The 1,153,433-nt window shown below is 40.3% G+C and overlaps 18 protein-coding genes and 5 long non-coding RNA genes across 38 annotated transcripts; 8 read left to right on the top strand and 15 right to left on the bottom strand.

Moving 5' to 3' along the window:
- Positions 1 to 32,981: 32,981 nt before the first annotated feature.
- LOC134215680 (uncharacterized) lies at positions 32,982 to 33,649 on the bottom strand. The gene is made up of 4 exons (XR_009980267.1): positions 33,434 to 33,649; positions 33,278 to 33,367; positions 33,103 to 33,216; positions 32,982 to 33,042 (listed from the first exon to the last, which is right to left on the bottom strand). It is a non-coding gene; the product is annotated as an uncharacterized LOC134215680 (long non-coding RNA).
- Positions 33,650 to 34,074: 425 nt separating this feature from the next.
- On the bottom strand, positions 34,075 to 36,084 carry LOC134209460 (uncharacterized). The gene has a single exon (XM_062685446.1). The coding sequence runs from the start codon at positions 36,082 to 36,084 to the stop codon at positions 34,075 to 34,077; it is 2,010 nt and encodes a 669-aa protein (XP_062541430.1).
- A 3,598-nt stretch (positions 36,085 to 39,682) lies between these two features.
- LOC134215678 (uncharacterized) lies at positions 39,683 to 40,258 on the bottom strand. The gene is made up of 3 exons (XR_009980266.1): positions 40,027 to 40,258; positions 39,863 to 39,952; positions 39,683 to 39,801 (listed from the first exon to the last, which is right to left on the bottom strand). It is a non-coding gene; the product is annotated as an uncharacterized LOC134215678 (long non-coding RNA).
- Positions 40,259 to 73,467: 33,209 nt separating this feature from the next.
- LOC134209459 (uncharacterized) lies at positions 73,468 to 83,358 on the top strand. The gene is made up of 3 exons (XM_062685445.1): positions 73,468 to 73,527; positions 79,646 to 81,995; positions 83,048 to 83,358. The coding sequence occupies exons 1-3, from the start codon at positions 73,468 to 73,470 to the stop codon at positions 83,356 to 83,358; spliced, it is 2,721 nt and encodes a 906-aa protein (XP_062541429.1).
- A 45,387-nt stretch (positions 83,359 to 128,745) lies between these two features.
- On the bottom strand, positions 128,746 to 188,425 carry LOC134215677 (protein spaetzle 5). 2 transcript variants are annotated; one of them, XM_062694811.1, is made up of 6 exons: positions 188,155 to 188,425; positions 148,637 to 148,884; positions 148,379 to 148,569; positions 147,012 to 147,724; positions 146,865 to 146,928; positions 128,746 to 129,772 (listed from the first exon to the last, which is right to left on the bottom strand). In XM_062694811.1, exons 2-6 carry the CDS (start codon positions 148,670 to 148,672, stop codon positions 129,601 to 129,603), a joined length of 1,176 nt encoding a protein of 391 aa, XP_062550795.1. In that variant the 5' UTR covers positions 148,673 to 148,884; positions 188,155 to 188,425; the 3' UTR covers positions 128,746 to 129,600. The 2 variants fall into 2 exon arrangements, with proteins under 2 accessions (XP_062550795.1, XP_062550796.1); XM_062694812.1 differs by lacking the exon at positions 188,155 to 188,425 and adding an exon at positions 149,233 to 149,321.
- A 12,836-nt stretch (positions 188,426 to 201,261) lies between these two features.
- Positions 201,262 to 204,248, top strand: LOC134209458 (uncharacterized protein K02A2.6-like). The gene is made up of 2 exons (XM_062685443.1): positions 201,262 to 202,946; positions 203,036 to 204,248. Exons 1-2 carry the CDS (start codon positions 201,262 to 201,264, stop codon positions 204,246 to 204,248), a joined length of 2,898 nt encoding a protein of 965 aa, XP_062541427.1.
- Positions 204,249 to 211,782: 7,534 nt separating this feature from the next.
- LOC134211437 (phosphatidate cytidylyltransferase, photoreceptor-specific-like) lies at positions 211,783 to 295,250 on the bottom strand. Its single transcript, XM_062688288.1, has 8 exons — positions 294,458 to 295,250; positions 269,104 to 269,228; positions 261,442 to 261,538; positions 243,430 to 243,606; positions 242,875 to 243,363; positions 242,686 to 242,817; positions 213,492 to 213,626; positions 211,783 to 213,431 (listed from the first exon to the last, which is right to left on the bottom strand). The coding sequence occupies exons 1-8, from the start codon at positions 294,587 to 294,589 to the stop codon at positions 213,339 to 213,341; spliced, it is 1,380 nt and encodes a 459-aa protein (XP_062544272.1). The 5' UTR covers positions 294,590 to 295,250; the 3' UTR covers positions 211,783 to 213,338.
- Positions 220,053 to 230,279, top strand: LOC134211435 (cytochrome P450 4C1-like). Its single transcript, XM_062688287.1, has 4 exons — positions 220,053 to 220,630; positions 220,695 to 220,764; positions 220,824 to 221,344; positions 229,209 to 230,279. Exons 1-4 carry the CDS (start codon positions 220,087 to 220,089, stop codon positions 229,550 to 229,552), a joined length of 1,479 nt encoding a protein of 492 aa, XP_062544271.1. The 5' UTR covers positions 220,053 to 220,086; the 3' UTR covers positions 229,553 to 230,279.
- On the top strand, positions 250,725 to 260,269 carry LOC134211434 (uncharacterized). The gene is made up of 4 exons (XM_062688286.1): positions 250,725 to 252,077; positions 259,314 to 259,622; positions 259,696 to 259,832; positions 259,899 to 260,269. Exons 1-4 carry the CDS (start codon positions 251,358 to 251,360, stop codon positions 259,969 to 259,971), a joined length of 1,239 nt encoding a protein of 412 aa, XP_062544270.1. The 5' UTR covers positions 250,725 to 251,357; the 3' UTR covers positions 259,972 to 260,269.
- Positions 295,251 to 295,720: 470 nt separating the features above from the next.
- Positions 295,721 to 296,475, bottom strand: LOC134215676 (uncharacterized). 2 transcript variants are annotated; one of them, XR_009980265.1, is made up of 2 exons: positions 296,196 to 296,475; positions 295,721 to 296,086 (listed from the first exon to the last, which is right to left on the bottom strand). XR_009980265.1 is itself a non-coding variant. In XM_062694810.1 (2 exons), exons 1-2 carry the CDS (start codon positions 296,393 to 296,395, stop codon positions 295,884 to 295,886), a joined length of 396 nt encoding a protein of 131 aa, XP_062550794.1. In that variant the 5' UTR covers positions 296,396 to 296,475; the 3' UTR covers positions 295,721 to 295,883. The 2 variants fall into 2 exon arrangements, 1 of the variants encoding a protein (XP_062550794.1); XM_062694810.1 differs by having other exon boundaries at positions 295,721 to 296,079.
- A 20,986-nt stretch (positions 296,476 to 317,461) lies between these two features.
- Positions 317,462 to 318,307, top strand: LOC134215675 (uncharacterized). The gene is made up of 2 exons (XM_062694809.1): positions 317,462 to 317,710; positions 317,772 to 318,307. Exons 1-2 carry the CDS (start codon positions 317,668 to 317,670, stop codon positions 318,188 to 318,190), a joined length of 462 nt encoding a protein of 153 aa, XP_062550793.1. The 5' UTR covers positions 317,462 to 317,667; the 3' UTR covers positions 318,191 to 318,307.
- A 22,153-nt stretch (positions 318,308 to 340,460) lies between these two features.
- On the bottom strand, positions 340,461 to 463,077 carry LOC134211433 (uncharacterized). Its single transcript, XM_062688285.1, is given in 7 exon segments — positions 340,461 to 343,790; positions 344,306 to 344,494; positions 344,496 to 344,569; positions 358,652 to 358,883; positions 437,173 to 437,456; positions 438,362 to 438,541; positions 462,516 to 463,077. Coding segments are annotated over 5 exon segments (2,151 nt in total). The 5' UTR covers positions 437,253 to 437,456; positions 438,362 to 438,541; positions 462,516 to 463,077; the 3' UTR covers positions 340,461 to 342,214.
- A 5,830-nt stretch (positions 463,078 to 468,907) lies between these two features.
- On the bottom strand, positions 468,908 to 476,583 carry LOC134215674 (uncharacterized). The gene is made up of 2 exons (XR_009980264.1): positions 475,739 to 476,583; positions 468,908 to 469,270 (listed from the first exon to the last, which is right to left on the bottom strand). It is a non-coding gene; the product is annotated as an uncharacterized LOC134215674 (long non-coding RNA).
- Positions 476,584 to 487,097: 10,514 nt separating this feature from the next.
- LOC134215673 (fas-associated death domain protein-like) lies at positions 487,098 to 488,119 on the top strand. The gene is made up of 2 exons (XM_062694808.1): positions 487,098 to 487,601; positions 487,661 to 488,119. The coding sequence occupies exons 1-2, from the start codon at positions 487,250 to 487,252 to the stop codon at positions 488,107 to 488,109; spliced, it is 801 nt and encodes a 266-aa protein (XP_062550792.1). The 5' UTR covers positions 487,098 to 487,249; the 3' UTR covers positions 488,110 to 488,119.
- A 1,216-nt stretch (positions 488,120 to 489,335) lies between these two features.
- LOC134211432 (eukaryotic translation initiation factor 4E1-like) lies at positions 489,336 to 505,097 on the bottom strand. Its single transcript, XM_062688284.1, has 4 exons — positions 504,778 to 505,097; positions 503,107 to 503,463; positions 502,951 to 503,038; positions 489,336 to 490,388 (listed from the first exon to the last, which is right to left on the bottom strand). Exons 1-4 carry the CDS (start codon positions 504,805 to 504,807, stop codon positions 490,231 to 490,233), a joined length of 633 nt encoding a protein of 210 aa, XP_062544268.1. The 5' UTR covers positions 504,808 to 505,097; the 3' UTR covers positions 489,336 to 490,230.
- A 9,816-nt stretch (positions 505,098 to 514,913) lies between these two features.
- On the bottom strand, positions 514,914 to 515,418 carry LOC134215672 (uncharacterized). Its single transcript, XR_009980263.1, has 3 exons — positions 515,333 to 515,418; positions 515,167 to 515,258; positions 514,914 to 515,090 (listed from the first exon to the last, which is right to left on the bottom strand). It is a non-coding gene; the product is annotated as an uncharacterized LOC134215672 (long non-coding RNA).
- Positions 515,419 to 523,518: 8,100 nt separating this feature from the next.
- Positions 523,519 to 1,112,676, bottom strand: LOC134211429 (four and a half LIM domains protein 2-like). 12 transcript variants are annotated; one of them, XM_062688275.1, is made up of 10 exons: positions 1,112,217 to 1,112,676; positions 976,946 to 977,031; positions 794,378 to 794,549; positions 793,813 to 794,014; positions 793,499 to 793,743; positions 606,604 to 606,804; positions 606,370 to 606,544; positions 537,353 to 537,522; positions 537,099 to 537,285; positions 523,519 to 525,264 (listed from the first exon to the last, which is right to left on the bottom strand). In XM_062688275.1, the coding sequence occupies exons 1-10, from the start codon at positions 1,112,310 to 1,112,312 to the stop codon at positions 525,107 to 525,109; spliced, it is 1,692 nt and encodes a 563-aa protein (XP_062544259.1). In that variant the 5' UTR covers positions 1,112,313 to 1,112,676; the 3' UTR covers positions 523,519 to 525,106. The 12 variants fall into 12 exon arrangements, with proteins under 12 accessions (XP_062544259.1, XP_062544258.1, XP_062544257.1 ...); XM_062688274.1 differs by lacking the exons at positions 976,946 to 977,031; positions 1,112,217 to 1,112,676 and adding exons at positions 888,353 to 888,830; positions 890,312 to 890,469; XM_062688273.1 differs by lacking the exons at positions 976,946 to 977,031; positions 1,112,217 to 1,112,676 and adding exons at positions 888,353 to 888,705; positions 890,261 to 890,314.
- Positions 898,223 to 899,399, top strand: LOC134215670 (uncharacterized). Its single transcript, XM_062694805.1, has one exon. The coding sequence runs from the start codon at positions 898,325 to 898,327 to the stop codon at positions 899,162 to 899,164; it is 840 nt and encodes a 279-aa protein (XP_062550789.1). The 5' UTR covers positions 898,223 to 898,324; the 3' UTR covers positions 899,165 to 899,399.
- On the bottom strand, positions 910,023 to 911,003 carry LOC134215669 (uncharacterized). The gene has a single exon (XM_062694804.1). The coding sequence runs from the start codon at positions 910,986 to 910,988 to the stop codon at positions 910,101 to 910,103; it is 888 nt and encodes a 295-aa protein (XP_062550788.1). The 5' UTR covers positions 910,989 to 911,003; the 3' UTR covers positions 910,023 to 910,100.
- Positions 921,308 to 923,735, bottom strand: LOC134211427 (uncharacterized). Its single transcript, XM_062688269.1, has one exon. The coding sequence runs from the start codon at positions 923,686 to 923,688 to the stop codon at positions 922,702 to 922,704; it is 987 nt and encodes a 328-aa protein (XP_062544253.1). The 5' UTR covers positions 923,689 to 923,735; the 3' UTR covers positions 921,308 to 922,701.
- Positions 923,982 to 925,347, top strand: LOC134211428 (uncharacterized). Its single transcript, XM_062688270.1, has one exon. The coding sequence runs from the start codon at positions 924,258 to 924,260 to the stop codon at positions 924,834 to 924,836; it is 579 nt and encodes a 192-aa protein (XP_062544254.1). The 5' UTR covers positions 923,982 to 924,257; the 3' UTR covers positions 924,837 to 925,347.
- On the bottom strand, positions 958,811 to 961,963 carry LOC134211431 (uncharacterized). The gene is made up of 2 exons (XR_009979020.1): positions 960,966 to 961,963; positions 958,811 to 959,241 (listed from the first exon to the last, which is right to left on the bottom strand). It is a non-coding gene; the product is annotated as an uncharacterized LOC134211431 (long non-coding RNA).
- On the bottom strand, positions 1,005,469 to 1,021,113 carry LOC134215667 (uncharacterized). Of its 3 annotated transcripts, none has more exons than XM_062694802.1 (3): positions 1,020,480 to 1,021,113; positions 1,006,742 to 1,007,212; positions 1,005,469 to 1,006,679 (listed from the first exon to the last, which is right to left on the bottom strand). In XM_062694802.1, exons 2-3 carry the CDS (start codon positions 1,007,202 to 1,007,204, stop codon positions 1,005,607 to 1,005,609), a joined length of 1,536 nt encoding a protein of 511 aa, XP_062550786.1. In that variant the 5' UTR covers positions 1,007,205 to 1,007,212; positions 1,020,480 to 1,021,113; the 3' UTR covers positions 1,005,469 to 1,005,606. The 3 variants fall into 3 exon arrangements, with proteins under 3 accessions (XP_062550786.1, XP_062550785.1, XP_062550787.1); XM_062694801.1 differs by having other exon boundaries at positions 1,020,465 to 1,021,110; XM_062694803.1 differs by lacking the exon at positions 1,020,480 to 1,021,113 and adding an exon at positions 1,020,201 to 1,020,372.
- Positions 1,112,677 to 1,153,433: the final 40,757 nt, after the last annotated feature.

Below are 1,153,433 nucleotides of genomic sequence, written 5' to 3'. Positions count from 1 at the left end.
TTACTCGATGTCGAGAAGGCATTTGACAATGTATGGCATGATGGCCTGGTGTACAAACTACAACGCTACAATCTTCCCAGCTACCTGGTGAAAATCATCAACAATTACCTGTCGGCAAGGACATTCCGGGTCTCAATCAGCGGAGCGAGTTCCAATGCGCACAACATCGTCGCAGGCGTTCCCCAGGGCAGTATCCTCGGGCCCCTGCTTTTCAATCTGTTCACCTCCGACATGCCAGAACCTCCAGAAGGCGGCATTCTGTCTCTGTTCGCAGATGACACATCCATCGTCTACAACGGTAGAGTGATCAGAGCGCTAGTGGCAAAACTCCAACGAGGCCTGGATGCCCTGACGGAGTACCTCACCAGCTGGAAGATCTGTATCAACGCGGCGAAGACCCAGGTCATCATTTTCCCCCACTCCAAATCCCCTAAACTTGTTCCGCCTGGGGACTGTAAAATCATCCTCAATGGCATGACTGTGGAATGGGCCAATGAGGCCGGCTACCTTGGCTTGACCCTCGACAGCAAGCTTATTTTCAGGCAACAGGTTGACAAAACGGTGACAAAGTGTAACGTCTTGTTGAAACTACTGTACCCTTTGATCAACCGCCGGTCGTCATTGTCCCTGAAAAATAAGCTTGCTGTCTACAAGCAAATCATCCTCCCTGTGATCGAATATGGCATGCCGGTCTGGGAGAGCTGCGCTAAAACCCACCACCTCAAACTTCAACGGGTCCAAAACAAATTCCTGAGGATGATCCTCAACACCCCTCCCAGGACAAGAACATCCGAGGTCCACCGTCTGGCCGGAATAAAAACCTTACATGAACGCTTTGGTGAGTGTAAAGAAAAGTTTAGGGTCCGTTGCTTGCATTCGGATCAGGCTCCAATTAGGGCGCTAGTTCCAATCTAGGTTATCAAATTTCTTTTTGTAAATATTAGTGTACATAGTAGTTAGGTTATCAAATTTCTGAAATAATCAATTCCTCCTAAAGGATGATATGGTAAATCAAGCTAGATAATCTTTTGAAATTTCATTGAAAATAACCTAAAAAAGAGACTAAAGTTGAAGGGCCTTGTGGCCAACCACTTGAATTGTTTTTAAAATACTGTACTATACAAAAATTGAAAAATAAACGAATTTAAAAAAAAAAAAAAAAAAAAAAATTTTTCCTTTCATTCTGACCGGGACAAGCGAAGCAACCGCATCATCGATTGAACAGCACTCACACCTTTTAGCAGGGAATGAAGTCATCGAAGCCACCATCATCAGTCGAAACCTAGCCAGTACAGCAGCAGTCCACCCTACAGACCCGACAAAGCAGCAATGGTGAGCAGATACCGGCAGCAGCAGCAGAGTCGAGCCGAGACCGGCCGGCATCGGTGATGAGCCGAGACAGGCTGAAGAAAAGCAACATGGTGCAGCATGTATGTCCAAAAAACAAACGGTTCTTCAGAGAGCCAATGATAGAGATCAATATCAAAGCTTTCAATTCCCTTCGGGATAGAAATTGCAGGGATCCTGAAATATTTTCCGCGCCAAATCCGCGCCGACTAAAATCAAATCCACGCCATTTCCGCGCGACATGAAAATCCATTCTGCGCCAAGTCCGCGCGACCCAAAACTAAATTCTAAGCAAATACACGTTAAATATCAATGCATTGATCAATGCAATATTGGCAATGATAAAAAAATATGTAGAAAAACATTGTTTGATACTGACCGCACACAAAGCGAACGTGACTTATCTTATCACCCGTAAATCTTATCACCCGAAACCCTACTTCCCACCTGAACTGCAATTCTAAGCTCGCTTGCCCGGCTTATTGGCCTGTATCAAGCGAAAAGTCCCGTTAAGAAGTAGACGCCAGCAGCGAGCAACAAGCGTAAAAAAGAAGAAGCCCTTCTCGAACGCGTTGATGATGATGACGCTTTGGCTGACAAAGAAGCGGGATACAAGACACTAGCTGATTGGCCCACCAATTGGGAAGCACAGAAGATTCAAAATTAAGTAGTATAAAAGAAAAGTGCATTCGCTCGCAGAGCATTCAGACTTTTTTTATACCATCACTAGAAATTCGCGATTATTTGAAAAGATCGTTTTCTTACTTTTTGCACTTAGCCGAAGCAAACAGCCTTTTTCAAGGCTCTAAGAGTTAAAAAATAATGTTCTCCTTCAGTCGCTATCGTACGGATTAGAAGGCCCTTCAGTGGAAGGGCTGAGATACAGTCTACATCCCGTGCTGAGCCAACTTGTGGTTTATTTCAGGCAGTCCTTCAGTGGGAAGGTTGCCACTGTCGAGGCAAATATTTCGTGACCGAACAGATACTTCCTGAATTTTTTTTGATGATTTTTGTTCGAGGTAGATTTGATTTCTGTGTCGGTTTGATGAGAAGATTTTGCCAAGGAATGGTATGCAACGCCGATTATTTATCCAAAATAGTTGATGTGAGAAATTTGGACATATTATGTATCTTAAAGGCATGGTCAAGGCAAGTCCTACGTCCACTTAGCGGTTATGTAACAGACATTACCCACTGTTCGTTTTTTGGAAACATTTTTAGAAAAATTAAGCGAATTATCTCAGCATAATTTTATTGCAGAGCAACAAGGAAACTACTTAAAACAATAAATTAATGATTTCGTGTGTGTTACTTCTACGTTAAGTTAAACGATTTACAATGATATGGAAATGCTAATATCATCTCCCCCTCCCCCTTCATACGGGAGCTTGGCAGAAGGAAGGTCGTGTGATATGTGCCATCACAAATATTGCCCTCCTCTCGCTTTCAAATCGACTTCTATAAAAACATTCTTCATGCCTGCTGTATCCTAACGGAACTATCAATTCTATACTTTCGCCTCTAATTCTATCATGAACATGTACGTCCAAGTTTGGAAGATGATATTAGCATTTCCATATAATTACTTAAAACAACTTAAAATTAATTTGGAAGCAACTGATTGCATTATAATTGCTGACTTCTCTGAAAATTACTCTTTTGTTATTCAGAACGCTATACAAGGTTTTCATTGGGCAAACGCTCAATGCACAATCCATCCTTTTACCATATATGATAAGGATGAAGCACGAAATTTAAAGTTTCCAAGCTTCATTGCAATCGCAGAATTTACTAAACATAACCATGTTGCCGTTCGACTGTTTATAACAAATTGTGTGAATTTCATTAAAAAAAAGCTACCTAACCTGAAAAATATCCATTTTTTTCTGATGGATCAGGCAGTCAATACAAACATAAGATGACTGCTTTCAATTTGTGCCACATTTACAAGGACTTCGGTCTTATCTTAATGGGAACTTTTTTGCCGCTTGCCATGGAAAAGGACCTTGTGACGCTTTAAGAGGTGTTCTAAAGCGAAACGCTTCAAAAGCAAGTTTACAAGGCCATCATATTACAACTGCATATGAACTTTACTCTTGGCCTGTTTCTAAAGTAGATTCCAAAATATATTACGAGTTTTTCTCGGAAAAAGATTACAATGCAATGGAAAAGAAAATAAAGAACCGTTACACTCGTGTAAAACAAATCTCTGGGACACAATCGTTTCATTACTTTAAGCTACAACATGAAAATTACATTATCGTGAAACGGTTTTTGTTTCCAGATGAAGAAAAGTGTGTTAAATTGTATGAATTTTGCTATGTAATATTTTTTTTGATGAATTATGAAAAATAAAAATAATCAACTTAAATGCTGAGTAATTATTGAAGGTAATCAGAGAAAACCCTTGCTTGTAGTCTAAAGCTTTGAGATTTGCGCTACAATTCCTCAATATTACAGATCCAAGATTCTCTCAGACAGCGCTGATTGCCAAATTTTTAATAATACCAATAAGCATTCATTACACAAAGAATTTCAACGTAGATTTCATTGGTCGTAGAAATTTTGTTTTTTTTACTTCGAAATTGATTTAACTTCATTAAATATTTAAAAAAATTCTACACGCTAAAAAAATATATATTGTAGTTTCAGTTCGGTTTACTCAAAATGACCCTTTTGTGGAATAATTCAAATTAGTTAAGTTTACTCAGTCATAGTTAACGCTACCACTCAAATTCGGCATGAGTGCCTTTGCAATCCTTATGACCACTCATGCTGAATTAGGACGCTAACGGACCATTGTGGTTCCAGTTATAGCGTAAAACATGGCTGAGTAAACCCTAGCAATGTTGGTGTCTGCTTTTAAACAATTTGAGGCTGATTTATAGTTCTCACATTTAATGGGGTCACAATCCCCTACTTTTGATGGGTACATTACTTCACAAATAAAACTAGATTTGTAAACATGGTTATCATGAATTTATTAATATATATAGTCCCACAACGACTTCAAAAATCATAAAAAACGAATATTTTGACCATTTTAGCAAATTTGAGTACACCAATACACAAAACCAAAAGTTTTAGTAAGAACTAGAAGTAATAAGCTTTCTGTCCCTAAAAAAAACATTGCAAATCGATCCAGTAATTCAAAAGTTATGATTTTTTCAAAATAAAAAAAATCGAAAACAGCCATTTTTCTGGTAACCCTATATCGAGCATGGTCACCCTAATAAAAAAATACGGGTCTCATTATTTTCGGTGAAGAACATACCAAGCGATTTTGAGCAAAATTTTACAAACTTTTTTTCCCATTCACCATTCTTTTCCCGTGGAATCGCTATATATATGAAAAGGACTCATGAAACTAATTTCATTGTCCTTAGAGATGTGCAGAGACGGAACCCATGTCGCGATTGCCAAAAGGCTCGAAAGTATTCACCATCACCTTCGCCGAAACGCAGGAAGCGACAAAAATCAAAACCATATCAATGGCCAGATATGTCGCAGTCCAATCAGGCGGAGTCGACACAGGAACCAGGACCGTCCAGAGAATCAACGTGGACTTCTAATCTCAGTCGTCTCGCCTCCCTGGTGGCATGCAGCCCCCGGCCAACACATCAACCGACATGAGCTCGAAAGTTGAAATGTTGGAGGCTCAAATCGAAGGGCTGCAGGCCGAGGTCGGGAGGCTTAATGGCGAGACCTGGCAATATGCAACTTGAAGTTGGAAAAGCTTGAAAAGAAGACAGAGGCCTTCAATACTCGAGTGGTTGTAGGTATCGCTTACATATACTAACCTAATCTATCCTAACTTAAACTATCCTAACTTAATCTATCCTAACTTAATCTATCCTAACTTAAACTATCCTAACTATTTCAGGCACTAGCGGATCCTGTGCCCGGTACGGAGAGCCGAGAGTACCCCTCCCCCACTTGGGATGATCATTTCAAATGGGTGGTGGCAAAAGGTGGAGCGGCTGGACGAACTAGATATAAATAGTTATTTAAACTTCTTGAAAACACCTAACTCCAAGAAGTTGGCGGAGTTCCTCCACCAACTGCTCATAATATTCATCCAGGATAAACCATTCCGCATGTCGAGATTGAGTCCAGCACAAAGATATTGCCTCATCAATGCGTTTGTCCATTTCTGGGCCACGGTCGGAATCGACGTGGACCCGGAAACGTATTCTAGAATTGAGGCATAAGTTCACAGGCTCAACTTCTTCAAAACTGTGAAGAATTTCCGGAGAAACTAATTATGAGGAATGCTGAGTTTATCGAGGACGACGGGACGGGATCGGAGGAAGAAGGGAGGGAGGGTACATCGGCGACACCAACATCAGCCAGGCAGACGGCATCGACCGACAGGCATGCGACGCCGAGATCTGCCAAGCAAGCGGCACCGACATCGGCCAGGTCGACCGGGCAGGTGGCGGGATCTGAGGAAGAAAGGAGGGAGGATACATTCCACTTAAGTGGTGGAATTTAATGGGATTGTACAAACTCGTCTTATGACAAGTGTTTTTTATTATTTATTTTGGTCGTACTGGTCCGAAACTCACTTCAGCAGGTAGGAATCATTCTCCTCTTCCTTCGCCATGCTTGATTCGATGGTGCAGGGTTGCAAAGTCACGTTCCGGTGCAATGGTGGTAGCGGCGGCTAATGTCAGAGATCCACTTGCACCTCGGGTAACTTCCTGGCCATGGGAGAGGTCCGGAACTCACTTTAGCCGATAGGTATAGCTCTCTGGTCATGCTCAGTGTGCTTGGTTCGATGGTGCAAGGTTGCAAAGATATCATATTGGTCACTGGACAGTATAAGTACCGTCAACTGGGGGGAAGATGATCATTGAGGTGAAGATGATCATTTGATGTGTCAGTCAAAAGTGCCAAATTTTTTAATGAAACGGTAGTCAACAATATTCTCACTTCAAGTAATGTTACTGCTAGGTAGAAATCCGAGTTTTTCGATTATAATCATGAAAATGTATTTTGTGGAAGAAAGAGAGAGATAGTCATGAATGACGCTATTTTCGTTTTAAATATTGACTTCGTAGACTTCTTTACGTAGGAAATTCAACATTCATACAAATAATCTAGTGTATTTTGACTACTAGGTCATAATGATTTTAGTAGAGGTGTCTTGATCAACTTCACCCCAAACCAGATTACTCAAAAAATGTGTGATAATTTAATTTATTTTAATAAATGCGAACGCATTTCATAAAACTAAAGTTGTTAATTATAGCAACGTCTGGCAGTACATGTTTTGAAAGTATTTGTTTCGATTTAAAATGTAAACACACATTGCTATTGCATGTTTTGTCTTAAAAATGATCATCTTCCCCCCAGTTGACGGTACTTCAATACATATGAATTATATCATATATATGAGGAGAAAATCAGAACAAAAAAAGCTCAACGCCGAGCGCTCCTTTTCGGCAGATTGGATGTAAACACGGTGACCTCTTCCCGTTTTACAGTAGCCGGGCTATCAGTAGTGGGTTATGTTGAAAGTTTTCAATATCTTGGTAGCCACATGTCATCAGACGGCAGTAACAAGACGACATATGCGCACAGATCAAGATAGCAAAGGCTCCTCTTGCGAGTTTACAACATATCTGGAAACAGGCAGATAAGTTAACGCATCAAAATCTGATTTTTTATTTAAACGTATAATCTTGAGGTGCAGTTGGAACGCGATACGTGGAGAAAGCAAATGAACCATGAATTTCAACAGCTGTTGGGGAATGAATAATAAACGGGACTTAGTTAACTCCTTGATAAAGGTACAATATATGTAACCGAAACGTCGGATAAAAACGTAAAACCCGTTTTTGAGCATAAGAAGACTGAAAGCCATAACCTCAAATAAATAAATAATAAGATAATAGAAATAGTGTGTGTCAACGTTAAATTGGATTATGGAACCAATTTTCCAATCAAGTGAAGCTAGAATATCTCTATTGGAAAATATTTCCTTGAAGCTTTTCTGATTGATCAGTTTATTCAAAATAATCTGAATTTCAACTTTTCATTAACTGAACCCCTCCTTACACTGCCAATGCCTCGTTACACAAAGGATCAGGCACATTAAATAATACGTTAGAACGTACGTTGCAACAATGTTTTCTGCTGTTATCCAGAGCCACAATCTGCGCGCGTCCAACTGTATGCTTGGACTGTAAAAATGTACAAAAATATCTCTCGTAGCCAACCTTTGCTCCAATTGTAGACACACACACCGGGTATGATACTACGGAACGGTTTCTTTTGTATCCTGACGGGAATCGTGCTAGCTTGGCACACAAAAAAAGAACGTAAATGCTTCGCTGGAAGCGCAATGGACGACTGACCATGATACCGAATGCTTCCACCGCAGTCCACCCGGTCAGCAACGTTCAGAAATAATGCAAAAATTTAGCAAAAATCAACCACCGTGCTAAAAGTTATTATGCCATCCACTCCACCGTCTGCTATCTGCCGCAGCGATGTGTGGTGAACTGATGGTAATTTTGGAATATTTTCAAAGCGTTCGATCGATGGTTTCTAGTTCAGTAATAAAAATAACATTCCAAACATTTTTTACTTAGTTCATAGCGAATATTGTTTTCCAATCAGTAATCGCATAGCTAAACAGCCTCAGCAAATTTTTCACAGTGTCCACCTCGGAGGTCATTGTGCAACATACTGCCCAAACCAATCCTTTTTGCAGCGACTGTTGGGGTGTTGCAGATGGCATTTCCCGCTTGCTGACCACATCAACGGGCCTGGGAGCAGGACGTACGGGACCGAACAGTAGAAAAAAGGATGCCGACAAGGATCTCCTACTTTGCTGACTGTGGTAGATATACGTCGTAATGCGCTCTCCACGCTATTACGAGCTGATAGGCGAGCTTGTTTGCATAGGGATTTCGTGTACACTTATTATTGGTAGAGTAGAGTGGGGCAAGAGTACGCACTTAGTTTTCAATCGATCATGTGGCCCTCATGAAACAAGCTTCTGGATATCAAATCAGTGTCGATGATTTATATACTCTTCCTTTATGTTACCCAGTGGAAAAAATATTGAAATTATTGAAATTCGTTTTAGTAGAACCCTTATTGCAAGACAAGTGAAAAACGCACTCTTACCCCACCGGTGGGGTAAAAGTGCGCATCGGGTGGGGTAAGAGTACGCATTTATCCAATCATGTGCTTTAAGTACATATTAACACAAATAAGAGTTACTAACATTTAATTGATGTTTTATGAGCATATATTAGGGAATGTTCAAAGATTACGTAACTCTTAAAGGGGGAGGGGGTCCTAAAAATGTGCACTTTCATACGAAAAACCATTGTTTTTTTATATATACAAAAAACTACAGAGGTAAAAATATAGATCAGGTTTCGCGTGGCATATACAAAGGCATTTTCCTTAAAGAAAGTCCACCAATCACGTAACGTAAAATTTGGCTCTTTCATCACCCCTCCCCCCTATCTTACACTATTTGTATGAATCCTCTAAAAATTATATGGATCGTCACACATCTCGCAACCCCTCCCAGCTTAACGTTGCGTAATTTATGAATGTTTCTTTTGATTAAATGAAATTATCATTTAGATCAATCTGTGTTTTTGTACTATGTTTAGGTGTACAACAAGTCCTAATACAATTTCATTATTTCGCTTCAGTGCTTTGTTCGCTAAGTCCTTTCTAACACCGAATTGCTTCAACTTATCCTAAAAACTTGTGATAATTTCGAATTATGTCCCTTTTTTTCTTAGTTGTGGGTTTGTACGCTTTGGAAGAAGTCTTATTTCGGCCGGAGATACGGGTTTGACATCATAACTTGAAGATTCATATGCGTACTCTTGCCCCACCGGTTCCTGCGTACTTTTACCCCACAGTCCCAAAAATTATTCAAGTAATGGTTTTGACTTCTTGGAAAACCAACCGGATTGGTGTTCTTTACCATAAAGTACTCTATACAATAGGTTATCGAAATGGTATAATGTTCACCTGATTGAACGTATATATGGTAATGAAATACTAGTTGCGGAAACCCAATTATTTTTAGCAAAATGACCAAAAAGCTATCTAACTCCATATCTCCCTTGTTGTTTATTCAAATCGTTTACAATTACACATGATAATAGTTGGCCAGAATATCTGTCAAACTGATGCAGTGTTGCTAGTTTATCTTTTTTTATTACTTCAAAAAATCGAAAACGTACTCTTACCCCACGCGCACTCTTGCCCCACTCTACTCTATCATAAATATTGGGTAGCACAGGCAGCCAGTGCTTTCGAAACGGTAGTAGGGTGTGTGAAGAGTTTTCGAAGCGGGTGTGAATTTAAAATAAGAAGTATTGATACAGTAAACTTACTAACTGATGACACTTGATTGTAGCAATCATAATTTTAAAAGATTCTACATTAAATGAAATAGTAATTAGTAACCATAGGTGTTTCTTTTCAAAAGAATTGGAAAACCTTACAACACGAAAAGGAACTATTAGATTTTGCTATTTGCTACCTATTTGCTACCAGTTAAGTGGCATATGTCACGAAGTTTAATGGGTTCACTCGAGATCTTCAATTCCACCAGAAAGCTGCTTTGTTTTTTGGAATCAAATGTGAATTAATACCTAATGTTTTTTTTTCAATTTAATTATTCTGGTTAAAGAAACATTTTTTTATAACATCCAACTAGACTGAACGATTTGCTTGAACAAATAGAACTCGGATATTTATAATAGGCTCTGAGACACCAATATTGTAATTGTACCGAAAGACGTCAAATTACCAAACTTGTACGGACTTCGGCTGGTTGCTAAGTTTTAGGTCATTATGAAAAATAGGCTTCGGCGAACAAAATGGCTTAGCTTTGACTAACTGAATCAACTGAACGAGTGACCTCGATAAGCTAATCATTCTCATTGCGCATGTTTCAGTAACTCAATATTTACATAGATCATTACCGGCGCCAGCCAAGTCCTTACAGTCAGTTAGAAATAAAGAAAGACCATTTTTGTTATTTCATTTTACATTTAATTTATTTAGCTTACCTAAACAGATAACACTGAATCAACAATTTGACGCCACAGTACACGGTTCGTGGCCGCATCTCTCCATCCTCGAGCGCTCCACGCTGGCCACGCTGACGTTCTGTAAATGATCAGCCCACCTTGCTTGCTGCAGTCCACACCTTCTGTTCCTGCTGGATCGGATGCGAACACCAACATGCCCTGACCATCGCAGCCGTAGAGCTGGAAGAAACCGTTGGTCAATCTTCGCCGCCACATATCGTCTTCTTGCACACGGCGAAAGATGATCCTAAGCACCCGTCTTTCGAATGCTCCGAGTCTTGCAAGTTCTCCTCAAGCATGTTCAAGTTTCATGTCCGTGGAGGACTACCTGTCTTATGAGTGTCACATTTGACACATTTGGTGCGGGTTTTTTGACCGCAGTTTCTTCTGAAGCTCGTAGTAGCCCCGACTTTCACAGATGATGCGCTTTCGTATTTCATGACTAACATTATTATCAGCCGTGAGCAAGGATCCAAGGTAGACGAATTTCTCTAATACCTCGAAGGTATCCCCGTCTATTGTAACACTGCTTTCCAGGCGGGCCCTGTCGCACTCGGTTCCGCCCACAAGCATATACTTTGGCTTTTGCCAGTCCAGGGGTGGCATTGCGCATCTCGATTCGAACGTAATTCTATCGAGTCGAACATGTTTGGCATTATGGCTTTCGATTCGATCTCGAAAACGACTCATCGTTCGAATATGCTCGAGGAGGAGTACAAGAATAACGAGATGTTTGGCATTATGGATACTCGATAGCACACTGGAAAACGACGTCGAATGAAAAACACTCGTCATCTTTATAGCTTTCGAATGTTGTTCGAGTAATTTCTTGCTGAAAGTTTTTAATTATATTTGTTATTATTTCTCTACGGGAAGAGAATAAATGTTTCATTATTGTATCTTGAAGGAAAGAATGTCATTAGTATACCTACTTTTATAGTTTCCAGACAATATGCTATCTATAATTATCCCGAAATCCGCGTAAAAACAACTTCAACTAAAATCTTTTTTTGCGGTTTCACGCATTTCATGCCGATTTCGATAAACCGCGTGAAAAATCGATGGGGAAAATCTGCGTTGAAACGTGTATATTCGTGTGTACATAAAAATAGTTGAGTTAAATAATAAAAAAAACACGGCAGAGATAATCCAAGTGCATTTAACTAAAACACATGGAAACATCAAAGTAATTTATTATCGAATCCTTCTTTAGCTTTAAATTATTTAGCTCAAAATTGGATCGGTGGCATAAACTCGAATTAACATAAAACTTATAATTTGTGTCGTAACAATATCTCAATTTACAAAACATATCGTATCGGCATAATGTTTCAATCGGTTGCAACTGCTCAATAAATAATATTTCTTTTTATAGTCATTGAGCACAATTTGCTTGTTTATAAATTAACTGCCAATTCATGCCCTGAAGGATGCCTTTCTAACAGGCAACATGCTACACGCAGATGGAATTACTCTTATTCTCTCTGTTTACATTTCATTTGACAGAACATACTCGATTGAGCTAGTACAGCACCATTCGAAATCTTGTACTGCGACTGAATGAAGTCGAACGAAATACATAATGCCGCACTTTTTTCGAAACGAATGCAAAAACGTACGAATCGAGTGATTCGATTCGAGATGCACAATACCACCCCAGCTTTTGTTGCCTCACGCTTTGTTCGACCGACAATGTCCATGTCATCCACCAAACAAATATATTGACTAGATCTGTTGAAAATCGTACCCCGGCTGTTACACCCGGCTCTTCGCATGACACCTTCTATGCTGAACAACAGGCACGAAAGTCCATCACCTTGTCGTAGTCCCCGGCGCAATTTGAACGAACTGGAGTGTTCGCCCGAAATTTTCACACAGCTCTACGCACCACCTACCGTTGCAATGAAGAGTATTTCAGCCAAAATCATTGCAAAAAATCAAAATCAATTTTTTTTTAAATTTCCTGCCAAAATGCCAAAACTTCATCCTTATATCAATGTTAGTTTTATTGCAAATATGCATGAACAATTTTTTACGTGTTTTTGATTTTTTATTGGTTTTTAATGATTTTTAATAATATCAATAATGAGAACATGTAGAACGTATTCAAGCATGATTTAGATCTGAAACCGTTTTCAGATGATCCATAATAATGATATTATTTGATAGCTTTTTTCTACTTTTTTACAATAATATGTATTAGGCATGGCACGGCAAATGCTGGGTAAAGCGTACCATTGGTACTTCGCGTACCTGAAGGAATAAAATAGACCCCATCATGCGGTCCTTAGCCTCTTACCCAGAAACTCCTATCCCTACCTCCCCGTGGTGCTGGCTGGGATACGAGCAACCTTAGGGAAGATTGGGTAACCAACCCCGGTTGGAACTATGGTCGTATGCTGACAGGGAAGGGGGGGGGGTTTGCTCCTCTCTGGAGGTGCAAATCTTACTGAGCGTCTGTCTCCATGTCAGGATCGGCTCACAACAGAGTCTGTTCTCCATGTTAGGGGCGGCTGATCATCGTCCGAGTGCCAGCGCGGGACTCTAAGTGAAACTGTGCACCATGGTCCACCGGGAATAAGGAGGAATGGTCCTCCGGAGATTTAGAGGGTTTGATGTCAGGCCCTGCAAGCCAGCCTTTAAAAAACATAAGCAACGAACAATCAACAAGAGAGTACTGACCGGAACCATCAGCGAAGACCACCGCGACGAAAAGGGACTAGCGATTGGAAACTCGGTTCGTGGAACTGCAAATCTCTCAACTTCATCGGGAGCACACGCATACTCGCCGATGTGCTCAAGGGCCGTGGATTCGGCATCGTAGCGCTGCAGGAGGTTTGTTGGAAGGGATCAATGGTGCGAACGTTTAGAGGTAATCATACCATCTATCAGAGCTGCGGCAACACACGCGAGCTGGGAACAGCTTTCATAGTGATGGGCGATATGCAAAGGCGCTTATCAACGTCCATAGCCCACACTCCGGAAGCACTGATGATGATAAGGACGCATTCTACGCGCAGCTGGAACGTGAGTACGACAGCTGCCCAAGCCACGACGTCAAAATCATCATAGGAGATTTGAACGCTCAGGTTGGCCAAGAGGAGTAGTTTAGACCGACTATTGGAAAGTTCAGCGCTCACCGGCTGACGAACGAAAACGGCCTACGACTAATTGATTTCGCCGCCTCCAAGAATATGGCCATTCGCAGCACCTACTTCCAACACAGCCTCCCGTATCGGTACACCTGGAGATCACCACTACAGACAGAATCACAAATCGACCACGTTCTGATTGATGGACGGCACTTCTCTGACATTATCGACGTCAGGACATATCGTGGCGCTAACATCGACTCTGACCACTATCTGGTGATGGCTAAACTGCGCCCAAAACTATCCGTCATCAACAATGTTCGGTACCGACGACCGCCGCGGTACGACCTAGAGCGACTGAAGCAAACTGATGTCGCCACTGCATACGTGCAGCATTTCGAGGCAGCGTTGCCGGAGGAGGTTAAGCTCGATGGGGCCCCTTATAAGGACTGCAGAAATACAGTCAAAACAGCCATTAACGACGCAGCGGAGAACAAAGTCGGGTATGTGGGACGTAGTCGACGGAACGATTGGTTCGACGAAGAGGGCAGACAGATTCTGGAGAAAAAGGTCGCGGTCGCGCTGCAGCAAGGTACTCGGCAGAACGTGGAACGTTATAGACGGAAGCGGAGACAGCAGACCCGCCTTTTTCAGAAGAAGAAACGCCGCCTTGAAGAAGCCAAGTACGAGGAGATGGAACAGCTGTGCCGTTGTCAAGAAACACGCAAGTTCTATCAGAAGCTCAACGCATCCCGCAAAGGCTTCGTGCCGCGAGCCGAAATGTGCCGGGATAAGGATGGGAGCATCTTGACGGACGTATGTGTGGTGATCGAAAGGTGGAAGCAGCACTACGAGGAACATTTGAATGGCGCTAGAGTACAGGCAGTGAAAGTCAAGGCAGCGGAGGAGATGGCTACGTAAGTTCAGCGGACGATGGAAGCCAACCAACCAACAGCTAAATACCAGTAAAGCAGCTGGTAAGGATGGTATCGGAACTGAGCTCATTAAGATGGGCCCGGAAAAGCTAGCCACTTGCCTGTACAAACAGATAGTCAGAATCTGGGAAAATGAACAGCTACCGGAGGAGTGGAAGGAAGTGGTTATATACCCCATCTACAAGAAAGGCGACAAGCTGGAGTAAGAACTTTCGAGCGATCACCATCCTTAATGGCGCCTACAAAGTGATATCCCAGATCATCCTCCGACGTCTGTCACCATAAGTGAATGAGTTCGTGGGAAGTTATCAAGCCGGCTTCGTTGACGGCCGCTCGACAACGGACCAGATCTTTACTGTACGGCAAATCCTTCAAAAATGCCGTGAATGCCAGGTCGCAACGCACCATCTGTTCGTTGATTTCAAGGCGGCATACGACAGTACAGATCGCGTAGAGCTATGGAAAATTATGGACGAGAACTGACTGATCAAAGCAACGGTGGATGGTGTGCAAAACTGTGTGAAGTTTTCCGGGCGAATACTCCAGTTCGTTTGAATCGCGCCGGGGACTAAGACAAGGTGATGGACTTTCGTGCCTGTTGTTCAACATTGCGCTAGATGGTGTTATGCGGAGATCCGGGTGTAACAGCCGAGGTACGATTTTCAACAGATCCAGTCAATTTATTTGTTTCGCGGAAACGTGAAGCAACAAAATTTGGACTGGTGGTGAATGCGTCAAAGACAAAGTACATGCTTGTGGGCGGAACCGAACGCGACAGGGCCCGCCTGGCCAAGACGCTAATAAGACCGGTTGTCCTCTACGGGCATGAAACATGAACACTTTGAGTATTCGAGAACCTGGTGCTTAGGATCATCTTTTGCGGTATGCAAGAAGGTGATGTGTGGAAGCGTAGAATAAATCAGGAACTCGCCCAGCTCTACGGCGAACCCAGCATCCAGAAGGTAGCTAAAGCCGGAAGGCTACGATGGGCAGGGCATGTTGTAAGAATGCCGGATAGCAACCCTGTAATGATGGTGTTCGCTTACGATCCAGCAGGTACGAAACGGCGTGGAGAGCAGCGAGCGAGGTGGGCAGACCAGGTGCAAAAAGACCTGGCGAGCGTGGGGTGCATACGAAGATGGAGAGATGCGGTCTCGAACCGTGTATTGTGGCGTCAAATTGTTGATTCAGTGTTATCTGTTTAGACTTAAACTAATTAAATGAATGAAACCAATCACAAGTTGGACATGCTTGTCTACTGCTGCTCATCGCGCCAGATTCTTTGCAAGCTGCAAGCAATCTGAGTAATTGCAGTCGAGACTGCGTTCCACTTCTCCTCCGCTTGGCACATCCTCCGGGTTAGGGTATCCAGTGTTGTGTCCGCAAACGTCTAGCATAGCTCTTCTTTCGACGTCGAGACGAGAGCATACGAACAGTATGGGTTCTGCAGTTTCATCAACACCTGAGCAGTCAGGGCAGACGGGGCTCTCCGTATGCCCAAAACTGTGGAGGTACTGCCGGAAGCAGCCATGGCCCGACAGAAACTGTGTCAGATGGAAGTAAACTTCCCACTCCTCGTCTTCCCGGCTGACCAGCCCGACTGGCATCATGCTCCCAATCATGCAGGCTGCATCGTGCGATATCGTGCGGTAGGCAGATATCACTCTGAGACACATTAAGCGGTACGTGCTCTCCAGATTCCGCAGGTAGCTGGTTATCCCCAGAGCTCTCGCCCAGGACGGGCCGCCGTACCTAAGAATAGATACGGCAACGCCTGCCTTTAGCCTACGTCTACTGGCACATACCTTGGAATTGTTGCAAAATCATCCTCAATAATGCCGTAGCAGCAGTCGAAGCCCCCTTGACATGGCTGGCGAAGGTCAGCTTGTCGTCTATTACGACCCCAAGGAGCTTCAAACTCCGCTTTGATGCGATCACGACTTCACCCACATGAATCACTGCATGTTGAACCGACTTGCGGTTGCTGACGATAACCACTCCCGTCTTGTGTTGAGCGAGCTCCAGGCCTCTAGCGCTTATCCAATCTGCCACCGAGCTGATCGCGTGTGCTGCGGTCAGTTCTACCTCGGGAATTTACTCCCCGTAGACCTTCAAGGTTACGTCATCGTTACGTTACGATCTTAGCACTTTAGCTTCAGAACCCCGTCATACATAAGGTTCCATAATACCGGGTCCAGTATTGAACCTTGCGGAACTCCTGCGGTAATAGGAACGCTTCTCTGACCGGCATCGGTCTCGTATAATAGTACATGTATAATAGTACAATAGCTTTCCAAAATCGGGTACTGGCACACCGGCAGGCTAAGCCGGTGTAACGAGAGCGCGATGGCATCTCAGCATCAAGTGTCACTAACGCACAGTATCGAATACCTCGTCTTTTCTGTTGGATCGCTATCTCGGCGGTCTTTTCCACCGAGTTAATAGCGTTCAACGTGGATTTACCCTTGCGAAACCCGAACTGATTGATTGACAGGCCCTTCGTACTCTCTGAGTACGGGGTCAGCCTGTTGAGGATGATCCTCTCTATCAACTTGCTTGTAGTGTCTATAAGACAGATTGGTCTATAAGCCAATGGGTCGCCCGGCGGCTTCCCGGCCTTCGGCAACAACACTAATGTCTGCCTTTTCCCTCTTTCGGGGAATCTACACTCATTAAGGCATCTCTGCATAGCTAGTCTGAACATGTTCGAGTTCGCTATGATTGCTGCCTTGAGAGCGCTGTTCGGAACTCCATCAGGCCCTGGAGCTTTGTTCGTTACCAGGGATTTTGGTACCACTGGTAACTCTTCGTTCGTCACCGGAGCCACCATTTCGGCCGCACTTCACTTTACTCCACTCATTGTAATTGGGTCCCCCTTGTGGCTGCCGTCGAATCCTACTGGATTAGTCGCCTTTAATGATCCCATGGTTATCTTTGCATGCCCTACGGCATGCAGATAGGTCATGCAAGGGTTGACACTTGCGTGTTTAGAGCCAGATCAGCGCAAGTCAGAAAAGGGCATCTGAACCTACTCCTAGCCAGCAGGCAAAGCTGGATGGCAGGATTGGACAGCGTGCTACAAGGCCCGCCACAGTTTTATGGGACGGAAGACAGCCTAGCCATTAGCCTACTCGCCGTTTCGAGTCAGTGTCACCCGGGTCTACTAAGAGAGTATAATGTCAGACTGGCAGCCCTCGCTTTCACAATAATACGATATTCAAGACAAGGTCCGTTGAAACGCGGCCTGTGAGATCCTGATGTGCCAATTAGCACTTTCTGAGCTCCTGTGCGCTTTGAGCAGCACACGGTCGCTTTGATAGGGCCTGCTTGCGGACACATGTAACTTTTTGTAGAGGTTTAACAGAGACCGCTGTCTAGCCCCACCACGTCCTAGACAGGCCCCCTAACTCATAGAAGCCGTGGGGAGGGGTCATAAAGCCCTTGGACATAGTCCCTGCCGCCCCCTGGCTTAGAAACCTCGCAGTTAATAACTGTGGAAGTGCTTAATGAACAGCTGCGAGACGGCAATGTCCTAGTGGAGGATGTAATGCCAACGAAGAAGAATGAATTAAAAACTTTTGCATGTTTATTTATTTTTAGGTACTAAGACACAAAATGTCCAGCATCTTAACCAATTCCTCTGATAGCTGATTCAATAAATATAAATGTGCATCTACCTATCGAAATCAAAATGAATCGAATTGAGTTCAGCCACACGACCTGCTATCTCGATTCTTTTCAAACACGCATACAACCGACGGCATGGTGATGACAACAACCAGCCAGCCAGTAAACACCGACGAACAGCATCACGCTGCCTGCTAGCAGCAGCGCCTGATGCCTTGCACAAAAATTCTATTCCTCATCCTCGCCCATATCTCCCGCTCCGCACAAATCCCGCAATCATTTTCCGCCTCCTTCCTTGGATCCAAACGAGAACCAGGATTGCGCTGTCTACCTATATTTGGCCAACATTGAACCATAGCCACCGTCGTCATCGCTTCGTCCTCAGGACAGGACACGGACCGTCGGATATGGGCGCGTGTGCGTGAGTGTGCTGCACGGTTCCACAAGGATTCAGATCATTTGAGACGATTCGCACCGGGTAAGTCGTGCTGCGGTGGCGAATTCCCTTTTGATGAACATCGATGCACAGACTCGCTGTTACTGCAGGTCCCCGTGCGAGGAGGGTTGCCAATGGTTGTGTGTAGGTACTTGCCCGTTACTACAGCGTATGGGGCCTGATGTGGGTGTTGTTGCCTTTACACATCGTCGTACAGGAGTAACAGGACCTTTACGAATAGGAAAGCCCGACGCGCTCGACACCGTCATCTTCTCTGGATAGCATGTGACGGGAGGATGACTCACCAAAGAGCATGCTGTTCGATGGGTTTATTCGATTTCTGATTGCTTCGTGGGTCATTTTACACATTGTAAGTAACCCATAGCAAAAGAGATGCACCGTTGGAGTTGGTTCGTATTTTACGTAGAGCTGATAAAAGGAACTCGTATGATGTAATTCACAAGGGATAGTATGATGTTTCTAATTATTTTTTTTGCATACCAAATGATTAGAATATGTTTTTTTTAGATAAACTCTGCATAACTGAAACAAACTGATGTTTTGAATTTCGTTTATTTTGATGTAAAATGCTTAATAGAATGAGGAGACAGTATGGTAATTTCTCATTTTCTGCTCCTCCTAATCTATATGGAAAAGCAAAGAATTAAAGGAATTCTACAAAAATTTAAACTAGTTTTATACCGTGACAGGGCATGAATGTGTTAAATATTTGCTTTGTTTTTGTGTTCATAACTACTTTTAACTCGGTGGAAGGAATATGATTGATTTATAGACTAGTCTAATTAATGAGATGATAAATAATGATTAGTATTGTCTGAAATACAGAACGAGACACATTTCTGATGTATGGATCTTGCATTCGGTTAATTCCTAACAAACAATTTTAGCTGAATAAGCTAGATTTTTAGTTGAAGAATCCTATTTCGAACGAAGCAAGCCCTTTATCAGCTTTCGATGTTTGTTGGGTTGTCTAAACAGTTGACCAAATTGAATAAATACATTCATAAATTGCTTTGAGACACGTTCAACCAATTTACCCAAAGCTAAGTTCAGTTCACCATAAATTGTCTTTGTTCAGCTCAAAACTGAGAATATATTAATTTACTCAAATTTGGGTAATGGTACTAAACAATCCTGGTTAGGTCCAAGCATCTTGCTCTATTTTTGACAACAATTGGGTCCTAAAATAAAGAATCGATGTGCGATTTTATTTCAGGGAACGAAGAAGTTAATCATCCTGAACGCGTCAGTTTTACTTTTGACTCGAAAATTAAAAGGAACATTGTTTAATTTGAAATTTGGTTCCTCGACATTTTCAGCCATATTTGACGCACGGAATAATATGATTCAATCGCACACAATCGCTAAACACCGCAGGGCACTTGACTCGACCTTTTAATATATGGGCCTGACGTTTTTGGATGATTGGTTCTTGGTTTGGCACAGGCCAAAAGTTGCCTCAAAATGTATTAAACACAAAAATATTATTTTACTGATTTAGACTTTTACCAGAATTTTGATAACATCAGTTCAAGTTCTTGACCGATGTACTATCGTTTGCAACCATAAACGAGGTAGGGCTTTAGGACCCAATTATGCCAAAGAAAGGAAAAACTACCCAATTTTTGAGTACAATTTTATGCGATATTCTCATCAGTAAGTATTTTGAACCCAGCTTTTGCAAATAATAATATGAGACTTATCACCATTTGTTAAATAAAATTAAAGGAAGACCAACCGAGATATTTTACCCAGCAACACTTTTGTGGATTCTGATGATAAAAAGGAGTGTTTAGCTACTCAAGACAGATGCAGAATAGCTGTGTCAGGCCTGGTAGTGAACCCTGCTTATGAAACAAAATCAACACCCTTAGACCACGAAGCCCGTCTTCGTATGTTATCGACACTTAATCTCCGTAACACATTTTCAATAACTTTCATCAGACAAAAAAAATCCTAGATGCATAAACTTCATAAAACATCAATAATACACTTTTCCAATGTCTCGTCATTGTCATCATCATCTTTTTTTATTTCATACCTCCAGTACCTCCATACCTCGTTACCAGTCAGTGCCAGCACCGTCATTCTCATAATCATCGACGAGAACAGCAGTTGCCGTTTCTCGCCGTCTACATCGCATCGTGTCGGTTGAAATAAAGTGTGAATCAACCGAAAATGTTGATTGGCGTTTTTACGTGCCAGCTGCTCGATTTTATCCTCGTTCTCCTTTCGGGCCTCATTCGGTTTTACTTCACATCCTTTGTGTTACAGTACATTGCTTCTGATTCTGCTCATGGTAGTCGAGAATGCGGAGTGAGTGTACTACATACGGAGGTGAACGTGGTCTAAACGTAAAATGGCTAGCTGCATTAGATCCAACATTTTCATTGTTTGTAAAATCTATATACATAAAAATGAATTTTTGTCTGTCTGAACCTTATAGACTCCGAAACTATTGAACCAATCGGCGTGAAAATTTGTATGCAGAGGTTTTTGGGGACGGGGAAGGTTCTTGAGATGGTTCGAGACCCTTCCCTCTTTGGAAAGGGGGGCTCCCATACAAATGGAACTGAAATTCCTACATAACTCGAGAACTAATCAGAGAATAAATCTATTTTAGGCGAAACGAAGTTCATCGGGTCTGCTAGTTCCAAATAAAGAAAAAAATCAAAAATGTCTCCAATGCTCTCAAGAATTGCGTTTTATTTTTAGATAAATGCATTTTTCACCCACGACCGAACTAAATATAATTATCATGTGAAATTAGAAATTAAAGTTAAGCATAATTTCCAGTTTTTATGGCTTGGAACAAGAATAACATTTAACATCCATCATGTGTTGCATATTAGACCTTCTTCCCCTACCTACGTTCATAGGATATGCTGTCGTGCAGAGCATTTACAACATTAGGCATCGAGTTTCGCTGTATGCTGATGCATTCAAGTCCATTCGTAGGTATAATTGGTTAGCAGTGCAGCAGTTAGGTGCTCAATTTTCTCCTGCATCCTATGTTCGTCCTTATCGTTGATATCCTTCCTCCGTAGTCCGTGCAATATGTGCGTTTATGTTGGAAACTCGGCGAGCCTGTAACTGCACAAAATCGAACATGTGAGCATCATATTTATTTTTATTCGTTTGATGGATTATGCTGTTCCCGTTGGTGAAATTAGGAATCGGAATAAGTATAAACAGTTATATGTGGGTCGTACTGATGTGGGTTGGTCTGATACATTAATCATTTCTATGCAGCTGTGTACATCAAAACTAGATTGTAATATTGCATATTGGACACGCATAAGAATTCTATTACAAAACGGAATATAATTGCAACTCGTCCGCAATAACCATTCAATTTTCTTATTAGCAGTCCAAAACGACGTGGCCTGTGAAGAACGAGCCTTTCTATCCGCTCGGTTCATAGCCATACCTCGCTAGTTCCGCAGTCCAATCCAGCTTTGGAAATCTTCTTCGTCTGATCGATTCATCTTTCTTACTACATGGACCTTAACTTCTTGTATGAGTCATATTATTATCACTACCTATTTTACTCGATTGTTGTCTGACATTCAAACTAAATGACCTGCTGACTACAGTGGTCCAGTTTTTGTGGTATGAAGGCAAGTTTATGAATAAATTGCAAATTGGCAAGACTCTAAGCAAGGGAATCAGAAAGCCTTAATTTGTATCGCGCCCGGGCGTGTTTTCTTCAGTAAGCAGAACGATCAGCCGGTCCTCAAAATTTTGTTCTGCTTAGTGCGGTCGATTATTAAAACAATTAGTGTCCGTTCGAATATGTTTGTTTATAATCAATCAAACTACACGCTATACATGGCATACCGTTAACCAAAACGAACCCTGCCACACTTCCTACCCCATATATCCAACATCCCAGTGATTTCCAAAATCATGTACGCTTAAGTCGCAAAATACCGTAATCCGGGGTAACATTGATCAGTTTCATCATTTTCAAGAAATGAATAAAATATTATTTCCCGTTATCACAATTACTTATTGTGAGTTATGTATCTTAATCTTCACTAAATTTGATACTGAATGACATAACCTTTGGATGAATTTGTATTTATTTTTGGCCAAAATTTTAAAAATAAAATCAACATTAATTTTTGAACTCACAGTAAGCTGCCAAAAAAGCACTCAAATCAAGTATAATAACAAACAAAAAATAGCTCGTACCTATAGTTATGTGATAAGTAATCTTATTTTTTTGGTTGATCCATAGCTTTTGTTTCGAAATTTTGATTTGTATTGTTGGAAAACCAGATAATTCCACTAGCGGTGATGATGCCTTTCTCGAAACAATCGATACACATCGCCTCAGTGTAAAAGATTCCAACTATAATTGCCTACCTTAACGCGTGTGCAGACGCTTGCTCTATAGATAAATGATTGATCAAAGTTATCCCAAATTGAAAAATCAAAACACTCCACTCCAATCCAAAAAAGACACATTCCAAGAACAACACAGCCTTATACGTTCTACATGTAGCAGTACTCGTTTAAAAAATATGAAAAAAGCCATGATTTCACTTACGGAAGAAATATTTACAAAACAATAAAAAAATAATCAATGTTCCCCAGGATTACGGTACTTAATAGTTTTATTTATAATCAAGTACAAGCATTTCTAGAACGGCAGTACACGAGCAACTTGCAAGTGATCGAGAAAAATTTACCAACTTCTTTGAAATGTGCAAACTCAAACATTGCTGACGAGCTAGTAGACATCGAGCTAAACTTATTCGCGCCTAACCCTCTCTACTAATACGCTGGTTCCCCCAGGAACTGCCTCCCAGCATTACCTCTGGGGGATAGGCAGTAGGGTGGGTGTGCCAATTGTCGCCTGTGAAAACCAAAATAAAATTTGTAATTATCCTCAAAATTAATTAATCCATAATAGGAACGCATGCACCAGTTGTGGCACTATTCTTAATTTTAATTCCTTATTTGGCAAATCCCATTGTTTTCTTATGGGATTGGCCAAATAGGGACCACTAGTGCGACAACTGGCGCAAAGGACGTCAAAAATTAAGCAAAATCAATTTTTACAATTATGTTTTGCTTGTTTTGGAGGAGATCAAAGGTGTATCGTATCATGTGACTATGCTTTATCGATATGAACTTGGTTTGCGGTGATTAGATTGTCCATTTGGCATAAAAAGCACTAGTGCGACAACTGGTGCTATAGCCACAACTGATACATCTAGCCTTATCCCACTTATCCCGTATGAGACTTACTTGGGTGCTCTCTCTAACATACCCTCTGACACACCCTAATTCCCGTCGTAGTAGGTAGTGCTTGGTTTTCAAATCTAATGTAAATATACGCTAGCCCAACTACTGACTCTAACTAAGTTGTATGTAACATGTATTTTAGAGTTTCTAGATTTCATTGCGTACTATTAGCACAATGAACAAATTATGCCTGTCATAAGACGAGTTTATACAATCCCATTGAATTCCACCACTTAATTGTATCTTGACAGATACGTATTTCGACCTCAAAAGTAAGGCCGTCTTCAGTGTCTCGTACTTGACTCGACTAAGTCGACTAATTCAATGGGATTGTATAAACTCGTCTTATGACAGGTGAAAACATTCCACTAAAAAGCTCAAAATAATTTTCTCAACAAATTATGATTTATTGAGAATCGGCAAAAAAACCCTTCATTTTTTTTAAATACGTCTAACGAAAATCTGTTAACGTCCATGAGAATTGCTGTCAAATATATCTGTTGGTATTGGTTTACGATTTCAACAAGTACACCAAATTAGTTTTTATGCGGTATGTTACCGTGTTAAATCAAAATTACATAAATTCATTTAATATTGGCCTGTTATGAATATGTTGTGTTTACATTGAACGTGTAAACACCTTCATTCAATTCACTTGAACGAAAAGAAAGTCGAACAAGTTCAACTTTTGGCATTGAATCAAGGTATTTACACGTTCTATTCGCCTTCGATTCAAGCGACTTGCTCAATTCACTTGCCTTGTCTAAACGTTGCATTAGTTTTTCCAAAGGGCCAAACTTTTTTTTATCGAATAATCGAAAAAAGACGCATAATACAAAAAAGTGTTGTGTGGGTGACTATCGCAAAATCAGTCTTACTTTCTAATAAAAATGTTCGAAAAATTCTAAATTAAGTAAGTCTAAATTAAGTACAACTTGTTCACAGACGGTCCGACTTGACTCCGACCGAACCAAATTTCCTGGGGGCGGAGTCAAAGTTGTACAACATGTCGGAACGTGTATGGGGCCCCTTACACTGAAAATTCAAAAACTAAAAAATAAAAGTCGATTTGCGAAGAAACGCTCCTTTTTATTTGACCGAAATTTTGTCTCAAGATAGATGATTATGTTCCCTACCAACCGTCCATATATCGCAAGCTGAACTCTTGTAAGGGAAAAAAGTTTTTCTAACAATATTTTTTTCTTGTAGGAATTTCAGTGTCTTTAAGGTGTGTCAGTGGATTTAACATACGCAATTTAGGGTGGTTCAAAAAATCGATTTTGCTCCACAGTGCTTATCTGATTCTTTAGCATGATCTGAGTGTCCTCTGAAAATTTGAGCTCATTTGGATTAAAACTGATTTAGCACAAGCCGTTTCAAGTTTGCATGCAAATTAGTATGGGGAAATTTATTTTTTCATTATACTGTTAATGACGCTTCCCCATCAAGCGCATGTTAAAAGAAAACCTACATAGCTAAAAGGCATACTCAACAGCTTTTTCCCAACGAAAACCGCAAGTTGATTAATCGTCCCAATAATTAGTAATCGATTTTAAGATAGGTTGCGAAACTTTAGTCATGATCGTTGAACTTCTTTGAGGGCATCACTGAAATGTGCAGTGAAACATAGTAGCCTGAATTTGTGTGTGCTATCTTTCGCGCCACGAGCAGCAATGTTGCCTGTTGATGAGTTATGCAATTAGCTCCAGAAAACCACGGTATAGATTAAATTCGATTACTAATTATTGGAACGATTAATTGAGATGCGGTTTTCACTGAGTGAAAGCTGTTGAGTATTCCTTTTAGCTATGTAGGTTTTCTTTTAACATGCGCTTGATGGGGAAGCGTCATTGACAGTATAATGAAAAAATAAATTTCCCCATACTAATTTGCATGCAAACTTGAAAAGGCTTGTGCTAAATCAGTTTTAATCCAAATGAGCTCAAATTTTCAGAGGACACTCAGAACATGGTAAAGAATCAGATGAGCACTGTGGAGCAAAAACGATTTTTTGAACCACCCTACCCTCCAGGCTCATGTTATGCGTTGAATGCATACAGCCAAGAGCAATACGCAAACAACGATATTGAATTCGTTCCAATTTGATCAGGTGGCACTCAGCTGCTGAGAGGAAGCAGAAAGAGCCGTACTCTAAAACAGAGAGAATAGTCGTTCTATATAGTTTGATGAGATCTTCCGGGTGAGCGCCCCACCAAGTTCCGGAGATAGAACGTAGAAAATGAATCCTTTTTCGGCATTTCTCTATCAAATAATCAATATGGGTTTTCCAGGTACACTTAGAATCAAACCAGACCCCAAGGTATTTTGAAGATAAAGATTGGTTTATGTTATCATTCAACAGCTTTAGTTTCAGTTGAGCAGGGTACCGCTTCTTAGTAAACACAACCAACTGAGTTTTTTGCGGTGAAAACTCGATCCCTAAATGTCTGGCCCAAACAGTCAGATTATTTAGGGAACTTTGCAATTGTCTTTGCAGGACTTCTGCACATGAACCTCTTAGCGAGATCACGGCATCATCTGCAAGTTGGCTAAGTGTGCATTGTTCTTTCAAACAATCGTCAATATCTTTAACATAGGAATTGTAAAGCAAGGGACTTAAACATGATCCTTGGGAAGGCCCATGTAGCTATTTCTGGAAGTTGTCAGAGTGCCGAGTAAAGTTCATATGTTTCACTGACAACAAGTTGTCCAAGAAATTATTTAAAATAACGGGTAATCCACTACTGTGCAGATTTGCCGACAGTATTTCTATGGAAACTGAATCAAAAGCGCCCTTAATATCCAAGAAAACTGAAGCCAATTGCTCCTTATGCGCAAAGGCCAGCTGTATATCTGAAGAGAGCAACGCTAGACAATCATTTGTTCCTTTACCTTTTCGAAAACCGAACTGAGTATTTGATAGTAATGCATTTTGTTCGACCCAATGATCTATTCTTGAAAGGATCATTTTCTCCAATAATTTCCTCATGCACGATAGCATGGCAATCGGTCGGTATGAATTGTGCTTAGACGCTGGTTTCCCAGGCTTTTGAATAGCTATTACTTTGACCTGTCGCCATTCAGGTGGCACAATGTTGTACTCCATGAAACAGTTGTACAGGTCAAGTAATCGTCTTTTCCGATATCTGGGAGGTTTTTCAGAAGATTGAATTTGATGTGATCGCATCCCGGAGCAGAGTTATTCGATGAAAGAAGAGACATAGAAAGTTCCAGCATTGAGAATGGTCCACCCAAAGAACCGGGATCAGTGACTGATTCTCGAAATAGCGGTTCTGCTGGTACGGAATCTGGGCAGACCTTTTTTGCGAAGTTGAATATCCATCGATTGGAGTATTCTTCACTCTCGTTGGTGGAAGTGCGGTTCCGCATGTTGCGGGCCGTTTTCTAAAGTGTTGTCATTGAGGTTTCTCGTGATAGTCCCTCGACAAAACGTCGCCAGTAGCTACGTTTTTTAGCCTTGAGAAGATTTTTGAGCTTTCTTTCAAGCCTCAAATACTCTTCGAAAAGCTCGGACCTTCCGTGTTTACGGAAGGCCTTGAAGGCATCAGATTTCTCAGAATACAACTTAGTACATTCATCATCCCATCCAGGAGTGGCTGGTCTTCTTATGACAGATGTACTTGGAACGCGTCGTTTCTGAGCTTCTAGTGCGCTTTTTTGAATCAACTCAGTAAGGAATCGATACTCATCCAGTGGCGGAAGAATATCAGTTGACTCAATACCAGTCAATGTTCTTCGTGAGGTCGAAAGGAACCTGAACTGGCTCTGATCGTTGATAGCCAATTTTGATTGTGGTGACTATCGGCATGTGGTCACTACCATGGGGATCTTGGATTACCTTCCACGTACAATCTAATGATAGTGAGTTTGAGCATAAAGACAGATCTAATCGACTTTCTTGACCTTGAGGTCCTATTCGAGTTACTTCACCTGTGTTCAAGATATTCAAGTTGAAATCGTCGCACAAATCATAGAAAATTGGCGCTCTATTATCGTCTCTGGTTTCGCCCCATGCAGTACCATGTGCATTCATATCGCCCAGTATTAAAACTGGGGATGATAGAAGCGAAACTGCGCTCCAAAGATGTCGACGACTAAGCGAGGCATTTGGTGGAATATAAACTGAAGCTATGCAAAGGTCTTTATTCTTTACATTTACTTGGCAAGCGACGATTTCCAAGCCATTTACAATTGGGATGGAATTTTGTAGAAAGGGTAACATTTTTGATCCCCACAAGAACGCCACCATAGTTATCATCCCGATCTAGGCGAATAATGTTAAAATCGTGGAAGTTGATTTCATCTTCAGAAGAAAGCCATGTTTCACAGAGTGCAAATATATCGCAATCGTGTTTGCGAATCAAAAACTTGAACACGTCTAATTTATTTTTTAGACTATGACAGTTCCACTGTAGCACAGTGATTGTATCTTCTATATTGGCCGAATTATCCATCGAAAGATACAATTTCTGCAAGAAGGGCCATGAAACAGTCAATTGCTTCAGATATGTTTCTACTGTTGGTAAAAGATGTCAATACTTGCCCTCATTGAATTGGGTACATTAAATAATTTCAAATTACGGTCCAGAAGGGCCTTAAAGGATATCAGTCCTCGCTTGGACGAGATTCTTTTCTTGGAAGTGCGAGTAGCAGTTTTCTGCTCAGAGATATTTCTTGTCTGATGTATCTTTGAAACATCAGTTTTAAACAATGGCGGGAATGTCTTACTGCAACATGGGTCACAAGGTGCAGTGTAGACAGGCTGCTTCGGGATTTTAAATAATCCCCCATTACCATCCAATTTTTGCAAGCTTTTAGGGACGATTTTTGTTTTCTTACGGCGCAATCCCGGGGAAGACAGTTTCTTCCTCTTTTCGGGTACGTGTACCTCCGCAGAATCATCCATATCGGCTACGTCAGAGTCCGATTCGTCTGTGGAAATGACATCATAAAAATCACTTACTTGAACGGCAGCTGAAATAGCAGTCGTTGCGTTGGCAGTTGCGGATGTATCTTGCGACTTCACCATTTCTGCATACGACTGCTTAGAGCGCTGTACTAACGAACGCTTAACTTTTTGGGTGCGCTTCTTGTACACCGGGCATTCTTGCAAACCATGGGGAGGGTCTAGACCACAATAAGCACATTTTGTAGCTTGTTGTTGGCATGACTCCTCCTATGCTTCTCAAAACATTTGCCACAACGGGGCTTGTTGTCGCAAAACTCGGCAGTGTGCCCCAACTGTTTGCAGTTGGTACAATTAAACACCCTCGGCACAAAAAGACGCACCGGAAATAACATATTTTCAATATCTACATATTTTGGGAGAATCGAACCGGCGAACGTCACCCGAAGTGAACCTGACTTGGAATACACTTTTTACCATCTACCATGACAGCTGAATGCAACTCCTTGCAATCCAGAATATCCACAGTAGATTGCAGGGCATTCTTTAAGCGACCTTTTCCTGCAAGTACATCCGTACAAGTCAGGCTCGCTGCGTTTATCACGCCTTCAATTTCGACCTCTCGCGAGGGCACATAAACCAAATATTCTACATTATACAGTTGGTCTTTTGCAATAGCATTTGCATCCTGATATGTAGGTGCGGTTACACGTAGTTTGTTCCGATTAATCTGATGAAAATCAGTTTTCGGAAAACGACGCGTCAAGTCGCGTTTGATTCCTAAAAAATCAATACTTTTCACTTTCTGCCGAAAGTAAACAACCCAAGGCCCAGGCGAAGAAGCCTGGTAGAATCGCGTGCGAACGACATTGTCTTTGGGAGGCGTTTCGCCTCCGTTTTCTTCGTCCATGTAATATAACCCAAAATCCCCAAAATAATAATAAAAAAAAATAATATGAGAAAATACTAATAAGATTTAACTATAATAATAACCAAACAACAACAAAAACACAGAAAAAGCGAAATGAATTAATAATATTTCAGGCGAACTTTTTCGCTTTTTGGCCCACTGTAATCCACCGGTACCTAACTATAGGCAGGATAGGGATACAATATTGTACTTAGCCTGTTCGCTGCCTACTCCACCGAGTAGGTAGCTTTTTACGTGACGGCGACTTTGCTGCTGTTGGTCGTCACAGTAATGCTTTCAGAAAAAAAAAGAAACTTCACCTTCTCACGAGACTGCAATAGCATTGCTAAGACAGCTCGCTTCCTTAATTAGTCGGCTGGATAGATCACCTTGTGACTAACTAACTTTTAACTCGCGTAGGCAACTAACGATATAAAAACAACCCCGACCGTGGGGGAAAAAAAACTCCACCGATTAAAAGAGCGTCACGTGATGAGACACGGATGTAAATACGTCCGGCTCGTCCAGAAACACGACAAGGAATGAAATTTACAATGTTATGATTTACAATGTTATGAAAACTAATATGTGGATATGTACATTATGTGGAAGATATTGATTTGGAAAATGTATTGAAGGTAACCACTTTCCCTTCGATGGGACTCGAACCCATGACCCTACAGTATGCTAGACTGGTGCTTTAACCAACTAAGCTACGAAGGACCTCCGAAGTTCAACTTTTGGCAAGTCAATTGAATTCAACTTGAATTGAATGAATTGAATCAAGGTGTTTACATGTTCTATTCGCCTACGATTCAAGCGACTTGCTCAACTCACTTGCCTTGTGTAAACGTAGCATTAGTTTTTCCAATTTTGATCTAGAATATTTTTTGAAAAGGGCCAAACTTTTTTTTAATGATTTTTTCAAATGGATATAATCGAAAAACGACGCATAATACAAAAAAGTGTTGTGTGGGTGACTATCGCAAAATCAGTCTTACTTTCTAATAAAAATATTCGAAAAATTCTAAATTAAGTCCTACACTGAAAATAAAAAAAAAAAATGTCGATTTGCGAAAAAGAACGCCTTTTTCTATTTGATCGAAATTTTGTATCAAGATAGATGATTATGTTCTCTACCAATCGTCTACCAATACATCGCAAGCTGGACACTTCTAAGGAAAAAAAGTTTTTCTAACAATATTGTTTTCTTGTAGGAAATATAGTGTCTTTAAGGGGTATCAGTGGATTTAACATACACATACATACATATATTAGGTATTCCAGTACAGTCAGGCAGAGTATAATGTTTTGGTCGTAACTGGTCGCAACTAAACAAGCGAATAAAAGAATATTATATTTTTTAAAGATATAAACCCTTTTTTAATGTTACTCGTAATTTAAAAAAATCTATTTAGTTGCTAAATTAGGCAAAATATTAAAAATCGAGTTGTTTGGGGTTCTGAGATAATTATGGCTTTCATTGGTTTAGTTTCGGATGAAAATGCACTGAAAATAATTCCGACAAGAAACGATGTATGGACGGTTGGTAGGGAACATAATCACCTATCCTGAAACAAAATTTCGTTCAAATCAAGGGGTGTTTTTTTCGCAAATTAACATTTATTTTTTAAAACTGATTTTTTTCAGTGTATGGCTCAATTAGAATTATTTTCATTCCAATCAAACGACACAAAATCAATCAATAACGGTGCTAACTTGGCACTTTTGACAGCTGACCGACCTGATGCATCTCGGTTGATTACGTCAGCTTAAAGGATTGCGTCCCTTATAAAATTGAGAATTTTTGTGGTGTGCATGCTTAAAACAGTACTGCAAATCTTTGTTCCTGAGTGTAGAGTTTAAGCTATTTCTTGGATGAATGAACGACCTATCTGTGACATTATGTAGACAAACTATCATGTCGGTCAATTTTGAAAGTCAAATTTGAAAGTTTATTTTCGGTTCCAGTTAACAAAAATTTCCTAAAATCGCATTTCGACCGCATAAAAATGGTTTTGGTTGTACTGCCATTCAGTTAAGTGCTTCAGTCTGTCAAACAACTAACACACAAGCTTGACATGTACGTGGGTAGTGCTGCCAACAAATTTCTATTCTAAATTGTTTCTCCTGTTTCAAACCTTTGGAATAGTAGGAAATTTTAGTATGAATGAGGAGTGTGTATGAAAATATATATTTGGAAGACTTTACTTTTATTAAGCTAGCGGAAAATAATTGGAAAAAAAAAACTATTCTATTGACTGCATGACGTGTTACATAAGATTATGTCAGTTCAAATCGCCAGTTTGGCAACGCGTTTTTCAACAGTAAACAAGGCAGCGAAGAAAAAAAATCAAACGCCCCAAAGTTTAAAAAAAAAAATTTAACGCCCTTCGGTAGTTTCTTTTGAATTATTATTCACTCGAGCAATAAATATTGCTTTTATTTAGTGCGTAGTGGAAAATTTAAGTGAAAAAGTGCAGTGAAAATTAGTGAGTTACGATGATTTTGGTGACGATGTCGCGTGCCTTCTCCAGCTGGATTTTGCGTGACGATGTCGCGTGCCTTCTCCAACTGGATTTTGCTTCGTCGTACGGGAAAGATAGGAAATTGTGCAAATAGACTCAGTTGCAAAGTTTAATTGAACTATATTTCAAGTGAGAAACACCGGAATGTAATTCAAATGTCTTCAGATCGTAGTGTACACTTTTTTCTATTTCGCCAGATGATTAGTTCATTGATTTAGTTTACGATTCGCGAGTATTTAGGGATTTAGAATTTGATATGACGGATATTAGCGCCATGGACGAATCAGCGCATAACCCTACTTAGGTTTTCACTTCTAACATGCCACGCGAGGCTGTCTTGGATGCTCACTCTACTTACCTCTGCCATGCCTCAAGGCGTCGATAGCGATAAGGACTGTTCAGTTTATAAAGAGGACACTTTGTATTGTCATTGTTTTTTAACTATCAATCTCTTTAGAAATCTGTTTTTTCTTTATTATCTGATCTTCTAGAAATGAAATTCGATTATCTACAAAACAATTCTAATTCAGATATTTGCGATATTCATAACAATCTCAATTTATTGGATTTTCAACAGCTCCAACCGTTTATATTCCGATTTACGGTTGCAATAGGCTTTACTGTTTCTGGATATCGACAAATCATCGACAGTTTGTTTCTTTGCGATCTTCTTGATGATTTTGTTATTTTGCCACTTTACATTTTTTTACAAACCTTGAGTTTTGCTTATACAAAATTCTGTTGGGAAAGTTATGTTTACTCGAAATTCAAGAAGCTTTGACAATAGTCGCTTTTTTGTTGGATTTAAACTGTTTTATCTATTGTTCCCGATAGGGAAACCAAGTTTTCCCGAAGCAGCTGATTAGTTTTCAGCAATGCTGAACTGTAATTTATTATTCATCTTTAAATAAACAACAATAGTTCACTTATCTAGTTTACTTACAAATAAACTGGTTTCCTTCCTGAATACCTATGCTCCTCGATTCCTTTTGGTTTTGGGTGTTGAAGTACGGTTCAACTACCCTACCTTTTGGCCAGCGGGTTCGTCGTCAAACTGCTACTCAAACATAGTTTTCATTTATTCATCCTTATCCTAGCACTTTTCGAGAACTACTTACAATCTACAATACTGGTTCAGCGGATCAACCTAATTTGTCGCCAGAATCCGAATTTATTAATCCGAATAATAAATTGTAGCTTCACCGTGTCTGCAGGTAAGAATTTTCAATATTGTTTACATGTATTATTAATTTTTCTTTTCAGGTTTTACTCACTGGAAGTGGTATCGCAACTGACCGAACTTTTCCCTGCTGATTTTAATTACTTATTTCAAGCTTTTATGTCACAAGAAACAGTATATTTTAATTGCTTTCAATAATCACGAACTAATTTTGCATTCGAAAACGATGGCGAACTTTTGTTTTTATTTTGTCTTCTCTATACCTCCTACCGTTTCTTCTACTACCAATATATTTTTCTCTCTCCTATTTTTACCACCACTGCTACGCGCGAGCTGTCATGCTGGTTGTTATGCTGCAACCAGGCCTGTTAATGCGGCGTCGTAACACCCCAGCCCGTAACATCCGGTCTTCCCGGATTCATCGAATCTCCAACGCCGCTAGATTTACCACACCACGTCTTTGAACCTTGCCGTCCGCAGTTCTCACGTCCGCCATTCGGATCCGTCCGTCCGATCCCTTCATCACTGCTACCACAATGCCTCGCCTCCAGGACTTCCGGTTCTTCCCGTCCACCACGAATACCAGGTCACCTTCATCGATCGGCTTCTGTTCGTCGAACCATTTCGACCGTTGGTTGATCGTCGGAAGATACTCCCGACACCATCTCTCCCACATTCTGTCTGCCAGCAACTGGGACCGCTTGTACACGTTCCGCAAAGCTTCGGCAGAACCCGTCAAAACTGTTCCGCCTCCAAGTCAGCACCCGACACCGTTCCCCGTAGGAAATGGTTCGGCGTCAGTGCTTCTGCTTCCCCAGAGTCTTGCGGCAAGTAGGTCAACGGACGCGTGTTGATCATGTCCGCCGCTTCCGCCAGAGTTGTCGCCAAGATCTCGTCCGAGAGCTTTCTCCCGTCGTCAAGCGCCCGCATCGCCTCTTTCACCGACCGCACCATTCGCTCCCAGACGCCTCCCATGTGTGGGGTACCCGGCGGAATGAAATGCCACGCGGTAGATGAGCTGCCCACGATCTCTGCACACTCGCGATTGATGACGTCCATCTTCACCATCTCGTTGTTCGCTCCGCGAAAGCAAGTGGCATTGTCGGAAAATATTTGGCTTGGCTTGCCAAACTTGCTGCGGAAACGAGTGATGGCCATCCGACACGACTCGGTTGTGAGACTGTGCACAACCTCTAGGTGCACCGCACGTACAGCCAAACAGGTGAAGACTGCCACCCAACGCTTCTCTTTTCGCCGGCCAACCGTGACTTCCACCGGACCCAGGTAATCTAACCCTACGGAGCTGAATGGCCGAAGACTAGACGTTACCCGTTCAACCGGCAGTGGAGCCATTCTCGGTGTTCGTGGACGACACTTGTTGACCTTGCACCAGATGCATTTGCTTACTACCTGATGAATCGCTGGACGCATTTTCGGGATCTGGAACCGCTGCCTCATCTCGTTGAATACGGTCTCCGAATTACCGTGTCCGAACTGCTCGTGGTAGTGCTGTATCAGCTTCTGCGTTATCGCGTGTGAACGCGACAAAATTATCGGGTGCCGTTGGTCGAAGGAACTCTCCACGCTGTTTGCCAGTCTTCCATCCATGCGTAGTACCCCTTCGTTGTCTAATGCCGGTGAACTTTTGTAGATTTGGCTACTCTTTTTTATACTTTCCAACCGTGCTCCCGGCGGTCGTGCTACGTTGTTGGTTAGCGTGCTCATCTCATCCGGAAAGCTATCCCACTGAGCCTGCCGCCACAGGATTGTCTCCGCCTGCTGGAGCTCTTCTCGCCGAAGTGGCGCTTTGATGGCTTCGTAGTTCACTGCCGTCGTCTTCTTCAGCTGCTGCTGCTTTGCTGTAGCCTGTGCAGCAACTACCGGCTCTCCTCGTATCTTTCGCCGACAGTTGGCGATGAAGCGTACCACGGTCGCTGTCACTCGCAGTAGCTTCGCCCAACTGGATATCGGTTCGACGTTGATCGCCCCGTGGAATAGGACAACACCTCGCGCTTCTTCGTTGGTCTCTTCGTACCCTACTTCAAGCGTTGGCCACAGTTCTTGCGGCCGATATAGGAACGAGGGTCCGCTAAACCATTCTCCCTCACTTTGTAACGGCGGACCTTGACCCCACTTCGTCAGCACGTCTGCGATGTTCAGCTTGGTCGGAATCCATCGCCAGTCCGCCACCTTCGTCAGCTCCTGAATCTCTCCGACTCGAAATGCAACGAATTGCTTGTAGCGGTGTTGATCCGAGTTGAGCCAACTACACACGGTGCGGGAATCCGTCCAGAAAACTGTGCGGGCAATCTGGTACGAGTTCATGCTCAGAATTGTCTGGCTCATTCGCGCACCCAGAACGGCACCCATCAGCTCCAAACGGGGAATCGACTGCCGCTTTATCGGGGCTACTTTGGCCCGGGACATCATCAGGCTGCAGCGGACCTCACCCTTAATTACCGCTCGCAAATAGGCTACGCAGCCGTATGCGTGTTCGCTGGCATCGGTGAAGATGTGGACTTCCAGGGAATCGACTTCAGCGGACTTGGCGCCTCCGATGTGACAGCGAGGAATCCGGATAGTTTCGACCTCAGGCAACAAATTAATCCACCGCTGCCACAACGTCCAGGAATTTTCGTCGATTTCTTCGTCCCATCCACAGTTGGAACGCCAGAGATGCTGGATGATGATCTTGCCGTGGATGGTAAACGGCGACAGCAACCCAAGGGGATCGAAAAACCCCATCACGCAACTTGCGACGAGCCGTTTTGTCGGCCGCTTTCCTCCAGCAGGAACGGCTGCAACTCTTCGCGGTGCATTGTCGAGAACGAAAACTCATCCGCATTCGGGTCCCAAATCACCCCTAATACTCTCTCCTTCGACGTTTGTTTGTCCCGGCAGAAGTGTACCGGCGCTGCCGACTTTTCCTCCCCCAGATTCCGCAGAAACACTGATGAGTTGGACACCCAGTTCCGGATTTCGAATCCTGCTTTCAGGTGGACCAATCTAACCTCCTGCGCCAGCTTAACGGCCGCTTCCACAGTGTCGACGCTGTCAAAATAGTCGTCGACGTAATGGCGATGGATGATCGCCGCCGATGCCTCCGGGTATTGTGCAGCAAACTCCTCCGCGTTCCGGTTTTTCACAAACTGCGCCGAGCAAGGGGAGCTTGTCGACCCGAATGTCGCTACGTCCATGACGTAGACGCTGGGTTGTTTTTCCGGAGATTTCCGGAAGATAAACCGCTGTTTCTGCTTGTCCTCGGGGCGAATCTTTAGTTGGTGGAACATCTCCTTCAAGTCGCCACCGAAAGCAATCCGCCATTCGCGGAAACCGGAGAGGACTCTGACCAGTGGAACGAGCATGTCTGGTCCTGACAGCAACTCAGAGTTAAGGCTGACACCTCTCACCGTCGCTGCAGCGTCCCAAACGAGACGGATCTTTCCGGGCTTCTTCGGGTTATGGACTACGTTGAGAGGTAGATACCAGGCCTGATCGAAAGGGGTATCTGCCAGTTCTTCGGCGGTAGCGACATGTGCGTACCCTTTCTGCTGGTACTCCTCTATTTGTCGGCAAACGTTCTCATGCAGCACTGGATTTTTTCCGAGTTTGTTCTCCAGCTGCTTCATCCTTCGCAGGGCCATTGGGAAGCTGTCCGGGAACCGTGGATCATCTGCCTTCCACAGCAGCCCAGTTTCGAAACGATCGCCGACTCGTCTCGTTGTACGCTCTCATATTCCCCGAGCATGTTTCTCCTCTACTGTTTCTTGCGGTATCGCCACCACCGATTCTTCCAACGCGCAGGGGCTTTTGAGCAACTCGTGTCGGTCGTTGTTAGTGATATGATTGTTGCCAAGATAGTTGTCTACGACAATCGTGGTGGATTGTCTTGGCCCATACACTGTCCAACCGAGTTTGGTTCGAACCGCGATCGATTCCATTGGGGTGCCCACCTTCGCCTACAAGGGAGCAAACGAGTGGATATTGTTCGCTCCAATAAGCAACTGCGGCTGTCCGTCGTACGACTCGATCGGCAACCCCCGCATGTGCTCGTACTGTGCAACGAGTTCTTCGCTGTCCAACATCTGATGTGGCAGCATCAGCTTTCTGACTGTGTGGACGGTATGCAGTAACATCTTGCCGCCCGCACTGGCACTCGTGCCCGATGCCCACAGATTCATCCTCCGCGTATCTTCCACTCTGGAGACATTGCCGGTCCATCTAATGGTCAGCCGCTCTTGTACTCCGACCGCGCCCAGGCGATCGGCGAGCTTTTTCTCCACCAGCGTGACGGAAGCGCCTTCGTCCAGGAACGCCAATACTGTAGCAGACTTCCCACCGCAGTACAGTTGTACCGGAACAATGCGGAACATGACCGTGAAGTTTGTCCGGATATGCGCACTCATCCCGACCACGTTTCCGACTGGGTGCATCAGCGGATTGTGGAACTCCCTGCAGTCGCCGATGTTGCAGCGGATTTTAAACTTACACTGGCCTCCGTGTTCGTTGAGACACACGTGACACAGTTTTCGCGGTTGACCAGCTTCAGGCGCTCGGTGTACCGCAGCTTTTTGAACTCCGCACAGTGTCGCAGCCGGTGGCTCGTTCCGCGACAGTAGTTGCACGGCCTCAGCAGTCTCTCGTTTGCGGTGACATTGGAACTGCTGGCTTCGCTGTGGAGATACAGACCTCCTCTTTCCTTGGACCTTCTTTTCCCCGCTTGGGGAACTCCTTTTAGAGGATGCGACGGCTTGAACTCCACGTCTACGTTGGCTTCGCAGGCATCCGCTACGATGTCCATCAGGAAGTCCGTCAGCGTTCCCGATCCGGCAGCTTAGCAACCAGCGATTTGATCAGCAGCGGATTCACGAGGTGCTGCCGCAGATCGGCTGCCTCAAGATGGCCGCACAGCTGCTCCACCGTATTCCCAAAAGGAACAAAGCTCCGGAGGTTGTCCGGCTTAGGGGGGTCCAACCTGTTCACCTTGTCCAGCAAACTCTCGAGCAGTTGCTCCGGGCGACCATAATGCCGACGCAGCTTTTCCAGGACCCTCGGTATCGACTCCGGCAGTAGTAGCTGGCCTGACACCAGCTCGAGTGCGTCACCTTCGAGCGCTTCCTGCAGCCTCATCAGGTTTTCGTGGTTCATATAGCCACAGGCATCGTTGGACGCTTTGTAGGCCGCGTAGAACAATGGCCACTGCGCTAGTTTTCCCGAGAACTTTGGGAGCTTGTATGTTAACCCCTTTCTCGCGGCCAGCTGCGCCTTTGTCGGTCCGGTCTGCTGTTGTCCTAGCCCAAATTGGCTTCCTTTCACCACCCGCTTCTTCCGCGAATCGCGCCGTTTGGCTCCCTTCTCCAGAGATGACTCGGAGCTACGGCTCGATGATTCCGCTTCTTCTTCCTCATCGGTATCCTCGTCTTCCTCTTCGGTGTCCTCGTCGTCTTCTGCCAGCATCTTGACGTTCTTCTGGGTCAGCTTCAACACATTTTGTTGAGTTTTGCTGGAAGTTCCCGCTCGTAGATCGTCACCAACATATTTCGACGACGTCTTGGGCACCTTGGAAGCCGAAAGATCTGCCATCTCCTTGTCCATGGCCGCCATTTGCCTCTCCAATGACTTCTGACTTGCTTTCATCCGATCCATCTGCTCCTTCTTCTTCTGAAGCATCTCGGCTTGCCAGGCCCTCTGCTTTTCTTCTTCTTCGGCATGCATTTGCAGCTCCATCTCCGCCTTCTTCCGCTCCAGAGCACGCTGCATCTCCTTCTTCTTCTTCCGCAGCTGCATTTCCACCTCCAGCTCCTCCATCTGCTGCTTCTGTCGCTCCTCTAGTGCACGCACCTTTGCTTCCACACTAGAGACAGCTAAATAGGCATTCTTGCTGGATTTGTCGGATTCATCGGCTTCTCTCTGGCTACGGGTCTGATGCTTCTTGACGGTCTTCTTCTTCTGAGACTCCTTGGCCATCTCCTGACAGGCGTCGCTTGGGCAAAACCACTTTTTCGGTAAATTGCCCTCGGCGATGCCTACGCAACGGGAATGGAACCATCCCAAACAACCGTCACACCCTACCATTTCCTCATCATGCGTTGACGGGCCACATATTTCGCATGACGTTTCCGTGAGATTTAGAACCGTTTTGCCCTTCACGGATTCGGAACCAGATTGCATGTTGCAGGCACTACAAACTCACTGAACACTATTTATTTCAATATATTTTTTAGTTTGTTCCCGATAGGGAAACCAAGTTTTAGCGAAGCAGCTGATTTGTTTTCAGCAATGCTTAACTGTAACTTATTTTTCAAGTTTAAAATAAACAACAATAGTTCACTTATCTAGTTTACTTACAAATAAACTGGTTTCCTTCCTGAATACCTATGCTCCTCGATTCCTTTTGGTTTTGGGTGTTGAAGTACGGTTCAACTACCCTACCTTTTGGCCAGCGGGTTCGTCGTCAAACTGCTACTCAAACATAGTTTTCATTTATTCATCCTTATCCTAGCACTTTTCGAGAACTACTTACAATCTACAATACTGGTTCAGCGGATCAACCTAATTTGTCGCCAGAATCCGAATTTATTAATCCGAATAATAAATTGTAGCTTCACCGTGTCTGCAGGTAAGAATTTTCAATATTGTTTACATGTATTATTAATCATTTTCTTTTTCTTTTCAGGTTTTACTCACTGGAAGTGGTATCGCAACTGACCGAACTTTTCCCTGCTGATTTTAATTACTTATTTCAAGCTTTTATGTCACAAGAAACAGTATATTTTAATTGCTTTCAATAATCACGAACTAATTTTGCATTCGAAAACGATGGCGAACTTTTGTTTTTATTTTGTCTTCTCTATACCTCCTACCGTTTCTTCTACTACCAATATATTTTTCTCTCTCCTATTTTTACCACCACTGCTACGCGCGAGCTGTCATGCTGGTTGTTATGCTGCAACCAGGGCTGTTAATGCGGCGTCGTAACATCTATTAAAAAAATACAATTGATTGACAGTGTATTGTAATAAACGATAAAGCAAACTTCTTTAAAATTGACCAATCTGTCTGTTTTATATCGTCATGTAAAAGTGTCCTCTCAATAAACTGAACAGTCCTTAGATACCAACAGTTCTACGCTACGACCCTCCCAGCTCGGCATGTGCAGTCCATACTAACACCTATGCGCTCACTCTTCTGCCATGCCTCGTGGTGGCGACTGCGGTTGCCACCCGCTGCGGCACTCTTACCTCGACATGTGCAAAACACTCATTCACATCCCCGCGTTCAGCCTGTTTTCGCTCTAACTAACCAATCACAAGTTAGTCATGCTTGTCGACTGCTGCACGGCGCGCCAGATTCTCTGCAAGCTGCAGGCAATCTGAGTTGGTGCAGTCGAAACTGCGTCTCATTTATCCACCGCTTGGCACATCCTCTGGATAAGGGTATCCGGGGTTGTGTCCCGACCGCAAACGTCTAGCATAGCTCTTCTTTCGACGTCGAAACGAGGACATACGAACAGTATGTGCTCTGCAGTTTCATCAACACCTGGGCAGTCATGGCAGACGGGGCTCTCCGCGTGCCCAAACCTGTGGAGATACTGCCAAAATTCCTAGCCCAACAGGAATTGTGTCAGATGGAAGTGAACTTCCCCATGGGGTCTCCCCGCCCAGCTCGATATGTTAGGTATCAACCGGTGGGTCCACCTACCTTTAGAAGAGTTATCCCACTCACATTGCCATCTGGCAACCGAAGTCACGCTGATGCGTTCGTGGGCTCCTCTGGTGCCACGTAGCTCGAAACACTCCTCGTCTTCGAAACACTCCTCGTCTTACGTCTACTGGCACACATCTTGGAACTGTTGGACATCATCCTCGATAATTCCGCAACAGCAGTCGAAGCCCACTTGCACGCATAGTCGACATGGATGGCGAAGGTCAGCTTGTAGTCTATTACGGCCCCAAGGATCTTAAACTCCGCTTTGATGCGATCGCGACTTCACCCACGTGAATCACTTCATGTTGAACCGACTTGCGGTTGATGACGATAAGGCCTCTAGGGAAGATCTATTAATAACGTAACGCAAAAAATGGACTTTTTCTAACCCCCCCCCCCCCCCTTTGTCACACTTTTTGTATGAAGCATCTGATTTTGTATGGATCGTCACACTTCACTCAACCCCCCTCCCCCTCTAAGCGTTACGTAATTTGTGGACGTTCCGCTAGCGCTCATCCAATCCACCACCGTGCTGATCGCGTGTGCTGCGGTCAGTTCTACCTCAGGAATTGACTCCCCGTAAACCTCCGAAGTTACGTCATCTGCGAAGCCGACGATCTCAACACCAGGCTCCAGAACCCCGTCATACATAAGGTTCCATAATACCGGACCCAGTATTGAACCTTGCGGAACTCCTGCGGTGATAGGTACGCTTCTCTGACCGGCATCGGTCTCGTACAATACTACACGGTTCTGGAAATAGCTTTCCAAAATTCGGTACAGGCCCACCGGCAGGCTAAGTCGGTGTAACGAGAGCGCGATGGCATCCCAGCTTGTGCTGTTGAATGCGTTCTTCACATCAAGTGTCACTAACGCACAGTATCGGATACCTTGCCTTTTCTGTTGGATCGTTATCTGGGCGGTCTTTACCACCGAGCTAATAGCGTCCAACGTGGACTTACCCTTGCGAAAACCGAACTGTGTGCTTGACAGGCCGTTCGTACCCTCTGAGTACGGGGTCAGCCTGTTGAGGCCTGTTGTTTCTGTTTTTCCATCTTTCGGGGAATCTACACTCATCTAGGCATCTTTGCATAGCTAGCCTGAACATGTTCGGGTTCGCTATGATTGCTGTCTTGAGAGCGCTGTTCGGAACTCCATCAGACCCTGGAGCTTTGTTCGTTACCAGGGATTTAGCCACCACGAGTAATTCTTCGTTCGTCACCGGAGCCACAGTTTTTACCGCACCCGTATTGCCTTGCGGTGCAGGAGGCCAACCTATCCGGGGACCGTTCGGGGGATGAAGAGCTCCCTTTGGTCTTGGCCATCACTATCCTGTAGGCGTCATCCCACGGATTCGCGTTGGCTCCTTCACATAGGTTGTCGAAACACGCTCTCTTTCTGCTCTTGATGGCCTTGTTAAAGGACAGTTTCGCAGCTCGAAACACTTCACGGTGGTCCGCTCTTTCATTCTCGGTACTGGCACGTTGCATCCCTCGACTAGCCTTAAGGCAGGTTAATCGAAGGGCCGCAATCTCGGGAGTCCATCAGTATACCGAGCGTCTGCCATGTCTCGGCAGGGCTTTCCTCGGCATGGTGGCGTCACACGCGCGTTATAGAACAGCTACCAACGCATCCCCGCTTAGACCTTCAGTGTTGGCTTCCAGTCCCAGGGCCGCGGTGAAAACTTCGCTGTCGAAGTGATTGGTTCTCCACCCACGGACCTGAAAGGGATCCCTGGACCTTGGATGACGACCGGCCCTCGACCCACTAGGTCAGACGATAGCCTATCGATCATCTGGTTGAACTGTTCTAATGGCCACCTTGGTGGGGCGTAGCAGCTTCAATAGAACACACCATTGTCTTAGCCATGATGAATACAGTGCTAGGTGCTCCAATCTACTTAGTTTGTGGTAGAGAAGAAGGCGGGGGTGAAAAATTCTCAGTGCAAAACGAAAACAAACCGGCTGGCTCTTCCATACTAAAATCCAAGATGGATGAATCGCGAATTCGACACAGTGGAACACCTAGTGGTGTATTCATCTTGGTCTTGGCTATCGCGACACCCTCAGCAGAGGAGTGAACTACCTCTTGAATCGGGTACGTCCCGTCGTGCAAATAGCCGCCATCCTAGACCCGCCGCCACCCAATTTCCGTTATCGACAGGAACGTTGTACGGGTCAGACAGAAGGGCGACATCGGTCCTCGACTCCGAGGCCGACTGCCACAGCAGCTGCTGGGCAGTTGCACAGGGGATAAGATTCAGCTGTGTTACTTGGACGGCTTATTCTTATTTTTCTCTCCGATGGGACACGAAGACCAACCCATAAAGTGGTTACAGGCTTGCTTTTTGCTGGCGCAGATGAGGCACTTTGAAGCCTTATCACATTCATGCGCCTTGTGCCCTTTTTCACCACAACGACGACACAGGTTGCTACGGTCTGGGCCCTTACAGTTGTAGGACTTGTGTCTCAACTCTAAGCACCGATAGGACCTGTCCACTGGAGGCGGCTGGAGTTTGCTCACTGGGCATACTGACCAGCCGATCTTCAACTTCCTTCGCTCCATTACACTTTTGGCTTCCGCAACCGGTAACCTAAGATAGGTTTCCTGCGTGCCAAAGGGACCGCCTCTTAGGCGTACAGAGGTCTTGTCGACCTCTGTACCGCACTGGTCTCGGACGGCAGAGACGACGTCGTCCGCGTTCGTGACCTCGTCCAGGGCGAGAGAGGGCTGGTGAGTACAGTATGTACTGCCTTTCCTTATCCTATTGGCGGTATCAAGATCGACACGGGCTAATGGATTAAAAAAGCATGGTCTGCCTTTGGGAGTTTAAGAAATAGCAGAAGTAGACCTAGTGGCTCATGGCGGTGTAGCCTATATAAAGAAATTAGAGAAGTTAACCTAAATCTAACTTGGCAACAAGTTAAGGGGATAGCTGGACATCGCCTAGGATGCAGACCTTTCAAGTCGGTCGTTTGCACCACTAGGGTTGTACAGGACCCATGAGTAAAGAAAGAAGTTGATGTTGTATTATTGAATGTCTACAACTTCTGCCGAGGTTGGAATCGTTACGGCATTATACACAGACTTGAAAAAGTTGATCGAAAGTTCAGCTGTTTTGGAGGGGTCGCGTCGTCAAATATTATCTCTTATAGTCTCCAGTTCTAGTTCTCTAGTTCTATACACGAGGCGCCGGTGTTAGGTTTTTTAGTATATTTGGCGATTGTTTGACCGGTGAGGACGAGGTATTGTTTTAATTAGGTTGAGCCGTGTTTTACAGTTCTGCTTTCGGTAAGTACGACTTCTTCACCTACCCTGACGAATTTGCGATTTGAAATTGGTTGTACCGGCCGGAGAATTGGTGCCCATCTTGCAAACGTGACATTCAGCGCTCTTCATTCCTGGCATTGTGAAGCCCAGCAGAGTAGCCCACTGATAGACCTATAGTGCTATAGTGCTTTGATTCTAGTGTGGTCCTTCAATGAGCCGCTTAAGCATCGTTAACGAGTATGGCATCCATTTAGATGCAACCGCAAGTTCTCCACGCATATGATATGTTTGCGTTGCGTTTGACAGATTTCTCATGGGAAAACTATCAAACGCAACGCAAACGTATTCTATGTGCGGATACAGCCCGTTCATAGCAAACAGGAATCATTACTTGTAAACCCCCAAAAATCAGTCGAAAGTGACTTATGTACTCGACTTTGTTACAATCCTTATATCGCATACGGTATTTTTTATCCGTAGAACCCAAAAATACAATCATAATTTACTGTGGTTGTGGTAAGTAAGAATAAAATGCAAAACGGAAGTCCAGCTTGGTAAAAACCCTTCAGTGATAAAGGCAAGAAAAAGAACAGCAACTCGAGACATGTATTAAAAACCCCAAAACAGTCATCGTTATCCTTTTTTCCATAAAGAGGACCATCACACAAAAAATAAGTAACGGTAATTGCAATCCTTGTTGGTGCAAGTGTTCTTCGACACAGAGGAATTTTAACCCTCTTGAGTGAGTGGCTATTCAAATATTACGTAAATATCAAATTATTTTAATTGTAATTTTAACGTAATTTCACTTACATATATTCACCGTGAAGCATTGTTCAAACGAATGTTTTCCAACCGTGTTTGCTTCATCTTTCATAATTTTTGAGTCGAGCAGTAATCATAATCACCTTCACTTCACCCTCAAATTCGACGTAACACAAACCACACCACCCCTTCCCTAAATGCATTGCGCAACATTTGAATGAGTCCCACAAGCACCATCCTAACGCAGTCGTTGACCACTGATTTTCACCTGCACTCAAGCGGCTAAACTGAAACATGAGCAAGGGTACGTGAAGAAAATTGCCCCATCATTATCCTCGTGCCTCTTCAATTGATTTTCCCTTGCGCGTGCTGTTGGGTGTTGTTATTCACCGTTATCCCAAGCTCTGTTCGCAGCTCATGTCCTTATACTTGCGACGTTTCGTCTCCCAGTTTGAGCTCAAGAATTTTGGGAATTACAAATGCGTCTCGTTGTCTACAACTATTTACCACCCTCCCCCAAATTGTGTAGAGCAGACACCCCTCCAGCAGAGTAGACTTAGGTGAAACGGAAAAGGGGTGCGAAATGTTTGCGCCAGAAGCCCCTTCGAACTTGCATTTCTTTTTTACGAATTACCAGAAGTCGCGTGGTTTTCGGCACTTGTTTCCGGGAAAAGTGCGTTTACCCTCGAAAACGTGAAAACTGGCGTGAATGAGGAAGGTCTTGCGTCTGAGATGTTTGTCAGTGCTTTCCGGCAATAAGGGAAATAGTCGCCCCTTCTTACTTCGGATCGATCACAGACGCGTTCCGCAGAGGGGGTCTAATTTTGTGTTGATTTGGAAGGGACCTGTTGATGACGTGGACGCATCGCCACGAGGCCCTATTTGTATCGGATTTTCTCCCTGGTTTGGTAAATACAAGGTGCCATCCGGTTAACCTTGGCCGTGAAAATCCACCGTTTTGAGGGGAATCACCCTAAGTGTAATAAATGTATTATAATTGTTTGTTTTCCAGAGGATGACCTAGATAACTGAGAATGTTTTAATGCGCTTCAATCAGTATTATTGCACCCTGATATTAGTTATATGCTAACTAAGAACAAATTAAGAACTGTCCTTTTTATTTATTTATTCAGCCTAAGGGTGGAGTGGCCTCTGCAGTACAAAACAATCGTCTTCATCCAGCACGGTCCATGACTGTTGCCAGCCCGCAGTCTATGGAATGTAAATCATTTTCCACTTGATCAATCCACCTTGTTCTCCTTCTTGTGCCCATCGAATTGCTGTCGAGAACCATTTTCACCGGGCTATTGTCCAACATTCTGGCTAATTACCCGGCCCAACGCAGTCTTCCGATTTTTGCGGTATGAATGATGAATATTTCTCCCAACAACTGATGCAACTCGTGGTTCATACGTACGTACCGTATGCCATAAATGGTATACAGCACTTTCCTTTGGAAAACTCCAAGTGCGCGTTGGTCCTCCACGAGCATCGTCCAGGTCTCATGCATGTAGAGGACTACCGGTGTAATGAGCGTTTTGTAGATTGTCAGGTTTGGTACTGCGACGAATTCTTTTGGAGCGTTTTGCGGAGTCTTATGTACGTACGATTTCCTACCACGATGCGTCTCTAAATTTCTGTGCTGGTATCGTTATCGGAGGTCATCAGTGAGCTCAAGTACACGAATTCTTCAATCACCTGGATTTCATCACCAACGATATAAGATGGTTCTATGCCACTGCCCCGAATGTCACTACTCCAAACACCCCGAAAGGCCATTACCCCGAAAATTCCACTACCCCTTAAATCATATAATTATATTACACTTTGATTTTAATTAATATCTGCATATGCTAACAATTATTCTAATATTTGAGGTGGTAGCGCTCGGATTAATGCGAAAGAGCGAATGTCAGAGACGATGTTTATATAGAGCCCAGTGGAGAGAATGAAAGCAAATCTGGCTTCACGACCTTTATGAGATAGTAGAATGGGTGATTTTGGGCCATCGATGTACAGTAGATGACCCATATATTAGTTGAAAGATCTCGAAAAACAAGCAATGATGTCACACTCGTTATAACTCTGTGCATCATATGTCTATACTTTTTCAACCAAGCCAATACTTTTTCAACCAATTCTATTTGGAACGAACTGCGCACTAAAAATGTGTCCAGCCCATCATATGTTTCCAACTTGTGTCATATATTGTGTACATAATCGAGTATTTTTAAAAATCTTTCTTCAAATGATTTTTTTTTTCTAGTAAAATAAGTTCATCACTTACATAATCGAGTAGCCACAATAAGGTTGTAACTCATCCTTCGCCTTTGCATGCCGTTTGTTAGCAAATGCAGAAAGACCCGAAAAACCTTTTTGGTAGGTAGATTGATTAGGTGTAAAAGTGGCTTAATTTTTGGTAGGCGAGTATCATGAAGTAGGGTCATAGTAGCAAGAATTCGTAAAAGTTAAAAAACAACATACATATTGCGTTCAGTGGAGAATGGTTAAGATCTTTCGTGATTTTTTTAGTTTAATTTTTGTTATAAAAGGTAGTAAAAAAAATGAATTGGAAACAGATTCTCTAAACTATGAATTTTAGATCTCACCGAGGCACGCATCGAGTTGAACTGGGAAGTGAAGTTAAGAACTATATTATGTAAGTTTTGTTAATTAAGTTAAGATTAATGTCTAATATAAACTATTTAGTTTCAAGCTGTTACAATAAAAACACTGCTCGGAAATTAAGTTTGGTTCCAGTTTCAACACCGTTCTAATACTGTCGTTCCCACCATCTTATCGTTGTGGGTAAGTATTACTATGCTACTATTTCTGGGAAAGCTCTGCTCTACTAAAATATTATCTTACGCCACATCCCAATTCAAGAAGGGAGGGGGTGGTTGGACAGTTTATACTACTAGAGCACCTAGAAGTACATATGTTTCAAATCGATTACTGCAACTCATATGTGACTCAATTTAGTCACAATCAAGTTACTGAAACAATATATCGTCTAACTACGTCACGGAGAGGGATCAAACGGAAGCCTTTGACAAGGATATGTTTGCGAAAGCAGTTTGATTTGAACGCAATCTGCTGAATCTAAGTCTGTGTGAGTGGTTTGCAGTTAACTCGAGCCTGTGATGTAACTATGACAAAGATGGTAAACCCATGGCATGCTTGCCGTTCAATCTACTGGTAGAATATGACGATCGCTGACCTCCGTCGCAACTGTATTCGAACAGGAAGTAGGATACCGATAGCCTAGAACAAGGCCTACAATGATATTTAAAGAGAAGATTGCAGACCTATATTTCGTGGATGACATGGGCTGCTCTTACGAATCAGGCTCAACAAGGCTATTTGAATGCAAGAGCAAACTCATGGGGAGACACTATGACTATTATTAGTAGCCTTACGAAACCGCCAGAAAAGTGCCAAAAAGAGCCAAGAAAAATAATCGAAGGACTGTTTCCGCGCCATGAATCAACTGCCTGGCCACTTACAGCGAATGGCGAAGTCTACCAAAGAAGACCGTGTTACTGAAATCAGGAACTCATCATGAGCTTTGGCGCGTGATTGATCGCCCATAGTTGCTACTTCGTTTTGACCATATCAGCTGTTCTTGCTCAAGGAATCAACAGATGTTTGCTTGGGACTAGCACTCTTCACACGGCATTTTTGAAGAATTTGGCGTACAGTAAAGAGCTGGCCCGTTGTCAAGCGACCTTCAACGAAGCCGAAGTAGTAGTAGTAGTAGTAGTAGTAGTAGTAGTAGTAGTAGTAGTAGTAGTAGTAGTAGTAGTAGTAGTAGTAGTAGTAGTAGTAGTAGTAGTAGTAGTAGTAGTAGTAGTAGTAGTAGTAGTAGTAGTAGTAGTAGTAGTAGTAGTAGTAGTAGTAGTAGTAGTAGTAGTAGTAGTAGTAGTAGTAGTAGTGAAGTGGGTTTCGAGCAAATTTCGTTTGTTTTACCTTAAAAATTTTGTTACCCATACAACAGTCCAGTAAAATGCAAAATTTTTTGCCTAATAAACTCTAATCTTCTCGCGGTTTACAGCATAACATTCTGTCACTTGTCATAAGACGAGTTAGTACAATCCCATTGAATTCCACCACTTAATTGTATCTTGACAGATACGTATTTCGACCTCAAATGTAAGGCCGTCTTCAGTGTCTCGTACTTGACTCGACTTGAAGAAAATGATCGCAGCTTACACTATTTATACTATGCGTAGGTATAATAATTTATCTAGGTACTTATCTAGTTACATTTACTACGGTGTTTACTTCTACTCGCTTGTTTCGCTTAATGCTTAGGTATAAACTTGAAGAGCCAGGAGCTACCATTTCCTTGATCTTTATTCAACAACCGCGTTTGTACCTGTCGGTTAATTCTACAAGAACTGAATGAGTAGTAGTCATAGTTCTTCATCACAAATTGTGGGCGGCACAAAACACTGTTTTTCGATGTTTCTGCATACATTTTTCCATATAAACTTCTCACGAGTTTAGCACAGCAAATGTTGACCGAATTGGTTGAAATTTTGTCCATAGGATAAAGAACCGAATAAAAAGGCGTCCCATAAAAAAAAATGAAAAAGTGGTTCAATCAAAGTTAATTGCCTACATTCCGGGGAGATAACCACTCGACTTGGACATTAATTTACAATGTTCTGAAAACTCATATGTGAATATGTACATTATGTGGAAGATCTTGATTTGCAAAATGTATTGGAGGTAACCACTTCCCCTTCGATGGGACTCGAACCCACGACCCTTAGTACGCTAGACTGGTGCTTTAACCAACTTGCCTACGAAGGACCTCCATCGGCCTTCGCAACCTAGCGGCTACTGAATGAGCTCGAGATTCCCAAATTGGACGCAATCCTCAAGAGAGGACAACGTCAGCCACCCACCACGAGTTTGTATTGGTGGTGACGAAATCGAGGAGGTTGAAGAATCTCCGATAACGATACCAGCAGAGAAATTCGGAGACGCATCATGGCAGGAAATCGTACGTACTTTGGACTCCGTAAAACGATCCGATCGATAAGAGTTCGCCGTCGTACCAAACTGACTATCTACAAAACGCTTATTAGACCGGTAGTTCTCTACGGACACAAGACCTGAACGATGCTCGTGGAGGACCAACGCGCACTGGGAGTTTTCCAAAGAAAAGTGCTGCGTACCAAAGTCTAAGCTGGGGTGCAGATGGCGGACGGTACGTAGAGGAGGCAAATGAACCACGAGTTGCATCAGCTGTTGGGAGAACCATCCATCGTTTACACCGCGAAAATTGGACGACTGCGGTGGGCCAGGCACGTAGCCAGAATGTCGGACAGTAATCCGGTGAAAATGGTTCTCGGCAACGATCCGACGGGCACAAGAAGGCGAAGCACACAGCGGGCAAGGTGGATCGATCAGGTGGAGGACGATTTGCGGACCCTCCGCAAACTGCGTGGTTTGCGACGTGCAGCCATGAACCGAGCTGAATGGAGAAGACTTTTCTGGTAATAAGTAAATAAAACAATTGACCTGTCAGATTTTTTTACTTTCACTTTCACTCTGCTTACAGATGCAAGCAATAGCAACTATTACTGTGGAACTAAGTAAAATTGCTTTTCACGCTGGACAGGAAGGAAACCTGCCACATCAAGTCGAGTCAAGTACGAGACCCTGAAGACGACCACACAGTTGTGGTCGAAATACGTATCTGCAAAGTCTTAGACGGTTGACTGTCGACATAGAGTTTAAAACTTGGGGCCTGATTTTAGATTTTCTGCCTATTTCAAAATAGGTACATAGGAATACAACCCTTGAACAAGATTATCGAAATGTAAGACTGTTCAACCTGCTCAACGCGTAGTTCGAGCTATGATTAGCGCGAGGAGAGACAAATTATTCAACACCATTCGGTTTACAAAGTCTATTTAACACTTTCATTCGGTTTACAACAATTTCACGTCTACTCGAATAATTTAATAAGTTCAAAAGCATTGTCGTTGAAGTGGCCAGGATCTTCTGAAAAGAAATAAAAATTGGAGGACTGATACATTAAAACTATTACATTATTTCATTCTTATCGTTCCCCGATTATGTTGGCTGGTAATATAATAGAATAAGAATGTCCCTAACCTTTTCATCAAAATATTTCAAACTGATACACCCTCATCATGATAATTTTGTGACACATCGGTATCTAGACTACCAATGATCTTGTCGCAGATTGAGCAAGAAATCTAAATATATTCTCAGAAGAATATCGATCAGAAAAAATATTTTAAGCTTTTTTTAGTGGAATGTATTCAACCGTCCAAGACGAGTTTAGTACTCTCCATTTAATTCCACCAATTATTGCACAGCAAATAAGATGTTGCAAGATGAAATCATGCAACAAAGCTGAAGAGCTTTGCCAGCTGCACTTGGATTTCAGCGTATTCATCCGCATCAATTTTCTCGTGAACAAATAAAAATGCAAAAAGAACATTCATCGACGGAGCACTGGCATAAAATTATTCGGACCAACCCGTCAAATGAAAAATCCCCATGAAGCGCATTCGAAAAGGCAAACCCACGTCTTGAAAAATCCCTTCGCAAATACCGGCAAATGTGCATATTCTACGCACTAACCACTACAACATTATTGCCTCCGGTTTCCTTGCTGCCTTTTGGAAGCATCCAGGATAATAGAAATTGGAATGGGATGGGATTATATGGGACGCTGTGATGACGCATAGCCGCCTCACCCCTTTTTTACTGAGTGCAGTACGCAATAAATGCTTGCAAAATTATAGGGCAAATCGGGCTGATCGAAGTCTTTATCCCGTTATTCACAATGGGTTTTATATTCAGTAACGGTGTAGAGCAATAACTGATGACATGCGAATCCTGGTGAAACAATTAGATTTAACAGAACTTACAACATATTTTCCGGAGTAACCCAATCTACTCTATAAGGATACATTTACAAATGGAACGCCACGGCATCTCCGCACACATTGATCCTCTTGCGAATTGTGCGTTGAGAATGTGGGGTTTTGGCGTGCGACGCGTATCCTTTACTCATCCTTCGCATGGCGATCGGGACACGCAATACCATTTTAACGTGGTAAGCAAGTTTGGCTCGATTGGTGTGCTTGCAGCTACTGGGAAAGAAGCAGGATCCACTCAATAGAAAGTAAGAAGTAGGAAAAGGAAGGTCTACTCGTGTATTAGAAGTACTTTACAGAATGCTGCTACTAATTGATAAGACCTATTATACTGCCCATAAATTCATAACAGTTCCATGTTTGCTTGATTTCCTGTCTATGTACATGTGACTGTTATGCATTTATTGGCAGTATAAGAAAGGTAGACACATTGCGAGTTGAAAAACACTGGATTTTTTTTTTATTATTATTGAGGTTTTCAGCCCTGGGTTAGTTCACCTCAGAATACTGGATTATAAACAATTGCAGGCGTAGAGGGCGGAAAAGTCAAACAGACTCACAAAAGCAGAATGTGACAAAAAATCGATTTTCTTTTCATTAACAGAATACTTTCTACGCACCTTGCTGACTTGTGATTGCGTGTAGCCTTTGTTTCACTAAAGATACTAACAATTGTATGCTGAGGGTTGAGGGATGCATTTTCAGATGAATAAAGTCGATAGGTAGTAGGGGTATGCGATAACACACTTTTTCCTAACGAAACGAAACGAAATTTCAAATGTCTATATCAATTCGGATCGAAACGAAACGAAATATAGATTTACTTTCGAGACTTCGAAACGATACGAAATCATTGTTCATTTATTTCGAAACTTTTCGAAACGAAACGAAATTTGAAATTTTTTCCGCGGAATTTTTATTAAAATAGTTTTACGCAATTCTGATTGCACTTTTCCGAAATCAAATATCTGTTTTTAGAGTTATAATAACAGAATAGGCAGTCTGTGATAAATCGCCGCATTCTCGCCGCATATAACATTGGCGATAAGGCAATACCCCAACATTTGTGCCGCTTCCAAAGGAATTCATCGTGGAGCGTGTGCTCCTGAATCTGTTCAATTTTATATCAGTTTCATATCAGTAAGTACATTAAAATATAGAAATTGTGGGATTTTTCATATACGGATTCAAATTTCGTTCAAAACCTTAGTTCACTTAAGAATTATGTAATTATGCTGAAGCATACTTCACATTGTCTTGTAAGCCTGGTTATATATTATCGTGCTAAGTCAAAATTAGGAAATTATTGCTTAGATTTGTTTTTCATTTAGTGGGGTAGTCAGTTATGTATCTACATCTGCCAAGCGTATACGCAGATGAAGAATTGATATTACTAGCCCAACATTTGAAAAGGGCGTAACAGCCAAAACTTATTCCTTCTTGTTCTTCGTCTACATATATATAGTACACTTTTTTTTCCAATCTGTTTATTTATGAGGCTCAGAGCCGAAAACATTAGAAATAATAGCATCAATTATTCCGAAGAATTTTCAGAAACATTTCTGCGTGAGGTCTTCTTTAGTGGGGATCGGTCACTTGATCCTTCAGTAACCAAACGATCCCGTCGCTGACTCATAGACTGCGCTAGTTGATTTTTATCCTCTTCCTCTCTCATTTTCCTGTAGGAGTCCGTGTAGCCTATGATTTCTTCTTCACGAACCAGATCCGATCTGTATTATTCTTGAATGTCATAGTTTCTTCTAGTTTTTCACGTTCCACTATGAAATCGGGAATTCCAAATTGTTCCATCCGTTCAGTTGAATCGGTATCCAATCCAACCACTTCTTCCTTAGCCACTTCAATTACGCCGTTCTACGCTGCATCCGATGATCTCTGACGGGTTGCTGCATCAAATCCGATAACGACACCTGAATACGATTTCCGTTGCCCACCTTGCGTTGCCATATCCGCCTCTTTCTTTCCGATTGATCGTTCCTTTTAGTCGTTCATTTTTTTCCTTTATGGACCTCACGCAACAGTTAAACGTTTTGGTGACTCTTCCCCTACATTTGCTCACCAGAAGAATCCTGTGCACCTTTCTACAATGCATAAAGATATGTATTTCAGATTGAATTTCACAGATCCATAGTCTTATATACAATCAGCTCGACGAACTGAGCTATTGTCTGTGTGTTCTTTGCATATGAGAACAGCTGTTATTTTCAGTATGAGCTTAAAGCAATCATAAGTAAAGAGCTTTCAGCAATTTTAATGATCTTTCAACTCGTTCTAGATCTTTTTGCAAATTCCATGCGACGATCTTGAAATTCCAAAAAATCTGTAATGTTCCTTACATATTAGATAACGATGGTGGTCATGTCCTTACAGTCAATTTAGGATTAGGAGCGGAAAATTAGTTAATCACTCATTGTTATAAGAGACCGAGGAATGCTCTGGGAGAAGGTTGAGAAGGTAACTCATGTGAAGCCCTTTGGTAAGCGATTAATGATTTGTTGTAAACGAAGTTATTTTCAAAAAAAAGGAGACGAAAATTGTGTTTCAAATCAATCTAACGCAAGATCAATGTGCTTCGTTTAATAAGCTTCTACAACACGATCGATTCCGCACTAAATAATTTTGTGTTCTTCGGTGCAGACATTAGTTTTATCATTTCATGTTCTCCCATATTAGCTGGCTGGGTTAAACAAATTTCTGCTACGCGAGGTAGATTTTTTTCACTCACTGCCGTCCCACAATCGATTCCGCATTCATATTGTGCAAATAGTGAAAAAATATCACAAAATTTAAATTTGAATTATGGAAACACTGAAGTCGTTTTATAGAAGAAAACTACATACGTATTTGTCGACTAAGAATGGGGTTATGTAGTAAGCGTTAATAGACACAAATGTCTAACCTAAAATTTTGAAAATAACTTTACGATATAGTTCAGCGGCGCAGCCAAAATTGTTGATCATATAAAGTATGGTTTAAGTTTAAATTTGTTTCGAAATTCCGCGGAATTCCGTTAAATTTCGTTAGAAGCTAGTTTTTTCTAGCGAAATTTTTGTAATTTTGCGAAACGAAACGAAATCAAGAAATCAGATTTCGCCATGCTTAAATTCCGCGAAATTCCGCGGAATTTCGTTTCGAACCACCTGAAACGAAATTTTTCGAAATATCGCATATGCTTAAAGGTAGAAGGTTTGTATTTCTATATAAGTCAATTTATTGATCACGTCAGTTGTTCAACTTTCAAATTTTCAACTTGAATGTTAAGAAATCTATTATTAATTATTGTTGAACAAATAGGGTGGACAATATGTACAACCTGATCGCTACGACTCTTTTTTGTTTCTAGCGACTTATTTACATGGATGTACTCTGTAGTGCTTCAAATTTCTCATTCTGTGGTGCCAGATGTGCTGCACTATTTTTTTTGGAAAATTCACTCCTATTACTTCAGTTTTTAACAAGTAATATTTTTCTTGAGTCTCATTTTTATTTTCAATTTCATTTTTATTAATATAGATATTGGTAATTCGATATTATCATCTCATATAAACAGCGAGTGTTTAGAGTTTTCATCGATGATGGTAATATTTAATATACATACAAACCATAATATAATGCTTTCAAGAAAATCAAAGGCATATGTAAATATTATAAAACCATTTGTTAAATATGTACAGTAAAATGTTAAGGTGTCACATAAGAGGTGGACCTCCGCATCATAGCTTTCGTGCATTTCACACTATCTGTGAAATAGTTTTACATATCAAATAAAATTCCTCCTAAAAAGGGTTCTCATTTTATATGATGAATATGGGAGTTTGATACAAATAGAGGTGTGCGCCGCCGTGCCACGCCGCTGCCGCCGACATTTTGGCATCGGCGCGCTGCCGTTTAAAATTTGTCACGCCGCTGATCTATAATTTTCCACGCCGATTCAAAACTCCAAAGATTCAGTGCAATTTCCGTATAGCTTCCTGATAGATCTCTACAACATCATGTTGACACTCAAGAGAATTTTTCGTGAGGATACCAATTATTAAACTAACTAATTAAACTAAGCGAGGAAATTGCGAAGTTCCCGTTAAAGTCCAAAAAAATCTAATTGAAATTGAATTTTTGATCAGAAAAGAGTCGTTCGGCTGAGAGGTGTTAGGCCGAATATGTCGTTTAACCGAAGTGCTATTTGGAAGAAGCCTGCCCGAGCAAAGCTTAAGAGCAATTTGATAACTTGTTTTAATGTTGTGAAATCATCGATTATGTATACTTAATTCGATATATTTTTGATCGTTTTAACGGTTGAAATAACAAAACGTATTTATAGCAGAAATATCTTACTGTGACATCAAAACAAAAACTATTCTTGCTGTCGATGAGAACAAAACGATATGATATTGGTTGACCGATTTGCAAGATTTTTTCCCTAATCTATTCGTTTGTATTTACAAAAAGTTGGTGAATTCAACGGGGAAATGTAAAAAAAAAATCATTAGAATACTATTTTGGGTCAGCTGTTGAGGAAAACAAAACAAACGCACGGAAATTGATCTAGAGTACGGTGTTGCAAATAATTCGTTGTGACATTTCCAACACCCAGGCAAAGCTGGGTTTGTTTCGCTTGTTTTGGATATTTTCAAGACAATAACGGAAGAATCTTTTGAATTTCGCCTCAAAAGTTGGATGAACTTCCCCAGAAAATTCTTCAAGTTTTTCCAGAATGTTCATTTGAAAATTACTTTCGAATTTTCCACGGGAACTACTTTCAAGTTTCGAGAACTCTTTGGAATTACGAAGAAAAGCTCTTTGGATTTACCAAGGAAAATTGTTTGGGATTTACATGAGAATCTCTTCAGAGTTTTCACGAGAAGTTGTTACAAATTTCTACAGAAAAATATTCGGAATATCCACGGAAAGTTCCTATTGAGTTTCTGTTGAGTATTCTTTGAAATTCACACAGAAAATTATGACTGGTAAAAGAGATGCTTTAACGTTAACTTCCCCAATCTAGATTAATTAAGACTGTTAGTTTTTTTATTCTTTATTAGAGTGATTTTTTCGCAGGGAGAAGTTCATCACTAAACGGCTAGTTTGGCATAGCCAACTTTAAAACATCGGAAAAATGCTCGGAATTTTTGAGGACTTTTTTGGATTTCTTTAGAAAATGCTTTCTATTTTCGATATAAAATTCTTAGCAAGTTCCATTGGCCGAAAGCGACAGACGGCCGAACTGGTAATTTGACCGAAAAGCCGTATGGTCTAACACAGCGGTTCTCAACCTGGGGTACATGTACCCTGGGGTACCTTCGCTGGCCCTAGGGGGTACCTCGGACAAAAATGCGTAATTGCGGACGTATTACAATTCCAATCAAAACTCATTGATATTTTGATAATTGTGTATTTTTTATAATTTATTTTGTACATAATATGCAATGCGATCAATAAATCCCAATTGAATTCTGCCTTCCACAACCAACACAATGTATAGAGGGCTGCGGAACAAAAGATCGAGCGAGCAAAACGTCGAATGTACAAAATGATTTTTTCACTAATGCTCGGTTGCTTCGTTGCAAGAGGATTAGAAGCATCCTTCTACGCATCTTGGAAGCCTTCTTCCAAGCAGCTTGAAGGCCTTCTTACAAGAGGCTCGGAAGCCTCCTGGGCACTTCAGAAGCCTCCTTTCAAGTAATTAGGTTGCCTCCTTTCAAGAGGCTTGTAAGCCTTCTTTTAAGAGGCTCGGAAGCCTCCTTTAAGGAAGCTCGGAAGCCTTTTTCAAAAGGCTCCGAAGCCTCCTTTCAAGTGGCTGAAAAGCATCTTTCCAAGAAGTTCGGAAGCCTATTTTCAAGAGGATCGGAAGCTTCCTTTCAAGAGGCTCAAAAATCTCTTTTAAGAGACCCAAAAGCCTCCTTTCAAGAGGCTCGGAATCCTCCTTTTCAAGAAGCTCAAGAGACTTCTTTTCTAGAGGCTTAAAAGCCTCCTTTTCTAGAGGATCAAAAGCCTCCTTTTCTAGAGGCTCAAAAGCCTCCTTTCAAGAGGCTCGGAAGCCTCCTTTCAATATCTTTTCAAGAGGCTTGGAAGCCTCCTTTCAATATCTTTTCAAGAGGCTCGGAAGTCTCTTTTGAAGAGGCTCAGAAGCCTACTTTCAAGAGGCTCAGAAGTCTTCTTTCAAGAGGCTCAAAAACCTCCTTCCAGGCTCAGAAGCCTCCTTCCAAGAGGCTCGGAAGGCTCCTTTCAAGAGGCTCGGAAGCCTCAATTCAAGAGGCTCAAAAGCATCCTTTCAAGAGGCTCAAAAGCCTCCTTCTAAGAGGCTCGGAAGCGTCATTTCAAGAGGCTCGGAAGACTCCTTTCAAGAGGTTTGGAAGCCTTCTTTCAAGAGACTCGGAAGCCTTACAAGAGGCTCGGAAATCTCCTTTCAAGAGGCTCAAAATCCTCTTTTTCTAGAGGCTCGGAAGCCTCCTTTCAAGAGGCTCAAAAATCCCTTTCGAGAGACTCAAAAGCATCCTTTCAAGAGGCTCAAAAGCCTCCCTCTAAAAGGCTCTGAAGTGTTCTTTCAAGAGGGTCAAAATCCTCTTTTCAAAAGGCTCTTATCAAGAGGCTCGGTAAACTCCTTTAAATATCCTTTTAAGAGGCTGTGAAGCCTTCTTCCAAAAGGCTCGGAAGCCTTCCTCCAAAAGCCTCGGAAGCGTTACTCCAAAAGGCTTGAAGCCTTTTTCTAAAAGGCTCGGAAGCCTTCTTTCAAAAAGCTCGGAAGCCTTCTTTCAAAAGGCTCGGAAGCCTTCTTTCAAAAGGCTCGGAAGCCTTCTTTCAAAAGGCTCGGAAGCCTTCTTTCAAAAGGCTCTGAAGCCTTCTTTCAAAAGGCTCGGAAGCCTTCTTTCAAGAGGCTCGGAAGTCTCTTTTCAAGAGGTTTGGAAGTCTCCTTTCAAGATCCTTTCAAGAGGCTCAAAAACTTCCTTCCAGGCTCAGAAGCCTCATTTCAATAGGCTCAAAAGCCTCCTTACAAAAGGCTCGGAAGGCTTTTTTCAAGAGGGTAGGAAGCCACATTTCAAGAGACTTAAAAGCATCCTTTCAAGAGGCTCAAAAGCCTCCTTCTAAGAGGCTCAGAAGCCTCCTCCTTTCAAGAGACTGGGAAGGCTCCTTTCGAGAGGCTCGGAAGCATTTTTTCAAGAGGCACGGAAGCCCCCATTCAAGAGGCTCAGAATCCTTCTTTCAAAAGGCTCGGAAGCCTTCTTTCAAAAGGCTCGGAAGCCTTCTTTCAAGAGGCTCGGAAGCCTCTTTTCAAGAGGTTTAGAAGTCTCCTTTCAAGATCCTTTCAAAAGGCTCAAAAACCTCCTTCCAGGCTCAGAAGCCTCATTTCAATAGCCTAAAAAGTCTCCTTACAAAAGGCTCGGAAGGCTTTTTTCAAGAGGGTAGGAAGCCACATTTCAAGAGACTTAAAAGCATCCTTTCACGAGGCTCAAAAGCCTCCTTCTAAGAGGCTCAGAAGCCTCCTCCTTTCAAGAGGCTGGGAAGGCACCTTTCGAGAGGTTCGAAAACCTTCTTTCAGGAGGCTTGGAAGCGTCGTTTTAAGCTGCAAAGGAAGCCTCCTTTTCAGTGGCTCAAAAACCGCCTTCAAGAGGCTCGGCCTCTCTACAAGAGGCTCAGAAGCCTCTAATGAAGAGGCGAGAAAGTCTACTTCAAAGGGATTCAAAAGCTTAAAGGAGCTTCCCTTCAAAGGGCTCGGTATTATTTTTTCAAAGGGATTGGAAGCCTAATTTCGAGAGGGGGTACCTCAATTAATGCAAAAGTTCCAAGGGGTACCTCTCAATAAAAAGGTTGAGAACCGCTGGTCTAACAGATTGTCTGGTCGAAATGATCGTTGGCCAAAAATGCCATTTAGCATAAATAACATTTTAAGTTTTATAACACTCTGGAAGACCATAATTTACTCTACAAAAGTGTGATAAAACTAGTATAAAGCCAAAATGTTACTAGGGATGTTTTTGGTCCAACACTTTGGTTATGGTCTTGCTTTGTAGCCGCGCGCCCTACCGCACGGCTAGGGAGGGTCCCAACTTGATGTTTCACAGCTTTTAAAATACTACTTGAATTTTCTTTGATTTTTTGTGATTTTTTTCATGGGATTAACTCATAGTTTCATTAACGCTGAACGTCTTACTCGACTAAATACTACCCGTGTAAAAAAGAACTGGGTGTACTGCCTTTCTCGCATATAGTCTAGACACCAACCTTATATGGTGCTAATATGGTTCGATGTACCCTTTTCAATTTATTTTTTTTTAACGCAACGGTTGATTATTACCAATAGTGATTGATTCAATACGTTTGGTAAAAAAAATCATTTTGCAGAAAAAGTCATTTGGGCAAAAAAATGTACTTTCTGCAACCTTCTTTGAAAAGTGTCTTTAGGCTGAATTGATCATTTTGTCAAAAAGACGTTTAGCCGAATAGGTCATTTGACAGAAAATCTCATTCAGCCAGAAGGGTTGTTTTGTAGAAAAGACATTTTCGGTCAAATGATCTTTTCGGTTAAACGATTATTTTCGGCCAAATTACCAGTTCGGCTAAATGTCCATTTCGGTTGTATGTCGTTTTTTGGTCAAACTACTTTTTTGGTCAAACCATTTTGACCTGATAACAGTTTCGGCACAGGTAACAGATATTTGGGCTAGAACAAATTTTATTGAAAATCTTGTGTAAACTTTTGAATTGATATACGTTCGCCCACTACTGCCATCTGCTCAACTGATTGCTGCAGTACACACGGACGCGGCTGATTACCAACCGTCGAATGCAGCCAATGCATTTGACAGAGGCATTTGGACTGCGTTTTCAATAACAATGGTCCTCGCACCATCTTCAATCGATTGCCAAACGCGGTCTCAATTTAAAATACATTTGAATTAACGGTTGCGGATGTTAACACACGTATCGGATGGCAGCCTCAATATCTGTTATCTGTGCCTTCGAATAAACGTTCAATTCTGCCTTATGGGATTTGGTTAGATGGCTTTTAGCTTAAAGGCCGGTATCGACTTAAAAATTAGGGAGGTTACGAAATTTCGTTCAACGGTCGTTTGACAAAAGGCCTTTTCAATATGCTACTGACATTCTATTGTTTAATCCATTGGCAACACGTAGCCAGGATGTCCCGGGCACATTTTTTTTTCATATTGCTTTTCAATCATGACTGCGGGCTATGTCTATTGATGATGATGACACCGCGCTTGTCACAGGCTTGATTTTCAAAGTAAATGTCATTAAGCCAAACGGATGGATATTTTGAACTAAATTATCCGTTCAGTTATTTATATTTGGCCATATGACCTGTTGGCCTAAACGATATTTTTGGACAAATGGCCCATTCTATCAAACGACCATTTCGGCCATACGGCATTTTTGGGCTGATCAAAACGACTTTTTCTGCTAAATGACCAGCTCACTTTCGCCAATGGAATTTCCCAAGAACTTCTTATGGACATTACACTAGTCGTTCGATAACTGCAACATGTTTTCGTTTCAGTTATCAAATGGCGTTCGATAACTGCGACGCATTGTAGACGTCTAACAATTGTCAGACGACGTCAGAATAGAAGAGCACCTGATTGCTCGACTATCATCGAGTTTGACAACGTTTTGAAGCACAACTGTCCGATAACTGCAAAACTGATGTAGCTATCGAAATGCAGTTAAAAGCAGTTGAATGACTTTCAGTTATCCAACGTCTACTGTACAAACAATTTCCCGTAGAAATCCAATAATTTTGAACAATTTTTCGCTGAAACATTTTGAACAATCTTCCGCGGAAATTCTGACGAAGTTTCCGTTAAACTTACGGAGATTTTCTCCTAAACATTCCAGAGATTTTTTTTGAAAACACCTTAGACTCTCCCGCGGAAATTCTTAAGAATTTACTGTTTTATAGCCGTCTTTATTATTCTGGACTGAGAAAGCCAACAGGAAAACACCCATTCTACAAGCCGCACTCTCCTACAATTATCAAGAATTTTCAGTGCAAATTTTGAAGAATACTCAACAGAAACTTAACAGGAACTTTTCGTAAAAGGCTAAGAATATTGTTTTTGTAAAAATTCTGATGTTTCTAATGTAAACTGCGACGAATTTTCTGCTGAAATTCCAAACAATTTTATTTGGGAATTCCAAAGAGCTTCTCTCGGTAATCCCAAAGATTTCTCGAAACTTCAAAGTAGTTCCTAAATTTTAGAAAAACTAATTGATTTTTCTGGAGAAGTTCATTAGATTTTTCATGCGAAATTCAAAAGATTCTTCTTTCAATGGCTTGAAAATATCCCGAAAAAAATGCAGAAAAAAATCTTAGAAAAACGTAAAGAAAAAATCGCCACGCCAATTCACGCCACCGCCGCCGCCGGCGAATATCGGACCGGCGCACACCTCTAGATACAAATAACTGGAACAATTACCCTGTATTTTTGCAACTGATCATTCTGTCAAATTATAAAACCCTCATCACCAAAACTATTGCAAAACTAAACTAAACATTGTGAAAGATGTATGTCGCGGATGGAAGAATAAGATAGGCTCGTATTACTAACGTTCAGAGATGACGAAAGCCTGCACGGGCAACAAAGGGCCGCCAATCAGGGAGAAAACGTTCAGTTTTGTCGCCCCGTTTGTTACACCGCCCCGTTTGTCACACCGCCCCGTTTGTGTTTGTTACGGTATGTGTCACAAAAAAAAGGAAAATAGTTGGATTGCTGTTTTGAATCTAGAAGAATCATCTCCGCTTTTGGATGACTTTGTTGACGTCCAGGGCGATGGGAAATAGCTAATTCGAAGACACAAATTAGAAATTCCTGCTCAACAAAAGGGGTACTTGAGTGCTTGAATTCCAGGTTCAAGATGTTGCCAAAGCCAAACATGAAATGAATGATTTTAAATTAGTCTACGATATATCAGCAAATACCTTGGAGAAATTTGGCGGAGGTGAACTAGCCTTGGGCTAAAAACCTCTTTAATAAAGATTTTAATAATAATAATAACCTTGGAGAAATCGTTGAGAATTATGTTGCTTCATTACACTGACTGTTCTGTTTAAATTACGTGAACTGATAGTAATGACGACCTATTTCCTGTCCTTTTTTCCACAGATGATTCCTTCTTTAGAAGCGATAATAGTTCATGAACAATTTAATCAATTTTATTTGCTTTTTCTCTGAACAACAATTTTCTTTATTTTGTAGGCTCATTCGTTGACACTTTGCGGAGCCGCAATTCGCAAGTATGATAATTTTACAATGAATCGATTTTAAAACCCCATCCCGTCGTTCATAGAAGCCAATTAGGGACACGGCAGGTATTTTCGTCTGTTCGTCATAGTCTCGAAAACCAATAAAAAAGACGCTTTTTTGTAAAACTCATACGTACCAAATCGTAAGCTCAGGAGAAAGGTTCTGCTATAGTGAAGTTCTAGCAAATGTACGTTGCTTTCGTTGGTTTTAGCCCCTACGACGAAGGACGGAAATACCTGCCGTGTCCCTACTACTCTTCTGGACATACAGGGGTTAAACAAAAAGGTTGACATAGGTAAAATTATTAGCTTGAAATGGTCTTGTAGACAGAGGATGTGGTAAAAACAGTATTACTGTTTAGTATTATGCACTTAAACACTAAGGATACGGGTAACGCTACAATAGATCTCATAACTGGTCGCAGTGGCACAGCCGAGCAGGAAAAAACCCTTTCCTTCCCATGGTATCTGTAGAACTCCTTCAAATTCTGGACCTTTCAACTTTCATCGATTTTTTTCATCAACAAAAATCAATATTTGGCACAGCTTTATGTTTCCATCAGACTACTTATGTGAAAATTGTGAAAGTATTAAAAGCAATCATGTGACTATAGATTCACCTTCAAACTTTTATATTCGTTTTCCACTATTGTTAGTTATGTATGCCAAATAACTTTTGTTCTAGCACTTTTCCCTTACCATTAATTTTCTTTTGAAAAAATCGTGGGAAGGAAAAGGCTTAATGAATGCGTTTGCCCTGTATTAGGCGATCAGAGTAGATAATGCCTTCTATAAATGAACGCGTCTGCCCGGTATAAGGCAAAAAGAAGAAATAATGTTTTTATAAATGAACGCGTTTGTCCGGTATTAGGCAAACAGAGTAGATATAGTGTTCTCTAAATGAACATGGTTACCCGTATAAGTCGAACAAAGTAAAATTCTTTGAATCAACGCATCTGCCCAGTATTAGGCAGACAATAATGGCTTCTTTGAATGAACGCGATTGCATGGCATAAACCGGAGTCCGGACATGGGAGATAATGTCTTCTTTAAATCATCACGCCTTCCCAGACACAAATCAAAAAATTCACATTGTCCTTCTAGCTGCTTGTCGTCTTGTTCTTCTTGCCGCAACAAGGTATACCGACTGCGATCCACACACTATTGAACTACATTCCCACAAAGGATCTTTTATTTATTCTGCCCAACTTTATGTTCGCAAGCAGTCTAAAGCCCAGTCAATGCGCCTTAAGATTCCTCCAACTCTCTGCATTTTGCATCAAAATATGCTGCAAAATCTACAAAATCCAACCCTAATAATCGAAGTGGAATTGAAACAATTCCAGTTTGAAGAACGGAACGCACGGGAACCGTTGAGCACTTGCTAGTCTTACACGGTGAACCTTGTCAAAAAAGATCCATGAAAGAGGTGACGAAGGATTGCTATTGATTAATTCGCAAAACAATGTTAATCATTAATTCGGATTCTGAATAAACTTTTATTGGGTAATAATTGTTTTCATTGAAATGAAGAATAAACTTAAAATAATAATGACTAATTCGGATTACTGGATCATTCCGGGAAGTGTCCTATTCGGGGTAGTGTCTCATTCGGGGTAATGGCGTTAAGGGTAGTGACGTTCATGTTAATATTCAATTACTGATTGTTTTTTGTATGAAGGTTTACTGAAAAGGCACCTTTTAGCTGGAAATAATTACAAAGCTATTTTTCCGGATCTCCGATAGGGGGCGATTCAAGTATGACGTTTACTACTTTTTAAGAATTCTAGAACCCCTGGCCTGCAAAATGGTTGGTTGACATCAAGGAAGGAGCGCCTAACATAGCTCTGGTCCCCACAAGTTCCTATCTCACGCTTCCACGGGTCGTCCGATGACAAAAGACCGCCAGCTAAGGGTTGTGTACTTAGCTGCCCAGCCAACACAAAGTCGCATATTCTAGCGAATAAGTGTACAAGGTGGAGGCGATATAGGCGCATTCTTCCATTTGACTGCATGCAAAGTGCACGTATATGGCCTCCACTTTGTACACTTATTCGCTATGATATACGATCTTGTGTTTGCTGGGTGGTAGTGCAGCCTGGGCACTGTTGTCCTTCTGACATCAGCTAGAGTGAGAAGGTACGCCTCGAGCCTCTTGTCACCAGGAGGTGCGGCTCAAACAGCGTCTGCCTGGTACCTAGCGGCTGAATAATGAAATGCTGTATCGCGTCAGCTATACCTAAGGTGGCAGTTCCATCAGCGCGATGCAGGTAACGCGACCCCGGTAAGGTAGCCTACTGAAGACTCTCAAATGCCACGAAAAATGGAGTTAAAGGAAAAAGAGAACGGTATACCGTTCTTATATTTTTGGCAACCGACCCGGCAACGAAATAAGGACTATGATTAGGAACTCGGTACCTGGAATGTCATGACCCTAAATGAACTTGGACGAGTGAGCCTTCTGGCTCGTGAACTGCAGAAGGTTGGAGTGAACGTGGCCGCTATTCAAGAAGTCCGATGACCTAGATCCGGAGCCGTGGACCCCACGACGAACACTGCATTCAAGTATAACATCTATCACAGCGGCGGCGGAAAAGCAGAGCATGGAGTTGGTTTCGTAGTGATGGGCAAGTAGATGAAGCGAGTGGTGTGTGGTGTGTGGTGTGATGAAGCGAACGAATCTGTGTGTTGAGGATACGGGGCAAATTCTTCAATTACAGCCTAATCAACGTTTACGCACCGACAAACGATAAATCCGACGACGTGAAGGACACGTTTTATGAATGTCTTGATAAAGCCTATGGAGAGTGCCCAAAGCATGAAGTGAAAATTGTTATCGGAGACGCTAACGCTCAGGTCGGTAGAGAGGACTGTTTCCGTCCCATAATCGGTAGGGAGAGCCTTCACTCTGCTACCAATGACAACGGCCTAAAGCTAGTGAATTTCGCTGCTGCCAGAGGGATGGCCATCAGTAGCACCTATTTTGCACGACAGAATATCCGAAAGCACACCTGGAGACACCCAAATGGTGAAACTCGCAACCAGATAGACCATGTTCTGGTGGATGGGCGCCATTTCTTGAATGTTATCGATGTGCGGATATTCAGAGGTCCGAACATTGACTCTGATCACTACCTCGTTGTCAGTAAAATTCGATCACGGTTGTCAACTGTATTGTAACCGTTAGGTTCCATTAAAAGCTTGTAGCTCCACCACAAGTATAAACCCTACCCAGAATCCCTAAAAAAAATCCTAAAACATCCCTATTACAAATTAAATGAAATCAGTGAGAAATGTATTTTTTTTTCTTCTTTTTTAAAGAGGCTTGCAGCTCTTGACTGGTTCACTTCTGGAATGTATTTTTCCCATTCCTTAGCAATTGCGTTCCTATCTCATACTCAAACGTCAATGTCAGTGGTGAGCACCTTGCGTGTATAACAGTTTGAACGAAAGGGTCAACACTTCACTGGGCCTTTTTTACCCTCAAACCGATGGAGCGCAGGTGACGGGAAGAATAGGGTGCATTAACGCATAGTATCCATACATAACGTATGTTTGACCTGATGCCGTTTGATATAAAAGGGGTTACAAAAAGGAAAAACTCTCTCTTTCGCTTGTGATCCCTGGCCGATTCGTAGTGCGCGCGTGTGTAGAATATTTCCGAAGTTTGAGGTTAACTTTTACTACCTCATTAAATTGTGGAGATTTTATAACTCAGTGTTTCTTTTCTAGAATAGGCTCAATCATCATTGCTAGTGACTGAATCAAAACTAGTAGTAATCGACCCTAAAAGTTAAAATAATGGTTAGTGTTAGTGGGGTTAGTAAATGGTAAAACTTTTCCTATTGTAAAATATTTCCTAAAGTTATAGTCAGTGCGACAAACCTGACCTAGAAGTGGCCAGAGCGTTCGTAATACTAGCTTCAAGAAAAAGAAGAAAAAAGTCAAACTACAAGAAAAAGAAGACAAAAGTTAGATAGTGTCAAAGGCTAAAATCGTGACGTCACAATGGGCTGATAGTGTGTTAGGCCCGAGAAGTTGGCCTTTTTCTTTTATTCGACAGTGAAGCTCTACGGGTGGTCCACAAAGGGCCAAATCTCCAACCCTTCGTCGGCGCACCACGGTCAGAAGGAAGCGAAAGCGATGCCGTTTCCGGTGTCATCTGCCGGTCAAAGCAAAATGTTCCCGTCATCAGAGCTATCGCTTCAGTACCGTCCGCTGGTCGAAGCCCCTGCTTCCCGAAGAGTCGAGAAGCACCTCAAGCACAATCAGAACAATATGCGCAAGTACCTCTATTAACTGTGACGTCGTAAATAAATTTTGTACATATTAGTTAAGCCAAACAAGTCTCTGTGATAGTTTATTTAAAGTGTGTAGCTCTGAACCTTATTATTTCCACAGTTTCATAATCCTTGTTCGTTTTCCGCGCTTGAAAAGAGCATTCAAATGCATCCTAGTCGTTCTGGTGGTCCATTAATTATTTAGAAGTTTTACTCACTGACCCCCCCCCCCCCCCTTCCTGTACATTATGTGAGTTCTTGCACTTTGTCTCCTATTAACCGGTTACTCATCAGTTTGTGTAATTTAACCATCGGTTCCTGTTCACGTTTGTGACACCAGTTGACAGAAAGACGGATAGTGAGTTCAGAAGTAACGATAAACGACCCTGTAGATCATTAACCGTAAGGTACCCGAGCTAGGGGGTTTCAGTATCAAACGAAAGATCACAGCGAACGATGCATTACAATATCCAGCGATTGTCGGCGGAAGGACTATCGGCTGAGTGCCGCCAGAAGCTCGACGAACGGATAAGTGCAATCAACGTTAGCGACAACATCAATGATCTATGGGAGTCGATCCATGGAGTGGTGAGCATAACAGCTCGAGAAGTGGTAGGCACTGCACAGAGGCGACCCAGGACGGGATGGTTCGATGTGGAGTGTCAGAGTGTGACAGACGAGAAGAACGTTGCCAGAAGTCGGTTGTTGGTGTCAGGTACCCGATCGAATAGAGATCGTTATAAGGAAGCAAGAGCAGCCGAAAAACGAACCCACCGCAGGAATAAAAAAGAGTACGAAGAACAAGTTATTAGTGAGGCGCAGGAAAGATTGGAGCAGAATGATATGCGGAGGTTTTATGAGACTGTCAATGGCGTGCGGAGAAAGACAGCGCCATCTCCCGTCATGTGCAACGACCAACAAGGGAATTTGCTGACAGATAAAACTGAAGTGGCTGCCAGGTGGAAGCAACACTTCGAGACCTTGTTGAATAGAGGAAGTGACGGTGCATCGGTGAACAGAATAAATATTAGCGACGATGGACAAGCTGTGGAGTCACCTACACTAGATGAGGGTAAAAATACTGTTAAAGAGCTGAAAAACAATAAGGCTGCGGGGAAGGATCAGCTCCCGGCTGAACTTCTCAAACATGGCAGTGAGCAGCTTTATGAAGTTCTGCACCGTATTATGTCGAAAATATGGGAAGACGAGGAATTGCCTGCTAGCTGGTTGGACGGTCTCATCTGCCCTCTCTTTAAGAAAGGGCACAGACTGGAGTGCGCCAATTGCCGAGGAATAACTCTCCTTAATTCGGCGTACAAAATTATGTCCCGTATTCTGTTCAACAGATTGAGACCGCTTGAAGAGTCCTTCGTCGGCGAACACCAGGCAGGTTTTCGTGAAGGCCGATCAACAACGGATCAAATGTTTACCCTGAGACAAATCCTTGATAAATTCCGGGAGTACAACTTGCAGACACATCATCTGCTTATTGATTTCAAGGCGGCGTACGATTCAGTGAAACGGAATGAATTATGGCAAATTATGCTAGAACATGGTTTTCCGGCGAAACTGATACGCCTGATTCGTATATCGTTGAACGGCTCGAAATCAAGTCGAAATCAAGCGGATGAGATATCGACATTATTTGTTACCTTAGATGGATTAAAACAGGATGATGTTCTACTGTTCAATATAGCGCTCGAGGGAGCGATTAGGAGAGCTGGCGTGCAAAGAAGCGGTACCATTATCACAAGATCACATTTGCTCCTGGTATTTGCGGACGATATCGATATTATCGGGATTGATCGCCGTGCCGTGGGAGAGGCTTTTGCGCCTTTTAAGAGGGAGACAGCGAGGATTTGACTCACGATCAATACCAGCAAAACGAAGTAAATGGTCGCTGGCAATCAACGTGGATTCAGTAGTGGTGGTGGTAGTGAAATGGTGCTGGATGGTGAAAAATTTGAAGTGGTGGAAGAATTTGTGTATCTTGGAACATTAGTAACGTGCGATAATTATGTTACCCGCGAGGTGAAAAGGCGTATTGCAGCTGCAAATAGGGCTTATTACGGACTTCGTAACCAGCTTAAGTCCCGTAGTCTGAAAACTAAAACAAAATTCACGCTGTATACTACTCTGATTCTTCCGGTGGCTTAATACCGCCATGAAACATGGACGTTATAGGAGGCTGGTCGGAGAGCTTTCGAAGTGTTTGAACGTAAAGTGCTGCGGACAAAACTCGGCGGTAAACAGGAGAACGGTGTCTGGCGGCGATGGATATTGTTAAGCTTATACAACACGGTGGGCTGGACACGTTGTTCGTATGCCGGAAGAACGTCAAGCCAAGATAATATTTAGTAGAGAACCCGGAAGAGGCCGCATGCTTCGTGGAAGGCCGCGTACACGATGGCTTTTTGCAGTTGAAGAGGACCTGAGGGCGCTCAATGTTCAGGGCTACTGGAAGCGATTAGCCCAGGATCGAGTCCAGTGTGGAGAAGGATACTTCATTTGGCGTAGGTTCATCGAAGAGCTTTAGCCCATCAAGTAAGTAAGAACCCCTCTCCCCCCTCTGTCACGGTGTTTTGTATACCTAGTATATGTACCGTTAAAAAAATTTAGACCCCCCTACCCCTAAAACATGTGACGTCATTTTTGAATGACCCCTAGGTGTTCTGCGGTGTTGTAGCAAGTACGCCATATTTATTTATTTATTTATTTCAATGTTTAGTTTATCTCTGTAAATATATTTATTTTGTTATTTATTTAAATTATAAAACTTTGCATGTATAGTTGCGTCTTTTGAAATAAATCTTTGTCTTGGATCACCGCAAGAATAGTCTAGAAGAAGTACGCCATTGAGTTACCTACGCTAAGAATTGAGTCTTATGAGTTCCCTACAGTCAGCTACCAAAGAAACACATGGGGTTTAGCCAGCATATAGCGCATCATGACGCCAAAAGTAGCGCGTGGCTTGCGGCCAACGACCCGCACGCCGGTCTTTTGAAGTTGCGTTGACCTTTGGCTTGTCCGGCATTCCACGCTTGGCACGATTCTTAGCGAGCAAGCTTACTGGCTAATTTGAATCGTCTGTGGGAATGAGATGCACGATTTTGGGGGATTTCGTGGATAAATTCTTTTGATGCTCGGGTTCGCAAATTTCAACTTCGTTGAATTTCGCGAACTCTGGAGACAATGTCTAAAATTTCGCGGTATCTGAGGATTTTTCCAGCCCGGAATCGTTCACTTTGTTCCGTTCCGTGGAAGAGGCAAAAGCGGTCAATTTTGTTCCGTGCCGTAGTGTGTTTTGTAAGGTAAAAGTGACATAGTTTTTTAGTAGGTTGTTAGCTAATATACGTTCTTTGTTTCCCTCTAGTCGAGCATAAGTTTGTTAAAGCTCAGTGTCGTTAATCCTGTGAGATTCAGTGTGCGTAGATTTCTGTTCAGAAAGGTAAATTTGTGTACTTTTGAATATATAAGATGTGCCTCAAACCTCGTGCGTATGTGCTAATGTAAACGTTAATTAGGTCCGTGGCAGCATTGGCGAAGCCGACACACTACACCCATCCGTTTCGACCGTTTTTGACCCCACGCATCGGTTACAAAGATTCCCGGGGTACACTTGGCCGGAGAAGGTTGCGTACCATCAAAAGCGCACCTTTGGCAGGCGAAGCCAAACCACCGAAACCACTCCAATCAATTTCAACGTTTTCCAACCGCATAGCAGCAGATCGCCGTTGTCGTCGTCGTCATCGTCTAGCAAGTGCCGACGGCGCCTCAACACTTTGCTTTGCGCGCCAGGACGGACGCTTGTACCGCGCCCATGCGTAAGCCCGCGCACCGGAGGGAGTGAGTGACCACCACATCGACGCAATACGCCGTCCGTCGGCGTGAGTTTCTGGCCCGGAGTAGTGCTTAAAGCAGCTCCGGCCCCATCCGTAGGTCCGCTCCTGACTAGCTAGTCGAGAAACCGTGAGTAATTAAATGCATGCATAATTGTTGGTGTCGTCCATGGCCATGTGACCCAGTAGAGGCACAACAATTTGTTTTTGTGAGCACGTCAGTAGCCCATTAAGGACGGCTCCCGTGTGAAGCTCACCGTATGTGAGAAGCGAGAGTTCGAGTTCGCAGGAGAAGTTGTCGGAGTCAGCAAGATGAGAAGAATCGCATAGCCGTGTTCGAATTTAGGTTTTTGTTGTTGTATTTACTGGGTAGTCAGCCCGATTTGACTGTTGGACCGCTTTCTAGTCTTGGACGGGGTGAAACGGGTAACTTTTTGGGGTTGGTCCGATGAGGAAAACCCCCGCCTGTATGATTTTGTATCCAGGCCGGATATCGGAAGGATTTATTTAAAGACATCTTTTGGAATTAGTTGTGTCCGCTCGGAAACGAGAAGTACGACGGACGTATGCAGGTTAGCCAGTCAGCTTTCTCTTTAAGGAAAGTGACCCTTCCCCTAAGAAGGTCTCAAGCCGGGCAACTAAAACTCGTTGGGCGGTCTCCTACCAGGAGTGGCGCATAAGCCGCCCAATTCTAAACCGGAAACGCTACTGGCCGACCCGTTATAGTGTTTCAACGGCAAGATATTACTTTCGCATTCATATATCATGAAGCTAAAACGATAAAACTCGAAAATCAAAATCTAAATTGTGTTGCAGTGCAAAATTCCTTGATATTTTATCGGATACGCCAGAATAGTTATGAAAAAAATAATCGAATTCATAGAAGCGAAAAGAAGTGAAATGTGATTATCTAATTTTACATGTAGGCTTTCAATGAGGGGCCCTCCTTAGCCGTGCGGTAAGACGCGCGGCTACAAAGCAAGACCATGCTGAGGCTTCGATTCCCGGTGCCGGTCTAGGCAATTTTTGGATTGGAAATTGTCTCGACTTCCCTGGGCATAAAAGTATCATCGTGTTAGCCTCATGAAATACGAATGCAAAAATGGTAACTTGGCTTAGAAAACTCGCAGTTAATAACTGTGGAAGTGCTTAATGAACACTAAGCTGCGAGGCGGCTCTGTCCCACTGTGGGGATGTAATGCCAATAAGAAGAAGAAGAAGCTTTCAGGACAAATTAAAAAAAACTGGGGGGTACCTCAAGCCAGGGCAAGGGACACTTGGTAGGGAGGCGGGTTTTTTTTCCTGTTCGGGTATGCCACTGCGACCTGTTATTAGATCTATTGTAGTGTTACCCGTATCCTTAGTGTTTAAGTGCATGTCGAATTACTTCATTACTATTGATTAGCAATGCAGTATCGGTTTCGATACAGTTGTTGTTTTGTTTTCTCAAGAGCACCATGACAAGGTCCCGCTATTTAGACCCTTCTCAGAGAGCAATCCTATTGAAGGCGCGCCCTTTATCAATAGGAAATCAATCCTTTCTTGAGAAAACAGAACAGTGATACTGTTTTTGGCCATGCATCGGAGCCCTAGCCACATCCTTGTCTTGCTTCTAGAATATCACCAGTAAAACAATGAAACCCGGGATTTAGCTCTATCTACAAGACCATTTCAAGCAAGAGAATTTGTTCAGTAATAAGAACTTCCGTGTGTTCCTCTCACTACCATTGTTCACCAGTTCAAGAAGAGTTAGTACGTATTTAAACCCCTAACTTGATTTTTCCAGCAGTCAGTTCAGCCTAGGACCGAGTACCGAGGTTTTTTAACTAGCTGCTTGAAAAGTTGTTTCCGCTGGATTAAGCTAGGGCTCTGTTTGGTAGATCTTACACCGCAACACACTACGTCAAAGTGATCTACCGTGTTACGGGAACGGGAGACGGGGTTTAAAATGCAAAATTATGCCAAACGTCCATTATGCCTTACGTCGCTGACCCACTCTGATGGCTTCGATGATATTCATTTTGGAACTCAGCAGCAGGTGGCAATTAATATTCTTCTAAAGAGCGATGGCCACTACTTCTACTCTGCTCCACCAGTTCGAGCACGGCCAGATCGAACAGCAAATGGTTGGCTTCTATCCGTGAATTAAAAAAAAAATGTTGGAGAAATGACCACGTGATGCCTCAGCCTCAAACCAATAAAAGATATGTTGAAGGATCTCAAAACACAATCACCATGGTGGGGAAATGCTATATAATTTGTATTTTATTGTCGCATCCTGTATGCGAATGCCAAAAGATTGGACCAGAATTTGACATTGGATCGACCTCGTAATGCCATTTCGCGCATCACTTCATCTAAGTTTTTATTCGCTTGTTTCAGTTTCATCTTGGAGCATGAATATCCTACCAGAAAAAAATGTACTCAACATCTTACTTGTGATTTGCTGCGTTGTCTACACACTACTACTGATACTGTGCAGACCTAGACGGTGAGTTCAATTTAATTTATTTTTTCGTATACAGCCTCACAGCTTCCTGTCCGCGCTCAGTATCTTTCAACCGAGAAGTGGAGAAAGCAGAGTAGTCACAGACGAACATCTTGAAATAGGAAGGCAACACGTTCCGGCCTCCCCATGCTGCACCCACGCTCAAATGTGCGTGATTTACCAAACTTGCCAAATAATGGCTTCGTTGTCGTTATCGTGGTTCGTCGGAACAGCGGATACGTGTCCAAGAAGCAAGGATTCACAGTACTTTAAACAAATTTCTCCTTTTCAAATTTTGGTAGAAATTTGAAAAATGATTATTTACGAAATGTCATCTCTATTTGAAGACATTGATGAACTTTTGAAAAACTTCAAGCAATTAAAACTACTGTTAGGTTTACGACACAGAAGACGTTTGAATAATTCACGATTAAGAATCGTTTTATAAATTATTATTTTAATTACGGCAAAAAAATACAAATCATCTCTCAAAAATTGCTTTTTGGAATGAAATTAAAGCCTATTTATACAACTGTGATGTACGAGAATGGTATAACAAATAAAAATAAGCAGAAAAATAAGATCTACATCTAAATATGAAAAAAAAAATCGAAGCAATTAAACTGGTTTCTTAATATTATACCACCTTCATGTCAATGGGTATACCTTTCTAATCAAATGCCTCAATATTAAGATTTGAAAGGATAGGACTTTTTCAGGAAAAACCTCATTAGTATCACAAATTTGCATTTTTTGGCAATTTATTTGTCTATATTATTGCTGTAGCTGTAAAACCACCTTTAAAAAAATATGTAAACAATCTTGATTTTTGTCACCGCACTATTACTTATCTCGAAACGCGTTGAAGGTGCTCAATCAATGATGTGTCCATAATCCAAACATAGGAACATCACAAGGATTCAAAAACTGTTTATTTTACAAATGTGTTGGTTAACCAGACACAACATTTGGATCCTTCTTCTATTACAGCAGCAACAGCAGACGTTTTGTCGAGGAAGCCCGGTGCAACATTCTTCTTGTTTCGATTCTTATCCTGCCTGCATACGATGTCTTCGTATATGGTGCTTCGAACTCGCCGGGTCATCAAACTCTTCTGCTGGTTGCACTCCACATGATTTAGGTTTCCTCATTTCCCGTCCGTCCTCGTCCGAGCTATTCAAACGTTGGTTCGAGAGGGCTCGTCTGCCACATGTTGTGATTTGAAAGGGTTCCGGCAGGACTAAAAGAAGAAGGTGATCGAGGGATGAGAACTTTAATTAAAACAAATTGCATTTCGATTGGATGGGACAGCAAAGTTGCAATTTTTCACCGGTCACGTGCCCCAATTTTAGGGCGAACGTTTCAGCGACGAACTTCTCCTCGCATGCATGACTGCCCGCTTGAGGGGAAAGCTGATTAGGCTACGGTTGAGGTCTCGGACCAGAGTCGTTCGTTTTTAAATGGTGCGACGAACTTTCTTCGAATTCCTGATGGCTGATGATCTTCAGGTCGAAAAAGACGTGTGATCGAAAGATATAATTATGTACACTTTTATTGCGTTGTAGCCTCAGGCACGTGTTGGCAAATTATGCTTTTGTTGGATACTATCGATAAATTAATTCCATTGGATAATTTTGGAAGATTTTAAACATGATTATTCACATATATGGCCATTTCCGTGAAAACGGTACGGGATTGACCATACACCTTGAACAAATGTCACTTTCGCAGAACACCTGGAACCTGTTACGAATTGGCCAGTGAGTCTTAGGGGCCATCCATAAAGTACGTCACGCTCCTAGGGGGGAGGGGGTTCCGAGCAGCGTGACGACTCATACAAGATTTTTAAAGGTTTAATACAAAAAGTGTGACGAAGGGGGGAGGGGAGGTCGAAAATCACCAAATTTTGCGTGACGTACTTTATGGATCTTCCCTTACGGTCCTAAAAATGTATCACTAATATAGATTTTATTAAAAAAACAGGAACACCGTCTTCAACCAGAGGTCTAACAGACTGAACACTTAAACACCTAGCATGAGGCAACGAACTCATAACACCCAGCGGAGAAGTTTTCGATCACGAAAAGTTTCCTCCTTACCGGGCGGGAATTGAACCCACACTCCATAGCACATGCGTCTAGACAATTGACGTCGCTAACCACACAGTGACTGGTGATATAGCTACTTGATATAGAGAATCTTGGTATGAGATGTTATATGCATTATTTGCAGTGAAAATAAGATATGTGAACTTTGATGTCAAGCTACTCTATATCAAGTGATATAGCTTGTAGTCTGGAAGGCACATTAGTGCCGTAATTGATATAGTAATAAGAAAAACAAACTTTCCTCCCACTGTCCCAATATTTTAGCAATGATTGCAGATTTTTTGCTAGTATTTTCCTGGATGATAAATTGAAAAATGTTGTAATTCTTCCCAATGATAACTTGAATTATGATATAGTTGAAAGGAAACTGATGGGGCCTTTTAGGACCTCTAGGATTCTGCAGAATTTCCTGGGCCACTGTTCCAGTGGAAGTAATTCCTCCCACGGAATCCTAGAGGTCCTAAAAGGCCCCATCATTTGGTCCTTTGAGCCGGATGGGAGGTCCCCCCAACCAGGAGGTGCGGTGAGTAAGCCATTACCATTTGATTGCGTGCTGGATGCTGTGATGCAGGTTTTTGGCTCCAACCTAGCCATTTTGTTGGATGCCTGACCCCCTTTGTGTGCATCCAAGCCCACCATTCGAAGGCCTGATTGTTTTCGCGGCAACGGTGTGCTTGAAGCGAGAGTTTTGGAAATTCCTGGGAACTTGAAAAATTGAAATTCCAATTGAAGCAAATATTTTCCTATTTAATTGCATGTATGTTGAGGTGGTGGTGAGTGGCAAGTCAATCGCGTAAGGAGGTACGATCGCGACGGAAACGATTATTCGTGTGATTTATCGTATCAGCCTCGGTCGTTCCGCGAAAAGTTGATACCCGCGACGGGAAGGAGCTAATTCGTGCGATTGGTGTCATCTTTCGTCCGCGTCGTGTAGAAACGGTACGTCCGCGCCGGGAAGGAGTCCGTTTACGATATACGTGCCGTTTCCGACTTCCGATACCGTGTTCGTTTTGTGGTGGTAGTGTAGTGCAGTGGTGAGTCAGTCCAGTGGCTCCCAAACAAGATGGCAACGAAATTGGAGAAAATGCTGGCTGAGTGTATGGTGAAACGCAAAGCAATTTTCATCACGCGTGCACAGGTGGAGAAATTCGTGGCAAAGTTTGATGCAGCGAAGGATACATGCCAAATTCCCGTACGTCTGGAGACCTTGGATCGGATATACAAGGAATTCTTCGAAGTTCAATCCGACATCGAATGCTACGACAAGCCGGAAACACTGGACATCCATCTCGGTGAACGAGCAGATTTTTAGACCCGATACTGCGAAGCAAAGGGATTTCTACTGTCGAAGCGGTCAACTGAGCAAAACCAAACGCTGATGAACAGCACAATGCACTCTGACCATCAATTCCATGCAGCTTTCCACCTCCGATTACCCAAGATCGATCTCGTTAAATTCAACGGTGACTTTTCTCGTTGGTTATCTTTTCGAGATACGTTCACTTCAATGGTGCATTCTAATGCGGACATCCCACAGTGGTGCGTTTGGCTAAAATCGTGAACTTTTTATTTTACTACTTCAGGGTGTTATTTTTTGGCATCGGTGTCTTTGGGAATAAATTTTAGAAAAATATGGCGCATCAAATGACGAAAAGTTGTAGTTCCAATTTTTGCCACAGGTGGCGCTGCAAAATGTAACTTCTTTAATAAACGATTTTTAAATATGGTGTCTTTGGCAAAGTTGTAGTGTAATTTATTATGAATTTTATTGCTGAAGACACCGAGTGTCCATCTATCATCGTTTTTTAAATACGGGTGTTTTTTATGGACAGACCCTAAAAAAACAGTATTTAAAGATATTTTCGAAACTAACAGTTTCAGGTCAATACAATGTTCTACAAAAATGTATATATAATCAAAATAGACCACTTTCTGGAAGAAACCAGGGATGTTTTTTGCAAACATGATTTGTTATCGGCGATTTAGGGTCGAAAATAGTGGTATTTGAAGACTTCATATGCAACAGAGGGGCAAATTGGGGCAAGAAATCCCACAGGATTTAAAATATCTGGTCTGTAGTTTCATATGCATATAATTATGTCTGTTTCCACGTGTATCCAAACAAGTATTTCTAAATTTCATAAATCGACATTTTCAACTGATATTTATATAATAATTGAGATTTCACCACACTGCATACCACGCTGTTGAATGTTAATGTCAAAAGAAGTGCAGCGTGAAGCTATTTTTTTGTTCTCTTCATCCAATCATTTCACACAATGCAATTCTGACGTCATACGCTAGTAGGGTTGTCGTAAAATCTCGAATAATCGATTAGTAACTAATCGGTTACTTATTCTTATTGAATCGATTCATCGCTGGGTAATAATCGATTTAAAATTAATCGATTATCACAACGATGAATCGATTAATCGAAGTAATCGAATAATCTGCGACATCTCTATAACGCTAAGCGAGAGAATGAATGAGTTGACACCTTAACATTATACACTTAACAATGAATCCCAAGCCGTAGCTGGTTTTCTACCCACCAACTGCCAGCATTCAGGTGCTATCATATACATACATTTCAATTAATCGATTAATCGTTGAGATAATCGAATTATTTTGAATCGATTACTTACCAACGGTTAATCGATTCAATAATCAACAAGAATCGAGAATAATTGATGAGTTACTAATAGATTAATCGGGAATTACCGACATCTCTAAGAAGTCGCAAATTAATCGATTAATCGATTCATCGTTGTGATAATCGATTAATTTTAAATCGATTACTACCCAACGATGGATCGATTCAATAATCGACAAGAATAAAGAGTAATCGATTAGTTACTAATCGATTATTCGGGATTTTACGACATCTCTAGGAGCGTATGACGTCAGATTTGCATTTTGTGAAATGATTGGATGAAGAGAACAGAAAACCAGCTTCACGCTGCATTTCTTTTTTACATTAACATTCAACAGCGTGGTATGCAGTGTGGTGAAATGTCAATTATTATATAAATATCAGTTGAAAATTTCGATTTATGAAATTTAGAAATACTTGTTTGGATACACGTGGAGACGGACATAATTATATGCATATGAAACTACAGACCAGATATTTTAAATCCTGTGGGGATTTCCTTGCCCCAATTTGCCCCTCTGTTGCATATGAAGTCTTCAAATATCACTATTTTCGACCCTAAATCGCCAATAACAAGTCATGTTTGCAAAAAACATCCCTGGTTTCTTCCAGAAAGTGGTCTATTTTGAATATATATACATTTTTGTAGAACATTGTATTGACCTGAAACTGTTAGTTTCGAAAATATCTTTAAATACTGTTTTTTTAGGGTCTGTCCATAAAAAACGCCCGTATTTCAAAAACGATGATAGATGGACACTCGGTGTCTTCAGCAATAAAATTCATAATAAATTACACTACAACTTTGTCAAAGACACCATATTTAAAAATCGTTTATTAAAGAAGTTACATTTTGCAGCGCCACCTGTGGCAAAAATTGGAACTACAACTTTTCGTCATTCGATGCGCCATATTTTTCTAAAATTTATTCCCAAAGACACCAATGTCGAAAAATAACACCCTGAAGTGGTAAAATAAAAAGTTCACGATTTTAGCCAAACGCACCACTGTGCATCCCAACGGTTGCTAAGCTGCAATATTTGTTGCAATCGCTCGAGGGAGAAGCTCGAAAGCCATTCGAGTCGGTAGATGTGGAAGCAGATAACTACGGGACGACTTGGGACGCGTTGCTGAAGCGATATGATAATAAGCGATTCCTGAAGCGTCAACTCTTCCGCGCTCTTTATGATCTACCTGTCCTCAAGCGTGAATCTCCCCAGGAATTACACAACCTTGTGGACGACTACCAGCGTCATGTCAAGGCCCTAGGAAAGCTGAATGAGCCAATTCAGTATTGGGACACACCTCTAATCAACCTCCTATCCTACAAGCTAGATCCTACAACGCTACGAGCTTGGGAAGAGTCAACCAGCAGCGAAGACAATGTTTCCTATGAGAGGATGGTAGACTTTCTCTATCAACGAGCTCGAATGCTGAAATCCGTCGTCACAGATCTGCAGCAACGTTCACAACAACCGATATCGGCCAAGGTGGCCGGTTCAATACCTTTCCCGAAGAAGCCATTCAAGATGGCAGCTAACACTGTTGTGTCCAAGCCGTACAGTAGTGGACCACAGTGTATCGCATGTTCAGAGAAGCATTTCCTTTTCCTATGTCCAGTATTCGCAAAGATGTCGGTCGCTCAGAGACGCGAACTGGTTTCCCAGAAGCACCTATGCTGGAATTGCTTCAAATCTGGACACATAGCAAGGAGCTGCACATCGAAGTTTACGTGTCGGACCTGCCATGACAAGCACCATTCTCTGTTGCACCAAGAAGCACTTCTCAAGATATCGTCCACCCCAGCAATTACGCCACAGCAGCCAATCCAACAACCATCCACGTCCACGGCAGTGGAACCGGCAAGACATCCCAACCAAAACCCCCAAGTGAGTCTGTCGGTCCAGTCGAGCCGCAGCACAGTGCTGCTAGAAACGGTTGACCTTTTGGTCCTCGACCAGAATGGTAAAAAGCATTCCGCCCGAGCACTACTAGACTCGGCATCCATGTGCAATTTCATGACGAAAAAGCTTGCCAACTCTCTCAATCTTCGTCGCAAGACAGTCGACATCGCTGTAACTGGTATCGGAGAATCCACGAAGCAGATCAAGTTCAAACTGACTGCTACCATCCAGTCCAAGTTCACTCCGTTCAGTACAGCACTCGAGTTTCTAACCCTGAAGAAACCCACGATTAATCTGCCAACCATCCCAGTCGACATATCCCAGTGGAAGCTCCCCGAAGTGTCGTTGGCAGATCCCAAATTCCACATCCCTGCAGGCATCGACATGATTGTCGGTGGCGAAGCATACCATGAGCTACACACAGGTGGTAAAGTTCCTCTTGGTGAAGGTCTTCCAACGTTGATCGAGACAGTATTCGGGTGGACCGTTTCTGGGAAAGTTTCTATCAAATCCGCAAACGTTCCGCATGTTTGTCACCTCACCACTGTCGATCGAAACCTAGAACAAGCGCTACAACGGTTCTGGGAGCTGGAGGCCATCGATTCCAATCCAGTGTTATCCACAGAAGAAACCTATTGTGAAGAATTTTATTCCGCTACCACCACTCGCGATTCGTCCGGTCGTTATCTCGTTCACTTGCCACTTACCCGTGATCCGCTCGTCACCCTCGGTACATCCCGCCTAATTGCCGAGCGCCGTTTCTTAAACCTGGAGAAGGGACTTGAGCGTGATCCACCCACCAAGGATGCATACTGCAGCTTCATGGACGAGTACGAGCGCCTTGCACATATGCGGAGAATCGACGATCCAGCAGACACTATTCCGCACTGTTATCTTCCGCATTACCCAGTGTTTAAAGCTTCGAGTACATCCACCAAGATCCGTGTTGTATTTGACGCTTCGTGTAAGACCACGTCTGGTTTTTCGGTAAACGACATGCAGCTAGTTGGACCAGTCGCTCAAAAGGATCTGCTGTCGATAGTCATGCGTTTCCGCACCCACCAAATCGCCATCGTAGCAGACTGTGAGAAGATGTATCGGCAAGTTTTGCTACACCAAGAAGACCGTCCATTCCAGAGAATTCTCTGGCGCACCAGTCCAGATCAGCCACTCGCAACATACGAGCTTCAAACCGTTACGTACGGTTTCGCATCTGCGCCGTTTCTGGCAACTCGCACCCTACACGAAGTTGCTAAAGATGAGAAAGAGAAGTACCCGGCCGCCGTCCAGGCTGTAAAACAGGATTTCTACGTGGATGATTTCCTGTCCGGCGCAGATGACCTCCCATCCGCAATCCGCTTACGCAAGCAAGTTTCCGCTATGCTCTCAGCGGCAGGGTTCCCGCTAAAGAAATTGGCATCCAATGCACAATGGTCCCAGAGTCGAATCTAGCAAGACAAAAATGTTTGCGCCAAAACTATTAGTTTTAGTTAGATAGTGTCTTTGGGGAAAAAAATCATATTTTTTGACGATTTTTTTCTATGTAGTGAAATTAGGGTGGTACCTATATTTCAGAAGTTCATAATATCAACTTTTAAATTTTTTGGTAAAGACTTGTGCAATGTTCCACAAAGTTGTAGAACAATTAATTTTGAGCAACTTTGCCGAAGAAACCATTTTTCTATCACTTATGGTTCACAAGTTATGAGCTTTTTAATAAATACGTTAGGGCGGTCCCTAAAAATCGGTATTCTTCACATAACTTTTTATACATTCATTTCTCGCATAAACTTTGTTCCGAGCACTTTTAGGACTTTTGAAGACGCACATTTTTGTTTAAAAGCCATGGATCTATCTCTTTTAACAACAAAGTTATTCGAGTTTTTTTTTGAAAAAGCTAGTTTTTTTAGATGCTAATATTTCAAAATGGAACGAACCGATTTCCAATCTATTGGTTTTATTCGAAAGCTCGCACTTTTCTGCGTTTATGGTGGGAAAACTGAGAGAGCGTTTTTTGTTTAAAGCGTTTTATTTCATTTTGAAAAAAATATGTTTTTAATCGAAAAACGGCTATAACTTGATAAATAAACGAGATAGGTCCATGGGTCTTCAACAAAAAGATGTGCCTTTAGAAGTTCTAAATGTGGTCCGTACAAAGTATCCCTCAAAAATCAATACATAAAAATATATTTATAAAAAACGGGTTTCGTAAGGAAATAAACGTTAGTTGATATTATGAACTTCTGAAATATAGGTACCACCCTAATTTCACTACATGGAAAAAAATCGTCAAAAAATATTATTTTTTTTCCCAAAGACACTATATATCTAAAACTAATAGTTTAGGCGCAAATATTTTTGTCTTGCTAGATTCGACTCTGGGACCATTGTGCAATGTCCCTGAAGTTTTTGCTGATGTTCCTGAAGAAGACCAAGCCATTGCAAAGTTTCACGACCTACAAGACGAGCAATCCGTTTCCGTTCTCGGACTAGTCTGGGAGCCGGAGTCCGACATGCTACGCTTCAAGGTGCAGCTTCAGTTACCAGCAGCTGTTCTTACCAAGAGGAAGATTATGTCCTACATTGCTGTGATATTCGATCCAGCAGGGTTCAGTGGACCAGTCATCGTCGTATCCAAGCTTTTTATGCAGCGTCTATGGGCCTTGCACACAGACGAAGGACATTCCTACGAGTGGGATCGTCCACTACCCCCACATCTCCAAGCTGAGTGGAAATCCTACCATAGATCGCTCGAAGTGCTGTCAAATATCCGGCTCGAAGGACCAAATGATGGGGCCTTTTAGGACCTCTAGGATTCCGTGGGAGGAATTACTTCCACTGGAACAGTGGCCCAGGAAATTCTGCAGTCCACTTACTTGCTCAGACCACCTCCAGTATGAAATAAACCTCGGACGGAAAACTATACTTGGTCGATCGTTTTGTTTGTTCCGTTTGTCAGTTTGTAGTGGCAATAAAATCTCGATAGTTTAACACCGATAACGATCTTTGTGAACACCTCCGAATCCGATCCCGCGCGTTATCGAAAGGCAGACAACCGAAAAAGTGGAGTGAGTGCATTTGTGCAATTATCGAGCAGACAGTGACTGAATGTGCATTGAGTGCACTCGATTGCGCAAGTGACTAAGCGGTTGTTGCTAACTTCCATCCAGTATCCAGCCATCAGGGCGGCACAAGAAAGTTTGCTACTCTTTTAAGGATCGGAGGTGGTCTGAGCAAGTAAGTGGATTGCAGAATTTCCTGGGCCACTGTTCCAGTGGAAGTAATTCCTCCCACGGAATCCTAGAGGTCCTAAAAGGCCCCATCAGAAACCAAATATCTATTGTGAAATAAGATAAACAAATTGTAAACCGATAAAGCACAAATAAATAAAATTGAAAATTGAATTATTATTGTCAGCTCTATTTGTAAGATAAAGTCTTTATCCCTTGGTCCTGGGTATCCAATATTCGATATCTGAATTTATCGCAAAAAAAATCTTTGCAAACATAATTACAAACTTTAATATCCAAACGGTCTTATATAGCGCATTTTAGAGTGAAATCTTCAACAGCTTTCAATTTATGGCAGATGTTTAAAATTAACTCATTATAATGCAGAACGATGTGACCGTGAAAAGCCTAGTTTCCTAGTAAATGGGTGCGTCTAGCATCTCCGCCATAAGCCGTAATCAGCTAAACAGAATTTTCTCTTTTTCATCCATCGAAGCGGCGAAGGAATATAAAACTTGTTTTATTATTCAACTTTCAACCGCCACCGTTGGCATTGGTAAAGTACACACGCTCCATGTCGGTCATTATTATTATAGAAACATGAAGATTTTTTTTCGCTGTCTCGCTACAATTGCACACCATTCGGTTTTCCACAAACATCCCGCAGTTTTCAGTCATCCCGATGGTATGTTGTATACCGGTATGCAAATGAGAGGATCCGTAAGCGGCTCACCTTGAGTTTCACACGTGAGTACGCCTCATACCTCATGTACCCGACGGGATGAGGAGGGAGCTCGCGGTGAAAAATTTACTAAATGTGATGTGCGATGATAGCATTGTTCATTTGATGCCCTTAATGTCGCCACTGTTTCTGCACAGCATCGAATCCATTCCGTACACAGGACATGTCATTGTAATGTATGAGAAAAGACGAATCTAGCAAAAAGGATTGTTTGGTTTACGATGTTCCTCACGTTCAAGGAATGGCTTGTTTCGAGAACCTAACTATTTGAGATGAACCAATATATGCGTTTTATACGTTGAAGTCACGTAAGAGATTCACATATTTGAAAAAACTTTTCAAATGATTGTAAAGGGTTAAAACTCAAAGAATTAAAAAAAAAATATATTCTAGCCGTATAAGACGAGTTTGTTATAGGTACTTAGACTTTTGTTTTTGTTTCATATGACATTTTTTTTTTTTGAAGTTTTCCCGCTTTGCATATGTATGAGGATTTCTCCAAAAACGAACTTTTTTTAGAAGGCTTAAAATCCTACAGTGTTATATACCAATCGACTAAGCTCAAAGAACTAAGGTGAGGTCTGTGTATGCGTATGTAGGAGTGAGCACAAGAAACTCATTCATTTTCCAGCACATACCCTTAACCCGTTTCGGCCCGGGCTACGATTTCAAATTAAAAAAATCCACCGCTCTCTTGTTATTAAACCGATTTGCATGAAATTTGAAGGAAAGATGCATTAAACTGTATATTGTTGTGTAGATGTATTAATTTGCTGATTGGGTCCTTGGGGGAGGGTTTTATCGAGGGGGTCCCCTGCCTGGGTCAAATGGGGTCAAATGGGGTCAAAAGTAGGCCAACTTCCTTTTAATCGTAGATAACTAGTAGTAAATAAGGTTAAAAGACTATTATTCTTCCATTTACTTCCACTATTAACTATTAGTGGAAGTAAATGGAAGAATAATAGTCTTTTAACCTTGTAGCATTTCCCCTAAGACGCTCTAAAATAATTAATCATAGTAGTAAATGCTCTCAATAATGATGCAATCGTTTTTATTCATCATTTTGAAATATTGGGAATACACGTTTGGACCTCAAAAATGGTCCGGAAACCCCAGGGAAGAGATTATTTTTTGGGTGCTTTTGAAACCCAGCTTGCGACACAGCAAACTTCATGATTTTGCAACGCAAATACACATTTGCAGAACATCGGAACGCATTGGCCACTTCCGGAGGTTCCATGGGAGCCTGGTGCCATCAGGGAAGTGGTCACTTTGTAAGTGGTTCTGAAACCCACCTTGCGACACATTAAACTTCATGATTATGCAACACAAATATAACAAAAGGCATTTGCTCAGCATCTGGGCACATCGGCCTCTTCCAGAGGTTCCCTGGGAACCTGATGTCCCCAGGGAAGTGGCCTTTTTTAAAATGGTTCTGAAAAACAGCTTGCGACACATCAAACTGAAAGATTTAGTTTTGCTTTGATTTTGCTTTGTTCAACACGGTCTTGCTTTGTAGCCACGCATCTTATCGCACGGCTAAGAAAGGCCCCAAAATATCATATAGCATATTTACCGGTAAAAATTAGTGGCCAATGTATCTAGATGCTGCGTAAGTATCTTTCATTGAATCTGCGTTACAAAACCATGACATTTGATGTATTGCTATATAGCTTCCAAAACCACCTAACAATGTCCACTTACCTGAAGACACTAGGTTTCAGGAGGAACTTGATATGTTGCAAGTTGGAGTACCATAAAAAAGTGATCACTTTTCTGGCTGCACAGAGATCTCGCGAAGCTCAAGAAGTATTCAATTGGTCTTGCTGTTCTGCTTATGTTGTCTATTGTTTCCAGCGAATGAGCCCAATGTCCCCAGATGCTCTGCAAATGTGCAAATACCTTCTACTGATTTATGTTACATAACCAAAAAGGTTGTGAAATGCAGTAGGTTTTCAGGGAACCTCCACAATTGGCCAATGTGCCCAGATACTCTGCAAATGTCTTCTATTGTATTTGTAAGCAAAATTAGAAAATTTGATGTGTTGCAAGCTGTGTTTCGGATCCAAAAGTGACCACTTCCCTGAGGGCTCCAGGGAAAAGCTTCCCTGAGGGCTCCAGGGAAAAGCTTCCCTGAGGGCTCCGAAAGTAGCCAATGTGCCCAGGTGCTCTGCAAATGCCTTCTAAGGGATTTGTGTTGCAAAATCATGAGGTTTGATGTTTTGCAAGCTGGGTTTCAGAATCACTAAAAAAAGTTATCACTTCTCATAGAGCTCCAGGTTCCTCCCAAGGAGCCTCAGGATATGGCCAACGTGCTCAGATACTCTGCAAATGTCTTCTATATCATTTGTGTCATGATCATGAAGTTTGATGTGCCGCAAGCTGAATTTCAGAACCATACAAAAAGTGGACACTTCCTTTAGGGCATCATGTTCCCAGGGAACCTCCGGAAGTGGACAAAGTGCTCATATGGTCTGAAAATGTGTTCTATTGAATTTGCATTAAAAATCATGAAGTTCGATGTGTCGCAAGCTGATATCATGATATGACACACTGTCCAACGTGCCTCCATTTATTTATTTATTTATTTGAATATTTATTTATTTATTTTTTTTGTTCATTTTTGGTTTTTTTTAGATTTATTTATTTATTTATTATTATATATTTTATTTTATTCATTTAATTATTTATTTATTTATTTATTAATTTATTTATTTATTTGTTTATTTATTTATTTATTCATTTATTTATTTATTTGTTTATTTATTTATTCACCGATGTCTTATTCCGGGCAAACGCCTTTTTTTAAAGAAGGCATCACGTTCCCCATCCTGAAGAAAACACATTAATCATTGCTTTTTCACTGGTAAACCATGATTTCTGAAATCGACTAAGTGGAGATCATAAGGAACAATGAGGTGATTGAGAGCTGAACAATGCTAGTCCTTCCACAACCTTCCTGTTTTCTAAATGTCGTCCCTAACCCGTCCCTATCTTCGTCTTCTTAAGAAAAAGAATGTGTGTTTCAAATTTGGTTGATATCGGCCAAGAGGTTCAGAAGTTATGCTGGAACATACACACAAACATACAAACATTGAGTTATATATATCAGAGCATTAGTGATTAATCATAGATTTAAACATGATAATAGTTTATTTAATCATTATTCATTAATCATAATCATAGAATTTTACATTTAATCATTAATCACTAATCTTCTTCTTATTGGCATTACATCCCCACACTGGGACAGAGCCACCTCGCAGCTTAGTGTTCATTAAGCACTTCCACAGTTATTAACTGCGAGGTTTCTAAGCCAGGTTACCATTTTTGCATTCGTATATCATGAGGCTAGCACGATGATACTTTTTTGCCCAGGGAAGTCGAGACAATTTCCAATCCGAAAATTGCCTATAACGGCATCGGGAATCGAACCCAGGCACCCTCAGCATGGTCTTGCTTTGTAGCCGCACGTCTTACCGCATGGCTAAGGAAGGCCCACTAATCATCACTAATCATATTCATAATTGTTTTGAGTTTATTCATTAATCATAATTAGGGGTGGTGGAAATTCGCGGCAAAATTTTCAAAATTTCGCGGACAGCCAATTCAGAAAATTTGAAAATTCGCTGCAATTTCGCGGTAAATTATATTTCGGTCCAAAAAATAAAAAAAGGCAATGTAGATTCCATATTTATTTAAATTGTTACGTTTATTAATTTCAAATTATTTTTTTTATTATTTCTTTGCATTACTGGTCAAAAGCACTTGGTTGGCCAAATTATTTTCCGTCAACTTTTGGCGCTGAGAAGTTGATTAAATTGTAATGGCTGACACTACGTTCAGCATCTACCGAGCTTCCAGGAATAGACAGATATTTCACCGCTATAAGAGCTGGGGAAAGCGGTCTCGGTTTGCAAACCAAAACTTGAGTGGATCGGCATTTTCCTGTATTTCCGTAACGGCATGTTCGTAGGCCGATAGTTCATCCTGTATCATAGACTTGTTGATTGCACATTGTGAAATTTCATTGAACAGGTCATCAACAGACAAAAACTTCGCTAGCTGCGAAACCAGTAATTGGACCGATCGTAAAAACTTTAAACCCGGTTGGCAGAATCGCGTGGTAGGTATCGAGTACACCCAGGTTTTTTTTACACGGTTGGAATTCATTAATTTCTCGGTTAACCTGAATTTTCAAAGCTTTTTAAATACCCCCTGAATTTTCTTTGATTTTTTGTGAATTTTTTCGTGGGGTTAACTCATTGTTTCATTGACGCTGAAGGTCTTAAACGACTAAAACCAAACCGTGTAAAAAAAACCTGGGTGTAGTATTGCTTCATCTTATTCGACGCTTCGGCCAAATTGATTTTTTCCCGTCAAACAATTTTATTGGTGCAATCGATTAATTCTCTTATTTAGGATAAACTTTCCTAAAGAATCCATATTTTTTACGTTTCTAATTATTTTTAAAATTTGAAATAAAAACAAAATCGTTTTTCAATTTAATTTTAGCTCAACATTCGACCAATTTCGGACTTTGCACTTAAAAAAAATCGGGACTTCAAAAAAATGCGTTGTTTGTCGAGTTGGTATTGACTAGGTCAAGAAATCGACTGAGGCAATAGAATGGAATAAAATTATTGACAGGAAAGGTTGATTTCGCGGTTTTTCGCGAAAATGTTTAAATTTCGCGGATTTCGCGGCTTCCGCGAAATCGCGAATTTCTACCACCCCTAATCCTAATCTTTAATCATACAGTTGAATCATTCAATCATAACAAATTTGATCATTAATGAATTAATCATTAATCTTTAACGCCCTGATATATAGATTTATATGGCTCTTCTACCTTTTCAATAAACATCTTTAAAAATAGAGAATATGTGTACCAAATCTGGTTGGAATCGGTCCTGGGGGTTGGGAGTTACACTGAATTGCTCATTTTCTAAAGACAACCCTTTCCCCCTTACCCTCCCTCCTTTCCCAATGACCATTCCACACCACCCCTCCCCCTTTTCCAAATGACCATCCCACCCCCTATGTTAACTTCCCCTGAGGATAGAGAATGTGTGTACCAAATTTGGTTGAAATCGGTACAGGGGTTCAGAAGTTACACTGGATTGCCCGTTTTCTAAACAAAACCCCTCCCTCCAGACACACCTCCCTTTTCAAACTTACCCTCCCATATGATCGGCTCCTCATAGTGAATATGTGTACAACATTTAGTTGAAATCGGTCCTGGGGGTTGGGAGTTACACTGAATTGCTCGTTTTCCAAAGGCAACCCCTCCCCCTTTACCCTACCCTTTTTCTCAATGACCATCCCACTTCCATTCCTTCTCCTTATGAGAGAGAATGTGTGTACCAAATTTGGTTCAAATCGGTTCAGGGGTTGCGATCATTTTCTTCAAGTCGAGTCAAGTACGAGACACTGAAGACGGCCTTACTGTTGAGGTCGAAATACGTATCTGTCAAGATACAATTAAGTGGTGGAATTCAATGGGATTGTACAAACTCGTCTTATGACAAGCGAATTGATTGTTTTATTCTTGAAAACTTCTGAACTGTGATTTAAAACATATTTTTTATTGTCTTTATTAATGAGGTTTTCGGCCCGATTTAAAACATCTTAACAATATAAAAATTCATCATAAATACAGTCGACTCTCCACATTTCGATGTTCTATATCTCGATATCTCTCCCTATGTCGATGGTTTCCTCAGTTCCTTCATTCTACATATATTTGGGCTTTCTACATCTCGATAACCTCCCTATCTCGATATCTCTCTATCTCGATGGGTTCTGATCATATTTTGTTCAGGATTCACTCTCCTTATGTCGATATGGTCAGATTTTTGGGCTACTAGACCATCTTTGGACAATAACAAACACATCAACAACAGGAAATGACATTTGTTTTGTTGTCGTTTTTCATAGCAACGAGCTTTTTTGGATCTAGTACCCATTTAAATTTTCCTTCCATTCCTCGATCTCTCCCTATCTCGATGGTCCCTTCAATATCGAGATGTGGAGAGGCGACTGTAATTACATTGATTTCACATGGAGCATAAACGCGGTATGAATTAAGAAATAATTTAGAACTCAATACATTTTTGGCATCTTGACGAGCATTAAAAACAACCCTCATCTTATTGAGGGAAACTTTTTTAATTTCTTAAACGGATTTGTATAATTCACAGACTTCATCTGTGATCAATAAACATCTAAAAAATGATCAAATTAGAGATGGATAATGTATTTCCATCCCCAGAAACAGTTTCTCCCCCATCAGTCTCTATCACGGAGAATTGAGGGGGAGTATAAAAAACAAAATAAATTAACTACAATAACGTAGAATAAAAATTAACTTGAGCTTGAGCTTGATTGCTCGTAGTTGCTACTCCATTAAGACCAGATCAGCTGTTCTTGCACAGGGAACCAACAGATGCTTGCTTGGGACTAGCACACATCTTCAATGTACAAGTACTGGTGATCTCATTTGTTAGGTCATACCGGCGCCTGCCACGTCATTACAAAAGGGGAAAAAAGTCATAGTATAAATTTGACGGCAACACTACCCACATACATGTGCAGCTCTTGTGTTAGTCGTTTGACAGACTGAGGGATTTTACTGAATGGTAGTGCAGTCAAAACTTTTTTTAGTTTTCCAGCTTGCGTGTATGGACGCTTGGTAGAAAACAAAATTACTTATCTTGAGACAAAATTTCGTTCAAATCAAAAGGGGCGTTTTTTTTTTGCAAATCAACTTTTCATTTTTTTAACTGATTTTTTTCAGTGTAGGGCTCAATTTGCATCGCTTCCATCCCGGGATCATGTGGATTATGAAACCAATCACTTTTCGTGGATGAGCAGACCAAATCTCTCTAAGTTTATTTTTCTTCATCCACAACCGCTGCCCTCGCTGCCTCAGCCATCATCGGCCTGTAGCCGTGAACTCCGAGCGATACGATGGGCGATTGCATCCATCGCAACCGACACCACTGCATCCGACCATCACCAAGCACAGAATGACAAAAAAATGCGCCCACTTCTTTCATGCATATACGCAGACCCACCGGCAGTTCTACCGCTGGCGACTGCATGCTGTGTAGGCGAACGAACGAAACGCAAAATGCGCGAGCAAAAAGCACGTTAGTGTTAGTACGCACTGCTGTCACAAATTGTAATGACTCGCACACGGCAGGCACTGCTTCTTTTATACACAAAAAAAATCTTGCGGTGGACCCGAAGGCCCGTGACATACCGCATTCTGATGTCTGTGTTAGGAATGCACGGAATTGGTTACATATGAAATTTTTGCTGGCTTTGACAAGAGTTGAAATTTTCAACAGCTTATCGTTAATAATCTAAAGCTTCAATGAAATAGGAAAAATGCTGGAGAGTATCCGAGTCGATTGATATAAAAATCTTAAAAATCCATCGAAAGGTAAAGGCGCTAGTAACGTTCAAAATCTTCCCTTCCAGCGTAACGCTCTCGATTTCCAAAAATCTAAATGACACTCAGTATAGTAAAGAAAGACGTAAGTCCTACGTCAAAAAAAAATAAATGACGTGAGTAAAACAGGCCTGTTAAATTCTATACACATAGTCTATTGAACATATGAGTACATAACAGGTTTGTTGATAATTGGTTTAGCATGTAGATCTGAGGGCCTTTCCTTCACAGGAATTTCTTGGATAACCACTAATATCTTCCATAAGCATATTATCTTATATGTACCATGGGCAAATATCATATTCAAAATAGGCCTGTAGATTATTGATTACGATTGGAACATCTGCCATTCGCAATACGCATATATATTGAACTAGTCGACCCGGCAGACGTTGTCCTGCATAGTAGGCGAAAATGCCCATACGAAATTTCCATACGAATCTTAATTGTAGTATTTCACGAATTACTCAACCTTACTCGTTACTTTTCGCATGAGGAAATATCATATAAACCCGTCGGAAACGATAACGAACATATCTGCTGAAGTAATGAAGAAAATCCATCTAGCCGTTTTCGAGTTATGCGAATACGAACACAGACCATTTCATTTTTATTATATATATGTATCACAATAGGTACATTACATATTCAAAACAGGCCTGTTGATCATTAGTTACGCGTGTAAATCTGAAGGCCTTCACTTCAGAGATTTCTTGAATAACCGCGAACATCTTCCATACACATATTCTATTGTATGAACCACAATGGACACATAACATATCTAAAAATAGGCCAAATGTCTTTGATTACGCGTGTAGATCTGAAGACCTTTATTTCTGGAATTTCTTGGCTAACCAAGAACATCGTCCATACACATTTTCCAATCTATGTTCTACAATGAACACAAAACATATTCAGAACAGGCAAATATTCTTGTCATTTATGTCATTTTGATTTAACACGGTGCATTTATACCGCATAAAAAATTAATTTGGTGTACTTGTTGAAATTGCATACTAATACTAACACGTTTATTTCACATCAAACCAGCGAATATAAGAGTGGACGAATGAAAGCTTTCATGGACGAAAACAGATTTTCGTAGGACAAATATGCAAAACTGGAGGGGTATTTTTGATTACCGATTCCTAATAAACCATGATTTGTTCATTGCGTTAATAATGTGCAATGGAAAGCAGGAACTCTAAAATATATGTTAATACAACTTAGTTAAAGTCAGTGGTTGGGCTAGCGTTTAAATTAGATTTGAAAACCAAGTAGTACAAACTACGACGGGAATTAGCTCATTACCCTAGCTCCTACCGCATCCACACAGTGATCTGAAAAAAAAATTCGAGTTCAAAATCTGCGAAGAGAAGAAGAGAAAAATGACAACGCAGAAAAAAACCGCCTTACATGGTCAAGTATGAGTGCAATAATAAACGCTTTTTACAATTCGTCTGCAATCCGAAACTTGACCCTCAAGCTTTGTAGCCTAATCAGTTTCGCCGGAATACCCTGTTTAGACAGTATGTGCCATATTTTATTTCTTATCACTGAAATCTCTGTGTAATTACAGCTGGCCTGGCAATAACGGAGTAGCAACATTGGGTGGCCAATCATGCTTATGCTCATTGCTCATGCTCATTTTATTTCTTATCACTGATTTTTTTTAAAGTTTTATTGATTTTTCAACTAAGCAGTACATAAAAGTCGTCTCTATTCGGCTCGGTCCTTGGCTGCGCGCAATCCACGACGCAGGGTTGTAAATATTCGGCAGCACAGGATGAAGGTTATATGTTTTAGTTTTGTATTTTATTTTCTTCATTCTTTAAAATTAAGACTTTGTGCACAAATTACGTAATGTAATGAAATATTGAGCCCACTCCCCCATGTAACATGTAACGCGTTACACCCCCTCCTCCGCTCTCTGAGACAACCCCCTTTTTCCCTATTGCCAAGTTTTATAAAAACATTACAAGAAAAACCATGATTATTGTTTATTTATTTTTATCCTCATTTTAAGCAGGATGCATGCCAGTGCTTCACCATCCCATCATTTCTGAATAAAATAGTAGATCAGTTAATGCGGTTACTCGATTCAGGTTTTGTAGAAGCTTGACCGAAGTTTCATCCTTTCATGAATTACATACTGAAAATAAAATAGACCACATCTGCATCAACCAATGCTGGAGACGAAGCTTTCTTGAAGTCCGAAATAAAGCCAACGCTGACATTGCGTCAGACCATCACCTTTTAATATACACCAACTTAAAGATCTTGTCGTGAAGAGATCTTTCGAAGCGTAAACCGTAGAAAATCAATGGCAAGGTATTCGGCTCTTCAAAAAGTATTTTAATCAATATGAATTATCAATGATATACAATGTTACAGTATAGCGAGGAGCCACCATAAGCACTTGGCACATAACTCCACAAGCGTAGATCTATACCTTTTTTTTGCAACATACTTCATTATTATATTCAGGAAACGATTCACTGCCATCCCATTCCCTCCAACTTATAGTGATGACAAAAAAATGGATACCCTGTCGGCATAAAAATATGCGTTGAAATGGGCAATAAATATTAATTTTAATCAGTCTCATGCAGAGGCACCTTCGGCATTGCATTTATTTTAATTCTTTTGTTCCATATTCTGGCCCGGCGAGACTGATTATCCTTGCATGCAAATATAATGCTGACCCGTCAAACAATCGGATGAATGATCACTACACGGTAGAGCGCATGAAAAGGACCTCAACCTAGAACCAACCGTGAGCGAAGAGCGTGCTGGAATAGTTGTAGTGAGGCACGTATAGAGTACATATACCGCAAAAATATCGTTTTTGAAGTTTACTACAGCGTTATTGCACACTTCGGATGGTCGATGAAATTTTTTAAATTATTTTCCAATAGGTACACACGATGCCAACAAAACTTCACTCACTTCTCACCCGGACAGTTATAGCTCTCATAATTAAACAGTTGTTTTTGTCTAGTAGTGTTTCGTATGACAGAATTTCGTTAGGCATGTTTCTTAATTTTTCTCATTCCCAAGCGTAACAATGAGTAAGTCACTCTATACATGAAATTCAGGACGAACGAACTCCTGTTGGTGAAAAAATGGTTTCAGCCTCGTAGTCGGTCTCACACTACTGCTTGTCGATCCTTTTATGTGTGCTCAACATATCAAATAGAACGACAACGACTAGAAGAAGAAGAAAAAGAATTGGAAAACTGGTGGAAAGGAAAGAGCTAAACTGAAATCAACATCTGCTCCCTTTTACAAACATCAAACACATTGAACCATACCCGTCCCGTACCTATGCTGCTCGTGGCTCGTAATATAAGCACTATAAACTATGTGTGCGCCGCGCCTGAGTCTTACATCGTGAACGAGTGGAAACCAAACAGACCGATGTTCGAATTGGACATTTTTCTGGTTGGCACTGAGGGATGCTCACGTGGATGGTAGATTTCGCTACGCAGATTTTCAGACATGTGTGGGCATTCCTACAACTTCTTGCTGCATAGCAAAGCATAGTTACTGTGTACTTTGTAGAGCTTCTTACTGCCAAAAACAAAAATTCTTTCTAAGAAATTGCAAACAGCTCTAAAATAATAAGAGCAAAGGCCTCATTGCGTATCTCGAATCAACAGCACTTTTGTATAGCGCCTGCTCGATTTGAGTCGAATTGCATTTTTTTGCACTTTCCTTCTTTTGTGCCCATCAAATGTTTCCAGGTGAATCTACGATTTGGATGAACAAATATATATAATATAACAAATATAAGGTTTGTTAAAATTTTATACGCGTTGCAAATTTACACAAGACTTCTTGGCTACAGTGGCATGCTAACTGCTGCAGTGCAGTAATTGTATTTTGGAACATTGGAAAACTTTTGAATAATAACACCTTTGGCACGGCAAATGCTGGGTAAAGCGTACCATTGGTACTTCGCGTACCTGAAGGAATAAAATAGACCCCATCTCGCGGTCCTTAGCCTCTTACCCAGCAACTCCTATCCCTACCTCCCCGCGGTGCTGGCCGGGATACGAGCAACCTTAGGGAAGATCGGGTAACCAACCCCGGTGGGAACTATGGTCGTATGCTGACAGGGAAGGGGGGGTTTGCTCCTCTCCGGAGGTGCAAATCTTATTGAGCGTCTGTTCTCCATGTCAGGATCGGCTCACAACAGCGTCTGTTCTCCATGTTAGGGCGGCTGATCATCGTCCGAGTGCCAGCGAGGGACTCTAAGTGAAACTGTGCACCATGGTCCACCGGAAATAAGGAGGAATGGTCCTCCGGAAATTTAGGGGGTTTGGTGTCAGGCCCTGCAAGCCAGCCTTTAAAAAATCATAAGCAACGAACAATCAACAAGAGAGTACGGACCGGAACCATCGGCGAAGACCACTGCGACGAAAAGGGACTAGCGATTGGAAACTCGGTTCGTGGAACTGCAAATCTCTCAACTTTATCGGGAGCACACGCATACCAGCCGATGTGCTCAAGGACCGTGGATTCGGCATCGTAGCGCTGCAGGAGGTTTGTTGGAAGGGATCAATGGTGCGAACGTTTAGAGGTAATCATACCATCTACCAGAGCTGCGGCAGTACACACGAGCTGGGAACAGCTTTCATAGTGATGGGCGATATGCAAAGGCGCGTGATCGGGTGGTGGCCGATCAATGAAAGAATGTGCAGGTTGAGGATCAAAGGCCGGTTCTTCAACTTCAGCATAATCAACGTCCATAGCCCACACTCCGGAAGCACTGATGATGATAAGGACGCATTCTACGCGCAGCTGGAACGTGAGTACGACAGCTGCCCAAGCCACGACGTCAAAATCATCATAGGAGACTTGAACGCTCAGGTTGGCCAAGAGGAGGAGTTTAGACCGACTATTGGAAAGTTCAGCGCTCACCGGCTGACGAACGAAAACGGCCTACGACTAATTGATTTCGCCGCCTCCAAGAATATGGCCATTCGCAGCACCTACTTCCAACACAGCCTCCCGTATCGGTACACCTGGAGATCACCACTGCAGACAGAATCACAAATCGACCACGTTCTGATTGATGGACGGCACTTCTCCGACATTATCGACGTCAGGACATATCGTGGCGCTAACATCGACTCTGACCACTATCTGGTGATGGTTAAACTGCGCCCAAAACTATCCGTCATCAACAATGTTCGGTACCGACGACCGCCGCGGTACGACCTAGAGCGACTGAAGCAACCTGATGTCGCCACTGCATACGCGCAGCATCTCGAGGCAGCGTTGCCGGAAGAGGGTGAGCTCGATGGGGCCCCTCTTGAGGACTGCTGGAATACAGTCAAAGCAGCCATTAACGACGCAGCGGAGAACAACGTCGGGTATATGGGTCGAAGTCGACGGAACGATTGGTTCGACGAAGAGTGCAGACAGATTCTGGAGGAGAAGGACGCAGCGCGGGCGGTCGCGCTGCAGCAAGGTACCCGGCAGAACGTGGAACGTTATAGACGGAAGCGGAGACAGCAGACCCGCCTTTTTCAGGAGAAGAAACGCCGCCTGGAAGAAGCGGAGTGCGAGGAGATGGAACAGCTGTGCCGTTCTCAAGATACACGCAAGTTCTATCAGAAGCTCAACGCATCCCGCAAAGGCTTCGTGCCGCGAGCCGAAATGTGCCGGGATAAGGATGGGAGCATCTTGACGGACGAACGTGTGGTGATCGAAAGGTGGAAGCAGCACTACGAGGAACATCTGAATGGCGCTGAGAGTACAGGCAGTGAAAGTCAAGGCAGCGGAGGAGATGACAACGTCAGTTCAGCGGACGATGGAAGCCAACCAGCCCCCACCTTGAGGGAAGTTAAGGATGCCATTCAACAGCTAAAGACCAATAAAGCAGCTGGTAAGGATGGTATCGGAGCTGAGCTCATCAAGATGGGCCCGGAAAAGCTGGCCACTTGCCTGCACAAACTGATAGTCAGAATCTGGGAAACCGAACAGCTACCGGAGGAGTGGAAGGAAGGGGTTATATGCCCCATCTACAAGAAAGGCGACAAACTGGAGTGTGAGAACTTTCGAGCGATCACCATCCTTAATGCCGCCTACAAAGTGATATCCCAGATCATCTTCCGTCGTCTGTCACCATTAGTGAACGAGTTCGTGGGAAGTTATCAAGCCGGCTTCGTTGACGGCCGCTCGACAACGGACCAGATCTTTACTGTACGGCAAATCCTTCAAAATGCCGTGAATACCAGGTCCCAACGCACCATCTGTTCGTTGATTTCAAGGCGGCATACGACAGTATAGACCGCGTAGAGCTATGGAAAATTATGGACGAGAACAGCTTCCCTGCGAAGCTTACCAGACTGATCAAAGCAACGGTGGATGGTGTGCAAAACTGTGTGAAGATTTCGGGCGAACACTCCAGTTCGTTCGAATCGCGCCGGGGACTAAGACAAGGTGATGGACTTTCGTGCCTGTTGTTCAACATTGCGCTAGAAGGTGTCATGCGGAGAGCCGGGTGTAACAGCCGGGGTACGATTTTCAATAGATCCAGTCAATTTATTTGCTTCGCGGATGACATGGACATTGTCGGCCGAACATTTGCAAAGGTGGCAGAACTGTACACCCGCCTGAAACGTGAAGCAACAAAAGTTGGACTGGTGGTGAATGCATCAAAGACAAAGTACATGCTTGTGGGCGGAACCGAGCGCGACAGGGCCCGCCTGGGAAGCAGTGTTACGATAGACGGGGATACCTTCGAGGTGGTCGAGGAATTCGTCTACCTCGGATCCTTGCTAACGGCTGACAACAACGTTAGCCGTGAAATACGAAGGCGCATCATCAGTGGAAGTCGGGCCTACTACGGGCTCCAGAAGAAACTGCGGTCGAAAAAGATTCGCCACCGCACCAAATGTGTAATGTACAAGACGCTTATAAGACCGGTTGTCCTCTACGGACATGAAACATGGACAATGCTCGAGGAGGACTTGCAAGCACTCGGAGTATTCGAGAGACGGGTGCTTAGGACCATCTTTGGCGGTGTGCAAGAAGACGGTGTGTGGCGGCGAAGAATGAACCATGAGCTCGCCCAACTCTACGGCGAACCCAGTATCCAGAAGGTAGCTAGAGCCGGAAGGGTACGATGGGCAGGACATGTTGCAAGAATGCCGGACAGCAACCCTGCAAAGATGGTGTTCGCTTCCGATCCGGCAGGTACGAGACGGCGTGGAGCGCAGCGAGCGAGATGGGCAGACCAGGTGCAGAACGACTTGGCGAGCGTGGGGCGTATCCGAGGATGGAGAGATGCAGCCTCGAACCGTGTATTGTGGCGTCAAATTGTTGATTCAGTGTTATCTGTTTAGATATTAACTAAATAAATGGAATGAATAACAGCTTTGAGTGGTTGAATGACTATTTGCTCTATGCATTGATAACACAACCTAGTTGAGAGCGGGATAGATGTGAGCCCTGCAACTGGGATGCTACTAAACTTTTTGCTACTAAACATAGCATAACATGCACCCTTACACAAATCGTAGATGGAGTTGCAGTGATAAACATATCCACGGTAAATGTATATTCCAACGCAATCTATAATTTTCACTGAACTGTTAGCTCATTAATTTGTTCAAATTAGCTGTTAGCGAGCATCGCATGCATGTGACAATGTTCACGAACTGAAAGTTCGCATACAACCACTTCTCTTTATGTTTCGCAATTCACCAACAAATTCTACCTGATGCCAACGACCGGACTTTAAAAAGAAGAAAAATACCGAAACAATAGCCGTAAGACGAGCGCAAACGCAGCTGCTGCATTTGCCAATTTAAAAGGACACCTTTCTCATCATTTTTCTTTACAGCTCGGTGCCGGTGGTGTGGTGTTTCAAATTTCCTTGATTTTTTTTCTTCAGGTCCTCGGCAGGTATTGCACCAGACAGATAAATTCTTTGTTATGTTATTACCTTGTTAAGTGTATGTTTATGTGTAGATTCTGAGAAACAGGATGTAAAGAAAATAGTTCATTTGGATCAAGCTTACATTAAATGTGCACTACCATGAACCGCATATAAGACCCATTTACAAAAATCTTGAAGTGAGAAAACAGCATTTGAAAGTACAAATTATAAAGTAAATTATGATCCTTTAAGGCGATTGTTTTTGAATTTCTTGTGAGCAGCATCACAAATGGTAAAAGCTATTTTTTTAAATAGAAGATTACAACAATTTTTGTCTAAAATTGGAAATTATTTTATTGGACATTTGTTGCAAAGTCTCAATATTAGAAATTCTATGAAGTTCATTGGTACTATACCACGGAGGCAACTTCAGAATCATTTTCAAAATTTTATTTTGTGTCCTCTGAAGTGCCTTCTTTCTAGTATTGCAGAAACTAGTCCATATTGGCACAGCGCACAACATGGCTGGTCTGAAGATCGCAGCAAGCCATGCACGCGGATGGTTTCTTTTGAATTTGCTGTCACGTTGTTTGTCCCCGCAAGAATTAGATTCGGCTGATGCCGAATTGTTTGAAATTACCCGTTTGTTGACCATTAATAAAGTGTATTTCTTAATTTAGTGCGCGAAATCGTCTGTGTAGTTTGTATACGGGGGTGTCTTTGGTGACATATTTGTGGCTTGTGATAAAATCAGAAATACATGGATCAATAACGAATTGCCAGACTAGTTCTGAAAGAAGTGAAGTAAATTATTTGTGGACACTAGAATTCTAGACCAACATTCGCAAAGGGCGTAACAGCCAACATTTATTCCTTCTGATTCTTCCTCCACATATATAGCTTTATATGTAGTGGAAGAATCAGAAGGAATAAATTTTGGCTGTTACGCCCCTTTCAAATGTTGGTCTAGAAGTGATCTTCACATCCTCAGTTCATTTATCAGGAAAAGGATCAATTTGGTGAGAATGTTTCAATATGCTTTTAATATGATTCCAAAACTAAATGCGCCCTGGATTTAAAAATCCGGAAGTTTTTTTATGGATTCATTTTCAAATTGATGCTGGTAGCTTATTGCAAGTGAAAGTGACCTCGGATTGGACGTAACGGGTCACTGGAGCTGCAGTAGAGCTTCTAACTCCCGGGCTAAAGCTGACTTTATTACAAATAGCTTTCTTCCATAATAAGATTTTTTTTTTTCAACAAAATTTCAAGTTGTACAAGCCAAGACTACAAAAATGCAAGAATCAGTCAAGAAGCTATTCAAGTTTTTCATCAAGCAAGCAATGTTTAACTATCGGCCGGCCGCCCTGTATGGTATGGCACTGACGTTAATTGTGGAAGACGATCCTGATTTTTTGCTGACATCTTAACAACTGAGGAAATATTCAATTACAAGTGCTGGATCAAGTGACAATGGACGAGATGCCGAAGCATCAGAAACGGGTAGTTTTGGCATTGAATTTAGGAGCACGAACCGGTCAGACATTCTCATGGACAGGATATGTTAAGCTGTTATGGTAAGTTTGAACTGGTAGGACGGCGATTAGTGCTACGGAATTGCAGGTGAGTATTTCCTATATTAATTTGTTTAATTTTATATGCCTATATATTTTTTTCAATTTCGAATACTCTTAAGAAATCTGAAAAACTAGTATGATTTATTTTGGAAAATTCGCTTAACGTTTTGGTATGAATTTAACAAGTTTACAGTATCACTGTGAAGATGTTCACTTGCTTTATACTTATTTATTCAAAGCAACTTGACAGTCATTTTATTAAGTATAAATTTAGAAATTCCGGATAGTTTCAGCATCAAGGTTTGCTAATACGACCCTTCAAACATTGATTTATGCTTCAAATTCACAAATAATGTGTCAAATACTACCAAGTAACTATGATGGTACTAAATCTAAAAGTAAACATTGTATGCTCAGATTGAACGAATGGCTACTTATTGTTTTTTACAACAGTTTAAGGTCGAAGTCCAACTTAAAAATTCTGATCAACCAGTGTTTAATTTACCTTTTTACTGATTTTAATCTATTATTTATTTGGATGGCTTATTTGTCGTGAAGAGTAACGAACCGGGATCATGTTTTTCAATAAAGTTTTACATGATTATTATGCACAATACTTTCTATTATTAATTGTGTAATTATGTACAGTTTTTAAAAAAGTTAAATAAAATAGTATGTAGGAAACAGGAACCAGAATATATTATTCAGTAGCACCCTTAATTAGTGCAAATACATTTTAAAAAATGCATATTTTTGTATATATATAGTTTACATCTCTTATAAATCGTTCTGCACACTTTTTAATCTTGCTAATTAATTCAGTGAACAATTTTGTTTTCTTGTTTACATTGTCCATGTTGTTCGAATCGTTTCACGGTCATTTTACTCCTAATATACATTTAATTCGTAATATTCTTTGAAGTCAAATAAATCATCATCTTCGCAATATAGTGTTGACCCGATTGTGTCTACCCTGATTTTATCACTTTTTCGACCCGATTTTACAACCCCATTTTTTTTTAATTTCAGTCGTTCTTTTTATTTTTGTAAATAATACAATACCGTAAATAATACAAACAACAATGATTTTCATGAAATAACTTTCACCGCTTGTGGTTAATTGTGAATCATCTCTAAGTGCCTGTCCAGGATTTTGTAAGCTTTTCGGGAAGAAAATACTGGAACCGTACACGCATTTTGCCTTTACAATACATAAACTGGTACATATTTGTAAAATGAATTAAAAATTGATTTTTTACGATTTTGTCACATTTTCTATTTTATCACCCAAAAAATCGGTACATTACTGTATTATTTACGTTCTCATTTTATTTCTCATACAAATGTAATTCTCATTCATTTTGTAAATATACTAGCTGTTCTTCATCATATTTATTGTCTGATTTGCATGTTAATTAAAATCACTGATAAGCCCTATTTTTAATTTACTTGTAGAGAATGTTTAATTTTTATCAAAGTTTTAAAGCTGGAGCTGACCTAAGCTGAACCGATTTGACTGCGGAAGCCACAACAGCCACAACGGCTACAGAAACTTCCATAGCTACGAACTCCAATCGAACCTTTGAAGCTGCCAAATCGGCCACAGTTGGTTATATGGAGCCACTTCCGATAGAAGAAAAGAGGTCCTAAACGCATTGTTATCATGTCATCGTCTCGGATATTCCTGATGCGTCCTGTTCAATCTGGAGCTATTTTGATGATGGATAAATTGGTGAGCACGTTCCAATTCTTTCCTTTCTTTCATTTCCTTGTAAATTTAAAAATTGAAAATTGAACCCTAAATACGTACAAGGCATCGTTTGTTACTATCGCCGCGGATATTGTGGGAGTCCCAGGTATCCGGTTCACGCTTTAGTTAGCAACGGTGGCTCTTCTCGACCTTCTATTCCCTGAGTAGTTAGTACGAATAAGGGCGTCCTTGTGAAGTTTTGCTGTACCTGTTATGAATTACTAGTACATCCCGTTCCCTACACTTCCTGAAGTAACTTCTTGCTTCAGGGGTGAATCCTTTTTGTAGTACTAGTCTTCGTAACATAAAGGGCACCATTACGGAGCATGAGATATGATCAAATTATTCGTAGTACTACTTGACCAACGCCCCCAGTTGGGTGAGGGATAGAGGATGACAAACACACACACAAAATAGCTTTCTTCCATAATACCACTGCCGGACAGTGGGGGTTGGATTGAAAATACATACATACATACATACATTGGTCAAATGGCTTCCGCCAAATGATTATCCGCCAAACGACTCTTCCTCTTTATTTTTATGACTAGCTGTCCCGTAGGACTTCGGCTCGCCAATTTTTTTTTCAATTGCGGAGAGGGATCTCAAACCATCATAGATACATTCCTTACCTTCAAAAACATCCACATGCCAAATTTAGTTCCGTTCGCTTGATTCATTCTTGAGTTATTCTGAAATTTGTGTTTCATTTATATGGGAACCCCCCTTACCCCCCCCCCCCCCACTTCCAGAACGGAGAGGGGTCTCGAACCATCTCAAGAACCTTCCCCGGCCCCAAAAACCTTTGCATACAAATTTTCACGCCAATCGGTTCAGTAATTTCCGAGTCCATAAGGGTCAGACAGAAAGAAATTCATTTTTATGTAGGACTAGCAGACCCGACGAACTTCGTTTCGCCTAAAATTGATTTATTCTCTGCTAAGTTCTCGAGTTATGCAGAAATTTCTGTTTCATTTGTATGGGAGCCCCCCTTTCTAAAAGAGGGAGGGGTCTCGAATCATCTTAAGAACCTTCCCCGGCCAAAAAAACGCCTGCATACAAATTTTCACGACGATCGGTTCAGTAGTTTCGGAGTCTATAAGGTTCAGACAGACAGAAATTCATTTTTATGTATATAGATATAAATATAAATATAAATATATAAATATAAGAAAAGACAGAATCACCGTCGCACAGACTAAACAATTAACATCTAGCATGAGACAACGGACAGGACATTTACACAACACCCAATGGACCAGTGGAGGAGTTTTTGATTTCTTTGATTCCTTTCTCTAATTTTCGGCGCGAATTTTGTCGTATCTTGCGTGTCGTAATTAAGTTCACGTTTTATGTGTGCATTGATAGTTAAATATTAATAATTTTCGTGTATGTGATGTGTAAACTTTGCCTGCCTATTGCAAAAGCAAAGTTTAGTTAATAATTTGCCGCAAACTGCTGATTTGAAGTGATAATTGCTGAACAGTTTAAAACCTCTTTCAACGATTTCTCAGCTCCGCTATCTGTTGTCATCGAGGCTTCTCGTGACACTCCTTGAGATGTTCTGGACTTAGGCATCTTTCCCATCAGTGATGAAGATGTGTGCCGAGCGATCCGGAAACTGAAATTTTCGTTCTGCGCTGGACCGGACGGGATACCGGCTGCTTTGCTGCGCCGGTGTTCGAGCGCTCTTATTAAACCGTTAGCAAAAATCTTCAATCTTTCCCTTCGAACCAGAACGTTTCCCATGCGCTGGAAGTCGTCATACCTTTTTCCAGTTCATAAGAAAGGAAACAAATGCGACGTGAGCAACTATCGTGGAATAACCACTCTCTCCGCTTGTTCGAAAGTTTTTGAAATAATAATGAACGACACGCTCTTCGCCTGTTGCAGGCAGTACATCTCTACGGACCAGCATGGATTTTTTCCTAATAGATCGGTCGCGACCAACTTGATAGAATTCACAACAACTTGTATTGAGGCTCTTGACAATGGGCGGCAAGTGGATGCGGTATACTTAGATCTTAAAGCTGCTTTTGACCGAGTGGATCATCGTATTCTACTTGGCAAACTTGAGAAGTTGGGAGTTTCCACTGCGTGTGTTGATTGGTTTCGATCTTACCTGACGGATCGAAAATTGCGTGTGAAAGTCGGATCATCTCTTTCGGATCCCTTCGTCACGCCATCTGGTGTACCACAAGGGAGTAATCTAGGACCATTATTGTTTTCGATATTCGTCAACGATCTGACACTGGTGCTACCACCTGGTGTGAGACTGCTCTATGCTGACGATGCAAAGCTTTATATTGTTGTCAACAGTCTTGAAGACTGCATTCAACTACAAATGCTTTTAACCCGTTTAGAGGGGTGGTGCGTGCGTAACTGCTTGTCACTCAGTATCCATAAATGTCAGACAATAACGTTCAGCAGAAAACGAAAACCTATCATCTATAATTACACGCTGTCTGGGACAGTTCTTGAGCGAGTGAACCACATCAGGGATTTAGGAGTTACACTTGACGATGCACTAACCTTCCGTTTCCACTACGATAACGTAATTTCTAAGGCAAACCGACAACTTGGCTTTATAATGAAAATCGCCAAAGGATTCCGTGACCCTTATTGCCTGCGATCACTATATTGTGCGCTTGTACGATCAATTTTGGAATTTGCTGTCACTGTCTGGTGCCCTTACCAAACCACTTGGATTTCGAGGATCGAATCTGTGCAAAAAAAGTTCGTGCGCTTTGCATTGCGCAATCTCCCTTGGCGTGGTGGCCAACATTTCACTCCGTATGAAAACCGCTGTCGGTTGCTTGGACTGGATACCTTAGATGTTCGACGCCGTGTGGCACAGGTCATGTTCGTAGCGAAAATCCTGAATGGGAACGTCCACAAATTACGTAACGCTTAGAGGGGGGAGGGGGGGTTGAGTAAAGTGTGACGATCCATACAAAATTTTCAGAAGCTTCATACAAAAAGTGTGACATAGGGGGGAGGGGGGGTTGAAAAAGTCCAATTTTTGCGTTACGTAATTAATGGATCTTCCCAATGGTGCTTTTGACTCTCCAGCAATACTTAACAGGATGAATTTTTACGCTCCTATGCGTCCGCTGAGGAGATTCAGCTTGGTACTCGAAACAGTCGTTACGGTCAGCATGATCCAGTTCGATATATGTCGTCCAGTTTCAACGAAGTATTCCATCTCTTTGATTTTAATCTATCGCCGGCTACTCTACAGCGAGTTTTTACAGCATACTTTCGTGACACAAATTGACACTACAACCATAGATTACTTAGTTCAGTTTTATTATAGTGATGTATTTCGTGTGTATTATGATTGATGTGGTATGTGTATGTTTATATAATGATTAGATAACAATAGTTTTTACCCTTTTACCCTTATAGTCATTGAGACAACAAATGTCAGATGACAATTGTTATGAAATAAATAAATAAATAAATTTGTTTCTCCTTATCGGGGCGGAAATCGAACCCACACTCCACAGCACATGCGTCTAGACCAGCGGTTCTCAACCTGGGGTACATGTATTCCTGCCCTGGAGGTACCTTCGCTGGCCCTAGGGGGTACCTCGGAAAAAAAGCGTAATGGCAGACTTATGACACTTAAACCGTTTGTTTGAGAAACTGCATATGTAACATTTTTGGCCAAAATGAGAATTTTATATATTCTGAATTCTCGTCCAAAAATATACATATTCAGAAAAAAAATACGAGAAAAAAAATTTGTTCTGGAATGTATAATTTTTTCTGTCGTTTGTTCGAGAAATTACATATGCGCAAATTAAAAAAAAACTTCAATACAATCTTCCTGATCGGAACAAAGTGATGAATAATATGCTAAGTATATGCTTCTGAACTAAAATTAAGGATCTAAAGGTTTGGAAGCCTCCGTTTATGATTCATGAGGGTTTTTTTTTTTCAAACAAAGCTCGGTTGCTTCGTTGCAAGAGGATTAGAAGCATCCTTCTACGCTTCTCGGAAGTCTTCTTCCAAACAGCTCCTTTTAAGGGGCTCGGAAGACTCCTTTCAAAAGGCCTGCAAGCCTGCTTTCAAACGACTCGCAAACCTCCTTTCAAGAGGCCTGGAAGCCTCGTTTTAAAAGGCTTGGACGGGTCCTTTTATTAGTGTCGGAAGTCTTCTTTCAAATAGCTCGGAAGGCCCCTTTCAAGAGGCTCGAAAAATTTCTTTTCAAAAGGGTCGGAAAGCTCATTTCAATAGGATTGGAAGCCTTCTTTTAAGAGGCTCGGCAGCCTCCTGTTAAAAGAGTCGGAATCCTTCTTTCAAAAAGCTCGGAAGGCTCATTTCAAAAGGCTCGGAAAGCTCCTTTCAAGAGACTTGCAAGCTTCTTTTCAAGAGGCTCGGAAGTCTGCTTTCAAAAGACTTGGAAGCCTCGTTTCAACAGGCTCGAAAGCCTTCTTTCGAAAGGCTCGGAAGCCTGCTATCAAGAGACCCAGAAGACTGCTTTCAAGAGACCCGGAAGCTTCGTTTTAAGAGGCCCGTAGGGCTACGGAGGCCTTCTTTCAAAAAGCTCGGAAGGCTCCTTTCAAGATGCTCGGAAGACGCCTTTCAAGAGGCTCGGAAGGCTTCTTCCAAGAGGCTGGTGAGCTTGTAAGAGGCTCGTAAGTCGTAAGTCTCCTTTTAAGAGATTAAGATCACCATTTTTCTGTGGGGGCTGCCTATCAAATTCTGTTTTTTCGCACTTGCATACAAGTTTGATAAATTTGTTATCATGGCTTGTTATGATTCGGAACAGTGCTCACCTCTTTTTTATCGTTGTTCGTTATCTATTGAGAGCCATTTCTGCAAACCCTGCCAAATCATTCTCCTTGGAAATTCCAATGTGCTTCCTCCGAAATTCCAAATAATTCTCAAAACTTTAAAGTAGTTGCCATGGAAAATCCAAAAATTATTTTCAAATTAATATTTTGGAGAAGTTCATCAGATTTTTCCGACGATATTCAAAAGTTTCTTCCGTTGAAATTTTGAAACATCCTAAAAATGCAGAAAAAAAATCTTTAAGAAACGAACGAAAAAAAAAATTCCAGGTGGATTCACGCCGCCGCCGATTTCCGGACCGGCGCACACCTTATACTATATATTGTAAAGCGACTAAAGTGAAAATTATCTAGGATTGTTCTACACAATAACCGGCCTAAACATGCTGAGAACAGCATATGCCAATAAATATTCAGATTCTTGGGATTCGATCCCGTTTTTAGTGGAATCGACAGTCAGAGTTGGATTGATAGATAGTGGAATATATAGATGAGCGAAGATAAATCCTCTGTCTCCAAACGAACTGTCAAACATGTCTCCAAACGAGTATGACGTCACGATTTCAATGGAAACATTAAGGGCTGTGACGTCATATGCGCGTATGCACGGGCAAAAAATGTTGAATTACCCCTTGCTATAGTATTTTTTATTATTATGAAAGAACGTATTCTTGATTTTGACTAAGAATACGATCTTTCATAATAATAAAAGGTATTGTAGCAAGGCGTTATTGCTTGCTATTACTAGTGAACCCAACAAGTGAAAATGTTCTGTCTCATTCAGTTTACTGGTAGACATAGTTTCTGTTTCATTGAATATATCTATTATAGGGTATCTGTTCCCATATTAATAACAGCCCGTATATTAATCCCAATCGTCGATAAGCCAAATAAAAAATCAATTTAATTACAATTTCTCACATCGTATGTACACAATAATGGATGGAACACATTCTTGAATGTTTGGAATATTATTCAAGATTTTCGTTAAGTAATGTTCTAATTCACAAGAATTAAATTATTAAAAGATAAAATTATAAAGCACTTTTATTTTCATTTTCCTACCTCCGAACTGATGGTTTGATGCACTGCTCAATTGCCACTAGCAGATTCATCTGTTTTCACGCCGTTGTTTTCCACTCAATTTCAATCTAACACAAATGTATCCTTTTAAAATTCACTTCACAACATATAAAGCACATCACATTTTCACTTTAAGTATAATCATATTTGAAAAACCAACGCGATTTCCTATAGTTCGATATAGGTTTATTTCGAACAACGTCTAAATTATCCTTGTCCGTATTCCAAACTGTTTACATGGCTTGCAGTACTCTCAAAGGTTGTCAACCTAGATTTTTATTTCAAAAATGCTTGAATGAACTATCACTGTGAAATTCAACTCTTATGTTTGAAAAATAAGGTATATCGAAAAGATAATCTATGACAAACATAATATTAAACTGATAAATTGAAAAACTTCAACAAAAACTGCAATTTTGTAATTGTATTTCAACTCAAATACAAAACATTGAAGAATTCGGCATCACTGCAATCATATCGTAACGTGTGTGTATAAGTAATAGTGTGCGTATTTGATGTTGGAAACAGTATTATTGATATAGGTACAAGCATAGGATTAACTGTTTTTGAATGTTATTGAAATAGGTACATTGCGGTGATGATGTTTTTTAGCTAAATACTCCTATAATGTGATAATAATTTCATTTTTGAAGTTACCAAATTGTTTTCAATTAAAAATTACGTGAGCCGTGCATAATTATTCTCATGTTTCTTGATTATTGGGTGTGAAAGCAATGCATTTCATATGCGCATTGCCTTATTGTTATTGATATAGGAACAGATACCCTACTTGCAAAAAACGAATATGTGTCTCTTTCACTCTGTTAGCTGGTGAATTCATGTTCTGGTATGTGTCAACCATCAGCGCTTCAAAACTTAGGCCAGGGGATACAAACATTTGAAGGACGCGTCAGTTTTAAAATTGGTTTAAGAAGTGGTTAGCGCAAAGCACTGGTTAAAAATGGCGTTGAATAAAAACACTTTGATTAATATTTTCTTAAACCCAATAACGCGAGACAGTATCGCTGATTGTGTCCGATTTATAGAAGAGAGATTTGGAGTTGTTCTAAATAACAAAAATAATTTAATGTTGCGGAAATCATTGTGTAGATTGAAAAGTAAATTCCATAAGTTTTATGCCGCATGCTGTCACCGTAACTTCAAAAAGTTTCAGTTGCATCACAAAGGCTGGTTATCCGTTGATTTTAAAATTCCGTTGGAAATCCCGGTGGTGAGTAAGGTCACTGAAGAAAACCCTGATGACAAAAAACCATGGGGAAGCAAGGTAGGTCGTCGAAAACTATGCTATGAAGATCAATCATTTAGATCAAAACGGAGAACGATAAGTAAAGCAGCAGAATGTTTCGAGAATAACACGAAATTGGCTTTGGATATCGCAAAGTATGTTGCTGCTAGAAATGGTGATAAGAAGGTGGTTGAAGTATTGAAATCCAGGGACCTTAATTCTCATTCTAATATAGTGGGTCCAAAAATGATGAGTTCAGAAGCGGCCTTGACACTTCTTTTGGACTGTGAGTTGACGAAAGAACAGTACACGAGAATCAGGAATGCAGCTCTGTTGCATGGTCATTCTTTTCTACCACCTTACCATCAAGTGAGAGATTGTGAAAAACAATGCAGACCAGAGTCTATTATATATAGAGTTACGCAAAGAGTGAAGCCAAATCTACCTATTGAACTGTCAAACCGTCTACCTATCGAGCAAAGTAAACAAATGATTGTTGGTAAGGCGGAAGTATTGTTATCGCCTGATGATTATTATGGCGAATTAAAACTCATGAATTGAAATGTATTAGATTTGTTTTAGAAACAGCTTCAGAAAAACTTCAATACACCCCCCAATAAAGTTGCAACAAGAAACTCACGTGTTTGCACTCTGTAGGTGACTTTGGTTATTGAATTAAAAAGCTTTAGAAGTGATCACTCCCGTGAAGTCACTTGAAGGGTTGAACAAAAATGAAAGTTTTCAACATAATAACAAAAGCATCATTCAGAATAAGAGTAAGAAGATCCTCTTTGCGCAACTCTATATAATAGACTCGGATAACATTCAGGTAAATGAGGTTGAAGCTAGTGTGCCCTTGCAGGATTTGATGAATCACACTGTCACTAGAGTTGTTCGAAGTCAACAGGAGTATATTGGCAATCATGTAAAAATGTTTGAGTCTCCAGAGGTGAACGCCAAGATGATTGTCATTTGGGGATTCGATGGCAGCTCTGATCAAGCTCGATTTCAGCAAGGCTACACTTCAACTGATGATCATCATGAATCATCACTGTTCATAACTTCGACGGGTCCTCTGCGATTAACTGCGGAGAATGATACCGTTCTCTGGGTTAACCTAACGCCGCAATCAGTAAGATTTTGCAGGCCAAAATCTATAAAATTTGAAAAAGAGTCGAAAGAACTGAGTCGAAAAACCAAAAGCGAAATGGAACATGAAATAACAACCATGCAACCAATTCATTACAAATTTGGAGAAAAAACTCTAATCGTTGACTGTGAGTTTTACTTGACGATGTTGGATGGAAAATAGGGTGTCCCAAAATTGGACAAAGTCTGGCATTTTTGGGGGCTCAACCTTCAAATGAAAGCTTAGGGTATAACAAAAGAAAAATTGTTCTACGACAACTCTGGGAAATGACGTTTAGGGGTGGCCCCGACGCGTTTTATGAAAAAAGTGCATTTTTGCCTTTCTCGTATACAAAGTATACGTAAAGGCTATATGTTCGCTCCAAAAACAAACTTTTTATAGAAGGCTCGGAGACCCATAGTGTTATATACCGATCGACTCAGCTCGACGAATCGAGGTGATGTCTGTGTGTGTGTATGTGTGTGCGTGTGTATGTGTGTGTATGTGCGCAAAAAGTCTAGCCCACTTTTCAGGTACTTACCCTTAACCGATTTGCTCGCAACAAGTTGCATTCGACGCAGAATCCTGTCCCATTGTTTCCTATTGAAAATTGGCCGGGTCGGATTATGGGCTCAGAAGTTATGGTCAAAATACTTTTTTTTTAGACAACAACGAGTGGAAAAGTCTAGCCCATTTTTCAGGCACTTACCCTTGACCGATTTGCTCGCAACGAAATGCATTCGACGCAGAATCCTGTCCCATTGTTTCCTATTGAAAATTGGCCGGATCGGACTATGGGCTCAGAATTTATGGTCAAAATACTTTTTTTTAGACAACAACGAGTGGAAAAGTCTAGCCCATTTTTCAGGCACTTACCCTTAACCGATTTACTCGCAACAAGTTGCATTCGACGCAGAATCCTGTCCCATTGTTTCCTATTGAAAATTGGCCGGATCAGACTATGGGCTCAGAAGTTATGGTCAAAATACTTTTTTTTAGACAACAACGAGTGGAAAAGTCTAGCCCATTTTTCAGGCACTTACCCTTAACCGATTTACTCGCAACAAGTTGCATTCGACGCAGAATCCTGTCCCATTGTTTCCTATTGAAAATTGGCCGGATCGGACTATGGGCTCAGAAGTTATGGTCAAAATACTTTTTTTAGACAACAACGAGTGAAAAAGTCTAGCCCATTTTTCAGGCACTTACCCTTAACCGATTTACTCGCAACAAGTTGCATTCGACGCAGAATCCTGTCCCATTGTTTCCTATTGAAACTTGGCAGGACCGGACTATGGGCTCAGAAGTAATGGTCAAAATACTTTTTTTTCAGACAACAACGAGTGGAAAAGTCTAGTCCATTTTTCAGACACTTACTCTTAGCCTATTTACTCGCAACAAGTTGCATTCGACGCAGAATCCTGTCCTATTGTTTCCTATTGAAAATTGACCGGATCCGGCTATGGGCTCAGAAGTTAAGGTCAAAATACTTTATCTTTCGACGAAGACGAGTGAAAAAATCTAGCTCACTTTTTTGTCACTTATCCTTTACCGATTGTTTCGCAAAAGTAGCGTTCGACAGGGGATCCCGTCCCATTGCTTTCTATTGAGAACTGGGCAGACGGGATCTGAAACTATGGTCAAAATCAGGGTTCATAATGCTCACTCAATCTCAGGAGCACATGATTTTCCCTCACGAAAGTATTCGGGGAGAAATCGCTTTTCGGGAAAGAAAAACAGCCTGGAGAGTGATAACAATTTTTCGCTCACTTCGATTGCCGCTAAACGTTGGTTTGCTCTTTTTCTTTCATATTCGAGTCTTTTCGTGGCATCATCAATGCAAATGGTAGTAGCTTATATGGAACAAATAACTTAACGCTTTCATACAGATAGCGTGGTGGTGTGGCTAAAGTAAGCGCATCCCCACAGCTATTATTGTTACTATTCTGGGTTCGAATCCCGGCGCGGCCATACAATTTTGTAATTGTTCTGAGATAATTCTCGCGAAAAGTGAGTGAGAGGTGAAAGTAATGAAACGAAAAAGGATTTTCATCTAATAGGCAAGATTTTCGTTCATCTTCCAATGCTAATTCTAGAGAAAAGATTGATGGGTGAAACATGATCCTCAACATAAACAACGAAAAAAGATTTTCCCTTGGCCCGAAAAACGCTTGCTTTGGTCTCATTGAAACGAAAAGTCGAAACCCTGGTCAAAATACATTTTTAAGCAAAAAAGGCTTGGAAAGTCAGGCCAACTTTTCAATCAGTTTTCATCAACCGATTTGGGCGCAACAAATTGTGTTCCTGGGAATCCTGTCCGATTGTTTTCCAATGAAAATTGAGACTCTGGGCTCGAAAGTTTTAGCCAATATTTTTTTTGACTTTCTCGTATACAAAGTAAAAAAAAATATTTAGCCAATATATTTTTTTTACTAAAAAAAAAACTTTTTTAAAAGAAGCCCAAGAACTATTTGTTTACTCACAAGTTGTATAGGACGGTGAATCCTGTTTCATGTCATAAAAAATTTAGCCAGAATATTAGGTATTAAGAACTAACGTACTTTTCGAGCACGTTCAAAGAGAGATCTGAGTAGAAAAAGCCGCGTAGTCGATAGCAGTTCCATTCTGCTGTCAGGTTTGTTTTATATGAACACTAAAAAATGTATGTGACTTCGTAGCTATTGAATTGGCATCAACAAATACAGATTAAAAATTGTCTCAAGTCACGCTTTTTTGGAACAGAAATATTCCGTAAAGAGAGGGGGAGTAACTTCAATGTTCATAGAAATGAGCGTTTTTCAATTGCGTTTATCTTAAATCATTCGATTAATACTCATAACTCATGTTCTATTTGATTTCCGTGGATATAATTAAGAACTTGAAATCCAAAAATCGCTAGCTCGGTTGATGGAATTTTGAAACCCTTTGTAGGACTAATTACACATATATCGGAGTAAGCTGCTCAATTGGTTTGTGAGTTTGGAGATGGCGAATTTTGCTTCAATCAGGGAAATTCAAAGTATCAAGTCTTCCAGTTAGTTTCCGGCGTAACCCACTTCTATCTACCACAAGCATTTCATGCGCAACCGAGAATAGGATTTGAGCTAATTTTGTCCGTAGTTTGAATTATCGTTAAACAAATAAATTTCATTATTAATGAGCGTTTGTGGTTTTGAGGGAAAGTTATCAGGTAATCAATTTTTTACTCTTTTACTATTATCCGATAATGATAAGGTACGTCCTAATAATAATGTAAATAAGATGTAGTTTGTCAAAAATGCTTGCTACATACGTTTGAACATTCTTGGTTTTCTAAAAGGTGACGCTTATAGTTTGTATAGATTACGAGATGTTACACGACAACTTTGACATCAAGAGCCTCCTCATTATAGCTTTATTCTGATAAAGCTTGTAGTCGGAATAGGCTCTCAAAATAGTTTTAGCTACATTCTCAATATTTCGAAGATACGATTTTTTTTCAGATCTTGGAACATGTGTAATTTGAATAGTTCTCTATTTTTGGTTTTAATGCTTTCAAAAATGGACGCATTCAGGCTTTTGATTGATTATTTGTTTACAATTTAACTTCATAAAAAAATATTTTGCAATTTCTGATCATAATACCTGGTTTACAGCATTTGAGTGATGAAACGGCCTACTTTTCCATACCAATGACATGTATGGGTGCTTTAATGAACATTATGCAACTCAAATGGGTTGCATAAAATTCATTATTTTCCATTATAGCAAATGCTGGTTTTCCAAGTAGCACTCATTTGGGTGCTATAATGGAAAACCAGCATTAGAACAATAGTTACATGGCCACATTTGGCTCAATTGGCTTGGGCGGGTGTTCAAACAGTTCTCTGTGTCACGTAATAAATAAAATAATTTGGTGAGCATGACATCAAATTCTCCAAAGGCAGGTTTATTTATCGCTCTATGGTCTGTCGAGCACCTAATGTGGCACGATAACATGGAATCTGTTTTCTGCAGCAACACGATTTTTTGGCAAGATTGATCATGTGAAGTAAATAAAATTGTACCATTTTGGTACAGATTTATCATACTCGTGCTGAAAAAATCATCTTTTTGCAACTAGTTGCACAAACTACTATTTTCAATTCTTTGCAATGAAACTGCCATAGCATCATCCCATGAATGAATATGTACAAGATACAGCGATGACTAGATTTTTAGCATGATAAAATTTTCCTGCCCCTGATTTTGACTACAACCGATTTTATGACGGTTTTGATATGGTTTCTCCACGAGTCAAACCATTAATTGCTTTATATTTGTTCTATTTGACCTCTCTAAAGAATTTTTCTCGACACATTTTTTAAAGAGCGAGAAAGGCATCATCACCGCTGGTGGATTAATATGGGTTTTTATAGGTAACATCGAAAATACCGGTATATCGGAAAGAAATTCGATGAAACCCATCCATTTTATATTTTTTACATTTAACTTAGGGTCTATACTTTATGGTAAAACTTTGATACCGCATGTTTTAGGTCTATATATTTTTCACTGATGCTTCAAATGCCCAAAAATGATGAATTTTTCTTAATATTTTTTTATTTATGCATCCAAAACGGGTATCCATTATAATGCTTTCGAAACTATACATATACATACCGGTAAAAAAACGCCTACTTTTCCATACCAACCAAATGAGCGCTTTAATAACCAATATAGTATTCATATGAGTTGCATAAAATTGATTTTAATACTTATTTGAGTGTTATAATGGAAACCCAACGATGAAACCATGAAACGATAGCTGAACCTACCTATGGGTAGTTTTGAAACCATATTCATCAATCTATTTGAGTACTCACCCAGACTAACTGAACAATTTGTATTCAGTCATGTTACTGCTGGCCCATCGTTGGGTTTCCATTATAACACTCAAATAAGTATTAAAATCAATTTTATGCAACTCATATGAATGCTATATTGGTTATTAAAGCACTCATTTGGTTGGTATGGAAAAGTAGGCGTTTCTTTACTTAAACATGATCCAGGTATTATGATCCGAAATTTCAAAAAGTCTTTTTCCAAGCTGCAGTAAATCGTGAATAACTTTTAAACGGATAGAGATAGGAGGTTGCTATTTTTAGCAAAATATTCGTTATAAAATTCCCCACCTTTCTATGTATATCTAGTTTCGAAAGCATTATGATGGATACCCGTTTTGGATGCATTAATAAAAAAATATTAGGAAAAATTCATCATTTTTGGGCATTTGAAGCATCAGTGAAAAATATATAGACCTAAAACATGCGGTATCAAAGTTTTACCATAAAGTATAGACCCTAAGTTAAATGTAAAAAATATAAAATGGATGGGTTTCATCGAATTTCTTTCCGATATACCGGTATTTTCGATGTTACCTATAAAAAATGAACTTTTTTCATAAAACGCGTCGGGGCCACCCCTAAACGTCATTTCCCAGAGTTGTCGTAGAACAATTTTTCTTTTGTTATACCCTAAGCTTTCATTTTAAGGTTGAGCCCCCAAAATCCCAGACTTGGTCCAATTTTGGGACACCCTAATGGAAAAGCATCGCTTCACATTTCGAATGAAAAATCCAGTATTGTATGCTACATATGTGGATGCCCGCCTTCAAAAATGAACGACTTGAATGCAGTCCGAAATTACCATGCGAATCCAGAAATGCTGAATCAAGGATGTAGTGTACTTCACTTGTGGATACGTTTCCTTGAAGTCCTCACTCACATTTCTTACAAACTGCCCATCAAATCTAATCAAGCTAGAGGAGACAAGAACAAAACTATTGTAGCAAATCGTAAGAAAGAAATACAACAACGTTTTTGGAAGGAGCTGCATTTGCGGCTGGACTATCCTCGTCCATCTGGAGGCACCAGCACAACAGGTATTTATCGTGATTGAAGGAGTTGGATTTTAATTTCTTATTTTACGTTTTGCCTTTCTCGTATACAAAGTATACGTAAAGGCTATATGTTCGCTCCAAAAATGAACTTTTTATAGGTGGCCCGGAGACCCATAGTGTTATATACCAATCGACTCAGTTCGACGAATTGAGGTGATGTCTGTGTGTGCGTGTGTATGTGTGTGTGTGTATGTGTGTTTTTTTTTATTGAGTTATGACACTTTCGTCTGCACTTCCTCGCAAAACTGCTTTGAAACATTCACTGTCATTTAAGGGTGCAAGGTTTGAAATTCAGGATTTCATACATTTTGGGGCAGTCTAGTGTACATAAAAGCCTAGGTTCAAGCACCATTACTCGCCCTCTGGAACGATAAAAAGAAAACAAACAAAAACGACAGAATTAACATCAACAGACTAAAAGACATAGTCGACACACTGCGGATAATTTTCACGATCGCAGTCACAGGAATGAAAACGATGCCAACGCACTGGACAAGAGGCTTCTGTTTCCTGTCGTAAGTTGTTTCAAACAAAAGGATGTTACATTTTTACTAGATTCTGTATAAAAACTGAGCATGTACGAATTTGATAGATTAATAATACAGTAGACGTTCGATAACTGCAAGTCATTTAACTGCAATGCTTTTTAACTGCAATTCGATAGTTGCAACAGTTTTGCAGTTATCGGACCGCTAAACTTCAAACTGACGTCAAACTCAATGACAGCTGCATTGCGCTGCACATTTATATGCACTTTTATTGCATCTGACGTCGATTGACAACCATTTGACGTCTAAAATGCGTTGCAGTTATCGAACGGCATTCGTTAACTGAAAAGTAAACATTTTGCAGTTATCGAACGGCTACTGTAAAACAAAATCTTTATCAACTTTATCTATTTTCAGACGATGTTACCGTTAGCAGATAAACAATCTCAAGGGCCCGTGCAGAATATCGCGAAGAGATTGCTCAAAATATCCAAAGCAATTTTGATCTAAATGGACCACTTGTTGTAGAACAATTTCAATGCTATAAAAAATACTCAAATATATTACCTGTGAGATCTTGAAGCAACTTTTAATATATTTGATAATATATTTGAGTATTTTTGTATTTTTTATAGCATTGAAATGTGTTATTCAGTGTTATGATTTTTAGATATCTTCCAACTAAGCATGATTTGAAGTAATCGATTTGCAAATCATCTATGGTACTTGAGTGAAGAACTAGTCGCTCTGGCTTTTTTCGACCCAGAAATATCTACTGATGAGAGAAAAGAAATGGCACACAATTTAAAATCTTGTAAGGGTGGTGAAGTAAAAAAAATAAAATTGAAAGTATCTACGATCGATAAGTTGACTTCTTTTACGCTTTCGGATTTTGTTTCTCAAAATACGATGAATTTTTTTGAAATTTCTGGAATATCTGCAAATTTTCTCAAAGAAGATCCTAGTATATGGGATGAATTGGAAGAATTTGTTGAAAGTAGAAATAAAATTAATTCATTTTTGGTAGTGAATAACTGTGCTGAAAGAGGAGTTAAACTAGTTCAAGATTTTTGTGGAAAACTGACAAAAAATGAAGAACAACTTTAATATCTTCTCAAAGTTGTTCAACAGCATAGGCAAAATTTTTCAGGTTGCACTCACTCTGTTATGAAGGAAGGCCCATCAGTTGAAATAAATAATTAATATAGGTATAAGTGTTGTTTGTTGATAACCTTGTAGTTTTATACAGTTAATAAATTATGCTATAAACATTAAAACTGTTGTTTGAAAAATATGTAACTTATATAATATCCCAGGTCTCTCTGTCTTTCTGTCCTTCTGTCTCTCTGTCTGTAACGATTATATCATATCGTTCTAAAATTGATGCAACGGGCATCACGATGTCCGAAAACAACTCGTTACAAATATTTAATGAATTTTGTCTCCCCTTAAAAACTTCAGCTCGTTGGCTTCCGTGGTAAGTCACCCCCTCCCTCTCTAGCTACACTACTGTACAGAGCACGGAAAGTATTTACCAATCGGATAAAAATTCGCGAGATTGCGTGATAATCATGCATTTAATTTCGCACGGCACCGAATACGCCTGCATCGCCGCCGCAATGGTCGGTGGTACGTTGCTCTCATTTTAAACACCCCTGGGGGACACGCTCGACACCCTCGACTTTGAATGCTTATAACTTGGCCAATTTCAAAGGGATTTACATCCGGTCTTCACCAGTCGCTTCCTTATATAAAAAAGGTTCTACATTTTGTCCACAACAGGAATCCGTCGACTACAGCGCCACCTAGAAGCAAAAAACTGAAACGGTTGCGTTTCCCCATACATTTGAATCACTTTTCCCATACAAACTTTGAGCCATTTGCGCACGCCAACCACTGGACCGAATGAGCTGAAATTTTCAGGGGAGCTTCTGGGACCCCCAAACTGTCATTTAAGGGTGCAAGGTTTGAAATTCCAGACTTCCCACTTTTTCCATATAAGCTTGGGCCACTCTAAATTGTACACTAATGGACATAAGTATTCGCCATGTTTTCAAAAGAAATCTGTATAAATCCATGCGAATACTTTTGTCTATCAGGTCACTAGATTGAAAACTGTGTCCCATCCCAAGAAGTCAATTAACTAACTGCCGTTATCTGGCAAAGTGACGTATACGCCATTTTCCAAAAATGGTGTTAACGAGTAGTACTAATCGTACTCTTTAACAGAAAAATGGAAAAAATGTATATTGTAAAATGGCGCATACGTCACTTTTTCAGATTACGGCAGCTAAGGAGTGTACATTAATCCTCTTATCTAAGTCACTCCCAACGACTGATCATTCATTTAATAGTATAAATGGAGCGGTTGGTACGAGATGTCCCCGTTCTATAGTTTAAATGTGGAATCTAAAGTACTGATTTTCACATAAATCTCGCTTAACTTTTCAAAAGGTCCTAAATAACATTTTTTTCATGAATTAATTTGAGTACTGCAATCAAAATTTTTCATGTTGTTCTGTTGATTACGCTATTCAAATTGATTCATGAAAAAAATGTTACTTAGGTCCTTTTGAAAAGTTAAGCGAGAAATATTCAACAATCAACGCTGCACAGTAGGCCTGGCCGCATTTATTCTTGAACTACATCTAGTGTGTGCTTCAAATATAAAATTTGACAAGAAAAATGATAGAAATAGTCGATTCTATCATTTTCCAGGATTCTTCCAAGTGATGGCTGCCCGGATAAAAGTGTTCCATAGGCTCAACAGTGTAAACAGTTGAATTACCATATGCTCTACGGTATACAATAGGATATATTGTTTCTCGATAGTTGTCCATATTGTATCAACACCGTGGATATAATATATTAACATTGTTCTCTAATGTAACAATACTTCCAATTGTTTTAGAACATGTTAGTGCATAAATTTTAATCATTGATAACTTCTGAAAATTTTGTTCAAATTGCATATTAGCAATATAACAATATTTATCCTATTGCCGCATTATTTTTCTTAAAACTTCATTTTGACCGGTAAAGCTGTCATAATTAAGAAATCCAATATCGTATTGTTTTACTATAAAAATACAATTCAACCTAATGTAATTTGAACAGGTTTCTTCCGATATTTCAACAATATATTTACGATACACTCTATTGTTTGACAAAAAATATGTATGAAAAATATCAAATTTTGTATAGTTACGATGCTTAACAACTCGTACGTTCTAATGCGAAAACTTCATTTACAATTTAATGAATGGTTCATAATAATACATTCTAATGTATTTCTATTATTTCACCTACATTCAAATTTATTGTAAATTTATTGTGTTTTATAGTGATGTTACAACACATTGTATTGTTTTTCTATAATATTTTTTATTCGGGTGTGTATTAAGCTGGCCCAGGAAACAAAAAGCTGTCGAATTTCACGGGGCACACCCTAGGATTGTGTCTTTTGATGAGAAAATCAATCTCTCAAAATTTCAGCTCAATCGCTTGTAGCATAAGCTGGCGCATTTTATTTGAAGTTTATATGGGGATTTCAGTCAAAATATATAGGAAAATGCACTTCCGGCACTCATGCGATCTCGAAATTGGTTGTGATTGCTCGATTGAACTCAGAATTGCAAAAAGGGCAGAATCAAGTCAGCTGAAAACTACATAAAAGTTCATTTAATCATCGTGCAATGTTCTGTGAAATTGTTCTGTAACATACCAACCAGGGATGCCAGATTTGAAGACATGTCTTCAATTTGAAGACATTCGAATCTCTGTGAAGACGTTTATTTCATGAAAACATTTTGAAGACTTTTTAAAATATTTGAAGACTTACCTTCTTATTTAAAGATACTTGAAGACAATCAATAAGCCAGCGAATAGAAAATATAATTTGATTACTAACTTATAAATTTTGCGACTTCTAAATGCAGATTATATAAATATTACAAAAGTTAGTTATACATAATAGAGTTTAAAATTTCAAACGTAAAAACACATTTATACTAGCCGGTTGTTAATGTTGCTAACTGCCACACATTTTAGACGTCAAACGTACTTTTTTAGTACTGGTTAAAAAAATTCCGATGGTAGCATTCGTTTAAATTTTCCTTGGTAGCAGTGGTGTATTCGAAGTATCTGGTTAACAGGTACCTCGATCATTGTATCAGAACGCAATGACTGATCTAATTTATTTCAAACGGCAAAAAAGACAGAATTCTATTATGACTTTATTATGACTTTTTGGGCTAGAACCATTTTTTAATTTTTTTTTATAATTAATCTGATCTTTTCGGTATTTCCAGAATACCCGTCGAGAATGAGAATAAATTTTGAAAAACTCGATGAATTTTCCGTGGATTTAAGAAATAATTTTCAGTGAAAATTCATTTTAAAAAATTAATTCGAATTAACCGTGAAAATTATGAGGAATTTCTCATGAAAATTCAAGAGAATTGAAATTGAAAATTCTTCTCAAACAATTTAAGAAATTAATAATTAATTCATTATGGGAAAATAAAGGAATATACCCCAGAATTGAAAAGAGAGATTTACCTTTATATCCACAAAAAAATTCTTGCGAGGAAATCATTTGAACTCCCACAAAGAATTCATTTTCATTTCCACAAGAAATTTGTCTAAATTTTCGTGGGATGTACTCTGAATTTGTATTTAAAATTTCAGGGATGTCTCTTCAGATTTTACATGTACCACATTTTAACGGAAAGTTCTAAATTTCCACAGGAAATTATTTTCAATTTACTCAGAAAATTTTCTTTAGTTTCCATAGAAAATTCTTACGAATGTCGACAAGAAATTGAAATTGTTCTGGTTTTAAATGGATATTTCTCAGAATAGCCACGGTAAATTATTTTTAATTTGTGCAGGAGAATTTTTTGAAATTTTTTTTTGGGAATTCCATTAGCAAATCCGCCAGAGTTTTTATTAAAGACTCTCTAGAAACTCGTTACACTTTCTTGTTGAATTCTTCCTTGAGTTCCTTTGGTATTTTTTCAAGAAATATCTTTAGGCACTCTTCCAGTATTTTAACTGGGAATCCCTCTAAGGCTTTGGTCCGATTCGCGAATTAAAATGAAATTAAACTTAAAAGTGACAGTTCGGAAATTATGAAATTCCCCGCTCATAAGATTGGCTGGTGCTACCCAGCAAGAACAACAAAATATCTATCAAAAATGATTCAATATCTGTCAAAAGTAATCTTGCTCTGCGGGCAGGGTTATTTGAAAATAATTAAACTGTCATTTTGAGGTTTAATTTGATTTTAATTCGTGAATCGGATCAAAGCCTAAGAATTTCTCCAGTAAATCGATCTCTGGAATTCTTGTTGAAATTCCCCATGAATGATTAATTATTTTAGAGCGTCTTCGGGGAAATGCTACAAGGTTAAAAGACTATTATTCTTCCATTTACTTCCACTATTAACTTTTTTATGTATCAACAAGCAGATACGCATTTCGTTTCCTACTTGGAAACTTCTTCAGTGTTTGTTATCGACTGAAGAAAAACATTGCTCATTAACTTTAAATATGGTGTGTAGGTAGGAAAAAATTAGGGCATGTCGCTTGAAACGATTCGTCGTCGTCCCGTGGGTAGTAATCTAAACAGCCAGGTATATCCGTTTCCTTGATCTTTGTTAAGTAAGTTTATTTGTTTTTGTTTGTAAATTTCTAAGCTTTCCGCTACGTCAAGTTTCCAAGGATTTTGTATTTGTCTGAGAAGTGATATGTTGTCTTTGGTTAATTGATGTTTTTCATTAAATATATGTTCAGCTACTTTAGATTTGAAATGATAATGTATACCTTTTTCAGTGTCTTTGTTTGCTTTAGTTACTTCTGCCAAATGTTCTTTTAACCTCGTGTCTAGTGTTCGTTTTGTCTGTCCTATGTAGATTTTGTCACAGTGTGGGCATGATATTTTATAAACTCCAGATTTTCCTAATGCGTCAACGGGGTCTTTTGTGCTTCCAAGTAGTGTCTTCAGTTGGTTGTTCCTGCTACTGAAAACTAATTCGATACCAATTTTTCTAAATTTAGAGCGTAATGGTCTGGTTATATTATGGTCAAAATTAACGGATACTCGTCGCAATTCATTTGTTATTGGTGATAATGTAGTCAATGATTTTCTATACTGGGTTTTTCTATGTTTGTCTATAATAGCTTGAATAGTTCTAGTTGAGTATCCGTTTAGTCTAGCTGTTTCAAAAATGTAATTTAATTCTTTCTGTTTCCCTGTGACGCTAAGTGGAAAAGTCTCGAGTCTATGTATCATGTGTTGGAATGCGGCTGCTTTGTGTTGGTGTGAATGGTTTGGATTTTGCCCATCTTATTCAGAAAATAGAACGAGAGCACGTAAAAGAAAGCATCAAAACATTGTACAGTAAATTGAATATCAAAAATTTAGAATGTTATAATTTGCACCTTAAATTAGCTAAACAATATCCAGCAGAATTCCCATCTTTTTTGACTAAAGTAAAAGTAGCAGAAAAATGTGAGTCTGAGCGCAAAAGATTGTTACATGTTAAAAAAAAAAAAAAAAAAAAAAAACTAAATTTATTAAAATTCCGAAGTGCTAAAGTGAAAAGTGATATAGTGAAAAGTGATAAAGTGAAAGTGCAACCCTTGGAAGGATTCGTCGTCAACAGATCATCGCAGGAGTTTTCATCAGAACAAGTACAGGTATTACAAAATGGTTTAAATTACGCTTTGACCTCAAAGCCTGCCCCTGTCATAAGACGAGTTTAAACAATCCCATTGAATTCCACCACTTAATTGTATCCTGACAGATACGTATTTCGACCTCAACAGTAAGGCCGTCTTCAGTGTCTTGTACTTGACTCGACTCAAGTACAAGACACTGAAGACGGCCTTACTGTTGAGGTCGAAATACGTATCTGTCAGGATACAATTAAGTGGTGGAATTCAATGGGATTGTTTAAACTCGTCTTATGACAGGTGAAAACATTCCACTAAAAAGCTCAAAATAATTTTCTTACTCAAAGCCTGATTTAAACCAAATAATTATAGACTTAGAGACGGCCATAGATTCATGCCAAATTTCCCTTGACCAGAAAAACACAGCTAGGACATTTACAGAAGACACATTAAAGACACTAGAACACACACCCAACATACACGAGACTAACATTATTAAGGAATTAAAAGACAAACCAGTTTTCTATACGAAAGCAGACAAAGGTAATGCAATTGTCATTCTAGATAAAATTAATTACGATAACCTTATGATAGAAAAACTTAACAATGGTCCATACAGAAAACAAAGAAAAGATCCCTTGACAGATATTGTGAAAAAAGTAGATAAAACCATCAAAGAATGTAAACCCATATTTGAAAATTTGCCTCGACTTAAAATTTCCAACCCAACTTTGCCTAGAATTAGAGGACAACCAAAAATTCACAAACCCGGAAACGAAATCAGAGAAATAATATCTGCGGAAGGTCTCCAACTCACAAAATAGCAAAATGGTTAGTCAAAGAATTCCAAACACTCTACACACATACACAAACAGACACTAGACAAGTACAAAACACAAAACAGTTTATTGAAAAATTGCAAAACTCAGGAAATATCGAAGAAGACGAGATAATGGTTTCATTTGATGTGGCTGCACTGTTCCCAAGTGTACCCGTAAAAGAAGCTATTGTCTTGTTGGAAGATTGGTTACTTAGACAAAAATCAGACGCAACTTGGAAGACAAAAGTACGCACATATTTAAAATTAACAAGACTTTGCATAGAAGAGAACTATTTTACATTTAGAGGAGAATACTACAAGCAGACAAAAGGAGCACCAATGGGTAATCCTCTGTCCCCTTTCTTATGTGAACTGTTCATGGCTAATCTTGAAAAGGATTTCAAAAAGAACCCTGCCTGAGCGATGGTGGAGATACGTAGATGATATCTTCAGCATCATTAGGAAAGACGCACTTCCATCAATCCTAGAAGCCATTAACAGTGCACATAGGGATATCAAGTTCACTTGTGAACAAGAGAAAGACGGAAAATTGCCCTTTTTGGATGTTTTAATAGTTAGAGAATCAAACCAAATAAATTTTGAAATTTACAGAAAACCCACACACACACAAAGAGTTATACCCAACACTTCAAACCATTCACACCAACACAAAGCAGCCGCATTCCAACACATGATACATAGACTCGAGACTTTTCCACTTAGCGTCACAGGGAAACAGAAAGAATTAAATTACATTTTGAAACAGCTAGACTAAACGGATACTCAACTAGAACTATTCAAGCTATTATAGACAAACATAGAAAAACCCAGTATAGAAAATCATTGACTACATTATCACCAATAACAAATGAATTGCGACGAGTATCCGTTAATTTTGACCATAATATAACCAGACCATTACGCTCTAAATTTAGAAAAATTGGTATCGAATTAGTTTTCAGTAGCAGGAACAACCAACTGAAGACACTACTTGGAAGCACAAAAGACCCCGTTGACGCATTAGGAAAATCTGGAGTTTATAAAATATCATGCCCACACTGTGACAAAATCTACATAGGACAAACAAAACGAACACTAGACACGAGGTTAAAAGAACATTTGGCAGAAGTAACTAAAGCAAACAAAGACACTGAAAAAGGTATACATTATCATTTCAAATCTAAAGTAGCCGAACATATATTTAACGAAGATCATCAATTAACCAAAGACAACATATCACTTCTCAGACAAATACAAAATCCTTGGAAACTTGACGTAGCGGAAAGCTTAGAAATTTACAAACAAAAACAAATAAACTTACTTAACAAAGATCAAGGAAACGGATATACCTGGCTGTTTAGATTACTACCCACGGGACGACGACGAATCGGTTCAAGCGACATGCCCTAATTTTTTACCTACAGTTCTACCTACACACCATATTTAAAGTTAATGAGCAATGTTTTTCTTCAGTCGATAACAAACACTGAAGAAGTTTCCAAGTAGGAAACGAAATGCGTATCTGCTTGTTGATACATAAAAAAGTTAATAGTGGAAGTAAATGGAAGAATAATAGTCTTTTAACCTTCCCCATGAAGTTTCTCCAGGAACTCGTCCAGCAATTCCTTCAGAGATTTTTCAGAAAATTTCTCCAGAATTTTCTTTGGAAGTACCTCTAGGAGCTCCTCCATGAGTTCGTCCAGAAATTTCTCCGTAGGATCCTTCAATAATTCCGTCGGAAAGTCCTCCAGAAATTCCTAAGTTTGTTTCTTTCACGACTTTCTCCAGCAGTTCTTCCAGGATTTCCTCTCGAAGCTCCTGCAGGCATTCATTTGGAAATTCCTCCAAGAATCCCTTCGGAAGTTTCTCCAGGAATTCCTCTTGATGATGCTCCAAGAATGTTGCCGAAAGATTCTCCAATAATACCTCTGGAATTATACTCTGAAATTTCTGTTATTTCCTCCAGGAATTGTTTCGGAAAATTATGCAGCAATACCTCAGGAAGTTCCTCCTAAAAGTTATCTAGAAGTTCTATCGGAAGTTTCTTCAGAAATTTCTTCAGGAACTCCACTGCAAACCCTTTCAGTAATTGCTCAGGAAAATCCTCCAGGAATTCTTCAGGAAAATCCTTCAGTAATTCCTCCAGAAAATCCCTCAGGAATTCCTCCTGAAGTTCCTCCTGTAATTCCTCCGGAAGTTCCATTAGCATTTCACCCGGAAGTTCCTTCAGAAATTTATCTGGAAGTTCCTTCCGAAAATCTTTTGGATGTTCCACCAGCAATTCCTCCGGAAATTCCTTCAGGAGTTCCATTAGGAAGTCTCCGAAAAATCCACTAGGAATTCATCCTGAAGTTTCTCCAGAAATTCTTCCGGAAATTTAATCAGAAAATCATCTGGTACTTCACGGTGAATTTTTATGAATCCATACAGGCAATTATATTTATTTAAAGACTCATTAGAAAATCCAAGGGAAACTCTTTGCCCTTACTCATGAAGATTTAAAACTATTCTTTTGAATTCTAACAATTTGAGTGTTAAAAAATAAACGATACATGAAACAAGGATTGAAATTATAAACCTATTGGATTTTGAAATTTTTTCACTGATAATCTTAATTCTAGAGCGCTTTGAAAATAGGTCGGATGTGCAAAAGAGAGTCTCTCTTTGGATCTATTCTCTTTCGATTGTTACGAAACTATACAAAGCTTTGTATATTATGCTGAAGTAGGAATGTAGCCAAAAAATGCAAAACTAGCCGATATATAAGCGAAAGACAGCGTGATCAAAGAGAATCTCTCGTTTGTTTCTCAAAGCAATCTAGAATTTTGATATTGAAGACATTTGAAGACATTTTTACTCGACTGTGAAGACATTTGAAAATATCCCCTGGCATCCCTGATACCAACTGCCCTTTTTGGCAGTTGGTATGTTACAGAATTCTGGGCGCAATTGAGCAATCAAAACCAATTTCGAGATCGAATGAGTGTCGGAAATGTATTTTCCTATATACTTTGACTGAAATCCCCATACAAACTTCAAATAAAATGCGCCAGCTTTTGCTACAAGCGTTTGAGCTAAAATTTTGAGAGATTGTTTTTCTCACCAAAAAGCACAATCCCGGGGAGGGGGGGGCGGTGATTAAGCTGGGCCAGTCTACTGTGTATGTGTAGACTAGACTAGACTAGAATCTTATAAAAATGTAACATCCGCTGGTTGAGTGTATCATGTTGATGCCTACTACAGAAAGCATTTCAAATATATTTGTACTTACATTGCATTATATCCCAGCAATAGAACAATTAATACTAATATTTGTCGGACATCGAATGTTTTCAAATAGTATAGAGTGTGATAATGAAAAAATTTACTGCATATGGTTAGATATTATTTAAGTATTTATTAACCAATATCTTCGAAAATGGTAACTCATGTTTTAATGTCAATATATTAATTACGCAGTGATAAATTACAGCCTTAGAATTATAATTGTCATAAATTAATTGCATTACATCCATTCAATCACTTTTTTATTTAAAGGTTAATAACAGATAAATCCGGCAGGGGTTTTAGCGGTATTAACTTGATAATTCTACATCGTTGTCCTGTGTCCTATCTATGCGAGAAATAAAGATACAAGAGGTTGAAGCTAAGTTAAACGGAAATGACTTTCCAAGATGGTTTGGAGCGCAATAATCTGCCGGAAGTATCTGCCAGTTTCCCTTTTTTCGGTTTATTCATGAAACTCACTTTAATGTACTTTTACGTGTTTTTGTGTTGATTTTCTCATTTGATCTTGAAAGTAGATAAGTAATCCCGGTCAAGGATGAAGAGCGAATTAGATTCAAACGCGAAAAACTGCAACCGACCTAGTTTCAATTTGAAACCCCTAAAAACGGAAACTGTAAATGAAATATACGATTTTAGGGCAGCTAATGCCAAGCAAATTGTGATGCTACTAGAATACTATAAAATCCCTAATCATAAAAATCACATTTGCCGCTGTTCAGCTCTAAACCTAATTCTAAATTGAATCTACAAAGCTTTTTGTTATCATTTTTTTTACCATTTTCAAATAGTAATCTCGTTCTATTAATGCTCATTGATAAAGCATCATAAAAAAATCATTCGATAATAGGATTTCGTAGTCCAATAACTACAGAATAACTCAGTCACAACGCCAGGCTTGCTCTACGGACTGTGTTCGTACCATGGGTCCCTCGATCCTACAGTAATCAATTTTCCATCGCCAAGGTGCACACGCAGCAAGTCGGGAACCAGTAGGTGTCGACGTATAAACTCTGGCCATCGGAATCCAACGTTAGCAGTCGCTTCTGGGAGAACTTCTGCTCGCACCGGGAGTTGTATCCATTGGGAAGGCTGCACAGATTGGAGCACTCGCTTGACCTAGTTGAGGGAAGAAAACGTCAGCGATGCATTATTATTTTATACACTTTTAATGCAGTTTTATATGTTCATAACAATTATGAATAAAACAGAAGGGGAGACTGAATACCCGCATAAATACACAACGAATTACGCAACTCAGGCGGAAAAATTCGGTCTTTAGAACTTCAATGGACTGCAATGTGAAAAATGCACATATCTGAAAGGGGTTCGCTTAAACGGACAGGAGTGTGTCACTAGGATCTATGTACTTCAGTCCGGAAACCCCTCTGTCATACATATATGTAGCAGAGCTTCGACCACGCACAGGTAAGGTGACAAACTAGAGCTTGTTATGCCTATATGCACCTGACTTTCTTTGAGTGCACCCTTGTTATTGCGTAATCACAGTCCCCTAACAGCAAACTTCTAAGGCGATGATTCGCAATACCAGTGAACTTGAAAAAATGCGCTGGTATGTTTTTTTGTACATTGGAAAACGCATGGCTAGATGTCAGGGTGTAGGATTCTCCATTTTTTGCATAATTTATGGTTTGTATGCAATTAATTACCTTGTGCCGAGGGGAGGATGTAGCTATGTATGAATTTATGCTTCTCGTCCCAGTGAGCCTTAGTTGAATCCTAGTCGACGCCGTTGGCACTTTCCAACCCAAGTCCCGCCTTTCATCGACTCAGTAAAAATCCGTAGATCTCGGTCCATTTATTTGATGAGCTTGATATATAGAATCCACGAGTAGGCGTCGTCAAAAATAGGCCTACGAGATCTTTCGAGTACTTATCCAGGTCCCCAACATTTCCCTCTTATCTGTTATGTGTATGAGCATGCCAGAGAGTCGTTGATAGTATATTATGTTTTCATTTTGCAACATAGCCAATTACATATTACATACACTTTATTGAATATATGCTCTCCATATTTTTGAAGTTTTTGTCTTCCTTGCGAGACAATATTTTTTCAATACGTGTGTGACTTAGCAAAACTCATTGGAATTCAATAGTATATTATAAAATAATCTAGAAATTTTAAATATATAACTTATAGAACTTTTTTCTTGGAGCAGAAGAGCTATCTATGGCTTTATCTAATTTAAAAAAGAGAAATAAATATTGATATTTTTTTAGCATATAGTAGTCATTATCTTTCTATCTGATCAGCAGATATTTAAGAAAAGTAATAACGAAAATATTTACAAATGCTTTGATGTGTTTTGAGGGAGCCTAAAAATGAGCAGCAAAGAAGAAATTACATCAGATAAGGAAGTTCAAATTTGAACAGCAAGATAAGATGTTCATTCATTTGAGCAGAATGACTCGAAAAAATGGAAATATTTTTGTAGAGGAAAAGCTAATAAAATAAAAATAAAATGAAAGCATATAAACGATTGTATAATTTTCTGATGCTTTTTATTATAACTTATAACTAGAATTCTCGTGTTCGACATGAGGTTCCTCAGACTAAACACTTCATAGCATTAGAGAATAGATAGGACATTCACACAGTGAATCCCTCTCTAGTATGGTAGGAATTGAACCCATGCTCGCAAATGCGCCAAGACGACTTGAAATAAAATTGATAGCGTGATATGCTTTAACAAGTTAACATGGTCAGCTTTCATACTAACTAGCAGAACCGGCAAACGTTACACTACATAGTGATGGAGAGAGCGCGTTCTGTGAGTTGCCTATGCAAAACTTCCATACAAATCTTAATTTAGGTTTGTCGCGAATTTCGCAATTTTATTCGTGATTTTCGTTTGAAAAATAAATCTATAAACTCGGCGGAAATTGAACGAATAAATTGCTGAACAAATTAAACATCCATCTAGCCATTATCAATTAATGTATGCTGATAACAAGAACACAAACCAATTTATTTTTTATCTTATAGGTTTATGTATGCACTTGTTGTGCAATAACCTGGTAAGGTCACAAAGTTAATGAGGGTAGATCGTCCATCAATATCAAAAGTGATTGTCCAAAATTAAATGTAAATCGTTCAAAAAATTCAACACTTCGATTTGTAGGTAAAGCAAACGATTCCTCGACACGCTGCTAGCCAATCTCGAGCTGCTCGCTTTGAAACAACGAAGGATTTCATCGCTGCATATGTACGCGAAGGGACTCGCAAACCGTTCAACAAAAAGCTCGGAGCGAACATGTGTGCGAGCGCAATGATCGATTTGCGCTATCCACCACCAGACGTCACGACGGGTTGAGGAACCATGAGTGGGTTAGTTTCATTAGGACTGGTTACAATCCTGCAGTGCATTATGCATTAGAAAAGAAACTGTGCGGAAAACAACACCATGACAAATGCTTTAAGGTGAAGGTGGGTTGAGTACCAAAACAAAGCTTTGAAAGTATTGGTCAGAGTGTAAAATAATCGAAATTTTTTAGTGAAGTCCATTTTTCTTCATTTGTCAGTTCACTTCCGACACATTCATAGTCGGCTCTGGACAGTCAATATTCAGTTGAATATTAGTCATTGATTATTTATGCACATTTTACAAATTGATAAATTATCTGAAATCTGTACACGTTTTAAATGAGTAAAGTGATTTATCACACAGGACTGAATCCGATTTTCATCCGCGAGGCACTTTCAGCGGTAAACATCAACATAAACAATGCTAATTATGTTTTTTTCTGCACATAGTAAACACATTCAGTGTTTCTATGTTTTGAATATTCATGCGATGTTTGTCAAAATTCGGACCGAAGTTGCTTCATGAAGATGAATATTTTAAGCTCTGGTATTGGTACAATAAAAACTATCATATACTGTAGTAGTATTGGTGTCGTATTTATAAAATAACAAAGAATATTAGTAGGCTGGTTCAAAAAACCGACCCAGCTCCACCACGCTCACTCGATTCCGTCCCATGCTCCGAGTGTTCTAAAAAAACGATTTGAACAAAAACTGGTTGAGCGTAAGCCGGTTCAAGTTTGTATGAAAACTAGTATGGGAAACTAAACCTTTTATTACACTGGCTACGGCGCCTCCCCTCCAAATGCTGGCGAAAAGAGAACCCACATAGCAGAAGGCAACATTCCAGAGCCTTCACTGAACGAAAACCGCACCGCAGGAAAGATCCATTGATTATGTAACGCAAAAAATGGCATTTCATACCCCGCTCACCCCATTATCACACTTTTTGTATGAAGCATTTGCCCCTGGTGCGACAGTGTAGACTAGATTAGACAAGAAGTATCTCTCCCTGGTGCGATAGATATCACAGACAAATTCTGGGTATTTTGTTGAATTGCACGTTTTACTGATGCCATCTGAGAAGCCTAATTTTCATGCCAAAGATTCGCAACCTCGATTAAAATCGACTCTAAACTATTGGAATGACCATTCAATATGGATTGTCTATGGAGTTGAAACTCTTGAATACTTCATCCAGTCATATGGTCTGTCCCCTCGCTAGCGCCCAATGACGGAGTGCCAGAATCAGAATAATGTTAAATTCAACCTCGCCATATCAACTGTCATACAAACCTGAAACGACTTGTGCACGGTAAGCCTCTATTCAAAACCACCCAAACCATTCGATGACACCCAAATTATAAATCATAATCGACTGAGCGTGGCGGAGCAAAATTATTTTTTGAGCCACCCTACTTATTAGTTTGCTGCTGCCGGTGCCGGTGCACCGCGGTGTTTACATTCGCTCCGCGATCAGTTTTTAATCGTTTTTTTCGGGCAAAAATATCAGTTTATATTAAGTTTTCGGTTTAAACAAGTGACTGATTTCGAAAAGTGATGTTTAATTTGCATTCCATCAACATTTCGTGCTGCTCATGTGCGGAGAAGCGAGTAAAAAATTGATTTTTTCCGTGCCCTTTGAGAAGAAGTGAAGTGCAGTGATAAACCCACCAAATCGCGAACGGCTATCAAATTGGCACGAAACTGCTGATAAATGATAATATTTGAGCCGAAATACATAGGACTCTTTGGATAAACATGTTCATTATAACGGGAAGTGAATAAATATGCTGTGAACAGGTTAGTAATTTCAATATTAGACTTTTGTTCGGTGCTGTTCGTTGCATTTCAATGTTGGTGGGAGAGGAGTGCGGGAGGTGTGGGGTTGACCCGTGGAAGGTCCGGTGCCATATTGACTGCCATCGTGGTACTCTTCCAACTATGTCCTTAAATGTTTATGACTTCCATTCCATGTTTGCCTCTGGCAAGTGGTAACTGAAATTTGCGAATTTTCCTCTGGTTGAATTGAGCTATGTAAGAATTGCAAAGATTTTAACTTAGGGGAAAAGTGGGTAAAACTGACACCTTAAGCAACTTTACAGTTCCCCAATCTATGAAGCAATTTTCCGGTCTAGAAATTTCATACAAGCATACTTTGGCTCTTCATGCATCAGTCCATGAGGTCTCAAGACAATATTTCCTGATAGAATTTGATTTATGATGAAAACGCGAACAGTCCATCTTCCAGCCCAACCAGCTGGGGTGCGGGTAAGATCGACACCACATGAGGGTAAAACCGACACATCAAGTCGTTATGGAATCGAACATCAGAACAATTCTGAATTATGTTACAAGATAATTGAAAATGTTTAACAACATTCATTTTGAAATTTGTGTATGAGATTCATGTTTAGGGATCACTCATAAACGATGGTTGAACAAAATTTTATATTTTATATTCATCACCACATATCATATTTTATTTAGTTTCCTTAGTGAGTCGGGTGAAAAATATATAGAGTATAAGAATGTTAGTAACAAATTTATTAACTACTGTAAATATTGACCTACATTTAAATTTCACTTATTTTAAAAAGTTGTTTGTAACGGCGATTTGAAATAAATGCGTATGGTGCATTTATGACAAGAAATGAAAATGACTAGTTCCGTAGGTGACAAGCAACATGATTACAGAGGTGAACATGAATCACGAAAGAACATCACTAGAGAACTTCTTCTTCTTCTTCTTATTGGCATTACATCCCCACACTGGGACAGAGCCGCCTCGCAGCTTAGTGTTCATTAAGCACTTCCACAGTTATTAACTGCGAGGTTTTCTAAGCCATGTTACCATTTTTGCATTCGTATATCATGAGGCTAGCATGATGATACTTTTATGCCCAGGGAAGTCGAGACAATTTCCAATCCGAAAATTGCCTAGACCGGCACCGGAAATCGAACCCAGCCACCCTCAGCATGGTCTTGCTTTGTAGTCGCGCGTCTTTCCGCACGGCTAAGGAGGGCCCCTGAAACACTAGAGAACGGATTGAACATATCTAAGAGCAAAACAAGCCTAAAAATATACAGTTCTTCTTTGAGGGCTATTGTTATTCGACCTGCAGGTTTTCCTTCATGACTCAATATTACCCCCTAGACCAATTGTCACGCCCAATGATGATATGGCATGTAACCAGTCTATGATTAAGTTATATTCCCCGCCTCGTATTCCAATACTTGAATTATATTATGCGAATAATGAGTCTAATAAAACAGAGGTATTTCGTGATTCGATGGCAGATGTCGAATTTACCCCAACTGATAACATAATAATGATGAGATACATGTGGATGTTTATAATTGGAAAATTTAACTATTTTTTCACAATATACACAAAATGATGTTCAATTATAGATCAGAGATGAAATAAAAATAAATACTGAAAATCAACAAATTATTGTCGAAAAAGCTTATACACCGATGCCAAAATTTTACATAACTAATCTTCTCAATGGTGATCAACGCTAATTGCCGGTTTATTATGACTCTTACACGTCTCCGCCTGTTACAAAATGACTAGAAATACAAGAAATCAAACGTGTATTCAAAGTGTGTTGAAATTCTGTCCGATAATCACTTGAAATCAGAGATTTGGTGTCGGTTTTACCCGCAGTGTCGGTTTTACCTACAATTCCTAAACAAAAGCAAACTGAATTAATAGAGTTATTAATAACGCTACACTACCGTCACATTTGTCCCATGTTTGATAGGACTCCTATGTAAATGGGACAGTTATGCATATAACGGCAGTATAGATTGATATCATTTCACTGCTTGCCTAGATCTTCAAGGTTCTTCCAAAACGTTGTTGTATTCAAATCATTATAGAGTAAGTTTCATGTACCTCTGATTTTTTTTCAGAGAAAGTTAGGCAAGGTCATTTTAAATAAGGCACGGGGTGTTTTAAAACATTTCATCGTTGATTTTTTGGAAAAAGTGATTTTTATTGTTTTCTTTTCCAATATTCGGTATAAAAAGGCAATAGATAACTCAGCAATGGATGAATCCTAGTAATTTACCCTCAAAATTAGAAATATACAGATTTGTAATATTCCTCTATTGAAAACAAATTTTTATTCGGATCAAAAATGTTGAAAAATCATTTTTTTTTGTATTTTAAGCGTTTTAAACGTATTTCTCGCGTATTTTTTTATTTATGCATGAATTACAATCTTTTTCCAGCAATTATCATCTATTCCAGCTTTCATGCAGTTCTCAGCTCAATGTTGCATTTGCATTTTTTCTTCTTCCAACATTCATACTAGATAGCCAGCCCATTGTCAGTCTGCCATATTTTAAAGGGATCATAATATTTCCCCCTTGATACACTGTCCTATAGTTTCTGTGGTACACATCACATTTTGCTTGAAAACCACAAAAGCTTCTCATGCTTCATTTCCGAAAATGGCTGCCGAATGAACTAAAGTTTTATATAGAGCGAATTTCATTTCTGTATGTATTTTACGGAAGCTAATCTGCTGCTACACGCCCGACTGTCTCATATTCGATTCGGTCCATATCTGCGGGGGCTATTCATGCTTTTATGGGTAGTATACTAGGTACTTTGGGGGCCCTCCTGATTGCGTGTAGAGGCAGAGATAAGTTTTGTGTTGATAGTGCTGTGGTAGTGCTCGATGGGGTTGTGTAAGAAGAAAAGATATTTTAGTTACTAGATAAAGATTGTCGCTGTCGTCGCTGTCCGGAACATCTTTTGCTGGCGAGGATAGGAGAGCTAAATGTCAAAGAAGGAAAATCCATACGATTTGACAGGTATGTACCACACATGTTTCGGACAGCAGAACAAAGGGAACAGTAGCGACAATCTTTATCTAGTAACTAAAATATCTTTTGTATGAAGGTGTTGAAAAAAATGTTTGCATTCCAAATGCTTGGAGTGGCCGATTATGACGTTTCCTGTGAAGCATTTCTACTACGAATAAGGTTAACCTGCGGGTTACGTAATTAGTTCCAGGACAAAGTTTGGCTTTGGATTTTACGACTGGACGGTGTTTCATACAATACTCAGTGAGAGGCCAGAAAAAAACGTGTTACGCACTGTATCATAAGCTCAAAAAAGAAAATGTTATAGATCTTGTAAAATACGCCGCACTTCAGTGGTTTAGCACAAATGTTGAAAGATAAAATTGCAGATATTTGATTAAACAGAGAACAGGATAGATGCCGGAGATGGATGATAAATGCTGAAAAAAAATTGTAACTTCCGCAAAAAAACACTTATAAAACGGTTGAATTACATGCAAAAACGATTTTTTACCATTTTAGATCCGTTTAAATATTGGTTCTCTATAAAGAAAAACTACAAATGTGTATGTTTCTAATTTTGTGGGTTATAACTATGATTCATCCATTGTTGAGTTATCAATGGACATTTAATATCAAATATTAGAGAAGAAAGCAACAAATATCACTTTTTTCAAAAAATCGCCGGTGAAATTTTTTAAAACACCCCGTGCCTTATTTCAATTGATCTTGCCCAACTTTCTGTGAAAAAAAAATCAGAGGTACATGAAACTTCGATAATAATCCATTTTTTTACGCCGTGCGGACATGTCCTCCTATGAACTAATAACTTTTTCTGTACAAATTCAATGAACAATACTGCAACAATACTCTCAAATTTATCGGGTTGCACACATTTGCGTTTTTTGCTTTCCAATATAAAATATTTTCGTTTGAGTTTTCGAATAAAAACAATTTTAATATCGAAAATTAAATGATTACAGTAACACAGGTGTCGAAGATAGCAAAAAAAAATCGGAATTGAAATGCTTTTCAAAATTTTATTCAAGTAAACACCCATCGAATTGCCTTTGGAGCACATTGCACGGTACGTTTCTTGAATATGTGAGGTAAAGAGCAGCCTCTATACCATGCCTAGAATGGAAGAGAAATCTGAACTAATCTGAACAGTTGTGTTTCATTAGTCTAAATCTGAATAGTTTTGAAGTTCTTCATTCGAGAACTTGGTGATATAGTTAACGATATCTTTCTCATTTACATGCCTTAAGTTGCGATTCTCAATGGCATTCAAGAGAGACCGCATCATGCTTTCTTGCTGTGCGGTTCTTTCTCCCTTTGCTAAAGGAAGTTTTTAATACTACCCGAAGCTATTTCAATTTCAACAGTGCTTCTCAGCGCTATTTGTACCCACTGATCCCGTTACGATCTTTGCTTGGACCCGTGCCTTCGTTTTACGTTGGACCCCTTTACGGAAGTAAAATTCCGACAAGTGGTGGTAATCTTGCTGGGACACCGTACTGAAAAAAAACCTCTTAGAAGATCACGTCTCCACGCTCAGCAATGAGCATTAATTAAAACAAGAGGAAGGATGAGTCTCTGAATTCTCCACTTCCTTCTAAGAAACAAGGTTTCAAGACCGTCCTGCCAAAGCGCAGAAAAAATAGAAGGAAGCTGGAGACTTCAGATGTTCCTTCTAACTCTAACATTGGAAATAATTCTTCTCCTATCGAACTGAGCAGTCAGTTCGATTTGCTTCATGATGAAATTGAGCAAATCTAATCTACTTCTATCCCAGGGGATTCGATCCATACGAAAAAGCAAAGGATTCCACCAATTGTGGTATCTGTTGCCGAGTTTTCTGGCCTTTGGAATAAGATTTTGAGTAACCTTCAAGGGATCAAGGTTTCATTTCAGATTACCAGGAAAGGTGACTGCCACGTTTTGCCGGGATCCTTTGACGATCGCAAACGTCTTCTTCAGTATTTAACTGAAAAGCGGCATAATTTCTTCACATACGACGACAAAACTGAGCGATTGTTCAAAGTCGTCTTGAAAGGTCTCCCCAGTGATGATAAATTGAAATTTTGAATATACATCCTTTATGGTCAAAACATTATCTGCATCATTGGTTTGCCATTTTAACTCTGGTGTAACTTTTGACAAGCAAAAACACCTTGAACACTTTCAAAAAAAATATAACTTGAAAACGGCTTGTCCGATCATTCTGGTGTCTTTGGCAATGTTTTAGGTAATCAATGGGGCTATGTGAAAAAAATATACACCGTGAAAAAAAAATCCAAATATTGAAAATAAAACTTAAAAATCGATTTTCTCAATACCGAATTATTCAATATTTTTTATTTTTTGATATGTTGTAGCAGATAATATCAAGCTCTATCTGGAATAAGTACGAATGTCGCAAGAGAGGATTCTCTTCGTCGACTTCCCCTCTTTTTAATAAAAGTGACAAGCAGCGGATTTCTTTGTGGTTTATCACCTCTGCACGATAGGAAACAATGCGAACTTGCATTCTGAGGTGATAAACTGCAAAGAAATCCTCTGCTTGTCACTTTTATTTAAAAGAGGGGAAGTCGACGAAGAGAATTCTCTCTTGCGACATTCGCCCTTTTACCAGATAGAGCTTGATATATGTATTATTTTGCACTATGGGTCATGATGGAGAAATGATGAACTGAAAAGTTATTTTTTTTAAAGGTTTGTTTTTTCAAAAATGGTTGAAATATTATTTTACGGTTTTTATCAATTTGATTTTATGAAAGTACGTAAAATTTCCAATGGAAAAGGTGCACATAATTGTAGCCGTTTGCACATAAGGTGCACATAAGTGCAGCAGTTTTTGAGATACAACGGTTTTAGGATAAAACACAACGATTTTCATTTTTTTTTCAAATCTATTTAACATAGAATCAAATGTTACTGAAATCATCGATATTTATTGTCCAAGATGCTTGTAATGGGGCAGTGGTTGGTCTTTTTCATGACAAAGGGGCCCTCCTTAGCGGTGCGGTAAGATGCGCGGCTACAAAGCAAGACCATGCTGAGGGTGGCTGGGTTCGATTCCCAGTGCCGGTCTAGGCAATTTTCGGATTGGAAATTGTCTCGATTTCCCTGAGCATGAAAGTTTCATCGTACTAGCCTCATGATATACGAATGCAAAAATGGTAACCTGGCTTAGGAACCTCGCAGTTTTTTGAAACAGTTCAATTTATAATTGATGCTGATTTAAATTTCATTGTCTTCAGACTATGATTAATCATTCTCTTCCTTTTCTATGCTACAAGCTAACTATAACACGCGATCGTTGCACGAGTATTAATTTTTGGTTAGAATATTAAATATCAATATCTGAAATCAATTTATTTACGTTCCGGAAATTACCTGCCTTTTCGCATTTTTTATTTTTTTTTTATTTTGCTCATCTTGACTCACAGTTCAGAGATTAATATAAATCTTCGCTATAACATATATTGAAGTATGGTTGACTCATTCTTTCATATAAAATATGACTCTAAGTGTGTGTTTCAAAAAACAAAATATTTAGTTTTTACAAAGTAATTTTTAACACATATAATACCACCATAAAAATGACCAACCACTGCTACAATACTTACATTTTAATCAATAAATTTCGACGATAGCAGTAAATTTTGATTCTATGTTAAATATATTCGAAAAACATTCGAAAAAGACTGGAAATAAAAAAATGTGTTTTTTATCTTCAAACCGTTGTATCTGCATTTAGAAAAACATGTCCACTTTTTCCACTGGAAATTTTACGAACTTTCATAAAATCGAATTGATAAAAACGTAAAAATAATATTCCAACCATTTTTGAAAAACCAACTTATTTTAAAAATTTTTTAACTTTTTAGTCCATCATTTCTCCATCATGACCAATAGTGAAAAAAAAACATATATTATCTGCTACGACATATCAAAAAATAAAAAATATTGAAAAATTATTTTTAGAGAAAATCGATTTTTAAGTTTTATTTTCAATGTTTGATTTTTTTTCACAGTGTATTTTTTTGGACATAGCCCTATTGATTACCTAAAACTTTGCCAAAGACACCAGAATGATCGGACAATCCGTTTTCAAGTTATATTTTTTTGAAAGTGTTCAAGGTGTTTTTGCTTAGGCCTTTGTCAAAAGTTACCTCAGAATTAAAATGGCAAACCAATGATGCAGATAATATTTTTTGGCCATGGATGTATATTCAAAATTTCAGGGAAATAAAAAAAAACAAATATAAATCGACCTCCGATTTCACAGAGAATTGCTCTCTGGTACTTCCCAGAGGGGTATTTCTCAAGATTTTTATTTAGTTCACTTTAGCAAAAGTGAACTAAATAATATGAAAAGTTTGGAAAAGGCCTGTATTATGTCCCTTGTTCGTGTTACATGGAAACATTTCCGCAGGTCTGGAGGAAATTTCCAAAACTCCACTCAGTGCCGTAAATACCAAAAGTGGGATCACGGAACTAAACATTGCACTCTGGTCCAGGATACAGATTTACGCGGAAAGATGAATTTTACGCCAAAACTATATTTTTTAGAAAAAAAACTGTTGTTCTGCAAAATTGTTCGAAATAGTAAGGCCATCATTAAGGTTCTTCCAGAAAATAGGGTGGTCCATCATATTAAAAAAAAATAGAAAATATTTTTTTTATTTCTCGGAATATTTACATGTTATGTTCTACAAAGTTGTAGCGTAACTTATTCCAATCAATTTTGCTAAAAAAAAACTTTTTCTGTAGCTTTTAAGTTAGCTGACTTAGAGCAATTTTACCTAATTGGATTAGGGTGTACCTCAAAAAAACAGTATTTTTTATCTACTTTTTTTGTTTCAGATTTCTCGAAAAAGTCGTCTTCAGTTGACTTTTAGAACTCAAAACAATGCAACTTTTGATGGGTAAATATGCTCAATATCTTTTTCCGATCAAAATTTATAATCGTTTCTCTGTCAAGATTACATTTTTTTTCATAAGTTGATATCGCCGGTTAGGGCAGACCAAAAAAATATATTTACACGGCATTTGAAAGAGAAATTAATATTCTTTATTATGTCAAAAATTGGGGATATGTTATTTATTATCTCAAGTTTTATCAATTTTACTAAAATCATGTTTTTAAAAAAAAAATGTTTTTTGAGCCACCTGAAGACGACTTTTTCGAGAAATCTGAAACAAAAAAAGTAGATAAAAAATACTGTATTTTTTTAGGTACACCCTTATCCAATTAGGTAAAATTGCTCTAAATCAGCTAATTTAAGAGCTACAGAGAAAGTTTTTTTAGCACAAATGATTGGAATAAGATACGCTACAACTTTTTAGAACATAACATGTAAATATTCCGAGAAATAAAAAAAATATTTTCTATTTTTTTATATGATGGACCACCCTATTTTTTGGTAGAACCATAATGATGGCCTTACTATTTTGAACAATTTTGTAGAACAACAGTTTTTTTCTGAAAAATATAGTTTTGGCGTAAAATGTATCTTTCCGCGTAAATCTGTATCCTGGACCATAGTGCATTGGCACATGGATGCTAAATGCATGATTTGTAGTGAAACCTCTCAGGACGCCTGTCCTGTGAGAGAATATTCCAATAAATTTGAATGTGCCAATTGTGGGGGCAATTATAAATCCAATTTCTGGGAATGCCCTTCAAAGAAAAAAGTTTTTAATTTACCGACGATAAATGATTTTCATACTATTCTTCAACGGAAAATAACGTTCGTTCTGACGACTCAGGTAGCATGTCTGCTTCCGACTTTGATTTTCTAAATAAACAATTGCATCACATGATTGATGCAGTAATCAAAGCAAATACCAAAACTGAAGCTGTTCAGGTTGGTAGCAAATTTACTCAAATAATTGCTATTGAACTTAGTTTTAATGGATCCAAATAATTCTTTGAAAATTTTACATTGGAATGCCTGCTCTTTAAAGGGTAAGGAAGATGAATTATTCAACTTCCTATCAGTACATAATGTGCACATTGCCATTATAACTGAAATATATTTAAAATCTGGTCTTTTCATCAAAAGAGATCCAAATTATTTTATTTTCCAAAATGATCGTCTTGACAGCGCCTGTGGTGGGGTCGCCATTGTCATTAATAGACGTATCAAACATAAATTATATTCTTCGTTTAAAACCAAAGTTTTCGAAACCTTGGGAGCTTCTGTTGAAACAAATTTTGGACAATTCTATTTTATTGCTGCCTACTTGCCTATCCAATACAATGGCCAGCAAAGGAATTTGTTGAGAGCTGATCTTCAAATTCTAACTCGCAACAAATCCAAATTTTTCATTATTGGTGACTTCAATGCCAAACACCGTTCATGGAATAATGCTCAAAGCAATTCCAATGGTAAAATTTTATTTGAAGATTGTTCTGCAGGATATTATACTATTCAATATCCCAATGGACCAACTTGTTTTTCTTCCAGTCAAAATCCTTCTACAATTGATTTAGTTTTAACGGATTCAAGTGAGCTGTGTGGCCAATTGGTAACTCTTGCCGACTTTGACTCTGATCATCTTCCTGTGACGTTTGATATCTCACAAGAAGCCATTAATAATCCAATCAGCTCTACTTTTAATTATCATAGAGCTGATTGGGATTTATATAAAACGTACATCGAAAAGAATTTTAATGTTGATATTCCTCTTGATACCAAATGTGATATTGTTAATGCTCTCGCATCTTTGACAAATTTAATTGTCGAAGCCAGAGGCATTGCAATTCCTAAACGTGAAATCAAATTCAACTCCATTATTATTGACGACGATCTTCAGCTACTGATACTGATCCGTCTTAAAAATGTGAGGCGAAGGCAATGCCAAAAACTCGCGATCACGCGTTGAAAGTTATTTGGCGAGATTTGCAAAATGAAATTAAAAAACCTAACTTAATTCACCGAGTGGTGATACTGCCTTTCTCGCATTTAGCCAAGACACCAACCTTATATGGCGCTTATATAGTTCGATTCCATTTTCTCAATAACTTTTAAATGCAATGGTCGATCGTTATCAAATTCAATAGTGATCAACAAGGCTTTGCCCCCTGTCGAATGGAACTTGTTGCGAGAAAATCAGTTAAGAATTACTATATGGAAAAGTGGCTAATGTTTTTCGGTTTTCGTGTGCACACACACACACATACACACGGACAGACAGACATTTGTTCAGTTCGATGATCTGAGTCGATTGGTATATAACATCATGGGTCTCCGAGACTTCTATAAAAAGTTCGATTTTGGAGTGAAATGATAGCCTTTCGGTACAACTTTGTTGTACGAGAAAGGCAAAACGTTTCGCTATTCTGTCTCAAAGTTGGATCCCAGTTCGAAACCCTTTTGGAAATTAATTCCAGCCAATCCCAGCGCTTAAAGAGGGAAATAGAATTTTATTAACAAATGGCGAAAAGGCTCAAAAACTTGCTCAGCAGTTCAAGAGTGCCCATAATTTTAGTCTAGGTCTTACTCCAATTGAGGATCAGGTTACACGGAGCTTCGAAGACACTCTCAATCAAGAGAATGTTTTTGACCCTTCGTTGGGAACTTATTTGGATGAAGTGAGATCTATTACTAGAAAATTTAAAAATATGAAAGCTCCGGGTGATGATGGTATTTTCTACATACTTATCAAAAAACGAAATCGAAATCTGTAAAAAAGCATTAGACTGGAACCCAGCGGGACATCGTAGCAGAAGCAGACCCAGAGGCTCATGGCGGCGAAGCCTCAATAAAGAAATAAAAGAAGTCGACCGAAATCTAACCTGGCAACAGGTTAAAGCGATAGCTGGGCAACGCTCAGGATGGAGATCTTTCAAGTCGGCCCTTCGCACCACCGGAGGTGTACAGGATCCATAAGTAAGTAAGTATCAAAAAACTTCCTGGGAGCTCTTTATCTTTTTTGGTTAATTTATTTAACAAATGTTTTCAATTTTTAGGCCGGACAAAAATCCAGCAGAGGCTTCTAGTTATCGCCCAATCAGTTTGCTTTATTCAATAAGCAAACTGTTTGAAAAGATTATTTTAAATAGAATGATGATTCATAATAATGACACTTCAATTTTTGCTGATGAGCAATTTGGTTTTCGCCATGGGCATTCAATCACCCATCAGTTATTAAGAGTTACGAATTTAGTTCGGCTCAACAAATCTGAAGGATATTCGAATGGAGTTGCGCTTCTTGATATAGAGAAAGCATTTGACCGTGTTTGGCATGAAGTTTTGATTGTAAAATTGATGAATTTTAATTTTCCTCTGTACATTATTAAACTGATCCAGAATTATTTATCAGATCGCTCGCTACAGGTAAACTATCAGAATTCTAAATCTGATAGATTACTATCAGAATTCTAAATCTGATAGATTACCTGTAATAGCTGGTGTTCCCCAAGGCAGCATACTGGAGCCCATATTGTATAACATTTTTACTTCTGACTTACCTGATTTACTACCAGGGTGTCACAAATCCTTGTTTGCAGATGACACAGGCCTTTCAGCCAAAGGGCAAAGCCTTCGTGTCATTTGTAGTAGATTGCAAAAAAGTTTGGATATTTTCTCCACTTACTTGCGAAAATGGAAAATTTCCCCGAATGCTCCAAAAACTCAGCTTATAATTTTCCCACATAAATCGAGAGCTTCTTATTTGAAACCTTCTAGCAGACATATTGTCACTATGAATGGGGTTCCAATTAATTGGTCTAGTGAAGCTAAATATTTAGGACTTCTGCTGGATCAAAAATTAACTTTTAAGTCACATTAAAGGCATTCAAGCCAAATGTAACAAATATATTAAGTGTCAATAACTCTTATAAACAGAAAATCAAAACTTTGTCTTAAAAACAAACTTTTGATTTACAAACAAATTTTTAGACCAGCCATGTTGTATGCTGTTCCAATATGGACTAGTTGCTGCAATACCAGAAAAAAGGCACTCCAGAGGATTCGAAATAAAATTTTGAAAATGATTCTGAAGTTGCCTCCGTGGTATAGTTCAAATGAACTTCATAGAATTTCTAATATCGAAATATTTCAACAAATGTCCAACAAAATAATTTCCAATTTTAGACAAAAATCGTAGCAATCTTCTATTGCAACGATTAACTCCTTGTACCCTTAGTATAAATTAGGTTAAGTTTAGTTTATATTGAAAACATTGTAATTCCTACATGGTTCAATTCAACCAGAGGAAAAATCCTAACTGCCAGAGGCAATCGAAATGTATTGATCATAACCAAAAATGTAACATAGCAAATAAGGATGATAGTGTTAAGAAAACACGGAACACCTAGTCTAAGAGATGAATGCATGTGTTAGAGAATTAGCAAATAAAATAATTTAAAAAAAACGATTTTTTTTATATTTTCCTGAACAAAAAAATCGTTTTTTTTTTAGAATACGTATTTTTGAACAAGGATTCAGAATATGTAAAAATCTCATTTTGACCAAAAATGTTACATATGCAGTTTCTCAAACAATTTGTTCTAGCCTGTCTGTATGTCTGTTATTTTGTAGTAGCAATTAGGCCAAATTTACTGAATTTCGAGGCTTTTCGCGGAAATAATTAAATTTCGCGGCAATCGAAATCGCGATTATCGCGAAATACAGAAAGAACTAAGACTGAGATACAAAATAGGAAAAAGACGAGTCTGGGATTGACCCACAACCTCCGGCTTATAAGGCAGAAGCGGTAGCCACTATACCACCGAACTTATATCAGATTAATTGTTCAAACCAAATGTTTCTTCCAGTACTACCTGTGGTGGTTGTTGGAGGGTATAACCCTCCTTGCTTGCTGTGCGTTTTTTTATTTTTTGAGAAATTATTCAGAATAATCGAATAACATCAAATTAGTTAATTCTCGAAACACATACTGTACATACATACAAGTTGATCAATCAACCAGATTGTTCGTTCAGCCAAATCACTGAATATTCTTCCATAAATATATGAAGATAAAAAACAAACGTACATAAATGCAATGATCAAGTGTCCAGTGCTTGCGTTTTATAATTCTACTTACGTGCATATCTCCGCTTTTACTAGCTGACGCGACTTCTCATGATTTACAACGTACATCCAATTGCCTGGTAGCACAACAAACGATATAAAACTATTTCAGTCGCATGAATCAAACAATAAAAAAAGTAGATAAGGCAACTTGATTTACCTTTGGTATTAAGAGCTGCCTGCGGTGTCACAAACATCTCACGCGTCTGGCAGAGCGCCGTGCGTCCTTCGGTGACCTGGCGCTTCTGTCGCGATCGCCCGACTGCCTCATGATACTCGGTCTCGTTCAGCAACCTGAAGGGCGACGGTTGCACTTCCAGCTCTGGCGGCAGCTTGAAAGGGGACGGCGCAGGAACTGGGCCAGCCACCCGATGGTAACTGAACCCACGGGCCGGATTCTGCTTTTCACTGAGATCACGTGCGAATCGTCGCAACCATTCGGCAGGGCTGAATTGCGTCACTGGCTGGGGATAGTAATAGCCACCGCTGCTGGGCAAGCTGGGCGTGTGGCTGTTTTGATTCAACGGGGGCCTCACGTACGTGAGATAATTAAACGAGTACTGCGGTTTTGGGATGTAGATGGGTTGCGGTTCAGGCAGGGGCGGTGGTTTTTGGTCATAGGTCACGGTGTTGTCATTCTGTTGGAAGAACTGCTGCTGCTGTTTGGGTAGGTCATAACCATAACCTTGGTATGAGGGCTTGGAAGGTGGCCCGTAACTGTCGCTGGTAGACATTGAGGGGCCATAAAAATGGTGATAATGATGGTGATGGTGCTCCTCTTCCCATTCACGATTCATGTTAAAGTCAACGCGGTCTTCATTGACGAGGATCCGTTGAAAGCCCATTCGCTCAACTAGTTGTTGAATCAATTGGCTACAATGTTAAAAAATAATGATATTCGGCTTGAGATTAGTGGACAGTTATAGAGGAGTGTGAGGTTAAATAGAGAAACTACTATATATTGACTTTAAGTAGAATTATTACAGGTTGACCTGGTATGTCTAAAATTTATTGATAAGTGAAGCTATTCGAGAACACATTGAAATCATGTAATTGTGTATATTTAAAACTAATGCTGGAGCAAAACTATTCCTTTGAAGATAATAAATGACTGGTCATTACATACATGGTAGATTAAAGTACATACCTAAGTAAGCTAATCAGATTGGTTATATTCTATTTTGCCTTACAATCTCCTACTATATAGGTTGCGGAATGAATCCAAATAAACATAACTTCACCACAGACAATCAGACATAACTGTGAGAGATTTTTCATAGTTAATCCATCTAACGGTACATTTGAATATTCTTTAGATGGTAAGGTCATTTTTGAACGATATTTTTCAACAATTTTTTTACAGAGTTATGTCTATTTGTCTGTTACTACACAATATGATACTGACTTTTTACGACAAATCCGAATCGACTAGTAGTGACATTCGTTTCATGTGTATGATTCATCGAAATTTCGTCAACATCTGAATGAGAACCATGACGCAGCAGAAACTCTAAAAAATATACTCACATAGGATATTCGGAGTTCTTCTCACAAAATGTCTTCCCCGGGGAGGCACACATGGGAGTGATTCCGGGTGGAGCCGGAACAAAGGTGCACGGCACCTGTCCGTACAGACCGCAGGCTTTCTGCGGTTGAGCTTTGGGCTGTTGCTGCTGCTGCTGTTGGGAGGATGCCGATATCATCTGAAGCACGCATAGCTGTGTTTGGAATATATAAACTACAATTAACCCATTTATCTGTCAATCAGAAGTTGTATCAGCTTACGATAGCAACCGTTTTTCTGCTATTGTCGGCAATCATTTTGCTTTGCTCGCGTGCCTGTCTCGCGTGCCAGTTCGACCAGATTTTTTTGGAGATAAGCTATCCCAGTCGGTGTTGTTTGGATTGATGAGATTATAAATTCATGGATTTGCAATCAATGATCGATAATCACCACAAATGAATAGCCTAACGAGTCGCATCAACTACAGATGATAATAACTATTCAATGTGGCTCGATAAAACCTCGAACACTGTAATAGAGAAGATAATTATCAAATTGTTAATTAAACACAAAAACATCATATGCAAAGCTAAACATCATATGTAGCTGAGGTTATTATTTTCTAAGTATGTCGTATTGAGTTCTTATTGTGAAGTTAGTTTCCATTATTATGCTTAAAATGCTTAAAACTTTCAATTCATAGCAGTTTCTGAGATATTAAGAGGGGAAACATTTCTCGTTTTTGGTGTTCTCGTCCCATCCTTGGCTCATTGTGACTTCCAACGACTATCGCAACAATTTCTTTTTACATTTCATTGAATTTTAAAATCATCTCGCTGCGTAGGATAGCACTAATTTATTCATAACACATATGTACCTTTATTGTAAATTTCCCAAGCAAAACAGCCATGACAGTTCTTTCCGTTGAACGGAGAATGAGCTATAAAAATAATACATCATCGTTTATTTTGTCTGTATCATGATACCGGCTCCTGAGATTCCAGAAGCTGTCGGTTTTACCCACTCAATCCATATTCTAAATCCGTCGACGTTGGTAGGTCACTTCTCATAAAGTAGCACCTGATAGATTCGTGCTCATTATGGCAAAAGATATTGACACGATCGCTAAGCACCAAACAGTTCGACTCTCTTACGAGAGCTCATTCATGAACTCAGTTCGAAGTTTCAACATTCAAGTGGTAATTATCCAGTTTGTTTGTAATCGTCCAATAGATGTCCCGCAACTACAACACTAGAATCGTTAATGAAGCGCTCGTTTCTATTCGGTGATCCAGTCTACATATTTAGTGCGCAGTGGTACGCTCACACAACATGCTACCGCTTTATTGAAGTTTTTTTAGTTGAATAACCGAACCCTACTGGAGCAGAAAAGTATGCATTTGCAACGCTCTTACGCTCAACACTGGGACAGATACCTATTTTTGTCGGACAAAACCTTCAATACCCCTGAGTCCGGATACAATTTCTAGTGGTTTGCAGTCTCAGATACTACAGCTTTAACTTTCCTTATTGATTATTGTTCTCATCAAGATAAGTTTCAAATAATCAGCGTAGGCCAATAGGTCAGCAAAGCTACTTTAATTCTTATAATTGTAATTAAAAACGAAAAATTTTCCATAAAGAAACCAAAGATTTTTGAGATATTATTTAAAATTTTGTTTGGGTAATGTTTTAGTTCACTTAACTCAAACTATTAAAAACAAAATTATTGAACACATATATTTTCATTTTCCTACCTCTGAACTGTTGGTTTGATGCACTGCTCGGTAGGGTGGCTCAAATTAGTATGGGAAAAACTTTGTTCATTTTTTTTGATGGGCCGCCCTCTTATTCGGTTCTATTTGATGCCCTGATGCTCTGGACAAAATTTCAGCTAAATCGGTCAACGTTTGGGCAGTGCTAAACTCGTTGGAAGTTATATGCAAAAATGTATGCAGAAACATCCAAAAACAGTAAATTGCAGCTGGACTACACAACTTACGATGAAGAACTATGATACTCATTCAGATCTTGGAGAATTTAATACAGAATGTTATGCAGAAAACCGCGAGAAGATTCGAGTTTGCCCGGCTAAGTTATTAGCATTTCTCTGCAGTGGGGTTTGAGCGAATTTCGTTTCTTTTACCTTTGAAAAGAAATAAATTCACCCCTACAACACTCCGGTAAAATGCTAATATCTTTGCGTAATAAACTCTAATCTTCTCGCGGTTTTCAGCATAACATTCTGTATTTTATTTAACTGAATGAGTATCATGGTTCTTGATCGTAAATTGTGCCGTCCAACTGCAAATCACTGTTTTGGGATGTTTCTGCATACATTTTTCCATATAAACTTCCAACGAGTTTAGCACTGCCCAAACGTTGACCGATTTGGCTGAAATTTTGTCCAGAGCATCAGGGCATCAAATAGAACCGAATAAGAGGGCGGCCCATCAAAAAATTTGAAAAAATGTTTTTTGAGCCACCCTACTGCTCGGTTGTTACTAGCAGATTCATCTGTTTTCACAACATTGTTTTCCACTCAATTTGTAGCAAAAACAAATGAATCCTTTTGAAATTCACAACACAAAAAGCATATCACATTTTTACTATAAACATATTTATATATTATGCAACGCGTTTAGTTTGATATAGATTTAATTCTAACAACGTCTTAAATATCCTTGTCCGTATTCCAAACTGTTTACATGGCTTGCAGTATCATCAAGGGTTGCCGACCTAGATTTTTATATATGCACGAGCGAAAAGTGCTGCGTACAATACTCGGAGGGAAGCTAGAAAATGGTGTGTGGCGCAAACGCATGAATCATGAGCTGTGTCAAGTATACAAAGAAGAAAATATTGTGAATCGTATAAAATACGGCAGACTTCAGTGGGCTGGTTACTTAGTGCGAATGTCGGAAGAAATAATAGCGAAAACAATATTCAATTGAGAACCAGAGGGAGACCGGTGACTTCGTGGAAGGCCACGAACAGGGCTCTACATTACGGGTGGGAAGATGTGTAGTTGTGTTGGTAATCCGAGCTCGGTGAATTTTGTACTCACCCAGTGAACACGCTGGCTGCACGCGGTTTCTTATGGTATATATCGGGTGGCTCAAACGGCCGAGTTTTGAGAGTGTTGAAAAACTTTCCGTCAACGAAATTGAAGTATTGCATCAAGATTTTTCTCATAAAGTACTAAGAATCAGCTGTTGTTTATTTGAAGTAACACAATTTGAAAATTTTCAACATTTTGCTCAAGGGATTGGTTACTTCAAAAATAAACGGAACAGTACTGATTCAGTTTCTTTATGGCAATACTTCAATTTCGATGAATTTTTTCTTTGTTTTGCAACAGCCACCAACACTCTCAAAACTCGTGAACATTTTGAGCCACCCGATATATACCGAACAAGTTCACTGGGTGCATTATATATCAGGTGAGCTCGGATTACCAACACAACTACACATCTTCCCACCCGTAATGTAGAGCCCTGCACGCGGTGGAATCGGACTGGGGGACAGTGAACGCTCGGGGAAACTGGAGGAACATTGCCCAAGACCGACGATTATGGAGCTCTACAATACGCCAGGCATGTGTGTATCGACGCTGTAGCCAACCAGGTATCCAGGTAGGTACACGAGAGTAATAGCGTGCGTATTTTATGTAAGAAAAAGTATTATTGAAATAGGTACAAGCATAGGATTAACCGTTTTTGAATGTTATTGAAATAGGTGCGTGTCGGTGATAATGTTTCTAAAATGCTGTAACAATTTCATTTTTGAAGTCGGTAAATTGTTTTCGATTAAAAATTATGTGAGCTCAATTAATGTAATTCATGTGCACATTGCCTTATTGTTATTGATATAGGAACAGCTACCCTAGTTCGCGCGGGTCGATTTTATTGTACTGTGCGGTCGAAATGGCAACCAATTAGTGCCTGTTTTGTCGTGTTTATGCTCAGTGGGCAGATAGTTCGCGCGGTCGAGTGAGTAAATAATTGGTGCGCGATCGGACGTGTTTTATGTAGGACGCAGAACATTCTTGAAATCCGAGTTTATGGTTTTGTTTTTAACGTTCGGTGAATAAGTGTGCAATTGAACGTGTTTTGTATATGAAAGGAGACATTTGCAAGATTCGGGCTACTTTGTTCTGCTGTGGACGGAACGTAAGTAAATTAATGAATATAATTTAATACTTTTTCACCATATACTATTATTGACAAACACTCTATATTGAGCTCCCTATTATTCATCTTACCCACTAACACAAATTTTCATTCCCGAGACATGTATGAAGGTAGTATGGGCTCCCTGCATCTTCACTAGTAGATGTTGAACTAACACTTCTTTCCTTCCTTCCGTGATTGTAAGGATTTGGCCAGGTATACAACTGCTACTTTATAAGAAAAGGTACTAATCCCAAGTACTAATTTGCGACAATATACAATGGTTTTGTCTCTGCTCAATTGAGCATTGTTTAGCAACCAACAATTTATAAAATCACATATGCTATGCTAAAAAATGTATTCTTTGGAAAATTTTGTACATAATTGTTTATTGCTAATATTGATTTATTAATATACTTTTTTTTTATTTTCAATGGAAAAGTTTGATTACTTTATGGGATTTTTTCTTTTTTTAACTGCAATTTTTAATGTTCAATAGACCTGTGCACCGCCGACGATTCTCTCACGCCGCCGCCGTCAAAAATGTATTGGCGCGCCGCCGTATGAAAATTGCCCACTCCGCCGAATATTTTTTACCACATTGATGGCATTTTCAATGTTAAGTCTAGATTTATTTGTTGCTCCTGTCGGAAATACATATTTTAAACCAAAATAACATAACAATTATCTTCTTTTGAATTTTGCATCTACATTTACTACATTTAGAATTTCTACAGAATATCTTTTAAGAATTTTTTCGCAAATTTCTCCTGCAATCCCATCGGCAAATTCACACGAAATTTATTCAAGAATTCGAACAAAAAAAAATTCTGAATTTCAAGCTAGGATTACCTTTGTGAATTCGGTTTTGCTTATCAAAATTTTTCATGAACTCCTTTGGACATTTCCTCAATGTCGTGAATTCTTCACGAAAGAGATATTTCCTGGCCCAGAGGTGAGCCAGCCTAGGGCTTCAAGCATCTTGAATCTATCTTCTATATATATAAAAACCAATCTATGTATGTATGTATGTTCGCTAACTACTTCTTGGCCGATTACAACCAAATTTGGTACACACTTTCTCTATCCTCAGGAGAAGTTAACAAAGGGGGTGGGATGGTCATTTGGAAAAGGGAGAGGGGTGGTGGGAGGGGTTTTGTTTAGAAAACGAACAATTCTGTGTAACTTTCAACACAAATAATTTTGTACACATATTCACCAAGAGGAGCCGATCATATGGAAGGGTAATTTGGGAAAGAGGGGAGGGGTCTGGAGGGAGGGGTATTGTTCACAAAACGGGCAATTCAGTGTAACTTCTGAACCCCAGGACCGATTTCAACCAAAATTGGTACACATTCCTTATCTTAATGAGAAAATAACAAAGGGGTGGGATGATCATTGAGAAAAGGGGGAGGGGAAAGGAAGAGGGATTGTCTCTAGAAAACGAGCAATTCAGTCTAACTCCTAACCCCCAGAACCGATTTCAACCAAATTTAGTGCACACATTCTCTATCCGAAGCAGAAGATAACAAAGGAGGAAGGAAGGTCATTGGAGAAAGGGGGGAGTTATGGAGGGAAGGGTTGTAGTTAGAAAATGAGCAATTCAGTGTAACTCTCAACCCCCAGGATCAATTCCAACGGTTTAGGGTCATTTGGCCGAATGCCGTTTGGCCGAATGTCGTTTGGCCGAATGCCATTTGGCAGAATGGGTCATTTGGCCGAAAGGGTCATTTGGCCGAAAGGGTCATTTGGCCGAAAGGGTCATTTGGCCGAACGCGATTTGGCCGAATGGTTAAAATTTGTTTCCTTATTAAGTGAAGTGAAAAGAAAGATGTTGGATGAAGGATGAAGGATGAAGGAAGAAGGAAGCAGGAAGAAGGAAGAAGGAAGAAGGAAAAAAGAAGAAGGAAGAAGGAGGAACAAAGGAGGAAGGTGGAAGAAAGAAGAAGGGAGGAGGAAGAAGGAATAAAGAAGAAGGAAAAAAGAAGAAGGAAGAAGGAGGAAGAAAGGTGGAAGAAGGAGAAGGGAGGAGGAAGAGGGAAAAAAGAAGAAGGAAAACAGAAGAAGGAAGAAGAAAGAAAGAAGAAGGAAGAAGGAGGAAGGAAGAAGGAAGAAGGAAGAAAAGAATAAATAAGAAGGAAGAAGAAAGAAGGAAGAACGAAGAAGGATGAAAGAAGAAGGAAAAAGGAAGGAAGAAGAATGAAGAAGGAGGAAGAAAGAAAGAAGAAATAATGAAGAAGGAAGAAGGAAAAAGGAAGAACGAAGAAGGAAGTAGGAAGAAGGAAGAAGACGTAAGAAGAGAGAAGGAAGAGGGATCAACGGAGAAAGAAGAAAGAAGGAAGATGGAAGAAGGAACAAAGAAGACGGAAGAAGAGAGAAGGAAGAAAGAAGTAGGAAGAATGAAGAATAAAGAAGGAAGAAGGGAAAGGAAGAAAGAAGAAGACGGAAGGAAGAAGGAAGAAGGGAGAAAGGAAGAAGGAAGAAGGAAGAAGGAAAAAGGAAGAAGGAAGAAGAAAGAAGAAAAAAGGAAGAAGGAAGCAGGAAGAAGGAAGAAAGAAGAAGGAGGAAGAAAGAAGGAAGAAAGAAGAATGAAGAAGGAGGAAGAAAGAAGGAAGAAGGAATAAGGAAGAAGGAAAAAGAAAGAAGAACGAAGAAAGTAGGAAGAAAGAAGAAGGAAGAAGGAAGAAGGAAGAAAGAAGAAAGAAGAAGTAAGAAGTAGGGAGAAAGAAGGAAGAAGGAAGGGAAAAGAAGTAGAAAGAAGGAATAATTCCACAATTTTCACTTCTCACTTCTCGCTCCTCAATTCTCACTTCTTATTACTCACTTTTCTTTACTCACAATCTAAGGATTTTTTTCAACAATTCGGCCAAACGGCATTCGGCCAAATGACCCGTTCGTCCAAACGGCATTCGGCCAAATGGCCCGACACCATTCCAACCAGATTTGATACACATATTCTATTTTTGAAAGATGTTTATTGAAAAGATAGAAGGGCCAAAGCAATATATAAAAATACATTGATACAGGGGTACTATTCGATGCGTTGTAGATTTACCTAAGGAGACGCCGATAGAGGGGTTAGGGATGCTCTTTGGAAAAGAGGAAGGGTGTGGAGGGAAGAGTATTGTTTAGTTATCGACCAACTCAATCCTTCTTCAATATCATGGTTTGCCCAGTGAAAAGCAATGATTAATGTGTTTCCTTCTGGATGGTAAATGTGACCCCTTCTTTAAAAATAGACGTTTGCCCGGAATAAGGCATCGGTGGATATTTTTCCTATTTTTATAAATAGACGTTTGTGGTTATGGGTTTGATCCCAAAATCAGTCAATGTTTACAAATGAAATCGGCCTTTTAATCAAAAGATGAAGCATTAATAAGAAAACACAATTATCATGTTGACCAATTGGTTTATTTATTTTCCAAATGTGAAAAATCTGCGAATCAAACTGGCAATTCCGAGCAAGGCCGGGTACATACAGTAAGTAAAAAGAATATCCCGGAACAGTTCCTTGAGGACTTTTCTAGAAATATCCAGGGATATGACGAGATATTGCTGGAAGAGTTCATTAATGAATGTTTTTCTGAATGAGGATATTCTTGCAGGTATGCAGCTATGAGAATTCTTGGAGAATTTCCAAAGAGTTCTCTGAAGAAAAAGCGGAAGAATTTCAGGAGCAACTTCCTTATTATGTCGGAGAAGTTTTCTAGGTTTAGTCCTGTAGGTTTTTCTGGATGAATTCTTGAAGAAATTCTATAGAAGTTTCCGTGAGAATTGCCCGGAATCACGTCAATGATTTCCAGAGTTGTGTGAGTGACGATTTTGAATTGGGAATGAATTTTCATGAATTCCGGGGGAGCTCATGACAGAACTTCCGGAAGAGTTCTTGGAGGATTTTCCCAAAGAATTCTTGGAGGAACTTCCGGGGGAATTCTTGGAGGAACCTCCCAAGGCGTTCTTAAAGGAACTTCCGGAAGAATTACTGGAACAACTTCCGGAGGAATTTATGGAGTAACGTTTAAGATTTTGGCTTTCAGACTTTTGGATCAAAAACTAGGTTTAATGAATATTGATCCAAAAAGACTGAAAGCCTAAATCTCAAACGTCGCTGTTTCAATCGAAGCAATTCAGAAAGTTCACGGAGGAACTTCCGGAGGAATTTTCGGCGGCTTTAAAACAAGACCATGCTGAGGGTCGCTGAGTTCGATTCCCGTTGCCGTTCTAGGTAATTTTCGATTTGGAAACTGTCTTAACTTCCCTGGGCGTATAAGTATCATCATGTTAGCCTCATGATATACGAATGCAAAAATGGTAACTTGTGGAAGTACTCAATGAATACTAAGCAGCGAGACGGCAATGCCCCAGTGGGGGGGGGGGGATATAATGCCAATTAGAAGAAGAAGAAGAAGAAGAAGAAGACAAGCTCAATCCATATCCAATCCACATAAAATCCAAAATCTAAAACCAATCGTAATCCAATCCGAATCCAAACCAAATCCTATCCACTAAAAAGCTCAAAATAATTTTCTTAACAAATCCTATTCAAACCCGATCCAAATTCCATCCAAATCCAATTGAAACTCTAATTCAAACTTTATACAAATCTTTTCCAAATCCAATTCAAACCATTCAATCCATATTTATCCCAAATACAATCCTATTCCAAATTCAATCCAAACCAAATCCACATTCGAGTCCAAAACCAACCAAAATCTAATCCAAATTCAATTCAAAATCAACCAAAATCTAATACAAACCCAATCGGAAACCATTCGAACTCTAATCCAGAATCAATCCAAAACCGATCCAAAATCACAATCCAATCGAAAATCCTAATCCATTTTAAGCCCAATCCACATTCAATCGAAATTAATATCTGACCAAAATTTAATCCAAATCCAATCCAAAACCAATCCAAACCAAACTAAATCAATTCCAAATTCAATTGAAATCCAACTCAAACCCAATCTAAATCGAAGCCAAATCGGATCCAAAAGCAAATACAATCTTGTCCCAAATATATTCAAATTCAATACAAATTCAAATCAAATCCAACCCAAATCTAACTCAAATCCAATTCAAATCTTATCCAAATCTAATCAAAAGCCAATAACCCAAATATAATTCAAATCCCATTCGAATCTTATCCAAAACCAACCCAAATCTTATCTAAATCTAATCCACTTTCAACCAAAATCCAATTCAAACTCAACCAAAATCCAATTCAAAACCAATCCTAAACTAACCCAGATCTAATCCTAATTCAATCTAAAATCAACCAAAAGTTAATCAAAACCCAATCAGAAACCAATCACAATCTAATCCGAATACAATCGATCCCAATCCACATGCAATTGAAATTGATATCTGACCAAAATTTAATCCGAGTCCAATCCAAAACCAATCCAAACCAAATCCAAATCTAATCCGAATCTAATCTAAATCAAATCAAAATTCAATCAGAATCCAGCCCAAATCCAATCTAAATCAAAGCCAAATCGGATCCAAAAGCAATCCTAATACAATCCAAATACAATCCCATTCCATATAAATTCAAATCCAATCCAAATTCAAATCAAATCCAACCCAAATCTAACTCAAATCCAATCCAAACCTTATCCAAATCTAATAAAACCAACCCAAATATAATCCAAATCCCATTCGAAATGTATTCAAATTCAAACCAAAACCAATCTATAAATAATCCGAATTCCATTTAAAACAACTCCATATCAAATCTAAATTGAATTCTAAACCTAATCCGAATCCAATCGAAATCCAAATATTATTAAGTTCAATGCAAATCTAATCCAAATTTAATCTAAAATCAACCCACATTCAATCCAAACTCACCCCAAATCCAATCCGAAACCAATCCCAAACCATCCCAAATTTGTTCCAAATCCAAATCCTGTCTAAAATTGATTCAGAATCAATCCCAATCCAATCCAAAATCAGCCAATATGAAATCCAAATGCAATTCATATTCAATCTAAATCAAATCCAAATTCAACTTAACTCTAATCCAAATCCAATTCCAGTTCAAATCCAATCCAAATTCAATTAAAATCCAATCCTATCTAAATCCAAATACAATCCAAAACTAATCTAAATCCAAATACAATTCAACTTCAATCCATTTCATTTCCATTTCAAATTCGAATCCAATTTATATTCAATCGATATCCAATCCAAATCAAATCCAAATGCAACTCAATCCAATTCAAATCCAAACTAAATCCAAATCAAAATCCAATCCAAAACCAAATACAAATCCAATCCAAGTCCTAACCTAATCCGAATCCATTTCAAATTCAAATCCAAATTCAACCAAATCTAATCCAAATCCAATTCAGTCTAGTCCAAATCCAAGCCAAATCGAATACAAATATTATACAAATCCAATCCAAATTCAATCCAAAATCATTCCAAATCCATTCCACGTCCGATCTAAAACGAATAAAAATACAATCCAATCCAAATAAAACACAAATCAAATTAAAATTCCATCTAAATTCCAGTCTAAATCCAATTAATCCAATCAAAAATCAACCCAAATCTAACCCCAATTCATTCCAAATCCAACACAAACCTATTCAAAATGCAATCCAAATCAAATCCAAATTCAATCCAAATCTAATCCAAATCCCGTTCAATTCCAATCCAAATCCAATACAAATTTAATCCAAAATCAATCAAAATGCAATCCAAATCCAATCAAAATCATATCTAACTAGAATTTAAATTCAATCCACATTCAAATTTAAACTAAATCAAATCCAAAACCAACCCAAATCCAATTCAATCCATTCATCCAATTCAAATTCAATCGAAATCCAATCCCATCCAAATGCAAATGCAATCCAAATCAATCTAAATTCTAATGCAATTCAAATCCAATCTAATCACCTAATTCAAATTCAAATCCAACATCAAAATCCAATCCAAAACCAAATACAAATCCAATCCAAGTCCAATTCTAATCAAAATCCAATTCAAATCCAAATAATATTCAAATCCGAATCAAATCCAAATCCAGTAAAAAATCCTAATCCAAGACCAAATGGCCGGGGCTCTGCCAAATCGCACCAAGCGCCAACGAAAAATTTCCTATTTTTCAGCCCAAACTTTTGATTCTTCTTCTTCTCATTGGCATTACATCCCCACACTGGGACAGAGCCGCCTCGCAGCTTAGTGTTCATTAAGCACTTCCACAGTTATTAACTGCATTCGTATATCATGAGGCTAACACGATGATACTTTTATGCCCAGGGAAGTCGAGACAATTTCCAATCCGAAAATTGCCTAGACCGGCACCGGGAATCGAACCCAGCCCCCCTCAGCATGGTCTTGCTTTATAGCCACGCGTCTTACCGGACGACTAAGGAGAGCCCCGAAACTTTTGATTAACGGATTTAATTGATCACCAATCCTATCGGATATCCCTCAATCTCACCACTGAGGCTATCCTACAATAAATTTGCGTATGAATTGATATAAAATGATTTTTGTTTCGAAGAAACTTCATGCAGAAACATGCGAAGGAATTCCCGCAGGAACTTGCGGAGGAATTCCTGGAGGAACTTTCGGAGGAATTCCTGGAAGAATTTCTGGAGAGACTTCCGGAGGAATATCTATCTAGAGGAACTTCCGGAGGAATGGTGGATTTTACAGAGGAATTCAGGAGAATTTCTAATGGAAGAAATAAGCTCACGCAGACCCACACACGCCGCCGCTAGTTGAAAATGATCTATCACGCTAATTTAAAAACTTTTAATGTATTTTTGTTTCGAGGAAATTTTTATAGTGTTTATGGAATATTTTGCATTATTTAACGAAATTTTATCTTTATTTTTGCTGTTTCTTTAAAGACAATTTTCTAATTTTTGATGGAATATTTCTAATTCTTTATAGAATTTGTTTGCTGCTTTTATAAAATTGTTGCGGCACTTCTACTCATGACGTTGCAAATATGAAAGATAAAGTAAATGCAAAACTTTTCGGCTAAAACACATCAAACCTGTTAAACTCTTATCAATAGTAATAAATATTTTGACCAATGAAACCGTGAAAAGGCCACAGTGTAAATTGAAGCTCTTCGCAATACATCTTCAAGGTCAGCCGATTTAGCTTTGATACCCAAACGAAAGCACAGACTGTAATCGATTATAATCGGTTAATGAGGTTGTATCCAATTTTAATTGGCAATCGGGAATGAGCGTTGTTACAAGGTGCGAGCTGTTATATGATATGCAAAAAAAAACTTACAATGTGCTGTTAATAACTTGGCTATGAGTTGTTTAGCTACCGTCTAAATTTGAATGAAGAAGGTAATCTGGTCATAATGTTGGCGCATCGGCAGCTCGGATAGCCGCAGAGAACACAGCGCGGGTGGCGTGAGGCGTAAACATGTGAACAAAAAGTGAAACCGTCCGATTGAAGACCGATTATTGCGCGGCACCCGCCACAAGAGATAAAAATCCGGAAACCGCTTTGTATGTGTCCAATAAATCGTGAGAGGTTAACTTTTATTTCACTTGATATGGTCGTCGTCGTCGTTCGGGAATTTTGAAGAAGCGAAGAATTATATGAACATGCTCGGCATGGTTTTCGCGATCGTTGCACTCTCTCGCATGAATAGATAGTTCGTTTTATTATATTTCTCATCTCTTCATGGCAAAAGCATCCAACGTAAACAATCATCGTTTTAACTACTTCTGATTGAATTTATACAAACGTACTTGTTACCTAATATGTAGAAACATTAAATGCCATCCTTGCAATAGAATTGTAATGTTTTGCTGAAATGGGTTAATGTTTGAGTTTATATTCAGATTAGTTGTCATACCCAATTATAAGATTCGTGAGTTATGCTAAGTAAATGGAAGTCAATGTTTAGCTCCTTCGCGAAGTGTACGACAATCTACCCAATATAAAGTGTCCGCCCAGTTGTCAGTACACCCAAATCAGACTAATTCATATAGCCTGAATTGTAGCAGAGAGCGGTAGCTTCATCGAGAAGCAGTCTTTCAAACATACCATTGACAAACACTTTTGCATTCAAGTGGCTTTGGTTGCTAACCAGGAGTGGTTGAGAATGTAGAACTCATCCGGGAATACAATGTACTTGAAAATACCGCCATGCAAGTGGAAACAGCCCAAAACTTTCCTGATATTGAGAAAACAACTCAGTAGGATAGAAGTTCCGATAGTCGTGGGTGTTCCTATAGTTGCGATAGTACGGTTTTTAGAGAACTTAGAAATTAAACACAAAAGCCCACATCACCGATCAATTAGTTGACCTGTCAATACGATAGAGAAACAGAAATAGCATCGGAATTGCTTTGAAACTGCTTTTCAAATAGCTTTTATTGTCATCACCTTATTTTCTTGATTGGTGATTTTCATACTAGTTCTGGAGCTCCACCGCTCAATCCGAAATATAGTGGATCATTGTTATAAGACGGGTGTTTATCTGCTATTATTATCGATAAGATCGAATAACAACAAAACTAGAAGCAAAATATCCGCCTGAATCCGGATCTCAGAAATAATCGAATTGCAAAAAAGCTAGTTTAATCCACCTTACATTCATGGTACCGTTCTCATGAATTATAAAAAAGTAATGAAAAAAGTTCATTATAATAGCCAGAAATAGCCTTAGAAGATAGTCCCTTTATTCCCATTGATTAACCTGTTTTCCATTAATGGTCATGCATGACAGAAAAACCATGGATTTCACTGAACGAATAGATTTTAGTGCGATTATGTGCACTTGGTGTATGAGAAAGGCAAGAACAATAATCCGAATTTGCGTCAGTATAGCGAAAATCGTACGTGCATGAGAACATTTTTCCCGACATGAAGAATTTAATTGTCAAAAATTGCTATGGTTAGATAAATAGATGATAAACCTGGAGATCAGTGAACGGGAGCGCTACAGGGAGGAAGTATCTTATTTGCAACTTTGTAGCAAGCACGTGTAGACACCTGCTTACCGCGTATGAAGGAGATGGTATAAATACCGAATAATTGAACTCGTTTGTTCGTAGTTTAAAATAGACCCATATAAAAGAATTAATGCTCAAAGGTCGTCTTAGCCAGACGGCGCAAACATGTGACGTAGAGTTGGGATTCTTTTTACTTTAATATTCGCTGAGACCAGACTTTCTGTGGGTCATTTTGATGTTGGATGGATTTATGCTTCCGATTGTAGACCAATACGTCATCGACTGTAGTGTCTTATAATGGATGTTGAGCAAATGAAAAATAACCGCACGTCCCGTAGAAAGCTACAACGCAGATGTTAATTTCGTTTATCATAGCTTGAACAGCAAGGAACTCAGTACGCGATCCAATAGGGATTTCAGGATCGAGGGATACGAATGGGGCCAATAGGGGATGACGATTTTAGTTTTGTCTCAAATATATTGAATTTTCTCAAAATTGAACCTACAAAATTTCGAAATGAAAAGTGAAATGGAATCCAATTCTAATAATCTTTAAGGCTCTATAAACCGTAATAAATCCGTAATAATTTTGAACTAAATTCAATATTCCGGGGATATTTACGGATTTACCCTCCATCATAATATATTCATGGCATTTCCATATTAATATTTCACTCATCCGAACTACACGCTTAAAGTCATTCACACAATTTTGTGTTTCGATCACACAAAACGGGCCTAATCTGGAACAACACATTCTATGAGTAACTGCCATGTTACTCATTTTAGTGTAATTGACGGTTAACGATTTCCGATGAGTTCATTTCACACAGTGAGAGAGCGGACGAAAAACGGACCTAACCTCAATTATATGTTTTCATTTAAATTGAAAATTATCACAACATTTTTATACTATTTCAGAGGAGTCCCCATTTGTTTCGATATGACCAAACTAAAGTGTGATGCTTATAGTCGCACATTTTAGTTGTATCGTATCGAAACATGACGAAAATCCTCAGAAAAAGTAATTTTCGTTGCGATGCATGCCGGACGCAACCGCCATCATGGCGATCAAAATGGACTTGACAGTTCGAAGCAAAGTTTCTTACACATATTAAAAGAATAAAAGACATTACACAGCGACTGTGCATGTCTTACACATAATTTCACACAGATTGCTATTCTCCCGTGTCATCATCGTCATGTGTGAAAATTATTCATGCGATGTGTAATTTACTTTAAACGTGTAGCAATTACTGAGGAATTGCTGGAAAAACGATGAAAAGTGCGTTTTTCCAAGGCCGATATTAGTATGTTCATCGAACGCATACTAACGTTCAAACGTTCGGATCAAACACATACACACTCACTTGATTTTTTCCCATTGTTTCCTTGATTTTATCACTTCTAAAACATATTCACTAACTGAGTTTCACATTTTTCTTCAATCTTGACTACCAATTAATTCACTTCACGTCCAAAAACTGTCGAAAACTGCTTTCCAAAAATCGAAGTGAGAGACAAATTTGACGACCGTATTGTGAGTGCAATAAAATGCGGAAGACTCAAATTCACTAGCGCGATAAATGAAATAGTAAGTACAAAATCTACGCGATGCAACTTCATTCAATCCTTACAATTCAAAAGTATACCTACGCCAGTCAACATGCAAACAAAGATGTGCATTAGGGTGGCTCAAATTAGTATGGGAAAAACTTTGTTCAATTTTTTGATGGGCCGCCCTCTTATTCGGTTCTATTTGATGCCCTGATGCTCTGGACAAAATTTCAGCCAAATCTGTCAACGTTTGGGCGGTGCTAAACTCGTTGGAAGTTTATATGGAAAAATGTATGCAGAAACATCCAATAACAGTAAATTGCAGCTGGACTACACAACTTACAATGAAAAACTATGATATTCATTCAGATCTTGGAGAATTTAATACAGAATGTTATGCAGAAAACCGCGAGAAGATTCGAGTTTGCCCGGCTAAGTTATTAGCATTTCTCTGCAGTGGGGTTTGAGCAAATTTCGTTTCTTTTACCTTTGAAAAGAAATAAATTCACCCCTACAACACTCCAGTAAAATGCTAATATCTTTGCGTAATAAACTCTAATCTTCTCGCGGTTTTCAGCATAACATTCTGTATTTTATTCTACAAGAACTGAATGAGTATCATGATTCTTGATCTTAAATTGTGCCGTCCAACTGCAAATCACTGTTTTTGGATGTTTCTGCATACATTTTTCCATATAAACTTCCAACGAGTTTAGCACTGCCCAAACGTTGACCGATTTGGCTGAAATTTTGTCCAGAGCATCAGGGCATCAAATAGAACCGAATAAGAGGGCGGCCCAGCAAAAAATTTAAAAAAGTGTATTTTGAGCCACCCTAATGTGCATACACAAGAAAATAATCATCTCTTCACCGTTGCCAGATTTATTTATTGGAAAAAAACATTGCTGTTTGTCGGATTGAACAAAAAAACAAAAAATAAATATTTAAACATGTTATGTAAGCTTGGGGGCCCTCCTTAGCCGTGCGGTAAGACGCGCGGCTACAAAGCAAGACCATGCTGAGGGTGGCTGGGTTCGATTCCCGGTGCCGGTCTAGGCAATTTTCGGTTTGGAAATGGTCTCGACTTCCCTGGGCATAAAAGTATCATCGTATTAGCTTCATGATATACGAATGCAAAAATGGTAACTTGGCTTAGAAACCTCGTACTTAATAACTGTGGAAGTGCTTAATAAACACTAAGCTGCGAGGCTCTGTCCCAGTATGGGGATGTAATGCCAAGAAGAAGAATAAGAATGTAAGCTTTTATTACATTCTAAGTGGTGTATAAAAAAATTTAAACCGATAAATACCCATATATTTGATACACCGTGAACATGTGTTATGGTATAAAATAAACAATTCGTCAAGTCTGGCAACATTATGCATCAGCTGGCATATTTTTAACACCCCATTTCCACCCACCCCTGTTGTAAACAAAATACATTTATCACTGCTGCACTTTTCCGTTCCAATTGCATAACTATTACAAACAAGTGATACAGTCATTAATTTTCATTGTGATGGAGTCTTGAGCCTTAAGGTCACTCCTGACGGAATTCAAGTTTCAAAGTGCTCGCGTTTTCGGGGGCACACCACTCGATACGGAAGCAACGCACATCTGTCATTTTTGTTGATTTAGTTTTGCTGCGTCGCGTGAAAAAATAAAAATGACAGTTGTGTGTTGCTTCCGTATCCAGTGGTGTGCCCCCGAAAACGCGAGCACTTTAAAAGTTGGGTTCCGTCAGGAGTGACCTTAAGGGGCATTGATGAATTTTCGGCGGAAAATTTTTGTTTTATTTTTAAAAATTAAAATGTTTAGTCAAGTGCATAGTATGCATCGGCCAAAAGTTTGGGTTCACCCTTTTTTCAGTATAAATATACATTGAAGAAAGTAAGATTCCAAACAAAACATCAAGAACTGTACTTCAGACAATATTCGGCTAAAATTGAATTAAATCGTATATCAGGAGAGTGAGCCCAAACTTTTGGCCAATGGGCTTAAGTAAACATTTTGATTTTTTTAAATAAAACCAAAATTTTCCGCCGAAGAATCATCAATGCCCCTCAAAGATGATTAAAGTTGGGTTCCATTTCACTTTTCATTTCAAAATTTTGTGGGCAAAATTTTAAGAAAAATCAAAACATAAATATAAGAAAAAATATTATCTTAATGTTATATTTTAGCACATAAAAAATTGGAAATTGAAATTGGAATGACCGAAATCGGATGGGAGACGGCGAAAACACGACCAAAAACTTTTGCTTATTGACGTAGAACTTACGTCTCTCTTCACTATACCGGGTGTCATTTCAATATTTCTAAATCGACCGCGTTACGCTATGTTGAAAGATTTTGAATGATAATAGCGTTTGTCCCAGTGAACGGATCTCTTCGGAAAACCCCTTAATCGAAAGATCTTAAGTATGCCTTTCATATTCATACTTGATATGACCCGAAAAACTTGTTTCAATAGGCCTAAAACTGTTTTCGAAGCAAAACATTGACTGCACAGAAACCTATAAATATGCGGGTGCCGCTTGTTCCTCGCGTCATTTGTTCGCTTGATTCTGATGGGTGCAGACGCTAGCGGATAAGCTGCAACTGCGCACCAAAATAAGCCATAAAAGAGGGTGACGCAATTTTTCCTTCTCATTCTGTTCAGAACTTCCAAAGGGATATTTTTCTTTCAACTGGGACAAGCAAAGCCACAGCAGGATGGATTCGACAGCACAGCAACTTTTCGCAAAACAGCATCGTCCGCATCATCCGCTTTTCGGCCCGGCAGCGCCGAGGCCACCATCATCCAAAGCATGCCAGTACAGCCGCAGAAAATGTTCCAGAAGCAGCCCATTCTACAGACCCGACACCGCAGCAATGCCGAGGAGATACCGGCAGCAGCAGCAGAGTCGAGTCGAAACTAGCCGGCATCAATGAATAGCTAAGGCCGACCGGCATCAGTGTTGAGCCGAGACCGGCCGGCATTGGTATCGAGCCGAAACAAGTTGAAGAAAATCAAGAGGAAGAACTGCAATGTTCTTAAAGAAATCGCGATATTGTGTGTGTTTTGGTTTCGAGTAAAGAAACCCCCTCGGTCAACCAGTTCCCCGAAAGGAGTTAATTTTCGGACCTTATCAGGGCCAAGAAAGATAATGATAATGCTCGCAATTGGTCACCGGTTCATCGGTCGGCAGTTCGTATCCCGCTGGTTCCATCTAGAGAAACAACACACGTCGGCACATATCTACACTGCATGAAGACAGCTTTGGTTTCGCGCTCCACCCGGAGCACCCAACATTAGTTTTACAATCCACTGCAACATGACGCAACAGATGGACATAGAAAATGTTTATTTTCAAAGCATACGGTTCTTCTGAGAGCCATTGATAGACTTACTAAAGAGTTCTTAAAAATTCTAAAATACTCTAGAGATAAAATGTTATACGCGAATAGCAGATTTTCAAGATTTTTTCATAACCGTTTCATAACAAGAACTCTGACTTATGTATTATGAAATAAATCACAAAAAATTCCACTATTAGATGAAAAATCGATTGAGAGCTTTTCTTTTTGAGATATTTTTTCCTATATTGCTCATGAAAATTGTTATAATAATGTTTGGGCTGTTATCGCCGATTTGTTATACAAATTAGGTGACGTGAGAGATTTGGATATATTATACATCTTCAAAGGCATGGTCAAGTCAAGTTCTACGTCCACTTCGCGGTTATGTCACAGACATTACCCACTGTTCGTTTTTGAACATTACAAATCAGCACAGCTTCACACTGATCGTAGTATGCTGTGGTAGCTGTTGGACGTGGAAAAAATCCTCCCGTCAAATCTATATTCAAATCTCCCAAAAATATGGAATAAAAAAGCTAGAAAATATTCGATATTAGTTCGATATTTCTTGGCCAGAGTCATCTCACCGTCAGCAATGGATACTATAGCAGTTTCGTCATCTTTAACTAAGAACTCGGTAGCAGCAGTTGGCAGCAAATCCGGAAGCAGTTCCCAGTCCTCCCATCGGATGGGAACAGAATAAAAGCCTTAGTACAGCAACCAACAAGACATCGCGGGACCATTATTGGCAGCTTCCGGTGCTACCCCGGCAACTGACCTGAGACACAGAAGAATCGGTGGAGTCGACAGAATCACACTTCAACATACAGTGAGAAGATTTCGATAGTGCATTACTATGGGATGTATCTGGAGTTTTCTTGCCCCGTGTATATGGATATACCTGGTGGAGCTCGTTAACAAGCGTTATTCAGGATGGTCCATTTTCACCCAAGAGTGACTTGATGTGAACGCATTTTACTGAGCCACCACAGTAGCAGCCATGATACTAATAGCTACCGGATGTTCCACAGCTGCGAACCCCACGAATACTTTCGCGGCTGCCAAATCTGTCGCAATTAGGAATTGTAATTACTCCATATAGAAGCAAAGGAGGATGAGAACTGCAAAACTCCAGAAAATCATGCGGTCTTTTATGGATATCACTGGTCCTTCCAGTTCGAAATTGAAGAGCTTGGACGAACGTGGACGAACTTAATTGGTGAGCACGTTCCATTACTTTTCCTTTATTTCTATCATTGATTCATCGATTTGAGTTTCATAAAATCTAACACTAAATACGTACAGGGCATCGTTTGCTGCTATAGCCGCGGATATTGTGGAAATCCCAGGTATCCGGTTCATGCTTTAGTTAGTAACGGTGGCTCTTCTTGACCTTCTACTCCCTGAGTAGTTAGTACGAATAAGGGCGTCCTTGTGAAGTTTTGCTGTACCTGTTATGAACCACTAGTACATCCCATCCCCTGCTGCACTACCTGGAGAAACCTTTCTTGCTTCAGATGTGCATCCTTTTTGTAGTACTAGTCTTCGTACAAAAAGGGCACCATTACGGAGCATGAGATCTGATCAAATTATTCGTATTACTACTTGACCAACGCCCCCAGATGGGTGAGGGATAAAGGATGACCCACACACACACACACACAAATCAGCACAGCTTCACACTATAAATCAATGACCCCGAGCTTCACCAGAAAGGTGCCTGCCTCAATGACTATCGTTTACCGATTATGCACCTTTTTCATGCAATAAGGCGATGTGCTAATTCGTGAGTAAATAACTAACGGTGGTTAGTCGCAGACTTAGTTCAAATGCATATAGTTGCTTAATGGATTGGCTTTCAAGTAGGGAATAGAGATGCAATAATGCGCTTCTAAGCTGAGGCGCTTCCACGTTCAGGGTGGAACAAAATTAAGTTCGTGCATAACGACCATATTATCAAATATTCGAACAGAAAACATTATACAGAAAAAAATTCTAAGGACGGTCACTCCCCGTGCCACTGCGAGTTGTGAGGCTTGCCCTAGGATGTGGTGTGGTTTGACAGTGGGCTCTGTTAAACTTCTATAAAAAGCTGCATGCATCCGCAAGCAGACTTCGCCAAAGCGACCGTGTGTCGCTAAAAGCGCACTAACCCAAGGCCTGGTGTTTGGTGAGACACTGAATAGACCTGAAACGACGGCATTCCGTCGAGTCAGGAGGTTTGCGCAGGCCCAAAGAGTTGCCTATAAATCCAAAAATTATAAACGACATAAGAGATACTTAATACGATTCGATATTATCAAAGACCTACACAGATAAACATATAATCTCATGTACATGTTTCGAGCATGCAAATAAACGTAATCGATCTTACTGCTCTTTTAAATTGAAATAATTGTAAACCGTACTTGCTTGTAAAATTGTAAAATTAATTGAATATCCAGTGTTTATTCTTTTGTAGGGATTAGCTGCAATTTTACACGTCGTTGAATTTTCAAAATTATTTACTGTGTATGCTACGAATAAAGTGTAGTATACTGTGGTTCACATGTTCACATGGAACTGCAAGTCGCTAGGTTTCGCGAGATGCGACAGGATAATCTACGATGAATCATAACCCCGCAACTTCGACGTCGTGACACTGCAGGAATTGTGATGGACAGGAAAGAAAGGGTAGAAAAGCGGACCGCGAGTGGCAACCTTCTACCACAGAGAAACAGATGTCTCACTTAGAACAAATTGCAATCAAAATCATCGTCACGAAAACATTGACGCCCAATTCTAAAATTACTGTGTGTGGTCAAGCGCCAACAAGATGGTGGTAGTGCATAAACGTCAAACACAAGTAAAATCGATGGAAGCGCCATCGGTGAGCGATTGACCACCTACAAAATATTAAATCAACCGTTAAAAAGCTGGACGATGTAACATGTGTTGAGTGATACGTCTGTTTCTCTGTGCTTCTACCAAAGCTGTGCCCCCACCAAAGAGCTAAGAACCGGCTTAATGCTACTTGGGAAGATGCGCCAACGCGTGATTGGATGGTAGCCAATTGGGCAAGCTGAGGATAAAAGCCCGTTTCTTCAACTATAGAATCGTCAAGGTGCACTGCTCACACGACTACATCTAAACGACAACGATGCTGGTATGGTCACGGGCCTGAGAGCACGCGCGCAAGAAATACGTTTCCAAGTTAATGATCACCAGGAAATCCAGGAGGAGATTGGCAAGCTGAAAAAATAACAAAGCCTCCGGGGTTGACCAACTACCAGGAGAGCTATGTAAACATGGTTGTAAGGTACTGGCAATAGCGTTGCACTAGCTAGATAATTACCAAAGTTTGGGAGGTTACGGTTCTGCCGCAGCAGTCAGTGGGAGGAAGGTTTTCTGTGACCCATTCATAAAAAGGAAGATAAGTTTGATTGTAGCAACTACAACGCAATCACATTGCTGATCGCCACCTACAAGGTACCCTCATAAATGCCGTTGACTAGCATCAATTGTAAGAGATTTCATGGGGCAGTACCAGGCGGGAATCATGGACCAGATGTTCGCCATATGCTAGGTATTGTAAATAAAGGTGTGCGACGCCGCGCCACGCCGCCGCCGCCGACAGTTTTTGCACGCCGGTGAACTATGATTCTCCACGCCGATTCAAATTTGAAAAACCCAGATTAATCCACCTAGCGGTGATGGTGCCTTTCTCGTTCGTTCAAAAGGTTTGGAAAAATCTAAATTTATTTATTTATTTATTTCGTCAACCGATGTAGACTAGTACAAATACATATACATGTTTTTTTTTCGGTATTGTATATATTTCTTTTTATTTTGTAGTTTTAAAATTAGTATATTTCGCCATAACTTTTGACCCAATTGAGACCCAAGTTTCTATAGGAAACAATGGGCCAAGACTCTGCGTCGAATGCAATCTGTTGCGAGCGACCTGAGAAGCACACATATTGCACATCAATCACAGTAACTTATATATGACCGGATTCAGTCACAATATGGTTACTGCAACCAGATTTGTTGAACTTGTGTTGCTTGGGGAATACATGAGGTCTTAGTGCCAAAAAAGTGAGCTAGGCTTTTTTGAACTCTTTTTCATAATAAATAGTAATTTGACCATAACTTCTAAGCCCATAGTCCAATCTGGCCAATTTTCAATAAGAAGATATGAGATATTCTGCCTCGAATGCAATTTAATGCGAGCAAATCGATTGAGGAAAAGTGCCTGGAAAATGAGTGACATTTTTTTTAGCGATTTTTCCATAAAAACCCAGATTAATGAGTGACATTTTTTACGTGATTTTTTCGTATGAATTTGTATTTTGGCCATAACTTTCGATCCCATAGTCCGATCTGGCCAATTTCAAATAGGAAACAATGGGACAGGATTCTGCGGCAAAACATGCTTTTGCATATAAACGATAAAGACGGATCCTTAAAAAACTGGAAAACGATCCATAAATAACATCTGAATGTTCCTTAAAATGCTACCCTAAATCCATAAAGTTAATGAGATTCCATAAAGAATAATTTTTCAATCCATAACTAATCTAAAATTTAGCAATTAATTGGGAAATATGTTCCATTAACATGGTCAAAACAAACAATACAATTCTTGCTATTTTCCCATGAACATGTGACAAATGATCCATAAATCTTTGGAAAATGATCCATAAAAAACTATATTTTGATCCATAAAACTTCAAATTTGCGCATTTTTTTATCGTGATGATGATCCATAATTTTAGTCATATGATCCATAATTCTGGCCATTTGATCCATAACTTTGTTCAAATGATCCATAGTTTTGGTGATATGATCCATAAATTTTATAAAATGTGTGGATCAATTAATATAGTTTCATTGGCCTTCTTTCCAAGCATTATGGATCACATTATCAAAATTATGGATCATATGGCTGAAATTATGGATCATCATCAGGATATAAATTGCGCAAATTTGAAATTTCATGGATCAATATATAGTTTTTATGGATCATTTTTCAAAGTTTTATAGATCATAAAAATATTCTTTATGGAATCTCTCGAACTATTTTATGGATCTATGGTAGCGTTTTATGGAACATTCAGATGTTATTTATGGATCGATTTTCATTTTTTTATGGATCGCTTTCCCACATTAAACGGTGAAAAGTAAGGGCTGCCGGATTCTGCGTCGAATGCAACTTTTTGCGAGCAAATCGGTTGAAGATAAATGCCCGAAAAATGAGTGACATTTTTTACGCGATTTTTTTGTATGAATTTGTATTTTGACCATAACTTTTGATCCCATAGTTCGATTCGGCCAATTTCAAATAGGAAATAATGGGACAGGATTCTGCGTCGAATGCAACTTGTTGCGAGTAAATCGGTTGAAGATAAGTGCCCGAAAAATGAGTGACATTTTTTACGCGATTTTTTCGTATGAATTTGTATTTTGGCCATAACTTTCGATCCCATAGTCCGATCTGGCCAATTTCAAATAGGAAACAATGGGACAGGATTCTGCGTCGAATGCAACTTGTTGCGAGCAAATCGGTTGAAGATAAATGCCCGAAAAATGAGTGAGATTTTTAACGCGATTTTTTCGTTTGAATTTGTATTTTGTCCATTACTTTTGATCCCATAGTCCGATCTGGCCAATTTCAAATAGGAAACAATGGGACAGGATTCTGCGTCCAATGCAACTTGTTGCGAGGAAATCGGTTGAAGTTAAGTGCCCGAAAAATGAGTGACATTTTTTACGCGATTTTTTCGTATGAATTTGTATTTTGGCCATAACTTTCGATTCCATAGTCCGATCTGGCCAATTTCAAATAGGAAACAATGAGACAGGATTCTGCGTCGAATGCAACTTGTTGCGAGTAAATCGGTTTAAGATAAGTGCCTGAAAAATGAGTGACATTTTTTACGCGTTTTTTTTGTGTGAATTTGTATTTTGACCATAACTTCCGATTCCGTAGTCCGATCTGGCCAATTTTAAATAGGAAACAATGGGACAGGATTCTGCGTCGAATGCAACTTGTTGCGAGCAAATCGGTTGAGGATAAGTGCCCGAAAAATGAGTGACATTTTTTGAGTAGTTTTGCGCACACACACACACACACACACACACACACACATACACACACACACACACACACACACACACACACACACACACACACACACACACACACACACACACACACACACACACACACACACACACACACACACACACACACACACACACACACACAGACATCACCTCAATCCGTCGAACTGAGTCGATTGGTATATAACACTATGGGTCTCCGGGCCTTCTATAAAAAGTTTGTTTTTGGAGCGATCATATAGCCTTTACCGTATACTTAGTATACGAGAAAGGCAAAAACATAATTACAAAAGAAACAGTCGTCACACAAGCAGTTGTTTTTAAACTTCATTACCGTGTTTTAGGATTTCCGTTGAAATTCAAAGAATTTCTCGTTGGAATAGAATTTATGAACGAAGAAGGGTCGTTTGACAGAAAGACCGAATATGGCATTTAATCGAACAAACCTTTTAACCGAGGCCCATCTAGCCTAAAGTTATTTCGCCGAAAATGTCGAAAGGTACATACTGTTGAAAATGTCGTTCGGCCGAACAGTTCCTTTGGCTGAAAAAATCCGTTGGCTAAATAGCTCATTTGGCCAAAATGGTCGTTTGACAGAAAGGGCCGTTTGACCGAAATGGACATCTTCCCAAAAGTGTCGGAGATGATGTGATGTGATGTTCTACAGAAAGGTCATTTTTGGCTAAATGATCTATTCGACAAAACGACAATTTCGGCCAAACTATTATTTCGACCAAACGGCTGTTCCAGTTTACAGGGTTGCTAGGGCAAATAAGTTTGTTGGCCAAATTACATTTTTAGTCTAATTATTTTCAACCCAACAACGTTTCGGACAAACGTTTGCATAATTCCGCCAAACGGAATTCGGCTTACCGAATGACGAATGGCCATTTACCCGAAAGGTGTTTGGCCAAATAAATCATAAGCCTCATCTGGCCGAAAATTTCATTCAACGAAATGGATATACGAGCGAAAATATCGTTTGGACATTTGGCCGAAAAAGTTGTTTACCCAAATAGGTCATTTCACCGAAATTACCGTTTGCCGAAAAGGTCATTTGGCCGAAATGGCCGTCTGGCTGAAAGGCCTTTTAGTGGTATGATTTATTCGGCCAAATAACCCTTTCTGTCCAACGACCATTACGATCAAACGGCATTTTCGGCCTGTTGACTCATTTGGCCTAACGACCATTTCGGCCAACAACCTATTAGAGACAACGGTTTTTCCGGCCGATTGTTGCTTTGGCTAAATTAAAATTTTGGTCAAACCGTTCTTCATTTATAACCGTTTCGCACGAAATGTCTTTCTGTCGAATGATTTTCAGCCAAACAACCCTTTCCCATGTTCAGTAATGTTCTGAAGAATTTTCGAACAATTTGCTATGAGTAAAACAAAGAATGTCCCTTAGAACTCCAAAAAAATTCATTCAAAATTCCGAATAACAAAACAGTTTTCCGTAAAAAGTTAAAAATTTAATGTTTAGGTTTAGTGGAAATTCAGAAAAATACCTAGACGAAATTTTGAAAAAATTTCTATACACGCAGAAGAATCTTGTACGATTGAAACAACTGTTTCGTTTGTTGCATCAAACAACAAGGACATTGTTGTTTTAATCTGCAAATGTGTTGTTTCAACACTAATTCACTGCTTTATTCAAACGAACTTCATTGCGTTTTCAAATCTGTATCGTATGATTTAACCTTCTTCGGATATTAGGAAAAACTTACTAATAAGATGACCCAGAAATGTAAATGCCTATAAAACAGTCAAATTATTACCGAATTACAAAGTTTAAATACCGTTCGAAAGTTAAACTCATCAATTTTGAGGCTATGTGGTGATATGCTGGTTCTGGAGACAATGGCCACCGGGAAATGATTTCCACGGGGACCTTGTCGGTCATATAAGGGGATCATAAAAATCACTCCATATATGCCTTTCGATCACTAATTCTTCATAGATTCTCTTAAAACGGTAATGTATGGTCCATGCGAGGGGTTCCAACAAAAGTGGCCACTCCTGGTACATGCCAGGTGCCCCCGGGGAACCCGCAGGAGGGGACATTTCCGTTTTAGCACCAAAATATCCCGTGCGGCGGCTCTTTCGTCATGATTTTCCACAAAATAGATGATTATGCGCTCGAAATCGATAAGTGACCACATTGGCCACTCTTGGAACCTATCAGGGGCCCCCAGGGAACCCGTAGAAAGGGACATTTCCGTTTTAGCACTAAAATATGCCGTGCGGCGGCTCTTTCGTCATGATTTTCCACAGAATAGATGATAATGCGCTTAAAATCGATAAGTGACCACATTGGCCACTCTTGGAACCTATGAGGTGCCCTCGGGGAACCCGTAGAAAGGGACATTTCCGTTTTAACACCAAAATATACCGTGTGGCGGCTTTTTCGTCATGATGTTCCACAAAATAGATGATTATGCGCTCGAAATCGATTAGAGACCGCATTGGCCACTTTTGGAACCTATGAGGTGCCCTCGGGAAATCCGTAAAAGGGGACATTTCCGCTTTAACATCAAAATATGTCGCGCGGCAGCTCTTACGTCATGATTTTCCACAAAATAGATGATTATGCGCTCGAAATCGATTAGAGACCACATTGGCCACTTTTGAAACCTATGAGGTGCTTCCGGGGAACCTGTACAAGGAGATATTTTTGTTTTTATACCAAGACATGCCGTGTAGCGGCTTTTTCACTATCATTTTCCATCAAATAGTTGGTCATGCTCTTGAAATCTAATATCAACCCGGGGGAACCCCAGGCCCAGTTTCGGAAATTGTGGAGTGCCGCGAGAAATCCATTAAAAGTGTCTGTGCACAAAAAAGTCACTCACTTTTCCGACACTTTTCCTCAACCGATTTGATCGATTTTGCACGCAAAATCCTGTCCCATTGTTTCCTATTGAAAATTTGCCAGATCGGACTATGGGACTATCTACCCAGACCGCATCGTGCTTTCGTGCTGTGCGGTTCTTTTCTCTCGTTGCGGAAGGAAGTTTTTAATACTACCCGAAGCTATTTTAATTTCAACGGTGCTTCTTAGCGCTATTTGTACCCACTGATCCCGTTACGATCTTTGCAAGGACCCGTGCCTTTGTTTTACGTTGGACCCGTTTGCGGAAGTAAAATTCCGACAAGCGGTGGTAATCCTGCAGGGACACCGTTCTGGGAAAAAACCTCTTAGAAGGTCACGTCTCCACGCTCAGCAATGATTATTAATAAAAACAAGAGGAAGGGGGAGTCTCTGAATTCTCCACCTCCTTCAAAGAAACAAGGTTTCAAGACCGTCCTGCCCAAGCGCGGAAAAAATAGAAGGAAGCTGGAGACTTCAGATATTCCTTCTAACTCTAATATCGGAAATAATTCTTCTCCAATCGAACTGAGCAATCAGTTCGATTTGATTAATGATGGAATTGAGCAAATCGAATCTACCTCTAGTCCAGGTGATTCGATGCATGCGAAAAAGCAAAGGATTCCGCCAATTGTGGTATCTGTTGCCGAGTTTTCTGGCTTTAGGAATGAGATTTTGAGTAACCTTCAGGGGATCAAGGTTTCATTTCAGATTGCTAGGAAGGGTGACTGCCGCGTTTTGCCGGGATCCTTTGACGATCGCAAACGTCTTCTTCAGTATTTAACTGAGAAGCGCCATAAATTCTTCACATACGACGACAAAACTGAGCGATTGTTCAAAGTCGTTTTGAAAGGTCTCCCCAGTGACGACAAATCACTGGATGAGATTAAAATTGAAATTTCTGAATTACTTGGATTTTCACCAGTCCAAGTAATTAAGATGAAAAAGAAATCTCGCTCTGGTACTTCCCAGAGGGGTATTTCTCAAGAATTTTATTTAGTTCACTTTAACAAAAATGAACTAAATAATATGAAAAGTTTGGAAAAGGCCTGTATTATGTCCCATGTCCGTGTTACATGGGAACATTTCCGCAGGCCTGGGGGAAATTTCCAAAACCCCACTCAGTGCCGTAAGCAGCGATGGGAAATGTCAAAAAAATGTCATGGCATTGCTATTACTAATTTCGTAATAACTTTTTCCGAAAGTCATTTACATTTCGGATTTTTGTATTAACATGTAGTACTTAAAGGGTCCTAAAACTTTGTCGAACAGATCATTGTTCTAAATACAAAGTGTGAGCCATGAGAGCGAGATTAAAAGAATGTCACGGAATGTCATGACATTAATGTCATCTGACACTAATTCGGCTCTCACGCCGCCAATATCACATTTAGAGAAATTACCTATTAGAAAAGTTTTCGGATCATTTGAGGGCTACATGTTTATATGGAAAACATAATTGTAAATGACTTGTGAGAAAAGTTATTAGCAAGTTAGTCCCATGACATCGATATGACATTTCCCGTCACTGGCCGTAAGTGCCAAAAGTGGAACTAAACATTGCCAAATGGATGCTAAATGCATGATTTGTGGTGGAACCTCTCACGCCAAGGACGCCTGTCCTGTGAAATAAGATTCCAATAAATTTAAATGTGCCAATTGTGGGGACAATCATAAATCCAATTTCTGGGAATGACCTTCACGCAAAATGTTTTGACTTACCGTGCAAAATTGAAGAGGGAAAATTCCAATAGGATCCCAGATTTGCCGGGTAAACATATTTCAAATGCTCAAAATCCGCAATCATTTGCCGGTCGAGCAATTCATACCCACCACAATCAACGAACAAATTTTGCTCCTACCTCTCACCGAGTAACGAGCAGTTCGTCGAATTTTAATTTTTCAAACACGCCCTCCTATGCTAGCATCGCTGCAGGCAGGCAAAATTTTATTTCCCAAAATTTACCGACGATGAATGACTTTCATACCCATTCTTCAACGGGAAATAACGTTCGTTTTGACGACTCAGGTAGCATGTCTACTTCCGACTTTGATTTTCTTAATGAACAATTGCATCACATGATTGATGCAATGTTCAAAGCAAATACCAAAACTGAAGCAGTTCAGGTTGGTATCAAATTTACTCAAAGAATTGTTATTGGACTTCGTTTGAATGGATCCAAATAATTCTTTGAAAATTTTAAATTGGAATGCCCGCTCTTTAAAGGGTAAGGAAGATGAATTATTCAACTTCCTACCAGTTCATAATGTGCACATTGCCATTATAACTGAAATATATTTAAACCCTGGTCTTTTTATCAAAAGAGATCCAAATTATTTTATTTACCGAAATGATCGGCTTGACAGCGCCTGTGGTGGGGTCGCCATTGTCATTAATAGACGTATCAAACATAAATTATATTCTTCGTTTGAAACCAAAGTTTTCGAAACCTTGGGAGTTTCTGTTGAAACAAATTTTGGACAATTCTCTTTTATTGCAGCCTAATTGCCTTTTCAATGCAATGGGCAGCAAAAGAATTTGTTGAAAACTGATCTTCAAATTCTGACTCGCAACAAATCAAAAATTTTCGTAATTGGTGACTTCAATGCCAAACACCGTTCATGGAATAATGCTCAAAGCAATTCCAACGGCAAAATTTTATTTGAAGATTGTTCTGCGGGATATTATACTATTCAATATCCCAATGGACCAACTTATTTTTCATCCACTCGAAATCCTTCGACAATTGATTTGGTTTTAACGGATACAAGTCAGCTGTGTGGCCAACTGGTAACTCATGCTGACTTTGACTCTGATCACCTTCCTGTGACATTTGAAATCTCACAAGAAGCCATTTATAATCCAATCAGCTCTACTTTTAATTATCATAGAGCTTATTGGGATTTATATAAAACGTATACCGATAGGAATTTTGATGTTGATATTCCTCTCGATACCAAAAGTGATATTGATAATGCTCTCGTATCTTTGACAAATTTAATTGTCGAAGCTAGAGGCATTGCAATTCTTAAATGTGAAATTAAATTCAACTCCATTATTATTGACGTCGATCTTCAGCTACTGATCCGTCTTAAAATGTGAGACGAAGGCAATACCAAAGAACTCGCGATCCCGCGTTGAAAGTTATTTGGCGAGATCAAATGAAACTAAAAAACGTTTCGCTATTCTGAGAAATACCAACTTTGAGAATAATGTCTCGAAGTTGGATCCCAGTTCGAAACCCTTTTGGGAATTAACGAAAATTCTTTTAAAAAAACTCAAAAGCCAATTCCAGCGCTTAAAGAGGTAAATAAAATGTTATTAACAAATGGCGAAAAGGCTCAAAAACTTGCTCAGCAGTTCGAGAGTGCCCATAATTTTAGTCTAGGTCTCACTAGTTCAATTGAGTATCATGTTACACGGTGCTTCGAAGACATTCTTAATCAAGAGAGTGTTTTTGACCATTCGTTGGGAACTAATTTGGATGAAGTGAGATCTATTACTAGAAAATTTAAAAATATGAAAGCCCCGGGTGATGATGGTATTTTCTACATACTTATCAAAAAACTTCCTGAGAGCTCTTTATCTTTTTTGGTTAATTTATTTAACAAATGTTTTCAGAGTTCAGTGCGTGATCTCTCTTGTTTCGGACAGCAGAACGATCGCGCGGTCGGCCGAATTATTGTGTTCTGCATTGCGCGGCCGGTAATAAAATTAATCAGTTCAGTGCGTGATCTCTCATGTTTCGGACAGCAGAACGATCGCGCGGTCGGCCGAATTATTGTGTTCTGCATTGCGCGGTCGGTAATAAAATTAATCAGTTCAGTGCGTGATCTCTCATGTTTCGGACAGCAGAACGATCGCGTGGTCGGCCGAATTATTGTGTTCTACATTGCGCGGCCGGTAATAAAATTAATCAGTTCAGTGCGTGATCTCTCTTGTTTCGGACAGCAGAACGATCGCGCGGTTGGCCGAATTATTGTGTTCTGCATTGCCCGGCCGGTAATAAAATTAATCAGTTCAGTGCGTGATCTCTCATGTTTCGGACAGTAGAACGATCGCGCGGTTGGCCGAATTATTGTGTTCTGCATTGCCCGGCCGGTAATAAAATTAATCAGTTCAGTGCGTGATCTCTCATGTTTCGGACAGTAGAACGATCGCGCGGTTGGCCGAATTATTGTGTTCTGCATTGCCCGGCCGGTAATAAAATTAATCAGTTCAGTGCGTGATCTCTCATGTTTCGGACAGCAGAACGATCGCGTGGTCGGCCGAATTATTGTGTTCTGCATTGCGCGGCCTGTAATAAAATTAATCAGTTCAGTGCGTGATCTCTCTTGTTTCGGACAGCAGAACGATCGCGCGGTCGGCCGAATTATTGTGTTCTGCATTGCGCGGCCGGTAATAAAATTAATCAGTTCAGTGCGTGATCTCTCTTGTTTCGGACAGCAGAACGATCGCGCGGTTGGCCGAATTATTGTGTTCTGCATTGCGCGGCCGGTAATAAAATTAATCAGTTCAGTGCGTGATCTCTCATGTTTCGGTCAGCAGAACGATCGCGCGGTCGGCCGAATTATTGTGTTGTGCATTGCGCGGTCGGTAATAAAATTAATCAGTTCAGTGCGTGATCTCTCATGTTTCGGACAGTAGAACGATCGCGCGGTTGGCCGAATTATTGTGTTCTGCATTGCCCGGCCGGTAATAAAATTAATCAGTTCAGTGCGTGATCTCTCATGTTTCGGACAGTAGAACGATCGCGCGGTTGGCCGAATTATTGTGTTCTGCATTGCCCGGCCGGTAATAAAATTAATCAGTTCAGTGCGTGATCTCTCATGTTTCGGACAGTAGAACGATCGCGCGGTTGGCCGAATTATTGTGTTCTGCATTGCCCGGCCGGTAATAAAATTAATCAGTTCAGTGCGTGATCTCTCATGTTTCGGACAGCAGAACGATCGCGTGGTCGGCCGAATTATTGTGTTCTGCATTGCGCGGCCTGTAATAAAATTAATCAGTTCAGTGCGTGATCTCTCTTGTTTCGGACAGCAGAACGATCGCGCGGTCGGCCGAATTATTGTGTTCTGCATTGCGCGGCCGGTAATAAAATTAATCAGTTCAGTGCGTGATCTCTCTTGTTTCGGACAGCAGAACGATCGCGCGGTTGGCCGAATTATTGTGTTCTGCATTGCCCGGCCGGTAATAAAATTAATCAGTTCAGTGCGTGATCTCTCATGTTTCGGTCAGCAGAACGATCGCGCGGTCGGCCGAATTATTGTGTTGTGCATTGCGCGGTCGGTAATAAAATTAATCAGTTCAGTGCGTGATCTCTCATGTTTCGGACAGCAGAACGATCGCGTGGTCGGCCGAATTATTGTGTTCTACATTGCGCGGCCGGTAATAAAATTAATCAGTTCAGTGCGTGATCTCTCTTGTTTCGGACAGCAGAACGATCGCGCGGTCGGCCGAATTATTGTGTTCTGCATTGCGCGGCCGGTAATAAAATTAATCAGTTCAGTGCGTGATCTCTCATGTTTCGGACAGCAGAACGATCGCGCGGTTGGCCGAATTATTGTGTTCTGCATTGCCCGGCCGGTAATAAAATTAATCAGTTCAGTGCGTGATCTCTCATGTTTCGGACAGTAGAACGATCGCGCGGTTGGCCGAATTATTGTGTTCTGCATTGCCCGGCCGGTAATAAAATTAATCAGTTCAGTGCGTGATCTCTCATGTTTCGGACAGCAGAACGATCGCGTGGTCGGCCGAATTATTGTGTTCTGCATTGCGCGGCCGGTAATAAAATTAATCAGTTCAGTGCGTGATCTCTCTTGTTTCGGACAGCAGAACGATCGCGCGGTTGGCCGAATTATTGTGTTCTGCATTGCCCGGCCGGTAATAAAATTAATCAGTTCAGTGCGTGATCTCTCATGTTTCGGACAGCAGAACGATCGCGCGGTCGGCCGAATTATTGTGTTCTGCATTGCGCGGTCGGTAATAAAATTAATCAGTTCAGTGCGTGATCTCTCATGTTTCGGACAGCAGAACGATCGCGTGGTCGGCCGAATTATTGTGTTCTGCATTGCGCGGCCGGTAATAAAATTAATCAGTTCAGTGCGTGATCTCTCTTGTTTCGGACAGCAGAACGATCGCGCGGTTGGCCGAATTATTGTGTTCTGCATTGCCCGCCGGTAATAAAATTAATCAGTTCAGTGCGTGATCTCTCATGTTTCGGACAGCAGAACGATCGCGCGGTCGGCCGAATTATTGTGTTCTGCATTGCGCGGCCGGTAATAAAATTAATCAGTTCAGTGCGTGATCTCTCTTGTTTCGGACAGCAGAACGATCGCGCGGTTGGCCGAATTATTGTGTTCTGCATTGCGCGGCCGGTAATAAAATTAATCAGTTCAGTGCGTGATCTCTCATGTTTCGGACAGTAGAACGATCGCGCGGTTGGCCGAATTATTGTGTTCTGCATTGCCCGGCCGGTAATAAAATTAATCAGTTCAGTGCGTGATCTCTCATGTTTCGGACAGCAGAACGATCGCGCGGTCGGCCGAATTATTGTGTTCTGCATTGCGCGGCCGGTAATAAAATTAATCAGTTCAGTGCGTGATCTCTCTTGTTTCGGACAGCAGAACGATCGCGCGGTTGGCCGAATTATTGTGTTCTGCATTGCCCGGCCGGTAATAAAATTAATCAGTTCAGTGCGTGATCTCTCTTGTTTCGGACAGCAGAACGATCGCGCGGTCGGCCGAATTATTGTGTTCTGCATTGCCCGGCCGGTAATAAAATTAATCAGTTCAGTGCGTGATCTCTCATGTTTCGGACAGCAGAACGATCGCGTGGTCGGCCGAATTATTGTGTTCTGCATTGCGCGGCCGGTAATAAAATTAATCAGTTCAGTGCGTGATCTCTCTTGTTTCGGACAGCAGAACGATCGCGCGGTCGGCCGAATTATTGTGTTCTGCATTGCGCGGCCGGTAATAAAATTAATCAGTTCAGTGCGTGATCTCTCATGTTTCGGACAGTAGAACGATCGCGCGGTTGGCCGAATTATTGTGTTCTGCATTGCCCGGCCGGTAATAAAATTAATCAGTTCAGTGCGTGATCTCTCATGTTTCGGACAGTAGAACGATCGCGCGGTTGGCTGAATTATTGTGTTCTGCATTGCCCGGCCGGTAATAAAATTAATCAGTTCAGTGCGTGATCTCTCATGTTTCGGACAGCAGAACGATCGCGCGGTCGGCCGAATTATTGTGTTCTGCATTGCGCGGCCGGTAATAAAATTAATCAGTTCAGTGCGTGATCTCTCTTGTTTCGAGGCGGGCTTGGTAGTCATATGGCTACTGCTTCTGCCTCATACGCAAGAGGTCGTGGGTTCAATCCCAGGTCCGTTCCATTCTCCTACTTTTTATCTTTCTCTTTATTTCTCATGTTCTAGCAATCGCTAGAACTGGAAATGGACTTCCATACCGTTTCCATTACTATTCCTATACCTTCAACTTGAGTATTCTAACAGTAATCTGCTAGAATTGGAAATGAACTATAGAGCTCGTTTCCTACATCCAATTAGAAATTCCATCAGTTACCTTCTCCTATCTATCACATTGGCAGCTCGTTAACCAAGACGGACCTCTGCCTCTCCAACCTAACCCAGGAATTCCAACAAATTCCGCATGAACTCGTGGCAAGTGCAGAGGTATATTCGGCTTGCAGTGGGCGAGTGATTGCATCATCATTTCCTCCCCCTTCCCTATATTGACTTGCATTCTGACGTGGCAGGCGCCAGTATGACCTAACAAATGAGATCACCAGTACTTGTACATTGAAGATGTGTGCTAGTCCCAAGCAAACATCTGTTGGTTCCCTGTGCAAGAACAGCTGATCTGGTCATAATGGAGTAGCAACTACGAGCAGTCAATCAAGCTCAAGCTCAAGCTCAATTTATTTAACAAATGTTTTCAATTGGCATACTTCCCAGATAAATGGAAAAACGCCAAAGTTGTTCCAATTTTGAAGCCGGACAAAAATCCAGCTGAGGCTTCTAGTTATCGCCCAATCAGTTTGCTTTCTTCAATAAGCAAACTGTTTGAAAAGATTATTTTGAATAGAATGATGGTTCATATTAATGACAATTCTGTTTTTGCTGATGAGCAATTTGGTTTTCGCCATGGGCATTCAACCACCCATCAGTTATTAAGAGTAACGAATTTAATTCGGCTCAACAAATCTGAAGGATATTCGACTGGAGTTGCTTCTCTTGATATAGAGAAAGCATTTGACAGTGTTTGGCATGAAGGTTTGATTGTAAAATTGATGAATTTTAATTTTCCTCTGTACATTATTAAACTGATCCAAAATTATTTATCAGATCGCTCACTGCAGGTAAACTATCAGAATTCTAAATCTGATAGATTACCTGTAAGAGCTGGTGTTCCCCAAGGCAGCATACTGGGGTCCATATTGTATAACATTTTTACTTCTGACTTACCTGATTTACCACCAGGGTGTCAAAAATCTTTGTTTGCAGATGACACGGGCCTCTCAGCCAAAGGGCGAAGCCTTCGTGTCATTTGTAGTAGATTGCAAAAAAGTTTGGATATTTTCTCCACTTACTTGCAAAAATGGAAAATTTCCCCGAATGCTTCCAAAACTCAGCTTATAATTTTCCCACATAAGCCAAGAGCTTTTTATTTGAAACCTTCTAGCAGACATATTGTCACTATGAATGGGGTTCCAATTAATTGGTCTAGCGAAGCCAAATAATTAGGACTTCTGCTAGACTAAAAATTAACTTTTAAAAATCACATTGAACGCCTTCAAGCCAAATGTAACAAATATATTAAGTATCTATATCCACTTATAAACAGAAAATCAAAACTTTGTCTTAAGAACAAACTTTGGTTTACAAACAAATTTTCAGCCATGTTGTATGCTGTGCCAATATGATCTAGTTGCTGCAATACCAGAAAAAAAGCACTTCAGAGGATTCAGAATAAAATTTTGAAAATGATTCTGAAGTTGCCTCCGTGGCATAGTACCAATGAACTTCATAGAATTTCTAATATTGAGACATTGCAACAAATGTCCAACAAAATAATTTCCAATTTTAGACAAAAATCATTGCAATCTTCTATTGCAATGATTAGCTCCTTATACCCTTAGTATAAACTAGGTTAAGATTAGTTTAAGTTGAAAACATTGTAATTCCTACATGGTTCAATTAAACCAGAGGAAAAATCCTAACTGCCAGAGACAATTGAAATGTATTAATAATAACTAAAAAGTAACATAGCAAATAAGGATGATAGTGTTAAGAAAACACGGAACACCTAGTCTAAGAGATGAATGCATGTATTAGATAATTAGCAAATAAAATTAGTAAAAAAAAAAGAGCTATCTACCTATATTAGACTTTTCTTATATATTTCTCAACTCTTTTGAACGAACGATAAAGGCACCATCACCGCAAGGTAGATTAATCTTGCTTTTTTTATCAAATGGGTCATTCATTCTAAACTCAGATGGGATCGAAGTAAGCTGTGCTGCCAAGAGGACGCAAATAAGCAGCTCCCGTCAATTAAAATTTTATTTTACATATACCTATATAGGGACACGGCAGGTATTTTCGTCTGTTCGTCATAGTCTCGAAAACCAATAAAAGAGACGCTTTTTTGTAAAACTCATACATACCAAATCGTAAGCTCAGGAGAAACGTTCTGCTATAGTGGAGTTCTAGCAAACATACGTTGCTTTCGATGGTTTTAGCCCCTATGACGATGGACGGAAATACCCAGAAAGCTATCTAAAGGTATTCTGAACATTCTCTAATTTTGGATCAATTTGTCGTAGAAATTCTGAAGATTTTTTCACTAATAATTTTCCTTGCGAGTTCTATAGAGCTTCCCTTGAAAATTCCAAAGAATTCTTGAAACTTCAAAGTAGTTCCCGTGAAAAATTTGAAAATAATTTCCAAATGAATATTTTGGGAAAATTTAGTGAATTTGGCGGGGAAGTTCCTCAGGGAAGATTCTTCCCTTAATGTCTTGAAAATATTAAAAAAAAATTGTAAAAAATATGTATGTAATGAAAAATTGCCATGCCGATTTACGCCACCTCCTCCTGCTGAAATGGCTTTCGGCGTGACGCCGAAAACGCCGCCGGCCAAAATTCTGACAAACACCGCCGCCGACAATTTTCGGACCGGCGCACACCTCTAATTGTAGAAACCCCGCGAAAACAACGTGCAACGTTCATGGACCACTCCACAGAACGATCTTTCACAGTTTTCAGTTTTCACAGAACGGTCAGTTTTTACAATAATATCCATATAAACTTTAAATGACGTGTGTACAGTCAAATTACATCCAAAATTGCTAAAAATTCAGGAGGATTATTAAAATGGCAAATGCAATCGTTTAAGCATCGGGGGCAAAAAAATCAAAATTTGAATCACTCTAGTGCCCACGTAGTGGGATGCAGATGGCGGACATGGAAGAGGTGAATAAACCACGAGTTGCCTCAACTGTTGGGAGAAGCATCTATCATGTGAAAAACGATACTGAGGACCAAGGACTGTGTTTTGAGAAGGAGAAGGATTCAAGGGACTTGTAAGGACATGCTGGGTTGATTCCGATTGAATACCAGGCGTAGTAGACCAATTGATCTCAATTCTAGGATAATATGGAAAACCTGCAAGGGCTTAAGAGGCTCGCTGGGACAAGCTTTGATGATTTCCGCTATGAAGATCTTCTGAATCGGTAAATTTTACTCATATTAAATTTGGTTAATCGAAATTTTCTACATTTTGAATCTAGCAAAAAAAGATCCTCAGAAACATAACTAGTTGGCAAACTACGTGAAATTAGATGAGGTGGATAAGACAACCGTGAAAGATTTGGAAAATCGCTTAGAAGACGCCCGGGAATCCGCTGTTGGAAATCATGATATAATTGATTTCTTGATCGCAGTATTCGACATGTTAACCAAGAACATGTACTTCCCAACATGCAATTAGGTTCAGGTTTCCCATAATACAAGTTTCATACGAATGCTTGAACACTTGTCCATTTATTGAGTAAAACGAATGTGATGAAATTCGCATAAAAAGTTTAGTCACAAGAAGAATCATCGCACAAATGTACCATGCGTCTCCATGTGCATTTATGCTTACATTGTTTTCCCTGGGAGGATCATTTTTGCCAGAGAAACACTCATGGGGACATTCAGATATCGTAATTACTTAAATTATCGTTATAACTTAGTATTTTAACTTATCTGTACATGCAATCATGCAAACGTGTAAGTGACTTCAACGCCGTTAATGATCCCTTTCCTATTTTTTTACCAAATAATTTCAGAATTTTCCCAATCAAACAACAAACGCCAGTAAACAGTCGATTTTGGATGTCGAGAACTACAAATGCAACACATGAGTATCGTGAATACAAACAGTGGTATATTTACGTGCAATTGCATATCAAGCATATCAAGAATATTGCATATCCCTTAGAAAGGAAATTTACAACTTAAAGTTTTATAAAGTATTTCTAGTGTATCTGTAGAATAATAATAAAAATAGGAAATTCTGAGATAAAACAACATTTTACTAAGTTTTTTCGATTTGAACATTTCATGAGCTCATGAGCTTCATGTGCAAATGGCTTTGTTTCTCATTTTGTGAATGTAACTAATATAGTAGCATAATATTAATAATGGAATAAATATCTTTTTTGCAACATGTGAATTTGTGACACCTTACATTGATTCAAATTTGGAAAAAAAAATCACCGTGTTCCTTATTTAACTTACCTTTCATTCATTACTTATATCGATGTCACGATTACAATTATTTAAGCCATAATTCAAAATATTTGATTCATCTATTTTCTCTTCACATCAATATCATTGCGCCTTAATACACTGATCACATTCGCCACTTTTATTTGCACGACACAACCGACATAAAAATCAAAGCATTCCTTTGATAGAGCTGAACAGATTCACACATAATCCATCACATCCATCCATCACAGGACACCAAACACTAACTGCGCTGATCGTCTGCACATGAATCCCGCCAATCGCCAACTGCACGCAATCGGCGCAAGTTTAACGGTTTTACATGTGCGCCGCACGGTCAGCTTTTCTCCGCGGCGCGGCGTTCACTTTTCTCAGAGATTTACTGCCGAGCTTAATTTGAGTTGCAGTCCCTCATTGCCATACTAAATGTTATTCGGTCTTGATACCAACTCTCGCTCTCGCACGAGTCTTTTCCGCCCGACAAGACAGGACGATCAGCGGTCTCTTTCCACAAAGAGGCGCGCACCAAGCCCCATTCACCGAGCCTTCGCGCTACAACCCACCAGAATCGACCAATCAACGATCAAAAACAAATGAGCCAGACACACATCGTACGCCGGCCGGTCGTTGCTACAGTTTTGGTGTCGAGAACACCACTCGAAGATCACCAACACGAGACATCTAGGAGCTGCGAAGTTGAGCAAACATCCGGCCAGACTCTCTAAGCTCGAGACATTGTTTTCTAATAGTGCTATTATTAGTTCAGCTAGCGCCTTCGCCATGACTCATCCCCATTCGAGGCGTTTATCAATGGAAGCTTGCGACCAATGCCGACGAGGCGTTTGTCTGATGTGGTCACAACTCAAATTAGTTTGTGCAAGATCATGTTCGCTCCCAAACTTTTGACTGTTTTTTAAGAATGGGCTTTACCCCGTATGCCGCATAGGTAAGGATCCATCCAAGCCAGACACATAAGAATTCGGCAAATTTTCCTCCGAATCCATTTCGATCGGTGCTTGAACACTTCCTTGATCGGTGCAAATCCGGTTCGGTGCGGTTCAAAACATTATTGTTGTACCAATTTTGCAACTGATGTCACCCCAACTGGCGAGAAAATACTCCATCACACAAGAAGAGCCATTGAACTTTGTTTGGGGCTTGGGTGGAGAAACAATTTTCAAATTACTCCACATTTTCAATACGAATAAAAAGAAGTATTTTTATTCAGGTTTATTATTGTTTTCTACTGTGTTTAATTTAATGGTGTCGACTAATCTTAAAAATACCCATTTTCTATAAATTTCACTTAAAACTGTTTCATAACTCTTTGCATTTTAAATAATTGCAGACGAGTTCAATATTTAAGGTCGGACAACGCATTTCTGGTATTACATAGGGGGAATGACGTCTTTGGCTGGTTTTGTTCTATATGCTCAAATTTCGCCTAAACATCCTTTACATATCAAAGAAAATATTGTGGCCAAATTTCATAAAATGTGGTCAACAAAAACCCCCCTGACAATAATAGAACAAAACCTGCCAACGCCGTCATTTCCCCTATTAAAAATGTAATGATTCTTCTCGATACGTACTCCACCCGATAAATTCATTTTTCTCGTTGCCGAGATGCACGATGCACCTCTAGCTTCCTTCATACGCCAGGAGAACCGAATGAGCTCTGCCGTCAGTCGAGAAGTAGAATCATAAAAATAACACGTGAAGGTATCGCCAATGGAATTAAACATGTTTTTTTTAATTACGAATTTAGATTTTGCAAAAAACTTTATTAACTTATTACCTTAATATTATTATAGAGTTTTAGCACTTCATCAGCAAGCGTGCTGGGAATTTTCACCTACCCCGGGCAATCTGAATGCCAAAGGGGATTAGGCTCTGTGGATCTCATTCGCCGGTTGACTTAAAATCCTATAATAAACGTTTGCACCAGATGTATTAGTTATGGTGGTTCAGGAATCTTATTACGATGTTACAAGTTCCAAGAACCACTGGTTTTTGGATGCTATGGAGGTTATGAGATAGTTCCAGTTCTCCTAAGGATCTCAGAAGAGATTTCGAGACGATTCCGGTTGCTGAGATAACAACCGAAATTATACGCACGTCGTCCAGGTGCCATATCTGCTTCAACTCCTCCGCCAAGTCGTGGTACTTCGTTATCTTGTTGGAGAATGTTGTTTGGACATTATGGTCTAGCGGTACAGCAATGTCGATGAGAGTTACCCGCTTCATCCTTTTGTCGTAGACCACAATATCGGGCCGATTGGCACGAATGAGGACATCCGTTATGATCTCGCGATCCCAGTACAGCTTCACGAAACTATTTTCCAGAACCGGGACAGGCACATATTTGTAGTAGGCGACAAACTGATTAACCAAGTTGTGCTTTAAAGCGAGCTGTTGGTGCACAATCTTGGCCACTTCGTTATGACGACCGAGATAGGCTGAACACCCGGACACGATATGTTCGATCGTCTCTCCTACTGAATTGCACTTCCTGCAGCGGTCCTCCACGTTTTCGTGCAATATATAGTGCCGTTAGTTCTTCGTCGCAATTACCCGGTCCTGGATGGCTACCATGAATCCTTCTGTTTCTGAGAACAATTCACCCCGCACCAGCCACGTATTCGACGCTGCTTTGTCGATAAATGTATTCAGTTCCAGTTGATGGGGGTGCGTCCCATGCAACTCTTTCTGCTTCTACGATGCAATCATCTCGTCGACAGATTTGATGTTGCAATTCAGCTGATAGTTCTCCTGCGCCAGATGCAGGGCACTGAATCCGTGGTCAGCTTCACACACAGCGCGATAGATTTCGTGGTGGTTCTGGCTTTCCAAGAAATATCTTCGCAACTTCTGGATCTGGGAAACATTTTTTTTTCTTTTTTTTAACTAATTTTATTTGCTAATTATCTAATACATGCATTCATCTCTTAGGTGTTCCGTGTTTTCTTAACACTATCATCCTTATTTGCTATGTTACTCTATGGTTATAATTAATACATTTCAATTGCCTCTGGCAGTTAGGATTTTTCCTCTGGTTGAATTGAAATATGTAGGAATTACAATATTTTTAACTTAAACTAAACCTAACCTAATTATTTATACTAAGGGTATAGATAGATTGCAACGATTTTTGTCGAAAATTGGAAATTATTTTGTTGGACATTTGTTGCAATGTCTCAATATTAGAAATTCTATGAAGTTCATTGGTACTATACCACGGAGGCAACTTCAGAATCATTTTCAAAATTTTATTTTGAATTCTCTGAAATGCCTTCTTTCTGGTATTCCAGCAACTAGTCCATATTGGCACAGCATACAACATGGCTGGTCTAAAAAATTGTTTGTAAATCAAAAGTTTGTTCTTGAGAAAAAATTTTGATTTTCTGTTTATAAGTGGATATAGAAACCTAATATATTTGTTACATGGAAACAATATGATTTGAAAAAAATAATTTATGGTCTAACAGAAGTCCTAAATATTTGGCTTCGCTAGACCAATTAATTGGAACCCCATTCATAGTGACAATATATCTGCTAGAAGGTTTCAAATAAGAAGCTCTCGGCTTATGTGGGAAAACTATAAGCTAAGTTTTGGAAGCATTCGGGAAAACTTTCCATTTTCGCAAATAAGTGGAGAAAATATCCAAACTACAATCTACTATAAATGACACAAAGGCTTCGCCCTTTGGCTGAGAGGCCCGTGTCATCTGCAAACAAAATTTTTTGACACCCTGGTGGTAAATCAGGTAAGTCATAAGTAAAAATGTTATACAATATGGGCCCCAGTATGCTGCCTTGGGGAACACCAGCCCTTACAGGTAATCTATCAGATTAAGAATTCTGATAGTTTACCTGCAGTGAGCGATCTGCTAAATAATTTTGGATCAGTTTAATAAGGTACAGAGGAAAATTAAAATTCATCAATTTTACAATCAAACCTTCATGCCAAACACTGTCAAATGCTTTCTCTATATCAAGAAGAGTAACTCCAGTTGAATATCCTTCAGATTTGTTGAGCCGAATTAAATTTGTTACTGATGGGTTGTTGAATGCCCATGGCGAAAACCAAATTGCTCATCAGCAAAAATAGAATTGTCGTTAATATGAACCTTCATTCTATTTAAAATAATCTTTTCAAACAGTTTGCTTATTGAAGAAAGCAAACTGATAGGGCGATAACTAGAAGCCTCAGCTGGTTTTGTGTCCGGCTTCAAAATCGGAACAACTTTGGCGTTTTTCCATTTATCTGGAAAGTATGCCAATTGAAAACATTTGTTAAATAAATTAACCAAAAAGGATAAAGAGCTCTCAGGAAGTTTTTCGATAAGTATGTAGAAATAACCATCATCACCCGGGGCTTTCATATTTTCAAATTTTCTAGTAATAGATCTCACTTCATCCAAATTAGTTCCCAACGAAGGGTCAAAGACATTATCTTGGTTGAGAATGTCTTCGAAGCTCCGTGTAACCTGATCCTCAATTGGACTAGTGAGACCTAGACTAAAATTATGGGCACTCTCGAACTGCTGAGCATGTTTTTGAGCCTTTTCGCCATTTGTTAATAAAATTTTATTTCCCTCTTTAAGCGCTGGAATTGGCTCTTGAGGTTTTTTAAGAATTTTCGTTATTTTCCAAAAGGGTTTGGATTTTGGAACTAGGATCCAACTGCGAGACATTATTCTCAAAGTTGGTATTTCTCAGAATAGCGAGACGCTTTTTAATTTCATTTTGCAAATCTCGCCAAATAACTTTCAACGCGGGATCGCGAGTTCTTTGGTATTGTCTTCGCCTCACATTTTCAAGACGGATCAGTAGCTGAAGATCGTCGTCAATAATAATGGAGTTGAATTTAATTTCACATTTAGGAATTGCAATGCCTCTGGCTTCTATAATTAAAATTTTCAAAGATACGAGAGCATTATCAATATCACTTTTGGTATCGAGAGGAATATCAACATCAAAATTCCTACCAATATACGTTTTATATCTTGTTTTATATGGTCGCTGCTGGTCGAAGTAAGCGGTGTCTCACAATGTGTGTTTTCGGATCCCGTTGAAGCTGTTTGCTACGACTTCAAGAATGGCAATTATATGGATATGAATGCATTCCTCTCCAGCATTAATTGGAATGAGCGATCAAGATCTCAATTCATCAGTGACCCGTTTCTCCAACATCGTATTATATGCAATAGATCAATTCATTCCAAAACGTTCCAGTAAATCGCCGCCTAATTCACCATGGGGAAACAACTATCTTAAGCGCCTGAAAAGACGTAAACGGTCTGCTTTACGTAAATACTCGGAATATAAAAGCCACTAGTGCAAACTCAACTATAACTCAATCAACGCTCGCTACAAGCGCTTGAACAAAAAACTGTACATCGCTCATCAACGAAAAGTGCAAGTAAAACTGCGCCATAATCCCAAAGGATTCTGGAACTACGTCAACCAACAACGAAAGGAATCTGGTCTTCCCACTGTCATGACCAATGGGAATATCGAATGTTCATCGACAGAAGACATCTGTAATTTATTTCAACAGCAATTCTCGAATGTGTTCACCGACGATTCCCTGGAATTACACCAAATCAATGAAGCCGCTAACAACGTCCATGTTCGTCCCCCAGTTGGAAACGACCCAATCGTCGATACAGACACAGTAACTGATATTTGCTGTACCGTAAAAGCTTCGACTAGTTGTGGACCAGATGGAATTCCTGCGTACGTCTTGAAGAATTGTTCTAATAGTCTATCCGTACCTCTAGCCAGTCTCTTCAACGTATCGCTTCAAGTCGGAACGTTTCCGGAGCAATGGAAGAAATCTTACCTATTCCCGGTCTTGAAAAAAGGAAATAAGCGTGATGTCAGCAATTACCGTGGTATAGCCGCACTTTGCGCCACCTCAAAGCTGTTTGAGAAAATAGTCTATAAGTTCTTATTTCACAATTGTCAAGATTTCATCTCCGAGCATCAACACGGTTTTATGCCGTGTTCAACGAATACGAATCTTACTCTCTACACGTCATTTATCGCCCAATCTTTGCAGAAAAGATATCAAGTTGACTCTATCTACACTGATTTTTCGGCTGCCTTCGATAAGATCAATCACAGGATTACAATTGCCAAGTTTGAATGCCTAGGTTTTTCCGGACCCTTTCTGTTATGGCTTGAATCCTATCTAACTGGTCGGGAAATGGCCATCATCATTGGAGACTCAACCTTGCAATACTTTGGTGTTACGTCAGGTGTGCCACAAGGTAGTCACTTAGGACCTCTGATATTTCTAGTATATCTAGACCAACATTTGAAAAGGGCGTAACAGCCAAAATTTATTCTTTATGATTATTCGTCTACATATACAGCTATATATGTGGACGAAGAATCAGAAGGAATAAATTTTGGCTATTACGCCCTTTTCAAATGTTGGTCTAGATATCTGAATGATGTGAATTGTGTGCTGGAATCCTTCAAGCTTTCTTTTGCCGATGATTTCAAATTATACTGGACTATTAATGATGATCAGGATGCTCTGTTTCTACAACGTCAACTCGATATTTTCGTCAAATGGTGCGAGATCAATTGCATGGTCCTCAACGCCAATAAATACTCTGTAATTTCATTTTCTCGCAAGCGCTCTACTATTGACTTTTGTTGCAAAATCGGATCTATAGCTATTAGACGAGAATCTGTTGTTAAGGATCTAGGCGTTTTATTAGACTCTAAGCTGACTTTCAAAGACCACATCTCCTTTATCACATCGAAAGCGTCGAAAACACTTGGATTTATTTTCCGCATTGCGAAGCACTTCGATAACATTCAATGTCTAAAATCGCTCTACTGCGCGTTAGTGAGGTCATTACTAGAATGTTCATTAGTTGTATGGGCTCCTTTCTACCAAAACAGCACAATACGAATCGAAGCAATTCAGCGAACATTCGTTCGTTTTGCTCTACACCGTCTTCCTTGGAATGATCCAAATAACTTACCAAGTTATGAAGCACGCTGCCATTAGTTTAGATCTGTTAAGTGAGCGTCGTGACGTTTCCAAGGCGCTTTTCATTGCAGATCTCCTGCAACCTAGAATTGATTGCCCGGCCTTGCTCTCTCAATTGAACTTTAACATCCCCTTTCGTCCACTTCGGTCAACGCCTTTTATTTTCTTGAGAGGTGCTCGCCTCGCACAAACTATGCACAAAATGAGCCATTCACTAGTAGGGACACGGCAGGTATTTCCGTCCATCGTCGTAGGGGCTAAAACCAACGAAAGCAACGTACATTTGCTTGAACTCCACTATAGCAGAACGTTTCTCCTGAGCGTACGATTTGGTACGTATGAGTTTTACAAAAAAGAGTCTCTTTTATCGGTTTTCGAGACTACGACGAACAGACGAAAATACCTGCCGTGTCCCTATGTGTTGCATCTTCAATCGCTGCTCCACCGCATTTGATTTTCACCTTTCACGGGATGTTCTTCGGAAACGGTTTTCTACACTCCTCTCAGCTTCCAACAGTATCACACATTAGCATAGGCCATTAGGATATATTATATAATATTAAGTAATTTAAGTCAAACAATGTATCATTTGGAATTATTGTATTTCTGTTGATATGAAAAGATGAGGAGGTTTTGCGCCCATTTGAGACAGATTCCATGGTTCTACTCAAATGGGCTTTTCCCTGCTCCAAATAAACAAATAAACAAATATGAATCAAAATCAGCTCTTTGATAATTGAAAGTAGAGCTGATTGGGTTATAAATGGCTTCTGACTTGAATCCGTTAAAACTAAATCAATTGTAGAATGATTTCGACTTGAAGAAAAACAAGTTGGTCCATTGGGATATTGAATAGTATAATATCCCGCAGAACAATCTTCGAATAAAATTTTACCATTGGAATTGCTTTGAGCATTATTCCATGAACGGTGTGTGGCATTGAAGTCACCAATTATGAAAAATTGGGTTTTGTTGCGAGTTAGAATTTGAAGATCAGCTCTCAACAAATTCCTTTGCTGCCCATTGCACTGGAAAGGCAGCAATAAAAGAGAATTGTCCAAAATTTGTTTCAACAGAAACTCCCAAGGTTTCGAAAACTTTGGTTCCAAACGAAGAATATAATTTATGTTTGATACGTCTTTTAATGACAATGGCGACCCCACCACAGGCGCTGTCAAGACGATCATTTCGGCAAATAAAATAATTTGGATCTCTTTTGATGAAAAGACCAGGTTTTAAATATGTTTCAGTTATAATGGCAATGTATTGAATAATTCTTCTTCCTTACCCTTCAGAACGGGCACTCAAATTTAAAATTTTCAAAGAATTACTTGGATCCATTAAAACGAAGTTCAATAACATTTTTTTAGTATATTTGATACCAACCTGAACAGCTCCAGTTTTGGTATTTGCTCTGTACATTGCATCAATCATGTGGTGATGCAAATGTTCATTTAGAACATCAAAGTGGATCCTATTGAAATTTCCCGTCATCAATTTTGCACGGGAATTCAAAAATTTTTTGCTTGAAGGGCATTCCCAGAAATTGGATTTATGATTGCCCCCACAATTAGCACATTTAAATTTATTGGAATCTTCTCTCACAGGACAGGCGCCCTTGGCGTGAGAGGTTCCACCACAAATCATGCATTTAGCATCCATGTGACAATTTTTGGTTCCATGACCCCACTTTTGGCACTTACGGCACTGGGTGAGGTTTTGGATATTTTCCCCAGGCCTGCGGAAATGTTCCCATGTAACACGGACATGAGACATAATACAGGCCTTTTCCAAACTTTTCATATTATTTAGTTCATTTTTGTTAAAGTTAAGGTGGTTATTAGGGTGGTTCAGAAAATCGATTTTGCTCCACAGTGCTCATCTGATTCTTTATCATGTTCTGAGTGTCCTCTGAAAATTTGAGCCCATTTGGATTAAAATTGATTTAGCACAAGCGATTTCAAGTTTGCATGCAAATTAGTATGGGGAAATTATTTTTTTCTTTATACTGTTGATGACGATTCCCCATTAAGCGCAGGTTAAAAGAAAACCTACATAGCTAAAAGGAATACTCAACATCTTTCACTCAGTGAAAACCGCATCTTAATTGATCGTTCCTATAATTAGTAATTGAATTTAATCTATACTATGGTTTTCTGGAGCTAATTGCATAACTCCTCAACAGGCAACATTGCTGCTTGTGGTGCGAAAGATAGCACACACAAATTCAGGCTACTATGTGTAGTGTCGGCTTCACATAAAGCTAGTGAGATACCAATGAGCATAGATTAGAAGGTGAGGTTGAAGATTCATTTTTCTGGTGTTAGTAGATGCTTCAAAAAAGTAAACATTGGTGACGTCACCATTTGAACTGCTGAAGAAATATATATGGAGGCTACACAAAACTTGATAGTTTAAGTGTTTATACTAAACACAATTGACGGTGACATAATGTAATTACTCTGTCAGTTATTCGTGAAGCTATTGAAGAAGAAAAAAAACATAAATGGCTCGTGTTTATCGTCAAATTAGCATAAATAGATTACCGTATTACTAAATTTGGATTGTGTTGATTAATTGAGAATGTCTCATAACATGAACACGAATTGAATTCTGTGGTGGGGATTGGATGGTCAATTTGCATTTGCACTCGTCTTCAGTGTTTTGGGGAGCATCTACAAATTACGTAACGCTCGGAGGGGGGGGGGATTGACCGAAGTTTGACAATCTATACAAAAAATTTCAATTTCAATTCATACAAAAAGTGTGACATAGGGGGGAGGGGGGGTTGAAAATGGCCAATTTTTGAGTCACGTAATTAATGGATCTTCCCTTGGTGTATCATAAACCTGGAAATAAATGTAATATGTAAATGTAAACTCTGTTCTGTTCTGTAGTACACATTTAAATGAATGTTTATTACTTAGTTTCTTCAGATTCGTAGACAACCATATTAGAATCAATGCGAACATGTAATCATAAGCAATATTTATATAATAAAATGTTTCATTTTACGCGAATTTTTCCTGATGATAGCACATCTTTCATCACCATTAGAATTATCAATAGCTGTATTTTTCGTTACTCGTTTCTTGATTGAACGTTCTTTGATTTTTTGATTTTTTTTCTCCTGCATTTGCTTCTTCAGATGTCGTACACGTATTGAGACACGTCTCTTAGTAAAAGTTTTCAGAATATGATCCGAAAGCTGCGGAAATATTTTCTTCAGTTTTAGGAATGTTCTTTTGCTGACGTTCTTTTTATTCCGGAATCCGATCTGATTGGCATCGGGGCCGGTGTTATGTGTCCAATTGAAACATGAATCCAGTTGGTCTCCAATTTCCATCCATTCGTCGCTAGGCTGCACTAAACCGCCATGCGATAGATCTTGTATATAATCTTCTTTGTTCATTCCGGGCTCGCAATCCTGCTCCAACTGATAGGTATAGTTTCTCAGATTCGGATGAGTTTTAATCTGAGATTTGGCTATGTAACCCATGACGTATTCGTAACCATCAGCTTCCTCCTGCTCCCGGGTTTTCGGTTCATACACCTATGGCAGTTCCTCTTCATCACTTGATTGTTCGTCCTTATCGGTAGTTTGTCCTAGGTACAGTTGAGCTTTGCGAAAAACTTTGGATACTAGATAATCTTCGTCGATCAAAATAGACTGAGTGTTCTGATTTACTTTCAGCTGCTTAGACAATCCCTTGCCAAGAATCATTAGTCTTAGTCGTTCTAGAGCCTGAAGCGGAGTAGGGTGATCATGTGTTCCGCCATTTAGTCTAACCAAAGCAAACTCGTTTTCTGCACAATCTTGGTTAACCTTATGAGTCATTAGGAAAGCTTTTTCAAGGCCGGGAATTTTTCGAATCTCCATCAATAATATACCGAGTCGCTCGTGCACTCCTGTCGCTGTCCGGAACAGGAGGCTTGCGGATAGACGGACAAGCTAAAATCGACCAATTTGTAAACACCCAAAACGTTATAATTTCGATTGACTACTTACCATTCTTAATTAATAAATTCCGTGAACTTCGATGGTTCATTACCATGTTTTGGATGGTTGCATCATTGGCGAATGAATCTGCGGTGAAATGTTGGGAGCATACGTATAATGTTTTCTTTGGATCAACCGGAATTCCGCAAAATTTCAACCACCGGGATCGCATCGATTTTTCTTTCGGAAAACAGTGGAAGCTTATTGCGTTCGCTCTTTTCACTGCTGAAATATTACACAAATTCACTGCACAAACTGGCATTCTAGAAAATACTTCACTTGAAAAACTGTAAAAAAATATAACTCTCGCTCAGATAGTACGTTTGCTAGGCGAAGTCAGTAGTAAACAAAAATGGTGACGTAGGCATAACATTCCATGCAGCGATCAGCTGAGCTATTTGATTGGCGTAGTGAGAGAATGACAGCTGCACAAATACAAATATAGTCAATTTCCTCACCTTTACATTTAAGCTCATTGGTGAGATACACAAAAAGATTCGTATACGTAGATATCACCAATACATACTCGAGACTTGTATTCAGTGGATAAAGAGAATAAAGGAAAAGTGAGTTCAGTTTTGTACCGACTATTAATCGAGCAAGACGCGTTATTATTTCTTTCGGTCAGGTCAGATATCACATTTTTGGCGACGAGGTGAATAATTGGAGTGTGTATAAAAAGAAAGGGTAAATTGTTTTCGGAAAGGTGAGTGGTTTTGTGTTATTAAAACCATAAAAAATGGTAGGATAACAAATGCGAAACGCTGATGGATGGATAAGAAAATAGAAAATAATGGATACGGTGAAGTTGAAAAAATGGCGTCACGTGCAATAAAATGGATGGAAAAAGTTATTGCTCATTATTATGGGTGGATGGAGGATATAAAATTATTGAAAATAGTAACGATGGTGGAAGCATGAAAATGGATAAATTAATCGAGAAATTTCTGTCCGAAAAAACTACGACACAAAATGGTGGTGCATCACAGGAATTGTAAAAGAGTGTTAGTGACGAAAAGAATGCATATAATAAAAAAGGGTTAAATGAAAATTATTTGGCTGGTCGTTCCCAGTACTGTACCTACAGGATGGTGGTACAATTTGAGGATGTGAGTGATGGTGTTATTAGAGAGAAATAATGATGAGTTTGTGAAACAGCAAAACAAAGCTCAAAATGAAAATCATCGGTGTGCATGATTAACAGTTGTGTGAGTGAAAAAAAAAGCCGATTGCCAGAGAATTGTACTGTGCACATACACTGCTCTCACGGGGGCACGGAATGATTGCGTTGATAGAATGCAATCATGCGAGATCGTGGTGAGGGGCAGGTAGGTAACAATCAAAATACATTTGATCAGTATCTGAGCACAAATACATATCTGGTAGACTGTGATTTATATGTAGATATGAATTGGCGGCAACTGTGTGCCTGTGTGCCTTTATGAATCTTGCAAATGTGCGAGAAAGGAAAGCAACCGTGTGCTAGGTGATAAAGATTCGCTTGGCAATTGTGTGCCTGCATTAGAATTTGTTGCGGAAACAAAAGGGTGCGTAGTTGAAGCAAACATGTATATGTTTGCGTATCCGATCGGCAACGGTGTGCCTTTAGGTTTGCAACTGTGTGCAAGTGAATGGGAAAAGCAACTGTGTGCTAAAAGGAGAGAAAAAATTGGCAAATTCGTGCCATGGATATTTGCAATTAGTGTGCAAAAGAAGGCGAATGCAAGGTCGTGGTGTCCATTACAGTTGCATTTTTCTATATGTTCATGATTGAGACATTATGTACATGAGTAGGAACACAGTATTTTTCGTCTGGAACATTTCGTGTGAGACACGGTGAGACAAAAAAAATCGACAACGATGACAAGGTACGTTACCTATTAAATGATTAATGATACGACTGAAATCATCAAAATAAACATCTCGTACAAAAAAATAAAGTATATTTATTGCTATTTGTTTAAATGTATATATACAATCTTATTATTTATAATGGGATACATGGTATATAATGGGAAAAAATGTATCCATCCATCATCGCAATTATTATATATATTATAGGGAAGTGGTTACTTTATTTTGAAATATCAAATTATTTAGGATGGAATCATCGAAACGCGAGCGGCCCTTCGAGATCTTGGCCGATAGGTCACGGCTGCCAGTAGAATGGCAGAAATGGAAGCGGGAGTTGGACCGTTATTTTGATGCGTGCGGCATAACATCCCAATGGGAGAAACGCTCCCAATTGCTACATCTGGCTGGCCCAGACCTTCAGGAAATTTTTGACCATCTTCCGGGCGTCGAAGATATCCCTCATGTAGTACTTGATCCTCCATATTACGATGAAGCAATTAAGAAGCTCGATGAGCATTTCGAGCCTATGCGTCGCCGTAATTATGAGCGGCTCTTATTCCGGCAAATTGAGCAAAAGGTGGAGGAAAGATTTGCTGATTTTGTCCTGAGACTTCGAATCCAGGCAAAGCGTTGCGAGTTCGATCGTTTTGATCAACGGGAGGTAGAGGATAGACTGATTGAGCAGATAGTGGAGCGTTGTAAATCAAATGAACTGCGCCGGCATATCTTGGCAAAGGATATGTCACTCGATGAGATTGTAACGCTAGGCACCACCTTGGCCGACGTACAACAGCAAATGAAGGAGTTGGATAGGTCTAGTGGAGAAATGAAACAGCAGGGTTCTATAAACCGAGTGTATCGTCATCCACAGGTTATAAAGTCCAGGCCACATTCTGATTTCCGTCCCACTGGCTCGAATACATGGGTTAACAGATCATGTTTTGCATGTGGAAGGAAAGGCCACTTGAAAGGCGACAATAGTTGCAGAGCCAGGAACGCCAAATGCATTAAATGCGGTGGGCTAGGGCATTTCATGAACCGTTGTTTAAAGCGCGCAGTAGGAGGCGATCAGACACACTTGAAGGCAAAACGGATTAGACTGATTGATGAAATTGACCCAGAAAGCCAAAAAGAAGAAGCAATTTTCTACGCCATGGGGAAAAATACCTTTGATTTTACGGTGGGAGGGGTCAGAATCCCGATGGTTATTGATTCAGGAGCCGACGCCAATATAATTGGAGAAGTAACTTGGAAACGATCTAAAGCGGCAGGAATGCAAATGACACTTCTTACATCAGTTGCGGACCGAAAGCTTCTAGCCTATGCCACAAAACATATGGACATAGTGTGTATGTTCTGGGCCGAAATAAATGCCGGCGGGAACAAGGCAACGGCAAAATTCTATGTGGTGAAGGATGGTCAGCAGAACCTATTGGGCGAAGCTACAGCAAATGAATTGAAAGTCCTAAAAGTAGGGTTCGATGTAGCAGCTGTAACCGAGATACGTGAGCTGGCCTTCCCGAAAATCAAAGGAATTGTCGTAGAAATCCCGATTGACAGGTCAATTCAACCAGTTCAACAAAGTTATCGACGGGCTCCGATTGCATTAGAAGAGAAGATTTACGATAAACTCAGATACCTGCTGGATAATGACATCATCGAAAAAGTTAATGGACCATCAGCTTGGGTTTCGCCAGTGGTACCGATTCTCAAAGAATCCGGCGAGGTCAGACTTTGTGTTGATATGCGGAGAGCTAACCAGGCTGTACTCCGGGAATCACATCCACTTCCGCTAATCGAGGAACTTCTAGCTGGTGTAGACGGTGCAGTCAAGTTCTCTAAGCTTGATGTGAAGGATGCGTACCATCAACTAGAAATCTCCGAGGATTCTCGAGTGATTACTACGTTCATAACAAAATATGGACTATTCAGGTAAAATGCATTTCGTTTGTTTCAACTTTTCTTCATTAAATAAATAAATGAATTCGGACTATCTAACGGTATTTTAATTTCAAACTCAGATACAAACGGTTGATGTTTGGCATCAGTTCGGCACCAGAAGCTTTCCAAAAAGTCATGGATACATTGATAGCGGGATTGGAAGGGGTTATAGTTTATCTCGATGACGTAATGGTCTGGGGAAGAACACAAGAAGAACACGACATCCGTTTAGCCAAACTCTTGGATCGATTGAAAGAGTACAATGTGCTCTTGAACAAAGACAAATGCCAGTATAATGTGAATGAGTTACATTTCCTGGGGCATAATCTTTCAGCGGAAGGGGTAAAACCAACAGAAAGTCGAGTTAGTGCCGTGAGACAGTTCCGAAGACCAGAAAGCGTGACAGAGCTTAGAAGTTTTCTGGGTTTGATTACCTATGTCGGTAGATTCATTCCGCACCTAGCATCAAAAACGGATTCTTTGCGTGACTTGTTGAAAAAAGACACGAAATTTCAGTGGACAGAAGTTCATCAGCTGGCATTCGATGAGATCAAACAAGCAGTAACGGAAATTGGATGTCTTGGTTTCTTTAATCCTAAAGATAAAACAACCCTGGTGGCGGATGCCAGCCCATGTGGATTGGGAGCTGTTTTGCTGCAAGAGGACATAAATAAGCAGGGAAGAGTCATTGCTTATGCTAGCAAATCTTTGACTGCGCTGGAACGTAAATATTTTCAAACGGAGAGGGAAGCCCTAGCGTTAGTTTGGGCAGTCGACCGTTTTAAACTATACCTGCAGGGAATTAAATTTGATTTGATTACGGACTGTAAACCGCTACAATTCCTTTTTAGTCCTAGATCGAAACCATGTGCGCGATTGGAACGGTGGGTGCTGCGGCTGCAATCCTACACCTATAAAATAGTTTACCAACCCGGCCCAACGAATGTAGCTGATGCGTTGTCAAGGTTGTCGGTTTCAAATGATGTAGAAGAAAGTTTCGATCCTGAGAATGAAGGCCACGTTCACAGGTTAACTATTATGTCCGCTCCGATAGCAATCACAGTACAGGAAATTCGAGAAGAGACTAGTAAAGATGATGAAATCCAGGAAGTCATTGAAGCGTTGCGTGAGGGTAATTGGATAGGTAAAGCTAAGCGCTATAAGCCATACGAAACAGAGCTCTGTGTGTCAACAGAGGTGCTACTAAGAGGAGAAAGAATAATCATTCCGGAGAAGCTAAGACGTCGTACATTGGAGCTAGCGCATGAAGGACATCCAGGATGGTTGTTATGAAAAGACGTCTCAGACAAAAAGTCTGGTGGCCTGGTTTGGATGGCGAGGTGGAACTTTTCGTTAAAACTTGTAGAGAGTGCACTTTGGTATCCAACGCCGCTGCTCCAGAACCTTTAATCCGAACGGAAATGCCCGATAGACCTTGGCGACACATCGCGGTTGATTTTATGGGACCATTACCATCGGGCCACAATCTGCTGGTAATTGTAGATTATTACAGCCGTTTTGTAGAAGTTATTGTGATGAAAGAAATCACTGCAAAGAGCACTGTACAAGCACTTCACGAAACGTTTTGTCGCTACGGAATTCCTGAGACAATGAAATCGGACAATGGCCCTCAATTTGTGAGTGAATCCTTAAACGACTTCTGTAAGGAATATGGCATAGAACTTCGGAAAACTACTCCCTACTGGCCTCAAGCCAACGGTGAAGTAGAGAGGGCAAACAGATCACTTAAGGCTCTATAAACCGTAATCAATTTGATGATGAAGATGATTTGGTTCTCATTCGCACTAATACTAATGCAATTTTAGCCAAAATTCAATATTTCACTGCTATTCACCAACTTACCTCTGTCAACGTATATTCATGGTATTTTCATATGAATTTTTCACTCACCTAGCTAATTAATTATTAATTAATTGACTGAAAAGCGCTTAAAACTGCTTTTTTCCTAGACAAATTTTCGTATACTAATTGTACACACACCAACTCCGAACGATCGAAACACACCCAAACACTTATTTTGAACATACTCAGTTTTTCACTTGTTCTTTTCTCGCCGTTTTCTTGATTTTATCACAACTAAACATAATTCACTACCTAACTTTCACTTTTGTCTTTGATGTTGAACACCAATTCCTTCACTTCATGTCAAAAAACCAACGAAAACTGCTTTAAAAAAATTGAAGTGAGAGACAAATTTGACGGCCGTATTGTGAATGTTGCAAAATTCGGAACACCCAAATTCACTACCGCATTAGGTGAAATAGTGCGCTCAAAATCTCGGCAAAGCAACTTAGAAATATCAAAACAATACATCGAATATGCTAGTCGACACGCAAACAACTTTATGCATATACACGAAAAGAATCATCATTTCATCGTTGCCAGATTTATTTAATCAAATAATTATTGCGATTTGTCGAATTGATCAAAACAACCAGAAAAAAAAAGAAAATATTATGCAAGCTTCTGTTGGCAGGGTGGAGAATGGTTGACATTTAATTTTACCGTACCATTCATCCTACCATGCAGTCAAAAAAAAAAACAAAACCACGGCAGCCGCAGCAGCAGTCACGACCAAGCAGACGACAGCACATACTTTTACTATGTTCTCCCCCCAAAATCAATGTGTTACGTAAAATAATTTCTCAACGTATGATCGGTTTTGGTGGCAAATATACATTTAATAATTCCTTACTCGTTTTACAGATTAGAACTAATAAATCAGTATCTGTGGCTAGCACTCTTTCAAGGCTGTGCCACAGCCTAATTCACAAGAAAGTGTGGATGGATGGCACGAGACTCACGCAGCAGCAAACAAACAGTCTGCGGATGAAAAATAAAAAAGACATAATTTCGTCTTACATTTATTTGGGAAACTGTCTCAGTGTGCTCTATGCACGAAATTTTACCGGATTAAATGTAAATATTCGGAGAATCAAAGTGTTTTACTGTACTTTCCCCAACACTGTATGTTGAAAGCCCAGTGGTGTATGAAGAATTTTAAAATAAGTTTCCATATAATAAAATTTCATAAATGCTCAAAAATAAACATTTTGTTACATCTGGCAACATTATGTAGCTGCTGACAAGCTTTTACCACCCCATTTCCACCCACCTCAAATTTTCGTCACTTTTTCGTACCAGTTGCCTCACCAATACTAACAAGCAATAACGTCATTAATTTTCAAAACAGAGTTATGGAGTCTTGAGCCTTAAAAAGCGGTTACAAATCAGCCAGACATCCAAATCGGATTGGAAGTGGGACATGCGTATGTATTTGCTGATGTATAACTCTACCCCACATTCTACGACCGGAGTTGCCCCATCGGCACTTATGTTCGGAAGAGTGCTTCGAGATAAGCTGCCAGGATTCCCATCGGTAGGAATGAAATCAAAGGAAGAAGCTCAAGATAGAGACCGCGAGAGAAAGATGAAAGAGGCAGAGTACGCAAACAGAAAGCGCAAAGCAGTTCCAAACCCTTTAAAGGAAGGAGATGTGGTGGTTGCGAAACGAATGTCAAAGGAAAACAAGTTGGCGTCTAATTTCAGTCCAGAAGAGCTGGTTGTTCAAGAAAGAGTTGGATCTGACGTCACAGTGAAATCATCGGAATCGGGAAAAACCTTCCACAGGAATGTATCTCACCTAAAACCTATTTCTTCCAGCAAAGCAATCATAAACGATAACAGGGTAATTGACGAAACCGAAAGTGGCTCATCACCATTATCAAACGTGAGGGAGACACAAAACACAAACAACCAATCAGTATCAACGAACATGGAACGGCCTCATCGAGATACAAGAAGACCAGAACATCTGCAGGACTACATTCTAGGAACAGTAAAAGACTACTGAGAAAAGGGGGAGTTGTAGTGTCGGCTTCACATAAAGCTAGTGAGATACACAAAAAGATTCGTATACGTAGATATCACCAATACATACTCGAGACTTGTATTCAGTGGATAAAGAGAATAAAGGAAAAGTGAGTTCAGTTTTGTACCGACTATTAATCGAGCAAGACGCGTTATTATTTCTTTCGGTCAGATATCACACTATGTTGCACTGCACATTTCAGTGATGCCCTCAAAGAAGTTTAACGATCATGACTAAAGATTCGCAACCTGTATTAAAATCGATTATTAATTAATGGGGCGATCAATCAACATGCGGTTTTCGTTGGGTGAAAGCTGTTGAGTATTCCTTTTAGCTATGTAGGTTTTCTTTTAACCTGCGCTTAATGCGGAAGCGTTATTTACAGTATTCTGAAAAAATAAATTTCCCCATACTAATTTGCATGCAAATTTGAAATCGCTTGTGCTAAATCAGTTTTAATCCAAATGAGCTCAAATTTTCAGAGGACACTCAGAACATGATGAAGAATCAGATGAGCACTGTGGAGCAAAATCGATTTTTTGAACCACCCTAGTGGTTATACAACAAAGCCACAAATCGGCCATCTTGGAAACCACGTGCTTTTTCTAGTGATTTTTCAAGAGCACGGATTGAGAGAACCACAACGCCTACGGGGATGAAACATCCGTAGATGGTTTGCTTACTCATGCTAAACAATCGACTTTAATTTCAGCATTGTACGAAAATTATTAAGCTCGATTTGAACTTTTGATATTAGAAGTAGAAAACCGTGTGGTGAATTTGAAATTCATCACATGGCTTGATTGTATAATCACCTTAAATAAAACTCTTGAGAAATACCCCTCTGGGAAGTACCAGAGCGAGATTTCTTTTTCATTTTAATTACTTGGACTGGTGAAAATCCAAGTAATTGAGAAATTTTAATTTTAATCTCATCCAGTGATTTGTCATCACTGGGGAGACCTTTCAAGACGACTTTGAACAATCGCTCAGTTTTGTCGTCGTATGGGAAGAATTTATGCCGCTTCTCAGTTAAATACTGAAGAAGACGTTTGCGATCGTCAAAGGATCCCGGCAGAACGCGGCAGTCACCCTTCCTGGCAATCTGAAATGAAACCTTGATCCCATGAAGGTTACTCAAAATTTAATTCCTAAAGCCAGAAAACTCAGCAACAGATACCACAATTGGCGGAATCCTTTGTTTCTTCGCATGAATCGAATTACCTGGGCTATGGGTAGATTCGATTTGCTCAATTTTATTCTGAATCAAATCGAACTGATTGCTCAGTTCGATAGGAGAAGAATTATTTCCGATAATAGAGTTAGAAGGAATATCTGAAGTCTCCAGCTTCCTTCTATTTTTTCCGCGTTTTGGCAGGACGGTCTTGAAATCTTGTTTCTTAGAAGGAAATGGAGAATTCAGAGACTCCCCTTACTCTTGTTTTAATTAATACTCTTTGCTGAGCGTGGAGACGTGACCTTCTGAGAGTTTTTTTCCAGAACGGTGTCCCTGCAGGATTACCACCGCTTGCCGGAATTTTACTTCCGCAACGTAAAACGAAGGAACGGGTCCTTCAAATATCGTAACGGGATCAGTGGGTACAAATAGCGCTGAGAAGCACTGTTGAAATTAAAATAGCTTCGGGAAGTATTAAAAACTTCCTTCAGCAAAGAGAGAAAATAGAACCACACAGCACGAAAGCACAATGCGGTCTGCTGGGCCGTCTTTAATGTTTTTTATTGTTTGACCACCATTAGATTTAAGAATTTCATGTAGACAAATACAAATACAAAGCCGGCTCATCGGCCGCCCTTCGGAGAGATATCGTCAAGCTAACACAGAGGCAAGCTCAGTACATCATTGTCGCAGACCAGAATGCCAAACATCAAGCGGCACTCGAAACGGCACAATCTGGAACAACGAAATGAAGGAAGGCCACATTCGAACACAGCAGCCGATAGTCTACCAGGAGCTCAGCTCGGACTACTATCCGGTGGTGGCGGAAGTGAGCTCCTCGGTAAATCGGCATCTGCAGTCCCGGCGAGATTACTACCGAGCAAACTGGGAACGGTTCCATGAGGTTGTCGATTCCGAGTCCAACATCAACTACGATGCGGAGGGCAAAGACTTGCAGCTGCGCTCAATCGGATAACGATTTTGGTGGAACGGGAGCAACATGTACCAACAGCTCCTCAGGTAAGCTCCACTCCAACCATTGATACACTTACCAAAGATTCTATTCGTCTGCGAAATGTCACTCCAGCAGTACCAGCGTACTGAGCTGCCTGCGATTAAGACATGTTGCAATCGTTTGATAAAAATCATCCAGACCGGAATGGAATGGTGATTTCTCCAATAAGATCAGCGCTCTTCCTGATTGTGTTAAGCCGTTCTGGAAAATGACCAAAATTCTAAAATGCAAGCCTCGGCCCATTCCACCTTTGATCCCGCTAGACAACAATGGCTCTAAGAATCGCTTGGTAACTCCTGCAGAGAAGTTCGCCGAAATAAGTCGACACTTTGTCTGCTCACATAATCTTGGACAGAACATCGTCAGTACACGCGAAGCAGCCGTTAACAAGCATGCTAACAATATCCATCTAACTCCCAGTGACTTTCCGAAGAATTTGGAGGTCTCAGCTATGTACACCCTAGGCTTAGACAGCATCCTGAATCTCGAACTTAAACACATGAGTGCTCTGTTCTTCGAGTAGGGGAAAGTGGGGCAAGATGGCCATCCTAAGCGGTAACCCTTGTAAAATAGTGACACTCTTTCAAATTCTGCTGATTTCCCAACAAACATTGGAAGCTAATAGAGCGCTTATTCAACCAAAAATTGTCTTCTTCAGCTAGAAAACTAGCTTGTTCAGCAAAAATTGTTTGTTGGGTTGTCCATGAAACACCTTTATGATGATCCGTCTTTGACATAAGTATCAATAAACACTGATTAATAAAGTTCCAGTATCTTATAAACTGGTTTTAAAAAAGCTGTTTTTATGTTGCCTATATTTACCATATGGGGCAATATGACCACCCCCTCGGGGCAAGACGAGCATGGACTATATTAAAAGTGTTCTAGACTTATTTAGAATAGGGCACACATTTCTTTTTTTTTCTTCTTTATTAAAGAACCTTTCCGCTCTAGACACATTTCTTGCACTTCTATAGATTATGTTCAAATGAAGCTTCGTTTAAAAATGTCGTATTTCATGTTGATTTCTTGACAACTAGCACTACGACAATATCACAATTTGCCTAAAACTAATTTCTAATGATAAAACCATATCCTTTGTTTTGAACCATCTCTGATTCATGCAGAAACTATTTTGATCATTTTTTAAATGCATTTAAGGGTTAGGCGACTCTTAATCCTGGAGATGACCTTGTTCCTATACAGTTGGCAATACCGCCCCAAGCCGACGTATATCCAAAGATTTATATCCTATCGAACCTAATTACTGTGAATCTCCATAAATTGTTATTGTATATACGCTATACTGCCGTGAATCGCATATTTGTCCCATATGAATAGGAAACCCAGCAAAGATGGGACAGATATGCGATTCACGGCAGTATAGTTATATAAAAGCTTCGGTAAATTTGTCCTGAAAAATGAGTAATTTAGGCTTCAATTGTTAAATTATGTAACTAGAAAATTATAAGAAAATTAGAATTTCAACCTACCTCTCGCGGATCTTTTTACAGTGTCTCTGTCTCAGCTACTTCCCATCGTCCTGGAAGTCAGCGAATGTCATCTCCATCCGGAAGCCTGGGAAAGATCCTTCCTTTCCTATCAGTCCCATTCCTTACAGCCTTCTCTCAGAATTATACAATTTGTTTAATTGTTTAAAAACGCGTTTCACTGCCGGATATCTACTTTCTTCTGCCGAACACCACAACACCTTGCTCGAGGAACAGTCGATCAATCGTACACCAATTGACGCGAGCTATCAACGTCCTCATGCGGTTTCCTCAGTCCTCAGTCCTCAGTTTGGCTTACTCGATGTCGAGAAGGCATTCGACAATGTATGGCATGAAAGCCATTCCGGGTCTCAATCAGCGGTGCGAGTTCCAAAGCACACGACATCATCGCAAGCGTTCCCCAGGGCACTACACTCTATCCCGCATTAATAGGTATACTCCATTTTTTTAATATAACTTTTTTCTGTTGCACCGATCTTAACCAAATTTTTTATGTAGATTCAGGAGCTTTTTTTTTAAATTTATGTTAACAATATTTCAAGCTCTATCTGGTAAAAGGGCGAATATCGCAAGAGAGAATTCTCTTCGTCGACTTCCCCTCATTTGAATAAAAGTGACAAGCAGGGAATTTCTTTGCAGTTTATCACTTCAGAATGAAAGTTCGCATTGTTTTCTTTCGTTCTGAGGTGATAAACTACAAATAAATCCGCTGCTTGTCACTTTTATTTAAAAGAGGGGAAGTCGACGAAGAGAATCCTCTCTTGCGACATTCGCCCTTATTCCAGATAGAGCTTGATTTAGCAATTTTTGGCCAGCCTGAATTGACTGCTAGAAAAAAGTTCGACTTTAGGATTTATATATTATGTAGTTACAAACAATTCATGAAATGGTAAACAATAGTAGTTTAAGGAACACCCGCCAATTCTTGTTTCTGAAATAGTCTTGTAGATAGCGCTTAATCATGAGGATATCATAGATGGAAGATAATGATGTGACACTGGAGTAATTCGGCATACACTTAATCACTAAGCTGCCCATAAATTCATAACAGTCCCATGTTTGCTTAATTTTCTATCTTCATGGGACTGTTATGAATTTATGGCCAGTAAGGATACGAGTAATGTTACGATAGATCTAAATAGATACATAGACATAAAAACACCATAACCACTGGTGTTGTCACAAATCGGAATTCGAAGCCGTGTTGCAGACAATAAAACAAGATTGAGATATACAGTTACAAATGGGGAGTTCTGTTTATTAAATCTAAATGTATCATTTCTTTGTCGATTTCTATCGTACTGTTATTGCAATCTGCCAGTTGGTATTTAGTATAGCCATCAACACACTAGACATGAGTCTATGCACCTATTTCCATTACAAAAGATCGTTCTTATGTCAAGTTCTAGACAATATTTTCCTGTACTACATTTCTCAACACCTTTCCCATGTTTAGCGTGATACCTTCGCTTCTGAAAGCAAAGTTATTATAGTAATAACTACACATTTGTCAATGTATCATAGCGCAAAATTTTCAGCTGTTTTTTTGTTTTTAATCTGATGGTCTGACGATTCTTTTCTTGAAATATATGTTTGGTTAACAGTCACGTTCAGAATTCACATTTAAATATATATTTTTAAATATAGATGCTTACGTTTGGGAATTTTCTCTACAATAATTCCTCTTCAATTTTACTATTTGTTTTTTGGTAATTATGTCCAGGGAAGATCACATAACATATCGTAAATTCTATTTCTTGGTTTATATGAACAGCGTTAATTGTAATCTAGAGGTGATAATAATAGAAAAGTAAGCCAGAAAAAAGCCATTGAATGAATTTAAATTAATTGGTTGGGAGCATGTTTGGTTGGTGATTTTTGCGAAATAATTATGTGGTTTCGAGACTAAGCATAGAAGTTTTTTTTCGTAATATCATAAAATGCGTGTTAAAATCAGAAACAGCGCTGAAAAACATGCAACTCATTACGTCAAATACTTAATAATAGCCTAGAACCGTCTATTTATACATATTGAAGAATTATAAAGCTCTAATACCCAGCCGAAATAGTGAACGGTTGGAAAATACTCTCTTAAAGTTACTTAAATAAAAACAATCAATTAAAGGTAACAGAATAAGGCTAGTGACATAAAATTGCACTCTTAGCATTACCACATCCGTATCGTTGTTCGCAACCCATTGGGTGCTGATGATTTACGACGGATATGGTTGAACACGCCTCGCAATAGAGCATGAACTAAAAGAAGTCATCTATTTTTGTTTCCCTACGGTACCATCGGAATGTAGAAGACAACTAGGCTGAATTTGGCGTTTGTTATTCATCCGACTGCGATCTTATTATGAAACCACACCTTTTTATTTGAAAGTAATCTTTTCAACCGCCGAAACAAATAACGCATTATATCAACTCAAAAGATAATAGGTATTAAAAATGCGATGCCAATAAATAAACCAGGATATTAGCGTATAAAATCTCACCGTAGATAGCAACGTCATGCTAAACATATCTCTTAAATATCCAGTAGTTACTACTCCAAAACACATTGATCTATTCAACAAGTACTTATTTAGTTCTCCTGGTGATGGTTATGTGAGATGGAGTGCCATCCGGTAATCCTAATAAAGAATCTTGTTTCTGGTTTGGGGTTGCTGGGTGACTCGAGTCGATCGTCGACATTTAGTTGGGTGAATATAATCAGTACGGTCACATTCCGGCTGCGCCCTGCCTTTGTTTACTCTATCTCTACTGAATGATGTCAATTGAAGAATTAATTCAATTGATTGATAATGTTTCGCTCTTCAAGACTCTCCTTCAGTTGGTTGAACAACTGTAGCTGCTGTTCCGGTTTGAGACTGTAAACCTGCAAAAGTTCAAAACAAAGGTAAGTGAAGGTTACTCAACATGAGTTAATTAGATCTACCATGTTCAGCAGCTTTTGTGGTGAAGCCGAGCGGATGAAACTGGAGATGTACACATTGACAAAGGTAGCCATCAGGAACTGGCAATCGAAACGATCCATGATGCCACCATGTCCAGGAATCATGTCACCGAAGTCCTGCGAATTAAACATAATTTTAATGTTATTTGTTGTTATTTAGTAATACATATTTAAGAAATGAACTACAGTGAAGTACCATAATTTTGCAAACTTAAGATCTGACCAAGTTGAAACGTTCATAGAAAAACATGTAGTGCCCATTTGGGAACATTTGCTGCTGCATCACGTAGTTGAATGATTCTGGGTCTTCAAAAATTGCGAATTTTGCTACTATATAAAAAAAATGCGGTCTGAATCTGAGACCATTGTATGTTCCTTATTTCGCGCATGAAAATAGGATGGTTCCTAATTTCACGCAAAAGTGGTCCTAATTTTGCTCGTGTTTGGAATTAAAATATCGTTATTGGTTTGATGAAATATAATTAATTGACCAATAGAAGCATGTATCCATTGTTAAAAATATGCAGATAACGGCATCAGACACCCGTCGGAACCCATTATTTAGTTGGAATGGAATGCCCCTATATTTCGACCCTGGAACTTTGCTTAGATTTTGCTTTATGATTTTTAGTTTACACAAGTCATAATTCCTAATACAGTTACTCTCAGAATTGAGCGTACAGCATGGATTAGATGAATATATTCGAAAATTCTACAGGAAATTCTATCACGGCATATGCTGGGTAAAGCGTACCATTGGTACTTCGCGTACCTGAAGGAATAAAATAGACCCCATCTCGCGGTCCTTAGCCTCTTACCCAGCAACTCCTATCCCTACCTCCCCGCGGTGCTGGCCGGGATACGAGCAACCTTAGGGAAGATCGGGTAACCAACCCCGGTGGGAACTATGGTCGTATGCTGACAGGGAAGGGGGGGGGGGGTTTGCTCCTCTCCGGAGGTGCAAATCTTATTGAGCGTCTGTTCTCCATGTTAGGGGCGGCTGATCATCGTCCGAGTGCCAGCGAGGGACTCTAAGTGAAACTGTGCACCATGGTCCACCGGAAATAAGGAGGAATGGTTCTCCGGAAATTTAGGGGGTTTGGTGTCAGGCCCTGCAAGCCAGCCAAAAAAAAACTCACGCAACGAACAATCAACAAGAGAGTACGGACCGGAACCATCGGCGAAGACCACTGTGACGAAAAGGGACTAACGATTGGAACTTGGTTCGTGGAACTGCAAATCTCTCAACTTCATCGGGAGCACACGCATACTCGCCGATGTGCTCAAGGACCGTGGATTCAGCATCGTAGCGCTGCAGCAGGTGCGAACGTTTAGAGGTAATCATACCATCTACCAGAGCTGCGGCAACACACACGAGCTGGGATGTGCAGGTTGAGGATCAAAGGCCGGTTCTTCAACTTCAGCATAATCAACGTCCATAGCCCACACTCCGGAAGCACTGATGATGATAAGGACGCATTCTACGCGCAGCTGGAACGTGAGTACGACAGCTGCCCAAGCCACGACGTCAAAATCATCATAGGAGATTTGAACGCTCAGGTTGGCCAAGAGGAGGAGTTTAGACCGACTATTGGAGAGTTCAGCGCTCACCGGCTGACGAACGAAAACGGCCTACGACTAATTGATTTCGCTGCCTCCAAGAATATGGCCATTCGCAGCACCTACTTCCAACACAGCCTCCCGTATCGGTACACCTGGAGATCACCACTGCAGACAGAATCACAAATCGACCACGTTCTGATTGATGGACGGCACTTCTCCGACATTATCGACGTCAGGACATATCGTGGCGCTAACATCGACTCTGACCACTATCTGGTGATGGTTAAACTGCGCCCAAAACTATCCGTCATCAACAATGTTCGGTACCGACGACCGCCGCGGTACGACCTAGAGCGACTGAAGCAACCTGATGTCGCCATTGCATACGCGCAGCATCTCGAGGCAGCGTTGCCGGAAGAGGGTGAGCTCGATGGGGCCCCTCTTGAGGACTGCTGGAATACAGTCAAAGCAGCCATTAACGACGCAGCGCAGAGCAACGTCGGGTATATGGGTCGAAGTCGACGGAACGATTGGTTCGACGAAGAATGCAGACAGATTCTGGAGGAGAAGGACGCAGCGCGGGCGGTCGCGCTGCAGCAAGGTACCCGGCAGAACATGGAACGTTATAGACGGAAGCGGAGACAGCAGACCCGCCTTTTTCAGGAGAAGAAACGCCGCCTAGAAGAAGCGGAGTGCGAGGAGATGGAACAGCTGTGCCGTTCTCAAGATACACGCAAGTTCTATCAGAAGCTCAACGCATCCCGCAAAGGCTTCGTGCCGCGAGCCGAAATGTGCCGGGATAAGGATGGGAGCATCTTGACGGACGAACGTGTGGTGATCGAAAGGTGGAAGCAGCACTACGAGGAACATCTGAATGGCGCTGAGAGTACAGGCAGTGAAAGTCAAGGCAGCGGAGGAGATGACTACGTCAGTTCAGCGGACGATGGAAGCCAACCAGCCCCCACCTTGAGGGAAGTTAAGGATGCCATCCAACAGCTAAAGACCAATAAAGCAGCTGGTAAGGATGGTATCGGAGCTGAGCTCATCAAGATGGGCCCGGAAAAAATTGATAGTCAGAATCTGGGAAACTGAACAACTACCGGAGGAGTGGAAGGAAGAGATTATATGCCCCATCTACAAGAAAGGCGACAAGCTGGAGTGTGAGAACTTTCGAGCGATCACCATCCTTAATGCCGCCTACAAAGTGATATCCCAGATCATCTTCCGTCGTCTGTCACCATTAATGAATGAGTTCATGGGAAGTTATCAAGCCGGCTTCGTTGACGGCCGCTCGACAACGGACCAGATCTTTACTGAAAGGCAAATCCTTCAAAAATGCCGTGAATACCAGGTCCCAACGCACCATCTGTTCGTTGATTTCAAGGCGGTATACGACAGTATAGACCGCGTAGAGCTATGGAAAATTATGGACGAGTACGATTTTCAACAGATCCAGTCAATTTATTTGCTTCGCGGATGACATGGACATTGTCGGCCGAACATTTACAAAGGTGGCAGAACTGTACACCCGCCTGAAACGTGAAGCAACAAAAGTTGGACTGGTGGTGAATGCGTCAAAGACAAAGTACATGCTGGTGGGCGGAACCGAGCGCGACAAGGCCTGCCTGGGAAGCAGTGTTACGATAGACGGGGATACCTTCGAGGTGGTCGAGGAATTCGTCTACCTCGGATCCTTGCTAACGGCTGACAACAACGTTAGTCGTGAAATACGAAGGCGCATCATCTGTGGAAGTCGGGCCTACTACGGGCTCCAAAAGAAACTGCGGTCGAAAAAGATTCGCCACCGCACCAAATGTGTCATGTACAAGACGCTTATAAGACCGGTTGTCCTCTATGGACATGAAACATGGACAATGCTCGAGGAGGACTTGCAAGCACTCGGAGTATTCGAGAGACGAGTGCTTAGGACCATCTTTGGCGGTGTGCAAGAAGACGGTGTGTGGCGGCGAAAAATGAACCATGAGCTCGCCCAACTCTACGGCGAACCCAGTATCCAGAAGGTAGCTAAAGCCGTAAGGGTACGATGGACAGGACATGTTGCAAGAATGCCGGACAGCAACCCTGCAAAGATGGTGTTCGCTTCCGATCCGGCAGATACGAGACGACGTGGAGCGCAGCGAGCGAGATGGGCAGACCAGGTGCAGAACGACTTGGCGAGCGTGGGGCGTATTCGAGGATGGAGAGATGCGGCCTCGAACCGTGTATTGTGGCGTCAAATTGTTGATTCAGTGTTATCTGTTTAGATGTAAACTAAATAAATGAATGAATCATATGATCCATACTGTACGCTCAATTTTGAGAGTGGCTGTATATTAGGGTGGTTCAAAAAATCGATTTTGCTCCACAGCGCTCAAGTTTACATGCAAATTAGTATGGGGGAATTTATTTTTTCATTATACTGATAATGACGCTTCCTCATTAAGCACAGGTTGAAAGAAAACCTATATAGCTAGAAGGAATACTCAACAGTTTTCACCCAACGAAAACCGCATGTTGATTAATCGCCCCAATAATTAGTTTCAATTTATGAAATCACTCAAATTAAAAGTGACCGTTCCAGATCTGTTATATTAATGTTTTTTTTTAGTTTAGTTTGAGTTTAATTTGATAAATGGGATGTGGGATGGTTAATGGCAAACACGCTCGAAGATAAATCATTTTTAAGGGATGTGTCATTTCAGGTTTATTTATATGCATTTCTTTCGAAATATATAACTTTAATAAAACGGTGCACATGTTGAAAGATTGATCACGCGACGCCTCTGAAAACTCCGCATGCAAAATTTCAGCTCAATCGGACTTCGTTAAGGGTTTGACCAAAGCGGTCAAAGTTTGAATTTTTTGAAACACGAAAATTTCCCAATCGAAATCAAATTTTCATTTTTGATGCCAAATGTCTTAGAAATGCATGATAGCGATTTGGATAGGAAGAGTGGGATCGCCAACTTCCTATTGTAAACATCTCGTGGATAAAGGGCGGGCTCTTCTCCCCATCTATTGGGTCAATCTGGGAAACGAGGGATAGATTATAATATTGCATGTACGAACTTTCTCCTGAAAGAAGATTCTCTTTTCATCATAAGCATAAGTGTTTCTGCTTATGGAACCACCCCACCCATTTTTGGCCCTTCATACAGGAGTTTGATGAAATACAAACAATAGTATAATTTAACCGTTTGTTTGAGAAACTGCATATGTAACATTTTTGGCCAAAATGAGATTTGTATATATTCTGAATCCTCTTCCAAAAATACGTATTCTGGCAAAAAATACGAAAAACAATTTTGTTCAGGAATGTATGAAATTTTGTTTGTTTGTTTGAGAAACTACATATGTTCACGCACTTTGAAGAGCATTTATGGAGTACTGCTTTCAGTTTTTGCACTGGAAGTGCCCCAGGGTGTTCAGTTTTGCCAAAAACTATTGATCTGTATCGAAGAAATCGAAAGGTTCGGTGCCAATTTGTTCAAAAACAGTTTTTTGATGTTTTCTCGAAATTGTGTAAAATGGACTTATGCAGTTTCTCAAACAAATGATTCAATTATGATCAAAGCGTTTGTCCGATATGACCAATGCATTTCTTAGACATTTGGCATAAAAAATTCCAAAAAGACAATTTGTTTTTTGAAAAAAAAAAATTCCGAGGTAACACTAGATCTTGATTTCAATTTCGAAAAAAATTATCATGTCCCAAAAAGTCATTTTTTTGTTTCGAAGTAACATTAGATCTCGACGTTTTCTAAGAAATTTGGCATCGAAAATAAAAATTCGATTTCGTGATTTTCCTGTTCCGCACCAAACACTACCAGATCTCGACGTTTCATGCATTTCTAAGACATTTGGCATAAAAAAACAGGGATTTCAAAATTTGCCCGTAGATTGAGTCGATTGGTAAATGTATAACACTATGATGGGCCTGAATCATTTGTTTGAAGCAAATCTTACATGGTGGAAAAGGTGGTCGAAAAACCAAAGGCAAAGTGTACGACCCCAAATAATACACTTTAATGGATGCTACACTCGATTATCATTTACCAAAAGCCCTTTGACCCAAATATCTTACGACTCGCTTTATTGTAATTCAGGTTCGATCAAATGTCTATTTGACTAAACGTCTTTTCGACCAAATCGCAGTCAATCAAATGACGAACTATAACAAATTATTTGACTGTAAATTTAAAAAGTTAAAATTACGCATTTACACTGATGCTTATCAAAAGATGTGTTCAAACTAACACAGATACTGCATAATTAATAAAAACGTTAACGATTAGCTCGATTGTACATTCCATTATAAACTTGCTGGATCCCGATACTAATTTACGTACCCTTAACCCCTTAGCAAAGATATAATCTTGTTCATTAATATTCAGTAGCCAGGAAATAGGGCGGCAAGACAAATGGCTAATCGTGCGAAGCGTTTATCGCACCGCAGTTTAAAATACATTTTCATGTCATAAGACCTATCTCCTCTATTGAACAATCTCATCTTTAAAATAACAAAAAAGTGGTTGAGTTAAACAATTGCATTTGGTTGAATTTCGACCGAATGATTTGATGTTTTTACAGCTCAAGTATTCCATGTACTGAAAATCAAGTGACTCGGCGGTAATCGTCTCATAGACAGACCAAAAGCAGACGATTATTCCTTCAATAACTAAGCCGAGTGACTGCATGGATTTGGCCTATGCCAAAATCGATTGCTGCTAATCTTATTGATTTCAGTCATGGACAACGTTACACAAGTTTCAATTAATTACAGCAATAGTTTATACATGACATAGTCACCCTACGGTATACAAAGCAGATTTCGTTTCAATCCAATTCATTCCCATATGCATGGGAATAACGAGACAGGATTAAAGGTAACATCTAACATACAGCCACCTTCTATTACAAGCAAGAACAGATCATCAATGTTCCGGCACAGTTTATATAAAAAAAATCCTAAACCAGACACTTGCCCCATATTTGAAATAGTCTTCGAACAGAAATGGTGCTATCATCGACCGTATTAGCACTTCTCCCAGTGATAGCGCTTCTGGCGCTGTGGTGGAAATTTCGTCGTTTCTATCAAATATCTTCCGAACTGCCGGGGCCCATCAATTATCCGCTGGTCGGTTGCGGTCATCTGTTTTTCGGAAAATCTAACGAGAAACGGTTTGCCATCGTAAATGATTTGACCAGAACGTATCCATCGCCGTGCAGATTTTGGCTCGGCCCCAAACTGTTTGTGTTCATCGATAATGCTGAGGATATTCAAATTGTTTTGAACTCGCCAAATTGCTTGGAAAAGGCTGAACCTTATAGATTCATTAGGAGTGTGAGAGGGCTGTTCACCTCGCCAGTGGATTTATGGAAAGTTCATCGAAAACTGTTATCACCATGTTTCAATAATGCAGGTCTTTTGACAAGTTTTGTGTCAATTTTAAACGAAAAAAGTAAAATACTGGTGCAACGTCTCGAGAAAAGTATTGGAGAAGAATCATACGATGTGTACAACGACATATCCAGATGCACTCTGGATATGATTTGTGGTGAGTGATCAGTATGCACAATGGTTGTTCGTTATGTTTATTCATAAATAATTCTACTCGCCAGCAACTTTTCTGGGAAGCGATTTGAACTTGCAAAGCAACAAAGGCACCAAATTGATTAAAGCTGTTGAACAGTAAATATGATTGCAGATTGAAAGATTGAGTACATTCAAATAAGTTTTATAATTTTCAGTGGTAGTGAATTGATCAACAATCGTTTTTATAATATTTGGCTCCATCCGGAATGGATTTATCGGAGAACAAAACACTTCAGAGAAGAACAGAAGTGTTTTGAACAGTTTTTTGCTCTGCAACGTGAAGTACTGGAACGTAGGAGAAAAGAACGAACTGAAATTACGAATGATAGCCGCGACCAGAAAAAATCTAACATATTTATAGATCAAGTTATACAAATCTCAGAAGAAACAGGAATATTCGACGATACTGACGTGCGCGACGAAATCTGTACCTTGATCGTAGCAGGAAACGAAACCTCAGCACTGAATCTTTCCACGATCATTCTAATGTTAGCGATCCATCAGGAGATTCAAGATGAGGTGCACAACGAAATTGTGAACGTGTTGGAAGGCTGTGATCCAACAATCGAACACCTTGCGAGACTAAAATACACAGAAATGGCAATAAAGGAAGCAATGAGACTGTTTCCTGGTGGACCTGTATTCGGAAGAAAATGCACTGCCCCGACGTGCATATGTATGTAACTATTTTCTAATCGTAATTTGTTTGACTAAACGTGGAATAATAACTCATTCTTCCAAGCAGCCTTCACTTTATACCATTAAATGTGTAAAGACGATCCATAGAAAAATGAATAATGATTCGTAAATAACATCTGATTCTTCCATAAAGCGCTACCATAACACTTTGTTCGCTGAGAAAATTGCATTTCTTCGAAATGCATTTTTTATACAATAATAACAAATTTTCCTAAGTCTGATGTATGTGGCGCAATACGTTTTCACCACAAATGGCTGAAATTTTGGGAATCTAGGTTTGAACAATCTGGCTATCAAATGCTATCAATCGATTTATGGCAACCACTTTCCCCACAGTACTGTGCTGCTCCGAAAATCGTCGGTGGTGGCGTTTGTCCAAATTTTAATCGGCCCTATCCGGGTCGTAGCTGGTGTGAGGCAAGGATGCATTCTATCACCGTTACTGTTCCTCATCGTAATCGATGAGATTCTGGTAGATGCGATTGACCGTGAACCAAACCGCGGGCTTTTATGGCAGCCTATAACCTTGGAGCACCTAAACGACTTCGAATTGGCTGATGACGTTGCACTCCTCGCGCAACGGCGCTCTGATATGCAGAGTAAGCTCAATGACCTTGGCGAGCGCTCCTCCTCGGCAGGTTTAGTCATCAACAAAACCAAATCGTTAGATGTAAACACGGTGACTCCTTCCAGTTTCACAGTAGCCGGGCAACCAGTGGAGAATGTTGAAAGCTTCCAATATCTTGGTAGCCAAATGGCGTCGGACGGCGGTACCAAGATCGACATAGGCACACGGATCAAGAAAGCAAGGGCTGCCTTTGCGAGTTTAAGAAATATTTGGAGAAACAGGTAGATAAGTGAACGCACCAAAATACGAATTTTCAACTGTAACGTGAAATCTGTGCTGTTATACGCTAGCGAAACATGGTGTGTATCAGTAGAGAACACTCAACGGCTGCAGGTGTTTATTAACAGATGCCTGCGGTATATAATTCGGGCCTGGTGGCCTCACAACTGGATCTCAAACAACGAGCTCCATCGTCGTTGTCACCAGAGGCCTGATAGCAACAGAAATTCGGGATCGGAAGTGGGGCTGGGTCGGCCGCACTCTACGTAGAGGCGGAAACGAAATCTGTAAATAAGCATTAGACTGGAACCCAGCGGGACATCGCAGCAGAGGCAGACCCAGAGGCTCATGGCGGCGAAGCCTCAATAAAGAAATAAAAGAAGTCGACCGAAATCTAACCTGGCAACAGGTTAAAGCGATAGCCGGGCAACGCTCAGGATGGAAATCTTTCAAGTCGGCCCTTTGCACCACCGAAGGTGTACAGGATCCGTAAGTAAGATCATTGGGGATTTAGGCGGACATTAATGACTAAAATAAATACTCTCCCTAAACAATAAGAAAATTCCCATAAGAAAATAGAAAATTGCCAATAAAGAAATCAGGGTATGAGCAATAAATAAATATAAAATTTCCACAAATAAAACAAAATTTCCATAAACAATTAAAAATTTTCCACAAAACAAAAACAAATAAGCACTGTTAAGAGCAAAAATTTGCAATTATAAAAGAAGAATTTTCCATAAAAAAAATTAAATGTTCCACGAAAAAAAAATACAAAATTTCCATAAATAAATCAATATTAGCAATAAAAAATAACAAAATTTTCCACAAAATAAATATATTTTTTCCATAAAGAAATAAAAATTTTCCACAAAATAATCAATAAAGAGCAATAAAAAAATAGAAAAAAAACCATAAAGAAATATAAAAAAGCAATAAAACTATGCTTTTTTCCATAGATGATCTCTTCTTTAAAGGCGTTTAAAGTTCATGTAAAATTTCATCAGCTTTATTGCTTTCTTGTATTTTTTTATGGAAATTTTCTTATTTTTAATGCTTTTTATTGATATTTTTTGTGGAAATTTTTATTTTTGAGGAAAAAAAATATTTATTTCGTGGAAAATTTTGTAATTGTTTATTGCTAATATTGATTTATTTATGGAAATTTTGTATTTTCGTGAACATTTTCATTTCTTTATGGAAAATTCTTCTTTTATAATTGCTATTTTTGCTTTAAAAGGGGTTATTTATTTTTGTTTTGTGGAAAGTTCTTAATAGTTTATGGAAATTTTGTTTTATTTGTGGTAATTTTATAATTATTTATTGCTCATACCCTGATTTTTTTATTGGCAATTTCCCAATTGTTTATGGAAAATTTCTAATTTTAAATGGAAATTTTATTTAGCTGCCGACATTAATCGAAAAATCGACTTTCACCAATATTTTTTTTACTATTTTGTTTCGAAAGTAGATACTTAAGATAAGCCAAAAATTTGAAGTCCCTACGAGTAATAGTTTTTGAGATATTAGTTATCAAGTTTGAGAAAAGGTAAAAAACGCGTTTTTTTTTCTGATACGATACCAAGGTTTATATGGTCGAGGTTCAGCCAAAACGCACCAAGCACCATAATATTACTGCTTTTTTCTCATGAACGTATAACAATTGATCCATACATCTTTGAAAAATGATCATATAAAACTATATTTGGCCCAAAAACATCCAATTTAAATTAAAAACCCAGAATAATCCACCTGGCGGTGATGGTGCCTTTCGTGTGTACTATAAAACAAGAAAACACATAAGAGTAAAAAATTAGGAAGGACTCCGCGTCGAATACAACCTGTTGCAAATATACTTAGTATACGCGAAAGGTAAAAATTATGATTCTTAATTTGGTCAAATAATACATAATTTCGTCAATATTATCCATTATTTTGGTAATCTGATCCATAATGCTTGGAAAAAGAGCTCTAAAACTACACTGACAAAAATCCAATCATATCCATTATGTGTGGCACACATAAATTTTGACTATAGCATTTCCCACATAACGGCTATGTGAATTCGCATAGCATATATGTGGAAACACACATAACCGTTATTAACTAATAACCTTTATGTGGATTCTCCTATAGCAAGTGGTTATTAACGCACACATAAAATTTATTTGGAAATTTCTTTAGATTTTTGCCAATAAAAATGTGTGAATTTTTATTAGTGTATATTAATTGATCTACAAAAAAATAAAAATCCATTAACCATATTGCTGAGTCATTAGGCCGAAGGTCATTAGGCCGAATGGCCATTAGGCTGAATGGTCATTTGGCCGAATGAGAACTGGGGAATGAGAAGTGAGTAGTGCGAAGTGAGGGATAAGTAGAACGGAAGAAGAAAAAAGGAAAAAGGCGGAAGAAGTAAGAAAGAAGGAAGAAGAAAGAAGGAAGAAATAAGAAGGAAGAAGGAAGAGGGAAGAAGGAAGAAGGAAGAAGAAAGAAGGAAGAAGGGAGAAGGAAGAAAGAAGAAAGAAGAAAGAAGAAGAAAGAAGGAAGAAGGAAGACGGAAGAAGGAAGAAGGTTCAAAGTTATAAAACTATACTTGACGAAAAAACAACCAAAATTTCGATTCCTTGAAAAAGATCCAATAAGGATCGAAACGTTGGAGAAAAAAAACATATAGTTGTTTTTCATTCACAATATAGACTGAAACGCCAAATAACCACCAAAAAGTACATTGCTAACAGTCGACATAATTCAAACGAAGGAAGAAAGAAGAAGGGATAAGGAAGAAATAAGAAGGAATAAGAAAGAAGGAAGAAGACAGATTGAAGAGGAAAGATGCAAGAAGATAGAAGGAAGAAAGAAGAAAGAAGAAGGAAGAAGGATGAAGTAAGCAGGAAGAACGAAGAACGAAGAAGGAAGAAGGAAGATGGAAGAAGAAAGAAGTAAGAAGGAAGAAGGAAGAAGGAAAAGGAAAGAAAGAACGAAGAAGAAGGAAAAAGGAAGAAGAAAGAAGAAGGAAGAAGGAAAAAGAAAGAAAAAGGAAAAAAGAGGGAAGAAGAAAGAACGAAGAAGAAGGAACGAAGAAGGAATAAGGTAGAAGAAATAACGAAGAAGAAGGAACGAATAAGGAAGAAGGAAGAAGGGAGGAGGAAAAAGGAAGAAGGGAGAAGGAAGAAGGAAGAAGGAAGGAGGAAGAAGGAAAAAGACAGATAGAAGCAGGAAGATGCAAGAAGAGAGAAGGAAGAAGGAAGATAGAAGAAGGACGATACAAGAAGGAAGAAGGAAGCAGGAAGAAGGAATAAAACAGATAGAAGAAGGAAGATGCAAGAAGATAGAAGGAAGAAGGGGTAAGGTGAAGATGGAACTTCTCATTTTCTATTTTTAGTTTCTTTTTCACCACGTTGAAATTGCTCAAATTTGACTTTTTATGGATCAAAATATAGATCATTTTTATGAATGATTTTACAAAGAGTTTTGGATCAATAGAAGAACCTGCCCGATCTCGCTTGGGTTTTTTCGATTAAACGGTCAATCGTTTAGTTGAATGCAGCATCGAACTCAAGGTTGGTTTCTGTTCAAACTTTATGGCTTTTTCAGAGCAAATGAAAACGTTGAATTTCATCTTCTTCTTCATAACTAATGTTGTTATAACTGGCTGAAGACACATTTTTATCGAATTATCTAATTATAACACACGTTGTTTTAAATAACAACCATTGATAGAATTGAGTAATAATTTTGTTATGCATTACTAATCGGGTACCGTGCACGCACCATACTTTGCACAGTTAAGGAAATGGAAAATTTAATCAACTCGTACAACTTATTAAAAGTAGCTATCCGCCTGAAATAGTTTCCATGCTGTAGTATTATTATAACATTATTGCTTGAGAATTAAATTTGGTACAAAAATTTTAAATAAATAGTAAATTGAACTTCAAAGCAGACCTCTTATTATATTATATATTATAACTTTGCGCACATAACTTGGGAAATATCTAACACGAAGCAAGTGTCTATCATACAATTTTTCATTCAAATTTTTATTCGTTCAACTAATACTACTATTACAAATCATGTTCATTCCATTTGTAGGCATATATGAGCATATTTGAGACGAGCTCGGTGGTTTAGTGGCTACCGCTTCTGCCTTATAAGCAGGAGGTCATGGGTTCAATTCCAGGCTCGTCCATTTCCTACTTTGTATTTCTATCTTAGTTCTTTCTGTGTTTCACCAAAACGATTCCTACTGTTATAACCTTCCACACAACACCAACAATTCCAAAACACCCCGCGGCACTTATGAGAGGACGTAAAGTTCTCTGCATCTTTCTTAAGTAGGTGTCCAACTAGGCTGGTCTAACCGGTAGTACCAAAACCGGTAATACCGGTATAATCAGCCTATTTTGAGTACCAAAAATACCGGTATTAGCGACGGAAAATACCGGTATTTTCGGTATTTCAAATTTAGCAGTCATAAAAAATTCACAACAATTGCATGTACGTGCCGTAGTAATTCTATTCCGAGAATTATTTGCTGCAAAAATATGTCTATTCTGAATTCGGAAAAGAACATGTATTGGTGACTGATACCAAGACACGTTGGAATAGCATTCTATCCATGATCAAACTTGAAGCTTCAATCCAAATTCAACTTCAGTGATGATGATTTATTGGCGATAGGTGAAATAATTCAAGCCCTCTAACCTGTTCAAACTGCTATGGAACTACACTACCATGGGTTCTGCACTCTATATAAAACAGACGTAGCGCTCCATTAAAAAAAATAGCGTCTTTGACCAAAGGTAGTACAGACTAAACACTTATCACTTAGCATGAGACAACTGACAGGACGACAGGACGTCTAGACGACTGACGTCGCTAACCGCACGACCACGAGGGCACATTTAATGTTGGAGCAATTATCAAATCAAGCCACAGAAATTATCGCCAACTTATTCGATGATCTAAAAGAACGAATCCAAGAGAGCGATTAGAATACTCCATGTTTTTTTGCTTTTTTCAATAATCCTGCCTTGAAGAAATTGGTTAGAAAAGATTTTGACGTTTTCTCAAAGATAATCAGACGAGATCTTGAAGTGTCTAATCTTTCCAGATGCGATCGTTGTAGAGACTAGCTCGTAAAGAGACTGCAGCAGAGCAGAACAAAACACTTACTTTGCCGGTAGAATTCTTGAAAGCAAACCGTTAAAAAATGCTCCTACTATGAATCTGAAGGGATTAAGGGCAAGTATTTGACAATGATTTTTTACGCTCTTGGCACGATTCGTCTATCTTCGAGTGAACCAGAGAGGGCATTTTCAATAGCTTTTCAACAATATCCGAGGCGGATTGGATTTGTCAATAAATATTGTTTTTCACCCAAAAGCCCAAATCATTGATTTTTTATACTTCTGAAATTTTCACAAATACCGGTATTTTACCGGTATTACCGGTATTGACTCCACCAAATACCGAATACCGGTTTTTGTAAAAAATGGTCAATACCGACCACCCTATGTCTAACTAACCATCCTTCCCCTTCCTCAGCATTTGCAAGGACGTTGCCAGGACAGATCTCGACTTATTGCATTGCTTCCATCTAAGAGGTAGTGATTAGTCCCAAATTATTATCTGTGGTAACGGATGAAAGTGATGCCTACTCTCGTACAACAGTCTTGGCTTGTATTACCTAAGAATTTGTGCGAATTGCTCAATGCTAATGCAATGCTAATATATGAGCATATTTGAGAAAATGAGGATGCCCGGCATTATTTTCTCATGATTCGACAAACTTAGTATGTTTTCACGTCTGTTGTTGTATGTACAGCCTCATTTATGTTCATTGACCACAGTTAACAAAAGTTCTTTTTTTGTGCAAAACCTTTTCCGATGAGGTATATCATAAATGTTGAAAATATCAAAGAAATACGAGTTGTGCGCAAAATTTGGCACACTGTATTGAAAAATGGTTCCTAACATTGCGCATAATATATTTAAACAAAAAATATAAATAACTAACCAAATTCTCATTAGATGGCTATAATTATTGGATCCATGTGTAATCAGATATCACCGAATGTAAAAAAAATAAAAAAAATACAGTGAGATTGATTTTGTATTACGGGCAGTCTGCGTTAGCGGCACGGAGGAGCTTTACACACACAAATTTCTCAACATTATTCAAACCTCCAACATTCCATTGTAAGATTCTAATCTTTTTAAAATCTCCAATGGAAGCATTGGTGTTGAATTCCTTAACGCTGTCATGGAACATATTTCTTATATTATTCACTGCTATGAAATTTCACAAAAAAGACGATCAAACGATCAAAAAAAAAACAAAAAAAGCGATCAATTTAATGTTTTCTTGAAGGACTCGAGATCATTTGAACCTCTTATGAAATTGAAGGTAACCACTTTTCGAGTCCCATCGAAGGGAAAGTGGTTACCTCCAATACATTTTTCAAATCAATATCTTCCACATAATGTACATATTCACATATGAGTTTTCAGAACATTGTAAAATAGATATTGCCGTTTTTTTCAGGCCATATAAATTGAACATTAAGTTCCTTTTGCATTCCTGGCATTCCTTTCAATAATTTAACTGTTAACTCATCATCTTATAAGATATATGGCCATATATGGCAACTGATTATTATATAGGGGGACTGTTTCGTTTTCCATCTCACTGTACATATATTCATCTCATAGCAAAACAGATAAATACAGCACCAAACTTGTCGCTTCTTTTTGCTAAAATGCGTGCTCACTGCAGAAAAAATCACAAAAATAAATAACAAATCAAATACCTTTTCATTTCTTTGTTTTTGATGGGATGGAAATGCGAGCTGTGAGATGAAGTGACGAATTCAAAAATTCAATTTTGTGTGCAAAGTTCTCAGAACCAATACATCTGGCGTTCAGTCAAACAAATGGTCTTGCAGTTCATCTGTTTCATAACACTCATTCGATTATTTCCCAATTCCAGCGAAATCTGTCATTCCAGAAGGGACCAACATTATTCTGGGAATCTACAACGTGCACCGAAATCCGAAGCACTGGGGAACCAACGTGGATTCCTTTGACCCGGATCGCTTCCTCCCAGAGAGGGTTGCCGAGCGGCACCCTTACGCGTTCCTTCCATTCAGCGCTGGATTACGCAACTGCGTGGGTCACAAGTACGCTATCATGGATATGAAGATAATACTATGCTATTTGTTGCGCTCGTACCGGTTCCGCTCGCCCCTGAAAATGGACGAGTTGCAGCTCACAATGAGTGTCACACTGAAGATCACGAACAGACAAGTGGCGATCGAACGAAGAGGCGAGTAGCGGTTCTATGGGAAGAGATACCACTTAGCAATTAAACATGAACCTAACATGTAATTTGTGGGAAATAAATTAAGGGATCGCGCTTGTTAGAGCACAGTTACTGGGAAATATATGTATTAAAACGTTTGATTCTATGCCTGATATTGCTAATATAAAGTTCTTAATATTGTGATTTTATTCACACACCGTTTCTGAAAACTTCAGTGGAATCACGTGAAACATTATCAAAACACTTAATACGAGTATCGTATGCGTTTGCTACTGATGATGATAATATACCCTTCCTTCACTTCCTCAAAAGTATTACGCAATTCAGCGATAGCACCACATTACATTGCTTGTTTCATCATCTATTTAGTCGTGAGAATAGTGAAGCGTGCCACTTGATAATAATGCAACAATTGTACAAATAATTTTAACAAATATGAACAGCACAATGGGAACGAGCTACAACTATAAAAGAAGAAGAACTGGTACGATATTACAACTAGCTCAATTACTATCCGTGAGCATTATAAACCGGGTGTAATTCAAAACTGACTAGGCTGTCCTTAAATGCGTGTATGTACAATGTAGGTCTTCTTCTTCTTATAGGCATTACATCCCCACACTGGGACAGAGCCGCCTCGCAGCTTAGTGTTCATTGAGCACTTTAACAGTTATTAACTGCGAGGTTTCTAAGCCAGGTTACCATTTTTGTATTCATATATCATGTTTTTTTTTACACAATTTACTATCAAGGACAATGATACTTATTCAGTTCTTGTAGAATTAAATACAGAGTGTTATGCTGAAAATCGCGAGAATATTAGAGTTTATTAGGCAAAGATATTAGCATTCTACTGGAGTGTAGTAGGGGTGAATTTATTTCTTTTCAAAGGTAAAAGAAACGAAATTAGCTCAAACCCCACATCAGAGAAATGCTAATAATTTAGCCGGGCAAACTCTAATCTTCTCGCAGTTTTCTGCATAACATTCTGTATTAAATTCTCCAAGATCTAAATGAATATCATAGTTCTTCTTCGTAAGTTATGCCGTCCATCTGTAATTCACTGTTTTTGGATGTTTCTGTATACATTTTTGCATATAAACTTCCAACGAGTTGAGCATCGCCCAAACGTTGACCGATTTGGCTGGAATTTTGTCCAGAGCATCAGGGCATCAAATAGAACCGAGTAAGAGGGCGGCCCATCGAAAAAATTGAAAAAAAGTTTTTTCCATACTAATTTGAGCCACCCTAATCATGAGGCTAACACGATGATACTGTTATGCCCAGGGAAATCGAGACAATTTCCAATCCGAAAATTGCCTAGACCGGCACCGGGAATCGAACCCAGCCACCCTCAGCATGGTTTTGCTTTGTAGCCGCGCGTCTAAGCGCACGGATAAAGAGGGTGCCGTAGTAGGGCTATGTAGGACTATTAAATACAAATAGGAACCCAGGAAAAATAGGATTGATATTAAGTTAGTGCGAAACTTCCGAAGCGATCAGTCGATTTCTCTCGAGCAAGCGTGTTTCGGAAGACACACATAGACTATTTCCTACGTTTATATATCGGTTTGTCTCTCGTTATAGTAAGTGCTATCTCGATCATCGCGCCGTCGTAGTCGCGATGCCGCGCCGCGAAAACACGTTTCGCGTTGACTACTCGCAGTTTCCAAAGTTGCTTTCCCATGAGGACATTCACAAATTTGTCGTGAAGGAACTTGGTCTTACACGAGAAAATGTGCTCTTGTTGCAACCAAGCAGGCGGCTTGGTTGTACCTTCGTCGAGGTTAATACCCTTCAACTAGCCGAAACGATTGTATCGCAACACGACAACAAACATGAATTTGTATTTGACGGGAAGAGCTTCAAGCTTCGTATTACAATGGAAGACGGAGCCGTAGAGGTTCGGCTATTCGACCTTTCAAATGACGTTTCAAACGATCAAATCGCGGAGTACCTCTCAGAATACGGTGATGTTCTCTCCGTTTGTGATCTCCTATGGGACGAACGATCAGCTTTCGGCGGAGTCAAGACTGGTGTGCGTATTGCACGAATGGTTGTAAAGAAAAACATTCCTTCTCTCGTGTCTATCCTTGGAGAAGAGACGGCGGTTAGTTACAAGGGGCAGCGGCAGACGTGTTTACACTGCCAAGAATTTGTACATGTGGGTATTCCATGTGTACAAAACAAAAAAACTGCTCGTGCAAAAATTGGCAGCTGATCAGTCATACGCAAGCGTTGCGAAACAGCTAGCTATGGCGAAACAATCGGCAAAGCCGAACCTCCCTCCACCACCGGAGCGAAACGAACATCCAAACACGTCGCGTCGCCCAGATGCGAAACAAATCTTAGAGACAAAAACTGTTCCAGCAATACAGCAAAAAAAGGTGATGGCTCCTCCGGCTATCCTTCCTGGCTATCAGAAAACGACAGCACCTCAAGCTACCATCCACCTGTCTTCGCTTCCTATCTCGATTGGTGACAAGACTGACGGTAACGATACCGATAATTCTCTAGCATCGCAACACTCGCATACCAACCGACGAACTCGTAGCCAGCGCTCACCTCCTGGAAAGAAAATCCGTCACAATGAAACAAGCATCAACAACAGCCGAGCCTCCGGGGAAGAGACAAAACAGTAATGGAGTACACCAGCATCAATATCGCAACAATCAACATCAACACAATCACCAATACAACGAAAATAAATGCCCTCAACACGTTCGCTAGAACCGCCGATCTGGACATCATCTTTCTGCAAGAAGTGGAAAACGACCGGCTAACGCTCGCTGGATACAATGTTATTTGCAACGTGGACCAAACAAGAAGAGGAACTGCCATTGCTCTCAAAGAGCACATCAAATATTCTCATGTGGAGAGAAGCCTCGACGGAAGACTAATTGCTCTACGAATCCACAACACCACGCTTTGCAATGTATATGCACCTTCAGGTTCGGTTCACCGTGCCGCCCCAGGAAGCCTTTTGCAACAATACCATTGCATATTATCTACGCCCTCAAACCGATCACATTATCATGGGCGGTGACTTCAATTGCGTTATTCGGCAATGCGATGCAACCGGGAACAACTCCAGCCCCGCTCTCAAAGCCACCGTTCAGCAACTACGGCTGCTTGATGTGTGGCCCCTGCTACGATCGAGAGAAAATGGTTTCACCTACATCAGTCACAATTCATCGTCCAGACTTGATCGGCTCTATGTGAGTACCGGGCTTCGCGAACAACTGAGAGAAACAGCTGTTCATGTCAGCTGCTTCTCGGATCACAAGGCTCTTACGGTGAGGATGTGTATTCCCCTTCCCGAAAGAGCCCCCGGCCGAGGATTCTGGTCGCTTCGTCCCCACGTTCTCACTGACGAGAATATAAACGAGTTCCAAACACGATGGCAATATTGGACACGATATCGTCGCAACTACCAATCTTGGATGGAATGGTGGTTATACTTTGCTAAAGCAAAAATCAAATCCTTCTTTAGATGGAAATCGAATGCTGTCTTCGAAAACTTCCATCGTGAACATCAGCGACTATACACCCAACTGCGGCAAGCGTACGATGAATACCACAACAATCGTGCCATGCTAACCACCATCAACCGAGTGAAAGCTCAAATGCTCTCGCATCAGCGGAGATTTTCCGAAATGTTCGTCCGGATAAACGAAACGTTCGTAGCCGGAGAACCCCTATCGACATACCAGCTGGGAGAACGGACCCGGAAAAGAACGATCATCGATAAAGTTCGAAACGAGAGGGACGAGATAATCGACGACAACGACGAGATCCGAAACCACATGGTGCAATACTACAAAAATCTGTACGCTCGGGAGGAAGTAGCGGAAGAAGAAGACGGCGAAGGTGTATTTCAATGCGAGAGGGTTTTTCCTGAAAACGACGCCACCAACGAGGCCTGTATGGATGAAATTACAACAACCGAAATTCTATCAGCCATCCGAACCAGCTCATCGAGGAAGTCCCCGGGCCCCGACGGGCTTCCGAAAGAGTTTTATATGCGTTTATTGGACACAATTCATCGTGAACTCAATCTCATTATGAATGACGCTATTCGTTCAAACTTTCCAGCAGAATTTACTGATGGAGTGATTGTTTTGGTCAAAAACAAGGACCGGGTGACACGGCCCGCTCCTATAGACCGATAAGCTTAGTCAATTTCGACTACAAAATTCTAGCACGCATAATGAAGCAAAGGATGGAAAATGTGCTCCGAGCCCACAGTGTCCTGACCAACACACAAAAATGTTCCAATTCGGGACACAATATATTTCAAGCCACGCTTGCTCTGAAGGACAGAATTGCGCAGTTAAAAGCAAACAGACGAAATGCAAAACTGGTCTCTTTTGATCTCGATAGTGCTTTTGATCGTGTGGATCAAAATTTTTTATTCCATACCATGAGATCTCTCGGCTTCAACTCAGGGATGGTGGATTTGTTCGCACGAATAGCAGCAGCTTCGTCCTCCCGATTGCTGATCAACGGACACCTGTCTCTCCCTTTTCCTATCCAACGCTCGGTGCGCCAAGGAGACCCTCTATCGATGCACCTCTTCGTGCTCTACCTACACCCGCTTCTAAAGCGGTTAGAACAAGTGTGTGGTGCTGACCTAATCGTCGCCTATGCGGACGACATCAGTGCAATCATCACCGACGGCAACAAGCTGAACACAATGCGGAATTTGTTCAATGACTTTGGACGAATATCAGGCGCTCGTTTGAATGAATTCAAAACGACCGCTATCGATATTGGTGAGCAAAATGCTCTGGCTATACCGTGGATACGCACCGAAAACAAAATAAAAATACTCGGTGTCTTCTTTTCCAATTCAATTCGTAATATGACGAATTTGAACTGGGACTCTCTCGTAGCAAAATTCGGTCACCAAATCTGGTTACACTCCATGCGAAGCCTATCACTGCACCAGAAAGCAACACTGCTGAACACATTTCTGCTATCCAGAATTTGGTACATTGCTGCTAATCTAGCTCCAACGGCAGCACACGTAGCAAAGCTGACAGCCAACATGCGGAACTACCTTTTTCGTGGAATGAGTGCGACTGTCCCAATGCCTCAACTAGCGCGTCGCAAGGAAGACGGTGGAATAAATCTGCATCTTCCGATATTCAAATGCCGCGCCCTTCTACTAAACTCACATCTTCGGGAACACAATGTTATGCCGTTTTACAGCTCCTACCTCAGCCGAGGCAATCCTACTCCAGCGAATACCACTGCAGATCTCCCGTGCCTGAAACAAATTTTAAGTAATTTAGCAATACTCCCTTTTCAAATTCGCCAGCATCCTACGGCAGATGCCATCTATCGTCGCTACGTAAGAGGTACAGACAAACCGAAAGTGGAAACAGCAAACAATAACACCAACTGGAAACGTGTGTGGAGGAATATCGCCGACCGTAATCTATCACCCCAACAGCGTAGTGATTTATATATGTGGGTTAATCAGAAGATGCCACATCGACGGCTTCTGTTTATCATGAGGCGGACGGACGGAGAACAATGCATTCACTGTGGCATACCCATAGAAACGCTTCAACACAAATTTTTTGAATGCTCCAGAGTACGTGATGCGTACGGACTTCTACAACAAACTCTTCATGCGTTGATTGGTGGTCAGCGCACGCTCCAGTATGCTGATCTTCTGCGACCTTCCCTTGATCGAATCACTACACCGACACGACGAAGAATTCTCAAAATTTTAATTGAATACATTATATTCATTGAGAAGTGCAATGGAGTAATTGATGTTAATGAACTAAATTTCAACTTAGGAGTCATAGTTTAACCAATTATGTAAATAATTTTTAACAAGACAAAACGACAAATAAACGTTAAAAAAAAAAAAAAATCATTATAGATTGTTAACATTTCTGGGGTAAGTCGCATTGACATTGTCAATCGTACTATGTAGAACACTTACTTGATAGACTTCTTCTTCTTCAAGGCTTTTCGGAAACCTATGGCTTATGGCATTCAATCTATAGTTGACTCTCAACCAGTGCACAGTGTTTTCTAACCCAAGAATTCGTGATCGAAAATGTTTTAGTCATGAAAAGTTGATTTTAGAGGCTCAGTGACTTCGGAGAAAAGTTTCTGTATATCAGCTCCATATTTCTGAAAAAAATTTTTTTTTTTACTAATCCCCCTAAAAGTGAGATGAAAATTCTCTTTCCTCCAATTATGAAGATACATTATTGCACTATGGGGAAAAGGGTGGCCATTAATCGAAAAAATTAATATTATCTTCAATTTGTCTATTTTATATATCGTATGAAAGAATATACCCTAGATAAGATAATCTGAAAATATTGAAGCGCTGTGTTTATTCAGTCAAAAGATATAGGCTGACGAAGGGAAAAAAGCTGATGAAAATAGAAAATCATTCCTTACTTTCAGTTCAATCAAAGTTAATTGCCTATTTCCGGGGATTAAGCCACCCGACTTGGACGTTAATTTTCAGTGTTATGAAAACTCATATGTGAATATGTACGTTATGTGGAAGATATTGATTTGAAAAATGTATTGGAGGTAACCACTTTCCCTTCAATGGGACTCTACAGTACGCTAGACTGGTGCTTTAACCAACTAAGCTACGAAGGACCTCCGTCGCTCATCTAGGTGTTGTTCTGCATTAGGTCCGTTTTGTGTGAAGCAAACATATCTCTGTGCTATTGATTTTAAGCGTGCAGTAAAACAGAGGAATTTTGCGATTCGAAGGCAGGTGTCGAACTGAGATGGATTACATGCAGAAAATCAACCAATTATTGACGAAAAGGCTTATACACCGATACCAAAATTTTAGATAAATCCTCTTGTCAATGGTGATCAATGCTAATTTTGGTTTATTTCGACTGTTACGCATCTGCGCCAGATACAAAATGGCTAGAAATACAAGAAATCGAAAGTTTATTCAAAGTGTGTCAACATTCTGTCAGATAATGACCTGAAATCAGAGATTTGAAGAGGTGTCGGTTGTACTCGCAGTATCGGTTTTACCCACAATACCCCTACCTACCTACCTATAAGTGGCGGTTTTTTTCCATTCTCGTTTGAAGCTTTCCATCCACTGACCAGTAGGCTCGAGCTTACACGGAAGAAATAAACTACCCAATAGTGAGTTTAATTCACCCAACCTCGAACATCCGTACGGGAAGCCAAAATTGAGTAAGTAGGGTCGAAGTAGTTTGCCTTTACTCCCATGTTAAAAAAGTACCCAACGGAAAATTTATTGACCCAAATTTAAGTTTAATTCACTCAATTTCGACCTCAGGTAATAAAACTCAAAATTGGTCAGAGAGAACTATACACGGAAGAAAAAAAGTACCCAAAATTGAGTACTTTTAAACTTACTTTTGAGTTATTTTTCTCTTCGCTTTCATCCACTCTTTCTTTTGTTGTCAAAAACAAAAGAACCAAACAATCCAACGACGCCAGTTCAATACGTATTGAACTGGCGTCGTTGGATTGTTTGGCTCTTTTGTTTTTGACAACAAAAGAAAGAGTGGATGAAAGCGAAGAGAAAAAATAACTCAAAAGTAAGTTTAAAAGTACTCAATTTTGGGTACTTTTTTTCTTCCGTGTATAGTTCTCTCTGACCCATATCCTTAAGGGGTTGAACAGATTAAACAGATAATACCTCAGGAAAGATCCATTAATACGGTACCGCAAAAATTGTCCATTTTCAACTTTGTATGGATCGTCATACTTCAGACCCCACCCCCCTCTGCGCGTTACGTAATTTATGGATTTCCCCTTATACAGTAGCGCCCCCAAGCGATTGACTTTTAAACTATTCTCAATAATTTCAACCTTCCGAATAACTTTGTAGAAGAACACAACTTTCAAATCTTCCAGATTTTGGAATATCCAACTAGGTTATTCCGTATTCACTAGCTCCGCCAAGCGGATCAATTTGAAACTGAAATGTCCTCCATCATAAATGATTTGGCTCCCTGAACAACTTTGTAAAAGACAAAAGTTTTAAAAATTACTAGATATCGAACTCACTATATTGTTGCACATACGCTAGCGCCACTCAGCAGATTTGTATCTAACTAATTTAATTATTACAAAATGCATCATGCACATGCGGGTGTTTCAAAAGTTGGAGCCGAGTGCGTTCAAAAAGATTTGTAAATAAGTAAATTATTTTTCCTGATTTTATTTCCGTGTATGCTCCAATAGAATAGCAATCGGAATATCAACTACCGGTGTGAGAACAAGTTCTTGTTATTCTTGTTATACTCAACGCATCCCCGGACCATGACCATTCTACGTTGTAATACGTTTACACTGCTGGATTAAAATTTCAACGTGACGATTACTATATAGAACTCATGAAATCAACGTGAACTTGACTCGTGGAAAACTTATTCCAGGTTATTCGATGCTTGTGATAGACCCTTTATCACAACGGACCTTTCCATCCACTGACTGGTAGGCTCAAGCGTCCCGTCCTCTGCTTCAGACCCATAAGGGGTCCGAAACAGTTCAGTTTCAGGGTAGTAAACTTGTGAGAGAATAGAAGATAGAGGAGGAGAATGTGGAGCGGCTTGTTGACCGCTTCCGGCTCTAGCGACTGCTATGGAACCTATTTATTAGAGAATTGTTTGTAGAGATAGAAACGGTTGTGTTTATGTACATGATAGATGTTCAGACAGTTCGGGATCGCAACGATAGAGTTTGTTATAGCTTAGAAACTTTTCAGATGATTTATACTTATGGTAGAAGGAAATGATTGCAATCCGTTTTCTGGTGATTATCGAAAAAGCTATGTAGATTGATATGATATAGGTACGTGCAGTTTGGGATTAGCATGATCACGTTGGTTTAAGTTTGGAAACATAAAATAGAAAAGGAGGGAGCAGGAGGGGTGGGGGAACAAATACCTAACCATTTGACGTAGAAAGATTAAAATAATTAAACTGAATTAGAATTAATCAATTAAATTTTACACTTTTGATCGAACTTGAGTTAAAAATGTGTTCCAAGCGTGCCCACCGAATTAAGTATATTACGAGTACTGATAACCTATGCTACTAAATAAAGCTCGTGAATAAAAAATGGAGGTTGGCCCATCAAAATATAATATTATTCTAGATATTCTCTTAATTATGAAAACTGAATCCTAACTATCTCGAAACTGCTTTCACCATGCTGCCGCTCAGAGCACAGCCGCCTTTGCCACTCATAGGCAATGTCCCTCCCACCTCCTTGACAGCCTCCAGAAGTATCTACCAAAATATTTTAGAACTAGAATGAATTATTAACATGTCCCGCCATTACATAAAATGATTTGTTCAAGCAAAGGCGTCATAGATGCGGGAACGACATCGCCATAAACGACACGGGACAACCATGCCCCACACGACAGTACAACAATGCACCGAATCGGGGACCTCCTAAGCTGTTCTATGCAACGCAGAGTTTTACCCTCTCTTGCGTTATGTGATGCTGAAAATAAGCTCCTAATCATTTGATGGCAAAAATAAAAATAAAATAAAAATAATCAAACAAAATTAAAATATTCTAGCTAAATTTTACTATTTTGGTCGAGCATGGGTCAGCCGCCTGACACCCGCGTTGAAAAATATGTTCCATGCGTGCCCCCCATATAAAATAATAACGCGTGCTGATCACTAATGATACTAAAAGATTTAAATGGAATTAGGTATTGTTCCCGCTTATCATTTTAGCACCGCCAGGGGGAACTTGGCCGATACCCACTGCACTTTTCTTTCCCTTAGCACAAACAATTAACCATCATTAAATGATGCTGACAAATTTTGTGATATTCAACGGAATATTATTGGGAATTCTGAAAAGGTAGACAATCAATGCAGTTAGATTGCCAGGTAATACGTGCACATCGTAGCACTGGTGATGCATCATAATCGTATATATACAGGAGTATATGCACTATATGATGACATTGACCGGAAGAGTAGATAAGCATTTGTAAATAAGTAAATTATTTTTCCTGATTTTATTTCCGTGTATGCTCCAATAGAATAGCAATCGGAATATCAACTACCGGGGTGAGAACAAGTTCGTAAATAAAATATGAACGCTTTTCGTCCCTTCTTCTTCTTCTTCTTCTTCAATGGCTCTACATTCCAACTGGAACTTGGCCTAGCTTTTCAACTTAGTATTCTATTAGCATTTCCTCAGTTATTAATTGAAAGCTTTTCTATGCCCGCCATTGCATGAGTATGTATCTTGTGTGGCAAGTACAATGGATACACTATGCCCAGGGTGTCGAGAATGTTTCCAACCCGAAAACATCCTAGACCGGACCGAGAATCGAACTCGCCATCTCCGGATTGGCAATCCTACGCCTTTGCTCTCAAGGCTTCTGGAGACCCCTTACTAGACGTCCCTATACCTATACGTCCCTATACGTCCCTATACTAGACATATAGGGGAAATGCCCCGTTTTCCATCTCATTGAACATATATTCATCTCATCGCGAAACAAAGAAAAACATCATCAAACTCGTCGCTTATTTTTGCTAACATGCATGCTCACTGCTGGAAAAAGCACAAAAATATGAAACAAACCAAATTACTCTTCATTACTTTGTTGGATGGATACGCACCGGTGAGCATCGTCTTAGGGAGTTATTTTTAGGAAGGGAAATGGTTGTGTTTATAGACACGACAGATGTTTAGGCAGCTTGGAATTACTATGTCTGAAACCCGATTATGCATATGCACAACATGTGATAGATTTAGTTCGACAAAGGTATTGGAGGGTAACCGCTGCTTCGGTGAGGTTTGATCCCACGAAACCAGTACAGGTGCTTTCCCTACTAAGCTACGAAGGACCTCCGTCGTCCTCCGCAGCTTAGTGGGTACTTATGAAACCAAATTCCCAGCACCGGGCATCAGCCGAACTCTCGCAATACATTTTCAGAACTAACTCTCTCATATGTATTTTTGTACAAATGCCAACCAAGTAGGATGAGAATTTAGTATTGTCCGGCTCCTACACACTTGTTTCATCAGCAACGGCTTTCAATGAAGTAGGGTTTTCCGAACTAAATCTATCACATGTTGTACATATGCATAATCGAGTTTCAGACATAGTAGGGTTACTGCTCTTAGACTTCATCTCATAGCTCCGATATTCATCCCATGAAAAACAAAGCAATGAAAAAGAATTTGATTTGTTTCTAATTTTTGTGATTTTTTTTCAGCAGTGAGCACGCATGTTAGCAAAAAGAAGCGACGAAATTGGTGCCGGATTTCTCTGTTTCGCGATGGGATGAATATATGAACCGGTGCCAGCGAAAGGAGCACATGTTACATTGAGTATTTTTTTCAGGAGACGCATTTCCCAAAAACATCGAATAATAAATTCATATTTGCAATTTTTTGCAACTAAACTGTACCAACATGTTATGACTGATGTGCCTAAAGATAGTGTAGTGAAAAAAAGCGAAGTTTATGACAAATTTCAAGTTTATTGGAACAAATTGCACATGTACCACTATTAATGGGAACAAAAGGAAACAGAAACCGAAAAACGTTGACAGTAAAAGTGGTACATGTACATTTTTAAAATCATTCTAAACGGTAGTAAACTATCTTGAAATTCAAAATAGGATTAAAATCTGTTGTGAAAATAGTCATGTTGCCGAATTTTCTTTTAAATACGCTGATTTTAGTGGGTGGAACTGACATGTACCACTTTTTCTGTCATTGTTATATATACCAGAAAATAAAATGTGCATATCTCCAACTGATAGATATATTTGAAAACTTTCGTCCAAGTACTAACATGTAGGGTGAAAGCTGATTTTCATTGTGTGACAAGCAAGTTAAGGGAAAAAACGCACAAAATGCTGAGCACCACTGTGTTAAAGTATAACCCGATACATGCCGAAACACTTTGCTGAAGAAAGTTCGTTGCTGGAATGTCCACAAAAAAGTTATAACCCTTTGAAGATTGCTTGTTCAAACCATATGCAAAAAATCGATTATTCTGCCAGCACTGCTGAACTACATTTAACTGAGTGTTATTTCAAAATTATTGACCTTATAGGGCTAGGATGCTATTTGGATTTATACGGAATCGTTTATCAACGTGAGAATCGGGACAAGAAGGAAGATAAGTTTTGACCACAAACTACCATAGGATACCCGGTAGTGCTGGCAGAAACATAGATTTCTTCCATAAGGTTCGAACAATCAATCTTCAAAGCATTATAACATTTTTTGTAGACGTTCCAGCAACCTACCTTCTTCAACAAAGTGTTTCGGCTTTTTTTAGACAGTATATAGTTATGAGTCACGTGATTGACGATAAATTGAAGCCGCTTAGAGGTTGCATTTCACCATTTCACCAAAAAGACGTTTTCCCATATAAATTTCAAACGCGATGCGGAAAGCGGGGACGCAATCAATCAAGCCCATCTTTTGCACGGGGTCCCAAAACGATTCAGAAAAACCTTGATTTCACCTGATCAAACCTTGATGAAGTTTTAGTTTTTCCATATAACTGCGCCCTTTTCTAGCGCACACGCTTTGAGATTTTTTAAATTCCTCTTACAAAGACATAATCTCTGCATTAAAATGTATACGTTGTTCAAAACGGCACTGACCCGTCTTACCTCGTGACCCATCTTGCCTCACCTTACCCTAAGTACGTTAAAATAGGCCAAAGAACAGCCAATAACATAAAGAAGGCAGAATTGTTCCTAACGTGCTTATGCCTAGCGTCACGCACCCCAATAAAGGGCAAGCTGGTTGCAGCAACGCCGACAACTAAATTTTATTTGTGCCACAAAGAGCCGAGAAACCAAAATCTATATCGCAGCGCCGTTATAAAAAATAAGATTGGCTTTCGCATCGAGTAATACGCTGTCGTTACAGCTATAACTGTGCCATCCCAACATAGGACAAATATGCGTACCACGGCTGTAGAAGACTATTGTGATGTTTTTTTTAACAATTGCTCCACGTTCAACGGCATGGAAATTTGCAAAAAAACACAAGCCAAAAAATCATTCTTGATCATTTTATATCCATGTATTGAGAAACTGGGGAGAACATATGCTACGTTCCCACATTTGAAACTCCATAGAAAGTTTAAACTTACCTTGATTTTGAACGCTCGCTTAAATCCAGATGCGAAAAATCCACCGAATGGTCCGATTACGGAACTAAAGATACTCAAGGACAGTGAATGCAGCATGAATGGGTAGATTGTGACCGATCGCACCGCTCCGAACTGAAAACAAAAGAAATAGTTAAGTCAATATAAACCAATTACACTCTATTTAATTACCAGAGGGAAGTTGTACTCCTGTGGCTGGAATAGATAACTCGGTTCACATTCGATCGTCATCCGACCAGCGCTCTCCGAATACTGTATCGGACAGACAAAGTACTGGAACTGACAAAGCCAGTATGAAAACAGCAATCCGAAAAGCACCGTTGCAAATCCACCTCCGATGAAGCCTTCCCAGGTCTTCTTGGGGCTAAGCTTGATGAGCGGTGTCCGCCCGAAGAAGAACCCGAACATGTACGCCATCACGTCGTTGCAGACGATCATCGACACCGGCACGATGAACCAGATCAACCCCTCGAAAATATTCTGAATGATCAAGTAGCTTTGGGTGACCACAATCAGCAGGGCCACGTGAGTCCATGCGAACAGACTGAACTGTTTCATGTAGTATTTCTTAACTAGCGATAGCACGAACCATACAAATCCAATGCAGTACAAGCAGAACGACAGGAAGCGGTGGTATTTGACCAAGAAACGGAGGGAATCCTGTAATGAATAGACAGATAGTTTTTGAAAGATCATAACACTTGAATATATTTAAAAGCTACTCACCACTCGATTGACGGCAACTCCGAAGTAGTCGACCAGATTTTCGCCATAGAAGAAGTAGTTGGAAGTGACGAGGAAATACCACGATAGACTCCTGAACCATGGCAGTCCATGAATCCGGTATACTGAGTAACCGATGGAAATGATTTCTTCAAAGCATTTGACCTGCACCAGGAGCGCCTGTGAGAAGGAACGGTAGAGAAGAATGCAACGTTGTTTAAGTCGATAAACCGAAAGCATGTGAGTATGACATGTTGACCTATTTTTAGTGTAATTCGCAATCTTCTGGAAAATGAAATCAATTTGGCAAAGTGAAAATATCGATTGTTGCTGCCGAGACGATGCTGATGCCAAGTGGCAACATAAATATATGATAGAAAGCATTTGAAACGGCTAAAGTCGATTGATGCACTAAGGAGCACATGTAACAGCACATTCAGAATCCATGAAAAGAATTTTCAAATTGGTTTATCAAAATTGCACCGTACAGATACAATCATATTACAATTAATTTATTATACGTCAATCATAAAAAATATTTCTAACGGAAATAACTTGTGATAATTGAGAGATACAGGTTTTAGCCATTTCCAGAAAAATAAATCAATATTTAAATGATTAGTTTATGCATTGGAATCACACACAATACATTAAGGTTGTTTTACGCGGGTAATAATATAAATAATATATAATATTTCATCAATTGTTTAGTCTGCATCAATCTCTACAGCATCAATCAACTACAATACAAAAAAATAAACAGAACAAAATTACACTTAACTAAATTTGAAAAAAAAAACAAAAATCTTTTTTCACAACATTGTTTTTCACTCAATTTTTAGATAAAACAAACATATCCTTTAGAAATTCACTTGACAACACATAAAACACATCCCATTTTCACTGTAAATATAATTATGAGGATGGCTCAAAAAATCGATTTTGCTCCGCAACGCTCATCTGATTCTGTATCATGTTCTGAGTGGATTAAAACTGATTTAGCAATGATGATGAATTAGCAATGGGGAAATTTATTTTTCCATTATTCTGACTGATAATGGCGCTTTCTCATTTAGCGCAGGTTAAAAGAAAACCTATATAGCTAAAAGGAATGCTCAGGAGCTTTCACTCAACGAAAATCGCATCTTATTTAATCGTTTCAATAATTAGTAATCGATTTTAATACAGGTTGCGAATCTTAAACTTCTTTGAGGGCATTACTGAAACGGCACTTCTGAAGAGACCCCTCCAAGCAACTTTGGCAGAGCAACGTTTGCCTTTGCTTGTTGACGCCGGCAATCCGCCGAAAAAGATAAAGCAGCAGCAATCGCAGCTGCCGCAAGTGCAACTGGAGCGGAAGGAGAAGTGTTTGTGAAGGGCGATCCGCCGGATTTGCGCCCGAAAATTTGCCAGCTGATCGCTAAGGGGCTGGAATGTACTTTTCGGCTCTGCAGCGAGGGCGTGAAAGTGATGCCGGTGAACAAGGACCATCATCAATCATTCATGACCACCCCGGTACGAAGCCGATTTGCTACGAGGGCTCATGACATGAAGAAAGAAGATCTCATTGCGGAACTCGAGAGCTGCGGCCTGAAGCCAGTAGCCGTGCACAAGATCGCCCCTCACGACAAGACGAGGAGACATCGCGACCAGCTTTACCTGGCCCACCTGGAGCACGGCTCCACCACGTGGAAGGAACTGAAGCTGGTCGGCGTTATAAATTACACCGTCGTTGACTGGGAGCGATATTGGGCAGTGCACTGCGACGTCACGCAGTGCACCAAATGCTTCAACTTTGGACACGGCACCAGTAACTGCCACATGAAGCCGCGCGCAACAAGTGTGGCGAACCCCATCCGACCGAAGAGTGCGACAAAATGGAGGTGGCTGATCGCAAGTGCGCCAACTGCGGAGACAAACATCGGGCTACAACCAAGGACTGTCCAAAGCAGACCAGGTCTTCACTCTAGGCATGTTCATCATTGAAAATGGCTACTAGGGGAGGTGGTGTGGCCATCGCTCTTCGCTACAACATGAATTGTCGTCTGCTTCCAAGCTTTCAGCTCAGTGTCAATCAAGTGTTTGGGTGAGCATACAAGTCAGACTCACACGGTATGAGAAGGGTGGGCACACAAGTCAGACCCACATGGCATGAGAAGGGTGGCCACACAAATCAGACCTACATGGCATGATAGAGGTGCAACAGAGCATGTAGGGTGTGTTAGAGGGTGCGAAAGAGTGAGCACCCAAGTAAGACTTGCATGGGACGGGTGCCTGTGTGAGCGAGAATAAGCGAGTACGTTTAGCCAGAAGTAGTACTGTGAGGCAGTCCCTGGGGGGAATGATGGCGGAGCCCAAGGAGTTTAGTCGATATTACCGGTACTGTCGAGTCCGACACTCCAGCACACTTCCGTGTGGTAGTTTGGCAACTACAATGCAGGTGTAAATACATTCTCCCTTGTAAAAAAAAATATAAAAATAAAAAAGGTCAGTGTCATCGAGGCCATCGGTGTCGAAAGCACCACTTCTGTCGGCACGATCGCGCTCATCGCGGTGTATTGCCCAATCCAAGCCAAAGTCGGCGATGGCTCATCGGCCGCCCTTCGGAGGGACATCATCAAGCTAACGCGGAGACAAGGTCAGTATATCATTGCCGGAGACCTGAATGCCAAGCACCAAGCCTCAAGGTAACAGTCGCGGCAATAGAAACGACACAATCTGGAGCGACGATATGGAGGAAGGCCGCTACACGATCCTGAACCCGGATTCCCCCACTTGGCTGAGTCAGTCCGGAATCCATGAACGACCACATCTCCCAGCCGGTCGTGTACCAGGAGCTCAGCTCGGATCACTATCCCGTGGTGGCGGAAGTGGGCTCCTCGATCAATCAGCATCAACAGTTCCGGAGAAACTACCACCGAGTCGAATGGGGCCGATTCCAAAGGTGCGTGGACAACGGCATAGACTACGAGGCGCGTCCGGAGACGTCGGAAAGTATCGACCGCCAGCTGTGCGCCATCGAAGAGGCAATGTCGGTGGCCAATGGCTCGGCAGGTAAGCAACATCCTAACCATTGATACACTCACCAAAGATTTGATCCGTTTGCGAAATGTCACGCGAAGGCAGTACCAGGTTACTGGGCTGCCTTTCCTTAAGACACGTTGCAATCAGAAATAATGATTTTTCCAATAAGATCCGCGCTCTCCCAGACTGTGCTAAGCCGTCTCCAGAAGCCTTGCGAGCAAAGGCGTAGGATGTTTTCGCGTTGGAAACATTCTCGACTCCCTGGGCATAGTGTATCCTTTGTACTTGCTACACAAAATACATACTTATGCAATGGCGGGCATAGGAAAGCTTTCAAATAATAACTGAGGAAATGCTAATAGAATACTAAGTTGAAAAGCAGGCCAAGTTCCAGTTGGAATGAAGAGCCATTGAAGAAGAAGAAGACAAAGAACAGTTAAGCCGTTCTGGAAATTGACCAAAATTCTAAAATCCAAGCCTCGGCCCATTCCACCTTTGATCCCATTAGACAACAATGGCTCTAAGGATCGCTTGATAACTCCTGCAGAGAAGGTCGCCGAAATAGGTCGTCACTTTGTCAGCTCACACAATCTTGAACAGAACATCGTCAGTCCACATGAAGCAGCTGTTAACGAGAGCATGCTAACAACATCCATCTTATTCCCAACGACTTCTCGGAGGAGTTGGAGATCTCAGCTGGCGAATTGACGGCTTATATCAAATCATCGAAAAACATGAAGGACCCAGGCTTCGACAGCATCCTGAATCTCGAACTCAAACATATGAGTGGTCCGAGCACCTTTCGCTGACTTTTAATCAGTGTCTCTCCGACTCAGCTACTTTCCATCGTCCTGGAAGTCAGCGAAAGTCACCACCGTCCGTAAACCTGGGAAGGATCCTTCCTCACTCGTCCCATCAGTCTTCTCTCAGGGTTATCCAAGTTATTCGAAAAAGCTATTCATCACTGGTTAAAATATCAACATCTTGCTCGATGAACAGTTTGGTTTCCGACGCGGTCGATCAACCGTTTACCAACTGACCCGAGTTACCAACGTCCTCAAACGGAACAAGTTTGTCGCAAAAATCTCCACCGTGGCCTTACTCGATGTCGAAGACGGCATTCTGTCTCTGTTCGCAGATGACACCTCCATCGTCTACAACGCTAGAGTGGTCAGAGCGCTAGTGGCAAAACTCCAACGATGCCTGGATGCCATGACAGAGTATATATGACAATCTGGAAGTTCTGTATCAACGCGGCGTAGTCCCAGGTCATCATTTTCCCCCACTCTAAATCCCCTAAACATGTTCCGTCTGGGGACTGTAAAATCATCCTCAATGGCACGACTGTGGAATGGGCCAATGAGGCAGACAATCTTGGCTTGGTTTATTGTCTGCCAACAGGTTGACAAGACGGTGACAAAGCGTTACGTTTTGTTGAAACTACTGTACCCTTTGATCAACCGTCGGTCGTCATTGTTCCTGAAAAATAGGCTTGCTGTCTACAAGCAAATCATCCTCTCCGTGATCGAATATGGCATGCCGGTCTGGGAGAGCTGTGTAAAAACTCATCATCTGAAACTCAAACGAGTTCAAAACAAGTTCCTGAGGATGATCATGAACACCCCTCCCAGGATACGAACTTCTGAGGTCCACCGTCTGGGTGATATTAAAACCCCTTTACAAGCGCTTTGGTGAGTGTAAGGAAATAATAAGGGTCCGTTGCTTACAATCGGACCAGGCGACCGTTAGGGCGCTAGTTCCAATTTAGGTTTTAAATTATTATTGTTAATATTAGTGTACGTACAATCAATGCCTCCTTAAGGCTATTCTGATACATTAGATAAACTTCATAAATCACATTTAAATTCCAACCTTTGCTATTGAACCGAATCAAAGATAAAGGGCCAAGTGGTCAACCACTTGAAATATGAACCCTCTCTTTCCCACGACTTTTTTCGAAGATTTCAATAGGAAGGAACGATCTATGGAAAAAAAATGCTAGAACAAAAGTTATTTGGCATAGCTAAAATTAGTGGAAAACGAAAAAAAGGATTTGATTGTAAATCAATAGTTACTTGATTGTTTTCAATAATTTCACCATTTTTACTTAAAATTGATTATATTTGCAGTCTAGTGAAACTATAAGTTGTGCCAAATACTGATCTTTGTTGTTTAAATAATTCGATGAATGTTGGATGCTACCATGGGGAGGAAAGCTCGCTTAACTTTTCAAAAGGTCCTAAGTAACATTTTTTTCATGATTTAATTTGAATACTGCAATCAATAGCTTCCATGTTGTTCTATTGATTGCGCTATTCAAATTAATTCATGAAAAAAATGTTACTTAGGTCCTTTTGAAAAGTTAAGCGAGAAAGGGTTAAAAACAATGTAACAAACAAAAATTAAAAATAAAAGAATTTTAGTCAAATAAAAAAGGCTGATCCACTGTTCCACCGCAACGTTGTCTCGATCCCTTGAATCCTCCTGACTACCCCGGCGTCGAGAGTAGTCCACCAGCTCTGATGAAAGGTACTTCCGCACTGATGGAGCCCCGACTACCAGCGCATTGTGCTGGCTTCGTTTTCGGGTTGCAGAGGTGGTCCGACAGTTCCGGTGGTGGTTGACGTCCGCACTGGCGATGCCCTACATACCCGAGTGTCAAGGTATGTGTGTATGTATACAAATTTTGTAGACACACTTTTTGGAACTTAGCATTATCCGATTTACTTGCAACAAGTTGCATTCGACGGGGAATGCGGTCCCATTGTGCCAAATTTGGCCCGATCGGACATTGCATTTTGGAACCGTTTTTTTGTTTTTTTTTTTAAGAAAAAATATGCAAAATCGTTTTCAATGTTTAAGGCAAATACATGCAAAATGATAGAAAAAATGTGATCTATTCTCCTAAAGTGCTCTTTTGACCTTTCTAATGTAATTTTTTCAATACATTTTATGATTAACGAGAAAGGCATCAACGCCGCTAGGTGGATTAATCTGAGATTTTTGAATACTTAAAAAATGTGATATAAATTTCATTTTTGAAGTCAAAAAATTGATTTCTATTAAAAATTATGGGAACTGAGCATAATTATTCTCATGATTCTTGGTTATTGGGAGAGAAATCAATGTATTTCATGTGCATGTGCTTATTTTTATTGATATAGGAACATATACCCCTAGATATACCCTATAATCCCGTAATGGCTTGACTTAATTTAAATATAACAATGTGTGTTTTTTTAATGCCTATTTTTTAATTTCCTGAAGTTCCAAACTCCTGAATTCTCAAATTCCTAGATTACTAAATTAAGCATGAAGAACAATTTAAGTTTTGAACTATACTGCCGCTAACCGCAAGTCGAGCACATCTGTATATGCGCCTCCATATACAGATGTGCTCGACTCGCGGTTAGCGGCAGTATAAGCCCTAATGATATGTTATGCGCTTTACGCGAGATTTGAAATAAATAAAATTTTCTCAACTGTACAGCGATACTTTTGTATCAATGCTTTTTGTCCAGTCTGTAGCAAAGAGCTCACTTTAAAGACGGCTGAACCACAGACAAACAGACGTAACACTGAATAAATCACCATTGTCCATGAGCTCAACGATGATTTTAAATTCAACTGATCACTATTTCCACATCCAGAGACGCGCGCATCATACATATACCTTTAATAGTTGACATCCCACACTTAGTAGCACCTATTGTTGACATTGCCATACTGAACTTTATTTCGTGTAACACGCACATGAAGTGGTGGTAATGTATAACTGAGCGATTAAGTTTGAAGGAAATTGTTCTAACTGTTACGTATGTTTGTCTGTGACTGAGCCATCATAGCTTGACGTTTTTGACGTTCCCGCTACTCGCACTACTCTAAATAAAATGACTATCGCACAAACATCTTCTCCCAGGAACGCCAACACAAACACCCCGGCCAACTACGGATTCATTCACACAATTCAGTACTGATTCGAATCATACAATCTATCAAGCATGTGATATAATTCCACTACAGTACTAGTGGGTCTATGGGATGCCCATTCAATGGTAGCGGAGGTGATCACCACTACATAACGGTTACCGACTCTGTTTGCATATTCCTAGTGTCTACCTGACCTAAGCTCGCGTCTACTATCATGGTATCGTGGTGGTGAATGAAAACATTCAACATGCAGCCCATGCCAAAGCACAGACAAGTTTATGATATAGGTACAACACATTATTGGCATAGCGTGGTTCCTACAGATGTTTATTGCATGTTTCGTTTTTTGTTTTCCGTTCGCCTGTTGAGTCGCTGTTGTTGCTGCGTTCGCCACTATAGAAAGATCCAACCACGCATTCGAGCATTCAAAACTCGAAAGTCATGTAAGCCTCTTCTACTGTGTTGTGTGTACTTAGCGTTGCAGTAGAAACTAGCCAGGAGGCTCATTCAGTCAGCCAAGCAGTAGTCAATCAGTCGAGCTTATTTTACCTTCCAGTGCAGTACGAAAACCTCTATCTGTACGATTGTGTGACATAGAAACTCAAATCATTCGCAATTAAAAAAGTAGTGGGTGTCTGTCCAGCAAAATCGCCTTCACGATGACCAGTGAGCAGTCTGCTGCAGTAGACAAAGAAAATCTAGCGTAGCATTTGCGAAACACAAATTGAATTACGACAAAGCAAGTTTTGCGACCAACAACATTCACTGCAGTGCAATCTTCAAGGTTTCCTCGGAAATTCACTTCGGCTGACGTGACGGTGTGCAAGTGTGTTCTCATATATCACGACGCCAGAAAGTTTCGAGTGTGTCATCTAATTAGAATCGGTTCTATTCGTAAGAAACCGCTACCACATATTGACCAGTAGTAATACGTGTGTAAGTGGTCAAGAGCATCGTAGGCTCGACAGGGAGCGAAGATGTCGCTTCGAGCAATACAGAAACGGGACAGGAACAAATTATCATCTGCCCAGCAAAAGCAGAATCACTTTATCAACAAAAGTCGTAGCTTTGGTGGAGGACCAACGGGCATCGTTGTCAGCAGCAATACCAACATCAGTAGTGTTGGTGCTGGCGCTACTGGTGGCCCTCACCATGATAGTCATCACCGTCATCATAACCAGCCAAGTAGTAAAAATGAAAAGTGGAGAAATTCAAGCACCGTCAGCATATCGTCTTCTATAGCTCCTGCAACGACAGCTCTAACTCACAAGAAACGCTCTGTTTCGTATCCGAGTCTGCATAAACGCAACAACGCCACCCACTCATCATCATCGCTGCGGTTCACCAAGTCGGAAAGTGATCTCCACAACAGTGCCCAATCCCCCGGAGGGATTGCGTTGAGTGACGCAGTGAATGCGAATAATTTGTACCTAGGTGCCAAATCCGAGGTTTGCCTGCGGACGTTGGCAGTTAAGAGCACGCATCAACCTCCGGCCCCGTTCAGGCAGGGCAGCGTGACCGGCGGATCCAGCGGCCAACGGCAGAGAATGTACGAAAGCAGCCGGAGGCCATCGGAGCTCAGCGGTGGCGAATTGGGCAGGGCCGACAAGTTCGCGGAAATCAGTAGCAATAACAATGTCGCCGTTCGCATACCAATCATCGGCTATGAGGTCATGGAAGAGAGAGCCCGATTCACTGTGAGTACTGTTTTTGTTGCTTTATTTTCTATAATAGTGCGAAGAAAGAGAGTGCGGTTAAGATAGGTATTGATAACGAAGGGCGGTAATTATAGGCTACGAGATGCAACACATAGACCTTTAGGGTGATGATAGTTATTCTCGGCTGGAGTCCCAAATATCGACAAACGCAATACTATTTTGTTAAAGCTTCGCTGGAAGCTTTTGTGCTTACTCGAGGGTGCACAATGCAGAAGATTGAAATTTCATGAACTCAATGGAAATATCGAGTGCTGTTTCTAAGCACTATACCCTAATAGTCCTCTTTCCTATCAAGTGCAAATCGGCTCGTGATGGAATGTTTGCGTGATTTAGGAAAACACACGAGATTCGTTTCGACACGCTAAACAAATCGCGGTTGTGTATTTCAATTGATTTGTGGAAAGTATGATGCATATGCAAATAAAACCTAATGATAAGCGAAATGCAGATAGGGATAATGTGAACAGAAACGCCTCTCGATGTATGAGGAAGGCAAATAGCGATACAAATAGCTGAAGGTAATGATGAACAATCATAAATGATGTTTGAATAGATTTCAACATATATCTTCTTGTATTGACTAAAGGGTTGTACGGAGGACTTGTTCATCCAAACATATAGGTACGCACATTTATGGAAAACACAAATTGGTCAATAAGCGATTAATTTCCATCATGGAGTTCTATTCCATAGATAGGTAGAGCTCATTGAGCCAGAGCTTTAAAGCTTTGAAGCAAATTATTTACTTATAAAACGAATTAGTACTAATCCATTTTATTCCACAACTTTGTAATCTTTGTAATCAGATACGCATTTTAACCTTAACAGAAAGGCCGTCTTTACTGTCACATACTTGACTCGACAGTCGAGTCTAGTAAGACATTCAAGACGACCTTATTGTTGAGGTCGAAATACGTATCTATGAAGATTACAAAGTGGTAGGATTAAATGGAACAGTACCGTGACATGCCCTATTACCGTGGGGTTAAGGACGTGTTCACAATAAATTCGCTATATAAAATTCAATTTGTAACAATCACCCTTGAAAACTATGTCGCTTTAATCAATATTAAATACATTTGAAGGGAAAAATTTTGTACTTCAACTCACAGTGGCCTTTCCCCTAACCTCAATCTACCTGTGCACTGAGTTTAAATTTAAGGAATTGGTGTGCGGAAATGCCTAGAATAACTAGATTTTGATTAGTAAAACCGACTCTGATAATTATATTTTCCATTTGGGCTGTCCAAATATCAAAATTTTCACTTTTTGGGTCAGTGCACAGGTAAAAAGTGAGGTTACGCGACGCCACTGTCAACTCATAAAAAATGAAGAAAATAGTATTCGACATTTGACTTATGAATATGCCTAATACCGCATACATTCCGAAGAAGATTCCAAATACCGCGCAGAAAATTGCCTAATACCGTGCCCTATCAAACAAGCTCAAATGATGAGCTTAAGAGCACATTTACAATAAAATATGTAAATAATTGAATCATATACAAATTTCAATTAAATTATTAGGTCATACATACTAAAAAACGTCAAAAAAAATTACTATTTTACACAGACCTTCTGGGAAAAGAATCATTTCCTTGGGAAGTTAGCAATTTCTCAATATTGACGGTTTAAAAGCGTTTATTATTTTTCAAATAATTTACTTCACATTTATTTAGGTTTTAGATAGATGATATCCAATCGAGGGTCTAAGTAGATTTTACGACAATGGGAGGATTTGTATTCAGATGAAAAATGCTCTACCTTTATTTCTAAAGGAAACTGCACAGGAAAAATATTTACGTCTATAGTCTGTGGTAAATATCGCATAAATGATATTGTATTCGTTTGTGCTGAACGACACAATAAAGACGATTTGTATGTTCATTAGATGTACTTCAAGTCTTCCAACAGAAGTTTCTCTTAGAGGAAGAATTGGAATAATACATATTGCAATATGTAATTCATCTTCCCTAGTAATCCTACGCATAAAATATCGTAGATATTTAATATGAATGTTTAAATATCTATACGATATTGTCTAGGAGTCTATGTATTCAATGTGATGGTTACGTTTTATTTTTCTGAGTATCAACTGCACGGTATAGCCTAGTCACGGTATTAGGCACTACTGGCGAAGAAGATGGCCTAATACCGCGATAATTGTTTTGATCAATAAAAATGCAAAAACAAGAAATTAAAATACCATTTCAGTACCCAGCTCATTTTTTATAGCTGTAAAACTGAACTCAATGATATATTGGAAGTAAATATCATTTAAAAATCAAGTTACAAGACTTGGAAATATAACCATAATTGTAAGCGTTTTGCTAAGCAGATGCAAATTTTGGCTGGTCGAGCCATACATTTTCACATTTATTTTTTAGCGCCTAATTTACGTCACAAATACCCACAATAATAATTTGCTAACATTTTCTATATTTGTGTATTTCACCAAATAATGTGATGTGTATGACAGACAGTACCTCTATATTCATCAATTTGGATAAAATCCACAGCATTAGGCAATGCGCGGAATTAGGGCAGGTCACGGTACTATAATTTGTCTTACGGTGTAAGTGTCATTTGTCAGATTTCAGAAAATTCTGAAACCGAATTCTTTGCAGCAATATGAACCGTTTTTTAGAAACTGCACATGAGATTTTTTTTACAGGGGAACTGTTTTCAATCTTACTTAACATATATTCATCTCATCGCGAAACAAAGAAATACAACAACAATTTTGTCGCTTCTTTTTGCTAACATGCGTGCTCACTGCTAGAAAAAAATCACAAAAATAGAAACAAATAAAATTCCATTTCAATGCTTTGTTTTTCATAGGATGAATATCGGAGCTATGAGATTCTGTCCAGGAGCAGTAACCCTATTCTGAATCCTTGTCCAAAAATACGAATTTTGGCAAAAAATACGAAAATAAAATTTTTGTTCTGAAAAGTATGATTTTTTTTCGTTTGTTTGAGAAACTATCCAGGCTGTCGAGTTTTGCCTAAAACTATTGATTCGTATCAAAGAAGAAAGATTCGGTGCAGTGTCTCAAACAAATTATTCATATATTGTTCAGTTTTCGATTCAATACGCATGGGTTATATATGACCCAATACGAAAATCAGCTGTCAAAAATCAGTTTTAAGAAATAGAGCCTTGCTTTCATCAGCAAAAATGTTCAAAATTAACTGCTCCATCCCGGAAAAATATTGCACAGGTCAGGTTACGGGCACTACGATGATCTAGAGCATCCAAACTATCCTTGAGTTATAATTATGATGTTCTTAGGAATCAACGCCATACTTTACCATATTCTTGTAAAATGATTGAAATTTAAATGCCTACGATACTCCAAACGTCTTTGACTTCAGATCTGAATATCCAAATCGATCAACACACAATGTCCGCACTATTTTTATGAGTTGGAATAGCTCCACAGTACCTCGTAACACCATTACAGACAGATTACAGACTTCACTCGACATCTACGACACTCCAAACTATCTTTGAGTACAGATCTTAATGTTCAAATCGATCAACATGAAGATCTTCGGTGTCCTCACTAGTTTTATGAGTTGGAATAGCTCCAAGATACCTTACACCATTACAGACACACCACAGAATTCGATCAATATCTACGACACTTCAAACTGTTCAAATTGATCAACATGAAGATCTCCGGTTTCTCAACTATTTTTATGAGTTGGAATAGCTCTACGGGACTTCATTACACCATTACAAACAAACTAAAGAATTCGTTCGACATCTACGACACTCCAAACTATCCTTGAGTACAGATCTTAATATTCAAATCGATCGACATGAAGATCTTCGATGTCCTCACTAGTTTTATGAATTGGAATAGCTCCAATATACCTCGTAACACCATTACAAACACCACAGAATTCGATCAATATCTATGACACTTCAAACTGTCCTTGAGTACAAATCTTAATGTTCAAATTGATCAACATGAAGATCTCCGGTGTCTCAACTATTTTTATGAATTGGAATAGCTATACGGGACTTCATTACACTATTACAAACAAACTACAGAATTCCATCGACATCTACGACACTCCAAATTATCCTTGAGTACATGATACTCAAATCGATCGACATGAAGATCTTCGATGTCCTCACTAGTTTTATGAGTTGGAATAGCTCCAAGGTACCTCGTAGCACCATTACAGACGCATCACAGAATTCGTTCAATATCTACGACACTTCAAACTGTCCTTAAGTACAGATCTTAATGTTCAAATTGATCTACATGAAGATCTCCGGTTTCTCAACTATTTTTATGAGTTGGAATAGCTCTACGGGACTTCATTACACCATTACAAACAAACTAAAGAATGCGTTCGACATCTACGACACTCCAAACTATCCTTGAGTACAGATCTTAATATTCAAATCGATCAACATGAAGATCTTTGTTGTCCTCACTAGTTTTATGTGTTGGAATAGCTCCAAGGTACCTCGTAACACCATTACAGACGCATCACAGAATTTGTTCAATATCTACGACACTCCAAACTGTCCTTGAGTACAGATCTTAATATTCAAAACGGTATTAAAAACGATCAACAAGATCTTCGATTTTGTCTCAATTAAGAGTTTGGGGGGTTTTTGTCTCGGTTAAGAGCAAATTTTGTGTTGTCTCATTTAAGAGCTTTGTTTTGTCCCGTGTACGGAGGAACAGGCCGTTTTACCTAGTATGGAAGCAGACTACCTAGATCTTCGATGTTTTAACTATTTTTATGAGTTGGAATAGCGCCACGGGACTTCGTTACACCATTATAGATACATTACAGAATTCGTTGAACTTCTACGACACTCCAAACTTTTTATGAGCTCAGATTCTAATATTCAAATCGATCAACATGAAGATCTTTGATGTTCCCACTATTTTAATGAGTTGGAATAGCTCCAAGGTACCTCGTAACACCATTACAGACACACTACATACTTCGCTCGACATCTAAGACTCTGCAAACTATCCTTGAGTACAGATCTTAATACTCAAATCGATCAATATGAAGATCCTTGATCTCCCTACAAGTTTTATGAATTGGAATAGCTCCACGGGACTTCAATACACTTTTACAGGCACACTACAGAATTCGTTCAATATCTACGAAACTTCACCAACTAACACACAAGCTCGGAAACTTATGAATCACTCTGTTGGTCTTGTAGACCTCCAATATCTGAACTCAAGAATGATTTGGAGTACCGCAGGAATGTTGTTGAGAATGTTGTGATTTGTGTATACTGGTGTAATGATGTCCCATGGGGTTGCTCCAACAATCACACAGGCTATGAATCACTCTGTTGGTGTTGTGAACCTCCAATATCTAAACTCAAGAATGGTTTGGAGTACCGTAGCTATTCTGGGAATGTTGATTTTTTATATGCTGATGAAATAAAGCCCCCCCCTCCCCCATTCACCAACTAACACACAAGCTCGGAAAGCTATGAAATCACTCTGTTGGTTTTGAAGATCTCCAATATCTGAACTCCGTTGAAGTTCCGGTAACACTGCGATTTGATAAAAATAGTTTAATTGTGTCTCAAGTACCATTGCCAACTTCATCTTAGGATTGATCCCCGTAAAACGCTTTGTTGTCCATGCAGATCATCAAGATCTGAACTTAAGGAAGGTTTGGAAGCCCTAAAAGATCTCAAAAAAATATTTTCCTTCATATTTCTACTTTTTTATGGTTTGCATCCGTAGTAGTATGTCTAAAGTTTATGTCAAAGAACGACGAAAAAAATCCGTGTTGAATCGGTTAAGGTTGGCGCAAAATGGGGCACTTTTTTATTTGATTACATGAATTAGCCAAAAAATCGAAATTTAGCCAATAAAAAATGTTGACGGGAGAGGTCAATACAACAGTTCATGCATCGTAATGACGATTTTTTACATGCTTCTGAAGTTGGTATTTTTATTTTAGCCTTCGATCGGCCATAACTCTGTTTTTGTTGTGGATTGCTCACAATTTTTCATAGGAGGTAATTTAAATTAGGTCAGAGGGAAAAATGTTATCGCCTTTGAAAGTGATGCAGTTCAACTGTGGACACCCTTTTAACTTGAAAATAATTTATTACACCCAAGTTTTGCCTTTCGCGTATACTAAGTATACGTAAAGAATATAGGATCACTCCAAAATCGTACTTTTAATAGAAGGCTCGAGAACCCATAGAAAACCCATAGTGTTATATACCAATCGACTTAGCTCGACGAATTGAGATGATGTCTGTATGTGTGTGTGTGTTTAAAAAAAATGTGAGACACACTTTTTTGTACTTAGTTTTATCCGATTTGCTTGCAACAGGTTGCATTCGACGCGGAATCCTTCCTTATTTTTTGATATTAAAAATTGGCTTAATCGGTCATTGCGCTCCAGAGTTATTAAAAAACATTGTTTTTTTATTTTTACTATTTTTACCAATAGAAGCGTCGAAAAATATTGATTCTTTGGGAAAGCTGCCTTAAAATAAGCAAAACTATACAATGAAATACTATACAATAAAACGAATTCTCGGTTCTTCCATCACCCTGCTACTAAGCCACCCTGTGTAATACAAGCTCTTGGTGCAGAACATGGGACTTATTAGGCCTATACAGATCCAGTAAGATCTTCGACTTCAATGTTTGTCGAGTCTCCATGTTTAATTTAGGTTTTATTTAGTTATTATGGTCGGTCTCCAGGTCCGCAATCCACCTCGTTTTCATAAGCGTGGAACAAATTAAGGGGGTCAAACGCAAAGGGGTGTAAGTGACAAAAAGTTAGTTTCGAGAAAAACGGGTGCAAAGTTTTTCAATATTTTTTCGCTCCATACAAATTGTATGAAAGTTAAAAAAATTACTAATTTTCTGTGAATTTTCACATTTTTTCAAAACAACGTACAAGCTATATCAACATATTGCCGCAAAGCTTTAAAACCAAAGCATTTTTTCTTGTGGCCAACTCAATTTTGACCAAAATGTTACTTACACCCCTCTGCTTCTAATCCCCTCAATTTATGTTTCACATGTTTTAGAGCTATTGTACGTCATATAATAACTGAATCTGCTGCGACATGCATTCCTCAAAGTAAAACATTCATTTGTTTACTAACATCGAATGACCTAATTATCTTTATTCTTTTTTGCTCCCCTCTCATGATTGCGGCGGCATGCGGGCTTCCTCCACCGAGCAGATCTTCAAACTGCGCATCGAAAATAGCATCTCCCATACATGCTGGTTGGTACTGCGGCGCTACACCGATTTTGTGCGTTTGAACAACAAACTGCGAACGTACTTCCCGCACTGCACTCTGGTACTGCCGCGGAAGAAATGGTTCGGCGATAACTTTAGCAGCGGTTTCATCGACAACCGGATACAGGGACTGCAAACCTTTATCAACACCATTATGGGCGACGATGCCATGCGAACCTGCCCGGTCGTTCGGGAGTTCTTCTGCCTCGACGAACCGCCATCCTATTCGGAGAGCATGGAAGAATCTAGGGTAAGGCAAATCTTTTTCGGTTTGCTTTTTTTCTTGTTTTGGCACCATTTTTTACGGAATAAACAAATTTCAGATAATTTTTGAAGCTCAGGAAGAAACTATATCTCATCTGAAGCAACAGCTGCAGACCAAAGATGAACTGATTTCAGCCCTCCAGGCAAAACTCGCCAGCGAAATGACTAGGAATAAGGTGCTAAGTAACGTTGTACGGTAAGCATCGTTGAACATCGATTGACCGATAAGGGCATATGAGATATTCGTTATTTCTTTTTTTAGGAACAGCATCGAGGACTGCAATAAATGTGCAAATCAGATAAGCAACCACTTGAAAGAGTCTGCCATCAAGTAGTACTGCTGTATATGAGGATTCTGCAAACCACTTGTAGCTATATTATTTTGTTTTATAATTTGATTATGATTTAAGGATATGTTACATGGATAGTGAACAACGACAAATAATACACCACGAATGCCTTAAATTGTTGACATTAAGCATAAACGATGGTATTTTCTATAAGAAATTTTGCTAGTTTGATACACTACGAGTCAAACTATGTACTAAAGTTTACTACGATATTATAAGCAGCACTATTTACCATAGTTTTACAGTTTAATTCGAAGGAAATATAATCTCCACTATTGTATAATTGAGTTGTTTAGCAACGATCTATCCGAAACTCAATTAGAACTGATTTAGATAATGATTGAATATGTGGAAAAAGGTCAGTAAATGCTTAAATTTTGTGACAATGATGAAAAATCTCAACCAACATATTAGAACCATATGCTTTCTATCGGAAATAATTATAATGCATTCGCTGATTTTTATACAAAATGGTCATTCTTGAGGAGCAAAATCTAGATTTCTAGCGATTAAATTGAGGACATTTTTGGCATCCCAGCCTAAAATGACCTAAATTTTCAATAAATGATAATGTGACAATGTTGGCGGTGTGGCATGTTCTTTCAACATAAATATACGCAATTAATGTGCTTTACTTAGTATAATGGAAATATTTCCACCGAAGATTTCAATTGGCTTCACGCAAAACTGAAAGTATGTTCTTTTGTGGAGAAGTATGCTCTTTTGCGGGAAAATGGGACTACCCACAAAAGGAGTAAAATTTGATGCATAAAAGGCATAAGTTTTACACATTTTTCCTGCTTTTATGCTTAAAAGTTATTCATTTGTGAATAAAAGTTAAAATATTTATTCCTTTTTGTGTGTACTGCCGTAGTCTGGCAAAGTGACGTATACGTCATTTTACAAAAATGGTATTAACGAGTAGCACTCATCGTAATCTTTAACAGGAAAATGGAAAACATGTATGTTCTAAAATGGCGCATACGTCACTTTTTCAGATTACGGCAGTGTAGTCCCATTCTCCCACGAAATAGCGTACTTTGAAGTCATATCTGAATACTTTATATTCAAAAGAGCATAATTCAAAGTCTTTTGTGTGTAAACTTTTTTTGCAGTGTAGAGTGTTTGTGCCTTTTTAGAATTTTTGAAAATCATTATGGATATTCATTTGCCAGCGTAAGCTGCTGGTGATTATTGAAATGTTTCATACACAATCACAAGGGACACATTTCAAGTCTTAGCTTATGAAACATTTCTATAAACAGATACGCAGCAACCTATGCCGTTAAGTGAATACCCCTATTGAGATTTGCATACTTATTCATCGTTTTATTTCACCCCCCCCCCCTCCCATGACAAAAATAGATTGTTACAACTATGTGATCATAATCAGCAAAGTCAGTGATTACTCTTAACACTTGTCGAATTCGAATGCGTTCACGTTAGAATACTTACCGTTATCATAAGCGCCAGTGGACCACAATAGATGATAAGACAAAATCCGCTGATCATAAGGAATGTGAAGATGCCTCTTATCACCCAATTCTTCCACCTGAAATGAAATAAATGGAAGCAACATATAGTAGGTAAAGCCCGATGTCAGGATAAAAAAAATACTTCAAATCCGCTCCGCATGAACCTAAATCCCTACGAATTCGCCTTAAAAATATAATAGTGATCAAAGTCGTTTCTAATGAATTATTCAGTACAAATAGCAGATTGTATCTATTTTGTTTTTGTTTCTTTGACATGTTACTGCGATCGTGCCATATAGGGCTGGGAAAAAATCTGAAGATCAAGAGAAAAGGAGGAAACCTTTTTTATATCATTCGTTTTCACTGGCAAACGAGTATACCTCTGCATACCCACAAATGTCACACTTGTAGAATTTCATTAGCAAAGAAGGGTACAAATAAAAGTGACAGATAAGTTTCAATGAAATTGTCTAATTCTATCGTTATATCAACCATCGTCCTTATTACTGTGCGGTAGACAATAATATAATATCTATATTAATTTGGCTCAAAAACACTTTTTCAAATTTGTTCATGGGCCGCTCTAATATTTGGTTTTTCCTGATTCCCTGATGCTCTGAACAAAATTTCAGCCAAATCGGTCAACGGTTGAGCGGTGCTAAGCTCGTTGGAAATTTATGTGGTAAAAAGTATGCAGAAACATTAAAAAACAGTGACAGTAACAGTTGGTTAGCACAATTTACGTTGAAACTATGATACTCATTCAGTTCTTGTAGAATTAAATACAGCATGTTATGCTAAAAACTGCGAGAAGATTAGAGTTTATTATGCAAAGATATTAGCATTTTACTAGAGTGTGGTATGGCCTGTATATTCTTTTCATAGGTGAAAGAAACGAAATTTGCTCAAACCCCACTTCAAAAAATGCTAATATGCTGTATTAAATTCTTCAAGATCACAGTTTTTCATAGTAAATTGTGCCTTCTAACTGCAAACCATAGTTTTTGGATGTTTCTGCAAACATTTTTTGCATATTTACTTTCAACGAGTTAATTAAAACCGCCCAAATGTTGACCGATTGGACTGAAATTTTGTCCAGAGCCCGAATAAGAGGGCATAAAAATTTGTATGCAGAGGGTTTTGGGGCCGGGGATGGTTCGATTCGTTCTTCTGGAGAGGGGGGCTCCCATACAAATGAAACACAATGTTCGTTATACATAAACAATAACTTCTATCTGTCTGATCCTTATAGACTCCGAAATTTCAGGCTGGGAAAGATATTTAACACACAACTTTCTACCTAGCTCAAAAACTAATCAAACTAATGGAACCAAATGTGGCATGTATATGTTTTTGATGACAAAAATGTTCCTATGATGGTTCGAGACCTCTCCCGCTCTAGAAAGAAGGGCTCCAATACTAAAATAAAAAAAAATCTGCATAACTTGAGAAGTAATCAAGCAAATAGAATCAAATTTGGAATATAACGGTTTTTGGAGGCAAGATATGTTTCTGAAATGATTTGAGACCCCTCTCCGCATTGAAAGGGAGGAGGGGACTTTTATACAAAAGAAACACTGATTTATGCATAACTCAAAAAAAATAATCAAAACGAACTCGGTGGTCTAGTGGCTACCGCTTCTGACCTTCTGCAGGAGGTCGTGGGTTCAATTCCAGGCTCGTCCCTTACCTACATTGTATTTATATCTTAGTTCTTTCTGTGTTTCACGTTATACCAAAACGATTCCTACTGTTAGAACCTTCCCCACAATCCCAAAACCTCCCGTGGCACCTATGAGAGATCGTAGAGTTCTCTGCATCTTTCTTAAGTAGATGTCCAACAAACCATCCTCCCCTTCCTCGGCATTCGCAAGGACGTGGCCAGGACAGATCTCGACTATTGGAGAGTGCATTGCTTCCATATAAGAGTTAGTGATTATTCCCAAATCAATATCTGTGGTAACGGATTAAAGTGATGCTACTTTCATACAATAGTCTTGGCTTGTACCACCTACGAATTTGTGCGAACTACTAAATGCTATGCTAATGCTAACTCAAAAAAAATCAAGCAATTGGAACCGAATTTGGCATGGTTAAAAAACAGATGATTTGAAATTTGCTCTACGATTGCCCCTTCTAAATATTTCATCGCCTCTATGAAGGAAGAAGATTCCGGAGGGCCAAATGAAATCAAATCGCAGAGCAAACGTCAATTAATTTTGAGTGAGACGAAGTTCGACGGGTCAGCTATACTGCCGTTCTACGCATACTTGCACCAAATTAAAAAAAAATCCAACTGAGCATTTGGAACAAAACCACAATTTTTAATCTTGGCCTCATAAGAGTAGATAATTAAAAAAAGATCTCATCACTACGTTATTGGGAGAGCTCTATTCTAATGACTTCATTCAAGTTTTTTGTTCAGAAATATAATTTTCGACCGTATTCATGAAAATATTTGAGCGGGACAATTATGCCGAGAAATATAACACTTGTTTACATATTTGTCCCGCTGCGTGATTGATTTCGTTAATGGCTACTTTGATCGACACATCTAGTTCCAAGCTTAATGTCTAAATTTGTACTACCCACGTGGTTGATGTTGTTAGATCACAATGGTATAACTTAGAATAAAAATCCGTTTGGCCGGCCTTGTTCGCTACTACAAATGGTGAGGCTAGTGAAAACTAAGTATTGAATACCATTTCTATAAGCAACACTGTATAACATAACATATTCTGCCATAATGACAAATATGCGCAGAAATTCAACAATGGGACAAATCGACTTGATGTTGTTTCATTGATTTTTCGAGCAAAGTTTCATATTTTTAAGTGTTTTCTGGAAAAACACATCAAATTAGGGCACTTTTTGATAAAAGTTCAAAATCTTCAAAAACTAAGGGGCCGTACACTAATTTACATAATACATTCTTTGGAATGTTTCTCTTGCAACATCTTCGGGTATTCTATTCAAAACTAATTTTTGGTATTTTGGTAAAACTCGCCGAGATCTGTCTCCTAGGTGCAAATTCGCTTGAAAAATCTTGAAAATATGCGCTACAGTGTCCTTTTTTCAAAAAACTTACGTTGTCTGTGCTCTGGGGTCAAATTGACCCCAAATTGAAATTGCTATAACTATTTTAATGTTTGGCCAATTTTGGATTGTTTGGGCTGTTTCCAAAGATAATTTAAGCATCTTTCAGGTCGTTACCAAAGACTTACTTTAGGTGGGCGGATCCATCGCGGGGAGGGGTTTTCGTAAAAAAGGGTACAAAACAGTGATTTTTATGCTTATTTTATTATATCTGAAAATCCTACCCATTTTGGACTGCATCTTTTCAAAAGGTTATGAAAGAAGGCGTCTGCTTTGACATGAGACATTGATTAGTTTAGCGCTTGGTCGCCAGGTGGCGGTATATTTGAATTCATTATTTTAGACTACTCAAGTAACTCCGATGTATGGAATTTTCCTCATTGTAAATATTCTTATCGCACAATTTTGAAATTTGTAAAGATGACGTCTGTAACAAAGTTCGTCTGGTGGAAATAGACTGTCATGTGACGGAATAAATAATAAGTAAATTTACAAATAGGCGGCGCTAGTGTACTTGCAATATTCTTGCATACATGAAATATTGCTTTAGCTTGAGATCCCTCATACCTACACCCAAGTTGTATTCGACAACATTGTTCAGGATGTCTAGCACTACAAAGCGGTGCTCAATATAATGAGCACTTCTTCCCATTTTTTAATTTGTGCGATAAGAATATTTACACTGAGGAGAATTCTATATATCGGAATATTTGAGTAGTCTAAAATAATGAATTCAAATATACCAAAACCTGGCGGCCGAGTTCTAAACTTATCAACGCCTCATGCCAAAGCACATGCCTTCCTGCATAGCCTTTTTAAAAGTTGCAGTTCAAAATGGGTAGGATTTTCGGATATAAGTAAAATAATCATGAAAAGTCACTGTTTTGTACCCTTGTTCACTAAAACCCTCCCGCGATGTACCCGCCCACCTATAGTCAATCTTTGGTAACGACCTGAAAGATGATTAAATTATTTTTCGAAACAGCCCAAAAATCAAAAATTGGCCAAACATTAAAAAAGTTATAGCATTTCAATTTAAATCAATTTGACCCCAGAGCACAGACAACGTAAGTTTTTTTGAGCACAGACAGAAGGTTAAGGAATTCTTTTGAAAATTCATTTGAAAATTATTTCAGGCACTCTATCTGGAATTCATTCTAAAACTCCACCGTGAATACTTTCGGAAATGAATCTTTAAATTTCATCGAAAATTAAATTAGGTTACTCTCTAAAGAATTCTTTCGGAAATTACTTTACAAAATACTTTGGAAATACCTTCGGAATTTTCTTCAGGAATTTCGTCTGAAGTTCCTTTAGATATTCTTCAAAAAATTCCTTCGGAAATTATTTCTGGAATTCCTTTAAATATGCCTTCAAAGTTCCTTCGAAAACTTCTTTAGGAATTGCATCGGAATTGCCTTTAGGAATTCTTTCGAAAAATCCTTTAGGAGCTCTTCAGAAACACTTTTAATAAAAGCTCCAGAAATTCCTTTAGCAATTACTTTGGAAATTATTTTACGAATTCCAACGAAAATTATTTCAGGAAATTCTAAATGACTTTCCGAAGGGATTTTTAAAGTATATTTAGAATGTATTTCCAATGAAATTCCTGAAGAAATTTTATAAGGATTATCTGAAGCCTGAAGGAACATCCGAAAGAACTCCTGAAGTAATTTTCCACTGAACTCTTGAAGGAAAATCCGAAAAAAAAAATCCGTGTAGAAATTCTAAGCGAATACCTGGAGAAGAAACTTCGAAGGAATTTCCGGAGGATTCCATAAAGAAATCGTTGGAGGAATTTGCCAAATTATTTATAAGTAAATTTTCAGGAATTTAAAAAAATCCTGGGGGTATTCCAAAAAGAATTCCTGTCGGACTGCTGGAAAAAATCTGGAATAATTTTTGATGATATTTTCCAAGGAGAACCTAAAATGATATACGAAAGAATTCCTAAAGAAGTTCCAGATGTAGGGGAACTGCTCCTTGAATTCATACCATGTACCCAAATCAATACCACCCGAAAACAAAGAATTGGTGCTCAAATTGTTTTATTTCTCATTTTTGTGATTTTTTTCAGCAGTGAGCACGCCGGATAACAACAAAACACGACACAAATTGAGCCTAAATTGCCTGTTTTGCGAATGTTATTGATATAGGAGCATGTTATTAATAACGGAACATATACCCTAATTCCAGTCAGAAGTTCCTAAGATATTTCTAAATACTTCCAGCGATTCGTTCGCCAATTCTTCAGGAATTTATTTAAAAATTCGTACAAAAATTTATTAACACGTACGTCCCCAACCCCCATTTTACGACAAAACTCAAAATTCAAAACCACACAGCTCAGCCAATTTCTAACGGATTTTCAAATGGTGAAAACCCTCTTTTTTAGAGAAAACTTGGCGTATAAGTTAAAATTTGAGGGAATGGCCTATGACATATGCATTATTCATTTGAAACGTGTATTTACGACTCCTCAATTGAACCTTTGAATGAAATTAAGTTAGCTCTACTCAAATGGGCTTTTCCCTGCTCCTAAATAAAATAAAATAAAAATAAAAATTATTTTAAGTTTTTAGTGGAATGTATCCACTTGTCATAAGACGAGTTTGTACTAGTAAGGCCGTATTCAGTGTCTCGTACTTAGCTCGATTAGTCAAGTACTATTGAGAGAGAATTACTTATCTGTCAAAGGTACAATAAAGTAGAGGAATTAAATGGAATAGTAAAAACTCGTCTTACAAGTGCCTTTGAATAAATTATATGAATACAACATGTTCACTTTCTCACTTGCTGTTCCCTGATTATCCCAAGAATTCCCTGATAATTCCTTAAATTTTCCAGGTTGACAATAATTCCCTGATAATTCCAGGTTTTCCAGGGTTTTCCAGGTAGAGTGCGTATTCATGAACGTGCAATGTTCTCGAATTCGGCTGTCAATGCAACTTAAGATTTGAGACTTCATCCCCTTTTTATAATATCCATACGACAAAAAATGTAGATTTTTTCCGTACCCAAATACAAAAACAAATTTACTTCGGTTGTAAAACCAAACTTTCCCAATCACACAGTGCCACCTTTTCTGGCATAGTGCCAGTAAAGCAGTGCCAGTAAAAAAACACGATCTACATGTTGACACTGACACCCACCCACCGTGCATGGAGAGTGCTTTCATTGGAGAAGTTGCATCTAAATTTAGATTGTATTCTCTTCATGGGTGGTACCGTCGTCATCTTTGAGGAAATTATACGCTTTTTCGACAGCAAATACTCTAAGCAATATGGCATGTTGGTGACAAGAATATGACGATAGTATATATACTAAATTCAAAACACCTGTGAGAAATTATGTGGAAATATCTATTCTACGCGATCACTTTATGAATTAAAATTAAAATATTTTTAGAGAAGTAAGTTTATGACCATAGGTCTACAATGCAATGAAACTGAATTTTGATATAGGTAATGGAGAATTTGTGGTAGAATCATACTTTATCTTAGAATCAAGAAGCTCTACAAGCCATACGGGCCACCGATTAGTTTGTTTAAATGGGAGTCAGCTTTTATATTATCAGACAATTGCGAGCCTCTTCTAGTTATACGAACAAAACAAACGCGCGAAATGTGCGGAACCACAAAAAGATACAGTACTGCTCAAAATTAAATAATCCCGAGCAGGACAGATCAGGCGCACTTATTTGCTGAGCTATTCAATCTAAATTCTAAATTCTATATTCTATATCTATATCTATATCTATATTCTATATTCTATATCTATATATTCTATATATATACATAAAAATGAATTTCTGTCTGTCTGAACCTTATAGACTCCGAAACTACTGAACCGATCGTGAAAATTTGTATGCAGAGGTTTTCGGGGCCGGGGAAGGTTCTTAAGATGGTTCGAGACTCCTCCCTCCTTTGGAAAGGGGGGCTCCCATACAAATGAAACAGAAATTTCTTTATAGCTCGAGAACTAAGCAGAGAATAAATCAATTTTAGGCGAAACGAAGTTCGTCGGGTCTGCTAGTATCAAATATTCATTACACTAGGGTGTTGAAGAGTCTATGAGTTTCAAATGAATAATGATTTCAGACATTATAATCCCAAGCCTAGTTCCAGTTGGAATGTAGAGCCATTGAAGAAGAAGAAGAATACCAAGATAACATCTATAGACGAGTTCTTTTCATAAGACGAGTTCGTATAATTCCACCACATGATTGTACCTTTGACAGGTACGTATTTCGACTTCAACAGTAAGGCCGTCTTCAGTGTCTCGTACTTGACTCGACAAGTCAAGTCATAAGAGCGAAAATCGTGAAGCAAACAACAAAACCAACTTGAGAAATAGTGCAAAAAAATAGTACCGCTTCAAGCAAACTGAAATCTGATACGACATAGTGCAGAGAATTTCTTAAAACAGCGGAAAATTTTAATTGTAATAAACAAAAACTCTTGTTTACCTTTAAATGTTTTTAATCAGCATTGAACTTTAAACGTAATTTAAATAATACAAAAAAGATTACAAGGCTCTATCTTACCTGTCTGGCAATCCACTGAGTGCTTGCCCGAGTACTTCTGGGGTTTTGTCCGTTCCCTGGGGTAACGTTTTGGCCATCTCTTCGACATACTTTTCTTCGGGGAGCTTTTCCTCTTCGGAATCGACCTGAGTATTGAGAACGAGATGAGGACATAAATTAATAAATTATCAAATATCATGGATGAAGTGATGGAATCTATCTCCTTTAAGTGCAATTTCTCTCTTTCTTTTGTGATTTTTTGAGGCACGAGAAAGACACCATCGCCGTTAAGTGGATTAATAAGGAGTTTTTGACAATTTACTGGCGGGAGTCTGAATAGCGTAGAAACCTCTACACAAGACTTTTGACAATGTTGTTTCGAAGCAATTTACCAGCCGTATGCTGAAAATGTCATGCAAGAAAACGCTATTGCAAATTACGCAAAATGAGCTACGGTTTTCGTAGCTTTGGTGGACTTTTCGTCTGTTACGTAGATTTTATTTGGTTCATTTGTCAATGTTAAATATCATGGCTGCGCGTACAGCAGATGTTTTGAAATGGACATATTGATATGAAATATCCGAAAAAGAATCCACGTATCTTGGAGGGACTCGAACCCTCAACTTCCTCCGAGTCCCTCCAAGACAAGTGGATTCTTTTTCGCAAAATTCTTATCAATTTGTCCATTTCGAAACATGTACTGTGCATATGCGCAGTCAAGATATTTAACAAAAAAAAAGATATTCGTGCGGCCGTGTGTCGAATAATATGCAATTTATTGTTATTTGTCAGTGTTACGTTTACAAGTTTTAAGAAATTACAGCATGCCGTCATTTGTTGTTTAGTTCGCTAACGTCTGATCATTTATGTATTTTGGTAACCAACTGAAGCGGTTGTACTGTTCGATGTACTGTCCAATCACGTGAAATTAATTGTCATATAAAATGAAAAAAAGTATAATATTTAATTCGTTTCTAATTAAAATGGCATTATATATACAAGGCATAATATATACAAGATAGATTTATAATCTGATCTGTTCCTTACCCTTAGTCATAATTTATGTCGAATGTTTTTTTACGACGTCACCTTAACTCGTCATGTCCTCTACGTTTTATTCAGTTGGATTTCCTCGGTTTTGTCGGTGCTATGTCAACGTCAGCGTCAGCTTCAACCTTGTTATTTGTATTAGTCGTTATTCGATGGTAAACAGTATGCAAATCCAATGACGTAAAATGAGTTCTACCTTTCTGTTCTACAATTTCAAAATTTCAACCTATCTAGCATTTAATAATAATTTGTATCCATTTCTCGATATAAAAAATATATCCAATATCTGCAACTAATGATTTTTGTCATGAGTAAATCATTTATAATATTACACAGCTTAATGAACATTTATGATACATATATGTATATATCTTATGATACATATATGTATATATATGTATCAAATGTATCAAATGTATCATTTATGATACATATATGTATATATATATGTATCAAAGAGTATACTCTTTTTTGCTTTATTGAATCTGATAGATAAAAATTTAAATTATTTAAAAAAACAACAAAGTATTCCCTCCGCATGTGGTGATGATGCATTTCTCGATATTCGACACAAATGGATTGGGTAATGATTTGTGTTATGGCTCAATAGAGTGATAATACAATGTGTGGATGAAAAAAAATGTTTTTTGCTGAAATGGCTTAATTTATTGGAAAACAATTAGGATGGATTAATGGAATAATATGATGGATTCCTCATTGAATGAAACCCGTTGCACTCTAATCGGTCAAGTCCTTCTGTATGAAACATGTTCAAGACTAAAAAGTGTACGTACTCGGAGGGAAACTAGAAAATGGTGTGTATCAGATGCATGAATCACGAGCTGTATCAAGTATACAAAGTAAATATTGTGAATCATATAAAATACGGCAGACTTCAGCGAATCAGACAACGAATGTCAGAAGTATGAATAGTGAAAACAATATTCAACAGAGAACCGGATAGAGGCATGAACACAGAAGCTTGAATTCAGGAGCAGTAACCCTATATATATATGTAAATTATGATCCTACAACTTTTCTATGAAAAATCGTGTTCAGGAGTGAAATTATAGCCTTGTAGTACAACTTTGTTGTACAAGAAAGACAAAAATACTAATGCTGTTAATTACCTACTTCACACAGGTGTTGATAGTTATGGGTAGATGTTTTTCTACCCGATAAGATACGCGCCACAAGGCAAATAATGATATACCAATGCGAAAACGGCCACTTGGGTTAGGAACTTTAAATTTATATATATGAAAGTGTTAAATAAACAATTCGGCACCAATAGGCTAGATGTACCAGTCGTGGCTATAGCACCAGTTGTCGCACTAGTGCTTTATATGCCAAATGGTCAATCAAATCACCGCAAACCAAGTTCATGTCAATAAAGCATATTCATATGATACGATAACACCTCTGATTTCCTCTAAAACAAGCAAAGCATAATTGTAAAAATTGATTTTGCTTAATTTTTGACGTCCTTTGCACCAGTTGTCGCACTAGTGGTCCCTATTTGGCCAATCCCATAAGAAAACAATGGGATTTGCCAAATAAGGAACCAAAATTAAGAATAGTGCCACAACTGGTGCATGGATTCCTATTAAGGATTAATCAATTTTGATTATTATAACAACTTTTATTGTGGTTTTCACATCTGTTCTAAGGAGCATGAAGTAAAACCTTTCGCTTGATATATAAAGTCCACCCACATGCCTTTTACTTATTTAAAAAAAATAGTTTTTCTTAGGTATGGCGACAATTGGTACACCCACCCTATATTTAAAAAAGCGAAACTGCTTTTGTAAGCAAGATCTTCTAACGTTGCTGGTAGGCTAATTTGAGCCCACCGCAATCCAACTGGATAGCATAGATGAGCACAAATAAGCCCACCAGGGTCATGAGAAGCTCTAGTTTTTTTTTTGTTGGGGCGTAGAACCACTGCGTCCATTGAGTTGAACTTTTGTGGCCCTAGTTTACAAGCGACAAAGAAGAAGAAAGGAATAGTTAAATGAATGTAAGACCTGAAAATTATTGAAATGGATGGCCGTATGACCAATCTATATCAATCTATATCAATTCACACTTCCAGTGTAATTGATGCGCGGCGTGGACCATCAAAACGAGCTGCATGTTTAAAACTTGCAAACCTTACATTTTTTTTATTTGTATAGTTGTTATGTAGGTCTATAAAATTTGTTGAAAAATATTCAAATAAGTAAACTTATTAAAATTTGTTCATTCAAAATATTTAATGCCGCATTGTTAGAAATTAGTGTCTTTCCTGAGATATGGACTTATGCAGTTTCTCAAACAAGTGACGGAAGAAGCGATCGCGCAATCGATGGCGAATTAAATTGCATTCAATAGACTTTGTACCGACTCATTCACCATGTCGTTGAACAAGTGACTGATATTGAGAAATCCTATTGATGCGTGTGCGATTGGAAAACGAACCACCGGACGATATATTGTGAAGAGAAACTACGAAATAATAATAAATATGTTTATGTTTATGTTTATTGTATAGATTCATCTGATATTTAGTAGTACATTAAACGATGACAATCTTCTTAAAAAGGTGGTCAATGGTAAGTTAAAATCAAATAGCCTACAAATGCTGTTAAAAGCAGCGGCAGCAACACGGAATGGTTCATTCATGCCATACATTCGATTACGTGGAGAAAGGTGCAGGAAATCTCGTTGACGCATTGTTCGTTCCGGAGCATAAATACTTAATCTCATGAGAAGTTCCGGAGAGTCAATTTTACCAGCCGCAATTTTGGCCACGAAGGCAACCTGCGATCTATTCCTTCTCATTTGAAAAGTGTCAATACCAAGTAGTCTACATCGATCCTCATATGCGGGAAGATGAGCTGGATCCCTCCATGGTAGGTGCCGAAGTGCATAACGCACGAATCTACGCTGCACGGTTTCTAGCCTTGAGATCCAGACGCTATGATAAGGGCTCCAAACTACAGCACAAAATTTAAGGATAGAACGAACTAGACAGCAGTACAGAGATTTTAGGCAATGAGGGTCCCGGAAGTCTTCAGATAGTTTGAAAATGAATCCGAGTTGCCGATTAGCTTTTGCGATGATGTCGTGCGGCTTGAATGTCATGTCTTGATCCAGTGTGACTCCTAAATCCTTAATCTTATTCACTCTCTCAAGGCTAGTACCAGTGATACAATAATCATAAACTATCGGCTTGTGTTTCCGGTAAAAGGAAATGGCATTAGAGGTGTGCGCCGCCGCCGCCGATATTTTTTGGCACGCCGCCGCCGCCGGTATTTTTGCATCGGCGTGCCGCCGTTTAAAATTTTGTCACGCCGCTGACCTATATTTTGCCACGCCGATTCAAATTTGAAGAAGTCCGCAGAATTTTCCGTGGAAATCAGTCGAATTTCCGTAGAATTTCCCGAATGATCCCCTGATCATCACGTTGGAACCCCAGAAAATTTTTCGTGAAAATACCAATGATTTCCTTGAGAATTACCGTTGAAATTCCGAAAACCTTCCCGTAAAAACTTATAAAAATTGTGAGTGGAAATTCCGAAGAATTTCTCGCTGAAATAAGTTTTTTGTCGTTTGACAGAAAGTAATTTGTAAGTAAAGCCACAAGGCCGAAAGTTGTTAAACCGAATATGTAGTTTGACCAAGCACATCATTCGACCGAAGTCCATCTAGCCCAAAGTTATTTGGTCGAAAATGTCATTTGGTCGACGACCCTTTCTGTTTTAAATGTTTTCCAATGGAACTTTTGAAGAATTTCTTATGGACAATACAAATAACCTCCCGTAGAAATCCAAAATCCTTCCGGGAATTTTTTTGTTGAAATACTGAACATTTTCCGTGAAAATTCAAAAATTTCACTTATAAATTCTGAATTTTAGTGGAACAAAGTGTCTACACAAATGTAAAAACAAAATTCCCTATTTTTCCAGTTTTTTTTTCAGGTACTCTACATTAATTTTGAGGTAAAAACAAACGTGCCATATACAGATTTTTGCAGCAAAATAATCAATTCAAACAAGTCAAACGAAACACGTTTTTCAAAAGAAATTATTGGTGGCCTCACAACATTTTTTCTCGTCATCTTTTTCTTCTTATTGGCAGAGGTTGCATATCCCACTAGCACATTGCCGCCTCGCAGTTTAGTGTTAATTAAGCACTTCCACTGTTATTAAATGCGCGGTTTATCTAAGCCGGGTTACCATCGTGAGGCCAAAACAATGATACATTTATATGCTCAGGGAGGTCAAAAAAATCGAACCCGAAAATTTGCTAGACCTGATCGGGAATCGAACCCAGCCACCTTCTGCATGGTTTTTTTTGATGGCCTTGACTCGTGAATCAGTTCGTCCAGAAATTTCTTCAATAATTCAATCAAAAATTCCTTCAGCTATTCCTTCGAAAATTCCTTCAGTTAATCCTTCGAAAATTCCTCCAGGAAATTAAATAGGAAATTCCTTCAAAGAGAATTGCTTCAAAAAAATTTCCCTCAGGAATTGCATAATAAAATCTTTTAGGGTATCCTTCGTAAAATACTTAAGAGATTTTTGCTGATATTCTTTTAAAGTTTCTTCGAAAATTCGATCGATTTTAATTAGTAATTTCTTTAGAGGAACTTTAGTAAACTTCTTCAAGAATGGTTCCGGAAATTTGTTAGCACATTCCTCGGAAATTTTAATGTCTTTATTAATATGGAACTATGACTTGGTATTTTTTTCACTCATGGGCATACAAAATCGCAGTTTTTATTATGATTTATGGAAGTACATAAGAAATGAACCCTATTCATTGGGTTAACTCAAAAGTGACAAAAAGTCAAATGGGACTGTTATGCGAGTGGAGCAGTATTTTGCTCAAACATAGCAGCCAAAAAACCGGTAGTATAAGGGGTCGTTCAAAAATGACCACAGTTTGAGGGGGGAGGGGGGTCAATATTTTGTGACACTGTATACACTCGGTATACCTAAAAGCGTGACAGACTAGGGAGGGGGGGTTTAAAAATCTTAAAAAGTAGTGGACGTCATATTTGAATCACCCCTAAGTGTCAAACCGATGTTGTTGATGCAACTAATCATACACTACAACATGATAGACAGCATATGCCAAGTTAAGCTTGTTGAAGCCAAATAATTTTAAATGGCAACATAATTCTAATGGTCACAGCGCTACTAGCGTTTTAGTACTTATGCTCTACTGGGAATACATTCGGAAAATGCTTCGGATTTTTTTTAAATCTTTGGGGATTTTTTAGGAATTCATTCGAAAATTTATTTACGAAAACTTCAGAAAACACCTTAAGGAATTGTTCTGGATATTCTTAGGAAAATTCCTTTAGAGGTTCCTTCGGAAATTCCTTTACGAATTTCTTTGAAAATTTTAATAAATTCCTTCAGGAATTTCGTTGGAAATGATTTCTAGAATTCCTAGAGGAGATTATTTTCGGTATTTGTTTTGAGGAATTCCTCCAGTAACTTCTCCGTAAATTTTTCCGTCATTTCTAGAGAGCTTCTCTTCTACAAATTCCTTTGAACATTCGGAAATTGATTTCGAAATTCCTTCGGGAATCTATTCATAAATTCATTTTGGAATTCTTTGATTTTTTTTTCTTTGAGAATTAGTTTAAGAATACCTTTATAAAATTGAAAATTCTTCTGGGAATTCCTTGGAAAATCCATACGATATTCCATCCAAAAATTCCTTTAGCAAAAATCCTTCACAATTTCCTTTAGATTTTTTTTCTTGAAAATCTCTTCATGTTCTACCGCGGGAATTCTTAAAAAAATCATTTCGAAAATTCCTCCTGAATTACCTTTAGAAATTCCTCCAGGAATTCATTCGGGGACTTATCTTGAAAATTCCCCCAGGAATAATTTAGAAAATTACCCTTATGACACATAGGACACGTGATTCCTTTGTAAAACCATCCGAAAATTCTTTTGAAAATTGATCCAGAAATTTCTCCGAAAGTTCTTCCAGGAACTGCCTTGAAATCCTTAATTATTATATATTTTTTTAATACATTCATGAAGAATTTCCGAGCGAATTCTCAGAAGATTTTACAAGTAAAACCTAATTGATTTCCCGAATAAATACTTAGCTCTCTTTAGGTATTGCTTTGAGAATTATTCAGGAATTCCTTTGAAGCTGGATAAACGTTTTTTTGTCCATAGATCGGAACAACGATCCATACGTGTTCAGTTTGTTCAATTGTTGTTTAATATTTTTTCATGTTAAAAAGTTCCCCGATTGTGTCAAAAATTCTCTGATAATTTCAGCATTTTTCCAGGTTTTCCAGGTAGCAGTCATCCTGTGGAAGTTCTGGAAAATTCTTCGTGAAAATTCCGAAAAACTTTCCATGGAAATTTAAAAACATCTCGTGCCAATTAGAATAAACTTCCTATGAAAACTCCTAACAATTTCCATTGAAATCGAATTTTTTTTTCTCATTCTGAAAAATTTCTCGCGGAAAACTTTTGTTGAAAACTCCAGCGAGATTCCCGTAAAAAACTCCTTAGAGTCTCCCGAAAAATTTTCAGTGTATTTCAGTGTAAACATATTTTTGGATTCAAAATATATTCTGGAGTACAAAATTTAGAACAATTTCTCATGAAAATTCTGAAAAGTTTCTCATGCAAATTTTGAATTATTTTCCCCTGAAATTCCAAACAATTTTCCTTGGGAATTACAAAGAGCTGCAAAGTAGTTCCTGTGGAAAATTCGAAAATAATTTACAATAATGATATTTTTTGAAAAAAAAAATCTGGAAAAGATGCTTCCGTCGATGTCGAAATGTTTATGAAGAAAACATTCCGAAAAATGAAAAAAAAAATCTTCGAGAACGTTATAAAAAAAATCACCACGCCGATTCACGCCGCCGCCGACCAAAATTCTGACAAACGCCGCCGCCGTCAATTTTCGGACCGGCGCACACCTCTAAATGGCATTACATTTTTTAATACTGAGCGCCAGGAGATTAGCAGAGCACCAGTTCGCCATTCTATCCACACGCGATTGCAGTTCTTCAAAATCCTCGATGATGTTGATAATCATAAACATTTTAACATCATCTGCATAAAACAAACGACAACCAGGAGGTAGCAGTCGCTAGAGTTCGTTGATAAACATGAACGTGAACAAGATAGGCCCCAGATTACTTCCTTGTGGTACACCAGAAGTATTGGAGAAGTATTCAGACTGCGAAGATCCGATTTTCACAGAAAGCAAATGGTTTGAACCAGCACACTAGATGGCGACTAACACTTTGCAAGCAATATTCCATGGTCGACGCGGTCGAACGCTGCTTTTAAATCCGTATAAACTGCATCAACTTGACCACCGGAGTCCATGGTACGAACACAAAGCGAAATAAACTCTATTAAATTCGTTTCTACAGAGCGCTTTGAATAGAAGCCGTGCTGTGCAGTAGAAATGTACGCTTTACTGGCACTGAATAAAACGTCATTCATGATTATCTCGAATACCTTGGAGCAAGAACATAAGAATGTGATGCCTTGGTAATTTTGTACATTTCTTTTGTCGCCTTTTTGTAAACGGGAAACATGTGCGACATCTTTCATTCATCAGGAAACTTTCCCTCCTGGAGCGACAGTGTGAAAATCCTGGCTAAGTGGGTAGCCAGCGAGTTCGAACAATTCTTGAGCACAGAAGACCATCCGGGCCGGCAGTGTACGAACTTTTAAATTTTCTGATGGCTGACAAAACGGTTTGCTCATCGATTATAAACGCATGTAAATCCAAAACATTTCAAGGCGTGAACTGATTTGCAACAGCTATTTGATCGGCGGTGGCCCTGGTGGCATTGAAGGTACTTAGAAAATGTCGAACGAACAAGTTACACTTTTCCATCACTGGCGGTTTCTTCTCCCAGATGCAAGCACGAAGGCAGACCTACTTCCTTTCGTTTGGAGGTAACAAACGACCAAAAACTTTTGGGATTTCTACGGAGTGATGTTTACGTTCGAAGCACGTAACGAAGATAAAGGAATCGATTGTTTACACGATATGCAGTACTGGAACGGTTGAACGACTGTTCGACTTAGAGGACGCTTAGACTTCGGACGACACAGGGGCACGTGCTCCGCAATTAAACGACGAATTTGGCGAGTGAAATAATTAACAGCATCATCTACACAGAGGTCAAGCTTGATGGGTGACCAGTCAATACATGAGATACACAAATACTATCATAATAAGCTCGGCGGTAGTCGTACATTTGGTAAACGTCAGAAGCATCGTCGAACGTAAACAGCGGAAGGTTGACGACTATGTCCAGAGTAGGATAATCAGCATCCAGGGAGATGAGGGGATCGATGGCTTCGGAAACGGTTCTAGTAGATTTAGCTGCATCGTTGGTGAAGACGAGATCCAGAAACCGACCATTTCTGTTAGGAACTCCATTGAGTTGAGTCAAGCCATTAAACGAAAAACCATCGACCAATGCGGAGCTACTGGTGGACAAAACAGATTGGGGGTTCACATGCATAAACCCGTCTTCCGATGCAACCCATTCCAAGTTCGGTTGATTATAGTCTCCTAGTTGCCATACGAAGTCATTGAAGTCAAGGTTGGAACTAATAGAGCTTAAAGAGTTCATGTGATCCCGAATGCAATTTATGTCGCTACGCCGGTCTGGAGGTAGATATAATACTCCTATGCTAACCAATCGATCTGTCGTAGAAATTCTAATCCATAACTGCTCCAATGCTATGCTTGTCAATGTAGAGTCAACGTAGCTATTCCAGCGTGTTGAGACTGCTATCAAAACTCCTCCTCCGCGAGACTTAGTGCTGTTAGCTGAATTACGATCTGTACGGTAAACAGCAAACTTAGGACCGAATAGCTGTAAGCCGAGGATTTGTTCGTCTAGCCAAGTTTCCGTCAAAACAAATACGTCGTATTCACATTCACTGGCATTAGCATAGCATTAGCATTAGCATTGTTACGGTGTAATTCGTAGATTGGACACTAGTGATACTCATGTTTTACTTTTGAGATCCTTATCTAGAATGCTATCAGAAATCAAGAAGGGGAGTGGTCCTTGATTCCAGTCTTAAACAAAATAACAAAAGCATGAGGATTACTACTCCTGGCCACGCCCATCTTCACCGTAACTAGGGAGAGGAAGGAAGTGTTGATGTAGTACTTACTTAACGAGAGGCCACCGACTTAGCGACACCCTCATAAGTACCACGGAGTTGAATAATGAGGAAGGTAATCGTTGGGTCAGGATTTGCCTGTAGCTGGCAATGTAACCGTGGTAGATCTTACCCCGTAACACACCACGCAAAGGTGTCTACCCAGCATTACGGGTCCGTCGTAGTCACATTCACTGGCAGCCAGAAAGAAAGAGTCCACCTTAGTACGGAGCCCGCGCACATTCTGGTAGTACAGCGGTTCTCAACCTGGGGTACATGTACCCCTGGGGGTACCTTCGCTAGCCCCAGGGGGTACCTCGAACAAAAATGCGTAATGGCGGATGTATTACAATTCCAATGAAAACTTATTAAAAAAAAATAAAATTTCTTATTCCAAAACTTTGTATTATACATAATATGCATGGCGGTCAGTAGTTCAAAAACTTTAGAATCATATCTACCCCAAGCAGAGCAGTGTATGAAAAGCTGTGGGACAAAACGTCGAATGAACAAATTTAAAAAATCTTCAATGCAATCAACCTGATCGAGACAAAATATTGAATAATATGCTTCCGAACTAAAATAATTTTTTTTCCAAGAGGGACCCTTGGGGCGAGCCTTCTATCAAAAGTTCAGTTTTGGAGTTATCCTATAGCCTTTACGTATACTTAGTTTACGCGGAAGGCAAAACTGTAAATAATTTCCTATTTTAAATCAGGCATTACAATATCATCTGAGCACAGGATATCATCTTTGCTTGTGCAAAGATATTATCCCTAATCAAAGAGCACTCTGGAAAGATATTATCATTTGAGCATTTGATGATGATCCTGATATCCAGCGCGGTTCGGGGTTTGTTCACGTTGCGAGGGCGTTGCTACAATAAAAGCAGTGAAAAAAACTTTTCTCCATGGCGAACATTGCACTTTGTTTACTGAGCAGATAGATAACTTAGATCGATATCCCAGCATATCATCAGTATCTTTGCTCCAAAGGTCGAATGATGGGATAAATTGCAATGTCTGTTTTAAATGATCTATTTTTTAACACCATTCAATTTTCAAAAAAACATTTCTGTACATGCGAATTTGTCACAAACAACGTTCAAAAGATGGGATGCAAGAATCAACATCAAGTAGGTATACAAAACTTCTAAAAGTAATTAATTTAATAGGTGCGATGATTCACAATAATTTACACTCAAATTCCTTAAATTACGTTTCATTATTTTGCATTTGTAACAAAAAATTAAAGCGATGAGATTTAAAATCGGAGCAGTTACCTCATAATAATCAGATGATGAGGCATTAAGTATCACGCACTCGAATCGTACCCAGCAATCAGCCAGCAGTGACGACGCGCGCGCGCTTCAGCCATTCTTGCGTCAATTGGCTTCCGCAAAGCCGGCCGGCATTTTTATCAATTTTATCATCTGATGGTTTGATTGCCGTGCCGTCCGTACAGCCCCATGACGAACTGGTGTTCGTCAAACCTATGGGCCCACTCGATCAGACCATCGCCGGTGTTGCTTGATAACAAACCCACGTTTGGCCACTACTACACGCCACGTAATATTCAAAGCGACAAAACGACGCAACGTGAGCGTTGTTGTTGTTTTCAAACATGATGCTAGCGGTGGATGATGTGTACCAAAATAGACGACAGATGACTGCTTGCTTGTTGAACAGATCGAAAGACTCTTCTTATTGTGATAGTACATTTCTTGTAGATTGGATGACGAATTACCATACATATAAAGGAAAGTGCTAGAAAATCGTATTCAAAACATAAGGCCGATGACATACTCACGCGTCCAAAACAAAAGAATTCCTCTTGCTGATATTCTGGTTTACGAGTACTTGGACGCGCTCCGCATCGCTCGACCCGTCAGTATGGCATCGCCCTAATAATCGAATAGTCACGCGTAAGCAAACTTGCTTGCGAATCTGTAAGAATGAATCACCTCAAATGGTATCAATATACAGAAATATTAATTCATTGACAATCAATTCTTTGCTGTAGAAGAACCTACTTTAGCTTTCACACTAATTCTCTTTTTTTTTGGGTTTACTGGCGGGACTTTGAATAGAGTAGAAACCACTGCACCAGGCCTTTGATGATACCGTTGCATAATTCTTTTCGAAGCAGTTTGCCAGCCGTAGGGTATCCAATCATGGTTTGAACTAGTGAAAAGCGTATCATGGTTACCATCTCATTGGCAGGAAATAAACCTAAAACAGTTTAAACTTTCGTACATATTGCTTAAGAAGTAAAATGGAGCGATTTAAAAACGTCCTGAATTTGCGCTAAATTCCTCCCACTATTGGCACAATTTCAAAAAGCTCGTAAAGGACACATTTTATGACACAGGAGTGAGATCAATATATCAAAAGAAAGATATTTTTATCTGTAATCGATTGACATCATCGTACAATTCCGAAACAGTTTGGAATAATTAAAATAGTAACATTTATACAAGGTAAAAACTGATCATGGTTGGAACTGTGTATCGTGGTTTGGACTTGTAAATGCAGCCATGTTCTGCGCCTAGCTGGAGCATTTTGTTTACATTTCCAATATGGAAAATTCGCGGTTTTCATATAGAATATTTAGACGATTTTCACAAATCTCCATGAGTAGACATTGAAGGGACCATCGACTCATGGGAATATCGAGATGAGGAATAGCAAATCTATGGAAAGTTGTGTGAAGGAACCATCACAGTAACCCAGAAATTATTTTTTAAATTGGCATAATTTGCTCCTATGAGTCGATTTTGAGTCACAGAACATCGACTCATGGCTGTACTAATCTGATGCGAGAAGATGAATAGTAAACAAAATTTGCTTTTCTATAGTTTTCCTCAGCGTTTCATGTATGTAATTAGTATTATATTTAGGAGCTGCTGCCAGTAGTTCAAACCATGTACGAATTTAATTCAAACCATAAACAATGTAGTTCAAACCATGGTACGAATCTAAGTTTTGTAATTAGGGGCCGTAAACTAATTAATTACGTAAGCAATTTTTATAGGGTTTTCAACCCTCCCCCTCCCCTCATGTAAGATTTTTCCCATACAAATCCTTTTATATTTATATGGAGCAGTCTTCACGAAAACATGAACCGCGTTTAAACAAGTGCAGTTTTCCCGTGTGCAAGTTCGCACTCAAACATGCATACTAGATCCAAAACGAGTTGATCATAAACCGAACCAAAATCGCACCCGGTTTGAACACGAGTGTGCGCCCAAGTTCAAACACACGGGTTTGAACATGGAAGTTTAAACATCAATTTACACACAGCATACTGTTCATCTGTTCATATTGGTCAAGTGGTTTCTCTTCTTGAGTAGCGGTGATGGCCTAGTGGTAACTAGTTTGGCGTTCACTCAGGACACTAGTGTTTGAATCCTTGTCTTTGGATTTTTTTAGGAATGGCACATGAATAGTTTTAGTTTTATAAATGCCACTTTTCAGTCCTTGTCAGGTGGTTTGCACTCAGTCCGATATCTCAATATTACAACAATTTGTTTACTCAACATTTTGCATACAATCTTCAGATATTATTCTTAATGTTATTCTTAATGTTGAATATGATGTGCATTTTTCCGGTAAGACAACCGGCAGCCTTCAATGTAATGATTATTTAAAGTGTCCTTGCGTTTATGTTCTAAACAAGGTAAAATACATAAGTCTCTGTTCGTCCGTCTAAAATGTAGCCCCTAATTATTTTATATCCGTTACATATGCAAGTATGCATTTTGTTTTGTTAGATACGATGGGATTTGCATATAGTGAATAAAATATAGATGTTGATTCCAAAAAGCTCTAAGATACACTTTTAGTGGGGGAGGGAGGTTGTTAACCAAAAATTCAAATTGATAGAAATTTAAAAAGATAGTAAGGGTCTGTTCATGATGTATTCTATATTGCTATGTATAAATAATACGCCGATGACATTATGCAATACAAAGAAAATTCACAAACGATGGAGCTCCAGTTCAGAAATGAGCCCACAAATCCTTAAACATAAAAGTCTTATAAACTACATGGCTCTCATAAAAGATAAAATCTCCAATTATGATAATCTAAAAAATTAAGAAACTGGAATTAAAGTCCCGTTGATCATAAGGCTCTTCAAAAAGGTCGAAAACCCTCTCCCTGGAATAAAGAAATCTCTATGCAATCCAGAACTTCGCTTCAGATTCTCGGTATATTTATCAAGTACTACCGCAAAGTAAGTAGAATGAATATAAACGTGTCAGAAAAATCTTATCCCAAAATTTTAGAAATATGAACTAATCAGTTTTTTGGTGATTGCAGAATCCCGAAATCCTAAGAAGAATTGCTTTCAGAACCTCGAAAATGGAACAAAAAGCTCCGCTCAGAGCAGATTCGAACCTAAGACGTCCTGAATGAAAGGCCTGAATCAAGACCTCACCTCTATAAACGCGAAAAATGTGCACAACATGCTTCAATTTTTCAATCATATCTTCATTGAAGTTTGGTTAAATTCTCTTATTCGAGATATGAATAACAAGGCTGGGAAACGTGAAGAATCAACAATAGTTTCCCTAGCAACCCGTTCATTTACCCAAGCGTAGCATTCTCGTGTGCAAGCGCACATGTTTGAACCCAAGTTTAAACTCAATGTTTGAACATTGTACATTGCGCCTGGGTGTATCGGAGTTCAGGCTCGTGTTCAGATTGCTGTGCAAGTTCGAACATAGCAAGCAATGTTTGATTGGGTGCACAAACTTAGGTGAACATCTCACACATGTTGCACCTTAAAGACTGATATGGAGAAAAAAAACAACAAACAACAAACAAAAACAAACAACAAAAAAATGAGTGTTTTTGTGAAAAAAAAAAATGACAATTTCAACACTTGATTTTTTATTGAAAATAATCAAAAATGAAGAAAAAAATGTTTTTCTAGTAAAACTATTGTTTAATAACGTGTTGAATAATTGTAAATAATTTGGTCTATCGTGCAAAAAGTAATATAGGGGAACTGCTCCTTGAATTCATACCATGTACCCAAATCAATACCATTCGAAAACAAAGAATTGGTGCGCTAATTGTTTTGTTTCTCATTTTTGTGATTTTTTTCAGCAGTGAGCACGCCGGAAAACAACAAAACACGACACAAATTGAGCCTAAATTGCCTGTTTTACGAATGTTATTGATATAGGAGCATGTTATTAATAATGGAACAGATACCCTACATAAAATTGTATGATGCATATAAGCACCACTGGGTGCACGGCGTGCTTAAAATCAACGAGGAAAAAAAATGTCTTTGTTTACATTCTGTCTGGATTTGTTGTTAACAGCCACATCGTTGCATCCGGAAAATGAATTTGAAGGGTTCTTCGATGAGGAACTCAGTGCTTTGAGTGGATTCCAAGAGGGTACTGATGAAGTAGCCAGGATTCTTAAGCAAACTCCGAAAACAACAGTATCCAGAAGTAAGTTTTTCCGACTTTCAATTTCCTTTACTAGTTGAATACTTGAAAGTTTGATTAAAGATGCTGATGTTATTCACCTCGTCATCGTTCCCGAAGGGGACGAATCGGATGTCGAGAATTTAGATCTGAGTGACGATGAGAATGAAGTAGATCAGTTAAATCCTCACGCACTTCCGTTACCGGATAATATCGAATTGTTTGATTACACGTCTGACGGGGATGAAGCAGAGACGGTACTTGTCGAGACGCAACCTTGTTTTCAGCAAAAGGTTGTAGGAACTCGGACCAAAGGTCGTAAGGAAAAAAATAATCGACAACCAGGAAAACCTCAACAAAAACAGTTAATTCCTGAATGGTGCAAAGGTGATCATACGTCTGTGAATCCTCCGAGCTGTGATAGCAATTATCATGCCCCTCCTAATAAACCTATGACCCCGTATCAATAATTATCCTGGATAAAAGTATTATAGACAACATTGCTCACGAGACAAATAAATACGCGCAACAGAAATAAAGGATAAAGGATAAATAATAATAAGAGGATAAAGCGATCACTTCAGGAGAAATAGAGCAGTACTTGGGAATGCTGCTAATGATGTAAATTGTAAAAGTTCCATCTTTCCGAATGTATTGGGCTGCTGATACTAGATACGCTCCTATCGCCGATGTTATGTGTCGCAATCGTTTCGAAGAAATAAAGCGATTTCTTCATTTCAATGATATTTAACTCGTCAATGAAACTTCGCGGAGAACCTGGGTACGATAAGCTTTTCGAGTTTCGCCCTTTCATTGATGCAGTACGAGCAAATTTTTTGAAAATCGAACCCGAAAATCGAAAATCGAATTTGAACAGAGCATTGACGAAATCATGGTCCCAACGAAAGCCAGGTGCAATATTCGGCAATATAATCCAAACAAGCCACATAAATTTGGAATCAAAATTACTGGAAGGGCAAGTAAAAGTGGATTCCTGCATGATTTTGAAGTGTATGAAGGAAAGAGCAATAATGACGCTGCTGGTACATGGGGAGTGAGCGGAGATATTGTTTTGAAGCTGGTTTCGTCTTTAGAGCAACATAAACACTTCCGTTTGTTTGCCGATAACTGGTTCTCTTCTTATGCGGTGGTGAAAGAATTACAAGAAAAAGGATTCGAGTATACTGGTACGATCAGACGGAATCGTATACCCAACGTTACAATGAAGTCGGATGAGTTGAAGAAAGATGGACGTGGTTCTCACGATTCTTGGATTTCTGACGACGGGATCAAAGTCGTCAAGTGGATGGACAACAAAATTATTCATCTCATATCTACATATGGCGATATTCAACCGGCCGATATGATAAAATAAAATAAAATATAATATACTTCTTCCATATATTTCATATTGCAGGTGAAGCGATGGTCTGCAAAGGAAAAACAGTTCGTCGAAATCGAGAGGCCAGCAGTCGTCAAGGATTACAACCAAGCTATGGGAGGTATTGATCTCAACGATCAATTGGTGGCAATTTATCGTACTAACATCGGCACGAAAAAATACTATCTTCGAGTGTTCCATCATTTCTTGAACGTTTGTGTGGTTAACGCATGGCTCCTTTATCGTCGCCACTGCTTCCAAAGAGGTGAAGAAAGACACATGACATTGCTTGAGTTTCACCGTTTTTGGATGTTTCTGCATACATACTTTTTTGCATATAAACTTCCAACAAGTTTAGCACCGCCCAAACGTTGATCGATTTGGCTGAAATTTGGTCCAGAGCATCAAGGCATCAAATAGAATCGAAAAAGAGGGCGGCCCATCAAAAAAATTGTAAAAAGTTTTTCCCATACTAATTTGAGCCACCCTATTGGATATCCTACACAGAACATATCGTCCAAGAAACGCTGTTGTAACAAACTTCGTAAAATTTTGAAGTCGTTTTTGTCATTTTATTGTCGGAGTCAAAAAAAATGTCAACTTTTATGCTATTTAGATGTCTATTGTCATTAATGGGCGCTCAAAATCTACCGACGCCGTTTTTTTAATTACATGGAACATGTTGCCCAATGCTTCATCGTAGAAACTTGAAGGAATACGGTGCGAACGAGACTGAAAGGCGTGTTGACAGTAGTCCAACGGTTACTTCGTTAACACCCCCTCTCGTTGGAATATTCCTAATTGTTCCATAGTTCTTCGAATCGTCCAGGGTCCAAGGATTTGGTGAAGATATCAGCTAACTGTTTGTTGCTAGCAATCGGTTCCACCAGTAGCCTTCCTGCAGCGACATGGTCTCGAAGGAAGTGATGCTTGATATCAATATGCTTCGCTCTCTTGCTTTCTACGTTCTTAGCCATGCCGATACATCCACGGTTATCTTCGTATACCGTCACTGGTTCAATCTTCTCAGCCATATTGCCTCATATGCTGCAGCACTTAACGCCACGTATTCTGCTTCACTTGATGAAGTTGAAACTGTTGTCTGTTTCTTACTAGACCAAGCCACGGTTGATCCAAATACCTTAAAAACAAAACCGCTTACTGACTTCCGGTCCTCAGTATCAGTAGCCCAGTCTGCGTCGGAGAATCCAATTAAAGGCTTTGCTCCAGAATCTGGCGTGAATGTGAGGGAAAAGTTTTGTGTCCCTTTTAAATAACGTACTATTCGCTTGAGTGCCGTCCAATGCTGTAACCCAGTCTGCACTTGGAATCTCCCCAGGTATCCAACAGGGAAGCTAATATCCACTCTAGTAGACACCATTATATACATCAGGTTCCCGAATAGTTCTCTATATGGTTCTGAAATACCTTCGGATTCTTGTCGATTAAGTTGCAACCAGAGCGTGAAATATTCATTTTCATGAAGCTACTTCAGTCCGAATTTTGACAAACATCGCATGATTATTCAAAACATAGAATGAAATAGTCAGACGACTACTCCACGAACTCATTCATTCGACTGTCACTGAGTGTGTTTACTATGTGCAGAAAAAAACATTAATTAGCATTGTTTATATTAATGTTTACCGTTGAAAGTGCCTCACGGATGCAAATCGGATTCAGTTCTATGTGATAAATTACTTCACTCATTTAAAACGTGTTTAGATTTCAGATAATTTATCAGCTTGTAAAATGTGCATAATTATTCTATGACTAATATTCAATCGAATATTGACAGTCCAGTGCTGACTATGAATGCGTCTGAAAGTGAGCTGACAAGTGAAGAAAGGTGGACTTCACCAAAAAATTTCGATTATTTTACACTCCATAGGAGATCTCGATGGATTGCATTATGACATGCCAAACTTGTGGAATATCTTCAATAGACTTCCTCCTTGAGACAAAGTCAATCTTCCTCTTTTTTGTTCGTAACGTATCCTCATTCCAAGGAAATGGTTTAGTTCACCACAGTCAGTCATTGAAAACATCCGGGCTAATTCAAGTTTCAATTTCAAAATAGTTGACAGCTTCTTTCCGGCTATCAAAAGGTCATCCACATACAGAACGACGAAAATGGCATCTTCCCTCCTCTCGTCGGTCATGTTGTTTTGAACCTAACTTCAACAGAGATTGATTAAACTTTTCGTTCCAGCAACGCGGAGATTGCTTCAGGCCATATAGGGACACGGCAGGTATTTTCGTCTGCAGTGTTTTGCTGAATCATTATCAGACGACAATGATTGCAATTTGCATGTGAAAACTTTTCACGTGAAAACAGTAGACGAGTTTTCGCCGGCGACAACTTCTCAAATTTTGTACTCAAACGATAATAAACACAAAATTTTCATTCAATCATTATTCTTTACTAATATCAGCTAATTGTCAACAGTCACGTTATATCTTCTATTTAGCGTTATGGTTTCATGGTAGTAAGGAAAAAGAGTTCAAAAAGTAACGGTAAATGCTTCAAACCAAGATACGATTTTCAAACGATTTTTGATCGCTGGCGAGCTTTAATCACTTGATTATTTAAAAGTAAGATCGCGGGTGAGTTTGATCTTTCCCGATTTTTCGAAAATTTGATTTTTTCCCATCCCTGTTCGTCTGTTCGTCATAGTCTCGAAAACCAATAAAAGAGACGCTTTTTTGTAAAACTCATACGTACCAAATCGTAAGCTCAGGAGATACGTTCTGCTATAGTGGAGTTCTAGCAAATGGACGTTGCTTTCGTTGGTTTTAGCCCCTACGACGATGGACGGAAATACCTGCCGTGTCCCTAGTGATTCCAATAGTTGATACACAACACCGGATCTCGTATTGATGCCGTCCGGAACCGCCATGAAGATTTGTTCCTTCAGATCGCCATGAAGGAACGCTGTCCTGACATCCATTTGGTGTAAATAGAACCCTTTCTGAACCCGGACTGCTAATACAATACGAATTGTTTCCAACTTTGCAACAGGCGTATAAGTTTCAGTGTAGTCAAGGCCAGTGTTGGTAAAATCATTCATAAAACTCAATCATCGAGCGCTCCCGCGCGAACTAAATCGTTTGCGAGTTTAAAGGAATGCATCACGTCTGAGTTTTTCGAGCTAAAACGCATAATTTCACTCATTTCCCAAAAAAACATTTCGCTCCAAAAAGTGTTTAAAATCAATTTGAAGGCAATTTATTGTTTACACACGCAAGAGTATCCATTGTTCTATGTGTTGAACGTTAATTTACTGTTAATTTACGAAGGAGAACAAAAGAAATCCTACGATGATTCACATGGATGATTCAACTCAGCCATGATTTTTTAGGTGCCGAGTTGGGTGCGTTTCAACTCACGCTTGATTTGAATCGTTCATGAGTTTTGAGATTTTGAGTTTTTCCCAACACTGGTCAAGATAGGCTTTCTGTTTGAAACCTTTGACGACCAGTCTCGCTTTGTGTCGAATATTATTTCCATCTTCATCTTACTTTGTGCGAAAAACTCACTTTGACTGGAGTGGTTTGTCCCCGGTCGGGCAGGGTACCAGTTTCCACACCTTGTTGGCCTCAAGCGATTTCAGCTCTTCATCAACTGCAGCCAGCCATTGATCTCGGTCATTACACGCTTTTCCAATTCAACGTAGGATACAGGAGGATCTGAAGAGGTTAAAATCGTCCGGCAGAGGTTGCTCGGAATCCGGTTAAAAAATCAAGCAACTTACCTGGAAGCCTGCGCTCCCGTTCACCACGCCTAGTGTTAGATTGTGATGAATCGTCAGTCAGTTTATAAATCAGGAAGTTTGGAAAAGCGGGCATCGAGCGGCTACCTTCTACCAAAACTGTTTCACCACCAACGAGCTGGGAACCGGGGCGACGACAGCCATCAACGCAAGGATGTGCAAGCTGAGGATAAAAGGCCGATTCTTCAACTATAGCATCATCAACGTGCACAGCCCACACAAAGGGAGACCCGACGACGAGAGAAAAGCGTTCCATGCACAGCTGGAGCACACATACAATGGATGCCCACTGCGGGACGTCAAAATCGTCATCGGTGACATGAACGCTCGGGTAGGGAGGGAGGAAATGTATAGACCGGTCAACGGCCAACGATGCATAAACTTTGCAGCCTCCCGCAGAATGGTAGTCCGAAGCACTTTCATCCCCCGCAAGAATATCCAAAAGGCCTCATGGAAATCACCTAATCAAATAACGGAAAACCAAATCGACCACGTTCTAATGGACGGTAAATTCTTCTCCGACATCACGAACGTATGTACTTATCACAGTGTGAATATTGAATCGGACCACTACCTCGTTGCAGTATGTCTGCGCTTAAAACTCTCGACGGTGTACAAGGGGCAGCAGGGACTATGTCCAAGGGCTTGACGACCCCTCCCCATGGCCACTGCGAGTTAGGGGGCCTGCCTAGGATGTGGTGGGGTTTGACAGTGGGCTCTGTTAAACCTCTACAAAAAGCTGCATGTGTCCATAAGCAGGCCCTATCAAACCCAGTCAACACATGAACGTATATGGTGTCGTGTAGGATGCTGAAGTGCAGGCGATAAAGGTACTTTTCCACACAACATGTATGTATATCGTCTCCAATTTAGCATCTTGTATTGCACCATGTGCGATTTTATGTAGACTGGGAAGCGACCGTGTGCCGCTCAAAGCGAACAAGCCCAACACGAGTGCCAACCGGCACATCAGGATTAATACCAGTGAGATCCTGATTACGGTATACTGGTCAAGGCAAGTGACACACACACGCGCGCGAAAGTAATGCAAAATAAACGACATGTAAAATGAACGTAAACTTACATTCTTACCTAACGTCAAATAGAGATAAAATAAGGGTTGCTGAATAACATTAGCTTTCCGATTACTATCAATTATTTTCAATTTTAATCCCGTTTCTTTTTTACTTTTCTTACGTTAATGAAATGATAACGCGGGCGCCTAATCCGAAATTCAAATGAACAATCGCTCACTTTGAGCGATTGATTGTTTATTCTCGCGAAGAATGAACAATTGAACAAATTAAGGAAATGCTAATACTGCTGTGTAGAAGTTTCATAGGTCACATCACTTTCCATGGTGAATCCCGATCTATGTTACTGATTACCCCACCCAACTAACACTACTTCCTTCCCGTGGTAAATGTGGAGATGCAGAGGTATTCTCGGTCTCTAGTAGCAACAATTACCACACACTCACATTCCCTCCCTTTCCCAACTGACTGTAAGGACTTGGCCGGCGCCGTTATTGATCAACATTTGCGAGCTGCTGAAACGTGCACTTCGAGAATAGTTGGTAAATCCCAACCACTATTCACTTGGATCGTAGTGCAATTTGCACCAGTTCTGATCAATCACGGAGTAGCAACCATTGATATGTACAGTCAGTCTAAGCTAAGCTAAGCTTAAAACTCTCGACGGTGTACAACACGCGTCGGAGTCGTCCACGGTGACTAAACATTGGGCGGCTACAAGACGGTAGACTAGCCCAAGACTACGCACAGCAGCTGGAAGTGGTATTCCCAATGGAAGAGCAGCTAGACGCAGCATCTCTTGAAGATGGCTGGAGAGATATTCGACCCGCCATTGGAAGCACCGCAACCGCTGCACTAGGCACGGTGGCTCCGGATCAGAGAAACGACTGGTATGACGGCGAATGTGAGCAGTTAGTTGAGGAGAAGAATGCAGCATGGGCGAGATTGCTTGACAAACGGGCGCGGACAGACAACAGACAAAACTCGATTTATCGGAGGAAAAAGCGCCATCAGGAACATCGAGACCGTGAAGAGACGGAGGAACTGTACCGCGCTAATAACGCACGAAAGTTCTATGAGAAGTTGAACCGTTCACGTAAGGGCCACGTGCCACAGCCCGATATGTGTGATCCAATGGTGGCGACAGTACTACGAAGAGCACCTGAATGGCGATATGGCAGACAACGGTGGCGGTATGGTAACGAACCTACGAGCACGCGCGCAGGACACGCGACTTCCGGCTCCGAATCTCCATGAAATCCAGAAGGAGATTGACCGGCTGAAGAACAACAAAGCCCCTGAAGTTGAACAACTACCAGGGGAGCTTTAAATAGCGGTGTAAGGCATTGGCTAGAGCGCTGCACTGGGTCATTACCAAGATTTGGGAGGAGGAAGTTTTGCCGTACGTACTTTGGACTCCGCAATACGCTCCGATCGAATAGAGTTCGCCGACGTACCAAACTGACAATCTACAAAACGCTCATTAGACCGGTAGTCCTCTACGGACACGAGACCTGGACGATGCTCGTGGAGGACTAACGCGCACTTGGAGTTTTCGAAAGAATGGTGGGGTGCAGATGGCGGACGGTACGTGGAAGAGACGAATGAACCACGAGTTGCATGAGCTGTTGAGAGAACCATCCATCGTTCACACCGCGAAAATCGGACGACTGCGGTGGGCCGGGCACGTACCCAGAATGTCGGACAGTAATCCGGTTAAAATGGTTCTCGACAACGATCCGATGGGCACGGGAAGGCTAGGTGCGCAGCGGGCAAGGTGGATCGATCAGGTGGAAAATGACTTGCGGACCCTCCGTAGACTGCGTGGTTGGCGACGTGTAGCCATGAACCGAGCCGAATGGAGAAGACTTATATACCGCACAGGTCACTTCGACCTTAGTCTGAATAAATAAATAAATAATCAAAATAATAGAATTTCCAAAGAAATTTCTATAGAATTGTTTTTTGAGAGAATTTTAAGAGGGATTTCCGGAGAAGCTCGTAGAAGAAAAACCGGAAGAATGTATGTAAAAAAACCCGTAATTTCTTTACAACATTCGGTAGGAACTCCTGTAGAAAATTCCCGGAAAATTCTGCAGCATCTTCAGGAGAATTCCGGCAGGAACTTCCGGGGGAATTTCGGAAAGAATTTTCAGAGAATATTTTTGGAGGAATTTTTGAAAGAGTTGGAAATACTTTGGAGGAAATACCCGTATGAACTTGTCATACGACGAATTCGCACTGTCCCATTTTAATTTTACCAGATTTAACAGATACGTATTTCTACCGCAATAGTCAGGCCCTCTTCAGTAACTCGTAATTGACTCGGCTTAATAAATAATCTTCAAAGTAACTTTTTTACCCATATGAATTTTCCGGGTTATTTATGGTAGAATTCGCAATTGAAATTCAATAAACATTTTTGGAAGAATTACCGAGGGGGAAAACGCGGAATTCTGTAGCGTCTTTAAAGTAATTTACAAATAGTTTTCGGAATCATTTCTGAAGAAACTCCAGGGACCATTTCAGGAGAATTCGAGGGAATTTCTTGTCTAATTTTCCCACGCAATTTCAAGGGCATTTTTGAAAGAATTCGTGGAAAATATTCTGAAGGAAAGAAAGGGGAAATCTATGGAAGATGCCTAGGATGCCTGTTAAGGAACTCCGGGGGAACTTCTGTAGGAATTCAAAGAGGAATTCCAAAAGGAACTTCCGGAGGAATTCGAGGAGGACCTTATAAAGAATTCAAAAGGAAATACGACAGGAATTGAAATGATGTTTCTTCATCATCAACATATAAACAAATGTGAAGTAAAATTAAAAAGCATTGTAATGTCAAGAAATAAAGAAAAAAATAACGAAAATTGAAAAGTTCACATTGCCTGTAACCTTTCTATAATGTACAAAAAGTCATTTCGAGGTGAATTACCTAGCCTCGGTTGAATTGAAGCTATAGAAATTTATGATAAAATATAGGGCGCTATAATAGATATACAACTCAAATTACGAAACCTTCTACTGCGAATTACGCTAAGCAAAGTTTCCTTTTGGTTATCGATTGGCGATTGTCATACAAGTGGAAATCCGGTAGGAATAAATCCAATTAAGATAATAGACACGCACGCTGTCCTTCTGTCAGCTCAGCTGAGTGCACAATGTCCTTTTGTTAAACTCCATAAATAAATTGAATAACCTACAGCAGGTTCGAAATATTTCTATTTCGTTGATTGGCTCAGAAAACTTCCAACCGAACCGATTCGCAACTCAAAACATCGCTTCGCTATGATGAATGAACGAAACCAAAATAAATATATACGACTTCAAGCGGACAGGCGCTGTGTGACGATTGGGAAACTGTTCCAGAGAAGTTGTCTACGCGATGGTGATGGGGAAGCAAAGGGAGAGTTACTTTGGAAAAATCGATAAATTTATCCCATCTCGCTGGTCATCGTCAATTTTGCAATTCATACACATTTTCATTATTGATGGACACTCTGCTGACATTGAAATAAACTTACATGATCAGAACTTTCTGCTGTGGTAGATTCCTGTGGGGCCTGTGCGCTAATGTCCTCGGGTTTGAGTTGCGATTCACCCAAAGAATCTCCCTCACCGATGTTTCGCCGCCGTAGTTCCGCTTCTGTGCTCATTTTCAAGCGAAGCGTTTCAACGCAACCTTCTACTGCAAGTTTTAAATTCTTCTATCGCAATAAAAACTTTTCCACTCGAGTGCCTTAGGCACTAGACTCTTCTGAAGCAGAACACTGCACTTGACTTTCCTCGCCAAAACAGAGCACACTTTTCTTGGATGATGTTTTTCACTGGTCACTAAAAGCCTTCTGCGATTCGGACAATACAGAATGGCAAATTCTAGAATAAAACCACCAAACCGGCAACACGCTTTAATTACATTCACTTCAAAACAAATCCAGCTCCGCACGATCTCCAACCAAATTCACTTTGTTTACATTCGGCCCCGAATCGTGAGCAAAACCCGGAATAGAATATCGGCCAACAGGCCAAAGTTCGACCGACAGAAAATTCTTTCGATTTGGATATTATTTTCCACTTGGATGCTCGACGCACTCACACTGGCCTACGTGCCCTCGAATCATACACACAATATCAGCCACTGAAATATTTTTCAATGGCCGTAATCCCGAAACACAATTACTGTACTGATATTAGCACCTTCCCGTACACTCGCGATTATCCATTGACTACCGAACAGCTCACGCTCTTACTCCGTTTAAAGTCAAACTAATGCACTGATTGTTTCTAACTGCGGGATGATTCTGATTGGTTTTTGATGATAAATAAAATACCACCACGAGCAAACTTCAATCGGCAGCGTACTAGAAGAAAACTGGTACTAGATTAAGCAGCTGACTGACACTCTGAGGGGTGATTCACATTTGACATCAAGCAAATCAAGCACACGCTCATTTGAATCTACTCAAAAGTGAGTCAAATTTGACTCACTTTGAAAAAAAGTGGAACAGCTCACTTTTGAGTAACCGTATGTTTACTCACTTATGAGTAATGTAGCATTATGTCAAAATTAGAGTTAGACTTACTCACTTTTTTCCGACTAAAAGTGAGTAGCTCTTACTCACTTTTGGAAATGCTGAGAGCATTTCCCTTGATAATGGAATGATATTTTATTGTAATTAACAAAATGCTATCTACTTCGCCCAGTTTATTTATTGATTTATTAGTTGAAGTAACATATACCATACATTTGAGTTTCTCTCCAACATTACATTCAAATCGAGTTTCAAATAATAACTTAACAATCGTTCCAAGTCAGTTACTAATCTAACAAATCAGTTCATTCTTATAGTTGTAAAAGCATATTCATTTCCAGGAGACACAAATGTTTCAAGTGTTGTCGAAGGTGTTCTTCTAAGGTCGTTGGTGCATCCCGTTTTAGCTCCAGGGTCTCTAGTGATGCATCCCGTTCCAGCTCCAGCTGGTGCTACCTGATAACTCGTTTAAGCCCCTTGCCACGGAGACAGACGCGGGTGTGCTAAGATGTGCCCGGCTCACCAGAACGCCGTGCTCCCGTATGCTACTGAGTACCGCTTGAGCGAAAAATACGTGCGTCGGCGTGCACATCGGAACCGTGTCAGTGACTGTTCTATACGCTGCGAATATAAAATTGAAACATAGTTAAATAATTTTCTTTTACAAACATGCGTACTCACAGCTAGAAAAATATCATGTAACGAGTACTAACAGTTCTTAGCAACTTACTTGAATGTAATAAACAGCTCCTTGTTTCCCATGCTTATTCTCACCGTCTGTCCTTTCTCATCGCCGCCTGGCACTGGAAGATTACACGCTTCCGCTGAAATTTCTGCCCTGTGCCGTACATTCAGCGCATGGAAATTTGATGTGCATTCCCGTACCCTGACAATATATACCGAGGGTCGACTGGCAAAGGCAAAGTACATCACTATTTCGTGGGCACCATCAAAACCATATCGCGTATCAAAGAAATCATCGAATTTGGCTTCGAATCCTCTGTCAGTATTACGAGAATCTTTGCGGGCCATGTCCCGCAAGATCATCACCACCAACTGTAATCATCTTCTCTGCTCACATCATCAAATTTACTTTGAATATAAAAATATAATATATTTTAACAGGAATACGGTACCTTCAATGTCCGGAATATTTCCGAGTCGTTAAAAATCTTTGTTTTTCACAAAACATGCGAGAACATGTTTCACGAAAAATTTTCCAAGTGCTTGACAGTGCAAATGAAAACAATTACGCAAAAGTGAGTAAAGCCTAAAACTCTGCTAAGTGGGTGAAAATTGACTCACTTGCTAAATATATTGTTACTCACTTTTTGACATTTCCATTAAAATACTAAAGTGAGTCATTTCGACTCACTTTTGAGTAGATTCAAATGAGCGTGCATGATTTTTCATAACGACTTATCTAACAATTGGGATGTTTCAAGACAAAATTTTCAAAACGACTTATCTGCTTTTGTAAACAAAGATTCAAACGACGATTCGACGAATCTGATAGCTCTCCCACGCAAACCAACACCATCAACAGGTAGAGGATTCCTTCCTCTACCTATTGATGGTGTTGGTTTGCGTGGGTGAGCTATCAGATTCGTCAAATCGTCGTTTGAATATTTGTTTACAAAAGCAGATAAGTCGTTTTGAAAATTTTGTCTTGGTTTAGGGGTATCGATATTGTTATTTATTTGGAATCAGTAGAAAAAACTGATCCGAACTCTGAACTGCATCCAGCTTTCCACGCTCGGTAATGGCGGCTTGTCGGGGTGCAAAAATCAATCGGCCACTGTACTTTTTGACACTAGCTGGAGGAAAGCTCATTGGCGTTCCTGGGTGAGGGGAAGGGGAAAAAAGCTTTTCGCATTGAGTTTTCCTCCAGCTAGTGTCAAATGCTACTGTTACCGATTGATTTTTTCACACCGACAAGCCGCCATTACCGAGCGTGGAAAGCTGGATTCCAACAAAAGATATTTTAGTTACTAGATAAAGATTGTCGCTGTCGTCGCTGTCCGGAACATCTTTTGCTGGCGAGGATAGGGGAACTAAATGTCAAAGAAGGAAAATCCATACGATTTGACTATTTTTATCTAGTAACTAAAATATCTTTTATTCCAACTGGAACTTGGCCTGCTTTTCAACTTCTACAGTTGCGATTCACTGGTTGGGCCACAACCTCGACCCAAATAACGAATTCGGTTTTTTAGTTGGGTCAACTGCAGGAGGGTGAAACGCCTGTCATCCGCGGTACAATGACACTCTAACCAGCGGCGTGGCCAGAAAATTGGTCTGGGGGGGGTTTTTCTGAACATTTTTTTTAATTCGAGAAGGTTCGAAAAAAAATTCTTCCAAAAATTAAGTTTGGGGGGGGGGGGTGTTATGTCCAAAACCACCCCCGTGGCTACGCCACTGACTCTAACCAACATCGTTTTTGGTACCCAGTTTCTGGGTAGTATACCCGAATTCAGAGCTCTTTTTGGGTGATTGGTTTCTACCAGGGGACTGAAGAGAAGGCTAATACGCCTACCCACCATTCATTCAATATGGCGTACAATGTTTTTGTTTTAATTTCGTTTGATTCATGATAACAAAACTTCGGAAGTACCGACGAGCTATTTTTCGACATAAAGAAGCCATACAGTTTTCGCCAGGAGAAGTTAATTGCCGATAATTAGCACTAACTGCGTACCAACCAATCACCCAAAATGAGCGCTGAATTCGGGTATACTACACAGAAACTGGGTACCAAAAACAAGAAGTACCAAAAACGATGTTGGGTAGAGTGCCATTGTACCGCGGATGACAGGCGTTTCACCCTCCTGGTTTCTACGCAGTTAGTGCTAATTATCGGCAAATAACTTCTCCTGACGAAAACTTGCAATTAGTTGAGGTACATCGAGCCTATTGTGGGGCCCTCCTTAGCCGTGCGGTAAGACGCGCGGCTACAAAGCAAGACCATGCTGAGAATGGCTGGGTTCGATTCCCGGTGTCGGTTTAGACAATTTTCGGATTGGAAATTGTCTCGACTTCCCTGGGCATACAAGTACAGTCGGGATTCGCTGGTTGGGATTTTAATACTTGGGTCACTTTTTAGTTGGGCCTCCGCTGGTTGGGCCATGGCCCAACTAAAAAGCAACCATACGTCAAAATTCAATGTAAACATGGAAAACGGGATTGGGCGTCACTGGACATCATTTGTGATGTTCAAGTCGGTATACACATATTCAAATGGCTGTCAGTTGGCCCAACTAAAAAACCGAATTCGTTAGTTGGGCCGAGGTCATGGCCCAACCAGCGAATCGCGACTGTATCATCGTGTTAGCCTCATGATATACGAATGCAAAAATGGTAACTTGGCTTAGAAACCTCGCAGTTAATAACTGTAGAAGTGCTTAATGAACACTAAGCTGTGAGGCGGCTCTGTCCCAGTGTGGGGATGTAATGCCAATAAGAAGAAGAAGAAGAAGAAGAGACATCGAGCCTATTGTGTTTGCATCCAGCTTTCCACGCTCGGTAATGGCGGCTTGTCGGTGTGTAAAAATCAATCAGTCACTGTATTTTTTGACACTAGCTGGAGGAAAACTCACTGTCGAAAAGGCCTTTTTCCCCTTCCCCTCATCCAGGAACGCCTGTGAGCTTTCCTCCAGCTAGTGTCAAAAGATACAGTGACTGATTGATTTTTACACACCGACAAGCCGCCATTACCGAGCGTGGAAAGCTGGATAGCTTCTTTATGTCGAAAAACAGCTCGTCGATACTTCCGAAGTGTTGTTATCATGAATTAAACGAAATTAAAACAAAAACAGTGTACGCCATATTGAATGAATGGTGGGTAGGCGTATAATTCGGCGTATTAGCTTTCTCTTCAGTCCCCTGGTCAACTGACAGCCATTTGAACACGTGATATTTCGACTTGAACTTTACACATGATTTCCAGTTACGCCCAAATCCTGTTTTCCGTGTTTACATTGAATTTTGACGGAAGGTTGCTTTTTATGGGCCAAACACAATGGATACTGTGGTGATAGGTCTGTGTGCGAGCTATGGTAAAGCTTGGGTTGAGAATAAAGAAGACATTACTATATCGGAGGTGAACTAGCCTTGGGCTAAAAACCTCTTTAATAAAGATTATAATAATAATAAGACATTACTCCGAAGCGGTCGTGTTTGGTGTGTTTCATCGAAGACGGCTAATAACAATAAGACACACAGCTGTCAAATTCTTGCATATACAGTGTAAACATCATGTACACTTGCGCCCCCGAACGACTCCCAGTAACATTATCATGATTGTGTGCGTGATAAACCCAAGCTACATCATATGTGTTCGTTTGCGTTTGATGCAAGAAGAAATGTCAAAACCATTTCTTCTTGCATTGAACATTCCGAACCACGAGCGGTTTCTTTCCGGAAAAATATCTTTTGTATGGATGGTAGCAAACGGTATTTGCGATGATCCAGTGCAACGATAAATCGACGAAATTGAATGGCTGAAACCGACACAACAATTTGGATGTGAACTTTATTAATTAGGTGAGGTACACCGTACGGTATCGTAAAGTAAATTCAGAAAGGAACCTAGAAAAAAATGCAAAGCACTATAAACCAACTAATTTTGTCCCTATTTGATTTGCGTTCAATTATTTTCCGCTATTTACAAAAGAGGATAATGTCGATTACCTTCAAGTGCACGAGCTTCTTTTATGTGGATAAATGGGGGGGGGGGGTGTGCTAAGAATAATTTGTCTTATTTGAATTTATTATCCACTGGCAGCAGATCTCGCAACAGCTAGGAATCCGAACGTGCACATTATTTTCACTAATAATAGTGCTAGTTGTCGTCTGATTGTTTTTCAATTTCAAACAGGAAACGTTTCCCGATGAAAACAAATCCTATCCTGCTGGAAAAAGAAAGATGATTAGCCGTTAGCAAGCTCTCTAGTCCTCGCGCTGTCGAAACAAATTCACACACACAAACACTTCATCGTAGTGTTTCCGTGACCCGATGAGGGCGCTTCGAAAGTGTAGACTGAAAAAGAGAGGGAGCTGTGTGTCTTGTTATTAGCCGTCTTCGGTTCAATGCAAGAAGAAATGGTTTTGACATTTCTTCTTGCATCAAACGCAAACGAACACATATGATGTAGCTTGGGTTTATCACGCACACAATCATGATAATGTTACTGGGAGTATAGATAGTGGAATATATAGATGAGCGAAGATAAATCCTCTGTCTCCAAACGAACTGTCAAACGTGTCTCCAAACGAGCATGACGTCACGATTTCAATGGAAATGTTAAGGGCTGTGACGTCATATGCGCGCGTGCACGGTCAAAAAAATCGACTCAACCATGCTTTCGCTCATCTATAGATTCTACTATCTATAACTGGGAGTCGTTCGGGGGCGTAAGTGTACATGATGTTTACACTGTATATGCAAGAATTTGACAGCTGTGTGTCTTGTTATTAGCCGTCTTCGTTTTAAGCGTGTGCGGTGGATTCATTTCTCTTCTGCCCTTGCTACACTGTACCGCTCTCTGTTGGAACGGGTACTCTCTAGCAACATCAAAGGTCACAAATCGCAGACCACTATCGTTGGTAGCGGAATGAAGGCAATCCGTACTAATGACAGGGCGAAAGAAACTTTCTCTTACGATCTGCGCATTTGCATCCCCGATGACACTCTGTACGTCGTGTTTTGGACACTCCCAGTAGCTCTCCAGGAGCCCAACACGTACGGGTTCATTTAAAATTCTCACGTTCCAAGATCCGACTTTCCAATCGTTGTCCTTTATTCGTTGCCGGGTCTGTTGCCGTTGAATCAATCCGTTTGCTGTACTTTTGTCTTTCTTGGTAACTGTAGAATCTTCGGTGGGCTACCCCCCTTCCCTGTCAGCATACGACTATAGTTCGCACCGGGGTTGGTTACCCGATCTTCCCTAAGGTTGCTCGTATCCCGACCAGCGCCACGAGGAGGTAGGGATAGGAGTTGCTGGGTAAGAGGCTAAGGACCGCGAAATGGGGTCTATTTTATTCCTTCAGGTACGCGAAGTACCAATGGTACGCTTTACCCAGCATTTTCCGTGCCATACTAATCAAAGCGAAAGGGAGTTGATGAAAGGAATGCAGATACAGATTCGATTTACACCGCAAGCGAGCGGCAAGTGTGAAATGAATAGAAACTGAAGATTAGCAGAGGGCCATTATTATTATTATTATCAAATTTACATCCATCGGACTTGATTGTCTACATGAATAAAATACTATAAACTAAACACATTAGAATTGATTACACGGTTACGGAAGACACTACACGCTCATTTGAATCTACTCAAAAGTGAGTCAAAACGACTCACTTTAGCTTTTTGATGGAAATGTCAAAAAGTGAGTAACATTATATTTGGCAAGTGAGTCAATTTTTACTCACTTCTCAGAGTTTTAGGCTTTACTCACTTTTGCGTTGTTTTCAAACCGTCAAACTGTTTAAAAAATATCCGCGAAAAAGGTTTTTATAGTTTTCGTTGCAAATTTGATGTGGTGAGCAGAGCAGATGCACAGAGCTGTGATGATCTGGCTGGGCATGGCCCCAAAAGATTCTCGCAGAACTGGAAGTTCCGCAGCACGATCGATCGGAGGAGTTGCTTCGTAAAACTTTCGGCGACAGAAGGTTCAATGCCGAATTCGATAATTTCTTCGATTCGCGATAAGATGTTGATGGTGCCCAGGAAGTAATGATGGACTTGTCCTTTGCCCATCAAGGGGTCCGCGGTGTCAATAAGCAGGGTGGATATGTGCCCTAAAGCACCAAGACTGGCATGTGCCAGTACTGCGACGGAACCGGAATGGAGACTATATCTATCGGACCGTTTGTGACGCGGTTCCATCTGTCGGTATTGCATCAGGATACGCGAATTTACATTAAATATCCATGCCTGGACTTCGCCAGCAATGAGCAGATGGTTCAGCGGCAGCGGGTAACTATCCCAGTGCCGGCCGGCGTTGATAATGGACAAACGGTACGCAACAAGGAGCTACTCATAACATTCAAGTAAGTTCATTACATTCAAGTAACAAGTCCTAAGAACTGGGCCACCTATTACGTAAGCACTTTTGGGGGAAGGGGGGGTTGGTCAATATCTTATACGCTCCATTTAAATAAAAAATCATTTTTTATGAAAAAAAATCTTACAAGGGAGGAGGGGGGGTGGTAGGGTTCGAAAAACCCAGAAAAATTGCTTACGTAATAAGTGTACGACCTCTTACGTGATATGTTCCAGCTGTGGATGCATGTTAGTAAAAGCAACGGACAAAATTGATGTCCTATTTGTTGTTTTTCTCAACAATACGATGAATTTGTAATCGTTGGATGAAATGTAATGAGTATTTATGTTATCTATGTTTTAATTTCATAATCACAGCGTATGGGAGCGTCGCACCTTCCACCGGCACGGCTCCGATGTGCTCACCGACGGGTACAGGGCGTCTACGAAGATTGGGCCAGGTGGTGCCGGTCACTGGCACATCTGGTCTCTGTGGCAAGGGTCTTAAACGGGCCAACAGCTATGGTACCGATGACCATTAAATCCAGTAGTAGATTCAAATGAGCGTGTATAACCACAGAGAACAGACATGGAGGCTCGAACAAAATTTCTTGCAAAACATGTGTAAACAAACACACCGAACCTCAACGCCATCGACGTCGACATTGCAACTCACAATCTCATTTTGACAACACGATGGCGCTGGTATGCTCTTGCGTGCATAACGACACTAGCGCACAGTGGCATTTTTTTATGACGCTAGCGCTGATTATGCACGGGATAACGGCGACATTCCAAAGTTATTCAAAATGATCAGTAAAAAGTTATCACAACATGGCGAGTGTAGCTTCAACGTCTGTTCTCTGTGCTATAACTAACATTGAAGTCAAAGTAATCATAACACAAATTGAAAAGGCTGCACATGTTTCCAATGGGCTCGTGTTGCGCATAATTAGTTCGATGTTACTGTAGTCTAAGGAAGCTCCGTTGTCTGAGAGGCCGAGGGATGACAAAGATGGTCCTCATGTTGTTTCTTCGCTTCGGGAAAGTGTCCATTCCTAATAATCGGCATCGGCTTTCGTAGGATAGAAAGTCGTTGGGGTTACGCCACAGCAGTGATCGCAGAGCGTATCTTATAAATTTAGACTAAACTCAATCCTGTCGATCCAAACTTGATGGCAAGGGCTCCAAACCACTCCAAACCCCGGCAGCTGTTTCTAAAACCGATCGAACTAGACTGAAGTACAATGAGCGTAGGCGGTATGGGTCGCGGAATTCTGAAGAAATTCGGAAAATGAATCCAAGATTTCTATTCGCCTTACTAATTACGTAATTGAAATGTTCACGGAAGTTCAGTTCTGAGTCGAGCATAACGCCGAGGTCTTTTACGACGTTCGTCCTCTCCAGTAGTTCGCTCCCAATGTGGTAGTCCCAGAGAATTGGCAACCTTTTTCTAGAGAACGAGATGACTGTGCATTTCTTCACGCTCAATGTCAGACTGTTTGATTACACCCGAGTGTTTCAACTTGTTAATAGCGTTTAGAACGTCCTGGTCATCAAATTCGCGAATATTAAAAAACATGGCATTTGACGGTGTATCCCTTACAGAACAAGGAATATCATCAGGATTGATAATTGCACTGGAGAACACACTTACAAATTGTTTGGCAAATAGGTCGCAACTTCCTTCATTTGTTGTCGCCACTTCCTCTTCCAAATACATGCTTGATGGTAAGGCCACAGAGAAACAGACGTCTCACTCAGCACATGTTCCATCGTTCACCTTTTTAACGGTTAATTTAAGTTTATGTAGGTGGTCAATCGGCCACCGATGGCGCTTCCATCGATTTTGCTTGTGTTTGACGTTTGCGCACTACCGCCATCTGGTTGCCGCTTGACCACACAGAGTGATTTTAGCATTGGTGGATAATGTTTTCGTGACGATGATTTTGATTGCATTTTGTTCTAAGTGAGACGTCTGTTTCTCTGTGGTAAGGCGGACTCTTTCCGCTTTTCGTTGACGAATGACCAAAAACTTTTGGGATTGTTTCTCAGAGACTTCTGCTTCCGTACCATGTATTGACTACAGTATGCGATTATAATTTTTATAATTGGAGCTAGCAATGCCGAACTCCGCCTTCGTGAATGGATTCCTATTGTTGGCATATTTCTTCAAAGCACTAGCTCGTTTTCGTTTCAGAAATCGTAGACGGTTGTTGGACCACGGTGGTTTCTGACGTGGGCGAGAAACAGGTACGTAATTTGGAAAAAGTTTCGTAATTGTTGAAGTGAACAACCAAGCTGCTTCATTGACGTCTCGTGTGTTAAAGAACGGTGACCAGTCGATGGATTGAAGAGCTGCATTCAGGTGCTCGTATTTAGCTCTCGAAAAATTAAGTCGTTTGGCATCGATTGACTCTCTTAATGTTATACGAGTTGTGCATCGTACACACTTAAATCATTTCACAAATTTCGGTGAATTTTGCTTCAATTCACCGAAATCTCAACAGCAGATTTGTTCGGTAATTATTTCACAAAATTTTCGGCGATTTTTTCTTTGTTCAACTGTCAAAACCACAAAAAAGCTGTAAAATTATTCACCGAATAGTTCTGCTGTTGAGATTTCACAGAAATCTGCGATTTGTTTTAAGCGTGTACAGTGGCTAAAAGAGGAAGGTGCAATGGATCGATTGGTAACAGGGCATCATGTGGTTCAACAAGTATACATGTACAAGGAGTCCTCCTTTACAAAGAGCAGATCAAGCGTACGATTCAGGCAGTTTTTAGCTACATTGAACTGCTTTAAGTTCAGCGTATTCATACCGTCAATAAACGCAATGCTATCAGATACAGAGTCAGATGGCTTGGGTTTTTTTTCCTTCCTAAACAATGGAGGGAAATCTGCTCAACAGACATCCTGGGTTGTCCAGGAAGTGCGGGGTTAGGGATCACCTCCAACAGCAAACGAGGGAGGCAGGACTACATCCCCGACCCGCTAAACCGTTTCCATTGCCGCCAAGACCATAGTCCCTTCGGTACAACCAGAAAGTAATGCTTTAAAGGGGGTCCAGTGCACAACGCACCCTCGAGGTTAGCTGCGTGTCCTTGCAGCACCGAACATCGTAACTCGCTTTTTAGAAGAACACCATGGTATCGTGCCAGCGCGTTGCCGGCTTTCCAGGTGGCCTTACCACGCCCTATGTCGTCGGAAGGTGGGAAGGGTCGACTTCGTGCCTGCTTCCCTCTGCACGACTGGTATCAAGAATGATGATGCCGCGTGCACCCCAAATTGACCTTTCTGCGATAGGGCCCTATTCGCCAGCACACAGAGGGACTTGCCGACGCAGTGCCTACGCCTGCCCCAGCCTTGACGAGGACCCCTTTCCGTCCTCGGGCTCGGAACCCGCCCGGTTAGCCGACGTCGCGAAAGCGACGATACCATGTTGTTCTTCGCGCGGCCACTTGTTCGATAAAAGGATCGAGTTCGACCACAGAGCATGACCACCGGTATGACCCATGAAGCCGACTCCGATCCCTTGGACCACCTCTTATTTGCGCCTGAACTAGCCATCATTGAGTCCACGCGCCACCTTCTGTGTAGCTCCGAGACGATTTGGGCGATAGCCGATAAAACGGCGTTCCAGCCAACTTCATCTTTACACATCCTTGTCCGGGGTACTGTCCAGACCACATGTGGCAAGCATGTGATCACGCATTACGCGAAAACGTGAGCACACGAACAACACGTGTTCCGCCGTTTCCTCTAAACCTGCGCACACCAAATACTCGGGCGAGGCCGAGCAAGCCAGCTGCGTTACCTGCACTGTGATTTTGCAGCTCGCTTAAACGCCGGGCACATCGAACACCCCATGGGGTGCTTGCTGTTCACAGCTTTGCTAGAACAAATCAAACAATTGAGAGGGTTCGCGCAGCATTGTGCCTTATGTCCCTCCAATCCGCAGCGTCGGCAGAGATTGCTTCTGTCAGGGCCTTTGCATGATCGCTCCTCCTCGGCAGGTTTAGTCATAAACGTCAACAAAACCAAATCGTTGGATGTAAACACGGTGACTCCTTCCAGTTTCACAGTAGCCGGGCAACCAGTGGAGAATGTTGAAAGCTTCCAATATCTTGGTAGCCAAATGGCGTCAGACGGCGGTACCAAGATCGACATAGGCGCACGGATCAAGAAAGCAAGGGCTGCCTTTGCGAGTTTAAGAAATATCTGGAAAAACAGGCAGATAAGTGAACGCACCAAAATACGAATTTTCAACTCTAACGTGAAATCTGTGCTGTTATACGCTAGCGAAACATGGTGTATCAGTGGAGAACACTCAACGGCTGCAGGTGTTCATTAACAGATGCCTGCGGTATATAATTCGGGCCTGGTGGCCTCACAACTGGATCTCAAACAACGAGCTCCATCGTCGTTGTCACCAGAGGCCGATAGCAACTGAAATTCGGGATCGGAAGTGGGGCTGGGTCGGCCACACTCTACGTAGGGGCGGAAACGAAATCTGTAAGCAAGCATTAGACTGGAACCCAGCGGGACATCGCAGCAGAGGCAGACCCAGAGGCTCATGGCGGCGAAGCCTCAATAAAGAAATAAAAGAAGTCGACCGAAATCTAACCTGGCAACAGGTTAAAGCGATAGCCGGGCATCGCTCAGGATGGAGATCTTTCAAGTCGGCCCTTTGCACCACCGGAGGTGTACAGGATCCATAAGTAAGTAAGTGAAAAGGGCCTTTGCAGTCCCATTGCTTGTGCCCCAGTTCCAGGCACTTGAAGCAAACTTCGGGTTGCTCGTATATGCCCACAGGGCTTACCGACCATCCCACCTTGACGCTCCCTAACTTGACTACCTTGGAGGCGTCCGCTGCAGATAGCCGAACCAATGCTGCGTCCCTGCCGGACCTTTCCGTAGCCGAACGGCTGCGGTGGGCGTCTCCACTTCACACTGTCGCCGCAGTGCCGTAACGAGCTCTTCGACTTCAGTGATCTCGTCCAGGTCTTTAACCCTTAGATTCACCTCCGTCGTGAGTGCCCTCACCTTGACCGTCTCGCCTAGGACTTCCTCCGCCAACTTCTTGTAGGCGGCGCCCTTTTGCGAAACGCCCCGCTTCAGCTCGAGGATCATCTCGCCCATCCGGGTACGTCTTATTCGACGTACGTCGGCGCCGAGTTCACCGAGCTTGACGTCACTCCTCATCGCCTTCAAGACGTCCGAGTACTTAGCCTCGTCCGCCGTGATGACTAGGGCATCGCCCCTGGAGCGATTGGCGCCTACCCTAGACTTCTTGCTACCTTCATTCGCCTGGGCCTTCTTTTCGGCCCTTGGCGTCTTCGGTTTCCTCTTGTTCTTGACCAGGGTCCAGGTGGCGTCATTCCCCTCTATTTCCCTGGTCTGGGGCGGCTGAGAACTTTCAGCCTGCCGTAACCCCTTACCACCGTCTTTCCTGAGTGGACGGACCTTTCCAGGTCCTTCCTCCCCCGGTTTTGGAGGTACCTGGCCGGGGTTCAGCTTCCCAGCCCCACTACCCTTGTTCGGGGTAGTAACCAGGGGTGCGAATTCTCAATCTCAGTGACTGAAATTTGTTCCCTCTTCACACTCACTTCCTAGCAGTGAAAACTGCAAATGGTTAGCAGCAACAATCATTAGCAGATGAAGTAAACAAAAGACCTCTCTTCTCATTGCACACGCAGCCCGCACTGACAGTCTATTCAGTTCACTCGCTGCTGTGTTAATGCGACGGCCCTATATAAATGCATGGGTGAATACTATCACTTGAAAGGCAATGACAGGACAATATTGGCAAACCGAGTTTGCTAAGCTACTCCTGCTTTGTCGTTCTGACTGAAAGGCACCGTCATAGGCAAAGAGGAGCAGAGAAAAATACAAAACAAAAGAATCACACTCAACAGGCATTGTTGATAAATTGCACCACTGGTAGTAACCCTCCGCGTTTTGGAGCGGCCCCCAGGGAGCTCATCCCCTGGAGACTGTCTCCCCCGTTTTTGTGTCTGCTCCGTTGGAGCAGTCACCCCCGACGTACCCGCAAATACTTGAGCCTCAGTCTGGGTAGACTTTGGTACCACCGTCTTCGCTGGCACGCCTTCGGTCGATTCGACCTTGCCCAAGTCCGCGAATCCTTGGGCCTCAGTCTGGGTAGACCTCGACTCCACGGATTTCACGGGTTTACACTTGGCCGTCCCGACCACCCTCTCCAGCTTGGCGTCCAGCATCGACTTTCGAAGTTTCTGCAAGCTCCTCTTGAGGTCCTTACTGATATTATGCTTCGATGACGCAAATTCGATGATGGCGTCCAGCTGTTCCGTCGCCACCTCGAAGGCCGAAAGCCCATCGCGTTTGCGGTTCAGCGCCTCTACAAGCCATGGGCCGTCAATAACCTTTACCGGCGTTTTTTAGCCGAGATGAAGGTTAAGTGACCCACGCTGGCGCTGCGCACTGAGCTGCCGACTATTGCCTCTGACCTCCTAGGCGGAGACCTGAACAATCCGCCTCTTGCGAAGGGGTTGTCGCCTACACTACTACCACTAATTGAAGAATTGTCTTGGTTTTCCATTTTGGTCCCACGAGTTGCTCGAGAAAAGAGGTCCACCACGCCAGAGCCCAGCATGACGCGTGTGTAGCCAGGAAATCACCCATTGCGCATTATTGCACTCGGCGAAGGTATCGCCTTACTCGGATCACTGTTGGACTCTGACTGAGGGAGAACGATGCTTGGCTGCTTGCTCGTCACCAACACCAAGACGGCATAAACAGCATATAATATAGAGTGGTATACAACAGGGCTGTCTCGCCCCACACATCCTCCTTTCTCTCCGGCTTTTTTATTAGTCTCTTGCAATGGACCAATTAATAAGCAAAAACTGCCGCTATGAAATGAGCAGATAGCGCCACCGTAGACATGTTATGTCAAACACACATGAATAGAAATATGTGTATACAGTGTCGCCGTTGTTTTGATGCGGTGAGCGCAAAATGAGTTACCTTGATTGATCCATTATAACTTGTCCTTGGTTTTCTCTTTTATTGTAAATGTATTATTGAGCTTATATTTAATTAAACACTCGGTAAAAATACCACTTCAAAGATTTATTTGCCGAAGGCACCATTCAAAGGCCAAGGAAATCGAAAACCATTTTCTACGGAATATTGTCTTATATTCAGGCAACGAACAGATATCTCCGGTTTGAATAGATGAAGTTTCCTCCAACGGTTGTTCATTCACCTCATTCATATGCTCCAAGATTCAATTTGTACGTTGATCTTCCTGGTCTTCAACCCATAGAGGGCCATCGCACTTTGTAGGTGGTTGTAAATATTTCTACTACAAATTTGGCGCGTCAATCTCCAGCTGCTGAGCGAAGCCCATCAACTCAACACCACGACCTCCCACCAAATATTCCACTCTCATCTGTCACTTTCCCATCTAGGGCTAATGCTAATGGCTAATATATATGCCCTTTATTCGGTTTATGTCATTTACCATACCCGTCTCAATCCCTACAGATGCGTCTCCGAATTTCGTCGCTGGTTCATTCATTTCATTTATTCAGTTTACATCTAAACAGACAACACTGAATCAACAATTTGACGCTACAATACACGGTTCGAGGCCTGCACCTGGTCTGCCCACCTCGCCCGCTGTGCTCCACGCCGTCTCATTCCTGCCGGATCGGAAGCGAACACCATCTTTGCAGGGATGCTGTCCGGCATTCTTGCAACATGTCATGCCATCGTACCCTTGCGGCTTTAGCTACCTTCTGAATAATGGGTTCGGCATAAAGCAGGGCGAGCTCGTGGTTCATTCTTCGCCGCTACACAACGTCTTCTTGCACACCGTCAAAGATGGTCCTAAGCACCCGTCTCTCGAATAATCCGAGTGCTTGCAAGTCCTCCTCGAGCATTGTCCATGTTTCATGTCCGTAGAGCACTACCGGTCTTATCAGCGTCTTGTACATGTCATATGGTGGTGCGGTGGTGAATATTTTTCGACCGCAGTTTCTTCTGGAGCCCGTATTAGGCCCGACTTCCACAGATGATACGCCTTCGTATTTCACGACTAACATTGTTATCAGCCGTTAGCAAGGGTCCAAGGTTGACGAATACCTAGACCACCTCGAAGGTATCCCCGTCTATCGTAACACTGCTTCCCAGGCGGGCCCTGTCGCACTCGGTTCCGCCCACAAGCATGTACTTTGTCTACGATGCATTCACCACCAGTCCAACTTTTGTTGCTTCACGTTTCAGGTAGGTGTACAGTTCTGTCACCTTTGCAAATGTTCGACCGACAATGTCCATGTCACCCGCGAAACAAATAAATTGACTGGATCTGTCGTCGCTGGTATTGATTCCGTAGATCTGCAGTCAAACATAGTACGCGAACACAATAACCGCCCTAGTTTCAGCTCCGAACTTCTTCTGAAACGAATTTTCTCTCGGAGTTTGATCTGTCAAACTAAATGATGCGTTTTTTAGTGCAATATTATGAGAATCTAACGCACTTCGTCCGAAGTTGGGTTTCTAGCCTATATCTTGCATGCTATGATGGCATAAACACCAGCTATCTCGCATCGACAAAACACGCTAGCAGTGCACCACTATTCTTGTGCATCTTCGCATTCGTTCAAAAGCCTTCGTTCCTTACACAAGCAAAATTATCGGCCACATATAGCAGATAAGCAAATTCTGCATTTATTATCCGCTCTTTTTTCGTTATTCAATCACACGCACATTCTCTAAAAATAGTGATCGACATCACTATATGTGCCATATTCCGAGTACTGATCAAATTTGACACGATATTTTAGGGAGCATCAGAGCTAGTGAAATATCAAATTCTTTTTTATATGAAACTGTATCTGAATGATAAATACATCTCAAGACAAGACTGATCACCATCGATGCAAACTCATGGTGCAGCTACATTGTCTTCTTTTATGTCTTTTCCTGTCATGTACATCGTTTTCCAGGTGGTCATGACTGTAGCAGGTTTCCTCTATCTTGTCGTTCCGTGTCAAAGCACCAATTCCGACATTGCTAAACGGTCCTTATACAAATCATACTAATAGAGTTATTCCATACCAAAGCGTAACTCTCTGAATGTTCCCGAAAGGATCGAAAGCGTTCGTGTAATTTAAAATACTCGTTTTCCCCTTTCCAACGTCGCCTTAACTAATCTTGTTTATCCGAAAGTTCACATTCATGCATTAAATGCCATAGCAAACGAACATAATAAAACTATACAGATTTATTTTTAGTATTCTATTCTCTAGTGTGCTCATAACATGTAAGGGAAGGTAATCATATGATAATTACTTCTGCCTCATACGCAGCTGGTCGTGGGATCAATTCCAAGTTCAATTCTCCTACTTTTTTCTCTCCATATATTTTTCATGTTTTAGCAATCGCTAAGATTAGAAATAGACTGAATACCTGTTCCATCTTCTATTCTTTATCTACAACTTGACTGGTTCTAGCCGTAACTGTTAGAAATCGAAAAGAGCGAAAGAAAGCTCGTTTTGGCATCCATTGCAACCTGTTAATCAAGATGAGCCTCTTCCATAGAACATATCCCCTAGATTCCAATAATATTCTCGTGGCGAGTGCAGAAGTGTTCTTTGTTTACAATGTGGCGAGTGACTGCATCTTTTATCAATTCCTTTACATCTACGGTAACCCGGAAGGACGTGGCCAGCGCCGTTTATTAACCCCCCCTAGAGCTTTTGAACTGAGCACATTGAGGTGCTCAGTGCAAATCCCATGCTCTAGCCGTTGGCTCTCTATGTAATTGCGATTGTTCTGGTAAAACACGGAGTAGCAACTACGACATGTAAGGTTATCATGCTCAGGTTCAACTTTGTTAATGCAGTGTTCTTCTCATAAGACAAGAACCTCGACTAATTCTATTCGCTTTTGGAGCGAAACATCGTGATTTCGCATGAATTAAAACTCAAGCATAATCCATTTCTTCAAATTAGCGAGCAAGTTTTCCAAAACATTAGGACTCCAATATTAAGATCTGGACAGGGATCTGGGTATTATTTAACCACCATGGTTGGAGATACATTCAATATTATTCCTGACATTCGATATTAGCTGCACCAAGTTGGGGTCTCCAGTTAGCCTTGTGAGCAAAAACGTAGGATTGCCACTGCTTATAGAATACGAAGTTGAAATGCAGAGCCATAGATGGGATATCACAATTGCTAAACATTACTTTATTTTGCAATTTGAAATCAAGGCTCTTCAAAAGCATCATTGCGGCATCCACAACTTCAATATTACTTTCTTACAACGTGCCTTTGCAGTTTTTTTAATTCGCATTTTTTTATTCGGTGGTTCAGTGGAACCATGCCACAATAAGTTGAGTTTGGCAGATTATTATGCATTATGTTGTAGTGTGTGTTTTGTTTTATAACCAACATCGATTTGGCACTTATGTTACTGGTACTTTTGCTGCTAGGCTGAGGTAAACTAGATATTTGATACGTGACCAGGTGAGTCATTGGTAATCTTGAACTAAGCTTAGATTACGCAAGTGAATTGAGCAAGTTGCTTGACTTGAACGTCTAAACTCCTCCGTTCAACTCACTTGCACAAAAAGAAAGTTGAACATATTCAACCTTTGGCAAGTCAAATGAATTTTACTAAAATGATCAAATTACTTGCCTTGTCAAAACCTCGGTTAAAACATAGCATGATACCTTAGGATCAACGCCCCATTGTTTCTCAGAAACTTGCTTTGTGTTTTCTAGTACTTTTAACACACCATTGTGTTTTTCATCATCAAACCATTTCAACTATGAACGGACCTTTCAAATCGCCCACGACATGCTTTGAACTGTGTTCCAACTCGCAAACCTTCAGCTATTCAATTTATCTGGCTGTCATCATAACTAGCATAACATTCCAACTTTACTTGGCGGTCTTCCCAACACGCCATTACGGTTCTCAAAACACGTAAAAAATCTCAACTTTTCTTGGCGGTCCACCTAACACGACAATTCAGTTCTTTCACAGGCAAATCATTCAAGCTTCACTTAGTGAGCTTACCAATACGCCATTATGGTCCTTAAAGCACGCTTATCATCAACTGTCTAAGACGAGTTAAGTAACTCCATTTAATTCCACCAATTATTTCGATATTTTTGCAGATACGTATTTCGACCACAACTGTGGTGTCTCGTACTTGACTCGACGACCCTTTTTTTTACTTTGCTTGACGGTCTTCAAAACACGTCATTTAACCTTTACTTGGCTGTTCATCTCAACTTGGTGGTCTTCCCAACATGTCATAGCGGCCCTCAAAACCCGCAAAAAATCATTTTTACTAGGCGGTGCTCCAAACACGCCATTGCGGTCCTCAAAACTCGCAAATCCTTCCATCTTTATTTGGCGGTCCTCTAAACACGTTATTGCGGTCCTCAAAACTCGCCAGTCATTTAAACTTTTCTTGGCGGTCCTCCAAACACGCCATTGCGGTCTTCAAAACTCGAAAAACAATTCATCTTTACTTGGCGGTCCTCCAAATTCGCCATTGCGGTCCTCAAAACACGCGAAACAATTAATCTTTTCTTGGCCTTCCTCCAAACTCGCCATTGTGGTCCTCAAAACTCGTCAATCATTTCATCTTTTCTTGGCGGTCCTCCAAACACGCCATCCATTGCGGTTCTCAAAACACGCAAAACAATTAATCTTTTCTTGGCGGTCCTCCAAACTCGCCATTGCGGTCCTTGAAAACTCGCCAATCATTTCATTTTTTCTTGGCGGTCCTCCAAACACGCCATTGCGGTCCTCAAAACTCGCAAAACAATTCATCTTTTCTTGGCGGTCCTCCAAACTCGCCATTGCGGTCCTCAAAACTCGCCAATCATTTAATCTTTTCTTGGCGGTCCTCCAAACACGCCATTGCGGTCCTCAAAACTCGCAAAACAATTCATCTTTTCTTGGCGGTCCTCAAAACTCGCCAATCATTTCATCTTTTTTTGGCCAAACACGCCATTGCGGTACTCAAGACACGCAAACAATTTCGAATCTTCTCCGTTTTACTTACTTACGCAACCGCGTCTCTTCCAATTTGGAGCACCGGTCCCCACGTAAACACTGCAAAAAGCAAACATCCTTCATGGTTCAGGAATTTACCCTTTCTTCTGAGATTGCGCAGTGGGTGATTTCCATGACGCAGTATTTTTATCAGGCACATTAGTTTTAACATTATTCCACTTGATACTAACAAAAAATGAGCAGTAAAACCTGCCACTGTCGCCAAATGTGTAGCTTGCTGCTGCGCCAGGAAATCACCCATTGCGCATTATTGCACTCGGCGAAGGTATCGCCTTACTCGGATCACTGTTGGACTCTGACTGAGGGAGAACGATGCTTGGCTGCTTGCTCGTCACCAACACCAAGACGGCATAAACAGCATATAATATAGAGTGGTATACAACAGGGCTGTCTCGCCCCACACAACGCGGTAAGGGACAATTACTGTGGAGGGTGCCCAGGTACCCCACAGGCTCCGTTAAAGGCCTAGCTCATTATTTCACCCCCCTGGCCATGCATCCCCTTAGGATCACTGTACTTGCCTGTGAGCGCAGGCTGGAAGACACCTGCCCCAGGCACAGAACCGGGATGACTGATGAGCGGAGGCTGGATGGTCTGGACTGTGCTGGGAGGCTTCGGGGCTTCCATAGTGCTAGACGTTGTGCATCCCAGATGAAGAGAGAGCCCGTCAGTGCAGAAGGATCGATCGTGGGGGGCAATTGTTAATCGTAGGCTGTTAGGTAAGACATCATGTGTAGGGGCTGTGGATATAGAATAGTAAAGCACATGTGGAGATTGGACAAATCAAGCATCCGAAAGATATTCAATTTGCAAAAAAGAGAGCTAACCGCGGTGGAGGTTGGTACTCGGATTCTGATGGCTTTTCCGCAAACGTGACCTTTAAGTGGTCTTGTTGTGTAGGGGTTATCACGCCTATCTAGAGAGTTGGAGGTTGAGGGTTCGAGTCCCTCCAAGACACGTGGATTCTTTTTCGCAAATTTCATATCAATTTGTCCATTTCGAAACATATGCTGTGCATATGCACAGCCAAGATATTTAACAAAAAAATGGTTTTCGTACGGCCGAGTTGCCGAATAATATGCAATTAATTCTTAACCTGTTTTGACTTACCTGGTAGCACAGCTTGGAAGACCCCTACACCCGACCCATACACAGGACCGGGACGACTGATGAGCGAAGGCTGGAGGGTCTGGACTGTGATGGGGGGCTTCAGGGCTTCCACAGTGCTTGTTGATGTGCGTCGCAGATTCGTAGAAGAGTTGAATATGGCATGGTTTCAAGGCGTTCACAGGCGTACTGCTGATCCGTTTTTTGGGTTGGGCTCGAACGGACGGATGGAGATTCCTTCTAGCCAATACCATGGGTCGCTAACTTCATTCGTTGGAGATTTAGGCACAGTCACTTTGAAGGACACGAAAGATAAATCGTTGATATGCTTTCCACGAGGAACCAGCTTAGTCACTTTAACGACGAATGAACTGGAGTTAGATATATCCATTATGATTGAGAGAACAAGTATTGTTGAATTCGCTGTTATTCTGCTTAACGTCCACTCATGAACTGTTTGTATAGTGACGTGGTGAACTGGACCAAGACAGGCTTGTGGCGATATAGCACATATACGCTGATGCCATCCCCACCGGTTTCTGCAAAGGGCCCATCAGAAGGAAGAAGAAGAAATGCTTGAACACATCTTGATAACCACAACTCTTAGTGTACAGGTGTACTAGGCAAACTTTTTTATATTGCCAAAATACAAATTTTTACTGAATAAATAATAAGTTTACAACCTCTAGAATTCAAGATATTTAAAAAAAACATTCATTCTTGTATTACCACAATAATTGTTTACCCTGTGAATCAATATGGTCGAAACTTAGATGTGGTAAAATTCGAGCACTGGTCAAATTTTCAGCAAAACTGGCTCACACACGACCGAGATCTAGATCTCCAAAGTCGACAATCTATATAATAAAAATGAAATGGTCTGTGTTCGTATCCGCATAACCCGAAAACGGCTGGATGGATTTTCTCTATTCCTTCAGCAAATATGACCGTTATCGTTTCCGACGGGTTTATATGATATTTCCTCAGTTGAAAATCATTAGTGAAGTTGAGTAAATCGTGAAAAACTAAAATAAAGAATCGTATGGGAATTTCGAATGGGCAGTTCGCAAGGCGTATTTTCGCCTACTATGCAGGACAACGTCTGCCGGGTCAACTAGTTTTGTATAAAAACGGCAAGAGGGCTTTTTATTATGCAGGTCACTGTAATGTGTAACAGTGACTCTTTATATCATTTCAAATTCAATCTCGCTTCTGATAGTACTATTCTCGTACATTACACCGCTAGGCGTTCTTGTTTGCACGGATATGCTTACTTTTTTCCCAAATTCTTCTACATGCTCTGTCCGCTTCAAGAGAGCCAATATTTGATTGGAATAATTTGGGCTTTGGCGGTACATCATAGTTCAATTTGCATAAATTAAATCTCATGTCTAACGCCATAAATTATGAGAATGCCACCCGGATTGAGAATCCAGACGGCATCATCATGGTTCTGCTCGGTCGCCCAACTGGCGTAACACGATTTTGTCATAAGGGTAACTTTTTGATACAATGCAACTACTCTATTATTAGTTTCAGCTGGATATTTTTGATACATTACGCGAGGTTCCTAGATGTCTATAACATATCAATTAATTTTACTATCACTTTGTATGATTCCCGAGCCTATTCAAACATGATGGACCTATCCATACTTTTGAAAAAGAATAATGAATACTTTCCCATCATTAAACGTGTTCCATATTCGAAACCAATATGAAGCAACCATGCGAAGAAAATCTGCAGCGCTTAGTTTGTTTCGCAAATTTGTATGCGGGAACAAACAAAAGTCGAAATAAGTTTTGAGATCATTCATACCAGAATAGTTGCACATAGAATATCAGTAATAAGGCCACCGTTCTCACTGTTCGGAGCTACCTATAAAAAGAATTAATTTTCTGGATTCGGCATCAGTTTTAAAACATCACTTCAAGGAATCGAGTCTGCCATTAGCTTGCACTATGAACTGTAAATTGGTCGTACTTTCAGCACTTTTGTGCATAGGTAAGTTAGTCAAAAATTTTAATGTCCTAACACAATCCATACAAAGCATTTTTTTTCGCAGTGGCCGCCGATGTTAGTGAAATCCAAAGCCATCCCAAAGGGCGCGTTGTGTTGAAGTCCGTGCATCTGCGTCCCGCTGCCCACAAACACAAGCTAAAGGTCCGAGAAATAGATGGCGACGCCGATGCTCAACTGTTCGAAACGATTATCATCGAAGACGACGCCAAAGTAGAACAGGAACTGGCCCCGCTGCAACTGGTTGTGGCCCCTATAGAAGAATCGATCCAACCCATAGCATTCCAGCTGCACGAATCGCATCCAGACTTCCAAGGACCGTACCATTACGAGAAGCCGGTGATCGAAAATGATTACCTGGCGCCAAAACCCGACGGTGACTATTTGCCACCGCACGGTCCTCGAGATTCAAGCGATGGCGTGGCGAAGCGGAGCATCAAGCTGAAATTACGTGCTCGTCATTAGGTTTGATAGTGAATGGTGATTTCGATATGATGCATAGAAATTGTGTTCGGAAGTAACGGTTTACCCAAAGTAAGATAAAAAATAAACCAATGAATTTTGCAATCATGGATGCATACACATTTATTGTTTTTTTTACACAGAACAAAGCATTTATCCAAAAATCCTACATTTCTAATTCGCTCAAATTATTTTGTAAATTAAGAAAATTAATCACATAAGTGCTGCATGCTTATGATTTTGTCAATCTTTATAGACATTTGAGTTATCATATGCAACGTTGAGACTGTTCAATACAAAGCTTTTTTAACGGACGGACGGCTTCGGATGGTCATTTAGTATGAGCCTCAGTGCTTTTTTTATATGTAATGTATGATGTACTTGAGACTCTATATGTTTGCACAACTAAGAGCCAAAGAAACAATTATTGGTTGCTTTAAAAACATTTGAGTTTAAGAAAGTCTTAATTATGGCATCTGTAGCTGAATAAATTGATAGTTGAATCGTTATTTGTTCAAAACACACTAGCATTAAATGAAAAGCCTTTATTCAACAAATGCCTAGTGTTAAATTAAAAGCTGATTAAACCATTAGAAAAGCAAATAGTTTAAATTGAAAGCTGAGTAAAAAGTTTAAATTAAAAGCTGATTAAACCATTAGCAAACAAACAAAATGGCTTCTGTTCTACTATCCATCGATATTGTAAAAGCTTCTACAGATCATACTAACTCTTCTGATAAACTTTTACAAATGTGCTCAACAAGTTTTTTTTTATTAAGTTTAAATACCATTTACTAAGATTCAATCAAAATTAATTGCCTATTTTGTCGGTATTAGACACCCGACTTGGACATAAAATCATAATCTTGTAATCTTGTAATATCAACGCACCCTCTGACCATAGCCTATCTGCGTTTATTTAAATACCACTGCGCGATACATCTACCGGGCAACACGTCCGGTGTGCACTGCACTAAGATCTCCGTAGATGCAACCGGATGATGCCATAAAATAGTAATTTATGCACTTGCTTTTCTAATCTACGGAAATATTTAAATTTACTAATGATATTGATTATTCACGATGTATCTGAATATGTGACAAGTCAATTCATTCGTCGATCAGATTAGAACGAGCTCAGTGCAATTGAAATATAAACGCAATACTTATCTACAATTCACAAAGGATGTTGGGATTGTCATTGAAGTAATCACGTTGTGAACACAGACTTTCTGTATTGACGGTGGTTGTAGGTAGTATTAGTTATGAATACCACTGCTGATACCGGAACTATGAGATTTTCTTGAAGTAAATTCTTCATCATTGGTCGTCTGGAAAGAGGTAAATAAAAGAATTGGGCCGCTTTCACCCGCCGGCCCGCAAAACATTAGTAAGTAATTACTCTTACTACAAAGACAAAATTACAGATCTTATAATTCTGCCTGATTAATGGTTATCATACATGCATATCTGCTATTTAACTTAACTAAAAACATATCCTCAATACTTAATAAAACGATAATTGTATATAGTTTCTATTATTGTCCATATATACCTACTATTCAATCTAGGATTCCAAATCGGATAAATTAATTCAGTTCCTAACTAAAAGCTTATCCTCAACGCTTTGGCTGTCAATTATTATTATTTATTTAATCAGACTAAGGCCGAAGTGGCCTGTGCGGTATATAAGAGTCTTCTCCATTCGGCTCGGTCCATGGCTACACGTCGCCAACCACGCAGTCTACGGAGGGTCCGCAAGTCATCTTCCACCTGATCGATCCACCTTGCCCACTGCGCACCTCGCCTTCTTGTGCCCGTCGGATCGTTGTCGAGAACCATTTTCACCGGGTTACTGTCCGACATTCTGGCTACGTGCCCGGCCCATCGCAGTCGTCCGATTTTCGCGGTGTGAACGATGGATGGTTCTCACAACAGCTGATGCAATTCGTGGTTCATTCGCCTCCTCCACGTACCGTCCGCCATCTGCACCCCACCATAGATGGTGAGCAGCACTTTCCTTTCGAAAACTCCAAGTGCGCGTTGGTCCTCCACGAGCATCGTCCAGGTCTCGTGTCCGTAGAGGACTACCGGTCTAATTAGCGTTTTGTAGATTGTCAGTTTGGTACGGCGGCGAACTCTATTCGATCGGAGCGTCTTGCGGAGTCCAAAGTACGTACGATTTCCAGCCACTATGCGTCTCCGAATTTCTCTGCTGGTATCATTTTCGGCAGTCACCAGTGAGCCCAAGTACACAAATTCTTCTACCACCTTGATTTTGTCACCACCGATGCAAACTCGCGGTGGGTGGATCACATTGTCTTCTCTTGAACCTCTTCCTATCATGTACTTCGTCTTCGACGTGTTGATGACTAGTCCGATCCGCTTAGCTTCCCTCTTCAGTCTGATGTAGGTTTCCTCCATCTTCTCAAAGTTACGTGCCATAATATCTATGTCGTCGGCGAAACCAAATAGCTGGACGGACTTATTGAAAATTGTACCACTCGTGTTAATCCCTGCTCTTCGTATTACTCCTTCCAAAGCGATGTTGAATAGCAAACACAAAAGACCATCACCTTGCCGTAACCCTCTGCGGGTTTCGAAGGGACTCGAGAATGCCCCTGAAACTCGAACTACGCACATCACCCGATCCATCGTCGCTTTGATCAACCGTGTCAGTTTATCCGGAAAACCGTGTTCGTGCATTAGCTGCCATAGCTGGTCCCGATCGATTGTATCATATGCGGCTTTGAAGTCGATGAATAGATGATGTGTGGGCACGTTGTATTCGCGGCATTTCTGCAGTACTTGGCGAATGGCGAACACCTGGTCCGTGGTGGAGCGTTCGCCCATAAACCCGCCTGGTACTGCCCCACGAACTCCCTTGCAGTTGGTGCTAGTCGACGGCATAAAATTTGGGAGAGTACCTTGTAGGCGGCGTTCAGCAATGTGATTGCGCGGTAGTTGCTACAATCCAGCTTATCGCCCTTTTGTAGATGGGACACACGACACCTTCCATCCACTCCTGCGGCAAAACTTCCTCCTCCCAAATCTTGGTAATGACCCAGTGCAGCGCTCTAGCCAGTGCCTCACCACCGTGTTTAAATAGCTCTCCTGGTAGTTGGTCAACCCCAGGGGCTTTGTTGTTCTTCAGCCGGCCAATCTCCTCCTGGATTTCCTGGAGATCCGGAGCCGGTAGAATTATGTCCTGCGCGCGTTCTCCCAGGTCCATCACCATACCGCCATCTTCGTCTGCCACATCGCTATTCAGGTGTTCTTCGTAGTGCTGCCGCCACCTTTGGATCACCTCACGCTCGTTCGTAAGAAGGTTCCCGTTTATGTCCTTACACATATCAGGCTGTGGCACGTGGCCCTTACGTGAACGGTTTAACTTCTCATAGAACTTTCGTGTGTTATTAGCGCGGTACAGCTGCTCCGTTTCTTCACGGTCTCGATCTTCCTGCTGGCGCTTTTTCCTCCGGAAAATCGAGTTTTGTCTGTTCCGCGCCTGTTTATATCGTGCCTCGTTCGCCCTCGTGCGGTGTTGCAGCAATCTCGCCCATGCTGCATTCTTCTCTTCCACTAACTGCTCACATTCGCCGTCATACCAGTCGTTTCTCTGATCCGGGGCACCGTGCCAAGTGCAGCGGTTGCGGTGCTACCAATGGCGGATCGAATATCTCTCCAGCCATCTTCAAGAGACGCTGCGCCTAGCTGCTCTTCCGTTGGAAGTGCCACTTCCAGCTGCTGCGCGTATTCTTGGGCTAGTCTACCATCTTGTAGCCGCCCAATGTTAAGCCGCGGCGTCCGACTTCGACGCGTGTTGTACACCGTCGAGAGTTTTGAGCGCAGGCATGCTGCAACGAGGTAGTGGTCGGATTCAATATTCGCACTGCGGTAAGTGCGGACGTTCGTGATGTCGGAGAAGAATTTACCGTCGATTAGAACGTGGTCGATTTGGTTTTCCGTTTCTTGGTTAGGTGATCTCCATGTGGCCTTGTGGATATTTTTGCGGGGAAAGAAGGTGCTTCGGACTACCATTTCGCGAAGGCTGCGAAGTTTATGCATCGTTGGCCGTTGTCATTCGATACAGTGTGCAGACTATCCGGTCCGATGACCGGTCTATACATTTCCTCCCTTCCTACCTGTGCGTTCATGTCACCGATGACGATTTTGACGTCCCGCAGTGGGCATCCATCGTATGTCTGCTCCAGCTGTGCGTAGAACGCTTCTTTCTCGTCGTCAGGTCTCCCTTCGTGTGGGCAGTGCACGTTGATGATGCTATAGTTGAAGAAACGGCTTGGCACATCCTTGCGTTGATTGGCTGCCACCCAATCACGCGTTGGCGCATCTTACCCAGCACTATTAAGCCGGTTCCCAGCTCGTTGGTGGTGCCACAGCTTTGGTAGAAGGTAGCCGCTCGATGCCCGCTTTTCCACACTTTCTGTCCTGTCCAGCAAATCTCCTGCAGCGCCACGACGTCGACGTTGCGGGGATGTAATTCATCGTAGATCATCCTGTCGCAACCTGCGAAACCTAGCGACTTGCAATTCCATGTTCTAAGCTTCCAATCGTGATCCTGTATTCGTCGCCTAGGTCTTTGCCGATTATATCGAGTCGCATTATCTTTTATATTGTTCGTAATGATTGGTTTTCTAGGCGGCTTATTGGGCCAGCGCAAACCTCCTGTCTCGTCGGAGGGCCGTCGTGTCAGGGCTGTTTAGCGTCCCACCTAACACCAGGACTTGGGCTTGTGCGCTTTGAGCGGCACACGGTCGCTTTGGTGGGGCCTACTTGCGGATACATGCAGCTTTTTATAGAGGTTTAACATGGCCCACTGTCAAACCCCACCACATCCTAGGCAAGCCCCACAACTCGCAGATGGCCTGGGGAGGGATCGTCAAGCCCTTGGACATAGTCCCTGCTGCCCGTGAATAGGCTGTCAATAGTCTCCACAATATGAACCCTGAAGGTTATAACTTTGTTCAATCCTACATCTGTTTATATTAAAACTCAATCCTAACTGCCCCGAAACCGCTTTCAACACATAACTGCCCCGAGCACAGCCACTACATGCGACCCACAGGACCCCAATCCAATCAATGACGGCCTACACTATACCATTTCAACGCAGAGCTTACACCCTGGGCTGTGTGACGCTGAGAACATGCTCCTAACATTTGATGCCTAAAAAATAAAAATAATTAAACTAATTATTCAAAATTTTACATTTTTTATCGATCCCGGCTGACATTCGCGTTAAATAATGTGTTCCATGAGTGCTGATCACTCATGATAACGCACCGAATCGGGGAAAAATGCAATGTAACGCAGAGTTTAAACCCTCTCTTGCGCTAAGTAATGCTTTTTTTATATCTTTATTAAAGAGACTTTCAGCCCAAGGCTGGCTCGTCTCGTAAGTAATGCTGAAAACCTAACTTCTAGGAATTTGATTCGTAGAAACAATTATTTATTTGTTAATTCAGACTAAGGCCGAAGTGACCTGTGCGGTATATAAGAGCCTTCTCCATTCGGCTCGGTCCATGGCTACACGTCGCCAACCACGCAGTCTACGTAGGGTCCGCAAGCCATCTTCCACCTGATCGATCCACATTGCCCGCTGCACATCTCACCTTCTTGTGCCCGTCGGATCGTTGTCGAGAACCATTTCCACCGGGTTACTGTCCGACATTCTGGCTACGTGCCCGGCTCACAGCAGTCGTCCGATTTTCGAGGTGTGAACGATGGATGGTTCTCCCAGCAGCTCATGCAACTCGTGGTTCATTCACCTCCTCCACGTACCGTCCGCCATCTGCACCCCACCATAGATGGTACGCAGCACTTTCCTTTCGAAAACTCCAAGTGCGCGTTGGTCCTCCACGAGCATCGGCCAGGTCTCGTGTCCGTAGAGGACTACCGGTCTAATGAGCGTTTTGTAGATTGTCAGTTTGGTACGGCGGCGAACTCTATTCGATCGGAGCGTTTCGCTGGGTCCAATGTACGTACGATTTCCGGCTACTATGCGTCTCCAAATTTCTCTGCTGGTATCATTTTCGGCAGTCACCAGTGAGCCCACGTACACAAATTCTTCTACCCCCTCGATTTCGTTACCACCGATGCAAACTCGCGGTGGGTGGCTCACATTGTCTTCGTAGAAACAAATAATACTTAAATTGTTGCGTGGCAAAATAAGTTATAGTATTAGCTAATTTATTTAAACCTTGACTACCCCACATTATACTGGTCCGTTTGGAGTCAACCAGTGGCACTTGGTCTTAACATTCGTTTTCTTTTTAAATTCTACAACATTTCATCAAGCTTGCACCCCATATTAGTCATATGTACAACGAATGCTTGACTATGTATTACTATAATAAGTATAGTAAAAGACCAGAAGTCATCATGGGGCCAGCCACCACCACTTGGACATCAAATCATAATATTTCACATAATGTACATATTCACATCTGAGTATTCAGAACATTTACTTAAGCCGAATGTGAATAACAGCAATGAAGCACGCTTCTATTCAAACAAAACATATTGAGTCTTTATGTGATTTATTCAAAAAAGAAACGAATACAGAATAAATACTTTATATTATTGTTCACATTCCCTACATTACAGCTCTATATTTAATTTTAAACAATACGGACGTTAACGTCCCTGTCGATAACGGCAATTGGGTGGCGGACGTGTCTTAGAATCGCGGCTATTTAGGCTATTCGCGATAGCCAAGATCAGCGGTGTTTTCAACTGTAGCTGCTATGCCCCACCAAGGATGCCATTAAAACAGTACAACCAGTTGATCGACAGGCTTTCATCCGACCTAGTGGATCGGAAACCGTTCGTCATAGAGGGAGATTTTAGCACTTGGGCAGTGGAGTGAGGCAGCCGCTGCACCCTTCGCAGCGCTCAAGCATTACTTGAGATGCTTGCGAAGCTCGAAGCAGTGATAGGGTGATAGTCAATGATGGTTCCGCTAGCACGTTCAGAAGGAACGGGTCGAGTCATGGATTGACGTAACATTTGTCAGTCCTGGTGTGGCACCAGACTTGGACTGGAGGGTTGATAAAGGTTACACTCATAGTGATCATCTGGCAATTTGCTTTAAGATGGGGGTGGGTGGAAGACCAATCAGTTCCATAGCGAAGTTTTCACCGCGGCCCTGGGATTGAAGGCCAACACTGACTGTCTAAGCGGGGATACGCTGGTAGCTGGTCGGGGTTCTGCCAAAACGCACCAAGTGGCTTATTGATTGACTTGTAATATTTTTATCGTAAAAGTAAGAGGGAAATCTTTTCATATCAATTCATCTACACATTTGTTGTTATGGAGTAGTAGGGTAGGGTAGTTATGGGGTAGTAGGAAATCAAAAACCATTTTTAATCAATTAAATCTGCTAAGCGACAGTTTAGGCAGAAAAATGTGGATTTTTTGTTGGCGCTCAGTGCGATTTGGCAGAACCCCGACCAGCTGTCCTATCAAGCGCGTGCGATGCCACCATGCCGAGGAAAGCCCTGCTGAGAAATGGCAGACGCCCGGTATATTGGTGGTGTGCCGAGGTTGTAAATCTTCGATCAGCCTGCCTTAAGGCTAGACGAAGGAGACAACATGTCCGCACCAAGGAGGCAAGAGCGGACCGTCGTGAAGTGTTTCGTGCTGCGAAATTGATTCTCAACAAGGCCATTAAGAGCAGTAAGAGAGCGTGTTTCGACGTCGACGACTTGTGCAAGGAAGCCAAAGCGAGTCCGTGAAGTATCTCCAAGACCTAACGGGGCTCTTCAACCTTCGAGCGGTCCCCGGATAGGTTGGCGAGAATTATCGATGTACTCTTTACGTTCCGTCCCACACATAGTCTTATGTACTGTACGTCGTTTTTGATGCGGTCCGGTGATGACCGAAGATTTACTCGCGGTGGCTAATTTCCTGGTATCAAACAATGCTCCTGGGCCTGATGCAGTTCCGAACACCGCTCTCAAGGCAGCAATCTTAGCGAACCCGAACATGCTCAGGCTAGCTATGCAGAGATGCCTCGATGAGTGTAGTTTTCCCGATAGATAGAAAAGGCAGAAGTTGGTTCTGTTACCGAAGGTCGGGAAGCTGTCGGGCAACCCCTCGACGTACAGACCAATCAGTCTAATTGACACGATGGCCAAGAAATCAGTTCGGTTTTCGCAAGAGTAAGTCCAAATTGGACGCTATCAACTCGGTGGTAAAGACTGCCGAGATAGCGATCCAACAGAAAAGGCAGGTATTCGATACTGTGCGTTAGTGACAGATGTGAAGAACGCATTCAACAGCGCAAGACGGGATGCCATCGCGCTCTTGTTACACCGGTTTAGCCTGCCAGTGGGCCTGTACCGGATTTTGGAAAGCTATTCCCACGAGACCGATGCCGGTCAGAAAAGCGTTCCTATTACCGCAGGAGTCCCGCAAGGTTCAATACTGGGGCCGGTATTATGGAACCTTGTGTACGACGGGTCCCTGAAACTAAATTTCTTCTCTGGTGTTAAGATCGTCGGCTTCGCCGATGACATAACCTTGGAGGTCTACGGGGAGTCAATTTCTGAGATAGAACTGAACGCAGCACTCGCGATCTGCGGATTGAATGAGCGCTAGAGGCCTGCAGCTCGCTCAATATTAGACGGAGGTGGTTATCGTCAACAACCGCAAGTCGGTTCAACATGCAGTGATTCATGTGGGTGAAGTCCCGATCAAAGCGGAGTATGAAGCTCCTTGTCGACTACACAGCAAAAAAAATGTTAATATCCCATGACGTAACATTGGTCAATGTACTTAAAAAACCTATGTAATTGCCGATTTGATGTATTTTCAAGTCAATTCGATGTTTTATTACATAACTGAACGTAAAATTTAACGGAGAAAAATATTTTTTCGGCTGCACGCAAAGTACGTAACATTACCTCTATAAATCGGTAATTTCTTACACATAAAATGATGCACATCATGCCAGTTGGAAAAGAAGCGTAATATTACATACTTATGTTGTATATTATGTTAAATCAACGTGAAATTGCAGAACATTGCAGGAATCGCACTCAAACCCGCCACTCGAAACGAACTGTCAGTCAGAAGAAAAATTTTCTTGTTGCTGGTTGACGAACATGTCGATGCGTGGAGAAAAACTTGTTGTGCGAAGCATGAAGCTTAAACAAAGTGCGTTTTAAGTGTTCAATAAATATAAAGCATGGAGTTTAAATATAATTACGGAAATCGAGTGTTTGTTAAGTTCAGAATGAATTAAATTAGATTCAAGATGAAAGGTAAGTTTCCGATCGGCAGGAGGTTTATTGCAATGTTAAAATGTTATTGTTACAGTGATCGCTGAATTTCACGAACAAGTGTCCAGCCAACGAGTATTCCGGAGTTTATCGTGTCAGTGTTCAATTTTCGGTGTTTTCGGCCCTAAGCAAAACGGTGGAGGAGTGCAGTGGTGCGACTGAACAGCTGCTAGCAGGAAATGGGAAACTCCTACGCTACCCGGTAAAACAACGAAAAAGTGATTATTCCTAATACAGACCCCATTCGATTTTGGCAACATTTTTTTAAAATTTTGAAACCACTTGTGAGCCGCGTAAGGTGCCTGCCAGAGTAGACGCGTCTACGTGACGCTGCGCGAAAACTGCACGCAAAGGAGCAACAGTCAATAATAAGGAGCTGTCAAATCGCATGGACGCTTCGCTTCGAACTTCGCGTCTACTCTGGCCGCACCCTAAATCTCATAATTTTCGTAAGCAAAACGAGTTAGAGCACTGAACCGACATAAAAACAAAATCATGGAAAAAATTATAAAAAACATATTTTTTTTTAATTTTTAATTTTCAATTTTTAATTTTCAATTTTTAATTTTAAATTTCTATCTTTAATTTTTATTTTCCATTTTAAAATTTGTAATTTTCAATTTTTATTTTGAAGTTTTAAATTGAATTTTTTTAATTTTTAGGTTTTGAATTAAAAATTTTAATTTTTAGGTTTTGAAATAAAAATTTAAATTTTTAATTTTGAATTCTTAATTTTTTATTTTTGATTTTTAATATTAATTTTGAATTCTGAATTTATAATTTATAATTTTTAATTTTTTTTTCTTTGTTTAATATTTTGGCTGTGCATATGCACAGAACATGTTTCGAAATGGACAAATTGATATGAAATTTGCGAAAAAGAAGTAGGTAGGAGTAGAAGGTTGAGGGTTCGAGTCCTTCCAACACACTTAATTTATTTTAACGGGCTCGGTAAACGAATTACCGATTTCTCAACAGCTGAGCTCTCGGCAGTCCGCTCAGGGTCTGTCTCATTTGAAGAATTAAACTTAAAAGTGACAGTTCGAAAATTAAAAAATCACCCCGTTATAAGAATGGCTGGTGCTACCCAGCAATTCCAATAGGACATCGATGGAAAATGATTCGATATCTGTCAAAAGTAATCTTGCTCTGCGAGCAGGGTTATTTGGTAATTATTGAAATGTCACTTTTAAGTTTAATTTCAGTTTAATTATCCAATTGAGACAGATCCTCAGTAAAAAGTTTAACAATTTACCGAGTCCTCGGTTCGCACTCTCGATGACTAAATGTCAAATTTTACTGAGATAATCTGTAAAAACTACTGATTACTCAGTAAAAAAATACTGAATAATTTGTAAAAAGAATACAGACCACAGTAATAAGTGATATTTCAATGATAAGAAAAATAAAAGAAAAACGTGTTTGTTCGAAATATGTTTATTTTTAAGAAAAATAATTTCCGTAGTGATTTTAAACAACCGACTGAGCCGGTGATAATTATTCTCAATATATTCTGATGTACTCATCAATAACTCTGGACACAATGGAACGTAAAGGCAACAATAACGACATGATTTGAGAATTGGCCCTTATGCACGTAAAAAAATTTAATGTTGTTTATTATTAATATTTCTAATACTTTTTTGCCAAAGCAGGCGCTTAATGACATGTATAAGATAAAACTTATACATCGCATTAGTAACATACATTCGGAAACTTATACTTTTCATTAACTTGTGAATGTTATTAGCTTTTTGATATGGGATCATTCATTAGGTGGCATAATGAAGAGTATAAGTATTTTCGAATGGTTTTTTGCCATAACATATAAGGTTATTTTTTTAGGTGTGTATTCCAGGCCAAATCATGTTGTTCCCGTCACTGTTCCGATCCGTTGCATTCGGTGCTTGATCCGATGGGTACAACGGTGCCGCATCGAGTAATGTCGACCGAACAGAAGGAAGATCAGTTGCAGACCATCCGTAGACGTGTTTGGCGACGAGCTGCAAGCATATCGGCTTCCTCTGACCTTGATACGTGGGTGGATCAAACTTAACGAATGTGGCAATCTTCCTGAAAATTCAAGTAATAGTTTTGTATTTTGTTTGATCACTTTTACTTACCGAAATATCTGTTAACAAACAAATATTGATTTGCACAGTGCACAAACTACAAGTTCAAAACCCCGAAAAAGTTTAACACACAATATGGCGCCACTTCCAGCGTCACAACTCGTGGAAGTCTACTGGGACCTGAACTCGGTAAAAGTATTACCGTAAGCTCAGCAAAGTATATTCTTTTTACTGATTTCTCGGTATTTATTTTTGACAGCCACAAGCAGATTTTGTTGAACAGAGCAACTCGGTTATCTCTTTTACCGATATCCTGTAAATTGTATTACATTGCTGACAAGTCGGTATAATGTAATACAAAAATCAGTAAATTCTTCTAAATTAACTGACCTCTCGGTTCGAATTTAAAATTACCGGGCAAAATCGGTAAAAAATTTTACCGAGACGAAATTCTTGATTTGAGTGTGAAGACACGTGGATTCATTTTCGCAAATTACATATCTAGACCAACATTTGAAAAGGGCGTAACAGCCAAAATTTATTCCTTCTGATTCTTCGTCTACATATATAGCTTTATATGTAGACGAGGAATCAGAAGGAATAAATTTTGGCTGTTACGCCCTTTTCAAATGTTGGTCTAGATATCAATTTGTCCATTTCGAAACATGTGCTGTGCACATGCACAGCCATATATTTAACAAAAAAATGGTTTTCGTACGGCCGAGTTGCCGAATAATATGCAATTAATTTTGATTTTTAATTCTCAATTTTTTATTTTTTATTATTAATTTTAATTTTTTAATTTTTAATTTTTAATTTTTAATTTTCAATTTTTAATTTTTAATTTTTAATTTTTAATTTTTAATTTTTAATTTTTAATTTTTATTTTTTAATTTTTAATTTTTTATTTTTTATTTTTATAATTTATAATAGACATGTGCGCCAATTGATTTTTTCCCGGGACGGTGTGATAGATCGTTCTCAGCCTGCGGCTGCGGCGTGACGGCGTCACGCCGTTGCTGATCGGCGGCGGCGTGGGTAGGCGTGAACCAGTTTCAAGCGCCAAAACTTCCGCCAGATTTTTCAATAGTTCCTAAATCAATTCTCAGGAAGTTCCACCACAAGTTTGTAAGGAAGTTCTTCAATAAGTTCATTAGATAGTTCATCTCGAAATTCCTCTGGACAATCCTCCAGGAATTCCTCCAGAAGTTCCTCTAGCAATTCCTCCGGAATTTCTTCCAGGAGTTCTTCCGAAAGTTTCTCTAGCAATTCTCCGTTAATTCCTCCAGAAGATCCTTCAGGAATCTCCCCGGAAGTTCCTCCAGGTATTCCACCTCAATTTGTATCCAAGAATTGCTTCGGAAGTTTCTCCAGCAATTCTCTGAAAGATCCTCCAGAAGTTCTTTTAGGAATTCGTCCGGAAGTTCCTCCAGGAATTCCTCCGTAAGTTCCTCCAAGAATTCCTCCGGAAGTTCCTCCAGGGATTCCTCCGGAAGTTCCATCAGGAATTCCTCCGGAAGTTCCTCCAGGAATTCCTCCGGAAGTTCCTCCAGGAATTCCTCCGGAAGTTCCTCAAGGAATTCCTTGGGAAGTTCCTCCAGGAATTCCTCCGAAAGTTCCTCCAGGAATTCCTCCGGAAGTTGCTCCAGGAATTCCTCCGGAAGTTCCTCCAGGAATTCCTCCGGAAGTTCCTCCAGGAATTCCTCCGGAAGTTCCTCCAGGAATTCCTCCGGAAGTTCCTCCAGGAATTCCTCCGGAAGTTCCTCCAGGAATTCCTCCGGAAGTTCCTCCAGGAATTCCTCCGGAAGTTCCTCCAGGAATTCCTCCGGAAGTTCCTCCAGGAATTCCTCCGGAAGTTCCTCCAGGAATTCCTCCGGAAGTTCCTCCAGGAATTCCTCCGGAAGTTCCTCCAGGAATTCCTCCGGAAGTTCCTCCAGGAATTCCTCCGGAAGTTCCTCCAGGAATTCCTCCGGAAGTTCCTCCAGGAATTCCTCCGGAAGTTCCTCCAGGAATTCCTCCGGAAGTTCCTCCAGGAATTCCTCCGGAAGTTCCTCCAGGAATTCCTCCGGGAGTTCCTCCAGGAATTCCTCCGGAAGTTCCGCCAGGAATTCCTCCGGAAGTTCCGCCAGGAATTCCTCCGGAAGTTCCTCCAGGAATTCCTCCGGAAGTTCCTCCAGGAATTCCTCCGGAAGTTCCTCCAGGAATTCCTCCGGAAGTTCCTCCAGGAATTCCTCCGGAAGTTCCTCCAGGAATTCCTCCGGAAGTTCCTCCAGGAATTCCTCCGGAAGTTCCTCCAGCGATTCCTCCGCGAGTTCCTCCAGGAATTCCTCCGGAAGTTCCTCCAGGAATTCCTCCGGAAGTTCCTCCAGGAATTCCTCCGGAAGTTCCTCCAGGAATTCCTCCGGAAGTTCCTCCAGGAATTCCTCCGGAAGTTCCTCCAGGAATTCCTCCGGAAGTTCCTCCAGGAATTCCTCCGGAAGTTCCTCCAGGAATTCCTCCGGAAGTTCCTCCAGGAATTCCTCCGGAAGTTCCTCCAGGAATTCCTCCAGGAATTCCTTCAGGAATTCCTCCAGGAATTCCTCCGGAAGTTCCTCCAGGAATTCCTCCGGAAGTTCCTCCAGGAATTCCTCCGGAAGTTCCTCCAGGAATTCCTCCGGAAGTTCCTCCAGGAATTCCTCCGGAAGTTCCTCCAGGAATTCCTCCGGAAGTTCCTCCAGGAATTCCTCCGGAAGTTCCTCCAGGAATTCCTCCGGAAGTTCCTCGAGGAATTCCTGAAGGATCTTCCGGAGGAATTGCAGAAGGAACTTCCGGAGGAATTCCTGAAGGAACTTCCGGAGGAATTCCTGAAGGAACCTCCGGAGGAATTCCTGAAGGAACCTCCGGAGGAATTCCTGAAGGAACTTCCGGAGGAATTCCTGAAGGAACTTCCGGAGGAATTCCTGAAGCAATTTCCGGAGGAATTCCTGAAGGAACTCCCAAAGGAATCCTGAAGGAACTTTCGGAGGAATTCCTGAAGGATCTTTCGGAGGAATTCCTGAAGGTACTTCTGGAGGGATTCCTAGAGGAACTTCCGGAAGGATTCATGAAGGAACTTCCAGAGGAATTCCTGAAGTAACTTCCGGAGGAATTCCAGTAGGATTTACGGATGGAATTCCTGAAGTACTTTCCTAAGGAATTCCTGCAGGAACTTTCAGAGGAATTCCTGAAGGATCTTCCGGAGGAATACCTGGAGGAACATCCGGAGGAATTCCTGAAGGTACATCCGGAGGAATACCTGGAGGAACTTTCGGAGGAATTCCTGACGGGTCTTCCAAAGGAGTTCCTGAAGGATTCCTGAAGAAACTTCCATAGGAATTCCTGGAGGAACTTCCGGAGGAATTTCTGAAGGATCTTCCGGAGGAATTCCTGAAGGATCTTCCAGAGAAATTCCTGAAGGATCTTCCGGTGGAAATTCTGAAGGATCTTCCGGAGGAATTCCTAAAGGATCTTCCGGAGGAATATCTTGAGCAACTTCCGTAGGAATTCCTGAAGGAACTTCCGGAGGAAATCCTGGAGGAACTTCCGGAGGAATTCCTGACGGATCTTCCAGAGGATTTCCTGAAGGGTCTTCCAGGTAAATTCCTGAAAAATCTTTTGGAGAAATTCCTGAAGGAACTTCCGGAGGAATTCCTGAAGGTTGTTCTAGAGGAATTCCTGGAAGTTGTTCCTGAGGAATTCCTGGAGGAACTTCCGGAGAAATTCCCGGAGGAATTTCCGGAGGGATTCCTGGAGGAACTTCCGGAGGGATTCCTGAAGGAATTTCCGGAGGTATTTTTGGAGGAACTTCTGGAGGGATTCCTGTAAGAAGGGATTTCTGGAGGAACTTCCGGAGGACTCCCTGGAGGAACTTCCGGAGGAATTCCTGGAGGAACTTCCGGAGGAATTCCTGGAGGAACTTCCGGAGGAATTCCTGGAGGAACTTCCGGAGGAATTTCTGGAGGAACTTCCGGAGGAATTTCTGGAGGAACTTCCGGAGGAATTTCTGGAGGAACTTCCGGAGGAATTTCTGGAGGAACTTCCAGAGGAATTCCTGGAGGAACTTCCGGAGGAATTCCTGGAGGAACTTCCGGAGGAATTCCTGGAGGAACTTCCGGAGGAATTCCTGGAGGAACTTCCGGAGGAATTCCTGGAGGAACTTCCGGAGGAATTCTTGCAGGAACTTCCGGAGGAATTCCTGGAGGAACTTCCGGAGGAATTTCTGGAAGAACTTCCGTATGAATTTCTGGGGGAACTTCCGGAGGAATTTCTGGAGGAACTTCCGGAACAATTCTCGTTGAAACTTCCGAAGGAATTCCTGGAAATATTCTTAGATTAATTTTCAATGCCTGAATCATGTTCACGTCGAGCCACCAAAAATAAAAATTAAAGGAATGAAAATTGAAAATAAGAAGTTAGGGAACATCCATGAATAACGTAACGCTTAGAGATGGGAGGGGGGTTTGCCAGAATTTTGACAATCCATACCAAATTCTCAGATGTTTCATACAAAATTGTGACTAATGGGAGGGTGTTGAAAATGGGCAATTTTAGCGTTACGTAATTAATGAATCTTCCTAAATGAATTGGTATATTTAAAATTGGAATTCAATATAAAAATACCAACCTAAAATTAAAATGTTCATATTTGAAATCGAAACTACAATTTAGAATTGATAATTTATTTGATTGATTGATTGGTTTTAATTGATTTAAAACTAAAAGTATCATGCTTAAAATCAAAATAAAAAATTGAGTAAATGTATAAATTATTATTTGTAGAAACAAAAAATGTGTCAAAAATAAATAAAATGTAAAATTGTATCCTCTGAAAATATATTTTCCAGCATGAAAGAAATAATCCGAATTCCCATAATCCTGCTTCCGGAAGCGAGATTCATCCTATCCGGTTTTTACGTCGTTTATTCAATTACGTCGAAAATATTACGTCGAAATTGTATTACATTGTTTTAATTTGAGAACGAAGTATCAAGTACGTCAACTTTTTACTACGTCATACAGATGTAATAAAACATCTTATTTACGACGGGGATGATGTGCATCAAATCTGATGTGATATTACTTTTTATTTTTTACTGTGTATGCGTGTAAAAGGGGGTTGACAACTATTACGGCATTATCGAGGATGATGTCCAACAATTCCAAGGTGTGCGCCAGTAAACGTAGGCTACAGGCAGGCGTTGCCGTATTTATTCTTAGTGGGCCCATCCTGGAAGAGAGCACTGCACACTGGTTCAGGAGTCCCCAAAACGTGCGTTTTTTAGTTTTCGACCTGAAAACTACATTTTAGAGTCATGATGTCTTCAGAAGAGTTGAAGGATGTTTCTTGGGCTTTCTTTTGATAAGAAAATATCAATGATCTATCCACCTTGAAGGGCGGTATAAAATAAAAAAAATTACGCAGATGTACAAAAGCAGTGGTTGTTCTCTGCAATGTTGTAAAGAATGTGAATTGGAACATCTTTTCTGAAGACACAATATTGGACAAACAGTTTTGTAAGGAATTAGAGCACGTTTTGTATGAATGACCCCCAAAAATCATATTTTGAGCATAACTTTTTTGGAAATGATTTTAGCACTATGGTTTATTCTAGAAAGTTGTGAATAATGACAAAAAACATGTTTGTCTAGAAGACTACTTTGATCTATCTTGAAACCTGTCAAAGTTATTAAGGAATCTTTAGAAAAAATAGTCAATTTTTACATCAACACACCATGAAAAGCGGCAAGAGGCGGCAAGCCACCATCTGAAAGATTCGGTTTTAAGCTACCGAATGCACAATGTTTTGTTTTGTTCCGTCGTGTTCCACTATTGTTTTGAATCAACTTAAAATAGTCCATAATGTACGTTTTTCAGTACAACTGTTACGTAAACAATGAATTATTGGCAGTGGCTGATTTTCTACCCGCCGCTGCCACATCCAGGCGCTATCGTATATGCGCAAATAGCCAGCATGAGTTAACCACCAGAAATTTGTATGGCGAAAGGCATCTAAGGCGTGATTTCTCAAAAGTAGGAACTTTTCACGAAAAACTATTTGGTACCAGTTGTGTAGGAAGGTGTTCGCTACTACGCCACTACTATTTTTTTTTTCGATGAAGGTGCTTAATTTTGAGAAATCGAATCTTAGATACCTTTCGCCATATTGATTTCGGAAAGTTAACTCTTAGTGTGCCGCTGTAAGCACGCTCAAAGCAGGCGATTCATTAAAAAGTGGCTAACATGATTAGTTATTTTATGCATGGTTACAATCTCGATAAATGACAGCCATTCGTCTTAAATGTGGCTGTTTCGTCTTGATGGAGATTGTTACTATGCAATAAATAACCAATCATGTTAGCCACTTTTTAATTGTTTACATAACAGTTGTACTGAAAAACGTACATTAAGGACTATTTTAAGTTGATTCAAAACAATAGTAGAACACAACGGAACAAAACAAAACATTGTGCATTCGGTAGCTTAAAACCGAATCTTTCAGATGGTGGCTGTTTGGCTTGCCGCCTCTTGCCGCTTTTCATGGTGTGTTGATGTAAAAATTGACTATTTTTTCTAAAGATTCCTTAATAACTTTGACAAGTTTCAAGATAGATCAAAGTAGTCTTCTAGACAAACATGTTTTTTTTTCATTATGCACAACTTTCTAGAATAAACCATAGTGCTATAATCATTTTCAAAACAGTTATGCTCAAAATATGATTTTTGGGGGTCATTCATACAAAACGTGCTCTAATTCCTTACAAAACCGTTTGTCCAATATTGTGTCTTCAGAAAAGATGTTCTAATTCACATTCTTTATAACATTGCAGAGAACAACCACTGCTTTTGTACATCTGCGTAAATTTTTATTCCATACCGCCCTTCAAGGTGGATAGATCATTGATATTTTCTTATCAAAAGAAAGCCCAAGAAATATCCTTCAACTCTTCTGAAGACATCATGACTCTAAAATGTAGTTTTCAGGTCGAAAACCAAAAAACGCACGTTTTGGGGGCTTCTGAACCAGTGTGCACTGGGGGTAACCAGATACCTGCGGAAGCTGGAGAGCACGTACTGCTTGATGTGTCTCAGAGTAATATCTGCCTACCGCACGATATCACACGATGCAGCCTGCGCAATAGAGCGTACCAGGGTGGCACCTTTCCACTTACTCCGAAAGGTAGTCAGTTCGTTATTGGTTCCTGAGTTCATGGAACAGGACTATATATAGGTATATATTTTTTATGTCTTTATTATCGAGCTTTCAGCCCAAGGCGAACAGGACTAATAATCTGTTACCAATTTGAGAAGGGCTGCGAAATGGTGAGTTGACATCCGGGAAGGGGCGCCTAACATAGCTCTGGTCCTCACAAGTTCCAATACTCACGCTTGCACGGGTCTTCCGATGACAATTGACCGCCAGCTAAGGGTTGCGTACTTAGCTGGTAGTGCAGCCTGGGCACTGTTGTCCTTCTGACATCAGCTAGAGTGAGAGGGTGCGTCCAGTGGGGTCTGCCTAGGATGTGGTGGGGTTCGACAGTGGGCTCTGTTAAACTCCTATAAAAAGCTGCATGTGTTCCCAAGCAGGCCCTATAAAAGCGACCGTGTGCCGCTCAAAGCGCACTAGCCTAGTCCTGGTGTTGGGTGGGACTTTAAACAAATTTGACCCGACTGACCGAGCGTCTGTTCACCAAGGAGGTGCGGCTCCAACAGCGTCTGTTCTGGCATCCAGCGGCTGAGTATGAAATGCTATTCCCCGGAAGCTATACCTAAGATGGCAGCCCCATCCCGGTGGATAGGGAACCTTGGGCCAACAGCCTACTGTTCCCGAAACATCAATTTGTTCGAGAATCCGATAATGAAAGAATACGGACTGATTTTACGGCGACGACTCTTAGCGCGAAACAACGGACACGAATAGGAACATGGAACGTTTTAACCCTAGCCCAGCAGGGTAAATTGGCACAACTTGCCAATGAGGCACGCCGCATGAAGCTTGAGATCCTGGGACTGAGTGAAGTCCGTTGGCCAAACTTTGGAGAACACAGAACGCCGTCGGGACAAGTTCTGCTATACTCTGGTTTACGAGGTGAACACTAGAGTGATTCAAATTTTGACTTTTTTGCTCCCCGATGCTTAAACGATTGCATTTACTGTTTTAATAATCCTCCTAAATTTTTAGCAATTTTGGACGTAATTTGACTGTGCACACGTCATTTGAAGTTTGTATGGAAATTACTGTGAAAACTGACCCTTATGTGGAAGACCGTTCTGTGAGGTGGCCCATGAACTATTTAAATATTATCAACACATTGCCTACACAGAATACTTCTCAAGCTGAAAGGCAGTTGTTGTTGCGAAGCGATTTCTCATTTGGAAGCAAAGTTATGAAGAAAACAAAAATGCTCATTATTGATATTGATGTTATTCTTTTACGTGTTAAATTGAATTTCCCACGATTCAGTATTTCCTTAATAACTTTTCTTGTGAGCATCAAATCGTTTCGCAACAAAGACGACCTGTTTCCTTGTAAAATTTCTTATGTTGCCGATGTACTCATATGTTGTTAGAGCTTAAAGGGAAGCGTTGGGGAACGGTTTTCCATGAAAGTTACTGTTTTCATAGCAATTTTCATACAAACTTCAAACCGCGCGTGCTCATTCAATTTACACCCAAATTAGCTAAAAATTTAGGTGGGTTAATAAAAAGGCAAATGCAATCGTTTAAGCATCGGGGGGCAAAAAAGTCAAAATTTGAATCACTCTAGTGAACACGCTCCCCGGCATCACGGAGTTGGCTTCCTACTAAGCGCTCAGGCACACTCTGCGCTTATGAAGTGGGAACCTATAATTAAACGGATAATCGTTGCCAGATTTAGAACACGGGTCCGAAACCTTACTATAATCCAATGTTATGCGCCAACCGATGCTTCCGATCTGCAAGACAAAGAGAACTTCTACAGTCAACTCAATGCCGTCGTAGATAGAATTCCGAAGGGTGATATCAAAATCTGTTTGGGCGACTTCAATGCGAAGATCGGATCCGACAACTCGAACCATGAGCGCATTATGGGACGCCATGGTCTCGGTGAAATGAGCGAAAACGGAGAGCTGTTAGCAGAATTTTGTGGTAATAACGACATGGTGATCGGGGGATCGCTCTTCCCACATCGACCGGTTCACAAGGTCACGTGGGTCTCCATCACTGCTCCATCACTGCTAGAGATTCAAACAGCCATCCAAAGCATGAAATCGAATAAAGCCCCAGGGGTCGACCGCATATCAGCAGAGATGCTCAAAGCTGACCCCATGACATCCGCTCAACTACTGCATCGTTTATTTCGTAATATCTGGGACACCGCAACTTTCCCGGTCGACTGGATGCAAGGTATCTTAGTGAAGGTGCCCAAAAAGGCTGACCTGACTGTATGCGATAACTGGCGAGGCATTATGTTGCTGTGTACCGTTCTCAAAGTTCTGTGCAAAATTATCCTAGCCCGGATTCAGGAGAAGATCGATGCGACTCTCCGGCGGCAGCAAGCCGGATTCCGTGCCGGAAGATCCTGTGTGGACCATATTGTCACGCTCCGCATCATTCTGAAGCAGATCAACGAATTCCAAGAGTCCCTTTACTTGGTATTCATTGACTACAAAAAAGCTTTCGACCGTCTCAATCACGAGAATATGTGGGGCGCCCTGAGACGCAAGGGAGTTCCTGAGAAAATCATCGGTAGTACGAGGCCTTCTCGTGTAGAGTGCTGCACAATGGGGTCTTGTCCGACCCTATCCGGGTCGTAGCTGGTGTGAGGCAAGGATGTATTCTATCACCGTTACTGTTTCTCATCGTAATGGACGAGATTCTGGTAGATGCGATTGACCGTGAACCAAACCGCGGGCTGTTATGGCAGCCTATAACCATGGAGCACCTAAATGACTTCGAATTGGCGGATGATGTTGCACTCCTCGCGGAACGGCGCTCTGATATGCAGAGTAAGCTTAACGACCTTGCGGAGCGCTCCTCTTCGGCAGGTTTAGTCATCAACGTCAACAAAACCAAATCGTTGGATGTAAACACGGTGACTCCTTCCAGTTTCACAGTAGCCGGGCAACCAGTGGAGAATGTTGAAAGCTTCCAATATCTTGGTAGCCAAATGGCGTCAGACGGCGGTACCAAGATCGACATAGGCGCACGGATCAAGAAAGCAAGGTCTGCCTTTGCGAGTTTAAGAAATATCTGGAAAAACAGGCAGATAAGTGTACGCACCAAAATACGAATTTTCAACTCTAACGTGAAATCTGTGCTGTTATACGCTAGCGAAACATGGTGTGTATCAGTGGAGAACACTCAACGGCTGCAGGTGTTCATTAACAGATTCCTGCGGTATATAATTCGGGCCTGGTGACCTCACAACTGGATCTCAAACAACGAGCTCCATCGTCGTTGTCACCAGAGGCCGATAGCAACAGAAATTCGGGATCGGAAGCGGGGCTGGGTCGGCCACACTCTACGTAGGGGCGGAAACGAAATCTGTAAACAAGCATTAGACTGGAACCCAGCGGGACATCGCAGCAGAGGCAGACCCAGAGGCTCATGGCGGCGAAGCCTCAATAAAGAAATAAAAGAAGTCGACCGAAATCTAACCTGGCAACAGGTTAAAGCGATAGCCGGGCAACGCTCAGGATGGAGATCTTTCAAGTCGACTCTTTGCACCACCGGAGGTGTATAGGATCCATAAGTTAGTAATTTGAGATTAAGTACGGACGCTGCAGAACCTAATTCCGATAATTTTCCGCCCCTTGATCTTAAACAGATTTAAACATCTTAAACTCGTTTTCAGATTGAAAGGCTAGTACTTTTCGGACAGAAGAATAAAACCACAATTTTACATATTTTTTGATATTATCTATATTCCAAATGGAAAAAATAGAAATAAAAACTGCATTATTGTAACACCGTTGCATTAATCATTTTACAACTAAAATCCATTCTCTCTAATATATAAGTCACGCGTTACGTCCTTCTTATTGTTTATACTAATACCTCACGGTCGTCATGAGTTCATACACTTTCTATTCCATTTTCATTTCCACTCACTCGATTCAGTCGCTTTTTTTTTCAATCATAACCCCTCATTTAAAGCTGCAATATCTCTCAGTCTCCTAACACTTTTTTCCATACAATTCATCCATTCATTTCTATGCTCTATTTGTTTGTTCAATAATTGAGGATCACCATCGTCATCGGTCTGCTTTTATCTCAGGGAAAATAATATTTTATATCAGTATATAGTAATCATCTCCATCATCACTAACGATTCTCGTAGTATTTGCATTCACTTGTCTAAAATGCCTCTATGCCTGGTCTCTAGAGTATGTAGTAATTTGAATACGCTACTGCTTTCTACTGGGTAGCTATAAGAATAACGTCTCAAGCGAACATGTTATTGGAATTAATTAAATCGATTTTTATTTGTTATTCAAAGGATCGACTATTAATCGCCCGAATATAATGAGGAAAATATCACAAAATGGCGTCAACTATTCGTCTTATAATTGATTACTTGTATCATCAGGTGTCCTACAAAAGTCTGAAACACACAAGGCTGAACTATTTCAAAGCTGTAATCGCGAAAGATCTGCACGTATCGTAACCACTGATTTTAATGGAACGATGTCGACAAAACTCGAATTAAAAAAAAGCGTCTGCCAATAGACCAACATCACAAAACGAGCGACTAGTAATCCAGAGGCACTAGGCAATGCAACAGAGGGCACATTGATGGCGATTTGGTAGACTCCCAGAGCGGCATGGTCTACAAACTTGTGAACATACACATAGGACATTATATTTCCTGCTTTAAAACTCTAAAAAGTCCAACATTAAAAAACATTAAAATCTCTAGGATTGCATTGATGAACTACCAGGAGTGCTTCTAAAATATGGTAAAAATGCAATTTGTAAAAGTTCAAGTTTGCCAAAATTTGGGAGGTGAAGAAAATTTTACTAGAGATAAAATGGAAGTCGTATGTCCAAATAATAAAAAAGGCAATTAGCTTAATTGTTGTTTAATGAAATAAAATTAAATTAATACGCGGTCACGATTAAGTTAGACTGAAGAGAGTACCCAAGCAAATAGCCATACTGGTCACCAATACGTCAGAAGATCATTATAAAAAGGTATTGGCGGTGATGAATTTGAAACGGTTTCTTTTCTAGAAAATGAAATCAATCAGCCAATTGTGGTGGTCCGAGTGTGTAGCCAGAATGTCGGAATAATGTGAAGAAAATGACTCTCGATATAGTGTACGAGTAGTACAAGAAATGGAGCACGCATCTAACAGGATAAATCGACCAGATTTTGACTGAACAAAAAGTACTGCTCAGTGTGAAGTCCACCTCGATGTACACTATAAATTAAAGTAAAATGAAGTGATGTCGGAACTAAATATATTGGGATCTGATCGTAATGAAGAGAAATTGCAAACATAGAAAAGTTCAATGTCAACATAAAAGGGATTGCTAACTATTTATCGTTTCAAATTACAGCTCAATATGTAGCAAAATGTTTCAGCGTTTTGTGATACAGTCTTATCTGGGAATCCTATGTCATCGGCACAAACGAGATAAAAAGTACCTAATCGAAACGTTTCGGCGGAGGCAGCAAGTTTTCACTACTGGCGCTCAAGTTCGGCAACGACTTGAACAGTTTCAGTCGGTTACTGTTAAATTGTTGACTGCTGCTGGGTGCTTCTATCGGACGATGGTGTTCTGCTGACTGTGACTGCAATTGCTGAGGCGTTTGGAGTTGTATTTGGATGGCTTCTTGCTGATGCTGCAGTCGCGTGTTCGAGGCTGAGGCGCAAATCGTTGGACGCACCTTTGCAGGCGATGGACCGAGGCACGGTGAGGACGGATCGTCCTGACAGTACGAGGAGGACGAGTGCTGAGAGATGTTGCCGAGAGAGCTTTTTTTCTCGTGCAGCCGCTGAATGTTGGCAATGTCGAGTTCGAGCATTTCTTGGATATTGAGCTCCAAGGGATCGTATGAGGTAGCTCGAGGTCGAGCCGAATCTTCATCACAGTTATTGTCAAATTGAATGTCGGTGGTTTGCATCCGATGGCTAGGACTGTCTCCAGCCATTAGTGCGTGGCGGTGGTGGTGGTGATGATGATGACGATGATGCGTAGGTCGGTGAACCTGGTGATGTGAGCTGGTAGGACTACCTTCCTGATCCTGTGCAACGACTGGACCCAAGAAATTTGTCATATCGTAGATGATGCTCTTAGGATTTAGCAACAGTTGATCTTTGGTAGGGCTGTTATCAACAGGTTGTTCACTAACATATGTGAGCTTTTGCTGTTGAAGAAGTTTGGTATCGGAATATCTACGGGTATCGTTCCGCGGGTCTACATGAGTGAAGCTGTTACTCCCGCTACCAAGAACCGTTGATCGACGGTTATACAGCTTCCCCGGATTGTTGATCACATGATCATGACACGGAGGGTCATCTAAAATATCACGATTTTCTAAAAATATTGCTGAGTTAGGATACCTTCCGCCAGTTGTCAAAGGTAGCACTCCGGAACTGCTATTAACATTACTAAGTTCTGCGGTTGGCATTTTGAACAAATTTAGATCAGCTGTTTTGGCACTACCACTGCCACAACTGCCATTGGTTCTCTCATTAATACTAGAATGCTGCTGCAGCTGATCCTCCTCATGAACCGTATTGGATGAGCCGGATATCGCTGAGTACCTATGAGTGGCAACAACAACACCACTTCCGCTGCCGCTTCCTTCGCAAACGTTATGCGCCGAATCGTGGAACGGCATTGGCGTTAAGCTGCCACTTCCCTGTGGACATGGTTTGAACGACATCTGGCTGATATCATCCAACGTCCAATCCCGATCATAATTGATCGAGCTGTTCTCAATATTGGCCGCTATGATTTGGCCTTGTTGGTTTATTTGCAGCTCGCAGGCATGTCCACCGCCGATGGATCCGATCAACTGCTGATGATAACCACGATGCAGTGGGCCACCGTTATTACCGGAATTGTAGCTAGCACTACTGCCCGGGCCACCACTTCCACTTCCGTTGTGACCAACACCGCCGCTCATGGCTGCCGTGCGAACACGAGGAAACCGCTGAATTCCGGGAGACTGCGGCGGGTGCATCTTTTCTGGCGCATTCTGGATCAGAAGAATCCTAAAACATGTAAGAGAATTATTACAAATGGCTTATTTTTAAACTGAACGAAACATGTTTAACGTTTCTTAACTATGGTGACGTGAGTACAATGATTTACTGAGCAGACTGCAGATGGAAATAATATGTGCACGGTTGAATAACATCGGAGATATGTGCTAAAATCGAAAATTTTGGACGAACGAAAACCAAACGCGAAAAGAAAGTTCAAAGTACGGTGAAATGGGGTGTGAAATTCAAACCAATGGCATATACCTATTGTTAAAACAATTGCCACCATTTCGAGTAGTGTTTTTAAATAACACAAATTACGCTACTACAAATCTAAAATAGAAGCTTGTACTATTCAATTTAGTTCCATTAGTTGGTATCTACTCAATTTGAAGTCAAGTAACCCTAATGTACACAACACCTATCGGAATTAACCGGGACAGAAGGAATTCGTATTCTTGGTCTTTGAACATATTTAATTCCGCTAACTCTATAATCATAATCTAAACATTTATCAATCATACCGATTCCGAGCGCGCCACCGGTTGCACAAGTTCAAATACTGTTTACACTGGATGTACATGAAAACGACCCCGCCGGTCAGGCCCACCGTCACCACGACCAGCTTGGTCCAGAAGGGCCACCCAATCAGTCCGCGGCGCACCTCCTCGGCAGCCCGTTCGATGAGCACGCACAGGGACCATATCACACAGGGCTGCGGCACAGTGAAACAGAACCGCACAGAACAGCCGCCGCCGTTCCACCCCGGACATCTCCAGACTTCGCCACTGCAAACGGAAAGAAAACATAGCACATTAATACGTACTCTCATTCGAAGCTATATAGGAATATAAACAAGTAGGTAAGCAGTTGGTGTGCACGTTGTAATCAGTGATCCATCGCACTAACGCCATGAGTCGGAATTTAATTGAATTCTTTTACGTCGAGAAGTCAAGTTCGACGAGTGAGGATTAGTGCAGCTAATAGTAAATATAATGTCGCTTCGTAAGTGATATTTGGTTTTATGTCTTTCAGTGTTGTACGTAGCTAGCAGATAATCTTGTTAGCAGGGCTAGTAGCAATCAATGCAGTTGAAAGAAAGTGACTTTGAGATTGTATAACATTTCGCAATGTTCCAATTCGTGGTCAGTACTATTCCGCAGATGTTTCACACTGTTTCATTTTATTAATTTCAAGAACATTGTAAGAATGTTTTAAACTTAAACCAAACTTAACCTTATTTATACAAAGGGCCGAATTCTTCACCTCCGCTTAGTGCTTAAACCAGGTTTAAGCGTATGGGTAAGCACCGCTTAGGAGTTAAGCGCAGGTGAAGAAATTGGCCCTAAGGGTACAAGGAGCTAATCGAAGCAATAGATTAGCTCCTTGTACTCTTACCCTTTTGTCTAAAATTGGAAATTATATTGTCGGACATTTGTTGCAATGTCTCAATATTAGAAATTCTATGAAGTTCATTGGTACCACGAAGGCAACTTCAGAATCATTTTCAAAATTTTATTTTCAAACCTATGAAGTGCCATCTTTCTGGTATTACAGCAACTAAACCATATTAGCACAGCATATAACATGGCTGGTCTAAAAAAAATGTTTGTAAATCAAAAGTTTGTTCTTAAGGTCAATCCTTACGGAATCCAAGTTTCAAAGTGCTCGCGTTATCGAGGGCACACCACTCGATACGGAAGCAATGCACAACTGTCATTTTTACTCTTTCACGCATGCTGCGACGCAGCAAAGCTAAATCAACAAAAAAGACAGTTGTGCGCCGCCTCCGTATCGCACTTTGAAACTTGGATTCCGTGAGGAGTATCCTTAAGACAAAGTCTTGATTTTCTGTTTATAAGGCTTTGTTCCAATTGGAGAATTCTCGCTTAACTTTTCAAAAGGACCTAAGTAACATTTTTTTCATGAATTATTTTGAATAGTGCAATCAACAGAAAAACATGAAAGCTTTCGTTTGCAGTACTCAAATTAATTCATGAAAAAAATGTTACTTAGGTCCTTTTCAAAAGTTAAGCGAGAATTAAACTTAAAAGTGACAGTTCGGAAATTAAAATATCACCCGGAGATACAAATGGCTGGTGCTACCCAGCAATACCAATAAAACATCGATCAAAAATGATTCGATATCTGTCAAAAATAATCTTGCTCTGCGAGCAGGGTTATTTGAAAATTTTTGTACTGTCACTTTCAAGTTTAATTTGATTTTAATTCGCGAAACGGACCAAAGCCTAAGTGGATATAGACAATTAATATCCCAACTAACATTTAAAGTCAATGTAAATGTTATTTCAACTCGTCTATACGGCTTCAAGCCGAATATGTGTGCTATCCATATGATCAAGAACTTCTGAGTGCGTGTTGGCTCTTGTTTCGGACGGCAGAACGATCGCGCGATTTGCCGAAATTTTGTGTTTTGCATTGCGCGGCCGGTAATAAAGTTAATTAGTTCAGTGCGTGTTGGCTCTTGTTTCGGACGGCAGAACGATCGCGCGATTTGCCGAAATTTTGTGTTTTGCATTGCGCGGCCGGTAATAAAGTTAAATAGTTCAGTGCGTGTTGGCTCTTGTTTCGACGGCAGAACGATCGCGCGCTTTGCCGAAATTTTGTGTTTTGTTTTGTTTTTCCTCAGGACGGTTCGTAAGTAAATTGATGAATATATTTTATTACTTTTACAGCATATACTGTTATTGACAAACGCTCTATATTGTCGAATAGAGCTCCCTATTATTCACCTTTCCCACTAACACAAATTTTCCTTCCCGAGACATCTATGAAGGTAGTATGGGTTCCCTGCATCTTCACTAGTAGATGTTGAACTAACATTCCTTCCCTTCCTTTCGTGATTGTAAGGACGTGGCCAGGTGTACAACTGCTACTGTATAGGAAAAGGTACTAATCCCAAGTACCAATTTGCGACAATATACAGTAGATTGCTCAATTCAAGCTCTGTCTGGTAGGGGGGCGGGTGTCGCGGGAAAGGGTTCTCTTCGTCGACTTCCCCTCATTTGAATGAAAGTGACAGGCAGGGAGTTTCTTTGCAGTTTATCACCTCAGAATGCAAGTTCGCATTGTTTTCTTTCGTTCTGAAGTGATAAACCACAGAGAGATCTGCTGCTTGTCACTTTTGTTTAAGGGAGGGGGGGTCGACGGGGAGAGTCTTCTCTTGCGACATTCGCCCTTATTCCGGATGGAGCTTGAATTGAGCATTGTATAGCCACCCACGATTTGTACAATCACATATGCTATGCTATCCATATGATCAAGAACTTCTATTCAATGGTTTTACCAGCAAAGCTGGCGAATTTATTCAGCTGTTTTCGACATGCCTGACAACTACTTTACAGCATGTTACACAATTTTTTCTCAACCTTTACTAAACCATTTAGTAATATAATTCGCTTCAATGGCGCTTATTCAGATTTTTTGAATCTGTTAAATAAGTTTTATACAGCCACTGAATTTAATTTGATTAAATATTATTTGAGAGGGAGAGTAAATTTTGGAGGTAATTTAATTTTTATTTGTGAAATACCAATTTTGTTGCTATCTAGATTCGAACTCCTGATCTCCTGATTCAATGGCAACCGTCACTTCGACATATGTAAATAACAAAGAAAATTATGGATGTGTTTCTTCGTATACCCCATAGGTTGTTTTACTAATGCTATTTTCAGATTCATGCTGTATAAACGTTAGAAAGAGGCCTAAGGACTGTTCATTAAAGTAAGTGGACACCTTTTTATGAATGGTTTAAGGTTAAAATTTAACGAAAAATTCGTAATTTTCGACTGTGTGTAAAGAAATTGTTTACTTTTGCAGCATATCGGAATTATTTGGAAAAACCTTAGAAATTCCGAACGATAGATCGGATCAGTTTATCTTCTCGCAGATTAATTCTGCACAAATGGTACAGTGCATTTTGCTGTACGACGAGATATACGTCAAATTGGACACCAATACACTTCCAATTCCACATTTTTTCAACGCTGAACAGAGGACAGATGTGCCTGATGACGTGCGATGTATCCGAACCGAAAAAAATGGGGAAAATGTTTTGGTATGGCTAGCAATTTGCTCCTGTGACTCCGTATTTCATAAACAACGGTGAAAATTGAAGAAAATAATGTATCGAAAAACGACTTCTAACCATCTACCGAAAGCATACGGATCCTTTATTGTTTTTGCCGGATCTGGCATCGGCTCACTACGTTTCTGCTACGTTGGAGATGCTGAAGAAGGAAAAAGTCGATTTTGTCGAAAAATGCCTAAATCCACCAAACTGTCCTGAACTGCGTCCTATCGAAAAATACTGGGCAATAATTACGCGGCATCTTAAGGTAGATGGGAGAGAAGCAAGCTTTGTTGACTGCTTCAAGAAAATTTGGTCTGCGACACAATGAAAAGTTACGGAAGAAGTTGTGCAGAATCTAATGGGAGCTGTCAAGAGAAAAGTCCGAGCATTCTTCAGAAAAGAAAAGTAAATATTCAAAATCACGTGAATTCGTTCATATGTATGTTGATTGTCATTTATATAAAGCAACCTTATGAATTTATTCCACAATAAACATGTTCCTTTGAAAAACAGGTGTCCACTTTCTTTAATGAACAGTCCTTACATGCTGCTTTCAGCACATAAGCTTAAAAATTATTCTTTCAGCATTATTTCAACCATTATTCAAACATCTATCAGCATGTTCTGTTGGCTAACTTTTATGCATCATCAATCGCTGAAATTGTTTTTAGGCAACATTTTCTCGATCTGTATAGATGCTACTCTGCTGCTAATCGTTTAACAGTAGCCGTCAATAGAAATATCGCTTCTAAATAGCTTGTTTTCTTTAGAGGCCTGAATAAGAGAAACGCGAATAGAAAATATGACTTTGCCAACACTGCATTCAATCTTCTTCAACAAAGAACAACACATGAAAAGGAAGAAATGGTTTATGTAGATAAAATCACATAATAATAGAATCCAATAAACAATGGAATTTCATTTCATAATCTATAAATGATTTGCATATATTATTGCAAACTAATGTAAAATACATTCAATTTTGTTTATTGAAAAATGATATAAAATCGAATTTAGCCGTTTTCAGTATTTGAGCCAACATTTTGGCTGCTTGACAGGTCTCATGCTCGATTGGCTGCTGTTTTTTGACGGTTCGATTGGCGGCACATACCTATCCGCGTTTCTCTTATTCAGGCCTCTAGTTTTCTTACGCTATCTGCTAGCATTAATGACAGCGCTTTGTCATTTGCTATAAGAGTAGGTGAATACCTTTGTAGCTGCATTACAGAAATCAATAGCTCATACACAGCTCCGGCATCAAAAATAAAATGTAAACATTGCGGTTTTGACGTTCCATACTGATAAGCTATTAAAAGAAGCAGTATAAGGTTTACTTAAACGTTGTGTAATCTTCAAAGATACAGAAGTTGCCTAAAGGCTGCGTTAGTTCATTTATAGCGCCATTACGCTGAATTGTTAGTGCTATAACAACAGCGAAAACGTTTTCATTGTGAATGCTACTCACCGTAATATGGAAGCCACTCAGTTACATGCATGAGCTCTTAACCGATAAGCTTTGTTGCTAATTCAGACAGAGCTGTTTAATGACTATATGGAAACTGCATAAACGATAAAAGATGAAATACATTCGGCACAAACTGACTAGCTGATAGATATTTGGGTAATAGTCGAGTTGAAGTTTAACGGATTATTTGCGGAGGCTTTTCTTTTATTCAGAGTTGGCTGCTTTTGTTCAAATATTATACAGCCAAAGGCTAGAAGTTGAAGCTTTTAGCACCAAAATTGTTAGTTGGGATATTTGTTACATTTAGCTTGAAGGCCTTCAAGGCACAGTTTTTTTTTCGTTATTTCCAGAGCGCATCTTTCGATAAAAACAGTTTGATGATTAATCCCTCTAAAAATGTGTTGAAAAAACAAATTTTCCACTGGAATGAGATAGGAATGAATTACTCCCTTAATTGCAAAAAGTCGCAAATTTCTTCACAATATGCTGAAAGTTGCCTATTTCATCTTTCTACTGACATTGAAAACTTTTGTCGACAAGAGTCTTCTCGATTACTGTGTTAAAAACTTGTAAACCCATAAAAAATCATAATATTTGTTTACAATGTTATGAAAACTCATATGTGGATATGTACGTTATGTGGAAGATATTGATTTGGAAAATGTATTGGAGGTAACCACTTTCCCTTCGATGGGACTCGAAACCATGACCCTACAGTACGCTAGACTGGTGCTTTAACCAACTAAGCTACGAAGGACCTCCGTCGGCCTTCGCAACCTAGCGGCTACTGAACGAGCTCGAGATTCCCAAATTGGACGCATAGTCAAATCACTCGCAATCAAGGAATGTAAAATAACAACATTGCCAATGACAACGACATTATCCTCTCTTGTAAATGTTGGGACAAACTCAACTCGCAATAAGCGTTTGTCCCAAACTGCAACAGAATAGGACAATTATCGCCTGCCACACATTTTGAGAAGTAGTCGGTTTCCGTCGATGTTTTTGGTTAAATTAGTATCAGTTATCATAGATTAGACATAAACTTAACCATCTGTTGACATGATTTGCGTTTTACTTCTAAAATAAACAAGTTATCGCAGTTTGAAAAGTTCACAACAATTACCTCTCCATGTTTGTTGCAAATAAAATGGAATGCAACAATGTCTTTATCCTTTGCAGACGAAGACAAAGAGTTATCGCTATTCTCTTTTGTCGCTTGTTTTTTGCATTTTTCAGCGACAATTACATTCCTTGCTCGCAATCCATTTCTCAAGCCAAGTCAAATCACTTCAAGTGTTGGCTAGTAGTTGTTTTAGTTTTAGTATCTTTTGTAAACAACTTCCTCCGACTTCTCGGCCAACCTCTAGCTTTTGATACAGCCCAGTGATCAATGCGTCAGTTCCTCGTTTGTCCTAAAATATACCTGCAGCAGATGTTTCTGCTGTTTTAATCAAATTGAAACACTTCGACATGTGTGCTGTGTACGTTTATTGTATTTTTGACATCACTCGAATACTTACAGCAATTTGAATTCTTAGAATTATATGTTTTATGAATTTTTATATAAATATAAGTTATACAATTTTGTTATGATTTTTTTTTTAAATTGTTATAACAAACTTTTACATAGCTTCATATAACTTTACATAACTTTGAACAAACGCTTTATGTGTGTTATGGAACCCTTTAAAACATTCTTTTAGCTAGAACTAATTCTAATGATTTTTCACATTTTCCGTCTCTTCTACAAAGTTGGTAAACTAGCAAAAGTATATGTTTTTGCTGAACATGGTAATTTTCTATCTCTTATAAAACCAAAGATATTCGTTTATTTATTTCTTCGCGAAACAGCGTATTAGTGTTATTTACCATCCCATAGATCGCATCGCTTACCTAAGTGAATCCAGATAAATTATCCTTTGTAACTTAAACAATATCCTATCCCAAGACAATCGTGGAGATGCAGAGGTATACTCGATTTCTAGTAGCAACAAGAGTCGGACTAACAATCCTTCCCTTCCTATATGACCGTAAGGACGTGGCCGGCGTCGTTGTTGACTTTAAATATTTGAGCTCCCGAAACGTGTACATTGAGAATGGGTAGCTAATCCCAATTCATTGCGTTCTCTGTACAATTTCGCAAGTTCAGTCAATCACGGAGTAGCAACTACGAATTGTGCGGTCATAATGCTCATGCTCATGCTCATGCTTATAAAACCAAAGTTATTCAAATATTATGATTTTATTATGATAGGCCAGTTTTTAACACAGCAATCGAGAAGACTCTTGTCGACAAAAGTTTTCAATTTCAGTAAAAAGATGAAATGAGCGACTGTGAGCATATCGTGAAGAAACTTGCGACTGTTCGCAATTAAGGGAGTAATTACAAGTTAAAAATTCCTCTTAAAATATGTATAATTTAAAGATAATTTGTGTTGTATGAGAGATTGAATGATACAATGTTAAGCAAAAACAAGCAATTTAGCTTGTTTAACAACTTTGTGGAAGAGACGGAAAATGGGAAAAATCATTGGAAAGAGTTAGAATGAAAAATAAGATTTTAAAGGGGTTTTTACATACAACCTCTTAAGTTTGTTATATATAAGAGATAGAGACTTACTCGATTTTCCGGAGGAAAAAGCGCCAGCAGAAAGATCGAGACCGTGAAGAGACGGAGCAACTGTACCGCGCTAATAACACACGAAAGTTCTATGAGAAGTTAAACCGTTCACGTAAGGGCCACGTGCCACAGCCTGATATGTGTAAGGACATAAACGGGAACCTTCTTACGAACGAGCGTGAGATGATCCAAAGGTGGCGGCAGCACTACGAAGTACACCTGAATGGCGATGTGGCAGACGAAGATGGCGGTATGGTGATGGACCTGGGAGAACGCGCACAGGACATAATTTTACCGGCTCCGGATCTCCAAGAAATCCAGGAGGAGATTGGCCGGCTGAAGAACAACAAAGCCCCTGGGGTTGACCAACTACCAGGAGAGCTATTTAAACACGGTGGTGAACACTGGCTAGAGCGCTGCACTGGGTCATTACCAAGATTTGAGAGGAGGAAGTTTTGCCGCAGTAGTGGATGGAAAGTGTCGTGTGTCCCATCTACAAAAAGGGCGATAAGCTGGATTGTAGCAACTACGATTGTAGCGCAATCACATTGCTGAACGCCGCCTACAAGGTACTCTCCCAAATTTTATGCCGTCGACTAGCACCAATTACAAGGGAGTTCGTGGGGCAGTACCATGCGGGTTTTATGGGCGGACGCTCCACCACGGACCAGGTATTCGCCATTCGCCAAGTACTGCAAAAATGCCGCGAATACAACGTGCCCACACGTCATCTATTCATCGACTTCAAAGCCGCATATGATACAATCGATCTGGGCCAGCTATGGCAGCTAATGCACGAACACGGTTTTCCGGATAAACTGACACGGTTGATCAAAACGACGATGAATCGGGTGATGTGCGTAGTTCGAGTTTCAAGGGCATTGTCGAGGCCCTTCGAAACGAGTGGTACAATTTTCAATAAATCCGTCCAGCTATTTGGCTTCGCCGACGACATAGATATTAGGAGGAAGCCTACATTAGACTGAAGAGGGAAGCCAAGCGGATCAGACTAGTCATCAACACGTCGAAGACGAAGTACATGATAGGAAGAGGTTCAAGAGAAGACAATGTGAGCCACCCACCGCGAGTTTGCATCGGTGGTGACGAAATCGAGGTGGTAGAAGAATTTGTGTACTTGGGCTCACTGGTGACTGCCGAAAATGCCACCAGCAGAGAAATTCGGAGACGCATAGTGGCTGGAAATCGTACTTTGGACTCCTCAAGACTCTCCGATAGAATAGAGTTCTTCGCCGTACCAAACTGACAATCTACAAAACGCTCATTAGACCGGTAGTCCTCTACAGACACAAGATCTGGACGAGGCTGCGAAAATCGGACGACTGCGGTGGGCCGGGCACGTAGCCAGAATGTCGGACAGTAACCCGGTGAAAATGGTTCTCGACAACGATCCGACGGACACAAGAAGGCGAGGTTCGCAGCGGGCAAGGTGGATCGATCAGGTGGAAGATGACTTGCGGACCCTCCGTAGACTGCGTGGTTGGCGACGTGTAGCCATGAACCGAGCCGAATGGAGAAGACTCTTATATACCGCACAGGCCACTTCGACCTTAGTCTGAATCAATAATAATAATAAATGAAGCTCGGATTTGTATATGGATGATTTATTGATCGCTGGGAGAAACATTCGATCTGTAGAAAAGCTGAAGCAACAACTGTCCAGTGAATTTGAAATGTCGGATTGCGGTGAGGCAAGGTTCTTTCTTGAAATGAAGTTTGAATACGATCAAAAAAAGGAGAGGGTCCGAATAAATTCAACATGACGGACTGCTGCAACGCGAAAAAAAAACTCCCATGGAAAAAGGATTGCAATTGAGTCGAACTGGAAATAAAGCACGAGAACCCTACAGAGAACTTCTTGGAAGATTGAAGTATCAAATGCTTTGTAGAGATGGTCGGGTTTCACATTTTGCAAACCCGAATACGATTTGTAAATTTCTTTCAAACCCGGACCCTACCCGAACCCGGAATAAAAAACCTTGTAAAACCCGAACCCGTCCCGTACCCGAAAATTTTTGCATTCGTTAACCCATACCCGACCCGAACCCGACATTATATAATTATTTAAACCCGAACTGTACCCTAGATATTTTCTGGTTCTCTTTAAATCGAAAAGGATGTAAGCCCAAACAACGAACTAGCCTAAGAATTATTAAAACTGAATAAAATAATATTCAGTATTTTATTTTAAACCCGTACCTTACCGGACCCGACATTTTTATATCTTGCAAACCCGTACCCGACCCGAACCTGTGGGCTCTACTTTGTATTCGACCCTATCTTTGTTTTCCGGTAAGCTACCGTTACCAGGAGAATCCAGTAGATCATCATTGGCAGGCTTTCAATCGCTTTGTGAGATACCTAAAGGAGACTACCAAACTCGGTTTGCTATACAAACGATAAGAATCCTCATCACCGTTAATCGGATTTGTAGATGCAGACTGGGCGTCGGATTAAGAAGATAGAAAATCAGTTACTGTGGTTTTCTTTTCAAGGTGTTCGGATCGACCGTATCGTGGGAAAGCAGAAAACAAGTAACGGTATCGACTTCATCAAGTGAAGCAGAATATGTTGCCCTCTGCTACGCTGTTAGTGAAGCGTTTTGGAGACTCCTGCTTCCTGGAAGATCTAAACTGTAAATCAAAGACGACAACAATCCCAATTTACGAAAATAATCGTGGTTGTATTGGACTGGCAAAGAATATGGAGTCGAAGCGGACCAAGCATATCGATATGAAACATCATTCTTTTGTTGAGAGATCATGTTGCGGCTGGAATAGTGAAAATTGAACGTATTGGAAGCGCAGATCAAGAAGCTGACATTTTAACGAGGTCATTGGATACAGTACGATTCCATGATTTACAATCAAGGTTTGGGATAGCCGATTGAGAGGGGGTGTTGAAAATCCCTACCCGGCACCACTACTACAATCCAGGCGTTATGTAGAGTAACTTGTACCTTAGTAACTAGAGTTGTTACAAGATTTTCTCATTCTAATCGAACCTCCATTCAGTTAAAACCTGTGCGCAATAAACGTTCCTGTTAAATCCTGCGTTGTTCCTCGTCTCCAAAGCTCTTAAAAATCAGATCCAAGAGGCGTCGCGTGATCAATTCTTCAACCTGTGCACTATTTTAATATTTCGAGAAAAACACATAAAAGGGACCTGAAATGATAAACAAATAATTTTCCAGCGCGTTTCTCAATATGTTTTCTTATTTTGTTGCATATAACTGGTTCTTAGCTACTTCTTATTTTCTGAATTAACTCAAACTTAACTAAGCTTCAAAGTGATTTAAGTAAAATTAAAAAATACTATCATCAGAATCGTTTCCAATGTGGCAAATAAGCAATATATCTATTCGGAAATTATTGAACTGGCACTTTCAATTCTAATTTGAGTTATTCGTAAAATGAGACGAAGTTTTAAATACAGAAAAGGAACAGAAAAGAAATATATAGGCTCTAATAATAATTTGTAATTAGCATGTCATATCAGAAAAATTAAGTCTGTACAATAAAGAGAACAATGAAGTTCATAGCCCTTACTCTTCTCAATTAATAATTATTCTATTTACAATTTATATGTTTGATCAATACTCTGGACTGGATAGATGTCGAGAAGTTTTCCGTCCATTAGCATGGAAACTTGCTCATAAAAAAATTCATAAATTCGTGTGGACCATTGACATTTGACTTACCCCCTCCCTAACTAAATATATTGGATTTCTCGAAAAAAAATCTTGAAAAATAAATTTCTTTAAAAATGTTGGCGCGTTTCATATTCGCTAATTCTGCGACAATATAGATTTTCATCAGAAGATGAAATGTCTTTTTAAAATATGTTAATATTATCGTATACTTCAATGTCTAATATAATAGGCGTATTTGTAAACAGGTTTTATTGCGCTTATTAGCAGATGACAATTTTTGTTTAAATTGAGCTAATGTCGCGTTAGTATTATTGAACAGTACATTGTAATCAGGATTAGTGGGTGTGTAAACGAGCCACCTCATTTAACATATAAAAATATCAAAAGCGCTTTTGCTTCGCGTTGCTTATACAAAGCGGAACTTTCGTCATGGAACGCTTTGAGGAAGCAGAAATGCTCGCGCTTTACTCTTCTCTTTCGATTTTGTTCACGCTTAAAGTAAATTCCACATCGCATGAATAATTTTCACACATGACGATGATGACACGGGAGAATAGCAATCTGTATGAAAATTATGTGTAAGACATGCACAGTCGCTGTGTAATGTCTTTTATTCTTTTAATATGTGTAAGAAACTTTACTTCGAATTCACGCTTAAAGTCATTCACACAATTTTGTGTTTCGATCACACAAAACGGGCCTAATCTGGAACAACACATTTTATGAGTAACTGCCATGTTACTCATTTTAGTGTAATTGACGGTTAACGATTTCCGATGAGTTCATTAAACACAGTGAGAGAGCGGTCGGAAAACGGACCTAACCTCAATTATATTTTTTCATGTAAATTGAAAATTATCGCTACATTTTTATACTATTTCAGAGGAGTCCCTATTTGTTTCGATATGACCAAACTAAAGTGTGATGCTTATAGTCGCACATTTTAGTTGTATCGTATCGAAACATGACGAAAATCCTCAGAAACAGTAATTTTCGTTGCGATGCATGCCGGGCGCAACCGCCATCATGGCGATCAAAATGGACTTGACAGTTCGAAGCAAAGTTGCTTACACATATTAAAAGAATAAAAGACATTACACAGCGACTGTGCATTAGGGCAGTTCACTTTTCAAAAATGTTCGAAAATTCCAACTCCCATATGTCTATTAGCATCATTTTGATAATATAGGAGTCCTGGCAAAATTTCAGGCAATTCGGTGGCCATTTAGGAGTGGCGCGAAGTCAATTTATGGTTATATGGAAATTTGTATGGGAAAAACTTAAAATTCATTCCAGTCTCCCTACAACTGTCAAATCGTGATGAATCCAAATAAACATCCCCAATCTCCATTTTTGGAATCTATTTGAGCTCAACCAGTGGGTAACCCATTAATTTTGATTTATATTTCCACTGATACGTTGAGGCTAATTACACCATTTTAACCATTTATCTCATATTTACACTGTCAATAGAACCGTTCAATCCACTCATAACTAATGTGTTATCCGGAGGTCTCATTTAAATAGATTCCAAAAAGGGAGGTCGGGGATGTTTGTGTGAATTCATCACGATTTGACAGTTGTAGGTAGACTGGAATAAATTTTAAGTTTTTCCCATACAAATTTCCATATAAACATAAATTGACTTCGCGCCACCCCTAAATGGCCACCGAATTGCCTGAAATTTTGCCAGGACTCCTATATTATCAAAATGATGCTAATAGACATATGGGAGTTGGAATTTTCGAACATTTTTGAAATTTGAACTGCCCTACTGTGCATGTCTTACACATAATTTTCACACAGATTGCTATTCTCTCGTGTCATCATCGTCATGTGTGAAAATTATTCATGCGATGTGTAATTTACTTTAAGGGTGATACAACATGTCATGTGGTGTCGATGGGTCGATTCGGTATGGTAGAGAAAACTATAACGCGTCCCCATCGCAGCGTTTGGTTGCCTCACATCACATGCCGCCTATAAAAAACATGTATATTTTCCGTTTATGTATTTAATAGTCAAATTTGCATGAAACATCTTTCAAATGCACATAATTCAAATACATGCTTGGATTAGAAAGACAAGAAATCTATCTAGAGTTTAAATGTTGGGGATAAAATTGCAACATGTGCAGTGCACAGGTTGCACATGCGGACGCGACGAATAAATTGCTAAGAATGTCAAAACGAATTCTTGAAGGAAACATCTAACATTCATGAATATCTCCTGTAGTTACTTAGGAAATACTCACAACAATTCCTTCAAATATGCCTTCAAGAGTTCCTTCAGAGATCCCTTAACGAATTCCGTTAGAAATCCCTTCGAAAATTAATGGAAAGATTCTTTCGGAAATTTCCTTACTTTAGGAATTCCCGTGGAAATAATTTCAGGTATTTCCGAAGGAATTTGTAAAGGAATTTTGGAATGAATTTTTAAATAAATTCTTCGAAGAATTTTAAAAGAGTTTTCTAAAGGAATACCCGAAAGAGTTTCTGAAGAAATTTTAAATTGAATTCCTGAAGCAACATCTGATGGAATCCCTAAAGGAAAATCTGAAACAAATGAAAGAATTCGTGTGGAAATTCTGGAGAAATAAATGGAGGAGAAACTTCGGAATGGGTCACTAAAGGAATTTCTGAAGGATTTTGTGAAGTAATTACTGGAGGAATTTTCTGAATTATCTCCAGAGGTATTTTCTAGAGGAATTTCCGGAAGAAATTCCGGGAAGAATTAAAAAAAATCTGGAGATTTGCTAAAAATATTTCTGGAGAATTAAAAAAAAGTCTAATGTTTTTGAGAGAATTTCTTTTAGCTTTTCCGAAGAAACTCCTAAATACTCATAGGAACTCAAGTCAAACGTAAGAAAACGACAGACCCCCCTTCTCCCCATAAGTGCCTACGTAATATGTGTACGGTCCCATAGACAATATTTATTTATAATGTGTAACATATGACTGGTAGAATGTTCTTATTCAACACGGTTACCTCACCGACCGCATCCATCAAATTATCTCACCTCGTTGAACGGCTTGATCTTGGTGTGCATGATGAAGGGGAACTTGCACAGTTCGCACGCATTCGTCTCCGACGCTGTCAGCCATTGCTGTAGGCAGGTTTGGTGCACGAACTTGAGACTTCCGGAGCAGTAGCAGGGTGTCAGGAGTGGATTGTGTGTGTCCGATTCGCAGTGGCATATCCGGCAGATATCGCCACTGCTTTGCGACGCCTGACTGCTGCTGGAGCCGTACCTGTGTGGTAATGGAAAATAACGGAAAGTAATTAGACAAAATTTGCATGCGGAGACGCCGTAATATCATGCGAGCATCGTAACAACAGAAATAACAGGTTTTACTGCAGCGTGTTGGAATTGGTTTGAATAGCAATGACAATGATTTTGAAATTTATTCGTTGTCACGCGATGACACAATAATATACACGAGAGTATTTTTCCGTACGAACAGGCACTTCCACAGTTAATAACTGAGAATTTATGATGAAGCATTGGAAGTAATCCAACTCGAAATATAATGCAAAAGGTTGTATCGACCAGGGCGGAAATCGCGTCTGCCCTCTTTTGCTTGGTAACCGGGTCTTCATGGACTGAATATCAATAAATAAAACTGTTTTTGTGTCCTATAGAATGGCAATGCACGATGGGATTCTGAGAATAGGTGTATGGAATTAATTTTTCCAAATAATTAGTAATCACATAATACTCATATTTTTCTGGGGATTGGCGTTGTATGTGCTTAAGCGGAGTTGTCTGTTTACATCAATATTCCGTCGAATTTTATTCGTTTATATATTTTTATTGGGGTACGAGCGGCCCAAACTGAACAAATGCAAAACACGACATGGTAGCTTTGAACTTCTACAGGGTGTCCTAGAAAGTATAAGCACGATTTAAAAATAACATTACGACTATGGTTTTTGGATAAAATCGATTGTTGTTTCGCTTTTATGTCCTTTACTATGCTTTATCCCAGTTCAGCGTCACTTATCAAGGATCCATTTAATCGTACGCAAATGAGCGTAATTTTGATCAGATGGTACCCATTAGCTTCAGCACAGAACGTTTGTGAACGATTTAGGCCACATTTTCAATCGAGTTCAAACCTAAAAAGTCTACAACGTCAACTACCCTCGGTACAAATCCAATAGCACAACATTGTGTCCATATAGGTCCCTACCTACAGGCCATGCGTATGACTTATGATTTAGATATGTCCAAATCGGATATAATCGTTCTGGAGCTCAGACCTATAGGGTCTACCACACGAACTACCCTCGGTACAACACCAATAGCACAACATTGTGTCCGTATAGGTCCCTAGAGGCCATGCGTATGATTTACGTTTTCTACATGTTAAAAGTAGATTTTCAAAGTTCTGCAAATAATTGTGGAGCTCAGACCTTTATGTCTACTACGTCAAAGACGCTTGGTATTAATTGAAGGTTAATCCTTTATGTTCATATTGGTCCTCAGATGTCATGCGCATGAGATTCATTACGCCCAGTACGCTACAATAGTGCTTTTATTACTTAGCTACGAAGGGCCTTCGTCGTGGGTCAACCAGTTCAATCACGTTTGGTACAAAATCGATGTGTCGATGTGATGATATGGATTTGAACTTCAGAATAATTTGGAGAACTTATAACATTCGATTTAGATATATCTAAAACGCAAATCATACGCATGGCCTCTGAGAATATATATGCACAGAATGCGGTGCTATTGATTTTGTACCAAGCGAAGTTGACGTAGTAGACCTATAGGTTTGAACACCAGAATGATTTGAAGAACTAAGAACATCCAAATTGATTATTATATAATGAATTCCTTAATGATTAGGATGATTCAACTCCATTTGATCATATATAAATCGTGGAGCATACGCATGACCTCTATGGACCTATATGGACACAATGCGGTGCTTTTGGTTTGTTACCGAGGGTAGTAGACGTGGTAGATCATTTAGATCTGCGCTACACAAGGATTTGGAGGGCTTAGAACATCCGATTTGGACATATTTTAATCGTAAATCATGCGCATGGGCTCTAGGGATCTATATGGACACAATGCGGTACTATTGGTTTTGTAACGAGGGTAACGATTTGGAGAGCTAAGAACGTCCTATTTTGTCATATCTGAATCGTAAATCATACGCCTCTAAGGACCTATACGGAAACAATGTGGTGCTATTGGTTTTTGTACCGAAGGTGGTTGACGTGATAGACCCTTTAGGTCTAAACTACAGAACAATTTAAAGGGCTTAGAATATCCGATTTCGACATATCTAAATCGTAAATCATGTGCATGGCGTCAAAGGAGCTATACGGACACAATGTGGTTTTATTGGTTTTGTACAGAGGGTCGTTGTCGTGGTTGACTCTTTAGGTCTGAACTCCAGAATGTTTTGGAAAACCTAGAACATCTGCAGGAATATTGACAGCATCACGTTCCCCAACTATGAAATAATTCTTAGTACATTTTGGTGAAAAACAATGATAAAATCGATGTTGCGGGGTATTATTGTAAATTTTTCTTCATATATAAGGGGCCTACTGTCGATTCTTCACCGGAATGTGGGTGTGGCCGATCATCAACCTCAGGTCAGCTCCGAAAAATTTATGAGCTGGCGATTATTTTGGGTATATAAGCATGTAAACTTGACTGAGAAATGCCGGAGATATAAGTCAAATCTGGGTCAATATGACCCGGACACCGTAAGTGTGACTTTTTTTGCGTGCCCTTCAGGAACGTCTTACAAAACAGGTAAACGTTTGAGAACATAGATTTCCACGAAATAGGAGAAGTCAAGAAGTTTCAAACGAAGAAGAAGAAGAAGTTTATTGCGATTTGAAAGTACTGTTAGGGTCATATTGAAACGACGATAAGGGAGCATGATGATCTTAGGAAAAGAGGGAGGGTGTGGGGGAGGGGTTTTGATTAGTTTCGGATCAACTCAGTGTAACTTCTAAGCCGCTTGACCGATTTCAATCAAATGTGGAACAGTGGAGGGAAATGTATTGTTTAGTTGTCGATCAATTCAGTGTAACTTCCGAACCGCTTGACCGATTTAAACCAAATTTAGACCACATATTTTTCATCTTGAGAAAACAATTATAAAAAGGGTGGGGGGTCACTGTAAAAAGAAAGAGTATGGGTAGGAAGGAGTATTCTTTGAAAACCGAGCTTGCATTGGTCGGTTTTAGCCAAGTTTGAAATACGTATTCTGCATCTCAAGGAGACAATTATAGATGGTGGAAGGGTCATTTGGAAAACGGGGATGGTATTCTATAGAAAACAGACAACTTTTTAATATGAAAAGTTCAGTCATCGCAATTAATGCAACCAAAAGTAAAATGATCCTTCTTTTCATCACTAGATAATCGTTAGCCTATAGTTGTGCCCCTATCCTCAAATGACCTACAGCTGTTACCCGCTAGCTACCGGAGCTAGGAAACGAGACAATCTGACAATCTGAGAGACAATCTCTTCTGACCGTAATATCTACCACTCACCAAAGAAACTCACCTTCAGCAGGAGCATACACACCTCTGTGTGTTTCGCGACACTTGCCAATCAATGGAACAAAGTGGAAATATTGACAAACAACGTCGTAGAAAAGGGAGCTCAAAAGCTGTCCCCGGGAGAGAATTCGCTCAGACCACAATGGGCGAGGCTTGGTAACTCCTTTTGAGTCCGGAAAAAGGTCGACAAAAGTGGAAAACTGTGGTGTGCTAACCAAGGGAATGCTTGCTTCTTAAAGAAAAGCGCTACTCAACGGTATATAATTTTACATACTATTTATTGCCCCGACATGGGTGTTTCTTATCAGTGACGTCACAACATACTTGGGGTACTTGCGGTTTGGCCTTTGGGGCTCTAGCTGGCGATGGCCGATGGACCTCGTCGATGGGGCTCCGTTGACATTAGTGATGTCTTCGATAGGGGTACCAGTTCTCTGTGCGGCATTCGAGATAACGACCGACTCACGGGATAACGACACCTTATCCCTCCGTGATCGACAGGATTGGCCGCTGCGCAGGTGGGATGACGGCTGCAACGCTTCTCGGCTTCTGGTGCACAGGATAACGACGATTCAGGCCCAATTTCGGATGGCGCAAGAAGCATCCAGCTTGGTGGAGGCGCGCGGGCTTGACGTGGGACGAAATTCCGATGTTCGGCGACGGGTTCGACTCGATTTTGGACGGTACGAGGAGGCTCCGGCTTGGCAGAGGCGCTCGGGCTTGACGGTGGACGAAATTCCGGTAATCGGTGACGGTTTAGGCTCGATTTCGGACGGTACGAGCGGGACTTCTTCGTCGGCGGCGTGCAAACTCTAATTTTGACGAAACGAGCTGGCTGGCCGTGTTCGACGACGCTTCCCGGATTGACTTCCTGGTGGTACGAGCTGGCTTGTGACGCTGGCGACGGTCCCCGGTTTGATTTTGGACGAAGCGACCTGGCTTGTGGTGTACGCCGGCTGTTTCCGGACTGACTTTGGCGAGTTGGCGTGGGGTTCGACGACGGTAAACGCTTGGCGAAAGCAATGGCCGACGGCTCGGAACAAAGGTGCGGTCCGGTCCGTTTCACAATGGCCTATCCACGTGGCTCGATCGGAACGCCGGCGATGTTGAAATGATCCCAATTCGGTCCGGAACGGTCCGGTATGCGGCGGGAATTTCCATGCGCTGGTTAGGGAATCGGTCCAACTTTCGCCCTGGGGAATGCCAAATCACCACCTGTTTACACCAAGGAATAGAAGAGCAGAAAAAGATCCACTAGGACCTGCCCACGTGATTAGACCCCATGTTACGTCACTTTCTTGGCTCTCCTATTAAATATTCGTTTGTCTAAAGACTATTTACCTTCTTCTTGTTGAGTGTATACACGGAAGAAATAAACTACCCAATAGTGAGTTTAATTCACCCAACCTCGAACATCCGTACGGGAAGCCAAAATTGAGTAAGTAGGGTCGAAGTAGTTTGCCTTTACTCCCATTCAAATACACTGGGTTTTTGCTCTGCTTAAACACTCCTATCTCTATCAATAATAAGAAAAAACCGAACAATAGTTTTACTACACTTCTGACGTAGGATTTCTTCTAACCAAGTTCACCGTACTCACAATGTATTCTGTACTAATTTCGTGCCACCACTATTTGCTACTACTATTAACTAAGCTTTTTAACCAATGACTTTAGTTTTTCTATTTCCTGAAAAGAACAAGCACAACTTAGTTTATACACCACATGTGACTTTAAACTTCACTAACTTTTATTAAATATTGGGGAAAACACGGCGCGCACTACTACTCCCGCTTGTAGTCACGGACCGAATAATCTCCCTTGGCTAATAGCTGAGCTCAGCAGATCGAGAAATTACGACGAAGGTAACGATCATTGCCGAAGCTACCACTCATTTTGGTAACACTTCCGGTTCCATATACTGGCAAATGAGAGAACTAGGGTGGGCTCTCATCTTTTGCCCACGCTCAAACCGCTGTAACGTGAGTTACCGAGTGTCCGAGTACACTGTGGTTTTGCAAGTGACCTTGCGGCGGAAGCTGCAAGTTCAATTTGGAACCACTGGTTACACAGCTTTCATCATTTTTCAATTGTATCAGCAAACACGGAGTCAATCTTACAATTCCGGGCAAGGCCATACACATACAGCTAGTATTGACTATGCTAAAATTTGGGTTATTGGGCCGAGCAACTCCGACGAGGAGCTTGCATATTGCTCTTGTTTTGACAACAATCATGGGAAAACTATCCGAATTTTGAGTTTTTCTTGCACTATTCTCATCATTTAGTATTTTGAACTCAAATCTTAGGTTGATTTATCTGTCCGCGTATAGCAGTGGTCCCCAGCATGCTTACTATCAAGGGCCGCATTGCATTTTTGCACTGTTGAAGCGGGCCTCAGTATATTTGCACTATTTGTTTTTCATTTCAAATAGAATTTTAATGCTTAGTACAAAATGATATTTTATCGCCGTTGCTAGTCGATACTACTGTTTCTACTCTTTCATACACTACTTTCATAATTCTTTTGCATCACCATCTTTTCGGATCAGTTGGCAGAAAGTATTCTAAGCTATTTTCCCAATGGTTATATGGTCGGGGGTCTGCTAATCCGCATCAAGTACCAAAGGAAAATCACCCTGTTGTACGCACAAATCAGTTACAGTTGTAATTGTTTACAAAGCTCATTGAACTCGTATTAGTAATCGAAGATATTTTCTATCAAATAAGCACAAACATAGATATATGAATATTATTTTGTGTTCTTTTGTAACTTGCTTGCTCAATGGGTGGGTAAATCTGAGGGTCGTTGAATGTATATCCTACCCCATACACGAACCTCAATGAAACTCAGTTGAAGCAGGAACGAATCGTAAAGAAACACCTTCTAGGGATGTTCTCTGTGTCGGAGTAAAATAGGGTTTAAAGCTAATAGGGTAAATCACACTATTTTGAGTTACTCGGAAGGCGAGGCTTGGACGGTTCCTTTGTGAACCCGGTTGAAACGGAACAAATACAAATGGTGAAAATTTCATAAATCAGGGCTAGTCTCCAAATAAATCTCTACCATTGAATTTCGCTTAACTAACAAAAGGGTTTATTACTCTCTGGTGACGTCACATAAGGTGGGTACTTAGCTGTATTGCATGCATGCGTTTTGGGTGTTGCGGATCCGGATCCTTGGAAGTGGTAGGTGTTGACGGAGGACATTGGCCAGCCGGCGGATGTCGTGAGATGGGCGATGCTCGGTAATAGCCCGTGGTTACCAGATACATATAGTCGAGTTGGCAGTCTCCAAAGTGGTTTTAATTGCCGATTCGTTGCGGCATCTTGCGGTTGCCGGAAGGTCGGACTGTTGATGCGGATCAGTTACCAGCAGTTGTCAACGGGTTGACTGGATGATTCAAGAAAATTGCCGACGATGGTCGGTATGGTTGGCCCCTTGGCCGCTGTTGGCTAATTTGGGTTCACGCCACGAGGAGCGACGCCTATTTCCACACGCCGGACGAACAAGATGGCGATTGTGGTTGGCTTGGCCTCAGATCTTCTCGTTGCGGACTCGTTGTTCTGGCCTTGCGGAATTCACCGGGCCCTAGGAAAAACGACGGAAAGAAAAAGGCCCTTTGTGTGGACCTATTCACACACCATTAGTACCCGTGACGTCCCTACACCTAACCTCACTTCCGTTCATTATTGATCATTATTCTTATTTACCTTTTTCTATGTTTTTCTGTTTGTTTCACTGATAATTGTTTCGTTTTCTAGGCAAATCATTGTTTACTAAAATTTTAACAAGTTAGCTTTAAGTTTTTACTAACATAAACTCACGTTTTAACACTAACCATATTTTTGTACTTTTTTCATTTTAGATATTTACATTGATGCTTTGTTTGATTGCACCTGTCTCTTGGCCATTCTAATTCTAGATTTAAGAGAAAATAAACCACTAAAGTTATTAAATTTTACACCAAGAAAATGAGGTTTTCTAACCTCAAACTATTGTAGTTATCCACGCGCGCACTACTATTCCGTTCGAGAAACTGGCACCAAAGAGGTCCTAGTGTGACATAGTCATAGCTTTTATAACATTTTGGTCTCATATAATGATTATATTTTTTTTTATTGACGTTTATGCTTCAATTTTCTGCACCCTAATGTTTGCTCTAACCTAGTGACATCTGTGGGTGAGCGTTAAGGTCACTCCTGACGGAATCCAAGATTAAAGGTGCTCGCGTTATAAATAATAAAAATGACAGTTGTGCGTTGCTTCCGTATCGAGTGGTGTGCCCCCGAAAACGCGAGCACTTTTAAGCTTGGATTCCATCAGGAGTGACCTTAAGCATTCAGGGCTGCAAATGTTTTGCCCGCGTTCAAACTGCTCGAACCTCGTTTGACATAAGTGTTCGGTACGAGTAGGAATGGAACAGGTTCACTCACACTGACTTGACCATCGTGCACTCTAAATAATCATCACGTCATATTCACGTGAAAAATCACGTAACTGATCTGTCTTGAACAAACGACGATTGTTACGTGATGTTAGTAATGTTCACCTGAAATTCACGTAACTTTTACTAAAAATCTTGGTGAATATGTTTGTATGTACTCGTAAACAATTAAAGTGAAATTGTGTTAGTGTGATTGCAGCTTCGGTATTTGCGGAAAACTAGCATTGTAAACAATCTTCACGTCCGATTTACCTGAAAACAAATATGGTTCTCATCCACCATACTTTTCACGTGAGAGTGACTTGATACTCAAGTAAGAATGAAAGACACATAACCTAAACATAATTATACGATTTGCAGAGGTAAGCGATATTTCATGTGCAACTAGGCGGGGATTTTCCGAACCTGCATGTTCTCTCCTTGAAAAAAAAAAATCAGCGGAAGTCGAATAAAATTTATAAGATTCGTAGAAAGTAATATGGAAGAAGATAAAGCTGCATGAAGCCTATAACTACCGTTTTCGGTAGCGTTAGTAGAAAATTTCTATTCCAGATTTCAACTGCCAAGAGTGAACTACTTTTTGCTTGATTTAACAGCGAAAATAGCAGCAATTTTCGAGAAAGAAACTAGTTCCATCTTTTTCTACAAATCTAATAGTTTTATTCGACTGTTTTCAGTAACTGATTTGTTCGCTCCAACAGTGTTTTCCCGAAGCGCAATGGTTGAATGACAGCATTTTCTGCCTAATGATAAAAACATCATTCTGCATCAAATGCAGTTGAACGCATCAAGTGCATCAACAATGCGAAGAAGTCTCCTGTTTACGGCTGCAGGCAGTCACTAGCTTATTTTGCATTCATTAAAAAACAATTTTGCAATATATTTCAAACCATGTAGTGGTTACATGATGTCATGTAGCTTTTACTGAAATTTCACGTAACCAGTACGTAGAAATCACGTAAAGTTCACCTGATCAAACACGTAACTACTTTCAAACTTCACGTCATTAGTACTGGAAAATCCAGTCAGATTCACCTGATAAATCACGTAACTCAACGAGGTAAAATTTTGTTCAGGTTACAAGCCATTCAGGTCACTCTTACGTGAAAAGTATGGTGGATGAGAACCACATTTATTTTCAGGTAAATATGACGTGAAGATTTTTCAGAGTGTGGAGTGACTGTGTTTTCAACATTTGTTTACAGGGTTGTATTCGGTAGGGGAAATGAAAAGGACTTGTGGTGGAGCCAACAAGCATAAATGGAACCGAACGGTTACACTTTTTACGGGCAAAGTATCACAAGACAGTCTAAAAGCCGCTTGGTGCGGTTTAGCAGTACATACTCCGACTATATGACCTTATGCATTTATTTTTATGTATTGTTGTTCACTATAAATTGTCGCGCAAATAGCTACAGCATGTTTCAAAAGTGTTTTTGAAGCCAGGTGAACATTTCAGCAGTGTTGCATAAAACTTGAGTAAATCTGCATTCCGAATATCAATTGAATTTTCTGAAACCTTCTCTTCATCAATATCGGAGCAAGGAAAAATCTTGATTTCGTTCAATATTTTCCGTAGCTTAAAATACGTTGACATAATAGTTGATAGTCAATGTGTTTCCTGGAGTTAATAATCTAGCAATTTTTCAGTTGAATTACTTATTTTTAAGAATAAAAGCATCCTTTTTACGGGGTAGTGTGAAGCAGCATTATTCTTACATGAAGTTCAACGTTAAGCTCGTTTAAATTTGCGAAGAAAAAAATGATATTTTATAGCCCGGGGCAATAACATCGGAGAATGTTTGGTGTTAGTCTACATATGAAGTGATGAATTTCATTAATCATGAGGATAACACGATTATTTTTTTTTTTATTGCCCTAGAATAACTAAATGGTGCAAACTTGATAAAATACCCGATTGCAACAAAAAAATGGGCACAATGAAAAGCTTTTCTGTGCATAATGCTCAACATGTACGACCCCAACCCCCATTTTACGGCAATGGAACTTGGAACCCATCTTGTGATCGATTCCAGAAGATAGCTTGAAAATCCGTTAGAAACCGGCTGAGCTGCATGGTTTTAAATTTTAAGTTTTGTCATAAAATGGGGGTTGGGGTCATACGTGTTATAACAATGGGCCACATGTAGTGTATTCTCTGAAACCCTTCGCGGGCCACAGGAAAAGTCTTGGAGGGCCGCATGCGGCCCGCGGGCCGCACTTTGGAGATCACTGGCGTGTAGCGTTCCACATTCTACACTTCTTTTCTGTCTGCACCCTTCGTCGAAACAATCGTTCCGTTGAATCAGTCCAACAAACCCGACGTTGATTTCAGTTGCGTTGTTATTTGACTTTATTCCAATGGTCCTCAACTCTTTTTCGACGTCAATATTTGTAAAGACGCGCTTAGTTTTGATCGCAGTTCAACCATCACCAGTTATTCAAAGTCGATGTTAGCGCCACGTTAGGTCCTGAAATCGACTATGTCGGAGAAGTAGCTTTCATCATTCAGAACGTGATCATTTTGTGATTCTGTCTACAGTGGTGATCTCCAGGTGTACCGATACGAAAGGCTGCTCTGGAAGTAGTTGCTGCGAATGGTTATATTCTTGGAAGCGCTGAAATCAATTAGTTTCAGGCCGTTCTCGTTCGTCAGCTGGTATACACATAACTTTTCAATGATCGATCTAATCTCTAAAAACCTCCTCCTGGCCAACCTTGGCGTTTAATCGCCTATGATGATTTTGAAACTGCGAACGTTGCAAAGGTGTGTACTGAAAGGCATATGCCCACTCCAAAAACGAACTTTTTATAGAAAGGCTGGGGACCCATTGTGATGTCTGTTTGTGTGTACGTATGTATGTATGTGTGCGAATAAATTCACTCATTTTTAAAGAGCTTATCTTTATCCGAATCATACCCCATTGTTTCCTATTGAAAATGGGTCAGATCGGATCTGGCTCAAAAGTTATGGCCAAAATACTATTTTTAATAATGTAAAAGAAAGGTTAAAGCTAAGTGTATTAATTAGGTTTTTTTTATCAATTTGTGAAATATCCCCGCTCCGTATCGGAAACAAATACGTCAGAATGTGTATCTCAAGTGAAATTGTCACGTAATTGCTAACCCCGTTTCCAGCTAAAGCACCATAATAAATGTTACAAGTAATTATTGACTACGGAAATGTTTTCATAATCGCAGTTTGTAGTATACGTAGTACACACAAGCGGGATTGCTAACAAGCACAGATAAATGAAAAAAATATCACATAGAAGTCATAAATCACAACACTCGCGAATGACCAACCAGCACCACCTACAGAAGAGCCTATGCAATAACTCATTCAAGCCGCCACGCCACAGACAATGTGATTGCGAATCCTTTACGTGCCTGCCATCGAACGTGCATATTCTCCCGGACCGATATTTATGACACAAATCCTACGGCTTGGAAAGCAACGCACTGGAAACGAACTTTCCACCTATCGAGCGTATCGAAAGCCCTACTAATTGCACGAGGACATGAAACATTCGTTCGATACATAGTGTCGGACCGCCACGTGTCCACGCACCCGTCGGGTCGACCAACCGATCCCGAACACTTAACAGCTTCAGTGGGATTGGGTCAAATCGATTTCCATTCCATCCCATGACTACCGAATAAAACGGCTGCTGTTGTCTCCATACGCATGAAGTTGGAACACGTGCGTTGTTTTTGTCGGAGTTCTAGACTAAAATATTTAGATTTATGATCCCGGCGGATTGGTTCGTTTTTCACGTGTCGGTCGATACAAGCTCGAACATGGGGCCACGGAAAGCTTCTGAGTGTAACTACTAAGTGTTTGGCAATATTATAACAAATAGGTAAGAAGAAAATATGCGTAGAAATTTATTTATTGGATAATATTTGTCAAGAGACGAGGTAGTATCCTACCATTTCATTAATTTCTACAACTTGATTGTATCTTTCCTGACACGTTTCGACCTCCACAGTAAGGCCACCCTAATATTGTTGATTTTATTGGATTGACTCAAATCAACTCGAAGGAGCGATTATACTAACGCGAAAATCATAGGATAATGATCCCCTGTCGTGTATCTAGTGAATAAACCATGATTGATGCTATCGATAACAGTTAATTAGTTGTCTATCTTCTTCTTCTTCAATGGCTTTACATTCCAACTGGAACTTGGCCTGATTTTTATCTTAGTAGTCTATTAGCATTTCCTCGGTTATTAATTTGATGTTTTTCTATGCCCGCCATTGCATGAGGAGTATGTATCTTGTGCGGCAAATACAATGGATACACTAGGCCCAGGGAGTCAAGAATGTTCCCCACCCGAAAACATCCTAGACCAGACCGAGAATCGAACAAGTTATCTCCGGATTGGCAATCCAACGCCTTTATGCTCGGAAGGCTAATGGATACCTCATTGGCTGTCTATATTGAAGCAAAAAAATCTGTTACTGTAAGTTCATAGTGCTGCTATTTCGGCAAACTTTAAATGATCACAAATATTTCATTTAATTTTTTGCAGATAGAATACAGCGCAATATTGCCTTTGTTTTAACCTATTGGGGGCAAAAGGAACAACGAAGGGTGCTTGTTTTTGGCTTTTTAGAGGCCAGGTTACACAAATGTTGCAAACAATATTGAGTAAAAAATTAAAGTGGTAATCCTGTTGCAGGAAAACCTTCACAAACATTTCGAGAGGAGTACAGCAGAATCACGCATACTTATATTCACTTGGGGAACAAAATTGAAAGTTCTGGTCAAAATATACAATAACTGGAACACGCAGCTTTTACGGGAAGTGCAATGCGAAACGCATATAGTGAACTTGTGTTCCTTAACTTGGGAAAAACTCAAAACAGATGGCGATAGTAAGCGACCGTCATAAATGCGCAAAAGTGATTTGCGCGTCTTGAGTGATCGCTTGGCCAACTTCTTCTTTTTCTTATAGGCATTACATCCCCACACTGGGACAGAGCCGCATCGCAGCTTAGTGTTCATTAAGCACTTCCTCAGTTATTAACTGCGAGGTTTCTAAGCCAAGTTACCATTTTTGCATTCGTATATCATGAGGGCTAACACGATGACACTTTTATCCCCAGGGAAGCCGAGACAATTTCCAATGCCTGGACTGGCACCGGGAATCGAACCCAGCCACGCTCAGCATGGTCTTGCTTTGTTGCCGCGCGTCTTACCGCACGGCTAAGGAGGGCCCCAAGCTTGGCCAACTATGTAATGGTTATTTGAATTGAACAGAAAATCGGTGTACGATGTGCAATTCTCGAGTGTTATGTCTGACCTTCTATGGTATTACCCTTGTCGGTATATGGGATCCTACCGATTACGTATGAGAAAACAAAAGCGATTTTGATGAGATGGAAATGGGAGCTATGAGATGAAGTGCCGAACCGTTCCCCTATATCGTTTAAGGGCGTAAGCAAATTAGCTATCAGACGGTTCAAGGTTAATGAATTGGTTTAGTATTACATACCTAGATGCTAACGAGAAATCGGGGTCCAAGCACAGAGAGTGGTGAAGCATCATGGTAAAGATCGGCCATTAACAGTGCTGCGATCTCGGTCAAAAAAATTAAGCGCGTATTTTTTCATACAAATTTTTTAGGAAGCATAAAAACACAAGTGTGAAAGTCGTCTATTTGAGAAGAGGAATATACATGGAGCAAAAATACGTCGCTGAGGAAATGATAGTGATAATTTTTTTATCGATTTCAACAATAAAAAGGGATATGTCTGGAAAATTGATAAATTTCAATAAAAATACACAAAGGCCGTAGATCCATCTTGCAGATTCAACTTGCCACGAACAGAGCTTCGATCAGATGTAAATTTATGAGATATTTGTGATGGACTGTTTTACGCTCGTAATTCGGAGATATCTCCAGAACCCAATGTCTGACCGCACAATGTCCAATTGCGAAAAAAGAACATTATTGCCTTTAATGGCAATGAATCATAGACGGCTGCAATATTGATATGAGAAAATATTATTAGATTTCTGAAAATATGTCTCATGTTCGTATTTCACAGATATCTCTGAAACCGAAAAACCGATTGCAAAATAAAATTTGTAGGATTCCAATGACAAAGTCATAGCTTTCGTTTGAAGTAAAAATCGTGAAAATCGATCCCCAGACAGCTTAGATCGGTTGAGATCTTGATGTGACATTTTTGTAACGCACACACATACATACATGTGCTTCCCTTCCCTTCTTAGGGTGTAAGAAGGGTAAAAAGTTGTTTGGATCTTTATTGGTTGCGTCAACTTATATCTCTAGCATCCTGCCGAAAAACGAGACCTTCCCTCAACTTTCCTGTAGCACAAAATAACGTCGCCAGATAATCTGCCGGCTGCCCGTATCCACACTCATAAAACATAAAGAATCGGATTCATTCCATATCTAAAATATGAGATTTCTGCCGTGGCGAAAGATAAACAGCTTGGGACTCTGACACCTTCTAAGGCTGGCAGGAAACGTCCGGAGTCATGTTCGTTTCACCTCATAAACCATTTGTATTTTCCAAAAATATTCAGATTTGTTTTTGTAAAGGTTTTCAACATAGATTTTCAAAGCAATCGGTCTTGATATAGAATCTACATTGCAATGGAACATCGAACATCGGATAGATAAATTCTTAACTGATACTGATAATTGAGCCCTGCTGTTTTGAAGCACCTCATAAACCCAGAGAAAAGCGATGCTGTTTTATATTTGTTTCTGCTTCTGACACCACAAATGTACTGCATTCACAATTTACGACTTCATACTTATTACACAGAGAAACAGAGGTTACAATGAATGAATTTTGATCGTCATCAATTTATGGCGATTTGTTGTTTCGTATTAAATTGATTAAAACTTTCTCATTAGAGCCTCTTGTTCACAACGTCACAAGATTTTTTTTATTTTGTCTAACTGAGCGATGGATTTTCATGAAGTTGTTTTTGCTGTCCCGTCTGCTAGTCTGTGTTTATATACTGCAAAGTTTTCCCATCTAGAAAATGTTCAATTAAAACTTATGTGATAATTTCCTTCGATAGCCTGCCAATGATCGAGATGTAGCGCACTCGGTTCACTGAATCGTGAAGCTTCTCCCTCCAAGTTCATTGTTGTTAATATGTAGGTATGCTGCTGGCCGGGAGGGGTTGCAATCTCAAAATGCACTTGATTCCACCCCGTATGCAAACCACTCCGTTCCGGGTGGTAGGACATATGTTGTGTGACACTGAATCGATTCGCTCTCAACGTAACCCAGGCCGGAAAAAAGTGTTCTGCAGAGGGTGGCAAAGTCGGTGACCTAATTTTCGTTTGCTACATCAGAAAAAAATACATAAGAGGGTGACGGTTCTGGGTTTCAGCAAATGTAATTGTTATGATTTAACTTGGGATGGAATATTTTTGTGATTTAGGCGGTAAATATAGGAATAAAAATTAAAGAAAATAATCGAATAATTTTATATAGGAGTGTGATAATTATAACCGATAAACAATCCTCTTTTTAATCCATTCTGTATGTAGTTGTTTGAGCAATCGAACCTAAGAAGGGCTTTTTTTTCTTGGCTAGATTAAGTATTTGACCACCAAAGGTTTCATTCGTTAGCTTGTTGTCCGATAATGACTTGTTTGCAAAACTGAAGAAACTTTAATTAAATAATAAAATATTCAACATTTTTGGCCACACTCAAAACATGTACTGTACATTGGATTTGTTTTTCAGAGGCGAATGGGTGGTCGTATTTTGAGCTTCTTACGATTTTCTTTAGATTTCTTCAGAAATCAAGCAACTCATTCAGTGATTTTTTAGATATTCTTTAAATTCATTTGGTGTTTCATTTTGTCTTTTGAAAACACGTGTTGCGCTAGAGTACTTTAACAATGTTTAGAAAATGCACACAACAATGTGTCAACATCTAATCGTTCTACTTCTTCCACTTTTCCAGTGGCTCTACATTCCCATTGGAATTTGGTCTGATTTACAACTTTGTGTCCTACTCCCAACCGTTGATTGTTAGATTTTCAAACAATTCTTTATAAGTACCTTTATAATAACTGATGCATGTGCGAAATTTTAGATTGTTATACAAATACTGTAAGGGACCTTACAATTTTGCAAGTTTTTTTCACAATATTTGTGTGAGCTTACATTTTTTGTATAAGATTCTAATAATTTTGCATATGCCCTGTTCTTATACAGGTTTTGTAAGGTTCCTATACATAATTGTTAGAAAATCTGACAGTCGCTGGTTGGGTGTATTTCTATAAGCATTTTATTAGTCGCGTTATTAGTCGCGTCGAAAGCCCGCTAATCGCATGAATATGTATCTTGTGCGGCAAGTTTACTAGTACTGGAGTACTAGACCCGGTACTGGAGTTGGTTTTTACGCGGGGGATACCTACCGCATAAAAAATCGCGTAAATCCCAAAATCCGCGTAAAAGTCTACGCCTTTGTTCGCAAGCCTAACTAGAGACCTATCGTTATACAAAAATTCAACAAAAATACTTGACAATAATTTTGAAGCAAGCCCTATGTATAGAAAGAAGAAAGAAAGAATTATTCTCTCATTAACCGGTCCAATGGAATTTGCTGATACATTTGTGAGCTGAATATGTGCAGCAGACGTAGAAAGCAAAAAAAAAATCAAACAAGACTATGCAATATTAGCGGCTAGGGTTTAGCCCCCTTTTCGGACTGATATAACAAGCTTGGAGGGAACCAGTTTTGTTTTGCGTCGTACCTTTTTCATAGTTGAACGCTACTGTTCTAAGCAGCTGGTTTCGCTTCAAGAGCTTCTTTCAGTGACCCAGCGAGCTCTGCTCGATTTGGTTAGGTCCGGTCCTCTGAGGCGAATGCACAAAAAGCATTGCCGCGGAAACTCTGCTGGATCTATGTAAAGGACGTCGAGCAACGTTAGGCAATGATCGTTAGCCCAGTACTGAAATTTTCATTTTCATTCAGGGAGGTCTCGCGATATTTACATTTTAATCTCTCCCGCTTTCATAGAAAACGTAAACAAAGGAAGGAATTCCGCTAAATTATCACGGATTTTTTTTTCATGAAAGCGCGTCGAACTATTGTAAACAAGCTATTTCTTCTTCAATAATGATACTTCTAACTCGAAATCCAGGGACATTATAATCTTGTTCTCGACTAGTCATCGTTATTTGCACAGATCTATTAAAACTATTTAGTAATTTAGATTTCAAAACAAAGCAACATTCCCATCATGACTGTTTGTATTGTGACAGGTAACCGGGGGCCCGCTACATTTTCATTTGGTCTCTTGGAAATGAAATTAAATGAAATTTCGCTTTCACATGACGATCGAGAAATCTACCAGTACTGCGTCAGACTGACTCTTCTAGTAGGTAAATATTATAAATTGAAATTGACCTAACGCTCATGAAACAACAAAAAAATTAAAAATTTTACTCGTTCAATGTTCTGTGAAGTTGTAAGAGATTTGTTTTTCCCTAGAGTGTTAGTCGTGAAACTTTCCTATCGGTTGAAAGCTTCAATGACTTTCGCATGCTAACGCGCCATCTCCCCGTGAGACGAGAAACTGCTTTGCTCGCGAAATTCAAATATATTTTGAGTTCCACCAGGGGGTCTCATTGATAGTCCCAGTCAGAGAGATAAAAATATTGGTAAAAAGATAGGTACAAAAAAAAACAAAAAAGTATGGTCAAGGACATTCCATCCTCAAAAAACGTAGAGATGGAAAAGAGAAAGCCTCAAAAAGATGTAGGGAAAAATGAGATGGGATTTGCCTCCAACAGCATCCGATACTATTAGTATTGTTTGATTTGATCAAAAGATTGGGATCAAGATTTTGAGTCGAGGGTTTTTAATTTACTTTGATGGAAATTGTTAGCTTGAGCAGTTGTTCCTCTACAGTGCGGATAGTTGTTTTTTCGCCTATTGTGCTTAAAGTTACCTATTGTGCTTAAAAAAATAGGTTTATGAAAGTAAGTGTATTGAATAAAAGAAGAAATGCTATTAACTAATAAGCCATTCTGCACTAGGTTTAATGGAAAGCCCGAAATTGTAAAATTTAGTTAAAAGTAGTGTGATCGAAGTTGTTGGGTCAGGTAAGAGTTTTTGGCACATATTCACTAAGGCATCTCGAGTTATGGTGTTCATTTCTTTTACGCGTTGTCAGGTCGAAACCCCACCTTACAACGTGGGTGTTAGTTTGGAGTGGTCACGGACTAGCTACCTCTTTCGGTGGTTGGCTAGAACTGGTGGTTGTGAAAGTAGACCATATCACCACCTCGGAACGGTATTACGGTGAACTGGACGAAGCGGTGTTCTAAAAGCTACCAACAAGCTTAGCGTGGGAGAATCTAACCAAAAACATCGCGGACCATTTTGGCGCCACCACGTGGCGGGGGTGTGAAACCATTTGTGGATAACAGCCATCTTCCGCACCATCCATCGCCCGTTACCGACGTTACATTGTAGTGACCCGAAGCCCTGTGGGACATTGCCAAACCGTCCGTACGCTTTCCCTGACGGAGGCGCGACCTACGTAATCAGCGCGCAACGAACAAAACGTGATTGTCCTAACGAGATCGGGGCAGGTAGCGTAAGAGTGCGATCTCCTCGACGTGAACACATGCCTTGACCGCTTGACCCCAACCAACCGCACCACAGACAGGTTTGCCTAGTTATAAGAAACCCTTTGTAAACTAGAACTATATAACAGTGACGTCACTCGTAGGCAGGGAACAAACGAAACAGTAATATACGCTGGTTGCCTATATCTTGTGTAATTCATCGGGCAGGGGTTCCCAAGTTCAAGTTGACGTTTCCACCAAGCAGGGTGCTGGGGAATTAAATTAATAATCACACCGCTGTGGGAGATAGAATATCCTCTCATTATTTTGGTTGTTTAGGTAGGGACCCAATGTTTTTAGACCTACTGTATGGGAGTGCTAATTAGATTCGGGTGTTTGAGCCTTAACAAACCCGCCTTGTGAAGAGTCTCTAGCCGAGTGCTCAAACAGCAACAGCAGCCTCTCCAAAACGAGAGTGGCGCTTAAGCTGCTGATTGTCGAAAGCCCAAACCATTTCGTTTCAAAGTTACCATATCAACTGCTTGTTTGTCATTCTTAACTTAATTCTTGAAAAACGACTTCCGCCACATGAAACTGCAGTGATTGTATATCTTCGATCCTCTAACAGCAACCTCGGAGCTTGTGCGTTTGTATCGTCCAATAGATTCCGAAATTCGCCGTTATTTATGATTGCATTTTTATCTTAAAAGCAGAAAAAATAAGCTTGGTTTCGAGAAATGTGAGAAACGTTGGTCATTAATAGTTACAATTAATTGCATATTATTCGGCAACTCGGCCGTACGAAAACAATTTTTTTGTTGTTAAATATCTTGGCTGTGCATATGCACAGCACATGTTTCGAAATGGACAAGTTGATATGAAATTTGCGAAAAAGAATTCACGTGTCTTGGAGGGACTCGAACCCTCTACCTCCTACTCTCTAGATAGGCGTGATAACCCCTACACAACAAGACCACTTAAAGGTCACGTTTGCGGAAAAGCCATCAGAATCCGAGTACCAACCTCCACCGCGGTTAGCTCTCTTTTTTGCAAATTGAATATCTTTCGGATGCTTGATTTGTCCAATCTTTACATGTGTACAACAGTAAAGCACTGGAAAACACGTTTCTGTCCAACGTCCGAAAACAAACGCGGCGGGATGAATTCCCGTCGTAACATTCTCGAAAACTTTTGTCGTCGAGGACAACAGCCGGAACAATTATTGCTGGAAGATGGCGTCGGCGGAGTCGAGCTGCTATCTGGTGAATATTCCGAATGATTAATCGCAACCAGACCAATCGAGTGGACCAAATGATGCAGAAATATTACATCTGATTAGCCTGGCCGCAGTTTAGTGGTTGAGATCAACAGTTCGGAGAACTCTCGGAGAGCGCTAAATCGGTTTCGAGGAAAAGGAGTAATCGATCTGTGTTGGTGAACTCTAATCGTGATTACTTGTGAGATGGCGGAGTCATCTGCAAGTTGTTTGTGCTTTGGTTGTGATATTTTTCAAGTTCGATATTTTCAGTAATGTAAAACTGAATGCATATTAGTGAATGTATATAGAGTGTTGAATGTATGTGGAGTAAACCAATTAACTGTTATGGAAGTTCAACTTGGTTTACGGGCGGGGGAATGTTCGCTCGTACCAATATGTTCAGACCTCACTGTAGATTTGATTGTCTTTGTATGAAGAAATTTGTATTAATTATCCGTACTATACTGACGTCTGGACGAAACAAAAAGTTTTCGAGTGTCTGGCGGAACGCAACACTGGAAAACACGTTTCTGTCCAAAGTCCGAAAACGAACGCGGCGGGATGAATTCCCGTCGTAACAATTATTGTTGTTGTTCCATTTTTTAAAGTAAATAATCTTAGTAAAGTTTTAATCATTGAAATCTTTTAAATCAGGGGCAACTCGTGCATATTCTAGGTATCAGTTCGATCATCAAATACATCGAATCTTCAATAACTGTTTTGAAGGATTTTTAGATATACAATCGCTAATTAAAGTTGACCACATTAACGTTTCCAATGTCCCTTGGTAAATATTAAATATCAAAGCAAAGATGTATCGTCTAAAGGTATTGTTCGGATTAAAAACCTCAAAGGTGTACCGTGCACGCACCCAACTTTGCGCAGCTCCTAACTTTGCGCATTTTGCGGTTATTTTTGTAATAGAATGCGTTTAAATTGAATTTCGAAATATAATTATAACTTGTCAACACAATATGCATGTTATCATAACAGTGCCTGCATTTTTTCGCTGTTAAATGCCACATTTTTCATTTTAATAGTCGAAACTTGTACTGAAAACAGTGAAAATGACCAAAATGGCGTGTTCTTAGCACAAATGACAAGTGACGGTCTACCCGAAAAACTGTATTTTTTGTAATTTTTACATTCGCTGACAACTGATTACACATGGACCCAATAATTATAATATTGTTGAAGCCATCTCATGAGAATTTGGTTTGTTATTTACATTTTTCGTTAAAATATATGATGCGCAATGTTAGGAACAATTTTTCAATACAGTGTACCTAATTTTGCGCACAACTCGTATTTCTTCGATATTTTCAACATTTATGATATACCTCGTCGGAATAGGGTTTACGTAAAAAAGAACTTTTGTTAGCTGTGGCCAATGTACATAAATGAGGCTGTACATTAGAGTGGCTCAAAAAACACTTTTTCAAATTTTTTGATGGGCCGCCCTCTTATTCGGTTCTATTTGATGCCCTGATGCTCTGGACAAAATTTCAACCAAATCGGTCAACGTTTGGGCGATGCTGAACTCGTTGGAAGTTTATATGGGAAAATGTATGCAGAAACATCCAAAAACAGTGATTTGCAGTTGAACGGCACAATTTACAATTAAGAACAATGATACTTATTCAGTTCTTGTAGAATTAAATACAGAATGTTATGCTGAAAACCGCGAGAAGATTAGAGTTTATTAGGCAAAGATATTAGCATTTTACTGGAGTGTTGTAGGGGTGAATTTATTTCTTTTCAAAGGTAAAAGAAAGGAAATTTGCTCAAACCCCACTGCAAAGGAATGCTAATAACTTAGCCGGGCAAACTCGAATCTTCTCGCGGTTTTCTGCATAACATTCTGTATTAAATTCTACAAGATCTGAATGAGTATCATAGTTTTTCATCGTAAGTTGTGTAGTCCAGCTGCAATTTACTGTTTTTGGTTGTTTCTGCATACATTTTTCCATATAAACTTCCAACGAGTTTAGCACCACCCAAACGTTGACCGATTTGGCTGAAATTTTGTCCAGAGCATCAGGGCATCAAATAGAACCGAATAGGATGGCGGCCCATCAAAAAAATTGAACAAAGTTTTTCCAATACTAATTTTAGCCACCCTACTGTACATACACCAACAGACGTGAAAACATACTAAGTATGTCAAATCATAAGAAAATAATGCTGGGCATCCTCATATTCTCAAATATGCCTACAAATGGAATGAACATGAATTGTAATAGTAGTTTTAGCAGAAAAAATAAAATTTGAGCATGATCATGAGCATGAGCATGAGCATGGGATGACCGTACAATTCGTAGTTGCTACTCCGTGATTGACAAGAACTAGCGGAATTGCACAGGGAACCAACAGATGGGACTTGGGATTAGCACTCCATCCTCAATGTGCACGTTCCGAAAGCTCAACTATTAATGGGTCAATAACGGCGCCGGCCACGTCCTTACGATCATCGAGGGAAGGGAAGGAATGTTAGTGTAACAACCGTTGTTTTAGAAACCGACGAATCGTCTGCATCTCTACGGTTGTTACGGGAAGGAGTATTGTAAGTAAGGAGAGGAAGTGTCATTACTTAGATAAGGATTCACCTTGGTAAGTGATGTAATCCAAGTAACTAGCATGTTAATGTTGACGCGTGAACAAAGTATAGATCAGTTATGACGTGTTTTGTTGTGTCATTGTTCACCCAACGTACGGGTAGACAATCAATCGCTCCGGTAGAGCTATTGTTAATTTATCTTTTAACTGTCCGCGATAATAAGCTAGCGTGATTGTTTTATATTCTTCTAAAGCGAGAAAAAATAATCAATATCTTAGCAATAGACTAGATATATAGCGGTACGGAGATTTAACGTATGAAGAATTGAAGCAATTGTCATTGGAAATGGATTGGTTCTATATCAAATTGGAGGAGATTTACGATATTGAAGAGTTTTTGAAGAGAGAGAGAAATGAATTCTAGTATCAATTGGTAAAGTTCTAGAACGAAATTAATTTAAAGAAAAAACAATCTCTCCAACCTTCACAGATTAGCTAAACACTATCACTCGTATCACTGATTACACCTTCAATCTATGTATTCGCAAATTTCAAGAGATCAAACTGAACATTTAAGAAAGAAATACATTACTTAAGTTTTCCAGCTCCTGCATTAATGAAGTTGAAATAGCTCTCTCGATTCTTTGTTCCATATTCTGTTTAGTCTAGATTGGCTTGAATAAGAAGAGAACGCCTAAAACATCCTAAATCCGGTAATAAATTCTTGAAAATTTTCACTTCAAAACTCCTGTGTTAGCCATGATACACAAATGCAAAAATCACAACTAATAAAACCTATTCGTTATTAGTGCAAAATGTTTATTGCAGTTCAAGGAAGTAAATATTTAAAACTTGTCAAAAATCATATGAAATATTTAAATGTATCGAACATGTAAAAAAAGAATAGGTATATATAAATTGATCTAATAAAATTTAAGCGATCAAAACTCAAGTTCAACGGATTGGTATCTTTTTAAAACTATTTTTTAATTAGTTTCAATCCTATAGAAACTGGGTTTTACTTGAAATGTGCTGTATGAGATATCCTAGGATTACCGTGACCATGATTTATTTTGAATTATGTACAAATGGTTTGAAAGGGTGAATTGGTTAGATCTCACCAGCTTTAGCAGAAAAAATAAAATTTGGATGAAAAATTGTATGATGGACGCTTGCTTTGTGTTAGAAATTTTCCAAGTTATGTGCGCAAAGTTAGGATTATAATAAGGGGTCTGCTTTGAAGTTAAATTTATTATTTATTTCAAATTTTTGTACCAAATTTAGTTCTCAAACAATAATATGATAATAATACTACAGCATGGAAACTATTTCAGACAGATAGCTACTTTCTGTAAGTTGTACGAGTTGATTCAATTTTGCATTTCCTTAACTGCGCAAAGTATGGTGCGTACACGGTTGCCTAATGGGATTGTACACAAAGGTGACGTAGGACTACGAAGCTGTTACAGTGTTACATACATGCATTTGTTACTAGCAGTTCGGAACTTGCATTTTTCGGGTTCGGCACTTTTGCTTTTCAAAAGTCAAATATTGCAGCACCGCATTCTACATTATTTTAAATTTCTACACAACTATATGCATTTTTGTAATTTTGAAATTATGTATCACCCCGAATTTCTTTGAAAAAACACATTTATAAAACATCTCCTCGGATCATCTTCTTTTCTTTCATTGAATTGTGGTTCTGAAAAGAACCGATTTAAGCGAAAGTCAGAATGATGGGCAAAAGTTTCACATGAGTTCTGCTGGCGCTTTCGACTGAAACTCGATGATTAACCGAATCTTATCGTGTATCCAATCACTAACAGCAAACAAGTTACTACGCCAACAACTTTTGATACCTTGACTAATGGTAATATGTTACGGGATATTAGCAATCTGCATTGTCGCGTGTACGTGTCATTTAGTTTGAGAAACTGCATATATCATCCATTTTACACATACCCGTAATGCTGGGTAGACACCTTTACGTGGTGTGGTACGGGGTAAGATCTACCACGGTTACATTGCCAGCTACAGGCAAATCCTGACCCAACGAATACCTTCCTCATTATCCAACTCCGTGGTACTTATGAGGGTGTCACTAAGTCGGTGGCCTCTCGTTAAATAAGTACTACAACACTTCCTTCCTCTCCCTAGTTACGGTGAAGATGGGCGTGGCCAGGAGTAGTAATCCTCATGCTTTTGTTATTTTTGTTTAAGACTGGAATCAAGGACCACTCCCCTTCTTGATTTCTGATAGCATTCTAGATAAGGATCTCAAAAGTAAAACATGAGTATCACTAGTGTCCAATCTACGAATTACACCGTAACAATGCTAATGCTAATATATCATCCATTTTACACAATTTCAAAAAAACAACAAAAAACTGTTTTCGAACAAATAGGCACCAAATATTTCGATTTCTTCGATACAGATCAATAGTTTTTGGCAAAACTCAACACCCTGGGGCATTTCCAGTGCGAAAATTGCAAGCAGTACTCCATAGTTACTCCTCAAAGTGCGTGCACGTATGTCATTTCTCAAACAAACAAAAATTCATACATTCCTGAACAACAGTTTTTTTTTCGTTTTTTTTTGCCAAAATATGTATTTTTGGGCAAGGGTTCAGAATATATAAAAATCTATTTTTGGCCAAAATGTTACATATGCAGTTTCTCAAACAAACGGTTCAAGTGTGTTTGCGACAATTCTAAGATTTCATTCTAAGCATTCATTCATATAAAGTCATATTTCTGTGAAAGCATTATTATTCCGATAGAAAAGTATTGGAGTCATTCCAATTTTTGGTTTCCACTCGTTATTACAAAAATTTTTTTTTTTTTCAATGTTCAATTTTTTTTTCCATAATGCGTTTTTCTAATAACTAACAGCAACCAAATGCTTGTCCTCCATTTAGAATGAATTTTGAAATCAATTCCTTTTCAGAAAATGCTGGTCTTGAGAAGAACCGACTTTCTTTCTTCAATACGCCTTCCTGATTACTAACAGCAAGCAAACGCTTGTTCGATTCTCGCGTTGAAATTTCATCACCAATCGATTATTTTTCGCTTAGACGCCACCATTTAGAATAAGTTTGTAGCATCATCGCTGGTGGCGCGAGACCGCAACAGACGGTATTTTTATAATTAACCCGACATCGCTGATCAACGAGCTATTGCTGCTATTGTAGAGGTTGAATGATCTGCAGTAATCACCGCGACGACCACCACCGTTGCGATGGTTTTCGATGTTGAGGTGAGCTACCAGCGTCTGCGTGAAGTCTTGTTCGAACTGAGAATTAGATTCAAACCTGCAAGTTGGTTGATTTTGATATCTGTGCTTGTGATGCAAGTACGGGATTGGTAAGTTTCTTAACTTTTTACCAATTATCGATAATAAATGGGTTAAAATCACCAGTCTAGCGGAGGGTCGTGGGTTCGAGTCCCATCGAAGGGAAGTGCTTACCAGCAATAAATTTCTCAAATCAAAATCATCCATATTATGATAATAAATAGTTGAAAATCAAAATTTTTAGAACAGTACAACGAAGTGTTGACTCTTCATTGATCGAACGGTCAAAAAATAAATAAACCGTCGAAAAACGACTGAGATATTAACGTTCAAAACCGATCATATTTTCATGACGGTTTCAGATTTACTCAATCGCAAAGTTTACCCCAGTATAAAAAACACATACGTAGACCTACGTCAAAAATTCAATATATTTGTCACTACGTCTCTATGCCCGGTTGCAACAAACGGCATTAGCTCCAATAGCTTCTAAGAAAAAAATCATGAATTTCAAGTTGTTGAACGGCACTAACATGCTAAATTCCGTAACTTCCCACCGAAACCGGCTTCAGGTTGACCACCTGAAAGTGACCAAACTCACTTGGGAGTATGCGGCCCGAGTACCATTCGCTTCTGATGTAGCGACCCTAAAAGCCATGCAATAATCAAAATCATTGTTCTTCTACATTTAAAGTAATGTCATGTAAACGGAAGAAAAGAAAGATTGGACAGGTTGGAACCTGTATATTTATGATAAGCAAATCAACCGCTGTTGAATAAATACCACAGTTATTTAATTATAAGCAAAACTTTGCCAAGTAAGGCATACAATAGGCCTTGAAGCAGTAGATGACTCGCGTGTTAGTTGAGTTATAATTATAACATTGTTGAAAACGAGAGAAAAATTGTAAACAATACCAAGCAGTTATAAAGAGCGTTTTTGTAAATAAAGAGTCCAGTAGTTTTTTTAACCTGGAGTTCCCAAATCGAAAGTGAATTGTTCGTGTGTTTTATTTTCAACAGTGATAACTATTTTCAGTAACTAACCGCTCGGTTTAGTGCACTGAGAGCAAAATCATGAACTTTAAGTTGTTTAATGGACCCAAAATGTTTGATTCCGAAACTGTCTCCTTCGGGTTCCGCTCGGAACCACCTCCAGGTCGGCCACCTGAATGCGACCAAACTCACTTGGAAGTATGCGGCACGAGTAACATTCGCTGCTGAGAGAAAAAAACATGAATTTTGAGCTGTCGAACGACATCTTCTTCTTCTTCTTCATATTGGCGTTACATCCCCACACTGACACAGAGCCACCTCGCAGCTTAGTGTTCATTAAGCACTTCCACAGTTATTAATTGCGAGGTTTCTAAGCCAAGTTACCATTTCTGCATTCGTATCATGAGGCTAACACGATGATACTTTTATGCCCAGGGAAGTCGAGACAATTTCCAGCCCGAAAATTTCGTAGATCGGACCGGGAATCTAACCCAGCCACCTTCAGCATGGTCTTGCTTTGTAGCCGCGCGTCTTACCGCACGGCTAAGGAGGGCCCCGCCTGTCGAACGGCATAAACATGCTCAATTTTGTAATTGTGGAACCATTGGGCCAACCCGGCGCCCGAGGAAGGCCGCGGACAAAGCAGCCGCGGTAGACCGGAAGCCAAGACCAACAACCAGGCTGACCTCGGAACCCAGAGGGCGGAAATACCAAGAAGACATAGTCCATATCCCCTGGTAGTCCAAGCCTCGTAGTGCGGACATCATTCCCACACCGGAACTGGTGTGCACTTCCCGGCATCGGGGGATAAACGGAAGCAGGACGATCTTTCCCCGATATTAAATATCTCTTTACCCCGACGGACGACATGACACACAAGTTAACAAGCACAGTTGAACTACAGTTCAACATACCATCTTCCAACCGGTATCCAATGAAACATCAATGGTTTCTGGAACAACTTGTCTAACCTCAAGGTGCTCACCAACGACAGCCCTTCGCGAGTTACATTGTCTCCAAGATTTTTTTTTTTTTTTTTTATTCTTTATTTGAGTGATTTTTAAGGTTTTACAAAGTTCATCACTCGGATTGTTGTCTCGAAGAGGTCAATCACATAAATACAATTTGTATGGACCGGAACTCGTACAAAAATAAAAGTGGAATATTCTGCCGTCGGTGGCAATTTTACAAGAAATCCCTTTTGAAGTTATGGGCTTCAGTGAGGACCTGCCCGTTGTAGATATCCGACTTCTCGGTAGTATATCGGTCACAGCGGAGAACATTTATTTTCCCTGTGATTCTATCCCAGAAATAAAACAGCAGGTGAGTAACATAATTCATTATTCCCAATATCCCGTTTCAATGAGTATAGATACTAAGGGGAGGGAATCCATATTTATTGTGCGTGACATGAGTGTATGACGAAAAAGCTTTCTCTACTACATTCTAACGTTAGTTAGCACAAACATTTTTTTAATTCACAATTTAAGATTTTACGTTACGTTACGTTATATTCGATTCCTTTTACCCTTCAGAAGTCTTTTTCTCGGGAGAGACGATGAAGCATTCTGACGAGCCAAATGTAATTTCAAGGTAAACGTTAAAACTTCTTTGTGTTAAATGCCAAATTAGGTTCAATTTGCTTGATTAGTTCTCGAGTTATGAAGAAATTCCCGTTTCCTTTGTACGGGAGCCTTTCAGAAATGGGGAGGGGGCGCTCGAACTACCATGCAAACATGTATTGTTTTCAACTCCAATAAGCAAAACCTCTTCATGCTAAATGTGGTTCCCTTTTTTTATGCCCTCCACTGACCCCCACACCAAAGAGCTCACACAGAGAGCCCACTGGTAGTGGACACTTACTAATAAAATCACAAAAAAGCTCGGGGATACAATTCAATTCAAGATAAAGTAAGTGAAAACCCAGTGGAACTTAGTTCCTTTGAAGGGTTTCACGAATACTAAAACTAAGATTGAGAAACTACACCCAGGTAACCATTATAAAAGCATTTAAGTGGCATTATATGCGCCTTTACTGCAAAACATTAAATGCCAATAAGCCCTATAGTCGCCTTTAATGCTATTTTAATGCAGGTTTTGGCCCAATATATGGCTGCTTAAATGCTCAATCCTACTTTATCGATAAAGTAGAAATTTTGCTGAGTAGCATTTATTCAGCATCCGAAATGCTGAATAAATGCTTAATTTTAAAAACAAGAAAAAAAAATTTATGGCATTTTTTTTCTATTTCTTTTTTTACATAGTTTTTTAATCATATTACATCGTTATTGTTATTGTTATATTTGAAATGGAACATATTTTTTTTTACTTTCTTCGAGCAGGATTCGAACTCGCGCTCTTGCCATTCGACGCTGTAGTTGTCATCGCACTTACCAGCTGGCCCATAAGAGAGAGATGGCAGTGGAAATAATTTTGCCCAACATAAACAAAATCCTCTTTCAGGAACATTGAAACTTAATCTAACTCATCTCAGAATGCAACCATCACAAACGTCATACCCAGTTGCAATGAAACAGCTACAGTAGTGCTACTTTGATGCATCCATCGAAAATAGTGCAATGGAATAAAAAAATGTAGCTAAACTATGTAACTAGTGATAGAAGGTTAACGACAAGTACTCCTGCCAATGGTCAGAATAGAAAAAAAACATTCTGCACGTACCGATTTCTATTTTCAAATGTAAGTTCATTGGACAAATAGTCCCCGCTATATAATTCCATATTGGAAAACGTTCGACGTATGAACACTACAGGCCTTAAAGTGGCACTAATGTAGCTGTTCCTTTGCACTTAATAAAAAACAACATTGTGCATTCAAAATGCTATTTTAAGACTATGCCTCAAATGATTGCTTTGAGAATGCTTATTTAGAACAGCCAGGTTTTCGAAATGCTTATATACAGCATGGAGCATATGCAATGCCAGTATAATGCTACTATAGTGCTTACTTTAATGCTTATTGGTTATCTGGGCAGTGATAACGTTTGTGGCTTTGGAATTAATTAATTAAGTACAGTTACAAATGCAGGAAAAATGGCAGGAGCCACAAAAAACCTACATAATCAAATAGTTGACACGTTCAAAGAATATATTCGTTTACATTCATTAACAAATGCTTCTTCAACCTGCTTTTGAATAGATCGCTGTTATTTATTACTTTTAAGTTATAAGGAATATTATTATACTTATTTGGACCATAGAAAGATATTCGACCTTGGCCTAAGTTCGTATATGCTCTGCTTCTCAGCAAGTCATTTGCATGTCTAGTGTTTTGATAAATAACTCTAGTAGGAAAAATGATGTTATGATGGAATTTTCGGTTATGTAATATATTATGCATAAATACAACTGTTTGAGAATCTCGCAGTCCTAGTATAGGAATAACTTTATGGTTAAGATTAGTATAAAGTGAAACTGTTGAAAATAAAGGAGGTATATTGAATATTACTTTTTTTTGTGTCTTTATTAAGGAGACTTTCAGCCCGAGGCTGGCTCGTCTCCGTTGAATATTACTTTCAAACATCTATTTTGTAGTACCTGGATTTTTAGAAGTTTTGATCTAGCGGCATGACACCAAACAATGACTAAATATTGGAGTATGGAATGAATACAAGCATGGTAAAATTTAAGTAGTCCATTAGGCACAAAAGAGCGAACTCTTTTCATTAGACCACACAGTGAGGAAATTTTATTAGAAACATGTTTTACGTGAGTGTCCCATGTTAAACAGGAATCTAAGTGCAAACCTAAGTATTTGAAGGATGCAACATTTTCAATGTGCAGACTACTGATACATGGATCGGTGTGCTGTGGAATTTTTTTCGCGACGGGTGGAAAACTATATACTTTGTTTTTTCTACATTCAAAGAAAGTTTGTTTCCATTAAAATATTCTAAAAGCACCGTTAAGTCGGATTCAATATCTCTTACAATGGAATGTACACATAAGTTTGGGTAAAACAAAGCTGTATCGTCAGCAAAGAGTCTTGGAACTCCACGAAGCTTCAAATTCCCTAGATCGTTAACAAATATAAGAAACAGCCAATATTACTGCCTTGAGGGATTCCTGTATAAACGAGTAGAAAGCTACTCCTAGAATCATTTATGGCTGCGAATTGCTTGCGGTCTGTTAACCTTTTGTCTGTGCTCTGGGGTCAATATGACCCCAGGCCACTTTGAGTGGCTGCCATTTTTTTAGTTTTCAACCGATTCTCCTAATTTTTGGTAGTTTGGTAAAACTCGCCGAGATCTGTCTCCTAGGTGCAAATCCGCTTGAAAAATATTGAAAATTTGCGCTACAGTGTACTTTTTTTCAAAAAACTTACGTTGTCTGTGCTCTGGGGTCAAATTGACCCCAAATGGAAGTTGCTATAACTTTTTTAATTTTTCTGGGGCTGTTTCGAGAGATAATTTAATCATCTCTCAGGTCGTTACCAAAGATTGACTATAGGTGGGCGGGTACATCGCGAGGAGGGGTTTTCGTAAAAAAGGGTACAAAACCGGGAATTTTTAATGCTTATTTTACTTATATCTGAAAATCCTACCCATTTTGAACTGCTCCTTTTTAAAAATGTTATGCATGAAGGTGTGTCCTTTGACATGAGGTATTGATTAGTTTAGAGCTTGGTCGCTAGGTGGCGGTATATTTGAATTCGTTATTTTAGACTACTCAAGTAATTCCGATATATGGAATTCTCCTCAGTGTAAATATTCTTATCGCACAAATTTGAAATTTGTAAAGATGACGTCTTTAACAAAGTTCGTCTGGTGGGAATGGACTGTCAAGTGACGGAATAAATAATTAGGAAATTTACAAATAGGCGGCGCTAGTGTACTTGCAATATTCTTGCATATTTGAAATATTGCGATCCGTCATACCTACAACCAAGTTATATTCGGCAACATTGTTCAGGATGTCCAGGACTACAAAGCGGTGCTCAATTTAATGAGCACTTCTTCCAAGATGCGGCGCTAATGAGCTGTTATATTTGAGTATATTGTTGCATGTGAGATCTGATGTATTTTGGTTTGTAGCATTTTTGGCAATCATGAATGTTGTGGTAGAGTTCATCAAAAGTTTTCTTTGCATTCAACCTGCTCAAGCGATGCTGCAAATAATAGAATGTGTTCACAGAATATGTTTTAGGTCATTCAAGAAAACCCTGGAACTAAGGCCTTTGGGTCTACATGCGTAACCAAAGATTAGCCAATTTGCCGCCTATTTGTAAAATTCCCAATTATTACTTCCATCACTAGACAGTCCATTCCCACTAGACGACCTTTGATCAAGACGCCATTTTAACAAATTTAAAATATTATTTAGAATATTTACACTGAGGAGAATTCTATATATCAGAATATCTTGAGTAGTCTAAAATCTTCTTCTTCTTATTGGCATTACATCCCCACACTGGGACAGAGCCGCCTCACAGCTTAGTGTTCATTAAGCACTTCCACAGTTATTAACTGCGAGGTTTCTAAGCCAGGTTACCATTTTTGCATTCGTATATCATGAGGCTAGCACGATGATACTTTTATGCCCAGGGAAGTCGAGACAATTTCCAATCCGAAAATAGCCTAGACCGGCACCGGGAATCGAACCCAGCCACGCTCAGCATGGTCTTGCTTTGTAGCCGCGCGTCTTACCACACGGCTAAGGAGGGCCCCAGTCTAAAATAATGAATTCAAATATAATTCACCTGGCGGCCAAGTTCTAAACTTATCAACGCCTCATGCCAAAGCACACGCCTTCCTGCATAACCTTTTTAAAAAAGGTGCAGTTCAAAATGGGTAGGATTTTCGGATATAAGTAAAATAATCATGAAAAATCACTGTTTTTGTACCCTTGTTCACTAAAACCCCTCCCCGCGATGTACCCGCCCACCAATAGTCAATCTTTGGTTACGACCTGAAAGATGATTAAATTATCTTTCGAAACAGCCCCAAAAATCCAAAATCGGCCAAACAATAAAAAAGTTATAGCAATTTCAATTTGGGGTCAATTTGACCCCAGAGCACAGACAACGTAAGTTTTTTTGAGCACAGACAGAAGGTTAAATAGCTCCTAATTAAATTATTTTCCCTTTGCTTGATTAGATCTTGAGTTATGCAGAAAATTAAATTTGATTTGTATTGGAGACCCCCCTCCTTTCCAGAGAGGGGATTGGTCTCAAACCATTATAATAACTTTCCCCGACAACAAAAACCTCTTCACATAATTTTTAGTGCCGATCGGTTCGGCAGTTTCCGAGTCTATGTACAAGGGTCGTACGGACAGACAGAAATTCAGTTTAATGTTTGTAATCTAGCCTTGATTGCATCTGTTGACCATCTAGAAAACCTTCAGTTTTATAGCCTCCAGGGAAAATCAAATAACGTGAATAATGAAATGCATGACCTCATGTTGTTGACCGTTGCTCACTAAAGTAATTGATGTTTGGTCACAAAGCGGAAGCATTTCAGCGGTGAAAAAATATTTGATTGATTCACCGAAGTTCTTATCATTCGATTTTGTGAAATTATTAAAGCACCCACCAAGCTACCCAAAATTGACCAATTGTTTGGTTGCTATATAGTCAACAGAATTTTGCTTGATCAATTACTCTTTATCAAACATCCAGAAAATAAATAATAGCAAAAAAAAACAAACAATAAATAATCGATGACCTTTCGGTAAAAAATAAGCTTAATTTTGCAAATACAGATCCTATAATGACGTAAAAGAATGTTAATAGTTTCTGCAGAATAATGACCAATTAAATAGGAAACATTTATAATTCCTTCAATCTTACAATAGATTGAGTTTTATTCTATATGTTAATTACAGACTGGTTGTACGATAAAGAAAAAAAATCACTTGATTTCCGACTTTGATCAATCAATATTAGTGGGATGGACACAGCAAAAAGAAATCATTTCAATTGTTGTGCATATCATTCACCTCGGGAATATTTTGAATAAAATGTTATTGTGTAGATTTACATGTAATTCCTATAAACTGTGCAACTTTTGTAAAATCATTGAAATATTTGAGAAGAACTTGAGTGGGAAACAAACACTCGCTGACACTCAGTTATCTGCCATCATGGCGAAAACAGGTACAATCAATGTGTAACAGATTATGCACTTCGCAAACGAGCGCTTTCATCGCCATTCTTCTGGTTATCTATTCGAACATTATGTCGACGAATTATAGATTTTTTTCCCCTGTGAATGGAATCAAATGCCATCGCAGTGGCACATCCATGGTAATGCATTAGCGTACTGAATAATTAAACAGTCCGAGAGTTATATCGCGCTCCTGCGACCATCGTAGATTGTCGCCAATAATATGTGTAGGTCCTGCTGTCGCAGTCACTTGTTGATGTACCAATAATGCCTTATTTATGATCGCACAGGACGACAATGTAACAGCGATAATGTACGGCGTGACGCACACGTTCTGAGCCTACGGAATTCTAATTTGGGAATCCGATAATGTGCATGCAACATTGAGCATTACTTTTTATGAACTTTTTTACGACTGTTTACAAGAGACTGACTCGAAGGATGTCGACGCAAATAGCCCTTTTAGGCTCAAGTTGGTGTGCTTAATGGCATTATTCGTCGCAAATCTGAATAACTTGATGACTTGTTGGTATTGCCAGAAATAGCATTGAATTGAAGATAAAGCATTAGGCAATAGGCAGGAGGCTAAAAGTAATTGAATGTAACTGAATAATGTAAATAACATTCTTGTCGATTTCTTCCATTTAGGGGAGCTGTTCCGTTTTCCATCTCACTGAAAATATTGGCCGGGGTTCTGCCAAATCGCACCCCAAACGCCAACAAAAAATACCCATTTTTCTGCCCAAGCCTTTACTTAGCAGATTTATTTGATTAAAAATCGTATTGTATTTCTGCAACTGCAAGAAAACAGTGGGTCACTTGGCATAACGGACATTTGGCATAATTTCGAACTGTGAAAGCGAAGATAAAGATAAGTAGGTCGAGGCTGTTTTCTGATAAATTTAGACTGATGGTAGATATTTTCCGGAAGAACGAAATAACAAAACGGCAGAATTACTTCCGAGAGAGGGATCACATCCATTATTGAATTATTCCGACCACATGCCTACTTTTAAAGTAGGGATTACATTCATCATTGCTTCAAGTCGGCCCTTTGCACCACCGGAGGTGTACAGGATCCATAAGTAAGTAAGTAAATTGCTTCAATCAGGGCATGCGCCTTAAGACCGGATCAAATCCACCATTGCCTTAATCTGGGCAAGCGCCTAACCTCAAAAACTCGAGCAATACACTTGTCGTAGACGAGTTACTAAAACCAATCAAGACACATATGAGTTACTGCAACCAAATCAAACTGAATTGTACTACTCGGGGAAGAGATCACATCTACCATTGATTTATTCCCGGCAAGCGCCTACTTCTGAAGGAGGAGTCACATCCACCATTGCCATAATCCGGACAGGGCCTTCTTTTAAAGAAGGGGTCACATTGCCACAATTCGAGCCACGCACCTACTTTTAAAGAAGGGATTACATCCACCATTGCTTCAATCCGGGCAAGCGCCTACTTTTAAAGAACAAATCAAATCCTCCATTGCCATAATCCGTACAAGCATCTATTTTAAAGAAGGGATCACATCCACCATTGCCTCAATCCGGGAAAGCGCCTTCTTTTAAAGAAGGAATCACATCAACCATAGTCCTAATCCGGGCATGCGCCTACTTTTAAAGAAGGCATCACATCCACCATTGTCATAATCCGGGCAAGCGCCTATTTTTCAAGAAAGGATCACATCCACTATTGCCTCAATCCGGGCAAGCGCCTTCTTTTAAAGAAGGAATCACATCCACCATTGTCATAATCCGGACAAGCCCCTACTTTTTAAGAAGGGATCGCATCCACCTGTCCGACACTCCAGTACACTCCCGTGTGGTTGATTGGCAACTACTAAGCACGTGTGCTGGATCGTGCGTAAGTGCATTCTCCCTTTGTAAAAAGAAAACAAAGTTATGGGTTTCGGAGATCCAACTTACTCACCGTTCCTTATTACCATACGCATTAAGATAAAAATAATCCGCTAAACTTCTGCACTCCTTCTACAAAACGTTCACCGTGTCACAAATATCAGCAATTGCTCTGGCTCAAGAGTAGGATCTGCAGTGTCCTGATGAGCCCCGCTATGTGCTACCTTTCTACATTTTTTTAAAACATCTTTAGGTTGCTTCTTCTAGAATTCACCGCAAAGCGCCTCCGTAACCCTGAGATCCGAAAACACCAATGGTTCCGTCTCCAACCGAGGAGTTGTTTTAAAATCTCTGGCCCAGCCTGACCAGATCAGACAGCCTTCTCGCCAATGCAGCATTTAATCGATTGACGCTGCCGCCGTTTTCGTTGCAGTTACACATTTGGCCGCCTAACATCACTTTCGCCTGGAGCCCCGGCCATTGCGGAATTAGGGGAAACACTGTTGCTGACACGCTCGGTTACACCGGACAGCAAAGAGTGCGTTGTGCCAACTCTGTCCCGCTGGCCGACGTGAAAAAATGGACAAAAACTATCGTCGGTCTGGACGGGGCTTTGCTGGTAGATATTAGAAGATTAGCCTTCTTGAGGAAGTATAAGATCCACTGGTCTTTGGAGTGACCCGATCGTCCAAAAGGAACTCAAGGCTTCAGACCGGTGATACAAGGATCTCCCAGAACTATGTGGAGGCCCCTTTCAGTCTCGTTATGAGCTGTGTGGCATCGAAAACAATTTTGAGCATTTAATATGTCGTTGTCTCTAATACGACCATCCCATTATGGGATCTCGGTCAGTATTCGGAGCTCGACCGTATTTTCACGCTCTGTAATATTTTAGAGTTAACACAACATATGTAGATCCAATCAGATTGGTCATTGTACCAAATTTCGAATATTCAACTCTAATGTGTAGTCTGTGTTGTTTAACGCCAGTGAGACTTGTTGTGTCTCACCAGATACCATCCAGAAGCAGCAAGTATCCATCAACCAATATTTACGTTTCATAATTCGGGTCTCGCAACTGGTTCTCGAATGCTGAGCTTTTTGACAATGACATCAAAACCCCACATCAACAGAAATTCATTACATTGGCAATATCAAACGAAACACATTACGAAATAGCAGAGCATCAAAGCAAGGGCAAACACAGCGGCTCTTGGCGACGAAGGCTCGAGAAAGAAAAACCTAAATGATGTCGGTAGGAATCAAGACTTGAGCCCAGGTCAAGGCTAAAGCGAGCAGCCGCCCAGGATGGAGATCTTCTACGTTGGGTGCTCTGAGCCCATGTATCATACACAGTAGCCCGGTAACTCTACGGTTACGAGACCTGGACAATGCTCGCGCAGGACCAAAGCGCATGGTGTGGGAGGCGTATGAGCCATGAATTGCAGCAGCTGTTGGGGAAACTATTCATCTTTTACAACGACGGTCACAAGAAGGCAATCGATGCAAGCAACAAGGATTAATCAGGATGAAATGAAGATGATTTGCGGACCCTTCGTAGACTGCGTGACTGGCAACGTGAAGCCTTGGAACTAAAGGAATGGAGAAATCTGTTATTCTGCGCATTGAACTCTGGCCTTCATTTGAATAAATAATCATAACATGCATGGATTATCATGCAACATTTGTACAAAAATTCCTAAGGCATTAGTGTGCTGGAGGTCAGACATTCACTTGTTTACGCGTGTCTTGATAAAATTAGTTAATTTCGTTCGCATCCGATACAAACTATGAACCGAAAAACGCGAGCACGCTTTATTCCCACTTCCAACCCTTTAACTAGAGACTCCTCACATGGTAAACTAGGTCGATGCATTGAGGCAGGTCAGTGGGCCGGCCGCCATGCACGTTTAGTTTTTGTTATTATTCTCCTAGTTCGTCGCCCCAAGCTAGCCGGTAAGCATCTACTTCGTACGCTTATTTGTGTACAGTATCTCTGAACAACGCATTATTTCATTAGCTCATTACAATTTAATCCGGTAATCTTGTTTATACTTACGTGTGTTGCCATTAGACACCTGTGCTGAAGATCAGCGTCAGAAACTTTAAAAAAAAATGCAAAATAAGTCTCTAGTAAATTAGAACGTGATAATTGAATTATCGAATTCTTTTATTAAAACCACTATAAAGAAGTTATGTCTAAAGTTTATTACGTTAAAGTAATTTTATTCATCATTAAAATTGTAAATTATGTTTTTAAAAACTCTACCATCTCACAATTTCCAAGGCTAATCAATCAAACCACTACGATAAAGAAAGAAAAAACACAATTTATTCATATTATGAGATTAATAAAAGAAATTAACAGACTAAATCTTGGAAATATTCAAAAAGATCCATAGTTTCATTTCACGTATGGCTAAATAAACCTAAAACACAAATATCTGTCAGCGGCATTGGGCAATACATTTTCATAAGTGTTGACATTGATTTATATTGCTCGCGCCATAATTAACTAAATATCTTTACGTTTGGGCCTCGTAGGAAAAGTGAAACTGTTAGTGACATAAAAACAACTGGTGACTCGTTTAAGCTGATAGGCGCGCATGGTTTAGGTCACCAAAACGTTTTACATGCCAAAGTCGAATGTTTCCTCAAGCTGTTCGTTAATATTATATTGCACCAGTCCGGGATCGTCCGCGAACAAATTTATCGAACGTTAATCGCATTGCACCCTACATTGTTCGAATATCTTGAAATTGACACGTGTTGATGCCGGTCGAGTTTCCATTATGCAAAAGTACCATTGTGAATGCTTAGCATTGTAAATGCCGTAAGGGATATTCCATAGGCGAATCAAACAGACGTGTCACGTTCTCTTGCCATCCTGCACCACGGGACACGGGATCCACCATCTAGAAATCTCGCATTGATGTACTGTACAGTAACAGTGCACATTGCTTTCAATATAGGGAAATATCAATAAAAATTGTATGGATTCCTATTGAATGTTGAAGCGAAATGAAAGAGGCATCATTTAATTGGATACCAAGAGAAGCAAATTTTCGGGCATTGATTTTCTGGGGATACATTTTGAAAATCAACACATTTGTGGGGTTTCCTAGTGATTATAATCAAAACAAGAAAACATGCGAATTGCATAGATTACGTATCTGAATAAAACATTCATGTTGAATTTTCCACAAAGCCAACAGATAAGTGCTACCGTGACAGGTTTTTAAAAATTCATGCGAATAACAGATTAAATATTGTTCGACTATCATTCTATTTTAATAGCACGTTTCTCTCTACATCACATGAAAAATGTCACCGAGCACAGCGACTCATGTACCGTTTTGATTCAAATACCGAGTACCCAAATCCATTTGATGACCAACGAATTCATGATTGAATAATTTGAATATGAAAACCTTTATCCTTAACATCGGTGTCGGTGGATTCTTTCGTATCAATCAATTAGCGCGGGCAAATTGTTTGCAAATTTAATGACAAGCATCACGCATAAGTTTTTCTAGTAAATCGAATGAAATGATATGCTGGAAAATCGATGTGGTGGTTCAAACGTATGACTAGAATTTTGAATGATTGAAAAACACATTTAGAATATGAGTTTGCTCGAAATACGAATCGAAACGGTATACTCGGAAGCTCATCGAATGTTTTTGTTAATCAAACGGTAAAACGGCAGAACGGATCACTGCTATCTAATTAAACTTTCCCGCCACCGACCGGTTCTCATAACTAATAATCATCTTCATCTTCAAAGGGTGGTAAAATAATTATCATTTGCGCTACGACAACCTTTGTTCTCGTGCTACGATTAGGGATATTATTGCGAGCGGATAATAAATCAACTTTGCAAGTAATGATGATTTATTAGCATTTTCTTAGAAATTTCAGTGCGGAAATTAAATCATTATTATTTTTATTGGAAATTACAATTAAACTGTAATGGAAACTAGAAAATTCAGCAATATAGGAAGGTTTATTAGCAAGAAATCATGACTCTTACGTTGCTCAATACATTTTGGCAGAAGAATATTATTAACGAATCAATACGGACTTTTTCTAAACCTCATTTCAATATATTTTTTGTTTCATCAGTTTTATCACTTTTGGAAATATAAACTATAAAAACTAGATTTATGTGGAAAAATATTGTTAAAGATGTTCTGGAGAGAGCGTTCTTATGGCCTCGGCGGAGATTTGGAGTTGAAACAGCTGCATGGGACAAAATAACATTCATATGTCAATATGTACATTATGTGGAAAATTTCTATTTGAAAAATGTATTGGAGGTAACCACTTTCCTTCGATGGGACCACGGGTCATTGGTTCGTGTCCCATCGAAGGAAAGTGGTTACCTCCAATACATTTTTTAAATCAAAATCTTCCAGATAATGTACATATTCTCATATGAGTTTTAAGAACATAATAAATTAATGTCCAAGTCGGGTGGTCCAATACCCGGAAAATATGTAGGCAATCAACTTCGATTGAACCAAAATAACATATTTATATACAAATGTCTGTATTCTAAGAATTCTGTAAATTTATTAGAGTTCTGATCGTCAAAACGTTATACGGAGTCTTGACCATATTTTTAGTAAGGGCAGACCTTGAGCACGTTTGTGACATATTTTCATAACCAATAAAAACCAATTGAGCATGAGCATGATGACCGTGCATTTCGTAGTTGCTACTCCGTGATTGACCAGAACCATCGCAATTGCACAGGGAACCAATGGACCAATGGCACAGTCCGAGAGCTTTAATATTTTAAATGGTCGATAACGGCGCTGGCTACGTCCTCACGGTCTATCAGGGTTGGGAAGGAATTGATGATGCAATCACTCGCCCACTGCAAGCCGAGAACACCTCTGCACTCGCCACGAGTTCATCTTCTTCTTCTTCTTCGAGTTCATGCGGAATTTTATTGGAATCTGGGGGCTAGGTTGTGTGGCAGAGGTTCGTCTTAGTTAACGGGTTGCCAATATGATAGTAATGAAAGGGTGAAGGTATATTCTAATTAGATGCCGAAACGAGCAATTTGCTCATTTCGAATTCTAACAGTTACCTGTGGTTACCTGCTACAACTAGTTAAGTTGTAGGTATAGGATAGAAAATGAAACCGGTATGAAAGCCCATTTCCAGTTCTAGCGATTGCTAGAACATGAGAAATATATAGAAAGATACAAAGTAGGAAGAATGGAACGGGCCTGGGATTGAACCCACGACCTCCTGCGTATGAGGCAGGAGTGGTAGCCATATGACCACCAAGCCAGTTTTTCATAACCATTAAAATCTAATTGAGAAAAAAGTTATAAACAAACAAATGCGGTGAAAAAAAAATCGGTAAGACAAAAGGGGTTGTGTTTGTAATTTTGTAATATTTAGATACGTAAAAAATTACCTCTTTACTTTTTAGTCTTTTTCAATATTTTTAGGGAACTTTCTTAAATCTCGCTACTTTCTTTTCCTCTGCCAAAGTATATATACTTACATTTGATATTATTTTCTCTACCATTTTCTTTCCCTTCAATGTTGCTTTTATTGAAGAATCGGTCAAAATTTGTGTCGATCCGAATTTTTCAAATTTTCAACTCGGCCAAACAGTTCGCACATATTTTGGCCAATCTATCCCACTGGATGTTTTCGAGAACAATCATTATTTGCAAATACAAAAATGAGGTTATTCTGGGAATATTTATACCGTACTTCAAACTACTACTACTACTACTACAAACTACTACTCTTGAGCTTAGATCTTAAAGTTTTGTACGGTCAATAAAGCGATCTACGACTTTGCTTTCGAGTTGAAAAAGCTCCCAGGGACATCATTACGTTATTAGGAACATTCCACAGAAATCCCAAGTCATTCGTCGTACTGCAAATTATTATTGAGTACAGATATTGAAGGTCTGAATGATCACCAAAGCGTTCTACGGGGTCTAGCCATGCTTTTGAATTGGAATTGCTCCACAGAACATTACTTCACTTTTATAAACACGTCACAGTATTCTCTGGACATTAGCGGTACTTGATGGTATTCTTGGACTAGTTCTGTATAATCAGTAAAGCAATCTATAGAGTCTTGGCCTTGATTGTTGAACTGACAAGGAACAAAAGCTATTGACCATTAAAGCAGTGCAATGGAAACAAGGTGTACAAATGATCGGTTTTGGACATTAAATGTCCAATGACGAGAAAAAAAAACTGTGTGAAAGACTGTGAAATTATCAAGCTCGTCTCGTCACTGATTCTTCAAGCACTGATGATAGTGTAGTAAAGAAACAAGTTCCAGCATGGAAGAATTCATCATAAATGACCCTAATTTCCATCAAAATTGGTATTGATAAATGTCTTGAAGAAACTTCGCTGCTCCCGTCTACGTAGCCTTTAGAGAGTTCGGTGATAATAATTGGGAACCGCTGTAGTTCAAGCTGCTCTAACAAATTTCCATTTCGTCGTTGAATAGTTCTACACTGATTCGATGTCGCATTATCTCTCAATTTGTAATCCGTTATTGCCAGTTTTTTCTTTGGAAAACTTTGGAAAATTATTTTACGTGATACTGTGTAATATTGTAACTTAATTGATTGTACCCCGTTTGGCATAAAGTCATTTGGCACAAGGTCATTTTGCATAATTGTTATTTGAGTTTGAGATTAATAAGTTAGATTTGTCGAGTCATTCAGTTAACCCGTAAATGCCCAGAACGAACTTTTAATTTTGTAAACCATGTACCTTATACCTTATACCGGGGCAAGTGGGACCTAAAAAACGGCTAGTTCAGCAACATTGTTAACTCATACTTAGAAGACAGGGTATTTCAGAACATTAACCACCGATACATCATCATATGCTTCCATTGTTGAAGTGTTGGAAGCCATTTATACAATTAAAAAAATATTGGTAGTGACAGACATAAATTTACCTTTAGGTCCCACTTACCCCTTCAAACGGGGCAAGTGGGACCTATTCTGTTTTATACTCTGGAATGAAACTATTTTGAGGAATGTAGATATACTGTTCATATTATTTCTGAGTATTAGTGTTTCCAGATCATGAATGCATGTCGGACTATGTTTTTGCAACAAGAAAGGGATTATAATGTTAGCAGATATGAAAACAAGACATCAGCCGATTTACTGTTTATTCGAGTTCTTGTTTTCCATTACCTTACTTTTGTATAGAATGTTTTATGTGGAAAGGATAAATCTTTACTTACTTTTCGTATGAATAAATATTTCTCTCTTTAGAACACAAATTATTACATAAATCTGTTACTTCAAAAGAAATGTTTTTATTCAGGCGATGCATTTGTAACAGAACAAAATTGCCAATTTATGTGTTAAGCATTTATTTGAAAATCTGTAAATCTGATGCCTTTGATCAGTTTGAAAATAACAAAACACAAGACAAATCTGACCTAATGTAGAATAAATAGAATATTTGCACTGTAAACGGAAGAATATAGCGTAATTACCTATAACCATAACCATTGCTCTTTTTCATGCGGGAGATAATTTTCAAAATGAGAAATGGTTTCCTGTACAAATGGTTTTTAACTGTACAATACTTTTTAATAACGTAATTAAACTGTATCTGATTCAGTTCCATATGATATATGAGTATCGAAGTTATTTCACACTATACAACAATCTAAAAACAGTTAAAATAGCTTTATCGAAAATGTTGTTCAAATATGTCCCACTTGCCCCATGTATGTTAAAACTCAAGGGCAAGTGAAATATGCAGATTTTAGCTTTAATTAAAACTTTTCAATCGTTCTAGATGTCACACAATTATTTAATTGCTCAAAATATTCACTCTCCACATCAACGATAAATTTAGAAACGACTATTTTGTTGGAAATCCATTGAATTAAGAAAAAAGTAATAGATTTTCCCGGCAGTTTAAAGTCATAATAAAGCAATAGCCATAATATGGTGCCTCAAATGGTTTTGATTCCAAATATTTTTGTGTCGGGGGAATTCGTTGATAGTTCTGCTTCATCTTCCTAGAACATTGTTACCATAAATAACGTTCATCGATTCATCGGCAGTCATAGTACCCACTTATCCCGTATTTTCACTTGCCCCGGGCTACCTTATCTCGGAGGTTTTTATAGGTTTTTATTTAGAATTTTCACTAGAATAAAGGTGAATAGTTATACTTTAATGTACATGCAAACCCTCCCCTCCGCACTCTCCCCCTTTTTATGGTTCCGGAAACTAGGTGGCCCAAAAATACAATTTTAGACAATAATATGTAGAACTGGTCATATTTGACGATTTGATGATTCGTTTATCAGCCCGTATGAACAGGGCTCTTCAATATAATTCGATTGTATGAGATTTGTGGAAATAATGTAACAAAAACTATCATAAGGCCTCCAATACCTCTGGAAGATTGTGTATGAACTTGTATTTAAACCTACAGTAATCTAACATGTCCATATAAGTTCCTAGAGCCCTTGCGAATGCTTCACCAGTCAAATAAGTCCAACGCAGATGTTCTAGGGTCTCCAAATTGTCCGGGAGTTGAGTTCAATTGATCTACCAGGTCAACTACGCCTGACATCAAACCGATAGCAATCCAGCTTGTCCATATAAGTCCTTAGAGCCCTTAATAACGCTTCACCATGGTGCGGAGGGGAGGGTTTGCATGTACATGAAAGTATAACTATTTCCCTTGATTCTAGTAAAAATTCTGAATAAAAATCTCTAAAAACCTCCTCCATGTATCTGGTTTTCAAAATTGAAAGTTCGTCCTGGGCATTTACGGGTTGTTGTTTCCACCATATGGGCAAAACATTATAATTGGAGACGGGTTTGTACGGCGTGGCAAATTAAGAATAAAGAAGCTTCCTGTACAAACGGGAGCATTTCAGATGTTGATACATCTACCCGGCAAGATAAATCACCATTAAATTAGTTTGACATTGATGGCTGGTTCTGTTTTCCATGTAAGGGTAAGCCAGAAAACTTACACATTTCTCCCTTTTATTATGAAACGGATTCTTATTTTTTAATGCGTTACGAAAGAAGATGCATTCTTCGAAAGAAGGGATCATATTTTTCCTTGCCTTCAACCGAGCAAATGCCTGAATTGAAAGAAAGGACCATATCCTCTCTTGTCTTCTGCCGGGCAAATGCATCCTTTGAAAGAGGGGATCATATTTTACCTTACCTTGGACCGTGCAAATGCCTGAACTGAATAAAGGAACCACAATGTCTTGTGGCTTCTGCCAGGCAAATGCATCTATTGAAAGAAAGGATCATAGCTTCCCGTGCCTTAAACCGAGCAAATTTCTGAGTTGGATAAATAAACCATATCCTATTTTGCCTACTGCCGGGCAAATGCATCCTTTGTTGAAAGGAATTATATCTTCCCTTCCATTCCCTTTCACCATTTATTTCAATCAGACTTAAAAAGTGCATTTCTTGAATAATGGAATGAATTTGAAACTGGAACTGCACGATCCTAAATGAACCTGGACGAGTGAGCCTTCTGGCTCGTAAACTGCAGAAGGTTGGAATGAAGGGAGCCGGTATAAAAAGCAGATAAGGGAACTGTTCCGTTTTCCATCTCACTGAACATATATTAATTTCATCGCAAACCAAAGAAATACAGCACCCATCTCGTTAATTCTTTTTGCTAACATACGTGCTCACTGCTGAAAAAAATCATAAAAATAAAAACAAAATAAAAATCCTTATCATTGCTTTGTTTTTGATGGAATGGAAATGGGAGCTATGAGATGAAGTGCCGAACCGTTTCTCTGTATAAAAAACCCAGATCAATCCACCTGCGTGGTGCCTTTCTCGCGCATTAAAAAATAAGAAAAACACATAAGAGAGGTCAAAATAGCACTTTGGGGGGATGAATTTTACTTTTTCCATCAATTCATAACCATTTGCGGTCATTTGAACGACCATTGCTGCAATATTAAAAAAAAAAACATTTTTTTCGTTTTTGAATTTTTTTCTCAAGGGGGACCCTCTGCAAAAAACAATGTTTTCTAATAACTTTGGAACGCAATGACCGATGGGCCATTTTTCAATAGGAAACAACTGGCCCGCAATCCGCGTCTATTGCAACTTGTTGCGAGCAAATAGGATAATGCTGAGCTGAGTCGATTGGTTATAACACTATGGGTCTCCGAGCCTTCTATAAAAAGCTCGGTTTTGGAGTGATTCTGTAGCCTTTACGTATACTTTGAATAGGGGAAGAGGCCCCAAAACGCCCCCCCGAGGCAAAACGCCTTTTGTGGTTACTCTCATATTTACCGTCATTAAGATGTCCGTAACAAGACTAGATCTAAAATTATGTAGGTTGGGCGAAAAAAGTTTCAAAATAGTGTATGGGAAGGTCGGAAAAACCGAAAATTTTCACATTTTGAAGAAACATCTAACATTTTGGCGAGGCAAAATGCCCTATTGGCAATAACCTACAATGTACTTGCGTCTCCATGCACTATCCATACCAGAATGCTGATTCGCCGACGCTTTGTTCCCTAGGAGCTGCCAGCTAAACGGCGTTTTGCCTCATGAGTTTTCCGGCAAAAGAATATCACCACTTTTTTGAAATGTGAATATTATCAATAAGATTGAGATTTTTGACAATTTTTGAATGGCATTAACTAGCTATCTTGTTTAACTGGTGCATAATGTAAAAATACCCATGAATAGCGTTACAAATAAGACAATAAAGCGGTGTTTGATTAGCTAGGGCATACTGCCCCCCCCCCTTCCCCTGCGAGAAAGACAAAAACCCTGTGAATTTGTGTCCTCGTATCTACAAGTTACTCAATCTTTCTGATGGTTCCCAATTTAACTTTCCCAAAATTGTTGGATAATAATTCGAAGCATTGTATCTGACCTTCAACTCATACGGACTGAATACTGTCCTAATGAAAAGTGTCGATCCGATATACGCTCGGCACGATTATTGTCACAATATTGATTGGACTACCAGTCACTGGTTGTTGTGTATACCTGAAAATAGGAAAGAAGGGAAATTAATCATTATCTTTATGACTTTATTGACATTCACGATAGTGTTATGAATGTGGGTATGTGTTGTAATTCTGCTGGTTTCCATTTTCATAGGAAGCTTAACACTATCAGGAGTGAAAATCATTAGCCCAATCAATCCGCAAGCAAACCACAACGCACACAAGCAATAACCGTTAAATTTCTGTGTAAACAAGCAACGGCCGGGCCGGATACAAAGCGCCGACCGGTCAAAAGTGCTGGGAAAAATGCATTGTGCGAATCTGAATACCCAGTCAAGCGTGGTATTCGATTTTCGGTCGCCAAGCGTGAACACGGAGCTCCGTGTTGGTTGGTTGGATCTGGACGGGTTCCACATTACAGGGCCATCGGCGAGCGGTCATCCACATTAGAATACCCTGTCGGGGAGCTCTATGTTGAACGTTCTGATACCTTACAAATTAGTACTAAATCAAGTTTACTGAAGCATGGAGTCTCGAAACATGTCACAACTAATAGAAATTGACCGAATCGGTTGCAACATGTTGAATTGGTTGGGGAATTCAGTTCCATTTCAGAATTTATTCTCACTAACTTTATAAACATCTATACTACGGAAGGAAAAAAATACAAATTATATTGCAAAAGGGCTTTCTTGCACAATGCAGGAAAACTGCTCAAAAAATTATAATAACGACATTTTGTGGCTATCACCCATTCAGGGTCGTGACAGATTGGCAAACTACATGAATGAAGAACTGCGCCCAGTTTTAGATCATTCCATTCAACATCAGAGTATCAGTGCAGCACGTTGGCCGTGCGTGGAGGTCGAGCTTCGTTATCGACCGAGTAGTAGTTGGCCGGATAGTGGTAGCCGGCAAAGGTATCGGCGATACGCTAGTGCCGACCGATACCGGTGTCATGTGCCGCTAGTAATGGGTCGCAAATATGACTCCACTGGAACAGATCGATGGACGGCGAGAGAACTCAGGTAGAACATTTACGATAGCAAAGGGGAAACTGATGTTGTTTTACGTACTACCGGTTAGCCCCGGTGCTATACTTCCCAATCTGTAGATAGTTTACAAACAGACGTGGAGAAAATGGAATTCCTTTGACGGACGGGGTCTGGTTTTCGTGAGAATCAGATTAAATGAGACAAGCACCAATATTCTTGTTTACGTAAGCATATGCGATATTTCGAAAAATTTCGTTTCAGGGCATTCGAAACGAAATTCCGCGGTATTTGAGTATGGCGAAATCGGATTTTCTGATTTCGTTTCGTAGCGGTAAATTTCAAAAATTTCGACAGAAAAATAATGCTTTTAACGGAATTAAACGGAATTTCGAAATAAATTTTTAATAATTCCAATTTTTATATCATAAAAAATTCGGCTGCGCCGCTGAATAAAACAATTCAAACTCTATTCCAAATTTTATACATATTATTTCTTTCACTAAATTTAGAGCAAGGCTCAAGCCAGGATGGTGGATAACTACATACATTAATTCTTTCACTAAATTTCACTACATAATATAATTATGTATCTTCAACAGAAACGCATTTAGCTTTCCACTTGAAAATTTCTTCAATGTTTTGTTGAAAATGTTCAAGTATGAAACGTAATACATAACAGATGTTGATTTAAATAATATTGTTCAGTGAAGTAAAAATAATTTGTAGATCTCATCGTTTTGGTACGCCATATTTTTACTTAAGTTGACTTAGTTGTGTATGTAATATGTAATGTATTATGAGGCGATTGTTCGATTTGTGCTCTAGTTGTGGTAACTCTTCGATAAGCGAAATATTCCTCACTAGTCTGAGAATTTTCCTTTTTCCGTTGTCTTTTGAAAGTATTCAGTTTGAACAACCATTGTTTTCAAACAGTGAAATGGAGATGGTGATGTTTCAGAAGTTTACCTGATCTAGTAGGTATTTAGACCTTTGCAGATTTAAGAATGCTCCAGAATTGGGGCATTCTTTGATATTTCATTTATTTCAGATTCTGGAACTAATTCAGATCCTTCCGACTGAGATCATTGTCATGGCCTAAAGTTTTACCTTCAGATATTTTTGATGACGTATATCATAGAAGTCTATAATTTTCTCACATTTTCTAGATCCTGCAGATCCAGATTATTCAAACGCTTCGTACTGATTCTCTGTCACAATCGTGCCGGTGCTGCGCGTTTTCCGTAGGGCAATTTGTTGTTAGTTTGAACGTGATGCTGGTTTTAAAAGTCAATAAATTTAGCAATAAATGTAAATGTCTGCCTTCGAGTTTGTTGGCATAAAATTAGTTTATATTTAATAGCCAAAAGCTCATACCGTTTTGACTCAAATTCCGAACATGAATCATATTCCGAACACTCGCTTTTAAATGGCCATTTTGGTTTTATACGTGTAATTCTCTCTATAGGATTTTGAATTCATTTGAAATCTTGATCATCAGAACTGAAAACCGATGGATTTTTTTTAGTTTTAGGGTGCCAAAACGCCAGTGTTCGGAATATGAGTCATGTTCGGGATTTGAGCCAAAACTGTACATTATTCTCAAGGTCTTTAAAGATTTATAACTGGTGATTATAAGCATTATATTCATTTTTTGTCTATTTTTTATCTAACAGTCATATAGGGGAAGTGTACCGGTTTTGGCCACCTTAGTGGCTAATTTGGCCAACCCTGAAAAATGTATATTTTCTTAAAAATATTGATCAGTTTCAACAGCGAAGAAAGATAAAGCATATATCTCCTGTTAGAGCTAATAAAACTCTTGAAAATGGTTTTACTTTTGGCGTTATACGAGAAACTGACCAAATTAGGAACATGGCCAAAACTGGTACAGTTACCCTATATAACTCATATCTTTTCAAGTGCTGTTTGTGTCTGAATCTTTCGCTCTTCTTACTTTCTTACATAAGTAATGGATAGGAACATCGAGTTTTTAAACATATTGTTTAGAAGATTCTGTACCAAATTAATTTGGTAACATTTAGATAAAGTCGAGTTTTGTCAACATCAACAGCTTTCATACTGCTTAATAGATCTGTAGAAAAGACTATTTTAAAAAGTTTTACAGATTCAATAAATCTTCATGAATTTTGTTGAAAATTTACCTGGAGACTTTATTCAAGATGTTAATTGAAATGGAGGGGTGGTACTTTGAATATGGTGAACAAATCTAATCAATATGAATAACATGGTATTTTATAATTTTTTCTGAGGTCTTTTGAAAATAAGATGAATATTTTTACTTTGTTTATGGTGTGGGCATACTTTTGAAATTGATGAACAGGTCCAAACCGGTCTGTTACTTATGTCCTTTTGTAAAATTAAGCTAGATTCTCCCTATGGCATTTGGCTAATAATTGGGCACCGTTACAAACATTTAATAAAAATTATGTCCTACTGATCCCGGAAAGGTCAAAAATAAATATTAAAATGAAAAAAAATCGAAAAACCCCTCGCAGGGTGTCGACTCAAATTTGAGAATGAAATTCCCTGACTTTCCAGACCATTTCTCGAAAAATTCCAGGTATGAAAAATGTGTTTTTTTTTTCAATTCCTAGAAGCATATGAAAATCTCTGCATGTTTGATTCCTGTCCATATGAGTTCCTGAGTTACTGGAAGCCTAATCACTTCTGAAGCAGAACATTTAAGATATGTAGAATTTTATAGGTAATTCTGGTCGTCTACAAAGAATCAAGTAAATGCACAGAACTCCTCAAAGGTTTTCATGATTCTCATCTTTCCAAAATTTGCTCCAATGTTATAAACTTTCTGATGCAATCATCCACCATTGGGAAGTCACACGGACTCTCTAGAGTCACAATAGACCTCCAAGACTACTGACACGACTCTTTTGACACGACTTTTGAGCAACTTTTTGAACAATCGTGGAAGCTTCTAGAAATCCTTCTAATTCCGTCAAAAAAAATTTACGGGTTAGATATTTTTGTGGAAATCGAGAAACCTCCATTGGCTCTTAAGAATTATTATTCACTCTCTGGGGAGTTAATGGACTTCTAAAATTAGTCACGGACGCTGCAATCTTCCAGATAATCAACAATTCAAACCCTACAAGCTCACACAGTACTTACAGCCCAGAAAAACATTCTAACCATGCAATACCTTAAATAACCTGGTCTGAATACAATCAGGTCGTTTAATATTTGTCGATTGTGGCCTTGGCAAAGGAAATTCCAGCAATGTTTTATTTATAAAAAGTTCAACTACTATCAACTAGATGTCAGGCAAGTATAACAAGCAATGAAACTGTATAAGGAACATCTAATGGAGTTTTTTTTAAGAACTCGTGGAAACATGTTTGAAGATTCCTTGGCATATTTTTTGTATGAATTCATTTCAATTCAAATTTGAGTAAACACCATATAATCTTCAAAGAAAAAATCTACTAAACATCCATCAAGGAGTTCCAGGATTAAACTATTAAGCGAGCTCTTGGAAATCCTCTGGGATTTTTTATGTTTAGTGAGAATTCTGAAGTAATTTAGAAAATTTTCTGAAGGGAATAATTGTTTTCACAAAATACATATACTAAAGCATTTTCACTGAAGTAATTTCTGAACAAAATTCTCAAAGATCAACCAAAATATTTTCTGATAAAATTGTTTTATAAACATCAAAAGCAACGAATGATAAACTACCATTAACAACAACATTATCCTCCTCTTGCGTCCGAGTATGGTTATGAAGTATCGAGCAAACGTTTTATTGAGACTATCGCCACCTACGTACATGAGATAGATCATATGATGCTTTAATCCACTGTCATTCTCTCTACGTGACTAGTAATCTGCCACCTAAGGACGTGACTTTATAAGCCCATCATCAAATGAAAGTTCACAAAATGTTTTTAAAACATTACATACAGAATCTTGTTTGGAGATGATGCCGATGCTGTGGAGTGTTGTTGAATGCCCACAAAGATAGTATTCGGCGTTTTCTTTCAACCAGCCTTTAAATATCTGTTAGCTGTTGGTTGTAGGATGAACATTATTGATGATTATTTATGGATCGATTCTGAACTATGGCACATTTCAGCCATTTGATTCAGTTTAGACTGCTTAGACTAGATAATTTTCAAAAAATTGGGCTCTGCATTTTTATCAAAAGGTAATATGATATATTAGAGTTGGTTACCAATCAGCAATTTAAATTTATCAAGATAGATCGCATTTCTTCCAATATCCCAATATCAGACTCTCGCGATTGATGATTAAGTATTTGAACGAACTTTCAAAACTTCTTTTGTTTAAAGGGAAAATGACTCTAACGCTACTGATGAGGAAACTGCACAAAACCACTCAAACTAAATAATCTAAAATATCAAAGGGGACTTTAAAAAAATATTTGTATCAGACCTCAACAGTGACAATTTGAACAACATGGCTTTGGAACCTGTGTTATTGCATAGAGATCAATAGAAACAAACTCGATTACTATGGGGTACAGGGAATGGGCCCGGAGTAAACTTTTAGTCTAGAGACTGCCAACGGTCACACAAAAAAAGCTTTATAGCTTGATGGAAATGGTTGTCGACTGTAACTGGCTCGGAGTATTGTTTTGTTTATTGGCTATGCAGTCTGATTGCCAGCTAAAACGCTATAATAATTCTGATCCGAAGTTTCGGTACTTTAATAATTGAATGGTTCAGCGTTTCATTGTCATAAGTGTTTGGCATATTGCTCGAAATAAAAAAAATAGCCATAAATTTTCAATATTGGATTTTGTGATTTTTTCCCTGACCTCAATCGAAATTCCCTGACTTTCCTTGACATTCCAGGTCCAAATTGAAATTCCCTGACTTTCCCTGACTTTCCAGGTTTTTCCAGGTAGTCGACACCCTGCCCTCGGATTTGTTGAGGAATGTTGTTCCTTCAAAATATTATTTTATGGCAAAAAAAACGAGGAGAGGGGGGACATAATTCGTTTTAAATATTTGTATTGGCCTTATTTGCCTTATTAAGCATATAATGCAAAAAAAAAACAAAAATCTATTAAAAATTCCGCGGAAAAAAAATTAAATTTCGTTTCGTTTCGTAAAATTTCGAATTAAATGGACCTCGATTTCGTTTCGTTTCGAAGACTCGGAACTAAATCTGAATTTCGTTTCGCTTCGTTTCTAACCAACAATAGCATTTACAATTTCGTTTCGTTTCGTTTCTTCAGGGAAAATTATGTTATCGCATACCCTTACAAACGCGCATTCGATCGAAAGTTGAAGCGCATTCTCGAAGCACTATCATGGCTTGAAGTCAATTTAGTTGAAAACAATCAGGTTTTGTGATTTTTATGACAATGAAAATCAGGATGAAAAAATCCCGGTTAAAAAGTATGCGAGTGAAAGTATGTGGGTAAAACGGACATGTTAAGAACTTAAACTTGAAACAATGAATTTAGTTAATGAGTTGTATTACATATAGACTAAAAATCTATAAAATGTGCCTTTTGAAATAAAAATGTTGGATAATAATTGATATATTGATAACTTGCAATGATTTTACTTAAAAAAGCAAGTTACATCCATAAAAATCACTTAAAAATGGCATTGGTCTGAACAAAACTTGGAAATTCTAATTTCCTACTGAATGCTTGGCGTTATCGAAGGTAAACAATACAAACTTTTCAAAATAAAATTTCGGTGGAAAAAATGGATGCCATATTACTCACACCAGAACGTATACGTTCTAGTGTTATGGGGTGATATGATCCAATTTCATAAAAAATTCTTTAAAAAATCGAATTTTGAGATAAATCATCAATTCACCCCGCACACAATCTTTGAATAGACTAAGTTTGAGATCCTCGAGGATCATGCGCTTAGTTTTACCGATTTACATTTTTTACATATGGCATTTCAGCCATAGTTTACATTAAATCATCAATAAACAAAATAGGTTTCATTATTTGAATGTAGTAAAACATGTCGTACTGATAATTTGAAACAAGCAACAAGATGCACTTGATAGAGTGCCAAATTTTTAACTATTTAGCTAAAACGAAATCCATGTCCGTTTTACCTCCACACCCAACCAGAGAATGCATGATTTTATGACAATCTTGCATGAATTCCATGCACAGATTGCATTAAGTCAATATAGCAAGCCATTGCATTAGGTCTCTGGTCACGAGAAAAAAGAACTAGGTATGTGTTTGTGTCTACATAGAATCTATTTTTAAACTTCCGTCGAGGAACGAATTCTTTATACATACTTCGCCAACCTTATTTGCTTACAAAAAAACTTGACCGAAAACGAGAATTGAACTTATGCCGTCCACCAAGCCTAGCTCTATTCGACTGACGCGCTAGCCATCTGGGCTATACACTAGCTGAGAGAAGAAGTGATAGAAGACTATTATAATCCTCGTTCTGTACTATGTGAATGCAGTAGAAGGGTAATAGATATAGCAAAGGGTGATTAAAGTGGAATTGGCTCAGCGTCCTTGTCCACCATCAAGTTGAACAGAGTCGGGAAGATTGTGTGAGTCGAAGCTATACTGCTGTACACGATGCATATATTTGTTGCTGGAGGAGCTAACGAGAGTCGTTTGGATGTGTTGATCGAAACCAAATAAACCGATTTAATGCAATGAGTTGACGTAACAAATATAACATTCTGTGAGTGGTTTGCATGCGAGATTTGATACAAAATGATTAATGCAAAGAATGTCACAACTTTTTGTTTTGCGTGCACCTCCCCAATACAAACTTGTTCAAATAAGGGACCGTGTTTTCGATTAAATAAATGAAACTAACTCACGATCAATATTCGAGCAACGCCTAACAATATACCCTTTGTCATAAACCGAGTTTGTTACTGACAAACGCACCTCGCAACAATACGATGCTATTTTTGTAATCAGAGTTAGATTCTCGAATATTTCCCTAAAAGCAGGAACTACGATAGCATGAAACCGAAATTTTCTGTAGAGATAGTGCAACAAATAGTGTTAACAACAAAATTGTCTTCTTTTTTGTTGCTGACAAAATTTTTCGGATCTTTGTCATTATTATCTCCGACAAAAACAAAGCTTTGTCGTTGGCTCTCTTTTGTTGCTTGTTTCTCATACGCATCCAAGAAAAATTGATTCCCTGCTCACGATCATCGCAAATTATATACTACTTTATTTTCATACGGGTCAATCTTCTGCCATCTACGCTACGCATAACGGACATTAAATATTAAATATGTATAATATTAAATATGTATAACGATATAACGGATATTAAATATGTATAACGTACCTCCTTAGCCTTGCGGTAAGATGCGCGGCTATAGAGCAAGACCATGCTGAGGGTCGGCTGGGTTCGATTCCCGGTGCGGGTCTAGGCAATTTTCGGTTTGGAAATTGTCTCGACTTCCCTGGACATAGAAGTAACTTGGCTTAGAAACCTTGCGATTAAGAACTGTGGAAGTGCTGAATGAACACTAAGCAGCGAGGCAGCAATGCCCCAGTGGGGGATGTAATGCCAGTAAGAAGAAGAAGAAGAAAATACGTTACCGTCGTGCGGGCTTCTTTCGAATCTGACTACTACAGATTTTTGATTTTCTAAAAAAAATCAACGAAGAAAATACCAAATTTGAAAAAGAGGGTTGCCATCAAACTATCAGCAAGACACCCGAATGAATGATAATGGCAATACAGTAATATCCCGATTTTATCACCCCTTGGTGAATTTTGGGTATGTGACAAAATTGGAAAAAAAGATTTCCAATTTTTTAATTCATTCCACAAATATGAACCATTTTATGCCTTGGAAAGGCCAAATGCGTGAACGGTACCCGTTATTTCTTGTCGAAATTGCTTACAGAATATTTCCCAGGTACTCAGTAGTCGTTCGTAATAAACTACAGGCGGTGAAAGTTATTTCATGAAAATCAATGTTGTTTGTGGTATTATTTACGAAAATAAAAAGAATGACAAAATTTTTTGGGGTGACAAAATCGGGTCGAAAACGTGATAAAATCGGGGGTAGACAAAATCGGGTCAACACTGTATATATAATTCTTGTTTCAACATGTCCAAAGTACCTAATTTGCAGAGAATGTAAAATAACAACATTGATAATGACAACAACATTGTCCTCTCTTGTAAATGTTGGGACAAACTCAACTTGCAATAAGCGTTTGTCCCAAACTGCAACAGAATAGGACAATGATCGTCTGTCGCGCATTTTGAGATGTAGCACGACGGTGGTAGGCATAATTTACGTTCGTCATTCTACAAAGATATCATTTCCCCAAAATTTTACATGATTTTGAATGTATTAGCACATTGCAAGTCTTCAATTTGTACTTTTAGAGTTCATTCAGACATATTTTGGAATTTACGTTGTTTTAATTAACGCGGCCCATATTCTCCGCGTAAAAACCGACTCCAGTGTGTTACAATATTTTTGTATGATTATTTACTAAAACTTGCTAACAGTTTTGCAATCAGTTTCGGTGAATCAGTCAGTCTCGTAAGTGCTTTGAAGGCTTCTTCTTCCATAGCACTACATTCCAACTGGAACATGACCTGCTTTTCAACTTTGTAACCTATTAGCATTTCTTTAGTAATTAATTGACAGCTTTCTATGCTCGCCATTGCATTAGTATGGCAATTACAATGGATACATTATGCCCAGGGTGTCGAGAATGTTTCGTACCCGAAAGTATCCTAGATTGGATGGAGAATCGATCTCGCCACCTCCGGATTCTGTGCCTTTGTTCGCAAGGCTAACTGGAGAAGTCAGCATATACGTCAAATTAATGCAATTTTTTTTTTATTTCTTTATTTGAGTGATTTTTAAGTAAAGTACAAAGCTCATCACTAATTAATGCAATTTGCAAGGCTTTTAGCTGGTGCAATTCGTTTCTGATAACGTACACGCGCGTTTTCTCACGAAAGTTAGCAAACCTGTACATTAATACAGCTACGTAGTTCAATGTCACCTTTGCGTACAACCTGATTGGGCTGTACCTTTGAGTTTTTACCAACCGGATGGCTATTGAAGAACTATTATAGATGTAGGTCGATGGGTTTCGTACATTTTTTCGAAGTAGTATTTATATTTTAACGATCATGGTAACGAAGGTTCACTAGATTTGAAACTATGCAAAAACATACGAGCATGCTTGATTTCTATCCGTTAGATGCCCACGTGTTCCATTACTAGACGAAAAATGTGTAGCATGCCGTCGCTTGAATTTGTTTTCCTAGGATACAAGTTGCTATGTTAGGTAGGTCAGTGCTCTTGAACAATGTGCGGTGTTCATAACGTGTTGAACACGAACACGCCTCGTGTTCAGAATGCATCTCATGAATAAGATTTTTTTAGTGAACATCTGGTGGAATGTCCGGGTTTATTTCTTCACGAATTTCTGGAAGAATTAAGCTCGAGGGGGAGGGGGGTATATGAATTTCGAAAGGAGTTTCTGACAGTTCTAGAGGCACTTTCTGTAGATTAGATTTGTTTGCAATAATTGATGAAGAGTTCCTGGTGGAATTTCGGTGGGAGGAATTTCTAGGTGAACTTCTGCAGTTCTGCAACTTGTTTACGAGGAAATTTCGGAAGTAAATCTTAGAGGAATTTCAGGACTCCAGAGAAATTTTTAAATTAATTCTAGGAGAAACTTCGGCAGCAATTCCTGGGAGAACTTCCGCAAACATTCCTAGAGGATCTTTCGTAGAAATTTCTGGAGGAAAAAATTTCCGCTCAACTCGAGAACTAATCAAGTAAATGGAACCAAATTTTGCTTGTGAAAGTTTTTGAAGGCAAGATATTGTCTGAGGTGATCTCATCTCAATCTCATTGATGGCGCGCCTCTTGTCAATAGAAAATCAATCCTTTTTTTTTAGAAAACAGAACAGTAATACTGTTATTTGGCCATGCATCGGAGCCCTAGCCACTTCTAAAATATCACCGGTAAAGCTCCAAACCCGAGATTTTGAGCTATCTACAAAACCATTTCAAGAGTGAACAAACAAGAATTTTCGTGTGCCGTCAATTAATTTTAAACGAGAAGACGCTCGACGGGTTAGCTAGTAGAATACTAAACTGAAAAGCAAGCTCCATTTATTATGTAGAATTGTTGGAGAAGATGCTTGTACCGTGCGGGACCGAAATCCGTACAGCACCGAAATCCGTCAACCTCATGAGATATCGACAAATTAAAGGGGGTTAAAGGTAATTAATGTAGAAATAATTTATCTTATCTTGTTCAGATACTTCCAAGGTGGACGGATTTCGATTCGGGAGTAGTTGAATTCATTCATTATTTTATCATGTTTTTCATAATGTTTAATAATTAAATGTGACACACTTCAAAAATAGAAGACTTCATGCTCATGTGTCAATGACAAACGTTTTATTTACATTCGATTCCTATTTTCTAATGACTTTTTCACATACTAAGGTGCTTAAGTGTACGGATTTCGATGCCCCACGGTAGTGGAATCTCAATAAGCGACGTGTAACTAACCATACAAAATGAACGAGTGCTATTTCCGAACGAGACATAACACAGACCAACAGATAATAATATCTATAAGGAAGTACAAAATCGCAATGTTGTACAAATTTTTTAACCAGTGTATTATGTCACTGATGCTATTAAACAATTTGAAACAAAACAAACATTCACATTATCAGTACAAACATTTGCATTGAAGTCGATAAGCACTCCACATCCAACAATCGTCGCGTTTCGAACTTATTCGATAAGGAACCGCCCGGAATGGCACGTATCTTCTCTTTGTTTACGACTGTGCGCGCTTACTCGACCCATTATCCATTTATCGATGCTCGCCATAGACTCTCGTATCACCGTGTACTATACTTTGTGTCGCACTCAAGCGTCAATTCGCGAGCTCGAGTTGAATCTATCTTCCGATGAAATCACTCGACTGCATCTACCAGCATGCCAACCATCCATCACACACGCCCAAGCTCTTTGGCAAAATGTTGTCTGGCGATGATTTCAACGGAAACGAAGGAGTCTTAACGCGCTCTCGTAATCTTATTTATCTGGGGCGATACAATCCGTAGCGTAGACATCGATTGATGATTTTTTGTGAGCATTTATTGTGGTGCATCGGTTTATGGGCATACTGTTTACGAGGGCCCTCCTTAGCCGTGCGGTAAGATGCGCGGCTACAAAGCAAGACCATGCTGAGGGTGACTGGGTTCGATTCCCGGTACCGGTCTAGGCAATTTTTGGATTGGAAATTATCTCGACTTCTCTGGGCATAAAAGTATCATCGTGTTAGCCTCATGACATACGAATGCAAAACCTGGCTTAGAAACCTCGCAGTTAATAACTGTGGAAGTGCTTAATGAACACTAAGCTGCGAGGCGGCTCTGTCCCAGTGTGGGGATGTAATGCCAATAAGAAGAAGAAGAAGTTTACGATATTATGGGCGTAACGATCATAAGTCGCGATTGATTTTACAGTACGTGTGCGTTCATTTAAACGCTAACTAGGAGTCTAAAATGATAGCATTTCTATTGGACATTTTGCTCTAATTATTTCGAGAGCACATCTGATAATTGATAAAAGTTAGCAGAATGTTTTGTTATTAGTACCGCTCGCTCGACCTATTGAATTACACGATGCAACCTGTGCGCCGGGAGAATTATTTTCACGCCGTCATCGTTAACATCATCTGCGCCTTAAGGTTTCACACCTACTGGCACTGGAACTCGGCGCCGTAGGCAAAGGCCGTTAATTTGATCAGCGCTGCTGTTTTTCTGTGCAGCTGAACACAAAGCTTTGGAAGCTGCCATTTGTTGTGGTTAACGTCGGTAAACAGAATGTGCCAAATCTAATTAACACGCGAGAACTCATTTTGCTAAAAGCCGCTGCTGCCTAGTGATATCATTGTTTATTTATTGCAAATGATGAAGTTTTGACGCGTCCTAGCCAAAGGAAATTTATCGCTTTATGGTTATTCCGACTCAGGAAAGTTTTCCGGGAACGCAATATGTTTTCATGGTTCATTCTTTGATTTGTTGCAAGTTTTACCTTTCTGGTACACTAAGTGTACGTAATCACAAAAGCCATACGATCAATCCAAAATGAACTGTTGATAGCAAGCTGTCGATTGGTACATAACACTATGGGTTTTCGAGGATTCTATAAAACAGTTCGTTTCGGAGTGAAATGATAGCCTTTCGGTACAACTTTGTTGTACGAGAAAGGCAAAAAGGTTGTAGTAGGTAAAATTTTGTCCAAATTCAAATTAGCAGAACTAGCGCGCACTTGAGTTTTCAAAAGGACGGTATGTATGTGAAAGTCCGAAGAAACTCTGAAACTTTGAACCACACCCCGTACAAAATTTGGAATGATTTCCCAAGGAACTAATTTTCCTTAGAAATTCTAAACACCCTCGTCTAGAAATACCAAACAATATTTCTTAGAAATTCCAAAGAACTTCACGTGGAAATTTCAAAGAATTTCCCATGGAAGCTGTTTCCGTAGAAAAACAAGATTTTTTTATAGAGACGAACGCATTTAAAAAAATCTACAGAACCTCTACATTCATCATTCACACCGCGAAAAACGGACGAGGTATGTATCCAGAATGTAGGATCGGCTCTCGACGAGCATAATAAGGCGAGGTGCCCAGCGATCAAGGTGGATCAATCATGTTAAAGACGATTTGACCTTCCAGATACCAAGATTTTTTATGTACAGGTTATCCGACTTCGTCAGTAGATGGAATAACCAGCGCGGGGGAAACATACATTTTCAGTGCAAAACGTAAACAAACGAGCATAAATTCCATACAAAAATCCAAGATGGCTGAGTTGGGGATATTGACAAGTCGGATAACCTGTACATAAAAAAATCTTGCCAGATACTACGTTATTCGGTCGGCAACGTGCAGCCATAGACCGAGCTAAATGGAGAGGACTTTTATGTACTGTTAAGGCCACACAGGCCTTAGTCTGAGCAAACAAAAATAAACTGTAAATGCGGGTTTATTCTATATGGCAAAAATATGGTATGATATCCCCAACAAAGTCTCATTTTCATTCACTAAGACAAAAATGAATGCTATTCATGCATTTAACTCAAAAAAGATATAAAACTAATATGCTAGTCGTCAGTATACATACATGTCAACTGTACAGCCTTTAGATAAACAGCGTACCCTTAACTGTTGCTGGAAGTAAGTGATGGAAATGAATACAACCATCGAAAGCGAAAACAATAATGTCTTACACACATAACAGTGTGGACGGAACAAAGATATATTCACTTCATAGTCTGGTTGATAGTACCTAACTGAACTGTATTTCACTGTGGGAGGAAATCAAAAATGATGTCTGATGAATCTACCTTACAATAACGATGTCTTTTCCATCAATACAAAAATGTGACATGTCAAAACTTAGTTTAATTCTTTTAGCGGTGATGATGGTTTTTTCCATTAGTGCAAATCGCTGGACTAATTGGTATTTAATACTGAACTGTACAGAAAAAAGAAACAGCGAGATACCAAACCGATATCGTATCCGCCAGACTACAGTGAAGTGACTGTAGACACAAACGAGTTCGTTTGGTAAAACTGTCACGAATTAAATGGGATTGTTTTGTATTGCGTACCATTTTGGAGGTCTTCGTTGTTTGTTTTTCAGGTTGATTTTACTGCGACAAACACAATTTCTCCTGAACGGGTTTTCATACCCGGGTTATGTGATCGTGTTTACAGACAGTCTACTAGCAATATTGGATACTTTTGATGGAAAATGGTAAACGGTAAGTAGTTTGTAATGTATGGAAAGGCGTAGCATAATGGATAATCATTTTTTATTTCCAGTTTGCGACATGTGGGGTACCTTTGTGGTTGCTAAACATACACAAGATATCAATTCTACATTATTTGGGTGGCTATACTGAGGTGAAAACAAAAGTGCTGTTTTAAAGATATGGCGCCACAACATTTGAAGTAGAATGAATTTCATTCTAGGCATAAATTATGCGTTCTCACCAACTACATGTTTCAACTATTTAGTTATTTCACTACTTGCATTGAACTATTGCGGCACTTTCATTGGTGTTTGTTTTGAGTCCACGTGGTTTTGCTTCAGACTCTGACTTCAGCTAGGCATCCGTCGCAACGTGTCGAAGGGTAAAGTACTATGCTTTAAGGCCTATACTCCCGGGATTTTTTTTGTAACCCAGGACGTAAAATTATTACCGCAAACATGTTGTAAATGAATTCCTATTACTCATAAACGAATAAATTCAGTTGAATATGAGTATGCAATCAAATAAGTCTGATTAGTGCTGCTGAGGTGAAGGCATATCCAATTTGGTTCTGTCGATTAAAAAGGGGTTGAACCATTTTTAACAATGGTAACAGACCTTTAGTTACGCATGTAGATCAAACGGCTATACTTCCGGGAATTCTCGGATTTCCTGGAAAGGAACAGCGATTGAAAGTGTTTCCAATTTAGTTCAATCGATTTAATGGAGAATGCGCTACTAAAAAAGGATAACAAACCTTTGGTTACGTGTGTAGATTAAAAAAAAAGTTTAAATTCGACTTGAACCATTTCAAAACAAAGATAACAACCCTTTGGTTACCCGTGTGGATATTGAGGCCTACACTCCTGGGAATTCTTGGATGACGCAGGACGGAAAGGTTATTGAAAGCGAACTCAATTTGATTCTACGGATTGAAAAGGGCATGAACCATTTTTTAAAAGAGATAAACAGTCTTTTAGTTACGCCTTGAGGCCTATGCTCTAGGGAATTCTTGGATGACGTAGGCGTATCCAATTTAACTCTCTTCTTCTTCTTCTTCTTATTGGCATTACATCCCCCTCTGGGACATAGCCGCATCGCTGCTTAGTGTTCATTAAGCACTTCCACAGTTACTGACCGGGAGGTTTCTAAGCCAGGTTACCATTTTTGCTTTAGTATATCATGAGGCTAACATGATGATACAGGGAAGTCGAGACAGTTTCCAAACCGAAAATTGCCTAGACCAGGACCGAAAATCGAACCCAGCCGCCCTGAGCATAGTCTTGTTTTATAACCGCGCATCTTACCGCACGGCTAAGGAGAGAAAAGGAAAAGCTATTGAAGGCGTATCCAATATAGTTTAATTGATCAAATAGAGCTTGAACTTTTAAAAAAACAGCATTTTGGTTACGCGCGTAGACCTTGAGGCCTATACTCCAGGAAATTCTTGGAGGACCTAGGACGGAACAGTTATTGAAGGCTTATCCTATTTGAACCTACGGATTGAAAACGGCTTGAACCATTTTTAAACAGAGTTAACAGCGTGTAGACCTATTGAAGCCGTATCCAACTTGGTTCTGTAGATCAAAAATGACATGAACCATTTTTAAAATAGACATCAAACCTTTTTTTACTCGTGTAGATTTTAAGGCCTATACTCCAGAGAGTTCTTGAATGACCTGGAAAGGAACAGCTATAGGAAGCGTATCCAATTTAGTTGAAATTATCAAATAAAGTTTGAACTATTTTTGAAAAAAGAAAACAGCCCTTGAGACCTATACTCCAGGGAATTCTTAGATGACCTGGAATGGAACACTTGCTAAACGCTGTTTTGAATGTCAATGATGCCCGAATTAAAATAATAATAATTTGTCACGCCATTCAAAAACGAAAAAAGTTACCCATTGGCGTAACTAATGAAAAATTCTAAAGGGGGCTAACATCTTTTACCTTTTCTATTTTTATAGTTTATTAATTAGTTAAATGTAAATCCTTTTCTTCGCCTTACAAATCAGTGGCCCGAACATTCCTACGAGCTTTCAAATGGTGATCTGACCATGACAAACTAAACCTACTTTCCTGTAAGAATACATTCTAGGATGATTTTTTTTAAATTCAAGTCTACATCCTAATACAACTTACTTGTCGATATTTTCCAATTTTGTTAACAAATTTAGCAACCAATTAACGTATAGGAACAAATTGAACACATAGTATCAAATTAAATCTCTAAGAAAATCCTTGCACAAGTTGTCACCTAATTTTAAATGTTTCATGCTTACTGAGACCTTTGACTTACGAGACGAGCCAGCCTCGGGCTGAAAGTCTCGATAATAAAGACAAAAAAAAACCTTTGACTGGTTATATTGGTACGGCGACAATAGGAGCTTAGAAAAGCAAAATTAACCTGAGGAGTTTTTAAAATCCATCCGAAGAATTCCGGGGCCTTCTTAGCCGTGCGGTAAGATGCGCGGCTACGAAGCAAGACCATGCTGAAGGTGGCTGGGTTTGATTCCCGGTCCGGTCTACGAAATTTTCGAGTTGGAAATTTTCTCGACTTTCCTGGGCTTATGCTGGGCTTTAGTATCAGTATTATCGTGTTAGCCTCAGATATACAAATGCGGAAACTTGACTTGGAAACCTCGCGGTTAATAACTGTGGAAGTGCTGTATTAACAATAAGCTGCGAGGCGGCAATGTCCTAGTGGGGGATGTTATGTCAATACGAAGAAGAATAAGATCCTGAAGCCCCTTCTAGCCCCCTGTAGTTACACTAATGTAACCACAACCGGGTGTTGATAAGCGGTAGAGTACCAATGATTGAAAACAACTCAATTCTCCGAAATTATAATACGTTACACATTTTTCTTTTATCGACAAATGAAATGTCATCAAAGTAGCATTTTTTCATCTATTTATAAAGCATTCGGCTCGGAGCTGATTCATCTTTACTTATCAAGAGAACATAATAATAAACTGATACTGTAAGTCTTTGTAGTCTGTATTGGAGGTATTCACTTATCCCAGTAATTGAAATGGAACAGTTATTCATTTTATGTGTTGAAAGTACTTCCGTGGAATGAATTCAATACCTAAAGAACATCTGGTGAACATGTCATTGCCACAATTTCTCAGCACAGCATATGTCAAAGTTCAAAATATATGAAATAATGGATTCAAGACAAGTATCAACATTAACGCCATATGTAACATCATTGATGTTAGCTGTAAACATTAGTAGCAATCATAAAATTAATCGTCCAAAGCGGGTAATTTGCTAGCATTCACAGCATATAACATTTCAAGTGGCAGAGAAATCTCATTATAACAAGTAAAACCGAAGCGGTGTTTTCTAGATTTAATCAACATTCTAAAACGACCAACCATATACGTCCTCCAAGCTTCATCGGTTGCCCGGCTAAACCTTGATGGGTTTCAATTTCTTTCTTTTGTTATGAATAAACCCAAAGACTGCAAATTCAATTAGGCGACGGCGCGGCAGTAGTGGGAACGTGTACCACACCGCTTCTACTGCCGCTCCAAACTGCAGAAATGAGATAATCAATTCACAATGCTGTAGTTGATGACGATGGGTTCAACGCCTTCTGTAGCAGCCGGCCAGTTTTCTCCTCGACTAAGCTTGATTCGATATTAGTCTGCACAGCCACGCTGGGAACGACTTTACTCACAAAGCGAGCTGTAGGACCGACGACAGTGCAAACAAACATCGTTAGGGGATATCCAATCCCATTCACAAGTTTGCTGATGTTGTTTAGCGAGATGCTGGCATTAACTTGAAGTGCACCACATCGTATCGTCACAACATAGTTGTTGTTGCTGCTGCAGCCGCTGATGATGATGATCATGGCGATCCTTTTAAGCTTCGCGAATATGAAGCGTCGACTTGTTTAACTTTTATTCGCCGTGCCAGCCGGGCTGGAACCTACCTTGAAAAGTGAACAGTTTGAAATCCATGCAAAGGTCTCCACCGGTGCTTGTCGTGCTGCACTTTGGATCGTCGAGAAATTACAGCGATAGAAAGGTTTTTTACCCGCGCGGTGTATCATGCTCCACACACCGCCGCACCCGGTAGGTCAAGTGAACAGCGAGCGCACCAGCTAGAGCCGGTTACAGACGGGTCCATTGAACTTGCCTTTTGCCAAAGGTAATCAATGGTTTCCGAATGGTTTTGCTATTATGACCATTTGGTTGAGCGGTTTAGTTCAACTTGATCACAGGGCCTTCAGCTTGATACGTAATGAACATGGAAAGTAAAAGCGATGTCAGTTCCGCATTTGCGCATTCAACGCAAATTTAGAGTGCCGTAAGTTAAGGCAAATTAAACTACGTGAAACTCAAAAGTGTCCAAATTTAGAGAAAAGAAAAAAACCGGGATTGATAAAAGTACAATTTCAAACACATTGAAAGCATAGATCTTAGTGCGGACATGGTATGAAAAAGAAATCTTCGGAATTTTCACGGAAACTCTAGACAATTTCTAAGCAATTTCTTTGTAAATTCAGCAGAGGCGTCGCGTGGTCAATTCTTCAACCTGTGCACCGAGCGGCGTATTTCGGTTTCAGTTGTTTGATGTAGCTGTCAATGTATCAGCATTAAAATTACGAGTAAGCTCGCGCCGGTGATACTTTTTCAAAATTATATTTGTTGTAGAAAAAAGTTAAGAATTCAATGATGAAAATTATGACGAGTTGATGATTGTTCGTGCTTCTCGTATCAAAGTTAAATATTTTGAGAAAAACCTGACCTGAAAAAGGGACCTGAAATGACACATCCAATATAAACGATCCCATCCAATAAAAAAAAAAAAAAAAAAAAAATATATATATATATATATATATATATATATATATATGACATATAAGACATCTATTCAATGAAACAATATCTTTTAATTTTAATTCAAGTTATTTCGTAGAATGAGACAAGTCTTAATAGTTATGTGTTCAGAAAATTGAATTATTTTAAGAATGATTAGACGGCTAATACACATTTGTAATTAGCTTGTCATACATATCAGAAAAATGGGGTCTGTACAATGAGGTTTATAATCTAAACGTCCCTCAATTATTAATTATTATATTTTAGTTTATTCCTTTGATGATTTTTTTTCGAAGGGCTGTTTTCATACCACGTGGACAGATGTTGAACAGTTTTAGATGTGTTCTTCCATTCATCAGCGTTGATCTGATCATCCTTTTTTTATTAATTTGTGTGAACTATGGACATTCTTCCTACCCCTCTACCCGCTAAGTTGTCCACATGGTATACGAATAGCTCCTAAATATTTTGGATATTGGATTTCACGAAAAATTCATCATAGACCAAAATCCCAATCAAAACGCTTTTGATCCGATGTGCTTATTCAAAACCGGACTTTCACCATGGAACGCTTTGGGAGAGCAGAAATTTATTATCATTTAATCACCGCCTCTTTTCTTTTTCTATTTTGTTCCGATTGCGCGCTCTTCAATCAAACGCGCATGCGCTGTTTGAAGCGGTATAGGTACCTACTCGGTAGGCACCAAACCGACGTGCTTTTCTCCATCGGCACCAAACCGTGCACTGCTAGCCGATGAACGCCTTGGCTACCTATACATTGCCGATTGCGGTTAAAGCGGGTGACCTACACATACAAAATAATGCGTGTATGATGCATGGCAAACCGTTCTCTGCTGAAAGTGCACGTGATGGACAACATGTGGCGGTGCGTCGTTTCGGTATCGTGGAGTAAAATACAACGCGCCCCCATCGCAGCATTTCAGTTGCCTCATATCACATGTCGCCTGTAAAAAATCCGTGCATATTGTAGGATTATGTATTTATACCTAATCGTTAAATTTGTACTAAGCATATGACAAATGCACATAATCCAAGTATATATTTGTAGAAGAATGAAATCTATCGTGAGTTTAAATGTTAGGGACAAATTGCTACCTGTGCAGTGCACAGGTTGCACATGCGGACGCGACGCCTCTGAAATTCAGATGGAAATTTTTTGGAATTTTCCAAAGAAATTCTTCAGAATTTCGACGAAAAATTCATTGAAATATTTACAGAAATTCCTCGGATTTTTTTTTTGCAAATTCTAATAGAAATTTTATACAGAAATGAAAGTTTATCCGGAGACTCTTACTAGTTTGAACTGGCGTAAAAAAATATTTACAGATTTTAAACAGCAGCGCTCCGATACAAAAACTGAGAATACAAAAATTTTCAATTTCACTTTGTACAATTCTTTGGACAATCCGTTAAAACATCAAATGAATCATGAAAACAATTCATTCTTTCATAGTCTTTTCACTGAGCTATCATAGTTGTAAATAAATGTATACTAAATGAGCTGCTCCTTGTAATCAGATGTATGAACTTTAACGTCAAGTTACTCTATATTATATGATATAGATCGTAGCCTATCATTACGATCGCCGTTCGGCAACTGCTTTCTAGAATTCAGAAGAAAATAATGTTTAGCTTGCACTGTTAAATTTGTTTCAAGCATATTCCATGCCACATTCATTTTGGATTTGATTTGGCAAATCAATAAAAAAAAATAGTTAACATACTTAAAGTCTGAGGGAAGCTTTCTCGCGGTAGAGCGCTATTTTAATACTAAAATGTCTATAACTCGTAATTGGAATCAAATTTTGCTTATCCCAAATGACAATCTCTTTGGAATTTATCAAGGAATGTTCCAAGAAAATTTTGTTGACCATGTTGTTGAATGGCAGGCATCAGATGAGCCATCAAAACGAAGTTCATTTATTTCATTATAGAGACATGTTACAACTGCAAACTCTAGTTTATATGGAAGCTTTTAGTATATTATCTTTCTAAAAAAAAATCCGGGGTTAACATATTTGTGCTTAGTTTCATTGAAAAAACTCAATAATTACATAACTTTGATTTGTACCATGGGAACCATGGCACCGTTCATGGTTTGAACTAAATTCATATCATGGTTTAAACTACTGGCAGCTCCTAAATATAATACTAATTACATACATGTAACGTTGAGGAAACCTATAGAAAACCAAATTTTGTTTACTATTAATCTTCTCGCATTAGATTAGTAACTCGAAGCGTGTGAAAATCGTCTGAATAATCGATATGAAAATTGCGATTTTTTCATATTGGAAATGTAAACAAAATGCTCCAGCTAGACGCATGCAGCGCTCCTAGCGGAGAGCAGTAGAACATTTAAGGAATTTCTCCGGAAGTTTATCCAGGAGGAACTTGGAACTTTCGGAGTAATTCCTGGATGAACTTCGGGGGGAATTCCTGGAGGAACTTCGGGGGGAATTTCTGGAGGAATTTCCGGAGGAATTCCTGGAGGAACTTCCGGAGGAATTCCTGGAGGAACTTCCGGAGGAATTCCTGGAGGAACTTCCGGAGGAATTCCTGGAGGAACTTCCGGAGGAATTCCTGGAGGAACTTCCGGAGGAATTCCTGGAGGAACTTCCGGAGGAATTCCTGGAGGAACTTCCGGAGGAATTCCTGGAGGAACTTCCGGAGGAATTCCTGGAGGAACTTCCGGAGGAATTCCTGGAGGAACTTCCGGAGGAACTTCCGGAGGAATATCTGGAGGAGCTTCCGGAGGAACTCCTGGAGGAACTTCCGGATGAATTCCTGGAGTAGCTTCCGTATGAATTCCTGGAGGAGCTTCCGGAGGAATTCCTGAAGGAACTTCCGGAGGAATTCCTGGAGGAACTTACTTTATTTGTATTCTTTCTCTTCTTATCTATCTTATTTGTCTTATGTGTATCATTTGTCTTATTTGTTTTATTTGCCTTCTATACACCAGCACCACTGTTACCTAAATCCTATACAAAGCTTGTGTGGAAACCTTGTACAGAAATTCTCTCACGATATTTTCTAATGTTGTTCTAGAAACGGCTTATGTTTTCATTTTCCAAAACCAGCTGGAGTTTGTTTATTTTTATCTCCTCGTTGCGTGATTGGTCGGCGCAGCTGCTGTTCTCTCGCCGAACCACTGCATGATAAATTTCTTCCCCATTGTTGTCTTTTTTTTCGAGAGTTGACCAGTTGTAGTCTTAATAGACTGGTATCTCGACTGGGCTCTCCATGTGATACACAATACTAGCAGACGACTCAAGCTATGTTGCTCACTAGGTCCCTAATTTAAATGGTATCGTAAATATACAATAAATTAATTTAAGTACTATTGCAATAAATCGACATATTAATCTGAGAGCTTCCATTATTTTGGTTGATCAAGATTATGGCGTCATATTCTTTACAGTACTGTCTGATATCATAAATTTCAGTAGTTCTATTCCGCTCTTCAAAATTCAAGTCTTTAAAGTCTGGTCCAAGATTCAGTTATCAATGGTATGGTAATGCTTCATTGCGTCTATTTCCTAGCCAAATGAATGAATTTTACGATTATGAAGCATTGATTTATATGAATAACATCATTAAAAATATGTACTACTCGTTGGATCTTTTGGTCACATAAAATACAATTATGTTGATGTGTAGGGGAGACTGGGTAGACTTGATCCCCTTTTCTGATTTCCGATGTATCACAACCAAAAATAAATAAACATACGCGATTTCCACAGAGACTCTCTAAGAAATATAGTATTTAACTTTACTGATGTATGACAGTCCTTAAATTATTGTTGTTATTGATACACAATCGATTTTTTGGAGTGCTGTCAAAATCGACTTTGAAAATATTTGGGGGAAATTGATCCCTCTCCAAGAACTTGCTCTGATAAAATTAGAAAGGTGCCCTCAGATTTTTTAAATATTTTCCCTTCAAAATACGCGGAATTATCGAATTGCTGTGCGTATACTTGAACGATTTTTGTTATTGAATTCGACAGCACATGCAATTTTAAAATTTGGGGAGACTTGATCCCCTTTCTATGAGATCTACGCAATAAATATTTTTTCCAGCCAACCCTTCATCAAATCCGTCAAATCTACAAAAAATTAGAAGCCTAAGAAAGGTTTTTAATTTTTTTGAATTTTTTCGCCAAATTTTTGTATGGGTGACTAACGGGGGATCAAGTGTCCCCATATTGAGGCAATAACTTCAAATCCAAATATCCTAAAACTTTGATGGAATGTTGACATTTTCATCAGTACAGATCAATAAGCGTATTTATGGCTTGTTGCTGTGAAAAAACGAAAGCATTTGGTCATTGTTATGAAAAGTTGTTCAATATTTGCGTGGCCAATAAAAAATCTTTAGGAAGGTCAAAACATATAAACCGCCCTGCAGAATTAATAAGGCTGTCAATCCAAAAAATAACTCACCACATAAAGGTCATTTGCCTAGAGGATCTATTCTAAAAAATACGCTAGAACAAAACTACTTTAGTTTTCGATAAAACAGGGGGTGATCAAGTCTCCCGGGGATCAAGTCTACCCACTTTCCCCTATATGGTATAGGTCGTATACACGATACACCTCGTTAAATTTGAATTGCTGACTATATTTCAAATAAACACCTTTCATGAAAACTTATTTTGAAACTAAAATATCGTATTACAATTTGATGAATATCAATAATCGTCCAAAGTTTTGAAAATTATCTAGTGAAAGCAGTCGAAACTGAATCGAAAAGCCAAAATTGGCCACAGTTTAGAACCGTTCACCAAACAATCTTTAAAAAATTGAGCCTGCTATTTTAACAACTACATATTTTGAACCATGTTCCAAGAAAACGCCTAATACTATCTTTGTGGACTTATGACGGCCTTGCATAGCATCATCATCGTCTCGGAACTAGAATCAGTCAGTAAAGATTTCAAACCATTTCGTGAGCATCCATTCGATGATGGGCTCAAAAAGACATTGATTGATCCTCCTCACTACCTTAGGTGGTCAAACTATTAGTCATGTAGAGAAAAGGATAGTGGATGAAAGCATCATATGGTCTATTCTCATGTACATAGGTGGCTAAGGTCTCAGTTAAACGTGACTCTATCTCTTGTTTTACCGTCTAGCGCTGATCATGAGTTCATTCCCTGTCGGTCATTTACTGTGTTATAAGGTAGTCAACTAATTTTATTTGTCTTTCAGAATACACTTAGTCACGTCTCCTATGTCCTTCAATCTTTCTTTACATTGAAGTATGTATTATTTTTTCCTAACCCAAAAAAAAATGAAGAGCGAAACAGGTTTGTTTATACGTTGATCCATGCAGTGACAGTAAGAGTAAAATAACAAAGATTACTGAGAAGAAATAACGGATACAATCACCGTATATAATGCAAAATTAGTAAATCTACAGTATCTACTTTCACTACTTACTGTATTGAACTATGAACTACTATTGGTGCAATGGATGATCGTTTGCTTCCCAGTCTTTTGTGTTAGTATTTTGTTAGTTAAGACTGGTACTAGACCCTGCCGGAACCTCCGCAGCATATACTCAAGAAGATGTTGTTAGATCATGCGACACCTTCTCTAAGTATTTGCATGGAGGTATGATATATCGAGTGTTTAATTATTTTCTATATATTGGCAGACAGTACTCGACGCGTTTCTGTTAAATTGAAATGTTACCGGGATTAAAATACGTACTTCAGTACTGCTTATAGTGTAACCTTACTCGGATGCAATTAAATTCATCTCGTTTTCGTCTAACGGTAATGTGGTGAGTACTAATAATACTAGCAATGTGTACTATAAAAGAACAAATTATTTCACAATTTTAACAATATGCAGACACTTGACTTATCAACGTTGACCCCATCATCCGTGGACAGGGAAATTTCTTCCCCATTGTTGTCAATTCCTTTTGTTCTCCGTTTACGGCAAATTCTAAAGCAATTGTAAACTGTATAATGATGAAATAATTTTGGCGACACTGACAGCGTCGTTCTGGCCGGCGATTTGGGTGATTTCCTCTCTCAGAGGAGTGCTACCACGTGCTTTTTTAACGGAAAACCCTTCCCTCAGACCTTAAACTGAGTTCCTCGTGACATCCTTCTTTCAAGAACGTGTAACAAGTTTTGTTTATGTGTTTTTGCCTTTCTCGTACAACAAAGTTGTACCGAAAGGCTATCATTTCATTCCAAAATCGAACTTTTTATAGAAGTCTCGGAGACCCATGATGTTATATACCAATCGACTCAGCTCGTCGAGCTGAACAAATGTCTGTCTGTCCGTGTGTATGTGTGTGTGTGTGTGTGTGCACTAGGGTGGCTCAAATTAGTATGGAAAAAACTTTGTTCAATTTTTTTGATGGGCCGCCCTCTTATTCGGTTCTATTTGATGCCCTGATGCTCTGGACAAAATTTCAGCCAAATCGGTTAACGTTTGGGCGGTGCTAAACTCGTTGGAAGTTTATATGCAAAAATGTATGCAGAAACATCCAAAAACAGTGAATTGCAGTTAGACGGCACAACTTACGATGAAGAACTATGATACTCATTCAGATCTTGAAGAATTTAATACAGAATGTTATGCAGAAAACCGCGAGAAGATTAGAGTTTGCCCGGCTAAGTTATTAGCATTTCTCTGAAGTGGGGTTTGAGCAAATTTTGTTTCTTTTACCTTTGAAAAGAAATAAATTCACCCCCACGATACTCCAGTAAAATACTAATCTTCTCGCGGTTTTCAACATAACATTCTGTATTTAATTCTACAAGAACTTAATGAATATCATGCTTCTTGATAGTAAATTATGCCATCCAACAGCCAGGCAATGTTTTTGGATGTGTCTGCATACATTTCTCCATATAAACTTCCAACGAGTTTAGCACTACCCAAACGTTAACCGATTTGGCTGAAATTTTGTCCAGAGCATCAGGGCATCAAATAGAATCGAATAAGAGGGCGGCCCATCAAAAAATTTGGAAAAGTGTTTTTTGAGCCACCCTAGTGTGCACACGAAAACCGAAAAACATTAGCCACTTTTTCATATAGTAATTCTTAACCGATTTTCTCGCAACAAGTTGCATTCGACGGGGGACAAACCCTAGCTGATCACTATTGAATTTGATAACGATCGCCAATTGCGTTTAAAAGTTATTAATAAAATGGAATCGAACTATGTAAGCGCTATATAAGGTTGGTGTCTTGGCTAAATGCGAGAAAGGCAGTGTCACCACTCGGTGAATTAAGTTGGTTTTTTTCAGTACATTTTACGATACACGAGAAAGGCATCATCGCCGCTAGGTGGATTAATCTGGGTTTTCAAAATAGTAATTTATGACGTTTTTCTCTTTTTAAGTAAAATCACAAATTTAAATTATTTGGAATTAATTAAATGTGTTCTCATGTGCTCGTTTTTTGTCGACTCACCGAAGGCGCGCACTCTTTGTCGCAATTTCAAATTTATTTTGCGCAAATTTAAAATAATTGACGACTTTTCAAAGGATAAGTTTCTTTATAAAATTCAGACAAGTACTCGATCATTTCGCTAAGTGAACGGCTGGTGATTAGAAGTAGGCTACGAAGTTTTTCAGTATTTTAAGTTGAGTTCGGATAGTTTGACTAAAAGGTAAAGTGTGATTGGAGTGAATCGTTCTATGTCTATTTTATTTAATCAAATTTCTAAATTAACAGTCAACGTAGCAGACGTCATAAGAACGTGTTTTTTTTTTGAATTCCGCGAACACCGTGTTAGTTAGTGAAACGTGCAAAAAGGTAAAACGAATTTTAATGTTTAATATAAAGCTTTTGTTAATGAAACTAATTCGCGTTGGACTTTTCCAGCGCACTGCGCTTTTTGGTACGGGCTGGATTTTGAGTATCCGACCGAAGTCGGGTACGGGAATACGTGTGGCGTCTACAGGGCTCGCCATTTCGTCCAATGGATATCGAAAGCTCGAGCGTACGTTAAGGCCCGCCTGTAAAGGTAGTTGAACGGAGGAGTGAAGTCGCTCGTCAAAAAGCGAAAACTCGGCGGTCGCCAATCAACCGTCGAAGGTAAAATCCCCAAACCAATTCCCGTGGAACATTCCTGAGAGTGCGGTCCCCGTACGTCGTCAATAATCGTACGCTGGACCGAACCCGAATCGACGGTTACTAGTCTTCCTTTTAGTCCTCGCTCGGTGAACCAGAAAAGTACGCGAAGCCGGGTCGTTAGGGAAAGGAAGCTACTAGCTTGAGGGAACGGTTATTCCGGACCACACTCGATTCCGAAATCGGAAGCCTTCCGTCCAGCCGCCACTCTCTCTGCATCTTTAGTTTCGGCCATATCGCTTGAGCTCGACCTCCGTCGCTGCGTGCCAATCTGCAGCAAAGCCAATCGACCGCCATCGCCACAACCTGGTCGGAGGACATCGTCGCCATCTTCTCGACGGAGTACTTCCAACGCATCAGTGCATCGAGAAGCAAAAACCTGCGCAGGTATGTGAGCTTGTTGTTTCATGGCCATGATTTAGCTCTATTTTCCATTCCGTACCGATAAAAGTAGTCCAACCCGAATGGTATAATAAATGTTGTGTAGTAATTCGAAGTTAGCTTGAGGTTTTATTTTGTATTGCGTTTCACGTGGCTGGAAAAATTCACTCCCATTGCGTTGGCCGTGGCTACAGTTTCTCGAGTTCACTTCGTCGATTGCTTTTCGTTTACAGTACAGTGGGTTGAACGAATTCAGGTAGGTGGGGAAAAGTAGAGTATTTTAAGCGTAAGTAATTTTGGAGCCAGCGACCGTTCGAGAGTCCCCAGAGGTAAAGGGTCTGTTAAAGTCGGGCAAATAGAGAACACGACCGGTGATCTCTCTTTGAGAGTGGCGCTTAAGTCACCGTGTTTAAAATCACCTCGAGAACAATTCGCGAACGGTTACAATATACGCGTCAGATACGAAACACGTTTAATCGCAAACTAATGGATTTATTTTCCAGCCGCACAAAACACAAATCAACATCCACGTCCGATACGAAACAGGTTAAATCACACACTCCACTTTAGGGCCAAATTTCTACCAAACAGCAGTTCCGTCAGTTCCGTCTACCAAACAGCAACAGTCAGTTCTATCAAACGATCATTCCGAACAAACAGAAACGGTCAGCCCGCTCTGTTTCATACGCAGGAGGTCGTGGGTTCAATTCCAGGCCTGTTCCATTCTCCTACTTTGTATCTTTCTCTATACTTATTATTATGTCCTAGCAATTGAAATGAAGTCCATATCATAATTCTTTCCGCCGAATTATTTTTGGCCAAACGACCCTTCCCCTTTTTCAATAGTTTCCCATGTAATTCCCGAAGAATTTCTTCCAGGCAATGTAAAGCGTTTCCCGCAAAAATCCAGAGAATTTCCTTAAAAATGCCTGAAAAAAATCCATTGAAATACAGTCTTCCGTAAACATTTATGAAAATCCCTTGTGAAATCCAATGAATTTAAAACAAATTCAAAATGGAAATTCAAAGCAATTTGAACATTTTGAACAATCTCACACGGAAGCTCTGAAATTTTTTCCGATAACATTCCAGAGAACTTCTCGTGATAATAACGTGAATATTACGAAGAATTCTCCTCTCGCAGATCTTACGAAGAAATTTCTATGTAAATTTCGGAAAATACTCAATAGAAACTCAACAGGAACTTTCCGTGAATATTCCAAACATTTTCCTGTAGAAATTTGGTAGAATTTCCCGTGAAAGCTCTGAGGAATTTCTAATGTAAATTCTGAAAAATTTCCTTGATAATTCAAAAACGTTGGAAATTCCAAGGAATTTCCAAAACTTTAAAGTAGTTCCTTGGAAAATCCTTAAAAAAAATTCAAGTAAGTACTTTGGAAAACCTTTGGGAATTTCCCAAACAGAATAAACAGATAAATTGTTCAAAACAAAAATATTTCATTTTAATTTGACTAGAAAAAATATCACTTTTTGAAAGTTTACAGGTCAAGTTCATTTTTTTTCGTCTTTGAATTTAATCCATCTTCGCAGATAATCGAAAAACGCATCGAACGAGGCCCGCAGGTGCTTTGCTAAAGATACTCCAGACAGATAAATTCATGTGGTTCAGGTTAGGCGAACTCGCTGGCCGCCCTTAGTCATCGCAAATTCGCAACAACCTATAAACACAGTATTCCCTAGAAGTCGTTGTTCTACAAAAATCTTGAAGTTATTATAAATCATTGCCAATTCATTAAATTCTTATTCCTTTTCTTTCCCTGGACATTTGAGCAATATAATTGCCAATGTGCGATTTACCGTTAAATTCTTAAAAATCAGAAGCTGAACATTTGTCGTAAATTTACACGTTGAGATTTCTTCAGCCAAGTTATTCGAACAAAGAAGCATTGATTTTCGATGATATTTGACGCTCACGACAAACGACTTCTAAGTTTGGTTCATTGCACCATATGTATGTATGCTTTTACCATCGAGTGCATCGTAGTAACAAGTGGCTTTCGAATCCTCAACTGATTATGGGGTTAGTGTCGTGCGGGCTATTTCATTACACGGATAACTAATCACTTCCAGATTTGCAGTACGTACTTAAACCAGGCCTTAATCTTTTGATTTTATATTGGTTGCCATGAAAGCACGATGACACTGATCTGGATGTTACTCCATTCAAATTTGAACCAGGCGAATTTCAGCACCGTAATCACATACTCGGCACGGTTGGGCTGATTGGATGGATTGGCTGTAACCAACGTCATAACGTGTGGCAATATAATCACCAGGGATAATTGTTAATCGGCAATGTTCCATTGTTGGGCAATTTGACGATGATGGATGCGATGATTATCATAAGCGAATATTCAACGCTCAAAGTGAAATAAGGTCTTAGCAATTCTAGTCCCATACACACTTGGTGTTCACATTATTTGTGCCGGGAACCACCAGCTGTGATGGGAATACGTACGCAGTTTTGCAGCTGCACCCATCCGTCAGCAATGGCGACCACAACAATGCATCCAAGTGAATGAATTTGTTTACAATTGAGTTGAGTAGACTTGCAAAACCGATTCAACTCTGCAAACGCGGCGGCCGCTGTCGTACAACGAACAACAAGACGCGTAAACATTTTTAATGACCGATGGCCGTGACTTACTAAACGAGGAGTGTTTTTGTACTTAAGGTTGCAGTATTAATGGGACTTCATGGAATTTGAGGAGTGGAATTACGTGGTATATGTGTTCCCATAAGTATGGACATTGCTTTCATTCACTACAAATCGATTTTTTTTTTACAATTTACGTGTTTGGGCTTAAGTTATGATTTGGCAGTAAACGATCAATAGTGAAGATTTAGACTAGAATTTACTTTTTCGATTTCCAATCGATTCAATTCTAAAAAATCAATTAATTTCAAAATTTGAATCGCGTTAATTACAAAAATTTGAATAGAGAACTTAAAGCTGAAAATAAAATACGAATAATTGAATGGAATGGAATTAAAAGAAATATAACGATTTCGTCTTTTACATTACACATATAACAAACTGTATACAAATTTTATTATCCATAATTTCTAAATGTATTCTAATATACAACAGCAAAAATAAATTAAAGAAAATGATGCGATAATTAATTTGAACCCGCTATACATCCACACTAAGAAATTAATGTTTGCATATGTTTTGAAAATTTTGAAAAAAAGAAGCACAGAAAATGGAGTTGGATTGATCAGGTAAACAATATATTGTGGGCTTTGTGTAGATATAGGCCAAGCAGCATAAAGACAATATTTCACTATTGCTTAAGCTACTTCGGGCTTCGTGATATGATGTAAATCCCATAGAGGGGTTTTAATTAAAAATCTTATAATATGATGGTAAAATGTTTTTTTGTATTTATCGAACAAAATACAAATTCATAAATTAATCGGCATCATACTGTCTTTAATTCCTAACTATGGAAAAAAATCGATCACTAATTTACAAGGAAAGTCAAGATCAAGTGAGTATGTAATAACATTAAGAAAAATAATGACGTTCGTGAGGGTAAATAAAATCTCTTCATCACATAAAAAGAATGAATGCTTCTCGCTGATGTTCCTTCTCAACACACAGTCTATTCATGCCAAGCACATCCTAGCGTCGCAACATAAAATCGATAAATGGACCAGCTGGAGGCGAATTACGTCACTCCGTGTTATGCTATTAGCTAATTTTTCGTACCTTGTGTGGGTCAGCATCCCGGTCGAATTCCATTCCGCATTCTCAATGTCAGAGGATGTTTTGCCATTGGATATCGACATTTTCGCTGTGTACTCTCTGGCTGGCGCTGACCGCGATGATGTTCTGCAGCTCCAAGGATTCCTCCGTACTTATTTAATTGATGAATGATTTGTATCTTTCAACCAAAAAACGAAACTAATTATTTTGTTCTCGTTACCGGTAACTGCGAACTTGCTGCTCGTCTACCCGCCGCACTCACGCTGTTCACACGCTATTCCACAAAACTAAACAAAAATCCCCAGTTTTACACTTTCGTAATATAAACGATGCTGTTAGCTGAGGCTAACACAAACGCGTATACACGCCGAAAAGCTATTTTTAATCGTGGCATTAGACACAACTCTCTCGATGGAACGTTTTTTCTGCATTGAATCCAAACCGCAGCACTACCACCACATAATCGTCAACGGGTACTGCTGCTCTGCCTGATAGGCCGCCGATTGCGATCGCCCCAATTGACCCGTGATGACACACCGTCGAGTCCTCCAGCAGTGTTACTTACATACGGCAACCTAGTTCACCGATATTGGCTGCGAATGACCGCAAAACAAGAAAAAAAACGCTGTTGGAAAGTAAACCAGGTCGCAGTCGCATCACACAGTGCACCAAGGAACTAATTTGTTTTCAGCATTGAGCGGATTCATTCACAAAATTCACGATGCGCGCGACACTACCCTTACTCTTGGCCATTCGTGTGTAGCCTCTTCGGGCGGTCGCTATTTGATTGCACTGTGTCACAAATGTGAAAATGAAAGAACATTTTCGTCTAGACAATATGAATTAAAAATTGAAATGACAAATGTAAAAATTAACTTTTTTTCGATCTGCAAATGTTTTTGTAAGTTATTCAAATCAACTACTACAAAGGATGTGAAAACTTGTTAAAAAGCTAATTGACCTATTTCGTGCCTATTCGCAACTTCTAAAGGGCATCAATTTCGAGATAGGTCACATGTGTTTATGATTCTATTACATCAAACCTTATTATGTACACTCAATACGTAGTTGGTATTCATTGCATTCGCGCATCGAATTATTATCCATACATGCATAAACCTTGCAAAGGACACAACTCAAAAACTATGTAGGTATGTCGTCTATCAGATGATTGTGTTCTTTCTGTTTTCACCTTTGTCACTTATGCAGAGGACCTTGGCTCCATTTCACTCTGCGTATTGTTTGCTTACGGTGCTGCGCACTTCTCAACCGTATTAAATTATCCGCACCTTCTGTACCGTATCATGTAGGTATTTCGTGTTTTATTATTCTTGCTGACGACGATCAGATGCAACGGGCTGCCAATTGGAATCTGAAAAGAAGCAAATAATAGACAAGGCAAAACGTTAGTTGAAGCTACAATGAGCGTTTTTACTGAGTTCGCTTGCAAATGTATAACGTAAGTCCTTCTATTTCGAATGTGTTTATGGAGTAATTTCGTACTGTAGGCTATAATGACTTTTGCACATTTGATCCTAAATATATGTTATGATTTATATCTTTTCCAAAAGTCTAACATAGAAAAGCGAAGTGAATGATAAACTCCTGATTAAATAGCACTGTCAGTGTTTGCGTTTCCGATAAAAAAAATGTAGGCATTAGAATTACAAATTTTTGGGAAACAGTTGCTAATACACTAAGAGTATCACTTCAAAAAACGAACTTTTGATATGAGCCCCGGAGATCTATATTTTATATACCACTCGATAATAAGGACTATGATTGGAAACTCGGTACCTGCAATGTCAGGACCCTAAACAATCCAGCGAGCGGATCTGTGTAGGCTACGAGGCAAATTCTTCAATCACAGCCTGATCAACAACTACGAACCGACTTGAAACACGTATGATTGAATAGGGGTGGGTACAAGGAAACAAGAGCAGCTGAAAACCCAATCCACCGCAAGAAGAACAGTGATTACTGAGGAGCAGAACGATATGCGGAGGTTTTATGAGACTGCAAATGGAGTGCGGAGAAAGACAGTGCCATCTCCCGTCATATGCAACGACCAAGAAATGAGTTTACTGACAGATACAATTGAAGTGGCCAGGTAGACGGAACACTTCGAGACTTTGTTGAACGGTGGTTGTGACGGTGCATCAGTGAACAGCACGAACATTAGCGATGACGGGCAAGCTGTGGTACCGCCTACATTAAATGAGGTTAGAAAATCCATTAAAGAGCTAAACACAATAAGACTGCGGGGAAGGACCAGCTCCTGGCTGCGCTTTATGAAATACTATATTATATTATGGCGGAAATATGGGATGACGCCGAAATGCCTGCTAGCTGGTTGCACGCTCCCATTTGCCCCCTCTTTTATGGAAAAATTAGTTGTTTTTCAGTGCTACAGAGCCAATCACCTCCAATCACCTGATATTTTGCCACACGCTTAAAGTATGTAAATTACATATTACATATCTATATAATAAAAATGGAATGGTCTGTGTTCGTATCCGCATAAATCGAAAACGGCTGGATGGATTTTCTTCATTCCTTCAGCTGAAACGTTCATTATAGTTTCCGACGGGTTTATATGATATTTCCCCATGCGAAAACCATTAGTAGGGTTGTGTATATCCTGAAAAAGTAAAATGAGGATTCGCATGGAAAATTAGCTTCGGCAGTCACAACAGCAATTTCTCCTACTATGCAGGACAACCTCTGCCGGGTCGACTAGTGTCTAATATATGTGATAGCAACATTGCTTCGAATTTGCTGTATCCAGCAAGCATCGCAACGAAAATTATTTTTTCTAAGGATTTTATTCCTGTTTCGATGCGTACAATCAAATTGTACGGTTATAAACATCGCCCTTTAGTGTGGACTCTCTGGTTTGGTCATATCGAAATGGGGAATCTACTGGAATAGTATATAATTGTTACGATAATTTTCAATTTACATGAAAAAATTTAATTGAGATTAGGTCCGTTTTCCGACCGCTCTCTCACTGTTTGAAAAAAATCAATCGCACGCTTAAAGTCATTCACACAATTTTGTGTTTCGATCACACAAAACGGGCCTAATCTGGAACAACACATTTTATGAGTAACTGCCATGTTACTCATTTTAGTGTAATTGACGGTTAACGATTTCCGATGAGTTCATTTCACACAGTGAGAGAGCGGTCGGAAAACGGACCTAACCTCAATTATATTTTTTCATGTAAATTGAAAATTATCGCAACATTTTTATACTATTTCAGAGGAGTCCCCATTTGTTTCGATATGACCAAACTAAAGTGTGATTGGTGTGATGCTTATAGTCGCACATTTTAGTTGTATCGTATCGAAACATGACGAAAATCCTCAGGAAAAGTAATTTTCGTTGCGATGCATGCCGGGCGCAACCGCCATCATGGCGATCAAAATGGGCTTGACAGTTCTAAGCAAAGTTTCTTACACATATTAAAAGAATAAAAGACATTACACAGCGACTGTGCATGTCTTACACATAATTTTCACACAGATTGCTATTCTCTCGTGTCATCATCGTCATGTGTGAAAATTATTCATGCGATGTGTAATTTACTTTAAGCGTGCGTTAACCATAAATTACACTAGTATGAGTAAAAGCAATTACTTATAATCTGACACGAGACTTGCAAAGACGCTGCTTTTTTCCCTGGTTTTGAGACATGTTCTTCTTTTCATCACAGTTTACCATCGAGTTTCAACTGTTTCCTTGTCTGTTTCACCTGCGCCCCGGGTGGACTCTTCTGAGCACAATAAAAGTGTATCCAATTTGCGAATTAGTGAATTCATTTCACTGGTCGACAGTAAATTTGTATTCACGATGCTCATGTGTTGCATTTGTAGTTCTCGACCTCTAAAGTCGACTGGTTTCTGGCGTTTGTTATATGATTGGGAAAATTCCGAGTTTATTTGGTCACAAAGTATGAAGGGGATCATCGCGTTAACGGCGTTGAAGTCACTTGCATGTTTGCATGATTGCATGTTCAGATAGGAGCAATTTTCTGTAAAATCATGATTTTTGCCTTTCTCGTATGCTAAGTATACTGCCGTGAATCGCATATCTGTCCCATCTTTGCTGGGTTTCCTATTCATATGGGACAAATATGCGATTTACGGCGGCATACGTAAAGGCTATATGATCGCTCCAAAACCAAACTTTTTATAGAAGACCCGTATACCCATAGAGTTATATTCCGATCGACTTGGCTCGACGAATAGAGGTGATGTCTGTGTGTGTATGTCTGTGCGCAACCACCCAAAAAAAAGTGTCACTCATTTTTCAGGCACTTATCCTTAACCGATATGTCCGCAACAAATTGCATGCGACGCAGAATACTCTACCATTGTTTCGTATTAAAAATTGGCCATATCGGACTATGGGCCCGGAAGTTATGACCAAAATGCCATTTTTTATGGAAAAAAAATCTTCAAAAATGTCACTCATTTATCAGGAACTTATCCTGAACCGATTTTCTTGCAACAAGTTGCATTCGAAGCAGAATACTCTTCCATTATTTCCTATTAAAAATTGACCAGATCGGACTATGGGCTCAAGAGTAATGATATCGCTTAAATTTTGCATATACATTACATTCTTTGTGATCAAAAAACATAATTTGCATAATTGGTTTGCCATTTTGACTCTAGCCTAACTTTTGATAAGGGTCTAAGAAGAACACCTTGAACACTTAAAAAAAATAACTTTTAAACGGCTTGTTCGATCGTTTTGGTGTCTTCGGCAATGTTTTAGCACAGACAAACAGACATAACACATTGGACATTCACTCATCAAATTCATCGTCGTTCAAACACTAACGACATCCGTTGATTTCAGTTAGTTAGACAAATCAAGCAAACGTCAAACTAGAGCAAATTCGAAGCGCGCGCCATGAGTGATCGATTGGCCAATTAATGATTATTTGAATTTGGAAATTTGATGAGTTTGACGAGTGTTATGTCTGTTTGTGTATGGTTTTAGGTAATCATTGGGGCTATGCGAGAAAAATATACACTGTGAAAAAAAAATGTTCAATCATTGGAAATAGAACTTTAAAATCGATTTGAACAAAAACGAATTTTTCAATATTTTTTTATATTTTATATGTTTTAACTACGAGACGAGCCAGCCTCGGGCTGAAAGTCTCGATAATAAAGCTTACTTGCGCCAGCTTGATTGCGGGTCAGTCTTTTTGTCTGCGGATTTTTGGGATTTGCGTTTGTTTACGCCATTTTTTAAAATGCTGCTTGTCTTTGTCCGGTGAACGAAGCTAACGTATAGGAACACAGCAGTTCTGTGCAATAGTGTGTGATTCTAGAGTTGCAGTTGCGTTGTAGAGGTGAAAATTGTGTTACTTTGTGCACCAGAATAGAGTGAGACGCTGAGAGTTAATAGAGGCGCGCGACTCTCAATCGTTTGAGCAGAGATGCCAGATTTGAAGACATGTCTTCAATTTGAAGACATTTGAATCTCTGTGAAGACATTTATTTCGTGAAGACATTTTGAAGACTTTTCAAAATATTTGAAGACTTATCTACTTATTTGAAGATACTTGAAGACAATCAATAAGCCAGCGAGAGAAAATATAATTTTATTTCTTAGTTATAAATTCTGCGACTTCTATATGGTCGGGGTTCAGCCAAATCACACCAAGCGCCAATGAAAAATTTCCTATTTTTTGCCAAGGTTTTCATGTAATAGATTCACTTGGTCAAAAATCGCATCGGACATCGTTCAACGCCATAGCTGAGGATCCCTTACAACAAATGTACGCATGACTTAATACTAAGGACACACCTGTGGTACTTGTACCATGGTACAAGAGGACAAGAAAATTATTCCAAAACTATCTTTGATAAAGACAATAATTGATATGGTACTCATTTCAAGATTCTTGTACCCCATACTCATACCACCAGTGTGTCATTAGTATAACATGAAATACTTTCCGTTTGTCTTTTGCGAACAAAATATCACAAGTTAGTCAAAAAGTTATAATAGTCTTTGTCTGGGGCTTAGAATCTCAAACATAAAAATACATTCACACTAGCTGGCTGATAAATGCAACGCATTTTAGACTTCATGCGCACTTAACTTGGAGTTAGGCGCTGGTTTAAAAATTCCCGATGGCGTGTATGTAAAAAGGTATTTCATCACATTGGAACGCAATGGCCGATATAATTTACGGCAAAAATATATTGAACTCTTCTATGACTTGATTTAATCTATTCAATCGTTGAGCTAGAACCTGATCTTTTTCTAAATTCCTTACGAATTCATTTGATCTTTTCGGTATGTCCATGTGACTTTCGTCTAAATATTCGACGGGAAACTCTTTGAATTTTCTGTGAATTTTTAAAAGAATTTCCGGTGAAAATTATGAGGAATTTCTTGTTTACATATACACTGGATTCTCAGAAAAATATATTAAGCTCTTTTAGTGGAATGTATTCAACCGTCTAAGACGAATTAAGTACTGTCCATTTAATTCCTCCAGCTTAATCTTATGGCTGACGGGTGTCAGCTTCTCTTTTAGGCACTTCTTAAGGAAGGCCACGTCCTTATTAATACTAGCGATTGTTCTCCTCAAATTGAGAAAAGTATTTCGCTCATGCCGCTCGGATGCCATTTTCAGAAAAATATATTAAGCTCGTTCACTGGATTCTGTTTTTACGCGATTTACATTTTCTCAATTTTGCACTCATCCTGAATATTTAACGCATATTAATTATCATGTGATTTTTCTTTGATTTATTCTGGATTTTTTGAAACCTGTTGCGAAGATTTTGGTGGTAAGTTGAAGTCACACGATCAAAAATACGACAGGGTGGCCACTGGAAATCGAATTTTAAATTCCCGGTTTTTTTTCGCTTTTCCCGGTAATTTTTGTCAAATTTTCCCGGTTTTAATATAACTTGAAAAAAAATCAGGAAGATAGTGTTATACTTTAACTAGATATTTTATTTCCTGACCAAACTGGAGGTCAGTTTTGTATCGAAGCAACTGTTAATGAATTATTGGCAGTGGCTGATTTTCTACCCGCCACTTCCCCATCCAGGCGCTATCGTATATGAGCAAATAGCCAGCATGAGTTAACCGCCAGAAATTTGTATGGCGAAAGACATCTAACGGGGGTTTTCTCAAAATTAGTATCTTTTCATGAAAAACTATTTGGTACCGGTTATGTAGGAAGGTGTCCGCTACTCCGCCTATCGAATATTTTTCGATGAAGGTGCTTAATTTTAAGAAATCGAACCTTAGATGCCATTCGCCATACTGATTTCAGAAAGTTAACTCCTAGTGTGTCGCTGTAAGCACGCTCAAAGCAGGCGATTCATTTGTAACGAACCTTTGAAATAGATACATTAAATTACCAACAACATGTTATGCGAAATTGTTTTTATCAAAAGGCACACTGAAATTGTGCGCTTCGTTGCCATGCAGTTAGTGTTAACCGGCATTTCATCAATGTCGAATTTTAATTCTACAATGGCACTTATTTACAATGATTTAATTCTTTTCTTAGTTGCAAAACATTCGTATTTTTTTCTTGGATGCACAACTTTCGTTAGTTTCTGACAGTGCCAATGGAAATTATATGCCAGTCTAGTGTGGTTCTTCCTTCTAAGAGCATAATGTTCACAGAAAGCAATAAAGTTATAGTTATAGTATAGCCAGAGGCGTCGCGTCCGCATGTGCAACCTGTGCACTGCACAGGTAGCAATTTTGTCCCTAACATTCAAACTCTCGATAGATTTCTTGTCATTCTTATACAAATATATACTTGGATTATGTGCATTTGTCATATGCTTAGTACAAATTTAACGATTAGGTATAAATACATAATCGTAAAATATGCACGGATTTTTTACAGACGACATGTGATATGAGGCAACTAAAATGCTGCGATGGGGACGCGTTATATTTCACTCCACTATACCGAAACGACGCCACCGCCACAAGTTGTCCAACTCGTGCACTTTCAGCAGAGAACGGTTTGCCATGCATCATACACGCATTATTTTGGATGTGTAGGTCACCCGCTTTAACCGCAATCGGCGATGTATAGGTAGCCAAGGCGTTCATCGTTTAGCAGTGCACGGTTTGGTGCCGATACATTGCGATGGTGCCGATGGAGAAAAGCACATCGGTTGGGTGCCTGCTTCAAACAGCGCATGCGCGTTTGGTTGAAGAGCGCGCAATCGGAACAAAATAGGAAAATAAAAGTGGTGGTGATTAGTCTGGTTTTGAATAAGCACATCGGATCAAAAGCGTTTTAATATTTCATATTGATTGGGATTTTGGTCTATGATGAATTTTTCGTGAAATCCAATATCCAAAATATTTAGGAGCTATTCGTATACCATGTGGACAACTTAGGGGGTAGAGGGGTAGGAAGAATGTCCATGGTTCACACAAATTAATGAAAAATTGCATGATCAGATCAACGCTGATGGAGGGAAGAACACATCTAAAACTGTTCAACATCTGTCCACGTGGTATGAAAACAGCCCTTCGAAAAAAAAGATTCATCAAAGGAATAAACTAAAATAGAATAATTAATAGTTGAGGGACGTTTAGATTATAAACCTCATTGTACAGACCCCATTTTTCTGATATGTATGACATGCTAATTACAAATGTGTATGAGCCGTCTAATCATTCTTAATATTATTCAATTTTCTGGACACATAACTATTTAGGCTTGTCTCATTCTACGAAATAACTTGAACTAAAATTAAAAGATACCGTTTCATTGAATAGATGTCTTATATGTCATATTGAAAGCATTATGATTCCCCAGATTAGTTTGTTTTTCAATTTAACGGACTGTCACTTTAAGTTTAGTTTGAATTTAATTCTATAAATGGGATGTAGCTTAGAAGCAGATAGACACATATGGGATCGTTTATATTGGATGTGTCATTTAAGGCACTTTTTCAGGTCAGGTTTTTCTCAAAATATTTAACTTTGATACGAGAAGCAGAAACAATCATCAACTCGTCATAATTTTTTTTATCATTGAATTCTCTACTTTTTTTTACAACAAATATAATTTTGAAAAAGTATCACCGGCGCGAGCTTACTCGTAATTTTAATGCCGCTCGGTGCACAGGTTGAAGAATTGATCACGCGACGCCTCTGACCGACATCTTTTTAATGTTCAGCTCTCGGTTTGATCTTAATCCAATAAATCCAATCCAAATAAAAACCAATAAAAGCGAAACTTTTTTGACAAACTCATCCGTATCAAATCGTAAGCCCAGGAGATACGTTCTGCTATAGTGGAGTTCTAGCTAAAGGACGTTCCTTTCGATGGTTTTAGCCCCTATGACGATGGACGGAAATACCTGCCGTGTCCCTACCTGTTTTGAGATCAATAAAAAACTTGTGATACATCGAGATCGCCAGACTATTTACTACCAATACCAAAATCGTGATCATACCAGGATGGTGACTTCATACATCAATATGGTACTGTCACGCATCATAATTTTAATGTGTGTTATTATTACACAAATGCGATTTCTCTTAAACAACTGAATAAAAGTTGTTGAATGTGCCTATTATTGAAAAATTCTTTAAGAAGATTTACAAATAAATGGTGATTGTAAGCAAACTTCTCCTAGTTCAAACGGAAAAAATTTAGTACCAGATCGAACAATACTGATTTTAAGACCTGTGATTTGTTGAGTATTTTCAAAGCCTAATTTATACACTTTTTCATAAATTTATTTATACTTTTTGACTAGAGAAGAATTTCAACAGATCAATTAGTTACATACAATACAATAATATGCAACGGTATACAACAAACGCCTCAATATATGCAATTTCGGGATCAAGTGTGTCCAAACTGTGGGGGAACAAGTGTGTCCATGTTGAGTATTTATCTTATTTTGTTTTTTGTATTCAATGGAAAATAAGCAATAGTTAATTGAATGAATTTATTCAATTCTACAATAATAAAACTTTGTCCAGTATAAATTGGGTTCGTTTTGGTTGGACATAATCAAAGTTATTAAACTTTTCTCTTTTGAAGAAAAAAAGGATTGAGAATGCTCAAACAATTAAACCTCTCTAAAACCCATATACATAAAGTAACTAATATCAAAAGTTACTCAGATTCAATAATCTATCTAACGGATCCGTTTGCACATATCACTGGTATAAAAATGTGATTAGTTTTCGAGAAAACAGGGGGGGATCATGTGTCCCCGGGGATCATGTGTGTCCAGTTTCCCCTACCATTTTCAATGATTTTTAGAATTTTCAAATATAATTCCAAACTACTCTTGAACATGCCTTATAACAAAATATTTATGATATATGGCCAGGGCTCTACCAAATCACACCAAGCGCCAAAAAATTACTCATATTTTGCCCAAGTTTTTGTTTAACAGATTTAATTGATCACAAATCGTATAGGTCCAATACTGTAGGATATCCCTCAACCCCATAACTGAGGATATCCTACAACAAATGTACGCATGAATTGATTTGAAATAATTTCCGTTTTCCTTTCACGTACAAAATATCACAAATCAGTCAAAAAGCCGCTTACTCGAAATTGGAATTAAAATGATCTAGAGACAATTGGATCTGGAAAAAAAACTACTTAGGTATAGCAACCTCACACATTATGTACTAAAATCAAATAACTCAATTAGAATGCGATTGAAGAATGAATATCGAGCTTGAGCTTGAGCTTGATTGACTGCTCGTAGTTGCTACTCCATTATGAACAGATCAGCTGTTCTTGCACAGGGAACCAACAGATGTTTGCTTGGGACTAGCTCACATCTTCAATGTACAAGTACTGGTGATCTCATTTGTTAGGTCATACTGGCGCCTGCCACGTCAGAATGCAAGTCAATGTAGGAAAGGGGAGGAAATGATGATGCAATCACTCGCCCACTGCAAGCCGAATATACCTCTGCACTTGCCACGAGTTCATGCGGAATTTGTTGGAATTTTTTGGGTTAGGTTCGAGAGGCAGAGGTCCGTCTTGGTTAACGAGCTGCCAATGTGATAGATAGGAGAAAGCAACTGATGGAATTTCTAATTGGATGTTTGGAAACGCGCTTTATAGTTCATTTCCAATTCTAGCAGATTACTGTTAGAATATTCAAGTTGAAGGTATAGGAATTGAGATGGAAACGGTATGGAAATCCATTTCCAGTTCTAGCGATTGCTAGAACATGAGAAATATAGAGAAAGATACAAAGTAGGAGAATGGAACGGACCTGGGATTGAACCCACGACCTCCTGCGTATGAGGCAGAAGCAGTAGCCATATGACTACCAAGCCCGCTACGATTGAAGAATGAATATCGAAAAGAAAATCTTTCCTTTTTATATCAACTTTATTAAAAACTGAAGAATTTTGAATGTAAGTTATCAAAAATTTATTTTTCCCCGGTTCATGTTCTGAATTCCCGGTTTTTCCCGCTTTTTTCCCGGTGACTTCAATTTCCCGTCTTTTTCCCGCTTTTCCCGTTTTTCCCGGTTCGGTGGCCACCCTGATACGAGCAAAAAAAATCGTGTAAAAACAGAATCCTGTGTATTCGAGAGAATTGAAATTGGAAATTCGGTACAAAATTTATATTTAATAATTTCCGTAAAAAACATAAAGGCAATCCTCCAAAATATAAACGGAAAATTCATCTTGATTTCTACAATTCCTACAATTCCCACATTTTAATTTCCACAAGAAAATTGTCTCAATTATTTTCATAAAAAATTCTTACGAATGTCAATAAAAAATTGAAATTATGCTGGTGTTAAACGGATATTTCTCATAATTTTCAAGGTAAATTTCTATAGGAAAATCTACCTAAAAGAAATTCAGAGGAAACTTGCTACACACTTTTGTTAAATTTTTCCTTGAATTCCTATGATTATTCTTCTATCTTTGGACATTCTTCCAGTAATTACTCTGCGAATTCCTCGCTGAATTTCTTCAAAAAATCGTCCTGGTATTCTTTCTGTAATCCCTCCAAGAAATTGTCTGAAAGTTTCAGGGATTTTTCCGAAAAATCCTCCAGGAATTCATTTGGAAGATCTTCCAGAAGTTCCTTCAGAACTACTTCGGTCCAGTAGTTCTTCCAGGAATTCTCCCGAAAGTTTTCCCGGGTTTGCGGTGGAAGCTTTACAAGGGATCCCTCCGGAATTTCTTCCTCTGGACGATCCTTTAAGAAAGCTGCCGAATGACTTTCCAAGAATGCCTCCGAAAATATACTATGAAATTTATCTGGTATTTCCTCCAGGATTGCTTTCGGAAATTTCTGCAGCAATACATCAGGAAGCTCCTCCAAGAATTCATCCAGAACTACCTCCAAGAATTTCTCCAGAAGTTTCTTCAGGAATTCCACCGGAAATTGCTTCAGTAATTCCTCAGGAATATCCTTCAAAAATTCATTAGGAAAATCCTTCAGGTATTCCTCCAGAAAAAAACATCCGGAATTCATCCTGAAGTTTCTACAGGAATTCCTTCTTAAGTTCTTCCTTAATTCTTCTTCAATGCCTTCTTTTTAAGTTTCTTCAGTAAATCCTTTGGATGTTCCAACAGGAATTCCTCGGGAAATTTCTTCAGGAGACTTCCAGAAGCAATTAGAAGCTCCATCCAAAAGAAGTTATAACAAGCTCCATCAGGAATTTATCCGGAAGTTGATCTAGAAAATTTACCGGAAGTTCCTTCAGAAAATTCTCTGGATGTTTCTTCAAGTATTTCACAGTAAATTTTGAATCCCAACAGGGTATTCTTTATTTATTTATCATCAGACTAAGGCCGGAGTGGCCTGTGCTGCACATAAAAGACTTCTCCATTCAGCTCGGTTCATGGCTGCACTTCGCCAACCACGCAGTCTGCGGAGGGTCCGCAAGTCGTCCTCCACCTGATCGATCCACCTTGCCCGCTGTGCACCTCGCCTTCTTGTTCCCGTCGGATCGTTGTCGAGAACCATTCGAGAACCAGGGTATTCTTTAAAAAGAAATTTGGAAGAATTCCACGTGAAAATTCAGTTAAAAATCCGACTCAGTACAAAATTCAGGGAAAACTAGTTATAAAAAAAAAAAAAATTTAAGAATATTCTCTTGAATTCTAACAATTCGTATGTTTAAAAAAATAAACATTATTCCACATCAGTAAAACAAGGATATTGTTGAATTTACAAACCTATTGGATTTTGACATTTTTCGCTAATAATCGTAATTGAAGACATTTGAAGACAATTTTGAACGACTGTGAAGACATATGAAAATATCTTCTGGCATCCCTGCGTTTGAGAGTGTAAAGTTTCTGTGGGTGGCGTGTATATTGAACTGCTGTCGACATGCAAATCATTAATTGATACAGTTTTTTGGTTATTTCTGGCTGTCTTGGTGATAAAACTTGAGGATAGTATAATAATGATATATCAGCGATTCTCAACCTTTTTCATGAGAGGTACCCCTTCGAACTTTTGCATTAATTAAGGTACCCCTTATTTTTTGCTGTAAATGAAAATAAGCGGAACTCATAAGATATATTAAAAAATGGACTTAAAGGCAGTGGTGGAAATACTCACTTCACGAGTAAGAAAAGAGTGTTGGGCCCACCAAAAATGCCACACTCGCGTGAACCTACTGCTTGCATTTTTCTGGCGCTTGCTTTGTTCGAGCAAAAACAAAAAGCAGGGCAGTATTTTGTTCGGGAGTAAAAATCACGGTCGCGAGTATTTGTGATTACTTCGAATACAATGGATAAATTTGACTTGACATAAACACAATAACAATAAACAATTGTGTTCTTGCTCGAACATCAGTGAGAAACATGTTCCGAGGTTGTTTTATGAGTTTTAGCAAATTAGCCCGAATGACTCGCGAAGCTTCACGAACATTTTTCGGGGTTCGTTTTTTTGTTTTCTCTGCGAGTAGTAGGTAGGCAAGAAAAAGGCAAAACAAATGTTCGCGAGTCTTTTGCATTACCTACTTCTCGTTTTGTGAGTAAAGTTCGCAGATTTCCACCACTGCTTAAAGGCTAACGAGATATATGACTCTATATAAAGTGGGCTGACATTTTTATTATTCCGTGAAACTTTCCAACTCACATAAAGTTTAACCATAATCATTCCTACAGGACTTTTATCACTATTGGAAGCTTCTGCGCCTCTTGAAGGGAGGTTTCTGAGTATCTTCAATGGAGGCTCCCTAGCCTCTTGAAAGGACGCTTCTGAGCCTTTTTAAAGTACGATTCCGAGCCTATAGAAATGAGGCTTCCGAACGACTTGAAAGGAGATTTCCGAGCTACTGGAAAGGAAGCTTCCGAGCATCTTGGAAGAAAACTTACGAGCCTCTTGAAAGGAGGCTTCCGAGCATTTTGAAAGAAGGCTTTCGATCTTCTTAAAACGAGGCTTCTGCGCTTCTTGAGAGGAGCCACTTTAAGAAGCCTTCCTAGCCTCTTGAAGGGAGGCTTCCGAGCCTCTTGAAAGGAGGCTTCCGACCCTTGATACTGTTATTATAGCACAGCGAGGTCGCACGGTCCACTCATCAGTGTTTGACGCGATCAGGGCATTAATACTATGGGAAAATGTACAGTGGATAATCTTCTTAATACAACGAAACCAGAAAACGTAAATAGGCAAAGACCCAATACATTGCGGTATACGAGTGGTTCCCGAAAGGGACAACATACACTCAAAAAAAAACAAACCACGCTTGTGGTAGCAGCAAAAGATGATAATCCACTGTACACAATCCCTAGGTTAAGTATATGGCGAGCATCGTGAGAGAGCGGAGAAACGAGATATACCAGCGCATCTGCAGGCCCGACCGAACTCATCGATAATAGGAGGGAGTCCCGTGTTGTCAGCCAAACATTCCAGACGAATTACGGAAGGTTTCTTCGATGGTGGTTAGAGTGGGAAAAGTGGACAAGCATTGCCGTTGTGTAGCTATTTTGGATATCCACACGCATGAATCCGGTGATAGTTCGAAGTAGAAGAGTATTGGCCGGTATTGTGGTGACCGCTTCACGATTGGGAGAAGTGGAAACTTCCGTCGATCCGTAGCCGGGTTGAACGAAGAGTGACGGTGGAAGTAGAAGTTGGAAGTCGCGGTGATCCGTTGGCGGGTTGGAACAGAAGTGTCGGTGGGAGTTATTGAATTGTCCGTGTGACAAGTGATACAAGTCAAGATCTGTAGATCCGTAACCGGATCGGTAAGACCCGAGTGCCACGTGACGCTGAGGTCCGGAAGTTGAAAGTCGCGGTGATCCGTAAGCGGGTTGGAACAGAAGTGTCGGTGGTAGTTATTGAGTTGTCCGTGTGACAAGGGACACAAGTCAAGATCCCTAGATCCGTAACCGGATCGGTAAGACCCGAGTGCCACGTGACGCTGAGGTCCCAAGGAAAGAACAATGTCCCCGCAAAGCGCTATTGTTCCAGTGTCCCCATTGTAGTGGTGAATAGCTTCGACCGGCGTAAAACTCGTGAACGATTGGTGGTTTTCATGGTGACCGAACTCCGATGGACCAAGCAGAGATCCCTTAAAAGAAGTGAACCCTCGTCTAAGTGTCGCGTTGGTGTTAGTCATCGTTTTGATCGGACCGGAGCCCGACTCCATGCATTCCTGGGCGTAGAGCAGTGTTTGCTGCTTGCATTCCGAGACAGTGTGTCGCCTTGTCCAATAGCGGCTAACAGCGAAGAATCGGCATCGGGGAGGAAGCCCCAAGATCCGTGCGGTGAGTTCGAGTGTCGTGGCAAGGTAAATGATCAAGCTGGAAGGTGTAGAAGCAGGTGGCCCCAACGATTCGCGTGTGCACAGACTTTTAGAATTAAGTGAGAAGTGTCCGGACGGTAAATAAAGAGAGCATGCATGCAATAAATCTGTTTAATTTAAAATCGAAGTGAAATGATAATTTGCGGTAGGAAGAAACTATTGTTCAATTACAGGTTCAACCCACCTAGGACGGAATGGCCGGTAAGTGACAATGTATAAAGCACGGTAGATAACCCGAGTCATTCTGTAGAAGGGTAACACCCTCTTGAAGGAAGCCTTCCGAGCCTTTTGAAGAGAGCCTTCCGAGCCTCTTGAAAGGAGATTTCCAAGTATCTTTATAAGAGGCGTCCTGGCCTCTTTTTCATTTTTATGAACTCGAAGCATCACTACTGATACTTATGAGAATCTGTAGATGAATTAAACAGTTTTTTACATTTATTATTTTTGCTGGATAGTGATGGAAAGTTATGAAATTTATATCTGTGATGGTAATCAGATCGTTTTTGTTTTGTTTTGCAAATCTGATTAAATTGTTGAAAAATTAAATTCAATCAATTATCTTAAAGATAAATCGTCTAGCTCAAACCTTTGTAGGGGTATGTGGCGGGACCATCATCATCATCATCATCTTAAAACGAGCCTTCCGGACGTCTTGAAAGAAACTTTCAGGCCACTTAAAATGAGGCTTCCGAGCCTCTTGAAAGCAGGCTTCCGGGCCTCTTGAAAGGAGGCTTCCGGGGCTCTTGAAAGAAGGCATCCAGAACTCTTGAAAGAACTCCTCCACGTCTCTCGAAATGGGGCTTCCAGGCCTCTTGAAAGGAGGCCTTCGAGCTGCTTAAAAGTAGGTTTCCGAGAAGCGTAGAAGAAGGCTTCTTATCTTCTTGCAACGAAACAACTGAGCTTTTAGGAAAAAATCAATCACGCCTCTCAAACCTTTGAATTTTAGATTTTAGTTCAGAAGCATAATTTTAACAAGTGATGAACTTTGTATATAACTTAAAAATCACTCTAATAAAGATTTACAAAAAAAAATATTTTTTGACGTATTCTTTAACATATAATTAACTATATAATAAAAACTAGCTTTATGTACCCGGCCTTGCTCGGAGTTGCCAGTTTGGTTTGCAGTTCTTTTTCACAATCGGAAAATAATAAAACCAATTGGTTAACAGGGTAATTGCGTTTAATTGTTGATACTTTATCATTTGATTAAAAGAAGGCTTTTGGAAATATTGACTGATTTTGAAGAAGGAATTGTGGGTTTGAATAGCCTTATTCCGGGCAAACGTCTATTTCTAAAGAAGGGAAAACATCCACCAATGTCTTATTCCGGGCAAACGCATATTTTTAAAGAAGGGATCACACCCACCATTGCCTTATTCCGAGAAAATGCCTACTTTTAAAGGAGCAATCACATTCACCATCCAGAAGGAAACACATTATTCATTGCTTTTCACTGGGCAAACTATGATTCCGATGAAGGGTAACAATTATCATTGCTTTATACCCAACAAATGCATGCTTTATATGAAATTTTTTTTCTGATTATGTTCAGTATTAACTTCATGTTAAATGACCTTAGGCCAAATAGTGTTATGTTAATAGCCTGCTTCATTCAGGGTTATGTCATTTTTAGGGAAATATTATTGTCGAGGATTTGCTATTTTTGAAGAATTGGTTTCGGAGCATTGTACAATGTCAAAGAACCTCGGATGAACTAAATAAGAGGGATTTTAAATTAAGCCGTTTTCTATACAATACCCAACCCCAACATTCTCCCGCATTTCAAATACTCCTCCCAGCCTCTCTAAAATAATTTCCTTTGGGTAAACAATACGTGTTTAAATATTTGGTTTGAATTCACCCATGCGATAGAAAGGTATACTAAACTGTTCGTTTAATAAATATGCCCTCTCTCGTTCTGCTATGACAGTCCTTCCTAGCCTGATATAGTCTTCCTTAGACAGAGAATATGGGTTCCAAATTTGGTGGACATCGGTAAATGGGTTCAGAAGTTATGCTGAATTGATCGCTAACTAAACAAAACCCCTCTCTCACAACCACCCCATTTTAAAAGGACCTACCAATATCCACTAAAATCGGTTCCTTAGGACAGACAATTTTTGATACAAATTTGGTTCAAATCGGTCATGGGGCTCAAGACTTACATTGAGTTGATCGATTGTTAAACAATACCCCTCCCCACATACCATCTCTTATTTCCAAAGCGCATGCTTAACCCCTATCGTCGTCTCCTTAAGATAAAGAATGTGTGTTCCAAATTTGGTTGAAATCGGCTAAGGGGTTCAGAAGGTAAACTGAGTTGATAAATAACTAAGCAATACCGCTACCCTCACCCTCTTCCTTTTTCAAAGAGCATCCCTAACCCCCCTATCGTCGTCTTCTTAAGATAAAGAATGTCTGTTTCATATTTGGTTGAAATCGACCAATGGGTTCAGAAGTTACACTGAGTTGATCGATAATTTAGCAAAAGTCCTCCCCCCTTACCATTCCCCTTTTCCGAACAGCATCGATAACCGACCTATCGTCGTCTCCTTAAGGTAAAGAATGTGTGTTCCAAATTTGGTTGAGAACGGCCAAGGGGTTCAGAAAGTACACTGAGTTGATCGATTACTAAGCAATACACCTCCCCCCACACCCTCCCCCTTTTCCAAACAGCATTCATAACCGACCTATCGTCGTCTCCTTAAGGTAAAGAATGTGTGTTCCAAATTTGGTTGAGAACGGCCAAGGGGTTCAGAAAGTACACTGAGTTGATCGATTACTAAGCAATACCCCTCCCCCCACACCCTCCCCCTTTTCCAAACAGCATCCATAACCACCCTATTGTCGTCTCCTTAAGATAAAGAATGTGTGTTCCAAATTTGGTTGAGATCGGCCATGGGGTTCAGAAGGTACACTGAGTTGATCGATGACTAAGCAATGCCCCTCCCCCCACACCCTCCCCCTTTTCCGAACAGCATCGATAACCGACCTATCGTCGTCTCCTTAAGGTAAAGAATGTGTGTTTTAAATTTGGTTGAGATCGGCCACGGGGTTCAGAAGGTACACTGAGTTGATCGATGACTAAGCAATACACCTCCCCCCACACCCTCCCCCTTTTCCGAACAGCATTCATAACCCCCCTATCGTCGTCTCCTTAAGATAAAGAATGTGTGTTCCAAATTTGGTTGAGAACGGCCAAGGGGTTCAGAAAGTACACTGAGTTGATCGATTACTAAGCAATGCCCCTCCCCCCACACCCTCCCCCTTTTCCGAACAGCATCCATAACCACCCTATTGTCGTCTCCTTAAGATAAAGAATGTGTGTTCCAAATTTGGTTGAGATCGGCCATGGGGTTCAGAAGGTACACTGAGTTGATCGATGACTAAGCAATGCCCCCCCCCCTACACCCTCCCCCTTTTCCAAACAACATCCATAACCCCCCTATCGTCGTCTCCTTAAGATAAAGAATGAGTGTTTCAAATTTGATTGAAATCGGTCAATGCATTCAGAAGTTATGCTGGAACATACATACAAACATACATACAAACATACAAACATTGAGTTTTATATATATATATATATATATATATATATATATATATATATATATATATATATATATATATATATATATATATATATATATATATATATAGAAAGATAGATAGATAGATAGATAGATGAAAAGATGAAATGGTCTGTGTTCGTATCCGCATAACTCGAAAATGGCTGGATGGATTTTCTTCATTTCTTCAGCAGATATGTTCGTTACCGTTTCCGACGGGTTTATATGATATTTCCTCATTGAAAAATTACGAGTAAAGTTGAGTAAATTGTGGAACACTAAAATTGAGATTAGTATGAACTGGGCAGTTTATAACGCGCAATTTCGCCTACTATGCAAAACAACGTCTGCCGGGTCAACTAGTTATCAATATGTTTTGATTGGAATTGTAATACGCCCGCCATTACGCATTTTTGTTCGAGGTACCCCCTGGGGTCAGCTAAGGTACCCCTAGGGGTACATGTACCCCAGGTTGAGAACCGCTGTGATATATGATTCTCTTTCTTGAAAAAATCACGTTAATAAAGATTAAAAAAAAAATATATATATATAATAGTTTAGATATTTATTAAAATAATCAGCTTATTTCAAGCAATCATACTATAATTTCCAGAAACCTTGAATAAACGCTACTGGTGAAGAATTGCATTAATTATATATTTGTAACTCTTCACCATCAGCGTTATTATTGAAGCGATAAGTGCAATACTGCAATTAAATTCACTTCTGCTTAAAAAATTGCTATTCTTGCTAAGCTAAACATCGTTTGAAAAAGCTTTTATTTGATTTAAATTAACGAGATGCAGCACTTATTTCAGTAATAGCGATTGCATTTCCGGCACACTTCAAACCAGTTCCCGGCCTAAGCAAAATTTTACTCAATCTCTCAACATCTTACTCTATTCTTTCGCTCTGGACGGTACACGCTTAAAATCAATAACACAGAGATATGTTTGCTTCACACAAAACGGACCTAATGCAGAACAACACCTAGATGAGCGACAGTTACACAGCCATAAAAATAGCTCGTGTTGTTTTATTGAAGCTTGGATTTCAATATTTTCAACAGTATTTGGTTCCTCATGAAACAAGGAATCTGTACAAACGTTTACATGTTAAAAAGGACCGTTATCACGACCGTACGAGGCATTTTTGTGCCTGTGTAGGTGTTGTTCTGTATTAGGTCCGTTTTATGTGAAGCAAACACATCTCTGTGTTATTGACTTTAAGCGTGTAGAAAATGCGACGTAAACAAAAATATGCACGTTCTACGACAACATGATGCCAGATAGTAGGGGAGACTGTCCTTAAATTATTGTTGTTATTGATACCCAATCGATTTTTTGGAGTGCTGTCTAAAATCGACTTTTAAAATATTCGGAGGAAATTGATCCCTCTCCAAGTATTTGCTTTGATAAAATTAGAAAGGTGCCCTCAGATTTTTTAAATATTTTTCCTTTAAAATACGTGGAATTTTCGAATTGCTGTGCGTATTCATGAACGATTTTTGTTATTAAATTCGACATCACATGCAATTTTAAAATTTGGGGAGACTTGATCCCCTTTTTATGGTGTCTACGCAATAAATAATTCTTCCTGCCATCCTTGCATCAAATCTGTCAAATCTACAAAAAATTAGAAGCCTGAGAACAGATTTATATTTTTTTGAATTTGTTCGTCAAGATTTTGTATGGACGACTAAGGGGGGATCAAGTGTCCCCATATTGAGGTAATAACTTCAAATCCAAATATCCTAAAACTTCGATGGAGTGTTGACATTTTCATTAGTGCAGATCGTTAAGCATATTTATGGCTTTGTGCTGTGAAAAAACGAAAGCATTTGGTCTTTGTTATGAAAAGATGTTCAAATTTTGCGTGGCCAATAAAAATATCTTTGGGAAGGTCAAAACATACAAACCGCCCTGCAGAATAAATAAAGTTATCAATCCAAAACATAACTCACCACATAAAGGTCACTTGTCTAGAGGATCTATACAAAAAAATATGCTGGAACAAAACTACTTTAGTTCCCGATAAAACAGGGGGTGATCAAGTTTCCCCGCGGATCAAGTCTCCCCACCTTCCCCTATTATTCATACTCATTTTTAATGGGTTGAAAAGATATTCTCAATCCAGTTGAAAACCGGAATTGGGGGATAGCGAAGTTGGATTTTTCTCACTATCCGTACGTCAGAGGCGCCTCGTCCGTACGTTCTACCTGTTCATGAAACAGGCAACCATTTTTAGTTCAGAAGTAAGAAACTTTAAACTTACAATTAATTATTAGGGCAAATATTTACTCAGTGAATTAAAAAAAAAATTCTCGTAATATTTCCAATGATGGTTTAATATCTAACGAAACAAAATATTTCGTAAACAGACCAACTCAACGCCACATACTTGGCGTACAGTCGAAAGGCAGCCAAAAATTTAAAAAAAAATTAGTATGTGTTTCTCCGACGAAAAACACCACATCACATAAAAAGCTTTCGCCAGTGGTACGATTGGCGCTTTGATGTTGCATGAAGAAGAAGAAGCAGTAAGATGATAATCGAAAAAATTTCCACTGGAAACCCTACGGAAAAGTTTTTAAAACTCTTCTCAAAAATTCTAAAAGCATTTTAATTAAAAACGCAAAGCAGTACGGGGTTGGACTTTTCTTATACTTTTCTTATATATTCGCCGGGAATTGGGTCCATAGGCCCAACTAGTGATTTACCCTATTTGTTTATCTTTCAACGTTCATTCCAATTAACACTCTGCACGCAAATTGTTCTAAGCTCTTTGAGAGCGTGGATGAATTAATTAGATTTAATAGACACATCATTATATAAAGTGTTTGATAATAGTTCTAAAACTTCTTGAACATAGAACGAATTATATTAGTGCACAGGTGACCATTTTCATCACGCGACGCCTCCGACATAAATATAAAAAAATGAGTATCATAATGTAATATTTAGTACATAAAAAAATATTAGTTTAAAATAGCTACGGTGCTAGATCTATTCATATTCTTTATATTGAGCTAACAATACCCGAAAACGGACGTAAGACGGCGAAAATACGACCAAAAACTTTTGCCTATATTTTTTGAGGGTGAACCCAAACTTTTGGCCGGGAGTGTATGATATTTCAAACAAACGCTCTCCTGTTATAGTTGGCAGGTATAACAAAAATTGCATTTTATTCAAGTGACAACAACAAGCAGATAACATGCTTAAGATAGTTCAGAAGGCTAAATGCATTAGATGATGGACACCTGTTGCAAGGATTAATAAACGTGCTTAAAAAACGTTTTGGAAGTCTTTCTGATTGCTAAATTAGTTGGTGTAGATTTGGAATTGGTCAGACAAACTACCCAATCTAGTGGTTATGATTTATTGTGTAATGGAGAGGAAGATATTCGAACGATTGATCCTAGTTCAATGAAGTTTTCAAACAAATTCACTATTGGGACTCTACAATTTCAACTTTTGGCTATATTTTTCAATTTATGCAAGGCCAAAACAAACTGAATACAACTGCATATACTGCAACGAATGCCAAAGGGTTCATCATAAAATGTGCTGCCGATGCAAGACCTACTAAACAGCTCTAAACAGTTATGTTGGCTGATGTGAAACGAACAGAATGGTGGTCAATCCTTCAAAATGTTCGGTACTAACTTTTACACGCAAGTATCAACCTGTTCTTCACGACTATCATCTGAAAGGTTCAATACTGACGCGAGAGTCCGTTATTAACCTTCCGGGACTCGCTTGGCCCTGGACCGCACACGCAGTCCCGGTTCTGTATTGAACGAGAGGCGTGATTTTTTCGAAGGTGTTGTACTTTTTACAACGGCGTGAGTCCTCGAAAGTTAAAGTCTTGGGTATTTTATTGGATTCAAGGACCACATTTCATACGTAACATCGAAAACATCGGCTCAACTAGGCTTTATCTTCCGTGTGGCTGAAGAATTTAGAGACGCATATTGCCTGAAAGCTCTGTACTGTTCCTTAGTCCGCTTTAAACTTGAATACGGCTCGGTTGCGGGGTCTCCGTTCCACCAGAATGCCATTCAAAGAGTTGAAACATTGCAGAAAACGTTCATTAGGTTTGCGCTTAGACTTTTGCCGTTGAGCGATCCAGGAAACCTCACTCGATATGAAGATCGATGCAAATTCGGCATCAAAAGGGCGAAACTGCTTTTGTAAGCAAGAGCTTCTCACGTCGCTGGTGGGCTAATTTGTGATCACTCACCTTAACCAAAGACGTTTCATAGTCCTTCTTTAGTGTTTTATCTATTCCATAATAAAAAGATTACAAACCCTTATGTGCTTGACACTAAAAAACCAACATTAGTCCATTTAAGCAGATTTGACTTACAATTCAACAGTTTCCATATAATTTGGAAGCAACTGCTGCAAGCTCGCCGCGCTTGTGTCCAGTTGCTAATGGCATATCGTCCTGCCTACACGGGACGATTTGACCAGTGAAATATATTTTCGGAAAACGTTACATTTTTGAAGATGGTGGCAATTTTATATCATATTAACCACTGAGAAAAGTTATTTGGTTGCCCAGCTATGTGTTCCAGTGCAAATTTTGCGAACAGTATGCTAGCGTCGCTCCAGAATGTTGAGCAAACAAACATGAAAAGTTACATTAAAACTGTAACTTTTTGTATTTTGCTATTATTTTCATTATGTAATACAAAAATACTTCCACATTCACATAGTATGATGGTTTTACAAATATTTGAAGGTACCAACTGTTTTTTACCCTCAGTTAGTTATAGTTTTCTAGAAATCAAAGGGGGGCGTTTTGGCGAGGTGGGGCGCATTATACCGTCTCACCTTACTATGACAGTTTAGCATCAATATTAGAAGGCAAATTCCTTCGCTTACCTATCATGAGAACAAACTACGGATTCAATTCACCTATCAATAGTATATGTCGCGTTTTAAATCGGTGTTACAGTGTTTTCGATTTTACCAGAGCTAGTATTGAAAAATATTTTTTACGTTTATTGTCGCGGAATTGTGAATAGTTAATTAGTGTATTTGTTAAGAAAATTATTTTAAACTTTTTAGTGGAATGTCTGCACTTGTCATAAGACGAGTTTGTACAATCCCATTTAATTCCACCACTTAATTGTACCTTGACAGACACGTATTTCGACCTCAGCAATAAGGTCGTCTTCAGTGTCTCGTACTTGACTCGACTCAAGTGACTTTTGTACAGTTTTACAACACAATATTTAGAATACAGTAGGGTCGCTTTCTACGCGGGTCTTGATTTTTTTACGCTTTTTCAAAAGGTCAGATATGTGGAAACCACAAAAAGAAGATTTTCCTTGAAGTTGTTTCTACGTGGATTTCTGGATTTACGCGGTACGTATCCCTCACTTAAAAACCCATAGGGTCGGTGCACCAGTAATGGTATTAGAGATAGGTCCAAATAGTTAAATTAATAACAATTGATAGAAATACATTTCCTGTGATGTAATTATATTGACGGAAAACTGTTCTTCTCTACATTTCGGGAAAAAAAAGGTTAATTTTTTAAAATATTGTTTTCTTTTCGAACGCTTCTTCTATTGCTAGGTACAAGGACTAAAAATAGTAGTATTTGCTAACTTATTTTCCTGTAATAGTGAATCTCATTGGTTTCTTATGGGATTGGGATCTGTTATAGGAACGCCTCAACATTACTGGGGAGCAAAAATTTTCCCGGGAAATTTTGAATCCTTTTCGATTACTTTCACCTATTATAAGCAAGCACTATGAATGCTATGAAATAATTTTTAAGAATTAAAATTTTCAAAATTCAGTGAAAATCGAGTTTCCACTATTACTGGTACAGCCACCCTATTAGTGTTCAAAATCCCATTGATCGGAATAACACATTCTAAATCAAACTAATAAAAGTAGGTAGTTTAGTTCATTGAATAGAGCATAGATATTTAAAACAGGTAGATATTCAAAACAAAACTTACTTTCACTTGAATCCCTGCTTCCTGCACACGACGCAAAAATGGTCGGAGCTCCTCCAATTTCGATGAACGCAATTTTACACGCACTGCCAAAAACTTCCCACGGTTAGGTACAATAAGGTACAATCACCACAACCGAAATAATCCCTGAATAAACTCGCAACAAATTACCTTCGTCTTCTGAACTAGTTTTATCTTTTCTCACAATGATTAAAATATTTGCGCACTCGCGACGTAATCTTTTTCTCGGTCCGTAGCGGCTGGCTGCAGGATTTGTTTGTGGATCTCCTTATCTTCACCCCCACAGTTTTCTCATCTTCAAGCTTCTGCCATTAGAAGAATCGTCGCGTCGCTGATCTGCTGAGTCCGGTTTTATTATGCCAACGTCTCAACCAGGAGTCCAATATCAATCACCGCACTTCTTGACCAGGAATGATTATCACCGAAATTAATCTAAATTGATAGCCCCGCGACATCAACCTTACACAACAACGGCGGCGAAAGATGCTTCCGCGGCAATGGTTGTCACTTTTCTGAATGTGCACCAGCTTCGTGTTGGTTCGATTCGGTTGTGGATATTGTTTTTGTTTTCAAATAATCCCGCAGAGAGAATAAAAATTCGCGTTCGTGTGAGAGAGTTGCATTTAGCGATGACATTTAAATGCATTTGAAAATGTTCGTTAAGTTTTCTTTGCTGATGCACTCGACGAAAATAAATTTTTGCATGCAGCCACGCCGGGCCAAATACCCGAACGACTTTTGTCCGAAAAGTGCACACAGTATATGTGAAAGCGCCCATCTTGAGCCAATCGAATCGAAGAAAGGAAGGCATAGAAAGGATATACAGTAGGGTGTCCCAAAAAAAATCGATGTTCGAAAAGTCATGGTGCTCAACCCTGAAATGAAAGATATACCTGTCTGGATTATTTTTGTAGAACAAACCGAATTTCTAAAAAATCGTTTAGAGGTCGCGCCAGATCGATTTTTGAAAAATGAGCTTTTTTTAGGTAAAAAATCAAATATTGGGTCCTTTCACAATTTTTTTTCAGGGTCACCCATTCGTTTTATATTTTTTCATTTTTCTGTGGATCTTTGCCCATATTCTCCATGAATTAGTTTTTGGTATTGTGCGTTTTTACAGTCTGCAGAACTTTTTAAATATCGAAAAATACACATTTTTTTGACGAATTTCCCCAGTTACTTCATCCGAGCACAAAAAATAATTTTTTCTCGTTCGGAAAAACTTAGATACTACAAAGAGCTATTTATAACGAGTATTTTTATAAAAAAATATCCAAGAAATGTTGTTCTGGGGCTGAGATATTGCAGTTTTAGTAAATAGTCAAAAAGTGTACAAATTCGATACTTTTTCTTTACATGTTATAATTTCATCAAGATTGCACCAATATTTTAATTTAAATAAAAAAAAAATCAAAAGCAAATAAATGGGAATATTTTCTAGGTAACATAGCTTTTCTTTCCGGTGGAGTTGGTTACCTGAATTACAGGATTTGGTTGGAGTATATGGATGGAGCCAGTTATAAAATGATATCACACCCAACAGTTAAGGCTCCCCCAGACCTAAGCGATTTTATCGCCGCGACGGCGACAACTAGTCGCCGCGATTCTATCGTTGGGTCGCTGCAGGCAATGTTCTATTTACGCTTCCATACCAACGGCGACAGAATCGCTGCCGCCAAGCGATATAATCGCGTCGTGACTGTCGTGTCGCGTGTGTTTGGGGGAGCCTTTAATATGAAGCAATATACAAGTAATCAGGTTTACTATGATCTCTTTATTAGTTTTGATTCAATCATAGGATGCTTTTCACGGCATACAGAAAACAAGGCAGGCTCAGCACGTATGTAAACATTCAGTTTGAACGTAAACATGTGTTGTCACTACTATCTTCGCACAAGCTGAACTGAGACGATGCTCTACGGTCTCAGCATGCTTACTTTTGTACTCTAACATGTGGCGTTAAAATTTGCGTCACTCTTGAAGTGTCACTTTTCTCACGAGCCTACCTTGTTGTCGGTATACCGTGATGCTTTTGATATGTCATATGACAGTCAAACAATTTGTTTCGTCGTATCAGCAGGAACTAATACCCGGGACGTCGATGTACCGAAGAACCGATTAAAAATTCATGCAACCCATGAAGAGCTGACGAGACCAGCACCGCCAGAGGCGCTAGTGTATTTTACTCACATTAGGGTAAACTTATCTGAGAGTGTTTTGTGAAGTGTAGACTTTTTATCTGTCAGTTTTTGTTTATATTTACGTTAAATATCACAAGTTTTTAATACACTCTGTATTTTGGAATCTCGGCGGATCATTAATATTTTTTAATTCAAATAAAAACCAATCAGCCAGTTACAGCAATCAATCGTTCCATATTTCGACCGAAGCGGCTCTCTTGCAAGGTGTAATACCAAAATCTGAAAATGGTTGAAGCAGTCCTAGCAAGGGGAGGACTGTTCCATGATGCCAATTGTACTGCGATGGACGAGCACCAGCACCAGCATTGGTCGTGGGAAGCGTTTTTTTTGTCGTCAGCTAGCGATTACGGATTCGTAGATCCCGACTAATTGCAGGAGCTGGACATTATGATCGCAGAACCAAGCAGTTTGCCGCAATGTAAGTTCGCAAAACAAAATTAGTAATGGGATTTTTTAACGCTAATTTCCGAAAACATATTTTTTTAGAATAATTTGAAGTAATTAAGTATCTTTATTCCAGCAATTAATTTTAAAGAAAATTGAACTTTTCCGGTTCCTCAATCGATATCAACCAAAGCCAATATATTAATATATTAAGAATGAGCAGCACTGCCAGGTCCAGGTGATTGGCTAGAAAGCAGACGTTGACGACAAAGGAGCGATTTCAGGCGATAAGTACGTACGATTCAATATCGATTGGAGCACGAATATTAGGAAGGGCAGAAGCAACTAGGGAACGTCCGATATCTTTGCTGGCGATCGAAAGTCATACGAGTGTTGCAAGTTTCCAGTGACGTCGTATGAAGCAGCAGACAGCTTGCAACAGATGAACCACGTGTTTGTTATTAAGTTTGGTAGATTTGTACGAAGACGAGGACGAAAATTTGAGCGATTAATTCCATTCCCGGCGATCCGCTGATCGCCGATTCATCCGGGAGACGAGAACGAGAGCACAATCCAGTGTCGTTTATCATGATCTGCAGATGAGAGAGATCCGCTGCCCGATGTAGCGGAGTTCCGGACTTGATTCTCCTAACCTCATATGGGAGATGGACAGTCACCTGCTTATCATTGGAACACCTTATCGATTTATTAGCCTTCGAAGACACTGACGTAATTGTGGTAACCAATACCCGTTGCCGTTGTTTTTTAAGAAACTTAATTCATATAAAATTTAGATTCCGGTCATTCAAATTCCAATCCGATTCCATTTTTTTTTTTGTAAAAAAGGGTATATAAATAAAACACGAATTCATTCAAAAACCTTTTCAAATATTGCTTTATACAACTGATTATCTGGATCATAATGACTTCGGTTAAGTTTTTCTCTTTATCATATCAAATTCACTCTCGTGCAATTTTTTGTTGTACATTTATTTAGGGATTTTTACTTCAAAATACAAATATGTAGTTAGATCTCGTTCAGTTCCTTTACAGTCTTTTATACCACTCACTGTGGTAGGCCAGGTTAGTTTCGGCATCAGATAAGATGCACCACATGACCAATTGCGCGTTCATCGCCGACTACTGCATCGTTATATTGAACGATCTTTGGCCATTTATTCCATATAGGTACCTGTTTCAACGAACATTCAAACGTCACCACTAGTAGATTCCCTGGGGAACTTACTTGATGGGCTACAGCTCTTCGATGAACCTACGCCGAATGGAGTATCCTTCTCCACTGGAGTCGATCCTGGGCCAATCGCTTCCAGTCGCCCTGAACATTGAGCGCCCTCAGGTCCTCTTCAACTGCAAAAAGCCATCGTGTACGCGGCCTTCCACGAAGCCTGCGGCCTCTTCCGGGCTCTCTACTAAATATTATCTTCGCTTGACGTTCTTCCGGCATACGAACAACGTGACCAGCCCACCGTAGTCTGCCGTGTTGTATTAGCTTAATAATATCCAGCCCTTTATACACCTGGTACAATTCGTGATTCATGCGACGCCGCCAGATACCGTTCTCCTGTTTACCGCCGAGTATTGTCCGCAGCACCTTACGCTCAAACACTCCGAGAGCTCTCCGATCAGCCTCCTTTAACGTCAATGTCTCATGGCCGTATAAAGCCACCGGAAGAATCATCCTAAGGTGGCAGCCCCATCATCGCGATGTAGGTAACGCGACCCCGGTAAGGTAGCTTACTGAAGCCTCTCAAATACCACGAAAAATGGAGATAGAAGAAAAAGAGAACGTTAGATTCCCTGGGGAAACGACTCACATATTCAGCTTTCCCTCAACTTTCAAATATGCGTTCAAGGATGCATCGCAACCAGCAATCTAAATTAATGCTCAAAGAACAAGCTTGCCTTTCAAAGATTATCTACTGATTCCGTACAAAACTAAACTAGTGATATCGCCAATCCGATCAAAATCCAAATTAGATGATACTTTTCTCTCAAATCAGATGTGTCAAGCATCTGTTATTTGAAACAAAATATACAAATCAATAGCTAATCAGGTTTTTTTTTGCATTTCAAATCAATACTTGATTTGATTCATTGAACAAATAATAAATTTTCTTCCTCACACACCAATTACCGTGACATGCCCTATTACCGTGGGGTTAAGGACGTGTCCACAATAAATTTGCTATATAAATTCAATTTGTAACAATCACCCTTGAAAACTATGTCCCTTTAATCAATATTGAATACATTTGAAAGGAAAAATATGTTTTGTACTTCAACTCATAAAAAATGAAGAAAATAGTATTCGACATTTGACTTACGAATATGCCTAATACCGCGTACATTCCGAAGAAGATTCCAAATACCGCGCAGAAAATTGCCGAATACCGTGCCCTATCAAACAAGCTCAAATGATGAGCTTAAGAGCACATTTACAATAAAATATGTAAATAATTGAATCATATACAAATTTCAATTAAATTATTAGGTCATACATACTAAAAAACCTCATAAAAATTTACTATTTTACGCAGATACCTACTGGGAAAAAATCATTTCTTTGGGAAGAAATTTCTCAATATTGACGGTTTAAAAGAGTTTATTAATTTTTCAAATAATTTACTTCACATTTATTTAGGTTTTAGATAGATGATATCAATAGAGGTAATAAACTATAGAGGACGCTTGTCGCTATGACGGTGCCTTTCAGTCAGAACGACAAAGCAGGAGTAGCTTAGCAAACTCGGTTTGCCAACAGCGGGCTGAAGCTGATGATCATTCGGCACAAATTTCCTGTCATTGTCTTTCAAGTGATAGTATTCACCCATGCATTAATATAGGGCCGTCGCATTCACACAGCAGCGAGTGAACTGAATAGACTGTCAGTGCGGGCTGCGTGTGCAATGAGAAGAGAGGTCTTTTGTTTACTTTATCTTTGATTGTTGCTGCTACCCATTTTCAGTTTCCACTGCTAGGAAGTGAGTGTGAAGAGGGAATGGTATCAATATCTAACAAATTTCAGTCACTGAGATTGAGAATTCGCACCACTGAATGGGAGGATTTGTATTCAGATGAAAAATACTCTACCTTCATTTCTAAAGGAAACTGCACAGGAAAAATATTTACTATAGTCTGTGGTAAATATCGCATAAATGATATTGTATTCGTATGTGCTGAACGACACAATAAAGACGATTTGTATGTTCATTAGATGTTTACCATCTTCAAGTCTTCCAACAGAAGTTTCTCTTTGGGGAAGTATTGGAATAATACATATTGCAATATGTAATTCATCTGAATGATGCTTCCCTAGTAATCCTACGCAAAAATGTCGTAGATATTTAATATGAATATTTCAATACCTATACGATATTGTCTAGTGGTCTATGTATTCAATGAGATGGTTACGTTTTATTTTTCTGAGTATCAACTTCACGTTATAGCCTAGTCACGGTATTAGGCACTACTGGCGAAGAAGATGGCCTAATATCGCGACAATTGTTTTGATCAATAAAAATGCTCCGTTGTACTTGCCAAATGGATATGACAAATTGAGTTTTTTCGTTTCATTAATTGATTTAAAAAAAAACATGTAAAATTTCATTATGATTTGCATTTTTTTTCTTTTTCCTAATTATAATTAATTCAAATACTTTTCCACAGTATTTTTTAGGGGGTTGCACCGTTGCACTGAGAAGTAGCCAGCCTGGAGGTTCTGCGGGACTCTCCGAAAAGGTTTTTTTTTAATTTTCTGGTAAATTATCACTCAGATAACTTCTACATCAGTGCCACACTTATCTGTGACGTGCTGTGAGGGATGTCAGGCCGTCAGGCGTGAAGATGATGATGCCAACATTGGCAAAGCAAGTCTCCTCGAACACGCCGTTCAGATCCGGGGCTGCATGAAGACAGTTGCAAAAATGCAAAGGTGTGGCCCACGTTTTCTAATTTGAGTTGATCCAGGTGAATATTACCAGAAGGCCGTTGTAGTGTGAATGATTGTAACACTCCCGGCCGATCCTTAAGTACTCCGCTATGCAGCGGTATACGCATAATCGATTCCCTGCAAACGTCCTGGATATCTTGTAGCTCACTTACTTTTATGAGATCAGAGCAGAAAAAAGAATTCTGAAAAAAAAACGGAATAGATACGATTGATGAAAAATGAATAAATAAATTTAATAAATTATTTTCTTGAACTAAAACCTGAGTGATGTTAACTTGCTAAAACTTTAAATGGGCGTCTGCTGTACGACAATGGCCAGGTATGTACAACATATGGGAGAACCCACAAGGATTTCCGTCAAAATATCTGAAACATTCCCGTCGAAATTCCTGGAAGATTGTTGTTGTTGTTTATTTAATCTTTACCGCCTTGGGCGGCCTTCGAGCCCTGAAAGATTTACTTCGGAATTCCTGAAGGATTACCGACGCGATCTCTGTAGACCAAGCTAAGGAATGGCTATGGGAATGAGAATCCTTCAGGAATTCCAACTCTATTCCTTCAGATATTCTGATAGGATTCCTTCACGGACAGGAATCCAATGGGAATCCATCTAGTTATCCTTCGGAGATAACGACAGAAATTTCACAGGGATTCCTTCAGAGATTCCTTCGGAATTACTTTAGGGCTTTCATCGGGAATCCTTTAGAGATTTCAAAGCGAATCCTGCTGGGATTCTTGAAGAGATACCGATGGGAATCTTTAAATGATTCCGAATGTAATCCTTCACATTCCGACAGGTATAAAGGTAATCCTTCATATTCGATTTTTCTGGAGTTCTATGATTTCCGTCGCAACTTCTTGAAGATTCCTGAACGAAATCTTTCAGAGATGTCAATGAAAATTCTTAGACGGGATTTTTTTGGGTGCCTGACGGTAATCCTTCATTGATTTCGACGGGTATACTAAAAAAATCCGACGGAAATTCTTAAGAGTTTTGGCCATAAATTCTAAAAAGATTATGACCAGAAATTCTAAAGAGATTTCAACACAGATTTTGAAAAGTTTCAAAGGGAATCCTACAGCGATACTGAAGGGAATTCTTATTCTGGTATTCTGAAGGAAACCTTTCATGGATTCTGACGGGAATTTTTCATGGATTCCGACGGATATCCATCTGGAATTCAGAAGCGAATCCTTTTTGAATTCTGTCAGGGCTTTCGTCAGAAATCAATCAGCGATTCCGAAGAAAATTCTTCATATTCTAACGGGATTCTGACAAGAACTTCAAGAAACTCTGACGGTACTTCTTCAGCGATTTACACGAGAATCCTTCAGCGATTTCAACGAGAATCCTCTTGGGAATATGTATTTTATTCTTGATTTTATTTTACTTTCTGGAGTATGAAAGGTAAGGACAAATCTATAATAATTGTGATCAGTGTTTTTTTTTTCTAGATGAAAAGAAATCTGCAACCAGACACCAAGATTAGGCGATACCCAGATAGTTTACGTCTGGAGTCACTCCACTCGACTCACTGAAATCCCCCGAAACTAACTTCCTTTGCACCTTTGCACTCTCTCTTTTCCGATTCCCCCGGCTATTCTTCAAGAGTCACTGTAGAGCATTTCGCTTACGTACTGCTTTGCGTCTGCGTGCACATCGACACCTCTTATACTTTTCCTATACCATACGTGTGCCCAAAAGCATTTCGACGCTACTGTGCTACAAAGCTCCTCTACCAGGACGGCTGAAGTGTCCGCAGCCGATTGGCAGGTTAACTTACAGGACTGAAGGCCTCTTACTAACAACATGTCGCCACCTTTAGCAGACCACTTATACTGTATGAGACTTGCTGACCCTTAGCGACAATGGCAATGAATATACTACGGGATAACAACAAGTGTATTAAGTATGTGAACATATTCTTCTGCTTAGTGGTTCCAAATTGATCAAGATGGTCTAGCTGGACAATAGCATAGAATATAATTTTTAGGTCAGATGGTATTTATTGGTTACTGCAAACGTAGTTGATTTCAGTGAGTCTAGTGTAGTCTATTCAGCCTTACACTATATCAGTATTTCTTCACACATGTGTCTGGTTGCAGATTTCCTTTCCTCATTATAAATTCGCCCTTATCTTGGTGTCTTTTACATTCCTATAAAATTAATTAAATAATTACAAAATATGCATGGGAAAACTATATGATCTTTGAACAACATAATGGAGAATATTTGACATTTGTTTATTTGTGGATTCCAGATGAGTGCCAATATCACTAATATAACTAATCAAGGCCTACATTGATAAAAATTGTAAATATTGTCTACCTCTTGAATGTCGAAAAGGCACTCACTATCGAGCGCAAAATACTGGATAGAAAATGTGAACAGATATATCGACATTAGTAGGTATTTGACTTTTGGATTTACTGAGTGGAAGTTTCACCAAAGCAATCCTTTTAGGATTCCAAACGAATTCCGTTCTGGATTACAAAGATGATAGTTTTTGAATTCCGAAGGGAATATTTCTGGGTCTTTAAGTAATTCCAAAGTTATGCATTCGTTCGGGATTCGTTATGGTTTCGGAAGGAAATCCTTTCGGGTTTTTGAAGGAAATCCTTTCGGGTTTTTGAAGGAAATCCTTTCGGGTTTTTGAAGGAAATCCTTTCGGGTTTTTGAAGGAAATCCTTTCGGGATTCCGAAGGGAATCCTTTCGGTTCTCCGAAGGGATTCGGTTCTCAGAAAGGATTCCCTTCGGTTCTCCGAAAGGATTCCCTTCGGAAACCCGAAAGGATTCCCTTCGGAAACCCGAAAGGATTCCCTTCGGAAACCCGAAAGGATTCCCTTCGGAAACCCGAAAGGATTCCCTTCGGAAACCCGAAAGGATTCCCTTCGGAAACCCGAAAGGATTCCCTCGGAACCCGAAAGGATTCCTTCGGAAACCCGAAAGGATTCCTTCGAAACCCGAAAGGATTCCTTCGAAACCCGAAAGGATTCCTTCGAAACCCGAAAGGATTCCTTCGAAACCGAAAGGATTCCTTCGAAACCTGAAAGGATTCCTTCGAAACCCGAAAGGATTCCTTCGAAACCCGAAAGGATTCCTTCGAAACCCGAAAGGATTCCTTCGAAACCCGAAAGGATTCCTTCGAAACCCGAAAGGATTCCTTCGAAACCTGAAAGGATTCCTTCGAAACCTGAAAGGATTCCTTCGAAACCCGGAAAGGATTCCTTCGAAACCTGAAAGGATTCCTTCGAAACCCGAAAGGATTCCTTCGAAACCTGGAAAGGATTCCTTCGAAACCCGAAAGGATTCCTTCGAAACCCGAAAGGATTCCTTCGAAACCCGAAAGGATTCCTTCGAAACCCGAAAGGATTCCTTCGAAACCCGAAAGGATTCCTTCGAAACCCGAAAGGATTCCTTCGAAACCCGAAAGGATTCCTTCGAAACCCGAAAGGATTCCTTCGAAACCTGAAAGGATTCCTTCGAAACCGAAAGGATTCCTTCGAAACCTGAAAGGATTCCTTCGAAACCCGAAAGGATTCCTTCGAAACCCGAAAGGATTCCTTCGAAACCTGAAAGGATTCCTTCGAAACCCGAAAGGATTCCTTCGAAACCTGAAAGGATTCCTTCGAAACCTGAAAGGATTCCTTCGAAACCCGAAAGGATTCCCTTCGAAACCTGAAAGGATTCCTTCGGAAACCCGAAAGGATTCCTTCGAAACCCGAAAGGATTCCTTCGAAACCCGAAAGGATTCCTTCGAAACCTGAAAGGATTCCTTCGAAACCCGAAAGGATTCCTTCGAAACCCGAAAGGATTCCTTCGAAACCTGAAAGGATTCCTTCGAAACCTGAAAGGATTCCTTCGAAACCCGAAAGGATTCCTTCGAAACCCGAAAGGATTCTTCGAAACCCGAAAGGATTCCTTCGAAACCCGAAAGGATTCCTTCGAAACCGAAAGGATTCCTTCGAAACCTGAAAGGATTCCTTCGAAACCTGAAAGGATTCCTTCGAAACCCGAAAGGATTCCTTCGAAACCTGAAAGGATTCCCTTCGAAACCTGAAAGGATTCCTTCGAAACCTGAAAGGATTCCTTCGAAACCCGAAAGGATTCCTTCGAAACCTGAAAGGATTCTCTTCGAAACCCGAAAGGATTCCTTCGAAACCTGAAAGGATTCCTTCGAAACCTGAAAGGATTCCTTCGAAACCCGAAAGGATTCCTTCGAAACCTGAAAGGATTCCTTCGAAACCCGAAAGGATTCCTTCGAAACCCGAAAGGATTCCTTCGAAACCTGAAAGGATTCCTTCGGAAACCTGAAAGGATTCCCTTCGAAACCCGAAAGGATTCCTTCGAAACCCGAAAGGATTCCTTCGAAACCCGAAAGGATTCCTTCGAAACCCGAAAGGATTCCTTCGAAACCTGAAAGGATTCCTTCGAAACCTGAAAGGATTCCTTCGAAACCCGAAAGGATTCCCTTCGGAAACCCGAAAGGATTCCTTCGAAACCCGAAAGGATTCCCTTCGAAACCTGAAAGGATTCCTTCGAAACCCGAAAGGATTCCTTCGAAACCCGAAAGGATTCCTTCGAAACCTGAAAGGATTCCTTCGAAACCCGAAAGGATTCCTTCGAAACCCGAAAGGATTCCTTCGAAACCCGAAAGGATTCCTTCGAAACCTGAAAGGATTCCTTCGAAACCCGAAAGGATTCCCTTCGGAAACCCGAAAGGATTCCTTCGAAACCTGAAAGGATTCCTTCGAAACCCGAAAGGATTCCTTCGAAACCTGAAAGGATTCCTTCGAAACCCGAAAGGATTCCTTCGAAACCCGAAAGGATTCCTTCGAAACCTGAAAGGATTCCTTCGAAACCGAAAGGATTCCCTTCGAAACCCGAAAGGATTCCTTCGAAACCCGAAAGGATTCCTTCGAAACCTGAAAGGATTCCCTTCGAAACCTGAAAGGATTCCTTCGAAACCCGAAAGGATTCCTTCGAAACCTGAAAGGATTCCTTCGAAACCCGAAAGGATTCCTTCGAAACCTGAAAGGATTCCTTCGAAACCCGAAAGGATTCCTTCGAAACCCGAAAGGATTCCCTTCGAAACCGAAAGGATTCCTTCGAAACCCGAAAGGATTCTTCGAAACCTGAAAGGATTCCTTCGAAACCTGAAAGGATTCCTTCGAAACCCGAAAGGATTCCTTCGAAACCTGAAAGGATTCCTTCGAAACCCGAAAGGATTCCCTTCGAAACCCGGAAAGGATTCCTTCGAAACCTGAAAGGATTCCTTCGAAACCTGAAAGGATTCCCTTCGAAACCCGAAAGGATTCCTTCGAAACCTGAAAGGATTCCTTCGAAACCCGAAAGGATTCCTTCAGAAACCTGAAAGGATTCCTTCGAAACCTGAAAGGATTCCTTCGAAACCTGAAAGGATTCCCTTCGAAACCTGAAAGGATTCCTTCGAAACCTGAAAGGATTCCTTCGAAACCCGAAAGGATTCCCTTCGAAACCTGAAAGGATTCCTTCGAAACCTGAAAGGATTCCTTCGAAACCTGAAAGGATTCCTTCGAAACCCGAAAGGATTCCTTCGAAACCTGAAAGGATTCCTTCGAAACCCGAAAGGATTCCTTCGAAACCCGAAAGGATTCCTTCGAAACCTGAAAGGATTCCTTCGAAACCTGAAAGGATTCCTTCGAAACCTGAAAGGATTCCTTCGGAAACCGAAAGGATTCCTTCGAAACCTGAAAGGATTCCCTTCGAAACCCGAAAGGATTCCTTCGAAACCCGAAAGGATTCCTTCGAAACCTGAAAGGATTCCTTCGAAACCTGAAAGGATTCCTTCGAAACCTGAAAGGATTCCTTCGACACCTGAAAGGATTCCTTCGAAACCCGAAAGGATTCCTTCGAAGCCTGAAAGGATTCCTTCGAAACCTGAAAGGATTCCTTCGAAACCTGAAAGGATTCCTTCGAAACCCGAAAGGATTCCTTCGAAACCTGAAAGTATTCCCTTCGAAACCCGAAAGGATTCCCTTCGAAACCTGAAAGGATTTCCTTCGAAACCTGAAAGGATTCCTTCGAAACCCGAAAGGATTCCCTTCGGAAACCCGAAAGGATTCCCTTCGGAAACCCGAAAGGGTTCCCTTCGGAATCCCGAAAGGATTCCCTTCGGAATCCCGAAAGGATTCCCTTCGGAATCCCGAAAGGATTCCCTTCGGAATCCCGATTTCTTCTAAAGATTTCCTTCCTTTTTTTAAATTTCAAAGGGAATTCTTCCAGAACCCCAAAAATAAGAAATGCTTTTGGAATCCCAAAAGTAAAAAATCATTTCAGAAATCCGAAAATATTTCATGCTGAATCGTTCGGATTTCTCAAAGGGATTTTCAATAGGATTAACCTCAGCTTCCCAAAAGATTAGGCGCAAACCCATAAGGCTGCCCTGAGGGTGGCTAAAGTACTAACAGCGGTATCCATCCCAAAAAGATTTCGTGTGAAATTTGAAATTCTTTTTCAAATCCTAAACTACATTAAATGGTTTCTCTGTGGAATTTCAAAAGGTTTCATTGCGGAATTCCAAATGAAAAATTATTTACCATTTAGTCGAAATAAAATATATGGAATGCCAAATGCAATTGAAGATTAAGGTCCACATGAAAAACTTACTTGCTGGCAGGATCCGAATCTGCCAGGTCTGGCCATTCCTCAGTGCAAGAGCTCATTTTCCTCTTAGCCTTCTCTCGTTATTCACCGCGGAATCACAATATTCCAATACATCATCGATCGGCAAATTTTCCCTCCAGATGACCCACCGCTGTCGTTTACAATGCAACCGCTTTCTTCTGTTGATCAGCCAATTTAATTTGCTTCCAGTTCCTTTATTCAAGATTTTCATGCGACAACCTCTGAAACAGTTCGGATAATGAACAGTGCAAAGTGGGTCCAGCAGCGGAACTCGTTTGCGGATTGCATGGGTAATGATAAATATTGTATTTTCACACATTTGCAATCGGTAATGATAAAAATATTGTATTTTCACACATTTGCCGTGGATTTTGACTGTTGTATTGAACAGTCGAGACGATCACTGGTAAGGGAATCCGCACCTCTCGGTAGCGCCAACGCAATTCAATTCATACGACTCGTCATTCAAAGCGTACTTCATGCTGCCGGCTCCGATATGACCCAACTCACTCGTTACTGGAAGTACTATCTTTACTTGTGGAAGCTCACGCAATAGAACCTTTTCCGCGCGGTTCCCGTGATGCAGATCAATGTATAGTTCCGATTAACCCAACACAATGTCGTTCACATCGCAATACCGCGGTCTGATTCTGTGCTTTACGGCAGTCGCTTCTGGCGAAAATCGTTACGTCAACCAGCGGCAATCCTCACTGGAAGTAAATCCTTGCATCTCCTTGTTCATGCAATGTTCCGTCTTGATCCGATGAAACCGAAAATATTGATTTGAGTGAATTGTCGTCGGGAAAACACTTTAAATTTCACTAGTATCAGAAAAATATATTAAGCTCTTTTAGTGGAATGTATTAAACCGTCTAAGACGAATTAAGTACTGTCCATTTAATTCCACTAGTTAATTTTCGTAATCTTTGCAGATACGTATTTCGACGTATTTCGACTCGACTTCGAGTCAAGTACAAGACACTGAAGACGACCACACAGTTGTGGTCGAAATACGTATCTGCAAAGATTACGAAAATTAACTAGTGGAATTAAATGGACAGTACTTAATTCGTCTTAGACGGTTCACTAGTATCACAATTCCACAAATATCTTCGAAAATATCACCAATGACGGACAATTAGGAAGTCCGAGGAGTAACTGCAAGTCACATTCTTCACTCGCTAATGATTGTTATAATAATTTAATTTAAATTAAATGAAATTGTTAAATAAATTTCAAAGGAATTATTATTATTGACTGAGTTGACAGATCTCGAGAAAAATAGTTATGCACGGTGAGAAAATATTGCGGGAAAACTGCTAACTGACAGCGTTAAATAGTGTCTTTTCAATTGTATACCTAGAACTCTACACACCGATGGAGACTTCAAGCGCAACACGAAAAAATTACGAGTGCCATATCCCGGTTCCATATCAGTTCGACAGCTTTTCCATGAGTTCACTCATATTGAAAAAAAAAAAACGGAATAAACGTAAAGTAAAAACGGAAAAATGACACATCAAGAGTGACGCAAATTTTATCGCCACATGTTAGAGTACAAAAGTAAGCATGCTGAGACCGTAGAGCATCGTCTCAGTTCAGCTTGTGCGAAGATAGTAGTGACGACACATGTTTACGTTCAAACTAAATGTTTACATACGTGCTGAGCCTGCCTTGTTTTTTGTATGCCGTGAAAAGCATCCTATGATTGAATCAAAACTAATAAAGAGATCATAGTAAACCTGATTACTTGTATATTGCTACATATTAACTGTTGGGTGTGATATCATTTTATAACTGGCTCCATCCATATACTCCATCCAAATCCTGTAATTCAGGTAACCAACTCCATCGGAAAGAAAAGCTATGTTACCTAGAAAATATTCCCATTTATTTGCTTTTGATTTTTTTTTAATTTAAATTAAAATATTGGTGCAATCTTGATGAAATTATAACATGTAAAGAAAAAGTATCGAATTTGTACACTTTTGAACTATTTACTAAAACTGCAATATCTCAGCCCCAGAACAACATTTCTTGGATATTTTTTATAAAATACTCGTTATAAATAGCTCTTTGTAGTATCTAAGTTTTTCCGAACGAGAAAAAATTATTTTTTGTGCCCGGCTGAAGTAACTGCGAAAATTCGTCAAAAAAATGTGTATTTTTCGATATTTAAAAAGTTCTGGAGACTGTAAAAACGCACAATACCAAAAACTAATTCATGGAGAATATGGGCAAAGATCAACAGAAAAATGAAAAAAGTATAAAACGAATGGGTGACCCTGAAACAAAATTGTGAAAGGTCCCAATATTTGATTTTTACCTAAAAAAAAACTCATTTTTCAAAAATCGATCTGGCGCGACCTCTAAAGGATTTTTTAGAAATTCGGGTTGTTCTACAAAAATTATCCAGACAGGTATATCTTTCATTTCAGGGTTGAGCACCATGACTTTTCGAACATCGGTTTTTTGGGACACCCTAATATAGAGTAGAGTGGGGCAAGAGTGCGCGTGGGGTAAGAGTACGTTTTCGATTTTTTGAAGTAATAAAAAAAGATAAACTAGCAGCACTGCATCAGTTTGACAGGTATTCTGGCCAACTATTATCATGCGTAATTGTAAACGATTTGAATAAACAAAAAGGGAGATATGGAGTTAGATATTTTTTTGGTCATTTTGCTAAAAATATTTGGGTTTTCGCAACTAGTATTTCATTACCATATATACGTTTAATCAGGTGAACATTATACCATTTCGATAACCTATTGTATAGAGTACTTTATGGTGCAGAACACCAATTCGGTTGGTTTTCCAAGAAGTCAAAACCATTACTTGAATAATTTTTGGGACTTTGGGGTAAAAGTACGCAGGAACCGGTGGGGCAAGAGTACGCATATGAATCTTCAAGTTCTGATGTCAAACGCGTATCTCCGGCCAAAATAAGACTTCTTCCAAAGCGTAAAGATCCGAAACTAAGAAAAAAGGGACAGAATTCGAAATTATAACAAATTTTTAGGATAAGTTGAAGTAATTCGGTGTTAGAAAGGACTTAGCGAACAAAGAACCTGAAGCGAAATAATGAAAATGTATTAGGACTTGTTGTACACCTAAACATAGTACGAAAACACAATTTCATCTAAATGATAATTCCATTTAATCAAAAGAAACATTCATAAATAACGCAACGTTTAGCTGGGAGGGGTTGCGAGATATGTGACGATCCATATAATTTTTAGAGGATTCATACAAATAGTGTAAGATAGGGGGGGAGGAAATAGCCAAATTTTACGTTACGTGATTGGTGGACTTTCTTTAAGGAAAATGCCTTTGTATACGCCACGCGAAACCTGATAAATATTTTTATTTCTGTAGTTTTTGTATATACAAAAACAATGGTTGTTCGAATGAAAGTGCACATTTTTAGGACCCCCTCCCCCTTTAAAAGTTACGTAATCTTTAAACATTTCGTAATATATGCTCATTAAACATCAATTAAATGTTATTAACTTATATTTGTGTTAATATATACTTAAAGCACATGATTGGATAAATGCGTACTCTTACCCCACCCGATGCGCACTTTTACCCCACCGGTGGGGTAAGAGTGCGTTTTTCACTTGTCTTGCAATAAGGGTTCTACTAAAACGAATATCAATAATTTCAATATTTTTTGCACTGGGTAACATAAAGGAAGCGTATATGAATCATCGATACTGATTTGATATGCAGAAGCTTGCTTCATAAGGGCCACATGATCGATTGAAAACTAAGTGCGTACTCTTGCCCCACTCTACTCTACAGTGTACACTGAAAGAAGCGGCATGGTAATGCCTACTATATCGAAGGTAAAAGTAAAAACATTTTACCACTTGAATTTGGTAGAACGCAAAAAACCTTTGAAACAACTACAACGTGCGGTAAGTTTTACTATGCCTCCTTGAGCGAGGCGGTATAGCAGATTTCACCATATTTTTGTCGTTGCCACTATGCGCGTGCCAACTCCAAACATAGTAAATTTAAATATGTAGATTGTCTCCTCGTACTATTCTCTCGTGGTAGCATAGTAATCCCTGTAGCTTTTGTCATGCTGTTGTGATATTGTAAATAAACAAAAACAAATCTTAGCTCAAAATACAATCATATTTATTAATCCAATCCATTTCGCAATTGGAAAAGGTTGTACGACATATTCATTATTTTTATTTCAGATTAATTGAATGTGAGCAGCAGTACTAGCAGAATACAATCAGTGACATCATTCTGATCTGCCAACTTTACGACATACCAAATCCACAACCGAACGAAAAGACGGGGAATGGCATCCGATACACTAGGTCACTCATTTTACAGCTTCCAGTATTGCGGAAGAGCATTTTGGATTTTTAATTTTCAAAGTTCCACTAGAATGATGTTGTTGATTGAATTCTGATGGTTCTGCTGCCGTCCATACTCGGTTGCCGCAAACGATATTGAATGATACTATCACACATAATTCGTTATTTAGGATAGCAAAAATTTCGTGTGGAAATAAATTTCGGAACACTCCGGCTTCTGTTCACAACACCACATCATTTACAAAGTTTTTTCTCGACTGCTCGACTCGCTTTCTGGAAATGTAAAAAACGGTTTTTCAATTCAATCCACTTTCACAGAAGTTCAATAAATTGTACCTACCTAAATAAAATGTATTCTTCATATAATATACTTCTTGCCATTATAAATTAATTAAGTATACATAATTGAGAAAAAATTGGAATTTTTTTATTGGTAACGTTATGACGAAATTGTTGTTTTCGATGCCAATGGCGAAGTGAAACACTTTGATAGAAGTGATAGCAGTAGCAGAGTGGTAACAGAGATACAGTTGAATTTACTATGGGATGTAGTACTGCGAGAATGTCAAACAATATAGTAACGTCGACAATTATGTGGTAAATCTCAATAATATTGAAGTTGAGTTAACTTTTATCATGCATGGTAAGCTTAAACAGAACTGTGTGTACAATTCTACTATTTATTTTTTATCAGTGTAGACCCGATTTTGTCACTCCTCGATTTTGTCTACTTTTATCACGTTTTCGATCCGATTTTATGACGTCCCGATTTTGCCACGTTTTTGACCCGATTGACCCATTAAAATTGCAAAATTTTTATTTTTGTAAACAATACCGCCAACAACTATTGCGCTTTTTGCACTTTATAAGAGTTCTGCGAGATTTTTTTTCTCACAGTCATCTTTTTCTCACACTCAATACACTCAAAAAAGTTTGATTTTCCGTGTATAATATTTGTGTGTGAGTGCTCAATCTGAAAACAAATAGACGTCAAATCATGGCGGGAATCGATTTAGTGTACACGATTACATGTGACTAACGAGTAATGGGTTATAATTGGGTAAATTTCAGTAGCAAAAATCGATCATCCCGAAATGAGAGTGAGTGTGAGAAAAAGAAGCGGGCAAATCACAATCTACACATATTGTGCTTCCAGTTGAAAACCGAAGTGAGCTCTCGCGACGATTGAGTTTTTCCTTATTTCCTGATGTCGCAACTGCATCGCGACTAGTGCGCATCTATGCCACCGCCGTGCGCCATGATGCGCACTAGTCGCGAAGTAGTTGCGACAAAAGGAAACGGGAGAAAACTCGATTGTCGCGAGAGCTCACTTCGGTTTTCAACTGGAAGTACAATAACTCTTCAAATTGGTGAAATCGGCAATATGATTTTCATTAAATAACTTTCACCACCTGGGGTTTATTACACAGAAAAAAATTCAATGGTAACGGTTACTATTTTGTAGACTACGCCATGTTTTTAAAACAACCATAAATTTTCAGTTAAATTAACCACGCATTCGGACAAATTCACCGCTGATTCAGTTCATGCACACTGTAAACTCGGCATTACTCATTAATGTGCAAAAAATACACATTTTTTGATGACATATGAAGCTGTCAAAATAATGGGTATTTTGAAATTTTGTATAATGAGTGAATTGTGACCACTTTCATACTCCAAGCATTTACCCATTAATGGGTGAAAAACAAATTGAGCAGTTTGTGATTTCTCCATGTTTATGTTTCGGAAGCGGAGAAAGTGGCGCAGGCGTTATTTCGTCAAGTTCTTGGTTTTACAAAACGTAAGTCAGTTAGTTATATTAATAAGAAAGTTTATAATTAAGTTGTTTTTTCGTTTTTGTAGCGGACGGCCACTTAAGAATCTGGGACGGGGCGCTTGCCTCAAATCAAACCTTAGCTGTTCCTCGTATTTGCAAGATGGAGACTTTGGCTAACGGACACTCAAGGATGTGGCTTTGGGCAGATCACATCAAACCAAACTGCTCCGTGTTCCGCGTAGGTATATGCAGCGAGCAGAAGCCTTGGCGGACGGCTACTTACGGATCTTACTTCAAACCAAACATGAATGACTTCAATCTCTTTTTGTATGTTAAAAAGTGTATTAGAATCCTCAAGATGTGTTCTGTATATTTTAATTATTCTAAATATTTTGAAATAAAAATGTGAACATTCCAGGAAAAATTCCTAAGTATACCTATAGATGTTTTTACTTCATACAAATTCAAAGAAAACAAAAATGTATACATTCCCTCGTCGTGCTAAAATGGGTATTATTTACTCCTTTTTCCGAAAAAGAAATTTCCGATAAGGAGTAAAATTTACCCTTGATTTTGACGTACAGGTCGTTTACCCATTAATGAGTAAACGCTGTTTACTCTTTTAATGAGTTGAACTATTTAACTTCATAATGGGTACTTTTTTACCCATTAAAGAGTACTTTGCCGGCACAGTGCAACAACATTCCACCAGGACCACAGTTGATTTTTACTGCGCGCATGGTAAAATCAAACGGGTTTGTTGTCTGCTGAAAATCGTCGGTGCGTATTCTTAAATTAACCCTCGGAATGGTAGTTTCGACCGCAACATTTTTTTGCGTGTATAAATCGTTTCTAAGTATTGCGCATATGCCCCAAAATTTTATTCCCACCTTTGGGTTTCCACGCCGAGCACTCAGCGCCAGACTCGGCGACAAGGAGATAGTCGTCAAGTTGGTACTCCTGATGTTTTGATAACTGATGTCGATTGGTTGTGTGAGCACCGACAAACCGACGTGCCTTCTCATATACCAATCTTCAAAATTCGTGGCAATTTATTACACTTATTCCATCTGTGCAATGATTTACACAACAGCACTCACATGTGTGTGGGCAAGCTCGAGCATGCTCTCTTTAATGAATTTTATCAGCTATCGAATAATAATCAATATTCGGGTTTACATTCCATTTGAGAATGTTTATCATAAATATCAATATTTTCATGCTAGAATAATTTTTTTAAGCTTAAAACGCTTTTTGTAGCGATGGTATAAGATTTTTACTGTCGATTATAGCATTGTGAAGAGATTTTTAATTAGGGTTTATTTTAATTAACGTCGCTGTGTAGATTACTCAAAGCGTGCATATGATGTTTACACCGAACAGCTGGTCGATTCTCGCGCATTTTCCCTTTTCTTTCTTGACTTCTTTTGTCAAATGATCGCTTATGTCAGCAGTGACAGAACGAGTTACTACACTGCGAGTAAAACGACGTTGATTTTTTTAGCCAATTTCGGAATTAGACAGGCCCGTCGGTTTGTCGGTGGTGTGAGTGCACCGGTGTCAAAAAATAGAGCATCTAGCTGAAAATTTAATTGTCAAATGCACATTTTGACAGTAATATAGATGTATGAGTGAATAAAATGTGTAAATACTCTATCGCTGAAGACAAGTGTCAATGATTTCAGTGACGAAACGAAAAGTTTCAATCCAAAAAGCAATACTGTCAAGGATTTTTTAAGCTTTTTCGACAAAAAAACGGGAACCGTTCAGGCATATTTGTGAAATTTAAAATATTTTTTTACGATTTTGTCACATTCCCTATTTTATCACTCCAAAATTCATCAAGGGGGTGATAAAATCGGGATATTACTGTATAGGATTCCATCCACCTTTTCGCGCACGATGATGGCGACTTCTGTGGGTTTCAAAGTGTATCCGTCCCTGTACTTCTTTGATATCTGGCTTGGGTTTGACAGTTTGATGAACTTCTCCCCTCATCATGGAACACGCGAAAAGCTTCCGAAGTGTTTTTGACGTAGAATTACGCCCTTTGGTTAGATAGGGGGTCATCCAAAGTTTCAAATTTGGGACCGCCACGAAAAGAGGTCAGGAAGTAAGAGCCAACAACTCAGCCGTTTTTTAACGGATTCTGGAGATTGTGGTATCAATCGATCAATAAACTCTCTAAGATTTCGAAGAACTATTATAAATAAATGATTCAACTACAGTCGCGATTCGCTGGTTGGGCCACGACCTCAACCCAACTAATGAATTCGGTTTTTAGTTGGACCAATTAACAGCCATTTGAACACATCCCGACCAACCATTTCTTCAATTTTCTTCAAAATTCTTCATATAGATCTTTAAAGGTTTTCATATCAACCGTCGATAGCGATCGATGCCATTTCATAAAGAATTTTAAATTAGTCAAAAGTCAAAACACGGAAAATTGTTATCGATCGTTTCCAAAATATGGATATCAATTGATACCGCCAAAAAGATATATTTTTTCACACTTCTACTTTATCGACCTGTCAAAATTATCAACAAAAACAAAAAATTGGTTCTTCAGAGGTTCACTTTTACATTTTTTCTATTTATTTGCTTATTCGGGAATCGAACCTGAAGTGATGATGTTATAAATTTGCCCAGAGAACTTAATCACTAGCCCACAATGAAGTGATGACTGTAAGTAGCTAAATTGCATTAACATTGTAAGCCTTAAATTTTCATTCGAATATTCATTTTAATATTCATCTTATTTACTTAAATGCAAACATATAAAAAGTCCTGCGGTTAATTTGTTCGTAAATTGGATCTATATTATGGCTTTTATAATTGAAACCCGAATGTCGTTCCATTCAACATTCATTCAAATCATTTTTCAGAAAATTTCTAAATCTAAATTTCTGGGAAATAAACAAACCTCAAAATGCCCATAGATGTTTTGGTATCCAACGATATGAATCGATGAACTAAAAAGTAATGAAGGTGCAGCGATGATAAACAGTAAAATTCGTTGTCAAAATGTATCATAACGTTGAGATCGTACTTCATCAGAAATCTGATAACATTTCATGAATATTTATATCGTTTTTGCGATTTATTTAGTGGTAAAGATGTAGTGATGCTCATATTCGAAATACTTTGTCAAAGTATATCATTTCGTTGATAACATACTTTACATGAACTGTGATAACGATTCATTAAGATTTGTATCATTCTTGTGAATAATTTAGTGTAAAGAAATACCGATAAAATCATTTAATTTTAGATAAATAACTTTGAAGGAGTTTGACGAATGGTTGGCCGGGATGTATTTCGACATGAATATCACAAATGACTAACACCAATTGCAAGAGAGTTCGTGGGGCAGCACCAGGCGGGATTTATGGGTGAACGCTCTACCACAGACCAGGCCATACGTCAGGTATTGCAGAAATGCCGCGAATACAACGTGCCCACACATCATCTACAGTAGCCGTTCGATAACTGCAAAATGTTTACTTTTCAGTTAACGAATGCCGTTCGATAACTGCAACGCATTCTAGACGTCAAAAGGTTGTCTAGACGTCAGATGCAATAAAAGTGCATCTAAATGTGCAGCGCAATGCAGCTGTCGTTGAGTTTGACATTAGTTTGAAGTTTAGCGGTCCGATAACTGCAAAACTGTTGCAACTATCGAATTGCAGTTAAAAAGCATTGCAGTTAAATGACTTGCAGTTAACGAACGTCTACTGTATTTATCGACTTCAAAGCCGCATATGATACAATCGATCGGGACCAGCTATGGCAGCTAATGCACGAAAACGGATTTCCGGATAAACTGATACGGTTGATCAACACGTCGAAGACGGAGTACATGATAGGAAGAGGCTCAAGAGAGGTCAATGTAAGCCACCCACCACGAGTTTCTATCGGTGGTGACGAAATCGAGGTGGTTGAAGAATTCGTGTACTTGGGCTCACTGGTGACCGCCGATAACGATACCAGCAGAGAAATTCGAAGACGCATAGTGGCTGGAAACCGTACGTACTTTGGACTCCGCAAGACGCTCCGATCGAATATAGTTCGCCGCCGTACCAGACTGACTATCTACAAAACGCTTATTAGACCGGTAGTTCTCTACGGACACGAGACCTGGACGATGCTCGTGGAGGACCAACGCGCACTGGGAGTTCTCGAAAGGAAAGTGTTGCGTACCATTAATGGTGGGGTGCAGATGGCGGACGGTACGTGGAGGAGGCGAATGAACCACGAGTTGCATCAGCTGTTGGGAGAACGTTCACACCACGAAAATCGGAAGACTGCGGTGGGCCGGGCACGTAGCCAGAATGTCGGACAGTAATCCGGTGAAAATGGTTCTCGACAACGATCCGACGGGAACAAGAAGGCGAGGTGCACAGCGGGCAAGGTGGATCGATCAGGTGGAGGACGATTTGTGAACCCTCCGCAGACTGCGTATGGTTGGCGAAGTGCAGCGCCATGGACCGAGCTGAATGGAGAAGACCTTTATGTGCAGCACAGGCCACTTCGGCCTTAGTCTGGTAATAAATAAATCAAATCACAAATGATGTCCAGTGACGCTCAATCCCGTTTTCCGTGTTTACCAGCGGAGGCCCAACTAAAAAGTGACCCAAGTATTGAAATCCCAACCAGCGAACCCCGACTGTATTGAAAGAAATTTGAATTTTAAGGTATTGGGTCCTAAAGTCCTACCGTTTATGGTTTGCAAACGATACCGTATGAGCAACGGGTTGTTAAGAATGTTGATCGTAATAAAACATCAGGATTTTCTTCTTGTTGGAGGAAAGATTTTATCAGTATTATTTATCTATGGTTAATGTTAATGGGTAAAAATATCAACTATGTCCATATTATTGTCGCGCTCTTCTAAAACGCTCAGCTCTTCGCGGTGGTAACGCGCAAGCAAAGATTGCGCAACAGTGCGCCCATAAGCTTTTACACAGGGTGCGTGTCTGTACTGTTTAATTTAGGCCGCCGAATAGGGATGCATAATATATTTGTAACTGATTGAGCGGGAAAAAGTAATTCAATCCGTGTAGGATGTTGATTAATAATATTTCTAAAATCTGGCAACTGCGAAATTGTCTTTCGTTAAGATTAATCTGGCTACGGCAGACATGCTCGATTAAGCTGCGTTCTTGAATTCGTGGCACAAACCATAGTGCCCCTGTTGTAAATTGTTCTATAAATTTGTGTACACCACACCGTTGCAACGATTGGTGACGTCGTGATGAAAAAGATCATAAAAATAATCAAATTCAACGCGAAAACAAAGCATACAATACCATTTTCTAAAACCGGAAGTGTATCTTCTAATGGAACAAAATCTCATTCCTTAACTGATCACTAATGGCATCGAGTTTACTTCTAAATCGCCCTCAGTACGAGCAAACGTGTAAAGACTACCTAAATCTAAAAACTATCGCTGGAAATAGCTGTGCATGTCAACCGGAAATAGTAAAGAAATTCAAAATTGCTCTAATGCAGGAAATAGTTTCCGTTAGAAAGTTAGAAGGCGCTGTGACACTAGAAGATCTGTTTCTCCTGTTGGAAAGGCGGAATTTATTAAGTATGTTAAACGTACAACTGCTGATCAAATTGGACCATTTTATTAGAGATTTGGATTACTCAAAACATCTGGCAAAGTATCGCTCATCGTTGGAGGGCAACTATAACTGGATCAAGCGTTTCTATCTTGAAGGTATAGATAATCTAATTTTATTTAGGAAGTAATTTTACAGCACTGTACAAACATTTTAGATCTCCGCTACCGGGACCGTCGAACACTGCTGGAGAAGGAAATTGAGCAAGCCAAGTTGGGTAACCCAATTGTAGAAAATACTACCCTAGAGCCACCAACGGCTAATCCCGATCCAAAATCAGTCCAGCCTCCCATTGATAACATCGAACCAGTATCAGGAAATAGGTTCAATCAGAATCGACACACAATCTTCACACTATTGAGCAAAGAAATTGGCCGTAACTGGAACACTTTCGGGAGGCTTTTGCAGTTAAGTGACAGTCGGCTGGAGGAAATTGAATTCCGCCATCCCAGAAACGTCAAGGCAATTGTCGGTGAAATCTTGGAAACGGCCGAGAAGGAGCAAAGGGAAGATGGTCAGGACATGTTCTTCCGCGTATTACTGCAGGCACTAGTGGACTTTAGGCGTAAAGATCTGAAAAATAAAATCGAAAAGTTGTTAAGATGACTCAATTGTATGAATCGTTGTTGAGTTGACGTTGAAACAAACTAAACCACTCCAATTACACCACTTTTGCCTTGTCTGTAATTGCATGTTTGTCACATATGAATAAGAAACCAAGCAAAGATGGGACAAATATGCGATTACAGGCATTATTTACATACCTTCGCATAGCGAGCAGTACAACTTATTTTTGGCTTTCTCAAAAGGTTATCATTTCACCCCGAAAACAAACTTTTTATTGGAGGCTCGGATACCCATACTCATACATCTCTATTTTTGTTAATGTAAGGGAAAAGCAGGTAATATGAACAAGTTGGCTATATTTAGATTAAAACACTATTTAGGCAGATGTCAACCCTGCACCATGAGTTAACCCTTTATAAGGCAGACGAATCTAAACAATAAATTAACAAAAACAACAATAGGACACAATGTTGACATGGTATTAAACTTAAATGTATGTTCGGAAATATTGAAAAATTGGTGATAATATAGGGGGAAAGACGGCTTTAGCAGGTTTTGTTCTATTATTGGCAGGGGGGTTTTTGTCGACCAAATTTTATGAAATTTGGCCACAATGTTCTTTGATATGCAAATAATGTTTAGGCCAAATTTGAGCATAGTCAGACATAAAAAAAACCCCTGCCAATAATAGAACAAAACCTGCCAAAGCCGTCATTCCCCCTAGTTGCCAGTGCCCGGCAAGCGGGAAAACAGGCAATAACAAAAAAAAAATTAAATTAGGTTTTACGTAAAATCAGTCCAATCCTAGCCGGAAAACGCATTTTGGCGCCTCTGTTCCCAAGGGGGGACCAATGGGAAATAATAAGTAGAGCTCTTGTTAATAAACAGAAAAACATATAATTTGTTGGTGGCAATATAGTTCCCACTGCCTTATAAAGGGTTAAGCCAAGTCACCATTTTTGCATTCGTGTATCATGAGGCTAACCCATGATACTTTTATGCCCAGGGAAGTGGAAAAAAAATTCTTCTCAAAAATTTCCTAGACCGGTCCGGGAAGCGAACCCAACCACCCTCAGCATGGTCTTGCTTTGTGGCTGCGTAATCCTTAACCGACTTCCAAAGCCTAATTGATCACCATTCAAATTGGTAACGAGGGTACTCGACTAATAGGCTTTCTTTCAAAATTATAAATGCACTCTGTATTTATATTCTTTTAGAAAATATCAATCATAATAAATGAACCCCATATGGTACAATAAGTAATCTTGTTTATAATAAACATATTTCGTGAACATTTATTAATTTGGTCGATAATTCTGTTATTACGATACAAATCTCAAATAAATGATTCAGCCTGCACGGTCTAGGAGAAATTTGTCTTCTCCAAAAGACGTTAACCCAACTATATACCATTCGACACACCTACTATTAATATTAACCGAAATTGTTGTTTAATTGCTCTGCGTGCCAAATCTATTTATTCATTCAGCAAATTTTGCAGGACTTCAAATTACATAATTCCAAGACCAAGCAAAACTAAAAGTTGTTAATTTTCTCACTATTATTAGTTTCGTTTATTCGCTTCTTTTCGATTTTTACGGTCCTTCTGGTCTAGTGCGGTCGATTTCATGGTAATTACAACGTTCCATAATCTAGGTAGAGGATACTTTTGGAATCGATTATTTATAGGATTCCACTTTTTAACGTTCTTGCATATACATTCTTTATTTAGCATTAATTCATAATATAAATATGTGTGTTTCGGTATTACTCTGCTTTTGTCTAACACGAGAAAGCAGGAAGAGAAGTACGAAAACCGAATAGAGAAGTGAGGCTTGTGTGTAAGGAAGTTGTATGCTTAATTCGTAAATATACGTGTCCACATGTAGTGCTTCCGCAATTGATAGTTGATGATAAATTCTAATCTTCGTTTGAGTCCGCCGTGTTCCGAATGTTCTCTACTAGGATCTACTAGCGAGCGAAAGGCAGGACTGCGCCTCAGATTCACCGCGTAAGACTGCCTGAAGTGATCGCTTGATTAGTAACGAAGCAGTAAACGATGAAAAAAAAACTCAACAAAAGGGTGTGAAGTAGAAGGGAAACAGGGTGTGTTAATCGCTTCGCGCTGCAAAGAAGTGCCTGGCACTAGAAGGAGCCGGCCTACAGGGTATGAACGGCCTTGACGCTGGAACCGGACTTGACCATCGTGTCCTTGTGAAGATGGTATGTGAGCGATGCTTTCAGTCCTAATCGTTCCTTGTAAATGCGACCGATGTTGAGGACGGCGTCACGGTTCTGATAGTTGGCAGTCCAAATGGCTAAAAAAGGAGAAAGAAAAAATAGAGTTTAATTAGTACAGATGAGTCACTACAACATTCTTCACGCTTAAAGTAAATTACGCATTGCATGAATTATTTTCACACATTACGACGATGACACGAGAGAATAGCAATCTGTGTGAAAATTATGTGTAAGACATGCACAATCGCTGTGTAATGTCTTTTATTCGTTTAATATGTGTAAAAAATTTTTGCTTCGAACTGTCAAGTTCATTTTGATCGCCATGATGGCGGTTGCGTCCGGCATGCATCGCAAAGAAAATGACTTTTTCTGTGGATTTTCGTCATGTTTCGATACGATACAACTAAAATGTGCAACTATAAACATCGCACTTTAGTTTGATCATATCGAATCAAATGGGGACTCCTCTGAAATAGTATAAAAATGTTGCGATAATTTTCAATTTACATGAAAAAATATAATTGAGGTTAGGTCCGTTTTCCGACCGCTCTCTCACTGTGTGAAATGAACTCATCGGAAATCGTTAACCGTCAATTACACTAAAATGAGTAACATGGCAGTTACTCATAATATGTGTTGTTCCAGGTTAGGCCCGTCTTGTGTGAACGAAACACAAAATTGTGTGAATGACTTTAAGCGTGCGGGATGCTATATCCCATGATAAATTTCTTTTAGAAAGCTTAAAATGCGAGGAGCACTGGCTCTGAAGATGCATTTTAACTTGTTCTACACAGCTGTGCAGTAACCAACACGAAAGGAGCGAAAACAAAGCGAGAATCACCATTTTTCTGTAGCTACTACACGGGGCTACCTACACGCTAACTTTTACTTACTCAGTGACTGAGTAAAATTGTATTGCCCTCTCTTTTCTTCTCACGGAAATTTTACTCAGTTTCCGCCAAAAGCGGGACTACTCATAGCTATGAGTAATCCTGCTTTTGACGAAAACTGAGTAAAATTTCCGTGGGTAAAAAAGAGAGGGCAATACAATTTTACTCAGTCACTGAGTAAGTGAAAGTTAGAGTGTATCCGATTCTGTTTTTTTCGCACTTGTATAATACAAGGGGCCCTCCTTAGCCGTGCGGTAAGACGCGCGGCTACAAAGCAAGACCATGCTGAGGGTGGCTGGGTTCGATTCCCGGTGCCGGTCTAGGCAATTTTCGGATTGGAAATTGTCTCGACTTCCCTGGGCATAAAAGTATCATCGTGCTAGCCTCATGATATACGAATGCAAAAATGGTAACCTGGCTTAGAAACCTCGCAGTTAACACTAGGATTGATTCGCTAAAAAAACTTACGCGGATACATTCGTGCAGAAAATCGTTGTAACTAAATTTTCAAATGGCTATATCTCAGTGGTTTTTCAACCGATTTTCTCAGTTTTTTCACCAACCTCTTAGCCATCTCTTCTAGTTTCTGGACATTGCAAAATATTGTATCTAGGGGTGTTCAATTTTTCACTAGAGCTGTGGGAGTAAAGCAACGGATTTAGAAAAATGCGATTTTGGAGATATACTTATATTTCATTACCAAAAATGATATCTATTCATATAGTGATGATGGAAATGATAAAATAACAAATAAAAGACATCACCTGGAACATAAGAACACATTTTGAGCATCCCTACTATGCATACGATGATAATTCGGTACCTTTAGGAACCTCTTTATACTAGACGATGTATGAAGCTTCAGAAAATGTTTTCAAGCATGTTGTCTACTGTGAACTTGTTAAAATAAATGTAAACTATATACGAAACATGTGTGATAATAAATTATGATGTTCTAGGATCTCCGAACTGTACTGGAATTTGAATCAAATGGTCTACCGAATCAACCAAGGCTTCCATGATGCCCCCAGCCTCAGTATCAACCCAATTATGTCCTCCGAGTATTTGTCTTTCACTTGCGTCTCAAATCCAAACATATGATATGTTGTAAGATCTCCAAATTGTCCCGAAGTTTGAGTAAAATGGTCTATCGAATCAACCAAGGCATCCATGATGTCCTCAGCCGCGGTGTCAACCCAATTATGTCCTCCGAGTATTTATCTTTCATTTGCGTCTCAAATCCAGGCCTTTGAAATGTTGTAAGATCTCCAAATTGCCCTGGAGTTTGAGTAAAATGGTCTATCGAATCAACCAAGGCATCCATGATGTCCCCAGCCGCGGTATCAACCCAATTATGTTCTCCGAGTATTTATCTTTCACTTGCGTCTCAAATCCAGGCATTTGAGTTGTTGTAAGATCTCCAAATTGTCCTGGAGTTTGAGTAAAATGGTCTATCGAATCAACCAAGGCTTCCATGATGTCCTCAGCCGCGGTGTCAACCCAATTATGTCCTCCGAGTATTTATCTTTCACTTGCGTCTTGAATCCAGGCATTTGAGATGTTGTAAGATCTCCAAATTGCCCTGGAGTTTGAGTAAAATGGTCCATCGAATCAACGAAGGCATCCAAATCTACTTCATTGAGCGCCGTTGCTGATGAAGCAAGTGTGTAGGAGCCGGACAATATTAAATACTCATCCTACTTGGTTGACATTGTGTACAAAAATACATTTGAGAGAGTTAGTTCTGAAAATGTATTGCGAGAGATCGGCTGGTACCTGGTGCTGGGAATTTGGTTTCATCAGTACACGCTAAGCTGCGGTGGACGACGGAGGTCCTTCGTAGCTTAGTAGGGAAAGCTCCTGTCATGCGAACTGGGGTCGTGGGATCAAACCCCACCGAAGGGGCGGTTACCCTCCAATACCTTTTCCGAACTAAATCTATCACATGTTGTACATATGCATAATCAAGTTTCAGACATAGTAATGTTAGCATATGCAAAAGTAATAATTAAAATTTTTGCGTAATATATTTATATGATTTTCGGGGTAATGGCCTTTCTGGGTAGTGGCGTATTCGGGGTAGTGGTCATTCAGGGTAGTGGAATATTCGGGGTAGTGACCTTTCGGGGTACTGGCGTTCGGGGTAGTGACATTCGGGGCAGTGCCATTCGGGTTAGTGTCATAGAACCGTTCGCCGTACGTCAGGTATTGCAGAAATGCCGCGAATACAACGTGCCCACACATCATCTATTTATCGACTTCAAAGCCACATATGATACAATCGATCGGGACCAGCTATGGCAGCTAATGCACGAACACGGATTTCCGAATAAACTGACACGGTTGATAAGAAAATTATTTTGAGCTTTTTAGTGGAATGTCTTCACTTGTCATAAGACGAGTTAATACAATCCCATTGAATTCCACCACTTAATTAAGTGGTGGAATTCAATGGGATTGTATTAACTCGTCTTATGACAAGTGACACGATTGATCAAGGCGACGATGGATCGGGCTACCGGGTGTCTACTCATCTGTAAAAACGAAATTTCCTGATTTTTCCAGGTGTTTTACATTAAATTCAAAAAAGTAAATATAGCGAAAAATATTTTTTAAAGAATTTTTTGGTAGCCTCACATGAACAATGTTGTAAATTACTTAAGAAATTCCTCCAGGAATTTCTTCGCAAGTTCACCCAGAAATTGTTTCAGCCATTCAATCAAAATTCCTTCAGGAATCACATAGGAAATTCTTCCAGGTATTCCTTTGAAAATTTCTCCATTGGTTCCATCGGAAAATTCTCCGGATTTTATTAATTGCTTAAGAACTTCATCCATTTTAATTTGAGAATTTCTTTGCTAAAACTTTAGAAAACATCTCAAGGAATTGTTCCAGAGATTCCCTTAGAGATGTATTTGGCGATTACTTTACGATTTTTTTAAAATTCCCTTCGGTGTTTGTTCAAAAATGTCTTATGAAAATCCCTCGGAAATACCTTTAAAAAATACTTTGCAGATTTCTTCAGATATCCTCTAAATTTTTTTAGGGATTTCTTTGGAAATTTGATTAAGAATTGTTTAGGAAATTTCTTTGAATTTTATTTCCGCTTTTTTCTTCTTTTAAGAAATCCTTCAGAACTTCTTACAAAAACTCCTTCAGGAAATGTGTTGATGCTAAAATATGAGATTACTGGGTCCATGATGTTAGGCATAATACCTTCTTAATGTCGTGGGCTGTTTTCAGGGCATTTTATGCCTAACATCCTTTATGCCTAACGTCCTTATACCTGTTCGCGTGACCAACATTTAGTTTGTTGCAAGCATCTAGTTTGCTTGGACCGAGCAGCTAAGGTACCGGTACTATAAGTGTCAAACGGCCACTAGTGTTCTATTACTGCTATACTGTAAAAACCTTCGGAAAATACTTTGGATATTCTTTTGAAATTCCTTGGGATTTTTGAGGAACTCATTCAGAAAAATCTTGAAGAAAACTTTAGATAACACCTGGAGGAGTTTTTCCGGAAATTTTGCTTTTAAGAATTCTTTGGAAATTCTTCGAGAATACCTTTAGAAACTCCTTTGAAAAATCCATTCGGGATTCTTTCGGCTATTCTTTCAAGAATTCCTTTAGCAAAAACCCTTCACAAATCACTTTACACTTTTTGCCTTTCTCGTACAACAAAGTTGTACCGAAAGGCTATCATTTCACTCCATAATCGAACTTTTTATAGAAGTCTCTGAGACCCATGATGCTATATACCAATCGACTCAGCTCGTCGAACTGAACAAATGTCTGTGTGTGTGCACACGAAAACCGAAAAACATTAGCCACTTTTTCATATAGTAATTCTTAACCAATTTTCTCGCAACAAGTTGCATTCGACAGAAAACCAAAGCCTTGTTGATCACTATTGAATTTTATAACGATCGATTATTGCGTTTAAAAGTTATTAAGAAAATGGAATCGAACTATATAAGCGCCATATAAGGCTGGTGTCTTGGCGAAATACGAGAAAGGCAGTATCACACCTCGGTGAACTAAGTCGTTTTTTTTTAAATCCCTTCAGGTTCCCTTTCGGGAATTTCTTAAAAAAAAACTTCCGGAAAAATCTTCCGGAAATTCGTTTTGAAATTCCTCCGGGAATTCTTTTCGATACTCATCTTGGAAATACCTCCAGAAATAATTGAGAAAATAGCTCATCATTCTTATAGACACTCTTTTAGTGATTTCTTTGAAAAAGTCCTTGGAAAACTGATCCCGAAATTCCTTCAGAAGTTCCTCCAGGAATTGCTTTGAAAAATCCTAACTAATTTAGTATTTTTTAATATATTCATTCATAAAGAATTTCTGAGGGAATACTCAAAAAAATTACAAAGTGATCTCTTATTGATGTCCCGAATAAATTCCTAGATTTCACCAAGAATAGCTCCGGAAATTCTCAAGGAATTCTTTTGAAGATGGCAAAACGTTTTTTTTTGCGGAACAACGATCCATCAACGTTCACTACTTTTTCAATATATTTGATTGGTATATTTATTCAAACATTTTTAATGATTTTTTTCATCTTTTGAAAGAATTTCACTCATGATCACCAGGTATTTAAATTTCCCTGATTATGTCAAAAATTCCCTGATATTTCCTGGTATTTTCCAGGTGGGGAGAAATTCCCTGATAATTCCAGGTTTTCCAGGTTTTTCCAGGTAGTAGACACCCATGTGAGAAGTTCGAGTTTCAGGGGCATTCTCGAGTCCCTTCGAAACCCGCAGAGGGTTACGGCAAGGTGATGGTCTTTCGTGTCTGCTACTCAACATTGCTTTGGAGGGAGTAATACGAAGGGCAGGGATTGACACGAGTGGTACGATTTTCACGAAATCCGTCCAGTTATTTGGTTTCGCCGACGACATTGATATCATGGCACGTAACTAGAGGATGGAGGAAGCCTACATCAGACTGAAAAGCGAAGCTAAACGGATTGGACTAGTCTTCAACACGTCGAAGACGAAGTACATGATTGGAAGAGGCTCAAGAGAGGTCAATGTAAGCCACCCACCACGAGTTTCTATCGGTAGTGACGAAATCGAGGTGGCCGACGAATTCGTGTACTTGGGCTCACAGGTGACCGCCAATAACGATACCAGCAGAGAAATTCGGAGACGCATCATGGCAGGAAATCGTACGTACTTTGGACTCCGCAAAACGCTCCGATCGAATAGAGTTCGCCGCCGTACAAAACTGACTATCTACAAAACGCTTATTAGACCGGTAGTTCTCTACGGACACGAGACCTGGACGATGCTCGTGGAGGACCAACGCGCACTGGAAGTTTTCGAAAGGAAAGTGCTGCGTACCATCTATGGTGGGGTGCAGATGACGGACGGTACGTGGAGGAGGCGAGTTGCATCAGCTGTTGGGAGAACCATCCATCGTTCACACCGCGAAAATCGGAAGGAGTTGGAGTTTATTTATTTCGTCAACCAACGTAGACTAGTACATATACATATACATGTTTGTTTTTGTAATGCTATAGTATAATTAAATAATAGGTTTTTTAGTAAAGTGATGTATAATTTTGATTTTGAATTTATATTGCTGAATTTGTAATGTTTGTTCTTTGGAAATACTGTCTAATGTTATGCCGAGACATTGTTAAGTCAATAGTTTCGCAGTGTTGATTGTAAACGGCCATCATTCGGTTGAGAGGCCCAAATTTGGCGTAATTTGTTCGGCAGTGGTTGGTTAAAAATAATGTTCTATGTCGAAGTAGCCGAGAAGGTATGTAAAAATTAAATTTCGATAAAATTTCAGTTGAATCAACACGTTGAGAAACTATATCGTTAACAAATGAAACCGTTGCACATTCTCGACGCTCTTTCAATGTTTGTATATTTATAAGCATGCAACGTGCTTCATAAGATGGAAGAGGAAATGACGTCCAACCTAATTTACGAAGAGCGTATAATAGAAATTGTTTTTGTACTGACTCTATTCTTTCTTCATGTGTGGTTGTATAAGGCGACCATACAATGCTACAATATTCCAGTATAGATCGTACATATGAAATATATAGTGTTTTGATTGTGTAGGGATCCTGAAAGTTGAAGCAAAAACGCTTGATAAAGCCTAGCATATTATTAGCTTTGTGGATGATTGTGTTATAGTGATCAACAAGAGTTAGTTTCGAATCTAAAATCACTCCTAAATCCCTAACTCTTTTCGTTTCTTTCTACAGTATTGTTCCCTAATACAATTTGTGTATTTGGTGTTATTCTTTTCTGCTGAATGATATTATGTTGCATTTCTTAACATTCAGTTGCAATAGGCTTTTCTGCACCATGTATACAACATGTGTATTTCATTCTGGAATATGATTATGTCGTCTTCATTTTTATTTCCATAAATAGCTTTATGTCATCGGCATAAATTAAAATCTTTATATTTTTGAGAATGAAGGTAATGTCATTTACATATAATATAAATAAAAGAGGGCCAAGATGAGAGCCTTGTGGAACTCCTGAAGTGACTTGAATGGGATTGGATTTCTTTCCGTTAAATTTTATTATTTGTTGCCGGTCTGTGAGATAAGATTCAAGCCATCTAAGGAGTCCTGGCTCAATTCCAATTTTTGCAATTTGAAGAGTAACATTGGAATGTCAATACGATCAAACGCCTTGCTAAAGTCAGTGTATAGAGCTTCCACGTAGTTACCATTATCCATTGCATTAAGAGAATAGTCAATGAATTCTATTAAATTTGTAGCGGTAGAGCGACCTTTGAAAAATCCATGCTGCTTATTCGTAATTCTGTTTTTAAGTTGTGAAAATAATTTTTCATTGATAATGGATTCAAAAAGTTTGGGAATGCAAGAGATAATGGCTATTCCACGGTAATTACGAATGTCAGATTTTTGCCTGATTTGAAGATAGGCACAAGATAGGAGCTTTTCCATACCCTGGGAAAATTTCCGGATTCCAATGACAATCTGAAGAGCCAAAACAAAGGTGCAGTCAGCTCTTTAGCCAGACTCTTCATAAATATCGGTGGAATACCATCAGGACCAGGGCCTTTAGATGCATCTAAGTTTTTTAAAGCGTTTAGAATATCGTTCACCATGATCTGATTAACACCGATATCCCTAGCGAATTCTGGGATAGGCGCAAAAAATCTAGGTCGCGATCTTGTTCCGAAAAGGTGGTGTATATTTCTTGGAAGAAATCTCCAAAAGATTACAGATATCTTCCGAGCAATTACCGACGCGTTCGTCTAAATACATGGTTGACGGAAAATTGTCTGATTTGGCCATAAAGTAATTGAAGAAGTTCCTTGGACATGACTTTATTTCGTTTTCTGTTTTCGTGTTGTCTTCTTCAAATGCTTCATTAATTGCTAATTTTAATTGATCGCAGATGTTCAAATATTTTTCCAAATTTTCATTAGCTTGTAAGTTTTATGTAATTTTTGTTTGCGATTCTTTAAATTTTTTATTTGCTTATTGTACCAAATTGGATATTTTGAATTTCCGCTCCGTCGTTTTCTTCTTTTTGGGACCTCGTCAATAATAATATCAAAAATGATGTTATAGAAGACATCAACGGAAGATTCAATTTCACCTTCATTCTCTAAAATTTGCTTCCAGTTAAATCTACTTAGCTTATGTCTTATGTTGTCATAGTTTGCTTTATTTGCTTTATATTGCTTTATTCTTCAAAGTCACAGTCGCTTGGTTTTTGATATTCATTAACGAACACAGAGTATTCGATTGCCGTGTAGAATGTTTCGTTTTTCCATAAGGGATTCAATGATTCAGTCACACAGAAATCTTCTTGAATATTGGTTAGTAGGAGATCAAGGTAACAGTTCTGTTGATTTTTAATGTGATTGATTTGGTTAAGTCCTAGGCTAGCAGTTCTGTCAAATATAAACATAAGTGTTTCATTTTCCCCAGCGACTGGAAGTAGAATTTGTTCGTTCTCTGAATCCGGAATAAAGTCTCCGTAAATATGTACTTTGACTTCAGGTGGAAGTCCCGATAAAATTTCTTCTGCAGTTTTTAAAAAGCTTTCATAAGATGTTGTTTGCGCATGTTCCGGTGGAAAATACACAGAGGAGAAAACATGGGTTTCTCCTGCAATGTTAGATTTCACCCAAACATGCTCAAAGTTCTTATATTTTTTGGTAGTTATTATTTCTGAATCAAAATTGCTAGAGATTGCGATTAGAACTCCAACGCCAGACTTTTTTAGATTCTAAGAGATCGCGATCGTCCCTGAATACGTTAAAGCTGCTTCCAAAAAGTTCTTCACTATTCACGCTTTCATCCCAGCTGGTTTCAGTTGCCAAAATAACCGAGAAGGACGAGCTTAAGATGTTAATATGAATTTCCTTCATTTTAGCTGGGCTTTTCATGCGATTTAAATTTTGACAGTAAATCAAAACTTCAATGGCATTCTGTTTTGATGAAGAACTTGTTGGAAGCACGTTGGTTGTTAAAATATTTACCCCGTTGGTCGATAAGATAGTGCTATTTTCTTCAGCCGAAGAAGGCGTCCTTACTTGCGAAAATTTCCGGGGGAAGGAGAGTGGTACCTCGTTGTGCTCTCCCGTAGTTGCTGCAGGCGATGTGTCCGCTCGCTGGACAGGTATTGTCGGTATGACTGTAGATCAGCTGCAGCTTCTGCTGGCCCAATTCCGTATTCCTGATGTACTTGGATGAATATTTGATGTAGTTGTTCTGGTGCAGTCGGCAGTCCTTCAGATGCAAGGAGCATCCTGATGCTCGTTGGAGTCATTCCCTCGACGCATACATTAGCAGACTGGTCCTTCATGTATGCCAAAATAACCGGACAACCTTCATAATCCTCGGGTCACGTAGTCTGGCTTTAAGGAAACGGCCGTCTCCTTCGGTGGATTGCTGAGTCAGACGGACGATGGGTGGTCTCATCGGATCTAACTCAAATTGGCTGTCAGGATTCGTCAGAATTCGTTGTGTTTCCTGTTGTTGTTGTTGTTGCTGATATATTTGGTGTTGTTGATGATTTTGTTCTTGTTGTTGTCGTAGATGCTGTTGTTGTTGTTGCTGGTGCTGTTGCTGAAGGCTTTGCAGATTTCCGATATTTGGTTCACTCTGTTGGTTGAGGATTGGTGGAGGTGTGGGTTTTGTTTTTTGGCCGGGTTTATCGTTTCACCTTTTTGAAATTGATGAACGATTTTGCAGCAGGAGCAGAGAGAGCTGTAATTGGGTGGTCTGTAGATGCTGGGGTCCGGAAAATTGATGCTTTGCCATTACGAGCAGCTGTTTGTCTGTAGATTTGTTGTTATTGTTGTTGTTTTTGCTGGTGTAGGAAGTTGTAACGTTGTTTTTGCTTCTTATTGGTGGAGCTTTTTGTTTATGATGTCTTTTACTGTTAGTCGCCTTTTCATTCAGTGGATTATTGGTGAGGGTGTTTCTGGAGATTTCATGCTGCCGGTATTCTTCCAGTTTTTTCCAGTCTGGGCTCCAGCTGCATTTTTTTCCTGGCAGAAAGCATTTCCAACCAGCTTTATTAAGGTGTCTAACACGCGTCGCTCAGCGAAAAGCTCTGCAATGGCATCACGCGAAATTTTCTGCCGGGCAGGAGATGGGTTTGGTTGGTGCTGTTTTACTTTGATGTTGAGTGGAGATTGTGGATTGTGAGCCCCAGCAACTAAATTATTTTCAGTGGAGTTTTTGTCTTGGGATTCCTCTGCTAGTTCATCCGCCAAAGTCTTGTTTGCGAGCGTTGAGATTTTGTCAGTACTGCAGTCAATATTGGAAATAGCAGCAGAAACTGACCTGCCCTCCTCTAAAAGTTGCTCACTCAAAGAAATTAAGTGAGGGAAGTCTCCAGTTGTGCTTCGTTTTGCTACTGCTGATGTAATTTCAGTTATTGCCGCAGTCACAGCTGACTTGGTTAAAGTTACCAAGTCGCTCTTGACTGCATTCATGAGGTCCGGCAGCAAGTCTGTTGAGTGTTCTGCTTCCGTTGTTGTTGTTGTTGCTGTTGTTGTTGCAGCTGCTGCCGAATTGGCGGTCTTTTCCACAGTCGTACAGGTGAATGCTGAAGGTGTGTCAAGTAGGGCTGCAGTAGCACTATTTTTGCTGCTGTTGGCGACGTTAGAAATGTTTTGCTTAATAGTACCAAACATTTTTTCTACGCGTTCAAGCGTTTCGTCATGAGTAGCAGCTAAGCTTTCGTAGTTAGAAAGCAGTTTATGGTTTGCAGACAAAGTGCGCTCAATGTCTTCTTTGATATTAAAGAAGGATTCTGCTAAATGTTGCAGGTTTTGTTCAAAGGTGAACTTTTCCTGACAGTCTTGACATAGTGGGAGCATGAAAGTCCGCAATACTTCCTCGTGATTGCGCTGTACTCCTACGCATGCTGCGTGAAATGTACGTCTGCAACTGCCGTGACATCGCCAAAGAAAACGATTATCGTTTTGTGCACAGTTCACCATTCCACACTTCATTGTCACACGCGGGTACTTACTTACGAGAGAAAAAAAAAACGAACGCGGAGGTCGCGCGCGGTCAGTTAATAATATTTATAAAAAAAGTCAAAATAATAAAATTATATACACGAGCGCTAAAAAAGCGCGTCTGAACTCAAAGGTGGTTCAGAATGCAGTAGGCTGCGGTGGGCCGGACACGTATCCAGAATTTCGGACAGTAATCCGGTAATGGTTCTCGACAACGATCCGACGGGAACAAGAAGGCGAGGTGCACAGCGGGCAAGGTGGATCGATCAGGTGGAGGACGATTTGCGGATCCCCCGCAGACTGCGTGGTTGGCGAAGTGCAGCCATGGACCGAGCTGAATGGAGAAGACTTTTATATATTGCACAGGCCTCCGGCCTTAGTCTGGTAGTAAATAAAATAAATACATAATGTTATCACAGATAAATGTTAGGTCGTTCTTCTTCTTCTTCTTATTGGCATTACATCCCCACACTGGGAATGTAACCAGCACTTCCACAGTTATTAACCGCGAGGTTTCTAAGCCAAGTTACCATTTTTGCATTCGTATATCATGAGGCTAACACGATGATACTTTTATGCCCAGGGAAGTCGAGACAATTTCCAAACCGAAAATTTCCTAGACCGGCACCGGGAATCGAACTCAGCCACCTTCAGCATGGTCTTGCTTTGTAGTCGCGTCTTACCGAACGGCTAAGGTGGGCCCACATGTTAGGTCGTTACAAATATTTAATTAAAATTATGTCCTACTGGACTCCGAAAGGGGGGGGGGGGATAATAAAAAATAAATATTAAAATGGAAAAAAATCATTAAAACTCCTCGGATTTGTTAAAGAATGTTTTGAAAATCCTCAAAATCATCCAAAATTTTTGTTGTGGCCCCCTCAAAATATAATTTTTGGGCAAAAAACCGAAGGGGGGAGACATTTTTTTTGTATCGGCCTTATTGAGTTTAAGAAACTTTTCTCTGCGTTAGGTATAGTAAAATTCAAGTTACAACTGGGCTCTGGTCAAATTTTCAGGAAAATCGGTTCACGGGCAAACGAGATCTAGAGCTCCAAAGTTGACCATTTTGTATGTAAAACGGCAAATTGGCACTTTATTATGTCTACCAGTGTAGTTTGATAAGCAAAAAGTAAAACTTATTCAAAGTAAACTAAAGTGGAGAAATAGATAAGATCACGTTCGTCAATTGTTGTTATATCCAAAATGGAATATTTCATCCTATGTACCTAATTCTACTTTCTACTACTAAACTTACCAATTTTGTCTCCTTTAGGGCGAACGTTCACCACAGCTCCGCAAATTTCGTCTGAACTTTCGAATGCCTCTCCAATAAGACACAAAATCTGCAATCAAGAAAATTAACATTCGTTAGCGATACAAAGTTGAAAAAAAAAACTCGCAGTCCTCTTACCGTATCCAGCCAGTACTTGTCCAAATCCTGGCGCTGCCCTCGCGGCACATTGACCATCCATCGGCCTCCACGTTTATTACCTTCATCTTCCCACATGGGGCGGATGCCCGTTTTGAAGAGGGAATAATCGCTACCGACTTTGATATCGGCCGGGCTCTTGATGTGGTTGTATAGGCTCCAGAAGTCCTCTACGGTGGAAAAGCTGGTCACCTCGTTCAGGGTGTCCTCCCATGATTTGGACCGGTCCGGTTCCTGATACCACAGGGTCCACGTAAACTGCAGCGGGTGCTTGATCAATGATTCTGGATCGACGACGACTCCCTGTTCGGCGTGGTTCTGCTCGGCATTCTCTGCTTGCTGAAATGGGGGAGTATTTGCGGTTAAAATCGGCCAATTTCACTGCGAATATACGACTAACGAAATAATTATAATCGTATTTGTAAGGATCTGCGTATTCTGATTGGAAATCTTCGTAAGGCGGACGAACAGCGGCATAGTCTTGAAAGCTGGGATGAAGTTTTCTCATGAAACGATTTCTACCGTTTAATATCATGTTACTTCCAATCACTGATAGGTAATTATGAACTTTGGTGTAAACACAGAAATGGAGAGAAAAATATCTTTCTCCGCTCAAATTGAAAGTTCAGGCTTGTATTTGAGTAACAGAAAATGACAAGATTTGACCAAGCTACTGCGATTAAAAAATTCAAATTCCTAAACCATGTAGAGCTTTAGATGCTTTAGATATAGAGCCATGGATTTTCAATCTGTGGTTAAACATTATACAAAGGAATGTAGGAATTATACAAAACTATGTATGTAAAATTCCTCGACCTGAAAAAAATGTAACCCACAGGTTAACGTTACTGTAGAGATTAACAATAATGTGAAAGCTAACAAATATTTAAACAAATTACAATAAATTTCTCTTGTGTTCATTAAATTTCTACACCTGATTTCGGCATCAACATTTCAAAAGGGCGTAACTGCTTTTGTAAACAAAAGCTTCTCACGTCGCTGGTGGGTTAATTTGAGCCCACCCACGCAATCCAATACCACTGATGGAAGCATCGAATCCTCTTCTTTCATTTAATGGTGCTGGATTGCGTGAGTGATCACAAATAAGCCCACCAGAGACGTTAGAAGCTCTTGTTTACAAAAGCAGTTTCGCCCTTTTGAAATGTTGATGCCGATTTAAAATACTTATAAAGACTTATATTATTAATAATAATATAATTAATATTAATTTTATTTACAATGTGAAAACTCCAATATTGTTAATATAATTTTAAAAAATCAACTGGCATCCCTGCGCGAGCCATTAGCGAATGCAACACGCACGCAATGAACGACAGTGCGATCACGGATGATGATGCATGGCACCGGGACGAGACACCAACCATTGGAAGGAAAGCGGGGCGGAGGACAATTTAGCGCCCCTCTTTTGGGACGAACGATCCAATATGGTTGTGCAGCAGTGCGACGAGGAGCATTATGCAAAGAGCAGAAAGTTCCCCTCCCATGCAATCACTTTCATCCACTACATTTTCAAGATTCCGAAAGCCGTCGACCGACCGTCCATTCTTCTCGCTCTGCAGCAAGTTTTTTTTTTTTTTTTTTTTTAAACTTTTTTAATGTGTTTTTCTGCAGCAAGTGGAAAAGGAACATTACCTCAACTTCTTCGTTCGATTTGCCAGCCATTGTGTTGATCGTGGTTTGCCGTGACTCGTTCTTTTCCCGGATGTTTCAAGCTTCAGGACAAGTCTTGCAGGATAGATAAATCACCTTCTCACGCACCCGTACACGGCAGCACTTATATTTCACGAACCGGATAATCACTTCGATTAAAATACTTCAAAAAGAAAAATTAGATTTGTCACACGCAGGGCGCCGTCACTCGAAGAGCCCACGACCGCCGCCACACACGAATGAAAGAGGGAAACTTCTCGCGACTGACACGCGATAACCGTGCCGAATCCCGATGATGTGTGTGAAAGTGGGAAACAAAACGTGCGGATGAAAGAGCGGGGAATGGAAAAAAGCGATGACATTTACGGATCGGTTTGACAGCAAAAGTTACGTGGCTGCGTGCCTTTCGAGGGGCCGGGTTTCATTTTCTTTGCTGACACGGAGAAAATAAACAGCATAACAAATACAGTATTCGCCTGCTAATCTGCTTTTGTAAACAAGAGTTTCTCACGCCTCTGGTGGGCTAATTTGTGCTCACCCACGCAATCCAGCACCATTAAATGAAAGAAGAGGATTCGATGCTTCCATGAGTGGTACCGTGGACCCCCGGTAATATGACCGCTTTTAATCTGAACACTTTTTAATTTGAACCCCGTTGGTTTGAACATCGTACAAATTAAAAATGGTTCAAACGTCATTTAGCACGTGGAGTCGAGAGAAGAAAAATGAAACATCGTGAAACGGAACGCAGAATCAAAACAAACCAGCAAAGAGAGCGGCCAGAAACCAGTTTTTCTGATGCAAATAGAGTAACCAGAAGTTCAAATTAAAATGAACCCCGTTAATTTGAATGAGGTACCGTTCAAATTATCGGGGGTCCACGGTATTGGATTGCGTGGATGGGCTCAAATTAACCCACCAGCAAAGTGAGAAGCTTTTGTTTACAAAAGCAATTACGCCCTTTTGAAATGTTGGTGCAGAAATGTATGGCCGACTGCGACGAAAAGGGACTAGCGATTGGAAACTCGGTTCGGGGAACTGCAAATCTCTCAACTTCATCGGGAGCACACGCATACTCGCCAATGTGCTCATGGACACTGGCAGGGTTGCCAAATGATATTTTCAAATGTCTTCACAGCCGTTTAAAAATGTCTTCAAATGTCTTCAATATTAAAATTATGATTATCGGCGAGAAATCTCAAAATTCAATAGGTTTGTAAATTCAATCATGTCCTTGTTTCACTGATGTGAAGTAATGTTTATTTTTTAACATTCAAATTGTTAGAATTCAAGAGAATATTCTATAAAATTTTCACGAGAAAGTGTATAACGATTTTCCCCTGGATTTTTTACTGAGTCTAGTTAAAATTCCACCGGATTGTTAATTGAATTTTTAAGCGGAATTCTCCCAAATTTGTTTTTAAAGAATACCCTGTAGGGATTCAAAATTTACCGTGAAATACTTGAAAAACATCCAGAGAATTTTTTGAAAGAACTTCCGGATACATTTCTGGAGCAACTTCCGGATAAATCCTTGATGGAGCTACTAATTTCTTCTGTATGGAGTTTCTAATTGCTTCTATGACTCCTGACGAAATTTTCCGAAGAATTTCTGTTGGAACACCCAAAGGATTTTCTGGATAAATTTCTGAAGAAACTTCCGGAGAAATTGCTGAAGGATTTTCAAAAGGAATTCTGGGAGAAACTTAAAAAGGAATTCCTGTAGGAAATTCAGGGTGAATTCCGGAGGGACTTTCTGGAGAAATTTCTGAAGGATATTTCTAAGGAATTACTGAAGGAATTTCCGGTGGAATTCCTGAGTTCTTGAAAGTAGCTCTGGATGAATTCATGGAGGAGCTTCTTGAGATATTGCTGCAGAAATTTCCGAAAGAAATCCTTGAGGAAATACCAGAGAAATTCCATAGTATACTTCCGGAGGCATTCTAGGAGAATCTTTCGCCAACATTCTTGGAGAATCTTTCGGCAATATTCTTGGAGAATCTTCCAGAAGAATTCCTTCCAAAGGAATTTATAGGGGAACTTCCGGAGGGATTCCAGGAGGAGCTTTCGCGGAAATATAGGGAATCTTCGGAAGAATCTCTATACTCAAAGATATTGTAACGTTAAATGTACGTGAATGTGCACTTACATTGGAAAATTATTCGAAATCATGATTGTATGTGCGGCAGATATAAATCACAGAACAGCATATGCCTTCTATGTAATATTTGAATGTAGTTTACCTAACTGTCATGTTCAAACTACGTGAATCAGCATGCATCACAGCAGTTGTCAAAAATACGTGATTTTCCTGTGTGAAAATTTACAGTGAAAAGATAACATGGCTGAACTGATTCTTCAACAGTTCTCGTTATTTGTGGAAGATTTTAAAGCGTAAGAAAACAATCAACTTATTGTTGAACTTTAATTAATTTATTTGTTGTTTGTAATAGGAACGTTTGCCTTTCTAATTAAGAGACCATGCACAAGAAGCCGGAATTGAGGAAGGCGAGAGTGGATAGCAGCTGAAACTCCATCAGCAGAAGTCGAGAACACGGCAGGAATATGAGTGACCAGCGGCCATTACAGGAAGCAACAGAAGAAGTGTTGTACTCAGCATCGAGCTTCATCGCAGTCAGTTGCAAATCCGGCTCGATTTAGGGAGCTATCGGAGCTGATGCGACAGCATCGATTCTGGCCACACCAGACTAGTCGTCCAATCAAACTGACAGCTTTACTCATATCCGCCAAATCCGCATAAAAACAGCCACGTCAAGCCTCTCTGCATTAGTCATTCTCCGATCCGCATCAATACAATCGGTAAAACTCCGTTTGTGCCACTCAATGTATGAACAGGTAAATTAGCATCAACCATTCGCCCCTAGCTAATCCATTGTAAAACCTTTTTTCAATAAATATGTTATTTTCCTTTAAACAAAAACTCGTGAATTTTCTTTACTTCTGAATATTCTAAAGAGATACATAATATCGTATGATAAATCATAATACATTACATAATGATATCTGCACAAAAATCCATTATCCTTTATTTGAAAATATAATCAATCAAATAGGATTTTCACGTAAAATTTACCTAGTAATACCATGGAATGGCTTGACGTTTGACATGTTTTGCTTTATATTATCATCCCGTAACATTTACGTGAAAAGTGCTGTGGAAAAAATCCATGTAAGTTTTCACGTAAACCTTACGATAATATTTTTCAGAGTGTAGAAGAACTTCCGGAGGAATTCCTGAAAGAACTGCTGGAGGAACTAGTGAAGGAACAACTGGAGGATCTTCCGAAGGAATTCTTGAATGTATTTTCACTGGAATTCTTACGAAGGAGCTCCTAGAGGAAATAACAAAGGAATTCCTGGAGGATTTTTCGGAGAAATCCCTGAAACTTCTGGACAAATTCGTGGAGAAAATTTAGGAAATTCTCAGAGAAAATACTAGAAGAATGTCCAAAGATATTTCTAAAAGAATCACCAAAGGAATTAAAGGAAGAATTTAACGAAAGTTTGTAATATGTTTCCTCTGGATTTCTTTTAAGAACATTTTCCTGTAGTAATTTACCATGGAAGTTCTGAGAAATATCCATTTAACACCAAAACAATTTCAATTTCTTGTCGACATTCGTAAAAAATTTCTATGGAAATTTATTAAGACAAATTTCTTGTGGAAATTAAAAAGGATTTTTTATGAGAGCTCAGTAGAACTTGTGGAAATTGAGAAGTATTTCCCGTTTAATATTTTGAATATTTAGTATAAGACCGGTAGTTCTCTACGGACACGAGACCTGGACGATGCTCGTGGAGGACCAACGCGCACTGGGAGTTTTCGAAAGGAAAGTGTTGCATAGCATCTATGGTGGGGTGCAGATGGCGGACGGTATGTAGAGGAGGCGAATGAACCACGACTTGCATCAGCTGTTGGAAGAACCATCCATCGATCACACCGCGAAAATCAAGAGACTGAGGTGGGCCGGGCACGTAGCCAGAATGTCGGACAGTAATCCGGTTAAAATGGTTATCGACAACGATCCGACTGGAAAAAAGGCGAGGTGCACAGCGGGCAAGGTGGATCGATCAGATGGAGGACGATTTGCGGACCCTCCGCAGACTGCGTGGTTGGCGAAGTGCAGCCATGGACCGAGCTGAATGGAGAAGACTTTTATGTGCAGCACAGGCCACTCCGGCCTTAGTCTGATAATAAATAAATAAAATTTTGAGTATTTCCTTTATTTCTTCTTTACGGAAATTATTATAAATTTCCACTATAATTTTAGCTGAATTTTCAATTTCAATTGGTCGGGGTTCAGCCAAATCGCACCAAGCGCCAATGAAAAATTACCTATTTTCTTGCACAAATTTCCGTGTAGCGGATCCAATTGATCACAAATCGTATCGGATATCCTTCTAGCCTATAACTGAGGATACCCAACGACAAATGTGCGAATGAATTGATATGATTTACTTTTGGTTTTCATTCTGCGAACAAAATATCACAAATTAGTCAAAAAGGCGCTTGGTGCGGTTTCGCTGAACCCCGACCAATTTTTCTTTTATTTAAACAAGAAATTTCTCATCGGAAATTTTCCTTATAAAACTCACGAAAATTCTTTTAAATTTTTACTGAAAAGTCTTTTAAAAAATCACGGAAAATTCAAACAGTTTTCCCGACGGATATTTAGAAGAATGTGGAATGATGGTATGCATATGCCATTCAGAAGGAATTTAGAAAAAAAATCTGGTTCTAGCTCAACGCTTGAATAGGTTAAATCTAGTCATCGAAGATCGGTCATTGCGTTCCGATGTAATGATCGAAATACCTTTTTACAGACACGTCAAAACGACGCCGCCGCCAAGAAAAATTCAAACGTATGCTGCCATCGGATTTTTTTTAACCAGTGCAGAACTCAGAGTTAAGAGCGAATGAAGTCTAAAATGCGTTGCAGTTATCAACCGGCTAGTGTGAATGTATTTTTATGTTTGAGATCCTAAGCCCGAGACAAAGACTATTATAACTTTTGTAATATTTATATACCTAGTTTACATATAGAGGTCGCAGAATTTATAAGTAATAAAATTATATTTTCTATTCGCTGGGTTATTGATTGTCTTCAAGTATCTTCAAATAAGTAGAAAAGTCTTCAAATATTTTGAAAAGTCTTCAAAATGTCTTCACGAAATAAATGTCTTCACAGAGATTCAAATGTCTTCAAATTGAAGACATGTCTTCAAATCTGGCATCTCTGGACACTGGATTCGGATAGGAATGGGCGATACCGATACGATATATCGGGAATCGATATTTTCGCTCCGATTAATCGATATTTTGTATCGATTTTTTTAAGTTCGATATTTGACCGTATCGATTTTTTGTAGCTGATATCGGATTTCGATTTTTTCAAAGTAAAAATATAGCACATTAGGCACAATCTGTTTAAAACAGCGAATCTTTGATGTGTGATTCGATGATCTGAAATGGGAAATCTAAAGTTTTCTATTCTTGACGTAGGACTACGTCTGTCTTTTCTATATTGGGTACACTTTACGATTGTGAAAATCGTTGACCGTCACGAAAATATGATAGACTTTAATATCTTAGCCGTTTCTCGATGGATCTCCAATATTTTTGGACCACTCTATCAAGGATGAGTCAACGCTTCTTTGTATTTGTATGACAATACTGATGTTTAACTGTTTATTATCGATAATTGGTAAACAGTTAAGAAATATTTAAATCAACCAATCACGTACTTGCATCGCAAGAACAAACATCAAAATCAAGCAACTTTCGGGTTTGAATCTAAACCTCAGTTCGAACAATATTTCAAAGGGTGCTTGGTGGCCTTGTGTCACTGCTTCTGCCTCATAAGCAGGAGATTAAGGGTTTGATCCCTGGCCCTTTCCAATTTTCCTATTAGATAATTTCGTTAATCATATAACTCAATCTCTTTGCAAATCAAATTCTCATTGCTAGCAAGCATGATTCTAAATATAGAATTGTTATAAAAAGCTGCCTGTTACTTAGTAGCAGTAAATAAAATGTAAAAATAGATTGGTATTCATTTGTACCCGCATACGAATGCTATATACGGTCGCTATGCTCGTGCAGGCCTCATACAAGTAAGAATGTGTGAGGTTGATGAGCGGGTAGCGATGGTGTGGTAGACGTGTGCGTGGTATTAGAATCCAATAGCATTCAAATTCTAATTGTAAAAAATGAATCCCATTAGAATTCACTTTAATACTTTCTCATTACTCTAGTACTTCTAATTCTCATTCATATATTCCTATCCCATAGTACGCATCACTTACCAAAGTGAATCCAGATAATATATCCCTTCATACAATAGAGGTAATAAACTATAGAGGAAGCTTGTCGCTGTCGTCACTGGCGAAACATCTTTTGCTGGCGAGGATACCCAAGTAACCATGAAGCTATATATGCATGTAAAAAACACAGCCCTAAAAGTTGACTTAAAGTGGAAAAGGGCAATTATAAGACCGAATTAATGGTTCATTACTTTGGCATGTTGAAATAAAGCACCAGTAATGCATCGCTGCATTCGTACTGCTGATTTAGAGTATCGTTGTCTGACAGTTGATAATTAAATGCAACAACACATCGTTAAAACAGATCTAATGCAATTAGCATTTAGCATGCCGATTTGTGATTGATATATGTGCAATATTGTAATGCTTGGTGTTACTTGGGTATGGCACTAAATGTCAACAAAGGAAAAATCAGAACGTTTTGTCAGATAGGTACCCAACATGTTTGGGGACGATAACAAAGGGAACCGCAGCGACAATCGTCCTCTATAGTTTATTACCTCTATTCTTCATACTAACACAATATCCTATCCTAAGACTATCGTGGAGATGCAGAGGTATACTCGGTCTCTAGTAGCAACGAGAGTTGAACTAATAATCCTTCCTTCCCCTGATGACCGTAAGGACGTGGCCGGCGCTGTGATTGACTTAGTAAAATGCATTGAATTTCCGAAATTTGCACATTGAGAATGATAGCTAAACCCAAGCTCCATTCAATTGGTTCCCTGTGCAATTTCGCAAGTTCTAATCAATCACGGAGTAGCAACTACGAATTGTACGGTTATCCTGCTCAATCCTCAGTTCGAACTAGATTTCACGCAGAGCGGACATATCGAAGCGATCGCAGCGGAGTGGACACAGTATCACGGAGGCGCTGGTAACATTTTCAACGGAAATCCATCGCAGTGCAGTGGTTTTGGTTCTCGGTGTGTTGCTGGAGATCATTCAACCATTCAACGAACCAGCATTTCATATGAAGAAAGGGTTGACTATAAAAATAGCACTGTTGCAATCCCGCACCGCCAGTGGCGATGCTGAAAGTTTATTACAAATTGTGGTGTTAGTTAGTTGGAAAGGCCCAATGGGGAAAGAAAATTGGTTCTTCTAATGGCCAGCATTTTCTGAAAAGAAAGGTTTAATTGCGAAAATGAACTGTTTCCGTGGCATCGGCGTTTGGCGTGGAAGCTTGGTTTCTGTTGGTGATTACATCCATCCAACAAATTTATTTCATCATCCCTTCCATCGAGCGCTAGATTCTGCTACCGAAGAGTAGCTTTCTGCCGGCGCAAAACTATTAAGTTTTGCACTTTGAAGAAAATTTATCTCGGATTAACTTTTTTTTTGTATAAAATGGTGGCTCGGGAAAAACTGATTTCAATTCTAATGACTAACAGAAACATAACCAAATGATCTTGCCATAAAGTTTCACTTTCCGCCGATGACAGCCAAATCGATGAAGACGCCAATACCTCTTCTTGGATAAATAGTTTAAGTCCTGAAAAGAACTATGTGTAATCAATTCTTGAAGTTCTCCTCAATTTGCTACGTACGTTCCCATCGCAGGCGAAAACCAACCAATGCAAACAAATATATTTGCGTTTGGTTTCGTGCCACTTCTGATTCTGCTTATTTCTCCTTTATTTCGGACATTATTGAGGATGGTGTCTTCTAGTATTGTGATATCCTCCACCAGTCGAGTGGCTTCAGCGTCGATGCGGCCGATGAGTCATGTTGATTCCATGGTTAGAGACTCAAATTCCGTTCAACTGTGACCAACTATTCGCCTTCATGATTCAGTCACAGACAAACAGACGTAACTCTTCATACAAACTGTTTGAAAAATTATCGTCATTCGCTTTTCAGAAAACACTACTGCCATCTATTATCAAAATCGCGAGAAACACAGTCGGCCATTATTATTTCCCATTTGACGTTTGCTCCTAACGCATACATCTATATCAATCATCATCATCATCGTCATCAACACAGAAAACATTCAGCAGCATACACGCAGAAAAAACTACGTTAAAAATAAACATATTCTAGGTAAATCCAAACAATAATTCAGTTTGTTCTGGCATCAAAAATAAATATGTTTGGATCAAACATATTGTTGCATTTGAAGCGAACGAAAACTTTCTTTTGAATCAAATGTGCGTTTCAAGTTGTTTCAACCAGCTAAATGTTTGAAGCAAACATGGATATTATTGTTTTGGTTCGGCCATTCATAATATTTTCTTATCAACTCTACCAATTTTCATATTCTGGTAGCATTTGACTACCAGATTTCACAATTCCAATCGTTCATATTTCATTTACTTACCTTTCTGTACCTGAAAAACATCCTTATCATCAATTCCGAAGCAAGAAAACATATTATTCCACGCTTGCTCCTGCTCCTCCGTTGACCTCCGATCGGATCCGATCCGAACTCGAGTTTTTGTTTACTTTTGCAAGAGCGAGCGAGGGGCTGCCCACTAGTGTACGTATAAAACAAACGGGGATTTAATTTGGTTTTAACAATAAATATGTTTGGTTCAAACATTTTACCATTTTGGAAGTAAACATGTATATTTTTGAAGCAAATGGATGAAATTTGTATCCGTGTATACACTAATAAAATGTCAAAGCGATTGAACGCTAGCGGCTCTCTTGGCGCAGTCGCGTACCACAACCACAGATGTATTTCAAATCAATCGTTGAACACGTGAGCGATGTTCAAATTAAAAGTGTTACGTCTGTTTTCTCGTGATTCAGTTGACCTCCGAGCAGTTTGCAAATTATTTAGGCAAATACCATACATTTCATATAGCTACGTAGTCCTACGTCACCTTTGCATACAACCCGATTGGGCTGCACTTTTGAGTTTTTTCTTTTTTTTTGCTCGTGCTTTTAATTTTTTGGACGTATCGATATATCGGAATATTGATGTTTCAACGCCGATATTTTTCGGCATCGATTCGGCAGTATCGATATTTTTCCGAAAAACGCCCATTCCTAGATTCGGCAGTGCAGCGCTGCAAGAGTTTTGTTCGAAGGGATACCATCTACCAGAGCTGCGGCAATAACACACGAGCTGGGAACAACTTTCATAGTGATGGGCGTAGAGATGTCGTTAAATTCCGATTAATCAATTAGTAATCAATCGATTACTCTTGATCCTTGTCGATTATTGAATCGATTAATCGTTGGATAGTAATCGATTCAAAATTAATCGATAATCACAACGATGAATCGATTAATCGAGGTAATCAATCCAATTGCGACATCCTTATGATGTCGTAAAATCCTGATTTATCGATTCCCGGATAAAAAATATCATTAAAATATCATACATTTTATTGTTACACCAACATTCAAAACATAATTTTCACTATTGAATATAATGGAATTTAAACAATAAAATCACATGAAAAATAATGGTTTTCCACGATAAAATAAATGGTAAATGGGACTTTTACAATAAAAAAGGGGGGTTGTTATGTATCTTTACAATAAAAAAATCGAAAATTTTCCATACAAAATTCGGAGCAAAACAATTGATTTTACGGTTTTTCAATGGGATGATTTCGAGCGACAAAACAATAGAAAATATTGTGTTCTAAATGTTTTCGATTACTTTTTCTATTGTTTTACAGTAGAAAAACAACAGGATTTAGAATACATTATACTCCAATATTACAACAAAAATACAATACAATTAATTGTTTTTCAAATTATTTTATTTCCAATTTAATTTTAATTAAGTTCAGACTTAATTTTTACTCATTCTAACTTGCTTTGCTGTTACTTTGACACGGGTACATAAACGCTGAAAGTCGACAATGACGCAGTCCGCTATACTTGTTAAATACGCCATAACTGCTGCTACTAGAGAAGGGGATTCGATTTATCTCCAATGGCTTATTTTTCCTTGCATAGGTGGATCGAAGTTGAATATAAATATAAACCTGTGAAAAATGTAAATTATAAAAGAATATCAGTTTTATTAGAAAGTGTACGTCGAGAAGAAAAGAAAAAAATTACCTCCCGTTTGTGTGATTGGCCAATGATAGCCACTGAATGGTCTTGAATCAGTGAAGGCAGCGAGCAGCAATATTTTATCATAAGCTTGATTTCTGAAAAGGAACAAGTTACCAAAAATGTTTCAAATTGCTTTGGCGATGGAAATTAAGGACCCTCTTAAAGGTACTTTAAAGATTTCAATATCACCAGGTGTTATGATGATAACACTTTTTTTTTGTTGATCGGGATGAACCACTGCGTGCATTACAGTCGTGATTCGCTGGTTGGCTTTTAATACATGGGTCATTTTGGCCTCCGCTGGTTGGACCATGGCCCAACTTAAAAGCACAAGCATTCATAAATCAAAATTCAATGCAAATGCCGAAAATGGGTTTTGACGTCATTATGGACATCATTTGTGATGTTCAAATTGGTGTCAGTTGACCCAACTAACTAAAAAACAGATTTCGTTGAATAGAAATAGTTGGGTCCAGGTTGTGACCCAAGCAGCGAACCGCGACTGTACATTGAACTTTTGTTGTATAACACTTAAAATACCTCGATTCAGAAGCCAGTAAACTACCGCTTGCCCAGCACCAGAAACAGTAATGAAAAGGACACTTTTTTCACCATCTTCTTCTTCTTCAATTATAAACAAAACTGTACACGCTCAAATGAATCCATCCATTCTCCGAGTGAAATGATTAGCAAAAGTTTTGGTTCTCTTTAATTTTTTAATTCAAATTTTTATTACATAACATTTCTAGACCTGCAATATAAAAATAAATACTTGAGAAACGGGAAAATTTTTGGTTAAATTTGATAAGCAAAGCTATTGTTATTTTATTGTTTTCAATTGTAATTCCATCAATATAATAAATCAATGAAATATTCCAAAATTATATTATTTTTTTAAGGACTGATTTCCTGATCATCCAGACAGAATACTTTCATAATTTGTTCAGTTTTTGGATGAGCAATCCAGTTTTCCGCGAGCGGTAATGGCCGCCAGCTTGCCTGCGGGTTAGTCTCTGATTTGACGTTTCTGGAGGTCAACTGCACCCACCGCTCTGAACATTCTGACCAATGTTGCATATAAGAAGGTGCTGATTCAGTGAATTCAAGCCTTCTTATATACCACATTGACCAAAATGCTGGAATGGTGGGTGCAGTTGACCTCCAGAAACGTCAAATCAGAGACTAACCCGCAGGCAAGCTGGCGGCCATTACCGCTCGCGGAAAACTGGATACTAAACAGGAGCGAACAATAAAAATATAATAGAATGTATGGGTAACATTTATATCTATTGTACTTTTAATGTAAGTACAATAAAGATCTTTTACAACCGCGAAAATTTTACAATAAGCGTACAATAGTTTGTATTGTTTACCACACAATCTATTGTATTTCAATGAGTTATGTCATACAAGTTAATGTTAATTTTTATCCGGGTTAGTAACTAATCGATTACTCTCGATTCCTCTCGATTATCGAATCGATTAATCGTCTGGTAATAATCGATTCAAAATTAATCGATTATCACAACGATGAATCGATTAATCGAAGTAATCGATTAATTTGCGACATCTCTAGATGGGCGTTATGCAAAGCCGCGTGATCGGAGGAAGGCCGATCAATGAGAGAATGTGCAGGTTAAGGATCAAAGGTCGGTTCTTCAACTTCAGCATAATCAACGTCCATATCCCACATTCCGGAAGCACTGATGGTGATAACAAAGCAATGAAAAGGAATTTGATTTGTTTTTTATTTTTTATTTTTGTGATTTTTTACAGCTGTAGGCAGGAATGTTAGCAAAAAGAAGCGACAAGATAAGGTTGCCCAAGTAGCCAAAAGTTCCATGAAAGAGTACGTTTTTCGCTTAATCAGCTTCACTGAGCTGCCAAAGCGAAAAACGTACTCTTAAAGGAACTACGCGGGCAGCAGGGACTATTTCCAAGGGTTTGACGATCCCTCCTCAGGCCATCTGCGAGTTGTGGGGCTTGCCTAGGATGTGGTGGGGTTTGACAGTGGGCCCTGTTAAATTCCTATAAAAGGCTGCGCATGTATCCGCAAGTAGACTTCATCAAAGCGACCGTCTGCCGCTCAAAGCGCACAAGCCCAAGTCCTGGTGTCAGGTGGGACACAAAACATACCTGGAGGTTTGCGCAGGCTCAATAAGCCGCCTGGGAAACCAATAATTACGAACAATATAAGAGAAAATACGACTCGATATAATCGGCAAAGACCTAGGCGACGAATAAAGGATCAAGATTGGAAGCTTGGAACATGGAACTGCAAGTCGCTAGGTTTCGCAGGTTGCGGCAGGATGATCTACTATGAATTACATCCCCGCAACTTCAACGTCGTGGCGCTGCAGGAGATTTGCTGGACAGGACAGAAAGTGTGGAAAAGCGGGCATCGAACGGCTACCTTCTACCAAAGCTGTGGCACCACCAAGGAGCTGGGAAAGAAAGAAGCGTTCTACGCACAGCTGGAGCAGACGTACGATGGTTGCCCACTGCGGAACGTCAAAATCGTCATCGGCGACATGAACGCTCAGGTAGGAAGGGAGGAAATGTATAGACCGGTCATCGGACCGGATAGTCTGGATACCGTATCGAACGACAACGGCCAACGATGTATAAACTTCGCATCCTCCCGCGAAATGGTAGTCCGAAGCACCTTCTTTCCCCGCAAAAATATCCACAAGGCCACATGGAGATCACCTAACCAAGAAACGGAAAACCAAATCGACCACGTTCTAGCCGACGGTAAATTCTTCTCCGACATCACGAACGTCCGCACTTACCGCAGTGCGAATATTGAATCCGACCACTATCTCGTTGCAGTATGCCTGCGCTCAAAACTCTCGACGGTTTACAACACGCGTCAAAGTCGGACGCCGCGGCTTAAGATTGGGCGGCGACAAGACGGGAGACTAGCCCAAGAATACACGCAGCAGCTGGAAGTGGCACTTCCAACGGAAGAGCAGCTAGGCGCAGCGTCTCTTGAAGATGGCTGGAGAGATATTCGATCCGCCATTGGTAGCACCGCAACCGCTGCACTTGCCCCCGAATCAGAGAAACGACTGGTATGACGGCGAATGTGAGCAGTTAGTGGAAGAGAAGAATGCAGCATGGGCGAGATTGCTGCAACACCGCACGAGGGCGAACGATGCACGATATAAACAGGCGCGGAACAGACAAAACTCGATTTTCCGGAGGAAAAGCGCTAGCAGGAAGATCGAGACCGTGAAGAGACGGAGCAACTGTACCGCGCTAATAACATACGAAAGTTCTATGAGAAGTTAAACCGTTCACGTAAGGGCCACGTGCCACAGCCTGATATGTGCAAGGACATAAACGGGAACCTTCTTACGAACGAGCGTGAGGTGATCAAAAGGTGGCAGCAGCACTACGAAGAACACCTGAATGGCGATGTGACAGACGAAGATGGCGGTATGGTGATGGACCTGGGAGAACGCGTGCAGGACATAATTTTACCGGCTCCGGATCTACAGGAAATCCAGGAGGAGATTGGTCGGCTGAAGAACAAAACGCCCCTGGGGTTGACCAACTACCAACTAGGAGAGCTATTTAAACACGGTGGTGAGGCACTGGCTAGAGCGCTGCACTGGGTCATTACCAAGATTTGGGAGGAGGAAGGTTTGCCGCAGGAGTGGATGGAAGGTGTCGTGAGTCCCAGCTAAAAAAAGGGCGATAAGCTAGATTGTAGCAACTACCGCGCAATCACATTGCTGAACGCCGCCTACAAGGTACTCTCCCAAATTTTATGCCGGCGACTAGCACCAACTGCAAGGGAGTTCGTGGGGCAGTACCTGGCGGGTTTTATGGGCGAACGCATCACCACGGACCAGGTGTTCGCCATTCGCCAAGTACTGCAGAAATGCCGCGAGTACAACGTGCCCACACATCATCTATTCATCGACTTCATCTACTACATCAGACTGACTAAGCGGATCGGACTAGTCATCAACACGTCGAAGACAAAGTACATGATAGGAAGAGGTTCAAGAGAAGACAATGTGAGCCACCCACCGCGAGTTTGCATAGGTGGTGACGAAATTGAGGTGGTAGAAGAATTTGTGTACTTGGGCTCACTGGTGACTGCCGAAAATGACACCAGCAGAGAAATTCGGAGACGCATAGTGGCTGGAAATCGTACGTACTTTGGACTCCGTAAGACGCTCCGATCGAATAGAGTTCGCCGCCGTACCAAACTGACAATCTACAAAACGCTCATTAGACCGGTAGTCCTCTACGGACACGAGACCTGGACGATGCTCGTGGAGGACCAACGCGCACTTGGAGTTTTCGAAAGGAAAGTGCTGCGTACCATCTATGGTGGGGTGCAGATGGCGGACGGTACGTGGAGGAGGCGAATGAACCTCGAGTTGCATCAGCTGTTGGGAGAACCATCCATCGTTTACACCGCGAATAACGGACGACTGCGGTGGGCCGGGCACGTAGCCAGAATGTCGGACAGTAACCCGGTCGGACAGTAAAAATGGTTCTCGACAACGATCCGACGGGCACAAGAAGGCGAGGTGCGCAGCGGGCGAGGTGGATCGATCAGGTGGAAGATGACTTGCGGTCCTTCCGTAGACTGCGTGGTGGGCGACGTGTAGCCATGGACTGAGCAGCATGGCGAAGCCTCTTCTATACCGCACAGGCCACTTCGGCCTTAGTCTGAATAAATAAATAATAATTAATTTGGATGGAATGATCCTATTCCAGCAGACATCTTGGAGCAGTGGGAACGATGGGTCGCCCAACTCTCCAAGTTCAGATTCCTCACTGCTATTTTCCCAATTACTTCCCAATTTCACGACGCTTCTATCGTAGATCAACTCTGATTTACGCAAATATCGTTAATATGTGGCAGTACAGATTAGTGAAAATCTGAAGGGGACTCAGTTCGAGGAGTAGTGATGGGTATCCACCAATCTTAACGTCGCGCATGAGGGCACCAAATAGGAGAAAGGACCCTTGTTGCAGCCAGATGGGCGTTTGTTTACCGGACCAGATTCCCTCTACAAGGCGGAGAATGAGTGTAGCCACTCAGAGTGAGTGTCTAGAAACACCGAAATAGTAGTTTGTGCAACTAGTTGTAAAACGATGTTTTTTTCAGCACGAGTTGTAAGTTTATGCAACTAGGCTTGCCGAGTTGGATAAATACGAGTGCTGAAAAAATCGAGTTTTGCAACTAGTTGCACACGCAATTTTTTGCAATGACGAAAAATGGGGTTCAGTATGTTAAATATGTACCAAATTTTACAGACTAATTTACTCCACATGATCATTCTTGCGAACAAATCATGTTACTGTAGAGAATTATCAGATTCAATGGAATCTTACCACATTGCATAGCTCTTCAAGCCATTCGGCGATAGATGAACTTGCATTTGGAAAATTATGATGTCATGTCCATCAAACTATTTGATTCATGATGCGACGCAGAAAATACATTATTTGAACACTTACCCAAGCTAATTCAGCAAAATGTGGTCATGTAACTAATGTTCTGATGTTGGTTTTTCATTATAGCACCCAAATGAGTGCTATAATGGATTTTATGCAACCCATATGCGTCAGCATATATACATATATACTTCTTTGAAGATCGATGCGGGAAGTTCAACAAGCAAATGATCAAGACGGCAGGATGTATACTGCAACACGAGGATCTTCTGCGTTATGAAGACTTGCGTAGGCACAATACTTCGCAGAAGAGACTTTGATTCTTAAAAAAACAACTAACAACATCGTGGAACACGTTGGAACATCGTGGAATGAGACACAGAAACATCCATTATTATTATAGGTCATTGCGCGCGGCAAACCTAACCTCACTATTTTGACAGGTACTGGTCCTGTTGTTTACGTTTCGGACTTAGAATTTTTTTTATTCAAATTAAATCTGCATATTGCACGATGTTGAAGACATTCTGTACATTCCGCATTCAAATATTGGTAATTATCGATAAGTTTAGGTAATTATCGATCAGAAAATCCAAAGAATCATAGAAGAATCTCAAAATTAAAATAAAGTCGTCTGTAAACAACAGGACCAGTACCTGTCAAAAGTCGTGCGTGACGTCACTGTGCAATGGAGTATTGACTTAGCTTAACGCTAGTTGCCTGTAACCGTTCAGTTACATATCTCATAGATTTTATTTCAATTTGTGTGTCTTGTCTTGAAACTGTTGAGTTGATTTTAGAAATTGTCTTAAATTTAGTAGGAATAGTCAAAATATGTTAATGTAAACCTTGTTTATGTAAAAGTTATTTATGTCAAAAAATGTAATTGGAAAATTTTATAATGTAAAAATTGTGTAAAGCTTAAATTGTTAATGTAAAAATTGTAAAATAAAATAATGGGCAAGTAGGAATGAATGGGTGATGATGATCAACTGTGGTATAAAGGGGGAGAAGGACATGTTGGTCGACATGGAAGGAGTGGATAAGGATAATGGAAGCATGAACGATTGGGCGGGAAAACTTGATAGAAGAGGAAAAGGTCTGCATACCTCTAGGGTACAGATTACTAGTCATTAGGAAATTGGCGTCCGTGCAAGTAAGCCGTGAGTAAGAGTGCCTCTGTAGTGCCTCAGTGAATTTTAAATTGAAGTGAACGACATCTTGTGGCCCCTAATAGTTCGTTCAGGTAACTTGGACTACCAGAAAAGCCCGGAGGAAGAGTTTTAAACCATTTTGGTCCATAGGACCTTTTGTTCGTATATTTCATTCGCGTTGGATCTCGGTCTAACCATCAAGGATTTCTGGCACAGTTCCGCCGGAGAGAACCCTTCTCGGCGTGGCGAAAGCGTCCTTGCGAGTGGTAAGCTGCCATTTCGACCATTCAAGGCAACCTCCGACCTCGCCATTGCCCTAAGCCATTCACCAACCAACGCGCCATCTTCCTACCAAGACGCCGCCAACTCACCTGCTGCTGCGAGCGCTCGCCAACGTCGTCCAATAGCACCACCGGTACGTACCGAACAACGAAAAACCACCCAACATAGATTTCAAAGTGCAATGGCCCAATCAATTAGATTCCTACTAACTAGCTTTAAATAAACTGCCATAGTCATTTTACACAAAATTACAATAAATTAATCCCACAGTTTGTACACCCGTTGTTTCGCGTAGCCCCTCCGAATTACCCAGTAGCATGCCGGCCCTGCGACACAGTTCAGGGGTCTCATGTTACTGAGCTATTGACCGGGAGTTGTTGATCCGCCTTGAGGCTTGAGAGCAAGCCCGTAAGTCTCATGCCTTTGCAGTACATAAAAGTCGTTGCCTACCACGCAGTCTACGGAGGGTCCGCTAATCGCCTTCCACCTGATCGCTTCTTGCTCGCTGCATACCTCGCTCACTTGTGGCCATCGGATCGTTGTCGAGAACCAGTTTTATCAGATAACTGCCCGACATACTGATCACGTGCCCAGCCTACCGCAGTCGTCCGATTTTCGTTATGTGAATGATGGATGGTTCTCCCAACAGCTGATGCAACCCGTGGATCATTTTCCTCCTCCACGCAGTGATGGGAAATGTCAAAAAATGTAATGGGATTGATATTAATATTTGCTTATAACTTTTTTTAAAATTTATTTACTGCCCAGATTTTTTGCTTAATATGTAATGCTTAAATGATTCTAGAACTTTGTCATACAGATCAATGTTCTAAGGGGGCCCTCCTTAGCCGTGCGGTAAGACGCGCGGCTACAAAGCAAGACCATTCTAAGGGTGGCTGGATTCTCGGTGCCGGTCTAGGCAATTTTCGGATTGGCAATTGTCTCAACTTCCCTGGGCATAAAAGTATCATCGTGTTAGCCTCATGATATACGAATGCAAAAATGGTAATCTGGCTTAGAAACCTCGCAGTTAATAACTGCGGAAGTGCTTAATGAACACTAAGCTGCGAGGCGGCTCTGTCCCAGTGTGGGGAAGAAGATCAATGTTCTAAATACAAAGTGTGAGATACGAAAATGAAATTTTAAAAATGTCACGGAATGTCATGACATTAATCTCGTTTGATACTAATTCAGCTCTCACGCAGCTAATTTCAAATTTAGAGAAATGACCTATTAGAAAAAAGTTTTGGGGTCCTTTAAGGGCTACATGTTTATATAAAAACACAATTGTTAATAGGTCGTTAAAAAAGTTATTGGCAAAACAGTCCCATGACATTGACGTGACATTTCTCGTCCCTACCTCTGAGTACTGTCCGCCATCTGCACCCCACCGTAGATGGCAAGATCATTATATCCTTTCCTAAATGATCTGAAGAACAACTTGTATTATTGCAAAATTCGTATTCTTTTATTGTCTATCATTGAAACACATAAATTTGTTTTGGAGATACAGTTTATTTAATGAAAATCCAACTATCGCTAAAATATTATCAAGTATAACAAAAATAGGTGAAAGGATTAGCGTTTGTTTTTTTTCTGAATCGATACAGCTCTATATAATGTACTTCTCAACCATAAGCTTTTTTTCGTACAATAAACGCAGGCGATTGCCTTCTCTATAATTTCCTGTTATTAACAAATAATGGTAATCGAGGTGTTAATATGAATAAATAATAATTTAAACGTTAAACATATTCGTTATACGATACTGTTGTGACAAAGAAGGGACAATGTAATGATCCTGACCTTAAGCTCTATTCTACTCCCAGGGTTACTATTTTCTCTTTTATTCTTCTTCTTCTCCTTACTCTGATTCATCATCTCTAGGAATAGGATTATCTTTAGTAAATGTTAAGTCAATCATCTCTGATAGAGTGCTCTTATCATAATATTCTGCCTTACTCGTTTAAATACAGTTTTCTTCCATTCGTTGACTGCCTTGTCAATAGTATAGGTAATAATTGATTATTCTTCTTCTTCTTTCATCCTTAAGCTTACGAATAACAACATATAACATAAAGAGGGAGGAGATAAGCGATCAATATTAGGGATAAATATTTTTTTTATGAAAGCATTTTTCTGCATTCTACTCTCTTTAAATACTTCTTTTATTTTGTGTGTTTTCTAATCATCTCATTCGTTTTTCTTTTTTTTTCTCGGTAAAGCCGTTAAAACTAGAACGATAATCTTTTATTTTTCTTCTATTAAAATTTGTCCCATGTTAATATTAAGGTGTGGGTTTTGATGTTTGTTTCTTATAGTTTTGTTCTTAGTAAAAGGCAACTTTTGTGAATATAGGCCGTTCCCGCTAATCTCGTGTGTGAGTGTTCGTGCTTGTGTGAAAGTACCACTATGCAAGGATAGAGGAGCAAATAAAGCCAACACTTTGTTTCACGTTGAGTATATTTTTTTTCTTCAAAATATTAGAATTGGTTAAAATACAGGTTTTAAAAATACATTCCTGTTTATTGGCAATATTTGCTATGGCCCCGCAGTTATTCAAAGTATTCTATTTGCTGTTATAGAAAATTATCAGTAAAACTCATCAAAAATAAAATTTCAACACAATGATGCTGTAGGGTCGAATCATATAAATGTAACTATGGTAGGTAATAAATAATATGTTCTTAGAACTCAAAAGCCTAACGCATTGAGGTCATTCGAATGCGGAAAAGCGATCCGCTCTGCAAGATGGCCGTCATCGATTTTTTTGACAGCTGTACTCTGTGAAAGGCTCTACTTTTGACTGTCGTGGTAATTGTGCTTTTTGATCCTTCACTTCTAACCATAAACATTTTCAATTTATAACACATGGTCGGCTTTTAGAATATCATTGTGTTGTGTTTGTTTCGTTGTTACAATAGTTTCCGTTGCTTTCGTTTGCAATTTAGAGAGAGAAATAGTTTCAATGCATTTGTGTTCTAGGTTGTGTTTCGTTTCCTACATTAGTGTGGGTTTTGTGTGTGTGTGCAATTGTTTAGCGGCGTGCCGCTGACTGGTTTAGGTATTTTTTGTTTAACATCTTACATCAACTTCTGCTTGGCACACTCCGGACAGATGACATCCTGCTCGTCGGTGATGAAGCCACGGCCGACCAGCGACGTTTTGCACATGGCGCAGATGAAGCAATCGTTGTGCCAGTGACGGTCTTCGAACGAGATGAAACGGGTACCGCCGATTCCTGTTGTGTGGACGATAGGAAAACACGAGTAGAGTTAATTAGATTTTTTATCATGACGAAACAACAAAAATTATTTATGGAAACTCATATGTGAATATGTACGTTATGTGGAAGATATTGATTTGAAAAATGTATTCGAGGTAACCACTTTCCCTTCGATGGGACTCGAACCCATGACCCTACAGTACGCTAGACTGGTGCTTTAACCAACTAAGCTACGAAGGACCTCCGTCGGCCTTCGCAACCTAGCGGCTACTGAACGAGCTCGAGATTCCCAAATTGGACGCATAGTCAAATCACTCGCAATCCATTTCTCAAGCCAACACCAGTCTAGCGTACTGTAGGGTCATGGGTTCGAGTCCCATCGAAGGGAAAGTGGTTACCTTCAATACATTTTTCAAATCAATATCTTCCACATAACGTACATATTCACATATGAGTTTCCATAACATTGTAAATTAACGTCCAAGTCGGGTGGTTTAATCCCCGGAAATAGGCAATTAACTTTGATTGCAATGAACCTGAGTTGCGTGCTCTTGCCTACGCAATGCGGTCGGGTCTGAGCTTGACGACCGACTGGCATATGCTTACACAACCTCACTTGATCAGTACAGTTGCTGATGAAGAATGTGTACAGCCGCCAGACATTCTAAATACTCACGCTCCTCTAATGTGAACGTGTAGTATACACATGTTGTTACCAAAACACGGTTACAATACCTTCGTTGAGAATCAACTTACTTTCATCCAAAAATAACTGCAAAAAAAAAAACTAACAAAATTTTGTGAAACTCCGCATGTAGTGCCAACAAGGGGGAATAGTCATCTATTTTATTAGTAAAAATGACTATTCCTCCTTTAATAGTGTATTTACTAACGCTACTGTGGAACCCCGAAAACGAGCGAAATTTTATCGGGTAACCCAACCCCGAGGGCGAAGACGAAAGAAAAAGAAGGATGAGAGGGTGAAAAAGTCAGTCGGGAATAGACTATCAAGGTAGTGAGACGTGTTCCTTAAGTCGCCAACAACACCGACAAGCAAGTAAAAAAAGTCGCCATCTTTACCGCCAGGTTTGGCCGAAGTCCACGCTCCTAGAAGGTTGTGCCTAGGTAGCGACCAGCGGAGAAATACTAAGCTATCGCCCTCCGGATTTCCGTTAAACAGAAAAGGACGACATCGGACCAAGCGTTTGGTGTGGCCACCGAGCTCCGCGACAAAGCCGTTCGCCTTCCACCATTGTGAGGATCGGTTCTGCGTGGACACGTGGCCGATTTCCACTTTTCCAAGAAACCGTAGTGCTTCCGTCATCGTTGGCTTCCCGTCAGTACAAGCCCGGAACCGACAACAGGTCGAGCCCGATTCCCTTCCGACGGCCATTTCAAGAACTCTGCTAACCTCTATCATCGCTGGCTTCGTGTCAGTACCTACCGGTAACCGACAGCCGATCGATCCCGAACCCCGACGACCATCTCAAGAACCCGGTAAGCCTTGCAATCGCTGGCGTCTCGTCGGTACAAGCCCGTAGCCGACATCAGGTCGATCCCGAACCCCGCCCGGCCTCTGCCACCCTGTAGGCCTCTTCCATCGCTCGCGTCCTGTCGGTACCTGCCTGGGACCAACATCGGATCGATCCCGAACCCCGCCCGGCCTCGCCACCCTGCAGGCCTCTGCTATCGCTGGCGTCCCGCCGATACCAGCCCGTAATCGACTTCAGATCAAGCCCGAACCTCGTCCGACCACCATCTCAAGATCCCCGCAACATTTGCCATCGCTGGCGACTCGTCGGCATCGATCGGTGCCCGATATCAGGTCGATCCCGAACCCCGCCCGGCCTCGCCACCCTGCAGGCCTCTGCTATCGCTGGCGTCCCGCCGATACCAGCCCGTAATCGACTTCAGATCAAGCCCGAATCCCGTTCGACGACCATCTCAAGAACCTGGCCGACTCCGGCCCGATACGGTGGCCACAGCAACGCCACCCGTCGGCAGAACATTCCAGAACCACACCGTGGCAAGTATCAAGGCGAAATCAGGTTCCAAAGATCTGTCTCCTCACGTAAGCATGCCATCCATATGGGCCCCAACTCCTCAATCGGCCGCAACGTTTCTAACCCTAACCACTAACCCTATACAAATAAGAAAATAAACATAAAGCTAAGATGAATTAAAACTTTCAATGCTTATTTAATTAGCTAGTTAATTCCTTGCATGTCCGTACGTTGGTTCTTGTACCGTCCACTTCCAATTGTTGGTTTTCGTGTGTTCCTTTGAGCAGGTTGGTGTCGACCCTGAGTGATTTGTCTCGGTGAGCTAGTTAGGGACGTTTGGACGTCCACTCTACAGACGTGTGGACGTCACGAAGAGTTACAATGTGGTAGTGTTGGCTTGAGAAATGGATTGCGAGTGATTTGACTATGCGTCCAATTTGGGAATCTCGAGCTCGTTCAGTAGCCGCTAGGTTGCGAAGGCCGACGGAGGTCCTTCGTAGCTTAGTTGGTTAAAGCACCAGTCTAGCGTACTGTAGGGTCATGGGTTCGAGTCCCATCGAAGGGAAAGTGGTTACCTCCAATACATTTTCCAAATCAATATCTTCCACATAACGTACATATTCACATATGAGTTTCCATAACATTGTAAATTAACGTCCAAGTCGGGTGGTTTAATCCCCGGAAATAGGCAATTAACTTTGATTGAACTGAACCTGAGTTGCGTGCTCTTGCCTACGCAATGCGGTCGGGTCTGAGCTTGACGACCGACTGGCATATGCTTACACAACCTCACTTGATCAGTACAGTTGCTGATGAAGAATGTGTACAGCCGCCAGACATTCTAAATACTCACGCTCCTCTAATGTGAACGTGTACTATACACATGTGGTAGTGTTGGCTTGAGAAATGGATTGCGAGTGATTTGACTATGCGTCCAATTTGGGAATCTCGAGCTCGTTCAGTAGCCGCTAGGTTGCGAAGGCCGACGGAGGTCCTTCGTAGCTTTGTAACCCTAATTATCATACAACTTCTCGTTTTATGGTGAGTGTGTAAAGAAATATGTTTACATTGTTTTGTATCATGGACAAATCCACCTAGCGGAGAATAGCGAAACACTTTGGAAATATTTCGGTATGAGGTGAATAATTTTAAACTTAAAAGTAGCGTGTTTAGCGAGAAGAGTGAATCTAGGCGGGTTAACCGAACTAAATTCAAAAAGTGTTAAGTGATGGAATTTTCCTTCCAAAAATAATTACGCAATGCAGATATATTCCCACCAATGAAAAATCGTTTTCTCCGTGAGAAATTCTCTCCAAGCTGATCATAAAAAATACCTATTGTTTGAAAGGACAATATCAGGTAGTTATTGCGTATTAATTTTAGGTTCAACCATATTCGTCTCGCGTCCGATTATTCTTTCTGGTGGAGTGTTCAAGCCGTTAAGACATTATTGTCGGAGTAAGATTTATATCAAAGTTATTTAAATTAAATTGTTCTACACATTTTATTACTAAAGTCGAAGTAAGTTCGCGATTTTAATTAGCTTTTTTAAGTAATTTTGTTGATTTTCCCAATAGTTTCCAGTAAATTTGGTGAGTTCGATAGGATCAGTTGAACAAGTTTTGAAAATTTGGTGAATAGAAAGGAAGTTGATCAGGTAAGCTGGTGAGCAATAGGCCGAGAGCCCATTTTGAAATTTTTCTACCACGTTGATCAGGCTGCCGCCCATCCAACGTGGGCAGTTTATCCAGGGTGGATTTTTCCGATCCAAGCCAAGGCAGGAACCAGTGTTTTTGGAACGAGCAACCAACGGTGAAGCTTTCGAAATTGTGGTGAATTCGGTGTGGCCAGAAACTCGTCGCGCCAAGACGTGTGGTTTCGAGCAACGCATCCACTGCTCGACTCTCCATCAATACTAGGGACGCATTTACCCTATATGTTTCAACCCACGCACGAGGTGGTTCATCCCGTATCATCGCCATAAGCTCGTTAGGCTGGTTCAACGGATATTTGCAGCGCCTGTTTCAACGAACTCGATTTCGTCCGACGAGGGACAGGTTTTTCGTCGAAGATCAAGGTCAGACCTATTAGTTTATACGTATGCGCAACGTATTAGGGCAAATTATAAAATAAAATAAAAAGACGTCTTCCGGTCCGTAGCCGGTCTATCTGATTAGAACCGAAATCTTTAGAAATCAGAACTAATGAAAGTGTAAAACTCATTAAATTTTCTTTTTGTTAAACAAGTTTTTGGTTTCGTTAAATATTGAATAAAATATTATTACTTCGAGTTTAGTTTGAACTTCTACCAGACCGTGGTCGTTCTTTGAAATTTTTTGAACGAAATTGTTTGAGTCTGAGATTAATCCTACGACTACCGCTCGGAGTTGGAGAGTGTTTAATAGCTAAATTTAATTTATACTATTATTCCTAGTATTTTTTGAAATTGGTTTGGTTAATGTGCATCGCGTCGGTTGGGTCAAAATTGTACCTTTGAAGTTCTGATCGACTGTTTGGCCTGCCCTGATCAGGAGTCCTCATACCGGGTTATTACAAGAGTTTGCGGTCCTTCAATTCGAAGGTGGCGCTTAAGCCGCTTACTTCGTGAAACAGAACGGATCGTTACAGCTTAGTTGGTTAAAGCACCAGTCTAGCGTACTGTAGGGTCATGGGTTCGAGTCCCATCGAAGGGAAAGTGGTTACCTCCAATACATTTTTCAAATCAATATCTTCCACATAACGTACATATTCACATATGAGTTTCCATAACATTGTAAATTAACGACCAAGTCGGGTGGTTTAATCCCCGGAAATAGGCAATTAACTTTGATTGAACCAAAAATTATTTAAAACTATTGTTTAGGGAAATAAGAAGATAATTGAATCTATCCAGCCGAAAGGGTCGTTTGGCTGGAAGGGTCATTTGGCCGGAAGGGTCGTTTGGTCGAAAGGGTCGTTTGGCCGGAAGGGTCATTAGACAAGAATTGTCAATAGCTTTTCGCTATATGTTTTGTTTGTACAATGCCAACCAAGTATGATGAGTATTTAGTATTGTCTGGCTCCTATACACTTCATCAGCAACTGCGATCGATGAAGTAGGGTTGTAAGAGGTTGTGCCAGTTTATTGTTGTTGTTTATTGTTTATTGATAATACTTCAACTGATCATTACTGATCTCATTGAATCACTTAATCTAGTTGTCATCAAACATTTACATACATTTTCCTTTTCTGAACATTAACAATCAAACTTAAAAATGTGCATTACATAATAACATAAACAATACGATCTATAGTACATATAATACGTAAAATAACATTGACCAATATTACACGTTCAAGTCTGTTCACATATCGGCTTCCACGTTTCATTCAATCTGCTGACAAATTCTCTACATTTTATATTTCGTGGCCAAGTCTGCGCATGCATAGCTGTTTGCTTCCATCGTGTATTCAAAACAATTTTGTAAGAAATGTAATCTAAATCCTCACATCTTTTCCATTTTGGCACTAGCTTAGTAACGTTCAAACATTCGGGTATCGGAGAGCAGACACACAGCAATTAATGTTTGTTAAAACAAATGAAGATGACTCTTCGTGATTTCGATTTGGAATATTGTTTGCATATAACAACGGTTTCGGCGAGTTAACTGGTGTTGAATGAGAATGTGTTGGAGTAATAGAAGACATGATTGTGTCGTTTATCCTGCCAATCGCGTCGTTGATATTGGCAACCTGGACCTTCAGCTCATCCAGTTCAGTGACAATTGTTGACGATGAATCGATACGGGGTGACTCGGACATTATCCCTTGCCATACAAAATTCTTGCATGCACTCATCACATATCCTAATTATATTTTTGGATAGCGCACACAGTTGGTCCTCACTAACACCAACACATGAGGCGTGGAATCGCTTGGCGCATCTTCCTTCACAGACCGTGTATAGCTCGTTCATTACGTCTATATTTGCGGTGCACTTTTTACATTGTTTATCCATTTTAGCAGTATGGTTTCTAATAGGTTGAACTTGATGGTAATGATCCGGCAGTTTTTGGAGTTTCCACCTCGAAGCACGATAATATACGATGCACATATAAACCACATCAACGAAACACAGATGAACGGAATATATTGTCTGTTTCCTTGGTAACAAAACGCGCCGACCATTTTTTAGGCACTATCAAAATCGTCGCCAACATCTTTATTCTAAGTTATTCTAAGATTATGTTAGTTTTATTAGAAAATAATGTCAATCTGAATTAAAAACAGGGCTCAATTTTGGGAAATAATGTGATTATTGAGTATATAAAATTTTGTTCACAGTTGATTTGACAGATCTTATGGCCATTTCTGCTGGCGACGATTTTGGCGACAATTTGTTTTGCGACGATTTCAAATCGTCGCGGCCGATAAGGTGGGAAATTGATAATACTTTTGTAAAACCTGACAATTTCAGTTAGTTTAATAACGTAAAAATACTAGCCGAACAAGCGAGAACGTTAACGATCGATCAGCAACGCGATGTTGATTTACAATTGTTGGTCGTTGGTTGTCAGATTCCAACCCGACCACATAAGCGAAAAGATAGGGATCAAGAGATCAAACCCCACCGAAGGAGGTGTGTACCCTTCAATACATTTTTTGAACTAAATCTATCACATGTTGTGCATTTACACAAATCGAGTTTCAGACATACTAATTAATAACCACTCCGGGTGGCTCAATACCCAGAGTATAGACTCTATTTGCTTGATTATTTCTAGAGTTATGCAGAAATGTGTGCTTCATTGCTGTATGAGCCCAATTTCCAGATGTGGGAGGAGTCACGGACCACCATAAGAACCTTCCCCGGCAAAAAACCCTGCATACATATATTAACGCTGGTCGCTTCAGTAATTATCAAGTCTACAAGAGTCGGTAAGGCAAACGGAAACTCATTTTTATGTCTATAGATGAACACAAAACTTTTTTCAATTTTTGTGATGGCCTCCCTTTTATTCGGTTCTATTTGATGTCCTGATGCTCTGGACAAAATTTCAGACAAATTGGTCAACGTTTAGGTGGTGCTAAACTCGTTGAAAGTTTATATGTAAAAATGGATGCAGAAACATCCAAAACCAGGGATTTGCAGTAAGTCGACACAATTTACGATGAAGCACTATGATACTCATCCAGATCTTGATGAATTTAATACAGAATGTCATGCTGAAAACCGCGAGAAGATTGGTGTTTTCCCGGAGAAGTTATTAGCATTTCTCTGAAGAGGGGTTTGAGCAAATTTCGTTTCTTTTACCTTTGAAAAGAAATAAATTCGCCCATACAACACTCCAGTAAAATGCTCATATCTTTGCCTAATAAACTACAATCTTCTCGCAGTTTTCAGCATTCCATTCTGTATTTAATTCTACAATTACTGAATGAGTATCATAGTTCTTCATCGTAAATTGTGCCGTCCAACTGCCAATCACTGTTTTTGATGTTTCTGCATACATTATCACATATAAAATACCAACGAGTTTAGCACCGCCCAAACGTTGACCGATTTGGCTGAAATTTTGTCCAGAACATCAGGGCATCAAACAGTACCGAATAAGAGGGCGTTTTTTGAGCCACCCTAATCTGTATATGTGACATAAATAGACATATGTGATAGGGCACATAATGGTAAAGAACCTCCTTTCCCAGGGTAAAACTATGTTTCACGAAATGGTCAATCAAGCTTGGTCTGACCAAAACTTTCCCGGGCGAATGGCAGTGAAGTCTCGCCATCAAAAATCCCGGAAAACAGCGTTTCGTCCTGGGACGATTTTAAATATAGACCAATCTCGATGACCTCCCGCGTATCCAAGGTTGTTGAGAAGTTGGTCAACCGCTGGCTACGAGAAAAACTTGAAACACGCAGAAGACTTGGTGTCCGGTAGCACGCCTTCCGCCCTTGTATCCCTCGACATCTTGAAGGCGTCGTCGATGACACCGCGGTCGCACGCGGATAAAAACCCGATCCATTACTCGCACCGTCCCCCGCTGGGTTACTTCAGCAGGGTTTCCAAGACCACATGTAAATATATTCGTGAGACATCAGCTGACCAGGGCTGAGCTTTACCAGAATGAAACTAGTCCAAACCATGTCTAAACCACACAGGGTCAACAACAGCGTTCCGAATACCGTGGGTTGACATATAGGAGCGCCCAGTACAACTCTGGTCCTCAGAAGTTCCTATCTCATGCCTCCACGGGTCGACCTGGTTTTTAGCGGCTTTAGAGGACTTTTTCCGTCCCATAATCGGTAGAGAGAGCCTTCACTACTTAAGACAACGGTCTATGCCTAGTAAATTTCACTGCCGACAGAGGAATGTTTATCAGTAGCGCCTTCTTTGCACGAAATAATATCCGAAAGAACACCCAAATGCTGAAACTGGCAACCATGTTCTGGTAGATGGGCGACATTTCTCGGATGTTATCGATGTGCGGACATTCAGTCAGAGACTGATCACTACCTCGTTGTCAGAAAAACTCGATCATGGTTGTCAACTGTATCGAACGAAAGATTACAGCGAACGATGCGTTACAATATCCAGCGATTGTCGGCGGAAAAAGTATCAGCTGAGTACCGCCAGAAGCTCGAGAAACAATAAGGCAGCGGGGAAGGACCAGCTCCCGGTTGAACTTCTCAAACATGGCAGTGAGCCGCTTTATGAAGTTCTGCACAGGCAATCAATTTTTTTTGGAATGCGCATGCGAAACAAGCCACAACAGATAGCCAACGACAGAGCTTTGTTTTTGTCGGAGATAATAATGACAAAGATCCGAAAAAATTTGTCACCAACAAAAAAGAAGACAATCTTGTTGCTAACTTTTCATTCCGTTATGTTGCATTATTTCTAGAGCAAATTTTGGTTTTATGCTATCACAGTTTCTGGTTTTATGGAAATATTCGAGAATCGAACAATGATTACAAAATTAGCATCGTATTCTGGGAAATATCAGAGCATGCAAGGCAAATGATTCTTGTCATATTGCGTTCGGGTTCTGATAAAGGTTTGTCGCTAGGTGCGTTGGTCAGTAACAAACTCTGTTGATGACAAAGAGTATATTGTTAGGCGATGCTCGAATATTGATTCACTGGTTCTGCACCATTTTATGTCGCAAATATGGGAAGTTGAGGAATTGCCTCTATAAGAAAGGCCACAGACTAGAATGTGCCAATTACCAATGAATAATCCTCCTTGATTCGGCGTACACACAGCGTTTTAGATTGACTGTGTAAAATCACAGAAGAGAGCTAGTTACCTATTTTCAGCAAAGTTCAAAGTTCAGCAAAGTTGTTCATCAGGATGTTGGCTTCAAAAGAAAAATATCGGAGGCCAAATGTGACTATAACCTGAAGACACGGATATCCGAAACCTTGGGAAGATTTCGCTTCTGAGAGTAGCAATTGAATCTGAAATATTTGAAGCCTATGCCGCATTGCTTGATAATTTTGAACACTCAATTAAGTTCGCTCATCATTAACGTCAAGCCAATGATCAATTCTCAAGGAATACGAGATGCTCATGTTTCTCCAACATTCAGTATACGGCGGCGAATTTAAAATGCTCATATAAAATTATAAAGGTATTTTAATTAAAAACTAATAAATGTAAAATGCGAGAAAAATGAAAAGCTAGATTTAGAACAAACTATTAAAAAAAAATGTTTTTTTCGTGTGATGCACATAAAATATAGATTTCCATTTTTCTCGCACTTTACATTGATTAGTTCTTAATTAGAATTGGTTTTTAATTTTATACGGACATTTTAAAATCACCGCCGTATACTTCGCCATGAACGATTTTGTTGTTTCTCATCATCACATGTCTTCTTCTTTTTATCTCTTGGATTTGTCAATTGTCAATAGAGAATAATGAGACAACATTCCGCGTCGTGAATTCGTTGAACTGAGTCGATCGGTCTCCAGGACTTATGTAAAAAGATTGATTTTGAAACGCCTTTACGTATACTTTGTTTATGAGCAAGGTAAAAAGTCGCCATGAAAGGGTTAACCTTTCCGTACCTGATGTCTGTTTTTAACGGCTTTCAAAAACAAAAACTGCTGTAAAAACCACATTTCTTCACCGATTCCTTCGCAACATGTTACATTCGATCCGGGCGGATCCCAATTTTTGATTCATACTGGTTGGGTCAATCCGGTTCCAAAATTATTCCAGAATCCGTTGGGGTTAGTTTTCCCCGGAAATAGTGGCCATTTACAAATTGAAGTCAAAACAGACAGTGTAACACCTCAATCTTCATGACTTCAAAACAATGTTGGGAATTATATTTTCAAGGATCCTGGGCCACTCGGGTTCAATCCGGCCACAATCCGGGGGACCTCTGAAATGGCCATTTCCTAATTTGAGTAAAAATAGGTCGTGCAACACAAAACAATGATGGAAATAATATTCTAAGGGTTACTGGGCTGTTTGGATTCAATTTGTTCACATCGGCCATAATCCGAAGACCTACGAAATGGACATTTGTGAATTGAAACAAAATAGGACGTGTGTCATCATTGCTTTGTAAAACCATGAACTCAACTTAGAACCATTCCATAGGTTCCTCAAATTGAAGCGGATGAGACCGGATTCAACCCAAGTGTCCCAGGAACGCCTAAAATATCAATCCCGTCGTTGCATTGTAAAATCATGAAGTTTGAGGTGTCACACGACTTGTTTTGATTCAATTTAGGAAATAACCATTCCGGAGGTCTCCCAGATTATGGCCGATGTGGCCGGATTGAACCTGAGTGGCCCAGGAGCCCCAAAAATATCATTTCCTAATTGTTTTGTGAAATCATGAAGTTTGAGGTGTCACACGACCTGTTTTGACTCAAATTTGTAAATGGCCACTATTTCCGGGGACAACTGACCCCAACGGATTCTGGGAACTCCATTTGATCGAATGGTACTTGTTTGCGAAGCAATCGGTCAAGAAGTGTAGTTTTAACAGCAGTTTTTGAAAGCCCTTAAAACAGATGTTCGGGACGGAAGGGTTAAATGAAGATTTTTTTTTTAATATTCAAGAGATTGAGATCGCTTGAAGAGCCGAATCAAATGATTATCCTGAAACAAGTTCTTGATGTTGATAAATTCCGGGAATACAACTTGCAGACGCACCATCTGTTTATTCATTCTAAAGCAGCGTACTATTTGGTAAAACAAAGTGAATTGTGGTTAATTATGCTAGAACATGAAATCGCTTCGGTTTGGGGGAGCCTTAAAACGGCATCTTATTGTGCAGCTGTCGTTGAGTTTGACATCGCCTTGAAGTTCAGCGGTTTTTGAGGAAATGCTTCTGGATTTCCAAAGTAATTTGTTCTGCTTTTCCAAGACATATTATTTTCCAATTCACAAAAAAATGAGGAAATTATTAAGAAATTTCCAGTAAAATTCTTTTGAATTTCCAAAAGGTTTTTTTTTTTAAATTAATTTCCAAGGGAAATTCTTTTGAATTCTCTGAGGAATTTATTATGAACTAGGCGAATTGGCCCGATCTCGCTAGTGATTTAATTTCAGCGTGGCACTCTAGATCGATTTCAATTCGAGGTGATAAGTTTCTTCAGAACTTAGGAAATCTTGTATTTTTACAATTTGTCAACTTTTCCCATCAAATGCATCAACTTTTTTGCACAGCTGATTTCAAGACGAATCGATTAGTGCGGTAATCTTGCAAATCGGTCTACCGGTTAGTGAGTTATATTGCTTCACTCATTTTTATATATAGAGATAGAAGATTATATCCAGCCCATCCACCCAAAATATAATATATGGTTTTCTCAACATTTTATCATACGTCAAAAAACCTACCGGTGATTGGCTTTACGCAAGCGGTGCATCTCTTGGCGAACAGCTCTCCGAAGCACTCGGCACAGTACGGCTTCTCGTCGCGGCTGGTGAAACGCTGCCCGGCCAGCGACACCTGACAGTGGGTACAGGTGAAGCACTCGCGGTGCCATGGTTCGTTCTTGTAGGTCACGCCACCGCTAGTGATGATCTGTAAAGGACGCAAGCGGATGGTTAGTTACTTTCTATTTTATTTCAGAATCAAACAAATAGTTTACCTTCTTGCACTTGATGCAACGGGTTGCGTACTTCTCTTCGTAGCATCCGGCGCAGTAGATCTCCTGTTCACGGGGGATGAAGGATTTGGTACCGATGGCGGTCTTGCAGACACAGCAGCAGAAGCACTTCTCGTGCCACTGTCTGGTCTTGTATTCCATCTTTTTGGTTCCTGATCGGACAAAAAAAATAATACGAGTTAGTAAAAATCACTGATGAATCATTAAGTCGAATATGATGTCACTCTCGTCAGAACAAGACTCAGCAATCAATCAATCCTAGTTGTTTATTGATCCTTAGAAGAAATAGTGGACTTAATCCATTTAATTAAATATTTATCATCGAAAGAGCAATTACCGTTAACAAACACACACTTCAGAATGGGACTCCATTAGGAAGCGTTCAGAAGTACACTCAATTGGCGGAATCGCATGTGTGGGCACTTGAAAAGCTTGATAAAGAAGCCTCGTTTTAATAGACCCTCCCCGTTAAAATTGATTAATTTTTATAATTACAAAGTGTGTTTTGGATCACATAGTACTTATCAATTATGTTAAGCGGGTCACCGGGAGGGAATGTATCAAGAAATATTTTGTACAAAATGTTAGCCCTTGTGAAAAAAAGAATTAATGGGGAGGAATTGATCATCTTCCATTCCCAAAACTGCAAATGTATACGTGATACGTGGTCATATTTTAAAACAGGAAAGATCTATTCTCAATTGGTGGAGAATATGCGCCAACAGATGAGAGCAACGTGATTGAGTCAGGTCAGTGAAACGCATGGCTTGTGCGCGCTGCTCCATTCCTTCTTGCCAACTCCCAGGAAAGAACATTGAACAGACATGGAGAAAAGTTGAACGCGGTAAAGGGCGCAACGATTATCGCTGGAAGTATGAAATTATTATTTTTATGGGCGCATTAAACTGCTATGCCCAGCATCCTACGCGGCGCCGGCCGAGGAGGATGATTCATGGAGGCTGACTGACACGCTACCGTAGAAGGCCTGGAATTCACGCGAACTGTCTAATAAATTAAAAAGCGTGATCTCGTGCTGGATGAAACAGCCTCACCAGATGGGGGGGTGCCACAAAGTGGTAACCTAAACAGCAATTCATAGTCCCGTCGATTGGCGGAGATTCTCGACAAAAGTTATGCTGATTTGTGAACCAAGGGCCGGGATCAGATCAGCTGTTAGCTCTGCTGATGGCTGCTGGGGTCACCGATAGTCGTCGAGTGCGGAAGAAGAATTGTGCGCACATTTACAATCCTGTCTGCCCCGCAAGCAAATTTACGATCACTTTGCTGTATAAGGCAATGTTTTCACTTTTCTTGAAGTCATGGGCTATTGAATGGGCTTGACTGCTGGAGCGGACAGTCAGTGTGTGGGCGTGAAGACTTTTCTGTAGAAGGTATAACGTGTGGCGTAATGTTTATAGCCCGTGAAGGCTGCGTTGTTTGAAGTCATACATTTGATCAATTGTCGTTTATATAAATAAATAAATAAAGATATATAAAACAATTGTCGTTTAATTTTTTGCTTTCGAAAACAGAAAAAGTTGAATTTGAAATGTGTTATCGGATCGTACGTAACATTTTGGATTTGTTCTGGTTTTATAACACTCTTGAAGAGTAAATTATGGTCTTCAAGATCGTTATAAAACTTAAAATGTTACTTGAAGTGGGAATCTTTTTTTTTTGTACCTATGCAAAAGTGCGAAATTCTATTGTTTCATAGCAGGAAAATATTCGTATTAATGAAAAATGAAACCCCCAACATTTTCAGACCGGTAGGCGGACATAAGTGGTCCTTAAACGGACCTGAAGCAAAAGGAAAAGAGGTCGCCCTCTATACAGCGTCGAGAACGCTGTTCTAGTGTACATCGCGTAATAGGCAATCAGTAATCCCGACGCATCACCTTACATGACATCTTTTGTTAACCTTTTGTCTGTGCCACTGTGCCCCAGGCCACTTTGAGTGGTTGCCATTTTTTTAGTTTTCAACCGATTCTCCTAATTTTTGGTAGTTTGCTAAAACTCGCCGAGATCTGTCTCCTAGGTGCAAATTCGCTCGAAAAATCTATATAAAAATATGCGCTACAGTGTACTTTTTTCAAAAAACTTACGTTGTCTGTGCTCTGGGGTCAAATTGACCCTAAATTAAAATTTCTATAACTTTCTTAATGTTTGGCTAATTTTGAATTTTTGGGGCTGTTTCGAAAGATAATTTAATCATCTTTCAGGTCGTTACCAAAAATTGACTATAGGTGGGCGGGTACATCGCGGGGAGGGGTTTTCGTAAAAAAGGGTACAAAAACAGTGATTTTTTATGCTTATTTTACTTATATCTGAATATCCTACCCATTTTGAACTGCACCTTTTCAAAAAGGTTATGCAGGAAGGCGTGGGCTTTGACATGAGGCATTGATTAGTTTAGAGCTTGATCGCTAGGTGGTGGTATATTTGAATTCATTATTTTAGACTACTCAAGTAATTCCGATATATGGAATTTTCCTCATTGTAAATATTCTTATCGCACAATTTTGAAATTTTCAAAGATAACGTCCTTAACAAAGTTCGTCTGGTAGGAATGGACTGTCATGGGACGGAATAAATGATTAGGAAATTTACAAATAGGCGGCGCTAGTGTACTTGCAATATTCTTGCATGTTTGAAATATTGCTTTAGCTTGAGATCCCTCATACCTACACCCAAGTTGTATTCGGCAACATTGTTCAGGATGTCCAGGACTACAAAGCGGTGCTCAATATAATGAGCACTTCTTCTAAGATGCGGCACTAGTGAGCTGTTATATTTGAGTATATTGTTCCATGTGAGATCTGATGTATTTTGGTTTGTAGCATTTTTGACAAACATAAATGTTGTGGTAGAGTTAATCAAAAGTTTTCTTTGTATTCAACCTGCTGCAAATAATAGAATGTGTTCACATAATATGTTTTAGGTCATCCAATAAAACGCTGGAATTAAGGCCTTTGGGTCTACATGCGTAACCAAAGATCAGCCAATTTTCCGCCTATTAGTAAAATTCTCAATTATTACTTCCGTCACAAGACAGTCCATTCCCACTAGACGACCTTTGATCAAGACGCCATTTTAACAAATTTTAAATTTGTGCGATAAGAACATTTGCATTGAGGAGAATTCTATTATCGGAATTACTTGAGTAGTCTAAAATAATGAATTCAAATATACCACCACCTGGCGGCCAAGTTCCAAACTTATCAACGCCTCATGCCAAAGCACACGCCTTCCTGCATAACCTTTTTTACAAAAGTGCAGTTCAAAGTGGGAAGGATTTTCAGATATAACTAAAATATTCATGAAAAATCGCTGTTTTTGTACCCTTGTTCACTAAAACCCCTCCCCGCGATGTACCCGCCCACCAATGGTCAATCTTTGGTAACGACCTGAAAAATGATTAAATTATCTTTCGAAACAGCCACAAAATTCCAAAATCGGCCAAACATTAAAAAAGTTATAGCAATTTAAATTTGGGGTCAATTTGACCCCAGAGCACAGACAACGTAAGTTTTTTTGAGCACAGACAGAAGGTTAATAATGTTCTTTGACACTAACTACTAATAGTAATGTGAGCTCAGGTTATTATATTTATAGTAGCTATAGAAAGTCGGGAAAATCACGATTTTGAGTACATATTTACATTTTTTCTGTGTTCTTCAGGATAGAAAAATTGAGCTGCTTTATGGATTGAGCGTCAACTAGAATCAAACCTCTTGTTGGATCTCGTCCTTGGAAGCGTGTATTACTCAGTTATGGGACCTACGACTGGACCCAATGTAACAGTTTTCCACTCAGTTTTCCAACGATGGAAGATTTTTGATAAGGATGAATATGAAGTATCACTCACATCTGATTTGCTACCTTTCTTGAGGAATCTTGTTTCTCAAATTGTGAGTGGAAAATAAAATCCTTATAAGTATTTTAGCAAAATAATAAAAACATAGTATTATGTATCACATTTTTATTACAAAAAAAAACAAGCGATAAATCAATTCAAAAACATTTCAGGCTGGTTCAAATATTATGACGTTTTAACTACATTTTATCGTCTATAAATAGTTTAGTAGGCTAGGATTTCTTTGGAATGTTTTTCCAAAAACTTCCAGCAATTCCAAAGTCAAAACCGGGTTTCACTACTATCCAGAAGAAATACGGATCTGCTCAAGAAGTGCTTGGGATATTTTTTCGTAAGTATCTTAAATAATTCTTTGGAAAACACATCAACGATTTTTTCAGAAAATTTCAAGAATGATTCCAGAAATGGAAAATGTACAGGAACTCTTTCGAAAAATATTTCAGGAATTCCTTCGGATACTAACAGTAATTATTCCGAAATTTCCTGCAACAATTCTTCCCAAAATTCTAGATTTTTTTAAAAATAATTTCCTTAGGGAATTTCGAACGAATTCCAAACGGAATTTTCAAAGAAACTTCCGAAGGAAATTCCGAAATTTCCGACATTCCTTTGAAATTCCTGCTGAAATTTCCACAAATTTTGTTGTATTTTTTTTGGAGAAATTTATAAAAGAATTCAATAGGAAATATTGAAGAAATTTTCGGAAGAGTTTTTGACGGAAATTTAAATGGAATTCCCAGATGAAATTTCAGAAAGGAGTCTTAAATAGTGTTGGGAAAAACTGAATGAGTGAAATGATCCGTTTTAGCATGAAAAACTCAGACGTGATGCATTATTTTAAAATCGCAAACGAGTTAAGTCGCGCGGGAGCGCTCAATGATTGAGTTTTATGAATGATTTTACCAACACTGGTCTTAAAGTAGATGGTTCCATTAAGAATTTCTGAAGTGGTTGTTGAAATTTTTTGAAGGAATATTAGAAGGTATAAAAAATTCTAATTAAATTACCGGTGAAATGTCAGAAAGAATTTAAAAAAATTGAAAGTTTTTTGTCCAATTCCAATTCCAAAAATTCCAGAATGAAGTTTTAAAGAAATTTCGAAAAAAAATCCAAGAATTTATTCCTAGAGTTTCTGAAGGAATTTCTTGAGAAATTACTGAAAGAATCTCTTCATGCAATTGCTAAAAAAATTACAAAAGCAATTTTTCAAAAAAGTTCGAAGGAGTTCCTAAAGCAATTTCCAATGGAATTTATAAAGAAATTTTGGAAAAAGGTTTTCCTGAAACAATTTTGCGTAGTTATTTCCGAAGAATTTCCTTTAGGAATTTCGACCAAATTTCTGAAGGATTTTTTTGAAGTAAGTGTAAGTGTTCTGTCCACTACCAGTGGGCTCTCTGTGTGAGCTCTTTGGTATGGGGGTAAGTGGAGGGTATAAAAAAGATAAAAGGAAAAAAACTATCAGCTAGTATATTATTAGCTTAGCCAAACATAGAAGAATTCGTTGAGGAAGGAATACCTGGATAAATTTCCGGAAGGAATTTTCGAAGAAATACGAAGACGCAAAGATCTTTAAGATTTCATCAAAGGTTTCCCTATAGGGCACTGCGCGGAAACATCTTTTCTCTTTCGTTCCTCATAAATTTTGACGTTTACTGGCCTTGTTGTTTTAATTTTTGCAGCGAGAAAGAGACAAAGCAGTCCGTGCAGTGCCCTATAGGAATTTTAAAGGATTCTTTAGGGAAAATCTGAGGAAATTTTTAGAATTCCTTCTTTGCAATTAGAAATGAGGGGGTCAAACGCAAAGGGGTGTATCTGACAAAAAGTTAGTTTTAAGAAAAATTGATGCAAAGTTTTTCAAGTTTTTCAATTTTCCAAATTCAAGAATATTGGAAATTCTTTTCGGAAATGCCTTTGAAAATTTCTTTATTAGGGATTCGTTCGAAAATTCCAGAAGAAAATTTCGGAGGGACTACGGAATTCGAGAAAATGTAATACCTGAAAGTATTGCTAAAGGGATTTTGAAGGAGATTCCGAGGTAGTTTCTAAAAACAATTAACACGCCGAATACCGTGATCAGAAAATCATGGGAACTAAATTTTCAAACAGCTGGTTCTCAGGCGTCTTTTGACCGATTTTCACAATTCTTTTATGGATGTCTTACCCATCTCATCTAGTTTTACCATATTGGTGAGTTATGTTTCTAGGGATACTCAATTTTCCCTAGAGGGGCGTGAGCAAGGATGTTTTTTAAAATTTAGTAAAATTTACTTCACAGTACACATTTCAGTATGAACAACACTTACTGATTTCAAAAATGTTCTATAACACTATTCTAGCATTGACTGTACTATGTGTGAACAATATGCCTCTTCTGGACATCACTAGTGAGTCCAAAATGACCACTATGACTGGTGAAAGATGATATGCAAATTTTGCCGAAGAAAAGTACAGACACCCATGCCAATGGAAACCCGTCAAGTCCATGCCAGTTCGTAAAGGCCATATGTACGATATTCTACTCAGTTTTGCCCAAACCAGATATTCGTGGTTCTCCAAACTGTTTTGGAGTTTGGATCAATGCGTCTACCAGGTCAACTACGCTCGTTAGCTATCTGAAGTCGACCAGTCATGTCCATACAAGTCCGTAGAGTCCACGCATATGATTTGCAACTCAGCTCAAACTCAACTCAAACTCAACTCAACTCAAGCAACTCAACTCAAACAAGCCCGTAGAGCCCGCGCGTCTGATTTGCAAAACAGTTGTATCCAGATCAGACATTTTAGATTCTTTAAACTGTTCTAGAGTTTGAATCAATTGGTCTACCAGGTCAACTGCGCTCAATACAACTTTGACATCAGCCAGTCATGTTCATACAAGTCCTTAGAGCCCATGTGTTATACCCAAACCAGGTGTTCTAGATTATCCGAACTGTTTTGGAATTGGGATCAACTAGACTACCAGGTCACTATGCTCGATACAAATCTGACACAGACCAGTCATGTTCATACAAGTCCGTAGCAGTCCGCCGATGAATTTCTTATGCCGCTGTTTCTGGTAGAATTGTCCAAGGAATTCTAGAAGGAATTGTTGGAACAACTGCAGGAGGAATTTCTTGTTGAAATTCAGAAGAAACTTCCGGAGGAATTCTCGAAGGAACTTCCGGAGGAATTCACGAAGGAACTTTCAGAGGAATTTTTGGAGAAACTTTCGGAGGAATTCCTGGAGGAAGTACCGGAGGAATTTTTGGAGGAGCTTCCGGAGGAATTCCTGGAGGAACTTCCGGAGGAATTCCTGGAGGAACTTCCGGAGGAATACCTGGAGAAACTTCCGGAGGAATACCTGGAGGAATTTCCGGAGGAATACCTGGAGGAACTTCCGGAGGAATTCCTGGAGGAACTTCTGGAGGAATTCCTGGAGGAAGTTCCAGAGGAATTGCTGGAGGAACTTCCGGAGGAATTCCTGGAGGTACTTCCGGAGAAATTCCTGGAGGTACTTCCGGAGGAATTCCTGGAGGAACTTCCGGAGGAACTTCCGGAGGAATTCCTGGAGGAAATTCCGGAGAAATTCCTGGAGGAACTTCCGGAGGAATTCCTGGAGGAACTTCCGGAGGAATTCCTTGAGGAAATTCCGGAGGAATTCCTGGAGGAACTTCCGGAGGAATTTCTGGAGAAACTTCCGGAGGAATTCCTGGAGAAACTTCCGGAAGAATTCCTGGAGAAACTTCCGGAGGATTTCCCGGAGGGATTCCAGGAGGAGCTTCCGGGGAAATTCTTGATGCAATTTCCGGAGGAATTTTTGGAGGAAGTTCCAGAGAAATTCCTAGAGAAACTTCCGGAGGAATTCCAGGAGGAACTTTTGGAAGAATCCCTGCAGGAACCTCCGATGGACCTTCGGGAAGAACTCCTGGAAAAACTTCAGGAGGAATTCCAGGAGGAACTTTTGGAAGAATCCCTGAAGGAACTTCCGATGGACCTTCAGGAAGAACTCCTGGAAAAACTTCCGGAGGAATTCCTGGAGGAACTTTCAACCAATTGATCCAAACTTCAGAACAGTTTGGAATACCTAGAACATTTGGTTCGGGTATTACTGAGCTTCAAATCATACGCGTGTGTTTATCGTATTAATATGGATGTGATTGGTTGCTGTCAGATTTGCATCTATGTATTGTGCATATTTACGTATCAAAAGTTTCATTTTTTTAGCTCTAAAAGTCACCTGAAGACGACTTTTCCGAAAAATCGAAAACAAAAAAAAAAGATTAAAAATCCTGTTTTTTTAGGGACACCCTAATCCAAGTAGGGAAAGTTGCTCTAAATTAGCTATCAAGAGCTACAAATAAAGTGTTTTTAGCTAAATTTATTGGAATAAGCTGCGCTATAACTTTGTAGAACATCACATGTCAATATTTCGTAATTTTTTTTAAACATTTTTTTTTCATATAACAGACCAACCTATTTTTCGATACTGAGGTTAAGGCCTACTTGAAGTTTCGCAGGGGTTATGGTAAAATATGGAAGTTTGATTTCTGCTTTGAACAGTTGGAGATGGTTTTTGATAAAAAATACCTTACATTGGCTTCCAACTCAAAAGTTCAGGAACTAAATTAAAGTCAATTATTTGTACTTTTTTATTTTTTCCAGTTTTTAAGCCGTAATAGTCACCAAAAGGCGTATTTCAATATTATCTAAAACTTTTTGAAAATTGGAAAAAATACACGGAAGTTGGTTTTTTCAGTCTGAAGAATCAGGACGATGGTTTTTTACTTGCCTGACGTTTCGGCCGATAGGTTGTGGCCCGACGTTTCGGCCGATGCGAAATAGCAGTTGTTGTATGTTAGCAAATAAACACAATTTGAAATCTTTTTTCCAAAATTTACAAAAAAGCAAGCATGTACATGAAAAGCACCCTTTTTAACACCAATCGAAAGTGGTTTACAATCATTAAGGATAGACGGTAGACTATACAACCCTTGAAAATTGCCACAACCCATCGGCAGAAACGTCGGGCAAGTAAAAAAAACATCGTCCTGATTCTCCAGGCTGAGAAAGTCAACTTCCGTGTATATACATTAGAGTGGGGCGCAGTTGTATGGAAAAACGCAAACTTCGTCCGATCAAGTGAGATCAAGGTTTTTCTGAATCGTCTTGGGACCCCAATCAACTGTGGAAAATATGGGATCAATTGGTTGCGACCTCGCATGCCGCATCGCGTTTTAAATTTACATGGAGATTAGTATGGACAACTTACTTTATTACATTTTTGCTATTAGCGGCTTCAATTTATCATAAATCACGTGACTCAATACGTTAGCATATAGTCTGGAAGATGCCGAAAGACTTTGCCGAAGAAGATACGTAGCTGGAAGGTCTACAAAAAATGTTATTACGTTTCGAAAATTGATTGTTCAAACCATATGCAAGAAATCAATGTTTCTGCCAGCACTACCGGACGACCTATGGTTATCGAAGGGCAAAACCCATCTTCTTTATTGTAGTTTTTTTGTGAAATGATTCAGGATAGCTCCCATGAGCTCTAAAGCCCTATAAGATCAATTATTTTGAAATAACACTCAGTTGAATTATTGGTCTACGTAGTTCGGCAGTGCTGGCAGAATAAACGATTTTTTGCATATGGTTTGAACACTCAATCTTCGAAACGTTATAACTTTTTTCGTGGACGTTCCAGCAACGTGCCATCTTCAGCAAAGTTTTTCGGCATCCTTTGGGTTATACTTTAACGCAATGTGCCACTTGGTTTACGATGAACTGTAACCTCTAGTAGGAGAAATGTAAAAATATACGTTCTCCCATACTAATTTCCATACAAACTTCAAACGCGATGCGGAAAGCGAGAAAGCAACCAATCGGTCCCAAATTTTGCACAGTTGTTCAGGACCCAGAATGGCTTCGAAAAACCATTGATTTGAAAAAATGACCATGACGCCCCACTCTAAACATTTTATGCAGTCGACTTGCAAACAATGTAGAAATGAAAATAATAATAAAAAGATCTTCAAAAGCAATGAATTTGACAAAGTTTTTCAGGAGAAGTTTTGCCACAACTTTTGTAAAGACACAAATATTTTTACTGATAAAAAGTCTGGTAGAGTGGTAGACACTATTACGCTGAATCGCATAATAAAGGTACTATTAATTAGGGACGTTCCGATACTTCAAAATATCGATATTTGATTCGATACGATAATCGAATCAAAGTATCGATATCACCGATATATTGGAATAAAAATATCGATATATCGGAAAATCATATGATATTTATAAAATGAAAATATTTAGAACATATTTCTTGTACTGCCTGTACTTGTACTACTTATTTTTTTACTTAATCCAATCTGCCTCTAGAGTGTGTCTAACAATAAGGCATTTTATGAGACAGATCGAAACAGCTGTTTTTCTCGTGTTTAGCTACTTTGACAATTAGTGGGAGCCCGTTTTTTTTGGTAATTTCGGGCATAACATTCCGATGGGTCCCATCATCAATTCTACCTATTTTACTTTTCGGCTACCAGGGCTTTAAAACAAAGTTTTTCATATGATTCTTAAAACGTGTCGTTAGATTATTCATACCATTGCATTCTAAGCATGAAAAGCTGAAGAAAACACGAATGAAAAGTAAAACGTTTCAAACATTATTTTGTGTTCGGATCTAACGGAATGTTCACGCAGAATCATACCAAAACAAAACATCCAAAGTAAATAATCGGGCCACCGCGAAACGTCTCATAAAATACCTTATCATCGGCGGCGGCGTTCGTCGTAGTTTTAACCGGTAGCGTTGGCTTTTTCAGCAAGACACTGACCTCACTATTTTGTGTTAGCTCGAAAAAATCAATTGCAGAAATTCCACTACATTTTTTTTGTATTTCTACTCTGGTTATTCTGATTTTTGACAACAGAAAATTCTCTCTTCAGAATTTCCTTGGAGGTGTTGTTGAAGTTTAAATTTAATTTTCAAAGAAAATTTAGAATTTTCAGTAAATCCATTGAAATATTTTCAACTAAAAAAGGAAATTCTCTTAAACTGTCACGAGAAATTATCTTTTTGTTTCACATGAAATTTCCTCGAGTTTCTGCTGGAAATTCTTTTCAGTTTTCACGGGCATTCTTCAAAATTCACGCAAGCAGTTTCATCAGCAAAACGAATTTAAAATTTTAATCAGAAAATCCGGAGAAATATTTTAACGAAATTCTCTTTAATTCCTACGGGGAATTATTTTGAAGGAAATTTTTATATGTTTTCCAATTCTTCTGAATTTCCATCTCCACTAATCTTTTCCTTACTTCTTAAATTAATTTATCTATTTTCGAACTCGTCAAACTCGTCAAATATATAATTGAATTTGCATGAGGAATCAGGCAGAGTCTATTATGTAGAGCTGCACAAAAAGTGAAGCCAAATCTACCTATTGAAAAATCGATCAAAGGAAACAAATAACTTGTTGGCAGAGCCGAAGTATTGTTAAAAAAATCCTCCAAATCATTAAAAATAGGGCATTTTAGATCCATTTTGAAGTATTTCCTTTCACAAAATACAATGAAATTGCTATTTTTGTGTTATATGACCGATATATTGCAAGCAAAATATCGATACAAAAATATCGGATATCGAAACAAAAATATCGATATTCCAATATATCGGAACGTCCCTACTATTAATTGAACGCCCTGAAAACACAATTTTAGCCACTGTGCAGCCCATGTGCACGTTTTGATGACAGTGTAGACCTTTTACCATTTTTCTTAAACTTTTTGCACTAGGGATAATATCTATACAGATATTCACTAACATTCGAAAACTTAGTTGTTAAAAAAGTTCAGCAAGCTGATTTCACAAATCACTGGAAAACTGGCAACACGGAAAAGTTGAAGAATATTATAGTGAAAAGTATGTTGGGGAAAAAAAGGTCCGCTAAATTATAATACTAGCATGTAAGTTTTGGATATGAATTAATACCTATTGTAATTGAATAATAAATTAAATTATTACAGCTTTGAAGCTGATCAAAAAGAATCTGCTATCAAAAAGTATTTTGATGTGACTATTCCCAATATAAGTCTTAAATCTTAAATCTTGGCAGATCTATGCCGAAAATGATCAATCGAACGCGAAATTTCTTCTGGTAAAGCACCTAATCTAATCACCTAATCACCATCGAGAATAAAGGTAATAAATAATGAGGGAAAATTGTCGCTGTTGTTACTGGCGAAACATCTTTTGCTGGCGAGGATAGGGCGCTAAATGTTGTTATCCAAATCAGCTTGGTGGTCATATGGCTACCGCTTCTGCCTCAAACGCAGAAGGTCGTGGATTCAATCCCAGGCCCGATCCATTCTCCTACTTTGTATCTTTCTCTATACTACTTATCCTGTTCTAGCAATCGCTAGGGCTGGAAATGGATTCCATACCGTTTTCTATCTTCTATTGTTCCTATAATTTGACTAATTCTAGCGGGGAACTGTTAGAATTCGAAATGAGCGAAATGCTCGTTTCAACATCCAATTAGAATATACCACCCTCCCCAATTCTTTTCCATCCTCAATGACCGTGAGGACGTGGCCAGCGCCGTTATCGACTATTCAAAATTACTAGAGTTTTATGTACATTGTGTACAAACCCCATGCATCCATCTATTGGTTCCCTGTGCAATTGCGATTGTTCTGGTCAATCACGGAGTAGCAACTACGAAATGCTCGGTCATCATGCTCCTCAAATCAACTCAAATTTTTGAAGGATATTCAGAACATAAGGCAGAATTGAATGAATGAGGTGGAGCAGAATAGATTTTTTGAACCACCCTAATATCCAAATCTGTAATAAACATAGACCCAAACTAATGATAAACTTCCATTTTTGGAGTCTCCATCATCCAAGTGTTGTTATTAAAAATACCGAACTACTGACACAATCACAATTTGTATGAACAAGTCTGATTCGCAATGGGACTCCCAGTCTGAAACCACTATGAAACTTTACTTAATCTATTGCATTGCACAGGAAGTGGAATCGACTGCACTTCTGACTCGAAAGACAAACCAACTGTACATTGGGTCTCTCCTCACGTCGAGTGCACTCAGTTGCGACTATCGTGGTGGGTGGGATGCCATATGTGCCTTTGGTAGATCGACGAACATTGCCCTCCATACATCATAGATCGAATTGCAATTAAGCGTTGCTTGATGCTCGTTTTTCATGTCGTGTCGTGGGTGGATCGATCTAGATCTGAATATGAAACATGAAGAAAAAAGTCTACCTGGTGAGGTTGGATTTTATTTGAGGTAGAAATTGATTTAGTGCTATTATTAATACCAATAAACTATTTGGGATGTAGGGATCTAAATTTGGTCAAACAATCTGTCCTATAACACAAGTTGGATTCAAATTTTGTTTCGTCTATTCAATACACAATGTCTGATGGATGTTGTGAGTGGGCGCCCCGCAAATCTTCCTGGATTGGCGGATCTGCGGACTCAAATGACACTTGTTCTCATTTGTTGCTCCTAGCGCAAGCAAAAAATACTTGGCCAAATGACCTCTTGTTTGGTAAAATATGGAGTCACATTATTTATTTGAAATTCAAATTTTTCGCTCGCAATTTTATTGCGGCGCATTAAGACTTATTGAGGCATAACGATTGATTGCTGATCGTTAATATGGAGTTCACCGGTTTTATGGTTGCACTTTGAGACGTGGGAGATATGTCCATGCACGAAACGTTTATGGGACTCATGTGCATCAACTCAACAATGACAAAAACAAAACATTCGAAATCTGCATTTGTTTCTAGTAGTATCAAGCATTTTACGATCGTTAGGAAATACTTACAAACAAAAGTTAGGCTTCCGCTATGAAGGATAAGTATTCGTGATCAGTTTGATCGATGATAGATCTGTGTCCAGATTGACCTTTCTCGAATTGAAATCCACTTTTTAAAAACAACTAAACCTCTTACTCAGTCTTCCACTCCATATAAAAACTGTTGAACATGGAAAAGATCATTGAGCATTTGGTGTCAGATCTCACATTTGAATTTGTTCAATATTCCCGCAATGAGATTGTAGATAAAGATAATAATGATTTATGGAACTGAATTTTCCTAATTTTTAGATCAGTTAACACCTGTATTGAATGAAAGTGTAGGATATAATAAAATATCACGAGAAACCGGCCGAATTCAACAGCATCATTGGTATTAATATTTTGCCTTTCTCGTATACTAAGTATACGGTAAAGGCTATATGATCGCTCCAAAAACAAACTTTTTATAGAAGGCCCGGAGACCCATAGTGTTATATACCAATCGACTCAGTTCGACGAATTGAGGTGATGTCTGTGTGTGTGTGTGTGTGTATGTGTGTGTGTATGTGTGTGTGTATGTGTGTGTGTATGTGTGTGTGTATGTGTGTGTGTGTGTGCGCAAAACTACTCAAAAAATGTCACTCATTTTTCGGGCACTTATCCTCAACCGATTTGCTCGCAACAAGTTGCATTCGACGTAGAATCCTGTCCCATTGTTTCCTATTTGAAATTGGCCAGATCGGACTATGGGATCGAAAGTTATGGTCAAAATACAAATTCATACGAAAAAATCGCGTAAAAAATGTCACTCATTTTTCGAGCTCTTATCCTCAACCGATTTACTTGCAACAAGTTGCATTCGACGCAGAATCCTGTCCGATTGTTTCCTATCTGAAATTGACCAGATCGGACTATGGGATCAAAATTTATGGCCAAAATACAAATTCATACGAAAAAATTGCGTAAAAATGTCACTCATTTTTCGGGCACTTATCCTCAACCGATTTACTTGCAACAAGTTGCATTCGACGCAGAATCCTATCCCATTATTTCCTATTTGAAATTGGCCAGATCGGACTATGGGATCGAAAGTTATGGCCAAAATACAAATTCATACGAAAAAATCGCGTAAAAAATGTCACTCATTTTTCGGGCACTTATCCTTAACCGATTTGCTCGCAACAAGTTGCATTCGACGCAGAATCCTGTCCCATTGTTTCCTATTTGAAATCGGCCAGATCGGACTATGGGATCGAAAGTTATGGCCAAAATACAAATTCATACGAAAAAATCGCGTAAAAAATGTCGAGCACTTATCCTCAACCGATTTGCTCGCAACAAGCTGCATTCGACGCAGAATCCTGTCCCATTATTTCCTATTTGAAATTGGCCAGATCGGACTATGGGACCGAAAGTTATGGCCAAAATACAAATTCATACGAAAAAATCGCGTAAAAATGTCACTCATTTTTCGGGTACTTATCCTCAACCGATTTACTTGCAACAAGTTGCATTCGACGCAGAATCCTGTCCCATTATTTCCTATTTGAAATTGGCCATATCGGACTATGGGATCGAAAGTTATGGCCAAAATACAAATTCATACGAAAAAATCGCGTAAAAAATGTCACTCATTTTTCGAGCACTTATCCTCAACCGATTTGCTCGCAACAAGTTGCATTCGACGCAGAATCCTGTCCCATTGTTTCCTATTTGAAATTGGCCAGATCGAACTATGTGATCGAAAGTTTTGGCCAAAATACAAATTCATACGAAATAATCGCGTAAAAAATGTCGAGCACTTATCCTCAACCGATTTGCTCGCAACAAGCTGCATTCGACGCAGAATCCTGTCCCATTATTTCCTATTTGAAATTGGCCAGATCGAACTATGGGATCGAAAGTTATGGCCAAAATACAAATTCATACGAAATAATTGCGTAAAAAATGTCACTAATTTTTCGGGCACTTATCCTCAACCGATTTACTTGCAACAAGTTGCATTCGACGCAGAATCCTGTCCCATTATTTCCTATTTGAAATTGGCCATATCGGACTATGGGATCGAAAGTTATGGCCAAAATACAAATTTATACGAAAAAATTGCGTAAAAAATGTCACTAATTTTTCGGGCACTTATCCTCAACCGATTTACTTGCAACAAGTTGCATTCGACGCAGAATCCTGTCCCATTATTTCCTATTTGAAATTGGCCAGATCGAACTATGGGATCGAAAGTTATGGCCAAAATACAAATTCATACGAAATAATCGCGTAAAAAATGTCACTAATTTTTTTTATGGAAAAATCGCTAAAAAAAATGTCGCTCATTTTTCAGGTACTTTTCCTCAACCGATTTGCTCGCATTAAATTGCATTCGACGCAGAATGTCTCATTGATTCCTATTGAAAATTGGCCAGATCGGACTATGGGCTTAGAAGTTATGGTAAAATTACTATTTATTGTGAAAAAGAGTTCAACAACACTTTTTTAGCACTTAGACTTCATCTATTCCCCAAGCAACACAAGTTCAACAAATCTGGTTGCAGTAACCATATTGTGACTGAATCCGGTCATATATAAGTTACTGTGATTGATGTGCAATATGTGTGCTTCTCAGGTCGCTCGCAACAGATTGCATTCGACGCAGAATCTTGTCCCATTGTTTCCTATACACTGAGAAAAATTCCATGGTAACGGTTACTATTTTGTAGACTACGCCATGTTTTTAAAACAACCACAAATTTTCAGTTAAATTAACTACGCATTCGGACAAATTCACCACTGATTCAGTTCATGCAACAACATTCCACCAGGACCACAGTTGATTTTTACTGCGCGCATGGTAAAATCAAACGGGTTTGTTGTCTGCTGAAAATCGTCGGTGCGTATTCTTAAATTAACCCTCGGAATGGTAGTTTCGACCGCAACATTTTTTTGCGTGTAGAAACTTGGCCGGATCGTACAATTGGATCAAAAGTTATGGCGAAAATACTAATTTTAAAATTACAAAATAAAATGCCATTTTTTGCTCTTATGCTCATCCGATTTGTTTGCAACAAATTGCGTTTGGCAAGAATTTTTTTTATGCATATAAACAAATATGAAAAATAAGACCAATCCACATATTGGTGTTATTTTAGATTTTTCCAAACCTTTTGAACGAACGAGAAAGGCACCATCACCGCTAGGTGGATTAATCTGGGTTTTTAGGTTTATAAATGCAACCGCATTCTACGCACGGTTGATTATAATGGAAAAACAGCTCATGCATATAAAATAGTTGGTGGATTATCTTCACAAGTCTACAAAAAGTGCATATTAAAAACTCGTCTTCTAGACGTGACTGTACGCAACGACTTTTATGGTTGTTCCCATTGCCATTATCGTAGAAGACGTTAATAGACGCCGAGTTGACATTTCCATATTTTATAGTTTTTAAATCGTTTTTATCGATTAATTTCTAGGGATTAAAAGTTGTTCGCTTCATTAACGGTTCCGCAGTACAACGTCTAACCTGACGAGTATTGAACGTCAATCATTACAAGTTGTTGCATTCGTGTTCAACCAATTAACGATGAAGCAAATTGCCCGCAAAATATCCAACCGATTCTCCTTTGTCGCCCAGAAGCTTCCTCTCGGAAGTCATAAAATTTCACGCACAACTAAATGTCAGCACTATCGCAAAACTGGAACGTGACTATAAAACCTCATTTTATTATCATCTGATCGATGAACGATCGTGCGGTTTTGTGCGCGATAAATATGGATCGATCAAGTAGTAACACCAGTGGGAGTCATTCACGGTTGTCAATTTGGTCACACATTGGCGCCCAAATGAAACCGAGGTAACGGAAAAACAGAAGAAAAAAAAAAACAACGCAAAAATTCCTTGCGTCAATTAATCGATCAATGTTTGATCCCCATATTTGGAACGGGTTGCGAATGGTTACATGCGACATTTCTGAAAAGCTGCGGTAGAGAGGAAAGCCTTTGTTAGTTAAGTATCGACGTTGACGACACGGATTGGCGAGATGCGGATGACCATATAAATGAACGCGGTAGCGATCGAAACCCTCCGATGGAGCCACCTACGCACGTTCGATTTCACTCGATATGGTTTCTGGCGTATTGGCGCCCAACAAATCTCAAAAAAAGAAAGATCGCAACTCAGATCGGCAGTCTTGTTGTTGACTGATTCAGTTGTACGCGCTCTGTACCACCAGCCAGAATCGATGTTTGTTCTCCCAAGAACTTCCAAGTGTGGGCTTCGCATTCTGCACGTGTAACATCTGAAGATCAAACTGGTTTGCATTGATCGACACAATTTGCATAAAATTCTCGTTCCGAGAAAATTTTTCGGCACTGTTAGCTTAACCAATGTAGACTAGTCATAATGAAATCAACTCAAATGATCTCAATTTTGAACGGACCTGTGCAGAAATCGGACAAATTAGCCACTCAGCTTCAAATTTGACTCGAGTAGATCGCTGTGAAGTGCCTGCTTGTTTTTTTTATGGAACCGGAATAATAGAAACGAGAGTGGCTCGGGTCGAGGTGCAGGTGCCGATGACCGTTGACGACTTGTTTGGTAAGATGACGCAAGAGGGGAATACTTCACCAGATATACTTAGTTGGTTATGCGAAAATGACGCTTTGGAACAGTTTGTTTTTTCGAAAGTAACATTAGATCATCGTCTTCTCAGGTTTGATATCGTGCTTGTTGCGATTGTCAGGTGAAAGCAAAAACACCTTTTTTCTATAATGTCGCGGGCCGCTTGTACTTTGTCGCACAAGCAAGTATGAGGAGAATCTCTACTTTAAAACTAAACTTTAGAATTTTTTAGAAGGGTTTCAGCAAATGACGATGATTCGTTGTTGATAAAATGATGATAGGTTAGATGTACCAGTCCAGTGCATTGTACACTATGTGGCACTTCACATCACCACAGAACGTTTTCCGATGAGTGAACCATATTCATATGACACGATAACACCTTTAAGTTCCTCCAAATCAAACAAACTATAATTATAAAAAAAAACATTTTGCTTAATTCTTGTCGTCCTTTGCACCTGTTGTCGCACTCTAGTGGTTCCATTATGGCCAATCCGAGAAGAATACGAAATTAAGAGTAGTGTCAAAATTTGTACATGCGTTCCTATCATGGATTAAGCAATTTTGTGTACTATCACGAATTTTAATGCGGTTTTCACATTTGTTCTAAGGATCAGGAAGGGAAATCTTCCGCATGACATATCAACCATGACATATAACCCATATGCCTTTTTTATATCTTTTAAAAAATAGTTGTTCTTAACTATGGCGACGATTGGCACACCCACCCTATGTACTCCGAGTTGTGAGTTGTAATAAGGCTACAAAAGCGATACGGCTGTGTTTGTAACATTTTGATGGTCTCCCAAAAATCAACGATTTTTTTTCATTATTTAGGTTTTTCCAGAGATTGAGTAGAGGTGTTCGCCGGTCCGAAAATTTACTTGTGTGTCATAATGGTTATCGAAGACGGCAGCAATAATTCCATTTTAAACGTGAAATTTTTACTTTTTTCATTTCTGTTTGGAATTTGCACGGAACATTTTTCGGAATTTCGAAGGAATCCCTTTGGATTCTTACGGGAAATTCTTTGTATTGTCCATAAGAAAATCTTCAGAAATTCCACGAAATGTTTGTTTGTTTGAAAATGTTTGAAAGTGAAAGCTCGCTTGATCAAAAGTCATTTGGCGGAAAGCCATTTGACCGAATGACACGTTGAGCTGAAAGCCATCTAGGCGAACTTCATGTGACCGAATTTATCGTTTGGTCTCAACTGAATTGTCCGAAATCCACATACGGCCGAAACTGAACTGAACTCAGTTCAATCAAAGTTAATTGCCTATTTCCTATTATTATTAAACCACCGACTTGGACGTTAATTTACAATGTTATGAAAACTCATATGTGAATATGAACGTTATGTGGAAGATATTGATTAGGAAAATGTATTGGAGGTAACCACTTTCCCTTCGATGGGACTCGAACCCATGACTGTAGGGTCATAACATTGTAAATGAACTGAACTGTTAGTTCGGTCGAAAAAGTCGTTTGTTTTCACAGGTCATTTGGCCGAAAAGATTGTTTGGCCGAATAGGTCGTTTGGCAGACAGAGAAAAATGGCCAAACAGATCATACTGACAAAAATGTAATTTGCTAAATGGGTAATATGAACAGAATTGTTGACAAATTCGTCAAACTGTAGGCAAATTACGTTTTCTGCCAAACGATTATTTCGGCCAAACAGTATTTTTGGCGCAACAACTTTTTCGGCCTAATAATCAGTGCAGCCGAATGACATTTCTGGCTGAAGAGAAAAGTGGGGCAAGAGTACGCACTTAGTTTTTAATCGAGTATGTAGCCCTTTTGAAGCAAGCTTCGGCATATCAAATTATTTTCCACGATTTGTATGCCCTTCCTATTTGTTACCCAGCGGTAAAAATATTGAAATTGTTGAAATTCGTTTCAGTAGAACCCTTATTGCAAGACACCTGAACATCGCACTCTTACCTCAACGGTGGGCTTCTTTTTTGTGGATCTTTCGCTTTGGAAGTGGTCTTATTTTAGCTGGAGATACGACATCAGAACTTAAAGGCTCACATGCTACTCTTCTTCTGCTCGTTCCTGCGTAAATTCTTTCAGTTAATGGCCTTGACTTCTTGGAAAACCAACCGGATTAGGGGCCGTACAATAATCGCGTAAGCACGTATGGGGGAAGGGGGGATTTGTCATTTTCTTACGCTCCATATAAATAAAAGTTTAACCAAAACGTTTTGGCCGAGAATGGTTTGTTCGAAAGGGACACACTGGCAAAAGGACATACAACTTGCCAGCGGAAGAAAAGCCGAGATGACCAACCCTGTGAGCGCAAACAAGGGAAGGGACTACTTCAAGGGGAAACCGGACCATTCGATTTGGGACGTGGCCGGAAAGGGCAATTCTTTCGTCTGGTCCAGCAGCCAATGAAGATTGCTGGACTTCATGTGAAGGTTAGAAAAGTTCCTAACTGAGCTTGAGCTTGAGCTTGATTGACTGCTCGTAGTTGCTACGCCATTATGACCAGATCAGCTGTTCTTGCACAGGGAACCATCAGATGTTTGCTTGGGACTAGCACACATCTTCAATGTACAAGTACTGGTGATCTCATTTGTTAGGTCATACTGGCGCCTGCCACGTCAGAATGCAAGTCAATGTAGGGAAGGGGAGGAAATGATGATGCAATCACTCGCCCGCTGCAAGCCGAATATACCTCTGCACTTGCCACGAGTTCATGCGGAATTTGTTGGAATTTCTGGGTTAGGTTGGAGAGGCAGAGGTCCGTCTTGGTTAACGAGCTGCCAATGTGATAGATAGGAGAAGGTAACTGATGGAATTTCTAATTGGATGTAGGAAACGAGCTCTATAGTTCATTTCCAATTCTAGCAGGTTACTGTTAGAATACTCAAGTTGAAGGTATAGAAATAGTAATGGAAACGGTATGGAAGTCCATTTCCAGTTCTAGTGATTGCTAGAACATGAGAAATAAAGAGGAAGATACAAAGTAGGAGAATAGAACGGACCTGGGATTGAACCCATGACCTCCTGCGTATGAGGCAGAAGCAGTAGCCATATGACTACCAAGCCCGCTTCCGAAGGTTAGAAAGGTTCCTAACTGAACCGATAAACAGAATATGGTGACCAAAACCCACGCCAAGAGTTTCGTCGGGAACACTACCTGGAAGTTCCAGAGAAGTTGTGGAAGAAAAAGGTCGGAATTTCAGCAAGCCGTACATAACAACCACCACCATCAATGGCCAAATTTATAAAGAAGTATGCCTCCAGAACCGCCTGCTGCCCTTCCTCCTGTCACACGAAGGTGACATTCTGTTTTAATCGTATCTGGCATCGTACCATTACGCGAAATCGGTTAAAGAGTGGCATGGAGTCGAAGAAGGCATATCAGCCAATTTCATCAGAAGTATGCCCAATAGAAAAAAATGGACGAAGGATAAAAAGAAAGAGTAGATAAAAGTGTGTGAGAAAGATAGACACGCAATACCAATATACGATCCTTCAAGTACCAACTAGCACTAAACAAAAACTTTCACTGTCCCGCGACGGGAAATAAACTCACACCATACATGCCTGATGACATCTACAAATTGTGGAGGATCAGGCTTCTACCGATCGAAAGTACGCGCAATACCAATGCGCGATGCTCCAAGCACTTATCAAATCATTAGAAATCGAAATGGTGATTTTGAGCAAAGTGATGGTCGGAAGAGAATGAAACGACTATAATTTTCTCTGCATGGAATCAATGAATCAAATTATACAAACAGAACTGAATCAACTTTAGGTAGGTTCCGAAGCTGAAGACATGAATGTCCAAGCTCTAGAGCCCAGGAATGCAGTGAATGAGAGTTTGATAGATCTGCTGACAACTCTGACTGATTTGAGATCTGTGTAAAGATGATGTCCCGAGATATCAAATGCAATGAAGTCAGATCTTTGAACAAAACAAATTAGAACCTCATATAACATAGCAAAATATGATTGAACATTTGTACCTGTTCTGGTAGCCCAGCCTCGATGCAGCCGCGACAAAACGAACGTTTGGCTGATTAGGTAGATGTCATCTAACAGCTGATATGATGGTGAGAGTAAGAGAGGAAATGCAAGCGAGGGAGAAGAATATACGTTGAAGTACAGCGACTATAAACAGACGATCAGGAGAACTGTCAAACGTAGCACATGGCGGTACTCTTCTTATAGGACTCTACGTTGAAGAGGTAGAGTAGAAAAACAAAAACAAATGGCCGAATTTAGTAAAGTGGTTTAATAACGCGAAGACAATTAGATTTTTTTTATTTCTCGGAATATTGACGTGTTATGTTCTACAAAGTTGTAGCGCAGCTTATTCCAATCAATTTTGCTAAAAAAACTTTTTCTGTAGCTCTTAAGTTGGCTGATTTAGAGCAATTTTACCTAATTAGGTTGTACCTCAAGAAACAGTATTTTTAATCTACTTTTTTTGTTTTAGATTTCTCAAAAAAGTCGTCTTCAGGTGACATTTAGAACTCAAAAAAATGCAATTTTTGATAGGTAAATATGCTCAATATCTTTTCCCGATCAAAAGTTATAAGTTTTTCTGTCAAAATTACATTTTTTCATAAGTTGATATCTCCGGTTAGGGCAGACCAAAAAATATATTTACACGGCATTTGAAAGAGAAATTTATTTTCTTTATTATGTCAAAAAATTGTGGATATGTTTTTTTTTATCTCAAGTTTTACCAATTTTACTAAAATCATGTTTTTTTCAAATAAATTGATATAACTCGACAAAGGAAGAAGATACAGACGATATTCTTATAGCAAAACCGTTTTGAAAAGCCCCGAAAGTCTTCAGAAGGTGATATTTGTGAGAAATGAAAAATAAAAAAATCTACAGCTTTAACATTTTTTATAAGTTTTATCATTATCATCGTATTGTAGATTTACGAGAAAAGATGCATTTTCGGCCTAAAGCATACTTTTAAGAAAAAAAAACTTCTACAAAAATAGAGTGGGCCATTTTATAAAAATGTGAAATTTTTATTTTTTTTTATTTTGCGGAATATTGATATAAAATGTTCTACAACGTTGTAGCGCAGCTTTTTCCAACCAACTTTGCTATATAAACTTTTTATGTAGCTCTTAAGCTCACTTGTTTACAGAAACTTTACTTACCAGGATTAGGCTGTCCCTCAAAAAACAATATTTATGATCTGCTCATTTCATTTTTTATTTTTCACGAATGTCACCTTCTGAAGACTTTTGGGGCTTTTCAAAACGCATGTTTTGCTATAAGAATATCGTCTGTATCGTCTCCCGTTGTCGAGTTATATCAATTTATTTGAAAAAAAACATGATTTTAGTAAAATTGGTAAAACTTGAGATAAAAAAATAACATATCCCCAATAAATAAAGAATATGAATTTCTCTTTCGAATACCGTGTAAATATATTTTTTTGGTCTGCCCTAACCGGAGATATCAACTTATGAAAAAAATGTAATTTTGACAGAAAAATTAATATAACTTTTGATCGGGAGAATATATTGAGCATATTTACCCATCAAAAGTTGCATTTTTTAAGCTCTAAAAGTCACCTAAAGGCGACTTTTTCGAGAAAACTAAAACAAAAAAAGTAGATTTAAAATACTGTTTTTTTTTAGGTACACCCTAATTCAATTAGGTAAAATTGCTCTAAATGAGCCAACCTAAGAGCTACAGGAAAAGTTTTTAGTAAAATTGGTTTGCGATACAACTTTGTCGAACGTAACATGTCAATATTCCGAGAAATAAAAAAAATATTTTCTAATTTTTTTTTATGATGGGTCACCCTATTTTTTGGCCTTACTATTTCGAACAACTTTGTAGAACAACAGTTTTCTCTACAAAATATAGTTTTGGGGTAAAATGCATCTTTCCGCGTAAATCTGTATCTTGGACCATACTGCAGTGGTGCTCGAACAATCGCAGACAGCCCATGGACTAGTAAGACGACGATCAGACGAGCGACACAGAAAGCGAGTAGCACAGACAGGTAAATACTGTACACGCTAAAAATAGACTAGGGAAATTAATTGATAGAAAAGGTCTAAGAGGACGATTGAGATGGAAGTCAAAGGAGGAAATTTGTAAAATAAAATTTATAAATCTTATTATAATCAAAATCAAATCAAACTTTCACAGATTGAACATCCCTTTGGTTGATTACCGAAAACGGTTTCGTTTTTCAGTCCGAACAGTACCAAACAGTATCGATGCATCAAAATCCAAAAGCCTTTTTGTTGAAGCCGAAACAGATTTTGGGGCGCGCCTTTTTCTCGAAGGGTATAAATCGCGGTAAGCTAAAGTGGTTTAACCCTTATAGATTCGGTAACTGCAGAACCAATCGGCATAAAAAATTGTATTCAGAAGTTTTTGGGCTCGGGGGAGGTTCTTATGATAGTTTAACAATCTTACCCTCTTTGGAGGGGGGGGGGGTCTCCCATACAAATGAAACACAAATTCCAGCATAATTTGAGAACTAACCGAGCAAATGGAATCAAATTTGGCATATGGATATTTTTAGAGACAGAAATGTTTTGTACGGACTCGAGACCCCTTCCCTTTTTGAAAGGGATAGCTCTCATAAAAATCTTTCTGTCTGTCTGACCCTTATAGACTCGGATACTTGTGAACCGCCCAGTGTGAAAATTTGTATGCAGAGGTTTTTGGAACTGGGGAAGGTTCTTAAGAAACACAAATATCTGCATAATTCGAGAATTAAACAAGCAAATGAAACCAAATTTGGCATGTAAATGTTTTAAGACAAGAAATGTTTCTCTGATGGTTCGAGTCCCCTCCCCGCTCTAAAAAGGGGGACTCACATACAAACTTATCGTACATTTTTGAAAAACTCGGGAACTAATCAAGCAAATTGAACCAAATTTGGTATGTGCAGGTTTTTGAAGACACGAAATGTTTTTATGATGGTTTGAGACCCATTCCTGCTCAAGGGAGAGACCCATTCCTGCTCTAGAAGGGGGGCTCCTGTACAACAGGAACACGAATATCTGTATTACTCGAGAGTTAATCAAGCAAATGAAACCATATTCGGAAAGCAGAGGTTTTGAGGACAAGAAATGCTTCTATGAAGGTTTGAGATCCCTTCCTGCTCAAGGGAGAAGGGAGAGGGGTCCTATACAAATATACAAAAAAACGCCAATTTTTGCATAACTCGATAACTCGACGTTTGAAATCGAATCACAGAGCAAACGTTAAAACTTAAATCTTGAACAGCAAAAATTTGTGGTAAACACATAAAATAAATCACCTGAACTGTTCGGTAAATTATTTTACTGATTTTCGGTGATTTTGACAGTTGAGCAATGGGAAAAATTACAAAAAAAACTGTAAAATAATTACCGAACAGTTCTGCTGTTGAGATTTCTGTAAAATTTACCGAATACTGTGAAATGAGTTAAGTGTGTAACTAATTAATTTTGGGCGAAATGAAGTTCGGGCTAGCTTGTATTTGAATAAAAACCGAAGAGAAGAAAGGCATTCAGTAAACAAAGGGCAAGGCATTACTGTTCCCCAATCAAAAACATCATACACCTTTGTTCGCAATGCTAAAGATCCTAACCCAGCGCATATATTAGAATGTTTAGTTAGTGATTTGTTCGATATTCACGTGTCCAAAGATTGTTTAGGAACATTTTTTTAATATTTATTAGCGAGATTTTCAGCCTGAGACTGGTTCTTCTGGTATAGATTTGAATTTTAAGTATGTATCGCAGTGATTTGGAAGCTCTTGTTTATAAACTTAAGCTGAAATCGAATGCTTAAATATTTTAATGAATAATTAAAAAATCTTCATATAAACTCATCTGTTCGACGTTTGAATGCATTCAAATATGATTTGTACAATTTGCTTTTTTCTCGAAATTGTAAGAATTTGCGAAATGCTCTGACATGTACGTAATCCTAAACCTAATCACAGAAAGATGAGAATAATAGTGCGGAAATGGCCTACAATTTTTCGTCTATGATGTTTCTCATGGTGTCTTTCCATAACGAGACGAAAAGGCCGGTCGTCAACGGTAATGAAAATGCGCCATACCCATACATGATTTATTCATTTGACCCAGCGGTTTCTTTAAAAAGATTGCAGTGCCGTAAATCTGAATTTACGACACAAATTACGTCGACGTGCTGTTCATTAAGTCGCACGTTCTTGGAATCAGTCCTTATACGCAGCGATAGAAGGACGTCGTTGCGGAAAATTTCCGCGAAAGTGCAGACATCCTTGTTCCGACAAACCTTAAAACTACTATTAAACATAATAAGACTGTATCAAAATACTAACGACCCTGCGTTAAAAACAATACGACGCAAAATGTAATTATGGAATTTTACTACTTTGGGGAACAATGTACCAAAAACGGAACGCATTTGAATCTAACCAGATTTGATGTGTTGAAGCCCTAAACATTTGTATAACCACTTGAAAAAAAATGCTAGATTTTTGCATGAATGTTGCATTACAAGCATGAATGATCGTAGGGTCTTTACACAGGTTTTGAAAGATTCTTCAACAGAATTGTATTAAAATCTGACAACCACTGCGTGGGTAAATCGTTTTAGAAACATAAAAGAAGTATTTGAAAATCACCAAAATAAAAAAAAAAAACTTTCGGAAATGTTCTCCTATAGTTTGATCAATTGCATAAAAACTTCGTTCAGTATTCTTGGGAAGATCCATAAAGTACGTCACGCAAAAATTGGCGATTTTCAACCCCCCCTCCCCCCTTTGTCACGTTTTTTGTAACAAACCCCCAAAATTTTTGTATGGATCGTCACGCTGCTCAAAACCCCCTCCCCCCTAGAGGCGTGACGTACTTTGTGGACGGCCCCCTTCGACAGTGCTATGATCGAAATATAACTACCTGGTGTCGTATCGCGGCAATCCCCCAGCCGGCACTCCATCCCCAAATGGCACCGAAAAGTGGCATTCTCCTTGGCGGCGGTAGCCCCCGGCAGGAACATACTCAGCACGGCAATGTCTTCATTGTTATCTTTGGCCCGCTTAATCCGCTCACCACCGACGGTTTTGGTCTTGAGCCTCAACCGGTCGAAATCCGTCGACAAAATATCTGTCGCCATGGCGCAAACTTATTCAAATCTTCACACTGCAGGACGCCCACAACACCCGGGAAGCCCTATTGCATAAGCGCAATCCGATACTTTTCACTTTACACTGACTGCACCACGTGATCAAATGGTGATAGATACTCAAATTACTTCCCAATAAGCCCTCTAATGGTGGATCCACGTTTTCTTTTTCTTTTTCAATAACAGTAACGTTTGGTTCTCTTATTCACACGCGCGCCGCGTTCCTGTCAAAATATCGATCCGGCGCCACCGAAACCGTTGCAACTTTACGCGACCTGGACAACCGTGGAGCGTTTCAAAACCGAAAACTTCGCACCGAGTAAGCTCTTAGCACCGCAGCCGCCGAAGTAATCCAATCAAAAGTTCATTCATAACTGAAACCGACGACCAGCTCCAGTGTTATTCTTATTGTGTGGTGAAACGTGTTTCTCTCTGCCGGGTAGGCCGTCTGGCCAAACTGCTTGCTTGCTAGTCGTCGTCGTCATCGTCGTCATCGTGAGGTTATGCGCTGCTGTAGAGCTGCTGCGGGCTGTGTAAAAGGTATCCTGCCTAATGCCTTCCAGCTTCGTCAGCGCCTTCCGATGTGGACCGAGATGCAGCCAGCAAAGCTCTCGCGAACAAGAAGGAAAGCTCGCTTCATGTGTTCATACTTCAACGCGGCTGTTTTTGCCAGTCGCGAATGCGGGCATCTTCAGCCGGAAAACAAATTGCTCTTGAAATTTTAATAGTGTTTAACGTTTTATCAGGGACAATCAGGCATCGCATAATATTCAAACATATGCTATAAAACTGTTATATCAGCTTTGAACTCCGTCTCGTATCTGTTCCCTACCAGTTAGTCATAATAAAATTATATCATAATTATATCAATCTCTTCTTCTTCTTACTGGCATTACATCCCCAACACTGGGACAAAGCCGCCTCGCAGCTTAGTGTTCATTAAGCACTTCCACAGTTATTAACTGCGAGGTTTCTAAGCCAAGTTACCATTTTTGCATTCGTATATCATGAGGCTAACACGATGATACTTTTATGCCTAGGGAAGTCGAGACAATTTCCAATCCGAAAATTGCCTAGACCGGCACCGGGAATCGAACCGAGCCACCCTCAGCATGGTCTTGCTTTGTAGCCGCGCGTCTTACCGCACGGCTAAGGAGGGTCCTAATTATATCAATATGTGTGACAAATAACAATATCTGCAATAATTTTGTTATAAATTCTCGGTTTTAGATGAAGAAAAGAAAAATTCATGATACGATAATTATATAACGAATTGTGACATAATATAACAAATTTTGATATAATTAATACAAATTGCAATATTTGTAACATTTTTTAAATTTTTTTAAAGTGTTTTTTTAATTATAAATATTTATTATATATATTATATAATTATATATTTATTATATAATTATAAATAAAGTTTATCACTGAATATTTGTAACACAACCAGTGATAACATAATTTATAATAATTGTTAATTTTTTTATATTCTAACTACTAATGGTACATATTTTATAACAACATCTTATATAAAAAAAATGACAAGTTCTGATATAAATCTGTTACCATCTACAGATCGGGTCAGCAGTTGGCATTTTTTGGAAAAAGTTAAACTTTTTAATGATTTCTAAGAACGGAGCTAAATCTGATTGTTTGTGCTTCAACTGTTTCATGAGATTTGCGTGTTTTGCTAAAATTTGGATAATAATAATATAACGTTGCATGAACAACATCAATGATCGTTCTCGTTGGATTGCTTCGGGTATAAAATTGCAAGTCAAGTGTAATGCGATATTCAGCATTAAATGGCAGTGGACCACGGAAAGAAATGCAACAGATGAGCACATTGGACAACATCGGAAACGAATAAACAACTCTAATCAAAGCATATTTGGAGTTTGATTTCAACCTTTTTCGTACGAATATGGCTCATAGGTGTCTTCAGTATGTGTGCATGCAATAGAGATACACTTACTTTACGCCTCAACAACATTTGGACAGCTTTATTCCTAACTATCGAATGGAATTTGCTTACCCGGTTATGGCAACGATGAAGTGTCCACCAGATGCTGAATCATCAGTTGGCTAGTCGCAACAACTTCTTGTTCCAAGTGCTTTCTGGTATGGATGCTCTTCATATATCAACCGATAATCTGTTGCTTTTGAGTGCATTGCGTGTCGAGGCATCTGAGAAGATTAACAAACATGCAGCTACGGTGTTGAATTTAATGCAAAACAGGCGGCCGCAAAACAGGTATGCATGGATTTGCAAAATCCGAGTTATTAGTCATCATATTATTAAAAATGTTGTTTTCGTTTAGCTCAGAGACTCATTGTCAAATTCAAACTATTGCCACTGGAAACATTTCAGTTTGGTGTTATCATACCCAAGTGGAGAACGCAAATTGTTCCACAATCATGCAACAATTAAAAAAAAACATTCGCTTGCGCGACGATTATGCAGGTACTGCGTTAAATTAAATGCAGGTTCTTGCTTATAAACAATGACGAAAGATAGGTATTAAACTTCGGATTTCATCAGGGCTGGTTTACGAGGCAAAAGTTATAAGTTATAATAAGATTTAACTGTTGGGAAATAAATCGAGCAAGCAATCGATAAGGTGTTTTCACATCTTGGCAAGTTAATGGATAACCTTTTTTTAACGGAACATGTCCACGTTTTGAGGCGGTTTCACTCATGTTGATAACCGGGCTTGCTATATACTTGCTATCGAAAAAAAAAAATCAATTCTTGTCAAGTTCAATTTACAAATTAATGGCTGCTGTTTGTAAAACTGGCACCAGACCTATTTGTATCCTCTTCCGCCATGAAGCACAATAGATCAAGAAAATTCAACAAACAAAAAGACACTGATAAATTTAAATAATTAGTGAATTTCTCAACAGGATAACCATCGATAAACTTTCGGATGTGTATTTAAAACCGGATTAATGAAACGACCTGGCATAACCTATATAGAATTCTCTGAACGTTCTATATGGATAAATAAACACAAAATGCTTAATAAGAAAAAAACTGTTCCTACCTTTTATTTTGGGTGTATAGGTTTGGCGCTATTGAATATTCATGCGGATACGGCGTGGATTTAGTTACAAGTGATTAATAATAAATACTTTTTGGATTTTTTTTGATCATACGGAATTTAATATTCGAAGAAAAGGCAGGGGGCGAACCTAAAACTTATTGGAACTTGTTAATGGATTATGGAACATTATTCATGCGATATGCCTTTCTAAATGGACATTCTAAAGTGACGTATATCTTTGATCCAATCTATTTTCTTCAACATTCACGTTCTAGATTGCAAATTACTTTTTGAGCGAACCGTAAAGCAAGGAATGTTTATTCAAAGCTCTTATTAAAAAAAATATTTCCTTTCTTAGTAAGGCATGTCAATTAAACATTTTGACGTTCCTATTTGCGTGACCAACTTCTAGTTTGAATCGGTGGTCGGTTGTCGGCAACCCGACGTAGCTTTTGACAGATAATAGATATGAATATTTTGACATACGTCATGAATGCACTATATAAGAGTTACCAACCAACCCACCACGTCACATCAAGTTGGCAACGATAAAACACCAAACATCCTACAAACACTATTTGGCCCGAATCATCAAAAAGCATCAACCCCAACAACCACGTGAGCGACCGGCAAACGCATAACAGCCTACAGCACATTTACCTTTTGACGATAAACTGCGGCATCAACAAAATAACATCCGGACAACGACGACAACAGTGATCGACCCTTGGACAGGCTTCGGAAAGTGTAGGTCAGCTAGTTTCAATTGCATAGGTTAGCTCTAAGTAGAATTGAATATAATTATCATTCTTGGTTTAACAGTGATTTAGAGTAGACGTTCTTTTTTAAAACTCATGTTCGAATCCCCGTGATTTAACTGGCGCAGTCGGTAGGATCCGCGTCCGAGTTCTTAGTTCGCGAGTGAGTGTGTTCGTCGAAAAGACATCTTCGAGGGAATATCGAAGACTTGCAGCACATCACAGAGAAGAAAAGGCCAACGCGGATAATCATAAGGAACCAGAATCTGTCGAAGGAATATCGACATCCCGAGAGAGACCAGCATCGACGGATAATCGGACACGTCCTCTCTACTATCGAAGGAACATCGATAAAAAACTTAGGTAAGTGAATTTTTAATTTCCCTAAAGATACAAGTGTAAGATAAAAGTGATTCAGTGCTTAACAGTGTTAAAATAGTGCGAAAATAGCCCGAAGAAGTAATAATCGCTTTGATATGGCGAGAAATTTGCAAGACCAACAAATTGAGGAGCTGCAACGGCAACTCCAAGAGTTAGCTCAACACGTGTCTAATCGCGACGAAGAGCTAGCGCACGTTCGAGCTCAAGCCGAACAAGCGCTCCACCAACATGCGAATGTGCCCCCAGCACCAACCGTTGCTAATATTGGGAGAACAGAGAGCATTTTAAAATCTCTCCAAACCCCACAAATTATACGGGATCTTCCCTGTTTCGATGGGAACCCAGTGAAATTAAACTCATTTATCAGGGCAATCGACAACATAATGCCTTTACTAAATGAAGCGGAGGGAAGTAACGTGCACAAAAATTATTGGTGACGCAGACAACATACTCGAGTTGTATGGCACCAATTTAAATTGGAACGAGATGAAACAAAATCTAATTACTCATTATAGCGATCGACGAGACGAAGTGTCTCTAACTCGTGATCTTTTCAAAATTTATCAAACAAACAACGTCGAAGAGTTTTACAGCAAGGTGTCCCACACCATTTCATTACTGATCAATAATTTAAACATTATTGAAAATAATGCAGCAGTTATTGCCTCCAAAAAGGAGTTTTATCAACAGATGGGGCTAAAAGTCTTTTTGGCTGGGTTAAAAGAACCCTTAGGTCCAATAATTAGGGCACGCGGACCAGATACAATGAAGGATGCCCTTCGATTGTGTCTGGAGGAACAAAATTATAATTATGCAAAACCAAATTTCAAGCCGTTACCACCAGTCCCAGCCAAACCAACATTTGCTCCGCGCCATCAAACACATACTCATTTCAACTCATCTCAACGATTTCCACCGTCACCAGGACCACGTCCACAACGACCACCTTATCCCAATAATTACATGCCTCAAAGATTTCCTCCTAGAAATGTTTTTCCACCAGCGATGGCCCCAAGACCATTCCCAAAACCAATTCCAAGGGCCGTCCCGATGGATGTCGACCCCTCTACTATGAGCAAACATGTCAATTACATGAATCGACCCCTACCTAATTACAACCAATTTCCCCCACGAAATCATTTTTCACCTCAAGCTAACAGATTTCATGTTGAAGAATTAAGAAACATCGAATTAGCCAACCACTACTATCCATATGAACAATATCAGTACCCAGAAGAATATTACCTAGAAACAAATCCATTTTATTCTAACGATGTTAGCAACCATCTCCACAGTGATAATGAACAAGGAAACACCATTGATAACTCTGCTAGTGTAACCAATGAATCATCAGAATCCCTTTGCACCCAATGAATCGTCGGAAACCCCTGTTGACGACGTAAATTTTCGAATAACTTCCGACTTAATAGAAGAAAAATAGGAAGCAACAACTTTCTGCTTAACTCGAACTTAAGACAGAATTTGGAAATCTTAAACTCCTCATTGACACGGGAGCCAACAAAAATTATATTGATCCATCATTAGTAGGTACATCCTGGATAAAAATGTCGAACCCATCGGTAGTAAAGAGCGTCAACGGACATCATAAGATAGACAAATACATAAAATTCTCTCCTTTCAAAGGGAGACTTCCACTAACTTTTCACCTCCACAAATTTCACTCCTTTTTTGATGGGCTTATAGGGTATGAATCTTTGGCCGATTTAAAAGCTAATATAACCCACTCCAACAAACTACAGTTTCCAAATTGCACTATACCCTTGAAAAAGAAATATCCTGATTCATACACAGTTTGCGTTAATTCCAACGAACAAATAGGTATTACATTGTCCACTGATGTTACAAACGGGGATTTTTTTCATTGACAACGAACTACCTCTGACTGATGAGATGGTTGTACTCCCGGGAATTTACCACGCGAAAAATATAACAAAACGACAGTGATAATAGAGAACAAAACGGAGGACATTGCCAAAATAAATCCAAACAGGCTTGGGTTTGGAGAATGGGATAATTTGGATACAAAACCCATTGGGACGAAGTTAGTCAGGAAAAGACAGCGATACAGTTATCTAATCAACTACGATTAGACCATCTCAATACTGAAGAGCGTGAAAAACTTCTAAAGATTATTCGTAATTTCGAAGATATTTTTCACAAAGAAGATAAAACTCTTACGTTTACTAATGGCATTAAACACTCTATCAAAACCAAAGATGACGTACCCGTACATTCTAAATCATACCGGTATCCTTTCTGTCACAAAGAAGAGGTACAACGGCAGATCATGAAAATGCTTGAGCAAGGACTTATCAGACATTCAAATAGTCCTTGGTCCAGCCCAGTGTGGGTAGTTCCAAAAAAGATGGATGCCTCTGGTCAAAAGAAATGGCGTTTAGTAATCGATTATCGAAAACTGAACGAGAAAACTGTTGAAGACAGATACCCTATTCCTAATATCAACGATATATTAGATAAGCTAGGAAATGTCTCTACTTCACCACCCTCGACTTAGCCTCTGGATTCCATCAAATTGAAGTCCAAAAGAGGACATTGCAAAGACAGCATTCAGTGTCGAACATGGGCATTATGAATTTTTACGTATGCCCTTTGGATTGCGAAACGCTCCATCCACCTTTCAGAGGGTAATGGACAATATACTTAGAGAATACATTGGCAAAATATGTCTAGTTTACATGGACGACATAATTGTGTATTCTACTAGTCTCCAAGAACACTTGGAAAACTTAACAAAGATCTTCACTTGTTTGCAAAAGTATAACATGAAGATTCAATTAGATAAAAGCGAATTCCTACGCAAAGAAGTCGCTTTTCTTGGACATGTCGTAACACCAGAGGGTGTTAAACCAAATCCAAGCAAGATTAGTGCAATCGAAACATGGCCCATACCCAAGACCGATAAGGAACTTCGCGGGTTCTTAGGTATTCTAGGTTACTACCGCAAATTTATTCAAGATTTTGCTAAAATTGCAAAACCACTCACCAACTGCCTACGAAAAGGTGAAAAATTAAGCACACTGCTGAGTTTGTTAATGCATTCGAGAGATGCAAAAACATTTTTGACTAGTAGTAGTATCTTGCAATACCCAGATTTCAACAAAAATTTCATACTAACAACCGATGCTTCTAACCACGCAATTGGTGCAGTAATCTCCCAAGGTACTATTGGAAATGACAAGCCAATAGCGTTCGCATCACGAACCCTAACAAAGTCAGAAGAAAACTATTCCACCATCGAAAAGAGTTATTGGCTATTCGATGGGGATGCAAGCACTTTAGGCCATACCTTTTGGTAGAAAATTTGTGTTATACACAGACCATCAACCTTTAACGTATGGACTAAACCTCAAAACTCCAAATAGTAAACTTATCAAATGGAGACTCGAACTTGAGGAATATGATTATGAAATTAAGTATAGACCAGGCAAACAGAATATTGTCGCAGATGGTTTATCTCGAATTCCGCATGAAGTAAACTTAAACGAAGAAGACGAGTCAGATGACGAAACCGTTCATTCGGCAGATACAGATGATAGCGAATTCGTTCCAATGACTATACGCCCTCTCAATGTACATTCTAATCAAATAATACTCCGTATTAGTGACCATGATGAAAATAAGGTAGAAGAAATCTTTCCACGCATTTTTAGGCGAACAATTTCGAGAATCACGTTTGGCGTACCTACTCTAATCAACATCTTCAAAGAATACATGAACCCCAAACAGGTGAACTGCATTATGTGTCCAGAGTCAGTCATTCCTACCATTCAAGTCGTGTACAAAAACTATTTCAGCAGAAATAAAATTCTTAAAGTCAGGATTTCTCAAATTTTACTGGAAGACGTACAAACTTTGGAAGAGCAAAACGAGTTGGTTAGAAAAACTCACGAACTTTCGCATAGAGGAATTTGGGAAAATTTTAAGGAACTGGCAGGAAAATATTACTTTCCTAAAATGAAGCAAAATATCAGAAAATTCATTTTACTTTGTGAAACGTGCAACAAAAATAAATATGAGCGTAAACCATACAAGATTAAACATGGGGAATCGCCCATTCCAAAAGCACCTTTAGAAATCATTCATCTAGACATACTCATATCCCAACCAAACATGTTTCTATCAATAGTAGACAAATTCTCCAGATTTGCAGTCATATTGCCATTAGCTAGTAGGAATATCCAGGACATCAGGAAAACGCTTTTAAAATATTTCAGCACCCACGGTAAGCCACAGCTAATCATCTCAGACAACGAACCAGCAATGAAATCCATTGAGGTTCGGGGACTGTTAGAAGATTTACGGATTCAAATTTATTTCACACCAGTAAATCGTAGCGAGACTAACGGTATAGTCGAAAGATTTCATAGTACTCTCGCTGAGATTTACAGGTGCATCAAGGATAAGTATAATGACTTAAGTAGCAAAGAAGTTTACATGATTGCTTGCACTCTGTATAACGGAACAATCCACACGGCAACAAAATTAAAACCCAGAGAGATTTTCTTTGGTATAAAAGATGGTGAAGAACGCCCACTTGATATGGATCAAATTTTGGCAAATAGAAACAAGGTATACGATGACGTTGTCATGCAATTGGAACGAACCCAGAAAAAGGATCTAGATCAACACAATCAAAATAGAGAAGAGGAACCTGAATTGCAGGAGAACGAGAAAGTGTTCCACAAAGTGCAAGGAATCAAATGTAAAACCAAGAAAAAATTTGACGCGGTTCAAGTTATCCAGAATAGAAATAAAACATTCATAGATAACTCGAATCGCAAATTACATAAAAATAATTTAAAAGACTTCGTAAGTAACGCTTACTATTTCTATTTTTAGGAAAACCATGCTGATCTTAACCATCCTAATTCCACTGTCCATTATGAAGACCACGCAGACGCAGACTATACAAATACAGGACCTTTCGAACAACCCAGGACTACTGACGATAAAAACAGGACAAAGCCTCATCATTAATAGTTACGACAGACTATACCACGAAGTCGACCTTACCCAATACGGTAATGTATTGGTACAAGTTGAAAGAATTATTTCAGGCCTAAGAACTTTTCAGTCCTTTCACGATATAACAGAATTACTGACGAGAAAATTTCAAGATGTTTCAAAATTGTACTATAACCTTTTACCACATAGAAGAGCTAGAAGAGGTGCATTTAATTTGTTAGGATCAGGTATCAAATTGATTACAGGAATCTTGATGAAAACGACCTTATAGAAATAAATCATGATATTCAAAACTTGAAATCAAAAAAGCCAATCATTAATTAAACAGAATAACGTACAGGTAGCCATCAATGAAAGGATTGAAAAGCAACTAAACGAGATGACAGAAAGCTTCAACAAACATCAAAATGCAATTGTAAAAGAACTTGTAAAAGCTAAAAATAATAGATTAGAGAACCACAATGTAACCCTTCTCATGCAAACATTCAAAATTTCATATCATTTAGATCAAATTGAGGACTTCTTAGAATCAGTATTTGAAACTATTCAACTTGCTAAACTGAAAATTATTCCCAGAAACTTTCTAGATAAGAGCGAGCTTAAACTTATCAAGGACAAATTAGAAGAACAACACGTAGAGTTCATTAATACAGATCAGGTTTACGAGCTTTTAGATATCATATCAGTCTTCAAAGACAAAACATTATATTTCATCATACTCATACCCCAACTAGAACCTTCCAGCTTCAACCAACTACTCTTAGAGCCAGTACCTATCAACGGTAGAACGATGAAGATACCTACAACATCAGCACTATTCGGAATAAACTCAACGTTTTCATCAAAAGGGATTGTCGAGCAATCGAAACAAACACTTTATGCAACCGGAACGACCTCATGGATGTTTCCACAGATAACTGCTTTTCAAAAATTCTAAGAGGATACCCAGGTAAATGCCCTTTCACCGAACACTCCAATACAACAGTAGTCAAAAGACTCACCGAAAACCACATCATCATCAAGAACACATCATCTATTGAAATGGGTACAAACTGCAATTTATCCAACAGAACTCTGAAGGGAACAATACTGATATATTTTTCAAACTGTACAATAACACTGAATAACAAGACTTACAGTAACTTGGAACTGTACAGCAAACCTCATCAACACATCATCCCACTCGACGGAGTTCAGATAGAACACAAAATCGAACACGATATTTCCATGCACAAGCTACATGAGTTGCATATCCATAATCGCCAGAAACTTTCTGACTTACAAAACGAGAATATCAAATACACCTACACCAGTGTAGGCCTTTCAACTTTTAGTATCCTTTCAGTGCTCCTTGTTACCTCATACATCATTATCAGGAGACGTTCAACAACCATTCCAATAATCGTATCGGGACGATACGATCTTAAAGGGAGCAGTTACCAATCAACCCACCACGTCACATCAAGTTGGCAACGATAAAACACCAAACATCCTACAAACACTATTTGGCCCGAATCATCAAAAGCATCAACCCCAACAACCACGTGAGCGACCGGCAAACGCATAACAGCCTACAGCACATTTACCTTTTGACGATAAACTGCGGCATCAACAAAATAACATCCGGACAACGACGACAACAGTGATCGACCCTTGGACAGGCTTCGGAAAGTGTAGGTCAGCTAGTTTCAATTGCATAGGTTAGCTCTAAGTAGAATTGAATATAATTATCATTCTTGGTTTAACAGTGATTTAGAGTAGACGTTCTTTTTTTAAAAACTCATGTTCGAATCCCCGTGATTTAACTTAAGAACGATCTTTTTGTGCCGACTACTGATCCAAACAGATGCCTATGTTTCGTTTAACACAGAAAACATTTCTTTATAAAGTGTAAACCTATTCAGAAGTTTTTTTTTTCGGTTATTTGTTTAGTGTTACAAAACGAAGTAAAACGATCGAAAAGGTAAATTTATTACGTATTTACAAAGTAAATTTAGTCTATTTTGTGATTCAATATTGAACGTAGTATTTTGGTTGTCGGCACCCAAATATGGTCGGGTGATTGATCAATTTTTGGTGAGACAAAGTTCGACAAATCAGCAAGTAAAAAATAAAACATGTGTTGGGGAAAATGTTGTCAAAAAGTGCAAAAAATTACATCAAAATTACTGGTAATTATATAAAAATGAAGCACCGAAAATTTTGGAAGAATTAGCAACAGCATTGTTGTCACTGTTATAATTTGATCCCATATAGCAGCGGTTCTCAACATGGGGGAGGAGCCAATTTGAAAAATCTTCAATGCAATCTGCCTAATCTAAACAAAATGTTGAATAATATGTTAGGAATATGCTTTTGAACTGAAATCTAGAATATAAAGGTTCGGAAACCTCCGTTTGAGAGGCATGAAGGCGTTTTTTCAGAGAAGACTCCTTTTAAGAAAGTTGGAAGCCTTCTTACAAAAAGCTCAGAAGCCCACTTTCGAGAGGCTCGAAAGTTTTTTTTTCAAAAGGCTCGGAAAGCTCATTTCAAGAGGCTCGAAAGCCTCCTTTCAAGAAGCTCGAAAGCCACCTTTCCTGAGGCTCGGAAGTCCCTTTCCAGGAGGCTTGGAAGTTTCCTTCCAAGAGACCCGGAAGCCTCGTTTTCGTAGGGTCAGAAGCCATTTTCAAAAGCTCGGAAGGCTCCTTTCAAGAAAGTCGGAAGCCTTCTTACAAAAAACTCGGAAGCCTACTTTCAAGGGGCTTGGAAGGTTCTTTTTAAAAGGCTCGGAAAACTCCTTTCAGCCTCGTTTTAAGAGGGTCGAAATCCTTATTTTAAAAAGCTCGGAAGGCTCCTTTTAAGGAAATCGGAAGCCTTCTTACAAAGAGCTCGGAAGCCTACTTTCAAGAGGCTTGGAAGGTTATATTTAAAAGCCTCGGAAAGCTCCTTTCAAGAGGCTTGGAAGCCTGCTTTCAAGAAGCCTTATTTCAAAAAGCTCGGAAGGCTCCTTTTAAGAAAGTCGGAAGCCTTCTCGGATAAAAAGCTCGGAAGCCTACTTTCAAGGGGCTTGGAAGGTTCTTTTTAAAAAGCTCGGAAAGCTCCTTTCAAGAGGCTCGGAAGCCTGCATTCAAGAGGCTCGGAAGCCTCTTATTAAGAGGATCGGAAGCCTTGTTTAAAATTTCGGAAGCCTCGTTTTAAGAGGGTCGAAAGCCTTATTTCAAAAAGCTCGGAAGGCTCCTTTTAAGAAAGTCGGAAGCCTTCTTACAAATAGCTCGGAAGCCTACTTTCAAGAGGCTTGGAAGGTTCTTTTTAAAAGGCTCGGAAAGCTCCTTTCAAGAGGCTTGGAAGCCGACTTCCAAGAGGCTCGGAAGCCTCCTTTTAAGAAGGCCGGAAATTTTCTTTCAAAAAGCCCGGAAGGCTCCTTGAGGCTCGAAAGCTTACTTTCAAGTGAATCGGAAGCCTCCTTTCAAGAGCCTCGGAAGCCTCCCTTCAAGAAGCTCGGAATTCTTCGTTCAAAAGGCTTAGAAGCATACTTTCAAGAGGCTCTGAAGCGTTATTTCAAGATGCAAAAGAAGCCTCCTTTTAAGTGGCTCGAAAGCCGCCATTCGAGAGGCTCGAAAGCTTCTCTACAAGACGCTCAGAAGTATCTTATCAAGAGGTGAGGAAGCCTACTTTCAAGAGATCATCTCCTTTCAAGCTCCCAACCTCCTTTTGAGAGGTACCGGAAGCCTACTTGCAAAAAGCTCGGAAGGCTTCTTTAAGAGCCTCCCTTCAAGAAGCTCGGAATTCTTTTTTCAGGGGGCTTGGAAGCATTCTTTCAAGAGGCTCAGAAGCGTCCTTTCAAGATGCAAAGGAAGCCTCTTTTTAAGTGGCTCGAAAGCCGCCATTCAAAAGGCTCGGAAGCCTCTTGTCAAGAGGTGCGGAAGCCTACTTTCAAGAGATTTAGAAGCTTCTTTCAAGAGGCTCGGAAGGCTCCATTCAAAGGGCTCGGAATTATTCTTTCAAAGGCTTGGAAGCCTACTTTCAAGAGGGGTTACCTTAAGGTGATTATACAATCAAGCCATGTGGTGAATTTCAAATTCACCACACGGTTTTCTACTCCTACACTGGTGGAAACAAGTATAAAGACAAGCTCGGTTTCCATACAAAATGGCCATATTGGGAAGTCAATATCTCGATTCTTAGCTATTCGATTGGGCTGATTTTTTGCCAACAAGCCTAAAATGACTTGAATTTTTATTCAATGATAGTTACATTTCTGCATATATTCTGGTTATACGCGTTTCTGTTGGAAATATGTATAAATACAGTTCCGTTGTATGGAGCTCCATATAAAAAAGTGGTGTCTTTATAATTATTTCCAGATTTTGAGTTCAAAATCAACAGAGATATATACAATTTACTCAAAGATCGAAAGATCAAGTTAAAAACAGGTGCCTAGTAAAATTTCAGGTGCCTAGTAAAAAAATCATGATGAAAATGTATGAAAATCATGCTTGTCTTTATACTTATTTCCGGCGGTATATTATCAAAAGTTCAAATATAACGTAATAATTTTCGTATAATGCTGAAATTAAAGTCGATTGTTTAGCATGAGTAAACAAACGATCTACGGATGTTTCATCCCCATGGGCGTTGTGGTTCCCTCAATTCGTGCTCTTGAAAAATCACTTGAAAAAGCACGTGGTTTCCAAGATGGTCGATTTGTGGCTTTGTTGTATAACCACCTTAATCAATTGGAAAGCAGGTACCCCGCCATATAGCGAGAATTTTTATTGAGAAATTAAAAAATCGATGCAAAATTGAAATAAAAAAAAACAAACTGTCGAAAAAATCAAAAAAGTCTTCAAAACTATTTTAATATTCCTCTACAAAAAAATTATATTTTATTTATTTCCAAATTTACCACCAATCAAAAAATGTTAAAGGCTTAGAAAACCGTCAAAAATACAAACTTTTAGTCTAAAATTGAATTTCGTTGATTCTCGCCTGATTTTTGAAAACGTTGTATTGTTTACTTTCTCTTTTGATTATTACGAGGCCATACTAACATTTACATCACATTTATTAGCAGAGATCTGAAGAAAATTCTAGTGTGCTTAACAGGGAATCAATTTTTCAACAAAAGAGAACCAACCACAAAGGTTTGTTTTTATCGGAGATAATAATGACAAAGATCCGAAATTTTTTGCCAGCAACAAAAAAGAGAACAATTTTGTTGCAATCTTTTCATCCCGTTATTTTGCAAAGCAAATAAAGCAAATCTCGATTTTTGGCTATTATAGTTTCTGCTTTTATGGAAATATTCGAGAATTTATAATAACTATAATAACAAAATTAGCATCGTATTCTCGGAAATATCAGAGCATGCAAGCCAAATGATTCTTGTCATATTGTGTTTGGGTTCTGACAAAGGCTTGTTGCGAGGTGCGTTTGTCAGTAACAAACTCAGTCGACGACAAAGAGTAGGGGAAGGTGGTCGGTTGTCGGCACCCCGTCGTAACTTTTGACAGAAAACAGATGTGGTCATTTTGACATTTGCTATTTATCGTGCTACGTAAGCACGATCTTGTTGTGCCCATTTTCGAAGCATATAGAAGATTTTTTCTCGTTTAACAGAGAAAACACTTTTTCGTCAAGTGAAAACCAACTCCAAAGTTTTTTTTTGTCATTCGCTTAGCGCTATACACCGTAGTAAAACGATCGAAATGGTGAGCGCATTACGTATTTACAAAGCAAATTTACTCTGTTTTGTGATTCAATATTGAATGTCACCTTAGCGGTCATAATTTAACCATTATTTTCATTTTTCAAAAGGGTTACTTATTTCGGTTGTCGGCACCCAGGTGAATATCAAGGGAAATCATCAGTTTGCCTAATTTCAGGCTATAAGCCAAGTTGTTAGCAAAACTAACAATTTTCAAAATCTCGATAAAATATTTATAATGTACTTAAATGTAATAAATTCCATTGCTATTGACACAATAGATCTTGATCTTTCCAGGCATAATGCCCCCACTTCTTATTTTTTTCATTTTGAGTGGTTTTTTTTTGGGTGACGACAACCGACCACCGACCAATCGTCTGGATATTTCGACACAATTGTAAATGTTTTAAAAATTCCATAAAAAAAGCTTGTCGCAAAATTAAAAAATCATGAGCGATGTCGAATCTTTGTTTTTTTTTTTTTAATTTAAAATGTCATTTGGCCGAACATATGACCGAAAATGTCATTTGATCGAATGGATCATACGACCGTAAAAGTCGTTGCTGAACGGAAAAATGGATGGCCGAACAATAGGGAAAAATTGATAATTGATTTGATTATTGAGAATAAAGAATTAAAAAAAGAAAAGTGAGAGGTGAGAAATAAGAAAAGAGACATTTTATTTTCACCCCAACTACTCACCCCTCTTTTTTCATTTCGCACTGCGAAAAGTGCGCAGTGAGGAATGATTTCTTACTTCTCACATCCAACTTTTCATTTCTCACCTATTACTTTTCACTTCTCACAGTTAAGAATGATAAGTGAGGAGTGAAAAGGAGATGTGATAAATGAAATGTCTCATTTTGCATTCATTATGAAAAATGAGTGATGAGAAGTGGGAAGTGAAACGTCTCACTTATTCCTCATTTCGGACTCCTCACTCTTCACAGTAAAAAGTGAGAAATGAGGAGTGGGAAATGAGAAGTGAAAAATAAGCCAGACGCCTTACTTTTACTTGTATCGCACTACTCATTTCTCACTGTGAAACAATGAGAGGTGAGATTCACTTTTCACTTCTCACGCCTCATGTTTTACTTTTCATTTCTGACTATTTCAGAATTTCTATTTTCTATTTCCGTAAAGAATACTGCAAACAGCCCTGTTTTTTTATTGGTATTATGAATCATTCCTGAGTGGCTGTGAAGGCGAGCTCTCACGACTAGAAATATGTCTCAATTACCATCGCTAAGGCAAACGCTGTGCTTGGATTCTTCCTCAAATTGCTGTACTGTGCATTAGTTCGTAGCATACTCGAGTATGGAGTACAAATTTGGGCTCCGTATCATTCCGTTCACATCGACCGCATCGAGAGAATACAGAAACGTTTCATCGACTACGCCTTGCGCCCCTGACCATGGGACGTTCCAGCCAACCTTCCTTCATACCAAAACCGTTGTGCTTTGATTGACTTGCAACCAGAAAGTATTCGACGTCATAACGTGCAACATTGACTGTAGTTTCATCCTAGAGAATGTTCGATTTCATGAACCGTCTCGTCAACTCAGAAATCGCCAACTGTTATATGTCCGTGCCCACCGCACCCATTACAGCCAAAATAATCCATTCCCGAGTAGCACAATTTAGACCGATGTGGTTGCAACAACTCATATATGACCGGATTTGGTCATACATAAGTTACAGCAACTCGTTTATGCCAAGTGTGCTGCTTGGGTTAGGTTTATGCTATTCAATGAAGTATGTTGATTTTTTCGACTTCAATATTAGCAATTTAGTTTTCAAAAATAGAATCAAGTCAAACAATCACTCTGTGCAATCTTTAAATTGAAGACAAATAAATAAAATAATTGAATGAAATAAAATAATTAAGATAATTAAAAATTAATTCAAAATATTTAAATATTGCATACTGTTCACGCATTTTACATTACCAAGGCATAAACTGCTTCATAATAGTGATATGAATTCAAGAAAACAAAAATGATTATTTTTCCAATTTTGTTACATTCCCAATTGTAACACCCCAAAATTCCTTCGGGGGTGATAAAACGGAGTACTGCTGTATCATTAATAGCTTCACACTTTTCACACTCACTATTGTTCGAACAAATGATAATTTGGTCATATGATCCGTTCGGCCAAATGGGTCTTTCTGTCAAACGACCATTTTGGCCAAACGGCATTTGGACCAAAAAGCCAAATGAAGAAACAAATCCCATGAAAATTCACGTAAATAAAGGAAAAAACCTGCTCAGCTAAATGTTTTTTTTTTCGGCCATATGGCCTGTTTAGTCAAACGACATTCTTGGGCGTATTACCATTTCTGCCAAACAACCATTTCGGCCAAACGGCATCTTCGACCAAATGTTCTATTCGGCCAAGCAAAGAAATTAATCATATCAAAATTCACCTCTCTTCTTCTTCTTCTTTGGCTCTACATTCTAACTGGAACTTGGTCTGATTTTCAATTTAGTATTCAATTAGCATTTCCTTAGTTATGTGTTGCAAATACAATGGATACACTATTCCCAGGATATCGAGAATGTTTCCCATCCAAAAACATCCTGGACCGAACCGGTAATTAAATTCGCCATTTACTGGCTTACTGGATACCCATTCACGAAAATAAAGGAAAACAACCTATTCGGGCAAAAGACTTTTTCGGCCAAATTACGCTTTTGGTCATATTAGTTAAACGGAATTTTCGGCCAAATGGCATTTTCGTTCACACGACCCTTCTCTCATACAGTCAAGCAGTGCTAATCATCGTGTAGGGACTAGGTTAAACACTCGTTTCTGGCCAAATTTTTGTAAGCAAAGTTAGGTTGGCAAGTATACAGCGATTTCATTCCTCGTTGAAAGTATAAAATAGAGTCAATATAGACACAAACACATAATCAGTTTATTTTTTTTTATTTTCTCGTGACTAGGAATTTAATACAAGGGCTTGCGATATTGATTTAATGAAATCTGTCCAAAAATATGCCACACTGTGCATGGAATTAATGCAAGGTTGTATTAAAATCTTGCACTCTCTGGTATGGTGCACACACATACGAACAGATATTTGCTTATTTCGTTGGTATATACCAATATGGGTCTCGAATGGGATATTTTTGTTACATCAAACATGCCGTAACATTTTTATACTGTGCAATATATCAACTTAAGATTCAAATCCATCAAATATAATTCCCCAAATCGGCTAAATTATATTCAAAATCTCCAAATCTCTAATAAAAAAAAACAGTCCTCACATACAAGTAAGAAAATATTTTTTTTTATTTTAAGGGTTTCTAATACTTTTTTGCCAAAACAGTTGATTTATTATATGTATAAGAAAAAACTTATACATTGTATTAGCCACATACATTCCAAAGCTTACACTTATCATGAACATATGAATTATTAGGTGACATATGAACATATCATTCATTAGGTGGCAAATGAAGCGCATTAGTATTTCCAAATGATTGTTTGCCAAAACGCATAAGGTTTTTTTTCTTTACGTGTATATTTCCAATTCCGGATACCAATTCGAATTCTCCTATCCCTATTGTTCATACTGCCAGATCCACTCCGGAGCGAAGAAGATGGACATCGACTTACTGCTGGGCGGATATAACCGTTACGGCATTTACAACATCCTCTCCCATCTTGAGAAAGGCGAGAGCGTCGAACGGAAGCATGGTCCCGTCGAAAGGGACAGCAACATAAAATTTCCTTAAATACTTTTAAAAAATCAGTCTTTCGCTATGTAATACAACATTTTTATGAACACATACATGTACGCACAACCATGGGAATTTTGTACTTTTTTTTGGCAGTTTTTTTTTTGTATTTTTTCTTTTTGTAATCGCAATGTTTGCAATTCGTAGATGGTACAAGGCTGGACTATTGTACGAGAGTAGCATCACTTTTATCCATTACCACAGATATTGATTTAGGACTGATCACTATCTCTTAGATGGAAGCAAAGCGCTCTCCAATAGTCGTAATATGTCCTGATCACGTCCTTGCGAATGCTGAGGAAGGGGAAGGATGGTTCCTGGAATTGAATCCACGACCTCCTGCTTTTAAGGCAGAAGCAGTAGCCACTAGACCACCGAGCTCGCCAATCTTCTTTTTTCTACTGCTGTTTTTTATTTAAAATGTTAATTTTTTTTATTTATTTGCAATGTTACCGATAAAATTTGATTTTTTAGGTAGAATTTTCCATATATTAACAAATACCTTATCAGTTTAAAGAAAATTCTAGTATGATTACTTAAATTTTGCGTTATTTAGGGATGATCGTATTTCTTCTCCTATTTTTCTTGGTTCATGTGAAATTTGACATTAAAACAGTGCTGACTCGGTACATCTGTCGCAAGTCTTATCATCGACCATCATTTGTGCTCTTTATTTGTTTTCTTGTTTACAGTACATGAGTACATTTCCAATGGGAAAAATAGATCACTTTGATGAACGGATCAGATCTGGGTCATTCATTCTAATGCTCCGGATCCTTCAAGCGGATCGGATCCTTGAAGCAGAATGCAAAGTAGTGAATCGTTCGTCATTCAGGCTCACACTTTTGAACCGTACTGACAATAACTTTACCCTTTCTTGTTTACAAGCGTATGGATTACAAACAATGAACTTTTTTTTTTATTATTTCCTTACAAATGGTCAAATAATTTGCTGATCTGGTGAACCGGATCTTTTTGAAAATGATCCACGAAGCAATCACTCACTTTAGAGATCCGGATCATTTTAACGGTTCCGGATCTGAACGCTCATCTCTATTTTCCACTGCGACCAGTCTTTGTTTTAGTTTATATTTTATCCATATGAATCCCTACAAATACTTAGTTCAAAAAGGCCAAATAATCCAAAAGATAGTAAGGACTCAGATAAGGCAAGTATCCGTTAACCTCCTTTATCGAAATACGAGACTAGACTCGTTAGGTTGTAAATTCCGACAAACAAATTATGACTTCATGGGTACCATCGTGAATCTACATTTGGGTATTAGAATCTACGTGCTTTGAATCTGTAAACTGTTAAGACAAGTGAATACACAGCCGAATCTGAGACAGAAAAACCACACCGCAATTATAATCTGGAGCAATTAGGAAAGTCTTTCGCTTTTCGGAGGATACTTTGAAAAGTATTTCGATCGCAACTCAACGGAAAATTCAAAGTATTGCAATTAATAACAGTGGAAATATTCAAATGTCAAATTTGAGGAACTGGGAGACAACATGCAAGCTTTAATTCTAATGCTCTACTTCAAATTTCGAAAGCCAAGAACCCCCATGTTGCAAACATTCATCGTATTTTAGATTTAGGCCCAAAAGCACTGCACGCAAACTGCGACGTTTTACTATTGCCTACCTAAACGGGAAAAAACAATGGAAATTAGCTGCACGACCGCTACAGGCGGCAGAGTCGTTGAATTGGGTGAGTGATTCCTACTCGTAAAAATTGGAATGAACGTCGAACGCGTTTGTACATGGCAATATATTTTAGTTTTTATGCCCTTTTTTGCTCCATTTGAAACAGTTTGATCAAGCGCAGTACAAGTATCTAAGGTCAGGGTCATGGCGTAGGAACGCAAACCTGAGGGCAAGGGCGGCACCAGGTTTAATCCGTCACGCTAGGTTCCTTCTATTGGTATTGATTGATATCCCGGTCGCCGGGTTTGTCAACAAGTTGTTGAGATCGCTTAGTGGCATGCATAAGATGTTCGTGATTGGGTCTTTTGTTTGGATCGATTTTAGTTTTTTTTTTGTGGAAGTTGAATTACATTTCAAACACAAAAAAAAAAACACGTGCAATAATACGACGGAAATGCCATTCAGGCTTATTCTACGTCTCGCACGAGACGAAACGACAATTCTCGTGTCGTTGTCGTATGACACTTTCTCGTTCTATTCCGAATGTCGACTCGCGCGAGACGAGACGTTCATTTTGTGTCGAGAGGAAGGATGAACCGGCATCGAAATGAAGTTCATTTGGAGAAACGTCAAATTGAGAAAAGTTTATCGCGGAGTTTAGAAAAAGGGCGAAAAAAATTATGTTTGATAAAATATATTTTTATTTTGCTATTTATTTCACAAAAAAATCATAAAAAGAATCATCTTTACATGTTGGTATGATAATGTATGTGTTCTTTTGATTATTTAAGAACTATAGTGCGAAGTTTTGAACGATTTTGTAATTACTTTCACGTTATTGGAATTCGCCCTTTTTTGGGTAAAAGATTTGTTTGGGTCTTTTGGGTGTTAGCTCGCCAAAGTTTGAGTTTATGTTTTTTAAACAGTATCAGAAGTTTTTACAGTATTAAATAATTAAATTATAATTTATAAGTGTATCGACGAGTTAAGATAGTACATAGATGAGATGGTATCACCGTTAAGTACCCTGAAGCCAGCTGCGGGAGTAAGCAGATTGCTACCAGGATTATGTCAATGGAAACCATCCAGGAGCTATCAAGGAGATGAAAATACCAAGGACAAGGAGTGCCAGGAGTTAGAATATCTGCCATTTGGTCAGCTCAGGAGGCAGGAGCCCAAGTGGAATAGATGGACCATGGCAAAGGAATTCAAGTTGTATTCCCAGACGGTTGATTCCCGAACGTTTTTCTGCTGTTCCGCTTTGGATATTCTGTACCCGACCGACTTCTACTGTGCGGAGAAAAGAATGCTGATAAGGAAATGGAACAGTTAGGTATTTTGCTGACTTCTTCAAACATTATCAACATTTGAAGATCCTAATAACGTATCGTCTTATTTGATTAATATACCAATAAATTATTTCAGAATCCGAAGCAGCTTTTATGTGAAACTTTTCTCAATGGTTTTGTGTATCTTGATTCTTCCGGACCCTTATTGATTTTTGCGAAAACCCACCAAAGGATTGTTCAGGAAACTTGCCAAATTCTTTCAGAAATTTACGTGAAATTCTTCGCATACATTTAGCAAGAAATTCTTTGCACAATTCTATAGATACTTTGCAACATTTTTCTGAAATCTTTGGCAGCATTGTTCGGAAATCTAAATTTTTTCGCAGAATTACTCAGAAATCTTTGAAAACATTTAGCAAAATACATGGAAAAATCTTCACATAATCTACTAACCTTTTGAGACATTCTTTGAGAGTTTTCAATAGATTTTTTGGCAAAGCGCCACACGATTCTTCAAGAATCTTTCGATGATTCATTGGAAATCCTTAGCACGATCATTCATGGATTTGCGTGGAATTTATTCCCCGCGTAGAAACCGACTTCAGTGAATTCTTCGAGAATCATTTACAAGTGTTTTGGGAAACCTTAGAAGTATTCTTTGGAAACGATTTGCCGGATTATTTGAGAATAGAAGGGTTCTTCTAGAATCTTTTGCAGAGTACTTTCGGAGTCCTTCGCTATTTTTTACCGGTCGCAACTTGTTTTAAATCCTTTTGCATATTCTTTTGAAGTTCTTCATAGAATTTATTTGAAAGAATCTTCGAATATCTTTCGAAGCATACATTGAAAATCCTTTTGCAGGACTCTTCTTAAATCTTATGAAGGATTCTTCGAAAACTCTCCACACGATATTTCGGAAACCCTTCACTGGGAATCTTCCGAAATCTCTTGCAAGATTCTTCAAAAATGCTTTCCAGGATTATCGAAAACTACACAGGATTATTCGGAAACCTTTCGCAGGATTTGTTTTGGAAATCTTTTGTAGAATACTTTGAAGAGTCAAGGTAATATTCTTCTAAAATTCTTCGCAAGATTCTTCTTTAATTTTTGAAAATTTTACGCTAAACAATACTGTCCTCAAGTTGAGAACTTTATATTCTAAATAATCAAAAAGAAGACGAGCGATGTCACCATCATTCTTATGAGTTAAAATAGCTTCATAAGATTATTGCACCTTTACACCATTACAGTGCATTACAGTATTCCCAGAACATCTACGACAATCCAAATTGTCCCTGAGTTCAGATATCAATATTCTAAACAATCGAAAAAATATGTGCGACGTCCTCATCATAGCTATGAATTGAAACCCCAAGTAACAATTTCGAAGGTTATTGCATTTATGTTCGAGGGAGTTCCCCCGGAAATTCTTCAATTCTTCAATTCTTCAGAAATTCCTGCAGGGATTTGTTCGGAAGTTCCTCCAGGAATTCCTCCGGAAATTCCTCCGGAAGTTCCTCCGGGAATTCCTCCGGAAATTCCTCCGAAAGTTCCTCCGGGAATTCCTCCGGAAATGCCTCCGGAAAGTCCTCCGGAAGTTACCCGGGAATTCCTCCGGAAGTTCCTCCGGGAATTCCTCCGAGAGTTCCTCCAAGATTTCCTCCAAAAGTTCCTCCGGAAGATCTTTCGGAAGTTTCACCGGGAATTCCTTCAGAAGTTCCTCCGGGAATTCCTCCGGAAGTTCCTCCGGAAGTTCCTCCGGGAATTCCTCCGGAAGTTCCTCCGAGAATTCCTCCGGAAGTTCCTCCGAGAATTCCTCCGGAAGTTCCTCCGGGAATTCCTCCGGAAGTTCCTCCGGGAATTCCTCCGGAAGTTCCTCCGGGAATTCCTCCGGAAGTTCCTCCGGGAATTCCTCCGGAAGTTCCTCCGGGAATTCCTCCGGAAGTTCCTCCGGGAATTCCTCCGGAAATTCCGGAAGTTCCTCCGAAAGTTCCTCCGGAAATTCCTCCGAAAGTTCCTCCGGAAATTCCTCCGGAAATTCCTCCGGAAGTTCCTCCGGAAATTCCTCCGGAAGTTCCTCCGGGAATTCCTCCGGAAGTTCCTCCGGAAATTCCTCCGGAAGTTCCTCCGAGATTTCCTCCGGAAGTTCCTCCGAGAATTCCTCCGGAAGTTCCTCCGGGAATTCATCCGGAAGTTCCTGCAGGAATTCCTCCGGAAGTTCCTCCGGGAATTCCTCCGGAAGTTCCTCCGGGAATTCCTCCGGAAATTCCGGAAGTTCCTCCGAAAGTTCCTCCGGAAATTCCTCCGAAAGTTCCTCCGGAAATTCCTCCGGAAGTTCCTCCGGGAATTCCTCCGGAAGTTCCTCCGGAAATTCCTCCGGAAGTTCCTCCGAGATTTCCTCCGGAAGTTCCTCCGAGAATTCCTCCGGAAGTTCCTCCGGGAATTCCTTCGGAAGTTCCTCCAGGAATTCCTCCGGGAATTCCTCCGGAAGTTCCTCCGGGAATTCCTCCGGAAGTTCCTCCGGAAATTCCGGAAGTTCCTCCGAAAGTTCCTCCGGAAATTCCTCCCAAAGTTCCTCCGGAAATTCCTCCGGAAGTTCCTCCGGGAATTCCTCCGGAAGTTCCTCCGGAAATTCCTCCGGAAGTTCCTCCGAGATTTCCTCCGGAAGTTCCTCCGAGAATTCCTCCGGAAGTTCCTCCGAGAATTCCTCCGGAAGTTCCTCCGGGAATTCCTCCGGAAGTTCCTCCGGGAATTCCTCCGGAAGATCCTCCGGGAATTCCTGCGGAAGTTCCTCCGGGAATTCCTCCGGAAGTTCCTCCGGAAGTTCCTCCGGGAATTCCTCTGGAAGTTTCTACAGGAACTCCTCCAGAAGTTTGTACAGAAACTCCTCCGGAAGTTCCTACAGCAATTCCTCTGGAAATACGCACGGGAACTCGTATATAAGTTCTTACAGTAAGTTCTTCCAGGAATAACTCAGGATGTTTCTTTAGGAATAGCTCCAGAAATTTCTCCGGAAGTCCCTTCAAGAACTTTTCCGGAAGTTGCTCCAGGAATTTCCCCGAAAGTTCCTCACGAAATTTCTCCGGAAGTACCTCCAGGAATTTCCCCGGAAGTTCCTACAGCAATTCCTCTAGAAGTTCCTACGGATGTTCCTACAGGAGTCCCTCCGGAGGTTCCTACAGAAATTCCTTCGGAAGTATATATAGAAATACCTCCGGAAGTTCCTACAGCAGTTCCTCCAGAAATTCGTACAGGAATTCGTCTATAAGTTTGTCATAAGCTATACGCTAGTTTCCATTACCTTTGTTAAATATAATATACAGCAGACAGTAGTCCCCGTGCGCTTTCAAGATTTTCCAGTTGAGATCGAACAATAAAAACAACTAGACACGTTTCCGCGAAGTGAATCGTTTATGCAACGAATGACGTCCCTTCTCCTACAACCCGTTATCGACTACCGTTACACCAAAGTTCCTATAAAAAGTTCCTCCAGGAATAACTCAGAAATTTTTTGCAGGAATAGCTCCAGAAGTTCCTCAAGGATTTTTTTTCCGAAAGTTCCTACAGGAATTTCTCCGGAAGTTTCTCCAAGAATTTCTCCGGAAGTTCCTTCAGGAATTTCTCAAGGAGGTTCCTCAAGAAATTTCTCCGGAAGCACCTCCAGGAATTTCTCCGGAAATTCCTACGGATGTTCCTACAGGAATCCCTCCGAAGGTTCCTATAGAAATTTCTTCGGAAGTATTTATAGGAATTCCTCCGAAAGTTTCTACAGGAATTCCTCCGGAAGCTCCTCCAGGGATTCCTTCAGGAATTTCTCCGGAAGATCCTACAACAATTCCTCCGGCAGTTCCTTCGGGAATTTGTCCATAAGTTCCTACAGGAATTCTTCCAGAAATTCTTCCGGAAGCTCCTACAAGGATTCCTCCATGAGTTCCCTCTGAAGTTCTTTAAGAAATTTATCCAAAAGTTCCTCCAGGTACACTTCTGGAAGTTTCTTCAGGAATTTCTGCGCAAGTTCTACCAGGAATCATTCGAATGTTCTTCCAGAAGTTCCTTCGAGTTCCTCAGAGTTCTTTCACAAATTTATCCGAAAGTCCCTCAATGAATTCCTTTGGATGCTAATCCAGAAATTCCTCCGGAAGTTCCTTTAGAAGTTCCCCCCGATGTCCCTCCAGGAATTCCTCTAAAAGTTCCTTCTAAAGTTCCTTGAATAATTCATCAGGAAGTTTCTCCAGGAATTCCTCCAAAATTCGTCCAGAAATTCAAACGTGAACTCCACCGGAAATTCCCATAAAATATATTCTCCGAAATATCCTAAAGAAATTGTCCGCAGTAAATCCTTCGAGAAATTCTCTCGCTTTTCCTTCGACGAACTTCTCCGAAAATTTCATCAGGAATTTCCCCGGATATTACTTACCGGAAATTCCTCCAGAAATCCTTTTATAAATTCATCCGGAAATTTCTCCAAATATTTCTTTTTTTTCCTCTTGAAATTCTTTTTCGTATTTTTTCCCGAAATTCCTGATGGTTTTCTTAGAAAAAATCCTCGCCCTCACCACATCGACAATTTTTTTTCCTCATCCGACCCCATCCATATTAGCGGGACAAACAAATGTAAATGAAAATAAATATTTTTATCCTCCCCCAATGTTCTTAATTTATTACTTTTTATAATGCACGAGAAAAACACTAGTTTTTCTAGGTGAATTGATCTAGATTTTTCGTTTCCGAACCATTCTCGTTTCCTTCTGACGTACCGACAAATCTCGCATGAAATCCTCGCTCCAGTCAGACTTTTGTCGACATAGAACGACTATCAGAATGCACTGAGAGTTCATCAGGGTTCATCCACATCGACAATTGTCACTTCATTCGGCTATGGGAATCTGGTGGCGCGTATGACTCGACTCGTGTCGATTCGCACGAGACGCAGAATAGACCTGATTATTTGCATTTTTCAACAAACAACTGTTTATCAATTTGTACGTGGGTAGAGATCTGTTGCAACGTAGTGAGGCCATTGAAAGGTCACCTTTCCTTCGGTAATGGAGAATTTTTCACCGGCGCCAACTGCTTGAATCAATTGACAAACAGTTGCACGAGTCTTCTCGCCAAGCACTAAGTCAATAATGTGAACAGCGATAAACATTTCGTTCATATTCCAATAAAAGGCATTATTTATCGGTTCAATTGACGATTGTCGCCAGTGCTGCTATTATAGAAGTGCCGTTGTCAATGATTTCCGGGGGTGGTGGTAGCTAAATGGATCGAAAAAATGCGCGTACGTGGGGGCAGATATCATGCTGCCCGATATGGTCGGGCACCGGTTTGTTTTGTTCCTTAATTCATATCTGGAAACAGAACGACAACGACGCGGAATGGAACACGGCAAATGTTGTTGCAACTCATAGGTGACATTGCTCTGTTTTGTCGTCCATCAAGTCCGGACTGATTGCGCTCGAATTAGAAATTTAAATAAAGAATCAAAACAAGGTATGCACCTATTGAGCCCTTTTAAATAATAAGCTTCAGCTGTATATATTTTTTGTCTTATATCGGAAGACGCTTAGTTCAGACAAGTTTTCATAAACTGTCTCTGACAATTTTATCTCTTTTCCGCTCTTCTACCAATTTTTGCACAAATAAGTGTGAAACTGTCACTAATGATCGTTGCGTGGGAATGGCAACTGATATTATCGGCACCACAAATATCGCACATGTCGTTAAAAATGGACAGACAACCAAATAATCTGTCTCCCACAGCAAATCTGTCGTCCGTTTCCAAAACCATGGTGTGTTAATGCACGTTGATTGATTCTGTAAACGTTATTAGAACGCTGGTGCTGTTTGATTAACATGGCGTTGCTAAAAATTGAGTATCACTGGTTGTTGATCCAGCAAATACATTTCCGACCGACTGATTGTAATGCGTCATCACGATCTAATTGCCATTGTGTGCCAACTATGGTCTAGTTTGACCGAAACATGTTAAGTCAATTTCAAATATTTGATTTGCAATCATTCGCTGGAATAATTGCATCGGAGCGAATCAGAAAAGTGAGTTATTGGAGAAATTTCACAACAGACTGTAGACCATCTTTTCATACTTTGTCGCTCTTACAAAAGAAAAAGTCGCCTACGTACACCAATTTTCGTTCCGTTTTAGGCAATTTACCAGATCCCGGCCGGCGGCGGAGACAATGATGCTAAGCTACAACGACTCAATTGTTGTGGAGCCAATAATTACCATTGCCACCATTAACGGAGACGGAGTGACCGTGGATTGATGATCTATAGCTGGGTTCCTACTCTTGCCGCCGATATAAAGATGACCGCGACGACGACGTCCATAAGGAGCATGTATGACGATGTTAACAGTCTGTTCTCGTCATATTTGTACAAATTTATGGCTTTTTGAACCTTGGTGATGTGAGCGAATACGGACGAAAGACACCTGACTCAATATCTCAAATTTATTTTAACGATTCTATTTGGGTCATTTCATGAAGTAGAAAAAAATATTGGCAAAGTGTAGACTTATTCAATATCACCTCCTTCTAATTGTTTATAACCAAGATTAGGAATAAGGTAATCTGGTTTATTTAAATTTTTGTGAAATAAAAAAGCAGTCTTTTCTGAAGGTTAATATTTACAACATCCTATGCTTATATTGTTTCAGAGTTTCTCTCGTTTTGATCATTGTTGATCATAAAAAGTGCTTCCAGTTCTTACTGAACTTATCGATTCATTGAATGTAAGCAAATCCTTACTCAAAAATTGAAAAAAGAATTCCTATGCCTGCCCTTACATGAATTTGTTTTTATAGTAAGAACATCGAACACTATGCCTAGGAAATTGAAAAACATTCCAACCTACCAGAATAAGTTGCGTCATAGATTTAGATGCTTAAAACGCTATGACATTTTGAAGAGTCAATTTTTACATCTCATAGTTGCCGTAGTAAGAAGAAACAGTTGCTTTCTTAAAGAAAATCCAGAACTGTACTCAAATAGGCCCAATAGGGAATTGTCTTCAATAGAGAATTGTTTTTCCCGTTCAACCCAAGATGCACTCCATAAATTGTTCATTCTATTAAACTTTTAAATTCCCGAGCTCTTGTCTTAGCCATTAATAATGATAATTATTGTGATAAATATGCAATGCAGTCCACCTCCTCATAAAACGTGATGCCGATGGTGGTGACACTTGCTAGGTCACCTATAGACTAAGCTAAATTGAACCCGCCAGCCAGTAGTATCGGGCAAACACACCACCAGCCACCAAACTCCGTGGGCATTCCGCCACGCGAAAAGACCTTCAACCGTGTTGGTGTGTCAACTAAGTTTCAATGTCAAGCCGTTGTTCTCCGCCGCGCTACCGCTGCAAACCTTCAGCCAGACGACGACGACGACGACGTCTGACATGCAAATAGCAGGAAAACTTGCGCTTGCACTTTTCGAGAATCAGCAAACAAATTCGTGTGGGCCGTTCGTCACCCGAGCTCAGTGCTGACTGCATTCTGGCTTCTTTCTGCTTTTTTTGCAGGTTCCAGTCTGTCAGACTATTTGTCTGGCAGCGAGCTTCCTTTATTTTACTGCCTACAATTGCATTGTCAGTGCGGTTGTCGCTTTCTTCAAAAGAAAGAATTTGCACGCTTTATCCAATGATGTTTGCATGGTAGATCGCGTGCTAAAGTCGCATAACCGCAAGAATGCAAAGGCATATTTTGTGTGTCGTTTTTGAACGACGGCAAAAATGAGGAACACATAGTTATTTACGGTCCTGCTGAACGTTTTCCGTGAATTTTAAAGATGCATCTGTCATTTTTTAATTAGAATCGCTCACATTCATGTATTCATTACCTTGACCATCGCCGACCTACACATCTCGGGTACGGGCAAAGACAAAAGCACGCGAGGAGCACATCGTCTAAACCTACAACAAGATGCGCTGCCTAAATCAATGTCAAGTCAATCGCCGCACAAGACCGCAAATCTTGATGGATGGCATCATCCATCCCGAGCCCCGAGTAAAAACCACCGAAGATTAATCGTAATTTATCTGTTGACAACCGTAGTGGATCCACTCGACGGACTTTCTCATAAGGAAGAACGGCGATGCTGGCCAGCATTTGGACTCGAGAAGAAAAATAAAATAAATAAACAAGTGCGACGACTGTCCGTGTTAATTGTGGTATAATTAGTGGTGATTACTGCCAGACGCGACATTTTTTTCCTATAGGCACAACCGTGATATCGTGCGACCATCGCCGAGATTTTTCAACATGAAATATGACAATTAAATTTCGCAGATATGCATCGGTAGTAGTTTTTAATAGTTGAAGGCAACGTGTTTGGTGGTTATAAATGCACCAAATAAATAATGGTAAACAACTGGTATCTTAGCCACGTTTCTGTAAGGTACGCGGGGGTGAGTGGGATTTGAGAAATGGTTGAACTGTTAACGTTAGAGTAATATTTGTTTGTAAATGGTGGAACAATAATCACCGCGACCATAGCAGTCTTGGAAGAGGATGCATCCACCAGTTCAAAAACAACAATCATTTGCTACCGTATATGCCCGCATTTTTTTTCGGAATTTCTCACTTGTGCAATACATCTGAAAACGTCAGACACGCGACTTTTTTTTTTAAATAAATCGAAATATCTTTGAAAACTTTACTAAAATAAATGGTTCAAATGGTTATCAATTATTGAAAATCTAAGCTTTTATCCAAATTTGAAGACGAAAAAAAGGATATTAACACGGATAATGCTCTATTGGAATCCTTGATGATTGGTTTTTATTTTTCTTGTATTAGCAACGCAATTCAAAATAAAATCGCCTAATTTTTAAATTTTGGAGTTTTTGGAAAAAAAAACAAAGTTTGGTGTTTTACTTTAAATTATTTTGATTGGTGGTTTCTAAATAAATTTGAATTCCAAATTTATTGAACTTTTTACAAAAATTTTGACAAAAAATGAAAATGTTTAAAGTTTTGGAAATTTTGTTGAAAAGTTTAAAGTTTTTCAAAATTTTAGTTTATTTTTAATTTTTTATTTTTAACAACATTTGCATATTTTGTTAGAATTTGAAAAAAAAAATCGTGAAACCCTAAATTTCAATTTTTATTTTCTAAGAAAATTCCTACAAATAGTTTGTAAAGTTTTGGATTTTTATATCTCCAAAACTTTAGAAGAATTTATTTCTGAAAATTCCTATAAAAATGTAATTAGTTTTTGGATTAAAAAATGAAATTCACTTATTTACTATTTACTCTAGTTTCTTACAACACATAGAAATGTATTTTAAAATAAAAAAAAAATAAATAAAAAATTGAGAGATCGGAATTTTCCTGAAAAAAAAAATAAAAAATTTAAACACTTTACTTTTTTGCGGATTTTTTTTTTTTAAAAAGGTTCAATAAATTTGGAATAATTTTTTTTTATAGAAAATATCGAGCAAAAATAATTGAAAATAAAAAAAAAAAACAAAAAACCTATAGATTTTAAAATTGTGTAAAGAGCAAAAAAGTATATGTTCAGAGTTTTGTACATTTCATAAAACTTTCAAATATCTCTGAGTTTTTGAAAATTTTCTAAAAATAAATTGTTTGTAAAATTTTGACTTTTCGGAAACATTGGATTTTTTGTTTTTTCATTAATAAGCTGAAAATTCAAATAATAAAGAAAAAAAACGTAAGTTTGTGATTTTTTGTATCCTTTTGAAAATGGCAGAAGAAAAATATTTTTGTTATTTGAGTTTCGGTTATTTTTGGTAGTAAGAAGTTTTTTTTTCTGGTTTGAAAATCTGTAAAATTTTCCCACATAAACTTTGTTTTGTTTTCGTGATTTTTTCTATATTTATTTTCCAAATAAAAAAAGGAAGTATTAAGAATTTTCTCTGAAATTTTCTGCTAACATGTGGTTTTGTTTCAAAGTTATACCGCCATCGGGGGTGACAATGGGTCTGGGGGGTGAGAATGGGTCATCGCTCTCACCGGCAGCCTGAAGATCGTAGAGCAAAATCATTCAAAAGGTCTTTTATATTTTAGTCTTCTTGCCCTCAGATTAATTCAATCCATTCTACAAGCATTCTAAGAAGTTGAAACAGTGACCCATTCTCCCCCCATTTGACCCATTGTCACCCCCGACGACGGTACATTCATTGAGAAAAATCGGTATTTTATTTAAAAAAATGAGGATGGCGATGTTTTCAGAGTTTTTTTTGAAATCCGAAATTTTTGTGTGTAAAAAAATCTTTATTTTCAATAATTACAATTTCTAAATTTCAAATTTAAATTTAAAAAATGGGAATTTGTGGTATTTTCTTTAAATTTTCAAAATTTGAAATAATTCAGAGTTCTTGAAGTTTTATAAACATTTGTTTGTTTTTTTCAACCTAAATAAACTTGGAAAATTTTAATATTCACAAAACAAAAAAAAATCATTTTTTAATTTTTTTTTCAAAAAAAACTTGTTATTAAGAGACTTTTCTAAATGGACCTAAAATTTTAGAATATTAGGATTTTTTGATTGATTTTTCAATAACTTGTTTATTTCTGTGCAAATATAATCTCGATTATTTTGTTTGATTGATCTTAATTTGAGTGCAAATTCGTAAACTCTAAAAATATCGATAAGAATTTAAAATATCGTAATAGCTATTGTTAAAAAAAAGTGTTTTTTCAAATCCTTGTATTTCTTTCAAAAATTTTCACTTTTCGGATTAAAAAAAAATCGAAATTCAAATTAATATGAATATTTCATATCTAGACCAACATTTGAGAAGGGCGTAACAGCCAAAATGTATTCCTTCTGATTCTTTGTCCACATATATTGCTATATATGTAGATGAAGAATCAGAAGGAATAAATTTTGGATGTTACGCCCTTTTCAAATGTTGTTCTAGATATATTATGCAGCAGTGTTTCAAGAGGATCCTTTTGCTCTCAGATTGAAACAAGCATGCTTATTTTCAAGATTGTTTTAAATCCTTATTTTTTCTAATTTCAGCATGCATGATTGATGCCTGGATTCAATCCTAGATTTAAATCTTTGGAAAACTGTCTTGTCTTGTCAATAAAGAGTCCAAATAAACTGAAAATGCACATACATTATAGGTATGGTTAATATAAGTAGTGAAGTCGGAATTTGAAAGATATTTTTGATGCTTTTATTAAAATACTGTAGAAGACGAGAAATCTGTATCTATATTCCATGGTGGAATTCGAAGGATACAGAGCTCTATAGAGATGAGGAACCTGATAATACTTTGAGGGATTCGTGGCCGTGCGGATAGCGACGTCAATCGTCTAGACGCATGTGCTATGGAGTGTGGGTTCGATTTCCCCCTCGGTAAAGAGAAAACTTTTCGTGATCGAAAAATTCTCCACTGTTCCACTGGGTGTTATGTGTCCTGTCCGTTGTCTCATGCTAGGTGTTAAGTGTTCAGTCTGTACGACCTCTGGTCGAAGACGGTGTCCCTGTCTTTTAAAAACTAACAATGATATAAAATACCGTTCAAGAAGGATTAGTAGGACCATCAACATTATGGTATTTCCGGGAGAGAACGTATTAAATGTTGGTTGGCGTGACTGAACTGAACCATCATGTTGCTCGAAGTAATGTTTGTTCATCCATCCTTACACGTTCGGCTAAGACCGATAGGGTGTGTTAAAACCAATCGTCCACTGTACTGAAGCACAGCTCCCCGTGGAAGGGCTTCCGTTTTTCATTCCTTTAGCCAGAAACGAAATGTTGACAACCACCAGGCTTGTCAAAAAATACCGAAGATGTTTTTTCAATTATTTTATATATTTTGAATTTAAGCTCTGTGTGGAAGAAACTGCTATGCAAATGGCTATTTTTAGAGAAGTCGAAAAATCATAGATCCTGCCACCATCCACATGAACTGATTTAGAGACCGTTCAAAAATAACATCCTTAGTTTGAAGGGGGAAGGGGCTTGAAATATCTCAAAAAGTAGTGGACGTCATATCATCACCCTTATAGCAGTTAAGTTATAGAAGGCCCATTGCAAACGGCTGGCGTTGGTTAAAAAAAGGTCAATCACTGTACTGAAATCAAATAAGAACAGTGGATTCTTTGGTTCTTCAACTATGTTTTTCGATACTTCTTGTTATGGGTTACCGATGATAGCATTGTGATAAATGAAACTAAAGAATTATGTCAATAAAACAAAATTATTTATCATATTTATTCTATAAAAAAAAGTTTGGTATTATTGATTTTTTGGATTATCACCAATTGAGGAGTGATTTTGGATATTGTTATCGTCGATTGGGTTGTGGATTATCGATCGTTTCAGCTCCTCAAAATGCCCATAGTAAGGAGAACATTCAACAATACAGCACTATGCAGGATTGCTGGTAAACTATCTTGTATGTCTTGCGGCCTTATCTGCAATGAATAATGACTTATTGTGAAATGCAATAACTCATTTTGCACATGCAAAATTGACCTGGGTGAAAAATCCTTGACTGACACTTCAGTGAAATTGAATTACTGAATAAAGTCAAATAGATTACTAGATTGGGATTGTACAAAAAGCAGGGTTTCGACTTATCGTTTCAATGAGACCAAAGCAAGCGTTTTTTGGGCCAAGGGAAAATCTTGTTTCGTTGTTTATGTTGAGGATCATCTTTCACCCATCAATCTTTTCTCTAGAATTAGCATTGAAGATGAACGAAAATCTTGCCTATTAGATGAAAATCCTTTTTCGTTTCATTACTTCTACTTCTCACTCACTTTTCGCGAGAATTATCGCAGAACAATTACAAAATTGTATGGCCGCGCCGGGATTCGAACCCAGAATATTAACAATAATAGCTGTGGGAATGCGCTTACTTTAGCCACACCACCACGCTATCTGTATGAAAGCGATAAGTTATTTGTTCCACATAAGCTACTGCCATTTGCATTGATGATGCCACGAAAAGACTCGAATATGAAAGAAAAAGAGCAAACCAACGTTTAGCGGCAATCGAAGTGAGCGAAAAATTGTTATCACTCTCCAGACTGTTTTTCTTTCCCGAAAAGCGATTTCTCCCCGAACTTTCGTGAGGGAAAATCATGTGACCTGAGATTGAGTGAGCATTACGAACCCTGACAAAAAGCATCCAATGTTTTGGGATTAATCCTCCCATACAAAGTGGAAAAAGACAATGCATGCCTGGATTGGGATCGTTTGCGTGATTGGGAATGATCTCTCTACCATTTCTTGAATCTCAGCAGCTCCCAGAGTGTGATTTTTTGAAGACTGTTATGCAGAAACAGCAAGTGTTCAGAATTGAAGTAATTCTTAATATTTTTTTTGCTAGTTTTTCAAAATCTCTAAATAAACTTTGTTAATTTTGGAAATTTGCGTGACGTTTTGGAAATTTGGATATTTACAAAAAGTTACAAATATAGGAATTTTAGAAAATTTGGTTTTGTATTTTATTCAGGTTTCCCTGAATAAAAAAAACTATTTTGATAGTTTTGATTTAAGAAACTTTGTAAAGTTGGAATGATTAGTTTAAATATTTCTAAATAATTGCAATTAATCGTAAAAAATACACTTTTCGATTGCTCCATTTTGAAATTTTAAAAGTTTTGCTCAATACTGTTAAAATTTTTCGATCTTGTATTTTTTCTATTTTTCGGTTGCTTTTTCGGAAACTTTTGAGGTTTGAAAACAGAAAACAAAATTTCAAGTTACCATTAAAAAATTAAAAATTAAATTCTTAATTAAAAAGGCCAAAAAGCCTTGAATATTTATTATTCTGAATTTTTTAAAAGTTTTTTTTTGATTTACTAAACTCAAATGTTTTCAAAAAATTTTAACAAGTTTAACTCTTGGTATCATTTTTAAATATTCCATATATTATCAAGAAACAGCAAGGGTTCATAGCTTTTACGCTTCTTCATTCAAAAACAGTGAAATTGTTGATTTTTTTGCCAAAAAAATAAGGATTTTTTAATTTGAATTTTGATCATTTTTGTTAAAGGTTCTTAAAGTCATTCGTAATATTTTTTCTCCTATTTTTTTCAAAATCTCTAAAATTTTTCTTTGTTAATTTTGGAAATTTGTGAAATATTTTGAAAATTCAGCTATTTACAAAACGTTACAAGTAAGGTACACTGGGGGAAGTGGAAAAGGAATTAAAGAATTAATGTAAAACCAATTTAAATGATCTAAATGCATCCAATAAAAATGGGCTATCAAAAACAGTCAATTTTGCACCACCTATGTGGTTATTCATACCAATTTAGTCGCTTGGAATTTATGGACAAAGATTTTAAAAATAGGAGTTGTTTTTCCACTTAACCCAGTGAGGTGGGGTAAGTGGGAAACCCAAGTTACCTTGATCTTCAATTGTGATGAGTAGTTACATGTAACTTAAATCAAAACGGTAATTGCTCTGAGTATCTTTTGTTGAATAATTTCATTGGCTTAACGGAATAGGTCCCCAAGGAATTCTCGTAATAGCTAGTGGAGGGCTGGTTTTGCCTTCTCGAACATTAAGTGTACGTAAAATCTATAGGTTCGCCCCAAAGATGAACTTTTTAAGGTGGTTATACAACAAAGCCACAAATCGGCCATCTTGGAAACTACGTGCTTTTCCAAGTGATTTTTCAAGAGCACAAATTGAGAGAACAACAACGCCCATGTTGATGAAACATCCGAAGATCGTTTGCTTACTCATGCTGAACAATCGACTTTAATTTCAGCATTGTACGACAATTATTACGCTAGATTTGAACTTTTGATAATAAGAGTAGAAAACCGTGTGGTGAATTTGAAATTCACCACATGGCTTGATTGTATAATCACCTTAAAGGAAAAATGGGGCTTACAGGGTTATAAACTAATAAACTTAGTTTAACGAATTGAGGTGATGTCTGTGTGTGTGTGTGTGTGTTTGTACGTATGTGTGTGCACAAAACATGTACAAAATTATATCCTATTTTAAGCACTTGTCCCTCCTATTTGTTCGCTCAAAAATTGCATTCAACTGCAAAACTTGCTATAAACAGAAATGAATGTAAATTATGGAATATATTCACCTACCGGTGCTATTTTTTTCTTTCTCATATTTTTTTATATGTAAAACATGTGAAAGGCATTAGAACCGACAGGTGGATTAATCAGGCGTTTTCTTATGTACATTAGTCCAATCACCACTGAAATCACAATGATAACAAAGAAGGAACATATTAAGATTCACGGCTATCAAAATAAACCCTGGAGGGAAGGAAAAATCTGCGTGATTAGAACATTTTCCACTTTCCCTACAGTGTTTGATACCAGGGGTAAGTGTAAAATCTTTGAATTATTTGCTTTCATGGTACAAACCACTACAAATTGAATGGGATTAGTTTAATTGTATTGTAATAGTCACCTGTGTTATAAATTCACTTGAAAAAAGGACAATTAGTGCAAATAAGATTTGTTTTTATGAATGGAAAAATCAATTTCTCGCGAAACCTAAAACGACAGTTCAAGCGTTAACCATGTTAGTGTATCTATTATACACATTTTATTATAGTATTAGTGTGGGCATCAAAATATATTCTTGCGCAATGTTATGGTGTGGCAAAAACTGTAAAGTATGTACAATTCCAATTTTTCGAGTCTATTTTTACACTTACCCCCTTTTTCCACTTCCCCCAGTGTACCTTATATTTGAAAGATTTGTTTTGTATTTTGTTCAGGTTTCTCTGAATAGAAAAAAATATTTCCAGAGTTTAGATTTTAGAAATTTTAGAAAAGTTGGAATAATTAGCTTAGGCAAATTAAAATTGTCTTTTGTAATTTCTGAATCATAAATTTCGCAAAAAAAAAAACACTTTTCATTTTTTTTTGTGGAAATTTGGGTGTTTTTTTATGGTATTTGTCCGGATACTTTTTAGGTTCGAAAAAGAAAACAAAATTTCAAGTTATCATTAAAAAAGTAAATTAAATTTCTAATAACATTCAATTTTTTTTTCTTGTTAATTCTAGATTAAAAAAAAAGCCAAAAAGCCTTGTATTTAAAAATAAATCGGTTTTTATATTTAAAAAAAATCAAATTTTAAAATAAACGGATTTCTATTTATTTTTTATTTTTCAAATTAACTTTCGGTTACTTTTTCAAATATTTTATGTATAATCAAGAAACAGCAAGTGTTCATAATATTTTACGTTTCTTCATTCAATATTTTCAAAGCTTTTGTTTTTGTGAAATTCTTGATCTCAAAAAAGCTTAATATTGAATGATTCGTTGTAGACATATTCGTAATCTAGGTGAGCCAGCCCATGGCTGAGCAATTCATAAAAAAAGAAAAGGAAAAAACAGTTAAATTGTTGATTTTATGACAATCTTACCAAAAAGGGTTTTTGAATATTTTTCAATTTTGAATATTTTTGTTAAAAGTTCGCCGCAATATTTTTTCCCTAATTTTTCAAAATCTCTAAAATTTCGGCATATACTTAAATTTGTGAAACATTCTGAAAATTAAGATTTTTACAAAAAGTTACAAGTATAGGAATGGAAATTTTGTTTTGTATTTTGTTCAGGTTTCTCTAAATAAAAAAACAACTATTTTTAGAGTTCAGATTTTGGAAACTTTAGAAAAGTAGGAATGATAAGTTTAATCAATTTTAATTAATTGTAATTTCTGAATCTTCAATTTCTCAAAAACAACACACTTTAATTTTTTTTTGAAAATTTGGTAAATTTTGCTCATTTTTGTTATTTACAGACTGAAATTTTGGGAAACATTAAAAGTTGTGTTCGAGATGGCCAAAACTTTCCGTTTTTGTATTTTTTTACTCAATTTTTCGGGCGCTTTTTCGGAAACTTTTGAGGCTTGAAAAAGAAAACGGAATTTCAAGTTACCATTACAAAGTAAATTCAATTTCCAATAACATTCAATTTCATTTTTCCTTGTAAATTCTGAATAAAAAAGCCAAAGTTGAAGAAAAAATTTAACGATTCCGTAAACATATTTTGATTATTTTTTAAATAGAGTGGTTTAACAAGTTCTTTAAAAAATTTAATTTATCGTGAATTCCCACTTTTTTTTTTAAATGTTCTCATAATATCTCCAAGTTCCAAAAACGAACAAAAAATAAAATTTTGTAAGTTTTTAGCAAAACACTCAAAAACTCAAAAAAATTAAATCCATTGAAAATAAAAAAAAAACTGAAACAGATAAAGATATCTTAATCTTACCTTGAAAATTTAATTTTAATATTTGAATTAAAACAAAAACTACAAAAGTTTCCAAAATTAGTTATTTTTTTTGCAACATTTTCATTTTTGTAGATTTCGAAAAATTAGAATTACAATAGTTTGTTAACAAAAATAAGTTTGATATTAAAAATTAATAAAATCAAACAAAAAGATTTCGAAATCCTGAAATGTATTTCTGGTAAGATTTAAGCTTTTCGAAAAACAAAATTATTTAATATACGGAACATTCCGACTGATTCTTGGAAAGTTCGCAGAATTTCGGAAATATAAAAAACGGCAGTTTTTCAATTTTCTCACAAAATTTCTAGGTTTTAAACTAGGTAAATTCGATTTTTTCAAAGAATTCAAAGGAATTGTTTTGAATAAATTGGGCCTTTGTAACTTTTCGATTTTTTTTTTCGAAAACTAGAAGAAAATCATATAGTTTGGATTTCTGGGAGTTAATGAATGTACACCCAACGTTTTCCGCATTCTTGAAAATTTTTGAAAATAATTTTTTTTCCCTTAGTTTGAGAATTAAAACAAGCAGGTATTAAGTATTATACATTTTTTTAAAAAAATTCCGTATTTTTGTTGGAATTGAAAATAAAGGAATTATTCATTGTTTTGAGAAATTTTCAATATGTGAAGAAATAAAGTTGAAGGGGAGATTGTAAAATTCAAATATATGCACCAAAATCATTTATAAAAAGATTTTCCGTTCATTGTGCAACTAGGAATTAGGATTACCAAACGTATTTTGGTTGGGTAATGTCGAACTTTGAATTTTTTTTTCAAGATTTTTCGAATTCTCGACGCAGTTAATTTTGCTCTCATGGAATTGTTCTAATCATTCCTAAAGCATTTTCAATCGAATAGTTCAGTTTGATTCTTTATTACCGAGCTATGCCAAAACGAACATTTCTACTAAAACAGTAAACAGTAACTTACGTATTCCACAGATTTTCAATACTTCAATGGAATTATTTCGGTTCAAAGTGTAATGCAAATGATAATGATGACTATAAACATGATGTGACAATTTGTTTTATGAAATAAAACTACTGACATGAAAAAAAGACCATTTTCAAGCAGGTCCGGCTGGGATTCAAGTAAGATCAGCACAGTTTGGTGGTAAAACCCGACACCTCATATTGGGTTGCAAATAAAACATCATTGATATTCGGGGATTTATATTTTCCTCGTTGAATAAAAGCAGTGAGTTTTGAACTCATTAGCTTTTCGATTTGACGAGGCTTGTTTGTATTTTTTTGTTATGTTTGAAATAAAAACGAAATGTTTTACCAACGGATATGCAAAAAATAGCGAAATCGTCAATCAAGATCAAGAATATATTATTTTTCAATTATATTAACGATGGTTGTAATAAGAATACACATACGATTTTTTCTCTTATAACTTTGAGTACAAAACAAAAAAAACTGTCAATATTATTTAGTGACAATATGTTTAGTTAAGCCAAGCGATTATCAATATTTCATGACTTTTATATTTTCCTCTTACTAAAACGTGTTGCAATTGAGCACGCAATCTTAACTTTTTAAACTGTAGCTATTATCCGAATTGTGCCACCAGAAATTCAATGTGGGTTGTTAAGCAAGTAGAAAAGGCTTAAAGTGGGGTTGGATCCGTTTTCAATCTTCGTCAAGAACATACTGGACAAAATCCAAATAAAGGCCTAACTTCATTTTTTGAAAGCCAAATTTCAAATCAAAGCAAAGAATACAAATGGTCTACGCTTTGGTCTGGTTATTTTTTATTTATTTATTTTTTCAATGATGAGATCATTTAGAAATTGAATTCTTCACCTGGAGTAATCCGGTGAAATTCCTGAACGCGGCGTTGAAAGAGGTAAACAAATGACTGCTTTACAATAATATTTAATCTTGGCTAATAGCCATTCATTGGTAAGCTAACAGGCCTCTGCAAACAAAACATAAAACAAATTTGTTCTTGATCTTCCCAACATAAACAATGTGTTAATATGAAAATAATACCTACGGGTTAAATGCTGGATGAATGTGACTCAGCTCTATCATCAGTACTGCCGAATTGCATCCATCACTTTGTTCAGTAAGTGCACGACTCGTCATTCTGCGCTCGTGGATTAATAAAGTCCTACAAGTTGTCCCCATAACGATCACTCGTAGCGTTGAGATTTATTTTAACCACCATCCGAAACTTCAAAGCCAAACCCGATCGTTTTCAAACCATAATATTCAGGTTCTCCCCATCTGACGTGGAGATGATGGCCTCGAAAGTGGATTTGTAAGCAGCGCAGTAATTGTGCGGCGTTGTTTTTGCTTTGCGTCGAAAGTGGTAAAGCGCGGGGGCGGTTCCGCCGGTTGGTTGTCCAAAAGGACGGAAATTAACGCACAAAAAAATACTCGTGTCTCGAGTATCGACACGAGAGAGGCAGTGATTCGAGGTCTGGTCATTGTGCTATGTACAGCCTAATTGAGTGGTTCTTTGGAGATTGGGAAAACAGATGCCCCCTATCGAATGTCGAGAGACGTTTAATGAGACTAGCGCCATGAGTGGAGCTAGAAAATGATAATGCGACGGCTAAGACGACGGCGATTGACCAGTCGTCGTCCGTGGTCTGTGTTTCAAGATCCAAGAAAATCGATTGGTGGATTGAATGGAATCTTATTACATAACGGTGGCCACTTGTTACAGACCGTGCGTCATTCTGACTACAGTGACATCATGTACCACAGCAGGTTTAAATGAATGGATTGTAAAAGCTTTGTACTTACCAGCACGGAAGATTTCTCCACAGCCGTCACATCTGGAAGCGAACTGCGCATCGTAGCAGTTTCCGCAGTAGATCTTGTCGGCCTTAGAGCCAAACTGTTTGTCGACTAGCGAGATGCGGCACTTGTTGCACAGGAAGCATGCTTCGTGCCAGTGCTTGTCTTTGTAGGACAGGTCCTGAGAACGAGATAACGATTAGAATCTCGATTCGAATTCCATTTGAGACAAAATCTTACCTTAGAGTCGATGCCGATCGTCTTGTTGCATTCTTCGCACACGTTGGCAAACACGTTTTCGTAGCACTTGATACAGTACGGGTGCTCATCACGCAGGACGTACCGCTGTCCGGTGAGACTTTCGTCGCACTGCCAACAGCAGAAGTGACCCGAATGCCAATCCTTTGACATGGCCTTGGTGTACTCGCCACTGAAAATAAGCTGCAATGACACACGAAAAAGAAGGAGCATTTATTAGTATCTGTTCCATTCGTAAAGATTGTATCGAGGAGGTCCTCTGGAGATTGAAGTTTCCGACAATTAACAAAATATTCAAGCGTATGTACCTTGGCATTAGTCCGGGGTAACCGTGGCCTTGCATATCGGGGAGAAGAAGAACAGGTGTGTTTGTGTATGATGAATGGCCAAATGCAACTCATTAAAAGTTTCATCTTGATCGAACCAACAGTTCAAGGTTAACAAAGCGAACAAACCGCCAACGAAAATGCATCTTGATGATCGCAAATGGCGTTCATATTTCACGTGAAAACATACATTTATTGTCACGAACCTGTCACGTTCAGACTTGGTAACCTTTTTTTTCAACTAGGCCACACAAATACTCAAGCTACTCAACAACATGTGAACACATTTGGTTTCCAAAAATAGCGGACACGTTTGAACATTTTGTAACACCTCTGCTGCCAGGAGATATTCCTCCATTCAAGCAGCCAAGGCAGAATAAACACAACTTCTTCGACATTTTGGTGTGGAAACTCGGTCATTGGAGTGAGCCGAGTGCAAAAGAATTTTTCTATTCTTTTGTCAAGCTGAAGCAATATCCGGATAATTGTACTTAGCTTCACTTTTTTTTCAAGGATGTAGGATAATGTTTCAAAGTAAGATTTTTGGGAGATAAATTATGAATGGGTGATGAAGTCGAAAATGATCATTCGGAGAAAACATTTATCTGATTATGTTTATTGCATTCCAGTATCTTATTACATGCTAAGAATCTGAAAGACAAAAGATTTACGATTAGAATAAAAAACAAAATACCATACAAACTATAAAGTGAGCAGAACTATGGAACGTAGTAAATTGAGATGTCTTGCTCACTTGATAGTCTATCTTCTATCCTTCTACTAATAAAAACAGTTTCGGTTCGTTACGAACGGCAATCAAAACTTCAAACGTGACGAATGAGTCATGACGATGATGCGATGGCGACGTGTAATTGGAGCTAATTTCTGCCCCACTTAGTGTTAATACAGTGGAACTAATGATCGTGTGGGTGGTCCGACCATAGTGACAGACAACGTCGACACATACTTTACGTCCATCTTACTGAGCAAAGCGGTCCTAGATTGGTGGTATCATTTGATTCCTGAAACAGAATTTGCGTGCGTGCGTACAAACTAACCCCCACTGGCTGACAGTGATATTATGGAAGAAAACTGTCTGTTTCACATAATTCATGACTAGCCCGAGGTCACTTTTGCTTACAATAAGCCCCGCCTGTTTATGCTACTATTATCAATAGGATAATGGATCCATAAGCAATCTTCCGGATTCTTCGAAACCAGCGCGTATTTAGTTTTTGTCATAAGATAAGCAACATTTTGAAACAATCTGTAATCCGTATCCGGAGACCAGAAACTTCATGGTGCATATATTAGCTGGAAGAAGCTTCGAATTCTTTCGATGATGACAAAAATGAACATCCGGGAACGAATTCAATACGGTTGCCACAGTCGTGATTTCAACTGCGCTTTTTTGAAACTTAATTGTTGTTTATTTGAATTGAAACAATACCGCACTAGCACCACTTTAACGCGTAAAACACTTTGAAGAACGTAGCATATCTAGCCGATACTTTTACAACTAAAAAAAATATTCGAGAAAAATAAAACTGTGACAGGAAGTTTTAAACGCTTCCGTTCGCGAGCACAGCCTACTCTTCCATTCGAGAGCCTGAAACAGAATCTGAGATAAAATTGATCCCTGAGAGCCCGCTTTGGAGAATCCCTGAAAAAATTGATTATATCCTTAGCCATGGTTACAGACAGGAACAGTCTTGATGGCGTCTTGTGCATCCAGGTTTAATAATTGAGCTAAATAATGAACAAAAAAGCTCTCTTTTCGTCATCAAGGATTTTTACGCACACAGCAATGAAAAATGAACTGCCAGTCCACCAATGTAAATAAAATAGTCTGGTACCTATTTGAATCGACCATTGCAATAATATGAGAATGTATGGATAATCTTCTAAAACTTGATGTTTGTCAAAAGGGGGGGGGGGGTTGGGCTGTGCGTTTGTTGCGAAATGATACTTTGCCCCCTTAGATAATTATTGAGGGTTCAAAAAGTGCCTCGTCCCCCAAAGTTGGCGCCTATGACAACCAGTGATAACTTTGTTCTTACAATAACAGATTTTTTTTTAGTAATTTTAGTTATTTTCATATCCTTTTATGTAACACATCAAGTTATATTTTTGTTCAATTGAAGCCATATTTACGGTGCATGTTTTCTAACAAACTCCTTTATAAAAATGCTGCAACAGAGTAACAAGTTCTGATATAAATCTGTTACCATCTTACTGGTCGGAATTGGTTTGCATCTGACGGCTTAATTTCAAGTTTATCAATCACTTCAAGGCGTACAACTTATCTGGCAATTATAAATATTTTCTCATGACATAAGACTTTAGCTTATTCATAAACAAGTTGTTTGGATCGACAGAGAAATTCAGTGTATTGCCTTAAAGCTTCACCTTGATACACTTAAATTAATTGGCATGTTATTTAGATTTCCTTTGTTTTTATATCTTATAGAGACGAATACTTTGTAGAACATTTTGAGCAATTTAGACATTACTTTAGATGTGATAAGATTGATAATTTATCAACTCAAGTCAACAGATTAGTTAGAGTTGATTATAACATCCGGAATGATAACATACCATCTGATTTAATTTCGATGAACTTTCCCTCCAAGTATTTTAAATTGCAGAGGCTCCGTAGTTTTTTTACTTTATTAAACTCATATGGAAATTCAAATAGTAAAAGAACCATATTATAAATAGACCTCATTTCATCCGATCGAATTGATATAAATTCATTAATCCCGAGGTGGATTTTTGAAAAGCGACTTGAACAATATTGATTGGCAAAGATTCATTGCTTATATTAGCTATTGATTAAATTACCAATGTATTCTATCGAAGCTTATCACTTATCATGCCAGACCTCAAAAACTACCGCGGGATTGCCATTTTATCCCGTATCCCTAAGTTATTTAAACCCATTATTAATGACAAAATATTTTCTCAAATCAAATGTTTAATAACTTGCAATCAACATGTTTTTTTCAAAGGACGATTAACAGCCACTAATTTAATGAAATTTGTTTCATTATCCATTAATGCCATGGACAGAGTGCATTATGTTGAAACATTATAAACGGACTTTAGCAAGGCATTTGATAGAGTTGATATTGCTCTTTTACTTTTTAAATTAGATAGATTTGTTTTCAATCCAAAATTACTAAAATGGATCCAGTCATACCTGTCCGGTAGAACACAGAGAGTGAGATTTCAGAATAGTGTTTCCACAAAACTAATCGAAGTTACATCCGGGGTCCCTCAAGGTCCTAATTTTGGTCCTTTATTATTTATTTGACACGTTGAGTCGTCTCACTTCTCACTTCTCACTGTGAAAGGTGGGAAGAGCGAAGTAAGAAAAGATACGCTACTTTTCTCACTTCTCATTTTTAACTTCTCATTTCTCACTTTTCGCAGTGAGAAGGGAGAAATGAAAATTGAAAAGTGAGACGTCAAATGACATATTCGGCCGTATGACTTCTTCGGCCAAATGATCTATTCGGCTTTATGACCCTTTCGACCAAACGACTTTCGGCCTAATGGTCTGTTCGGTCAAAAATGGTAAATTCGGCCAAATAACTTTTGGCCTTCGGCCAAATGGAATTCGGTCCAGTGAAACAACTATGATTTGCCTTTAGATGACCCACCCATTCCACCTTGTAGACGGAGTCTGTAGTCAATGATTTTTTTTTTCAAACGCCACTTAACCTTAAGCTGGTTCCGAAGCTGATGACATGAATCTCCAAACTCCAGAGTGCCCATAGATTAGGAAAATTAAGCGAATTCTAATGTGGAGGATCTACTTAACAATCTCACTGCTATGAGCTTCGTGTGAAGGTGAGATTTCTAAATGCCAAACGCAACGAAGTTGCATCTCTGCAAAAAAACGAATTCGGACCTCATAAAAAGCAAAAATATGTTTGAACTTCAGTATCGATACGGGGCCCTCCTTAGCCGTGAGGTAAGACGTGCGGATACAAAGCAAGATCATGCTGAGGGTGGCTGGGTTCGATTCCCGGTGCCGGTCTAGGCAATTTTCGGATTGGGAATTGTCTCGACTTCCCTGGGCATAAAAGTATCATCGTGTTAGCTTCATGATATACGAATGCAAAAATGGTAACTTGGCTTAGAAACCTCGCAGTTAATAACTATGGAAGGGCTTAATGAACACTAAGCTGCGAGGCGACTCTGTCCCAGTGTGGGGATGTAATGCCAATAATAATAAGAAGAAGAAGTAGACCCGGCTTATAGGGGAAAGCATAAATCATAAATCCGTATTTTTTGAATGAGTGTTTGTGATATTGTCCGGTGTTGCACTAACACAATCACAATTTTACGAAGGACGGAAAGAAACATACGACATGACATACCGCCGGCGGTGAATCATTCGGAAAGCTTTTTTTCTTCGCCCAATTTTCCTTGAGCCTTAACACAACCAAATTGAGTTTGTAGCCTTGACATCAGCACTACATTACTCTTGTAGGCAGCTAGGAAAAGCATCCGGAAACAGCCGTCTACGAAAATCATTCTTGGGGCTCAACGACGTTCTCCCCCTCCAAAAACAGAGTAGTACAGAGAAGTCCACAGGTAACTGCTGACAGTGGCCATACAAATAATCTCACACACACCTCACTTGGAACTGGAGAACATGAGTGTACACCGTTTTGATAATTTTGCTGGGATTTTCAACTAGATCAAGAAACCCAGAAAGAATCTTACTTCTCCCAAAAGCAACATCCTGCTTTAGGAAAAGTTTAGTTTTCTCTGCGGTCTTTTCACCGTTCACCAACTGGCCAGAGTCAAGAACATCCTCAGTAGGAACAAGCACTGGCGGCGCCAACCATTGATATTTGATGGGGCACCATTTGGTACAAGATTGCTGACTTTGGGAAAAATAGCGTGTATGCAACGAGTGGTACCCGACCTCTGACTTCGTCAATGGAATCAAGTCTGTATCTGAAACATCTGCCACGGCCCTTCTGGATGTCAAAAAAGCCTTCGACAACGTCTGACACGAGGGTCTGGTGTACAAGCTATAAAGGTACAATCTTCCAAACCGTGTGGTGAAAATTATCCACAACTATCTGTCGGTGATGACATTCCGCGTCTCTATCAGCGAATATACTTTTGATGCGCACGCCCTTTAGGTCTGTCTGATTTGGTTGTAGCAACCCCTATGTAACTTGATTTGATGCGACCAAATATGAGTCACAGAAACTCCTATATGGCAAGTGTGCTTCTGGGGGCGACGTCTTCAAGGCGCCTCCCCAAGGCAGTATTTTCCTGCCCAAATTGATTATTCTGTTCGCCTCTGACATATATGACAAAGGTAGAGTGATCAGAGCTCTTATATCGAAGCTCCATATGCACAGCACATGTTTCGAAATGAACAAATTGATATGAAATTTGCGAAAAAGAATCCACGTGTCTTGGAGGGACTCGAACCCTCAACCTCCTACTCTCTAGATAGGCGTGATAACCCTTACACAGCAAGACCACTTATAGGTCACGTTTGCGGAAAAGCCATTAGAGTCCGAGTATATCCGAGTACTCTGATGACAAACGTGACCTTTAAGTGGTCTTGTTGTATATTGCATATGCACAGCCCAGATATTTAACAAAAAAAAAGAGACCTGGATGTTCAACACATATAATATTTCACTAGCTGGAGGATCTGTTTTAACGTGGCAAAGAATCAGAACATCCTTTTTCCCATTTCAGATCTTGTAGACTTGTACCGGTAGCAGATTGTAAAATCGTCAAAAACGACATACCAATTGAATGGGGCCAAATGAGGCTGATTTCCTCGGTCTAGCACAAGGAAGTCACAATCAGACAGAGAAAGATTTAAAGAAATTTTGTTTTCTTTAATTACTTTTACTGAAACTGTTGTATCCACATATCAGCATAGAATTGACCCCGTTCCGTAAGAATAAGCTTGCTCAATATTTCACAGATCATCCTTCAGGTCAAGATGAATACACTACTGACACAATCCACGCACTTCTACACCAAGGGACCAAAATTTCAAACTAAAAATTAGGATCCAATATCTGTAGGACAGGAAAACATACATATTGAATTACAAGAAAAACATTTCTTCCACTGAAAAATGTTTTCGGAACATTGTTTAATAGTCAATCAAAGTAGCAGACTTTTAGTTTAAAACCCAGATTAATCCACCTAGCAGTGATGATGCCTTTCTCGTGCATTATAAAATATATTGAAAAAACCACATTAGAAAGGTCAAAAAAGCTCTTTGGGGGAATAGATCACATTTTTCGATCATTTTTAATATTTTTGCCTTGCCACCATTCAAAAAAATTGTTCTTTGAATTTTCAAGGGGACCCTTCGGAAAAACAATGTTTTTTCAATAATTCCGAAAAGCAATGATCGGGCCCATTTCCAATAGCAAACAATTCCCCGTCGAATGCAACTTGTTGCGAGTAAATCGGATAATTCTAAGTTCTAAAAAGTGTGCCTACAAAATTTGTACACATACACACACATACACAAAAAAACAGACGTCACCTCAGTTTGTCGAGCTGAGTCGATCGGTATATAACACTATGGGTCTCCGGGCCTTCTATCAAGTTTTTTTTTGCAATCATATAGCCTTTCGGTACAACTTTGTTGTACGAGAAAGGAAAAAATGCATATGTTACAAATATGCGATCGTGCGGTAGTACAATGATTAGCGATAGTAAATACAATGATTAGCGCAACGGCGCGTTTTGAAAAATACATATGGATTAAAATTCGATATGTTTCCAACTTTCCTGATTCCCACGTAGTGTTTTTTCACCAATGTAATATTAAAGTTCAATAATACTACATAGTTGTATGTCATACATTGATTTTGCATCCCTTTGTGTAATAATTGTACAAGTACATTTGTGAAAATGAAACCAACAATTCACATAAATATAAATGAAAAAAAGCCGCATAATATGGAAATAAGGAGGTGTATGAAAACGAACGTTATGTTCAAATCACCCATATGCCCAAACTACACCATCATTCCACCCAAACCAGCCAAACCACCCAAACCAAAAAGCAGTTAGCCTTAATGACACGCCTCTTCTTTCCTTCCAAAGCATGAAACAAAATGGCAGCAAACGTAACGAGCGCACGAGAAAGCATGTACGCTCATGTACGTAGGTATGCGATTTTTATTTCCAACGACGAAACTTTTACAGCTGTGTTGAGGCGAAGTCATCGGCTTCGGGTCTCTAGCGCGTGTGTGTTCGTCCATTAGTTTTCGTGTTCCACATTTGAAGCTTTGGAAAACTTTGCTTGAGAGGTTAGCATCATCAATAAAGCACGAAAGAAGCAACACAAACATTCATGCTGTCAGTTATATACACGGTGCGAAATTTATTCACCGCATGCAGAAATGCTACACCCTTAATTTGTTTTACTCAATATTGTGCGGTTACTTGCTAAGTTTTTTTTAAACTTTATTAAGGCTGTGAACCATTCCACCGATTCGTTTAACTTTTAGTTAAAATTTGACAGTTCGATGGTTATTTCGCCTTGGTTAAAAATAACCCTGCTCCGGAGCATGGTTAGATTTGACAGTTCGATAGTTAAACTTTGTTCGCGAGAAAATTGGCGCCAAATACATTTCGTTCCGAATAACTATCAATCTGTCAAAACTCAAATGGGTCGGCTTCGGAGTAAAATTTTAAAAAATGGGAAAATAACCATCGAAATGTCAAATTTTAACTAAAAGTTAAACGAATCGGTGGAATGGTTCACAGCCTAAGTGTTATTTTAATCTCCAGATTATGTTCAACACCGTACTTGCTAAATGGACACGGTCGGTTAAAGTAGCTGTTCCTTAAATAGTTCGTTAAAGTAGTCGCTAGATTATTCGCTGTTGGTTTGAGCGAGACAGAGTATATGTCAAAAAAAAAAATTAACCAGCAATCTGCGGTGTATTGTTCGAAATGAACGTTTATCAGCAATGGACTTTCTGCTGTACTATAGATCTCGCATAATTTATCAAAAGGACCTAAGTAACATTTTTTTCATGAATTAATTTGAGTACTGCAATCAACAGAACAACATGAAAGCTATTGCGATTCTTTTCTAAAATTAGCATACTGGCTCACCAGTTACGCGCCGGGTCCCATGCGCCGAGTTGTGCGCCATGCAAAAAGTAAATAAACCAATGTCAAATAGATGTGAGCTTTCGGTAAGCTTTTCCACATTCGCTTGTAAGGTATGTAGCATATTGGCGTCCCTTTACGAAAAGATATTTTTAAGTGAAATTGTTCGAGGTTTAGTAGTTTTTTGCTTTTCTTTCGCCTGTGTTGCGTTCGGTATATTGTTTAAGTGGATATTAGTAGTGCAATTATGTTTAATTTGTGATGTAATATTCTACACTTAAATTGAGTAAAGTACCATAATATGACACAATACCTTAGCGGCGCACAACTAAGCGAGGCAGAGGTGAATGAGCAAAATGCTATAATATCTCGAGAATCACAATATTGATTGCAGTATTCAAATTAATTCATGAAAAAAAATGTTACTTACGTCCTTTTGAAAAGTTAAGCGAGAATTCATGAAAAAATGTTACTTAGGTCCTTTGAAAAGTTATGCGGGAAATGTACTAAAATGCGTAAAGCCAAAATAGAACTTTTGGGAACTTGCAAGTGTTCTGATTGTTAAAGTTGACTTTTTGTAAATTTATTGGTCAATATTCAAGAAGTGCAGTTAAAAGAAAAGTGCATACTTAGTTTTTTCAAATTTGATTCAGACTATCTTTTGAAAAGGGTCAAACTTGTTTTACTGATTTTTTCAAATGGATATAATCGAAAAACGACCCTTCCTACAAAAAAGTGTTGTATGGGTGACTATCGCAAAATCAGTCAAACTTTCTAATAAAACTTTTTGAAAAACTCAAAATTGAACCCTACACTAAAAAAAATCGATTTAAAAAATTAAAAGTCGATTTGCAAAAAACGCCCTTTTCGATTTGGACGAAATTTTGTCTCAAGATAGGTGATTATGTTCCCTACCAACCGTCCATACATCGCAAGCTGGGCACTTTGAAGGGAAAAAAAATTTTCTAACAAAAACTTTTTCTTGACGGAATTGATTTAACATATGTATACATAATATACTCATATTAAGTATTCCTGTACAGTCAGGCAGAGTACAATGTTTTGGTCGTAACTGGTCGCAACTAAAGAAGCTAATAATGGAATATAATATTTTTTTGAAGATATAAACCCCTTCTTAATATAACTCTTAATTTAAAAACAAACTATATTTAGTGACTAAATTAGACAATGTATCATAAAAATAGATTTGTTTGGGGTTCTATAACGATGGCTTTCATTGGTTTAATTTCAGATGAAAATACACTGAAAATAATTCCGACAAGAAAAAAACGTTTTTGTTAGAAAAACTTTTTTTCCTTAAGAGTGCCCAGCTTGCGATGTATGGACGGTTGGTAGGGAACATCATCACTTATCTTGAGACAGAATTTCATTTAAATAAAAAGGGCTTTTTTCGCAAATCGACTTTAAAATTTTTAAACTGATTTTTTTCATTGTAGGGCTCAATTTGGATTGTTTCCGATATTTTCACTAGAAAGTTTGACTGATTTTGCAATGGTCACCCATACAACACTTTTTGGGGATGCGTCGTTTTTCTATTATATCCATTTGAAAATATTAGCAAAAAAATTTCAGCTCTTTTCAAAGGATAGTCTAGATTAAATTTGGAAAAACATTTTTGTTTTCATTTCGGATCATCTGGTGATTTTTCATTTCTCATTTTTCATTTCTTACTTCTTACTTTTCACTCCTCACTTTGCACTTCTCACGTCTCACTTTTCACTTCTCACTGCTCACATCGGCCCATAGGGGAAAGAAATGGCAGAAATGACGCTTAACTTTTAAAAAGAACATATGTCACCTTTTATTCATGAATTAATTTGTGTACTGCAATCAAAAGCTATCATATTGGTCTGTTGATCGCAATATTAAAATTCATTCATGAAAATATGTTTCTTAGGTCATTCTTAATCTTAATCTTAGGAAATCTTAAAATAGGTACTTTTTAACTCATTAATGGGTTTCTATGTTTCTTTGTGAAGTTTTTTCTTCCGTGTAAGCTGTGTATTCTATGCTGTCAGTGTGCCGGTTTCGAATAAATTGTGTCTTGGGAGAACATAACCTAGAAAATCGATAGCTTATTTGTTACGAAATAATGATGTCTCATAACTCTTTGAATATTTACTATTTTTTGAGAAGTGCCATCATTATGAAACTCAATAGTGAACAAGAAGAAAACATTCCCCATCGAATGCAACTTGTTGTAGCAAAATCGATTCAGGTTTAGTACTAGAAAAATTGGCTAATGTTTCAATGTGCACACACATACGCACACACACACACACGGACACACACACGGACAGACAGACATTTGCTCAGTTTGTCGAGCTGAATCGAATGGTATATAATACTATGGGTCTACAAGCGCTCTATAAAAAGTACGTTTTGGGAGTGAAATGAAAGCCTTTCTGGTACAACTTTGTTGTACGAGAAAGGCAAAAAAAGACTCCCTAATCATTTTTTTTTACAAATGTGCTCTATCGCACCTATTTGGGTGAAAATGTATTGATGAATACGTAATTAAATACAGTTTTAAATGATCTTTTTGTGTGCACATTGTATTGCTTCGAAAATTTTAGTTTACATGAAATATTTGTACTTTAAAAACAGTGACATTGAAATGGTGTCGCGTTACGAAAATAGTCGTATAATTGATACTAGACAAAAGGTACAAACATTGGAAAAGTAATATTTCGGATTCTCTTAGTACTCGTCAAGAGCTTTCTTTTCGTGTATTAAGATCCAAAATCGGACCATTTTCCATAAAGTTACACTAGGTACAAAAATATGGTGTCGCGTTACGCGAATTGAATGTGCTTCTGTAATAAGGGATAAAATGCTTTCGGTTTATTGATACAGTATCACAATGGTTTCTTTCAAGTAATTTAGGGCTTGTACATGAATAGCGTAACAAAAATTTAGGGCTTGTACATGAATAGCGTAACAAAATTGGGGGTGTAACGGGGTGTGTCATTTGGTAACTCTCCATACTACAAAAAATAGGTTACCATACAAAAATGTTACGGAGTGGTGGGAAATTACAAATGTTTGGTGTTTGGTGACCCCTTTGGGGTCGTCCGTTAATAAGTCACGTGAAACTGAGTTTTTTTTTTCGAATAAATTGTGAGGCTTTTTTAATCCTCTCACTTTTCCACGCAATATGCCACTCATATGAATAAACGTAACTAACAGTTTGCTGACGAACACGTTTTCCTTCTACCATGTCACGAACCGTCAAACTTGTTTGTGGATGCCAAGTATGATTATATTTTTTTCAATGGTTCGTTTATTTGAAAGGCTCATCTGACGTGAAGCGTTACGGAGCCGCAGTTATGTTTTTTAATACAAGTTTTATCTTGATTTTTAAATATATTTTTAGCTTTGAGGAACCGAAAGACCAAGGACGGAAATCTTCGTTTTACTATCAGTTGCATCGATGCTCAGTAGGCAGCTTCGTCATTGATTCGTGTTTGTTTTGATCAGACGCTCGGCAATGCAGGCACGAACATCTCGCAGCATGCTGTCAAACTTCCATACCAAATTTACCGCCCGATCCTCAATAGCCGATTGATAATCGAGCGTAAAAAATGAATATATATCAGGGCTGAAATGAATATTTTGAATTGCGGTTGATTTGCACCGATAAATGTTGATTATTTTTCTTTATATACTAAACAGAAGCATATATTTTAGGAATCTGACTTCAAAATGTTGAATCCATGCACCGCAGTATGAAATGATATTCATATTTTGAGATTTCAAATTGAATATCAATGTGCCAAGCTGAAGATTCATTTTGACACCGCACAAAAGAACGCTGACACCGAGAGTCGTCGCTTGCTGCTGTTCGTGCACATGCCGTCCTATTCATTCGCACATTCAAATTCGGGAAGGACTAGCAACTTGATTGTGTGTTGGATGTCAGCTGTTTGAGTGTAGTTGAAATGACTTTTTCTGTCCCTGCGAAAGACTCGTGTGTGTCTTTTCTTTATTGAATTTGATGATTTTTAATATTTTAGTTAATTTTCCTTTCGTTCGCTCTTACTAGCTCGGAATTTTTTATTCTTTGACCAAGATCGTCACAGCCGAGTACGTCAGCACTCAAAGAAGATGCGTCAATTTAGTCGATATTTCATCTTAAGAACTTAACAGAGATTTTCACAATCAATATCGGTGAAATAATTTAAGAGTGTTGGTCACCGGTAGTCGAAAATATAATAAATTGCGTCAGGCAAAAAACTTCACCAAACCAATGCAAGAATAAGGGCCTAACGAAAAAGGTTAACAGAGAGTTGCTGAGTGAAAAAAAAAAAATTTCCATTTTATGTTAATCGAGATGAACCAGCATTGGGCTGGTTCGTTAATAAAGACATATTATATCAGGCATCCTAATGAATTTCGCTTTGACCTGAATGAATATACAATAATAAGACAATTAATTTACACCAGGATATAAACACTATTTTCAAAATTGAGTATTTATTTTCTGAGTAGTGTAAAGCGTAAAGCGTAAAGATTGAAAATGTAGTTAAAAGTAGTGCACTCAGGGCACGACGCATACGTTCTTGTGATAAACATTGGTTGAGACATGAGACGTATTCCAATCTTTACGGAAATAAATGAAAAGTTGAAAACAGACAAAGTTCCAGTAGAAACGTAGAATAAAAAAACGACAGAAATATTCCTCTTCAACATTGCTGAGCTTCTTGGGCCATCATCACCTTTCAAAATGGTTAACGTAGAAAAAAGGCAATATAGAACTTTTCAGTGTGAAAAAACTCACTTCTAGGGGGATCGATCGTCTGACCACGTACTTAAACACCGAGCCGGGTCATACCTGGGTGTGACTAATATAGGAAAACCCATTACCATTTAATTTGTTTCTAAACCTGAATATGTGATACGAATGGAATTGGTTCAGTTCTATATTTGTGCCGGTTAGTCCCTTAAACTTTAATAACTGAAACTCCAGATCGTATCCACCAACTTGAACTACATTCAACGAGAGATAATGTGATAATATTCTGTGTCGAATATAACATGTCGCATCGAAATCGGCTGATATTACGTATTCTATCAACGATAAACACGTTTGCGTAACGCGACACCATTTGCAGGAGACTGTTTGTCGATCAGCGTAACGCGGCGGTGTTCATATCAATTCAGTTATTTTCATTATAATTTCCGTTTTTTCCTGCGATTTTAATTCACAGCCTCATTTCTGTTGATGTATACGAGAAATGCTTAGAATAAATCGAGACTCCAAACCGTATACCAGAGCTGAAAAACGCAATTGCATTTCAAAATGCGAAAAAGTGCAATTCAGCGATGGTGTCGCGTTACGAAATGCAGCGCGCTATATTTATCATATTCAAAGCGAAAAATATCAAAATGAATATTCTATCAGAAAGGAAATTTAGTGAGGATTATTTTACACCTGTTTAATCATATGTCCCCGAGGCTAATTTTCGAAAGCAGACCTAATTTCTCGTTGAAAGTCGGCTCCTCATGGTGTCGCGTTACGCTGGAATGTGTCAGGTGCTTTAATCTGCCAAATTTATGGAAGAGAAGAAGGCGGGAGTGAAAAGATCATTTTCAGTGCAAAAAGAAAACAAAATCGCTAGTTCTTCCCTACTAGAATCAAAGATGACTGAATCGTGAAATTGACAGATTGGAACACCCATCTTTCTTCCAGTCATCGATTATAGTATGCCAGTCTGGGAAAGCTGCACAAAATCACATTCCCTAAAACTTCAGCGTTTGAAATAAATTCCTCCGGATTACTTGGGACTGTCTGTCCGCGGAGAAGGCGGAATACCAAGGTCCAGGAGGTCGCTTTGATGAGTCGCTGGCAAAGTTCGGGGTTCTTTGCCGAACATCTGAATACCAGGTTCCGCCGATTGCGACACGGCCTAAAATTCACTAATATGTCTACATTAATGCTAACTTTAAAAACTTAAATGTCAGTTGAGTCAACTGTAAAACAGAATTTGTTAATTGAGTTGATGTAACCCAACCAATCAGCGAATCACAACTTTAATTTTGGAAAGATCCAAAGATCCTTCTAATTAATATTCATTTTCTCGAAGTTGTTTTAAGCGTTCTAACCTTTCCACCCGATATGCCGCAAACAGTTTGGAAGGAGAGCCTATCTCGGCCAGAACAGCATAAAAAAATATTATATGGACTTGATTGATGTAAGACATAAAAGAACAGGCAACAATATGTATCAAAAATTTGCACCGAAATATCATTTAAATATCAATGATATGATATTGATGACTTCTTAAAAATAGTATAACTTGATTGCCTCATTGTGCAAAATATTGATATTATCGTCTGATTTATTATCTCGATTATCAATCCTGTCCATGTCTCATTTTGCTATCTTATCAAGATTTGATATTATTAAGCTATTTTCGTCTGCTTATCCCGGCGCTCCGTTCTGTTTTGTCCGGATTTGGCTTACTGCCATCATGACGAAAAAACAATATGCATATGCTGTCCAAGAACAAAAACCCTTTCAATACGACAGAGCTTCGCCCAATTGGAAAGTATTGAGCTGATGCACGGGGACTAAAATCGTATTTTGAGCGCGTTTATTTTAATAGCACCTTTATTATGTGGCTTAGCGTAATGGCATCTCCGATACATTTTATCAGTAAGTCGATGCACTTCTTTGAAGGTATTCAGCCTTATGGTCAAGCCCGTTAAAAGTGTAATGAAAAAAATATTTTTACCACTTTACAACATGCAAGGTACATGTCTTCGCGAGAGTTGTAGCAAAAGTTCTCCTGAAAAACTCTGGCGAAGACACCAAGTTTGTAATTTCGTTACTTTTGGAGATTTATTGCTTCTATGCCAACAAGCTTTGAGCATGTTATGGAGACGCATGGTGCATTGGTTCATCAACTTCTTGTGATGGGAGATTGATTTCTGCTTTGCCTAGTAGGAAATGGTTTTTGATGAAACATTCCTTACATTCGCTTACAACTCTACAGTACAAGGTGTTAATTTAAAGTTCATTACTTGTACTTTGGTATGCGAATGAGATTGACTGCCACAATTTGCTCGTTGTCAAGGTGCGGTAAAATCAAATATGACTAAAAAAATGCAATAAAACTGTTATACTGTATATACAGTGGCGTAGCCACGGGGGTGGTTTTGGGTATAAAACCCCCCCAAAGACAAAATTTTTGGAAGAAAATTTTTTTTTTGAAAAGAAATATTCAGAAAACTCCCCCAGACCAATTTTCTGGCTACGCCACTGTGTATATATATATATATATATATATTTTTTTTCAAGTTTTAAAGCCGCAGTAGCCACCAAACGGCTTATTTCAATATTATCTAAAACTTTTTAGAACTTGCGAAAATTTAGAAATGAAAATGAAAAGATATCATGAAAAATAGTAGTTTGTGCAACAAGTTGCAAAAAGATGATTTTTTCAGCACGAGTTGTACGTTTATCCAACGAGGCTTGCCGAGTAGGATAAATACTACAAGGTAACAACAAGCTGCCCTTTTGAAAATGTGATACCGCCGATCGAAGTAATCGATTGTCATTTTCACCCAATCAGCAACCGGTACGATTTTGACAGAAAATCGGTACGATTTTAAATGACTAATTGGCACATCCTATCCTAGGGTTGCATAAAATCCATTATACCACTCATTTGGGTGCTATTATAATGAAAACCCAACATCAGAACAGTAGTTACATGAATACATTTTGCTGATCAAACTTGGGTAAGTGTTCGAATAGTGCATTATCTACGTGGCGTAATACATGAAATAGTTTGATGGTCATGACACTCATGACATCAGAATTTTCAAAAGGCAAGTTCATTTATCACTTCAAGACTTAGTCGGGCTATGGAATAATGTGGCACGATAACATGGAATGTGATTGTTTTCTGCAGCTACATGACTTATTGGTAAAAATGATCATGTGGAGTAAATCAGTTGAACCGCTTTGCTACAAATTTACCATATTTAAGCCCATTTTTCGTTGCAAAACTCGATTTTTTCAGCTCTCGTAGTATTTATCCAACTCGGAAAGCCTCGTTGGATAAACGTACAACTCGTGCTGAAAAAATCATCTTTTTGTAACTAGTGGCACAAACTACTGTTAAGGGGCTGTTAGCATGGAACGTAAAAATTCTCCAAAAGTAACGAAATTACGAACTTGGTGTCTTCGACAAAGTTTTTCAGGAGAACTTTTGCTACAACTTTTATGAAGAATCAAACTTTATATGCTATGAAGTTGGAAAAATAATTTTTCATCTCACTTTTAGGGGGATTAATCAGTAAGCTGAATATCTCCAAAGAAGTGCACCAACTTACTGATAAAATGTCTCGAAGACACCATTACGTTAAATTGCATAACTTTTGCATTACTTTTCACTCTAGTGGGCTTGGGTTCCATTCCAGTCAGTAAGGTAATAGCAAAAAGTGAAACCGCAGGTCTCGGTCCAGGTGTGGGAGTCGTCTCTCTAGTGTTTTGGTAGTTGACACTCATGAGGAAAACGGGCGACGGAAAATAAACGCAGTTCAAAAAATTAGACGTGAATAAAATATGAAAGAAAACTATGAGCTAACAGAGATTCAATGCAAACTGGGATTTGCAGCAATTTGCATAAGGTAAAAAGAAAGCTGGTCTAAATATATTTCCTGTAAATGCGGAACATTCTGTATTCATTGAGCTAAAAAATAAGATGTTTGATAAAATTTTAACCGACTCAGACACATTCTTGTTTGACTTAAATTAATCGGAACGCATCTCAATTTTCTGTGAAAGCTACAGATAACAAGAATTATGACATAGAATTTTTTTTGATAGGAATGATCAAGCAGTACATGTAAACACTTTTAGAGAAAAAACAAATATGGAAAAGTAGGAAATTTATAGAAAAATCCATTCAGGAGAATATTTCAAGTGAAGTTTGAAAAGCATATAGATACAGTTTTGAAAAAATGTTAGGCGGCGGAACTCATTTAGATTTCAGTAAAATTTTCTGTCAACATTCAGTATTTTTTTCGCTAACGTATCGTAAAAAATGTACCAAAACTCTGAAAAACTGGAGGCATTTAGTTGCCGATATTCGACGAAAACATTGCCAAATATTTCAGCTCTTCTATTCTCGGCACTCGCAAAATATTAAAGTTTAAAGGCTCCAGAAAATAAACTATGGGAAGAGCCCTCTGCAAATTCCTTGTGGTTACTTGAATTATAGTTAAAGAAAACAGACGTATGGATGAAACAACTACCGAAAAAAATCTCGAAGGAACTTTGAACAGAAAACAAGGTGTTTGGAGCATTTCCTGAAGAGGCTTCTCGAACAACATCTAAGAAAATTACCCAATTTTCGCACAAAATTACGCGTATCAGTCACCATTCATACCTCGCGCTTAGTATCATAAGCGCGTAGCTGTAACAAAAAATACAAGACATTTGGGGCGATTTGGCAGAACACCGACCAGATAACAAAAGGAATTAAAAGAAGTTCTAAAATAAAATCTGTGGAGCTTCCCAGAAATGCTTTGCTCAAACAGTAGAGCTTTTGGAGATACTTCTAATTCCGGTAAAAATAATGCATTCCTGATAAATATATGTCAAAATGTATTAGAGTACTGTTAGACTGGAACTTTTCAAGAGTTTCTGGTTCCTGTTTTGTAGAAGGTTTTGAGGCTTTCAAAGCATTTTTTCCAACTTGCAATGATTTTTTTTGAGGAACTTTTTGTGTTTCTTATAGGAAAGAACTTCTAAGAAATCTAAAACAAATATATTTTGTTGAATATTCAGCTAATTTTCGTTGAAGATACACTACACTTAGGAAAATTTGCATATTGAAGGCATTGAATGGCATTTTGAATGACATTTTGAAGGTTTTTTTTAAAGAGAAATTCTTAGGAATTACCGGATTACCGGAAAACTCGATATAAACTTCAAACCCAGATTATTGTTTCTCTTTGGCAGTGTTTTAAAATAATATTGGAAAATAATTTTTTAGTTTTCTTGAGAACATTTTTTTAAAAAGCTAGATCCCTAGTATCACAGTTCATATCGATTTGGTTGCAGCAACTTCAATGTGACTGGATTTGGTCGCATATGAGTCACAGTAACTGATATGTAACAAGTGTACTACTCGGGATATCATTTAATGAAATATGACAAACTTGTAGCGCCTGAAGGTTCCTATAATTTTGTCTTATAGGACATTGCGATTCATAAGTAAGCTAAGGTTCAGCAGCAAAATGTCAATAGCTCATACCGATTTAAAATACCGTCGTCGGGAGTGACAATGGGTCGGGGTGAGAATGGGTCAGCACCCTCACCGACAGTCTGGAGGTCAGATAACAAAATCGTTCTAAAAGATCTTTTATAATTCAGATTTTCTTGTCCTCGGATACTTAAAATCCATTCTACAAGCATTATATGTAGTAGAAACGGTGACCCACTGTCACCCCGACGACGTTATTTGAGACATTATTGTATCACGATATTCCGTGTATAGTAGAAAATCGAAAATTTGTTTTCAATAAAATGAAATATCTGCAGTTATCAGACGTCGCAACTCATTTTTGATTAGTGCGCATGATAGTACATCCATGCGTGCATGATGCGCACTACTAATGAAATATTTCAAATTGTTGCGACTCGCGTCGCAGCGCGAGTGCTCAATCGCGCGGTCCGGTTTGGTGGCGGCCCGACAATATATTTTATAGCTTTCTCAGTCTAATTAAAAGAAAACGATTAATTTTTATTTGCCCGATCACCCTTGAAAAAGGCCAAAATACGGGCCGAAACGTCGGGAAAATCAAAACTAATCGTTTTGACTAAATTAGAATGAAAAAGCCATAAAATATAGCATCAAACATCCCAGTCGTAATTCTATTGTATTATTGGATCACTTTAATAGATCTTGTGTAATTCTAAATTATATTTTTTTTACTGTGCACATTCCAATTTTTCCCATAACTGCATACTTTTCAGCAGTTATGTATATTTGCATACACGACGCATATTAGCCTAACGAGTCTATTTTTAGAGTCTCCCAGAAACCGCGCATCAACTGCACCGTTCCAAATGAGCAGGCAGTGCCGTCCGTCAAAATAAATGAAGCGCTTAACCCTCGGAAGCAGATGAGATCAGCAGACGAATGATGCTGCTGCTCTCGAACGTCTGTAGCTGAACCGCGGCCCAACAACTCGATTCATATTGATCACAACTCATTCAGTTGTCTGGCTGAACCAATATCTCCATCATAGGCCAACATACGTGATGTCACAGTGTGCGGTATGGATTGAACCTTTACTGATGTTATTGATTTTTTCTTTAGCTATGTAATAAACAACTATTTCATCCTTCTGATGAAGCCCACGGTCGAACGCATTGATCACGTATCATAGTAATCCTCTTATCCTGTAAATGGTAACGTAAAAGATCTTTTGCCTGGCGAGCAACTACAACTAACATCGAAAGGAGGTAACGAAACCTTCACTCGAGCCAAAGATCGATCGCAAAAGATCGAATTAATAAATTCTTCACACCAACACTTCCGATCAATTATTTGAGCCATCCTTTTTCGGTCCTGCCCGAGGCGATCCTGTTCTTCACCATCCCCCTCTGCCAGACGACAACCGTCGCAATCGAAGGCCACCGTTACCCCTTGTCCTCGATGGCGTTCTGGTTCTGCGTCTGGTAGTCGGTCTGCTCCAGCTCGGTGATCATGACCTCTCCGGTCTGATCGGACGACTCCCGGCGCTTGGTGGTCGTCTTCTTCACTTTGCGCGTTTTCTTGACCTCGATGGTCTGGGTACGCATCACATCGACATCGGCCATTGTTAACTAATGGGTATTTTTTGGTTTCGATTAAGCGCGAACTAAGGATAAAACACTTTTTTTCTTCTAATTTTTGAGCAATCACAACTTCAGCACAGTTCCTCACGATATATCCTATCACACGCGATTTGAGTTAGCACAGAGAGGAAGCTTAAGGAAAGGTGTATCCCGGCGTCCGGCGGATCCGCGATGCTGAGAATTATTAGTAAGTATATTTGAGCTAAGCCAGCAGCGAACTGTAGCGCCTCGAAGTTTGAATTTGATCTCGATCTCTTGTCGAATGTTGTATTTTTTTTTTCCGCGCGCCGTTACCACTCGCGTCGCATTTAGCTGAGCCGTTAGTTCAAGTGGCAACTCCAGAGAGTTTCCACTCTCAGTATGAAAATTTTGTTGGGGTCGTCTGCGTCGACGACGTCGATTCCGTTAAACGATTTCTCGAAATTGCGGCAAATACCCACACCCACATTGGGAAACGGTTCCGACCAAAGAAACGACGTCATCGTTGAAAATTTTTCGATGACGCAGCTCGGTGATGATGGGAGAAGTGGATGACCCGCAATTGCCGGGCTTCATGACACGGCCGGTCGGTCAACTGCTTGCACATGTAATGTGTAGAAACAAGTGAGCTTGCATTAGAATTCGTGCACGTTGATCCAATAGAGTAACGAAAAGAACAACATAAAGCAAACCATACTAAAGTTTCGAATGGTGGCGCTGAATGTAGAACCATACTCCAATTCAATTTCAGTTCGGATTTGTTTTCTTCATTGATAATGCAAATTTACAAATATTTTCTAACGATCGACATATTTTTTTAGGTTATTCCTTTCTGAAATTTTAAACATAGGAATTTAGTTCATGGTATGTATACAATTTGTATTTGCAAAAAAAAAATATTTCTAAAAGAAAAAATGTCGCAATTTAAAGTTGCAATTTATGTTCTACTGGATCGCGGTGATGAGGGGGAAACCTTAAGCACATTGAGTGGACTGGCCTAGTGAATCAGTTTTAGTTGATGTAGAATTCTTGCTTTTTCTCTTTTGTGCCAGTAAATATGCCGAACGGCGTTTTACACAGTCAGGTGCAGATGTGGCATTTCTGGGGTCTGTTTTAGTAGTAATATTATTTGCTTTTTTCCTGCTAAGTCGGAATCATATGGCTAGGTGTGCTCCCGGTACGGTAGGAGTATTAAGTGCTGTGAGAAGTTTTGAATAGGTTTGTTGAACGGCTGCTAAATATAGAATTCCGAAGGTGCAGTGGAGGAATGCTAGGCGCCAGTATGCAATTCTAAGAATTTTCCGAGATTTTCAGTCTCGATGGAAATAAAAATCCATAAATTCTTGGGCGTTAATATAAATATAGCCGAATACATGAATTTTTATTTCTCTCTTCTATTTGTATATTTTATTCCATAGAGTGTTTCAAGTGTCTCCGCATTAGCCTTGCGAGCAAAGGCGTAGGATTGTCAATCCAAATAAGGTGAATTCAACTGTAATTTTTATTTCCATACTGCCAAATATTGTAATGATTAATTTAATTTCAGAAATTCCATCTTTATGCAATACAGCGGAAAATTAAATTATAAGTCTGTACTAGTTCCACATACCCACTGAACCGAAATAACCAAAACGGAAAATTCTTCCGAATGTCTACGAGAAGCATTTCCGAACTTTTGCGGAAAATTCTTCCAAATTTCCATTTCTATGAACAATTTAACGGAAATTATACGGATTATTCTTTCTGACTTTTTACGTGATTTTTGTTCGAATTTCGCCGGGAAATTCTTTTGGATTTCTTGAACTTCTTCGCTTTTTTTTATAATTTATTTTAAATGACTGCTGGAAGTTCTTCAAACCAACACCGAACATGCTTGAAATTTTCGGCAAAACATACTTTTGCATATAAACAATGAAGACGGATCCATAAAAAAATGAAAAACGATCCTTAAATAACATCCGAATGTTCCCTAAAACGCTACCATAAATCCATAAAATAGTTCGGGAGATTCCATAAAGAATAATTTTTCGATCCATAACTAAGCTAAAATTTAGCAATTAATAGGAAAATATGTTCCAATAACATGGTCAAGAAAAACAATACAATTCTCGCTATTTTGCCATGAACGTATGACAATGATCCATAAATCCATTTGTAAAATGATCCATAAAAAACTATATTTTGATCCAAAAAAACTTCAATTTTTTTATCGTGATGGTGATCCATAATTTCTGTAATATGATCCATAATATGACATATGATCTATAATTCTTGCCATTTGATCCATAGTTTTGGTGATATGCTCAATATATTTTGCTAAATGATCCATAGATTCCAAAAAATGTTTTAATCAGATAATATAGTTTCATTAGCCTTTTTCCAAGCATTATGGACAATATAACCAAAATTATGGATCATATTACTGAAATTATGGATCATCATCGCAAATTTGTAATTTTATGGATCAAAATATAGTTTTCATGGATCATTTTCCAAATACTTATGGATCATGAAATTATTCTTTATGGAATCTCCCAAACTATTTTATGGATTTATGGTAGCGTTTTATGGAACATTCAGATGTTATTTACGGATCGTTTCTCATTTTTTTATGGATCGTTTTTGCACATAGAACGGTGCAAAGTAAGGGCTGCCGAAATTTTCCACACAAATTCTTGCAAGCAAACCCCCAGCAAACACAAGATCGTATATCATAGCGAATAAGTGTACAAAGTGGAGGGCATATACGCACATTTTGCTTGCAGTCAAATGGAGAAATGCGCCTATATCGCCTCCACCATGTACACTTATTCGCTAGCATATGCGATTTTGTGTTGACTGGGTCGGTTTCGGGTAGGTGCTTGAAAAATAGACGAAACTTTTTAACCGCGATTTTGATTAAAAAATAAATTTTGCTAATTACTTTCGATCCTATAGTTCGATCTGGTCAGTTCTTAATGGGAAATATTAAGACAGTATTTTTGTCGAATGAAATTTTTACGGGAAATTCATAGGAACTCCCATGGAAAATTCATCTAAATTCTCATGTAAAATTCCTTTCTTACACGGAAAATCCGAATATTGACGGGAAATTCGTCCAATTTTATATAGGAAGATCCCCCTAATATCCAAGAGAAATGCATTCCATTTCATTAGCATTAGCATTGAGCAATTCGCACAAATTCGTAGGTGGTACAAGCCAAGACTATTGTATGAGCGTAGCATCACTTTCATCCGTTACCACAGATATTGATTTGGGACTAATCAGTATCTCTTAGATGGAAGCAATGCACACTCCAATAGTCGAGATCTGTCCTGGCCACGCCCTTGCGAATGCTGAGGAAGGGGAAGGGTGGTTAGTTGGACACCTACTTAAGAAAGATGCAGAGAACTCTACGACCTCTCATAGGTGCCACGGGAGGTTTTGGGATTGTGTGGGAGGTTTTTCCACAACAAAACATTCGATTTTTAACGGGAGGTTCATTTGATTTCCATTGAGAAACTCATTCGATTTTCCACGGGAATTTGCATGGGAAATTTATTCAAATTTCCATGGAAAATTCAATCGACTCCCGAATGTCCTGCGGAAAATGGAATAAAATTACCGAGGAAAATCAAATGAAATCTTGTGAAAAATCGATTGAATTTTCCGTGGAAAATAAAATGCATTTCCTGCGGAAAATCAAATGAATTTCCCTTAGAATATCGAAAAAAATTCCCGTGGAAAAACGAATGAATTCTCCATGACAATCGATTGAATTTGTCATGGAAAATCAAATGAATTATCCTTGGAAAATTGGATGAATTTTCCGTTGACAACCGAATGAGTTTCCGTGGAAAATCGATAAAATTTCCAGTGACAATTCGATTAAACTTCCCGTGGAAGTTCATTTGGATTTCCACGGAAAATAATTCGGACTTCCACGGGAAATATTTTAGATTTCCACGGGAAATTCGTTCGAAATTCCACGGGAAATTCATTTGATTCTCTAGTGGAACTTCATTCTAATTTCAACGGGAAATTCATTTGGTTTTCCACGGAAAATTCAACCATTAAAATTTCTACTGGACGTCAAAATCGTCATTGGTGACATGAACGCACAGGTAGGAAGGGAGGAAATGTATAGATCGGTCATCGGACCGGATAGTCTGCACACCGTATCGAATGACAATGGCCAACGATGCATAAACTTCGCAGCCTCTCGCGGAATGGTAGTCCGAAGCACCTTCTTTCCCCGCAAAAGTATCCACAAGGCCACATGGGGATCACCTAACCAAGAAACGGAAAACCAAATCGACCACGTTCTAATCGACGGTAAATTCTTCTCCGATATCACGAACGTCCGCATTTACCGCAGTGCGAATATTGAATCCGAACACTACCTCGTTGCAGTATGCCTGCGCTCAAAACTCTCGACGGTGTACAACACGCGTCGAAGTCGGACGCCGCGGTTTAACATTGGGCGGCTACAAGACGGTAGACTAGCCCAGGAATACGCGCAGCAGCTGGAAGTGGCACTCCCAACGGAAGAGCCGCTAGGCGCAGCGTCTCTTGAAGATGGCTGGAGAGATATTCGATCCGCCATTGGTAGCATCGCAACAGCTGCACTTGGCACGGTGCCTCCGAATCAGAGAAACGACTGGTATGACGGCGAATGTGAGCAGTTAGTGGAAGAGAAGAATGCAGCATGGGCGAGATTGCTGCAACACCGCACGAGGGCGAACGAGGCACGATATAAACGGGCGCGGAGCAGACAAAACTCGATTTTCCGGAGGAAAAAGGGTCAGCAGGAAGATCTAGACCGTGAAGAGACGGAGCAACTGTACCGCGCTAATAACACACGAAAGTTCTATGAGAAGTTAAACCGTTCACGTGAGGGCCACGAGCCACAGCTCGATATGTGCAAGAACATAAACGGGAACCTTCTTACGAACGAGCGTGAGGTGATCCAAAGGTGGCGGCGGCACTACGAAGAACACTTGAATGTCGATGTGGTAGACGAAGATGGCGGTATGGCGATGGACCTGGGAGAACGCGCGCAGGACATAATTTTGCCGGCTCCGGATCTCCAGGAAATCGAGGAGGAGATTGGTCGGCTTAAGAACAACAAAGCCCCTAGGGTCGACCAACTACCGGGAGAGCTGTTTAAACACGGTGGTGAGGCACTTGCTAGAGCGCTGCACTGGGTCGTTTCAAAGATTTGAAAGGAGGAAGTTTTGCCGCAGGAGTGGATGGAAGGTGTCGTGCGTCCCATCAACAAAAAGGGCGATAAGCTGGATTGTAGCAACTACCGCGCAATCATATTGCTGAACGCCGCCTACAACCTATTTTCAAATTTTATGCCGTCGACTAGCACCAATTGCAAGGGAGTTCGTGGGGCAGTACCAGTAGGGGTTTTATGGGCGAACGCTCCACCACGGACCAGGTGTTCGCCATTCGCCAAGTACTGCAGAAATGCCGCGAACACAACGTGCCCACACATCATCTATTCATCAACTTCAAAGCCGCATATGATACAATCGATCGGGACCAGCTATGGCAGCTAATGCACGAACACGGATTCTCGTATAAACTGACACGGTTGATCAAAGCGACGATGGATCGGGTGATGTGCGTAGTTCGAGTTTCAGGGGCATTCTCGAGTCCCTTCGAAACCCGCAGAGGGCTACGGCAAGGTGATGGTCTTTCGAGTCTGCAATTCAACTTTGGAAGGGGTAATACGAAGAGTAGGGATAAACACGAGTGGTACAGTTTTCAATAAGTCCGTCCAGCTATTTGGCTTCGCCGACGACATAGATATTATGGCACGTAACTTTGAGAAGATGGAGGAAGCCTACATCAGACTGAAGAGGAAAGCTAAGCGGGTCGGACTAGTCATCAACACGTCGAAGACGAAGTACATGATAGGAAGAGGTTCAAGTTTGCATCGGTGGTGACGAAATCGAGGTGCCGAAAATGATACCAGCAGAGAAATTCGGAGACCCATAGTGGCTGGAAATCGGACGTACTTTGGACTCCACAAGACACTCCGATCGAATAGAGTTCGCAGCCGCACCAAACTGACAATGTACAAAACGCTCGTTAGACCGGTAGTCCTCTACGGACACGAAACCTGGACGAAGCTCGTGGAGGACCAACGCGCACTTGGAGTTTTCGAAAGGAAAGTGCTGCGTACCATCTATGGTGGGGTGCAGATGGCGGACAGTACGTGGAGGAGGCGAATGAATCACGAGTTGCATGAGCTGCTGGGAGAACCATCCATCGTTCACACCGCGAAAATCGGACGGCTGCGGTGGGCCGGGCACGTAGTCAGTATGTCGGACAGTAACCCGGTGAAAATGGTTCTCGACAACGATCCGACGGGCACAAGAAGGCGAGGTGCGCAGCGGGCAAGGTGGATCGATCAGCTGAAAGATGACTTGCGGACCCTCCGTAGACTGCGTGGTTGGCGAAGTGTAGCCATGGACCGAGCCGAAAGGAGAAGACTCTTCACACAGGCCACTTTGGCCTTAGTCTGAATAAATAAATAATAATGAATTTCTACTGTAAGTTAATTTAAATTTCCACGTAAATCATTCGATTATCCACTGGAAATTATTGGATTTTCCACGGGAAACTCATTTGTTTTTCCACGGGAGGTTCATTCAAATTTTTCTTCGAAAATCGTTCGATTGTCCACGAAAAATTCATTCGGTTTTCCACTGAGAAGTAATTTGAATATCCACGGGAAACTCATTTGGATTTTCATGCGAAATTCATTCCATTTTTAACGGGAAATTCATTCGATATTGCTCGGTAGATTATTATTTTATCCACGCGAAAATCTTTCGGATTTCCACGAGAAATTATCCGAATTTTCAAGGGAGATCCATTCGATTTTCTACAGAAAATTCATTAGCTTTTCCACGGGGAATTTATTCGAACTTTTCACGGGAAACTAAATCGATTTCTCACGCTACAATCATTTGATTTTCACGGGAAATTATTTGATTTACTAAGGGAATTTATTCGAATCATTAGGCGAAATTAATTTAATATCCCACGAGAAATTTATTTCATTTTCCCAGGAAATTCATTCGATTTTCCATTGGAAGTTCCTTCGATTTTTCCAAGAAAATTAATTCGATTCTATATGCGAAATTATTCGAATTTCCACGAGAAGATTATTCGATTTTCCATGAGAAATTAACTCTAATTTCCACGGGAAATCAATCAAATCTCCACAGGAGGTTTACTCGATTTTCCACGGGAATTTTATTCCATTTTCTACAGGAAATTCATTTTATTTTTCACAGAAAATTATTATATTTTCCACGGGAACTTAATTCGATTTTCTAAGGAAATTCATTCGAAAACGAGAAATTCATTTAATTTTCTACGGGAAATTCATTCGATATTTGATGGAAGATTATTCGATTTTCCACGGGGAGTTCATTCGATTATCCACGGGAAATTTGTTCAATATTTTACGGTTAATTAATTCGATATTCCACGGGAAATTCGTTTGATTCTCCATAAATAATTCCTATTATTTGAAATGGAAGATTATTCGAAATTCATTTTAACTTCCACTGAAAATTCATTCTATTTTACAGGGAAAATTATTCGATTTTCTAAGGGAATTTATTCGATTTTTTTTTCATTCATACATTCATTCATTTTTTTTTTCATTCAAATTTCCACTAAATATTCGTTTGATTTTTCACCGGAAAATGAATGAGATTTTCAACGGGCAATTTGAAATTTTCCACAGGAAATTCATCATACTCATACTCACCGTTCTCTGGAGTAAATTATACGATATTGCGAATGCAAATTATGCCTCGAAATGTTTCAATGCTCAGGTTAAAACGGTGTACGATTTATGCATCATCCTCCGTGTTTGTTCCAGACGTCGGCGGCATAACTTTTGGGTTTCTGACAGTGTATGCCAAACCCTTCTCAAATGTGATCTGGCTTTCAAAGACTGCAGACAGCCGAGCACTTGAAGGATGAAAAACGAAAGCGGTACAATATGATGAGTAACCGTGCAAATACAATTATTGCTCAAGCCAAGCAACAGTACCTGAGGCGCTTTTTGGATAGCCGGACTCCTTCTAAAACTCTTTGGAAACGTATAAAAAGCCTCGGATCGGCAAGGATAAATCTTCGCAGCCGTGCGGCTTTCAGCCGGATGAAGTAAATCGTACATTCGTTGCTAACTTCACTGGTTCGAGTGCGCAATGTAGGATAAGTTTGTCCCTTGTCCAGTCGTGTTTCTCCAGTAAGCGGATCGGCCGGTCGTCGAAATTTAGTTTTGCTTTGTGCGGGTGAAGAAATAAATCAGAAAGTGAAAGTTTGATCCTTGTCCAGTCGTGTTTCTCCAGTAAGCGAATTTGCAGTAGCCATCGAGCAAGTAAGTGCAGTGCGTGTTCAGTCGTCGGGAAAATAATGAAATCTCGCTTAACTTTTCAAAAGGACCTAAGTAACATTTTTTTCATGAATTAATTTGAGTAGTGCAATCAAAAGCTTTCATGTTTTTCTGTTGATTGCGCTATTCAAATTAATTCATGAAAAAAATGTTACTTAGGTCCTTTTGAAAAGTTAAGCGAGAAATATCTATTTCGTGTTCGGTGGGTCATGCGCATGTATTGTGCTTTTCTCCGGTCGAGACAAGTGCGATCTTCAATTGTTTGCAGTAGTTAACGAGCAAGTAAGTACAGAGTACTGCGCGTCTGTTCGGTTCCCAGTCAACACAAAATCGCATATGCTAGCGAATAAGTGTACATGGTGGAGGCGATATAGGCGCATTCCTCCATTTGACTGCATGCAAAATGTGCGTATATGGCCTCCACTTTGTACACTTATTCGCTATGATATACGATCTTGTTTTTGCTGGGTTGTCCAAAACGTTTCTCCTTCGTTTTCGTATGCCACCGGGCGGGCATTGTTTAACATTTTCTCGTGGCGAGACGTCGAATTAGTGTTATTTCCCATCCCATAGATCGCATCACATACCGAAGTGAATCCAGATAAATTGTCTTTTGTAGCTGAAACGATATCCTATCCCAAGACAATAGAGGAGATGCAGAGGTATACTCGGTCTCTAGTAGCAACGAGAGTCGGACTAACAATCCTTCTCTTCCGGCGCCGTTATTGACTTTAGATATTTGAGCTCCCGAAACGTGTATATTGAGAATGGGTAGCTAATCCCCAGCCCCATTTATTGTGTTCTTTGTACAATTTCGCAAGTTCTAGTCAATCACGGAGTAGCAACTACGAATTGTGCGGTCATAATGCTCATGCTCAATGCTCATGTTATGCTCAGTAGACGTCGTACTGCCGGTGGTTTTACCCCGCCAGTCCCTGGAATAGAGATGGATGGTCAGAGTATTGGTTGATCAGAAAGAGCAAATAACCTCGGATTCGTCTTTCAAATAGACCTGTGCGCCGCCGCCGTCAAAAATGAATAGGCGCTCCGCCGCATGAAAATTTTCCGCGCCGCCGAATGTGTTTTACCACGCCGATGGCTATTGAAGGGATATTATACCAGTAGGATAATCGGATTCGTACATGTAGTAAAACAGTTTTTTTTATTGGTGGTACATAAATGTAATATGCACTTGAGTGAAAATATGTATTTCCGATATGGTTTAGGGAGTTGCCTATTGCTTGACCTCTTGTGCAGCAGAACTACAATTAGTCAAGAGGCTCGCTCTAGTGGAGCGACTGAAGTAAATTTCAGTCCTTAAGGGGTCTATTACTAGCACTTACTCCCCAAGCAGAAATTATTGGATGGCTTCCTACCCACAACTGTAACAACAACTGCGCTGATTTTGCTATACAAGTATGATCGGGTAAACATATAAATATTTTTTGCCTTTCTCGTACAACTAAGTTGTTTCGAAAGGCTATCATTTCACTTCAAATTAGAAATTTTGATAGAAGTCCCGGAGACACATAGTGTTAAATACTATTCGACTCAGCTCGATGAGCTGAACAAATGTCTGTCTGTCCGTGTGTGCGTGTGTGTGTGTATGTGTGTGCACAAAATGCCATAAAAAACATTAGCCAAATTTTCACATAGAAACTCTTAACCGATTTTCTTGCAACAAGTTGCATCCGACAGAGACTAAAACGCTGTTGATCACTATTGAATTTCATAATAATTGCAAATTGCAAAAAATAGATAATATTAAAATAGTGATGAGATATAGTGACATAGAACAATAATGTGTTATGAAAAATGCCTTGCATCTATGAATATTTTTAAAGTTTATCCGCGGCTTGCTCCCATTAAGAGTTTCATCGTACTATAAAGATGCTCGTGTTGCACGCATTTAGGCGTAAGTATGCTCTTCGTTCAGTTTCATAGTACTATGAAATTGTCCGAAAGTCAAAATTCGAACATAGGAAATTCGAGAAACTTTTGGCAGCGCCATCTGTCGTCTACTAGTGTAAACTTTCTATCATAACATTAGACGGTGTAACTGTTTTGCCTTTCTTGTACATCATCGAGGTGTAAGCGTAAAGGCTACATTTATTACTTTTTTGCGCGAGAAAGGCGCCACCACCGCTAGGTGGATTAATCTGGGTTTTAAGGCTGCGTCTCATTTTCAGAATTAAACTCAAAATAAATTTTAAAGTGGAAATGGAATGAATGGAAGTGGATAGTGGAATAATTTCTGTGTAAGGATGCCCCCACAACGAGTTTACATTTGACAGACATTAAAATATTGTATTATCATTTATCAGTCTTATTGGTGTCTTTTGTGTTTTGGTATGAAATTATTGCAGAGTTTCATTTAAAATTTCAATTGATATAGTTTGGAAACACAGATAGATTTTTTTGAATCTCTCATAAACTTCTTTTAAAAATACTTCAATTTTTAGAATTTCTCTTGAAATTTCTATAGAAATTATTTTAGTAATTCCTTCGAGAATATGTTCTGGAAACCTATCGGTAAACCCACCCGAAATTATTTCAAGAATTTATCCAAAAATTTCTACAGTGATTCAAACAACGGATTACTTTGCGCATTTCTCCAGGAATTTCTCCAACAAATCTTTCCGAGTTTTTGTCGGTTGTTCCTTCAGGAAATCCGTTGAGAAATGAATCAGAAATTTTATCGAAAAATACCACATTACAGATTTCAACTAGAAATACTTTCCCAAATTTCTTCAGCAACTTCTTCAAGAAATCCTTCAGGACTTGTTTCGTGGTACATTTTTAGAACTCTTTCGAATATTTCCACAAAAAATCCCTCGTGAACTCCGTCTGGAAGGATATACCGGAGCAGTTCCTGGAGGAGCAGACCTTAAAGATTCTTGGGGGAAATTCAAAACAAATTTCCAAAATAATCTTCCGAGAAATTTCTTGGGGAATCTTTTGAGAGATTTATAGAAGGATTTTTGAAATAATCTTCACGAAAACCCCTAGAGGAACTCGAAGAACAAAAGGCAGCAGAATTTGTGGAAGGATTTCCAGTAGCGGAATTTGGGTGGGGACATTCAGAAGGAATTCCTGTAAAAGTTTCTGTGGGAATTGCCGGGAGAATTTTAAATATATATAAAAATGTGTAGGTCATAAATATGTTAAGCTATTTCGAATTGTTCGTAAATATTTTCTACCAAGTTCAACAGAATCATATTTGGAAAGGAATGTAATATGATCGAAAGCAACGCAACATGTTGAACGATCATGGAAAAGGATATAATTTATCGCTGTAGTATCGTAAAAAGGACAACTTATTTCATGTTTAAAAATGCATGGTGCCTCCGGAGTAATTTTGATTGAACTTTTATAGGAATGCAGGGAAGAATGCATGGAGGAACTTTTCAACTAATTTCTGGTGGAACCTTTGGAAGAATTTCTAAAAGAACGTACGGGATCATTCATACAGGAACATCTTCAGGAAATCATGTAGCAACTTTTAAAGGAAAGGATGGAGGAACTTCTGAAGGAAATTCCGGAGGAGCGAGAATCTCTGGAAGAACTTCCAGAGGAATTCACGATGAATTCTTTGAGAAACTTTTGGAAGAATTCCTGGTGCAGATTCCGGAAAAAAATCTTGGAGGAACTTCCTTACTCATTCCTGAAGGAACTGATGAAAGAATTCCTGGGGGAACTTCCGGAATTCCGTAGCGTGGAATCCCTGCGCTTTTGGCGAAACATTCGTTGGGCACCCCTTTTCTACTATTTAAGGAAAAAACTTTACAATATTTTACATTTGGACAACAATTTGAAATTCAGGACTTGCAGATTGCAGGAAATCCTTCTAAGAATGTTTGAATTTTCGTGGTATTTATTTGACTGTACGCAAAATATTATGGGAACTGGAAATTTCAGAAGAGTGGCTGTGGTCAAAATCATGAAATTTTATCGTAATGCATTTTATAAATAATTTCTCACTTATTTTTGTAAGCCCTTTGTAATCTATGTTTGTGTTTGGTCAAAGCAGTATGGATGGCCAAATATCCATAAACTTCCTGGAAACGCTTGAAATTTTCTTTCGTGAAGCCATGCACTACTAGACCTAGTTGGGCCAATAAAATCCAACTCTGAAGTGAGATGGTGAACGGTAAGAGTCGTTGTTGGATCACGAATAGTCCTATGGCCAAAATTACCGTCGGACCTATTCGGATTAAGAAAATTCTTACAAGAGGCTCGGAAGCCTCCTGGGAACTTCAGAAGCCTCCTTTCAAGTGATTAGGTTACCTCAAGTGATTAGGTTCAAGAGGCTCGTAAGCCTTCTTTAAGAGGCTTGGAAGCCTCGTTTTGAGAGGCTAACGACTCCTCTCAAAACCTCCTTTCAAGAGATGCAACCTCCTTTCAAGAGATGCGGTAGCCTCCTTTCAAGAGGCTCTAAAGCCTTTTCAAGAGGTTCTGAAGCCTCCTTTCAAGTGACTGAAAAGCCGCTTTCCAAGAAGCTCCGAAGCCTATTTTCAAGACGATCGGAAGCCTCCTTTCAAGAGGCTCAAAATATTTTTTAAGAGGCCCAAAAGCCTTTTTTCAAGACGCTCGGAAGCCTCCCTTTCAAGAAGCTCAAAAGACTTTTCTAGAGGCTCGAAAGCATCCTTTTCTAGAGGCTCAAATGCCTCCCTTCAATATCTTTTCAAGAGGCTCGGAAGCCTCTTTTGAAGAGGCTCAGAAGCCTACTTTCAAGAGGCTCAGAAGTCTTCTTTCAAGAAGCTCAAAAACCTCCTTCCAGGCTCAGAAGCCTCCTTCCAAGAGGCTCGGAAGGCTCCTTTCAAGAGGGTAGGAAGCCACATTTCAGGAGACTTAAAAGCATCCTTTCAAGAGGCTCAAAAGCCTCCTTCTAAGAGGCTCGGAAGCGTCCTTTCAAGAGGCTCAGAAGCCTCTTCCTTTCAAGAGGCTCAGAAGGCTTCTTTCGAGAGGCTCGCAAGCCCCCATTCAAGAGGCTCAGAATCCTTCTTTCAAAAGGGTTGGAAGCGTCGTTTTAAGCTGCAAAGGAAGCCTCCTTTTTAGTGGCACAAAAACCGCCTTCAAGATGCTCGGAAGCCTCTCTACAAGATGCTCAGAAGCCTCTAATGAAGAGGCGCGGAAGAATACTTCAAAGGGATACAAAAGCTCAAAGGAGCTTTCCTTCAAAGGGCTCGGTACTATTCTTTCAAAATAATTGGAAGCCTAATTTCGAGGGGGGGTACCTCAATTAATGCAAAAGTTCCAAGGGGTACCTCTCAAGAAAAAGGTTGAGAACCGCTGGTATAGGGGAATGGTTTTTTTTCTATTATTGTCAGGGTTTTTTTTATGACTGATTATGCTCAAATTTAGCCTAAACATTCTTTGCATATATAAACATTCTTAAGAATATTTTGGCCAAATTTCATAAAAATTGGTCGATAAAAACCCCCCTGACAATAATAGAACAAAACCTGCCAAAGCCGTCTTTTTATGTAAATTTTTGCATTAGATTTTAAATGAATTTCCCGTGGAAATTGGTGTTGGCTTGACAAATGGATTGCGAGTGATTTGACTATGCGTCCAATTTGGGAATCTTGAGCTCATTCAGTAGCCTCTAGGTTGCGAAGGCCGACGGAGGTCCTTCGTAGCTTAGTTGGTTAAAGCACCAGTCTAGCGTACTGTAGGGTCGTGGGTTCGAGTCCCACCGAAGGGAAAGTGGTTACCTCCAATACATTTTTCAAATCATTATCTTCCACATCTTCTTCTTCTTCTGGGCATCCCCACACTGGGACAGAGCCGCCTCACAGCTTAGTGTTCATTAAGCACTTACACAGTTATTAACTGCGAGGTTTCTAAGCCATGTTACCATTTTAGCATTCGTATATCATGAGGCTCCTCCTTAGCCGTGCGGTAAAACGCGCGGCTACAAAGCAAGACCATGCTGAGGGTGGCTGGGTTCGATTTCCGGTGCCGGTCTAGGCAATTTTCGGATTGGAAATTATCTCGACTTCCCTGGGCATAAAAGTATCATCGTGTTAGCCTCATGATATACGAATGCAAAAATGGTAGCTTGGCTTAGAAACCTCGCAGTTAATAACTGTGGAAGTGCTTAATGAACACTTAGCTGCGAGGCGGCTCTGTTCCAGTGTGAGGACTGCCAATAAGAAGAAGAAGATGTGGAAGATAATGATTTGAAAAATGTATTGGAGGTAACCACTTTCCCTGGGGATGTAATGCCAATAAGAAGAAGAAGAAGAAGACGATGATACTTTTATGCCTAGGGAAGTCGAGACAACTTCCAATCCGAAAATTGCCTAGACCGGCACCGGGAATCGAACCCAGCCACCCTCAGCATGGTCTTGCTTTGTAGCCGCGCGTCTTACCGCACGGCTACGGAGGGCCCCTCCACATAATGTACATATTCACATATGAGTTTTCTTAACATTGTAAACTTTAATGGTCCGCGAGGATTTTTAAATCTCGATGGTAGTATAGCCTCTGAAGAATGAAATTAAACTAGTTAACACGTCAAAGATGAAGTGGCAGGCACTGGTTATGTTTGTTATGGTTAGTGGACTCATCGGTGACCTCCGATAAGTATACCAGCAGAGAAATTCGGAGACGCATCGCGACAGTAAATCGTACGTAGTATGGACTCCGAAAAACTGATCTTCACAAAACGCTCATTTGACCGGTAATGCTCTATGGACGAGATCTGGACATTGCTCGAGGAAGATCCGTAGAGTGCTGGTGAATTCTCGAAACTTTATGACCCAAATTCGAATTCATTTGAGTATTGTTCTTTATTTTAATAAATCAATTATTGCTGACGAATGGTTCTTATTATTATCAAAATTAATTATTTCAGCTAAAGGATTTAATAATCTTTAGCACATGCTTCTTCATAGACTTCATAGGCATGATTCATGGTAAGTGATGAGTACACAAATACCACCTTTCCAAAGAATTAAACGCAACGTGTAAAAACCCACGTTCAAGCTCACCTTTCCTTCTAATTCCTAGACGCATAACTAGCAACATAGCGCTGCATCAGCTCGGTGTGAAACCAAAACAAAAAAATATCTAAAATAAACAGACCAGCCCAAACCAGATGGGCAACCGTGCGCAACAACAAAAACAACGTCAACGGCGGACGCAGCAGAAGTCTGCAGCATGGCACAAATCTATTAGGGCGTCTATTTTCGTGTAGTATTCCCAACACACAACCAGCCCGTCCGTTAATATATTGTCGGACACGGCAGCGCACTCACCCAGACTGGTTGGCATCCCCGGCGTTGCGCACCGCTCACGAACAGAAATTTTTCCGCGATTTTCGTCGGGAAATTCCCTCCCACTCGCTTCGTTTTTGTTTTTCTTTCACCGATCACTCACCGTTTTGGATGGGCGTTGATTCCAACGCAACAACGTCACGAGCAGGCAGCACGCGACCACCGTTTAACGGCACCCGTTCGTGTCACAGCCCACACACACGCCGAGAGACAGTCGTCACCTGATCTCCCGTTTGTTTCCCATTTTCCCGCAGTGTTGTTGTTTTTTTGGTTTGTTGGATTTTCCACTCAACGAGACCCGGAGACCGACAGTCGAGTGCAAGAGCGAACCAGTCGTCGGAGCGCGCCGTTTGCAATGTGGATAATAATTCGAACGGTGCACTGCACACGACCCCAAGGAAAATTTAGCAAATCCACTGCCGGACATAAACGGCACATTTGCAGCGAGGTGTTCCTTGTTGCGGCAGGGAAAGGGTGAAAGGAGGCAGTCAGCGTGATGGAAAATAAAAACTGCGCGAACAAGATTTTCCTTCCCCGTCGTTAGTCCACCGTTTTCGTTTTATGATGGCGACGACGACGACGACAGCGATGAGGTTGAGGGTGAAATTGGGCATGGATATGATGATCGGGCGATTTTGTTTCGAGAAAATTTGTAAATAAAGTCAAATTTGCTTCAATTGCTGGGAGATCCTTCGTCGCATCGTTTAATGGATGTGAATGGGGATGATGATGGGTGGTCGTTGAAATGGTGGAAATTTTTATTTTCAGATGTTGATAGTAAAATCCATTCCAATCTTAATGGGTTGGATATCAGCACTGAAAACTGAGTTGATTAATTATGCTGATTTGACGTTATTGAATAATAACTTATCATTAGTATATTTTAAAGAAGCACGCGCGATTCATTTAAAGTTATATTGTGTTAAATATAAGTGTTGGAAATCTCAGCCAACAAAATTATATTAGGCTTCAGTCTAAAAATAGTCAGATAGTTGCCTATTTGCCTATTTGACGAAGAGCACAATACGCAATTAAAATACATTTGCGGGATTTTGACTGATGGACCAATATCTTTAAAAAAAATCTCGTCATATCCCGTTCTGGGCATAGTACTGACGTTTTCCAAGAGGAACTAATAGGGATTGTTTTAATTTGTTGAATGTTTATTTTTGTTTGTTTGTTGAAATATATTGTAATACACTCGACAACTCGACGCTGGACACAAACAGAGTATATATTTTTACCAGTTATATTTTAATAAATAAGCACTTTTTATTCACTGGAAGGCACCAACTCTAAAAGTTTTACTTATAAGCTATAAGCTGATGAAATCGGGAGATAAATATATTCTATGCCAGCGGAAATTACAAAAAAAAAAAAACAGTTTTCTCGCCTGTAAAACACTAAATCCACATTTGTAACAAGCTGGATAAATAAGCAAAACCGTTCGAACCAGAACCGGTATGAGAAACCGTGCAAAACTTGAATCTTTTGATCGCATCGAAAATCAAGCAAGATGTGACATTCGAAGATCACGCTACCGGAAAATGGCAATGCTTGTGGGTGATTGCCAGCCAAAACTATACAAGATTGATTCTGTTTGTTAATGTTTATTTCAAAATACACTTACTACACTTCTCTGAATTAGAAAATGCTTAACAAACAGGTGCTTGTTGGGAAGTAATACTCGTCTTCTGAAGAAGAGCCATATTCTGAACAGCTTACTGAAGCAGTATGCTATCAAGATTAGGGCTTCTTATTTTCGTCTTCTTGATATTCTTGTCGATTATTGCAACTTTTTCAAATAATATATGGAGGATCTATTACCCTCGATATATTCAATTAAAAATTTTATTTTTAATTTAACCATAATCAAATTTTATACCACATTTTTCTGGAAGGATGTCAAGCGGTGAAGTACCCACAACATCATCTGTCAAACATATCACCCTTGCAACGAATTGATCTTGGTCGCTGTCGGGAGGGTTCTTAATTGATATTTAAAAGCATCATTAACTGCACCAACGTCGAAAGTCTCTCATTTTGGTGGTCGTCCATGCCTGCTGGTGCATTGAAAAAATTCACATTGCAACATCCCCGTAACAAACGTTGGTACTGTCCGTTGCGCTGTAATTCTCACTGAACATGTCACATGATAATTAATAGTTGAAAAATTTTCGTCATGAATATCCTCCGCACAACTGCTGCTGCCGCCGCAGAATGGCGCTGGTGTAAGTATTTCAAACGCAACCTCCGCCATTGACACTGACCGCCCACCACCGTCGCTTGTTGGAAAGGGAGTTGCTTGATGATCTGCTCTCTCATAAGTCGGCAAGTTCAAAATATCATTTCTCCAAGGGCATCCCAAAATTGGTAGCATCTCAATATAAGAAACGTTGCGCGCTGTCAGTTGCTGGCGCAGCAGAAATGAAAAATGGGGCCAAAATGAATTAGTGTGTACCTTGTCGAGTGCGGGAACCTTCTGTTCGGTAGGATCTTTTCCTTCTGGGGATTTATGAATTAAATAATCTGCACGATGAGCGAAAACATTCGTTGTAATTTTTGTTTCTTTATGTGTTTTCGCATCGACCTGGTTGATCTTCATGTATATAGCAATATTAAAATCCTCATTAAGACAAAAAGAATAAATTCTAGAAAACGTTGTACTGCTTACTGCTCATTATGGGATTGGAATAGAAGAAAGAAACCAACCCCAAATAGTAAACGGAGAATTAGACTGCCGTCCTTATTAGCATCGCTTCCTGTTGAGGTATTTTAGGCTAACAGAGTTCATCTCGACAGTTGTGGATTTAACCTTAATGCTTATCAAATGATTTTATAGGCAATGTCTATTAGACATTGAAGTGCACATCACTGAGATTTTCTCAATGTCACACGACATAAACGAAAAGCAGAAAACAAGAAAACAGGTATCATTACGTAAGGATTAAGGCTGTCTCTGAAAAAAAAAGTAATTAATCTATCACTCGATAGACCCGGTTTTTCATCCCATGTTATGAGTTATCTGACAACGTGCTTTGCACTCGTCGTAAAACATTGTCTCACAAAAATTAACGCACTATTTGATATCGTATCCTACGCATCGTGGAAATTATATTTCATATTGGCTGGCAGTGGTGCGCAATCTTGTGCTGGATGAGTGTTTCACGCTCTACCGTAGAGATGGTACATAACTGTTTTCTTTTGAAGATACCTGATCATTGGCCCTCTAATGAATAACATCGTCTGGTCTTGCATTACAACTTTAGGTTCAGTATTTTGAAGGTGGTATTCGATCCAGGGATCCAGGGATCCTTGGTGGAGACGATTACGATCATTGGAGGATTCAGGCAAAGCCGGTAACGTCAGTCATCCTTCAGAATCTCATCCCTAAATCCAGGATATCTCGGAAACGGATACGGATTGGCGCAATGCTTAGTTTGCTACATGAATCGATTAACTTGGGCTAGAGATACAGTCGACTGTCTACATCTCGATGTTTCATATCTCGACATCTCTCCCTATGTCAATGGTTTCCTCAGTCCCTTTAATTTACATACATTTCGGCTTTCTATATCTCGATAGCCTCCATATCTCGATATCTCTCTATCTCGATGTGTTCTGATCATCTTTTGTTCAGGATTTACTCCCCTTATGTCGATATGTTCAAAATTTTAGGCTACTAGACAAGACCATCTTTGGACAATAGCAAACGCATCAACAACAGGAAACAACATTTGTTTTGTTGTCGTATTTTATAGCAACAAGCTTTTTGGATCTAGTACCCATTGCCATTTTCCTTCCATTCCTTGATCTCTCTCTATCTTAATAGTCCCTTTAAAATCGAGATGTGGTTGTAGATACCACTTTATGATCACTTTCGTCTTTCTTGCAAATTGATGCTTCAATTTTAATAGTATAAATTGAACGGAATTTTTGTTTTTTTAAATTTATGGACCCAATATTACTGTGGTGGAAATTCACGAGGGACGAGGGTGAACCAAAATACTTATGTGCGGAAACTCAGAAAACAATCCTACAGAAAACCCTGTTAATATTAAGAGAAAGGTTTTCCATGCGAATTTAGAAAAAAAATCAGGTGAACATTCATTGCAATTTTTTAGAAACATTTTCCTAGGTGATTTGGAAGAATTTCTGGGGGAAATTTGGAATTTCCTTTGGATATTATAAAGATTTGGTCTTACTCTGTGTAGGACGCAGAAGGATTACGCGGTTATCGAATTGTTGGGTTCTACTGTGCTGCAAGACAATTAATAAAAAAAATGAAACCATCAGTAAAGATTTGATCGTGTTTTGTATTGGACGCATAACGATCGGGTGGGAGTGCATGATTAGACGCGTTCGTGTTAGGACACATAATAATCGCAAAATCCGAAGTTGTGCTATGTACGGTCAGAGAATAAATAAAGATTGTGTGTTCGTGTTTTCAAGAAGTACACAGAACGATCGCGTGATCATCCGAAATAATGTGTTCTGCTTTGTGCGGCTGGTAAATGAATTAATTAGTGCGTGTTTGAATTTCAAGAAGTGCGCAGAACAATCGCGTGATAATGCGGAATAATTTGTTCTGCTTTGTGCGGTCGTGAAGTGCGCGTATGGCCGTATTTTAGGTTACATGCCGGTTTGATAGATAGAAACACGAGTATAGTATTTTCAATGAGCGTATTTATATCTCATCCCATATCCTTCATAATTAACACATTATCCTATCAAGAAAATTATTTAGCTCTTTTTTAGTGGAATGTTTTCACTGTCATAAGACGAGTTTAGTACAATTCCATTTAATTCCACCACCTCGTATTACTTTTACATATACGTATTTCGACCTCAACTGTAAGGTCGTCTTCAGTGTCCGAATTTAATATTGTTTGTTTCTGAAAATATGTCGTTGGTGCTAAAGAAGCTGCGCTGAAGGGAGGCGATGTGGTGTAACAATTGATGTCGCCCATCAGGTGGCAAAGTTTCAACAATATTTGAAGGCTTGTAATAAAAAAACATATTTAAAAAAATTGGAATAGTTTTTTTTATAAAGTCACCTATTGTTATTTTATTATTTTCAATGTTATTTCTTCAACACTATAATGAATAAATTTAATTAAATTTAAAATAAATTTTAAACTTTTAGCAGGATTTTCTTATTTACGAAGTAGAAAATTACATTATCCGTAAATTTTTTGATGCGCAACACTAAACACAAGAGAGTGTTTTAAGTAAGTACAATAAAGGTTTTTCCAACCGCGAAAATTTCTCATTAAACGACATGACATTATATAGACACCTATAGTATTTCAATGGGTTAAACCATACAAGGTACTGTAAATTTGTATCCGGGTAACCACCAATATCTCGGCATGAGCAGAGATTGAAGCAGCCATCCGAAGCATGACAACCAACAAGGCTCCCGTGGTCGATCGCATTTCAGCAGAGATGCTATCTGCGCAAATCTTCTTATTTGTTTATTTAAATTATAACATTGTGGTCTTATTGAACTACTAATATACATACATCCTATTGTGGTCTTATTGGCCAAGTTATTTTTGTCAGTGGTAACGCCTTTCGATCAATATTCAGCTTAACTTTGAATGAAATGTAGTCTAATGAATTAACATCTCTCCATATCGGAACAAGCCTAACTACATATTTGCATGTCGACAATGGAGCGCTTAGACAGCTCGATATTAGTAAGCTAACATCGCTCACAGTGGCACTTTTGTAAATGTTAGTCAAATGCAACGAAAACTCCGGATTTGACTTTTTTGACGTAAACTACGTCCAAGGGGAAGACTCGGATACAGGGTGCAAAATGAAAATTTAAAAATTGGGGACCGTCACGAAATCATGTAAGATTTCAAACATTTATAGCTCCTTTATCGATGAATTTTTAAGATTTATATATCAATCAATTCGCAAACTTTCCACCAATTTGCCAGTTGTATTGAAACTTTTAAGTATCAACGCTAAACTATTGAACATTTTAATTCTTTTATGCATCATGCATTTTCTATGCAGCGCGTCCAATCCTTGGTAATTGCCTACTTTTAGGGTATTATCAATTGTTGAACTGGGATGTATGAATGGGGTGGCCCAGCTACTAGACAGTGCACAGTGGTCCAGGTAGCATACAAAGCGGTAATGAGTTGTTCAAGCCGAAAATAGCAGAGATAGAAAAAAACTTTGTTCTACAAAGTTGCTCCTAACGGTAAGGGGCTTATTGAGGTTTTCATAAAAATTAGGGTGGGCCACATTTGAAAAAAATGAAAAATAAAACTTTTTCATTTGCAGAGATACGGGTATACAATGTTCCGCGAAGTTGTAGTTCAGCCAGATTCCAAGAATTTTGCTCAAAAAATTATTTCTGTAGCTCTTAAATTGACTGATTTAGAGCAATTTTCCCAAGTTTACTTAGGGTGACCCTTAAAAAACAGTTTTTTTGCTCTAACTTTTTTGTTTCAAATTTCTCAGCAATGTGATGTTCAGACCACTTTTTGTGCTTTGCAGGGCGCAACTTTTCATGGGCTTAACGTTGCCATATCTTATACGGATCAAAAGTTATTGAGGTTTTTCTTCGAAAATTATTCTACTACTTCCATGCTTCATTTCAGGGTATTTAAATCGAGGGGGCAATTGAAAATAACCCCATATTATTGGAATGAAAAATTACCGTTTTTTCCATTTTCAAGCGCTAATTTGCTATTTTTATGTGTTTTGCTTCCATGGTTTACTTCGTGATATGACAAACGCCACACCATTTTGTTATAGAGCCTGAGCAGAAGCTAATATCTAGAAAACAGCAGTTCTTATGAACTTGATATGAATAAAAGGTAACATGACAAAAATAATAACAAAAATTTATATCCAAAATAAATTCTTCAGGCATAACGTTATCAGATATTTTATTACAAAACAAAAAATAATTATGTTTCGCCTATGATATTGAAACAACAACATATGTTATGACTTAAATATTTCGTATATTACTTTTTGTTATTTCATATCTTATACATGTGAGTAATTCTCGCTGAGACCGACCCACTATTTGCACGAGGTCTTATTAGGGATCCGAGTAAAAATTTTCAGAAAGATGGACCCCTCGTTAGTTATAGACGAAATCACTTTTACGGACCCCTCGAAGCAGGATTCCCAAACAATCAATAGCAATAAGTAGAGTTTCAATTTAACATATTGTTTTGAGGAAATATCGATTTTTAAAAATGTGTGGCATCTCTAGCGATTTCAAAAACGGAGGTTGGGGTCCGTACATTTGAATTCGTGACTATTTGGTATTTGTAGGAGAACTTTGTTACTAACAGGTAACATTTATAATTATTGGTTCGATATGGAGCGTGAGAAATTTAGGCTAGCTATAATTATATTAGGGATAGTTTGCTAAACGGTCGTTTCGAATGGGGTGGTCGACATTGCGAAACGCATTTCTGCAAAGACACTCACGAACGATGTGTGTGATCGCTGAAACCAGCTATGAGCGACGGAAATTAGGAACGTGCGTTGCAAAGCGAAGAAGATAACAGCTGGGGATAAGGGAGCTTGTGAGTGGATACGGGACCCGGTTGATAATTGGCTGGCGAGTGAATCGTTGTGGTATTGTTTTTTAACCGTTGTGACAGAACGCGTGGGATGCCGCTGGATCTTTACCCTTTTGCGACAGCTTCGTCGGGTCTTCAAGGCCGCCTTCGCAGCAAGATTGTTCCGGACTTCTTGACATCGCTGGTGTCCAATGGCCGCCGCCCTCGTCGCGGCATTTTCCGAGCCAACTCCGCTGGCCACATTCATAAGCCGCAAGCAACGCTGGGCGGCCGTAATCCATCGGCCAGGCCAATCATCGAGCCGCGAACGCTGAACGCCAAGCACTACACGGCATTCCTGAGTTGTACCACCTGGCCGCTATCATCGGCCAGAAATCATCAGCCGTTGCCGATTGCCGTCTACAGCGACATTCTCGAGCCGCACCCTCTGGTCGCAATCATTGGCCTCCGCAGGCAACGCTTGTTAGCGGCAATCCATCCACCTTGTCGATCGCCAGCGCCTGTCCCGGTTGGTACTGCTGCCGAAGGCTGGGAAGCCTCCGGGCGACCCATCGGCGTACAGACCAATTTGCCTGATCGACACGACGGGTAAACTGCTCGAGAGGATCATCCTCAACAGGCTCACCCCGTACGCAGAGGGTACGGATGGCCTGTCGAGCAACCAGTTTGGCTTTCGGAAGGGTAAGTCCACGGTGGTGACACTGGATGTGAAGAACGCATTCACTAGCGCAAGCTGGGATGCCATCGCGCTCTCGTTACACCGGCTTAGCCTGCCGGTGGGACTGTACCGGATCATGGAAAGCTACTTCCAGAACCGTGTGCTGCAATACGAGACCGATGCCGATCAGAAAAGTGTTCCCATTACCGCAGGAGTCCCGCAAGGGTTAATCCTGGGCCCGGTACTATGGAATCTGATGTATGACGGGGTTCTGAAGCTAAAGTTCCCTCCTGGTGTGAAGATCGTCGGCTTTGCTGACGATGTAACCCTAGAGGTCTACGGGAGGTCGATCCCCTAAGTAGAACTAACCGCAGCACACGCGATTAGCACTGTGGCGGACTGGATGAGTGCGAGAGGCCTTGAGCTCGCTCAACATAAGACGGAGGTGGTTATCGTCAATAACCGTAAGTCGGCACAACATGCAGTTGTTCACGTGGGATACGTCGCGATCACTTCAAAGCGGAGTCTAAAGATTCTTGGGGTCATCATAGACGACAAGCTGACCTTCGGCCATGTCGAATATGCGTGCAAGAAGGCTGCTGTGGTGGCATTATCGAGGATGATGTCCAACAGTTTCAAGGTGTGCACCAGTAGACGTAGGCTACTGGCAGGCGTTGCCGCATCTATCCTTAGGTACTGCGGCCCGTCCTGGGCAAAAGCACTGGGGGTAACCAGTTACCTGCAGAAAATGGAGAGCAGCACCTACCGGTTGATGTGGCTCAGAGTGATATCTGCCTACTGCACGATATCACATGAGGCAACCTGCGTGACAGCGAGCATGATGCCAGTCGGGCTGGTTATCCGGGAAGACGAGGAGTGTTTTGAGCTACCAGAGGAGCCCGCGAGCGTACCAGGGTGACTTCTGTTGCCAGATGGCAGCGCGAGTGGGATAACTCCTCGAAAGGTAGGTGGACCCACCGGCTGATTCCTAACATATCAAGCATGGTGGGGAGACCCCATGGGGAGGTTCACTTTCTGCTGACACAATTCCTGTCAGGCCATGGCTGTTTCTGACAGTACCACCACAGGTTTGGGCACGCGGAGATCCCCGTCTGCCCTGACTGCCCAGGTGTTGATGAAACTGCAGAGCACATACTGTTCGTACGTCCTCGTTTCGACGTCGAAAGAAGAGCAATGCTAGACGTTTGCGGCCGGGACACAACTTCGGATAACCTTATCCAGGCGATGTGTCAAGCGGTGGAGAAGTGGAACGTAGTCTCGACTGCAACCACTCAGATTGTCTGCCGCTTGCAGAGAATCTGGCGCACCGAGCAGCGATCGACAAGCAGTACTAACTTGTGATTGGTTAGTTAGAGCGAAAAGTGCCGACCGCGGAGAAGTGTGTGAATGGTCTGCCCATGCAGAGGTAATGGCGCATCGGGTGGCAACCGAGATTGTCACCTCGAAGCATGGCAGAAGTGTGAATGAATAGGTGTATGTATGGACCAGGGTAGAAATATTTCACAGTCAATGCAGTGAAAAACATGGATCTCAGTATAATCTGCAGTCGCCTTCATCGCCGCCGTGGTGAGTGCGACTAGGTGCAGCCGAAAAATCATTTCCAACACCGACCATTCAATTTCGCATTCAGCCACTCACAAGTCGCTCTGACGGCTGCTCAGTTCGCCCTTTACCGTATGACTGTGAGTGGACCATTTAAACGCGTGGTGATTTTTTTCAATTTGCTGGGTGAATGTGTACATTTTGCTGTGGCAAATTTCATCTTCCCGGCGCAATGGGTTATGTGAGTTCTGTTGTTTACTTTTCTGCCTCTCCGGGAATGTGAGGTTGATTTCGAAGCAGTAAAGAAAATAAAAAAATGATATAAAAAAACATCACCTTTATCCAGTGCTGCCGAATATTTACAACCCTGGTATGGACTGCACACGCCGCGCTGGGAGTAGCGCAGGAATGTTGGTTCCTATGACTACTGATACTTCGCGGCGTGGCAGAGGAGAAAAGGAGCGTGTTGAACGACGGGTGGCGTTCGTGGCTGCTAGAGCCGCTCTGAAGACTGAGATAAGATCAAGCAAAAAACCTGCTTTGAAGACCTGTGTTAAAGTGCCAACGCGAATCCATGGGGTGACGCCTATGGGGTCGTAATGGCCAAGACACGTGGGGCGATGGCCCCTACAGAGTGGTCTCCAGAGATGCTGGAGAGGATCATCAGGGCCCTTCCCACGTCACGACCCAAGCCCTGGCCTCCCTTCGTGGAGCTGCCAGGAGCCAGGGTGGCCGACGAGGGAAGAGTAACTGTGGCGGAACTTGCGGGGATTGCACAGTCCCTTAGTGGAGGGAAGGCGCCAGGACCGGATGGGATTCCGAACCTGGCCATTAAAGCGGCCCTTGCCGACGCTCCCGAGCTGTTCAGATCTGTCATGCAGAGATGCCTGGACGAGGGAGTCTTCCCTGAAGCATGGAAAAGGCAGAGCTTGGTCCTATTGCCAAAGGCGGGAAAACCACCGGAGGATCCGTCGGCATATAGACCAATATGCCTGCTTGATATGGCGGGGAAGGTGCTCGAGAAGATCATCCTCAACAGGTTGTTGATACGCACGGAGGGTGCGGATGGTCTATCGAGTAACCAGTTTGGCTTCCGAAAGGGTAAGTCGACCGTAGACGCTATCTTGTCGGTTACCAAATCCACGGAGATAGCTATCCAGCGTAAGAGGAGGGGAGTTCGCTATTGTGCAGTAGTGACTCTCAACGTGAGGAATGCTTTCAATAGTGCCAGTTGGGCAGCTATTGCAGATGCGCTCCTGCGTCTTGGATTCCCTGAGTACCTGTACAAGATTCTCGGAAGCTACTTCCAGAATCGAGTACTGGTATACGACACGGAGGCGGGTCGGAAGTGTGTTGACATAACCTCAGGGGTTCCGCAAGGTTCCATACTGGGTCCGGTGTTATGGAACGTCATGTACGACGGTGTCTTGAGGTTGAAGTTCCCAGTGGGCGTGGTAATCGTTGGCTTCGCTGACGATATTACGCTGGAGGTCTACGGCGAATCGATCGAAGAGGTGGAGTTGACTGCAGCCCACTCGATCGCAATTGTGGAGGAGTGGATGAGTTCCAGGAAGTTAGAACTGGCTCACCACAAGACTGAGGTGGTTGTTGTTAACAACCGAAAGTCGGAGCAGCAAGCGGTGATAAGGGCAGGCAACTGCACGATCACCTCTGAACGCTCAATCAAACTCTTGGGGGTAATAATCGACGATAAGCTCACGATTGGTAGCCACGTCAATTACGCCTGCAAGCGTGCCTCCACATCTATAGTGGCATTGTCCCGGATGATGTCCAATAGCTCTGCGGTTTATGCCAGCAAGCGCAAGCTTCTGGCTAGCGTTGCTCTGTCCATACTGAGGTATGGGGGGCCAGCTTGGGGCACGGCCCTGCGTATTAACTGCTACAGAACGAAGTTAGAAAGTACGTATAGGCTCATGTGCCTAAGAGTTGCGAGCGCGTACCGTACCGTGTCGCACGATGCACTCTGCGTCATCACCGGTATGATGCCTATTGACATCGTTATCGGTGAAGACATAGAGTGCTTTGAAATGCGCGGCACGAGAGGCATCCGCAGGACTGTCAGGTTGGCCTTAATGGTCAAATGGCAGCGTGCGTGGGACAGTTCCACTAAGGGTAGATGGACACATAGGTTGATACCGGAGATAGGTACGTGGGTCAAGAGGCGCCATGGGGAAATCACTTTCCACCTGACCCAGGTCCTTACAGGCCATGGTTGCTTCCAGACAGTACCTACACCGGTTCGGACACTCGGCCTCGCCTGAGTGTCCGGTGTGCGTTGGTTTAGAGGAAACGGCGGAACACGTGTTGTTCGTGTGCCCGCGTTTTCGCACAATGCGTGACCACATGCTTGCCACATGTGGTCTGGACACTACCCCGGACAACCTAGTTCGGAGGATGTGTAAAGATGAAGTTGGCTGGAACGCCGTTTTATCGGCTATCGTCCAAATCGTCTCGGAGCTACACAGAAGGTGGCGCGTGGACTCGAGGGATGGCTAGTTCAGGCGCAAATAAGAGGTGGTCCAAGGGTTCGGAGTCAGCTTCATGGGTCATACCGGTGCCCTGTGGTCGAACTCGATCCTTTTATCGAACAAGTGGCCGCGCGAAGAACAACATGGTATCGTCGCTTTCGCGGCGTCGGTCAACCGGGCGGGTTCCGAGCCCGAGGACGGAAAGGGGTCCTCGTCAATGGTTTAGGAAGAAAAAAAAAAAAAAAGAGGAGGGTGGGTGAGCATCCAAGTCAGTATCACATGGTACGAAAGGAATGAGCATACAAATCAGTCTCACACGGTATGTTTGAGTTGAGCTAGTCTCATATGGTATGAGCGAGGTGAGTCAGACTCACATGGTATGTCAGAAGTGGGAACCTAAGTGAAATGTCCCACAAGGGATGCCAGAGCGAGTGTTAGGTCGAATGACTAGAGTAGTATGTGTCAGCGCGAACTGAATGAAAGAGGTGAGCAGACTCACATGGTATGATAAAGGTGGGCATACAAGTCAGACCCACATGGCATGAGAAGGGTGGGCACACAAGTCAGACCCACACGGCATGATAGAGGTGCAACAGAGCATGTAGGGTGTGTTAGAGGGTGCGATAGAAGTACTGGGAGGTAGTTCCTGGGGGAAACGATGGCGGAGCCCAAGGGAGTTTAGTCGGTATTACCGGTACGGTCGAGTACACTCCAGTACACTTCCGTGTGGTAGTTTGGCAACTACAATGCACGTGTGCTGGGTTAGCGTGTAAATGCATTCTCCCTTGTAAAAAAAAAAGCGCCCGTCCCGGTCATCCGCATCCCCGACTACCGTGAGCCACACTCGGTGGCCAACCGCAAACCATCAATCATCGGCCAAGCAACGCGAACGCTGAACGCCAAGCACGCGTTCAAGCACGGCATTCGCGAGCCGTACCACCTGGCCGCCATCATCGGCCAGCAATCATCAGCTGTTGCTGATTACCGTCCACAGCGACATTCTCGAGCCGCACCCTCTGGTCGCAATCGTCGCAAGCGCAACGCACGTTGGCGGCAATCCATTAGCCTCGCCGATCGCCAGCGCCAGTCTCTGACACCAGCATCCACAGCTCTCGTGAGCCGCCTTCGTCGTCCATCCTCGAACCGCATTTCTTGGCCGCCTGTCGGCAATAGTCATCGACCGTTATACTCGCCCGCCGCCATCGCCGTCCGGTACCTGTCAACCGCATTCGTCCGCCGCAATTACAGGCCTTGTCTATCCGGATCCTCCGGTCGCATTCGGCAGATAGACACACCGGCCACCCCATCGACCATCTTAAAGTTGGAATAAACCAGGTAATCATTATTAATTTCCGACTAATAGGATTCAAACGCTCCGAAAGCTCCTTTTCGCCAGATCGCCTTGAAACCCGGAACTAAAAGAGGCCTTCGGTGCCCACCCCCGCTAAGCTGCCGTGGCTAGACCAGCGGCTTGGGGTTTAGAAGGGCACTTCCGGCACTGAGTAGTTCCGGGGTCAAAGAGTTGAGTCTTATAACTTGAACAAATTTGTTTTTTTGCCTTTCTCGTATACTAAGTATACGGTAAAGGCTATATGATCGCTCCAAAAACAAACTTTTTATAGAAGGCCCGGAGACCCATAGTGTTATATACCAATCGACTCAGTTCGACGAATCGAGGTGATGTCTGTGTGTGTGTGTGTGTATGTGTGTGCGCAAAACTACTCAAAAATGTCACTCATTTTCGGGCACTTATCCTCAACCGATTTGCTCGCAACAAGTTGCATTCGACGCAGAATCCTGTCCCATTGTTTCCTATTTGAAATTGGCCAGATCGAACTATGGGATCAGAAGTTATGGCCAAAATACAAATTCATACGAAAAAATCGCGTAAAAAATGTCACTCATTTTTTGGGCACTTATCCTCAACCGATTTGCTCGCAACAAACTGCATTCGACGCAGAATCCTGTCCCATTGTTTCCTATTTGAAATTGGTCAGATCGGACTATGGGATCAGAAGTTATGGCCAAAATACAAATTCATACGAAAAAATCGCGTAAAAAATGTCACTCATTTTTCGGGCACTTATCCTCAACCGATTTGCTTGCAACAAGTTGCATTCGACGCAGAATCCTGTTCCATTGTTTCCTATTTGAAATTGGTCAGATCGGACTATGGGATCAGAAGTTATGGCCAAAATACAAATTCATACGAAAAAATCGCGGAAAAAATGCCGCTCATTTTTTGGGCACTTATCCTCAACCGATTTGCTTGCAACAAGTTGCATTCGATGCAGAATACTGTCCCATTGTTTCCTATCAAAAATTGACCAGGTCGGACTATGGGATCGGAAGTTATGGCCAAACCACCTTTTTTAATAGAAAAATCAGAAAAGAAAAATGTCACCTATTTTCGGACACCTAACCTTGATCGATTTATACGCAACAAGTTGCATTCGACGCAGATTCCTGTCTCGTTATTTGCTATTGAAAATTGGCCAGATCGGAATATGGGATCGGAAGCTATGGCCGAAACATTCATTTTGCCTTTTGTTTACAAAGTATACAAAAAGGCTATATGTTCGCTCCAAAACCAAACTTTTACAGAAGGCCTGAGACCCATAGTGTTATATACCAATCGACTCAGCTCGACGAACAGAGATGATGTCTCTGTGTATGTATGTGTGTGCGCGCACCAAAAGTGTGAAAAGTTTAGCTCACTTTTTTGGTACTTATCCTCAACCGATTTACTTGCAACAAATTCCATTCGACGCGGCATCCTGTCGTTTTGTTTTCTATTGAAAATTTGGAAGATCGGACTATGGGCACAAAAATTATGGTCAAAATGCTTTATGTTATAAAAAAGCGCGTAAAAAGTCTAGCTCATTTTTAATGCACTTACCCTCAATCGATTTACTCACAACAAATTGCATTGCACGCGGAATCCTATTCTATTATTTTCTATTGAAAATTGGTCAGCTTGGACCTTAGAAAATATGGCCAAAATACTTTTTGCCTTTCTTGTGCTACAAAGTTGTACCGGAAGGCTATTATTTCTCTCCGAAAACGAACCATCGGATGCTTCCACACGGATACACTTCCCTCCCTCTTCATACGGGAGTTTGGCAGAAGGACGGTCATGAGATTTATATCATAACAAATATTGCCCTCCACTCGCTCGATGGGAATGACATTTCCGTTTTCTTTTTGTGTAGTCAGAGCTTCAGTTTAACAAACATCCAAATGTGATATACTTAAAATATATAACTGGGTATGTACATCAAAAAGATTGGAAAAGGAAAAAAATTGTCGAAATTCTTATTAGCATATTGTAGATCAAGTTGAAAACCGAACCGAGATCTCGCGTTCTCAACTGGATCTACAATATCTTTGCTTGAAATAATCCGATTTTCAAGTTTTTCCGGCCTAGAAGTTTTTCCTTTTTACTCTTAGCTACTAGCTCATCTACTTTCAAGCAAACACATTTTACGAAGGTCGAGAAAGGCACCATCACCGCTAGGTGGATTAATCTGGGTTTTTTATATATGTATTCCCATATAAACAAAAATTGTCTTTACGCCATCCCTACAAATGTCAAATAGTCATGAATTCAAATGTACGATCCCAACTTCCGTTTTTGGAATATCTATAAACGAAACCTGCTATTAGTAAATTGGTCTGGAACGCAATCAGTTGAGTAAGGGAGAATCCTTTCTACTGCTAGGTCGAATGCGTTGATATGCTTGAATCAACAGGAATCAAATAGTGATGCAGATGTGTCCATCGAACTACGATTGATCACTAAATCTGTTCAGGATATTAAACGGGAGTCAATGCATACCCGAACTACTTTGGAAATAGACACGGCTTGAATATCTGCATCTATGGAAGAAACTACCAGGCATGTAGAAGAATCTCAAGCTTTATTGGCAAGTAAGTTTGGTGATCTCCAATCAGGATACAATATGCTCATTGTTCAGGTTTGATATAAGATAACACCAAATTATGAAAGAGATTCATTATTTGCAAGATGAGCTCGATAAAGCTAACTGTTCATCGCTGGCAAAAAACCATATCATTCTTAGGGTTCCGTCTTTGACGGAACACCAATTTGTACATATCATAACATATCATGAAAGTTGAACCGTTTGTTTGAGAAACTGCATATGTAACATTTTTGGCCAAATTGAGATTTTTATATATTCTGAATCCTCGTCCAAAAATACGTATTCTGGCAAAAAATACGAAAACAAAATTTTTGTTCAGGAATGTATGAAAAAAATTTCGTTTGTTTGAGAAACTACATATGTCCACGTACTTTGAAGAGCAATTGTGGAATACTGCTTAGATTTTTTGCACTGAAAATGCCCCAGGGTGTTGAGTTTTGCCAAAAACTATTGATCTGTATCGAAGAAATCGAAAGATTCGGTGCAAATTTGTTCAGAAAACAGTTTTTTGTTGTTTTCTCGAAATAGTGTAAAATGGACTTATGCAGTTTCTCAAACAAATGATTCAATTATTATAAAAATCCTGCATTCTTCCATAAGTTTAAGAGAACTAAAACCATACATCTGAATTCCTAAACAAATCCTCTCTGAAATAATATTTATTATAAAATAGGCAGAAAAATCAATATGCAAGCTTTCTCCAGGAATTCCTTCGACAATTGCTCCTGGCATTCTATCCGAAATTCTATCAGGGATTCTTTAGGAATGACTTCAGGAATTCCACCATATTTTTTGCCGGGAATTGATCCGAAAATTCCACCATTATTTACTCCAAGAAAATCTTCACGAACTTCTTTGTAAGTTCTGCGGAATTTCCTGCAATAATTCAAATAATTTTGTGCTGTTTCCCATAATTTTTAAGAATAAGAATATTCCATGGAAATTCCACAGAATTGCCTGTTTACTCCTGCGAATTTCACGAAAAACCTTCGAATTTATTGTGTAAATTCCATTAAATTTTCCGTGAATTGTTTCGAATAGTTTCTTGTGAAAATTTCAAAGAATTTCTCCAGGAATTCCACCGGAAAGTTATACAGAAATTATACCGAAAATGAAATCAACAATGAAATATTCGGAGGAATTCCTAGATTAACTCGCACTAAAATTCCGGTGGAAACTTCAAGATTTCCCCTGGGAGATCCTTCAGAAGTTTCTCCGAAAATTCCTCCGGGAATTCTTCCAGGAGTTCCACCAGAATTTCCACCGAGAATTTCTCTATGACTTCCTTCGAGAATTATTCCGGTAGTTCTATCGGCAGTTCCTCTGAAAATTCTTCCGGGAATTTCGGCAGAATTGGAATTTATTTAGGCTTCTTCAGGAATTTATATACATTTTCCACCAGAAGCTCTTCCGCGAATTTCTCTGTGAGCTCCTAAGGGAATTTTCGGGGAGGTCCTCTGATGATGATGATGGTCCAGCTACAAACCCCAACAAAGGTTTCAGCTAGACGAGATTTGTCTTTAAGATGAATTCTCTTGTTTCCGAGAATGCTTCTGGTAGTTTCCCCGGGGTTTCTTTGAAAATTCTCCCGGGAGTTTCTTCAGAAATTCTTCCAGAAAATTCCTCCGGGAGTTCCACCAGAAGCTATTCCAGGAAATTATTCAGGTTTTTTTCAGGAAATCATTTAGGCTTTCTTCAGAAATTAAGCTGGAAATTCCTCCCGAAGTTCTTCCGATAGTTTCTCTGGGAGCTCATCCGGGAGGTCCTCTAGGAATTCTTCTAGGAGTTCCTCCTGAAATTCCTCCTGGAGTTCTTACGGGAGATCTTACGGGAGATCTTACGGGAGCTCCTCCGGCAGTTCCTTCGGGAATTCCTCCGGGAGATCCACCAGCAGTTTCTACGAGAATCCCTCCGGGAGTTTCACCGGCAGTTCCTCCAGGTGTTTCTCTGAAAAGAAACTCCAGGAGGAACTGCTAGAGTAATTTCCGGAGGAACTCCCGGGGAATTTTCTATAGGAATTTCTGGAGAAATTATCAGAGGAATTCTCGGAGGAACTGCCGGTGGAACTTCTGGAAGAATTTATTGAAGAACTACAGGAAGAATTTCCGGAGGAAATCCTGGAGGAACTCTCGTAAGAATTCTAGGATGAACTCCCAAAGGAACTTCAGTAAGAATTCCAGGAGGAACTCCTGGAAGAATTCTTAAAAGAACCTCCCGGAGGAATTCCCGTAAGAACTCCCAGAGAAATTCTCCGAGGAACTTCTGGAGGAATTTGTAGATAAATGCCTAAAGAAATGCTAAATGAATTCCTGGAAGAAAGAAGGAACTGCTGGTGGAACTTCTGAGGAACATCCGGTGGAATACCCTAGAGGAAGAGAAAAAATATTTCTGAAGGAACTTCCGAAATCCCATTTCCCGTGAAATTCCTGCCAAATATCGTCCAGGAATTCCCTGTGAAGTTCCTGGAGGTATTACCGGAGAATTTCTTGGAAAAACTCCTGGAAGAACTCCCGGAGGAACTCCCACAAGCACTTCCGGAGGAATTCCCACATGGAAGTCCTGAAATAATTCTTAGAGAAGTTCCTAAAGGAATTTCCGAAAAAATATCTGAAGGAATTCCCAGAAAAATACCAGGAGGAATTAATGCAGAAATTCCCAGATGAATTGCTGAAGAAAATCCCTGCGGATTGTTCCGAAGAAATTTCTGGAAGAACTCTTGGCAGATATCCGAGTAAATTCCGAGTGAAGTCCGGAAGGAATTCTAGTACACTTCCGCGGAAAATCTTCCGGAGAAATTCCTGAAGGAATTCCTGGAGAAGTACCTGAAGAAACTCCCGAAAAAATACCTGTAAGAATTTCTGGGGAAATACTCGGACGAATTCCAGGAGAAATTCATGAAGATATTTCTTGCAGGATATTCTGAAGTAATTGCGAAAAGAATTCCAGATTGGAAAACTAGATGATTTCGCTATTGAATGTTTGGAGGTATTCCCGGAAAATTTCCTGGAAGCAATCCCGGAAGAATTAAAGGAAGAGTTCCGAGAGGAATGCCCGGAGAAGTTCCTAGAAGAATTTCCGAAGGAATTTCTTATAGATTTACAAGTGAAACTATGGAGCTAAATCGGAGGATTTCCGTCATAATTTTTTGAAGAAACTTCTGGTAGAATTTTGTGATAAAAAAATTCCGTATGTATTCTTGACGGAACTCTCGAATGCATGCCTGAAGGAAATGCCGGATTCTTCCTGAAGAGAGAATAACCGAAGAAATATCTAGAAGTAAATCTTGGAGAGAAGAAAATAAATCTTCAAGGAATTTCCTCGTGAATTTCGTAAACAAAATTTAGTGGGGGGTTTCTAGATAAGGAGGAATTACAATTACATGAGAAGGATTTTCGAACGATTTTCAGAGGAATTTGTGGATAACTTTCCGGAGGAATTCAGCAGTTCCCAGGGGAGCTTCTAGAAGGATTTCAAGGAGAATTTTTGAGCCCGAAATGTTTCGAGTTGTTTTGAACTTTCATATATTATGAATCCTGGATGCCCTAATAAGTATTGGGAATCTTTTGAATTTCAACCACCTTTTTCTGTATATGATTGGATCGTAGAGTGCACATGTTTGAAGGAATTCATTTCAGTACCCGTTCAATTTTTCCACAATTTAGGGGGGCGACGGCCCCCCCCTGCCCCCCTCTGGCTACGCCCTTGATCGTTGTGATAATCGATTAATTTTAAACCGATTACTACCCAGGGCTCCAGTAGCCTTGCGAGCAAAGGCGTAGGATTGCCAATCCGGAGATAACGAGTTTGATTCTTGGTACGGTCTATGTTGTTTTTGGGTTGGAAACATTCTCGACTCCCTGGACATTGTGTATCCATTGAACTTGCCACACATATTCATGCAATGGCGGGCACAGAAAAGCTTTCAATTAATTACTGAGGAAATGCTAATAGAATACGAAGTTGAAATGTGGGCCAAGTTTCAGTTGGAATGTATTGCCATTGAAGAAACAGAAGAAGAAGAAAAAGAAGAAGAAGAAGAATTATGAACTTATTTATGAACCTGCTGATCATTGGCGTTTGAAAGTAGGGAATCAAATCGTACTCATAATAGCCATAAATAAATAAAAAATGGCCAACGTCGCTTCATTTTAGCTAATAATTTTAACCTTTTGGGACACGCCAGTCTTAGATTGAGAAACACTGTTTTTTATGTTAGATATTTTCTTCTGTCCACAACCGATGCGGTCCGTGTGAAAGTGGTCATTTATTTACGATCGCCATAAAATCTCTAAGGGGTCGCGACCATTACGAAAATGAGTTGAAAATTAAAATAAAAATAAAATTCATAAAAAAAAGTAAGACATATGATGGGTGCGCTGAGCGTGCCCAATGGTACTGGTTTTCGCGATTTTGGTTTGGCCCAATTTCCATCTGTAAACAACTTCTCGGTTGTTACGGGTGCAAACATGTAGCCAACCCGAAACAAACACTAACCATGAATGAGAAAAATTGAACATTTTTAGATTATCCACGGGATAACTGGCGGTGGTTACGAGATACCATCGTCCTGTCGCTTCAGTGTTTTCCTCTCGTTTGATATTTTCGCCCCTTACCCAATAGTGCGGGGGCGACCGAGGGTGCGATCTTTGACGCTTTCTCGTTGTTTGCCTCACGCTAATTCGCTATCAATCATGCACATCGTGCAATGGGAAATTGCCGCCGAGTGCGAGTGTCGTTTCGTGTGTGGGGCTGTTGCTTTTATATTTTCACGAACATGATACAGATGTGGAAACCGGCCATTTGTTTGCGTAAATACCGGTCGTGGATTTAGATTCGGATTTAGAAGCGAATAAATATCTGCCGAGAAAAATTGCCAATGCGAAGAGCTTAAAATACAGCACCGGATGTGCCATTCTGGCTTCATAAATTTGGAGGCATGCGGCTAGAGTTTTTCGACTGTCGGATGAAAAGGATTAAATTTATGATAATGCGTTCATTGTTTCGTGGGATTTTGTTTCGAAACTGCATTTTAATATTTTTAATTGCGGAAACTTACGAGTAATTGCCAGCATTACGAAAACTCACCTGAAAAGAAAAAAAAGAAAAGATAATTATTGTTTGAATTATTAATTCATTATGCTCTTTCACAGCTCTCAACTGCCAAGGATCATAAGCCTCATAAATCATTTCATGTGACGAACACAACATATCTGCTCCAAGAAAAGGATTGATTTCAGAATGTTATAAGATTTAAAAAAAAAATTCTAGAACCCTTTTTGAAAAGTTTACCGAAATCTAAACATTACCAAATTTCTTTTACATATGATTCTAATATTGTTCAAAGGATGAATACTTGTGCATAGCTTCAAATTTCAAGGTTTCCCTCACTGTTGCCGTAACGAGACAAATTGGCAATATTTTCATAGCGCTATTTTCGTGTAACTTTTCCAAAAATAAAACTATCTGGAGCATTTACTCCCACACGCACTCTGCCAGCTTTGTAAATACCAGAGGTGACAAATTTTATGCGCTCACAGCAGAGCTCCATCGGCGGCCAGATCAACCAAGCAGCACCATCGTCGTCGTGTCGTCGGTCCCATTCGCGGCATCTTAAAAAAGTTGTATAATAATTTGATCAAGAATTCAAGATCCCCTGCCCACAAATAGCAACATTAGGCATACCACATCGACCGACGTCATCGCCCAATTGAGCTTCTCCATATACCTACGGAGGAGCGCGTGGTTTGCTCGCTGAAGTACCTTGGCCGCGGCGCGGTCGGGAAGCGCTCCACTGAGAGATGAATCCTCCCTAATACATTCGTAAATCTGGTTGGATGCTGATCGTTCTTGTTCCACGAACGCCCAACAAATTATACATAAATTGCACTCAACAACGGGATTCGCCCGGCACGGTCGCCCATTAATGTGTATATAAACCATGCACATATGCCGAGCCGGTGCACAGTGGCTGGCCTCCTGAACAAATAACGCCAGGAAAAACCTTGAAGGTTATCGGAACATGCTGAAAGCCCCATAAATAAGGGGATTATTCTAAGTTTTTAGATCGAACCTAAATTTCTAACATGAAGACACACCACTTGTTATATGACGAGTAAGTAGTTACACCACTTGGTTGTAGCTTTTCAGATACGTATTTCAACCTCAACAGTAACGTCGTCTTCAATGTCTCGTACTTGACTCGACTCGTATACGATAGCCTTACTGTTGAGGTCGAAATACGTATCTGTAAAGTTACAACCAAGTAACTAAATAGTATAGTACTACATAACCCATTTTATGACAAGTGAAGATATTCCACAAATAGCTCTAAATAATTTACTAGTCATGGAAAAATCATCCAATTTGATTTACATAAGTTAGTCAAAAATCCTCTTGTACTGAACCCTTGACTAAGCCCTAAAGATACATTGTATCTTGTCACTGTCAGAAAAAGAATCCTGGAGCTAGTAATGGTTTTAAAGTACTTTATGGAACTGTTTTGCCTTCTAAGAGCCTAAGGATTGAGAGGTAAGGGTTGCAGAGTTCGTTTTTATCATCATCATTTCAACATTTGAAATGAGTCTTCATTTCATTCGTGTTGATTTAGTTCGAATTGAATGAAATAAAAACAAGAACAGTCGTTAAATATGTCCACTGGAAACTGAACCACTGGTCCGAACAGGTGTTAGGCTTAATAAAGAATCGAACTTGCCATTGCTCACGAGACAAACTGGACAACCGCCATCCTTTTGATTATTTCAAACCCAGTTGGTTTAGCCCCCGCTAGTACACAAAAAGGCTTGAAATAGGGTTTAATCCGGCCACTTTGCTCCGGCTGCGGCTGTTGTGTAATCCCGGTGCGGCGGTGATTCGTTGAAAGCATCTCCGAGGATAAACATAGATCCAGTTTTTCAAGTTTGCACGAATCTATTTCATTTTCGTTTCGAAGTGAAAATCGTTTTCTCCATGCAGTCGAGTAATAAAGTATTCCTACGGGCGCACATACGGACATTCACAAACACACACACGCGCGCACCCCCGGACAACAGTTGGAACGTTACTGCGTCGGTCGCCAGGCCGTTTGTCGTCGCCAAATTTATTTCGCTTTTCCACCCGCGCTCTCGCACCTGCCACGAACCTTCTCAACTCGCTGACTCAATCAAAGACTCGAAAAGACTTGGGTGCCGGGTGCATAGCGTTCGGACTGGATGCTGCAGACGTTGGGATTGAAGCGATTGTTGTTCCGAAGTGATGTGAATGTATCGCGATTTATTGTCATTAATTTTGGAAAATTCGTAGAGAAAATCTCGTAAGAAGCACTTAAAAATCCTATTTTCAGATCACATTTATGCAGTATTATTTTTTCACTGGCATTAGAACCCCTAACTGTGTAATTGCCGTCTTGCAGCGTAGTATTCATTCATTAAGCATCTGTTTAGATATTAGCTACAAGCTACGCAGCCAAGGCTACTTTCGTCTATCATGTGACGACAAAATATTTGGCTAGGAAAACATCAAATTTACTCAACCTAGACCGGGACTCGAACCTGGCCATTCATAGCATGCTTTGTACGCCTTCAGTTTGCATTGTAACCGCGCATATAAAACATCTTGATCTACGGAAGACCCCCATTGCAGTGTGGTTGAAGATAAATAATCAAACAGACCGAAACGGCAGCGTTTGTAGCCCCAACTAATTACGAACTGACGACGAAGCCACAGCTTTAAATCGTAAAAGTCAGCTTTACGATCAACCATGAAAATATCAGCAAAATTTGCACTGTTATGTAATCGGGTTTGTTGTATTGAAAACAGGCTGAATTTTATTCGGAAATAGATTTTGACCAGCTGGGGTTCTGGTAGAAAGTGGCGCTGAAAGTTGTATACCAAAAGGCATTAAGATTAACATAGAAGCTTACAATATTTTCATTGGGGTTGAAACATCTAGAAACGGCTAATACTTCTTGCAATAAGCTATGTTTGATAACTGGACAATAACGCCGAAGTGACGAACAGACATCAAAGTCTCTTCTGCTACATCTTCATGTACCGTGGAGGTGCCATATTCTGCGCATTTAAGAAAATTTTGAAAAAAAAATCGTTTTTATCGAGAAACCATAATGATTTATGAATACCTGTATGTAGTAGTTGTGTAACTATAATCCACGGAAGACTATGAATCATTAAAATTTTGATTAAATTGACTAAGAACATATATTATTAATCGATTTGTGGATTGCCATATGGTTCCTAATTCTGCGCACATATTTTGAAATGTTCCATATTCTGCGCACAATGTTCCGCACCACAATAAACACTCAGTTTGAGTATTTTTTTGTCTCATAAAACGGTTTTGAATATTTATACAAATATTTCATTACTTTTGCACGTTGTTAGTACCATGTATGTTTCCTAAAGTCTATCTGACTACAACGTTTTACCGTTCTTGTACGCTAAGTATACGAAAAAACGTCTACTCCAAAACTTCAATATAAGACCTGACAAATTAGACCCAAACCCAGTTGACTCAGCTGTGATGAATTGAAATGATACCTGTGTGTGCGTGTATGTGTGTATGATGTATGTGCACAAAGATCTTATTCATTTTTCAAGTCCATTATCTCGCCGTTGCCATAAGTTGCTTTCGACGATCCATTTTTTCCGTTAGACAACTTTCCAGATCGGTTATTGTGTTCATGCCAATGGTCAAGTCACTGTTTTGCCTTGTTTACTAAAGTTCGCCATTGATGAAAAGGCATTTTTTTATTCCGATCAAATCCGATATTTATATGGAACTAGTTGACCCAGCAGACGTTGTCCTGCATAGTAGGCGAGAATACGCGTTGAGAACTGCCCATGCGAAATATCCATACGAATCTTGATTTTAGTTCTTCACGATTTACTCCATCTTACCCGTGATTTTCACATTAGGAAATATCATATAAACCCGTCGGAAACTATAACGAATGTTTCTGCTGAAGAAATGAAAAAAATCCATCTAGCCGTTTTCGAGTTATGCGGATACGAACACAGACCATTTCATTTTTATATATAAGAAAGATGGAAATAAATGAAATATGTTTCCATGCCAAAACAGTTGCTACGTTCATTTTGGGTTGACAAGCCAGGGTTATTGTACCTATGCATTCCGCGCGCACAATTAGGAACAGAATTTAAATTTTGTGGCGTCGTCATATTAAAGCAACAAATGATCTGCTTTTGCACTCCGCTTTAAAAAAAATGAGTCCAAATCTTTTTTTTTTGCTCAAATTTGAGAAAAACATGTTTATGTGCGTTTTAGCGCTGCTGCTATTGGCGGTCATTTTTTGACATTTTCGATTTTACCGATTTTGGTTTTCCTCATATTCTCGTTATCAATGCTAATTTTTTGCCTAATTATGTGCCCATGACAACAATAAATTCCCAACTTTTTGGTGACATGTAAGTAAATATAATAATAACAGCAAACAAAATTTTAAAAAATGTTTTAGTGTCAAAGTGCGCAGAATTAGGAGCCGCGCAGAATAAGGCACGCTCACGGTACCTATGATTTGAACAACCGTTTAGAAAATTTGGTAATCAACCTCTGCTATAACATAATTACATATTCATCTACGATGAATATGTTGCATAGCATTGATGTTGTGACCTTGCCGGGAGCTAGCAGGGTCAAAAAGAGATTTCAAATCAAATCTCGTAAGAAATACGAACAAATTCAGAAAAATATATAAAGCTCTTTTAGTGGAATGTATTCAACCGTCTAAGACGAATTAAGTACTCTCCATTTAATTCCACCAATTATTTTCGATATCTTTGCAGATACGTATTTCGACCACAACTGTGTGGTCGTCTTCAGTGTCTCGTACTTGACTCGACGGACGAACAAATTACTGAAGAAAAAATCAGAGACGAAGGGCTGAAAGTCTCCTTAATAAAGAAAAAAAAAAGAACCATCGCAATGAATATAATCTCCATTTTCCTTAACCAACTTAACTCCCAACTTAACTAGAATGTATTATGATATGGAAATGCTAATATCATCTTCCAAATTCGGACGTACATGTTCATGATAGCATTAGAGGCGAAAGTATAGAATTGATAGTTCCGTTAGGATACGGCAGGCATGAAGAATGTTTTTATAGAAGTCGATTTGAAAGCGGAGGCAATATTTGGCGATGGCATATATCGCACGACCTTCCTTCTGCCTAAGCTCCCGTATGAAGGGAAGAATATCAGTGTGAGCTGATATATCTCACTGGCAAAAGGAAGGTGGTTTGACTTGCTCATATGCCATCGCGTACGGAAGGATTTATATCGACGAGTACTGTCTCCAAATTTCTAATATGACATCATGCATCTAGTCGGATAGGATTTTTATTGCACAGTTCTGTTTTCTCATTGCAATCCTATTCGACTAGATGCTGATGTCATAATAGAAATTTGGAGACAGTACTCGTCGATAGCAAATCCTTCCGCACGCGATGGCATATGAGCAAGTCAAACCACCTTCCTTTTGCCAGTGGAGATATATCAGCTTCCACACTGATATTCTTCCCTCCCCCTTCATACGGGAGCTTGGCAGAAGGAAGGTCGTGCGATATATGCCATCACAAATATTGCCCTCCGCTCGCTTTCAAATCGACTTCTATAAAAACATTCTTCATGCCTGCCGTATCCTAACGGAACTATCAATTCTATACTTTCGCCTCTAATGCTATCATGAACATGTACGTCCGAATTTGGAAGATGATATTAGCATTTCCATATCATTGTAAATCGTTTAACTTCACGTAGAAGTAACACACACGAAATCATTAATTTAGTAGAATGTATTAGTTTTTCTATGGAATGATCCATTCCGTACTAAACTTAAACAATTAGTGCGATCGGAAAGTAAATCAATCAGTGCGCGATCGATCGTGTTTCGAGTGTGCGTTTTCTCGTGTTTTCTATCGGACGGAGAACGATCGCACGATCGTAGAAATGCTTAGTTCTGCTCAAGATGAATACACTACTAGGTGCTCCAATCTGCAAAGTTTATAGAAGAGAAGAAGGCAGGGGTGAAAAATTAATTTACTGTAAAACGGAAACAAACCCACTGGCTCTCCTATTTTCAGTGTAAAACGAAAACAAACCCGCTGGCTCTCTCATACTAAAATCCAAGATGGCTGAATTAGGTAGATTGGAACACCTAGTGGTGTATTCATCATGGTTCTGCTTGTGCGGGTTTTTGACATAACTTCGTTCAAAATAGTTATTTAGTCGCTTACCAAGGCGACTTCCTATAGATTACCTTCTTATCAAATCAACTATCCATTTCTCGTGGCGCTCACGGAGCTGCAGAGGGTTCCTGGGTCTCTTGTGGCAATGAATGTCGAACCAATTATCCTCTCCTAATCCTAAGTTGACTGTGAGGACTCGGCCGGCATCGTTATTGATTTCGAATCAATGAAAATCCAAAGCAAGTACGGTGAGAATAGTTTTCTAATCCCTCATTTGGTAGCTCATATGTAGCAGCTGCATACCTTTGATGTTGTGACGTTGCCGAAAGCTTACAGGATCAAAAAGGAATTTCAGATTAAATCTCGTGAGAAATACGAACAGGTTACTAAAATAAAATTTAAAAACACCCGAGAAAAATAGCTGATTGACGTTATAGGAAGAACCATCGCTTTGAATATAATCTACATTTTCCTAAACTAGCTTAACTCTTAAACTAAAATAGAATGTATTAGTTTTTCTATCGAATGATCCATTCCGTAATAAATATACATCTATAGTAGAGCCGTAGAGTGTGGCCGATGAAAACGATTTTATAACCAAAAAACCTTTTAAGAATGGAGATAAGGGTTTTGGAATATGTATATTCGAAACTAACTCGCAATAACGAAATGCACAATATAAAATGTCAACTAAAAACTAGAAAGAAACGACGACGAGAAAGAAAGAATCTATGGTCAGTAGGGTGCCAATGGAATGTATGGGAAAAAATTGTCATCGAATTTCAAAAAACGACAGTGCTATTTCATTACCCCAAAATTTGACTCCATGCAAAATTTAAGCTCAATCGAACATGATTTAGGTATGCCTAAAACTCATCAAAGTTTAGAAATTTTTACCCTTGAAAATTTTTCTAAGGAGGGACGATTTTTTTTTGATGCCAAATGATTTAAAAATGCATGAAAAGTCGAGATCTGACGTTACTTAAAAAAATTTTTTTTTTGATGAAAATCGTTTTTTTTTCTTGGAGCATTTTTGGGACTCAGATGATGAAATTTTTTTTGTTGGACGATGTTTGAAAACACTTGGGCCCTTTTCAACGCCACGTGCACGCAGTGTTGGAATGATGCAGGTGTTCATCGGCGCGGCGACGCTGCTTTACCGCTTTTTCCCGCTGCACACCTGTGACGTTTTAACGCCATGTGAACTAGGCTAGGTCGGTACCTTGCCTTGAGAAATAAGTTCATTGACGCAAACTGACAAAATTTTGACGGGAAAGACATCAATCCGGTGGAAACGTTAACTTGTGATCCATTTTCAATAATAAACAATTGAATCGAGAATCAATCGATCCAAGGATCATTTGTGAACGTATCTCGGTAGTGCAACACTGTTGTTGTATGTGTTTAAATGTCAAAAATCCCAACAACATGGTCACTTTCAGACAACCGCAGTTTTGATTTATTATTTGGTTAGTTCTCAAGTTATGCAGAAGAATTTCTGGTTCATTTGTATGGGTGTATGGGAGCCCCCCTTTCCAGAAGGGGGAGGGGTTTCAAACCAACACAGAAACATATCTTTCCTTCCACTACCTCCACATGTCAGATATGGTTCCATTTGCTTGATTAGTTTTCGAGTCATGATGAAATTGGTGTTTCATTTGTATGGGAGCCCCCCTTTCCAAAGAAGGGAAGGGTCTCGAACCATTTTAAGAATTTTCCCCGACTCCAAAAACTTCTGCATACCAATTTTCACGCCGATCGATTCAGTTGTTTCTGAATCTATAAGGTTCAGACAGACAGAAATTCATTTTTATGTGGTGAGCATGAGCAGAGCACGCATGTTAGCAAAACGAAGCGACGAGATTGGATGCATTTCAATACTGGCTGCGTATGCGCCAAGACAAGACAAGACAAGAGATGAATATACATAATATTGTGTATCCGGAATAAATTTATACCGCTTTTTATACCGAAGTTGGATTTTTCTCCAGATACAGGCAACTTTCCCAACTTCGGAAGTAGTGCGCTGGATTCGCCTAAAGATGCGCTAAACAACGCACCAATTAGTTTGACAAATAAAACTTCGGAAGAAAGTTCGGTTCGGAAGTCCCGACTTCCGAATTCTAACTTGGTGCTACGCCGACAATATACATTGTGTTCTGTGAGATGGAAAACGGAAGAGTTCTTCTTATGCAACGTACACATCAGTCAAGCAGTTTGACGAACATTGACTCCGCCCCCAAGAAATCGCTTCGGTTGCTGCTTTGTTTGAACGTATGTGAAGTTGTTCGACCAACCATTTGACAGTTGGCGGTTCGGTTGGAAAAAATTAAAACGGTTTGATTTTGGTTTCAGTTGTCGGGGGTGGTGTCAAGGTTTGCCGAACATGTTTGAGCATTTGTAGTGAAGTGGCACAAACCCCCATATATTTTTCGATGGTTGGTGCTTAAGTTGGCGTTTCGGTCGTTCGTGTGTGATATTGTTGGTCGAATAAATTGATTGTTCGTGTCGCTGTTGGTAAAACTTGATGGATGTTTGAATAAACGAGAGGTGGAGTCAATGTTGGTCAAACTGCTTGACCGTGTGTACGTTCCATTACACTTCGCTTTGATGTGATACATATACCAACAATAAATGCCTACCTTACGACGTTGCCTGAATTTCCTGTACTTGAAATACACGGATTAAGAATCGCGACACGGTCAGAATGATCTTTGCCGGTTAGAGAGTGCTGACATTTTTTCCACCCCAATTAACCGTGAGTACATTGTCAGATTGAAAAGCTTTTCGTACTGTGGATTTACACCATTATGCCCGATTTCGTCTTATCGAACTCTCATTTATATTCATGGTTGTCACATGTACTCTCATGACTTTGGCAGCCGCATCCAGAATAACAGCGCTTTGGCAATTGCTTACCAGTGTCTAATGCAAGTCCAACTCTTTCGGAATCACGTCTTATCGTCCACGGCAAACATTCTCAACAGAGATTATTTCTGCATTAGACGTACTATCAACATCGCTAATGCGAGTCTCGGTGAGATGTGGACGATTTTCCGTGTAATATTATCACAATTAAATAGTTCTGTCAAACTCCCCAGTAGATATTTCCTCTTCCTATTGTTTTTCTCCATAATCTTTGATTGGCATATCTTCTTCTTCGACAAATAGTTGCTTGTATGCTCGTTTCAAGTTCTTTGGACGTTGAGTTCGTGACTTGAGTTGTTCATGGTGTAAACCCAAACTGCTCTTTAATTTTCTTGTCCACTCCGTCGATGCCAATGGTTAACGGCATCTTGCCCAAGCAACCAAAAGTTCGGATAACAGTACATTTCTGGCTTACATACAGCTTCAAGAGGGATCCTGAATAGAATGCTATTCAGCTCACTTTTTAAGTAATTAACCGAACTATCAAGTTCACATTAAGTTAGTCGTGCTAGCCTCATGATATACGAATGCAAAAACGGTAACCTGGCTTAGAAACCTCGCAGTTAATAACTGTGGAAGTGCTTAATGAACACTAAGCTGCGAGGCGGCTCTGTCCCAGTGTGGGAATGTAATGCTAATAAGAAGAAGAAGAAGAAGAAGAAGAAGAAGAAGAAGAAGAAGAAGAAGAAGAAGAAGAAGAAGAAGAAGAAGAAGAAGAAATAACTGAATTAAATCATACATCGTTATTTCGAAGATTGACTTGCCCTTTTCTGTTGCTGCCGCTTGACTTGCCGCCGGCTGACGCACACCTTTTTTGGAAATGATTTTGGTTAGCTGTTTCCACCAATTCTTCATTTGGCCAATTTCTCTGATGACTGCTCCATTTGTCTTCAGTTTCTGCCCAATTATTGTCCAAAATTTCTCTATTGGATGGAACTGAGGACAATTTGATGGGTTCAGATTTTTTGGGATGAACTGGACTCCACTATTATTGTACCATTGTACTGCTCTTCATTGCTACGTATTGAACTATTTATAGTGGTAGTAGAGTCAATCGATTGGTTGTAATTTAGATATTTAGTTAAAAATAAGCTGTACGGATTTTGAATATCTGATTTGAAATCCGTCCACGGTGGACGGATGATACGATGATCAGCTTAGCATTTTAGGTACCATTTACAGGGAACCTTTCGTAGGAAATTCCTATTACCAGAATTCTGGAAAATTCTTTCTCCAGTAAATCTAGGGTATTCCATCTACAAGGATTCAAAGAATTCGGGAGAATTCTCCTTCTAATAATAGAGGGGAATTGATCTTCCCACTCCAGGTATTCTGGAAAATTTCTTCATCAAGAATTCTGTGGACTTCCTTTTGCTAAAAAATCATCCCTCAGGAAATCTGCGATATTCCTTCACTAGGAATTCTGGGAAACTCATATTACAAGCATACCGGGTTATGATTTTTCTAGGAATTCTGGTGAATTGATGATGATGGTGATGATGATGGTCCCGCCACATACGCCATACAAAGGTTTGAGCTGGATGATTTATCTTTAAGATAATTAATTATGATCAATTTAACCAGATTTGCAAACAAAAACAATAAATGGTCTGGTTATCTGTACATATATAATATTTTCAAATTCACATCACTATTCAGCAAAAATATAAATTATAAAACGTCTGTTGATTTCAACACAAATATTCGTAAGCATCAGTAGTGATACATCGAATTGATGAATTGTAAAACTTGTGACACCTCTCGCACAGATTTCAAAAGTTTTACCATTAATCCTTCCAAGGGGTTCTGAAAATATCCCCCTTCAGAAATTATGTCTTCCTCCAAGGATTTCGATGAGCTTTGAAAACTCTGAAAATTGAATTCTGGGAAATTGATTCTCCAAGTATTCTGGGTTCATCCATTTCCAGGAATTCTGGGGAATTATTTTTCTAAGTGTTCTGAAGACTTACTTTTTCCACCAACAATTCTAAAGAACCCCTACCCAGGTATTCCTTTTTCTCGGGTTCTCAGGAAATCTTCCCCCACATATTCTGGAGGAGAGTCTTTTTCGCGAATTCTAGGCAGTCGTTTTACAAGAATTGTAGAATATTCTTGCATTAAGATTTTTGGAGAATTTCTTCTTCAGAAACTTCTAGGAATTCCTCTTCAAGAATTCTTCCTCCAATTCACGCCTGAATATTTTCTATATGAATTTCATGTGTGTCCTGCTCGAATTATCTCTTCTGTGCTTCTTTTTCTGCAATTTTATCCCCATTTGAGAATGGCCGTATCGCAGCTTAGTGTTCATTAAGCACTTCCACAGTTATTAACTATGAGGTTTCTTAGCCGATTCGCCATTTTCACATTCCGGTGCCAGAAATCTAATGCGATAATGCTCACAGGCATAAGGAGGTACCAAAAATATATACACATTATGGATCATATTCGGCATGGCGTTGCTTTGTAACCGCTAGGCTAAGAAAGGCACATTTCAAGATTTTTGCTAGTATTTTCAATACGAATTACACAGAATTACACTTTTAGTGGTTCATCTACTGAAGAAATTCGCGAAGAATTTTCAAGAAAAATTCCTAGAGAGATCACTGAAGGAAACCGTAAAGAAGTTCCTGACGAAATTATCGAAGGAACCTTAGTATTCTCAAAGTATTTCTGAAGGAATTCTTCAATATATTAGAAAACGATTCTTCAAGAAGTTCCTGGAGAGATTTTTTCAAAAACTCCTAGAGGGCTTCTGTAGAATTTGTGGAAACTCCCGAAGATAATTGAGAATGAACTTCTGCAGAATTTTGGAAGGAATGCTTTAAAAATTCTGGAATTTAAAAAAAGAATTCTTTAGAAGTTTGAAAGGATTTTTTCAAAGCCCTGCAGAATCTCTGTAGAATTTTATGCGATTTCTCGGAAGGCCTTATTCCAAAACAAGTCATTTAAAAAAGAGTGGGGAATCGAAATTCGTACATTCAAGCGCTTCAGTATAAGTAAAAGGTTCTAGAAAATGTGAATCAAATGACAATTTTCGGATTGGAAATTGCCTCGACTTCCCTGGGCATAAAAGTATCATCGTGTTAGCCTCATGATATACAAATGCAAAAATGGTAACTTGGCTTAGAAACCTCGCTGTTAATAACTGTGGAAGTGCTTAATGAACACTAAGCTGCGAGGCGGCTCTGTCCCAGTGTGTGGATGTAATAACAATAGGAAGAAGAAGAAGTTATGGATTATCAGCATGAATTTGATGAGTAAATGTTTCATCTGTTATGTATGCTTGTCTGTGATCGAACCTTGCATAACGGAATCCAATTCAAAAGTTAATTCTTGGCTAATAAGCATTACTACTAACAATAAATAATTCCTATTTTTACATATAATTAATAATAACCCATGAGAAACGATCATCTCCTTGGGGCAGTGGGCAATATCGACGCGCATCCCATACAGTAGCAAACCGATATTTAGAGCAAATCTAATTTTGATTTATTGTTTACACATGCTAATCGGTGGAACCCCAAGACTCTCGCACCTCCGCGCCAATTCTATCCCCGGTCTGTGTGGGAAGGTTATCCACCCGCTATGGAGACACCACCGCACGGAAATTCCTCCACACCGCAGGGAAGCTGCCGAACGATGTGGAAAACGCATCACCGCTAGTATAAATAAACAATTAGGCAACCCACATCATAGAACCGAGCGTTTTTCCTACAGCAGCTCGACAAACTGTGAGCGCGGAGCTCGTAATCTGGAACATGCAAATTTGACCTCAGCTTGGTCGACTCATTTCTAGCTACTTAGGAAAGGCCACATCGATCGATCGATAGATAGTCGGAGTGCAATTCAATTCCGGCGGCTGTTGCTCACAGCCGCGACTTGTGTTGCAAAGTTGACAGTCGAAAGGTTTCCGTGCTTACGGCCTTGCTGCAGAGATCGGGGATAGAGATTGGATCCGACAAAATTGTAAGTCGATTTCCTCGCCAGCAAATTTTGCATATGTTTGATTTATTGCATTCGTGCGGCTTCTGTTGATTGCGTTGGAAGGCGGTACAGGTTTTTGCGTCAGCTAACGACGGCATCCATTAACGATGGGAAACTTGTGTCCATTGGATAAGATTTGATTTTCCGACAGGTTTGAGGTCAATTTGAGCGAATGTCTTCCCTTATTTTCAGCTAATGTAATTACTATCATTAATGGATGATTGCTTTGGCGTGGGGAGCCCATTCCACTTTGCTGAAATTTAAATTAGAGCTTCAAAGCAATGAAGATAACTAAAAGTTAAATAGTTAGAAATATGTATACTTGGTACGAATAATCTTGCTGCTCTCCACATGGTGTATTAATGCAGGATGCGTGGTACTTCTCACGACGCGAACCATTACTAAACTGTAGAAGCTTGTATTGAACACTAAACAAAAACGTATATTTCTTATTAGATACATTTGTTTATGGAAAACTAAAACGTGATTATGGAAAGCTAAAGGCGGCCTAAACTGGCATTAAAAGTATGATAGAAAATTATTTGTCAGTTGTCGTCACTAGACAACTGTGATTAATAAAATTTAATATGAATTGCATAGTCAACAACTCTGTAGTATTTTTACAGGGTTTCACTTAACATGATCTAAGCGCTAGCCCAATCTGAATGGCTCTAACATATTGTGTTCTGGTAGGGAAATAATCATAGAGAACAAATAAAATTTGCGGCAAATTCTCCCAGAACTAAAGTTTGTGTTCAGTGCGTGATTTCTCTTGTTTCGGACAGCAGAACGATCGCGTGATCAGCCGAAATATTTTGTTCTGCATTGCGCGGCCGGTAATAAAGTGTTCGGTGGCTCATGCGCATGTCGCGCGCGGTCGAAAAAAGCGAGTTCTTCAATAGTTTGCTGTAGCCATCGAGTAAGTGAGTACAGAGTGCTGCACTTCCGTGCGGTCGCCCAAAACAGGAATCTCCTCAGTTTTCATATGCCACCGGGCGTGCATGTTTTTTTTAACTTTTAACTCGTATTAGTGTTATTTCCCATCCCATAGATCGCATCGCTTACCAAAGTGAATCCAGATAAATTATCCTTTGTAACTAAAACGATATCCTATCCCAAGACAATCGTGGAGATGCAGAGGTATACTCGGTCTCTAGTAGCAACGAGAGTCGGACTAACAATCCTTCCATTCCTATATGACCGTAAGGACGTGGCCGGCGCCGTTATTGACTTTAAATATTTGAGTTCCCGAAACGTGTACATTGAGAATGGGTAGCTAATCCTAAGCCCTATTCATTGTGTTATCTGTACAATTTCGCAAGTTCAGTCAATCACGGAGTAGCAACTACGAATTGTGCGGTCATAATGCTCATGCTCATGCAATTCTCCCAGAACTAAAGTTTGGCTACTTATACTTTCATACTTTTTATATCCTTGTTTTTTCCTGTGTAAGATTATTATGTCGGGCTATTTTATGTTTACCCAATATCGGCAAGCCGTGTGACCCTGATCCTAATTTATTCCCATGTTGTCACCAACTAGAGGAGACACTTCCAAGGAAACAATGAGGCGTTTTGTTTTTGTTGTCCTCCTCCCGCCGCATGTTTGGACCGCAGACGCCCACTTACACGTGTCTCAAAATAGACGCAACTTTTCGCGGCCAGCTGTAAACAAGTGGCTGCCGCAGTCGCAGCCGGGTGCAAAATTCTACCGAACCGAAATTACGTGAGAGAGCGTTCTATGCTATTATATGGAGGAGGCATCACCGTACGACCAGCCAAAGATGAAAAGCGCCACAATTCAGCACACGTATCAACTGCAAGATCATATGGGGTTGTGAAGCGATTTTCGTCTTATTAGGCGAATAATGTTATTCACAATAGATTATTTAAAACGTGCAATCTTTTATACTATTTTTTGTAATACGTCACTACACTACCTTTTTCCCGAGTTAGAAATCGAATAAATTTAACTGTTTTATTAAAATTTTGAAAATAAATTAAAAAAGTTGCATTTTTTGACGAAATAAGAAAAAAAATTGTGTTGTAGAATTAGTATCATTTTTCATCATTGATTCCGTCTGATAACTAAGACGAAAATTAGAGCGCAGCTTAACCTGCTCTTCAAAGCGGAGAGTCCGTGGCTCGTATCGTTTCTTGACTAATGAGGAAAAAAAAAACTGGTCAGAAGAAAAAAGGCGTCAATGATTTGCCTCTGATGTGTGTCATATTTCTATGGTTGTTGTACCTCTGCGCGTGTGGGTTTGGATAATTGAAAATCCAACACGGTCTGAAATTTGGGAAAGCCAAACCAAGTTAATTTTACAAATGGGTCATCTCCTCCCGGACGAAACAAGTTGTCCGATTTTGTAGTCTTTTCAATCTTTGCTTCCTTTCGAGCTCCCACGCGCCATGACGCGATGCCGAGAGATCAGTTTACCTATATTTGATGGCCCGGTACTTCTGGGGACGGTCTCTGTGAACCGAGTAGTGACAAGTTGTGCCCGGTGAATGACAGAATTGTGCAAATGATTTAAATGCAATGTGCACTCATTTCCATCTAAGTTGATGGACGAGAGGTTTCAAAGCTTGCGCCATCACCAAGTGTTTGCGGCAACAAATAGCCTCGAGTCTGGGACGGATATTGAACAGTACGGCTTTGCGTAGATGCCGATATCGTTTTAAGATAGCTTACAACATTTGATTCCTTTTGCACCACTCGAGGTGCTCATTAAACCTCTTCATGTATTCAAAAAGTATCAAAAATGTACACGATCAGCCCAGAATCACAATTCTTATGGTAAGATTAGCCTTCTGTCAAATTTTCAGCTAATTCGGATAAAATTTCGAGGTGGCTCAAGTCAATTTAGTGTTTTTGGGCTACATAGTTTCAATTTTGAAAAAATCTAACAAGAGATATAAACGCCGGAAATCATCGCAACAACTATAAACGAAAGCTTTTGGTGTGCTCTACAAGTCTTGTGAACATTGCGATTCGTTCCGTTTACGTTTTGACCATGTTGAAGTTTTTTCATGCTTTTTCAAGTTTTAATTTTCCATAAAAATACTTTTTCTTCTCCAATGATTCTACATTCCAACGTGAACATGGTCGGCTTTTCAACTTAGTCTTCTACTAGGATTTCATCAGTTATTAATTGAAAGCTTTTCTATGCTTACCATTGCATTAGTATGTATCTTGTTTGCCAAGTACAATGGATAAACTATACCCAGGATAAATGTGAGGGAAGTCAGTTTTTTCTTTTTTTGGAAGTGTGAAATGTTGCCAAAGCAGATCGATGGATACGAAGAATTGACTTATATCCAATCGTTATTAGCAAATAATGGAACAACTTCTCGCAAGGGCAGCTGTTGTATAATTGGTAATACGTCTGTGTACTTAATGGAATAGTGTGGGTTTAAGTCGCACCGGCAGCCGAATATTTTTTCACAATATCTCATTAAAACACCTTAAAATGGCAAACTTAACTATGTGTATCAAAATTGAACATCTTTTCAAAAAAAATATACCCTATACTATCGAGAAAGTTTCCAACCCGAAAACAACCTGGACCGGACCAAGAACCGAACTCGCCATCTCCGGATTGGCAATCCTACACCTTTGCTCGCAAGGCTACTGGAGACTGGCATAAAAAAACTGTTTCCCCTAAAAGTCTTTGTTCCACAAAATTGTGGAATTTATTACAAATCATTGCTTTATTATTTTGTTATTGTTCCGCTTTTTTCCCTGGACGTTTGAGTTATATAGTTTCTAATATACGATTTACCGTTAAATTCTTTAAAATCAGAAGCTGATATTTGTCATACATTTACACGTAAGGATTTCTTTTAATAAGTTGTTCGAATAAAGAATCATAGGTTTTCGATGATATTTAACCTTCTGTCTGTGCTCAAAAAAACTTACGTTGTCTGTGCTCTGGGGTCAAATTGACCCCAAATTGAAATTGCTATAACTTTTTTATTGTTTGGCCGATTTTGGATTTTTGGGGCTGTTTCGAAAGATAACTTAATCATATTTCAGGTCTTAACCAAAAATTTACTATTGGTGGGCGGGTACATCGCGGGGAGGGGTTTTAGTGAACAAGGGTACAAAAACAGTGATTTTTCATGATTATTTGTCTTATATCCGAAAATCCTACCCATTTTGAACTGCACCTTTTCAAAAAGGTTATGCAGCAAGGCGTGTGCTTTGGCATGAGGCGTTGATAAGTTTAGAACTTGACCGCCAGGTGGTAGTATATTTGAATTCATTATTTTAGACTAATCAAGATATTCCCATATATAGAATTCTCCTCAGTGTAAATATTCTTATCGCACAAATTTAAAATTTGTTAAAATGGCGTCTTGATCAAAGGTCGTCTAGCGGAAATGGACTGTCTTGTGACGGAAGTAATAATTGGGAATTTTACAAATAGGCGGCAAATTGGCTGATCTTTGGTTACGCATGTAGACCCAAAGGCATTAATTCCAGGGTTTTATTGGATGACCTAAAACATATTCTGTGAACACATTCTATTATTTGCAGCATCGCTGCATACAAATAAAACTTTTGATGAACTCCACAACATTCATGTTTTCCAAAAATGCTACAAACCATAATACATCAGATCTCACATGGAACACTATACTCAAATATGACAGCTCACTATCGCCGCATCTTGGAAGAAGTGCTCATTATATTGAGCACCGCTTTGTAGTCCTGGACATCCTGAACAATGTTGCCGAATACAACTTGGGTGTAGGTATGAGGGATCTCAAGCTAAAGCAATATTTCAAATATGCAAAAATATTGCAAGTACACTAGCGCCACCTATTTGTAAATTTCCTAATTATTTATTCCGTCACATGATAGTCCATTCCCACCAGAAAGACGTCATCTTTACAAATTTGTGCGATAAGAATATTTACAATGAGGAAAATTCCATATAACGGAATTACTTGAGTAGTCTAAAACAAGGTGAATACAAACAGGTGTAGCAGTATACCAATTTCATGATTCAGCCATCTTGGATTTTTATATGGGGCAGCCACCGAGTTTGTTTATGTTTTGCACTGAAAATGAATTTTTCACCCCCGCGCTTGTCTCTTCCATCTACTGTCGAAGTGAGTGAACCCTGATATAAGAACCCTGGTCTAAAATAATTCAAATATACCGCCACCTTGCGACCAAGGTCTAAACTAATCAATCCCTCATGTCAAAGCACACGCTTTCCTGCATAACCTTTTTGAAAAGGTGCAGTTCAAAATGGGTAGGATTTTCAGATATAAGTAAAATAAGCATGAAAAATCACTGTTTTTGTACCCTTTTTTACGAAAACCCATCCCCGCGATGTATCCGTCCACCTCTAGTCAATCTTCAATAACGACCTGAAAGATAATTAAATTATCTTTCGAAACAGCCCCAAAAATCCAAAATTGGACAAACATTTAAAAAGTTATAGCAATTTCAATTTGGGGTCAATTTGACCCCAGAGCACAGACAACGTAAGTTTTTTGAAAAAAGTACACTGTAGCGCATATTTTCAAGATTTTTCAAGCGAATTTGCACTTAGGAGAAAGATCTTGGAGAGCTTTACCAAACTTCCAAAAATTAGAAGAATCGGTTGAAAACTAAAAAACCCAACTTAATTCACCGAGTAGTGATACTGCCTTTCTAGCATTTAGCCAAGACACCAACCTTATATGGTGCTAATATGGTTCGGTGTACCATTTTCTTCATAACTTTTAAACGCAACGGTCGATCGTTATCAAATTCAATAGTGATCAACTAGGCTTTGCCCCCTGTCGAATGAAACTTGTTGCGAGGAAATCGGTTGAGGATTACTATAAGAAAAGTTGTCTAATGTTTTTCTTAGCTTTTGTGCACACACATACACACACACACACATACATACACACGGACAGACAGACATGTGCTCAGTTTGTCGAGCTTAGTCGATTGGTATATAACACTATGGGTCTCCGAGGCTTCTATAAAAAGTTCGTTTTCGTAGTGAAATGATAGCCTTTCGGTACAACTTTGTTGTACGAGAAAGGCAAAAATGGCAGCCACTCAAAGTGGCCTGGGGTCATATTGACCCCAGAGCACAGACAAAAGGTTAATAATTACAACAAATGACTTCCAAATTTGGTTCATTGCACCATATGTTCATATGCTTTTACCATCGAGTGCATCGTAGTAACAAGTGATCTGAGATATGAGAATAAGGATAGAAAACTAGGAAAGTTTCTGCGTTCGACGGTTCCGCTTTGATCGGATAGTGCCATGCAAAGTTATGCTTATATGAAATTCGACAAATTTTTGCCTATTTCAACCTTTTTGTCTAACCTCTGTGCTTAAAATATGCTGTCATCATGCTGATGGATCCCGGATAGATGAAAGTAGCAAAAGAATAATAAATTTTACTAGTTATATATGAATAACAGAATAGCAAAATCTAACGTTCGTTTGTTTGATATAGTTGCTAAAATAACAAAAATGGTAGCAGACATTGTTCGAGCGAATAGCTTAAAAATGAGTCATTTTGCCATTATAATAGCAAGCCAATAACAAAATATTTGCAGAAAAGGGGATATCAAAATCAATTATTATTGATATGTTGAAAATGCAAATGATAAATGAATAGCAAACTTTGTTATGATTGCAAAACGTGTTCTTTATATGTGGTTCAACTCTTCTCACAATAACATATAAATAGCAAATATTAATATTATGACAAAACATATGTAAAAATACAGGGGGAAAAATCCGCGAACCAAATTTCCGAGGTGTGAGGCTACCTTAATGCTAGCAGTTCCTTCTGAAATTCCTTATCTTTCAATAGTAAAAAGGCAACGTGGAAAACATGACAACGTTTTGCTCCGGAGGTTCCTTCAGGAACTCCCCCGCAGGTTTCATCTCTAAACAGGATTTGCTCCGAAAGTTCCTCCAGGAATTCTTCATTAAGTTCCTTCGGAAGCTCCACCAGGAACTCCTCCGGAAGTTCCTTCAGGAATTCCTCCGAAAGTATATTAAGGAATTCCCCCATTAATTCATCCAGCAATTTCTTCGAAAAACTTCCTGCTTCCTGGAGGAGCTTCCGTAGGAATTTCTGTTTCAGCTTCCGGTGAAACTCGTGAAGGACTTACGGGGGAATTCCTGGAGGATTTTACGGAGGATTAGGATTAGAAGAACTTCCGGTAGAACTCCTTCAAGAACTTCCGGAAGAGCTCCTTCACTTCCAGAGGAATTCCTAAAGTAACTTTCGAAAGAATTCCTCAAGTAACTTCTGGAGGAATTACTCAAGGAACTAGTGGAGGAATTCTCCAAGGAACTTCTGGAGGATTTCCTTAAAGACCTTCCGGAGGAATTCGTCAATAAACTTTTAGAAGAGTTCCTCAAAGAACTTTCAGAGGAATTCCTCCAAATTAATTCCTGGAGCAACTTTCAGAGATAATCCTGGAACAGTATTCAAAGATATTCCTTGAAGATTTCCAAAGGGATCCATCTCGAAGGGATCTCTTTGAAACAAAATATGGTGGAATATTTGAAAGATATTTCCAATGAATGCATACAAGAATTCAAGAAAAAATTACTGTGATTAAATTCTGAAACGCACGAAAGATTTTTTGGAAGAATTTCAAAAGAAATTCTGCTTATTATTTAAGGAAGAATTCTATTCGGTATTCCTGAAATATATTTTTCTGACAATTCTTAGCGTATTTTGTGAACGGGGAGAATTCCATCCACCGACCAAATTTAGGACACAATATGTAAGGAAAACCCTAAATGAACTTATGAATTACTTCCCTAACAATTATTTTTAAAACAGAATCTAGACAACAGTCTTCTTCTTCTTATTGGCATTACATCCCTACACTGGGACAGAGCCGCCTCGCAGCTTATTGTTCATTAAGCACTTCCTCAGTTATTAACTGAATTCTTAGCCAAGTTACCATTTTTGCATTCGTATATCATGAGGCTAACACGATGATACCTAATGCCCAGAGTAGTCGAGAGAATTTCCAATCCGAAAATTGCCTAGACCGGCACCGGGAATCGAACCCAGCCACCCTCAGCATGGTCTTGCTTTGTAGCCTGCGCATCTTACCGCACGGCTAAGGAGGGCCCCAACCTAGACAACAGTACCGGATTAATTTCACAATAACAAATCTAACAAAATTCCCGGAAAACAATTTCAAGGCACACTCGACTAGTCGAGTCAAGTACGAGACACTGAAGACGGCCTTACTGTTGAGGTCGAAATACGTATCTGTCAAGGTACAATAAAGTGGTGGAATTAAATGGGATTGTACAAACTCGTCTTATGACAAGTGAATAAAAGAATAAAAAAAAAAATTATGACAAGTGAAGACATTCCACTAAAAAGCTCAAAATAATTTTCTTAACATGATTGACTTCTCCAAATGAATAAAAGTGTGTGTGATTTCGTTGTATTCTTTTCAAAGTGTTTGTGATATTTTTGCTGTAACTAGATTCCCACCCACTTTTATTATATACATCCTACACAGTGACATTAGTGTTGGTGACTCTGGCTTTGAAGAAATCAATAGCCGTGCGAAAGCTCGATTTTTTAAGGGGTTGCCAAAATTTAACAAGATTTTTCTTGGTTGTCAAAGCTTACCAATTTCGCTTCACCAGACTTTACATCTAGTGACTTTAGCAGCAACCTACTAGTTGATAATCGAGCGTTGGACGGGCGTCTCTCACAGCACCATCCGCTGAGCACGTCTTCCAACGACTGGACGAAGGTTGGTGAGTGGGAATCGAACCCATGACCAATTCTGGAAAATATGAAAACGTGTTTTTGAGATCGCGTAAATTTGATTCCGCGATTTTCAGGACAACATTTAAAGGAATTGCGATTTTTGCAACTAAACGAGCAAATTCGCAGTAAAAAATTTGCAAAATTTCTATAAACAATTAAGAATTTTCCACAAAACATAAATAAATAAGCACTTTTAAACGCAAAATTGCAATTATTAAAGAAGAAATTCCCATAAAGAGATCAAATGTTCCACGGAAAAAATACAAAAATTCCATAAATAAATCAATATTAGCAATAAACAATTACAAAATTTTCCGGTTTTGAGGTGAACTAGCCTAGGGCTAAAAACCTCATTAATAAAGATTATAATAATAATAATACAAAATTTTCCACAAAATTAATATTTATTCCGCAAAAAAATAAAAAAAATCCATGGAAAAATAAATAAAGAGCAATAAAACTGACCATTGTTGCATAGATAACTTCTTCTTTAGAAGCGTCAATTTTTTTATTGCTCTTTATTGATTATTTTGTGAAAACATTTCAATTTGGCCGATACAAGAGAACGATCCCGCGATTGGTCGAAATATTGTGTTCTGCATTGCGCGGCCGTCAGTGCCTGTTTTGTCGTGTTTCTGCTCAGTAAGCAGATAGTTCGCGCGGCCGAGTGAGTAAACAATTGGTGCGTGATCGGAGTGTTTCAGGTAGGATTTAGAACATTCGTAAAATCCGAGTTTTTGGTTCTATTTTTAATGTTCGGTGAATAGCGGGCTTGGTAGTCATATGGCTACTGCTTCTGCCTCATACGCAGTTCAATCCCAGGTCCGTTCTATTTTCCTACTTTGTATCTTTCTCTATATTTCTCATGTTCTAGCAATCGCTAGAACTGGAAATGGACTTCCATACCGTTTCCATTACTATTCCTATACCTTCAACTTGAGTATTCTAACAGTAATCTGCTGGAATTCGAAATGAACTATAGAGCTCGTTTCCTATATCCAATTAGAAATTCCATCAGTTGCTTTCTCCTATCTATCACATTGGCAGCTCGTTAACCAAGACGGACCTCTGCCTCTCGAACCTAACCTTCCTTCCGTGATTGTAAGGACGTGGCCAGGTATACAACTTCTACTGTATAGGAAAAGGTACTAATCCCAAGTACAAATTTGCGACAATATACAGTAGATTGGTCAATTGAGCAATGTATAGCCACCCATGATTTGTACAATCACATATGCAATGCTATGCAATGCTACATTTCAATTTGGTCGATACAAATATTTAAAAACTATTTTGTCTCCGCCCTCGGATTCATAATCAAACATCATAATCAAACTTCCGGATTCAAAATATATATAATATATTTTGAATTCAGCGCGCATTTAGTTTAATTCATTAGCCCATCAATTCCCAATGGAAAAGCATTTTCTCGTACGTTTATCGTAAGATATATACTTTGGTTATCATACTGTAGTTCAAAACTTTTTAAGATATATTTAACTTGCTGTATTGATTTGAAGAGAATGTCGTTGAACAGAACTCTTTCTTTGCAGTCTAAGATGATAATGGAAAAAAGATGTGTAGTACTAGTAGGGGAAGAAATGGCCCTATGTTCAGAAAAGGGAATATAGGTGCCTTCCGCTAAGAAGCAAAAGCGATAGCTATGAACATATTGGGTACGGTTGGTAAATTATTGTGTAAGATATGAGTGGATGACAGTTGAAGAATGGAAGAATTGGTTTGATCTCACCGAATTTGATCCGTTATGTAGTTAGTCGTCATCATCAGCCATGAAACCGCTCCTACACTGACGAAGAGGAAATCTGCTCAGGGTCCGTTTGTAGCCATCGTTCCTTAAAACATCCCAGATGGCTGGAAAACACTTTCGAAGTCTTGAGTTCACCATTCGAAACAGAAATTCCGAATTAAATGTCTAACGCCCAGTTTCTGGTAGAACGGTGCCGGAATACGCATTTGGTGGAGTGTGCAGTTTTTTGAAGAAGCTTGCAGTTTTTAATTGATGGTTTTCACTTAACTTGTAGCTCTTTTCTGTCTTGAAAACTTCGGATATCCAAAACCAATCTTTTCACAAAATGATTGGCAAGTAGAGTTTCCATTTCCCGGCCATTTTCGTTGTCCCGGGATTCGGGATGAACTTGTTCGTATATCCCGGGAAATCCCGGGATCCCGGGATTTTTTCAATGTTTCCTTAGAAAACTTATTTTTTGATTTAAAAACGATTTTATTCAATGTTCAGGGGCAAATTTCTAATTTAAAAAAGGCCAGATTATACAGATTTCAAATTGGAACTCAATTCAATTCTAATTTGAATCGATTCTTTCGAAAAAAAACGACTTCTTCAAGAAGCAAATAATATTCACGTTTTCCTCGGAAGGTAGAGTAACCTTATAGAATATAAGATCGCTGAGTCCGAGAAGAAGGTTTCGCTGGCGTTTGAAGTCGGCTTGACTGTTTACATTGTTTTGAATATCCATTGGGTTTAGACAGTTGCCGGGATTGCATTCAATACCTTAGTGACGAAAGATGGAAGATACGCAGTAGAATCGTACTGGGCCCATAACCTATTGGAGATATGGGTTCCCTCACCCCTCACAAAGAAAGTGCAGCAAAGCTGAAAAAATAAAAATGACAGTTGGGCGTTTCTTCCGTATCGAATGGTGTTCCCTTGAAAACGCGAGTACTTTGAAAGTTGGATTCCCTAAGGAGTGTCCTTAACGTAAGTTAACTCGATTACTTAACGATGATGGGGTTGATGGATTACGCAATTAAAGTTGGTATATAATTTTGACAAAAGCAGAGAATTGGACAAATTGATTGCAGTCTATTGACCAGAGTTAATTTTTATCGAAGTGATAAACCAAAAAAAAATTAGGCAGTGCATCGGGGTCGGACCACTTGTACTTGCGCATGTGCTGGAAACTTCCGCATGTGTTGTACGAACATCGATTTGAAGGACATGAATTGGATCAAGAATTGTTTTGGAGGCAAGAAGCTCAGGAAGACTGACTCAATGTTGGCCGGCGCGAGGAGATTAGCAAAGTGAATATCAGCTAGTGTACACAATCTCGCTGTAGACGGGATATGGGTAGGAAGCAGGCGCCAAATAGATGTAGCTGATCTTGTAGTATAGATACTTGTCGTTTAATTAATAGAGAGCTGCAGCTGCTGGAAAAAGTATAAGTCAGCAACCCCTTCATTGACTGATATATGGGAACCTAATATTTTTTGTGATGGTGTTCTATTAACTATCTCCGATATTTTCATGTCTGTTCCTCTTTTACTAATTTAATAATAAGATGATATCGATTGTGCATCACAAAGAACCTTGACTCCGTATACCGTAAACGAAATTGAAAAAAAAATCATTTCTAATGGGAGCTATAAAAATATAATATGAGTTTATTACCTAAGTTGGGTTTCGCGTTCAAAACAAATAACTTTTGCAAGAAACAGTATTTTTTGTCCCGGGATTTTCGGGATTTCAAAAATAATATCCCGGGAATCGGGAAATCCCAAATTTTCCTAAATCCCGGGATTTTTTGTCCCGGGATGTCCCGGGATGGAAACTCTATTGGCAAGGCACAAAATAATTTTGCAGCGATATGTCAGAGACACAGAGACACACGTGACGATTGCTGCGATCTCTTTTTCCTGGACTTTTCGGAGACCAGTAGGACAAAATGTTAATTAAATATTTGTAACTGCCTTTTTATGGGAAAAAATATTCATTTTGTGGAAAATTTTGTAATTGTTTATTGCTAATATTGATTTATTTATGGAAGTTTTGAATTTTTTTCGTACAACATTTTGATTTCTTAATGGAACATTCTTCTTTGATAAATGCAATTTTGGTATTGAAAGTGCTAATTTATTTACTTTTGTCGAAAATTCTAAATTGCTTATGGAAATTTTGCATTATTTGTGGAAATTTTATATATATTTATTGCTCATATCCTGATTTCTTTATTAACTATTTCCTAATTTTATATAGAAAATTTCTTATTATTCATGAATACCGTCGTCGGAGGTGACAATGGGTCAAATGGGGGTGAGAATGGATCACTTTTTCAACTACTTAGAGGGCTTGTAGAATGGATTGAATGTGTCTGAGAGCAAGAAGACTAAAATATAAGAGACCTTTTTGAAAGATTTTGCTCTACGACCTCCAGTCTGCCAGTGAGAGCGATGACCCATTGTCACCCCCGATGGCGGTATTTTATTTTGCTGCCGTATGTTTCTTAAGTTTTTGAAGGATCCCGTTGAAGACTATTGTATGCATTTCGCTGAGATTAATTTAGACTTCTAATAATTGATTCGTGCAATCTTGGATGAAATATGTTCAAGATTAAAAAATGGGTCTGTATAAAAATAGTTGTTTGTGCGTTTGGAAGCGGACCTTATTTTTCCATACGTTGGTGTTGGCAAGCATTTTTAGCGACAGCCCAATCGTAACACATTCGAATGCAGAAATTCGTAGAAGAAACTATACAAATACAGATTTTAAAGTGATAAGTGCCGAAAATTTCCAACCCAAAATACCTGTCTTAGACTTTTCATAGACAGTGAATTCAAAATTAAAACATACCTAACTGAAAAAGAATGAAAAGACAGTAACGAATTATCTGATCGAGCGCAACACTCGCACCCATTGCAACTAAGTGGTGCATCCCAAAAATAACCCCTAATAATAATCACATCACTTGAAATGCCCTGCCAGGCTGCATGCCAGGGCTAGAGTGGGTTGAATAAATCAGCGAAAGTGTACTCAAGCGGGGCAGCATGCGAACCCATCAATTTCGTAAATTGGAGCATTCATTTTGGCTTTGAAGACAATGTCGACGTACGGCGCTGGCAATGATCAGCCGGGCCGTCCTGAAAGTTACATGGGCCCGTCGAAAGATCATCGCAACGCGAGCTGGTGATAATTTAGAGCTGTCGCCGTCTGAACTGAGTTCTGTTGCGGACTTGGTAGGAGTAAGCACTGTCATTGTTAGACGAAAAAAAAAGCAAAAAAGATTCGAAAAAGGGATAATGAGGAGGTGAACCACTAACAACTAAACGTAATTATGGGCAAATAAAAGAATCAAGCATTATGACGAATGGTAAGAAAACAATTTTATTAACAAAAACAAATATAAACGGTTTCGAATGAATTTCAAGTTTGACTGGTTTCGTGTATGTAAAAAGCAATAAATTAACAAGTAGAATCTAAAACAGCGTAAACTGTAACTAGGAGTTCTTGTTCGTATCGATGGTTGTCGTTGTTTTTCGTGTGCCGGCATCGGAGGTGCCGATTTCATCGTCAGAGAGTATTGTGGGTGCTTGGAGTGAGGTCCACGCTGACGATAACGACGATTCTGGCGTTGGTGATGGCGACAGAGGAAGAGGCGAAACGGACCGGCTTGGAGGGCCAAGAATCAATCCACCAAGATTGCCGATATCGTAGGCCAGTTCTTCGGGCGACAGAGGCGTTAGTTGGATGGACGGAGTTTGGAGTGAGGGTGTTGGAGATCGGCTTTGGGTCTCGAAGATCAGCCCATCGAGGTGTCCGATTTCGAAGATGGCTTCCTCGGGTGTCATATTCGCAGGAATCGGTGAACGACTTGGGGACCGTGAAGGAATTTGTAGCTTCAGAAAAGGATGTGGTGAAAGTGCACTCGTTTCTGGAGTAGGAGACTTCAAAGAGGACATTGGTGAAGTGATTGGTGTGAAGTGTGCTGTTGGCGATGGTACGGAGTTCAATAATGGCGATCCTAAAGCCATGGAAGATGTGTCCGGTGCAGATTCGTTAGATAGAGAGATATCCGAGATTTCAGACGCTGGTGAAGGCGTGGCATATGCAGGTTTTAGATTCAAGGGGAACTCCTCGCGATCTGGGATAATAATTTCTGTTGAATTTTCTGGACTACTTGGCAAATCTTTCGTTGGTTCCGGTGATTGAGTAAGCGTAGGACTCACATCGGTAGGAAATGTTCTAAGCTCTGTTTGTAGTTCCGGACTAACAGCTTTACTGCGATTTTCACTCTTTGAACCGTTTATGATACTATCGACCTCCTCGTCATCACTGTCGTAGTCCTCTAACTCCAAGTGACTGGTCATGTTTTCTGGAAACTTTTTCAACCATTCCTCGTAGTTGACTCGGTGGTTTAGAATTCGTTCAGGATCCAATCGATTGGTACCGTAGAATGATTTCGATGAAAGCTCGTCATGAAAACGTGCGTCTGCCCCTTTATCATCCGTCACAATTAAACTTGGAACTCCTGAAGTCAACGGAGTAGTCGGAATAAAGTAATTAGGAACTACTGGTTTTGGTGGATCGATTTTGATTTCATCCATACTGTTGATGTAGTCTTCCAATTCCGAAGGGGAAACGCACATTTGTTGTTCGCTGAATTGGTCCATAAATGTTTGGTCGAAATTGATGGGCGTAACGCTGCGTATCACCCGTTTTCGCGAACGGAATCGTCTTGGTGGAGTTTGCTTGTCTTCTGTTGGAGCGGGACTGACTGGGCTCTTCCGGCCGACACCACCAGCATCCACATCTACCGTAACCGAGATCGCGGCCAGCTGCTGTATTGGAGGTGAAGGTGGTGCTACTGATGGTTGTGCTTGGTCAACATGCAAGTCTAGACTAGCGGCAGAGGCATCGGTTGAAGCAAGTGAAACACTACCATCCCTACTTACATTTTTTTCGGATAGGACAGGGGAGGCTCGGTCGTCTCCATCAAAATGGTAAGGGCCGTCCTTAGCCGATTCGTCCTAAAATTCGAGATAAGAGATTTTCAAAGTTATCGTTACGTACGGTTGACTGGGGAGGGAAGCAGGGGATCGAGTACTCACTACGATCGAAGACACGGGAGAGGCGGGTGAACCGGATGAAGCGATTGGTGCCGGAGAAATGGTAGCGTCTCGTGAGTGAACTGATGGTAGAGATGATACGGAAGACTGTTGCTGGTCTGGATCGGGAAGTGTTGGAGACTTGGACGGGTCATGGACCAGAGGTATTAGTTGACCGGTTGATTGTTGCGATTCATTCTCTACGAAAGGTCCCACGTAAGGCGATGGTGATTTAGATTGCATGAACCCGGTTCGGTCTACGCCTTCTGAATCTGATTCTTCGGTTTGTATGATGATTGTGGTGAAAGCTTCGGCCTTACGTTCTTCTTCGAGTAACAATGCAGTCAAATCACTTTTCTTCCTTGTCCTCTTCAGCGGAGGGTGTTCAGGATCAGGACTGTTGGAATGAGAGCTTAGGTTGGAAGGAACAGATTCGCTCGTTGGTAGTAAATTATCCGGCTTCAGCTGGGGTAGCTCCGGAAATGTGTTTCGTGTGCTTTGTAGCCATTGTTGCGTTTCTTCAATATGCTTAGCAACACACTCATCTTCTTCTGGCGCACTGCTTTCGCTATCACGTATTTCCTCTTGTATGCAGAGATCCCTAGCAGGATGGATCAATGTGTTCCCTTTGGTCTCTTCCAGTTTGATGTCACCCCAGGGTTTAGTTATGTTTGCACCGAATGAAGGCTCAGGAGACCGCTCTAGCGTCATATGTCGATGTTCTTCTTCATGCATCTGGCACAGCTCCTGTATAGGACTGATCATGTGCTTCTTCATTTTGGAATCCGGATAATCATCCCTATCATAAACAAGCGGGACATAATCTTCCATTTGATTTGCTTCATCTTCTTCCATCTGTGACAACACCTCGAGCTCATCGGTTCGATCGTCGGATACATTCGATGTCAAGGATCGTTTTTTGATCGTTCGTCTGAACTCATCATCTCGGTGAATTGGACGAAACTTGCTCGAACCTCGTCGGGGCTCGTCATTGTCCAAAATGATTTGTGGAATATTTGGTGAGGAATTGGAATTCCTAGAAGTAGTAGGTTCCGGACTTTCTCTTCTGCTTACCGATCTTGATCGTATCTCCGTTATCACCAAATCTCGTTCTACGGATTTCCGCTCCAGTTCTTGAAGCTTCACATTCAACCGATCAAGTGTCTGATCCTTCTCCTGGCTTTTTCGCTCCAATTCCTTTATCCTCACATTCAATTGATCTAACTTTGCGTCATCGAACTTTTCCACTCTGTAACCATCCTTGTAGATCACTCCATCTTGTGCGTAAGTTAACCCTTCCGTGGGACTCTTTGGCGTTTTATCTATTTGTTCCCTCAATAATTGTCGATACCGTTCAAGATCTTGATCAACCCGAGCCGGTGGTCCTGTTAATTGGTTTGTTAAAAGCGCCAAACAGTTGATCACATCCATGGCGCCTACGCTGGCCACTAGAACCGACAGGAAAATACCCATTTTAACGCCCAACTAGCGGTATCTTTGATTAATTCTTGATTTTTCACGCAATTATATAACTACAAGCGGTTACATAACCACACAAGGCAGATGGTTTCAAACGCCACCCGTCTAACAAAGCAAATCCAGGCAATTCCTTCACGGTCACGATCGCCAAGTGACTCTCAGTCAAATTTCTGTCATTATTCTACGAACTGCTGACTCCAAAACTGCCAGTTTCCGGATTTTTTTTTAAATAAACCAGAAGCCGAAGCTCACAGTAAGGAAATTTGATCGGGTGCTAATTAACCGGGCGGACGACAAAAGTGAACTAATCGGTCCCAATCAATTGAGAAGTGATTAGAGCTAATCGGCAGACAATTCGAGCAGTTCACGATTGGTTTTGGGAAAAAAGGCGAAAGTGCATCGCCATCGTCGTCTTAAAGACACGGAATTCTGTTTAGGGCCGAAGCATGCAAAATAAACAAAACCTCGTCAGCCATGGTCGCGGTCGGTTGTTGTCGCTTTCGACCGGCGGATGAGTCAGCCATTTGGGAGGGGTTTCTTGTTGGTCGGCGGTGGCGTTTGGCGGTGGTATTGATTCAACATTATTTTTACGCTACCAACTAAGTTGATAGTACGCGAAGTGCATCGGATAGAAGCAAACAATCCAAAGCGTAGAATCTAAGGAACGACGTCGTCAGGATGTCGCTATTTACGAGGGTGTCAAGTGCGAGGATAGCCGTGACTAGAAATAGAGACTACAACAATAAAAACAAATTAATACGAGGATAAACTGTTTTACAACAGCTTGTCTTCCGAAATAATAGAGGCACATGGATTAGTTGATTTGTGATATGTAGGGAACGGGATTTTGAAAATAAGTTATGAGGTTATAAAGATTAAATTGCTTTATAAGATTGTTTGACGAGACTTCAGTTAGCCTTTTGGACGAAGAAGATGTATTGATATTCGGACGAGATGGATTCTTAGATTGATCCAAAATCTTCAAAATTTTTGTGAGGATCAAAAAAAATAACACAAGATACACTAAAATGAAGGTGTTGGAATAAGATTGAATATGAGGATGGGAATTAAAGTTAAATATGTGTAAGTTTAAAAATAAGTCGATGTACATTTATATCCTTCAACAAATTCTGAAGAAGACTGTAAAACAACACAAAAGTCGAAAGATCTCAAATATATTTAAATTTCTGAAGAAGGGCCGTTTGGCCGAAGACCACTACGCCGAAAATCATTTGGCTGAATAGGTCATTTGACCGAATAGAACATTTGGCTGAATAGGATATTTGGCCGAATAGGACATTTGGCCGAATAGGACATTTGGCCGAATAGAACATTTGGCCGAATAGGACATTTGGCCGAATATGATATTTGGCCGAATAGAACAATTGGCCGAATAGGACATTTGGCCGAATAGGATATTTGGTAGAACAGGACATTTCGCCGAATAGGTTATTTGGTCGAACAGATCATTTGACCGAACATGTCATTTGGCCGAGCAAGACATTTGGCCGAATAGTTCATTTGTAAAGTGAGAAATGAGGTGTGAAAAGTGAGACGTCGTACTTCTCACTCCTTATTTCTTACTTATCACTGAGAAGAGTGATTAGTGCGAAGGGAGAAGTGAAACGTCTCACTACTCACTTCACACTACTCACTTTTCACACTCACGTCTCACTTCTCACTCCTCATTTCTCACTTCTCACTGTAAAAAGTGTGAAGTGAGAAGTGAATCGTCTCACTACTCGCTTCTCACATCTCACGGTTGAATGTCCTATTTGGCCAAATGACCTTTTCGGACAAATGTCCTATTCGACCAAATTATCTTTTCGGCCAAATGACGCTCGGCCAGATGGGTTTCGGCCTAATGGTTTGTTCGGCCTTGTGGCATTCGGCCAAATGGGTTTCGGTCAAACGACCTTTTCCCCAAATTTGTTCCTAATATTTTTCATAAAACTTATTTTTTATAAATAAATTCAAATAAGCAAACAATAATCGACATATTTCTGATGAAAAAAGGGGTTTTATTCTTACAAATATAATAACTCTCATTAAAATGAGAACAAAATTTCTTTATGATGACTTGAAGCACCTATATTGTACAATTCAAGTTATCTATTGTGTCGCCAGCACTTTTCGCTTTATGACATCGTGACTATCAAAAAAAAATTTCAGTTTGACACCAACCAGAAGAGTATGAATCTGGTCGGAAATGGGTCTTGCTGTCAATTTATCAGCGTCATGCAAACCATGACTAAATGCACAATATCAATAAGTAAAATTGAAAACAAAAATAACAATCCGTTTATTTTAGTACAGGTGATCAAGCAGGACTCCATAGTTCTTAGTCATGCACGCAGTCTTGTTTGTATTGTGTAAAATAAGCGCATTTTTTTGTTAAGTTTCTATACTATACTTTACGCATTGCAGGGGTTATTTTACTCGGATTATTACACCAGTTGACTAACAAATGTAGATGTTCATTGCAGTGATATTTACTATTATGCGGAAATATATATTCATTATGGAGATTTGTTCAAAAATAAAACAATTCAATAATAAAATAAAACAAAACAGCATCACCCACCTTCTCCTTCTTCTTATTGGCATTACATCCCTCACTGGGACATTGCCGCCTCGCAGAGTTAATTCACCACTTCCACAGTTATTAACTGCGAGTTTTCAAAGCCATGTTACCATTTTTGCATTCGTATATAATTTATGCCCATGGAAATCGAGACAATTTCCAATTCGAAAATTGCCTATACCGGGACCGGGAATCGAACCCAACCACCCACATCATGGTCTTGCTTTATAGCCGCGCATCTTATCGCTAGGCCTCCGGTAACGCTCAATATTTGTCGCCTATATCTGAAGGTGTGGGCCCTCCTTAGCCGTGCGGTAAGACGCGCGGCTACAAAGCAAGACCATGCTGAGGGTGGCTGGGTTCGATTCCCGGTGCCAGTCTAGGCAATTTTCGGATTGCAAATTGTCTCGACTTCCCTGGGCATAAAAGTATCATCATGTTAGCCTCATGATATACGAATGCACAAATGGTAACCTGCCTTAGAAACCTCGCAGTTAATATCTGTGTAAGTGCTTAATGAACACTAAGCTGCTAGGCGGCTCTGTCCCAGTGTGGGGATGTAATGCCAATAAGAAGAAGAAGAATATATCTGAAGGTAGTAGGCTCAGATGTACCATTCCTGGTTTACGCCGACCCGGCTTTGAACACGGTGCTATAAGCACCGAAGTGCATGGACCTTACTGTTTACAGAAGCACCCATGGGATCACAAGAGGTGACTATCTACAACACTAGAGCAGGTAGAGATAACCGGAGAGGGACCCTTCAAACATAGAAACCAAAAACAATGAAAGAGCAGGCGAGGTGAATGTTTTCGCAAGAAGTGGGAAGTTGCAAAAATCACCGACGATGTTGCTGGCAGTAGTTGCGAGTACCAGCAGTATGGAGAAGACTTATGTGAGTCAGAAAAGCTATAAGGAGTTAGGATCGGAGAAAAGGATGTCCACACCAAAATCTGTAGTACTACCCAGGATAAGCTAAAGCTTGGGAAGTCTAACCTGATGGAGGTGCGGAAGCGAATCAACGAGCTTTATGACTTCGTAAAGGACAAGCACGAGTATATCGCGCTGAAGAAGAGAGCCAAAGCACCTCGAAGGCGGAGCATACAGCACTTGAGACACAGCAGGCATAACTTACTTATGAATCTTGTACACCTCCGGTGGTGCAAAGGGCCGACTTGAAAGATCTTCATCCTGAGCGTTGCCCAGCTATGGCTTTAACCTGTTGCCAGTTTAGAAGAGTTGTTCGAGCTCAGTGTCTTTTCGTTTGTTTATGATGATCACGAAGCAGAGCTTTCCCGGGGAGCGCGTATTTTGGATACTTGGACTGCATCCGACATCGGAGCTGGTGAGGCACGTTTTAACGGAGGGCCACAAGAGATCTACGATTTATAACAACATGATCCCTCAGTAGTACGCTGAATGACCAACAACAAAAAACCTGGACGATGAAGTGGAATAGGTCAGTTGGCAGCCAGAGCCATTTTATATCTCCCATGCGCTGCTGGTAAAAATGACTTTTCGGAAGAATTCATTGGTTGTATACATTCCGGTGCACATAGATGCGACAACTGTTCGAGTTCCTGATCCATTGCAGTTAGAGGTGCACCGGTCCAGAAATAGTTGGTGGTGGCATTTGTCGTGATTTTGCTCGATAGTGGTGGCGTTTTCGGTGTCAGATTGGGAGGCATTTTTGCCGGCGCCGGTAGTCTAAATCGGCGTGGAGATTTTTTATTGCATTTGATCACAGGAAATTTTTAATTTTTCTTTTCTAGTTGAACTATGTAAAAACATCCCAACTTTTCATATGAAAATTCTTCGAAAATTCAGATTTTTTTGGGAAAATCTTCAAAAGCTCTTTAGGAAAACTTTTGGGATTTCTTTGGAAAATTGTTCCTTTTTTTCCGCAAATGCTCGGAAAATTTTCACGGGAAAATCTTTGGAATATCATCAAAAATTTCATTAAAAGTTTCCTCGGGAAATTCTTTGCAATTCTATAGGGATTTTTTTTTCAGAAGTTCATCGGCAAATCATTAAAAGGTATTTTTGGTCAAATTAATGACAATGCTTACCACAAATTCATTACAATGCAAATCGATACATTTAATAAGGGTCTGGGTCATTTGGCATAAATGCCATTTGGCATAATGGTCATGTTGGCATAACTTTGAACTGCAACAAAAAAGTGGGTCATTTGGCATAATGGACATTTGGCGTGAAGAAGAAAATATATTTTTCTCAAAGATATCGAGAATATGTTCTGATAAAACAAGACTGATGGAAGATATTTTTCGGAAGGATAGACAAACAAACCAGCAGAGCTACTCCCGAGGAAGGGATTACATTCATCATCGACTTATTCCAGGCAAACGGCTACCTCAAAAAAAGGATCTCCATTCACGTTCGTTAATGCCGGACTGCTTTTAAAGAAGACATTATTGTCGTATTCTGGACAAACGCCTACTTTTAAAGAATGAATTATACTGGTAGGCAAAATAAAGTGCCCACTTCATATTTTTTTAAATCTCCCTCCATTATTTGGATCAAATTGAAGTAAACACACTGCGGTCTTTTTTAATATCTTGTTTTGTATATGCTTTTTGAGTTTCATTCACAGAATATTATTAAAAATGAGTTTTTCTAAACAAAAAGCAAATACAATTTGAATTGGTTAAAAAACAGTGACAAAAAAAAGTGCCCACTTCAAAAATCGATATGTTTTCGTTAAGTTTACATCGGAGAACCCCTCGATTGTTTATGGTTTAATATTTTGACATGATTTGAAGCAAAAGGCTTGACTTGGTGCATTTGTTACCGTGATCGATTGTGATTAAGTTGAAAAAATGGAGAACAGAGTGTTTTCGAAAGCAATTCCATTGTACATCCGAAAATTGGTGGTTTGTGATGTGCAAAATGGTCATTCTCACCGTTTTGTCGCTAAGAAGCACAATATAAGCAAAGCAGCGGTTGGAAAAATTCTAGAGAAGCAAAAAACTTTCGGATCAGTGGTGGATCGTCCTGGTAGAGGCAGAAAGCGCAAAACGGATGCAAGAACGGACGCCAAAATCATGCGTGAAGTAAAGAAGAACCCGAAGATAACTGTCCGCGAGATCCAGGAATCCCTTCAACTACCAGTTTCAAGTCGAACTGTTCGTCGCCGTCTCGTGGCACAGGGGTTGAAAAACAAAATTGCCCGGAAGCGCCCATTTATCAGCAAGGCAAACAAAGCTAAGCGGCTTAAATTTGCTAAGGAGCATGCTGATAAGCCACTAGAGTTCTGGGAAACGATTCTATGGACAGACGAATTAAAATTCGAGCTGCTTAACCGAAAGCGGCGAGTTCGTGTATGGTGCAGGTCGGGAAAGGAGCTTCAGGAGCGCCACATCAAAGGAACGGTGAAGCATGGATGACGAAATGTTATGGCTTGGGGGTGTTTTTCGGCATTATGACAGCTGATTCCTACATCAACATCCTGCGGGAAAATTTAAAGGTTTCCCTGATTCAAATGGGCATTGAAAGAAAATTTACATTTCAACAGGACAATGACCCGAAGCATACTGCTAAGAAGACCAAGTCTTACTTCCGGTCTTGTAGGATCAATCCATTGGAATGGCCACCACAAAGCCCGGACCTTAACCCTATCGAGAATTTGTGGGCGATTCTCGATAGTAAGGTTGACAAAACTGGTGTTACCAATAAAGATAATTATTTTCAAGCCCTGGAGGGTTCCTAGAAGGAGCTGAGTCCACAGCACCTAAAAAAATGGTGGAGAGCATGCCGAAGCGCCTGCAGTAGGTCCTGAATGCCAAAAGAGGACACATTTATTGCAGTGCATTTGTTTTACTATAACCTTTTTTTCTGGGGCCAATATGAAGTGGGCATTTTTTTTGTCACTGTTTTTTCTAATCAATTTGCATTGTTTTCCTTTTTTGTTTAGAAAAACTCGTTTTTACCAGAATTCTGTAAAGTGAAACTTAAGAAGAATATAAAAATAAGATATTAGAAAAGAAATTAGTGTGTTTATATTAATTTGAACCGAATAAATATGAAAAATCCATAAAATGAGCAAGTGGGCACTTTATTTTGCCAACCAGTGTACATCCACCATTGCATTTATCCAGGTAAGCGCCTACTGATAAAGAAGGGATCATATTCACCATTGCTACAATCCGGGCAGCGCCTTCTTTTTAAGAAGAAATCATATCCGGCATTGCCTTAATCCGGACAAAAGCTTACTTTTTGAGAAGGGATCACATCCACCATTGCATTCATCTGGGCAAGCGACTACTTATAGAGAAGGGATCATATCTACCATTGCCTAGATCCTTGCAAGTACTTTTGAAGATAGGATCACATCCACCATTGGCGTTATTCGAGAAAGTGTCTACTTTTAAGGAAGGGATCACATTCGCTATTGCCTTATTTTGGGCATTGCCTTAATCTCGACAAGCGCCTTCTTTGAAAGAAGGGATCAAACCCACCAATTGCTTTATGCCAAAAAATTGCCTTTATGATACCTCCATAATGCAGGTAGCAGCAGGGGGCAGCAGGGACTATGTCCAAGGGCATGACGATCCCTCCCCAGGCCATCTGCGAGTTGTGGGGCTTGCCTAGGATGTGGTGGGGTTTGACAGTGGGCCCTGTTATACCTCTATAAAATGCTGCATGAATCCGCAAGTCGGCTCCGCCAAAGCGACCGTGTGCCGCTCAAAGCGCACAAGCCCAAGTCCTGGTGTTAGGTGGGACGGTAAACAGCCCTGACACGACGGCCCTCCGACGAAACAGGAGGTTTGCGCAGGCCCAATAAGCCGCCTTTAAAAACAACTATTACGAACGACATAGAAGATAACACGACTCGATACAATCGGCAATGACCTAGGCGACGAATAAAGGATCACGATTGGAAGCTTGGAACATGGAACTGCAAGTCGCTAGGCTTCGCAGGTTGCGACAGGATAATCTACGATGAATTACATCCCCGCAACTTCGATGTCGTAGCGCTGCAGGAAATCTGCTGGGCAGGACAGAAAGTGTGGAAAAGCGGGCATCGAGCGGCTACCTTCTACCAAAGCTGTGGCACCACCAACGAGCTGGGAACCGACTTCATAGTGCTGGGTAAGATGCGCCAACGCGTGATTGGGTAGCAGCCAATCAACGCAAGGATGTGCAAGCTGAGGATAAAAGGCCGATTCTTCAACTATAGCATCATCAACGTGCACTGCCCACACGAAGGGAGATCCGACGACGAGAAAGAAGCGTTCTATGCGCAGCTGGAGCAGACATACGATGGATGCCCACGGCGGGACGTCAAAATCGTCATCGGTGACATGAACGCCCAGGTAGGAAGGGAGGAAATGTATAGACCGGTCATCGGACCGGATAGTCTGCATACCGTATCGAACGACAACGGCCAACGATGCATAAACTTTGCAGCCTCCCGCGGAATGGTAGTCCGAAGCACTTTCTTCCCCCGCAAGAATATCCACAAGGCCACATGAAAATCACCTAATCAAGTAACGGAAAACCAAATCGACCACGTTCTAATCGACGGTAAATTCTTCTCCGACATCACGAACGTACGTACATACCGCAGTGCGAATATTGAATCCGACCACCACCACCACGACTACATCGTTGCAGTATGTCTGCGCTCAAAACTGTCGACGGTGATCAACACGCGTCGGAGTCGTCCGCCGCGGCTAAACATTGGGCGGCTACAAGACGGTAGACTAGCCCAAGACTACGCGCAGCAGCTGGAAGTGGCACTCCCAACGGAAGAGTAGTTAGGCGCAGCATCTCTTGAAGATGGCTGGAGAGATATTCGATCCACCATTGAAAGCACCGCAACAGCTGCACTAGGCACGGTGGCACCGGATCAGAGGAACGACTGGTATGACGGCGAATGTGAGCAGTTAGTTGAGGAGAAGAAAGCAGCATGGGCGAGATTGCTGCAACACCACACGAAGGCGAACGAGGCACGATACAAACGGGCGCGGAACAGACAAAACTCGATTTTCCGGAGGCAAAAGCGCCAGCAGGAAGATCGAGACCGTGAAGAGACGGAGGAACTGTACCGCGCTAATAACGCACGAAAGTTCTATGAGAAGTTGAACCGTTCACGTAAGGGCCACGTGCCACAGCCCGATATGTGTAAGGACATAAACGGGAACCTTCTTACGAACGAGTGTGAGGTGATCCAAAGGTGGCGGCAGCACTACGAAGAGCACCTGAATGGCGATATGGCAGACAACGGTGGCGGTATGGTAATGAACCTAGGAGCACGCGCGCAGGACATGCGACTTCCGGCTCCGAATCTCCAGGAAATCCAGGAGGAGATCGGCCGGCTGAAAAACAACAAAGCCCCTGGAGTTGACCAACTACCAGGAGAGCTGTTTAAACACCGTGGTGAGGCACTGGCTAGAGCGCTGCACTGGGTGATTACCAAGGTTTGGGAGGATGAGGTTCTGCCGCAGGAATGGATGGAAGGCGTCGTGTGTCCCATCTACAAAAAGGGCGATATGCTGGATTGTAGCAACTACCGCGCAATCACATTGCTGAACGCCGCCTACAAGGTACTCTCCCAAATTTTATGCCGCCGACTAACACCAATTGCAAGAGAGTTCGTGGGGCAGTACCAGGCGGGATTTATGGGTGAACGCTCTACCACAGACCAGGTGTTCGCCATGCGTCAGGTATTGCAGAAATGCCGCGAATACAACGTGCCCACATATCATCTATTTATCGACTTCAAAGCCGCATATGATAAAATCGATCGGGACCAGCTATGGCAGCTAATGCACGAAAACGGATTTCCAGATAAACTGATACGGTTGATCAAGGCGACCATGGATCGGGTGATGTGCGCAGTTCGAGTTTCAGGGGCATTCTCGAGTCCCTTCGAAACGCGTAGAGGGTTACGGCAAGGTGATGGTCTTTTGTGTCTGCTATTCAACATCGCTTTGGAGAGAGTAATACGAAGGGCAGGGATTGACACGAGTGGTGCGATTTTCACGAAGTCCGTCCAGTTATTTGGTTTCGCCGACGACATTGATATCATGGCACGTAACTTTGAGAGGATGGAGGAAGCCTACATCAGACTGAAAAGCGAAGCTAAACGGATTGGACTAGTCATCAACACGTCGAAGACGAAGTACATGATAGGAAGAGGCTCAAGAGAGGTCAATGTAAGCCACCCACCACGAGTTTCTATCGGTGGTTACGAAATCGAGGTGGTTGAAGAATTCGTGTACCTGGGCTCACTGGTGACCGCCGATAACGGTACCAGCAGAGAAATTCGGAGGCGCATAGTGGCTGGAAATCGTACGTACTTTGGACTCCGTAAGACGCTCCGATCGAATAGAGTTCGCCGCCGTACCAAACTGACAATCTACAAAACGCTCATTAGACCGGTAGTCCTCTACGGACACGAGACCTGGACGATGCTCGTGGAGGACCAACGCGCACTCGGAGTTTTCGAAAGGAAAGTGCTGCGTACCATCTATGGTGGGGTGCAGATGGAGGACGGTACGTGGAGGAGGCGAATGAACCACGAGTTGCACCAGCTGTTGGGAGAACCATCCATCGTTCACACCGCGAAAATCGGATGACTGCGGTGGGCCGGGCACGTAGCCAGAATATCGGACAATAACCCGGTGAAAATGGTTCTCGACAACGATCCGACGGGCACAAGAAGGCGAGGTGCGCAGCGGGCAAGGTGGATCGATCAGGTGGAGGACGATTTGCGGACCCTCCGCAAACTGCGTGGTTGGCGAAGTGCAGCCATGGACCGAGGTGAATGGAGAAGACTTTTATGTGCAGCACAGGCCACTCCGGCCTTAGTCTGATAATAAAATAAAAACAATGCAGGTAACGGACCAACATGGACTTAAAATCTTTGAAATGAAAGGGCATTGAACTATTTGTTGTGGTGTGCAGATGGTACAGTAAGGAGGCAAATGAACCATAATTTGCAACAGCAGTTGCGGGAATCCTCCATCGTTCATCTTTCTTCATTCTTCTTCTTCTTATTGGCATTACATCCCAACACTGGGACAGAGCCGCCTCGCAGCTTAGTGTTCATTAAGCACTTCTACAGTTATTACCTGCGAGGTTTCTAAGCCAGGTTACCATTTTTGCATTCGTATATCATGAGGCTAGCACGATGATACTTTTATGCCCAGGGAAGTCTAGACAGTTTCCAATCCGAAAATTGTCTAGACCGGCACCGGGAATCGAACCCAGCCACCCTCAGCATGGTCTTGCTTTGTAGCCGCGCGTCTTACCGCACGGCTAAGGAGGGCCCACCTCCATCGTTCATACCACCGCGAAAATCGAATGTTGGGAACGTAAGCCGACTGTTGAACAATAAAGTTAGTTCTCGATAGTAATTTACCAGGTATCGGAAACGCTTTCTGCGTTGTTGACAACGTATAGGTAACATGAAATGAATTTGATTTTTTTATTAAAAGAAGAAGAATCTCTCATATCACATCTTCGTATAGATTGCGAACCGTTTATTATGCCAAATTGTTAAAATCAAATCACTGGCAGGGTGCATGAGGTTCAGCAAATGAAAATGAAAATAAAGCAAGTTAGCTTTGTAATGGGCTCGTGTATCCCAGCTGCTCTATTCTTGTATCGATTTTGAAAAGAACTGTCAACACCTCAATCACAGACGTGCTTAGATAGTCGCGACTAATTTTAAGAAATTGATTCGGTATCTAATAAAAACTATCAACATCAGTGCCGGTAGTACTGCGTTCCACCCAAAACAATTCTCGGCGTTTGGCAATGTGCCAAAAAGTAAAGCCAACATGCTGTGATGTTGTGAACCATCGGCTCTGCAACCCAGTTCACTCAGCAAATGCACTATTCAAACGAAACCAGTAGTAAATGAAGTTTGTGAATCCGGCGTGACTGCTCGATCAAAGTGGCAATATCGAGCGGTATTTAAAATCTCTTTCACGCTTTCAATTAGAACAAATCAAGCCGCGATGGACTTTTACTTTCATTTTTTGATCGCTGCGAAACAAGCACCTCACGATTTGACCGAGTACTGACATTTCAGGTCAGCCCTGCCAGACGATATATAAGAGTAGAATGGACCAAAATGCACTTTGTAGTGGGCGGTAAGATGATTATTTTCGGCGTTGAAGTTGTTTATGACGTGTTTTTTTACACGCGTGCGAATATCCATTCACATCTTCGCGTTTAAAGTGGTTATATAGTCCGTATATTTAAGTTAACTTTACATAAGTCTCAATCCATCCACCCGATCGATCCATCATTACCGGAATGTTGTTCAACATGCCGACTAAATTCTTAGCTCAAAACATTTGTCTGTCGCAGTATATAAACTTCAGGAACAACTAATGCAGTTCTAAATTCGCTCACTTTTTCCACAAGTCGTCTTTGCACTCGAGTATGGATGACACCAGTGCGGCAGATTGAATTTGGACTATTAAAGACCATATCGAGTAATAAACATTTTGTATTCCGCAGGAAACATCGGCCACATAAATCTAAATCACAAGTTAAAATCATTTTACCTCTCGAGTGAATTTTGAACCATTCTCCTCTGCATTTACCATTTGCCATCACCGCTAGACATTTAGAGAAAGACGCGTCAAAGCGAGCCACACGCGCTTGCTATCAACCGCCCTACCGCCACGTACCAAATCGTCTACCGGTGTTTGACCTGAAGACGGTCGCTGCAATGCGCTCGCCGACAAATAAATTCTATTGGATTCATTTCACATGCTTTCTCGAGACTTAAAGAAATGGGTATTTAGAAGCAACCTGCGCAAATCGTGTGCAAATGAAGAAAAGTGATATCTTTGGCTGTCGCACAGGTGTGGTGTGACGTCCTTCCCGAAAAGGATTCACACTGTCATTTTGAGCGCCATTCGACATTTAACGTATTCAAATCAACGGTAGGGTACGTGTGGAATTAGCAGCGTTTCAATTGTATGGTGGGAATAAGTTATATTTTTATTTAACTACACATTTTCTTTCAAATCATTGGTCTAAAAACTGTGAAACTACTTGAAGAATACAAAAAAACAACAATTCGTTCATCTACCCTGCATAATTTTCATTGTATTTCTTGTCAACGTTAATTAAAAGCCAAGAATAATTTGTCAACCATTTCCTAAAATACAAAATGACATCATGGGTATCGCACGATTTTTGCATTCGGCACTTACCACACTATAAACGATAGACTTGTTACTTGTTGTTATGGATTGTCGCATCAATGGTGATGCTGCCCCACCTCGTTGACAGTACGGTGGGTAGCCGAAAGAGGGGTATTTATTTATCTCGTTAGAATTATTTTACCAACATCGAATTAAATTGCTTGCTTGAGTTTATCAACAACCAATTATTTTCTTTTGAGAGTACTTTTCTCTGGATATTTTTAACTCGTATTATTGCGGTTGATGCAGTCATTTAGTGCTGTTGTTTTGTTTTGCATCGTGTTTTTTAAATAAATTGTTCATTTCATTTGTATATTTTTTTTATGAGATTTCATACCTATTTTTACAAATTTTCAGAGAGAATATTTTTTCAGTTTCGAACTTATATGTCAACATGTGCTTTCAAAATAGAATTAATAAATTATCATCACTGAAGAAACATGATAGGCTGGAAACTAAATGTCCGAATAAATTTCCGTTGGAAATTCGAATGAAGTTTCGTTGGCAATTCGAATGAATTCCTGTTGAAACTTTGAATGAATTACCGTTTTAAATTCGGATGCTTCACTTCGATTTACTCAACGTTGGGAATTCGTATAAACTTTCGTAGGAAATTTGAATTGAGTGGAAATGAGGAAAATTTAATAAATTTTCGTTGAAAATTCAAGTAAAGAAGATTAAGTTGAACGATAATTTATGATGTCCATTCTTAATATTAGTTGTTAGATTAGATTTACTTGTTTAGAAAACTCGTTTCTGCATCGACTCGCATTGCATTCTGGTACTGGCTTTTTGTACGAAATTCTATTCCAACATCCGTTTACTAATAGCAACCCAATCGCAAATATTTCCACTCACCACTCAAAAACTTTTATTCCTCTCAGCTTTTACCTGAATTGACGAATAAGCTTTCGCTCAAACAGGCACATCGGAAAAACTCACCACACGGTGCGGCTACGTTGGTGAAAATGTGTTTTCCCGCTTTCGCCACTCTAGAAAAAATCAGCCAAGCATGGCTAACAAAGCGAAACAAAATTTTAATGAAGAAGACGATTGTATGGTGAAAAACGAGTGAAATATTTCATCGCATGAAAGTTTGGGCACTTGTCTGCAGGAAAATTTATCGTTGGTCGGATGGCCGCTCCATAAATCCGTGAAAAATTGCGACTAGGTACCACTGCTAGTCGGAAAAGCGAAACGACAGTCAGTGCACCGCACGGTCACGGTAAGGAAAATCGGGTTAAATAGCACAGCTAATGGGCCACTTGGTACTTGTAACATGAGCAGCGGATATTGGAAGTGACCCTGTTTGGCTTCCCGACATTAAAAGTTGATTATACGCGAACGTGGTTGCCCCTCGCCAAACATATATGTCTTCTTCAGCTCTACAAGGTTGATGTCTGACAGTGTAAAAAACGATTATTATCGAAGTCAGTAGATTCCATTTCATTATACTGAACAATGCAACCCTCCCGCATGAGAACCGGAAAATTGGTTAAAAATAGATTTAGTTATCCTTTCAACTGGTAGTAGATTCATTTGGATTTTGTAATCTGTTGATTAGAAAAAGTAGGTTTCTAAGAAAGAGCAAAAGGTTTTAAGTTAGCTCAACTCAAACGGATTTTCCCTACTTCAAGAATAAACGAAAATAAACTGCAGATGCGCTGCCACATGTGCTGGATTCAATTTAAAAATCAATAGGAGTGAATGGTTTAAATTTAATCTTAGATTCGGAGACGAGCCAGCCTCGGGCTGAAAGTCTCCCTAATAAAGACACAAAACAAAAATCATCTTAGATTTTTTTCGCACCTGAAATCATTTAAAGAATCGAATGAAACACAAACAGGACAAATACTATTTTCTGGAAAGCAATGCAGTGTTAAAATGAGGTAATAAAAAGCAAATACAAAGTTGCTAGGCAATTAAAAATTCCGTTAAAGCCTGTCCACGTTAAATTTCGGACACCCATCGTCCAACGCGATTTTTAAACATTTTTATCAACCACTGAGACGATCTATTTACATTACAGCTCAATCTCTTCGCTTTACTGCTGCTTTCGGCCTGTCTTAGCTATCGTCCAAATTGATGAAATGGGGACAAATCAATTGTACATTATCTTTCTGTCCGAAACTTATCGTGGACAGGCTTTATATTGAAGGATATCACAATTGGATTTAGAAATTGGATCCGTTTTTGGAACACTTATACATCTATGCGATTTTTATTTATATAAACTAGCTTTATGTACCCGGCTTTGCTCGGTACGGTAATCGGTGTGTACTCTGTGATTGGTTTCTCAATAGAGAGAATGTACTGGTTTGTTTTTGTGTCCTACTTGTTGTTAGGCTACTTGACCGTATACCGTTTGGCCTAATATTACAAAAGGCTGAAAATTGCAACTCTTGCGCTGAATATTACACAGGCTCCTTCTTCATCCCACTTTCCTCCCTTCTTTATTGCTTCGTTATTATTCTTCGATTTTTCCTTCTTTCTCTCTCTTATTTTTTGTTTTTTTTTCCACTTTTTTTTCTTCTATCTTTCCCCTCTTCCTTATTTTTTCCGTTTTTCTTCTTTCTTTTTTTTTCCTTTTTTCATCTTTTCGATATACTTTCTTCATTTTTTCTTCCTTCACTTTTCCTTCTTTCTAACTCTTCCTTCTTCTATCTCCCTTATTTATTCTCCATTATTTCTTCTTCCGTTGTTTTCTATTCAACTTTTTTCTTTTTCTACTTCCATCTTTCTTCTGTCTTTAGTCAAAATTTGGTCGAATTCGGTCCAGGGTTTAAGAAGCTACACAGATTTTTTTTTCATTTTCTAAAAAATACATTTTTCTACACTCCACTTTATCACCCAATTGGTCCTCACATATAATCGTATCCTCATAGAGAAGATGTGTTCCAAATTTGGTTGAAATCGGTCCAGAGATCCAGTAGTTACACTGAATTGTCCGTTTTCTGAACAATATCCCTCCCTCCAAACCCACACCCTTTCTCCAATTACACTCCAATATAATCGTCCCGTCATAGTGGATATGTGTACAAAATTTGAATGAAATCGGTCCTGGGGATTGAAAGTTATACTTAATTGTTCATTTTCTAAACAAAACCTCTCCGCTTTTCATAATGTCCCTCCCACCCCCTTGGTTATCTTCCTCTGAGGATAGATAATGTGTGTGATTTTCAAGTTCTATGCTACGTTACATCAATTAGTGTTCAAACTACAGAGTACTTTTGGAGCAATTGACTTTACGAGCAAATAAAACATTGTAGATTGGTGAATTCTTTAGCTATTTTAGACATGAACCCAAGTTGATGATAAACTATGGAAATAATGGACGAATAATGAAATATGATTGAACGCGGAGCTTTGGATCAAACACAGTACCAAGATCTTCGACCAACTGGAGTATTAGAACTTAAGTTAAGGATATGCCGCACAGAAATTTCAATATCCCTGATCATCTTCCGCCATTCATCGATGATAGTAAATGAGTTTGTGCATGGGCGTAGCCAGGATTTCGAGAAGGGGGGGGCCAACTTTTTTCTAAATCGTAGTTTTTTTAAAACACATGAATATTAACACATGAAACCAAATCCAAACCAAATCGAAACAATAATGATTAAATCAATAAAGGATTTAAAAATGCGTGATTTATTGCTCATCAGATATTTTTAAATAAAGTGAGAAAAATATTAACGAACTTAGTATTCAGAAAGAATATAAAATCGGCTATAACAATTAGTATAAAAATCCTACATTCTTCCATAAGTCTTGTCTTATGCATTCTTCCATAAGTTTAAGAAAACTAGAACCTTACATCTGAATTTCTGAACAAATCTTCTCTGAAATAATATTTATTATAAAATAGGCGGGAATTTCGGCAGAATTTCAATTTATTTAGGCTTCTTCAGGAATTTATATAGATTTTCCACCAGAAGCTCCTCTGAGAATTTCTCTGCGAGCTCCTCAGGGAATTCTCCGGGAGGTCCTCTGATGATAATGATGGTCCAGCTACAAACCCCAACAAAGGTTTCAGCTAGACGAGATTTGTCTATAAGATGAATTCTCTTGTTTCCGAGAATGCTTCTGGTAGTTTCCCCGGGGTTCCTTTGAAAATTCTCCCGGGAGTTTCTTCAGAAATTCTTCCAGAAAATTCCTTCGAGAGTTCCTCCGGGAATTCCACCAGCAATTCATCCGGGAGTTTCTCCGGAAATTCCTCCGGGAGTTCCACCAGAAGCTATTCCAGGAAATCATTTGGGCTTTCTTCAGAAATTAAACTGGAAATTCCTCCAGAAGTTTCTCTGGGAGCTCATCCGGGAGGTCCTCCAGGAATTCTTCTAGGAGTTCCTCCTGAAATTCCTCCGGTAGTTCTTACGGGAGCTCCTCCGGCAGTTCCTTCGGGAATTCCTCCGGGAGATCCACCAGCAGTTTCTACGAGAATCCCTCCGGGAGTTTCACCAGTAGTTTCTCTGGGTGTTTCTCTGGAAAGGAACTTCGTAGGAACTCCCAGAGTAATTTCCGGAGGAACTCCCGGGGGATTTTCTATAGGAATTTCCGGAGAAATTATCAGCGGAATTCTCGGAGGAACTGCCGGTGGAACTTCTGGAGGAATTTATTGAAGAACTACAGGAAGAATTTCCGGAGGAAATCCTGGAGGAACTCTCGTAAGAATTCTAGGATGAACTCCCAAAGGAACTTCCGTAAGAATTCCAGGAAGAACCTCCCGGAGGAATTCCCGTAAGAACTCCCAGAGAAATTCTCCGAGGAACTTCTGGAGGAATTTGTAGATAAATGCCTAAAGAAATGCTAAATGAATTCCTGGAAGAAAGCCTGATTGAATTCCCGAAGGAACTATTGGTGGAACTTCAGAGGAATATCCGGTGGAATACCCTAGAGGAAGAGAAAAAATATTTCTGAAGGAACTTCCGAAATCCCATTTCCCGTGAAATTCCTGCCAAATATCGTCCAGGAATTCCCTGTAAAGTTCCTGGAGGTATTACCGGAGAATTTCTTGGAAAAACTCCTGGAAGAACTCCCGGAGGAACTCCCACAAGCACTTCCGGATTAATTCCCACATGGAAGTCCTGAAATAATTCTTAGAGAAGTTCCTAAAGGAATTTCCGAAAAAATATCTGAAGGAATTCCCAGAAAAATACCAGGAGGAATTAATGCAGAAATTCCCAGATGAAATCCTGAAAGTATTCCCAGATGAATTGCTGAAGAAAATCCCTGCGGATTGTTCCGAAGAAATTTCTGGAAGAACTCTTAGCAGATATCCGAGTAAATTCCGAGTGAAGTCAGGAAGGAATTCTAGTACACTTCCGCGGAAAATCTCCCGAGAAAATTCCTGAAGGAATTCCTGGAGAAGTACCTGAAGAAACTCCCGAAAAAATATCTGTAAGAATTTCTGGGGAAATACTTGGACGAATTCCAGGAGAAATTCATGAAGGATTTCATGAAGGATATTCTGAAGTAATTGCGAAAAGAATTCCAGATTGGACTGCTAGATGATTTCGCTATTGAATGTTTGGAGGTATTCCCGGAAAATTTCCTGGAAGTAATCCCGGAGGAATTAAAGGAAGAGTTCCGAGAGGAATGCCCGGAGAAGTTCCTAGAAGAATTTCCGTATGCTCTAGAAGGAATTTCTGATAGATTTACAAGTGAAATTATGGAGCTAAATCGGAGGATTTCCGTCATAAATTTTTGAAGAAACTTCTAGTAGAATTTTGGGAAGAAATTCCGTATGTATTCTTGACGGAACTCTCGAACGCATGCCTGAAGGAAATGCCAGATTTTTCCTGAAGAGAGAATAACCGAAGAAATATCTAGAAGTAAATCTTGGAGGGAAGAAAAGAAATCTTCAAGGAATTTCCTCGTGAATTTCCTAAAAAAATAGTGGGTGGTTTCTAGATAAGGAGGAATTACTAATTACATGAGAAGGATTTTCGAACGATTTTCAAAGGAATTTGTGGATAACTTTCCGGAGGAATTCAGAAGTTCCCAGGGGAGCTTCTAGAATGATTTCAAGGAGAATATTTGAGTCCGAAATGTTTCGAGTTGTTTTGAACTTTCATATATTATGGATCCTGGATGCCCTAATAAGTTTTGGGAATCTTTTGAATTTCAATCACCTATTTCTGTATATGATTGGATCGTGAAGTGCACATGTTTAAGGGAATTCATTTCAGTACCCGTGCAATCTTTCCACAATTTAGGGGGGGGGGGGCGACGGCCCCCTGGCCCCCCCTTGGCTACGCCCATGAGTTCGTGAGAAGTAATCAATCCAGCTTTGTTGATGGCCGCTCGACAAAGGACCAGATCTTTATTGTGCGGCATATCCTTCAAAAATGCCGTGGTCCCAACCCACCATCTATTCATAGATTTTAAGGTGACACGCGGTAGTATAGAACCGCATATACCTATGTATGAATAATCATGGACGAGAGCTGCTTGCCCGGGAAGCTTTTACGACATTGATAGAAAAAAACAACGATGGATGGGGTGCAAAATTGTTCCCAGATATCCGGCGAATACTCCAGTTCGTTCGAATCCCGCCAAAGACTCTCGTGCTTGTTGATCAATATTGCGCTATAAGATGTCGTGCGGAGAGCTAAGTGGGGGCAGCAGGGACTGTCCAAGGGCTTTACGACCCCTCCTCACAGCTTCTGCGAGTTAGGAGACCGCCTGGGACGTAGTGGCGCTTGGCAGTGGGCTCTGTTAAACCTTTACTAAAAGCTACATGTGTCCGCAAGCAGGCCCTATCAAAGCGACCAAACCTATGTCTGCTCCTTCCTTGGAGGAGCGACCATGGCCCAGGAGGCAATTTTTTCGCCCTGACGGCCAATGAATAAAAGATCGCGCCTAACCCGAAACGGCTCAGGCAGCAATCCAGCGAAGGCGCTCAGATCAAATCAAAACGACGTGCGATCATAAATTAGCGATCAATATTAACAATATAGTCCACTTCGTTAATCTCCATACATTAGGCAACGGACAGCACAATCACAAAATCTTGCGTCACAAAAAGGAACTAACACCTGAAAACGATAGCCTGGTGCGATGGTTGCAAAAATTACACTAATTTAACATTTTTTTTAACTATTTGAATTACATTTTTCGAAAATTTATTTTTGAATTCAGAAATCGAAATGGGGCTATAGGATGATTTCTAGCATATTATTTTATTATTATTTTTTTATATTGCATCACACGTTTAAACACCCCTCGGAATGTCCCTTCACTACATTACTTACCGTTTGCGACACCGTAGTGCTACTGTGTTGTCTTTCGAAATCAACCAGAGTGGACCATATTGGTAATATAGTATATTTGATAAAGATCAAACGTCGTCTGGGCGGAACAGATCAGGGTGCAAAGAAGCCCGAAGGACGTCGACCCGAGAAGGTGAATTCTCTGCCCAAAAAGGCGAAAGGCACCAACCAGGCGCGAGTCGTCGGGACGCAAGAGGATACCAGACGGCCTGTGCCATCGGCACAAGGAACCGAAAATCCCTGACAGCTGGTCAGTAGGGCAAAGCGGAAGTAGAACGCATCTCGACCCGCGAAGAAAGCTAAGGACAGAGGCGAGGCCTTGTTGGTGAAAACTGATAATGAAATGTACGCTGAAGTCCTATAATCGATGCGGGCGGCCAAAACGCGGAGCGCAGGCTAGTGGGACTGACAACAGGAAGCTGACCCAAGAGGTCTTGGGTGACGGCTCCAATGTGAGGTTGTTGTGGACGGAAGTGACCCTCCAGTGCAAACAACTCGACGAGGTCACGAATGCGGACGACGTCGTCTCTGCCAGTGCGGTACAGAGGTCGAGAAGATCTCTGTACGCCTAAGAGGCGGTCCTTTTGGCACGCAGGTAGCCTACCTTAGGTTACCAGTTGCGGAATCAAAAAGGTATTGGAGCGAGGGAAGGTGAAGATCGGCTGGTCAGTATACCCAATGAGCAATCTCCAGCCGCCTAGGTGCTATCGGTGCTCAGAGTAGGGGCAGAAGTCCTACAACTGTAAGGGCCCAGACCGTAGCAAACTGTGTCGTCGTTGTGGTGAGGAAGGGCACAAGGCGCAGGAATTCCTCATCTGCGCCAGCAAAAAGCAAGCCTGTAACCACGTTATGGGTGGATCTTCGTGTCCCATCGAAGAGACAAACAAGAAGAAGCCGTGCAAGTAACACAGCTGAATCTTAACCACTGTGCAGCTGCCCAGCAGCTGCTGTGGCAGTCGGTCTCGGAGTCGAGAACCGATGTCGCCACTTCTGTCCGACATGTACAACGTCTCGGTCGATAACGCCAATTGGGTGGTGGACAGGTCTAGGATGGCGTGTCGCGATAGCCAATTGTGTGTTCTATTGTAACTGCTATGCCCCACCAAGATAGCCATTAGAACAGTTCAACCAGGTTATCACTAGATTATCGTCTGACCTAGTAGGTCATAAGCCGGTCGTCATAGCAGGAGATTTTAACCCTTGGGCAGTGGAGTGGAGCAGCCGCTGCACCAATCGAAGGGGTCAAGCGTTACTAGAGGCGCTAGCAAAGCTCGATGCAGTGCTAGTCAATGATGGTTCCGCTAGCACGTTCAGAAGGAACGGGGTCGAGTCATGGATTGACGTAACGTTTGTCAGTCCTGGTCTGGCATCAGATTGTGCCGAGGTTGCAGCCCTTCGATCAACTGGCTTAAGGCTAGACGATGAAAGGATGAAAGAGCGGACCGCCGTGAAGTGTTTCGAGCTGTGAAACTGGCCTTTAACAAGGCCATCAAGAGCAGTACGAGAGCGTATTTTGACAACCTATGCAAAGAAGCTATCGCGAATCCGTGTTTGACGCCTACAGGATAGTTATGGCCAAGACCAAAGGGAGCTCTTCAACCCCCGAACGGTCCCTGGAGGCGTGGATTGTCGAGGTACTCTTCTCGTCCCGAGCCACAAGTCCCTGGCCTCCTGCACCGCAAAGCAATATGAGTGTGGTCGAAATGGTGGCTACGAACAAAGCTCCAGGGCCTGATGGAGTTTCGAACAGCGCTCTCAAGGCAGCAATCATAGCGAACCTGAAGATGTTCAGGCTAAATATGCAGAGATGCCTTGACGAGTGTAGATTCCCCAAAAGATGGAAACGGCAGAAATTGGTGACCAATATGTCTTAACGACACGACGGGAAAGTTTCTAGAGAGGATCATCCTCTACTGGCTGACGGCTGAAGGCGAGGTATTCGATACTGTGCGTTAGTAACACTTGATTTGAAGAACACATTCAACAGCGCACGCAAGGTTCAATACTGGGCCAGGTATTATAAAACCTTATGTACGATGGGGTCCTGAAACTAAAGCTCCCTCCTGGTGCTAAAATCGTCGGCTTCGCCAATGACGCAACATTGGAGGTCTACGGGGAGTCAAGGTAGAACTGACCGCAGCATACACGATCAGCACGGTGGCGGATCAGATGAGCGCTAGAGGCCTGGAGCTCATTCAACATAAGACGGAGGTGATTATCGTTAACAACCGCAAGTCGGTTCAACATGCAGTGATTCACGTGGGTGAAGTCTAGAGATGGGCAAAACGGACCACTTCGTTGAACGGATCAGATCTGGATCATTTAGTTTAATGATCCGGATCTTTCATACGGATCGGATCTTGGGAACAAAATGTAAGGAGATAGCAAATTAGTGAAATGGCTCACACTATTGATTCGTTCATAGAATAATTAGTAGAGGATCTTTTTGATTTTAGGGAAAATTGTAGATTGTTCATTAGTAAGGTAGAAAGATTCGGAAGACGAAATTAGTTATCTAAGATGAATTAAATAAATTAATAACCAAATAAATACATAAATTTCATCTTTCTTTAACTGACAAGCATATATAATATTTATGGAATACTACAAAAAACTTTTTATTTTATCATTTTCTTACAAATGGTCCGATAATTTGATGATCTGGTGAACCTGATTATTATTATTAGATCCTGATTATGGCATTCTAGCCGCGATCCCGATTATGGCACAGACCTTGTCTTGGATATCGTAATATTGTGCAAGCAAGGGCTGGCAGTCTGAAATTCTACTCTCTTAGTAGAGCCGGGTGACAATGACTCGAAACAGCTAGGCTGTCTTCCGTCCACTAAAATCGTGGCGGGCCTTGTAACACGCTGTTCAATCCTGCCACCAAACTTTGCCTGCTTGGTTGGGGTTAGGCTCAGATGCCTTTTCCTGACTTGCGCTGATCTGCAACTAGCAGCACCGGAATCTCCCCAGCAGCGACGGGGTATAGCCCTATCAGCACGCTCGGCGGGCCATTACGTGGGATGCGGGTGGTCGCCGAGAACTCGATGATATCAACGCAAGGCAGAACATCAGTAAGTAACTGAAACAGAACATTCGGATGCTCCGCCAAACTGTTCGAGTCGCAAGACAAGAACAGGATGTATTTATCAGGCGTGTGGTGGGAAGAGACAAGGCCGACAAAGGTGCCCAAACCGATGTCTGCTCCTTCCTTGGAGGAGCGACCATGGCCCAAGAGGCGATTTTTTCGCCCTGACAACCAATGAAGAAAAAACTGCGCCCAACCCGAAACGGCTCAGGCAGCAATCCGGCGAAGGCGCTCAGATCAAAGCCAAACGAACAGATCGGGGTGCAAAGAAGCCCGAAGGGCGTCGACCCGAGAATGTAACTTCTCTGCCCAAAAAGGCGGAGAGACAAACAAGAAGAAGCCGTGCAAGTAACACAGCTGAACCTTAACCACTGTACAACTGCCCAGCAGCTGCTGTGGCAGTTGATCTCGGAGTCAACGACCGATGTCGCCCTCCTGTTCGACCCGTACAACGTCTCTGTCGATAGCTCTAATTGGGTGGCGGACGGGTCTAGATGGCGGCTATTTGCACGAAGAGACGATACCCAATCCAAGAGGTGGTACACTCCTCTGCTGAGGGTGTCGCGATAGCCAAGATCAATGGTGTGTTCTATTGTAGCTGCTATGCCCCACCAAGGTGGCCATTAGAACAGTTCAACCAGATGATCGATAGGCTATCGTCTGACCTAGTAGATCGTAAGCCGGTCGTCATAGCAGGAGATTTTAACGCTGTGGGGCAGGTGCTGCATCAATCGAAGGCGCTAGCAAAGCTCGTCGCAGTGCTAGTCAATGATGGTTCCGCTAGCACGTTCAGAAGGAACGGGGTTGAGTCATGGATCGACGTAACGTTTGTCAGTCCTGGTCAGTTAAGGCTAGACGAAGGATGCAACGTGCCCGCACCGAGGATGAAGGGGAGGATCGCCGTGAAGTGTTTCGAGCTGTGAAACTGGCCTTTAACAAGGCCATCAAGAGCAGTACTTGATACTTGATGGGCTACAGCTCTTCGTTGAACCTACGCCGAATGGAGTATCCTTCTCCACTGGACTCGATCCTGGGCCAATCGCTTCCAGTCGCCCTGAACATTGAGCGCCCTCAGGTCCTCTTCAACTGCAAAAAGCCATCGTGTACGCGGCCTTCCACGAAGCCTGCGGCCTCTTCCGGGTTCTCTACTAAATATTATCTTCGCTTGACGTTCTTCCGGCATACGAACAACGTGACCAGCCCACCGTAGTCTGCCGTGTTGTATAAGCTTAATAATATCCTTTATACACCTGGTACAATTCGTGATTCATGCGACGCCGCCAGATACCGTTCTCCTGTTTACCGCCGAGTATTGTCCGCAGCACCTTACGCTCAAACACTCCGAGAGCTCTCCGATCAGCCTCCTTTAACGTCCATGTCTCATGGTCGTATAAAGCCACCGGAAGAATCAGAGTAGTATACAGCGCGAGTTTTGTTTTCGTTTGCAGACTACGGGACTTAAGCTGGTTACGAAGTCCGTAATAAGCCCTACCCTAGCAGCACAATCCAGACCGAATTGGTTGCAGTAGCTTAAATGTGACTGAATTCGGTTGTATAAGGGTCACAGTAACTTTTATGCAACATGTGTGCTACTCGGGTATTTGTAGCTGCAATACGCCTTTTCACCTCGCGGGTAACATCATTATCGTCACTAATGTTCCAAGATACACAAATTCTTCTACCACTTAAAATTTTTCACCATCCAGCACTATTTCGCTACCACCACCACTAATGAACCCACGTTGATTGCCAGCGACCATGTACTTCGTTTTGCTGGTATTGATCGTGAGTCCAATCCTCGCTGTCTTCCTCTTAAAAGGCGCAAAAGCCTCTTCCACGGCACGGCGATAAATTCCGATAATATCGATATCGTCCGCAAATCCCAGGAGCATATGCGATTTTGTGATAATGGTACCGCTTCTTTGCACACCAGCTCTCCTAATCGCTCCCTCGAGCGCTATATTGAACAGTAGGTTCGAGAGAGCATCACCCTGCTTTAATCCATCTAAGGTAACAAATGACGTCGATATTTCATCCGCAACCCTTACACTTGATTTCGATCCGTCCAACGTTATACGAATCAGCCGTATCAGTTTCGCCGGAAAACCATGTTCAAGCATCAAGAGCAGTACGAGAGCATATTTTAACAGCCTATGCGAAGAAGCTATCGCGAATCCGTGGGTGACGCCTATAGGATAGTTATGGCCAAGACCAAAGGGAGCTCTTCAACCCCCGAACGGTCTCCGGTAGGCTTGCGAGGATTGTCGAGGTACTCTTCCCGTCCCGAGCCACAAGCCCCTGGCCTCCTGCACCGCAAGGCAATATGGTTGCGGCCGAAACGGTTTCTCCGGTGACGAACGAAGAAATACTCGCGACGGCCAAATCCCCGGTAACGAACAATGCTCCTGAGACTTATGGAGTTCCGAACAGCGCTCTCAAGGCAGTAATCATAGCGAACCCGAACATATTCAGGCTAGCTATGCAAAGATGCCTAGATGAGTGTAGATTCCCCGAAAGATGGAAAAGACAGAAACTGGCGTTGTTGTCGAAGGCCGGGAAGTCACCGGGCGACCCATCGGCGCATAGACCAATCTGTCTTATAGACACGAGGGGCAAGTTGCTAGAGAGGATCATCCTCAACTGGCTGACTCCATACTCAGAGGGTACGAACGACCTGCCAAGCATTCAGCTCGGTTTTCGCAAGGGTAAGTTCACGTTGGACGCTATTAACTCGGTGGTAAAGACCGCCGAGATAGCGATGCAACAGAAAAGGCGAGGCATTCGATACTGTGCGTTAGTGACACTTGATGTGAAGAACGCATTCAACAGCGCAAGCTGGGATGCCATCGCGCTCTCGTTACTTAGCCTGCCGGTGGGCCTGTACCGGATTATGGAAAGCTATTTCCAGAGCCGTGTACTGTTATATTTACGAGACCGATGCCGGTCAGAGAAGCGTTCCTATTACCGCAGGAGTTCCGCAAGGGTCCATACTGGGCCCTGTATTATGGAACCTTATGTATGCCGGGGTTCTGAGACTAATGTTCCCTCCTGGTGTTAAGATCGTCGGCTTCGCCGATGACGTAACCTTGCAGGTCTACGGGAAGTCAATTTCCGAGGTAGAACTGACCGCAGTACACGCGATCAGCACGGTGGTGGATTGGATGAGCGCTAGAGGCCTGGAGCTCGCTCAACATAAGACGAAGGTGGTTATCGTAAACCGCCGCAATTCGGTTCAACATGCAGTGATTCACGTGGGTGTGGTCGCGATCGCATTAAAGCGGAGTTTGAAGCTCCTTGGGGTCGTAATAGACGACAAGCTGACCTTCGCCAGCCATGTCGACTATGCGTGCAAGAGGGCTTCGACTGCTATTGAGGCATTATTGAGGATGATGACAGTTCCAAGGTGTTTGCTAGTAGACGTAGGCTACTAGCAGGTGTTGCCGTATCGCCCGTCCTGGGCGAGAGCTCTGGGGATAATCAGTTACCTGCGGAAGCCGGAGAGCACGTATCGCTTGATGTGTCTCAGAGTGATATCTGCCTACCGCACGATATCACACGACGCAGCCTGCGTGTTTGTGAGCATGATGCCAGTCGGGCTGGTCATCCGGAAAGACGAGGAGTGCTTCGAGCTACGTGTCACCAGATGAGCCGTAAACGCATCAGGGTGACTGGGATAACTCTTCTAAAGGTGATGATATACGAATGCAAAAAATGGTAACATAGCTTAGAAACCTCGCAGTTAATTACTGTGGAAGTGCTTAATAAACACTAAGCTGCGAGGCAGCTCTGCCCCAGTGTGGGAATGTAATGCCAATAAGAAGAGGGAGAAGGGGGAAGTTTACTTCCATCTGACACAATTCCTGTCAGGCCATGGCTGCTTCTGGCTGTACCTCCAGAGGTTTGGGCACGCGGAGAGCCCCGTCTGCCCTGACTGCCCAGGTGTTGATGAAACTGCAGAGCACATACTGTTCATACGTCCTTGTTTCGACGTCGAAAGAAAAGGTATGCTAGACGTTTGCGGTCGGGACACAACCCCGTATACCATTATCCAGAAGATGTGTCAAGCGGCGGAGAAGTGGAACGTAGTTTCGACTGCTACCACTCAGATTCTCTGCAGCTTGTAGAGAATCTGGCGCGCCGAGCAGCAGTCGACAAGCATGACTAGCTTGTGATTGTTTAGTTAGAGCGAAAACAAGCTGAGCGCGGGGAGGTGAATGAGAGGTTTGCATATGACGAGGTAAGAGTGTCGCAGCAGGTGAGAACCGCAGTCGCCACCTCGAGACATGGCTGAAGAGTGAACGCATAGGTGTGAGTATGGAGTGCACTAGAGTGTGCTAGAGCGTGAATCAGGTGGTAGGGTGAGCATCCAAGTTAGTCTCACATGGTGCGAAAAGGGTGAGCACCGAAGTTAGACTCACATGGTATGTAAGTGGTGAGCATCCTAGTAAGACTCATATGGTGCGTCAGAAAGAGTGTCAGGGTCTTTTCTTCCTGTGTTGAACTTAATCCTGAATTAAAAAAACATTAATAAAGCTAATAAAAAAGTGTCAGGGTGTGTCAGAGGGTATGTTAGAGAGAGCACCCAAGTAAGCCTCATATGGGATGAGTGCCTGTGAAAGCGTGGGTGAGCGAGTACATTAAGTACTGCCTATCCCCCAGATGTCATATTGGGGGAACCAGAGCACTAGCAGAGAGGGTAACTCAAGTAACCTTCCGCTACTTGGGCGGCAAAACAGTCAACATTTGAATCACTCTAATGAGCATAGGTATGGTCATGAGCATGAGCATGATTGACCGCCCATGGTTATTGCCACACAGAAAAAAATAATGAAAAGTAATCAGCACGTAAAACTTGCCTTGTGGAAATTTACGCTATTCTTCGCTGACATGGCCTTCTTCCTAACAAGATTGCTTACAACTTGCATGCAATATAGACGATTCACGCCAAATATTGTATACATTTAGGCTATATCCGTTGAGGAATTACGCTAATAATGACGTTCCATTTATGTGCATGATTTTTGGCGTAAATTTCAGTGGATTTTTCTATCTGTGCAGGTCAGTTGTAAGCAGTGTTGTAAAATGTCATTTGCATTCGTTTGTATAATTTTACCAGAACTTGTTCAGAAGTTAGCTATCGGTTCCTGAGGTATGTCTAACTTATAGCCCTTAAGTGTGCCTACAACTTTGTCTAATAAGGCATTGCTGTAAATATGTGATCTGGGGCGTGGGAGGCAAAATGTCATTCAAATGACATTATGTCAAATGACACGTGACATTTTGGAAAGTTTCCACTCTCCAGTCACAGATGTTATACTTAGAGTAAAGTACCCTTGGACAAAAATATAGCCCTACTCAAGCGTTATGAGAACATCTAAAAATATAAAGTAAATTTTTCTTCTGAAAAAAGTTATGAACAAATTAGTCAAATGACATGCAGATGACATTTTACAAGCCTGGTTGTAATTACACAGAGAACCAACAGATGAAGTTTGAGACTAACATTTTCTTTAATGTATAAGAACTGGTGACCCTAAAGTAAGCAATACCAGCGCCGGCCGTGTCCGAATGCAGGACAATTAAGGAATAGGTAGGAAAATGTTGACATGATACTAGCTTTGATAGAAGCCGACCAGCCGATTTTTTTTTTCCAGAAGTGCATTTCGTTAAATTATTCTTTTTAATTGCTCGAAGAGATCTTAAGAAGTCTTCCCGGAGTTCTTCCAGGAATACTTAAAGGAGATATTGCCAGAGTTCTTGTGTAAGCCGTTCTATCATATTCTCCTTGAGTACTTACAGCAATTCCTCGAGAAGGATATCTTCAATGGAAAGCTTAATAAGCAGTAAGCTGCAAGGCGCTATGGGAGGGATGTATTGCCAATTAAGAAGAAGAAGAACTTGAATAAATGTTTGAGTATTAAACAATTGAAGCATCAATATCTATGTACATATTTGCTCATTACCTTTTCTCGGTAGTTATTTTCCTTTTTCGTAGTTGACTCGACTAGTCGACTAGTGGTGGAATTTGTATAGTACAAAACTGATTTTTTTATTCGTATCGGTGGGATAATGAAAAAAAAAATATGAAAAATATACAAGCTACAACGATAAGTAGTTCAAACAAAAATATAATATTCTTTTGTACGGTAATCATAAAATCTCCTATTGCTCAGCTTCATCTTCTTTTCCAAGGATTAGTCAATTTTTGTCTCATAATTCTACCAGCACAATTCCTATTTTGCTTGAAGCTGATGAGGCCAACGCAACTGACGACACAGCATCTGTCCCCACAGGAAAATGGCTTTTCGTCATTTTTGTTTTTGTTGACCGTTTTTCGTTCGTTTTCATCCAGAGCTTAATTTAGGGAAAACACTGACGACGACGAGAGAACGAAAGAGCATTCACTAGAATCACGGGTGATGTGGACGAATGGAACACGCCAACACGATGGCATTTCGTTTATTATCTTAATGAAAGTGAAATGAAATGATTCGGAACGGAATCCAGCCAACAGCAGTTAGTGGTGAATGCAGGAGGACCGAGCGTTTTGGTATGTATAGGGATATAACGTAATTTCATAACATACCGTGCTGGTTCTATGGGTGGTGCAGGGAGGGTGACAACGAGGATAATCTGGAAATGCAGCCATTACTTGCCGTTTTGATCCGAGAGCAGTGGGTCTATGCAGTCGATTGCATTCTGCCAACGAATAGGACGGCACTGATTGTCAGTCAGAAAATGCAATTTGCCAAAAGACAATTTTTGATCGTGATATGTTCGTAATATGTTGAGATGCTTATGACTCGATGTCGAAGCACTTCTAATGCGATGCCGGTTTATTTAATAATTCATGAAATCGCTAAATCGAGCGCACTATGTGGTAGCAATGATCAAACCCGGGCTTAGCACAACTGGTAAAATTCTGACAGTGACCTTTCGGTACATTTTGTTTAATACTCCGAGAACCAGTTCGTAAGCGAAATCATCATCATATTCGACCGGAAAGAAAAACTTTTTTAGCTGGATCTTCCACCCGAGACAGCGGCTTTATTCGAAGGTATGTGATATGTTGTACATATATGCGTTCCATAAAATGGAAGTTGATTTTTAAACTTCAAGTTTGAGGTGGAATTGTTCAATAAAATTGAAATTATGAAAAACACCCTACCTATCAAATTTATTATATGATTTTCATAAAAATCTCTAAAGCAGAACTGTTTGGTTATCAATTTATGAGTTTTCGGCAATTGTGACATTGATTAATTGTTAAGATATGTGTACTGTAACAATTTATAACATATAAAATTTGTTAGAACCAAATTGCTTCAACATTAGCTGAAAACGACTGAATTTGGGAAGAATTATTAAGAAGCTATGATGCATGATTCTTTTGACATAGTTTGAACATTTCAAGCCTTGAACCCCTTCATTTTTTTTTTGTTCTAAATCGATTTTGGTGAAGGTTTTTTTTGTTCGATAGAATCATAAACTTTAGCTTATTTTAAGCATCGGTGTACCCATGCCCAACAAATGATGATCAAGACTAAAAAAAGGATATTTATAAATTTGAAGCATTACAATTCCACATACCCTTGGCACAAATGCGATGGGAACAGTGCCAGACGGCATGTCCCCGGGCCTAGCACTTTTGGGTGCCATAAAAATTCAAATCGTCTGAATGCGAATGTGCTAACTTTGCGTCTGCTGGCTGCCTGCCACTCATCGGAATCGTGTACGGCATAATGCTTACTGCCGAAGATGGGAAACGATCAAGAAAACAAGTTCCATCTCTCAATAGCTGCTACTCCTAATAAGAGCCTTTTATTTCCCAAAACATAATCCCTATTCGTAGAGTAAGACAGTCGACAGTGAGACAGTATTTTATTTACTTTTACGCAGAGTGTAAAATTTATCTAAGGGGGCTCTATTTAAAATGGTGATATGCTAAATTTAATGTTTAATGTATAGAACAAATTTAAATTCCGCTTATTTTTTGGAACAGATTAAGAATCAAGTTTGTGTGTAAATGTCTATGTTTTTTTTCAATCGATGATTTTGATTTTGAAACTTCAATTTGGGCTTCTAACAGACGGGTTGGAATGGAGAGAAGATGGTTGTAGCCAAAATCAATTGATTTGTTGATTTCCAAAGAGATGTCTTTGATGTCTCAATATCGACTTCATTTCCCTACTTAACTTTTCGCTGAAAGGCGCGAACTTTCATCGACATTTAAATGTCATTGAGCTTCTGGATATTGGAATGTCATCGCGTGGCTTCCACTATCGAGTTTCGATTCACATCCCCACCAGAGGAAACCCTAAACCGAGATAAATAGTTCATTCATTCTCCACCGTTCCCTCCCAGCACATCGCCCGACCGGAGGGACTGAGAACCGATGCTTTCCACATTTGGTGTCTATGGTGCGACTCTATAGAGTGCGTTCATCGTCGTCGTCGTCGGCGTCTAATCAGCCGCGATTAGGTATGACAAACAGAGAGACATACATTGGAGAGCCTAAGCGTAGTGCTTCCGCCAAATACGGAATGGTGTAACGATTGTCGCTTTCCATCTTTTAATTAATTTAATTGCACAGCTCTTCTACACGTGCAGGCCCGCGCCGAATGTGATAAGTATGGAGCCATCAAGTGGGACAGTGGGAAATGGGTGGATAATTTGGACATATGTTTTTTTTTCGAACTGCGTTAGGATTTTTAAACGAAAACATAATAGTTCACTTATGTGAATAATATCCCAAACCATTTTCAATGTCAAGACGCTGAACATTGTGATCAAAAGCCATTTTAATGCTAGAAAAATTCTCATAAGGTTATAAGACGGAAATTGATTGAAAAATTGAATTCCGGTCAACAAAAATGAACAACATTAAATAAAGGTTTTCAATATCGGAGTAAGACTTATAGAGGTGTCATACTTTATGATGGCATCAAAATATGATGATTGCCGCGCTATTGTATGAACACAAACTAAACATTAAAGTTAGTCGAAAGAACATATCATCCAGCGTTCCTTATCAAAAAGGTTTCAAATCTACATCATACGATCTATTTCAAAAGTTTTCTGAAGTCCAACAATCTTTAATCCAGTTTGAGCCACTTGGCAAATGTACATAAAGGCTGACTAAAAGTAATACCCGCCCGCACAGTGGAAAAATACACGGAATCAAGGCATTTCATCTATTTTGCCCGCATTTGCTAAATGTCCTTCACTGCCCCGCCGCCGCTTTGTCGAAGTTGCTGCTTTGAAATTTGAAATCGATTGGTCGGAATTCCGAGCGATTCGGAGGATTCATTAGCTTGAAGACAAAACAGATCTTGTTGCACTAGCAGCACACATATTCCACATAGGTTACGACAACTTATATGTGACCACATTTAGTTAAAATCAAGTTGCTGCAACTATTGACTAAATTGTGCTGCTCGGAGACTCCACTCCAGAACTACTTTAGAGTTGTGGCAGTTGACCAAATTGAGCCAAAAGATAGCTTTGCCACTATTCTTGCGGATGATCGGCAAATTCTCGCTTTTTAGGCATTCTTTGATGTAAACTTGGGACGACATCGTCGAGAATGTGACAAATGGCTCCGATTTCAGGCCACAAATGCAAATCGCCTGCCAAATCATTGCCTTCTATGCCTGTTGGCTCACATGAGCTTGAATTTTGCCAGCACAAGCTCACATACATTCGTGATGTAAAACTTTTGGCCGGATAGCTGCTCAAATCGGGTTTGACGATCAAAGTGTATATATCCATTTATAAACAGAAAATCAAAACTGTGTCTTAAGCACAATAGACAAACAAATTTTTAAATCTGCCATGTTGTATGTTGTGCTAATATGGACTAGTTGCTGCAATACCAGAAAGAAGGCACTTCAGAGGATTCTAAAACAAATTATGAAAATAATTCTGAGGTTGCCTCCGTGGTATAGTACCAATGAACTTCATAGAATTTCCAATATTGAGACATTGCAACAAATGTCCAACAAAATAATTTCCAGTTTTAGACAAAAATCGTTGCAATCTTCTAATGCAATGGTTCTCAACCTTTTTCTTGAGAGGTACCCCTTCGAAGTTTTTCATTAATTGAGGTACCCCCTCTTAAGCACCTTGAAGCACCCTATGAAGCGAGACTTCCGCGCCTCTTGAAAGACATTCTGAATGTTTTGAAAGTAGGCTTCCGCGCCTCTTGATAAAAGGCTTGTGTGCTTTGCATATTGGAAGGACGCTTCCGAGCCTATTGAAAGTACTTTCAAGCCGCTTGAAAGGTGCCTTCCGAGCTTTTTGAAAGAAGGCTTACGAACATTCCTAAAAGAAGCCTTCCCAGCCTTTTAAAAGTAGGTATCCGGGCCTCTTAAAACGATGCTTCCGGATCCCTTGAAAGGAGACTTCCGGGCCTCTTAAAAGAAGGCTTCCGAACCACCTGAAAGAAGGCTTCCAAGTCTCTTGAAAGAAAGCTTCCAAGCCTTTTGTAAATAGCTTTCTGAGTCGTTTGAAAAGAACCTTCCAAGCTTTTTGAAAGAAGGCTTCCGACCCTTTTAAAAGGAGCCTTCCGAACCTCTTGGAAGGAGTCTTCCAGGCCTTTTGAAACGAGGCTTCCGGGCTTCTTGAAAGCAGACTTCCGAGTGTTTTGAAAGGAGCCTTCCGAAAACAAGCTTCCGGGCCTATTGTAGAGAGGCTTCCTAGCCTCTTTAATGGCGGCTCTTGAGCCACTTAAAAGGAGGCTCCCTTTGCATCTTGAAAGAACGCTCAGGCCTCTTGAAAATACGCTACCAACCCTCTTGAAAGTAGAATTCCGAGCATTTTGAAAGGAGGCTTCCAAACATGCTTTCGAGCTTTTTGGAAGGAACTTTCCGAGCCTCATGAAAGGAGACCTTTCGGCCTCTTAGAAGAAGACTTCTCGGCATCTTGAAAGGAGGCTTCCAGGCTCTTGAAAGGAGGCTTCCAGACCTCTTGAAAGGAGACTTCCAGGCTCTTGAAAGGAGGCTTCTGAACCTCTTAAAAGAAGTCCTTCGAAACTCTTGTAAGAAGGCCTTCGAGCAGCTTGGAAAAAGGCTGTGCTGGTTGTGGAGGACAGAACTCTATTGCATTTATTAATCGTCATACATCTTCTTCTTCTTCTTCACTGGCATTACATCCCCCACTGGGACATTGCCGCCTCGCAGCTTAGTGTTCATTAAGCACTTCCACAGTTATTAACTGCGAGGTTTCCTAGCCAAGTTACCATTTCTGCATTCGTATATCATGAGGCTAACACAATGATACTTTTATGCCCAGGGAAGTCGAGACAATTTCCAATCCGAAAATTGCCTAGACCGGCACCGGGAATCGAACCCAGCCACCCTCAGCATGGTGTTGCTTTGTAGCAGCGCATCTTACCGCACGGCTAAGGAGGGCCCACAATCGTCATACATATTATATCCAAAACAAAGTTTCGAAATAAAAAAATACACAATTATCAAAACTTTATCTATACATTTCGATTGGAATTGTAATTCGTCCGCCATTACTAATTTTTGTTCGAGGTACCCCCTAGGACCATGTACCCCAGGTTGAGAACCGCTGTTCTAATGCAATGATTAGCTCCTTTTACCCATAGTATAAATTAGGTTAGATTTAGTTTAAGTTTAAATCTTTGTAATTCCTACGTGGTTCAATTTCAATTCAACCAGAGGAAAAATCCTAACCACTGCCAGGGGCAATTGAAATGTATTAATAATAATGTGGTCCAATGAGCAGCTCGAAGTAGCTCGAAGTTATTCCCGTCCCTCCAATGTCTATTTGTTGACAAAGAAGAACGAGCAGGACGGGAACAACTTCGAGCTACTTCCAGTTGCTCATTGGACAGCACTACTAACTAAAAATGTAGTAAAGCAAGTAAGGATGATAGTATTAAAAAACACGGAACACCTAGTCTGATAGATGAATGTATGTATTAGATAATTAGTAAATAAAATTAGTTTTAAAAAAATCAAAAGCAGAAGTAAAAGAGACATACATGCTATTTGGCTCTAAAATTTTGCCTCGTGTGCCGGTTCCGATTGTTTTTTTGACTTTGCACGACTTGTATCTTTTCCTGGCAAGGATGTTCTGCAACGTTTGATGGTTTGCTTTGTATCTTCTCAGATCGAAAGATCGGTGTTGACGATCCCAGGTTCCTGTTTTGACGTAGAATTACCCCCTTTGGGAAGATAGGGAGGTCATTCTGCAGATTTAAATGTAAGACCTTCTCGAATAGTGGTCAGGAAGTATGGTCGAAGTCGTCTTAAAAAATCGATTTTAGAGATTTTATCAATCAATCGACGAACTCAAATTTTGCCAACTACCAAAAGTGTAATCGATCAAATGAATCATTTGTTTGAGAAACTGCATATATCTATTTTACACAATTTCGAGAAAACGACAAAAAGCTCAAAGGTGCAACCCAATCGGATTGTACGCAAAGGTACGCAAAAGAACCACGTAGCTATACGAAATGGATGGTATTTGTCATCGTAATTTGTGTCTCTTTATTAACATTAAGCAAACTGCTCGGAAATCAACTAAATCAAAAAGCCGAGTAGTAGCTCCCAGTTGGCAGACTATGTTCTCCAACCGTGGAGAAGGGATTAACACGACTCATTGGCCGCATCGCCCGTGAAGCAACTCGTCTGGCTTTGGACGACAATCCTAAAAGACACCATCCACAATTGTTTTAAACCAGTATGTACAGCTAAAACTGAAGATGAAGATAAATAAATAAAATTAAATAAATGGTGTCATTGATTTTTTGTAAGTTACGTTTTATTGAGAAGAGTAACAAAATAAATTTGACCCAAGACGAAATTTCTTCATCGTACAAAACATAATCGTGGTTGCTGTAGAAATTTTCCTCTAAAGTAGCGTCTTTATCGATTTGGCTGTCGTCGGCAGAAAGTAAACATTTCTGACAAGATTTTTTGGTTTTGTTTCTGAAATCAATTTCTTCCGGTCCATCCTTTTGTACAAAATTTTCTTCAACATGCAAAACTTAATCGTTTGGCGACTACAGAAAGTTGCCCTACGGTAGCAGAATCAAAAGCGCGCATCGGAGGGAGATGATGCAATTTGTTTTCCGAATGGATGGACTCACTAACAGAACAGCAACTAAGCTACCACGGCGATGCCATCGAAATAGTCCATTTATGCTGGTTTGTTGAGGTTGAATGATGACCACCGACCACCACCAATGTGATGATTTTCCGTTGAAAATGCTATCAGACCCTTCGTGCTGCTGTGTTTGCTCTGCTGCGTACGCTATGCGTGAAATCTTGTTCTAACTGAGGATTAGATCTACACGTGCTTGATTTTGATGTCTGTGCTTGTGATGCATGCACGAGACTGGTTGTTTTACTGTTCCTAAACTTTTTGCCAATTTTCAATAACTAATAGTTAAAAATCTAAATTTTTAGAACAACACTATAAAGCGTTGACTCATCCTTGATCGGATGGTCCAAAAATATTGGAAATCCGTCAAGAAACGGCTGAGATGTTAACGTTTAAAGTCTATCATATTTTCGTGACGGTCTCCGATTTTCGCAATCGCAAAGTGTATCCCAGTATAGAAAAGACAGACGTAGTTCTACGTTCAAACAAATTGGCACCAAATCTTTCGATTTCTTCGATACAGATCAATAGTTTTTGGCAAAACTGAAGATGAAGATAAATAAATAAAAATAAATAAATGGTGTCATTGATTTTTTGTAAGCTGTTAATGATTCTAAATACGTTTTATTGAGAAGAGTAACATAATAAATTTGACCCAGGACGAAATTTCTTCATCGTACAAAACATAATCGTGGTTGCTGTAGACATTTTTCTCTACAGTAGCGTCATTATCGATTTGGCTGTCGTCGGCAGAAAACTTAACACCCTGGAGCACTTCCAGTGCGAAAACTGTAAGCAGTACTCCATAATTACTCTTCAAAGTGCGTATACATATGTAGTTTCTTAATCAAACAAGAAAAATTTCATACATTCCTGAAGAAATTTTGTTTTGTATTTTTTGTCAGAATTCGTATTTTTGGACGAGGATTCAGAATATATAAAAATCTCATTTTGGTAAATGATACACATGCAGTTTGTCAATCAAACGGCTTAAATGTTTAGTTGGCTAAACGTATTATATATATACAAAAGTTATATATAGATATATAAAAGGCCCTCTGCTGATTAGTTTTGACGGTCTATTTTACTGGGAGCCTTGACCAGCCTATCTCATGTTTGAATGTTTATAGGTATCAGATTTGTTCATCGTGTTCCACTGTATTTATTGAAAATGTTTTCATGTTGCAAAAGTTATTATTGTTTCTTTATTTTTGTAAATTAGTTTAAGATCATCGTAAGTAGCACAGCTCATTCTTATCAGCCAAAAAAGTAATATGACGAATACACACTTTGATTTATCCCACAGAGGCCGTAAAATGTCTAACGCTATTTTTTTATAAAGAACTAGTTGACCCGAGGGCCCTCCTTAGCCGTGCGGTAAGACGCGCGGCTACAAAGCAAGACCATGCTGAGGGTGGCTGGGTTCGATTCCCGGTGCCGGTCTAGGCAATTTTCGGATTGGAAATTGTCTCGACTTCCCTGGGCATTAGGTATCATCGTGTTAGCCTCATGATATACGAATGCAAAATGGTAACTTGGCTAAGAAACCTCGCAGTTAATAACTGTGGAAGTGCTTAATGAACACTAAGCTGCGAGGCGGCTCTGTCCCAGTTTAGGGATGTAATGCCAATAAGAAGAAGAAGAAGTTGACCCGGCAGACGTTGTCCTGCATAGTAGGCGAGAATGTGCGTTCCGAACTGCCCATGCAAAGTTCATATAGGAATCACAATTTTAGTTTTTTACGATTTGCTCAACTTTACTCGTAATTTTCGTATTAGGAAATATCATATAAACCCGTCGGAAACTATAACGAATGTTTTTGCTGAAGAAATGAAAAAAATCCATCCAGCCGTTTTCGAGTTATGCGGATACGAACACAGACCATTTCATTTTTATATATAAGATGTTCGTAGAAGCAAAAATTGCAAAAGAAGAATTAAAAAAAAACGAAATCAAAATGTTTCACGAAAAAAAATACAAAATTTACATAAATTAATTAATATTTGCAATAAACAATTACAAAATTTTCCACAAAATAAACATTTCTTGTGTAATTGTTTATTGCTAATATTGATTTATTTAAGGAAATTTTGTTTTTTTTCCGTGGAACATTTTGATTTCTTTATGGAAAGTTCTTCTTTTATAATTGCAATTTTCGCTTATAAAGTGCTAATTTTTGTTTTGTGGAAATCTCTCAATTGCTTATGGAAATTTTGCATTATTTGTATAAATTTAATATTTATTTATTGCTCAAACCCTAATTTTTTTGAAATTTTAATAAAATTTATTTTCTATTTATTTTTTGTGCCATTATTAAGGGGGGAACTCGTAGAAAATGCGAATACCAAGATATTGCAAGGGATTGGCAGGAGAAATTTCCAACGAGTTTAGTACCGCCCAAACGTTAAGCGATTTGGCTGAAATTTTGTCCAGAGCATCAGGGCATCAAATAGAACCGAATAAAAGGGCGGCCCATTAAAAAATTTGAAAGTGTTTTTTGAGCCACCCTAATATAAAGCATAGTCAAAAAATCTAATGTTTCTACAAAATTTTCAAAAATTCATTGATCTTGTGTAATATTGTCAAATTTAATATCAAACGTTTTACAAAAAAAAATCAATACCTATGTTAATCTGAAATATAGAAAAAGCCGAAAAAAAACTTCAAATTTAATTATCTTGAGAGTTCATCAGAAACATTCCGAAACTTTGACAATTTTTGTCAATAGTTTGACAAGTTTGTAATAAAAAATTCAAAAAATTTGTCCGCTTAAATGCCAGTGCTTGGAATATGAGTCATGTTCGGGATTTGAGTCAAATCGGTGATCAAATTAAAAAAATATATACAGATCAATAATTTTAAATTTTGATTTTAAATCGTGAAAAAGTTTCCACAGGATTTAAAAACTTTATCTAAAATTCAAGCTGTTAAAAAGCTACTGTTCGTTCTAGATCTTATATTGAGAAGTATTGTTTTTTGCGGATAAAATAAAAATAAACTTAGTTTGAGTTTTGTATTCTTTGTAACAAACATTTTCACATTATATTTCGAGTGGAAAATTCGTAGGAATGCAACTAAAAAGCACTCGTTACGAAATTTTACGTAACTCGGCATGGAGCAGGAACGTATGTAAACCATCGCAAAGTCAAAGTCATGCCCTCATGCAGCATGGAAAGAGAAATTCGAAGAGCGGGAAATGTTTGACAGCCAAGTAACTGCAAAATAATTTTGCTTATGGGAGTGATTTCAAAATATCCCTCTATTCGCTTGAGAGGTAAAGGTCTTCATTTTCTTAATTTGAATTCTTCCGGTAATTATTGGCTTTCATTTAAGCATAGTTAGATTATGGAATTAGCTATTATTACCACAACGCAAATTGTCCCTTTACATTTACATTCTTTACATTTATTTCAACTTGTTTCAAGGTAAAAATATGTTTTACGATTTTTTTTTCAACTGACAGCGGTTCTTTTTTGAAATTTTCTGATATCATTTTTAATATTTTCTATGAACTTTTTCTTAACATTCCGATAGAAACTTTTTTTTATTTGAATTTTATGCCGCAAAATTGAATAATTCAAATTTTTATAATTTTTTTTTTATATTTTGATTTCCTGTTGAAATTTTTCGATGAAACTTATGAAATCTTTGAACTTTTTTTCAGTTTTTTTAAGTCCATGTTTTTTTAAATTTTCGGCGCATTTTCTCATTTGCAATGATTTTTTTTGCGTTTCAGACAAATTTTTGCAATATTTACATTTTGTCTTACTCGGATTTCTTGTATTTTTCGAGAAAGTTTTTGCACGATATGAATTTTCGACGCAAATTACACTGCAAAGTTGTATTAAGGGGAATTTAATGCACCTAATATTTCAAGCAATATTAGCTTTTCGGCTCCGTTTCGTTCCCTCCGCTCTTCCAACACTTTTGCATTGCCTTTCAGGCGTACAAGCTATGCAAAAGGCCTATTTATAAAGTTTGTGCCGCGTTTAATAAAATTTCTCATTGTTTAAATTTTACATGTAATACTGATTCGTTCAAAAGTTGAATTGATGGTTTAAGGAATAATAATAGCTAGCGTTATTTTACATGTTCAATTAAATAGATTATTGTTCGCTGAATGTACATCGTTGGAATTTTTGTTTAAAAGATGCAGGTTTTTTAATAAGCTCTGCTTTTTCTGCCAAAAACAGATGACATCAATAAATGAAAAATAAATAAATCTCGCGCATAGTTTCATAGGGGCGATTTCTCTTAATCGATTTTTTGTTTTGTTAATAACTCGATTGTTTCAAAAGCTACAACCGTGATTATTGATTCTGGTGAAAAATACAATCATCCTTTATCACACCAAACCATTAAATCATAGACAAACTAGCGCAATTCGATATAATAGTAAAAGGAAAACATCGACGAAGAGAAATCGATCTATACAGTTACGCCCCTATGAAACTAAGCGCGAGAAATAAACAAATAAAAAAAAATATAGTTTTTTAAATTAAGTGTAAAAAAATATATCTGCCAAATTTAAAATACTTCCTAACCCACTATCACAGAAGCTCATTCCACTCAGTGGTACAACATCACTTTGCGTTAAAGTGACAACTCTGTGCTGCTGTTCCGCATGCTGTCACTGTTTGGTCGGTTCGTAGTTTGTTTGTAAAGCTTCGCTACTTAGAAGTCATGAACAGTAAACATTACGATTTTAAAGTACGCTCTTAGTAGGTACATGCAACAGTGTGTACGCGCTTCGCTATTTGTGGTCAATTTTACCCCAGTCATGACTCGGGCCCGCGGAAAACCAGCAGCGTCAAATGGCTATGGCCCAAGAAGGGCGATATCGAAACCGGGAAAGGCAAAGCTTGGTGGAGCAGCTCATTCGTAATTAATAACGAACACAGCCCATCTTCGAACGGTTTGCGATCCCCAGGCGACGTTGGTCGCCTATCGATCGCCGCTCATTGGCAGCAGATCAAATAAACAGTGTGATAAATAGTTGATTTACCATTTATTCTGTGCGCATTTTGCACGCTCCGTACTGCGGCCAACAGCGTGGAGGATTGGGGCTCGCTTAGGCGACTTGTTATTACTAATTACTGAAGTGCAGGACGAGGAGCGAGAATTGCAATCAATCAACAAGGGCCACAAACGACGAATGCGGAGAGATTGGCAGCGCATTCGCACTGTTGTACAAGACGTAGGTATGCACTGGCTCTGAGGTCGACGCGAAGAGACGTACGTGTGGGTCGGTGATCAATCGTGTCGAGCGCGGTTTTTGGGGTTTGATGAAGGTTGTGCAATCGATGTTAATCGTGTTGTCGTTGGTGGAAACGACACACTGAAGCAACACTATGTTTGAATTCAATTTTTGGAGCAAGCCGTTTGTGGTTTTATTCGTCGCAGCTGCCGAAGCTAACAGTTTGATTTATTCTGTTGCAATATTTGAGGTTAAGCTTAAGAGGGCGACCCTTTACTGGTATTGGTAAGCAGCCATGTGCTTTAGGAAAGGAAAATTTGTGAGATTCGCGAAAAAAATCGTAAACCTGATATTGAAAATATGTGGAATATTGGAAAATGTATAATTTTATTGTGTATGGTCAATATTTACCGGAAGTATATATGAGAATGATAGAGTGAAACTTGGCCAAATACCTGAAATAAATAGAACGAAATGAATTAGTTGTTTTGGTAGTATGATATGGTGATTGGGATATTTAACAAGGTTTGAATATCAAATCTTACTGGCGATTCGCTGCGGTAACACTGTCCCAAAAAACGATTGTCTGACAAGCATGTTAATACATATAAACAAGTATTTGTATTGCCCGAACACAAGACCATAAAATGACGATCAATCAAATATGTACAGTCAATGATTTCGTCCACATGTGTGTTATTATCATCCAGGAGCGCAGTGCCGCATCAGATGAAAATCATGATATCTAGACCAACATTTGGAAAGGACGTAACAGCCACAATTTATTTTTCCCGGTTCTTTGACTATGTATCGCTAATTAAGTTGAAAACCAGAATAGGGACTATGGAAGTTGGATTTTTCTCGCAATCCGTAGGTTAAACCTAACTTCGCTAGTAGTGCGCTAGTCTAATTAGGGGCTGAGTAGACTTAATTAGCTATAGCTATGTATGTAAACGAGGAATCGGAAAAAATAATTTTCAGCTGTTAGACCCTTTTCAAATGTCGGTCTAGATATATATGTGGAAAAAAGAAAGAAGAACGAAGCAGTAATAAACAAGAAACCTGAGCCAAAAAAGAAAAAAGAAGATAGAAGAAGAAAACCCAGATTAATCCACCTACAGTGAGATCTTGACCCTTCCTTAGTTATGAGGATTTTTTTTCCAGACTCCAGTATTAAAAACGAGATAAAACTACTCAGCTTCCCACGGCGATTTACCGTGAAAGTGACAAAATAATTGCCTACCCAAAGGCGGATGTCATGGGTTGAGTGACAACTCAACGAATGATAACGTACTGTACTTCATGCTGCCTATCTATAAGGCGCTCGTCGGATTGAATAACTATTGTGACATGGTTAATAACAATCGTAACGCTGGTTGCATATGTTGTACTCGTAATTTACAGAGACCTCGATATTAATTAATCCAGAACTAACTAAATCATTCATTGATCTGAGCGAAACTCAATAGCGTTCAATAATAACATATATCTCGCCTTATGGATGCCTAATTTGGTAAAACTAAACTTGTTCAATACCTTAAATATGAGCGAGATTTTTATGGTAGTAAATTTCAGAATTTGCACACATACGCACACATACATGCATACAAGTGGTCTATTAGTGTCTCAAAACATGCTCACATTTGCTATCTAGCTTCCACTGAAAAAATTTTTGAATTCCCTTTAAATTTTTACGTTTTTGCTTTTCTGAGAAGATTTTTCTGTACATGCTTCTATATGTTCCTCAATTAAAACCATTTGTTTCTTTGAAACAAATAAGAAAAATAGGCATAATTCCATATCATATCATTTGTTGTAATTATATTTTCAATATCAAAGTGAATTTGTTTCAAATACCATACATTTTATTTAATAATTCACGAGATTTCTTGATAGATTAATTCGTAACACACCTGCGTAACGCATACAAAGTGAAATTATAGACACTTCCGAAGGAAGGGTCAAAAAGCACGGATGAAATCAGAAAAAGGGAATTTTGAAGAAGAATATGGAAAAAATGAAGAAAAAGTAAAATGAAAGAAAAATAGAAATGAGAAAATGAAAAAACAAAAAGGATAAAAATAAAGTATAAAAAAGGAGAAGAGGGAAATTAGACTTATTAATAATGAATGGAAAATAAAAATATAGTATTAAGAAGAACGAAAAAGCGTGGAAGAAAAATCCAAATAGAACGAAAGTAGTAAAAAGACAGAAGAGCGGAGAAACAATAGAGAAAAAATAAATAGAATAGAATGGAGAATGAATAAGGAAGAGTCAAAAAGAAGAAAAAACAAATAAAAAAATATGAATAAAGAAATCATAAAAAGGATAAGAATAGAAAAAAATACAGTCATGGCAGATCGATTTTTTCTACATTACGTTATATCGAAGAAGAAATTTTCGTTTTTTCGATTGATATAAAAATGGACATAGCTCCTCTCTTTGTCACCTGGTAATTGGTCACATAAGGTAGAATGTCTAATAAAAATGTTCCGACTTCGTTCTAGAATTTTGAAAACAAAATTAATATAGCTTTTTTGTTGTCCTCTAGGCACGCATTTTTATTGATTTTTTAATTTGGCACTTATTGACACCTACGTGATACCATGGATATTCAATTGGACACTCATAGACAATAGTGCGTGGGCACACATGACCACTCACAGAATTTATTAGATACTTATAGAGAGGTGCGGCTAGTTATGTGCCATCGTGGGTACTCGCGGAGTGCATTATTTTCAATTTTATTATCGTAAAAAGTTTTGCTATATCATGCATGAGTATTCATGAATAGGCAAGGACACTCATGGGCACTCACGGTGATTCTTAGGCACTCAATTAACTTCTAGGGATTCATGAGCTCCTTAGAAACCCTGAGTTCTAATCGTCGCAGGCGCTGGTAAAAATTCACACTCATGGGCACTCACGGCCACCAATGAGTACTCACGGGCACTCATTTTCACTCGTACGGGTCTCCACGTACACTCATAGGCATTCAAAAAGTTGATAGTTCTCAATTTTATGATTAGATGAAAAAAAGTTACGTTATATTGCCTTAAAAAAAAAGTTGCCTTGTATCGAGTTACGTTATATCGCGTTTGCTTTATACAGTAACATCCGCATTTTATCATTTCTGGAATTTTTGTGTGATAAAATGAGAAATGCGAAACAATTTTCAAACTCATTTCACAAATATGAATCAGTTTATGCCTTGGAAAGGTAAAATGCGTGAACGGTACCCGTTATTTCTTGTCGAAAAAGCTTAAAAAGTCCTTGACGGGAACGCCGAAAATATTTATAATAAACTGCAGGCGGTGAAATCTCATAAAAATCATTGTTGTTTGCAGCATTTGTATTATTTACAAAAATAAAAAGAACGACTAAGATGTTCAAACATTTTTGGGCTTACAAATTCGGGTAAAAAAACGTGACAAAATCGGGACGTGATAAAATCGGGTTGTAGACAAAATCGGGGAGTGATAAAATCGGCCTGACACTGTATCAAGTTTGCAATATATCGAGATCTGACTGTATTGAAAAAGGATGAAAACAGAATAAAGAAAAATTAAGAATGAAGAAATGTAAATGAAAAATGAAGAATGGAGAGCGAAGGAGGAAGAATAAAGAATGAAGAATAAAAAGTGAAGAATGCAGAATGAAGAATGACGGAAAAAAATAAGGGTGTAGAATAGTGAATGAAGAATGAAGAAATAAAAATGGGGAATGAAGAATAAAGGATGAAGAATGAAGAATAATGAATTAAGAATATAGAATAAAGAATGGTGAACGAATATTGAAAAATGATGAATGAATAATGAATGAAATAATAAAAATAAATAATAAAAATAAAGGATGCGAAATGAAGAATTTAAACGATAAAGAATAAATAATGAAGAATGACAAAATAACAATGCAGAATAAAGGATAAAGAATGAGGAATAGAAAATAAAATTTGAAGAAATGAAATGAAATACTGCAAAACCTCTTTTTGCGCCCAAAACGGGGGAGCGTAAATGGAATCAGAGCGTAAAAAGAGGGAGCGTTATTTCGAATTTTAGGGCGTAAAAAGAGGGAGCGTTATTTGAAATTTTGAACGTAAAAAGAGGGAGCGCTATTTGGAATTTGGAGCGTAAAAAAAGTTTTTTTTAGTTTAGACTCATTTTTAGTCCTCAGATGTGTCTTTTACCAATTTCGGTATTAGGGTCGTCCAAATTGTTTTCGTTATTATGGTCGTACAATTGTTTGAGTACTGAGGCCTTAAGATGTTCTTGGTACGCCAAGAAATCAAGAAGTCAAAGGAAGTGCAGATCCTTGATGACAAACAGTAAGACGTTCATCATAATTTTCAAGTATTTAAAGGCAACCATTGCTTATGTTCATGGTCATCCAAGAAAACCCTGGAATAGGCCTTAAGATCTACACGCGTAACCAGAAATCTATCGCCTTGTTTCAAAAGTGGTACAACCTCTTTGTGGTACATAGAATAGAATGCGTCCATTGCATAGGTTCACGGTCATCCAAGAAAACTCTGGAATAGGCCTTAAGATCTAGGCCTTTTGACTTGTTTCAAAAGTGGTACAACCCCTTTATGGTACATAGAATGAAATGCGTTCATTGCATAGGTTGGCGGTCATCCAAAAAAAACTCTGGAATAGGCCTTAAAATCTACAACAAGAACTACTTGGAATACAAAAATATACCAAGAAGGGATCACAGAACTTGTTTATTCTCTAATAACTGCCTCCATTACGGAGGTTGATCCGTAGACCTTGATTCTATGGAGTTTGTAGACTACCTGAAGCCCACGACAACAACAATAACTACTTGGAATACAAACATATACCAAGAAAAGGTCACACAACTTGTTTATTCTCCAATAACTGCCTCCATTACGGAGGTTGATCCATAGACCTTGATTCTATGGGGTTTGCAGACTACCTGTAGCCCACAACAACAACAAGAACTACTTGGAATACAAACATATATAAAGAAGGGGTCATACAACTTGTTTATTCTTCAATAACTGCCTCCATTACAGAGGTTTACCCACAACCCTTGACTCTATGGACTTCGTAGACTACTTGAACCCCACAACAATAACAAGAACTACTTGGAATACAAACATATATCAAGAAGGGGTCACACAACTTGTCTATTCTTCAATAACTGCCTCCATTACAGAGGTTGATCCACAGCCCTTGACTGTAAGAAGTTCGTAGACTACCTACAACCCATGACAACAGGTAATACCACTTCGCATGCCAGCTTAAATTCTGTTCCTAAAACATCCGCAGTACTTAGATCATCTTAAAACAACCTCCGAAACTAATCCAAATTTGCCTCATATAAATGCTTGAAACTTAGGGCGTAAAAAGAGGGAGCGTTATTTGGAATTTTGAACGTAAAAAGAGGGGCGCAAAAAGAGAGAGCGTAAAAAGAGGTTTTACAGTAATAAAATAAAATAAAATGAATGAAAGAACAATGAAGAATAAAGAATGGAGAATGAGGAAAAAGGAATGTAAAATGAAGAATAAAGAATCAATGAAAGAAGAATGAAGGATTTTGGATGAAGAATAAAAAAATGTAAAATGATGACTAAAGAATGAAGTATTAAAAATGATGAATGTATAATGATGAAAAAAGAATGAAAAATGAGGATCTAAGAATGAAGAATGAGGTATGAAAAAATGTGAATGAATAATGAAGAATCAAGGATGATGAATTAACAATGAAGAACGAAGAATGAAAAGTGGAGCATAAATAATGAAGATTGTCGAGTGAAGAATGAAAAAATGAAGATGGAGAATGACAATATAAGAATGAAGCATGAAGAACGAAGAGTGAAGAAATGAGAATGCAGAATAGGGAATGCGGAATGAATAATAAAGGATGAAGAATAAGGGACGAATAATGAATGAAGCAAAGTATAAAGATTTTCAGAACGAAGAATGAAAATGAAGAGTTAAGAATAAAGAATGAAAAACGGAGAATGGAAAATGAAGATCAAAGATTGAAGAATAAGAAACGAAGAATGAAAAATGGAGACTGAATAATACAGAATAAGAAATGGAGAATGAAGGAATCAGAATGAAGAATGATGAATGAAGAATGATGATTAAAGAATTAAGAATTGAGAACGAGAATATAGAATGAAGAGAATGTGAATGAAAAATTAAGGGAGAAATGTGAAGCATGGAGAATTGAGAATGAAGTATTAAGGAAGAAGAATGAATAATGGAAAATGCAAAAAAAAATCATATTTAACTTTTATTAAAAATCATAGAACCCTTGGATTGCATGCTTCTTTTTTCCTTTCTCGTATATAAAGTATACGTGAAGGCTATTTAAAATCTTACCCAATAAAGTGCTATTTTGACCTCTCTTATGTGTTTTTCACATTTTTGTAATATGCGAGAAAGGCACCACCAACGCTAGGTGGATTAATCTGGGTTTATTGTAATTGTAATTATTGTAATAATATTGTATGTGGAATACCAATCCAATTCTACGCCGTTATTCTCAAAGCTTGGCGGATACAAGCCCACGTAAAAAAATATCTTAATTATTGCTAGATTTTGGCATTTAGGACCAGTTATGAACTCCATTCGTCTGATTGGATGAATTCGAACGTGTTTTTGTGACAATACATTTTCCAAAAGAAAATATAGTTAGAACTTCAAACTCAGTAGCTTTTTGATTAGTTTTCATTTGTTAGAATCTCTGTATAACACTATCGTCCGTTGGCATTAAGGTTAGGTGACAATTATTTCTACACAACTTGTAGAAGCCTTTGTTTTGATTGCTTCAACAACCTCCTATCAGCATTATAAATTCCTAGATGGCAATCATGTTATTTGATAGCATTGCCCAGACCTAGGTTTAAAACCAGATTGAAGCAGTACACTATACAAAGTTCATTGCTTAAACAGCAGCAAGGTGTGATTATTCCATCAAAATTATTTTAAAAATGTATCAATTGAACTGCAGAACGCATAAAAGACGCATACGATTCCTTAAGGCATTATCTTTTTCCGTTTGAGTAATGCACAAAAGTGGAACTCCTTCGCCTAGCTGAGGGTGGCTAGGTTCAATTACCGGTGCTGGTCTAGGCATTTTTTCCGTTTGGAATTTTTCGCGACTTCCCTGGGCACAAAAGTATCATCGTGTTACGAATGCAAAAATGGGCTTAGAAACTTCGAGGTTAATAACTGAGGAAGTGCTGAATGAACACTAAGCAGCATGGCGGCAATGTCTTAGTGGGGGATGTAAAGGCTATAAGAATGCACAAAACTATTGAAGCATTGTAAATTATGATTTGATGATACAATATGTAGCTTTCCATTTGTTCGCTTAGTTGTTCAAGAGACGATTGCATGCACAATTCATCCACAATATAGAATTAGTGTCTACATAATAGTAGTCGCAAAGAGATCCAACAATTTAAAAATGTCATATAGGAAAGCAAATATTTACTTGTAATTAAAACTGCCAACTTCGTTCACAGCGACATCAAATTCTCTCAGCCTACAAATTATTATTAATTTTGCTGCGGTTATGATATTGCTCCATCCACTGGACCATATTTGGCAGCAACGCAGGGTGACCCACAGATTCAGAAAGCTAGCAGCACATCACCGCCCAGCACATTTTTTCTGTATGCACACACAAACACAAAATAAAAATCTCAACATACGTATACCTAATCAAAAAACGCAAGCGGCACTCGTTTTAGTGAATAGTAAACAGGCAGGCAATTGCAGCATTTGGTTATTAGCAGGGAGCACTTGGCACTCGTTGAAGCATCACATCACATAGGTATATCAGCAACAGCATCCAGAATTAATGAGCGACGGCTGCTGCAGCAGCATGGTTGCCCAACGTGTGCGGGCAGGCGCGTGAATTCATCCAATTAATACGTACACAAACCCCCGCGCGCTGATTAGACAGGTATCGAAAGCACCGCACAAATCTTCTTCGCTTATCACTTAATCCTCTTTCGACTCGGGCGGCAGCTGATCGGCCGATTAGGCTAATGGCTCATTTACTTTCACACAAACGTAAAACGGTCGCGGGTTTTCGTTTCGCGGGAAAGGACACCCAAGCGCTAACCACCCTTTCCGGAAGTAGGTGTGTAACGATTGTGGCCTATCTTCCGGGCGCGCGTGTTCGGTTGCTGACGGTTAAACCACCCCCGCACAAAGCTGCGAGACACCTTTCCGCTTCGTTCGCTATTATGTTCGTATACACGTGTGGGTCACCTTTCTTGGCTTCGCGGGCGGGTTGGTTTCCTTCGCCTTCGTCAAGTCCCTATATGGACACCGACAACGACCAATAATGATCTGTATCTCCACAATGCGCGACACGCGGGGGCGAACCGTATTAGCGCGATGACCGACCGACCTATCGACCGTTTCGACGCTCCGCAAACAACCGTCCGGACGCGTTGGTCTATGACTAATCCCTTTATGCTCGATGGTGGAGCTCTCCGGTGCCAGCTCTAGTTTAGGTCTCGGATGTGTCTGTTTGGTTGCGATTCAGACCGAGCTTGGAATGGCACCAAGTCTTACCCACCAACAAGCCGCCAGCACTCGACACCAGCAGCAGTGTGGCAAACGTAAGGAAGCAGCAACAACAACAACAACTACAACATCAGTAGCGCAGCAGCAGCAGAAGCAATGGCATGTGTCTCTCCGCGACGACGAGATTCCGATTCTCTCAGCGTCGTCGTCGTCGTCCGACGCGCGATGTGGTTCTCTCACATGTGTTGATAAAATTGCACTCTGGCGGTAAATTGCACCGCACAGACGTCATACGCAAACAGGAAAGGAAGCTGTTTCGGATTTTGCTCGAGCATGGAGTGGCATATGCTGGGCTATCGTTGCTGGTTGTCATCATCGTCATAGTTTTTGGCGGTCGCACTACAATGAGGCGGAGGGTGGTTGTTACTAATCATAATCAAGCCTACCAATGCCAATTTCTTGCTTTCCTGGTGTTTTGGCTACTATACGATGCATTGGTCTATAAAATTATTCGCATTGCTATTTACAGATCTTTCCTTTGATTGTACGACAATTCCTTGAAGCAATTTCCCGTAATGCAAGTTCCTCGAACAACAATACCCCGAGCGAAATATTTCCCCGAATACTGCTCTCTGCTTTTTGAGTGCGTTACAATGCGATAGGTATCCATCAGTAAGTCATCCGAGCAAAAGCGTAGGACTGCCAAACCGACTACGAGTTCAATTCTCGGTTCGACCTAGGATGTTTTCTGCTCCTTGAACACAGTGTATCCATTGTACTATCCACAAAAGATTTTCGACCAATTAAACAACTTTTCAAATATCTCAGCTCCCAAAGCACTAGGCTAGGAAAGCCTAAAAGATTGATATTGCCTATGAGACACCGATGTGTATTCAAATCTCAACGTCTCTGTTAAAATATAATAAATATAAAAAATCTAACGAATTCTTAAAAATGTTCACTGAATGACACAGGTTGTTAAAATTTATACGAAATTAATGCACATAAAAAGAATGCCAAAAATAGCGTAAATTTAAACGTTATTGTTGCCTGAATGTATGCTGTTTTTATTGCATTATGCCATTACGGTTTCTAAATTGCATACGTTTAAGGTGAAGGTGGGTTGAGTACCAAAACAAAGCTTTGAAAGTGTTGGTACAATAAAAACTGTCATATGCTGTAGTAGTATTGGTGTCTTAGTTATAAAAAAACAAAGAATATTAGTAGGGTGATTCAAAAAACGACCCAGCTCTACCACGCTCATTCGATTCCGTCCCATGCTCCGAGTGTCCTCCAAAAGCCGATTTGAACAAAAACTGATCGAGCACAAGCCGGTTAAAGTTTGTATGAAAGCTAGTATGGGAAACTAAGTCTTTCATTACACTGGCTACAGTGCCTCTCCTCCAAACGCTGGCGAAAAAAGAACCCACATACATAGCTGAATGAAAACCGCACCTTACGTAACGCGAAAAAACATTTTATACCCCGCTCACTCCCATGTCACACTTTTTGTATGAAGTATCTGCTCCTGGTGTGATAGATATCACAGACAAATTCTGGCTATTTTGTTGAATTACACGTTTTACTGATGCTTTCTGAGAAGCCAAATTATCATCCTAAGGATTCGCACCCTCGATTAAAATCGACTCCCAACTATTGAAACGACAATTCAATATGCATTGTCTATGGAGTCAAAGCTCTTGAATATTTCATCCAGTCATATGGTCTCCCCAATGACGAAGCGCCACAATTAGAATAATGTTAAATTCAACCTCGTCATATCAACTCTCATACAAACCTGAAAAGACCTGTGCACGGTAAGCCTCTATTCAAACTAGCCCAAGCCATCGGAAGACACCCAGTATATGAAACATGACGCTTGACGCGTGACGTAGCAAAATAATTTTTGAGCCACCCTAAATATTAGTTTGCTGCTGCCGGTCCCAGGTTTACATTTGCCCGATCCGTTTTAGTGTTTTTTTACAGTCAAAAATAGCAGTTTTTATTAAGTTTTCGATTCAAACAAGTGACTGATTTCAAAAAGTGATGTTCAATTGGCATTCCATCAACATTTCGGGCTGCTCATGTGCGAAGAAGTGTGTGAAAACTTGATATTTTCAATGCCCTTTGAGAAGAAGTGAAGTGCAGTGATAAGCCCACCAAATCGCGAACGGCTATTAAATTGGCACGAAACTGCTTATTTATGCTATAATTCGTGCCGAAATGCATAGGATTCTTTGAAGAAACATGTTCATTATCACGGGAAGTAAATAAATATGCTGTGAGCAGGTTAGTAATTTGAATATCAAACTTTTGTTTGGTGCTGTTCGATGAATTCGAATGTTGATGGGAGAGGAGTGCGGGAGGTGCGGTATTGACCCGTGCAAGGTCCGGTGCCATATTGACTGCCATCGTGGTACTCTTCCAACTATGTCCTTAAAGCAAACTTGTTGGAAAAAATCCACGAAGGCCCAGTATAGTTTAATTTTTCACGTCTTTATTTTTTACGCTTCGGAGATGGCTTTTCAGTCTTGACAAAATCAAAACACTGCTATTTAATCTTGTCCAACGTTTCGGTCAGTTTGAGACCTTCCTCAGGGACTCAATTCTTACAGGTTTTTCCTCAACTGTGGTTCTGCTGAACCATTGATTTTCACGAGGTCAGGATTTTCCGGTTTCGGTCCGGAGAACGGTTCGAGCAAAGCAATGGTGATCGATCTTGTGCCAGGCATTGAATTCCAACGAACGATAAACGGAAAGGGTTTTACCATAAACGCTAAATCCAGTAGAAATTCAGAAGGGTTTCTCCCGGAAATTTCAGAGAATTTCCTTTACAAGTTTTAAAGAACGTCTTTTGGAAATTCCAAAGATTTTTCTTTGATATTCCAAAATACTTCCTTTGTAAATTCCAAAGAATTTTTCGCTGAAGTACAACATAATTTGCAGTGAAAATTATAAGAATCATTGTTGTTTCCATAGTTCCAATCAAAAGATATTTTAGTAGAATCTGCAATGAAATCCGAAATTAAAAAAGCAGCAAAAAAGTGGAAATCAAAAAAAAAATTAGGGTTTTTATAGAACACTTCGCAGAATTTTCAAGCTCAAAATAGAACAATTTCCTGGTGAAATCCATGTTAGTTTTAAGCCATTGTTAGGCAAAAAAAAAAACCATGAAAGCAAACAATTGAATTTTCCGCAACGCTGCTGAATAAGTTGTTTAAAAAAAGTCTAACGTAGACTTTTGGTATACACCCGTCCCCCTTCATAGACTAACGTAGACTTTTTGGAAATCCCTCTCCCTCAAGAGTCTACGTGGTTTATTGACAGACCCTTTGCCCTAACCGGTCATATGGCTGAAAATGTCGTTTGGCCGAACAATAGTGCAGAGTGCGCTGTTGTACGCTAGCGAAACATGGTGCGTATCAGTGGAGACCACTCAATGGCTGCAGGTGTTCTTCAACAGATTCTTGTGCGTGGTAGCCTCTTAGCTGGATCTCAAACAACGAGATCCATCGTCTTGGTCACCTGAGGCCGATAGCAAATGAAATGGAACCATGGAACCAGACCGATTTGGTTGCAGCCACTCAAAAGTAACTGAATTTGGTTGCATAAGGGTCACATAAACTTTTGTGCAACACGTGTGCTGATCGGGATGTTTCTGTGTGCGTTTGATTATGTGTATGTTAGTGTCTGTCGTTGGGTATTTTTTTACAAGGAGTTATGCTTTGTGTACTGACGCAGCAGCATCTTACACTTATTACGTTAACATTTTTTATGGGTTTTTCTACCCCCCCTCTCCCCATGTAAAATTTTTCCCATAAAAATGATTTTTCATTTATATGGCGCCTAAGAAAACAACATCCCCCCCTCAAAGTGCTTACGTAATATGTGTACGGCGTATGGGTGTTTGGAAACTACCACACGGCAGTGTACTGCCCATAAATTCATAACAGTCCCATATAGATAGGAAATCAAGCAACCATGGGACTGCTATGAATTTATGGGCAGTGTACCAGAGTGTGCAAATCATCCAGCCGTGTCAGGTCCTATTCGCAAAACCCTCCTTGGGATCTATCTCCATATTTTACTCCAGGAATGCCTTTCGGTATTAAATACTTCTAATTCTCTTATATGCCTTACATATCTTATACCTTTAGGTCTTTCCTTGTGCAATTTAGCACCACATATTTTTTAATCCATTTAGCTCTCAACGTGCTCGCAATCTACCAAGATAGTCCCTGGCGGCGGATTTATCCTATTTCGACGGGAGAGAAGCTTCACAGATACCGAAGATTCGCATCCGTGGAAGGCTATTACTTTACCAGCACTACTCTTTCACCTGATCAGCATATTCATAGATCAGCTCAAATCCTAAGCACTTTCTCACTTCAACGAGTGTCGTGGTCGTTCCAAATATTCCGGGTGCAGATAGTTTCTGGTTCAATGGTGCCCAAACGACCTAGAGCCATTGTATTCGCACGCCATAATCTACCCTAGCAGCACACTTGTTCCACATGGGTCACTGCAACTTATATGTGACCAGATCCGGTCACAATCAAGTTGCTGCAACAATTTTTGTCTGACTTGTGCTTCACGGGTGCTCAACTATTCCCCGGTAGTGGGTCTAGCCTATTCCCATAACCGATTATCAAATCCTTTGTGATTGCGATTGTGAACGACTCGGATAGTCCTCGACGGCGGACACTTTTGGTCACCTCACTCAATGAGGTCTGCTAATCCATGCCGACACACTTGGGACTAGGGCAGCCATGGCCTCTGCGAGTTAGACCGGGACCATCGTCCCTAACCCCTAATCCCAAGGGGTCAAGCGACCCGTGCCGAGGGGATGCATGGCCAGGGGGGTGAAATAATAAGCTAGGCCTTTAACGGAGCCTGTGGGGTACCTGGGCACCCTCCACAGTAATTGTCCCTTACCGCGTCATGCTGGGCTCTGGCGTGGTGGACCTCTTTTCCCGAGCAACTCGTGGGACCAAAATGGAAAACCAAGGCAATTCTTTAACTAGTGGTAGTAGTGTAGGCGACAACCCCTTCGCAAGAGGTGGGTTGTTCAGGTCTCCGCCTAGGAGGCCAGAGGCAATAGTCGGCAGCTCAGTGCGCAGCGCCAGCGTGAGTCACTTAACCTTCCTCTCGGCTAAAAAAACGCCGGTAGAGGTTATTGACGGCCCATGGCTTGTGGAGGCGATGAACCGCAAACGCGATGGGCTTTCGGCCTTCGAGGTGGCGACGGAACAGCTGGACGCCATCATCGACTTTGCGTCATCGAAGCATAATATCAGTAAGGACCTCAAGAGGAGCTTGCTGAAACTTCGAAAGTAAATGTTGGACGCCAAGCTGGAAACGGCGGTCGGGACGGCCAAGTGCGAATCTGTGAAATCCATGGAGTCGAGGTCTACCCAGACTGAGGCCCAAGAACTCGCGGATTTGGGCAAGGTCGAATCGACCGAGGGCGTGCCAGCGAAGACGGTGGTGCCAAAGTCTACCCAGACTGAGGCTACCCCAAACAAGGGTAGTGGGGCTGGGAAGCTGAACCCCGGCCAGGTACCTCCAAAACCGGGGGAGGAAGGACCTGGAAAGGTCCATCCACCCAGGAAAGACGGTGGTAAGGGGTTACGGCTGGCTGAGAGCTCTCAGCCGCCCCAGACCAGGGAAATAGAGGGGGATGACGCCTCCTGGACCCTGGTCAAGAACAAGAGGAAACCGAAGACGTCAAGGGCCGAAAAGAAGGCCCAGGCGAATGAGGGTAGTAAGAAGTCTAGGGTAGGCGCCTATCGCTCCAGGGGCGATGCCCTAGTCATCAAAACGGACGAGGCTAAGTACTCGGACGTCTTGAAGGCGATGAGGAGTGACGTCAAGCTCGGTGAACTCGGCGCCGACGTACGTCGAATAAGACGTACCCGGATGGGCGAGATGATCCTCGAGCTAAAGCGGGGCGTCTCGCAAAAGGGCGCCACCTACAAGAAGTTGGCGGAGGAAGTCCTAGGCGAGACGGTCAAGGTGAGGGCACTCACGACGGAGGTGAATCTAAGGGTTAAAGACCTGGACGAGATCACCGAAGTCGAAGAGCTCGTCACGGCACTGCGGCGACAGTGTGAAGTGGAGGCGTCCACCGCAGCCGTTCGGCTACGGAAAGGTCCGGCAGGGACACAGGTAGCATTGGTTCGGCTACCTGCAGCGGACGCCTCCAAGGTAGTCAAGTTAGGGAGCGTCAAGGTGGGGTGGTCGGTATGCCCTGTGGGCATATCTGAGCAACCCGAAGTTTGCTTCAAGTGCCTGGAACCGGGGCACAAGCAATGGGACTGCAAAGGCCCTGACAGAAGCAAGCTCTGTCGACGCTGCGGATTGGAGGGACATAAGGCACAATGCTGCACGAACCCTCCCAACTGTTTGATCTGTTCCAGCAAAGCTGCGAACAGCAAGCACCCCATGGGGGGTTCGAAGTGCCCAGCGTTTAAGCGTGTTGCAAAATCACAGTGCAGATAACGCAGCTAAACCTGAACCACTGTGATGCAGCCCAGCAACTGCTGTGTCAGAAAGTTGCTGAATGGGGGACGGATATCGCCATCATAGCAGATCCTTACCGGGTACCCGCCAGGAACGGTAATTGGGTCACCGATGGGTCTAAAATGGCGGCGATATGGACAACGGGGAAATACCCAGTCCAAGAGTTGGTGTCTTCGACACACGAGGGCTTCGTCATTGCCAAAATCAGCGGGGTCTTCTTCTGCAGCTGCTATGCGCCTCCTCGATGGTCGATCGAGCAGTTCGGTCGAATGCTAGATTGTTTGACGGCTAACTTGATGGGGCGTAGGCCGGTGGTGATAGCGGGGGACTTCAACGCTTGGGCCGTGGAATGGGGAAGCCGATCCACGAATCAACGGGGGCAGATCCTGCTGGAATCACTGGCCATGTTGGATGTGGATTTGGCTAATGTCGGTACCAAAAGTACCTACAGCTGGAACGGTGCCGAGTCGATTATCGACGTTACGTTCTGGAGCCCTGGCCAAACGAGTAGTTCGAACTGGAGGGTAGATGATGGCTACACTCACAGCGACCACCTGGCGGTTCGCTACAGTATCGACTATACGACCAGCATTCAGCGTACGGAAGAAGGGGCGAGGCCTAGTCCTTGTATGTGGAAGACATCATACTTCGACGACGAGGTGTTTAAGGAAGCGCTCCGCCGCGAGCACAATACTCTCGGTCTGAGCGGCGAGCAGCTGGTAACAGTACTCTCGCGTGCATGCGATGCCACCATGCCTAGGAAAGTCCACCCTAGGAATGGGAGACCACCGGCTTACTGCAAGCAATTGCGAACCTGCGCCGCGCCTGCCTACGGGCAAGGAGGCGGATGCAGCGAGCACGCACAGAAGAGGAGCGTGTTGAACGACGGGTGGCGTTCGTGGCTGCTAGAGCCGCTCTGAAGACTGAGATTAGATCAAGCAAAAAAGCCTGCTTCGAGGGCCTGTGTCAAAGTGCCAACGCGAATCCATGGGGTGACGCCTATAGGGTCGTAATGGCCAAGACACGTGGGGCGATGGCCCCTACAGAGCGGTCTCCAGAGATGCTGGAGAGGATCATCGCGGGGCTCTTCCCACGTCACGACCCAAGTCCCTGGCCTCCCTTTGTGGAGCTGTCACGGGCCAGGGTGGCCGACGAGGGAAGAGTAACGGTGGCGGAGCTTGCGGGGATTGCACAGTCCCTTAGTGTAGGTAAGGCGCCAGGACCGGATGGTATTCCGAACCTGGCCATCAAAGCGGCCATTGCTGAGGCTCCTGAGATGTTCAGATCTGTCATGCAGAGATGCCTGGACGAGGGAGTCTTCCCTGAAGCATGGAAAAGGCAGAGCTTGGTCCTATTGCCAAAGGCGGGAAAACCACCGGGGGATCCGTCGGCATATAGACCAATATGCCTGCTTGATACGGCGGGGAAGGTGCTCGAGAAGATCATCCTCAACAGGTTGTTGATACGCACGGAGGGTGCGGATGGTCTATCGAGCAACCAGTTTGGCTTCCGAAAGGGTAAGTCGACCGTAGACGCTATCTTGTCGGTTACCAAATCCGCGGAGATATCTATCCAGCTTAAGAGGAGGGGAGTTCGCTATTGTGCAGTAGTGACTCTCGACGTGAGGAATGCTTTCAATAGTGCCAGTTGGGCAGCTATTGCAGATGCGCTCCTGCGTCTTGAAATTCCCGAGTACCTGTACAAAATTCTCGGAAGCTACTTCCAGAATCGAGTATTGCATACGATACGGAGGCGGGTCGGAAGTGCGTTGACATAACCTCAGGGGTCCCGCAAGGTTCCATACTGGGTCCGGTGTTATGGAACGTCATGTACGACGGTGTCTTGAGGTTGAAGTTCCCGGTGGGCGTGGTAATCGTCGGCTTCGCTGACGATATTACGCTGGAGGTCTACGGCGAATCGATCGAAGAGGTGGAGTTGAGTGCAGCCCACTCGATCGCAATTGTGGAGGAGTGGATGAGTTCCAGGAAGTTAGAACTGGCTCACTACAAGACTGAGGTGGTTGTTGGTAACAACCGAAAGTCGGAGCAACAAGCGGTGATAAGGGCAGGCAACTGCACGGTCACCTCTGAACGCTCCATCAAACTCTTGGGGGTAATGATCGACGATAAGCTCACCTTTGGTAGCCACGTCAATTACGCCTGCAAGCGTGCCTCCACAGCTATAGCGGCATTGTCCCGGATGATGTCCAATAGCTCTGCGGTTTATGCCAGCAAGCGCAAGCTTCTGGCTAGCGTTGCTCTGTCCATACTGAGGTATGGGGGGCCAGCTTGGGGCCCTGCGTATTAACTGCTACAGAACGAAGTTAGAAAGTACGTATAGGCTCATGTGTCTAAGAGTTGCGAGCGCGTACCGTACCGTGTCGCACGATGCACTTTGCGTCATCACCGGTATGATGCCTATTGACATCGTTATCGGTGAAGACATAGAGTGCTTCGAAATGCGCGGCACGAGAGGCATCCGCAGGACTGTCAGGTTGGCCTCAATGGTCAAATGGCAGCGTGCGTGGGACAGTTCCACTAAGGGTAGATGGACACATAGGTTGATACCGGAGATAGGTACGTGGGTCAAGAGGCGCCATGGGGAAATCACTTTCCACCTGACCCAGGTCCTTACAGGTCATGGTTGCTTCAGACAGTACCTACACCGGTTCGGACACTCGGCCTCGCCCGAGTGTCCGGTGTGCGTTGGTTTAGAGGAAACGGCGGAACACGTGTTGTTCGTGTGCCCACGTTTTCGCACAATGCGTGACCACATGCTTGCCACATGTGGTCTGGACACTACCCCGGACAACCTAGTCCGGAGGATGTGTAAAGATGAAGTTGGCTGGAACGCCGTTTTATCGGCTATCGTCCAAATCGTCTCGGAGCTACACAGAAGGTGGCGCGTGGACTCGAGGAATGGCTAGTTCAGGTGCAAATAAGAGGTGGTCCAAGGGTTCGGAGTCGGCTTCATGGGTCATACCGGTGCCCTGTGGTCAAACTCGATCCTTTTATCGAACAAGTGGCCGCGTGAAGAACAACATGGTATCGTCGCTTTCGCGGCGTCGGTCAACCGGGCGGGTTCCGAGCCCGAGGACGGAAAGGGGTTCTCGTCAAGGCTGGGGCAGGCGTAGGCACCGCGTCGGCATGTCCCTCTGTGTGCTGGCGAATAGGCCCTATTGCAGAGAGGTCAATTTGGGGTGCACGCGGCATCATCATTCTTGATACCAGTCGTGCAGAGGGAAGCAGGCGTGAAATCGACCCTGCCCACCTTCCGAGGACATAGGGCGTGGTAAGGCCACCTGGAAAGCCGGCAATGCGCTGGCACGATACCATGGTGTTCTTCTAAAAAAGCGAGTCACGATGTTCGATGCTGCAAGGACACGCAGCTAACCTCGAGGGTGCGTTATGCACTGGCCCCCCTTTGAAGCATTACTTTCTGGTTGTACCGAAGGGACGATGGGCTTGGCGGCAATGGAAACGGTTTAGCGGGTCGGGGATGCAGTCCTGCCTCCCTCATTGGAGGTGGCCCCTAACCCCGCACTTCCTGGTCAACCCAGGATGTCTGTTGAGCAGATTCCCCCTCCATTGTTTAGGAAGAAAAAAAACACTTGGGACTAGACGATGTGTCCACCTGTCCTTAGATGATTTGTCCCACTCCCATTGCCATTTGATTACTGTTGCTCCCGTGGTATGCGTTCGGCCATTACTGGTACCCCTGAGGGCGTAGCAATCCTCGTCTTCTTCCATTACAAATTTTATAGGCATCATGCCCGCGAGTACACATGCCGCCTCGCAAGATATGGTATGATATGCGCTGATGACTCTTAGGTCCATCGGCTTATGAGTAATCTACAGCTTCCGGGTGTTTCCGTTTGTGCTGAATGCCGACACCCAGATTGAACCTTCGTACCGTAGTACGAGCACTTGCAGGCGTAGTCAACATGACTTTTGCATTGTTTAAGAAATCTCCTGAAGGTGATGTCGGAGCAGTCAACTCTAATTGATGCCGCCTGCACTGATTGTTGACAACCACAGACTGATCGAATAGGCTGCGGTCAACTCTACTTCATGGGTAGACTCTCCGCACACGGTCATCGTTAAGTCATCGGCGAATCCCACTAGCTTGACTCCTGGCGGAAGCTTCAACCTCAAAACGCCATCGCACATCAGGTTCAACGACAGTGGATACAGGATTGATGACTGCCGAACATCTGCCGTAATGGGAGCGCTAGCCAAGCCTGTTTCGTAGATCAGTTTTTGATTCTGAAAATTGCGTTCCAGAATTTTGAGCCCTATCGGTACTCCCAGCTGAAAAAAACAGTTCGCAATATCCCTCCAGTAGATACTGTTGAACGCGCGTCGCATCGTTTGTATTGGATGGTGACCTGTGCAGTGTTAACCATCGATTTAATGTCGCTCGGAGTAGACCGTCCTCGCTGAAAGCAGAATTGTTCGCTTAACAATCTTCCCACCTCCTCCACGTACGGCAACAGTCCAGGATTAGCATCTCCATTAGCTTTCCTACAATAACTATTAGATAGATTGGTTGGTACGCTAAGATGTCTAAGAGGTGGTTTATCGGGTTTCAGTAACAAGACCAAAAGCTATCTCTTCCATATATCTGAGAATGTCCACTCTTCTAAGTACCTCTGCATGGCTGGTCTGAACATGTTCGGATTTGGCATTATGTCTGGGTTCAACGCCATTCTCGGGATCCCATCTGTACCAGATGCGGGTCGGGAGACATTGCCTCCGCCATTAGCTCCTCTTCCGTCATCCTTGCCACCTCTTTGTCGTCTGCTCGTACTTTCGCTGCTAGCGGCCAATGGGTTGGACTGTGATGTGGGAATAGTACTTCAATTATCGTCTTTAGACACGTTTGGGGTCAGCTTAACAGCTATGAATAGCTCGATCCGATCCTCCCTCACTTCCGCCGAGCGTAACCTTTGTCGTCTTCAACTCCTTAGGCACCGGTTGCTCGAAGGGTCTGAGGGCTGGAATTCCGTGTCACACCTTTTTCGGCGTGGTAGCATCACACGCTCGCGACAAGACCGCAACCAATTCGTCACCGCTAAAGTTTCCCGTGTTTTCATCCAGACCCACAGCTCGCTGAAGGTTCGACCGTCAAAGTGGAGGGCCGTCTATGCCCGGTTTGTAGGAGTAGCTCCCCGGCTTTTTCTTCTTGTCTCTCTGCTTATCCTGAACCGGATAGCTGAATGGTCACTGTGGGTGTAACCATCGTTAACCCTCCACTGCAGATCACCGACCAAACTTAGACTGCAGAGTGTTACGTCTATTATCAATTTCACTCCATGCCGCTGGAAAGTACTTCTCGAGCTTTTGTTGCACAGCACGACGTCCAGCTTGGCTAAGGCCATTAGCAGCGTTTGCCCTCCGGTAAAGCGACCTCCCTACTCTATCGCCCACGCATTGAAACTGGCTTGCTACCCACTAGTCCTGATGTCGGCCGTTTGGGTGCATTATTTTAACGGCCACGGCTATAACTGTACCTTCTGCTCTTGTGTTTAGCCCTTCTTGGATCGGGTATCTTCCTGTCGTATAAATCGCCGCTGATCTGGATCCATCCGCTACCCAGTTCCCGTTATCCGTAGGGATGCGGAACGAGTCTGCTAGGATAGCTATGTCCGTGCTCGCTTCTGCTACCGACTGCCACAACAACTGCTATGAGGCCGCACAATGGTTGAGGTTAAGCTGTGTTATTTGCATGGCTTTCTCGTTTAACCACTCAATAAGCACGCAGGCGTACTCATGGCAAGGTTATGTTCCTGATCTCTGCTCACACATAGCAAACTATCTACCGACAAGACTAGTGCATGCTAGGCTTTTGATTTCTGCAATTCATGATGCGATTCTCCGATTTTTGCATGGTTCCCGCTTTATAACGGACTAGTATTGTAGATCCAGTTGAAAACCGAACTGAGCTCTCGCGACAATCGCATTTTCTCCAATTTCTGGATGTCGCAACTGCATCGCGATTAGTGCGCATCTATGCCATAGCCGGGCGCCATCATGCGCACCACTCGGGATGCAGTCGCGACGTTCGGAAATGGGAGAAAATGCGATTGTCGCGAGAGCTCAGTTCGGTTTTCAACTGGATCTACAATACCTTTCGATTGAATTTAATTGTGAAGATTTTATAGGATACAACTACACCAAATTTCCGGATAAACTGATATGGTTGATCGGGTGATGTGCGTAGTTCAAGTTTCAGGGGCATTCTCGAGTCTCTTCGAAACGCGTAGAGGGTTACGGCAAGGTGATGGTCTTTCGTGTCTACTATTCAACATCGCTTTGGAGGGAGTAATACGAAGGGCACGGATAGTGGTACGATTTTCACGAAGTCCATCCAGTTATTTGGTTTCGCCGACGACATTGATACAGCCGTTTTCGGCATCTCTGTGAATAGTAAATACTTTCATTTTACAGCTAAATTCGGTTTTTGAAAACAAATCGTTTCGCAACGTGTTTCGTGCTTGACTCAAACTCTGTGGAGAGCACAAAAAAGGTATGGATATTCTTAGTTCTGATAGGCGAAAAAGGAAAAAAAATGTCCAGTCGGCTCTGGGGGAAATTATCATCATCATAACATTTAACTTATAGGCTATAGGTAGTTCACGGGAAAACAGCTGACGCCGACGCGCCAACCTCGTCATCGGAATAGAGCGCGCTTCGCGACAGGTTCTAGCCAGCTAAGCAAACCAACTAAAGGTGGTCCAAAGATGCGAAATTAATTGAAACGGCGATTTAAACGGATGAGTTGTTGTTGTTGTTGCTGTCGTTCCGTTGTACTTTTTGTGAGTCGCTCGGCTGTGGTGATTCATAAGGCGGTGCTGGCTCATCAATTGCGCATGTTATTAGTCAAGCGGCATTTAGAATGGTTGGCACGAGCGAAGGCAGACAGAGTAGCAATTAAGCAATTTTGTTTGTATTGAAACATAAAATAAAAACAAGTTACTTACAGTCGTATTAAAACAATTTATTATCTGACATTACAATTAAAAGGCGTAGATAACTGTGTGGTACAATATGTAACGTTGATTTCCAATAGAATGGGAAAAACGTTCTACTGGCAATTATGTCAATAACATATTAGAATGTGTATTCAAAATGTGAATCATTCGCATTTCTGAAACGTCCTTCGAGGGATAGAGAACACGGATTTGACAACAAAGTTTTTATTAATACGTTTACATTTTTTTGTGAATCGATGACAACTGGTATTGATGATGATGATGATGGTCCCGCCACATACCCCTACAAAGGTTTGAGCTAGACGATTTATCTTTAAGATAATTAATTGAATGATATAATAACAATTTAATCAGATTTGCAAAAAACAAAAACGATCTGATTACCATCACAGATATGAATTACATAACTTTTCATTACTATCCAGCAAAAAAGGTAAATTAAGAAAAAACTGTTGTTTTCATCTACAGATTCTCATAAGCATCGGTAGTGATACTTCGAGTTTATACTAAAATGCAAAACTTGTGATACCTCTCGCACAGATTTCAAAAGTTCCACCAAGAATCGCGTTTCATGTTTATACAAGACCACTTAACGTTTATCACTCGTAAGCATCAATAAAATTAATAATCTAAGTCGTCAACAAAACTAAAACTTGTGTTACCGCTCCGTCGATATCAAAAGTTTCGGTATCAACAACAAAACTTTACCAGATAGCCCATTACTAATCCGAAGAATCATTCAAATAGTTGAAAATGCGCAAGACTGTACATAAATTTTAAAATCATCCATATCTGCTTTGCGCGCGAGACTCAAACTTTTGTAGACTACACAAAAAAAAGGTCAAATTACAATTACGTCAATATATATAAAATCCATCATCATCATCGAGGCGAACAAAACAGTTTATCAGTGCCTCAATAAATAAAAAATACAATTGTCCAAACAAACAATCCGTAGGTCAAACTTCGTCAAGATACAAAATTTATTGGATTATAAAAGTCAACTAAGTAGCTGCTTAAAAGGCAGCTTTACGTGTGAAACACAAAGTCTCTTAAACTGTGATAGTGTAGTTGCACGTTTGATATGTGTAGGCATCGAATTGAAATAATTGATACCTTTAAAAACAAAGAATTTTGTGAAGCTCCATGCAAAAAGTACGGTGTTCTTATATCTTCCGCGTTTCTAATGTTATATCTATGAATGTCACTTCCTCTTTCAATTCGATCACACAAATATCGAGGCAGCAATCCGTTAATTACTTTAAAAATGAACACCATTGTCAATTACACAATTCTTTGCTTCATTGAGACTGAGAGCCACTGCAAAGCAACCAACAAAAACTTGAGGAAGTGAATCTACTACCTACATCTCAAAATCAAAGTATAATCTTATTCTGCAAACGCTGCAATCTCGATATTTGTGTCAGATTTGCTAAAACAAAATGGAAGGACAAAAGTCCAAGTGAGGAGAGATGATTGATTTGTACAACTGTATTTTGCTAGCAATATTTAATTCGTTTTCAGTCGACAGAGGATTCCATACTTCTTGGCTATTTTCTTGATGACATTGTCAATGTGTTGGTCAAATTTCAATTTATCATCAATAATCACGCCAAGATATTTAATTTCCCTTACGCGATCAAGTGTCTCGTCATCAATTTTCACAGAGACATTATCTATTGAACGATTTCAAGAAATAATCATGTACTTTGTTTTACTAATATTCAATTTCAACTGTTTGTACTTCAACAATCTACTTAAAGAATGCAAATCTTCATTCAAGCGTTCAATCGCATCTTCTAAGTCTCTGCAATGAATAACACAGTATCGTCTGCAAATAAGTTTATATCACAAAAACGTAAAACTTGTCGCATGTCATTAATATACATATAAACAATAGGGGTCCCAATACACTTCCCTGTGGCACCCCGAGAGTGTTCTCCACGGGACGAGATACAGAATCATTAAAAGCAGTCCGTTGAGTTCTGTCAGACAAATAGCTTTTAAACCAATTGTATGCAGAACCCGAAATTCCAAAGCGCTCTATAGTTTTCAACAATAAGGGCCTAGAAATTGTCTCAAAAGCGCGTTTCAGATCCAAGAACACAGCAACAATCGTATCTTTACGCTCTATGCTTTCTTTCCATTTAGCTAATACCAAGTTCAAAGCGGTTTCGCAGGAGTGCCCCTCCCGGTATCCCGATTGTTCCGGTATTAACAAGCTATTACTATTTAAATACATAAGTAGCTGGCCTTTCACAACAAGTTCTAAAATTTTCTCTACTGTGTGCAACATGTTGATGGGACGAAACTCTTCGGCTTTAATCGTTCCAGCAACTTTTTGAATTGGAATCACTAACGATTCCTTCCAAACTTGCGGCACGTGCCCAGTTTGCAATGATTCATTTATCAGGTCCAGCAGGTTGTGTCCGATGACATGAAAGCAATCTTGTATAATTTTAGCATTAACATTATCAATACCAGCCGTTTTTCCTAAATTAAAACAAATCGTTTCAAGTTCTTGAAATGTTATGGGGTGAAAACTTTCGAATCTTAAGTTACTGTTGACTGGTTGTTTTATTTCGTCAGGTTCATCCACTAACTCGATAGATCGGTTAATGGTTGAAACACTGTCGACAAAATAATCATTAAATTTAGACGCAATTACTCCTTCTGACTCTTCTAATGTGCCATTAAAAGTTATGGATCGCGGTTTACAAGAACTAGGTTTTAACAAAGATTTTAATATTTTCCATAACTCTTTGCTGTTGTTTTGATGCTGATAAATTTTCCTCTGAATATATTCGCATCGAGTATGCTTTAAACATTGCGAATATTTATTCCGCGCAACCTGGTACCTATTCCAATGATTTTCATTATTACTTTTACGACATTTTTGTATTAACTTATCTCTTTTACGTTTAAGACGTAAAAGATCTAGATTGTACCAGCTGTTTGAATTATTCAAAGTTACTAATTTCTGTTCAACTAATTGATTGGTACAGGATTTTAAGACGCTCGTGATAACAGCTGCTCTTTTGATCTAAATTACCAGTATTTTCTCGAAAATCCACGTTTGTTTCGATAAGGCTCGTAATTGCTTGTTTCGAATATTTTCTCCAGCACTTAAGTTTTACCAAATCGTTATTATTACTACTGTCATCTGTAATGCTAATGACTAGTGTTTCATGATCGGTTACTTTTAAATCACAATTCGTAACACTAGTGACAGAATCAAAGTTAGAGTAAACATGATCAATCAAAGTTCTACTGTGCCGAGAAATACGCGTATACTCATTTACTTTTTTGTTTTAAATTAAAAAAGTCAACTAATCGCTTCAAATGATTCGAATTTGAATCGTCACACCAATTGATATTAAAATCGCCAGCAATAACATTTAATTTACTAGGATCCATAAACGACTCTAACCAGTTTTCAAAAATTTCCAAAAATGCTGGTCATTAGCACTGGGAGAGTGATATAAAATACCGTAATTACCCAACTTCATGCCACGTACAACTGCAATGCCTAAGAACCAATTGCCATCGCAAACTTCGTTCAATTGAAGCTTGAACTGAACTGATTCTTTGACATAAATAGCAACTCCGCCGGTGTGTCTCGAATGTGATAGACAAGCAGCAACACTATATCCCGGAATACTATATTGATCAAATGCTTCTAAGTTAACAATATGAGTTTCAGATAGAAATACTAAAAGTGGACGTTTATCTTCTACAATCTTACGTAGTGCAACGTAGTTTGTAGACAAACCAGCAATATTCAAATACAAAATATCTAAATTATTCACATTTCTACTGGAACTTGGTTGCTATTCATTGAAACGTAAGCTGCTCTTTTTACGATCAAATAACCTTTTATAAACTTTACACTCAGTACTAAATGCTCCGTGGTTTACGTCCAGATTCATTTTACGTTCTTTATTCATTTTCAAACAATTGATACATTTCAAAGCAGTTGACGTGCAATCAGATGTTTTGTGACCTTCACTGCACTTAGAACACGCAATACTATTCTTGCATTCCGTACTCATGTGCCCAAATTCTCCACATTGGAAGCATCTTAGAACACTAACTTCGGGAACTACAAGGCACCGATCAAACCTTATATTCACTTTCTTCGCGGTCAGCAAGCAACTATGAGTATCCTTATCGACTTCAATCACAACATTGTATTTGTTGTACTTGAAACGTGGATTTTCGTACGTCCTGATAACCTTTACTTCATTTATAGCGATGTCTTCATTTTGATTTTTTAAAATCTCGATGAAGTCATCGGAGGATAATTTATCGCACATGCCCATCACTTTAAGCCTTGGCACCGAAGTGGGAACAACAGCATTATAGCTTTCACCCAGATCACTTTGAATGCCATCTTTCACAACATTTACATTGTATCCTGTTGCACACTCAGCAATAATAGAGCCGTCTTTCCTGTTCCTAAAGTTACTGATTTTGTGTGTTTTGGATCTAATTTATCGTTCAAAATTTCCGAGTAGCATCACTACTCTGGTTGGACTCTTTTGGTTTAATCACAATAACCGGACGAGCCTTACGTTTAGTTTTCGCTTCCTGTGAAACAGCGATTTTATTACTAATTTTAACTTTATTCCCAGCTTTCTTTTTTACAACATCCGCGAAACTAACATTCTCAGTCAACAAATTCTCTGACGCTTCATTAACATCATCCTGAACTTTACGCTTTTTAGGTCTGGGAGTCTGACCTGGCTCTGAGGCCGGACTTGAAGTACCATGCATTACATTCATTGCAGCCAAACTTTTATTCGAATTTAATTGAAAAAATGAACATTTCATATTTTCCAACTCTTGACCAACAGATTTTTGGAAGCCACTAATAGCCTCAACCAAAACGCAATTCAATTTATTTGCCAATTGTTCCATACCGAGCTTCAACGCGCTATCTATCTGGGCAGCAATGTGATCTCGGATACCACCAATCGAATCGGAGAGAGAAGAAATTTTCTTAATCTCTTCCTCAATACGGGTAACATCCGACACCTTAACATTCTGCCCGTCGCAAAACCGACTCGACAGACAGTCCGAACACTTGAATAGCACATTTGCGTTCTCCGTTATCAACCTCGCTGCTGCCTTATTCTCGATAGGAGAACAGCGGGCGTGAAAGTGCTTATCGCACTGACAACAACACAGCGGAAAATCGTTGATAGCGATCCCCACTTTGCACTTTTCGCATTCCATTATCGCTACACAGCAGTGGATACCAATATGCAAAACACCACACAATACACAGAGATAGAAAAATCAAAGGTGCAAAAAACGATAACGACAGCTTGCCGCACGAAACTATAGGTTGTACTACGGCTTCGCGGGATGCTGTGTTGGGTAATAAATCACAAAATTAGATATAATTAGGCACAGAGATAATATATCTCCTACTTATCCCGATATAAAAATACTTCAGGCACACTTTAGAAACTAATTTCTCGTGGCACAAGTACACTTTCACACGTAATAATTATATTTTTATCACTGCACAGAGGCAAACAAACTATCATGTCCACCATCACCACAAGACAGTATTGGTTACCGGATTGCGGATTTATCTATGTTCTGATTCGATATGCCGCTCATTCGCATTGTGCAACGTATCACCGCACCAGTGACGACAGCACGGGGGGACCCAGATCGCTCATAAATCAGATGACGGCCTCTTGCATGAGAGTTTGCCAACTTTTTCCACTTTTCATGCCGCATGAAAACGGCGCGCCGGCACCCAGCATGGCAGCAGTCTGCAGCTGTGCTTGTGACGACACACCGGCCGGTGCGGTGCAGTTTTCAAGCGTGTAAACATCTCCCTAACTGCAGAGCAGAAGCCTCCCTGCGCACAGGTCAGGAACTGTGTAAATATCCCTCGGACAGAATCTATGAGCATAGTATAGCAAGTATAGCACATAACTCTAAGTGTTTGGCTGAGTTTCATTTTTTTTTCGGGGAGCTCGTCTAGGAAAACGAGATACATAGATAAGTGGCTCAGATTTAGACTTTCTCTGAATGCAAACTCCCTGCGGGTGGGGGACCAAAGTAAAGTCAGACCACCGTGAATGTGTTGAAATGCAATAAAATGGCAACCGGGAAAACGATAGAAACATAACAAAACAAGTGGAAATCTGCCGCAGGAATAGGAAAATATGCATCACTTGAGCGCTCAGAATGGACATACATAAATAAGCAGGGCAGCAGGGTGAATTACTACTTGGATAGTAAATAGACGATGTGATCTTTGTCAATTTTAGTACTTTAAAACTAGAAGACAAAGAATTGTTTTTTTGTGTCGAGCTATAAAATTTGCAGCTACGTACGTAATGAATGTGATGCGAATCATAAAATGAAAATCTTGAGAAAAAAAAACTGATATCCGAAGAACGTTCTTGATTACGAAAAAATGATCTATTTAAAAAAACTTAGGGACATTGTTCGAATAGGCAATACAGCTATATAGTTAACCGATGATGCTAGATCTCATTCTAACTAACTTGTTTGTTTTCTATGTTTTGAAACTCTTAATCAAAACATGTGTCCCCTTTTCAAATCCCCCTCTAGAAGTGATGACACATCTTCGACGTTGAGAAGTCAATGAAATCTTTATAAAACGAGAACAAACAACACCTGTTGTTTTTCTACACATTTAACTGAGCTAAACACGCACGTAGATTGGAGCTCATCCCTATGTGACCTATGACTCTGTGAGAAAGTTTTCTGTCGTGTCTAGATATGAACAGTTACTACTTTGCGAGTTTATGAGTGTGACAAGTTGATGACAAAGTATTGACAGATGTCCCGTGACCTAGCCGGAAGGATGTGGTCTCTAGAAAGTTTAAACACTGTAAATTCAGTTGGTATCGTTTATGACGTTTGACAACGTCTTACCCGAAGGTACTGGGTGTCAAATCAGAATCTAAAATTGGGGACCGTTACGAAATCATGTGAAATTTTTAACGTTAATAGAGCCTTTATCTTTCGATGGATTTTCAAGATTTATATATCAATCGACTGGGAAACTTTCCAACAATTTGTCAATTTAATTGAAACTTTGGATTATTTACGATAAACTATTGAATAGTTCAATTCTTGTCCTAGCCAGCAAAAATATCAGGACCAACCAATCCCGTTCATGCATTGCCAACACGGACATCAGAATAATGTAACTTATGGGCCGTTTGACCCACTGTTTCATTTTTTCCGGGTATTCGCGCTCGCGCCTCATCTCTGTTCGATGATCTTCGGTGAGTGGTCACGGATAGAGATGTCGCACATTAATCGATTACTTATTCGTCGTTGTAATAATCGATTTATTTTGTATAATATCGATTACTACTCAACGATTAATCGATTCAATAAACGACAAGAATCGAGAGTAATCTATTAGTTACTAATCGATTAACCAGGATTTTACGCCATTTCTAGTCACGGAGAAGGGGCCCTCCTTAGCCGTGCGGTAAGACGCGCGGCTACAAAGCAAGACCATGCTGAGGGTGACTGGGTTCGATTCCCGGGGCCGGTCAGGCAAATTTCGGATTGGAAATTGTCTCGACTTCCCTGGGCATAAACGTATCATCGTGTTAGCCTCATAATATACGAATGCAAAAATGGTAACCTGGCTTAGAAACTCGCAGTTAATAACTGTGGAAGTGCTTAGTGAACACCAGTACTGAGATTTTCATTTTCATTGAGAGAGGTCACGCGATATTTATATTTTATTTGCTCCCGCTTTCATAGATAATATAAACAATGAAAGGAATTCTCTCATATTTTCACGGATTTTTATTTCATGAAAGCGCATTAAACTATTGCAAACAAGCTGTTTCTTCTTCGAAAATGTTATATCTAACTCGAAAATCAAAAACAATACAAACATTTTATCGACTAGTCATCGTTATTTGCACATATCTATTAAAACTATTGAGAAATTTAGATTTGAAAACAAAGCAACATTCCCACATGACTGCTTGTAATATGGCAGGTGACCGGGAGACGGCTACATTTTCATTTGGTTTCTTGAAAATGAAAATGTAACTGTTTTCGCTTTCACATGACAGTCACGAAAACTACCAGTACTGGTGAACACTAAGCTGCGAGGCGGCTCTGTCCCAGTGTGGGGATGTACACCCGATTATTTTTTTACACCGTGTAAAACAAGTTTCCAGTTCAAAATTCGAAAATCCGTGTAAAAAAACTTTCATGATTTCTCGACAAATCATGCAAAATTGCGCAACTTTGCAAAAACTGTGTAAAAAATCCGTGTAAAAACAGAATCGTGTGTAATGCCAATAAGAAGAAGAAGTCACGGAGAGCGGATAGAACAATGACATTGCTAGCGGTCCCTGCATCGATGACGGTGGTTTCTGTATCTGTACCGGTTCAGCGACAAACTATCGTGTGGCTACCCGAGCAGAAGCCATGAACAGAATAACAAAACATGATATGGACTTGATTGATATAAGAGACTAGCTTTATGTACCCGGCCTTGCTCGGAATTGCCAGTTTGGTTTGCAGTTTTCTTTTACAATCGGAAAATGATAAAACCAATTGATCAACAGGGTAATTGTGTTTACTTATTCATACTTTATCATTTGATTAAAAGAAGGCTTTTGGAAACATTGACTGATTTTGAAGAAGGGATCTTGGGTTTGAAAGGTTTTATTCCGGGAAAACGTCTATTTCTAAAGAAGAAAAAACATTCATCGATGCCATATTCGGGCAACGCATATTTTTAAAGAAGGGATCACATCCACCATTGCCTTATTCCGGGCAAATGCCAACTTTTGAAGAAGCAATCACATCCACCATTCAGAAGGAAACACATTAATCATTGCTTTTCACTGGGCATACAATTATTCCGATGAACAACAATAACCAATTCCAATACCCCCCCCCCCCATCCCAATCCAAAAGCCCCTCCCAGCCTCTCTATAATAGTTTCCTTTGGGTAGGGATTACGTGCTTACGTGTTTGGTTTGAATTGACCTATGCGATAAAAAGGTATACTAAACTGTTCGTTTAATGAATATACCCTCTATTTCATTTAGCTATGGCACTCATACCCAGTCTGATATAGTCTTCCTTAGTTCCAAATTTGGTGGACATCGATAAATGGGTTCAGAAGTCATGCTGAATTGATCGATAACTAAACAATACCCCCTGTCCAACACCCTCCCCTTTTTTTTAATTACTTAACCACATCCACTAAAATCGCTTCCTTAGGACAGACAATATTTCATACAAATTTGGTTCAAATCGGTCATGAGGCTCAGGATTTACATTGAGTTGATCGATTGCTAAACAATACCCTCCCCCATACCCTTCCTCTTTGTAAAGAACACCCTCCTCCCACACCCTCCCTCTTTTCCAAAGAGCATGCCTAACCCCCTATCGTCCCCTTCTTAAGGTAAAGAATTTGTGTTCCAAATTTGGTCGAAATCGGCCAGGGGTTCAGAGTTTACACTGCGTTGATCGATAATTAAGCAATACCCCTCCCCCCATACCCTCCCCTTTTTCAAAGAGCATACTTAACCTCCCTATCGTTCCCTCTGTAAGATAAAGGATTTGTGTTTCAAATTCGGTTGAAATCGGCCAAGGGGTTCAGAATTTAAACTGAGCTGACCGATAACTAAGAAATACCCCTCCCCCACACCCCTTCCCTTTTCCAAAGAGCATGCTTAACCTCTGATCGTCCCCTTCTTAAGAGCAGGAAATTGTGTTCCAAATTTGGTCGAAATCGGCCAAGGGGTTCAGAATTTACACTGCGTTGATCAATAGTTAAGCAATACCCCTCCCCCCATACCCTCCTCCTCTTACAAAGAGCACGCTTAACCCCCCTATCGTTCCCTCTGTAAGATAAAGAATTTGTGTTTCAAATTCGGTTGAAATCGGCCAAGAGGTTCAGAATTTACACTGAGTTGATCGATAACTAAGCAATACCCATCCCCCATACCCTCCCCCTTTTCCAAAGAGCATGCTTAACCCCCTATCGTCCCCTTCTTAAGATAAGGTAATTGTGTTCCGAATTTGGTCGAAATCGGCCAAGGAATTTAGAATTTAAACTGCGTTGATCGATAACTCAGCAATACCCCTTCCCCCACACCTTCCCCCTTTTCCAAAGAGCATGCTCAACCCCCTATCGTCCCCTTTAAGATAAGGAATTTGTGTTCCAAATTTGGTCGAATTCGGCCAAGGGTTCAGAATTTAAACTGCGTAGATCGATAATTAAGCAATACCCTCCCCCGTACCCTCCCCTTTTCCAAAATGCATGCTCGACCCGTCCCCTCCTTAAGATAAAGAATTTGTGTTCTAAATTTGGTTGAAATCGGCCAAGGGATTCAGAATTTACACTCAGGTGACCGATAACTAAGCAATACCCCTTCCTCCACACCCTCCCCCTTTTCCAAAGAGCATGCCTAACCCCCTATCGTCGTCTCCTTAAGATAAAGAATGTGTGTTCCAAATTTGGTTAAAATCGGTAAATGGGTTCAGAAGTTATGTTGGAACATACATACAAACATACATACAAACATACAAACATTGAGTTTTATACATATAGATAAAAAAGAACAGGCAACATTATCAAAAATTTGCACCGAAATATCATTTAAATATCAAGATATGCTATGGATAAGAACAAACTAACGGCATATGATATTGATCACTTATTACAAATAGCATAACTTGATCTCCTTATGATATTTTAGTGCAAAATATTGATATTGTCGTCTGATCTTTTATCTCTTATATCAAACATGTCCATATCTCATTATGCTATCTAATCATCATTTGATATTATTTAGCTAGTATCGTCTACCCGGGTCGCAGCCAATCAACGCAAGGATGTGCAAGCTGAGGATTAAAGGCCGTTTCTTCAACTATAGCATCATCAACGTGCACTGCCCACACGAAGGGAGACCCGACGACGAGAAAGAAGCGTTCTACGCACAGCTGGAGCAGACATACGATGGATGCCCACTGCGGGACGTCAAAATCGTCATCGGTGACATGAACGCACATGTAGGAAGGGAGGAAATGTATAGACCGGTCATCGGACCGGATAGTCTGCACACCGTATCGAATGACAATGGCCAACGATGCATAAACTTCGCAGCCTCCCGCGGAATGGTAGTCCGAAGCACCTTCTTTCCCCGCAAAAATATCCACAAGGCCACATGGAGATCACCTAACCAAGAAACGGAAAACCAAATCGACCACGTTCTAATCGACGGTAAATTCTTCTCCGACATCACGAACGTCCGCACTTACCGCAGTGCGAATATTGAATCCGACCACTACCTCGTTGCAGTATGCCTGCGCTCAAAACTCTCGACGGTGTACAACACGCGTCGAAGTCGGACGCCGCGGCTTAACATTGGGCGACTACAAGATGGTAGACTAGCCCAAGAATACGCGCAGCAGCTGGAAGTGGCACTTCCAACGGAAGAGCAGCTAGGCGCAGCGTCTCTTGAAGATGGCTGGAGAGATATTCGATCCGCCATTGGTAGCACCGCAACCGCTGCACTTGGCACGGTGCCCCCGGATCAGAGAAACGACTGGTATGACGGCGAATGTGAGCAGTTAGTGGAAGAGAAGAATGCAGCATGGGCGAGATTGCTGCAACACCGCACGAGGGCGAACGAGGCACGATATAAACAGGCGCGGAACAGACAAAACTCGATTTTCCGGAGGAAAAAGCGCCAGCAGGAAGATCGAGACCGTGAAGAAACGGAGCAACTGTACCGCGCTAATAACACACGAAAGTTCTATGAGAAGTTAAACCGTTCACGTAAGGGCCCCGTGCCACAGCCTGATATGTGTAAGGACATAAACGGGAACCTTCTTACGAACGAGCGTGAGGTGATCCAAAGGTGGCGGCAGCACTACGAAGAACACCTGAATGGCGATGTGGCAGACGAAGATGGCGGTATGGTGATGGACCTGGAAGAACGCGCGCAGGACATAATTCTACCGGCTCCGGATCTCCAGGAAATCCAGGAGGATATTGGCCGGCTGAAGAACAACAAAGCCCCTGGGGTTGACCAACTACCAGGAGAGCTATTTAAACATGGTGGTGAGGCACTGGCTAGAGCGCTGCACTGGGTCATTACCAAGATTTGGGAGGAGGAAGTTTTGCCGCAGGAGTGGATGGAAGGTGTCGTGTGTCCCATCTACAAAAAGGGCGATAAGCTGGATTGTAGCAACTACCGCGCAATCAAATTGCTGAACGCCGCCTACAAGGTACTCTCTCAAATTTTATGCCGTCGACTAGCACCAACTGCAAGGGAGTTCGTGGGGCAGTACCAGGCGGGTTTTATGGGCGAACGCTCCACCACGGACCAGGTGTTCGCCATTCGCCAAGTACTGCAGAAATGCCGCGAATACAACGTGCCCACACATCATCTATTCATCGACTTCAAAGCCGCATATGATACAATCGATCGGGACCAGCTATGGCAGCTAATGCACGAACACGGTTTTCCGGATAAACTGACACGGTTGATCAAAGCGACGATGGATCGGGTGATGTGCGTAGTTCGAGTTTCAGGGGCATTCTCGAGTCCCTTCGAAACCCGCAGAGGGTTACGGCAAGGTGATGGTCTTTCGTGTTTGCTATTCAACATCGCTTTGGAAGGTAATACGAAGAGCAGGGATTAACACGAGTGGTACAATTTTCAATAAGTCCGTCCAGCTATTTGGTTTCGCCGACGACATAGATATTATGGCACGTAACTTTGAGAAGATGGAGGAAGCCTACATCAGACTGAAGAGGGAAGCTAAGCGGATCGGACTAGTCATCAACACGTCGAAGACGAAGTACATGATAGGAAGAGGTTCAAGAGAAGACAATGTGAGCCACCCACCGCGAGTTCGCATCGGTGGTGACGAAATCGAGGTGGTCGAAGAATTTGTGTACTTGGGCTCACTGGTGACTGCCGAAAATGACACCAGCAGAGAAATTCGGAGACGCATAGTGGCTGGAAATCGTACGTACTTTGGACTCCGCAAGACGCTCCGATCGAATAGAGTTCGCCGCCGTACCAAACTGACAATCTACAAAACGCTAATTAGACTGGTAGTACTCTACGGACACGAGACCTGGACGATGCTCGTGGAGGACCAACGCGCACTTGGAGTTTTCGAAAGGAAAGTGTTGCGTACCATCTATGGTGGGGTGCAGATGGCGGACGGTACGTGGAGGAGGCGAATGAACCACGAATTGCATCAGCTGTTGGGAGAACCATCCATCGTTCACACCGCGAAAATCGGACGACTGCGATGGGCCGGGCACGTAGCCAGAATGTCGGACAGTAACCCGGTGAAAATGGTTCTCGACAACGATCCGACGGGCACAAGAAGGCGAGGTGCGCAGCGGGCAAGGTGGATCGATCAGGTGGAAGATGACTTGCGGACCCTCCGTAGACTGCGTGGTTGGCGACGTGTAGCCATGGACCGAGCCGAATGGAGAAGACTTTTATATACCGCACAGGCCACTTCGGCCTTAGTCTGATTAAATAAATAATAATCGTCTACCCGGGTATCGTCGGTGTCAGCGACATCCCAGTTTTTCCTGGATCTGGTTTTGTTGCAGCTAATAGGGAAGGCGCATTATTGAAAATAAATCGGTTCTTTTCAGAACCTCAATTTTATGGAAGAAAAGGTTGAGCCGAAACAAAAATCATCATCGTTTGGCAACACAGAAATTTGACTCCGGCAGAAAAGCCACAAGCGCGCGTCAGACTATTGAGTGGTTGCTGTTAATGATTCGGAAGGCACATTATTGGATATAAATTCTATACAAAGGAAGTTTGCATGGATGACAACAGTACCGCCAGCGGGGGTGACAATGGGTCTGGGGGTAAGAATGGATTATCACCCTTACCGGCAGTCTGCTAAGAGCAGTAGAGCAAAATCGTTCAAAAAGGTCTCTTATATTTTGGTCTTCTTGCCCTCAGAAGCATTCAATCTATTCTACAAGCATTCTAAGTAGCTGAAACAGTGACCCATTCTCACCCCATTTGACCCATTGTCACCCCCGACGACGGTATCAGTAAAGTAAAATTTGATCTCAAGATTCTGATTTGGTTTTGTTGTTGTTATAGCCTATTCAGATTACGCCATTAATGACATAATAATTGGCGTTTCAGGGTAAATACGCTTTATGATGTCATTATTTACGTAATATTCCATACATTTTGCGCTGTCAAAAGATACCCGCTAAAAAGAGTCATGAAGAATTTATTACGAACAATTATTACGAGAGAGCTTTCGTTCTAACTGGGATGCAGGGAGAAATTCAACAAAACAAAACTGAAAAGCGTCACGCTCTCTTTGCCAGAGAGAAAATTCTCTCTGTTTTCATTTCGTTTCGTAGTTGACAGTCATGCTCTTTCTGTCGCAGCAGGGTCGAATGCATGTTAGATGTAAATCTTCTGAGCACTGAAGAATAACTCGGATTGTGATGGTTTTGTGGAAAGCATTTTATATGATGAAAAATAATGATGATAATTATTTATTCTTCACTTATTCAACATGAATTGTTTAAAAAATAGATGCTCTCTAGAATTAACATGAAGTATTTAACTTAAACCTAGATTTAATAGAACAAATCGAATAAATTTTCAAAGTTCAAGGGCCAATGCGGAAGACAATTTAAAACGTAGGAATGGTTGTAAAACGAATATATTTGATAAATAAACATGATTTCATAAATTGTTTCAATTCTGCTCCTTGAATGGCTTAATATACTTTGGATTTCAACATTTTTCACGTGGGACAACTGTACGATTTGAATACATCCCGTATATATATATATATATATATATATATATATATATATATATATATATATATATATATATATATATATATATATATATATATATATATATATATAAAGTAGAATAACCTTAAATAAAACATGGATTGGTAATGCATTAATTCATCCAAAATCCAGTTTAAATTATATCACATTCACACGATTCGATTTTGTTAGAAGCTGTATCATTGATTGTCGAGTAGAACGCAATGGTTCAGTTTCCATTTTTGAAAACAAAATAAATTGCTTAGTTGCCTTTCATACATGGAGATACTAGTGGAAATACATTTTAGTTCGATAATATTTCTTGAAAGTTGGTCCAATCGTCCCTTTTTTATTTATTTGTGAGAATTCCCAAAAGTATCTAAATTTTTCTATCAAATCTCCGTTCGATCATAGTACAGAATCAAAATACTTTTTAAACTTAAAAATAAATTGAGGAATAGTCTGATTCCCTGAAGAACGGCGCACCCAACTAATGAATTATCATTATCCTTAATGAGAGCTTCAAATATTCTTCAGAAATTGTTCAGAAAAAAATGTTCGATTGTCGCCACACAAATGCTTGATTTCGCAAATTAAATTTTAAAACTCTCCTTGAATTCAACCCTGTATTAGCGTGCAAATGAGCAAACATGGAAACGTCAAGATATATTATCTTGCTGCAGTCTGAACACCTCGTATTAATTGGATACCCTCTCACTTAACAAAGTCATAAATAGCCTAATCTGAATAGGCTATTAGACTGGAAAGGCTGAAAATAATTCGGTTCTTTCCAGGACCACAATTTTATAGAAGAACCGATTTATTACCAATAATGGATTTGCATGAAAATTGTGACTTGAGAGCTGCTTCCACTGATTGTTAGTCGAGGGTACTTCAGATGCCACCGTTGCACAGTAGTTGAAATCCCGAAACGTGATCTTCAGCTTTTTCGGTATGAAATCGTGTTTTAAATGGCATAGAATGTTCAGCAAGTTTGTTGCATACATCAAGGGGTATCATTTGACAAAATTTTATTTTTGATTAATTCACCAAAAAGTGAGATAGAAATTTTATTTTTTTTCAAAAATTGTTGAAACAAAATGGTGTCTTTGAGAAAGTTGTCAGGAATAATGCACAGAAAAACTTTGCCAAAGATACTACGGGTCTATCTATTGAAACGAACAAATTATGACTCAATTTTAGATAATAGGACATTTAACCCTTTAAAACTTGTATACAATGAATAACTTTGCATGGTCAAATTTTTTAGGTTAACAATGTTCTAGAAACTTATTCAGCCCATAAAAATACAGCATTCAGCTACTAATCCATAACAATATTTTCAATTGTTAGGAGGAAATTCGAGATTTACGAACAAAATTACACATTTTCCACACCAACATATCTCGCAAGGTTGCAAAAAGTGACAACCAAATCAATGCACATTCGAAAGGAAAGCTTCAAAGCCTTCTATTACAAGTGGTTTTATTTGTATCTCATTGTATCCTCGTCAGATATTTGTTATTGAAAAATAACTATTTTTCTACATGTTCGTGTCATTCTTTAATCTTATATATAAAAATGAAATGGTCTGTGTTCGTATCCGCATAACTCGAAAATTACTGGATGGATTTCCTCCATTCCTTCAGCAGATATGTTCGTTATCGTTTCCGACGGGTTTATATGATATTTCTTCATGCGGAAATTACAAGTAGGGTTAAATAAATTGTGAAAAACTAAAATTAAGATTCGTATGGAAATTTCGCATAGGCAGTTCACAACGCGCATTTTCGCCTACTATGCAGGACAACGTCTGCCGGGTCGACTAGTATAAGATAAATATTTATAATTAAAAAACTCAAAGGTGCAGCCCAATCGGGTTGTACGCAAAGGTGACGTAGGACTACGTAGCTATTCGAAATTGATGGTATATGGCATGATTATTTGTGTCTTTTTATTAACATTGAGCAAACTGCTCGGAGGACAACTAAATCAAGAAGTCGAATAGTTGCTCCCAGTTAGATAGACTTTGAGACTCCAAGTGTGGAATTAACATGACTCATCGGCCTCATCGCTGCTGAAGCCACTCGACTGGTTTTCATTGGAGGACATCACATCCCTAGAGAACACCATCCTCAAAAATGTCCAGAATAAAGGAGAAATAAATAAAATCAAAAGTAGCGTCAAATCAAACCCAAATATATTTATTTGAAACGTTTGGGGGCGAAAGCAATGGCAGCGTACGTGGCAAAGTGAGGAGAACTTCAAGAATTAATTACAGACAGTTCTCGATGATTTTTCGCTAAGTCTCCAAAATTTGGAATAATTTTTTCAGCATTGCCACTACTACCCACGCCTTTGCGAAATCCCGTCCTAAATGGGATTCCACAAACAACGGACCGTTCGGAGAATGGCAAACTCTAAGAATCCTATGAAATTTTCTCGCAATATACTGAATCTGGTTATAAGCTGTTGGTTATCTAAAATGCGTATTGTTGTGAAGAACAGCAACAGAAATTTGACTCAAGACGAAGTTTCTTCATATTACAAAACATTATCTCTTGTCATCTGTATGTCCGAGCGACGTTGGGTGGTTGCTGTAGATAGTTTCCACTGAGGTGGCGTCTTTATTGATTTTATACAAAAGCCACCATTTTGTATCGCAATCGTAAAGAGTACCCCAATATAGAAAAGACAGACGTAATCCTACGTCAAAATAACTGGTCATAATTACTTTGTCTGAAACTAGAATCATGCATATGCATAATATGTGATAGATTTAGTTCCAAAAATGTATTGGAGGGTAACTACTTCCTTCGGTGGAGTTTCATCCAACGAAACCAGTACGTTGGTAATGTTTGGATCCCTCGCTGAAACAGAAAGCTTTGGACCCAAATGCTTGGCCCGAAGGATTATTATTTCGTGAATTCGAGGATCGCGGTTTTCAAAAATCACGGGTGCCACTGAAAACAAGGAAACCTATGACTCCACTGCAACCACAACCTGCCATAACTTCAGTCATGGGCCTCAACTGAAAGATTTCATCCCGGGACGCAACTTCACTCGCCATTCCTGCCAGAGCTCTATAGTCATCTCGGCACTGTGTTTGGGTCAGGAGAAGGGGTCTTCCAGCCTGCAGCTCCAGGCAAGTACACTCTTGATAATGGTAATTCGCTACCTGATGCAGACATAATTTTCAGCCAAAGTGACTCAACCCATTCATTCATCGCTCATCTTACAACTAAAAGAAACACCGCCTCATCCAAATCCAACTCTAACAAAGGATCTCAGCCTAGAGACGTCATCCCGGGACGCACAAACATCCGCCCTTTGGAAGCCTCGTTCCCCCTATCACAGTCTAGCCACTCTTGCCAGCGCTCCACAGTCGTCCCGGCCCTGTGCTTGGGTCAGGAGAAGGGGTCTTCCAGCCGGCATATCCAGGCAAGTCTGACCATAATTTGGAACTCTCGGTGCCTGAATCCCCATTAATTTGCAGCTCTCCGGATCATCGCTCAAACGGACTACGGATCTATTACCAGAACGCTCGTGGATTGAGGACCAAAATCGATTCGTTCTTCCTGGAAGCTTCTGAGGCCGAATTTCATTTAATAGTTCGAACGGAAACCTGGTTGGACGACAGAATTAATTCTTCGCAACTTTTCGGCTCGTTATACAACGTCTTCAGAATCGACCGATCTGGTCGTGGTTGCCGTTTCTATTAGGCTAGCCAGCTACCTGGGTACATCACCTGTCTCAAGCTTATTAGAAGAGCTTTGGATTGTCGTAGAACTTCCACGAGATACACTCTCCGTAGGTGCAGTTTACCAGTTTACCTACCAGCTCGGAAGCTGCTCACTGGAGATATAGATTGTCCAAAATTACTGTCGCAACTTAATCTGTTTGCACCTGAAAGACCTCTTCGTCAACGTTCATTTTTGTATCTAGAATCACAGACTTGCAATTTACCTGATTTACCATATGAGTGTCAAAATATTTATTTCCGGCTGACAAGGACCTTTCCGCCAAAGAACGAAGCCTTCGTGTTATTTATTATTTGTAGTATATTTATTAGAATATTTCAATGCCAAATTTTCAAAACGACTTAGGGGAGGACGGTCCACAATGCACCCCAAAATTTGTGCAAAATTTACAAACCCAGCTACATTTCACAATGATCTCCTATTCAAAACAATAAGGTTTTCATGACATTCTAACCAAGTTGAAGTGCTATCAGATTTGTCAAATTAACGTTTGAATCTTTGTTTATAAAAACAAATAAGACGTTTTGAAAATTTTGTATTGATTTTATACAAGTGGATTGCAGAAAAGTTTGGATATTTTTTCCTCTTACGGAAAAATGGAAAATTTCCTTCCTAAAATCAGGCTATAATTTTCCCTCATAAGCCAAGAGCTTCTTATTTCTTATTTTTAGCGGACTTTTTCGTCATTATGAATATTCAGGGCTTATGCTAGACCAAAAATTAACTTTTAAAAATCACATTCAAGCAAAATGTAACAAATATGAGTGTGTCTTTATAAAAGAATAAACAGAAAAACAAAACTTTGTCTAAGACAAAGAACAAATTTTGGGTTTACAAACAAGTTTTTAGACCAGAAAGCCCGTAAGAACTCGTGATGATTCCTGTTGGTTTGAACAGATTTCATTCCAAAGAGGAAACGACCTTAATAATTCCAGAATCTGGTTTCTAAGCATGCACAGTTTCCATTTCAGTTTTGGGGAGTAGTTTATATCTCACTAATTCGCTGCTTGAATATTGATTGACTCTGATGAATTATTCTCCAAACTGCACCAGTAGACCGGATTGCACTTTGCTCAATCCATTTATCATTATCGAAACGTCCGTCCGTATAAGCTGCACCTAGGAGAGCTACTCAATATTCATAACCAGAAGCCGCGCTTAGTAGGTCACTCCTCGAAATAGCGTTAGAAGTTGAGCCAAATTTCTCGATCCAATGTCCAAATGAACGAAGCGTTGCAACTTTTATTTGCATCCACTGATGCGCGCACTTTTTGTGCGGAATATTGCATAAGCGATGCATTCGCTGGTTTTTCCCTATCCCTTGCCGCCTGTGTAACGAAACCATATAGAGAGGGGATGAATGTTAAAAGTCGACGCAGCAATTTTCCACCAGCGCGCCAGAGCCGTTGGCAGCGGGTCAAGTTCATCGAAAAACAATGAACATGATTCGTTCGGACACTCGCAGTGCTATCACTGACTATCGGGCTAGGAACCGAGAAGAAAGCTCACTGTCTTGGTTGTCCTTCAAGTCCATTATGGACTGTCCGGTTGTAATGGTAGGAAGCCGTTGTTGGCTTCCTGGGTGCGGTTAAGCTGCGGAAAATCAATTATCAAGCGATAGAAAAATTGAAAAAGGTGTGCACCTGTCTCGGGTTGCTTCTGCAAGCAGTTGAAAGATATTATCTACTATGGAAAATATAGCCTCTATCTACAACTTTGGCTTTTCTAAATTACGTCAATCCTCTATAGCTATACGAATATGAATACAAATTAAACCCATTTTATAACATATTGATTTTTTTTATATAAAAAGATGTCTTAGCTTCAAATGGGTGTACTCGATTAAATCAATTCCTTTTACTCAGCCGTAGGCATTTAACAAGTTATTCTAATATATTTTGATTCGCACCACAATGCCATCGTTGCTACATTATAGGGATCCACTCTCATAACCATAATTGCACAGACGGAGCACTCCCAGTAAGCTGGCCTTCACCCATAATCCATCCACTTGGTTGGGGTTATACGCTCCATCGTCATCAGTGGCTCGACATTGTTGTGGGACGTTATCCCAGCACTTCTGCTTTCTTCCCAGCACAGGAAATGGCTACTAACTGGCTGTTTTGTCAGTTTCCGTCCGTCAGGAAACGACTCGTGCAGATCATCATTATTTTACCATTACCATCCGGTTGTCTGTCTTTTGCATGTTGGGCACGGTTGGTTAGTAGCGTGTTGCCTGTAGAAGGCAGTTATCATTGTCGTTATGGAACACTAGCTCCCTGTGTGGGATGATCCGTGAAATGGGATGGTTTTCACCCCTCAGTGATTGCAAGATTTTACATATTTTCTATATAATTGTAGCAAATTTTGACGACTTAAGTTAAAGATAATTTACATGATGATAGAGAGCATAGATTCTTGTTTATAAATTTCACCAAAAATATTTTCGAAATCTTTTGGCAATTCCCAACTTTGTCACTTTGTCACAACTTTGTCACAAGAATTCTGTGAATTCACTGTCAGTTTATCCAGGAATTCTTCCGGAAGTTGCTCCAGGAATTCGTAGAAAAGTTCAAGAAACAATTCCTGGCCCTGGTAAATAGTTAAGCCCACTTCGATACTGTCCTTGGTTAGTAACGACAGAGCCTATATTTTTGGGTGGGTATAGAGAGTCGACAGATTGGAAACCAACCTGGTTTGCTAAATTATGTGTCTGTTTGAAGATTCCCATCCAACTTAAAAATAAGTGCGATTTTTTTAAACTTTATTAAAGTGATTTTTTAAATATTATCACTCAAAGCTAGTACAATAATTCTATTTCAAATTTATCTGATTCAATTCGATTTCACTTGGTCATTTTTTTCCTATTATTTTTTCTCAATTCCATCTTATTTAATTAGATTTCAATTGATTTCATTGCTTATAATTCGGTTTTGAGCAAAGCCATTCTATTTCAGCGAAATAGAAAGAGAAATAATGCAACCACCGAGACGACAGTCAGATATCCTTTAAATCTAAAGTCAGTCAACAACCTTTCAGTGTCTTTCAGCTACCAACCGGAACAAACTTTTCAAGTTATTCCCTTCTCATCAGGTATAATGCGTTCCCTAATGAACGGTCCGGAACAAACATTTCACGCTTCCGCAGTAAAGTGCGTGCAAATGGTAATCTGTGTGAATGTCGTGCGATAAAAGCCCATCTTCGCCAGCTAAACTTCGTATCACATCAAAGAAACTAGACATTTGATATGGAGTTAGTTCGGGAAATGTTGGGAAAACGAATGGCAGACCTTTTACCCCGGGCGGCAAGTTATTTACTCAAAAAATAACGCCGGTTGCCAATTGACTGACGGAGAGACAGGGCGAACAAGCGAGCACCATAAATTTAGCTTTCATCATCGCATCGTGCCATTATCAACGAATGTTGTAGTCGGCGCGGCGGCGGCTCATTTGCATTTATATGCTTCTTGTTACCATGACAAGAGTTTGGAACTTTCGCTCGGAGATTGAAATTTGTTGAGCGGCAAAGTTGTTGAAGTAAATGTATCATTATGGATGAACAGATATTCGAATGACGAAGTTTATTCCATGTAGATATGTACATCACAATTGTGCCATGTCATTGTTATCAACGCTCAGAGTCTGTTCTGCAAATGTTATAAGCTATTTTTTTCTTTATGAGGTCGTGTATCGAGCGTCGATAGAATGTACCGTCGAAAATAAACTAGAATTATTAGGATTTAAGACCAATTATTATTACCATTATTAGCATTGCTATGCTTCGTAGCCGTGTACCACCAGAGTTCATCTTATTATCCTAGTCAAATGACTGGTTTTGTGCAATGCAAGGACGGCGCGTGTCCCCGAAGGTTAAAATGTAATGCACTGCAAATTACAATTATAATTTTATTTTGCCAACAACCACCAACGCGTGATTTAGTATCTGAGGATCATATTCCGATTCAACTTCCCACTTGTTCTGGGGATCTGACTTGATTGATTATGAAAACCCTGATGTATCCACCTAGCGGTGTTTGTGCCTTTCTCGTGCATTATATATACTAAAAAGACTTGAGTGAGATTTTCTTAGCGTGTTTTTTGAATAGAAATAGTATTTTGGCCATTGATCCCATAGATCTGGCCAATTTGGGACTAGACAATGGGACTAGAGGTGTGCCCCGCCACGCCAGCGCCGACAGTTTTTTGCACGCTGCCGCCGTCGACATTTTTGCATCGGCGCGCCGCCGTTCAAAATTTGTCACGTAGCTGACCTAAAACTTCCACACCGATTCAAAATTGAAGAAGTCCGCAAAATTTTCAGTGGAAATGCCGAAGATTCAGTGGAATTTCCATATAATTATACCAATGATTTCCATCAAAATTCCATACAATTTTATGTTAAAATTCTAAAAGCTCTCCGTAAAAACTAAGCAAAACTTCGTGTGAAAATTGCGAAGGATTTCCCATTGAAATCCAAAAAAAATCATTGAAATTTAATTTTTGAACGCAAAAGCAATTTTGAACTTAATTTTTGAACGCAATGACAGAAAGCCATTTGGCTAAAGATCACAAGGCTGAATGTTGTTTGGCCAAATATATCGTTAAACCGAAAAAACTATTTGGTAGAAGCCTATACAGTAAAGCTTGAGAGCAAATCGAAAACTTGTTTCAGTGTTGTGAAATTATCGATTATGTTTACTTAATATGATATCTTTTTGATCGTTTTAATGGTTAAAATGACAAAACGTAGAACAGAAAAATCTTACTGTTACACGTTACATCAAATCAAAAACTATCCCTGCTATCGATGAGAGCAAATCTAAAACTAATTTTGATATTAGTTTCCGATAACAAAATAATTACATAGTTTAATGTCATATCATTCTATTTTGTAGTCTACAGCAAAATGTGATCAAAATATGTAATCAATCATGGTTCATATTTAAAAACAAATTATGAAAATCGGCTCTCATTATGTTTTCAGACTTTGCTAGGGTATCTAGCTTAAAGTTATTTAGCCGGGAATGTCATTTGGTCGAACAGTACCTGAAAAAAATCTGTTGGACGAATAGCTTAATAGCCGAATATGCCCTTTGATCGAAATATTCATTTGATCTGATTTTTTCACAGCAAAAAATTAATCACTAGACGGCTAGTTTGGCATAGCCAACTTTAAAACAAAAAATTTAAGATTTTTTCAGAAAATTCTGTCTATTTTAGATAAGAAATTCTTGGAAAATTCCATTGACCGAAAGCGACAGTAATTTGGTAGTTTGGCCGAAAAAGCCGTTTGCCCTAATAGGTCGTCTGGCCGAAACAATCGTTGGCCGAAAATGCTGTTTAGCCAAAATGGTTTTTTGGCCTAATAGGCCATTTCATTTCATTTATTTAGTCTACATCTATACAGATAACACTGAATCAACAATTTGACGCCACAATACACGGTTCGAGGCCGCATCTCTCCATCCTCGAATACGCCCCACGCTCGCCAAGTCGTTCTGCACCTGGTCTGCCCATCTCGCTCGCTGCGCTCCACGTCGTCTCGTACCTGCCGGATCGGAAGCGAACACCATCTTTGCAGGGTTGCTGTGCGGCATTCTTGCAACATGCCCTGCCCATCGTACCCTTCCGGCTTTAGCTACCTTCTGGATACTGGGTTCGCCATAGAGCTGGGCGAGCTCATGGTTCATTCTTCGCCGCCACACGCCGTCTTCTTGTACACCGCCAAAGATGGTCCTAAGCACCCGTCTCTCGAATACTCCGAGTGCTTGCAAGTCCTCCTCGAGCATTGTCCATGTTTCATGTCCGTAGAGGACTACCGGTCTTATTAACGTCTTGTACATGACACATTTGGTGCGGTGGCGAATCTTTTTCGACCGCAGTTTCTTCTGGAGCCCGTAGTAAGCACGACTTCCACAGATGATACGCCTTCGTATTTCACGACTAACGTTGTTGTCAGCCGTTAGCAAGGATCCGAGGTAGACGAATTCCTCGACCACCTCGAAGGTATCCCCGTCTATCGTAACACTGCTTCCCAGGCGGACCCTGTCGCGCTCGGTTCCACCCACAAGCATGTAATTTGTTTTTGACGCATTCACCACCAGTCCAACTTTTGTTGCTTCACGTTTCAGGCGGGTGTACAGTTCTGCCACCTTTGCAAATGTTCGGCCGACAATGTCCATGTCATCCGCGAAGCAAATAAATTGACTGGATCTGTTGAAAATCGTACCCCGGCTGTTACACCCGGCTCTCCGCATGACACCTTCTAGCGCAATGTTGAACAACAGGCACGAAAGTCCATCACCTTGTCTTAGTCCCCGGCGCGATTCGAACGAACTGGAGTGTTCGCCCGAGATCTTCACACAGTTTTGCACACCATCCACCGTTGCTTTGATCAGTCTGGTAAGCTTTCCAGGGAAGCTGTTCTCGTCCATAATTTTCCATAGCTCTACGCGGTCTATACTGTCGTATGCCGCCTTGAAATCAACGAACAGATGGTGCGTTGGGACCTGGTATTCACGGCATTTTTGAAGGATTTGCCGTACAGTAAAGATCTGGTCCGTTGTCGAGCGGTCGTCAACTAAGCCGGCTTGATAACTTCCCACGAACTCGTTCACTAATGGTGACAGACGACGGAAGATGATCTGGGATATCACTTTGTAGGCGGCATTAAGGATGGTGATCGCTCGAAAGTTCTCACACTCCAGTTTGTCGCCTTTCTTGTAGATGGGGCATATAACCCCTTCCTTCCACTCCTCCGGTAGCTGTTCGTTTTCCCAGATTTCCGGGCCCATCTTGATGAGCTCAGCTCCGATACCATCCTTACCAGCTGCTTTATTGGTCTTTAGCTGTTGAATGGCATCCTTAACTTCCCTCAAGGTGGGGGCTGGTTGGCTTCCATCGTCCGCTGAACTGACGTAGTCGTCTCCTCCGCTGCCTTGACTTTCATTGCCTGTACTCTCAGCGCCATTCAGATGTTCCTCGTAGTGCTGCTTCCACCTTTCGATCACCACACGTTCGTCCGTCAAGATGCTCCCATCCTTATCCCGCCACATTTCGGCTCGCGGCACGAAGCCTTTGCGGGATGCGTTGAGCTTCTGATAGAACTTGCGTGTATCTTGAGAACGGCACAGCTGTTCCATCTCCTCGCACTCCGCTTCTTCCAGGCGGCGTTTCTTCTCCTGAAAAAGGCGGGTCTGCTGTCTCCGCTTCCGTCTATAACGTTCCACGTTCTGCCGGGTACCTTGCTGCAGCGCGACCGCCCGCGCTGCGTCCTTCTCCTCCAGAATCTGTCTGCACTCTTCGTCGAACCAATCGTTCCGTCGACTTCGACCCATATACCCGACGTTGTTCTCCGCTGCGTCGTTAATGGCTGCTTTGACTGTATTCCAGCAGTCCTCAAGAGGGACATCAGGTTGCTTCAGTCGCTCTAGGTCGTACCGCGGCGGTCGTCGGTACCGAACATTATTGATGACGGATAGTTTTGGGCGCAGTTTAACCATCACCAGATAGTGGTCAGAGTCGATGTTAGCGCCACGATATGTCCTGACGTCGATAATGTCGGAGAAGTGCCGTCCATCAATCAGAACGTGGTCGATTTGTGATTCTGTCTGCAGTGGCGATCTCCAGGTGTACCGATACGGGAGGCTGTGTTGGAAGTAGGTGCTGCGAATGGCCATATTCTTGGAGGCGGCGAAATAAATTAGTCGTAGGCCGTTTTCGTTCGTCAGCCGGTGAGCGCTGAACTTTCCAATAGTCGGTCTAAACTCCTCCTCTTGGCCAACCTGAGCGTTCAAATCTCCTATGATGATTTTGACGTCGTGGCTTGGGCAGCTGTCGTACTCACGTTCCAGCTGCGCGTAGAATGCGCCCTTATCATCATCAGTGCTTCCGGAGTGTGGGCTATGGACGTTGATTATGCTGAAGTTGAAGAACCGGCCTTTGATCCTCAACCTGCACATTCTCTCGTCGATCGGCCACCACCCGATCACGCGCCTTTGCATGTCGCCCATCACTATGAAAGCTGTTCCCAGCTCGTGTGTGCTGCCGCAGCTCTGGTAGATGGTATGATTACCTCTAAACGTTCGCACCATTGATCCCTTCCAACAAACCTCCTGCAGCGCTACGATGCCGAATCCACGGTCCTTGAGCACATCGGCGAGTATGCGTGTGCTCCCGATGAAGTTGAAGATTTGCAGTTCCACGAACCGAGTTTCCAATCGCTAGTCCCTTTTTGTCGCAGTGGTCTTCGCCGATGGTTCCGGTCCGTACTCTCTTGTTGATTGTTCGTTGCTTATAATCTTTTAAAGGCTGGCTTGCAGGGCCTGACACCAAACCCCCTAAATTTCCGGAGGACCATTCCTCCTTATTTCCGGTGGACCATGGTGCACAGTTTCACTTAGAGTCCCTCGCTGGCACTCGGACGATGATCAGCCGCCCCTAACATGGAGAACAGACGCTGTTGTGAGCCGATCCTGACATGAAGAACAGACGCTCAATAAGATTTACACCTCCGGAGAGGAGCAAACCCCCTTCCCTGTCAGCATACGACCATAGTTCCCACCGGGGTTGGTTACCCGATCTTCCCTAAGGTTGCTCGTATCCCGGCCAGCACCGCGGGGAGGTAGGGATAGGAGTTGCTGGGTAAGAGGCTAAGGACCGCGAGATGGGGTCTATTTTATTCCTTCAGGTACGCCAATAGGCCATTTGGCCAAATATGTCATTTGGCCCAACGGGTCATACCACTAAGGAGGATCCCCATACAAGCGAGCGGTCAAAAATAAAATGTGGTTTTTAAAGCAATTTTTAACATAGTTTGAGCTGGATTTGGTAAGAAAAAACCCAACAAAATATCATTTCTAGTACCCCTCCCTCCCTTTTAAGGAGCATCCATGAATTACGTTATATTTTGTTTTTCTCGTACAACAAAGTTGTACCGAAAAGCTATAGGATTACTCAAAAATCAACTTTTGATAGAAGGCCCGGAGACCAATAGTGTTATATACCGATCGACTCAGTTCGACGAACCGAGATAATGTTTGTATGTGTATGTGTAAAAATTTTGTAGACACACTTTTTGGAACTTGGCATTACCCGATGTTCGATTGTTTTTTTTCCCAAGGATAAAGAAATTCGAAATCGAAAAAAAAAAAATTTTTTAGTAATGGAAGCAATGCGTATTATTTTTTTTTACCTTTCGAATGCAATTTTTTTAATTCATTTTATGATGCATCGCAGCTGGGATTTTTTTTACGCGGCCTTGTAAAAAAATTCCGTGTAAAAGCAGAATCGGGTGTATATTCCCACATATATGGAATATAAGTTTTCAATATTTTTTTGTTCCGAATACCAGATTTCCTAATTTAAATAACAACGTATATTTTTCTTAAAACTTTTGGTTTTTTTTCAATAAGTCATCATTCTTCTTCTCTATCAAGGACTATGTCTTCAATAAAATTTTCTTCAATTCCATCATCGACATCCATGACTAAAGTAGCAGATGATAAACAACTTTTTGAATCTTCAAAAATCATAAAATTGTGCAATTCATCAGGATAGGTTAGTGAAACTTATTTTTGACGTCTCTTTGTTTTCCAAATTGAACTTAAAAATGGATCTGATTCATGTAAGGCACTTTTGCAATGAACATCAAACTTGTAGGGATTAACTGGTTCCTGAACATTCATAGCTATCAAAATATTATGGAATCTCACAATGAATTCCTCTTCAATATCCAATGTATTGAAAAGTGTAAAATTAGAGAAAGCTTTTCTACACACATTTCCAGTAGTACTAATGCCAAAGTTTTCGTAAAAGCTTGCTTTCCCCTTTTTTTCTTTACGAAGATTGCACTTTTAGTAATTTAGTAACCTTCCATCTTTTGAAGCTACAGCTCAAGACACTTACCTTTGTTATTTCTTGAATAGAGTACCCGTAAATGTGTCGATTGTGAAAGGGTTGAAGATTTCTTAGTTATTCCCTACAAATTGATTTACCCTGAAAATAGACTATTTTGTTGCTTGTTAATCATGCCTAGAACTGCATATTCATTCACCATAAAAAAATGGGGAATTATAATTAGGCCAAATTTTTAACCAATATGACACGGTAAAAAAAAATCAAATAAAAAATAACAAATTGACTTAACTCTGCTAATTGCAAATACTGGCAAAAAATTTCCTCGGGATATTGTAGTTGAAGCTTTGCCCTTTATGTGTATCATAATAAAACCCGGGGAATATAGAGGAAAAAAAAGGTTCTTCACTATCAGAGTTCAAAATTTGATTATGGTTCTTTAAAGAAATTTTAACGTATGCGCATTTAAAAAAAAATCGCGTCTGTGCCTTATTTTTAAACACCATTAGAAAGCTTATACAATAGCCTTTGTAACAATGTATTAATATCATGGAAAAATATGAAACAAGTATTTAAAGAAATATAGTGCATACGGCCAAATTTCAATGACTGAACCTCCGACTGAACGGGTAATATGGTCAAAATGGCCACTCGTTTAGCGAAATACTCTTTTTGTCTTCTTCTTCTTCTTCAATTCAATTCCAACTGGAACATGGCCTGCTTTTCAAGTTAGTATTCTATTAGCATTTCCTTAGTTATTAATTGAAAGCTTTGCCCCACATTGCATGAGTATGTATCTTGTGCAGCAAGTACTATGGATACACTATGTCCAGAAGGTCGAGAATATTTCCAACCCGAAAACATTCTAGACCGGACCGAGAATTGAAATCGTCATCTCCGGATTGGCAATCCTACGCCCAAGATGAATACACAGCTAGGTGTTTCAATCTGCCCAATTTATGGACGAGAAGAAGGCGGGGGTGAAAAATTCATTTTCGGTGCAAAACATAAACAAACCGGCTGGCTCTCCCATACTAAAATCCAAGATGGCTGAATCGTGAATTTGGCAGATTGGAACACCTAGCTGTGTATTCATCTTGCCTACGCCTTTGCTCGAATCTATGACAAACGGTCGAAAGACAAAAGGTCGAAAGGGCAAAAGGTCGAAAGACAAAAGGTCTAAAAGACAAAAGGTCGAAAAGACAAAAGGTCGAAAGGACAAAAGGTCGAAAAGACAAAACGTCGAAAGGGACAGAAGGTCGAAAGGACAAAAGGTCGAAAGGCACAGAAAGTTGAAAGAGACAAAAGGTCGAAAGTGACAAAAAATCGAAAGGGACAAAAGGTCGAAAAGGACAAATGGTCGAAAAGGACAAAAGGTCGAAAGGGACAAAAGATCGATTAAGAACAAGTTGATAACAACTTCAAGCAAAAATAACACACTCATCTCATCAATCAAAGTTGAAGAATGAGCAATTTTCAAAGAAGGAGTAATTACTATGAAACAATATTATGAATATCTAGATAGTTATGAAAAAGATTGTTGATTAAGGAAATGAATAAAACTTGTATTGCGCGAGACAGAGTTGTCCTATTATACAGTTGGCAAAAAATGCTCTTTTATTTTTCACTATTTTTAACAAATTAATAAAATTCATTTATTGAGTGTAAATAATAGATGAATATCAAGACTTCTTTAATGTTACTTCGATCTGTCAAAATAGTGTACGCTGCAGGCACGCGCATTGAAAATACACCGACGTGTAATACACGCCGGTGTATTTGATGTGCGGCGTGCGCCATTTTTACAGATTGAAGAGGCATTTAGAAAACTCAAACATTCATCTATTAGTTGTACTCACTAAATGAATGTTATTTAATTGTTAAAAATCCTTTAAAATAAAAGAGCAGAGTTTTTGGTAACTGTGTAGGGCAACTCTTGTCTATTTTGACCTTTTCTCCCTTTCGACCTTTTGTCCTGTTCGACGTTTGTCCTTTCGACCTTTTGTCAAATTCGACGTTTTGTCCTTTTGACCTTTGTCCTTGTCGACCATTTGTCCCTTCGACCTTTTGTCTTTCAACGTTTCGTCATTCGACCTTTTGTCTTTCGACCTTTTGTCCCTAACCCCCTTTGCTCGCAAGGCTACTGGAGTCTTTTTGTCAAACAAACAAAACAAAATAAACAAAATTTCGTAGCCTCTCTACTTTTAAATCGATACTTGCCTTTAGGTCAAAAGACATGCAGACAAGTAGGGAAAGGTGGGGAGACTTGATCACCCTCTGTTTTATCAAGAACTGAAGTAGTTTTGTTCTAGCGTATTTTTTAGTATAGATCCTCTAGACAAATGACCTTTATGTGGTGAGTTATTTTTTGAATTGTCAACTTTATTTATTTTGCAGGTTGGTTTGTATGTTTTGACTTTCCTAAAGATTTTTTTATTGGCCACACAAAATTTGAACAACTTTTCATAACAATGACCAAATGCTTTCTTTTTTTACAGCACAAAGCCATAAATATGCTTAATGATCTGTACAGATTAAAATGTCAACATTCCATCAAAGTTTTAGGATATTATGATTTGAAGTTATTGCCTCAATATGGGGACACTTGACCCCCCATTAGTCACCCATACAAAAATTTGGCGAAAAAATTCAAAAAATATAAATCTGTTCTTAGGCTTCTAATTTTTTGTAGATGTGACAGATTTGATGAAGAGTTGGCAGGAAAAAATATTTATTACGTAGAATAGAAAAAGGATCAAGTCTCCCCAGGTAAAATATTGAAAAAAATTGAAGGCACCTTTCTAATTTTATCAAAGCAAGTTCTTGGAGAGGGATCGATTTCCTCTGAATATTTTAAAAGTCGATTTTTGACAGCATTCAAAAAATCGATTGTGTATCAATAATAACAATAATTTAAGGACTGTCATACATCAGTAAAGTTAAATACTATATTTTTAAGAGAGTCTGTGTGAAAATGGCGTATATTTATTTATTTATTTTTGGCTGTGATACATCGGAAATCATAAAAGGGGATCAAGTCTCGCCAGTCTCCCCCACTATTTAGCAAAACTAAACGTTTAACGGAAACTGTTATAAGGTCAAAAGGATTATTTGGCCGGACTTGTAAAAAGTTGTTTGCCCTAACAGGTCATTTGGCTGAAAATGCCGTTCGGCCGAAAAAGTCGTTTAACCGAATATAGATCAATTGACCAAAAATTCCGTTTGGTAAGAATTGTCATTTGGTAAAAAGAGCCATTCGGCCCAAAAAAGTCCTTTCTGCAACCTTCAATGAAAGGTGCCGTTCGGCTGAATTGGTCATTTTAGAGAATATGCCGCTTGACTGAAAGGATTTTTTTACAGAAAGGACGTGTTCGGCACAAATGACCATTCATACCAAACGACATTTTCGGTCAAATGATCTATTCGGTTAAACGATTTTTTCGGCCAAATTACCAGTTCGGTTGTTCATTTCGGCTGTTTTTTTTTTCAAACAATTTCCGACCTGATAACAGTTTCGGATATCGACTTAAAAAGTAGAGAGGTGACGAAATTTCGAAAATTCAAAATTCCCCTTTCATTTATTGACATTAGGCCGTATGACCTGTTGGCCCAAACGATATTTTCGGCCAAATGACGAATTATGTCAAACGACCAAACGGCATTCTCGGGCTGATGACCTATTCGATCAAACGACCTGTTAGGGTAAACGACTTTTTCGGCCAAATTGCCAGTTTGGCCGTATGTCATTTAGGCCAATGGAATTTCCCAAAAATTTCTAATGGACAATACACTAGGCGTTCTATAAGGGCAAATTGTCTTCGTTGCAGTTAGTGAATGTTGATCGACAATTGCGACGCATTCTAAACGTCAAACGATTGTCAGACGACGTCAGATGCAATTAAAGTGAAGTGCACCTGATAAGCTATTTTACGAAACGGGTGAAATGACAGGAGAACTAACACTAATATTTATCTTTTATATGGAACACTTGAGAAAATAACACGAAATGATGATGATGATGATGACGAAATGATGATGGTTGCCATGCACATTTACCAAAACAAAACGCCGAGCCGTCCACTCTATTGATGGTGAAGTCTCGATCAGCTGATCGAAACTGTCTCATAAAATGGCTTATTGCGCAGCGCAATGCAGCTATCATCGACTTTGGCATCGTTTTGAAGTTCAGCTGTCCGATAACTGTAAAACTGATGTAACTACCGAATGGCAGTTCAAAACATTGCAGATAATGACTTTCAGTTATCGAACGTCTACTGTACAAAGAATTTCCCGTAGAAATCCAATAATTTCGAACAATTTTCCATTGAAATCCAAAGATTTTTATTTATTAAAATGTACATTTTGAGTTTCTGTTGAAATTCCGGAGAATTTCTCGTGAAAATTACAGAGAATTTTCCTTGAAAACTGCTTAGGGTCCCCCGCAGAAATTCTCCTAAAATTATGAAGAATTTTCTGTGCAAATTTCGAAGAATAGTCAACAGAAACTCAACAGGAACTTTCCGTGAATTTCCAAAGATTTTCCTGTAGAAGTTAATAACAACTTTTCGCGAAAATTATGATGTTTCTCATATATATTTCGACGAATTTTATTTGGAAATAAGAAAAAGCTTCTCTTGGTAATTCCAAAGATTTCTCGCAACATCAAAGTAGTTCCCGTGATTTTTCTTGCGAAATTCAAAAGATTCTTTCTTCAATGTCTTGAAAATATCCAGAAAAATGCAAAAAAAAAAACTTAAGGAAATGTAATAAAAAAATGTTTTTCAGCGTGACGTCGAAAACGCCGCTGCCAACCGAAATTCTGACAAACGCCGCCGCATCAGTAATGAATTTAATCGCCGCGTTAGCGTTTGTAACCATTTTGCATTGGAAAGTGATATTTTATTGCTGGATTGTGGTTAATATTTGGAAAGGCGCATCCTTGTGTATAATTTTCTGTCGCATCTACATGCTTGACACACACTGCCGCTACCCGCAAGTCGAGCACATCTGTATATGGAGGCCCATATACAGATGTGCTCGACTTGCGGTTAGCGGCAGCACACACACTTTTAAAATCTGTTTCTCCCTTACAGGCTCAGACCATATGCAAAAAATCGTCTATTCTGCCAACACTGCCGAATTATGTGGACCAATAATTTAACTGAGTATTGTTTCAAAATTATTGATCTAACAGAGCTTTGGAGCCAATGGGAGTTATTATGATTATTGTCTTTATTCAAGAGGCTTTCAGCCCTTGGCTTGCTCACCTATGCAGTGGTAGCCATTCGTAACAATTCCGACAAGAAGAAAGATGGGGTTTGCCCTCTGACATCCATAGGTTGTCCAGTAGTTCTGGCAGAAACATTGATTTCTTGCATATGGTTTTAACAATCAATTTTCGAAGCGTAATAACATTTTTTGCAGACCTTCTTTGGCAAAGTCTTTCGGTATCTTTCAGAATATATGCTAACGTATTGAGTCACGTGATTGACGATAAATTGCAGCCGTACCGAATTTGGTAGACACATTCTCTATCGTCAGGGGAAGATAACAGAGGGGTGCGAGGGTCATTAGAAAAAAAGAGGGAGGAGTTTTGTTTAGTAAACGAACATTTCAGTTAACTTTCAACTCCCAGGACCGATTTCGACTAAATTTTGTATACATTATGAGAGGGTTATTGTGAAAGGGGAGAGTTCCGAGGAGGGGTATACACAAATTTCAGACGCTACAGACGCAGTGAACGCACAGAATCTCAATTCGTCGTGCTGAGTCGATTAGTATATAACACGCAAAATCGTCTTGGAAGTGAATATTATTGGTGTACAAGAAAGGCAAAAAGAAGGCAAGGAAGAAAGAAGAAAAATCGGGGAAAAGAAGGAGCAAGGAGGAAGAAAGTAGAAAAAGCGAGGTAGAAAGAAGATAAGAGAAGAAAGAAGGCTCTAGAGATGTGTTTTTCGAGCAATTGCAGCATATTGAACCAAATGGCCCAACACTAAGTAGCACAAAACGACAAACCAGTATAGTCACCCTATTGAGAAATCTCTCACAGTGTACACATCGAGTTACATCTATTTATCGATTATTCTTTCTTCTCTGCTAAATTAATGAAATGAAGTCGACGGAATATTTACATTTTGGAATTGACTCAATAATGGCAAAAATTCTACACCTTATGGAAATATCTGCAAGATGGTTAAACTGAATTCAAAAGAAGCTTAGCTCACCTTTAGATTTTAACAAGTATAGCCCGCAATTTACTTTACTAGTGTAAAGTTAGAAGTGAGAAGAAACAAGTGAGAAGAGAGAAGACAGTACTGAGAAGTGAGAAGTGGAAAGTAAGAAGTGATAAGAAAAAGGACTAATCCTTATTTCTTATTCCTTATTCTTCTTCTCCTTCTTTCTTCTTCCTTATTTTTTTTCTTCCTTCTTCCTTCTTCTCTTTTCCTTCTTCCATGTTCCTTCTTCCGTGTTCCATCTTCCTTATCTTCCTTCATCCAAATTGTGTTTGGCCAAATGACTTTTACGGTCAAATGGCATTCCGTCAAATGACCCTAAACCGCTTGTTCTACCTTCTTCTTTCCTTACAGCTACATTTATCCAAGTTTTATAGAACAAATAAATTCAATAATTTATGATATCAAAATTTTTTAAGATGCTGACTTGCTTTGACTGTTTACTTTTTAAGTTTTCCAACTACAATGCGGCATACTATGCGTTCCAATGTTTTCTACCTCTTGAATGTGAAACGAGACGATACTAACGTCGCCATTACGAAGCGCAAAATTCTGGATTAGTGAAGAACGTGAATGATAATAAAATCTGTCTTCTGAAAATATGTGGAGAGTATCACCTTATATTCATTTGAATCTTTATGACACTTCGATAAATCAATATCACCGAGGAAAGCCAAACCAGCGGACAAATTAGTATGCAACTTAACCCAATCAATAAATGAACAGCCAGTCCAAGTTCAGTTGTTTAATAGTATTGAAAAACAGAACCTTTTCTTTGAAAAGTAAATGATTTTCATCGTTTACTCATACAATACACATTGGAAGTGACTTTACCCGGCGTCGTTAAATGTTTAACACGCTTCATAAATAAAGCGACATGTTTGCTTGGTCGCCACAAACAAACAACAGGTCCGTGCGCTTTGCAAACATGATTTTATTGAGTCCGATATACTTTGACGACTCGCCAGCAATAAATCAGGATATCGCACACTGTTTAATGGCCCGCTCCAGCTCGGTTGGATACTTTCTTCATTCGCAATTAAGCACATTCTCTGTGCAATCTGTTGCCTTTGTTTTAATTGACTTTTGCCCTGCATGATTATCCCACAGCATTCCCGCAGCTTATGTTTTGATGTGATTTATGGCGGTTCCGGTCATCGTCCTTACAAATATCACACTTACCTCATCGCACGCATTACACCGGGGTTTCAGCAGTTCGGCGTAGTGCCGCTCGCAGTAAATTTGGTCGTCGTGGACGCAGTACGTCAGGTCGACTAGCAGCTCATCACAGGTGGTGCACTTGAAGCATCTCGGATGCCACAGAATTTGATCCCGGAACTTGGGTGCCGTTACAGCCATCTCCCCCTGACTAAGCATATCGCCGCAGCCGGCGCACTGCGTTTTGGCTGGGGTGTCTTTCACGTAGCCTAAAATTTGGAATGAAACACCATTACATTGGCTATCTGTAAATCAACCGAAAGACCACGTAAACGTACCTATGTCCAAGGCAATTTCGTTGCGGGCCGCCACGAAATCTTCGTAGGAACTTCGGTTTGATTCTTCCACGTGTTTGCAGTATGCTAAGGCCAGGTCTTGCTTTGGCAGTTGGTAGACCAGCTGTTTATCCCGGAACCGTTCGCCCTGGGTGCCTATTTTGGGAACCTTCTCCGACGGGATCACGTCGAAGTACCGCTGGATCTGGGTGAATGAAGAAACGGAAAAGAATATGACTTATGACTAATTTCAAGATCTCCTGTATTACAAAAGGAACACAATGGGGTAATCAGATTTTTTTTGCTACGAAAACAAAGATAATTTGAAAGGCAATGGGAGCATCCATAAAATACGTAAAGACCGTGGAGAGGGAGGGGGGTTGCCCGAAGTATGACAATCCATACAATTTTTTTAAATGATTTGTACAAAAAGTGTGACATGGTGGGGGAGGGTGGCTTTGAAAATAGACATGTTTGTGTTATGTAATTAATAAATTTTCCCTAAATAATTTTCGTATCACCATTATATTTTTTTAGCCATTAAATTTTTTCAATGTTTGTTACCCACCTTCGCTGACGTTAGAATCCCCGGCGGTACCCAGGTGTACCCCATTTGCCTGGGGTCCACCCGGCTGGTGTTGGAGTCATGTTTGAAGCCTAACCGTTCCCGCACCGAAGTCAGTTGTTCGTGATAGACGGCGTGCGTTTCGCGCGGGCATTTACATTCTTGGCAGGTTTTTCTGTAGGAAAAGATGAAAAGAAAAATAAATCTGGTCAGTGTGTATAACAGTTAGGTAGGCTAGTCACCGCGAGGTGACAGCACTGCTTTTATCAAACGAGACAAATCGAAACTCAATGGGGGCGCATGGTGGGTTATAAAACCGAACAGCTGTTCCGCCGATGTCTCTCTTTCTCAGGCGATTTTTATGAATGGCAAAACCGGCATCCCCTCTCTTATTTGTTTTACTCGCCAACGATGGTTCCGATGCGACCCGGCATATCTACGTGCAGTCCATTAGTACTCGGATTACATTCGGATCCACAGTGGGAGAGAGCACACAAATGCGAGATCATTATCTCCCAACGGTGTTCCGTCTCTCCTCATCCGGTTCCTGGTGCGACGCGCGTTTGGTTATTCTCTGGTCGGAAAATTACGCTCACGGTGATCGTAAAATTTAATTGAATTAGCACATAACCGGCAAGGCGAGGAGGGTAGCAATTTGTAGACCGGGATCAGCCGGTCAAACGGGTGAAAACAAAACCCGCATAAACGACTGTTTGTCACTTTTCAGCTTGGTTGTTTTGTAGGTACATACGACGATGGATGGAAAATCTGAATTAGTACTGGTCTGGGATATGGACAGCAAGGATTTACCGCCCAGTTCGTAGCTGGGGTGTACCGTAGTGCGGGATTCATGCTGTGATGATGGCTTCCCATCAGGAATGGTTTTAGCATTATGAAGACGGTTCCGTATCCCATCGTCTAATTGAAAATGAAGTTTACAACGTCGTAAATTTGACTCACCGAATTGATGGATGGTAATAATTAAAATTGATTTTAGGTGTTAATTTTGAAGTGGATTTGACAAATTTGAATAAGACATAAATTAAGTGTGACAGACATTTAGCGGTAAGACAAGGTAAGTGTACCGGTTTTGATCACCTTAGTGCCTAATTTGGCCAACCCTGGAAGATGCATATTTTTCAAAAATATGGATCAGTAACAACAGTGAAAAAGCATGAGAGATATATCTTTTGTTAGAGCTAATGAAAACCCTCAAAAATTGATTTATTTTTGGAGTTATGCGAGAAACTGGAAAAATTAGGGACATGGTCAAAACTAGTACAGTCCGCCTAACAGCCCACCAAAATATATATGAAAACTTGACAAGAACCTGCGTAGAATTTCCATCCATTTTTTTAAATGATCAATACTACATTACCCATGTGCGAAGCGGACGCACGGTATATCAAAAGTATTCTGGATTGGATCAGATCTTGTGAAAATAGATGGACACCTCTGCGTCTTCACAAAAACCACAGGAAGGGTTATCAGTTAGTCGGTCGGTGGGCATTATTGGATCTAGATTGACTCTGATAAGCGATGCGACCATGTCATTTTTTTACACATTGATTTTGCCTAAGTATGATTCGGCCACACAAAGCAGAACAAACTAGCTATCTGCACACGATCAAACGCGTATCAATTGTAAACTTCTCGACCGCACAAAGCACAAGGATACCAGTTCAAAGCTAGACCAACATTTGAAAAGGGCGGAACAGCCAAAATTTATTCTTTCTGGTTCTTTGTCTATGTATATAGCTTTGTATGTAGAAGAGGAACCAGAAGGAATAAATTTTGGCTGTTACGCCCTTTTCACATGTTGGTCTAGAAAGTATCTATGAACCAAGCATGAACCCGATTGCTACTGCAAACTATAGAAGATCGCGTTTGCCACGACCGGAGCAAAGCGCATTACATGCCCATGCACCACTGACCGGGAAATCCTTTGGGAATTTTCAAGTAAAATTCTTCAGAAAACTCTTAGGTAAATTTTTCATTTTAATTTTTTTTTCGTTCGCCGTGCCAATGCAAAAACGGCGGTGGCGTGATGCCAAAAATTATCGGAGTCTGCGTAGTGGCATGGCGACGCACATCTCTACCTACCTGTTTCTCATGGAATCTCCAAATAATTTCATTTCGGAAAATACCAAAAGATTTTTTCTGTTCAACACAGAAGAATTTATTCGGAAAATGTAAAATTGTTCTACGCTGAAATTCAGACTATTACTTTACAGATTTTGCCAGAGAAATTAAAAAAAACCGTTAAAGTATTTCTAAAAACACCCGGAAAATCCTTTTAAAAAATCGCAATAAAAATCGAGGCGGCGATTCTCCTTGCTACATCCAGTCCATCTATTTTCACAAGATCTGAACCAATCCAGAATACTTCTCGTTTTAGCCTCATGATATACGAATGCAAAAATGGTAACTCTATGGTGTCTCGACTGTTAAATATATGTGATGAGATTCGGCTTTACAGTCTCAAAATTGTTCAAACAATAATGTTTTAACTGCCCGACGTTTCGGCTGTGTTTGGCAGCTAAAACTAATTTCCCCCAGAAGAAGGCTGCCAAACACAGCCGAAACGTCGGGCAGTTGAAACATTATTGTTTGAACAATTTTGAGACTGTAAAGCCGAATCCCATCACAAAAATGGTAACTTGGCTTAGAAACCTCGTAGTGTCCCAGTGGGGAATGTAATTCCGATAAGAAGAAGAAACAGTTCGACCGTATGTCCCTCTCGGCCGTATGTCACTTTCAGCAAAATGACATTTTCGGCCAAACCATTTTCGACCTAATTACTGTTTCGGGCAAGTGGAATTTGGCTAGATGACTTTCACCTTATCGTGGTATTCTGCTCAGCTGCTCTCGAGTCTTGATCAAATGGGGAGGAAATGCTTGTCATTTGGCCGAACAAACCATTCAACCGAAATCCAGGTGGCCGAAAATGTCATGAAGCCGAAACTGACAGCTAGTAATTTGGCCGAAAATGCGGATTGGCCAAAATGATCGTTTTACAGAAAAGGTCAATTGGCTAAAAATGCAATTTGGTCGTAAAGGACATACGACAAAAAAATGTCGCTTGGCTGAGCTAGTCCACCGGCTAGAAACTCGTTTGAATAGTTCGTTTGGCCGAAATCATCGTTTGTTAGAAACGGCCATTTGGCCGAACAAGTTGACGTAGGTAAATCAAAAGTGTGCACACTATCATGCATCGTGTCAGCATCGAGAAGGCAGCATCTTCAACGCGATTTAGTTTGCGCAACCATGTTAAGGTAGCATACCGAAGAATCTACAGTTGCCAAGAAAGGCGGAGGTATACATAACGGATGGATTCAACGGCAACTAATAAAGGACAATGATTAAGAAGTCGGATCTTGGAATGTGAGGACTTTGAATGAACCCGCACGTGTTAGCGTTCCAGTAATCCTGGAAGTATGGTTGCCTAAAACCGGAGAACATGAATTCTGAGCGATGGATCCCATCGCAAACACTTCATTCAAGTACCATTTCAAGAAAAAGTAAAAGAAAAAGATATTTTTTTAATTACTTTATTTTTGTGAAGATAAAGATAAAGATAAAGATAAAGATAAAGATAAAGATAAAGATAAAGATAAAGATAAAGATAAAGATAAAGATAAAGATAAAGATAAAGATAAAGATAAAGATAAAGATAAAGATAAAGATAAAGATAAAGATAAAGATAAAGATAAAGATAAAGATAAAGATAAAGATAAAGATAAAGATAAAGATAAAGATAAAGATAAAGATAAAGATAAAGATAAAGATAAAGATAAAGATAAAGATAAAGATAAAAGATAAAGATAAAAGATAAAGATAAAGATAAAGATAAAGATAAAGATAAAGATAAAGATAAAGATAAAGATAAAGATAAAGATAAAGATAAAGATAAAGATAAAGATAAAGATAAAGATAAAGATAAAGATAAAAGATAAAGATAAAGATAAAGATAAAGATAAAGATAAAGATAAAGATAAAGATAAAGATAAAGATAAAGATAAAAGATAAAGATAAAGATAAAGATAAAGATAAAGATAAAGATAAAAGATAAAGATAAAGATAAAGATAAAGATAAAGATAAAGATAAAGATAAAGATAAAGATAAAGATAAAGATAAAGATAAAGATAAAGATAAAGATAAAGATAAAGATAAAGATAAAGATAAAGATAAAGATAAAGATAAAGATAAAGATAAAGATAAAGATAAAGATAAAGATAAAGATAAAGATAAAGATAAAGATAAAGATAAAGATAAAGATTAAGATTAAGATTAAGATTAAGATTAAGATTAAGATTAAGATTAAGATTAAGATTAAGATTAAGATTAAGATAAAGATAAAGATAAAGATAAAGATAAAGATAAAGATAAAGATAAAGATAAAGATAAAGATAAAGATAAAGATAAAGATAAAGATAAAGATAAAGATAAAGATAAAGATAAAGATAAAGATAAAGATAAAGATAAAGATAAAGATAAAGATAAAGATAAAGATAAAGATAAAGATAAAGATAAAGATAAAGATAAAGATAAAGATAAAGATAAAGATAAAGATAAAGATAAAGATAAAGATAAAGATAAAGATAAAGATAAAGATAAAAATAAAGATAAAGATAAAGATAAAGATAAAGATAAAGATAAAGATAAAGATACAGTCAAACCTCCATGAGTCGATGTTCTATGACTCGATATCGACTCATGGAAGCAAATTATGCTATATTGAAAAATATTTTCTGGGTTACTGTGATGGTCCCTTCAAACAGCTTCTCAAGGATTTTCTATTCCACATCTCGATATTTCCATGAGTCGATGGTCCCTTCAATATCGACTCACGGAGGTTTGACTGTAAAGATAAAGATAAAGATAAAGATAAAGATAAAGACTGATCAGTGTAAATAACATCCGTTTGAGCTCGTTCTAGTAAGCTGTCGGTAACATACGAAGTTAGGCACAGCAGATGTGTCATGGTGGATCGACCGATCGACTGTTGATCAGCGCTTAGGTACTGCTTACAATGGAATAGCATTGGATCCATGACAACCAACTCAAATAGTTTTGAAACAGCGCTCCATGAAGTAACGCCGTAAGTATTTTTTTGTAGACTGGGAACATTTACGCCTCTTTCCAGCATGACGGGGACAGACTGGTTGACAGAGAAAGCTGGAAAATGCATCAAAGTGGAGAAAGCAGGGAGACGATATGTTTCTTAAGTAATGAGGACGGAATCCCATCGGGGCCTGGATGGAATAAGGATTTCAGCCATGTTGCAGCTTTGGAAAACGTCGTGCCTGAAACATCCACGTTGCTTAGCGTCTGATTTGTGACCGGAACATTCTCTGCGGCAAGTGAGATGTGACCGGCAGGGAGCTCTCATTTGAGAAAACGCTGGCAAACTTAGCAGAGAACAGGGTACGGATATCTTGTTGCTACGAGGCCGATACGTCGTCCAACACGTGATTCAAAAAGGACTTTGGATGTGATCGGAGCCTAGATTTAATTCCATGCCTGTATCGGTGATAAGAGGTCTTACTCAAGTGTTTGTATTCGTAGTTGAGCCTGACATAGAGTTTTTTTCAGCGGGAGTGTACGATATTTGGTAAATCTTTTGAATGCCGATCTACATATAACATAAGCCAAGACTTGCGAGAAAGTTTGTGCAGCGGAATTGACGTCGTCTGGACCCAGAATATGCTCCCAATCCAAATTAGACAACACAGCTTCTATACTACGATGGTCTGCTTCCCGATAATCGTACGAGACTGCCGATGAAGTGATGGAGAATTTAAGAGAGCCATAATTATTGACCGCGTAACTAATGCGGGATGATGTGGAACAAGCTTAGCTAATGGTGCGGGTGCAGAAATGAAAGGGGCAGTATCAAAGCCGTTCACAAAGCAAAGATCCAAAAAGCGATTGTTGTCATTAGTCACGTTGTTGATCTGGAACATATCTGCAGAACTATAGCTGTCAATAAACGTGATGGCTCCAAGATGAAAAGTGGAGAGTGCATGATCTCGACAGAGGAAACCACTACCGAAAGGTTGAAGTCCCCCAATATCACAATTTTGTCACAAGGGGCCGCGTTGCTTGACACAGTACTAACTGACCGGCAATGTGCATCGATGAGTTGAAGATCTTGAGTACGGTCTGGAGGTATGTAGGATATCCAAACCTCAGACGCAGGACCGGGACGGGTGTTGGTTGCTGGCAGGAGTGGCTCGACTGCGTTGAGAGGGATAGAAGCTTCCTCAGAGCTTGCGGCAAGATTGCATCTCGATGTTCGACTTGTAAGTTTCAAGTGAGGCTGACTAGATATAGAATCGTTGTTTATTTCGAGTTCACAAAACGTACTACTGATCCGTTTTTTGGGTTGGGTTCGAATGGTCGGACAGAGGACAGAGATTCCTTCCGTCGCTGACTTCATTAGTTGCAGATTTAGGAAAAATCACTTCAAATGACACCAAAGACAAATCGTTGATGTGCTTTCTACGAGCAACGAGCCTTGTCACTTTTACAACGGATGAACAAGTATTGGAGATATCCATTACGTACTTCTTCACGTTTTCTTCATTTTGGTTAAATTCGAAGGGAGTAACGTAGAAGGACTCCACATCGTCAGTGGCAGCGTCACTATTCACCACCTTTTTCAAAGCTGGACGGTTGATGGGCAACGATCTAAACGCTTTTGGTGTTGGACCCAACAACAAATTTTTTCAAAGGCCCTTTCAAATCATTTCAACAACACTAGGACACCAGCTGGTATAAATTGCGATATTGAAACTATCGGACGAGATGTGGCGATGCAGCGTATTTATATCAATGTGATTTAGCATTTGGGCCCTCCTTAGCCGTATGGTAAGACGCGCGGCTACAAAACAAGACCATGCTGAGGGTGGCTGGATTCGATTCCCGGTGCCGGTCCAGGCAATTTGCGGATTGGAAATTGTCTCGATTTCCTTGGGCATAAAAGTATCATCGTGCTAGCCTCATGATATACGAATGCAAAAATGGCAACCTGGCTTAGAAACCTCGCAGTTAATAACTGTGGAAGTGCTTAATGAACGCTAAGCTGCGAGGCGGCTCTGTCCCAGTGTGGGGATGTAATGCCAATAAGAAGAAGAAGAAGAAGAAGATTTTCCATATACAGCAGTGGCAACTGTTTTTTATTCCTTTCTTTATTTGGTAGGCACTCTCTGTTTCTTAACAGCTACTGTGCCGAGATCTACTGTGGTATTTTGCTGTACAGAATCCATCACTCACACAATTCGCACTGCACTAACCGAAAAACACGAAAACGAGATTGCAAAACCAATCTTATTGTGAGTGAGCCAACGCAAATGAATTTAATAAAATTTAGACAATAATGGCTCTAAAGATCGCTTGATAACTCCTGCAGAAAAGGTCGCTGAAATAGGTCGTCACTTCGTCAGCTTACACAATCTTGGGCAGAACATCTTCAATCCACACGAATCATCCGTTGACGAGTATGCACACAACATTCATCTGACTCACAACGACTTCTCGGAGGTGTTGGAGATCTCAGCTGGTGAATTGACGGCCTATATCAAACCATCGAAAAATAAGAAGGCCCCAGGCTTCGACCGCATCCTGAATCTCGAACTCAAACATATGAGTGCTCCATTCTTCGAGCACATTTTGCTGATCTTTAATCAGTGTCTCCGGCTCAGCTACTTTCCATCGTCCTGAAAGTCAGCGAAAGTCATCCCCATCAGGAAGTCTGGGAAGGATCCTTTCTTCCCAAAAAGTTATCGTCCCATCAACCTTCTCTCAGAATTGTCCAAGCGATTCGAAAAAGCTATTCAGCACCGGTTACTTAAGTCTGCCGAAAATCTCAACATCTTGCTCGAGAACAGTTTGGTTTTCGACGCGGTCGGCCAACCGTACATCAACTGACTCGAGTTACCAACGTCCTCAGACGGAACAAGTTTGTCTAAAAACCATTCGCCATGGCCTTACTCGATGTTGAGAAAGCATTCGACAAGGCATGGCATGATGGCCTGGTGTACAAAATAAAACGCTACAATTTCCCAACATCCTGGTGAAAATCATCACCAATTACCTGCTGACAGGGACATTCCGGGTCTCAATCAGCGGAGCGAGTTCCAACGCGCACAACATCGTCGCAGGCGTCCCAACGGACAGTATCCTAGGGCCTCTGCTTTTCAATCTGTTAACCTCCGACATGCCAGACAATGCCTCCAGCAAGCGGCATTCTGTCTCTGTTCGCAGATAACACCTCCATCGTCTACAATGGTAGAATGATCAAAGCGCTAGTGGCAAAACTCCAACGAGGCCTGGATGGCCTGACAGAGTACCTCATCAGCTGGAAGATCTGCATCAACGCTGCAAAGACCCAGGCCCTCATTTCCCCCACTCTAAATCCCCTAAAAATGTTCCGCCTGAGGACTGTGAAATCATCCTCAATGGCACGACTGTGGAATGGGCCAATGAGGCCGACTACCTTGGTTTGACTCTTGACAGTAAGCTTATTTACCGACAACAGGTTGACCAGACGGTGACGAAGTGTAACGTTTTGTTGAAACTACTGTACCCTTTGATCAACCGCCGCACGTCATTGCCCCTGAAAAATAAGCTTCCTGTCTACAAGCAAATCATCCGCCTGGCCGGGATAAAAACATTACATGAACGCTTTGGTGAGTGTAAAGAAAAGTTTATGATCCGTTGCTTGCATACGGATCAGGCTCCTATTAGGGTGCTAGTTCCAATCTAGGTTATCAAATTTTCAATGTAAATATTAGTGTACATAGTAGTTAGGTTATCAATTTTGTTTTAATCAACCAGTGCCTTCTCCAGACAATAATGTTATATTAAAGATCTCTCAATTAAATTAACTAGATGAAAACCGTTTAACTAAAAACTAAAGCTGAAGGGTCAGTTGGCCAAACACTTAATTTGTAAAATTAAGTTGGTAATCCAATCTTGGAAAAAAAAATATTGGAAAAATATCGAGATAAGGAGAGATCGAGAAATGGAAGAAAAATTAAATTGGATACTAGATCGGAAAAAGGTCGTTGCCATGGAAAACAACAACAAAACAAATGTCATCTCTTGTTTTTGACGCGTTTGTTATTGTCCAAAGATGGTCTAGTAGCCTAGAAATTTGAAGATATCGACATAGGGAGAAAGAATCCTGAACAAAATATGACCAGAAAACATCGAGATAGGGAGGTTATCGAGGTGTAGAAAACCCGAATGTACGTAGATTGAAGGCGCCGAGACATAAAGAGGGATATTGAGATATGGAACATCGAGATGTAGAGAGTCGACTGTAGTACAATTGCTCTGAATAAGCTCACTTAAGAGCTACAGAAAAAGTTGTTTTTAACATTTTTTTGTTATAAGCTGCGCTACGTAAAACATTCAAAGAAGAAATTTTATAAGAGAATTATTCATTAAAAAATATGATAAATAATGCGTAATAATTGATAACATAAATTTATTTTAATCTGACCTGACAAGCGAAGGATCATTTGCTTAATGAACCTTCACTACGGTTGAGTGGGGGACGATGAACGGCCTTGAGATCTTTCATCACCCGTCTTATTAGTTTCACGAGATCCTTTTAGGAGCTCTTCGAGGAGTATTTAGTTTCTTTCCTACACAAACATTTGAGCATATTTTTTATATATGCTCATACTCAAGGAGGTGAATGAGATGCTATGCATCACATTTTCTTGATCTGGCGTGCAGAGAAACGGTACTATCATCACACGGTCGCATATGCTCCTAGGCTTGGCGGGCGACGGGTTAGGAACAAACGGTCGAAATGGACAAAAGGTTGAAAGGACAAAACGTCGAACGAGATAAAAGGTTGAAATAGACAAAAGGTCGAAAAAACAAAAAGTCAAAAGGGACAAAAGGTCGAAATAGACAAGAAACTGAAACGAAGAGAATCAATCTCGCACAATACAAGTTTTAGTGATTTCTTAAATCAACAATCTTATTTATCTCTAACAGAGCTATCTAGATATTCATAATATTGTTTCATAGTAATTACTCCTCAGTCAGAATAGGTCTAAACACTGTTCGCAGTGGTGATAAAGTCCCAACAAAAAAAATCTCCTTCTTTGAACATTGCTCATTTTTCGACTTTTATTCATGAGATGAGTGTATTACTTCTGCTTGACGTTAAATACACTTTACAAATTCCTTTGCAATATACCCAACTTGTTATCAACTTGTTCTTGATCGACCTTTTGTCTTTTTTGGTCTTTTGTCCTCTTCGAACTTTTGTCTTTTTCGACCTTTTATAGCGAGCACAATGATATTCATTCATATTTTATTGTTTTCAATTGTTAAAAAAATTCTACGGGTGGTTATTTTATTATCCAAAGAAATAACAAAATGTTGTAAGACATTTGCATTTGTTGCTTGTTTTACGTACCGCCGCAACGGTCAAATTTTGACTCACTGATCCTTCAGTAGACGCCTGGCATTCAGTCAGACGGGAAAATCGGGGTATCTCAGATTTCACACAAATTTGCTAAAGATAGCAAACAAGAATGTATGTGGCGGTACATGCTACTACGGTTCGGACTGATTGGAAAACAAGTGAATGCTCTTTATCCACCACCCCCCATATGTTGTAAACATGTGTTCCACATTGCCATGACACTTCCTTCTAATTAGTCTAACGACACCATACTCCTCCGTGTTGTTAAGTATTTTAAAGACTAATTATAATGAGCCCCTCAATTTTAAACTCATCAGTTACGGTGCGTCGGTTTTCTGTCCAATCTGTTTCCCGAGTCTTGATTTCCCGCAAACCATTCGCATCATCGATCATAGGCATGTAGCTTTTTCAACATGATTCCCTCCTGTGTCGCGTCACGTCTCGTCCCGTCGTTACGAAACAAACTAAATGGTTGATATGGATGCCATTCATGAGTAAGTCCCAAAAATGTGTATGTTTATTCTAAATTTAAACCACCCGGCATGATCTAGGTAATTCACTCAGTTAGAGTAAAGTGCCGTCAGAACGGGCGGTCAAAGTCAAGTTCGGACGGGCGACGATGCCTTGAAAAATACTCGCCAGGGAAGAGTTAATGAGGTAATGGTCCCATTCAAATCCCATTACGATTGTAAAACATAGTCGACCGGTCGGGCTGGTGTGTATTCTAGAGTGGATACGATCGCTCCCCCGTGGTGAATGATGGCATCTGCCAACAACAAACAGTATGCGAGTTGAGCGTGCGTGCAAAAATGATGTATTGGATAACAAGATGAAAAACAATTTGAGCTCTGCTCGCTGTGATAAACATTCGGCTCATGTCAGCAGATGAAAGGTATTTGTAATATTTTTGCCGATTCTTAATATTTATATTATTCTTATTTAATAGAATTTCTAATTAAATGAAAATATTTAATAAATAATTCAATATTTGTGTTGTTTCCAGTCTCAGTCAAATCAATTACCTGACAACCAAATCGTACAGTTCCTGTTGATCGAACACCTTACAGTACGCGTGGAGCACCTTGATACAAGCATATCGCATTCCGGTCCATGGTATCAGCGGGCTACCGAGCACTTCCCACAGCGGACAGTCGATATGCCGCTGCAGGTCCAGCATAGCTTCCGTTCTCCTCTTCTCCCTCAATCGGTACTTCTTGTTTGCAGTTGCACCACTTTTGCCGGATAGTAAATAATACTATTGAGATTTGTTCACCGTTGCACAGTTTTCCTCACTTTTCTTCAATTTTAACATTTCTTCCGTCTGCCGTTGAAGCATGGCATCATAGCGCGTTTCACAATCCTTTTTCTATCATTTTCCTTTTTTCATCTCACCAGATGCCATCACTTTTTATGCAGTTGCGGGCGAATAACTTCTAATGGAGGAGATGATGCTAATGGATGCCACTTTTCTAATTCAACACTCGACCAGTCGATTAGGAAGGGATTATTTCTTCTTTAAATTGGGTTATTTTTTGTTACACAAATCTGGCTACCGGACATGGTGGTTGGTTGCTCATTACCCGAATCACTGAATGAATTATATCCAATTGTAAATTATCAACAGTATCCTTGTGATCCAAACAGGGATAATGCGGTTTTCGAAAACTCAAAGACCTAGAAGAAACAACTGGTTTCTTTTTGCTGTCCACACCGTCGAGCTAAGTAACATTACTTGATATAGACATAGAGTAGCTTTTTACCAATTTTCGTGTATCTAGTTTTCACTAGATGAGATTCGCCATACCAAATGATACATCTCGCAGTCTGGACTTTTGACGACACATTAGCAATAAAGAGTTTTGTGAAATTTAACAAAAAACTGTAAACTGCTTTAAGTATGGTTGAGAGGAGATTATAAAAATATCGGTTTTAATCTTACCATAAAAAAAGGAAAGGAAAAAAAATGCATATAGTGCGACTCGTTTTCTTGAAATGTCGTTATCTTTTTCTTTCAACATTCTCATCCAAAAATAATATTTATGACATACATAGTTGCTATTAATGGCTTCTTTTTTCATCATACATGCTATCCCTGGATTAAATTGGAACCTGAAAACGAAAATTCGTCTTTCAAATTGTGGCTCACAACAAGAAAAGTTTACAAATGGAGACGCATGGTCGTGGGTGGCGTTACTAAGAAATTATCTTTATTGGGCAGAGAGGAAAACTTACTTCATACCTACTTCCGCTGAAATTCTATGCATATTATGCAAACCACAACCATAGGTAACAAGATCCGATTGAGCGATTCAGTTTTATTTTGATCCAACCCGAAGATGTGTTTTACTGACCGAACGTAGCAATTTTTCATGGCTTTTGCTGCGAAACGTTGGGCGAAACCGCACACAAGCAAAGAATCAAACAGGTGCAACGCTGAAGCACTGTGAGTATGAGAGGATGATCTAATATGCACCACTGAGCCATACGGATCAGCATCCCAGTTGGGATGCTTATATATAAATAGTCTTCTTTTTATGTAAAGCCCGTCCACGATAAATTTCGAACACCCATCTTCCAATGCGATTTTTTTACAATATTCATAAACCACTGAGAAGATCAATTTACACAAAATTGAATCTTTCGCTCTATGTTGTTTTTATTTCCTTGTTGGATATTTTATAGGATTCCTAGTACCGGCCCCTTTTTGTGGTACCGGTACTACGATACTAATAAAGTCCAGTGCCGGTAGTACCGGTAAAATACCGGTACTAGAGTATTTTTATTGATGTTGGATTTTGATCTGAATAATTTGCTCCTATTACCACAAATTTAGAATGACTTAAATGTACGCAAGCGGTAATGGCCGCCAATTTACCTGCGGATGAGTTTCAAATTTGGCATTCTGTCCAAAGCAGTAAATAAGAAGGTGTTGATGAAGTAGATCCACACGAAAGATATTTAAGTTACAAGATAAAGATTCAGTTCCCTTTGTTCTGCTGTCCAAAACAAGTTGGGTAATGGGTGCAGAGTTTTAATGGGAACTTAATAATAATTAAAAAATCACTATAATAAAGTTAAGAAAAATGTTGAATAATGTACACCGGGGCAAGTCGAAATGTGGGGTAAGTTGAAACGGAAGCTGAATCTGCACCCGAAATGATCGAATGCCCTGATATTTTTTTTTCAACAAACTACTTCCCTAAGAGCACCTTCTGATTGCCACTTCCGTAAGATTTCAGTTAGTAAAAGCAATCCCTGCCATTGTTTATTTTTCGTCCTTTGCAAAATCCAAACTACTTTTTTTGACGTTCCAATGAAACAGCTCTAAAAATGATGTTTGAAAAAGTTGTTTCATCAAATTTTCATTTAATGTTGAATAAGCAAGATGATTATAAAAAATCGATGGAAGACCCGTTTTAAATTTTGTATTTTGGTCGTTCGAAATTTCTCCGCTTTTCAACCCATCGGTGCAAATAGAAATGCGTGATGCGGGGCAAGTTGAAACAACGATTCAAAACGTCACCCTCGGCATTGATTGTTACCTTTTTATCCAGAATTCAACATGGTCCGTAAATACATTTGGAAAACATGAATTTGAGCATGAGCATGAGCATGATGACCGTGCATTTCGTAGTTGCTACTCCGTGATCGACCAGAACAATCGCAATTGCACAGAGAACCAATGGATGGAAGCATGGGATGTGCTCTGTCCGAGAGCTCTAGTATTTTGGCTAGTCGATAACGGCACTGGCCACGTCTTCACGGACATCGGGGATGGGAAGGAATTGATGATGCAGTCACTCTCCCACTGCAAGCCGAGAACACCTCTGCACTCGCTACGAGTTCCTGCGGAATTTTATTGGAATCTTGGGGTTAAGGTTTTATGGCAGAGGTTCGTCTTGGTTAACGGGATGCCGAAACGAACTTTTTCGCTCATTTCGAATTCTAACAGTTACCTGCTAGAACTTATCAAGTTGTATTTTTTTTTCTTTATTAACGTGATTTTTTATTGTAAATAAGTTCATCACCTCAGTCAAGTTGTAGGTATAGGGATAGAAGATGGAAACGGTACGAAAGCCCATTTTCAGTTCTAGCGATTGCTAGAACATGAGAAATATGTGGAAAGATAAAAAGTAGGAGGAATGGAAAGGGCCTGGTATTGAACCCACAATCTCTTGCGTAAGAGGCAGAAGCGGTAGCCATATGACCACCAAGCCCGTTACATTCGGAAAACATGAATTTAAAAAAAGGTTCAAACTTAAAAATAATATCTAGTAAAGAATAAAATGAAAAGAGGTCATGTTTAAACCGCATGGTCTAGTTTTGAATTCTTAATCTTCTTTTCCTCGTAGTGAGCACAGGCTCTAAAAAATAAAACATGAAGCATGTAAACATTTGTTAACTCCACCTTTCACTTCCCCAGGCCGCTCTTCATCCAATCGAGGATTTTATGACGGATAAGCTGGTTAATTATTGTGAATTTATGGAGAAGCCACAACGGAATTAATCAAGCGCACAATTCAAGTGAATCAAATAGTGAACCACCTTGGAAAGGATCCCGAGTAGTCACCAGTAGGAGCTAATTATTCGGATATTTTTTTAGCGTAGTGTGTTCTCTAAAATTTGGTACCTGAAAGTTGCGCTTGTGACTTTGTTGTATGCTGCCCTAATTTGCATAAGAGTCCCATGGCTGTTTCCCCGACTTGAGTATTTTTTCGTTGAATGTTTCAAACTTTTTTTTGTGTCTTTATTAGGGAGACTTTCAGCCCGAGGCTGGCTCATCTCCGAGAATTTTTCAAACTTGTTTTACATGGCGAAATACAAAAAAAATCTAATAAATTGAATAAAATATAATATAAAATTGCTATCTTTTCAAAAAGTTGACACAATATTCTGTATCTGTATATATTGCTATGGGACAATTAAATTAAGCACATTTAAGTTTATTTTTTGTGTAAAAGAGTATTAAAATCTGGAATGTTACTTTTATGCGAGTAAATATCAATATGAGACAACACAAGTAGGATTTGATTTTAAAATTTCTAGAACAAAACCTACTATTTTGTCAGTTTTTCTTAAACATGGGACAATTTTAAGCTAAATTCTAAAAGAAAATAAAAATCGTGAAAAATTTACATGGGACTCTTAAGTGAATTCTGGCAGTAACGTTACCTTTACACAACCTCGTGCAGCTTGAGTCACACTGAGTACATATAAAAATAGCTCATGTCTGTATATAGCTCAGTATTGGTTGCTTTTTTGTATCTTTTTTAAGGAGGCTTTCAGCCCTTGGCTGGCTCACCTCCGGTGTTGGTTGCTAATTTTTTTATGTATAATCTTTGGCCCGAACTAGCAAACACCGCAAACGTATTCAAAATTTATCAGAGGGTGATTTTTTTACAGCACTTCAAAGTTAAACTTTTAAAAAACCATTTCATCTTGCCTTGGTGTACCTTACATAACTATAAACTGGTAAGGATTTTTCCTTCATTGACATTTAGCACCCTTTCCTCACCAGAAAAAGGTGTTCCGGACAACGACAATCTTTATCTTGTAATTCAAATATCGTTTAGCCACACCACACCTTTTTATTCACTTCATTGTTGAGAATACTCGGCACATCATATGCAGTAGACATCCACTAACACCATTATCCCACAGTCAAGTTGGTGTCCATTACAGCTCGCGGAAAATTAAATTGAAAATTTTCAGAATTTTTCAACACATCTGTACTTTGAGGGGATATATTATTTTATAGTAAATAGCAGAACTTGAGAAATCATTTGCAAAAGACCGTTGGTTTGAGAAACCAATGACCTATTCGGCCAAATGTCCTATTCGGCCAAATGACCCATTTGGCCAAACGACCCTTTCGGCCAAACGACCCTTTAGGCCTAACGACCCCTTTGGCCAAATGATAATTTCGACCAAACGATCCTTTCGGCCGAATGACCCTTTCGGCCAAAAAACCCTTGGCCAAATAACCCTTTCGGTCAGATGGCCCTTTCGGCCAAACGACCCCTGCGGCCAAACGACCCTTTCGTCCTAATGGTCTGTTCGGCCAAATGGTATATTCGGCCTAGTGGCATTCAGCCAAATGGCTTTCGGCTGAATGGGTTTCGGCCAAATGACCCTTCCCCCTTTTCGGTGCTTGTCCTCATGATGAAATGGATGCTCCGGATTTTCCAAAAGATCACTACAGAGACCACACCTTAGTTCGAACAAATGGAATGAAATAATTTACATTCTAGTAATGTCATTAGGCCACAACATCAAATCCATACTCAGAATATGATAACAAATGCATTTAAAAAATCCTGGTGCTTTTTTGATGAAATTCACAGATTTGCCTTTTTGTGGGATCTTCCAGATCTTTCGGAGAAGCACACTGCGGTTTGAGGTGTGCGCCACCGCCAACAGTTTATGGCATCATGCCGCCACCGACATTTTTGCGATGGGTCACCGTTTGAAAAGTATCACGCCACTGATCTTCAGTCTTCCACGCCGATTAAAATTTTGCAGAAATCCGCAGAATTCACCGTGGAAACTCCGAAGAACCAGTGAAATTTTATAATTTCCCGGTTTATATTCCCAAAACAAAATTGAAATTCCAGAGGATTTCTTTTGAAAATTCCATACAATTTTTCCGTTGAAATTTCGAAAAAGCTTTCCATAAAAACTAAAAAGAACTTTCAGTGGAAATTCCGAAAAAAAATCGTCGAAATCTTAAGAATTTCTTTTGAAAAGCCGAAAGTACTGAAGTTCAAATACGGAGTTAATTATCGTTAAAAATTTGGAAGAGCTTTCCGTGGAATTTATGGATAATTTAAAGTACTCCAGAAAGTTAGGTACAAATTCCAAAAAAAATCCAAACAATTTCCCATGAAAATACCAGTGCAAATTTTAAACAGTTTCTTGTGGAAGGGCTAGAGAATTCCCTTTGGAATTATTATTTAATTTTCTGTGGAAATTCTCAAGGATTTTGCGTTAAAATCCAAATAATTTAACTTTGAAGTAAAAATTCTCAAGAGGGAAGCCCGTCTGGTCGAAGGCCACAAAGCTCAAAGCTGTTCGGACATGTCATTGCCGAACAAATCATTAGACCGAAACTCGTTTGATCGAAAGTCATTTGGGAGAAATAGCCATATGGGTAATAATGTCGTTCGGCAGAACAGGTCTTTTGGCCAAAAAAGTAGTCTGAATGTAATAAGTCATTAAGCACAAAATGACGTTTTGGGAGAATTTGTCGTTTGGCAAAAGGGCCACCTGGCCGAATATGTTATTTGACCGAATTGGTTTTAAGGCCGAAAGTGTTGTTTGGCTGAACTGCTCCTTTTGCCGAAAAAATCGTTTGGTCGAATAGTTCATCTTGCCCAACGCTTGGTCGAAATGCTCATTTAGCAGAAAGGGCCATTTAGCCTAACGTGGTTATATTTTTGTCCATATTACTATATGTCAAATGACATTTTCAGTCTTTTGGTCCATTCGGCCTACGACATTTTCGGCCAAACGCCATTTTCGGACAAATGATCTGTTGGGGAAACCAACTTTTTCAGCCAAATTATCAGGTCGACCGTACGATCACTTCGCCAGTCACTTCAGCCAAATCACTTTTTCGGCCAGACCGTTTTCGACCATTATAACCGTTTCTCCCAAATGGAAGTTGGCTAGATAACTCTTGTCTTAACGTGATATTAGGCCAAGTGGCATTTGAAAAAGGATTTCCCTCGAATGGCTTTCGTCAATCGACGAGAAGTACCGTAAGGCCACCAACCATCCTGGTCGACATTTTTGGCCGTATTACTTGTTCAGCAGCTTACACTTTTTGTGAAAATTCCGAAGAATATCTGAACCATTTCCCTTAAAAATTAAAAAAAAATCACGTGAAAATTTTAAAAAAATCCACTACAAATACCAATTTTTATGTGGAAATCCTATAAAATCTGCTTTTAGAAAAAAATCTAAAGAATTTTCTGTGAAAATTTCAAAGAAATATCCGTGGAAACTTCAGAGTATTTTCCGTCAAAATCCGAAAGCTTGGAATGATTTTATAGGGATTAGATTTTTCCGGCGAAAATTTAAAAAAATCTGCTGTTAATGTCTTAAAAATATTCTGAAAAAAATTTCAGGTAACAAACGCAACAGAAAAAATCGCCACGCCGATTCACGCCGCCGGTGGCTAAATGGTATTCAGCTTGACGCCGAAAACGCTGCCGACCAAAATTATGACAAACGCTGACGCCGACGATTTGCGGATCGGCCCATATCTCTAACGGTGGTCACAACCGTCAGAACCCATGCACGAACCAACGGGATATTTTCTAAGCTTTTATTTTAATGAATAACGATTATTTGTGCGAAAGTTATATTTTCTGCAATAAAAAAATGGCTCGATTATCCGGAGTGAAACTTTTTTCAACACTCCGGATAATCGAGTCCGCCCTGTATAATAATTTATTTATTACCTTTTGTGAAGAACTAAATCCATATCAAAATTAACATAATTAAAATAAAAACAACATTTTTTTGATTCTGAAGATCGCACAATCAACGAAACTCTTGAAAGCAAATGTCTGGCTATTGATTCTCCCCAATGATTCTATTGTAGTTTGTAGTTTTTTTTTATATATATCTTGTTTTTCATGATACATAGACAAATATAATTCGGGTCACATATTGTAAAGATGCAATATTGAAAGATATTCCAAAAACTGGGTAAATAACTTTTAAATGCATCCTCGGAAGCAAGTCCAACGTTTATCCCCACACGAAACATTCATTTTTAGGACAAAAATCTACCCCCAGCGATTAGACCGAATCAAAACTCCGGCCCAAAATGATCCAATCTTTCAATATATTCAAATTATCTGTATGTTTTTCATTCTCCAAAGCACGCTCCAGTTGGGAATAATTATGAAGTCACATATAAACTTCATAAGTGCTGGCTTCATAATTACTTCCATCAATCGAAATGCACTTGAACACCTTACCCATTTCACATTGAACCCTTACCCATTTCACATTTGAACCACGGCCACTTCGAACCGGGATACACAATTCCAACAAAATCCAACAGTACGAGTCAAGTACGAGACACTGAAGACGGCCTTACTGTTGAGGTCGAAATACGTATCTGTCAAGGTACAATCAAGTGGTGGAATTAAATGGGATGGTTCAAACTCGTCTTATGACAAGGGAAAATCCAACACTTAGAATAGAGATCCCGATCCGCAAACATGATCACTTTGTATGAAAACCAATTCCCGGTGTTCCCAAGGGTGAAGACAGTAAGAAGAAAAAGAAGACCAGGATAGTTTAAATAGGAAATTCCTCGCCAAATTGTTCCGTCCTTGATGAATTTCAGCACCGCTATTCCAATCTTCTAGCTGGCGTTTCTCCTAGGAACATGAAAAGGTTCTTTCTTTTTTGTAATTTGGTATCAGCACCGTGCTCAGATATAAAATAAATTTTCTGGGTGCGTCTACTTCCTGGTAGTTTCCGAACAATTTCTTCCTTGGCTGCATTCGTTGAAAACTTTCCAGCCCTTCTCGCACCACATGCTTTAGAATTTTGCTGAACATTAGCAACCAATAAAACTGGACAGAGTTTAGCCATGTTTCGGTTCTTCAGGTAATTTCACAACAGTTTTCTGATAAAATTAAATTGAAAGATTCACAAAAAACATGACATTTTTTCTCGACCGCTTCGCATCACCTTTATGAACAAAGTGCACTATCATTGTTTAAAAACGAATTTTAGAAATAAATGTTCAATTAAAACTTCACACACAGTTATAATACATTTGACGTTTTGTGCCAACATGTGATTTGATTCCTTATGAATTAGAGTAGTTCTAGTCTTAACAATGTTTGAAAATTCCAACTTTCAAAAGTCAAGTTTAATTTTTTTGATAATTTGGAAATCCTGGCAGAATTTCAGGTAATTTAGTTGCGATTTAGATGTGGCACAAAGATAAATATGTATGTATGGCAATTTGCATGGAAAAATATGAAATTTGTTCAAGCCCTTCAAAAACTGTCAATAGACCAATTCAAATGATTGTAGAGTTCGATAAAAAGAAAGCTACTCCACATAAATTCAGTTTTTAAATGTAGTCAATTGCTGTAATAATCTAATCGATAACAATTAAAATACATGATTTCCCTATCCAGCCGTTTCATACCATCTTCCCCCGAACTTTTTTTTATCGCGCTTAGAAAATATGTGCGGTTGTCATCCATCCACTCTCGGAAATGCGAGTTGCGTCTAGAGATCCGTGCGTCTAATAAGTTGCCCGGTGACAGGTGCCGATTTTAGAATCCACACGCGACCCGGATGGCGATGATGGTGGTGTGGTTTTGATTTCGTCGGAAGTCGGTGAATTTCAGAAATTTCATACACCACCACCGTTTCGTTATATATTTCGGCCGTGTCTTTTACGACTGCGAATTAATCTACTTGGGACAGAGTCAAAATAAACCGGCGGCATACGAAGGACAGGAGAATCTGACCCCGCACAGGTCCAGCGGTTTCTGGTGGTTTCCATGTTTTGATTTATAATTGGGGAAATGGAAACAGAAATTTTCGAAAGAGACAAGACAACATGATAATTTGATATAATTGGAAAATATTATAATGTGTTGAAAATCCTTCAAACGATTCATAAAATATGTTAATTTGGGAATATTTAAATGACAATTTTATCATAAATTTGTATAGAAGAAATAGCAATTTCAATATCTTACCTATACCGTGGCTTCTTTTTCAAATTGTGGTTCAAAATAAAATGGATAAACAAATGGAGACGCTTGATCGCTAGTGGTGTAATAAACTTTACTGGTCCGAGTGGAAAACTAAAAAGCCAGGCAGTATGAATACGTTTGCTTTTTTAGCCTCATTATAGGTATCTACTTCCGCTGGAATTCTATGCAGATATATAAACAACTAAATCTGTTACATAGGTAATGTTATCCAATCAATTTTATTTTGATTAAACACGAAGATGTATTTCTCTTTCTGAACGCAATAATTTTTGGATTTTACTGCTTTCATAAAGGCAAGCATATTTAACCCTTTGGAAATCAAGGGGCCCGAAACGTAGTTGGCTACACGTTCGCCTTACAAGCGATGGTCATGGGTTCGATTCTCAGCCCCTTCACCAAACCCTCGTCAGTCGCCGGATGCGCGGCCTATACGGTGGCGTATTGGGAAACGCCCTTACCGTTGCGACTGCCTGATGACGACTGACAAATTGTTCTTCTCGGAGGCATTCCTTCAACGTACCCGGATAAATTGCAGCCGAACAATGCAACGATCATTTGATTCACGACACGAATAAATGGACACAATGGACTCACGGTGAGATGGATCAGCAACAACAACAATGAATAATGGAAAATCTAAAAATAGATTTTGTGTGGATTCTGGCACCAGAATACCATAGTAGATCTCGGCACAATAGCGGTTAAGTAACACAAAGGATCAACCAAATAAAGAAAGGAATAATAAAAACCCTTTGGGAGTTTTGTTAATATGTACGGCAGTTTTCCTGTACTTTTTAACTACGTTTACTTTACCGCGTGTAGTTCGGATCTTGAACTACCAATCCAGTAGTACACAGTCCAAAAAAAATCCGAAATGTCGTTTAGCCCTGGGACGCATATTACCCCTATTTACCTGATATAAATCTGGCAATTTCGCATATGCTGTTATGCAGATTGAGGGGTGAAGAAATCTAGCACCAGTTGGTTGGATACATGGAAAATTGCGCCTTTCGGTGGTTTTATTTTATTATTGTTGCCAGAGGTCTTAAAAATGAACGTTCTGAAACTGCACAACTCACAATGTTCATTAATAGGTTTTACAATGACATAATGAATTCTGTCAAAGTCCGTTATGTTCCTTTTTAGTATAGTCTACAATAAAATAATTATTCATGAATGTACATATGAGGAAGGTCATGAAGCTTTGTTATGAGTTTCCGAAAACAGTCATCCCACCTTCAACATTGCATTGCGCTGTAAGTCATTGAACCGGCGTTATTTACAAATGCTGGCGCACATTTTACAACACACGGTTAAGCAAGTTTGATTCAGATGTTGATCAAATTAAATCCCCTCTTGCCTCTCATTCACGGGCAAACCAATCCATTAACGACCGGGACCACACATTTTTTCCCTCGTAATCGAACACCGACGATCCATCCAAGCAACTAAATCGATTGCCATACCGCATCGTTCGACTATGTTTTGTTTATATTCTCGTGATCGTGGCGCATAACAAATTAGCATAATTTATCATCTTCTAAAAATAAGTAAGGAATTAAAACTCCTCGCTGCCTCGCGGATTCATTGCTCGTAGAGGGAAGTTGACACCATTGTAATGATGAATGTAGGAAAACAGTAATTGACAGTTATTCTTCTTCTGCTCAATCAATACAATTTGTACACAGATAAAATGATTTTCTCTATCAGTGGAGATAACTTGTACAACAAAAGGACGTATATTGCTCCACATTCAACAAACTTTGCACAAACAACTGGGACATTGCCCCTACGTGTGTTTATCAAGCTCCATAAATGACCTTAAGTAGATCGAAAATCAAACCTATAGTTCCCGGGTCTCCAGTAGCCTTGCGAGCAAAGGCGTAGGATTTCCAATCCGAAGATGGCGAAATTCGATTCTCGGTCCAGTCTACGATGTTCAACATTCTCGACCCCCTGAGCATAGTGTATATCCATTGTACTTGCCACATAAGATACATACTCATGCAATGGCGGGCATGAAAAAGCTTTTTAATAACTGAGGAAATGCTAATAGAATACTAAGCTAAACAGCAGGCTAAGTTCCAGTTCGAATGTAGAGCCATTGAAGAAGAAGAAGAAGACCTTTATCATGGTCTTGCTTTATAGTCGTGCATATGACAGCTAGGTTAAGGAAGACCCCACCCACAATCAGGATTTTATGGAAATGGACAGGAAAAATTTGACCGTTTTGAAACACAAAGTGTCAAACTAATTTAGTTGACAAAACCAAACATTATCTACAACATGACAAACAATTAGTGGTCATATTTAGTATATTGAACTCTGTATAGGGAAAACATATTTAATGCTAACAGCGCCATTTGCATTCTAGTACTTAAGCTTCTACTTTTACTACTAATCCAACGAAACAAGTAATATTTATTATAAATTCAAAATCATTTATAACTGTATTTTGCGCGCGAGACTCAAACTTTTGTAGACTACACAAAAAAGGTCCAAACTAGCATGATGTCCTTGACTATAAACCTACTATAAGAGTACTTTAAAATCCTTCTCAAACCGCCCGCAAAAAAAAAAGAAAATTTGGTTGCGGCAGCTGTCAAAATGTTCTCTTTGAAAAAAGGAGAAACAAAACTTTGCAGAAAAATAATAAACAAAATAAATTTTTGATGGAAATCAGAATAGAATATTTTTAAGGAATGTTTTTCAATGTAATTCCATCGAAATGAGGGGCTCGTTCGATTTTATGGTGAAAACTAGTAAAAAAATTGAACGTCACGCGCTCTCAAAATAATGTAGTTCTGGACATTATATTTAAAATAATTATAACAGCAATATCCACGATCTCCACTGAATCTGTTTTTATTCCACTCCAATATATTTGTAATACAAATCAATTATCAAAAAAATGATTTACGCGGTAAAAACATTGTCTAATTATGAAGTTCAGTGATTAATTTTTCCTGTTTGAAAATGTTTCTCCATTTATTATATTTATTTTTTACTATCCCCCCTCCCCCTTAGCCTCTTGCAGACCAGTAGCACAAAAAGTTACCTGTCATAAGACGAGTTTATACAATCCCATTGAATTCCACCACTTAATTGTATCTCGACAGATACGTATTTCGACCTCAACAGTAAGGCCGTCTTCAGTGTCTCGTACTTGACTACGGCCGTCTTCAGTGTCTCCGGAACCTTAATCATTTTAATAAACTCACAGGAGGAATGTGGGAATATAAAGGATTAGTATGATATAAAAAATTAAAAATGTCTAGAGAGATTCTGAGAAGTTTAGGCCGGCTCCAGTTGGACACTTACATAAGACAATTGTCAACTGAAAACATTCAGTAGACCAATGAAGAATGTTTTGTTTATCGAAGACTTTCCACGACTGAAGCGGCAATCGAACTCTCAACTCATAATACACATCATATAACTACCAAAGATTTAAGGGAGTTTGTTTCTATGAAATCGAGCTATTAGCATCATATTGAATGTTTTAGGTTGATTGGAGGAAAATGTCATTGACGATTTTATAACTTTTCAAAATATATAATGCAGAAGGTGTCCCGCTTGGCCCAAGAAAAATTTGGTCACTTTATACTAGATCCGAAAAAGCCCGTTGCTATGAAAAACGACAACAAAACAAATGTCGTTTGCTGTTGTTGATATGTTTGTTATTGTCCGAAGCTGGTAGTAGTAGCCTGAAAATTTGAACATATCGACATAAGCAGAGTAAATCCTGAACAAAATATGATCAGAACACATCGAGATAAAGAGATATCGAGATAGGGAGGTTATCGAGATGAAGAAAGCCCAAACGTATGTAGATTGAAGGGACTAAGGAAACCATCGACCATATAGAACATCGAGATGAGAGTCGACTGTATATATAAAAATGAGTTTGCATTTCCTTTGAGGCAATATAACTCACGAACGGATGGACCGATTTGCAAGATTTTCTCACTAATCGATCCGTCTTGGGGGAAATTTTACTAGGAAAATCGGATAATCATAAAAATGCTAATGTCAGGTGTGTTGTAGAGAAGGCAATCATAATCGCATTGAAATCGATCTAGAGTGCTACGCGACGCTGCAAACAGATCAACTTTTGACAGTTTGAATGCAAGCAAAACAAACCCGAGCAAGATCAGCTAGTCTATATAATAAAAATGAAATGGTCTGTGTTCGTATCCGCTTATGGATTATCTTCATTCCTTCAGCAAATATGTTAGTTATCGTTTCCGACGGGTTTATATGATATTTTCTAATGCAAAAATTACGAAAAAGGTTGGGTAAATCGTGAAAAACTAAAATTAAGAATCGTATGGAAATTTCGCATGGGCAGTTCACAAAGCGCATTTTCGCCTACTATGCAGGACAACGTCTACCGGGTCGACTAGTTATTTATAAATATGGAACCAGAGTAATCGAATCGTGTATCAATTTGTGCTGACATTCGTGATGAAATGTTTTTTTTTACAACTCTACTATCCTGGACCTATCAACCTCAATAGATTTCAAATAATAAATTTTTGACCGTGCGATGAAGAAACGAATCATGCACTTGTTGAAAATAATGTGCATTATTGTATAACGATTACTGTTCAAAGATTATGGTGCCCAAATAAACACTTTTAACTATTACCTTCACGGTACGAACCACTCTCAGGCAGGTCTCCTTCACGAAAAGATGGGTTTTGTTAGAACTTCTCGTCATAATTCTTTTTGTAATATTTCAACAATTATCGAATCTTCAAATTAGCTCCACAACGAACTAAATCAAGTTGTTTCCTTATCAAATCCGTGCACAAACTCTTTAATCGAGACATAATTGGGCAATGTGTAATGTCAAACAATAAAATCAAATACATGGGTAGGTATGTATCGATCGACTGTGTTATGTCTTTTGACTTGGCCATTAATTGCATTAATTGAATCAGAATGTCATCTGTTTCGGCTTCTTCCACATAAAAAATATTCATGTTTCCTTACATGTGCAAATGCAAAAAATGACGAACATGGCATTGTTTGTCAAAATGTTAGCGTTTTTATTTTACTTCATTGAGGGGACAGCTTTTAGGCATTAATGTTTAAATAACGTGGTGATGGATATTTAAAAAAAATGCGGTTTGAACTTGAAATTATGTTCTTGAAAAAAATGATCAAAAGGTTCGGCATTCGAGCAGCAATTAATATTTGTTCTGCGCGACCCACCAACAATTCGCTCGCAACCCCCCTGGGGGTCGGGACCCACAGTTTGGGAAACCATGTTCTAAACAACTAAATTAATTGTTCGTCAAGTCCACCTTAAATCGTATTATTTTAAGCATTTTGCATCGAGAAACATCCGAAACAAAAAGTGGGGATCATGTGTGTCCAGTTTCCCCTACGCTTTACGTTCAGTTAGGTAGGAATATATCCAACGAGTCAGGCCCATTCTGTCCAATTTATCAACGGTCAATAAATGCGGCACTCGATCAAACGCTTTGGTGAAGTCAATAATCAATACCGTCTTACCCTATTTTTTTTTAATTCTTACCATAATGAGCTTGAGCTTGAGCTTGATTGACTGCTCGTAGTTGCTACTCCATTATGACCAGATCAGCTGTTCTTGCACAGGGAACCAACAGATGTTTGCTTGGGACTAGCACACATCTTCAATGTACAAGTACTGGTGATCTCATTTGTTAGGTCATACTGGCGCCTGCCACGTCAGAATGCAAGTCAATGTAGGGAAGGGGGAGGAAATGATGATGCAATCACTCGCCCACTGCAAGCCGAATATACCTCTGCACTTGCCACGAGTTCATGCGGAATTTGTTGGAATTTATGGGTTAGGTTGGAGAGGCAGAGGTCCGTCTTGGTTAACGAGCTGCCAATGTGATAGATAGGAGAAGGTAACTGATGGAATTTCTAATTGGATGTAGGAAACGAGCTCTATAAGTTCATTTCCAATTCTAGCAGATTACTGTTAGAATACTCAAGTTGAAGGTATAGGAATAGTAATGGAAATGGTATGGAAATCCATTTCCATTTCTAGCGATTGCTAGAACATGAGAAATAAAGAGAAAGATACAAAGTAGGAGAATGGAACGGACCTGGGATTTAACCCACGACCTCCTGCGTATGAGGCAGAAGCAGTAGCCATATGACTACCAAGCCCGCTCTCTATTTTTTTTAAATTCTTACCATAATACTTAAAAATTCTCTTTACACTTTTTGTCTCATCTCAGAAAAATATAATTAAAAAATAATCTAGAAACTCGTTCACTCTCATTTCCTTTTTGGTTTGGTCTTTAATTTTTGGTTTCGGACCACTGCTGGACGGTCGGTTTCGGACGACTTTTTCGGAAATTGCCGCGTTGTTCATACGATCTAACCTAAGTAGTGTGAAACATAGCCAAGACCATAGGCAATAAGGATAACTTATCGTTCAATTTCTCAATGCACGCTAAAAATATTTTACCGATATCTCCTGCAGCTAAAAAATCAATTCAAACACAATATGGCGTAGTCAAAACACAATATGGCTCGGAACCTCCGAAAACACAACCTTGGAAGATGGCTGCCTACGTCCAAATTAGTAGTACTGTGGCAGTATTCTACTGACAATAATACAGGCATATTCGCCGACAACGCCATCTGTGAGATAGACCGGGGGTCGGTTAAGCACTATTCCATATTGATTCTGTCTTCACCGATCATTTTGATGTTGTGATGTACTTTATCGACGACTTGTTCATCCAGCTCCATATGTAACTCCAACCCATGACATTCCAGCAATACTATGGGAAGTCCGAGTCGATTTCTCAATCATAAAAGATGCCGATGGGAAGGTCTTCTCGTCAAATCCTTGCAGTCGCAGCACCGCGAGTTCACGGTGACCGTCACTAGGACGATTCCGAAGAGGGGATCCCCTTCGTGAAAAGGGCCCTTTAGACTAGGCATACTTCCTTGTGTACCAAAAATAAATGCTCTGAAATAAGAAAGTGATAACCAATCAAGCCTCTTATCTTAGTTCTTTGTCGACTAATTGAAGAAAAGGCTCGGATACGGATAGGCTCAAAAATAGAAAAGTTTTGAACAATATTCATATTTCGACGACTTCAGCAGATGTGACCTTCGGAGCGAAGGAAATATCCCCCTTAGGAAACCATCTACAACCCAAATTTTTGTTTTCGCTCGAAATCACTGTTTTGCTTTCTAAAACCGATCTGAGCACGTGATGGGCAATTGAAATTTTCAATTCGCAATTTTACTAATTTCAGATTTTAAACTTTTTTGAATTTTGTATCGTTACATTTCTCATCAAATAAAATAGTTTCTTGAATCAATTCCTCTTTTTTGATTTTTCAACATATTTGTAGTTTAACAATTCTTGTTCAATGCAGACTTATTACAATTTTTTATATTTTAAGGCCTATTTTTTATTTTCCGTGTAAGAAGTTGGATAAATATTTAAATTTCTTTCAATAAAACGGCAAATTCTTTGGAGTCTAACAAAAAAAGAACAGAGTATTCAACAACAGGCGATGATTGTAGCCGTTCAACATTTGAAGATTTCCCTTAAACATTATTGGAAAATTTTATTTTGGGTTTAACTTCGCAAAATTGATTTAATGTTGTTGCCTTTTTCGTGCATTAGATAGACTAAAAAATGAATAAAAACTTTATAGTGTTTAATTTATGAAAAACGAATCTTGACCATAACTATTTCGATTTAGCCAATCCCATATTTCGATTTGGCCCATTTTCGATAGGAAACATCGGGATAGGATTCCCCGTCGAATGAAACTTGTTGCAAACAAACCTGTTAAGGACAAGTATAAACAATTCGAGCGAGTTCTTTTTGCGCACGTACATACATACACAGTAGAGTGGGGCGCAGTTGTATGAAAAAATGGGGAAAGATCATTTGGCTGAAACCCATCCGGCCGAAAGCCATTTGGCCGAATGCCACTAGGCCGACATTTGGCCGAAAAGGTCTTTTCACCGAAAGGGTCATTTAACCGAAAGGGTTCATTTGGCCGAAAGGGTCGTTTGGCCGAAGGGGTCATTTGGTCGAAAAGGTTTTCTGACCAAAAGGGCCGGAAGGGTCATTTAACCGAAAGAGTCATTTGGCCGAAAGGGTCGTTTGGCCGAAAAGGTCATTTGGCCGGAAGGGTCATTTAGCAGAAAGGGTCATTTGGCCGAAAGGGTCGTTTGGCCGAAGGGGTCATTTGGTCGAAAAGGTCATCATACTGAAAGGGTCATTAGTCCGAAAGGGTCATTTGGCCGAAAGTGTTATTTTTCCGAAAGGGTCATTGGCCGAAAGAGTAATTTGGCCGAAAGGGTCGTTTGGCCGTAAGGGTCATTTGGCCGGGAGGGCCATTTGACCGAAAGAGTCATTTGGCCGAAAGGGTCGTTTGGCCGAAGGGGTCATTTGGTCGAAAAGGTTTTTTGACCGAAAGGGTCATTCGGCCGAAAAGGTTTTTTGACCGAAAGGGTCATTTGGCCGGAAGGGTCATTGGCCGGAAGGGTCATTTGACCGAAAGGTTCATTTGGCCGAAAGAGTCATTTGGCCGAAAGGGTCATTTGGCCGAAAGGGTCATTTGGCCGAAAAGGTCATTTGGCCGAAAAGTTCATCAAGCCGAAAGGGTCGTTTGGCCGAAAAGTCTTTTGGCCGGAAGGGTCATTTGGCCGGAAGGGTCGTTTGGCGGAGAGTAGTTTGGTCGAAAAGGTCTTTTGGCCGAAAAGGTTATTTAACCGGAAGGGCCATTTGACCGAAAGAGTCATTTGGCCGAAAGGATCGTTTGGCTGAAAGGGTCATTTGGCCGAAAAGGTCATCTGGCCGAAAGGGTCTTTTGGCCGAAAGGGTCATTTGACCGAAAAGTTCATTTGGCCGAAAGGTTCATTTGGCCGAAAGGGTCATTTGGCCGAAAGTGTCATTTTTCCGAAAGGGTCATTTTGCCGAAAAGGTCATTTGGCCGAAAAGGTCATCAGGCCGAAAGGGTCATTTGGCCGAAAGGGTCGAAACGGTCGAATAGTTCTTTTGAAAAGTGAGAAATTAAGAATGAGAAGAGAGACGTCTTAGTTCTCACTTTTCATTTTTTTTCTTCTCACAGTAAAAAGTGAGCAGCGCGATATGAGAAAAGAGACGTCTCACTACCCACTTCGCATTACTCGCTTCTCACAATGAGAAATGAGGAGTGAGTAGTGAGACGTCTCACTTCTCATCGTGAAAAGTGAGTAGTACGAAGTGGGTAGTAAGACGTCTCACTTGTCCCTTTTTACAGCGAGAAGTGAGAAAGGAGGAGTGAGAAGTGAGATGTCTCATTTCTCACTCTTCATTTCTCACTTCTCACTGTTTTTCATGATGCTCGCGGAAATACTTTGGAACACAAACATATTTCGGAAGGGTTTCAATGAAGTTTGGCGTTTCATGCTAAAAAGTATAACATTGGCAAATAAGGGCTACGTAAAGAAGAAGATGAAGGAACCAAAACATGATACACCCAGGTTTTTTTTACACGGTTGGAATTTATTAATTTCTCGGTTAACCCGAACTTTCACAGCTTTTAAAATACCACCTGATTTTTCTTTGATTTTTTGTGAATTTTTTCGTGGGGTTAACTCATTGTTTCATTGACGCTGAAGGTCTTAAACGACTAAAACCAAACCGTGTAAAAAAACCTGGGTGTATTTGAAAGGAAAGGAAACGGATAAAATTCGAAAACGCTTCTCAATAATTCTAGAAGCAATTTAGATAAAAGCGGTTAGGAGTCGTTCACCTAAATAATAAGGGTGAATCAATATTTCGACGGCAAACACACAACAACTTGTTATCAGAGATGGAGTATTTTGGGCATAATGCATCAAGAAAAAATATAGCACTGAAATGAAATAATGGAACTTTATATAAATTCCATGTTTTCTGTTTTTGTTTCGATTTCATAACCTCAGATTACCTGACGGAAACTGTATTTAGAAATTGTCAGTAACACATTTTACATAAAAGCGACAGGTGTGGCATAATAATGTTGGCAATACAAAGGCTTTTGCATAGTTTTGCCCAAAGACATCCAAAAACCAAGCAAATACAAAAATATCTTATTACGCATAAAAAGTATCAATAGATACGTTAAACTTTAGCAATGTTTACTTTCATTCTGTTCGATTCACCGTTATATCAAAACTCATTGAGCAATACGGTGTGTTTATTTCATCATTTATCCTCAACTCTTCGTGTCTGACAAATGCATTCGCTGCAGAGTAAAAACACAAAGAGGCCTCACTGCGTTGAGGAAGAGAAAAAATGAGCGATAATCGAAACACACTCTCTCCGGTCTTTTTGAGGAGTGCGAAAGACCCGCACATTTCGACTACTCTGAGGAGTATGCCAGCCCTCGTGAAAAGTGAATAGTGCGAAGTGGGTAGTGAGACGTCTCACTACTCATTTCGTGCTTCTCACTTTTTACAGTGAGAAGAGAAAAATGAATAGTGAGAAGTGAGACTTTTCTCTTCTCATTCCTAATTTCTCTCTTTTCAAATGAACTATCCGACGAAATGACCCTTTCGGCCAAACGACCCTTTCGGCCAAATGATCCTTCCAATACACACATGCACACGCACAAGCAGACATGACATCAATTCATCGAATTGAGTCGATTGTTATATAACACTATGGGTCTCCGAGCCTCCTATAAAAAGTTTATTTTGGAGCGAACATACATATAGCCTTTACATATACATACTTAGTATACGAGAAAGGCAAAAATATAGGTTTTGTGCTCCAAACCATTTCTGCTCAACGTAATTTATTTGATTGGTTGCATTAATGGTGGGACTGACAAACGATTTACTAAGGCATAACATATTACAAAAGCAGTGATCATTGCTATGAAGAGTTGTAACTCGCAAACTTGAGTAATAATTTTTTTTTATTGAACTTCAGGAAACTGAGCTAAATTATTTGGTTTCCTGAAAATCGCAAATTTTTGAGGTGCTATAATTGAGTGTAAAACAACCCTGTGTAGCAATAAAATTGTATCGCTACCAATAGTTGTTTAATTGAGTAAAACTAAATAGCCTTGGACATAGAAATGAAAAAAAAAAATAGTATGACTAAGCACAAGGAGTGTAGCAAAGAAACGTTCGTTTTTCTTATATGGACGAGAATTCCGAGTGGAAAGGGATAAATTTATTGAGCCTCCCATTATTGGTGTTCGACAGATTTTACCCTCACTCTACTGGTCATTGTGTCTTTCTGTTAACTGCTTTCCCGTAACTTCCCTATATTGATGATTACCGGGAAGCTACAAAAGCGATCTGACGAGCAAAACAGTGCGACTTTTTACACTCGGTCTCCGCGCAATTCCCCGTGTACGGATTCCTGCCAGTGTAAACAAATCAAACCGCTAATTGCGGCCGAGTCGCTTGTTTTAGTTTCCCGAACATGATTGCACCGCGTCGCCATAGTGGAGATAAACAGTGCCCCGCAAGATACACCCATCTGGCACCGATCGGCAAGGTTCCGGTCGTGCGGTATTGAAGTTGTAATTTGCGGATCGCCGCCCATTTTTGGGAACCGATTAGGCAAAGTGCATTTCTTTGAGGACGCGGAAAAGAATGAGAGCATCCAAATTCCACCGCATGTAGTGCATAGCAGCCGCTAATGATTTATTTAATAACTTTCAACTAGCGCGCAGCAAGTCATCAATCACACAGCTAATTGCGGTTCCAAACGGTCATAAATATGCCAATTTTTGACGAGTTGGGTGGGTTAGGATTTCACCCTGTGAGAAAGAGAGGTAGTTGTATGGTGGCACAACGCAAGCGGTTTGCTTCCGTCTGATGGATTGAACGGTTATTAGGTGATGGTATTAATCCATAAAGAAGCCGTAAAATTGTTATTACTCTGCTCGTCGATAGAGCACCATGCGTTCCCATCACGAACGAGCCAATGAACGTCGCATAGTGGTAAGAAGCCTGACGAAACTGCAAAAAATGCATTTTCTCTTGATTTTTTATTTTCATCGACATATTGCCAGTCTTTTATTGTTTTTTTGCTTTTCAAAATTGGCTTAGGCTTGTCTTAGCATATTCATTCAACTTTGTTTTATCAAGCATATTTTCGCAGTCTAACCGCTGTGTTAGACAAGCACTTGCTAATAGTTCCTACACAAGGTGCAGGCAATGCACGACACAGACGTGTACAATCCAACAGCCACCATCCAGCGACGGCAGTGTGTCATAATTCATTGCTAAGGCCAAACTGCACTCATTTGTAATAAACTACCGATGGTGGTGCTGCCGGGCGGGTCATATCGTATCCCATATGTGCAATAAGAAGATTAATTTTGATGCCGGCATGTACAGCTGTGTGAGTACTACGCAATGTTTGTTTATTTGGTTTCCATATGGAGTCGTTTGTGTGTATAACTGGGGCATATTGAAAACGAAAACAGTCGGTTTAGTATCGAACAGATTATAATCCCCTTCACAGGCACTAGGCCTTAAGCATCCTGCAACTGTTGTTGGGAAGCATTCGATGAAGATATTGCTTTGTGTGGTCAAACCCAGTAGGAAACTAGGAAAGATTTATGACAATTAAAAGTATTGCTGTTAATTCCCTTTTTATATGTTACTTAAGCAATTGCCATTCATTAGTTAATTTTTGGGGGCAAAAGAATTGGTCGAAATCAACCCCTACGATATAAAATAATATGCCAAGTGAAACTACGTCAAAAATAGTGTATACAAATAAGAATAATTATAAATTTAATGGGAATGAGAGAGTAAGTGTTAAGAAAAAGATGTTCTTGACGATTTGCTCACATCATTAAACATTAAGTAGCGAATTAGTTTGAGTCTTATTACCGAGATTACATTCCTCCATTGTAATTTAAAAAAACATTTTCATGATCTCATTACGCGGGAAAAATTATAATTAGATTGTAGTTGTTAAATTTTATTGACTGTAATTAACCTACAGAAAGGAAAGTTCATAAAAAAAATCAACTAACCGCTGTGTTTAAATCTGGTTCGTCTAGGATGAAATAAGATGGAATTCATTTTTTGCAACACTTCTAAAATAGATTGCATATTTGACACCCTTAGACAGGCGGTTATTTCCCATCACCTCCACCCCGCCATAGTGCTGATGGATCCACTCAGTACACTTATACGAAAAAACGCTTAGCCCCGTCTGTCGTCATGTCTGCACCGTCGTCACCGACGCGACACGACGGAGGAAATATTTCACATGAGAAATTGTTTTTGGCAACGGTGAGGAAGAATATTAAAACATAAACATTTTTAGTAGATTTTGAGCTCTGCAAATCCACTAGAAATCCCGCCACAAAGCACGTTCCACTCAATTTATCACGTTGCAAGAGAAACCATAACAAAGTCAAAATTTGTAAACTTAATGCCTTTAATCGGAAGAATGCAATAAATAAGGATTCTAGTGGGAATATAAATGCGACTGAATTTAGGCCATCATCGCTTTGAAATAAGGTTACACGAAATCATAGAAAAGATAAACATTTCACACCTTCGATCGGAGGCCCACACCTTAATACCGGCAAGGCAAGAAAAGTAAGACAACATGAAATGGCACAAACGCAACGAGCCAAGAACCTCATAACTTGTAACGCCTCATAGTCGCGTGTCTTCCGCTTCGGAAAATGTCACTCTCTTCCGTTTGCCATCGCCCAACCGGATAAGGAGGGAAATCAGGCTTCCCGCAACGACCCCACACTAAGCCAAGAATGAAAGCGAAAGTAAAATGGCCATTCCATGTAGCAACATCGTCTCCCGAAAGGGCAAACCTTGGAAAAGACACGGTCGTTGCGGCGATCGTAACACACGTGGTCGCGGCTCTCATCTATGAGCTTGTTGTTCGGCCAAAAGAAGCGGAAAGATTTAATTAAGTTTATGACCCATCAACACTAACTAGAGAAACCCGGTCTTTGCGTTTTCATGGTCAGCCAAACTCATCCAGACTAATTTTATTATTCCCAGTGGGAGCTTACCGTGCAGGCGCAGAGGGAGCAGGCGGACGAAGAAAATCAACCGTGGAAAATGCAACGTCGTCGTCACCGTCGGTGTCGTTGTCGTTCGGTATCTTCTCCAATTGACTTCCAAGCATGGCAAGGTGCGGAAAAAGCACGGAAATTGCCCGGAATAGAGACCGCACCGACGATAAACCGAGGACGACACTTGTCGCGATGGATGCCACGGCCTTATCTTTCGGCAGAGGGAGCTATTTTTACAAACCTTCCGCTCCCGCCAGCAAGCAATGCCTGAGGCGAAATTTTAGTATGTTCTGGCCACAAAACCAAGTTGGTTAGTTTTGATCCAGTTAGGACATCGTGTCGGCGGTCACTGACTGGCGAAAAAACGGTAGAAGACCGAGGGTTTATTTTTACCGACCGTGCCATGGATTGTCGCAATGGACGCAGTTCTGCTCGCTTGAATGCACTGATGAGCTATTAAAAGTGACTATTTGGCTGAGGTTTGGAAATTATCTTGCAATCAGTTGCATAAGCGAAGATTAGTCAAATAACACTGTTTAGCTTTTTATGACGTAGAATGAGCAGACCGGCATGATCATTTATTATTGAAAACACGATTTGTTTGAAACATTTTGAACTTTTTCTTGAAAAGCGGTATGGAATAAAATGTTTACGCAGCTGTACAAATCAACAAATAGCGTTATATCAGTGGTTGTCAAAGACACAATATTCGAATAAAGCTTGGGTCACGAGCTAGGGCACGTTTTGTATGAATAACCAATAAAAATCACATATTGAGCCCAACTTTTTTATTTGATAATGGTTTATCCTAGAAAGTTGTTTATAATGACAAAAAAAAACATGTTTGTCTATACCAGCGGTTCTCAACCTGGGGTACATGTACCCTGGGGATACCTTCGATGGCCGGCCATACTTCTTCTATAACTTCTACTATTTTCATCATATGGAAAATGTGTTTATATGAAAATGCTTCTTAAAGCAACAGGAAAAAAAACTAATGCTTGGATTTTATATAACTTGCTTCAAAAAATTCAAAACATAAGAAAAGGTTTTAGGTTAAAATATTTCCTTAAATGGTTAAAAAAGTCAAATTTTCACCGAGTACCTCAGATAAGAATGGCGGAAGTATTACAATGTCAATAACAACTTATTTATATACTTTCGAATGCTCGACTGTTTTTTGTTATTTTAACTTAAAACGGCTACGCAGTCTTTAAGGATTAAAACAAGATTTATATTTTTCCAACGTTTCGACACGGGGTTGGTGTCTTCATCAGGGTAAAATTATTATGTTTGTTCCTTGTCTAATGTTTAGTTATTGATATAGTTTTGATAATTGTATTATTATTGATTTCAAAACTTTTTATCATAAATAATATGTATGGCGATCAGTAAATCAAAGACTTTGAATCCAACCAGCAGAATGTGTGAAGGGCTGTGGGCCAAAAGATCAAAAGGACAAAACGGCGAATAAACAAATTTTAAAAATCTTCGATGTAACACTTCGAAAAATCCACACTTTAAAAAATCATGAAAATTACATCTCACCGAATCTCTAATGCACTTATATATATTGAGACTTAAACACATATAAGGCCTCCGAGGCTCTTGAAAGGAGGCTCTCGAGGTTTTTAAAAGGAGGCTTCGGAGCCTCTTGGAACTTTTGAAACGGAATTTTAAAAACTTTTGCAATAAAGCTACTGTGCTTTTCGGAAAAAGGGCCGTCAAGTTTCTCCAATGGAAGCTTCCGAAACAAATTCTAGATGTTTGTTCAGAAGCATATTCTTTACATCCTAATCAACAATTTATCTTGATCAGGTAGATTCACACCAAATAATTATGTATATGACGTAATTGAATTACATGACACAATAACACAGGACGTAATATGAATTGAACTGTATTTTTCAGTCAACTTAGATGCACACGAAAGTTTCAGTCCAACCACAGTTTTTATGAAAAAGAATTTAATTTTATACCTCTCGAAATCAAAACATAGCAAGCGGTACGATGAGCGATGTATGATTTTTGTTTCAATAAAACAGTCATCTAAAATTAATAGTGCACTTAGGTCCACCTTTGTCACGACAGAATTTCGCATCAATAATGATGCTTGTGGGTGTCGGGCTCGGAGCATCTAAAATTATATGCACACTTAAAAATAATCATGTATAATTACGTTATTTAACATGCACTAAAAAGATCGGCCCTTCTAACACAAATTTATGTCATGTTTTAAAATTACATGCCGAAAAAAAATAAAAAATAAATTTCACGTGACGTAAAAGTGAGATACAAACGAGTCGCCTATTTCTACGTCATGACGTGTAATTTTGTTATTTGGCCTTGTCGAGCAAGGTGTTTCTTTTAAGTGATGAAATGCAGAGGATTGTTCATTTTCGTTTATATATAATTATGTGCACTGAATTTACTTACGTTTGCATTTTATTGGATACCGAACATACATCGTAGAACGTCGCTGTCATGTTTGGCAAAAGATCAGTAACACTCTTGCTAGATCAAATGGATTGACATCATAATCACATGCAGTTTGGGGCTAGTTTCACTAAATGCACTACTTTTAAGTCTTTCATATATGTAGATAAAGGGGCCCTCCTTAGCCGTGCGGTAAGACGCGCGGCTACAAAGCAAGACCATGCTAAGGGTGGCTGGGTTCGATTCCCGGTACCGTTCTAGACTAGTTTCGGATTGGATATTGTCTCAACTTTCCTGGGCATAAAAGTATCATCGTGTTGGCCTCATGATATACGAATGCAAAAATGGTAACTTGTCTTCGAAACATCGCTGTTATTAACTGGAGAAGTGCTTAATGAACACTAAGCTGCGAGGCCGCTCTGTCCCATTGTGGGGATGTAATGCCAATAAGAAGATGAATAAGAAGATATGTAGATAAAATCAAAATTTTGAACGGACATTGAGAAACTGGCCATCTTAATTTTTTTTCCAATTTACACCTTACAGTGGTTGTATTTCTAGAGGTTTCTGAATGACATTTGTAGCACACCAACTTGAACTAGTACCCGCAATAAATCACAAAATGTATACTCTTTAATAACGTTGGCGGTCCAAAATTTTGCTGCCCGCGGAGCATTTAGAAATACCAAACACGAACTGAACTAAAGATTGACATATAATGAGCCTCCCTTCAAGAGGCTCGGAAGCCTCCTTTCAAGAGGCTCGGAAGCCTCCTTTCAAGAGGCTCAGGCCTCCTTTCAAGAGGCTCAGAAACCTCCTTTAAAAGGCTCAGAAGCCTCCTTTCAAGAGGCTCAGAAGCCTCCTTTCAAGAGGCTCAGAGCCTCCTTTCAAGAGGCTCAGAAGCCTCCTTTCAAGAGGCTCAGGCCTCCTTTCAAGAGGCTCAGAAGCCTCCTTTCAAGAGGCTCAGAAGCCTCCCTTTCAAGAGGCTCAGAAGCCTCCTTTCAAGGGGCTCAGAGCCTCCTTTCAAGAGGCTCAGGAAGCCTCCTTTCAAGAGGCTCAGGAAGCCTCCTTTCAAGAGGCTCAGCCCTCCTTTCAAGAGGCTCAGAAGCCTCCTTTCAAGAGGCTCAAGCCTCCTTTCAAGAGGCTCAGAAGCCTCCTTTCAAGAGGCTCAGAGCCTCCTTTCAAGAGGCTCAGAAGCCTCCTTTCAAGAGGCTCAGAAGCCTCCTTTCAAGAGGCTCAGAAGCCTCCTTTCAAGAGGCTCAGAAGCCTCCTTTCAAGAGGCCTCAGAAGCCTCCTTTCAAGAGGCTCAGAAGCCTCCTTTCAAGAGGCTCAGAGCCTCCTTTCAAGAGGCTCGAAGCCTCCTTTCAAGAGGCTCAGAAGCCTCCTTTCAAGAGGCTCAGAAGCCTCCTTTCAAGAGAGCTCAGAGCCTCCTTTCAAGAGGCTCAGGCCTCCTTTCAAGAGGCTCAGAAGCCTCCTTTCAAGAGGCTCAGAAGCCTCCTTTCAAGAGCTCAAGCCTCCTTTCAAGAGGCTCAGAAGCCTCCTTTCAAGAGGCTCAGAAGCCTCCTTTCAAGAGAGCTCAGAGCCTCCTTTCAAGAGGCTCAGAAGCCTCCTTTCAAGAGCTCAGAAGCCTCCTTTCAAGAGGCTCAGAAGCCTCCTTTCAAGAGGCTCAGAGCCTCCTTTCAGAGAGCTCAGAGCCTCCTTTCAAGAGGCTCAGAAGCCTCCTTTCAAGAGGCTCAGAAGCCTCCTTTCCAAGAGGCTCCTGGCCTCCTTTCAAGAGGCTCTGAAGCCTCCTTTCAAGAGCTCAGAGCCTCCTTTCAAGAGAGCTCAGAAGCCTCCTTTCAAGAGGCTCAGAAGCCTCCTTTCAAGAGGCTCAGAGCCTCCTTTCAAGAGGCTCAGGCCTCCTTTCAAGAGGCTCAGAAGCCTCCTTTCAAGAGGCTCAGGAAGCCTCCTTTCAAGAGGCTCAGAAGCCTCCTTTCAAGAGGCTCAGAAGCCTCCTTTCAAGGCTCAGGCCTCCTTTCAAGAGCTCAGAAGCCTCCTTTCAAGAGCTCAGAGCCTCCTTTCAAAGAGGCTCAGAAGCCTCCTTTCAAGAGGCTCAGAGCCTCCTTTCAAGAGGCTCAGAAGCCTCCTTTCAAGAGGCTCAGGCCTCCTTTCAAGAGCTCAGAAGCCTCCTTTCAAGAGGCTCAGAAGCCTCCTTTCAAGAGGCTCAGAAGCCTCCTTTCAAGAGGCTCAGAGCCTCCTTTCAAGAGCTCAGGAAGCCTCCTTTCAAGAGGCTCAGAAGCCTCCTTTCAAGAGCTCAGGAAGCCTCCTTTCAAGAGGCTCAGAGCCTCCTTTCAAGAGGCTCAGGCCTCCTTTCAAGAGGCTCAGAGCCTCCTTTCAAGAAGGCTCAGAGCCTTCTTTCAAGAGGCTCAGAAGCCTCCTTTCAAGAGGCTCAGAAGCCTCCTTTCAAGAGGCTCAGAAGCCTCCTTTCAAGAGGCTCGGAAGCCTCCTTTCAAGAGGCTCGGAAGCCTCCTTTCAAGAGGCTCGGAAGCCTCCTTTCAAGAGGCTCGGAAGCCTCCTTTCAAGAGGCTCGGAAGCCTCCTTGCAAGAGAGCTCGGGAGCCTCTTTTCAAGAGGCTAGGGAACCCCTTTTCATGAGGCTCGGGATCCTCCTTTCAAGAGGCTCGGGAGCCTTCTTTCAAGAGGCTTGGGAGCCTCCTTTCAAGAGGCTCGGGAGCCTCCTTTCAAGAGGCTCGGAGCCTCCTTTCAAGAGGCTCGGAAGCCTCCTTTCAAGAGGCTCGGAAGCCTTCTTTCAAGAGGCTCGGAAGCCTCCTTTCAAGCAGTGGTGGAAATACTCGCTTCACGAGTAAGAAAAGAATGTAATTGGGCCTACCAAAAATGCCTTACTCGCGCGAACCTACTGCCTGCATTTTTCTGGCGCTTGCTTTGTTCGCGAGTACGGGCAGTGCAAAAACAAAAATTTGTTAAGGACTCGCAAAGCTTCACGAACATTTTTCGGGGTTCGTTTTTTGTTTCCTCTGCGAGTAGTAGGTAGGCAAGAAAAGGCAAAACAAATGTTCGCGAGTCTTTTGCATTGCCTACTTCTTATTTTGTGAGTAAGATTCGCAGATTTCCACCACTGCTTTCAAGAGGCTCGGAAGCCTCCTTTCAAGAGGCTCAGAAAACTTTCAAGAAGCTCGGAAGCCTCCTTATAAGAGGCTCGGAAGCCTCCTTTCAAGAGGCTCGAAAGCCTCCTTTCAAAAGGCTCATACTATCGTACAATCAGTTCAATCAAAGTAAATTGCCTATTTTCCGACTTGGACATGAATTTACAATGTTCTGAAAACTCATATATTCACAACATTATGTGGAAGATTATTATCACATCTAAGTTTTCAATCACCCTATTAATTAGCTTAAATATTTATTTCTCAATTTCTATCATTATAGCGACACGATTAAATGAAACTTTTTGGAATACTATTTGAGGCACCCGTTTTCAAACGGGCTTGTTGGTCATATTGCTACCGCTTCTGCCTCATACGCAGGAGGTCGTGGGTTCAATTCCAGGCCCGTTCTATTCTTCTACTTTGTATCTTTTCGTATATTTCTCATGTTCTGGCAATCGCTAGAACTGGAAATGGGCTTTCATACCGTTTCTATCTTCTATCCCTATAACTACAACTTAATTAGTTCTAGCAGGTAACTGTTAGAATTCGAAATGAGCGAAAAAGTTTGTTTCGGCATCCAATTAGAAATACTACACCAGCTTTTCATTACTATCACATTGGCGACCCGTTAACCAAGACGAACCCCTGCCATAAAACCTTAAACCTCAGAATCCAATAAAATTCCACAGGAGCTCGTGGCGAGTGCAGAGGTGTTCTCGGCTTGCAGTGGGCGAGTGACTGCATCATCAATTCCTTCCCATCCCCGATGACCGTGAGGACGTGGCCAGCGCCGTTATCGACCTTCCAAAATACTAGAGCTCTCGGACTGTGCACATTGAGGTTGGAGTGCAAATCCCATGCTTCCATCCATTGGTTCCCTGTGCAATTGCGATTGTTCTGGTCGATCACGGAGTAGCAACTACGAAATGCACGGTCATCATGTCCATGTCCATGTCCGTCCATGTCCACAATTTGAGGCACCCGTTTTCATTCATTGCATCACGTTATATTTGGTAAAAATCTAAAATCAAAACGTCCTAACTATATTCCGACAAAAATAACTCGATTATTACAACTGTCTAAGACGAGTTTAGTATCTTCCATTTATTTCCACTGCATATTGTTATCTTTACAGATACGTATTTCGACCTCAACTGTGAGGCTCTCAGTGTCTCGTACTTGACTCGACTTGACGCTGAAGACGGCCATACAGATGAGGTTGAGATCAAATCTGTGAAGATAACAAAACGGAGTGGAATTCAATGGAAAATATTAAACTCGTCTTAAACAGTTCACGAAAAAAATGCTAGATAAATCATGTGTTTATTTTTTATCCATTATTAAAAAAATATCTGGACATATTGAAAAGATGAAAATCATTATTTATAACGGAATTTTTGAATGTTTTGAAACATACCTAGACCAACATTTGAAAAGGGCGTAACAGCCAAATTTTATTCCTTCTGATTCTTCGTCTACATACATAGCTCTATGTGGACGAAGAATCAAAAGGAACAAGTTTTGGATGTTACGCCCTTTTCAAATGTTGGTCTAGATATGTAAACACACATAAATATGTAGCCCATAAATAATAAAATAGCTATGTTGTTTATGTAGTGCATTCGTGGGCAGAAATCCAAATAAAATTTCATGTGATGCTTAAAGACAACCATCTCGGAATCCAAAACTAATTTCACTCGCATTTTCGATAGCAACATGCGTCGCAGCAGGTTGTAGGACAAAAGGTCGAAGGTCAAAAGGTCGAAGGATAAAAGGTCGAAGGTCAAAAGGTCGAAAGGACAAAAGGTCGAAGGGCAAATCATTTCCAATATGCTTCTTTCCTTCCATTCTTCTTCCTTCTTTCTTCTTTCTTCCTTCCATATTTCATCTTCCTTATTTCTAACTTCTTTCTTTCTTCTTTATTTCATTTTTCTTCCTTTTTTCCTTCTTTTTACCTCCTCCCTTTCTTATTTCTTTCTTCTTTTTTCTGTCTTTCTTCATTCTTTCTCCTGTTTTTCCTTCCTTTTTTCTTTTTTTCCTTTTTTTCCTCCTTTCTATCTTCTTTCTTCTTCCATGTCTTTTCCTTCTTTCTTCTCCCTTCCTTCTTTTTTTCCTTATTTCTTCCTTTTTACTTCCTTTTTTCTCCCTTCTTTGTTTTTTATTTCCCCCATCTTTCTTTCGTCCTTCCCTGTTACTTGCTTCTTCTGTCTACCTTCTTTTTTGTTTCCTTGTGTCTTCCTTCCTTCTTCTACTTTCCTTCTAACTTCTTTCTTCATTCTAACTTCTTTCTTCCTTCTTTTTTCTTCTTCCTTTCTTCCGCCTTTTTTCTTATTGTTTCTTTTTTCTTTCTACCTTCTTTCTTACTTATTTCTTTCTTCCGTCTTTCTTCCTCCGTTTTTCCTTCTTACTTCTTTTTTCCTCTTTTCTTCCTTCTTTCTTCTCTCTTTCTTCTTTCTTTCTTCCTTCTTGTTTCCTTTCTTTCTGCTTGTTTTTTTTATTTCTTCCATCTTTTTCCCTTCTTCATTCATTCATTCTTTTTTGCTTCTTTCTTCCTTTTTTCTTCTCTCTTTCTTTTTTATCCTTTTTTCTTTTCTTCCTTCTTTCTTCTTCCTTTCTTCTTTCTTCCTTTTTTATTTTTTCCTGTTTTCTTCATTCTTTCTTACTTATTTCTTTCTTCTTTGTTCATTATTTCTTTTTTATTTTTCCATTCACTGTTTTTTGCTTCTTTTTTTTTGCATCCTTGTGTCTTCTTTCCTTCTTCTTTCTTCCTTCGTCCTTTTTTTCCTTTTTCCATCTTCCTTCTTTTTTCTTTCTTTTTTGTTCTTTTTTCTTCTTCTGTTCTTCTTCATTCTTCTTTTTTCTTTCTTACCGTATACTTTTCCTCCCTCCTTCTTTCTACCTTTCCACTTCTAATTTTTATCTCTCCTTATATCACATTTCTCACTTGTCACTTCTCACTTTTCGCTAACTACTCACTATTTACTTCTCACTTTTCACTTCTCACTACTTACTATTCACTTTTCACATCTCACTACTCACTTTTCACTTCTCACTACTTACTATTCACTTTTCACTTCTCACTTATCAATTCTCACTTCTCATTTACCTTTGCTCATAACTCTTTTCTTACGTCTCTCCTTTCACTACTCATTCCTTGTCTTTTTGTCCTACCGACCTTTTGTCCTTCGACGTTATGATACACATTCGACCTTTTGACCCTTCGACCTATTGATGAATTTACGACCGTCGTTTGTGATTTTTTTGGTTTTATGGCGTTATATCGGTCCACGGGTTACTAAAAAACAACCGTTTTAGTCAAAGCCGATTCCATTCGACCTTTTGTCCTTCGACCTTTTGATCTTCAACCTTTTGACACATATTCGTCGCAGCATGTGTAGAATAATAAGAATAACAGTTGTTCCATAAATAAAGGAAAAAAAAAAAACAGTTGAACGTTGTTGTACAGTTGTACAGTTGTGCAGTTGAAAACGCGAGTGCACTAAGTTTTGGGTTCCGGGAGGCTTGCCCTTAAAGCAGAAGGTTGTTAATCTCAAGGTCTATGGTTAGATTTCCAGAACGATTTTTTTAAATTTTCCTTGTAGCCACAAGATGTTGCAAATAGACTCCACATCATGCGCTCTTGGTGTTACAAAACAGTTCTAAATACGATGCGTTACGCATAAATCAGACCTTCAGTCAGTAACATCTCAGTTATTGTTACTGACTGAGGAATAAGTGGTAATTTGTGGTTTTTTCATTCCTTCTTCTTCACACTTTTTTTAACCTTTTATCTTTTATCTTTTGTCCTCTCGATCTTTTTTCCTTTTGTCACCTTTCAACGTTTTGTCCTTTAGATCTTTTGTCTTCCGACATTTTAACTATTTCGACCTATTGTCTAATTGATGTTCTGTTCCTTTCGTTTTTTTGTCATTTGGCCGAAAGGGTCATTAGGCCAAAAAGGTCATTAGGCCGAAAGAGTCGTTTGGCCGAAACAGTCATTTGGCCGCAAGGGTCGTTTGGCCGAATAGGTCATTTGAAAAGAGAGAAATCAGGAGTGAGAAGAGAGACGTCTCTTTTCTCACTCTTAATTTCTCACTTCTCACTGTGAAAAGTGAGACGTCTCACTAACCACTTCGCAATACTCACTTTCCACAGTAAGAAGTGAGAAATTAGGCGTGAGAAAAGAGACGTCTCACTTCTCACTCCTCATTTCTCACTTCTCACTGTAAAAAGTGAGAAGCGTGAAGTGAGTAGTGAGACGTCTCACTACACACTTCGCACTACTCACTTTTCACAGTGAGAAGTGAGAAATGAGGAGTGAGAAGTGAGACGTCTCATTACTCACTTTACGCTTCTCACTTTGTGCAGTGAGAATACCTATTCGGCCAAATGACTTATTCGGCCAAATGTCCTATTCGGCCAAATGACCCTTTCGTTTGTCAATAGCTGATTCCAGAAGCTGATTTTCAAAATGTGTTGTTCGGTTTTTCTCAATCCTAACGGTTAGTTGAATTCCTTTTATAAGCGACAATATCCTTGGTCCGAATGCTACACCCAACAAACATTGAAAGTTGATAAAGAGATTATTTTGCCAAACCTGGGCTTCTTCAGCAAAAAAAAACTAGCCTAACCAAAAAAGCACTAGCGAGAACATCTGAAACAAAAAGTGGAGATCATGTGTGTCCAGTTTCCCCGACATGCATAGAACTTATATTTTTGCAGCAATCTTCGACACTGAACTGTCCATTTTTTTATTTCAAATAGATTGTGAAATAAAGATATGAATGTGGAACAGTTTAGTGTGTCAAAAATGCATCAAATTGCAGTTTTAAATGACAAGCGACAGTAAACTGGAACCTTAAAATCTGCGTGAATTGCAAGAAAAAAATCATTTGAACTGAAAATACAAAAAGGAATATTCAAAATAAAGTTAGAATATTGCAAAAGCGGTAAGGACTGCTGATAAAATTGAAGATAAAAATATTCAAAGCTCCTACGACTTTCTAAAAGTTTGAACAAACACTCTGAAATAAGCAGGAATTTGAAAAAGCGATAAAACTTTATTAAACATCGATAGAAGACCTAGCAACTTTATAAGTCATTCTCAAAATCGAAAAAGGCAGAATGTTGGTGAACATTTATAAGAAAGTCATTCAAGCAATTCTGATGAAATTTTACTAAATTCAATCAAACCTTTATCAAAGCATTGTTTTTGTAGATGGTTTTTTGAGTAATTCTCTCTCTCTCAGTTATTACCAGATCTGCTATTTTTACATAAAACATTAATATATATTTTTGGAACATAAATTTGAAGGAATATATTTTTTTTGAAAATTCCCGTGTTTTTCCCGGTTCACCCGGATTCCCGGGTGAGTGGCCACCCTGTGTCACTCACTCTTGACCAGGATAAATTTTAAAATGCAATTCACATAAAGGAAAAAAATCTTTGAAGACAGCTTCAGTTTAAGTTACAATCTTCCCGTTACTTTCTATTGCTGAAACTTTATCACCTATACTGTGCTTTTTTAAACTAAGGATTAGGAATCTCCACACTGCTGTTTTGGAGTCGACTTTTGCACTATGTTTTACTCTGTTGCAGTAATTTTTGATGCTCTCAATTTTATGCGTTCCCAGATGAATTTTTTCTTTCACACTTCTGACTTTCTACGGAAGCATCTACTTTATTTCTACAGAACAATCTCTGGAATTTCCACGTGTCTTTCTTTTAAGTTTTCAGAAGAATCTCTTCTTAATTTTCACTGTAGATTTTTTGAACATAATTTAGAAATTCTACTGAATGGTTTAGCATTTCTGGAATGAAATCATATTCAATCTTATCGCAATCGTATATCCAGAGTTGAGATAATATAATCATGTCTCCTATAAGTTGAAATCGTCTGAAAATTCGTAGATAAGCGGTGTCAAAGATTTAGAGCACTTGCACGCTGATGCAAAATTGTCAGTAGCGGTGGCGTATCGCTGATCTGGATAGGGATTTCCGAAGAAACATGAGTATTACTAGCGACTAGTACATATTTTCAAAGCATATACTATAAAAATGTTAATGATGCGGAAATATGTTAATATCTCGCATCATCTGGTTGGGCGATGAAGTTTGCCTTCATCTATCCTCAAAATCTACTACGCCAGCAAAACTATTCAAAAATTGTAGCACTTATTTGAATATTTGTGATAGACATGCCAAATATTTCGCTTCAGGTTATTCCATCCAGAAATAGTTCGACGCACCTATCAAATACGAACAATATTGCATTCGTGTGTAAACAAACTAAACATGCTCAAACTCGACCCAAAAGCATTTCCTTGTTGCTGTACGCCAACAAGTCCCACACCTTCAGCACTGCTCCCTACCTACAGCTAGCGGGGTGAAACAGCGAGCGTCATCAAAGCAAAGTGATACTAATTTCCTCCGATACTAATCGCCTTTCATCCTCCCACCTACGAGTTGTTCCCGCGACCTGTATGTTACTCGTCAAAGGAAGCAGCCTCCATATCGCGAAACATCCCCAACCCTCTTTGTGGGAAAACAGGAAACAGCGAAAATCTGTTTGACCGTGAAAATTACCAGTGTTTACGAGACACACATCAAGCGGATTCCAAACTATTTGTTCGCAGTAAGGATGGCGGCCGGCTCACAGTTGAACGTGAATATGCGAAATGCTGTAAGACGATTGTGGCCTGTCATAGCTCGCGGATGTGGAATGACATTTCACACGTGTGGTTTCGCTGCTTGCCCTGCAGAACATCATCGAAAATCTGATGAATGATCCATTAACGGAGCTACGTGCTGAGGGGCGGCGATGGCTGACAGGTTCAAAAGAGGTGTGTCAATTCCACTGGTGGGGATGAAATTGGCCAAAATGAAAGGGGGGAAATTGTGCAAAGTTGAAATCGCTCGAATATTGCTTCTCGCATTTACTGATTCACTAGCCGGGATGATTTATCGCCACTAGAGGAATGCTTCATCAAGGGAGCTGCTACACGGACGGACGATGGAATGCTTTATTTCATCGTGAGAATGATTCAAGCAGGTGTTTGCTCGAGATTTGCTATTATTCACTACAGAGCGGACTGTTTTTAACCAGTTATGAATGTGGTATTCGATAAGCTGCGCCCGGGGGTAGGAACATTAAACGGTTCAACTGTGTTGATAGAACGCCTGCCGGTAAATGACACACTTGACGTTCAACTGGATTTGATCGAGTAGAAATTATTTCTGCGTGACGTCATTATATTTTATCTCACGCTGATTTGTTTCGATTTGAAATTCAAGTAACGAATGAAGTTTGTTTGAACCGGCGTTAATCTATCGCAACATGTATTTGAAATTGAACCTTCGTCTGGTTTGAATATTTTTGATAACTTTACGTACATTCATATTCAGTTTTCATAAAACTACGCACACACCCAAAAACTACACAGCGCTGTTTAAAATCATGGTCAAACGCACGCGCTTACTAATGGTCGGGTACTTTATCGAAATGAAGACATTCGTTCCGCTCCGCAAGTGAATGCAAAAATAGAAAAGGAATGGCATTTGATAAGGTTTTTATCTATTCTCTTTTCTGTCCACCGTTGTACTGCCATAGCGCCACAGCTGTAGTAAGACAGACAGAGTATGGGTTGGTGTGGATGTCGTTGCTCGTAAAAAAAACGCTTATCGCTTGCAGTGGCTTCGGTGAGTTATAAAATTCGAAACGACGATATCTATATTTATATGCACGTGAGTTGGCTACGAACCTTGGGAACAGTCTTGCATTCAGCGTAGATTATTTTCCGGGTGTGCGATAGAACCGCATAGAGTATGTTTGTATTTCTGAACCTTGAGGCTACTTTCCGGGATGGAGCTCTTCAAAAGAACATCTCGAGGTTGAAGAGTATCTTGATTCTTGATGCTAATGTATATCTAAATAAAAACTTTACAAATGGAGGGATTAGATGCAGAGGAGTGTAAGGGACAGTATGGTCAAAATTGAGGTGACTACCCGAGTAGACGAAAATAGCTCAATAATATCAAAAGATTAGATAGCAAAATGTGATATTGACGTAATTGATTTAAGTAAGAGATAAAAGATCAGACGACAATATCATTATTTTGCACTAAAATATCATGAGAAGATTAGGTTATGTTATTTGTAAGAAGTGAACAATATCATGTGACATTGGTTTGTTCTTATCCATAACATATGTTGATATTGAAATGATATTTCGATGCAATTTTTTTGATATTGTTGCTTGTTATTTTATCTCTTATATCAATCAAGTCCATATCATGTTTTGTTATTCTGTTCATGGCTTCTACCCGGGTAGAGCAAAACATTCTTTGGTTTGAGGGCATTGCGACAATATATTGATATATTTTGTACGTTATTTGCAAAAAATGTGAAAATTCACAGAAAGGTAATTATTGTTTGAGCTTCCATACGATTTGTATGGAACGAAAAAATATAGGAAAACCACGAAAAACTTTACTCCAATTTATCTCAAAACTAAGTTTTTGTCACATCAAATTTGAATCTCTATATATAAAAATGAGTTTGCTTTCCGTTTGAGGCTAGTGGTGTGCGCCGGTCCGAAAATCTGCGGCGGCGGCGTTTGTCAGAATTTTGGTCGGCGGCTGTGGCGTTTTCGGCGTCACGTTACATAACGTTCTAAAAAAAATCATTTTTTGGGATATTTTCAAGACATCAACGGGAGCATCTACTCCAAAATTTTTTTTAAGTTCTTGCAAAATAATCATTATTGGAAATTATTTTCGAATTTTCCACAGGAACTTAAGCTTTTTGTAATTCCCATGGAAAATTATTCGAAATTTCAGCGGAAAACAATTTGGAATTTACATGAAAAACTATTCAAAATTTTCACGAAAAATTGTTCCAATTTTTTTACAGGAAATTGTTTGAAACATTCTCGGAAATTTCCTGTAGAGTTTTTGTTGAGTGTTTTGTAAAATTTACACTAGACATTTTCCGAAATATCCGCGGGAAATCTGAGGAGTTTTAACGGGAAACTCGCTGGCATTTTCACCAGAAATATTCCACGGGAGATTTTTCAAAATGAGGATTTTTTTTGGATTTTAATGGAAATTATAGGAAATTGGAAGTTCATTCTAATTTGCACGGGTTGTTATGTCATGGACAATTCTTCTGTACGAGGAATATTCCGGAATTTCAACATCGAAGTAATCATTCTACTACCTGAAAAAAAACCCTGTAAAAATCCGAGAATTTCTGCCACAATCAAATTTCAAACATGAAAAAAATCAAACGATTTTAAAATTGAACAAGTATGGATCGTAGGATAGAAATACGTTTTACCAGATTCAATGGACTTCTTGGATAATTCCTATAGCAATTCCCAAAGAAAGCTAAGACTTTGTTCGGGAAATCAATTACAGGGCTGGTAGAGGTCAAAGCCGCTCAAAATAGTGACTTTACTGACCAACACTTGCGAAAAAAGGAACCAGATAGTGACTTTCAGCAGCAGAAAAAGTGACCAAATATTGACTTTTAATTTAATTTGTAGTGACAAAAATTGACTTTTATATAAAGTTAATAAGGCCGACGTGAATAATTTTCAAAAATTATGTCTCCCTGTAATATCTTTTTGCCAAAAATTCCAATTTGAAGAGGGTATAAATTCTACAAAAATCATGAATCGCCAAAACATAATTCAAGAAATCCGCTGAAAAGAAAATTGTGTAATTATTTGGTAGAATGCCTTCACTTGTCATGAATTATGAATAAAAAATTCGAGCTACCAACCGGTGAGTCAAATTCAAAATAATAAAAACCTTTAAAAAATTTCCGGAGATGAGCCAGCCTTGGGCTGAAAGTCTCCTAAATAAAGACAAAAAAAAACCTTTAAAAAATCACGATTTTTCTTTATGGAATATACAAAGTTTATGCAGTTTCGAATTTCTAAATTGTCATCTGAATATATTTTGGAAAATTCGTAAGTATTTATCGGAGCAGATGCCGAGAGACCATTCATGTTGCACCTTATGGAAAATTATGAAAAAAAAAGTTTATATGAGAGATCCCCTACGTAATAAATGTTTCCCTCCCAAAGTCTTCTGCAGTAGGCTTATCAAGCAGAGATTCAAATTTTTCCATTATCTTATATATAAAAATGAAATGGTAACGACAACAATAATGATAATGAAAAATCTAAAAATAGATTCTGTGTGGACTCTGGCAGCAGAATGCCACAGTAGATCTCGGCACAGTAGCGGTTAAGTAACACAGAGTGCCTAGCAAATGAAGAAAGGAATAAAAAAAAGAATAAAAATGAAATGGTCTGTGTTCGTATCCGCATAACTCGAAAACGGCTGGTTGGATTTTTTCATTTCTTCAGCAGAAACATTCGTTATAGTTTCCGACGGGTTTATATGATATTTCCTCATGCGAAAACCACGGGAAAAGTTGAGAAAATAGTGAAAAACTAAAATCATGATTTGTATGGAAATTTCGCATGGAAGTTATCGCCTACTATGTAGGACAACGTCTGCCGGGTCGACTAGTATAAATATATAAATATTTTTATGTTTCAAAATATATATGTTTGTGAGTAAAACATGTCTGTTATAAAAAAAATTGAAAAGTTTGTTAGTTTTGAGTGGGGGAAAATGAGGCAATATCGCCATTTGGAGCAAGACAGCCAACGTCTTGCGAAATCATGAAGCTTGATACGTCGCAAGACGGGTTTCTCGTCCAAAAGTGCCCACTTCCCCGGAGGTAACAGGTTCTTGAAATTCCGCGGAGCGTGTCCATACTCATCCAAGTGCCTTCAAATATAGGTATTCTATTGATCATGATTTGTGAAATCATGAAGTTTGATATGTCGCAAGACGGGCTTCGGGGCCCATCAAAAACTGACCACTTCCCTGAGGGACCCAGGATCTCAGCATGCAATGGAGCATGCCCAACCCATCCAAATGCCTCCAAAGAAACTCTGATGTTCATGATTTGTGAAATCATAAATTTTGAAATGCCCCAAGCTAAGTTTCAAGGCTTACAGAATGTGTTCCTTCATCCAAAAAAAAGGTACCCACTAGACCTCGAGTTTATTCCGGAACCATGTGACCAATATCATATTTCCTCCCAGATATGAAAACTAGGAAGCTAATCGGTTCGTATAACTATAGCCAATCTACATTAATAATTCGAAAAGATTCACAATAATTATAAATGAGGGGATATAAAACTTTGGATATATGTTAGCTTGAGACAGTATTGCCTACTATATTATGAACAAGGTCATTTCCAACATTAAGAATCGCCTAACCCTTAAACGTATTTACAAAATCATCAAAATAGTTTCTACCTGAATCAGGGATGATTTAAAACAATGAATGGTTATGATTTTAATCATGAAAATTAGTTTTATACAAATTCAGATATTGTAATGGAGCCTGAGGCCAAAAATCAACATAGAATACGACATTTTTAAGTAAAACATCATTTGTATAATCCCTAGAAGTGCAAGAAACCCGTTCTAAATAAATTCAGCACATTTTTTATATAATTTTTGATCTTTGCTCGTTTTGCCCCAAGAGCTGGCCATATCGCCCCATATAGTAAAAATAGGCATCATAAAAACAACTTTTTAAAAACCAGTTTAAAAGATATTGAAACTTCATTAATCAATGTTTACTGATACTGTAAAACTGTATGTAAAAGACACGGCATCATAAAGGTGTGTGGATAAATCAATGTAAATCGAAAGAGTTTCACTATTTTATAAGGTTTTTCCGAAACAACAGGATATGTATCTAAAATTGTGTACGATTGAAATGAAAAGATGAATCTGAATACAAACTCAACAGTTTAATTGATAAGATGTAGAGTTTATTAGTTTTTAAAAGAGGTTTTAAAATAAGCAGAGTCTGCTATTAGCCTCGTGAATATATTTCTCAATCCATTGTGCTCATCCTGCTTGCATAACTATATACCCAATTGCATCACTATGACGTGACACAAAACCCCTTCAATTATTCGCTGTTGAAAATCTAATAAAAACACCGAGATTCGGAGCGAATTTGAAGTCACTAATAATTTGCGAACAGGCTAAAAATGTGTTTTTTTTCTAATTCCGTCCTTTTATGTCCGTCATGAATAAAGCATCTTCCGGTGGATAAAACTTCAAATTTTTCAATCTTTTTTTTTCATTTCGCAACGATGCTGTTAAGTTTCGTAGTAGTCTTGAGGTCGAAAAAAGAAACTTTTTAGAGACTGACCCGAAAAAAGTGAGTCACTAGAAAGGTCAGGCCTGCAATTAGGAATTGCTTTTTAAACTCTTTTGAGAGTTCCCTCGGAAATTCTTCAGGAAAGCTAGAAAAAATACAACATAATTAAGGATTTCAAGGCAGTTTCTGGAAGAACTTTCGGAGAAATTTGTGGATCAATATTCAAATGAATTTTTGGATGATTTTCCAGAAGAATCACTCAAGGTGTTCCATAGCGTTATTTTCTAAATAATTCCTGGGAGAATTTTCAAGATGAGTCCCCGAAAGAATTCCTGGAAGAATTTCTTAAGATAATTCAAGAGAAGTTTCCGAAAAGATTCTTCAAGGATTTTTCGCAGGAGAACATGGAGGGATTTTCGAAAAAAAAAATAAGGAAATTGTGAAGGGTTTTTGCTGAAGGAAGTTTCAATGGCATTTGGATTGGATTTTTCAAAGGAATTCCTAGAGGTCCCCACAAGTACCAATTTTCAAAGAAATCTCGCTTAACTTTTCAAAGGACATAAGTGGCATTTTTTTCATGAATCAATTTGAATACAGCAATCAATAGCTTTTATGTTGTTCTGTTGATTGCGCTATTCAAATTAAATCACTAAGAAAAAAAGTTACTTAGGTCCTTTTGAAAAGTTAAGCGAGAAATGTCTAAAAGTATTCTCGAACGAACAAAACTTCCGGGAATTACCGAATTAAAATCTATTGAATTTCCGAAGAAATTTTAAAATATTATCTGAAGAAATCTCCACAGTTTTTTACGAAGGAAACCCTAAACAAATTTCTGAATGAAATTCTGGAAGAAGTTCCGAAGGAATTTCTAAAGGAGATTACAAAACAATCCCTCTATGAAGGAATTTCCTATTTTTTTTTTCTTGTGGGAATTTTCGAAGGAATACCTGAGGGGTTTTTTGATTGAATAATTGAAGCATTTTTGGATGAACGAAAGAATTCTTGGAGGCATTTCCTAAAGATTTTTCCAAGTAATTTACAAGTCAGGACTATAAAGCAAAACCATGCAGAAGGTGGCTGGGTTCGATTCCCGATCAGGTCTAGGAAATTTTCTTGACTTCCCTGAGCATAGAAATGTATCATTGTGTTTGCCTCATGATATACGGATGCAAAAATGGTAACTCGGCTTAGAAACCTCGTTAACAACTATGGAAGTGTGGAAGTGCTTAACCATTAAATGCGTGATGATGTTTTAGAACAACAGACCGAAAATACGTTTAATGTTAATGATTTTAATGGTTGTTTACGTTAAAAATATTTTCGACGATTTATAAAAAAAAATCGTCTTGCACCTTTAAGGGTTAATGAACACTAAACTGTGAGGCGACAATGTCCTAGTGAGAGAACTCTTGTGGGGATCATTCGGGAAATTCAACGGAAATTCGATTGAATTTTCAAAATTTTGACCGAAAATTCTGCGGACTTCTTCAAATGTAAATCGGCGTGGTAAAATATAGATCAGCGGCGTGGAAAATTTCAAACGGCAGCGCGCCGATGCAAAAATGTCGGCGGCGGCGGCGGCTGCGGCGTGCCTCAAACAGTCGGCGGCGGAGGCGCACACCTCTATTTGAGGCATCATAAACTCACGAATGTGTGTTTGCAAGATTTCCTCACTAAACGATTCGTCTTGGGATCAGCTGTGATTATAGGTATGAAAAGATAGAACATATCGCTGGGAAAGTTGAACAAATGTAAAAATAGGTACTACGTTTTCATGAGTTCTGAAGAAAACCATCTAGCTCGAACTGAAATCAATCTAGATGGCGAAGACTAAACGATTGATATTTAGGACGATCAAAAAACAACTCGAGCAACATTGGGCAGGTTCGTCTAGTATACTATAAAATAAGATGATTGACTTTATTAGTCTTCCTTATCCTTGCATAATGTCTGGCTACAAAGCAAGGCGGTGCAAGATGTAAATTTACCATCGCACTTGCCATGATATACGAATGCAAAAATGGTAGGGATGGTCCCGAGACCAATAATGCTTCATACCAAAGTTACTAAATAATACCTAAAGTTTATTTGAAAATGTATAGTGAAATAGAATATAAGGCTCAAACCTTGGCCTATTATGCTGTGGTTGAGCACATTTATCAATTTAAATATTCATATATTGAAGATCTAACCGTAATTATGCCACCAAACGGCTTTCTTACTTTTGGTTATTACGCTAAGTATTCAAAAACAACAATAATGGTTAAAAATCTATTATTTAATCCATCAAAAGTTTCGTGGGAAATGGGCCAATTTTCCTAATCTCGGCTCTGGTGTTGGATGCTCTTTCGGCCCATGAAATGTTGGTGCATTATTCACTGTAAATCGTTTGTATAAGTCGTAAGGTAGGCAATTATAATGTGCTGCTTCAAGTGAAAATCGCCAGCCGAATTTTGACAACGAGTGTTCTAATATTGGTCAAAAAAGTTTTGGTTAATTGTTCATTATACTAATAAAAGGGCTGCAAAATGGTGGGTTGACATCAAGGAAGGAGCGCCCAACAGAGCTCTGGTCCCCACAAGTCCCTATCTCACGCTTTCACGGGTCGTCCGATGACAAAAGACCCCCAGCTAAGGATTGTGTACTTTGCTGGTAGCGCAGCCTGGGCACTGTTGTCCTTCTGACATTAGCTAGAATGAGAAGGTACGCCTCGAGCTTCTGTTCACCAGGAGGTGCGTTTCAAACAGCGTCTGCCTGTTACCCAGCGGCTGATCAACGAAATGCTGTATCGCGTCAGCTATACCTAAGGTGGCAGCCCCACCAGCGTGATGTAGGTAACGCGACCCCGGTAAGGTAGCTTACTGAAGCCTCTCATATACCACGAAAAATGGAGATAGAAGAAAAAGAGAACGTTATTTTTGGCAACCGACCCGGCATCGAAAAAAGGACTATGATTGGAAACTCGGTACCTGGAATGTCAGGACCCTAAATAAACGTGGACGAGTGAGCCTTCTGGCTCGTGAACTGCAGAAGGTTGGAGTGAACGTGGCCGCTATTCAAGAAGTCCGATGGCCTAGATCCGGAGAACGTGAATTCCGAGCCGTGGACCCCACGACCAACACTGCATTCAAATATAACATCTATCACAGCGGCGGCGGAAAAGCAGAGCATGGAGTTGGTTTCGTAGTGATGGGCAAGCAGATGAAGCGAGTGATGCGGTGGAAACCCATTAGCGAACGAATCTGTGTGTTGAGGATACGGGGCAAATTCTTCAATTACAGCCTAATCAACGTTTACGCACCGACAAACGATAAATCCGACGACGTGAAGGACATGTTTTATGAATGTCTTGATAAAGCCTATGGAGAGTGCCCAAAGCATGATGTGAAAATTGTTATCGGAGACGCTAACGCTCAGGTCGGTAGAGAGGACTTTTTCCGTCCCATAATCGGTAGGGAGAGCCTTCACTCCGCTACCAATGACAACGGCCTACGGCTAGTAAAATTGGTGCTGCTGCCAGAGGATGGCCATCAGTAGCACCTACTTTGCACGAAAGAACATCCGAAAGCACACCGGAGACACCCAAATGGTGAAACTTGCAACTAGATAGACCAAGTTCTGGTGGATGGGCGCCATTTCTCGGATGTTATCGATGTGCGGACATTCAGAGGTCCGAACATTGACTCTGATCACTACCTCGTTGTCAGTAAAATTCGATCACGGTTGTCAACTGTATCGAACGAAAGATAACAGCGAACGATGCGTTACAATATCCAGCGATTGTCGGCGGAAGGAGTATCGGCTGAGTACCGCCAGAAGCTCGACGAACGGATAAGTGCAATCAACGTTAGCGACAACATCAACGATCTATGGGAGTCGATCCATGGAGCGGTGAGCACAACAGCACGAGAAGTGGTAGGCACCGCACAGAGGCGACCCAGGACGGGTTGTTTCGTTGTGGAGTGTCAGAGAGTGACAGACGAGAAGAACGTTGCCAGAAGCCGAATGTTGGTGTCGGGTACCCGATCGAATAGAGATCGGTACAAGGAAGCAAGAGCAGTTGAAAAACGAACCCACCGCAGGAAGAAAAAAGAGTACGAAGAAATTTATTAGTGAGGCGAAGGAAAAAATGGAACAGAACGATATGTGGAGGTCCCCAGGCCATCTGCGAGTTGTGGCCTAGGATGTGGTGGGATTTGACAGTGGGCGCTGTTAAACCTCTATAAAAAGCTGCATGAATCCGCAAGTAGGCTCCGCCAAACCGACCGTGTGCCGCTCAAAGCGCACAAGCCCAAGTCCTGGTGTTAGGTGGGACGCTAAACAGCCCTGACACGACGGCGCTCCGACGAGACAGGAGGTTTGCGCAGGCCCAATAAGTTGCCTTTAAAAACAACTATTACGAACGACATAGAAGATAATACGACTCGATACAATCGGCAACGACCTAGGCGACGAATAAAGGATCACGATTGGAAGCTTGGAACATGGAACTGCAAGTCGCTAGGCTTCGCAGGTTGCGATAGGATAATCTACGATGAATTACATCTCCGCAACTTCGATGTCGTAGCGCTGCATGAAATCTGCTGGACAGGACAGAAAGTGTGGAAAAGCGGGCATCGAGCGGCTACCTTCTACCAAAGCTGTGGCACCACCAACGAGCTGGGAACTGGCTTCATAGTGCTGGGAAAGATGCGCCAACGCGTGATTGGGTGGAAGCCAATCAACGCAAGGATGTGCAAGCTGAGGATAAAAGGCCGTTTCTTCAACTATAGCATCATCAACGTGCACTGCCCACACGAAGGGAGATCCGACGACGAGAAAGAAGCGTTCTATGCGCAGCTGGAGCAGACATACGATGGATGCCCACTGCGGGACGTCAAAATCGTCATCGGTGACATGAACGCTCAGGTAGGAAGGGAGGAAATGTATCGGACCGGATAGTCTGCATACCGTATCGAACGACAACGGCCAACGATGCATAAATTTTGCACCCTCCCGCGGAATGGTATTCCGAAGCACTTTCTTCCTCCGCAAGAATATCCACAAGGCCACATGGAAATCACCCAATCTAGTAACGGAAAACCAAATCGACCACGTTTTAATCGACGGTAAATTCTTCTCTGACATCACGAACGTACGCACTTACCGCAGTGCGAATATTGAATCCGACCACTATCTCGTTGCAGTATGTCTGCGCTCAAAACTCTCGACGGTGACCAACATTCGTCGGAGTCGCCCGCCGCGGCTAAACATTGGGCGGCTACAAGACGGTAGACTAGCCCAAGACTACGCGCAGCAGCTGGAAGTGGCACTCCCAACGGAAGAGAAGCTAGGCGCAGCATCTCTTGAAGATGGCTGGAGAGATATTCGATCCGCCATTGGAAGCACCGCAACCGCTGCACTAGGTACGGTGGCGCCGGATCAGAGAAACGACTGGTATGACGGCGAATGTGAGCAGTTAGTGGAAGAGAAGAATGCTGCATGGGCGAGATTGCTGCAACACCGCACGAGGGCGAACGAGGCACGATACAAACGGGCGCGGAACAGACAAAACTCGATTTTTCGGAGGAAAAAGCGCCAGCAGGAAGATCGAGACCGCGAAAAGACGGAGCAACTGTACCGCGCTAATAACGCACGAAAGTTCTATGAGAAGTTAAACCGTTCACGCAAGGGCCACGTGCCACAGCCCGATATGTGTAAGAACATAAACAAGAACCTTCTTACAAACGAGCGTGATGTGATCCAAAGGTGGCGGCAGCACTACGAAGATCACCTGAATAGCGATATGGCAGACAATGGTGGCAGTATGGTAATGAACTTAAGAGCACGCGCGCAGGACATGCGACTTCCGGCTCCGAATTTCCAAGAAATCCAGGAGGAGATCGGCCGGCTGAAAACAACAAAGCCTCTGGAGTTGATCAACTACCAGGAGAGCTTTTTAAACACGGTGGTGAGGCACTGGCTAGAGCGCTGCACTGGGTGATTACCAAGGTTTGGGAGGATGAGGTTCTGCCGCAGGAGTGGATGGAAGGTGTTGTGTGTCCCATCTACAAAAAGGACGTTAAGCTGGATTGTAGCAACTACCGCGCAATTACATTGCTGAAAACCGCCTACAAGATACTCTCCCAAATTTTATGCCGCCGACTACCACCAATTGCAAGGGAGTTCGTGGGGCAGTACCAGGCGGGATTTATGGGCGAACGCTCCACCACGGACCAGGGGTTCGCCATTCGCCAAGTACTGCAGAAGTGCCGCGAATACAACGTGCCCACACACCATCTATTCATCGACTTCAAAGCCGCATATGATACAATCGTTCGGGACCAGCTATGGCAGCTAATGCACGAAAACGGATTTCCGGATAAACTGACACGATTGATCAAAGCGACGATGGATCGGGTGATGTGCGTTGTTCGAGTTTCAGAGGCATTCTCCAGTTCCTTTCGAAATTCGCAGAGGGTTACGGCAAGGTGATTGTCTTTCGTGTCTGCTATTCAACATCGCTTTGGAAGGGGTAATACGAAGAGCAGGGATTAACACGAGTGGTACAATTTTCAATAAGTCTGTCCAGCTATTTGGCTTCGCCGACGACATAGATATTATGGCACGTAACTTTAAGAAGATGGAGGAAGCCTACATCAGACTGAAGAGGGCAGCCAAGCGGATCGGACTAGTCATTAACACGTCGAAGACAAAGTACATGATAGGAAAAGGTTCAAGAGAAGACAATGTGAGCCACCCACCGCGAGTTTGCATCGGTGGTGACGAAATCGAGGTGGTAGAAGAATTTGTGTACTTGGGCTCACTGGTGACTGCCGAAAATGAATTTCGGAGACGCATAGAGGCTGGAAATCGTACTTTGGACTCCGCAAGACGCTCCGACCGAATAGAGTTCGCCACCGAACCAAACTGACAATCTACAAAACGCTCGTTAGACCGGTAGTCTTCTACGGACACGAGAAGATGTTCGTGGAGGACCAACGCGAACTTGGAGTTTTCGAAAGGAAAGTGCTGCGTACAACCTATGGTGGAGTGCAGATGGCGGACAGTACGTGGAGGAGGCGAATGAATCACGAGTTGCATCAGCTGCTGGGAGAACCATCCATCGTTCACACCGCGAAAATCGGACGACTGCGGTGGGCCGGGCACGTAGCCAGAATGTCAGACAGTAAGCCGGTGAAAATAGTACTCGGCAAAGATTCGACGTCCACAAGATGGCGAGGCGCGCAGCGGGCAAGGTGGATCGATCAGGTGGAAGATGACTTGCGGACCCTCCGTAGACTGCGTGGTTGGCGACGTGTAGCCATGGACCGAGCCGAATGGAGAAGACTCTTATATACCGCACAGGCCACTTCGGCCTTAGTCTGAATAAATAATAGTAATAAACTTGTTGGATGTTTATATGAAAAATGTATGCAGAAACATCCAAAAACAGTGAATTGCAGTTGGACGGCACAATTTACAGTAAAGAACTATGGTATACCCAGGTTTTTTTTACGCGGTTGGAATTCATTAATTTGGTTAAACTGAACTTTCACAGCTTTTTACCTTCTGAATTTTCTTTGATTTTTGTGTTTTTTTCGTGGGGTTTACTCATTGTTTCAATAACGCTGAAGGTCTTAAACGGCTAAAGGCGAACCGTGCAAAAAAATGGATGTACTCATTCAGATCTTGAAGAATTTAATACAGAATGTTATGCAGAAAACCGCGAGAAGATTAGAGTTTGCCCGGCGAAGGAACATTCTGTATTTAATTCTACAAGAACTGATCGAGTATCATGGTTCTTGATCGTAAATTTTGCCGTCCAACTGCAGATCACTGTTTTGCGATGTGTCTGCATACATTTTTTCATATAAACTTCCAACAAGTTTAGCACTACCGAAACGTTGACCGATTTGGCTAAATTTTTGTCCAAAGCATCAGGGCATCAAATAAAACCGAATAAGAGGGCGGCCCAACAAAAAAATAAAAAAAGTGTTTTTTGAGCCACCTTACTACTTATTGAAGGTGGAAATTTAATCACCGATAAGCAAGCGAGTCAAGTTGTGTTACGGCGAACCATGGATGTTCGGTACAATCGAAGAACCCAAAAATCCTCCGGTTCCAAGTCCTCACACATGTTCATCCTGTAGAGATATGATTCAATCTTACCCCCGATGATGGTACCATTAAGTCATAATAAAGTCGAGATAAGGAACATAAAATCGAGTCAAGTACGAGACACTGAAGACGGCCTTACTGTTGAGGTCGAAATACGTATCTGTCAAAGGTGCAATAAACTAGTGGAATTAAATAGTACATAGTACAAACTCGTCTTATGACAAGTCAAAAAGAGCACCAAAGTACCGTGAGGGACAAAAATCCGTCCACTTTTTGATTTATGATTAAATTCAAAAAGTTGATAAATGATTTATTTGCAAATTTGTAACGGTATCATATGCATACGTCTCTTGCAATGTTTTTCTACTTTGGTAAATTGGAGATAAGAATTGCCTCTTAGATGACAAAAATCAAAACCATTACGAAACTCCGCGAACACCACATTTCATGTTCCAGTTTAGTACATGATATCATTTCGCGGTTCTAAAAATGTGTGTTGTGAACTGAGTCAATAAAGTTAATAATATGTGATCACCCTTAAACATACATCAAGTATGGCTTATAGAGTTACGTGTTGATCAAATTACAGTGTCACATAAGATTTTAATTGTGGCGCTATTAGGATATCAATTCATTAACTAGGTTTACGGATTTACATTCCAATAACCGAAATCCGTACACTGTGGATGGATTTCGATTCAAGAGGTGTTCATTTAATTCGTATTTTGAAAAGGCTTTGCGTAACAAATAGTTGATGAATGTGTCATCTCAGAAAAATAAAGACCCTTATTAAGCAGAATATATGTATAACAAACATGTAAGTTGGATTAGAAATGTCCCATGAATAGGTATCGAATAGGTTCACAGAACATCGTCTCATGGAGGGTTCACTCAACATATAATAACGAAGTACTTTAAGTTAGTATAAGTAAAGCTTACTGTAATATTTCTCAAATTCTTCAGAACTGCAGGTCGGAAGTATGCAATGTGCCGTTTAAAGCAAATATGAGCTTCTTCACTAAACAAATATCGCCTAATCGTGCTGATAACGCGGTCACTATTCGTGTCCCTGAAAAATCATTTCTGGCTTAAGGCTACGTTGACAATGATAGCAATGTCGCAGCGAAAATATTACGAATTGCATGAATTGTACTTAGTTGTTTTTAACAATGTTTTATCAACTGTTGAAAAATTGTCGTACCTTATAATAATAATGATGTTCCAATAATAATAGTGAAAAAAAAAATCTTACCCGAATTGCATGGAATAATGAGATATTTTATAGGGATTTTAAACATATTTCTAAGAAATCACATCATAAATTCGGATATCGCTGTTCCACTGATAATGATCGCATTACCGTTCACGCGATAGCGCCTTCGATGTTCAGTTTTGTACCAATTTCAAACTCAGTCAGTGCCAGTGGCGGGGTTCATACTCCCCGCTCATATACATATTGCTTGCACTTTTTTTTCTGTATATTCAATTACAAATTGCCGACACAAACGTTGACGAAATTCGAGACCATCTGCTGAGACTTTTTTTTTGCTCGCTGTTTTCAAGCATTACGAAGCTATTTGCACTGCCATACACAAGCACTCATCTGGTCTCTTCGTCCGGGCAATGGCACCACCGGCAGCTTAAACGGATCGGAAGGTGGTTTTTGTTTTAGGTTTTGGTAACTTCAACAGCGATGCATTGTTTCGAATCGGTTCAAAATTAAATTATATGCATTTTCAGAAAACTATATTGAAAATATGATTTTTTGATAAACTTATAAACTTGAATGATTCCACTACTTTAACATCATAGGTATCTTGGGCATTAGACAAAAAATGTAAAGGAAAATCTATACCGAATAGCACGGTATTAAAAATTAGGTGGTGGGAGGTTCGATCTTCGGCGATCTTTTGTCACTATCACGCTTTAAGTAATAATATCAGAGAAAAGTAAGTTGAAACAATGTTGGAAAGTCTAACGTTTCGATCCGGGAATTGGACGTCAATGATGAAGTAAAACTTTAACGCTATTACTCGTGACTGAAATCCAATCCGAAATTAAAGATACAAATTTCATAGTCAATTACAAATTTAGTCAACTCATATCAGAGAGTTGTCGCCAAACAGAAATTAATTGGCTGAAATAGCATCGATCTCCATACTCTGTGAATATGAAGTAACACTTTGTAAATATTACAGAGCGTCTCGATTACAGATATGCTTGCTATTTGTTTTATCTGAAATAACTGCGAGTATAAATCATCTGGAGGATATACACTTTCTGATAGTGTTCAGATCAATAAAATACTAGATAAATGACAATTGGTACACAATGATCAGGGTCGATCAGGTTTCAGTGATCAACTAAATAAAACGATAGATCATGAAGTATAAGCTAAATTGTACATCACTGTTGAAGTTACCCTTAAAGCTTTATGATTTTTTATTTATGTTGATGGGCATAATAAATCTTGAGAAAATAGGCCACAATCATTCTACGGCGAGACGCAAAGGATCACTTGTTTCATACAAACAAAATTTGACGATGAGCCAGCTGTCGTGACAAATTTCCCACCATACACATTCAAATAACAGATGATTTCGGGAAAAGAGCAACCAACTCCTCGTTCCTTAGCAAGTTTCACAATTCGCGGATTCACAACACTTTGACATCGAGAACTCAAGAACCCCCGGATATCCCTCGTTAGCACTGACACTTTTGCTTCAACTGCGCCGACACTGCCGCTGCTGGACGTCTCAATCAATGGACCACTTTACGCGCTGCCCGCAGGTCGATCAGCCGGTCACCTGAACTCACTCGTTTGACTTGGACGCGTCCCACACTTCCACCGCGCTCGCAGAAGGTTGGCCCAGCACTAGTTACAGGCAGAAGAAGGTCGACCGGCTGCCGAGACTACGCCACACTAATCAACCGACCGCGGGGACAGTCGACGACCGTTTCAATCAGTCAGCACCGGCGGCGGCTTACACGCCGGACCTGCTGCTAACCAGAACCTGATCGTCCATCAAAACAACCGCGCGACCGCCAACAACAGCTGTTTCACGCGCGGGAACCAAGCGACCCGACGGATCTTCGGATTTATTCGAACGATGGATACCAACACGTCGTTGTCGGAAGCGCGAGATAAATTGCGAACCCGAACGGATGATGGTTGGCTAACTGGCTGGCGCGCTGCCACCCTCTACTCCAACCAAACTCTACGCGTGAGAATTCGCCGACGACGATGACGACTGATGATGGGAAGTCATGGTGAGCGGGAGCAGCGCGAGCTGTGATTTGTTTTAGAATCGGATCGAGACTGCGAGCTGGGTGTAGAGTGCGGGAAATCTTCGGGCAGTGCAACGTGGTGTGGTTGACTTGGCGCGCATTTGTGTGTGCGGCGATTGATAAAGCACCCAAGGACTGGGTCAAACAAATTGCGTTTGCTTCACGCAGTTATCTGCACATGGTTTGTGTTTGAAAATGGAACGTTGTTATCAATCTAATTTATTGCATGATATATTAAAGTTTGTTATTAAATTTTTAATATCATATCAAACATATAAGCAAGCAGTGTAATTCACATTCATTATTTAAATGCCAATTATTTAGCACTCCGTTGGCAAATCTATGGCAAAACACTGATTGAGATTACAAACATGGAGACGTTAAATTACAATTACATACTCAGTCATTACAATGAAGAAAAAAAACCATTGTATTCGGATTTAAAAAATCTAAACACACCAACAATCCCGAATAACTTTATATGAGCTAGTCTGAGCGTGTGAGAGAAAATTCAGAGAAAAAGCCGGTTATCGGGAGCGTCAGAACACATGGTGTATTGTTTGGGTGGAAAAGTTGTAAAGTTGGTGGGGCACGGCAAAACCGACCGGGGGGGTCGGCGGGTGTAAACAGTGTCGCCGATTCCGATCGTCTATGCCAGTGCTAGGGTGGTATGTTTGTTCGGTTTGTACCATTTGAATAATTTGAATATAGCTCAAATGGGACATTGGTTGTCGGCAAAATACATTGGAATTAAGGGAAATTAATGAGGGATGTCAATTGGGATATTGGGACATAACTGGATCAATGGTAATCGAAAGGATCTTCTTCTTCTTCTTCTTCTTCTTATTGGCATTACATCCCCACACTGGGACAGAGCCGCCTCGCAGCTTAGTGTTCACTAAGCACTTCCACAGTTATTAACTGCGAGGTTTCTAAGCCAGGTTACCATTTTTGCATTCGTATATCATGAGGCTAACACGATGATACTTTTATGCCCAGGGAAGTCGAGGCCGAAAATCCGAAAATTGCCTAGACCGGCACCGGGAATCGAACCCAGCCACCCTCAGCATGGTCTTGCTTTGTAGCCGCGCGGCTTACCGCACGGCTAAGGAAGGCCCTTCTTTAATCGAAAAGATAGAAGTTTGATTTCAGCAAAAACGAACATACGCGAAGAAAGCGAGCAAGTAAAGCAAAATAGCCTTTAGCATAAAATTAATATTTCGATGTCGAAATTCAATGTTATCTGTTTAGATGTAAGCAAAATGAATGAAATATAATCACCATCAAATATGAATGATTATTTACATCACCTTCAAAGCAATTCTGTTCACATGTACTTGAAAGTTTCTTAATCAAATTGGACATGTCTTCAACATTTGTTCCATTCCAAGCCATCCAAGAATTCCAAGAACTGGAGTACAGGCCTGAAGGCCAATACGCGTAACGAAAGATCTGTCTGCTCCTTTCAGAAATGCAACATGCTCTTAATGATCAATAGAACCAAATTGGATATGAATGGAATTTTAGACAAAACCCCTCTTCTAGCGCTAAGTTAGCTGGTGAGATTGGTCTACCAAATTTTCGAGAAAAACCATCAAGACAAATTTGAATTCTGGATATCAGAGGTCAATGCAACCCATCACGCTCAACTTGGTTTCACTGGGTGTTACTGGCGAAGTCTTTTAGTTAAACGGGGTGTTTTAAAAGGAAAATAATGCAATGGTTATAACAAGGTATTGGAGAGTCTACCACAGGTAGTTAATTGCTGGTTCAGTATAACATTGTTGGACTTCTATTCAGACGCCATACGAGATTTTTATGACAGTTGGATAGCAGCTGGGCTACCAAACACCGAAAAATTTCTTATTTTGAAATTCCATGTTCTTGAATTGAGCGCACAGGGAGGCCTTACAAAGTATACGAAGCAAACAACGGAAGCCATCCACAGAAACTTCTATACTTAGTATCCAACAAACTACAAATTGCCAGATAACCATGAACAGTGTGCAAGTAAATTGTTATCGTCCATTGAGGTTCAATCAAGTTTGAAATACAGAACATAAATACTACTTCGAACTAGTTCGTAGTTTTATTTTTGTTGATTTGAAATATTAAAGAGTGATGTTATGTTCTTACACACAAAAAAAATGAAAAGTAAACAGCGCGTAAAACTTGACATGTGGAAATTTACGATATTCTACGCTGAAATGGTCCTCTTCCTAACAAGATTGCTTACAACTTGTATGCAATATCGACGATTCACGTCAAACATTGTATACATTTAGGCTATATCCCGTGTGGAATTACGCTAATAATGGTGTTCCATTTATGTGCATGATTTTTGTGATTTTGTTTGTGGATTTTTTATCTGTGTAAATTAAATAATAGGGGAAATGACGGCTTTGCCAGGTTTTGTTGTATTATTGGTAGGGAGGTTTTCTATAACCAATTATGCTCAAATTTGGCCTAAACATTCTTTGCATATCAAAGAAGATTGTGGCCGAATTTCTTGAAATTTGGTCAACAAAAACCCCCCTGACAATAATAGAACAAAACTTGCCAAAGCCGTCATTTCCCCTACTTATTCTTATTGGCATTATATCAACCACTCTGACATATGCCGCCTCGGAGCTTAGTGTTCATTTAGCACTTTCATAGTTATTACGGCGAGGTTACTAGTCCAAGTTTTTTTTTCGCTACGATGACACTTTATGCCCAGGAAAGGCGAGAATATTTCCTACACATGGCCGAGAATCGAACCCAGTCACTTTTAGCATGGTCTTGCAGTGTAGCAGTGCATCTTACCGCACGGATAAGGAAGGCTCCAGATCTGTTCATAATAAACCTTAAGAACATTTAAAACTGGCAGTAATTTTACTTCTACAATTTCCATCATATGAAAAATGTTTTTATATGAAAACGTTTCATAAAGCATCAGGAAAAAAAGTAGTGGTTGGATTTTGATAAATTGTTTAAAACTAAAAAAAAAATCAGAAAAGGTTTTTAGGTTTAAAATACTACATTAAAAAGTAAAAAAGTAAAAATTTCACCGATGAAATATTTTAATCGAGGCAGATCCCTAAACTAGGGGTCAAAAACTATGATCTAACGGCCTAACATCTGAGGTGCATTCACTTTGTACAATAGTTGCCTTTAAACATAGCGTGCGAGAAAGGCTAAAAAGAGAATGCTTTGGTCTCCGGTAGTCTCCCTGATGATTGGGCAGAGGACAAAAAAAGAGAAATGCTAACGTTTGGATTTGATATGGATTGGATTTGGATTGGATTTGGATTGGATTTAGATTGAATCTGGATTGGATTGGATTTTGATTGAACTGGATTTGGATTGGATAGGATTGGATTTTGATAGAATTTCGATTGTATTTGGAATGGATTTGGATTTTATTTGGATTGGATTTGGAAGGGATTTGGATTGGATTTGAATTGGATTTGGATTGGATTTGGATTGGATTTGGATTGAATTTGGATTGGATTTGGATTGGATTTGGATTGCATTTGAATTTGGATTGGTTTGGATTGGATTTGGATTTGAATTGGATTTGGATTTAATTTGGATTGATTTGGATTGCATTTGATTGAATTGGATTGATTTGGATTGATTTGATTGGATTTGGATTGATTTGGATTGGTTTGATTGATTTGGATTGATTTGATTGGTTTGGATTGGTTTGGATTGATTTGATTGATTTGGATTGGATATGGAATGGAATTGGATTTGGTTTGGATTGGTTTTGATTGGTTTGGATTAAGATTGGTTTAGATTGTATTTGGATTGCATTTGGATTGATTTGGATTGGTTTGGATTGCATTTGGATTGCATTTGGATTGCATTTGGATTGCATTTGATTGGATTTGGATTGATTTGGATTGGTTTGGATTGGATTTGATTGATTTGGATTGGTTTGGATTGGTTTGGATTGGTTTGGATTGATTTGGATTGGATTTGATTGATTTGGACTGATTTGGATTTGATTTGGATTGGATGAATTGATTTGGATTGGTTTGGATTGGCTTTCGATTGGCTTTCGATTGAATTTCGATTGGATTTCGATTGGATTCGGATTAGATTTGATTGGTTTGATTTGATTGATTTTGATTGGTTTGATTGATTTGGATTGGTTTGACTGGTTTGGATTGGTTTGGATTGGTTTGACTGGATTGGATTGGATTTGATTGGTTTGGATTGGTTTGGATTGGTTTGGATTGGATTGGATTGGTTTGGTTGGATTTGGATTGGTTTGGATTGGTTTGATTGGTTTGACTGGTTGGACTGGATTTGGATTGGTTTGGTTGGTTTGATTGGTTTGATTGGTTTGGATTGGTTTGACTGGATTTGGATTGGTTTGACTGGTTTGGATTGGTTTGGATTGGTTTGGATTGGTTTGGATTGGTTTGGATTGGTTTGGATTGGATTTGACTGACTGGATTGGATTTGACTGGATTTGGTTGACTGGATTGGATTGATTTGGACTGGTTTGGATTGGTTTGGACTGGATTTGGATTGGTTTGGATTGGACCTGGACTGGATTTGGAATGGATTTGGATTGATTTGAACTGGATTTGGACTGGATTGGATTGGATTAGATTTGGACTGGATTTGGACTTAGATTGATTTGGATTGTGTTTGGATTGATTTGACTGGTTTGAACTGCATTTGGATTGGATTGATTGATTTGATTGCATTTGGATTGGTTGGATTGGTTTGGATTGCATTTGACTGGTTTGATTGACCTGGATTTGGATTGCATTTGGATTGGTTTGGATTTGGATTGGTTTGGATTGGTTTGGATTGATTTGGATTGGATTTGGATTGATTTGGATTGGTTTGGATTGGTTTGGATTGGATTTGATTGGTTTGGATTGAATTTGGATTGGTTTGGATTGGTTTGGATTGGTTTGGATTGGTTTGGATTGGTTTGGATTGGTTTAGATTGATTTGGATTGGTTTGAATTGGTTTGGTTTGGATTAAGATTGATTTGGATTGTATTTGGATTGGATTTGAATTGCATTTGATTGGATTGGATTGCATTTGATTGGATTGGTTTGGATTGATTTGGATTGGTTTGATTGATTTGGATTGATTTGGATTGATTTGGATTGGATTTGGATTGATTTGGACTGGTTTGGATTGAATTTGGATTTGGATTGGATGTGAATTGGATTTGGATTGGCTTTCGATTGAATTTCGATTGGATTTCAATTGGATTCGGATTAGATTTGATTGGATTTGGATTGGATTTGGATTGGATTTGGATTGCATTTGGATTGGATTGGATTTTGATTGGGTTTGGATTGGATTTGGATTGAATTTGGATTGGATTCGAATTTGGATTGGGTGTGGATTGGATTGGGAATGGATTTGGATTGAATTTGGATTATTATTTGGTTGGATCTGGATTGGACTTGAACTGAATTCAGATTGGATTTCATTCAGATTTAGATTTTGATTGCATGAGATTGGGGTTGGATTTAAATTGGCTTTGAAATAAATTTTGATTTGAATTGGATTAGAATCCGATTTGGTTTGGATTAAATTCGGAATAGTTTTGGTTAGGATTCGAACTGGATTGGATTTGGATGTGGATTCAGAGAGAATTTGAATTCGGATTAGAGGAGAGGAATGTAGAAAATAAGATCAAATCATAAGCTATCGGTAATAAACAAAACACTGTTTGTGATATCAGCAGCCAGTAAATTCTCAAAGAGAATATACACTCACAAAAAACTCCGCATTATATTCATGAGTTTACACATGGATTTTTGCAATGGGGGTAGCGAAATGGATTTCATATTTTCGACACATATATTCCATGCGTCCACATGCATTGCATGTACGTTCACACATACTTTCCATGTGGGTCATAGTATCCATGTGTGAATTTGTATGCAAATAAGTATGTGCCGACGCATGATATGCATATTTCAAAATACATGGATTTTTGCCATAAAGTATGTGTCGATTTTCCTGAGTGTACTCTTTTATATAGTGTTTTCAACGAACGTGTGGCATTAGAGTGATTCAAATTTTGACTTTTTTGTCCCCCGATGCTTAATCGATTGCATTTGCCATTTTAATAAACCTCCTAAATTTTTAGCAATTTTGGATGTGATTTGACTGGGCACACGTCATTTGAAGTTTGTATGGAAAGTACTGTGAAAACTGACCCTTATGTGGAAGATCGTTCCGAGAGGTGGTCCATGAACTATTTAAATATAATCGACACGGCTGCCTGTTGACGACTGACAAAACTGTTCTTCTCGGAGGCATTCCTCCAACGTTCTTCGATTAATGGCAACCGAACAAAGCAACGATCACTGGATTCACCAAATGGACAAATGAACACAATGGACTCACGATGATATGGACTGGCAACGACAACAATAACGAATTATGGACATCTAAAAATAGATTCTGTGTGGAGTCTGTACAGCAGAGTACCACAGTAGATCACGGCACAGTAGCGGTTAAGAACACAGAGTGCCTACCAAATAAAAACATGAATAAAAAAAAATTATTAATTATCAATGGCGCGGAACACTAATTACGTAAGCACTTATTGGGCCTCCCCCATAAGGTCTGAGGTCTGCCATTTTCTTACGCTCAATATAAATAAAAAAATATTTGTATGGAAAAAATCTTACATAGGGGGGGGAGGGGTTCAAAAACCCAGAAAAATTGCTTACGTAATTAGTGTACGGCCTCTATGTGTGACAACTTCTTGTACACGTTTAAAAGGTTTATAGTTAATTTATTACGATGCGATCTATTTTTTGCTGAATTTCGGAGAGCCACGTAGAACAGAATTCCGGGAATACAAACCTGAGGTAGCTACAATTTTTAAAATTTTTATTGTGAATGAAAAAGCTATAGAACAATTAAACAATTGATTACAATTAAATTCAAAGTGGAACTGTTTGTTTAGAGAATGCCAACAACTATGACTCCTATCACAGCACCAAATAAATAACTACATACGGGATAAACATGATTCTAACCATGCCCAGTAGGTACGGGACAAAATGCATGAGATCATATGGTGTCACATTTTCACAGCAAAACTTTTATTGCACATACGGTGAGATTGTGGGACGTTGCAGTTGCCTTCCGTCCGAATGAACGAAATTATTCGAGGCATGAGATTTGCAAGTTCAACAATCGGACCATGTGCGAGAATAATTAGCGAGGATTATGTCATCATTTGATGGGTTTCGGTTGACGAAAGGTGGATTCATTCAAGATATACTTGCTTACTCAGTTGTTTTATACTGTTATATGTTATTGTTTTGGAGCACAATGTATTGCTTTTCGAAATACGACGACGACAACGATTTTTATGTTTTCTAATGTTAATGAGTATGTTTGATCTTAGCTGTTGACTACATGCCATACTTAACAAGAGGTGTAAGGGATCTTGTTTACAATTTTACATTTATCAATCGATAAATTAAACTTCATTGATTTTTTTGAGATCCAAAATATGCGTTTTAATACAAACCTATTTGTTCCGTAATTTAGAAGCCTTACCTGTAAAAAAGAAGAAAAAGCAATAAGTTTTCAATATATGTATGATATTTGTGTGTATTTTGTATGGAGAAAGAAACCACAACAATAGAACCTTAGCACTACTGCAACAGTTTTCAAGAAAATTTGTTGATTTTTGAACATTATAAAAGAGTATTTTTCAAACAAGAGATGTTTTATTCGTTGTTTTAAAGGATTTCAACGGATGCATAATTAATTTGATCACTGTTACATCCAGAATCGACTATTTTTTCATTACCGCAACAATGGAGCAAACTTTAACGATAGAACGTTTTCCCCTACAACATGAAAAAAATAATATGCAATAAATAGATCATGACGCACTCTGTTCAAACTAAATCATCAAAACAACTCCAATTACGGATTTTTATAATTCGATCCTATTTAATCAATCAAAACAAAATCAGCAAAAGGAGGACAAAGATCAAAACCCGCTCTCTTCGGCAGGTGTATCGCGATAAGAAACAGGTTTGCCCATAACCCAGCTCAGCAGCAAGAGTGGAAGTCACTTGGAGAGAATCGACAGTTAATTGCCTCCGATCGATCTACCGGGCCCGCCAGACGCGTCTGGGCCACCTTCGTCCTTGATGGGGTCCAAACGTCGTGTGCAGAGCAGCCGCACCGAATGAGTTATGGAGTCTGGGTGTCGCAAATAATTATGATGATGACTGGTGCGCTGTCAGCGTGTGCTGGAGGCGGTTCCATTTACAGTGCCACCTAATTGAACATGTGTTTCAATCTTCGGAGCTGGACGCACCAACGAACGTGTCAACGGTTGACGATGACGGCCAGCGTGACTGACGCGACTGTGCCTTGAGTAAGGATATGCGATATCTTCCTTGCCGGTTCGAAGTGATGTAGTGATGCGTGGGGAGAATTTTTAATAGATTGAAAAAATATTGTCCCAATAGAAATTAAATCAAATCCTAAATAATAAAAAAAAAAACTTCCCGATTGAAAAAATGACTTAACGATTAGTTGACATATCCTAATTCTGACACTCATGTAAATAAAACTATTTATCAAATGCTAGTCTGAAAGTGCATGTTTTCAGTTTCAAGACAATGGGGCAAGCCTTGTCGTGCTAATAAAAAATAATCACACCACCTTATACTTGATTGGATTCGGATAGCATTGCTTGCAGTTGCCTCAATATGGGGATTGTGCTTGATTGGGTTGCAACACATTTCTGATACAGAGAACCTTTCCTACTTTCCCAGCAGAGTGACATTATTTCCGCAAACAGTTACACCCATCAACGGAAGGGGGTTAAACTCGCTAATGACTTCCCAATAACCTCACTTCTGACTGCACTCCGAAAGTAAAGTACACAAACTGATGCGTGATGATCCCTCGCAAACAGTGGAAGCCATCGTCGTCGTCACTCTATAAAAGCAAAGCTGGCAAGTTTTGTGCAAAGCACCATCGCCTTCGTCACCGTCACCACCCGCATCTCCTGTACTCGCCCAAGGAGCAAACATAAACATAAATGTTCATATTTTCTTCTGTTATCGTCCTTTGTGTTCCGCTCATAAATTTTATGGCTTTTACACTCCTTTTTCCAGTAAGTTCGACGCTGTTAGTGGAAGGTATCCTGGAGGGTGTTCGATGATGGCAGTAAGGATGATCCATTTTATGAACTCTGCCACCCATCAAGCGGGCCCGACAATTGACACAGTGACTTGGCTGCTCATCTTCACGCTCGACTGTGGCGCTGGGGAAGGTCAACTAATAACAGCGCTGTGTAAGGTTTGAGCTGGCAGTTGTTTATATTTTATGCAATTTCGTACCTCTCCGAGTCAAACGATAACAAATGAGCGCCTCTTTTGAAGTTGCCCATATGACTGTGGAAATTGTTGTCAACATGTTGCCCACATGACGTTTAAAAGTGCCTATTCATCGAGGAAATACGTTCCATACGTTTGACAGATATTCAGATTTAGATTTAGAAAACGGAAATGCAAAAAAATATTTAGTTAGTGTTACGGTTTTCGTCCATTTCGCTGAGGGTTGCTGACCGAGCAATTGCTCGTTTATTTGCTAATGCCCGCCTTTCGAGGTAGTCAAACGCAGGGGAATAAAGTTTGACTGATAGTCGAGCGAAACTCTTCAAGTCTTCAAAAGCTGTCACAGAGACCATCTTCACTCTACAACCCCCTAGTGATCAGATTTCGAATACGGTCGCCAATTATCGTGCGTTGAACCGAACCCAAACCGAGAGTTACTCATCGGTCCTCGCTCGGTGAATTAGAAAGTTACGTGAAATCGTGAAGCCGAGTCGTTAGGAAAAGTTGGCTACTAGCTCGAGGGCGGTTATTCCTAACGCTCATGAGGATTGCAAGCCGGAAGTCTTCCGTCCAGCAGCCAGTCTCTCTGCATCTTTAATTCGGCTGTTTGCACACGAGCTCACGCCACCATCTTATGAGGCAGTGATCGCTCACTGGCAAGCCGCCGGTACCTCAATGTCATTTGGAAAACGACGTTGCCACTGCCAGCACGGTTGGATGAATCGTCGAATAAAAAAAATGCCAAATTTAACTTTTGAAGTTAATATTGATAACCTATTACCACTTGGCGTAAGTACCGTTTCGTCGAATGGTTGAGAAAAAAAAAACAGTGGTGACTGAAAGTGAGGTGAGGAAAAAGAAATGAAAAGTGACTAGTGTGCAGTGAGAAGAAGTATATGAACGTCTCACGTCTCACTTCTTGATTTCAATTTCTCACATCTTAAATGAGAATTAAGAAATCAGAAGTGAGAAATAACAAGTGAGAAGTGAAATGTCTTACATCTCACTTCTCACTGTAGCGCCATTTTCGGACGTATGATTCGTTATATCAGAAATCATTTTCAGTCGAACCGGACCCGGAGCCAAACCCAACCACCTTCAGCATGGTCTTGCTTTAAAGCCGCGCATCTTACCGTACGATTTAGAAGGCCCCATAATCGACTACTGTTGGCCTTTGCAATTTTAATGAATGTCATCAAGTAAAGTAATGCACCAAATGTTGAACGGCTATTTTTTTCGCCTATAGTTGAATGCACGTGTATTTTTCATGGGTATTCAGCAATGGGCAAGAATTTCAACCATTCAACATTTGGCGATTCTCCCTAGTGTATTTTTACCCCGATTCTCTCAAAGGCTGACCATCTTTTGATGATCATTAGCGTCATTTCCTTCTTCCGGTCTGTCCCACATTATGTGCGTGGATTTTGTACCTCACTTACTGTCTCGTTTGTGCCAAGTAGGTACCCGTTCGGAATCATCGTCGTCTGCTGTGCGTTCGTACTACTCAATTTTGCTCCCCTAGTCCCATGAGTACAGTCTTCCCAGCAGTCAGGGTCCGGATGCGATGCGGCGGTATTTTATCATGCAGAAGGACAACGATAAGAAGCGCAATAATGATGGGGTGACGCCTCCCGGCCGCTACTCAGAACAGACTGGCGAAAAGGCTGAGGCAACGAGAGTGCCAGTAACGATATGCATTTATGGTTATGATTATCATCGTTATTGGCAGTAAGTAGCACCAGACGTCCCTCCTTCAGACGCTTCTTGATAGGAAGTTACAATGTGACAACTAAACTTGATGTCTTTATTCGGGACGTTTGATTTGATGAGTTAGTGCAGTTTCACTTGGTGATTATGGGAAAAGTTGAGATAATATTTTTAATGGTTGTGTAAGAATGAAATCAGAGAATTGAAAATTGGATTGTTTGGGGAAGAATATCTCATCAGATTTTTATTGCAGAATATAAGTGTTCAAACTATTTTTTTCAATAGCCTTTAAGTGGGGGGTAGAAAATAAAAAAAAGCAACCGGATTTGGTAAGAACAACTGAAACTCGTGTAATTTAGTTAAAATTTATTTATTGCCCCTCAAATTAACTGACTGAAAACCGAAGCTGGAAAGGGAGAAATATTATTTCTTATTTATTATTGTTAGGAAAAGTCGCGCGGCTAAAAAGCAAGACCATGCTGAGGGTGGCTGGGTTCGATTCCCGGTGCCGGTCTAGGCAATTTTCGGATTGGAAATTTTCTCGACTTCCCTGGGCATAAAAGTATCATCGTGTTTAGCCTCATGATATACGAATGCAAAAATGGTAACTTGGCTTAGAAACCTCGCAGTTAATAACTGTGGAAGTGCTTAATGAATACTAAGCTGCGAGGCGGCTCTGTCCCAGTGTGGGATGTAATGTCAATAAGAAGAAGAAGAAGAAGAAGGAAAAGTCATTTGCCGATAATTAGCACTAACGCAGCTGAATCATGATATCTTACTCAGAAAGTGGATACCAAAAATTGAAGTACCAAAAATCGATTTGTGGAACACTACCATTGTACAGCGTATGATTTTGCATGATTTCGATGACTGTTTAAGCTCTAACGGGTGGCCACATAAACGGGAGTTTCAATTCTTCAATACTCTTCTATAAGAACATTATTGCTTTGTGAGAAACAGCAGCTTATGTGAATTAATCCTTAGAATATTCATAAAATTGTCGCCCACACACTTTTACTCTAACATGTTCAGTTGTGTAAAACATAAAAAGTACACAGTGGAGAATTGTCAGCGTGATTTTTTTTTTGAGAACTGTTAAAGGATGTTCGGCAAGAAACGAAGATAACTGAGGGGAAACGTTCTGGACTCTCACTCAGTGGGTCTACACAGAAAAAAATAATGAAAACTAAGCAGCGCGTCAAAAATAAAGACATGGAAAATTACACTATTTTGGGCGCACATGGATATTTTCCAACAAGTTCACCCTAAATGTATGCAATTTCTATAGCATTATGTCAGTTTCTATAGCATACATCATATAAAAAGTGACATAATGCAATGGAAATCGCATACATTCAGGCGATAATATCGTTTGAATTTACGCTCTTTTTGGCTTTCCCTTTATGTGCATTACTTTCGTGTAAATTTCAACAACTTTTTCTATCTGTGTATGTTCGACGCTCGTACTGGCTCTTATTTTCAGTCTAAGCTAAGCTAAGCTAAGCTGAAAACTGTTAAGGTCACTTCTGACGGAATCCAAGTTTCAAAGCAAAGCTAAATCAACAAAAATGACAGTTGTGCACCGCCTCCGTATCGAGTGGTGTGCCCCGAAAACGCGAGCACTTTGAAACTTAGATTCTGTCAGGAGTGACCTGTGTTTGGATGTTTGGTGTACTGAGCTCCATTGTATACAAGGCCAAAACCACGAAGCATCTCATTAATAGGATCAGAAGTATCATCCGGAAATGGCAGCCGTCCAGCGGTCATCTGATACCTGCAAGATTACACTACGCCGCACGGCGGACCATGGACCAAATACTATCATTCATTAATCTAAGTTTAAAGACTAAGGCAAGGACTAAGGTTAACTCTTTATATTATAAACGAGATTGAATTGCACTTCTTTGTAGTTTTTTTTTCCCGAGTCATTCTTTCTATTCCCGCTATTTAGTGGCCATCCGTTATTGACACACCCAATGGAGTATCTCATGCCAGAGTGTATGTAATTAAGAGTGGCGACATATGCCGCATTTGGCAGGTCTCTTGCTCGTTTGGAACACGATGTTGTACGGGAATAGTGCTGTCCAATGAGCAGCTCGAAGTAGCTCGAAGTTGTTCCCGTCCTGCTCGTTCTTTTTTGTCAACAAATGGGCATGAGCAGGACACGAAGAAACTTCGAGCTACTTCAAGCTCTCATTGGACAGCACTAATGACAGATGAATTTTGTTCCAATTCTGACAGCGTCGCCACTCTTAATTACATACACTCTGTCTCGCACCGCTTCGCTCACTCGCTGAAAAATGATTTCGCTCTAAAAAACGTCAAAACGCAATCGAGGCGTATATTCTGTTTACATGTGGATTTATTAGCCATTGTTTAAGCAGAGAAAAGTTATTTAAATGCATTCAACAATGAAGAACGCGAAAAAATCATGCAATGATGCAATTTGCGATTCTCTGGGCCATGATTCAGATGTAAAGTCACGCATGATTTGAATCGCCAATAAGATTTGAGAATTTGAGATTTTACCAACACTGCCTCACGCTATAAGCTTAGCTTAGCTTAGACTGACTGTACATATCAATGGTTGCTACTCCGTGATTGACCAGAACTGGTGCAAATTGCACTACGATCCAAGTGAATAGTGGCTTGGATTTACCATCTATTCTCGAAGTGCACGTTTCAGCAGCTCGCAAATGTTGATCAATAACGGCGCCGGCCAAGTCCTTACAGTCAGTTGGGAGAGGAAGGAAATATTTGTGTGTGGTTATTGTTGCTACTAGAGACCGAGAATACCTCTGCATCTCCACAATTACCACGGAAGGAGTGTTAGTTGGGTGGGGTAATCAGTAACATAGATCGGGATTCACCATGGAAAGCAACCTATGCAACTTCTATTCTACTTAATAGTACGCATATTTTAAAATACAAAAATGTAAGTATTTCCTAGTTCAATTGTTCATCCTTCACGAGGATAAACAATCAATCGCTCAAAGTGAGCGATTGTTTTTCTTTTGAATTTCGGATTAGCCCGCGTCATCATTTCTTAAAAGTAAGGAAAGTAAAAAAGAAACGGGATTAAAATTGAAAATAAAGTAATATTCACGGCTGTTCAACCACATTGATAGTAATCGGAAAGCTAATGTCAATCAGCAACCCTTATTTTATCTCTATTTGAGGTTAAATAAGAATGTTAAGTCAGACATATTTTGTTAATTTACGTTTATTTTACATGCCGTTTATGTTGCATTACTTTCGCGCGCGCGTATGTTTGTCGTTTGACGCGACCAGTATATCGCAATCAGGTATTAATCCTTATGTGCTGGTTGACACTCGTGTTGGGCTTGTGCGCTTTGAGCGGCATACGGTCGCTTCCCAGTCAACATAAAATCGTACATGGTGCAATATAAGATGCTAAATTGGAGACGATAATCATACATGCTGCATGGAGAAGCACCTCAAGATACATCCCTTACCCTGTCATTCAAATTTACAAATACTGGAACACAATTTTCTAAGACGAGTTCAGCACCCTCCATTCAACCTCACCACGCTCCGCTATCCTCGCAGATACGGATCTCGACCCCAACCGTGAGGCCGCCCTCAATGTCGAAGACGGCCCCACAACCGAAGCCGAAACTAGGTTGAATACATTCCACTAAAAAGAGCTTAAAACGTTTTTCCACATAATTGTAGCCATTGTCCTATCTACAGGAGCTCTCCTGTACTCCTTTCTTCAAATATATAAAAAGTCCCCAATCTGTCGAAACACTGGCAACTGGACTCGATGCATAGACAATTTTTTTATTGCGTTTCTTAAAAAAATGTTTCCTTTTTTTCAGGAAATTTTTACAAGATATTAACGGAAGATTTTTTTGAATTTTGCCTTAAATAGCTAATGAACTTCTCCAGAAAAGTCTGGAATTTATCCAAAATATTCATTTGGAAATTATTTTCGGATTTTCCTCGGGAACTACTTTGATGTTCCAAGAATTCTATGGAATTACCAAAAGAAGCTCTTTGGAATGCTCAAATAAAATTGTTTGGAATTTAAGCAGAAAATTTGACACAATTTTATGATTCTAAATTTCTACAGGAAAATCTTCGAAAAATATATGGAAAGCTCCTGTTGAGTTTCTATTGAATATTCTTCGAAAATTCTTCTCTACATAATTGTTGAAGAGTGCGGCTAGTAGAATGGATGTTTTAACGTTGGTTTTCTCAGTCTAGAATAATTAAGGCGGCTAGTTTGACATGGTCAACGTTAAGAATTTCCGCGGGAGACTCTGAGGAGCTATCAAAGAAAACTACCTGGAATTTTCACAAGATTGTAATTTCCGCGGACTTACTTAATGCTCGATCCACATAGTATTTTGCCGCACGAAATTAGACATTTCTTTGTCAAAAAAGTGCATGAAAAAGGTGGTTCAAGTTTTATTATACAGGGAATTTAGTAAACTTTGAAGGAAAAAATATCGAAAAATTATTCATTGGCATTTCGGATGAATTCTCGGACTTTTCTTTCAATACCACTCGTTATTTTTTGCACAGTAGAACGGTCAACTTAATCTGCTATTTTTTCACATCACTTTTCCATATAAGTTGGTTTTCTGATTGTTATGCACCATTTCTCAAGTTATTGAGAATTTGAGATTTTACCAACACTGCCTCACTCTATAAGAGGCACAAATCATAACAATGAGAGAAAACAATGGTAACAACATCCGAAATAGTCCGGAAAGCTCTCTAAGATTTTTTTTAAAGTTTCCAAATGAAACCACAAACTGCTGAAGATTTTTAAGGGAAGTCAAGGATTGCCGGAAAACTCCCGGAGAAGTCTTCCAGGGATCCTAGATGAATTTCCAAAGCAAATCATGTTTGAATGAACGACAGAAAAGAGAAGCGTGTAAGAGATTTTCTGGAGGAACTGCTTGAAAAACATACTGAAAAATTACTAAGGGAACCTTCTGAGGGATTTCTGAAAGACCTCCTCCTTGGAATAACTTGCGAAATACAGTAGGATATTCTTTCACGAAAAATCCATGAATATTGCGGGCTCTAGCGTGCGCCGGTGCCCATGAGCAGACTCCGTCGTCCTCCGCAGCTAAGCGGGTACTGATGAAACCAAAATTCCCAGCATCAGGTACTAACTCTTCGTAGCTTAGTAGAGAAAGCACCTGTCTAGCGTACTGGTTTCGTGGAATGGAGCCCCACCGAAGGAAGTGGTTACCCTCAAATACATTTTCGAACTAAATCTATCACATGTTTTGCATATGCATGAATCGAGTTTCAGACATAGTAATTAAGACCAGTTGATTTTTTTAATTACAAATATTTATCTTATACCAAAGAATGACTCGAACATGTTTAAAAATAGTTTTTTTTTTCAATAACAAATAGCTGACGAAGATACAATGAGATACAAATAAAACCAATGTAATAGAAAGCTTTACAGCTTTTCTTTTGAATGTGCACTGATTTGGCTGCCACTTTTGCCACCTTGTGAGATATTTTAGAGTGAAAAATGTGTAATTATGTTCGTTAATTTTGAATTTCCTTCTAACAATTGAAAATATTGTTATGATTTAGTAGTTGAATGCTGTATTTTTATGTTCTGAATTAGTTTCTAGAACATTGTTAACCTCAAAAATTCGACCATGCAAAATTATTCATTGTATACCAGTTTTTATAGGGTAAAATGACCTATTATCTAAAATTCAGTCATGTTTTGTTAGTTTCAATAGATAGACCCATAGTGTCTTTGACAAAGTTTTTCTGTACATTATTTCTGACAACTTTCCCAAAGACGCCATTTAGCTTAAAAAAATTTAAAAAAAAATCTATCTCACTTTTAGGTGAACTAATCAAAAATAAAATTTTCTCAAAAGATACCCCTTGATGTATGCAACATACTTGCTGAACATACTATGCCATTTAAAACACGATTTCATACCGAAAAAGCTGACGATCATGTTTTTCGGGATTTTAACCACTGTGTTTCGGTATAAAAGTGGGTCCCTATAAAGGGCCCGGAAATAGCGTTAGGGACCCAGATGGGGACTCCCGTGGAGGTGCTTTTAGACCGCTGCTGTTAATAGAAGTGTGCGTTACCGCCACGGTACTGATTTTTTCACTATGGATTTTGACAGGTTTGCCTGTTCGTTATTTTTTGGGGATAAATTTATTCCCCAGTGTCAAATTACCCCAACACTGATTTATTTATCAATAGTATGTGCGCGAATTTTGAATGTTTATGTTTTTACAAGAGAATATGATGGAAAACGCCCATACCACTCAATAATGCAACATGTATCATGAGAAGATAGAATAAAAAAGAACAAACTATAAATTAAAACTATTTTACATTCGATTTCATGCTTTAAACTTAAGAATGTTCTACTTATTTGCTCAATTCTTCTAAACGCTACTTGTACTAGGTATTGTCTATGCCTGTCTTCTTATTATATAATTTTCACACTCGGAATTGTTTATGTTTCATTCGCAGTGCACTCGTATAGGTGACTCAGAAAAGATGTGACAGAGATGGCGTAGCTTGCCGACAATTTTGATTGGGCGCAGATGTTGAAAATCAGTCATGGAAGAAATCCCAAAACATCCAGCTGATCTATGATTTTCTGCACCGATCCAAATGTGTGGAAGTTCAAAGAACTTTTCTTGGAAAATATTAAGAACCAGTGCCAGTTGAATATCAGGATCAGAAATCCCAAAACATCCAGTTGAAACCCCAAAATTTTTTTTTTGTATAAATTCAAATGATTTCTTTGAAAATTCCAAACAATTTGCCGTTGAAATTTTGATTTCTTACAGAAACTAAGAACTTCCAGTGGAAATTCCGAGAAAGATTATCCTCCGAAGTTTTAAAAATATTTCCTTCAAAGTCACGAGTAAACTTCCTGTGGAAATTTCGAAGATTTTTCGTGAAAATTGAATAATTCAAGTTCATATTAATTTTCACGGTAAGGGCCTTTCCTCAAAAGTCATTAGGTCCAAAGCCGTTTGGCCGAAGGCTACAAGGCCGAAATTGTAAGGCCGTATATGTCGTTTGACCAAACAAACCATTAGAATAGGCCAAAGCCAATCAAGTCGAAAGTTACGTTCGCACGAACGAAAAAGTAATTTGGCAGAAAATGTCATTTGACCAAAAGTGTCGTTCGGCTAAACTCGAATTTTGACGATGTCGTTTGCCCCAAATAATTGTTAGGCCAAAAATGCCGTTTGGTCGAAACAGTCATTTGACAGAAAATGTCACCAGACTGCCGACATTTTTGGCCACATTACGCGCGCGAATTGCCTCCCTGTGTGAAGGTTCAGGTTGAACGAAACTTTTCTTCTTTCCTCCACGCGAAACGGGGTGTTTATTAGTAAAGACGTGTACAGAAGCGAACCAACTCTAATAGATTTCGGTCATACATTCGGTCATAGATATCGGTCATACCATACTGGATGCCAGGAATTTTTTTTTTTGGTCTAAATCGAAAACTTCAAACTTTATTGATACTTCAGGGTATATATACAGAATGTTTGCTTACTCTACATTTTTACAATTTTTTGTTATTGCCGTTCTACCCGCGCCCATCGAGCCGCCGTAGAGGTTCGATGAGCGCAATCAGAACGTGATGATACTAAGTCTAGCATAAACAAATCGAACTGACCTATCTGGTAGTGCACTGCACTAAGGCGCACTCGCGGACGCGTCACTATACGAATCACTGTTATTGCGAGAAAAGAGAAAAATTCTATTTTTGCGGAGCAAAGAAGAAGAAGCAGACTGAGTGTCGGAAACTTCAAAATGGCACGCACTCTACGAAAAGTGTGGGCAGCAGGGACTATGTCCAAGGGCTTGACGATCCCTCCCCAGGCCATCTGCGAGTTGTGGGGCTTGCATAGGATGTGGTGGGGTTTGACAGTGGGCCCTGTTAAACCTCTATAAAAGCTGCAGGTAGCCGCAAGTAGGTCCAACCAAACCCACCGTGTGCCGCTCAAAGCGCACCAGCCCAAGTCCTGGTGCTAGGTGGGACGCTAAACAGCCCCGACACGACGGCCCTCCGACGAGACAGCAGGTTTGCGCTGGCCCAATAAGCCGCCTAGAAAACCAATCATTACGAACAATATAAGAGATAATGCGACTCGATATAATCGGCAAAGACCTAGGCGACGAATACAGGATCACGATTAGAAGCTCGGAACATGGAATTGCAAGTCGCTAGGTTTCGCAGGTTGCGACAGAATGATCTACGATAAATTACATCCCCGCAACTTCGACGTCGTGGCGCTACAGGAGATCTGCTGGACAGGACAGAAAGTGTGGAAAAGCGGGCATCGAGCGGCTACCTTCTACCAAAGCTGTGGCACCACCAACGAGCTGGGAACCGGCTTCATAGTGCTGGGTAAGATGCGCCAACGCGTGATTGGGTGGCAGCCAATCAACGCAAGGATGTGCAAGCTGAGGATTAAAGGCCGTTTCTTCAACTATAGCATCATCAACGTGCACTGCCCACACGAAGGGAGACCCGACGACGAGAAAGAAGCGTTCTACGCACAGCTGGAGCAGACATACGATGGATGCCCACTGCGGGACGTTAAAATCGTCATCGGTGACATGAACGCACAGGTAGGAAGGGAGGAAATGTATAGACCGGTCATCGGACTGGATAGTCTGCATACCGTATCGAACGACAACGGCCAACGATGCATAAACTTCGCAGCCTCCCGCGGAATGGTAGTCCGAAGCACCTTCTTTCCCCGCAAAAATATCCACAAGGCCACATGGAGATCACCTAACCAAGAAACGGAAAACCAAATCGACCACGTTCTTATCGACGGTAAATTCTTCTCCGACATCACGAACGTCCGCACTTACCGCAGTGCGAATATTGAATCCGACCACTACCTCGTTGCAGTATGCCTGCGCTCAAAACTCTCGACGGTGTACAACACGCGTCGAAGTCGGACGCCGTGGCTTAACATTGGGCGGCTACAAGATGGTAGACTAGCCCAAGAATACGCGCAGCAGCTGGAAGTGGCACTTCCAACGGAAGAGCAGCTAGGAGCAGCGTCTCTTGAAGATGGCTGGAGAGATATTCGATCCGCCATTGGTAGCACCGCAACCGCTGCACTTGGCACGGTGCCTCCGGATCAGAGAAACGACTGGTATGACGGCGAATGTGAGCAGTTAGTGGAAGAGAAGAATGCAGCATGGGCGAGATTGCTGCAACACCGCACGAGGGCGAACGAGGCACGATATAAACAGGCGCGGAACAGACAAAACTCGATTTTCCGGAGGAAAAAGCGCCAGCAGGAAGATCGAGACCGTGAAGAAACGGAGCAACTGTACCGCGCTAATAACACACGAAAGTTCTATGAGAAGTTAAACCGTTCACGTAAGGGCCACGTGCCACAGCCTGATATGTGTAAGGACATAAACGGGAACCTTCTTACGAACGAGCGTGAGTTGATCCAAAGGTGGCGGAAATCCAGGAGGAGATTGGCCGGCTGAAGAACAACAAAGCCCCTGGGGTTGACCAACTACCAGGAGAGCTTTTTAAACACGGTGGTGAGGCACTGGCTAGAGCGCTGCACTGGGTCATTACCAAGATTTGGGAGGAGGAAGTTCTGCAGCAGGAGTGGATGGAAGGTGTCGTGTGTCCCATCTACAAAAAGGGCGATAAGCTGGATTGTAGCAACTACCGCGCAAACACATTGCTGAACGCCGCCTACAAGGTACTCTCCCAAATTTTATGCCGTCGACTAGCACCAACTGCAAGGGAGTTCGTGGGGCAGTACCAGGCGGGTTTTATGGGCGAACGCTCCACCACGGACCAGGTGTTCGCCATTCGCCAAGTACTGCAGAAATGCCGCGAATACAACGTGCCCACACATCATCTATTCATCGACTTCAAAGCCGCATATGATACAATCGATCGGGACCAGCTATGGCAGCTAATGCACGAACACGGTTTTCCGGATAAACTGACACGGTTGATCAAAGCGACGATGGATCGGGTGATGTGCGTAGTTCGAGTTTCAGGGGCATTCTCGAGTCCCTTTGAAACCCGCAGAGGGTTACGGCAAGGTGATGGTCTTTCGTGTTTGCTATTCAACATCGCTTTGGAAGGTAATACGAAGAGCAGGGATTAACACGAGTGGTACAATTTTCAATAAGTCCGTCCAGCTATTTGGCTTCGCCGACGACATAGATATTATGGCACGTCACTTTGAGAAGATGGAGGAAGCCTACATCAGACTGAAGAGGGAAGCTAAGCGAATCGGACTAGTCATCAACACGTCGAAGACGAAGTACATGATAGGAAGAGGTTCAAGAGAAGACACCGCGAGTTTGCATCGGTGGTGACGAAATCGAGGTGGTAGAAGAATTTGTGTACTTGGGCTCACTGGTGACTGCCGAAAATGACACCAGCAGAGAAATTCGGAGACGCATAGTGGCTGGAAATCGTACGTACTTTGGACTCCGCAAGACGCTCCGATCGAATAGAGTTCGCCGACGTACCAAACTGAAAATCTACAAAACGCTAATTAGACCGGTAGTCCTCTACGGACACGAGACCTGGACGATGCTCGTGTAGGACCAACGCGCACTTGGAGTTTTCGAAAGGAAAGTGCTGCGTACCATCTATGGTGGGGTGCAGATGGCGGACGGTACGTGGAGGAGGCGAATGAACCACGAGTTGCATCAGCTGTTGGGAGAACCATTCATCGTTCACACCGCGAAAATCGGACGACTGCGATGGGCCGGGCACGTAGCCAGAATGTCGGATAGTAACCCGGTGAAAATGGTTCTCGACAACGATCCGACGGGCACAAGAAGGCGAGGTGCGCAGCGGGCAAGGTGGATCGATCAGGTGGAAGATGACTTGCGGACCCTCCGTAGACTGCGTGGTTGGCGACGTGTAGACATGGACCGAGCCGAATGGAGAAGACTCTACCGCACAGGCCACTTCGGCCTTAGTCTGATTAAATAAAAAATAATAATATCTACGAAAAGTGTTGATATTTCTTGATATCAAGAATATTCGAGAAATCTAAAATGTTTCAAAATCACATAAATAAATGACAAAATACCTTCAAAGTATCATAAAACTTGTTTTAAAAATATAGCGGCATGTAACACTCGTTTAAAGTTGCATATTCCCGTTGATTTTAATAATCAACATTCACACCGAAAAAATAAACCAAACATTTTTACCGTGCAACAAGTGATTTGACGTTTGCGGAACAGCTTTCCGACAGTCGACCGTCGGACCCCGGTTCAAATTTTTCAATCTTCTCGCAATATCGTTTTGAGTACATTGGCGCGCGCCAGCATCGTTCGTTTGAGATCAGATTTCTGTTATGATAGTCGCGTTCGGGTAACAGACCATATGACGCGTTTAGTAGATTACATTTTTAGCAAACGACCATTTCTGCCAAACGTCATTTTCGACCAAGTGACTTTTCGGTCATATGATTTTTTTTCGGCCATATGACTTGTTCGACAAACGTTTGGCCGAAAAAGTTATTAGTTCGTAAATGGTTTGGCCGAAAATGTTATTTGACCGAAAACGGTATATGATCGGAAGTGAAATACGGCCAAATTAGTAATATGACTGAAAAGTCGTTTACCTTAACAGTCTTTACTGTCGTTTCGATATCGCGCAGTAATCTTTATGCACAGCTTTCATTTCGATATTTTGTCAAAACCAGTGTTGGGAAAAAACTTAAAATCTCAAAACTCATTTTTTTATAGGCCACCCTCTTATTCCGTTTTATTTGATGCCCTTTGAACAGATATGCACAAAATTTGAGCCAGATCAGATTAGTTTACTATCACTTATCAAAATATATGGAGAAACATCGTAAAACAGTAATTTGGCGCTAGATGGCACAATTTGAGATGAAGAACTATGATACTCATTTAGTTTATGCAGAATTAAATTAAACATGTTTTACTGAAAATCACGTGAAGATTAAAGTTAACCCTGCGAAGTTATTAGCAACAATCAATATGAAACTGGAGATTTTTTGTGGTTCCAGTTTCGTAAGCTATGAAAGCTCTTCGGTACCCAGCAATGAAAGCGTCGCTTCAGTACGTAATCTATTGATGCCCCCCAAGAATAAATTTTAGTACTGTTGTCATAGCAACATTTATAAGTTGTTTTGTTCTTCAAACAAAAACAAACTACGAAAAGGAAGCTGGCGGAAGTTTGACCACTCGAGAATAAGCGGTAACCACAAAATGTTAAATATATTCAATATATTACGTTTTTCTGTTATTTTAGGTAAACTACATGGGAAATAAAAGTCGTCGAGAGCTATATCTGAAATATACGTCAAGAAATGCTTATGAATATAACTCAATAACTCTTGCTTACGGCTTAAAGGGATTACATCACCTCAAATGAAGAAAAAGCTTGAAACTACTAATAAGCCTTTTTGGCCAATTTTCATCTATTTGCAACTAAATTTTATTCTTTAATTATTTTTCAATTTTGTTTTCATTTTCTTGAACCTAATCATCAAAACGCTAAGAATCTTTCCACTCTTGGGACTTGGGATTTTTAGTTTGCAAAGGTAAGAGGCAGCCATGATGTTATTTTGATTTAATTTCAGTGTACTGAAATCTTCCGTATTATTGTACATAATGTGAAAGCATTGTAATTCTTAATCACGGTTTACGAAGCAATATGCATGAATAAGACAGAATATTACCAACATTCCGGCAAACCGACATAATGACTTCGTGAACCTTTTTAAATCAGTATTTTTTGCGCTTTCATAATATGGGATATACTGCCGCTAACCGCAAGTCGAGCACATTTGTATAAGGACTTCCTAAACTGTACTATACAACGCAGAGTTTACACCATCTCTTGCATTATGTGATGCTGAATATAAGCTCCTAATCATTTGATGGCAAAAAATAAAAATTAAATAAAAACACTGAACCTGAGTTTTGCGTGCTCTTGCCTACGCAATGCGGTCGGGTCTGAGCTTGACGACCGACTGGCAAATAGCTTACACAACCTCACTTGATCAGTGCAGCTGCTGATGAAGAATGTGTACAGCCGCCAGACATTCTAAATATTCACGCTCCTCTAATGTGGACGTGTACTATACACATGTGGAAGTATTGGCTTGAGAAATGAATTGCGAGTGATTTTACTATGCGTCCAATTTGGGAATCTCGAGCTCGTTCAGGAAGCCGCTAGGTTGCGAAGGCCCACGGAGGTCCTTCGTAGCTTAGTTGGTTAAAGCACCAGTCTAGCGTACTGTAGGGCCAAGGGTTCGAGTCCCATCGAAGGGAAAGTGGTTATCTCCATTACATTTTCCAAATCAATATCCTTCACATAACGTACATATTCACATATGAGTTTTCATAACATTGTAAATTAACGTCCAAGTCGGGTGGTTTAATCCCCGGAAAAAGGCAATTAACTTTGATCGAGCTAAATAAAAACAATCAAACAAAATTAAAATATTTAAGCTAAATTTTACTATTTTGGTCGAACATGGCGCAGCCGTCTGACACCCGCGTTGAAAAATGTATTCCATGCGTGCTCCCCACATAAAATAATAACGTGTGCTAATAACTAATGATACTTAAAGATTAAAATGGAATTAGGCATTGTTTTTGCTTATTATTTTATCACCGCCGGGGGGAACTTGGCCGGTACCCATTGCACTTTTCTTTCCCTTTCCATCCTTTCCATCCTAATCGTTGAACAATTAAAGCAAAAATATTCCATGCAATGAATGGAGGCCGAATATGGTTTCAGATTAAATTTTATCTGAGTACACGGTTCTTCTTTACCCGTGCGGTAGAATGCGTGACTACAAAACAAGACACACTGAAGGTGAATGAGCTCGATTCCCGGTTGGGTGGAAATTTTTCTAAAATTCCCTGAGCGTGAAAAAATCATCGTATTAGCCTCATAATATACGATGCAAAAAGGCTCGATCCCACAACCCGGAATGCTAGTATCCCGAAGGCCACCACCTCGAATAGGACTCTCCCCCGAAATCCATCACCCCGAACCATTACTTCGAAAATATTTTGAATCTTATGTTTTCCATTATTATGCTTAACCTTCCGGGATTCGCATCGTTATAAAAAGTTCAACACCTTCGAATAAAAACACGCTCATTGTTCTCTATAGCAGCGGGACTACGAGAGCGATTCAGGACGAAGCGAGTTCCGGAAGGTTAACATCCACAGATACCCCAGAATCACAAAACGGCAATCTTTGCTGAGGGCATCGACTCGACCAAAATAAACACGCAAATTTCAATACAACGGACTGTTTTTATTTCTGCCACTTTCTCTTACGTTTTCCTCCGACTGACTAGTACATCGGGCCTAAACTGTATCTTGCCCAGTAATCTCTCTCGCTATCATTCTCTGAAATTTCCTTGAAACTCTTTGCGTTGTGCATGTGATCGTGCTACAAAATATTTCCCCAACCTTCTAGAATCTTCAAGCGTGGCACAAAAAGTATTACGGAATTTCATGAAATGGGAATTCTTTTTCTCTACTACATTGAAACAATTCCAGTTTTAAGAACGAAATGACGAGTTTGAGACCTTGCGAGTCTTAAGCTATCAGTACACTGTTTGTCATAATGACAAATATTTGTCAAGCCAGCCTGATATCCATGTCGATCTCTGGTCGGTCTGATAGATATCCGGATAAACTTGACAAATATTTGACATCATGACAAACAGTGTACTGAGGGCTTTACATGGTGAGCCTTGCCAGAAGGACAATAAGAAGGTGCTGATGAACTATAAGCCAGGGATGGGAATGGATGACATTTATTTTAATCATTCATCATGCCATGCAATCATATCAAAACAAAATCACGGCAGCCCCAGCAGCGGCCACGACCTCGCAAACGAAAGTCAGCACATGCTTTAGATTATTTCCTGTTTTGCGCGGTAGTTGCCTTCTGGGTAAGGGAATTATGGTTGTCGTAGAGTCTGCAAAAATGCTACTTGGCTTAGAAAACTTGCAGTTAATAACTGTGGAAGTGCTGAATGAACGAAGCGGTAATGTCCCAGTGGCGTATATAATGCCAATTAAAAGAAAAAGACACGTTGTTTTAACTTCTTCCAAAACTTACCACTAACTTTTTTGCTCATCTGGGTTAATGATTGCAATTGGATTGGCAGGATTGTGTTCGGTGTTCCGTGTGAAACAAGTCAGAAAGCGCGTAGTATATGAAAATGGCAAGGTCCATATTTACAAGTCCAACCATACAACAGAAAACAGTGAGCATGTATGTGCGTATAAAAAATAGTGTACCACACGGCCGAGCACCTTTACAGTTAATTCCAAATCCTCCCATGCTCCAATGCAATCATTTTGTGCTTCCACAGGAACAGATTCGCTTTGTTGCGCCCTCATGGGTCTAAGTTCCGCATTGGTTTCCGTAAAATTAGTAAATTAATTAGTTTTCCCGTAAAATCTAATTTAAACATCACCAGATAACATATTTTGTTTTGGGATACTACAATTTTCCGGTTAAATTTTTATTTGGAAAAGCATAAAAATGAGGTTCCATTGCAAACGTTTCGTAGAATTCAATTACAACTCGAATTTCAATAAACGAAGTCTGAAGTGTTTAGTATGGAACATAATCGGGATTGAATTTGAACACCGGTGGTGTGGCCGACGATACTTTTGTATGCGAGCCTTGTGTCATAGACAAGCAAACGCGTTCTCGTCGCTCAAACTTGTCCGCACAGACGAGTGTGGTGTGGTCCAGCAACCCTCACGGGAAGAAAAACTTTGCGACTTTCATCGACGATTGGGGCCACTTCATGGTAGTGTATCTGATAAAATTGAAAGAAGTAATTCTTCTCGACGTAGTTCGATCCGATGATTTTTCGGTTGAAGTGTGATAACGGGGGCAAATAGGTTCTCGAAAAAAGGCAAGGTCGACGCTGGAGGATTCTGCCGTCGAAAAGATGATCTGGGTTCAAGCTGTGCTGACGGCAACTTACTAACAACCAGGAGTCCATCTGCCGCGCACAAATCGAAGAAAACGCCATTAAACTGTGGGAATTATGGAATTCGAATGTATCGAACATTCGAGTTTTGGGCTACCATCTATTTGTCCATGCACCGAGGGAGTTGGGAGAATCCTTTGAAGGTTATCGCCGTTAGATACACTCATAGTTATCACGTCTGGAATCCGATAAAAAAGACGATCTTCCCAGCACGGGATGTCAATTTTGTGGGGACTGACCATCCGTATCGGAAGCTTAACACTTAACTGCGCATTCGCCGTAAATCTAAAAAAAGATTGACAACTTGTTAATGACTGATTAAAACATAATCGACTTACAAGCGTTTATCTAAAAACAAATAAAAATATTAAAGTTAGAAAATCATATTCCTTGAATATCCGCAAACCGTAGGAAAATAAACAGAAAAATAACAGCCAGGATGATAACCTTGACAACAGTAGGAATCCTATAATGAGAGATATGCGAAAGCGGCCATTGTAAGCCAATCGAGCATTGAGAACTATCAAAACGTGAGCCAAATGAACGTTGTTATTGTTGCAGATTGAGACGAAGTTGAGAGGTATTGAGATAGATTTTATGAAAAATTTCATCGAATAAACAATTTATTTTACTTTCGCGGGTAAAAGTAATCTAGTTTATGTATCGTGTTTCGCCTATTGTATTGCACTTTTATTTTAGTGATCATGCTTACTTAAACACTGTTAGTGGACAGACAATGACAAACATATTCCAAATTGTTATCAAATGCAAAGTCATATACAAGCTTCAACATTTTGCGTTGCGGCAAGCGCTGGAAGCATTTGCTAACAAAAGTAACAGCGTTGCTAAATCGTCTGGAAAAGTAATTGCATATCTCTCATTATAGGATCCCTAGACAACAGTAGAAAGTTAGAACTATTCAAATTTATTTTAAAGCGTTGCTTAATTTTACTGGGTACCGAAATATTAGTACATGGAACCATAAAATGAGTACTAAATTGTTCTGACCCCAACATCTTGATTATTATATCTATGTTATTAGCTTCTCTGTGGAGTGGAATTTGAGCAATTTGTCGTTTCTTTTACACTGGAAAAGTAATAAGATCACCCATACAACACTTCAGTAAAATGATCATAAGTTTTCCGGACAAAGTCTAATCATCTCGTGGTTTTAAGCATAACATTCGGTATTTAGTTCTGCAAGAACTAAGTGAATATCATAGTTCTTCATCGTTCATAGTTCTTCGTAGTTGACACCATTACCAGCTCCAAATTATAGTTTTTGTATGTTTCTTCATATATTTCGCCATACAAACTTTCTATGAGTTTAGCACCGCCCAAACGTTGTTGGATTTGGCTGAAATTTTGTTCATAGCATTAAATAGAGCGGCAGGGTTTGCAGAAATCGCTCTCAATAGATAACGAACAACGATAGAAGAGAGGCAAAAACTGTTCCGAATCATAACAAGCCATGATAACAAATTTATCAAACTTGTATACAAGTGCGAAAAAACAGAATCGGATAGGCAGCCCCCACAGAAAAACGGCGATTCTCGCTTTGTTTTCGTTCCTTTCGTGTTGGTTACTGCACAGCTGTGTAGAACAAGTTGAAATGCATCATCAGAGCCAGTGCTCCCCGCATTCGGAGCTTTCTAAAAGCAATTTATCATAGGGAATAGCCTCCCGAATCAGTTCTCTATCATGACAGTTTGCGAAAAAAGTCTCTCGCGGTATGCTACATATTGTATATGTATACAGAGATGATAAGTGAGAGACTTATTCTTTCTCTTTAGGATTCAATCCCTTCTTCTTCTTCTTATTGGCATTACATCCCCACACTGGGACAGAGCCACCACGCAGCTTAGTGTTCATTAAGCACTTCCACAGTTATTAACTGCGAGGTTTCTAAGCCAGGTTACCATTTTTGCATTTGTATATCATGAGGCTAGCACGATGATACTTTTATGCCCAGGGAAGTCGAGACAGTTTCCAATTCGAAAATTTCCTAGACTGGCACCGGGAATCGAACCCAGCCACCCTCAGCATGGTCTTGCTTTGTAGCCGCGCGTCTTACCGCACGGCTAAGGAGGGTCCCTTCCCTGTAGAGCGGAATAAAAGGGCGGTTTATAAAAAAAATTAAAAGTGTTTTTTGAGCCGCCTGATTACAGGTACTACATAATTGGATAAATTCAATAAATTCAGTGAACCTAGGGCAATCTTTTAGTGTATGAATAAACAAGTCTTACCAAATGTCAGTATTGAACTCGGTACTAAGTGTCCCTAAAGTATAAAATTATATCAATCATCGAGTCAAGTACGAGACACTGAAAACGACCTTACTGTTGAGGTCGAAATACGTATCTGTCAAGGTACAATCAAGTGGTGGAATTAAATAGGAAGGTACAAACTCGTCTTATGACAAGTGAAAACATTCCACAAAAAAGCTCAAAATAATTTTCTTAACAAAAACTCTTACCCTTCATCGACGTCGTCAGACTTGTCACAGCAACAGCCATACCACACAGCATCTTCCAAGTCACTCTCATCGCCATTCTGCTGCGGACAGCTTTTCTTCCGTCGAATTGCCAAATGTCGCGCCCGGGAAGGAAATTTGGGTGTTTTCCGGATTAAAACTGGATGCACTTCGACTGTTGTCGTCACTATCGGAATCGAGCAGGTTGGTGACGAGGGAGCACTGCTCGTGGAATCACTGGATGACACTACTGTCGGATCGAACTGGATGCCATCGCAGGGCAATTGCTGGACGAACGGAATCGTTGTCACAGTTGTAGGCACCTGGTTCATGGTGGGTGACATTTGATCCATTCGCTGGGGGTTTTCGGATTAAGTCAATCTTGTTCCACGAATCGAATTCTTGTTCCAAGTTTTTGATGTAAGTAACGGATTACGAGCCAATGATGCGAGGATGTGTGTTTTTATTTCATTCTAGCCAACTGAGATTAAAATTAATCAATTTCGCATTGATCGATTTCTCTTCATCGAAGTTTTATTTTCAACAATGTAGCGAATTGCGGTAGTTTTCCAAAGGTTTGGTGTGATAAAGGATGATTGCATCTTGCATCTGAAGCAACAATCAGGCTTGTTTTTTAAACAGTTGAGTTATCTTCTGAATATAGAATCGATGAAGAGAAATTGATCAATACAGTTACGCCCTTATGATTTTAAGCGCGAGACATGTTTCATGTTCTCGGACTCCTACGATTACAGGACATTGGAAGTGGAAAAAAGGGACCCAAATTTTGCATGAAAGTATTGAAGTCCCATTTTGCATGACTTTCGATTGTTTCCACAAAAAAGTACAGAAGGGGTAATCACTTAACGGAGTAGGTTGCTGCATATCTGTTTATAGAAATGTTTCATAGCTGCTTTGGAATATTTCCCTTGTGATTGTGCATGATGAAACACTTCAATAATCAGATACGCAGCTGCTTACGCTGTTGAGTGAATACCCGGAGAGTGATAAATCATAGATTAGCCACAGCAGATCTTGGACAGGCATGATGATGATTTAAATCTAACAAACATAAAAAAGAGTTTGATTGAGAGGATTAAAAAGCCACCTTCCAAAACAGACTCATTTTAAGGGATCCAACGACTTCATAAGAATTTACACCAATGTGATTGCCTATTTCATTTCGTCACACCGCTCTACACAATTTTATCCTTTAGTTCAGTTTCAATTAGCTCGAGTAAGCACACACGATTACGGAGGTGTTTTCGCCAATTTTTCTATCTCAGGTTTTTGTGCCTGTGCCGAAAATAGAGCCCTGCCAGGATAGCCATCCGGAACCCTACAGTATATTCTTAACAATAAGAGGCATAATAATTGAAATGTTTGGAAATCATATCTCCCATTTGCGTTTCAATTGCAATTGCCATTAAATAATGCTAAAAGGCAAAACAAATGTTAAAAATCCTATTCTCCACGTTCGTAGCACGCAAAACACACAAATACAATCACGATTCGATGAACGTGCAGCCTCGATCTTGCACATTGGAACGCCTCAATCGGTTCACTACGAATTCCAGCTCGCGATTATGTCACAGTCCAACGATCGTATCGCATAACACCGTACACACTTTCGCACTGGCTGGCATATAAACCACATTCACTGGAACCGGTTTTCTTCTCCAAACACGGCGCATAAAACAGTCTTATTGGATCTAAGACATAGTTTGATTCGATGATCTTGATCTATCTTCGAAGCTTTTAACTACATTTCGCAGTAAACACGACCCTCCTCAAACATGATCACTGTAAAACATTCCTTCAGAATCTAAAAAAATGCTACTGACCAACGATTTCAACTACGAACGTTGATCGCGTGCAGAGCTCTACAGGGTAAACGATCGTGACTGTTACCATCACCCAAATCAACGAATTCGTCTGAGCAAAACTCATTATTCAAATTACCACTCCGCTCCATCTAACAATGCGATTATCGGTATGGGGAGGGAAACTTCTGCAAACTGCCCGGCGCACTACGTTGTCGTTGATAAACGCGTAATTCTTCCGCACCGATCGCGTTGTCGGCCTAACTGCGCGATCCAAGTCTACCGGGCCTTAGGAGTTGTCACCGCCACCAGCCAGCAGCCACCACCACCAGTCAGTTGGTCAGTCATCCGCGGAGCGGCGCGGCTGCTGTCGGAGGTAGGTAATCAAAACAGAAAACAAAACACGCAACACCACTTGAACACAAATACCGGTAGGGATGCGATCATAATAATAGTTTTGCAAGCCTGGATGTATGTGGGGTACATGTCTTCGGCAGCATCGGATTGGGCTTACAGACAGAATACAGTGGAATGGAGGATTGAGGAGCAAAACAAGCGATAAGAGCATGCAGTGCAACGTACACTTCAAAACTTCAAACAAAACATGAATCGAATCTGTATACACATTACGCCGGGAAATTGAAGTGTTTGTTGACTTAGCCGGATCATGGAAGTAGTAGTTAAGCGACGAAAGTTGGTTATCGACGGAACTGATCTTACGTAGTTGATAGTTGAATGTGTTTTCGGAGTGGAATGAGTCATGCATGTGAGCGCAACCATAGCTGTATCAAATAATCTTGAATTATCGAAGTTATATTGCATTATCGCACTGCAAATTTGTTATCGAATGTCTTGTGTACATTGTTAGGCATCAATTTGATCATGGGCAGTACTGTTGCTAGAATATTCGACACCTATAGCTCAGATAACAGAAATAATTCATCAAAAACTGCTGACGGCGTTTGCGAATATATCTATTACGAGGAAACGTTCGACCGAGGTGAATCACATCCATTAAAGTATGAGTATGCTGTATACTCTTGCTCTCCGGATGCACTCTTTCCATTTCGCATTTCAATGTGGATGGTATGTACAGTATGTACAAGTGGTAAAGTATCCATCTGGTGGATGGTAGTACAAACTAAGCGAAGCATAACAACATTTCGTTGGGGTGCTCAAAGGATGTTTGTACCACTTGCAAGGAGATTAAGTACTGAATTAAGTTAAACAAAATCTAAGTAGGTATGTATTTGTTTTTTTTTCATGCTTTAATGTTTTTTGCTCAAATTTGTACTCAAACTGGCTAGGGGTGTAATGTTGACGATGACAATTTGTCAGATGGTTACCGAGAAGTCATTAGAGTAGAGCTGCCAATATTCATCTCTCTCGTCGATGAAACTGTGTCCCATAGATGGATCGGGGAAACACCAGGTTATCCAACGACGAAGACTTCTGTGATGGAGTCACTCAGGGATCGTCAAACTACCCAACGGTGAACAGGCAGTTACAGAAAACCGAAGAAAACTAACCCAGAGAAGGCTAGGATAGGGTTAATTTTTGGCGCGACGCTTTTCGCGCCAAATCGTGTTTGGAGCTGGCAGCACCCTCTCATATTTCAACGAAACTTTCTGGACATATACACATTGTCACAAAAAGCCACTTTGCAAACTTAGTTTAGAGAAGGCAATTTATCCATCATCCAAAAAAGTGAATGGAGCATGGTTTTTAGTGGAATGTCTTAACTTTTCATTTTCTTGTAGTTTTCAGTGGTTTGCCAAATCAAGAATTAGGCACTAAAGGCGACCTTAAGCCCACAGTCCACTGATTGCCATATCGACAAATACCATGGACCCCTGGTAATATGTACGTTTTAATTCGAACACCGTTGACCCTTTTGATGACCGTTTTTAATTTGAATGAATGATTAAATTTGTTCTGATTAAATCATTTAAATTTATGATTAAAGATTATGATAAATGATTGATTTATGACAATGAATAATGATTGTGATAAACAAATCTTTTTCTCTTTTTTCTTCTATCTTCTTCTTCTTATCTGTATATATAAAAATGAGTTTGCGATTCCTTTGAGGCAATATAACTCACTAACTAGTGTGACCAGCAAGCGTCCTGCGAAACGCGGGACGCCTATCTGGATTGCGTCACTGGCTTGAAAATGGATCCTCCAAAAGTGCATTTCGCATAGATTTTGGCCTAAAAAAATTGGAAAAATATTTGTAAGACTGTATGAATTGTAATAAATTTGTAAGACGAAGTTAAAAAATGCAGCGTCTGGTCACATTATCACTAACGGATGGGCCGATTTGCAGGATTTCCTCACTAATCGATTCGTCTAGGGCTCAGTTGTGTTTATGTATATGAAAAAAAGAAAATTTTGCTGAGGAAGTCGAAGAAATGTAAGAATGCTACTTGTCTCCTAGTTCTGAAGAAAACCATCAAGCTCGAACTAAAACCGATCTAGAGGGCGACAACTAAACGATTACAATTAATTGCATATTATTCGGCAACTCAGCCGTACGAAAACCATTTTTTTGTTAAATATCTTGGCTGTGCATATGCACAGCACATGTTTCGAAATGGGCAAATTGATATGAAATTTGCGAAAAAGAATCCACGTGTCTTGGAGGGACTCGAACCCTCAACCTCCTACTCTCTAGATAGGCGTGATAACCCCTACACAGCAAGACCACTTAAAGGTCACGTTTGCGGAAAAGCCATCAGAATCCGAGTACCAGCCTCCACCGCGGTTAGCTCTCATGCTTTTGTAATTTTTGATAAAAACTGGAATCAAGGACCACTCCACTTCTTGATTTCTGATAGCATTCTAGATAAGGATCTCAAAAGTAAAACATGAGTATCACTAGTTTCCAATCTTTGAATAACACTGTAACAATGCTAATGCTAATGCTAATATGAAGAGTAAGAAAATGATAGATCCCTGCTCCTCCGTATGTGCTTACGTGATTAGTGAACGAGCTTTTAGATAATTTAAAAAATGAAGACTTTGAACAAAAATCTCCATCCTAGAAGTAATTTTCGGATGAATTTTCTCGAGGTTCCCATATTGTTGCGATGGGTTTTCATTGGCTTGAATGAAACTCTTTTGATAGCAGTGTAAAGCAAAGTGTAGCAAAGCTGGAATTTATTTCCAATTAGTAACTATAAAATATAATAGGGGAACGGTTCGCCACTTCATCTCATAGCTCCTATTTCCATCCCATCAAAAACAAAGCAATAGTAAGGAGTTTGTTTTTTTATTTTTGTGATTTTTTTCAGCAGTGAGCACGCATGTTGACAAAAAGAAGCGACGAATTTGGTGCCGTATTTCTTTGTTTTGCGATGAGATATATGTACAGTGAGATGGAGATCGAAACATTTCCCCTATAAAAGTAACTTACAATCTAGTTTCCAATTCATTAAATTTACAGTGTTGCTAGTTTCACAAATACTATCAACTCATTTTAACCCATATGAAATACTGGCGAATCACGCAAAAGAATTTTCGAGAACTCGGCAAAGAAATTCTAACGCATTACGTTAAAAGTCTTCCAAATTCTGGGAGGTATTCTTTTGGATCGTATTCTTTCAAGTTCCAAGAATTGTTTCCCGTATTCCAGAAGGGAATTCTCCAGCATGCGGGAGGACAATTATTGCGAATTCCGGAAGAGAGTTCTCTCGAATTCCGAAAACGAATTCTCTCGAATTCAGGAAGAGGATCCTTCTGAATTCCGGAGAATTTTCTTGAATTCCAGAAACAAATTTTCCCGAATTCCAAAAGGTCATGAATTCTCCTGAAATACGACAGGAGATTCTCCCGAATTCCCAAAAATGAATGCTCCCTAATTCCGAAAATGAATTCTCCCGATTTTCGAAAGGGAATTCTTCTGAATTCTGGAAAAGAATTCTCCCGAATTCCGGAAGGGAATTCTCCCGAATTCCGGAAGGGAATTCTCCCGAATTCCGGAAGAAAATTCTCCCGAATTCCGGAAGGGAATTCTCCCGAATTCCGGAAGGGAATTCTCCCGAATTCCGGAAGGGAATTCTCCCGAATTCCGGAAGGGAATTCTCCCGAATTCCGGAAGGGAATTCTCCCGAATTCCGGAAGGGAATTCTCCCGAATTCCGGAAGGGAATTCTCCCGAATTCCGGAAGGGAATTCTCCCGAATTCCGGAAGGGAATTCTCCCGAATTCCGGAAGGGAATTCTCCCGAATTCCGGAAGGGAATTCTCCCGAATTCCGGAAGGGAATTCTCCCGAATTCCGGAAGGGAATTCTCCTGAATTCCGGAAAGGAATTCTCCTGAAATCCAGAAAGGAATTTTCTCGAATTCCGGAAAGGTTTTCTCCCGAATTGCGGAAGGGAATTCTCCCGAATTCCGGAAGGGAATTCTCCCGAATTCCGGAAGGGAATTCTCCCGAATTCCGGAAGGGAATTCTCCCGAATTCCGGAAGGGAATTCTCCCGAATTCCGGAAGGGAATTCTCCCCAATTCCGGAAGGGAATTCTCCCGAAATCCGGAAGCGAATTCTCCCGAATTCCGGTAGCGAATTCTCTCGAATTCCGGAAGGGAATTCTCCCTAATTTCAGGAGGGAATTCTTTCAAATTCCTTAAGGGAATTTTCCCGAATTCCGGAAGGGAATTTTCCCGAATTCCGGAAGGGAATTTTCCCGAATTCCGGAAGGGAATTTTCCCGAATTCCGGAAGGCAATTCCGGAATTCCGAAATTTGGAAGGGGATTCACCCTTATTCCGTAAGGGAATTCTCCCGATTTCCGGAAGGGAATTCACCCGAATTCTGGAAGGGAATTCTCCCGAATTCCGGAAGGGGATTCTCCCGAATTCCGGAAGGGAATTATCCCGAATTCCGGAACGGAATTCTCCCGAATTCCAGAAGGGAATTCTCCCGAACTCCGGAAGGGAATTCTCTCTAATTCCGGAAGGGAATTCTCCCGAATTCCGGAAGGGAATTCTCCCGAATTCCGGAAGGGAATTCTCCCGAATTCCGGAATGGAATTCTCCCGAATTCCGGAAGGGAATTCTCCCGAATTCCGGAAGGGAATTCTCCCGAATTCCGGAAGGGAATTCTCCCGAATTCCGGAAGGGAATTCTCCCGAATTCCGGAAGGGAATTCTCCCGAATTCCGGAAGGGAATTCTCCCGAATTCCGGAAGGGAATTCTCCCGAATTCCGGAAGGGAATTCTCCCGAATTCCGGAAGGGAATTCTCCCGAAATCCGGAAGGGAATTCTCCCGAAATCCGGAAGCGAATTCTCCCGAATTCCGGAAGTAAATTCTCTCGAATTCCGGAAGGGAATTCTCCGTAATTTCAGAAGGGAATTCTCTCAAATTCCTTAAGGGAATTTTCCCGAATTCCGGAAGGGAATTTTCCCGAATTCCGGAAGGCAATTCCGGAATTCCGAAATTTTGAAGGAGATTCACCCTTATTCCGGAAGAGAATTCTCCCGAATTCCGGAAGGGAATTCACACGAATTCTGGAAGGGAATTCTCCCGAATTCCGGAAGGGAATTCTGCCGAATTCCGGAAGGGAATTATCCCGAATTCCGGAACGGAATTCTCCCAAATTTCGGAAGGGAATTCTCCCGAATTCCGGAAGGGAATTCTCCCGAATTCCGGTAGGGAATTCTCCCGAATTCCGGAAGGGAATTCTCCCGAATTCCGGAAGGGAATTCTCTCGAATTCCGGAAGGAAATTCTCCCGAATTCCGGAAGGAAATTCACCCGAATTCCGGAAGGAAATTCACCCGAATTCCGGAAGAAAATTCTCAGGATTTCCGGAAGGAAATTCTCCCGATTTCCGGAAGGGAATTCTCCCGAATTCCGGAAGGGAATTCTACCGAATTCCAGAAGGGATTTCTCCCGAACTCCGGAAGGGAATTCTCCCGATTTCCTGAAGGGAATTCTTTCGATTTCGAGAAGGGAATTCTCCCGAATTTCTGAAGGGAATTCTCTCGAATTCCGGAAGGGTATTCTCCCGAATTCCGGAAGAGAATTCTCCCGAATTCCGGAAGGGAATTCTCTCGAATTCCGGAAGAGAATCCGCTCGAATTCCGGAAGGAAAATCTCCAGAATTCCGGAAAGGAATTCTCCCGAATTCCGGAAGGGAATTTTCCCGGATGCCAGAAAGCAATTCCGGAATTTCGAATTCCAGAAGGTAATTCACCCGAATTCCGGAAAGGAATTCTCCCGAATTCCGGAAAGGAATTCTCCCGAATTCCTGAAAGGAATTCTCCCGAATTCCGGAAAGGAATTCTCCCGAATTCCGGAAGGGAATTCTGACGAATTCCGGAAGGGAATTCTGATGAATTCCGGAGGGGAATTCTCCCGAATTCCGGAAGGGAATTCTCCCGACTTCCGGAAGTGAATTCTCCCGAATTCCGGAAGGGAATTCTCCTGAATTTCGGAAGAGAATTCTCCCGAATTCCGGAAGAGAATTCTCCCGAATTCCGGAAGGAAATTCTCTCGAATTCCGGAAGGGAATTCTCTCGAATTCCGGAAGGGAATCCTCTTGAATTCCGGAAGGGAATTCTCTCGAATTCCGGAAGGAAATTCTCTCGAATTCCGGAAAGAAATTCTCCCAAATACCGGTAGGGAATTCTCCCGAATTCCGGTAAGGAATTCTCCCGAATTCGGAAGGAATTCTCCCGAATTCGGAAGGGAATTCTCCCGGATTCCGGAAGGCAATTCCGGAATTCCGAATTCCGGAAGGGAATTCTCCCTTATTCCGGAAGGAAATTCACCCGAATGCTGGAAGGGAATTCTCCCGAATTCCGTTAAAAATGTGCTGCATTCCGTAAAAAAATCCCCCGAATAACGAAAGAAAATTCTAATGCATAACAAAGGGAATTCTCTCGAATTTTTCTTCTTCTTACTGTCATTACATCCCCACACTGGGACAGAGCCGCCTCGCAGCTTAGTGTTCATTAAGCACTTCCACAGTTATTAACTGCGAGGTTTCTAAGCCAGGTTACCATTTTTGCATTCATATACCATGAGGCTATCACGATGATACTGGGCATAAACCAGGGAAGTCGAGGCAATTTCCAGCACCGGGAATAGAACCCAGCCACCCTCAGCATGATCTTTCTTTGTAGCCGCGCGTCTTACCGCACGGCTAAGGAGCACCCACAAATAAAGTATTATTGAGTTATTTTTGACTTTCTCGTACAACAAAGTTGTACCGAAAAGCTATAGAATTACTTCAGAAAAATAACTTTTGATAGAAGGCCCAGAGACTCATAGTGTTATATACCAATCGACGAACCGAGGTGATGCCTGTATGTGTGTATGTATGTGTGTATGTATGTGTGGGTGTATGTGTGTGTAAGTGTATAAATTTTGTAGATACACTTTTCGGAACTTAGCATTACCTGATTCATTCGAAACAAGTTGCATTCTACGGAGAATGCGGTCCCATTGTTTGCTATTGAAAATTGGCTCGATCTGACACTACATTTTAAAATTATTGAAAAATCATTGTTTTTTTAAACAATGGTGGCAATGCGTATAAATTTATTCTAAAATATGCAAAATGATAGAAAACATGTGATCTATTCCCCTAATGTGCTTTTTTGACCTTTCTAATGTGATTTTTTCAACAAGCAGATGTATCCACTTAGCGGCAACATCGCCGCTAACCGGATTAATCTTGATTTTTCCTGTTAGGGATGAGTTGAAGTTTTGTTGCGTTTAAAAAAGTAAATTTTCCTTCAATTTGCTTTAAGGTCTTACAAAACTTTCGAGATTACGTTCACCGAGGTGCATTATATATTCTGCAATTAGTAACGTTACTATTCAAAGATAAGAATATAGATGTCCATTTTGAAGAATTAATCAATATTGTGACTAGTCTGCGGTCTGCTTAATACATAGACCATTTCTGCATTTCAAAATTGTGTGCAGATACATATGCGAGAATGTTGCAAAACCTATACGCCTGCCAGAGTTCGTGCAATCAAACGAAATTATTGAGCGTTCACTCAAACATTCGCCAACACATGGGGGTTTACCCATCGCTCCACACTAAAGTCACGCAGTCTTTATCGTGAGCTCTCCCATTCCATCGCACGGCAGGAAAATTGAAACGTAGAAAAACCATTAAGCAAGACGGAATAAAGCCATGTCAGCAAGTTTGTTTTCCCGTCTGGATCCGTTCGACTGCCAGAAGGGAGATTTCGATTACTACTTGGAGCAGTTTCAAAACTTCCTCGAGCTAAACTCGGTTGAAGATGAGAGCAAAAAAGTACCCCTCTTCATCTCCAGCATCGGCCAGGACGCGTATAAGATACTGAAGGAAATTTGCGCACCATCGGATCCGAAGGAAAAATCATTTGACCAGATGAAAACTCTACTGGTGGAGTACTTTGCCAGGCGAGAATTCTACCGTCGAAATCAACGACCTGGTGAATATACGGGAGTATTTGTGAACGAGCTAAAACGACTCTCAATCAAGTGTAATTTCGGACCATTTGCGCATGAAGCGTTGCGCGATAGAATCGCTTGTGGAAAGCTACCAGAAGAAGCGACAGATAAGAAACCTGCGGCTCCGGCCGCGTCGGACGCTTCCAAAAAGGCCAAGACCCAGCAGCCGCAGAAACCGAGTGTACCACTCGAAGTCCAACTGGTCGCCGAGAAAAAAGCTAAAGCTAAACCGGCCGCTATTGAGACCGGGTTTGTCGTTGTAAACCCGGACTCGGTCCCAAAACAACCGAAGGGGCCCAAGCAGCAGAAAAGTGGAGGCCCCAGTGGTCAGCAGAAGCAACATAAGTGCAAGATTTGCGGACACGAACACAAAGAATCGGAATGCCCACACAAGGACTCAATGTGCTTCAAGTGTGACAAGAAGGGTCACATTGCGTCGGTGTGCCGAGAGAAGATTAACAAAGGCCAGAAGCAGCAGCAGCAGCAGCCCGTACAGGTTCATGTTCACGTTCAGCAGAATACCGCCATGAAGAATTGAATCATCGCCTTGTCCTACGAAATGAGAAAAGTGATTTGTATTATGACAGCAATCTTTGAATCATATTTGGAAGTTTGTGTATTATATTTGTGGTTTAAACGAGCATACATTTTTGTTTTTTTTTCGATTATTATACATTTAAAATATGGCTTTCGTTTCAAAAAAGAATGACGGCGTGAATCGTATAAACCACAATCATTGTGATACAAATAAAAATTCAGCATAAAAATTGTAATATCAAATATTTCGTGTTTTATTGGTGAAAGGTGTTGTAAAGTGATCGAAAAAAACTGAATTGCCTCATTGAACAGTATAAAGTGCAAGTGTGGAACCAAATCTGCCAATTGAATTGTAGAACCGGTTTCCTATCGAGCAAAGTAAATAAATACTTGTTGACTGTGTGTAGCTTTTGTTATCGATTGATGATAACTATGGTGAAACAAAACTTTAGAACTAAAATTTATGAGATTGGTTTTACAGACAGCTTATAAAATCAGTTCAATACGTCTCCCAATGACATAGCCACAAGAAACTCACGTGTTCGATGTTTGTGGATAACTCGAGTAAGGGAATAAAGAGCTTTAGAAGTTAACACGCATATTAAGTCACTTGAATTGTTGTTCAAAATTGATAACTACCAAAATAATAACATTATCATTGTTTAAAACCCGTTGAAGCAGATCTTCTTTGCGTTCATATCTTTACTATCAAAAACTTTATTTAATTTTATTTTTATTTTGTCTTGAGTGTTTTTCTGTTCAATAATACAAATTTGAACATTCGCATTAGTACTCATTCCCTTAAAAGAGATCGATAAAAATTTGTTGGTATATCGCCATTGTACATTATCAAGGTATCTTGGAGAACTTTTAATTTTGTGATTTCTTTCTTGTGTGTATGTTTCCATTCTATCTCCCACTGTCCGGCAGTGCTTCTATGGAAGAAACATGACTTCATCCATTTCTTGATACTTTTTCTATACATAGATGAAAACATTTTTAGTCCTGGAGATAGAAGGTGATAGCTCTACAGTGCATCCAAACCCCCTTATAACAAGAAGCTACAGACCACAACTTGACGTAATTTACAGCACAGTTATCCCCGCATAAATACATTTAGATACCAAATGAACATATGCAATGTATTTATACTTCCGGGATCAAGATTTATAACAATGATATACATCATAAATAAACATATTTGAACTCAGACCGTAGGATTTATATATTAGCATTTTACTTTTTTTACTTTTTTGATCCAACCATATTCATCCTCTATAATCTTGAAGACTAGCTCGTGTCATATATATATATATATATATATATATATATATATATATATATAGATCTTATATATAAAAATGAAATGGTCTGTGTTCGTATCCGCATAACTCGAAAACGGCTGGATGGATTTTTTTCATTTCTTCAGCAGAAACATTCGTTATAGTTTCCGACGGGTTTATATGATATTTTCTAATGCAAAAATTACGAGTAAAGTTGAGCAAATCGTGAAAAACTAAAATTGTGATTCCTATGCGAACTTTGCATGGGCAGTTCGGAACGCACATTCTCGCCTACTATGCAGGACAACGTCTGCCGGGTCAACTAGTATATATATATATATATATATATATATATATATATATATATATATATATATATATATATATATATATATATTATTTGGATAACTACTTCCTTCTAAGAACCAAGGTTTCAAGACCGTCCTGCCAAAGCGCGGAAAAAATAGAAGGAAGCTGTAGACTTCAGATATTCCTTTTATCTTTAATATTGACATTATTGAAATGAGCAATCAGTTTGATTTGATCCATGACGGAATTGAGTAAATCGAATCTACCTCTAGCCCAGGTGATTCGATCCATGCGAAGAAGCAAAGGATTCCGCCAATTGTGGTATCTGTTGCCGAGTTTTCTGGCTTGAGGAATGAGATTTTGACTAACCCTCATGGTTTCATTTGACGATCGCAAACGTCTTCTTCAGTATTTAACTGAGAAGCGGCATGAATTCTTCACGTACGACGACAAAACTGAGCGATTGTTTAAAGTCGTCGTGAAGAGTCTTCCCAGTGATGATAAATCACTTGATGAGATTCAAATTTGTCAATTGCTTGGATTTTCAAATGTCCAAGTAATTAAGATGTAAAAGAAATCTCGCTCTAGTACCTCCCAGAGGGGTCTTTCTCAAGAATTGTATTCAGTTCACTTTAACAAAATTGAACTAAACAATATAAAAAGTTTGGAAAAGGCCTGTATTATATCCCATGTCCGTGTTTCATAGGAAAGGAACATTATACCACAGACCTGGGGGAAAATTCCAAAACCCCACTCAGTGCTGTAAGTGCCAAAAGTGGGGTCACGGAACTAAACATTGCCACATGGATGCTAAATGCATGGTTTGTGGTGGAACCTCTTACGCCAAGGACGTCTGTCCTGTGAGAGAAGATTCCAATAATTTTAAATGTGCCAATAGCGGGGGCAATCATAAACAATCAACAATCAACGAACAAATCTTGCTCCTACCTCTCACCGGGTGCTGGCAGGCAAAATTTAATTTCTGAAAATTTACCGACGATGAATGATTTTCATACCCATTCTTCAACGGAAAATAACGTTCGTTCTGACAACTGATTTTCTAACTGAACAGTTGCAACACATGATTGATGCAATGTTCTAAGCAAATACCAAAGCTGAAGCTGTTCAGGTTAGTAGCGAATTTACTCAAAACATGTCATTGTCATTGTCATTGGAGTTTTAATGGATCTAATTTTTTTTTTCAAATGAGATCCAAACTATTTTATTTACCGAAATGATCGTCTTGACAGCGCCTGTGCTGGGGTCGCCATTGTCATTAATAGACGTATCAAACATAAATTATATTCTTCATTTCAAACCATAGTTTTTGAAACCTTGGGAGTTTCTGTTGAAACAAATTTTGGACAATTCTCTTTGATTGCTGCCTACTTGCCTTTCCAGTGCAATAAGCAGCAAAGGAATTTGTTGAGAACTGATCTTTAAATTCTAACTCGCAACAAATCCAATTTTTTAATAATTGGTGACTTTAATGCCAAACGCCGTTCATGGAATAAGGCTCAAAGCAATCCCAATGGTAAAATTTTATTTGAAGATTGTTCTGCGGGATATTATACTATTCAATATCCCAATGGACCAACTTGTCGAAATCCTTCTACAATTGATTTAGTTTTAACAGATTCAAGTCAGCTGTGTGGCCAATTGGTAACTCATGCTGACTTTGACTCTGATCACCTTCCAGTGACGTTTGAAATCTCACAAAAAGCCATTAATAATCCAATCAGCTCGACTTTTAATTATCATAGAGCTGATTGGGATTTATATAAACCGTATATCGATAGGAATTTTGATGTTGGTATTCCTCTGGATACCAAAAGTGATATTGATAATGCTCTCGTATCTTTGACAAATTTAATTGTCGAAGCCAGAGGCATTGCAATTCCTTAATGTGAAATTAAATTCAACTCCATTATTATTGACGACGATCTTCAGCTACTGATCTGTCTTAGAAATGTGAGGCGAAGGCAATACCAAAGAAATCGCGATCCCGCGTTGAAAGTTATTTGGCGAGATTTGAAAAATGAAATTAAAAAACGTTTCGCCATTCTGAGAAATACCAACTTTGAGGATAATGTCTCGAAGTTGGATTCCAGTTCGAAACCCCTTTGGAAATTAACGAATATTCTTTTAAAAAAACATCAAAAGCCAATTCCAGCTCCTTAAGAGGGAAACACAATTTTATTAACAAATGGCGAAAAGAATCAAAAACTTGCTCAGCAGCTCGAGAGTGCCCATAATTTTAGTCTAGGTCTCACTAGTCCAATTGAGGATCAGGTTACACGGAGCTTCGAAGACATTCTCAATCAAGAGAATGTTTTTGACCCTTCGTTGGGAACTAATTTGGATGAAGGCAGCATACTGGGGCCCATTTTGTATAACATTTTTACTTTTGACTTACCTGATTTACCATCAGGGTGTCAAAAATCTCAGTATGCAGGTATTTTCTCCACTTTCTTGCGAAAATGGAAAATTTCCCCAAATGCTCCCAGAACTCAGCTCATTATTTTCCCACATAAGCCGAGAACTTCTTATTTGAAACCTTCTAGCAGACATATTGTCACTATGAATGGGGTTCCAATTAATTGGTCTAGCGAAGGTAAATACTTAGGACTTCTGCTAGATCAAAAATTAACTTTTTTTTAAATCACATTGAAGGTATTCAAGCCAAATGTAACAAATATATTCGACGCTTATAAACAGAAAATCAAAACTTTGTCTTAAGAACAAACTTTTGATTTACCAACAAATTTTTGGACCAGCCATGTTGTATGCTGTGCCAATATGGACTAGTTGCTGCAGTACCAGAAAGAAGGAGTAGAGGAGGAGAGGATTCAAAATAAAATTTTGAAAATTATTCTGAAGTTGCCTCCGTGGTATAGTACCGATGAACTTCATAGAATTTCTAATATTGAGGCATTGAAACAAATGTCCAATAAAATAATTCCTAGTTTTAGACAAAAATCGTTGCAATCTTCTATTGCCACGATTAGCTCCTTGTACCCTTAGTATAAATTAGGTTAAGTTTAGTTTAAGTTTAAAACATTGTAATTTCTACATGGTTCAATTAACCCGAGGAAAAATCCTAACTGCCAGAGGCAATTGAAATGTATTAATAATAACTAAAAATGTAACATAGCAAATAAGGATGATAGTATCAAAGATTTTAAAGTACAAGATAGTCCACTCTTCAATCCTCCAGTAGCAGTAATGTTCTCTGTCAAAAGTGTCAGTAGGAGTTTCGAAAAATATAGATGGTCTGTAGAAAGAAGCTGGAAGCTGTCCTATAAGAGGAGTTAAAAAGGGAGGTAGGGTCTACAAATGACGAGTTGTGCCCCGCCATCTTTCGCTGTTATCCAAGAATATATATTTTTGCCGGATTCGGGAAAGATCTCCATTCTGGGTGGCTCTTTGATTTGGCACTGACCTGGTTCCCGATCAGATTAATGCTGACTTCTTTTGTTGCTTGGTAGTGAATAGAGATGTCGTAAAATCCCGATTAATCGATTAGTTACTAATCCATTACTCTCGATTCCTGTCGATTATTGAATCGATTGATCGTTGGATAATAATCGATTCAAAATTAATCGATTATTACAACGATGAATCGATTAAACGAAGTAATCAATTTATTTGCGACATCCTTATGATGTCGTAAAATCCTGATTAATCGATTAGTAACAAATCGATTACTCTCGATCTCTCTCGATTATTGAATCGATTAATCGTTAGGTAATGATCGATTCAAAATTAATCGATTATTACAACGATTAATCGATTAATCGAAGTAATCGATTAATTTACGACATCTCTAGTAGTGAACAGTAAACAGGTAAAACTGGAAGGAATACCATAAAGGAGCATGAAGGTAAGGGATAATTTGTGCCAATTTACACAATTTATGGACAACAAATAGTGCAAACAATAGAGGCTTGTTTGCAGCCGTTTGATCATTTATTCATCCACTTAGAATTCATTTGTTGATCAAAATCATTATCATATCAGGGGGGAAGGGGAATTTAATTTCTTTTTGCTTTTTTTTTCGTTTCAGAGAGCGAGCAAAGGCGCTTAAGGGGATACGGGAAGCACAAACAATCATCAAATCGTCATCATTTTCATCATTGAATGCTTAATTGTTTTTCTAAAACAAATATGAGTTTGAAAAAGTATCAGCGGCGCGTGCTTACTCTCCATCTACATGCTGATACATTTACAGTTACATTAAACAACTAAAAACCGAAATACGCCGCTCCAAAGTTACGAGGTGATAATGCTAGAAAGAGACAAAAGATAGGAAAAATAACACGGTGTGTAGTGCTTCCCCGAGTCACCTTAAACCTAGGCTATTAGCCAGGGCAAGGCTAATACCTTCGCCCCATCCGAGAAAAATCATCGGCAAGGATAATGGAGTGACATAAATTTCTTAGCAAAGTCACTCCCAACGTATTTCCACAAATGTTCTATCATTTGCTTATAATGATACTCCTAAACCACATACCCTACCCACCATCCAATTCCTTGACATCTATGAGGGCGTCGGTGAGTCGCTGGCCTCTCGTTAAGTAGATGTCATATCATCATTTCCTTCCCTTTCCTAGTAACGGAGAAGATGGGCGTGGCCGGCAATGATAGCTTTCATGTTTTATCATTTTGGACTTCAATTGGATTTCCATTGAATCCCAAATGGAAATCCATAAGCAATTGGTGTAAGAAAGGTAAAGAATATACATGACAACTATCAGTATGCAATCTACGAAATACTCCGTTACAACGCAACGCAACGCAAAACGCAACGAAGGAGAATGTTTTTTCGTAATTTCTGGCGGAGAACATCTTTCACTCACCACTTTTTCATAACGAATCCAGAAGAGAAACGAAATCGTGCAAGCTAACTTTTATCTACTCAGTTACTAAGTAAAATTATATTGGCCGCTCTTTTTTTAACCCAAGGGAACTTCACTAAATATCAGTCAAAAGCAGGATTACTCAAAATTATGAGTAGTCCTGCTAGCAAATCAAATGTTTGCGCCACTGGAAGTGAACGAAACAAGGTTATCACTTATAAGACCTGTGTTTCTTTCCCGAAAATAATTTCTACTTAAGAAAGATGCAGATTTGTCAAATGTGCCAGGGAAATTTTTGGAGTTGTTAGTACGAAAGAAACAACAGTAGGGATCGTTTTGGTAGAAAACGAAAAAACGAGCCTGTGATTAAACACTCGACCTCCTGCTTATAATGCGGACTATCGGGCTCGACTTCAGATTCAAAATTTACATTTTACATTTGGTCGGGGTTCAGCCAAAACGCACCAAGCGGCTTTTTGACTGACTTGTGATATTTTGTTCGTACAAGGACAACGGAAATCGTTTCATAACAGTTCAAGCGTCCATTTGTAATAGGATATCCTCATTTATTGGATTGAGGGTTATCCGATACAATTTACGATCAATTAAATCTGCTAAACGAAAGTTTGGGCAGAAAAATGGATAATTTTTCGTTGGCGCTTGGTGCGTTTTGGCTGAACCCCGACCATTTATGCAATTTCAAATGTATAAATTATCATCATAATATATTTTGGATAATTCTAAAATATTGATCAAAGTGGATGTTGGGAGGGAGAACGGCTATTATTTTCTCATGTTCTTACAGCAAAATTACTTTTGGGGTCCCCTTCATATTTTATGTACCTCCCCTCAATTCGATTGCAGATAGATGCAAATATCATTATTTCGATATAAAAATAAATATCTTTATTTTACCAAAATACCACGCGCAGAGAATCATTTGGGTATTAATCGTTTTCTCCTAATCGATTTGTTTCGTTAATAACTCAACTGTTTCCAAAGTTACAACCGTGATTGTTGCGTCTGGTGCAAGATACAATAATCCTTTATCGCACCAAACCATACAATCTTCGGCAAACTACCACAATTAACAAAGATAACATCAACGAAGAGCAACGAATTAATGCAGTTACGGCCCCATGATTCTAAGCACGAGGTTTGTGATGAAACATTTTTCTGTTATTCTCCATGAAATGTATAATTTAACTTCACGGATGTATAGTAGTCTGTAACTGTTGTTGTTATTGATACATAATTGATTTTTTGAAGTGCTGTCAAAAGTCGAATTTGAAAATATTCGAAGGGTATTGTTCCTTCTCCAAGAACTTTCTTTAATGAACTCTGAACTTTTAAATATTTAAATAATATAAAAACGCAGATTTTTCGACTTGCTGTGCGTATTCATCAATGATTTTTGCTATGGAACTCGACAGCGCATGCAATCTTCAAAATTGGGGAGTCTTGGGGAGACATAGATGTAATGAAGGGTTTGCTCGAAAAAAATATTTATTGAGTAGATATCGTTTGAAGGGGATTATTTAAACGATATCTACTCAATGAATATTTTTTTTGAGCAAACCCTTCATTACATCTATATCTACAGAAAAATTATCTGCTTTAGCACAATTTATATTTTCTTGAATTTTCTCGCCAATTTTATGTGTGACTAATGAGAGATCAAGTCCCCTCATATTGGGGCACCAACTAAAAATTCAAATATCTTCAAATTGCAATGGAATGCAGGATTTTTTATCAGTGCAGACAATTTAGCATACTTATGGCTTTGTGCTGTAAAAAATGATAGCATTTGGTCATTGTTGGGAGGAGATGTTCAAATTCTTTGTGGCCACTTAAAAAAACTTCAGGAGGGTCAAAACACAGTAAGTAATAGAGTAAACAAGATTGTCAATCCAAAAAACAACTCGCCATATAATGATCATTTGTCTAGATTCTAGAGGATTTATTAGAAAATACCGCCAAATCTCCCAAGGGGTCAAGACTCTCAAGGAATCAAGTCTCCAAACCTTCCCTTACTGTGGAAAGCCTGATAGTTAAAAAAAATCCAAATAGGCAGGTCTCCTGCTTGCATGACCATCATATACCAATTTATAAATTCTGACGTAAAACACCTTCAATTAGCTACTGGTGAAATGCCAATAAGAGCGAGTAAAATGGCTGGCGAAGTTTCAGAGCAATCATTTTCCCAAGATCCGTAATTTCATTTCCGCCATGAACAAAGCATCATCCGATGGATACATAAAGCTTCATTCAAAAATATTAGTCAATAGTTTCAAAATAGTTGAAAATAGTGACTTTTTGCGAGAAAAAGTGACTTTAGTGACTTGAAGTCGAAAAAAGAGACTTTTTAGTGACTTGCTCGAAAAAAGTGACCAAGTCACTAAAAAGTGACCCGCTACCAGGCCTGGGATATGTTTGACACTCCACACAGACAAAATGTCAGTATTTGGTTGGTACTTCCGGTATTATAAATGGTTGTCACAATTACGCATGTTAATCTCCATGTAACAAATAATAAAGTTGATGTATTCACAATAAAATACTAAAAATGGAAAATAGAACATTTTATTTTCTATGTTCGCTAAGAATAAAATCAGCAGTGATTCAAATCGTTCGGGGCTGTCAGTTTGAATATGAATCTGAAACATTGAATTTCCCAGCAGCTGTTCTAGATTCAGTTTTTATACCAGTCAACTGTCAAAAAAATAAAACTGGTAACCCCAAATACGAGTCATAATCCGAACACAAGATTGTGAACACCATAAACACAAAAGTTTCAATAGTTCTCAGTAGGGTGGATCAAGATCCAATTTAGATCCTGTAAAATGGATAACACAAGTGTTCGAAATATGAACAAGGCGCTTGGTATGAATCAAAACGATATGTCCTTTTCTGGATACAGGAATGAGACGAAGGAGGCAGTTTTTCCACCCTATTTTTAAAATTATAATTGTCTATGGAGTTACGCACGTCTCTTATTCCGGATGTAGTCCAACCATCGAACGTTTTTTCGATTTAACTCAACCATCGTAGTCCAACCATCGAATCCATTTTTTTATTTATGTAGTTCTGTTGCGTACTATAGGATTCCAAAGAGCGACCAGCGATCATTTCCTGCTATATTAGTGAAACACTAACTACTAGCATAGCGACCAGTGAATATTTCCATTCAAAATTTTGACTTCAGAAACAATTTAACAAAGAACGAATGATTCCAACAGATTATTTATAAAACGCACAGATTATCCGAAGTCTAGTTGAAAACATGCGATAAGCTGAAAAATTCAGGCAGATTAGAAAAACAGGTGTTTCATATGTTTATACCGTTTATAAGGGTTATTTTGAACAACCATGGAAGTGATTCTTCGATGCAAATGTTGGTCAGTAAATCGAGTCATTATGACGTTTGCAACTTCGCTTTGTTCTGATTGTTATGGAAGCGACGATACGCCTTAACACATCGCAACGATTTTATCAAAGTAACGTGTTGCTTCGATTAAATAGTTCGACCACCATCCGTAAAAGCGCTTTGGTCGCGTTCGCCTGTTTTTGGCAGGAGTGGGCTATATTGTTAATATACTATATTTGATAGTATTAAGAAAACACGGAATACCTAGTCTAAGAGATGAAGGCATGTATTAGATAGTCAGCAAATAAAAAAAGTTCCGATGATTCGGCGCTACGGACGCCGCTGATTGGCAGACCCGCCGATGATGCCGATTGGTACACGGACGTAAATGATGCGCTTCTGCTTCCACGACCGCCAGCACCAAGCACCGTAGCGACAAATCTAGACCAACATTTGAAAAAGGCGTAACAGCCGAAATTTATTCGTTCTGATTCTTTGTCCAGATAAATAGCTATATATGTGGACAAAGAATCAGAAGGAATAAATTTTGGCTGTTACGCCCTTTTTAAATATTTGTCTAGAAATATTCTGCTGCACCACCACCGTTGTCACTGAGACCGCCCCGGCCACTCTGATCCGCTCTCCGTGAAATCCCGAATAAAAGGGAGATAGAATTACAATCTGATGTCCGTGTTGGGGGTGCATGAACGGGATTGATTAATTCTGAATTTAAAAACAAAAAAAATGAAATTTTCAACAGTTTAACGTTGATAATATTATCGATGAGTTTTTTGCTGGAGAGTTTACGAATGGAATGATAAGAAAATCCTGAAAATCCGTTGAAAGATAAAGACGCTAGTAGCGCTTTAATCTATTCAAATTTCGTGACGGTCTTGAATTTGGAAATTTTTCGTTTTACACCCCGTATCCGAACCTTCCCCTTAGACGTAGTTTACGTCAAAATAATTAAAGTACCTCGTCTGAAATCAGTCTTGGGCTCTAGATGAAATATGGGTGTCATCAATAAAGATAAACTTAATGTTTTCAAATGTTATAAATTGTATGTACAAATAATGAAACATAAAATAAAACATCCAAGAACGTATTTTTTGTAAAAGTTCAATTTTTCATAGCAGTATTCTGCTGAACGTGGACATGAACTTCCACCGGTTGCGGTTGCTGCTGTTGGGAAGCTTTGTTGGCCTTCTGGCGACAGGTCAACGCAATATGACCTTTCTTCTGCGGGGCTCCTGCATTACTGGCACTGGTTCCTTCACTTTTCTGCTGCTTAGGCCCTTTTGCCTTTTTCTCTGCAACCGGCTGTACTTCTTGCGGTACACTCGGTTTCTGCTGCTGCTGCTGGGCCTTTGCCTTTTTGGAAGCGTCCGGTGCGGACGAAGCCGCAGGATTCTTATCTTGCGTATCTTCCGGAAGCTTTCCACCAGCGATTCTATCGCGCAATGCCTCATGGGCAAATGCGCCGAAATTACACTTAAGTGAGAGTCGTTTCAGCTCGTTCACAAATGTTCCCGTATATTCGCCAGGCCGTTGATTTCGACGGTAAAATGCTCGCCGAGCAAAGTACTCCACCAGTAGAGTTTTCATCTGGTCAAATGATTTTTCCTTCGGATCCGATGGTGCGCAGATCTCCTTCAGGATCTTATACGTGTCCTGACCGATACTGGAGATGAAGAGGGGCACTTTTTTGCTCTCATCTTCAACAGAGTTTAGCTCGAGGAAGTTTTGAAACTGCTCCAAGTAGTAATCAAAATCACCCTTCTGGCAGTCGAACGGATCCAGACGAGAAAATAAACTTGCTGACATGACTAAACTACGGTTTATTTGATGGTTTTCTATCAACAAACTTCCGCTGAGTAATGCACTGGCGAAGTGGTTAGCGTACGATAGAGACTGCTTCAGTTGTTGCGTATGAAGCGATGGGTTCACTGCTATCTGATGGCGAACGTTCGCGTGTGTTGGAAGTGTGACTGTAACTATTGTGGGCATTGAAAAATGATCCTAACATAATCAAATCGACACAGTTGTTTCATAAGGGCCAATGTCGCAATGAGCTCGAATGGAGAAAAATGGGTTGGAATGTTCCATGACATGTTTTCAATTATATTTCAAAGAGTAGATGTTATTTTAAATGTTAATAGTTTGCCTGAAATTCATCCATATCTAATCATTGAATCCACATATAAATAAAATTTACTTCGGATTTATTTCGATTTTGGATTGGAAAATATGATTTCGATTGGAAAATATGATTAAAGAATTAGTCGTCCTTTTTTTTCTAACAGTGTACACTTGCGCCCTTCAGAAATGCGCCATAATGTTTTTGACAACATCCTTTTCGCCCAAATTCCACGCCCGGCTGTCAACCTGTTTGTCAGTATCGCCTGTTTGCATCGCCCCGTTGTGTTTTCAAAGTACCGTTTAGCCCTTTTGCTCACATGTGTTTTGGATGCAAGAACGAAGTGTCATAATGCAAAAATGAAACACATTTTAGCCCTTTTGCTGCCAATCGCACTCGGGGCGCAATCGCACCGAGAAAAAAATTTCAACGGAAATGTAATATCGCCCTTCTGTATATTTTGAATATGCTACATATAGTACATTTCCAGGAGGTTCGATCTATGACATAAACTCGATTTGTTTACATTTGCGACTTCGGCCCTTATGAAACAACTATGTCGAAATGTTATCGCTAGATTTATATCAACACCAATACTGATGTAATTACTGTGCCCAACCAAACCCATAGATAACAGATTTTATTACAGTTCGGCAGGGCCGGTTTTAGCCGGAAGAGGGCTTGGAGCCAACAGTTTTTGGGGCTCCTAAATGCTCTGAAAAGGTTGTTGATTTTGATACATAATGATTTGTGGTGACGTGGGTTCATGCCCCCGCCCGGACTCTCCTAAATCTGGCCCTGCAGTTCTGTATGAGAACTAAAAATAATATATACACATTTGCTAATTTCTAATACAATCATGAGAAACTCAACCTGCGTATACATTGCCGTTATCCGGTCAAACAACTATTTGAAGGAAAAAATCCCATCCGCCATTATTGCCTTATCGGGGCAAGCGGCTTTTATCCGGTTTATGTATGCTTTCTTCAAAAGAATTACGTCTTTTCAATTCTATTATTGAGCGGTGCGGTGTTACATTCCTCAAATTCCTTATGAAAAATGTCCTTAATGCTAAATGACTCTCCCCATTGACGCTGTTCTCAGTTATGCAAAAACTTATTGCGCATACTGAGCAAATGCTACATGGCAATTAGGGAATGACCAATTCTGGGGAATGGTTCATTATGGCAAATTGATTCTGGTAAAAAGCCGTTTGGCAAATGTCAGTCAATCCGAATTATACCTTTAAATATTATTTTTCAAGGTTGTATGACATTCGGCAGAAAGTCATTTGCCAGAAGGCTTTTTGCCAAAATCAATTTGCCAGAATGGACCATTCCCCAGGAATCCGTTCGCCAGAATGCACCATTCACCAGAATTGGTCATTTCCTACTTGCCATGCACGCGTTTGCCCAGTATGAATAATAATTTATAACGCCATGCCCTTTTGGCATAGCAGTGAACAGCGTCAAAAGGGAGGAAAATTTAGCATAAGGGACATTTTTCATAATTTTGCTTTGTTGTTTGCAATAAGAAATTCAGTTGTTTTCTAGTAAGGAATAAAACACCGCACCCACCGATCGATAATTGAATTGGAAAGACGTAATTCTTTCAAAGAAAGCATACATAAGCCGGGTGTAGCCGCTTGCACGGGTTAAGGCAATGGCGGATGTGATCCTTTCTTTCAAATAGGTGTTTGCCCAGATTGCAATGGTGAATATTCACATATGTGATCGCTTGCTCGAATTTAGTAAATGGTGGATGTGACTCCTTTTTTAAAAGCAGGCGCTTGCCCGAATTAACGCAGTAGTGGAAGTAATTCCTTCTTTAAAAGTAGGAGCTGGCCCGGATTAAGGTGATGGTGCATATGATCCCTTCTCTTAAAAGAAGGCGCTTGCCTGGACTAAGGCAATGGTGAATGGGATGCCTTATTTAAAAACAAGGCACTTGCTCGGACTAAGGCAATGGTAGATGTAATTCCTTCTTTAAAAGTAGGCGATTGCCCGGATTAATGCAATGGTGGATGTGATCTCTTCTTTAAAAATAGGCGTTTGCCAGGATTAATATAATGGAAGATGTGATTCCTTCATTAAAACTAGGCACTTGTTTGGATTAAAGCAATGGTGTATGCTTTAATACAAACAAGTGCCTAGTGATCCCTTCTTTTAAAATAGACGTTTGCCTGGATTGAGGCAATGGTGGTTGTAATTTCTTCTTTAAAAGTAGCCGCTTATCCGTATTAAGGCAATGGTGGATGTGATCCCTTCTTTGAAAACAGGCGTTTGCTAGAAATAGGCGCTTGCTGCGATTAAGGCAAGGGTAGATGTTATCCTTTCTCTAATAGTAAGTGTTTGCCCGTGCCTGTGTTTTAATACGACAATTGTGGGTATGATTCCTTCTTTAGAAGTAGGCATTTTGCCTCGACTGGTAAATATAACTTCTTCAATAGCTGTCTAGTATGATTTAAAGTGATATTATCCAATTGTAGATATGATATAAGGCGAAGAAATATGATATCCATTCGTAAACAGTTTGTTTGGTTTTAGACAAATATGAATGTATTTTTTGATAAATAGTATCCATCTTTCTGAAAATTGTCTAATATGTTAAATAATCTCTTTTATGAAAATTAGTTATACCGAAAATCCTTTCATTAGTAAATAATGCCCAATCCCCGTGATACAAAATTACCTTCATTATATAATTCTTTTCCTATTTTTTAGCCACCAATAATAATCGGAGTTTCCAGTTTTACTATTTCTGGGGAATGGTGCATTCTGGCAAATGGTCTTTTCTGGGAAATGGCTTTCTGGTATATGGTCCATTCTGGCAAATGGGTTTCTGGCGAAAATCATTCTGGCAAATTGATTATGGCAAATGGTTTTCTGGGAAATGTCATACATTCATTTTTCAATGTAAATATATTAATGAAGCTTTTTTTAAAATACTCAAGCAAGACTTGGGCGAAAAGTCTACATTGTTAGATCTAGTATTGAATTGCACTTTCCCGAGAACAAGTTTACTGGTGGAATCACATTATTTCCATTGTATTTTATCGCTGGTCTTCCTGTTGTGTTTTCCTAGAGAGTTTTTAAAGTTACCACCAGTGCTTAAAGATCGCTTTTGTATACTTTGAAAACGCATTAGAGAAAATGACGATCTATGCAATATTCCAAAATGGTGGTACAATCAAACTTCTTTTTACGGAAGTTTTTTATACGTCTCTTCGTTTTACGGCCTCCTTTTTACGGCACGTGACGTAAAAAGAATTTGAACCATTATTGACATCCAAAAGTAAGCCTATAAGAAGGTTTTCTTAGAAACCCAAAGAACAAAGTAGATGCTTTGTATATTCATCATTTGCCTTCAACAATTTCTCCATCCCAGTTCATCCAAGAATTTTCAGGAGTCTACACGCGTAACCAAGGACCTAAGGTCTACATGCGTAACGAAAAAGCTGTTATCTCGTTGATGTCAATGGCCGCGGTATCAACCCAATTATGTTCTCCGAGTATCTGTCTTTCACTTGCGTCTTTAATCTGAGCATATGATATGTTGTAAGATCTCCAAATTGTCCTGGAGTTTGAATCAAATGATCTGTCGAATCAACCACGGCCTTCATGATGTCCCCAGCAGCGGTATAAACACAATTATGCCCTCTGAGTATTTTTCTTTCACTTGCGTTTCAAATCCAGACATATGAGATGTTATAAGATCTCCATATTATCCTGGAGTTTGAATCAAATGGTCTGCCGGATCAACCAAGGCTTTCATGATTTCCCCAGCCGCGGTAACAACCCAATTATGTTCTCCAAGTATTTGACTTTCACTCGCGTCTCAAATGTACGCATATGAGTTGTTCTAGAATCTCCAAATTATCCTGGAGTTGGTATCAAATGGTCTACCGAATCAACTCAACTATGTTCTCTGAGTATTTGTCTTTCACTTGCGTCTCAAAATAAAACATATGAGGTGTTGTAAGATCTCCAATTTTTCCTGGAGTTTGAATCAAATGGTTTGCCGAATCAACCAAGTCTTTCCTGATGTCCCCAGCTGCGGTAACAAACCAATTATGTCCTCCAAGTATTTGTTTCTCACTTGCGTCCCAAATCCAGGCATATAAAATGTTGTAAGAACTATAAATTGCTCTGGAGTTTACATCAAATGATCTACCGAATCAACAATGGCTTCCATGCTGTCCCCAGCCGTGGTAACAACGCAATTATGTCCTCCGAGTATTTTTCTTCCACTTGCATCTCAAATCCAGACATATGAGATGTAGTAAGATCTCCAAATCGTCCTGGAGTTTGAATCAAATGGTCTACCGAATTAACCAAGGCTTCCTTGATGTCAACGGCCGCAAAATCAGCTGAATTATGTTCTCCGAGTATCTGTATTTCACTTGCGTCACTAATCTAGGCATTTGATATGTTGTAAGATTTGTCTTGTAGTTTGAATCAAAGGGTCTGCCGAATCAACTAAAGCCTTCATGATGTCCCCAACTGCGGTATCAACCCAATTATGTCCTCCGAGGATTTTTCTTCCACTTGCGTCTCATATCCAGACATATGAAATGTAGTAAGATCTCCAAATCGTCCGGGAGTTTGAATCAAATGGTCTGCCGAATCAACGAAGGTTTTCATGATGTCCTCAGCCGCGGTATCCACCCAACTATGCTCTACAAGTATTTTTCTTCCACTTGCGTCTCAAATCCAGGCATATGAGATGTTGTAAGATCTCCAAATTGTTCTGGAGTATGAATCAAATGGTCTACAAAATCAACAATTACTTTCATGATGTTCTCAGCCATGGTAAAACCGAATAAAATGATCTTGTAGAACGCGATAGTTTTGGAACCTGTTTGTGGAACCTGGATCATGTCATCCTCATCAATAATTTATGTTCATGTGCTCTGATGACATAATTGGGAACCGAGGTGAGCCAGACTAGAGCTGAAAGACTCGCTAATAAAGATACAAAATGGGAACATACCCTCATTGGAGACATAGTTCCAAGTGAGGTTGATTTGGTAGACTGTTTGGTTCCTACTCTAGGGCAATATGGAGGACCGCAAGTAAACTATAAATACAAGTAGAACACAATTGGGGTGATACATCATTCAAGTTCATTTGGTAAGTAATCTAAATACACTTAGTGGACACAATGGCGTTGATTTTGTGCCTGGGGACATAATGGAAGCCTTGGTTCATTCGGTAGGCCATTTGATTCGAGCTCTAGAACAATTGGGAGATCTCCAGGATAATTTAGAGATCTGACAACATCTCACATGCAAAAATTTGAGACGCAAGTGAAAGACTAATACTCAGAAAACAAAATTGGGTTGACACCGCAACTGGGGACATCGTGAAAGCCTTTGTTGATTCGGTAGACCATTTGATTCAAACTCCAAGACATTTTGGAGATCTTGCAACACCTCATATGTCTTGTTTCGAGACGCAAGTGAAAGACAAATACTCGGAGACAAAATTCAGTTGATACCACGGCTTACGAAATCGTGAAGGCTTTGGTTGATTCGATAGACCATTTGATTTAAACTCCAGAACAATTTTTAGATCTAACAACAAATCCAATACCAGTGTTTGAGACTCAAGTGAAAGACAAATACTCGGAGAACATAATTGAGTTGATACCGCGGCTGAAGATATCTTGCAGGCCTTGATTGATTCGGTAGACCATTTCATTCAAACTCCAGGATAATTTATAGACCTTAAAACATCTCATATACTTGGACTTGAGACGCAAGTGAAAGATAAACAATCGGAGGGCATGATTTTGATGATACCGTGGCTGAGGACATCATGGAAGCCATGCCCAAGCAGCACACATGTTCCGCATGGGTTACTGCTACTCATATATGACCAGATTTAGTCACAATCAAGTTGTTGCAACCATTTTTATCTGACTTGTGCTGCTCGGGTGGTTGATTTATTAGACCATTTGATTCAAACTCCAGATCAATTTGGAAATCTTACAACATCTTACATGCTATAATTTGAGACACAAGTGAAAGACTAATACTGAGAAGACAAAATTGGGTTGACACCGCAGCTGGGGACATCGTGAAAGCCTTGGTTGATTCGGTAGACCATTTCATTCAAACTCCAGGACGATTTGGATACCTTAAAACATCTCATATACCTGGACTTGAGACGCTAGTGAAATACAAATACTCGGGAGGCATGATTGGAATGATATCGTGGCTGAGGACATCTTGCCAGCCTCAGTAGATTCGGTAGACTTGATTCAAACTTGATTTGATTCAAACTCCAGGACAATTTGGAAACCTTAAAACATCTCATATACCTGGACTTGAGACGCAAAAGAAAGACAAATACTCGGAGGGCATGATTTTGATGATACCGCGGCTTTGGAGATCATGGAAGCCCTGGTTGATTTATTAAACCATTTGATTCAAACTCCAGGACAATTTGGAGATCTTGTAACACATCATATGTCTTGTTTTGAGACGCAAGTGGAAGACAAATCCTCGGAGGACATATTTGAGTTGATACCACGGCTTGGGACATATTGTAGGCTTTGGTTGATTCGATAGACCATTTGATTTACTCCAGGACAATTTGGAGATCTTACAACATCTCAGATGCCTGTGTTTGAGACGTAAGTGAAAGACTAATACTCAGAAGACAAAATTGGGTTGGCACCGCGGCTGAGGACATCATGAAACCTTGGTTGATTCGGTAGACCATTTGATTCAAACTCCACGACAATTTGGCGACAATGAATAAATAAAGTGAAATACTAGAAATTTTAGCAAAAATTCTTTTTACGTCACATTCGTTTTCCATTGGCCGAAAGCGACATACGGCCTGTAGGGAAGGATAGGGATTGGAATAAAAAAACTATAAAAAAATATAACATTAGTAACTTTCGTAAAACAAAGAATAAACAAAGGGGTATGCATAAACGAAATAAATAGATACTAGTTAATGAATAGCAGAAAACTAGCATTATATAAAAAGAAAGCATTCATGAACGATTATGACGAATTGATCGCAGTGGACACGATGGATGTAAAATATACGGCAAATATAAACGGGCATGCTAATTGAAATGGGTGGATTGCAGTAGGCGTGGAATAGTTGGAAAGGTTAGAATAAATGGGTATGAAAAAAAAGGAACTCGAATCGCAGCAGGCGTAGGTGATTTTGAAAAAAGGGGATTTGAATAGGAATGCGCATGGGTAAAAAAAATTGATTGATCGCAGCAGGCGTGGAAATTCGAATCAGTTTGTTGGAAAATTTAAAGTGGAATGAACGTGTAATTTTATTTGAAAATCCCACAGAAGAGAAGGGCGACACGGCCGAACTGGTAAATTGGCCGAAAAAGTCGTTTCCCCTTATTGGTCGTCTGGCCGAATAGGTCATCGGCCGTTTGGCCGAATTGGTCGGTTGACATAATGAGCCATTTGGTCGAAAATATCGTTTGGGCCAACAGGTCATACGGCCAAATATCAATAACTGAACGGGGAATTTGCAGTTGTTGAACACCCATACTTAACAAAAAGCAATCAAATTTTTCTCGCTGAAGAAGACACCGATGTCGAAACGTGGGACAAAATTTTAAAATTTCTTCTAATAAATCAGACTGCATAGCCGTTAAATCTCAAAAATAAACGGGTAATTTAGTCAAAAATATTCATCAGTTTGGCCTAATGACATTTATGTGAAAAGGCCTTTTTGTCAAACGACCGTTGAACGAAATTTAGTAACCTCTACTTTTCAAGTCGATACTGGCCTATAAGTCAAAAGTCATCTTCCCAATTCCCATTAAGCCGAACTGAACGTTTACCCGAAACTGTTATCAGGTCGAAAATGGTTTGACCAAAAATGAATCGTTTGTTTGAGAAACTGCATATGTAACATTTTTGGTCAAAATGAGATTTTTATATATCCTTGTCCAAAAATACATATTTTGGCTAAAAACACGACAAAAAAAAATATTTAGGAATGTATGAAATTTTTCGTTTGTTTGAGAAACTACATATGTCCATGCACTTTGAAGAGCAATAGTGGAGTACTGCTTACAGTTTTAGCACTGGAAATGACCCAGGGTGTTGAGTTTTGCCAAAAACTATTGATCTTTTTCTACCAAATGACAATTCTTACCAAACGGCATTTTTGGTCAAATGATCCATATTTGGTCAAACGACTTTTTCAGCCGAACGGCATTTTCAGCCAAATGACCTGCTTTTTACAAGTTCGGCACAACTTTTTACAAGTTCGGCACAACTTTTTACAAGTTCGGCCAAATTTTCCTTTTGCTTACAGCCAAACTACATTTTCGGTCGAATCAGTTTTGACAGTATCCGTTAATCGTTTAGTTTTGCAATATGGTACTTGGCTAGATGTCTTTTGGCCTAATGGTCAATATCGACTTAAAAACAGAGAGGCTACGAAATTTCGCACAATGGTCAATTGACAAAAAGTCTATTTAGCCAAACGAGAGGCCATTTTTGACCATATTACCCGTTCAGTCCGAGGTTCAGTCAATGAGATTTGGCCGTATGACCCGTCGGACCAAATGACATTTTCGGCCAAATGGACCATTCTGTCAAAAAACCATTTCGGCTGAACGGTATTTTTGGCCAACGATCGCACAGTGATGCGTTTGGCTAAAATCGTGAACTTTTTATTTTACCACTTTAGGGTGTTATTTTTTGGCATCGGTGTCTTCGGGAATAAATTTTAGAAAAATATGGCGCATCGAATGACGAAAAGTTGTAGTACCAATTTTTGCCACAGGTGGCGCTGCAAAATGTAACTTCTTTAATAAACGATTTTTAAATAAATGGTTTTATATGGTGTCTTTGGCAAAGTTGTAGTGTAATTTATTATGAATTTTATTGCTGAAGACACCGAGTGTCCATCTATCATCGTGTTTGAAATACGGGCGTTTTTTATGGACAGACCCTAAAAAACAGTATTTAAAGATATTTTCGAAACTAACAGTTTCAGGTCAATACAATGTTCTACAAAAATGTATATATAAGCAAAATAGACCATTTTCTGGAAGATACCAGGGATGTTTTTTGCAAACATGACTTGTTATCGGCGATTTAAAGTCGAAAATAGTGATATTTGAAGACTTCATATGCAAAAGAGGGCAAATTGGGGCAAGGAAATCCCCACAGGATTTAAAATATCTGGTCTGTAGTTTCATATGCGTATAATTATGTCTGTCTCCACGTGTATCCAAACAAGTATTTTTAAATTTCATACACCGACATTTTCAACTGATATTTATATAATAATTGAGATTTCACTACACTGCATACCACGCTGTTAAATGTTAATGTCAAAAGAAGTGCAGCGTGAAGCTATTTTTCTGTTCTCTTCATCCAATCATTTCACACAATGCAAATCTGACGTCATACGCTACTAGGGATGTCATAAAATCCCGAATAATCGATTAGTAGCTAATCAATTTCTCTTTATTCTTGTCGATTATAGAATCGAAATTATATAATTATAGTAACAGTTATAAGAAATATATTTTCAGTAAGTAAGGACATACATTCATCATTTTTTTTTTTTTTTGACTTTATTAAAGTGATTTTTAAGTTTGACAAAGTTCATCACTTACTCTACAAACTATTTCACTCGCTGATATGGTATTTATAAAGTTATACGTGTGTAAAAGTGTTCAGATTTTATCGCGCACAACCCTCAAGTACGATTCTTCACAAGCCACGGAGTGTGTAGAGTACGTTATGAAATGTGCTATCGCTTATCAGACAAAATACATGAAGTGCGCGTTATCAGTTTTTTAATGCGTATTGAAAGCGCGATTGAGTTTCATCAGGTCTCATCTTTATGCCTTAAAGTATCGTCGTTAAATTATATATTTGGTTGCTTCACAACGCGACTTCCGATTTATTAGGATCCCTGCTAACAAACTATCCTTTTCCAATGGCAATCATGGAGATGCGGAGAACTGCTCGGTCTCTTGTACCAACAATTGTCGAATTAATATGCCTCTCCTTATGTTGCATTCACTGCAGTGGCGTAGCCACGGGGGTGGTTGGGTGGTTTTGGACATAAAACCCCCCCCAGAGACAACATTTTTAGAAGGAATTTTTTTTTTCTAAAAAAAATTATATTCAGAAAACCCCCCCCAGACCAATTTTCTGGCTACGCCACTGATTCACTGTGACCAGCATTCAATTAAAAAAGCAACTAGCAAAACACGAAATGTACAATCATGGCTATTAGAAATGCGATATTTGTTCGGAAAATCGATGAACATTTAACAAATTATGTAAAGATAGGTCCAGATTTTTGATATTTGGAAATGATAATGTGTAAAATATGCATCGATTTCTCAAAACCACCATTGGCTTTTCTTCTATTTGTCCTACCTACGACTTGAAACGTGGATGCGTCTGAATACAAAACAGCATATTAACAATATGTTCACTTTTACTTAAACATGAAATTGAATATTTTGTACACACTTAAAAATTGGACCGAACTCGGTTGAATTTGAACCGAGTTTTTATCTGCTGAACACTCGGTTGCCCGCTCGGTTCAAGATAGTTAAACCGAGTGTTCTGTAAACTTATTTTAGCTCTCACTTGTCAAACTTACCGAAAAAAAACTCGGTTTACTAGAAGTATAATCGGTTAAAAAACCATACCGGAAGTTGTCAAATACAACCGACCGAACTGTAGAAAACTACGGAATTCGGTTGTTTAGATTTTTGAGATGCCCGTAGGAACTACTTCAGTTTAGAACAAAAACAAAACACAGCAGCATTCTTTAAACACATGTTTTATTAAATTTAATGTTAATTTGATTACGCAGCAGTTTTTTGCTTGTTCCCCAAACTCGAATGGGTTGTGACTTGGGTCGTCCAATATAATTTCCAACGTGATCGAAATTGTTTTTCTGTAGAAACCTATAATTGGTCTGAGATATAAAAAAAACTTCTATTATAAATTCCAATCTGTTTCCAATCCAATTTCCTTACCTTACAGTAGTATATTCCGAAATTACTTTGTTATTATTGAACATGAAAAATTCGTTCCACGAAGCGTACACACAATGATGAATGATGAAATGCATCTTGTTTTGAACCTAATTCTTTTGATCAGAAACGTTAACATCTTGCTGCCGTGAAACGGATGTTCGGTTCTGTGAATTAATTTTACCGAGTTTTCTCGGTTTTAAAGTACTGAAACAGTAAACAAGAATGATTAACCGAATTTTTCGGTTCTGTCTCACCTCTTATCTGTCAAAAATTTCCAAATGCATCCGATCAATCGGTTTTATTTGTAAACATGTGACTGAAAACCATATTTTTACCGAATTATTCGGTACTTTGATGGCAACTGATCATGTTCGGTTAAAACAAAGAACCGACTTCGGTACTAAATTTTAAGTGTGTATGCTCAATCCATGCAATTTTAAAGAGAGATTAATCCTCCTGGTGTGATAATTTTTACACCAATATGATTACTTGCCATCATGAAATTTCTTCGTCACATTTTGAACCTATCTCACGTTGTGCCATGATACACCTTTCTCGTACCTTCTCCACCCTTTACATGATCACGGCACACGACGATTGCTCCTCTTCTGCAGGCTGGTTGGCCCTCCTATGGCTGGTCAATGCAGCTTGACCTCTTCTTTGCTGTGCTCCTCCCCCACCATAACGTCCGCCTTGCTGCTGCTGCCTTGGTCCCCTCGTTCGCTTTTGTGGATCATCCGGATTGAGGTTATATTCCGCCCCCGCCGCTGCAGTATTCTGCTGGACGTGCACGTGAACTTCCATCGGTTGCTGTTGCTGCTGTTGGGAAGCTTTGTTGGCCTTCTCGCGGCTGGTCAATGCAATATGACCTTTCTTTTGCTGAGCTCCTCCACCACTTTTTTGTTGCTTAGGCCCTTTTGCCTTTTTCTCTGCGACCGGTTGGACTCCTTGCGGTACACTCGGTTGCTGTTGCTGAGCGTCTGGCTCTTTTGATGGATTGGTGGGTGCGGCCGGAATAGATGGTTTCTCATCTGGCGTATTTTCCGGAAGCTTTCCGCATGCGATTCTATCGCGCAACGCGTGATGCGCAAATGGTCCGAAATTACATTTCAGTGACAGTCGTTTCATCTCGTTCACATACACTCCCTTTTTCTCGCCGGGTCTTTGATTCCGGAGGTAGAATTCCTGCCGGGCAAAGTACTCCACCAGTAGGGCCGTTATCTGGTCAAATGATTTTTCCTTCGGGTCCGATGGTGCGCAAATTTCCTTCAATATTTTATACGCGTCCTGGCCGATACTGGAGATGAAGAGGGGTACTTTTTTGCTCTCATCTTCAACCGAATTTAGCTCGAGGAAGTTTTGAAACTGCTCCAAGTAGTAATCAAAATCACCCTCCTGGCAGTCGAACGGATCCAGACGGGAAAACATACTTGCTGCCATGACTTTACTTTGGTATGTTTGATTGATTTTTACGCCTTGAATTTTCTGCCGAGCGATGCACCGGTGAGCGTACGATAGAGACTGCTTAGCTTGAGTGTGTAGTGACGGAAAAACTCCCATCTGATGGAGAACGTTTGAGCGATCAACCCGCGGCGTGACTGTAGAAACTGCTTGTGGCAATACTATATAATTTGCAAATACATTTGAAACCCATGAATGGTGCAGCTACATACTAACAGCATTAGGTTTAAAATACAGTGGAGGGATGAAGTAATATAATCTTTACTGGTCTTTACTGGTATTTTCATTAAAGAAAACAGTCGAATCAGTATTTGTACTCCTTTCGTATTCGATTTTTAATATTCGTATTGTTCTGAACTCTGCAGATTTTCGATTCGAGGTTCTAATATGAAAATAATTAGTGCTTCATATAGGATGTTAATCACCACTGCTTTGTTATTGCTACACTCGAAAAAAAAGAGTATTGGTATATGGGGAGATATAAATAAGTTATGTTTATAAAGCAATCACATTCACACAATATGTCTATACTCAACACTGCAAAAAGGGGATTCCCACATCATCTCATATGCGAACCAAGCACCAATATTTGTGTTCACAATCTCCACCGTCGACTCGAGTACAGTCGTGTGCAGTGAAATCGAATCAAATTCAGACAGATTCAAATAATGTCAGCCAATAAGTCTAATAACTGGAGTACTCCATCTACTCAACGAGGAAGCAACCAACGCAATCATCACCATGGTGCATCCTCCCAGCAAGGTAAATTAAGTGAGGAGATAAAACGGTTTACATTGGAGTACACGTCCGGATTACATGCACCTGGTCGTGCTGCGAACACAAAAAAGGTTCCACCAAAATCGAGTGTGCCTCCTTTCGCGGTGAAGGTGGTATCAGAGAGACATACAAAGGTGAATAAAGTTGCCAGTTCTGGTGGCTCCTCAGGGATAAAACCGGGTGGTCATCATAACAAACCGAACGCACCCCCCCAACAGCAGAAAAGCCGCGGTGGGGGACAGCAGAAGCAGCACAAGTGCAAAGTTTGCGGGCACGGACACAAGGAGGCGGATTGTTCCCATAAGGATGCGTTGTGCTTCATGTGCCGTAAAAAGGGCCACATTGCGTCGGTGTGTCGGGAGAAAATAATCAAAGCCGCACAGCAACAGTCATCCCCCGCAATACAGGTGCATGTTCACGTTCACCAGAGTAATGTTGTGCAGAGTAACCCAGCCGGCAAAAAGAAATAACCTTGAAATAACTCGTTCATGTATTCCATTATCAATATCCATTTATTAGAGTGAAATCAGTAGTGATTCAGTTTGGTTGTAAATTTTCGAATACTATTCTAGTTTGAATATGAGCCAAAATAGAACCTACTCACAGGTTTCCTCAGCAGTGTTCTATTCACGTTTGATTTTTTTTTCATTAAATGAAATGATTATGTTGCTGCTGAGGAAGGCGCGGTAAATGCAAAGTGGATTGATCCGTACATAAAATGACGCATTCATGCACCAAAACAATTGAAAAATATTTGAATCTCGTGATTCATTCGTGGTTCAAATCTGCAGAAAATAGAACTGGGCGGTATAACAGTTTTAAGCTTTAGAATCTCGACTGTTATAAAAAATGAATCTTGAGCCACTGCTGGGAAAGTGCATGATTCAGATTCATATTCAAACTGACAGCCCCGAACGATTTGAATCACTGCTGATTTTACTCTTATACTCCTCTTATACTCCCACTTCCATGCTTCAAATATGTACATTAAAAACATTTAAAAAATATTGAACAATTATTTTGAAGAACAAATCCGATTTTACGTCCTGCAATCAATCAAAATTAGTTTCCCGTTTAATGAAGCTGAAATAAGTATTTTTTAAGCAGAAATTTTTTTTATTTCCAGTATTTACAAGTTTGACAATTGACACAAAAAAGCTGTGTATGTGGCCGAGCATTAGTGATTAATCATAGATTTAATCATGATTAATGAATAATGGGTTATTGGGTACAAAAAAAAATCGATTTAATCATTAATCACTAATCGTTAGTCATAGATTTTTGCATTTAATCTTTAATCATTAATCATATTCATGATTGTTTTGAGGTTATTCATTAATCATCAATTTTAATCGCTTTTATTCATTAATCTTTAATCATAATCATACAGTTTTTATACCTTTAATAACATAATTTGGTAGAAAGGTTACTTGATTATTGATCACTATGCAAATCATTTAATTTGATTATTCATAATCATTAATCATTAATCATATCGATAGTTAATCATTAATCATACACATATTGTGTCAACATTTAATCACAATCGGTAATCGTTAATCATACTTCAAACGATTTATTCATTAATCATAATCGTTAATCATTGTCAAAAAATAATTTAATCGTTAATCATAATCATTAATCATTGAATAAATCATTAATCATAATCTTTAATCACAGAGTTGCATGATTTAATCATATCAAATTTAATCATTCATTGGAAGCTTTATTCATTAACGCACTGGTATGAGGAAGGAGGAAAGGATTAAGTTTTGATCTTGAGTATTTTTTACTATAGATCCATTCAGTGGTACTGGGACATGTCCTTTGCATGAATATTCCTGGCATTGTCCTATCAAGGCATTGTCCTATCCATGATTATGGTAAGAGCATATCACCTAGGTAACTATTTAGTTGCAATACTGTCTGGTAGGTCTGATTTTCCAAGTCTTAAAAATTTCATCAAACGTTAGACAGTTTACGGTATGTAGTTTTTGTATGAAGGCATCGTCTTGAAAGAGCAGTGAGTTAACAGATGCGGTTTCAAAGCTATCCAGACTATAAACCGTAATCATAGAGGTTTCTAATATCCTAATAAATAGTCCACTGATTGTTCTTAACGACCCCAGGAATTACGTTTCAATTCCAAAAGTGTCTTATAGTTTTTGGAGGTTGAACAAAAGTTATATGTGATTATGCAAATGTGATTATTTCAAATTTTACAACATTTTCAGCATTTTATTATGGTCATAGCATATGAGATGTTATACGATCTCCAAGTTGTCCGGCTTTCACGATGTTCCCAGTCGCGGTGTCAACCCAATTTTGTTTTCTTAGTATTGGTCTTTCACTTGCGTCTCAAATACAGGCATATGCGATGTTGTATGATCTCCAAATTGTCCTGGAGTTTGAATCAAATGGTCTATCGAATCAACCAAAGCCTTCATGATGTCCTAAGCCGTGGTATCAACTCAAATATATTTTCTGAAAATTTGCATCTCAAAACAAGACATATGAGGTGTTGTAAGATCTCCAAATTGTCTTGGAGTTTGAATCAAATGGTCTCATGAATCAACCAAGGCTTCCATGATGTCCTCAGCCGCGGTGTCAACCTAATTTTGTCTTCTTAGTTTTGGTCTTTCACTTACGTCTCAAATACAGGCATATGCGATGTTGTATGATCTCCAAATTGTCCTGGAGTTTGAATCAAATGGTCTATCAAATCAACCAAAGCCTTCATGATGTCTTAAGCCGTAGTATCAACCCAAATATGTACTTCGAGGATTTGTCTTTCACTTGCTTTGAGACGCAAGACGTATGAAGTGTTGTAAGATCTCCAAATTGTCCTGTAGCTTGAATTAAATAGTCTACTAGTTCAACAAAGGCTTCCATGATGTCTTCAGTCGCGGTATCAACTCAATTATGTTCTCCGTGTATTTGTCTTCCACTTGCGTCTCAAAACAAGACATATGAGGTGTTATAAAACCTCCAAAATTTCCTGGAGTTTGAATCAAATGGTCTAATGAATCAACCAAGGCTTCCATGATGTCCTCAGCCACGGTATCATATAAATCATGCCCACCGAGTATTTGACTTTCACTTGAGTCCCAAGTCCAGATATATGATATGTTTTAAGGTCTCCATATTGTCCTGGAGTTTGAATCAAATGATCTGCCGAACCAACCAAGGCTTCCATGATGTCCCCAGCCGCGGTGTCAACCTAATTTTCTCTTCTGAGTATTAGTCTTTCACTAACGTCTCAAATACAGGCATATGAGATGTTGTAAGTTCTCCAAATTATCCTAGAGTTTAAATCAAATGGTCTATCAAATCAACCAAAGCCTTCATGATGTCGTAAGCCGCGTTGTGAACCCAATTTTGTCTTTCCCTTGCGTCTCAAATTTTAGCATGTAATATGTTGAAAGATCTCCAAGTTGTCCTGGAGTTTGAATCAAATGGTCTACCAAATCAACCAAGGCTTCCATGAAGTCTTCAGTCACGGTATCTACTCAATTATAATCCCCGAGTATTTGTCTTTCACTTGTCTCAAATCAAAGCATATGAGGTGTTGTAAGATCTCAAAGTTATCCTGGAATATGGATAGCTTTCGAATTGCGTCTCAAATTCTGCCATGTAAGATGTTGTAAGATCTCCCAATTGTTCTAAAGATTGAATTAAATTGAATACTGAATCAAATAAGGCTTGCATCATGTCCCCAGCCACGATATTAACGCCATTATGTCCACTAAGTGTATTTAGATTACTTACTGCATGATGTCCCCGACTTGCATGATGTCCTTAGCAACGATATCACCCCAATTGTGTTCTACTTGTATTTATAGTTTACATGCGATTCTACAAATTGCCATAGAGTAGGAACCAAAATCAACCTCGCCTGGAACTATGTCCCCAATGAAGATGTGTTCCAATTTTTTTATCTTTATAGCGAGGCTTTCAGCCCTAGGCTGTCTCACCTCGGTTCCCAATTATGTCATCTGACTACATGCACATAATTTATTCATGAAAATGACATGATTCAGGTTCTCCAAACTGCCATATGACCCCAGCACAGTTATGTAACCAATCACGTCCTCCAAGCACATTTTTTGTACATGTAATGCGATATTCTAGGCCTTCCAAATTGACCTGGAGTGTGGACAAATAGTCCTCAGTCCTCTAGTCTGCGTTCTCAGAGCCCATGCAAATGTTTTGTATATGACTGGATTTGAGACGCAAGTGAAAGAAAAATATTCGAAGAACATAAATGGATTGATACCACGGCTGGGGCCATCATGGAAGCCTTGGTTGATTCGGTAGACCATTTGAATCAAACTCCAGGACGATTTGGAAATCTTACTACATTCTCATATGTCTAGATTTGAGACGCAAGTGATAGAAATAAACTCGGAGGGCATAATTGGGTTGATACCGCGCCTGGAGACATCAAGAAAGGTTTGGTTAATTCTGCAGACCATTTAATGCAAAGTCCAGGATAATTTGGATATCTTAGAACAACTTATATGCCTACATTTGAGACGCGAGTAAACGACAAATACTCGGAGGATATAATTGGGTTGTTACCGTGGCTGGGGCCATCATGGAAGCCTTGGTTGATTCGGCAGACCATTTGATTCAAACTCCAGGACGATTTGGAGATCTTACTACACCTCATATGTCAGGATTTGAGGATTTGATACTCCAGGGAATTCTCGGATGCCCTAGAACGTCATTAGGTTTAATATATCAAGTAGGGCATGATACATTTTTAAAAAGAGATAACAGCTCTTTCGTTACGCTTGTAGACCTTAGGTCCTTGGTTACGCGTGTAGACTCCAGGAATTTCTTGGATGACCTGGAATGGAACAATAGTTGAAGGCAAATGATGAATATACAAAGCATCTACTTTGTTCTTTGGGTTTCTAAGAGTGCCTTCTTATAGGCTTACTTTTGAATGTCAATAATGTTTCAAATTCTTTTTACGTCACGTGCCGTAAAAAGGAGGCCGTAAAACGAAGTGACGTAAAAAAACTGCCGTAAAAAGAGGGTTTAGTGTCTTTAGAAGTCCACGGGAAAAATAAACCTGGAATCCTCGTGACATCTGAAGACGGCGTTACTGTTGAGGTCGAAATACGTATCTGTCAAGATACAATTAAGTGGTGGAATTCAATGGGATTGTACAAACTCGTCTTATGACAAGGTAAACCTGGAATTACAATTATCCCTAAGCCCGCATGGAATATGGATGATCTTTTGATATTGAATCGCCAAGGTCCATGATAAATTTTGAAAGTTAATTAACCTCAAAGAGATTAGTAGTAATTGCTTGAAACCATTGAAGATTTACAGAAATTTGTGGGATCCGTAACCTCTGCTGGAAGGTTGTAAAGATTTTCAAAAATCAGAAGCATTCTAGAATGGGCAGTAAGACAAAAAGGTGAATGACTAGAGGTCGGATAGGCAGAAGATGGAAGGATCCGAAGTTCGAATGAACAATATTCAAAAATTCCTAATTTCATGTACATGACTGAAAAAATATTTTCAACAATAATTTTCGAAACACTTCTAAAGCAAAAAATAGTTTGGTATTCTCCAGAAATTTGCCATCTTTATGTCATGGGCAGTTCTTTAGCTAATTTACAGTCAGAGTGCAGCAGTCACTGGGCGGGCAATGTGTGGGTTGTTTTTGTCTTGAATCACGATACAATGAAGTTAAATAATTAGTGCTTGACGGATCGTTGTGCACTTGTAGTACGCGTCGTTTCTATCTAAAAAGCTTGATTCTGTGGTATGTGGAGTACGCAGGGTTTGCAAAAATAACTCCTTATAGATAACATACAACCTTTATGAATCATTATAAGCCATGAACAATCACCGAAAAGTTATGATAAAACGCTTCGTCCTCGCTCGTTTTCCGTTGAGGACCATAGTTTTATCGCACAGCTGTATAAAAAAATTGAAATAAATAATCGGAACCAGTGTCCCCCGGAATTGGGGCTGTTTTTAAAGCACTTATCATGGAGTATAGCTTCCGAATCGTCACAACTTGCCATTTTTTAATGGACATTGAGAGTGATCGACTTAAAAGAGCTACTGGCAACTGTGACATGAACAATCCTGCTATTTGGAAATACAATGTTTGTTCAGAAGACCAACGAAAGTTTCACAAGTTTTGTGAAGATTCTATCCGGTAGTAAAGATTTTTGATATTTAGAATTGATTTCATGTAAAATTTGCATCGATTTTTCAACACCATAACTGTTGCCTAAATAGTCATTTCTCGTATTTGTGGATGCGCCTCTGGATACATTGTCTATACAAATAAACATTAGGTATGTAGTGATTAATTTTTTCAACACTTGATCCAAAACAAGAAATCCCAGGACAGACGGACAGACAGACATTTGCTCAGTTCGTCGAGTCGATTGGTTACTTATTGGTAACCGAGCCTTCTATAAAAAGTTCGACATTACCGTAGTTTGGTTAGATAGTTCTTCTATTGTTTCATCTACATCAGCGGTTCTCAACCTGGGGTACATGTACCCCTGGGGGTACCTTCGCTGGCCCTAGGGGGTACCTCGGACAAAAATGCGTAATGGCGGACGTATTACAGTTTTACAATTCCAATCGAAACTTATTGATAAAGTTTCGATAATAATGTATTTTTCATTTCAAAACATTGTCTTGTACATAATGTACATGGCATTCAGTCAATCAAAGCCAATTGAATCCTGCCCTCCACAACCAGCACAGTGTATGAAGGACAGAAGAACAAAAGATCAAACGGATAAAACGTCGAATGAGTCAATTTCAAAAATCTCCGATGCAATATACCTGATCTAAACAAAATGTTGAATAATATGTTAAGAACATACTTTTGACCAAATCTAGAATCTAAAGATTCCGTGAGAGGTGAGGTGAGAGGCATGAAGCCTTTTTTTCAGAAAAACTCTATGCTTTGTTGCAAGGGGATTAAAAGCATCATTCTACGCTTCTCGGAAGCCTTCTCGAAAGCAGCTCAGTTTCTTTTTAATATGGTCGGGGTTCAACCAAACCACACCAAGCGGCTTTTCGACTGACTTGTGATATTTTGTTCATTCAAGAAAAACGGAAGTTGTTTCATATCAATTTAAGCATACATTTGCAGTAGGATATCCTCAGTTATGGGATTGAGGGATATCCAATACGATTTGCGATCAATTAAATCTGATAAACGAAAGTTTGAGCAGCAAAATCAGTAATTTTTCGTTGGCGCTTGGTGTGCTTTGGCTGAACCCCGACCATATGTTCAGAAGCTTTCATTCAAAAGGTTCGGAAGCCTCCTTTTAAGATGCTTGGAAACCTCCTTTCAAGAGCCCGAAAGTTTCGCTGTAAGAGGGTAAGAAGGTCGAAAACCATTTTTTTTTAAATAGTCGAAAGACTCTCGAAAGGTTCCTTCAAGGGACTCGGAAAGCTCCTCTCAATAGGTTCGTAAGCCTACTTTAAGGAGACTCGGAAGTTTGCTCAGAAGCCTCTTTTCAGTAGGCTCGGAAGCCTCCTTTCAAGAGACCTGGAAGCCTTTTGACGTAGAATACGTCCTTCGGGAAAACATAAGGGGGGGGGGGGGTCATTCTGCAGAATCAAATTCGAAACTGTTACGAAAAGTGGTCAGGAAGTATTGGCTAATCTTCCAACCGATTTTGATGATTTTTTCTCTATTTTTACTCATTAAGATTTTGAACAACTATTAAAACAATTGAATAAAGATGCTAAACTAACGAAATACGTAATTCTACGTTGATTTTGCGGTTGTGCCTCTGATACAACCTTCTACTTTTTATTCAAGAAGCTCGCTTACAAGAGAGGCCCGGAAGCCTCTTTTCAAGATACCCGGAAGCCTCGATTTAAGATGCCCGGAAGCCTACTTTCATGAGGCTCGAAAGCCTACTTTTAAGAGGGTCGTACTGCTGTAATCTGGCAAAGTGACGTATCCGCCATTCTCCAAAAATGGTATTAACGAGTAGCTCTTTATCGAGCTCTTTAACAGAAAAAATGGAAAACATGTAGGTTGTAATTTGGCGTATACGTCACTTTTTCAGATTACAGCAGCGGAAGTCTTCTTTCAAAAAGCTTGGATGGCTCCTTTTGAGAGACTCGGAAGGTTCCTTTCAAAAGACTCGGGAAGCTCCTTTCAAGAGGCTCGGAAGGGTTTTTCCAATAGGCTCATAAACCTCCTTTTAAGAAGCTTGTAATTCTTCTTTCAAGGGGCTCGGAAGCGTCCTTTCAGGAACCTTTCAAAGCAAAGGAAGCCTTCTTTTACGATGTTCACAAACCACCATTCAAGAGGCTCAGAAGCCTTTTATTAAGAGATAAGGAAGCCTCCTTTCTAAAGGAATTATTCTTCCAATAGGCTTAGAAGTCTACTTTCAAGAAGGGGTACCTCAATTGATGCAAAAGTTCAAAGGGGTACCTCTCAAGGAAAAGGTTGAGAACCGCTGATCTACATCAATTCGTTTTGAGAGACTCGTTTTAACTCCTTATGAAAAATATGGCCTCCTGTAGCCTTGCGAGCAAATGCGTTGGATTGCCAATCTGGTGAGTTCAATTCTCGGTCCAGTCTAGGATGTTTTCGGGTGAGAAACATTCTCGACCCCTAGGCATAGTGTATCCATTGTACTTGCCACACAAGATACATACGTCCCGCTACACTGGGGATATAGATACTTTCGAGCAGTGTGAATCTGGTCATATTATCAGGAGCCATTCAGTGCAGCTAATAATATGACGTCCCCTAACCCTTAATCCTACGGTACCAAGAGGATGCATGGTCTGAGGGGTGAAATAAATAGCAGGCCGCTAACGGAGCCTGTGAGGTATCTGGGCACTCCCCACAGTATAACGTTCCCTTACCACGTTATTGCGGAGCTCTAGCGAGGCGGACCTATTTTCTCGCGCAACTTGTGTGACCAAAATCTCGACCATGTAACCGGTTGGTTCCAATTCGTAGCTTGTTGGCTCCTCCATAAGCATCCCACTGTCTCGTCCCCCACTGCCAGTGAGCACCTAACGCCCAGTCCGTCCCTAATTTTATTAGTAGGACAGCCTTACTGGTGGCGATCCCAGCTGTCTGAATGAAAAAAATATAATCGATTAGGTCATTTATTTAATCAGCACCTGTTATGTTCATTCCCACCCCCAATATTGACCGTGGGTAAGCTAATACGCCCACCCGTTACGAGATGGGGAGGCATAGCTAATACCCTGCGCATGACCGTTGCGAAGTTGAGTGATGACAACTGTCAATTTTCGCCCAAATACGAACGGACGGAAGAATTATAGATAAAAAGTACGGAAGCAGTTAGTCTGTCTTCTTTTCCGTCCGGACTACTGAAGGCAGTAGTAGTGTAAAAAGTAAATTAGTAATTAGTAATTAGTAGTAGTGTAAAAAGTAAATTAATAGTACAGAAAAGAGCCTTCCTTAAGTAGCCGGTAGTCGAACAACCACCACGACAAACCGCCATCTTCGACACGCCGTCGAAAGTCGCCCCGCTGGAGGGCCATTGCCACTGCCAGTCGGAAATCCGCCACGACAAACCGCCATCTTCGACACGCCGTCGAGAATCGCCTTGCCTGAGGGCCATTGCCACTGCCAGTTCGAAATCCGCCACGACAAACCGCCATCTTCACACACCGTCGAGAGTCGCCCCGCTGGAGGGCCATTGCTACTGCCAGTCGAAAATCCGCCACGACCTCCACCATCATCGGCATGCCGTCGAAAGTCGCTCCGCTGGAAGGCCATTGCCATTACCAGTCGGAACAACCGCAACGACACGCCGCCATCATTACCAATACTAGTTGTAAATCCGCCCCGACAAATCGACATCTTCGACACGCCGTCGGGAGTCGCCCCGCTGTCGGGCCATTGCCATTACCAGTCGGAATAACCATCACGACAAACCGCCATCATCGACTTGCCATCGAGAATTGCCCCGCTGGAAGGGCCATTGCCACTGCCAGTCGAAACAACCCCCACAATACTCCACCATCATCGACACGCCGTCGAGAGTCGCCCCGCTGGAGGGCCATTGTCATTACCAGTCGGAAAACCGCCTCGACACACCATCATCTTTAACAAGCCGTCGAAAGTCGCCCCGCTGGAGGGCCATTACCACTACCAGTCGGCGAAGCCACCACCTCACATCGATATTGTCGACAAGCCGCCGAGTGTTGATCTGCTAGAGGGCCATCGCCACTACAAGTCGGAGAGCTCATCGCTATCGTCTGCGCACGGCCAAAAATTGCCTCTCGAAAAGCCGAGACACCATTGCTTCGACCCGACGCGGTAGAGGACGACGACGAGGCGGACGAGCGAAATCCGTTAAGGGTCGGTCTCATTTGGAGAATTAAACTTAAAAGTGACAGTTCGAAAATTAAAAAATCACCCCGTTATAAGAATGGCTGGTGCTACCCAGCAATTCCAATAGGACATCGATGGAAAATGATTCGATATCTGTCAAAAGTAATCTTGCTCTGCGAGCAGGGTTATTTGATAATTATTGAAATGTCACTTTTAAGTTTAATTTCAGTTTAATTATCCAATTGAGACAGACCCTAAGCATGCCCGAACACCACGCAAGTACTCTCTAAATCATATCCTCTCTTAAATTGAATGCTCCCTAATGGGATAAATAAAAATTGAAAATGTCAACATAATTTGGTGATTCGATTTCTTTAAGAACGCGATCCCTCATTAAATCTTTTGGTTCGTTCCCGTGCCCAATTGGGGTGTTCAAGCCTTGGCCTTTTGTAGTCCGCTGTGAACAAGACGATCTCTACCTTGTTTTTCTTCCACTTCGTTCAGTAGAACTGGTTGGATCATTCCTACGCATATTCAGCTCCTAATAGCTCCTGCCAAGGTAAATGATAGGTGGTGCAATAGATAACAGTGCTAATTACAATTTACGACCTTGTGATCGACGAATTTCCCGTCTGAACTGCGAAGAGGCTACAATAAAAAAAAAACAAATTTGAGTGGAGAGGGGGGCAGGCGATACAGAAGAGCGTGGCAGATCAGAGGAGCCGCCCATCGAGATCAAGATGGACGGAGCTACCCTGACCAGGGTCATCATGGAAGTGATGGCCAGTCACAAAGAGAGTGGAGGCCAGAAAATGGAGATGATTACAGACGTAACGGACGTAATCATGTCCATTCTGGACAACGGCAGCAAGTACAACAAGGACCTTAAGAAGTCCGTGCTGACCCTCTGCAACATGGTTGTAGAAGCAAAGCAGGAGTGGAAGTCCTTGCTGCAGGCAAGTAAGGAGGCGGAATGAAAGATCCGCCAACTTACCGAGGAAGATTCGAGTCCTTACGGAAGAAAAGCAGCTGGCAAAAAGCCAGACTGCAGAACTCCGCAGACGCATGGCTGTTACCGCAGCAGCTCCAAAGCTTAGTAAGGTCAGTATGGCAACCGACCTAAAGGGAGCTAGCGCCAAGCCGGTATTGCACGAGAAGAAGGCTACTACCCAAGCAGCACAACTTGTTTCACTACAGAATATTTCACTGTGTTGCACCTATTCGAAAAGAAACAATCTTTGCGTATGTGCCATCAAATATAACTCTCTTGCAATGTAAAAAGCGCAAGAGGTGGTGCCTACGGAAACATCCTTCGATTGCAGTAAAATTGCAATAATGTTGCAAAATACTACAGCGCAAAAAAATAAAATAAAAATATGAAACTGGATTCGATTTATGGATCTTTTGATTGATAGTCCTTCACACTACCACAGCACCATTCAACACATCGCAGGGACTGCATAAAAACCATAAAACCATACGATTATGAAGTTTTGTACTCGGGTTTCCTGTTGCTTGATTGCACCATCACCGGAATAAATTGTGAGTTGTCAAAACGTTGAACGATGCTAAATAAAACTCAGCTTATGTGCAACTTAATTTAAAAAAACAACTCAATTTTGAAAGACGCATTGAAGTTACGTGGTAAAAAATGCAACATAATTATTTTGCTTCGTGTATGCAACATGCAGTGCTGTATTTTCTGGTTGTTTGTTTCCAAATGTCAAACGCGTACTGCATTGCAATGTTAATGAAACATTGATCACAATTCGAACGTTTTTGACATCTTGATGCCACTTTTTCGTGCTTTGATGTTTTTCCAATACTTTTAATGAAACTGAATAGAAACGAGGTGCGTTTTGGAAGATATTGCGAGTGCTACTCAGGTGAGATCCGTCGGCAGAAGGTTGAGCAGGTTGCCAGCCCTAAGGAACGACGGAAACCAGTTCCTCCTTCTACGAGTACTACCGAAATTCGCCGGGACGAAGGCCTGCCCTGGAGGGAAGTTGTGAATCCCAAAAAGGCAAAGAAGGAGCGAACAGCAGTAGAGGAGGCGAAGGCGCCATTGGCCAAGAAGGGGAGTGCCCGTAGAGGAAAGGGCACACCTTCCAATGGTCATAGCAGGAAGGACAGAGGCGAAGGCTGATGGTAAGAGCTATGCTGACGTTCTGAAGGCTTTGCGGGGCAATAAAAATCTCACTTGCCTTGGGGATGATATCAACTGCATCCGCAGATCGCAGAAGAGTGAGATGATACTCGTCCTAAAGCAGGATGCTGCGCGGAAGAGTTCCGCGTATAAAAAGTTGGCAGAAGAGTTGCTGGGTGATGCGGTTCAGGTGAGAGCCCTATGCCCAGTAGAGGTAACCCAATGCCGAGGCCTGGACGAAATTACCGAAGCCGGTGAGCTGATACCTGCACTGAGAGATCAGTGTGGCGTTGAAATCCAGGATACCGCGGTTCGGTTGCGGAAAGGTTATGCTAGAACGCAGGTTGCCTCATTTCAGGTACCTGTGGCTGACGCCAAGAAGGTACTGGATAAAGCCAAGCTGAAGGTGGGTCTGGTCTGAACCTCAGGCCTGCTTCAAGTGCTTCGATTACGGACATAAGTCATATGACTGCAAAGGTCCTGATCGGAGTCGGCTTTGCCGGAGGTGTGAAGCTGAAGGTCACGAGGCTCACACTTGCCAGGCCGCACCGAGGTGTTTGATCTGTGCTCCTGGCACAGACAACAAACACCCATCCGGTGGGCAAGCCTGTCATGCAGGTAGCTCTTCTAACTCTCAACCACTGCAAGGCAGCGAAAGCGCTGCTACAACTATCGGTACACGAGAATAAGACTGATGTTGCCTTGCTGTCCGACCCGTACCGCATCCCTGCCAAACATAGTAGTTCCCGAGTAGCACAATCTAGGCCGATTTGGTTGCAGCAACTCATATGTGACTAGATTTGGTCGTGTATATGCCACAGTAACTTGTTTATGACAAGTGTGCTGCTAGGGTTGGGTTGCGGATAAGTCCGGAATAGTGACCATCTGGACTTGCGGGAGGTACTCCATCCAGGAGATAGTGTCATCTCCTGATGATGAGGGTTTTGTTATAGCAAAGGTAAACGGGGTTTACTTTTGCAGCTGCTACTGTACTCCAAGATGGAGCATAGAACAGTATACTAGGATGTTAGATAATCTTGCAGCGAGACTAACTGGTCTTAAACCATTAGTTGTAGAAGGTGACTTCAACGCGTGGGCAGTGGATTTGGCCTCTCGGTTCACTAACACTAGATGTCATATCCTGCTAGAGTCTCTACCGGTACTGAACGTAGTCCTGCTGAACGAGGGCCAAGCATCAACGTTTAGAGGACCGAATGGCGAGTCATGCATGGATGTGGCCTTCTGCAGCGCGGGATGGACGATGGAGCCTGAATGGAGGGCTCACAAATTGTATACTGCTAGTGACCATCAGGAAATACGTTTTATGGTCAGCTATACCCTCTACAGAACCACAAGGCGGGTCAGCAAAGCTGATCTAGGATGGCGTACCTCGCAGTTTGACTCAGAACTTCTGGAAGAATCACTATGGTGGGAAAATCGGACTCTAGGCCTTAGTGGTGATGAGTTATCCGATGTCCTAACACGAGCATGTGACGTGACAATGCCCAAGAGGACTACGCCAACCGGCAACCGCAAACCGGTGCACTGGTGGACGAGCACGATAGCTGATCTTCGCAGAACTTGTCTTAGAGCTAAAAGAAGGTTGCGACGTGCTAGAACCGAAGCGGACAGGCTAAAAAGACGCCGGGTGTTCCAAACAGCGAGCAGAGCTCTGAAATCAAATGTAGTAAGCGAGCCTGCTTTGAAGAGCTGTGTAGGATGGCCAATAATACTCCATGGGGGATGCATACAGGATAGTGATGGGTAGGACCAACAGCACACCACCTGAGAAATCCAAGCGATTCTAGCTGCTCCAGATACAGTAGCCGTTCGATAACTGCAAAATGTTTACTTTTCAGTTAACGAATGCCGTTCGATAACTGCAATGCATTCTAGACGTCAAACGGTTGTCAATCGACATCAGATGCAATAAAAGTGCATCTAAATGTTTAGCGGTCCGATAACTGCAAAACTGTTGCAACTATCGAATTGCAGTTAAAAAGCATTGCAGTTAAATGACTTGCAGTTATCGAACGTCTACTGTATGTTCAGGAGCTGCCTCCAACGTTTCCTGGACGAAGGAAACTTCCCAGATCGTTGGAAATGGCAGAAGTTGGTGCTATTGCCTAAGCCTGGAGAATCCCACAACTGGTGAGTTGTTAGAGAGGGTGATCCTGAATAGATTGACGGACTATACGGAGTGTGCTGGTGGTTTATCAAGCAACCAATATGGGTTCCGTAAAGGCCGAAGCAATTCGGTCGGCAACGGAAACGGCTTAGATAGCGCGTGGTTTGAATAGGATAGGTATTATGTACTGTGCATTGATTACACTAGACGTAAAGAATGCATTTAATGACGCTAGCTGGACAGCTGTAGCTGATTGCCTGCATCGCTTGAGAGTCCCGGATTATCTGTGCAGGATTCTGAAAAGCTATTTTCAGAACATGATATTGTTAGTCGACACCAGCCGGATGACACACAGCTATGCTTCTGGCTCCAGCATAAAATTCACGTTATTTTTTTGCTGTGGACGTTATTTTCTGATACAATATTGTTACCAAATATTCAAATTTGTTTTGCACCGTACTAACCGTGTTGTGTTGAATGACGGTCTTATTACAATTAAATTGAAAATCGAACACATTTTTCACGGCACGAATACGTGGTACATAACGATAATAGTAATAAATATTCATTCAAATCGCTTAACAACAATTACTCCATCACAAAAAACTAGTCCTGAAATGATGTTTTTGTTTACTAATTTTGAATTGTCAGTGGGGCCCACCGCGCGCTAACCCCAGAGATGTTAGCCACCATTTTTTCCCATTGGAGAGATAGGCGATGACAGTAGGGTTGTCGACACCAGCGCTGGTCAGCAGTCGATTGAAGTGTCAGCAGATGTTCCACAATGATCGATTCTCGGACCGGTTCTGTGGAATATCATGTATGACGGAGTATTACGCTTAAATCTCCCGGCTGGAGTGAAAACAGAAGGCTTTGCGGATGATGTAATGCTAGAGGTCACAAGCGACAGTCTCGACGAAGTTGAATTTAAAGCTTCGTGAGGAGGTGGTTCGTTGATTCTGCGGAGTGCCCGGGATGTGTAGGTGAGGTAGAATCGGCAGAGCATGTGATGTTCGCATGCCCGCGATTCGAGGTAGAACGCAATACCATGCTGCTTATAAGTGATATGGATACAACCCCGGACAACCTCGTTGAGAGGATGTGTCGGGAGGAGGTTATATGGAATGCGGTGAACCCAGCATCTCAACAGATTATGTCGAAACTACAGCGCGCTGATGGCGTCTTGAACAAACCAGCAGCTGCAAATTTAAAAATTTGTTCTAGTAAAGGGGCTGTCCATAAACCACGTAGACGTAGAGGGGAGGGAGGGGTTTCGAAAAAGTCTACGTTAGTCTACGAAGGGGGACGGGGGGGTATACCAAAAGTCTACGTAGACTTTTTCATTTATGTTTTATTCTTTTGGAAAACAGTTTATACAGCAGCTATGTGCAAAGTTCACTATTGTTTTATTTTTTTTTTAGGATTTTCCAAGATTTTTTTACAAGACTTTATCGGAATAATCTCTTGAATTTCTGTAGAAAAAACTAATGAATTTCACTGATGTAATAGTCTGAACTATGGCTTAAAAGGAAAGCAGGAAAATTCTCCGAAGTATTCTATAAAAACTTTCGCAAAAATTTCAAAATTTCCACTTGGATTTTATTGCAGATTCTTTTGAATTTCGTAAGGAGATTCTTTAGAAAATACAAATGATTCTTTAGAATTCTCACGAAAAATTATGTCGCACTTCAACGGGGAAATCACTGAAATTTCCGCGAGAAACCCTTCACTGAAGATTTTCTGGGAAGTCACCTAGAAATTTTTTTCTATTTCGGAAATTCTTCGGATTTTTCGCGAGGAATTCTTTGGATAGATAAGCCAAATTCTCGAAATGTCGATGGGAGATTCTTCGTACACAGATAGAAAAATTCTCCAAAATTTCAACTGAAAATTTTCTATAATATCCACCGCAAATTATTCGGAAAAGTCTTTGGAATGTCTATAGGTTGTTTTTTTTTAATTTTCTCAGGAAAATTTTCCAAATCTGCAAGAACGTAGGAATCCATTCTAATTCCACGGGAAATATTTCGGAATATTCATTTAAATAAATTTTCACGGAAATTTACTCGGAATAGTTTTGGAACTTAGAAGAAAATTCTTGCGATTTCAACGGATGATTATTCAATTTGATATTGCATGAAATTTTCAAGAAAAGCATCGGAATTTTCACGGAGAGTTCTTTGAAATATAACCGGGAAGCTTTAAAGATTATCCAGCGGGATCTTCTACGAAAAATTTTACGAAAAACTTATTGGAATGTAGACTTAACATTCTCGAAATTTCAACACGAAATTTTTCAAAGGTCTTAAAATTTTTCGGTTTTCTACAAATTTGAACCGGCGTGGTGAATTATAGGTCAGATGCGTGACAGATTTTAAGTAGTGGCGTGCCGATGCAACAGTGTCGGCAGCGGTGGTGAACACCTCTAGGAGGAGTCAAATCCAAGAGAAATTAAATGAATTGACTTTGGGATTTGGTTTCAGGAGCTGAGGATTAAATTTGAATCCGATTTTGATTGTCCAATCACATATGATATTTTGTACAATTTGAAAAAGTCTACGTAGACTTCAAGGGGTGGGGGAGGGGTTTCGGAAAAGTCTACGAAAGTCTACTAGGGGGGAGGGAGGGGTTTACAAATGTGAAATTTCGGTCTACGTGGTTTGTGGACAGCCCCAAACCAGACTGCATAGCCGAAAAATCTAAAAAAATTGGAAATAAAGCATCTACCGGGATGCGTTTGCTCGGGTTAAGGCAATGGTGGATGTAATTCGTTTTTTAAGTAAGCTATTGCCCGGATAATGCAATGGAGGATGCATTCCTTTTTTTTCAGAAGTAGGCGATTGTTCGAATTAAGGCACTGGTGAATGTGATCCCTTCTTTGCCCGGATTCAGCAAATGTAGGATTCCAGCTCTTTTTATAAAGTAGGAGCTTGCTCGTATTAAGGCAACGGTTGTATGATCTTTACTTCAAAAGAAGGCGTTTGCCCGGCATAAGACGATAGTGGATATGACCCCTTCTTTAAAAGTAGATACTCGTCCGGATTAAGACAATGGTGGATGTGATCACTTATTAAAAAGTAGGCGCTTGCCCGTATTAAGGCAACGGTGGATATGATCCCTTCTAAAAGTGAGCGTTTGCCCGGATTAAGGCAATGGTGGATGTGATCCCTTATTTAAATGTAGGCTCTTGCACAAATTACAACAATTGTGGATGTGATCTCTTCTTAAAATGAAGACTTTTGCTCGGCATAAGACGATGGTGGATTAGATCCCTTCTTAAGAAAGGAATTGTTCTTTAAAATAAGCGCTTGGCAGGATTAAAGAAATACCGGATGCAATCTTTTTTTTTTCAAGTAAGCGCTTGCTCGGATTAAGGCTATGGTGGATGTGATCTTCTCTTCAAAAGAAGGCGTTTGCCCGGATTAAGGCTATGGTGGATTTGATCCCTTCTTCAAAATTAAAAAAGATTCCTTTTATGGAAAAAGAAGTTTGTTCAGAATACAGCAATGGTAGATATGATTCGTTCTTTGGATGTGAGCGTTTTCCTGGAATAAGATGGTAAATTGAATCCCGATTCAAATCAATCGTGAGTTGAAACGCACCCAACTCAGCCCCTAAAAACTCATTGCTAAATTGAATCATCGGTGGTTTTCTTTTGTTTCTTTGTCCACGGGAAATTCATTCGAATTTCCACGAGAAATTCATTCGAATTTCCACGGGAAATTCATTCGAATTTCCACGGGAAATTCATTCGAATTTCCACGGGAAATTCATTCGAATTTCCACGGGAAATTCATTCGAATTTCCACGGGAAATTCATTCGAATTTCCACGAGAAATTCATTCGAATTTCCACGGGAAATTCATTCGAATTTCCACGGGAAATTCATTCGAATTTCCACGGGAAATTTAGTCGAATTTCCACGAAAAATTCATTCGAATTTTCACGGGAAATTCATTCGAATTTCCACGGGAAATTCATTCGAATCTCTACGGGAAATTCATTCGAATTTCCTAGGGAAATTCATTCGAATTTCCACAAGACATTCATTAGAATTTCCACGGGAAATTCATTCGAATTTCCGTGGGAAATTCATTCGAATTTCCATGGGATATTCATTCGAATTTCCATGGGAAACTCATTCGAATTTCCACGGGAAGTTCATTCGAATTTCCACGGGAAATTCGTTCGAATTTCCAGGGGAAATTCATTCGAATTTCCAGGGGACATTCATTCGATATTCCAGGAGAAATTCATTCGAATTTCCAGGGCAAATTCATTCGAATTTCCACGGAAATTCATTTCAATTTCCACGGAAATTCATCTGAATTTCACGGGAAATTCATTCGAATTTCCACGGAAATTCATTCGAATTTCCACGGAAATTCATTCGAATTTCCACGGGAAATTCATTCGAATTTCCACGGAAATTCATTCGAATTTCCACGGAAATTCATTCAAATTTCCACGGAAACTCATTCGAATTTCCACGGAAATTCATTCAATTTCCACGGAAATTCATTCAATTTCCACGGAAATTCATTCGAATTTCCACGGAAATTCATTCGAATATTCACAGGAAATTCATTCAAATTTCCACGGAAATTCATTCGAATTTCCACAGGAAATTCATTCGAATTTCCACGGAAATTCATTCGAATTTCCACGGAAATTCATTCGAATTTCCACGGAAATTCATTCGAATTTTCACGGAAATTCATTCGAATTTCCACGGAAATTCATTCGAATTTCCACGGAAATTCATTCGAATTTCCACGGAAATTCATTCGAATTTCCACGGAAATTCATTCGAATTTCCACAGGAAATTCATTCGAATTTCCACAGGAAATTCATTCGAATTTCCACGGAAATTCATTCGAATTTCCACGGAAATTCATTCGAATTTCCACAGGAAATTCATTCAATTTCCACGGAAATTCATTCGAATTTCCACGGAAATTCATTCCAATTTCCACGGAAATTCATTCGAATTTCCACGGAAATTCATTCGAATTTCCACGGAAATTCATTCAATTTCCACGGAAATTCATTCGAATTTCCACGGAAATTCATTCGAATTTCCACGGAAATTCATTCGAATTTCCACGGAAATTCATTCGAATTTCCACGGAAATTCATTCGAATTTCCACGGAAATTCATTCGAATTTCCACGGAAATTCATTCGAATTTCCACGGAAATTCATTCGAATTTCCACGGAAATTCATTCGAATTTCCACGGAAATTCATTCAATTTCCACGGAAATTCATTCGAATTTCCACGGAAATTCATTCGAATTTCCACGGAAATTCATTCGAATTTCCACGGAAATTCATTCAAATTTCCACGGGAAATTCATTCGAATTTCCACAGGAAATTCATTCGAATTTCCACGGGAAATTCATTCAATTTCCACAGCAGATTCACAGGAAATTCATTCGAATTTCCACGGGAAATTGATTCAAATTTCCACGGGAAATTCATTCGAATTTCCACGGGAAACTCATTCGAATTTCCACGGGAAATTCATTCGAATTTCCAACGGCAACTTATTCGAATTTCCACGGGAAATTCATTCAAATTTCCACGGAAACTCATTCGAATTTCCACGGAAATTCATTCGAATTTCCACGGAAATTCATTCCAATTTCCACGGAAATTCATTCAATTTCCACGGGAAATTCATTCGAATTTCCACGGAAATTCATTCGAATTTCCACGGGAACTTCATTTGAATTTCCACGGGAATTTATTTTCAATTTCCACAGGAAATTCATTTCAATTTCCACAGGAAATTCATTCCAAATTCCACTGGAAATTCATTCAAAATTCCACAAGAAGTTCATTCGAATTTCCACAGAAATTCATTCGAATTTCCACGGAAATTCATTCGAATTTCCACGGAAATTCATTCGAATTTCCACGGAAATTCATTCGAATTTCCACGGAAATTCATTCGAATTTCCACGGAAATTCATTCGAATTTCCACGGAAATTCATTCGAATTTCCACGGAAATTAATTCAAATTTCCACGGAAATTCATTCAATTTCCACGGAAATTCATTCGAATTTCCACGGAAATTCATTCAATTTCCACGGAAATTCATTCGAATTTCCACGGAAATTCATTCAATTTCCACGGAAATTCATTCGAATTTCCACGGAAATTCATTCGAATTTCCACGGAAATTCATTCGAATTTCCACGGAAATTCATTCAAATTTCACGGAAATTCATTCAATTTCCACGGGAAATTCATTCGAATTTCCACGGGAAATTCATTCGAATTTCCACCGGAAATTCATTCGAATTTCCACCGGAAATTCATTCGAATTTCCACGGGAAATTCATTCGAATTTCCACGGGAAATTTATTGGAATTTCCACGGGAAATTCATTCGAATTTCCACGGGAAATTCATTCGAATTTCCACGGGAAATTCATTCGAATTTCCACGGGAAATTCATTCGAATTTCCACGGGAAATTCATTCGAATTTCCACGGGAAATTTATTCGAATTTCCACGGGAAATTCATTCGAATTTCCACGGGAAATTCATTCGATGTGCTGCAGTGATTACCATGCTCATGCTCCTCTTACAACGATTTTTTGTAGCTGATATTGCGACATTTACTCCTATTTAGACTTACCCTGAATAAATGATTATCACAGTCGAATCTCGCACACGATTTCGCAGTGCGTCAAGGTTACTGCACAGTATAAGGTTATCTAATTTTTCCATACAATATTTATTTTGAAATACCTTATTTTGATTAGCCTTGCATCTGACAGTCAGAAAATTCGATAATCTATAAAAATGAATTTCTGTCTGTCTGAACCTTATAGACTCGGAAACTACTGAACCGATCGGCGTGAAAATTTGTATGCAGAGGTTTTTGGGGCCGGGGAAGGTTCTTAAGATGGTTCGAGACCCCTCCCCTTTTTGGGAAGGAGGGCTCCCATACAAATGTGAAGAGGGCTTGGTAGTCATATGGCTACTGCTTCTGCCTCATACGCAGGAGGTCGTGGGTTCAATCCCAGGTCCGTTCCATTCTCCTACTTTGTATCTTTCTCTGTATTTCTCATGTTCTAGCAATCGCTAGAACTGGAAATGGACTTCCATACCGTTTCCATTACTATTCCTATACCTTCAACTTGAGTATTCTAACAGTAATCTGCTAGAATTGGAAATGAACTATGCAGCTCGTTTCCTACATCCAATTAGAAATTCCATCAGTTACCTTCTCCTATCTATCACATTGGCAGCTCGTTAACCAAGACGGACCTCTGCCTCTCCAACCTAACCCAAAAATTCCAACAAATTCCGCATGAACTCGTGGCAAGTGCAGAGGTATATTCGGCTTGCAGTGGGCGAGTGATTGCATCATCATTTCCTCCCCCTTCCCTACATTGACTTGCATTCTGACGTGGCAGGCGCCAGTATGACCTAACAAATGAGATCACCAGTACTTGCACATTGAAGATGTGTGCTAGTCCCAAGCAAACATCTGTTGGTTCCTTGTGCAAGAACAGCTGATCTGGTCATAATGGAGTAGCAACTACGAGCAGTCAATCAAGCTCAAGCTCAAGCTCAAGGAGGGCTCCCATACAAATGAACCAGAAATTTCTGCATATCTCGAGAACTAATCAGAAAATAAATCAATTTTCGACGAAACAAAGTTCGTCGGGTCTGCTAGTCAACAATAAAAATAGTTTGTTTTCATCAGCGTCTCAAAGCGTTTGACAGTGCAAAGTTCGAAAACGGGGTGAGAAGGATTATCACAGAAAGCAAAGCAATTATGAAAAGAGCAATATCGGATTTCGATTTTTTAAATTTAAAAGACATTATCTGTTATATAAAAAAAAGTGAAAATATGTATAGCAAACATTAGGTACAATCTAAACAGCTAACCTTTGATGGTAATTTTCAATTTATCGGACGTATCGATATATCGGAATATCGATGTTTCAGCGCCGATATTTTTCGGCATCGATCTTTCGACAATAAAAACATCGATTCGGCAGTATCGATATTTTTCCGAAAAACGCCCTTTCCTAGTTTGAGGATGTGTCAGCTCTGTATGTACTGCCATACTTTTTGTCTTTGCGAACAAAGCAAGCACCAGAAAAAAAGGCAGGCAGCAGGTTCGCGCATATTTAGTGTTTTTGGTAGGCCAACTTGCACTCGTCTCTTACTCGTGAATCGAGTGTTTCCACCACTGACGTAATGCTGTTTCTCAGAATGCCCTCGAAGTATCGATTGAACAAGGTTGAGATAAGATTAGATAGATTTCAAGGGGGTAGTACACTCTGCAAGTTTTGAAAAATAAAAATTTCGTTTTAGCAACAAAAAAAAGAATGTCAACTATATTGCAAAGGTCATGAAACACTCCGTTCCACAGTTGATCGGGGTTCTGCCAAAACGCACCCAGTGTCTTTTTAACTGGCTTTGGATATATTGTTCGTATCGGGAAAAGAGAAATCATTTCATATCAGTTCATGCACAAATTTGTTTGTTATACTTATGTGGTACAGGGATATTCAAAGCGATTTGTGAGCAATTAAATCTGCTAAACGAAAGCTTGTGCAGAAAAATGGGTATTTTTTGTTGGCGCTTGGTACAATTTGGCAGAACCTCGGCCAGTTACAGGTCCAGAAGTGAAGCATGGTCCAATGTTTTACAACTTGGTGAACATAATTACACCAAAACGGTTTGTTCGATTTGAACGCGATTTGAGTTTTAGAATTCTACATCTCTGACATCGTAGCCGTTTCTCTTTATCCTAAACAATGGACCTACAGTACAAGCTCTAATGTTCTTTTTTGAGACCGAAAACCAATTTTCATTGTCAATTAATATTTTACAACACAATAAAAAATCCTGTGCACGACGACAGGAAAAAATATCGATTTCGTTCTTGCTCCAAATGTGTGCCTCTATGATGCGGTGGCCAACGGTGTTGCATAATGCAAGCAAAAAACGAAAATCCGAAAATCACCTTTTTTCGTGCCCCCAGAGTGTACTACTCCCTTAAGTAACGTAAGTAATATTTTTGTCTATCTTGTACAACAGAATGGTGCCGAAGGGCAATATAATCATTCCAAGACAGAGTTTTTAATAAAAGGTCCGGAGACCTATAGCCGCTATACCAATCAGCTTGACCCATGCACGAATCTTCGAATTGCAGCAATGTATGTGTGTACACAAGTGTGAAATTCACTTTATGGTACTTAATAGCACCACTTGATTCGATCACAGCATGTTGCATTTGGCGTGGAACGCAGTCTTGTTTTTCGCTCAATGGTCCGATTGCCCATTGCGTTCCGGAGTTATTAAAAAATCGTAATATTACCACCCTCGAGAGTAAATTCAAAAAACGAAAAGATTGAAAGACTTCACTATTTTATTTACTTTCACAGTGTTCTCAAGTAGAAAACGAAATACGTATCTGTTGATACGAAGCGATTATAGTGGAAGTGAATGGAATAGTAAAATCTTTTGACTTTGCAACATTTCCCCTAAGACGCTCAATAATAATTAATCATCAATGGAAAGGTTTTTTCAGAGATAAAGATATAAAGTGATGCTTTGACCTCTCTATTGTTTTTTTTCATCACGTTTTATAATACACAAGCGGCATCACTAATAGGTAGATTATTCTGTTTATTTTTGGCGATTATCTGCTTGTACGCCAAGATAATAAACCTTTCACAGTTTGATATTTATTTGCTTTGGAAGAAATGTGTTTAGTATGCTATCTTAGAGCGTTCGTTACTGGTTTCAGTTTCATGGATCAATAAATTAATTCTATTTCATTCAAAAATTTAATTAGTAATTTAGAATTTATCGAATTTTATTTATTTGAAACGAATGGAAATAACCGAAAACAGTTGTTCTAAAAAATTGTTGATTATGGAATACATGAATCAAAATTAGTTTTCTGGTTTGCGCTGCACCATAATAAAAATATTCTGTTGATAAAGAACCGGCTGTTTCTGGGAAGAAACCATATCTTGGCGGACCGATGGTACCTTCAGTTGGCCGTGTCCACCCGCATGCATCGACGTTGAGCCGGATGACGGCTGTTTCTGGACAGAGCCCATGCTCTGGTGTACCGATGATACTCTCGATTTGCTCTGCGTATTTCCCGGATTACTGGATCTTGAGCTGGAACTGCCAGTTCTATGAGCCGTTGACTGTCTGCCAGATCCATGCGTCGCTGACGGTACACTCGATGTTGTCGATGTTCTTTTCGAGTGCGTAGAACTACGAGACGCAGAAGAGCCAGGACCGGGATTGATTACCATTAACTCTTGGATCCTGTAGCCTGTACCAGGTGGGAATGATTGCCCAGAGAATCTAACAGGTGGAGATGCATTACTCATTTGAGAAAAATTTCTGGATGCCATTGTTCGATTCCGTTGAATTTCAATTTGATCTGCACAAGATTGATTGCTATACTCAAAGAAGAGGGAGATTATAAACACAAATATTAGTGCTTGGTTGGAATATGAGATGATGTGTGAGCCCGCTTTTGCAGCGAATGTTTGATTAGATATTGGTATCGGAATATGCAATTTTGATTCTTGAGAACGACCTGCCATTTGGGATTGGCAAGAGTCTGGACGACAGAAAACACGTCTTACCTTAACCGCTGCTTGAATACGAACAAAGCAAAGTGTTTTCAGGTGTCTCCATAAGGCCTGTTGCGAGATTTAGCAGTCGGTGAGGCGGACTGGGGCGATTAAAATATGACGTCCACTATTGTTTTAGCTTTCTAGACCCCCCTCCTCCTCTGTCACACTTTTTTGTATACCTAGTATAGTAGTGTCACAAAATTACAGACCCCCTTCCCCCTAAAACCTGTGACATCATTGTTGAACGACCCCAAGAGGATCTTATTAAAATGTTGACTGTTTTAAAATTACGCCATCTATCAACAAAATCAGTTAATACATGCAAACCAATCTATTTTTAAACCGATGACGCAAAATGCCACCGACTGCTTCTTGCGATGCGATCTGATGGTAAAAAATACGTCGCACTTGTTGCTGCCTACCGTGCGTATTTAACTTAACAGTTGTCATCAACGTCTCCCATGATTACACATTTTTGACGTAGGATTACGACTGTCTTTTTTTATATCCGGGTACACTTTACGATTGCGAAAATCGGGGACCGTCACGAAAACATGATAGACTTTAAATTTTAATATATCAGCCGTTTCTCGATGGATTTTCAATTTGTTTGGTCCATTCGATCAAGGGTGAGTCAACGTTTAATTGTATTTATATGAAAATACAAATTTTCAACTACTCATTACCGATAATTGATAAAAAGTTTAGAAATAGCTAGACCAACCAATCACGTACATTCATCACTAGCACAGTCATCAAAATCAAGCAACTTGCTGGTTTGGATCTAATCCTCAGTTTGAACAAGATGTCACGCAGAGCGGACGCATCGAAGCGGAGCGGACACAGGCGTTGGTAACATTTTCAACGGAAATCCATCACATTGGTGGTGGTCCTCGGTGTGTTGCTGCAGATCATCCAACCTCAACGAACCAGCAATTTATATGAAGAAAGGGTTGACTACAAAAATAGCACTGTTACGATCCCTCGCCGCTAGTGGCGATGCTGTAAATTTATTACAAATTGTGGTGTCAGTTAGTTGTTGGAAAGGCGCATTGGGGAAAGAAAATTGGTTCTTCTCAGGACCAGCATTTTCTGCAAAGAAAGGTTTAATTGCAAAAATGGACTGTTTCGGTGGCATTGGCGTTTGGCGTGGAAGCTTGGCTTCTGTTAGTGATGCCATCCATTTAAATTTACGGGCTTAATTTATTGAATACAAGAAAGCTGCTCTCCGGCGCGCAAGCAATTTTGATCGGGATTACTCAAAGAGCGGTTTAAACATTTATAAGGTAGTGGCAACTATATTGCCACCAACAAATTATATGTTTTCCTGTTTATTAACAAGAGCTCTACTTATTATTTCCCATGTAGATGAATTTGAGCCATAAAAATTTAAATGTTTTTTTTTTTTACGAACAGATCGTAAGTTTCATGTGGAAGAAGGATTTTCAGTTATAATTCGTTGAAAAAAGACGACAAAGATATATTTTTCCCATTGGTAATAATTATTTTAAATCTCATGTGTTAGATTATTGCGTGATAAGCGTGAAAAATGCTTTGCCTTTCTTGTATATTTGGTTTTACGAAATTGCTTGGGAAAAAAGTGCAAAACAAAAAAAATAACGTTTACCATCGTTTACTTTCTTATATCTAATGAAGTAATTTCATTAACCCCGCCGCTTCAGGACCAACCTATTATGGAAGGAAAGAGTTTATTGCGACAATTGACTGTTTCGGTGGCACCCACTTAAACAAACGGCTCTTATCAGGGCCACCAATCTTTGATGAGGAAGAAAGAGCTTATACTGACATTTGCGGAAGAGTGAAATATCAATGTTGATAACGAGTCACAAACTATGATGACAAATACCCCATCCATTTCGTATAGCTACGTAGTCCTGCGTCACTTTTGCGTACAACCCGATTGGACTACATCTTTGAGTTTTTGCTCTGTAATCAGGGAATCAATATTCGAGCAACGCCTAATAATATACCCTTTGTCGTCAACAGAGTTTGTTACTGACAAACGCACCTCGCAACAAGCCTTTGTCAGAACCCAAACACAATATGACAAGAATCATTTGGCTTGCATGCTCTGATATTTCCGAGAATACGAGGCTATTTTTGTAATCAATGTTAGATTCTCGAATATTTCCATAAAAGCAGAAACTATGATAGCTTAAAAGTGAGATTTGCTGTAGGGACAATACAAAATAACGGGATGAAAAGTTAGCAACAAAATTGCCTTCTCTTTTGTTGCTGACAAAAAATTTCGGATCTTTGTCATTATTATCTCCGACAAAAACAAAGCTTTGTCGTTGGTTCTCTTTTGTCGCTTGTTTCGCATGCGCATCGAAGAAAAATTGATTCCCTGTCTGTAATAAAACCCTTTTTTCATATTTCAGTTTTCTGGTCAGGTTCTTTACGCTCCCTAAAGCCTCCCCATACCAAAGACCCGGAGCCAAAGAGGCCTTCTGTGCCCGCCCTAGACGGCTGCCGTAACTAGACCAGCAATTTATGCCAGTTTAGACCAGTTCCCTTCTGGAACTGAGCGGTTCCGGGACCACAAAATAAGAGTCTTATAACATGTTTCCACTGGCACTGAAGTCTTCCGTGAAATGGTTTGCAATTCTCTACGATTGAACGATGAGCCATATACGTTATTAAGCTGATACCGCGATGGAGGAACATTAAGAACCTGCAATACGTATCTTCCAAAATTGGCGTCAACTGGAAGAAAGACCACTAATGGAATCAACGTGGCCTGCGGGATTGCTGTATCGAGAGTTCGTACATCGTGAAACAAGTTACTTGGAGCCATGAACTTATTAGACTTATCGAAGTTAATTTTTGTCAGTACTTAGCTTACGAGTTGCTTGTGAAAATACAATTCAAATAGTTTTGTAAATTAGTATTAAGAATCAAATCATTGGCGCTTAGTGAGTCTGTTGGCTTAAACAAATAAATAAATGATACAATCGATCGGGACCAGCTATGGCAACGCATGCACGAACACGGATTTCCGGATAATCTAATAGTGAAGGCAACGATATGGATTGAGTGATGTGCGTAATTAGAGTTTCAGAGGGCATTCTTCGAAACGCGCAGAGGGTCATGCAAGGCGATGGTCTTTCGTGCGTGTGGTACGATTTTCACGAAGGTCGTCTAGCTATTTGGTTTCACCGATGACATTGATATTATGGCACGTAACTTTGAGAAGATGGAGGAAGCCTCCATCAGACTGAAAAGCGAAGTTAATCGGATTGGACGAAGTACATGACAGGAAGAGGCTCAAGAGAGGAAAATGTCAGCCACCCACGCAGCACATATGTTGTTGAAAAGTTACATTAACTCAACTCATGTACAACAAAATTTGGTCATATTGAAGTTGCTGCAACCAAATCAGTGTAAGTTGTGCTATTCGGCTCCCACCACGAGTTTGTATCGGTGGTGACGAAATCGAGGGGAAGGGTCGTTTGGCCGGAAGCCATTTGGCCGAAAGTTGTTTGGCCGTATATACCATTTGGCCGAATAGACCTTTAGGCCGAAAGTCATTTGGCCGAATGGGTCATTTGGCCGAAAGGGTCATGACGCCGAAATGGTCATTTAGCCGAAAGGGTCGTTAGGCCGAAACGGTCATTTGGCCAAATAGGACATTTGGTCGAATAAGACATTTGGCCGAATAGGTCATTTGAAAAGTAAGAAATTAGGAGTAAGAAGAGAGACGTCTCAATTTTCATTTCTCATTTCTCACTTCTCACTGTAAAAAATAAGGAGCTCGAAGTGAGTAGATTGGATTTGGAATGAAGTTTGATTAGAATTGGAACGGATTTGGATTGGGTTTGGATTCAATTTGAATTGAATGTGGATTCGATTTGAACTAGATTGGATTGGAAATGTATTTGAATTGGATTGGATTTGGATTGGATTTGGATTGGATTTGGATTGGATTTGGATTGGATTTGGATTGGATTTGGATTGGATTTGGATTGGATTTGGATTGGATTTGAAATGGATTTCTATTAGATTTGAATTGGATTGGATTTGAATTGGATTTAGATTGGATTTGAAATGGATTTGAATTTTATTTGGATTAGATTTGAATTGGATTGGATTTGGATTTGATTTGGATTTGGATTGGATTTGGATTTGGATTTGAATTTGGATTTGGATTTGGATTTGAATTTGGATTGGGTTTGGATTCAATTTGAATTGAATGTGGATTCGATTTGAACTAGATTGGATTGGAAACGTATTTGAATTGGATTGGATTGGATTTGGATAGGATTTGAAATGGATTTGGATAAGATCTGAACTGACTGGATCTGGACCTGATTTGAAACCGACTGGATTAGGATTTGACTGGATCGATTTGACCGATTTGACTGAATTTGACTGGATCTGACTGGATCTTGGACTGGACTGATCGACTGATCTGGACTGGATCTGGACTGATCTTGGACTGGATCTGGACTGGATCTGGACTGACCTGACTGACTGGACTGACCTGACTGGATCTGGACTGACTGGACTGACCTGGACCTGACTGGATCGACTGACTTGGACTGACCTGACTGGACTGATCGACTGGACTGATTGACTGGATTGATCTGGACTGACCTGACTGACTGGACTGACCTGGACTGGATCTGAAACGGACTGGACTAGACCTGACTGGATCTGAACTGGACCTGAACTGATCTGGACCGATCTGACTGGATCTGGACTGACTGGACTGACCTGGACCGATCTGGACCGACTGACTGACTCGACTGATCTGGACTGACTGGATCTGACTGGACTGACCTGAACTGACCTGGACTGGATCTGGACCTGATCTGGACTGACCTGACCTGATCTGACCTGGACTTGGACTGGATCTGACTGGACTGGATCCGGACTGGATCTGACTGACCTGGACTGATCTGGACTGATTGACTGACCTGGATCAGATCTGACTGATCTGACTGACTTGGACTGGATCTGACTGGATCTGGACTGGATCTGGACTGGATCTGGACTGGATCTGGACTGACCTGACTGATCTGACTGGATCTGGACTGGACTGACCGATCTGGACTGGATCTGGACTGACCTGGACTGGATCTGGACTGGACCTGACTGGATCTGACTGGATCTGGACTGATCTGGACTGGACCTGGACTGGATCTGGACTGATCTGACTGATCTGGACTGACCTGGATCGACTCGGACTGACCTGGACTGGATCTGGACTGACTTGGACTGGATCTGGACTGACCTGGACTGATCTGGACTGACTTGACTGGATTTGACAGTATTTGGACTGCTCTGGCCTGGACCTGACTGGATCTGGATCTGACTCGATCTGATCTGGACCTAACCTGGACTTTATCTGGACTGAACCTGATTTGATCTGAACTGGATTTGGACTGATCTGAACCGATCTGGACTGGACTGACCTGAACTGGATCTGGACTGATCTGAACTGACTGGATTTGGACTTGGATCCGACTGGATCTGACTGTACCTGGACTGGATCTTGACTGATCTGACTGATCTGGACTGAGCCTTGGAACCGATCGACTTGACTGGACTTGGACTGGATCTGGACTGATCTGGACTGACCTGGACTGACCTGACTGACCTGGACTGACTTCGACTGGATCTGGACCTGATCTGACTGGACCTGGATCTGACCTGATCTGGACTGGATCTGACCGACTTGACTGGATCTGGACTGACTTGACTGGACTTGACCGATCTGGACTGACTTGGACTGGATCTGGACTGGATCTGACTGGATCTGACTGATCTGGATCTGACCGACTGATCTGACTGGATCTGACTGGATCTGGACTGGATTTGACTGATCTGGACTGATCTGACTGATCTGACCGATCTGACTGACCTGGACTGGATCTGGACTGGATCTGACTGACCTGACTGGATCTGACTGATCTGGACCTGGATCTTACTGATCGATCTGGACTCTGGACTGACTTGACTGGATCTTGACTGGATCTGACTGGATCTGACTGGATCTGGACTGACTGGATCGATCTGGACTGACTTGACTGATCTGACTGACTCTGGACTGACCTGGATCGGACCTGACTCTGACCTGACCGACTGGCCCGACTGACCTGGACAGCATCTGGACTGGGCCTGGACTGACCTGACTGGATTGACTGGACCTGGACCTGACTTCGATCTGATCTGGACCTAATTTGGATCTTTATCTGGACTGAACCTGGATCTGAACTGGACTGGACCTGACAGGATCTGAACTGGATCTGGACTGGACTGACTGACTGACCTGGACTGGATTCTGAACCGACTTGACTGACTGGATCGAACTGACCTGGACTGGATCTGAACTGGACTGGATCTGATCGATCCGACCTGGACTTGACTGTGTTTGACTGATCTGGATCTGAGCCTGACTGGAACTGGACTGATCTGGACTGACCTGACTGGATCGACTGATCTGACTGGATCTGACTGGATCTGGACTGACCTGGACTGGATCTGGACTGATCTGGACTGGATCTGACTGGATCTGACCGACCGGACTGGATCTGGACTGACCTGGACTGATCTGGACCTGATCTGACTGACCTGGACTGGATCTGGACTGGATCTGACCGATCTGACTGGATCTGACTGACCTGATCATCTGGACTGGGCCTGGACTGGATTTGACTGACCTGGACTGGATCTGACCTGACTGACCTGATCGGACCTAATCTGGACTGGATCTGACTGAACCTGGATCTGATCTGACCGATCTGACTGACCTGACTGACTTGAACTGGATTCGACTGGACTGACCTGACTGGATCTGGACTGGATCTGAACTGACTGACCTGACTTGGATCCGACTGATCTGACTGACCTGGACTGGATCTGACTGGATCTGACCTGAGCCTGACTGGAACCGACTGACCTGACTGGATCTGGACTGGATCTGGACTGATCTGGACTGACCTGGACTGGATATGGACTGACCTGGATCAAACTTAGGCCGGATCTGACTGGTCTGACCGATCTGGACTGGATCTGGACCTGAACTGACTGACCTGGACTGGATCTGACTGGACCTGGACTGGACTGGACTGAACTAGACCTGGACTGGATCTGACTGACTTTAACTGGATCTGAGCTGGAACCTGAACTGATCTGAACTGGACCTGACTGCATCTGGACTGACAGACTGGATCTGGACCGATCGACTGACCTGACCGACTGACTGACTGACTGGACTGACTGGACCTGGACTGGATCTGGACTGGATCGGACTGACCTGACTGGATCGGACTGACTGACTGGACTGACCTGGACTGGATCTTTGACTGGATCTGACTGACCTGGATCGGACCTGACCGACCTGGACTCGATCTGGACTGGATCTGGACCGACTTGACCTGGATCTGGACTGACCTGGACTGACTGGACTGGACCTCGACTGACTTGGACCTGACTCTGATCTGACCTGACTGATCTGACCGACTTGGAACCTGACTGGATCTGGAACTGACCTGGATCTTGACTGGACCTGACCGACCTGGATCTGACTGGATCTGGACCGAACTGACCTGGACTGACCTGGACTGGATCTGGACTGGACTGACCTGGACTGACTGGACCGATTTGACTGACTGGATCTGGACTGAATGACTGACTGGAATTTGGACTGGATCTGGACTGACTGGATCTGACTGACCTGACTGAATCGACTCGATCTGGATCTGGATCTGGACTGACTTGACTGGATCGAACTGGAACTGACTGGACTGATTTGACTCGGAAATCTGAACCTGGATCTGGACCTGACTGACTGGATCTGGACTGATCTGGATCTGACTGAATTCGATCTGGACTCGATCTGGACTGGACTTGACTGACTTGACTGGATCTGAACTGGACCTGGACTGACCTGACTGGACTGAACTGACTGGACTGGATCGACCTGGACTGACCTTGACTGGACTGGACTGGATCTGGACTGACCTGGACTGATCTGACTGACCTGACCTGACTGATCTGAACTGGATCTTGACCTGACTTTGCTGGATCGGACTGATCGATGATCTGGACTGAACCTGACTGACTGGACTGACCTGGACTGGATCTGACTTGATCTGGACCGAACCTGACTGGATCGACTGGACTGACTGACCTGGACAGTATCTGGACTGGCTCTGACCGACTGACCTGATCTGACTGGACCTGGACCGACTGACTGGACTGACCTGACTGACTTGACTGACCTGGACTGACTTGGACTGGACCTGAACTGGATCTGACTGATCTGAACTGACTTGACTGACTGGATCTGACTTGAACTGGACTGGATCTGACTGAACCTTGACTGACCTGATCGGACTGGACTGACTGGATCTTGGACTGATCTGACTGGACTCTGACTGACCTGGACTGACCTGGACTGACTCGACCGATCTGACTGGACTGATCTGAACTTGACCTGACTCTGGACTGAACTGACTGGAACCTGGACTTGACCTGACTGACTTGACTGATCTGGACTGACCAGACTGATTTGACTGATCTTGGACTGATCGACTCTGGACTGGAAGTGATCTGGATCTGGATCTGATCTGGACCTGGATCGGGACTGGACTTGACTGACTGATCGACTGGACCTGACTGGATTGACTTCGATCTGGACTGAACTGGATTTGAACCAGATTTGACTGGATTTGAATTGATTCGGATTGATTTGAACTGGACTGGATGGGATTTGACTGGATTTGGATTGACCTGGATTGATTGACGGATTGGATTTGGATTGGATTTGGATTGGATTTGGATTGGATTTTAATTGGATTTGGATTGGATTTGAATTGGATTTGGATTGGATTTTTGTTGGATTTGGATTGGATTTGATTTGGATTGAATTTGGATTGGATTGGATTTGGATTTGATTTGGATTGAATTTGGATTGGATTGGATTTGGATTGGATTAGGATTGGATTTGAATTAGATTTAGATTGGATTGGATACTGAATTGAATTTCGCGAAGCAGATGGAGGACCAACGTTCACTTAGGTTCTTCGAAAGCTTGTTTATAAGCTGTAGAAGCCTCTTCTGACCTAAATAAGCCCTTTATCAGTCTCCAATGTTTGTTGGAGAGAGTACTTCAACTTGGTTTGCATGAATAATAAAAATATTTGTTTTAGGGAAAAAATAATAACACAGTTATTTTATTTTGAAACATGAATATGTATTGTCAATATATCAGATATGGTTGAGTGAGTACTAATAAACAGCCTTAGCAGCCTTAGTCTGACAGAAAACCATCACTTCGTCATCATTGAAAATGCGTGATGCGATTTAAAGAAGGATTATGGCGATAAGAAGGATAAGAGCTAAGAATACCTGAGAAACGAATTGTATGTACCTGAGGCCGAGAAAACTAAATTATAAGAGTCCTTTTTGAATAGTTTCGACATCAGACCTGCAGGCTGTCAGTTACCCAATCTTAACTCCCTCTCCCCGCCAAAACCATTGTCACCACCGAGGACGGTGCTTATATTAGATTTTAATAACTATGTATAGAATAATATCGTAACCGATGATACTATTAGAGCTGCATGGAGCTGATCAGTCTAAATCCAGTCCGCCGGTATCTGCAATAGCAAGTAACAAGTTACAAATACATAAATACGTAAATTTATTGGTGAATATGTGTTATCGACAGAGCTTTTTTCGAGTGTTTCAGGAAATAAAAATGACCATAAATAGGTGAAGGTAATTAAAATTGTACCACGTCAGAATAAAGATGTTATTCTTTTTTCCTTTCCTGTACTATACAATTGACCGTTTTCACATTTTTTCGCCTCTTCCGAGTGTGATATGCCGTTAGACTGTGCAATCCAGGGACTATTTTAAACAGAGTATTGTAGAAAATTACTACGCGAATTTTCTTTGAAAGTTTAAGCATCGAAATTCAGGACCAAATTTGCGGCATGGATGATGATTGTTTGAATTTAAGCTAATGAGTATTTTCAATAGAAAACATCAAGAAATAAAATGCCAGAGCAGAAATAGTCCCCAGAGTGAACTTTGTTTATGTTAATATAAATCCCTTTCGAATCCGCAAATTTGCATAGGAAGCAAATAAAAGTGAGACCAGTATTGTCCTACTGGTTTTGAATTTTAAAAATTAAAAATTAAAATTTTAAAAACTTGAAAATTATTAAATTTTAAAATTAAAAAAAGTTAGAAAAATTTGAAAATCTTAAAATTTAGAAATTAAAAAATAATTTTAAATTTTAGAATTTCAAAATTGTAAAATTTTGGAATTTTAATTTTAAAAACCTAAAAATTTAAAATTTTCCAAATTTTTAAGTTTTGAAATTTAAAAACTTAAAAAGTTAAAAAAAAATAAAAAAAGGAGAATTTAAATTTTATAAATTGAAAAATTAAACATTAAAAATTTAAAACCTTAAAAACATTAAATAATTTTTTTTTCAAATTTAAAGACTTAAAATCTTAAAAATTTAAAAAAAAAATAAATAAAAAAAAGTTAAAACAAAAAAAAATAAAAATTTAAACATTGAAAAATCAAAAAATTAAAAAATTGAAAAATTAAAAAATTTAAGAATTTAAAATCTTAAAAGTAAAAGATTTAAAAATTCAAAAATTTTAAAATAAAAAATTTTAAAATCTGAAAAATTAAAAATTTATAAACTTAAAAATTTAAAAATTTTAAAATTAAAATTCCAAAAACCTTAAAAATTTTAAAATTTAAAAAAAAATTCAAACATTTGAAAATTTAAAAATTATAAATTGAATTAGGGAATTGTTCTGTTTTCCATCTCACTGAACATATATTCATCTTATCGCAAAACGAAAAAATACAGCACCAATCTCGTCGCTTGTTTTTGCTAACACTGCTAAAAAAAATCACAAAAATAAGAAACAAACCAAATTCCTTTTCATTGCTGTGTTTTGATAGGATGGAAATAAGAGCGATGGGATGAAGTGCAAAACGTTCCCCTATAATATTATACCGATTTTCGGTAATGTTTTCCAACGGTGAGTCTGCAATATAATTCAAGTATAATGAAGCATTAAATCCATTACAATCCATTTTCACAAGCAGGAAAAAGTCATTGAATCCAACCGAAATTTGCAAGATTTATAAAATCAAAAACGAATATACACAATCAAAAACGGTATTTTTCCAAACACATCGAAAAAAGCTATTGTCATGTTTTATATAAATTATGAGCCACAATTTGCTACTTTAATTTTTAGATTCATTAGCAAGATGCATCAACCAAAACAAATTAAAACCCCACCACCTTCACTATTGGTGCTACCTCCACTAAGGGAACGGTTATCATACTTATATCCGGAACCGGGTCACTGTCGTCTGCTAATACATCTAGATTAAAACTAAAACACGACGTGTGCAATGGTCAGTTCGATGAGTGTTGGAAATCAAATTCTCCACCGTCAACACAAACACTGCTCGGAATAAGTCCAACGCTCGCTCGTTCTGTATAGCTCTCTCAATTCTTGCACACTCAAAAACTCGCTCAGTGAGGCCGATAACGACTACCGGCGCTGTGCGATTTCTGAGTGCAAACCGATGCCAAGTGTCCTGGGCGGAGGCAAATGTGGCAACTTTGGTGTCGGTGGTGGCATTTTTCTGGCGGGTGGCCGTTGTGGCCACACACTGCACACTCCCTGTTGCGATAGTCAATCTTCGCTTTCCCCGCTCTGCTGTCAGTTCTCGCTGTCTTTGGTTGATTTTTCTGATTATGGTGCTGCTGGTTGCGTTGCTTCCGACCGGGATGATTCACGGTAGTGGTCGAATAGGCTGTTTCCACCGCTTTGCTCGGATAGGTTTGATGATGGTGGACTGCCGGTAGCTTAGAAGCCGGGGGCTTTGTGTGATAGTGGTGACGTTGTTGAGCATTGTTCGCTGACAGAGCCGTTTCCAGAGCTCGATTTGCGTTCAAGTGGGTTGGCGCCGCAGGTTGGGAACTAACCATATATTGGGACCAGCTGCCTTTCTGTGCATTGGAGCCATGATAACCTACTCCGTGGCGAGAGGATCTCTTGCTTGATGCGGGCTTAGATTTCCCGATACCCATCACAACATGAAAACACCGAAAACACACATCAACACATCGATCGGCGAGGGGACTGACTCGTTCAAGCTGCTAAACAATACTGCTGACTGCTGGCTGCGATACACACAGCGCAGAGTGACGTTGATCGCAGACTTGCAAGCCTCGCCCTCTCCGGGCGGGGATACAGTGGATGGGAGGAAAGGGAAATTCCAAGAAATCAAATAAACATCCCGCTTAAGCCACCTTGCGATATAGGTACCTTTCTCGTTTACTAAAAAAACATGAAAAAATGTTAAGATAGAAATAAGATGAGGAAAATTCCATTTGTATTAAGTTCTGAGTATATTGATCGAAATTCAAGAAACATGCATCTTTGATCAAAGTTCCGTAATGGAAGGGAAGATCTGGTCCATTTTAAAAAACAAAAATTCAAATCAGATTCCTGCAGTTTAGTCAAACCAACCCATGATTTCGGTGAGCCCAGAAGAGTATTTGTCATCAAGACAAATAATGTTTTTATAGCTTGATAGAAATGTAGAACCGAACACAGAGTTTAGGTCGGATTAGTTCGGAATTTCCTATCTAGTTTGTATCTTTGTATTTTCGTCAATCTTCTTCTTCTATATACATAAAAATGAATTTCTGTCTGTCTGAACCTTATAGACTCCGAAACTACTGAACCGATCGGCGTAAAAATTTGTATGCAGAGGTTTTTGGGACCGGGGAAAATTCTTAAGATGGTTCGAGACCCCCTCCCCCTTTGGAAAGGGCTCCCATACAAATGAAACAGAAATTTCTGCATAACTCGAGAACTATTCAGAGAATGAATCAATTTTAGGCGAAACGAAGTTCGTCGGGTCTGAAAGTGGATGAATAAATATCAGGGTTTGCAGAAATCGCTCTCAATAGATAACCAAAGAAAGATAAAACTGTTCCGAGTCATAAAAAGCCACGATAACAAATTTATCAAACCTAAGAAAAAAGTGCGAAAAACAGAATTGGATAGGCAGCCCCCAACGATAAGTGATGATTCTCACATTGTTCTCGCTCAGCTGTGCAGAATAATAGTTAGAATGCACCATGAGAACCAGTGATACCCGCGTTTGGAGCTTTTTTAAAGAAATTTATCATGAGGTTTAGCCTCCTGAATCAGTTCTTTATCATGACAGCTTGCGAAAAAAATCTTTCGCGGTATGTCTCTCTATTGGATTCAATCCCTGATAAATATAAAAAAAATACTGGGTCTGTTAAAATATTATGTAACGCGACAAACGTCCATTTGAGAACCCCCACCCCCTCGTAACAATCTGTAACAATTTTCAAAACTAGCCCTCTCCCCCTCAATAACGCGTAACAAATATTTTTTTGAAAAAAATCTTGATTTTAGTAGGATTTGAAACAAGTTACAATACATTATTATGCTTTGTATATTTTTTTTAGCTATTTCAAGGGTAATAAACATTTTTAAACATTTTCAAATATATTTTCTCTATGCAATCACACCTTCTTACTTCTTATGGATCCTGTACACCTCCGGTGGTGCAAAGGGCCGACTTGAAAGATCTCCATCCTGAGCGTTGCCCGGCTATCGCTTTAACCTGTTGCCAGGTTAGATTTCGGTCGACTTCTTATATTTCTTTATTGAGGCTTCACCGCCATGAGCCTCTGGGTCTGCCTCTGCTGCGATGTCCCGCTTGGTACCAGTCTAATGCTTGCTTACAGATTTCGTTTCCGCCCCTACGTAGATTGTGGCCGACCCAGCCCCACTTCCGAACCCGAGTTTCTGTTGCTATCGGCCTCTGGTGCCAACGACGATGGAGCTCGTTGTTTGAGATCCAGTTGTGAGGCCACCAGGCCCGAATTATATACCGCAGGCATCTGTTAATGAACACCTGCAGCCGTTGAGTGTTCTCCACTGATACACAACATGTTTCGCTAGCGTATAACAGCACAGATTTGACGTTAGAGTTGAAAATTCATAATTTGGTGCGTTCACTTATCTGCCTGTTTTTCTTTTCTTAGATATTTCTTAAACTCGCAAAGGCAGCCATTGCTTTCTTGATCCGTGCGCCTATGTGGATCTTGGTACCGCCGTCTGACGCCATTTGGCTACCAAGATATTGGAAGATTTCAACATTCTCCACTGGTTGCCCGGCTACTGTGAAACTGGAAGGGGTCACCGTGTTTACATCTAACGATTTGGTTTTATTGACATTGATGACTAAACCTGCCGAAGAGGAGCGCTCAGCAAGGTCATTGAGCTTACTCTGCATATCAGAGCGCCGTTGCGCGAGGAGTGCAACGTCATCAGCCTTTTCGAAGTCGTTTAGGTGCTCAATGGTTATAAGCTGCCATAACAGCCAGCGGTTTGGTTCACGGTCAATCCCATCGACCAGAATCTCGTCGATTACGATGAGGAACGGTAACGGTGAGAGAATACATCCTTGCCTCACACCATCTACGACCCGGATAGGGGCGGACAGGACCCCATTGTGCAGCACTCTACACGAAAAGGCCTCGCACTGCGCTTCAATGAGGCCGATGATTTTCTCAGGAACCCCCTTGCGTCTCAGGGTACCCCACATATTCTCGTGATTGAGACGGACTGACGGATTGAATACCAAGTAAAGGGACTCTTGGAATTCGTTGACCTGCTCCAAAATGATGCGGAGCGTGACAATATGGTCCACACAGGATCTTCCAGTACGGAATCCGGCTTGCTACCGCCGGAGATTCGCATCGATCTTCTCCTGAATCCGGGCTAGGATAATTTTGCACAGGACTTTGAGAACGGTACACAGCAACATAATGCCTCGCCAGTTATCGCATACAGTCAGGTCACCCTTTTTGGGCACCTTCACTAAGATACCTTGCAGCCAGTCGACCGGGAAAGTTGCGGTGTCCCAGATATTACGAAATAAACGATGCAGTAGTTGAGCGGATGTCATGGGGTCAGTTTTGAGCATCTCGACTGATATGCGGTCGACCCCTGGGGCTTTATTTGATTTCATGCTTTGGATGGCTGTTGAATCTCTAGCAGTGATGGAGCTTCGGTATTGACGCGTGTTATACGTCGGATCCTAGGCAGATCATGCCGAGGTGGTGATGGCCTGGCTGGCACTTGAAAAAGTTGTTCGAAGTGATCGAACCAGCGTTTCAGCTGGTCAGTTGGGTCGATCAATAACTGATCATTCGCGTCTTTCACAGGCATCGTTGCATTCATCTTCGCCCCGCTTAAGCGTCGTGAGATATCGTAGAGGAGGCGAATGTCCCCGGTTGCGGCGGCTCTCTCTCTCCTTCGTCGGCCAGAGAGTCTGCCCACGCTCGCTTGTCCCGTCGACATGAGCGTTTTACTTCCTTCTCAAGAGCCGCGTATCGTTGACGGGCTAAGACTTTGGCTCCTCTGGTTTTCGATCGCTCTATCGCGGCTTTGGCTTCTCTTCGCTCCTCTATCTTCCTCCAGGTCTCATCGGTGATCCATTGTTTTCTTTGGGTGCGCAGTTCGCCCAGATTATTCTCGCTGGTGGTGATGAAGGCATTCTTGATGGCGGTCCATTGGTCTTCCACGCTGCCACCTTCCTGAATATCAGCAGCACGCGTCTCCAGTTCTTCAACGAAGGACCGTTTCACCGTGGCATCTTCCAGTCGGCGTGTGTTGAATCGTCGTGTCTGAGCGCTTAGTAGGAAGCCAACTCTGCGATGCCGGGGAGCGTGTTCACCTCGTAAAGCAGAATATAGCAGAACTTGTCCCGACGGCGTTCTGTGTTCTCCAAAGTTTGACCAACGGACTTCACTCAGTCTCAGGATCTCAAGCTTCATGCGGCGTGCCTCATTGGCAAGTTGTGCCAATTTACCCTGCTGGGCTAGGGTGCAATCACACCCACCCCCCCAAATTTTGTGTAACAAATCGTAACAAAAATTAAACAACCGCCACCCCCTCTGCGTTACGTAATATTTGAACAGACCCACTTATCTTTTTTCACTTCTTGAGAGGTTGTGATATTTATTGCACCATGTTAAGTAGGGTGAACAACCTAATTTGGACAACTTTGAAAAATCAATGCAACTTGTAACTGCGTATGGAAAATAAATGTTTGGTATCCTTTTGTTTTTCTCGTACAATAAAGTTGTACCGAAAGGCTATCGTTTCACTAAGAAAATAAATTCTTTATAGAAGGCTCGTAGACCCATAATTTAAATTAAAAATAAAATTTAGTTAATTTTTCATACAGTAATCCTTAACCGATTTTCTCGCAACAAGTTGCATACGTAAGGTGGACGTGTTGATCGCTGTTGAATTTGATAACGATCGGTCATTGCGTTTAAAATTGATAAAGAAAATGGTGAACTAAACGGAAAAGGTTGGTGTCTTGGCTAAATACGAGAAAGGCAGTACCACTACTGAGTGGTTTAATTTGGTTTTGCCTTTCTCGTATATAAAGTATACGTAAAGGGTATATGTTCGTTCCAAAAACAAACTTTTCATAGAGGGCATGGAGACCCATAGTTTTATATGTCAATCGACTCCGTTCGACGAATTGAGGTGATGTCTGTGTGTGTGTATGCACAAAAACTCTAGCTCATTTTTCGTACACCCGATTCTTTTTTTCCACGAAAAATGCGTTCCGTGTAAAAAAAAGTTTTCGGTTCAAAATTTGAAAATCTGTGTAAAAAAAAGTTTTATGATTTCTCAACGAATCATGCAAGATGGAGCAACTTGTATGGGATTTTTTTACACGGCCGTGCAAAAACAGAATCGGGTGTACTTACCCTTAACCGATTTACTCGCAACGGATTGCATTCGACGAAGAATCTTGTCCCATTGTTTCCTATTTAAAATTGGCCGGAACGAACAATAGGATCAGAAGTTATGGCCAAAATACTGATCCCAAAACCACAATACAAAATCACTTTTTTGACACTTATGCTCATCAGATTTGCTTGCAACAAGATCACATTCACTCTTCTTCTGCTCCATGTTGACTGACTTGAAGGCTACGCTTGAAGGTTGCAGCAGATGTGTTGAAGTCGAAGAGCTCGTAAAATTCGTTGAAGCTCCTTGACATAAACCTAATTGGGTAATGTAATCCATAGTCTGAGTTCCTGGCATGAAGTCTTAGAAACTCTCGTTGTCGAAGGACCCGCTCCGGAGCACATAGGCTGAGACAAGATGGTCGGCGAATCGATCTCTCCTAACAGTATTTTTGCAACGAATACAGCTTGTGAGCATTTCCTTTTTTGCTCAAGGGTTTCGATTCCAAGAAGTCTACAGCGATCTTCATATCGTGGCAAATTTAGAGGATCACGCCAGGGAAGACCACGTAAAGCAAATCTGACGAATTTGTGTTGAATTGCTTCGATCCTAGCGATCCAAGTAGCTTGATACGGAAACCATACAACGGCATTCGAATCGAGTATTGACCTCACAGAACAGAGAGGCATAGCGGGTCACGAAATTCCTTAGTTATTTTGAAAATAAACCCGAGCTGCCGGTTGGCTCTAGAGATCATGTGGTTATAGTGTATGCGAAATGTGAGTGCCAAATCAAGTGTAACACCCAGGGTTTTTCTTCCTGTTTGGGTTTGCCACTGCGACCAGTTATTAGGTTATAGCAATCTTTTACAAAAAGAGCAATATGTATATCGATCACTTTCAGTGACGCCGGGAGTGGGTACACCTAACCAGCGGATGGCAGATTTTAAAACAGTTTTGCATAAGAACCTTATACAGCACAGTAACTGTATAATAATTTGGCATATTTAATTCCGGAAAATTTTAATACAAATGTTGTATTAAAATCATACAGATTTGTATTATTTTAATACAATATCTGTATTAAAAGCTTACAGAGCTGTATAGCCAAGATTTTATACAATATCACGGTGTAAAAAAATTGATTATTATCGAAGTTTCATGTACCTCTGATTTTTTTTCACAGAAAGTTAGGTCATTAGAAATGAGGTACGGGGTGTTTTAAAATATTTCATCGGCGATTTTTTGAAAAAAGTTAATTTTTTTTTTCTTCTCCAATATACCGTAAAAAAAGTCAATTGATAACCCAACATTGGATCAATCATTGTAATTTACCCCTCAAAACTGATTATATACACATTTGAAGCCTTATTGCCTTTCTCGTATCTATATAGTTAACCTATCTTGACACGGGTATAAAATATTGAAAAACATTTTTAAGGTTCAAGCGTTTCTAAAGTGTTATTTTTTATGTTTTGAAATCTTTGCTGAGACAATAATCTAACTCTGGCATCTATATTGTTCTCTGATGAATATTGGTTTTGTAATTCTATCTTCTGACATTTTTATCAGATGACCTGCCCATTGGAGTGCGCCGTATTTTATGAGATTCAGAATGTTCTCTCCTTTGATGATAGATTTTGCTTGTAATTTCATGCGCATGAGCCACATATCTTTTTTTGGCCTCTCACCGAGTATTGCACGCTGCATCTTTCGCTAAAAAAAATCTGAAAGTATCCTAGGCTGCTTTTAACGTTTCATGTCCGTAATTGCCCACCCGGAGAATTGAGAAATTATAAAAAGCGAATTTCGTTTCCATCTGAATTATTTTTCTTCACCTGTATTGTACGAGACCTAACTTAGTCTTAAAACTGGTTATGTACGCCAGAGGTAACCCTATTTAAAGCAGACATTCTTCATAGGAAACGTCATTGCCAGTGTTTACAGCATTGTTAGTGTTTGTCAGCATTTCAAAGGTAAATTTTGTTTATACATCTTCAAACATATCCCCTTTACTTTCTTAGCACAAACAATGTACTTAATCTTGGTAGAGCTTATGCATATGCTCCTAGGTTTTGCAGATGAAATTAAGCTCCTTATGAAACGATCGCAGAGTAGTGGTGGAGACTTTTGTCTCACTGAAGATAGAGATGGTGAGAAAGGACATATCCACTCACAGTACCAGTATGAAGTACATTGCTACGGATAGAAATAAAAATAAGAGGATGTACAGGAGATGATTGGAAGCGTTGAAGAAATAGTTCACATTGGAATGCTTGTAAAATGGGATAATGATCCCTAGTAACATTGTTGTAGCTACTTATGTATAACGGTTTAAAGCACACATAAAGAGTAAATCGCTATCTTCATTATAAAATCATAATTATTACTTGGGTGCAAGAAGGGTTTTTTACAGCTTACCAGATTACTGCTCATAAAAGTATGAATGACCCACACAAATATGGAATCAATCAAATGTAAGACAGTTGTGCTTATAGCAACAATATAGTTTCCGTAACATGCAACCGGAAATGGAGTTTTATCTGTGTAACTCTATCCAATAGCCTATTTCGGACATGAAGCGTGGTAATTATAAGAAGCAGGCCAGTAAGGTTTTAGGGCTTTCGAGCAAAATGTGCTGCGAACAATATTCGGTAAGGTTATTGTACATGGTATGTACACCACAAATGATGAGACACTGTATATAGAGGAAAATATGAACCCTTTAAAATATGGCAGACTGACAATAGGCTGGTCTCATAGTGCAAATATCGGATGAAAGAAATGTGATTACAACATTCAATAGAGAACCATATTTGGGCTGGAAAAAGATGATAATTGTTAAAAAAATGAAAATAAAGCAAAAATAGAAAAAAATAAATAAAAACATAGTTTAGGAAGGCTTGAATTACAGAAATTGATATTTTTCGAATATTTAGATCTATTTCAAGATAGATTTTCTACTCAAAAAAGTCTACAAATGTGTACATTTTCAATTTGAGGATTAATTACAACGATTGATCCTTTATTGGGTTATCAATTGACTTTTTGTACGGTATATTAGAGAAGAAAACAATAAAAATCACTTTTTTCAAAAAATCGTCGATGAAATATTTTAAAACACCCCGTACCTCATTTCTAATAACCTTGCCTAACTTTCTGTGAAAAAAAATCAGAGGTACATGAAACTTCGATAATAATCCATTTTTTTACACCGTGCAATAATTGTCAGATTTGTTTTTTGGGTGTAGGACAAATATGGGACATGTCTTACGCATGAATGTTCCTGGGTGGGGCAGTCAAAGCATTGTCCTACCCATGATTATGGTAAGAACATGTTATCTAGGTAATTATTCTACTCACAATTCAGTCTGAATGGTTAGATTTCTAAGTCCACCCAAATATCATCAAATATATGGCACTTTAACGTTGCATAGTTGCATAGGTAGGCATGTTTGAAAAATTGGTACGTTGATTATGGTGGGAATGAATTGCTCGACCGGCCAATCGCCAAGCATCGAAATCATTTCTAAAATTTACCAACCATGAATGATTTTCATATCCACTCTTCAACGGAAAATAACGTTCATTCTAACGTTAGGTAGCGTTAGGTAGCATGTCTGCTTCCAACTTTGATTTTCTAAATGAACAATTGCATCTCATGATAATGGGTCCAAACAATTCTTTGAAAGTTTCAAATGGGAATACCCGCTCTTTAAAAGGAAAGGAAGATACATTATTCAACTTCCTATCAGTTCATAAGGTGCACATTGCCATTATATTTGAAACATATTTAGAACATATTATGGACGAGAACAGCTTTCCTGGGTAGCTTACCAGACTGATCAAAGCAACGTTGGATGGTGTGCAAAACTGTATGAAGATTTCGGGCGAACACTCCAGTTCGTTCGAATCGCGCCGGGGACTAAGGCAAGGTGATGGACTTTCGTGCCTGTTGTTCAACATTGCGCTAGAAGGTGTCATGCGGAGTGCCGGGTGTAACAGCCGGGGTACGATTTTCAACAGATCCAGTCAATTTATTTTATAACCGTTCGCAAAATCGTATGAGGTACTTGATAAACCTTGGTGGCTTGTAGCGCCACTCTCACGTGTGAGAGACCACCAGTCTGTTGTTTTGCTCGACTTTCTTGAGACAATACCTCAGGGGAAATCCTCGAACGGTTGCTGGCTGAATCTCCCAAACAGCTTGCCAAACCAACGGAAACCCAAACTCGCTCCGCTTATCCCTTATTGCCCCTCGTACTCCCTTAAGCTCGCTCAACCCAATACTCACTGACCGAAGAGGAATAGAAGTCTGAAATAACCAATCTACCAACGAAAAGACTAAAACGTACGAGAACAGTGTGTTCTAAACGGAAATGCTGCAAATAAAATCAATTGGCATCCAGATCTTCTAGTTCAACTTTTATTTATAAAACTACATTCGGGTTGGACGGGAAACTAAATGGGCTTATGCTAACCTGGGAAACTATTCATGGCCATGATTATAATGTTTCCACGTACCTGCGCAGGATTTTCGTAGCGATGGCGGGATTCCGGCGGGTGCCGAAGACGGAGGGCTTTCCGGCGGGGTGCCGAAGACGGATGGCTTTCCGGCGGAGTGCCGAAGACGTAGGTTTCTCCGGCGGGGTGCCGAAAACGCGGAACTGTCCGACGAGGACGATGACGACTCGTTCGACCGTTCTGGTGACGTCGGTGTCTCCGGAGCGTCGAGTTACCGGCGGCTTGCCAGTGGGCGATCGCTGCTCCACAAGATGGCGGTGTGAGCTCGTGCGCAAATGGCCGAATTAAAGGTGCGGAGGGATTATTATTATTGTCTTTATTTTAGAGGCTTCCAGCCCTAGGCTGGCTCACCTCTTAGGTGCGGAGGGAGTGGCGGCTGGACGGAAGACTTCCGATTTACGATCCTCGAGAGCGTCCGGAATACCGTTCCCTCGAGTTAGTAGCCCACTTTCCCTTACGACCCGGCTTCACGTACCTTTCCGATTCACTGAGCGAGGACTAAAAGGAAGCCACTAACTCTTGGTTCAGGTTCGGTCCAGCGTACGATAATTAGCGACGTACGGGGGCCGTGCTCTCGGAACCTGACCACCGGGGGTTGTAGCGTACGGGTGGTTCTACGACAGTTTTTGGCGACTGTCGGGTCAGTTTCGCTCGACTGACTAGCGAACTTCACTCCTCTCCGTTTAGCTACCTCGAAAGGCGGGCCTTAGCGGACACACGAGCTCGAATGGTCGCTCTGCGACCCACAACGAAATTCGGACGGGAACCCCAAAATGACTCCGCTGGTCGCTTTCAAATCTCCAGCCCGTACAAAAAAGCGCCTATGCGCTGGAAGTCCAACGCGAATGGCGAATGTTAGTCAAAACTAATTAAAAACGATTTAAACGAATTACCTTTTTTTCCAAATAATTCCTCCGGCAAATGGAGTAGAATCACGTAATCGTCAGGCGCACTGACGGAAAATAAGCTGTATCTGGAAGACATCAAAAGATTCCTTTTACATCACTTTACTTTTTTAAAACCACTGTTCTCAGTTTTTTACCTTCGACAGACTTTGAAGGTGCACACGTTTCACTTTGGAAGTTTCACAAACTCGGAACTAAAAAACCGCGATACTTCTACTCCTATAGTGCGAGCGAAAATGAACGAGCTTAAGGGTTCTATCCTTCAAGAAACCTTGAAGGACAATTGCAAAAATTGCAAAAAAAAGAGCTCTATACTTTCAGGAGCCATTGCTGCACTCACTGAAGAAGTATACCACTTCGCTCAGCCGAGACGCAAACCGCACGAAACATTTCATTATCCCAAGACATTCAAGTAGTCAGGCAAAGACTGGTTGCATTTAGGTCTCGCTTTGGACTTTGAATCGTCAAGCCGACTTAACGAATTCTAGCATTATTTTGCTTAAAAAAATAAAAACGTCCAAAGCTAAATTAATTCAAATGAATTAAAATATATACAGAAAAGAACAAAAATAATTAATTTACAATAATTAAGCTTTAATTCAATCTAAATATTATTCTCTTTAATTCAATTACAATATTAAAACTAATTTCAAAATTTATTTACAATTGATTTTGCTTAAAAATATAAAAACGTCTAAAGCTTTTGAATTTCTGCGTCTGTAACCGTTCGGGAAATGTTCTCGAGGATTTGCTAAACGGTGGCTTAAGCGCAACTCTCAAAGAGAGACCACCGGTCGTGTTTGATTTGCCCGACTTTTGGAGACCTTTTCGCTCAGGGAAACTTCTCGAACGGTTCGCGGAATATAATAATCAATTTCGTAACGCATGCACTGTTTCTGACTCTCTCTTAACGAAACGAAACTTAGGGAACGCAGAAGGAGTGTTCACATTAAGAAACGAAACTAGAACTTAATTGGATTAGTGAATATGTTTTATTTGCCAACTGGCATTAAAACGTTACGTTAGTTCAATAAATTCAAGAATTCAATCAAACACTATATTTCAGAGCATTCATTCGTACTGGACGCGATTAAATCGTACGGAATGGGAAAGAGCAAAACATGGCCATGTAATAAAAAGCTCTTCACGTACCTGCGCATGATTTTTGTTGACTCGATGCTGGCGGGAACGATGAGGCTTCGATGTCTTGACGATGGCGACGATAGCTACAAAGATGGCGGTCACCGGCGTGTCCGTACTGCGAATTGGCGCGCAGCGATGAAGATGACCCGTGCGATATGGCCGATCTAAAGGTGCGGAGTGAGTGTCGTCTGGAACGGAAGCTTCCGATTTCGATCGGAGAGTGTTTTGGCACTTGGCCTGGATTTCCCCGGGACGATCGGTTCCGCCAAATAGAGCCACACGTACCCAAGCGACCCGGCTTCGCCTACCTTTCCGGTTCACCGAGCGGGGAGTGGTGTGTCCTCTATCCTTTGGCTAGGATCGAGGTTCGTGGCGTGCGATTGACGACACGCAGAAAGACGAACCTACACTCTCTAAACACTGGTCCAAAAATGTAACGTAAAGAACCTTTCCGTCGGCAATTAACGACCGACGTGGAAAATTCGCTACGATGAACTAGCGACCTCACTCACCTCCGTTTGGCTACCTGCTTGAGGCGGGCCTTCGCTGGGCACACGGGTCGGACGGTCGACGGACGAAATCGTGGTAGATTACCACGAACGGAATCTCGATGAGATTAGCCGATTAGCATGGCGATCGGAGGCATGGCGCCTGTTTGCCGCCTATTTGCAGCTCACATGCGTGCCATAATGAGTTGAGCTTTTATAACAAATACTATAAACTTAAATTTGGTACAGGAACGAACAGATTTTACTAACGCAAACGAAGACACACGATCATAAATTAAAACAAAATTCAAAATTTATTTTTGTTTTATCGGTTTTAATTGAATATTTTTATTTAAATTTTAATCGAAATAAACGTAAAACGTTACACGTCAAAGACGAAGTACATGCTTGTGGGCGGAACCGAGCGCGACAGGGCCCGCCTGGGAAGCAGTGTTACGATAGACGGGGATACCTTCGAGGTGGTCGAGGAATTTGTCTACCTCGGATCCTTGCTAACGGCTGATAACAATGTTAGTCGTGAAATACGAAGGCGCATCATCTGAGAATAATGTGTCGAAGGGAAGATCCATAAAGTACGTCACGCAAAATCGGCGATTTTCAACCGCCCCACCCCTTCGTCACACTTTTGTAATAAACCTCTAAAATTTTTGTATGGATCGTCACGCTGCTCTGAACCCCCCCTCCCCCTAGAGGCGTGACGTACTTTGTGGACGACCCCGAAGTTGGAACCCAGTAATAAAGTTAATCAGTTCAGTGCGTGTTTTCTCGTATTTCGGACAGCGGTGATTCTCCAGGAAGTAGATCGATCGGTCGGTCATCAAAATTAAGTTTTGTTTTGTGCGGGTGAGTAAGTTAATCAGAAATTGAAAATTTAGTTCGCATCCAATTGTGTAGTGCGTCGATGAATGAAGCCGATTAGTGACAGAAAATTCAGCCGTACAAAAAAACGCAGGAAGCTGCGTGTCCAACACAAAATCACATTATTTTAAGAATTGCTCAACTATATTAAATTTAATTTTTATATTAATTCACTTTAATAAAATTATCTGAGCAGAAAACGCAATCGATTGGACCTCGGTCCACTAAACTAGGAAAAAAAACACAGAACATTTAACACCACTTATTTCTTTCAACTCACTCATTAATTTTTCCTTCAAATTAAACTAAAATTACTCAAGGAAAATCTTAAACTTTCAAGAACTGAACGTAAGTATTTTATTCGCTTCTGCTCTCCAGCCGATTCGTAGACGAAATGAGCGAGTCTGAGTCGTACTTGCGCCAAGAAATTTTGAATCTTTTGAAATCATTTTACTATTCAACTATTCAAGCCTGAGCTATCATTCAATTTTATTGTAAAGCATATTCAAATAAAATTGCGCCAACCGATTAGCATGGCGATCGGAGGCATGGCGCCTGTTTGCCGCCTATTTGCAGCTCACATGCGTGCCATAATGAGTTGAGCTTTTATAACAAATACTATAAACTTAAACTTGATACAGGAACAAACAGATTTTACTAACGCAAACGAAAGACACACGATCATAAATTAAAACAAAATTCAAAATTTATTTTTGTTTTATCGGTTTTAATCGAATATTTTTATTTAAATTTTAATCGAAATAAACGTAAAACGTTACACGTCAAAGACGAAGTACATGCTTGTGGGCGGAACCGAGCGCGACAGGGCCCGCCTGGGAAGCAGTGTTACGATAGACGGGGATACCTTCGAGGTGGTCGAGGAATTTGTCTACCTCGGATCCTTGCTAACGGCTGATAACAATGTTAGTTGTGAAATACGAAGGCGCATCATCTGAGAATAATGTGTCGAAGGGAAGATCCATAAAGTACGTCACGCAAAAATCGGCGATTTTCAACCGCCCCACCCCCCTTCGTCACGCTTTTTGTAATAAACCTCTAAAATTTTTGTATGGATCGTCACGCTGCTCTGAACCCCCCCTCCCCCTAGAGGCGTGACGTACTTTGTGGTCGACCCCGAAGTTGGAACCCAGTAATAAAGTTAATCAGTTCAGTGCGTGTTTTCTCGTATTTCGGACAGCGGTGATTCTCCAGGAAGTAGATCGATCGGTCGGTCATCAAAATTAAGTTTTGTTTTGTGCGGGTGAGTAAGTTAATCAGAAATTAAAAATTTAGTTCGCATCCAATTGTGTAGTGCGTCGATAATTAAAACAAGTAGCGTTCGTTCTATTGTTTTTGTTTTAAATCAAACTACACGTTTACCAAAACGAAAAGCTCAAAAGCCAATTCCAGCGCTTAAAGAGGGAAATAAAATTTTGTTAACAAATGGCGAAAAGGCTCAAAACCTTGCTCAGCAGTTAGAGAGTGCCCATAATTTTAGTCTAGGTCTTATTAGTCCAATTGAGGGTCAGGTTACACGGAGCTTTGCAGACATTCTCAATCAAGAGAATGTTTTGACCCTTCGTTGGGAACTAATCCAGCTACTGCTGCTAATTCATTGTCTCAAATCACGAAATAATTGCACATAGTTTTAACAATACCTGCAAACCTGTTCAAATCATGATTGCATACCCTAATGAAGTGGATTGAAGTGTCACGTAACGCAAGACGAAATTTCTGCAAGGCTGTGTGGCAGGCAGCAGCATCGTATCACACCAATACCATTAACTGTGCCAGCAGTGAATACAACCCCATTCGAACCAGTTCACTCGCAACAATGGGACTCTGCTGTTCGTGCTTCGAAGACGATACCAGATACGGCGGCTACAATACTCGTAATCACCAAACAGAGTCTGACCTACCATGGATGCATGTGCAACAGCCACAGCTACAACGCCGACCGTCGTCCAATTATTACCTGGCGCCGGCGGAAACATCTCATACCACAACAACCGTTCGGGTGGTGCAACAATCGACGACTCCATCACGGCTCAACAGTAGTCGACCCGCGCCAACCACACCATCGCCAAATATCAACAACCTGCTAATCAAACCGGGGGTTACCGTGAAGATCGCACCAAAATCCAGAGCTCAGCAGGTGACGATCGTCGAAGTGCAGTATTGTGACGCATGCGGTAAATCGGATCATACCAAAACAACATGCCGGTACAGGGAGCGACTGTGTTTCTATTGCCGGGAGGAGGGCCACATTATTTCCGTTTGCCCGAAGAAAAAGCGCCAACAGCAGAGAAAGCATAACCAACGCAAACGGCAACATGTAGCTAAACGGCATTAGTGCCAGCGTGAATTATTTTATTTGTCCTTTTTGAACTTCAAAATGTGAGTGAGAGGGTTTAGATTTAAACAATGTTTAGTCTGTTCTTAAGTCCATATTCGTTATGTCAGCAGTATTTGAGCGTTTGATCTCAATCATCGATAGCAAAAAGGGATAACGTGTTTTCTTTCGTTTTGTTTTGAGTGTGCTGCATTCTGACTTACCTCCAAGCGTGCGGAGAAAACCCTGGGCACTGATCCAGGCAGTCATCACACTCTGCGCCGTCGTAAATTTCATTGATAATTACGCCCTGGAAGCAGAAGATGAAAATGTGAGTGTAAATGACGCAAAAATGATAAGTGGAAAAATAAAAAAAATAAAAACATATGTTTAGGCTTTCGAGCTTATCTTTCTATGAGTTTTATTTGTCAATCCTTTACAAATTTGAGGCGGTACATTCATTACGTAGAAGATTTTAAGGGGAACCGTCGTAGTTGTTGCTCCATATTTATATAATTAAATTTAAATAACCCAATTACTGATTTCAACCAAGTTACTTCTAATATACTTTTAAGAGCCCCAATATAAGAAAAGTCCAACCCAGTACTGCTTACCGTTTTTAATTAAATTGCTTTTAGAATTTTTGAGAAGAGTTTTAAAAACTTGGTTTGCCGTGAAGATTTTTTCGATTATCATCTTTCTGCTTCTTCTACTTTATGCAACATCAAAGCGCCAATACCTTTTCGTCTCAATAGTTTTCTTTCGTTTACTGATAGTTTGTGGTGTTGGAATTATCAACGTCTTTCAAAAAATACTCCATGGTTGTTTCTTACGGGGAACATACGTACCGCGTAATAAACCGTGTGAATTCGAATACTACCGTAATCTATTGTTGGAGCAGGCTTGTTGAGTAGAAACAGGCAATCAATACTTGGTGTTCACAGAAGGTGGTCTTGGCCATCCAGAAGAAAATCCTGATGAGCATGCATTAGGGGACTACACGCGTATCCATAGTTCTATTGGCCTGGCGGTGCATGTCCCTTAAGACAGTCAGAATAGAATGAATCGGGTGTAATATGAATTGCTTCATCGAACACGAATCTTAAAATTCAGATCCCCTGCGCTCCTCAGGTAAATTTTTAGGCTACGCTTCTGTCCCATACATATACATAAACCACGCATAAGAGGAAGGCTTGCGCCCGTTTCCTCGTTTCAGATACATAGCTGCCATCTACTATCGAGTAGCAAGAGTTTTTCGCGACTATATTAGGGGTGATCAAAATAATTTTTGCTACTGCCTAAAAATCACCTGCATTCAACCAAATATACAGTAGCCGTTCGATAACTGCAAAATGTTTACTTTTCAGTTAACGAATGCCGTTCGATAACTACAACGCATTCTAGACGTCAAACGGTTGTCAATCGACGTCAGATGCAATAAAAGTGCATCTAAATGTGCAGCGCAATGCAGCTGTCATTGAGTCCGATAACTGCAAAACTGTTGCAACTATCGAATTGCAGTTAAAAAGCATTGCAGTTAAATGACTTGCAGTTATCGAACGTCTACTGTACTATATTAACAATATGATTCACTCTCACGAAATTTTGGCGACACCACATGTGGCGCCAACTCGCGTCCAAAAGGATCGATACACACGTAAATCGAACTACCCAAAATATGACGTTCGTTTTACACACACTTAACCCTATTGTTACCGACAGGGTACCCGGGTACCTTTTTCGTTTTCAAGTGAAATTTTTTTTAGGGTTCTAAACATCGCAGGAAATTTAAAACTCCGTGACATCTTCAAACTCGGAAAAATGGAGGTTTGGGTGGTATGAAAATGAAAATCCAGTAAGGGGGGGCTTGGGGAGGGGCTTCTGAATATTTTTACCCCGTAACGTACCGACAGGGTACCCGGGTACCCACGTTTTGGTATGACCATAACTTCGTCAATTTTCAACCGATTTACATTGATTATTTCCGTTTGCTATGGATTAAGAAATTCATCCTCTATCCGATCCATGTCACATAGGACCGATCCGGATTACCAGGTTACCGAAGTTCCGGATTTGCTAGACCGTGTTTCAAAAATAGAGAAGTTGATCTTATAGAATACAAATGATGATTTCTTGTATCCCGAGCTACCAGTTTCGCAGAAAATGCGAGGATTATGACTTCCCAACGTATTAGGACCACGCGATCATATGGACTCGGAACGGACATCCCGGAATAGGTTCCCGTGGGCCCTATTTATTTTATATTCGCAGCCCTTCCTGGCAATATGGGTATCAAAATTCTTGAAATTGTTTCGGGAACATGTTATTCATATAGTTGAAACCATAGGATGGATATGAACCGAAACGGTCATTCTGGAACAGGTTCCCGGAGGGCCCGTAGTGGCCAAAAACTCATTTAGAATAAACCCTAGCAATATGGGTATCAAAATTCTTGGAATTGTTCCGGAAACATGTTTTCCATGTAGTTGAGACCATAGGATGGATATGAACCGGAATGGTCATTCTGGAACAGGTTCCCGGAGGGCCCGAAGGGCCCGTAGTGGCCAAAAACTCATTTAGAATAAACCCTAGCAATATGGGTATCAAAATTCTTGGAATTGTTCCGGAAACATATTTTCCATATAGTTGAGACCACAGGATGGATATCAACCGGAACGGTCATTCTGGAACAGGTTCCCGGAGGGCCTAAAGTGACCATTAATTCATTTGGTAGAAACCCTGGCAATATGGGTATCAAAATTCTTGGAATTTTTCCGGAAACATGTTATTCATGTAGTTGAGACCATAGGATGGATATGAACCGGAACGGTCATTCTGGAACAGGTTCCCGGAGGGCTCGTAGGGGCCAAAAACTCATTTAAAATAAACCCTGGCAATATGGGTATCAAAACTCTTGGAATTGTTTCGGAAATATGTTATCCATAAAGTTGAAACCATAGGATGGATATCAACCAGAACAGTCATCCTAGAACAAGTTCCCGAAAGGCCTTTAGTGGCCACAAAAGACACCCTGACACCTACATTTAAAAGACACCCTGGCATCAAAATTCTTGGAATATTTTCGGAAACATGTTTTTCCAAGAAGATGAGACTGATGTTGGCTGAATGGCTGTTAGGCCGAATGGTTATTGGGTCGAATGAGAAGTGAGCAGTGAAAAGTGGTAAGTAAAAAGTGAAAAGTGAAATGAGAAAAGTTACACAGTGTTGACCTGATTTTGTCACTCCCCGATTTTATTTACCTCCGACTTTATCACATTTTCGACCCGACTTTATCACGTCCCTTTTGTCACGTTTTTGACCCATATTGTCACCACAAAACATTTTTGAAAATTCTAGTCGTTTTTATTTTTGTAAATTATTCAGCAAACACCAATGATACTTTTCTTTTTTTTTTCTTTTCAGCGCCTGTGATTCATTATAAATCATTTCTGAGTACATGTCAAGAATTTTTAAGTCTTTTTGACAAGAAATAACGGAAAAATATGATAGCAAGTGTTTCTTCTAAATGAGGGTCCCCTCGGAAACCTGTTTGAGAATGACCGGTCCATTGTCAAACCATCTTATGGCCTAATAACCCAAAAGATCATGCTTCCGAGACAATTTCATGAATTTTGATACCCATCCATTGTCAAAACATCCAATGGTCCAATTACTTATCACTTATCAGATTATGCTTCCGAAACAATTTCATGAATTTTGATACCCATATTGCCAGGGTTCCTTCAAAATGAGTTTATGGCCACTTTAGGCCCCACGGGAACCTATTCCAGGATGACCGGTCCGTTGTCAAACCATCCAATGGTCCAATTACTTATCAGATCATGCTTCCGAAACAATTTCATGAATTTTGATACCCACATTGCCAGGGTTTCTTCAGAATGAGTTTGTGGCCACTTTAGGCCCCACGGGAACCTGTTCCAGGATGACCGGTCCGTTGTCAAACCATCCAATGGTCCAATTACTTATCAGATCATGCTTCCGAAACAATTTCATGAATTTTGATACCCATATTGCCAGGGTTCCTTCAAAATGAGTTTGTGGCCACTTTAGGCCCCACGGGAACCTGTTCCAGGATGATCGGTCCGTTGTCAAACCATCTAATGGTCCAATTACTTATCAAACCATGCTTCCGAAACAATTTCATGAATTTTGATACCCATATTGCCAGGGTTTCTTCAGAATAAGTTTGTGGCCACTTAAGGCCCCACGGGAACCTGTTTCCGGAATAACCGTTCCGGGATTAATTCATAAGATGGTCCTGTGACGTAGTTAAGTTATATTCTTTAAGTTTCCAACGAAGTTTATTAGTCAGGACGCTAGAAATCTTCATTTGGTTGAATATTTATCTTCAATTTACACATACTTTGGGACTTGGCCCAGTTAATCCGGAATTCCGGTTACCAGGTAATCCGAATCGGTTCTCTGTAACATGCATCAAATGGCGGGTAAGTTTCTGCATCCGTAGCAACCAAAATCGTCAAAATCGGTAAAAAACTGACAATGTTATGATCATTTTAAGTCCGTGGGTACCCGGGTAACGTGTCGGTAACGTAAGGGTGTTTTTTTGTCGGTAACAAAAGGGTTAAAAATGTCATCATGAAAAAAAATTGAGATGCTTCATGTTTTTTTTGCAAACTTAACCTTCTTCGGATATTAGAAAAAACTTACGAATAAGATGTTGGGGTCATATTGACCCAGAAATGTAAATGCTTATAAAACAGTCAAATTATAACCGAATTGCAAAGTTTATATACCGTTCGAAAGATAAACTCATCAATTTTGTGGCTATGTGGTGATATGCTGGTTCTGGAGACAATGGCCACCGGGATACGACTTCCACGGGGACCTTGTCGGTCATATAAGGGGAACACAAAATCGCTCAATATATGCCATTCGATCGCTAATTCTTCATAGATTCTCTTAAAACGGTAATATATGGTCCATGAGAGGGCTTCCGATGAAAGTGGCCACTCCTGCTACATGCAAGGTGCCCCCGGGGAACCCGCAGGAGGGGACATTTCCGTTTTAGCACCAAAATATGCCGTGCGGCGGCTCTTTCGTCATGATTTTCCACCAAACAAATGGTTATGCGCTTGAAATCGCTAAGTGACCACATTGGCCACTCTTGGAGCCTATGAGGTGCCCCCGTGGAACCCGTAAAAGGGGACATTTCCGTTCTAACACCAAAATATGTCGTGCGATAGCTCTTTCGTCATGATTTTCCACAAAATAGATTATTATGTTCTCGAAATCGATAATTGACCACATTGGCCACTCTTGGAACCTATGAGGTGCCCTTGGGGAATCCGTAGAAAGGAATATTTCCGTTTAAACTCCAAAATATGCCATGCGGTGGCTCATTCGTCATGATTTTCCACAAAATAGATGATTATGCGCTCGAAATCGATAATTGGCCACATTGGCCACTCTTGGAGCCTATGAGGTGCCCTCGGGAAACCCGTAAAAGGGGACATTTCCATTTTAACACCAAAATATGTCGTGTGGCGGCTCTTTTGTCATGATTTTCCACCAAACAGATGGTCATGCGCTTGAAATCGATAAATGATCACATTGGCCACTCCTTGTATATGCAAGGTGCCCCCGGGGAACCCGTAGGAGAGGACATTTCCGTTCTGGCACCAAAATGTGCGGTGCTGCGGCTCTTTCATCATGATTTTCCACAAAATAGATGATTATGCGCTCGAAATCAATAAGTGACCACATTGGCCACTCTTAGAGCCTATGAGGTGCCCTAGGGGAATCCGTAAAAGAGGACATTTCCGTTTTAACACAAAAATATGCCGTGCGGCAGCTCTTTCTTCATGATTTTCCACAAAATAGATGATTATGCGCTTGAAATCGATAATTGACCACATTGGCCGCTCTTGGAGTCTACCAGGGGCCCCCAGGGAACCCGTAGAATGGGATATTCCGTTTTAACACCGAAATATGCCGAGCGGCGACTCTTTCGGTGTGTTTTCCCACCAAAGAGATGGTTATTTGCTCGAAATCAATAAGTGATCACATTGGCCACTCTTGAACCACATTAGCTACATTTGAAACCTATGAGGCTCCCTCGGAGAACACGTAGAAGATGACATTTCCGTTTAACACCGAACTATGTCGTGCGGCGGCTCTTTCGTCATGATTTTCCACAAAATAGATGATTATGCGCTTGAAATCGATAAGTGACCACATTGGCCACTCTTGGAACCAATGAGATGCCCACGGGGAACCCGTAGATGGTGACATTTCCGTTTTTATACCGAAATGAATAATTGACCACATTTTCCATTTTGGAACCTATGAAGTACCGCCGTGGGGCTCATAGGAGAGGACATTTCCGTTCTTACTCTTACTTAGGGCCGATGCCCACGTAGCGTGTTTTCAAGCTGCGTGCACGCCGCGTCCACGCAAGGTATCCGGCATCAAATGTAGTCGTGCACACGTTTACGTGTGCATTACTCCATTTGATGCTGGGTACCTTGCGTGAAAGCGGCGTGCAAGCAGCGTGAAAAAACTTTACGTGGACATCGGCCCTTAAAGACATGCCGTGCAGCGGCTCTTTCACTATTTCCATCAAATAGTTGGTAATGCTCTTGAAATCTAATATCAACCCGGGGGAACCCCAAGCCCAATTTCGGTAATTGTGGAGTGCCTTGAAGAATTCATTGAAAGTGTCTGTGCACACAAAATCTAACTCACTTTTGAGGAACTTTTCCTCAACCGAATTGCTCGCAGTAAATAGCATTCGACGAAAATCCTGCCCTATTGTTTCCTATTGAAAATTGGCCAGATCGGACTATGGGATCCGAAGTTATGGCCAAAATACTAATTTCAGCAGCTACATGGGAAAATCACTTTTCTGGCACTTATGCTCATCCGATTGGCTTGCAATAAGTTGCGTTCAGCAGAAAGTTTTAGAATGCAAATAAACAAATATGAAAAATAAGAGCTATCTACCTATTTGTGTTAAATTAGACTATTCTTATATATTTCTCAACCCTTTTGAACGAACGATAAAGGCACCATCACCACTAGGTAGATTAATGTTGTTTTTTTTCTATCAAATAGGTCATTCATTCTGAACTTAATATCTACAACCTACAAGGTACCCGCAGGAGTCTCACAGAAAGAGATTTTTTTTATATCAAAATATTGCGTTTTCATATCATTGTCCACGGCTATCGGTGAAAACCTCAAACTTCTATGAGTCGATATTGAAGGGACCATCGACTAATGGTAATATCGAGATGCGGAATAGAAAATCCTTGGAGAGCTGTTCGAAGGAATCATCACAGTAGCCCAGAAACTATTTTTTAATTTGACTCAGTATACTCAATTTCAAATGAAAAACAATTTCAAGCGCATAACCAACTTTTTGAAGACTTGTGGCCAGGGTAGACAATGATAGACGAAGATAGAGCTGCCGCAAGCGGCACAGTACATTTGATATAACCATGAAAATGTCCTCTCCTACGGGTTCGCAGGGCATCTCAAAGGTTCCAAGAGTAGACAATATCACTAATCAACTCCAAGCACATGACCATCTGTTTGGTAGAAAATAACAAAGAAAGAGCCACCAGGGAGCCTCATAGGTTTCAAATGTAGCCAATGTGGTCACTTATCGATTTCGAGCGCACGTCCATCTGTTCGATGGGAAAACACCAAAAGAGCCGCCGCACGGCTTATATTGGTGTAAAAATGGAAATGTCCCCTTCTACGGGTTCCCTGGGGCCCCCTCATAGGTTCCAGGCGTTACCAATGTGGTCACTTATTGATTTCAAGCGCATAATCATCTATTTTGTGGAAAATCATGACGAAAGAGACGCCGCACGGCATATTTTGGTACTAAAACGGAAATGTCCTCTCATACAGAATACCTGGGGGCACCTTGCTTGTACCAGGAGTGGCCAATGTGATCATTAATCGATTTCAAGCGCATAACCATCTGTTTGGTGGAAAATCATGACAAAAGAGCCGCCGCACGGCATACTTTGGTGCAAAAACGGAAATGTCCCCTCCTGCGGGTTCCCCGGGGGCACCTTGTATGTACCAGGAGTGGCCAATGTGGTCATTTATCGATTTTTTCTATTTTGTGGAAAATCATGACGACAGAGCTGCCGCACGGTATATTTTGGTGCCTAAACGGGAATGTCCCCTCCTGCGGGTTCCCCGGGGCACCTTGCATGTACCAGGAGTGGCCAATGTGGTCATTTATCGATTTCAAGCGCATAACCATCTGTTTGGTGGAGAATCATGACAAAAGAGCCGCCGCACGGCATATTTTGGTGCTAAAACGGAAATGTCCCCTCCTGCGGGTTCCCCGGGGGCACATTGTATGTACCAGGAGTGGCCAATGTGGTCTTTTATCTAATTCAAGCGCATTATTATCTATTTTGTGGAAAATCATGACAAAAGAGCCGCCTCACGGAATATTTTGGTGCTAAAACGGAAAAGTCCCCTCCTGCGGGTTCCCCGGGGGCACCTTGTATGTACCAGGAGTGGCCAATGTGGTCTTTCGATTTCAAGCGCATTATCATCTATTTGGTGGAAAATCATGACGGCAGAGCCGCCGCACGGTATATTTTGGTGCTAAAACGGGAATGTCCCCTCCTGCGGGTTCCCCGGGGGCACCTTGCATGTACCAGGAGTGGCCAATGTGGTCATTTATCGATTTCAAGCGCATAACCATCTGTTTGGTGGAAAATCATGACAAAAGAGCCGCCGCACGGCATATTTTGGTGCTAAAACGGAAATATCCCCTCCTGCGGGTTCCCCGGGGCGCCTTGCATGCACCAGGAGTGGCCAATGTGGTCATTTATCGATTTCAAGCGCATAACCATCTGTTTGGTGGAAAATCATAACAAAAGAGCCGCCGCACGGCATATTTTGGTGCTAAAACGGAAATGTCCCCTCCTGCGTGTTCCCCGGGGGCACCTTGTATGTACCAGGAGTGGCCAATGTGGTCTTTTATCGATTTCAAGCGCATTATCATCTATTTTGTGGAAAATCATGACGACAGAACCGCCGCACGGTATATGTTGGTGCTAAAACGGAAATGTCCCCTCCTGCGGGTTCCCCGGGGGCACCTTGCATGTACCAGGAGTGGCCACTTTCGTCGGAAGCCCTCTCATGGACCATACATTACCGTTTTAAGAGAATATATGAAGAATTAGCGATCGAATGGCATATATAAAGCGATTTTTATGCTCCCCTTACATGACCGACAAGGTCCCCGTGGAAGTCGTTTCCCGGTGGCCATTGTCTCCAGAACCAGCATATCACCACATAGCCACAAAATTGATGAGTTTATCTTTCGAACGGTATATAAACTTTGTAATTCGGTTAGAATTTGACTGTTTTATAAGCATTTACATTTCTGGGTCAATATGACCCTAACATCTTATTCGTAACTTTTTTTGTGGGGTCGTTCCTGTTGCACCTTAAAATACTTTTTTCATGTCAGATGCTTCATTTCCACAAAATATTAAAAGTCAAGAAATTTCAGAACGATCGGATTATCAGGTAAAAAGTTATTCTACTTTGAAGTTTCGTTTTGGGTCATATTGACCCCAACATCTTACTAAGGTTAATCGATTATGTTTAATCGAATGCAAACGGAAAATCAAATGTTGTAGCAGAAGTGTGGTAGGCATATTTTTGTGGAAATGTATAATAAATTTGATATAGCTCGTTGAACTGTATCCGGCGGAACCATGCCGATGCACCATATCAAAATTGACGCACGCTGAAGCAGTTGGAGAGCTATACGAGGTTGCTGTGGAAGTTAACATTCTTCTCGCATTGTACCTATCGCTCTCTGTTCCGCACACCATGTTGCTGTTTGCTCATTTGACTGCAACACTGTTATTTTTTTTTTATTTGAAGAGGTGTCATGATTCATTGGGAAAATTGACATTAAAGTAGTAGTTTGTGCAACAAGTTGCAAAAAGATGATTTTTTCAGCAGGAGTCGTACGTTTTGCACGAGTTGCACACGCTATTTTTTGCAATGACGGAAAATGGGCTCTAATATGATAAATCTGTAACAAAACGGTACGAACTGATTTACTTCAAATGATCATTCTTACCAATAAATCATGTTGCTGCAAAGAACCGTCATATTCCATGTTATCGTACCACAATGCGTAGCTCGACAAGCCTTGAAGCGATAGATGAACTTGCCTTTGGAAAATTCTGATGTCATCGCCATCATTACCCAAGCTGATTCAGCAAAATGTAGTCATGTAACTACTGATCTGATGTTGAATTTTCATTATAGCATCCAAATGAGTGCTATAATGGACTTTATGTCACTCAGTTGAGTTTAAAGACAAAGATGTTCATATTTTTGCTTAGATTTTCAATTCTGAAATAAAAACCGGTGAAGAATTTTGTGTTATATTTTTAATTTTCGATAAAGTAAAAGAAAAACAATCTAATTTAGATCAGTCATGAAAGCAATAAAAAAGTCACGTAATCTAGTAGTTAACACCGTCCTGTAAAACCACATTATTTAACCAAAAGTTCCGACAGTTTGATAACCCCCTTGTTATGCTTTCGCCATACAAATTTCTAGCTTCCCGCACATATACATATACACCCAGATGCTAGCATCTGTAGGTAGAAAACCAGCGCAGCAAGCATTTCCACGTCGGAGCAGCTTCTACTATTGGAGCATAAGAAGCATAATTTGTTTTTCTCTATATTATCGTAAAATTTTATTAAAACGAGGATAATCGATCATTTGATGATCGATTTATTCAAAAAAGTATGGGCATCCCTATACCTTCGAATGTCATCTTTTCAGCTACATGACTGTCGAAAAGATATTTTAGTTACTAGATAAAGATTGTCGCTGTCATCGCTGTCCGGAACATCTTTTGCTGGCGAGGATAGGGGAGCTAAATGTCAAATCCATACGATTTGACAGGTATGTACCACACATGTTTCGGACAGCAGAACAAAGGGAACCGAAGCGACAATCTTTATCTAGTAACTAAAATATCTTTTGACTGTCGCCATCGTCGCCATGGGATTTGCTAGAATAAACAAGAAGAAAACATGTTTAGATTCCTCTTTGCTCGCTAGATGATGTTGTTATCACCGGCAAATGGTTCGCCATTTCGTTGTATGGAAAAGCTCGAAGTGAACCATATTGTTAATATAATATATATTGTTAATATAGATGCATATATTTGATATATGATTTGTACAAATTTGAAATACATGAAAGGAATATAGGCACGGATGTGCTGTGAGGCAACCAAAATTCTGCAATGGAGGCGCGTTATATTTTACTCTACGATATCAAACCGACCAACCGCTACCACATGTTGTTTCAACACGAAACTTTCAACCGAGAACGCTTTGGCATGCATCATTCACGCATTAGGTGTGTAGTCGGCGCTTTGATGTTGCATGAAGAAGAAGAAGCAGAAAGATGATAATCGAAAAAACCTCCACGGGAAACCATACGAAGAAGTTTTTAAAACTCTTCTCAAAAATTCTAAAAGCAATTTAATTAAAAACGGTAAGCAGTACTGGGTTGGACTTTTCTTCTACTGTATAATAAACATAATATTTCTCTTACTTAAAACTCGAAGGTGAAGCCCAATCGGGTTGTACGCAAAGGTGACGTTGAACTACGTAACTGTATGTAATCTACAGGTTTTCGACTTTTCTGTTCGATGAGATCAAAGCAAGTGTTTTTCAAGCCCAGAAGGAATCTGTTTTCGTGGTTTATCCTGTACTCCTGAGATTGAGTGAGCATTATGAAACCCTGGTGATGTTAGTTTTTAGACCAACATTTGAAAAGGATGATAGAAATAAAATTTTCTTATTATCGAGGATGATCAACACTCTTAAGCGATCACATATCCAAATTACCAATTGATAAAAACTCGCTAGAGAGTAAGAATCGTAAGATGGTACCCTGCAGATACCATCTACAAAAGATCGGAGCAATCCAAACCTGCCGCTTCTGTGACGAGGAGAGAGAAACATCAGAACACATCCTCTGCTATTGCAGTGCACTCACTCAACGTAGGTTCAAAGTTCTCAACAAGCCCTTTTTAGGGCCTGCTGACATATGGATCTTATCCCCCAAGGACGTGGTTGGCTTCATAAAGCTAGTCTCGCCAGAATGGGGGAGTCACATACTGTAACTCAGGATCTCTATTTATCAATAATAGATGGTCTTGAGTTCAGTCGATACCAAGGTGTCGGCAGCACAGAAGAGCGGTGGCCAGCGACTTGACAACCACTGTGAAGACCTGGTGTGTCGGTGACGGAATGCCAGAATCAGAACAGATTTCTGATGTGTGTTCTAAATCACTTTATTAGCCACTTCATTAGGTCCTTATTAATTTCATTTGATTTATTAAAAATTCACTTTAGATCTAGTTCATAATTCACAATTTCACTCTATGGTTAACAGTCCAATTAAACGGTTGATGATCGATGATGGTTGTACCCGTCGAAGCAAGTCTTGAATAGCCGCCATGATGACGGTTGCCGGTGCCTTTTTATTCTCCAGGGGTCGGAAGTCATTCGTTCTCCACGTTCTCCATCTTGCCGTTTCCGAAGGGTTTTCTGTCGTCGGCTGTCAGTGGAGTCGAACTCGATGCATTAGACGAGGAATCGCCACACATTTGACGAAGAGCACACAGATCGATGATGCAGATGATTTGCTTTCTTCTTTTCGAACATCCTGGCCCCTTCAGAAGCCCTTTTCTTCCGTGTAGCTTCTGATTGATGACGGCGATGATTCACTATTCACGTGTTGGGTTGTCCCTCGATCTTGTTTTGGTCTCGCGTCAGATGATTTCCCGAAGACGGCGTACGGAGGAACGAATGTTGAGCTGATGGAAAAAATTGAAAACAAAGACCCGGTAGCGGGTTTCGCAAACGTAGACTGATTGGACAGGTTCTCACCTTGTGCCCTTGGAAAAGGGGCCTTGTAATTTTCTTATCTTTGTAGGTCCTGCACGTTGAAGATACTGATTGACGAAGATGGAGTTCGATTGTTGTTATTGGTGTTAGTTGTTGGATGGCTCGGTTGCTTTGTTTTCGGAAGGCGATGACATTTCACTTTGCGATGAGGCTATAGGCAGCAAACACAATTTTGACACCGGTCGGGTGAATTTTCCATGCGGTGTTCGAAGAGTCACAACCCGCACAATTCCGTCTGGCCCAGGGTGTGTTTCATCGATACGTGCCGTTTGCCAGGTCATAGGAGCAGCGGCTTCATCTTTTATAATCACCAATCGGCCCACTTCGATCTTCGTTGGAGGATTTACCCATTTTGTTCGCGGCTGGAGACAACATAGATATTCGAGATGCCACCTGCGCCACAGGTGTTGGAACAGTTTTTGCACCTGCTGCCATTGACGTAGACGGTTGATTGGAGTGCTTGAATGGTCGACGTCCGGTACTGATTTCAACGAGGATCCCACTAGAAAGTGCCCAGGTGTGAGCGCCTCATAATCGTTCGGGTCGTCGCTGATAGGAACGATTGGCCTAGAATTCAGGCAACATTCAATTTGCGTCAGGAGGGTTTCCGTGTCATCGTATTGGAGAATGTGTGGCCCCAGAACTAAAAAAAACGCTTCTGAGCAGACGCTATTGCGGCTTCCCACAACCCACCGACATGAGATGCTTTCGGTGAATTGAAATGCCACTTGATTACGGTTGGGACACATTCTTGATAAACGGCGTCACGATGTTCCTTGCTGCTAGTTAGTCGTTGCAGTTCATTAGAAGCTCTTAGAAAGTTCCTGCCGTTGTCATTATAGATGTCAGAACAGAAGCCACGGCGAGACACAAACCGCCGCAACGCTTGAAGGAATTTTGCAGTGCTTAGATCTCCTACAAGCTCTAAATGCACGGCTCTGGTGCTGAAGCATACAAACACGGCCACGTAAGCTTTTGTTGGTGCTGCTCGTCGAGGTTGTTGCTTTACCAGGATTGGTCCCCAGTAGTCGATCCCTGCTGTTGAAAATGGTCTGCTTGCGGTTACTCTAGCAGGCGGCAAGTCCGCCATATATTGCTGTATCGTTTTAGGTCGATTTCTGCAGCAGGTTATACAGTTTCTTGTAGCACTTTTGGCCAAGTTTCTGGCCCCTATGACCCAATACCGCAAACGAAGAGTTGTCAGCAGAAGCTGTGGAGATGCATGGAGTTGTCTCAAATGGATGGATTCTACTAACAGGGCCGAGAATGGATGAGATGACGGAAGGATTGCCTGATGCTTGCTATTAAATGGTAGCTGGGAATACGTTAGTCTGCCGCCAACTCGTAGAACCTGGTGATCGTCGAGAAACGGATTGAACCAGCGCAGCCGTGATTTGGGTGATATTGGTTTCCCTAATTTGAGTTTTTCAACTTCATCTTTGAAGAATTGCCCTTGAACGAGTTTTATGAGTATGTTTTCTGCTGTGTCGATTTCCGCCGTAGTCAGCACGTCCGTATTACGCTGGTTTTTTGGAAGGCAACAGTTTTTTTGAAAGCGATGACAGTATGCGGTGATTCTCAACATTCGTTGATAATTAGAGTGCCTTGCGACGTACTGATCCAAAAACGACGGTGTTTCGGTAGCAGAAACGGCTGATATGTGACTTGACTTGGTTTCGCGGAGAGCTTCGTTAGGTTCATCTGGATGAAGCTGGGATATTGGCCATTCGGTTGGATCTCGTGCCAGCCACTCGGGACCCTTCCACCACAGTCGATTCGATACTAGATTATCTGCGGTTGTTCCCCTCGAGATGAGATCGGCCGGATTTTGTACACCGGCAACATGATTCCAGTGGCAGCTTTCTGTTGCTAACTGTATTGTCGATACCCTGTTCGCCACAAATGTTGTCCAGGTCGATGGGGAAGATTTGAGCCAGTAAAGCACGACGGTGGAATCCACCCAAAAAAATGTCTCTACGTTGATTTGAAGAGCAGCTACGACCTTTTCATAAAGCTGAGCCCCGATGACAGCACCGCATAGCTCCAGCCTCGGAATGGTTTGCTTCTTGATTGGTGCTACCTTGGATTTAGACGTCAATAGAGCTACATTGATCTCTCCCATGGAATTCGTTGATCGAATGTACAGGCATGCACCATATGCCTGCTCTGACGCATCAGTAAAAACGTGTAACTGTCGCGTCGTCGGGAAGGAAAGCGTTACGCAGCGTGGTATTCGAAGGTTGTTAAGATGTGGAAGTTGCGCTTGGTAGAATTCCCAACGAGCCTTGTATGTTGTTGGAAGTTCCTTGTCCCAACTCCATGGTTTACCATTTTCATCAAGCAATGTCCAGATTGCTTGCATGAAGACTTTCGCAACGGTAATGACTGGACCCACCAGTCCTAGCGGGTCGAATAAGCGCGCGATATTCGAGAGCGCGATGCGTTTGGTGAGAGATCCGTCGGTCAGGTCCAGGGGAGATTGTGTTTGATAACGAAGCGAATCTGTGCCTGGCTCCCAATGCAATCCCAGAGTTTTTATGCACTGTTCTCTATCCAAGTCAACTGATGATTTAATTGCTCTATTTTCTGGAGGTACGTCTTGGATGACGGAGAGTTCGTTAGATGCCCATTTTCTCAGTTCAAAACCGCCCTTTTTAAGAAGACCCTCTAGTTGGCTGCGAAGAAATACGGCTTCTTCTATTGTTGATGCTCCAGTGAATAAATCGTCCACGTAAAAGTCTTTGCGGAGCACCTTAGCTGCTTCAGGAAAAGCGTCTTTTTCGTCTTCGGCCAGCTGCTGAAGCACGCGAGTCGCTAGGAAGGGAGCACTAGCCGTACCGTAAGTAACCGTTGTTAGTTCGTATGTATGCAGTGGAGCTTCTGGAAACGGTCGCCAGATTATGTGTTGAAGGCTGCTGCTTCTTTCATCCGTCAGGATTTGCCGATACATTTGTTTTATATCAGCATTCAGTAGAATAGGGTGTATTCGTGAGCGCATCGTAATCGTTCGGAGATCGTCTTGTATTATAGGACCCACCATTAGTGCGTCGTTCAGAGAAGTTCCACTGGATGTGCGACATGACGCATCAAAAACCACGCGTACTTTGGTTGTGGTGCTGTCGGTTTTGACGACGGCATGATGAGGAAGATGGTAACGGGGATACTGGTGAAGTTGAGGATCCTGTACACGCTTCATGAGACCCAATTCTAGGTATTCATCCATAAAATCCCTATACATCTTACTGAGTTCCTTTTGATGCTCAAACTTGTTTTCCAGAAGATGAAATCGACGAATGGCTATTCTACGATTGTCACTGAGATGTGGAAGCACGTCATTCTTGATGGGCAGATTGACGATATATCGGCCTTCGGAGTTTCTAGTAACAGTTCGACGAAAATGTTCCTCGCACGCAGCTTCTTCGACGGAATAACACGATTGAGTTTCATCTCCTTCAACGGCCCAAAACTTTTGGATTAAGTTGCTCAGGTCCACGACGGAGGCAACGTGAGCGACGATTGGTGCGCTTCCTGAACTTAAGCTGCTTTTGCCTGAGACCACCCAGCCGAAAACTGAGTTGATGAGTGTTGGTAGCCCTGTGCCAAGCGAAATTCTACCCGGGACCTTGAACAACTCGAAAAAGATCTCCGCTCCGAGGATTAGATCGACCTTATTGGGTTGGTAGAATATGGGATCTGCCAGTTGAATTCCTGGTGGAATGTTCCAAGACGAAATATCAAACGAAGCAGAAGGCAAGTCAACGGCGACCTTTGGTAAAACAAGCAATTCGACACTTGTTGCGAATTCGGAAACACGAGACCGGATTTTCGAAACGTATTTGTAGCGGGATTCCGTAGATGATTGGCCAATACCGGCAATAGGCAGGTGGATTCGTCTACGTTGTGCTTTTATACGCTGTGAGAACGATTCAGATGCAAAGCAACACTCACTACCGGAGTCCAGTAGTGCTCTGGCAGTATGCTCGGTCCCGTAATCGTCAACTACGATAATGATAGCCGTCGCCAGTAAGACTCGTTTACTACCACGACCTGTTGATGCGTAGCTGGTATAATCGTTAAGGGTTGCTGTCACTGATGTAGATGGTTGCTCTTCAGGTACTTGACTACTCTCTCTAGGGTGAGGTATAACGGGAGGTTTCGCGCTGGTGGGGGAAGAATTAAGGCAGAGTTGGGTGTGATGATGCCCTTACACTTACGACAGGTACTCGACGACGAACATTCCTTGGCTTGGTGTCCCTTACGGAGGCAGTTACGGCAGAGCTGGTGACGCCGGACTTCCCTTTCCTTTTCATCGAAACTGAGCCTGGAGAATACTGCGCATTGGTAAAGAGGGTGGTGTTCGGAACAAACAATACACTTTCGTTGATTAGCTTGGCTTGCTCCGTGGCTGCTCACGACTCGCTGGAGAGATTTTCTTGGTGAGTTGAATTGCGGCTGCGGTTCCGAAGTTTTTCCAATGGTTTGCAGCACGGTGACTCTGCGCTGTATGAAGCCGGTGAGGTCATTGAAGGAAACAGCATTGAGCGTTGAGGAGTATTTTTCCCAATCTCTCCTAGTTGTTGAATCGAGGCGGGTGCTTAACATTCTAATCAGTAGAACATCCCAAAACTCCGTTTTTTCTCCAAGTTGAGTCAGAATCTTTACGTTTGTCTCGAACTTTTCTACCAGCGCATGTAGTTCATTAGCAGATTCTCGTTTGACCGATGGGAATTCGAATAGAGTATCGACGTAGGACTGTTTGAGTCGGACCGGGTTCTGGTAATGGTCTAGAAGAAGATTCCAGGCAACCAAGTAGTTGTTGGCACTAAGGGCGACCGTCTGCATGAGCTTTAGGGCCTCTCCCGTAAGTGAAGAACGTAGATAGTAAAATTTTTGGATACTAGATAGTTCATTCGACGAGTGGACTAATGAGACGAAGAGGTCGTGGAAATTGAGCCATTGATCCAAGTGTCCGGCGAAGACGGGAAGTTTGATGTCAGGTAACCTTACGTGAGACGTCAAGAGGCCTTGCGTAGCGGAATGATGAGTCTGAGGAGTTCGTGGCGTCTGCAATTCCTCTTTATTGATCGAGAGCAGAAATCCCTTCACCTTGAAGAATGACGTCTCGAACTCTACACGTTCCTTAAGATGAGTATCGAGAGCGGTTTCATCTAACGTCTCGAGCTCATTCTGAACAGAATTGAAGTCCTTCCATATGACGTTAGCGTGTTCCAACCGGACAGGAACTTCAGGGGCACTGGTTTCCTCGTTGAACTCGTCGACGAACTTCTTTATTAGGCAAAACGACGTCAGTAGACTCTTCTGCCTAGTCTTGAGCGACTTGATTCGCCGTTCGTTGGACATCGTGTCAGTGATGAACTGGTTCTGGAAAGCACAGACCGCGTAGCTCACTAAGGAACGAGTAATATGTATGGAATGCTAATTACCTGATTACAGGCAGAGAATTGCCTTGAATTATATTCAAAATTTCTCCAAACAGCTAGTTACAAGATGATAATGCTTTGGATCACCGATTGGATCAGTCACGTGGTAAACTTCTGAGTTAGATGGATGGATTTCCGGAGCTCTACGGTTATCCGGCTCGAAGGACCACTTTGTCGGCAGCACAGATGAGCGGTGGACAGCGACTTGACAACCACTGTGAAGACCTGGTGTGTCGGTGACGGAATGCCAGAATCAGAACAGATTTCTGATGTGTGTTCTAAATCACTTTATTAGCCACTTCATTAGGTCCTTATTAATTTCATTTGATTTATTAAAAATTCACTTTAGATCTAGTTCATAATTCACAATTTCACTCTATGGTTAACAGTCCAATTAAACGGTTGATGATCGATGATGGTTGTACCCGTCGAAGCAAGTCTTGAATAGCCGCCATGATGACGGTTGCCGATGCCTTTTATTCTCCAGGGGTCGGAAGTCATTCGTTCTCCATCTTGCCGTTTCCGAAGGGTTTTCTGTCGTCGGCTGTCAGTGGAGTCGAACTCGATGCATTAGACGAGGGAATCGCCACACACATTTGACGAAGAGCACACAGATCGATGATGCAGATGATTTGCTTTCTTTTTTTCTAACACCAAGGTATCTCAGTGACAAACATGTTACTGAGATAACTTGCGTATTTCACAGCAAAAGGGTATATCACAATAGTCCTAAAATCTGGACGCAGTGATCTTCACCCGACAAACGAGGAAAAAAAAGAAAAAAAAAAGAATCGTTTGATAATTGTATCTCGATTTGAAGCATTGGTAAATGCTACTTTTGAACTTTGTTTTCCTACATAACACAAAAACACAATGCCAAACATCTGATTGATCTCCATTGTTGACATTAAATTGGTATTAGTTAGGTTTACTTTTAAATGATAATCGATTCCAAAATTTGGAAAGTTAGCGCTGATGACAACTCCCCTAATTTTCACAGCTGAGAAGTTATCAAATTATAATTCCAACAATTATCATATGAGAAGAATGCAGCACAACCCTGACCGATAGTGTACCGCTGCAGCCATCACCGATGCAAACTGGAAAAGAGACTAAGCACCAGCCACTAAGGGTCTGTTCACAAATTACGTAACGCTTTTGGGGGGAGGGGGAGGTCCAACTTGCTTTATAGAACGTACACACGGTCAAGCAGTTTGGCCAACATTGACTCCTCCTCTCGTTTATTCAAACATCCATCAAGTTTTACCAACAGCGGCACGAACAATGAATTTATTCGACCAACAGTAGGTATCGCACACGAACGACCGAAGCGCCAACTTGAGCACCAACCATCACAAAATAGGGTTTCTTACCCCATTCCCGGCCTAACATGCGTACGACTACATTATTTAATTGATATTTATGACAGGAAGTAACTTTTCCTGAATTTTGTGGGCTGTATAATACTGCATTGGGGTTCACTTCTGCTTAAAAAATAGCTAGTCGTAACGTAACGTAACTCATTTCAGTCATAGCGATTGCCATTCCGGCATACATGTAACCAGTTCCCGGCCTAAGCAAAATTTTTACTCAATATTTCAACATTTTACTCTCTTTCTCTCTCTCGGGACGGGAGAAAATGCGACGTAAACAAAAATATGCACGTTCCACGACAACAAGATGCCAGATGGTATTATGCATAATTATTTGTATTTGGTTGAGAAGATATATTTACTCATCCAAATTTCTTCCAAATACCTACTTGAAAACAATATTTTTTTCACCTTTTGAAATCGAGAAAATAATAAATAACATGATAGCGTCAACGTATTAGACAGTTTTCCTATTAACGATGAAGGATCATTTTCATACTCCTTGCCTTTTGGCAACACGGTGCGGCTAGAATTTGTTGGAACAACTTCACACACGTTCAAACAAAGCAGCAACCAAAGCGTTTTCTTGGGGGCGGAGTCAATGATCGTCAAACTGCTTGACTGGTGTGTACGCTGCATTATACTTTGTTACACTAAAAGGTGGGGGAGGGGGTGGGTACTACCAAATGTTACGCATAACGCGAATAAAAATTTATTTGATTTTTTTAAATCACTGATTGAAGTAATTGCTGACATGTCTTGATTCTAAACGATGACTACGCATCAACCTAACTTCTTCACCATCATGCTTATCAATGGGCTACTTGTAGTGTATTCTCAGAAATCCTTTGCGGGCCACAAGAAAAGGCTTAAAGGGTCGCGAGCCGCACTTTGGGGATCACTGATGTAGGTTTTGATGGGATAAACAGTAAAAAACTACAAACACAATTTTGATGTGTCATTGAGTATTGACAAAAATGTTGCTGGACACCACTAGAGTGTGCCAATGTAACTACATGGTAACAAAACTGTTATATTCGTGTTTCACTCGAATATTTTTTGAATAGACGAATACTTTTTGAGCGAGCGAAATTAGCGAAATTTAGATATTTTCTACATGCCAACAAAAGTAATTGAAATATCTATATATTTTTGAATAATTATTATGTACTGATAAGTTTTCTACCAAATTTAGAAGAAAGCTTTTTGATTTCACTTCTATTCAAAATCTCAAACGGATTATGTTCTGAATCTCATACAGACGAATCCCGAAAGGATACTGCTTCGAATCTCGTTCTGAATCTGTTCAGAATCATGAACGGACACTCTTTAGAATTCCAAACGGATTCTGTTTGAAATTCAGAACAGATTCTGTACAGAGTCTCGAACGAACTCTGTTTAGAATTGCAAACGAATTCTATTCAGAATCTCTAGCGAATTTTGCTCAGAATGTTGAGTGAATGCTTCTTAGAATCTCGAGAGGATGCTGCCAAAAATCCCAAAATGGGATTTTTTTTCCAGAACCCTCCGTTATTTGTTACGACAAGTTATAGTGCACAATAAACGTCAATCACAGAAAACATCGAAACATCGAAACTCGAAACTACAGAATCATAATATGGTCATATGGGAAAACCGCTGAAAATATGTTCTGCCATCTGAGTCAAAAAGATGCTTTGGTGAAGTTTCGTGTGAAGTGCGCTACTGCAAAAAGGGTACTAAAGACTAAAAGTTAGCTACGGCGTTAAAACCTGTAGAATGAAATACTTGTACTTGTAAACATATTTTATTTGAAAAAGATTCATAAGAATAAAATAGTTAGTACAAACATACAATATTTTGTAATATGCAATTTGAACTGAAAAATAAATGTTGCAAATATACTGCGGCCCGCTTCAACAGCTCGAAATTTCTGTGCGGCCCTTGATAGTAAGCATGCTGGGGACCACTGACCTACATGCTTCAGGGAAGGAAAAAAAATCTGCCTTTAAAATGTTCACAGTTACGCGTTATATGGGGAGGGAGGGGTATCAAATGTGAACAGACCCTAAGTCAGTCCAAGCCCCAGATGGCTCATTACAGAAAATCCCATCGGGCTGTCAACGGCGTTTGGTGTTCATCCTGCGGAGTAGGCGCGACAGAGGAGTTTGACTGTTTATTGATAATACAGTCGACTCTCCACATCTCGATGTTCTACAACTCGATATCTCCTCCTATGTCGATGGTTTCCTCAGTCCCTTCGAGCTACATATAATTGGGCTTTCTACATCTCGATAACCTCTCTATCTCGATATCTCTCTATCCTGATGGGTTCTGATCATATTTTGTACAGGATTCACTCTCCTTATGTCAATATTGTCAGATTTTTAGGCTACTAGACCATCTTTAGACAATAACAAACACATCAACAACAGGAAACGACATTTGTTTTGTTGTCGTTTTTCATAGCAAAGAGTTTTTTTTTGATCTAGTACCCATTTCAATTTTCCATCCATTCCTCGATCTCTCCCTGTCTCGATGGTCCCTTCAACATCGAGATGTGGAGAGGCGACTGTAATTATTATTCCTTCACGTGAATTGCATTGGGCTTTGCGTTTACTCCGGTAGACACCTAGGAATCAGCAAAAACGAGCCGAAAAAACTTATTAACTGCGAGGTTTCTAAGCAAAGTTACCATTTTTGCATTCGTATATTGTCTATCCGGTATAAATTTATACCGCTTTTTATACCGAAGCTGGATTGTTCTCCAGATACAGGCAACTTTCCCAACTTCGGAAATAGTGCGCTGGATTCGCCTAAAGATGCGCTAAACAACGCATCAATTAGTTTGACAAATAAAACTTCGGAAGAAAGTTCGGTTCGGAAGTCCCGACTTCCGAATTCTAACTTGGTGCTACGCCGACAATATCGTGAGGCTAACACGATGATACTTTTATGCCCAGGGAAGTCGAGACAATTTCCAATCCGGAAATTGCCGGGATTCGAACGGGAATCGAACCCAGCCACCCTCAGCATGGTCTTGCTTTGTAGCCGCGCGTCTTACCGTACGGCTAAGGAGGGCCCACCGCAGAAACGAACTACACCAGCTAAAAGCCCTGTAATTTGCATTAATTTGACGTCTATGCTGGCTTGAGGTTTCCAGTTAGCATTCGCCTTGATGCTCTATCCCAGCGGTTCTCAAAATTTTTCTTGAGAGGTACCCCTTCGAACTTTTGCATTATTTGAGGTTCCCCCTTTTTGTAGGCTTCTGATCTGTCCATGAAACATGCTATTCAAGGAATACCAGATCATCTTCGAAATATTTCTTCTACCTTGATTATCACTGAAAATACCAACATAATTGCAACAACAGATATTTCATTGATGGATCTCGTATCAACGGATCCACTAGTTTCGGTGTCTTCCACGTGAATTCGACCACCTTCCGAAAACTTCAAGAACCGTGTTCGGTTTATGTTACTGAGCTGGCAGCAATTAGTTTCGCTTTGGGGATAATTTCCAATCAGCCCGTAGACCATTATTTCATCTTCTCGGATAGTCTTAGTTCTATCGAGGCATTCCGGTCGATGAAACCTGTTAAGCAAGCATCTTACTTTCTTACAAACATAAGCGAGCAGATGCGTGATTTGGTCGAAAGATCATTCAAGATTACCTTTGTATGGGTCCCATCCCATTGCCTAATCTATGGCAATGAGAAGGCGGACACGCTAGCAAAGGTGGGCGCACAGGAAGGTGAAGTTTATGCTAGACAAATCTCTAATAACGAGTTTTTCCCATCAGTCCGTCAGAGTACTCTTCAAAATTGACAAATGAATTGGTCACACAATGAACTTGGACGGTGGCTATTTTCCATAGTTCATAAAGTTTCTGCGCGAGCGTGGTTCAGAGGTGCGGACTTAAGCCGAGGCTTCATTCGCACGATGTCAAGGCTTATGTCCAATCACTATTCACTAAACGCACATCTCTATAGAATAAATCTGGTTGATAGCAACCTATGTAGGTGTGGAGCCGGTTACGATGACATCGATCACGTAGTTTGGTATTGCACGGAAAATAACGCGTCAAGAGTGCAACTATTGGATACCCTTGTGGACCGAGGTAAACAACCCTACAGGGAAGTAAGAGGTGTTTTGGGGGATCACGATGTGGTTTATATGCAGGCCATCTATGCCTTTCTTTGCTCATCTGACATTAAAGTCTAATACCCCTATTTTTTTTTCTTTCTCAGTTTTTTTCTTGTCTTGTTCCGTGTACCACGATGCTATGGCCATCCGGAAGATGCTCCCTGATGAACTGAATCATACGAACCATAATTCGAGCACGACGCTACGCCACACCAGTCACGACGTCAATAACCCGGATGTGCAGCTGAAATAACCTAAACCTAAATCCCTACCCCGTCCGTTCTGAATAAAGTACTCTCTAACCTTGAGTCACCACGAGTATTTTGGTCTTTGTCCCTTCCCAACTAACTGTTAATGATAAGATGATATACACATTGTATTGATATGATACTTAAGAATTGCGGCTCCGCAAAGTGTCACACACGACTGAGCCTTCCAAATAAATGAAATGGTTGAAAAAAGTAGGCTTCCAAACCCCTTGAGAAAATAATTCCGAGCCCTTTGAAGGTAGGCTTCCGAGCCTCTTAAAAGGAGCTTCTGGATCTCTTGAAAGTAGATTTCCGTAGCTCTTGATAAGAGGCTTATCTAAGAGGAAATCACCTAATCAAGAAACGGAAAACCAAATCGAGCACGTTCTAATCGACGGTAAATATAATGTTGAATATTGAATCCGACCACTACCTCGTTGCAATATGTCTGCGCTCAAAACACTCGACGGTGTTCAACAGTACAACACGCGGAGTCGTCCGCCACGGCTAAACATTGGGCGGCTACAAGGCGGTAGACTAGCCCAAGACTACGTGCAGCAGTTGGAAGTGGCACTCCCAACGGAAGAGCAGCTAGGCGCAGGGTCTCTTGAAGATGGCTAGAGAGATATTCTATCCGCCATTGGAAGCACCGCATCCGCTGCACTAGGTACGGTTCCCCCGGATCAAATAAACGACTGGTATGACGGCGAATGTGAGCAGTTAGTTGAGGAGAAGAATGCAGCATGGGCGAGATTGCTGCAATACCACAAGAGGGCGAACGAGGCACGATACAAACGAGCGCGGAACAGACAAAACTCGATTTTTCGGAGGAAAAACCGCCAGCAGTAAGGTCGAGACATTGAAATAACGGAGCAACTGTACTGCGCCGAACGAAAGTTCTATGAGAAGTTTAACCGTTCACGTAAGGGCCACGTGCCACAGCCTGATATGTGTAATAGGGTGGCTCAAATTAGTATGGGAAAAACTTTGTTCAATTTTTTTGATGGGCCGCCCTCTTATTCGGTTCTATTTGATGCCCTGATGCTCTGGACAAAATTTCAGCCAAATCGGTCAACGTTTGGGCGGTGCTAAACTCGTTGGAAGTTTATATGGAAAAATGTATGCAGAAACGTCCAAAAACAGTAAATTGCAGCTGGACTACACAACTTACGATGAAGAACTATGATACTCATTCAGAACTTGGAGAATTTAATACAGAATGTTATGCAGAAAACCGCGAGAAGATTCGAGTTTTCCCGGCTAAGTTATTAGCATTTCTCTGCAGTAGGGTTTGAGCAAATTTCGTTTCTTTTACCTTTGAAAAGAAATAAATTCACCCCTACAACACTCCAGTAAAATGCTAATATTTTTGCGTAATAAACTCTAATCTTCTCGCGGTTTTCAGCATAACATTCTGTATTTTATTTTACAAGAACTGAATGAGTATCATGGTTCTTGATCGTAAATTGTGCCGTCCAACTGCAAATCACTGTTTTTGGATGTTTCTGCATACATTTTTCCATATAAACTTCCAACGAGTTTAGCACTGCCCAAACGTTGACCGATTTGGCTGAAATTTTGTCCAGAGCATCAGGGCATCAAATAGAACCGAATAAGAGGGCGGCCCATCAAAAAATTTGAAAAAGTGTTTTTTGAGCCACCCTAATGTGTAAGGACATAAACGGGAACCTTCTTACGAACGAGCGTGAGGTGATCCAAAGGTGGCGGCAGCACTACGAAAAGCATCTGAATGGCGATGTGGCTAACAACACGGTGGCGGTATGGTAATGAACCTAGGAGCACGCGTGCAGGACATACTACTTCCAGCTCCGAATCTCCAGGAAATCCAGTAGAAGATCGGCCGGCTGAAGTTGACCATCTACCAGGAGAGCTGTTTAAATACGGTGCTGAGGCACTGGCTAGAGCGCTGCACTGGGTAATTACCAAGGTTTGGGAGGATGTGGTTCTGCCGCAGAAGTGGATGGAAGGTGTCATGTGTCACATAAAGGGTGATAAGCTGGATTGTAGGAACTACCGCGCAATCACATTGCTGAACGCCGCCTACAAGGCACTATCTCAAAATGTATGCCGCCGACTAACACCAATTGCAAGATAGTTCGTGGGGCAGTACCAGGCGGGATTTATGGGTAAACGCTCTACCACAGACCAGGTGTTCGCCGTAAGTCAGGTATTGCAGAAATGCCGCGAATACAACGTGTCCTCACATCATCTATTTATCGACTTCAAAACCGCATATGATCCCGACTAGAAGGTCATATCATAATTATATCAACCTATGTTATTATGTTATACTAAATTTTTATAACAAAATTTGTTAGAAACGTGGTTCAGGATGTTGTTAAAATATCTAAATTTCTATCAAAAATCAAACTACTGGAAACAAAAAACTATCAAATTTTGTTACAATTTTATCATAAAAATAACATATTTTGTTAGAAATTTATAACAGAATCAGATACAAAATATAGTGTTTCTGTGCAGTCTGTGCAGTTGCAAATTTTTACAGTTCGTGATAGGTCTCCAGATTGTGATCAACAATACGAAACTTTTGTTTTTGTCTGAACAAGAATATTTTTTGAGAACATAAAACTAACAACATTACAAATAAGGCAACCTTTGCAAATTATATCAGCGTTGTGATATCTATATGGCTAGAAGACTTTGCCACATCTATTTTAATTGCCTACTGTTGGGCAATTCGGTGTTAAGCATTTTTTAAATCATATTATGATAAAATCCTGTTACAACATTTGAAAGATAATGGCTACTAAGAACAAAATTGTATCAAAATAAGTTATAAATATCACAATATGTTAATATTGTGTTCAGTTTCTGTTATGCTCTTCTAGTCGGGATACAATTGATCGGGACAAGCTATGGCAGCTAATGCACGAAAACGGATTTCCGGATAAACTGATACGGTTGATCAAGGCGACGATGGATCGGGTGATGTGCGTAGTTTGAGTTTCAGGAGCATTCTTGAGTCTCTTCAAAGCATAGTGATGGTCTTTCGTGTCTGCTATTCAACATCGCTCTGGAGGGAGTAATACGAAGGGCAGAGATTGACACGGGTAATACGATTTTCACGGAGTCTGTCCAGTTATTTGGTTTCGCCGACGACATTGATATTATGGCACATAACTTTGAGAGAATGGAGGAAGCCTACATCAGACTGAAAAGCGAAGCTAAACGGATTGGATTAGTAATCAACACAGTCAAGTACATGAAAGGAAGAGACTCAAGAGAGGACAACGTAGTCCACCAACCACGAGTTTGCATTTGTGGTGACGAAATCGAGGTAGATGAAGAATTCGTGTGCTTAGGTTTACTAGTGACCTCCGATAGCGATACCAGCAGAGAACTTCGGAGACGCATCGAATAGAGTTCGCCGCCGTACCTAACTGACTGTCTACAAAACCACTGACTATCTACCGGTAGTTCTCTACCGACACGAGATCTGGACGATTCTTGTGGAGGACCATCGCGCACTGGGAGTTTTCGAAAGGAAAGTACTGCGTACCGTCTAGGGTGGGGTGCAGTTGGCGGACGGTACGTGGAGGAGGCGAATGAACTACAAGTTGCATCAGCTGTTGGGAACCATCCATCGTTCACAACGTGAAAGACCGCACAAGACCGAAGATTATGGAGCACGTTGTAGCCAACCAGGTATACAGGTAGATATAATCTCTGTTATTTGTTTTGCAAGTGATTCTCAGCGTACATTAAAGAACCAGAGCGATCCCAGTATTAATTCTTAATATTTGAAATCTTTTTACTATAATCCAAGAATCAAATGCTTGCATCCCGAAAAAGGCAAATTCAACCTTTATTACGACCATTACACCCGATTCTGTTTTTACACGCATTTTTTTACACGGCCGTGTAAAAAAAATCCCATACAAAATTTTTGCAAAGTTGCTCCATTTTGCATGATTCGTCGAGAAATCATGAAACTTTTTTTACGCGGATTTTCGATTTTCAAACTGAAAACTTTTTTTACACGGAACGCATCCCCCGTGTAAAAAAGAATAGGGTGTATTCTTTTTGAAGTAGCTCAGATTTGATAATTGTGAACATAATAACTTTGATTGGAAGCTGACTTCTGCCAACCATTTTTACTTATCTGCAACATACAAAGCTTAACAATTGACGCACCCCTAGTTTAAGCAAAATTAGCAAAATTAATTCCGTGCCACTCATTTTAATGAACGTGCAGAAACCTGTTCCCGTCCACACGACTCAAACCGTCGGTCGTCGGGCAGACTAATTCCAATTCAATACAGCCAACGGCCAGCGATCTCCCACGCACCGCAAATCCAAATATGGAGCAAAACTTTACGACTAAGCGCTCAATAAACGTTCCGAAGCCGTGTTTTCTTCGTCACCGTTTCTTCGATGTCGTCATCCGCAGAAATTGATCTTGAATCAGCACTGACGGGCCAGCCCATTTAGGGAAACTGGAACAGCGGCGGTGGTCGCCCCAATAAAACAACAACGTGCAGAATGACTTCACCTGATTGGGCCCGTTCGGATCACAATGAGCTATATGGCTGCTGCGCTGTCTCGTGTGGAGAGCGTGGTGAAATTTTATTTCTCTATCGAATAGTTGGTAGTTTTAATTAGTGATAGGTCAGATCCTACAAAAAGAAAGCTTATATTACGGAAAGTCTTTATATTGGGTTAATTGATCGATCGAACGGTTTAGATTGGAACGAAAAAACTCTGCTGAACAGTCACCTCAGTGCTGTCGTCATCCATCTTTTTGAACGATTTCTGAAACTGTTGGAAGCGGCTTCGTCTCTCCTTAAGGTTGGTACCGAAGGTGTACTTCGGCAGCTCAGAGGATTCCCTGCGGGTTTGCTTGGACGGAGATTGTGGGACTTCTGGCTTAGCCAGACGATCCGAGCTCAACCGTGGACTGGCTATGCCAACGGGTTTGCGGTTCGCTTGTTCGTACTCCTCCTTGAGAGTGTTGAAGGTGTCCGTGCGGAATTGATGTGGCCGGTCGAACTCTACTCGGTGAGTGCTGGTGGTAACTGTGTAGATGCGGCCATGATCGGGGTCATATTTCTCGCTTCGGCTTGAATTGACCAAAACGGACTTGTTGCGATCGGGACTACGGTTTTGAACCTTCTTATTAACTGTGCTGTAGCCCATTTCAATCTCCTTTTGTCGAGCCTTGAGATAGCTGTTGTCGGCGGATTTCGATTTGAGTTCCAAAGTTTCAAATGGTGAAGAGCTGCGGTCACGAGTTCTGTGGGATCTTTCCAGTGAAGAAGGAGGTCCGTCCCGACTCCGACGAATGTCTTTACGATCATACGTGGAATAACGCTTCGTAGGGGACGCACTTCTTGCCCGGCTTTTATTTTGTGGTGTCAAGCTGTTTTCTCTATAACTTTTGTGAGATGACGAACTGTATTCCGGATTCATCGTTTCCAATAATGAATCCCTTGATCCGGATTTTTTCTTCCTAGTAATTGACTTCATTTTATCTTCATCATCCAACTTACAGTTGATACCAATATCACGGAACTTTGGCGCGATCGTACCATCCGAAGAATTGGAGTCTTTTCGAACATTTTTCTTTGAGTCATGCCTGAACAAGCTTTTCTCAAATCGCTTGATGAAACTTTCAACTTTCTGAACAGGTTTCGATGATTTCAGCGACTTTTTGCGAAATGTGCGATTGTCAACGACAACCGGAATGTTCTCTTCTGATGTCAGGTCGGTGTTTTTAGAGTACGGTGGATCATAAACGTTATCATGAGATTTGTCTGCGAATTATCAAATGTTTGAAAACTGTATCACAAATAGAAAGAAATAAAATTTACAATACCTTTATTTTTCTTTTTGGTATAAGTACTGGTTCTGGCCTTCTCATCCTCCAGCTCATTGATCGTAAACGTATCGCTACGGCTGATGGCATTCGCCGCACGTCGACTATCTTCCTGATCCACCTTGGTGAATGTATTTTTCCTTAGTATTCCTGTCGGCTTTTTGGGTACCGTATCGTACTTGTCCACGTAGACGATTATCGGTGCCGGCGATTCTTTTCCGTACTTCGATTCTCGCTTCAGGGTTGCTGAAATGCTGCCCCGTCGACTGGAACCACTGTCTCGTCTGATGTTGCCGTAGGTATCATTGTTGAAGCGTTCTCGTTCAGAGTCGGTCCCACGGCGATCCACCGTGTTCCGATCACTGATAATACTTCGAGCGGGTTTGGTAGGTTTCGTGTTGCGACGGTCATTGGAGTGACCGTTGTTGGTCAAATTGTTGCGAATGTTGCGCAGGAAGGACATTTTTGTAGCTGAGATGTTTCGGAAATTAGTGAAATGAAATTTATCGGAAATCGTTTGGAATGTGGAACACTGTTTATTTTTGAAATTTTTAAATTGGAAGGTAAGTTATTTAAGGTACCTCAGATGTACTCATCATATCCCTACAGCACTGCGTAAAAATTGGCCCAGAAACCGTAGAGAGTTATAAATTTCTTCAATTATAAAGCTTTTTTTTCTAAAGAATTTGTTCTATTGAAGTAGCGCTGTTCCACGCTCTTCCCATTTTTAAATGTGATGAGTAACTATAGAGCAAGGTGGGTGTCCAATTTTTTGCAGATTTGGCAAATTTGATGAAGGAGTAGACCGATGAATAAATAAAAAAAATAAATATTATAAAAAGGGAATCAGGTCCCCGCAAATTATAAGATTTCATACGCTGTCGAATTTCATAACAACGCACATCTAATGGGAAATTCCATAAATTTAAAGGAATTTCAGTTGGCACCTTTCTACTTACATCAAGCGATTTTTAGAAAATGGGATCAACTCCCCCAAATAATTTAAAATTCTAATTATGACAACACGTTACGAGATCACGTCTCTACAATCTTTCCTACTTATAAACATATAAATAAACATACTCTACTAACTAGTTCTCTCCATACATGAAACTGATTTTTTAGTAGCCTCAGCTTTCCATGCTGAGTGTTTCCAAAGTTAAAATATCTTTATTAAAATAGCAGATTTTTCAAATTGTAATATAAGTTTTAATCCAAGTAGTCACCGTAGTCATTTTCGAGATAAAAAAATAAGATATCTCCATATTTTTGACGTAACAAAGAATATGAATTCCTCTTTCAAATGCCGTATAAACATATTTTTTTGGTCTGCCCTAAATGGAGATATCAACTTTTGAGAAAAATGTAATTTTGACAGGAAAACGAATATACTTTTAATCGGAAAAAGATATTGAGCATATTTATACATTAAAAGTTGCATTTTTTTAGCTTTAAAAGTCACCCAAAGATGACTTTTCCGAAAAATCGAAAATAAAAAAAATAAATCAAAAATACTGTTTTTAGAGGAACACCCTAATCCAATTAGTTAAAATTGCTCTAAATCAACCAACTTAAGAGCTACAGAAAAAGCTTTTTTGGCAAAATTTATTGAAATAGGCTGCGCTACATCTTTGTAGAACATGACATGTCAGTATTCCGAGAAATGAAAAAAAATATTTTCTAATCATCTTTATATGATGGGTCACCCTTTTTTTGATAGCACCATAATGATGGCCGTACTATTCCGAACAATTTTGTAGAACAACATTTTTTCTCTAAATAATATAGTTTTGGCGTGAAGTGCATCTTTCCGAGTAAAACTGTATCATGGACCATAGTGCACTGGTGTATGTCAGATCTCAAATAGGTAACAGAAATCATAGCGAATGAAGCTCTCGTCAATATCAATGACATCACTCCATCGATCGGAATATTTTCCAAGTTAGCATTCGAAACATCTACAGTGAACTCTCCTTTACTCGATACTGAAAGGACCATCGAGTTAGCAAGGTATCGAGATATGGAAATCATTCATATTTGGCCGAATAGTTTAAATTTGTTTCCTTATAAAGTGAAGTGAGAAGTGAGATGTTCAGAGTGAATAGTGAACAGCGAGAACTGAGAAGTGAGCAATGAGATGTTCGAAATGAGTACAGAGTAGTGAGAAGTGAGTACTAAGAAACGGAAGCGAGTATTGAGTAGTGTGATGTGTGCAGTAACATGTGAATACGGTAATATCCTGATTTTACCACCCCTTGGTGAATTTTGGGGTGATAAAATAGGAAATGTAACAAAACCGAAAAAAAAAGAAAATTTCAATTTTTTTTTATTAATTTTACAAATATGAATTAGTTTATGCCTTGGAGACAATTGAATAATGACAAGTAGGCAAAGCCGTGTTGTCGATGACAGTTCTATTCTGTTGTCACGTATTTTATGTATATTAGAAAATTAATTCACCAATATATGAATTTAAAAAAATGAACACTAAATACGTACAGGGCATCGTTTGCTGCTATTGCCGTTTGCCGCGGATATTGTGGGAGTCCCAGGTATCTGGTTCAAGCTTTAGTTAGCAACGATGGCATTTCTCGACCTTCTACTGCCTGAGTAGTTAGTACGAATAAGAGCGTCCTTGTGAAGTTTTGCTGTACCTGTTATGATTAACTAGTACTCCCCATCCCCTACACTTTCTGAAGCAACATTTCTTGCTTCAGAAGTAAATCCTTTTTGTAGTACTAGCGTGGGAGTAGCCAGGATTTCGAGAAGGGGGGAGCAACTTTTTTGGTCTTCTAAATCGTAGTTTTATAGTAGTTTTATAAAAACACATGAATATTAACACATGAAACCAAATCCAAACCAAATCGAAACAATAATGATTAAAACAATTATGGATTTAAAAATGCGTGATTTATTACTCATCAGATATTTTTAAATAAAGTGAGAAAAACATTAACGAACTTAGTATTCAGAAAGAATATAAAATCGGCTATAACAATTATTATAAAAATCCTGTATTCTTCCATAAGTTTAAGAAAACTAGAACCATACATCTGAATTCCTAAACAAATCATCTCTGAAATAATATTTATTATAAAATAGGCAGAAAAATCAATATGCAAGCTTTCTCCAGGAATTCCTTCGATAATTGCTCCTGGCATCCTATCCGAAACTCTATCAGGGATTCTTTAGGAATGCCTCCAGCAACTTCTTCGGCAGTGTCTCCAGGAATTCCACCATACATTTTGCCGGGAATTGATCCGAAAATTCCACCACTATTAACTCCAAGAAAATCTTCGCGAACTTCTTTTTAAGTTCTGCAGAATTCCCTGCAATAATTCAAATTATTTCGTGCTGTTTCCCATAATTTTTAAGAATGATAATACAGTCCCATCCCGATTTTGGCAACACCTGTTTTTGTCTACCCCCGATTTTGGCAACACCCGTTTTTGGCAACATTTTCTTCCCGATTTTGGCAACAACCTCGCGAATTTTTTTTTATTACTTTTAAGAGCTAAAACCTTTTTGCCTTTCTCGTATACTAAGTATACGTAAAGGCTATAATTTCACTCCAAAACCAAACTTTTGATAGAAGGCTCGGAGACCCATAGTGTTATATACCAATCGACTCAGCTCGACGAATTGAGGTGATGTCTGTTTGTGTGTATGTATGTATGTGTGTGTGTGTGTGTATGTGTGTATGTGTACAAATTTTGTAGACACACTTTTTGGAACTTAGCATTACCCGATTTACTCGCAACAAGTTGCATTCGACGGGGAATGCGGTCCCATTGTTTGCTATTGAAAAATCATTGTTTTTTCCCAAGGGTCCCCCATTGGAAAAAAAATTCAAAATCGATTTTTTTTCTAGTATGGTGGAATTGCATAGTAATTAATGCAAAAACATGCAAAAAGATAGAAAATATGCGATCTATCCCCCTAGAGTGCTTTTTTGACCTTTCCTATGTGATTTTTTCAGTACATTTTACGATGCACGAGAAAGGCATCATCGCCGCTAGGTGGATTAATCTGGGTTTATTAATATGTAAAAGGATAAACAAAACCAAAAGTGAATGTCATTAAGGTTTATATGCGTATTATGGGCTCTGCAGTGGGCACTTTTTCTGAAATAGCGAACCATCACTCGTATCACCGCTTATTGCAAACAATTTCTATTGAAACTTTACTACTCTTCACGTTTTTCATGTCCCTATTCACACTACCCTAATCTAACCAGCCCGCCGTAGAATGTCGTATTTTTGGCATTCTCCCTGATTTTGTCGTCGACAAGCTGCGTCACACCGTTGTACATAGTACAACACCCATTAAGCGAAGCCCGCTGTTTACATCACAATGTAACCGATACTGCAAGAGTGATCCAGGAGCAAGCAAGCCCCAGTATGTTTAATTGCTAGTGATTAGCACATTCGATTTTCTGAATGCGCTTTCTTTTCTGGTATCAGCGAGAAACTGTAATTTTATCATTTTATCCGTCTTTTTGCTACATTTCCGTATACCTAGATAATAAGCAACAATTTTATTTCAAACAGTCTTATTGTTTAAAATTGACAATGTTGGCTTTCCCAGTTTCCAGATGTGTCAATTGCATAACGATCCTTTTGATTCCAGTATATTTGCCTACAGTTCAACAGTAATGGTAAGAGTTTGGTAACATGTAACCGTGAGGCTCTCGCTCGAGTGTTCTGTTTGTGATGGCGAAGTATCAGAAGTGGAGTACCTCCTGTAAAGTTCCCTTAAGATCGCTGGTTCAATTCTAAATGCTTCGATAAACGAGTGATGCGTCACATGTGGTTTTATTATTATTTTTTCAGCCTAAGGCCGGAGTGGCCTCTGCGGTACATAACAGTCGTCTCCGTCTACTGCTGTACGTTACCAGTAACGCAGTCTACGGAGGGTCCGTAAATCGTCTTCCACCTGATCCATCCACCTTGATCGCTGCACACATCGCCTTCTTGTGCCTGTCGGACCGTTGTAGAGAACCATTTTTACTCCAAGTGCGCGGTGGTCCACCACAAGCGTGGTCCAGATCTCGTGTCCGATTTTTTCAACCACCTTGATTTTGTCGCCAGGATAGTCGTTGTCTTCTTTTGAGACTACTTCGTCTTCAACGTGTTAATGACTAGTCCGATCTGCTTTGCTTCCCTCTTCAGTCTGATGTAGGATTCTTCCATCTTTTCAAAGTTATAATAATAAAAGTAGTGTATAGAGAACTGGAGTGCGATGACCTGCAGCGAGCACCAGTTTGTCCGTAGGTTAACTGCTGTCAAGTGTCATAGGTGACATGTCGCAAATGGTCTTCCAGCTTCCACTTGGCTACACTGTCACTCGTATTGTAAGGTGCACATTGTGCTCATGGATCAATCAATGCCGCCTGAAATATTCCTGGATTGAGTGCAAGAGACCGACTAGTGCAAAGGGATTTGGTTTTAGTGAATCGAGTGTAGCTAACTCATACTCACACTACATTGGATACGCTGGACCAACATGCAGAATGGAGATTTCCGTTACCATTTTCTAAAACAATGGAACGTTTATGCCTGGCGTTTTTTCCTTAATGCCAGCGAAAATTATGCACAGAACTTTACTCTTAATCACACCGACCACAAGAAAGTTTTCCTCCATCAAAATCCATTATATAAGAATTTGAAATTTGTAGCACATTCTATTTAATTTATATAGTGAATTATGAAAAAATAAACATTTTTGGTGGACTAAAATTTATATGAGATGTTAGATTAAAGTCAGCAATTCAATGGACTACAATATAAACGTTTTTTTTCTATAAGCATTTTTTTGTTGTTGTAAGGACGTGGCCGACGCTATTGTTAATTTCAAATAATATTTATTATTAAATTTGTGTTATTGTTAATTTCAAATAATATTTATTATTAAATTTGTGTTATTAAATGGTCTGATTAGTTACATTATCGTTTGATTACCATTCTTGAGTTTGTTTCAATTTTGTTTGAACTTCAATCTCCAAGTTATGAATAATATCGCAAAAATGTCAATTATGATGCACGTGCATCATTAAAGCACACTCCACATACTTTGTAGTACATATTCTAAGTATTTGGCTTCAATCATGCAAACAAAAAAAATTGAAATTTTGTATGAAATTTTTTTCCCGTTTTTGGCAACATCCCCATTTTGGCAACATTAAAATCCGGTCGTGTTGCCAAAATCGGTAAGGGACTGTATTCCGTGGAAATTCCGCAGAATTGCCAGTAAACATTCCTGAAAATTTCACGAAAAATCTTCGAATTTCTTGTGTGAATTCCATAAAATTTTCCGTGAATTGTTTCGAATAATTTCTTGTGAAAATTTCAAAGAATTTCTCCAGGAATTCCACCGGAAATTTATACAGAAATTATACCGAAAATGAAATCAACAATGGAATTTTAGGAGGAATTCCTAGATTAATTCGCAATGAAATCCTGATAGAATTCCGGTGGAAACTTCAAGATTTCCACTGGGAGATCCTCCAGGAGTTTCTCCGAAAATTCCTCCAGGAATTCTTCCAGGAGTTCCACCGGTATTTCCACCAAGAATTTCTCTAGGATTTCCTTCGAGAATTATTCCGGTAGTTCTATCGGCAGTTCCTCTGAAAATTCTTCCGGGAATTTCGACAGAATTGGAATTTATTTAGGCTTCTTCAGGAATTTATATAGAGAATTTCTCTGCGAGCTCCTCAGGGAATTCTCCGGGAGGTCCTCTGATGATGATAATGGTCCAGCTGCAAACCCCAAGAAAGATTTCAGCTAGACGAGATTTGTCTATAAGATGAAATCTCTTGTTTCCGAGAATGCTTCTGGTAGTTTCCCCGGGGTTCCTTTGAAAATTCTTCCGGGAGTTTCTTCAGAAATTCTTTCAGAAAATTCCTTCGAGAGTTCCTCCGGGAATTCCACCAGCAATTCATCCGGGAGTTTCTCCGGAAATTCCTCCGGGAGTTCTACCAGAAGCTATTCAAGGAAATTCCTCCCAAAGTTCTTCCGATAGTTTCTCTGGGAGCTCATCCGGGAGGTCCTCTAAAAATTCTTCTAGGAGTTCCTCCTGAAAATCCTCCGGGAGTTCTTACGGGAGATCTGACGGGAGCTCCTCCGGCAGTTCCTTCAAGAATTACTCCGGGAGATCCACTAGCATTTTCTACGATAATCCCTCCGGGAGTTTCACCGGCAGTTTCTCCGGGTGTTTCTCTGAAAAGGAACTCCCGGAGGAACTCCCAGAGTAATTTCCGGAGGAACTCCCGGGGGATTTTCTATAGGAATGTCCGAAGAAATTATCAGAGGAATTCTCGGAGGAACTTCCGGAGGAATTTATTGAAGAACTACAGGAAGAATTTCCTGAAAAAAAATTCCTGAAAAGAAAATCCTGGAGGAACTCTCGTAAGAATTCTAGGATGAACTCCCAAAGGAACTTCCGTAATAATTCCAGGAGGACCTCCTGGAAGAATTCTTAAAAGAACCTCCCGGAGGAATTCCCGTAAGAACTCCCAGAGAAATTCTCCGAGGAACTTCTGGAGGAATTTGTAGATAATTAGATAATGTAGGATTCCTGGAAAAAACCCTATTTGAATTCCCGAAGGAACTACTGGTGGAACTTCAGAGGAACATCCGGTGGAATACCCTAGAGGAAGAGAAAAAATATTTCTGAAGGAACTTCCGAAATCCCATTTCCCGTGAAATTCCTGCCAAATATCGTACAAGAATTCCCTGTGAAGTTCCTGGAGGTATTACCGGAGAATTTCTTGGAAAAACTCCTGGAAGAACTCCCGGAGGCACACACAAGCACTTCCGGAGGAATTCCCACATGGAAGTCCTGAAATAATTCTTAGAGAAGTTCCTAAATGAATTTCCGAAAAAATATCTGAAGGAATTCCCAGAAAAATACCAGGAGGAATTAATGCAGAAATTCCCATATGAAATCCTGAAAGTATTCCCAGATGAATTGCTGAAGAAAATCATTGCGGATTGTTTCGAAGAAATTTCTGGAAGAACTCTTGGCAGATATCCGAGTAAATTTCGAGTGTAGTCTGGAAGGAATTCTAGTACACTTCCGCGGAAAATCTCTCAGAGGAATTCCTGAAGGAATTCCTAGAGAAGTACCTGAAGAAGCTCCCGAAAAAATACCTGTAAGAATTTCTGGGGAAATACTTGGACGAATTCCAGTAGAAATTCATGAAGATATTTCTAGAGGATTTCTTGAAGGATATTCTGAAGTAATTGCGAAAAGAATTCCAGATTGGAATGCTAGATGATTTAGCTATTGAATGTTTGGAGGTATTCCTGGAAAATTTCCTGGAAGTAATCCCGGAGGAATTAAAGGAAGAGTTCCGAGAGGAATGCCCGGAGAAGTTCCTAGAAGAATTTCCGAAGAAATTTCTTCTAGATTTACAAGTGAAATTATGGAGCTAAATCGGAGTATTTCCGTCATTAATTTTTGAAGAAACTTCTGGTAGAATTCTTGACGGAACTCTCGAATGCATGCCTGAAGGAAATGCCGGATTATTCCTGAAGAGAGAATAGCCGAAGAAATATCTAGAAGTAAATCTTGGAGAGAAGAAAAGAAATCTTCAAGGAATTTCCTCGTGAATTTCTTAAAAAAATTTAGGAGGGAGGGGGGGTTTCTAGATATAGAGAAATTACAATTACATGATAAGGATTTTCGAAAGATTTTCAGGGATTTTTTTAATTTGTGGATAACTTTCCGGAGGAATTCAGAAGTTCCCAGGGGAGCTTCTAGAAGGATTTCAAGGAGAATTTTTGAGCCCTAAATGTTTCGAATTGTTTTGAACTTTCATATATTATGGATATATTATGCCCTAATAAGTTTTGGGAATTTTTTTGAATTTCAACCACCTATTTCTGTAAGGTACCCCGGGGCAAGTGAATATACGGGGTAAGTGGATACTATGGCTGCCGATTAATCGGTGAACGTTTTTAATTGTAACAATGTTTTAGAAAGATGAAGTTCCTAAATTCATCATTGATGTGAAAAGTGAATATTTCGAGCAATTAAATAAATAAGTGATACCGTCGTGCGGGGCTTCTTTTGATTCCGGGGGCTACTTTGGATTTTTGATTTTTTGAAAAAAATAAACGCAAAAAATACCAAATTTGTAACAGAAAGTTGCCGTCCAACTATCAACAAGACACCCGATTGGTGATAATGGCAATTTTATAGTAATTTTCGTTATAATTCTTGTTTTAAAATGTCCAAAGTAGCCCCTGATTTTTCAAAAGAAGCCCCGCACGACGGTATCAAAAACGATTTAAAACTTTCGATTAAAGCAAAAAACCGGCAATTTTCACTTTCCCTTGATTTTTAACATACATGGGGTGGGACATATTTGAACAAAATTTTCGATAGATCTATTTTACCTGTTTTAAGATTGTTGTCTAGTGAAAAATAACTTCGACACTCATATATCATATGGATCTGAATCAAATGCAGTTGATATCGTTGGTTTAGTTGTTAAGAAGTAGTGTACAGTTGATTTACCAAATGTGTATTTTACTTTCTGAAAATTATCTCCCTCATGGAAAAGAGCAATGGTTATAACTATGCAGAATTTTTCGTTTACGATGCAAACAATCTATTTATTCTACAATAGATCAACAGGTTTTGTCTTGTATTTTATTATTTTTAAACTTCGCATCAGATTAACAGATTTTTAGATAAAAAAAATTCTTTATACATAAATTTGTCATTTCATTTGATTACAAATTTAAAACATCGCCTGAATAAAAACGTTCCTTCTCAAGTTCTAATTTGTGTAATAAATTGTGTTGAACAGAGAAACATTCATTCGAAAAGTGAACAAAGATTTGCTTATCTCTTCCATATAACACATTTGGTAAGAAAGTAAGCTAATGTAATGCCAGACAACAGACAATTAAACAGTAAACCGGCTGTTGTCTTGTTTTTATATCTGCTAACAGTGTAATCCCTTTCATTTGCCAAAAACAAAAGTCTGACAAGCAATAAACCTCCATCCATGATCTGAAATACTACGACTCAGAAATTACATGAACATTATATCTACATTCTTCAAATTAGTTTCGTTCGACAGTATAGAGCAGAATAGGTCCCACTTGCCCCGCTTGAAGGAGTAAGTGGGTCCCACAGTTAAGTTTATTTATGTCACTACCAATATTTTGGTACCGAATAAATGGCTTACAACACGTCTACACTTCAACAACGGAAGCATATAATGATGTATCCGTGGTTAATGTCCTGAAATACCCTGTTTTCTAAGTATGCGTCAGCGATTTTGCTGAACTAGCGTTTTTTTTAGGTCCCACTTGCCCCGGAGTACCTTATATGATTGGATCGTAAAGTGCACATGTTTGAGGGAATTCATTTCAGTACCCGTTTCCAATCTTTCCACTCTGCCCCCTCTGGCTACGCCCTTGAGTACTAGTCTTCTTAACAAAAAGGGCACCATAACGGAGCATGAGATCTGATCAAATTATTCGAAGTACTACTTGATCAACATCCCCGGCTGGGTGAGGGATAGAGGATGAAGAACACACACACATGAATTAGTTTATGCCTTGGAAAAAGGCTTTCGAAAAGGCTTAAACATCCTTGACAGGTACTCAGAAATGATTTACAATAAACCATAGGCGGTGAAAGTTTTTTCATGAAAATCATTGTTGCTTGCGGTATTATTTACAAAAATAAAAAGAATGACTAAAATTTTCAAATTTTTTTTGGGGGTGACAAAATTGAGTCGAAAACGTGACAAAATCGGGACGTGATAAAATCAGGTCGAAAACGTGACAAAATCGGGTCGACACTGTAGTGGGAAGTGAGACATGCGAAGTGAGATGTCATTGTTGCAAAGTGAGGATAATAGGATATGAGTAGTAAAATCAACAGAAGCAAGGGGTGAGCAATGAGAGATGATAATTGGGTAGCGAGAAGTGAGATTTTGAGTAGTGAGAAGTGAGTAGAGGGATATAAAACATAAAGAAGAAGGAGACACAAGAAGGAAGGTGAAAAATCGTTTCTTACTTCTCATTCCTAGGCTGTCAGTTTTCACTTTTTACTGCTCGCTTCTCACAACTACCTTCCCACTTCTTATTTCCCACAACATACTTCACACTTTTCTTTTCTCATTTCTCTCTCCCCACTATTCGCTTCTCACTTTGCACTTTTCACTATTCAATTTTCACTTCGCACATCTCACTTTTACTACTACTTCGCACTACTAATTTCGCACTTCTAACCTCTCACTTCTCATTTCTCACTTCCCATTACTCACTTCTAGAATTGCTCACTGCTCACTTTAAACTTTTCACTTCTAACTATTTATTTCTCACTTCTCACTATTCATTTCTCACTTCTCACTCCATACTTCTTATTTTTCATTTCTCACTTATACCTCCTTATATCTCACTTCTGACTTCTCATTTCTCACTTATTACTTTTTCTTCTGACATCTAACTTTTCCTTCTAATTTTTCACTTCTCACTTCGAATTTCTCGCTTCTAACTTTGCACTTCCCATTCCTCAATTGCCACTACTCACTTCTCATTTCACACTTCTAACCCCCTATTTTTTCTTTCTCACTTTTCACTTCACACATCTCACTTCTCACTTCATACTTCTCATTTTCTCTTTTCACTTCTCACTTATTCTTTCTTATATCTCACTTCTGACTTCCCCTTTCTCATCTATCACTTTTCACTTCTAACTTCTTAATATATCGTGCATGTAACTGTTTCAGACATCATCGAGTTAGCGAGGTAAAAATACTTCGGAAAATTACTTCGACTTAGAGAATATCAGTAAAGGGAAATATCGACTTACAGAGGGAACGCAGTATGTCAGATTTAAGGGATTTTGAATTTCATCGAGTAAGGGAAAATATCGAGTTACAGAACATCGAGTTAGAGAGAGTTCACTGTACTTTTTTCTCGCAGGCCTGAGGGCGAATTTTCAAAACCCTACTCAATGCTGTAAGTGCCAAAAGTGGGGTCATGGAACCAAACATTGCTACATGGATGCTAAATGCATGACTTGTGGTGGATCCTCTCACGCCAAAGATGGCTGTTCTGTGAGAGAAGATTTTAATGTGCCAATTGTGGGGGCAATCACAAGTCCAATTTCTGGGAATGCTCTTCACACTTCACGCTGCAGGCAGGCAAAATTTCATTTCTGAAAATTTACCGACGATGAATGATTTTCATACCCATTCTTCAACGGAAAATAACGATCGTTCTTACGATTCAGGTAGCATGACTGCTTCCGATTTTGATTTTCTAACCGAACAATTGCATCAATTGATGCAATTTTCAAACTAAATACCAAAACTGAAGCCTTTGTTCAGGTTGGTATCAAATCCAAACAAAAAAATTTTTTGACTTGGTTTCAATGGACCCAAATATTTTTTTGAAAATTTTAAACTGGAATGCCCGCTCTTTAAAGGGTAAGGAACATAAATTATATCTGAAACCTATTCAAAACCTGGACTCTTCATCAAAAGAATCCAAATAATTTTATTTACATAAATGATCGGTTTGATAGCGTCTGTGGTGGGGTCGCCATTGTCATTAATAGACGTATCAAACATAAATTATATTCTTCATTTGAAACCAAAGTTTTTGAATCCTTCGGAGTTTCTGTTTAAACAAATTTTGCACAATTCTCTTTTTGCTGCCTACTTGCATTTCCAGTGCAATGGGCAGCAACGGAATTTGTTGAGAGCTGATCTTCAAATTCTAACTCGCAAATCCAAATATTTCATAATTGATGACTTCAATGCGAAACACCATGGAATAATGCTCAAAAAAATTAGAACGGTAAAATTTTATTTGAAGATTGTTCTGCGGAATATTATACTATTCAATATCCAAATGGAAAAGGCTCAAAAACTTGCTCAGCAGTTCGAGAGTGCCCATAATTTTAGTCTAGATCTCACTAGTCCAATTGAGGATCAGATTACACGGAGCTTCGAAGATATCCTCAATCAAGAGAATGTGTTTTACCCTTCGTTGGGAACTAATCTGGATGAAGTGAGATCTATTACTAGAAAATTTAAAAGCCCCGGGTGATGATGGTATTTTGACATACTTATCAAAAGTCGATTGTTATATAACACTATGGGTCTCCGAGGCTTCTATAATAAGTTACAACTTTTGTTGTAAGAGAAAGGCAAAAACAAATCATTCAAACCGCGTAGGTATGTAGGGATACGGTTCCTGGGAAAACGGTTTGATTTTCTTATTTTTTGTGATTTTTAGCAGTAAGAACGCATATTAGATGTACGAAATTGGCGTTGTATTTCTTTCTTTTGAGGTAAGATGAATATAGCACAGTGAGATGGAAATGGGAACAGTTCCCTTATATCACCACATCAACCCAACACACTTTACTTAAAGTGAGTCACATGTATGCATAAATATGCATCGATTTGTACAACGGTATTTACATTTGCATGCACAGTCTGGTTCGTTTCAGCACTTAACCCATTTATCTATATCACAAATCACACATTGCCCTCGACAGTCCTGTCCACAAACAAACACACTCGCTCCCTGCACAGTGAAACTTTACAACCGAACTGCGATGCAGCTACGACCGACCGGAGCATCAACAGTTTCCAACTGCCTCCAGATTTGCAAACAAATCACCTCGCGACCAGTAATTCCAAGCGACTTCCGATTCTTGAAAATGCATCCCATGTGGAACCTACCATCAGAAAACGAACCTCGCTAAGTTTTTTTTGTTGTTGTTGTTGTTGATATCCAAGTCTTCCGCAATCCGATCGATGCACTACCGCGACGAGCGCACCATAAATCCACTTCCTCCCGTTGAGCAAATGACAACTCTGCTGGACGTTGCTGCGCGGGTAATGACTATGGCACCGGCTCAACGGAAGAGTTCACACAGCATCTTGAGTCCATTAGCGTTCAGGTCGCCACGTTGACCTTGAGTCGCTCACCGTCGATTATAAAAGTGCTTCAGCCGGGACTGACCATATGGTGCGGCTCGGCTGCGGTTTCATTTCCTTGAATGATAGGAACAATGAAGGCACAACCTCGGCGGGTGACAACCGTTCTCAGGACAGTGAAGGTCGAATCCGGAGATGTCGTTTGATGACCTCTGCCGGTTGGGGACACCGAGCCACAGATATGATTAGAAGACGACGGTCGGTGACACTCGAAACACCTCAGACCGTTCGAAGCACACAACACTTACTAGTGAGGCGTGATCGAAAGCTGCTGCGTGACGCCTCTGGCTGGCTGACTGTCTCGTGCGGCGGTGGACAGATTAGCGGAGGAGTTGTTTTCATTTTTTTTTTGCTTACACTCTTCCGTTATGGCGCTAAGGCTTGTAACTTGACGACGAGGGGCGCACCAATTGTAAGGGCAGGTATCGCAAGATATGATTTTAAACTTCCTCCTAATGAGATTAGTACTGGATGATCTTGATCTTACTAAATATTCAACAATATTCGAAAACAATTGTGAAATCCCCTCATCTCTCATTACTCAACAAACAAGACTAACCGACTGATTTGGAAGTTATCGTACGAATCAGCGGACATACAAAGTCATTACGAACAGCGTGGTCTCTTTACATACGCCGGTTTCAATCTAAGATGTAGCTAGAGGAGGGCCAGTGGCCTGAGATTGTTATTTGACTATTTAAAAAATTTCCAGAAATAGTACACAATATAATGAAGTTGTGAATACTTTTATTTGCTAATATCTGGTACATGCATTCATATACACAAACTATGCTTTAATCTGCATATGATAGCTCAGACTTTTACAACAAGTTTAGATCTGCATGTCGTATGATTATTTATTTATTCAGACTAAGGCCGAAGTGGCCTGTGCGGTATATAAGAGTCTTCTCCATTCGGCTCGGTCCATGGCTACACGTCGCCAACCACGCAGTCTACGGAGGGTCCGCAAGTCATCCTCCACCTGATCGATCCACCTTGCCCGCTGCGCACCTCGCCTTCTTGTACCCGTCGGATCGTTGTCGAGAACCATTTTCACCGGGTTACTGTCCGACATTCTGGCTACGTGCCCGGCCCATCGCAGTCGTCCGATTTTCGCGGTGTGAACGATGGATGGTTCTCCCAACAGCTGATGCAATTCGTGGTTCATTCGCCTCCTCCACGTACCGTCCGCCATCTGCACCCCACCATAGATGGTACGCAGCACTTTCCTTTCGAAAACTCCAAGTGCGCGTTGGTCCTCCACGAGCATCGTCCAGGTCTCGTGTCCGTAGAGGACTACCGGTCTAATTAGCGTTTTGTAGATTGTCAGTTTGGTACGGCGGCGAACTCTATTCGATCGGAGCGTCTTGCGGAGTCCAAAGTACGTACGATTTCCAGCCACTATGCGTCTCCGAATTTCTCTGCTGGTGTCATTTTCGGCAGTCACCAGTGAGCCCAAGTACACAAATTCTTCTACCACCTCGATTTCGTCACCACCGATGCAAACTCGCGGTGGGTGGCTCACATTGTCTTCTCTTGAACCTCTTCCTATCATGTACTTCGTCTTCGACGTGTTGATGACTAGTCCGATCCGCTTAGCTTCCCTCTTCAGTCTGATGTAGGCTTCCTCCATCTTCTCAAAGTTACGTGCCATAATATCTTTGTCGTCGGCGAAACCAAATAGCTGGATGGACTTATTGAAAATTGTACCACTCGTGTTAATCCCTGCTCTTCGTATTACACCTTCCAAAGCGATGTTGAATAGCAAACACGAAAGACCATCACCTTGCCGTAACCCTCTGCGGGTTTCGAAGGGACTCGAGAATGCCCCTGAAACTCGAACTACGCACATCACCCGATCCATCGTCGCTTTGATCAACCGTGTCAGTTTATCCGGAAAACCGTGTTCGTGCATTAGCTGCCATAGCTGGTCCCGATCGATTGTATCATATGCGGCTTTGAAGTCGATGAATAGATGATATGTGGGCACGTTGTATTCGCGGCATTTCTGCAGTACTTGGCGAATGGCAAACACCTGGTCTGTGGTGGAGCGTTCGCCCATAAAATCCGCCTGGCACTGCCCACGAACTCCATTGCAATTGGTGCTAGTCGATGGCATAAAATGTGGAAGAGTATCTTGTAGGCGGCATTCAGCAATGTGATTGCGCGGTAGTTGCTACAATCCAGCTTATCGCCCTTTTGTAGATGGGACACACGACACCTTCCATCCACTCCTGCGGCAAAACTTCCTCCTCCCAAATCTTGGTAATGACCCAGTGCAGCGCTCTAGCCAGTGCCTCACCACCGTGTTTAAATAGCTCTCCTGGTAGTTGGTCAACCCCAGGGGCTTTGTTGTTCTTGAGCCGGCCAATCTCCTCCTGGATTTCCTGGAGATCCGGAGCCGGTAGAATTGTGTCCTGCGCGCGTTCTCCCAGGTCCATCACCATATCGCCATCTTCGTCTGCCACATCGCCATTCAGGTGTTCTTCGTAGTGCTGCCGCCACCTTTGGATCACCTCACGCTCGTTCGTAAGAAGGTTCCCGTTTATGTCCTTACACATATCGGGCTGTGGCACGTGGCCCTTACGTGAACGGTTTAACTTCTCATAGAACTTTCGTGTGTTATTAGCGCGGTACAGTTGCTCCGTTTCTTCACGGTCTCGATCTTCCTGCTGGCGCTTTTTCCTCCGGAAAATCGAGTTTTGTCTGTTCCGCGCCTGTTTATATCGTGCCTCGTTCGCCCTCGTGCGGTGTTGCAGCAATCTCGCCCATGCTGCATTCTTCTTTTCCACTAACTGCTCACATTCGCCGTCATACCAGTCGTTTCTCTGATCCGGGGCAACGTGCCAAGTGCAGCGGTTGCGGTGCTACCAATGGCGGATCGAATATCTCTCCAGCCATCTTCAAGAGATGCTGCGCCTAGCTGCTCTTCCGTTGGAAGTGCCACTTCCAGCTGCTGCGCGTATTCTTGGGCTAGTCTACCGTCTTGTAGCCGCCCAATGTTAAGCCGCGGCGTCCGACTTCGACGCGTGTTGTACACCGTCGAGAGTTTTGAGCGCAGGTATACTGCAACGAGGTAGTGGTCGGATTCAATATTCGCACTGCGGTAAGTGCGGACGTTCGTGATGTCGGAGAAAATTTTACCGTAGATTAGAATGTGGTCGATTTGGTTTTCCGTTTCTTGGTTAGGTGATCTCCATGTGGCCTTGTGGATATTTTTGCGGGGAAAGAAGGTGCTTCGGACTACCATTCCGCGGGAGGCTGCGAAGTTTATGCATCGTTGGCCGTTGTCATTCGATACGGTGTGCAGACTATCCGGTCCGATGACCGGTCTATACATTTCCTCCCTTCCTACCTGTGCGTTCATGTCACCGATGACGATTTTAACGTCCCGCAGTGCGCATCCATCGTATGTCTGCTCCAGCTGTGCGTAGAACGCTTCTTTCTCGTCGTCGGGTCTCCCTTCGAGTGGGCAGTGCACGTTGATGATGCTATTGTTGAATATAGTAATTGAAGAAAGCAACGATTTTGGTTTAGTGAAGGTTAAGTGTCATAGGACAGGATGGAATACTCCTGCAAAACAAAATCCTACATTTTCGCACGGATTGTTTTAAATGTTATTTCACATGTAGTTTCAAAAGCTTCATCGAAACTTTTTTCCAGAGTACACTATCAACGCCTTACACAATTTTTTGTTTACTTATAACTTTGGCAATTAATTATGGAGGAACTGTGAAATCAGGATCAACCTATGTCTTAATAGCGATCTGTCGAATAATTTTACGCGTGTCAACTTTTTCCTGCATCCGATTGATTTAATCCAGTGGCCATCCTCAGTACCAATCATATGAGTGAGTCTATGAAGAAGAAAACTGAGAAAGGCGTTCTATGCTTTGAATAATCATGTCACCGCAGCCAGCTTGTCCCTATTCTCAACTCTAAAATGGGAGCTGAGTACGAACCTTTTCCTGGTTTGCGTCTTCTCTCATTTACTTCATAAGCATTCAATTACGCTACAATGACGCTGACTGAAAGATCTACCAGCTTCTCCTACCTAACTTGTTAGAAACTCACAATCTTGACTCCTTTCCCGAGGTCACTCATGCCATCCTGGATGCTGCCCAGGTTTTCATCCCGCTTTCAGATAGGGGTCAAAGCTGTGACAGCCAGGAGAAAGGTTCTCCACATAACCATCACCTTATGGTATGTGGCCTGGAAGCCTACAATGAGAAGTGTCACTGTCAGTGCCAAATCACTATAAGAGACGACCACAAACAACTTCAGAACTATAAGGGAAAATTAATGCGCTCAGTGGAAAGACAAGGTCTTCCTCCATATATCTCGACATCGATGGAAGCATTGTCTCCGTTCCTCCCGAAGTAGCCTATACCCTTGGTAAATATTTTGCAACGCAAATTTCCCTAAACGGCTATCCCCCTGAACTTCAAAAGCTCGATTGCTTCAAAAAATCAAACCCTGGAGGGACGTTCTCCAGAAGGTTTTCAAAGTTGATGGGGACTTATTCAAGAATATTCTAGCATTCATACACATTTTCTCTCCCGTCAGTTTTTTCAATAACTCTGCATCACGAACCTGACGACAACCAGAACGCGAATCCGAACCCAAGCAGCAATTTGCACCGTCCATCACTGGACCTTGTCGGATGGCTTCACTATGTTGGTCGGGATAAGTATCCGCAGACAAGTGGCTCCAGCCTCAAGTTAAACGATCAACTCAATCCCATCCGGAAACTTATAAAGGTCATCTTCATCTATCGAGGGCTCACATTTCTTAGAGATAAACTTACACCAATTATAAAACATCAAGGCAATAAAGATTTTTAAAAAATATCCCTCATTTTAGAGCGGTTCAAATCAACTACAGGTCCAGGATCAACCTGATCAAAAACTCCCCAACACCGTATAGGACAATCAACAGGGCTACCGGTTACCGAATCGGAGAAGAGCCGATCTATATCAGACAGCTAAATGGGATAGAACTGACATGCCCCACACGCAGAGAACTCTTCAACATCGTCTTTCCTGCTTGCAATCAGTGCCTGTACAAAGCATCTGAACACCCGCCGAGACCACGTGCGCTGAAAAGGGGGTCCTACCGTTGCGCCACCATTTGCTAGCTGTCGAAAAGCCGCCGCGTATGCTTCCGTCACCTGCAACAATTACCGGATCTCTCTCCTTGTGCAAAGAGATTGAATTCAGAATCCAGCAAGAGTAAGGTGGCCGGCGCCGCTCGCTCCATGGTCGCCTCACTGTTTCCTTAAACTTGTCCCCCTTCAACTCAGCGTAGTTTTAGCTGAGGTCACGACAGTTTTCTTTACCTCCATCACCCCTTTAGATAAGTGTGTATCCATTCTGTCGGCTTCAGCCAATGCAGTGTAATGCACGTCAAACACCACAGGATCCAAAGTACCCTCGCAACCGAGCCACATTTTATTGGATTCTGGAGCATTGTGGAATTCCTGAGAACACGGCCGCCGATCTGCAGGCTGGAGCAGGATCCACACAACCTCATGGGGTCCTAACCCCAGTGTTGAGGATGGCAGCGGACTGTACTGCGCTGGTGTGCCTCGGTGGGTGCTCGCGTTCCTCTCGGGAACCGAGCGAGTGGGAGCAGGACCCTTGCGTTCCTTCCCGGGATGGCTTCGCCTCATGAAGCCACGGGGGTGGGTTGAGCTGGACTAGCGCCCTGGCTAGCAGCAACCGATTAACTCTTAGCCTTGATAAAGGCTAATTATTTCAATTAACTCTGTTGGTGGGACTGGAAGGGCAGTGGGTGGAAGCAAACACGGGAACTCAACTTAAACAACTATATTCATTTTCTTCTCCATACTTCAACACTTTACTGCCATAAGGCAGCTTCTTCTTCTTCTTCTTGTTGCTACTCGGCTCGTCGCGGCTTCGTTAGTACCCGGTCGGCAGCCAGCTTGCGATCAAGCCGTCTCGCTCGGGCTCGGCTCACTGCGCTGTTCTCGATGCTTCGATGGTTTGCTGCTGCTTCTGCTGTCGCTCCCGTGGTCGAATGAAAACTGAACGCCAGCTTGTTGTCGTGCCTCCGTATATGTATACGAAAAGTTGCCGGTGACGCTGGAACGGGTGGGCTCTCGATGTGGACAATTTTGATGGGCGGAGCCTCGTGTGATGCAAATTTGGTCTTCTTCATCAGACGCTGCGGCTAGACTTTCAGTTCGGTTGGGAATGAACTGAACATACTCCCCCAGGCAAAATGTGGAATTTGTGGAAGTAAGCTCATTATCTATTATAGGCAAAGGCGCAAGTTTGTGTATGGGTCGTCTATATGTACCAGTTTTAGTTTTAACGTCTACCACTCTTACCAGGTTATCTGTTCCAGGATGCACTGTCTCCACTATTCCCAATTTCCAGCATTGCGGGGGCAAATTGTCATCTTTCAGCACAACAATCATACCCGGTTTTACGTTGTTCTTCTGTTTGGTCCACTTTCCGCGCACTTGTAGCTCGTTGAGGTATTCTCTCGACCATCGCTTCCAGAAATGTTCTCGAAGCTGTTGGATGTACTGCCAGTGGGATAATCGATTTGTCGGAACACCCTCTACAGATGGCTCCGGAATAGCTAATAACGGTCGATTAATGATGAAATGGCCAGGGGTCAAAGCTTCTGGTTCCGTCGGGTCGTTAGATAGGGAATATAATGGTCTCGAGTTGAGGATTGCTTCTATCTGGCACAATAGGGTGGATAGTCCGGAAAGCGTTAAAGAGGTTGTCTGGTAAACCTTTTTCAGCACTGTTTTCACACTTTTCACGCCGGCCTCCCAAAGTCCCCCGAAGTGTGGGGCGTTTGGGGGTATTGTCCTCCATTCGATCTGCTTCGCTTGACAATATTCAAAGATCTTCTTCTGGGTAGCCTCCTGCTGAAACAGCTGATATAACTCATTCAACGCAGATCTCGCTCCGATGAAGTTTGTGCCATTGTCACTGAACATCAGCTTTGGATATCCTCGCCTGGATACGAATCGTTGAAGGGCGGCCATGAACGAATCCGTTGACAAATCTTCGACGGCCTCCAAATGAATGGCTTTCGTCACCATGCACAGGAAAACACAGATGTACCCTTTAACTGGAACTGCTCGTCGCACCGATTGCTTGACGAAAATGGGACCTGCAAAGTCAAGTCCTACCCTCTCAAAGACTGGTGCTGGAGTAATCCGACTTGGTGGTAAATCTCCCATCTGCTGATCGATAGTAATGGGTTTGGTTCTAAAACAGGTTACACAGTTTCTCAGAACCTTTCGAATCGTTGATCTTGCGTTGATCAACCAGAACTGTTGTCGTAAAAGATAATGCACACTGGTACAACCAGCATGGTAGTTTTCTCGATGAACTTCAGCAATCAATCTGTGCACAATGGGATTCTTGTTAGGTAGGATTAACTGATGCTTCACTCCAAATGGGAGCTGAGAATGACTCAGCCGACCACCAACTCGCAGCAAATCTCCTTCCAAAAACGGCTTCAAATTATTAAGACGATGATTAGGAACATTTGGTCTCACACACTCAATTTCCTTGGAGAATTTCCTGGTGCTGGATTGCTCCGACTATAACGTTTGAAGCGGTTCGAAGTTTTGGAATGGTAAGGTACCTAGATTTCAAACGATCTTCCTTCTCCTTTCTAGCGTTCGACAGGAACCGAAGCATGTAGGCTGTGTCTTCCGAAATGAAGCGAACTTGATTAATAGCGGGAACTCGTTGTATTTCATCACCGATAGTGCAGCCATGTCTGCTTTCAGCTCCGGTATTTCACATTCCTGAAGCGATTTTGGCCGTTCTTCTCGATAGTCGATGATGCGTAGATAGGATTTCTTTCTTTCCATTCCACCATTGGTCGTTATCAATCAAGTCGTTGGCGGACTGTCCTCGAGAGACTGTATCAGCGGGATTAGGATCCGTACGAACATACTTCCAATTGTAGCGATCGTTGGGCGTAATTTCTGCAACTCTATGGCGGACGGAAACTTGAAGATTGCAAAGAGGTTTACGCAACCATGCCAACACAACTTGGCCAACTCAGACCATAAGACAATGGAAGGAAATTCATCTTCAAAGCTGCCTCTACCTTGGTAATCAGTCTTGATAGAAGAAAAGCAGCTAGTAATTCCTTTCTTGGGATTGTCAGAGGGGAAATGGGTGCTATTTTTGACTTAGCACTGACTAGTCTAAGTGATGCGGTTCCATCAGAACATATTGACCGAACATACACGCAAGCTCCATATGCTCGTTGCGAGGCGTCCGCGAAACCATGCAGCTCGTAGCTAACGGCATGGGATAGTAACACTTGACGTGGGATATGGATTTGCTCCGACGATGGCAATGCTGCTAGAAATTTTCTCCACTCCTCCAGAAGGCTGCCATCTAATGTATCATCCCATTTCAGTTTACTAATCCACAACTTTTGCATGACTATTTTAGCCAACACGACTACAGGAGAAATTAGCCCAAGAGGATCATAAATCTTGGCGATTTCGGATAGTACCTGACGCTTAGTGGGTCGGTTGACCTGGGATGGAACTGGTAAGCAGAACAAGAACTCGTCAGTTGAAGGATTCCACATCAATCCTAACGTCTTAATTACTTCGTTGACCTCACTTTCACTGAACGAAACACACCTATCTCTATCGTCGCTAGCAATAGGGGACAGTAATGGGCCGGTATTGGATGACCACTTATGAAGGTGCATACCGCCAGCCTTTAATAGGGCTATCAGTTGATCTCGAATTTTACACGCCTGGTGAAAGTCATCAGAACCGAAAAGAGCGTCATCAATGTAGATATTCTTCTCGACGACCAAAGAAGCCAGCGGAAAACTTTCTCGTTCATCACGTGCAAGCTGCAGAAGAGCCCGAGTAGCCAAGAAGGGCGCTGCTGCGGTGCCATAGGTCACAGTTGAGAGCTCAAGAACACGTAATGGATCGTCGGGCGACTTCCTCCAAAAAATCCGCTGTAGTGGAGTGTGATCACGATCTACCGAAATCTGACGATACATCTTGGACACATCTGCACTCATGACGTAGCGGTACTTTCGAAAACGTAGGATGATGGACAAAAGATCACTTTGCACAGTGGGGCCTATCATCAAGACATCATTGAGTGACAGACCAGAAACCTTTGCGGAAGCGTCGAAAACAACGCGGCATTTGGTTGTTGTATTAGAAGGGCGTAGAACGGCGTGGTGAGGCAGGTACCATTTCAACAGTCCAGGGGGGTCATCACGTTCCATAACTTCTCGACAGTGTTCGAGGGTTTCGTACTCGTCCATGAAGTCATCATACTGGGCTTTCAAATCCGGATGGCGTTGCAGTTTCGACTCGAGCATGTAGAACCTTCGCAAAGCCATGGTACGGGAATCCGACAGCTGCGAAGCGACATCCTTCAATGGGAGTTGAACGATGAAACGACCAGTGTTGTCTCTACGATAGGTTGTAGCAAACTGTGCTTCACACTGCTCTTCCTCGCTGGAAACAACATCCTCTGTTGACACACTTTCTACCTCCCAAAACTTCTGCATCAGCTCTTCCACTGGATCAACACGAACAGCACAGGAATGTAGTGCAAGATTGGACATTGAACTCTCTAGTAGCTTTCCCCCAACTAACCAACCTAATTTGGAATCATGAAGACTAGGAAGGTTGTCGTTCAATTTCAAACACCCTGGTTTCAAAATTTCATAAAACCAATCCATTCCAATGAGCAAATCAACTTGGCTAGGCTCATGGAAGGATGGATCAGCCAGTTTTAGACCATGAGGAATTTCCCAATTCTCCAAATTTATCTTGACCGACGGAACGTGTCCAGTAATCTTGGGAGAGACCAAACAATTCAGCGTGAAGGAAAAATCATTTGATCTAGAGTGGACGTTTATGGTACATTTTTGTCTAATTGTGGACCGTACACTGCCTATGCCTGTTATCGGAATGCTTACTTCTTCCACACTAATACCAAGAGTAGCGGCTAATGATTGAGAGATAAAACTCACCTGGGATCCGCAGTCTAGCAGGGCTTTGCACACACGAGGCCGCTCTTGATGGTCCATGACGTTGACAAGGGCAGTGAGCAGCACCACCTGACTCGCTGGATTCGTCGGATTGCTGGAATGTGCTGCTGTTACTAATGGCTGATGGTCGAGACTTCCGTTCCCCGAAGCATTGTTGCTGGGTCCTGGAACACTGGTTGCTGCGTTCAAGTTCGATGAAGATTTCGTTCTGCTGGGTTGTTCTGCCGGCTTTTCCAGGTGGAGAAGCGTGTGGTGCCTCTTGTTGCATCTCGAACAGGCTTTCTTCGATGGGCAATTCTTCACACCGTGGCCATTGCGCAAGCAATTGTAGCAGGCATTTTTCTCTTTGACTCGCGACAATCTTTCACTTACACTGTAACCGTTGAACACTGAGCACTTGAATGTAGCATGGTCTCCATCACACATGGTACATCTAGGATCTAATGCTGGAGAAGTTGTCGCTGCATTGGCTTTGGGATATGCTTGCTTCCTCGCTGGTTTACTTGTTGCTTGCTGGGTCTTGGCTTCGTCGGTTGTGCTGTGACACCTCTCCAGTACTGAAACGTGGTCTTTTAAGTACTGGATAGTATCCTCATAGCTTGGCAGTTCTCCCCGCTTGATAGTCGACTCCCACTGTTTCTTGGTTGTCGGATCCAGAGCACGAGAGATCAGGTGGACGATGATGAGTTCGGAGACACCAGTTAGCTCTTGGCCAAGAAACTTCAGGTTTTCCACATGGCTATTGATGGATTCGACCAAAGTTCTCAACTCACCGAAATCCTCCTTGGAAAGTTTCTTCGATCCTAGCAAACCAGCGATGTGGATGTCGATCATTCTTCGCTTGTCCTCAAACCTTTCTTCCAGTAACTCCCAGGCGTGGGCGTAGTTTCCATCGCTGATCGTTTTTACGTCGATGATTCCAGCAGCATCCCCGACGAGAGCCTTCTCAAGGTGATACAACTTGATCCGTGGAGCTTCATTCGTTCGATCGACTGCATCGCGGAACATGATCTTGAATCGTTCCCAGTTCTCGTACCTTCCATCGAAGGTGGGAATGGTACGAGGAAGGGATTGCTGGATGATCACTGGTTGCTGATTCACTGCAGGTTGTGCTGGCATCATTGCTGTCGGTGCAACCAACCGCTCGAGAATGGTTTCGAGCATGATTGACACTTCCTCGTGCAACGTTTCGAAGTGCGAGAACTTCGCATTCTGCTCTTCCTGCTTACCTGGCGGAAGACACGCCACTACTTGCTGGTGGAACTGATGGTACTCGTTGTAGCTGCTTTCCACCTTCCGAATATACACTTTCACTTGAGCTGACGGGATCTCAGTCTGGTCAGCTTCGGCTTGAAGCAAGATGTTCCTGATGCGCGTGATGTTGCCTTGTGCCGTGCCACGCATTTGGATCAGCGTGCCAGCATCCGGATCTACTTCTTCACTACCCATGTCGGGCTTCTTCATTGGCGTTCTCTTTGTCATTTTCACTTCACTTATTGTTCGAGTTCTTGATTCACTTTTATCACTTATTGTCTTTAGTCTTTGTTTTGATTTCACTCACTTTGTTGTCTCCGTGTTTTACTTCCAACCACCACACGTCGCAATCCAACCAATTGTCGATGACGATGACACTCCGAATCCCCAAAGCGATTTGAGGATCCGGCTCGAACGGACCAATTCCTATGTTGAGGATGGCAGCGGACTGTACTGCGCTGGTGTGCCTCGGTGGGTGCTCGCGTTCCTCTCGGGAACCGAGCGAGTGGGAGCAGGACCCTTGCGTTCCTTCCCGGGATGGCTTCGCCTCATGAAGCCACGGGGGTGGGTTGAGCTGGACTAGCGCCCTGGCTAGCAGCAACCGAAAACTGTTTTTATTAACTCTTAGCCTTGATAAAGGCTAATTATTTCAATTAACTCTGTTGGTGGGACTAGAAGGGCAGTGGGTGGAAGCAAACACGGGAACTCAACTTAAACAACTATATTCATTTTCTTCTCCATACTTCAACACTTTACTGCCATAAGGCAGCTTCTTCTTCTACTTCTTCTTGTTGCTACTCGGCTCGTCGCGGCTTCGTTAGTACCCGGTAGGCAGCCAGCTTGCGATCAAGCCGTCTCGCTCGGGCTCGGCTCACTGCGCTGTTCTCGATGCTTCGATGGTTTGTTGCTGCTTCTGCTGTCGCTCCCGTGGTCGAATGAAAACTGAACGCCAGCTTGTAGTAGTAAAATTCTTCTTTATTGTTTCATTTTCTGTTCTACAATTATTTTTTACATGTACAGTGCTCGGCCGGCTTGGCCCTCCAACTTCAATTTAAAATTTTTATGTTTACATTGTTATTTAAGTGTTAATATGATATATCATGACGGCCTTTAGGAGGCGCTGGTGTGTTTTTTTAAATTTGATAACCTAACTACTATGTACACTAATATTTACAATAAGAAATTTGATAACCTAGATTGGAACTAGCGCCCTAATTGGAGCCTGATCCGAATGCAAGCAACGGACCCTAAACTTTTCTTTACACTCACCAAAGCGTTCATGTAAGGTTTTTATTCCGGCCAGACGGTGGACCTCGGATGTTCTTGTCCTGGGAGGGTGTTGAGGATCATCCTCAGGAATTTGTTTTGGACCCGTTGAAGTTTGAGGTGGTGGGTTTTAGCGCAGCTCTCCCAGACCGGCATGCCATATTCGATCACAGGGAGGATGATTTGCTTGTAGACAGCAAGCTTATTTTTCAGGGACAATGACGACCGGCGGTTGATCAAAGGGTACAGTAGTTTCAACAAGACGTTACACTTTGTCACCGTTTTGTCAACCTGCTGCCTGAAAATAAGCTTGCTGTCGAGGGTCAAGCCAAGGTAGTCGGCCTCATTGGCCCATTCCACAGTCGTGCCATTGAGGATGATTTTACAGTCCCCAGGCGGAACAAGTTTAGGGATTTGGAGTGGGGGAAAATGATGACCTGGGTCTTCGCCGCGTTGATACAGATCTTCCAGCTGGTGAGGTACTCTGTCAGGGCATCCAGGCCTCGTTGGAGTTTTGCCACTAGCGCTCTGATCACTCTACCGTTGTAGACGATGGATGTGTCATCTGCGAACAGAGACAGAATGCCGCCTTCTGGAGGTTCTGGCATGTCGGAGGTGAACAGATTGAAAAGCAGGGGCCCTGGGGGACGCCTGCGACGATGTTGTGCGCATTGGAACTCGCTCCGCTGATTGAGACCCGGAATGTCCTTGCCGACAGGTAATTGTTGATGATTTTCACCAGGTAGCTGGGAAGATTGTAGCGTTGTAGTTTGTACACCAGGCCATCATGCCATACATTGTCAAATGCCTTCTCGACATCGAGTAAGGCCATGGCGGATGTTTTCGAGACAAACTTGTTCCGTCTGAGGACGTTGGTAACTCGGGTCAGTTGGTGTACAGTTGACCGACCGCGTCGGAAACCAAACTGTTCCTCGAGCAAGATGTTGAGATTTTCGGCAGACTCAAGTAACCGATGATGAATAGCTTTTTCGAATAGCTTGGATAATCCTGAGAGAAGGCTGATGGGACGATAGCTTTTGGGTGAGGAAGGATCCTTCCCAGGCTTCCGGATGGGGATGACTTTCGCTGACTTCCAGGCCGATGGGAAGAAGCTGAGCCGGAGACACTGATTAAAGATCAGCGAGAGGTGCTCAAAGAACGGAGCACTCATGTGTTTGAGCTCGAGATTCAGGATGCTGTCGAAGCCTGGGGCCTTCATGTTCTTCGACGATTTGATGTAGGCCGTCAATTCGTCAGCTGAGATCTCCAACTCCTCCGAGAAGTCGTTGGGAATCAAATGGATGTTGTTAGCATGCTCATTGACGGCTGCTTCGTGTGGACTGACGATGTTCTGCCCAAGATTGTGTGAGCTGACGAAGTGACGACCTATTTCAGCGACCTTCTCTGCAGGAGTTATCAAGCGATCCTTAGAGCCATTATTGTCTAGTGGGATCAAAGGTGGAATGGGCCGAGGCTTGGATTTTAGAATTTTGGTCATTTTCCAGAACGGCTTAGCATAATCTGGGAGAGTGCGGATCTTATTCGAGAAGTCGTTATTTCTGAGGTCCACCATTCTGGCCTTGATAATTTTTGTGATTCGATTGCAGCGTGCCTTAAGCTCAGGCAGTCCAGTACGCTGAAACTGCCTGCGAGTGACATTCCGCAATCGAATCAAATCTTTGGTGAGTGTATCGATGTTTAAGGAGTTGCTTACCTGCCGAGCCGTCGGTACGTGTTGTTCTCGGGCCGCCGTGATCGCCTCCTCGATAGCGCACAGCTGACGGTCGATACTTTCCGGCGTCTCCGGACGCACCTCGTAGTCGACGGTGTTATCGACGCACTGCTGGAAACGCTGCCAGTTCACTCGGTGGTAGTTCCGCCGTAACTGCTGGTGCCGATTGACCGAGGAGCCCAGTTCCGCCACCACGGGATAGTGATCCGAACTGAGCTCCTGGTATACAACCGGCTGCGAGACGTGGTCACTCAGGTTTGTTACGTAGAGGTCGAGCGTTGCGTGGGCACCGGACCGACTCAGCCGAGTGGGGGAATCCGGGCTCAGGATCGTGTAGTGGCCTTCCTCCATGTCGTTGCTCCAGATGGTGCCGTTTCGATTGCCGCGACTGTTGCCCCAGGCTGGATGTTTGGCATTCAAGTCGCCGGCAATGATATACTGGCCTTGCCTCCGCGTCAGCTTGACGATGTTCCTCCGAGAGGCAGCCGATGATCCATCGCCGGCTTTGGCTTGCGTTGGACAGTACGCCGCGATGAGCGCGATTGTGCCGACCGAAGTGGTGATTTCGACACCGATGGCCTCAATGACACTGAGCTGGAAACTTGGAAGCAGACGACAGTTGATGTTGTAGCGAAGAGCGATGGCCACACCACCTCCCCTGGTCGGCCGGTCGAGTCGCACGATGCGGAAGTCCGGGATGTTGATGTTCACCTCCGGTTTTAGGTGCGTTTCGGTGATGAACGCCACGTCTATTTCCTTCTCCTCAAGGAAATCCTTCAGCTCGATTGTTTTGCTCTTTAGCGAGCAAGCGTTCCAGTTGACCAGGCCCACCCTAGCAGCCATTTTCAATGATGAACATGCCAAGTGTGAAGACCTGGTCGAATCGGTTTTGCAGCCGCGCAGTCGAGTGGCGAGCTGCGCGAAGATCGGCATCAGTTGCTCCGGAGTGTACAGCGGGGCAGATTCTTCCGGTGGGACGGCTTCGTTCTCCGACTGCCGACGGAACCCAGGAGGAGGAAGCGGGGCCATTCGCTGGTGGATGGTGCCGACGATGCTGGAGCTTGGACCGATGCAGCTGCCGCTGCCAGTCGCTTGTGCGGCTGTAGCGGTGGGAGTATTGGAATCACACGACGGGGAGCCGGGATAGCTGGAAAGTTCACCTCGTTGATTACAGGAACACGGTTCTTCTTCGGAATGGTCCTGGTGGAAGCCTTCTTCCGGATTTCCAGGAACTCGGCTCGCTTTGGGCAGCCCTTTGTGGTGGCCCGATGTTTGTCGCCACAGTTGGCGCATTTGGGATCGGCCACCTCCATTTTGTCGCACTCGTCAGTCGGATGGGGTTCGCCACACTTGTTGCAGCGCGGCTTCATGCGGCAGTTCCTGGTGCCGTGCCCGAAATTGAAGCAGTTGGTGCATTGCGTGACATCGCGGTGCACTGGCCGATATCGCTCCCAGTCAACGACGGTGTAATTTATAACGCCAACCAGCTTCAGGTCCTTCCAGGTAGTGGAACCGTGCTCCAGATGGATCAGGTAAAGCTGGTCGCGATATTTCCTCGCCTTGTCGTGACGAGCGATCTTGTGGACGGCTACTGGCTTCAGTCCGCAACTTTCAAGCTCTGCTTGGAGCTCTTCCTCCTTCATGTCGTGAAGTCCTCGCAGCAAGGCCTTGAGCGGCTTCGTGCCGGGGTGGTCATGAGTGTAGTACTCATACTTGTGGACCTCGAGGAACTCCACGACGGATTGATGATGGTCCCTGTTGGCCGGCATCACTTTCATGCCCTCGCTGCAGAGCCGGAAAGTACCTTTCAGCCCCTTAGCGATCAGCTGGCGAATTTTGGTCGTAGATCCGGCGGATCGCCCTTCACAAACACGGGCGGGCACTTCTCCTTCCGCTCCGGTTGCACCTGCGGCAGCTGCGATTGCTGCTTCTTCCTCTTTTCGGCGGATTGCCGGCGTCATCAAGCGGCAACGGCGAGAACACGTTGCTCTGCAAAAGCTGCTTGGAGGGTTACCCGCGCCTCCAAGAGCAGTGCGCTTAGGCACTTTTCCAGCGACCGAATCGGCCACCGAGTCTCCCATGACGGGTCCGGGAGAAAATAACGCCAACGCGACAAGCGAAAACGTAAACAGCGAAAGAACGAGAAAAAACACTTCGAAAAAATGCGCGAGCAAAAAACACGTCCGTACGTGTTGCTGTCTCGAACTGGAAAAATAAACGCCAGCTTGTTGTCGTGCCTCCGTATATGTATACGAAAAGTTGCCGGTGACGCTGGAACGGGTGGGCTCTCGATGTGGACAATTTTGATGGGCGGAGCCTCGTGTGATGCAAATTTGGTCTTCTTCATCAGACGCTGCGGCTAGACTTTCAGTTCGGTTGGGAATGAACTGAACACCCAGAGTTGGGCGTCTAGATGTCGCGTGGCGCGTTATCCAGCAAAATTTGCGACGGGGTACTTACTGGTCACCGGCAAAGGAAACAGAAACTAGTTATGCACTTTTGTTTTCACACTAGTAGGACACAACACACCCGGTTACGAGGATGTCTACGGCACTTCACCTTCATGAAATGGCGCTTAGAAAATTTTCGAAGATTTTTCCACTTCGACGGAATGAAGGAATATCTCTGGTTGAACCGATCTATTCTTGCAAATTAGAGCATAGAATTGGTCTTAAAAGGTACTCCTCTAGCTAACCTGCCGGTTAATGGGGCAGTGGAACTTATATCTGGCTACCTCGCCGACCTACGCAACGAACACCAAGTGACGGACAAGCGATATCCCGTGTCGGTGACTAGTGAGAACCAGAAGTTATTTGACGGAGTAAGCACACCTGTTCTCGAGGAGAAGGCCCTTGTAAGGTTTTGTGGTACCACACCCGCTTACCGGGAACCCTATCCAATTCGACCTTTCCTTACCAGCGGACACGAGGAATCACGGACCTGACAGGAATCCCCGGACCTCGGATATTTCACACCATAGTTAATCTTAAAGCAAATTCAAGATGATCACTATATGTGTAATCCTCATCCACCCTTCAGTCCAAATCTGCTGCCAGACCAGGACTGACAAATGTTACGTCGATCCATGGCTCGACCCCGTTCCTTCGGAACGTTCTAGTGTGACCATCGTTGACTAGCACTGCGTAGAGCTTCGCTAGCGCCTCTTGTAACGCTTGACCCCTCCGATTGGTGCAGCGGCTGCCCCACTCCGCTGTCGAAGCCTTATAATCTCTATGCCAACCGGCTTACGGCCCACTATATCGGACGATATCCCATCGATCATCTGGTTGAACTATTCTAATGACGGTGATGAACTTGCTATAATAAAAAATCACAAAATCACAAAAATCACTATTAAAAAAATGTATACGTTCCAACGACCACCTTGGTGGGGCATAGCAGGTGCAATAGAACACACCATTGATCTTGGCTATCGCGACTCCCTTGGCTGAGCCACCATCCTGAACCTGTCCGCCTCCCAGTTGCCGTTATCGACAGAGACGTTGGACAAGTCGGCCAGGAGAGCGACATCGGCCCTCGACTCTGAGACCGACTGCCACAGCAGCTGCTGGGCAGTTGCACAATGGTTAAGATTCAGCTGTGTTACTTGCACGGCTGCTTCTTATTGGCTTCGCCGAAAGATATGGCAATCTGATTCCTTATCGCATTCGTGCGCCTTGTGCCCTTCCTCACCACAGCGACGACACAGGTTGCTACGGTCTGGGCCCTTACAGTCATGGGACCTATGCAAAGACTCTAAGCTCCGATAACACCTTTTCACTGAAGCTGGTTGGAGTATGCTTATTGAGGTTACTGACCAGCCGATCTTCAACTTCCTTGCTCCAGCATCTTTTTGCCTTTCTCGTACAACTGAGTTGTACCGAAAGGCTATCATTTCACTCTGAAAACGAACTTTTTATAGAAGCCTCTGAGACCCATAGTATTATATACCAATCGACTCAGCTTGACGAGCTGAACACATGTCTGTCTGTCCGTGTGTATGTATGTGTGTGTGTTATGTGTGCACAAAAGCTATGAAAAACATTAGACAACTTTTCGTATAGTAATCCTTAACCGATTTTCTCGCAACAAGTTTCATTCGACAGGGGACAAAGCCTTGTTGATCACTATTGAATTTTTTAACGATCGGTCATTGCGTTTAAAAGTTATGAAGAAAATGGTACATCGGACCATATAAACCCCATATGGTTGGTGTCTTAACTAAATGCGAGAAAGGCACCACCAACGCTAGGTGGATTAATCTGGGTTTTTTTTCCGCAACCGGTAACCTGAAATTGGCTACCTGCGTGCTAAATGGTCCACTCCTTAGCCGTACAGAGATCTTCTCCACCTCGGTACCGCATTGCGACTTAACGGCAGAGACGATCTTGTCTGCATCCGTGACCTATTCCAGTTGTTTACACTGCAGGGACACTTACGCACCCAACGACCTCACCTCGACTCTGTCATCCAAAACCTCCTGGACCAGATTATTGTAAGCCGAGCCGCTCGCCTGCACTCCACGCATCAACACCAAGATCTGTTCTCCGGCCTTGTTGCGTCTGATGCTTCGCACGTCTACGCCCAGAGCCGACGTACTTCCAGCTGCCTACATCGATTTCAGGACTTCAACAAATTCAGCATTGTCGGTTCCAACCAACAGAGCCTCGCCTCTGTCCTTTATTTCCTTCTTTCCGGGTCGGGATGCGTCCAACTTCCGCTTAGCCCTACGTACCGATGGCACTGGCTGTCTAATAGCCACCTTAGGCACGACGACTAGTGCTTTGTTAGTGCCTTTCGCCTTATTTTTTGGCTGAGAAGGCGCCTTCTTGGGTCGAGGCCTCCCAGGCTCCAGACGACATTTCGAATCGGTGCATGGGAAATCGGGAAAAGGGTGGCCATTAATCGAAAATTTTACTATCTCCAATTTGTCTAATTTATATATCATATGAAAGTATATACCCTAGATAAGAGAATCGGAAAATATTGAAGTGCTGTGTTTAATCAGTCAAAAGATATGGGCTGGCGAGGTGAAAAAAGCTGATGAAAATAAAAATTAATTCCTTACTTCGATTTATATGTTATGAAGTCAGTTTTTCTCGAAATATAAGGTTGTATATACTACTAGCAGACCCGACAAACTTCGTTTCGCCTAAAATTGATTTATTCTCTGATTAGTTCTCGAGTTATGCAGAAATCATTGTTTCATTTGCATAGGAGCCCCCCTTTTCAGAAGGGGGAGGGGCTACAAACCACCGCAGAAACATATCTTCCCGTCCAAAACCTCAACATACCAAATTTGGTTCCATTCGCTTGATTAGTTCTCACGTTATAAAGAAATCGCTGTTTCATTTGTATGGGAGCCCCCCTTTCCAGAGCGGGAAGGGGTCTCGAACCATCTTAAGAACCTTCCCCGGGCCCGAAAACCTCTGCATACGAATTTTCACGCCGATCGGTTCAGTAGTTTCCGAGTCTATAAGGTTCAGACATACAGAAATTCATTTTTATGTATATAGATTACAAAGCTTAAAACCATAGATTTTCGATAGTTTGGTTTGTTTTGCACGCGAAGATTAACATTAAAAAGTTATAGAAGAAAAACTTTATTTATCATAATTTTTCGCTAAAAAATGGTCTCGCAAACCTAATGACCCCAAATGTCCCCTCATCTCTAAATGGGGGATTGAAATATAACCCCAGTACCACCTTTTAGTGAGTGATTTACTTGCGCATATTTGCGCTTTTACGAGAACGCAATCAAAGTTTTCTTGAAAATTGTGGTTTTTATTCTCTATACCTCGTAATAATTGAAAATGAGCAACATTATCACTAGAAATATAATTGTTTGTTATTTTATGCATGCTGTTTTAAAAACAAACAAAAAAAATTGCGCGAAAAAAGTTTAAAAAAACTTTTTTTTATGGCTGACATTTTTTGAAGAGCTAACGATGGCCCTTAAAGGGTTAAAAAAGATTCTAAAATATTTCTTTACATAATATATGATGCATAGAAACAGTTTTGTTTGGCCGCCCATTTATATGAGAATTTCCCGTAGTGCGGTGGTCGCTCTTCGCTTGGTTATGCGTTCTACGCTGCCGTCTCATTGCTGCTTGGGGCAGAAGAAGAAGAACTAGAAGAACTCATTTCGATTAAATCCCTCTTGTTGTTACGAATCCTACTATAGTAGTCACCTTAAGGGATCCCACATGTCTTATTTCCTTGAGACAGATGCCAATGTTTTTCAAACATACTTGACCTTGTGAACTCGTGGTTATGGTTGCATATATTTAGATAAGGCTTTTCAGTCTTGACAAAATTAAAACACTGGGACAAGATTAAATAACAGTGTTTTGATTTTGTCAAGACCGAAAAGCCATTTCCAAAGCATTAAATCACACCCCTCTCTCTTCATGTTTTTATAGAGGTATTAACTACTATGGTTGCAGTCATTCACCTCTGTTTCTCGTCTTCAATCACTGTTTCCATTTGTATATTTTTAGCACTGTTCCCATCCCGTCATTTATTATCACTTTCCCTTTTTCTTAACACTGTTCCCATCCTTTTTTTTTTTTTTTTTTTTTTTGATAACACACAGCTTGGCAGGTGTCTATCTGTAACTGTCTCCTGATGTTTTCGTATATGTTTAGCACTGTTCCCATCCCATCATTTATTATCACTTTCCCTTTTTTTTAACACTGCTCCCTTTTTTTTTTTTTTTTTTTTTTTCTGTTCCCCTCCCTTATTTTATTCAGATTCGGTTCCATAGGTTTGTCAATTTCAAAAATTTTAGCACTTTTTCTTCTCTTTCCTTCTCGTAGCACAGAACTTGGCAGGTGTTACCCTCCATCTGTAACTGTCTCCTGATGTTCTCGTATTCCTGACATTCAATGAGCATATGCTCGTCAGATAGTGCTGTTCTACAAAATTGACATTTGGGATTCTCTCCTTTCTCTGGCATCCACTCATGGGTGGCCTTAGTATGGCCTATTCGCAAACGTGTTAAGAGCACTTGCTCTAGTTTGGATTTACGGTCTGACCATGCAGCTGTCGAGGGTTTAACCCTCCTCAAACGTACACCACCCTCGTTGTACCAGATATTCTCCCAAACGTCTTCCAAAACTTTCCTGCTCCATGAGATGCGATCTACTGCAGGAAGTTCAATCTCCGTCGTTTCAACCATTCTTCCCATATTAGCCAATGTGTCCGCCTTTTCATTGCCAGGTATACCCGAGTGTCCCGGAATCCAACAGATCCCGACTTGCTTTTTCTCAATTTCCATTTGTGTTGCTCTAATCCATGGGTGTTTAGTGAGTTTAGATTCTATGGCTGATATGCAACTGGCGGAGTCCGAGAAGATTACCGCCTTTTCTCCAGTTTTGATGGCTTGAAGTGCGATATATAATGCTTTCGCTTCTGCAGAAAAGATGGTGCAACCCTTTGGCAAATTATAGCTTTTCCCGCAATTTCCGTCCCAGATACCATATCCAACTTGCTCCTTTACATCCATTGAGCCATCCGTAAATAAATGTTTGAAACCCGCATATTTCCTTTGCTCCAGTTCTCTGTACAGCGTTTTGGCTTTGCTACTTCCTTCTCCAACTTTGAAGTTATTTTTAACCGTCCAATCAATTGGGAGCTCTTTTGATGCCCAACCGCTCCTCAGCGGAAGGGGGAATTCTGCTACCGGTGGAAGTTTCTCCCCGGTATTCTCCTCAAACCTTCTCTTCGATCGTTCGGTAATCGGCCATTCACCTCCATAATTTGACAATACTTTCTTCTCCTCTAGTTTGGAAGCCTTTGCCACCAGTTTTTGACATGCCAAATGTCCGAATGGTAGCTCTCCAGATTCAGCGTATAAAGCCACTACGGGACTGGTTTTAAATGCTCCGGAACAAATTCGGATCATGTCGTTATATATTGGTTCAAGTATTTTTTCAACCCGGTTTTTTCCTCTACTGACCAGGCCCCATCCATGGAATATCTTGGGTATCACGGTAGCTTTTGCTATGTGCATAATCGTCTTTCTGGATCCGCCCACCATTCGACGACCAATGATGCGAAGTAAATTGATTCGATTTGTACAGGCCTTCTTGACATTTCTGGCATGTTGTTTGAAGTCGAAGTTATGGTCGATTGTAACACCTAACACTACGAGGCTGTTTACCGTTGGGATGAAGTCTCCATTTAGAATCAATTCTGGTAAGGTTGGGTGTTTGCGTTTCTTACATATATGCAGAAGCTTGGATTTCTCGGCGGCTATAGATAATCCTCTGTCTCTCGCCCAGTCTGAAATCATCGTGATGGCTTCTTGTAGCATTTTCCTTATGATTTTTTGGTTCCGTCCAGATACCAGTAGAACGATATCATCGGCATATATGAAGATTTTTACTATGCGGGATCCAGACCTTTCTGGTAATCGGTTAAACACTGAGTTCATACCAATTAGGAACAGAGTTACGGCCAGTACCGAACCCTGCGGTACACCGTTTGTTTGTTCCTTTCTTGTGGAAAAGGTTCCTCCAATTGCTACCCGAAATGATCTCTGCTTTAGATAATCCCGTAAGTAGTCCAGGATACGGCCAGAGAATCCCCATTGTTGTAATTGTTGCATGATTGCTTTGTTGGATATCTTGTCGTATGCTTTGCTGATGTCAAGCACAACCAGGTCAGTGTGATCTTTTTTTCCCATCGCCTCGTCAATGAATGCTTCGAGGTCAGCCAAGTACATGTCTAATCCTCTGCCTTGTCTGAAGGCATATTGTCTAGAATCCAGAAATCCATTTGATTCGAGGGCCTCGACCAGTCTCCTATTGACAATCCTTTCCATAGTTTTGCCTGCACAACTCGTAAGGGTAATTGGTCGATGATTTCCTAGCACTTTAGGATCTTTTCCTGGCTTAGGGATAGGTATAACGGTACCTTCTTTCCAACTCTCCGGAATTTTTCCAGACACCCAGATCTCGTTGATCAGTTTTAGGAAAACTGCTTTTGTCTTGAGCGGAAGATGCTGTAACATAGGGTAACCCAGGGAATCCGGTCCAGCGGATTGACCGTTTCCGTGACTGATGGCCCACATTAGCTCGTCCATAGTGATATCTTGGTTGATCTGACCATCTGTCTTGATTTCTTCAGCGGAAGGTTCGGTCATTGGCAAGTCTGAAGGTTCGTAGACATTTTCAAAATGGTCCGCTATTGCTTCAGCAATCTCTTTGGGATCCTCCACTATTTTCCCTTGAAGTCGAAGTGTAGGTGTTACGGCTTTCTTTTTTCCGCTTAGACTATGTACATTCTGCCAGATTAGGGTCATCGGTGTGTCCGGATTGAAGGATTGAACGAACTCTTCCCAACTTTCTTTCTTCGATTTCCTAATAACTCTTCTACAGTTGTTTCTTGCTAGCTGAAATTGCTTCACTGCCTCTTTCTTGTTAGGGTGGTCTTCGGATAATTTCTTAACTCTTCGTAACATTTTCCTCCTGTATTTCACATTCGCCTTCACTTCCTCGGACCACCAACGAACCGAATTTTTTCCAACCTTCGCACTTGTTCGCGGTATGAACTTCTGAGCGCTTGTTTTAACTATTTTTGTGAATTCTGCTACACTAGTGATGTTATCACTACTCCGATCGATGAAGTCCTCGAAGCCCTTCCAATCTGCTCTTTTGTAACACCATTGTCTTCGTTTCGTTTGTTCCGGAGCTCCCATCCCAATTAAGGATATTATGATTGGGAAATGATCACTACCCCTATTATCCTCATCTACCGCCCAGCTCAAATTATACGCAAGTTCCGATGAAACTATCGTTAGATCAATTGCCCCTAAGGACCCATTGAAGGGATCGATTCGCGTTGCTTCCCCAGAGTTGATCACTATCAGCCCATTGTCTACTACAACTTCAAGCACCGTCTTTCCTCTCCCATCATTTTTCCTGGAGCCCCACGCTTCGTGGTGGGCATTCAAATCTCCCATTATCACCAAAGGGTATTTGCTGGCTAATACAATCGCTTTTAATATTTCTTCCACCGTTTGGTTGGGGATATAAGTTGGGCTGATATACAGCGAGACCAGAGTGGCCTCAAAGGGGTAACGGATTGTAGCTGCTACAGCAGGCAAGTCGGGGTCTAAGACTACTGGTTGTGGGTCAAAATCACTGCGGATGGCAAGAGCTACTCCGCGCATACTACTGTTTTCAGGGTCAACACGATTAAACCATGTATATTTTTCCCGAAAGAAGTTTCCCAGGAAGGAATTATCACTATTTCTAGTTTCTTGCAAAGCAATTGCTATTGGAAAATTTTCTTTGACTAAGACTAAAAGTTCGTCTTGTCGTCTTCTCAAACTGTTAATGTTCCATTGTATTGCAAATGTTCTATTGGGTTGGTTGGGTTGGTTATTTCTTATCGTGTTTGGGGGGCTGAGACTATGTGTTCTATTTGGTTTGTTTCTAACTATTGTTTGGTTTTGGGTGTGATTATCCATTTACTTTTTCTTAGGGGGAATGAACTTTTTAAACTCACCGCTGGCGGCTCCCGTTGACTCGTAATTGCTGCTAGACATCATCTCCGCGTCGTTTCCGTTCACACTTTTCTTGTAAGGGGGTGAAATGTCTCCAGATCCGCCTTGTTGTTTCCGTTTTGCATTCTTGTCATTTTCATCGCCGTCCATATCCGAATCGGTTTCCTTGGGGATCGCCATTTGCCGTTCTTTCTTGCTTCGCTTGTGTTGTTTCTTAGAAGATAGCTCTTCGACCATCTTTCTCAGCTTTGCCAGTTCATTGTCAACCTCAACAACCTTCATTCGTTCCAGTTCAGCTCTCAAAAGTTGGATTTCCCGGTCCTTCTCATCTTGCTTTAAGCGGTTTTGTGCACCAGAAACTCCTGCGTATGATTTCTCACCATGAGCTCGTTCATATTCCTTCTTTGCCTCCGCAAACGACATGCCGGAGTTGACTTTGATGCGAATGATGTCCTCCTCCTTCTTGAAAACCTTGCAAGCTTTGCTCGTTGATGGATGTGACTCGTTGCAGTGAATGCACTTGGGGGGCTCCAAACATCTTACCTCTGGGTCGATCTTGTGGATTCCAGAGCAATTTCGGCACCGTTCCTGCTGTTGGCATCGATTCTTCGTGTGTCCGTACGAAAAACACCTGTAGCACATCATAGGAGTCGGGTAGTACATTCGTGTTGTCACTCGTAGCGAACCAAACCATATGTGCTTCGGAATAACTGTTCCCTTGATGGTCAGGATCAATGTTGGCGTGTTAATCCGTGACCGACCTTCCAGTCGTGTTATCCGATAAGCTTCTGTCACACCCTGGCTTTCGAGCTCCGATTCCAGTAGTTCCTTGTCCATATTGATCGCTTCCGGGCAGCTCACAACGCATTTCACGAAATTCATCGTTGGGTGCAATTGTATTTCCACTAGCGTTCCGTCCATCAGCTTTGTCAGTGCCAATAACTTTTGAGCTTTTTCTTCACTACGCACCTTCAACACGTACCTTGTCCCTTTGTTTTCGGTGTACGACTCGTCCAGCTTCCCACCCACGGCTTGTTCAAGCGATCGTCCCACGATGAACGGATTATCTGGAAACTTTCCTCCTTGCATCGGTATCATTGACAACACCACTAGTGCTCCGTGATTTCCTTTTGGATCCATCCATTCCGGTAGGGTTCTTCCATTACCGTCCTTCCCCCAGGGGGGTGCGGCGTGACCTGCCGCTGCCATGGCCCACCGGCCGAAGATTTGTTTTTCTTCACACCACTAAAATTTGTTCTCTCTACACGCGCCCGGAATATGGATTCCGATTTTATCACTTTCACTACTAACGCCGCGATACACACGATAATTACTCCGATAATTTGATTGACTTTTTCAAAAATCACGCGAGAATGTAGCGATTGATGATGATAGCCTGATAGCCTGATGCATTAAATCACAGTCCAACGTAATAGTATATATGTAGATAATGCATTATCAATATTTTTGCACAAGGTCAATCTTCTCCGCCTACACTGATAGGGCGGCTCTAACACTATTATGATGATTTACCGGTAAATTGCAACAAAAGCCATCGTTGAGGTTGAATTATCTGTCATTCCAGTTTGACACAGCAGCACGTACGGACGTGTTTTTTGCTCGCGCATTTTTTCCAACTGTTTTTTCTCTTTCGTTCGCTGTTTGCGTTTTCGCTTCGTCGCGTTGGCGTTATTTTCTCCCGGACCCGTCATGGGAGACTCTGTGGCCGATTCGGTCGCTGGAAAAGTGCCTAAGCGCACTGCTCTTGGAGGCGCGGGTAACCCCTCCAAGCAGCTTTTGCAGAGCAACGTGTTCTCGACGTTGCCGCTTGATGACGCCGGCAATCCGCCGAAAAAGAGGAAGAAACAGCAACCGCAGCTGCCGCAGGTGCAACCGGAACGGAAGGAGAAGTGCCCGCCCGTGTTTGTGAAAGGCGATCCGCCTGATTTACGCCTAAAAATTCGCCAGCTGATCGCTAAGGGGCTTAAATGTATTTTTCGACTCTGCAGCGAGGGCGTGAAAGTGATGCCGGCCAACAGGGACCATCATCAATCCGTCGTGGAGTTCCTCGAGGTCCACAAGTATGAGTACTACACTCATGACCACCCAGGCACGAAGCCGCTCAAGGCTTTGCTGCGAGGACTTCACGACATGAAGGAGGAAGAGCTCCAAGCCGAGCTTGAAAGTTGCGGACTGAAGCCAGTAGCCGTCCACAAGATCGCTCGTCACGACAAGGCGAAGAGATATCGCGACCAGCTTTACCTGATCCATCTGGAGCACGGCTCCACTACCTGGAAGGACCTGAAGCTGGTTGGCGTTATAAATTACACCGTCGTTGACTGGGAGCGATATCGGCCAGTGCACCGCGATGTCACGCAATGCACCAACTGCTTCAATTTCGGGCACGGCACCAGGAACTGCCGCATGAAGCCGCGCTGCAACAAGTGTGGCGAACCCCATCCGACTGACGAGTGCGACAAAATGGAGGTGGCCGATCCCAAGTGCGCCAACTGTGGCGACAAACATCGGGCCACCACAAAGGGCTGCCCAAAGCGAGCCGAGTTCCTGGAAATCCGGAAGAAGGCTTCCACCAGGACTATTCCAAAGAAGAACCGTGTTCTTGTAATCAACGAGGTGAACTTTCCAGCCATCCCTGCTCCCCGTTGTGTGATTCCAATACTCCCACCGCTACAGCCGCACAAGCGACTGGTAGCGACAGCTGCATCGGTCCAAGTTCGTCGTCGGCACCATCCACCAGCGAATGGCCCCCGCTCCCTCCTCCTGGTTTCCATCGGCAGTCGGAGAACGAAGCCGTCCCATCGGAAGAATCTGCTCCGCTGTACACTCTGGAGCAACTGACGCCGATCTTCGCGCAGCTCGCCACTCGGCTACGTGGCTGCAAAACCCGCTTCGACCAGGTCTCTTGGTATGTTCATCATTGAAAATGGCTGCTAGTGTGGGCCTGGTCAACTGGAACGCTTGCTCGCTCAAGAGCAAAATAATTGAGCTGAACGATTTCCTTGAGGAGAAGGAAATAGACGTGACGTTCATCACCGAAACGCACCTAAAACCGGAGGTAAACGTCAACATCCCGGACTTGGGCATTGTGCGACTCGACCGGCCGATCAGGGGAGGCGGTGTGGCCATCGCTCTTCGCTACAACACCAACTGTCGTCTGCTTCCAAGCTACCAGCTCAGTGTCATCGAGGCCATCGGTGTCGAAATCACCACTTCGGTCGGTACAATCGCGCTCATCGCGGCGTTCTGTCCAACGCAAGCCAAAGCCGGCGATGGATCATCGGCTGCCCTTCGGAGGGACATCGTCAAGCTTACGCGGAGGCAAGGCCAGTATATCATTGCCGGCGACTTGAATGCCAAACATCAAGCCTGGGGCAACAGTCGCGGCAATCGAAACGGCACCATCTGGAGCAACGATATGGAAGAAGGTCACTACACGATCTTGAGCCCGCATTCCCCCACTCGGCTGAGTCGGTCCGGTACGTCACACGCAGGCAGTTTCAGCGTACTGGACTGCCTGAGCTTAAGGCACGCTGCAATCGAATCACAAAAATTATCAAGGCCAGAATGGTGGACCTCAAAATAACGACTTCTCGAATAAGATCCGCACTCTCCCAGATTATGCTAAGCCGTTCTGAAAAATGACCAAAATGCTAAAATCCAAGCCTCGCCCCATTCCACCTTTGATCCCACTAGACAATAATGGCTCTAAGGATCGCTTGATAACTCCTGCAGAGAAGGTCGCTGAAATAGGTCGTCACTTCGTCAGCTCACAATCTTGGGCAGAACATCGTCAGTCCACACGAAGCTGCCGTCAACGAGCATGCTAACAACATCCATTTGATTCCCAACGACTTCTCGGAGGAGTTGGAGATCTCAGCTGACGAATTGACGGCCTATATCAAATCGTCGAAGAACATGAAGGCCCCAGGCTTCGACAGCATCCTGAATCTCGAGCTCAAACACATGAGTGCTCCGTTCTTTGAGCACCTCTCGCTGATCTTTAATCAGTGTCTCCGGCTCAGCTACTTCCCATCGTCCTGGAAGTCAGCGAAAGTCATCCCCATTCGGAAGCCTGGGAAGGATCCTTCCTCCCCCAAAAGTTATCGACCCATCAGCCTTCTCTCAGGGTTATCCAAGCTATTCGAAAAAGCTATTCATCATCGGTTACTTGAGTCTGCCGAAAATCTCAACATCTTGCTCGAGGAACAGTTTGGTTTCCGATGCGGTCGGTCAACTGTACACCAATTGACCCGAGTTACCAACGTCCTGAGACGGAACAAGTTTGTCTCGAAAACATCCGCCATTGCCTTACTCGATGTCGAGAAGGCATTTGACAATGTATGGCATGATGGCCTGGTGTACAAACTACAACGCTACAATCTTCCCAGCTACCTGGTGAAAATCATCAACAATTTCCTGTCGGCAAGGACATTCCGGGTCTCAATCAGCGGAGCGAGCTCCAACGCGCACAATATCGTCGCAGGCGTCCCGCAGGGCAGTATCCTCGAGCCCCTGCTTTTCAATCTGTTCACCTCCGACATGCCAGAACCTCTATAAGGCGGCATTCTGTCTCTGTTCGCAGATGACACCTCCATCGTCTACAACGGTAGAGTGATCAGAGCGCTAGTGGCAAAACTCCAACGAGGCCTGGATGCCCTGACAGAGTACCTCACCAGCTGGAAGATCTGTATCAACGCGGTGAAGACCCAGGTCATTATTTTCCCCCACTCCAAATCCCCTAAACATGTTCCGCCGGGGGACTGTAAAATCATCCTCAATGGCACGACTGTGGAATGGGCCAATGAGGCCGACTACCTTGGCTTGACCCTCGACAGCAAGCTTATTTTCAGGCAACAGGTTGACAAAACGGTGACAAAGTGTAACGTCTTGTTGAAACTACTGTACCCTTTGATCAACCGCCGGTCGTCATTGTCCCTGAAAAATAAGCTTGCTGTCTACAAGCAAATCATCCTCCCTGTGATCGAATATGGCATGCCGGTCTGGGAGAGCTGCGCTAAAACCCACCACCTCAAACTTCAACGGGTCCAAAACAAATTCCTGAGGATGATCCTCAACACCCCTCCCAGGACAAGAACATCCGAGGTCCACCGTATGGCCGGAATAAAAACCTTACATGAACGCTTTGGTGAGTGTAAAGAAAAGTTTAGGGTCCGTTGCTTGCATTCAGATCAGGCTCCAATTAGGGCGCTAGTTCCAATCTATGTTATCAAATTTTTATTGTAAACATTAGTGTACATAGTAGTTAGGTTATCAAATTAAAAAAAAAACACACTAGTGCCTCCTGAAGGCCGTCATGATACATTATATTTAAAAAAATTAAGTAACAACATAAAAATAATAATAATAATAATGATTAAAATTGAAGTTGGAGGGCCAAGCCGGCTGATCACTGTACATGTTTTAAAATAATTGTAGAACAAGAAATGTTTAAATAAAAAAGAATTTTACTACTACTGAATTATCTGAAACACCACCACTGATGCTGATGGTATTCCGTTGCGACTACTAATTCTTTGCTGCGCTGTTGTGTCTGTTTTCCGTGAATTATTGTTCGCACTGGGGATTAGAGCCGTAAGGAGCTCGATTTTGATGTCTGTGCTTGCGATGCATGAACGGGATTAGTTTCTAAACCTTTAAACAAAAGAAACTTTAAAAGAATAAAAGTTGACTCTTTTTTGATCGAATGGTAATAAAATTAAAAATCTATCCAAAAACGGATGCGATATTAACGTTCAAAGTCCAATAACTTTATAATCAACCCATTCCCCATCAGACATAAAAACTACAGTTCCCAGCTCCGCCTACGGTTTCCAGGAACCGAACCGATGCTTTCCCTGTACGGATTTAGGTATGACTCGTCATGGCTGGACTTGAACTCGCGGTGTTGTTTTTTGTTAAATCAATATCGTCGTGACTTTGCGCAAACACCTCCACAGTCGCTTGCCAGAGTAGGTAGCAAGACGACAATACGGTGACTATGGGTGTAAATTATTGGCATTTCTATCCTGCTCCAGAGGGCAAGGTGAACAAAATGGTTTGATGCGCTATGCTTATGAATGGAGCGAGCCAGGGCAGGTAAGCCAAATGGTACCGATTTTGCACGCTTAGAAACGTCTACGGATGCGTAGGGGTTGATATCGTATGCGACATTCACGAACGTGAGTGTTTCAACGAATTAATTTACATTTTTGCCATATGACTTAGTTCTCATTGAATAGGATCATCATGAGAACAGTTTCTCAAGCTGACTTTTCTTAATATAGTTTCATTTTACTTTACTTCTAGTGGAGAAGTTATACCAGGTTTCAATTAAGTTATAGTTATTTAGTATTATTAAGATGGATAAAAATCTGTTTTGGTCTTCTAAGTCTTATTGATCTTATTAATCTTTTTAATCATCTTGATATTTTCATTTCAAACCTTTTTTATAACATAAGAGGGATGTTCAGCCTAAATATCGATGTTACATCGAGGCAGCAGCACAAACCTGGAAAGGAAAAAAAATGTTGTTATTACTATTTGGTTTGTGAAAATGAATTATTGCGAAGAAGAGAGAAAAAAAACCTGATAGATTGTCGTATAAAAGTACTCTGATATCCACGTGCTTCCCAATGATTTTTTTACACCTTTATCAGAGATCTTTTTTGCGAGGGGAAATTCATCACAACACTGGTTGCAACACTGACATCTCCACTTCATTTACATTTTATTCCATGACGGGATCATTCATCAAAATGCAACTGCATTCTGAGCAATGTCAAGTGTCAATCAAAGGTAAGCCCCATCTCATGAAACAGAGCAGGATCAATTTGGTCGTTTCGGCTTCGAAAGTACGCTCATTTCCCGTACCCGACCAATACAGTAAACACCTTGAGTTGTTACAGAAATGATGTCATTCTTCGCACGATTTACCATTTCAAACAACTGGGCCCCATATAAACCTCAAAACGACAAGTGAATTGATCAATAAACAAAGCCGTCAATCTATGGGCATCCATGGACAAGTCGATCTTTCAGTGCAATTCGCTGCCCAACAGCTGCTTCCACTGGCACCGTGTGGTGTGCTCCCCCCCGGTATGGTTCAATTCGAGCGTCTCTTCCAAACATCGTACCAAAGAAGAACCGGTTCACCTTCTCGGTTAATTCTATCGTGTGTAGTGTAGTTGTATTATTTTCTCCGCCGCCCAATATAAATGGGATGACATGGGAACTAGTGTGGGAGCCGTCTATGCACCAACACTGAATTTGATCAAAGACCGGAACCCGAGATGTGGGACGACCTTCAATTGAATGCCAACCTCCGAATGGCTTTACACTGGGGAAGTAATTATGACAAGCGATATCAGACATGTGGGTGGCGCAACATTTGCATGCAATTGAAGCTTTCTCCGTGTTTTGTGGGCGACGGGTGTAACCCGGGTCATACATTCCGTGTGAACTAGTTTGCTTTTCTTGTTGGTACCTATGCCATAGTCTTGTGGTAGATGCGGAGGTCGTTGAACATATCCTGTGCAGCAGCACACGCGAACACGTTTACGCAGAAAAAAAAGAAATTTAGATGCCCTCTATGGCTGCATCGATATGCGTTTACGAAACAAGTGCATGAATACATTCTTTCGATTATATTGAACGACCAGTGTTTCTCAATTGATAAGTCATATCGGGCGAAATTCCTGTAGGGTTTGATTCATGATTTGAAACTTGAAATTTTGTTATCAGCATAAGAACCGTGTTGGTAAGCACCAACCACGCAATTTGGACGAAAATTGCGACTTGCTCCGATGCTTTGACTTCTTAAAACGCCATTTCTAGTCCGATTAGCGGTCTCAACGCATCAGATAAATGAAAGTGTGTTTCTCGAAGAATTGTCTAAAAAATGTCGATTTAGTAACGGCTATTTCATTTCATTTATTTAGTCTACATCTAAACAGATAACACTGAATCAACAATTTGACGCCACAATACACGGTTCGAGGCCGCATCTCTCCATCCTCGAATACGCCCCACGCTCGCCAAGTCGTTTTGCACCTGATCTGTCCATCTCGCTCGCTGTGTTCCACACCCTCTCGTACCTCTCGATTGAAAGCGAACACCATCTTTGCAGGGTTGCTGTCCGGCATTCTTGCAACATGTCCTGCCCATCGTACCCTTCCGGCTTTTGCTACCTTCTGGATACTGGGTTCGCCGTAGAGCTGGGCGAGCTCGTGGTTCATTCTTCGCCGCCACACAGCGCCAACGATGGTCCTAAGCACCCGTCTCTCGAATACTCCGAGTGCTTGCAAGTCCTCCTCGAGCATTGTCCATGTTTCATGTCCGTAGAGGACAACCGGTCTTATCAGCGTCTTGTACATGACACATTTGGTGCGGTGGTAAATCTTTTTTGACCGCAGTTTCTTCTGGAGCCTGTAGTAGGCCCGACTTCCACAGATGATGCGCCTTCGTATTTCATGACTAACATTGTTATCAGCCGTTAGCAAGGATCCGAGGTAGACGAATTCCTCGACCATCTCGAAGGTATCCCCGTCTATCGTAACACTGCTTCCCAGGGGGGCCCTGTAGCGCTCTGTTCCGCCCACAAGCATTTACTTTGTCTTTGAGGCATTCACCACCAGTCCAACGTTTGTTGCTTCACGTTTCAGGCGGGTGTACAGTTCTGCCACCTTTGCAAATGTTCGGCCGACAATGTCCATGTCATCCGCGAAGCAAATAAATTGACTGGATCTGTTGAAAATCGTACCCCGGCCAGTGTTGCCACATTTTTATCTGTACCGTGACCTCAAAAATCTTTTTCATCTGTACCAAAATCTTCAAAAATCTGTACCAAAATCTGTACCAGATAATATGGAAAATTACCCATAAATATACAACAATTATAAGTCAATTAAGCGATGCAAACCAATTCATTCGTGGAAAAGCATTTTTATGAATTTCAGTGATTTCTTATGAAAACGTATTGCAATAAGTGGTAGTTAACATATTCTTTGGTTACCTGTAAAATAGTAACTTCCAGTAATTGTACTTCATATTTTCAACATTAGATACTATTTTACATGTCGTTTAATTTTCAATATTTTTTCCTGCATCCCAAGTAATAATGATTTATAATGCTTTTGGAGACAACGATTTACTCTTCAAGTATGCTATACAACCATGATAGAACCGTCAGTGTTACTAGGGATCAGTTGATATTATTTTGCCACTTTTTAACTAACGATAGTTTTATATGACATTAAAACTAAATAGAATAGAAACTCCACGTTTTGACTTGCATTTTTAAACATTTGTGAGAACAGAGATTGGAAAGATTATGTTTTATATAAATCAAGGCTGATAAACACTCACACGCGATGTAAGTTTGAATTATCAATTAATAAAAACTCGCCAGCGAAAAAGAATCGTTCAAAAATCGTATCTTAGTTTCAAGCATTTATCGTTAGTGTTACAACTAATTTTTCTTCCTATCGCAGAACCATAACACGAAACAATATTTAACGGTACTGTTGAAGTGTTGACATTTGGTTGGTATTAATAAGGTTTATATTCGAATGATATCTTTGTGCTTATTATAGTTTGATGAGAAGTTATAGTCGGTGATAAATTACCTATTGTTTCCATCTGGAAAAATCTCAAATGAAAATTGCAATCATTCCTATCGTCGAAGAATGGTTAACAGAAGCAAATTTACTTTTCTAATGCTTTGTTAAAAATCTGTACCAATCTGTACTTTTTGGTAAAAATCTGTAATCTGTACCGTACAGAATCTGTACCAAAATTTGTTAAAAAATCTGTACCTTTTCAGATAAATCTGTACTTGTGGCAACACTGACCCCGGCTGTTACACCCGGATCTCCGCATGACACCTTCTAGCGCAATGTTGAACAACAGGCACGAAAGTCCATCACCTTGTCTTAGTCCCCGGCGCGATTCGAACGAACTAGAGTGTTTGCCCGAAATCTTCATACTGTCTTGCATACAACCACCGTTGCTTTGATTAGTCTGGTAAGCTTCCCAGGGAAGCTGTTCTCGTCCATAATTTTCCATATCTCTACGCTGTCTATACTGTCGTATGCCGCCTTGAAATCAACGAACAGATGATGCGTTGGGACCTGGTATTCACGGCATTTTTGGAGGATTTGCCGTACAGTAAAGATCTGGTCCGTTGTCGAGCGACCGTCAACGAAGCCAGCTTGATAACTTCCCACGAACTCATTCACTAATGGTGATAGACGACGGAAGATGATCTGGGATATCACTTTGTAGGCGGCATTAAGGATGGTGATCGCTCGAAAGTTCTCAAACTCCAGCTTGTTGTCTTTCTTGTAGATGGATCATATAAACCCTTCCTTCCACTCCTCCGGTAGCTGTTTAGTCCCAGATTCTGACTATCAGTTTGTGCAGGCAAGTGGCTAGCTTTTCCGGGCCCATCTTGATGAGCTCAGCTCCGATACCATCCTTACTACTTTATTGGTCTTTAACTGTTGGATGGCATCCTCAACTTCCCTCAAGGTGGGGCTGGTTGGCTTCCATCGTCCGCTGAACTGACGTAGTCATCTCCTCCGCTGCCTTGACTTTCACTGCCTGTACTCTCAGTGCCATTCAAATGTTCCTCGTAGTGCTGCTTCCACCTTTCGATCACCACACGTTCGTCCGTCAAGATACTGCCATCCTTATCCTGACACATTTCGAAGCAAGAAGACGGTGTGTGGCGGCGAATAATGAACCACGAGCTCGCCCAACTCTACGGCGAACCCAGTATCCAGAAGGTAGCTAAATCCGGAAGGGTACGATGGGCAGGGCATGTTGCACAAATGCCGAAACGACTTGGCGTTCGTGGGCGTATTCGAGGATGGAGAGATGCGGCCTCGAACCGTGTATTGTGGCGTCAATTTGTTGATTCAGTGTTATCTGTTTAGATGTAGACTAAATAAATGAATGAATAATCAACACTGCGAAACTTTTGACTTTACAATGTCTCGGCAGAATCTAAAAACATATTTTCTCACGATCTGAAAGCTACCGAACTGAAAATTACATTACAAAATTATTCACTACTTAATCAATCTATTTTTATTTTTATACATTGTAATAACGTATTGACGGAATGAATAAAAAAAATAAATAAAATACTTCACTTATTAAAAAACTTTCTGAGAACTCTTTATCTTTTTTGGTTAATCTATTTAACAAATGTTTTCAATTGGCATATTTCTCAGATAAATGAAAAAAAGCAAACGTTGTTCCAATGTTGAAGTCGGAAAAATCCATATTCATATTAATGACAATTCAATTTTTGTTGATGAGCCATTTGGTTTTCGCCATGGGCATTCAACACCTCATCAGTTATTAGGAGTTACGAATTTAATTAGACTCAAAAAATCGGAAGGATATTCGACTGGTGTTGCTCTTCTTAATATAGAGAAGGCATTTGACAGTGTTTGGCATGAAGGTTCATTTGTAAAATTATTTATTTATTCAGACTAAGGCCGAAGTGGCCTGTGCGGTATATAAGAGTCTTCTCCATTCGGCTCGGTCCATGGCTACACGTCGCCAACCACGCAGTCTACGGAGGGTCCGCAAGTCATCTTCCATCTTGCCCGCTGCGCACCTCGCCTTCTTGTGCCCGTCGGATCGTTTTCGAGAACCATTTTCACCGGGTTACTGTCCGACATTCTGGCTACGTGCCCGGCCCACCGCAGTCGTCCGATTTTAGCGGTGTGAACGATGATTGGTTCTCCCAACAGCTGATGTGGTGACTCGTGGTTCATTCGCCTCCTACACGTACCGTCCGCCATCTGCACCCCACCATAGATGGTATGCAGCACTTTCCTTTCGAAAACTCCGAGTGCGCGTTGGTCCTCCACGAGCATCGTCCAGGTCTCGTGTCCGTAGAGGACTACCGGTTTAATGAGCGTTTTGTCGGGGACCGTCACGAAAATATGATAGACTTTAAACTTTAATATCTAACCCGTTTCTCGATGGTTTTTTTTTGACCATTCGATCAAGGATGAGTTAACGCTTCTTTGTATTTACTTGAAAATACTGATTTTTAACTATTTATTATCGATAATTGATGAAAAGTTTAGAAATAGGTAAACTAACCAATCACGTACATGCATCACTAGCACAGACATCAAAAATCAATCACTTGCGGGTTTGGATCTAATCCTCAGTTTGAACAAGATTTTACGCATAGCAGACGCATCAAAGCGATCGTAGCGGAGCGGACACAGCATCACGGAGGCGCTAATAACATTTTCAAAGAAAATCCATCGCATTGGTGGTGGTGGTGCTCGATGTGTTGCTGCAGATCATTCAACCTCAACGAACCAGAATTTCATATGAAGAAAAGGTTGACCATAAAAATAGCACTGTGGCGATCCCGCACCGCCAGTGCCGATGCTGAAAATTTATTACAAATTGTGGTGTCAGTTAGTTGGTAAGAAACATTGGGAAAAGAAAATTGGTTCTTCTCAGGACCAACATTTTATGAAAAGAAAGAGTTAATTTAATTGCGAAAATGGATTGTTTCGGTGGCATCGGATTTAGCGTGGTAGCATGGTTGCTGGTAGTGATTCCACCCGTTCAAATTAATTGCATCATCTCCCTCCGCCACGCTATCAAATTTGCTAGTTACGATTGAGTTTTGCACTTTAAAGAAAGTTTATATCGGATTGTCGGATCAACCTTCTTCTGTATGCATAAAAACCTTTTTGGAGGACACCATCCTCAAAAATGGCCGAAATAAAGGAGAAATAAGCAGAATCAGAAGTGGCGTGAAACCAAACGCAAATATATTTATATGCAACGTTTGGTTTTCGCCCGGAATGTAAACGTTCGTGGCAAAGTAAGGATTGTGATGTCCCCGACTGAAAGCCAGTCGAGTGGCTTCAGCGGCCAATGAGCCATGTTAATTCCACGGTTAGAGACTCAAAGTCCATCCTACTGGGAACAACTATTCGACTTCTTGATTCAGTTAGCCTCCGAGCAGTTTGCTCAATGTTAATAAAACGACACAAATTATTATGGCAAATACTATCAATTTCGAATAGCTACGTAGTACTACGTCACCTTTGCGTACAACCCGATTGGGCTGCATCTTTGAGTTTTTTCTGGCTTCCTTGATTTAACACCAGGGTGTCAAAAGTCTTTGTTTGCAGATGACACGGGCTTTTCAGTCAAAGGGCGAAGCCTTTTTGTCATTAGTAGTAAGATTGCAAACATGTTTGGATATTTTTTCATCTTACTTGCAAAAATAGAAAATTTCCCCGAATGCCTCCAAAACTCAAATTCGAAAAAACTCTTATTTGAAACCTTCTAGCAGACATATTGTCACTATGAATGGGGTTACAATTATTTGGTCAAGCGAAACTAAATATTTAATATTTCTGCTAGATCAAAAATTAACCTTTCAAAAACACATTGAAGGCATTTAAGCCAAATGTAACAAATATGTTATAAGTGGATATCCACTTATAAACAGAAAATCAAAACTTTTGATTTACAAACAAATGTTTAGACCAGCTATGTTGCATGCTGTACCAATACCAAGGCACTTCAGAGGATTCAAAATAAAATTTTGTATTTTGTAATATATATGAAGTACCTATCCTCCGGGGTATAGTACCTTCATAGAATTTCTAATATTGAGACATTGCAACAAATGTTCAACAAAATAATTTCCGATTTTAAACAAAAATCGTTGCACTTCTCTATTGCAATGATTAGCGCTTTGAACCCTAATTAGGTATAGTTTAGTTTAAGTTTAAAACATTGTAACATCAACCAGAGGAAAAATCCTAACTCCCAGAGGCAATTGAAATGTATTAATAATAATTAACCTTTTGTCTGTGCTCTGGGGTCAATATGACCCCAGGCCACTTTGAGTGGCTGCCATTTTTTTAGTTTTCAACCGATTCTCCTAATTTTTGGTAGTTTGGTAAAACTCGCCGAGATCTGTCTCCTAAGTGCAAATTCGCTTGAAAAATCTTGAAAATTTGCGCTACAGTGTACTTTTTTCAAAAAACTTACGTTGTCTGTGCTCTGGGGTCAAATTGACCCCAAATTGAAATTGCTATAACTTTTTTAATGTTTGGTCAATTTTGGATTTTTGGAGCTGTTTCGAAAGATAATTTAATCATCTTTCAGGTCGTTACCAAAGATTGACTATAGGTGGGCGGGTACATCGCGGGGAGGGGTTTTCGTAAAAAAGGGTACAAAAACAGTGATTTTTCATGCTTATTTTACTCATATCTGAAAATACTACCCATTTTGAACTGCACCTTTTCAAAAAGGTTATGCAGGAAGGCGTGTCCTTTGACACGATGCATTGATTAGTTTATGATCTTGGTCGCTAGGTGGCGGTATATTTGAATTCGTTATTTTAGACTACTCAAGTAATGCCGATATATGGAATTCTCCTCAGTGTAAATATTCTTATCGCACAAATTTGAAATTTGTAAAGATGACGTGTCTTTAACAAAGTTCGTCTGGTGGGAATGGACTGTCATGTGACGGAATAAATAATTAGGAAATTTACAAATAGGCGGCGCTAGTGTACTTGAAATATTCTTGCATATTTGATATATTGCTTTAGCTTGAGATCCCTCATACCTACAACCAAGTTGTATTCGGCAACATTGTTCAGGATGTCCAGGACTACAAAGGATTACATAAGCACTTCTTCCAAGATGCGGCGCTAGTGAGCTGTTATATTTGAGTATATTGTTGCATGTGAGATCTGATGTATTTTGGTTTGTAGCATTTTTGGCAAACATGAATGTTGTGGTAGAGTTCATCAAAAGTTTTCTTTGCATTCAACCTGCTCCAGCGATGCTGCAAATAATAGAATGTGTTCACAGAATATGTTTTAGGTCATCCAAGAAAACCCTGGAAGTAAGGCCTTTGGGTCTACATGCGTAACCAAAGATTAGCCAATTTGCCGCCTATTTGTAAAATTCCCGATTGTTACTTCCGTCACTAGCCAGTCCGTCCCAGTCCCAGCCAGTCCCACTAGACGACCTTTGACCAAGACGCCATTTTAACAAATTTTAAATTTGTACGATAAGAATATTTACACTGAGGAGAATTCTATATATAGTATCGGAATATCTTAAGTAGTCTAAAATAATGAATTCAAATATACCACCACCTGGCGGCCAAGTTCTAAACTTATCAACGCCTCAAGCACAGGCATTCCTGCATTACCTTTTAAAAAAAGGTGCAGTTCAAAATGGGTAGGATTTTCGGATATAAGTAAAACAATCATGAAAAATCACTGTTTTTGTACCCTTGTTCACTAAAGCTCCTCCCCGCGATGTACCCGCCCACCAATAGTCAATCTTTGGTTACGACCTGAAAGATGATTAAATTATCTTTCGAAACAGCCCCAAAAATCCAAAATCGGCCGAACAATAAAAAAGTTATAGCAATTTTAATTTTAGGTCAATTTGACCCCAGAACACAGACAACGTAAGTTTTTTGAGCACAGACAGAAGGTTAAAATGTATCATAGCAAATAAGGTGATAAAGTGTTAAGAAAACACGGAACACGTAGTCTTAAAGTTGAATGCATGTATTGGATAATTAGCAAATAAAATTAGTAAAAATAAATAAAATAAAAATATTAAAAAAAAACTCCGAAGAAAACTTCAGTCATTTCATACTGTTGAGTCATTTCGTCTAAGCATATGAGTTACAATTGCCATAACAATTCAATACGTTAACTTATATGTATCAGTTATAAATATGATACATGGATCCTATTTTTAGAAGTTTGGGAACGCGTGAGTTGAACACAACCAGTAAAAAAAACTGGATTTAGCACGAGCACGCAAATCCGCCAGAAGAACACGGAGAACACGTTTAATCTGGAGCGTGACTCATATCGGCGCAAAGGTATCGAGTCAGTTCTTTAACCTGCTATTCTTTTAAACGCAACAGGGTTGTTTTTTTCTTCTCATATATAGCACTGTCTGCCGGCATCGGTATTTTGTAATCAATGAAGCGAAGCATGGCTATGCCACTTTTTGTTTTCAATTCTTAAGTTCAATTCGCGCAGCATCCGCCACAATCTTCTAGGGAATTTCCTGTCGTGGTCTCGCATTATAGGAGAAAGGCGAACAAACGGTTAATACTAATTTTAAATATATTAAAATATGATGCATACAATTGAGGGGGTTAGAAGCAAAGCACAAGTAGTATTATGGTCAAATTTGAAAAAAAAACCTTCGTACTAAGGATGCTTTTCGTCATACACATTTATGTTGGTTAACTGGGGTAAGTAAGAAAACACATTCTACGTGAAAAATCATCAGCGAAAAATTTAAATTTACTGAGGGAGCCTGTTGTTCCCTTTCTATTTCGAAATTCTAAAAATTTTGACCATTTTATATGCAAAACCGTCCAGTTGTGTATCTACAGCTCAAGAAATAGACAATGTAGGAAAAGGTCATCGTACCCAAAATTACAGTTTTGATGCTTCGAATCCACCAGCGTGAAAGACTAAAACCTTACAGACAGCGAACCGGAGGATGAACGACGGAGCACGCCTGCCAGTCGTGAATTGGTGCAAATGCGCCAAACTGCCTCCTATAGATAAATAATTGTGTTGGTCAGACCGACGACGACGCGACGCCGTGACGGACGGGGCGGCGATGTTGATGTCTAGCCGACGCACGATGTTGGAGGGGAAAGGACTTTAGAATTCCGCGCGAAATTCGATCATAATGTTTGAGTTGATGGCGAAGATGAATGGCGTAAGAAAGCTCATCAATATAACGGTAGTTTTGTTTCAGCTCGTGAGATGGAAACATGATGTTTTTGTATTCAAACTAGACATTGGAAAAAGGTTGAACCAAAATGTTGTGTGCGGAATAATGTAATACAGCACGGGTTGGACGGTTCAAGTTAATTTCGCTAGTCGCTTGACTTCATCGAGAATTGAGTCAGCAAACACCAACTAGGTAGGTACCTATTATGAATTAAAATAACGTAGACCTGTGCTGCCGTAATCTGGCAAAGCGACGTAAACGCCATTTTCCGAAAATGGTGTTAACGAGTAGTAATCCGACTAGAAGAGCATAACAGAAACTGATCACAATTTTAACATATTGTGATATTTATAACTTATTTTGATACAATTTTGTTCTTAGTAGCCATTATCTTCCAAATAAGGCTTGCTGACGTTAATCATCTTTCTCTTGCACGCGCACGGAGGGGATAAGATTTGTTTTCATCGGGAAACGCTTCCGAAGCGTTTCCAGATGAAAACAAATCCTATCCATTCTGTGCGCATACAAGAGAAAGATGATCAAACGTCAGCAAGCTCTATGTTGAAACAGCATTTTAACATAACATGATTTAAAAAATGCTTAACACCGAATTGCCCAACAGTAGGCAATTAAAATAGATGTAGCAAAGTCTCCCAGTCATATATGATAGATATCACAACGCTGATATAATTGGAAAAGGTTGTCTTATTTGTAATGTTGTTAGTTTCATGTTCTTGAAAAATATTCTTGTTTAAGCAAAAACAAAGTTTTCTGATTGTTGATCACAATCTGGAGACCTATCACGAACTGTAAAAAATTGCATCTGCACAGAAACAATATAATCTGATTCTGTTATAAATTTCTAACAAAATATGTTATTTTTATGATAAAATTGTAACAAAATTTGATAGTTTTTTGTTTACAGTAGTGTAATTTTGAAATACATTTAGATATTTTAACAACATCCTGAACCAGGTTTATAACAAATTTTGTTATAAAAATTTAGTATAACATAATAACATAGGTTGATATAATTTTGATATGACCTTCTAGTCGGGAAATATTCAGTAGTACTCATTAACAGAAAAATGGAAAACATTTATGTTGTAAAATGGCGCATACGTCACTTTTTCAGATTACGGCAGTGTGGTCCGGCTCTTGAAGAAAACATGGAGTTGATTGTTGCCTTGGCTACTGATCATTTGTGCCACGCTGTCCAAATATATATACCGAAGTTGAATTTTTTCTCCAGATCCAAGCAACTTTCCCAACTTCGGAAGTAGTGCGCTGGAATCGCCTAGAGATGTGCTAAACAACGTATCAATTAGTTTGACAGATAAAACTTCGGAAGAAAGTTCGGTTCGAAAGTCCCGACTTCCGAATTCTAAGTTGGTGCTACGCCGACAATAATTAATCTGGCGCCGAAGACGTCACACTCCGATCAACCGGAAAATTGTCAGCTTATTTAAGGACAAGCTTCCCGAAATCCAAAACTAAATGTACCCTCTTCAAAACGAGAGCCACGCACAACTGTCATCTTTTATTATTCCAGCGTTGCAGCATGCGTGTTTCGAATAAGTCCAATGAGCTTCCCAGCCGTGTTAGGTGAGCATTATTATATTTAAATTATTGGTCCACAATGGCACGGCAAATGCTGGGTGAAGCGTACCATTGGTACTTCGCGTACCTGAAGGAATAAAATAGACCCCGTCTCGCAGTCCTTAGCCTCTTACCCAGCAACTCCTATCCCTACCTCCCCGCGGTGCTGGCCGGGATACGAGCAACCTTAGGGAAGGGGGGTTTGCTCCTCTTCGGAGGTGCAAATCTTATTGAGCGTATCCCGACTAGAAGGTCATATCAAAATTATATCAACCTATGTTATTATGTTATACTAAATTTTTATAACAAAATTTGTTAGAAACGTGGTGCAGGATGTTGTTAAAATATCTAAATTTCTATCAAAAATCACCCTACTGGAAACAAAAAACTATCAAGTTTTGTTACAATTTTATCATAAAAATAACATATTTTGTTAGAAATTTATAACAGAATCAGATACAAAAATATTTTCTCTGTGCAGTTGCACATTTTTACAGTTCGTGATAGGTCTCCCAGATTGTGATCAACAATACAAAACTTTTGATTTTGTCTGAACAAGAATATTTTTCGAGAACATGAAACTAACAACATTACAAATAAGGTAACCTTTGCAAATTATTTCAGCGTTGTGATACCTATATGGCTGGAAGACTTTGCTACATCTATTTTAATTGCCTACTGTTGGGCAATTCGGTGTTAAGCATTTTTTAAATCATATTATGTTAAAATCCTGTTACAACATTTGAAAGATAATGGCCACTAAGAACAAAATTGTATCAAAATAAGTTATAAATATCACACTATGTTAATATTGTGTTCAGTTTCTGTTATGCTCTTCTAGTCGGGATGTTCTCCATGTCAGGATCGGCTCACAACAGCGTCTGTTCTCCATGTTAGGGGCGGCTGATCATCGTCCGAGTGCCAGCGAGGGACTCTAAGTGAAACTGTGCACCATAGTCCACCGGAAATAAGGAGGAATGGTCCTCCGGAAATTTAGGGGATTTGGTGCCAGGCCCTGCAAGCCAGCCAAAAAAACTCACGCAACGAACAATCAACAAGAGAGTACGGCACGGATTCGGCATCGTAGCGCTGCAGGAGGTTTGTTGGAAGGGATTAATGATGCGGACGTTTAGAGGTAATCATACCATCTACCAGAGCTGCGGCAACACACATGAGCTGGGAACAGCTTTCATAGTGATGGGCGATATCCAAAGGCGCGTGATCGGGTGGTGGTCGATCAACGAGAGAATGTGCAGGTTGAGGATCAAAGGCCGGTTCTTTAACTTCAGCATAATCAACGTTAATAGCCCACACTCCGGAAGCACTGATGATGATAAGGACGCATTTTACGCGCAGCTGGAACGTGAGTACGATAGCTGCCCAAGCCACGACGTCAAAATCATTATAGGAGATTTGAACGCTCAGGTTGGCCAAGAGGAGGAGTTTAGACCGACTATTGGGAAGTTCAGCGCACATCGGCTGACGAACGAAAACGGCCTATGACTAATTGATTTCGCTGCCTCCAAGAATATGGCCATTCGCAGCACCTACTTCCAACACAGCCTCCCGTTTCGGTACACCTGGAGATCACCACTGCAGACAGAATCACAAATCGACCACGTTCTGATTGATGGACGGCACTTCTTCGACATTATCGCCGTCAGGACGTATCGTGGTGGTAACATCGACTCTGACCACTATCTGGTGATGGTTAAACTGCGTCCAAAACTATCCGTCATCAACAATGTTCGGTACCGACGACCGCCGCGGTACGACCTAGAGCGACTGAAGCAACCTGATGTCGCCACTGCATACGCGCAGCATCTCGAGGCAGCGTTGCCGGAAGAGGGTGAGCTCGATGGGGCCCCTCTTGAAGACTGCTGGAATACAGTTAAAGCAGTCATTAACGACGCAGCGGAGAACAACGTCGGGTATGTGGGACGAAGTCGACGGAACGATTGGTTCGACGAAGAGTGCAGACAGATTCTGGAGGAGAAGGACGCAGCGCGGGCGGTCGCGCTGCAGCAAGGTACCCGGCAGAACGTGGAACGTTATAGACGGAAGCGGAGGCAGCAGACCCGCCTTTTTCAGGAGAAGAAACACCGCCTGGAAGAAGCGGAGTGCGAGGAAATGGAACAGCTGTGCCTTTCTCAAGAAACACGAAAGTTCTATCAGAAGCTCAACGCATCCCGCAAAGGTTTCGTGCTGCGAGCCGAAATGTGCCGGGATAAGGATGAGAGCATCTTGACGGACGAACGTGTGGTGATCGAAAGGTGGAAGCAGCACTACGAGGAACATTTGAATGGCGCTGAGAGTACAGGCAGTGAAAGTCAAGGCAGCGGAGGAGATGACTACGTCAGTTCAGCGGACGATGGAAGCCAACCAGCCCCCACCTTGAGGGAAGTTAAGGATGCCATTCAACAGCTAAAGACCAATAAAGCAGCTGGTAAGGATGGTATCGGAGCTGAGCTCATCAAGATGGCCCCGGAAAGCTGGCCACTTGCCTGCACAAACTGATTGTCAGAATCTGGGAAACCGAACAGCTACTGAAGGAGTGGAAGGAAGGGGTTATATGCCCCATCTACTAGAAAGGCGACAAGTTGGAGTGTGAGAACTTTCTATCGATCACCATCCTCAATGCCGCCTACAAAGTGATGTCCCAGATCATCTTCCGTCGTCTGTCACCATTAGTGAATGAGTTCGTGGGAAGTTATCAAGCCGGCTTTGTTGACAGCCGCTCAACTACGGACTAGATCTTTACTGTACGGCAAATCCTTCAAAAATGCCATAAATACCAGGTCCCAACGCATCATATGTTCGTTGATTTCAGGGCGGCATACGACAATATAGACCGCGTAGAGCTATGGAAAATGGACGAGAACAGCTTCTCTGGGAAGCTTACCAGACTGATCAAAGCAACGGTGGATGGTGTGCAAAACTGTGTGAAGATTTCGGGCGAACACTCCAGTTCGTTCGAATCGCGCCGGGGACTAAGACAAGGTGATGGACTTTCGTGCCTGTTGTTCAACATTGCGCTAGAAGGTGTCATGCGAAGAGCCGGGTGTAATAGCCGGGGTACGGTTTTTAACAGATCCAGTCAATTTATTTGTTTCGCGGATGACATGGACATTGCCGGCCGAACATTTGCAAAGGTGGCAGAACTGTTCACCCGCCTGAAACGTGAAGCAACAAAAGTTGGACTGGTGGTGAATGTGTCAAAGACAAAGTACATGCTTGTGGGCGGAACTGAGCGGAACAGGGCCCGCCAGGGAAGCAGTGTTACGATAGACGGGGATACCTTCGAGGTGGTCGAGGAATTCGTCTACCTCGGATCCTTGCTAACGGCCGACAACAACGTTAGTCGTGAAATACGAAGGCGCATCATCTGTGGAAGTCGGGCCTACTACGGGCTCCAGAAGAAACTGCGGTCGAAAAAGATTCGCCACCGCACCAAATGTGTCATGTACAAGACGCTAATAAGACCGGTTGTCCTCTACGGATGAAACATGGACAATGCTCGAGGAGGACTTGCAAGCACTCGGAGTATTCGAGAGACGGGTGCTTAGGACCATCTTTGGCGGTGTGCAAGAAGACGGTGTGTGGCGGTGAAGAATGAACCATGAGCTCGCCCAACTTTACGGCGAACCCAGTATCTAGAAGGTAGCTAAAGCCGGAAGGGTACGATGGGCAGGACATGTTGCAAGAATGCCGAACAGCAACCCTGCAAAGATGATGTTCGCCTCCGATCCGGCAGGTACGAGACGGCGTGGAGCGCAGCGAGCGAGATGGGCAGACTAGGTGCAAAACGACTTGGCGAGCGTGGGGCGTATCCGAGGATGGAGAGATGCGGCCTCGAACCGTGTATTGTGGCGTCAAATTGTTGATTCAGTGTTATCTATTTAGATGTAAACTAAATAAATGAAATGAATTAATGCGCCTTTCTAACAACTAACACCACAATTTGTAATAAATTTTCAGCATAGCCACTAGCGGCGCGAGATCAAGACAGTTCTATTTTTGTAGTCAACCCTTTCTTCATATAAAATGCTGGTTTGATGAGGTTGAATGATCTGCAGTAACACGCCGACGACCACTACAAATGCGATGGATTTGCGTTGAGAATGTTACAAGTGGCTCCGTGATGCTGTGTCCGCTCCGCTGCGATCGCTGTGATGCATCCGCTCTGCGTGAAATCTTGTTCAAACTGAGGATTAGATCCAAACGCGCAAGTGATTGATTTTTGATGTCTGTGCTAGTGATGCATGTACGTTGGTTGGTTGGTTTACATATTTCTAAACTTTTTATCAATTATCGATAATAAATAGTTATATTTAAATCAGTATTTTCATATAAATACAAAGAAGCGTTGACTCATCCTTGTTCGAATGGTCCAAAAAAAATTGAAAATCCATCGAGTAACGGCTGAGATGTTATAGTTTAAAGTTTATCATATTTTCGGGACGGTCTCCGATTTTCGCAATCGTGAAATGTACCCCAATACAGAAAAGACAGACGTAGTCCTAAGTCAAAAAAAAAGGCTGGAGGGGCCTCGCATTTCCCCAATCCCATTTCTGTCGCCTCATCTGAACAGAGCCACCACAAATTCCCTAGTCTTTCAACAGCAATGCAGGAACGATAATGCTGCTTTCAACAATTTCAGGGCTCTAAAGATGATATTCAGCTTTCTTATTTCGTTTATTTTTTTCGGCGTTCTGTATATCTGGATCTACGGTCGGATAAATTTAAATATTTTCAGAATTTAATTTCCGTTCTGAACTATCATGGCCAGAGGGAACGAGGCTTGATCGCGACAATTGGGGTAAGTTTCCTGGATCAAACCGTTTCAATTATCTCCGACACCTGGACCTGAATTACTTTTACCAAATTTACCTGGATTTCCTGTACTACTTTCCTAGAGTTGAAGTTTTAACCTAATTGTTTGTTATGTTGCGTCATAGTTTCCGTTTCGTCGACCAATTTTTATTGACTAACCGGTTCTACTCAAATTTTAAAGTGTTAGTATTAAGTTTATTTAAATCAAAATTTGCCAATGGAAGGTCCCGTGGTCGGACCTCAGGAAAGCCATCCTGCCCCTTTCCTCCGCCAAATATTTCTGGCCTTGATGCTCTTGGCGAGTGAAGAACTTAAAATTTAAAAATTCACATAAATAAAGGAAGAAAAAAGTGTAAAATTATGAACATGGAAAAATATCAAATTATAAAAATATGAGTGCCCCAGGATATTAAGTTTAGCATAAAACTATTGATCTGTATCGAAGAAATCGAAAGATTCGTCTCAGTTATGTCAAAAAAAAAACAGTATTGTTGTGACAGTAATTAGCAGTTTCTCAAACATATAATTCACATGCTGACAGAAACCCATGTTTTATCATTGATGAGGACTAAACCAAATTATTCCTAAAGATAGCTTCCTGTTCATGAAGTTTAATACAGTCAGTTTAAGTCAGTTCAATTGCTGGAATTATTCCATTGCGATTTCCATCAAAATTTTAAACTCCATCGTAGCTTTTGCATTCGAAAGAAAATAAAAACAACATCAAGTATTACATTGCACCGCTCCGATTATACTGCTTGCTCATCACCCCATTATCGATCACACGAAGAGAGCTAATTGAAGATAATTTTCGAATCAATTCATTCTTTCACGTCCGCTCGTTGTTGCTCGTGCTCCGGGTATCTCCATCCAGCCCAGCAAGACCAGAACGCTTCCTTGTTATTTGTGAATCCCAGCGCAGCGCCATCAACGAGAGTATGTTCAATCCACTTTTGCCTTAACCGAACTGAACGCCGAAGAAAACATAATGAAGAATAATTAACCTTCTGTTGGCTTATAAACAACTCAAAGAGTTTTACAGCTGTTTATTTGTTCGGTTTAAGAACAAGTCGAAAGACCGCCACACTGCTCGGTGGAGTCGAATAATATTGAAAATTTTATCATTTGAAAAACAAACTCCAAAGGTCCAGTTGATTGCGATATCGCATTAAAATTTGAGCTCTCAACCAAAAACAAGCGGTTGATTATTTTACACAACCGACGATTCTCCGTAAAAAGAAGCCACCACCACTGGAAGGTTAACCCCTGAAACGGACGATCATACAAAGGGTAAGAGTGTCCGAGGCGGCACCGACGTACAGAACCCATAGATATGCGTCTTTTCCAATGAATGGAGCCGATTGCCTTGAACTTTGTGTAAAATAGTACGACGACGACGACGCGTGTGTCGATTCTTCTGGGCCAGCAGCGAGGTGTGGCGCATCCTTGCCGCCGGGCAGCAAAATTCGTCTGTACCTCTGCATACTACATACTGTGGTTGCAGGTTGCCGGAGGAAAGTTTCCCACCATAAACTGGTTTTCGGGTTCTTGTATGCGATGACCACCACAATAATGGACGGTGCTGATATGAGGCATAAGGCGATATTTTTAACTTTTTATTTATCTTGAATCATATTTGCCATATGTTCGGACGTGTTGTCATTTTTGAATGATGGGTTTCGATGAACGTAAGTCATATTGGTGACGGTCAATATCAGTCAAAGACGTTTTTTTTGCTATATAAAAACTGGAATGGTTCGTCAAATGATCGATTTTACTTGCTTACTAGCTTTCAACATTATAAAAGGAATCAAGTAAAACAGTTACTGTCGAATCGACATCCACAAAGAAAATATGAAAGATGTTCGAATCGTAGAAATGATATTATTTGTGCTTCTTTTTGTCAATGACTTTGCAACTATTTGCGGTTAGACAAGCCTACGTAAAACTTTTCGCTTCTTCTGAAACTAATTCCGCTCTTTGATTTACCACTCATCCATACATAATTATGAAGTGTTTTTAGGCATATGGATCCTTAATGCTTTAAAGTACTTGGTTCCATCAATATCACCGGATGAGTCCTAATAAGGAAAAAATTGCCTGGTGATGCTACAAACTGCACATAGAGTTTGAGGCATTTTGTTAGAGAACAAGTATTGAAATTATTTAATGATATAATTGATATAAAAGCATGTTAGCCCGTATGCTCAATCAGCTTTATTTGTGTATGATCGTGTAGATTTTAATTCAACTTAAATTACAGTTCGATCGTTCTAAGATCGTCGTTAAAAATGTAGCTTGGAAGTTTGCAGGATGCAGATTGAAAAACTAATTCATAAAATGTTTCTTATGAATCAAATATCATTTTTACTGTACCCACTAATACCACTGTAGTTGCGTACACGCGGTCTGATTAGATTTTATTGCATTTTCATGGAAGTTTTTTCAATCCAGTTTGGATCGTTAAATGACTAAATTGGTTGATCCGAACAACACCGAAAAATGTTAATCGCTCAGCAAACTAATGCACCCAACTATCAAAATCAATTAACGATAGGACACGAATGGCGCACGAAAATGACGAGCATAAGAAACATTTGATCAAAGAAACGATTTTCATGTTACTCGCTTGGACCACCAAAATACAAGTACCCACATTTTACTAGCTATATGGACTCAGAATAGAGATCAACCTATCGTACAATGGTATCTGGACTGGACTTTGATACATTTCCTGCAGAGACAGTAAAAGAACAAGAAGGTCTAGGCGTAATAAAACAGTAAACTGTTAAGAAAATACACAACTTTACGACTTCAATGAGATCTGAATACCTGCTATGGAACGGTTGGTTGTGCCTTATTTGGCGGCGGCTGAACGGATTGGATGGTTCGTTGTTTCCTCGTCCGGTTAATGTGAAATTAATTGCTTCTCCTTTTAGTTCTTCCCTTGGATCCCACAGGAAAAAAGATGCCTTGAGTGATGGAAAGAACTATGTATGATGCAAGCTGGATGTGGTTATGTGCTATACGCATGCAAATTTGATTAAGACATCAGTTCGCTTGGACTTGGAACTCTTTCCATCAACGTTGTTTATAAGCACAATCACTGTTGTGTCGTTTGAAAAGAAGTGTTTTACAGGTCGGACTTGATTATCCGGAGTATCGGTTTTTTTCACTCCGGATAATTGAATCATTAGAAAAAAAAACAAATCTGACTTTCTGGTGTAAAATAGAAAATAGTATTTTGCCATAACTTTTGAGTCCATATTCCGATCCAGCCAATTTTCAATATGAAATGATGAGACAGGATTCCCATTCGAATCAAACTTGTTGGTTGAGAATAGGTGCCAAAATAATAACTAGACTATTTACGCGCTTTTTGCACAAAAAATTGTATTTTGGCTATTATTTCTGAACCCAAAGTTTGATCTAGTCAATTTTCAACAGAAAGCTATGAAACATTCGAGTCAATTGTCCGATCTATCCATTTTTTAATAGGGAACAATGAAAAAGATTTGAACATGATTTTTTTTCCACCTAGACGTAATTATTTTCATCATTTTTGAGCGACTGTTTTATATCAAATACAATAGCTTAATCGACAATCAATCAAGTAATTGCATGAAAGGAAAGAGGAAACGGACTTCCACGGAAAGTACTTGAAGCGAGAGGTTTGTGGACATGTTCTAAAAAAAATAATTGATTCATGGAAATAAAATTAAATAGTATAACCCCTATTTCAGTCCCTCCCATACAAGCTACTTTCATATTTCTTCAAATAATCCTATTTTGTATGAATATAACAGTAATATAATCATTAGAATTCATGAAGTTGATATTCAAGCCTGTAGTCGAATTTCAATATACAAAAAACAACTTTTTTCAACCCGTTCACACAACCTAGATATGTCCCATTGTTAAAATAATCATATTGTATATTATATTATTGAAAATTTAAATTTAAAATAAAAAAAAAATGAAAAAAAAATACTCCGGATAATCGAGTCTCCGGATAATCGAGTCCGACCTGTATCTACAAACATATTTAACAATAAATGGATCCACCTAGCGTTGATTGTGCCTTTCTCATGTATTGTAAATTAAACTTATTGGGAAGAACACATAAGAGAGGTTAAAACAACACTTTAGGAATATATATTTAGCTATTTTCATCTATTAACGTTTATTTGCATTTATTTTTGTGCATTGCAACATTTTCTAAAAGAAAAATTGTTTCCGACTTTAATTCCAAAAAAAAAAACCCAAATTAATCCAATCCAAATGAGAAAAACATATAAGAGAGGTCAAATTTGCACTTTAGGGGCATAGATTTTACTTTTTTCTTCAATTTATGTCTATTTGCGGTCATTTGAGTGGATTGCATCGGTCTCTGTAAAAAAAAATTCGATTTTGAATTGTTTTTCCCAGGGGGAGCCCTTGTCAAAAAACTGATGTTTTTTAAATTACTCTGGAACGCAATGGCCGATCGATCCAATTTTCAATAGGAAACAACTAGATCGCAATCCGCGTCGATTGCAACAAATTGGATAATGCTAAGTACCAAAAAGTGTGTCTCACATTTTTGTACACACATACACACACACATACATACACACATACAGACAGGGGCAGCAGGGACTTTGTCCAAGGGCTTGACGACCCCTCCCCATGGCCACTGCGAGTTAGACCAATCCAAATCCAATCCAAATCCAATCCAAATCCAATCCAAATCAATCCAATCAAATCAATCCAAATCCAATCCAAATCCAATCCAAATCAATCCAAATCCAATCCAAACCAATCCAAACCAATCCAAACCAATCCAAATCCAATCAAATCAATCAAATCCAATCAAATCCAATCCAAATCAATCAAATCCAATCCAAATCCATTCCAAACCAATCCAAACCAATCCAAATTCAATCCAAATCAATCCAAATCAATCAAATCAATCCAAACCAATCCAAATCCAATCAAATCAATCCAAACCAATCCAAATCAATCCAAATCCAATCCAAATCAATCAAATCAATCCAAACCAATCAAATCCAATCCAAATCAATCCAAATCAATCCAAACCAATCCAAATCAATCCAAATCAATCAAATCAATCCAAATCAATCCAAATCAATCAAATCAATCCAAATCCAAATCTAATCCATCGTCCCTAACCCCTAATCCCAAGGCGTCAAGCGACCCGTGCCGAGGGATGCATGGCCAGGGGGTGAAATAATAAGCTAGGCCTTTAACGGAGCCTGTGGGGTACCTGGGCACCCTCCACAGTAGTTGTCCCTTACCGCGTCATGCTGGGCTCTGCCGTGGTGGACCTCTTTTCCCGAGCATCTCGTGGGACCAAAATGGAAAACCAAGTCAATTCTTCAATTAGTGGTAGTAGTGTAGGCCAACCCCATCGCAAGAGGTGGGTTGTTCAGGTCTCCGCCTAGAAGGCCAGAGGCAATAGTCGGCAGCTCAGTGCGCAGCGCCAGCGTGGGTCACTCAACCTTCCTCACGGCTAGAAAAACGCCAGCAGGGGTTATCGACGGCCCATGGCTTGTGGAGGCGATGAACCGCAAACGCGATGGGCTTTCGGCCTTCGAGGTGGCGACGGAACAGCTGGACGCCATCATCGACTTTGCGTCATCGAAGCATAATATCAGCAAGGACCTCAAGAGGAGCTTGCAGAAACTTCGAAAGTCGATGCTGGACGCCAAGCTGGAGAGGGCGGTCGGGATGGCCAAGTGTAAACCCGTGAAATCGGTGGAGTCGAGGTCTACCCATACTGAGGCCCAAGGATTCGCGGACTCGGGCAAGGTCGAATCGACCGAAGGCGTGCCAGCGAAGACGGTGGTGCCAAAGTCTACCCAGACTGAGGCTCAAGTATTTGCGTGTACGTCGGGGGTGACTGCTCCAACAGACACAAAAACGGGGAGACAGCAGACACAAAAACGGGGGAGACAGTCTCCAGGGGATGAGCTCCCTGGGGCCGCTCCAAAACGCGGAGGGTTACTACCCCGAACAAGGGTAGTGGGCTGGGAAGCTGAACCCCGGTCAGGTACCTCTAAAACCGGGGAGGAAGGACCTGGAAAGGTCCGGCCACTCAGGATAGACGGTGGTAAGGGGTTACGGCAGGCTGAAAGTTCTCAGCTGCACCAGACCAGGGAAATAGAGGGGGATGACACCTCCTGGACCCTGGTCAAGAACAAGAGGAAACCGAAGACGTCAAGGGCCGAAAAGAAGGCCCAGGCGAATGAGGGTAGCAAGAAGTCTAGGGTAGGCGCCAATTGCTCCAGGGGCGATGCCCTAGTCATCACGGCGGACGAGGCTAAGTACTCGGATGTTTTGAAGGCGATGAAGAGTGACGTCAAGCTCGGTGAACTCGGCACCGACGTACGTCGAATAAGACGTACCCGGATGGGCGAGATGATCCTCGAGCTGAAGCGGGGCGTCTCGCAAAAGGGCGCCGCCTACAAGAAGTTGGCGGAGGAAGTCCTAGGCGAGACGGTCAAGGTGAGGGCACTCACGACGGAGGTGAATCTAAGGGTTAAAGACCTGGACGAGATCACCGAAGTCGAAGAGCTCGTCACGGCACTGCGGCGACAGTGTGAAGTGGAGACGCCCACCGCAACCGTTCGGCTACGGAAAGGTCCGGCAGGGACGCAGGTAGCATTGGTTCGGCTATCTGCAGCGGACGCCTCCAAGGTAGTCAAGTTAGGGAGCGTCAAGGTGGGATGGTCGGTATGCCCTGTGCGCATATACGAGCAACCCAAGGTTTGCTTCAAGTGCCTGGAACCGGGGCACAAGCAATGGGCCTACAAAGGCCCTGACAGAAGCAATCTCTGCCGACGCTGCGGATTAGAGGGACATAAGGCACAATGCTGCACGAACCCTCCCAATTGTTTGATTTGTTCCAGCAAAGCTGTGAACAGCAAGCACCCCATGGGGGGTTCGATGTGCCCGGCGTTTAAGCGTGCTGCAAAATCAAAATGCAGGTAACGCAGCTGGCTTGCTCGGCCTCGCCCGAGTGTTTGGTGTGCGCAGGTTTAGAGGAAACGGCGGAACACGTGTTGTTCGTGTGCTCACGTTTTCGCGCAATGCGTGACCACATGCTTGCCACATGTGGTCTGGACACTACCCCGAACAACCTAGTTCGGAGGATGTGTAAAGATGAAGTTGGCTGGAACGCCGTTTTATCGGCTATCGCCCAAATCGTCTCGGAGCTACATAGAAGGTGGCGCGTGGACTCAAGGATGGCTAGTTCAGGCGCAAATAAGAGGTGGTCTAACCCGAGCAGCACAAGTCAGACAAAAATGGTTGCAGCCACTTGATTGTTACTGAATTCGGTCACATATAAGTTGCAGTAGCCTATGTGGAACATGTGTGCTGCTAGGGAAGGGATCGGAGTCGGCTTCATGGGTCATACCGGTGGTCATGCTCTGTGGTCGAACTCGATCTTTTTATCGAACAAGTGGCCGCGCGAAGAACAACATGGTATCGTCGCTTTCGCGGTGTTGGTCAACCGGGCGGGTTCCGAGCCCGAGGACGGAAAGGGGTCCTCGTCAAGGCTGGGGCAGGCGTAGGCACCGCATCGGCAAGTCCCTCTGTGTGCTGGCGAATAGGCCCTATCGCAGAAAGGTTAATTTGGGGTGCACGCGGCATCATCATTCTTGATACCAGTCGTGCAGAGGGAAGCAGGCGCGAAGTCGACCTTTCCCACCTTCCGAGGACATAGGGCGTGGTAAGGCCACCTGGAAAGCCGGCAACGCGCTGGCACGATACCATGGTGTTCTTCTAGAAAAGCGAGTTACGATGTTCGGTGCTGCAAAAAAAATACACACATACAGACATCACCTCAGTTCGTCTGAGTCGATTGGTATATAGCACTAAGGGTCTCTGAGCCTTCCATCAAAAGTTCGGTTTTGAAGTGATCCTATAGCCTTTACGTATACTTTGTATACGAGAAAGGCAAAAACAAAACAATAAATATCAATAAATCCTGAATACAATGGCCGATCGGGTCAATTTTCAAAAGCGAAAAACTTGACCGCAATGCGAGCAAATCAAAATTACCAAGCAAATCAGTACCAAGTGACCAAGTGAATCGATTGGTATAAACAATATACATATGTAGGTCTCCGTCCATCAAATTTTCATTTCTAAGCAGATTGTGTTCAGCAAAGGCAACGACTCGAACCACATCGCTTAAAGGACGGAGGAAATAGGATAATCTTGCGGTTAGCTTGACGCGCAATCTAGCCGATGCCACCAATCATATTGCACCTAAGCACTGCAGTGCGTCAATATTACTCCTAAGCACTTCACAAGAAATGCCAATCCTATACAATCGAAATCATTCATGTGAAAGTCCGTAACCACTTTCAATTGATTTTTTTGCTTTTCTAGTACACTAAGTGGCGAAAGGCTATATATTCGCTCCAAAACCAAAATGGGGGTTGGCTGTGCTCATTAGGGCAGTTCACATTTCAAAAATGTTAGAAAATTCCAACTCCCATATGTCTATTAGCATCATTTTGATAATATAGGAGTCCTGGCAAAATTTCAGGCAATTCGGTGGCCATTTAGGGGTGGCGCGAAGTCAATTTATGTTTATATGGAAATTAGTATGGGAAGAATTAAAAAAAAAATCAAATCCCCCTACAACTCTTAAATCGTGATGAATTCAAATAAACATCCCCAACCTCCATTTTTGGAATCTATTTGGGCTCAACCAGTGGATAACTCATTAATTTTGATTTATATTTCCACTGCTACGTTGAAGCTAATTACACCATTTTAGCCATTTTTCTCATATTCACACTGTCAATAGAACCGTTCGATCCACTCATAACTAATGTGTTATCCGGAGGTCTCATTTATATATATTGCAAAAGGAGGGTTTGGGGATGTTTATTTGAATTCATCACAATTAGACAGTTGTAGGGAGACTTGAATAAATTTTAAGTTTTTCCCATACAAATTTCCATATAAACATAAATTGACTTCGCGCCACCCCTAAATGGCCACCGAATTGCCTGAAATTTTGCCAGGACTCCTATATTATCAAAATGAAGCTAATAGACATATGGGAGTTGGAATTTTCGAACATTTTTGAAATTTGAACTGCCCTAGTGCTCATGCACTTCTTCTAAAATTCCGGACCCTAGCTTATGCTAGTTCGCCGACTGGCTGGCTGATCCACTGCTACTCGATCCCTCAGCGGTCGTGCCACAAGTTCCAGTGAATGAAACTTCCGCACTGATGGTGCCCCGACTACCGGCGGCTATCGCAGGGGACGCTTTCGCGCATTGCGCCAACTACGTCTTCAAGTTGCAGAGGTGGTTCGACAGTTCCAGTGGTGGATGACGTCCGCACTGGCGGTGCCCTACATACCCGAAGCACTTCCTTCTTCTTTCTTCTTAAATTAGCAGGTTGGTTGATTGAGTTCCAAGTTCGGTCCAACGATTCCGGTTGGTGGAAGACTTCTCAATAGACCCCGACGACCCGAGGCCAAACACTGCTCACTGCGCTGGATTTTCCTCCGAACTGACGCTTATTTGCTGGTCCCTTCTCCATCTACTCTGCAGCTCTGACAGTATTTGCGTCACGACTCGGCTTACCGCATTCCACGTGTCTTATTTGTTACACATTCGCTCTGTGATGTTGTCCGCCCGTAGGGCAGGCATACCTCTACGTACTTCCGTACACCTTGGGCAATCGAATACCACGTGTTCTGGAGTCTTCTCTATGTTATTAAAAGTGTTTTTGACGTCAATCGGCCGCCCGAGCAGCACAAGTCAGACAAAAATGGTTGCAGCAACTTGATTGTGACTGAATTTGGTCACATATAAGTTGCAATGATCCATGTGGACTAAGTGTGCTGCTAGGGCGCTCTCTATGAAACTTCAATGACCGTCCTGAATGCATTCACCGTGGATCCGCCTTTTCGGAATCCGAATTGCTTTTCCGATAAGCCGGTCTCGCTCTCCGTGGGTTGTAGGACAAAAGGTCGAAGGTCAAAAGGTCGAAGGACAGAAGGTCGAAGGTCAAAACGTCGAAAGGTCAAAAGGTCGAAAGGACAAAAGTTCGAAGAGTTAAAAGGTCGAAAGGACAAAAGGTTATAGCGCGTAATTTGCGCTAGCAGTTCCGCTCACCAATTCGTGACCCAGCTCGAAAAACGGACGGCTTAAGCGCCACCTCAAGGAGGACCGTCCGTCGTTTTTAAGATGCCCGGCGAAACCCAACCTCAGGGCGAGTTTTATTATGTGTCTGAGCTATAAGGGGACCAAATGTCGGGAATAAGGGAAAGATTCTGCCTCAAGGCACCCGAAGAAAAAACTGATGCTAACCGTCGTTCTACCAAAAACCCACAAAAACACCACTCACGAGTTATCCTCACCGGACGGACTTCTTCTCTTCCCAAATCGTATGACCGTCTAGGACACGTGAGTGCTGAGGCCCAACCTGGAGTACAACACTGAACAAAAAATACAATTAGAACGACGCAAAAAACATGAAAAATCCTTCGGACTACAATTATCGTTACATGGAAGCTTTACTTAACGGAAACGCATTTATTCAACGGTAGCAAGACAGATATACATTTATTACGGTTTCGATTACCCTAGGGTTTTATTCATATTTGTTCCTTCCTCACTCTCTACTCTTCACTTCCTTCTTCCCTCTTTCTCTTCCTAGCTTCCTACTTGTGTGCGGTTTTCTATTTCTGGGTTCTAGCGATGGCTAGCCTAGGCTATCGTTTGTGATGATCGAGCTCGTGTGTGTGGAGATATGCATGCATGCTTGTTTTCTACTTACGGTACCGTAGTCTTTGCAGCTTCTTGGCCGGCAAGTGGTCCTATACCGACGAATGGTGGCCGGGCGATGATGATGAACTGCGCTTAAGGAGATTCCCAGACGGACGGTTTCCGTGCTGGTGCTGCGAATCACGCCGACAACGGGATATGGCGCTCGCATTCGACGCGGGGACGTCGATTTCGTGGACGGTTTCCACGGGTTGGGGTTTACAAAAAAGCCTTTGCTCTGCCGGAGAATCGAACCTCCCTTCCGAGATCTCCCCCAATCCGGGACCCTTGACGATGAAGCGTGGGGTCGAGAGCGCGCTTGGCGAAAAGTTGCGGTGTGCCGAGCTGGCCTGGATATCGATAGAATCGATCCTAGACAAGAAGCCGTCGAACGTCAACGTACCAAATTAAACACACCGCGACACTAAGTACATATAAGTACTAACTACTCGCACTCTCGCCTCTTCCACGGTTCAAGTCAAAGTGAACGAGTAGAAGTCAAAAAAGTCCTCAGATTAAATGCGACTATCACGGTCTTCGTGGCCGGAAGTGCATCAAATCCCCGAAGTGATTCAACGACCTTTTCGAACAATCAACTCTCATCAACCTTTCCTTCGTGTCACCTGAAGCTACATATCTTTCACACTTATGCCGTCTGGATAATTCCCCTCATTAGCATCGCACATGCGTGAGGACCAGTTAAAAAAGATTGAACTTTGGACTTTTCGAGCTGGATCGGTTTTGGTGTTGGCTTGGGAACGACGGCTTGACTGTTATAATTTTCTAAGGCGACATTCTTGTATGCCAATTTTTGCGGATTTAAGTAGGGTGACATTTATTATCGCAATATATTTTAAGTGAACTATGGGAATTAAGTGTAATTAACATTGAACGAGCATTATAATAATGATAAACAAATTAAACACAAAGAATAAATTAACATTGAAGAATCCAAAATATGATAACAATTTAATATATTTATAATAATAGCAAATAATATACATTTAAATCTAAAAATAATATATACAAAAGTGACCATTGTACAAGGTCGAAGGGTCAAAAGGTCGAAGGGACAGAAAGTCGAAGGGTCAAAAGGTCGAAAGGACAAAAGGTCGAAAGAACAAAAGGTTGAAAGGACAAAAGATCGAAGGGTCAAAAGGTTGAAGGGTCAAAAGGTCGAAGGTCAAAAGGCCGAAAGGACAAAAGGTCGAAAGGTCAAAAGGTCGAAAGGTCAAAAGGTCGAAAAAAAAGTCTGAGCCAAACGGTCGAATGTCAAAAGGTCGAAAAGTCAAAAGGTTGAAAGTAAAAACGTCGAAGGACAAAAAGTCGAAAGACAAAAAGTTGAAAGAACAAAAGATAGAAATTGCGGTTGTTGGACAAAAAGTTGAAGGTCGAAAAACTTGGGCAAAACGTTGAGTGTTGATCAACCATTCCTTTGCACATCTATGTTTCACCTAATATTTCATTGTTGAATTTTTCCTTCTTTTAGTCATAAGCCGTTCTTTCGAGATTCACATATTTATATTTATTTGTGTTTCACCTGATTATATTTTATTGTTGAATTTTTCCTTCTTTTAATCAAAGGCTTGTCATTCAAGTTTCGCACATTAATATTTATTTGTGTTTACCCTTATTTTTATTGTTGATTCTTTTCTTTCTTTTATTCATAACCTTTTCTTTCGAGTTTCGCATTTTTCTACCGCATATAAAATACCAACACTTGAAATATTTTCATTCTAGAATTTTCCTTTTGTTAAAACATAGGGTATTCTTATTTTTCTCAAAGTATTGCTAGACTTTATTAACTTCAATTGTAATTCATGAAAATAGTTCTTCACTCATTTTCATCAAAATGCTAATTCAAAAATATATAATTTTAGCTTGGGGCCCTCCTTGGCCGTGCGGTAAGACGCGCGGCTACAAAGCAAGGCCATGCTGAGGGTGGCTGGGTTCGATTCCCGGTGCCGGTCTAGACAATTTTCGGATTGGAAATTGTCTCGACTTCCCTGGGCATAAAAGTATCATCGTGTTAGCCTCATGATATACAAATGCAAAAATGGTAACTTGGCTTAGAAACCTCGCAGTTAGTAACTGTGGAAGTGCTTAATGAACACTAAGCTGCGAGGCGGCAATGTCCCAGTGGGGGATGTAATGCCAATGAAGAAGAAGAAGATAATTTTAGCTTAACATACCATCTTCTCATGACAGTAATTTTATTTTTATATGCTCAAAAGATGACACGCTTTTGTTCACAAAATTTATTTTTAGGTAACTATAAACGAATCTACACAATATATTTATTTTCATTATTAGTAACCGTTACGTTACGCTGTAAAATTGGGAGGAGTATGGAATTGCCAAAATTTGCGTTAGGGAAGAAACATCTGAAAATTTTATATAGATCGTCACACTTCGCTCAACCCCCCTCCCTTACGTGATTTGTGAAAGTTTGTGTTTCATTTTGAAGTCAACTAGTAACCCTCTAACGCCCAAGACAACTTTCTGTTATTATTTCGACCCTTTTTGCCTTTCTCGTATACAAAGTATACGTAAAGGCTATAGGATCACTCCAAAACCGAACTTTTGATACAAGGCTCGGAGACCCATAGTGTTATATACCGATCGACTCAGTTCGACGAATTGAGGTGATGTCTGTATGTGTGTATGTATGTGTGTGTGTGTGTGTGTGTACAAAAATGTGAGACACACTTTTTGGTACTTAGCAATATTCGATTTGCTCGCAACAAGTTGCAGTCGACGCGGATTGCGGTCTAGTTGTTTCCTATTGAAAATTGGCCCGATCGGTCATTGCGTTCCAAAGTTATTGAAAAAACATTGTTTTTCTGCCAAGGGTCCCCCCTTGGGAAAAAAAATTCGAAAACGAAAAAAAATTTTTTTTTTTCAAAGTTTGCAGCAATGCTTTCAAATGACCGCAAATACATATGAATTGATGGAAAAAGTAAAATCTATCCCCCTAAAGTGCTATTTCGACCTCTCTTATGTGTTTTTCTTATTATTGTAATGCGCGAGAAAGGCACCACCAACGCTAGGTGGATTGATCTGGGTTTTTCCTTCGACCTTCTGTCATTTCGACCTTTTGTACTTTTAAATTTTTGACTTTCGACCTTTATTTCTTCAATTTTTTTACTTTCGACCTTTTGACTTTTCGACATTTTATCCTTTCGACCTTCTGTCCTTTTGGCCTTTTATCCTTTCGACCTTTTGACCTTTCGACCTTTTGTCCTTTCGACCTTTTGTCTTTTCGACCTTTTGTCCTTTCAACCTTTTGTCCCTTCGACCTTGGCCTTTCGATCTTTTGTCCTTTCGACCTTTTTTTCGACCATTTTTCCTTTCGACCTTTTGTCCTCTCGACATTTTGTCCTTTCGACTTTTTGTCCTTTCGACCTTTTGTCCTTTCGACCTTTTGACCTTTCGACCTTCTGACCTTTCGACCTTCTGACCTTTCGACCTTCTGACCTTTCGACCTTCTGACCTTTCGACCTTTTGTCCTTCGACCTTATGACCTTCGACCTTATGACCTTCGACCTTTTGACCTTCGACCTTTTGATCTTCGACCTTTTGACCTTCGACCTTTTGACCTTCGACCTTTTGACCTTCGACCTTTTGACACAGATTCCTCATGCAGAATATTGCTGCGGGAAAAGACCGTCCACGATGATCTTCAGCTTGTCCGGACACATCTCCGCTGGCGTCGCTGGACCCTTGATTTTCGTTATTGCTACACGATAAGCATTGCTCCAATGATTAGCGTCAGCTTCTTGGCACAACTGCTTTAAGCAGTTGGACTTGCTGACATTGATCTCCCGTTTGAAAGCTGCTCTAGCTTCCCGGAAAACTATTTTACGCTCTTCTCTTACCGTTTCAGACCTTGCCCTCTAAAAACGTCTCCTGGCCCTGAGATAAGCAGCACGAAGATTGGCAAGAGATTCGTTCCACCAGTAATTTGGGAGTCGGCTGTCCAATGGCTTCAGTTTCATTGGCATCGACGCATCGCAAACCCTCGCTAACGTTTCCGTCAGTTCTTCTGCTTCCAGATTTGTTGCGACGCTGTCAACTCGAAGTGCTTCGATGAAAAGCTCCTTGTCAGAGTCCTTCGTCTTCCATCTTCGCCCGGTAGTCTTTATCCCTCTCCGAGTCGTCGGCAGCCGTGTTCCAACACTATACCGGATAGCTTGGTGATAGCTATGTGTGTAGTCCTAACAAACTCTCCAGATCATGTTTCTCACCAGCGACGGGCTGCAAAACGTCACGTCACTGATGGACTCCCTGCTGTCTCTGCGAAATGCAAGATTTGCAAGCGCCTCCAACAAACTGTAACCTCTGGCGTTGGTCAGCCTGCTTCCCAATTACACTGCCCAAGCATTGACGTTGCCTCCGCTGATTGCGGGTTTAAGACCGATCAGCTTTTTTCGTGAGTGCATCCAGCATCCGATTATACTGCTCTAAAGTCCACCTTGGGGATGCGTAGCAGCTACACACGAAGATCCCGTTGATTTTGGCGACATCAAAACCTTCGCTAGAGCTGTCTACACTTCTTGAATATAGAATTTGCTCATCACTTGGATAACCGCAATCTCCGTTGAATCCTCCACCCAGTTGCCGTTGTCAGAAGGGATCCGGTACGGCTCAGCAATAATTGCCACGTCGCACATTGCTTCTGTTGTCGACTGCCACAATAGTTGATCTGCGGTGTCGCAAAGATTGAGATTTACCTGGATGATCTCCGTTAATCTCGACCCGCCATCGCCTTCTGGTAGGCAGGGCATTGGAAGCCACCCGTCATATGATCGTTTCCATCCTCCGCTTTCCAGAGCAGGCATCCTGATTGCTTCGTGTCCTTCTCCACCACCTTTCCTACATGGACCGGATCCGTTCGGGCCACTGCAGTTTCGTGCCTAGTGTCCAAACGCCATACATTTGAAGCATCGCTCCATATATTTGGTAATTCGACAACGGACTCTCCTCAATGGACACACCGACCATCCGACTTTCACTTTGCTCACCTCCACCATTTTGTTGGCAGCGTCTACCGGTAGACGTATCGCTGCTATTTGTGTACCACCGTACGCTTTTCTCAGCCGAATGATCATCTGAACTTCGCCTGAACAACGCCCTGCGTTACAGCTCTTACGTTTCCTTCACCAACTAAAGAATTGGCAATGAGCTCCCGGAAGGCCGAGTTCTTGAACGTGGGATCCTTCTCCAGCTCGAACAGCAATTCACCAATTCACCGGGTCTTCTCTCACCTTCCGTTAAATCGCTGCGTATGTCGTCTTATCGCTCACTTCGACTATCAAGGCGTCCTTGACCCTCTCACGAGTAGAGCGATGGTTTTCTTTCATCTTCTGCTCCTTCTTCTTTTCCACGTTCTCCTTCTGCTTCTTTTACTTCTCCCGCTGACTTTCCACGGTTTGCCAATCACTGTTTTTGACGCCTTCCTTCAGTACGCTAGCACAATCGTGCAAGTTCCGCTGCTTCTTCGGGACTTCTTGCTCTCCTGTAGATTTCCTGCTTTGCTTCTTTGTGCGAGTATTCCGGGGCTCATTGCTGTTTGCAGTGCCTCGACTGTTGTATGCTCCGCTGTATCTTTCAGTGCTTTTTCAGCTGCTTCCGCTTTCTTTTGAGCGCGTTCTGTTCGTGCTCAGCAGCTTTAACGACGGACTTCATGCTCGTCACTAGAAGCTTGATCTTACTGTGAACATTGTGCTTGTCCTTTACGAAGTCATACAGCTCGTTGGCTCGCTTCCGCACCTCCATCAGGTTGGACCTTCCAAGTTGTAGTTCATCCTGAGTAACACTACTTTCCGATTTTAGGGTGGACACCCTATTCTCGGATCCTAGCTCCTGTTGGCCTGCCTGGTTCTCAGCAGTCTTGGCCGTACTACTGGTACTCGTTACTGCGACATCACTGGAGATCGCTGCAGCTTCCCACTTTTTTTGAAAACATTCGCCCCACCTGTCCCTTCGTTGTTTGTAGAATTTGTTTCCATGTTAAAATGGTCCCCCCTCCAGGCTGTTAAATCTACCTGTTATAGATAGTCGCCTCTTGTGATCCCATGGGTGTCTTGGTAAACAGTGGGGTCCATGCAAGGGTTGACTCCGGTGCCTTTTAGCACCGTGTTCAGAGCCGGATCGGCTCAGAAATCAGGAATGGTGCATCTGAACCTACTACCCACCAGTATAGGCGACAGGTGTTGAGCATTACCGGAGGCCAGCCAGGTTGTTTATCGGGACGGAGGCAGCCGAACCATTAGCCTGCTTGCCATTTCAAAATGATGTCAGTCTTTTTACTCAGGAAACAGAATAGATCGAATGTCAGCCCATATACGCCTAGTCCTATCCATAAACCGAGAATCGTTCAATGTCGTTTGTCGTGACCAGTATACCATAATCAGGATCTAACTGGTTTAATTCCTGATGTGCCGGTTGGCACTCCTGTTGGGATTGTGTGCTTTGAGCGGTGTACGTTCGCTTTTATAGGGCCTGCTTTCAGACACATGCAGCTTTTTATAGAGGTTCAACAGAGCCCACGTATACGTGTGCAATACTCCATTTGATGCTGGATACTTTGCGTGGACATGACGTGCACGCAGCCTAAAAAACGCTATGTAGGCTCGAAAAATTCCCAATCATAGCCATAGCACTGGAAATACTGGGAACAAAGTAAACTGCTGATTTACGCATAAATGGCCCATGTATGTAGGAATTCAAACATGGACCACATATGCACATGAGGATATTAAAATAGCAATCTGTTTGTTGAGTTGTGCTTGAGACATTCCTTGGATGAATGCAAGTATATCAACCCAGTCAACTCAAAATCGTATATGATGCAATACAAGAAGCTAAAGTGGAGGCGATATACGTACATTTTGTATGGGGAAGTACCTATAGGGCCTCCACTTTAGCATCTCATGTGACATCATATACGATCTTGTGTTGACTGGCGACCTCTATCAGGGTGTCAGGCCATTAGGCCGAAGACCATTAGGCCGAAGGTCATTAGGCCGAATGGCCATTAGACCGAATTATAAGTGAGAAGTCAGTTCATCCTTCTTTCTCCTTCATTCTTCTTCTCTCTTCTTTTTTTTCTTTCTTCCATTTTCTGTCCTGTTCCCTCCTTCATTCTTCGTTCTTCCATATTCATTTTTTATTCTTACTTCTTCCTTTTTCCTTCTTCCTCCGTCCTTCTTTTTCTTCCTTTCTTTCTCTTTCTTTTCCGTCTTCCTTCTTTTTCTTCCTTCCTCCTTCCTTATTTCTTCCATCCATTTTTTTCCTTTTTTCTTCCTTCTTCCTTTTTTTCTTACTACTTTCTTCTTTTTCTTCTGTTTATTCCTTCTTTTTTCCTTCTTTCTATTATCTTACTTCCTTCTGTATTTCTCCTTACTTCATTCTTTCTTCCTACTTTTTTTCCCTTTTCGTCCTTATTTTTTACTTTTTCCCTTTTCGTCCTTCTTTCTTACTTCATTAGTCATTTTTTCTTCCTTTTTTCTTTCTTTTTTATTCCTTCTTTTTTCTTTCGTCTTTACTCCTCTTTCCTTTTTTCCTTTTTATTTCTTTCTTCCTGCTTTCCTCCTATTTTTTTCTTTTTTCTGTCTTCTTTCTTCCTTCTTTCTTCATTCTTTCTTCCCTCTTTCTTTCTTATGTCTTCCTTATTTCTCCCTCCTTTCCTCTTTCGTTCTTCCTTCTTTCTTCCCTCTTTCTTTCTTATGTCTTTCTTATATCTTCCTCGTTTCTTCTTTCGTTCTTCCTTCTTTCTTCCTTCTTTCTTCCTTCTTTCTTCTTTCTTTCTTCCCTCTTTCTTTTTTCTTTCTTGTTTTTTTCCTTCTTTCTTCCTTCTTTCTTCCCTCTTTCTTCCTTCTTTCTTCCTTCTTTCTTCCTTCTTTCTTCCTTCTTTCTTCCTTCTTTCTTCCTTCTTTCTTCCTTCTTTCTTCCTTCTTTCTTCCTTCTTTCTTCCTTCTTTCTTCCTTTTTTCTTCCTTCTTTCTTCCTTCTTTCTTCTTTCTTTCTTCTTTCTTCCTTCTTTCTTCCTTCTTTATTTCTTCTTTCTTTCTTCTTTCTTAACTCTTTCTACCTTTTTTCTTCTTTCTTTCTTCCTTCTTACTTCCTTCTTTCTTCCTTCTTTCTTCCTTCTTTTTTCCTTCTTTCTTCCTTCTTCCTTGTTTCTTCCTTCTTTCTTACTTCTTCAATCCTTTTTTCTTCCTCCTTTCTTACATCTTTCTTCCTTCTGTTTTCCTTCTTCATCCCTTCTGTTTTCCTTCTTTCTTCCTTCTTTTTTCCTTCTTTCTTACTTATTTATTCCTTTCTTCTTCCATCTTTCTTCCTTCTTTATTCCTTTTGTTTTCCTTCTTCCTTCTTTTTTTCTTTCTTTTTTCTTTCGTTCTTCTTCCTTATATCTTCCTTTTTTCTTACTTCTTGCTTCCTTCTTTCTTTCTTCTTTCTTCATTCTATCTTTCTTCTTTCTCTTCCTTTTTTCTTTCTTTTTTCCTTCTTTTTTCATAATTTCTTTCTTCTTTTTTGTCCTTTTTTCTTCTTTCTTCCTTTCTTCCTTCTTACTTCCTTCTTACTTTCCTCTTTTTTTCTTCTTTCTTAACTCTTTCTACCTTCTTTCTTCCTTCTTTTTTCCTTCTTTCTTCCTTCTTACTTGTTTCTTCCTTCTTTCTTACTTTTTTAATCCTTTTTTCTTCCTCCTTTCTTACATCTTTCTTCCTTCTTTCTTCCTTCTGTTTTCCTTCTTCATCCTTTCTGTTTTCCTTCTTTCCTTTGTTTCTAATTGGCTTATCAGTCAACACTAAATGACGAGTACAAAGCAAGCGGATTGCCATAAAAATCGCATTCATTACCCATCGAACGATAGTAGTGTGGAAAACAGATTGCTTGGTTGGTTCAATCACTGTACCCATCGAACGGCGAACGGTGGTTGCTCCGACAACGGTTGCGGGTTTACTCGCCGCCACCAACTAGTTACCTGGCAACGGTTGAAAGCAAATCCTACCTTCGAACTACGAATAATAAGAAGCCATCTTAAACTCATCGGCACCAGATCACAAAGGAAGAGTTACCTCTAAGTATTTTCAAGACTTGTCAGCGAAATCGGTGTCTGGGTGATTTTCCATGAAGAAACAGAAGGTTCCAGATGCACTAGCACCGCGACAGCTAAGAGCAGAACCTGAAAATCTCGATACTCTCAACAATCTGAAACTAATGAAAAGTGTCCGCGGGGGAGATGTTTTAGCTTGAAATGGCTATCTTTACCATAAGAACAAACGCGTAAGTAATTATTCAGTCTAGAAAACAATCCTTTCTCTAAAGGATTTTTTTTTCATTCTACAGGTTGAAACCCAGTACTACTGAGTGTGCAGCCGTCGTAAGCATGCGAAAGAAGGTGCGGAAACCTGTCCAGCTCGGCTTGTCACGGAGTTCATCGGTGAAAGTCATAAAGTCGTGTCCGGTGATGCTTCAAGACATTCGCATGAAGCCGATCCCATATCTGTAGAAGCTCTTCGCCTCCGAAATAGTGTAAAACTTTCCGCTGCTGGAGATAGTGGCCCACCGTCGCGTATAATTCAGAGGGTGTCAGCTGACTACACTATCGCCGCGCAGCAACGATTGTCCTACGATGCACAACGAAAAATTATCAAGCGGTCGAAACCAGCAACACAGCCTGAACCAGAAACAATCAATGACTTCGAAGTTCCGGATCAACTGCGTCTTACTTTAAACGGACTTCCATTTTACCGGGGAAATGCGGAGGTAAATGGGGAAAAATCCATTATATTCAGTGCAGATCAGGATCTCAAACGGTTGGCTTTGTCCAAGTATTGGGTAGTTGATGGCACCTTCGATAGTGTGCCAGGCATTTTTCGTCAACTTTTTACGATTCACGGCAGCATTGGGCCTGAACATATCCATACGGTTCCTCTTGTTTATATCTTAATGACATGCAAGACGGAAGAATTATATCGCGAGACCTTGGCACAGTTGTCGAATTCTGCTGCTGAATCAGACATCGAATTGGTTCCTAACGTGATTTTAACGGACTTTGAAAAAGCCATGATTAATGCTTTCGATCACGAATTTCCTGACGCAGAGAAAGTTGGACGCTTCTTCCATTTTTCGAAGATTTTGTGGAAAAAGGTGCAAACATCAAGTATAATACCGTTGTTTGGCAAAAATGGGGACAAGATGTACGAAGCATACAAGAGGATTCAGGCATTGGCTTTTATGCCTGCTGCAGACATACCTCGCAGATTTGTTGTTGCAGAAAAACCTACACCGGAGGAAATGCGCATAGTTCTCGAGTATGTTAAAGAAACATATGTGCTGGGTAGGAGGAAGGCCGGTAAAAAATCTCGGCGTACGCAGCCGATGTACCCTCCAGCACTATGGTCAGTGTACAACAATGTACTAGATGATTTGCCACGTACCACGAACCAGGTAGAATCGTGGCATATTAGGTGGTCCAAAATTGTGGGTGCCCATCATGTCAAGACTACAAGGATATTGGAAGAGATGCGGCTGGAACAGAAATCCGCGGATAGTCGAGCGACCATATTTCTGGCTGGTGGCGGAGACAGTAAAAGGAAGGAGTACCAACTAAAAGATAATCGCTTAAAGAAAGTGGTGATGAATTACGGCGAGTACGATGTAATATATTATTTGAATGCTATCGCATCCAATTTGCACATTTAAATATTGTGAATGATGATTTTTCTGTGAATAAAATAAATTCGAATTTCATATAACTAAAATTGGATTATATTTTCTATTAGATATCTCTGAAGACAGCATAGAAGCAACTAAGAACTATTGAGGAAACTTTTATATTTTTACAAAACCGTTCCCCTCTCACTGCTCACTTTTAATTTCTTACTGCTCACTTCTCAATCGCCATTGCTTACTGCTCCCTTCTCACTGCTTCCTTCTCATTTCTCTCTTCACACTTCTCACTGCCTACATCTAAGTTTCCCCTACTCATTGCTCACTTCCCACTTCTCATTGCCCACTCCTCTCATCTCACAGCTTGCTGTTCACTGCCCACTCGTCACAGCTCATATTCCACTTCTCACGAATCACTGCCCATTTCATACTTCTCACTTCTCACCCCTCAATGCTCACTCCTCATGGCTCATTTCTAACTGCTTAGTTTTCACTCCTCACTTTTTTTTCTCATTGCTCACTTCTCGCTTCTCACTGCCCATTTCTCACGTCTTACTACTCATATATCATTCCTCACTACTCAAATCTCACTGCTCAATTGCTGTTCCCATCTCACTTCCCACTGTTAACTTCTCACTTCTCGCTTCTCACTTTTGACTTCTCACTATTCACTTTTCCCTGCTCACTGTTAACTCCTTACTGCTCAATCCGCATTGTTCACTATTCTCTTCTTATTACACACTTCTCACTACTTATTTCTTACTTCTCACTTTTTACTGCTCACTTCCCACTGCTCAGCTCTCACTTCTCATTAGGCATAATAACCATTCGGCTTAATGACCATTCGGCCTAATGACCCAGCATCCTCTATCAGGTATTAGGTATCAGAACGTCGGCTCAGGAGGCACGTTCCCTCAATTTGGAAGATTTGTGCCATCGCCTTCACTGGCCTTTCTCATCATTTACCCGACGGAAAAGGAAGGGAAAAAGGGAAAGGAAGATGATGTGAAGTTGGAAAGGAGAATGAAACAGGTTTCTGGAGATGGAGGATACATTCAATAATACATACATACGAAACATTTTGTAAAACGCAATGAAACGCGAAGCATAAAATATACTGGATAAGTTACACAATGAGAATGCATATGATATACCATTTATAGGAAAGCCAATTATGTAGGCTCACACGCATTAAACTAGGGACTAAATAGAGGTGTCACAAAACACTGAGGACGTAACAATTGACGAACGCCAAAGACGAAACACAGAGTGCCCTGTGACAAAAGCATAATGCGAATCGATATAGGTGACAATTTGTTGAAAAACTAAGTAAAAAACCCAGATTAATCCACCTAGCGTTGGTGGTGCCTTTCTCGCATTTAGTTAAGACACCAACCGTACATGGGGTTTATATGGTCCGATGTACCATTTTCTTCATAACTTTTAAACGCAATGACCGATCGTTATAACATTCAATAGTGATCAACAAGGCTTTGTCCCTTGTTGCGAGAAAATCGGTTAAGGATTACTATACGAAAAGTTGTCTAATGTTTTTTATAGCTTTTGTGCACACACATACACACACATACACACACACATACACACATACATACACACGGACAGACAGACATGTGCTTAGTTCGTCGAGCTGAGTCGATTGGTATATAATACTATGGGTCTCAGAGGCTTCTATGAAAAGTTCGTTTACGGAGTGAAATGATAGCCTTTCGGTACAACTTAGTTGTACGAGAAAGGCAAAAACATATTCATGACCCCACTATTATTTAACCTCAATTTAAGATTGAACAAGAGTAGCCGAAGTCGAACATCAAAGACCGATGTGCTTTGCTACAGGTGTGGCCCGAACCCCAAAGTAGTATTTGTTTAACGAAAGTTCGCTCTTTTGAGAGCGAAACTCTCAGCTGGGTTGTCGAAGATGGCCGAAGGTGGCCGAATGTGACGTCACGTCTGGCATACTCAGTACAATTTTTATAACAGACGTGACGTTTCATTCCGCCCACCCACTGTGGGTGGCAATGTTTACGTTATTTTTTCGACTACTACAGACATAGAGGACTTTGGCCCACACCTTTACTGAAGCACATCGATCAAAGACGAAACACAGAGTACACTGTGAAAAACGCATTATGCGAATCCATATGGGTCATTCCATATGAAGTGACCGAGAAAAAATTCAAACGTGCAATCGAATTTCTTAGAATTAAATGAAATTTTGACCAATTGTTTATGTATGGGTTATACCCCAAAATCCAAAATTTCGTAGTGATTGGACCTCCCCACGATTAATACGACCATCCTCCTTTTCGGACAAATGTATGAAACCCATCATGGAACTGTGAGGTTTTTTGATGTGCAGTGTTGCCAAATGAACATTTTTTAAGTTTTCATTTGAAAAATACATTTTTTACCCAATGAGTATATTTTTATTTCAAAAATACCATCACCAACGTGTTCCTTGGCCATTTTTACATTGGAAACGCTTGAAACCCCGAGGTACTATGTTCCGATCTTGAGATACAGGATTTAAAAAATGAAAAGTCCTTTTTTAACTGTGAACATTGAATATTTTTACTAATTTCCGAACATACGCACACATTTGCATTTGATTTGTTGCTCCCCCACTTTCCGCATCGCGTTTGAAATTTATATGAAGATTAGCATGGATTTTTTTTGCATTTTTGCTCCTAGCGGCTTTATTTTATCGTTAATTCAATCATCTGACTCAATACGTTAGCATATAGTCTGAAAGATGCCGAAAGAGTTTGCTGAAGAATAAGCATTGCTGGAAATATTACAACGCTTTGAAGATTGATTGTTGAAATCATATGCAAGAAATCAATGTTTCTGCCAGCACGAACTGGCGAACTGTGGTTATTATATAATAACGGCAAAACCATTTCTCTTTGCGGAATTTTCCTTTAAAAATTATTCCGAATAACTACAATTTGTCCCTCAGACCTGAAAGATTAAAATTTTTAAAATAACTCTCAGATGAATAATTGGTACATGTAGTTTGGCAGTGCTGGCAGAATAAACAATTTTGGTCGTCGTTCCAGCAAGGATCCTTTTTCTGCAAAGTTTTTCGGCATCCTTAGGGTCAACCTTTAACGCAATACGTCACATGGTTTAAGAAAATCTAAATTCTCTGGGAGTTAAAATGCAATAAATACAAAAAAATAGATAGCAAATATTATCCATTTATTTTCAAAATACAGAAAATAAAATTATTATCTCAAAGAAGACCATTTTTATGATGTTTGTTTTTGTCAACTATTTTCATATTTTGGTAATATACATACACAGTTGACAATTTTCGATTCCTTGATGAGTGACTGAGAGCTCATGGCTGTCGTCAAATCCCATTTACGTGCTGTGAAGTGTGGGTGTAATTCCCGTGGTAGTAAGATAAAAACTTTTCGTAGATAATGCTCCTCTGGTTAACTAGTCTTGACATTAAGCTTCTCTTCTGTCTTGTGTATAATTACAAAACTCGTTTGAAAATTGCATCCAACGTTTTTTGCCATTTTCAACCCCCTTACCTTCCACTTGTCACAAATAGTCCAAAATAACTTACCCTCTCCTTCTGTACGTACAAGTATCATTTACAAAATGATTTGCCTCATACACTATTCATACACTATTTTTCCACAATAACATAGTGCAAGTCTACTTCCTTATGTGCTACTTAATTTTTCCCTTTCTCGTACACTAAGCGTACTGAAAGGCAATATGTTCGCTTCGAAAACAAACTTTTTATAGAAGGCCCGGGGACCCATAGTGTTGTATACCAATCGACTCAGCTCGACAAATTGAGGTGATGTCGTGTGTGTGTGCACAGAAAAGTTTCATCCACTTTTTAGGCACTTGCCCTTAACCAATTTGCTCACAACATGTTACATTCAACGGGAAATCTTGTCCCATTGTTTCCTATTTGAATTTGACTGGTTCGTACTATGGGCTCGAAACATATGGTCAAAATACTATTTTCAATATGCACGAGAAATTAATCAGGGTTTTTAGATAATCATATTGTTTCTTCTGTCGTAATTGCCTCTCGTATGTATTTCTTTGGCTGTTTTTAGGAAGATGTTTGTTTCTATGATTAAAACACGAGTGTTTCGGTTCACTTAATCTAACGTTATTTTGTAAGAAAAAAATAGTCTAAAAAAAATTTCGGCTCCGTAAATTTAAAAAAAATCTTTCCGTATCCGGTGAAATACTTTAGTGCTTATGTGAGTAATAGTTTAATAGTACGGTGTTATTTTCCAAATAAAAATATAATAATTGGCAGAAAAATACAATTTTATACGTAAAACGCAAAAATAATACAGATGGCAACACTTCCACTAAAAATAGATATTTTTCTCAAAAAGTTTGAAGCATTCTCTTCAAAATGCATAAAAAGAAGTTATATGTAGCTTTAAAACTGTCCGAGATATGAGTCGTTCAAAAATATGGTTTTTACGAATCGTCAAAAACGGGGGATGCTCGCATTTGCCAAGGGGTTGTCCAATCATCAAATAAATTTGGATTTTTACATATAATTGGTAGATGAACAAATTCACAAAGTTTGATAAAAATCGGTGTAAGTCGATTACAAGTGGTTCGGTCACTTGGTTTGGAATGACCCATATAGATGACAAACACACAGTACGAATCTTCTGATGATGGATTTCTATAATAGCACCCAAATGCGTCCTATGATAAAGTGTATGCATAATGCTCATTAAAGCACCCTTTTCATTCGTTGGAAAAGTAGGCCGTTTTAACACTGAAACACGAACTTCAAAACGAGTATTATGATCAGTAATTGCGAAACAGTTATTTGCGATTTTCTCCGAAAAAATGTTCATGCGCAAGTCTTTCACAAGAACGAGATCAAAGTTGTGAAAGTGGTTGAAAATTGTCAATTTAGGTGTTATGTAATTTGCAGATTAACCCTGTAACATCTCAAACCATGCGCTCTCGTTCAGCATACTTTGATCGATCTAAAGTTTCATTCCATAGGAAAATTGGTTTTATATTTTTATATATTGATATTTGAGGAATACTTTGTTTGAGTCACCTTTCTGTTGAGGATCCATGCACCTATCTCGTTATTTAAAAAGAAATAAGATTTTTTCGATGAAAAATATATATGTTTTTTTAATCAAATAAAACGCTTTATAAAAAAACGATCTCTCAGTTTTTCTACCATTAGCAAAGAAAAGTGCGAGCATTTGAATAGAATCAATAGATTGAAAATTTTACTGAATAAGACTCGGTTTTCAAGCCAGCCGTCTTATCTATGCTATAAATGGCCCCCTACTCAATTTAATAGGTTTGAAGAGGATTACACACATCGATACAGCAACGTAGGTGCGATATACAAAAGGTGTAAACTGCATAACCCCCGCCGATGTCGATTTGGATTGCACTTCCCATTAAAGTAGAACCCATCCGCAATGCCATGGCCACTTACTTACGTGCTCATATTTACGCTCGTGTCTATTCCGAAGTCACTCGATGAAGATGATGACACACGGTCAGTTCCGAGCATGACGAAGCCGCAACGACACGACGACGGGCCATGCATGTGTATTTTTGTTTACTTGGTGGTGCAATGGATCATAGTCTCGACGAGTCCTCTATGCATGCACTGCACACCCTTTGCCGGTGACTGCGTAGCTTCGCAAATGCAGGGTAATTTTATATTAAGGGGGGACTGGTCTAAAATGCACTTATGTTCTAACGATGAGAGTAGTTAATTTGTAACTGGAAAGCGGACTAAGAGCCATCTGTACAAAGTAGGGCCACAAAAGGGGAGATGTGAACAATCAATTTAGTTCAGTGTGCTAACCAGGTTTTATGCAAAGTGGAATAATACATCACTCCTTGTGCAGTATGCCTTATTTACGATTATTTACGAGGTAATTTGATATGATAATCGACCATGAGAATTGAAATGAAAATAAGATGAGCGAACTTTGACATCAAAATACTCTTTGTATCTCAAAATACTTTTTATCTACATGATTCCTCCGTATAAGAAGTAATAAATAACGCATAGAGTATTTGAATAATTGTGGAAAATATGATAAAAAAAATCTAATAGGGTACATAACCAACCATCCTCCCCTACGGGGGACCCAGGAAGTGCGGGAGACAGAAGGGGTGTGTTCCCTATGCCCAACAAACCGATGGTAACAGATCGGAATCAACGCATTTAATTGTTCACGGTCGGAGGCGATGCTGTCATCGTCGCTCCCATCCGATTGTGGTTAAGATTAGTAATGCGATGAGTGGCGATTAAATTTCACCAACGATTAGATGGTTGGAATTTTGTTTTGATGATGCACCGAGGAGAACGGCTTGAAGGTCGACTGCAGTTTTTGTTGTGTTACAAGTTTAATATGGGCTTGATAATTTTAAAAATATTGTTGTGCCAAAACGCATGACATATAGACAAAATATTCTGGTGTATAAATAATAATAATAAAGCGTACGAGAAAAGTAAAAAAATGGTACTGGTTCGTTGAAAGGTTTCATCATTCCGGTGATGATAGTGCTGTTCCTCTGCGTGCCGATCCCCTAATCATCCTCTTGAGCGAAATGTAGAATACTAAATTCGAAAGTCCATCGCTTTGCTTCAATCCAACCATGGTCACAAACAAGGTTGACACTTCGTTTGCAATCCGAATACCTGATTTCTAGTCATCGAGCGTTGCACGAATGAGCCTAATCCGTTTGGCCAGGAAACCATGTCCAGACATTGTTTATCACGGCCCATTTCTTTTCACTGAGTCACACGCTGCAGCGCTGCTTTGAAATCAATGAACAGATGGTAATTGTGCCAGCTGTACTCCCGGAATTTATCAAAGATTTGGCAAGAGATATGATCATATAGAGAGAGACATATGTTGATCAGCCCTCGCAAAAACTTGCCGAGTATTCGCCGCAGGGCTTTCCAAGCTGAGTTTTTTCATCAGAATACGCGACATAATTTTATACACCTAGTTCGGAAGAGGGCTACGATATGGTGAGACGACATCTGGGAAGGAGCGTCCAACATATCTCTGCTCATAGCTCGCAAGTTCCAATACTCACGCGTCCACGGATCTTCCGATGACAATTGACCGCCAGCTAAGGGTCCTAAGTCCTTCTGACATCGGCTAGAGTGAAAAGGTGCGACCTGGGCCCTGCCTAGGATGTGGTGGGGTTCGACAAGGGGATCTGTTGAACTTCTATAAAAAGCTGCATGTATTTGAAAGCAGGCCCTATCAAAGCCGCTCAAAGTGCATTAGCCTAGTCCTGGTGACCATCATCAAATTTGTTCGAGAATCCGACAATGAAAGAATACGAACTGATTTTACGGCAACGACTCTCAACAACATGGGACGTTTTAACCCTAGCCCAGTAGGGTACATTGCCACAACTTGCCAATGAGGCACACCACATGAAGCTTGAGATCCGAGGACTGAGTGAAGTCTGTTGGCCAAACTTTGGAGGACACAGAATATCATCGGGACACATTCTGCTATACTCTGGTTTGCTAGGTGAATACGTTCCCAGGCACACTCAGCACTTATGAAGTGGGAAAGGATAATCGTTGCCAGATTCAGAACACGGGTCCGAAAACTTACTATATTCCAATGAAGCTGCCGATCTGCAAGACAAACTTATACACTCTAACGCCAACGCATTGCCATTATAGGGGAACATCCACAAATTACGTAACGCTTAGAGGGGGAGGGTGGGTTGACCAAAGTGTGACAATCCATACAAAATTTTTCAATGTTTCATACAAAAAGTGTGACACAAAAGGGGGAGGGGGGTTGAATATGGCAAATTTTTGCGTTACGTAATTAATGGATCTTCCCTAGACAGAATTCCAACGGGTGATATCAAGTGCTGCATGGGCGACTTCAATACGAAGATCGGATCCGACAACCCGAACCCGAATCCTTCGGAAGTTCGCATCATTGGACGCTATGGTCTATGAGAAATAGCTTAGCCTAATTGAATGACCACATCGTATTTGCTAGTCGCGATCGGCAGAGGAACAACAAATATGCACAGCTCATTAATTGAATAGTCTTATTGGGACTATGCGACGTGCAGCCATGGACCGAGCTGAATGGAGAAGACTTTTATGTACTGCACAGGTCACTTCGGCCTTAGTCTGGTAATAAATAAATAAATCTAGGGACTAGAAAGCTATTCTCACTGTACATGCTATGACCTGTACATATTCGAGACCAATAACGATGCCGGCCACGTCCTCACCATCAATTAGGATAAGGGGAGGAAATTTAGTTCGACACTCATTGCTACAAAAGAGCATGGAATCCTCTGCATCTCCATGAGCGTACTGGAAAGGAATAATAAATTAGTTCGGAAGGAAATCTATTGGAACTCGCCTTGGTTAACGACTTACAACTTTTTTTAAACGATACCATATTCATGATGATACATAAATGAAAAGGAAAAGTGTGTCTAACATATTTCTCCGAAGACAAATTCGGTATCATTGACTTGATCGATGGCTCCTTTAAACTCGGTTCCTCCAGGAATTCCTTCGGAAGTTCCTCCAGGAATTCCTTCGGAAGTTCCTCCAGGAATTCCTTCGGAAGTTCCTCCAGGAATTCCTTCGGAAGTTCCTCCGGGAATTCCTTCGGAAGTTCCTCCGGGAATTCCTTCGGAACTTCATCCGGAAACTCCTTCGGAAGTTTCAAGTTCCTCCTGGAATTCCTCTGGAAGTTCCTCTGGGAATTCCTCCCGAAGTTCCTCCGGGAATTCCTTCGGAAGTTCCTCCGTGAATCCCTTCGGAAGTTCCTCCGGGAATTCCTTCGGAAGTTCCTCCGGGAATTCCTTCGGAAGATTCTCCGGAAATTCCTTTGGAAGTTCCTCCGGGAATTCCTTCGGAAGTTCTTCCGGGAATTCCTTCGGAAATTCCTCCGGGAATTCCTTCGGAGGTTCATCCGGGAATCCCTTCGGAAGTTCCTCCGGGAATTCCTTCGGAGGTTCATCCGGGAATTCCTTCGGAAGTTCCTCCGGGAATTCCTTCCGAAGTTCCTCCGGGAATTCCTTCCGAAGTTCCTCCGGGAATTCCTTCGGACGTTCCTCCGGGAATTCCTTCGGAAGTTCCTCCGGGAATTCCTTCGGAAGTTCCTCCGGGAATTCCTTCGGAAGTTCCTCCGGGAATTCCTTCGGAAGTTCCTCCAGGAATTCCTTCGGAAGTTCCTCCAGGAGTTCCTTCGGAAGTTCCTCCAGGAATTCCTTCGGAAGTTCCTCCGGGAATTCCTTCGGAAGTTCCTCCGGGAATTCCTTCGGAAGTTCCTCCGGGAATTCCTTCGGAAGTTCCTCCGGGAATTCCTTCGGAAGTTCCTCCGGAAATTCTTTTGGAAGTTCCTCCGGAAATTCTTTCGGAAGTTCCTCCGGAAATTCCTACAGATGTTCCTCCGAGAACTCGTTCGGAAATTCCTCCGGGAATTCCTTCAGAAGTTCCTCCGGGAATACCTTCCGAAGTTCCTCCGGGAATTCCTTCGGAAGTTCCTCCGGAGTTTCCTTCGGAAATTCCTTCGGAAGTTTCTTCGGAATTTCCTTTGGAAGTTACTCCGGGAACTCCTTCGGAAGTTCCTCCAAGAATTCCTTCGGCAGTTCCTCCGGGAATGCTTTCGGAAGATCCTCCGGGAATTCTTTCGGAAGTTCCTCCGGAATTTCCTTCGGAAGTTCCTCCGGAATTTTCTTCGGAAGTTTCTTCGGAAATTCCTTCGGAAGTTCCTGCGAGAATTCCTTCGGAAGTTCCTCCGGGAATTCCTTCGGAAGTTCCTCCTTGAATTCCTTCGGAAGTTCCTCCGGAAATTCCTTCGGAAGTTCCTCCGGGAATTCCTTCGGAAGTTCCTCCGGGAATTCCTTCGGAAGTTCCTCCGGGAATTCCTTCGGAAGTTCCTCCGGGAATTCCTTCGGAAGTTCCTCCGGGAATTCCTTCGGAAGTTCCTCCGGGAATTCCTTCGGAAGTTCCTCCAGGAATTCCTTCGGAAATTCCTCCGGGAATTCCTTCGGAAGTTCCCCCGGGAATTTCTTCGGAAGATCCTTTGGGAATTCCTTCGGAAGTTCCTCCGGGAATTCCTTCGGAAGTTCCTCCGGGAATTCCTTCGGAAGTTCCTCCGGGAATTCCTTCGGAAGTTCCTTCGGAAGTTCCTCCGGGAATTCCTTCGGAAGTTCCTCCGGGAATTCCTTCGGAAGTTCCTCCGGGAATTCCTTCGGAAGTTCCTCCGGGAATTCCTTCGGAAGTTCCTCCGGGAATTCCTTCGGAAGTTCCTCCGGGAATTCCACCGGAAGTTCCTCCAGGAATTCCACCGGAAGTTCCTCCAGGAATTCCACCGGAAGTTCCTCCAGGAATTCCTTAGAAAGTTCCTCCGAATTCCTTCGAAAGTTCCTCCGGGAATTCCTTCGGAACTTCCTCCGGGAATTCCTTCGGAAGTTCCTCCGGGAATTCCTTCGGAAGTTCCTCCAGGAATTCCTTCGGAAGTTCCTCCAGGAATTCCTCCGGGAATTCCTTCGGACGTTCTCCCACAAATTACTTCGAAGTTCCTCCGGGAATTCCTTCGGAAGATCCGCCGGGAATCCCGTCGGAAAATCCTCCAGAATTCCTTCGGAAGTTCCTCCGGGAATTCCTTCGGAAGTTCCTCCGGGAATTCCTTCGGAAGTTCCTCCGGAAATTCCTTCGGAAGTTCCTCCGGAAATTCCTTCGGAAGTTCCTCCGGGAATTCCTTCGGAAGTTCCTCCGGGAATTCCTTCGGAAGTTCCTCCGGGAATTCCTTCGGAAGTTCCTCCGGGAATTCCTTCGGAAGTTCCTCCGGGAATTCCTTCGGAAGTTCCTCCGGGAATTCCTTCGGAGGTTCTTCCGGGAAATCCTTCGGAAGTTCCTCCGGGAATTCCTTCGGAAGTTCCTCCGGGAATTCCTTCGGAAATTCCTCCAAATTCCTTCGGAAGTTCCTCCGAATTCCTTCGGAAGTTCCTCCGAATTCCTTCGGAAGTTCCTCCGAATTCCTTCGAAGTTCCTCCGAATTCCTTCGGAAGTTCCTCCAGAATTCCTTCGGAAGTTCCTCCGGAATTCCTTCGGAAGTTCCTCCAATTCCTTCGGAAGTTCCTCCGGGGAATTCCTTCGGAAGTTCATCCGGAATCCATTCGGAAGTTCCTCCGGGAATTCCTTCGGAGGTTCATCCAAATTCCTTCGGAAGTTCCTTCGGAAGTTCCTCCGGGAATTCCTTCGGAAGTTCCTCCGAATTCCTTCGGAAGTTCCTCCGAATTCCTTCGGAAGTTCCTCCGGGAATTCCTTCGGAAGTTCCTCCGGAATTCCTTCGGAAGTTCCCTGAATTCCTTCGGAAGTTCCTCCGGGAAATCCTTTGGAAGTTCCTCCGGGAAATCTTTCGGAAATTCCTCCGAGAAAGCCTTCGGAAGTTTCTCCGAGAAATCCTTCGGAAGTTCCTCCAAGAAATCCTTCGGAAGTTCCTCCAGGAAATCCTTCGGAAGTTCCTCCGGGAATTCCTTCGGAAGTTCCTCCAGGAATTCCACCGGAAGTTCCTCCAGGAATTCCATCGGAAGTTCCTCCAGGAATTCCACCGGAAGTTCCTCCAGGAATTCCACCGGAAGTTCCTCCGGTAATTCCTTCAAAAGTTCCTCCGGGAATTCCTTCGAAAGTTCCTCCGGGAATTCCTTCGGAACTTCCTCCGGGAATTCCTTCGGAAGTTCCTCCGGGAATTCCTTCGGAAGTTCCTCCGGGAATTCCTTCGGAAGTTCCTCCAGGAATTCCTCCGGGAATTCCTTCGGACGTTCTCCCAGAAATTCCTTCGGAAGTTCCTCCGGGAATTCCTTCGGAAGTTCCTCCGGGAATTCCTTCGGAAGTTCCTCCGGGAATTCCTCCAGGAATTCCTCCGGGAATTCCTTCGGACGTTCTCCCAGAAATTCCTTCGGAAGTTCCTAAGGGAATTCCTTCCGAAGTTGCTACAGGAATTCCTTCGGAAGTTCCTACAGGAATTCGTTCGGAAGTTCCTACAAGAATTCCTTCGGAAGTTCCTACAAGAATTCTTCCGGAAATTCCTTCTGGAATTCCTTCAGAAGTTCCTCCAGGAATTTCTTCAGAAGTTCCTACGGGAATTCCTTCAGATGTTCATCCGGGAAGTCCTTTGGAAGTTCCTCTGGGAAGTCCTTTGGAAGTTACTCCGGGAAGTCTTTCTGAAGTTTTTCCGGGAAGTCCTTCGGAAATTTCTTCCTTCGAGAAATCCTTCCGAAGTTCCATTGGGAATTCCTTCGGAAGTTCCTCCGGGAATTCCTTCGGAAGCTGTTCCAGGAATTCCTTAGGAAGTTCCTCCGAATTCCTTCGGAAGTTCCTCCGAATTCCTTCGGAGGTTCCTCCGGGAATCCCTTGGGAGGTTCCTCTGGGATTTCCTTAGGAAGATCCTCCGAATTCCTTCGGAAGTTCCTCCTGAATTCCTTCAGAAGTTTCTCCGGGTATTTCTTCGGAAGTTTCTCCGGGTATTCCTTCGGAAGTTCCTGCAAAATTCCTTCGGAAGTTCCTCCGGGAATTCCTTCGGTTGTTTCTCCGGTAATTCCTTCGGAAGTTCCTGCAAGAATTCCTTCGGAAGTTCCTGCAAGATTTCCTTCGGAAGTTCCTCCGGGAATTCCTTCGGAAGTTCTTCCGGGAATTCCTTCGGAAGTTCTTCCGGGAATTCCTTCGGAAGTTCCTCCGGGAATTCCTTCGGAAGTTCCTCCGGGAATTCCTTCGGAAGTTCCTCCGGGAATTCCTTCGGAAGTTCCTATAAAAATTCCTTCGGAAGTTCCTCCGGGAATTCCACCGGAAGTTCCTCCGGAAATTCCACCGGAAGTTCCTCCGGGAATTCCTACGGAAGTTCCTCCGGGAATTCCTTCAGAAGTTCCTGCGGGAATTCCTCCAGAAGTTCCTCCGAATTCCTTCGAAGTTCCTCCGAATTCCTTCGAAGTTCCTCCGAGAATTCCTTCGGAAGTTCCTCCGAGAATTCCTTCGGAAGTTCCTCCGAGAATTCCTTCGGAAGTTCCTCCGGGAATTCCTTTGGAAGTTCCTCCGGGAATTACTTCGGAAGTTCCTCCGGGAATTCCTTCGGAAGGTCCTCCAGGAATTCCTTCGGAAGTTCCTCCAGGAATTCCTTTGGAAGTTCATCCAGGAATCCCTTCGGAACTTCCTCTAGAAATTCCTTCGGAAGTTCTTCCAGGAATCCCTTCCAAAGTTCCTCCGAATTCCTTCGGAAGTTCCTCCAAATTCCTTCGAGTTCCTCCGGGAATTCCTTCGGAAGTTCCTCCAGGAATTCCTTCGGAAGTTCCTCCGAATTCCTTCGGAAGTTCCTCCGAATTCCTTCGGAAGTTCCTCCGGGAATTCCTTCGGAAGTTCCTCCGGGAATTCCTTCGGAAGTTCCTCCGAATTCCTTCGGAAGTTCCTCCGGGAATTCCTTCGGAAGTTCCTCCGAATTCCTTCGGAAGTTCCTCCGAAATTCCTTCGGAAGTTCCTCCAGGAATTGCTTCGGAAGATCCTCCGGGAATTCCTTCGGAAGTTCCTCCGGGAATTCCTTCGGAAGTTCCTCCGGAAGTTCCTCCGGGAATTCCTTCGGAAGTTCCTCCGGGAATTCCTTCGGAAGTTCCTCCGGGAATTCCTTCGGAAGTTCCTCCGGGAATTCCTTCGGAAGTTCCTCCAGGAATTCCTTCGGAAGTTCCTCCAGGAATTCCTTCGGAAGTTCCTCCGGGAATTCCTTCGGAAGTTCCTCCAGGAATTCCACCGGAAGTTCCTCCAGGAATTCCACCGGAAGTTCCTCCAGGAATTCCACCGGAAGTTCCTCCGGGAATTCCTTCGGAAGTTCCTCCGGGAATTCCTTTGGAAGTTCCTCCGGGAATTCCTTCGGAAGTTCATCCGGGAATTCCTTCGGAAGTTCCTCAGGAATTCCTTCGGAAGTTCCTCCTGAATTCCTTCGTAAGTTCCTTCAGGAATTCCTCCGGGAATTCCTTCGGACGTTCTCCCACAAATTCCTTCGGAAGTTCCTCCGGGAATTCCTTCGGAAGTTCCTCCGGAATTCCTTCGGAAGTTCCTCCGAAATTCCTTCGAAGTTCCTCCGGGAATTCCTTCGGAAGTTCCTCCGAATTCCTTCGGAAGTTCCTCCGGAATTCCTTCGGAAGTTCCTCCAGAATTTCCTTCGAATGTTCCTCCAGAATTTCCTTCGAATGTTCCTCCAGGAATTCCTTCGGAAGTTCCTCCGGGAATTCCTTCTGAAGTTCCTCAGGGAGATCCTTCGGAAGTTCCTCCGGGAATTCCTTTGGAAGTTCCTCCGGGAATTCCTTCGAGGTTCCTCCAGGAATCCTTCGGAAGTTCCTCCGGGAATCCTTGCGGAAGTTTCTCCGGGAATCCCTTCGGAAGTTCCTTCGGGAATCCCTTCGGAAGTTCCTTCGGGAATCCCTTCTGAAGTTCCTCCGAATTCCTTCGGAAGTTCCTCCGGGAATTCCTTCGGAAGTTCCTCCGGGAATTCCTTCGGAAGTTCCTCCGGGAATTCTTTCGGAAGTTCATCCGGGAATCCATTCGGAAGTTCCTCCGGGAATTCCTTCGGAGGTTCCTCCGGGAATTCCTTCGGAAGTTCCTTCGGAAGTTCCTCCGGGAATTCCTTCGGAAGTTCCTCCGGGAATTCCTTCGGAAGTTCCTCCGGGAATTCCTTTGGAAGTTCCTCCGGGAATTCCTTCGGAAGTTCCTCCGGGAATTCCTTCGGAAGTTCCTCCGGGAATTCCTTCGGAAGTTCCTCCGGGAATTCCTTCGGAAGTTCATCCGGGAATCCCTTCGGAAGTTCCTCCGGGAATTCCTTCGGAAGTTCCTCCGGGAATTCCTTCGGAAGTTCCTCCGGGAATTCCTTCGGAAGTTCCTCCGGGAATTCCTTCGGAAGTTCCTCCGGGAATTCCTTCGGAAGTTCCTCCGGGAATTCTTTCGGAAGTTCCTCCGGGAATTCCTTCGGAAGTTCCTCCGGGAATTCCTTCGGAAGTTCCTCCGGGAATTCCTTCGGAAGTTCCTCCGGGAATTCCTTCGGAAGTTCCTCCGGGAATTCCTTCGGAAGTTCCTCCGGGAATTCCTTCGGAAGTTCCTTCCTTCGGGAGTTCCTCCAGAAATTCCTTCGGAAGTTCCTCCGAATTCCTTCGGAAGTTCCTCAAGGAATTCTTCGGAAGATCCTCCGAATTCCTCGGAAGTTCCTCCGAATTCCTTCGGAAGTTCCTTCGGGAATTCCTCCGGAAGTTGCTTCAGGAATTTCTTCGGAAGTTCCTTCAGGAATACCTTCGGAAGTTCCTCCAGGAATTCCTTCGGAAGTTCCTCCGGGAAATCCTTCGGAAGTTCCTCCAGGAATTCCTTCGGAAATTCCTCCGAATTCCTTCGGAAGTTCCTCCGAATTTCTTCGGAAGTTCCTCCGGGAATTCCTTCGGAAGTTCCTCCGGCAATTCCTTCGAAAGTTCCGCCGTGGTTTCCTGCGAGCGTGTCTCCAGGAATTCCTTCGGAAGTTCCTCCGGGAATTCCTTCGGAAGTTCCTTCGGGAATTCCTTCGGAGAATTCCTTCGGAAGTTCCTCCGGGAATTCCTTCGGAAGTTCCTCCGGGAATTCCTTCGGAAGTTCCTCCGGGAATTCCTTCGGAAGTTCCTCCGGGAATTCCTTCGGAAGTTCCTCCGGGAATTCCTTCGGAAGTTCCTCCGAGAATTCCTTCGGAAGTTCCTCCGGGAATTCCTTCGTAAGTTCCTCCAATTCCTTCGGAAGTTCCTCCGGGAATTCCTTCGGAAGTTCCTCCGAAATTCCTTCGGAAGTTCCTCCGAATTCCTTCGGAAGTTCCTCCGAATTCCTTCGGAAGTTCCTCCGGGAATTCCTTCGGAAGTTCCTCCGAATTCCTTCGGAAGTTCCTCGGGAATTCCTTCGGAAGTTCCTCCGAATTCCTTCGGAAGTTCCTCCGGAATTCCTTCGGAAGTTCCTCCAATTCCTTCGGAAGTTCCTCCGGGAATTCCCTCGGAAGTTCCTCCGGGAATTCCCTCGGAAGTTCCTCCGGGAATTCCCTCGGAAGTTCCTCCGGGAATTCCCTCGGAAGTTCCTCCGGGAATTCCCTCGGAAGTTCCTCCAGGAATTCCCTCGGAAGTTCCTCCAGGAATTCCCTCGAAGTTCCTCCTCCGAATATCTTCGAAAGTTCCTCCGGGAATTCCTTCGGAAGTTCCTCCGGGAATTCCTTCGGAAGTTCATCCGGGAATCCCTTTGGAAGTTCCTCCGGGAATCCCTTTGGAAGTTCCTCCGGGAATTCCTTCGGAAGTTCCTCCGGGAATTCCTTCGGAAGTTCCTCCGGGAATTCCTTCGGAAGTTCCTCCGGGAATTCCTTCGGAAGTTCCTCCGGGAATTCCTTCGGAAGTTCCTCCGGGAATTCTTTCGGAAGTTCCTCCGGGAATTCCTTCGGAAGTTCCTCCGGGAATTCCTTCGGAAGTTCCTCCGGGAATTCCTTCGGAAGTTCCATCGGGAATTCCTTCGGAAGTTCCATCGGGAATTCCTTCGGAAGTTCCATCGGGAATTCCTTCGGAAGTTCCCACGGGAATTCCTTCGGAAGTTCCCACGGGAATTCCTTCGAAAGTTCCTCCGGGAATTCCTTCGGAAGGTCCTCCGGGAATTCCTTCGGAAGTTCCTCCGAATTCCTTCGGAAGTTCCTCAGGAATTCCTTCGGAAGTTCCTCCAGGAATTCCTCCAGAATTCCTTCGGACGTTCTCCCACAAATTCCTTCGGAAGTTCCTCCGGGAATTCCTTCGGAAGTTCCTCCGGGAATTCCTTCGGAAGTTCCTCCGGGAATTCCTCCAGGAATTCCTCCGGGAATTCCTTCGGACGTTCTCCCAGAAATTCCTTCGGAAGTTCCTAAGGGAATTCCTTCCGAAGTTGCTACAGGAATTCCTTCGGAAGTTCCTACAGGAATTCGTTCGGAAGTTCCTACAGGAATTCCACCGGAAGTTCCTACAAGAATTCTTTCGGAAGTTCCTTCTGGAATTCCTTCGGGAATTCCTTCGGAAGTTCCTCCGGGAATTCCTTCGGAAGTTCCTCCGGGAATTCCTTTGGAAGTTCCTCTGGGAATTCCTTCGGAAGTTCCTCCGGGAATTCCTTCGGAAGTTCCTCCAGGAATTCCACCGGAAGTTCCTCCGGGAATTCCTTCGGAAGTTCCTCCGGGAATTCCTTCGGAAGTTCCTCCGGGAATTCCTTCGGAAGTTCCTCCGGGAATTCCTTCGGAAGTTCCTCCGGGAATTCCTTCGGAAGTTCCTCCGGGAATTCCTTCGGAAGTTCCTCCGGGAATTCCTTCAGAAGTTTCTCCGGGAATTCCTTCGGAAGTTTCTCCGGGTATTCCTTCGGAAGTTCCTCCGGGAATTCCTTCGGAAGTTCCTCCGGGAATTCCTTCGGAAGTTCCTCCGGGAATTCCTTCGGAAGTTCCTCCGGGAATTCCTTCGGAAGTTCCTACGTTAATTCCTTCTGAAGTTCCTCCGGGAATTCCTTCGGAAGTTCCTCCGGGAATTCCTTCGGAAGTTCCTCCGGGAATTCCTTCGGAAGTTCCTCCAATTCCTTCGGAAGTTCCTCCGAATTCCTTCGGAAGTTCCTACGGAATTCCTTCGGAAGTTCCTCCGGGAATTCCTTCGGAAGTTCCTCCGGGAATTCCTTCGGAAGTTCCTCCGGGAATTCCTTCGGAAGTTCCTCCGGGAATTCCTTCGGAAGTTCCTCCGGGAATTCCTTCGGAAGTTCCTCCGGGAATTCCTTCGGAAGTTCCTCCAGGAATTCCTTCGGAAGTTCCTCCAGGAATTCCTTCGGAAGTTCCTCCAGGAATTCCTTCGGAAGTTCCTCCGGAAATTCCTTCGGAAGTTCCTCCGGGAATTCCTTCGGAAGTTCCTCCGGGAATTCCTTCGGAAGTTCCTCCGGGAATTCCTTCGGAAGTTCCTCCGGGAATTTCTTCGGAAGTTCCTCCGGGAATTTCTTCGGAAGTTCCTCCGGGAATTCCTTCGGAAGTTCCTCCGGGAATTCCTTCGGAAGTTCCTCCGGGAATTCCTTCGGAAGTTCCTCCGGGAATTCCTTCGGAAGTTCCTCCGGGAATTCCTTCGGAAGTTCCTCCGGGAATTCCTTCGGAAGTTCCTTAGAGAATTCCTTCGGAAGTTGCTCCGGAAATTCCTTCAGAAGTTCCTCCGGGAATTCCTTCTGAAGTTCCTCCGGGAATTCCTTCGGAAGTTCCTCCGGGAATTCCTTCGGAAGTTCCTCCGGGAATTCCTTCGGAAGTTCCTCCGGGAATTCCTTCGGAAGTTCCTCCGGGAATTCCTTCGGAAGTTCCTCCGGGAATTCCTTCGGAAGTTTCTCCGGGAATTTCTTCGGAAGTTCCTCCGGGAATTCCTTCGGAAGTTCCTCCGGGAATTCCTTCGGAAGTTCCTCCGGGAATTCCTTCGGAAGTTCCTCCGGGAATTCCTTCGGAAATTCCTCCGGGAATTCCTTCGAAAGTTCCTCCGGGAATTCCTTCGGAAGTTCCTCCGGGAATTCCTTCGGAAGTTCCTCCGGGAATTCCTTCGGATGTTCCTCCGGTAATTCCTTCGGAAGTTCCTCCGAGAATTCCTTCGGAAGTTCCTCCGGGAATTCCTTCGGAAGTTTCTACGGGAATTCTTTCGGTAGTTCCTCCGGAAATTCCTTCCGAAGTTTTTCCGGAAATTCCTCCGGGAATTCCATCGGAAGTTCCTCCGAAAATTCCTTCGGAAGTTTCTCCGGGAATTCTTTCGGAAGTTCCTCCGGGAATTCCTTCGGAAGTTCCTCCGGGAATTTCTTCGGATGTTCTTCCGGGAATTCCTTCGGAAGTTCCTCCGGGAATTCCTTCGGAAGTTCCTCCGGGAATTCCTTCGGAAGTTCCTCTGGGAATTCTTTCGGAAGTTCCTCCGAGAATTCCTTCGGAAGTTTCTCCAAAAATTCCTTCGAAAGTTCCTCCTGGAATTTCTTTAGGAATTTCTTCGGAAATTCCTTCGTAAGTTCCCCCCGGTATTCCTTCGGAAGTTCCTACGGGAATTCCTCCGCAAGATCCTCCAGAAATTCCTCCGCAAGATCCTCCAGGAATTCCTCCGGAAGTTCCTTCAGAAATTCCTTCGGAAGTTCCTCCAGGAATTCTTCGAGAAGCTTTTCGAGGAATGCTTATAGAAGCTTCATAAAAATTCCTCCAGGAATTTCTAAGGAAGTATCTTCAAGAATTTCTTCGGAAGTTCCTCCGGATATTTCTGTGGATGATCCTGAAATTATTCCTCCAGAAATTCCTTCAAAAATTTCTCCAGAAGCTTCTCCGCAAGCTTCTCCTGAAATTCATCCAAAAGTTTTTCCAAGAATTCATCCTGAAGTTACTCCGGAAGTTCCTCCAGGAATTCCTCCGGAAGTTCCTCCAGGAATTCCTCCGAAAGATACTCCAGGAATTCCTCCAGCAATTCCTCCGAAAGTTCCTCCAGGAATTCCTCCGGAATTTCCTCCAGGAATTCCTCCGGAAGTTCCTTCAGGAATTTCTCGGCAAGCTGCTCCAGCAATTTCTCCGGAAGTTGCTTCTCGAATTCCTCCGGAAGTTCCTTCAGAAATTCTTCCGGAAGTTCCTTCAGAAATTCCTCTGGAAGTTCCTCCAGGAATTCCTCCGGAAGTTTCTTCAGGAATTCCTCCGGAAGTTTCTCCAGGAATTCTTCGAGAAGCTTTTCGAGGAATGCTTCTAGAAGTTTCATAAAAATTCCTCCAGGAATTTCTAAGGAAGTATCTCCTAGAATTTCTTCGGAAGTTCCTCCGGATATTTCTGTGGATGATCCTGAAATTATTCCTCCAGAAATTCCTTCAAAATTTCTCCGGAAGGTTCTCCAGAAATTCCACCAAAAGTTTCTCCAAGAATTCACCCTAAAGTTACTCTGGGAATTCCTCCGGAAGTTCCTCCAGGGATTTCTTCTGAAGTTCCTCCAAGAATTCAGGAAGTCTCTTCAGAAATTCCTCTATGATTTCCTTTAGGAGTTGCGCCAGGAATTAATTCGGATGTTTTTCCAGAAATTCGTGCAAAGGTTCCACGAGCAATTGTTTGGGATGCTCCTCCAGGGATTCTTCGGAAAGTTTCCCCAGAAATTCCTGGGAAAGTTCCCCCAAGAGTTCTTCCCAGATTTCCTATAAAAGGTCAACCAAAATTCCTACCAGAATTCCTCAGGAAGTTTCTTCAAGAATGTCTGCGAAACTTTCTCCATGAATTCCTCCGGAAGTTCCTCAGGTAATTCCTCAGGAGATTCCTGCAGGATTTTTATAGGAAGTTCTTGCTGCAATTTCTCTTCGAATCCTCTTTAACAATTTCTGTGGAGTCCAGAAATTCCATGAAAACTATTACGAAATTTCTCCGTGAATTCCTTCAGTGTGTTTATTTATTTAAGTAAGTAAATGTAATATAAATTTGACTGGAAATATATTAACTCAAACTCCAACTCATTAACCTACTAGTTTAATAGTCCTTCAATAGCCATCGGCGTGGTAAGAAATAATCGGCGACGTGTAAATCTTTTATGTCGATAAACCTCCTAATCTTTGGATAGGCGTGATAATGTTCTTGCGCAGCATATTTAACAAAATAAAATTTCTTTCGTTTGGCCGTTTCGTCGATCAATATGCAATTGATGTTGCCATAAAAAATTAAAGTCTAGAATATCAAAGAATATCTGCGTTGAAGAATGACAACATGTATGAATCATATTTAAAAATACTCCACGCTCCGTTGTCAGTATTGGTCAGTATCAGTGGCAACATATTATCACTTCCGTTTTGTAATGCAACAGCAAAAACATGAATAGGGTAAGACGGTATAATATGCCCCCCCTAAGGCAACTCCTTGATAACTTTTTACTTTTCAACGCAATTTATGCAAACTTTGTGTTTTTTGGTAGTCCAGGAAGTCGCAAATGCATTGCCCGTGAGTATTCATATAAAAATATTACAGATAACTCGTAATAAAGCTTTTTTGAAAAGTCGTGAAAAAATGGATTTCAACAAGTGCCTGGGCAATACGCCCCACCTTAGCCAAAGACGTTTCATAGCCCTTCATTAGTATTTTATCAATCCCATAATAAAAAGGTTACAAATCCTTATGCGCTTGACATTAAAAAACCAACATAGGTCCATTTAAGCAGGTGTGAATAACATTTCAATATTTTCCATACAATTTGGAAGCAACTGCTGCAGGCTCGCTGCGCTTGTGTCCAATTGGTAAGGGCATATCGTCCTGCCTACACTGGGGCGTTTTGGCCAGTGAAACATGTTTTCGAAAATCGTTACATTTTTGAAGATGGAAGCAATTTTATATCATATTAACCACTGAGAAAAGTTATTTTGTTGCCCAACTGAGTGTTCCAGTGCAAGTTTTGTGGATAGTATGTCAGAGTCGCTCCAGAATGTTGAGCTAACAAAAAAAGTTACATCAAAACTGTAACTTTTTGTATTTTGCTATTATTTTCATTGTGTAATACAAAAATACTTCCACATTCACATAGTATGATGGGTTTACAAATACTTATAGGTACCAACTGATTTTGACCCTTAATTAGTTATAGTTTTCTAGAAATCAAAGGGGGCGTTTTGGCCAGGTGGGGCGCATTATACCGTCTTACCCTAAGTACAACCGCATCGTGCCCTTGTCAGTTTGCTGCCAATCAATCAAGAAGCCTAATTATCAAATCGTGTTCTTTTTCTGAACCTTGATTTTAAGCGCGCAACAAGAAGCGAATCCTTAGTGTGAATCCAACGCGCTGGGGTTCGTCTTTTTTAATTGACTTTTTTTCCAAACGGCGTGCCACGATTTACGTTAACTGTTTATAGATAGAATGATAACAGAACAAACAGACAACCGCTGCCGTACCGCTGTACGAAGACACATACCTTATCGGAGAAGTGCTCTTTGGGGGTGCGAGTGATGGTCAACGCTCCGGCCAACGTTTTGGCCAGGTCATCACCGCTGTGGGATAACGTCAGCATGGCTCTGCGTAATTCCTCAATTTTCGTAACGTACGGAACTGTGAAGCTGGGATGAAAAAACTTCTCGCGCGAGATCAAGGCACTTTTGTTTACACTTTGATTATAACGAACAACGCGACACACTTTTGAACTCCGGAGGTGTAGACAAAACGGCGTGTGGCTTCTTGCTCTCTTTGGCTTCCGCGCCGATATGATAACACTACACAAATATGTAAAGCTGCTCCGCTGCTGCTTTGGACGTTGCACTATGACCGCACAATGTTGCACCACTAGTTTTCACCGATGGAACTGAATTTTCCCTGTCGCGAAAGGCACTTCCAGAAATCAGCAATCTACGCGAGCCGCACCGGATCGCAACCGAAATTCAAATAAAAACATCTGTAGCCCCATTCGGAGAAATGTCAAAAACGAGACTGCCGGGGCGCTCTCCGCAGACACAACTCCACGCGTGGCCGGTGGCGGCGGTCGGTGGGAGAAGGTTGATGCAGGACGGTACACAAACACTCGCGCGGAAAAGCCGGTCCCCACAATCGTATGGAGATTAGGGTAGGTCATTTTTTTTGAGTGCATTCGAATTCCCCAAAATGCTACTCAGGATTTTCTGAGAATTTCATGTTGCTTCCATTAGTTTGTTATTGGGTTTGTTTTCAATATCAGGTTCGAAAATGTTCTCCAGAAATGAAACCAAATTCCATGGATTTGTTTTGTGTTTTGATCAATATTTTGTACACCTAACCAGACTGTTAGATTTTTTTACAATTCTGTTTAAGAATCTTCCAAAACCTGTATAGGAACTGGGCATATACGAAATGATTAGATTCTTATACGAAAAGTTATACGAAAAAGCGTTTATGAGTAAATATTGTAAGTAAAGCTTGGAAAATTGTAAGATCTCATACAATATTTGTAAACGAATCTAGCATTTTCTTATATAGGTTTTGGTAGATTCTTATATAGAATTGCAAGAAAATCTAACAGTTGCTAGTTGAATATAGCTTTCAACATCTCATCTCTATCACGGAACAACGCATCTCTATCACGGTATTTTGGGCAAGTTTGCCATCCGGCCTCTATTCAGTAAAGTCGAGTTATAACGAGCGTCAAAATTTAGTGCAATTTTGTAACATTTTAAGCAATACAAATTGTCGGGTTTTCTTTTCATTAAAACACTAAATACACTCAATAAATACTTTCCAATATTTTTATATTATTTTATTAGCTTCCATTATTTTTTCTTTTCAAGTTTTCTTTTTTTTTTATCACTCGTCCGTTCTCCACACTATCCGTCACAAAACTGAAGTAGCAACCACTTCTATGATGAAGTGCGGCCACTTTTTCTCTCCACTCGGCTGCACAGACGCTCTCGCCCAGAGAATAATTACGCTCTCCGATAACATCAGCGCGGCACTCGTGAAATTGTTGCACGTTATTTACAGACCTCATCTAATTGAATTTATAATGATGTCGTTCGACATCGTTCGTAATTGCATTAGCTTTATATTCGATTCTATTATTACCTACATCTTTCCTCTCCTCTACTCTTAAAAATCATATAAAACATAAATTTTTCTGAAAAAAAAAATAACCCTACATATTTAGACAAGTATATATTTCACCAGATACAGAATTCGCTAAAATGTTAACTCAGTAGACCTGCATTATTTCTGAAAAGAGAACAAAAATTAATATCACGTGTATATAAGCATTCCGATACAAGCATACAATACTATCAGCTTCAAACTTACCACAATACTAGTATTAATATTGTTGATGAAAAAAAACATGAAATGCATAGAGCTTACCAGGCCCTTGAATGTCAGTTTTGCATCAAAATTAGGAAAATATCATTCAACTTCCGTCTCACATCGCCTTTCACTTTTTCTAACTCTACTCGTTACTCAAACACTGATATTCTTCCTGCAGTCATCGATAGAGCTTACCAGGCCATTGAATAGCAGTCTTGCATCAAAATTAGGAAAATATCATCAAACTTATTCACACATCGTCTTTTAAATTTTCTTACTCTAATCGCTACTCAAACACTGATCTTGTTCATGCAGTCATGGATAGAGCTTACCAGGCCCTTGAATGTCAGTTTTTCATCAAAATCAGGAAAATATTATCCAACTTCCTCTCACATCGTCTTATACTTTTTTCTAACTCTACTCGTTACTCAAACACCGATCTTCTTCCTGCAGTCATGGATAGAGCTTACCAGGCTCTTGAATGTCAGTCTTGCTTCAATATCAGGAAAATATCATCAAACTTATTCACACATCGTCTTTCAAATTGTCTTACTCTAATCGCTACTCAAACACTGATCTGCTTCCTGCAGTCATGGATAGAGCTTACCAGGCCCTTGAATGTCAGTTTTTCATCAAAATCAGGAAAATATTATCCTACTTCCTCTCACATCGTCTAATACTTTTTTGTAACTCTACTCGTTACTCAAACACTGATCCTCCTGCAATCATGGATAGAGCTTACCAGGCTCTTGAATGTCAGTCTTGCGTCAAAATCAGGAAAATATCATCCAACATCTTCTCACATCGTCTTTTACATTTTCTAACTCTACTCGTAACTCAAACACTGAAACACCTACTGTCATGGATAGAGCTTACCAGGCAATTGAATAGCAGTCTTGCTTCAACATCAGGAAAATATCATCAAACTTATTCACACATCGTCTTTTAAATTTTCTTACTCTAATCGTTGCTTAAACACTGATCTTGTTCATGTAGTCATGGACAGAACTTACCAGGCCCTTGAATGTCAGTTTTGCATAAAAATCAGGAAAATATTATTCAACTTCCTCTCACATCGTCTTATACTTTTTCTAACTAAACTCGCTACTCAAACACTGATCTTCTTCCTGCAGTCATGGATAGAGCTTACCAGGCTCTTGAATGTCAGTCTTGCGTCAAAATCAGGAAAATATCATCCAACATCTTCTCACATCGTCTTTTACATTTTCTAACTCTACTCGTCGTTACTCAAACACTGATCTTCCTACAGTCATGGATAGAGTTTACCAGGCAATTGAATAGCAGTCTTGCTTCAACATTAGGAAAATATCAGCAAACTTATTCACACATCGTCTTTTAAATTTTCTTACTCTAATCGCTACTCAAACACTGATCTTCTTCCTGCAGTCATGGATAGAGCTTACCAGGCAATTGAATATCAGTCTTGCATAAAAACAGAAAAATATCATCCAACTTCTTTTCACATCGTCTTATACTCATTCTAACTCTACTCGCTACTCAAACACTGATATTCTTCCTGCAGTCATGGATAGAGCTTACCAGGCTCTTGAATGTCAGTCTTGCGTCAAAATCAGGAAAATATCATCCAACATCTTCTCACATCGTCTTTTACATTTTATAACTCTACTCGTAACTCAAACACTGATCTTCCTACAGTCATGGATAGAGCTTACCAGGCAATTGAATAGCAGTCTTGCTTCAACATTAGGAAAATATCATCAAACTTATTCACTCATTGTCTTTTAAATTTTCTTACTCTAATCGTAGCTTAAACACTGATCTTGTTAATGTAGTCATGGACAGAGCTTACCAGGCCCTTGAATGTCAGTTTTGCATACAAATCAGGAAAATATTATTCAACTTCCTCTCACATCGTCTTATACTTTTTCTAACTAAACTCGCTACTCAAACACTGATCTTCTTCCTGCAGTCATGGATAGAGCTTACCAGGCTCTTGAATGTCAGTCTTGCGTCAAAATCAGGAAAATATCATCCAACATCTTCTCACATCGTCTTTTACATTTTCTAACTCTACTCGTCGTTACTCACACACTGATCTTCCTGCAGTCATGGATAGAGCTTACCAGGCAATTGAATATCAGTCTTGCATAAAAACAGAAAAATATCATCCAACTTCTTTTCACATCGTCTTATACTCATTCTAACTCTACTCGCTACTCAAAGACTGATCTTTTTCCTGCAGTCATGGATAGAGCTTACCAGGCAATTGAATAGCAGTCTTGCTTCAACATCAGGAAAATATCATCAAACTTATTCACACATCGTCTTTCAAATTTTCTTACTCTAATCGCTACTCAAACACTAATCTTGTTCATGCAGTCATGGATAGAGCTTACCAGGCCCTTGAATGTCAGTTATTCATCAAAATCAGGAAAATATTATCCAACTTCCTCTCACCTCGTCTTATACTTTTTCTAACTCTACGCGTTACTCAAACACTGATCTGCTTCCTGCAGTCATGGATAGAGCTTACCAGGTTCTTGTATGTCAGTCTTGCATCAAAATCAGGAAAATATTATCCAACTTCCTCTCACATCGTCTTATACTTTTTCTAACTCTATTCGCTACTCAAACACTGATCTTCTTCCTGCAGTCATGGATAGAGCTTACCAGGCAATTGAATACCAATCTTGCATCATAATTAGGAAAATATCATCAAACTTCTTCACACATCGTCTTTTAAATTTTCTTACTCTAATCGCTACTTGTTCATGCAGTCATGGATAGAGCTTACCAGGCCCTTGAATGTCAGTTTTTCATCAAAATCAGGAAAATATTATCCAACTTCCTCTCACATCGTCTTATACTTTTTTCTAACTCTACTCGTTACTCAAACACTGATCCTCCTGCAGTCATGGATAGAGCTTACCAGGCTCTTGAATGTCAGTCTTGCGTCAAAATCAGGAAAATATCATCCAACATCTTCTCACATCGTCTTTTACATTTTCTAACTCTACTCGTAACTCAAACACTGATCTTCCTACAGTCATGGATAGAGCTTACCAGGCAATTGAATAGCAGTCTTGTTTCAACATTAGGAAAATATCACCAAACTTATTCACTCATCGTCTTTTAAATTTTCTTACTCTAATCGTTGCTTAAACACTGATCTTGTTCATGTAGTCATGGACAGAACTTACCAGGCCCTTGAATGTCAGTTTTGCATAAAAATCAGGAAAATATTATTCAACTTCCTCTCACATCGTCTTATACTTTTTCTAACTGAACTCGCTACTCAAACACTGATCTTCTTCCTGCAGTCATGGATAGAGCTTACCAGGTTCTTGAATGTCAGTCTTGCGTCAAAATCAGGAAAATATCATCCAACATCTTCTCACATCGTCTTTTACATTTTCTAACTCTACTCGTCGTTACTCAAACACTGATCTTCCTACAGTCATGGATAGAGTTTACCAGGCAATTGAATAGCAGTCTTCCTACAACATTAGGAAAATATCAGCAAACTTATTCACACATCGTCTTTTAAATTTTCTTACTCTAATCGCTACTCAAACACTGATCTTCTTCCTGCAGTCATGGATAGAGCTTACCAGGCAATTGAATATCAGTCTTGCATAAAAACAGAAAAATATCATCCAACTTCTTTTCACATCGTCTTATACTCATTCTAACTCTACTCGCTACTCAAACACTGATCTTTTTCCTGCAGTCATGGATAGAGCTTACCAGGCAATTGAATAGCAGTCTTGCTTCAACATCAGGAAAATATCAGCAAACTTATTCACACATCGTCTTTTAAATTTTCTTACTCTACTCGCTACTCAAACACTGATCTTCTTCCTGCAGTCATGGATAGAGCTTACCAGGCTCTTGAATGTCAGTCTTGCGTCAAAATCAGGAAAATATCATCCAACATCTTCTCACATCGTCTTTTACATTTTCTAACTCTACTCGTAACTCAAACACTGATCTTCCTACAGTCATGGATAGAGCTTACCAGGCAATTGAATAGCAGTCTTGCTTCAACATTAGGAAAATATCATCAAACTTATTCACTCATTGTCTTTTAAATTTTCTTACTCTAATCGTAGCTTAAACACTGATCTTGTTAATGTAGTCATGGACAGAGCTTACCAGGCCCTTGAATGTCAGTTTTGCATAAAAATCAGGAAAATATTATTCAACTTCCTCTCACATCGTCTTATACTTTTTCTAACTAAACTCGCTACTCAAACACTGATCTTCTTCCTGCAGTCATGGATAGAGCTTACCAGGCAATTGAATATCAGTCTTGCATAAAAACAGAAAAATATCATCCAACTTCTTTTCACATCGTCTTATACTCATTCTAACTCTACTCGCTACTCAAACACTGATCTTTTTCCTGCAGTCATGGATAGAGCTTACCAGGCAATTGAATAGCAGTCTTGCTTCAACATCAGGAAAATATCATCAAACTTATTCACATATCGTCTTTAAAATTTTCTTACTCTAATCGCTACTCAAACACTAATCTTGTTCATGCAGTCATGGATAGAGCTTACCAGGCCCTTGAATGTCAGTTTTTCATCAAAATCAGGAAAATATTATCCAACTTCCTCTCACATCGTCTTATACTTTTTCTAACTCTATTCGCTACTCAAACACTGATCTTCTTCCTGCAGTCATGGATAGAGCTTACCAGGCAATTGAATACCAATCTTGCATCATAATTAGGAAAATATCATCAAACTTCTTCACACATCGTCTTTTAAATTTTCTTACTCTAATCGCTACTTGTTCATGCAGTCATGGATAGAGCTTACCAGGCCCTTGAATGTCAGTCTTGCATCAAAATCAGGAAAATAGCATCATTCTTCTTCACACATCGTTTTTTTTTACATTTTCTAACTCTACACGCTACTCAAACACTGATCTTCTTCCTGCAGTCATGGATAGAGCTTACCAGATTCTTGAATGTCAGTCTTGCATCAAAATCAGAAAAATGTCATCCAACATCTTCTCACATCGTCTTTTACATTTTCTAACTCTACTCATTACACAAACACTAATCTTGTTCATGCAGTCATGGATAGAGCTTACCAGGCCCTTGAATGTCAGTTTTTCATCAAAATCAGGAAAATATTATCCAACTTCCTCTCACATCGTCTTATACTTTTTTCTAACTCTACTCGTATCAAAAATCAGGAAAATAGCATCAAACTTCTTCACACATCGTTTTTTAATTTTTCTAACTCTAATCTCTACTCAAACACTGATCTTGTTCATGCAGTCATGTATAGAGCTTACCAGGCCCTTGAAAGTCAGTTTTACGTCAAAATCAGTAAAGTGTCATCCAACTTCTTTTAACATCGTTTTTTACATTCTCTAACTCTACTCGCTATTAAAATACTGATCTTGTTCATGCATTCATGGATGGAGGTTACCAGGCTTTGAATAACAGTCTTGCATCAAAATCAGGAAAATATCGTCCAACTTCTTCACACACCGTCTTTTACATTTTCTTCAATATATAGTCATTTTTCTTCTCATTCGCCTGGACGTACCAGCATTTCAGCTGGATTTTTAGTCAACTCGACCATCTCGAGTTCGACGTCTACTCGCCTGGACGAACCAGCATTTCAGCTGGATTTTTAGTCAACTCGACCATCTAGAGTTCGACGCCCACTCACCTGGACGTACCAGAATTTCAGCTGGATTTTCAGTCAACTCGACCATCTCGAGTTCGACGTCCACTCGGCTGGACGTACCAGCATTTCAGCTGGATTTTTAGTCAAATCGACCATCTCGAGTTCGACGCCCACTCACCTGGACGTACCAGCAATTTAGCTGGATTTTTAGTCAACTCGACCATCTCGAGTTCGACGTCCACTCGCCTGGACGTACCAGCATTTCAGCTGGATTTTTAGTCAACTCGACCATCTCGAGTTCGACGCCCACTCACCTGGACGTACCAGCATTTCAGCTGGATTTTTAGTCAACTCGACCATCTCGAGTTCGACGCCCACTCGCCTGGACGTACCAGCATTTCAGCTGGATTTTTAGTCAACTCGACCATCTCGAGTTCGACGCCCACTCACCTGGACGTACCAGCAATTCAGCTGGATTTTTAGTCAACTCGACCATCTCGAGTTCGACGTCCACTCGCCTGGACGTACCAGCATTTCAGCTGGATTTTTAGTCAACTCGACCATCTCGAGTTCGACGTCCACTCGCCTGGACGTACCAGCATTTCAGCTGGATTTTTAGTCAACTCGACCATCTCGAGTTCGACGTCCACTCGCCTGGACGTACCAGCATTTCAGCTGGATTTTTAGTCAACTCGACCATCTCGAGTTCGACGCCCACTCACCTGGACGTACCAGCATTTTAGCTGGATTTTTAGTCAACTCGACCATCTCGAGTTCGACGTCCACTCGCCTGGACGTACCAGCATTTCAGCTGGATTTTTAGTCAACTCGACCATCTCGAGTTCGACGCCCACTCACCTGGACGTACCAGCAATTTAGCTGGATTTTTAGTCAACTCGACCATCTCGAGTTCGACGTCCACTCGCCTGGACGTACCAGCATTTCAGCTGGATTTTTAGTCAACTCGACCATCTCGAGTTCGACGTCCACTCGCCTGGACGTACCAGCATTTCAGCTGGATTTTTACTTGTCATAAGACGATTTTTAGTCAACTCGACCATCTCGAGTTCGACGCTCACTCACCAGGACGTACCAGCATGTCAGCTGGATTTTCAGTCAACTCACTATACAGGTTCACGTGAAATATTTTAAGCTGCAAAAGACTCTATATAATTTTCAATTTCTTGTTCGATTAGGTCAACAATTTATTAACCATACACTGTGTTGTTTGACGAAAATAAGTGTAGGGATAAATTCTCAGAATTTGCATTGTTTATTATTATTGTTTACGGTACTTATTACCTTATATCATATTACGAAAAGTTCATTTAAAATTTAGTGTATGACTCATAACAATACTTTCTAGTGTACTCAAGAAAATCTAAGAAATGTTTAGTTTCAAACTGGAGTGTAATACTGAATTCTAAAATTTTTATTCGGTATCTCGAGCATGGCTATCAAAGGCCAAAAAAAAACACGGAATTCCCAATTATCATAGGGAAGTGCATTTAAGGAATAACTATGAGCAATACGTTTTAAAATTCTCGCTTGTGTATTTTACTAGTTGACCCGGCAGACTTTGTCCTACATAGCAGGTAAAAATGCGCATCATGAACGGCCCATGCGCAATTTCCATTCGCTTTTTTTCACGATTTGCATTTTCCTTGTAACTTTTGCTTCAGGAAATATCATATAAACCCGTGAAAACTATATCGAACATATCTGCTGAAAGAATGAAACAAATCTCTCAAACCGTTTTCGAGTTATGGGAATATGAACACAGACTTTGATTTTTGTATCTACAGTTAAGCATTTACATATATTGAAAATGTTCCAAAATGTCCGTGCTTATTTCTTTTAAAGAGTTTGCATTCTTTTTTTTTACATGACAATAAACCCAAAAAATCACTACAAGAAAACACTCAGTTCTCAGAGGTCAACATTAGGGCTACCAACTCGACAACTATTCTACTGCTTGCTGCTAAATTTTCAGGGGCACCAATTCGACACCATTTTTTTGGACGCTGAGTTTGCAGCAGAAAAACAACCCATCACACAATTCTTGTGTTTCTATTTTATCAAGTAGAGGTAACAGTAACAACGACAACAAACTTACTTGGATCATCAGAAGTTGCATATAAGGCCGCAGAAGAAAATTCGGGGGATCATCAGAATACAACAGATTTCCGAAAAAACAAAAATCACAAAAAGCACTTCGTAAAAAAAAAAAAAAAAGGAGCGCACAACTTCTACCGACCATGCCATTGTCGGGTTTTCTTTTCATTAAAACACTAAATACACTCAATAAATACTTTCCAATATTTTTATATTATTTTATTAGCTTCCATTATTTTTTCTTTTCAAGTTTTCTTTTTTTTTATCACTCGTCCGTTCTCCACACTAAGTATCCGTCACAAAACTGAAGTAGCAACCACTTCTATGATGAAGTGCGGCCACTTTTTCTCTCCACTCGGCTGCACAGACGCTCTCGCCCAGAGAATAATTACGCTCTCCGATAACATCAGCGCGGCACTCGTGAAATTGTTGCACGTTATTTACAGACCTCATCTAATTGAATTTATAATGATGTCGTTCGACATCGTTCGTAATTGCATTAGCTTTATATTCGATTCTATTATTACCTACACAAATAAGCTGTCATATTACATAGAAACATAATATAAAAAAGTGTAAATTACAGTGTGAAACTGAACGAAAGAGTAATTGTTTCGAGTGGTCAATCCGTGGACAACAATATTAGCTATATAGCCGTTGGCCGCATGTGGGTGGTACTCTTGCCCCTTAGCCAAAAGAACTCGTTATTTACAACAATTTTCAAAACGCTTCAGACGTAGCTTTATTGAATTTTTTTCCTAAGACATAATCATTGGTGGAAATTGAAGTGTTAATTAGTTTGGAAATCATATATGAGCAGTTACAAGGAGTTTTTCAAAATTTACAGAGCAAATCGCTTAAGGTGGCACACCTGCCCGAAATTCCGCTGCGTTGTGTAAAAAGTAAGCATAAAAGGGCCAGACGTCTCGCATTTTGCGGGACAGTCACGCATTTTCACTATTTGTTCTATGCTGAACACTTTTTTCCAGATAATGCCCTGCACAGATAAAAATATGTTGTGATTTTAAATGTATTTTCATGCACATATTTGGAGCATGCAAATAAACGTAACATTCAATCGATCTTACTGTTAAATTAAATCCGTGCTCGGTTGTAAAATTCAATTAAATTTAATTGAACATCGAGTGTTTATTCGTTTGTTGGGACTTGCTGCAATTTTACACGTCGTTGAATTTTCAAAACTATTTGCTGTGTGCGAAGTACACATATAGATAACATCAATGTTTCAATCTGTACAAACTCTACACTTTAACTCTATACTTTTCTGTACAAACTCTACACTAACAGGAAATAAGCGAAATCCGAAGAAATTTTGGGCATTCGGTAATTCGAAGCGGTACGACTGTGGCCTATGTGTGTTCTTTTTGGCGAACATGTTTCGAGCATATTCTAAAGAAGATGATCGTAGCAAGCCATGCGCGCGGATGGTTGCTTTTAAATTTGCTGTCACGTTTTTGTTCATTTCCGCAAGAAATAGATTCGGCTGATGTATATTTTTTGCATAAATGTACTAGAAGAAAAAAGTTTAAGTTATCTGAAGCTTGAGATTTACGAGTTTGGTGAATTCCTATTAGAGCGCGCGAAATCGTTTGTGTAGTTTGTATACGCCGATGTATTTGGAGAAAATATGTTTGAATGTGTGATAATACCAGGAAAATATGGATCAACAACGAATTGCTCGGAATAGCGCTGGAAGAGTAGTGATTTTTTCGTGGACACTAGTTGTGGTCTTCTCTTCCTCAGTTCGTTTATCCGGAATTTGATCCATTTGGTGAGATTGTTCCAATATGTTTTTATATGACTCCAAAACTAAATACGCGCTGGATTTAAAAATCCGGAAGTTTGTTTATGAATCTATTATCCAATTGATAATGGTAGCATAAACAGGCGGGGCTTATTGCAAGTGAAAGTGACCTCGGACTGGACGTGAGTTACCAGGCAGTCTGAAATGGGTCACTGGAGCAGCAGTAGAGCTAACACCTTCTAACTCCCGGGCTAAATCTGACTTTATTAAAGACAGCTTTCTTCCATAATACCACTGCCGGACAGTGGGGGTTAGATTGAAGATACACACACACATGTTTCGAGCGTATTCTAAAGCCGTGTTCTTACGATAGACGATATAGCTGCCGGTATTTATACCGTGCCCTTTGATGTGATTGATCTTGATATTTTTAATACTAGTCTACCTATGGTTGAGTGTCAGCGTTGCAGAAGCTAAAAGCGTCATATTGTCCTGGTCTTGATGGGATTGCCTCGTGTACCTTCAAAAAACGCAGCAACTCATTGTCCGAACTTCTCCAATTTAGTTTCAACCTATTGCTACAGCTTCATCAGTTTCCGATCGAATGAAAAGTGTCCCACATGGCTCCGGATGGCAGTGTGCCTTGAGCAAAAGTGGACCTGTTTGACATTTCGTCTCGTAATTCGTTTCTAAACGATTTTTTTAATTCGGCTGGTGGTGACACGGTTTCGACCCTTTGTTGTTTTCCAAGACTGAACGGTGGCATCGGTAAAGATTAGATTTAAAGTGATCACTTGTGATGTTCAGTTTAATCAGTTAAGGTTTAAATACAAATGTGATGACAATATGGTGAAACGTAACATGGAATAAAATTGGACGGCTGCTTTCCAGTACTATCAAGAACCTACGGCTTGGATCAACCATCGAAGCTAGAATATGCCTATACTGGAGCTGACGATAAAAGCTGTTTTTCATAACAATAATGGGTGAGTTCGTTTCATGCTACACTAATCGCATCTTCATTCCCTAACTACTGATTTTTACATTGTTGTTTCGGTGATTTGATAGAATTGAAAAAGAAATGACCATTCTTAAGAGCCCCGCACATGTATTATTGCACTTGAACAATTTCCTATAAACAAATTGTCAAACAAACGTCCCTCACGGTGCCCCGGTAGACCGTTATTATAAAATGGAAGTGTCCATCAAAGCCAAGTACAGGGCTCGATTCCTGTGGTAATTCTGCGCCTCTGGACCAATTTAAAAAAAAAATCCCTAGGAGGAATCTCGAGAAATCTTGATTTGAAGTTCAAAGTTAAGAAATTTCAAAAGAATCCATATAAGAATCCAAAAATATCACCAAAAACCCTGATTAAACCACCTAGATAGATGTCCTTCAATTCTTCGTGCACCTGCCGGTCGGAAGTAACCACCAGCTTTGCAGGGTTGCTGTCCGGCATTCTTGAAATATGCCCTGCCCATCGTACCCTTCCAGCTTTAGCTACCTTCTGGGTACTGGGTTCGCCGTAGAGCTGGGCGAACTTTTGTTTCATCCTTCGCCGCCACATACCATTCTCTTGCACAACGCCAAAGATGGCCCTAAGCACGCGTTGCCTTTATTAGAACTATGAATATTTACAACTGACTTATCTTACCAAACTGACTTAAGTATGTTTTTGTATGGCTAACTTGCTCGAGTTTAGTATAAATGGTATAAATGGTAAAAATCAACTTTAATTTTGTGTTTATGTTCATAATGGAGAGAAGTAAGACCAGATATCATATCAGGGGGGAAGGGGAATTTAATTTCTTTTTGCTCTTTTTTCGTTTCAGAGAGCGAGCAAAGGCGCTTAAACCTAGGCTATCAGCCAGGGCAAGGCTAATACCTTCGCCCCATCCGAGGAAAATCATCGGCAAGGATAATGGAGTGACATAAATTTCTTAGCAAAGTCACTCCCAACGTATTTCCACAAATTTTCTATCATTTGCTTATAATGATACTCCTAAACCACATACCCTACCCACCATCCAATTCCTTGACATCTATGAGGGCGTCGGTGAGTCGCTGGCCTCTCGTTAAGTAGATGTCATATCATCATTTCCTTCCCTTTCCTAGTAACGGAGAAGATGGGCGTGGCCGGCAATGATAGCTTTCATGTTTTATCATTTTGGACCCCCAATTGGATTTCCATTGAATCCCAAATGGAAATCCATAAGCAATTGGGGTAAGAAAGGTAAAGAATATACATGACAACTATCAGTATGCAATCTACGAAATACTCCGTTACAACGCAACGCAACGCAACGCAATGAAAAGTGTCCCACATGGCTCCTATTTTCAGAAAGGGAAACAAGACACAAATTCACAAATTATTGAGGTATAACTTTCCTTTCCTCTAGATCCGAAAGCTAAGGAACGATAGTTAACAATGTTCTGTTAATCTCGTGTCGCAGCTCCATACATCAGCGGAAGGCGTTCAATGGAGAGTCATTTGTGACTTCACATCAACCTGCATCAGTGCAATGGACAGAGGAGCTCAGATAGATGCTGTGAACACCGATATTAAGGCCGCAATTGACACAATGAATCACAAAATTCTAATAGCTATGCTACATCGTCTTGAAGTATCGTCTAGAATATGTGTAATTGGTTGGAAACAGGATCACTTTAATTCCATCAGGGGTCGTTCAAAACTGATGTCACAGGTTTTAAGGGGCGGGAGGTCTAAAAATCTCAAAAAGTATTGGACGTCATATTCGGTACGCCCTCACCGACCTTCACACCAGTTTGCGGGGTACCACAGGATAGCTCGCTAGGACCTTTGTTGTTATCGTTGTTTTTCAACGATGTTACTATCCTGCTGAATAATGGAGGTCTTTTGATTCACGCTGATCACTTGAAGATATGTGGCTGAGCATTTCATTATACCGTGAAACATTCCATTTCAAATTAAGCTATGCTCCACACCTCTTGAAAAGAGGCTTCCGAGCCTTTTTAAGGGAGGCTTCCGAATCTCTTCAAGGGATGCTTTCGCACCTTTTGACATACGGCTTTCGAGCCACTTATATAATAGGAGGCTTCTGTGCATCTTATAAAGACTCCTCTGAGCGTATTTTTGAAAGTAGATTTCCAAGCCTTTTAAAAGCAGCGAGCAGCAAGCCATGACTTTGCTCTTCCAGTCAGATCTCCGCGGCGTGCACACGCATCCGCGGAGAGTCGCTATTATAATTTTGTTCCGGCCATTTAGGGCCACACAAGCACTTTGAAGGAAGGCTTCCGAGGCCCTCGTAATGCGTCCGAGCTCCTTGAAAGGGGACTTCCAAGCCTCTTGAAAGTAGGCCTTCACCCCTCTTGAAATGAGGCTTCCGAGATTGAAGATTTTTAAAATTTGTTCATTCGACGTTTTGTCGTTTTGATTATTTGTCCCACAGCCCTTCATACACTGTGCTAGCTGTGGAGGGCAGAATTCAATAGGCTTTGATTTACTGATCGCCATACATATTACAAGACAAAGACAAAGTTTTGTTATAAAAATATACACAATTATCAAAACTTCATCAACAAGTTTTGATAGGAATTGTGATACATCCGCCATTTTAGAAGATTTAATAGATTTAAAATCGTATTGGATTTCTCAATACCCCATAACTGAGGATATCGTACAACAAATGTGCGAATTATTTGATATGAAAAGATTTTCGTTTTACTTTTACGATCAAAATATCACTTAAGTCAGTCAATAAGCCGCTTGGTGCGTCTTGGCAGAACCCCGACCAAATGAGCATCAACTGAAGCGGGTGGAAAAGGTTAAAAAAATCGGTGTGATATTTGATAGTGCTTGTGATGACATTCAAATCACATTACTCCCCTATCGTTGACAAAGCCAATCGTCAACTTGGCTACGTTCTAAAAATTAGCAGGGATTTAAACGATCCGAATTACTTGCGTGCTCTCTACTGTTCTATCGTCAGATCCATCCTGCAATTTGCATCAGTAGTGTGGCCCTCTTGTGAAACAATATGGATTGCATTGATTGAAGCTGTTCAACGAAGATGCTTTGACAAGTTCTTATTAAACTTGCCCCCTGGCGAACATCGATGCGCTTTCCTGGAAATTGAATTATTGCTAGTTCGTCGCAAAATTAATCGCAACGAGAATGACAGTGCGGTTTTAGCTGAACGAGACCGTTTCTATGCTCCCGAGCGTGTTTTGCGGACTCGTCAAATAATACAATTATCAACGAGAAGCACAAGATATGGAGCGAATGACTCAATGAGTTCTGTGAGCAGAACACTCCATGAAGCCTATCATCTATTCGATTTTAATATGTCAACAGAATTTTTTCAACAACGTTCGAGGATGTCACGATTATTTAATAAATAAATAATATTTAAGTTTTAATTTCATTACCAAGATGTCAGATGGAAATAATAAAAATTTATGAGAAATAAATGAGATCTGAAATGCTTGATTACTTAAAAGCGTAATTTCTAATAAATTATGTTTTATTCACAGTACGAAAGACGGTTAAATGTTTTTTTAAGCAAATTACTTTTGAAACTCGATAATATTGCTTATATCTCGGCCATGAAATAATATTGTGACACCGTTAATTGAAGGCAAAATTGCATTCGTTTCTGAATTTGTTGATAAGGTTTGCTTCAATTATTCAAACAGATATAGAATTATTTTTGAAGATCTCAGTATTTTTGTATTTAGTAAAACTTGCTAGAAAGTTGGAGAACCATTTCTCATTCCTCTTACTCTCATTAGCACCACTTCATGCTCATTGAGCATCCACTGAGACATGAAGTGTATAGCTGAAGTTTTTACGGTAGCTCCTTCCACCACAATAAAAAAAATCAGGTGTCAGTCTCTAAAAAAGACCCTACCGAGGATCCCAGAATTCTCCAAAGACTCTCTAAAGTTTTTGATATATTTTATTCCCGGTCGTAATCCAGTACACCGCAATCTCAAAAAATCGCAAAATATTCTAGAAATTCATCATGAATAAATTTTAGAAATCTAAAATCTAATCAAATATTGTTTAGTGATTAGAAACATGTTTTTAGATTTTTTTGCGCACAATGCGCGTTGTGCACGTTTCGCAATATTTCATATTGTAAGCCATGATCATGTTTGAATAATCAAAGACATGAAATCTTGTTTTAAAACACTTAAAATTTGATCTACCCTAACGGGGACCGACACTGAATTGTACGCGCCTTGAATACCGCACTCGAGCTAAACGACTACTTCACCTACTACTCTAATACTCTTCCGAATCGACGCCACACAACGCCGGAATCGCACTGAGACAGTAGACAGACAGACATGTGTGCCATGTGGCAGCAGCAGTAGCTGCGGCGGGCTCTCTCACTTCATAAATGTTATTGCCTACCGGTCGTGTCGCGGCCTCAACGGAGAGCGTAATGTTATCGTCCTCGCGTTTGTTTGACTTCACGCTTCAAAACTGTTGCACTTGAAGATCGCAAACGCATCCTATGTGCACCAGCAGCGTTCGCAAATCTTGCAAGAAAACACCCCCAAATTGCTACCTTATGGTGGCCCAAACCTCCAATCACAACTATTTTCACCCACGGTAGATGCAAATACCCAAAACACCGAACCGAACGACGGACAACGAACGCGCAACGTGTGACGACCGGAATGCTGAACCGAATGACGGCGACGCTAACCCGGCTGGATCAGAATTCAAACCTAGACTGACTCGAGAGCCCAAAGCCACACAATCCCGAAGCCACGGAGGGCGCAAGCCCAAGAAGATCAGCCACGGCAGCAGCCGCAATAACAAGTTGATCTTCTTATTCTGGTTTTGTTTCGTTGATAAACTTCTCCCCGTTCTGCCCCGTCACGTGTGTGTTTTACCTTCCTGCCGGACTGACCTATCATCGTCCTATCCGGCGAGAACAACCCACTCGTCTTCTGTGGCTTCGTTTTGGGCTCTTCTATTCGACTGGAGGCTTGCGTTCGTTGCTCGTAGCATGCGCAGCAGTGGTAATCAAACCTCTTTTCCATTTTTTCACAAACGGTAGATTTTTTTTTCTTTGAATGTTGAAATAGAGAGTTGAACATTTGTCTCTTTATTCGAATCGTTTTGATTTGATCAAAATTATTAAGAGTAGAATGTCAAAGCTCAAAGCATTTATTCTACCACTTGACATCTAAAGACATCTCTAGCACCGTAGCGTGAGGTTGATAAGTTTGGCCCCTGTAAAGGGTGCCAGCAATTGTGGGCGCCGAAATCGAGAATTACGCTATGAGCAATAATTGCATTATTTGAGGCACAGATAAATAACAAATCGATTACAAAATCCAAAAGTCTGTGGAAGAAATATTTTAGGTATTTTTCAGCGAACAAAGAATTTAGCCATTTTTACACATCAACACGTCATATTGATTTTCATCTAAGTTATGACAAGACAACTATTCTCATGAATATTCGGATCCAATTTCAAGGTGCTAGTATAATAAGATAATATAACAGTATATAACACTATGGGTCTCCGGGCCTTCTATAAAAAAGTTTGTTTTTGGAGCGATCATATAGCCTTTGCGTATACTTAGTATACGAGAAAGGCAAAAAGTAATACACTGGATTCTGTTTTTACACGATTCACATTTTCACATTCATATTAATTATCATGTGATTTTTCTTTGATTTATTCTGGATTTTTTGAAACATGTTGCGAAGAGTTTGGTGGCAAATTGAAGTCACACGATAAAAAATACGAGCGAAAAAAAATCGTGTAAAAACAAAATCCTGTGTACTCATTATACGTGGATTGGATTAGTTTCATTTTCGGTCAGTTTACGGTCACTTGGGGACTTTCGGAACCTTTATGTTTTGCAATAGTGAAGATAATTTATTTATTTATTTATTATTAAAAAAAGGAAAGAGTCGTTTGACCAAAAATTATTCGACGGCCGTTTCAGTTGAATAACACATTAATCCGAAAGTCACGAATAACACATTAATCCGTAACGAACGTTTGGACGAACCGGCGGTACATCGAAAACGGTTTTGCCGAAATTTTATTATTTTTACTGGTATTTGTCCGAAAAAGACATTACCCCTAGTAGACAAAAATGTCATTTGGCCCAACGGCTAAACGTCATTTACTGAACGTCCACCCGTTTGCCCAAATAACATTTTCGGTCAAATGGTATTTCAACCAAACCATCATTTCGGCCAATCTACTTTTTTGGACTCATTTGGCGTCATTATCCAGATCGGCCGTATGTCTCTTTCGGCTAAATGACATTTTCGGCCAGATTGGTTTTGGCCTAACGGTTTGTTCTGCCAGATAACATATTAGTCCAAACACTTTTCGACCTTGTGGTCTTCCTGTCGATAATACCTTTGTTGGAATGCAACTTGGCCGAATAATACGTTAAGCCGAAAGTCATCGAGTCGAATTTGATGAGAGTGATTCGGCCGAACTAGCAGTTTTGTCGAAGAAGTGGTTTGCTCTATCAGATCATTTGAATGAAGATGCCGTTGGGCCAAAATGGTCGTTTGACCGAACAGATCATTTGTTCGACAAAGCCGTTTGGTAGAAAGAGTTGTTTGGCCAAAAGAGCCTTTTGGGCAGAAAATGTACTTTCTGCAAAATAATCAAAATAATCATTTTGGCGAAACGGCATTTTTTGCCAAATGACCTATTCAACCGAATGTTTATTACAGCCAAATTACCATTTCTGCCAAAAAAAACACAGAGGCGACTCGTCCATACGTTCTACCTGTTCATGGAACAGGTAACCATTTTTAGGTAAGAAGTAGGAAATTAATGTCTTGACTCTTGGTAATTAATTATTAGGGCAAATAATTTACTCAGTAAATTTTTTAAACAAAGTTTCACGTAATATTTCCAATGATTTTAACATCTAAACATTTTTTTTTTTTTTTTTTTGTGGTTTAAAATTCAGTTTTTATTTTGTCAAGTATTGATAATTTCAGGTTTACAAATATGTACAGTTTCAAAAATCTAGGTCTAGGTGGAATTCTAATTCATTCACATCGATCCTATCGTTACACTTGTTAACATAGTGGATGTAATTTATAAATATTCTAAGGATTTCCACTCGCATATTTTTACCTATTCCTGTCAGTACAGGTTTCATTAGATCTTCGAAGGAAAATTGCCTCCACCCATGTGTTGCTCTTACTAGCCTTCGTTGCAGAACCGTCCATGCCTGGACGACGCGAGCGCAGGAGCAAAATTTATGCTGGAGCGTTTCGACCATTTGGTTTCCACAGTGTGTGCAATTCTCGTCTGCCACCGGTTGCATTACGAACAGCAGTTTTCGATGCTCAATTTTGCCGTTCACTAGTAGGTACAATTTGGATCGTTGCGCGGAAGTAAGCTGCTTTGCTGAAATATTTCGCCACACGCGGGGCCAGTCGATCGCTGGACTGTTTATTTCCACCTTTGGAAGCTCGGTTTGTTGAACGAAGTACCGGTGGATAAGATCGGCGGAGGGGTTTTGTTGGATCAGGTGGGGAACTTGGGATAAACATGAGAGGATGATTCTAATGTCGGGATAGTCTATTGAAATTGCTGGGCGAGGATTTGCGTGGAAAAGAAGGGATCTGTAGAAAGGATGGGAATCGATCTCATTTAGCGCTCTATTGGTGGCTAAGCTTTTGCTTTTTAAAGCCGGGATTTGCAGGCGCAGGCCTCCTTGCTGCTTGTCCCGTGCCAGCTGAGTTATTGGTACACGGGCAGTCACTCCTCTCCACAAGAACGTACCCATTGTTGACGTGATCTTCGCCGTGTGAATACCGAGGGGTGGCAACACAGACGATAAATACCATAGCTTGGATGTGCCAAACGTATTCAGCATAATTACTTTCTGGTGTATGGTCAACGTACGCAATGATTGGAGCCACATTTGTTGCGCGAACTTCCCCACCAGTGCATTCCAATTTAGGGTTGTCATCAGACGAATGGAATTTGCAAAGGAAATACCCAGAATTTTGACTACATGAGTAGTTTGTAGCCACTGGGTGTCAAAAATATTTCCGCAATGGTTTTGCGCAAATTCAATTGCGCGCCGGCGGCAAGACCAAAGCGACGAAAAACTTCCCTCATCGCCTCGATCTGCCACGGTGACGTCACTATCACGCTGATGTCGTCGGCGTAGGCAACCAGTAAATCCTCTCCACACACTTGCTCGAGCCGGCATACCAACGGATGGAGATATAAGACGAAGAGGTGCATGGACAGTGGGTCCCCTTGTCGCACCGAACGAGTAATCTCGAACGAACGAGAGAGGCGCCCATTGACGAGTAGCCGGGATGTGGACCGACTGGCGATGCGCGCGAGAAGAGCGATGAGTTCCTCGTTGAACCCGAGCGACCGCATGGTGTCGAAAAGAAATGAATGGCGCACCCGATCGAAGGCGTTCTCGAGATCGAAGCTGATGAGCTTACCGGCGCGACGGTGGTGACGGAGACTGGCGATCCGATCTTTCAGAGCGAGAGTGGCTTGGAAGATGTTGCGCTCCGAGTTCGAACATTTCTGTCACGGTGGGCATGCGTGACGCGCTCCAGTCGATTTTCAGAATGCAGAAGAGAAGTTTAAAGTCACTGTTGAGCAGCGATATGGGCCGGTACGCTCGGGCCGTGTGTTCTCCACCTCTTCTTCACCAACACGATGATGCCCTCCACGAAGGTGTGGGGAAGATTGCCGGCGAGTGCTTCATTGAGAAGCAGGTTCAACTCACGGTGGATGACGTTGAACACGCGTAGGTAAAACTCTCGTGGAATCCGTCGGCACCGGGGGATCGCTTTGCTGCGCTGGATTTGATAGCAGATAGTATTTCTGCCGTCGTGATCTCTTCGGTGCATCGCTCGTTTAGTGGGTCGTCCGGTGGGATAACTCGTTCGCAAACAAACCCGTCCTCGTTGTTATCTGCTGCTTCTTCCGAATAGAGGTTGGAGAAAAAAGCAAACAGATTTGCTTCGATTGCTTGTGGCTCATTTAGAATTGCGTTTTCAGCCGTTTGCAACTGCATGATGGTTGTTTTTTTGCGTCGTCTTTCCCCCAGCTGGAAGATCGACATAGGCTCTCCCGCCAGGCGCGTTTCGTTGATGCGCATAAACGCGTGGGTAAAGTTCCTTTGAAGCGCCAACATTTCACCTTTAAGACGGTTTATGGTAGTCAGCATTTCGGGATGTTGGTAATATCCGTCGTACGCTGGCCGTAGTTGCGCATCGTGAAATTCCTCAAAAAACGGCTCGAGATTTCCACTTGAAAAACTTTTCGATTTTTGGCTTAGCGTACGACAGCCACCATTCCATCCACGATCCGTAGTTCCTACGCTGCCGAGTCCAATTTTGCCACTTATAATGGAACTCGGCTACGTTTTCTTCGGTTAGAAGATGCGGACGAAAAGCCCAGAAACCACGCCTGGTTCGTGTCCCAGCGCGGGTAGACAGAGTCGTACCGTCAGCGCTTTGTGGTCTGTGAAGCAACAGACGTGCGTGTAGGCAGACTGCAGCTTGTTCCGTAAGCCGGCGCTTACGTACATGCGATCGAGTCGAGATTGCGCATTTCGATTGACATACGTGAACCCGGAATCACGCGGACATAGCTTTTCCCACGCGTCATGCAGCTGCAGTTGTTGGACGGCTGTTTTAAGGGACGGGCTTGTGTTTGGGCTGGACGAGTCGCAAGCTCGCAGCACACAGTTGAAATCACCAGCGAGGATGACGTTGGCGGTGGGGTGACGGAGGTAGTAGGCCAGGGTGCCGTTGAAAAACTCTTCTCTAGCAGCGCGCTGTGCAGTGCCGGAGGGAGCGTAAATATTGCAAATTGTCGTGTCGTGCACTCTCAGCGCGATCAGCCGGCTATCCAGGCTTTTCTCGACATGAGTGACCTGGATATGCTCCTTCACTGCAACAGCGGTGCCTCTCCTCGTGTGGTCCACATTTGCGAAAACGACATAGCCTGGCAAGGAAAGCTGTTTGTTCTCGACTTCCTGCAGGCACACGATATCGAGGCTTTGACTCCTGATGAAGGTTCGGAGCGCGTTGATTTTCGTGGGGTTCGTGATCGTGGCGATGTTTATCGAAGCGAGGTTGTACGACGTGAGAGCCATTTATGGAAGAGAATCCACGTCCTGCTCGTCGTCACCATCATCGCATCGCTGCTTTTTGCCGGGCGAGCGCCCTCGGCTTCGTCCGCTTCTTGTAGACGTTGTTGAGTCGTCTGTCTCGAAGCCGGCGGTTCGGCTCTGGGAACGAGTCGCATTTGCAGGCTTTTTAAAAAGGTCAACCAAAGCCACCTCGGCGTGTTGTGGTTGTGTGCGTAACGATGCCGACGATGAGCTGCGCGTGTTTTGCTTTTGCAGCGGGATGGGAGACACCGTTCGTACGATGCTTCTAGCAGGCTGACTTGCTGATTGGGGTTTCGACCCAGAAGGTTCGTTTAGACTCACCGGCTTCGGTAGCTCGGGAAAGGCCTCCAACGATGTTGGTGCTGGAGCGATAGAGCCCTGATCAACTGGTTTGGCTATCGGTGGTTTCGCTCCGCTCGTCTTCTTCGGCGCCTGTCGTGGCTCAGCTTGCTTCGTCACGTTGGCGTAGCTTTTTGGACCAGCAGTTTCTTGTTTTGTACACAAGAAATGCCAGTGTGGGTCTGCTCTTTGCAGTGTTTGCAAGAGGCAATCTGACCCTTGTAGTGGATATACGCTTGCTAGCCATCAATCGTAACCCACGAATCGATATTTCGTTTGATCAACTTACGAGCCGACCAGATACCGAGCGGAATCCACCGAACTCGAACCCATCACCCCACGTCAATTCGCGCAGCGAGATCACTTCCACGAACGCACTTAGGAACTCAACGATCTTCTCTTAGGAAACGTTTTCCGGCAGACCGTGCACCTTCACTTCAACACTTCCACCTTCCATCGTTATTCGCAACTTGTGCTTTTTCCCCGCAATATCCACTTCATGTTTTCATCGTGAGCGTCCACGATTTTTGTGCGAGCGTCAGATCATTGACCTTGACGAACGCACATTGTTCACCGCGGTGGCACTGGAGTCTCACAACATCTTCTTTCTTCAGCCCCAGAACTGTGCGGCAAAAGCCATGCACTTTTTCGAAAGACGGCTTCACCGGGAAGCGCGAGTAATCTATACGAAAAGTGTTTTCTCGCCTCATCGCGGTACACTAAAAACGCGCGACGCGGCACGGACGGAAGAAATAATAAACCACCGGATTTAATTCGCTTAACTTTCAGAGCGCAATCGAAACACGTCTGCTCGTCTCAGAAGCTGAGCGGTATGATCTAAAGAAACAAAATATTTCGTAGGCAGATCAAGTTAACGCCACATGCTTGGCGTACAGTCAATTTGCAGCTAAATGTGTGTTTCCCCGACACACCACACCCCATCACAAAGAAAGCTTTTGCCAGTCGTACGATCCATAATGAAGAACCAACAGCAGCGCTGCCAAAAGACAAATTTTATGTTTTGCGCCATGACAAATGATTTGAAATAATTTCCTCCTTGGTATGCTCACTCGTTCTCCGCGCGCAGAGAACCAGCGTGAGCGTTGCCAGCTTTCTCCGTTTCCTCACATCATACTCTTTCGCATGCGAAGCAAGCACGTTTAGATGCAAGTTCTGCTATACGCAGCAGGAGTCGAACCCGTTCGACGCGCTGCGAGAACAATCAACGACGCGACGCATCTTCGGTTAGACTCGATCGTAGTGTCGACTGTGCTGTGCTTTGCCGAAAGGCGCACCGCGTACGCTTTCGTTCATACTTCGATGATTAGAAAAAGTTTGTTTTTCTTTTTTTCTCCTGATGAATATGCAATTGCATTAATGCATCAAGAACAATATTAAATTAATGTTTGCGTTTTCAAAAGAGACATTAAATAATGGTTTTTAAAGAATACTTAAAATCAATCAACATAGAGAAAAAGGTATAGTTTTCACTAAATTTGAAGAATTAAATAACTGGAACACATTTCAGCTTCTAAATGTGACTAATTGGTCGTCACAATCTGGGGTCGCATCAAACAATAATTGTATAATTATATACTAATTATATACTATAATTATTATACTAATAATGGTTAATAACATTTCTTTTATAGCAACAAAATATGTGAGAGTTTAAATATTAGCGGCGATGGGACCCGTGTACCCCGAATTGTGGAATGAGCCGATTTGAAAGATCTCTATTCTGAGCAATATCCAGTTATTGCCAACTGTTACCAAGTTAGATTTAAGACGATTTGCGAGAGTTTAAAATTTTAAGTGCATCTAATTTTAAAACATTTTTGTAACAAAAGAGATAAATAAGCTATTTATTGTTTTGTAAATCCTTTCTATTTAAATTGTTTTTTTTTTCTAATATTTGGTTAAGTTGTACAAGAAAAGGTTGTAATATTAGATTAAATGCACAACTTTCATTCGAAACCACTCAGCTTGATGAATATTTTTATCAGCATGGTAGAACAGGTGTAGCAAAAGTCCACGAGACGCCCCTGAAAAACACTTCCAGCCAAAGGGCATTTTCGGGCCAATTGAGCTATTCAGCCAAGGGTTTTTTTATTAGACATTAACATTATCAGCCAAATAATTTTAGGCTACATGGACTACGGCCAAATTGTTTGCTCGATCAAACTATATTCGGCCTAACAACTATTTTGATTTCATTCAAAGATCTAGGAATGCCCATTGCTTTGCCAGCTCTTTTATATACCTATCTTGCAGATAGTCGAAAAATATCACGGAACTTCAAACATTTAGTGTAAGACGGTACAATATGCCCCTTTTTAACCCCCCCTTTAACTTTTCAACGCAATTTATGCAAACTTTGTGTTATTTGGTATTCCAGGAAGTCGCAAATGCATTGCCCGTGAGAAGTCATATAAAAATATTACAGATAACACGTAATTAAGCTTTTTTGAAAAGTCGTGAAAAAATGGACTTCAAAAAGTGCCTGGGCAATACGCCCCACCTTAGTCAAAGGCGTATCATAGCCCTTCATTAATATTTTATCAATCCCATAATAAAAAGGGTACAAATCCTCATGTGCTTGACATTAAAAAATCAACATAAGTCCATTTAACTAGGTTTGAATTACATTTTAATAGTTTCCATATAATTTGGAAGCAACTGCTGCAAGCTCGCAGCGTTTGTGTCCAGTTGGTAAGGGCATATCGTCCTGCCTACACTGCCTTCACTGACCAGTGAAACATATTTTCGAAAAACGTTACATTTTTGAAGATGGAAGCAATTTTATATCATACTAGTCGACCCGGCAGACGTTGTCCTGCATAGTAGGCGAAAATGCGCGTTGTGAACTGCCCATGCGAAATTCCCATACGAATCATTATTTTAGTTTTTCACGATTTACTCAACTTTACTAATGATTTTCGTCTAAGGAAATATCATATAAACCCGCCGGAAACTATAACGAATGTAGCTGCTGAAGGAATGAATAAAATCCATCCAGCCGTTTTCGAGTTATGCGGATACGAACACAGACCATTTCATTTTTAGTATATAGATTAACCACGGAGAAAAGTTATTTTGTTGCCCAACTGAGTGTTCCAGTGCAAGTTTTGCGGACAGTATGCTAGCCGTCGCACCAGAATGTTTAGCAAACAAACATTGAAAGTTACATCAAAACTGAAACTTTTTGTATTTTGCTATTATTTTGATTATGTAATACAAAAATACTTCCATGTTCACATAGTATGATGATTTTACGAATATTCAAAGGTACCAACTGATGTTGACCCTTAGTTAGCTATAGTTTTCTAGAAATCAAAGGGGGGGGGGGCGTTTTGAACAGGTAGCGCATTATACCATCTTACCCTATAGTGGGCTTTCCTGCAATCATTCTTTACACCTGTTTTGTTAAACTTACTTCAATTCAATTGTTTCTTTATGCTAAGATATCAGAAGGCTACAGAAATAAGCATACACAAATATGAAGATATTTTTTGTAAAAGGTGGAAATTTGGAGTAGGATGTAAGATGAAAGATGTGGGATGTAAGAAATTCAGCTGGAGTGTCAAATAAGCTCTACTAACACATTCTTCCCTATTCTTGTTTACGGACAAACAAAACTTTCGAACGTTGTTGTTTTATTTCGTTTTTCCAATTATACAATTTTCATCTTTCCAAAACAATAAAAAAAGCTACAGGGAAATAAAAATTCCTTTTTTCGACAGCGGTTTTTTGGCAGTTTTATGAACAACCTTGAACTTGCCTTGAAGATGTTCTCAAGATTGGTCCACTTGGTCATAACATAATCTTTTAACGGGCATCAAGAGGATGTCATGTAGATCTTTGTTTTGTAATTTGTAATTTTCCCAAGTAACATTTTGAGTTTTATCATATTATCATTATTAGCAGTTTTGGAGAGCAAATTTTCAAGACTAGCAATAAAACTAAAATCTACAAGACAACCTCTTGATGACCGCTACAAGATTATGTTATGACCAAGTGGACCACTCTTGAGATCGTCTTCAAAGCAAGTTTAAGTGAAATAATTAATATTGAGCGTCTTAGGGGAAAATGTTACAAGGTTAAGGTTATTCATAAGAGTTCCATAAAACCACTGTCAAAAAAGGGAATTTCTTTTCCGTGGAGCTTTTTGTTATTGTATTGTAGAAAAAGGATAATCGTAGGAATGGCAGAATGAAATAAAAAACAACATCACGCACATGGATGAAAAATAATGTTCAATTATTGGAACGAATTCTGGGCATCCCCAGAATTCGTTCGCGTGCTTGCAAATTTTTCTGCGCGTTCGAATTTCTGGTGAAAACAGGTAAGAAAATCTGTTTGGTCAAGTGCGCCTATAAACCTAATTAAAACTACTAAGTTTTATTTAGGTTATGCATAAGACAAGTCTTTGACCAATATATTCGGCTTTATGACAGTTTTCAAAATTGGTTTTATTAGAGTCCTCAAGATAATCATTAGGCCCCTAATAAGCTCATAACGCATTTGACATTTGTGGTTTTATTGAACGTTTTATTACGATTTTAAAGATAGCTACAAGTCTACCGATATGGCTAAGCCCCCGGCATTGACCAAAGCAGCGATAAAGCCGGTAAAAAACTTAAATGATTCTATGAAGCCCTGGAATTGTTACTTGGGTTGTAATTTGTTTATTTTATTAGACACGAAAACCTGTTAGTGTGACACTTTGTGACTTTGGTCAAGGATAAGTTTGTAGAATTATGGATAATACAAAGGAAAGCATCCAGGATAAAACTAAACAAATAGAAAACAATTGAAACACACGAACACAAACTAAATTAATAACAAACATATCATCTTTGAGCTGCACTTTTGAAAGATGAGATTGATGATTTCTGCTTCACTTCCAGTGGCAAGTTGTTCCAATATGAAACTCCTGCGATTATAACACTTTTGCCGCTTCAAGTTGTGTGCCTTGGGACAATTAATGGCCGCGTTCTTTGTTGCTGTGCATGGACAATATTATGTTCTTGAATATACTTCGGTATATAGCCGTCGTATCCTCGTCTCATGAAGCAACATGTCACGAACATGGTAGATCACGAAGATTATGTACAAACTGGATCGTTGACTTGACCGGTGAAGTTGACTTGATTTGTGTTTACAACGTTGTTGATTTGTGTTTACAACGAGTGATTACGGAAAGCAGAGGTTTGAAGCGCCGGAAGGTCCTTACAGTATTGTATGCCTTTTGCACAACGCTGTTTACTTGGTATAACCAGGCCATGTTTTTGTCAAACAATGTTCGTTTCCAGTACGACTGGTCCCGATCGATTGAAGATAATGGCTTGGGTTTTTTTCGGGTTTGGGTGCAGGTTGTTTACTTTACCCCATCGAGTGATTGGTCTAAGGTCACTGTTGATATTTCTAATCAGCCTATCCACGTCGGCAATCGACCCAAAATATAAACATGCAGTTCGTCCGCGTAGAGATGATAATTGCACTTGAGTGCTGTTGCACGCGTTCCCGAATTCGTGTACCAGCAAAAATACACCATGATTTAATTCATGGATTCGAGAACACCAGTCACGTTTTCCAGAACGTTCCAGAAAACGTGACTTCTGGCGCCGGTGGGTCGTAGAATACCTGCCAACTATCATCAGACGGACAAAGTGGTTCAGAGAAGTATCAACGCTTAAGGTAGGACTTCTGGTGCTAGTGGTTGATGAAAACGTGATGAATCGGTGGCTAAGAAGTCGAGTAGTCCGAACGTTTGCAGGAAAAGATGGAGTAACACGCCGTGCCGAAGTGCAAACATCGACTGGAGTTTTGAAGAGATCTGCTACGAAGCTGGCTGTGCTGGACGTGTTAGGATCTGGTGACGTTCAAACAAAGTTCGAGACGACACGGGGTGGAGGATGTTCACCGCAACAGCCCTGCGTATCAGCTACCCAAGCAGCACAACTTGTTTCGCTACTGAATATTTCACTGTGTTGCAACTATTCGGAAAGAAACAATCTTTGGGTATGTGCCATCAAATATAACTCTCTTGCAATCTAAAAAGCGCAAAAGGTGGAGCCTACGGAAACATCTTTCGATTGCAGTAAAATTGCAATAATGTTGCAAAACACTACAAAGGAAACAAATAAAATAAAAATATAAAAATGGATTCGATTTATGGGTCTTGTGATTGATAGCCCTTCACTCTACCACAGCACCATTCAACACTTCGAAGAGACTGCATGTTGACTCACCACAAAAACCATACGATTATGAAGTTTTGTACTCGGGTTTCCTGTTACTTGATTGCACCATCACAGGAAAAAAATGTGAGTTGTCAAAACGTTGAACGATGCTCAATTAAACATGAAGACACACTCAACTTATCTGCAACTTAATTTAAACAAACAATTATATTTTGAAAGATGCATTGAAGTTACATGGTAAAAGATATGCATCTTTATGATTTTGTTTCGTGTTTGCAACATGAAGCGCAGTATTCTTTGGTTGTTTGTTTTCAAATGTCAAACACGTACTGCATAGCAATGTTAATGAAACATTAATCACAATTTTCGTACTTTGATGTTTTTCCAATGCCTTTAATGAAACTGAATAGAAACAAGGTGCTTTTAGGAAGATGTTGCGTGTGCTACTTGGGTATCCCCACTGCAATCCAACCTCGTCAATCTAAGACGAATTAAGTACTGTCCATTTAATTCCACCAGTTAATTTTCGTTATCTTTGCAGATACGTATTTCGACCACAATTGTGTGGTCGTCTTCAGTGTCTTGTACTTGACTCGACTACGTATCTGCAAAGTTAACGAAAATTAACTGGTGGAATTAAATGGACAGTACTTAATTCGTCTTAGACGGTTTAATACATTCCACTAAACGAGCTTAATATATTTTTCTCGTCAATCTAACGATTAAGAACAGTCGAATGCCAGATATGATGTGTATGAAGATGGTAGGAGATTATATAGGTCTAAGTAAAAATAGATCTGATTTGTTTTGATTGGTAAAATTGGAAACTATATTTGAAAGGTAAAATGAATTAAAACTTAGCATAAATAATATTAAAAAGATCTTATTAACTAGATTACAGTACAGAAGAGTAATTCTATACTCTGTTGCGGTTGGCTAAGTATTGAATTTCAATAACGGAGACCTAAAATTGTAAGTAGATAATACCAGCTAAAACAGCTTGAATTGCAATGAGAATAAAATTTATGTTTATAGCTTTAAGCTGATCACTACAGCATCACGCGAGTTTTCTGCTAGAAGACCTCCGGAATATTTCCCCGCAACAGTTCCCGAATCCGTAGCTGTTGATCACAAAAAAATACACCGTGAACTTGTTAGTTCACGAATTCATGAACGATTTTTGTGTGTGTGGAAGGCTGTTAATACACAAGCTGGACAGAGGTGCACTTAAACAGGAGCCTTGGGGAGTACCTTACCGCACCTACTGGTTTCGGTGTTCGAGAAATGAAGCTATTGATCAAGTAAAATTTCTTCCAGGACTTTGAAAACCGCGGGGAAAACACTTATTGGGCGAAAATCCTTAGGTTGGGATGGACTGACTACCTTAGGAATGGGTGTCATGATGGCTGTTGTTGTTCTCAGCCCTTAGTTGAGGGTGGCCATCCGAAAACAAAAACGATTAAATTCCTCGATATCAATGTGTCATGCTCCAGAATCTTGCTTTATCGTATTATGAATTCCTTCTCGTCGGAGATTTCATCATAGCTTTTTGGTTGGCAGATCTGTGCCAAAGTGGCGATCAGCATAACGTTTTTTTGCCTCAAAGATCAGGGAATTCACGCGGTCACGAAGACGTGAATATTCTGTCCATTGGTTGTCATCGAAATGGAGATGGATTGAATAGTTTGGATTGCGTATGTAGAGCTCGAATGCCAGATCCCTTATAGCGATCGCCTGTATGATTTGTGTCGGGTGATCCACGGAGTTCTTTCATCGCGAACATCGAAGAAATTATTCTTTCAGGAAAAATGAAGAGATGAGTTTCGCAACTCGGGGGTCATCAAAATAGTTTTTTACTCAATGGCGTCAGAATCATAAAACTTGGTAATCAATTGCTTGAAAATTAGCTTGAAGTTACATTGCATCTATGTTCCGGAAGTTTCTGACACGTGTGGAATTCCTGTTTTGCTTTCTTACCCTTATGTCCACAAGAAGGTAGATTACCTCGTGATCTGAGATCGAGTTTGTTGATGAGATTTTGGTTTTCTTGATGTATTGAGGAGAATCAGTTATCAGAAGATCGATCGTAGACGATGAAGTGTATGTGATTCGGGTGGGGCCAGTTGGTAGGACGATTTGGTTCATTGAGTCAAGTTTGCAAAAGTCACATTAGTAGCGACATTGATGTTGAAGTCTCCAAGTATATGAATCCTGTCGAAGTTGTAGTCAAGAAGTTCCAGTAGAACCTTTTCGTAGTGCTGGATGAAAAATTGGTTTGAACACGAAGGATTGTACAGCACGACCACTCCAATGTTCAGTTCACCGACTTTGACTTGGATTGATAAATTTTCCACTCTCGATGCGATAGGGAGAGTGATGTCGTGATTGGATTTGATTATAGGAGTAGCTTTGAAGTATTTTCTAACATACATACCAACCGCCACATGCTTTTGATCGCTGACGTGGCATCGAAGATGATGGACGAAGAATCATCGGCAACGAGCTTACTACCAACGAGATCTTGAAGTTCATCAACTGTTTTGATAGGAACATACCGCCAGTACTGCAATTTCTCATTTTCAATGAGAGATGTCACGCGATGCTTACATATCTGTCCCTTTCAATATCTGTACAAACGCGGAGAATGAATGGCATGCTACAAAAATCTCAAAAAAATTTGTGTTCCCTGACATGGCATGAAAGTGTGCAATATCTGTTTTATTTTTGTATTTATTGCCATTTTCAACTAAGTGAATTAAAGGAATATGATTATATAATCTACTAAAACTCAAAATAATTATCTTAACAATCTACTAGTCTCTATACTTCAAATAAATCCTTCCATGACTGCCTTTCATGCGAAATTGATCAAAGACCCACGAAAAAGGCGCTTTGCTCTTTATGACGATCACGACCTTTTCCAGTTCTGCATACCGCTCTATTCATGGAAGAAACACGGATATTTTGTAGTTTCTAACAAAAACAGACTTGACTATTTTACGTTGTTTGAGACGTATGGTATAGTTTCGAATCCGAAAGGTGTAGATCGACAGCACTTCGTTGATCGTGAATCGGTGAGGTCCATTTTTCAGGTTACAAAGCTGTACGTCCTTGTGTCACTCAAAATACTTCCGTAGAACTCTATGCTTATATTTTGTACTGTTGAAGACTATCAGAGCTGGTTGATATTTTTATCCAGCTCGTTATTATCGTCCCAAGGAGTGGATTGGTTAGTCGGTGATTTGAGGACAAAGATCTTTGCATTGAGCAAATACCACAGTGGTACTAATAATCTGCAGCAACTTTGATTTGCGCCTCACTAGTCCTCATGCAAACTGAATGGAACCATCGTTTTATTGCTAGTCTTCAAAATTTGCTCTCCACATCTGCTAATAAAGTATGATAAAACTCAAAATGTTACTTGGGGGAGTGTATATTGCGAAGGAAAGTCTTTCCACTGTGCGGTGCATAGTTAACTTACATTATGTTTTCAAAGCTCATTTGTCTCGATGGGCACTTCGCTTATAGATGAACTATCGGAATTTTATCCGTTAATCCACTCATTGGACATATTTGAAAACTGCGGGCGGGGCTTGGAAGTCATATGGCAACTGCTTCTGCCTCATACGCAGGAGGTCGTGGGTTCAATCCCAGGTCCGTTCCATTCTCCTACTTTGTATCTTTCTCCATATTTCTCATGTCCTAGCAATCGCTATAACTGGAGATGGACTTCCATATCGTTTCCATTACTATTCATATACCTTCAACTTGAGTATTCTAACAGTAATCTGCTAGAATTGGAAATGAACTATACACACTTAAATCATTCCACAGATTTCGGTGAATTTTGCTTCAATTCACCGAAATCTCAACAGCAGATTTATTCGGTAATTATTTCACCGATATCTGCGATATTTTCCTTTGTTCAACTGTCAAAACTACCAGAAAATCTGTAAAATTTTTACCGAACAGTTCTGCTGTTGAGATTTTGGTGAAATTTCACAGAAATCTGCGATTTATTTTAAGTGTGTAGAGCTCGTTTCCTACATCCAATTAGAAATTTCATCAGTTACTTTCTCCTATCTATCACATTGGCAGCTCGTTAACCAAGACGGACCTCTGCCTCTCGAACCTAACCCAAAAATTCCAACAAATTTCGCATGAACTCGGCTTGCAGTGGGCGAGTGATTGCATCATCATTTTCTCCCCCTTCCCTACATTGACTTGCATTCTGACGTGGCAGGCGCCAGTATGACCTAACAAATGAGATCACCAGTACTTGTACATTGAAGATGTGTGCTAGTCCCAAGCAAACATCTGTTGGTTCCCTGTGCAAGAATAGCTGATCTGGTCATAATGGAGTAGCAACTACGAGTAGTCAATCAAGCTCAAGCTCAATGGACATATTTGAAAACTGACAGCACTGATAGGGTTTCTTACCCCATTCCCGGCCTAACATGCGTACGACTGCATTATTTAATTGATATTTACGACAGGAAGCAACTTTTCCTGAATTTTGTGGGCTGTATAATACTGCACTTCTGCTTAAAAAATAGCTATTCGTGCTAAATATCGTTCAAAATAGCTTTTATTTGATTTCAAATAACGAGGTGCAGCACTCATTTCAGTCATAGCGATTTGCCATTCCGGCACACGTAAAACCAGTTCCCGGCCTAAACAAAATTTTACTCGATCTCTCAACATTTTACTCTCATTCTCTCTCGGGACGGTAGAAAATGAGACGTAAACAAAAATATGCACGTTCTACGACAACAAGATGCCAGATGGTATTATGGAACGTACACACGGTCAAGCAGTTTGACCAACATTGACTCCACCTCTCGTTTATTCAAACATCCATCAAGTTTTACCAACAGCGACACGAACAATCAATTTATTCGACCAACAATATCACACGAACGACCGAAGCATCAACTCAAGCACCAACCATCAAAAAATTTATGGGGGTTTGTGCAACTTCACTACAAATGCTCAAACATGTTCGGCGAACCTTGACTCCACCCCCGACAACTCAAACCAAAATCAAACCGTTTTAATTTTTTTCCAACCGAGCCGCCAACTGTCAAATGGTTGTTCGAACAACTTCACACACGTTCAAACAAAGCAGCAACCGAAGCGTTTTCTTGGGGGCGGTGTCAATGTTCGTCAAACTGCTTGACTGGTGTGTACGTTGCATTATTCATAATCATTTTTATTTGGTAGAGAAGATATATTTACTCACCCAAATTTCTTCCAAACACTTAAAAACAATATTCTTTTCACCTTTTGAAATCGAGAGAATTATAAATAACATGTTAGCGTCGACGTATTAGACAGTTTTCCTATTAACGATGAAGGATCATACTTCTGGCCTTTTGGCAGCACGGTGCGGCTAGAAGTTCTTGGGCCGAGGTGATTTTTTGTTCGGTTTGAGAATACATTTTAAAATGTATTCTAATATGTTTAAATAAGTTCTAGTGAAACGAACTAATAGGTTGAATTGAAGTGCGTGTGTTTAGAATTATAGTGTGGTGATTAACAACTTAAAGCAATGGTTGTATCGAGCACTGTGACGATTTTCAGGTAGGTGTTTATTTGATGATACCGTTTTGTAAAAGTGGAAAGAATCACTCCGGCTCAGTGGTGTGGCAACCGAGAGCGAAGTTTTGAAATATACATTTTTATTTGCTACAATTGGATCAATTAGGAGTAAAACAAGTGGTTCAAATATATTGAGTGAAAGATAAATGGGAGACTTTTTTTATAAATTATCAATCATAAACCTACGGCTTCCAAACAGTATAAATCATTAGTTTTCTGTGCAGTGAGCCGGGAATCGGGTCCATAGGCCCAAGTAGTGATTTACCCTATCCCTCCCTTTGCGCTTTTGAACGAGTCAGACGTATTGGACGCATGTATCCGTATCTCTATTGTGCTATTACCTTTGTGAGGATTTCTTTTATGTATTCGTTTCGTACTTGTGTCGCAACCGAAGACGAGGACAAACTGTTGATGAGCTTACTGGATAGTCTTGCCTTGGTCAATGGAAATTATCAGAAAGAAGTTCATTTATTAGCTCTCTGTTGTTCATGTCTGATTATTGTTCATAGGTTTTGTGAAATGATTTTGTCATTTTATTGTAAATCTAATGACTGAAAATTTCATGAATATTGTGGACTTCAAGTATCTATTTCCAGACTCATCAATGAAACTACGAAACTTCTCATAGTGTGAGAACCTCTGCTCTCAAGCAGAGCCTCCGCGAGTAGCGAGAGTTTGCCACTGGACAGCCCAGAGAAATAAAAAAAAACACGCGAAAGGCATTCATATTATTGCTTCTCCACCTTCGCGCGTCGTACCATGCCGGGCTACGCGCAATCCCCGGTTGGCGGCTGCTGGCTGATTCTCTTCTTAGCGCGCGCGGTTCGGTGGTAGTTGTTCGAAAATAACAATAACAACAGAGTCAAGACACACATTTACTTGCTTGGCTGGCAGACAGTCACCAGTAATCCTCCTAGAAGTCCAGTCTAGAAATGACTACATAACACGACAGGCCATCTTTCAGAATGCATTCTGAAATCAAATGTGATCTAAAAAGTAATAAAATTACTGTAGAATTACCCTAAAAACATTATTAAGGGTTTTTGCTCATATATCTTTACTCCTTCGTAGCTTATTCGAAAAATAGTTAGTTGGACTTGGACATCAAAGTTTAGGATTTCAAGAAAAAAGTTTTACTTTGGGTAAAGCTATGCAATATGATATGGAGAAAATATATTGTAGTTGGCGCCGTTGGCATTTTCTAAGACGAAAAATGTCTAGTCATGCCTTCCCTCGGATAGGAAGTAAAGCCGTAAGCCCCGGCCCATGTGTTGATGGGTACGATATGCAGGGTCCAGGTGGATTCATATTTCTGGCGTCGGTGGTTGCCTTCGGATGGCCGACGGAAAATAAAAGCAATAAAAAATAGGTTGTGCCAAACATCTAGAGTTCTAATTATCTTGTTCTGATTTTTCAAAATTTGATTTAATAAGCTAACCGCAATCCGACGTTAAAGTACAGACATAGCTAAATACTTCGTATTGCTTTTAGCGGACGAAGTTATCTTTTCAAAGTTCTATCTATGGCCATTAATATGCTTCATTAGATGGCATAGTCACAGATGGGTGGATTAATCCTAATTTTAAATAATTTATTTAATTTCCAACATTCCAAATTCTTCTCATAAGAATGATAAAAATATGTATGGACATAGCGACGTCAGATGTTAGACGCAACAGAAAACACGTCATTACTATTAAAGTGAGCGTTATTTTTCGTCCAGGTTCTATGCGTCGATCGCCGATCGTTCGGTCACCATACGCATCAAAAGAGTGGGTTTGTATGTACTAGAATTTGTGCAATAGTTTGAATTTGTATTAAATGTTTTTGAATTATGTTCAGCGCATTGGTAACACAGAGAGAACTTGTGATTGAAATTTCAATTTTATTTTGTTAAAATGCGAAGAGATTTAATGAGAAGAGTTGAAAAATGGGTGAAACAAAACCGCCACCTGATACTAAACTGCAGAAGTAACTGATGGGTGATCCTTTAATTGCGCTACGCCGAAATTGACAATCTATAACCTCTTGCTCCATTGTTCCATTTCTCGAATTAAACCTCTAATTTTGTACGAATTGTCACGGTTTTTAGAACACCTCCGCCTCTCTCAAATTCGCTGCGTACTTTATAAACAAACACAGGTGATCACTTCTTCAGACTGCACCGGTATGTTCGTTTATCCGATACATGCTTGCACGAAGAGTGATTCGGCTGTTGTTATGCATAACTACCTTCTCGCCTGAAGCTAATATAAACTGAACAGCTAATCTTCTGAATGCAAATTGATTATGGAAACGCCATGAGATGAATCATCTTTTTGCAGAAAAGTTAATGACTTGCAGTTCTGGATAATCGTATAGCAGAAGAATTAAATTTCCATGAAGAAATAGAAATTTTCCATGAAAATTAGGAAGTTGCTTATAAATGAATAAGAGTAGAAGCAATAAATAACTATAAGATTTCCCTGAATAATGCGAAATTTCCATCACAAAATTTAATATAGAATTTTCGTTGAAACTTTTAGAGTTATAATTACAATTATAAAATCAAAATATTCCATCGGAAAAAAAATTAATAAATAAATCAATATTAGCAATAAACCATTAAACAAATTTTCAGTAAATAAATATTTTTTCCACAAAAAAGTAAAAACTTTTTACAAAAGAGCAATGAAACAATGAGGGAATTTCCATAAAGCAAGAAAAGATAAGAGAGCTATGACATGAACGTTTTTTTATTTCCATGAAAAATAAATGCTCAATTGAAGAAGGGGTTACCTATGGGCTCAATTTTATTGCTTCTCATATTTTTCTAAGGCAAATTTTCTCATTTTTTTATTGCTCTTTATTGATTATTTAATTTTTGAAAGGTTTTTATTTGTGGAAAAAAACATTTCAAATATAATTGCAGTTTGGACACTAATTTTTGTTTCTTGAAACATTTTTCATTGTTGGAAGTTTTGTCTTATTTGGAGATATTGTATATTTATTTCCATCTCCCGTCATGTGCAACGACCAACAAGGGAATTTGCTGACAGATAAAACTGAAGTGGCTGCCAGGTGGAAGCAACACTTCGAGACTTTGTTGAATGGAGGAAGTGACGGTGCATCGGTGAACAGAATAAATATTAGCGACGATGGACAAGCTGTGGAGTGACCTACACTAGATGAGGTTAAAAAAGCTGTTAAAGTGCTGAAAAACAATAAGGCTGCGGGGAAGGACTGAACTTCTCAAACATGGCAGTGAGCAGCTTTATGAAGTTCTGCACCTTTTATGTCGAAAATATGGGAAGACGAGGAAATGCCTGCTAGCTGGTTGGACGGTCTCATTTGCCCTCTCTTTAAGAAAGGGCACAGACTGGAGTGCGCCAATTACCGAGGAATAACCCTCCTTAATTCGGCGTACAAAATTATGTCCCGTATTCTGTTCAACAGATTGAGACCGCTTGAAGAGTCCTTCGTCGGTGAATACCAAGCAGGTTTTCGTGAGGGCCAATCAACGACGGATCAAATGTTTACCCTGAGACAAATCCTTGATAAATTCCGGGAGTACAACTTGCAGACACATCATCTGTTTATTGATTTCAAGGCGGCGTACGATTCAGTGAAACGGAATGAATTATGGCAAATTATGCTTGAACATGGTTTTCCGGCGAAACTGATACGGTTGATTCGTATAACGTTCCCAAGCAGCACGTGCAACATCTTTCAAATAGCTGTTTGTTCCTAATAAATTGCAATGAAGACACTGGCAATACATCGAGTCACATTAAAGCCACTTGCCAGTTTCAGAAACACACTATGTTTCATTTCCGTTTAAGTGGCGTTGCAATATTACACGCATCTGACTTCTTGGGTGATTTGGAATTCAATGTGTTTCATATCAGAAACAAAACAGATAAGTTGCAGTATCAATAACTTTTCGATTCATTGCTGTTACGACAATGTTTCTGATATGTTGCAAAACACTTTGAGCTCAGCTGAGCAGTATTTTATTTTTGACAGTCCCCCGCATGTCCCGTATAAGGTACAATGAAGTTACAAATGACTTTTTTGTTTATGTAGTGCACTTGTAGCAGAATCTCTAAATAGAATTGATGGTGTGATGGTTATAGTAAAAGGTTACAAATCTCAAGGTCCATGGTTCGATTCCAGGGGTTGGTTTTTGTGTTTTTATTTTCATTGTAGCCGCAAGATGTTGCAAATAGGCTCCACCTCTTGCGCTTTTTCTGTCACAAAGGAGTTCCAAATACGACGCGTTGTGCATAACTCAGACTATTAGTAAGTCACACCACAGTTGTTGTTACTTTACAATTTATTTTTGAAAAAACTGCATGTTTAGGCTTGAATCAAATCAATCATGTGAAAAATCGACAAAATTGCTATTTGGACTTTTTATTCACAAACACTCTCGATGATTTCTGTGTAAATGAGTCTCTATCGCCGTTATGGAAAAATGAAGCATTTCACACAGCAATAGAATACTCTGTATTTGTGCATCGGAACCATGATCCTTATGGCTATGATTTCGAAAATATTCTCGATTATAAAATGCAAATTTTGACAACATTAAACAAAAATTGAACAGAGCTAATTGGCAACAAATTTTACAAAATCAAACTGACATTGAATGTGCTGTTACAGACTTTTATGCAATTTTATTAGACATTGTTCGGAATGAAGTACCATTCGTGAGGAAACGTCGCAATTATAACTCAAAAACCCAATATGGTTCAACAAACAAATCAAAATTTGAAAAACCGAAAGCAAAAGGCTCATAAACTTTATAAACAATACACAAGTCAAGAAAATTTAGAAAACTATTTGAATATTTGCGATCAACTTAGTTTAGCCATGTCTTCGGCTCTTAAGGAGTATAATGCTAAAACCGAAAATGAAATCAAATCATGTCCAAAAAACTTTTTCAAGTATGCCAAAACCAAGCTAAAATCCAGCAATTTTCCATCGAAAATGACTTTAGATGAAAAATTAGGAGATAATGCTGATGAAATTTGTACTCTTTTGGAAACTTTTTTTCAATTGACGTATACCGAATTTTCCGAAAGTGATCGTGATTATGAATATTTTTCACATTTTCCTGACTATTTAAGCAGTGTTGGTGTAAACCAAATTAATGCAACGGAGATTTTGGCAGCTCTACAGAATTTAGATGTCTCAAAAGGATCCGGACCAGATGGAATTCCACCTATGTTTTGAAAAAGTTGGCAACCGAATTTGCGACACATTTATTTTGGTTATTCAAATTATCTTTAGAAACCAGTAGCTTTCCAAAAGAATGGAAGAAGTCTTTCTAATACCCATTTTTAAATCAAGGAAAAATATGATATTTGAAATTATCGTGGAATGGCCATTATTTCATGTATTCCAAAACCTTTTGAATCAATCATCAATAGAAGGATGTTCAACCAAATAAAACATATAATAACAGATGCACAACACGGGTTCTTTAAAGGACGTTCGACTACAACCAATCTTTTAGAATTTGTAAATTACTCATTGAATGCTATGGACAAAGGTAGTCATGTTGAGGCGCTTTACACAGACTTTAGCAAAGCATTTGATAGACTCGATATTCCTATGATGATTTTCAAGCTTGAGAAATTGGGAATTGAGATGAGACTCCTTAAATGGATTAAATCGTATTTAACTGACCGCCAACAAATAGTACGATTTGAAAGGAAACAGTCGCTTCCAGTCAATGTAACATCTGGAGTTCCCCAAGGCTCGCATATAGGACCTCTTCTATTCATATTGTTTGTAAACGATATATCACTCATTCTTAAGCATCTTAAAATCCTTATTTATGCGGACGATATGAAACTATTTATGGAAATCAAAAATACTGTTGACAATGACATCTACTTGAACGAAATACGCATATTTGATAACTGGTGTAACAAAAGCTTACTACAACTTAATGTCAAGAAATGTAATTTGATCACTTTCAGTAGAAAACGGAGCACACCATCGATAACTGTAACTCTAGGAAATCAACCAGTACAAAAATGTGAAAGGGTTAGAGATTTGGGTGTAATCTTAGATGCTAAGCTAACCTTTACTGACCACTACAACACTATTATCCATAGAGCAACAAATATGCTCAGTTTTATTAAAAGATTTAGTTATAACTTTGAAGATCCTTATACAATTAAAACTTTGTACGTTGCGTATGTCAGATCAATTATAGAATATTGTAGCATTGTATGGTCTCCGTATATGAAATCACATGATGATCGAATAGAATCAATTCAAAAGCAATTCCTTTTATATGCCTTACGCAAATTAGGGTGGACAACATTCCCACTTCCGTCGTACGAGGCGCGATGTATGCTTATAGATATCCAATCATTAAAAAAGCGTCGTGAATTTGCCATGATCTCATTTGTGAATGATATTGTTTCGCACCGCATTGATTCCACCAAACTATTGTCTTGTTTAAATTTTTACACTCCTACTCGGCAATTGAGAAATCGAAACTTGTTTGCCACCTGTCATCATCGAACAAATTATGCAAAATTTAGTCCAATGAATCAAATGATGTCTGTTTACA

This window comes from Armigeres subalbatus, chromosome 2, assembly GCF_024139115.2.
Source record: "Armigeres subalbatus isolate Guangzhou_Male chromosome 2, GZ_Asu_2, whole genome shotgun sequence".
Taxonomy (NCBI): domain Eukaryota; kingdom Metazoa; phylum Arthropoda; class Insecta; order Diptera; family Culicidae; genus Armigeres; species Armigeres subalbatus.
The sequence above is the reverse complement of the archived record's forward strand: the minus strand, read 5'-3'. Positions and strand labels throughout refer to the sequence as shown.

Excerpts from the sequence above, each read along its gene's own strand:
- LOC134209460 (XM_062685446.1), bottom strand. The coding sequence starts at position 36,084 with ATGGGGTTTTTCGATCCCCTTGGGTTGCTGTCGCCGTTTACCATCCAC.
- LOC134209459 (XM_062685445.1), top strand. The coding sequence starts at position 73,468 with ATGGCCACTACTTCTACTCTGCTCCACCAGTTCGAGCACGGCCAGATC. Across the intron at positions 73,528-79,645 it reads GCCAGATCGAACAGCAAATG|CCAAACGCACCACTGTGCAT; the intron begins GTTGGCTTCTAT and ends TCACGATTTTAG. Across the intron at positions 81,996-83,047 it reads CAATGCACAATGGTCCCAGA|TCTGGGAGCCGGAGTCCGAC; the intron begins GTCGAATCTAGC and ends TTCTCGGACTAG.
- LOC134215677 (XM_062694811.1), bottom strand. The coding sequence starts at position 148,672 with ATGATTGCCGACAATAGCAGAAAAACGGTTGCTATC. Across the intron at positions 147,725-148,378 it reads AAGAACTCCGAATATCCTAT|CCAATTGATTCAACAACTAG; the intron begins GTGAGTATATTT and ends TTAACATTGTAG. Across the intron at positions 129,773-146,864 it reads GTAAAAGCGGAGATATGCAC|GTCAAGCGAGTGCTCCAATC; the intron begins GTAAGTAGAATT and ends TCCCTCAACTAG.
- LOC134209458 (XM_062685443.1), top strand. The coding sequence starts at position 201,262 with ATGGAATCATCGAAACGCGAGCGGCCCTTCGAGATCTTGGCCGATAGG. Across the intron at positions 202,947-203,035 it reads ACAAAATATGGACTATTCAG|ATACAAACGGTTGATGTTTG; the intron begins GTAAAATGCATT and ends TTTCAAACTCAG.
- LOC134211435 (XM_062688287.1), top strand. The coding sequence starts at position 220,087 with ATGGTGCTATCATCGACCGTATTAGCACTTCTCCCAGTGATAGCGCTT. Across the intron at positions 220,765-220,823 it reads TTGATTAAAGCTGTTGAACA|TGGTAGTGAATTGATCAACA; the intron begins GTAAATATGATT and ends TATAATTTTCAG. Across the intron at positions 221,345-229,208 it reads CACTGCCCCGACGTGCATAT|CGAAATCTGTCATTCCAGAA; the intron begins GTATGTAACTAT and ends TCCCAATTCCAG.
- LOC134211434 (XM_062688286.1), top strand. The coding sequence starts at position 251,358 with ATGTCGCTTCGAGCAATACAGAAACGGGACAGGAACAAATTATCATCT. Across the intron at positions 252,078-259,313 it reads AAGAGAGAGCCCGATTCACT|ATCTTCAAACTGCGCATCGA; the intron begins GTGAGTACTGTT and ends TCCACCGAGCAG. Across the intron at positions 259,623-259,695 it reads AGAGCATGGAAGAATCTAGG|ATAATTTTTGAAGCTCAGGA; the intron begins GTAAGGCAAATC and ends AACAAATTTCAG.
- LOC134211437 (XM_062688288.1), bottom strand. The coding sequence starts at position 294,589 with ATGAGCACAGAAGCGGAACTACGGCGGCGAAACATCGGTGAGGGAGAT. Across the intron at positions 261,539-269,103 it reads CTCAGTGGATTGCCAGACAG|GTGGAAGAATTGGGTGATAA; the intron begins GTAAGATAGAGC and ends ATTTCATTTCAG. Across the intron at positions 213,432-213,491 it reads CACAAAAGCTGCTGAACATG|GTTTACAGTCTCAAACCGGA; the intron begins GTAGATCTAATT and ends GAACTTTTGCAG.
- LOC134215676 (XM_062694810.1), bottom strand. The coding sequence starts at position 296,395 with ATGTACTTTGCCTTTGCCAGTCGACCCTCGGTATATATTGTCAGGGTA. Across the intron at positions 296,080-296,195 it reads GAGCTGTTTATTACATTCAA|AACAGTCACTGACACGGTTC; the intron begins GTAAGTTGCTAA and ends CGCAGCGTATAG.
- LOC134215675 (XM_062694809.1), top strand. The coding sequence starts at position 317,668 with ATGAACTGTAAATTGGTCGTACTTTCAGCACTTTTGTGCATAG. Across the intron at positions 317,711-317,771 it reads TTCAGCACTTTTGTGCATAG|TGGCCGCCGATGTTAGTGAA; the intron begins GTAAGTTAGTCA and ends TTTTTTTCGCAG.
- LOC134215673 (XM_062694808.1), top strand. The coding sequence starts at position 487,250 with ATGGCATCGAGTTTACTTCTAAATCGCCCTCAGTACGAGCAAACGTGT. Across the intron at positions 487,602-487,660 it reads CAAGCGTTTCTATCTTGAAG|ATCTCCGCTACCGGGACCGT; the intron begins GTATAGATAATC and ends CAAACATTTTAG.
- LOC134211432 (XM_062688284.1), bottom strand. The coding sequence starts at position 504,807 with ATGGCTGGCAAATCGAACGAAGAAGTTGAG. Across the intron at positions 503,464-504,777 it reads AATCGAACGAAGAAGTTGAG|CAAGCAGAGAATGCCGAGCA; the intron begins GTAATGTTCCTT and ends CCCCCATTTCAG. Across the intron at positions 503,039-503,106 it reads ACAAGTACTGGCTGGATACG|ATTTTGTGTCTTATTGGAGA; the intron begins GTAAGAGGACTG and ends TCTTGATTGCAG.
- LOC134211429 (XM_062688271.1), bottom strand. The coding sequence starts at position 694,106 with ATGGGTATTTTCCTGTCGGTTCTAGTGGCCAGCGTAGGCGCCATGGAT. Across the intron at positions 692,556-692,636 it reads CTCCCGTGTCTTCGATCGTA|GACGAATCGGCTAAGGACGG; the intron begins GTGAGTACTCGA and ends CTCGAATTTTAG.
- LOC134215670 (XM_062694805.1), top strand. The coding sequence starts at position 898,325 with ATGTCAGCAAGTTTGTTTTCCCGTCTGGATCCGTTCGACTGCCAGAAG.
- LOC134215669 (XM_062694804.1), bottom strand. The coding sequence starts at position 910,988 with ATGCCCACAATAGTTACAGTCACACTTCCAACACACGCGAACGTTCGC.
- LOC134211427 (XM_062688269.1), bottom strand. The coding sequence starts at position 923,688 with ATGGGAGTTTTTCCGTCACTACACACTCAAGCTAAGCAGTCTCTATCG.
- LOC134211428 (XM_062688270.1), top strand. The coding sequence starts at position 924,258 with ATGTCAGCCAATAAGTCTAATAACTGGAGTACTCCATCTACTCAACGA.
- LOC134215667 (XM_062694802.1), bottom strand. The coding sequence starts at position 1,007,204 with ATGTCCTTCCTGCGCAACATTCGCAACAATTTGACCAACAACGGTCAC. Across the intron at positions 1,006,680-1,006,741 it reads TACCAAAAAGAAAAATAAAG|ACAAATCTCATGATAACGTT; the intron begins GTATTGTAAATT and ends GATAATTCGCAG.